Source organism: Hemiscyllium ocellatum, chromosome 9, assembly GCF_020745735.1.
Source record: "Hemiscyllium ocellatum isolate sHemOce1 chromosome 9, sHemOce1.pat.X.cur, whole genome shotgun sequence".
Lineage (NCBI taxonomy): Eukaryota > Metazoa > Chordata > Chondrichthyes > Orectolobiformes > Hemiscylliidae > Hemiscyllium > Hemiscyllium ocellatum.
This window is the reverse complement of record NC_083409.1, coordinates 86,588,726-87,600,384: the sequence shown is the minus strand read 5'-3', so window position 1 is coordinate 87,600,384 and position 1,011,659 is coordinate 86,588,726. Positions and strand designations below refer to the sequence as shown.

At 40.9% G+C, this 1,011,659-nt stretch overlaps 4 protein-coding genes across 12 annotated transcripts; 3 read left to right on the top strand and 1 right to left on the bottom strand.

The window, feature by feature from the left end:
• Positions 1-25,959: 25,959 nt before the first annotated feature.
• On the top strand, positions 25,960-95,315 carry LOC132819144 (lysine-specific demethylase 4A-like). Of its 2 annotated transcripts, none has more exons than XM_060830544.1 (22): positions 25,960-26,012; positions 27,739-27,895; positions 30,879-31,054; positions 33,448-33,562; positions 35,088-35,281; positions 39,073-39,122; positions 42,741-42,844; positions 48,687-48,824; positions 49,969-50,246; positions 51,472-51,680; positions 54,868-55,181; positions 58,969-59,092; positions 59,820-59,998; positions 60,806-61,022; positions 66,688-66,764; positions 67,757-67,812; positions 69,998-70,106; positions 72,406-72,594; positions 81,009-81,179; positions 81,940-82,059; positions 83,745-83,837; positions 93,005-95,315. In XM_060830544.1, the coding sequence occupies exons 2-22, from the start codon at positions 27,758-27,760 to the stop codon at positions 93,143-93,145; spliced, it is 3,192 nt and encodes a 1,063-aa protein (XP_060686527.1). In that variant the 5' UTR covers positions 25,960-26,012; positions 27,739-27,757; the 3' UTR covers positions 93,146-95,315. The 2 variants fall into 2 exon arrangements, with proteins under 2 accessions (XP_060686527.1, XP_060686526.1); XM_060830543.1 differs by lacking the exon at positions 25,960-26,012 and adding an exon at positions 26,321-26,472.
• A 49,085-nt stretch (positions 95,316-144,400) lies between these two features.
• On the top strand, positions 144,401-742,725 carry LOC132818810 (CMP-N-acetylneuraminate-beta-1,4-galactoside alpha-2,3-sialyltransferase-like). 8 transcript variants are annotated; one of them, XM_060829907.1, is made up of 12 exons: positions 144,401-144,461; positions 293,836-293,983; positions 344,286-344,328; positions 367,916-368,023; positions 386,785-386,877; positions 534,946-535,040; positions 576,926-576,989; positions 586,269-586,364; positions 591,788-591,974; positions 698,036-698,182; positions 716,520-716,666; positions 742,135-742,725. In XM_060829907.1, the coding sequence occupies exons 2-12, from the start codon at positions 293,866-293,868 to the stop codon at positions 742,222-742,224; spliced, it is 1,188 nt and encodes a 395-aa protein (XP_060685890.1). In that variant the 5' UTR covers positions 144,401-144,461; positions 293,836-293,865; the 3' UTR covers positions 742,225-742,725. The 8 variants fall into 8 exon arrangements, with proteins under 8 accessions (XP_060685890.1, XP_060685888.1, XP_060685887.1 ...); XM_060829905.1 differs by lacking the exon at positions 144,401-144,461 and adding an exon at positions 279,389-279,469; XM_060829904.1 differs by lacking the exon at positions 144,401-144,461 and adding an exon at positions 279,624-279,936.
• Positions 742,726-789,274: 46,549 nt separating this feature from the next.
• On the top strand, positions 789,275-890,239 carry LOC132818535 (glial cell line-derived neurotrophic factor-like). Its single transcript, XM_060829595.1, has 4 exons — positions 789,275-789,565; positions 882,745-882,833; positions 883,384-883,630; positions 889,782-890,239. Exons 1-4 carry the CDS (start codon positions 789,466-789,468, stop codon positions 890,237-890,239), a joined length of 894 nt encoding a protein of 297 aa, XP_060685578.1. The 5' UTR covers positions 789,275-789,465.
• Positions 890,240-979,209: 88,970 nt separating this feature from the next.
• ptger4c (prostaglandin E receptor 4 (subtype EP4) c) lies at positions 979,210-984,906 on the bottom strand. The gene is made up of 2 exons (XM_060829594.1): positions 984,076-984,906; positions 979,210-979,833 (listed from the first exon to the last, which is right to left on the bottom strand). The coding sequence occupies exons 1-2, from the start codon at positions 984,904-984,906 to the stop codon at positions 979,210-979,212; spliced, it is 1,455 nt and encodes a 484-aa protein (XP_060685577.1).
• Positions 984,907-1,011,659: the final 26,753 nt, after the last annotated feature.

Genomic DNA, 1,011,659 nt, shown 5'->3' with positions numbered 1-1,011,659 from the left:
AGGAAACTCACCAAAACCTGGGAAACCTGGAGCTTGATGCAACCATTCCTCCACCACCCCACCACCCCCCCCACACCCACAACACACACACACACAATTAAAAAAAGAATGGCAGCTGCCCTGTCAATGAAGAGATTTGAAGTATAACTTATATCTCTCTGGAACAAGAATCCCACCGCAAGGATTCTGCCTGAGAAGCTTGGTTGGCACCTCTCCACAACCAATAGTACTATGGGGAGCAATGGCCACGGTATGTGCTGCAGCAAGGCCAAAAGGAAATACACTGTGATAAATTCAATCAAGCAGATAGGGGACGTTAGGGAATCCACTGACAAGGTGCACATCTGCAAACCCTTTCTCCTGTGGGTCAAAACAATACTGATAAAGAATCTCAAGACACTCCCTTCACGACACCTTTAAAGGGTCTGGTGATTAGATTAGATTAGATTATTTACAGTGTGGAAACAGGCCCTTCGGCCCAACAAGTCCACACCGACCCGCCGAAGCGCAACCCACCCATACCCCTACATATACCCCTTACCTAACACTACGGGCAATTTAGCATGGCCAATTCACCTGACCCGCACATCTTTGTGACTGTGGGAGGAAACCGGAGCACCCGGAGGAAACCCACGCAGACACGGGGAGAACGTGCAAACTCCACACAGTCAGTGGCCTGAGGTGGGAATTGAACCCAGGTCCCTGGCGCTGTGAGGCAGCAGTGCTAACCACTGTGCCACCGTGCCGCCCCGTGATCTCTGGCAATACTCAAACAGCAACAGTGCATGACTTTGGATCCTCAATCCCTCACTCTTCTTATCTTCAGTGTTCAGTCCTTTTCTAACTGTATAACACACATGGCAACACATGCTCTATACTTCGAACACTGTTTAACATCAGGATATGTTCTAAAACTGTCAAGCCAAAGGCATTCATTTAGAGACAATCTTGTTTGTTTCCTCATTACATAAATTCTGACTGTGTTCTAAACTGTCAAACAGAATACAGACTGAAACCTAACGCCAATGAAATTAATCTTCCATTGACCATTATTTCTCAGCTATTCTTTCCCATAGCAACTCCAGATCACAGGGCATTTTGTGGAACCTCATAGTGTTATAATGGGAAACTAAATAACTGCCTTCCAGAATATTCCTGAGCAGATGTTGGTTATTGCATTAAAAGAAAACATGTGCTTTCCAAAGGACACTGGTCCTTACAAGATATACAAGCCTTTTTCCTGATGTCTGAGTGTATAAATATGTTTTATGATGTGATGATAAGCCAGTAAGATTATAGGCTATATTTCTGGATGATACTGTTAGCTTAATTCAACAGGTACAATAATAAATGAAGGGGTAAGCCATACCACAACTCAGTACAGTCTCACCAATGAGGGGAAATTAGTCAAGTTTCCGTTGCTCAACACTACCAAGTGCTCCTTCTAGCAATTTCAAGGACATGAACATAAAATGAAGTTAGATTGAACTCTGATGTGATTCCGTTTGCATGCAGGTAAGTGAGTCACTGCTTTAGTCACATGAAGCTGTTATATCATTATTAAAGAAAAGCACAGAGACTGTTGGGGAGATGGCCTCACGGGGAAGGCAGCAATGGTCACATTTGTGGTTGACTCTACTGCACAGCAAGGGAGGAAAAAGATTGGGGAAAGCTTTAGTCATAGGGGACTTGATTGTAAGGCAAACTGACAGGCAGTTCTATGTCAACAAACGAGACTTTCAAATTATATGTTGCCTCCCTGATGCCAGGGTTTGGGATACCTCAGAGAGGCTGTAGGGCATTCTGAAGGGGGAGGATGAACAGCCAGCAGTCATGGAATACGTTGGTACCAGCAACATGGGTTAAAAAAGAAATAAGGTCCTGCAACAGGTATTTAGAGTTTAAAGAGGAAGACTACAAAGGCTGTAATCTGTGGATTACTTACACTGCCGCCTGCTACTGAGTACAGGAATAGAAAGATAAGTTGAATGAACTTGTGGCTAAAAGGATGGTGTAGGAGGAAGTGTTTTGGGTGTTGGGACAATTCTGGGCGAGGTGGGACTTGTACAAGCTGGACAGGTTTCCCCTGGACTGGAATGGGTCCAATATGCTTGCTGAGAGGTTTGTTCATGCTGTTGTGGAGGTTTTAAACTGATCTGGCAGGGGGAATGGGGCACAGAGTAGATGCGAAGTCGAGCAGGGTCCAATCAGAAATGGAAGGAATACTAGGACAATGCTGTAGGCAGAGAAGAGATAGACAGGATAAGGTACATCGAGATCTAGACAACTAGCTTGTATCTATTTTAATGCAAGGAGCTTGACTGATAAGGTGGATGAACATAGAGTATTGGTCAGCATGAGGAAATATGACTTCACTGCAATCATTGAGATATGGTTCGAGGAAGGACAGGACTGGCAGCTCAATATTCCAGGGTACAGAGGTTTGAGGTAGAAGAGGGCAAATAGGCAAGTAAGAGGTGGGGCATTGCATTCTTGATAAATGAATCACTGCAGTAATGACGGAGGACATCCTAGAAGGGTCTTCAAATGTGGTCATCTATGTAAAGCTTAGAAATGTAAGTGGGTTGATTACCTTCTTGGGATAATACTACAGGCCTTCCAACAGTCAGAGGGAGAGATAGAGGAGCCGGTATGTAGGCAGATCACAGAAAGGTGTAAGAAAAACAGAGTTAGCTAAAAGGGACTTCAGCTTTGCTAACATTAACTGGGATTGCCTTGATGTCAAAGGATCAGATAGGGTGGAATTTTTAAAGTGCATCATGGAGAGCTTTTTGTACCAGTAGGTAGATAGTCCTACTAGAGATGGAGCAGTGCTGAACCTAATCCTCAGGAATGAAGCCAGTCAGGTGGTTGAAGTATCAGTGAGGATTTTGGGGATAGTGATCATAACTTTATAAGTTTCAAAGTCATTATAGAAACAGATAAGGATGGTGCAGAAGTTAAGTGTCTAATTTGGAGAAGGCCAATTTCAGTATCTTTGACAGGAATTGGCAAACATAGATTGGAAGCAGCTATTTGCAGGTAAGTCTACATTTGGAAAATTGGGAGTCTTTTAAAAGTAGAAAAGTGAAAATTCAGGGCTAGCAAGTTCCCCTAAGAGTGAAGGGCATGGGCAATAAGTCCAGGTAACTCTGGATGTCAAAGAATGCTGAGAAAAAAGGAAACATTTGTCAGGTACAGCACATTATAAACAGGATAGGCTGGCTTTGTATTCCTTGAAGCAGACGTGTCTGAAGGGGATCTGATTAAGGTATTCAAGATTATGAGTGGTATAGACAGAGTATATCATGAGAATCTCTTCCACAGGACAGACATGTCGAAGACCAGTGGGCATAAGTTTTAGATGAGGTGAAAATGGTTTGAAGGAGATCTGGGGAAAACTCTATCTGGGTGGTAGATATATGAAATATGCTACCTGAGGTGGGGGAGGGGGGCGGTACTCTCACAATATTTAAGAAGCAACTGTGGAGTTTGCACATTCTCCCCGTGTCTGCGTGGGTTTTGCACATTCTCCCTGTGTCTGCGTGGGTTTCCTCCGGGTGCTCCGGTTTCCTCCCACAGTCCAAAAATGTGCAGGTTAGGTGAATTGGCTATGTTAAATTGCCGTTGTGTTAGGTGAAGGGGTAAATGTAGGGGAATGGGTCTGGGTGGGTTGCGCTTCGGCGAGTTGGTGTGGACTTGTTGGGCCAAAGGACCTGTTTCCACACTGTAAGTAATCTAATCTAATCTAATCTAAACTAAACTGGATAAGAACTTAAAATGCTGAGGCATAACTATGGACTAAGTCCAAGCAAATGGAATTAGTATGGTTTGGTGTTTGTGAGGCCAGTATAGATGTGGTGGACTGAAAGCACTACATACAGCACTGTATGCTGTATGACTCTATGAAAACACCAAGCAGATTTCAGGATCAATATTCCCTGGTTCATCATTTTTTTTAACCAATTTCTGTTATCATCCCACTTCTTCCTTATGGGTCCTTTTTTATATCATGTGATGTGTCAGCATTGCTGTCAAGGCCAGCATTCGTTGTCCATCTTTTATGCCATTGAGAAAATAGCTTTTCATGAGTTGAGTCTTAAACTCTGAATGGGCTGTCCTGAGCTTCCTTCACTGGTGCCCTCACTCACTGAATTTTAAGATGAGCAATACTGAGTTGTACTTGCAGCCTTTGTCCTTACATCACCAGCCTTTCTGATCCTCTCTAACTTTATCTTGTAAACTCATTTCTTCCCCCTTTCAATTGAAACTGCAAACAAAGTACTAATTATTACATTTCTCACTCTTTACTCACTTTTAAAGAATTGTGTCCACTGACCTTCCAGTTCTCCATTCTTATAGATTCAACATTAAATTTGCCATCACTGATACCTAACTAGGTTCATTCCACTGTTGCATGGTGCAAAGTCTTGTCTCTACTTTGCTGAGATTGATTAGCACTATTATTGTTCTTCATATCTTTTAATGATAAGCTCACTAATAAGAAGTTAATACTTTTTACATTGTCACTGACCTTGTCTCTTTCCTACTGCAAAGGCTTCATCCCTTTCTCTCAATCTCAGCAATACTGTCATAAATGCAGTGGAGATTTCATTTCCAAAGTTTTCAAAATGTTATTTTTCTTTAATAAGCTACACATTAACTGGGCTCTTGCTTTTAGTATCAGTAATGGGCAGCACAGTGGCTAAGTGGTTAGCACTGCTGCCTCACAGCAGCAGGGACCTGGGTTTAATTCCTGCCTTGGGTGACTGTCTGTATGGAGTTTACACATTCTCCCCGTGTCTGTGTGGGTTTCCTATGGTTTCCTCCCACAATCCAAAGATGTGCAGGTTAGGTGAATTGGCCAAGCCAAATTGCCCAAACTGTTAATCAAGGGTATATACAGAATAGGGGAATGGGTCCTGAGTGCTTTACTCTTTGGAGGGTCGGCAGGAACATTGTTGGGCTGAAAGGCTTGTTTCCATAATGTAGGGAATCTAATCTAAAAATTCCATTTATATTTCTGAAACCTGCACTGCCTACTTCTATCTCCTCATCGTAATTCACAGACAGTTCTGTGCCAGCAGACCCCTTGGGAGTTAACAATGAGAGGGGACAGGAGCAGGTTTGGATAAGGATTGGGTTAACACTCAGAAAATGGCATTCAAATGGAAACTAACAAAATTTTGACCAAGTAAGGAAACTACATGGAGTTGTTGGGTAAGGAATTAACATATGGACATAGGTAATTAACTGTGAATATAGATACTTTTAATCAACCTGTTCAAGTTATAAAATACCTCTGGAATAGATGGTACAGAGGTAGGGACACTACCACCATAAGTCCCTAAAATTTGTGTTGTCATGTTGTAGCTCAAAGTCTAATTAAGTTGTTGTCATTTTTAAATCAAATTTATCAATCCAGCATTTGACTTGAACAGTCACCACACAGCTTAAACAAGCTCCGAGGAAGACAATAAGATACAAGAACAAAATTAGGCCATTCAACCAATCGAGCCTGCCATTTGATCATGGCTGATATGTTTCTCAATCCCATTCTCATGCCTTCTCCCCGTAACACTTGATTCCTTTACTAATCAAGAACCTCTCTATCTCTGTCTTAAATACACTCAATGACTTGGCCTCCAGTGCCTTCTACAGCAAGGAGTTCCATTGAATCACCACCTTCTGGCTGAAGAAGTTGCTCAGTATCTCAGTTCTAAAGGATTGTCCCTTCAATGTAAGGCTGTACTCCCAAGTCCTAGTCTCTCCTTCTCATGGAAACAACTTCTCCATGTTCACTCTAACCAGGCCTCTCAATGCCCTGTAAATTTCAATCCGGGCCCTCCTACATCCTTCTAAACTCCATCAAGTACAGACCAGAGTCCTCAACTGCTCCTCATATGGCAAGTCTTTCATCCCTAGGATCATACTTGTAAACATCCTCTGGACCACCTCCAAAGGCCAGCAAGTCTTTCCTTAGATACGGGGCCCAAAACTGATCACAATATTCCAAATGTAGTCTGACCAGAGTCTTATACAACCTCAGCAGTGTTTTCAAGCCCTCTTGAAATGAATGGCAACATCACATTTACCTTCCTAACCACCAAATGAGCCTGTATGTCAACCTTTAGAAAATCCTGAACTAGGACTCCAAAGTCTCTTTGTAATTCAGATTTCTGAAGCCTTTCCCCATTTGGAAAATAGTATATGTCTCTATTCTTCCCACCAAAATGTATAACCTCATACTTTGCCACATTGTATTCCAACTGCTACTTCTTTGTCCACTCAGCACATCCAATTCCTTCTGCAGCCTCCCCATTTCTTCACTACTTATCCCTTCATCTTTGTGTCATCTACAATCTTAACAACAATGCCCTCAATTCCTTCATCTAGATCATTAGTGTATAACATGAATAGTTGTGCTCCCAACACTGACCCTTGCAGAAATCCGCTAGTCACCATGTGCCATCCTGAAAAAGACTCTTTATCCCTGCTCTTTCCCCTCTGTCAGGCAGCCAATCCTCTGTCCATACCAGTACCTTGCTTCTAACACCATGAATTAGAATTAAGTTTTATTGTCACATATACTCAAGTACAGGGATACAGGAGTACAGTGACAAGCGAAAAAAGTCACTATTCCCGTCTTAGGGACAAAGGTACCGAGGTACAAAATCTTAGATATAAAGCAGAAAAATAAAGAACGACAAAGTTCGGCATTGCAGTCCAGAAGTACTTAGCCATGGCCCTGGATCCAATCTCTTCCACCCCGACGCTGATATCATCACCAGCTGGAAGCAGTCGGCTAGCCTCAAGTCCTTTCACCGGGTCACCATTCTTCTGCGCCATCTTGCCTCTCCAGTAACATGACCAGCACAAATCCACACTGGGCCGATCTCAGCAACGCACTGAAGCTGTCAGGTTCCACACCGGGCACTGGGCCCAACCTCATGTCCTCCTGTCTATGGTTTCTTGTCTTCTACCTCACTCCCTTCTTAAACAGGGGTATGACATTAGCCACCGAGGAACTCACCAGGTCTGAGGGGCAAGAGCACAGTGGCGACTTATTAAACAATGACTAATTGCACAGCTTGTAGCCAGCTTCAGTGGACCTTAACCCATCCATTCCCAACTATGCACTTCAGGCTGATGGCTTTTCTATCCATTGTATCGCCGTACAGGGTGAAGGAGTTTGCTTTTTAATCAACAACTTGTGGTGCACAGACATTGCAACCCTGGACAGCCATTGCTCCACAAACCTTGAACTCCTCAGCATCAAATGTCGCCCCTTCTATCTACCACAAGAATTTACCACTGCTGTGTGCATACCGCCACAAGCAAACGTTGAGGAAGCTCTGGATATGTGGTATTCCACCACTAACACCTTAGAGACGGAACACCCTGAGGCCTTGTTTGTTGTGACTGGCGATTTCAATCAAGCCAATCTCAGGAAGGTGTTGTTCAAGTACTACCACAACATTACCTGCCCAACCAGGGGCCTGAACATTTTAGACCACGGCTACACCACTGTGCCTACCGCTCCATCCCCCGCCCTCACATCGGGAATTCTGACCACAATGCCATGTTTCTTCTCTTGGCTGACAGGCAAAAGCTCAAGCAGGAGACCCCCCTCGAGGATACAGGTCCAGTGCTGGTCGGCGGAGGTAGAGGGTCAACTCCGGTGCTGTTTAGAATCGGCTGATTGGACCATGTTCAAACAGTTCGCAGGTACCATGGACGACAACTCCACACCGTCACAGAGTTTATCAGCAAATGTGTGGAGGACTTCATACTGAGGAAGTCAATCCGAATGTTCCCCAACAGGAAACCCTGGATGAATCATGACATACAGAACCTGCTAAAAACCAGGCGTGAAGCCTTCAGATCAGGAGACCCACTCAAAGAAAATGAATCCAAGTATGACTTTTGCAGAGCTATTAAGACAGCCAAGGACCAATACCGATCCAAACTGGAGACCCAGACACCAGGCGACTGTGGCAAGGACTGAATGACATCACAGGTTTGAAAAAGAGACAGTGCAAGACAGCAAACGATGACATATCCCTCCCAGATCATCTCAATGCCTTCTATGCTTGCTTTGAGCAGAAGTTTGGAGGAGAGGTAACACCAATTCCAACAAGTCCTGACGAACCTATCCCAACAGTCAGATCAGTTTTCGTTCATGTGAATCCAAAGAAAGTGAGGTTAACAGATGGAGTACCAGGCTGTGCACTCAGAGCATGCGCAGATCAACTGGCAGAGGTCTTCTCAGACATCTTCAACCTCTCCCTGCAGCAGGCCAGCCTTCCTGCCAGTTTCAAGAGGGCCAACATCATCCCTGTACCTGAGAAGGCTCATGCAGCATGTCTCAATGACTACTGCCCAGTGGCCCTAACTTCGGTGCTCATGAAGTGCTTTGAAAGGCTGGTCGTGGCATTAACCAGCCTCCCCACTACTCTTCACCCATTCCAATTTGCCTATCAGACCAACAGATCCACATCAGATGCCATATCACTTGCCCTTCACTCCTCCCTAAAACACCTTGACACCAAAAACAACAATGTAAGAATCCTACTCATTGACTCCAGTTCAGCCTTCAACACTATTACCCCCTTGAGACTGATTACTAAACTTTGTGATCTTGGACTAAGCCCCACTCTGCAACTGGATCCTCAGGCCACAATCAGTGAAGATTGGTGACAATATTTCATCATCTCTGACACTCAACACTGGAGCCCCCCAGAGGTGTGTGCTCAGCTCCCTACTGTATTCACAATATACCCATGACTGCATCGCCAAATACCAGACTAATGCCATTTACAGGTTCGCTGATGACACCACCACAGTCGGTCGAATCTCAGCCGGCAACGAAACAGACGACAGATGGGAGGTGGAAGATCGGGAAAAATGGTGCACTGAGAACAATCTAGCTCTCAATGCCAGCAAAACCAAGAAACTCATTACTGACTTTCGGCAGGATGTTACTCATGCCCCCCTACACATTAACAGCACAGAGATGGAATAAGTGGAGAGTATCAAGTTCCTGGGAGTAGTCATCCACAACAAGCTTTCTTGGACTCTTCATGTGGACGCACTGGTTACAACAGCCCAACAATGTCTCTTCTTCCTCAGGCAGCTCAGGAAATTTGGCATGACGGCAAATACCCTTGCCAACTTTTATAGGTGGACCATCGAGAGCATTCTGTCTGAATGTACACTACCTGGTATGGCCACTGTAACATTCAAGATTGGAGATGTTTACAGAGAGTGGTGAAGCCGGCCCAGACAATCAAAAAGGCCAACCTCCCATCTATAGAATCCATCTACCAGGCCCACTGTCAAGGAAAGGCTGCTAGCATTCTCAAAGATCCATCCCACCCTGGCAATGTTTTTCTACAACCTCTACCATCGGGGAGAAGGTACAGAAGCCTGAACACATGCATCAGCCAGTTTCAAAACAGTTTCTACCCTACTGTTGTTAGAATACTGAATGGACTCACAAACTCTTAACATTCGCCTGTACCTGTCTTTTTGTTTTTGCCACTGTTTATCTATTATTTACTTATCTATGCTACTTAAGTATGTGACCTGCCTGCATTTCTTGCAAGACAAAGCTTTTCACTGTGCCTTGGTGCACGTGCCAATAAATTCAATTCAATTCAATTCAATTCAAAGCTTTGTGCTTCAGAGAATTGTTCTAAAACCCTGATTTCATTGTATTGAAAGTACTTTCTAATCTTTCATGTCCCATGGACTTTACTCATCTTGATAGAAACCCGACAGTGTGGAAGCAGGCGTTCAAACCATCGGGTCCACATTGACCCTCCCCCAAAGAACATCCCACCCAGACCCAGCCCCCCATCCTATCCATGTAACCATACATTTCTTCATTTCTCCTGTGGCATTTGGAGTGGGAGCAGCAACAGCGAGGACCAGAGGCCCGATGGAAAGGTACATTTCAAAAGATGTAATAGCTTACCTCATGTATAGGCGGAGCACACACTGGACTGCTGAGTAAGTGAGGTTATATATTTGGGTGGTTGCTCTATCTGAAACATGACTCAGGTAGTGTCTCCCACCCATCCTCCTCCTCTAACCAAAATAAAAAACGGTTCTATGTGCTGATCGGTAAGGTGACTGGTTCATTTTTTAGCTTTTCAGTAGTCTCAGCATCTGAAGTCCTTGTTTTGACCTCATTGGGAATTTAGAATAGTGGGAATGGATGTTAGGGCAGTTGAATGTTCCTCCTGCAGAATGTGCGACTAAGATTCAACACTAGTATCCCTGCTTACTGCATCTGTGGGAAGTGCATCCAACTCCAGCTCCTTGAAAACCACATTAGGGAGTTGGAGCTGAGCTGGATGAACTTCAGATCATTCGGAAGGCAGAAGGGGTTATCTAAAGGAGTTACAGGGAGATAGTCACATCTCAGGTAAAAGAAGAAGGTAGATGGGTTACAGAAAGGGAACTGACAGGCAGTGCAGGAATCCCCTGAAGCCGTTCCCCTCAACAAGTATAACATTTTGGATAGGGCTTACCAGGGGTAAGCCATGAGGTACAGGTCTCTGGCACAGAGTCTGTCCCTGTTGCTCAGAAGGGAAGAGGAAGAGGAGCAGAACATTAGTCATTGGGAATTCCATAGTTGTGGAAATGAGAGAGACTTACGGTTCGTGTGTTGCCTCCCAGCTGCCTGGGTTTGTGATGTCCCTGATCATGTTTTCGGGATCCTTGAGGGGGAGGGGGAGCAGATCCAAGTCGTGGTCCACATAGGCATCAACGACATTGGTAGGAAGAGAGATGGGGATCTAAGACAGAAATTCAGGGAGCTAGGGTGGAAGCTTAGAGCGAGTAAAAACAGAGTTGTTATCTCTGGTTTGTTGCCCGAGCCACATGCTAGTGAGGCGAATCAGGAGAGAGAAGTTGAAGACTTGGCTACAGGGATGGTGCAGGAGGGAGGGTTTTGTGTTCCTGGATAATTGGGGGTCTTGGAGGGGTAGGTGGGACCTCTACAAACAGGATGGTCTTCTCCGGTACCAGAGGGGTACCAATATCCTGGGGGGGACATTTGCTCTTCGGGTGCATTTAAACTAATTCAGCAGGGGGACAAGTACCTAAATTGTAGTTTGAGTATATGGGAGGTTGAGAGTAGTGAAGTCAGAACTATGATGTCAAGATCGCAAGAAGGCACCAACAGGCAAGAAATTGGTTTGATTTGTGTCTACTTCAACGACAGGAGCATCCGGAATAAGGTGGGTGAACTTGCAGCATGGTTGGTACCTGGGATTTCGATGTTGTGGCCATTTCAGAGACACGGGTAGAGCAGGGACAGGAATGGTTATTGCAGCTTCCAGGAGTTAGATGTTTCAGTAAGAACAGAGAAAATAGTAAAGAGGAGGTGATATGGCATGTTAATCAAGGACAGTATTACAGTTGCAGAAAGGATGTTTGAGGACTCATCTACTGAGGTAGTATAGGCAGAGATTAGAAACAGGAAAGGTTACCCTGGTGGGAGTTTACTATAGGCCTCCAAATAGTTCCAGAGATGTAGTGGATAGCAAAGATGGTCTTTGATAGGAGCGAGAGTGACAGGATAGTTGTTATGGGGAACTTTAACTTTCCAAATATTGACTGGGAATACTATAGTTCCAGTACTTTAAATGGATCCGTTTTTGTCCAAGGTGTGTAGGAGGGTTTTCTGACACAGTATGTAGACAGGCCAACAAGGGGCAAGGCCACATTAGATATGGTACTGGGTAATGAACCCAGCCAGGTGTTAGATTTGGAGGTAGGTGAGCACTTTGGTGATAGTGACCACAGTTCGATTATATTTACTATAGTGATGGAAAGGATAGGTATATACCAGAAGGCAAGCGTTATAGTTGGGGGAAAGGCAAATACGATGTGGTTAAGCAAGTTTAGAATGCATTGGAAGGGGAAGGAAACTGCAGGGATGGGCACAATTGAAATGTGGAATTTATTCAAGGACCAGCTACTGTGGATCCTTGATAAGTATGCACTGGTCAAGCAGGGAGGAAGTTGTTGAGCGTGGAAGCCGTGGTTTACTAAGGAATCTCTTGTCAAGAAAGCTTTTGTGAGAATGAGATGAGATGGGTCAGTTAGGGCACTTGAGAGTTACGAGTTAGCCAGAAAGATCAAAAGAGAGAGCTGAGAAAAACCAGGAGGGGACATGAGAAGTCATTGGCAGATCAAGGATTAAGGAAAACCCTAAGGTTTTCCATAGGTATATGACTGGAGTAAGATTAGGGCCAATCAAGCATAGTAAAGGGATGTTGTGTGTGGAGTCCCAAAGAGATGGGGAAGCACTAAATGAATACTTTTTGTCAGTATTCACACTGGAAAAAACAATGTGGTCTAAGAGAATACTGAGATACAGGCTATTGGACTAGATGGGATTGAGGTGCATAAGGAGGAGGTGTTAGTAATTCTGGAAAGTGTAAAAATAGGTAAATCCCCTGGGCTGGATGGGATTTATCTTCAGATTCTGTGAGAAGCCAGGGAGGAGATTGCTGAATCTTTGACTTTGATCTTTATGTTGTCATTGTCTCCAGGAATAGTGCCAAAAGACTGGAGGATAGCAAATGTTGTTCCCTTGTTCAAGAAGGGGAGTAGAGACAACTCTGGAAATTATAGACCAGTGAGCCTTACTTCAGTTGTGGGTAAAGTGTTGGAAAGGGTTATAAGAGATAGGATTTATAATCATCTGGAGAGGAATAAGTTGATTAGGGATAGTCAACATGGTTTTCTGAAGGGTTAGGTCGTGCCTCACAAACTTTATGGAGTTCTTTGAGAAGGTGACCAAACAAATGGATGAGAGTAAAGCAATTGATGTGGTGTATATGGATTTCAGCAAGGAGTTTGATAAGGTTCCTCACAGTTCCCCACAAAATGCGGAGACATGGGATTGAGGGTGATTTAGTGGTTTGGATCAAAAATTGACTAGCTGAAAGAAGACAGGTGGTGGTTAATGGAAAATATTCATCCTGGAGTTTAGTTACTAGTGGAGTACCGCAAGGATCTGTTTTGGGTCCATGTTGTTTGTCATTTTTATAAATTACCTGGATGAGGGTGTAGAAGGATGGGTTTGTAAATTTGCGGATGACACTAAGGTCAGAAGAGTTGTGGATAGTGACAAAGGATGTTGTAGGTTAAAGAGACACATAGATAATCTGCAGAGCTGGGCTGAGAAGTGGCAAATGGAATTTAATGCAGAAAAGTGTAAGGTGATTCACTTTGGAAGGAGTAACAGAAATGCAAAGTACTGGGCTAATCGTAAGATTCTTGGTAGTGTCATGAGCAGAGAGATCTCTGTGTCCATGTACATAGACTCTTGAAAGTTGCCACCCAGGGTTGATTGGGTTGTTAAGAAGGCATACAATGTGTTGGCTTATATTGGTAGAGGGATTGAGTTTGGAACCATGAAATCGTGCTGCAAGCTGTACAAAACTCTGGTGCGGCCACACTTGGAGTATTGCGTACATTTCTGGTCACCGCATTATAGGAAGGATGTGGAAGCTTTGGAAAGGGTTCAGAGGAGAATTACTAGGATGTTGCCAGGTATGGAGGAAAGGCCTTATGAGGGAAGCCTGAGGGAAGAGGCTGTTTTCGTTAGAGAGAAGAAGGTAGGGGATGGCATGGTGGCTCAGTGGTTAGCACTGCTGCCTCACAGTACCAGAGATCTAGGTTTGATTCCAGCCTCGTGTGACTGTGTGGAGTTTGCACATCTACTCCATGCCTGCGTGGATTTTCTCCATGTGCTCGTTTCCTCCCACCGTTTAAAGATTGGCAGGCCGGGTGATTTGGCCAAGCTAAATGGCTCATAGTGTTAGGTGCATTAGTCAGGGGAAATGGGTCTGGGTGTGTTACTCTTCAGAGGGTCGGTGTGGACTTGTTGGGCCAAATGGCCTGTTTCCACACGGTAGGAAATCTAATCTAAATTGAGACATGTAAGATAATCAGAGGTTTCAACAGGGAGAGCCTTTTTCTTTGAATGACAATGGCTAGCATGAGGGGACATAGCATTAAATTGAGGAGTGATAGATTTAGGACAGATGTCAGAGGTAGTTTCTTTACTCAGAAGGTAGTAGGGGTGTGCAATGCACTGTCTGCGACAGTAGCAGACTCACCAAATTTAAGGACATTTAAATGGTCATTGGATAGGCATATGGATGAGAATGGAATAATGTAGATTAGATGGGCTTCAATTGGTTCCACAGGTCAACGCAACATTGAGGGCCAAAGGGCCTGTACTATGCTGTAATCTTCTATGTTCAATTTCCAATGGCTACTTTCTCCCCACCCTCCTCTCACTTATCTCTCCACCTGTATTCCTGATGAAGGGCTTTTGCCTGAAACGTCAATTTTACTGCTCCTTGGATGCTGCGTGAACTGCTGTGCTTTTCCAGCACCACTCTAATCTAGACCCATGGCTAATCCACCAAGCCTACACATCCTTTTCACCATGGGCAATTTAGCATGGCAGATCCACCTAACCTGATCATCTTTCGACTATGGGAGGAAACTAGAGTATCCAGGGGAAACCCACACAGACACAAGAAGAATGTACAAACTTCACATAGACAGCCGCCTGAGGGTAGAATCAAACCTGGGTCCCTGGCGCTCTGAGGCAGCAATACTAACTGCTGAGCCATCATACCGCCCCAAACTGTTTCTACTGCACCATAGGCAACATATGTAATTGGAGCAGGAACCTCTAATGAGAAGGCACAGAAGCAGACTCCTTCTCTGGATCCACAAAGTATAGGTGAACATGGCTCCAATTTTAAGGAGGGATACCCCCAGCAAAGCCAGCAACAGTGCCTTAAGAGGTTCAAGATTTTGCTGTAGGCCAGTGCTGAGCTTCTTGGAAGAACTTCAAAGGGGGCCAGATCATCATGCGTTGCCATAGGTGGCAACGTTTCTGACTGTGTGTGGAGTTGGTGGAGAGATGAAGCATGCTCTTTTTACATCTTCCCTCTCATGGCGCACCACTGCTGACAAACAACTGGGACACACACACACAAACTGCTCTGTTTGGTTTGCTTCATGCTCTTCTGGAGACAACACTTTCTTTCTGGTTCTGCGTTCACCACAATCCCCTGGATGAGTCAAAAGACGACAAAGGGCTGAGAGGGCCGGGTAGTATCATCTTCTTTCCATTTCCTTGCCACCATTCGCTTTAACTATCGAGATTTCTTGCAGCCTTTCTAACTGCTGCCTCACGAGCTCCTCCTCAAGCCGCAGTCTCATTGGGTCCTCCTCCCCAGCGTCACTGACCCATTCGCCAATGATTGACTGACCTCATCGCCCAGACTTCTGTCTCCTCCGGGGACAATAATGTACAAATCTGCACGCGGACCATGAAAGCCGCAGCCCCACGAGCTGATTGGCTGATGGCAACAACCTGCCGCTGCTGGTTGGTCCGTAATGCAGTAGGTGGGTGGGCGGAGCCGACACCGCAGCCTATCGGCTGATGTCGCAGAACTGCTCGATGATTTGCCAGGTGTGGATCAATTGCTTTGTGACGAAAAGGAGTCTGATTAGCCGAGGTAGAGCGGTTGGGGGTGGGGCCTATGGATGTTTATGGTTTGTGGAAAAGCAAATGGCCGCCGAGTGAGAACCTCCCAGGAAACAGAAAATGTTTCATATAAATTGCACTTGGCAACAACGGTGTAATTTCCTAGTGGTTAATGCCTGAGAAACGAATTATTGATTGACTGCTGACAATCCAATAGTGAGTGATGTTCCAGGGCAGCGCTGATTGGTCAGAAAAGGAAGGCGGGGAGAAGTGAAGACACTGAAAGTCCTATTGGACAAAGTGTGATTACAATTAACTGCAAATCTCACAGTTGTGTGTGGGACAGTCAGTCCTGAGGGGGTAGGAACGTCCTGTATCAAAATGTTGGGGAGACTGAAGTCATTCATTTCAATACCAGTCACAAATATCATCCCATTTCCGGCTAATAGTCTGAACCAACCAGTCTATTTACAACCTTCAAATAAAATAAAGAAATAGAATAGAATCCCTGCAGAGTGGAATCATGTGGATGATAAAGATTTGAAGCAAAAGAAAAACAAAAAGTTTTGGAGAAACTCAGCAGGTCTGGCAGCATCTGCGGCGAGATAAACAGAATTAACGTTTTGACTCCAGTGACCAATGACAGAACTCACTTTCTAAAGACACCCACCACCACAAAGGCAACCTCCATAAAATCACCCTGTTTAGCTCATCTGCTACTCTCTTTCATGTCTTTGCCACCCTTCACTGGCTTTCTGCACTTCACCGTCTGTAAACTGAACATATTTGAGACTCTGCTGCAGATGTCTTAGGTTGTGCCAAGTATTGTTCCCGCATCACTGTGTTAGCTGACCATCTCTTGGTCATGCATCAAATGAATTTTTACTTCTAACCCTTGTTTTGAATGCCTTATTAGCCTTGACTGTCCCTATCTTTGCAACTTCCATTTGCCTGTTATTCCTAGAAGATATCAAGGGGCAATTGTCAGAATAGATTACTGGCTGGATTCAAGACAGATAATAAAGTGAGGGAATGCAGAATAAACAATCAGCCTGGCAGAAGATGGGAAATGGTTTTCCACATGTAATATTCCTGGGACTTTTAAATTAACAGTTTAGGTGGAGTCATCAATATGTACAGCATGGAACAGACCATTTCGTCAAATTCCGAGAAGCAGAAAAGTCCTGCTGCTCAGATGCTGCCTGACCTACTGTGCTTTTCCAGCGTCACTATGATCTAAACCTTTGGTCAAATTCGTCCATGCTGACCTGATATCCAAAACAAATCTAGTCCCATTTGCCATCACTTGGCCCATAATTCAAATTAAACTCCATCTGCCACTCTTCGGCCCATTGGCCCATCTGATCAAGATCCTGTTATACTCTGCAATGGTAAAGGCTGGTACAACATTTGAAAGGCATCTGGATGGGTATATAAATACCAAGGGTAGGGGGATATGGGCCAAGTGCTGGCAAATGGGTCTATGTTAGTTTGGATATCCAGTTGGCGTGAATGAGTTGGACCGAAGGGTCTGTTTGTGCTGTACGTCTCTATGATTTCCTCTGGCAGCTCATTGCATTCACACACCACCCTCTGCTTGAAAATGTTGCCCTTTAGGTCCCTTTTAAGTTTTTCTCCTCTAACCCTAATTTTGACATTTGCAAATGACATGGTGAAGTCAATACTAAATATGATTGCAGCAAATTGTAAGAGAACATGACTAAACTTGCAAATGGACAAACAATTGGCAAATAAAGTATAACATAAATTTTATTAAAATAAATAGGGAATCCCATTATTTGGAAAATAAATCTCAGTAGGGGTAGAGGAATGATAGGATCTTGGAATGCAAATATATGTATCAGTAAAAGTTTTACCACAGTTAACAGGCATCAAAATGCAAACCAAACATAGTTAATTTCTACAATGATAGAACAGAAACTTAGGAAAGCTCTGCAAAGTTAGTGCTCAGCCTTGGTTAGACAACAAACTGCTTGCAGTTCTGTTTACGAGAGATATGTATGGAAGCTTTGAAGAGGATGCAGAGGAAACTTACAAGGATGATAACAAAACTACATGCCTTTATTTACCAGGCAAGGTTTGATAGACTGGGTCTCTTTTCTCTTTTAAGGAAAAGACTCAGGGAAAATGTTTAATGTTGTGGACTATTTTGATGTAATGGATAAAGAGAGTACGTTTACTGCTATAAGATACCAAGAAATCTAACAGGCTATTCAGAAGAATTGTTCTTATCCAAAGATTGCCAAGAATGTGAAACACACACTGACAGGCAGTTATTGATGTGATTGCATAGTTAAAAAATGTTGATTTGTATGCAGAAGATAGGGTGGAGGGACAGGGGAAGGAATAAATGATAGGTAAAAATGGAGCCCATAGAGAGAGGAGGACAGTTGGACAGACAAAGGATTGGATAACGGTCAGTCTAGGAGAATGGATAGCTACTCATGGGTACTGTTTGGGGCTAACAATGGGTTTTGTGTAAAATCAGACCATGGTGTGTTGGTATTGGGGTAATGACATGGCAGAAGCTATCTCAAGCCCTAAAATTGTAGGACTGGATAAAGAATCTAGAAGGCTTTAGAGTTCCCAAGCGGAAAATAAAGTGCTGTTCCTCCAGCTTGCGCTGAGTTTCACGAGAGCACTGAGATGTTGGCCAGGGAACAAGGTGGTGTGTTGAAGTAGCAAGCAACTGGAATCTCAAGAGTCTTTTTCTTTTTGTGTACAGAATAGAGTCTATGCTTCATTTCCCGAATGTTAAGCATTACCAATTTAACTCTCCAGTATGAGCTATGCTCTCCAGTATGAGCTATGCTATCCTTAGGCACCTAGGTCCTACCCTCTGGAATTCAGTTGCTTAATGTCTCTGCCTTTATTTACTTCTTTTGGACATGTCGTAAAATTTACCTGAATTGACTGAAATTTAAGTCATCTGCTCATCTCCTTATATGTTTGATGTCTGCTTTTGTAGCGATAGAAACTTATTGTTGTAATCATGATATGGAGATGCCGGTTTTGGATTGGGGTAGACAGGGTCAGAAGTCACATGACAGCAGGTTACAGTCCAACAGGTTTATTTGAAATCACAAGCTTTCGGAGCGATGTTCCGTCATCACTTCACCAGAGAAAAGGGCAGCACCCAAAAGCTTGTGATTTTGAATAAACCTGTTGGACTATAACATGGTGTTGTGTGACTTCTAACCTGCTATAATCACTGAAGTAATGATCCAGCGGCCCCAGAGACCAGTTCAAATTCTAACACAGTCCTGATGTAGTCTGCATTCAATTAGTGAATCTGGATAACAAAGCAATGGCAACCAGGATTTTGCAAAGAGCTGTAGCTCAAGTTGTGAATGAGGTGATTGATTAGCTTGCCGAACTGCTGGATTATCATGCAAACGGTTAGTTTCTATGCTGGTAACATCATCAGTGCAACTTCTGTGAAGTGTTGTTCTGTCCTGGTTGGTTTTTATGTGGGAGAAAGTTAGGACTCAGATGCTGGAGGTCGGAGTCGAGAGTGTAGTCCTGGAAAAGCACAGTAGGTCAGGCCGCATCCGAGGAATAGGAGAATCAACGTTTAGGGTATAAGCTCTTCATCAAGAATAAGGCTTGTGGGCTGGGGAGCTGAGAGATAAATGGGAGGGAGGTGGGGCTGTAGGTAAGGTACCTGAGAATGCAATAGGTAGATGAAGGTGGGGGAGAAGGTGGTAGGTCGTAGAGGAGGGTGGAACAGATAGATGGGAAAGACAATGGACAGGTCAAGAGGGCGGTGCCAAGTTGGAGGCTTGGGACTGGGGTAAGGTGAGGGAGGGGAAATGAGGAAACTGGTGAAATACACATTAATCCCGTGTGGTTGCAGAGTCCCAAGGTGGAAAATGAGGCGTTCTTCCTCCAGGTATCGGGTGATTAGGGTTTGGCGATGGAGGAGGCCCAGGACCTGAATCTCCTTGGTGGAGTGGGAGGGGGAGTTGTTTAGTCATGGGGGGGTGGTGTTGGTTAGTGTGGGTGTCCCAGAGGTATTCCCTGAAATGGTCTGCAAGTTGGCATCCCCTCTTCCCGATGTAGAGGAAACCACATCAGGTGCAACGGATATAGTAGATAATATTTGTGGAGGTGCTGGTAAATTTCTGTTGGATGTGGAAGGATCCTTTGGGGCCTTGGACAGAGGTGAAGGGGGGAGGTGTGGGCACAGGTTTTGCACTTCCTGCAGTGATAGGGGAAGATGCCGGGAGTGGGGTGTGGACTGTTGGGAAGCGTAGATCTGACAAGGAAGTCACAGAGGGAATGGTCTCTCTGAAACACTGATAGGGGTGGGTAGGGAAATATATCCCTAGTAGCGGAGTCTGTTTGTAGATGGCGGAAGATGATGCGATTTATAGAGTGGTTGGTGGAATAGAAGGTGAGGACCGGGGGGGGGGGGTTCTGTCCTTGTTGTATTAGGAGAGGTGTAATTCAAGAGCTGAGGTGTGTAAAGTGGAGTAGATGAGCTGGAGGGCATCGTCGACCACATGGGAGGAGAGGTTGTGGTCTATGAAGAAGGAGGCCATGTGGGATTTTCTAAGTTGGATTTGGTCGTCCTGGGAACAGATGCAGCAGAGGCGGAGGAATTGGAAGTAAGGGATGGTGTTTTTACAGGAGGCAGGGGGGAGGAGGTTTAATCCAGGTAATGTGGTCTGGTCTATTGGGGTGACTGTTACTTCCAGATCTTCTCTGCAGTGGTTTGTACACAGGTCTATTTCTTTGCTTGTTGATGGCCATTTTGGTTGAAAACCAGAACTCTCTGGTGTGTGGATGTAGGTTTGCTCACTGAACTGGAACGTTCGTTTTCATATGCTTTGTCACCATACTGGGTAACATCATCAGTGAGCCTCTGGATGAAGTGCTTTCTATTTATGTATTTCGATTTCCTTGGGTTGGTGATGTCATTTCGTGTGGTGATGTCATTTCCTCAGGGGATGGTAAATAGCATCCAAGTCAATGTGTTTGTTGAGAGTGTTCTGGTTGGAATGCCATGCTTCTAGGCATTCCCTTGAGTGTCTCTGTTTGGCTTGTCCTAGGATGGATGTCTTGTCCCAGTGCTGTCCTTCCTCATCTGTATGTAAGGATACTAGAGAGAGAGGGTCATGTCTTTTTCTGGCTAGTTGATGTTCATGTTCATGTATTCTAGTGGCTAGTTTTCTGCCTGTTTGTCCAACGTAGTGTTTGTTACAGTTCTTGCAAGAGATTTTGTAAATGACGTTAGTTTTGTTTGTAGTCTGTATAGGATATTTCAAGTTCATTAGCTGCTGTTTTAGTGTGTTGGTGGGTTTGTGGGCTATCATGATGTCAAGAGGTCTGAGACGTCTTGCAGTCATTTCCAAGATCTCTTTGATGTAGGAGAGAATGGCTAGGATTTCCGGACGTGTTTTGTCTGTTTGTTGGGACAACATATCCATCCTAGCACAAGTCAAACAGAGACATGCGTGAGACTTCATAGAAGCATGGCATTTAACCGGAACTCTGTCAACAAACACATTGATTTGGATCCCACTTACCACCCCCGGAGAAAAATAACAGGAGATGACACAACCAACCCAAGGAAACCTAAACATAAAAATAGAAAGTGCTTCATCCAGAGGCTCACTGATAATGTTACCTAGCATGGTGATGAAACGTCTGAAAATGAACTTTCCAGCTCAGCGAGCAAACCTATATCCAGAACCTCAATCTGACCTACAAATCTTCGCAAAGCCCTTTGGTGTGTCTCTGGTTAGCTTGTCCTAGAATGGTTACTTTATCGTAGTCAAATTGATGGCCCTCTTAGTCAATGTGTACAGACATGATGAAAGTGGATCATGTCATTTAATAGTCGGTGTTGGTGTTCATGAACTCGGATGGCTAGATTTCTTCCTATTTGTCCAATGTAGTGCTTGTTGCAAGGGATTTTGTATATCACGTTGGTCCTACATGTTGTGGGTATGGGGTCCTTTGACCTGGTAAGTAGTTGCCCTCGTGTGGCTGTAGGTTGGAGTGCTACCATAATACTTAGTGGTCATAACAGTCTAGAAGTTAATTCTGATATGTTTTTCACATAGGGTAGGGTGGCCAGTGTGTTGGTGGATTACAGTGTCTTCTTGTTGTGGTCTGTTGGACATGCAATGGACAGCTGATGGACTTTCGTTGTTAGCAAAAACGCTGTGTAAGTTTTCTTCCTCCTCCCTGTGTAATTCTGTTGTGTTGCAGTGTGTACCAGCTCTTTTGAATATTGTCCTGACTGAACTCTATATCTGGATGTTGAGGTCGTTGCTCATGTAGTTGAGGATCTGTGTAGGCGGATTTCCTGTATACTTTGATTGTGAATTCCTCACTTGGTCATCCGTTCTAACATGACAGGAATGGGATAATTGATGTTCTCTCCCTCCCTTGTAAACTTGATATTGTAAAGGGAGGTGGTGTGTTTCTTCTAGACTTGTATGTTTGATGATGACAAATACAGTCATAGAGCTGTACTGCACGGAAACAGACCCTTCAGTCCAACCCGTCCATGCCGACCAGATATCCCAACTCAATCTAGTCCCACCTGCCAGCACCCAGCCCATATCCCTCCAAACCCTTCTTATTCATATACCCATCCAAACGCCTCTTAGATGTTGCAGTTGTACTAGCCTCCACCACATTCTCTGGCAGCTCATTCTATACATGTACCACCCTCTGCGTGAAAAAGTTGCCCCTCAGGTCTTTTATATCTTTCCCCTCTCACCCTAAACCTATGCCCTCTAGTTCTGGACTCCCCGACCCCAGGGAAAAGACCTTGTCTTTTTATCCTATCCATGCTCCTCATGATTTTGTAAATCTCTATAAGGTCACCCCTCAGCCTCCGATGCTCCAGGGAAACAGCCCCAGCCTGTTCAGCCTCTCCCTTAACTCAAATCCTCCAACCCCAGCAACATCCTTATAAATCTTTTCTGAACCCTTTCAAGTTTCACACCATCTTTCCAAAAGGAAGTAGACCAGAATTGAACGCAATATTCCAACAGTGGTCTAACCAATGTCCTATACAGCTGCAACATGACCTCCTAACTCCTGTACTCAACACTCTGACCAATAAAGGAAAGCCTACCAAACACCTTCTTCACTAACCTATCTACCTGCGACTCCACTTTCAAGGAGCTATGAACCTGCACTCCAAGGTCTCTTTGTTCAGCAACACTCCCTAGGACCTTACCATTAAGTATATAAATCCTGCTAAGATTTGCTTTCCCAAAATGCAGCACCTCATATTTATCTGAATTAAACTCCATCTGCCACTTCTCAGCCCAATGGCCCATCTGCTCCAGATCCTCTTATAATGTGAGGTAACGCTTCAACTTTGGTGTCATCTGCAAACTTATTAACTGTACCTCTTATGCTCGCATCCAAATCATTTATGTAAATGACAAAAAGTAGAGGACCCAGCACTGATCCTTGTGGTACTCCACTGGTCACAGGCCTCTAGTCTGAAAAACAACCCTCCACCACCACTCTCTGTCTTCTACCTTTGAGCTAGTTCTCCCTTTATTCCGTGAGATCTAACCTTGCAAATCAGTCTCCCTTGGGGAACCTTGTCAAACGCCTTATTGAAGTCCATATAGATCACACCTACTGCTCTGCCCTCAATCTTCTTTGTTTCTTCTTCAAAAAACTCAATCAAGTTTGTGAGATATGATTTCCCACGCACAAAGCCATGTTGACTATCCCAAATCAGTCCTTGCTTTGCAAATATATGTATATCCTGTCCCTCAGGATTCCCTCCAACAACTTGCCCTTCACCGAGGTCAGGCTCACCGGTCTAGAGTTCCCTGGCTTGTCTTTAGCGCCCTTCTTAAACAGTGGCACCATGTTTGCCAACCTCCAGTCCTCCGGCACCTCACCTGTGACTATCAATGATACAAATATCTCAGCAAGAGGCCCAGCAATCACTTCTCTTGCTTTCCACAGAGTTCTCGGGTACACCTGATGAGGTCCTGGGGATTTATCCACCTTTAACCGTTTTAAGACATCCAGCATTTCCTCCTCTGTAATCTGGACATTTTGCAAGATGTCACCATCTATTTCCTGACAATCTATACCTTCCATATCCTTTTCCACAGTAAGTACTGATGCAAAATATTCATTTAGTATCTCCCCCATTTTTTGTAGCTCCACACAAAGGCGGCCTTGCTGATCTTTGAGGGGCCCTATTCTCTCCCTAGTTACCCTTTTGTCCTTAATATATTTGTAAAAACCCTTTGGATTCTCCTTAATTCTATTTGCCAATGCTATCTCATGTCCCCATTTTGCTATAGTATCCACATATCATAGCCAAAGTTTTGGCAGGATCGGGAGAGGGCTGTGTTTTTAAATCTCTGCAGGATTGCTTCTGCATCGTCCTGTGTTGGGAGAGCCCATTGGTGTGCCATTGGCTTGTTGGTATGTCTGGCTGTTGAAGACAAAGTGGGTGGTGAGGCACAAGTCCAGTAGCTTGAGCATGTTGTCTCTGCTGATGGTGTTGCTATGAGTGATTGTCCCTTGATCCTCTTGTAGCTTGGCAATTGTTCCCTTGGTTATTGGTATTTAATGGAAGTGAATAGGTGATTTCATCCATGTTGATTTTAGTGTTCGTGAATTTGTGAAAGAATTCCTGGGCCGAGTGAATGGAATGGATTGATTTGCTAACGAGACATTTCAATCTTTGTGTCGTTCCTCGAACAGTTTGTGCATTGGTGTACCTGGTAGCAAGACTATGGGTCTGACTGGGAGGTTCCGTTCATATACTTTGGGCATACCAACCTACAGTCACACCATGCCAACTATTTACCAGGACAAAGGTCCACGTATCCACAACATCGTAAACAAAATCTCTTAAAGCAACTGCAAGTACTACATCGGACAAACAGGAAGAACACTAGCCATCTGACTTCATGAACACCAACTGGCAACTAAACATCATGAGCTGAAAATGTGTTGCTGGTTAAAGCACAGCAGGTCAGGCAGCATCCAAGGAACAGGAAATTCGACATTTCGGGCCAGAGCCCTTCATCAGGAATTTCCTGTTCCTTGGATGCTGCCTGACCTGCTGTGCTTTAACCAGCAACACATTTTCAGCTCTGATCTCCAGCATTTGCAGACATCACTTTTTACTCGAAGATTTTAACCTACTGCGAATCCTCTTGCAAGGATGCCTTCCTTGAAGAAGCTCTCTTCCTCCCTCTACAAGGATTTCAGTGAGTCTCTCTCTCACTGCACCCCCCAGGTCATCTCCTCTTCAGGGCTCCGGCCCGAAACGTCGAATTTCCTGTTCCTTGGATGCTGCCTGACCTGCTGTGCTTTAACCAGCAACACATTTTCAGCTCTGATCTCCAGCATCTGCAGACCTCACTTTTAACTAAACAACATGATCCATTCTCCCTCAATACACACATATCAAGAGGTCATCTATTTGACTATGACAAAGTAACCATTCTAGGACCAAGTTAAAAATCACACAATGTCAGGTTATAGTCCAACAGGTTTATTTGGAAGCACTAGCTGTCAAAGCGCTGCTTCTCCAAAACCACCTGATGAAGGAGTCGCACTCCGAAAACTAGTGCTTCCAAATAGACCTAATGCCCTGAAAGTGGTATTGTGTGATTTTTTAAAATCTTTTAACTTAACCAGTCCAACACCAGCTGCTCCACCACATTCTAGGACAAGCTAACCAGAGACACGTCAGTGAGTTCTTGGAAGCCTGGTTTTCAACTAAAAAGGCCACCAATAAACACAAAGATACACTTCGAGTACAAATCGCTGCAGAGAAAACCCGGAAGTGACAGTCACCCTAACAGACCAAACCACATAAAAAAACAAGTAGGAGAAATAACAGTTCTTCACGAGAGTGCTGATAACGTTCCCCAGCAGGGTAACGAGATATCTGCACGATCATCAGCAGCTCGGTGAACTAACCTTAATGGGAGTCATACCAGCTATTTTAAGGGGCTTGGTATGGAGTGGTCCTATTCCCAACTCAAAGCCAGAAGGTCCAGGTTCAAATGCTATAACCTGGTGTCGTGTAATATTTAAACACTCTCGACATAGTAACAGGGGATGGATCCAAACGAGTTGATTAAAAACATTTTTTCGAAATACTGATTGGCTGCTAATATTGAGTAGCAAATAACTAGAGACGAGTCGCTGATTGGCTGTTACCGGGAGCTGAGCGCCGATTGGCCGTCATCGGGAACACGGCGCGGATTGGTTGGTACCAGGAGCACGGCGATGATTGGATGGGAATAACATTTGATGCTGATTGGCTCGTAGCGGGTGCCCGGCGTTGATTGGGTACATTGGGTTTCCTGCCGTTGATTGGCTAGTACAGGGAGCCCAGTGTTGATTGGGTTTTGATGGTTGGAAAAAGGCGGAACGAAATGTCAGTTTTTGTTAACAAACGAAGACGGGAGGGCGTTGGGGGAAGAGGCGACGCTCGGTAATGACAGACACTGTGTTCTGTGATAACGCGTGAAATATTTTTAATAGCTTAAAACATTGATTCTCCGCGGCCCTTGGAAGTTTTCTAAAATTATGAAAAATAATAATATATAATTTCCGGTTGTCGTAACTTGGTGGCAACTTAACTTGCTTGAACAATGGCCTGACTGACAGGGCGATCGCCCAATTCGCTCGACGCACCGTGTGTTTTGTGACGTAAACTGCGTGTGACTATCCAATCAGCGGCGCGGTTGACGAAGGCTGCGCGTGGGGGTGGGCCGGACTTGGAGGGGGGGGGGCGGTGGGCCAGGGTTCGGTTGACGAACAAGATCGGCAGCCGTCGATGCTTCTGAGCGGTGACTTCAGGCCTGAAGGCTGACTCCGGCCCGGCCTGGCGGCCTGGTATTCAGCCTCCCGTTCGATTTCGGATCGTGAGCAGAGAGGTGCCCAGAGGCCAGGTGAAACAATAGGGAGAAGTGGGCCGTTCCCCCCTCTTCCCCCTCCCAGGCCCCACAGGCCGCCATCTCCGCCCCCCCCCCCAACCCCAAATCCCACAGCGACCACAAAGGGAACGAGGGCACCGATTTAAAGAGTAGACTGTACAGAGTGACCATGGTCAGGCCCGGCTTCTCCAGGCTGCTGCTGGCGTGTACAGAGAGTGGGATCCGAGATCGAGTGGTGGTATTGAAAACGGGTGGTGGGGGAATTGGGAAGGGGGAGAGGGCAGCCCGAAGACAAAGGGAGAATGCTGACATCTCTCCCCCCCCCCAGCCCCATTTGAGTTTAAAGCCGCGGGCTCCCCTCGCTCTGGTGCACTGCCTCCCATTGCGGAGACAGCCAGCACCCTTTGTTGACACCGTCTGGTATTGCTGTCCTCTCTGAAAACGAAACTTGCTCCTCGCGGGTTGTACCCTGCGACGTTTATGAAAGCTGTTGTTGTTCAGTTGGTTTTATTTATTTTTTCGCCGATGATGCAAACTTTAATAGTCTATTCGACCTTTTGGACAGTTCGCTGAATGTATTTTGACTTCGATCTTTATGTTGCTTAAGATTTTTGAGCAGTGCGCGTAATCTATTATAATTTCATCAGATCATCTGTTTTTCTGCTGTTTTATTTATGGTTCTCGCCTTCGAAACGATCAGTAATCCAGTCAGATCTATTTCCACAGTTAATTCCTTATTTTATAGTCTTGGAATTCCTCTCCCTGGCACGATGGCTCAGAGGTTAGCACTGCTGGCTCGCAGCACCAGGGATCGATTCCACCCTCCAGCAACTGTCTGTGTGGGTTTCCTCCAGGTGCTGCGGATTCTTCCCACAATCCTAACTTATGAGGTTAGATGAGTTGATCATGCTAAATCACCCATAGTGTTCATGGATGTGTAGGTTAGGGGTAAATGTAGGCTCAGGAAATAGGTCTGGTTGAGTTATTCTTTGGATGGTCAGTTTGGACTTGTTGGGCCGAAGGGCCTGTTTCCACACTGCAGGGATTCTAAAGCCATCTCTGTGGCTCTTAGAATGAGACAATATATTTTGTTCTTGGTGTTCCGTCAGTTTTATAAATCCCATAGAAATGGACTATCTAAGTCATTGGTTGATGCTGTTAACTTTAGCTTGAACAATCTCATGTCACTATGTTACAAGTGCTTATTAATGCATTTTATTACTTAATAGGGTCACAGAGCTGGCTGCACAATATCATTTTGTGTAAATGTTTACTTTGTAGGTGAGTGACATTGGCTACCATGGCGTCAGATTCTGGAGTGACCAATCCCAGCTGTCGGATAATGACGTTTTATCCTACGATGGAAGAGTTCAAAAATTTCAGTCGGTACATTGCATATATAGAGTCACAAGGAGCCCACCGCGCTGGGCTTGCAAAGGTAAACTGATAGTCACATGGCACAGAATAGACCTTTGGTCCAACCAGTCCATTGCTGACCATAATCCCAAACTAAACTAGTCCCACTACCTGGACTTGGCCCATATCCCTCCAAATATTTCTCATTCATATATTATCTCAATGTCTTTTAAACGTAACTGTACTCACGTCCACCACTTCCTATTCCACACACAAACCACTCTATATAAAATAAATGCCACACGTCTTTTTAAAATCTTTCTCCCGTCACCTTAAAAATATACCCTCTTGTCTTGAAATCCCCAGCCCTAGGGAAAAGACATGCGTCATTCACCTGATCCATACCCCTCATTATTTTATAAGCCTCTATAAGGTCAGCCTCAGCCTCTGACGATCCAGCGAAAAATTTCCCAACCTATTCGGTCTCACCTTATCACTCAAACCCTCCACTCTTGGCGATATCCTGGTAAATTGCTTCTGAACCCTCTCCAATTTAATAATCTCTTTCCTATAACAGAAGGACCAAACTTGGACACCGCACTCTAGAAGAGGCTTCACCAATGTCCTGTACAACCTCAACATAACATCCTAACTCCTGTAATCAAAGTTATGAGCAATGAAGGCAAACATGCTAAACACCCTCTTAACCAGCTTATCTATATGTGATGCAAACTTCAAAGAATTAATTACCTGAACTCCTAGGGGTCTCTCTTCTATAGCAACACCCGAGGCCCTGCTTTTAATTGTGTAAGTCTTGCCATTGCATGTTTTACCAAAATGCAATACCTCGCATTTATCCAAATAAAATTCCATCTGCCATTCTTAATTGATCGAGATTTCTTTGTTACCTGAGATACCTTCACTGTCCGCTATGCCACAAATCTTGGTGTCATCAGCAAAGTCATAACCATGCTTTCTATATTCTCATCTAAATCATTTATATAAATGACAGGCAAAAGTGGATACACCACCAATCCCTGTGGAACACCACTGGCCATAGGCCTCTGTAGTTAATATATATTTAATATTAATAACTACAGCTTCTATGGTTCCCAGGTTTATCCTTGCATCCCTTCTTAAGTTTATTTAATATAACATAGAACACTATTTACCATTCATGAAATTACTCAGTCCTTTGAAATTGGAAATTCAGTTGTGAAGTTTGTCATTGTCACACTGTGGGAGCAGCATTGTATCTTAATTATTGCTGATTGCAAGTGTTGTATCTTCTGTACATCTGCATAAGGCCCTAAGAATGTAATGCCTTCTTGTTATATTAGGGGAATTGGAAACGTTTCTAATTTGCTGATAGCAACAAAAAAAAAAGAACCAGTATTGTCCAAAACTGAAACTGATGTCTCCTTTTGTCCAAATACTTGCACTTTTATTTTCGATCAGATTGTCCTGACAGCTGAGAATGAAAATTCATTCACACTTTTTGAGGGTAGTCCAATTGTTCTACCAATGTGCTGATTAGATGCACCCAACATGATTGAGTGGGCATGAAGTAACCTCTCAGAAAGAGAATGTAAGAATCAGAGGAAATAAAGGACAAAGTAAGTAGATAGTTGGGGGACAAGACCAGACATAGCTTCAGATTTTTGTAGTTCAGATATACTAATAATACTGATGGAATCAGCCCACATATTGAACTGAAGCTTCGATGGTGGACATCTAAATCTATTCAAAAAAAAAGTGATCAAATGAAGGAGGTATGAATTTTAAAAATCCTCATCAACACTAAAGAAGTCTCCATTTTGTATTGTGAATGAAATTATGCAACTGCGTATGTTCAGTTAACATGACCTGACACGGTCAAAGACTGTGATGTTGGAAAAGCACAATCAATCAGGCAGAATCCGAGGAGCAAGAGTGTTGACATTTCATTCCAGATGAAGAGCTTAGGCTTGAAACATGGACTCTCCTGTTCCTCAGATGCTGCCTGACTGACTCTGCTTGTCCAGCACCACATTCTTTGACTGACCTCCAGCATCTGCAGTCCTCACTTTCTCCCATTTGACCTGAAACAATAAAGTCCAAGTACTAATCTGAATATAGTTTTATTGAATGATGGAGTGCCATGGTTAATTCTTGCTCAGATTTCATGAATATCACCATGATGGCTGATTGTGATCTGGTAGTGCATGACACAAAATATCTGAGTTGCATCATAGTTACCACTTCCCATCCCTAACAAGTAGATTTTTAAGTGATATGATTCATTTGGGTGCAAGTAATGCCACACAATTATTTTCAAATTTCAGTAGTTTATGATGATGTAATTTCATGTACCATTTGTAAAAACAGTCAGAAAGGTGAAATGATCGTCACTAAAGCAGATAGCTTGTGATGAACTCTTGGTTTGTTTTTCAAATGTCATATCTTTTATCTTCCGTTTGTTCTGTGTAAGTTTCTTTTGAGATGATTACTCATACTGACCATTGACCAGAACTGAAGCAGCCACAATTAATCTCGTGGTTACAAGTCACTCAGATGTTTGATATTCTGTGCTGAGTGATTGGCCTCTTGGTTTCTCTAATCCTGAACAACATCAGCAAAGCACAATTCAGAGTATGATGGGATACTCCCAGCTTGCCTGGGTGAATACAGCCTTAGCTATTTCTGAAGAAACTTGACATCATCTAGAGCAATGTTGCCCTCATGATGAGCACCCTCTCTATGACTTTAAACCTCTACTCCCTCCACCATTGATGCATCACAGCTCATACTTTTTCCAAGACGCACTTGCTAAAAGTTCTTTAAAAACTTTCTCCCTGTATTATCTGATAGCAGCACCACTATCCTCAAAAATTGTGAATGAGTTTTCATTCTCAGCTGTCAGGACAAGCTGATTGAAAGCCACAGGAGATGTGATATGTTGTAACCTACATCTTAAAAGCCATATCATGCAAAACAAAATGTTTTCTCTTCTGTTTCAACCATGCATTTAAAAATACAGGTCTTTTAAGGTGCAACTATATTCATTTAAATATTATCCTCAACAGGTTGTTCCACCTAAAGAATGGAAGCCTTGTAAGAGTTATGATGAAATTGATGATCTGGTGATTCCAGCCCCAATTCAACAGGTGGTGACAGGCCAGTCAGGCCTCTTCACACAATACAACATCCAGAAGAAGCCTACCACTGTACGCGAGTTCCGCAAAATTGCTAACAGTGATAAGTAAGAAACTTTTTTTTTGTGTTGCTGCTTCTCATAATGGATTGTTAGTAAAATTAGTTTAACCAACCTTCACAGTATTAGATAAGAAGCCAACAAGATTTTTTGGAATTTTACAAAATGTGCTTTTGAGGTTTCTGTAGTTCTAGTTCAGATAAATCATATACTTGTGCCCTAATATATTTAAATTATGTTTCTAATTTGGAGTTGTGGCTGTGAGTAGGACATCAAAGATGTTGTTTGTTTAATATTTGAGTGCTCTAACATTTCAGTAACAAATGTGAAAACACCCGCTAGTTATAGAGGCTGTCCCTGAGTTGCAAATGGGAGTTCTGGAATCACTTTGCAAATTGAAATGTTCTGACCTGTGTACAAAATTCAGGACATGTAAAATAGCTATTCTTGAGTACAGGAAATGTACTTTAAAATAAAACCCCTATTTGGGATCAGGTTTGTAACTCCCTGTGGTCATTTTCCTAGGTGGCAAGATAGTAAGTGTGGATATTGGTTAAGTAAAATTTACAACACAAACTGACCATTTGGCCATCTGGTCTATGGTGCATCTCACAACTTTCCTTCCACTTTGTTTCATCTAATCCTGGAAAACCCTTTTTCCCTTCTTTCCCGTGTGTTTAACTTAATTTCCCCTTTTATAAAGATATTTGTAGCATTGTCTAAATTGCACCGTGTGATGGCAAGTTCTACATTCTTACTCCCTGAATAAAATGTCTGCCTTGTAATTTTTATTGTGTTCATTAGTGACTAGCTTGCACATATTGCCTCTGATTTTGGATTCACATAGCAAGTGCCAGGATCTTCTGCATGTTGACAAAATCAAATCCCCTAAATGTGAATTATGTACCTTTCCCCTTTCGAGGGAACAGTCGAGAGTGCGTGCACAATCATTTCGTACACTCACTGTCACTTTTGAATTCTGGTATTATTGTTGTGAATCTGTTTTTTCATTCATCCAATCCTCTATAAGCATAGAATCCCTACAATATAGATGGAAGCCAGTCGGCCAATTGAGTCTGCACTGACCCTCCAAGGAGTATCCCACCCAGACCTACCCATCCCATCCGCGTAATCCTGCATATACCATGGCTAATCTACCCAACCTGCACATCCCTGGATACTACATGGCAATTTTGCATGGCCAATCCACCCAACTTCTACATCTTTGGACTATGGGAGTAAACCAGAGCACCTGGTGCAAACCCCCAGAGACATGGAGAGAATGTGCAATCTCAACACAGACAATGACCCAAGATTGGAGTTGAACCCAGATCTCTAGAGTAGTGAGGCAGCAGTGATAACTGCTGAGTTGCTATGCTGCTACAATTTTTGTGATGGGGAGACCAGAATTTACTTAGCAAGTAAACAATATTCTGGAATGTGGCGAGCTATGCTTCTATACAATGGGAACACACACTCCCTGCTTTTGAAATAAACATGAAATGCTGGAGAGCCACACCAGGCTATCAATGTTGACTTTGTTCCTCTCCACATATACTGATAGACCTGCTGAGTTTCTCCACAATTCTGTGTTTCTGATTCCTAGTATCTGCAATATCTTGCTATTATTTCTTGTTTCAAATTCTGTTCCTCTGGATGTAAACTCTAGTGATTTGTTTGCATTGTCTTTAATTTGTGTTGGTACTTTTAATTTGTGAATGAATACTCCCAAGATCCTCAATTTTCCACTGTCCCATTGAGACTGTTACTTTCCTCCAGAATATGTGGCCGCCTGACTTCTCCTACCTAAATGCATCACTTCACATTTATCTGTTAAAATTGCTCTAATTTTCACTTGTTATTTTCAATTTTTTTAACATATTAACTGGAATTTGTTGATGTATCCAAATTTTGATAATGTTTCCAATTTCATTTCTGTAAATAGCAAACAGCAGTGGTCATGGAATTCCTACAGCATAGAATCAGGTCATTTGGCCAGTTGAGACCACACTGATCCTCCAAAGAATATCCCACTGAGACCCATTCCCCTACCCTATTACTTTATATTTCCCCTGACTAATGCACCTAACCTACACACCCCTGAACACTATGGGCAATGTAGCATGGCTAAGTCACCTAACCTGCACATCTTTGGACTGTGGGAGGGAACTGGAGCACCTGGAAGAGATCCACACAGACACGGAGAATGTGCATACTCCTCACAGCAGTCGCACAAGGCTGAGATTGAACCCGGGTCCCTGGCGCTGTGAGGCAGCAGTGCTAACCACTGAGCCACCATGCCACGCAGTAGCGCTAGTACCAGTTTTCAAATATCACTCCCTAATTCTATGGAAAAGTCTTACTCAATCTTTACTTATTTGAGAACTAAAGTGAAGTCCAACTAGAATTTTGATCTATTAAAATGTATTTCTTTTTTCCAGATACTGCACCCCTCGCTATTCAGACTTTGATGATCTGGAGCGCAAGTATTGGAAAAATCTCACATTTAATGCACCAATCTATGGTGCAGATGTCAATGGTACATTGTACGATGAGGTAAGGCTTAATAAGTCTTTAATTGTTTTTTATTGCTGTCATTCCCAGATACATTTGATAAAGTGGTTACACTTCTGTTTGCTGTTTTTCCTTTGAAAATGATTTCAAGTTGAAGGATTCTGAACATTACATAGTCCACTGTGTATTTTTAATGTTACCAAAACTGATGAGAACTCTCAGTCTCTGAAGTTACGCTTGGTGATTGAGAATGAGTGGTGTTAACTTACTTTCAATTTGTTGGAATCATCAGATCATGCAAAACAGAAGGAGGCCATTTGATCCATTATGCTTGTGCTTGCATTCTAAACAATGTAACAATTAGTCTTTCTCCCTTGTGCTTTCCATTTGGCCTCCAAATATTTTCTGTTTAAAATGCAATTTCTTTTCCTTTTTGTGAGTTCAAATTGGATCTGCTGCCACCACCCTTTTCAGACAGCAAATTATTATGATCTGGACTGCAACAAGTAATAAATTCTTTTCAGCTCCTAATCAGGGTTTTTGACCAGTTACTTTAAATGGATAATCGCTGGTTGCTGATCATTCTGCCACTGAAAACGGAGCTAGTAAGAAGGAATTACAACATCTCTGAATTTGAACCAGGATCTATTAAATCTCCACTCTACAAGCTCTTTCTAAGAAGAAAAATTCAGATCTGTTCTCCAGACAATTGAAATCTTCATTCTTGGTACTATTCTATTATATCTAGGTGAAACCATTAACTCGTGTCTCGTTACAGCCATTTTTTCCCCTCACAGGTTGGCAGAAGCATATGTTTTCATGACTAATTAAATCAGCATTAATATGTTGGAATATTCCTAAACTTTTAAAAAAATTTTCAATGTCTTTTAAAATTATTTTAAAATATCTTGATGTCATTCTTCAGCTTTCTCTACCCATTGCTCTTATTTCCTCTTCTTCTCTTGCTTGTTGAGTTTTTATGCTGTCTCTAGGGAGAATCAATGCTTTGGGTGCTATCTTAGTGTAAATCAGTGTGAATACATGGTCCATTAGAATTAAGCTCTGAAAATGCCTTACTTTTCTCTCTCTTTAATCGAATGCTTTTGTTTGAGATGATGGGTAGAATATCTGCTTAGATTTCTTTAGCATAACATCCTGTGACTTACAGTATGTCCCCACCAAAGTGAGAAATGCTTGTCTTCTACTTTGTAATCTCCAGTTAATAACAGCTGCATGCAGATTGAAGAATATTGGGAGTAATGTAGAGTTTTTGTAAATATCAATCCTACTTTGTGACACCATCCTTTTGACAAAAGGTTACCATGTAAGCATCGTTTTTCTTTTATGGTGAATCTTATTTTTCAAGATGTTGCATGATTGTTGGAAGTAGAAGAAAAGGTGGAGTGCGGTATTCTCCTTTTTATATAGATAGTCAAGATTGGATTTCTCTCTTGTGTTCTCAGTTTCCATAGAAGATATGTAACAAGCTTAAATGTTGTGTATTCCAAATGCTATATTATTTTAAGCCAAATATTTTGTTTACAGATACAATTTCCTGTTTGTTTAGGGTGTGACTGAATGGAACATTGGGCATTTGAACACCATCTTGGATGTGGTAGAAAAAGAGAGTGGTATCACAATTGAAGGTGTCAATACACCGTACCTTTATTTTGGAATGTGGAAAACCACGTTTGCTTGGCACACAGAGGACATGGACCTCTACAGCATTAACTACCTGCACTTTGGCGAACCCAAGTCTTGGTAACAGGCTCAGTTTTATCTTGCACTGTACATATTTGTTTTTGAATACTGTAGCTTGAATTTTAAACGTGTTACAATTAAATAGTTTAAGCATTTTAATGCACTACACACTCAAATGATTAGTTGACAGTTCCTTTATTGTTGTAACATGAGCTAACAAGAAAGCAGTTGAACTAGATGGGTCTTGATTTTGTTTTTGTGCAGAAACTGCTATTTTGCAATAACACTAGGTTAAATTTAAATACGAAACTCCAAGTAAAAATGAGCAGGGTAGATTGGGGAAAGAGAGAAATTAAAGGACTTCAATGTTTAGCCTCTGCTTGGCTTGTTTCTTACTGGTTAATGTTTGTACCTATGTGGAAAAGGTTATACGGTACTATTAAGACTTGCAATTATATAGAAGTAAAAATCATCAGATTGTCACTGTTAGCAACTATAGTCACTGATGTTGACAAACACAACTGTCAGTTTGTGGACCGCAATAAGCTGGCTAGTCAGTAAGTGATTTTTGATAGCTAGTTAAGGGATGGATTTTGGTTGGGTCATTGAAAACCAGTCCTTGTTCTGGAAATTGTGAAGTAGGATAGTAATGACATGCCTCCTCTTCTCCAGCTGCATGTCATGGGCAATTTGGATAAAATATTAGCATTTCAGCTTACCTTTTGATTTTCAACAGCTTTGAACAAGGACTACCCATACAAAGCATATGTATACTTAAATTTCTCACAACAGTCAAGATATTTGAAATTTTGTTTCAAATGTGGGCGGCACAGTGGCACTGCTGTCTCACAGCGCCTGAGACCCGGGTTCAATTCCCGACTCAGGCGACTGACTGTGTGGAGTTTGCACGTTCTCCCCGTATCTGCGTGGGTTTCCTCCGGGTGCTCCGGTTTCCTCCCACAGTCCAAAGATGTGCGGGTCAGGTGAATTTGCCATGCTAAATTGCCCGTAGTGTTAGGTAAGGGGTAAATGTAGGGGTATGGGTGGGTTGCGCTTCGGCGGGTCGGTGTGGACTTGTTGGGCCGAAGGGCCTGTTTCCACACTAAGTAATCTAATCTAATCTAAATGTGTATATCAGAGTTCTGAGTAAAGTGAAGTGTGTGCAGTTATGTTTACTGGAAATTGTTGTGACAGTGTAACATTTCTGTAATCATCCACGGATAGCTTTTTAAAGGCAATTTGCTAAAGCAGGGTAGGCCCCATGATTGCCCATGGTTCAGTTTCTACTGGAATAGCTGCATAGATTGCTAACTGTTAAGTTTGAGGGAAGGATGTAGTTTGAATTTGAATGTAAGTTGGATGTAATTTGAGTATGTAGTTTATGTCAGGTATGTGTGTACTATTAACATGGGCTCTGATTCAGCAACAAAATATCCATCAGGAACTATTGGCAATCTCAGCCCTGATTTTCTTCAGGTCCATTTGTATTGCTCCACATCCTGTTCCGATCATGCTGGCTTCTCTTTTAGAGTCATACAGCACGAAACAGACTCTTCGGTTCAACTCTTCCAAGTTTCCCAAACAAAGCTAGTCCCATTTGTCTGTGTTTGGCCTGTATCCCTCAAAACCTTTCCTATTCATGATCTGTCCAAAAGTCTATTAAATACTGTAGCTGTACCTGCATCTACCAATTCCTCTGGCAGTTCATTCCACATGAACCACCTTCTATGTGGAAAAGGTTGCCTCCTTAGCTCTCTGTTAAATCTTTCTCCTCTCACCTTAAAAATATGACATCTAGTTTTGAATTCCCCTACCTTAAGGAAAAGACCTTTTCTGCTCTTTAACTTATCTATGCCCCTCATATTAGTTCACCCTTCAAACTCCTTGGCTACAATATAAAAAAAATCCCAACCTATCCTTATCACCAACCTTATAACTCAAACCCTCCATTCCCAGTAATGTTCTTGTAAATCTTTTCTGCACCTTCTCTAATTTGATAATATCTTTCCGATTATCTAATAGCAGGTCCAGCCCATAATATTATCCAGCCTATCTCAACCATTAGTAGTCCAAGGAGGCAGGTCCTGAATTCAGCCCAGCCAGACCAATGATCAAGCTCTGTAGCATTGGCACCAGTGTGATCTAGACGGGCTGTCCAGCCAACCCGCCCCTCAAGGTGTCGGTGTGCTATGGCAACATACACTTCTGCTGTATTTTACCCTGACTATATTTAATTATTTCAATTTATCATGTCGCTGACCAGGCATCTCCCATTCTCACTGCTTGTCATATGTGCATGTTGGAAGGATTTACATGTTGACCATGTTATGCATGCTCCTTTGTTGGCTGACTGGTGTGGCTTGGGCTTCTGAAATGGGGGTGCTACCTCTATGCCACAGGCCCTCATGAAGATGGTTTATCTCACTGCATTCGCATCACCTTGTGTTGAGGCTATGAACTTCTTAAAACCAAAATCAAAGAATGGTTAGAGGGGACTCAGAAGTGAAATTCAATTAAGTTATGAAAAGAACTGATTATGGCAGAATATTCAAGAATTATTCATTCTGGCCAGAGGACAGTGCACTAGGATGGTTGGGAATGAAGCAAATTAATGGGTTTGGCGTTGGTTCTGTTGTGGCTAGCACTGACTTATTTGCAGGCAAGGAGATTGACAGAAGTTCTTAAAATCATGAGAGGTCTAGGCAAATCAAATAGAGAGAAAAACTGGCTCAAGGCAGAAATTTAATAGACAGAAGTTTAAAACAATTAGCAAAATAACCAAAAGCAACATGAGGCAAAATCTTTTTTTTAGTTTAGCAAGTGAAGATAGAGGATCCAGAATGCATGTGGTAGAGGCAATTTCAGTCATAGATCTCCAACAGGGAATTGAAGATGCATCTGAATAGAGGATTTGCAGCACCACAGGAACGTATGTGGAAATGGGTCCTGCTTAACTTTTCTTTCAGAGCTGGCATGGAGTTGACCAGCTGGCTGTCCTGCTTTTGCTTTAATCAGGGTGGCTTAGTGGTTAGCACCATGGACCTGGGTTCGATTCCACGTTTGGGCGACTGTGTGTGCAGTTTGCCCATTCTCCCCGCGTCTGCGTGGGCTTCCTCTGGGTGCTTTGGTTTCCTCCCACAGTCCAAAGATGTGTAGGTCAGGTGGATTAGCGCTGGAAATACAAGATTACAGGGATAGGGTAGGAGATGTGCCGGCGTTGGATGCTGTTTGGAGTATCAATGTGTACTCGATGGGCTGAATGACCTGCTTTCATGCTGTAGGAATTCTGCTGTATTCCATAACTCTAAAATTTAATGAAACAAATCACTTGTATCGGTTCAACAAATTTGGCTTCCTAGTTTAAAATACACTACAGTCGGTTCTGCTATAATGTGTGTTTCTTCAACTTGAATTGGCTTGAACACGATTAAAGAATTTAGACCGTTATTTGTAGAATACAAACTTTCCTTACCCGTGTTGGCTATAATGCAGTTCTAGCCCCATTAGGTTAAAATGGTGCTGCCGTTGTGCAATTTTCTTATAACGAGACTGGAACTATCATATTATATCAGGACCGACTGTTTTGTTGTTTTATTGCTCCTCTGCATGAAATCAACATAATTTTGTTACAGTTGTACTATGGGTTTTTCCTTGAACTGTCAGAACCAAAGAAAAAAATTTCTTCAATTCTTTAGTGACTATATTTAGATATGGAGATCTACAATGTTTTGAACTTAAAACTCGTCATTCATAGAATTATGCAGCTGCTTATGTATCTCTCAAAACAGCATATTCAGTAAGGAACGTGCAGTGTACGTGGTCAATAATTATATCTATCTATATTCTCATAGGTACACTGTTCCACCAGAGCATGGAAAGCGATTGGAACGTCTGGCTAAAGGTAAGGACTTGTATTGCAATCTATTTGATCTTTGTTTGAATTTCTTGCTTTCTGTTTCATGTGATTCCTACATTTTGATAAACTGTAAGGAGTTTGCTGCATGGTAGAAATATTATACACGTTTTATTTTTCTCTTTAAAGCAAATGAGAGTTCAGACCTTGCTGGTCACTTTGGCGCATCACTCTGGAATGTCAATGAGTGTCAGTATGTAAATAACTGACAAATAATCCAGAGAGGAAGTTGAGCTTTGTGACCTTTAGGTCCAGATTGCAGCGGTCTTTCCATCATATATGTCTGTCAAACAATCACTAAAACATTACTCTTTTGACTTGACTTCAGAATTCTTCCCCTTGAGAAAGACAAGGTTTTGAAGTGGAACTGCGTTTTAAAACAAAAAGTCTGTCTAGCTAATGGGTGTACAATATTGAATTTTCTTTAAAGAAAGCTCTTGCTCTCCTAACTCCCACCCATCTTAAGGGGACAAAGTATTTTTCAATACATCGAATCCTTTGATTGCAGTTCTTGTTTTGCTGACTGACTGTTCCTGGTGACATACTCTGCAATTGTTCTGGTTTGAGTTGGAGTTTGATGTTTGGCTGCCCAATCTACCAAGTCTGGTCTAATTAACTGCTCTGATCTTGATGAAAAGGAGTCTGACTTTCTTGTTTACAGTTCTGTTTTGGGAGTGAAGAAAATTGGAAATACATAAGTTACTTTCAACTCTAATATAGTGTGGTGCTTTTAATCACATTTTTTGATTGTACATGAAGTAAACTTTGGCAGATTCTACAAACTTAATAGCTGTACATTGCAGGGCTTCCCCACGTGGGGATGCAAGTTGAAGTTTGAGATTGTGAGCTCCGAAAAAGCAGTGGAAAACTGACCCTTTCAGCAACAGACAAAGGAGCGAAGCAACTCATGTTTAAAAGAGGAATTCCTTGCCATTTCCTTCCATTCTATTTCAATGGCATGTTAGTTACCCATCTGAGTGAAGTGATGTCCTATGTGATAAAGGATACCCTCCTTGAATATATCATTGTCATTGTCATTGTCAGTCATGAAACCTCATATAAGGGCCTCATCCACCACTTGGCACCAGGGGATGCCCAGTATACTTCTGATTATCCTGAAAGGGGAAAACATCTCAAAACTGTAAACAATGAATGAAGTTAGCCATCTCATGCTACTACTTTGCAGTAAATCCATGTGCAGTTTTCTCATTAATAGGGTACTGCTCTCAAGACAAAATGACATTTACCCTACCAAACCCATCCCATTAGTAATGAGTTCAAGTGCCAGAGTGATGCACGGTGTGTAGGCCATAAGAGCAGTATGTGCTGTTGACCATTTGCAGCTTATGTCTCCGTTCAACCAGCCCATGTTTGCAAGCCTTGGAAAATTATATCTGCCATTAGGTACTCTGCTATTGAAATTCATATGAAATTATCTGGACTGTGCTACACACCTGAAATCATTTTAAGATTATCAACTGGGATCACTATTTGATGCATTTGCACATGCTAGAAGCTAAAAAACTTAAAGCTTATAGGTGGCTAATTCTCCAGGACCAGATCAAGTGTACCCCCAGGATGTCTGGGAATTTAGGGAAGAAATAGCGGGTTCTGGCAGAGATACTTGTATCATCCATAGCCATGGGTGAGGTGCCAGAGGACTTGAGAGTGACAAATGTCATTTAAGAAAGGGTGTAAAGAGAAGCGTGGGAACTATTGATAGGTGAATCTAGTAACAGTGGTGGGTAAGTTGTTGGAGAGGATTGTGATAGAGGATTTATGTGTATTTGGAGAGTTAAGAACTGGTTATGGATAGTCACCATGGCTTTGAGTGTGAGAAAGCATGTCAAACCTGATTGAGTCTTTTTTTGAATATGTAACCAAAAAGATTGAGGGCAGAGCGGTAAATATCCGCGTGGACTTTAGTAAAGCTGGTCACAATGTTCTACATGGTTGACTGATTAGTAAAATTAGATCACATCAGTTTCGGGGACAGTTTGTCAATTGGATATGAAACTAGTAGGAGACATGCAGTGGTAGTGAAGGGACTTGTTTTGGACTGCAGTTTGTAACCAGCAATGCTCTACAAGGATCAGTGCTGGGTCCACTGTTGTTTGTCATTTATATCAATAATTTAGGAAACGTTTGTAAGTAAAAGAGGTTATCTAAGATTACAAAGGGATCCTGTTAATTAGGCCAGTAGGCTGAAGAGTGGCAGATGGAGGTTAATTTGGATAAATGCGAGGTATTGCATTTTGGTAAATCAAACAAGGGCTGGATTTGTACACTTTTAATGGTAGAGCCTTGGATAGTGTTATTGAACAAATAGACCTCTGGGTTCAAGTGCACAGTTCTTTGAAAGTTACACCACAGGTAGACATGCTGGCTAAGAAGGTATTTAGTAAGTTTGCCTTCATTGCTCAGACCATTTGAGTATAAGAATTGGTTGAGGTTCTACAGGATGTTGATGAGGTCACTTTAGGAGTATTGTGGACAGTTTGGTCACCTGCTATAGGAAGGATATATTGAAGAGGGTTTAGGAATTATCAGGATATAGCCAGGAATGACGGGTTTGAGTTATAAACATTGGCTGGGATGTTTTTCACTGGAGCCTGGAAGGTTGAAGGGTGAGCTTAAACAGCTTTATAAAATCACGAGGGGCATGGATAAGGTGAATACCAAAGGTCTTTTCCCTAGGCTAGGGGAGTTCAAAGCTAGGGGTCATATTTTTAAAAGGAAAAAGATTTAAAAGGGACTTGAGGGGCAACCTTTTCATACACAGGGTGATTGGCATATCTAACAAATTAACAGTGGACGTGATGGATGCTGTTACAACTACAACGTTTAAAAGACATTGGACAGGTACTTGAATAGGAATAGTTTGAGAGGGATATATGCAAAACATGGGCAAATGGGACTAATTTAGTGTGGAAACTTGGTTGGCATGAATGTCTTGGTCTGGAAGAGTCTTTCCATGCTACATGTAGGACCCTGTTTTACACAGACAAAAGTAATTTGTAGATGCGTTGTGCGTATCTTATTCAAAACAGGGATCATTGAGACAGCCAAATTGTGCTGTGTTTCTAGGGCTACACCCTGACCAATTGGAATCTCTCTGCCAGAGCTGAGAATTGGTTGTCAATGAAATGTTCTTGATATATCTTCTGGCTAAAGATGTTCTAACCAATCCGCCGCCTCTTCTCAGGCTGTTTAAAATGGTGTTTATTTTTCAAAGACTGTTTCTTGCATTCCAGCTCTTGAGTGAAATACAAGAAGCTTCTCCTTATGGACACTTTGCATAGTGGAAAACAAGTCTAAGGACCATTATTTAAAAAGCAAAATGATTCTGACATAATGATTTCCCCCACACCATCTTTCAGAGTATTAGAGTTCAAAATTCATGAAAGGCAATTTTGAAACTGTTCTCAGAAAATATTTCTTTTTTAAGGTATAAGTATTGGAATGATTTAACAGGCACACCGTAAGAATTGATTGGGGGGTGTCAAGGTACAGCTGGAATGGTTAAAAATTGAGTGATAAGTTCTATGAGGCAAATGGCTTTTCCTTTGAATTTTAAACTTGAATTTTGTACTTTGTTGTAAATAGGATTTTTCCCAGGTAGTGCTCAAAGCTGTGAAGCATTTCTGCGGCATAAGATGACCTTAATATCCCCTTCTATTCTCAAGAAATATGGAATCCCATTTGATAGGGTATGTATGTCATACTACAGTAATAGATTAAATTCTAAATTATTTTGGTATGGTTGCTTTTATTGAAATGGAGGATAATGTGTCTTTGCTGCTGTTTGTATTCCATTTTATGCTGACTTTATTTCAGCTACTTTGTATTGGAGCTTGTTGATCAAAATAAACTAGTGAAGTAAGATTATAACCAAACCAAGTAGGATGGCTATAGTTTATTTGCACTCAGTCTAGTTTTATTAATTCCGTTAACCGTTATGAAGTTTGTGTGTAGCATGCAGCTGCATCAGGTGCAACAACATTTTCAAAGAAAATAACAACATGTTTCTGGAGAGGCTGGGTCCTTGAGTTGTAAGGCTGTTATCTAACTAGTAGAAACATCAGTAGAGTTCAACAGTTTTTAAGTTGAAATGAAAATAGTGTAAAACAGTTGGATTGTGAAAGTTGGTTGCAAGTTAACTTTTGTTCCAACAATGTTCATCTGAAGATTTTCTTCTCTCAGCCAGTATCCATATCTATATTCTATGAATAAGGAAATAATTGTTTTTAGAATCATTTGCTATATATTTGAATGAAGAGTTAAAATTGAGGAAGAACTGTTTATTGTGCCCTTAATGCTCTGTTGTCTAGAAGATCTTAGTTAGGTAAAAATTGGAAAATAATCTCCATACAGAGTTGTTGAAGTAGTTTGTTCTCTCCTTTTTAATTCTTGAAAGCATTTTTTGCCTGAAGTGTTAATGGTTACTTGTGTTTTATATACCTTCCTTATCAATGGAGTGGTAAAACGTTTGAGGTTCTCTACTATCCATTTGTAGAATATATTGGAATTAATGCTTAGGCTTCTATTAAATTCAGCTTTACATGAAATTTATTCGGCCATTTGGTGTGTGTGCATTGCTGGCTGATCTGTATTGCAGAATGACTCTATTCCATCTGGAGTAGGTGTACACACATTGCTGAATGACTAGTTAGGGGATGGTAGGTGCAAATTTGACCCAGTTTAGATGTTCAAAGTTTGGGAGAAGATTTGTAGCTTGGGTGCTCGTTGTTGTGGTTCTGTTCACCGAGCTGGGAATTTGTGTTGCAGACGTTTCATCCCCTGTCGAGGTGACATCCTCAGTGCTTGGGAGCCTCCTGTGAAACGCTTCTGTGATGTTTCCTCTGGCATTTATAGTGATTTGTACCTGCCTATTCTGGTTGTCAGTTCCAGCTGTCCACTGGAACTGGGTCCAGGTCGATGTGTTTGTTGATGGAATCTGTGGATGTGTGCCATGCCTCTAGGAATTCCCTGGCTGTTCTCTGTTTGGCTTGTCCTATAATAGTAGTGTTGTCCCAGTCGAATTCATGTTGCTTGTCATCCGAATGTATGGCTACTAAGGATAGCTGGTCATGTCGTTTCGTGGCTAGTTGGTGTTCATGGATGTGGACCGTTAGCTGTCTTCCTGTTTGTCCTATGTAGTGTTTTGTGCAGTCCTTGCATGGAATTTTGTACACCACATTGGTTTTGCTCATGCTGGGTATCGGGTTCTTTGTCCTGTTGAGTTGTTGACTGAGAGTGGCTGTTGCTTTGCGTGCTGTTATGAGTCCTAGTGGTCGCAGTAATCTGGCTGTCAGTTCAGAAATGTTTTTGATGTATGGTAGTGTGGCTAGTCCTTTGGGTTGTGGCATGTCCTCATTCCGTTGTTCTTTCCCTTAGGCACCTGTTGATGAAATTGCAGGGGTATCCATTTTGGCGAATACATTGTATAGGTGTTCTTCCTCTTTTTGCAGTTCTGGTGTACTGCAGTGTGTCGTGGCCTTTTGAACAGTATCTTGATGCAACTTCTTTTGTGTGTGTTGGGGTGGTTGCTTTCGTAGACAGGGGACGAAACGTGTGCAACATAAATTCCCAGCTTGGCAAACAGAACCACAACGAGAACCCAAGCTACAAATCTTCTCCCTAACTTTGAACAACACGGGCGAAAGATGCTAAGACAAGCCAGGAAATGGGAATCCTGTGCCAACCACCTAAGTGCCAATTACGAACAACTCCGGTTCCTGCACGAATGCTGAAAGAATCGAATCCTTCCACCATGTGCCAGATACAGACCACCAGTCAACAACCCACCAGCCAGGGACACAGCCAGGCAGAACGGATGATCCAGGTAATGATTACACACGCACACCACAGACTACACAAATACAGACAAGAAATTGCGCGCCAAAAATCGTTAATTTCAAAAACCACCAATCAGGAATTGACCTGGACCATAGAACAGGCCATCACCATAGTACAGAACAGGACCACACACCGCAAAAAAAAGGCACTAAAAAAAAAAGGCCAAACGAGCACGCAACAGAGAGGACACCACAACACACTTCTGGATTAGAAACCTCTCCCACAGACAGCTCACAGGCACGGAAAGAACAATACTGGCCAAGGGACTCAACTACAACCACAGGCACGCCAAGACAGCAGACTTCCTAGCAGCACTAGAATGCACACTCAGAAACAATGGACTGACAGAAGAGAGACAACAAACAGAGAGACAAAGTATCGTAACCCTGATAACAAGGAAAAGACAAACACACAACCTCAACACCAAGGAGAGGGAAGCACTAAAAGCACTAAGAAATGATAAGAACAATCATACTACCAGCAGACAAAGGCAGAATGACTGTCAACCTGGACAAAGCAGAGTACATCCAAAAAGCACAACAACTACTTACAGAAACCAAAACCTATCAAAAGAGGGAGTTTGATCCCACCCCACAGCTCACCAATAGGATAAACAATACACTGAGGAACCTACAAAAAAACGGACAGATAGCCAGGTCTGTCCTACAGAGAATGAAACCTGAAAGCAACAACACCCCCAGATTCTATGGACTACCTAAAGTGCACAAACCAAACATCCCACTTAGACCCATAGTATCACTACCAGGGACACCATCACACGAACTGGCTAAAGAGCTACAACAGAAACTGAAACACCTGATAAGCGGATCCAGACACTCTATACAGTCAGCACAAGAATTTTTGGACATCATCAGAAATATATACACAGACAAGGAAGAAACTTTGGTTTCATTCGATGTAACGGCACTGTTCACCTCTGTCGACAAAACCCTAGCCAGAGAAACAATAACCAACCTGCTGGACATACAGAACAGACAACAAGACGGGGAACCTATCAACAAAGATTGCATACTCAAACTACTGGACCTGTGCCTCACAACACACTTCATATTCGACAGCCAAATATATGAACAAATCAATGGCACACCTATGGGCTCACCCATCTCTGGATTCCTAGTAAAAGCGGTAATGCAAAGGTTAGAACAAACAGTCTTATCGCAAATTCAACCCAAACTCTGGGTCAGATATGTAGAGACCTATGTAATCATTAAAAACACAGAAATAGAGAACATACACCGGATCATCAAAGCCACACTCACAGGAATCCGATTCACTAGAGAGGAAGAAAAGGACAACCAACTCCCATTCCTAGACATAATGGTACAGAGAACACTGAACGGAGAATTCACCACAAAGGTATACAGGAAAGCCACACACACTGATCAAGTTCTAAACTATGAAAGCAACCACCCCAACACACACAAAAGAAGTTGCATCAAGATACTGTTCAAAAGGTCCACAACACACTGCAGTACACCAGAACTGCAAAAAGAGGAAGAAGAACACCAGTGTATTCGCCAAAAACAGATACCCCTGCAAATTTCATCAACAGATGCCTAAGGGAATGACAACGGAATGAGGACATGCCGCAATCCGAAGGACTAGCCACACTACCATACATCAAAAACATTTCTGAACTGACAGCCAGACTACTGCGACCACTAGGACTCATAACAGCGCACAAACCAACAGCCACTCTCAGACAACAACTCACCAGGACGAAGGATGAGCAAAACCAATGTAGTGTACAAAATCCCATGCAAGGACTGCACAAAACACTACATAGGACAAACAGGAAGACAGCTAACGGTCCGCATCCATGAACACCAACTAGCCACGAAACGACATGACCAGCTATCCTTAGTAGCTACACACACGGATGACAAGCAACATGAATTCGACTGGGACAACACTACTATTATAGGACAAGCCAAACGAGAACAACCAGGGAATTCCTAGAGGCATGGCACTGATCCACAGATTCAATCAATAAGCAAATCGACCTGGACCCAATATACCGGCCACTGCAGCGGACAGCTGGAACTGACAACCGGAAGCGGCAGGTACAAATCGCTATAAATGCCGGAGGAAACATCACAGAAGCGCTTCACAAGAGGCTCCCAAGCACTGAGGATGTCACCTAGGCAGGGGATGAAACGTCTGCAACACAAATTCCCAGCTCGGCGAACAGAACCACAACAACCAGTTTAGATGTACCTAAATTATATTGCTCAGATGTCATTGCATCTTTGGGTCGAGATTTTTATTCCCTGGTAGGAAAGCAAAAACTGAAGAGCTCCTAATTCTGTGAATTTGACCTTTTTGAAAATACGCATCCATCCTCTCTTCTTTCAGTGAGTGAGGAATTGTAGGGTTATTGTACGTTTGGTGTGGCTACTTGAGACCAGCTGAGTATGTGCTGGGTGTGAGGCAAGTTGGGCAGGAAATCTTTGAGGCTCCAGCAATGTGTCCAGAAATAAAAGAATATCCCATCCAATCCAACCATATTGCTCAACAATCTGTGAGGAAAGAGATCAATCTGAGACTGGTACAGTTGAGATCAGAAGCGAGTCAAACAGTCAGGGTAGGCAGGGACAAGGTAGGACTAATAAATTAAACTTCATTTATTTCAATGCAAGGGGTCTAACAGGGATTGCAGATGAACTCGGCATGGTTAGGAACATAGGACTGGGATATCATAGCAATTACAGAAACATGGCTCAGGGATTGGGAGAACTGGCGACTTAATGTTCCAGGATACAAATGCTACAGGAAGGACAGAAAGGGAAGTAAAGAGGAGGGGGAGTGGCGTTTTTGATAAGGGATAGCATTACAGTTGTACTTGGGGAGGATATTCCTGGAAATACATACAGGGAAGTTATTTAGGTAGAACTGAAATAAGAAAGGCATTGTATTATAAACCACCTAATAGAGGGAAATTTAGAAACAAACTTTTGAGGAGATCTCAGCGAGACATAAACATCTCTACATTTAAAAATCCTAAAAGGCACTGGCCCACATCTTTTCTTTTAGCAAGTCTAAAGTGCATACTCTGCATTCTGAGCAGGGTACCCTGTAAGGGACCTATCTTTCACTTCTTAGAGACAGTTGTAAATTTTAAATGGTTCACCATTTCTGTCAAATATTTATAAGCAAAACCCTGTTTGGCTCCACTCCTGCCCCATGAAAATTGGAAGTGCTATTTTCGTGGGTAGAACTGGTGATTTTAGTCCACTTCAACATTTTCTTAACTGTAGAGACTCCTCTTCGTGATGGAAATTTGGATTTTGAAGTTGAAAAGAGTTTGTACAACGTGCTGCTCTTCTAAATATGGCTAGAGTCTTGAACAGGAATGTTCCTTTAAGCAAAGCAACTTGAAAAACAAAAACACATCAGCCCAAACATTATTGCAATTTAGCAGTACTGTAAAATGCCAGTTGAGAAGCTAGTGTTCAGTCTATGCTCTGCTTGTAATGGTTACTCTGTTAGCAGAAATTTGGTGTATTAATGTTGCCAAATCATTGCAAGTGTTTATACTTCAGTAGTAAGAAGAAAACTAGACTGAGATTTTCCTCAGCAGTTAATTCTCAACCTTGTCCATTTCTGTCTAATGATATAATGTTTTTGTATGTTTTACTTAATTAATTGAATTAACTCTTCATTTATTCATAGATAACTCAAGAGGCAGGCGAATTTATGATCACATTCCCATATGGCTATCATGCTGGCTTTAACCATGGTTTTAACTGTGCTGAATCAACAAACTTTGCCACATTAAGATGGATAGAGTATGGGAAACATGCTGTTCTGGTATGTTTACTCTTTGATATTTATTACTGAATTCTGAAAATAACAGGTTTCCTGATTATCATTTGACTTAAAGTTATCAAGTTGGTAAAGATCAGTATTCTGTGAGATTATTAGGACTATTGACTTTTTCAAACTGGAGGCCTGTGACCAGTGGAGTCGGTGCTGGGCCCTCTACTACTTTGTCATTTATATAAATGATTTGGATGCCAGCATAAAGAGGTATGGTTAGTAAGTTTGCAGATGACACCAAAATTGGAGGTGTGGTGGACAGCGAAGAATGTTACCTCAGATTACAACAGGATCTTGATCAGATGGGCCATTGTGCTGAGAAGTGGCAGATGGGGGTTAATTCAGATAAATGCGAGGTGCTGCATTTTGGGAAAGCAAATCTTAGCATAACGTATACGCTTAAGGTCCTAGGGAGTGGTGTTGAACAAAGAGACCTTGGAGTGCAGGTTCATAGCTCCTTGAAAGTAGAGTCGCAGATAGATAGGATAGTGAAGAAGGCATTTGGTAGGCTTTCCTTTATTGGTCAGGAGTTGGGAGGTCATGTTGCGGCTGTACAGTTAATTGGTTTGGCCACTGTTGGAATATTGCGTGCAATTCTGGTCGTCTTCCTGTTGGAAAGATGTTGTGAAACTTGAGAGGGTTCAGAAAAAATTGACAAGGATGTTGCCAGGGTTGGAGGATTTGAGCTGTAGGAAGAGGCTGAGCAGGCTGGGGCTGTTTTCCCCGGAGTATCGGAGGCTGAGGAGTGACCTTACTGAGGTTTACAAAGAGGGACGTGTTTCCATGTTGTACATCTCTATAACTCTACGACTGATGTAGGTTTGTCATTAATGTGCATATCCAAAATATAGGAAGTTTGGAAGTAGTTGGAACTTGCAGAAAACACTTCTCATAGAAGACCAGGATCTTATGTGAATTGGAAGGAAATCTCCTATAGTATTAGTGCACCATAGTAGATTTGGCAGTTTCATTGCTCTTGAGCAGCTCTTAAACATAGTTTTGTTTAAGCTGCTAACCTGGCTTGTGCGTTCTTGATCCATAATACAGTTGAACTGAACCATTAAAATTTCTGTCAAAATGTTTATGGCATTATTACATGGCTCCAACTATCTTCGTTTCACTGTCCTCTATCCAGTGCTCGTGCCGGAAGGATATGGTAAAAATTTCGATGGATGTTTTTGTGCGCAAATTTCAGCCTGAACGTTACAAGTTATGGAAAGTAGGAAAAGATACCATTTTCATTGACCACACACGAGCCACTCCAGAAGCAGTTGAATTTCTTGGTGGAGAATTAAACTCTGTAGCCTCAAAGAGTTTGAAGGACCAGGATGCTGATACTGCTGAAAGGGAATCGGATGACAAACTTGAAAAAGAAGTATCCACGCAGCAGGATGATGGTGACGAAATAAAAAGGTGAAATATTTGTTCACTGCATATAACTGTCCAGTGCTAAACTGGCAAACTCCATATACTGTTATAATGTGGGGAAATGTTGCTAACTTTGTTAATACTGCTTTTTTTTATTGAACATGACATTCTGTTTGAAGAAAGAAAAATAACGTTAAAAAGTCTTGGCCTAGAGACAGTGATTATCTTTTCAAGGAATGCTGCTTTTTAGTTTGTAAGCTGGTGTGTATTATCCTTTTGGTTCAAATCTTGACATGAATTTTTTTTCATATCATGGAATCAATTTTCATTTGAATCATCGAGCTTTGTTGCAATGGGATTTACTCGGTTTATTTCTGTAAAGAGAAAAATAATTTCTGCATGATATTATGAGCGTTTATTCAAAGTAGCTTAGTTATCAAATCAAGATACTGACACAGCAATTCCGGTTATCTATAATTTGAATTTTCTATTAATAGTCATCTTATACCTAGAATAAGGTGTTGCACATTGGAGGCAGTGGATGCAGAATCTTAGGATATTTTTAAGGAAGATAGATAGATTCCTGTTAACTAAGTAGATGAAACATTATCATTTGATGTGCAAGAATACACAGTTGAGTTTAAAATCAGCTCCGCTATGATTGTGTTGAAAGGCAGACAAGTCTCTAAAGGCCAGTAGACTACTCTTGTTCCATGGTCATATTTTTAAATACTCTTTAGCATATGTTTATTTGACATTTTAGTGACATATGTGTTAATGTGTTATCTTACATAGGAGCAATATTTTAACAATTAGATGGTCTACTGTAATGCGTGATTAAATTATTTCTTTGTGATCAGAATGTACTGAAAAATTATTTCTTTTTTTGAGCTGTCATGGGATAAGTCTCAAGTTCTTTTATACCATTAGATGTGCTAATGCAGCTAAGGAACTGCAGATTGGCAATAACCATAAATTTGTCAACACCAGAATATTGAAGCTAGTGAAGTTATTGATCTGTATAGCACAAATCCATTTGGCAAGTATCCACTATAATGTTTTACGTGGTGGGACCTGTTAACTCAGATAAAAAACCATACCTAGAAAATTAGACTAGCTGTGGAAAGTAAAAGAAGGACGTTAGTGGAATGCAATCAAAAAACAAGTTGACTTTATAGTTCAGTATGGAATGGAATTTTTTTTTCTGTTTATAGACGTCAATAGATATCTAGTATGCTTTATCTGATGATTACTGTCTTTCATTGCCCAGTCCAATACAGCATCGAATCGGAGCAAAAAGGCACAAAGTTTGTCTTGAGCTGCCGCAAGAAGTGAATGAAAATACTGCCATTCTGAAGGAAAGTGAAGGGAGTAATCCTGTTCCACAAAGCGAATCTGGAGACTCTAAGGGAGTAATGAAAAAGGATAAGGAAGAATTTAGTAAAGTGGTGGGTGACAGTGCTGATCTAGGTGTTCAAGGTATGTTTTTGTAGAAACGATTTTAGTTTTTTTACCTTTTTCGCATCTTTCAGGAGAGATAACAATATGATTGTAAAGAAGTTATCAACCAACATTAACTTTGTTAATTTCAATGCGCAAATCAAGCCTATTACCTGCTATTGTTTTCTTGGAGAGATGGGGCCAAATTTTACAGGCAACCTCTAGGTATAAATTTAAGGGATTTTCTTCATGTGACCCACCAGTCTGTAATTTCACAAGCAACAAGGAAACGTAAGTGGATTGCCCACCTGTGGCCCAATTGACCTTTTAGGGTGCAGATAAGGCCTTCTGTAGCTTGAGGATTGCTGGAGTGACCAGAAAGTTTAACCTGTGAATTGGCTGATAAAGGAGAGAAGAGAACCAGTGCATATTAGAGGAAGTTCCCCATATCTGTTCCTCTCCCTCAGTGGAACATCAGTAAAACTTAAATAGTATGTCAATGTCCAGATGCATCTCTGAGATTAGCTACATGTATTGTTCCTACTGACCTCAAATTGGCCTGGACCATGATGAAGCAGGTCATCCTGCACACTGAAGTCTCTTTTTTACATTAATTTTCAAAGACCATTGCACAACAATTTAAAGTGGGGTGTACAGACGGAGTTTTCATGTGTGGGACATGGGCATGTTGATTGGTTAGCATTTATTGTCTGACCGATAGTTGCCCTTTAAGGTGATGGTGAGCTCATTGCTTGAACCTCTATGATCCGTGTTCTGTAGGTAGACTGATTATGCTGTTGGGGAGGGAATTCCAGGATTTTGACCGGGTGACAGTAAAGGAATGGTACAGGTGGTGATGTTCCCAAGTATCTGCTTCCCCATCCTTTCAGATGGTAGTGGTCATGGGTTTTAGAAGATGTTGTCTAAGGATTTCTAGCTAGTACTTACTCTAAATGTTGGTGGTAGAGTGGGTGAATGTTTGTGGATGTGGTGCCAGTCAAGCAGGTTACTTTGAATATTGTTGGAGCTGCATCCATCCAGGCAAGTAGGGAGTATTCCATCACACTCCTGACTTGTACTGTATGGATAGTAGACAGGCTTTGGGGAGTCAGGAGGTATGTTTGCCACTGCAGTATTCCTAACCCCTGGCTTGTTCTTGTAGCCACTGTATTTATATTGAGAGTCCAGATCAGTTTGCGGTCAGTGCTAACTCCCAAGATGATAATGTGGGATTCACTGGCACTGAATTTCAAGGACTCTTGGTTAGATTGTCCCTTTCTTGGAAATGGTCATTGCGTGGTATTTGTGCTGCATGAATGTTACTTGCCTGTTTTAAGCCCAAGCCTGGATAATGCCCAGGTCTTATTACTATTGAACATGGGCTGCTTCAGTATCTGAGGAGTCACAAATGGTGCTGGGCATTGTGCAGTCATTAGTGAACATCACGACTTCTGATCTTTACAGTGGAGGGAAGGTAAGAGGTTGGGCCTTGGACTGTACCCTGAGCAACTCTTGCAGACATCCTGGAGCAGAAATGACTGAACTCCAACAACTACAACTGACAATGTGTATAGGGTATAAGCAGGCAGGGAAAGAGTAAAGTTCTGAGTTTTGTGAAAAGAGGTTCAGCTGAGCATGACTTATCAGATAAAAACTTACCTCCAACATGCCATTGTTAAATGTATGGAAAATGGGTTAACAAGGTACAAAAGCAGTCATTATGTAGAGACATTTAACAATATTGGAGACATTCAGTATGTAAGATCAGCTAACAAGGGGAAAAGTATCCATTGGATGAATCCAGTAAACAAGATTGAGAACATTCTTTGTATAACAGTAAAGGGCTTGATCCTCGTTGATTGTAACAGTCACCCAATTAATATGTTGCCTTATCTAGATGCTTCTCCCTGTAAAATGATTATATAGTTCATAGAGAAACCCTTGTTCAAGAGAAGACTGGGAACCCATGTCCCTGCGCACATGGGCGATTGTTCTCTCTCCCTCCAGGGCCCAGAATAAAGACGAAGGAGGTAAAACTATACTGTGTCTCTGAGCGTTTTGCTTTGACTGAGGGGGAGAAACGGGATGACACAACCATGTTCCTATGTGCCAGGTATGATTCCAAACAGTGAAGAGTTTTCCCCTTATTTCCATTGATTCTAGTTTTGCTCGGGCTCCTTAATGCCACACTCTGACAAATGCGATCTTGACATCTAGGATTGTTATACTCTGTAACATGGAGATGGCCTTAGCCCTGAACTTTATGGCTGGGCTTAGAGTGAAAGCAAGCTTTCGATGATATTTGGGGAGGTAGTATGCAAAAACAGTCAAATTTGACCTCTGAAGCACTTGGTTGCAGGCGCTGTTGAATAGTGGGCAGAAACAGAATTCCAAGTTCCTCATCCCAATTCTTTTCTTCCTAGGGAGATATTGAGTGCCAACTATCATCGGCCTTTAGTTCTTCACATCACTTTCCCAACTGAAATTGGAATATCCTACATACTAGTAATTTCTGGTATTAGGATTGAAGACTGAGGGTCTTTGTACAGTAGGAGACTAGGTATTTTAGTAACAAAGTGAACCAGGCTTCCACAGTACAGTTTGGAAGAAGAATTTATGTTTACAATTGTTAGTTATGTTTAGCAAATGCTGGGAAATCCAACAGTGAAAAGGAGTCTTTTTTTTGAAGGCAGTGATCCTTCACTCTCTTCCTCCTGTCACTTAATGATGCCCTACTTCCTATCATTGTTGATCATGCTATCCTTGAGAATACTGTCCCTCTATATCCAGCCATTATGACAATGTTCCCAACCTCAATTGCTAACATGAACCCCTGACTTTGGCTTCCTGCAGCTGATATGTCACTTTTGGCCAGCTGCGAGTGTAATAGTGGCAAAAAGATTCAGTTGGACCTCCACATTATCTGCCAATTGCCTTTTGGCTGTTTCTGGTCTCTTTTGAATGTCTGGAGAAGTATTGGAGTTTTTGATTTAGTTCCATGGCCTGGAATGGAAATAATCATAAATGTTGTAAAGCACTTGCATACCATGTTTGAAATAACAATATAATTCAAATCAAATAAGTGTTGTGAAATACTGCTAATGTATTTGACTGTTTTACAGTTGAACATATTCTACTTTGCAGAATGTTGCACATTGTTTATTAAAGTCACTTTTTTTTTAGTCTATAAGCTATTTAATTCCATGTTTTTGTTTTGTTGTTGCAGAATCAGCTCCAGCACAAGTTGAGCCACACGTTGAAAATGCTCCACGGGAAGAGAAGCTTACGTTGAAGCGAACCATGTCCAGCTCAGTAGACACGCCTGTTACTGTGTTAAACTTCTCTGTGACCACTCCATCCCAAAATACTCCTAGCCCACTTGTAAAATCATTTGAATCCAGTTCATCTGAGTCAGAGATGACAAGCACTCCGGGCTCAAGCCAAGAAAGTGCATCAGAGGACTCTGATAATAGTCCAGACTGGAACGAGCCAATTAAAACAAATGTTGGAACTAGCCTCAATGAACAGGATCTTGCAGAGGTATTCATACATCAAATATTTTCATAATGCTTGGAGGTGCTTCCCCTTTTCTGCCTGTAGAAATGTGTCACTATTCTATAATGCAGTAAGTATGATTGTGATGGGGAAAAAATAAGAAATGACAAATAAGTTTAAAGGTGGCTTAAACTTAAGAATAAAGCGGTTACATGCTCCTTGGAAAGTAAGCATCTTAATCACTTAGAGGAACAGAAGAATCTGGAAGAACAGAAGTGAGAGGTACTGTCATTGACATCGAAACAGTATTTGATATGGCATCAAGGATCCCTAGCAAAACTAAAAGTCAATGCAAATTGAGGAGGAAAACACTCTGGTAATTGTCATATCTCGAAGGTAGTTGTTGTTGTTGGGGTTCTTCATCCAAGCCTCAGAATATAACTATAAGACTTCCTCAGTCTTGCATCCAACCATCTTCAGCTGCTTCATCAAAAACATTCACCCTGTCATAAGATGGGAAGTTGGAATGTTGACTGTAGTAAATTTTCAGCACCACTTGTGACATCTCAGATACTAAATCAATGCCCATGTGTAGCAAGACCTGGAAAACATCCAGGATTGGTCTAACAAGTGGCAAGAAACATTTACGCCACAAGTACCAAGCAATAATAGACATGGAAATATTTAGCATGGAAACAGACCATTTGGTCCAACTCGTCCATACCAACCAGATATCCCAATGCAATCTAGTCCCACCTGCCAGCATCACTTTCAACAAGAGGTAATCTACCATCCCCTGCCTCCATGATTTTCAATGACATTACTGTTAGTGAGTCTCCCATTGTCAATATCTTGTGAGTTAGTCTTGAACACAAACTGAACTGGACCAACTAGATAAATATGGTGAGTAATTCTCTTCCTATCTCCTGAATACTTGTCTGCTATCGTTAAGGTAAGTATAAAGGATGTGATTGAATATCAATAAGTTCAGGAAGAGTGCAGCTCCAGCAAGACTCCAAGCTTGACACATCCACTGCTGACACATAGTGGCAGTACTGTGTACCATCTACAAGATGCACTGCAGTAACTCACCATGACTCCACCCATAGCACCTTTCAAACCTGTAACCTCTGCCACTCAGAAGGACAAGGGCATAAAATGTATGGGAACACCACCTGTGAGTTCACCTCCAAAACACACACAACCCAAACATGGAACTATGTTGTGTCATAGTTGCTAATTTAAAATTCTAGAATTTCCTTCCCAGTAGCAATGTTGAGTGTTCCTACAACCCAAGACTTCAGTGGTTCAAGAAAACAGCTCAGCACACCTTCTCCAGGCACTAGAGAATGACCAATAAATGCCCACCTCCCAAACCTTTTCAAAAAAATTGAATTTGTAATGTAATGACATCTGTCAGTAAGGCCATTTAAAGGTATAGAAGCATTGAAGTTCATTTTGTGAGTACAGATTTAAAAGCAGAAGTTAGTCTGCATGCTCATACAAAAGCCAGGTTTACTTGACAGTTTTCTTTATCAAAATGCCAAGGGGTTGACATTTACACAAGTAATGTTTTAAAGAAGTTGAAATCCATTCTATCCCAACATCTCATGATCTTAGTTGTCATCTTGAAAACTGCTCCTGACAACTGCTGCCACCAAAAGGAAGGTGAAGTTAACTACAGAAGTGAGCAGGTAGCAAGTATGAGAGGTTGAGTTTCTGGCTAATAGTCAGGAGTTTGACTTTTAAATAAGGTGTACGGTTATACTCATACCCTGTGAATACAGTATGTTTATATTTACAGTCTTGGTTACACCACACTGGAATACTTATGCGCTCTAATTTTAAATGATGAAGGCCTTTATTGGTCAGAATATTGAGTATAGGAGGTGAGAGGTCATGTTGCAGCTGTACAGGACATTGGTTAGGCCACTGTTGGAACACTGCATGCAGTTCTGGTCACCTTCCTATTGGAAGGATTCAAACTTGAAAGGGTTCAGAAGAGATTTACAAGAATATTGCCAGGGTTGGAGGATTTGAGCTATAGGGAGAGGCTGAATAGGCTAGGGCTGTTTTCCCGGAACATTGGAGGCTGAGGGGTGACCTGATAGAGGTTTATAAAATCATGAGGAGCACGGATAGGATAAATAGACAAAGTCTCTTCCCTGGGGTTGGTGAGTCCAGAACTAGAGGGCACAGGTTTAGGGTGAGAGCGGTAAGATAGAAAGGAGACCTAAGGGGCAACTTTTTCATGCAGAGGGTGATACATGTATGGAATGAGCTGCCAGAGGAAGTAGTGGAGATTAGTACAATGGCAACATTTAAAAGACATTTGGATGGGTATTTGAATAGGAAGGGTTTGGAGGGATTTGGGTCGGGTGCTGGCAGGTGGGACTAGATTGGTTTGGGATATCTGGTCGGCATGGACAGGTTGGACCAAAAGGTCTGTTTCCGTATTGTACATATCTATGATTGGAGAAGGTGCAAGAAAAAACTCCGTGGAATAGTGCCAAAACTGAGAGGGCATACTGATAAATAAAATTGAATAGGCTTTGAATCTCCTCTGTAGAGAACAGGAGACTGTGGAGTAACCTGATGGAGGGCTTTAGGATTAAGAAAATATTTGAACAAATAGGAATGAAGGTGATATTGCTACGTGCAGGTGGACACCAGAACTAGGTGCCACAAATGTAACATGGTCATAATGAATTGGTAGAGAACTTGGGAAACTTCTCTCTCTGAGAAGTGATTAGCACATGCAATTCCTTGTCACAAGAATAGTTGAGAAATCTCAGATGCCTTTGAGAGTTAACTACGTGTTTGGAAAAGAAAAAATCCGGAGAGTGAATGGGGACTTGGGTGGACTGCAGTCTGAAGCATAATCCTGACTTTCCAGTCACCTGTCAGTTTGATTCTCTGCTCCACCTCCACTGGTGAGGACTACAGATGCTGGAGATCCGAGTCGAGAGCGTGCTGCTAGAAAAGCACAGCAGGTCAGGTACAATCCGAGGAACAAGAAAAAAAATCGGTGTTTCGGGCATAAGTTCCCAATGAAGGGCTTATGCCCGAAATATCAATTTTTTTCTTTCCAACCTCTGCTCCTCGGATGTTGCCTGACGTGCTGTGACTTTCCAGCACCACACTCTCAACTCCATTTTCACTCTGACCTCTCTGCTGTGCTACTCTGATCCAGTGAAGCTGAACTGCAGCTAAAGGCATAGCACAAGTTAAACAATTTCAGGTTGTAAACTGTATTTTTTTTATTATTAGATGACAGCTGTTAATGATGCTGCATTTGCACCTCTAGACATCTCTCATTTTGTTTATTTTCCTTGTCTCAATGGTAACATTGCACTATTATACCTTCTGTCCATTTAATTTCTCCTGCCTTGCACTCTCTCTCAAATCTTTCCTTTTGGTTTTCTCCTTGTGTTCCATTTCCAGCTTGTACTTGACGTAAAACTTGTTGCATCTAAATTGTTTCCATTTGACAAAAGATAGTTGACATGGAACCTTAGAGTCTTCAACTTTGTTTATTCTCTGTCTGCATTTCCAGTTTTTAAAAAAAAAGCTTTTAAGCTGTTTACCTTAACTTTAGGTGTTAGTGTGTTTCAGAGCATATTTTGTTATGTTAAGTTTATAGCGATTAGAACTCTGTAGCGATCATAACATTTTTATAGTAATCAAGTTCGCATTATCGACGTAACAAGATGAAGCTCACAGAGGCTTTGCGCAGAAGATTGGGCAATTTGCACTGAACAGAAACAATGCTAAAATGTCACCCTTTTCTTCAAATGGATAGTGAGAGATCTACTGTTCTGTTCTTCTGCAGATGGCTGAGCAGTACATGAAAGAAATGAAATCCAAAAAGAAAGCCAAGAGTCGGCGGCAGCCTCTTAGTAAACCACCACGACATCATCCGCTTTCTGTGGTAAAGGACTACATTAGTGACGAAGGTATGTCAGCAAGGTAGAATATGCAGCTATAGTCAAGAGGCTTTACTGTTGAAGGCTTATCGAGGACAGCATTCTACATAACTGGTGGATATCTGGTGTTGAGTACGTAGCAACATTTTTGAAAATTTGGTACCTCCGTTTATAGGCAACAAATGTGCCCTCTTGTAGACGTTTATTTCCTCTAATATCAGCTCAAACTATGTATTGGTGCCTAAATGAAATCATGGATACAATATGTTGCAGAAAACTAAAACTTGTAAAAGCAGTCAAGCTTTTTCAGCTTTTATTTAAACCTGTAAAACTATACTGCAGGTGAAAAGTAGAACTTGTTTTATTTTGTTAACATAACATATAATATATCTGTTAACTGAAAGCTTAAATCTCAAAAGAACTTTTAAGGAGTTAATGTGCATCTTTAAAAGTACTGTGATAGAGCATTTTCACTGATATGTGCAGCAAAATAGTACTCTGGACGTGAAAGAGCACAATAAAATTTGGGAGAACAAAGAAGGATCCTGATGCAGCACACTTATTGCAGTTTGTGCAAAACTAATTGGGGATAATTATTGAAATAATAAAGGAATGGACTGCTAGAAGCAAATAAAGTTGGAAAATGTGATGGCAGGAGCATTGTAGTTTAATTTTTTTTCTGCTTCCACTTGATCGTATTCAATAGACATTGATTGTATTGGACTTAATTCTTACTAAAACTATATTTTTTTAACAGAAATGCCAGATCTGTTGTCAGTCGAAGATGACCCTATGGAGTCAGAACCATGGGCAAAGCCGCTTGCACACCTGTGGCAAAACCGGCCCCAGAACTTCCTTGCAGAACGAGAATACAACTGCATAGTGGCACAACAGATACCTTACTGCTCAATTTGTGCACTCTTCCAGTCATACCAGGTTTTGATACTTTTCATTTACCCCTCCAGTGTTTGTATTTGAATTGAAGCTTTCTTTTTAAAATCATTGTGAATGGTTACTTTAGGTCAGAGATTTAAATTGTATTGTTGAAAAAAGCTAAAAACCAATTCAGATTTAAGAAAATCTTTGTAGAATGACTGGATTGTGAAAAATGTAACCATTTTGGTTCTAAACTAAATTGTGAATATATTTTGGTGACTTTCTAAATGGTCTTTGCAATCCACTTTGCAAAATCTTCCCTGAATTTGCATTTGGTGTTCAAAAATTGTCGTTGGTTTAGAATCAAATTGTTGCGGTGGATATTGAAACACTGGAGCAGGAATAGGCCATTCAAGCTTCTCTGCCAGTCCGTATGATCGTGGCTCATCATCCAATTCAGTATCCTGTTCCCACTTTCTCCCCATACGCTTTGATCTCTTTAGTCCTAAGAATTTTATCTGACTCCTTCAAAGCATTGTTTTGGTCTCAATCACTTGCTGTGGGAGAGAATTCAACAAGCTCATCACACTGAGTGAAGACATTTCTCTCCTCTCTGTCCTAAATGACCTTAGACTGTGACTCCTGGTTCTGGACTCCTCTGTCGTCAGGAACATCTTGACAGGGTAAACAGTATCTTCATAGGTTTCTATGAGAACCCCCAACCTGCCCTGAAAATTGACTGGTAATTTGAACAAAAAAAACTTCTCTTGAGAGGTTCTAGATGGCCTCTGCTTAATTTAATGATCTTTTTGTCTTTAGCTACGTTTCTTTTACTTTATTGACAGCTTCCTTTCTTCACTTTAATAGGTAGATTGTGAAGGTGGTCAGGGTTCCAGAAATAAAAGCCAATCTTTGGATGTGAGCAAACCCAGAAACCAAATGAAAAGCAAGCCATTGGTTCCAGAGATGTGCTTCACATCTGGAAGTGACCATGTAGACCTAACTCTTCCCACTTCTTATGTCGATGAAGATGGAATGAGCATTCTTGTAACATGCGCAAAGTGCTGTGTATGTGTTCATGCAAGTAAGTGTTATCTGGGCACTTTCAGTAGAAGGAGGAGGGGGATTGGAAGGAGTTTTTTTTAACAGGTGTGTTCTCCCTGATTTACCAAGCAATTTTATACTTCAATCAACATCACTAAAAAAGATCATATCCCATTGCTGTGAGACCTTGCTGTGTGTAAATTGGCTACTCATTGCAGATAGTAAGGTACATGTTTTGTAATTACAGCATGTTGTGAGCCTCTTTGGAGCATCCTGAGGATGTATGATGCTGTAAAATTGCAAGATCTTCCTTTGCACACTGGTGGCTAGTTGTCTGCTGAATTTGGAATTCTTAACTACAGTTCGTTCTTTGATAATGTGATGGTTGCGTTCTTTAGAAACAGCGTTTAAAGTGTTGGCAATGTAATCAGTTATAACCAACACACGTTTTAAAAGTTTAACGTTTTAGAAACAGTGTTCCCAATTCATCAATCGTGTTACAGCAAATTCACATTACCAAAATGTGCGTTATAGCAGATTGACCTGTGTTCAAAATCTTTGACATTTTAAGAGCGTTGGTTTATGTTGCCTACTTACTTTAGTGGACCAGTATCATGAGTGGCTAGCACCGTTTTAAAAACTAGTTTCTGTCTCTGAGGGTGAAAATTGTGGCGAGGGCAGGTGCTGCCAGTCCTACAGGAAGCAGTTCTAATCTGGGAAGAATGGCGTACCATGGAGAAGAGAGGCTTTGATGCTGCACTGGAGGTTCCAGTGGAGGAGCTAGAAAAGAAGTTAGAAGAATAACAGGCGATCTAGTTAATATATTTTGTCCACTTTTCTAATTCAACCTAAAATTGCTGGAAGTCATCAGGTGGTTTTGTTCACTACATGTCACAAAGTAATGTGGCATCTTGGATTGCCCATCACAGAAAGTGGCAGGCTGTTCACCTTCAGCTGTATCATTAAAAATATTCCCTCCATAAGTTGAGAATTTGAAACCTACATTGTGTACTCCTCCATGTAGAGCACTACCCATGAATCCTCAATTCTAAAGTAGTCTGTGTTCATATGCAAGAACACCTGTCCTGCATCCACATTTGGGCTGACAGTTGGCAAGTGATATTTGTGACAGACAATGACCATCTCCATCAGGAAAGAATCTAACCATTATCCCTTGACATTAAATGGCTGTAACATCACTGACTTCCCTGTTACAGCATTGGGGGGGGTGGTGGTGGTGGTGTTGGCGGCTGTGGTTACCATTGCCCAGGATCTGATCTGAAGCTACCAAATGCATACTGTAATTGCAAGAGTAGATCAATTCTTTAGTGAGAAATTCGACAAATTTTGCCCCGGTGCTGTCCATCATCATCTGCAAGGCACAAGTCTGGACTCTGATGGAATCATCTCCATTTGTCTAGATGATGCAACTCAAGTGCTCCAACTTGAAGCTTAACAATATTTTGGGACAAAGCAGCCACTTGAAAGGCACCCTAACTACCATATTCAGCATTCACTCGCTTCACCACAGCACAGTGGCAGAAGTGTGTACCATCTACAAGATGCATTGCAATGACTCACCAAGGCTCCTCCCATAGCACCTTCTAAACCTGTATCCTCTATTGATTAGAAGACGAGGGCAGCAGATACATGGAACACATCCACCTGCACATTCTTTGTGTTCCTTCTGCAGTATGTGGTAGGTAAGGGTCACCTCAAGTGTCCCTGCTGACTTTATTTGTGGGAAATGTACCCAACTCCAGCTCCTCGAGAACCATGTTAGGGAGCTAGAGCTGGATGAACTTTGGATCATTCGGGAGGCAGAGGAGGCTATTAAGAGGAGTTAACACAGAGGTAGTTACTCCACAACCACGTGAAGAAAGTAGATAGGTTACCGTCATGGGTAGGAAAGGGAACCTTGAGGGGGAGCAGACTAAGTCGTGGTCCACATAGGCACCAACGACATAGGTAGGAAGAAAGGTGGGATTCTGATCTAAGGCAGAAATTCAGGGAGCTAGGGTGGAAGCTTGGAGCTAGAACAAAGTTGTTATCTCTGGTTTGTTGTTCATGTCACATCCCAGTGAAGTGAGGAACAGGGAGAGCGCAGAGCTGAACACTTGGCTGCAGGGATGGTGCAGGAAGGAGGGTTTCGAATTCTTGGATAATTGGGACTCTTTTCAGGAAAGGTGGGACCTCTACAAACAGGATGGCCTTCACCTGAACCAGAGGGGTACTAATATCCTGGGGGGGGGGGGGATATTTGCTAATACTGTTCTGTTTGGGGGTGAGAACCTGAATTGTAGTTCCAGTGTAAAGGAGTTTGAGGGTCGTGAGGAGAGTGATAAGTTTACAAGGTTGCGAAAGAGCACTATCAATCAGGATGTTAGTTTGAAATGTGTGCATTTCAGTGCCAGGATCATCCAGAATAAGGTGGGTGAACTTGCAGCATGGGTTGGTACGTGGTATTGTGATGTTGTGGCCATTTCAGAGCTATGGCTAGAGGAGGGACAGGAATGGTTTTTGCAGATTCTGCGATTTAGATGTTTCAGTAAGAACAGAGAGGAAGATAAAAGGGGGGGAGAGGTGTGTGGCATTGTTAATCAGGGGTACTATTACAGCAGCTGAGATAACATTTTGAGGACTTCGCCACTGAGGTAGTTCAGGCTGAGGTTAGAAACAGGAAATGAGGTCACTTTGTTGGGAGTTTTCTATAGGCCTCCTAATTGTTCCAGGGATGTAGAGGAAAGGATAGCGAAATAATTCTCAATAGGAGCAAGTGTAACAGGGTGGTTGTTATGGGGATCTTTAGCTTCCCCAAGGTTAACTGGGGATACTATAGATGGGTCACTTTTTGTTCAATGTGTGCAGCAGGGTTTTCTGACACAGTATGTAGACAGGCCAACAAGGGGTGATGCCATATTGAATTTTGTACTGGGGAATGAACCAGGCCTGGTGTTAGGTTTTGAGGTAGGTGAGCACTTTGGTGATAGTGACCATAATTCATCATGTTTACAATAGTGATGGGTAGGGATAGGTGTATACTGCAGAGAAAGGGATAAAACTGGAAAGGGCAATTATGAAGTGATTAAGCAAGATGTAGGATGCATAGGTTGGGGAAGGAAACTGCAGGGGTTGGACACAATTGAAATGTGGAGCTTATTCAAAGAACGGCTACTGTGGGTCCTTGATAAGTATGTACCTATCTGGCAAGGGAGGTCGTTGTCAAGAGAGGGAACCATGGTTTAATAAAGAAGACAACTTCTTTATTATGACTAGAGTAAGATTAGGACCAATCAAAGATTGTAGTGGCAAGCTATGTGTGGAATCTTAGGACATAGGGGAAGCGCTTAAGGAATACTTTTCATCAGTATTCACATTGGAAAAGGGCAATGTTAGTGAGAGAATGGAGGTACAGGCTACTAGATTAGATGGGATTGTGGTTGACAAAGAGGAGGTTTTACCAATTTTGGAAGGTCTGAAAATAGATAAGATCCCTGGACCAGATGGGATTTATCCTCGGATTCTCTGGAAAGCCAAGGAGGATATTGCAGACCCTTTGGCTTTGATCAATGTCGACAGGAGTAGTGCCAGAAGACTGGAGGGCAGAGCAAATGTTGTTCCTTTGTTTAAGAAGGGGAGTCCGGACAACCCTGGTAATTATAGGCCAGTGAGCCTTACTTCGGTTGTGGGTAAGATGTTGGAATCATTTGATAGGGATACTCAACCCAGTTTTGCGAAGGGGAGGTCGTGCCTCACTAACCTTATTGAGTTTTTCGAGAAGGTGACAAAACAGGTCGATGAAGGTAAAGCGGTTGGTGTGTATACGGACATCAGTAGGGCATTTGATAAGGTGCCACACGGTAGGCTCTTGCACAAAATAGAGTTTCGGGATTGAAGGTGATTTAGCGGTTTGGATCAGAAATTAGTGAGCTGAGAGAAGACAGGCAATGGTTGATGGGAAATGTTCATCCTGGAGCTCAGTTACCAGTGGTGTGCCACAAGGATCTGTTTCGGGACCACTGCCGTTTGTCATTTTTATAAATGATCTAGATGTGGGCGTAGAAGGATGGGTTTGTAAATTTGCAGATGGTACTAAGGTTGGTGGAGTTGTGGATAGTGCCGAACGATGTTTGGGTTACAGAGGGACATGGATAAGATGCAGAGCTGGTTTGAGAAGTGGCAAATGGAGTTTAATGCGGGAAAGCGTAAGGTAGTTCACTTCGGAAGAAGTAACAGGATGCAGAGTACTGGGCTAATGGTAAAATTCTTGGTAGTATAGATGAACAGAGACCTCTGTGTCCAGGTGCATAACTCCCTGGAAGTTCTCTTCCAGGTTGATAGGGTTGTTAAGAAGGCATATGTTGGTGTTTATTGGTAGGGGGATTGAGTTTTGGAGCCACGACACCATGTTTCAGCTGTAGCAGACGTTGATAAGGCTGTATCTGGAGTATTGTGCGCAATTCTGGTCACCGCACTATAGGAAAAATGTGGAAGCTTTGGAAAGGGTGCAGGAGATTTACTAGGATGTTGCCTGGTATGGAAGGAAGGTATTGAGAGGAAAGGCTGAGGGAACAGAGGCTGTTTTCGTTGGAGGGAAGGGGAGACGGTGAACAGTGACGTAATCGAGACATACAAGATAATCAGAGGGTTAAATATCATGCATAGTGAGAACCTTTTTCCTCGGATGGTAAAGGCTATCACGAGGGGACATAGCTTTAAATTGAGGGGTGATAGAGTTAGGATAGATACCAGGAGTAGTTTCTTTACTCAGAGTAGTAGGGGTGTAGAACGGCCTGCCTGCAACAATAGTAAACTTGCTGATGTTAAGGGCATTTAAATGGGCATTGAACATATATAGGGATAACAAATTAATGGTGTAGGTTAGATGGGCATCAGATTAACTTCATAGGTCAGCACAACATCGAGGGCCAAAGGGCCTGTATTGTGCTGTAATGTTCTCTGTTCTAAATATCTTTTGTCCATATCCTGAATGAACATGGACTAAGACCATTTTGGAGCCAGCACTACAGGCTTGTCTTTGAACCCATGTTATACTCGTTTGTTCTGACTCCATTCCAGTTGGTTAACATGATCATACGTCAAGCATGCATGAGTTCAGTTAAAATCAATTTTGGCTTATTACAGGCATACTTCTATTGGATTTACTAATCAGCTGGTGGCAATAGCTGACAACGTTGACACAACCAGCATTTCACATTATGTTGATTTCATTATTTTATCATATTATCATGTAAGCTAGTTTCCACAGAGAGGTTCCACAGCCATGCTAAATGAAATACATGTCTAAATAATCTGTATTGTTGGTTTAAGGCATATCTTGGTCAGATCACTGGGAAAACTCCCCTGCTATTTGAATAATTTTGCAACCACCTGAGAATGTTGATTTTAGTTCCTCATTTGCAAGTCAGTGCCTTCTGGTAGTGCATATTTGCCCTTACTGGCAACCCAGGTTGTGTGTTCAAGATGCTCAAAGGGATTTGAATACTCGACCTTGAGCCTTGGCTCATCATATGCATTGTCTTTATTAACAGAGGATTTGAATGTCCATATCTGTTCCCCCAAATTGATATATACTCAAACAACCACTTTGCTAAAAAGGATAGCATAATTTGAAAGCTGCTTAAATTGAAAAACATGTTCTAAGTGATAAATTTCTTAAATGTTCTTTATTCATATTCTCATAGGCTGCTACGGAGTTGCTCCTGAGAAAGCGACAGAAGATTGGATCTGTGCAAGGTGTGCAGCTAATGCTTTAGCAGCAGTAAGTATTTTTATTATTGCAAAGCATGACTATTTGTACAAGGAGACCCAAGAGTTGTGAAGTGGTCTGTTTTCTTTAAAAATGCACAGTAACTTACATTGATCCATATTGAATAATTATCCAGAATAATTATCCAGATGAATGAATGAATTTCCTGGCTACATTCTAGACCTCTAGCTGAGAGTCTCAGAATAGCAGTTGGTCTAATCAGGACCAAGATGAGAGGTTTCTTAGCCCAGAGTTATGAAGCTTTGGAATCTTTAGAGGGCTGTGAATGTTCATTCAAAATGAGATTTTTTTGAGTAATAAGTGAATTGAGGAATGAGATTAGGGTGGCAGAGTAGAGTTGAGATACTAATAGAATTACTGCTTTTTAATTGAGTGGCAGAGCATATTTGAATGGTTGAATAATCACCATGTGTTCTCATTTAAAATACAAAATCAACAATGTAGAAGTAGCACAAGAACATTTTTGGAACCTTTTTTGGCTTTTAAGCTTTAAGCATGCTTCTATGAATTTACATTTTTTGTCCACCAAGCATACAGTGTGTGAAATTGAAATTTGAATTTCTAAAACACTGAAACACCAGCCTGTTTGATTGTGTTGGACTGGGTTAGACAAAGTTAAAAATCACACAGCACCAGGTTATAGTCCAACAGGACTAGCGTTTGGAGCACTGCTGCTTCATCAACTATCTGATGAATGAGCAGCACTCCAAAAGCTAGTGTTTCCAAATAAACCTGTTGGACTATAACCTCTTAAGTGTTTTCTAACTCTGTTTGACTGTTATGCTATGGTTATATAAAATTACTGTCAACTATATCAGTTGCATCCTGAAACAAAAACAAAATTTGATAGATGCTGTAAATCAATAATCAAACCAGAAAAGACTGATAATACTCAGCAGTGTTAATATTTTAGATGAGACTTTTGCATCAGAACAGTTTTCAACAATTTTTGACCTGTATTACAATTCCCTTCACTTTCACAGGATTGTTGTCTATGTACCCTTCGGGGAGGAGCACTTCAGAAAACCACTGACAACAGGTCAGACCAACCAGTAGAACTACACAATGTGCACATTTATTTTGTAAATGATGTTAAATCTTAAAATGTACTTGGAATTGCATGTTCTGTAGCAAGCTCAACTGAGGCAAAGTGTAGTTTTTATTAAGTTGAAGAAGTACACTTAGTCCCATTAATCCTTCCATTTAAATTAAGAAATGAGATCAAGTTGATGTTCACTGATGCATCAGAGGTGGTTCTGAAAACTTCTATTTGTTTGCACCTGCTCAAAGTCTAATTCCACTTTGTTTGTTGCTTTTGATACAAATTCACTGAATCTTCCCAGTGCTCTGAAATAATTATTTTCAGTTGGATGATCAGAAACTGGTGTCACTACCATACACTGCAAGATTAATTTCTTGGGCGTCAACTAAGTACTTTCGGCTGTGCATGTTCTTTGAGCTAGTATTATTGTTTCCAGCTAGCTGCTTATTTTGTATTTTCACTATTGGGCACACTGAGCACAGTTGTCCTTTCTATGGAGTTAACGATAAGGACAAGTTGTCCTTTTCTTGTCATCTCAGCAACTATGTAGGCAAGTAGGTCCATGGACAGCCTTCTAGATCTCCACCATTTTTAAAACCCTTAAGTGGTCAATTAATGACCTCCACAAACTGCTGACTCAATTACTTGCCTTCCCATTAGGCAAGAAAAGTGGTTGGTTTGTTAACGAGAAAACCAGGGCAACCTGTCTGTTTAGGGAGCTCCACTTCCTGTGGGCAGGACGGGAACCAAGTGGTGTCACTGAATCCCCACAGCTTGAATCCCATGAGATCTGTAAGGCCTTACCTTAGTTCAGATCTTTGCAGGGTAGGGGGTCCAGCAATGATCTCCAGACCCAGAAGCTGACAGCCTTTGGTCTGCAACTTCTGACTGAGGTTTGTGACTTGCTGAAATCTCACTGGGCAGCTCTTGGGTGCCTAACTTGAGCTTTATCTGGCAAACATGATGTAAGGATGGGGAATTTAATCACCTTTGAAGATTGTTGCCTCAACTCTTGGTGTATGGAACTCAATCTCAACTGTTTTCTTGATTTATTAAGTTTTCTGATATATCTTTTATCTAGGAAATGGTTTGTCCATTGCAAACTGATCTTAATTTATTTTATTAATCTGAACACTTAATCCGGGGCTGTTTGATGGATTATTGAATATTTGAAATTGGGTGTTATTTTGCAAACCAGTTTTCTTATTCCATATTTCAGATAACCAGGTAACTCAGAAAGCATTTTTGTGTTGTCATGTCTGAGTTGCTGCTTATATAACCAAGTTAATCCCAGTTCCTGATCTTACCCCTTTAAAATATATTTGCTTTTGGAAGTTACTATTGAATATTTCACTGTTGCCCTTCTGCCCTTTTCCAGTAATGCATCACAGATCATCATTACTTACTGCATTTAAAAACCCTAAAGTCTCTTCCTTAAATCTCAGTCCTATGATTATTGACTTTCATATCAGTGGAAGCAATTTCTTCTTTTAAATTTCCTGTGGACTTTGTGATCTGTGGAGTTGATCACAGCTTCTTGTGATATTAATGTCCCTCATACATGGCTTCATTCGAGTGAATTGTTTGCATACCTTGTCTAGGTCCTTGATGTCACCTTTTGAAATGTGATGACTAGAATTCAATATTAACCTTATCTAGGTCTCAGCTAGAGAATTATTAGGGAATAGCATAACTTTTGTTATGTTAAGTACTGGCCAAGTCATGAAATGTAATATGGGAGTAGCTACTAGCCACTGATTGCAACATTCATGCAGTCTTTTCACTACAGTTCTGAACTGAGTAATTGAGCGATTGCGTGATTCCAACTGTATATTCATTTCATTTCCTCAGCCTGGTTCAGTACCTTCACCCAAATCATTGGGAAAGAACACCCATCTTGTGTCATGGTGGGATGTCTTTTATGATCTGGTCAGAGATATTTAAAAAGTTGTTGGAAGTAAGCAATATTGGAGAGATTTGCAATCAGGATGTGAAGTGAAATAAGAGTAATGTGTTATGCAACAATGTAAATTCATTTCCCACTGACCAAAACCTTAAGTAATCTGAAAATGTGTTAACACGTAAGCTCTACGCGAGCAATCTGATTGTGCAAAGACACCTCTTTTGTTCGTTTATTCGCTGGGTCTATCCTATTTCAGTGCTACTTTTAAACTTTATGCAGATGGGTACATCTACTGTGTGCTGTTGCAGTGCAGGAAGTACGGTTTGTGAATGTGGCTGAACGCGGCCCTGTGGATGTCAGTCCGATACCGCCACTACGCTGGAAACTGGTATGGAATCATAATGTTGAAGTAACATAATAAAATATAATTTGCAAAAGCCAAGTTCAAATGTACTTTGGGAATTAATGCACTGGTCAAGTTTCTCTACTGTGCACTGCCCCAAACAACTTTTCTAAAATTTTAATCCATGAAGTTTTTTTTTTCTTTTGCCACGAATGCATTTGGTTTGCTCACTGCTAACTGTGTAAATTGGCCAGCAGTATACATTTTGAAATTCTGTTTTTAATCTGTTCTTAGGATACAGCTAAGCCAACATCTTTTACCTCCTCACTATTTACCCTTTTGAAGGTAGTGGTGAGCTACCTGAATCACTGCAATCAACAGGGTGTAGGGACACTACAGTGCTGTTAGGAAGGACATTCCAGAATTTTAGCCCAGGCACAGTGAAGGGGTACTGATATAGTTCCAGGTCAAGATAGTATGTGGTTTGGAAATTAATTCGCAGGTGGCGGTGTTCCCATGCATCTTATACCCTTGACTTTCTAGGTGACAGAGTTTGTGAAAGAGGTAGAGGTGCTGTTGAATTGGAGGGAGAAAATGCCCAACAGCTAAAAGCCATGTTAAATAAGCAAAATAACAATTTACATCAAATTGTTTTCAGCTACACTAAAAACAGTTATTTTCTCGGTCACAAATTATTTAAAAAGAACAGAAAGACACAGTAGTCAATGACTAACAGTATTCTGGGGAAGGATCACTGGACCTGAAATGTTAACTGATTTCTCTGTTGACAGATGCTGCCAGACTGCTAAGTTTTTCCAGCAATTTGTTTTGTTTTTGATTTCTAGCACCCACTGTTCTTGTTTTTGTTTAATGATAAATCATAGTTGTCTTTTGAGTTCAGAAGTTACAACTGCTGCGATAAACTGATATGTAATAGTTTAAATCAGTTTGGAAGACCATTCTTTTTAGATTAGATTCCCTCCCGTACGGAGACAGGCCCTTCAGCCCAACAAATCCGCACCAATTCCCTATCCTATACTTACCGCTGATTAATGCACCTAATACTATGGGCAATTTAGCATGACCAATTCACCTGACTTGTACATCTTTGTGATTGTGGGAGGAAACCAGAGTATCCGGAGGAAACCCATGCAGCTACTGGGAGAAAGGACAAACTCCACACAGACAGTCGCCCAAGGCAGGAATCGAACCCACGTCCCTGATGCTGTGAGGCAGCAGTGCTAACCACTGAGCCACCATGCCACTCCAGTCTCTGCAATATTTTTTTCTGCTGCTTTCCGTCATGTTGGCGGTTGCAAGTTTTTAATCAATATTTCATGTATCTAAGCTCCGCTTCACGATTTGAGTCCAGATTTTAAGTTAACATTCCAGTGCAATATGTACTGACTGTGTTAAACTAAGACCCTGTTTATCTTTGAGTATAAATTGTAAACAAAAAAAGTTGAGAGCTATTCAATAAATAAAATGATCACTTATGATCTTCAGAAATTTGTATTTAAATGGAAGCTATTCTATGTATCTACAACATCTTGTATCCCTGCCGATAGTTCATCAAGAACAACCGTCACCAAAGTTGTACTACCAGATCATTGATCTTATTACTCCTTGTGGAACATTGGTTTTCTTGCTGCACTCTCTTATATAAAGAGAATATAATTGGCAGCTGTGAATGAAAATGGGAAAAGTATTTTTGGTTTAGGCAAATTATATAATTTTGATTGGATACCTCAATTATTCAGCCGGTGCATCTGTTCTTTCCATAAGCATATTTGTTTTTGTTTTTTTTATTCATCTTCATAATTTATTTACTACCTTTTGTAAATTATATCTTTACCTCCCTATTTCTACCATTTTTCATTATTTTATTAGATGTAGTTTTGGGTTAAGAGTGCTACAATTTCATGATCTATTTGGTCTTCCTGTTTTTCAATGATCCTTTATAGAAAGTGAGCGGAGCTCCTTTCAGTTGTTAGAAATATGGTGATTTGCTACCAGTGTAAAACCAAAGAAGTGGACTATCAAAATATTTTCTTACTTTTTGGCAAACAAGACAGTAGTAATGTGTGGAACCAAATGAAGTTATTGATGGTAAAGATTTGAGTGTTTAAAAAAAAATGCAAATAAAAGTAAACTTTTGAAGTTAAATTAATTCAAATTTGACATTGAGTGCATTGCAGATGTGAGTTTGTTTCCTAGGCCAAGTTATAAAGTGCAGTAAAAATATGTCTGGTGGTGTACATGGAAACAAATTGACCAGTATTACCAAATATCCCAACCATATAATTGTGTGCTTTTATCAATGATGTAACTTTGATCTCTGCAGAAATGCTTCTACTGTAAGAAAAGAATGAAGAAGACTGGTGGTTGCTGTGTGCAATGTTCCCATGGCCGTTGTCCCACTTCCTTTCATGCAACCTGCGCCCAAGCTGCTGGTGTGATCATGCAACCTGATGACTGGCCGTTTGTAGTCTTTATCACTTGTTGCAGGCACAAAACACCCAATCAAGCAGAGGTAGGCTATGTTGAAGAGTAGCACCTATTAATTGATGCTAAATGGATTGATTGCTCCACATCTCCTACTTGTCAAATAAATTTATGTCCAGCATTGTTTTCAATTGTATTTGAGGTACAAGGAAAGAGTGCCAGGACTAGTTCACCAGCTTAATCCCTTTGATTATAGACTTGTGTTTTGAGGATACTCTGTCTACATTCTCCAGAGTTTCAAAGAATGAAAAGTATCTTCATTTGAAACTTACAGAATTCTTACATGCCTTGACAGTGTGGATGTATATACCATGTTTCCCCTGGCTGGTGAGTCTAAAACCAGAGGACATAATCTCACAATGAGGGTTAGGCCGTTTTAAGACCGATGAGGATGATGAATCTTGGAATTGTCTAACCCAGAAGGCTGGAGACTAATGACATGAAAGAATATGGAGATAATGCAGGAAAGTAGCATTGAAGGAACAGTTGGGACCTATTGCAAGGGTATCGTTAGGCTTATTGAGGGATTTAAAAGTTACGGGCAATTGGCCTAGAAAATGTGTACACATGAGAAAGAAAGAGAGGTAAACTCTATGTTAAACAGTGGTGCTGTTAGCTGTTTGACGAAAGAGAATTGAACAAGAGTTCTGTAGTTTTGAAAGATAGAGAAATCTTTGAACAGTTGGCTAGTTGTGTGTTGCTAAATCTTAAAGGCAGTGTGCTATTAATGGTTAAGTGAAACAGAATGTGGGGGTTGAGTGCTCACGAGCATTAATGAGCCAGAAGAGAGGTCAAGAATGTTTGCCAGATAATGGTTAAGCTTGTTGCTTGTGAAAAGCTACAATTATGATTTAGTGCTAGAATGTATTTCCTAAGAGTGAAGGGGAAACAGCCCCAAAAAAGGAAGATGGACCATCAGAACATGAGCAATTGTTCAGACTATTCATGACAAAGTAGCTTTTGAGGGAGGTTGAAGGCCAGGTCATGAAAACCAAAGAATCATAATGCCTTGTAATGTTTTAACAGGTTTTGGTGACCCATTTTGTCCAATTAAACCTTTTGGACTACAACTTGGTATTGTGTGATTTTTAACTTTGTACACCCCAGTCCAACACTGGTATCTCACAAATCATTTTGTTATTGATATCTTGGGTGCAGGGAGTGGTGTGTGAGAAATCCATGGGATCTGTTCAGATAAATGCGAGGTGCTGCATTTTGGGAAAGCAAATCTTAGCAGGACTTATATACTTAATGGTAAGGTCCGAGGGAGTGTTGCTGAACAAAGAGACCTTGGAGTGCAGGTTCATAGTTCCTTGAAAGTGGAGTCGCAGGTAGATGGGATACTGAAGAAGGCGTTTGGTATGCTTTCCTTTATTGGTCAGAGTATTGAGTACAGGAGTTGGGAGGTCATGTTGCAGCTGTACAGGACATTGGTTAGGCCATGGTTGGAATATTGCGTGCAATTCTGGTCTCCTTCCTATGTTGTGAAACTTGAAAGGGTTCAGAAAAGATTTGCAAGGATGTTGCCAGGGTTGGAGGTTTTGAGCTGTAGGGAGAGGCTGAACAGGCTGGGGCTGTTTTCCCTGGAGCGTCGGAGGCTGTGGGGCGACCTTATAGAGGTTTACAAAATTGAGTGGCATGGATAGGATAAATAGACAAAGTCTTTTCCCTGGGATTGGGGAGGGCATAGGTTTAGGGTGAGAGGGGAAAGATATAAAAGAGATCTAAGGGGCAACTTTTTCATGCAGAGGGTGGTACGTATATGGAATGAGCTGCCAGAGGATGTGGTGGAGGCTGGTACAATTGCAACATTTAAGAGGCATTTGGATGGGTATATGAATAGGAAGGGGTTGGAGGGATATGGGCCGGGTGCTGGCAGGTGGGACTAGATTGAGTTGGGATATCTGGTCGGCATGGACAGGTTGGACCGAAGGGTCTGTTTCCATACGGTACATCTTTATGACTCTATATTTCCTATATGATGTATTCTGTGTGCTTGACCATTATTTGTCATTAGCTATATTTGTTGCATGCTATGTTAGAGATGTTTTCACGGTCTGAATGTTTTTCTGTCAATAATCTTTGCGTCGTCTTTAAGTTCCACTTCTAATAAGCTAGTTAGTCATTGACTAAAGAAACCAACCAAATTGTTTCTGTTACTTAACCAAAAGCAGTCTAAAAGTTCCATATTTGGCTATATCACACTCTGGTAAAATTGATAATCACTGGAAGAGTGGGACCTAAAGAAATCAGTACACCCCTCCAAACTTGGTTGTGACAATCTTCAAAGCCACATAACTGAGAGCAGGCTGTGGATGGTGCAATGGTATAATGGACTAGTCGTTACAAGACCCAGAGCACATTGGTTCAAGAGCACATTTAAATTCAGTTCTCGAAATCTAGCATCCATGATGGTGGCTGAGAAGCTATCATCAATTATGGTAAAAACCCAGTGGGTTTGCTAATGTCTATTTTAGGGAAAAAAGTTCTAACCTTATGTTACTGCATGTAACTGCATTCCAACAGCAATGTTTCCTTTTTTAAAATTCATTCACGAGTTGAGTGTTATTCCTGGCTAGGCCATCATTTATTGTCCATCTTGCAGTTAAAAGTCTGGAGTCATGTGTAGGCCAGACAAGTTAAGGATAGCAGTTTCTTTTCCTAAACGATATTAGTGTGCCACTTGGGTTTTACCAACAATTGGTAATATATTCATGGTCATTCTCAGACTCTTAATTCCAGATTTATATTGAATCGAAATTCTACCATCTGCTGTGGTGAGGTACAAACCTGGGTTCCCAGAATATTACCTGGGTCTGTGGCTTAACAGTCCCATGAAAATACCACTTGGTCATTTGCTTCGCCAATGAATGTGATTCGTTGTTAACTGCTCTCTGAAATGGCAGATGTATTATTCAGTTCAAGAGCAGTTAAGAATAAGCAACCAATGCTAGCCTTGAAAAAGGCCAGAAGCTGAAGCTGAATTTGGGTCAACTTCTTCTGGACAGTAACAGATGTATGCCATTTTTCTGAGCCATAGATGTTTATTGTCTTCCCACTTCAATTTCTAGAAGTATCTGCTGTGGATCCTATACAAGTATTCTTCCGCAGTCCCCTATCAATTTAAGAAGGGAAGACTCCTGACTGATCATTGTGCACTTTCTTGTATAGCTAAATATACTCATCCTTGCTTTTCCATAATTTGTATTTTTTAACGATCACTGTTTTTCTTCTATTGCATACAGTCTGTACAACATTGTATAGCATCAATTACTCATTCGCCTTTTTGAAGGCAGTAATGTCTTTCTGACTGCATGAAATAATTTTTTTTTAAAAAACAATAGAGCTCAGCCCTTTGATAATTCATTGGGGTAATGTCCTCTTAAGTTATAATATTTTAAGACTTTATTTTGGCAGAATCTATGGTGAGGCTAATAATGTTCAACATTGTTCATGGGTAGACTATATATCAACTTCAGCACTGTAGCAGATTGTGCAGTTAAATATGTATATTCAGTTGTTGTTTGTCCAAGTTGCAAGTCTGCACTGTCAGCTTTGCAAAAGCAGCTCAACTTTAATATTTTCTTTAAGGAAAATAATTTCCAGCAATGTGGTGGAGACAGTTCTGAATTGTGGCTTTCAAAGGTGAATTTGAGTACCAAAGGTGGCTAAAATTTGTAGGGCCATGGGGAAGAGTTGGGGAGAAAGGCAAAAATAAACAAGGACATCAGCTTCATGAACGATGATGAACTTCTGTGTTGTAGCTGTGTGTTAGGAATCATAACTTGTTCCATCTGCCCATTTACAATTCACCTCTAAGTATGGTTATTACAAGCATACTTGCATGTCCTTTGACATCAAAATTTAACTCTTGTGAGTGTTACTCCTTGGGAAGATTTGAAATATAACAATTCAATCCTTTTTTTTAATCCTCTTTCCCTCAGTCTCTTAATTCATTCTTTCTTCACATTCTTACTCCCACACCTAATGTGATATTGAATTTATCATCTTTAATTCACCACCTTTTCAAAGATCACTCACTTCCGATTCTTCTAAACTCCAAAAGATATCGGCCTAACTGCATTCACCTTTTTGTCATTGTAACCCCAAATTCTAATAGTAATTTTGGAGAAGGCATTAAAAAGGAAATTAGAGATGCAAGTAATAAAGATATGTCTATAATTATGGATGACTTCAATCTGCATATAGATTGACTAAATCAACTTTAGTTGCACTGCTGTAGAGGAGGAATTCTTGGAGTATATACGGTAAAGTTTATGAATCAATATTTTGAGGAACTAACACGAGGAAAGACCATCTTTGTTTTGGTTATTGTGTAAAAAGGAATGAATGGTTGACAAATCTAGTTGCATGTGGCATCTTGGGAAAGAGTGACCACAACAGGTTAGAATTCTTCATTAAAATGGAGAGTGACATTTCTGAGACTAGAATCTTGAAGTTAAATAAAGGAAGTTACAATGGATGAGATGTGAGCTAGCTATGATAAATTGGGTATCGTTATTTAAAAGGATGACTGTTGCTTGATAATGGCCGCATTTCAAGAGTGCATGGGCAAATGTCAAAAATCCTCCCAGACCGGTGTAAATATGAAATAGGAAATGTGGTCAAACTCTGGCTAACAAGGGAAATTATGGATAGTATTGAGTCCAGGATAGAGGCATATAAATTAGCCAAACAAAAACTTGAGGATTGAGAACAGTTTAGATTCCAGCAATGTGAAACAGAGACTAATTTAAGAGGGGAAAAGTCGAGAATGAAAGTAAGCTTGCAGGGAACATGAAAACCAGTAGTAAAAGTTTCTGTAGGCTTGTGATGAAAAAATGATTAATTGAGATGAATATAGAAATTTATAATGGGAGATCAAAAAGATGGGAAATTAAATATACACTTTTTTTTAGTTCCATCTTCACAAAGGAAGCCAATAACTCTTCTAAAAAAAAGTGGAGGTTTTTGGAGGGAGTGAGTAGTGGGCAGGACAGGTTCTCTTCTCCAAAATTCCCCACCCCCTTTATCTGCAGCTCCTCTTACACCCACCCCCAGTCTTGAAGAAGGGTTGCAACCGAAATATTGACTCCTTCACCTCCTAATACTGCCTGGCTTTCTGTGTTCTTCCACCTTCTGCCTGTCGTCTTAAGATATTCCAGAGCACCTGGAAGATAGGACAGTCAGCATGGACTTCTGAAAGGGAAGCCATGCTTGACAAATCTGCAATTTTTTGAGGGCATAACTAGTAGAGTGGGTAAGGGTAAGCTAGTGAAGAGTAAGTGGGTTGAGAACTGAAACAAATTGTTGGAAAAACTGAGCAGGTCTGATCGTATCTGTGAAAAGAAGACAGAATTATTATTTCAGGTCCAGTGACCCTCTTCAGAACTGGACCACAAAATGTGTTTTCCCTCCACAAATACTGCTGGACATGCTGAGTTTTTCCAGCAATTTCTGTTCATGATTTGCAGTTCTTTGGTTTGTTTTGTTCAGATTGAGAACTGGTTCACAGACAGGATGCAAGAGTAGGAATAGATGTCTTTCTCCAAGTGGCAAGCACTGATGAGTGGGTCCTGCGTTGATCAGGGCTTGACCTCCAGCTTTTTAAGTTCGCAGATGAAACAAAGATATGAGGAGGATGATTGTGATTTGGACAAGTTCAGTGAGCGAGCAAATACTTGATGAACAGGCAGGCATATTTATGTGGCAGTAGCTTGGGATACAATGAGATCTTGGTGTCCTTTACACCAGTTGCTGAAAGTAAACATATAGGCGCAGCAGGCAGTGGGGAAGGCACATGTTATGCTGGCCTGCACAGCAAGAGGATTTGAGTACAAGAGCAGGGGTACCTTGCATAGAGCCTGGTAAGACCGCACCTGGAGTATTGTTGCAGGATATTCTTGCAACAAAGGTTTACCAGACTAATCCCTGGGATGGCAGGATTGATGGACAGGGGGAGACTAGATCGATTAGCACTATATGCACTGAAGTATAGCAGAATTAACCTATAAATTTTACCAGGAATAGACAGGGTAAATGCAGAAAGGGTGTTCTCAATTAATGGGGAGTCTTAAACAAAAGGTCACACTTTAAGAATGAGGGCCATGCCTTTTGGAATAGGAATGAGGTAAAGTTACTTCACCCAGAGGGAGGTGAGTTTATGGAATTCACTATTAAAGTCAAAACATTGACTCCAATGATCCAAAAATGTGAGCCCTTCTCCCTTGCACCAGCTCCTCAGCCACATATTCATCTCGTCTGTCCTCCAATTCCTACCCTCCCTAGCTCGTAACACCAGAAGTATTCAAGATATGACTACCCTAAAGGATCTCCTTTTAAAATTCCTTTCCATTTTTCTATATTCTCCCTTCAGAATCTTTATCCTTTTCTCTTCCTGAGCCATTGGTTCCAATATATATAATGACCTCCTGATGGTTCCTCTCCCCCTTGAGAACATTCTGCAACCGCTCTTGAGATCTCCTTAATCCTGGCACCATGGAGGCAATAATACATCATTGAATTCTCGCTGCTGGCCGCAGAAACATCTATTTATGCTTCTAATTAGAGAGTTTCAATCACAATTGATTGCTTGGAACCCGACGTACCTCAATACGTTAAAGCCTGTCTCAATACCAGAAAACTTGGCTGTTTGTGCTATATTTCCCCTAAGAGTCCATCACCTCCTACGTTTTCCAAAGCAGCATATTTGTTTGAAATGGGCGTAGCAAAAGAAGAGTCCTGCATTACTTGCCTACCATTCCTGGAGTGAACCCATCTACCTGATTGTATCTATGGGCTTTTCTCCGTTTCTGTAACTTCCATCCATCACATTTCTCCCCCCTTCAGCTCTCGTAACTTCCACATTGCCTCTAACTGACACTACAACTGATCCATGTGATCTGATCGGATTCACAACCAAAGACACTTCCTGCAGACATCATCATTAGTAGCACTGAAACTCTCCCTGAACTCCCACATCTGACAGGAAGAGCTTGCTCTCGAAAACGGTGCTGTCCAGGCTAACTTAGTACTTATGGTTTATATTTTAAAAATTCTACTCAAGAGACAGAGATTTCAGTGAAACATATAATCAAGAAAGAACCCACTACTCACTGCTGTGGACTTACAGCAAGGTTACACATTTAAAAACTATGCACTTCTCTGTTTCTGTACTGTGAGTTTGCCCACACAGGTACCTCCAAGGTCACCTGTGAGTTTCGCTGTTTGTTTATTTTTCCTAGATGCACTCCAATGTCCAGAGATACATGAACTCCAAACAGCAAAGGCAGTAACTGTGCTAACTAACACGGCAGTGAATCTGCAGTGTTTGGTTTTTTTTTCTCTCTCTCCCTCATTGACCATGTGCTTGCTACCTTTTTGTTTGTCTTTCTCCCTTTTTAAAAGTGCCGTTGTTTTGACTTTTTTTTTCCCCAAAGTTCCAGAACAATGCAACAGCGTATAAACCAGTAATTGCTGCTCCTGGAATTCGAGGAAATCTCCTCAAACACCTAAAAATGCCTCAAAAAAGAAGCAGCTCTTACAGCCACAATTTTTTTTCCCATCCTCCATCTTGGATTCCCCAGCTTATGCAGTTAATGGTAGAGCCCTGGGGAGTATTGTATAACAAAGATCTAGGGGTGCACGTGCATGGTACCTTGAAAGTGAAGTTGCAGGTAGACAGAATGGTGAAGAAGGCATTTGCTATGTTAACCTTCATTGGTCAGAACATTGCAAAGACGTTGGGATGTCATATTGCAGCTGTATAGGACATTAGTGAGGCCTCCTTTAGAATGCTATGTCCAATTCTGGTCACCTTTCTATAGAAAGGATGCTGTTAAACTTAATAGGTACAGAAAAGATTTTACAAGGATGTTCCTGGGACTGGAGAGTTGAGTCATAGGGAGCGCCTGAATAGGCTGGGGCTTTTCTTCCCTGCAGTGTCAGAGGCTGAGGAATTCCCTTATAGAGGTTTATAAAATCATGAGGGGCATGGATAGGATAAATAGCCATGGTCTTTTTCCAAGGGTAGGGGAGTCCAAAACCAGAAGGTTTCAGTTTAAAGTGAGAGGAAAAATATTTGAAAAGGATCTGTGGGTTAAGATTTTTTCTGGAGAGGGTGGAGTTTATATGGAACAAGTTGCCAAGGAAGTAGTGGAGGCTGGTACAATTACAACATTTAAAAGGTACCTGGATGGGTCTATGAATAGGAACAGTTTAGAGTGATATGGGCCAAATGCTGGCTAATAGGGAAAGGTCAGATTGGGATGGCTGGTCACTGCAGATGAATTGGATCGAAGGGTCTGGTCCATACTATGGGACTGTTATAATTCTATAATGTTAATGTGGCATTCAAACCAGTTTCATGTGTTTTAAATATTTTACATTCAGCATGAATGAATAATATCAATATTCTTAAGATTATGATTTCACTTTCCACAGCGTGCCAAATTAGCTTTGAATGACATTGAAATTGGGCAAAAAGTCATCTCAAAGCACAAGAATGGACGTTTTTATCAGTGTGAGGTGGTAGGATTGACTAAAGAAACATTCTATGAAGTGAATTTTGATGATGGATCCTTCAGTGACAATTTGTATCCAGAAGATATTGTGGTAGGTGAAATTCTTTCCGATACACACATCATGAAAGCATTTTTTTTAATGTAAAAGATTTTAATCTGCTGTTTGCATAATTCTCAAATCTTCACAAAAATGAATCTGCATCTTGAATGGTTACTGAAAATTTGCCTGATGTCTCAGAATAAATATTGGGAATTTTTAGTTTGGTCGTAATCAGGTTTATGCGGTGTTTTTAGATTAGATTCCCCACAGCATAAAATGGGCCATTTGGCCCAACAAGTCCACACTGACCCTCTGAAGAGTAACCCACCCAGACCCATTCCCTACCCTATATTTACCTGACTAATGCATCTAACATGATGGGCAATTTATCCTGACCAATTCGCCTGACCTGCATATCTTTGGATTGTGGAAGGAAACCAGAGCACCCAAATGAAACCCACGCAGAGACTGGGCGAATGTTATTATCATGGAAATGCTGCATTAATAACCTATCCACCGTACCGACTTAATACATATGGGGGTGGTCTTTCCTAATTTTCGTTAGCAAAAATTAACATGATAATTGTGATTTTCTTTTTAAGTTGTGCTATTTTTTCCAAGCCCTTAATGATGCCTTTATGTAGCAATGCCATTGAAAGTAAGGCAATTCCATGTTTTTCCACTGAAGAGTACCTTGAAATAAACGTTGCATTACAATATTACTTTTTTAAATTTACATTGTTCTAACGCTGAACCTGGACAGCTCTACTCTAATAGAAATCTAATTCTCGAATTTGCTGCTGATTTTCAGAGCCGGGACTGCCTTAGCTTGGGACCCCCTGCAGGGGGAGAGGTTGTACAAGTGCGATGGACCGATGGGCTGGTTTATGGTGCCCAATTTGTAGCGTCACATGTTATACAGCTCTATCAGGTATGAAATAAGGCACTAGTGTATTGTGCATACAATAATAAGCCCCACCCTCCCCTAGCTTATCTCTCCACGCTTCAGGCTCACTGCCTTTATTCCAGATGAAGGGCTTTTGCCCGAAACGTCGATTTCGCTGCACTTTGGATGCTGCCTGAACTGCTGTGCTCTTCCAGCACCACTAATCCAGAATCTGAAGTCTTATTATGTCTATTTTTGTTAAAGCCTTGGTGATAGGGATAGTTATTGTGGAATGCTTGGTGTCTCATCCAAACTAATCATTTGATCAGAAGTAAACTGCAAAACTGAATTTGGGTTAATCATTTGAGTAGTTGATGTGCAACCAGGATATTGTCAGCATGTATTGGGATGCTGACGGACAGAAACAATTTTCTCCCCATGGCGATTCAATATTATTAAATACTTGTCAAACTAATGCATTATAAGTTCCTCCTACATGGTATGCCTCCTTAAAGCAATTGTTCAGTGATTTAAATCTTATGTAAGACTGACATAGGACGCTGAATTTCTGATTACAGAGAATGGCTTGTGGTCAAAACAGGTTTTCTCAACTTCTGTTTCTAATCCCTTGGCCCTTGATGCATACACTCAGCACATGCATAAATGCATCTCATATAAAGCAAGTATTCAGAACTGAAAGTATGTTTAATGTGTGTGGCTTTTCATGTGAAGATGATGTAGTGGAATTATCATTCGACTATTAATCCGGAGATTCAGGTAATATTCTGTGCACCCAGATTCGGATCCTGTCATGGCAGATGGAACTAGAATAAAAAAAAAAGTCTGGAATTACAAGTCTAATGATGACCATGAAACTGTTCTCGATTGACCAAAAACCCATCTGATTTACTAATGTCCTTTTTAGGGAGGGAAACTGCTGTCCATACTTGGTCTGGCTGCATGAGACTCGAGACCCACAGCAATGTGATTGACTCTTAACTGCCCTCAGGCAATTAGGGGTTAGCCATAAATGCTGGCCTGGTCAGCAAACACCTATATGCTGCGAATGTTTAAATAATCTCTGTTTTTGCACATGAATTACAGGAAGTTAAAATTCGGGTGTAACAACAACTAGGAAAAGCTTTATGACAAAGAGATGGCAGTGTAAGAGTGAAGACGTTTTGCTGCAATTGCATAAGGTCTTGGTAAAACTATACCTGGAGTACTGCAGCGTTTTGGTTTCTACCTAAGGAAGAATATAGTGGCTTTAGAAGAAATTCACCAACAATTTATTAGGTGGATTCCTGGGACTCGAGGATGAGAAATTATGTTGCTCAAGTCTTGATTCCTCAAATGCTGAAAAAAAGTGATTTAATTGAAACTTAGAAATTTTGCAGGAAGCTTGGCAGGTATTGAGAGGATGTGCCTGCAGGCAATAGAGCCTAGTACTAGGGGATCACAGTCTCTGAATGAGGTTTTGGTGATTTTAAAGAGTTGTAAATCTTTGCTGTTGTCTACCCCAGTGTCATGAAATATACTTTGAGATGCAAAGTGAATTGAGATACTATGGGGAAAAAATAGCATGATCATTTTGAATTGCCATTTGGACCAGATGGACGCCTCTTTCAGTGTAGTTGTTTTATCAGTCCATTCCTGAGTTTAAAGTTTTTAAATGGTTTGACATATGACTTCTCAGAGCACACCTGACTCTGCTTTGCTTTTCCATTTAGGTTGAATTTGAAGATGCATCCCAACTAATGGTGAAGAGAGAGGATGTATACACTCTTAATGAGGAACTACCCAAAAAAGTAAAGTCCAGGCTGGTTAGTATTTCATTATTCTATTATTACATGCCATCTGCCAAAGTACACCTTGTATAGTTCTGGATCCTGCTCAATTTATTCCCACGAAAATAAATGAATAACTGTCTAAAGTTTTTCCATTAGCAATGGTGAAAGGTTCCACCATGTCCATTATAAATTTTTTAAAAAGTTTGTCAGCACTTTGTAATGTTCAATCAGATTGATTCCATTTGCAATTTTTTTTGTTTTAACCTAATCAATGTGTAGCAGTGTAAAATATAACTGCTTGAAACTTAGTTAAAACATTGAGTATTTTTACGGAGGAGGTCATGAGCTTTGACTTGTACTACTCATTCATGGCTTTCACTAAATTTTCAGGATCACTTCTTCTGTCAACTAGAATCAATTCAACCATTTGAGCTGGATATTAAACTTGAAATAATTTGTGATGGAGGCGCTAGATGGCATGAAATATTATAAAGTAGGAAATAGTAGAAAGTAATTTGTGCTCAGCAAGGCCTCTGATGTGATGGGAAGATTTTGTTCTTCATGTTGGTCAAGGGCTAAATGGATATGTGGAGTTCCTTGTTTTTCTGATATACACCCAAATGACATTGGGTGCTCCGGTAATTTTTTTTCGAGCTATTTGTGGAACCCTGCTTTTGTCAAAATTGGCTGCCACATTTTACATCTTTGTTGTACTTCAGAAACAGAGTGGCACAATTTGGATTGTTCTAGAGTTACATAGGATGCTGTGTAACCAAGCACAGGGAATTCTCTCAGCAAATCTTGGCAGCATCTGTGGACAAGAAAACAGTTAACATTTCAAGCCCAGTATGACTCTTCAGAATTGGTAGTTCAGTTTCTTCATATTGAGAACTCTTTCGCTCTCCACGATGAGGGGTGACCTTATGGAGGTTTACAAAATTATGAAGGGCATGGATAGGGTAAATAGGCAAAGTATTTTCCCTGGGGTCAGTGAGTCCAGAACTAGAGGGCATAGGTTTAGGGTGAGAGGGGAAAGATATAAAAGAGACCTAAGGGGCAACTTTTTCATGCAGAGGGTGGTATGTGTATGGAATGAGCTTCCAGAGGAAGTGATGGAGGCTGGTACAATTGCAACATTTAAGAGACATTTGGATGGGTATATGAATAGGAAGGGTTTGGAGGAATATGAACCGGGTGCTAGCAGGTGGAACTAGATTGGGTTGGGACATCTGGTCGGGTTGGACCGAAGGGACTGTTTCCATGTTATACATCTCTCTATGATTCTGAGATGCTGCCAGATAAGTTGCATTTCTCCAGCATCTGTTTTTCTTTCAGGTTTCCAGCATCTACAATATTTTGCCTTTATTAAAATGCACTACTGGGGAGTAGAACATCTTGGCTGATTTGATTGTAACCTCAGATTTGCATTTCAGCTACCCTGATAACCTTTCATGACTTGATGAACAATTATCAGTGTACTTCATGAATATTCAAGGTCTCTACTTCCATCGTCTTTTCAGGAAGATAGTTCTAAAGTCACTCACCCCTCTGAGAAATTTGTCTCGTCTCTGTATTATATGGGCAACTCTTATTTTAAACAGTTATCATTAGTTGCAAGAAGAAACATTTTTCTAAAAATATTCATCTATGTAAAGGGAACATTGGTGTATGCTACGTTGGATGGGCACAAGTTATTGCTTTTCCCTAATTCCCCTTGAGATGTTGCTTTCTTGAACCACTGACTTACAGACGTACGAGCCATGCCTCCTATATTCACACCCAAATCATTTTATATAAAATGATGAAAAGCAATGGACTCAGCACTGATGGCTGTGGCACACTGTTGGTCACATGCCTCCAGTCCAGAAAACAATCCTCCACCACCATCCCCTCTTTCCTGTCATCAAGCCAATTTTGTATCCAGTTGACAAGCTGTCTATGAATCCCATGTGATTTAACTTTATTAATCAGTATACCATGCAAAACCATGTTAAAAGCAATACCAAAGTCCATGATTAGATTAGATTACTTACAGTGTGGAAACAGGCCCTTCGGCCCAACAAGTCCACACCGACCCGCCGAAGCGCAACCCACCCATACCCCTACATATACCCCTTACCTAACACTACGGGCAATTTAGCATGGCCAATTCACCTGACCCGCACATCTTTGGACAGTGGGAGGAAACCGGAGCACCCGGAGGAAACCCACGCAGACACGGGGAGAACGTGCAAACTCCACACAGTCAGTCACCTGAGGCGGGAATTGAACCCAGGTCCCTGGCGCTGTGAGGCAGCAGTGCTAACCACTGTGCCACCGTGCTGCTCACCTCATTCTTTTTGGTTGTCCTCAAAAAAAAAACTCAGTCACGTTTGTGAGACATGTTTGATTTCCCGCAGACATAGCCATGCTCACTATTCTTAATCAGTCCTTGCCTCTTCAAATGCATGTAAATTCTGTTTCTCAATCTGTTCCAACAGTTTACCCATTACTAGTGTCAAACTCACTGATCTATAGTTTCCAGGCTTCTTGTAAAGGCACAACATTTTTCACCCTTTAGTCATCTGGCACCTCACCTATGGCTATAGATGATACAAATATCTCTGCTAGGGCCCCACTATTTCTTCCCTAACTTCCCACTTCGTCCTGGGATACACTTGATCAGTTCCCAAAGATTTATTCACTTTTTTTAAGACCACCTTTTATGTAATGTGGATTTTTTTCAAGACACTATTTATTTCCCCGAGTTCCCTAGTCCGCCACCTCCAGTGAGTTATTTAATTGTCATGACTGGATGTAGCAGGACTGCAGAGATTAGATTTAATCCAATGGTTGTGAGATCACTGGTGTTGCTCTTGGTATGCCCTCGTGCACTCTCCATTGAACCAGGGTTAATTCCTGGCTTGATGGTAATGGTTGAGTGGGGGCTTATGCCGGGCCATAAGGTTGCAGGTTGTACTGGAATACAAGTCTGCTGCTGTTGATGGCCCCAACGCCTCATGGGTGCCCAGTCTTCAGGTGCTAGATTTATTCAAAGTCTCTCTCACTTAGTACGGTGATAGGGCCACACAACACAATGGAGGGTAGCAGATGGAGCAGCTGAACTAATGGCACAGATCATAGTGAATGATTATGATGTGGTAGGCATCACGGAGATGTGGTTACAGGGGAGTCCGGACTGGCAGTTAAACCTCCAAGGATTTTCAACTTATCGAAAAGACAGGGAGGTGGGCAGAGAGATGGGGTTGCCTTGTTAGTTAAGAACAAAATTAAATCTATGGCACTGAATGACATAGTGTTGGATGATATGGAGTCTGTGTGGATGGAATTGAGGAACCACAAAGGCAAAAAAAACATAGTTGGAGTTGTGTACAGACCTCCTAACAGTGGTCAGGACCAGGGATGCAACATGTACCAGGAAATAAAGAAGGCATGTCAGAAAGGCAAGGTCACAGTGATCATGGGAGACTTCAATATGCAGGTGGACTGGGGAAATAACGTTGCCAGTGGATCCAAAGAAAGGGAATTCATGGAATGCTTACAGGATGGCTTTTTGGAACAGCTTGTCATGGAGCCCACAAGGGAGCAGGCTATTCTGGACCTAGTGCTATGTAATGAACCAGACTTTATAAAAGATCTTAAAGTAAGGGAACACTTAGGAAGCAGTGATCATAAGATGGTAGAGTTCAGTCTGCAGTTTGAAAGAAAGGAGGCAAAATCGGATGTAATGGTGTTACAGTTAAATAAAGATAATTATGAGGACATGAGAGAGGAACTGACAAAAACAGACTGGAAGCAGAGCCTAGCGGGGAAGACAGTAGAGCAAAAATGGCAGGAGTTTGTGGGTATAATTAAGGACACTGTACAGAGGTTCATCCCCAAAAAAAGAAAGATTATCCGGGGAGGGATTAGATAGCCATGGCTGACAAATGAAGTCAGGAAATGTATTAAAGAAAAAGAGAGATCCTATAAAGTGGCCAAGAGCAGTGGGAAATCAGAAGATTGGGAAGGCTACAAAAACAAACAGAGGATAACCAAGAGAGAAATAAGGAAGGAGAGGATCAAATATGAAGGTAGGCTAGCCAGTAATATTAGCAATGATCGTAAAAGTTTCTTTCAATACATAAGAAACAAACGACAGGCAAAAGTAGATATTGGGCCACTTCAGACTGATGCTGGAAACCTAGTGATGGGAGGTAAGGAAATAGCAGGAGAACTTAACAAGTACTTTGCGTCAGTCTTCACAGTGGAAGACTTGAGTAATATCCTAACAATTAAAGGGAATCAGGGGGCTGAGTTGAGTATGGTTGCTGTTACAAAAGAGAAAATGCTAGAAAAGGGAAAAGGTAAAAGGTCTTAAAATTGATAAATCTCCTGGCCCCAATGGGATACATCCTAGAGTTCTGAGGGAGGTGGCTGAGGAAATAGCGGAGGCATTGGTTAAGATCTCTCAAAAGTCACTGGAGTCAGGGAAAATCCCGGATGATCAGAAGATCGCTGTTGTCACCCCCTTGTTCAAGAAAGGATCAAGACAAAAGATGGAAAATTATAGGCCAATTAGCCTAACCTCGGTTGTTGGTAAAATTCTAGAATTCATCAGTAAGGATGAGGTTTCTAAATTCTTGGAAGAGCAGAGTCTGATTAGAACAAGTCAACATGGATTTAGTAAAAGGAGGTCATGTCTGACAAACCTGTTGGAATTCTTTGAAGAAGTGACAAGTAGGTTAGACCAGGGAAACCCAGTGGATGTGGTCTATCTAGACTTTCAAAAGGCCTTTGATAAGGTGCCACAGGGGAGGCTGCTGAGCAAGGTGAGGGTCCATGGTGTTCGAGGTGAGCTACTGGTATGGATTGAGGATTGGCTGTCTGACAGCAGACAGAGCGTTGGGATAAAAGGTTCTTTTTCGGAATGGCAGCTGGGGACAAGCAGGGTTCAGTGTTGGGGCCGCAGCTGTTCACATTATATATTAATGATCTGGATGAAGGGACTGGAGGCATTCTAGTGAAGTTTGCCGATGATACGAAGTTAGGTGGACAGGCAGGTAGTACTGAGGAAGTTGGGAGGCTGCAGAAGGATCTAGACCACTCTCCCAAGCTGTCCAGGAAATGGCTGATGGAATTCAACGTGAGCAAATGCAAGGTCTTGCACTTTGGAAAAAAGAATAAAAGCATAGACTACTTTCTAAACGGTGAGAAAATTCATAAAGCCAAAGTACAAAGAGAGCTGGGAGTGCTATTCGAGGATTCTCTAAAGGTAAACATGCAGGTTGAGTCCATGATTAAGAAAGCAAATGCAATGTTGTCATTTATCTCAAGAGGGTTGGAATATAAAAGCACCGTTGAGCTACTGAGACTTTATAAAGCTCTGGTTAGGCCCCATTTGGAGTACTGTGTCCAGTTTTGGTCCCCACACCTCAGGAAGGACATACTGGCACTGGAATGTGTCCAGCGGAGATTCATACGGATGATCCCTGGAATGGTTGGTCTGGCATACAAGGAACGGCTGAGATACTGGGATTGTATTCATTGGAGTTTAGAAGATTAAGGGGAGATTTAATAGAAACTTACAAGATAATTCATGGCTTAGAAAGGGTGGACGCTAGGAAATTGTTTCCGTTAGGCGAGGAGACTAGGACCTGTGGACACAGCCTTAGAATTAGAGGGGGTCAATTCAGGACAGAAATGCGGAGACATTTCTTCAGCCAGAGAGTGGTGGGCCTGTGGAATTCATTTCTGCAGAGTGCAGTGGAGGCCGGGACGCTAAATGTCTTCAAGGCAGAGATTGATAAATTCTTGATGTCACAAGGAATTAAGGGCTACGGGGAGAATGTGGGTAAGTGGAGTTGAAATGCCCATCAGCCATGATTGAATGGTGGAGTGGACTCGATGGGCCAAATGGCCTTACTTCCACTCCTATGTCTTATGGGTATTCTCAATGTGAATGAAGGACTTTGTCTCCACAAGGACACAAGGTGGTCATGCTTATCAATACTGTCATGGACATATGCATCTGCATCCAGCAGATTGGTAAGGATGAAGTCAAGAATGCTTTTCCCTCTTCATGCCCTCATCACCTGCCACTGATTCTGTCTAGTAGATATTGTCATTTAGGACTCGAGCATAATCAGTAGTGATGCTGCTGAGCCGCTCTTGGTGGTGGCTGTGGGAAATCTTCCACCCAGAGTACGTTTGTGCCCTTGTCACTCTCTCTGCTTCCTCCAAGTGTATTCAACTTGGAGGAATGCTGATTCATCAGCCAAGAGCGAACGGTAGGTGATTATCAGCAGCAGCTTCCTTGCACATGTTTGTGCTAAAGCGAGGAGATTTCATGGGCTCTGGTCAATGTTGAAGACTCTCAGCTCACTCCCTCCCAACAGTATGCCACAGTGTATACCACCTGTGCTGGATCTGTCCTTCCAGTAGAACAGGGATTGTGATGGTGTTGTCTGGGATGTTGTCTGTCAGGTCTGTGATTCCATGAGTGTAACTGTAATGTGGTTACTTGAGTTGTCTGTTGTTCAATCTCCCACTTTTGGCACTAGACCCCGGATGTTCGTAAAAGAAGGCTTTGTAGGATCAACAGGGCTGTTTCTGCTGTTGACTTTTCCATCCCTTGGTCGGTGTCAGGTTGTTGAGATTGGCTTGCAAGGCCATTTCAGAGGGCAATTAAGAGACATGCATATGAGACCAGGTGAGGATGGCAGATTTACTTCCTTGAAGGACATTCGTGAACCAGATGGGGTTTTCTGATCATCAACAGCGAACTCATGGTCGTCATTAGATTCTTAATTCCAGATTATTTGTTTTTTTTTTATGTTGAGTTGATTTTCCACCATCTGCCATGATGGGATTTTAACCCAGAAACCCAGAGCGTTAATTGAGTTTCTGGATTGCCTCCTCAAATGGTGTCATTCTTCTTAGAGTCGTAGAGTCATAGAGATGTACAGCATGGAAACAGCCGCTTCGGTCCAACCTGTCCATGCCGACCAGATATCCCAACCCAATCTAGTCCCACCTGCCAGCACTCGGCCCATATCCCTCCAAACCATTCCTATTCATATACCCATCCAAATGCCTCTTAAATGTTGTACCAGCCTCCACCATATGAGTTCGAGCTCAACTCATCCAGGCAAGTAAAGGATATGCCTTTTTAGATGGCAGACAGAGATTTTGGAGTTAGAAGGTGAGTTACTCACTACAGGATTCCAATCATTTGACCTGCTCTTGTAGACTTAGTTTATGTGGCTAATCAGTTCAGTTTCTGGTTAGTGGTATTCCCCAGGATGTTCATAGTGGGGACATCGATGGTCATTGAAGGTGATAGGGCCTGGGACACTACCCTCAGGAACTCCTGCAGTAATGTCCTGGAGCTGAGCTGACTGACCTCCAACAACCATAACTATCTTCCCTTTTGCAATGTATAGCTGTAGTCAGTGAAGAGTTTTCACTGCGATTCCTATTGATTCTACTTTGGGGTTTCTGGATGTAATACATAGTCAAATGTGGCTACCTTGACTTAGAATCATAGAATCCCTACAGTGAGAGCAGGCCATTTGGCCCATCGGGTCCACACTGACCCTTCAAAGTGTATCCCATTGAGACCACCCCCCCCACCCCCATAACCTTGCATTTTCCTATGACTAATCCACTTGTTCTGCACATCCCTGAACACAATGGACAAATTAACGTATCCAATTCACATAACCTGCAAATCTTAAGACCTCTGGACTTCAGTTTTATAATCCATGTTTGAACCAAGACTGTAAAGAGGTCATGTCTGTAATGACCTTGATGAAACCTAAATTGAGAATCAGATAGCAGGTTATTGCTGGATAGCATTGTTTATGATAGCTTCCATTTCTTTGATAATTGAGAAGGCTGCCTAATAGGGTGGTTTGATTTGTTCTGTTCTATATATTGTACAGGACAAAGTTTCCAAATTGCTGGCTAGAAGTCAAATGTACAATGCTAGACTAGCTTGGCTAAGGCCACAGGAAGTTCTGGAGTACAAAGCTGTTACTGGAATTTGTGTCAGGGCTCATAGCCTTACGATATGCGGGTCTTCAGCCATTTCTTGATATCCTCATCATGGAGTGAATTGAATTGGTTGAAGGCAAGCATTATGATGCTAGAGACCTCTAATGAGACTGAGAAGGATCATCCACTTACAACAGTTTTCAGCTTGAAGTGCTAAGTGCTTCAGCCTTATCTTGTACTGATGAATTGGGCACTTCCATCATTGAAGATGAGATGTTTTGAGGACTCTCCTCAGACATTGAGACCAAATTAGGTGGTCAAGTGCAAGTCAATGTCTTTCTTTCTCCCTCTCCCACCACCTCCCGTATTGTGGTAGTTTTTGGCTGATGTTAAAACTATTCATTTATTGTTATATTCGTTTATTAGAATGTGGCAATGCTGCTCTTTTATCGAGGTTATGCAGTCCTTGTTTTTTTTTCCAGGGAGGTCATAAAAGACATTGACTCCGAAAAGTCTATGTTGAAGTGTTTTAGAGCCATTTGTTTAAAGCTAACAGATACCACCTCAGACAAAAGGCTTTCAAGTTTAAAAAACACTTGTACGATGAAAGGGGAGTGGCCAGTTCTTCCAGCTCAGCTTTACTCTGCTTTGATTTGGTTTTTGGTAGTCTGGCTGTTTGCCGAAAGCAGTCAGGCATTTTTGAAGCTGCTGGACCCAAAGAAGCAGGTCCATGGTGGTTATCTCTGACATCTTTCCTGTAAAATTGTGTTTAATTTTATCTTTTGGTACCAAGGGGTGTTTATGGGGTTTGTTGCAAGTATTTAGGACAGCATCATTAAGTTGGGATAAGCTGGTGAGTTTTCGGATAGATTAAGTTATTCTGTTTCCTATTCACTTTTTTGTTTGTGTTTTATTTGGTAATCTTGTAAATACATGTTTTATTTAAAATGAAGCGGTTTGACCAACTACATCCCTCCAGGATTATCTGCATTACAGTTGCTTAAATCACCGAGCAAACGTTAGGGTCTGGGCTACTTGAAATGTTTTGAGGGAGTCTGGCCTGGTCCAGAACAAGGAGTACTTCCCTAGTGTGAACATTTATCAAAGTTTGTAGTTGTATAAAACATTGAAATTTTAAAAATATATGTGAAAACAAGCCAGGTTTGCCCCACAGTGAGAATTTGACAAAGCTTTAAAAATGGCATGTCTTGTTTGTTTTGCAGTCTGTCGCGTCTGACATGCGATTCACCGGAATTTTTGCAGAAGAGGAGGTTGCCCCAGTGACAAAGCGACAGAGAGTTCTTAACTCCAGATATCGTGGGGACTATGTTGAGCCATCTCTCTACCGTGCAATTATGGAATAAAATTGCTATCATTACAGAAACAGTTCAGAACATCACCTATGGAAGCCATTGTGACAAACTTTGGTTTTCCAACTTGGTTGTATTGTAGATACATGAAAGCAGTTGAGGTGCAGCTGAATTCTAACCCTTTTTAGTGACAAAACTACCAAGGGTACCTCATTATTCGCAACACACCCATTGAACTTGAATATTGAATATCTTGGGATTCAGCAAAGCTGTTTTCAAGCATTCTTTGATCTTGCTCCGGACTTTTGCATTGTAAACGGCAAACTAATCTGGATCAAGGAATGACTTTAATGGAGTCTTCAGTGAGCTAGAAATAGGATTGCAAAAAACATCTCTTTGGGTTAGATTTCAACACTTACTTCCATGTTCAGAATAAAAAATGCATTTACGTTTTAATACATTTTAATATTGCTGGTCCCTCTTTGGTAAATGTTATTAACATTTACATTCAATTATCAGTTGAACCTATTGCATATCTGGTCTATTGAACATAAAAGTACTAACTTTGAAGATTGATTGATTGACGCATGGCTGTTTAACCATAGGCATAGAAGCATTCCCTCTGTATATAGGCTGTGAAGTTCTGGAAGTTGTGAATGGTTTTCACCATATCCAGTCATTAGCCCAAAACTAGGGCCATCACCGGTGCTTGAGTTAAAACTCTTATCTGTATTTATAGGGGAAGTCTTAAGACTATAGTTTGGCTAAAATGATTAGACACAAGGTTTTTTAAAAGTTTCATCCCAACAGCTCCATATTGTAGCTATTTACTGAGTGTTCATAATGAAAGTAAACAGAAAATTGACTTTGAATGCATAAGTATTAATGAAGTCGCAAATGATTTATGAATGTCCCTGCCCAAACCAAGATCCCCAAGCCCCTAAATGCACTTCTAAAGATGTCTCCCATCTCTGTGAACCTCATGTACTGATAGATTTGTGTGCTGTTTTTACTTGTCACAAATTATATTTGTTTATTCAATGAATTATTAAATTTTATTCCAATATTCTTGCAAACTTAATTGTAGTGTAAAATGCTCCTTTCAGTTACTTTATTGGTTTGGTGTAGACTGTAGAAACAGACACTGTCTAAATGCCACAAGATTACTCGTTTGGATTGAAACCATGGTGCAACATTGTATGCAAATATTAAACCAGCAACCATGGCTATTAATGGAATGGCTCTTTTTGCAGTCTACTATTTCTGGTATTTATTGGGTTATATCAATGCTGTCTTTTTTTGAGAGAGTTGGTGGAACAATAGAACTGAACAGGTTGTTATCTTAAAAATGTAGTATATTTAACTATTAAAACTAGAAAGCCAGTTGTTCAGTGACTACATTGTATGTGTTCTTAAAGTCTTGTTGCCTCTAAATTCTTCAGTAAGAATCACTTTGTTCAGTCTGAGCTACTTTTTTTTTAAATGAAATGTAGTAAATTTGAAAATTATTTTGAATCTGTGAACAAAAAAGAAAATTTAATTAACAGTGGAAAAGAAAATGAAATAAATCCAGAACCTCGTATTTATTGTTGCAGTTTGCAAGTATGCAGGCAGTGGGACAGAATGCCAAAAATTGTTTTCTTAACATTCATTTGGATACAAGAAACTAATTTGATACTAGCTTGTGTATCTTATATTTCAATTTTTTAAAATTTTGTTGTTCGACCCCTGTTTAAATAACCACAGTTTCCTGGATGATGCTTTCTTCAGTGAAGGAGTTCTATATCTCTATAACTTGATGGTTCTGCAACTATGGAAGACTGTCTGTGCAACCCATGTAAAAGTTGTGTGACCTGTTGAAAGATGAGTAATTTCTCAACAAATTTAACAGCTCTTGATGTGTTTTGAAAACTCGGCTCTTTGATTCCATGTTATTTCCATAAAAAAAAGTCTTAATTTCTTTTGGAACAGTTTTGCACTCTCTACATGCCTCCATCCCCAGTCCTCATCTTGAACATGTTTTAAATCATTGTGTCTAATCTAAAAGGCCCACAGTCTACACTACAACCACCTCAGGAGTCTGTACAGTAATTGATTGTATTGATCTATGAAAATGACTGTATTAGTTCAAGCAAACATGAAGTTTAAATGGCTTGCTGTGATTGTTTAGGCAAATAAGAGACATTGAAATGATTTGCAGTTAATAAATGTTTTTTGTCTTTGATTCTGCTTTGTTCCAATCCAGTCTTCAGATACACTATTGCTCCTATAACATATTTCTCTACTTGTGCTAAAATTTGCTTTGTTTTTTTCGATTATGTCAATATCAGGGCCACTTAGAAATTGTGACTTTCCTGATATGGAAAGGAGTGAAGACAAGAACTCAGCAAAAATAAATCCTTTAGTAAATTTACATTATCAACACTAAATTTGAAATAAGCACCCACACCTTTCACTGGTTGTCTCCTGTGTGAAAATGCAAGACCAGAAGCTAAAATTGATTTTGTGAAGACCCCATGGCCATTACCACTGAAAGAAGTGCATCTTGTCAAACCCAGTAACTTCTTCAGTAAGGATACAAATGTTTCCATATCCTAAATAGATGTTTCTTTGACAACATTATTGGTAAGAGAAAATATTGACTTGTTTTTCTGTTTCGGAGCTAATATGAAGCTAACTGAAGAAAGAATAATATTTATCAAATTGATTAGTTTGAAAACTTATGTTGTGTCCGAAGACAACTGGGCATGTCACTGGAGTGCATTTATAATGTAGCAATATGCCACAGAGAAAAAGATTAAACTAGTGTTGCATTAAGGGGAAATATTGTTGCAACTCTCCCATGTTTGTTTCACGCAATTTTAAATTCTAATGCCCTTCCAAAGAAAATCATATAATTAAACAATAATTGATTGCTCCGAAGGTCCTGTTCCTGGGCTGCAAGTTTTCTTTGTTCTTTGTTTATTCATTCATGGGAAGTGGGATTTGCTGGCTGGACCAGCATTTATTGACCATCTCTAATTGCCCAGAGAGCAGTCTGAGACTCAAACACATTGCTGAGGGTCTGGAATCACATATAGGACAGACTAGGTAAGGATGGCAGTTTCCTTCCCTAATGGACATTCGTGAACCAGATGGGTTTTTCTGACAATCAGCAATGGATTTGTGTTCATCATAAGATTCTTAATTCTAGATTTTTCTTGATTGAATTCAAATTCCACCATCTGCCATGGCAGGATTAACCTAGCAATTCTCAGAGATATAATTTGAAACAATAATGATGAATTGTCATCAACTATCATCTGGAACCCATCTGGTTCACTAATATCATTTAGGGAAGGAAGTCTGCGATCCACACCTGGTCTGGCCTAGATGTGATTCAGGGCTCCTGCAATGATTCCTCAATCTTTAAAAACCTTTTAATTGCTTGTTTTCAATGAGCTGGAGTGTTTCCAATCTTTCAGGGTAACTCCTACCTTTTTAATGACTAGAAAGCATTTGTGGCAGGAGATTTCAATCACGGATCCTGCATTCTCTTTTTCACGGTAGTAGTTGCCATGTTTTCAGATTTAAATGTCCAGCAGTGCACTGAAAGAAGTTATGGGGAGATCATTGCTAAGGTATTTGCTGACTTAAGTTTCATGACCACCAGGCAGCAAAAGCCAGAAGCAGGTTAATGTGAAGAGAGAGCACAAATCAATACTAGCAGAGGTGCTGTTACTGGGCAACCTCTCTTGAATATGTTCAGTGACTGTCCTCCATAGAAAACAAAAAGAAAAATAAAGCCTGTGGCCTACCAAGCCAGGTTTTGTTCTGTGATCTGAATGTCTAATCACATCAGCTGGGATCTTATCACTTAACAGCAATACTCCTCACAAACATATGTTGCAGTTGGGACACCACCTGCAATGCCACCCACTTATAACAAAACTGCTTTGTCATTTCAAAACTGTGCACTAACCACTACAAGCTTTGGAATGTTTGTATTAATTTACTTAATTGAACAGTATATATTTGTGTGCTGATCAGTTTATCATTGTTTTGGTTGTCATGAGGTAATCATGCTGGCACCTGTTACATCCAAAAATAATTCGACAGCAGAGGGAGCCATGGAACAGCAGGAATACAGAACAGCTCATCAAAGATGATTGTAAACTGTTTTGTTGAATTACTGCAATTCTGTGGGTTTTCTTTCTACCTAGTAAGTTCCAGGGTTTTAACCTGGCAACAGTAAAGAAATAATAATAATATGGTACCATGACAGAATGATGTGTAGCTTGGGGAAATGGCAAATTGTGATACTGCCAGGCATCTACAGGGCATCACCGTTTTGTCTTTCTACTTGGTAAGTTTTCCTGGTGAGTTACTGTAGTTTATCTTGTAGATCGTGCACATTGTTACCACACTGGGGAAGGGAGTGAATGTTAGAATTGCTTGGATGGGGTGCCAGTCAAGTAAACTACTGGATTGTTTCAAGCTGCTGAAGTGTTGGAGCTGCAAGCAAATGGAAAATATCCACTACACTAATTTGTGCTTTTTAGATGTTAAGTAGGGTTTGGGAAACAGGAGGTGCATTACTCACCACAATTTCTAGTCTCTGATATCCTTTTGTAGCCACAATGTTTTATATGGCTCGTACAGTTCAGTTTCAGGTCAATGATAGCACACAAGATGTTGATGGTAAGATTCTGCAATGGTATCGCCATTCCAAGTTGAGCATTGATGTTAAATTCATTTGTATGTGATGGTCATTGTGTGGTAGCAATGCTGCTGCTTAGCAGCTGCAGCCTAAACGCCGTGTAGGTCATGTTATGTGTGTGGACACAGACTGTTTTATTGTCTAAGTAGTTATAAAAGAATACTCGCTGAAAATTGTGAAACCATCAAAAGAAAGTAACCAAAACAATTGTAGATGTTGTTTACTTGGGCCTTAATAAACCTTTTGACAAGGTTCCACATGGTAGACTAATTAGTAAAGTTAGATCACAGTGGATTTGGGTGAGCTTGCCAGTTGAATACAAAATTTGGCTTAACTGCAGGAGAGCGTTTAGGCTGAAGGTCTGTGACCAGCGTACTGGGTCCACTTGTTTGTTATTTAAATAAATTAATTTAGATGAGAATGTAGAAGGTATGGTTAGAAAGTTTGTAGATTACACCAAAATTGGTGTAGAAGACAGTGAAGAAGAACTTTCTAAAATTACGAGTACATCTTGATCAATTGGGTTCATGGGCTGGGGAGTGGCTTAATTCGGATACATGCAAAGTTTTGCATTTTGGTAATACAAACCGGGCAGGACTTATACAATTAAAAGTAGGGCCTATCCTCGTGGGTCTGCTCCTGCCTTCACCATTTTTGATCACGCAGCATTGCCCTTCGATGAGAAGGGCACTGCTTAAAAATATTTATAATAGGGCCTTGGGTAATGTTGCAGGACCCCTAGGGAGACCATGGGGTTCAGGCACATTTATTCTTTTAAGTTAGCATCACGTAAACAGGGTGGTTAATGAAGCATTTATCGCACTTACCTGCGTTGCTCAGACCTTTTGAGTAAAGGAGTTGAGACATGTTGAGATTATTTCGGACATTGGTGAGGCCTCTTGAGTATTGTGTCCAGTTCTGGTTGCCCTATTTTTGGAAGGATATCATTAACCTGGAGAGAGTTCAGAAGAGATTTACCAGGAAAGGAGGGTTTATGTTATTAAAATAGGCTGAGATATTTTTTCAACTGGAGTACAGGAGGCTGAGTGGTGAACTTAGAGGTTTATAAAATCATGAGGGGTATAGATACGTTAAATGGCAGGTGTTTTTTCCCTGGGTGGAAGACTTCAAGACTAGAGAATATATTTTTAAGATGCGAGAAAAATTTTTAAAAGACTAGCAACTTATTTTACGCAGAGGAACCTCCAGAGGAACTGGTGGATGCGGGTACAGTTGCAATGCTTAAAAAGTATTTGGATAAGGATCTGACTAAGAAATCTTTGGAGGGATAAGGGCGAAGTACAGGCAGATGGGACTAGTTCGGTTTGCAATTTGATTGACATGGACTGGTTGGATAGAAGGATTTGTTTCCGTGTTGTATGACTCTATCAGTAAACTTATGCACTCCTGACATTGATGGTGGGCAAATTGTTGGAAGGAATCCTGAGGGACTGGAATTACACAAATTTGGAAAGGCAGGACTGATTAGGGATAGTCAACATGGCTCTGTGTATGGGAGATCATGTCTCACAAACTTGATCGAGTTTTTTGAAGAAGGAACAAAGATGATTGATGAGGGCAAAACAGTGGATATGATCTACATGGATTTCAGCAAGGCATTTGAAAAGGTTCCTCATGGTAAGCTGGTTAGCAAGTTTGGATCTCCTGGAATACAGGAAGAACTAGCCATTTGGATACAGAGCTGGTTCAAAGGTAGAAGACAGATTGTGGTGGTGGAGGGTTGCTTTTCAGACTGGAGGCCTGTGACCACTGGTGTGCCACAAGGATCGGTGCTGGGTCCACTACCTTTTTGTCATTTATAGAAATGATTTGGATATGAACATATTGGGTATAGTTAGTTAGTTTGCAGATGACATCAAAATTGGAGGTGTAGTGTACAGCAAAGAAGGTTACGTCTGATTTGCAACAGGACCTTGAGCAGATGAGCCAATGGGCTGAGAAGTGACAGATGGAGTTTAATTTACATAAATGTAAGGAGCTGCATTTTGGAAAGGCAAATCAGGGCAGGACTTATACACTTAATGGTAAGGTCCTGAGGAGTGTTGCTGAAAAAAGAGACCTTGGAGTGCAAGTTCGTAGCTCCTTGAAAGTGAAGAAGGCGTTTGGTATGCTTTCTTTTATTGGTCAGAGTATTGAGTACAGGAGTTGGGAGGTCATGTTGCAGCTGTACAGGATATTCGTTAGGCCACTTCTGGAATATTGCATGCAATTCTGGTCTCCTTCCTATCGGAAAGATGTTGTGAAGCTTGAAAGGATTCAGAAAAGAATTACAAGCAGTTTGCCAGGGTTGGAGGATTTGAGCTAAAGGGAGAGGCTGGAGCTGTTTTTCCCTGGAGCATCCGAGGCTGAGGGATGACGTTTTGGGGTTTATTAAATCACAAGAGAAATGGATAGGATAAATAGACAAGGTTTTTTTTTCCCTTGGGCTGGTGGTCTAGAACTAGAGGGCATAGGTTTATGGTGAGAGATGAAAAATGTAAAAGGAAACTGAGGGGCAAAGTTTTCACAGAGAGGATGGTACGTGTATGGAATGAGCTGCCAGAGGAAGTGGTGGAGGCTGGTACAATTACAACATTTTAATAGGCATCTGGATGCGTATATGAATAGGAATGGTTTGGAGAGATATGGGCCACGTGCTGAACAAATGGGACTAGATTAGACTAGGATATCTGGTCGGCATGGACGTGTTAGACCAAAGGGTCTGTTTCTGTGCCGTACATCTCTCTGACTCTGACTCTTGGATATCACTCTGACTTGTCTTACTCAACTTAAGCCTATTGGGACTCTTGCTGTCTTGAGTCTGCATACTACAACAGCTTGCCAGCCCAGCTCCGGATGCAAATGTTAACCATTTGGCTGAGGCTTGGCTTTGGGGGTTTTGCTGTGAATTGACTTCAGAGTCACTCTGTTCGGATCGTGTCCTGTGTGAGGCTATGCAATTGCTTTCACTCAAGCGATGCCCCCTCTTCCCCCAAGTTAATCAGTCTGGCTAGGGTGTTCACTTACATCCGCACACCCTGTAACTCGTGCTCCACTTGCTGCCTTTTCTAATGACAAAGCCAGTTGTAGTGCCTGTTTGAAGATCAGCTGGGCTTCAGCTAATGCATGCTTTTCGTGGTTACATCATTAATCCCACATACCAAACAGTCTCTCAGCATCTCATTAAAGGTTAAAGCAAAGTCACACACCACTGCCAGTCATCTTAACCTCTTCAAAAATCCCATATGGATGTCCCTGGTTCTTTTACTGCTAAGTAAAAGCAATAGCATCTCAGAATTAGAGGAGGCTTAGGGTCATAGTATTCCTTAACTAAATCCATCAACTCTTGAAAGTTCTTAGTGCCTTGGGAAAAGTTAGAATTCTCATTACCAATTTAAAGTTGTGAGCCTACGAACTGTCAGAAGAATTACTCATTGCTTTTCATTTGCCCCAATGTCATTTTCCCAGAAAAATAGTACATTCTTTCCTCATACTGGCAGGATCAAACAAGTCAAGCTTTCCAAATTACAGTATGATGCCAGAAATGTTTACTTTAACTCAAAGGTGACTGTTAAGAACAAATTTCTTCAGGAGCATTTTCTTTTCTTTTTTCGCCACTGAATAGGTCCAAAGAGGCCAGTATCCTATCTTCAAGTCACCCTATAATTTACATGTGCATCGTATTTCCGGCTACCTCAGAGCCATTTCTCAGATTGAACAGAACCTCCAGCACTCTGGTTTATATCTGTCAGCCAGGGCTCCCTGATTTGGGCTGTTAACCTGGTCTAACCAAATAAGAGTTCCCTATGAGGTCCACATGACTGACCTCATTACGGTCACGACAGTGTCCTTAGCTCCGAAGAAATCCCTGCAGATTCCTTCAGCTAAGTTAAAACATATTTGCTTTTATAATCACAATAGCAAGGTGCACATAGCAATATGTTACAAAACACAAACACCCTGAATATCAAGTTAACGGGCCGGCTTTTGAAGAGTGGCAATCGCAAGCTCTTTTTTTTTGGAATAAATGCGGGCTACATTTCTAAGAGCAGATTCCACTCATGGATTCCTCAGATATATGAAACTTTCCATCTGTTTGGACCATTCTTTCCTTGAGTAGACCATGTCCTCTTTTCATGGCAGTCAGCTGCAATGTTCTGAAATGTCAAGGTCCTGACCACCAGGTAACAGCTACTTACAAGCTGGAAGGTATGTTTGATTTTAAGATCTAAATTAGAGTGGTGCTGGAAAAGTACAGCAGGTCAGGCAGCAACCGAGGAGCAGGAAAATCGACGCCCTTCAGGAATCACCCTATGATTTTAGGTGTCAGCTGGGAAGGGTGCCAGCTGGAGAGATGTTAGCATGCCAGGAGTAGAATGCCAGCTGAGAGATGGTTAGGTGCCAGATTTGGGGACAAGTTGGTAGGGTGCCATTATTGCAAGATGGCAAGTTAAGTGATGCAGTATTGTGGGTGGTGTCAGGTTGCATCCATTTAAATCTCCACTGCTGGAGACTTTTGGTTCCAAGCACACTGAAATCGCCCAGTGGAAAATTGTATTTCCTGGGCAATTCCGTCAAAGTGTGTTATAATTGGGATTCTACAGGGGTCCCTATGTTGTGGTTCTGCTCGCCGAGCTGGAAGTTTTTGCTGCAAACGTTTCGTTCCCTGGCTAGGGAACATCATCAGTGCTGTTGGAGCCTCATGTGAAGCGCTGCTTTGATGTTTCTTCCGGTATTTATCGGAAGAAACGTTTGCAGCAAAAACTTCCAGCTCGGTGAGCAGAACCACAACAACGGATACCCGAGCTACAAATCTTCAATCAGATTTTAAAGGGGTCCCTATGCAAAAATTCTATCTACGCTAGGATAACTATGGTCTGATCAATGGATACTCCAGACCAGTTTGGTTTTTGGTGGTTAGCCATAGAGTCCTACAGCATGGAGACAGGCCCTTTGGCCCAAATTGGTCCATGCTGAGTAAAATGTCCATCCATGCTAACCCCTGCACTTGCCCTACAGCCTTCTAATCCTTTCCTATCCGTGTATTTGTCCAAATGCCTTTTCAATGTTAATGTACCCATCTCAACAACTGCCACTGGTTATGGCTGAAAGAATGTTGATCATGGCAGCAAGAGAAATTCCTAATTTTGAATAATGTCAAGTAATAACTTGCAATGTGACCTAATTCACATTTTCATCCTTTTTTAGTGTTTTGCTTTGTTTCCTTTTCCTTTTCTGTGATTTTCCTGTATGTTCTGTACCTGGAGAGAGGCTGTTAGATGCATACCAACAATCTCCCACCAGTTCTGTTTTTCTTTTTTACTTAAGATCCCAGCTGATGTTACTACCAGACAAGTCTGATCTCAGACTGAAATCTGGCTTGGTAGCAACATTTCCTCTGAGCTGAAGTGAAACCAAGTTCTGAGGATGGGTCAGTGGACACGAAATGTTTTCTCTCCAGATGTTGTCAGACATGCTGAGTTTCTTCAGCAATTTCTGCTTTTGCTTGTTTCATCTAAGCTGGGTGGCTGTAGAAGTCACTGCCTTTCACACTTCTTTTAAGATTAGATTCCCTTTGAAGAGCAACCCATCCCCCTCTGATTAATGCATCAATTTAGCATAGCCACTTTACCTGTTTCATATCTTTGGACTGTGGGAGGAAACCCATGCAGACACTGGGAGAATATGCAAACTCCACACAGCCAGTCGCCTGAGGCTGGAATCGATCCTGGGATCCTGGTGCTGTGAGGCAGCAGTACTAACCACTGAGCCACCGTGCCATCCACTTGCTGCCCACTTCTCAGAGGTATGTGAGAAATTTAGAGGGAAAATTGCTTGGTAGATTTTTCCTTGGTTTTTAAGAAATGGTCTCATTGAAACACAAGCCCAAAGGCAATGGATGTTTCCCCAAGCCAATGAGCACTGTTTCAGATCCATTAAACAAAATCTTTATGCACCACATCATTTCTGTTATTCACTCATTGGGAGAGTTTTTAATGTAAATAAAATCCCATGAATTTTCAAGAATGATATCTCTTGCACTGTTTTAACAACCATGGCTTCAGAAAACCTTACGCATTAATCAATCAACCCTTCATGGAGACAGTCCAAACCCACATCCACTCGTTCAAAATCAAAACTCTTTTTAAATGCTGGAAAACATGCTGGGAACAGTCAGCCTGGAAAATGAGTGATCTGTTTAAAAGTCGTAATTTTTATTTACCATGTTCTGTGCTGTCTTCAGCTTTCTATTTCTTCTTGGTGCACAGCTTAAATTGATTGTGCTGCCAAGTCTTATCTTCAGCCATGATCTAAGAATGACTGCCCCAAACTATTCTTATCATCTCCTCCGATGGGATCTGTTGCTGAATAAATGTTATTTCTGTGTAGCACTTAACGATCCACAACTAACTATGTTGTGGCAAACAATTAAGTGTTCTAAAAACAGAACTGGCCACAAAAATGAACAATTTACTGATGCCTGAAAATCAGCCCCACATTATTAGTAGTGAACTTAAAATAGTAGAAAAAAGTGCTTTTGATTGCTGAATTTCCACAGGAAACCTAATGACTCCCAGTAATGCAGAACAACAGAGATCTTTCAGATAATGTTGTGACAACCCCTCTTCTTTAACATAGTATACTGATTTATTTGTTCAGAAGTTTGGGAAGAGTGTTCTCCAATTGACTAATAGATAATGTTCTTCACAGTTTGGTACTTAACATGGAAGGTTGCAAGTTTAATTTCTGGCCTCTTGATCTGGAAGGGTCGGTGTTCAAGTTTTATAATAATTGATCTCAGTCTTTACGGGGTGGAAGAATTGATATCAACGAGGATTTCCAATTCCAATTACTGTTTCATGCCTTAGACTTAAAAAGAAATGAAGGCACGGTTCTGTAGTTACCAGTTTCTGTTTGGGCTCGTCGCACAGAATGGACATTTGCTTCGAGTTCTGGTGTACTACTGCTGCCTCTAGGATCACTCCATAGTAACTGTGTACTGAGAAGGCATAGAGGGGGCATGAAGAATCGATTGAAGAGTGAGGTGCTGGAAAAGCGCCAGCAGGTCAGGCAGCATCCAAGGAGCAGGAAAATCGATGTTTCATGTGCAAGTGATTCCCGTCATCAGGAATCACTTCGAGTCATAGAGATGTACAGCATGGAAACAGACCCTTCAGTCCAACCTGTCCAGACCAGACCAGATAGCCAAACCCAATCTATTCCCACCTGCCAGCACGCGGCCCATATCCCTTGAGACCATTCCTATTCATATACCCATCCAAATGCCTCTTAAATGTTGCAATTGTACCAGCCTCCATCACATCCTCTGGCAGCTCATTCCATACGCATACCACCCTCTGTGTGAAAAAGTTGCCCCTTAGGTCTCTTTTATATCTTTCCCCTCTCACACTAAACCCCGGGTGCTCCGATTTCCTCCCACAATCCAAAAATGTGCAGGGCCTGTTTCCACACTGTAAGTAATCTAATCTAATCTAATCTATGCTCTCTAGTTCTGGACTCCCTGACCCCAGGGAAAAGACTTTGTCTACTTACCCTATCCATGCTCCTCATAATTTTGTAAACCTCTATAAGGCCATCCCTCAGCCTCCGACACTCCACAGAAAACAGCCCCAGCCTGTTCAGCCTCTCCCTATAACTCAAATTCTCCAACCCTGGCAACATCCTTGTAAATCTTTTCTGAACCCTTTCAAGTTTCACAACATCTTTCCGATAGGAAGGAGACCAGAATTGCACGCAATATTCCAACAGTGACCTAACCAATATCCTGTACTGTGCATGAAGAATAGGTACCAATGTTAACCTTTAAACAATGCTGTAGCAATAATGAGTGAGGATTTAAATTGAGTAGTTGTTTCTAATTGTTTCTTTGGATTGAGCGAGTGAGAGATTGGTAACTCGACTGCAGACTATCAGAAGGCTAGTTGACTAAAAGAGGGCGAAGTTTGTGCTGTGAGAAAGAGAAGCTTTTGAGGAACTGATCATTTTGCATCAAATTTACGTAGCTACTTAAAATGGTGGAAATTGGTGCTCCAATTCTACCATTTTATGTTCTTATTTGAAAAGGGGCAGTAACAAGAAGTCAGTCCAAACAGTGGTTCAAACGCAACTTTTAAGCATAGAAGTAATTCTCACCTGGAAAAGTGCAGTTTATATGGAGCAACGTCGATGCTGATTTTCAAGGCAAATTGTGTTGGATCACCTTGATTTGAGTTTTTTTTAAATAACACTGAGAGATGGGGATAAGAGTTAAATGAAATATTGCAATTGATGTTTCTATTTGACTTTTGTAATTACCACAAAATAAATTTATTCATGAAGCTGTAATGGAATTAAAACAATGGTGTTAATCTGCATATCTAATCAGCTAAGGGGAAGAATAATGAACATCTGTTCTTATATCGAGACAGAAATAATGGAGGTCCAGAGGAATTGCATAAGGACTATTGCTTTGACTATATACAAAAGACCTGACATGGTATAGGGAGTACAATTTCAAAATTTGTGAGTGATGCAATACTTAGTAATTTAACACATAGTGAGGAGTGGTAGAAGGGTAGAAAATAGTGTACAGAATGCCCTACCCCTGTTCCTAAGTCCACTCTACCATTGAACATGATCATTAACTGATCTTCTCGCACAACTTCTCATTCCTGCCTATGCCCATCCCTCTTGATGCTTTTTATTTCTTAAAAATATTCTTTAAAAGTAACTTGGCCTCCATAGTCTTCTGTGTTATATGAATTCCACAGGTTTACCATCCCCTACATGAAAAAGATTCTCCCCATTCCAGTCCAAATAGCCTACTTCATCCTGGATCTCCTGCCCACAGGAGACATTTTCTCTGTATACATTGCACAGCTATGCTAGCATTTTATATATTTCAATGTGATCATCTCTTATTCTTCTAAACTCCAGAGAGTACAAGCCTGGTCAAAACCATTGTTCCCCATGCAACAAACCTGCCATCCCAGGAATCAATCCGATCAATTTTTGTTGCACTCCATCCATGACAATGATATCTATTGTTTGGGGGAGGGTGACTCGTGTGGTGTAGTGGTAGTGTCCCTATCTCTAAGCCAGTAGCCCTGAATTCATTTCGCCTGCTCCAGAGGTATGTCATGACTCAACAGATTTATTAAAATATCCATGCTTTACAAGGTGAGGAGACTAAAACTGCAAATTATATTACAAATGTAGCCTCATCAAGGCTCCGTACAGCTGTTGTAAAACGTCCTTGTTCCCATACTCAAACCCTTTTGCATTGAAGACTAACATAACCATTTGCTTCCTAACTGCTTCTGCAACTGCATTTTAGTTTTCACTGACTGGTGTACAGTACCAACCATTTGTACATTAACATTTCCCAATTTATCACTAATTAAATAGTACTCTACTATTTTCCAACTAATGTGGACAATTTTCATCCTTTCACAGAAGACCTGCATGGATGTGTGTGGTCACTCAAATTTGTCTAAATGAATGTGAAGCCTATCCACCTAATCTTCGCCACTTACAATTCCACCCAGTTTTTTTGTTGTCAACAAACTTAGGAATATCACATTTGATTCCCTCATCCAAATTGTTCATGTGTATTGCGAATAAATGGGGCCCAAGCCCAATGCTTTTCACTCCAAAAATAGTTATTTATTTCCACCCTCAGTTTCCTGTTTGTGAAGCAATTTTCAATTCTTCCGCATAAATTACCCCTAATCCCGTATGCCATGATTTTGCACAATAATCTTTGATGTGGGACTTCTTCAAAGACTTTCTGAAAGTTCAAATACAGAATCATGGAATTGTTACAGTGCAGAAGGAAGCCATTTGGTCCAGTATGGGTGCACTGGTTCTATTACTTTGTGCTTTTCCCCTGCCTTTTTTTTGATATCTGTATATACTATTTCTATCCAAATAGCCACCTAATTTCCTCTTCAATGCATTAGTTGAACTTGACTCCATCACAATTCAGGCAGTGCATTCCATAATCTAACTACTCCTTATGTTAAAATGTTTGTTCTCATATCATCGTTCCTTTGCACATCACTGTAAATCTAAACCCTCTTATTCTTTATTTTCTATCACAATTGGGAACAGCTTCTCCCTATCTGCTGTTTCTCGTCTGCTCATGACATCAGATCTCTCTTCAACCTTCTCTCCAAGGGCAATCACAATGCATCACCTTACAGTTCCCTGCTCTGGACCTCATCTTCCATCTTTTTGTCCATTTAATTTTTGGATTTCCATATTACCTTCCACATAGTTAACAACTCTTTAAGATTAGTGTCATCTGCAAACTTTGAAACTGTCCCCTGCACACCAATATCCTAAACATTAGTATAAATCAGGAAAAACAAAGGTCCCACATCAAACTCCTGGGGAACTCGACTACTAACCTTCCTCCAACCAGAAAAATATACATTGCCCATTATTCTCTATCACTCAGCCAATTTTGTATCTATATTATTATTGCCTCTTTTATGCCATGATCTATAACTATTCTCACAAGCCTATTGTGTGGCAATGTATCAAATGTTCCTGGAAATCCATGCATATCATAACAGTGCTTCCCTTATTGACCCTTTCTGTTACATTTTCAATAAACTCCAGCAAGTCAGTCAAACATGTGTTTACCACCCCATCAGTGTACCCACAATCATCAGTAAAGTGACAGCAGATATCATCAACATTGCTATCAGCGGTTCCTATAGTTTTTTTCTGTTTCCATAGGTTTCCAAGATCTGTGTGTGGCAGTGATTTCCAAAATAGTAAGTCAAAGCCATGATTGGTGTGCTGGAGCAGCTGCACATGTGTAGCCATGCAGCTTGGGGCAATGTTGCAGTCAAGTAACAAGGTCAGTTTGGATTCTGCCAGAGCCCCTCAACTCCTGACCTCATTATAGCCTTGGTTCAAACATGGACAAAAAAACCTGAACTCCACAGGTGAGGTAACACTGGCTTTCCACGTCATCAAGAGAGCATTTGACTGCGTGTGGCATCAAGTAGTGTTAGCAAAACCCAATCACTGGGAATCAGAGAGAAAATTCTCTTGTTTGGAACCATTTCTAGCACATAGGAAGATGTTTATGGTTGTTGGAGGTGAGTCACCTCAGCTGCAGGAAATCACTGCAGGAGTTCCTCAGTGTAGTGTTCAAGGACCAAACTCATTTCATCAATGACCTTCCCTCATCATAAAGTTAGAAGTGGGGATCATTGCTGATAATTCAACAATGCTCAATAGCGTCCATTACTCCTCAGATACTGAAGCAGTTCATGTTTCAATGTAATGAGACCTGGAAAATACATAGGCTTGGGCTGACGAGTGGCAATTAACACTTGTGTCAGACATGTGCCAGTCAATGAGTAGATTATTACAAAAAGATACTGTTCGGTAGCACTGTGTATGATACTTTCCATCATTTACTGTTGATTAAGGGTAGACAGTTGGGGTAGTATTTGGCTGAGCTGGATTTGTTTTGCTGAATATAAATTGTAAATGTGTGTTTTCACATGTACCATTATGCCAAAAAAGGCCAAGTCCAACAATAGATAATCTAATCATCATCTCTTGGCATTCATCAGTATTACCATTACCGAATCCCCTATTATGAACATCTTGGGTGTTACCATTGACCAGAAACTGAAATAGAATAGCCATATACATACTATGGCTAGAAAAGCAGGTAAGGAATAACTACTTCTTAACTTCGAAAGCCTCTTCAACAAGACATAGGAGTGTGGTGAGATACTTTCCACTTGTCTGGATGAGTACAGCTTCAACAGATTCAAGGAGCCTGACATAATTCAGAACAAACCAACATTTTGTTCAGCACTTTATCCACAAGCATTCATTCCCTCCATCTTGGCATTTAATTGCAATAGCATATACCATCTATAAGATGCACGGCAGAAATTCAGCAAAGCTCCTTAGAGAGAATCTTAGAAACCATTGACCACAATCATATGGATGACCAAGAGCACCAGGCATGTGGGAACACCACCACCTTCAAGTGACTTATCATTCTGATTTGGAAATATACCACCGTTCCTTAAATTTCCATTGGCCCAAACCCTGGAACTCGCTTCATTAACAGCCTTGTTAGGGTAACTACACCAAACGGCTGCAGCAGTTCAAGATGACACCACCAACCCACTTTTCTCAGGAGCAAGTAAGCATTGACAATAGATGCTGTCCCAGCCAGTGACACCACATCCCAACATCTATCGTCTATTTCCAGTCTACTATTAATAGTGCCAGAATGCTGAGATCTATTTGTATAGCACAGGTCAGTATGAAGGAGGAGAAAGTAAGGACTGCAGATGCTGGAGGTTAGAATCGAAGAGTGTGATGCTGGAAAAGCACAGCAGATCAGGCAGCATCTGAGGAGCAGGAGAGTTGATGTTTTGGGCATAATGTCTTCATCATGGCTTGATGAAGGGCTTCTGCCTGAAAAGTCAATTATCCTGCTCCTCGGATGCTGCCTGATTGGCAGTGCTTTTCCAGCACCACACTCTTTGAGGTCATTATGAAACCTGGAATATTTCTCATTTTACAGCTCTGCCTCAATCTGCACAGGATTGGGAGTTCCCTGAGTTTTTTTATATTTTACTTCCAGGTAGATGTTGTTTGTGTTCTTTGCCTTAAAGGGAGTTCACTTTTTTTGGAATTTCATGGGCTGTTTGTGATCAAATAGCAACTCTGCCTGCCTGTTGGTTTGCTATGGGTGTGCAAGCTACACATACTTAAGTCAGTTGTTTGCTGTAATGGCTGCTTATATCATATAATGTGTATAATTTGTTTTAAATAAACCAACACACAGAGTTAATTGAGTGTTGATGAGTGATTTGATTATTCGGCCGTTATCATTGAAATGACAGTTGAAATCTGGGAAGAGATTTCCACTGTTAATATTAAAACTGAGCGGCAATAACTCAGTTGTGATCTATAGAAGTCATTGAAAGTCTAAGGCTACTTCAATGATCCAGTTAATCCAGGCAAGAGGTCATTCCAGAGATTGAAAATGAATTTGTTTCCTAAAATTAATATTTAGTGAAGTAAGTCAAATAGATTCAAATTCAATGAGGGTTTACCATGAGTGGGAGTTAAGGCTAACATCTTTTAGGTTAAACTTGGAGTGTGGTTATGTGTAATGTGTGTGGTTTGCAATAGGGGAACCAGCTTGGATCCTTAATGTATTCAGTGACAGCACATTTACATTAAGTATCAGAAGTGTAAATTGCAGGAACTGAAGGTTTTTCTGCTTGAGCAGCAACTGTGACACTACAGCTCAGAAAGGATGAGGAATTTCTGACTTAGAGTATCCAGGGCATTGCTACAAAATACTGGAAGTTAACTTTAAACAAAATCTTGAGGATAATAATGTTTAGATTGATTATTCTATCACATACTAAACAAATTCAGGAGTTGAAAATTAGAAAGACAAACATGCAGTTTTGGGACTGTGAGGGAGGAAGGAGTTTACATTTTTAATCATCCTTGTATTAAAGCAATATCTGGAATGGTTTCAATTAATATAACTAGAGAAGGCTGATAAGGAAAATCAACACTTGAGACTTGAGGAGAGGCTACACAACTGAAGGAGTGATGGACTTTATAGATGTGGAAGCTACAGTGAAGCATTTGTTCATTTTGATTAGAATGAAAACATTTTTCATTTCAATCAAAACATTTGTTACCTTCATTCCATAAAATCTAAATGTTTTGAATGCTGGAAATCTGAAATAAATACAAAATGCTGGAAAAATGCAACAGGTCTGGCAGCATTTGCAGAGAGAGAAACCGAATCAATATTTCAAGTTCAATTGACTTTTCTTTGGAAGAAACAGAACAAAAAAATATTTTTGACCTCTGGTACAGAAGAGTTCTCAGGACATTGGAATCAAAATTGAACAATTGAAAGCATTAATAATTTTATAAGAACATGACTATATACTTGCACCTGTAACATAGTTCCAGCTTTTAAAAGGGATTAAAAATTATACAAAGAACATTTTCGGGAAAGAGAGGTGGATAGACAGGTGTTAATATTAGTGAAGCATTTTCTCACAGGGTGGAATGTAAAAATACTGAAGGAGATTTCATGGGCAGAATCCACAGAGTTAAGAAATAGAAACTGCATAATTCCCAGAGCAAATAAAGCCACAAAATAATAGTAATAGAGACAAGGCTCTGCAGACTGTTAATAAAGATAGATAAGAAGTAATGAGCCAAAAGCATTCAATGATTTTAATTATCTGAAGTTAGACTGAAATAATAATGATAAAACATAGAACATTACAGTGCAGTAGAGGCCCTTTGACCCTCAATGTTGTGCTGACCTGTGGAACCAATCTGAAGGTCTATTTATCCCATTCTATTCTATTTTCATCCATATGTTTATCCAATAACCATTTAAATGCCCTTAAAATTGGTGAGTCTACAACTGTTGCAGGCATGGTGTTCTACACCTTTACTACTCTCTGAGTAAAGAAACTACCTCTAATATCTGTCCTAAATCTATCACCCCTCAATTTAAAGCTATGTCCCCATGCTCACCATCACCATCTGAGGAAAAAGGGTCTCACTGTCCACTCTATCTAAGCCTTTGATTATCTTATATGTCTCAATTAATTCACCTCTCAACTTTGTTCTCTCTAACAAAAACAGCCTCCAGTCTCTCAGCCTTTCCTAATAAGACCTTCCCTCCATACTAGGCAATATCTTAGTAAGTCTCCTCTAGGAGATTTCAGTGCTTTCCAATGCTTCCAAGTGAGGCCGCAGCAGAGTTTTGTGCAGCTGCAGCATGACCTCATGGCTCTGAAACTCAATCCCTCTGCCAATAAAAGCTAACATACCACATGCCTTCTTAATAACCCTATCAATCTCGGTGGCAACTTTCAGGGATCTATGTACATGGACACCGACACCTCTCTGCTCATTTACACTATCAAGAATCTTACCATTAGCCCGGTACTCCTTATTCCTGTTTCTTCTTCCAAAGTGAATTATCTCACACTTTTCTGCATTAAACTCCATTTGCCACCTTTCAACACAGCTCTGAAGCTTATCTATGTCCTTCTGTAACCTGCAACATCCTTTGGTCCTATCCACAACTCCATCGACCTTAGTGTCATCTGCAAATTTACTAATCCATCTTTCTACACTCTGATCCAGGTCATTTATAAAAATGACAAGCAGCAGTAGCCCCAAAACAGATCCTTGCGTACACCACTAATAATTAAACTCCAGGATGAATATTTCCTATCAACAACCACACTCTGTCTTCTTTCAGCTAGCCAATTTCTTATCCAAACCGCTAAGTCACCCTCAATCCCATGCCTCCATATTTTGTGCAATAGCTTACCATGGGGAACCTTATCAAACGCTTCACTGAAATCCATATACACCACATCAACCGCTTTACCCTCATCCACCTGCTTGGCCACAATCTCAAAGAACTATCCTTAATCAACTTATTCCTTTCTAGATGATTATAAACCCTATCTCTTATAACCTTTTCCAATATTTTATCCACAACCTAAGTAAGGCTTCCTGATCTACTGGGTTGTCTCTACTCTCCTTCTTGAACATGGGACAACATTTGCTATCCTCCAGTCTTCTGGCTGTATTCCTGTAGACAATGACAACATAAAGATCAAAGCCAAAGGTTCGGCAATCTCCTCCCTGGCTTCCCAGAGAATCCTAGGATAAATCCCACCTGGTCCAGGGGACTTACTTATTTTTACAATTTCCAGAATTGCTAACACCTCCTCCTTGTGAACCTCAATTCTGTCTAGTCTAATAGCCTGTATCTCAGTATTCTCCTCAACAACATTGTCTCTAACCAGTGTGAATACTGATGAAAAATATTAATTTGGTGCTTCTCCTATCTCTTCGGATTCCACGCACAACTTCCCACTACTATCCTTGTTTGGCCCTAATCTTACTCTAGTCATTCATTTATTGCTGATATACCTATGGAAAGCTTTAAGGTTTTCCTTGATCCTATCTGCAAATGACTTCTCATGTCCCCTCCTGGCTCTTCTTAGCCCTCCCTTTAGGTCTTTCCTGGCTAATTTGTAACTCTCAGGCACCCTAACTGAGCCTTCATGTCTCATTCTAATATAAGCCTTCTGCCTCTTGATAAAAAATTCAACTTCTTTTGTAAACCATGGCTCTCTCGCTGGACCACTTACTCCCTGCCTGACAGGTACACACTTATCAAGGACATGCAGTAGCTATTCCTTGAATAAGCTTCATATTTCAATTGTGCCCATCCCCTTGGTTTCTTTCCCCATCCTTTGCATCCTAAATCTCGCTTATTCGCATCATAATTGCCTTTCCCCCGTCTATAGTTCTTGTCCTGCGGTATATACCTATCCCTTTCCATTGCTAAAGTAATGTGTTCGAAGTCGAACTTTTTTAAGCTTGTCTTAAGGATTGTAGCTATTTCAATTTACTTTTCAATACAATAGAAGAAAGCTTTGACTTGGGCAAGGAGGAGAGCTTATGGGAAAACAATTTGGATAAATGATCACATCTGTCACAAATAGCCTACATTTTGGGGTCAGCATTTGTAATTCACTTTACTATGACAGTTATACACAATCTTATAGTAGGTTTTTGAGTTGAGACACTTGCATGAATCCTGCAGCTGATCCAGTCTGCTGCCCACTATAGACATCTGTAGCTAAGCATTAGTGAGGTTCTTCAACAAAAGAGCATGATGAATCCACATTGAGACACATAAAGCTGAATCTTACATGAAATTACCTGAATACTTTATTTGTCAAGTCTTGTGAAAGGTTTCTCTCCACAAGGCCTTTTGGATTTTAGTATAGAATATTATGCAATCCCTACAGTGTGGAAACAGGCCCTTTGGCCCATCAAGCTCACACAGACCCTCTGAAGAGTATTCCACCTGGACCCATTCCCCCACCATCCTATATTTACCCCTGCCTAGATTAGAGTGGTGCTGGAAAAGCACAACAGATCAGACAGCATCCGAGGAGCAGGAAATTCGATGTTTCAGGCAAAAGCCCTCCAATGCACCTAACCTATACATCCCTGAACACTATGGGGTAATTGAGCACAGTCAATTCACCTAACTTGCACCTGGGGGTGAGGTGGGGGGGAGTGTGATTAGGAGATCAGGTATATCATTAGCTAGGAGATCAAGTGGTTCAAATACTCCTACTTCTAAATGGGTAACTATCCAGATAAATAAGATGGAATCCTCTGAAGATTATGATTATAACTCAGAGTTCAAGATCTTTTTGGAGCATGCTATTTTCCCATTGGGGGTTTAAACTCCTTCATAGTCAGTGGGTTGTGACAATTTATGTTTCAAGCTACACTTGGCTCTGAATATGTGGAGGACAGGAGACCTGGGTCATTATTTTAAGGTTGTATGTCTGCATCTTCGATGTATGTATATGGACACAACAATGGTAACGGAAATGCATTGGCTATCCAAGGCAGTTTTTAGATTCTGTACAGTGTGGAAACAGGCCCTTCGGCCCAACCAGTCCACACCGACCCTCCAAAGAGTAACCCACCTTGACCTATTTCCCTCCGACTAATGCACCTAACACTATGGGCAATTTAGCATGGCCTACACATCTTTGGACTGTGGAAGGAAACTGGAGAAAATCCACAAAGGCACGGGGAAAACATGCAAACTCCACACAGACAGTCACCCAAGGCTGGAATTGAACCTGGGACCCTGGTGCTGTGAGGTAGCAGTGCTAACCACTGAGCCACCATGCCACACTAGTTGTTATGTATCTGAACAGGAAATTTGGGGAGGTAATGATATTCCCATGACATCACTCCTCTTGGTCAAAAGGTGAAAAGTGTTGTGCATTTATGTACGTTTATTGGACTGTCATTTTAAGAGTCTGATCATTTGACATGATGATGATGTCATCTGCCATTTTGGTAGGAAACAGCTCAGTCCAACTTGCTGCCTTGTAGAGCAAATATTCTGTAATAAAAGCACTTGTTGTTAAACACTGCAGCCCCTAGTCCTTCTTGAATTTTAATACATGAAGAAAATAGGTATGAGGATAAAAACAGCTTTTAGTCTGGGCAATCTGCTAATACTTAAAAAAAAAATCATTGTCCGCACTACAGAGCCACATTGAGAGAAAAAAGACAGGAACAGTCAGCTTAGATTAAAAAACGGAGTTTCACCCCAGTGGAGAGGCAAACAGTGCAAAAGAAACTTTCCCTGCGCTGCACCCTGGAGGAACACTGACTAATGACCATCCTGCAGAAAAGAAAATATTTTGAGATTGGGATGTATTCAAACAATAAAGAAACATGTCCCTTAGTATTGCCTTCTTTTAAATGTGAAGAAGATATTGCTAAACTTTCTGTGGTACTTTGTGCTCCATAAGTTGTTTCCATTTCTTAAAAAAAAGGCAGCAAGTTTTCGTGCCGTAAGACCGGATAATGAAAATACAGAGTTGGAAATCCTACACAAGGAGATGGAATTATTCAGTTCAAGCCATTTTATGCCTCCAACCATATACACACCAGCTTAGAAAATTAATCAGTTGCAACATTTTTAACAGGGTTTAAATGCTTTCAGTTACATTGCAAGTAAGGGGATGTACTTACTAGAGAAGGTGCAAAACTTGACCTACTCTTGGGAAATAAGGCAGGGCAGGTGACTGAGGTGTCAGTGGGGGAGCATTTTGGGGCCAGCGACCATAATTCTATTTGTTTTAAAATAGTGATGGAAAAGGAAGGACCAGATCTAAAAGTTGAAGTTCTAAATTGGAGAAAGGCCAATTTTGACGGTATTAGGCAAGAACCTTTGAAAGCTGATTGGATACAGATGTTCGCAGGTAAAGAGACGGCTGGAAAATGGGAAGCCTTCAGATATGAGATAACAAGAATCCAGAGAAAGTATATTCCTGCCAGGGTGAAAGGGAAGGCTGGTAGGTATAGGGAATGTTAGATGACTAAAGAAATCGAGGGTTTGGTTAAGAAAAAGAAGGAAGCATATGTCAGGTATAGACAGGATAGATTGAGTAAATCCTTAGAAGAGTATAAAGGAAGTAGGAGTATACTTAAGAGGGAAATCAGGAGGGCAAAAAGGGAACATGAGATAGCTTTGGCAAATAGAATTAAGGAGAATCCAAAGGGTTTTTACAAATATATTAAGGACAAAAGGGTAACTAGGGAGAGAATAGGGTCCCTCAAAGATCAGCAAGGCGGCCTTTGTGTGGAGCCACAGAAAATGGGGGAGATACTAAATGAATATTTTGCATCAGTATTTACTATGGAAAAGGATATGGAAGATATAGACTGTAGGGAAATAGATGGTGACATTTTGCAAAATGTCCAGATTACAGAGGAGGAAGTGCTGGATGTCTTGAAACGGTTAAAAGTGAATAAATCCCCAGGACCTGATCAGGTGTACCCAAGAACTCTGTGGGAAGCTAGGGAAGTGATTGCTGGGCCTCTTGCTGAGATATTTGTACATCCCCTTACTTGCAATGTAACTGAAAGCATTTAAACCCTGTTAAAAATGTTGCAACTGATTAATTTTCTAAGCTGGTGTGTATATGGTTGGAGGCACAAAATGGCTTGAACTGAATAATTCCATCTCCATGTGTAGGATTTCCAACTCTCTGTATTTTCATTATCCGGTCTTACGGCACGAAAACTTGCTGCCTTTTTTTTAAGAAATGGAAACAACTTATGGAGCACAAAGTACCACAGAAAGTTTAGCAATATCTTCTTCACAGGTGAGGTGCCAGAAGACTGGAGGTTGGCAAACGAGGTGCCACTGTTTAAGAAGGGTGATAAAGACAGGCCAGAGAACTATAGACTGGTGAGCCTGACCTTGGTGGTAGGCAAGTTGTTGGAGGGAATCCTGAGGGACAGGATGTACATGTATTTGGAAAGGCAAGGACTGATTCAGGATAGTCAACATGGTTTTGAGCGTGGGAAATCATGTCTCACAAACTTGATTGAGTTTTTTGAAGAAATAACAAAGAAGATTGATGAGGGCAGAGCAGTAGATGTGATCTATATGGACTTCAGTAAGGCGTTTGACAAGGTTCCCCATGGGAGACTGATTAGCAAGGTTAGATCTCATCGAATACAGGGATCTGGATACAGAACTGGCTCAAAGGTAGAAGACAGAGGGTTGTTTTTCAGACTGGAGGCCTCTGACCAGTAGAGTGCCACAAGGGTACAGTTAGTAAGTTTACAGATGACACCAAAATTGGAGGTGTAGTGGACAGTGAAGAGAGTTGCCTCAGATTACAACAGGATCTGGACCAGATGGGCCAATGGGCTGAGAAGTGGCAGATGGAGTTTAATTCAGATAAATGCGAGGTGCTGCATTTTAGGAAAGCAAATGTTAGCAGGACTTACACACTTAATGGTAAGGTCCTAGGGAGTATTGCTGAACAAAGAGACCTTGGAGTGCAGGCTCATAGGCCCTTGAAAGTGGAGTCACAGGTAGATAGGATAGTGAAGAAGACGTTTGGTATGCTTTCCTTTATTGGTCAGAGTATTGAGTACAGGAGTTGGGAGGTCATGTTGCGGATGTACAAGACATTGGTTGGGCCACTGTTGGAATGTTGCATGCAATTCTGGTCTCCTTCCTATTAGAAAGATGTTGTGAAACTTGAAATGGTTCAGAAATTATTTACAAGGATGTTGCCAGGTTTGGAGGATCTGAACTCCAGGGAGAGTCTGAACAGGCTGGGGCTGTTTTCCCTGGAGTGTCAGAGGCTGAGGGGTGACCTTGTAGAGGTTTACAAAATAATGAGGGGCATGGATAGAACAAATAGACAAAGTATTTTCCTTGGGGTGGGGGAGTCCAGAACTAGAGGGCATAGGTTTATGTTGAGAGGAGAAGGATATCAAAGAGACCTAAGGGGCAACCTTTTCACACAGAGGGTGGTAAGTATATGGAATGAGCTGCCAGAGGATGTGGTGGAGGCTGGTGCAATTGTAACATTTAAGAGGCATTTGGATGGGTGTATGAATAGGAAGGTTTGGAGGGATATGGGCCAGGTGCTGGCAGGTGGGACTAGATTGGGTTTGCATATCTGGTGTCAGTATGGATGAGTTGGACCAAAGAGTCTGTTTCCATGCTATACATCTCTATGACTCTAAATAAATAAACTGAGCTAACTGTACAATTTAGTCGTTATCTTCATCATTGTTACAATGTGCCTCCTGAATTGAAGCAGATACAGATGTGCCACTGTTCCTGAGTACTCGGAGTATAATTTTTAATCTCCTGAGGAGTCTGGCACCGTCAGAGAAGTTGGGTTCCAAAACTTTTGAAGAAATAGTTGAAGTTCTACAGAACCATTTACCAAACCCATTGGTGACTGCTGAAAAGTTCAGAATCCATAAATGCAACCAGCATGATGGTGAATCTATCTCCCAGCCTGTAAGAATCCTAATGATGCTAACAGAATACTGCATATTTGGAGACAAATTAGGTAAAGGGATCAGTGACATGTGTGTGGTTTAAGATGTGGAGCAATCCAGAAGGGATGACTGACAGAAAGCAACTTAGATTTAAAGAAAGCATTGAAAATAGCAGTCTCAATGAAACCTGCAGCCAAGTAAGCTCCACAACTAGGCTTGAGCATGGGAATTCATAAAATGGTGATGAGAAATTAGCAACAGTGCTGGAGGTCAGCTTTTCATAGGCTAAAGTCAATTTTAATTTCAAGATGCATGTAAATCCTGAGCCATGGAAATATTTACTGATTGTAAGTAAAGGACTATTCAAGTACAAGTGTAGTGATTGTAATGAGGTCTCTCAGGTAGACCTCTTAGAATATGAGTTCCTGATTGGGGCTGTTGATCTGGTCCAATCGGAAAGCTCTGGCTGACAGATATAAATGGGAGTGTCAGAGGTTTGTTCATGCTGAGAGCTGACTCTGAGGGAGCTGGGTCAGTGTCAAAGACTCTCCACATGTAAATGAAGGGTGACTTAGTGACGGGATACTGGCCTCTTGGAGTTATTTGGAATCACATCTGCACCTATTTAATTCCAACATGTCATGGATCAGATTTCAAATGGACTGGAAGCAGTCCAATGTTACAGGGATGATATTTTAGCTATAGAGAAACAATTAAAAAGAGCACCTCCCCAATTTAGAAAATCTGTAGTCTGAAGAGACTTGAATAGCATAGCCTACAGGTGAGGAAAGACAAATGTGAACTTTTTAAGTCTTCTGTGGAATATTTAGGTCATGTCATTGAGGCTGAGGGGCTATGCAAGCCACCTTTAAAAGTAAAATCCATAACAATGGCATCAGCAACAGCACCAGCAGCCAGCCTCTGGAAAAACACAAATTGGCAAAATATGACTTTAAGAAGCCATGAGGTAAGATTTCCTCTTACATCTATTTAGTTCAGGCTTGCCATGAAGAACACAAAAAGAAAAGCGCTTAGATACTTAGTAACTTCCAGAAATTCTCTATAAGGTCCCCTGAAAGACAGAAGACAATGTCAACAAAAAGAAGTCCAAATTTGAAGAACTGTCTGAGGTAGATGAGCAGATTATGATCAAGAAATGGGGTGGCATAGTGGGTCCATGGTTAGCATTGCTGCCTCACGGTACCAGGGTCCCAGGTTCAATTCCAGCCTTGGGACTCTGTCTGTGCAGAGTTTGCACATTCTCCCTGTGTTGGTGTGGGTTTCCTTCGAGTGCTCTGATTTCTTCCCACAGTCCAAAGATGTGCAGGTTAAATTGCCCATAGTGTTAGGTATATTAGTCAGAGGGAAATGTGTCTGGGTGGGTTACTCTTCAGAGGGTTGGTGTGGACTTGTTAGGCCAAAGGGCTTGTTTCCACATCATAAGTAATCTAATAAAAAATGAGAAATTTATGTGCCAGGATGGACCTAAGATTTGGCTTTTAGAAGCAGAGTAGCAAAATGGCAGCCACCCTTCAGTAGAGATCAGTTTACCTGGTCATGTCAGATTGAAAAGGAGGTGAACATAATTCAATCTTGACTACCTGTGCCTATGAACTTTGTGCTACTGCACTGCAAGAAACATTGATATGCAGAAGCCAAATCCAAAAAGCTGTTAAATGGTAAATGATTCTTCACATTTCCATGAATTGTTTTATATTTAATTGTAAACATTGTCATTGCAAGAGCATCTGGTATAAAGGGAGAGCAATGGTGAGTATTTATGCAAGTATGCTGGCTACTTTAAGAGTCTGATCATGTGACATGATGACATCATCAGCCATTTAAGGGAAACAGCTCAGTATCATTTGCTTCCCTGTCCAGAGCTACCCCTTAATGGAGGATCTTACTTTAAAAAAGTGTGGCCTGAGTCCTTGAAATGTAATAGAAAGTAGTGCTGAAGTAACATTGGCATGTGAGCTAAATTGATATTCCTATTTTGCTCTGTGAAAACATATAATTTCCAGAAAATTGAGCTTCCTTGAAAATAATTTATTTTATTTAAACAGCTTTCTGAAGTTGTAATATAATTCCCTATGGAGCATCTAGAATGCATCCAGTCATAATCCAAATGTTTTTCAGTTTATTTTTCTGTCTGCTACAGTGATCTATAATTAGGAAAGTTATGTTAACATTTCCACTTCAGCCTGAAATAAATGAAAATGTAAATGAACAAATGGGAACATGAATGAAGCGAGATGCAGTATAGAGTTTCTTGTTTCAGTCAGAGCCAAATGTCTGGGTTTCTCATGTTTCTCATTTACATAAATTAAAATTTAGAGTAATGTGACTTCTGGAAGAAAATTGACAAGCAGCCAAATAAGCTGAAGGTTCTATTTGAATACTGCACCATTTATAAGTACTGAAATTCTCTCAATGCGTTTACTTAGTCTCTTCCACTCCTGTTAAGTAAACAAAAATTATCCATGGATTTTCTGAAATTGTGGTGATTTTCAAAGAATGTTGTGAGCTTCCTAATCTAAAAGTGTGCAATCAGTCCTCTTACCAACACATCTTGAGTATTTTATTTATATACTCAGGTTGTTATAGGTAATTATAGATTGGTATTGCATTTCTCTTGGATAAAGTTTACATAATGCATTTGCCCTAATTAGAAACACCTACCTAATTAATATTGAATTGGGTCAAGTTGAACAGGAATCCTGAATACAATGCTCCATAATCTATCACTGACATTAAGTGTTGTCAGTATTTCTAAAAGGCAGAAACACCTGGCTAGCAGCACAATTTGAATAAGTTACATGAAATCATTCTATTCATTTCTTCATTAGTTTTAACTACTAAATTAATTGGTGGTCAAGAAACAAAAATCTGATGGTAAGGGTGCTTTTTAGTGGAAACTGTTTCCTATGCTTTCCTACTAGTGGGATATCTATGAAAATAAAAAAGTAAATGTAGTAGTACACAAGGGACAGATGCACCATGTAAAGTATGTCATGCAGTTCCGAGAATAGTTTAAGTGGCAGGAAGCAACAACAAAAATGCATAAAATATAAGGCAAGAAGTAGGATCAGGAATAGATGTTTGAATTTGCTCGGCCATTCAGTAAGACCACAGTTGGTCTTCTCTCCCATCTGCATCACCCCGATATTCCTTGATTCCCTTAGTATCCAAAAAAAGTCTATATATGATTTGAAAGAATTCACCAACTGAGCATCTACAAGTCTCTGAGGAAGAGCTTTAAAAAATGTCACACACTTTGAAGGTTAATTTTCTCTTAATCTCATGGTTGACACCTTATTCTGAGGGTCTGATTCCAAGTTCTACACACTCCAGGGAAAGTAGTGGCATAGTAGGAATGTCATTAGACTAGCAATCCAGAAGGAGAAAGTGAGGTCTGCAGATGCAGGAGATCAGAGCTGAAAATGTGTTGCTGGAAAAGTGCAGGAGGTCAGGCAGCATCTAAGGAGCAGGAGAATCGACGTTTCGGGCATGAGCCCTTCTTCATTCCCGAAGAAGGGCTCATGTCCGAAAAGTCGATTCTCTTGCTGCTTTGATGCTGCCTGACCTGCTGCGCTTTTCCAGCAACACATTTTCAGCTAGCAATCCAGAAGCCCAGGTTAATACTCTGGGGACAGAGTATCCAATTCCTCCACACCAGTTGATGGATTTTAAGTTCAATGAATAACTTTGGAATATGCTGTTAGTCTTACATGATTACCATGTCAACTAACATTGATTGTTGTAAAAAATCTAACTGGTTCACTAATCCCATTTAGGCAAGAGTTCCTTAACTGATCTGGTCTACACGTGACTCCAGATTCCTTGTCATAAAGCCTGGTCCTATTTTCCTAAAAACTATTCAGTTTCTGAAGGAAACTGTGTCCTTGATTTTTTCAGAGGGGTCATGAAACAGTCCAGACTCCGAATTGGCTGGTTTGATACAGAGCTGAAATGGTTTACTGGGTGGCCTTTTTTGTTTATACGTAAACAGTTGACACTTGAGGCCAAAGTTTTCATGTTTTGTAACCTGCAAATGAAAGGTGCGTGGTCAGTCCTGGAAGCTGAATTCTTGTTTTTCAGTTCAGTTCAGCAGTGGTCAATGTGGAAACAGGCTGCTAGACTCTCTCTCCTTCTGCTCTTCTAACTTCGGCCTGTAAGCCTTTGTTTCATTTTTGCTCTGTGTAAGGGGTCTGTTTATTGGGACTGTTGTGTACTTTCGGAACAGCATAATTAAGTCTAGTTTGAATAGACTGAATTCTGTGGGTATTCTATATTCTACTCTTAATGTTTCATTCTGTAATTTTCTGAATAAATTTTTGTCTGTTTTAAAAGCAGGTAGTAAACCTAGCTAACTTTCTCTAGGTAATTTTCTCTGTACACTTACTGAAACAAATCGTACAACAAAACAAGTGGTCTGTCCTAGTCCGTAACAGATTGGGGGCTCTTTGCGAAATTTAAACAGTGAGATTTAGGTGCTAGTGTCTTTCTTTCAAGTTTTGGTCTGGTTGGGTAGACAAAGTTTGGGATAGCAATGGCACTTTAGTTGCCATGAGTTTTCTGTTGGTGGTTGAGGTGAACTTAGTAGTTTTACAGAAGGTGGTTAAGGACAAACTGCTGGTATTAGCAAACAAGCTTGTGTCGGAGCTGCCTCATTCTGCGAGGAAAGGAGAGATAATTACAGCAGTAGCTCAGCATTTAAACTAGTTGGAAAATCCATCAGGATCTAAAGAGATGGCAAGAATTCAATTGCAAATAAAGCAGCTCAAGTTGCAGGTGAGAGAGAAGGAAAGGGCAGCAGAAATGAAACAGTTTGAGTTACGGTTAAAAGCAGAAGAGAGGGAAAAAAGAGAAAGCAAGAAGAGAAAGACAAAGAACAAAGGACTTGAGCAGAAGAGACAGAAAGAGAGAGAGTTTAACTTCAAAAATTGACACTTAAAAAGGAAAGTTAGCTTAAAAGGCTGGAGATAAAGGCTGAGGGTAGGCTTAGTGAGGAAGACAGTGAGGACGAACAAGCCCCTGGTAGTCAGAAGCCTAGTGACAAACTGTTTAAGTATGTTCAAACATTGCCTAAATTTGATGAGAAGGATTTGGAAGCCTTTTTCATCTCATTTGAAAATGTGGCTAAACAAATGCAGTGGCCAGTGGCAATGTGGGTTTTGTTGATCCAAATAAAACTCGTAGGTAGGGCGAGTGAGGTCTTCGCATCACTATCAGAGGAGGTATCTGGGGTTAATGGGGGGAGGGGGTGTGTGTGTGAAAAAGGCCATCTTAAGTTCATATGAGCTTTTACCAGAAACCAAAGACAATATTTCAGGAATCTAAGGACACACCCTGGTCAAACCTGTATTGAATTTGAAAGGATCATGCAAAGTAATTTCAATCAATAGATAAGAGCTTTACAAAAGGAGCAAACCTTATGATGCCCTGAGAGAGGTAATTATTTTGAAGGAATGCAAAAAATCACTGCCTGAAGCAACGCAAACTTATGTGGAAGAGTTAAAACAGGAAGGTGAGCAGCTGAAGGGGCTGATGATTATGGGCTGGTCCATAAAACTCGGTTTGGCTTCCAGAATCAATTTCAGTCCATGAGGGATAGAAACTGGGCAAAGAGAAATCCTCACATGGAAAGGGAAAGGTAGATCTCAGTGAAGGATAACTTACCATGGAGTAAAAACGAAACCCTTGAGGGGGATAAAGAAGGTAAAAAGTTTCAGTGTTGTCATTGGAATAAAATGGGCTACATAAAATCACAGTGTTGGTGGGCGAGGAGAATACCAGATGTAGGAACATAGGACAAGCCTGGTAGTTTTGTTGGCATGGTAACAGAAAGCACAGTGGAAGCTAGAAAGTTTCATCAGAGTGCACAAACTGATCAGAGGTTGATGAAGGAAGAAGTACCAGATCTGCTTAAAAAAAACCCTGCAAAGGTAAAGTTTTATTCACAGGCCAGGAGTAGCAGGCAAAAGGACATAGGATTCTCACAGTCTGTGATGCTGAAGAATGAGGAGATATGTACTCCTGAAGGACTGTTAAATGAAAAGATACTGGTAACGGGAATTCATGGTGAGACAAAAAGTAGACGTGCTGCCTACTCGAGTTGAAAGGCCAGTGGAGACTCAAGCAACTGAAGAACTGCAGGAGTCTTATTTGGGAATCTTCCCTGATTGTGTAGTAGGTAGATCACAGAGTCACAAATAGAAGGAGGAGAGATCAAAAGGCACAGACAAGGAAGCTGAAGTGGCACTATCAAAGATGTTTTATGATCAGATAAGTGGAACAGAACAGAAGCAAATAAATAAACATGCAAGTATCTTTAGCTCTGCTAAGCTTATTGAGTTACAGCAGAAAGATGAGAATTTAAAACAGTTGTATCAAAAGGCATATACAGAGGAGAGTGAATGCATCCCTGTATGTTATTACTTAACAAATGGTGCCTTAATGAGGAAATTGAGACCATCACACATTCAAGCAGATGAGAAATGGGCATAAGTTCATCAAATTGTTTTGCCAGTAGCGTATAGAAAGGAGGATCTGCAAGTGGTGCATGAGCTAACACTTGGAGGTCATATATGAGTGAGGAAAATACAGGCTAAAATACAAAGACATTTTTACTGATCTGAACTACAAGGATGTAGTTGAATTGTGCCAGGTGTGTCATACACGTCAGCTAATTGGAAAACCACAGACAGTAATAAAACCTGTACCTTTAATACCTATTCCAGCATTTGAGGAACCCTTCACAAGAGTCTTGAGGTCCCTACCTCAAACAAAAAGGTGGGAATATGTATTTATTAACAATAATGGAAGTATCAACTAGATTTCCTGAGGCAGTCTCATTATGCAATATCACAGCTAAAATGGTTGTAGATGAATTACTAAAATTTTTTACTAGATATGGGCTACCAATAGAGATCCAGTCAGATCAAGACTCAAACTTCACACCCAAATGATTCAAGGAGGTTATGGATAGCTTGGCAATAAAACAATTCAAATCTACCGTGTACCATCCGGAATCACAGGGAGGGCTAGAAAGGTGGTAACAAACACTAAAGACCATGTTGAGGCCTTATGGTCAGGATCATCCACATGATTGGGATAAGGGAGTTCCGGTTATACTATTTGTGATCAGAGATGTATCACATGAGTTGATCAAATTCAGTCCATTTGAATCAAGTTTTGGGCATGAAGTAACAGGACCGTTCAAATTGATTAAGGAGAAACTAATAAGTCAGAATTCAGAGACCACATATTTGGATTATGTGTCAAATTTTAGACAATGACTAAATAGAGCTAGGGAGTTGGCTGGACAGTATTTAAAAGTATTGCAGCATTCAATGAAACAGGAAGTGGATAAGAAATCAAAAATGCGCAATTTTGCCATTGGGGATAAAGTATTGGTGTTACTTCCAGTAATAGGCGAACCTTTGACAGCAAGGTTTAGTGGACCTTATCAAATCGCGAGGGAATTGAATGAGGTGAACTACTTGATAGGGATTCCAGACAGGAAGAAATCTCAGAGTGTGTCATGTGAATATGCTCAAAAGGTATTTTGATAGGGAAGGAAAGCAAGAGGGGAAGGTATTAATGATTACAGCACAGAAGCAAGAACCAAGTTCAGGGGATTTTGAATTGGACATTCCTCAAGTCAAATTAGACAATGAGGAAGTTGTCGAAAACTGGGACAGACTATTGAGTTACCTTCCACAAGGAAATCAAAATGACCTGAAAGAGTTATTATGATCACATGGGGAGATATGCGGAAATAAACTCAGAAGTGCTAACCTAATTGTGCATGATGTCATGAACGGTGGCATAGTGGTTAGCACTGCTGCCTCACAGCGCCTGAGACCCGGGTTCAATTCCCGACTCAGGTGACAGACTGTGTGGAGTTTGCACGTTCTCCCCGTGTCTGCGTGGGTTTCCTCCGGGTGCTCCGGTTTCCTCCCACAGTCCAAAGATGTGCGGGTCAGGTGAATTGAGCATGCTAAATTGCCCGTAGTGTTAGGTTAGGGGTATGGGTGGGTTGTGCTTCGGCGGGTCGGTGTGGACTTGTTGGGCCGAAGGGCCTGTTTCCATACTGTAAGTCTAATCTAATCCCCAACCCAGGGAAAAAGACTTTGTCTATTTATCCTATCAATGCCCCTCATCGTTTTGTAAACCTCTATAAGGTCACCCCTCAGCCTCCGATGCTCTTGGGAAAACAGCCCCTGCTTGTTCAGCCTCTCCTTATAACTCAAATCCTCCAACCCCGGCAACATGCTTGTAAATCTTTTTTGAACTCTTTCAAGTTTCACAACATCTTTCTAATAGAAAGGAGATCAGCATTGCTCGCAATATTCTAACAGTGGTGTAACCAATGTCCTGTACAGCCGCAACATGACCTCCCAGCTCCTGTATTCAATAATCTGACCAATAAGGGAAACATTACCAAATGCCTTCTTCACTATCCTATCTACCTGCAACTCCACTTTCAAGGAGCTATGAAGCTGCACTCCAAGGTCTCTTTCTTCAGCAACACTCCCTAGGACCTTGCCATTAAGTGTATAAGTCCTGCTAAGATTTGCTTTCCCAAAATGCAGCACCTCGCATTTATCTGAATTAAACTCCATTTGCCACTTCTCAGCTCATTGGTCCATCTGATCAAGGTCCTGTTGTAATCTGACGTAATCTTCTTCACTGTCCACTACACCTCCAATTTTGGTGTCATCTGCAAACTTACCAACTATACCTCTTATGCTCACATCCAAATCATTTGTATAAATGACGAAAAGTAGAGAACCCAGCACCAATCCTTGTGGCACTCCTCCGGTCACAGGCTTCTAGCCTGAAAAAACAACCCTCTACCACCACCCTCTATCTTCCACCTTTGAGTCAGTTCTGTATCCAAATAACGAGCTCTCCCTGTATTCCATATAATCTAACCTTGCTAACCAGTCTCCCATGGAGAACCTTGTCGAAAGCCTTACTGAAGTCTATTAAGATCACATCTACCAAGGTGCTGGCGAGACTACATCTGGAATACTGCAAGTGGTTTTGGTCCCATTATTTAAGGAAATATATCATTTCATTGGAGGCAGTTCAGAGAAGGTTCATTGGAATGTTCCTTGGTCTGAGCAAAGGCTGAATGGATTGGGACTCTACTCACTGGAATTTAGAAGAATGAGAGATGATCAATTGAAACATATAGAAATCTTAAAGGGCTTGAAGGGTGAATGCCAACAGGATGTTTCCCTTCATTGGAAAGCCTAGAGGGCATAACTAAAGAATAAAGGGGTGCCAATTTAAGTCTAAGATGAGAAGGAATTTCTTCTCTTAGAGAATTGAGAGTTTTTGCCACTCCTTGCCACAGAGAGCTATTGGGGGTCGGACACTTGTGTGTATTTAGGGTTGAGATAGATTCTTGATCAGTAGGGGAATAAAGGTGTACAGAGAAAGGGCAGGAAAGTGAGGAATGTTGGATCAGCCATGTCCTACTGAATGGCGGTATTCCTGTTCCTGTTTCTTATGGTTGACTCTTAACTATTCTCCAAAAATTTCCAAGCAAGCCACTCAGTTCAGGGGCAGTTCAGGATGAGCAACAAATGCTGGTCTTGCTAACTTTGTTCACAGTAAATAAAACAACAAGGGAAGAAAAGGTTAAATTAATAATAGATTGATAAGCTTAAAAAAACTTAATTTGTTGAACTATAGCATTCAGGCCCATCATTCCCATTTAAAGATTGGAAATTGTCACAGTTTATTTCATTCAGCCAAATATTTAGCACTGTTGATCATTATACATTGAATGTGGGCAAGTTTAACAGCCTATCAGACTCTGCAACACCCATTTCACAGCTTGTCAGAGGTTTGCTAGTCAATCAGAGGCTAGAAGCTTTTGCCTCCGAAGGGCTGTCAACTGAGGTCTGCTTCTCAGGGGATTCAGTGGTGAGAAAGTACATGATTTTTATCTTATTCAGGGCTGGGTAAACCAAAGGTGATAGAGGTCAGGGCTTAGAGGCAGTGGCAGGGGGATAGTTTTCAGAGGCCATCAACCTGTTTTCCTAGTTGAGAAACTAGCTGCCATTTTTAACCATGAGAGAGGCAGATAATTTGTAGATGTGATGAGTTGAGTCTCTAATTTGAGATGCTAAAGGATTAATTTGTTCTGCTAACATGTAAGAAATTGGATGTCCTGTCTGGGAGGGGGGGGGGGGGGGGTGGAGCAAGCGGGTGTGGGGGTTGTTTTTCTGTCTTGCAGGCAGGATGTGACAATCTAATCATTCTCTGTAAATGCTACAGTTTTAGGGAATAACCTCCCTATTATTTCCAGAAACACATTGTTCTGGAATGTGTTTCTGGAAATAATCTAATCTCTTAATATTGTTTTTGGTGGCATGTGGCTATGGGGGAGTCAGAGGGTGTTGTGTCTTGTGTGCACGACTGTGATGTCAAACCCTGTATAAAGGGTGGACGGTTCCCCTGTTCGGGGAGCTTCGCTTGACACACTTCACAAGCATTGCAAAGAGTGGTAAGTGATCCTCCAAAGCTTATACTTGCTTAATAAATTTTGGCTGTTCACAGAAGTTGGCATATTGCAGTTGCACCAAGTGTGTAAGAATCTCAAGAAAAAGAACCAAACATTTGGTGGCAGCAGTAGGATTCCAACATATATGGAGCTTCTCAGCAGACTGAATAAGTGATCGTCTAAGTGCCGGTTGCATGAGATGGATAACTCCACAACGTAAGATTTATCTTGATTTTTCTTCTTAACCTATCACTCAGTTGACTCATTATCCCCTGGTGACAGAATCTCTGAGATAACTTACCCACTTGTATGCTGATGAGTTTGTCCCAAGGAGGTTAGATGCCCCCTGGAATTTGGAGGTTACAGTCCTCAGAACTATAAGTTACCAGAAAGGGAGATCAGAGTCCACTGGAATTCGGAGGATAGAGTCTTCTAATAGTGGGATTTGAGGCCCCGGAATATAGTACATAAGATAAAGGATAACTTGTGTCTGTCTCAGTCACCCTGCGTCAGACCAGTTGTTAAGAGGGGAAATCCCCCACATGAAGTGGGTGTGGAGACTGAAGACACTAGACTAGTATATTGAGATAAGTTAGGAAGTTCAGACCTTAGAAAGAAAATGTAACAAACATTGGATAAGTCAGTGATCGGAACCCCTTTGTGTCTGTTATGCTGGGATGACCCCCATAATGAGGAACGGTTCAGGCATCTTTCAGGATGTTTAAATAAAAAATTGGGAAATGAAATTTGGCCGATGGGAAGAACTTGAGACATAGATAAATGTTTAAAAGCAGTGGAGGCAATTTGGAAACATAATATGGAGACTAAATGGCAAACTTTAATAGCTGCATGGAGAAATAACAAACAAATCTAAACAGGCCACGTCAAAGGTGGGTTAAAGTATATGATAATGAGGGAAACCCTAAGTGTTGGCAGGTGCTGAAGAGTCAGTGTAAGGATTATGATATAAATAAAGGAAGTCAGGAAAAATTAAGGAAAGACAAAGTCAGGAATCAGAGTTGAAATGCCAAACTGAACTATCAAGTGGAAATAAAATGAAGTGCCGGTTGCATGAGATGGATATACCCACAAGGTAAGATTTATCTTGATCTTTCTCCTTAACCTACCACTCTTGACAAGTCTGGTCTGCCAATAATGTTTTGAAATAATGACACCGATGACCAGCAACGATCACAATGTGGATTTCTGACCTCATCAGGGGCACCTAGGGAACTCACTATATGTCCAAAATCTCAAAGCCATCCTCCTCCTCATCAAGCAATTGACCATAATCACATGTGCTGCCCTCTGTGAACCAGCAGGCACTAAGTCGCTCACCTGCCTCAAAAACAACAGGCATACTAGACATTGTCACTGTGCAGTGTTTACTGGGGAAGACTCTGACCCAGAAAAACAAATATGGAAGACACATGGGTGTTCACACTCTGCGCCAGAAGGCCTCTGGATCACTTCAATTGGCCAGGTGTGTACACCTATGCTTTGTTACCAATGCTAATAATACCTGGAATATTTAATTTTTTTTTGTCATTTTGAGTTTCAGTTCATAGACGTCAAGTTAAATTACAACTGTTTAGAAAATATTCATATGTTGCTTTGTTTTGTTAAGTGACTACTCATTGCCGTTTTCTATAAGTTTACACAATATTATTAGCTATTAGTACGTGGTAACAAAAAAAGAAATATTTGTGTATTAATTTCACATCCTATGTAAAACACATTACTTCTACAATTATTTCCATGATTTTAGAATTAGAGATCATTGTGTGTGAGATGACATAAGTACACTGGAGCGTGTCCAGCGGAGATTCACACGGATGATCCCTGGAATGGTTGGTCTAACATACGAGGAACGGATGAGGATCCTGGGATTATTTTCATTGGAATTTAGAAGATTAAGGGGAGATTTAATAGAAACCTACAAGATAATACATGGCTTCGAAAGGGTGGACGCTAGGAAATTGTTTCCGTTAGGCGAGGAGACTAGGACCCGTGGACACAGCCTTAGAATTAGAGGGGGTCAATTCAGAACAGAAATGCGGAGACATTTCTTCAGTCAGAGAGTGGAATTCATTGCCGCAGAGTGCAGTGGAGGCTGGGATGCTAAATGTCTCCAAGGCAGAGATTGGTAAATTCTTGATGTTCACAAGGAATTAAGGGCTACGGGGAGAATACTGGTAAGTGGAGTTGAAATGCCCATCAGCCATGATTAAATGGCGGAGTGGACTCAATGGGCCGAATGGCCTTACTTCCACACCTATGTCTTATGGTCTTATGGTCTTACTTAATTAGTATATTGCTTACTGTAATTTCGGACAGGACACAATGCAATGAGTCCAGCACTGGGCTATCGGTTCCATTTGAATGATTCTCAGCTGGCAGGATGGTTTAAAGATTGACTAGTAGATACAGTAAAAAAAAACTTCAAGGGAAAATCTACATGTGAATACTTCTGGTAAGGCTTTGCTTAAGAGATCAGGAAAGTAGAAGACTTGAAAATAAACTTTATTATAACTAAGTGTAATGTCAATTGTAACAGAAGTTAAAGAAAAACTTAGTTAGAAATCAGGAACTGTGAAATACTTTTCCTGACAGCTTTCACATTAGCCAAGTATTAATTTGTTAAAGGAAAATAATGTTTGAATAACCTGAAAGGCATTCACGAGGGTTTGATTTTAGGACCATTGATTGTTGTTTATAAATGATTTAATTGTTTAGGCAGTACAATTTAGGAGTTTATGGATTGTATCAAACTTGATAATGTCATAAGTAGTAAACAGAGTAACAGACTTCAAGACAACTGAGAACATTGAAATAGGCAGACTCAATTTAGTGTAGTTAAATATGTGGGTCATCATATTGATTCTCATCTTGGCAAGGAAGGAATGAGAGAGGAATTGCAAAGATACTTTCAGCAGCTAACATCGTCGCTAGAGTTTCTCCATTCACAGATAAATCATGCCTTTGGACTCTGCCCCCCCCACTCCACACCTTGATCCAATGGATTCAATCAGCTCCCAGTCATGAGCATGAAAAGTGAAGAAGCTAACAACGATAAAGAGGAGGTTTGTATGCTTTCTGTCGGTGGCCTTTCTATGGATGTTAAACCACGTGAGCTTTACCTTGTTTTTGATGATTTAAGGGATATGAAGGTTCACTGATCAGGTTAACATGAAAACAGCCAGTTGGTTTTGTTACATTTGACAGCAGAGCGGGAGCAGATGCAGCAAAGAATGCTGTGTTCACTTAGCCTGCTGCTACAGCTGCAGCTGCTGTACTTCACGCTCAGATGCATTGGTATCCTCCACCTGAAGCATCTCCGCAAGGATGGAAAACTCGTCAGCTTTGTTAAGTATTTAACTGTCCTTATTCAAGAATTCTGATTTCTCCATGGAGTGGTGTGCAAGGATAGACTGAATTTTGTTTTCAGATTGGAGTTTACTGAAGGAGATTTTGGAGAATTGGCGCACTTCCACTCAACTTGGAGGGGGTGGAGTGGTCACTAAGGACTGTGGATTTAAGAACTTTACTGGTGAACACTTTTTTTCCATGTGAGCGGATCCTGGGAATCCTATCTACTGCATGGGCTCGTAATTTTTGTTGTTATAATAATTGTATGTTGTGTGTCAATAACTTGCTTAAATACTGGCTGTCAGAGTCTTATGAATAAGTTGGTAGCGCCTTTTAGTTGGTTATCATGGAATGATAAAAGGAGGGAATGAGATGTTAAAGGTTTAATTTGTTCTGCTGACATGTAAGAAATTGGATGTTCTGGGGGCAGGGGGGTTGTTTTTCTGTCATGCAGGCAGTCTGTACAAATCTAATCATACTACATGAATACTGCTTTAAGGAATAACCCGATCACACACTGTTTTAGGGAATAACCTGATCATACATTATTTCTGGAAATAATCTAATCACTTTACATTATTTTTGGGTGGCATGTGATTATGGGGGAGTCAGAGGGGGTTGTGTCTTACATGCATGACTGACTGTGATGTCAAACCCTGTCTAAAGGGAGGACAGTTCCTTTGTTCAGCGAGCTTTGCTCGACATTCTTCACAAGCATTGCGAAGAGTGTTAAGCCATCACCCAAAGCTTGTACTTGCTTAATAAATTTTGGCTGTTCACAGAAGTTGGTGTATTGCAGTTGCATCAAGTGTGTAAAAATCTCAAGTAAAAGAATCTAACAAATTGACCAATTAAGGGCGTTAATTGATGGTGGGCTGAGATGATCACTTAATTGGTGAGATGGTGAGAAGAGGCAAGTATTTTTCCAGGACTAATTTGCCCAATTACATCACCATATCACCATCTCTTTCATCAGCTACAAAAAGAAAATTCCAATCTGAGTGAAGAGAAAAACTGAACCACCACAAAAATCACTGCCATCACAATCTATAGCACTAATACAATCCAAACTGAGGCAACTCTAGATTACGCATTATTTAATGATTTGTGTTTTTACTATTCTTAGCAGTTATCAAACATCTCTATTACTTTAGAAGAAGTTATGTTTATTTGAGCACCTTCATTGATGTTGTATACATCAAAAAGCTTTTGTTATTTAGCTGACAGTTTTATATCTATAATTATAGAGTCATAGAGCTGTACAGCATGGAAACAGATTCTTCGGTCCAACTTGTCCATGCTGATATCCTAAATTGAACGAGTCCCATTTGCCAGTATTTGGCCCACATTCCTCTAAAGCCTTCCTATTCATATACCATCCAGATGCCTTTTAAATGTTGTAATTATACCAGCCTCCACAACTTCCTCCGGCAGCTCATTCCATATACACATCACCCTCTGCATGAAAAAGATGTCCCTTAGGTCCCTTTTGAATCTTTTCCTTCTCACCTTAAACCTCCATCCTATGGCTTTGGATTCCCCCGTGGGGAAAATTACTACCATATATATACACATGTAAAAGTCGATTTTTTTAGACTCTTTTAAAAAATTTATATTTATGGGTCGAATGTCACATGCATACTACTTTTGAGGGGCTGAAATTCATGCTACAGTCCAAAATACCATATTATTAGCAGAAGCCCAATTGATCTCCAAACGAATAAAGAAAAGAACACAACAAATTACGGTAATTATTGGATGATGACAATAGAAACTAAAATGAATTAGTAAGCTTTCGTTTATATATTTAAAAAGTGAAGTCGAAATACAATGTGGCTTTAAATCACAATTACATGGTACATCTTAAATTAAACGTCAAATATAAGAGTTCATTAAAATCCTGCAAAACCGCACTGTTCAATCAGTTCAGCACCTAATAAAGCTTCATGTTCATCAGGACGAATGATGCCATCATCTGGATCCTCTTCATTTTCTCTTCACTGTCTATAGTTAGAAGTAGCACATCATCCGCTTCTTCTTCATCTATGTCATTCCACAGATAATTATCCTCTTTACCATCCAATACATTCAAAATTCTATATTTTTTGAATGATTTGAAGGTAGTGTCAGCTTTTCTTCCTTTCATGAATCAATGATCCATTCACAGATCAGTGGCAATGATGGAGCCCTCCTTTTGTGTATGTTTTTTTCTCCATCATCCCTGTGCCTAAGAATGCTCATGCAACATGTCTCAATGACAACTGCCCAATGGCCATAACTTCGGTGGTCATGAAGTGCTTTGAAAGGCTGGTCATGGGATTAATCAACTCCAGCCTACCCATTAATCTTGACCCATTCCAATTTGCCTCTGGACTAACAGATCTATGTCAGATGCCATATCACTTGCCATTCACTCCTCCATAGAACATCTTGACACCAAGTACAGCTACGTAAGAATCCTACTCATTGACTACACTTCAGCCTTCAACACTATTATCCCCTCGAGACAGATTACTAAACTTAGTGTCTTGGCCTAAACCCCACTCTCTACATCTGGATCCTCAGTTTCTTGACCCACCTGCCACAATCAGTGAAGTTTGGGGACAATATTTCAGGCATCACTAATAATCAACACTGGAGCCCCCTCCCAGGGATGCGTGCTCAGCCCCCTTCTGTATCCGTGACTGCGTCACCAAATATCAGGCTAATGTCATTTACAAGTTCACTGATGACACCACCATAGTTGGTCGAATCTCAGATGGCAATGAAACAGACTACAGACGGAAGGTGGAAAACCTAGAAAAATGGTGCACTATAACAACCCAGCTCTCAATGCTGGCAAAACCAAGGAACTCATTATTGACTTTCAGCGGGATGCTACTCATGCCCTCCTACACATTAACAGCACAGAGGTGTAATGAGTGGAGAGTATCAAGCTCCTGGGAGTGGTCATCCACAACAAGCTTTCTTGGACTCTTCATGTGAACGCACTGGTTACAAAGGCCCAACAACATCTCTTCTCCTCAGGCAGCTGAGGAAATTTGGCATGACGGCGATTACCCTTGCCAATTTTTATAGGTGCGCCATCGAGAGCATTCTGTCTGGATGTATCACTACCTGGTATGGCAACTGTACCATTCAAGATCGGAGACAGTTACAGAGAGTGGCGAACTCGGCCTGGACAATCACAAAAAGGGCAACCTCCCATCTATAGAATATATCTACCAGGCCTGCTGTCAAGGAAAGGCTGCCAGCATTCTCAAAGATCCATCCCACCTTGGCGAGTTTTTCTGCAACATCTACCATCGGGAGAAAGTACAGAAGCCTGAACACATGCACCAGCCAGTTTCGTAACAGTTTCTACCCTACGATTGTTAGAATACTGAATGGACTCACAAACTCTCAATATTCACCTGTACCTGTGTTCTGTTTTCGCCGCTGTTTACCTATTATTTACTATCTATGCTACTTAGCTATGTGATCTGCTTGTATTGCTCACAAGGCAAAGCTTTTCACTGTGCCTCGGTACACGTGACAATAAATTCAATTCATTCATTCATTCAATTAGTCTACTTCATTCTCATCATGTCCTTACATGGCTTATTGATACCAACATCTATTGTTTGCAAAACACTTGTAGGTCCGCCAAGAATTATAGCTACGTCGGCCTGATGTGATCAGACATCATCAACAATATTCTTCACCAGATGTGATCTAAACTGGTCTGGATGAGCAAACTCTTTTCCTTGTATGGTCCATCAGGTCGACAATTCCAAAATTCCTTCAGCCATTTTCTACATCCATCTTCATCCATCCAGCCTTGTAGATGCATACAGCTGGCAATTTATTTCGGAAATTTCTCCTTTGGCAAAGTTTTTCACTTTTAAAACAGCCATCGGTTTGAACTTAGTGTCATCAGCCATACAAGAAATAAATAAAGTCAACCTACTTTTCTCATGGCCATTGGTTTTCACCAAAACTGCTTTTTCTCCTTTTTTGGTTCACAGGTCGATTCTCTGGCATGTTGAGAGTAAAATAGCATTTCGTCCATGTTTCCAATGCATGATGACTTGCAGCCTTTCTTCTGCTGATTTCTGGTTCCAAACTGGTGAATCTGTAAAATCTTCTAGTTCAGCAGGCAGCTTTTGTGCAGTCTTAGTTGTCTGTCGAGGTACTGAGTCATGCCTTCTCATGAACCTTGAGCACCATCCGCACTTGCCTTAAAATCTGAAATTCGATCCTTCTTTGATTCGTTTTGTGCATGGATTCAGATAGCTTCACGACTAACATATTTTCCATTTTGATGATTTTCAAGTACGCACTCAGCAACTGTTTTCTCCAAGTGTGGCCACTTGCCGGGTTTACCTCTGTTAGAACACTTTTGTTTTGCCATTGTCTGAAGTTGGTTCCATACCTTTCTCTAATCTCTCACAAGTTTCTCCAAAACACAAAATTCTCTTGCTGCTACGCAGTTATTTGTCTTCTCTGCAATTTCAATAACTTGCAGTTAAAATACTATTGTATATGTTTTAGTTTTTCTGGAGGACATTTTTACACAAAACAATGAAGAAATTTCAAAACCTCAACTAGGTATATGACTGTATTCCACCAGGTTCACTGTCACCTGACTCAGACCTGATGCGTCTTAAATATTTGCGCCAAATTGGTGTGAATTGTACATTAAATCACATAATAGTACGAAAAAGAAAGTTCACTTCCTTGTCGTAACATTTATGTACAGGAGAATACCTTGACTCACAAATGTTGATCTGTTGTCTGTAAAGAATTAGGGTCAACTTTTATACAAGACAAATGGAAAATTCCAGTTTATTTGGCCAAAAATAGGGGGTCAACTTTTACATGAGATCGACTTTTACTGGAGTAGTTATGGTACTTGATTCCAGATGAAAGGCTTTTGCCCGAAACGTCGATTTTCCTGCTCCTCGGATGCTGCCTGACCTGCTGTGCCTTTACAGCACCACTCTAATCTTAACTCTAATCTCCAGCATCTGCAATACCCACTTCTACCTAGATATGGTACTTGTCAGGCTGAAGATAAAGTTCAGTTTTAAATATTAAAAGTTGATTGTATTAATTTTTTTTGGCAACCCTTCTGTGTCATATAACATTTTCCACTCTCAGCTAAAACGGCGTTACACAAAGACCAGAAGATGTGCAGGTATATTGCAAGTTGACTTGATCTTAAATTTCTGTTCCTTTTCATGTTTTTGATTTAGAAGGGTGGCCAATATTTAAACTTTCCAAACTTGAAATTCTGCAGTAAAACAAAGGCACAGATACTTCCCAACTGTTGGCCCTTGCATTGTTCTACCTCACCACAAAGGGTACATTTCATCATTGCAAAAGTGAAGCTTCAGATGGGGATCCTCCCATTGCATGCTTGCTACATCTATTATCAGGAGTTAATGATGACAATCAACTACATAGACCAGATGATACTATGCACATTAGAAACAGGAAACAAATTGTCAAGCAGAGCTTTGTGTACATTGCTAATCAAGTAACATCTTTGATATTAAGGACATGATCAGATTTAAACTGGACTATTTTATTCATGAAGATCTAATTCAAAATAAAACCACTGAGAGTCTGAGGCAATCCTGTTTTTGTAAGACTATCCTAGTAGGTCATAGGCAGTCAGTGAAGATTATGCTTCTCATTTTTTGATCATGTTATCAAGGGATGCTGGAAATGGATTGATACATTTGCATGCACTTTTCCAAAAAATGTGTTTTCAGAATGTACCTCTGTTTTGCTGGTCAAGCTGTCAATCATATCTTCTTTCCCTTTTCTCCATTATTTTTTATTTATGTTTGGGAACATAAGAGATGCTGGTAAGGCACCATTCATCCATTCATTGCACATTCCCAGTTGCATGAGGTGACTAAAGTTCAACCATATCATGGCGAACTGGAATCACACTTGCAACAGACTGGAAGGTATTGCAAATTCCCTTCTTTTCAGGACATTGGTGAAACATATTTGTTATATAGTATAATATAGGTAACAGTGTTGTGAAACTTTTAAAATATTTATTTGTGGGATTTGGGCGTCGCTGGCTGGCCAGCATTTATTGCCTGTCCCTAGTTGCCCTTAAGAAGGTGGTGGTGAAGCTTCACTTTTACAATGCTATCTTCTTGAACTGCTGAAGTCTATCTGCTGTGGGTTGACCCACAATGCCATGAGGGACAGAATCCCAGGATTTTGACCCACCGGCAGTAAAGGAATGGCAATATATTTCCAAGTCAAGATGGTGAGTGACTTGGAGGGGAACTGTTGGTGGTGGTGTTCCCATGTATCTGCTGCCCTTGTCCTTCTAGACAGATGTGGTCATGGGTTTGGAAAGTGCTGTCTGAAGATCTTTGGTGAATTTCTGGAGTGCATCTTGTAGATAGTGGATGCTTGTGGATGTAGTCCCAATCTCATACGTTGCTTTTTCCTGGACAGTGTCAGTCTTCTTGAATGTTGTTGGAGCATAACTCATCCAGATAATCGGGGAGTATTCCATCTCTTTCCTGATTTGTGACTTGTAGATGGTATTCAGGTTTTGAGAGGTCAGGAGGTGAGTTACTTGCTGCAATATTCCTTGCCTCTGACCTGCTCTTGTAGCCACTGTGTTTATGTAGTGAGTCCAGCTGAGTTTCTGGTCAATGATAACCCACAGGATGTTGCTAATGGGGGATTCAGTGATGGTATCACCATTAAAATTCAAGGTGGTGATTAGATTATTTCTTGTTGAAGATGGTCATAGCCTGGCATTTTCATGGTGCAAATGTTACTCCAACATCCACAAACAAAGCTGCATTAGAACATTATTTCAATGAGCCACCACATACTGCAGTACAGAGGAACAGCGAAGAGCAGAGGAAAATCACCTATGTAGTGTATTCATAAAGAATAGGTACAACCAATATAGTCCGCTGATTTCTCAGCAACAAACCTAAACAAGCAGACAGAACATATCCAGAAACTCTAGCCACTCTCCCCTACATCAAAGACATCTCAGAAATGACTGCCAGACTACTCAGACCTCTTGGCATAATTGAATTGAATTGAATTTATTGTCACGTGTACCGAGGCAAAGTGAGAAGCTTTGTCTTGTGAGCAATAAAGGCAGATTACATAGTTAAGTGACAGGGATAGTAAATAATGGGTAAACAGTGGCAAAAACAAAAACACATGTACAGCTGAGTATTAAAAGTTTGTGAGCCATTCAATATTCTAACAACAGTAGGATAGAAACTGTTGCAAAACCGGCTGGTACGTGTGATTAGGCTTCTATCCATTCTCCATGATGATAGAGGTTGTAGAAAAACATTGCCAGGGTGGGATGGATCGTTAAGAATGCTGGCAGCCTTTCCTTGACAGCGGTAGATGGATTCTATAGATGGGAGGTCAGCCTTTGTGATTGTCTGGGCCGAGTTCACCACTCTCTGAAAATGTCTCCGATCTTGAATGGTACAGTTGCCATACCAGGTAGTGAAACATCCAGAAGAAGAACATCCTGTAAAAGTTGGCAAGGGTAACTGCTGTCATGCCAAATTTTCTCAACTGCCTGAGGAAGAAGAGACATGTTGGGCCTTTGTAACCAGTGTGTCCGCACGAAGAGTCCAAGAAAGCTTGTTGTGGATGACCACTCCCTGGAGCTTGACACTCTCCACTCGTTCCACCTCTGAGATGTTAATGTGTAGGAGGGCATGAATAAACCCGCTGAAAGTCAAAAATGAGATTCTTGGTTTTGCTGGCATTGAGAGCTAGGTTGTTCTTAGTGCACCATTTTTCCAGGTCTTCCACCTCCCGTCTATAGTCTGTTTCATTGTCATCTAAGATTTGACTGACTATGGTGCATCATCAGCATAGCCCACAAACCCACCAACACACTAAAACAACAGTTAATGAACTTGAAGGAACCTATACAAACAACAAACAAAACTAATGCCATTTACAAAATACCTTGTAAGAACTGTAACAAACATTACATTGGACAAACAGGCAGAAAACTGGCAACAGGATACATGAACATTAACTGGCCACAAAAATACATGAGGAGAAAGTGAGGACTGCAAATGCTGGAGATTGGAGCTGAAAATGTGTTGTTGGAAAAGTGCATCAGGTCAGGCAGATCCAAGGAGCAGGATCCTTGCTGCTTCTCCTGCTCCTTGGATGCTGCCTGACCTGCTGCGCTTTTCCAGCAATACATTTTCAGCACAAAAATACATGACTCATTCTCACTAGTATCTTTACGTACAGATAAGAAAGGACACCACTTTGACTAGGACAACACATCCATCTAGGACAAACCAAACAGAGACACACAAAAAAGTTCCTAGAAGCATGGCATTCCAACCAAACTCTATCAACAAACACATCGACTTGGATCCCATTTACCATCCCTTGAGTTAAAAAACCCAGAAAATGACATCACCACATGAAATGACATCACCAACCCAAGGAAGCCTAAACACATTAATAAAAAGCAGGCCATCCCACTAGTGCTTCATCTGGAGGCTCACTGATGATGTTACGTTGTATGGTGACGAAAGGTCTGAAACCAAACCTTGCAGTTCAACAAGCAAACCTACATTCAGAACTTCAACCTGAGCTACAAATCTTCTCAAACTCCATTAGTAAATGTTACTTGCCACTTGTCAGCTCAAACCTGGACATTGCCCAGATCTTGTCATGTTTAAACATGGATTGCTTCAGTGTCTGAGGAGTTCTGCAAATGGTTGTGCACTTCTAACCTTATGATATAGGGAAGGTCATTGATGAGGCAGCTAAAGATGGTTGGGTCTAAGACATTACCCTGAGGATTGACCTCCAACAACCATGACCATCTTCCCACATGTCAGGCATGACTCCAACCAGTGGAGAGTTTGCTCTGATACACATTGATTCAACTTTTGCTAGAGGTCCTCGATGCCACATTCAGTCGAATGTAACCTTGATGTCAAAAAATGTCACTCTTACCTCACCTCTGGAATTCAGTTCTTTTGTCCATGTTTAAACCAAGGCTGTAATGAGGTCAGGAACTGAGTGGCCATGGTGGAACCCAAACTGCATATCACTGAGCAGGTTATTGTGATTATTGTGATGAGAATTGAGAGTAGACACTTGGACCAGATTGCTTTTGCCTTCCTTTTTTTGTATAGGGTATAGCTGTGTATTTGCTGAAAATGTGTTGCTGGGAAAGCTCAGCAGGTCAGGCAGCATCCAAAGAGCAGGAGAATCGACATTTCGGGCATGAGAAGGAAGGCTCATACCCGAAACGTCGATTCTCCTGCTCCTTGGATGCTGCCTGACCTGCTGCGCTTTTCCAGCAACACATTTTCAGCTCTGATCTCCAGCATCTGCACTCCTCACTTTCTCATAGCTGGGTATTTTTCTACATTGTTGGCAATATTGTAGCTCTTTGCTACAAATGTTCACCACCACTCTATTTCACCCATCCAACTTCATATCCATGCTGCCATTGATAACTTTTATTCCATTGACTTCGATTTTACTGACAAGTCTGTTAGGTAGCATCTTATCAAGTGGATTTTGGAGGTCCTCATGAATCGCGTCAAGTGCATCACTACAATCAGTCCTCTCTCAGTTGTCTTCACAAATAAATAAGTTGAATATGATTTGTCCTGAACAAATCTATGCTGTCATTTGTCCAAGTGGTTATTAATATTGTCCTGAATTATAATTTTGAAAGCTTTCCTACCAAAAAGATTAGCTTAGTGAAGATATGTTTGCTGGACTTATTCTTTAAACCATTTTATACAAAAGTGTAACATTTCGATTCTCCAGTCTTCTGGACCCCTGCATCTAAAGCGAGATTATAGCCAGTACCTCCACAAGTTTCAGCTTTAAAATTTCCCTCTATATTTTCAGCAACATCTGATTGGTCTGTTGTCATATCAACTTTAAGTACACTCAGCTTTTCTAACATGCTTTTTCAATTATTAGCAGGATCTTCTTCTTTGTTAAAGACCAATGTAAAATATTCATCTACTACCTGAGTTTTGCCTCCTTGCACAAGGCCGTTATTGGTATGTAATCAACTCAGCTCCTCCTATTACCAGCCTATCACAATTTATATGTCTCAAGAAGACATTTCCATTCCATTTTGTATCAGAAACAGTCTCTCATTTAGTCCTTTCTCCTGAGTGTTACTATCCTTCACTAACTCATTAACGTTAGCCTCATCATTTAATCAAACATTGATAGTAATGATAACATAAATTATCAATTTGGCTTTTGCTTTTACATTAATTAAATCCATAAAAGTGAGGTGTCAGTCAGGTGAATGACAACGCAGGACCATATGCATGCTAACCAGCATAAGGAATATGCATAGGCCAGTCTATCTTTCAAAAGTATTGCTAAATTTCATGAAGATGACATTAAATGAACTATATCCTCAAAATATGCAATTACATTCTACTGAATCCATGTTTTACAATCTACTCTCACAGTTTTGATTAAACCACGCCTTTATAAGTGTTGATTAATATTTCCCTTTTGTTTTAATTACCATCTGGCCTGTAAGTACTCGGTTACTCCCTTCCTTTCTAAACAATTTTAGTAGTCCTGTGGCATTGCCAGAGAGAATGAAAAAATGATAGAGCCCTATCTCCTCTTTTATTATTCTTAGCTACCAGGAATCCATTTCACCCAGACATTAACTATTAATCACCTAAACCCCTTAACATTTAGCTCTCATAATGTATTATTGCCCACTATTATTGCCCACTCCTTAATTAAATTGACTGCACAGTCCAATCTTTTGTGAACAGACACAAGTATTCATCTTTCACCTCATGTAAATTACCTATTGGGTCTCTGATCGTACTTTTTTCCTTAGTTATCACCTTCCTGTTATGTATCTGTAAATTATCTTTTACGTTTTCTCTGTTTTGCTGCCAATATTTTTCATAGCCTCTTTGCTTAATTAATTTTCATTCTAATTTCACTCTGGGTTTTCTCAATGACGGATCGTAGCTATTGTGATGAAATTGCCATTGATGCGCTTTCATTGCCCCTCAAATGTTTAAAACGCTTTTGAATGGGCAACTATTATTAACAGTGCAGCGTCAGCCCCGCAGCATTCCCATGTCTTATTTTAACCCATCCCCCATTCCACCTGGCACTTTACCCTTTGGGGATGGTTGAGGGAATTTCAAGTTGAAGAATTTTGATTAGTGTATGATAATCACATGGTTGTCACATGTATACGTGTGTGTATGGAACGGCGTTACAGGAACGGCCGACCATTCGGTCAGCGGATCTTTGGCGTTCTGATTCCGGTCAGGTTCAACCCATCTCCGTATGAACTGACCCATGTATGTTTGCCATTATGGTCAGAGGATATCGTTTTCTTAAGCGGCTTCACATTGCTTTCAAAGATTGAACGCAGAAAGGAGGTTTGATGGCAGGAATGTTCAATGAAAGTGTAGGCACTGAGGAACCAGTGAGTGCATTATAGTATGTTTTAAATGACTTTATTTGCAGCTGGGAAATCTCGTTAAGGATAAATAAGGAATATAACTTGTCATTTCAAGTCTTCAGGTAGTGGCTTTGTTTGGCGGTTATGAGTGTATATGTTTTTGACTGTAGTCAATGTTGTCCATTTTAATTTAAGAGCTGAAAGGGTTACGGGTGGTTTGCTGGAGTTATTGAATGAAGAGAAGGGGTGAATTATGCTCCGGTATTCCGCTGTACTGTTAATCTTTGAACATTTATGACACAAAAATCTTGCACTTTTACTGTACACTAATATGAATACACTTGTGTGGTGTACTCGAGTTTATATCTTAATGTCAGTCCATGGATATGCAGATTGTTGTCAAAGGGACTAACTGGGTCTGCTCTTCTATTTTCGAGTTCCGGTACATGCGCAATACACGTGACACTAATTCTCCTAGAATTGAAAGCTATTTAGTTTTATATAATCTTGTAACGAGGGATGGGAGGTTCGGCAAAATGTTCTAATGCAGGTGTTTATAGTTTCCCGCAGTAACGGTGGGCTCAATGGTGAGTTGTTTATAGTTAAGAGACAAAAAGACTGCAGATACTGGCATCCACGGTAGACGAGCAGGAGGCTGGAGGAACACAGCAAGCCAGGCAGCACCAGGAGGTGGAGAAGTCAATGTTTCGGGTATAACTGTTATGGTGCTGGTCTCTACTGGGATAGTTCATGAAACAGCTTGATTTAATGCACCTATAAGCGAGTGTCTGGGATTTTCATTTGACAGTGTAAGATGGGTCAGCATTTTGGGTGGGACTTTCCAAAATCAGTTCTTAGTGACTTCTCTGCATTCAGACGCTGTGATGCTGATTGATCTGCTGCACGTTGAAAAATGGAAACTGCTATTCCCATTTCCACCATTTCACTACTTTATGGATGAATCGTTGCTGTTTCCATGTAAAATTATTATTCCAATAGTTCACAGTAGCAAGAGACATGGCCTGACACAGACATTCAGGTATGAAATTGAAGCATCTTTGCTGATTCTTTTCACATTTCTTTTCTTTGTGGATGGTATAATTGGAGATGTTTAACATTGACATTCTGATGAGTTGCTTTTATTTATGTGAGTTTAGCACAACATTTCCAAGCTATTGATCATGGGACATTTCGCAATTATCTCTGATTCTCTCGTATGTATTTTCTAGCCCCAATTGTGAATAAGAATTGGGTTGATAGACTTCATTAATTTTGTTCTGTTCCTGGTTAAAGGGCACAAAGTCCAGTGGTAACATTTGCACCAGTGTCCAGTAGGAATTAGTTACCACAGCCTTCAGACAACATTTGTTGAAATGCCTTTCTAAAGCCATTTATGGGATGTGGATGTTGCTGGCTGGAACAACATTTATTGTCCTAGTTGCTCTTGAAGGTGGCGGTGAACTGCTTTCTTGAACTGCTGCAGTCCATTTGCTGTAGTTAGGCCCACAGTGTCTTGAGGGAGAGAATTCCAGAATTTTGACTCTAATAGTGAAGGAATGGTGATGTGTTTTGGAATCAGGATGGTGAGTGGCTTGGAGAGGTACTTGCAGGTCATTTTGTCTCTCGAGATGGTATTGGTCATGGGTTTGTGGGATGCTGTCTAAGGAGCCTTGGGGAATCTCTGCAGTGCATCTGGTGCAGCTGCACTATTGCAACTGAGCATCCATGGTAGAAGGAGTGAATGGCACCACATCCTAAACAATCAAGTAGGCTGCTTCTCTTGGATGATGTCAACATTCTTGGGTGTTGTTGGAGCTGCACTAATTCAGGCAAGTGGGGAATACAGTTTCCCACCCCTTCCACTCCCCCCCCCCAACCAACTTGGTGGAGTCATGACAGCACGGTGGCTCATAGCACCATGGACCCAGGTTCAGTTCCAGTCTTGGGGGACTGTCTGCCTATGTAGAGTTTGCACTAGTTGTGCCAGTTTTCTCCCAGGGTCCAAGGATGTGCAGGTTAGGTGGATTGGCCAGGATAAATGTGGAGTGACTGGGTTGGAGAGCGGGATACTCTTCAGAGGGTTGATGTGGGTGGGTTGAATGGCCTCTTTCCTCCTCAGGTCTTGTTCTTGTACCCGCAGTACTTATGCAACTAGTCCCTTTCAGTTCCTGGTGAATGATAACCTCAGGATGCTGATAGAAGTGGATTCAGTTATGGTAATGCCATTGAATGTCAAGGGGCAATGGTTACATTCTCTCTTATTGGAGATGGGTATTGCCTAGCATGTCAGGCATAATTTTTTTTTTGCCACTTGGCAGTCCAAATCTGGATATTGTCCAGGTCTTGCTGCATTTGGACATGGCCTACTTCAGTATCTGGAGAGTCATGAATGGTGCTGAATGTTGTGCAATCATCAGAGAACATTCCCACCTCTGACATTATGATGGAGGGAAGGTCATAGATTAAGCAACTGAAAATGGATGGGCTGAGGGTTCGATCCTGAGTAACTCCCAATGAGATGTCCTACATCTGAATTTCATGATTCCTCCCACAACCACCATTGTCACAAAGCTAATCCCTTTTTTTTCTAAAAGCTGCTCCTTGGCTCAAGGACTCTTGTTTTTTTTCAGAGAGACAATAAACTGGGCCAGGCTCTGATCAGTCTGGTTTAGTACAGAGCTGAAAAGGATTTTGCGAGGCCTTTTGTTTATATGTAAACAGATGAGACTTCAGGCTAAAGTGGTCACGCTTTAGAAGTGACCTGTATAAAGAAATGGGAGTGGTCAGCTCTCTAGCTGAGCAGTTTTAGTTCAGCGTTGAACTGATGGGAAGTTTAACAGGGTGCTGTGTGGAAACTCTCGCAGTCTCTCTCGTGCATTCTCTTTCCTCCCTTTTTGCCCCTCAACTTCAACCTGTAAGCATGTATTCCATTTATACTGGTTTTTAAAGGGAGTTTGCTTATTGGGACTGTTGTGTATATTTGGAACAACATAATTAAGTCTAGTTGGATAGGCTGAGTTCTGTAGGGATTCTTTGTTCTGTTCTTTGCTTCCTTGTGTAATTTTGTGAATAAAATTTTGTCTGTTTTAAAATCTATTAGTCATCCTATCTAACTTAATCTGGGTAATTTTCACTGTACACTTACTGAAACAAATTGCAAAGTTATGGTCTGGGGCTGTCTGCTTAAGAATATTTTGTGGGGGTCTGGCCTAGTCCATAGTGCCATCATTTTTCTTTTGTGCCATATATGACTTCGAACAGTAGAGAATTTCTCCCTGATTTCCATTGACTCCAGTTTTTTACTAGGGCTTCTTGATGCTTTATTCACTCAAATGTGAACTTAATGTGAAGAGTAACCACTTGTTGTTGTTGACACCTTCCATCACTTTACCGATGATCAAGAAGACCGAGTGGGCAGCCGTGGTCAGGTTGGATCTGTCTGTCTTTTAATACACAGGACATAACGGGACATTTTTTCACATTGGGTAGTCACCAGTTTTCTACTTGTACTGTAACATCTTGGCAAGTTCTAGAGCACATCTTCAATACTAATGCCAGAATATAATTGGGCTTATAGCCTTTGCAGTAGCCAGTGCCTCCAGCCATTTCTTGATGTCATGGGGAGTGAATCAAATTGGCTGTATTCAAGCATCTGTGAAATTGGGCACATCTGGAGGGGTCAAAATGGATAGTTCACTTGGCACTTCTGGCTGAAGATGTGCTGGGATGCACCATTATTGGGGATGCTGATGTTAGTGCAGCTTCCTTCTCCAGGGAGTTATTTAATTGTCCTCCACTATTTGGCTGAATGTGGCTGGACTGCAGAGCTTGATCTGATCTGTTGGTTGTGGAATCACTTAGCTCCTGTCTTGCTGTTGCTGCTTGTGCTATTTAGTATAATAATCCTGTGTTGTAACTTAAGCAGATGAAGCCTCACTTTCACGTCTGCCTGATAATGCTTCCGACATGGTTTCCTGCACGCTTTATTAAATCGGGCAGGAGAGTAGGTGGCTTAATGGTAATGTGAGTGACACTAAAACGTAGGAGCAGAATTAGGCCATTTGACCCATCAAGCTCCACCATTTGATCATGGCTGATTTGACTCTCAATTCCATTCTCCTGCTTTCTCTCCATAACCCTTGATCCACTGACCAATGGCTGATATGTTTCTCAACCTCATCCTCCTGTCTCCTCTCTGTAACTGTTGATCCCTTACCAATCAGGAACCTATCCAAGTCTGTCTTAAGTATACTCATAGACTTAATTATCCTCTAGCTGAAGAAATTCCTCCTCCTTTTAATTCTAAAGGGTCATCCCTTCACTGAGCTCTGCCCTCTGGTCCTAGTCCCTCCAACTAGTGGGAAAAGTCTTCTTGTCCACTCTATACAATCCCCTCAGTATTCTGTAAATTTCAATCAGATCCTCTTCCATCCTTCTAAACTGCATGACATACAGCCCAGAGTCCTCAACCGTTCCGTATATCATAAGCCCTTCACACCCAGGATTACTCTTGTAAATCTCCCCTCGGCCTCCTCCAACACACTGTCCATAGCTACTGGGTCCAAAACTGCTCTCAACATTTCAAGTGCAGACCGACAAAGCCTATATAACCTCAGCAGTATGTTTATGCCCTTGTATTCTAGCTGTCTTGAAACGGATGCTAAAATTGCCCTCTTGATTGCCAACTGAACCTGCATCTTCACCTTAAGGGAATCCAGAACTGGGACTACTAAGTCCCATTGTGCTTCAGATTTTTGCAAAGCCTTTCCCCATTTGGAAAATAGTCTATGCTTCTATTCTTCCTACCAAATGCATAACCTTACATTTTCCCGTATTGTATTCCACCTGCCACTTCTTTGAAAACTTTCCCAACCTGTCCAAGTTTCTCTGTAGTCTCCCCACTTCCTCAACATTACCTGCCCCATCACCTCTGTGTCATTTGCAAACTTAGTGACAATGCCCCCAGATCCTTTGTCCAGGTTGTTAATGTACAATGTGAATTGTTGTGATCCCAATACTGACCTCTGTCAACTCCCATGGTCACAAATTGCCATCCGAAAAAGACCCCTTTTATCCCCACTCTTGGCTTCTGCCAGTAAGCCAATCCTCAATCCATGCCAATAACTTGTTCTTAACACCATGTCGTCTTGTCAAAGGCCTTCTGGAATTCCAAATAGATCACGTCCACTGTCTCTCCTTTGCCAAACTTGTTGTTACCTCCTCGATGAATCCTAAAACATTTGTCAGACAAGACCTTCCCTTGACAAAGCCATGCTGTCTCCACTCTATTTTACCATATATTCTAAGTTCTCTGTGATCTCATCCTTAATAATTTACTCTAAAATCTTATCAATGACTGAGGTCAGGCTAACTGGCCTATAATGTCCTGTCTTCTGCCTCCCTCCCTATTTAAATAGGTGTTACATCAGCCAGTTTCCAGTTCTAGGACTCTCCCTGACCTCAGTGATTCCTGAAAAATCACCACCAATGCCTGTACAATCTCCACAACTGTCTCTTTCAGAACTCTGGAGTGTAATCCTTTTGGTTATCTGCCTTCAAACAATTCAGCTTCCCAGCACCTTCTCCTTAGTGATGGACGCTATGTTTTGGTATGCTGCTGCTGTCTTCCAGTGTGAAAACTGATGCAAAGTACCTCTACCATTTCCTTGTTTCCCATTACTAATTTTCCAGTGGCCCAATGTCCACGGGTTGCTGTAGGGGTGGGGTACACACTAGCCAATGAGGTTGCAGATTGTTTGAGTACAGTTTTGCTGCTGCTGATGGCTCCACACTTCATGATGCCCAGTCTTGAGTAGTTACATTTGTTCAAAGTCAATCCCATTTTATATAATGCCACAAAACACAATGGAAGATATTCATAATGTGAAGATGATTTTGTCTCCACAAGCACTGTGCAAGTGGTCACTCTTACAGACAGTCATGGTCACATGTTCTTGCAGCAGGCATATTCATGAGGATAATGTCAAATATATTTTTCCCTCTTGTTGGCTCCCACTCTAGCAACATTGTCCTTTAGGATGTGACTAGCTTAGTCAGTAGCCGTGCTAATGAGCTACTTTTGATGGTGGACATTAGAAATCCCATAGTACACTCAGTGCCTCCTCCAAATGATGATCAAATGTAAATGTACTGATTCATCAGCTGAGAGTAGGAGTACAGGATAATCAGCAGGTCTCCTTGTTCATATTTGGCCTGATGCTATGAGACCTCATGAGTTCCAAAGGCAATGTTGAGGACTCCGAGGTCATATCAATCCTGACTGTATGCCTCCACCTCTTTTGGTGGGACAGGACGTTGCCAAGAGTGATGCTCTTCCTACTGTCTCATATATAACATATGTTATAGCATTGCCCTACATCCTGATGAAGTTTTGGCCTGGTAAGATGTCTGATTTATTGATGTTTGAGTTTTTCATATTCTTGCATGTCTTCCCAGATGAGTATGCCACCACCATCATGGACTTCATTCGCAAGTGTGTACAGGACTGCATACTAAAGAAGTTAGTGTGTTCCCCAACTGGAGACCATGGATGAACTGGAAAATCCACTGCCTACTGAAGACCAGGCGTGCCACATTCAAGTCAGATGACCCAGACCTTTACAGGAAATTCAGATACGACCTCTGTAAGGCTATTACAGATGCCAAGAGGTAGTACTGGACAAGTTAGAAGCCCAAACTAATCTCACAGTCAACTTTTGTCTGTGTAAAGGCCTAGACAATATAATGGGATATAAAATGAAGCAAAGCAAAATAGCAGGCAAAAACACATCCTTCCCTGATGCACTCAATGCTTTTTATTCTCCGTTCAAGCAGAATGCTAGTGATGTAGTGTCCATCTGCTCCAACAGCCTCCTATTATTTCCTGCATTAACGCTGTGGACTTCAGATTGGCTTCTTGAAAGTGAACCCAAGGAAAGCGACTGGCCCAGACAGAGTCCCCAGCTGTGCATTCAGATCATTGTGCACTAACTGGCGGGAGTATTCACTGACATTTTCAACCTCTCCTTGCTACAATCTGAAGTTGCCACCTGCTTCGAAGAAGACCTCCATCATCCCAGTACCAAAGAATGCTTGGTATTCCTCAAATGTCAACAAAACTAAAGAACTGATACTGACTTAAAGAAAAAAGGAGGAGGACATGCCCCACTCTACATGAACAGAGCTGAGGTAGAGATGGTCAAGGGCGTAAAGTTCCTAGGACTGATGATCACCAACAATCTATCCTGGACCTCCCACGTAGATGTAATGGTCAAGAAGGTTGTGTTATGGACCAGGCCAGACCCCCTCAAAACATTTCAAGAAATTAGTACATACCCTAACTTTGCTAGTTGTTTTAAGGTGTATAGTGGATGGAGATCCAAGATGGCGGCAGTCTGTGTTGTCTGCTGCACTGGGCTGTGTGCCATATCCCCCTGGCAATATGGAACTTTACCCTCTTCTTAACCACCCTAGGAGAAAAAAAAAATTGCTCATATAAATTTAATGAACATCTGGAACTGCCAAACTTTGGTTTGACAGCTTTAAGATCAGGATGAAAGCAAATGAAGGAAAGTGGCTGAAAGGAGCGCAGCAGGCAAGGCACTCCCCAACTGCATCAGGGGTGCCTGTAGCTATTGCTCAAACTCCCGGGGCAGCCCCTTTTGGATTTAATGGGGCAGCAGCAGTTACTGAGTTTGGCAAACTCAGAGAAAAGACTGAAGCAGCGGTGGAACTACTATCTGCCATGCTGAAAAAGTATGAGCAGGAAATTCAGTTGTTGGGCGGAAGACTAGAGGCAGTGGAGGAGAGGATTGTGGCAGAGGATTTGGGAGGAAGGATCTGAATGCTGGAAGACCAGGTTTGGGTCCTTCAGGAACAAGTGGACGACCTGGAAAACAAAAGTAGAAGAAAAAACTTATAGCTCGTGGGCCTGTCAGAATGCGAGGAAGATGAAGACCTCATTTGATTTTCTGGAGAAGTGGCTCCTGAAGTTCCTGGACCAGGAGATGGAGTCGGGCCTGTTGAGTGTGGAGCGGGCCCACCAGATCGCAATGTGCAGATCCGGTTTGGACCCGCGCACCCCGTGTGGTCCTAGTGCGACCCCTGCGTAATAAAAGAAAACCGTTCATGATTGCAGCAAGAAGATTGGGAAGAGATCCACAGGCTTTAATGCAAAAGGCTCCATAATAACGCTTTCTTTTTCAGGACTTCTCAGGAGCTATAATTCAGAAGAGATGGGCATTTGATGAAGTTAAGAGAGAATTAAGGGATCTGAACATTCAGTATTCCTTGAGGTAGCCGACCTTGAGGTGTTTGGCTCATGGAGGGTCGGTATATAATTCTGAATTTGCAGAAAAGGCAAAGGACTTTGAATTCTCTGAATTAAAGGCCCCTGGTCGGGGGAGGGGCATCATTACAGATAACTGTATCTTTTTATTTTATTTGCACCTTTTCTCCTTTTTTTTTGTGGTTATCAGCTTTATACATACTGTCCTGATATAAAACCAGAACAATTTAGTATATCGGTCGGTTGGGTATTATCTGGGGCCATTTTACTGCTGTCCTTTTTTTGTTTTTTGGATTGTGGATGCCTATACTTGTGGTTAAGACGCGTGGAGAAGGGGTGGGGGGGGAGGGGCGGGGTGGCGGGTGGATGGGCATCCATTGTTAACTCAGAATGTAAATAACATGTTTTCATCTGTGAATTGCCTTGGGCTCAGGCACAGCCATAGCTGGAAAGAGCTGGGATGATAGCAAGGATTGGGAGGAATGCCCCTTATGGGAAAGAGTTTGGGGGGGCGGGGGGAAGAGAGATCTCTAGTGAATTGAGGGCTATTTGGGTGTTTGCTTAGTGGTAGTGGTTAGTTTTTTTTTTAGTTGTAGTTTTTTATAAGAGTTAATGTCTTTGAGGTGCGGTGAGCAACAGATAAGCTTCCTCTTGGGAAACCATGGGCTGCCCTGGATGATCATGGCTAATAATTTGTTCAGGTGGTGCACCTGGAATGGAAAAGGGAGCCATTCCCTGATTTAATAGAAAGAAGATGCTGTCAATCCTTAGGAAGGAAATGGTGGATGTTGCCCTGCTGCAAGAGACCCATTTAACTGATAAGGAACATCTGAAGCTGGGGGCGGGGGGCTTATGACAGGGTATTCTTCTCTTCCGTTTAGCTCCAAGAGTAGAGGAGTAGCTGTCCTGTAAGAAGAAACCTCCCTTTCCAGGTAACTGAGCAAATTAAGGACTAACATGGATGGTTCATCATTCTTAAAGCTCTAATACATGGAGGAGAGTTGGGCGTCCTGAATATGTATTGTCCCCCAACGCACCCTCTTCAATCTCTAATTGATGCAGTTGCTAAGTTAATGAGTCTTGGGTGCACTGCACGATTATCGGAGGGGATTTTAATCGCTAAAAAGATCCCAAGCTAGACCGGGTGCCAAGGGGCCCGGCAAGTACGCCCATGCAATCTAAGCAGTTGATGGACACGTGTGAGAAGTTGGGATTAGTGGATTTGTAGAGGCATCTCCACCCTAATGGAAGAGGCTTTACTTTCTATTCCGACCCACACAAATGCCACAGGCAAATTGACATTTTTTTATGCCATGGATTGTCTGGACAGAACATTGGCATGCAAAATTGGGAATATAGCTGTCTTGGACAATGTACCAGTATATTTAGATGTTAAAATCAAAGGTGGTGGAATGGATGCATGCCACTGGTGCATAGACCCCTTCCTGTTAAGGGATAGCAAATTTGTTGAGTACATCACAAGAGTCAGGGCCTTGGTTACGGCCAGTAATCCAGCAATACTTTGGGAGGCCACCAAGGCACATTTACGAGGCCTGATTATTTTGTATTCAATGACTAGAAGGAGACCGAGGGAGGAGGAACAACGGATGCTGGAGACGCGACTGCAGATAGCTGAGGAAGTTTATTATAAGAGGCCTTCATTGGTCAAGCTGCAGCGGGTCACGGTTCTCCGGGCTTCTCTCGACTCATTGCACAGTCCCGTGGCAAAAAGAAAGAGGCCTCCTTTGCTTAACAAAGTTTGTTTGTTTGAATTTGGAGATAGCCGGTAGATATCTGGCTAGAAAGAAAAATGCTTCCCAATCTATTATGTCTGTTAGAGAGAAGGCTGGCACGGTTAACCCTGAGTAGAAGATGATCAATGTTAGATTTTGGGAATACTTTGCAGAGCTATATCAGTCGGAGGGAGACTAACGCGGTGCAGTAAGAATGCAGTCCTTTTTTCCTTTGAGAACTTGGACCTCCCCAGTATAAATGTGAAACACGTTTACTTGTTGAATGTGCCTTTGATGATGCAGGAAGCAATGAAGCATCTCCAGGATGGCAAAGCACAGGGGCCAGGTGGATTCCCAAGTGAATTCTATAAGGAATTCATAAATGTATTGGTGGACCCACTTCTGTGGATGTATAGCTATTCATATAACCGGGATTGTCTGCCACCCTCTCTTAGAGAGGCTAATATTTCCCTCCGTTTAAAGAAGGGGAAAGACCCCCATAGAATTGTGCTTCATACATTCAGCAATGAAATTGCTCTGTAGATTTTAAAATTCTATCCAAGACACTGACCCTGAGGTTGGAAAAGGTGTTGTCCCATATTATAAAAGAAGATCAGATGGGTTTTGTCAAGGGCCGTAGTTCCTCCAACAATATCAGGAGGGTCCTGAACGTAGTGCAGGTATGTCAGCAAAGATTGATCCCGAGTTTGGTGGTCTCCCTTGAAGCAGAAAAGGCGTTTGACTGGATACAGTGGCTGTACCTGTTTTGGGATCCTAGAGCGCTTTGGTCTGGGGGGAGCCTTTTGCTAGATGGATGGTGGTGTTGTATAATGATCCTAAGGCAGCAGCCATCACAAACAGCACTAAGCCAGATAACTTTAATATTGGGAGAGGTAGTTGACAGGAGTGTCCCCTTTCACCGTGGTTATTTACCTTGGCAATTGAGCCGTTAGATGAGGCTATCAGGAGTGATTCTGAAATAGTGCCAGGGGTAGGAACGGGGGAGCGTAAGATCATCCTATATGCTGATGATGTCCTTTTTTCCTCTTGACCAATCCAGAGGGATCCATACCTTGATTGATTCAATTAATTTATTTGGCAGTTTTTCAGGCTATAGGATCAACTTTACAAAATCTGAAGCTATGCCGATGGGGGGATGAGTGGAGGTGGTTGATCTGAAGGATGGAATGCAGTTCCCGTTTAGATGGTCGCAAAAGGTTTTTTTTTGTCTTTGGGAATTTTTATTACCCCTGCCTTCCACTCGCTGTATAAAGCTAACCATGTACAACTATTGGAGAAGGTAAACAGGATTTGTAGCGGTGGGAGGGATTACTGTTATCATTGTTCGGCCGAATAGTCCTGATTAAAATGAATGTTCTTCTTCTCCTGCTGTACCCCATGAGAATGCTCCTGTCGCTACCCAGGCGAGTATTACAGAGACTCAGTGGTTGGCTTGGGTCCTTGATTTGGTGTCACAGATGCCTCCTAATTAAATTTACTAAATTGCAGCTCTCTCAGGGTGTGTTGGGAGTGGGAGTGGGGAAGCCTTCTGGACTTGAAGAGATATTTAATAAGCACTTTATTAGCGTACAGGGGATTCAGAGTCTATTTTGCTTGATGTTGAAGTCGAGATGTCCCCCAATTAATCTATTATTCATGGATAAGGTGAAATCCGTGACCAAGCAGTGTAAGAGTCCAATCATTTTAAAAATGGTGAAAGCCTGGAGAATGAGGCAAGATGAGGGCAATTGGTTTCAAACCTCTCTGTTTACCCTGTTGATAGAGCCCAAGGATTTAGACCTGTGGCAATGGACACTGGTTTTAAGGCATGGGAGAATAAGGGAATCTCTTGTTTGGGAGATTTATTCGAGGGGGAGGTCTTGATGTCATTTAGCCAGCTACGTCAGAAATATGGATTGCCTATGAGGGACCTTTTTTTTCCAGTACTTTCAGATAAGGGATTGTAAACCTGCGATGCAGTTCCAGTGCACAGGAGGATTAGAATAGGAGGACAGGGACAGGATTTCATGGTCACAGGAATGTGCTGGCAGATAGTAAGCTGGTTTGAAGTATCTGAAATAAGGTAGGTGAGCTTGCAACATGGATAGGTATCTGGGACTTCGATGTTGTGGCCATTTTGGAAGCACGGATAGAGCAGGGTGAGGAATGGATGTTGCAGGTTCCAGGGTTCAGATCTTTCATTAAGAACTGGCAAGGCAGTAAAAGAGGGGGAGGTGTGGCCTTATTAGTTAAGGATAGGATAACGGTGGCTGAAAGAACTTTTTTTTTGACCAGGATTTGTCTACTGAGGTAGTATGGGCTGAGGTCAGAAACAGGAGAGGAGAGGTCACACTGCTTCGAGTTTTTATAGGTCTCCGCAGAGTTCCAGAGAGGGCCGCCAAATGATTCTGGGTAGGAGTGAAACGAAAAGGTGGTCATTATGGGGGACTTTAACTTCCCCCATAATTGATTGGAAATGTTATAACTCGAGTACATCAGATGGATCAGTTTTTGTTCAATGTGTACAGGAGGGTTTCCTGACACAGTATGTCAAGGGGCCGACAAGATGGGAGGCCACACTGGATTTAGTGCTTGGTAATGAACCAGGCCAGGTGTTTGATTTAGTTGTAGGTGAGCACTTTGGAGAGAGTGACCATAATTCAGTTTCGTTTAGTTTAGCGATGGAAAGGGATAGGTACATGCCACAGATCAAGAGTTATCAATGGGGCAAGGGCAATTATAATGTGATTAGGCAAGAATTAGGATGCATAGAATAGGGTAGCAAAATGCAGGGGATGGGGCCAATGGAAATGTGGAGCTGGTTTAAGGAACAGATATTGCGTGTCCTTGATAGGTATGTCCCTGTCAAGCAGGGAGGAAGTGATAAAGTAAGAACCGTGGCTTACTACAGAAATTGCATCTCTTATTAAGTGGAAAAAGGAGGTTTTATGTGTTGATGAGACAAGATGGTTCAGATAAGGCGATGGAGAGTTACAGATCAGCTATGAAGGATTTAAAGAGAGAGAGTTAAGAAGAGCAAAGAGAGGACATGAGCAGTTTTTAGCTGGTAGAATAAAGGAGAACGCTAACGTTTTCTATCGGTATGTGAGGCATAAAAGGATGACTAGGGTAGCAATAGGGCCAGTCAAAAACAGAAGTGAGAAGTTGAGTGTGGACCCTGTGGGGATCGGAGAGGTGCTAAATGAACCTTTCTCATCAGTTTTCACTCAGGAAAAGAAGAAAATTGTAGAGGAGAAGAATGAGATATGAGATATTAGACTAGAAAGGATTGAGATTAGTAAGGAAGAGGTATTATCAATTTTCGAAGGAGTGAAAGTAGACAAGTCCCCTGGGCTGGATGGGATTTATCCGAGGATTCTCAGGGAAGCTAGGGAGGAGGTATTGGAGCCTTTGGCTCCAATATAGACGAGTGAACATTCCTTCTGTTGTAGGAAAGATTTTGGAAAGGATTATAAGAGAGAGGATTTATAATCATCTTTCAAGCAACAGTTTGATTGCAGATAGTCAACATGATTTTGTCAAAGGCAGGTCATGTCTCACAAACCTCATTGAGATTTTTGAGAAGGTGACCAAGCATGTAGATGAGAGTAGGGCAGTTGACATGATGTACATGGACTTCAGTAAAGCCTTTGATAAGGTTCCACGTGGTAGGCTGTTGGAGAAAATGCAGAGGCATGGGATTGAGAGTGATTTAGCAGTTTGGATTAGAAACTGGCTTTCTGAAAGAAGGCAGCGAGTGGTGGTTGATGAAAAATGTTCAGCATGGAGTCCAGTTACTAGTGGTGTGCGAAAAGGATCTGTTTTGGGACCGTTGCTGTTTGTCATTTTTGTAAATGACTTGAACGCAGGCATAGGTGATGGGTTAGTAAGTTTGCAGATGACACTAAAGTCGGTGGAGTAATGGACAGTGTGTGGATTTCTGTTGCAGGGGGACTTGGATAAACTGCAGAATTGGGCTGAGAGGTGGCTAATGGAGTTCAATGCAAATAAATGTGAGGTGATTCACTTTGGGAAGTATAACAGGAAGTTGAGTACTAGGTCAATGGAAGGATTCTTGGTAGTGTGGATGTGCAGAGGGATCTTTGGTGTCCATTTACATAGATCCCTGAAAGTTGCCACCCAGGTTGATAGTGCTGTTAAGAAGGCTTACGGTGCATTAGGTTTTATTGGTAGAGGGATGGAGTTCCGTAGCTGCAATGTCATGCTGCAACTTTACAAAATGCCAGTGTGCCTGCACTTGGAATATTGTGGACAGTTCTGGTTGCCATATTTCGGGAAGGATGTGGAAGCATTGGAAAAGGTGCAGAGGAGATCTACCAGAATGTTGCCTAGTCTGGAGGGAAGGTCTTACGAGGAAAGGCAGAGAGACTTGGGTCTGCTCTCATTGGAAAGAAGAAGGCTAAGAGAGGATTTGATAGAGACATTACAGCATGATCAGAGGATTAGATAGGGTAAACAGTGAACGTCTTTGTCCTAGGATGATGATGTCAGCTTGTACGAGGGGGCATAGCTACAAATTGAGAGATTAAGACAGATGTCAGAGGCAGGTTCTTCACTCAGAGTGGTAAGGGCGTGGAATGCCCTGCCTGCCATTGTAGTTAACTCAGCCACATTAGGGAGATTTAAACAATCCTTGGATAAGCACATGGATGATGGGATAGTGTAGGAGGATGAACTTAAATTAGTTCACAAGTTGGCGCAACGTCGAGGGCCGAAGAACAATGCAGTGCAGAACAGGCCCTATCTTCTTTACTGAGGAAGACCACTCTCCTGGCTCAGTTTTACAAGTTAAATGTGGAGAAAAGAGTTCTTCGGTGTATGGGCATTCTTTTGGTTAGTACTTTGTATAATTTACAGAAAAGACGTGCCTTAGGGGCTGTGGAGGGGCTCTGTAGGACGTGGAATTGGGAGCCAGGAGAGGATTTTTCATGGGAAGATATATTGGAATATGTAGGGAAAATTTCAATATGTAACAAAGTGCAGGCCATGCAATTAAAAAATTTTACACCGGGCTCATATTGCATCAGAGGGGCTAGCTAAACTCAAGAAAGGAGCATCACCCAGCGTGTCCTAAATGTAACATTAGTATAGACACTCTCTCACACTGTTATTGGTCACTTTGTAAAATTGAGGTACTGGAATCCTATAGTAAGGGAGCTGAAGGACATCCTGGGGATTGAAGGTAAAGTGGACCTGGTATTTCTTCTGGATTGCCAAATTTGTCCCCTCTGGGGGACACAGGAGGAGACTGTGTAACATTCTTACCCACTGTGCGAGGAAGAACATTTTAATGAATTGGACGTTGGAAAACCCTCCAGGTCTTATGGGGTGACATAAGCTGATGATTGAGCATCTCCCCAAGATTACCTCACAAATATGGTGCACCACAAAATGGTGCAGTTTTACAAGATGTGGCAGACCTTTTCTAGATTATATTGACACAGATTTATCAGCAATATTAACTAGGGCTATGGTATAGCCATGGGAATCAGTCTGGGCACCCATGGGGCCCTGCAAGGGGGAGGCTGGGGGAAAAGAATACGGTTACAATGACTGATGCTCCCAGTATAGTAAAATAGAATAAAGTAATGTGATCTAATTTAATTTGAATTCAGTTTAAGTTTTAATTTGTTTGAAGTTTAAGCTAAGTAGATATGTTTGTTCTGGTGGAATATTTGGCAGTTCATTATTAATAGTATCATGATATGACATTGTTGTACTGCCTCTATCTTTATTTTGGTATTGTTCTTTTCTGGAGATAAATGTTCTGTAAAAGATTTGAAAATTTCTAATAAAAATATTTATAAAAATAAATGTGTAAAGTGGATATTCTAGGAGAGAGACAGTTGATAAAACCACTTAGTTTGAAACAAAACAGTATTTACAAAAGAGAACAGAATACTGAATAAATTAACCTATTCAAAAACCCAACAGATTATCCTAATGTAATGATGCTGTTCCAAACACTTGCAACAATCCTCATAAACACCCCTTGTCACAAAGGGTAAATTCAAACACAAGGTCTTACAGGACAGAGAGAGAGAGAGAGACGTGGCAGCATGGAACACTCTCTTCCATGTAGCTGTTTCTTGGAGCAGCAGCCTCAAATGGCTTGAATGCTTTCTGTGAACAGCCAGACTGCTAAATGAAGGGCTTTTGCCCGAAATGTCGATTTCGCTGCTTTGGCTGTTGCCTGAACTGCTGTGCTCTTCCAGCACCACAAATCCAGAATCTGGTTTCCAGCATCTACAGTCATTGTTCTTACCTTGCTAAAAACCAAACCAAACTAGAGAGAAGCTGAACTGGGAGAACTGGCCACTCCCCTTTTCATTGTATAGAGTGATTTTTAAAAAAAAAACCCGAAAGCATTCTCAAGTCAACCAACCCCAAACATTTCAGAGTCTGTGATTAAAACCTCCTGTGATTAAAAAACTAAGGACAACCTAACTTAGTAAGGAATGGCATCATCCCAACAGCAATGCTTCTTCCTCAGGAGACTTAGAAAATTTAGCATGTCCATAAGGAGCCTCACCTACTTTTACACATGCACCTTAAAGCATTCTATATGGGTGCATAGTGGCTTGGTACAACAACTGCTGTGCGCAAGACTATAATAAACTGCAGAAAGTTCTATGTATAGTCCCAGACCATCACACAAGCCAACCTCCCATTCATGCACTCCATCTGCACTTCTCATCGCCATGGAATGTCAGTCAACATCATCAAAGACCCCTCCCAGCCCGGCAATGTTGTCTTCCAACTTCTTCCATCAGACAGAATATATAGACCATATCAACAGTTTCAAGAACTGCTTCTTCCCTGCTGTTGTTCGACTGCTGAACGGACCTCTCTCTAGTTTCAAATTGAATGTTGATCTTCCTTTTGTGCACTTCTTACAGTCAAAGCCTTGTATGCTTCACTCTATCTAAACACCGATGATGAGTATGTCCTTGTATGTAATGATCTGCCTGTACTGCATGCATAACACAACTTTTCACTATACGTAGATACATGTGACAACAATAAAACAAATGTCAGAGGAATTTCATTTACTGCACTCCTTACAATATGTCAGTGGTATCACTGTTGGAAAAAACATCCATTTCTCATCTGCAGGTTTGTGAGAGTGTCTCCACTTTCTCATCAGGACTACTGTTTTTATATAATAGCCCTTTGGAATTCCTTTAGCTTCAAATTTAATGTAAACTTACTGTGACAAACTTAGTTAACCCTGAATCTGCCTCCTGGACCCCAATTAATGAAGACATGCTAAACTCTTAGGAATTATCCTCCTTCTTTGAGAGAGAGTTTTGGCTCTTGTAACTTTGTGCTGTTACTTTGACTTTTGGTTTTGGATTTTGTTTAGCCAGAGCTGTGATGACTACACATGATGGAAAATTTCTGGAACCGGTGTCTGTACTGTTTCATCTGTTCTGCTTCACTCAGACTCATGTGATTATAGGCAAAGCTGTACGTTTTTCTCTCCAGCTAAATAATTTCTTGACCAATCCAACTATCACTGGTCCAGGCAACAAGTTACACACTGGGTTTTGTAGATTATAACTGGAATATGCTCTCAACTTATCCTGTTTGGCTTTTGTTTCACTCTCTGCATGTGCAGCTAAATCCTTTTGCACGCTGGATTTAGCTACATCATTGAAGAGAAATAGGTTAACTTTAGACAAAATGTCTTTATATCTCTCATCCACCTTTTCATTTCTCCTACACTTAAGCAATGTTTATCTCTAATCTCTTGGTTGCCGTTCAAGCTAGTTTGACCCATGATATTTTCCTTTTGAGTTCCCTTTTTTGGATGCATTCTTTTGGACGCCAATAAATCATGTGGACTTCCTCCCAATTTCCACCATTGTGAATGAAGGTGTCCAGCTTGATTGTTTTACTACAGGTTACTATAGTTTTGTTTTTACTTCCACTCTCGATGCCTTCCTTTCTGATCTGAGGAGGGGATAATGTGGTATTCCCAGCTATCCACTCCTTACCCAGGCTGCTTGCCTTCCTTTTATACTTTCTATCACTTTCTTACTTTTTATCATTTTGGAATCTATGGGCATAACAGAAAAATGTTAGTTTTATACATCAACTCATTACTGTCAGCGATTAATAGTATCTGTACAGCAGTTGCAACCCTTTGGCTTTCAACATGGGTTCTTACTACAGAAGGTAGTGAATTTTTAAAATTCTTCTAAGACGATCACTGAGAATTATATAGATAACTTCAGCTTCTAATGCATGTATTCACTAGTCAAATTCCTTAACTTGAAAGGGTCAAGTATAATGTAGTATTCCCTTTTAAATTGCAAAACGTTTGGCTCATGCTTGCTCACTAATGCGTATGTGCACAGGACCATCCGTCAGTCCATCCCTCAGCTTTTCCATCTTTCTTTCATACATCTTTCAATGTAGTTCAAAATCGATGAATTTCAATATTTCATTGTCCAGATTATCTGCAGGAAATCTTTAGCAGTTTCAAGTATTTATTTTTACAATACAAAACTTGATGCTTCCTATAATCCATTATCATTTGCTAATTCCAATTCCCAAACCTTGCTGTCTGAGTTTCAAAATAACCCTAGCAAGAGGCGCCAAAATTTTATCACATACCACTTGGGGAAATGCACTGATAGTCAAGCCCCATTAGTCCTGGGATCATCAAAGAGTTAAGGATAGATTCAAATTACTCCAAAATTTTTAATTTTCCTTTTCTGGTGACCTAACATTAACAGAAAACACTGACCAGGTTTTTGCACTTAACAAGAACTACTCTTTATTTCAAGTAAATCAGTTCTAACTAAAAGCAAACAGGATACTAATTATTAAGTTAACTTAAATTGCCCACCTTCTAAACACTTACAAACGTTTGGAAAGACAGAAACAAAACACAGACTATGGATGCTGACGGTCTGAAACAAGAACAGAAATTGCTGGCAAAACTCAACAGATCCAGTAGCATCTGTGGGTTAAAAGCAGAGCTAATGTTTTGAGTCCAGTGACTCTTCATCAGAACAACAAAAAATGCATGTCGTAGATGGAGAAAAAGAAAATGAGGGGAAACAGTTCATAGGGTGCAATCAGGTGCCATTTCTGATTCCCAAACTTCTTTCTGATTCCTTTCAACTCTTTACTGCAGACATACAGCAAGTGCCATACTAATTATTCAGTCTCTCCAGTGCAAATGATGCATAGTGAGTGAGAATAGCTAGCTAACTTCCTATTCTTAATCACTTCTCCGCAACGAGAGAGAAATGTTGTCTTTTTAGCCTCACACAGAGGCTCTCTACCCTTAAGGGAGCCACAGTGTTGTAATGATGAGCACTCCTGTCCCACATAACAGCTCCTGATTTGAAAAAAATCATAAAGTTGTTCTGGATATACTTGCCTGGAGCAGTTAAAACAAATTGGCATTGGATGCAGTTAGACCAGTTGGAACAGCTATCCCTGTTTTTTTTTGGATTTAATTGAATTAATAAAAGCCAGACTATTAGAATTGGCAAATAAATTAGAGTTGGAATTTCTTGCCAAAGCCAAGAAATCAAACGTTGTGTGAGTATTGACAAAGTATTTGGAATTGTTGGAAATACAAGAAGGACTTGGTAACAAAGAGACGAGTCACTCGAGTTAGCAAGGATTCAATTACAAAGTGGCTTGAAATGGAGAAGGAAAGAACATTGGAATTGAAAAACAAGGAAATGAAAAATCTTAAAACTTGTATTTCAGAGAGAAGAGAAAGAGAGAGCATGAGCATTTCACAAGAGAAAATGGAAAAGACAAAAGGAGAGTTGGAGAATACTGGTGTAAACTATGCATTTATAAAAAAAGTCTTTAGATTCCCAAGCTGTTTCTGGGGAAAATCATAATCATAATCCAGTAAATCCAGTCGGGAAATGTTTACATTTGTTTGTTTGTAGATCCTACCAAAATGTAACAAAGATGTGGATTTCTTTATGCAACTTTAAAAAAAAGTAAAAAGGAAGTGACTGAAGAAAAATTGGACCTTGTTATTCCACAGTAAATTGATAGCTAGAACACATGGAGTCTATGCATTGCTATTACAGGAGGTTTCAATGGATTATGATGATGTTTAAAAAAAAGGTTATTTTGATGCATGAATTTGTTTCTGAAGAACACAGGCAAAGTTTCAAATTTGAAAAATTAATCTGGGCAAACTTATTTGAAAGGGTAAAACAAGGTAATTCTGACAAGATTGGGTTGGGCTATCTAATGGGCATGGACGGGTTGGACCGAAGGGTCTGTTTCCATGATGTACATCTCTATGACTCTATAAGTGAATATATGCATGTAAGGACCATGGATGGAGCTCTCAAAAACAAATTTGCTCAGAAGAATTTAAAACTATTTTTTGTAATTAGTGCCAATGTTGAAGGGTTGCAACTAATAGACAGGCAGCAGAAATAGCTTAAAAGTACATTCTGATCCAGAAAACTAAACCTTTTTCAGTCAGCTGTATAAACTCTAGCAGGATAAAGATGGAAAATGAAAGGAAAGCATATACGCAAGGTAGAGAATGAACATTTTGTAATGCTATAGATTTTGCCACATTCAAAAGGAAGGTTCTGAAGGTGGAATTGAAATTTGAAGGCCCAAGTGTAATAAAGCATATGATTAAAGTGTGTACTTCATTTTGATATCACTAGTTTTTAGAGTTTGGATTTTGAACTAGTGGCATGAGATATTTGGTCTGTATGTATTAGAGGATTTAAAGATTGACTTGTCGGTATTTCATAAGTTTTTTTTTGTTTGAAATCAGTGATAGAGTAGTAATAAGAACCATTAGTTTTCTATCAAGTTATCTCACATATCTGTGGGTATTGGAGTTGGAAAAATTATGGTTCACTGAAAGCAATTAATTAAGATCGTCACTGAAGGCTTAATCTAAGGATGCCAGCATCCCTGTCTACCATTATAGGACCTTAATTTAAAGATCCTATTTGACCCATTATGCCAGTTACTGGTAACTTTTCTCACTATACCAGTAGTATTGCAATCTCTAATCTTGTACCTAACTAAGGCCTAATACTGCTGCTTCTATGCATTGCCCCCAATACACTGTAGTTGAAGCAAATAAATTAGAGTTGGAATAAGAGATAAAACAAAAAAGTGGGAGGATGAATACTGGACGTGAATCATATTAGCCACATTCGGATTGGGATAGCTGGTGTGTGAATGCAATGATGAAAGAAAAGGAAAGATTGAAAACTTAGTTCTGAGAAATGGAGACAGAGGATGTAAGGAGAATGAATAGTGAAGGATGTACTTTACGGAATACAACTAGCATCTGGGAAAAGCAATTTATGCATAACTTATGCTAAGACATAGTATAAATGTGTTTTAATATTTGGCTTATTTACTATTTGTATCATAAATATTTGTGTTGAGAGTGTGATGCTAGAAAAGTGCAGCAGGTCAGGCAGCATCCGAGAAGCAAGACAGTCAATGTTTCGGGCAAAAGCCCTTCATCAGTAATGAACTCTCTGATAACAGCAATATCCTTTCAGATTTGGATGTTGCTTAACTTCAAGGGGAGCCTGCAGTTGATGGTATTTGCATGCACCTGCTGTTCTTGTCTTTCTTGGCTTGGGAATAAGGATAAGTCTTTTAGTTTCTTGAACCTGTTTCATCATTTCAAACAATCATGGTTCATCTGTGACCTAGCCTCATCTGGGCATTAGAATTGTAGGTTTGAGACTTTTTTCTTGAAGAACTGGACTGCGATGCCTGGGTTCAAGTCCCAACTGCTCCAGATATGTGTAATAACATCTCTGAAAAGTTGATTTAAAAAAAAACAGAATCATGGAAAGAAAATCAGTGTTATGATGGTGGGAAAACCATTCTGTTAACACTTTTGGATATATGAAAAACATACCCTGGGATTGACCTGCAGAACCGTCTGTCTCAGGCTGGGACTAGTCTATGTACACAGAGTAGTGGCTTTTATTTTGGTTTTCAACTCTGAAACAATGTTCCTTTCCAATTGGACTTCATGAATTATTCCCTAGTTCCAAAATCTCCAACCAGTGGAAAATAGTTTATCTTTATCTACCCCGTCTTTTCCTGTTAATATCTTGAATATTATAATCAGATCACCCTTTAAGCTTCTAAATTCTAGAGAAAACAGGCTCAATTTGTATAATCTCTCCTCATAACTTAATCCTTGAAATCCAGATATAATTCTTGTAAATCTACATGGACTCCCTCCAAGGACATTATATCTCTCCCAAAATATGAAGCCAAGATCTGCTCACGGTCTATGACATGAAAGGCACTTATATAATGCATATTGTTATTGCTTTCTACAAAATAGAACATAGAAAAGTACAGCACAGAACAGGCCCTTAGGCCAATGATGTTGTGCCGAGACTTAATCCTAATGTCAAATATAGTAACAACATACACAGCCCTCAACTCACAGCTATCCATATGCATGTCCAGCAGTCGCTTAAATGTTCCCAATGACTTCACTTCCACCACTTCAGCTGGCAATGTATTCCATGCCTTCACAACTCTCTGCATAAAGAACTTACCTCTGATGTCTTCTTTATACCTTCCTCCTAATATCTTCAAATTATGACTTCTCATACCAGTCAATCCTGCCCTGAGGAAAAGTCTCTGGCTATTGAATCTATCTATTCCTCTCATTATTTTGTACACCTCAATCAGGTCTCCTCTCTTCCTCCTTCTCTCCAGAGAGAAAAGTCTGAACTTATTCAACCTTTCTTCATAAGGCAAGCCCTCCAGTCCAGGCAGCATCCTGGTAAACCTTCTTTGCACTCTCTCCAAAGCCTCTGTATCTTTCCTATAGTAGGGCGACCAGAACTGGACACAATATTCCAAGTGAGGTCTCACCAGGGACTTGTAGAGCTGCAGCAAAACCTCACGATTCTTAAACTCGATATTCCTGTTTGAAAGCCAAAACACCATATGCTTTCTTAACGATCCTATCCACTTGGGTGGCAACTTTGAGGGATCTATGCACTTGCACACCCAGATCCCTATGTTCCTCCACACTGCCAGAATCCTGTCTTTAATCCCATATTCAGCATTCGAGTTTGACCTTCCAAACTGCATCACTTTGCATTTATCCAGGTTGAACTCCATCTGCCATTTTTCAGCCCAGCTCTGCATCCTATGTCGTGCTGCAGCCTGCAGTAGCCCTCTATACTGTCGACAACACCTCCAACCTTTGTGTCATCTGCAAATTTACTAACCCACCCCTCAAGCTCCTCCTCCAAGTCATTTATTAAAACTACAAAGAGCAGAGATCCCAATCAACACTGTCTTCTAGGTAGAATACTTTCCATCTACAACTACTCTCTGCCCTCTGTCAGCCAGCCAATTCTGAATCCAGATAGCCAAATCTCCCTGTATCCCATATTTCCTGACTTTATGAATGAGCCTACCATGGGGAACCTTATCAAATGCCTTGCTGAAGTCCATACACACCACATCCACTGCTCAACTGTCATTGACCTATCTTAATGCCTCCTCAAAGAACTCAATAAGATTTGTGAGGCATGACCTGCCCTTCACAAAGCCATGCTGACTGCCTTTAATCACACTATGCTTTGCCAAATAGTCATAAATCCTATCCCTCAGAAATCTTTCCACAATAAACCAGATTTGTTCTTAGCACCCCTGGTTGAGAATTAGTTCAGGTTCAGTTGTGTTGCTTCTGGTGTTGGAGCAGTAACTTACAGACAGTGACAGGATTGATATGTGAAGAATGGGCATTTGAGGTGTGGGTTCAAGAAGGGTACTCCCACAAAGTCACAGATGTACAGCACGAAAACAGACTAATCAGTCCAACTCTTGCATGCTGACTCTCCCATGAGACTTTAGCCTAGCATAAAGGTCTGAGAAGAGAAAGAGAAGAAGCTTGAGAGATGAACAAAATTTTAGGGTCCAAAAAAGAGGAAATTTATAAAAAATTTTTTTTTACTGTCCCCTACCCCATGACTTTTTCTTTAGACCCGTGGACTGGGAGGCCTAGGATAATATCCCACCTGCTTCAGAGGTGTGTAATATAATCGTTGAACAGGTTGATCAGAAAGATAGATTTTTTAAAAAAGCTGATTGTGGCCCTCTTATGGTGAAGTGGTACTGTCTCTACTCCTGGACTAAGACACCTGGGTTCAAGTCTCACCTTCTGTCATAACATCTTTGAACAGGTTGATTAGAAACATAGATTAATAAAACAAAATGTCCAGTGTTTTCAAAAAAAAAGCAGACTCCCCGGAGTCCTTGAGCTGCAGTGGTAGTGTCCCTGTCCCTGCACCATGAAGTCCTTTTTTCAAGTCTCATGTGTTCCAGAGGTGTGTAATGATGTCTCTGAACAGGCTGATTAAAAAAATAGGTTATATAAGAAAAATTAAGAAATTTTAAGAAGCTACTCAATCTGCTCTAGAGGTCTGTCATAACATCTCTGAAAAGGTTGATTAGAAAGATAGGTTTAAAAAAATGTTGATGTGGGCCCTTTTGTGATGCAGTGGTATCATCCTTACAAGAGACCTGTGTTCAACTGCCACCTGCTCCATAGGTGTATAATACCATCTCTGAAACTTAGAGAAATAGGTTAAATAAAAATTGAAAAGACATTGATGTGGCTCCTCTTGTGACATAGTGGTAGTGTCCCTTAGCCCAGTTAACTAAGCAGCTACCCTCTAATGCAGACCCACCATCAACAGCATGGGTTCAATTCCTGCATTAGCTAAGGTTACTGTGAAGGACTCTGCTCCTCAAACTCTCCCCTCGTGAAATGTATCGACTCTAAGGTCATCTCTCCCTACTCCTGGACTAGCAGGCCAAGGTTGAAGATCCATCTGCTCCAGAACTATACAAATAATATTGCTGAACAGGTTGATTAGAAAAATAAGTTAAATAGAATAAAAAAAACAAGAAGTTGATTCATGTATGGACTTATGTTGGGTTATCAATGACAGAAACATTTTGGCACAACAACAACTGTGTGATTGGCAGACAAGCAGGAGGCTGGAAGAACACATTAAACCAGGCAGAGAAGTCAATGTTTCAGGCGTAACTCTTTTACAGGACTGAGGGTGGATGTAAGGGGAACTGCAGATAAAAGGTTGGGTGGGGGAGGTGGGAGGTGATGTAGGGATAGGTGAACACAGGTCGAGGGTACAACCTGGTTGGTTGATGGGAGGAATGAATCGGGTTGGTGGCTGGAAGGAAGGGCCGATCAGAGGAATGGAAGGGATAGGGCAGGGAGGGGCTGGGAAGGGAGTCAGGGGATGGGAAGGGAGATTATTTGAAATTGGGGAACTCAATGTGTAGGCTGCCCAGATGAGGTATTGTTCTTTCAATTTGTGGTCTGATTCACTGTGGCAATGGAGGAGGCCAAGGATGGTTATGTTGGAAAGGAGTGGGAAGGGGTATTAAAATGGGCAGTGACTGGGAGGCCAGGTCAGCCCCTCTGGGCCCAGCTGAGATGCTCAGTGAAACATTGCCTGGGTTTACATTGTGGTTTTCTCTACATTGGGGAGACCAGTTGAGAACACTGGATACAATAAACCAGGTTGGAGGAGAGGCAGGTGAACTTCTGTCTCACCTGGAAGGACTGTTTTGCTACCCTGCATGGAGGAGATGGAAGATTAGGACAAGTCTTAAACGAGAAATCAAGTGGGCCAAAAGGGGTCCTTTAGCTAGCAGAATTAAGGAAAATCCCAAAGCATTTTATTCTTATATAAGAAGCAAGCGGGTAACTAGAGAAGGGATTGGTCCACTAAAAGATAATGAAGGAAGGCTGTGTGTCGAACCTGAGAGAATGGGTAAGATTCTGAATGATTACTTTGCATCAGTGTTCACTGAGGAGAGGAACATGATGAATCTTGAGATTAGAGATAGAAGTTTGATTAGTCTGGATCACGTTGGCATAAGTAGGGAAGATGTGTTGGGTAGGCTAGAGGTTATTAAGGTGGACAAATCCTCAGGAATGGATGGGGTCTATCTCAGGTTGCTGAGGGAGGCGAGAGAGGAAATAGCTGGGGCCCTGACAGATATCTTTATGGAATCCTTAAATACAGGTGAGGTGCCAGAGGACTGGGAGGTTGCTCATGTAAAGGGTTTTTACAAATATATCAAGGACAAAAGGGTAACTAGAGAGAGAATAGGGCCCCTCAAAGATCAGCAAGGCAGCCTTTGTGTGGAGCCACAGAAAATGGGGGAGATACTAAATGAATATTTTGCATCAGTATTTACTGTGGAAAAGGATTTGGAAGATATAGACAATAGGGAAATAGATGGTGACATTTTGCAAAATGTCCAGATTACAGAGGAGGAAGTGCTGGATGTCTTGAAACGGTTAAAAGTGGATAAATCCCCAAGACCTGATCAGGTGTACCCGAGAACTCTGTGGGAAGCTAGAGAAGTGATTGCTGGGCCTCTTGCTGAGATATTTGTATCATCGATAGTCACAAGTGAGGTGTCGGAAGACTAGAGGTTGGCAAACGTGATGCCACTGTTTAAGAAGGGCGGTAAAGACAAGCCAGGGAACTATAGACCGGTGAGCCTGACCTCGGCGGTGGGCAAGTTGTTGGAGGGAATCCTGAGGGACAGGATGTACATGTATTTGGAAAGGCAAGGACTGATTCGGGATAGTCAATGTGGCTTTGTGCGTGGGAAATCACGTCTTACAAACTTGATTGAGTTTTTTGAGAAGTAACAAAAAAGATTGATGAGGACAGAGCAGTAGATGTGATCTATATGGACCTTAGTAAGGTTTTTTTTTTAGATTAGATTAGACTTACAGTGTGGAAACAGGCCCTTCGGCCCAACAAGTCCACACCGACCCTCCGAAGCGCAACCCACCCATACCCCTACATTTACCCCTTACCTAACACTACGGGCAATTTAGCTTGGCCAATTCACCTGACCTGCACATCTTTGGACTGTGGGAGGAAACCGGAGCACCCGGAGGAAACCCACGCAGACACGGGGAGAACGTGCAAACTCCACACAGTCAGTCACCTGAGTCGGGAATTGAACCCGGGTCTACAGGTGCTGTGAGGCAGCAGTGCTAACCACTGTGCCACCGTGCCGCCCAAGGTGTTCGACAAGGTTCCCCATGGGATACTAATTAGCAAGGTTAGATCTCATGGAATACAGGGAGAACTAGCCATTTGGATACAGAACTGGCTCAAAGGTAGAAGACAGAGGGTGGTGGTGGAGGGTTGCTTTTCAGACTGGAGGCCTGTGACCAGTGGAGTGCAACAAGGATCAGTGCTGGGTCCTCTACTTTTTGTCATTTACATAGATTATTTGGATGCAAGCATAAGAGGTACAGTTAGTAAGTTCGTAGATGACACCAAAATTGGAGGTGTAGTGGACAGCGAAAAGGGTTACCTCAGATTACAACAGGATCTGGACCAGATGGGCCAATGGGCTGGGCTGAGAAGTGGCAGATGGAATTTAATTCAGATAAATGTGAGATGCTGCATTTTGGGAAAGCAAATCTTAGCAGGATGTATACACTTCATGGTAAGGTCCTAGGCTGAACAAAGAGACCTTGGAGTGCAGGTTCATAGCTCCTTGAAAGTGGAGTCGCAGGTAGATAGGATAGTGAAGAAAGCGTTTGGTATGTTTTCCTTTATTGGTCAGAGTATTGAGTACAGGAGTTGGGAGGTCATGTTGCAGCTGTACAGGACATTGGTTAGGCCACTGTTGGAATATTGCGTGCAATTCTGGTCTCCTTCCTATCAGAAAGATGTTGTGAAACTTGAAAGGGTTCAGAAAAGATTTACAAGGATGTTGCCAGAGTTGGAGGATCTGAGCTATAGGAAGAGGCTGAACAGGCTGGGGCTCTTTTCCCTGGAGCATTGGAGGCTGAGAAGTGACTTTATAGAGGTTTACAAAATTATGATGGGCATGGATAAGATAAATGGACAAAGTCTTTTCCCTCGGGTCGAGGAGTCCAGAACTAGAGGGCATGGGTTTAGGGTGAGAGGGGAAAGAGATAAAAGAGACCTAAGGGGCAACTTTTTCAAGCAGAGGGTGGTACGTGCATGAAGTGAGCTGCCAGAGGATGTGGTGGACGCTAGTACAATTGCAACATTTAAGAGGCATTTGGATGGGAATATGAATAGGAAGGGTTTGGAGGGATATGGGCTGGGTGCTGACAGGTGGGACTAGATTGGGTTGGGATATCTGGTCGGCATGGACGGGTTGGACCGAAGGGTCTGTTTCCATGCTGTACACCTCTATGACTATATGTTGTCCCCCTGTACAAGAAGGGTAGTAAGGATATTCTGGGTAACTACAGACCAGTGAGCCTGACATTGGTGGTGAAGTTGCTGGAGAGGGTACTGAGAGATAGGATCTATTTATATTTGGAAAGGAATGCGCTTATCGGTGATGGGCAACATGGTTTTGTGTGGGGGAGATCGTGCCTTATCAACTTGATTGAGTTCTTCGAGGAAGTGACCAAGTTGTTAGATGAAGGAAGGGCTGTTGATGTCATATACATGGACTTTAGTAAGGCAGTTGATAAGGTTCCCTATTGTAGACTAATGGAGAAAGTGAAGTCACATGGTGTGCAGGGTATTCTATCTAGGTGGATAAAGAACTGGTTGAGCGACAGGAGACAGAGAGTAGTAATTGAAGGGAGTTTCTCGAAATGGAGAAAGGTGACCAGTGGTGTTCCACAGGGGTCAGTATTGTGGCCACTGTTGTTTGTAATATACATAAATGATCTAGAAGAGAGCACTGCTGGTATGATCAGCAAGTTTGCAGATGACACAAAGATTGGTGGAGTGGCAGAAAGCATAAGGGACTGTCAGAGAATACAGGAGGATATAGATAGACTGGAGAGTTGGGCGGAAAAGTGGCAGATGGCTTTCAATCCACACAAATGTGAGGTGATGCATTTAGCAAATATAATTCTAGAGCGAATTATACAATGAATGGAAGAGCCTTGGGAAAAGTTGATGGGCCTGAAGGGCCATTGTACCCTGAGGGTTGCTGCACAGGTGGATAGAGTGGTCAAAAAGGCATATGGTATGCTTGCCTTTATCGGACAGGGTATTGAGTATAAGAGCTGGCAAGTTATGTTAAAATTGTACAAGACATTGGTTTGGCCGCATTTAAAATATTATGTACAATTCTGGGCGCCGCATTACCAAAAGGATGTGGAGATGGTGTAAAGAAGGTTTGCGAGGATGTTGCCTGGTATGGAAGGTGCTAGCTATGACGAGAGGTTGAGTAGGTTAGGATTATTTTCACTAGAAAAAAGGAGCCTGCAGGGACTGACCTCACCTCCTAGTCACTGCCCATTTTAATACCCCTTCCCATTCCCTTTCTGACATGACAATCCTTTGGTCTCTTCCATTGCCACAGCGAATCAGACTGAAAATTGAAGGAACAACACCTTGTCTTCCACCTGGGCAGCCTACAGCCCAGAGGACTCAACACTGAGTTCTCCAATTTCACAGAACCTCCCTTCCCAGCCCCTTGCCCTCCTTTCCATTCTTCTGATTGACCCTTCCTTCCAGCTACCAACCGGATTCATTCCTGCCATCAACCAACCAGGTCATATCTTCTACCTGTGTTCACCTATCCATCCTCTCTCTCTTTATCTGCAGCTCCCCTTACACCTCCCCCCAGTCATGAAAAAGGATTAGACCTGAAACGTTGACTTCTTCAGCTCCTGATACTTCCAGCCTTGCGCTTATCTGTTTTGGATTCCAGCATGTGCAGTTTTTTTTTGTCTCTAAGCAACGGTGTGACTGGTTCTCAGGTAACTAAACAGTTTGGAACTGGGAACAGGTCACAACGAGACTGAAGTGTTTAGTTCTTCCTCAACTTGGGAGTGGTGTCTCTGCTCTCAGCATTTAAAATATCCTGTAAAACTGAAGAAAACCATTCTATCTTTCCTGCAACAGGTGTTGTAACACGTGACTGTTAAGTCAGAGATCTTTTATGAGTGAACTAGCCGTATGTGCCTCATACCAACCAGTGGAAGCATCTGGAGAAGATGACTGAAATAAAGTGCTTAGTCATAAGGATTAACTCAACACCAGAATCTGGGAACAAAGACTACTAAAATGTCTTTTCAATTGTTTCCCTCTGTCTATAACCTATTTTACCCTGTCTTTTTGTCTGTTTCTGTGTCTGTAAAGAGGGAGTTTATAACAGAATTAGAGTATTAACTATTTAAGTAATATGCTGACAGTTTACCTGTAGCTAGAGTCTAATTATTTGGCATCAGTAGTGATTCCTTGTTCAGTGCAGAAACCTGTTCTGTACTTACTATTAATATGGGTCTGAAAGTTTGGTAAATTAGAGCAGATTCATAGCTCCTTGAAAGTGGAGTTGCAGGTAGACAGGATAATGAAGAAGGTGTTTGGTATGCTTTCCTTTACTGGCGAGTGCATAAGAATTGGGAGGTCATAATGCAGCTGTATAGGACATTGGTTAGGCCACTTTTGGAATACTACATGCAATTCTGGTCTCCTTCCTATCAGAAGGGTGCTGTGAAACTTGAAAGAGTTCACAAAAGATTTACAAGGATGTTGTCAGCATTGGAGGGTTTGAGCTACAGAGAGAGGCTGAATAGTCCAGGGCTATTTTCCCTGGAGTATTGGAGGCGGAGAGGTGATCTTTTTAGAAGTTTATAAAATCATGAGGGGCAGATTGGAAAGATGACCTTGACTATTCATCCTGAAAGGGAACGAAAACTAGAGGCCATAGGTTTAGGGTGAGTGAGGAAAGATGTAAAAGGGACCTAAGGGGCAACGTTTTCACCCCAAGGATGGCGTGTGTATGGAATGAGTTGCTAGAGGAAGTGGTGGAGGCTGGTATAATAACATTTTAAAAGCCATCTTGATAGGTAAACGAATAGGAAGGCTGGAAAGGGGTATAAGTCAAATGTTGACAAATGAGACTAGACTAATTTAGGGTATCTGGTCAGCATGGACATGTTAGACAGAAGGGTGCTATACAACTCTATGAGTATATGACTCTATAACTCCTGAGTCTTTTATAAAATATTTAATTTTTGTGATGATTCCAGGATTAACAGGGTTTAATTTCCAATACGCTACCCCTGTGAGTTGTAACAATATTCCCACAACAATACTTGTAAGTAGAACAAGGAAGTTACCCTATTATCCTTACCATTATTTATCCATGTGTTGACATTGCAAAATAGATTTTTTTGGTCTTGGGAACAAGGAATGTCCTGCAGTTCCACCATCAATTTGATGGGACTGAAGTACCTTCTTTTGCATTTATTTATTTAATTATTATTTGAAGATCAGAAATAATAGCTAAAATTTAACAAAACATAAAATTAAAAACCTCTCAATTTTAAAACTCAATTAAATTGTGCTCGTTCATTATGTTAGTTTTTTTTTAACCCTTGTTTGTGGTGGCACGGTAGCACAGTGGTTAGCACTGCTACCTCACAGCACCAGAGACCTGCGTTCAATTCCCGTCTCAGGCAACTCTCTGTGTGGGAGTTTGCACATTCTCCCCGTGTCAGCTTCATGTGCTCAGGTTTCCTCCCACAATCCAAAAATGTGCACGTTAGGTGAACTGGCCATGCTAAATTGCATGTAGTGTTGGGTGAAGGGGTAAATGTAGGGGAATGGGTCTTGGTGGGTTGCGCTTCGCAGGGTCGGTGTGGAAGGGCCGAAAGGCCTGTTTCTACACTGTAAGTAATCTAATCTTAAGTTCTTTTTTTTCTGAGTTTCTTACACACTTGATGTGACTGCAACACACCAACTTCTGTGACCAAGCAACATTTATGAAGCACGGTACAATTCCATCTTTGGAAAAACATCCAGCTTCCTGCAGGTCAGCAGAGCAAGGTAATTCTTTAAAATCACATTCCCTCCTTTTATTATTCCATGATAACCTCCTCGATGGCCCTACCGGCTTTCATAAGACTCTGACAGCCAGTATTTAAGCAAGTTATTGATACACAAAATGCAATGATTATAACAACAAATTTTACAAGCCCATGCAGAAGATGGGCGGCACGGTGGCACAGTGGTTAGCACTGCTGCCTCACAGCGCCAGAGACCCGGGTTCAATTCCTGACTCAGGCGACTGACTGTGTGGAGTTTGCACATTCTCCCCGTGTCTGCATGGGTTTCCTCCAGGTGCTCCGGTTTCCTCCCACAGTCCAAAGATGTGCAGGTCAGGTGAATTAGCTGTGCTAAATTGCCCGTAGTGTTAGGTAAAAGGGGTAAATGTAGGGGGATGGGTGGGTTTCGCTTCGGTGGGTCGGTGTGGACTTGTTGGGCCGAAGGGCCTGTTTCCACACTGTAAGTAATCTAATCTAATCTAAAAAAAGATAGGATCCCAGTATCATCCCATGTGGAAAAAAGGTTCACCAGTAAAGTTTTTAAATCCACAGTCCTTAGTGTCCACTCCATTCCCTCCAAGTCAGGTGGAAACGAGCCAGTTATCCAAAATCTCCTTCAGTAAAGTCCAACCTGAAAACACTGTCCTTCTGCATCATTCCATGGAGAAATCTGAATTCTTGAATAGGGGCAGTTAAATACTTAACAGATCCGACAAGACTTCCATCCTTAAGGAAATGCTTCAGATGGAGGATACCAGTGTATCTGAGCGTGAAGTACAGCAGCTGCAGCTGCAGTAACACCGCATTCTTTGCTGCATCTGCTCCCGCTCTGCTGTCAAATGTAACAAAGCCAACTGGCTGTTTTGATGTTAGCCTGATCAGTGAACCTTCATATCCCTTAAATCATCGAAAGAGAAGGTAAGGCTCACATTTTCAACATCCATAGAAAGGCCACTGACAGAAAGCATACAAACCTCCTCTTCACTGTTGTTAGCTTCTTCACTTTTCATGCTCATGTCTGGGAGCTGATTGAATCCATTGGATCAGGGAGTGGAGGGGCGGGCAGTGTCTAAAGGCATGATTTATCTGTGAATGGAGAAACTCTAGAGACGATGTTAGCTGCTGAAAGTATCTTTCTATTTCCTCTCTCATTCCTTCCTTGCCAAAGTGGTTATCAGTATAAAGACAGTTACACATTTTTTTTTATATAGATATTTTTATTGGGAATTTAACATTTTGACAAATTTACAAAAATAAGCAGAATTTTCAAGCACAAACATTAATATAAAAATAGATCTTAAATATATAATCATCAAAATTCAACTAATCCACAATCATCCAGAGTGTATAGTTGAGCCGCTTACATCCTTCAAATAAGAGAAAATGTTCTCTAATACACTCATAACAGTATGATAAAAAGGAAGTTATTTCCAAACAATAAGAACAAAAAAAAAATTAAACATGTTTGAATGGAGATCTTCCCCCTTGTTCTCAGGGGTCCTTACTACCTTTCCAACGTTCCACCATATCCTCTCCCAAACAGTGTCCCACCCTCAACCCGGGCGCTCCTTAATAGGATTTAGATATAATACCGAGCTAGAGTTAACAGTGAGCGCCGCACCCCCACCCCTCCCCACTCATACCTGAGTATATCTGCTAGCATCAATGCCACGTACAAACACACATAACTATAAAATTACAACTCCAACAAATTACAGTTAAGTATAATAACATAGCAAGGAAGACAACCCCGCTCCCAGAGGCAAAAGTAAAGTAGAATAAAGTATCCATTTCTCCCCACGGAGTGTGGGAGAGGCAAGCCAACATAAATTGTCTCTTACGATTTATTTAACCGAGTCTAAAAGTTTCTTGGCCTCTTCCGATGATCTAAAATTATACTCGGATCCTTCGTGGGTAAAGCATAACGTCGCTGGGTAGCGTAAGGTGTATTGAATATCTAAGTCCCTTAAACATTTCTTCACCTCATCAAACGCCTTCCTTCTTCGTGCCAAAGCCGGGGAGAAGTCCTGAAATAACATAATCTTGGATCCTTCATGAATCATAGCTTTAGGATCCTTTCCAAGCTTTCTGGAGGCATCCAGGAGTATCTGCCTCTCCCTATAACTCTGCAGCCGGAACAGGACCGGGCGTGGGCGCTGGTTTGGGCCAGATCCGCGTACTGCGACCCGGTAGGCCCACTCCACCCTTACCCGGTCAGTTTCAGCCCCCAGGTTTAAAAGCTGGGGCAGCCATCGCTCCAGAAATGCTGCTAACTGTCCTTTCCCTTCTTGTTCTTGAAGGCCCAGCAACCGAATATTCTTTCTCCGATTTCTGTTGTCAATATCATCCATGTAGATTTCAAAGGCCCTGATTCTCTGCTCGAGGGTTTGCACCTGTTCTGCAGCTGTTTGAGCTGCAGCCTCGGAGGTCGTGGCCTTTAGTTCCGCCCCCTCCACTCGGCCCTGCAATTCTCCGATAGAGTGATTCTGTTTCTGCAGCTTTTCTTCGAATGCATTCCATCTCTGTCGGGATTCTGCGATGAAATTGACGAGTGTCGATTCCAATCTAGCAATCATCTCTATAAGGCCTGTTTTTACATCAGCTGCAGCCGGAGGAGAGGAGGGTGGGGGAGGGGTCTTTGTTTTCTGAGAGCTGCGGGGTCCCTTTGATTTACTCATTATCCACTCAGTATTAGACTGTTCAAATATAATATTCAGCAGCTAATTAAGATTAAAGAAATTTTTTGGGTGGTTTGGCAAGTGTGGTGGGGGCAGGAAACCCACTTTTCCCAGGTTTTGGGAAGGGCTCTGTAGACTCAGACTTGCTGAGTCGCCGCCATCTTGGATCTCCGACAGTTACACATTTAACTACACTAAATTCAACATTCTCCGTCGTCTTGAAGTCTGTTACTCTGTTCCCTATTTATGACATTATCAAATTTTATACAATCCATAGACTTCTAAATTGTACTGCCTAAACAGTTCAGTCACTTATAAACAACAATAAATGGTTGTTGTTTATAAATCAAACCCTTGGGTGGATCCTATTCAGGTTTTTCAAAACTTATTTTTGTTTGATAGATTAATACTTGGCTAGTGTAAAAGCTGTCAGGGAAAATATTTCAAAAATCTGTAACAGCAAGAAAACAACAAAAATCTCAAATATTGGTGGGGAAAAATGCAGAATATATTAAAATAATATTCTCCAAATAAAACAGTTGAAATTTACAGTGGTTACACACCAATAACTGTACAACTTTGCTAGAGATCAGCATTCCTTGAATTTACATTATGAAGGGGGCCAATGAAGTCTCAACAACAATTGACAGATCTTTAACAGCTCAGACTCAAGTTCTAATATTCTCTAAAATCTTAACAAGACATCAAAATTAAAATGCATCCCTCTTTTTTGTGAACACTGCATTTTTACAAAAAAAAGCAAAGATATTTTAATACAGTACTTTCATCTAGCTAAAGCATAACCACTAACACAATTGTTTTTTGAAACGGGTATTGCAGAATTTCAAACGAATCAGGGACTCAAAGCCTTCAATCAGTTTTAAGGTTCCATGCTTGATCATTTTTAAAAAGGACCGAATGTTGTTTAATAATGTAAAAACAAAATCTGCCCTAATAGCCCACAAAACACACTGAATTAGAATCTCCATTCAAATAAGACGTAACAGTTACTTTAAACGATTTTGGGTTTCACCCCCACACTCCCTGCGAAATAAAATCCTATATAAAGACAATGCTGTTATATCAGGTAATGATCTTCTTGGGCTTTTAAAAAAAAATGTTGGAAGTTTTTAGCATGGCTTTCCCTTACATTTTTCAGCCCTTGCAACTTTGACTGGTGTTATAAGCACCTTCAAAGTTTGACCATACATGACAACTGCAAATGTGTTGCTGGTCAAAGCACAGCAGGTTAGGCAGCATCTCAGGAATAGAGAATTCGACGTTTCGAGCATAAGCCCTTCACCAGCAAAGAGTTATCACTTGAATTGAACTGAATTTATTGTCATGTGTACTGAGGCACAGTGAAAAGCTTTGTCTTGCCAGCAGTGCAAGCAGATTACAGAGTTAAGTGGCATAGATAAGTAAATAATAGGTAAACAGCAGCAAAAGCAAAAACACAGGTACAGGCGAATGTTTAGAGTTTGTGAGTACATTCAGTATTCTAACAACAGTAGAGTAAAAACTGTTTCGAAACTGGCTGGTGCTTGTGTTTAGGCTTCTGTACCTTCTCCCCAATGGTGCAAGTTGTAGAAAACATTGCTAGGGTGGGATGGATTTTTGAGAATGCTGGCGGCCTTTCCTTGACAGCGGGCCTGGAAGATGGATTCTACACATGGGAGGTTGGCCTTTGTGATTGTCTGTGCCAGTCTCTGTAACCGTCTCCGATCTTGAACGGTACAGTTCCCATACACGGGGTAGTGAAGCATCCAGACAGAATCTCGATGGCACACCTGTAAAGGTTGGCAAAGGTAATCACCGTCATGCCAAATTTCCTCAGCTGCATGAGGAGAAGAGACGTTGTTGGGCCTTTGTAACCTGTGTGTCCACATGAAGAGTCCAAGAAAGCTTGTTGTGGATGACCACTCTCAGAAGCTTGACACTCTCCACTTGTTCCATCTCTGTGATGTTAATGTGCGGGGGCGGGGGGGGGGGGGAGGGGGGGAGTGAGCATGACTTGAACTTGTAAATGGCTTTAGTCTGGTATTTGGTGATGCAGCTGAAAAATGTGTAGCTGAAAAAGCGCAGCAGGCCAGGCAGCATCCAAGGAACAGGAGAATCGACGTTTCGGGCATAAGCCCTTCTTCAGGAATGCCCGAAACCCCAATTCTCCTGCTCCTTGGATGCTGCCTGACCTGCTGTGCTTTTCCAGCAACACATTTTTTAGCTCTGATCTCCAGCATCTGCAGTCCTCACTTTCTCCTACTTGGTGATGCAGTCATGGCTGTACAGTGAGTATAGTAGGGGACTGAGTATGCCACCCCTGGGGTGGGGGGTGAGGGGGGTGCGGATTGGAGGGGTCCGGTGTTGAGTGTTAGTGAGGATGAAATATTGTCCTCAACTTTCACTGATTGTGGCCTGTGGGTCAGAAAACTGAGGATCCAGTTGCAGAGAGCGGGGCTTAGTCCAAGATCACTAAGTTTAGTAATTAGTCTCAAGGGGACAATAGTGTTGAAAGCTGAACTGTGGTCAATGAGAAGGATTCTTACGTAGCTGTTCTTGGTGTCAAGATGTTCTAGGGAGGAGTGAAGGGCAAGTGATGTGGCATCTGACATGGATGTGTTCGCACTTAATATTTCCCATTATGTCATAATCATCAATCTTTTCCACGTGAATGTCTTAACTACTGTCAAATATCAATAGTTTATTGTTTAAGCTATAATAACAAAGCTCATCAGGAGTTCTGACTAGACTTGTGCAAATAAAAGACTAATGCATTTAAAACCTATAATAGGAATGCTTGACACATTTTTAAAGTCTCAACATCCTAACTTATCCTATATACTAGTCTAGCATCTTTTAGTCTGCACACCCACTTCAGGGTCCTGATCTTCACATGGGGGTCTCCCCGCTTTACAACCGGTCTAAGGCATGGTGATAGAGATAGACACGGCAGTTAATTTTTATCTTGCATTCTATGTTTGTGGGCGGCACGGTGGCACAGTGGTTAGCACTGCTGCCTCACAGCGCCTGGAGACCCGGGTTCAATTCCCGACTCAGGCGACTGACTGTGTGGAGTTTGCACGTTCTCCCCGTGTCTGCGTGGGTTTCCTCCGGGTGCTCCGGTTTCCTCCCACAGTCCAAAGATGTGCGGGTCAGGTGAATTGGCCATTCTAAATTGCCCATAGTGGTAAGGGGTAAGGGATAATGTAGGGGTATGGGTGGGTTGCGCTTCGGCGGATCGGTGTGGACTTGTTGGGCCGAAGGGCCTGTTTCCACACTGTAAGTAATCTAATCTAATGTTCTCAGGCCTCAAATCTCAGCTATAGAGGACTTTAATGTCGTTTTACCTCGGGGACTTTAACCTCCTTTTCACAGAGGACTTTAACCTCCGAATTCTTAGTAACTTATGATTCTGAAAGCGAACTCCTTGCAAATGTGTAAGTTACCTCATCGACTCCGTCACCACAGAGTTCTAGGAGATGAGGGATCAACTGAGTGGTAGGTTAAGGAGAGAGATCAAGGCAAATCTTACCTCGTGGGCCCATCTGTCTCACACCACCAACACTTGGACAATCACCTACTCAGTCCACCTGGAAGCTCAGTGTATGTTGGAATCCCACCATTGCCACCAAATGTTAAGTTATTTTTTTCCTGAGATTCTCGCACACTTGATGCAACTTCAAATGCCAACTTATGTGAACAAGCAAAATTTATTAAGGACAGTACAATACAAGCTTTGGAGAAACCTTGAACACTCTTCGCCATGCTTGTGAAGCGTGTCCAAGGAAGCTCTCTGAACAAAGGAAACAGGCCTTCCTTTATACAAAATCTTTATATCACAGTCAGTAATGCACACAATATAACTCCAGCCACTCCCTCACAGTCACACGCCACTCAAGACACAATGCAGTGACCACATCATTTCCAGAAACAATGTAATATAAATCATTCCTTAATGGTCAAATCTGTTTGAAATCTTTTTTTAGTAACTGTACGGTGTGGTCAGAATTTCAATTGCTATGTTCCAATTGATGTCTGAATAGGTGATGATGATGCAAATGGCTCTGAAAGGCAAGGAAATGGTTCTGAGTAATAGGAGACGATGATGTAAATTTCCTACAGTCTATCTGTAAGTCAGAGGCATCTCACCCTAGCCTCGGGACATCCAATTTCCTGCAGGTCAGCAGAGCAAGTTAACTCTTTAATATCACACTCTCTGACACCATCTTAATTCCCTTGGCATTTGCTCCTTCACCTCTGCAATGATTCTAACTTCACTCTTTCAGTTTCCTTTTGTGATCTTGCTCCCACTCCTGTTTAGTAACTTGCAGTATTATCACATATTATATTCTGCTCTTTTCTTGCTTAGTTACTGTTCCTGGGCCTGCTCTGTTGATATGCTTTACTCTCTGCTTTGCTTTTGCTCAATTCCCATTCCATCTGGTATCTGAATAGTCAGATCATCTGCAAAAAAATTCAATATTTTTAAAAGATTATAGTCATAGGTACATTTATTTAAATCTAAAGCAGATTAATTATTCTGAGAGCACTTTTGCAAAGATGCTTAGTATAACAGTTGGTAGCTACTCCTTGTCAAATCTTTGTAATGTCTAAAAGCTTCTAAGTGGCTGCAGTGCATCTGTTGATACTTAACACTTCTGAACAGCCATTCAAATTGTACAAGGACAAATGGTTCTGAAATGTATTATTGTTACAATGAGTTCATTGTACATTTTTGGACTGAACTCTTTTCTAAGCTCTTGTTTGTTAACATATGATTAATGCAAATAGTGCCCTAGTTAGAATGAAGATCATTCCTTCCTATTTTCTAACTGTACATAGTTTACAAATTGAAAACATTATTATTTGTTGAGTTTGTAGTGTACTTCCGTCTTAAGGACAGCGTGGTGGCTCAGTGGTAAGCGCTGTTGCCTCACTGCACTAGGGATCCAGGTTTGATTCCACTCTTGGCCACAATCCATGCGAAGCTTGCACATTCCCCGTGTCTGTATGGTTTCGACTAGGTGCTCCAGTTTCCTCCCATAGTCCAGAGATGTGCAAGTTAGGAGGATTGGCTATGCTAAATTCCCTGTACTGTTCAGGGATGTGTAGGTTGGGTGTGTTTGCCATGGGCAATGCAGGATTACAGGGAAAAGGTAAGCAGATGGGTCTGGTATGATGCTTTTCAGGGGGATGCTGTGGACTCATTGGGCTGAATAGCCCTGTTTCCACAGTATAGGGATTCTATGGAAGTATGAAGTTCATTTGAAATATGTTGGGCTGTACAGAATGCCACTTGGCATATCTTCCACAGCTTATTGATATGTCAAAATTGAAGAAAGTTATAGTATGGAAGCAAATCATTGGGGTCTTCAAATCTGCTGCGTTATACTTTTCTACGAGCCTCCTTTAAGTTCTTATCTGTTGTAAAATACTCTGCCATATAGATATTTGTGGGCGGCATGGTGGCACAGTGGTTAGCACTGCTGCCTCACAGTGCCTGAGACCCGGGTTCAATTCCCGACTCAGGCGACAGACTGTGTGGAGTTTGCACGTTCTCCCCGTGTCTGCGTGGGTTTCCTCCGGGTGCTCCGGTTTCCTCCCACAGTCCAAAGATGTGCGGGTCAGGTGAATTGGCCATGCTAAATTGCCCGTAGTGTTAGGTAAGGGGTAAATGTAGGGGTATGGGTGGGTTGCGCTTCGGCGGGTCGGTGTGGACTTGTTGGGCCGAAGGGCCTGTTTCCACACTGTAAGTCTAATCTAATCTAAAAAAAACCTCTTTATAACGATAATACCACTTTCCTTGAAACATTTTAGTGAATGTGCACTACATTTTTTGTCCTTCTATAATCTTGATTTCCAAGTTGTAGATGTAGTTCCCACACTGAGCTAACTAAGATTATGTACCATTTTGACATGATCTCATTCCCATTGAACTCTATCCTATCACTCCTCTGTGTAGATTGATTATTTGACTACTGACAATCTTAATATTACTCATGCTCTGGTCCACTTGAATGAATTTGCTCTGCCATATAGATATTAGGGATGGCAGTTAGATCTGTGGCATTCCATTCAGTAGAAGACTCAGATTTAAGACAAGTTTAGTGCAGTTGTTTGGGGACAATTAGAGTGGAATAGATTTTCTTTCTGAGTCTTAAGTGGGCTATCTTAAAATGTGTGCCAAGTCTCTCTGAAGGATAGTAAAATTTTGGCTTGATTTTAGATAATTGATGGTTGGTACCAGTTTATAGTTTCAAGTTATCCTTTTAAGTGAGTGCATCACTAAAGCTTGGGAAATCTTGCTTTACATTTAATTGCAACTGTTCTCTGAAGTTGTCTAGCCCTCTCAAAGCCTTTTAAGAAGAAAGGCCGTGACTGCAGCAGTGCAGGTTAGTAGTCTCCAGAATAATAATAGCAGAAGAAAAGTAGTCCTGTGTGGCTTAATGCCAGTGAGAAAAAAGCTTCAGAAAGCTGAAAGAAGAATAAGAATGTAAGGGTTCCAGGTTAAGAAATAAGTGAGTCGTGTGAGCAATTTTATTGAAGGGTTTCAGGATGAGATATTTTACTTAATGCCATTGAATGAATGCTGACATTTGCCAAAACAAAAATGCTTACATCATGCTAACTGAGCAAGGAACTTTGAAGTGGATGCAGGGTGATCCTTCACTGAGATTTGGATATCTAAATGGCTGTCATTGAGGGTAACTGTGTTGAGTCTTTATTTCTGACAATTGTAATGAGCCTATTTCAAATAGTTTTTGTACAGTGTAAAATATTTTGCATGTTTTCATTTTTTTGTCAGGTAAACTTTGATCTTTTGTTAAAAGTTCATTGGCAGGCTCTTATGAATATATGCAGTCATTGTTCACCATGGTTAACAAAGAGCAAAAATAAAACATTATGGTCTGTCAAGTCAGATTTCACTTTGCAATCTTAATCATTCAGTATTACCATCAGCTGAGATCATATCAAGAATGACATGCTCTTCTTTGAATAGTTCCATGGGATCATGAATGTTCCTATCAAATAAATAGCTTGGATGTTCATTTAATACCACACTGATTTGTAACAAATTAGGAAAGGGAGTTCAGTTTGATGAGACCCTTATCAAGGTAATTGGTTTTATAATCTATAGCACAAATACATTCAATTTGACAATGAACAATTAGACCCTTCTATAAATCAAGTGGAAAGGTACATGAATGCAATCAGTTTGACTTGGTAGGAGCAGATAGTCATAGATCTTATTTTGTATGTTAGTTTTGAATGACTGATCGATTCATTCAAGTTATTAACAAATAGAACTCACTTAACTAAATCCTAAGGTAAGAGTCACCATCTTCAAATCAAGGCTAAAGAAATGGAGATGCAAGAGTTAAGTAGCTTTTTAGTAGAAAGTCAAAGAACTAGTACAATAGTTTCAGGTTGATTTCAGAGAATAACCTCTTTTAAAAAGAACATTATAGGAAATCAGAAGGTTTTAATGAGTAACAGAAAACTGCTACAACAAAATCACCAAATATGATCACATCTGTAATAGATGTTCCACCTCAATGGGGTAGCACACTGGAAATCCAATATTCCAGGAGTTGTCATAAAAGTTAAAGTGGGTAATTCTGCATACTTTTTTCTCAAATTTATTGGAATTTTAGACCCGGATTAACAGAAAGCACAGATTAGATTTCAGTACTTTTCTTTTACAGTTGTGGCAGAAATGACCATTTTCTGTTGTAGGTTGTTGATTAGATATCATCTCGTTCAGACCACACCTAAGGCCAGTTTTTGCTGATTTGTTTCTCCAATTTTGTATGGACCATACATCACAGTCTGGATACATTTTATACCTTCTCTGAAATTAAAATTCTAATAGCTTTAAAGTAGAGCTACAAACCTTAGGCATACCCTCTAATATTTTGTGACCGTGTACCCTAAGTTCCTTTGCTGTTCCATTCCTGAAAGGCTATTTCAGTTCAGATGTTTTTACTTGTATGAATCACCTGATAATTACTGATATTGAGTTAGATTTAATTCTTTTCAGCTCATTCAGCATTTTATTCTCTTTGCTACTTCAGTTGGTCACCTAAAGAATTAACAATGCCTTTTATGTTGTATTAAATAAAAGTTTTGATCCCATTCTCTCCATGCACATACCTAGATTATTGCTTTAGAGAATGAACAGAAGCAACTTCAGAACTGAATGCTGTGTGACATTACTACTTCCTTCCAACAATTGAAAAAACTATGTTGAAGCCTAGGAGCAGATTTCGATGCCATCATCAGTGTTGGAGCAGAGTGGATGAAGGATATAAAAATAGTGGAGTCTAGAATTGTGACCACGCACCCTTCCCATGATGTGGGGCTTTTAAAGGCATTTGGTAAGGGAACTAGTATTGAAGCCAGATGTAGCACTTGTACCTATGCTGGCTGTTTTAGAAGGTGGGCATTTTAGATCCCTTGCTGTTTCCAAGATGTTGAGTCCATTCTGACAGGTGACCTTCATGGTACCGCAGAAGTTGTGAGTAATGGTTAAAACTTCGCTGGAATCAGGAACTTCTTGAGAGTTGAATTCAAAAGATGCTGACTACTTCACATTATAATGTAATGATATATGATAAATCAAATACAATAGCAACACAATGGTTATGATAGGACTTTTAGAAAAGTGACCATTAAATTGAGGAGCATTATGAATGTTTACAGATGCATGAGATTACTTTGTCCTGTGGATAAAATATTTTTCAAGATTCAAAAGTATTGGGTTTAAGATTTTAATCAGTTGATTTATTTTTTATTAATTTATTTTTTTCTTTGACAATTCAGTCATCTGCTGAACATTTTAAGCAGCATAACATCTCTTCTATTACTCCAAAGATATTGATGTATTGGGCTTTGGAGATTTTGTTGGCACGTGTGTAGTGGAATCTTGTTATGAATACTTGTCTGTTCTTCAAACTCTGCCTAAGGATTGAATTCCTAAAGGATGTTGGTATAACTGTCATCTTTGAAAATTTAATGCCTTTCTTTTGACGAACAGTTTTGTGACCAATTAAGAAGTTATGTTTTTTGAGGGGTTTTACATTTTTTTTAGGTATTTAAGGTTATGAATATTAACTTTTTCAGTTGGTCTATGGATGACTGTGTGCTCGACTTAAGACTTGTCTGCTCTAAGATGCATCTTGAGAGATTTTTGAACATTTCAAAAAACTTCCAATATCATGAGTTCCATCAATAATGGATACCAGGTGAGCTGGGCCTCAGTAAGTCTCTGTTCCTGATTTTGGCCTTGTGGCCAGGCTTTGGAGAGTTGAGAGAGATTATTCGCCGCCAAACTCTTTTAAGCAACCACAACCATATGCTACCCACTTGATCTAGGTTTTGTTTTTGACACTGGCATAAATATTTACACTCATTTGTTTTTATATTTAGCATTAAGATTGCAAAGAAGCAGGACAAACTGACATTTTGGATTTCGGGAATAATAGCCCTTTTTATGAATTAAATTGGCAGTATTTGAACACCTTTTTAAATGGTTAAATTGAGCAAGTTTGTCACAAACTACTTATCAGAGAAACCCATTGACAGTTAAGCTTGTACTGAGATACTTTTCACTAGTGTGTAAAACATTCATTAATTGACGTGAGTATAAAGGAGAAATGCAAGCAACTCTGAAATGATTAGCTTTCGCAATAAGTAACTGGCTAAAGGCAAATAGTTGTAGGAGGATAAAGAGATTAACTATATACTTCTACATAAAGGATCACTTGTACTCAGCTGCTTTTGTCAGTCAGCCAATTCCTTGGTTAAGGAGAGACTATTCCTTGCCCTTGGCGCACACAGTAAGGGCTCTTTAACACGCAACAAATCTACTTGGTTGAAATTTCCACTATCCAGTCATATTCTGTTGCAGAATTTTTTAAAAATCCATAAACATATTTGCTCTAAATGATTTCTTACTGTGAGATTAAATACTTAACCTTCCATGATGGTCAAAAACTGACTTTTAAAGGAACACTGTCAGTAATGTGGACAGGATTGTGTTTTTTTAATCCAGTATAACTACCAAGAATTCTCTGATTAGATATAAATAATGTCTAGAACAAATCTTCCAAGAGCACTGCACCAAATTTTGCTATCAAATTGTGGTATGGATTTGTAAACAGTAGGACATTTTTAGCTCATTAATTGGGAACTAATTGAAACTCACATCCCATTGAAATTACCTTACCATTTACAGTATCACCCTGAAAGTTTTAGGTGTTTAGAAGTGCTATAAATGTTTTGAGATCTATTTATATCTGATTCCAATCTCCAGATTCAATGAGTAATATCTTTGCCAAATTAGTTAATCTATAAGATGTCTTAACAATAGAAATGTAATTGCAATGACAAATGAGAAAAAGCTGTTCCTGGGGAATAAGTAATAAATAAACACTGGCAATTTTTAAAAGGATTCTGTTGCTTACTGTGTACTAAATTACATTGCATGATCTCAAAAATTATGAACAGCAAGGCCCAATTTGGCCTACTGTAGTTAGGCAATGGGTGGCATGGTGGCTCAGTGGTTAGCACTGCTGTCTCTCCGTGCCAGGGACCTGGGTTCAATTCCAGCCTCTGGCGACTGTGTTTGGAGTCCAAAGATGTGCAGGTTAAGTGAACTGCTAAATTGCCCATAATGTTCAGGGATGTATAGGTTAAGTGCATTAGTCAGGGGAAATGTAATGCAATAGAGTAGGGGAATGGGTCTGGGTGGGGTACTCTTTGGAGGGTCGCTGTGGACTTGTTGGGCCAAATAGCTTGTTTCCACACTGTAGGTACTCTATTCTAAAAATAATTTCAAATCTTTTGCCTACATTCCTTCTACCCAGTTATTCAATTATATAAACTGGACGTAACTTACTGCAGCAGATTTTCACATTGATTTCCTGGGCTGCATTTTAGTTTTAGAGATGGGAAATCAGAAGTCAGAGATTTCCATATGTCATGATCAACCACTTGACCAATGGTGCTGCACATACTATTTTCATGACCGATTTGGGCATGGACTGAAGTTCAGCAACTCCCTTTGGAGGTAGGTCAATGAGGTCCTCAGGCGAAGTTGGCCTGCCTCCATTCATGAAGATAATGGCCCAGTTCTGGAGATAAGTGTGCCTCCTGACCCTAACCTCTTCCATCACCCATCATATTCCCATATAGTATTCATCACCGACTTCTATAATCCTCTGACCCATGTGTCCAGTCTCCAGTAAGGACATAAATATTCTCTATAAGTAGAACTAATTACACTGGCAAGTCTGAGAAGTTCAGAAACCTGTCAAAATAAATAGCTGTATTTAAATATACTTTAAAAAAAACTTAATCCTCTTTACAGCTCCTAAAACTGTTGAAATAACGAGGATTACATTTTGTTGAAGTGTGTCAGGTTTACTGAGTAGAATCCAGTAGTAGGAATGGAAGTCCACAGAGCCATCATAATAGGATTCCACTGAATTACTTCATAAATGACGCCCGCTGAGCTAAATTCTACTGAGAGTTTACAACTCAGCAAAGCATTCATTCCATTGAACAACTGTGTAAATAAAATCTCTGGAGCCAAATATGTTAAAACCTTTTGAAGACAGCCAGGATATCAGTCATTAGTCAAAGTTTTGAAACAGCCAAAGCAGGATTGTCTGATTTGGATTTCACCATTGTGTATGTAAAATAGCACATTTTCAGGTAAATGATGCACTTTTAAGCTTTGAAAACATTTCAATGTTCACAGTGCTGTACATTGCTTTGACATATTGACACATTGCCAGATGTCAAAAGCAACAACCTGGCAAGTGCATCTTTATTGGTAGATTCCCTTTCAAACATCACTCTTAGTATTAAAAATTATATATAACTTATATATAAATTATATATTACTTTTATAATTGGCATTTGAAGTTAGAAACAATTTTTGAATTTACCTTTCATTGCAGTTCCCAATTATAAATCAAGTTTCATAATATTTGAGTTGATGTGAATCATTTTCCAAAAGCAGCCAGATTCCTTGAAAATTGTGGACGATCTGAAATGCCTGCTTCTGCTACAGAGTCAGAAATGTAAGGACATAAATATGCGTACTTCCAAGTGTATCACTGAAAATTTGCTGGCACTGGAAATGTGGGTGGAAATCCTGGAAGTGGGTCCAGTACACTAATTTTAAAGAATGCCAAATGTGACTTAGTCCAACATGAGGACAGGAAAATCTGGCCCCTTAAAATTGTTGCCTTGCCTCACCATTATAATTTATTTTGAAGCAATTTTCCAAGTCTACTACTTCTATACATTTATTTTTGCATACATCTGGAGAAGATCACCCCTCGAGCATCAGATGCAGTGACAAAATCTTTTCTGAGCACAGAATTTCTTGATGTAGTGGAATTTTCACATGTGCTATATAGCTAATTTTAAAAACCACTGGGTACACTTTGTAAATGTGCAGCTCAAACATGAGTGAAAACATAGCAATGTCATAAAGAAATACAAATTATTAGATTAGTAATATATGCCTGAACTCTCATTAATAGCATAAACAAAATTAGAAATTATTGTATATAATGAATTGCATCCTGTTTCACAATCCAGTTTTCATACATGTAAGAGACAAAATTGGGAAAACAATTATCAGACATGGGTCTGAAAGTATTTTAATTCCTACCTTTTCCAACTTTGAGAAGTTCAAGAAATGTAACCATGCTGCTTTGCACTTCGGAGGTTAAGGATTCCTTTGCTTCAACATATTAGCGTATGCAGGAAAATTCGGTCAGTAGCATTATTATTGTGACATGGTTGCAATTTTGTGTTCATACAGTGCCATTATCTGATACGTTTTGTTATATTTGCAACAATGCACCCATTTGATAGAAAATACCATCTTTTGGTGCAGTTGATTATCATGAGATATATCACATTTTCTTTACAGTTTCATAGGAGGAATAATATGAAATACTACACTTATAGTGAATGCATTGAGAAAATGTGTTCTTGAGCATGTGATAAAGACTGCTTCATTATTTTAAGATTCCAAACCAAGGAAATTGGGCAGCACGATGGCACAGTGGTTAGCACTGCTGCCTCACAGTGCTTGAGACCCGGGTTCAATTCCCGCCTCAGGCAACTGACTGTGTGGAGTTTGCACATTCTCCCGTGCCTGCGTTGGTTTCCTCCAGGTGCTCCAGTTTCCTCCCACAGTCCAAAAATGTGTAGGCCAGGTGAATTGGCCATGCTAATTTGCCCGTAGTGTTAGGTGCAGTGGTAAATATAGGGGAATGGGTCTGGGTGGGTGCACTTCAGTGGGTCGGTATGGACTTGTTGGGCTGAAGGGCCTGTTTCCACACTGTAAGTAATCTAAGTGGAAAGGCTTTATTGATAATATTAGTCTTTTTTTCAAAAAATTGAAATTATGGTTGATGCTTTGTAAAATAAAACTGTCAACTGAGTTTGGATACTGTGCCTGCCAGTCACAGCTGCGCTGATGAACTTTAGGATATCTGAAATTTTTATTTTACTACGACCGCGCATATTTCTTCTGCCTCACTGGTACGTGCTCCTAATTCTTTGCATAAAATGTGTTCAGGCAATGCTTTAACTGGAGTAAGATGGTCTGGCTGGTTTGGCAATTGGCAGGATACCCTAATTTGTGATTTAAATTGGGATTTACCCCTCAGTACATATTGGTACCAATGATTAAAGTAGGAAGAGGGATAATATCCTGAAGATTAATTATAGTGAGTTAGGCAGTAGGTTAAAATGCAAGACTTACATAGAACATAGAAAAATACAGCGCAGTACAGGCCCTTCGGCCCTCGATGTTGCGCCAACCAAAGCCTACCTAACCTACATTAGCCCCATAACCTCCATATGCTTATCCAATGCCCGCTTGAATGACCATAAAGAGGGAGAGTCCACCACTGATAATGGCAGGGAATTCCATGAACTCACAACCCGCTGAGTAAAGAATCTACCCCTAACATCTGTCCTATACCAACCTCCCCTTAATTTAAAGCTGTGTCCCCTAGTAACAGCTGACTCCATACGCGGAAAAGGTTCTCACTGTCAACCCTATCTAAACCCCTAATCATCTTGTACTTCAAAGGTAGCAACTTCTGATGCCACATGTTAGCCAGAGTAGGAATATGAGGGTTTCGCGGATGAATGCATGGCCTGAGAGCTGGTGCAGGGGGAAAGGGATTTAGATTCTTGGATCTTTGGGATCTGTTCTAGGGTAGAGATGACCTGTAAAAGATGCATGGGTTGCACCTGAACTGGAGGGGCCCAATATCCTGGCGGGGAAACTTGATAGAGCCACTTGAGAGCATTTGAACTACTCTGGCAAGGGGCGGGATCCAAAGCAGTAAGGAGAAGAAAAAGAAGGTTGAGGACAGTACAAAAGTTAATGAAAGCAAGTTAAATAGTAACAGCAATGTTGGTAGTCCTAATACTAGACAGGGCAGGTAATTGCACGGCAGGAAGGTAGGGAAGTCTGGGTTAAACTGCATTAATTTCAATGCAAGAGGCCTGAGGTATGGCAAATGAACTTTGAGCATGGATGGGTACATAGGACTGAGAAATTGTAGCTAGTACAGAAACTTGACTGAGGGAGGGACAGGACTGGCAGCTCAGTGTTCCAGGGTATAGATGCTAGAGGAAAGATAGAAGGTGAGGTAAGAGGGGAGATGGAGTTGCGTTTTTGACTTGGGAGAACATCATAGCAGCACTGAGAGAAGACATTCTTGAGGGTTTACATGGGTATATATAGTCTATATGGGTAGAACTGAGATAAAAAGGGGGAGATCACTTTGATAGCATTGTTCTATGCTATCAGTTTCTGATAGCTCCCCAACAGTCAGCAGGAGATGAGGAACAAATATGTAAGGAGATTGCAGGTAGCTGCAAGAACATTGGATTGTCAAAGTAGGGAATTTCAACTTCCCTAACATTGATTGGGATTGCCATAGTGTTAAGGATTTGGATGGAGAGAATTTAAGTGTCTTTAGGAAAAGTTTCTCATGCAGTATGTAGATGACTTTACAAGAGAAGGGGAAAACTCAAACCACCACTTGAGAAATAAGGCAGGGCAAGTGACAGGAGAGTTAGTAGGGGAGCACTTTGGGACCAGTGACAATAATTTCAATCGTTTTTAAATCACTATAGGAAAGGATAGGTCTGGTCTACAAGTGAAAATTCAAAATTGGGGCAAGGCCAATTTTGCTGGTCTTGGATAGGAAATTTCAAAAGTTAATTGGGCAAGGCTGTTTGCAGGCAAAGGGACATCTGGTAAGTGAGAGGCTTTCAAAAATGAATTAATAAGGGCTCAGGGCCAGCATGTTCCTGTTAGTGAAGGGCAAGGCCGGCAGGAATTGAGAACCATGCGTGACTATTGTTATTGAGGGTCTGGTCAAGAAAAAAAGGAGGCATATGAAATGTATAGGCAGCTGGGACCAAGTGAATTCCTGGAAGAGTATAGAGGGTGTTTTGAGAACACTGAGGGAAATCAGAAGGGCAAAAAGCGACACGAGAGGGCTTTGGCAGATGAGATAAAGGAGAATCCAAAGACATTCGGCAAGTACATGCATGGCAAAAGAGTAACTTGAGAGAGAATAGGGCATCTCAAAGATCAACAAGGTTATCTATGTACAGAGCCCCAAGAGGTGGGTGAGATCGTAAATGGATATTTATTGTTAGTATTTACCATTGAGAAAGGTGTGGATGCTAGGAAATTTGATGAAATAAATAGTGATGTTTTGAAGGGAGTCCACATTACAGAAAAGGAGGTGCTGGAAGTCCGAAAATGCATTAAGGTCGTTAAATCCCTATGACCTAATGAAGTGTATCCCAGGACTCTGTGAGATGTTAAACAATTGATTTGTTATGCCGACCTGTAAAAGTTTTCATGTCCCGGGGTGGGGGAGTGTGTCTGTCTTGCAAGCAGAATGTGAAAATCTCACAACATCCTGCTCTTCAGAGTAAATGTACATTGTCATCTCCTGCTATTATCAATATGAACATTACAGTTAAAATTCTGGCCATACCCTGCAATTTAAAAAAAAACGATTTATACCAGATCTTGCCATAAGGAATCTACGTCACATTGTTTCTGGAAATAATCAAATCACTACATTTGTATTGAGTGACATGTGACTATGCGGAAGTGGCTGGGAGTTGTCTTGTGGGCTTTACAGACTGTGATGTAAAATCTTGTATAAAGGAAAAACTGATCCCTATGTACAGGGAGATCTCTTGACATGGTTTCGCAAGCATCGTGAAGAGTGTTAAGGATTCCCCAGAGCTTGTACTTGCTTAATAAATTTTGGCTGTTCACAAAAGTTGGCATATTGCAGTTTCATCAAGTGTGTAACAATCTCAAGAAAAAGAACCTAATGTATGTGGGAGACTAGGGAGGAAACTGCGGGTCCCTAGTGGAAATATTTATATCATTGATAGCCATGGGCAAAGTGCCTGAAAATTGGTGTGGCTAATATTGTGCCATTTTTAAAGAAAAGCTGCAGGGAAATGCCTGGGAATTGCAGACCGATAAGCCTAAGACCTGTGATGGGTAAGTTGTTAGAGGGGATTCTGACAGACAGGATCAACAGGCCTTTGGAGAGGCAAGGCATTGAGTACAGGAGTTGGGATATCTTGTTACAGCTGCTCTAGACGTTGGTGAGGCTATATTTGGGGTACTGAGTGCATTATGGTCATCCTACTTTAGAAGGGATATTATTAAACTAGAAACAGTGCAGAAAAGATTTACTAGGAAGCTACGTGAGCTGGAAGGTGTGATTTATAAGGAGAGCTTGAATAGACTGGAGCGTGAGGCATAGGTAAGGTAGATAGCAATAACTTTTTCCCATGGTAGGGGAGTTTAAAACTAGAGGGTATAGGTTTAAGGTGAGGGGGGGGGGGGGGGGGGAAGATAGAAAAGGGTCCGGGGGCAATGTTTTCTCAGAGGATGGGGAGTTTCTGGAATGGGTTGCCGTAGTGGTGGAAGCGAGTAAAGTTTTGCCATTTAAGAAACATTTAGACATGGATGGGATAAGGACCAAACATAGGCAAATGGAACTAGTTTAATTGTGAAAAGAGTGAGCAAGGCAAATTAGGCCAAAGGCCTATTTCCATGGTGCAGACCTCTGTGACTCAACAACTGTATTAGTGCAAACGCCAGCTATTGAGATTGGGTGCTCTGACATTATATGCTATGATCAAGTAGCTCTGGTTTGAGTTTTTTAAATGTGCAGAAGTTAGTTTAAATATTCTGACAATGGATTCATTGAATTGAATGTAATTGAAGCCCATTAGTTTAAAGTATAATTCATGAGCAGCCATTAAATTTTAGTATACTCAGGGATAATTGGCAGTTGGTTCAATAATGACCTGTGAGCCAATGTGTTTCACCCATGTGCCCAATCCCATCTCCAAAGTAATTCATAAACATTGTTACTGCCAGGAGACAGATGTGTGATCTATCCTGCAATTAAGTAGGCCTGGCTGATAGTGCAACAGGACTGGATCAAATACCATCCACAATTTTTCTTTTTGTTTTGTTTTTGGGATGTGAGATTTGGTAGCAAGGCCAGAATTTGTTGCCTGTCCCTAAAATGCCAGCCATCACCCTTTGGCTCAGACAACACGAAAGTGTTTGCAACACTGGCATCCTGTTCAATTCCATACTCTCTACATTATGAACACTTTGCTTACTTCAAAGGCCACACATTATAAGAGCCATCTTTACTTCTATCTTGAATCAATATCTTGCTGAAACTCTGGTAAAATCTGTTTTTTTTGTCACCTCCAGATTCAATTATTCAAATGCTCCCCTGCCCTGTTTCCTTTTCTACTTCCTCCACAAACTTTAAATCATCTGTCCATATGCTACACTGAATTCCAGTATTCCAGTTCCGACAAATTAAATACTCTCCAGTAGAGGTGCCACCTCTGTACCATGGTTCAGCTTCATCTCAGTTTATCTACTACTAAAACCTGTATTCATACCTTTGTTACCTTTGGACTATTCCAATGCTCTCCTACATTTTTCCTTGTTTAGACATGAGATCAGCTAAAATTCTGGTGTTACTGTCTTTACTCGTACAAAGTTCTATTGAAATCATCCAATCTTGTGTTGACCAAGATTGGCTTTTGGTCAAGGACCACAGAGTTGTTTGGCGCAGAAGAAAGCCATTTTGTCCATCCTACTTGCACGAGCTCTTCAAATGAGCATAATTACCTAGTGCCAATCTCCTGCCTTTTCCCCGCATCCTCACACCCTATTTCTATCCAGTGCCCTTTTAAGTGCCTCCATTGAACCTGCTTCCACACGTTTCCAGTACATTCCATGCCTTAACTATTTGCTATATGAAAATGCTTTCTCTCCTATCATCATTGCTTCTTTTATACATCACTATAAATATATGCCCTCTTGTTGTTCCTTTTACCAGTGGAAACAGTTTCTCCCTTTCTACTTTATCTAGCCAGCTCAAGATTTTGAAAATCTCTATAACGTTTCCTCTCAGCATTCTTCTCTCCAAGAGAACCGGAACCAATTTATTCAATCAATCCTCTATAAATTAAATTTTTCATTCTGGGAATTTGATTCATAAATATTGTTTCTGTAGTCTTTTCTGTAGTTTTAAAATTCTAATCCTTGTTATCAATCCCTGCATGCTTCACTCCTTTTTTTTTAACAGAGGTGTATCCATATGCTGAATCAGGCAGCTGAAGACGTTCTTTGATTGTTATCTAGTAGTTCAGCGTAAATACCAGTTTCTATCCTTCCCTTCTGGACCTTCTCCATACCCAGAAGCAAAGCCCTATTGAGGGAATCTTCTGAATGCATCTCAGTAAAATGGTAATGTGAGAAATGAAGCTCACTGTTCAATAATTTCAGTCCAAGTCAAATTCTGAAGCTGCAGTTTTATTCATATGTTCTTGCAAGCTCGGGTAACCACAGAGTAGGCACACTTCTGAATAATTTTATTGCACATTTATACAGTTTTCTACGAGCCTCCCTGTACCTCCCCTTTTACCTCCATATGTGACAGTTGTATTGCTCTGTGCATCTGCTAATCTAATCAGCTTACCACATCTGTCTGTGGCCTGTTGTTAGCGTGCAACCTCCCCACCCCCACTCCCCCTTGATAGCTGGGTCTTATTACTTTCGCTGATGCAACACTGGGTCTTATTTGGTTATCTTGTTCATACTAACTCCCTATGTGCGTCACAACTGGAGCTGTCATATCAATACATCTGTTTCTACCAGTCGACCACCTCCCTTTTTCGGTTAGTTATTTCTTGGTATACACCCTCATGATTCCGCCCTGCGATTTCTGCAGAAGCAAGATGCAGCTATTTGTAGCAGTTTGTGTAAGCATACCTAACTTAACAAACACCCCTCTCATGATTCAGCCTTGTGATTTTTGCAGAAACAACAACATTTGCAAGCACCTCTCTCACTAAGACAAACATAGCATGGTTCTTGACCTTTCTGTGTGCTTCATTTTTTTCAACCTAATCCTAAAATGTTGTGCAAAATAGGTGAAAATGCCAAACTTTGACATTGTTAGATCAGTAACATAATATAACCGTGTATCTATTGTCATGGTCATTAGGATTGCCAACGGTAATTAAATCAATTCCTGGACAGTTTTCCCATGACTTGCCCCCATAGTTTAACCAGTCGTCAACCAACACATTGGTTTTTTTCAACATCCTGCCTTCTGATACTAAGTGGGAAAACAAAAAAACTCTCTTTACTCATTGGATGATACATGATTGTCCGCTAAACAACCTGTTCTCCCTATTTTCAATGCTTTTATATTTGGTAAACAGAAATGTTCAAGGAAACTGACAAAAATATAATACTTTTAATGTCCCTATGATTTTCCAGAGTCTCACAAAGCAGAATTGTGGAAATTGATCTTCAAGTCTTGGAGAGTTGCCAACCCTCATGGTCAGCTCAAAGAAATGGAAGAACTTTGAGTATAAGAGTGGGGATGTCCTGTTGAGGTTGTGCAGGATGTTGGTGATGCCTGTTCTGAAGTACTGTGTGCAGTTCTGGATGCCCGATGATAGGAAGAATATTATTGAACTGTAGAAGGTTCAGAAAAGATTTACCAGGATATTGACTGGAATGGAGAGTTCAAGTTTTAGAAATAGACTGGAAAAGCTGGGATAGTTTTCCCTGGAGCATAGGAGGTTGAGGGGTGGACCTTATTGAGCCTTATAAAATCATTAAAGGGCATAGATAAGGTGAATGACAAAGGTCTTTTCCTAGTGTGGAGGAGTTCAAAACTAGGGGCATAGTTTTAAGGTGAGAGGAGAAAAATTTAAAAATGATATGAGGGGCAACTTTTTTTTTAAGAGTGGTTCACGTATGGAATAAAGTGCCAAAGAAAGTCGTGGATGCAGGTACATTTACAACGTTAAAAGACTTTTGGATAAGTACATGAGTAGGAAAGGTTTGGAAGGATATGGGCCAAGTGCAGGCAGGTGGGATTAGTTGGGTTTGGGAACATGGTTGGCATGGACTGATTGGACCAAAGGGTCTTTTTCCATGCTGTATGACTATGACTCTGTAACTATTTTGAGCCAGCAAAGCTCAATCACTAACAAGCAATTCAAACAAGGCAATTAATATCCAACATACATTCTGCATTGATGACTGAGACCGGTCAAGCACATGTATATGAGTGACCATTGGCAGCAATGACTGTGACGAAGGTACAATTCAGCTTGCAACAGTTAGGAAAAATTCTTATATACCCCATAAGATGCACTGTCTTCTCAGTTCCAGACTTAAGTGAAACAGTAAGATTGAAAGGTTCTGTAGAGTGGCTGTGGATTTTGGTTAATTGAATGTATACACAAAGTGCATTTACTTGTATTATGTGTTGTCATCCTATCATGGATCATCTTATTTATGTTGTGATCCCAGACAATCAACAAATTTATATTGGGTTCAGGTTAGAGACTAGTAACTTTTTTTATAGTGAATAGTGTTTGGAAATTCAGCAATGTGTTCAAAGAATAAAGTGAGAACTGATAAAATAATCTTTGTTTTACTTTTCAAGCCTTGCATAATAATACGCGTAATAGATGCAACTTGTTCTTTAAAGTACAGAATTAATGTGAGGTTCACAAGCAAATAAAAATAGAACACCAGTAAATATAAATGCAGACATGTAAAAATGGTTTATTTTTATTTTTATGCTCTTTAGAACTGTGGACTGAAATGAGAATGAACTATTTTAGAAACCAATGTCAAAAAACTGATACCCTGTTTGTTTTGCTGTGATAGCAGCAATATGCATTAATTGCAATCTGGGGATTGTTTAGATGTGAAACTGATTTGTTTGTGACTGAGAGACCAGTTATCAATGACAAAAGGTTCAAACAACAAAGTGGTTGTCAGGGAGTTGAACAGCTTGGGCTGTGAATAAGGCAGAGAAATGCTAGCCAGACCAGAAGAGTGACTAGCAGGTCGACAGGAGACAAACACGCTCTCTGTTGTTTGCAGTAAGGTACTTTTAAACTTGAATTAAAGCAGCTTCTCTTTCTTTCAGCTAATGTTGTGATGTGGTGAATTTGATAATTCAGAGATCTTTCACATATAAACTAGCCATCCTGTACCTTTTGCAAACTGTGGAAGCATTTGGAAAAAGGTTGGTTGAGAAGAAATCTTTGGATCAACACGAACCAACCCAACTGATCTTCTTGCAAACAAAGATAATGAAAATGTTTTTCCAGTTCTCACTACTTTTTTTTTGTCCCCACTTGTTTATGTCTATGTCGGTATGTGTATAAAGGGGTGTTTATATGTAGCTTTAGAGTTGTAATTTGTAGAGTTCATTTAGTTTAATTGTTTAATGCAGCTAGAACCTAATTGTTTGGATTAAATAGTGATTCGTATTAAGTATTAAAAAATCTGGTCTGTGTTTTCCACCAAACGGTTGTGAACTGGTACTGCAAATTAGGTAGTTTGGGGATTCTGCATATTTCTTTAAGTCTTTTTAACTTTTGTGATGACTCCAGGAATAGCAGAGCTTGATTTCCAATGTGCTATCCCAGTGAATTATGACAAAGTTTAGAGGCTCTTGGTCAGATTAAATCTAGTGTGTTTAAGATACACACTTAATGGTAAAGTCCTCAGGAGTGTTGCTGAACAAAGAGACCTTGGAGTGCAAGTTCATGGCTCCTTGAAAATGGAGTTGCAGGTAGATAGGATAGTGAAGAAGGCGTTTGGAATGCTTTCCTTTATTGGTCAGAGTATTGAGTACAGGAGTTGGGAGGTCATGTTGCGGCTGTATAGGACACTGGTTAGGCCACTGTTGGAATATTGCATGCAATTCTGGTCTCCTTCCTATTGGAAAGGTGTTGTGAAACTTGAAAGGGTTCAGAAAAGATTTACAAGGATGTTGCCAGGGTTGGAGGATTTGAGCTATAGGGAAGGCTGAACAGGTTGGGGCTGTTTTCCCTGGAGCGTCAGAGGCTGAGGGGTGACCTTTATAGAGGTTTACAAAATTGAGGGGCATGGATAGGGTAAATAGGCAAAGTCTTTTCCCTGGGATGGGGGAGTCCAGAACTAGAGGGTATCGGTTTAGGGTGAGAGGGGAAAGATATAAAAAAGGGGCAACTTTTTCACGCAGAGGGTGGTACGTGTACGGAATGAGCTGCCAGAGGATGTGGTGGAGGCTGGTACAATTGCAACATTTAAGAGGCATTTGGATGGGTATATGAATAGGAAGGGTTTGGAGGGATATGGGCCGGGTGCTGGTAGGTGGGACTAGGTTGGGTTGGGATATCTGGTCGGGTTGGACCGAAGGATCTGTTTCCATGCTGTATATCTCTATGACTGTATGACATAGTACTGGAAATGGCAAAGGATTTCCTGCAGGAGGCATAATTATTTCTCGTAGCCTTCAGAGAGAACTATCGAAACTGAGGTTGATTAACTTGGTGGGTAAACTCGAGGTGGTATTGTCTGAGTGCTAAAAAGACAAAACTATTTGAGGTATTAGCACAATATTTGGGTTTAGAGGAATTACACAGGAGACAGAGTACTTTGGATAGTGAAACATAGGAAGTAAGTGTGTAATGGACCAGACTCCACCTTCTTCAAAATATATTAATGAGATAGCCTAGATCCAACCTTTATTTTAAAGGTAAGTGCAAGGTTGTGTGTTCTGGATGTAATTTGACTGGTCAAACCATCAGTCTTGAAGCAAAATGTACATTCGTTAAAATTGGAATAACCTACTTTGATTGAAAACTCAGCAGAATAATAGATCATTTAATATCTAAATAGTAACTATCCTAATATAGTAAGTAACATTTCATAAATACATCCTTGGCAAAGGCAAATTCAGTAAAATAGATTGTCTCACATGCAATTTTCCAGGCTAGGAGGAAAAACATCAAGTGAAAACAGAATAGCAGGGAGAGATGTATTGCAGGTTGCAAACCAATTTCAATAGCCCAGCATCTGCTACCGAAAACTAAAGCTAAAAATCCTGGTTCTGTAGTAGCTTAATCCCATCATTTAGGCTGCTTCTATTATTCTAACTTTATGGAACAAAGAGCAGAGAATGACGAGGATAGAGCAATGGACAAATAATGGAAACGAAAAAGCTGGAAATAGGAACCAAAATAAAAGGAAATAGAAGTGACAAAATTAAAACTAGAAGTGCCAGAGTGAGGTAAATGAGGTAACTGGAATATAACCATACCATTGAGGCAGAATATGTTAGATATTGATGCAAGCCCAAGTGGGGAGATTCTGAATCACAATTTGTGGTCCAGTTGGACAAATGTTTAAGTTTGCACAGGCAGTACCGATATTTGGGAAAAAATGTAGAGGTATTCCTTATCTCGCATGAGAAAATGGCTTGGCAAACGAATTGGGCCATAAAAGTGTAAACGTTACTCAGTGTAAATTGACAGGTAAAACATAGGAAATTTATACTTGAGGAAGTTTCTTGACATTATGATGTTGTAAAGGTGATTATATTGACTGTTTGAATTAGTCCCTGGGCACATAGACTGGACAAGCCTATATTGAATTCAGAAGATTAAATAAGTTAATTTTGACAGGTGGTTATGAACACTAGTGTGAAATCATGGATGAAACTTGGTTGTTCAGGGGAAGATTTAAAAACTCAATCTTCCATAATAATTACTCAGATACTGAGTAAAATATTCCAACTGCTAGACAGGCAGCAATAATGGCTGATGATTATGGCTCAATGATGGAAAAATGATTTTCGATTTACAGATTGTCATAAATTTGAAAAGGATAGGAAATGGGAAAGTGAAAGGAAGGTATAAGTAACCAAGGTAAGGAATGGATAGCTGTGAATGCCTCAAAGTCTCCTCAGATCAGAAAGTGAAGTGTTGGAGATGGAGGGGATATTTAGAAGCCAAGGTATTTCCAATGTATTAAACAGGGCCACATTCATTCGAAATGTTGGAAATTGAAAGAGAAACCCATGGGACTTATTGGAGTTCATAAGAATGAGTTTGAAAAAGAAACTTTGAAAGGAAAGATCACATTGTGATGTTAACTACAATTAAGAGATTGGAGGTACGCTATTGAGTATAGAAGAATAGGGTAGTTGAGTATAGAAGTATAGGGTAGTTGAGAAATATGCAGGGTTTTTATTGAAGGGCAAAATAACCTTTTTTTTTCTTCAAAGAATGTGTCCAAACCCAAAACTATTCTAAGGTATACATGGGGCTCCTCAAATTCTCTTGTTGGAGAAAGATGTAATTTTCCCTACAAAAAGTTAAATGAGTTCAAATGAGAAAGGTAGAGAATGTATCCCAGTTCCATTGTACAAAGTCCAATTGGATCTTGTTGTCTGGACCTGTCGAAGTTGGGTTGGTTAAGAAATTAACTGTGGATGGAGTTGCTTTATTCAGAGGAAATGTTTTGGCATGAGTGAAAGGCAAAGCTTTGCCTATACAGTAACGCCTCGACTTAGGAACTTAATCCGTTCCGGGAGCCAGTTCGCGAACCGAAAAGTTCACAAACTGAATCAATTTTCCCATTGTTCGGATATTTCCGGAGTCTTTTCTTTATTTTTTTGTCTCTTGGAGGTTGATGATGCCACAAGAAAACGATCCAGAGAAACTTGTTTTTCTCTTTGTTGTAGAATTTTCTGAAAAGGAGACATCACATTGTCATTTAAAATGTTCACTGCTCTGTTGGTCACAGTTTTGTTAGGGTGATGCCTGTCAACAAAAGCCTGCACTTCACTCCATTTGCTACAAATGTCTTTGATTTGAACACTTGATACATCTTCCCTCTCTTCTTCCTCCTCTCCAGAATGCTCCTGCTGCATAACCCTCCCTGCTCTTGTTGAATTGCAACAGGATCTTCTGTGCTGAGTTCTTGTCTGTGGTCCTCCACCAGCTCTGCCACATCATCCTCATTGACCTCCAAGCCCATATTTTGGCCCAGGGTCACAATCTCGTTCACTACATTTACTGATGCCTCCTCCTCAAAACCCTCAAAGTCTCTCTCAGGTTCACAATCGGGCCAAAGTTTCCTCCAGGCCGACTACAATGTACGGAAAGAGACCTCATTCCATGCCTTATCAATGAGGCTTATGCAGTGGAGGATACTGAAGTGGTCCTTCCAGTACTGACCAAGGGGCAAATCTGTGTCGTTGGTGACCTGGAAACACCTGGCGAACAGAGCCATTGTATATAATTTTTTGAAATTTGCAATGACATTCTGGTCCATGGGTTGGATGAGAGGAGTGGTGTTGGGAGGAAGGAACTTTTATGAAGTTGTATTCAATGTCCAAGTCTTCTTCTAAATTTGGAGAATGGGCAGGAACATTGTCCATTACTAAAAGACACTTAAGTAGCAAATTATTTGTTTCAAGATATTCCTTGACAGCTGGTGCAAAAACTTCTGTCAACCATTCCATAAAAATCATTCGATGACCTTGCTATTCGCCCTCCACATTACCGGGAGTTTAGCCTTCAACACATTGCGTTTAAAAACGCGAGGATTTTCGGAGTGATAGACTAATAGAGGCTTAATCTTGCAATCCCCACTTGCATTCGCGCACAATAAAAGCGTTAACCTGTCCTTCATTGGTTTGTGGCCCAGTAGTGCCTTCTCCTCTTGAGTTATGTAGGTCCTTTTGGGCATTTTTTTCCAGTTTCATCACAGTTAGAAACTTGATGTGAGACATAACCTTCATCTTCGACAAACTTATTGAATTCCTTCACAGAGTCCCCGGCTGCCCTTTTGTCTGAACTAGCTGCTTCCCTATGCCTTATTAAACTATGGATTAAACTATTGACGAAATTTATCAAACCAGCCTCTGCTGGCGTTAAATTCTTCAATGCTGGCAGTACTTGTACTCAGCGGTGTCGCCAACAAATCACGGTGTATGTGTAGAGCCATCTCGCAGATTATAGTCTCGTTAACACTATCTCCAGCAAGCTCTTTTTGATTTATCCAAACTAATAATTATTTTTCAGCCTTGTCTAACAATTTAGGCCGTTGCTTCATTAAAATAGTCACTCCTTTAGCCACATCAGCTACCTTTAGTGCCTCTTTGTTCTTTAGGATCGTACAGATAGTCGATTTCGCCATGTCGTGCTGCATAGCGAGATCAGATACGCGAGCACTATTCTCGTGTTTTAGCTATTATTTCCTTCTTCGTTTCTACAGTAATACGTTTAGGCTTCTTAACACCACTAACACTACCACTTTTCACTTTCTTGGGAGACATAGTAAGGGCTAATTTAATGCAAAAAACAAAAAAAAAGCGTAAGAATGCTTGGATGTTGGATGTTCACCGCGCGCGCCGAAGACTGACTGAATGAGATCACGCGGGGCCCGAGAGCTTTTGTGTTCAAAGCGCGTGTAGAAAAGCAGAACAATGACAATGAAACCACAGGCTTTTTGCGTTTGTACCTTCATTCGTACCTTGAATTTCGTACGTACTTTGAAGCAAAATTTTATTTATAATCCTGTTCGTAAACTGATTTGTTTGTGAATGGGGTCATTCATATATTGAGGCGCTACTGTAATTATAAAGTTTCATTGAAGCTGAAGAGTTGAATAATTGCAGGATCAAGTTTTGAGTGTTCTTCTAAGTTTTGTGTTGTAACCAGACTGATGGTGAAATAAAGTTCATCACCAAAGGTCACAGTAATACAACAAGGTATTTAAATAGCTGAAATACTATTTATGAAGGAGGTGGATAGTTCAAAGGAAGCGTTTGGCATGTCTTCTTTAATTGAGGCTCGGGGAGCAAATCTACGGTTAAGTAAGTTAGCACAGACACCTCATGCTGAGGCTGAGGAAGTTCCAGAGTATTAAAAAGTGTTCTAATGAGAAAGTGGAGACATCCTCGTAGACTCGTGGATCAAGAGTACATAGTTGATCAAATATTCGTACAGCCCAGATATGATAGGGTAACACATGAAGTCCCTATAGCAGGGCAGAATAGAATACAAAAAGCTTGGCATCAATAAACTGGTATTTTACATGGCCCAGACTTCAAAGACACAGTGCAGTTTTGTAGAACAGGTTATACATGATAGATGATAGGAAAACTTCAGTATGTCGTCAGACCAGCACAAGTTTTTGAAGAACCATTCGTTTGAATGTGTCATGGAAATTAACTCTACTCAAATGCTATCAAGAGCAAAGAATTTTTTTTTTACCTCTGCATGCAGGGGGCCAATATACTTGCAAAGGTGCCTTGTGTAAATTTCACATATTCTTTTATACTACTTTATACTATTCTTCTCACACGGTCAAGGACAATGGTTGGGAAACATTTGAGCTCTTATTTTCTCATTTCCTTGCCGTGGAGATAACTGTCTTTGTTTTCCTTAGCTTTTGCTAAATTTGACCTGCAAGGTCAGGTTGAATGTTTGCAAAGTTTAGCAAAGTATTCTCTTTCAGATTTCACAGTAAATGTTAATTTTCCATTACAGAGTGTTAATGGATTGTATAGAACCATTCTTAAAAACAAAAACAGGATATTGGCAAATGCTTACAATCTGATTTGCAGAAGCTAAGGCAGCAGTAGAGAAGTTCATGTCGTTGTTTACTCATTATAGAGTACCAATTGAAATACAAACAGGAGACTCCGAGTTTCCTCACAAAAGAAATAAACAGAAGGTCTCCTCAGTCTAGGGCCCAGATCAGGATTCTAACTTCATGCCTAAAGTTTTCCAGGAAATCATGAGCAGTTTGGGGGGAAAAAACAATTGAATTCAATTGTCATCCACAAACACCAGGAACCTTGGAGAATTATCATCAGACTAAAACCATGATTAATGCATACTATCATGATTACCCACAAGATCGGGACAAAAACATTAGATTTCTTACGACTTGCTCCCAGAGATTTCCCCCCAAATGCATCTACTGGATTTAGCCCATTTGAGTTGGAGAAGTTCTTGAATCGGAAGATAGCTGCTGTCCTTGCCTGGTCTGGTCTATGTGTGACTCCAGACTCAGCAATGCAGTTAACTCTTGACTGTTCTCTGGGCACTAGGTCAATATTTATCACCCATCCCTATCTAGCAATGCCAACATCCTGTGAAGAAATGAAAAAAATCAGATTGGTGATTATTTCTCAAGTGCAGCTAATGAGCTCTCTTGCAAATGTTTACTATTTTGACAAAATGATCCTTCATAGTTAGAAGGCATTGCATGCATGTAAATTGACATATGTAAACTCCATACGGAGAAGACATTAATTTAGCAGTATTTCCAGAAAAAACACAGAAAACTGACTGTTTTGGTGAACGGCTGGTTTTCTATGTTGAGAAGAAATGTTTGTAATGTTTTTCAGAACTCTGTTCTGCTGTTTTTGATTTACATCAATGTTTAAACTTGTGGGTACACAACACAATTTTGTAATTTTAAGATGACCTGAAACTTGGAAATATCGTATACTGTGAGGATTATAGTGACAGACGTCAAAAAAGCTAATAGACTGGGTGGGTGTAATGGTAGATGAAGTTCAAGTCAAGACAATGAGATGATTTTTGATGGAAAAATCAGAAGAAATGAGAAAAACCAAATGCTACTTTAAAGCAAGTGCAAGGAGAAGGCGAGCAAAGGCTGCCTTGCACTTATCAAGAAGCTTAATAAGCAGATAGGATCCTAGACTTCATAAATAGAATACAAAAGCCAGCATGATGTGATGTCTCTAAGCGTGTGGGTGACTTCTGCATGCTCCTTCACTTCTTGTTTTGAGCTGATACACTTAGCTGCAGCAATGTGAATTGAGCTAAATGTGTAATTGTCTCCCTGTCAGTTCACAGCTTCTCCATTAGCAAGTCCTTAGCACATCCTCATGATGAGGCACACTCTTGCGTCATTCATTCTATAGTGACTACTTCCATTAAACAAGAATTAGCCTGTAGGAAAACAGTTCCATTGTGTGCAGATTACAATGTATACATAAGCCAGAAACTCTGTTCCCAATCCTTATACTCAAAGACAAGAAATAATTTTAGAAAAAACTGGGGATTTACAGCATACCATAATATTTTGGACTTGTGGCATGTTGGAAGGAGTGATAGAAAGAAGGGGAAAGGTCCTGCCTCCATTGGCCCGGCCCTCCGTCACCTTTGTCAGATGGGCCTCTGTGGTACATTGCCAATAGCTACTACCAGAACCTCGTTATGCTGACAGGATCTGCTGGCTCTCATAAGGTGACATTTTCTTGCCTGGTTCCTTGATTCTGCTGCTGCCATTGGCAATCTAAATCTCTCACAGACACCCACATCCCCCCACCCCAGACACCCACACTCCCACATGCATCCTCTCACAGACTTAGACCACTTTTTTTTCTCTCTCTCTCTCTCTCTCTCTCTCTCTCTCTCTCTCTCAAACCCCCGCCACAGACACATATATAGACGTTTGTGGGGTGAATTTATACTTGCACAGTTACATTGTATTTTGCTCAAAAACTGCACGAACTCATGTAAGACTCTGTTAGATTAGATTCCCTACAGTGTGGAAACAGGCCCTTCGGCCCAACAAGTCCATGCTGACCCTCCGAAGAGCAACCCATTCCCCTACATTCACCCCTGACTAATGCACCTAACACTACAGGCAATTTAGCATGGCCAATTCACCTGACCTGCACATCTTTGGATTGTGGGAGGAAACTGGAGCTCCTGGAAGATACCCACACAGACACTGGGAGAACGTGCAAACTCCATACAAACAGTTGCCTGAGGGTGGAATTGAACCCGGGTCTCTAGCACTATGAGGCAGCCGTGCTAATGACTGTGAGCCACTGTACTGCCCCTCACCTTTTTAGGTTAGAATCAGTCTAAACATTATGGCACAGACAGGGAACAAAGGGGCTAACACCTTCAACATTTTATCTGTGCTGACACCAATTGTTACAGTTAGTCTGAGAATGTATCTTCTTAAAAAGATTTTGTGACTTACATATGAAAGAAGTGAAACTATCATGGTCATTCTAACAGATGAGAGACTTAAAAAACCATCAAGGTATTTTTCAATGTATAATTTCAGTTAAATCACACTGAACTTTTGCTATAAGTTCTGTGTCTTACAATTGTGCACTCCACAACCACCTGATGAAGGAGCAGTGCTCTGAAAGCTAGTGCTTCCAAATAAACCTATTGGACTATAACCTGGTGTTGTGTGATTTGTAACATTGGCAATCTAGTGTAGCACCTTCCCAAAAGATTGTGCTTCGGAGCCCTTGTGTATCTCTGACCAGCAAATGGCTGCTTCATCACCATTGTGGGAGTGCCTATACCAAATCAACTGTAGAGGTTCAAGAAGGTAACTTGCCATCACCTTTGCAAGGACAACTAGATTTAAGCAATAAATGGTGGTACAGCCATTGATGTCCATATCCTAAATGAATATTTATTAAAAATTGTTCAAAAGTTATTGTTAACTACCCATTAGTCTCTTCATAACAGAAAGCTTTTGACATTTTTTTTCTCCATTGCAATAGTTTGCTTTCCCACCTACTTGCTGCAAAAGTGTTCACAGAAATGTTTGATCTTTGTTTTAATATTCACTTAAACCAAAAAATAGGATTCTGATTAACATTGTTCACCACTTAAAGCTTTCTGTACCATATCTTCTGCTTTCAGACTACCAAATTATGCTAATATCTGGTTAAGGACCAATATTCTTTTATCTTAAAAATATAGAAGGTGAGGAGATTCAAGATGGCGGCGACTCAGCAAGTCTGAGCCTACAGTGCTCCTTCCAAGACTTGGGCAAAGTGGATCCCCCACCCCCACCACACTCACCAAATCATCTAAAATAGCTCTTATTTAATATAATTAGTTGTTTGGTAGTGTTAGTATTAAATTTAAATAATCTAATCTCTTAGGAAAAATGGCTAAAGGGAGGAGAGCCCACAGCTCTCAGCAAGCAGGAACCCCTCCCCCACCCTCTCCCTCTCCAACTGCAGCTGAGGTGTCCATAGCCGCCCCAGGGGGCTTACCGACAATAACGAGCCTTGTGGAGATGATTACCAAGCTGGATGCAAAGATGCTGCAGAAGCATGGCCGAGATATCCAGAAACTCGAGCGCCGAGTCGGAGGGGTGGAGATAAGGCCGAGACCTCCAAGACTGCAGCTCAATCAGCTGCGGATCAGGTCCGGACTCTCAAGCAGCAAGTCCGGACCTTAGAGGATTACATCGACGACCTCGATAATCGAGGTCGCCGAAAAAATATTCGTTTGCTGGGCCTTCCCGAACGGGAAGAGAAAGGCCAGCTCACAGCATTCCTGGAACAGTGGTTGCCACAATTTTTGGATCTGGAGGCTGGATCAGGCCAGGTGTGGGTAGAATGGGCCTACCGGGTCGCAATACGCGGGCCTGGCTCGAACCAGCGCCCACGCCCGGTCCTGTTCCGGCTGCAGAGCTATAGGAAGAAGCAGATACTCCTAGATGCCTCTAGAAATCTTGGAAAAGATCCTAAAGCCATGATCTATAAAGGATCCAAGATCATGTTACTTCAGGACTTCTCCCCGGCTCTGGCCCGAAGGAGGAAGGCGTTCGATGAGGTGAAGAAGTGTTTAAGGGACTTAAATATTCAATACACCCTACGCTACCCAGCGACGCTATGTTTTAACCACGAAGGATCCGTGGTTAGATCGCCAGAAAAGGCTAAGGAACTTTTGGACTCTCTTAAATAAATCGTAAGAGACAATGTATGTTGGCTTGCCTTTTCCCCACTCCGATTTATATCCCTCCCCTTTTTTTTCTTTTTCCTATCTTACTGTTTATTATTATCTTGGGGGGGGGGGGGGGAGAGAGGGAATTATTTATTTGCTGTCCGTTTAACGATTTTCTCCCCCCCTTAGGGTTTTTTTAAATTTTATTATTATACGTATGTATGTGTGTATGTACATATGTATGTGTATACATGTGTGTGTGTATATATATATATATATATATATATATAAACCGGGGGGTTTAGTTAATGTTGGTGGGGAGAGGTGGTTACCTTATTCTATTTTATTTTTGTGTCTAGGAGCGGGGTTATTTTCGCTTGCTATTTTATATTATTATATTTAATTTTGTTGAAGTTGTAATTTTATAGTTATATATGTTTATACATGGTATTGATACTACCAAATATACTCAGGTGTGGGTGGGGGTAGGGTGCTCACTGTTAACTCTAGCTCGGTATTATATCTGAATCCTCTTCATCCTATTAAGGAGCGCCTGGGTCAAGGGTGGGGCACTGGTTGGGAGAGGATATGACGGACCGTTGGAAAAGAAGTGATACTCCCTGGGAATAAGGGGGATAATCTCCATTCAAATATGTTTTTTTTTATTATTTAGAAATAGTTTCCTTTTTATCATACTGTTATGAGTGTATTAGAGAACCTTTACTTTTGTAAATTCTATATGCTCTTTGCTCGGGATGTTTTAGATAGGGTTTCCCCTCCCGGGGGGTCTCGGATTTACCCAGATGATTATGGTTGATCAGTTGGTTAAGTGGTGCACCTGGAATGTCAAATAGGAAGAGATTATTTTCTGTTCTCTCTTTCCATATAAGGAAAAATATTTTGGTAAACTGGGTGGTTGAAGGTTCCCCTGGATTTTCAAATTGGCATAGATTAATCATGGAATGTATTCCCCTTGACTTCCTTATAAATATGGTGCACCGAAAGACCGAATTATTTTTTATAAAATATGGCGGCCCTTTTACATAGATATTTTGGCTATCCTAACAAGGGCTTTTATTTAATTGAGATTACAAACATGGCTGGTCCGGGGCCCCTTGGAAGAGGAATCCCATACGAATACGGGTTTTGTTATATATGATGTTAACACATTCCGAGCAAGTATTTTAATATCCAACTTCTATGTTAATCGTTGGGGGTTTTCTTTTTCCCCCCACTTCTTTTTTTTCTCTCATTTTCTCTTATTTGAAAGATGTAAGTGACTCAATTATACACTCTGGCTAATTGTAGATTAGATTAGTAGTTAATTGAGTTTTGTTTTTTCTCTTTCGGTATTTTTCTTCTGTTAAATTTTGATTATTGTATATTTAAGATTTATTTCTATATCAATGTTTGTACTTGAGAGTTTTGTTTATTTTTGTAAATTTGTTAAAATGTTAAATTTCTAATAAAAATATCTAAAAAAAAGGTATAGGAGGTGAGATTTAGGGACTTAAGAGTATATAAGGTACAAGATTCTACTGTTTTAAACAAATATTAAACTTTACCATACAAATTAGAACAGTCTTACACAATTTATAGTACACATGCAATTTACGCTCCCCTGAACTCTGAATACTGTATTCTCATACTTATTCACAGGGACAAATCGATCTTTTCGTCAGCAACTGTCTTCACCAAACTAGATTTTTTATGTTTTCTTTGTGCTCTCCTCTTTCTCAGTTACATCTTGCAAATAACCTTTACTGGCTTTTCAACCACCATTCTCTGCTCTACTCTCCTGCTGGTGGTACCTAACTGCATGTGAGTCATTACAACTTCCAAGATTGTTTCCTAACCCCTGACTGCAACACTTAGTTGCCTAACATCATAGAATCCCTACAGTGCGGAACAGGCCATTTGGCCCAACAAGTCCACACCAACTCTCCAAAGATTATCATACCCAAACCTGTTTCCCTACTTTATTACTCTACGTTTCCCACTGACTAATGCACCTAACTGACACATCCCTGAATATTATGGGCAATTTAGCATGGCCAATTCACTTAACCTGCACATCTTCAGATTGTGGGAGGAAACTGGAGCACCTGAAGGAAACCTATGCGGATACAGGGGGAATGTGCAAACTCCACACAGACACGCTCGCCTGAGGCTGGAATCGAACCTGGGTCCCTGGTGCTAACCACTAAGCCATCATGCTGCCCTAGTATCTCTTGTAACTCGGCCTGAGTTCTAACAGCACAGGGATGTTCAATTGCTCTTGGGATCTAACTCACTGTGCCCTACATAGAACCTGTGTAGTTCAGTTGCTTTCCCTACAATACAGCTAAAAATCAGCATTTCTAACATGAAGTCTACTGTTTCTCTAAACTTTCTGATCTTCAGTCTCTGTCTATCATAGTTTGATCTGCCCCTCTGTGATCCCTAAATTGACTTCAGTGGCCAATTGAAAACTTTGTGTTAAGTCCCTCTCCTTTGCCCAGCAGAACTGAATCGTGCCACTATTAACTCTTGATCTGTCTGTGCTCCTCATGTTGTATTTTACAGAGAATGCTTACTTCCCTGGTACAACTGAATGCACAGGATTTCATCATGTGTTTTCATGTTTGTCCTCTTTTATTGACATCTACACTTTCTTAATTTAGGAGTAAACTTTTCTTCCTCTCATTCTCTACATTTAAAGTTGATAACTAATGAATTATGTAACATTTTTTACACAGAATAATAGCAGTTAGATCAGTGTTATTAACTACTTAAAGCAGAAGTTTTTTTTTAAGCAAGATGGGATGAACGAGATGGCATGGTGACACAGTGGTCAGCATTGCTGCCTCGCAGCGCTAGAGACCCGGGTTCAATACCCGCCTCAGGCGACTGACTATGTGGAGTTTGCACATTCTCCCCGTGTCTGCGTAGGTTACCTCCGGGTGCTCAGGTTTCCTCCCACAGTCCAAAAACGTGCGGGGTAGGTGAATTGGCCATGCTAAATTGCCCTTAGTGTTAGGTGAAAGGGTAAATGTAGGGGAATGGGTCTGGGTGAGTTGCGCTTCGGCGGGTCGGTGTGGACTTGTTGGGTTGAAGGGCCTGTTTCCATACTGTAAGTAATCTAATCTAATCATAGATGATACTGGGATTATTGAAAGGTAATTTGCAAAATGCAGTCTAAATAAATATTTTATTTTAAATTTGACATACCAAAGTATTGCTGATTGGGGAGGAGTTGAGGGATGGAGAAAATAAATCTGACATCTTTATCTTTTTGGCAATATGATTTGCCTCAGACTAAATGAATTGTTTAAGTGCCGGGATGATCAAGTTAAACACACAATTTGTTCTGTAAACACAGGCTGTATCCATCCTGATCTTCTCTCAATCTTGTACAGTTTAACGTTCTGTGTGGATTCTTTTTGGTTGCTTATTTTTTCAGTCTATGATCAGCCTTGGTTAAGTTGCAACAATGATGGTATGTCTGAGTTGATAGAGTTGGAAAAATAAATGAATGTGATTGCCCTATTCAGTTTCTATTATAGAGAAGAAAATTTGAAGGTTACATTACAATTTGATTCTTTGTTTCACTTTCAATCTGATATGGTTACAATGTTTCTTTAATAGAGGTCAGAAAAGAAAAGGAATGTTGTAAAGACTTAATATATTAAGGTTCATAGAAGATGGTGTGTAATGAGATACCAAAGTAAGATAATAGTGAATGAAATAGAATCTGTAGGAAGAAAAGTGAATGAAACCATTGAAGGGAACACAGGAAATACCAGAAAACTTATACATTTTCAAGATGGTCAGAGAAGCAGGAGAGAAATAGAAATAAAGATAGCTGTTGAAGTCCTGTCCGTGGCACCTAGCTGCTTGAGTCATTATAACTTCGCAGACATTTTCCTAACCCCTGACTGCAACAAAACAGACTATTAAAGGAATAGAAACATGTTTAAAGCTGGAGATGAATCAAAGGCTATAGGATCATGCTACTCAATGTAGGATCATTTACAACTACTTTTAATCACTTATTTTTTTTCATTTAGTTTTACATATGTGCACCCTAGAAAGTTTAAATTGTTCAAGGCAATGTGATTTCTGGAATGTGAAACTGAACAGTTATTAAATAGTCATGGCAGAGGGCACAAAAAAGTGAAGTTTGAAATCTGTTATTTGTGCAAAGAACAAAGCTACACAATTCCATGACTTAAAACAGAAGCATTGTTGCTGTACAAGAGTTGGCAGAGCAAGCTCTAGATACTATCTTATAGTCAAAAATCCAAACTTAATCAGTAAAACATTAATTAGCAGGCAAATTGTACTGCAGAATGCACTGCAAAATCACATCTTTAGTGGCAGATACAACTAAGACAGATCTAATGAATTAGCTCAGCAATTCACTCAGATTTCAGTGAACATAGTGGGTCACAAATACTTCAGAATCCATTTCCTCATGAGGAATCTCAAATCCTCTCTAAGAGCATTTGTGATGCCTCCCTAATCTGTCCATAGGCATATCCTTCACCACCAGCAGAACACATCTGCAGACATGCTCAAATTAGTCTGGATGAGGTAGCCACACTAATAATATCTTCCAGGAACAGAAACAGCTTCAGTACCATATTCTCAATGTCTGGAACTGGACTGTCGTCTTCAGTGTGCTTGTCCTGTTTCAGTGAACTCAATGACTCCTACTGTTCAGCTAGAATTGATCAGTGATCCTTTTATATCTTTCAGCAGTGTTATAGTTTTGAATGAAAATCAGTTTAAATTCTGTTTGACCTTCAGTTTCATTTTCAGTTCAGCTTCTATTTTGAGTGCTGCCTCAAAAACATACAAATTCAACATAAATATGCATTCCCTCACAAAAAGGAAAATGATAGAGCCACTACTCTTACATTGGCCAGTGGTAAAATAGTAGAATCAGTTATGAAGGCTAAAGCTGAAGACGGTGAAAATACTGTTTCAGAATCTCAAATTCAGCACCATTCCTATTAGCCTCGAGGGAAAGTTTCAGTTAGATGACAGCATGAAGCTAACAAATTACAGCCCTTTATGGACCAAAGTTGTTTTTTTTAAATTGCACTTTTAAAGATGTCAAGGATATTGATTGGAATTGATATTTATGATTTGTTAGATACACAGCCTGACTTTTGTTTCCATTGAAGGCCATTCAGCCCTTTGAGCCTGACATTCAATAAATGATCATGGTTGATAATCCAACTCAGTACACTGTTTCTGCTTTCTCCAAATACCCCTTGAGCCCTTTACCCCTAAGAATTATACTTGCCTCCTTTCTGAAAGCATTCATTGTTTTAGCCTCAACTGCTTTCGTGGCAGAGAATTTCAGAGGCTCACCCATGTCTGGGTGAAGAAATTCCTCCTCTTCTCAGTCCTACATTGTCTACTTCACATTCTGAGACTGTGAACCGTGGTTCTGGGCTCCCCAGTCGTCAGCAAGAGCCTTTTGTGTTTATCCTGCCTCATCCTATTAGAATTTTATAGCTTTCTAAGTGATCCACCAATTCCCCCACCCCCAGATTTTCTCCTCCGTTTGCAAGGCAACTGATAACAATAATGTTTATGGCCTCTTTAGCATCAGTTACTGGTTATTAGCAATATTTCACTGTTACATAGACTGCAGCAGTTCAAGAATGGGCTCAGCAATTAGCAATCTGAAGGGCAACTAGGAATGGGCAATAAACACTGGCCTAGACAGACATGTTCACTCTTGTGAAAAAACAACAAAATGCATGAAATGTACATTTTGGATTTCAACATCTCTTCAAAAGTAGATGCTTCATGTCTGTTTAGTTTTATGATCTAATGAATATTCAATGCAAAGTTCTTGTATATTTGTTTTTTGTATAGGTTTGTATTCCAAGTTGAGAATGATTGATTATACCTGAAAAGTTCATTATTAGAGACTACATTAAAGTACTGCTCAGAAGTCAAATTTTGTCATGATCTGAATATCATTTTGCTCATGTCAATATTATTTTATATCTTAAATTCAGAGCTGTAAAGCTGGGTTTTTCCTGGAACACTTCCGTTGTAACCTAGTAGGATCACACTATAAAGATTAAAATTAGGGTTTGTGTTGCATGGTCCTTACCTTCTGGGTCAGAAGTTCTGGTTTCAAATCCCACCTGTCCCAGACATGTCATAACATATCTGAACAGATTGATTGATTGATTAAAGGTATCGGTAAGGACCAGGATTGGCTAGGAGATGAAATATACTGGGTCCTAGTCTTGTGTGGAAATTATCCTTTGACCCAGTCAGGCCTAGAGTGTCTTGGCCCAAAGTGGATGCAAGAAAGGGACATGTGATGTGGGCATTCATGATATCAGCATAAGGCAGAATTGATGATCTGGACATCTGAAGAGATTGTGCATGTCTTGCTCACCTAATGAATTTGGTCACCTTGAGGTCCAAACTGAGGATTTTTGGTTAGTAGCTATACCGTTTTAAAAAATTCTTTAGTTGCACTTCAAGTCACACAGTCGTAAGACGTTGTAGAGCGTGGAAACAGAGCCTTTGGTCCAACTCATCCATGCCAACCAGACATCCTAAATTGATCTAGTCCCATTTGCCAAGATTTGGTCCATATCCTTCTAAACCTTTCCTATTCATAACCATCCAAATGGGTTTTAACTCTTTCTTTAATTTATCCCTTCAGAAATGCTAAGAACATGTATACATATGAATTAGAAGCAGGAAAAGACTATTCAACCTCTCTCACCTGCTCCTCTCTTCAATAACACCATGGCTGATCTGATCTTGGCCTCAACTCTACATTCCCACCAACCACAATAGCCATTCCCACAAAAACATTTCACTACACGGTGGAATAGTTACCTTCCAAACTGACAAATATTGAACCAAATTCGTGGTTAGTGTGGACATATGAGATATTTCCGTTATTCATACTTTAGTCCTGTGAACTGTCATTAAGTAAACAACCAAAGTTCCAGTTAGTCACATCTGGTGGTTGGTCTGCCCTGCACTTGAGGTCAGTCATGAAGAATTCCCCAAAGGCTTTGTATTTCATTTGCTATTTCAGCTAAAACTTCTCATTGGTTCACTCCTTATATTTTCTACGTTTCAATCAGTCCTTCAAGCATGCTCTGCCATTCATTATGACCATGATTGCCCATCCAACTCAGTACTTGTTCCCACTTTCTTCCCCTGCCCTTTGATCCCTAAGAACTATATCTAACTTCCTTCATGAAAACCAGCTTTCTGTAGCTGAGAATTCCACCACTGTCAAGTTGAAAAACATTCTCCTCATCTCTGTTCTAAATGGCCTACTCTCTGTCCTTAGACTGTGACCCCTTGTTCTGGGCTTCCCAGTCATCCAGAACATCCTTCCTGCATTTGCTCTGTCTTGACCTATTGGTCCTCCAAAACATATTGTTTAGTAAAAGTAAAATTCAACAAGCAACTCACAGAATGTTCTAATAAAGAGCTGCAAGTTATTCTACAAAAAAAAATGAAAATTACGATTTGTGATTGATCATTTTATATATTTGTTGAGATTTACACACACACTGTCAGTATGATTATTCTTAGTGGGATAACAATTACGTACTAGGCAAAAGTGAGGACTGCAGATGCTGGAAACCAGAGTTTAGATCAGAGTGGTGTTGGAAAAGCACAGTAGGTTAGGCAGCGTCCAAGGAGCAGAAAAATCGTTTTGGGCAAAAGCCCTTCATTAGGAATAGACACAGGAAGCCTCCAGGGTGGAGAGATAAATGGGGGCTGGGGCTCGGGAGAAGGTAGGAAAGAGTACATTAGGCGAATGGGGTGGGGATGGAGGTGATAGGTCAGAGGGGAGGGTGGAGTGGATAGATGGGAAGGGAGATTGTCAGGTAGGACAGGTCATGAGGACAGTGCTGAGCTGGAAGGTTAGAACTGGGGTAAGGTTGGGGGTGGGGAGGGGAAATGAGGAAACTGGTAAAATCCACACTGATGCCCTGGGGTTGAAGTGTTCTGTGGCGGAAGATGAGTTGTTCTTCCTCAAGGTGTCAGGTGGTGAGGGAGCAGCGGTGGAGGAAGCCCAGGACCTGCATGTCCTCAGCAGAGTGGGAGGGGGAGTTGAAATGTTGGGCCACAGGGCAGTGGGGTTGATTTGGTGCGGGTGTCCCGGATATGTTCCCTGAAGCACTCTGCGAGGAGGCGTCCAGATCTACCTGGTCAGGTCCACAACCCCCAACAAACCACCCTCCTGTCCTGGCACCCTCCTCTGCCACTGCAGAAATTGCAAAACCTGCACCCACACCTCTTCCCTCACCACCATCCAAGGCCCCAAAGGAGCCTTCCACATCTATCAAAGTTTCACCTGCACATCCACCAATGTCATTTATTGTACCCATTGCACCCGATGCGGTCTCTTCTACATTGAGGAGACAGGACGCCTCCTAGCAGAGCGCTAGAGGGAACTTCTCCGCCTGGAGGAAGAACACCTCATCTTCCGCCTTGGAACACCTCAAATTCAGGGCATCAATCTGGATTTCCCCCCCGCACCTTACCTCCGTTCCAACCTTCCAGTTCAGCACTGTCCTCATGACCTGTCCCACCTGCCAATCTCACTTCCCACCCATCCGCTCCACCCTCCCCTCTGACCTATCACCTTCATCCCCACCTCCATTCACCAATTGTACTCTTTGCTACATTCTCTCCCCCCCCCACCCCACCAACCCCCCCCCCCCGCCCCCCCCCCCCCCCCCCCCCCCAACCCATTTATCTTTCCACTCTGGAGGCTTCCTGCCTCTATTCATGATGAAGGCTTTTGCCCGAAACGTTGATTTCCCTGCTCCTTGGATGCTGCCTGATCTGGCTCTAGATAAAATAATAAATTACTGTTGGTCCATTTTTTTGACTCATACCAAGCATGAATTTCATCCCCTCAAACAATACTTTGTTTATTAGTTGACTCCCTAATTTCAGCTTTAAAAATCCATTTCAAAATTTGACCTGTACATGAGTATATATGGTATAAATTTATTTTTCTGCAGTCAGTCAGTTTGAGTTAAATTAGTCAGAATAGTAGTTTGTCACTTAATAATTAATCTCATGCAGTAAATTGCTGGATATTTTAGTTTCATAATTTGGAGATCTTGACTGGAGCAAGTGGAATATATGTATGACTGTTCCATTTTGAAAATTAAAATGTAATGACTCAGCTTCAAACCATCTTTACCTGCTTTCCTGTTGTGATTAAAAAAAAACTAATGCCCAGTTTGTAATTTGATTCTTCTAATATAACCCTGTAATTACTGTAAATAGCAACCATAAAATAGTGTTTGGAGATTACAAACTTGATCTGGACAACTCAAATCTCCTAAATATGTGCAAAAGTACTTGGCTGGTACTCCTGTCAATGTCAAGGACATAACACAATACAAGTCATGTCAAAATGCTTTCCTGGGTTGAATCAAATGTAACTTCATTGTTTAAGATCTATGAGAGTGATAAGACAGGCCATTAGAGAACTATTAACCTGACAAATAATGGAAAAAGTATTGGAACATATAATTGAAGACAATACGCACAGCACATACTGCAATTCGAGCTGTTAGGGATTGTCTATACATATTTGTTAACGGTAGGTCATGTCAAATGAACCTCATATTTTGTAGGCAAGTAACTAGCTGAATACTTTTGAATGTAGTTTACAAGAGTAGCATGTGGGAGGCAGTGGTCCAGTGGTATTATCAGAGGAGTGTTAATCTAGAGACCCAGGTAATGTTCGTGGGACCTGGGTATGAATCCTATTATGGAAGATAGTGTATGTGAATTTGATAAAAATCTGGAAATGAGGGCCTAATGATGAGAATGAAACAATGATTGTCAGGAAAACTCATCTGGTTCACTAATGCTCTTTCGGGAAGGAAACTGCTATCCTACCTAGTCTAATCTACATGTGGCTCCAGACCACACAGTATTGTGATTATGTATTAGGAACAGGTATTGAATGATGGCCTAGCCAGCGATGCTGTAATTTTAAAAAAATTGGTTATGTTACTGCACTAGTAATACATATATTTGGCCTGATGCTAGGATGAAGCAGCATGGTGGCACAATGGTTAGTATTACTGTCTCACGGTGGGGTGGGGACCTGGGTGCGATTGTAACCTTGGGTAACTGTCTATGTGGAGTTTCCCTGTGTCTGTCTGGGCTTTCCCTGGTTGCTCCAGTTTCTTCCCACAATCCAAAGCTGTGTAGGTTAGATGGATTGGCCATGCTAACTTGTCTGTAGTGTCCAGAGATGTGTAGGCTAAAATGGATTAGCCATCCACTTCTGGTCACCCTGTTATAGGAAAAATATTATTATGTAGAGAGAATCCAAAAGTGATGCACCAGGACGTCGCTGGGTACAGAAGATTTGAGTTACAAAGAAAGGCTCAATAAGCTGGGACCTTTTTTCACTGGAGTGTAGGAGGTTGAGAGATGATATTAGAGGTTTATAAAATCATGAGCAGTATTAATGGTTAATGGTAGGTGCTTTGCCCGAAACATCGGATGCTGCCTGACCCGCTGTGTTTTTCCAGCACTACTCTAATCTCAACTCTGATCTCCAGCATCTGCACTCCTCATTTTTGCCTAGTTGATTTTAACCTTATTGCGAATCCTCCTGCAAGGATGCCTACCTTAAAGAAGTTCTCCTCCTCCTCTCTCTCTATAAGAATCTCAGTGAGTCTCTCTCTCACTGCAACCTCCAGGTTATCTCCTCTGCCCTGAAGATCTTTCAACTTTCCAGCTCAGCACCATCCTCATGACCTGTCCTACCTGCCAATCTTCCTTCCCACCTATCTGCTCCACCTTCCTCTCTGACCTATCACCTTCATCCCCACCTTTATTCCCACCTCCATCCAGCTATTGTACTCTTGGCTACCTTCTCCCCAGCCCCACCCCCCTCCCATCTATCTCTCCACCCCGGAGGTTCTCTGCCTTCATTCCTGATGAAGGACTTTTGCCTGAAACTTCGACTTTCCTGCTCCTCGGATGCTGCCTGACCTGCTGTGCCTTTCCAGCACTATTCTAATCCAGGTTAATGGTAGGTGTCTTCCTCCTAGAATGGGGATTTCAAGACTAGAGGACAAACTTTTTTTAAAATGCGAAGAGACAGATTTTTAAAAAAGACATGAGGGGCAAATGTTTAACTCGGAAGGTGGTTCATGTGTGGAATGAACCTCCAGAGGAACTGGTGGATGAGGGCACAGTTACAACATTTAAAAGGCCCTTAGGTAAGTACACAAATAGGAAAAATTGAGGGAATTGAGCCAGGGGCAGGCAGGTGGAACTAATTTAGTTTGGGATTATGTTTTGTTTGACATGGAACATGAACCGAGGGGTCTGTTTCTGTGTTCTACGACTATGGTAAATGTGGGGTTACAGGGTTGGGGTGAGTTGGTCTGGATGAGATGCACTTTGGCGGGTCAGTGCAGAGTCAATGGGACAAATGGGCTCTTTCTGCATTGTACATTTCTGCTAGGAAAACCAAATAAATCCAAGATGAAAAGCCAAAAGTAATGGCGATCATTAAACTACCAGGTTGCTGTTGAAAACCTACCTCATTGATTATTATCCATTTTATGGAAGAAAATCTCTCCTTACCTAGTCTGATTAACATGTGACTCCAAGTGCATTACAGTGTGATTTAATATTGAACTACCCTCTGAAATTGCCTAGGAAGTCATTCAGTTGCATCGACTACCACATTCCTTCCCATTCTCCATATCCTTTAATTTCTTGTGAGGTCACAAAGCTATCAATATCATCCTTAAACATATTCAACAAAAGGACATCCACATCCAATTGGACAAATAATTTCAAAGATTTACAAACCTCTGAGTGAAAATATTTTCCTCATCTCCGTTTGAGACCTGTGTTTTAGATTTCATGGCAGGAGAAACAACCTCTCATGGTCAACACTTTGGAAGATGTTTAAAATTTACAAATTTCAATCTTCAATAAGATCACCTTTCATTCTTGAGGTCCTAAAAGCAGAACATAGGGTGTCAGAAAGTAAGCTGAAAGTAGGGCCTCAAAGATAGTGTTCTCAGGATTAATGCCAGTGCCATGTGCTAATTAGAATAGAAATAGCAGGATGTATTGGATGAACACATTGCTAAGGAGATGGTGTGTTGAAAAGAATTTCAATTTCGTGGGAATTGGGTCCATTTCTAGGAGAGATGACAATAGGTTACAGCAGGCAGAACTGGGACTGATGCCTTTGGGGGAGTATTTACCAGTGGTTGGTGAGAATTTAAATAAATCAGCAGGGAGATTGGAATGGATGCAAGGAGTCAGAGGCTATGTCTACACCTAATTCTGGCCACCAGACATAACTTCTTGCTGACATCTTCATTTTGGAAACACCTGGATGACCCTGGTGGAGTTCAGCCAGTATCTGGTAGTGGCCTTTTCTTGGTACAATCACTCTTGATCCCCATAACAATATGCTATCCTTTATTGTGAACTCCAGGTCTCTTCAGGTCCAGAAGGTTTCATTTCTGCTTGTGATGGCCCTTTGGGTTTCCCCCATCACCTCCAGCTGTTTCAGTTTTACCAGGACTGGGTCCTTCTGCATCCAAAGTCTGATATTATGAGCTGTGACTGGAAGTGTATTATGGACAGAGCCAGACCACTCAAAACATTCTTAAGTAGGCAGCTCGGACCATAACTTTGCAATTTGCTTTGGTAAGTGTACGGTGAAAATTATCCAGATTAAGTTAGTTGGGTTGACTACTAGATTTCAAAGCAGACAAAATTTTATTCACAAGATTACACAATGAAACACATAGAACAGAACAAAGAACCCCTGCAGAACTCAACCTATCCAACTAGACTTAATTATGCTGTTCCAAATATAAACAACAGTCCCAATAAGCAAATTCCCTTTAAAAACAAATGTAAATGGAACACATGCTTACAGGTTGAAGTTGGAGGACAGAAAAGAGAGAGTGAGTTTCCACACAGCTCCCTGTTGAACTTCCAACCAGTTCAAGACTGAACTAAAACTGCCCAACGCCTTATCTTCATCATGGACATCCAGTCCCTATACACCTCCATCCCCCATCACGAAGGCCTCAAAGCCCTCCGCTTCTTCCCCTCCCGCTGACCCAACCAGTAACCTTCCACTGACACCCTCCTTCAACTGACTGAACTGGTCCTCACTCTGAACAACTTCTCTTTCCAATCCTCCCATTTCCTCCAAACCAAAGGAATAGCCATGGGTACCCGCATGGGCCCCAGCTATGCCTGCATCTTCTTCGGATATGTGGAACAGTCCATCTACCGCAGCTACACTGGCACCATTCCCCACCTTTTCCTCCGCTACATCGATGACTGTATCGGCGCTACCTCGTGCTCCCACGAGGCGGTTGAACAGTTCATCCACTTTACTAACACCTTCCACCCCGACCTCAAATTTACCTGGACCGTCTCAGACTCCTCCCTCCCCTTCCTAGACCCCTCCATTTCTATCTCGGGCGACCAACTCAACATAACATTTTCTATAAACCGACCGACTTCCACAGCTACCTAGATTACACCTCCTCCCACCCTGTCCCCTGTAAAAACGCCATCTCATATTCTCAATTCCTTCGCCTCCGCCGCATCTGCCCCCAGGAGGACCAATTCCAATACCGAACAACCCAGATGACCGCCTTCTTCAAAAAACTCAAATTCCCCTCAGACGTGGTTGACGATGCTCTCCACCGCATCTCCTCCACTTCCTGGTCCTCCGCCCTTGAACCCCGCTCCTTCAATCGCCACTAGGACAGAACCCCATTGGTACTCACCTACCACCCCTCCAACCTCCATATACATCGTTTCATCCTTTGTCATTTCCGCCACTTCCAAACAGACCCCATCACCAAGGATATATTTCCCTCCCCTCCCCTATCAGCGTTACAGAAAGACCACTCCCTCTGCAACTCCCTCTTCAGGTCCACACACCCCACCAACCCAACCTCCACTCCTGGCACCTTCCCCTGCAACCGTAAGAAATGCAAAACTTGCACCCATACCTCCCCCCTCACTTCCCTCCAAGGTCCCAAGGGATCCTTCCATATCCATCACAAATTCACCTGCACCTCCAAACACATCATTTACTGCATCCGCTGTACCTGATGTGGCCTCCTCTACATTGGGGAGACAGGCCGCGTACAGGTGGAACATTTCAGAGAACACCTCTGGGACACCCGCACCAACCAACCCAACCGCCTCGTGGCTGAACACTTTAACTTCCCCTCCCACTCCGCCAAAGACATGCAGGTCCTTGGCCTCCTCCATCGCCAGACCATGGCAACACGACACCTGGAGGAAGAGCACCTCATCTTTTGCCTAGGAACCCTCCAACCACAAGGGATGAATGCAGATTTCTCCAGCTTCCTCAGTTCCCCTCCCCCCAATGCATCTCAGTCCCAACCCTTGGACTCAGCACTGCCTTCTTGACCTGCAGTCTTCTTCCCGACCTCTCAGGCCTATCACCCTCACCTTAACTTCCTTCCACCTATCGCATTCCCAATGCCCCTCCCCCAAGTCCTACCTCCCTACCTTTTATCTTAGCCTGCTTGGCACACCTTCCTCATTCCTGAAGAAGGGCTTATGCCCGATTCTCCCACTCCTTGGATGCTGCCTGACCTGCTGCGCTTTTCCAGCAACACATTTTTCAGCTCTGATCTCGAGCATCTGCAGTCCTCACTTTCTCCTGATTAGTTCACATGTACGCATCTGGCAAAATTCAACTACATCCTTATGTAATCCAGGCCAGTAAAAATGTCTTTGTATTTTAGCCTGTGTTTTCCTCAGTCCTAAAAGACTTCCAAGTGGTAACTCATGTGCCACTCGCAGCACCTGCTTTCTATATCCTATTGGCAAAACAATTTTTGATGAATCTATGCCCATTTCTCATCTGCTTGAATGTGTGGTGGTCTCCATTTCCTCATTAAGACATCATTTGTTAAGTGATAACATACAGGAATGCATTCACGTTCTTTCCAGAAAATGCCTTTTGATAAAACTATTTTAACTCATCATCTTTCCGATGTAATTCAATCAGCTGAGCAGAGCTGAAAAAAACTGGCATGTTTACCTATTTACTCCTTCTGTTTTACTTATCTGATCAAAAACGTTTCAGGTAACACTGTCAGCTTCCTTATCTGTGCCTTTTGATCTTTCCTGCCTCATCTTGTGCCTCTGTGATCTTATGATCAATCAGGGAAAATGCCTAAACATTTTCCATGTCGTCAATTGCCTATGTCTGCACTGACTTTTCAACTAGAGTAGGCAGCATGCCTATTGATGAATCAGTTGTATCATTTGCAAGGACAAATTGCATTCCTGGAGCTGAAAGTTTGTCAGAACTCCTACCAGAAATTCTCCACTCTTCTCTGGACTCTGTAGCCTCACTTTACATAATTGAATATTTTTTTGTTTCACCATGAATTCCTGTTACCAGCACCTTTTTTTGGCAATAGTCCCTCAGGAGTGCATATCTCCTAATCTTTCAGCATTACAGACTGTGAGAAGATCATGTGTCCCTTAATATTGTAACCTCTTTACCTGCCAAGCTTGGCCTATGTGAATAAACATTACCCTTGCATGTATATTTTTTAAGCAGATCTGACACTTCCTCCTTCATCAACCTCTGATCAGTTTGTACTCTGAGGCAGTTGTCAAACTTTCCTTGTGCTTTCGTTGTACTGGTTTAACAAAATTCTCGGCTTGTCTGGTTTTCCTACATCTAGCTTTCTCCATGCCACCAACACTGTGATATAATGTGGCCCACTTTATTACAATGAAAACACTGGAGCTTTTTAATTTTGTCCCCCTCAAGGGTTTCTTTTTTACCCTGTGGTTAGTTATCCTTATCTTCACTGAGATATACCTTTCCCTTTACACATGAGGATTTCTCTTTGCCCCAGTTTCTATCCCTCATGGACTGAAATTGATTCTGGAAGCCAAACTGAGTTTTATGGACCAGCTCATAATCATCAGCCCCTTCAGCTGCTAAACTTGCTGTTTTAACTCTCTGCTTTTCCACATGAGTTTGCACTACTTCAGGCAGTGAATTTTTGAATTCCTCCAAAAAATTACCTCTCTCAGGCCATCACCGATTTGCTCAATTTTTAAAGCTCTTTTCCATTTATCGAAATTATTCAGTTTCATCCTTTCAAACTCAGTAGAGATTTGACTAGGGTCCCTTAGATTCATGAAACATTGTCTATAGGCTTCTGGTACAAGTTCACATGCACTTAACACGGCTTTCTTCACCACCTCATACTTCCCACTTACCACCTCTGATTGTACTGCAAATACCTCACTAGCCCTACCTGCAAGTTTCATCTGAATCAACAAAACCCACATTGTCACTGGCCACTGCATTTGTTTAGCCACCTTTTCCAAATTAGATGAAGAAGGCTTCCATATCCTTCTCATCAAATCTAGGCAATGCTTGAACATACTTCAACAGTTTCTCACTGGGCTTCTGACTACCAGGGGCTTGCTCGTCTTCACTAAGCCTACCCTCAGCCTTTAACTCTAGTCTTTTAAGCTGACTTTCCTTTTTCAGTGTCAGTTTTTGAAGTTCAAAAGCTCTCTTCCTGCTCTGCTCTCTTTTTTCTCTCTGTTCTGCTGATCTTTCTTTTTCCCTCTCTTCTGCTTTTAATTTCATTTCATCTGCCCTTTCCTTATCTCTTGCCTTTAACTCAAGCTGCTTCACTTGCAATTGAATTCTTGCCATCTCTCTAGATTCTGATGGTTTCTCCAGCAAGTTTTAAATGCTGAGCTACTGCTGTAATTATCTGTACTTTCTTCACAGAAGAAGGCAGTTCCAATTACAGCTTCTCTGCTAATTCTTGCAACTTGGTCTTATTCACTTCTTGCAAAACTTCCAAAGTCACCGCATCCGCATCTAGAAAACTTTTGACAACTGAAAGAGCCATTCCTATCCCAAGCTTTGTCTACCCAACCAAACCAACACCCGAAATAAAGACACTAATACCTACCACTTGCTGTTTAAAATTCCAGACGAGTTTATCTGTTATAGACTAAGCCAGACCACTCAAAACAGTTTTAAGCAGGCAGCTTGGACCATAACTTTGCAATTTTGTTTTGGTAAGTGTACAGTGAAAATTGCCTGGATTAAAATAGCTAGGTTGACTACTAGATTTCAAAACAGACAAAATTTTATCCATAAAACTAAACGATGAAACACAAAGAACAGCATAAAGAACCCCTACAGAACTCAACCTGACTCAATTATGCTGTTCCGAATATACACAACAGTCCCAATAAGCAAACTCCCTTTAAAAAACACAGTATAAATGGAATACTGGTTGAATTGGAGGGCAGAAAAGAGAGAGGGAGTTTCCACACAGCACTATCTTGAACTTCCAACCAGTTCAAGACTGAACTAAAACTGCTCAGCCCAGCTAAAGAGCTGACCACTTCCCTTTCATTATACAGGTCACTTCTAAAACATGACCACTTTGGCCTGAAGTCTCATTTGTTTACATAATAAACAAAAGGTCTTTCAAAATCCTTTTCAACTCTGTACCAAATCAGTCTGATTAGAGCCCAGCCTGGTTTATTACCACGCTGAAAAGTCTCAAGGACAGACTCTCCTTGATCCAAGGAACAGCTTTTAGGCAAAAAAAGGGACTAGCTTTTTGACAGTGTCCAGAAAATTCAAAAGCATTACGGACTCTTCCAGTGGCAGTTTATATTCAGGGTACCTTGGTCCACTTTTTTTCCACTCCTAAAATGTCCCTACAGGGCCGTGGCGCCTCCCCCTGCAATTCAGAAGTTGACCCTTTAGTTCCTCCCTCCTCGCTATCCAACTATATTTACCTGCAGTTTACTCATTTTAGTCTACTGCACTCTCTGCTCAAAGTAAGATCTGCTGTATATTGAGGAGAGTGGCGGTATATCTGTCAGTGGAAGGCAGCTCAATGCATCTTGGTCCCCTAGATGGTGTTCCAACTTGTAATCATAACCACTTAATAGTAGAACAAACCATTGCAGTCGGTCGGAAGCTTTGAGCGGCACTGCCGTGTCCTCTTTAAGTAGACCTAGCAGGGCTTTGTGGTCTGCTAATGTTCCTAAAGGTATGTTGGAACTTCCCAACTCCAAATATGACCGCCAAACCTTCCTTCTCTAGCTAGGCATATTTAAGCTCTGCATTAGCCAAATTTCTGGATGCATATGCTATTGGGCGTTGTTCTCCATAGTGCCACCTGTAAGCTAATACTACCTTGTTACTGTACAGGGAGACAATGCATGTGAATACCAGATCTTGCTTGGGATTATAATGTGCCAACACATCAGAGGATAGACAGGTGTTTCTTCACTTCCTTACAAACTATAGTTTGGCAATGTGACTATTTCCAAGGTTGACCTTTTTAAAGAGTTAATGCAAAGGTGCCAGGATGGAGGCCAGGTTATGCATGAATTTTCTGCAATAATTCGCCAGCCCAAGGAAAGACCTAAGTTCTGGTACAGATGTGAGAGTCGGGGCACTTTTGAACATCCTCACTTTATTTTCAAAGTGTGTAACCTGTTCTTTTTGACTCAGTAACCTAAGTAAGTCACTGGAACACACACTTTTCCTTTCTAAGACTTACGGCCAACTGGGAGAAAAGTCTTAGGACCATGCCCCAGTTCTCTAAGTGCACCTTTCCAGGGTGTGTAATCTTCTGGGGTACCAGCCTATGTGTTTTCTCACTTAGTTTTAGTGAGTCTCTTTTTCTATCTTGAATCCACACACTAGGAAAGTGCACATCATCTAGATAAATAACGAACTGGAGTAGATCTTACAAAGTGTTCTTCATAGTCTGTGCAATGTTTCAGCAGACAAATAATACTCCAAATAGTAGTCTTGTATATTGGTACAAACCTTAATGGGTATAAATTGCAGTAAAGTCTAGGAATCTTCATCTAATTGCAAATACCAGCTCTGTGAAGGAAGACACCCCCCCCCAACTCCAAAAACTTTATCTATAAATCATCTATGCAAGGGACTTGGTGTTTATGTAGCTGCAAAAAGCAGTTTGCCATTTGTTTAAAATTGCTGCGAAAGTGAACCAACATAATGAGCTTCACAATTGGTATAACTGGTGCTGCCCATTCTGCAAACTGTAGTGGGTTGATGATTCCTTCGCTTTCCAGCCTTCTGATTGCCTCCACTGGACTAGCCCTTGCAGAATCATAGAATTCCCATTAAACATGCAAGCTGACCTTGGCTCCTTTGATAGTTCCAAAACCTTGCTGTAAAACTTCTGGGTATTTAGTTAGGACTTCACTCAGACATTCATTTCCTAATTAAAAATATTGAGCCAATGTAGGTGAATCTTTCTCAACCAATTTCATCCAATTAAGTTTGGGACCGAGCTTTACTACAATCAGTGCTAAAAGAACCAGCTGCTTCTCATAATAGACCAGAACTGTAGTTCTATCCTTAATCTGTAAAGATTCCCAGGTATAGGTTCTCAGTCTAGCTGAGGTCTTATGCAAACTTAAGGTTTGGAGTCCAGAGTAAATTTTGTTAAAGACTGGTTCTGTGATTGCTGAAAGGGCCACGGCAGTATCAACTTCCATGAGAACCATGTGACCATTTAACATGACTTTTACTTTGATTGTTCTGACTGGGATGTTGCTAAGCAGTTTGTGTTCCAAAGCAGATGTAGGGGGACTTTCCAGGGTGTGCACTCTTCTGGGATACCAGCCTAAGTGTTCTCTTACTCAGTTTAGGTCTAGTGTCTCTTTTGCTATCTTGAATCCACGCACTGGCAGCAACCACAATGGCTTGCCAGCCTAGATCCTGAAGAAAAATTTAAATGTTTAGCTGAGGCTTGACTTTGTTTTGGGGTTTTGTTTAGGGCTGACCCAGAATCCCCATGCATAGGATATGTCCAGAGCGAGGCTATGCAATTGCTTTCACTCAAGTGCTGTTCCTTAAGCTCAGTTGGACTGGCAAGGGTGTCAACCTTCATTGGAATAACCAACAACTGCTCCACTTGCTGCATTTAAAGCCATGATAAAGCCAGTTGTAGTGTCTGTTGAAATTCCGGTTGGCTTTCAGCTAGTAGGTGATTTTGCATGGTTACATTGTTAAACCCACATACAATTGGTCTCTCAGCATTCATTAACAGTTAACACAAAGTCATACGCCTCTGCTAGCTGTCTTAACCTTATCAAAAATCCTGATAGAGATTCCTCGGTGCTCGAATTGCCAAGTAAAACTGATAGCGTCTCAGAATTAGAGGAGGCATGGGGTTGTAATATTCCTTAACTATATCCATTAACCCATGAAAGGTTTTAGTATCTCGTGCCTCAGGGAAATGTTAGGCTCCTGATAACTGAAAAATCTGTAGGTGCACAAGCTGTCAGGAGAATTATTCATTGTTTTCATCTGCCTCCAATATCATATTTGCCCAGAAAAATTAACATAGCCTTTTTATACACTGAGCCCAGTCTTCAATGGCAGAATCAAATGAATGAAGCTTCCCAAATAAGAGCATGATGCCAGAAATGAGTACCTCAACTCAGAGATGACTGTTGCAAGCAAATTTCTTCAGGAGTGTGCTTTTGTCTCATAGCCACTGAAATAACTTCACAGAGGCTGGTATCCATCACCATGTCAACTTTTATTCACACATGGAAAGTCCTTGATACTGATCCAGCTCCCTGAGAGACAGCTCTCAGAATGCACAAGATGTCAGACGCTCCTTTTCTTATTTTTATTAACCAGCACAAATTACAAACAAACTGTTAACATAAACAGCTGTATACAAGAAACAGCAATTTACAGGGGAAAGGAGTGGCAAATCCAGATCACAAACCCTATCGTTAAACTGGTTTTCAGGGAAATGAGGATAAACCTCAAATCCCACTTTCATTCATTACAAAATTAACAGTAACAAATACATACAAGACAGTCCAGTCAAATAAGAAACAGTACATAGAATGCAGACCCCCCACCTCCCCCGCGGCAACCTAGCAAGCCACCCCCCTCCTACCTTCCGGCCACTCCAAGGCAGCCTGCCCCTACACACCTTCCGGCTCTCGGTCCACCTCATCCTCCTTCTGCCTAACACTCCTGTTCTTTTTTTTTCCTTTTTTTTCCTTTTCTTTTATATTTATTAACCAGTACAAATTACAAACAAACAGTTAACATTAACAGCTGTATACAAGAAACAACAATTTACAGGGGAAAGGGGCAGCAAAACCAGACCCCAAACCCTAAACACTCTTGTTCTTCTCTTTTTCTGACACTCCTGTTTTTTTTTCTTTTCTTATAATTTTCCCCCATACTAACAGCGGTAATGTTTATTTTTCACCAGCACCCCTATATCATTCCTGTTCCTTTAGTTTTTCAGAACCCCGAACACTCCTGTTTATTATTTTTTTCTTCCCTCCCACTACTGCCTAACAGTGGTAATCACTCCTATTCTTTTTGTTTTATGATACTAAATTCATTTTATTAAAACTTTTAATGTTTCCATTCATTTTAAATGTTCAGTTCAAAATTATTAGGTCAGCACAAAAACCTACTTCTTGAACTAGAGCTCCTATTTATAATGAAATATCTTAAGAGCATTTAAAATATCTTCATACCATACAGGTAGGAGAATACAAAATATGTTCTGCACTTTCACAAATGAACAGTGAGGCAGTAACGGTCAGGTAGAGCACCAATTATATTAGCAATTTAAAGGGAACTTATTGGTCATAAACAACTATATTAGCATAAATCATTCTTTACAATCAAATTGCACAACATCTTTAAAATAGGAAGGTCTTGCTACAAATATTCAGCAAACCATTTTTAACTGCTTGTGTTGGAATTATTAATACACTATTACTCCTATTCTTTTTTTCTTTTTCTTTTTTATTTTCTTTTTTTATTTTTTATTCTTTTTTTCTTTCTTTCTATTAACCCCCACACTACCGCCTAACTGCGGTAGTGCTTATTTTTCCCCAGCACCCATGGTGTGTGTGTGTGTAGGTGTGAGACACAGTGAAAGACACATAGTGCACAAATCTTTATTCAATTTCCACCACCAAGAAAATAGGAAAACACCTGAGTGGCCTGTGACAAGCAGTCCCCTTCCCATCAAAGGGCAATGCTGTGTGATCAAAACAGTGAAGGGGAGGGCAGGGACTAAATCAAAATAGAGTTGGAGGGGATTACTCCTATTCTTATGTCAGCCAGGGCTCCCTGATTGGACCAGATTAACAACCTCAATCAGGAAACTCATTCTACGAGGTCCACCTGGCTGACCTCGTTACAATCACTACAATACATCTGCCACTTTGTTGCTCACTCACTTGTCTTGTCAGTGTCTATTTGTAACATCTTCTTTCTTCCTCACTGCTTCTGTCGCATCTAACTTTGTACTATCACCAATCTTGGAAACATTACATTTGTCTCTTCATTTCACTCATTAAAGTGACTAATGCGACAATAAAACAACAAACCCAGTTGACCCTTAAAGATGTTTTCAGTAACATTTTGGAAATTCTGCTAAGATTGGGAGGCTGTTTGCAGACCAGTTAAACACAAACTGACACTGACAAATGTTTACAACCAACTTCATCAAGAATTATCAGGTCAGTAAGTCATCTTGCCAAGTTGAGCAAGAAGCAGAAAGTTTGACAGATTTCAGATTGGTTATGTTGAAATCATCAATATGTTTATGAAAGAGAAATAGATTTAAGTATTAATGAAAGGCTGGAACAGCAGGGATCTGAAACTATTTCTGAGTCACTATACACCGATCACGATTTATTGGTTGAACACGAATAAACAGTAAAAAAAAATGCTGACAGAACATTACTGTGTTTAGTTTTGGGAATTGGACCTTTTGGATAAATTAGCTTTGAAAGCAAATCGTCACAGAGGCACCAACATTAGACCATGCCTCATTAGTTTAAACTATGAGGGAAAAATTACATGTACAAAGTATGTATTTCCTCAAATATGGAAGGTTAGGAATACTTTAGGAACAAAGAACTGCATAGACCAGTTAACCTTTGTGCCTGTTCCATTGTGGTTGATCTAAGACGTCTCAATCTCAGATTTAAAATGAACAGTGGACACTGCACTAATTGCTGTTTGCATTTAAAGCTCTAAATTGTTATCATCCTTTATATGTAGATTCCTGAGATTCCATTTTAATTACTAGTCTCTTCTGAGACATTTTATGAAATGCCTTCTGCCTATATAATTGGTAACTGTAGATATTTCCCTATTAGTTTAGTTAGCTCCTCAAAAAAAAGAAATAAATCATACTGGTCAGGCATAACCAACCAAATCCATGCTGACTATTCACCACCTGAAAGTTTTCAAGGTATTCAGTCACTCTAGCCTTAATTATGGAAGTTAGCAATTTTCTATCATCCTCTAGAAATTCACTCAGTCTCAGCTGTCTATACCTGAAGTCTTTGGTCAGACCAGATTTGGAAAATTGTGAACAGTTTTGAGCCCCATATCTGAGTAAGGACATGCTGACATTGGATGAGGTGCAGAGGAGATTTACAACAATAATTCTGGGGATGAAGGACTTGTCATATGAGGAGTGGTTGAGGACTCTGGGTTTATACTCGAGGGAATGTAGACGGATGGGGTGCATAAGATTGAAATTTACAGAATACTGAGGGGCCTATCTCGAGTAGATGTGGAAAAGACATTTCCATCGGGAGAAGAGAATAGGATCCGGAGGCACAGCCTCAGTGAATAGATGACCTTCCATATCTGAGATGAGGAGTAATTTCTTCAACCAGAGGATGATGGTTAATCTGAGGAACTCATTACTTCAGAGGGCTTTCGATGTCAAGTCATTGACTGTAATTAAGAGAGAGATAAATAGCCTCTTCTTTGGTAAAGGGAACAAAGGTTATGAGAAGGCAGGAGAATGGGGTTGTGAAATATACCAGCCATTGCAACATCACATTAGCCAACCTTCAGTCTTCTGGCACCTCACTGTCAATGATACAGATATCACAGCAAGGGGCCCACAATCTCTTCCTTAGCTTCCCATAAAGTTTTGGGAAACAGCTAATCACGTTCTGGTAATTTATTTGGCTTTGTGTTTTAGGACCTCCAGCACCCCCTCTTCAGTAATGTGGACTCTTTTTAGGACATCACTATTATTTTCTCAAGTTTCCTAGTTTCTATGTCCTTCACAGTAAATACTGACATGAAATCACACCTCACCTGTGGGTTCCACACATAGATGGCCACATTGATCTTTAAGGGGCCCTATGCTCTCCCTCGTTACTCTTTTACCCTTACTGGACTTATAGAATCTTTTTGGATTCTTCTTCTCCCTATTTACCAAAGCTATCTCATTTTCCCTTTTTGCCCTCCTGATTTCTCTATTAAGTATACTTCTATTGCCCTTATAATCCTCAGTCTCCAATGTCTGTACCTGATATATGCCTCCTTCTTTTCCAGAATCTCAATTTCTCTAGTCATCCAACATCCCCTACACCTACCAGCCTTGTGCTTCACACTAAGAGGTATATACAATCTCTGAACTCTTCTTATGTCATTTTTAAAGGCCTTTTATTTCCCAACCTTCCCTTTACCTGTGATTAGGCTCCCCCAATCAAACTTTGAAACTTCCTGTCTAATGCTGTCAAAATTGGCATCACTCCAATTTAGAAGTTTAACTTTTTGATCAGTTCTATCCTTTTCCATAACTATTTTAAAACTAATAGAACTGTAATCACTTGCCCCAAAGTGCTCCCTAATGACACTTCAATCATGTGCCCTGCCTTATTTTCACAATACGAGGTCAGTTATTGTTCCTTCTGTACTAGGTACATCCACATATTGAATCTTGGAATCATCACAGAATCCCTACAGTGTGGGAGTAGGCCAATCAGCCCATTAAATCCACACTGACCCTTTGAAGAGCATTCTACCCAGACCTACTGCCCTATGTCTGTAACTCTGTATTTCCCATAGCAAATCCACTTAGCCTACACATCCCTGGACACTGTGGGCATTCCACCTAAACTGCTCATCTTTGGATTGTGGGAGGAAACCACAGCAAACAAGAGGAGAATATGCAAATAGTTACCTGAGACTGGAATCGAACCCACAACTCTGGCACTATGATGCAGCAGTGCTAACCACTGGGCCACTGTGCTGCCCAAAGAAAGTTTGAATGAGAAAGTTTTCATGTATATGCATAACCAATTCGTCCCTATCCAAGCCAATAACACATCTAGTCTATTTTTGGAAAATTAAAATCTCCTACCATTACTCTTGCAGATACTTGAGATCATCTTATATATTTGCTTCTCAATTTCCCGCTGACTATTGGGGAATGCCTATAATACAATCCAAACAAGGTGATCATCTCTTTCTTATTTCTCAGTCTCACCCATATTTCTTCATTGGAGGATCTCCCAGGAACATCCTACCAAAAATGCCATTCATCCTGTCTTGCCTCCCTTTCTATCCTTCCCAAAACATCTACAGACCAGAACATTAAGCTGGTAGTCCTGTCCATCCCTAAGCCAAATTTCTGTAATAGCAATGATATCCAAGGCCCTTGTTTCCAACCATGGCCTAAATTAATCTGTTTTACCTGTCAGGCCTCTTGCACAGTGAATATAGGAGGCATGGTTGGTATGTTTGCAGATGACACCAAAATAGATGATGTAATGGACTGTGAAGAAAATTATCTCAAAAGTACAAGTGGATCTTGATCAGATGGGCTGAGGAGCAGCAGATGGAGTTTGATTTAGATAAATGAGGTGTTGTATTTTGTTAAGACAAACCAGGGCAGCAATTGTACAATTAATGTTAGGGCACTGGGGAGTGTTGCCAAACAATGAGGCCTGGGGTGCAGGTGCATAGTTTCTTGAAAGTGGAGTTACAGGATGGTGAAGAAGGTGTTTGGCATGCGTATCTTCATGTTGCAGCTGTACAGTACATTGTTGAAGCCACTTTTACAATACTGCATACAATTCTAGTCGCCCTTCTGCAGAAAAGATGTTGTTAAACTTGAGATGTTGCAGAAAACATTTTAAAGGATGTTGCCTGGACTATAGTTATAGAAAGAGGCTGTATAGGCTGGGGCTTTTCTTCCTGGAGCATCAGAGGCTGACTGGTGACCTGATAGAAGTTTAGGGGCACAGATAGGGTGAGTAGCCAACGTCTTTCTCCTAAGGTGGGAAAGTCCAAAACTAGAGGACATAGGAGAGAGGGAAAAGATTTAAGAAGGACCTGAGGGGTAACCTTTTCACACAGAGGGTAGTCCTTGTGTGGAACAAGCTACCAGAGGAAGTGGTAGACCCAGGTACAATTACAACATTTTTAGAAGCATAGGATGGGTATGTGAATAAGGTAAAAACAATAACTGCAGATGCTGGAAACCAGATTCTGGATTTGTGGTGCTGGAAGAGCACAGCAGTTCAGGCAGCATCCAAAGTGCAGCGAAATCGACGTTACGGGCAAAAGCCCTTCATCAGAAATAAAGGCAGTGAGCCTAAAGTGTGGAGAGATAAGCTAGAGGAGGGTGGAGGTGGGGAGAAAGTAGCATAGAGTACAATGGGTGAGTGGGGGAGGGGATGAAGGTGATAGGTCAGGGAGGAGAGGGTGGAGTGGATAGGTGGAAAAGGAGCTAGGCAGAAAGAACAAGTCTGGACAAGTCATGGAGACAGTGCTGAGCTGAAGGAACAGTTTAGAGTGATGCTGGCAAATGGGACTAGGTTAGATTGGGATGTCTAGTCAGTGCAGATGAGTCAGATCTAGTGGTCTGTTTACATGCTGTATGATCCTATCACTCAATCTTGTGGTCTTATATTTCACTGCTTTCCTTCTCTCAGATTTCTTGTATAGCAGAGTGATTGATTTGGCTTTTAAAAAAAAAGTCAAAAGAATTGATGGGGTGGTTTGAAAGAAACTTTTCCTGCTGATGATCAAGGACTCTGGCACAACAGTGACCTTATCAATCTTAAAAGCAGAACCAGGCCATTCAGGAATTGAGTGTGGGAAACACTTCTTCCCACGAAGGGTGGTAAATCTATGTAACACTCTTCTGCAGAGGCAGTAAGTGCGATCTGAGATAAACAGATTTTTACAAGAGGTATATAAAGATCTGGAACCAAGGGAGGCAAGATAGAATTGGGATACAGATCAACAATTGTCACACTAAATGGTGGAACAGGCTCGAGGGCCTATTCTGGTTCTAGTGGCTTGTGGGAAGATGACTAATCATTTCATAACTCTATATTCAGATTGAAATTGGCTTGGAACCAAAGCTGAGGTTTAGTAATTAGAATTTGGTCTCAAATACTACTTGCACTCTTTCAGTAATTACTGCATATCTATTTAATGTACTTGATTACTGTTCATTTCACTCTATGGCATATGCCAGATGGCGCTGTATCTATGCATATTCTTCCCCTGTTCTTATAGTAAAGAGTGGTTTAAAGGTGTTGTTGAAGGAGCTGTGGTGAGTAGCTTAAGTTCATTTTGTAGTTGCATATTATTGCTGCTGTGGTGCAGAGAGTGAGTGTTTAATGCAATGAAGTCATATGCTCAGTTCTAGATACTGTTGAGCTTTTGAGAATTATTTGAAGTGCACTCATCCAGTCAAGTGAGGTATTCCATCACACTTCTGATTCATGCCTTGCAGATGATGACAAGCTTTGGAGAGGGTCAGGAGTGAGATACTCACTACATGATTCCTCGTTGCTGATCAGCTCTTGGTAAGTGGTATCCGTTAGTCTTGCGAGACTTGGATCTGCGCCTGGGACGTCTTGTTTCAATCTTTGTTAACCAAGCAGCATCTTTTGTAGCTGTAGAGGCCCACACAGGAGGGGCAGTCTTGGCTGCAGCAACTGCACTTGAAGGTGCTGTCCTCTGGTGTTGTCTTGGTGCTTTTTTTTGATGGGTGTGCTTTTCTTCAGCAGCAAGCCTCAGTCTCTTTTGTCTTTTTAGATCTCTGCTTAATTCCAGCCTCCAGCGAGAGTGATCACTTGCAATGTCCTCCCACCTTTTAGAGTTTATGTTCAATGACTTCATGTCTCTCTTGCAGACATCTTTGAAACAAAGATGGGGCTGCCCTTGTGCTGTCTTGCCGGAGGCTAATTCTTCATACATCAGGTCTTTCAGGATCCTCCCGTCTAACATGTGCATGTCCCAGCCAGCGGAGAGGCTGGGTATCTGGGCGTGGGTTAGGACCTCATTGGTGACTCAGTCGGTCCATTTGATGTCCAGGATGCGTCTCGGGCTGCGGAGGTGGAAGGCATTTAGACGCTGCATTTGTCTGGAGTAGAGGCTCCAGGTCTCGCTGATGGAAAGCAGTGTGCTGAGGATGCAGGCCCTGGAGACTGTGACCTTAGTGTGCGTCATCAGCTTTCTGTTCTCCCAGACACTCTTTGTCTGCTGACGAATGTTGAGGATGCACGTCTGATCTGTCTATTGATCTGATTCTAGGGAGAGACTGTCTGTGATGGTGGAGCCAAGGTATATAAATTCGAGGTCATTGTTGTTGATGGTAATGGCAGAGGGATGCTCAACGCCTTGCGGTTGTTCTTCCGAGTGTGTTGCCAGTGCCACAAACAATATGCCCATGATGAGTACTTCATAAACCTTGGTTTTCACTCTCAGCCGGGAAGGACTGAACAGCCTTCCGTCTGATCTGGTGTGGAGATAGACAGACACCATCAGTTGATGTTCCCATGGCATGCTTCAGCATGATTGTAAAGAAGGTGTTGAACGGGATGGAGGCAAGGACTCAGCCCTGCTTCACATAGCTGTGAATGTTGAAGGCCTCCGAAAAAGAGCCGTCAAACTGAATGACACCCTTCATGTCTGTGTGGAATGACTGAACTATCTTGAGGAGCCTTGGTGGACAATCAGTCCTGGCGAGGAGTTGAACAGACCGTCTCTGCTCGCAAAGTTGAAGGCTTTTGTGAGGTCAATGAAGGCAGTTTGGAGAGGTTGCCTTTGCTCTCTGCATTTCTCTTGTAGCTGTCGAAGGGAGAAGACCATGTCAATTGTGGAGCATTCTGACCTGAAACTGCACTGAGACTCAGGATATACCCTTTTGGCGACTTTCTGCAGTCTGTTCAGGACTACACAGGCAAAGATCTTCCCAATGATGTTCACCAAAGAGATTCCCCTGTAGTTGTTAGTCATTTCTGTCCCCTTTGTTCTTGTATAGGGTGACAACGTTGCTGTCTCTTATGTCTTGTGGCACTGGTCCCTCTTCCCAGCACTGGGCAGTGGTTTAGGAGGATGCCCTTTGTGCACTTGATGGCCTCTGGTGGAATGTCATCCAGTTCTGGAGCCTTTCCAGCGGGCAGGTTGTCGATTGCTTTACTCAGCTCTTTGGCAGCCCTTTGATAGGCAGGCGTTCCACAGAGTCTAGCAAACTGTCCGAGAAGCTGTTTTCTGTGGAATAGAGTTCGGAGAAATGCTTCACCCGTCTCTCTCCATCTGCTTGCCCTTGTCTTTGGTCTTGCCTGTTATGGTTTTCAGTGGTGCTATCTTGCTCTGGTTTGGACCGATGGGTTTCTTGATCCCCTCATACACTCCATAGATGTTGCCTGCGTGAAATGATGACTGAATGCTTTTGCATAGTTATAGCCAGTAATCATTTGCGCAGCATCTGGCTGTTTTCTAGGCCTTGCTTTTTGCTGTCCTTAGCGCTGACCAGCTCTTGTAGCCACCATATTTTTATGTCTACTCCAGTCCTATTTGTGGTTGGTAAGCCCAAGATGTCTGCAGTGGATTCGGTAAAGCTAATTGAATGTCAAGGGACAGTGGTTGAATTCATTCTTGTTGGAGATAGTCAATAACTGGCACTTGTGTGGCATTGAATGTTACTTCATAGAATCAGAAAATCTCTACATTGTGGAAACAGGCCCTTCATCCCAACAAGTCCACACTGACCCTCCAAAGAGTAACCCATCCAGACCCATTCCCCTACCCTATACCCTACATTTACCCCTTACTGATGCACCTAACCTACACACCCCTGAAGACTATGGGCAATTTAGCTTGGCCAATTCACCTAACCTGCACATCTTCGGATTATGGGAGGAAACCGGAGCTGGGAGAATGTGCAAACCCCCACAGTCATCTGAGGTTAGAATCAAACCCAGGTCCCTGGCGCTGTGAGGCTGGTCTGCACTAAGGACAGCAAAATCTTGTATCCATAAAGAGGTGATGTAAGAACTACTGCCTGATAGAGTTAGATCTTCATTTTGTTCTCGAACTCCATCCGCCTTTCCAAAATCTGCTTTTGTCAAATGATGAGTGAATTTCTTCATCCAGCATTGTGTATAGGTGATTTAAGGGCTATTGTATGTCAGTTAATTACAAATCACATATTTTAAAATATTCTAATAAGCAAGTGTATAAAGATGAACAATATTGCTTCAATATGAAAAGATTAAAGTAATTTCTATTTTAGTGTTCTTTGAGGTGTTCCAAGGACACTAACGTCATTTATTTTAATGTCAATGTAGTTTACATCTTTTAAAAAAATTATTATTCCAATGTAACTGAGGAATGTTCATATATATGGATATAAGTGTCCAGAGTGTCATGTCACTCATGACTGTATTACAGGCAGGATACTGGATGGCAGGCTATTTTACGCAGCACATGCTGGATTTGAGAAATATAGTTGATGAAGCTCTAGCATGAGAGTCTAAAACTGTGAATACTTCAAAATCTGGGGACCACAAAGACGACATCCTAAAAACATTGTAAAACTTTAAAGAAATGTTTTGCTAGCTTAACTTCCAGTTCAGAAATTATACTGCCAATATACAAACGGTAGAATGATGTGCATAATTTAGGACAGTGTTTCATTGTGTCTGAAATATTGTGTTTTGAAATAACCCTAGCCCTATCACGTAATTGGTTCACTTCAAAATGACAGAATAGCAATGGTGTTACCAATGTGAAACATACTCCCAAAAGGTTCCGGCAGTATTGTTTGTCATAAAATGGCCGAAAGGATATAAAATATCCTTTTGTGCTGTATACTGGCACTGACTATTTTTAAACTCAACATGTCATGTTTAAATAATTTATTCAATGCAGGCTAAATATTTTAGATGGCAACTTCCACTACTGTATCTCAGTACAGCTAATTGCCAAATGTACAGGCCTTCAGGGATCTGAGGCAACAGTATAGAACTGTGTGCCTCCTTAAACAGGCAGATTAAAGGATTCTGAAATTAGCACAAAGCCTATGAAAGTTGAATTTAGAATGATTTAGTCAATGTCAAATTAGGTAAAAAAATAATAAAGGGGGAGGCTTTGGAAAGAGAGAAATAAAACGTTAAACAAAACTTTTATGTTTAAAACCTCCAGTGATCAAAACTTAGACAAAAACTGGATTAGATCAGATCAGTTGATTGGGGGGGGTGTGGGTGGGAGCAGGAGATATGGTTTACTTGGACTTTCATGGGGCTTTTGATAAGGTCCCACCTTGAGATTGTCGTGGTAAGTTACCACAAGCTACTAGGACTGGAGGGTTTGAGTTATAAGGAGAAGCTGGATAGGCTGGGACATTTTTTCATTGGAGTATATAGGAGGCTGAAGGGTGACCTTATAGAAGTTTATAAAACAATGAGAGGCATAAGTAAGGTGAGTGATAATGGCCTTTATCCTCCGTAGGGGAATTCAAAACTAGAGGGTGTAATTTTAAGGTGAGAGAAGAAAGATTTAAAAGGAACCTGAGGGGCAACTTTTCACAGAGCGGTTCATAAGTGGAGTGTATTTCCAGAAGATGTGGTAGATGCAGGTACAGTACAACATTTAAAACATTTGGACAGGCACATGAACAGGAGAGGTTGAGAAGGATATGGACCCAATGCAGGCAAATGAGACTAGTTTAGTTTGGGAAATTTGGTTAGCCTGAATGACTTGGACGAAGGGTTTGTTTTTTGTGCTGTATTGTGATCTAGCTATTTATTAAGAAGTCTCACAACCAAATACTGAAACAATTACTTCAACTTTATTGCACATAGCATCCAAAATAAGACCTGTAAAATAGGGAAGTTAGCCTAACAACCCAACTTTGCTAAATTCCACCGTTAGTTGTGTCACAACTTTGATTTCAACCAATATAGTTTGTCTCTGGTTATATCCAAAGTTCAATTCTTGTGCAGTGTTGTTCTCCAGAGTTCTGCTGCTGCAGAATCCCAGAGTTGAATTCTTATAGAATGTTCGTCTTTTTAAGCTTCTGAAGTCATCAAGTCAGTTACTTGCTTTCTCACTGGGAGTAGCTTCACTGTTCTTTGTTACATTCAGTGTTGGTTGTCCTTTTGAAACATAGTCTGTCCTGTCATTAGCTCCTTCACCTCAGGATATTGCCTGCATTAGCTATCTTAGTTGCTCAGTTGGCACAAGGCAGTAAGTTATCAAGCAGTTGTTACCTCCACTCTTCCAGGAAACACTTTATGTTGCTTCAACTCCTTTTAACAAGGATGGTTAATTACATTCAATATTGTAACAATTTGTCCTTGTCTCTTTCATCTCCTTCTCTCCAGACAAAGCTATTGCTAATGCTTTTAATCATGAACAGTTATTAAAGTTCTGGAGTTTACAGTATCACAAACTGGTAAGGTTGTCATAGTTTGACTAAATCACAGGCAACAGATTAACATGTAGAATTAAAGTACATGGGCTTGAGAATAGTGTATTGAATGGAAGGAGAACAGGTTGGAAGACAGTAAACAAACAGTAGGAATAAACAGGTCTTTTTCCAAGTGACTAGTGGAGTACTTCAGGGATCAGTGCTTGGACTCCTGCTATTTACAATATATATTAATGATTTAAATGAGGGTTCTAAATGTAATAACTCCAAGTCTGCAGATGACACAAAGCTGGATGGAAGGGTAAGTTGTGAGGAAGATGCAGAGATGCTCCAGTGTGATTTTGACAAGTTGATTGAGTGGGCAATTGCATGACAGATGAAATATAACATAAATGTGAGGTTCTCCACATTGGTAGCAAAAACAGCAAGGCAGATTATTGTCTAAATGGTGATGTATTGGGAAAGAGGGAGGTGCAATAAGACCTGGGTGTCCTTGTACAACAGTCACTGAAAGTAAGCATGCAGGTGCAGCATCTGGTGAAGAAGATAATATTATGTTCGTCTTCATAGCAAGAGGATTTGAGAATAGCAATGGAGCTTTAGTGAGACCACACCGAGAGTATTGTCTATAGTTTTGGTCTGATTTGAAGAAGTATTTTACTCCCTCTGAAGGGAGTGCAACAAAGCATTACCAGACTGATTTCAGGGATAGCAGAGTGTATGAAGACAGACTGGATAAGTTTGCACTATATTCCCTGGAATTTAGAAGAATGAGAGGGTACCTTGTAGAAACCTATAAAATTCTAACAGTACTAATCAGGGTAAACACAGAAATAATGTTCTGATGATCGAGAAGTCCAGAATCAGAGGGTCAGGATCAGAGGATACAGGGTAAGCCATTAATGGTTGACATGATGAGAAATCTCTTCACCCAGAGAGAATGTCAAGTCTGTGAAATTCTATGCCACACAAAGCATTTGAGGCCAAACACTGAATATTAGGGCATAGGGCTAAAGGGATTTGAAGAGCATAAGATACTGGAGCAAAATTAGGCCATTGGCCCATCAACTCTGCTTTGCCATTCGATCGTGGCTGATATGTTTCTCAACATCACTCTCCTGCTTGTTCCTGTAACCCTTGGTCCAGTCACCTATCAAGAACCTATTTATCCGTCTCTTAAACACATGCAATGACTTGGCCTCCACAGCCTTCTGCAGCAATGAGTTCCACAGATACACCCTATTATGAAGATGTGGTGTACTGTACCTTTTAAGAGAGTTAAAAGCTAGCAGAGCTCCCTGACACAGCACCAAGTGTTCAGAACAAAATTTAATATAACCTTTTCGTCCAGTACTTAGGGTAGCTGGTTGCCTGGAAACGACAAAACCAATTCGAATTAGGCCAATCAGTTTAAATTATACCCCGAAAAATACCAAACTCCAATCTTCTGGGGTAGAAGTGTACATAAAGAATGGATTGCACCGAATTGAAAGAGGACTAATGTACTGGCAGGGAAATTTGCTAGAGCTACTTGGGAGGATTTAAACTAGTAAGATGGGGCTGGGGTGGGTTGAGCCAAGGAGATAGTGAGGAAAGAGATCAATCTGAGACTGGTACAGTTGAGAAAGAAGCGAGTCAAACAGTCAGGACAAGCAGGGACAAATCAGAACAAGGTACGGCTGATAATTAATTTGCATTTATTTCAATGGAAGAAGCCTAACAGGGAAGGCAGGTGAACTCAGGGCATGATTAGGAACATGGGACTGGGATAGAATAGCAATTACAGAAACATGGCTCAGGATGGACAGGACTGGCAGCTTAATTTTCCAGCTTACAAATGCTACAGGAAGGACAAAGGGAGGCAAAAGAGGAGGGGAGTGGCGTTTTTTTGTAAGGGATAGCATTACAGCTGTACTGAGGGAGAATATTCCCAGAAAAAACATCCAGGGAAATTAGTTGGGTTGAACTGAGAAATAAGAAAGGGATGATCATCTGATTGGGATTGTATTAAAGAATCCCCTAATAGTCAGAGGGAAATTGAGAAACAAATTTGGAAGGAGATCTCAGTTATTGGTAAAAATATTAGGGTGGTTTTGGTATGGGATTTTAACTTTCCAAACGTAGACTGGGACTGCCATAGTGTTAAGGGTTGAGATGGAGAGGAATTTGTCAAGTGTGTACAAGAAAATTTTGAGTCACTATTTGGATGTACCTACTAGAGAAAGTGCAAAACTTGACCTATTCTTGGGAAATAAGGCAGGGAAGGTGACTGAGGTGTCAGTGGGGAAGCACTGTGGGGCCAGCAATCATAATTCTATAAGATTTAAAATAGTGATGGAAAAGGATAGACCATAACTAAAGGTTGAAGCTCTAAACTGGAGGATGACTAATATTGATGGTATTAGGCAAGAACTTTCAAAAGCTGATTGCAGGTTTGCAGGTAAAGGGATAGCTGGAAAATGGGAAGCCTCCAGAATGAAATAACAAGAGTTCAGAGAAAGTATATTCCTGTCAGGGTGAAAGGGAAGGCTGGTAGCTATAGGGAATGCTGGATGACTAAAGAAATTTGTGGTTACAAAAAAGAAGGAAGTATATGTCATGTATAGACAGGATAGAACAAGTGAATCCTTAGAGAATAAAGGCAGTAGGAGTATATTTAAGAGGGAAATCAGGAGGGAAAAACGGGGATGTGAAATAGCTTTGGCAAATAGAGTTAGGGAGAATCCAAAGGGTTTTTACAAATACTTTGAATATAAAGGGTAACTAGGGAGAGAATAGGGTCCCTCAAAGATCAGCAAGGCAGCCTTTATGTGGAGCTGCAGGAAATGGGGGAGATATTAGACTAGTATTTTGTACCAGTGTTAACTGTGGAAAAGGACATGGAAGAGAAAGAATGTAGGGAAATAGATGGTAACATTGTGAAAAATGTCCATAGTTCAGAGGAAGAACTGCTGGATATCTTGAAACACAAAAGATAAGGACCTGTAGGAAGCTAGGGAAGTGATTGCTGCATTCCTTGCTGAGATATTTGTATCAATAGTCACAGAGAAGGGGTGTCTGCGGGTCAACTTCCCAGCTCGGCGAACGTACCCACAACTGTGACAACCAGCACCGAGCTACAAATCTTTACACAGACCTTGAGTTTTGAGGTTAGTTTGGTTGGGATTATAGAGCAGGGACAGGAATGGTTGTTGCAGGTTCCAGGATTTAGATGTTTCAGTGAGAACAGAGAAGATGGTAAAAGAGGGGGAGGTGTGGCATTGTTGGTCAAGGATAGTATTGCAGTTGCAGAAAGGATGTTTGGGGACTCGTCGCCTGAGCTTAGAAACAGGAAAGTAGTAGTCGCCCTGTTGGGAGTTTTCTATAGGCCTCCGAATAGTTCCAGAGATGTTGAGGAAAGGATATTAAAGATGATTCTCGATAGGAGTGAGAGACAGGGTAGTTGTCATGGGGGACTTCAACTTTCCAAATATTGACTGGGAACACTATAGCACGAGTACTATAAATGGGTCAGTTTTTGTTCAGTGTGTGCAGGAGGGCTTCCTGACACAGTATGTAGACAGGCTAACAAGAGGTGAAGCCTTATTAGGTTTGGTACTGGGTAATGAGCCCGACCAGGTGTTTGACTTGGAAGTAGGTGAGCACTTTGGTGATAGCAATCACAATTCTGTTTTGTTTACTTTAGTGATAGAAAGGGATAGGTGCATACCACTGAGGAAGAGTTATAGCTGGAGGAAAGGCAATTCTGATGCGATTAGGCAAGATTTAGGAAGCATGGGGAAGGAAACTGCAGGGGAAGGAAACCACAGGGGATGGGCTCATTTGAAATGTGGAGCTTATTCAAGGAAATGCTCCTGAGTGTCCTAGCTAAGTATGTGCCTGTCAGGCAGGGAGGAAGCTGCAGAGCGCGGGAGCTGCGGTTTACGAAGGAAATGGAATCTCTGGTCAAGAGGAAAAAGAAGGCTTATGTTCGGATGAGATGTGAAGGCTCAGTTAAGGTGCTTGAGGATTACATGGTAGCCAGGAAAGACTTAAAGAGAGAGTTCAGAAGAGCCAGGAGAAGACTTGAGAAGTTGTTGGCGGATAGGATCAGGGTAGGTCCTAAGGCTTTCTATAGGTATTTAAGGAATAAAAGAATGACAAGAGTAAGATTAGGCCCAATCAAGGATAGTAGTGGGAAGTTGTGTGGAGCCAGAGGAGATAGGGGAAGCACTTAATGAATATTTTTCAACAGTATTCACTCTAGAAAACGACAATGTTGTCGAGGAGAATACTGAGATAAAGACTACTAAACTAGGTGGGATTGAGGTTCACAAGGAAGAGGTATTAGAAATCCTGCAGAGTGTGAAAATAGATAAGTCCCCTGGGCCAGATGGGATTTATCCTAGGATCCTCTGGGAAGCCAGGGAGGAGATTGCCGAGCCTTTGACATTAATCTTTAAATCGTCACTGTCTATAGGAATAGTGCCAGAAGACTGGAGGATAGCAAATATGATTCCCCTGTTCAAGAAGGGAAGTAGAGACAACCTTAGTAATTATAGACCAGTGAGCCTTACTTCAGTTGTTGGAAAAGGTTCTAAGAGATAGGATTTATAATCATCTGGAAAAGGATAATTTGATTAGGGATAGTCAGCACGGTTTTGTGAAGGGTAGGTCGTGCCTCACAAACCTTATTGAGTTCTTTGAGAAGGTGACCAAACAGGTAGATGAGAGTAAACTGGTTGATGTGGTGTATATGGATTTTAGCAAGGCGTTCGATAAGGTTCCCCACAGTAGGCTATTGTATAAAATGCGGAGGAATGGGATTGTGGGAGATCTAGTAGTTTGGATCAATAATTGGCTAGCTGAAAGAAGACAGAGGGTGGTGGTTGATGGGAAATGTTCATCCTGGAGTCCAGTTACTAGTGGTGTACCGTAAAGGTTGGTGTTGGGTCCACTGCTGTTCATCATTTTTGTAAACGACCTGGATGAGGGTGTAGAAGAGTGGGTTAGTAAACTTGCAAATGACACAAAGGTCGGTGGAGTTGTGGATAGTGACGAAGAATGTTGTAGGTTACAAAGAGACATAGATAAGCTGCAGAGCTGGGCTGAGAGGTGGCAAATGGTGTTTAATATGGACAAGTGTGAGGTGATTCACTTTGATCAGAGTAACGGAATGCAAAGTTCTGGGCTAATGGTAAGATTCTTGATAGTGTAGATGAGCAGAGAGATCTCGGTGTCCAGGTTCACAGATCCTTGAAAATTGCCACCCAGGTTGACAGGGTTGTTAAGAAGGCATACAGTGTTTTAGCTTTTATTAATAGAGGGATCGAGCTTTGGAACCATGAGGTTATGCTACAGCTGTACAAAACTCTGGTGCGGCCACACTTGGAGTATTGTGTACAGTTCTGGTCACCACATTATAAGGAGGATGTGGAAGCTTTGGAAAGGGTGCAGAGGAGGTTTACTAGGATGTTGCCTGGTATGGAGGGTAAGTCTTATGAGGAAAGGCTGAGGGACTTCAGGCTGTTTCGTTGGAAAGAAGAAGGTTGAGCGGTGACTTAATAGAGACATATAAGATAATCAGAGGGTTAGATAGGGTGGACAGGGAGAGCCTTTTCCCAAGAATGGTGATGACGAGCGCGAGTGGGCATAGCTTTAAATTGAGAAGTGATAGATATAGGACAGATGTCAGAGGTAGTTTCCTTACTCCGAGTAGTAAGGGTATGGAATGCTTTGCCTGCAACGATAGTAGCTTCGCCAACTTTAAGTGCATTTAAGTCGTCATTGGACAGGCATATGGACGTACATAGAACAGTGTAGGTTAGATGGGCTTCAGATTGGTATGACTGGTCGGCGCAACATCGAGGGCCGAAGGGTTTGTATTGCGCTGTAATGTTCTATGTTCTATAAGGCGCTGGTAGACTGGAGGTTGGATTACGTGGTGCCACTATTTAAGAAAGGTGGTAAGGACAAGACAGGGAACTATAGACTGGTGAGCCTGAGGTTGGTGGTGGACAAGTTGTTGGAGGGAATCCTGACGGACAGGATTTACATGTATTTGGAAAGGCATGGACTGATTAGGGATAGTCAGCATGGCTTTGTGCGTGGGAAATCACGACTCTCAAACTTGAGTTGAGTTTTTTGAAGAAATAACAAAGTGGATTGATGAGGGCAGAGTGGAGGATGTGATCTATATGGACTTCAGTAAGGCATTTGACAAAGCTCCCCATGGGAGACTGATTTAGCAAGATTAGATCTCATGGAATACAGGGAGAACGAGCCATTTGGATAAAGAACCAGCTCAAAGGTACAAGACAGAAGGTTGTTTTTCAGACTGGAAGCCTGTGACCAGTGGAGTGGCACAAGGATCGGTGCTAGGTCCATTACTTTTCATCATTTATATAAATGATTTGGATGTGTGCCTAAGACGTGTAGTTAGTAGATGACACTAAATGTTGACAGTGAAGAAGGTTACCTCAGATTACAATGAGCTCTTGATTAGATGGGCCCATGGGCTGAGTGGCAGATGGAGTACAATTTAGATAAATGTGAGATGCTGCATTTTGGGAAAGCAAATCTTAGCAGAACTTATATACTTAATGGTAAGGTCTGAGGGAGTATTGCTGAACAAAGAGACCTTGGAGTGCAGGTTCATAGTTCCTTGAAAGTACAATCGCAGATCGAGAGGATAGTGAAGGCAGCATTTGGTGTGCTTTCTTTTATTGGTCAGAGTATTGAGTACAGGAGTTGGGAGGTCATATTGTGGCTGTACGGGACATTAAGGCCACTTTTGGAATATTGCATGCAATTCTGGTCTCCTTTCAGAAGGATGTTGTGAAACTTGAAAGTGTTCAGAAAAGATTGACAAGGGTTGGAGGGATTGAGCTATAGGGAGAGGTGAATAGGCTGGGGCTGTTTTCCTTGGAGTGTTGGAGGCTGAGGGGTGACCTTATAGACGTTTATAATATCGTGAGGGGCATGGATAGGATAAATAGACAGTCTTTTCCCTGGGGTGGGGGAGTCCAGAACTAGAGGGTGTAAGTTTAGTGTGAGGGGGAAAGATATAAAAGAAACCTAAGGGGCAACCTTTTCACACAGAGTGATACATGTATGGAATGAGCTGCCAGAGAAAGTGGTGGAGGCTGGTACAGTTGCAACATTTAAAAGGCATCTGGATACGTATATGAATAGGAAGTGTTTGGAGGGATATGGGCTGGGTGCTGGCAGGTGGGTCTGGATTGGGTTGGGATATCTGGTCAGCATTGATGAGTTGGACTGAAGGGTCTGTTTCTGCGCTGTACATCTCTGACTCTGACTGTATATGTTTGAATTTAGAAAAAGCCAATGACACAATCCGATGCTTTGGGGGTATAAGACTGGGTAAAATTGAACAGCTGGGAGGAGAACTGCCAAACCATCAGCATCTGCAGATTGCCCAAAGAATAGCTCTCTTAAAGATACCTTTATTGATCAGTAACCTGTGAAGCAGAATCCCGAAGAAGACAGAGGAAGACAAAACGAGAGGATTTGACATCTGCCTGGTTTTGAAAAGTTGAAATTTGGTAAATCTGACTCAGGGGTTTTATCAGGCTAGTGTTATCGAAGGGAAAGTAAAAGATAGGTTAGAGGAAGGAGTTGTAAACAGTCAATTATTCCCTGTTATCCTTTTAAAAACCAACAACTTTATTTAATTTAAACAGTACTTGGCCTGTTGAATTTTCACAAATTGCTGCATGGGATAAATCTTTGTGATGCTGGTTTAAATTAAGCAGGAGGGTTTACCCCGTGACGTAACAGTTTGGGGGCCAGTCTGGGATTTGAATGGCTTGGGGATTTCTGTCTGCAATTTGAACACGTTAGGTCTTGGATTTGTGATTTGAATTAGTTGAGACAGATTTGAAAAGATTTCGGTGTCTGAAAACTCCCACCAGTTTTAAACACTTGCTGGTCAGTGTCCTAGATCTTTAAATGAAATGTAGGTGAGACAATTTGTTTAATTTTAGTGACTTGTGGTTAATTAAAAGTGAGAGAAATGGGTCTTACAATTGCTAAATAAGTTCTGGTATTTGAAGATGATTCTCTAATTTACCAAGGAAGTTTAGAACAAAAAAGAAAGACCATACTTTCCGAATTAGCAAATAAATTAGATTTGGGTCAAACCAAGGACAAAAGTAAAGCTGAAATTATAAGGGAGTTATTCAAACACTTAGCTGTGTCAGAGAAACAGATAAGTGCAGAGAGGCAGAAAAATTACAATTGAGGAAAATAGAGTTAGAAGATAAACAGAGAAAGAATGAGGAAAGAGAGAGAAGTTCTTAGCTGAGCAAAGAGAGAAGAAAGAGAAGAGAGAGGAAAAAGAAAGATGGACAGGGTTCTTAGCTGAGCAAAAAGAGAATTTGAACTTGAGAAGTTGCGACTCAATCAGCAAAGTCATGTTAACAGGATGGAGATTAAAAGAGAAGGTAATGACTTGGACAAATATGTCAACACTCTGCCACATTTTCATGACACAGATGTCGAAGCCTACTTTATTTTATTTGAAACGTTGGCTTGGCAGGTGGAGTGGTCTGAGGATTTATGGGTAATGCTAGTTCAGACTAAACTGATCGGCAGAGCAAGTGAGGTATTTGTTGCACTGCCAGATGGGAGGCCAAGAAAGGATAAAGAGGTAAAACAGGGTACTTTAAGGGCTAATGAATTGACACCAGAAGCATTATAGACAATGGTTCAGAAACACAAAGAAGGAACCAGGACAGACTTATGTTGAGTTCAACAGAATTAAACATAGTCCTTTTGATCGATTGTACGCATTTTGAAAATAGAACAGATCTTTTGAAGCTCTAAGATTATTCTGCTGGAGGAGTTTAAAAACTCACTTCCAGAGATGGTAAAAATTCACATGGAGGAACAGAAAGTTCAGGAAGTGAGAAGGGCAGCAGAATTAGAGATAAATACATGTTGGTGCATAAGACCAGCTTCTGGCCAGAATTTCGTCCTGTGCGGGATAGAAGTTGGGAGAAAGGGAGATCCTACACTACGAAACCAAGAGTAGACAGTACTGGTAAGAATTTACCACAAGATACAAAAGAAGCCTAAGAGGGTGGAAAGGAGATGAAAAGGCCTCAGATGTTTGCACTGTGGTAAAGTGGGACATGTAAAGTCACAGTGCTGGTTGTTAAAGAAAGGTGCTGTGGGAAAAGATGTGTAAAAGAAGCTAAGCCAATGGCGTTAGTGAAGGTAGTAAAAGATACCACAAGAAGAGCTGAGGAACTGCAGGAGAGCCTAGGCAGGGGCTAGGTATGGAGTTAGTACCTGATCTCTACAAATAATTCACCTCTGTAGGTAAAGTTTAGAACATAGAACAGTACAGCACAGAACAGGCCCTTCAGCCCACGATGTTGTGCCGACCACTGATCCTCGTGTATGCACCCTCAAATTTCTGTGACCATATGCATGTTCAGGAGTCTCTTAAATGTCCCCAATGACCCTGTCTCCACAACTGCTGCTGGCAACGCATTCCATGCTCTCTCAACTCTGTGTAAAGAACCCGCCTCTGACATCTCCTCTATACTTTCCTCCAACCAGCTTAAAACTATGACCCCTCGTGTTAGTAATTTCTGCCCTGGGAAATAGTTTCTGGCTATTGACTCTATCTATGCCTCTCCAAATCTCAATATCTTGTATACCTCAATTAAGTCCCCTCTTCTCCTCCTCTTCTCCAATGAAAAAAGTCCTAGCTCAGTCTACCTCTCTTCATAAGGTAAGCCCTCTAGTCCAGGCAGCATCCTGGTAAACCTCCTCTGAACCCTCTCCAAAGCATCCACATCTTTCTTATAATAGGGCAACCAGAACTGGACGCAGTATTCCAAGTGCGGTCTAACCAAAGTTTTATAGAGCTGCAACAAGATCTCACAATTCTTAATCTCAATCCCCTGTTAATGAACGCCAAAACACCATATGCTTTCTTAACAACCCTGTCCACTTGGGTGGCCAGTTTAAGGGATCTATGTACCTGTACCCCAAGATCCCTCTGTTCCTCCACACTGCCAAGAATCCTACCCTTAATCCTGTACTCAGCTTTCAAATTCGACCTTCCAAAATGCGTCACCTCGCATTTATCCAGGTTGAACTCCATCTGCCACCTCTCAGCCCATCTCTGCATCCTGTCAATGTCCCACTGCAGCCTACAATAGCCCTCTACACTGTCGACGACACTTCCAACCTTTGTGCCATCTGCAAACTTGACGACCCATCCTTCAATTCCCTCATCCAAGTCATTAATAAAAATTACAAACAATGGAGGCACAAGGACAGAGCCCTGCGGAACACCAATCACCACAGACTTCCAGGCAGAATATTTTCCTTCTACCACTTGCTGTCTTCTGTTGGCCAGCCAATTCTGTATCCAGATAGCTATGTTCCCCTGAATCCCATTCCTCCTGACCTTCTGAATGAGCCTACCATGGGGAACCTTATCAAATGCCTTGCTGAAGTCTATATACACCACATCCACAGCTCAACCCTCATCAACTTTTCTAGTCACATCCTCAAAGAACTTGATAAGGCTTGTGAGGCATGACCTGCTCCTCACAAAGCCGTGTTGACTGCATTTAATCAAGCTATGCTCTTCTATATGGTCATAAATCCTATCCCTCAGCATCCTTTCTAACACCTTGCAGACAACAGACGTGAGACTGACTGGTCTGTAATTGCCAGGGATTTCCCTAATTCCTTTCGTGAAGAGAGGAATTATATTTTCCTCTCTCCAGTCCTCAGGTACGACTCCAGTGGACAGCGAGGATGAAAAGATCTTCGCAAGTGGCGTAGCAATTACATTTCTCGTTTCCCAAAGCAGCCGAGGACAAATCTGGTCTGGGCCTGGCGACTTGTCTATCTTAATGTTTGACAAAATTTTCAGCACATCAGCTTCCTCTATCTCTATCCATTTCAGCATACACGCCTGCTCTTCAAAGGTTTCATTCACTACAAAGTTTGTTTCTTTTGTAAAGACAGAAGCAAAAAAACTCATTTAGGGCTTCGCCTACCACCTCAGACTCCACACACAAGTTCCCTATGCTATCCCTGATCGACCCTACTCTTTCTTTGACCATTCTCTTATTCCTCACATAAGTATAAAATGCCTTTGTATTCTACCTCATCCGTTCTGCCAAGCTTTTCTCGTGCCCCCTCCTGGCTCTCCTCAGACCATTTTTAAGCTCCTTCCTCGCCTGCCTGTAATCCTGTAGAGCTGAGCTTGACCCTAGCTTCCTCCACCTTATGTAAGCTACCTTTTTTTCCTTTTGATGAGAAGCTCCACTACTCTCATCCAAGGTTCCTTTATCTTACTACCACTTGCCTGTCTGAGGGACATATTTATTCATCACCTGCAAAAACTGTTCCTTAAACAGTCTCCACCTGTCTATAGTGCCTTCACCATGGAACAATTGCTCCCAATCCATGCTTCCTAACTTATGTCTAATCGCATCATAGTTTCCTCTTCCCCAATTAAATATCCTCCCATTTTGCCTAATCGTCTTCTTCTCCATAGCTATGTAGAATGTGAGGCAGTTGTGGTCACTATCACCAAAATGCTCTCCCATCACAAGATCTGATACCTGCCCCGGCTCGTTTCCGAGCACTCAGTCTAGAATGACCTCTCCCCTCGTCGGCTCAGAAACATTAGGGGGAGAAGGACAAGGAGTTATAATTTTGAGAGATACAGGATCTAACCAGTCGCTGACAGTAAGGAATGAGTGAATATGTACTCCTTCTGATCTATTATCTGAAAGTGTGGTAATTTATGGGATAGATGGACAGAAGTTTAGCATTCCCCTATGTAAGATCAGGTTGGAGTGCCAACTCAAGATTGGGGAAGTTACAGTGGGAGTGATTGACAGAGTGTCAGTTCCAGGAATTCAGTTTGTTCTTGGGAATGATTTGGCAGGATCCAAGGTGGGAGTGACACCCCTTGTTGTGGAGAAGCCAAAGGAAGACCAAGAAACTGAGGATTTAAAACAGAAACATCCTGCTATTTTCCCAGACTGTGTGCTAATCAGATCCCACTATCATAAGTCACAGCATAAAGTGAAAAGTAAATAGAAAGATGAAGGAGTTGAGGTTCAGTTAGCAGATACTCTGTTTGATGTAAAGGCGCAGGAAAAACCTAAACAGGCAGAAGGCCAGACAGAAATGTTTAGTCCTGAAAGACTAAGAGACTTACAACATCAGGACAAGACGGTAAGAGATATATGTGCGGATACATACTCCGAAAAGGAGGCAGAGAATTTTCCAGAAGGTTGTTATCTGAAAGATAGAATCCCAAGACTGGAATGGAGACCACGGCAGGTTAGTGCAGAGGAGAAATGGGCCGAAGTGCACCAGATTATGTTGCCGATAGCTTATGGACAGGATGTGTTATGGGTAGCACATGAACTATCTGTCAGAGGTCACCTCGGGGTATGAAAGACTCAGACAAAGATATAAAACATTTTTATTGGCCTGGAATGCCAATAATTGATTGTGTAGGTTCCCTCCCGAGAACCCAAAGTGGGAACCAGTACTTGTTAACCATAATGGCTGTGTCTACCAGATTTCTGGAGGCCATTCCATTGCAGAGTATCAGGGCAAAAAATGTAGTAGAAGAGTTAGTAGCTTTCTTCACAGTATGGGCTACGCAGAGAGATTCAGTTGGATTGAGGGTCATACTTTACTGCTAGGCTGTTTATGGAGGTTATGGATAGCTTCAGTATACAGCACTTTAAATCTGGTGCATATCAGGGAGCTTTAGAAAGGTGGCATCAGACCTTGAAGACCATGTTGAGAGCATACAGTCAGGACTACCCAAATGATTGGGATAAAGGCATCCCATTTGTATTGTTTGCCATTAGAGATGCCCCAAAGGAATCTACTCAGTTCATTCCCTTTGAGTTAATATTTGGGCATGAAGCGAGAGTCCTTTGAAATCAGTGAAAGAAAAATTGACAGGACCAAAGTTGGAAACTCACCCTTAGATTATGTATCGGAAGGGAGGGAGAGATTAAATAGAGTAGGTGAGCTAACTAAATGATACCTACGGAGGGGACAGTGTAGAATGAAGCATTGGCAGATAAAAACTCTGAGACTCGGACGTTATCCTGAGGGGATGATGTGTTAGCACTGTTACAAGTGATAGGAAATTCCTTCGAAGCCAGTTTTAGTGGTCCCTATCAAGTTTGGAAAAAGTTGAGTATGGTGAACTAAGTAGTAAAGTTGCCAGATAGAAAAGGTATTAGGTATGTCATGCGAACATATTGAAACTATGTGAGGAGTCAAATCCAGATGATGCGGATTTTGATGTGCCTCAAAATAGATTTTAAAAAATGAAGTACTGTAGGAGTGGGAATAGGTTTGTAAGCTATCTGTCTCAGGAACATAAAGCGCAGTTGAAAGACTTGTTATTGCAGTATAAGGACATATGTAAGAATCAGATGGGGAGGGCTAATGCAATTGTACATGAAGTAGACCGAGGGAATACTGCTCTGATAAAACAACACCCCTACCGCTTAATCCTTTCAAAGCCAGACAGGTCCACATAGACTTAGAGGTGTCATTGAACCAAGCCAGAGTGAGTGGAGTTCGCTGATCATCTTAGTTCCCAAATGAGATGGGACTCAATTCTGCATGGATTATCGGAAGGTCAACGCCATTACAAAATAGGACTCTTATCCGATTTCTAAATTGGAGGACTGTATTGTGAAAGTCTGACAAGCCAATTAAATCACCAAGTTGAACTCAATGCGTGGTTACTGGCAAGTATCAGAGACGACAAAAGAAATTTCTGCATTTGTAACTCCAAATGGGCTTTATCAGTTTAAAGTGATGCATTTTGAAATTAAGAACGCATCTGCCACGTTCCAAAGACTCACGAACAGAGTTGTGGGCTGGGTTAACAAACTGTGCAGTCTATTTGGACGATGTAGTCATATTTAGTAAATCCTGGAAAGATCACATGGTACAGTTGGCAGAACTCTTTGAATGACTACAAGAAGCAAAACTGGTAATAAACTTAGTGGAATTTGCGAAGGCAGAGGTGACGTTCTTGGGACATAACATCGGTCATGGAAAGCTGACACCACTGAATGCAAAGACTAACACCATCGAGGAATTTCCATCACCAACCTCTAAGAAAGATGTGCTTCGATTCTTAGGACTCAGGACTCTATTGGAAGTTTGTTCCAAATGGCAAAAGTGTAGTGGCACTGTTAACCAATTTGTTGAAGAAGAACACCAAGTTTTGATGGATAGAACCATGCCAGGAGGCATTTGACCATTTGAAAGTATCACAAAGCTAGTCCCTTTTTTTTCTAAAAGCTGTTCCTTAGCTCATGGAGGCTCTGTCCTTTATTCTTTTCAGGGGACAATAAACCTGGCCAGGCTCTGATCAGTCTGGTTTAGTACAGAGATGTAAAGGATTTTGAGAGGCCTTTTGTTGATATGTAAACAGATGAGACTTCAGGCCAAAGTGGGTCATGTACTAGAAGTGACCTGTACAAAGAAATAGGAGTAGTCAGTGCTCTAGCTGAGCTGGGCAGTTTTAGTTTAGTCTTTAACTGGTTGGATGTTCAATTAGGAGTGGTGTGAAAACTTGCTGTCTTTTCTGCCCTTCAACTTCAACCTGTAAGCAATGTTCTATTTATACTAGTTTGTAAAGGCAGTATGCTTATTGGGACTGTTGTGTACATTCGGAACAGCATAATTAAGTCTACTTGGATAGGCTGAGTTCTGTAGGTGTTCTTCATTCTGTTCTTTGTGTTTCATTGTGTATTTTTGTGAATAATTTTTTGTCTGTTTTAAAATCTAGTAGTCAACCTCACTAACTTAATCTGGTAATTTTCACTGAATTACCCGAAGTGACTTTACTGAAACCAATTGTAAAGTTACGGTCTGAGTTGCCTGCTTAATGTCTTGAGTGGTCTGGTTTAGTCCGTAATAGAAGCCATATTAACGACTAAGCCAGTTTTAGCTTCACCAAACTTTTCAAAACCTTTTAAAGTTACCATTGATGCTAATGACATAGGACTTGGAGCTCTATTCCTACAGGAAGATGAGGATATGATTGAACTGCCAGTTGGTTATGTTTTGAAGAAGATCCACATTCACCAGAGGAAATACTCCATGATCAAAATAGAATTACTGAGTTTGGTACTGTTCTTACGACATTTTAATATGTATGCCATGAACAATGTGTCAGAGACGGTTGTGTACATGGATCACAATCCTCTTACATTCTAAGAATACTTTAAAGACAAGAATAGGAGACTATTTTGTTATAGTCTTATGTTACAGACTTTAATTTTAGAATCGTACATGTTGCAGGTCCTAAGAATGTAATCACGGATGCATTATTGTGGATTAAACTGATAAAGTTTCGATGAAATTTGTCTTTACTTCGTGTTATATACAGTGACATGGGAAAAAGTTAAGGTGAACTTAGATTAAACTTATCTGTATATCTGGGTAATGTGTTTAAAGAATAGAAAAAATGAAGCCATCTTTTCATTATGATGGTTCTTTTTTTCTTAAGGGGGGAGGGATTATAAATATGTGGCTGTACTCTAGCTTTTGAGAGTTAAAAGCTCGCAGAACTACCTGACAAGATATAATGTAATCTTTTTTGTTCAGTAATTAGGGTAGCTGATTGCCTGGAAATGACAAAACAGATTTGAATTAGGTCAATCAGGTTAAATTATACTCCAAAAAATACCAAACTCCAATCAAGTTTGAATTTAGTATATTGACAATCTTAAAAGCCGATGACACAATCTGATGCTTTAGGGATAAGACCGAGGAAGATTGAACAGTTGGGAGGAAAACTGTCAAGTTACCAGCATTTACAGACTACCTACAGAATAACTCTCTTAAAGGTACCTTTATCGACCAGTAACCCGTGAAGCAGAAATTCCTAAGAAGAAAAGATGACAGATGAAAATTTCACCAGTTTCCTCATTTACACCCCCCGCCCCCATATTATCCCAGTCCCATGCCTCCAACTTGGCACTGCCCTCTTGACCTGTCCATCACTTTTTCCATCTATCCACTTCACCCTCCTCTGTGACCTATTGCCTTCTCCCCCACCTTCATCTACCTAATGCACTCTCAGCTACTTCCCCCATCCCCCTTCCATTTATATCTCAGCCCCCTGGCCCATAAGCCTCATTCCTGATGAAGGGCTTATGCCCAAAACATTGATTCTCCTGCTCCTTGGATGCTGTCTCACCAGTTGTGCTTTTCCAGCACCACATTCTTGACTCTGATCTCCAGTATCTGCAGTCCTCACCTCTCCTAGTTTTCTGTTACTGCCTCTCTTTCTTGAATATTTGGAACAAGAGCTGCTTTTGGGGATTTTGTATTTTATGTACACATCAAATAGGGTGTCCTTGGTGTAGACTGATTGATTATTTTATTCATTTCTAAGATTCAGAATTAATTTAGTTTAGCATTCATTCTAGTTCTGTTCAGCTCTACTCTCTCTCTCTCCTCTTTTTTTTCCACTGTATTAATGGGTTGCTTGCCATACCTGCTGACTTTCAGATCCTACAATGTTCCAATAAAGCTTAAATTCATGCAGCCCCTGATGCATTTTCTGGTGAAACAGACTGGAGCTTCCATGCACATAACCGATTGGTCCTCTTCTCATTTTTGGGTTAACAAGAATTAGTAATCAGTGGCAATTAGAAGCAGACTTTATCCACCCCAATCCAACACCAGCACCTCCATATCATGGAATATTTAAATAGGGTGACTGACAACAAAAACATGTCCTAGTCCCATGCACATTTACAGCCTATGATGCTGCATACAAATCAGTGTATGTTATTTTATAAGATTTGAAAATCAATGTAATGAGTATGTTGCTTTTAAACAGGTATAATTACATTCTTGAAATAAGTTGTGGGTTCAGCTGTAAATCAGAATCTTGTGTTTAATTGCTAGTTGGAAGAAAGCTGAGACAAACAAAATGCTGAGACTGATAGACACTGCAAAACTTTCCAGACTAATTGATAGACAGGAGCGACTTGAATTCTTTGAGCTTCATTTGAACAATGCAGGATCTGAAGGTCAGCAGGAATGGCAAACAACCCCAAACCCATTAACAAAGTAGAAAAAGAGGTGACAGCATAGAGCTGAATAGAACTAGAATGAATATTTCGCCAATCCCACAAAAAGGTTAGCCAGCTAGGAATCTACAATTATAGAACTGAACCGGCAGAACCATCAGTTAAGCTTGACCAGAATCTCTCAGTGGGCAGTGGGAATTTACAGGACTGTTCAGTTGTAGTTGTGATGGTGCTGAAGGATCTACAGAGGACTTGATGACAGTGATAGTTTGTAAAATGAAAGCAACGTCATAGTTAAAGAGAGGTAGAAGATGATAACAGAGACTAAATTTACATTGCCCATTTAAGAAAGGCAATTATGTGTTGAATGTAGAAAATATATTTTATAGTGATTATGCAAATTATTATTTAAAGTGTTTTAGCTTCCTGAATTTCTATCTATTTAACTATTTACATTTTTGTATTTTACACAACTTTTGAGAAAGCCAAGGTTAAGAGTTGGCCATAAAGAAAATGACTTACGAAACATAAGTTAGTTTTGGATATTTTCTTATCAACCTATTCAAAGAGACTATTACATAACTACAGAGCAGGTGGGGCTTGAACCAAACCCTCTTGGTTCAGAGATGGAGACACTACCAATACATCACAACAAGTTAGTTTATGATGCACGTCAATTAAGCAGAATGATTTTACTGAGAGATATGGCTTTAAATTAAGTCATGCACAAGGAAGTTTAAATTTGAAATCAGACTGAAGTAAATATTTTCTTTTAAAATGGACTTGCATTACATTAGTGTCTGATCCAGTTTAGTTATGAATTCCTAGTAGGTACAATCCATACTGGAATATACAATACAGCACAGAAACAGACCCTTTGACACTCCAAGCCTGTGTTGATTCCTTGTTCTTATTTAGAACCACTACTTATTGCCTATGTGTCGTATCTATCCCTCTGTTCGCCTCACATTCCTGTGTACTTCAAGATATGCCTTAATGTTGCTCACATGCCTATTTCCACTACCTCCCATGGCAGTGTGTTCCAGTTATACACCACTTTCTGTCTGAAAAAAATTCCCCGCACTTCTCCATTAACTTTTCCCTCTTACCTTGAATCTGTACCCTACTGTAGTTGACCTTTCCGCCTTGGGGAAAAATCCTCTGACTATCTACCCTATCTATGCCTCTCATAATTCTGTAGACCTCTATCAGGTCACCCCTTCAGCCTCCATCTTTCCAGGGAAAATTATCTGAGTTTACACAGCCTCTCCTCTTACGTAAAACTCTCCAGAATAGGTAACATCCTGGTAAACCATCTCTGCACCCTCTCCAAAGCATCCACGTCCTTCTGGTAGTGTGATGACCAGGGATCTATGGACTTGTACGCCCAGATCCCTGTCTGAATGTTAATGCTCCTAAAGGTTATGCTATTTATTGTATAATTCACACCCAGATTTGACCTTCCAAACTGCATCACCTCGCATTTGTCCACAGTAAATTCCATCTACCATTTCTCTACCAAAATTTGCAATCCATGTATATCCTGCTGTATCCTTTGACAATCTTCCTCACTATCTGCAACTCTGCCAATTTTGGTGTCATCTTCAAACTTACTAATCAGACAACCTACGTTTTCCTCCCGATCATTTTTATATATTACAAACAACAATCCCACACTGATCCCTGTGGAACACCATTAGTTACTGATCTCCATTCCAGCAAGTACCCTTCTATTATGATTCTTTGCCTTTGTTTTGTATCCATCTGGCTCATTCTGGATCCCATGAGACTCTACCTTATGTACCAGCCTTACTTAAATCCATATAGACAACATCCACTGTCCTTCCCTCATGAATCATTCTTGTCACCTCTTCAAAACTCAATCAGGTTGGTGAGACAAGATGTCCATTGCGCAAACCCATACTGCCTATTACTAATGAGTCCATTCACTTCCAAATGTGAATGCATCCCATTTCTTAGTATCTTCTCCAATGGCTTCCCTGCCACAGACATCAGGTTCACCAGCCTGTAATTACCTGGTTTGTCTGTTTCCTTTCAGAAAGAAAGGAACAACATTGACCATTCTCCAGTCCTCTGGAACCTCACCTGAGGCCAAAGAGGATGCAAAGATATTTATTAAGGCCCCAGCTATTTCCTCCTTTGACTTCCAGTGTCCTTGGATAGATCCTATCTGGCCTAGGTGCTTGTCCAACTTAATGTATTTCAAGACACCCAACACTTTTTCTTGTTCTATGTTGACTTGACCAAGGGTATTCATACTCCTTTCCCTAACCTCAAGATCCTCATGCCCCACTTTAGTGAATACCAATGTAAACTACTCATTAAAGATCTCACCTATTTCATCTGGCTCCATACACAACCTCTTGAGTGGGACTACTCTTTCCCTTGCTACCTGATTGTGCATGCACATTATTTATATGTTTTATACATGTAATAGGAGCAGTCTGAGCTACCATATTGTTCAAGCACAAACTAACACTCTGTGACTCCAAAACCTGGCTAGTTTGTTAATTGGAAAATCTTCGAGTTGCAGTCTGCATCAAAGCAAGTGTTTTTGATTTTGGACTTTTATCTTTAGATCCTTTATCTTGAATGCAAAGGTCACCAACATGGCTTAGTTGATAAATAAAGTTAATGTTATGGCATTAGGTATCCAGATCATTATTGTTCTGTAATTAAAGTGCAAGAGAAACTCAGCAGATCTCTCAGCAACTCTGGAGACAGAAACAGAGTTTAAGTTCTGAAGAAGAGTTATATTGACTTATATTAACTCTTTCTTATAAAAATGAGCTGTTATCATAATAGGCAATTCTTACTGATTTTGGAATTACATTATCAGTTGTGAAGGTGTTTAATATTATGATGTTAATACACATCTAATTACATCTTATTTAACAGGTTATAACCTTTACACTTTTTTATAACAACATGTGCAGTGCAGTATTGAAAGTTCTTGTCAATTCTTACGGTTTCCTATTGATTGCAGTTTGAAAATGCCTCAATATCATATATTCTGGAGAAGTATAATCACTGACGCTAGCTTCTGGATTTCCATGTTATTCTGTTTAACAGTGGCGTCCAGATATTTTTGTCAGCACGATGATGGCGTGCCACCACTACCTTTCAAAAATCCATGCAATAGACTTTTTAGGGTATTAATTTGGATTGGAATTGTTCCTTTAGTGTCCATGTCAAGTTGCCAAGCTTATGTGTGGCTTTCAATTGTGTTCTTGAAATAATTTGTTCCAGTTCGACACAATGCTTTTAGTATCTAGTTATAATTTTTACACATTGATGCATTTGTTGAGAATGTTCTTAGTGACATTTTAATGTAGTTAAGACCATTAACTGGAGGAGCATTCAGCTTGTCAAGTCTGCTCTTCACAATGAGATAATTCTCAACTCTATTTTTGTTATCCTCATAATCCTTGATTCCCTTACTATTAAAAATCTACCACAGCTTTCAATATACTTAATTACTCAGTCTTAATAGCTCACTACAGTAAAGAATTCCACAGATTCACTATGCACTGAGGGAAGACACTTTTTCGCACCTGTTTTCAACAGGCAAATTATGCAACTTTGCCTTCTGGTACTAGACTTGTCCACAATGGAAAACAACCACCCAACATATACCCTATCAAGCTCCCTAATAACCTTTTCAAGTTTCAATAGAGTCTTCTCTCATTCTTCTAGATTGCAATGGTACGAGCCTAATCTACTTAACATCTCCTCATAAGAAAATCTCTCCATAATCGGAGTCAGCTGAGTGAACCTTCTCTGGATTGCGTCTATCTTGAGTATATCTTTCCTTAGATAAGGGAAAACAAAATTGTTTATATTATTCAGTTGTAGTTTAACTAGTGCCTTGTACAATTTTAGTAAAACCTCTCTATTTTAATGCTTCATTCCCTTCAAAACAAAGCCCAATGACCCATTTGCCTTCCCTATTACCTGCTGAACAAAGATGCCAGCTTCTTGTGATTCATGCATGATGACCCCCAAATCTCTGTGTGCTTCAGATTTCTGCAATTTTCTACCATTTAAATAATATTCAGTTCTTCTATTCTTCCTGCTTAAGTTTATAACCTCACATTTTCCTACATTAAGTTTCATCTGTCAAGTTTTCGCCAATCACTTAATTTGTTTGTGTCAGCTTCAATATTTGCCTGTGCATCTATTTTTGTATCTTACGCAAGTTAGGCAATAGCATCTTCACTTCTGTCATTGAAGTCATTAATATACAGGTCATTCTGCAATACCATGAATTTGCTATAACGCAATTGACACTGTTTCTAAAAAGTGTGCATTTTTAAAACGTGTGTTGGCTGTAACATGATTGTATCACCACCACTATAAGCGCTGTTTCTAAAGTGCTATTTTTCTATAACACGTGGTTGCACAAGAACTCAACTATCGCGTTATAGAAGAACTATTTGCATTTTGTAAATAAATGTGGCCCCAACAGTCTTGTGTGGTACCTTATTAAACACCTTTAGGAAATCCAAACATATTGCATATACTGGTCCAAGTTTATTCTGCTTGCTATCTCTTCAAAGAATTTTTAATTTAAATCTACGAGTCATGATTTCCCTTTCATGAAACCATGCAGACGTTGCTTTATCTTCAAATTTCTAAATGATGTATTATTACATTCATTATAATAGAATCTAACATTTTACCAATGACAAATGTTAAACTAACTGGCCTGTAGTTACCTTTCTTTTATCTCCCTCCCTTTTCAAACATTTGTTATGCTGTCAATTTTCTAATCCTCTGGGACTTTTCCCAAATCCAAATATTCTTAGAAGATTACTTCTCCGTGCATCCACCAACTCTGTAACTACTCCCTTTAAAATCCTTGCATGCAACCCACTAGGTTATGAAGACTTATTGTCCTTCAGCTCTTTTCGTTTCCCTGAGTACTTGTTCACTAGTGATTTTATTGTGTTTATTCCCACCCCACCATGCTACTACTTTAAACTCCTTGATCACTTTGCACTTTGGGAATACCAGTAATGTCCTTTACCGTGATGCAAAATATTTCTTCAACTCCTCTTCCATTTCCTAATTCCCCGTGTTATTTTTCCAGCCTCCTTCTCTAAGGAACCTATGTTCACTTTGGCCCCTCTCTTCATTTTTTAAAAAATATTTAAATAAGCTCTTCCTATACATTTTTCTATTACTTCCTAGATTACCCATATTCTTGATTTTCTCCATTTTATTACTTTTTTGACATATTTTGTTGGCTGTTACAACTTTCCCAATCCTCTGGTTGACCATGAATTTTTGCCACACTGTATGTTTTACTCTCTCTCAATTTGATAGCTAACCTTATGTAGGTTTATTTGCAATGCAAGTTTCCAAATGTCAGACTGAATGATAAATCCTACCATGTATTGTTGCTGTTCTCCAGGGCATCTCTTATGCTAAGATCATTTCTTCAGTCTGCCTCTTACATATTACAATTTGGTGGCACAGTGGTTAGCACTGCTGCCTCACAGCGCCAGAGACCCCGGTTCATTTCCCGCCTCAGCAACTGTCTGTGTGGAGTTTGCACATTCTCCCCGTGTCTGCGTGGGTTTCCTCCAGGTGCTCCGGTTTCCTCCCACAGTCCAAAAATGTGCAGGTTAGGTGAATTGGCCATGCTAAATTGTCTGTAGTGTTAGGTGAAGGGATAAGTGTAGGGGAGTGGGTCTGGGTGGGTTGCTCTTTTGCGGGGGGGGGGTGTCAATGTGGACTTGTTGGGCTGAAGGGCCTGTTTCCACACTGTGCGTAATCTAATCTAATCTAATACATATCTAAAATAGCCTGATTCCTGGTGAAATCCACAACATATTGTTCAAAGAAAACTTTCTGAATGCATTCTATGAATTCCTTCTCATAGCTACCTTTAACCAATTTCATTTTCCCAGTCTACGTGTAGATTAAAGTCACCCATGATAAATGTACTGCTTTTCTTTAACATGGCCTGACTTTTTTTTTGTTCCACTAAACAGTTTCTGTTAGGGGACCCATAGAACTACTTCCACCATAGACTACTTCCCTTTTGTTATTTCTTACCTTCATCCATAGGGATTCTGCATAATCTGATCAAAGATCATTTCTTGCTATCATACTTATTCCATTTATATTAACAAAGCTATCCCACCATCCTCCCTTCCTGCCTGTCCTTTCAAATGATCCCAGACCCCTGATTATTTAATTCCCAGCTTTGATCTCCTTGTAATCATGTCTCTATAATGGCCATTCGATCATACCCATTAATCTTTTAGTGACATTAATTCATGAATTGCTTAAAAGTGATTTGTGTTGGGTTTACAAAATTAAAAATCACCCAATACCAGGTTATAGTCCAACAGGGTTTAATTGGAAGGACTAGCTTTCGGAGCACCACTCCTTCATCAGGTGGTTGATATTTATCAGAAATTATTCCATTTATTCATTAGGATTTTATAATCCACCTTTTTAAAATGTCATCTTTATAAATGACTTAGATGAGGAAATAAAGGTGGGTTAGTAAGTTTGCCGATGACATGAAGTCGGTGGAGGTGTGGATAACGTGGAGGGCTGTTGTAGATTGCAATGGGACTTTGACAGGATGCAGAGCAGGGCTGAGAAGTAGCGGATGAAGTTCAACCTGGAAAAGTGTGAAGTGATTCATTTTGGAAGGTCGTAATTGAATGCAGATTATAAGGCTTAAGGCAAGATTCTTGGTAGTGTGGAGGAACAGAGGGATCTTGGGCTTCTCAACCACTGATCCCTCAAAGTTGCCATCCAAGTTGATAGGTTTGTTAAACTCAATCTCCCTGCTAATGAAAGCCAACACACCACACATATTTTTTTAAGAGCCTTGAGGTTACGCTGCAGCTTTCTAAAGCCCTGGTTAGACCACACTTGGAATATTTTGTTCAGTTCTGGTTGCCTCCATATAGGAAGGATATGGAAGCTTTAGAGAGGGTACAGAGAAGATTTAGCAGGATGTTGCTTGGACTGGAGGACATGTCTTATGAAGAAAGGTTGAGGGCACAAGGGCTTTTCTCATTGGAGCGAAGGATGAGAGTGACTTGATAGAGGTGTATAAGGTGATAAGAGGCATAGACAGAGTGGACAGCCAGACCTTTTCCCAGGGTGGAAATGGCTATCATGAGGGGACATAATTTTAAGGTGATTGAAGGAAAGTTTTTAGGGGAGATGTCAGAGTTAGGTTCTTTCCATGCACTCACCACTCTGTGTAATGCACTGCCAGCAATGGTAATAGAGTCAGATGCATTAGGGACATTTAAATGACTCTTGGATAGGCACATGGATGATAGTAAAATGTAGGGTATGTAGGTTAGTTTCATCTTAGAATAGGATAAAAGGCTGGCACAACATCAAGGGCTGTACTGTTCTGAGTCAGTATTTAGTGCATCACTCAAAGACTGGTGCACAGTTAGTGGTGGAGACAAATAGGTGCTATGTGATGGATCGATAATTCCTTCAGCAGTTCCACCATTTCAGTTTTAAAAATTTATCCAAATAATTCCACTGACATTGAAACTCATTATTACCCACAAATAATTAATTTGTAAGTGCCTTCCATACCCTTAGGACATTCGAAAGTACTAAAAAGCTGACTTTTGTAATACAGAAAGCTGACAGCCAGTTTGTGCACAGTAAGCTCTAACAAACAACAGTGAGTAATTACAAGCAAATTATCTGTTTGCATTCATGTTGATGGAGGAATAAATATTGACCTAGACAGTGAACATTAAACTGTAATGATCACATATAAATTAAGAAAATATTTTAAGAGAAGTCAGTCCATATTTTCTGCTTGGTTTCACTATGAGAATGATAAGAATCTACTGACAATCATTGAAAATGGTCAGAAAAAAACCTATCCAGTTCAGTATCTTTCAGGGAAGGAAATCTGCCATCCTCGCCTGGCCCAGCCTTAACATGACTCCAGAGGCAGAGCAATGTAGTTGACACTCAACTGCCCTCAAATGGCCTAGCCCTCACTACAAAGTCTCAACAAAGTGAAACTGGATGGACCACCTGGCATTGACCAAGGCACAGCAAAAGACAACAGCAAAAACAGCCTCGTTGACCCTGCAATGTTGTCCTTACTAACATATGCATGCCAGTGCCAAAATTGGGTGAGATGTCTCTCAGACCAGTCAAGCTACAGACTGACTTAGATTTACTCATGGAATCACACCTTTCAGACAATGTCCCAAATACCATCATCATCATCATCCCTGGATATTTCCTGTGCCACAGGAAGGATAAAGCCAGCAAAGGTGGTGGCACAATGATGTACAGTTAGGAAAGAGTTACCCTGGGAGTCCTCAACATTGACTTCGGATGCCATGAAGTCTCATGGTTTCAGATTAAACAGGGGCAAGAAAACTTTTGCTCAGTCATGCTCTCCCTTAAATGATGAATCAGTGTTCTTAAAAAAAACACTTGGAGGCAGCATGGAGGATGGCAAGGGCGCAAAATGTACTCTACCTGGGGAATTTCAGTGTACAATACCAAATGTGCCTCCGCAGCAGCACTGCTGATCAAGCTGCTTGGATCCTAAAGGAGATCGATTGCATCTTGGCAGGTAGTGTGGAACGATCAAGGGGAAAAACATACTTCATCCTTACCAATCTGCCAAGTGCAGATGCATCTGTTTATGATAGTATCACTGAGTGATCGCCGCACTGTCCTTGTGGAGATGAAGTCCCGCCTTTACATTGAGAACATCCTCCATTATGTTGTATGGCACTATCACTTTGTGAAATGGGACAGACTTTGAAATTATTTAGCAACTCAAGCCTGGGCATCCATAAGGCACTGGGAGGTCATCAACAGCAGCAGAATTGTATTCCAGCACAATCTGCAACCTCTGCCCAGCATACCCCATCAAGCCAGAGGATCATCTCTGGCTCAATGGAGAGTGCAGGAGGGCATCACCAGGAGCAGCACCAGGCATAACTGAAGATGGCATCAACCTGGGAGTGAAGCTACCAAAAAGGACTATTTTTGTGCCAAACAACATAAACAGAAAGTGATAGAAAGAGCTAAGTGATCCCAAAACCAACTAATCAGATCTAAGTTCTGCAGTCCAATCATATCTAGCATGAATGATGGTAGACAATTAAACAGCTCCACAAATATCCTCATCCTCAATGATGGAAGAGAACTCATCAGTGCAAAAGGTAACAGTGAAGCATTCGCAGAAAATTTCAAGTAGAAATGCCAACTGGATGATCCAGCTTAGCCTCCTCTACTGGTGGCCAGATTCATTCCACATGGTATCAGGAAGTGGTTGGAGACACTGGATCGTACAAAGGCTATGGGTCCCGACAATATGCCAACAATATTACTGAAGACTTGTGCTCCAGAATTTGTCACTGTATCTGTTCCACTATAGTTACAACATTGGCATCTATCCAACAATATGGAAAATTGCCCAGGTGTTTCTTGTACACACAAAGCAGGACAAATGTAACCTGGCCAATTACCACCCCATTAGTCTATTCTCAATCATCAGTAAAATGATAAAAGATATTATCAGCAGTGCTATCAAACAGCAACTGTTTAGCAATAATCTGCTCAATAATGCCTAGTTAGGTTTCCACCAGGACCACTCAGCTCTCGACCTCAGTTCAGCCGTGGTTCAAATAGGAACAAGAGCACTCAATTTTGGAGGTGAGTTGAGAGTGACAACCCTTGACATAGATTCATGTGAGACAATCTATTTTATTGAGTGCAGAAAAAAAGCCCTTTGGCCCATAGGGATCTGTACTGATATAACTACCACTAAAAGTGTGCAAATCCCATATCTTTGAATATTATGATATTGAAGTGCTCATCAAGTACTATATAAGATTTCCAGCCTCCATTACTTTCCCAGGCAGTGCATTCCAGATTCTCACCACTGAGTGAAATTTTTTTTCCCAGAATCCCCTTTGAACCTCCTGCCCTTTACCTTAAAAGTATGTCCTCTCATGATTGCCCCCTCAACAAGGGGAACAGTTGCTCTCTGTTCACCTCATCCATACCTATCATAATCTTTATACTCCTTAATCTTGACCCTGCCCCTCCATATTCTCTGCTCTAATTAAAACAAACTCCAAGTCCATTCAGTTTCTCCTTAAAGCTCAATTTCTCCATCCGAGGCAATATTTTGGTATCCCCTCCAGTGCTATCACATTCTTCCCATAGTGAGGTGACTGGAACCACACAGTACTCTAGTTGTGGCCTGAGCAATACCCTGTAAAACTTCAACATTACATTCTTGCTCTTATACTCTATGCCACGACTAATGAAAGCAAGTGTTCCATATGCCGCCTTAATTATCCTATTCATGTGCTCTGTCAACTTCAAGGATCTGTGAATAATTACCCCAAGATACCTCTTTTCTGCCATTCGTTAAATACTCACTCATCTTGTTTCTTCTACCAAAATGCATCACCTAGCACTTATCAGGGTTAAGTACCATCTGCAACTGTTCTGCCCATCCCATCTACATCTTCCTGTAACCTATAACTATCTTTTTTGCTATTAACCACTCAATCTTGATGTCCCCTGCAAATTCCTCCCACATTTTCATCTACATCATTTATGTATATAATAAACAATAAAGGTCCCAGTACTGATCCTTGTGTTCACCGCTGGACACCGACCTTCAGACATTCAAACAGCCTCCTGGCACTACCCTTTGTGTCCTATTACTAAATCAGTTTCTGATCCATCTCGCCAAGTTTCCCTCCATTCCATCTAGTGGATTAATTTTGCTAGGCACAGTGAATGGCTTTACAGAGCTGAACTGTCAGCCACTTCCTACTTCCACCATCAGTACAGTAACCTTGGTTAGGCCTGAATCAACATCAAAAGACTTAACACTGTGTAAGCAGTACAATACCTGAGCAAGAGAGCAGTGAAGCTGAATCAGCTGTGGCAATCCTGTCAGATGACAGACAGGCCTTGCTTCACTGTGTGAAGGTGCTGTGTCTTGAGTGTCATGCACAATGAGGGTTTTCTTATTTGAGGCAGATAATTCTCCTTATGTCAGCGTCCTGAGGCATTGTAAAGCCACAGACAGACAATAGAGTGTTTATGAAGTGTATGTGCTTTTTCATAGTTCAGGAGTCTTTCAACTCCTTCTGAAGAGCCATATGCTATACAGTGTGTATATAGGAGACATGCACAGAAATAGTGAGGCTCTCTATAGCATGGAACACTTATTGTCACTGGCACAGAGATACATGAGGTGAATGCTAGCTGTGTCTCAGCTGATGGTCTCATCCAGTGTGTAAGGCAATTAAAGTCTTTAATGAGGGGACTATCCCTCGGTCATGATCACCATAATCATTCCTGGACCCAAAACATCAACTCTGATTTTTCTCCATAGATGCTACCAGACCTGCTGAGTTTTTCCAGCAATTCTCTTTTTTTAAATTTCTAGCATTTGCAGTTCTTTCAGTTTTTTGGTCATTCCTTGGACCTTTCAACTCAGCACCCTCCCAGTAAAGGTCCAATGACTGGCTTCTCCTGCAATGAGACAGGTGCAGCAACCAATGAAGAAGCCTACATGGGCACCTACATGGCTTTGATAGGCATTTCAGCCTTAGATAGATACAACCGAGAAGGCTACTTCCTTCTCTTCCTAGCCACTGGGAAAGTAAACCATAGATATGGGCATGGTGTTAACTATGCTTAATGGGTCATTTTGTTGAAGTTCTTTTTGAATAATCTAGCTATGATTATTTATCATGAAATTGATAAGAGGTGTCTTTTTATAGTTTAGTGAGAAAAGTGAAATTCATATTAATGATGAAGAATGCATGCCTGGGCTTGGTGCTGTTGCAAGGTCTGTGATCATAGAATGATAGAATCCCTACAATGTGGAAACAGGCCATTTGGCCAAATAAGTCCACACCGAACCTCCGAAGAGTATTCCACCTAGACCCATTCCCCAACCCTATTATTTTACGTTTCCCCTGACTAATGCACCTAACTTACACATTCCTGAACACAGCAATTTAACATGGCCAATCACCTAACCTGCACATCTTCAGACTGTGGGAAGAAATGAAGCACCTGATGGAAATCTGTGCAGACGCTGGGAAGATATGCAAACTCCACACAGACAGTTGCCCAAGGCTTGAATCGAACCGGATTCCTGGTGCTGTGAGGCACCATGCTGCCTCCTGTGACTCCATTCTTAGTGGTTTTGCTGGCAGTGGAATTATTCAGATGTGCATTTTGGACAATTTCACTTTTTGATGGAGGATGAGGGGTAGAGCCATTTGTCAGAAGGTTGGAAGGCTTTAATATTAAGTATTGCTAAATCAGCATGAACCTTGTGGTCGTGCCAGCCTGTCAATCATAAATCACATGCACCTGAATAACACCTTTATCTCTCTCGTCTTCATCAGAGGAAGAGTTGTATAGCAGACCAATCACTTTATCCAGCTCCAGACCGCTTTGTAGAGTTATGTTATACAGCATGTAGCAAAACAACCACAGTGTGTGATGCCCAAATAAATGCAAAATACTGCAGGGATGTTGAAAATTTGAAACAAATATAGAGAATGCGGGACCAGTTCAGTTGGTCTGGCAGCATCTATGGAATGAATTAATATTTGATATGACTGTTTTGCCGAGTTTCTCCAATATTCTTTGCGTTTGTATGTGAGACACCCTGGTAGGCTTGTACTGAAAGGTAACACCCAAGGAAACAAAGTTGTATCTTCAAGGTGCGAATAATCTGTTCAATGCAAGTATGTGTTACTAGGTGGCCGCAGTCGTCGTGCTTCTTTGGACCTATTTTCTTGTATATCCAGAATGCTCTGAAACACAACTGAACATTTTTCTTTACCATCACCAAGTCACCTGTGCTAATTTTCTTTACATCTGTTAACCACCACTAGTAAATAACCCACATTAGCCAAATGCATAATCTATATGAAAAGTCCCTCGAGGGCAATGCAGACCGTCAAAGGCGAGGGAGACGTAGTGAGACTGATAAGGCAAAATCAAAATGGTGTCTGGAAAGGACTTCTTTGGATCTACATTTGGGTATTTAATGCTATCAGGTGGCAATATCTCAGTTGTAAATTTTATCCACCAGCAGCCACACAAGATGTCTGGATGTGTGATGAAGAGGTACAGCACTTGGGACTCTAGTAGGATATTGGAATGATCACAGCTGATGAGAGTGACCAGATGCACAATTGCAAGATTCACTTCTTATGGCCACACATCTCAACCTTTGGTGCGTGTAAACCTTTTCATTTGTGAAAGTTACTAGTTAGTATGTTACATGGGTGCAATTAATGATCTCCTTGACCTCAGAAAATGATTCAATGGTAGCAAGTCCAATGGCTTCTGTGCCTACATTGTTTCATTTTTGTCAACATCGATATTGTCCCTTGTTGCAGTGGTGACTTGAAAAGTGTGGGTTAATTAAGAAATGTCAGCATGGAAGGATTCTAGGTAATCCAAGATGGAGGACAGGAAAATATTGTAGCTGTAACATCTGCTCCTTTTTTTTAAAAAGGTATTTCAGGTTTTGGAGGTGATTTCCTTGAATTCCAGAAGCAACAATTACTATTTTATATGCTGTTACATTTATTTTGGAACTTTAGGAAAAAAAAGTCAAAATAATGGCACTTTTGAAAAGGAGAAAGACAGACAAAGGCATCAAACACACTGTCTGTAAGCGAGACAGAGAAACAAACCTACACTACTAACTGACACAGCAGTGAATCTGCACAGTTATTGCCTTTGCTGTTTGAATTCATGTATTGCTGGACATCGGAGTGTGCCCAGCGAAATTCACAACTGATCTTGGAGGAACCTGTTTGGAAGAGATCACAGCGCAGAAACAAGATAAGTGAATAGTTTTAAGTATAGTTTAAATATAGCTTTGTTGTAAACTTACAATAGTGAGTAGAGTTGTGTTTTTATTGGGATCGGTCTCTTTATTAAATTTTCAAAATATAAGCCACAAGTATTATGTTAGCCTGGAGCAGTGTTTTATAGAGCAATAAGACGGTGCTATTTTCTGGGTCTGTAGACTGGAAGGAGCAAAATGGCCTTTAGTAGAGTGACATGCTCTTGTTGGAAGTGGGAGTTTTGAGAGAGTTTATGGGTTACTGAGGATTATATCTGCAATAAATGTCGGTTGCGAATCCTGTCAGATCGATTGGAGCAACATTTAGAGACAATGAGGAATTTACAAGAGCTAGAGGCTATGATGGATGGCAGTTAGAGGAAGGGAGAAAAGTCGCCGATATAGTCACTTAGGTGGGTTAACTCCAAGAAAGGTAGGAGAGGTAGGCAGGTAGTACAGGAATCTTCTGTGGCTATCCCCATTTCAAACAGATATGCGATTTCGGAAAATGTAGGGGGTGATGGACTTTCAGGGGAATGTAGCATTAACAGCCAGGTTTCTGGTATCCAAGACATGCTCGAATGTAATGAGGGATTCGTCAGGTTCCAAGTTATCAATTGTGTTAGGGAACTCTAGTCCAAGGCGCAGACAGATGTTTCTGCAGCCAGCAGCGAAAAATCATCAGAATGGTGTGTTGCCTCTCTGGTGCCAGAATCATGGATGTCTCAGAGAGGGTGCAGAATGTTCTCAAAGGGGAGAGGGCCCAGCAGGAGGTAATTGTACATATTGGAACAAATGACATAGGAAGGGAAAAGGATGAGATTCTGAAGGGAGAATATGGAAGGTTAGGCGCTTTTCATAAGGGATAGCATTACAGCTGTACTGAGGGAGGATATTCCCAGAAATACACCCAGGGAAATTATTTGGGTTGAACTGAGAAATAAGAAAGGGATGACCACCTTAGTGGGATTGTATTATAGACCCCCTAATAGTCAGTGGGAAATTGAGAAACAAATTTGTAAGGAGATCTCAGTTATCAGTAAGAATAAAAGGGTGGTTATGCTAGGGAATTTTAACTTTCCAAACATGGACTGGAACTGCCATAGTGTTAAGGGTTTATATGGAGAGGAATTTGTAAAGTGTACAATAAAATTTTCTGAGTCAGTATGTGGATGTACCGATTAGAAAAGGTGCAATACTCTTGGGAAATAAGGCAGGGCAGGTGATTGAGGTGTCAGTGGGGGAGCACTTTGGGGCAGCGACCATAATTCTATTAGATTTAAAATAGAGATGGGAAAGGAGAGACCAGATCTAACTGTTGAAGTTTTAAATTGGAGGATGGCTAATTCTGACTGTATTAGGCAAGAACTTTCAAAATTTGATTGGGGGTAGATGTTTGCAGGCAAAGGGACAGATGGAAAATGGAAAGTCTTCAGAAATGAGATAACGAGAGTCCAGAGACAGTTAGGGTGAAAGGAACGGCTGGTAGGTATAGGGAATGCTGGATGACTAGAGAAATGGAGGGTTTGGTTAAGAAAAAGGAAGCATATGTCAGGGTTAGACAGAATAGATCAAGTGAATCCTTAGAGTATAAATGCAGCATGAGTACACTTAAAAGGGAAATCAGGAGGGTACAAAGGGGACATGAGATGGCTTTGGCAAACAGGGTTAAAGAAAATCCAAAGGGTCTTTACAAATACATTAAGGACAAAAATACATTAGGGAGTGAAGAAAGCCCCTCAAAGATCAGGCAGCCCTCGTGTGGAGCCGCAGGCGATACTAAATGAATAGTTTGCATCAGTGTTTACTGTGGAAAAGGATTTGGAAGATATACAATGTGGGGAAATAGATGGTGACATCTTGAAAAATGTCCATATTACAGAGGAGGAAGTGGTGGACGTCTTGAAATGCATGAAGGTAGGTAAATCCCCAGGACCTGATCAGGTGTACTTTAGAACTCTGTGGAGATTTAGGGAAGTGATTGCTGGGCCTTTTGCTGAGATATTTGTATCATCGATAGTCACAGGTGAGGCGCCTGAAGACTGGAGGTTGGCTAACGTGGTACCATTATTTAAGAAAGGTGGTAAGGACAAGCCAGGGAACTATAGACCTGTGAGCCTGACGTCAGTGGTGGGCAAGTTGTTGGGGGGAATTCTGAGGGACAGGATGTACATGTATTTGGAAAAGCAAAGACTGATTAGGAAGAGTGAACATGGCTTTCTGCGTGGGAAATTATGTCTCACAAACTTGATTTGAGATTTTTGAAAACGTAACAAAGAGGAGTTATGAGGGCAGCATGATGGACGTGATCCATATAGACTTCAGTAAGGTGTTTGATAAGGTTCCCCATGGAAGACTGGTTAGTAAAGTTAGATCTCACTGAATACAGGGGAACTAGCCATTTGAATACAGAACTGGCTCAAAGGTAGAAGACAGAAGCTGGTGATGGAGGATTGCTTTTCAGACTGGAAGCCTGTGACCAGTGGAGTGTCACAAGGATCGGTGCTGAATCCACTACTTTTCATCATTTGGATATGAATATAGGAGGTATAGTAAGTTTGCAGATGACACCAAAATTGGAGGTGTGGTGGACACTGAAGAAGATTACCTCAGATTACAACGGATCTTGATCAAATGGGCCAATGAGCTGAGATGTGGCAGATGGAGTTTAATTTTGATAAATGTGAGGTGTTGCATTTTGGGGAAACAAATCTTAGCAGGACTTATACACTTAATGGTAAGGTCCTAGGGAGTGTTGCTGAACAAAGAGACCTTGGAGTGCAGGTTCATAAACCTCCTTGAAAGTAGTGTTGCATGTTGATGGGATAGTGAAGGCGGCGTTTAGTATGCCTTCTTTTATTGGTCAGAGCATTGAGTATCGGAGTTGAGAGGTCATATTTTGGCTGTGCAGGAAGTTGGTTAGGCCACTTTTGAAATGTTTGGGTCTTCTTCCTACTGGAAGGATGTTGTGAAACCTGAAAGGATTCAGAAAGGATTTACAAGGATGTTGCCAAGGTTGGATGATTTGAGCTATAGGGAGGGGCTGAATAGGCTGGGGCTATTTTCCCTGGAGCGTCAAAGGCTGAGGGGTGACCTCAGAGGTTTATAAAATCATGAGGGGCATGGATAGATAAATAGACAAAGTCTTTTCCCTGGGGTGGGGGAATTCAGAAGTAGAGGGCATAGATTTAGGGTGAGAGGGGAAAGATATAAAAGGGACCTAAGGGGCAACTTTTTCATGCAGAGCTTGGTCCGTATGTGGAATGAGCTGCCAGGGGAAGTGGTGGAGGCTGGTACAATTGCAACATTTAAAGTGCATCAGGATGGGTATATGAATCATATGGGCCAAGTGCTGGCAAATGGAACTAGATTAGGTTGGGATATCTGGTCGGCATGGACAATTTGGACCGAAGGGTTTGTTTCCATGCTGTCTATGTCTTTGACTCTGTCTCTGTTTAGGGTCACATTATGTGTAACATACTGAAGTGTCTCAGGTAACAGAAGGGCTGATAAGGATAATAGGCTTCCAGAAAGCATTTGATGCAGTGCTGCACAAGAGATCAGTAAACAAATTTAGAGCTCCAAATCTTCCGCCTGACCCCCACCCCTCTCACCAACTCCATCCACCTGCCCCCACCCACCCCTCACCAACTCCATTCCCATCCACCTGCTCCCGACCCACCCCTCATCAACTCCATCCTCATCCCAGATGCAACCCTGACTCAGTTCCACCATCTTGGCCTGACCTAATTATTCATCTTCCTTCCTACCTCTCCACTTCACACTTCCCACCAACCTATCACAATCACCTCCTATCTTCACCCAGCGATCGCCATTCCAGCTTTCTTTCCCCAGCTCCACTCCTCTGCCCCTATTTATTTCTCAGCCCCTTTCCCCTTCCCTAGTCCTAATGATGGGTTAAGCCTGAAATGTCGACTCTCTTGCTCCTCAGATGTTTCCATGCTTTTTCCAGCACACTGCTTTATTGATTTGAAAGCTCATGGAACAAAAAGGACAGTAAATGCCAAAAGAGAAAATGCTGGAAAATCTCAGCAGGTCTGGCAGCATCTGTAAGGAGAGAAAAGAGTTGACATTACGAGTCTAACTGACCCTTTGTCAAAGCCCAGTAAATGCCAATTTGGAGTGGACTTCGCGCCTATGATACTAACAGTAAAATAAGCAATCAGTTGGCAAATTTACCCGAGCAAGCGGTCTTCCCCAAGCTGAACAGATACACCAAGTCTGTTGCAAATGACAAATTGGTCTACGTTTTCCTTTACCAAAATGGCGCCGACGCATCACTGTTTCGTTGGTATCAGGGACATTGGATGCCGCCCGCATTCGGATCAACAGAGGACTGCGCAGGCTTCGGATTCCTCGTTCACTGGAGCGGCTGTGCGGTGGGCTAGAGGGGGAGGGGTCTGTGCGTCGCCACCAAGTGGCCTTCGGAAAGCTAACGGAGAAACAGATGCAAGATTGAACGGGGGTGGCAGGCGGTGCGATTGGATGGCGAAGAAATGACCAGAGGTGCGAAGGAGAAGGTAGAAAACAGAACAAAGTAAGAACCTAGCCCCAATTCCCAGTGAAATCGGCACAGCACATACTTTAAAGATTGGAGGCGGAGGTACTCACGCCTCTGACTGAATCGTGCGCTGCAACGCAGTCGTCGTCGAGTTGAGTACGCATGCGCGGTATTGGATGGCTGGCACGCACCGGAGCGTTTGATTGCAGCGTAACGGACAAATGTAGCACGGGGACGGGGGAGATGGCCCCTGATTTTAACGAATACATTTAGTAAGGGAGGGGGAAAGGATCACAGGTAGAAATGAAGTCCAAGAGGTCGGAAACTTTTGAATTTGGGTACGCTTGTGCAGGGCGACCACCTCCATCCCCATCCCCCAACTCACATCAGTAAGCGGTTGCTATGTGTGCTCCAGCCCTTGGTGTGATGAGTAGCCGATTGATCTGTCAAGTGTTAAACAGTAATGAGCAGCCACGGCCTTGGGATTAATACGTTATCGGACGGTACGTCGAGTGTCTCTTGTCCGCAAGAGTTGACGGTTTTTGCGATGTTGGTGTTCGACTATCTGTTTAAGCAGTGGGCTGGGCACAGAAGGATTTTGATTAAATTCTGGAGTGTGGTAGGTACGAGTACCAATTGCAACTCGACCTAGCGCTTTTTTAAAAAAATAATGAGCATTGATTGCTAACGGCTAGCGGCAAAGTGCGGAATATAAGCCTGTAAGTTAAAGTGACATTGATGAGAACAGTATTTCAGATTTGCTTGCCTTTCGATTTTCACTTAATTCAGAAAGGTTGTGTACATCGATGATGTAACTTCAGTTTATTCTCCACAGTGAGGCTACATGTAGACTAGTTTAAGATTTGGTAGGTTATGATATAATTGAGTGCAGACCCTGTCAATACGGATATTTGCTTAAGCGTTCTTCGATTGACTCCAGCTTTAATAGCCGTTATGGTATTCTCCAGAGTATTGAGCTCCAGTCGGATATATAGCAGTCAAGATGCAGGATCTGTTCTGACACCTATCATTGACATTCCCGTGTAGCAGCAACAAGAATATACTTGTCGCTGATATAGGGAGGGGATAGTTTTTGGAATTTACTTCTGCAAGCCAAAAAAATTGAAGTAATCAGTTCAAAACTGTCTGGATACTTAAGGATTATTATACCCTCAATTCATGAAAAACTGCTTTTGTAAACAAAAATGTGACACTGAAATAACATGCTGCCACTGACGTGATTGCAATGAAGTGAAGTCTTTGGCGTCAGATGTTTGCGAGGCTGTAGTACAATGCTATGTGCAATAATTGAGCGGTTACCATCCTCCATTCACTGTTTTGTATCCCTTTGCTAGTTGTGACCCCCTCCCTTTCTCTTCTGCTGTTGGATGATGACCATATTCGTGAAACCTCTTCCCTCAGTTTGTTTCAGTTTTCACTGCTGTTCATTTTTGATTGTGATGGATTGCAGTACTTTGATTTGATGTCCTAATTATGAGGCTATGTAGCTCTGACCACAGTATGTTGCTTCTGCTCTACCTGGTGTTGCTGTTATATTCCTTGTTAGTTGTCTAGCTCAATGATAGAGCGAAGAATGTACTGTGGCACAACGTTATTGATTGTGGTGGGGGACAGTTAAGGTAGCCACAGTATTTGGTGAATGCCAGGTTTAAAATGCTAAAAGCAGCCAGAATCTGTTTCATCTTAGATGATGGGAGTGTCTTGTTTCACAATGGTAGCAGCCCACAACATGAAGACAGGACTTCATCTCTACAGGATTGTCATTTTTGTTCAGGTCGATACTGTCAAAAATAGATATGTGACAGGATGATGTTAACTAGACTTTTCTCATTTGTTACTTCTCTCACTACTTGTCACAGTGGTGTTTTATGTCCTTTCAAATGATGTTCAATACAGAATTATAGTAGTATAATAGCATTGAAGGCCATTTGATCCAACCATATTTGGGTCAGCCCTCCTCTTTTCATTCATGAGGTGTGGGCATCACAGGTTTGGCCAACATATATTGTCCATCCTTATGGAACAGATGACATACTCCCAACTCATTTGCCCCCTCTCTGCATTCAAGCACATTTCCTCCTCTTCAGATATTTAGAACAGAAAGGAAGCTGAAAAATGTGTTGCTGGAAAAGCGCAGCAGGTCAGGCAGCATCCAAGGAGCAGGAGAATCGATGTTTCGGGCATAAGCCCTTCGATACACATTGGATGTTCTGCAACCTCAAGTAGTATGAACCAATTGCTGGAAATGGAATCAGACATGATGATTCACTGTTTGGTCAAAGTGAGCACAACCAGCAAAGTGGCGTCCTTGTGTGCCTGAATGTTCTAAATATCTAGGAGAAAGTGAGGACTGCAGATGCTGGAGATCAGAGTTGAAACATGTGTTGCTAGAAAAGCGCAACAGGTCAGGCAGCATGCCCGAAATGTCGATTCTCCTGCTCCTTGGATGCTGTCTGACCTGCTGCGCTTTTCCAGCAACACATTTTTCAGCTCTGATCTCCAGCATCTGCAGTCCTCACTTTCTCCTCGATATTTATAACATTCAGGCACACAAGGACGCCACTTTGCTGGTTGTGCTCACTTTGACCAAACAGTGAATCATCAAGTCTGATTCCATTTCCAGCAATTGGTTCATACTACTTGAGGTTGTAGAACATCCGATGTGTATCCAAATACCTGTTTAGGTTCCTGTGGCTTATACCCTTTGGGACAGAGCGAGACCCCTTATCACCCTTGGGTGAAAAACAAATTCTATCATCTCTCCTCTAATCCTTCAACCAGTCATTTTAAGTCCATGCTCTGCTAAGGGAAGTAAGCCTCTCATAACTATGTATACACCAATAAACTCTTTATTCTGTTTCCTCTGTTTCAAGAAAAACAACCCCATTCAGCCCATTATTTCCTCATAGTTCTGAAAAGATCTTTGTGAATCTCCTCTCTAATCTATCCCTTCTGTAATGGGGTGACTGGAATTTCACACCGTACTCAAACTGTGGTCTAACTGATAACTTGTTACTTTCAAGGTCTGTTGGCATGCACTCAAGTCCCTCACATCCACTAAGCCTCTCAGTATTGTCCTATTTAGTGAGTATTATTTTGCTTTGTTTGTCCTTACCAAATGCATCAGAAGACTAATCTAGGCTGAATATAGAGTACTGATTCATCTGGAAGGACAGATTTTACTGATCAGCAGGAGGTTTCCTTCCCATGTTTGACCTACTGCTACAAGACCTCCTGAGAGTAATGAATAGAGTGTGTGCCACCTGAAAAGTACAGTAGGTCAGGCAGCATACGAGGAGCAGGAGAACTGTTGTTTCGGGCATCAGTCCTTCACCAGGAGTGAGGCTTGTGCATCGGGGCCGAGCGAGAAATGGGAGGGGGGTGGGGTTAGGGAGAAAGTAGCTGAGAAAGTGATAGGTGAGTGAGGGTGAGGGAGAAGGTGATTGGTCAGAAGGGAAGTGATGGACAGGTCTGGGGGGCGGTGCCCAGTTGGAACTGGGATAGTGTGAAGGGAGAGGAAATGAGGAACCTGTTGAAATCCACATTTATCCTGTGTGGTTGCAGGGTCCCAAGGTGGAACATGAGTCGTTCTTCCTCTAGGCGTCAGGTGGGAACAGTTAGACGGTGGAGGAGGCCCATGACCTGCAATTCCTTGACTGAGTGGGAAGGGGAGTTGAAATGTGAGTTTGGTGGGTGCGATGATCCCAGAGATGTTCTCAGAAACGACCTGCAAGAAGGCATCCTGCCTCCCCGATTGTAGAGGAGACCACACCAGCTGCAATGGATGCAGTAGATGATTTTGGTAGAGATACAGGTAAATTTCTGACTGATGTGGAAGGATCCCTTGGGGCCTTGGACGGAGATGAGGGGAGTGGTCTGGGCACAGGTTTCGTATTTCCTGTGGTGGCAGGGAATGGCACCAGGAGTAGGGTGTGGGCTGGTGGGGGTGTGCACCTGATGAGGGAGATGTGGAGGGAATGGTCTTTCCGGAATGCTGATAGGGTTGGGGAGGGAAATATGTTTTTGGTGGTGGCATCCGTTTGGAGGTGGTGGAGGATGATGTGATGTATGCAGAGGTTGGTGGAGTGGAAGCTGAGGACCGGGGGTTCTGTCCTTGTTGCGTTGGGAGGGATGGGGGTCAAGGGCGGTGGTGCGTGAAGTGGAGGAGATACGCTAGAGGGCATTGTCAACCACATGGGAAGGGAAGTTGCGATTGTGGAAGAAGACCATCTGGGACTTAGAGAGGTGGAATTGGAGATTCTGGGAACAGATGCAGCGGAGGAGTTGGGAATAAGCGATAGTGTTTTTACAGGAAATAGAGGAGAAGGCAATGTAGTCTTGGCAGCTGAGGGAGCCGGTGGGCTTGTAGTAGATATCCGTGGTTAGTCGGTCGCCGGAGACGGTGATGGAAAGATCTAGGAAGGGGAGGGAGTTGTCCAAGATTGTCCCAGGTGAATTTGAGGTTGGGGTGGAAGGTGTTGTTAAGGTTGTTGAACTGTTCAACCTCCTCGTTAGAGCATTAGGCTGCGCTGATACAGTCATTGTTGTAGCCGAGGAACAGACAGGGGGTGGTGCTGGTGTAACTGAGGAAGATGGACTGTTCCCCATATCTGACAAATAGGCAGGCATAGCTAGGTCCTGTGCGAATGCCCATGGCTACCCCTTTGGATTTGGAGGAAGTGGGATGATTGGAAGGAGTTGTTGTTGATGGTGAGGACCAGTTCAGCCAGGCGGATGAGGGTGTTGGTGGAAGGGTACTGGTTGAGATGGTATGAGAGGAAGAAACTGAGGGCTTGGAGACCTTCATCGTGGCGCATCGATGTGTACAGGGACTGCGTGTTCCCAGTGAAGATGAGGCATCAGGGGCCAGGGAAACAAATTTTGGAGGCGGTAAAGGACGTAGGTGATGTCATGAATGTAAGTGGTGAGCTCCTGGACTAAGGGGGACAGGATGGTGCTGAGGTAGGAAGAGATGAGTTTGGTGGGGCAAGCGCAGGCTGAGTCAATGGGTCGACCGAGGCAGTCAGGTTTGTGAATCTTAGAAAGGAATCGGGCAATGCAGGGTTCACTGATAGTGAGGTTGGAGGCTGTGGGTGGGCGATTCTCAGAGGTGATGAGGTTGTGGATGATCTGGGAGATGATGGTTTGGTGATGGGAGGTGAGGCCATGATCAAGGGGGCAGTAGGAGGCACTGTCTGCGAGTTTGCACCTGGCTTCAGCAGTGTATCATCTGTTGTACCTGGTGTGGTCTCCGCCACATCGGGGAAACAGGGGGCCTTCTTGCGGATCATTTCAGAGAACATCTCTGGGACACCTGCACCCACCAACCCCACCACCCCATAGCTGAAAACTTCAATACCCCCTCCCACTCCATCAATGACATGACATGACATGCAGGTCATAGACCTCCTCTACCACCAAACTGTTACCACCCGATGCCTGAAGGAAGAATGCCTCATATTTGCCTTAGGACCCTACAACCACATGGGATAAATGTGGATTTCAATAGCTTCCTCATTTCCCCTCTCCCAACATTATCCCAGTCCCAAGCCTCCAACTCTGCTCCACCCTCCAGACCTGCCCATCTCTCCCCCTGACCTATCACCACCTCCCTCACCTTCACCCACCTATCGCTTTCTCAGCTACCTTCCCCCCAACCCCATCCCACCTCTCATTTATGTCTCAGCCCGAACCCACAAGCCTCACTCCTGATGAAGGGCTTGTGCCCGAAACATCAATTCTCCTGTTCCTTGGATGCTGCCTGACCTGCTGTGCTTTTCCACTGCCACACTCTTGACTCTGATATCCAGTACCTGCAGTCCTCACTTTCTCCTCAAGAGAGTAAGGAGTCAATATTGAGGACTCCCTGTACTCTCTCAAAACTGTATAGTCTATACTGATGGAATTTTGCTCTACAATGACCCACACATCCTGGCTATGTTATATTCCACTGGAGATCATTGGTAGGGAGTTGTTTTGGAAGTCTTCAGCATTGACTCAAGACCTCATTGAAATCTCGAGGCATCAGGTGGAACATTGAGTGAGAAACATTATGCTAATCACCACCTTTCAAGCTGCTCCCACCTCCCTCCTCGCCCCACGATTGATGAATCAGTACTCCTCCATGTTGAAAATCAATTGGACAAAGTAATGAGGTTGACAAGGACACAGACTGTACTCTTGGTGTGGTGTTCCAGTGTCCATCACCAAGAGTGACTTTGTTAAACAATTGTCTATGGACCTGGTCAGACATTGTTGCTAGACTGGATTTGCAGCAATGTTCTCTGTCAGCCGTGTGTACATACAGGGAGAAAGTACTGGAGATCAGAGTCGAGAGTGTGATGCTGGAAAAGCACAGCCAGTCAGGCAGCATCCGAGGAGCAGGAGATTCAACATTTTGGCAGAAATGAGGCGGGTGAAGGGCTTTTGCCCGAAATGTCGATTTCGCTGCACTTTGGATGCTGCCTGAACTGCTGTGCTTTTCCAACGTCATTAATCCAGAATCTGGTTTCCAGCATCTGCAGTCATTGTTTTTACCTCGGTGGCACAGTGGTTAGCACTGTTGTCTCACAGCACCAGAGACCCGGGTTCAATTCCTGCCTCAGGCAACTGACTGTGGAGTTTGCACATTCTCCCCGTGTCTGCGTGGGTTTCCTCCAAAATGTGCAGGTTAGGTGAATTGGCTGTGCTAAATTGCCCATGGTTAGGTGAAGGGGTAAGTGTAGGGGAATGGGTTTAGATGGGTTGCGCTTCGGCGGGTTGGTGTGGACTTGTTGGGCCGAAGGGCCTATTTCCACACTGCAAGTAATCTAATCTAATCAAAGTTTGTGAGAAGATTTGTAGCTTGGGTGCTCGTTGTGGTTCTGTTCACCGAGCCGGGAGTTTGTGTTGCAGACGTTTCGTCCCCTGTCTAGGTGACATCCTCAGTGCTTGGGAGCCTCCTGTGAAGCACTTAAGAACATAGAACATAGAAAAATACAGCGCAGTACAGGCCCTTCGGCCCTCGATGTTGCACCGACCGAAGCCTACCTAACCTACACTAGCCCAATAACCTCCATATGCTTATCCAATGCCCGCTTAAATGACCATAAAGAGGGAGAGTCCACCACTGCTACTGGCAGGGCATTCCATGAACTCACAACCCGCTGAGTAAAGAATCTACCCCTAACATCTGTCCTATACCTACCACCCCTTAATTTAACCTGTGTCCCCTAGTAACAGCTGACTCCATACGCGGAAAAAGGTTCTCACTGTCAACCCTATCTCAACCCCTAATCATCTTATACACCTCTATCAAATCTCCACAAACCTTCTTTTCTCCAATGAGAACAGCCCCAAGTGCCTCAGCTTTTCCTCATACGATCTTCCTACCATGCCAGGCAACATCCTGGTAAACCTCCTCTGCACTTGTTCCAATGCCTCCACATCCTTCCTATAGTATGGCGACCAAAACTGCACACAATACTCCAGATGAGGCCGCACCAGAGTCTTATACAACTGCAGCATGACCTCAGGACTCTGGAACTCAATTCCTCTACCAATAAAAGCCCAGTACACCATATGCCTTCTTCACAGCACTATTTATCTGGGTGGCAACTTTCAGAGATCTGTGTACGTGGACACCAAGACCCCTCTGCTCATCCACACTACCAAGTAGCCTACCATTAGCCCAGTAATCCATCTTCTTGTTACTCCTACCAAAGTGAATGACTTCACACTTAGCTACATTGAACTCCATTTGCCACCTTTCTGCCCAGCTCTGCAACTTATCTATATCCCGCTGTAACCTGTCACATCCTTCTTCGCTGTCCACAACTCCGACTTTCGTGTCATCCGCAAACTTGCTCACCAAGCTTTCAAGCCCCTCCTCTAGGTCATTTATAAAAATGACAAACAACAATGGTCCCAAAACAGATCCTTGTGGAACACCGCTAGTAACTGCATTCCAAGATGAACCTATACCATCAACTACTACCCTCTGTCTCCTTCCAGCCAGCCAATTCCTAATCCAAACCTCTAATGCACCCTCAATGCCATACCTCCGTAGTTTTTGCATTAGCCTACCATGGGGTACCTTATGGAACGCCTTGCTAAAATCCACATACACCACATCTACTGCTTTACCCTCGTCCACTTCCTTGGTCACCTTCTCAAAGAACTCAATAAGGTTTGTGAGGCACGACCTGCCCTTCACAAAACCATGCTGACTATCCTTGATCACATTATTCCTATCCAGATGTTCATAAATCCTATCCCTTACAATTCTCTCTAAGACTTTGCCCACAACAGAAGTGAGACTCACTGGCCTATAGTTACTCGGGCTATCCCTACTCCACTTCTTGAACAAGGGGACCACATTCGCTATCCTCCAGTCTTCTGGCACTATTCCCGTAGACAACGACGACATAAAAATCAAGGCCAATGGCTCCGCTATCTCCTCCCTAGCTTCCCAGAGGATCCTAGGATAAATGCCATCAGGCCCAGGGGACTTATCTATTTTCATCCTTTCAACTTCTGTGATCTTTCCTCCGGCATTTGTAGTGGTTTGAATCTGCTGCTTCTGGTTGTCAGTTCCAGCTGTCCGTTGCAGTGGTCGGTATATTGGGTCCAGGTCAATGTGCTTATTGATTGAATCAGTAGATGAGTGCCATGCCTCTAGGAATTCCCTGGCTGTTCTCTGGCTTGTCCTATAATAGTAGTTTTGTCCCAGTCGAATTCATGTTGCTTGTCATTTGAGTTTGTGGCTACTAAGGATAGCTGGTCGTGTCGTTTCGTGGCTAGCTGGTGTTCATGGATGTGGATTTCTCAGTGTGGTTATTAAGGACGTATATAGAATAAAGATAAAATAAACATTTGCAGATGCTGGTGATCTGAAACAAAGACAGAAATCGTTGGAGAAACTCAGCAGGTCTGGTAGCATCTGGGAACAAAGCAGAGTTAATGTTAACTCTTCTTTTCCCCACAGATGCTGCCAGATCTGAGTTTCTCCAGCAATTTCTGATTTAAAAAAGATGTTCCATTAAGGGAATATGAGAAACTATTGTTAGGTTCTTTTCCTGACGTTTCTCCCACTAGGTGCAATTCACACACACTAACTTCTGCAAACAGTTCAAGTTTATTAAACCTGTACAAGCTGGGTGACCCACTTTGACCCTATTCGCAGGCGTGTGAAGTCGAGTCAGAAGAGGCCTCGAACAAATAAAACACATCCCTTTTATATAGGTCAGTTGGGAATGCTTACAGAACTCTGGCCACTCCCTCACAGTCACATGCCACACAAGATACAATGCAGTGACCACCTCACCTCCAGAAACAATGTACTGTAAATCATCCCTTAATGGTCAGATCTGGTGTGAATTGTATTTTTTGTGTAACTATAGGGTGCACTCAGCATTTCAATTGCAGTGTTCCAACTGACTTTTGAATAGGTGGTGGTGATGATACAAATGCCTGTGAATGGCAAGGGATGGGAATGTAAATTCCCACATTCCACCTATAAGATAAAGACACAGCACACTACCCCTGGGGCTTTCAATTTCTTGCAGGTCAGCAGAGAATATTAACTCTTTAATATCACACTATGGGCTAATTTAGAAAGCAGAACTACAAAGGCAATAATCTCTGGTTATGTAATAGTCTTTAGGCTAGCTATCCTATCCATACCCCTCATGATTTTATAAACCTTATTCACCTTATCTATGCCCCCCCACCCCCTCCATTGCTGGCTCAAAAGTACTGCAATTCCATCCTAAAAGCATTGTGAGGTACCTTCAGTACACATGGATTGCAGCAGTTTGATAAAATGGTCTGTCACCACCACCTCAACAGGATTTAGAGGTGGGCAATAAATGCTAGTATTGCTAACAATATTCAGATCCTGCAAAGTAAGTTTTTAAAAAAAGAATATTGCCTTATAATAGTGCTAAAATGCTCACGTTTTCAGGTAGTTTACAAGGTGTTGCATGGTCTTTAACTGGCCTAATTCTTTGTCAGTGGAAAGTGACTTCAGTCACTGGGATCATCTTCATTTTCCTAAGCAAATATGTCTAGCCCTAGCACTGCTAAACTTGAAATGAGTTGAGTTAAATTGAATCAGAGGTCAGTGGGGAATGTTAAGGAGACAGTTGTATCATAGGTTTAGGATGACAGTGGAAAAGAACAACAAACAATCTGGAGTATGAATTAACTGCAGATGAGCTGACTTCAGTTGGGCATGCATGATCCATGAATGCATAGATTCCTGATGAAAGGCTTTTGCCCGAAACATCGATTTTTCCTGCTCCTCGGATGCTGCCTGACCTGCTGTGCTTTTCTAGCACCACTCTAATCTAGAGCCACAAAGTCAGTCAGGAAAGCTAGCTGAACAAAGGGCTACTTCAAAGAAGAGAGAGTTTGGGCATGATCAAGGTGATTACCTGAAAAAGGGAAATGGAGGGTTAAACACACTGAGCACCCTGGATGAAAAAGAAGATGGAAATTAAGATGATGTGGACAAAGTATACTTAGCAAATACATTGACAGTCAGGCTGAATATAGAAGGATCAGAAGGGAGGTGAAAAAGTAAAAAAGAAGAACTAAGGGAAATTATGTAAAGAGACTGACAGCTAACATAGATGATCCCAAAGTCTTTTAAGGCACATACAGTAAAAGCAGGAGTAGGGCTCAAGAGGGATCATAAAGGGAATATAATCTTGGAAGCCAGGGGCATCAGTGAGGTTTTAAATTAATACCAAGAAGGAGATACAACATAGGTCATGGTGACAAAAGAGAAAATTCGGTCATTAGGATGGATCAAACTGGATGTGGTATTGGACAGACTGTAATACTAAATGAGTATTTTGTATCGGTGTTTACTCTGGAAAAGGACATGGAAGATATAGTATGTAGGAAAATAGACGGTGACATCTTGAAAAATGTCCATCCTACAGAGGAGGAAGTGCTGGAGTCTTGAAATGCGTAAAGTTGGTTAAAGTAGGTGTACTCTAGTGCTCTTGTGGGAAGCTAGGGAAGTGATTGCTGAGATTTTTGTGTCATCGGTAGTCACAGGTAAGGTGCTGGAAGACTGGAGGTTGGCTAACATGGTGCCACTATTGAGGAAAGGTGGTAAGGACAAGCCAAGGAACGATAGACTGGCGAACCTGATGTCGGTGGTGGGCAAGTTGTTAAAGGGAATCATGAGAGACAGGATGCATGTATTTGGAAAGGCAAGGATTGATTAGGGATAGTCAGCATGGCTTTGTGTGGGGGAAATAATGCCTCTCAAACTTGATTGAGTTTTTTTGAAAAGGTAACAAAGAAGATTGATGAAGGCAGAGTGGTAGACGTGATCTATATGGACTTCAGTAAGGCGTTCGACATGGTTCCCCATGGAGACTGGTTAGCAAGGTTAGATTTCGTGGAATAGAGGGAGAACTTGCCATTTGGATACAAAACTGTCTCAAAGACAGAGGGTGGTGATGGAGGGTTGTTTTTCAGACTGGAGGCCTGTGACCAGTGGAGTGCCACAAGGATCGGTGCTGGGTCCACTACTTTTCATCATTTATGTTCATATCCAAACCATTTACATAAGAGGTATATTTAGTAAGTTTGTAGATGACACCAAAATCAGAGGTGTCATGGACAATGAAGAAGATCACCTCCGATTACAACGGGACCTTGATCAGATGGGCCAATGAGCTGAGGAGTGGCAGTTGGAATTTAATTGTGAGGTGTTGCATTTTGGGAAAGCAAATTTTAGCAGGATTTGTACACTTATTGGTAAAGTCAAAGGGAGAGTGGATGAACAAAGAGACCTTAGAGTGCAGGGCCACAGCTCCTTGAAAGTAGAGTCACAATTAGATAGGATAGTGAAGGCAGTGTTTGGTTAGAGTATTGGTTACAGAAGTTGGGAGGCCTTTTTGTGGTTGTACAGAACATTGGTTAGGTCACTTTTGTAATATTGCATGCAATTCTGGTTTCCTTCCTATTGGAAAGATGTTGTGAAACTTGAAAGAGTTCAGAAAAGATTTACAAGGATGTTGCCAGGGTTGACAGAGCTGTTGACAGAGGCTGAATAGGCTAGAGTTGTTTTCCCTAGAGTTGGAGGCTGAGGGGTGACCTCATAGAGGTTTTTGGATAGGATAAATAGAGGTGTGTGGCTAGGATAAATAGAAAGTCTTTTCCCTGGTGTGGGGGGAGTCCCAAACTGGAGGGCATAGGTTTAGGGTGAGAGGGGAAAGATGTAAAAGAGACCTAAGGGGCAACTTTTTCATGCAGATGGTGTGGAATGAGCTGCCAGAGGAGGGCTAGTATAATTGCAACATCTGGATGGGTATATGAATAGGAAAGGTTTGAAGGGAAATGGGCCAGTGCTGGCAGGTGGGACTAGATTAGGTTAGGATATCTGGTCGGCAGAGACGAGTTGGACCGAAGGGTCTGTTTCCATGCTGTATATCTCTCTGACTCTATGACTTAAAGTTGACAAGGCCCTGCAACTGGATGTAATGTATCCAAGAACAACTGCAAGAAATTAGATTAGGAATGTGGACACACTGGCCATAATATTTTACACTTTCTTAGATTGAGGTGGTGCCAGAGAACTGGAGAATTACAAGTATTATACCCTTGTTCCAAAAAAGAATAAGCCCAGCAATTATAGACCATGTAACTTCAGTGGTTTGAAAACTTGTGGAAACAATAATTTGACATAGAATTAATAGTTCCATGAGCGAATGTGAGTCAGCTAAGGAAAGCAAACATTGATTTAGTGAGGGGAAAATGGTGTTTAACTATTTTGTTGGGAGCTTTTTTTTTGAAGTAACAGAGGATTGATAAATGCAATGTTGTTGATGTGGTAAACATTGATATTGAAAAGGTGTTTTAATACAATGCTTAACAGAGACATGTAAACGAATTAGTTTGTGGAATAAAATTGTACAATAGTAATCTGGATACAAAACTGGCTGAGTGTTAGGAAACAGTAATGGTATATAAAATGGAATATAAAAGCACTGTTGTGCTACTGAGACTTTATAAAGCTCTGGTTAGGCCCCATTTGGAGTACGGTGTCCAGTTTTGGTTCCCACACCTCAGGAAAGACCTACTGGCACTGGAGCGTGTCCAGCGGAGATTCTCACGGATGATCCCTGGAATGGTAGGTCTAACATATGAGGAACGGCTGAGGATCCTGGGATTGTATTCATTGGAGTTTAAAAGATTAAGGGGAGACTTAATCGAAACTTGCAAGATAATACATGGCTTGAAAAGGGTGGACGCTAGGAAATTGTTTCTGTTAGACGAGGAGACTAGGACCCGTGGACACAGCCTTAGAATTAGAGGGGGTCAATTCAGAATAGAAATGCGGAGACATTTCTTCAGCCAGAGAGTGGTGGGCCTGTGGAATTCATTGCCGCAGAGTGCAGTGGAGGCCGGGACGCTAAATGTCTTCAAGGCAGAGATTGATAAATTCTTGATGTCACAAGGAATTGAGGGCTACGGAGAGAATGCTGGTAAGTGGAGTTGAAATGCCCATCAGCCATGATTGAATGGCGGAGTGGACTCGATGGGCCGAATGGCCTTACTTGCACTCCTATGTCTTAAGGTCTTAAATATGTATTGTTTTGGGGCTGCTGAAGGTTTGTAGATGAATTCCCTGGGAATGCTTGTTTTTCCTGATTTAATATAAAAGTTTCAGAGCTTTGTGTACATGGAATAATTTCAAAGTTTGTGGATGAAACAAAACTTGAAAGGCTTGTAAACTCTGTGAGGGCAGTGTTTTCCCTCGGAAGGATATTGACAAGTTGGTAGATTGAGTGGATAGGTGGCATATGAAGTTTAGAGGAGTGTGAAGTAATGCACTTTGGAACAAATAATATGGAGAGACAGTATAAATTAGTGTGCAGGAGCAAACAGATCTGGATGTATGTATGTGTAAAGGTAGCAGGATGAGTGAAGAGAGCAGTTAATAAATCTCTTGCTCTCTCTTGCTTTGTTTGTTGCTCGCTCTCTCTCTCTTGCTCTGTCTCGCGCTCTCACACACAATTATGTGTTACACAGTGTCTTTATTTATTTGATTCGATACTTAATTCTCCACTGCCACAATATTTTTCTTTCTGTCACCTGCTACCAACTAAATTGTGGCATGTTCCTCTGTTTCTGTGGTTTCTGCTACTAAATCTCACAAATCTGCAGAAAAAATACTCCAATTCATTTCTGAAAACTACTGTTGTCGTATTCCAGTTTCTGTATAGATCTTGTGTTTATCTGGAAACTTTTTTGTTAGACAAAATCTCCAACAGCAGTAGTTTGGAAGTTTAGATTTTCTTTATGCAATCTGTCTTGTGAACTTATAGTTTTACCTCCATCTTACCAGAGCTAATTAATTTTGGTTTTATTTTGACTAGGTACCCTAGAACTCTGGGAATAATGTGAAAATGAGTTTGCTGGGATCTGTCCGCAATTTGTTGCTGGCTCTTTGTCTGATGTTGGTCTTGGGATTTCTCTATTATTCTGCTGGAAAATTACACATGCATGGATGGGGACAGGAACCACGTGAGTCATGAACTATTTTAAAAATTATCTCTTTTTTTCTGATCTTTGTTTCTTGATCTAAAATCCAAATCACAACTGTGGGATTTGGGATTTTAACCTCTATTCAAATTGAAAGCAAGGAAACCATAACCATTTTGTTCCAAATTCTAATCTAGTCTTACTGCAAATATCATGGAAGCACATTTTGTTCAGTTGTATGGATCTAAAGGTTCTTGTGACTAAGCAGGAAAGTGATCCTCCTTAATTGATTTCTTTTTAATCACTGGATCTGTATTATATTAGCTAGACTGATTGCACTTGGGAATGGCTGGGTGGAGCAGCAGGAAAGGAATGGAGAAGACATTTGGCCTTTCATCCATAAATCAAATAATCTATCCAAATCTAGGATTATTCTCTAAAAAATGTGGCTTTCACTGAACAATATAGATACATTCATATTTTTCAATCTCTGTGGATAAATGATTTAGATGTCCAACTATTGCAAGTCAGAGGGTTCTTTTCATTATAACAGCTTTGTATTCTTGCAGTACCCATATGAGATATGTGATTATAGCTTAGTTGTTCCTTTATTTTATGCTTTGCACAAGGGACGTAGAATCAGAATTATAATGGCACAGAAGGGAGCCATTCAATCTGTTGAATCTGTGTCTGCTCTACAAGACCAACGTTGCTAGTCCTACTTTTTGCCTCTTTCCTCATCGTTTAGCAGATACTATCTCTTCAGAATCTAGTGTAATCTCTTTTGAAAACTATTATTGAAAATGCCTTCACTGCCATTTTGGATAGTAAATTCAGATTGTAACTACTTCCTGCATTAAACTTTTTATTTTCTCCATACTGCGTTTGGTTAATTTCCCAATCAGTAGTGCTGCATCTTCTGGATTTGATTCTTTTGCCAATGGGAACAGTCTCCTTTTCTTTTGCTCTTTTCTTTTTTTGTTTTCTTTGTTCTATTTGCTATTTTCTTGTCCTTTCCTTCCTGTCTGTCTCTTTTTTTCCCTCCCTCTTTTTGTTTTCTTGTTCTCTCTCCTCTGTTTTCTCTCCTCTCTCACACATCTGTAGATTGCTGATCATTTGGAACAGCTCTAACAAAGCTACTCCCAAGCCTCCAGAAGGAGAACCTTTCCAGTTTCTTCAATCCACTCATATAACTGAAGTCCATTATCCCTGGAAATGTTTTTTGGCAATCTTTTCTGTACTGTCCTGCTTTCATTTTATTCCTGAAGTGTTTCTGGGAAGTTGAGATAATGTGTGTTTTATAAAGATTCTTCATAACTTTGCTTTGTACTTAATAACATTTTAGTCACTTTCTTGCATTGTTCTTACCTTTTTGATTTTTACAAATATTCCATCTGTCTGTATCCTCTTGAAGACTATAACTGTCCTCTTCATTGTTCACTAGACTCACAAGTTTTGTCATCAGTAAAATTTGATTCCATTTTCTGTAGATCCAATTCTAAATAATTAAATTACATGAAGTAAAGCAATGATACCTGAAATCACAACTGTATGCCAACCTCCAATCCAAAGAAAAAGTCATTTGCCAGGAGTTAACAAATCCAAGCTGGCTTTTTAAAACAAATTACATTTCTCCAAATGACTATTAAATTTGTCCCAGATTATAGTTTCTAAAAATTTCCAACTACTACAGTTACGTTGCCTGGTCTTTGATTGCTGGGTTTGTCCTTCATTCACCCCACCTCAGCTCATCTGCTGCCAAACTCTAATTCCTATCTTCTTTATCTCTAAGCTTAACTAATGTAATACAGTGTCGGCTGGTTGCTTGTATTCTACTTTTCAAAACTATCATTCAAAATTGTGTGCCATTAATGCATCAGCACTGTTGTTGCTGACCGACATTTTCCATATTTGTGACCAGTATTGATCATCGCAGAATTTAATCTGATTTAAATCCAGAAATGCTGGATATGTCTGGGAAGTCTGACAGCATCTGTGGGGAAGGCAACAATAAATGTTGTGTGTCAGTGAATTTCATCAGAGCAGTGCAGTAGAAAAGTGAAGTGTTCCAACAATTGAACTAAAGTGATTCAGTTATTTGATCTTGTGTAACTGTTTAAAATCTTTCAAATGGTAGACAATGTAGTTATTCCAGAATGCTCATTTAAGATAGTTTATGTTTCAATAGAAGACCAAGGTTCACAAAAGTAGTAATTTTATCCAAGTTACAAACCGAACATGTGATAAGCCTAATAGTGATTCGTTCTGATGGTCAATATTGACAATGATATGTAGTTTGTATTGTAAACCAATAATTCTAATTGCCACCTGGACACCAGCTATCATTGTTGTAGAATGGTCAACCAAGCTTCAGTCATAGGAAAAAAAATACAGAAGACAATATTCCATATATTCATTTTTGAAAATTGAACTTAGCCTATTGGTTTCTTGGTTTATCTATGAATATTTATGTAGACAAGTATCATGAATTTATAAGCAACTACAAAGACCTGGATCTATCTATGCAGACAACTTTTCTAACAGGAATTTCTGAACGTATCTCGTTTTGCCTGTGCTCAGATGGATGTTTTGTCCCAGTTGTAATTGTGTCCTCCTCTGTCTGTGTGTAAGGATACTAGTGATAGCTGGTCATGTCTTTTGGTGGCTAGCTGGTGCTTGTGTATCCTGGTGACTAGTTTCCTGTCTGTCCAATGTAGTGTATGTTGCAGTCCTTGCAGGGTATTTTGTATGTGCCGTTTGTTTTGCTGGTTGTTGGTATAGGGTCCTTTAGGTTCATCAGTAGATGTTTCAGTGTGTTGGTAGGTGTGTGGGCTTTTCCAGTTTTCCAATATTGTTGGTGTGAAATGAATAGTGAAGTTAACACTACATGCCATTATTTCTACAGAAATTCTAGTGAGCATACAAATGCAGTGAAGGTTATACTCTGAAATGCAGCACTTCTTTGTAAACTGCCAAAACTGCATCCCGCAGTACACATTCCAATTCAAGCTTACTTCATTCTGTGTTGTTTCTTTATTTATATCAAAGATAAGGACTAATGTATAACTCTTCCTGGGTCCCCTTTTTAAAGCCCATCTTCTTCTGAATGTGGCCTTTGAAAAAGCTATCTCCAAATGCACTTAGAACAGCATTGTTGAAATCTCGATTTTCTAGTCTGTGATTTTTCACACTTCTGAAGTCTGCTGATTTGTTCAACTCTGAGTCATGCAGCACAGAAATAGACTCTTTGGTCCAACTCATCCATGCTGACCAGGTATACTAAACTGCACTCGTCCTATTTGCTTGCGTTTGACCCATATCCCTCGAAGCGTTTCATATTCATGTACCTGTTCAAATATTTTTGAAATGTTGTAATTGTACTTGCCTCTACCACTTCCTTTGGCAACTCATTCCATACATGCACCACTCTGTATGCAAAAGTTGCCCCTCAGGTCCCTTTTAAATCTGCGCCCCCCCCAATAAGTTTTCTATTTACCTTATCTATACCCTTATGATTTTTACAAACTTCTATAAAGGTATAACCTCCATAATCATAAGCGGCTGGTCATGGTTCATATGAACTCAAGCCTCCCAGCCTGCCTCAATCACCTGCAATTTGCCTACTGACTTAACAGGTCCACAGCGGATGCCATTTCCCTAGCCTGACACGCATCCCTGAAGCACCTGGACAACAAGGACATCTATGTCAGACTTTTTCATCAACTACAGCACCGCCTTCAACATCATAATCCCCTCCTGACTAATATCAAAATTCCGAGACTGAGGACTCTGCTCTGTTCTCTGCAACTAGGTCTTCAGTTTTCTGACCCACAGACTGCAATCAGTGAAGACAGACAACCGCACCTCCTCCATGTTAACTTCCAATGCTGGAGCCCCCCAGGATACATTCTCAGCCCCCTACTGTACTCCCTGTTCACCCATGACTGTGTTGCGTAATTCTAAATGAATGCCACCTACAAGTTTGCTGATGATACCACCGTGGTAGGTTTGACTATCAAACAGCAATCAGTCAGAATACAGAAAGGAAATGGAGAGCTCAATGCTGTGGTGCATTGATAACAACCTCTTTGTCAATGTTGGGAAACCAAAAGAACGATCATTGATTTCAGGAAGAAAGGAGGAGGACATGCCCCGTTTTCTTCAATAGAGCAGAAATTGAGAGTGTTCTTAGGAGTGATGATAACCGGCAATCTATACGGGACTTCCCACGTAGATGTGAGGTCTAGAAGGCACAACAACACCTCTTCTTTCTCAGACAGCTTAGGAAATTCAGCATATCCATAAGGACCCTCACCAACTTTCACAGATGCACCAAAGAAAGCATACTATCAGAGTGTGTAATGGCCTGCAACAGCAATTGCTGTGCTCAGGACTATAAGAAATTACAAAAGGTTGCGTGCACAGCCTAGATCAGCATGGAAGCCACCCTCCCATTCATGGACTCCATTTATGCTTCTCATTGCCATGGAAATGCCACCAACATCACCAAAGAGCCCTTTCAACTCTCTAATGCTCTTCTACAACCTCTTCTGTTAGGCAGAAGATACAGAAGCTTGAACACACTTACCAACGGATTGAAGAACAGCCTCTTCCCTGCCATTATTAGACTGATGAATGGGCTGTCTAACTTCCAAAAAATGTTGATTTTGCTTTGCGCACATCCTGTGCAGTGTAACTTGTTTGCCTTACTCTGTCTAAGCATCATATGATCTGTCTGCCTTTGTTTGCTATGGTTTGCCTGCACTGCTTACAAAACAAAGCTTTTCACTGTACTTGGATATATGCGATTACAATAAATCAAATAAAGCTTCTGGTGCTCCAGGGAAACACTGTCCTCTTTCATTGCTATTTTCCTTTCTTCCACTGGTTCATTTGAGTCAAAATTCTTCTGAGGTTATGAGTGTACAAGATAGAGACATTACGCCTGCTTTGCCGTTTAATTAGGTAATGGTCACTCTTCTGCCTCAATGTCATTTTCCTTCACTGTTCCCTCAATCGGAGAATGGCAAAGATTTACCACCCTTTAAATGAAGAAGTTCCTCCTCATTCCATTTCTAAATGGCCCAACCCTTATTGTACTTTGTCTCCCAGACCTCCAGCCAGTGGATGCATTCTTCCTGCATTTACCCTGCGGAGTTTATGATTTTTCAATGTTTTAGTGAGGTCACCTTTTGGGTGAGGAAACCAAAGCTGACTAACCTATGAAGAAAGACTGGATTGACTGGGCTTATGCTCACTGGAATTTAGAAGAATGAGGAGGATCTCATAATAACCTATAAAATGCTGATGGGATTGGATAAGCTAGAAGTAGGAAGAATGTTCCTGATGTTGGGGAAGTCCAGAACTAGGGGTCACAGTCTAAAAATAAGGTGTAAGCCATTCTAGTCTAAGATGAAGAGGAATTTCTTCACTCAGTTGTGAATCTGTGGAATTTTCTACCGTAGGAAGCTGTTGGGACCAGTTCATTAGATATATTCAAGAGGGAGCTGAATGTGACCACTGTCACTAAAGGGATCAAGCAATGTGGGATACTGAAATTGCATAAGAGAAAGTGAGGACTGCAGATGCTGGAGGTCAGAGTCAAGAGTGTGGTGCTAGAAAAGCACAGCAGGTCAGGCAGGAATCGAAAGAGCAGGAATCCTGGTGAATGATTTTTGCCCGAAACGCCAACTCTCCTCCTCGGATGCTGCCTGACCTGCTGTGCTTTTCCCGCACCAGACTCTCTACTGAAATTGCATAATTAACCATGATTTTATTGAATGATGCTGCAGGCTCAAAGTGCCAAATGGCCTACTCCACATATTTTCTGTGAATCTATGAATAATCCTCCAGCATCAGAGGTTTCTAAAATCATGAGGGGCATGGATAGGATAAATAGACAAAGTATTTTCCTTGGGGTGGGGTAGTCCAGAACTAGAGGGCAGAGAGAGGAAAGATTTAAAAGGGACCTAAGGGGCACCTTTTTCCACACAGAATAGTGCATATATGGAATGAGCAGTCAGAGGATGTGATGGTGGCTGGTACAACTACAACATTTAAAAGGCATTTGGATGGGTAATTGAATAGGAAGGATTTAGAGGGTTATGGGCCAAACGCTGGTAGTTCATGAATAGGCAGAGTGCATGCTGAGCAGGAACAGACATGAGACAGCTGAGTGAGCGAGGTAATATATTTGGGTGGTTACTTTACCTGAAACACTACATAGGTCATGTCTCCCACCCATCCTCCTCTAACCAAAAATATGGTTCTGACCACTGATTTGGTAAGGTTACTAGTTCTTTTTATACATAGCCTGTTTGGGAATTCAGAACAGTGGGAATGGATGATAGGGCAGTTGAATGCTCCTCCTGTAGGATGAGAGGTAAGGGTCACCACTTGTGTCCATACTGACTTCATCTGTGGGAAGTCAAGATTAAAATGGTGCTGGGAATGCACAACAGGTAAGGCATGATCCGAGGAATAGGAAAATCATCATGAAGGGCTCCTGCCCGAAACATCGATTTTCCTGTTCCTTGGATGCTGCCTGACCTGCTGTGCATTTCCAGCACCATTCTAATCTTGACTCTAACCTCCAGCATCTGCAGTCCTGACTTTCGCCTAGTTCATCTGTGGGAAGTGCACCCAACTCAGTCTCCTTAGCAACCGCATTAGGGAGCTGGAGCTGGATGAACTTTGGATCATTTGGGAGGCTGAGGGGGTAATTAAGAAGAGTTACAGGGAGGTAGTCACATTTCCGGTACAAGAGAAAGGCAGATGGGTTACAGTCAGGGGTCGGAATGGGAACAGGCAGACAGTGCAGGGATCCCCTGTGGCCATTCCCTTCAATAACAAAAGTATATTGTTTTGGATACTGCTGGGAGCAACGACTGACCAAGGGTAAGCCATGGGATGCAGGTCTCTGGCACAGAGTCTCTCCCTGTCACTCAGAAGGGAAGGGAGGAGAGGAGGAGAGCATTAGTCACTGGGGACTCCATAATTAGGGAAAAATATAGGAGATTCTGTGGGATCAAAGGAGACTCGCAGTTGGTGTTTTGCTTCCCAGGTGTCGGGGTCCATGATTTCTCAGATCGTGTTTTCGGGATCCTTAAGGGGGAGGGGAAGCAGCCTCAAGTCGTGGTCCACGTAGGCATTAACAACACAGGTCTTATACAAAGGGATGAGGATATAAGGCAGAAATCCAAGGAGCTTGAAGCTTAGAGCTGGAACAAACACAGTCATTATCACTAGTTTGTTACCTGTGCCACGTGCTAGCGAGGCGAGGAATAGGGAGAGAGAGCAGTTGAACATTGGCTGTAGGGATGGTGCAGAAGTAAGGGATTCAGATACCTGTATAATTGGGGATCATTCTCTATAACCAAGATGGTCTACGCTTGAACCAGAGGGGTACCAGTATCCTGGAGAGGAAATTTGCTGATGATTTTTGGGGTGCGGAGGATGGGGATGTGGTTTAAACTAATTTGGCAGGGGGATGGGAACCTGAATTGTAGCTCCAGTGTACAGGTGGTTGAGAGTAGTGAGGTCATGAATAAGATTTCAAGGTCGCAGGAATGTACCAGCAGGCAGGCAGATGGTTTGAAGTGTGTCTACTTCAATGCCAAGAGCATTTGGAATAAGGTGGGTGAACTTGCAGCATGGGTTGGTACTTGGGACTTTGTTGTGGCCATTTTGGAGACCTGGATAGAGCAGGGACAGGAATTATTGTAGCAGGTTCCAGGATTTAGATGTTTCAGTACGATCAGGGAAGGAAAAGAGGGTGAGGTGTTGCATTGAGTGTCAAGGACAGTATCACCTGTGGCAGAAAGACATTTGATGAGAACTCCTCTACTGAGATAGTATGGGCTGAGGTTAGAAACCGGAAAGGAGGGGGCATCCTGTTGGGAGCTTCTTATAGGCCTCTGAAAAGTTCCAGATATGTAGAAGAAAGGTTTGCAAAGATGATTCTGAATAGGAGTAAGAGAGACAGGGTAATTGTTATGGGGGCCTTTAACTTGGCAAGTATTGACTGGAAACACTACAGTTCGAGTACTTTAAATGGATTAGTTTTTGTGCGTTGTGTGCAGGAGGATTTCCTGATACATTATGTAGACAGGTCAACAAGAAGCGAGGCCACATTGGAGTTGGTACTGGGTAATGATTTGGAGGCAGGTGAGCATTTTGATGATAGTAACCACAAGTCGGTTATGTTCACTTTAGCAATGGAACGGAATAGGTATATACCGCAGGGCAAAAGTTTTAGCTGGGGGAAAGGCAATTATGATGCGATTAGGCAAGATATAGGATGGGGAAGGAAACTGCAGGAGATGGGCACAACTGAAATTTCGAGCTTGTTCAAGGAACCGCTACTGCGCTTCCTTGATAAGTATGTACCTAGGTAGGGAGTAAGTGGCAGAGCGAGGGAACCATAGTTTACTAATGAGGTTGAACCTCTTGTCAAGAGGAAGAAGGAGGCTTATGTGAAGATGAAGTATGAAGGCTCAGTTAGGGGCTTGAGAGTTACAAGTTAGCCAGGAAGGACCTAAAGAGGGAGCAAAGAAGAGCCAGGAGGGGATATGAGCAGCTTAAGGCAGGTAGGATAAAGGAAAACTCGAAAGTGTTCGATAGGTATGTTAGGAATAAAGGAATGACTAGAGTAAGATCAGGGCCAATCAAGGACAGTAGTGGGATGTTGTGCATGAAATCTGAAAAGATAGAAGAGGTGCTAAATGAATATTTGTCTTTTTCCTGTGTGAATACTAATGAAAATGTTGTCGAGGAGAATACGGAGGTACAGGCTGTTAGACAAGATGGGATTGAGGTTTATTAGGAGGAAGTGTTAGTAATTCTGGAAAGTGTGAAACTAGATAAGTCCCCTGGGCCAGATGGGATTTATCCTAGAATTCTCTGGGAAGCAAGGGAGGAGATTGCCAAGCCTTTGGCTTTGATCTTTATCTCGTCATTGTCTGCACGAATAATGCTAGAAGACTGGAGAATAGCAGATGTTGTGCCCTTGTTCAAGAAGGGGAGTAGAGACAACCCTGGTAATTATATAGACCAGTGAACCTTACTTTGATTATAGGTAAAGTATTGGAAAGGATTATAAGAGAGGGGATTTATAATCATCTAGAAAGGAATAAATTGATTAGGGATATTCAACACAGTTTTGTGAAGGGTAGGTCATGCCTCACAAACTTTGAGTTCTTTGAGAAGGTCACCAAACAGGTAGATGAGAGTAAAATGGTTGATGTGATGTATATAGATTTCAGTAAAGCTTTTGATAAGGTTTCCCACGGTAGGGTATTGCAGAAAATACAGAGGCATGGGAATGAGGGTGAATAAGCGGTTTGGATCCGAAATTGGCTAGCTGAAAGAAGACAGAGGGTGGTGGTTGATGGGAAATGTTCATCCTGGAGCTCAGTTATGAGTGGTGTACTGCAAGGATCTGTTTTGGGGCCACTGCTGTTTGTCATTTTTGATAAATGATTTGGATGAAGGTGTAGAAGGATGATTTAGTAAATTTGCAGATGACACTAAAGTGCAGAAGGATGTCGTGGATTACACAGGGACATAGATAATCTGCAGAGCTGGACTGAGAGTTGGCAAATAGAGTTTAATGTGGAAAAGCGTGAGGTGATTCATTTTAGAAGGAGTAACAGGATCGCAGAGTACTGGGATAATGGTAAGATTCTTGGTAGTGTAGATGAGCAGAGAGATCTCTTGTCCATGTGCATAGATTCCTGAAAGTTGCCACCCACATTGATAGGATTGTCAAGAAGGCGTATGGTATGTTAGGTTTTATTGGAAGAGGGATTGAGTTTCGGAGTCACAAGGTCATGTTGTAGCTGTACAAAACTCTGGTGTGACTGCAGTTGGAGTATTGCGTATAGTTCTGGTCGCCACATTATAGGAAGGACGTGGAAGCATTGGAAAGGGTGCAGAGGAGATTTACCAGGGTGTTTCCTGGTCTGGAGGGAAAGTCTTATGAGGAAAGGCTGAGGGACTTGAGGCTGTTTTTGTTGGAGAGAAGGTTGAGAGGTGACTTAGAGACCAAGATGATCAGAGGATTAGCTATGGTGGACAGTGAGATCCTTTTTCTGAGGATAGTGATGGTGAGCACAAGGGGACATAGTTTCTTTTTATTGAGGAAGAATAGGTATAGGACAGATGTCAGAGGTAGGTTCTTTGTCAGAGAGTGGTGAGGGCGTGGAATGCTCTGCTTGCAGCAGTATTAGACTTGCCAACTTTAAGAGCATTTAAATGGAAAAACATATGGATGATAATGCAATAGTGTAGGTTAGATGGGCTTCAGATTGATTTCAAAGGTCGGCACAACACCGAGGCCTGAAGGGCTGTACTGCGCTGTTATATTCTATGTTCTAAGTGGGACTAGATTAATTTAAGATATCTGATCAGCATGGATGAATTGGACCGAAGGGTCTGTTTCCATGCTGTACATCACTATGACTCTATGTGCTTTTGCTAAGATACTACACATTTGCAGCAAGGCATCTTTACTCCTGTGTTCAAACCCCCTTGTAATAATGGTCAACTTACCATTTGTCTTCCTAATTAGTGGGAGGCATGGTGGCTGAGTGATTAGCATTGCTACCTCAGGTGGGTAATAGTCCCCCCTCGGGTGACTATGTTTGGAGTTTGCACGTTCTCCCTGTGTCTGCATGAGTGCCCTCTGGCTGCTCTGGTTTCTTTTCACTGTCTAAGGATGTGCATATTAGGTGGGTGGGGCATGCTAGATTGCCTATATTGTCCAGGAATATGTAGGTTAGGTGGATTATCTATGGGAAATGCAAGGGTACAGGGATGGTGGGTCTGGGTGGGATGCTGTTAGGAGGGTCAATGAGGACTCAATAGGCCAAATGGGCTGCTTCCACACTGTAAGGATTCTATGATTCTACATGCTTGCTGCACCTGAATGTTAGCTTTCAGTGACTTGGGTACAGGGTGTCTTTGGACATCAACACTTCCAAATCTCTCACCATTCAAAAATGATGCTGCTTTTCTGTTTATCCTACCAAAATGGAGGACTTTACATTTTTCCACATTATGTTCCATCTTCCATGTATTTGCCACTTACTCAGCTTGTCCAAATCGCTTTGCAGTTTCTTTGTATCCTCCTCATAACTCTCATTTAGTTTTGTGTCATAAGCAAATTCTGGAATGTTGCATTTGGAACTCACACCTAAATCATTACTATGTGTTGTGAATAGCTGGGCCAAAATAGTGCTCCTTGCAGTTCTTTACGAGTCACAGGCTGCCAACCTGAGTGATCTGCTTATTCATATTGTGTTTTGGACCTTTAACCAGCTCTCAAACCTGTTATAATATTTCTTGCCAATCTTTTGGAGTGGGGTTTTATCGAAAGCTTTCTGAAAACCCAAATACGCCATATCCACTGGTTCAGTTGTAAAGATGGATCACTGGATCTGAAACATTGACTCTGATTTCTCTCCACAGATGCTCCCAGACCTGCTGAGATTTTCCAGCAATTTTTATTTATCTTTCAGATTCCCAGCATCTGCAATTCTTTTGGTTTTTTTTTACTCTCATTTCAAATGTTGTGCGTCACTCCTTATAATCTGCCATCAATGTCCTCTCTTGGAAATGAAAATCCTTGCCAAACGCTTTTTCTTTTTTCCACACCAAAGTCCTTAAAAATGTTGACATCTTCCAAATCCATGCCCATCTTTCAAAAAAAATCATGTTTGAATCAGAGAGTCAGAGAAATGTACAGCATGGAAACAGACCCTTCGGTCCAACTCGTCCGTGCTGACCAGATATCCCGTCCTAATCTTGTCTCACTTGCCAACGCCTGGCCCCTTATCCCGCTGAACCCTTCGTAGTAATTTCCCATCCAGATGCCACTGAAACGTTGTAATTGTACAAGCCTCCACCACCTCCTCTGGCAGCTCATTCCATACTCTCACGACCCTCTGTGTGAAAAAGCTGCCCCTTTGGTCTCTTTTATATCTTTCCCCTCTCACCCGAAAAATATGCCCTCTAGTTCTGGACTTTCCCATCCCATAAACTTTATCTGTTTATCCTTTCCATGCCCTTCATGATTTTATAAACCTCTATAAGGCCACCCCTCAGCCTCCGATGCTCCAGTGAAAAGAGCCCCAGTCTATTCAACTTCTCCCTCTAGCTCAAACCATCGAACTCTGGAAACATCCTTGTAAATCTTTTCTGAATCCTTTCAAGTTTCACAACATTCTTCCGATAGGAAGGAGACCAGAATTGCACTCGGTACTCCAAAAGTGGCCTAACCAAAGTCATATATAGCTGCAACATGAACTCCCAACCCCTGTACTCAATGTTCTGACAAATAAAGGAAAGTATACCAAACACGACCTTCACTATCCTACTTTCAAGGAGCTATGAAATTGCACTCCAAGGTCTCTTTGTTCAGCAACACTCTCTGGAACCTTACTATTGTGTATAAGTTCTGCTCAGATTTGCTTTCCCAAAATGCAACACCTCACATTTATCTAAATTAAACTCCATCTGCCACCCCTCAGCCCATTGGCACATCTGATCAAGATCCTGTTGTAATCGGGGGCAACCGTCTTCGCTGTCTGTGACACCTCCAATTTTGGTGTCATCTGCAAATTTACTAATGATACTCTTATGCTTAGATCCAAATCACAATTGACAAAAGTAACGATCCTTGTGGCACTCCACTGGTCAGAGGCCTCTGAAAAATAACCCTCCACCACTACCCTCTGTCTTCTACCTTTGAGCCAGTTCTTTTCCAAATGGCTAGTTCTCCCTGTATTCCATGAGATCTAACCTTGCTAACCAGTGTCCCATGGGGAACCTTGTCGAACGCCTTACTGAAATCCATATAGATCACGTCCGCCATTCTGCCCTCGTTAATCCTCTTTGTTCCTTCTTCAAAAAACTCAATCAAGTTTGTGAGACATTTGCCACGCACAAAGTCATGTTGACTATCCTTAATCAGTCCTTGCCTTTCCAAATGCATGTACATCCTGTCCCTCAGGATTCCCTCCAGCAACTTTCCCACCACCGACATCAGGTTCACTGGTCTATAGTCCCCTGGCTTGTCCTTACCACCTTTCTTAAACAGTGGCACCACGTTAGCCAACCTCCAGTCTTCCGGCACCTCACCTATAACAACCAATGATGCATATATCTCAGTAAGAGACCCAGCAATCACTTTCTGAGCTTCCCACAGAGTTCTTGGGTACACCTGATCAGGTCCTGGGGATTTATCCACCTCTGTGTCTTTCAAGACATTCAGCACTTAGTCCTCTGTAATATGGACATTTTACAAGATGTCACCATCCATTTCCCCATATTCTATATCTTCCGTGTCCTTCTCCACAGTAAACACTCATGCAAAATACATGCTAAGCATCTCTCGCAGCTCCACACAAAGGCCGCCTTGCTGATCTTTGAGGGCCCTATTCTCTCCCTAGTTACCCTTTTGTCCTTAATATATTTGAAAAACCCTTTCGATTCTCGTTAACCTTATTTGCCAAAGCTATCTCATATCCCCTTTTTGCCCTCCTAATTTCCCTCTTACTTTCCCTCTTCCTGCTTTTATATTCTTCTAAGGATTCATTCAATTAGATTACTTACAGTGTGGAAACAGGCCCTTCGGCCCAACAAGTCCACACCGACCCGCCAAAGCGCAATGCACCCGTACCCCTACATTTACCCCTTACCTAACACTATGGGCAATTTAGCATGGCCAATTCACCTGACCCGCACATCTTTGGACTGTGGGAGGAAACCGGAGCACCCGGAGGAAACCTATGCAGACACGGGGAGAACGTGCAAACTCCACGCAGTCAGTCGCCTGAGTCGGGAATTGAACCCGGGTCTCAGACGCTGTGAGGCAGCAGTGCTAACCACTGTGCCACCGTGCCACCCACTATCTCTCCTGTCTATACCTGACATATGCTTCCTTCTTTTCTCCTAAACCAAACCCTCAATTTCTCTCATATTCTAGCATTCTCTATATCTACCATAACAGGAATATACTGTCTCTGGACTCTCGTTCTCCCATTTCTGAAGGCTTCCCATTTTCCAGCCGTCCCTTTACCTGCGAACATCTGCCCCCAATCAGCTTTTGCAAGTTCTTGTCTAATTCTGGCAAAATTAGCCAACCTCCAATTTAGAACTTCAACCTTTAGAGCTGGCCTATCCTTTTCCATCGCTATTTTAAAACTAATACAATTATGGTTGCTGGCCCCAAAGTGCTCCCCCGCTGACACTTAAGTCACCTGCCCTGCCTTATTTCCCAAGTGTATGTCAAGTTTTGCACCTTCTCTAGTAGGTGCATCCACATACTGAATTAGAAAACTTGTACACACTTAACAAATTCCTCTCCATCTAAATCCTTAACACTATGGCAGTCCCAGTCTATGTTTGGAAAGTTAAAATCCCCTACCATAACCACCCTATTATTCTTCCAGGTAACGGAGATCTCCTTACAAATTTGTTTCTCCATTTCCGGCTGACTATTAAGGGGTTAACAATACAATCCCAATGAAGGTGATCATCCCTTTCTTATTTCTCAGTTCCACCTAAAAAACTCCCCTGGATGTATTTTTGGCAATATCCTCCCTTAGTACATCCCTTATCAAAAACGCCACTCCCCCTCCCCTTTTGCCTCCCTTTCTGTCCTTCCTGCAACATTTGTATAGTGGAATATTAAGCTGCCAGTGCTGTCCATCCTTGAGCCACGTTTTTGTAATTGCTGTTGTTTCCAAGTCCCTTGTTCCTAACCATGCTATGAGTTCATCTGCCTTCCCTGTTAGGCCTCTTGCATCGAAATAAATGCAGTTTAATTTATCAGTCCTACCTTGTTCTCTGCTTTGTCCCTACCTGCCCTGACTCGCTTCTTTTCTCAACTGTATCAGTCTCTGATCTCTTTCCTCACTCGCTGCATGGGTCCCACGCCCCACCCCACCTTACTAGTTTAAATCTTCCTGAGCAGCACTAGCAAATTTCCCTGCCAGTATATTAGTCTCCTTCCAATTCAGGTGCAATCCGTCCTTTATGTACAGGACACTTTTATGCCAGAAGAGATTGCAATAATCCAAAAATGTGAATCCTTCTCCCATAAACCGATTCCTCAACCATGCATTCATCCTGTTCCCTCCCTCACTAGCTCATAGCACCAGGAGTAATCCAGATATTACTCCTCTCGAGGGCCTTCTTTTTAAATTCCTGCCTAACTCTCTGTAATCTCCCTTCAGAATCTTATCCTTTTCCCTTCCTATGTCATTGGTTCCAATGCATACAATGACCTCCTGCTGGTCCCTCTTCCCTTTGAGTACAGTCTGCACTCTCTCTGAGATATCCTTGATCTTGGCACCAGCGAAGCAACACACCATTCTGATGGTTTTTTGCTGCTGGCCACAGAAACATCTGTCTGTGCCTCTGATTTGAAAGTTCCCTAACACAGTCGATCTCTTGGAAACTGACCTACCCCTCAATGCATTAGAGCCGGTCTCAATACCAGAAACTTTACTGTTGGTGCTGCATTCACCTGAGAATCCATCACACCCGACATTTTCCAAAACAGCATATTTGTTTGAAATGGGGATAGCCACAGAAGACTTCTGCACTACCTGCCTATCTCTTTCACCTTTCCAGGAGTTAACCAATCCATATAACTGTATCTGCGACTATTTTCCCTTCCTCTAACTACCACCCATGACCCTTGCTCTTGTACATTCTTCATTGCCGCTAATTGTCGCTCCAACCGATCCATTTGATCTGATAGAATTCGCAACCAATGGCTTTTATTGCAGATATAATCCTCAGTAACTCGTAAAGTCTCCCTAAACTCCCACATCTGACAAGAAGATCATATCACTCTATTAAAGGCCATTTTTGTTCCTTCCAGAAAATAGCACCACCATATTCCTCTCCAATACATAAAACATAAAATCAAGAAAGAACCTATTCTGGTCACTATTGTAGATTTACAGTAAGGCTATACTTAAAACTCTTCACTTATCTGTTTCTGTGGTGTCTCTCTCTCTCTCTCCTTTTCTCTCTCCTTTCTCTCTTTTTCTCTTTTCTCTCTCCTTTCTCTCTCTCCCCACTCTGTCTCTCTCCTCCCTCTCTCTCTCTCCCCCATGTGCTGCCTATCGTCTATCTCCCTCCCTTTTGAAAGTGCCATTGTTTTGATGTTTTTTCTCCAAAGTTGCAAAACTATGCAACAGCATATAAAACAGTAATTGCTGCTCCTGGAATTGGAAGCAATTACCTCCAACACCTTAAATACCTCAAAAAAGTAGTAATAGCCTATTACAGCCATCCTTCCAATCCAGTTTCTGCTTCTGCCATTGTTGCAAAATAGCTCTGATCGAAATCACAAATAGCATCCTTGATGACTGAAACTAAAGTAAACTGTCATTCTTCCTTCTCAATCTGTTTGCAACCTTTGTCACTGTTGACTATGTGGAATATGGAGTTAAATATCATGTACTAATAAGATACGGTACACATGCAACGTGAAATGATTGTATTCTCTCTCTTGTATGGTTGTGGCAAGACAAACCCACAGTAAAATGGATCGTAAAATATTTGATATTTCCCTGTCTCATGAGCAGCACCACAAGACCAAGAATATTATAGACTGTACCATTCTCTAAAGCCCTCACTGTTGACCAGCTAAATAAGACTACACTTGCTTAGTTCCATTATTATCAATATAATTATTGCCAGATGATCACTTGCAATGGCTTTTCTTCCCGCTCCCACACTAATATCTCTGAATCTGTCAATGATTTCTCCTTGTCCCCTGTTTCCTATCTGTGTACTGCCCCTTGGTGGCACTCCTAAAGCAATGTCCCTAAATGAACAGAGTACTTACCTGATGTGTGTAGTACTGGATGAGCAGAAATTTCCTCCAATTATATGTTGGAAGACTGCAAACACTGTTTTTGTTCTCTCCAAATTCCATTCCCTACTCAACTCCCATTTCCTGAATAGTGATTTAGTCTCTCTCGCTTGCAGCTGTCTGAGACAAAATTTCGTTGACTTGCAATCAGGTGTCCTATTTGAACCTGAAAAGAACTTCTTGGGTTTGTATCATTGTCAGAATTGTCTATTTCCGCCTTCTGACTTTGCCTTTGCTTTAGCTGATTTACTACTGAAACCCTAATTTTTTTACCTCTAGATTTGACAATTTTAACATAGATTTGCCTGACTACCCGTGTTCTATTCTGTGAAAGTAAGGCTATCCAAACTCTGCTGTCTATGACCAACATCACATCACATTCTTCTCAACAATGCTAATGTTGGATCCCATTAAGATATACCTTAATTTTAAAATTGTATTCCTTGATTTCAAATTACTTCATTACTTCACCCGCCTCCTTAAATCTGTAATCTCCTCCAATTCCATAGAAGTTTCGTGTTAGATACAATCATCTATTTCTGACCATTTGAACGTCACAGGTTTTAATTGCATCACCATTCGAACTGATTTCCAGAGATAAGGTGAGAATGATTGCTCTTGATTTTAAGTCAGCATTTGATTACAAATGGCATCAAGGAGCCCAAGCAAAACTCAAGTCAGTGAGAATTGGGATAAAATTCCTCAATGGTTGGAGTTGTACCTGACTCATAAGGAGATTGTTATAGTTATTGGAGATCAATCATCTTCATCTTAGAATGTCCCACATATCCACTAAGTGCTCTTACACACAACTCAACAGTTTGTTTTCCATTACCAAATCACCTGTGGTATTTTTTCAACTGTTGACTATAACCAGTAAATCATCTTTGTTTTCCAATTTATTAATTTCCATACGTAACCTTTAGGAGCTTTGGCCTTAATGGGCTATGTCTTCGATCATATTGCCTTGAATTTCAATAATTACCGTCTCTCCACAATAAGGTCATGAGTGCGGATATTGCTGATGATTGCACTATATCAGTACCATGTGCGACTCTTCAGAAACTAAAGCAGTTGATCTCCATACAGATCAGGGATAAGAGAAAAATGTTTTTGACCTAGAGGAAACCGGGAACCTGGAACTCAATATCTGTGAGTGTGGCAGACGCACCCCATCAAAACATTTGAGAAGTATTTAGCTAAGGCATACAAAGCTATAGGCAAGTGTTGAAAAATGGGATTAGAATAGATGCGGTTGGTTTTTGACCAGAACAGACTTGATGGGCTTTCTATGCTGTAGAGCTGTATGACTCTTACATGCTGGATGGTTAGATATTGAAGATGTCACCAGGTCCAGGGTTGCCTTGGGAGTCAGAAAAAAAATCAATCCTGGTGTGACATGTGTGGGTTGGAGAACAACGTAAAATCCTTACCTATAGGGTGGAGACGCCTCCAGACGTCCACCAACCTAACTCCCCATACAGATCCACTAATTGTTGAGTTTGTACAGAGGGTGTGGATGGGCCTTTGGCCGACCTGTCTACTGTGGGATCCATGAAACAATTAAAATCTCCCCCATTATGATATGCCGGGACTTGAGACTGATCAATTTAGAGAACACATCTACCAGAAATTTGAGGGGATGGGCCAGAGGAAATAAACATTTAAAACACCATGTTCTTCCCTGTTTATCAGGGCTTTGAGAATTACAAACCTCCCATGCGTAACGTAAATGGGAAAATCCTTCTAACCAATATAGCCACTCCCCCACTTCTGATATTAAAAGATGCAAAGTAAACCTGATCAAAGCCATTCTGCTGTAGTTTCACGTGCTCCCTATCATCCAAGTATGTCTCCTGTAACAAAGCAGTATCTACCCTTTCCTTTCTAAGACTCAAAGTACCTTCTTCCTCTTAAATGGTGAGTGACTCCCCTTGATGTTCCAGGTCACCATTGAATCAAGTCATTAGCCATAACCTTCTGCAGTAACATTTAGATTCCAGAGAGGAGAAACTCGAACCACAAGCCTTAGTGTTGCAAGATCCATCAAACATAAAAACTACCTAAACTAAAACCACTGCAATTAAAAAACCTACAAAGCTATCAAAGACTACATACAACAAAAAACAAAAAACAAACCAACATATAAAGCGCCAACAGTGTTGAATAGGGGAACACATTCCCTGCCCAAAGCGGGCAATTACATATCCCAAAACCCAACTTCCCATCCCGCTGCCAATACTGCAGCCCAGGCATTTAAACACTTAAATTGGGCATAAACTGCCTGTAAGTAGGCATCTAATCATCCCAATCATTTTCCCTCCTCCTAGCTAGAGCTACATCGTAAACGCAAGCAGAAAAGAAAGGAAATACACCATGGAATAGCCATGTGAATAAAGAAATTTTGAAACAAAGGTAAGTACCCCACACATCCTTTGGTATAACTTAATTTAGAAATTGAAAATATACATCTCGACTGCAACCAAACATAGTTTTGACCAGATTATTATCAACAATAAAGATAGTAAAAGAAAGCCCCGACCAGGCTTCCGCTTTTTTTCTTAGATTAGATTCGATTACTTACAGTGTGGAAACAGGCCCTTCGGCCCAACAAGTCCATACCGACCCGCCAAAGCGCAACCCACCCATTCCCCTACGTTTACCCCTTTACCTTACACTACGGGCAATATAGCATGGCCAATTCACCTGACCTGCACATCTTTGGACTGTGGGAGGAAACCGGAGCACCCGGAGGAAACCCACGCAGACACAGGGAGAATGTGCAAATTCCACACAGTCAGTCGCCTGAGTCAGGAATTGAACCCGGGTCTCTGGCGCTGTGAGGCAGCAGTGCTAACCACTGTGTCACCGTGCCGCCCACTAGAAAAAAACAAAGACATACCCAAACAATACTACTATTTGTATATACTAAATTGTCCACAACGTTGCTTGCTTTCTCCAACGTGTCAACGTGATGTACAGATCCATCTAAGGTGTTCTGGAGCACCGCCAGCTACCTCAGAGAGTACTGGATCCTGAGCTCTCTCAGTGTTCTCTTGATGCAGTCATTTCTGGATCACCGTCACTGAGAAGTCTTGGAAAACCATGATATTAGGCCCTCGTAAACTAGTCTTTGGATCCTTCCCCTGGATTCTGGAAGCTTCCATGATTCTCTCCTCATCTCCATAATAATGAAACCGCACCAGGATAGGATGAGTGCGTTGATCCATATTTGTCCTCTGCTCCGTGATCCTCTCGATCTTCGAGCCTCTCATTCCACCCTCCAAATTATGGAATTTCGGCAATCAGTCCTCAATAAATTCCACCAGCCGCTCACCTTCCTTACCCTCCGGCCTACCAACAATCCGAATCATTTTTTCTCCTGCCATTGTTCTCGAGGTCATCAACTTGGTCAAGCAAATTACAGACCTGCATCTCCAGGGCTTGAGCCCTATCCTTGGAGTAACCGGTATCAGCTTCCACCACTGTGACTCTGTGTTCTACCTCATCCGTCCCTTTCTCCAGGTCTCCCAGCTGCTGTTCATGTATCTTTGGCATGATAGAGATTGAGACTACCTTCTCCTCTGTTCACTTTTGCTCTTCCACCTATCCACTCCACCCTCCTCCCTGACCTATCACCTTCATCCCCTCCCCCCACTCACCTATTGTACTCTATGCTACTTTCTCCTCACCCCCGCCCTCCTCTCATTTATCTCTCCACCCTTCAGGAACTCTGCCTGTATTCCTGATGAAGGGGCTTTTGCCCGAAATGTTGATTCTACTGCTCCTCGGATGCTGCCTGAACTGCTGTGCTCTTCAGCACCACGAATCCAGAATCTGGTTTCCAGCATCTGCAGTCATTGTATTTACCTTGTTGATTTTAACCCTATTGCGAATCCTTTTGCAAGGATGCCTGCCTTGAAGAAGTTTTCCTCCTCTCTCTACAAGAATCTCAGGGAGTCCCTCTCCCACTGCAACTCCCAGGCCATTTCCTCTGACTTGAAGCTCTTCCACCTATCCACTCCACCACCCTCCCTGACCTATCACCTTCATCCCCTCCCCCACTCACCTATGCTACTTTCTCCCCACCCCCACCCTCCTCTCATTTATCTCTCCACCCTTCAGGCACTCTGCCTGTATTCCTAATGAAGGGCTTTTGCCCGAAATGTCGATTTTACTGCTCCTCGGATGCTGCCTGAACTGCTGTGCTCTTCCAGCACCACTAATCCAGCCTCTGCTGGCTTACCCAACATCTTGTGAAATTTTGCAAGCTCCTTTACCAGGGCCTGGTAAGAAATCGAGTCAGAGGATCCTACAGGCTGAGCCATGGGCCCAGCCTTGGACGTTCCTCCTCCTTCGTAATCCCTGGATGATGACAACCAAGATAAGTTAATTTTTAACAGTTTCCTGGGACTCCGACCTTTCCAGAATCCCAGGATATCGCGGTGGTCTGGGTAGGGCTGGTTAAAGTTTGTCTCGCTTGCGCTGTGGTGCGCAGCTCTGCAACACAATCTTCTGAGATCACCATCTTGGATCCCCCCAGTGTTGTTGATTAAAAGTTCTGAAATTTTACATCTAAGTGCACCACATGAACAGCAGGGGTTGAAGCTCACCACCACTGTCTCAAGGGCAGTTAGATGTGGGCAGCAAATCACGGTCTAGCCAGCAATGCCTACATCTCATGAAAGAATAAATAAATAAAAAATTTGCTGATGACCATATGTTCACCTGTCAGAGTCCTCTCCAACCCCTTTTAAGTTATACATTTAAAATTTCTGACCAAGCAAAATGCATGCAATATAATTTTTTGACAGTCAAAGCATTCATTTAAATGATGCCATAATTATGTTATGAAAAACAGAAGTTAATTAGTGCAACTTGTGTTAATATATTATCGCAAAAAATACCCAATGATATCAGTCCAATTAGTAAAAATTACAATCATGCAAACAATCTCTGATCAGTGTGGGGGATTGTGTTCGAATAATAACTGAAATTGTTGAGTGGCGAAAATAGCCTCCTTTATTCAGCAACCACAAGTAGCGTAAGTTTGAGGCGGCAATAGAATCCCAAAATATAGTTCTTACAAGCCTGTTTGATCACAGTTCTTACATATATTAAAATTCCATTACCCTGGTGTTACATTGTGTTAAATATAGGACACAAAGGTTTGAGGGCCTTCTGTCCTGGAAGACAGGAGATGGATTAAAATGTGCTAAATGCTGGCTGCTACTCCTGATAGGTTTAAGAGTGTCTTCCCGGTCTGCTTGCATAATTAAGAGGTGTTTGTCCTTTTGTCTTTTAAGTTAATAAATGCTAGTTAAACATGCTAGGCCTATATGCTCTACATAGGTTAGAATTGTACCTGTACTTAATAAAAGAATAAAAGATACTTAAACTGATTACAACCCTTGCAGCTGGGTTGTGAGATTTGTTTATTATTTGTTGGTGAGTTTCATTCATTCATGTAATTTCACATTAGCACTATTTTGACAGTTAGTTTCTTAAAGGGCCAAAGGCCCAGTTTAATTGGAGAAATTGTTTAGTGCTCTGTAATCTGTTCAAGTCCGGGAGATGGTTGGTAAGGGCTGATTAACATTATAATATTTTGTGGAGACTTGATGGGGGGGTGGTATTGTTCTGTACGCCACACTTATTCAGATGTAGCAAGGGCTGATGAGTTGTGAAAATGCAGTAATGGGTTTGAAAGGGTTGTTTTGATTAGAAAGGGTTGTTTTAAATTTGGTCCATCTTAAGATAGTAAAATATACTACAGAACCCGTGGTTTTATGAATTATGAAATTGTGTTACATTAGGAGCTTATGAATGAAAGCAATGGGAATGAATGGGTGAATAAAGGAGTTATGAATAAATAAACATAAAGCACTTGTGACTGGGTTAGTGAAGGGACCTAGAATACAAAATCTCACAAGTCACTTAAAATATGTTAAAAATCACACAACACCAGATTATAGTCCAACAGGCTTATTTGGAAGTACAAGTTTTTGGACTGCTGCTCCTTTGTCAGGAAGCCAGCTACCTGACGAAGGAGCGACACCTTGAAAGCTTGTATTTCCAAATAAACCTGTTGGACTATTATAACCTGGTGTTGTGTGATTTTTAACTTGGTCCACCCCAGTCCAGCACTGACACCTCCACATCATGGCTTAAAATATGTTGTCACACTGTTTAAAACCCAGCAGGGGGCATTCTACATAATAATAGCATTCTGAACCCAACTTGAGAATTCTTGAACAATAACAGTTTATATTTACATAGACACTTTAAGGTAGGAAAAAAGAGGAGGTCTTGTGGATCTCTAGGTAGTGTTCCTTCCTCCATGCCAGAAAATGCTTGTCTAATGCTTCATCTTGTTGGCCAAGATGTATTTCAAAAGTTTAACAATCTATCAGCTAATTCTTCCAACTTTCCCCACTAGTTCCCCAAAGGGTTGTTTCCTTCCATCGTGGTATCTTGGTTTTGCTTATTCTCCTTTGTCATACAGAATGAATCAATTGAACCATACACTTTTTAGCCCTATAGATATCTCAAGAAATGCCAAATTATATGCGAACGGCTACAAATCAAACAGTGTACTGATCAATAGTAGCCCTTTTCTCTTCCATTTTTTTTGATTTGTCAACTAAAGCTGAAGTGGTCTTACTCAACTTGGATAGTCTATCATTTTCCAAAATGTGCAATCAGATTAATTTCTAGTTTTTCGCATCCCAGACAGCAAATTAGAAAGCAGCGCAGAAGAGTTCATTGTCAGGTTGTGTTCAGAATGATTTCAAATGAGGAGAAATGTCAGTAATAACTTTAGATTTTATTTAGCCATGCCATATTGATTAGGAACACTGATATAATGGAATTAAATTATCCATGATTTGATTAACACAATTTTTTTCTTTTTGTGAAACCAAAGATCATTATTTTTATATAGTTGTGTTTTTGAAGTCTAGGTAATTCTGATTATATGACTGATGAGTCCCGGTGTTGAAGAGCAAAGATCAGGTCAGTGCTGCAAATAAAAATACTTATTATTAGATCTTGTATCATCATAATGGATAGTACTGGAAAGGATGCTTTTCAGTAGGTCAAGTTTCAATCTGACAGGCCAAGAAATGCAAGACTACTAACTTTGTCATCACTGTCAGACATTAACAGACAGTTTTACAGCTATACAGCATGGAAACAGACTCTTCAGTCCAACTTGTCCATGCCGACCAGATACCCTAAATTAATCTAGTCCCATTTGCCAGCATTTGGCCCACATCCCTCTAAACCCTTGATAATAAATGCACTGTATTTAGGTGACCTAAATGGAAGATACACTAGATATGTGGACGAATATATTTGAATCTATGCTTGGAAGGAGAAATTCTTTGAATTCTCTTGGTAAAAGCAGAAAGGATTGTTCCCTCGCTCAATGGTTAGCACTGCTTTATCCTATTAATTAGTATAAAGCAACTTTAGTTGTGCTTTTTAAAATTGGAGTTTAAACAGTTGTGTTGTATGTTGTGGTGGCAGCACAATACCAGTGGAGGGAGACATTGTCTTGCAGTTGAATATTGCTCAAAATAAAGCTCAGCTGACGAAACCAAGTTTAAATGCAGTGCATTAATTGCTATTAATTTAACTTGAACTTGCATCTATTCAGTCAAGATATCTTAAAATAACTGAGATAGAACAGCTGGTTGTAGTTGGATCAGATGGAAGCATCCTGCTTTGCATTCATTCATGCCCCAGCTTCAACAACACCCCATTAATTGGTGGCCTGCATTACATCTTTAGTGTTTTAATTTTGACTGCCTTTTTTGTCTAAGTGTAAATAAAGCAGATAATAGTATATAGCACAAACATTTTTTGTCCAAATATTGTGATTAATTTCCATATTTTAATATGTCACTTGGCAATGTTATAATGCCCTTTTAAGTACTACCAAAGACAAAGTGTTTGTAGAGATTTGGACAGACATGGGTAATAATCTGAGAAATGAACTTGTTGTAGATATTTTCTAATCAACCTGTTCAGAGACATTTGGCCCATCAAATCCACACTGCCTCATCCGAAGAGCATCACACCCAGGCCTATCCCATACCCTATTCCCATAAACTTGCATTTCCGATGGTTAGTGCACCTAACCTGTGCATCCCTGGGCACTACAGGGCAATTTAGCATGACCAATTCACCTAACCAGCATATCTTTTGGCTCTGTGGGGAAACTGGTGCACCTAGAGGAAACCCACTTCGGGAGAATGTGCAAACTCCACAAAGTCACCCGAGGTAGGAATTGATCCTGGATTTCTGGTGCTGTGAGGCAGCAGTCGCTAACCACTGAGCCACTGTGCTGCACGTGCCATGTTGAGAAATAAAGCAAAATCTGTAGTACACACTGTCATTTGCATCCTCTATCTAAAATTATAATCATTAATGTAGGCAAACGTGATTGCCTTTTTGAATAGAGCAATGTGCAAAAAGTAACAAAATCTATGGATGACAAAAGTTGTTGGTTGAAGAATAATTGCTGACCCGGACATCGGAAGAATTAGAGTCATAAAATCTTAGAGATATACAGCATAGAAACAGACCCTTCGGTCTAACTTATCCATGCTGACCAGATTAATCTAGTCCCATTTGCCAGCACTTTACCCATATCCCTTTAAACCTTTCCTATTCAAATACCCATTGTACCAGCTTCCATCACTTCCTCTGGCAGCTCACTCCATACATGCATCACCATTGGTAAGCAAAATTGCCCCTTTGGTTCCTTTTAAATCTTTCTCCTCTCATCTTAAACCTATGCCCTCTGGTTTTGGGCTCCCCGATTTGAGGGAAAAGACATTGACTATTCACCCTATCCATGTCGATCTTGATTTTATAAACTTTTCTGAGGTCACCCCTTAGTGTCCGACATTCCAGGATAAACAGCCCCAGCCTATTCAGCCTTTCTGTATAGTTCAAACCTTTCAACACCCTGGCAAGATCTTTGTAAATTTTTTCGAACCCTTTCTAGTTTTGCAACAGCTTTCCTGTAAAAAGGGCACCAAAAGTGGCCTAACCAATGTCCTGTCCAGCTACAACATGACCTCCCAACTCCTATACTCAAGGCACTGACTAATAAAGCGAAGATACCAAACGCCTTTTCCACTTTCCTGTCTACCTGCGACTCCACTTTTAAGGAGCTATGATCTTGCACTCCAAGGTCTCTTTGTTTGGCAACACTCCCAGGACCTGCCCATTAAGTGTATAAGTCCTGCTCTGATTTGCCTATTCAAAATACAGCACATCACATTTATCTAGATTAAACTTCATCTGCCACTCCTCGGTCCATCGGGCCATGTGATCACAGTCCAGTTGTACTCTGAGATTAACTCCTTCGCTGTCCACTACACTACCATCTTTGGTGTTATCTGCAAACTTACTGACCATGTCTTCTATATTCACATTTAAATCGTTGCTATAAATGACAAGAAGCAGTGGATCCATCACCGATCATTGCAGCACAACGCTGGTTGCAGGCCTCCAAAAAGCAACCCTCCACCACTAACCTCTGTCTCCTACCTTTGAGCTAATTTTGTATGGTGGACAACGTCCACCGCTCTGCCTTCATCATTCCTCTTCGTCACTTCTTCAAAAGCCTCAAACAAGCCAGTAAGACACATTTTCCCATGCACAAAGTTATGCTGACTATCCCTAATCAATCCTTGACTTTGCAAATGCATGTAAATCCTATCTGTCAGGATCCACTCATACAACTTGCTCATCACTGATGTCAGCTCTGAAAATGTGTTGCTGGAAAAGCGCAGCAGGTCAGGCAGCATCCAAAGAGCAGGAGAATCGACGTTTCGGGCATGAGCCCTTCTTCAGGCTCATGCCCGAAACGTCGATCCTCCTGCTCTTTGGATGCTGCCTGATCTGCTGCGCTTTTCCAGCAACACATTTTCAGCTCTGATCTCCAGCATCTGCAATCCTCGCTTTCTCCACCACTGCTGTCAAGCTCACCAGCCTTTAGTTTCCTGGCTTTTACTTACCACTTTCCTTAAATAATGGCAGTATGTTAGTCAATCTCCAGTCCTTTGGCACATCACCCGTGGCTATTGATGATACAAATATCTCAGCAAAGGGACCAGCAATAACTTCCTTAGTTTCCCACAAAGCTATATGGTACACCTGAGCATTTATTCATTGTTGTGTTTTAAGGTGTCCAGAATCTCCTTCTCTGTAAAATGGACACTTACCAAGATATTGGTATTTATTTCCGTGTGTTCTTTAACTTCCATTTCCTTCTCCACAGTAAACACTATTGCAAAGTACTCATTTAGTATTTTCCCCACCTTCTGCACCTAGATGGCCACGTTGATGTGTAAGGTGCCCTGTTCTCTTGTAGTTACTCTTTTGTCCTTAATGTATTTGTAGAAACACTTTGGATTATCCTTAACCCTATTTGCAACGCTATCTCATGCCCCTTTTTGCTGTTTTGATTTCCCCCTTAAGTATTACCCTACTCCCCTTCTTCTCCTTTAGGGATTCACTTGATCTTTGCTGCCTATATCTAATACAGGCTTCCCTTTTCTGGACTGGAATCTCAATATTCTACAATTTTATACTTAAAGTTATTTCTTGCATCCACGTAAACAGGGAGTGGAGGGCCTCATTTTAATACCTCATCCAAATACAGCAGTGCAACAGTTTCAGCCTTGATTTTGCTATAGTACTTTGGCAGAACTTGAACCCTGTTTTTGACTCATGCAAAACTGCATCCAAGACAATTTGCAAAATGTGAATTTTTTTTCTTGTGTATACTTGACCATATTTAATTAGAAGAAAAATTTCTTTTTTAAAACAACTCCTCTGCTGTCTGTGTATTTCAAAGCATTTTTCACAGCCAATTACTATAATTCTGTTTTTAAAGAGTGGCTACTGTTATGTGAGAAAATAGGAAGTGAGTTAGCTTTTGTTGAATCCAGTGCTGTCAGCTATTTCTTCATAGCACATGAAGTGAATCTAATTAGAGCCATAGAGTCATAGAGATGTACAGCATGGAAACAGATTCTTCGGTCCAACCTGTCCTTGCCGACCAGATATCCCAACCCAATCTAGTCCCACCTGCCAGCACCCGGCCCATATCCCTCCAAACCCTTCCTATTCATCTACCCATCCAAATGCCTCTTAAATGTTGCAATTGTATCAGCCTCCACCACATTCTCTGGCAGCTCATTCCATACACGTACCACCCTCTGCGTGAAAACGTTGTCCCTTAGGTCTCTTTTATATCTTTCCCCTCTCACCCCAAACCTATGCCCTCTAGTTCTGGACTCCCCGATCCCAGGGAAAAGACTTTGTCTCTTTATCCTATTCATGCCCCTCAAACTGGTAATTATAAAATGGGAGGCCAAGATGGATCATCCACATAACATCTGACTGAAGGTGGTTGGAATGCTTTTACTGTCTAATGTAAAAAGTCCACATTTCTGGGTTTTCCATTGTTAGATTTGATTTGATTTTTACTGTTGTCACATGTACTGAGATACTGATTCAAGTGCCAGACTGTGCTGTGAAGGGGTCTTTCTGGAGCCTCCTCCCTTTATTTGTTCATTTCATTAACATTCGCAATGGAATGTGGCAAGACTTGGGTTTTGATCTGGCCTGTTTGATGGATTACTTAATTCTATCTGTTGTGTGCTCGAGCATTCCAATCATTGTTTTAAAAAAGCCTCACTTGCACAGTGATGTAGCCCCATTTAATAATGGAAAAACAACTGAAAGGAATTTGACAGATTTTGATCCTTGCACGTCCAGCTTCCTTCCTTGGACCACTTTACATATCTTGGGAATCTCCTCTCAAAGATGGCAGATGTGGCAGATGGAATCCATACTGTCTTCACTGTATTCAACCGAGGCACAATACAGCTTCACGATTTATATTAAAACTGAAAGAACTGTGGATGCTGTAAATTAGAAACAAAAATTGGTGGAAAAGCTCAGCAGGGTTGGTCAAATCTGTGGAAAGAAGTCAGAGTTAACGTTTCGGGCCCAGTGACTATTCCTCGAAACACCCTGCACACATGCTCACACACAAACACAGTCTCTCTCCCTCTCGAAAACTGTGTGGTTTTTTCCCCTTACTTATGATCTCACACACCTGTGTAGGATAGAAATAAGTGCTGCATTACCAGTTGAAAAACTATTCAAAAACTGTATTAAAGTATTGCAAGCTTTCAAATAGCTTTTCTTACAATTAACAGTATTCGTTGAGTATTATATTAGTTTCTCAATTGAATGAATCCAGTTTACTGTGTAATCTTACCACCAGGTTTGATATTGAAATGAAATTATGATCATTGTAACGATGGAGAAATATTTTCTACGTATGTCTCCCCTTCTGCATCCAGCCCTAATAGACTTGATAACCTGTATTGTTACCTAATTGAACACACATTCCATCTCTCTTCCTGAGAGAGACTGCCCTCTCTTTTTGGGGAGTGTGGGATAAGAGATAAAGTAGAAGGGTTCTTCCTTTCCCTTGTTATTGTGCTTTCTGTGCCTCTAGTTTCTTGATTTTTCTGTGGTCTTCCTGAATGTATTTGGTGTTTTCATATACATGACTCTGCATATGTTTTCCCTCTCTGGTTTTGTTTTCTCTAATGCTGGTGCTTTTATAGGGGAGGTGATGGCTATGGTATTATTACTGGACTATTTATCCAGAGTTCAGATCATGTTCTGGGAACCTGGGTTGGAATCCTGCCATGGCAGATGCTGGAATTAGAATTCAATAATAATCTGGAATTAATCTAATGTTGACCACAAATCTATTGTCGAAAATACCCATCTGGTTCACAAACATGCCTTAGGGAAGGAAACTGCCATCCTTACCTAGTTTGGCCTACATGTGACTCCAGACCCACAGCAATGTGGTTGATTCTTAACTGCCTTCTGGGCAATTAGGGATGGAAAATAAATGCTGTCTACGCGAAAGTGAGGACTGCAGATGCTGGGGATTAGAGTTGAGAATGTAGTGCTGGAAAAGCACAGCAGGTCAGGCAGCATCTGAGGAGTGGGAAAATCGACGTTTCGGGCAAAAGCCTTTCGTCAGGCTTTTGACCAAAACGTTGATTTTCCTGCTTCTCGGATGCTGCCTGACCTGCTGTGCTTTTTCCAGCAGCACCATAGCTAGTGACACCCTTATCCTGTGAATGAATTAATGAAGACTCTTGCCCCAGGAATAAATAATAAATACTTAACCATAGTAGAATTGAGCCTGCTCATTTAAGCTTAACTGTGTGTCCTACTTTTAAGTAATTACTGTACCAAGAATAATATTATTTGTTCCATTGGCAGAACAATGTATGTTCTTCACTTCAGTGTTTACTGAAGTGTTGCGTTAAAGTTATAATGAGACTGTTTGAAGTTAATCTTGTTTTAAGTGACCAATTGGCTCGATCATAATTTTTCATTGCTAATGAGGACTTTAGTTGGGGCTTATCCAAATTTATGTATCCCTCATTATTCTTTCTTTGGATGATTTATTTTGCTTTAATTCATTGAGGAGGGTGGTATGACAGTTATGCAGGCTCAAAAGGTGATTCTTGGCATTTGCTTAAAATCGTGTGAAATCTCAAAATGATTAAATTTTTGTAGCAATTCATAACAAGATTTACAAATCACTTGGCATCAAAATGCCCATTTTAGAAACTTTTGTGAACTTGGAGTAACTTTAAAGAGCAATGTATTTCATCAACAGCTGGCATTTTCCTTTATTCTTAGCTTTCACTTATAGCAGCCTTTGCCCCACAATCTGAGATTTCTTACAGAGCTCTTGGATAATGGCCAAGTTCCCAGGACCTAAATTAAAAGGCAAATATCTAGTTTGTTTGAATTTGCTCTTTGTTTTCACCAGTTGTCAATAATTTGGCAATTGTCAAGGCATTTTAATAACTGTCATTAAATTCAAATCAAAATACTGCAAATGACAATATAGTACATGAGCATTCCAGTACCTTTGTCACAGAACAGAAAGTTCATGGCTTTTCAGTGCAAAATTTGTAATGTCTTGACAAGACAGACCACAGGATTGAGACCAACAGCTGAAATGTTAGCCCCTTCATGACGTTAGGAACAATGATTGGGTAAGGAGCTGGGCAATTCTTATGTTGGCCAGCATGCCATATTTTAAAAAAGGGTAATGTTAACCAGTACAAGAATGAGGGTGGGAGAGAGATCCTGTTTGTTTCTTAGACTATTTAAATAACCTTGTTAAGAATTTGTTAGAGGTGAGGGCTACAATTTTGAAAAGAAACATGTGGCATTCAGAAGCTGTTTGTTTCTAAGCAGCTGAAAAGAAGTAGGTACAGAGTAGGGAGTCAGTTATGGCTGCCGCCAGGCATTATCCTAGATAATAAGAGGGTAAATGGGGCAGAGATCATCTTGGCATTTGGAAAGGTGTCCTTGGCACTGTATTGTTAGTGAAAAGAGTGTACACTCGGGAATTGACAGGGTTTGTCATTACCCCCCCCACCCTGGCATTGAGGAGTTAAGTGTGAACTTTGGAAGTCTAACAATCAGGAGAAAGTGAGAACTGCAGATGCTGGAGACCAGAGTTGAAAAGTGTGGTGCTGGAAAAGCACAGCAGGCCAGGCAGCATCCGAGGAGCAGGAGAATCAACGTTTCATAGAACATAGAAAATACAGTGCAGTACAGGCCCTTCGGCCCTCGATGTTGCGCCGATCCAAGCCCACCTAACCTACACTAACCCACTTTCCTCCATATGCCTATCCAATGCCCGTTTAAATGCCCATAAAGAGGGAGAGTCCACCACTGCTACTGGCAGGGCATTCCATGAACTCACGACTCGCTGACTAAAGAATCTACCCCTAACGTCTGTCCTATATCTACCACCCCTTAATTTAAAGCTATGCCCCCTCGTAATATCTGACTCCATACGTGGAAAAAGGTTCTCATGGTCAACCCTACCTAAACCCCTAATCATCTTGTACACCTCTATCAAGTCACCCCAAACCTTCTTTTCTCCAATGAAAACAGCCCCAAGTGCCTCAGCCTTTCCTCATACGATCCTCTTCAGCCCTTCTTCAGGAATGAAGGAGCAAAATGTGGGGGGTGGTGCCAGTGTAGCTGCGGAAGATGGACTGTTCCACATATCCAACGAAGATGCAGGCATAGCTGGGGCCCATGCGGGTGCCCATGGTTACTCCTTTGGTTTGGAGGAAATGGGAGGATTGGAAGGAGAAATTGTTAAGAGTGAGGACCAGTTCAGTCAGTCAAAGGAGGTTTTCAGTGGAAGGGTACTGGTTGGATTGGCGGGAGAGGAAGAAGCAGAGGGCTTGGAGGCCTTCGTGCTGGTGGATGGAAGTGTATAGGGACCGGATGTCCAGGTGAAGATAAGGCGGGTCGGGGAAGCGAAAATCATGGAGGAGGTGGAGGGCGTGGGTGGTGTCCCGAACATAGGTGGGGAGTTCTTGGACTAAGGGGGACAGGACCATGTCAAGGTATGCAGAGATGAGTTCGGTAGGGCAGGAGCAGGCTGAGACAATGGGTCGGCCGGGGCAGTCGGGTTTGTAGATTTTGGGCAGGAGGTAGAAACGGGGTTGTGGGACTATGAGGTTGGAGGCGGTGGATGGGAGATCCCCTGAGGTGATGAGGTTATGGATGGTCTGGGAGATGATGGTTTGGTGGTGGGAGGTGGGGTCATGGTCAAGGGGGCAGTAGGAGGAGGTGTCCGTGAGTTGGCGCCTAGCTTCAGCAGTGTAAAGATTGGTGCGCCAAACTACCACTGCGCCTCCCTTGTCTGCCAGTTTGATGGTGAGGTTGGGGTTGGAGTAGAGGGCTGCGAGTTGTGATGGTGAGAGGTTGGAGTGGGTCAGAGGGGTGGATAGGTTGAGGTGGTCAATGTTATGGCGGCAGTTGGATATGAAGAGATCGAGGGCAGGTAAGAGGCCAGCACGGGGTGTCCAGGTGGATGGGGTGTGTTGGAGGCAGGAGAAGGGGTCGGCAGAGGGTGGGAGAGAGTCTTGGTTGAAGAAGTAGGCGTGGAGGTGAAGGCAGTGGAAGAAATGCTCGATGTCTAACCGCGTGTCGAACTCATTGATCCGGGAGTGTTGGGGATGGAGGTGAGGCCTCTGCTGAGGACTGATCATTCATCCTCAGAGAGGGGGAGGTCTGAAGGGATGGTGAAAATACAGCAGGGCTGGGAGCTAGGACTTGGGACCTAGTGTGGGGCTGGGGCTGGGGCCCGGACGTGGGGGCACTGTTGGTCGTGGGGGCGGAGTTGGTCATGGGGGCGGAGTTGGTTGTGCTCATTCCTGCTCCTCGGATGCTGCCTGGCCTGCTGCGCTTTTCCAGCACCACACTTTTCAAGTCTGACAATCACAATAGAGTTGTGTAAATAGAAGGTTGCAACGGTAACCAAGGATGCATGAACATCAGATTCTGTCTTCACTGTCAGAGACAAACACCATTCTCCACAGGAAAGACTGACCCTTGAGCAATAGGAGAGCACAGGAAACACAAGGGAAAGGAAGTCCGTGGAGTCATACCCTCAACATACAGTCAACTGCCAAAGACACAGCTACCTGGAATTGGCCAATATCAGACAGAGGGTCACAGGTAGTCCCTCCACCTCTGACACTCAGCAGCTTTTTGTACAGCCTATAAGTTGCAGTGCGCAAATTCACCAAAGATCCTTTGACTGCACTTTCCAAACCCATGACTACTTGCAGCTAGAAGGACAAGGTAACATCACCTTCAAGTTCCCCTCCAAGCCACTCACCATCTTGACTTAGAAATGTGTCACTATTCCAACATTGCGTCAAAATCCAGGAATTCCTTCCAGATTGACATTGTGGGTCAACTTCCAGCATGTGGAATGCAGCGGTTCAAAAAGGCTGCTTGCTACTGCCTTCTCAAGGGCAAATAGAGACTGGCGGTAAATGCTGGCCAGCCAGCGACACTCAAGTTGTACAAATTAATTTTAAAAAGGTTAGAAGAACGAGAGGTGATGTATTTGAAATATTTCAAGTTCTTGAGTGACTCGACAGGTTTAGTTGCAGGGAAGTTTTGTCATTTAGAGCAGAGATTAGAAATTTCTTTACCCAAAGAATTGTGAACCTTTGGAATCTCTCTGACAGAGAACTCTGAATGCTCAGTCATTGGCCTTTGTTTGTAATATATATAAACTGTTTTAGACTTGAATATATGAGGGTTGATCAGTAAGTTTACGGGTGATATTAAAATTGGTGAGGTGGTAAGTGGGTGAGGTGATGACTGGGGGATGTATAGATGGACTGGTCACATGGGATGCTAAATGGCAAATGGAATTCAATTTGGATAAGTGTGAAATGATGCACTGTGCAATACAAACGAGGCAAGGGAATGCATGATGAATGGTAGAACCCTGGGAAGCACTGAGGATCCAAGAGACCTTGGTATGCCTGTCCACTGGTCCTTTAAGGGACAGTTCGATAATGTGGTTAAGAAGGCATATAGGATACTTGTTTTTAATCGCCAAAGCATGGAACTTAAGAGTAGGGAGGTTCTACTACAATTGTATACAGGGCGACCACCGTATCCATAGAGTCTGCTTCCACGGTTTCAGTTATCCGCTGTTTGCCACGGCCCAAAAATATTACATGGAACATTCCAGAACCAGGGGCTGGCAGAGAGGTAAATTTCGCATTTAAATGAATGGGTTCGCTATGATCTGCAGTAGGTCTCAGATGTATCTCTCGTGGATACTGTAAATATTGATTAGGCCACAGCTAGACTATTGTATGCAGTTCTGGAATCCACATTATAGGAAGGTTCTTATGCTGCAGAATGAAGAAGAGATCACCAGCATGTTGCCTGAGCTGGGGAGTTTTAGTTATGAAGAGAAATTGGATAAATTGGGGAGAGGAGACTGAGGATCAGAAACAGCAGCTGGTTTCACTGAGCATGTGTTTAGTGTTTAGATTACTTACAGTGTGAAAACAGGCCCTTCGGCCCAACAAGTCCACACCGACCCTCCGAAGTGCAACCCACCCAGACCCATTCCCCTACATTTACACTGCCCCTAACACTACAGGCAATTTAGCGTGGCCAATTCACCTAACCTGCACATTTTTGGACTGTGGGAGGAAACCAGAGCACCCGGAGGGAACGTACGCAGACATAGGGAGAATGTGCAAACTCCACACAGTCAGTCGCCTGAGGTGAGAATTGAACCCAGGTCTCTGGCGCTGTGAGGCAGCAGTGCTAACCACTGTGCCACCATGTTGCGTGTAGCAATGGCAGTCCAGAGAGATTGTTTATTTGTTCTTGGGAGTTAAAGCTAAATTAGTTAAAACATTTCAAAAACTCTAAAAGGTGATAATACTCACTTTGGAAAGAGTAAATGTGGCATACTTAACCACTAAAAACGAGGATAAGGTTAGTTCAGAGCAGACTATATTGTCGGGGTAAAGCTGAATGTTTTCTGGTTTAATTTGTGTGTTTGCTAGGATAGGAGTGAATTGCAGTTTGGAGATGGTAAATGGCTGAAACATGAGAAGAGGATCCAGGTAATACAAGAAAACAAAAAAAGTGCTGGAAATCACAGCAGATCAGACAGCATCCATGGAGAGAGAACAAGCTAACGTTTTGAGTCCAGATGACTCTTCTTCAGAGCTGATATGGAAGGAACAGCATTTATGTATTGGTTTGTGGGGGAGTGAGGAGGTGGATTGATGGGGCAAAAGGGTGTTATTAGAGCAGATTAAGTGATTGGAATGTGGGAAAGGCCGAACAATGGTGTGTCTAACTGCCAAACTGGAAAGAACAGACAGTCCCACGGGAGTGGGGGTAAGGAAGACAGGACATGATGACAGAAAATATAACAAATAAAGCTAAGAGAAAGGAAAGGAGTGGGAGTGGGTTCACAGTCTGAAAGTGTTGAATTCAATATTAAGTCTAGAAGGTTGTAAAGTATCCTGTACCTCCAGTTTGCGCTGTGATTTGCTGGTGTATTGCAGCATGCTGAGAACAGACAAGCGGGCATGTGAATAAGATGCTGTGTTAAAATAACTGGCTACGGGAAAGTCAGGATCATGTTTGCGCACATCCTTGAGAGTTTAGGACCAGAGGGCATTACCTCAGAGTAAGGAATTGCTCAATTAAGGCGGTTATGAGGAAGAATTTCTTCCCGGAGGGCACTGAATCCGTGGAATTGCTTATGCCAGAGGACTTTCGATGCTGGATTGTTAAGCGTATTCAAGGCTGAAATAGCCATACTGTTAATCAGTAAGTGTTATGAAGCTAACATGGAAAAATTGAGCTGAAGAATATCAGAGTAGCAGAGCAGATTCAATTGACCAAATGCTCTTCCACCTTATGATCAATGGCCACGCTCTCACTAATTTTCCTGCCACTATACGGACCTCCAATGTCTGTGTGCAGCAACAACTTTGGAATTGAAAATCAATGTATCTGATCAGTGTGCATGAGCATTCTGAATAGCTGGGATGTTGTCATTTATTACATGGGGAATGGAAGAGAAAAGGTTTGTTTTGCTGCGCTTGTGTGGCAAGGCCTCACCTGGAAAACAATGCACTGTTTTGTTCTTCTTTAAGAAAGGATTTGGTGCATTAAAAGAAGTTCAGTGAACATTCATTTGATGATTTCTGACTCGGATTGGGGAATTACCTTTGAACACCAAGTTCCATCGACTGGGCTTTTATCCATTGGAATTTATGAGAATGAGAAATGCTGTTTTGAAATTTAAACTATCCTGAGTGGACTTGACAGGATACATTTCCCTTTGTGGCACCTGCTAAAATTAAAGGATACAGTTTAAAAATAAAGGATTATCCATTTAAGATGGAGATGAGAATTTATTTCTGTCATAGGGTCGTCAGACTTTTGAACTCTTCTTCAGAGACATGGCCAGTAAATATCTTTAAAGCAGAAGTAGGTAGATTCTTGTGAGTAACAGAGTTTTGGGTAAGTAAGGAAATGTAGTTGAGGCTGTGGTCACATCAGCTAAGTGGTAGAGAAAGCAGGAAGGGGGTAAATGACGTACTCTGGCTCCTATATTGTGTGTTTGTCCTGTGTAATCATGATCTACTGAGAGTTTTTGTAAAGGTATGAAACCTTTCTGGTCCATTAAAAAGATGTATCATGTTCTTCAGTGCCATTTGATAGAGTTATGATTTGTTCACATTGGTTCATGCTGAAAATGTGTTGCTGGAAAAGCGCAGCAGGTCAGGCAGCATCCAAGGAACAGGAGATTCGACGTTTCGGGCATAAGCCCTTCTTCAGGAATCTAATCTTCAGGAATGATTCCTGAAGAAGGGCTTATGCCCGAAACGTCGAATCTCCTGTTCCTTGGATGCTGCCTGACCTACTGCGCTTTTCCAGCAACACATTTTCAGCTCTGATCTCCAGCATCTGCAGACCTCACTTTCTCCTCCCATTGATTTATCCCAATCATAGTTATAGTAAATTTGTCAAAATTATCATCTTTGAGATTTAAGATCTATTAATTGTGATATTGTAATCTAATTTTCTCTAGTTGAAATAAAAATTGAAAGGACGGAAGCTGACTATTGACTATCAGTGTATAATATAGTTCATTGAACATAGTCAGAAAATAATCTGTCTCGCTCATGTTGATTAGTGTCATGATCTGGCTGTTTTGCACACTTCAGCACTCACTCTGAACATAGCTATGCTCTTCCCAATGTGTTGTCTCGTGCAACTTGACATAGAAATGCTTCACAAATTTCATTTTGAGCTTTTTGCAATGCCCAAAATATGGGTGTTAACAAGCCCAATTTTGGATCCAAGATCTCAGTGATGAGGAAGGGAGAGATAAATTGAACTAATCAAGTTACTTAAACAGACTGTGATTGGAGAAAACAAATTACAGCATGCACAAGCAAAGAGTGATGGGAAAAGATTGAAAAGCTCCCAGATAGGATGGCTGTTTTAGGTTGATGGAACATCTCTTCGGACATTAACCTGTTGAGAAGAAGAAATTTGGGGTTTCTCCGATATTCAGAAAAAATGGCTAAGATAGAATGTTGTGAAAATCTGGTTCATGGTTTATATGCTTCAAAACATATCTTTTGTTTCTAGGAATTAAAGTATTAACTGGAAGATAATTAGAAAAGTCTCATTAAGAATTGGATATTAACTCTGCTATAAATGCAGTTCACACAAACATGTAGTTAATTACGCATAAAAGAAGTCTTATGTTTACCTTCAAGACCAGAGTTAACATAGTGAAAGTCATGGACACAGGGAATCTTCCATCTTTACATAATAAAGCTGGATGTCAACACTTCCAATCTGTTATGTGACTGAATTTTTACAAATAAAACTGATCTTGAAATAAGTACAGTTGTATGCTATAGCATTAGCATTACCTCGTTTAATTTTTTTAAATACAAGTGATTCTGCTGTAATGCATGTTTTGTTAATGTGAATTCACTGTAACACGATTGACGAACAGATTAGATTAGATTAGATTCCCTACAATTGGAAACAGGCCCTTCGGCTCAACAAGTCCGCACCAACCCTCCGAAGAGCAACCCACCCAGACCCAACTCCCTCTGACTAATGCACCAAACACTATGGGCAACTTAGCATGACCAATCCACCTGAGCAGCACATCTTTGGACTGTGGAAGAAAACTAGAGCATCCAGGGGAAACCCACACAGACACTGGGAGAATGTGCAAACTCACACAGACAGTTGCCCGAGGTTGGAATTGAACCTGGGTCCCTGGTGCTGTGAGGCAGCAGTGCTAACCACTGAGACACCGTGCCACCCTAAATAAGGAACACCGTTTCTAAAGTACAAATTTTTAAAATGTATTTTGGCTCTAGGTGGTTGCATCACCAACACTTTAAGTGTTATTTATATTGCACGATTCTTATAGTGTGGGGTTGCACAGGAATGCGACTGTCATACTATAGAAAAATGACTGTATATAGTAAGTTTGTTTTTATTTAAAAATATGTGATCTTGTGAAAGTGTTTTATTGTCATTTAGCTGCGTGTTCAGATTTATTCTTTAAGTGTCAATGATCGCTAATGTATCATAATAAGAAGGAATTCATTGCTACTTAAGTTAGTGAGTAAAATGTGGTTTGTGATGTAAGTTCCCAGACACTTGGAACAAGTGACCAATTGGGAAATATATTTAATTTCTTACTTGAATATATTGATTATTTTGTGTTGTTAATCTTGTATGCCCAACATTATTCATTCAAAGCTGTTCCTGACTTGGACTGAAATATGTTGAATAGCCAACGAAAATAATTTATTTTATCTGTTTCATCATTGAATTTTTGACCATGTTCCTGACCTTGGGTATTTCTGACTTCCAGATCTTCATTGCTCCACATGGGTACCAGTAGTTTTGCACCCTCAATGTTGTTACGTGAATTGATAAATACCAGTTCAAGATATTCTCATCACTTTCTTTGGGGATTGGGTCATGAAGAAGTCATGCTTTTATCAACACTGACTGTAAACAGCCTAGCTTTCCCAGATTATATGTGATTCAAAAATCTTTCATTCCAGTAGTTTTTTTTTGCTGTCATTCTCATTTCTTAACAGAGTAAAGGTTGGGATATTTTACTTCAGATATTTCTGTTCATGGTAATTCATCTTACTGTTTTTCAATTCGAACAGGATCAACTTTACTTATCTCCAGTCATCCATCCCAACATTTCCACTTCCAATCACTTTATATCTTTGAATTTTACATTGATTTTCAACTCTGGGTTAATTACAGTTCATGATTATAGTTTTCCAGAGTCACAACAGCTTTCCTCTCCTTTCTAATTGTTCTGATATTCATGCATGTACAAACACATATGTCCAAATATGTTTACTTTTTCTTGATAACCTATGCTATTATGGTCTCCAGTTTATGTAAGTTTTTCTGTGTTCTTATCCAACTGCATTACGACAGTGATTACATTTCAGAGGTACTTGGCTGCAAGATGACCAATGATAATTAAAGTCACTTTATAAATACAAGTTTGCCTTTTCATAAACTTTCCCATGTCATTCTTTTCCAACCTGCAACCTTTCTCATCTGTAGTCTTATTTTCTTCCTGATCTCTGCTGCAGCCATCTCATTCAACTAAAGTTTTGCACTATTAATAATGTGCCATATTAGGAGTTTTGCAATTAGATTGTTATGATTACGAGAAAACCACATTTTTTTCCTTAGTCCATTGCTATGCAAGGCTTGGAATAATAGAATCCCTACAATGTGGAGGCAGGCCATTCAGCCCATTGTGTCCACACCAACCCTCCAAAGAGCATTTCACCCAGACCAGCTGCCTGCCCCCTGTCCTATCCCTATAAACCTACATTTCCCTTGGCCAATCCACCTAGCCTGCACAATTTTGGACTGTGGAAGAAAACTGGAGCACCTGGGAGAAACCCATGGGGACGTGGGGAGAATGTGCAAACTCCACATACAGTCTCCGGAGGGTAGAATTGAAGCCAGATCCCTAGCATTGTGAGGTAGCAGAACTAACTACTGAGCCCGTAAGAACCACAAAGTAGAAACTTTATAGGGTCCTCAAAAATGATTTATCATAACAACACCCTCCCCCTAACCATAGCAATTGTATTTGTAATTTCTAAACGGGTTTTTGGTTTATTTCTTTCTATTCTCTGAATTTCCTCACAGTCCAAAATTCTGTTGGGAATTGGTTGATGATTGCTGACGCCTCCCCTTGGCACATCCTGGGATCATGCAGAAAATTGAACCTACAAACCATGTCCTAAGAATATTAGTGCTCCAACAGAGGTCTGCACCAAAAATTCAAAGCAGCACACTTACTTTCTCTCTTTATGCCCATATGGTAACACTTTACTTCTGCTATGAGCCAAAACAGTATAATTTCATACAATGTCTTAGTTGCACTTTGTGGTCCATAAGCACTGTGTTGTTTGAACAAGCTTGCAATCAAGAGTACACTTTGTGCAAACAGAATACATGAGAGGCCACTGAAAAGTGCAAAATCAATCACTTGTGATGTTGCATGACCTAACTAGCACTATGTAGCTGTGTGTGTGGCTTCCTTTGCATTTGTAATCCAATACTGTAGATCATGTATCTACCATATGTTTAGACAATAAAAACATGCTATGCATGTCTTAATTAACCACCCCAAGGGTAGAAAATTCCTCCTGTCTACGTGGTGATTTGCCTTTTGGGCATACAGGACCTACAGAAAGTTTTGGTAAAGGCAAGAAATCTTAGCGTCGATCAAAAACATGCTGTACCTGTTCTAAGCCATTTAAGTGAGATATTTTCGTCATAATTTGTTCCCTCAGTCAAGAAGAAAAAATCATTTCTGCACAGAGATTCAAGATGCAACAGTTGTAATGTTGTACCATCTCTAATTGTAAAAATCCATTTTTGCTTATATGTTATCTTCAGCTGACCATCTGTCAAAGAAACACTTTTCCAATTTTAAACAAAAATTGAAGTAACAGCAACTGAAGCTTGACTATTAGTGCACCAAATAGTTCATTTAACAAAGAAGGTGATTGCCCTGAATGGGCGATCTGTTTCCTAACATTCGGATATATTTTGCAATCAAATATTCAGTATTATATTAAAAATATTTATTTTAATCCTTATTTTAATCTACATACATATGTGAGTATAGCGAGAATTAATCTGCGTAGCTAAAACTTTTTTTAATAGTCAGGATATTTGTCAGGTGGTAGTAAAATGAGGGAGGAAGTAATGCAAGAAGTAAGTCTGAAACATTCTTGTGTTCTTTGTGGCATTTTTTTGAGAATAACTTTTTAGTGTTCACATTTCAAATCTTACCTTTTGGGTAACATGAATACCATCTTAAAAAATATTTCTAGAAGTATTGAACAAAAAAAATCTTCAGCCGATGGTATTGCATTTAAGACTTCCTCTAGATCTTTCAAATTATTAAAAAAACCCAAAATATTTTCTTGTGTGCCTTTTGCAATACTTCCTTCTTTATCATAAATATGTCCTGGCAACCATCTCCAGGTGCTGTAATCACATGGAGATTCATTTGAATGGTCTAAAATTCCTTCATGTATTCATAAGTTCCTGATTTCTGTTGTAGAGAGGTACAAGAGCTACAGAGTAGTGATATGGAAGATTTCAATTGTCTGAATATACCTTGGAATAATAATTGTGTAGATAACAGAGAAGTGAAAACTTTCTAAGTGTTTTCAGGAGAATTTTCAATAGTGCATTTCCAGCAGAGCAAGGACGATGGTAGTATTGGTTCTGGTTCTGAGGAATTAGCTGGGTCATGTGGATCAATTTCGAGTAGAGGAACATCTTCAAAAGGTTTATGATAGCTCTGGAAAAGGATAAAGAGAAATCTAGATTGAAAATACTTAATTGTAAAAGGGTCAATTTCAGTGGATTTGGGTCAATTTGGGTATCTTTGGTACATTTGAGGTAGATACCCACAGGAAGGAAAGATAGTGCAGAAAAAGATGGAAGTTCCTGGGATGGAAAGGAAATTGAGATAAAATGAAGTTGGAAGAGGGAACATATGTCAGGCAAGGAACATAGACACCATGAATATGCCACTCAGCCCCTCAGGTCTGTTCTGCTATTTTAGACCATGGATGATCATCATCTACTTTAAAGCCTTATTCCTGTGCTATTCCCATATCCATATGAATTGCATCTGCCATGTTATTGTGCACTCACTCAATTTGTTTAAACACCCTTGAAACCTCTTCGCATGCTTGTCATACTCCCAAGTTTTGTATCATCTGTAAACTTGGAAATATTACGATTGGCTACCACATCCAAATTGTTGATACAGATATTTAATAACTGGGCCCAAGCTTGAGTCTTATAGAACCCCGCTGATCAGATTCATGGAAATGGTTCCAGGAATGTGGCATTTCAATTGTGTGGATAGCTTGGAGAATCCAGCTGGTTGTCCTTCAAGAGCTTTCAGAGATTTGATAGGGGATGCTTACAATTATGAGGGGTATAGGTAGAAGAGGTGGAAACTGTTCACACTGACTGAAGGTCAAGAACTAGAGGACAGATTGAAAGTTATTTGCAAAACGACGAAAGATGATTTGAGGAGGATTTTTTTAATGTTGTCACCAATTAGGACATGGAATTAAAGCTTGACAGGATGGTGTAGGCAGTTTTGATTACCCTTTCATTGAGGCAAAATCTATATGACTATGAGGAAAGAGTCTAGTTAATTTGCACTTGCTAAGAGTTGGTAAAAACATGATAGGCTGAATACCACTATGCTTGATGTCCATTTGCATTTTTTTCAAATGCCCTTTGGGAAGCTGTTTTTAAGGGTAGCTGTTTTTAATGGTCCTTTCTTATTTTGTCCATGGAATTAGATTACCATTACCCTTGATGCCAGTGATGATGATTATTATTTTTTAAAAGGTTTTTCCATGCTTGAATTCCTAGACCCTGAAATATTTTACATTTATAATATGTGCAACTATGTTGTTGATATAATTTGCACTTCAAGTGGATTTTAAATACCTTTGAAATTGTATATTGTTTTACTTTTTTCCAAGTATCCTTTATTCTTAATAGAAGACACATCTTTGTCTGGCTACTACCATTGTAATCTGAGGTCTGTAAGGTGGCAAATAAGACATGGGATTTCTCAATGTGAATAAGGTCAATGTAGAGTCGTGGAGTAATACAGCATGGAAACAGACCCTTTGGTCCAACCAGTCCATACCGAACATAATCCCAAACTAAAGTAGTCTCCTGGCCCATATCCCTCTAAACTTTTCCTATTCACGTACTTACTCAAATGTCTTTTATTTTTCACTAATGTGAATATTGTTGGTGCAGTTTAGATCTCTATGATTTCACGCTGCTTGCACCAACGTCTCAGACAGTGCCTTCCTGATCCTGTCAATTCATTGCATGAAAATGCTTTTCCATCTGCCAATATCGTCTCTTTTGCCAATATCCTTTACTCTGTTTCCTGGTCACTTGGTCTACCAATACGAACAGTTTCACCTACTCTACTTGGTTTGAAATCTTAGTTTTGAATACCTTTATCATAACTTTGTCAATCTTCTCTTTCCTATGTTCCTGTGTTTCTCCAGTGTTAACTTCTCCAATCTAATTGAAGTTCCTTTTCACTAGTGTAGATTTGCAATAGTAAGATGAAATAGTAACTTTTTTTTGTATTTGCAGTTGTCGAGAGCTGTCCCTTCTGCAGTTTATCCTAGAAATATAAGTAATATGTGCAGTAGAAAGCTTCTTTTCTGATTAAAATTAAAAACAATTTGTGAGGATTGCAGTTATGTTCTATTTCCTTCTGATATTAAGCAATCTGAACAGGATACATTTCATGTCCCACTATCTAAGTAGACAATGAATGTAAATATAAAATATAATCATGTGATGACTACTGTTATCATGTGTCAGTGTTGTGAATGACTACCTTCAAATAGATTGAAAGGCATATGCTAAGAAATGCTCTCTCCTTAATAAAGTGCTTGAATCCATGTGGTGGTACCTCTCAGAATAGTATGGCCTAAGTTATTTCATACTACAATTGCTATGTTTAGAAGTGTTGGGTTAAAAATGTGTCAGGCTGAGCTTCTTTGTGTGTGTGTGTGTGTGTGTGTGTGTGTGGTCCAGTGACTGGTGTGGAGTAGTTTGCCTCAAGTGATCTGTACCCTAATTCTGATAATAATTTCAATTTTCTACCCTCCTTGTCTGAGGCTAATTACAATCCTGAGATTATGCCAAGAACAACATTTTTACATTGGCTGTATTATAAAACTTCCCTGGGGAGAAACCAACATAAAGTTGTGAAGAAAGAATCTAAACAAAAACAACAAATTAGTAATCTGATACAATGATAATATGGTGAATCTAAACTGATTCATATAGCAGAGAAAATTTCAATTTAAAAAGAAAACATGCTACTTTGCAACAAGTGGGGAAAAACATCTGATTATACAACAAACATGCGTTTGAAACAGCCAAGGTGAGTTCCTAAACTATTCTCTTTAAAACAGTAAAATAGTTGGGCATCATAAATAATAGGTTCCTTCGTGTGAGAATAACGTGTTGGAGGGATTCCATTAATTATTATGTATAATGAGATACAGGGTGTGAAATGGGGCTGAAACCAGTAAATCAATAGATATGTTGCTATCAGCCAACTGTTAGTCAGGCTGACTGATTATCTGAAACATTTGGTTAATAATATGGAAATGTAAATAGGGACAAGAATAAACCATGTAATCTGTTAAACCAACTCTGCTTCTTAATCTGTCAGTCAAAGAATCTAGCATGGAAGGAATCTATTTGGCCTGTTGTGTCTGTGCTGGCCCTCTGAAGCAAGTCATGTAGTGCCACTCCACTGCCTGTCCTTGTAACCATGTATGTTTTCCTTTCCAGATAATTATCCAGTTCTTTTTGAATGTGTCATTTTACTCTGCCTCCACCAAACTCTGCCTCCACCAAACACCAAAGTGCCTTCTAGATCCTAACCATTTATTGCATAAAAAAGCTTTTCTTATGTTCCCATTGTTTCTTTTGCCTATTACCTCAAATCTGTTCCCTCAGGTTTTTGATCCTTCCACTGTTAGGAACCATTTCACCTTATACACTCTATTCAGAATCCTCTTGGTTTGAACATCTCTATCAGCTTTCCTGTCAACAGTCTCCAAGGAGATCAGTCTCAACTCCTGCAGTTTCTCATCCCTGCAAGGTGGAGAGTTTTGTTCATGAATGAACCCTGCTTCCTTCAATGATTAACACCCTTTTGTTTCCTTTAGAATTATACCTTTAGATTTATATTGCCTTTTTTACATTCTTCTTACCAAAGTTCAATCAATTCACTCTTCTCTGTGTTAAATATTACTAAGCACCTGTCTGCTCGTTCCACCAAACTATCTTTGTCTCTGATATCGATAGCATTGTTTTGTTTGTTATCTCATCAAAATCAGCGAAAAACGATTTTCCTTAATGGATATATGCTGGTTTTCCTTAATTAACCTGCAATCTATTAATTTTATTATTGTTTATTATTGAATTATTGTTTCCAGAAGCTTCCTCATCATGGAGATAAAACTTGACTGGATTGTAGTTGCTGACTTTTTTGCATCTCTTTTGATAAAAAGAGTAACAGTTGCAATTTGCCAGTCATTTGTCTCTATCCACAAACCTAAGTTAGCAAAGTTTTGGCCAGAACCTCTGCAGTTTCTAGTCCTGACTCCAACAGTATCCTCAGATTTACATTATCTGGTCCTGTTATATTATCAACTTTAAATCCAGTCAGCCGATTCACTTCTTCCTTCCTATCAATTTTAAACACATTAAGTGTCTGAACTAGCTCCTGTTTTACTGTGACCTCATTGCTTTCCTTGGTAAAAGCATATGTTCAGTATTATTACCTAATTTATGCCACTTCCCTCCTTGCGTAAATCTCCTTTTTAGCAGTAATTAGCTCCACTCCACCCTTTATGTGCCTTAAAGACTTTTGGGTTCTGTTTTTCATGTTTGTTGATTGTCTCTTCCCATATACTCGAGTTGCTCGTCTTTTTCACTCCCTGCTGAATCTTCTGTGTCCAGCTTGGTTGTGAAATATATTATCCACCTGACATTTGTCAAAAATGCAATTTTTCTGCTTTCTCTTCCTTTCTATCTCTCTTGTCATCAGACAGCTTTCAGTTTGTTTACTTTTCCCCTTCATGGGAATACTCCTTGTCTGTGTCTGAAGTATCTTTTCTTTAAAGACGGATTGTAATTCAATTAAAACTTTGCCTGTTCATTTTTAATTTCTGTTACCTGGGCAGATGCTTTCTTAGGAGAAAGTGAGGACTGCAGATGCTGGAGATCAGAGTCAAGAGTGTGTGGTGCTAGAAAAGCACAGCAAGTCATGCAGCATTTGAGGAGTGGGAGAATCGATATTTCGGCAGGAGCTCTTCATCAGGAATGATTCCTGATGAAGGGCTTTTGCCCGAAATGTCGATTCTCCTGCTCCTCGGATGCTGCATAACCTGCTGTGCTTTTCCAGCACCACACTCCAGATTCATTCTTACCCCATTGAAGATTTTCTTCCCACTTACTTATTCTTACTCATGATTGTCCTTCTCTATAGCCAGTTTAAACCTCATGACACCATCTAAAACTTATGATGCATTATCCTTTGAAAACAAACCCATAATCACATTCCTGAAGAAGGGCTTATGTCCGAAACGTCGATTCTCCTGCTCCTTGGATGCTGCCTGACCTGCTGCGCTTTCCCGGCAACATATTTTTCAGCCATAACCACAACCATCTAGATTCATATATGAGAATACCGTCACCTGCAAGTTTCTCTCCAGGTGCCCATCTAGCTTGGAAACAATAAATAAAGTATGCCAGCTAGTAAAGCCCATCATATCCCAAATGAACAAAAAGAAGAAAAGGACCAAGAGCCCTTTAATGTTCTGTGGCTAATGCTTGATCCACTTAGCTGACCTCATTCCCAAGCACCATGTTCAGTAATGCCTCCTTTTCACTGGAATAGAAGTGTAATGTTTTAGAAAATGCTTCTGAAGACAGTTGAAGAATTCTTTTATCTCTCTCCTTTTTACACTACTAATATCCCGGTCAATATTTGCATAATGAACATTCCGCTGTTATAACTACACTATGTTTGTACCTCTCAGTAGATTCCTTGCACATTTGGTCTTGTATATTTTTCCTACTAGGCAGTGACCTGTAGACTACACTGAGTTATGTAATTGTATCTTATTTGTTTCTTTGATCTTGAGTAATAAATTTATCTTTGACCCCTCTGAGACATCCTATATCTCCTGCACTGTAATGATCTCCGAAATAAATATTGGTCTGTCTCACCTTTCCTTATTTTCCTATTTTTAAGGGACACTTTACATTCAGGAGTACTTTGTCCTGTCCTGTCTTTGAGTCAGATTTCTGTTATTGCCTGAGACCCGGGTTCAATTCCCGACTCAGGCGGCTGACTGTGTGGAGTTTGCACGTTCTCCCCGTGTCTGTGTGGGTTTCCTCCCACAGTCCAAAGATGTGCGGGTCAGGTGAATTGGCCATGCTAAATTGCCCGTAGTGTTAGGTAAGAGGTAAATGTAGGGGTATGGGTGTGTTGCGCTTCGGCGGGTCGGTGTGGACTTGTTGGGCCGAAGGGCCTGTTTCCACACTGTAGGTAATCTAATCTAATCTAATATGCTTCCATATGGCTATCAATAATAGGCAGATACTGCAAGAATGTCCTGAGTGCATCTCACCCTCCAACAAATGTTTAATGCTGAACACTGATGAAAGCGATAGACCTTTTGAGGAATTGAGAGAGAGATTCACCATTGCAATTCATCAAACTTATTTACCACACTCCATGCATTCACAGACATGGATTGTAGATCTAATTTAGTCTTAGATACCTTCCTGTTGGACTGAACCTATTTTTTCCTTCCTTTATTATTGCCCATCTTTCCTTAGATTCTTTGAACCTTGGTGTTTTCTCTATCGATTGATCTATTTCCCTCTGCTCCTCCCAACCATAGGTCGTCATGGTGGCTCAGTGGCTAATGCTAATGCCTCACAGCACTAGGGAGCCAGTATTGAGTCCACCTTCAGGCAACTGTTTGTGTGGAGTTTGCACATTCTCTCAGTGTCTGCGTGAATTTCTTCTAGGTCCTCTGGTTTCCTCCCACAGTGCAAAGATATGCAGATTAGGTGAATTGGCCATGCTAAATCACCCATATATTCAGGTATATGCAGATAAGGGTTTCTCTCTCTCGATTCCGCAGAAGACCTGTCACTTTCATCAGTGTTCAGCACTAAATATTTGTTGGAGGGTGAGATGCACTCAGGACATTCCTGCAATATCTGCCTATTTATTTTCACTGCCTCGTCATCATTGTTTCCTCTTTTCCCTATAGGCTGTGAGATTAAATATATTCATATTTATAAATATCGTAGGCCCCACTCCCCTAAAGAAAAGCGCAGTTCCGAAGAAAAGTTATTTCGAATTTGAAATATTACCTACTGTCTATCTACACTGGAATTTAGAAGAATGAGGGGGGGAGTCTCATAGAAACGTATAAAATTATGAAGGGAATAGATGAGAGAGAAGTAGAGAGAATGTTTCCACTGGCGGATGAAACTAAGACAAGAGGGCATAGCCTCAAAATTAGAGGGAGCAGATTTAGAACTGAATTGAGAAGGAACTTCTTCACCCTGAGGGTTATGTATCTACGGAATTCCCTGCCCAATGGGGTAGTTGAGGCTTCCTCAGTAAATGTTTTTAAAGCTAAGATAGATAATTTGTTGAACAGTAAAGGAATTAAGGGTTTATGGTGATAGGGCGAGTAAGTGGAGCCGTCTCCATGAAAAGCTCAGCCATGATCTTACTGAATGGTGGAGCAGGCTCGAAGGGCCAAATGGCCTACTCCTGCTCCTAGTTGTTATGTTTTCATGATCTTATGTACAGGTGCTACCAGACCACAGTGACTCCAGCAATTTTCTTTTGTTTAAGAATGTAATGAATCTTTTACTGTATTGTCTCCAGTGCCAGGGACACCCTTATTAAATATGGAGACACTTTTTTTATTCGTTCACGGGATGTGTGCATCGCTGGTTAAGCCAGCAATTATTGCCCATCCCTAATTGCCCAGAGAACAGTTCAGAGGCAGCTGCATTGCTGTGGATCTCTAGTCACATGTCAGCCAGATCAGGTAAGGATGGTAATTTCCTTCCCTAAAGGATAGTAGTATTGCATGCATCAGTGTGAATATTCCAGATGTAGTCTCACCAAAGTGGTGTAAAATTGCAGCCAGGCATTCTTGTTCTTTATTTTAATCCCCTTGTCTTAAAGGTAACATATCATGGCTCCCAAAGTCACATTCTGTGCCAAGCCTCAGTGAGGTGCGCCGCCTTATTTAAGAAAAGAGCTAGCTGATATCAGGTCAAAAAGCAAATAATTTTAGCTATTTTCCTTAATTTTCTAACTTCAAGTGAACTTTCAGTGGAGACCTTGCTTCAGTCTGAGAAATTTTAGTCAGATTTTTAAATGGTAAATGAGATCAAAACTTAGTTTTGTGAAGAGTTTAAGAATTCCTCAGTTACTGACTGCCGGCATCTAGTACGGTCATCTAACTTTGATTTGTTGTTTGGCTCCTGAAACTACCTGAAGTTGCTTCCAGGATGAATGTATTCCAATTTGGTCAAGGGGTATCCGATCAAAGGTGATTGTGTGTAATAGCTTTCTGCAGTGTTTTCAAACCCTGATGTCGGCTGCAAGATAATTATTTAAAGATAATAGAAATGTTTGAAAGCCTTGTGAAGAACTGAAAATAGGATTGAGGACCAAATAAGACTAATATAGTATTATTAAAGGATCTAATATTTAGGGAAATAGAGTACTTGTTAATTGAATTATAAGATTTTTCTATTTTTTTTCAGAATATGATAGACTGGGATTTCTGCTGAAGTTAGATTCGAAGATGTAAGTAGAAACTTTGTTTAACTAACTGTTGATTCAAGTAAATTGAGCACATTTGTTTTTAAGGTATTCTAGCATTCTGCTCAAGGCAGAATATCTTGGTCATTGATGCAGGCATCAAGAGTCGTTGCAGGCAAAGACTCTGATTCTGAAATGTTGTCCTGTATTTCTATTTCATAACTATTGATGATTGCTATGCATATAAGAGCGGATACCATTCACTTGCTGCATAAAAAATTTCTTCACATCGTCATTGTGCCTTTTGCCAACTATCTTAAATCTATGCCCACAGGCTTTCAGTTCTTCCTTCAATGAGAACAATTTTATCCTATCTACTCTGACTAGTTCGACATCAGTTTGTATACCTCGATAAACTTTCCTCTCAACCTTCTCCAAATAGAACAGTCCTAAGTTCTCCAACCTTGTGCCACTGAAGTTTGTCATTTCTGGAGCCGTTCTCAGAAATTATCTTCGACAGCACATTCCACCACCCCTACCACCTAAAAGGACAAGGGCAGCAGATACATGGGAAAGTGACCACTTGCAAATTGTTCTTGAGGTCACTCACTATTTTGATTTAGAAATATTTGCCATTCTTTCAGTGTTGCTGGTTTAAACTCTTAGCGCTCCCTCCTGAGTAGTGTTCTCGATGTACCTATGGCAAATGAACTGCAGCAATTCAAGTAAGCGGCTCACTGTTACTTTGTCGAGTGCAATTAGGAATGGGCACTAAATGTTAACCTAGCCAGTGAAGCCCACATTTCCAAAATGAATAAGAAAATAGAAAAAAAAAGTCTGATCCACAGTTTCATACAGGTTTAATAAAACTTTCTGACTTTTGTGTAGTGTAAACTTGTCCTTATAAAGGTTTACACTACACAAAGTGTAATAACTGCCACAAACTGTATTAACTGCATGCTTCACTGCTCCTGTGAAATTAGTGGTGAGCCACCTTATTTAAATTTCTGCAGTTGATGAGGTAGAATGTTTACATTACCCTGTGCCAGTTTTCAGGGCTATTCAATTTAGTTCCCCCATTGCTTTTTTCTAAAATTCCAAGCAAAACCTCACTAAAGTCATGCAACATTACTAAATTAATTAAAGGAATAAGTGACAAAAGGACTGTGTTTTAATGTTGAAAACTAAAAGCCAGATTCTGCGAAAATGTAGTATCACCTAGGCACCCCTGCGTGAAGTTGTGGAAAGGATGTGTAAATCCTATTGCTTGGGATTGGAATGTTAGACTTTTTTTAAAGAGTTATAGAATCATAGAGGTGTACAGCTTGGAAACCGGACATGTGGCTCAACTTGTCTATGCTGACCAGGTATTCCAAACAGAATTAGTTCCATTTGCTTGCCTTTAGCATATACTCCTTGAAACCTTTCCTATCCACGTACCTATCCAAATGCCTTTTACATGTTGTAATTGTAATTGTACCTGCCTCTACCACTTACTCTGGTGGCTCATTCCATATATGCACCACATTCAGTGTGAAAAATGTGCCTCTCGGGACCCTATTAAACCTTTCCCCTCACATCTTAAACCTATGTCCTCTAGTTTTGGACTTTTCTACCTGGGGAAAAAGACTTTGGCTGTTCACCTTAACTATATCTCCCATGATTTTATAAAACTATAAGGTCATCCCTCAGCCTTCTATGCTGCAGGGATTGACGTCCCAGCCTATCCAGCTTCTCCTCATAACTGAAACCTTGTAGTCTTAGTAATATTCTTGTAGATCATTTTTGCACCCTTTCCAGTTTAATAATATCTTTGCTGTAGCAAGGTGACCAGAATTGTATGAAATACTCCAAATATGACCAATATCTTGTACTGCTGTAACATGATGTCCCAACTCCTGCATTCGATGCCCTAACCAATGAAGGCAAACGTGTCAAATGCCTTCTTCTTCACTCTGTCTAACTGTGATGTCACTTTTACCTGCACCCCTCGATCTCTCTGTTCAACAACACTCCCCAGGGCCTTACCATTAAATGTGTCAGTCCAGCCCTGGTTTGACTTACTAAAGTGCAATACCTTGACTTTATCTGAAATAAACTCCATTTGCCATTTGGCCCACTTTTCTTGAAGAAAAAAAAATGTAAACATGTAACAGCAATGTTATTCAATTTCTGTCTATCATCAGTTGACATTGGCATTTTCTTTGCAAAGAGCAATATCCCTGCCTTCACTTCCAAAATGTAAGTCCAAGGTTCTGGAATTTCCTCTATAAATCTCCTATCTTTGTCCTTCTTCAAGACTCTTTAAAGCTTATCTCTCTGACTAAACTTTTGGTCATCTTTCCTACCTTGGCTTTGGATCTGAATCTAATTTTGGTTTATTACGCTTCTGTAAAGTTCCTTTCACCATTCAAGTCATTACTGTGTCGTCATTACTCTCAATGTCATGAGAACAATTTGGGAACTGCAGTGGTAAGATTATTTACTCCAGCAGAAAAAAACACCGTGTATTTGTTTGACAATACTAGGAGAAAAGGAGGAAGCTACAATTCATCAAGAGATAACTGTGGGTTTTGATTGATGCAGTTATGTTCTTATCTATGTACAGCTGTGCTAAGTTTCACATCTAACACAGCTTAAAATTAATCTCTTAAAAAAAGTCATGAGTTAATTATAACTAATTGACAACCCTTAGAACAACAAACGTTTAGTGATACAATTAGAATGTTAAAGCTAATTATTTACTTTCCCAATGGTTCCATGCAGTAGAGGCTTGAGATGTTTGCTATAAAGTAGTTTTGACTGGTGATGTACTGGATGCAACTTAGCTGACATATGTTTGCAAGTGTGTTTCGGAGAATCAACCTATATGCTGAATATTACTTCACGAAATCTTGTTGGACATTGAGCTGAGCTTCAAACCTTACATTCTAACCATCATCAAGACATCCTATTTCAACTTTCACAATAATGTAATTTTTTACCCTATGTCAACCCAATTGCCACATTTTGTATTAAGAGATGGAGAGGTTACAGTTACTTGCTCAAAGTGAGGAATGTTAATGTTGAGAAATGGAGAATGCAGTCATTTCAGGTACATTTTGGTGTTGACAATTACACCTTCCAATAATGGCTAGCAACCTGAATTGTGAAAGCTTTGCTGATTTTCATTTGCTTCTTGCTAAGATTAATGTACCCACTCTGTTGCAACTGAGAACTGTTAACTCAGTACAGAACGTAGATACTGAGCCTGAATTCTCTCTAGTATCTTAAACCTGTTCCACCTACAGTGTGCATTCACACAGTGAACCATTCAAAATCTCTTCTTATATTTGTTTAATTGCACATATAAGTGCATATTCAATGCAGGAATAACTTCATTAGTTTAGAGCAAATCCAAGAATAAATAACAAACTCAGAACAGATGTTAGCATGAAGTACATGATTAATACGTTTTACTTTATTACCTTTGTTCTCTTTATTTTGTCAGTTTTCTTATTAATCTGGAAATGTTCCCTTCAGAGCACAATAACAGCTATTAAAATGCCAAATTTGTACACCTGACATGCTCCAGCTGCATGCTGCAGATTTTGTGGTCTTTTCATCTTCTGCTGTTTCACTGAAAGTAAGTTCTCAGAAGAAAAACAACACTGAATAGCTTCTGAGCAACATACAAAATTTAGATATGAGTTTTGTTGAAATTTCCAAGCTTACTATGCTGATAATTGCACATTACAGCGACCATGATGATGATGTCATCATACTTTTTGATTCTTTGGCAATTTATAAGTTGTCATTCATAAAGATTTAATCTGTCTATTTAACAAAAGCATTTGAAAAGAAGGACATAAGATATTACACACATTTATTCGTATAATTTCTTATAAACTCAAGTTGTTTTTCCAGAACAGGTACCTGATTCTAGAATTTGGCGTAGCCTTGAGCCATGACAATCACCCTGTAATTTTTGCAGCCATCTCTTAAACTTCATGGAGAAACTTGACTCATTTGAGCTTGTAGACAGGATTGAGAAAGGTTATAGATCATGAAATTCTAAATTTATTTGGAATGTAAGGGTGTTACTTCACGTGTGCATTCTAATTGAGCACTGATAAAAATTGAAAGCAACAAATGCAGGAAATCACAGCGGGTCAAGCAACATCAAAGGAAAGAGGGCAAGCTAATGTTATGAGTCTGGATGATTCTTTATCAGAACTGAAGTGAAGTGTAGAGGGACAGCATTTATGCTGTACTTTGGGGGAGGTGGTAGTGGGGGTGGGGGTAGCGCGTGTAGGGTGTTGGTGGAGAAAAGATATTAATAGTTTATATTAAGTGATTGGAATATGACAATGACAGGACAATGGTGTGTCTCCTGCCAGACTTGAAAGGACAGTAACCAAAAGAGAAAATGCTGGAAAATCTCAGCAGGTCTGGCAGCATCTGTTAGAAGAGAAAAGAGCTGACGTTTCGAGTCTTAACTGACGCTTTGTCAAAGCTTTGACAAAGGGTCATTTAGACTTGAAACATCAGCGCTTTTCTCTCCTTACAGATGCTGCTAGTCCTGCTGAGATTTTCCAGCATTTTCTCTTTTGGTTTCAGATTCCAGCATCTGCAGTAATTTGCTTTTATTTGGAAGGACAGTAACTGGGATGGGGTAAGAGGACATGATAACAAGCTAAAAGGAAGGAAAGAAATGGTTCACAATTTGTAGGTGTCGAGCTCAATATTAAGTACAGAAGGCTGTAAGGTGCCTAGTCTGAAGATGAGATGTTCCTCCAGTTTGTGCTGTGTTATACTGGAACACTGCAGCATGCCAAGGACAGACATGTGGGCATGAGAGCAGGATGCTATGTTAAAATGACTGGTTATGGCAAGGTCAGGATCCTGTTTGCGCACATTTCAGAGCAAAGCAATCACCCAGTCTGCCTTCAGTTTCTCCAATGTAAAGTAGGCCACATTGAGTGCAGTGAATACAATACACAAGATTGGAGGAGGTACAGGTGAAATGCTGCTTCACCTGGAAAGACTGCTTAGGCCCTTGGCTGGTGAGCATGGAGAAAGTGAAGGGGCAGACTTTGCACCTTCTGTGGTTACATGGGAAGATGCCAGTGAGGGGGTGGGATGGTGGGAGGGGAGGTAGGGTACTGGGTGCTGGTGCTAGTGGTTGTGGAGTGGACTAAGGTGTCCAGGATGGAATGATCCCTGCCAAATGCAGATAGGGGGGTTAAGGGGAAGATGTGTTTGGTGATGGTGTTCTATTACAATTGTCTGAAATGGCAGGGAATGATCCTTTGAATGTGAAGGCTGGTGGAATTAAAAGTGAGGACAAGAGGATCCCAATCATGCTATTGAGGGTGATGGAAAGGGGCAAAGGCGGAAGCAAAGTTGATAGGTCGGATGTGATAGGGTGCCCTGTCAACCTCAGTGGGTGGAATACCACAGTCATGGAAGGAGTAACCCTGTCCACAGAGCTGCTTTAGAATGTGGCAACATAGGCGAAGGAACTGGGAGAATGGGATGGAGTCCTTGCTGCCTATGGGTGTGCCGAGCCGTAGTGAAGATAGCTATGGGAGTCTCTGGCTTTGCAATGGATGGTAGTGGACAGTTTATTTCCTGAAATGGAGAAAAAGAGGTCAAGGAAAGCAAAAGAAGGGAAGTGTTGCAAATAGATGATATGAAATTTATAGCGAGGGGAAATTGGAGGCAAAATGAACTGTACTAGTGGGAGCATGAAGCGGCCCTGAATCACTCTTGATATACTGAAATAAAGTTGCGGGAGTAGGCCAGTGTAAGATTGGAACATGCATTGTTCCTCATAACCCATAAAGAGGCTAGGCATAACCAGGACCCATGTGGGTCCCCATAGCCACTCCTTTGACTTGCAGAAGAGAGATGCATTGAAGGAGAAATTGTTCAGTGAGAATACCAGTTCAGCCAAACAGAGGAGCATGGTGGTGGATGGGGATTAGAACATAGAACAAAGAGCAGTACAGGCCCTTCAGCGCACGATGTTGTGCTGAGCATTTATCTGAACCTAACCTACACACCTCTCCGTTCACTGCTGTCTCTGTGCTTGTCCAGCATTCAGAGACATAGAGATGTATAGCATGGAAACAGACCCTTTGGTCCAACTCAACCATGCTGACCAGATATCCCAACCCAATCTAGTCCCACTTGCCAGCACCTGGCCCATATCCCTCCAAACCCTTCCTATTCATATACCTATCCAAATGCCTTTTAAATGTTACAATTGTACCAGCCTCCACCACTTCCTCTGGCAGCTCATTCCATCCAAGTACCATCCTCTGCGTGAAAAAGTTGCCCCTTAGGTCTCTTTTATATCTTTTCCCTCTCACCCGAAATCTATGCCCTTTAGTTCTGGACTCCCCCATTCCAGGGAAAATACTTTGTCTACTTATCCTATCTATGCCGCTCTTTAAGGTCACCCCTCAGCCTCCATCAGTCCAAGGAAAAGAGCCTAATCTACTCAACCTCTCCCTATAGCTCAAATCCTCCAAGCTTGGCAACATCCTTGCAAATCTTTTCTGAACCCTTTCAAGTTTCACAACATATTTCCGATAGGAAGGAGACCAGAATTGAAAGCAATATTCCAACAGTGGCGTAACCAATGTCCTGTACAGCTGCAACATGACCTCCCAACTCCTGTACTCAATACTCTCACCAATGAAGGAAAGCATACCAAATGCCTCCTTCATTATCCTGTTTACCTGCGACTCCACTTTCAAGGAGCTATGAACCTGTACTCCAAGGTCTCTTTGTTTAGCAACACTCCCAAGGACCTTACCATTAAATGTATAAGTCCTGCTAAGATTTGCTTTCCCAAAATGCAGCACCTCACATTTATCTAAATTAAACTCCATCTGCCACTTCTTAGCTCATTGGCCCATCTGATCAAGATTGTGTTGTAATCTAAGATAACCTCCTTCGCGGTGCACTACACCTCCAATTTGGTATCATCAGCAAACTTACTAACTCTACCTTTTATGCTTACATCCAAACCAATTTATATAAATGATGAAAAGTAGTGGACCCAGCACAGATCCTTGTGGCACTCCACTGGTCATAGGTCTCCAGTCAGAAAAACAACCCTCCACCACCACCACCCTCTGTCTTCTACCTTTGATCCGAATCTGTATCCAAATGGCTAGTTCTCCCTGTATTCCATGCAATCTAACCTTACTAACCAGTGTCCCATGGGGAACCTTGTCGAATGCCTGACTGAAGTCCAGATAGATCACGTCCACATTCTGCCCTCATCAAGCCTCTTTGTTACTTCTTCAAAAAACTCAATCAAGTTTGTGAGACATAATTTGCCACACACAAAGCCATGTTGACTATTCCTAATCAGTCCTTGCCTTTTCAAATACATGTACATCCTGTCCCTCAGGATTCTCTCCAACAACTTGCCCACCACCGACGTCAGGCTCACTGGTCTATAGTTCCCTGGCTTGTCCTTACCACCTTTCTTAAACAGTGGCACCATGTTAGCCAACCTCCAGTCATCTGGCAACTCACCTGTAACTATCTATGATGCAAATATCTCAGTAAGAGGCACAGCCATCACTTCCCTAGCTTCCCACAGAGTTCTCGGCGGTACAGTGATTAGCACTGCTGCCTCACAGCGCCAGGGACCTGGGTTCAATTCCCACCTCAGACGACTGACTGTGTGGAGTTTGCACGTTCTCCCCGTGTCTGCGTGGGTTTCCTCCGGGTGCTCCGGTTTCCTCCCACAGTCCAAAGATGTGCGGGTCAGGTGAATTGGCCATGCTAAATTGCCCGTAGTGTTAGGTAAGGGGTAAATGTAGGGGTATGGGTGGGTTGCGCTTCGGCGGGTCGGTGTGGACTTGTTGGGCCGAAGGGCCTGTTTCCACACTGTAAGTAATCTAATCTAACCTGATCAGGTCCTGGGGATTTATCCACTTCTATGCCTTTCAAGACATCCAGCACTTAGTCCTCTGTAATATGGACATTTTTCAAAATGTCACCATCTATTTCCCTACATTCTATAGCTTCCATGTCCTTTTTCGTAGTAAATACTGATGCAACATACTCATTTAGTGTCTGCCCCATCTTCCGCTGCTCCACATAAAGGCCTCCTTGCTGTATTGTATTGTATTTGTATTTGTAAAAACCCTTTTGGATTCTCCTTAACTCCACTTGCCAAAGCTATCTCATGTCCCCTTTTTGCCCTCCTGATTTCCCTCTTAAGTATATTCCTACTTCCTTTATACTCTTCTAAGGATTCACTTGATCTATCCTGTCTGTACCTGACATATGCTTCCTTCTTTTTTGTTATTCAGCATTCCCTATACATACATTCCATTCACCCTACGGATATACTTTCTCTGAACTCTCATTTTCTCATTTCTGATGGCTACCCATTTTCCAGCCATCTCTTTACCTGCAAACTTCTGCCCCCAGTCAGCTTTTGCAAGTTCTTGCCTAATACCATCAAAATTGGCCTTTCTCCAATTTAAAATTTCAACTTTTAGATCTGGTCTATCCTTTTCCATCACTATTTTAAAACTAGTAGAATTATGGTCGCCAGCCCCAAAGTGTTCCCCCACTGACACCTCAGTCACCTGTCCTGCCTTACTTCCTAAGAGTCGGTCATGTTTTGCACCTTCTCTATTAGGTGCATCCACATCCTGAATCAGAAAATTTTCATGTACACATTCCTCTCCATCTAAACCCTTAATGCTATGGCAGTCCCAGTCTATGTTTGGAAAGTTAAAATCCCCTACCGTAACCACCCTGTTATTCTTATAGATAACTAAAATCTCCTTACAGACTTGTTTCTCAATTTCCCTCTGACTATTAGGGGGTCTATAATACAATCGTAATAAGGTGATCATCCCTTTCGTATTTCTCAGTAACACCCAAATGATTTCCCTGGATGTATTTCCAGGAATGTCCTCCCTCATTACAGCTGTAATGCTATCCCTTATCAAAAATGTCACTCCCCCTCCTCTCTTGCCTCCCTTTCCATCCTTCCTGTAGCATTTGTATCCTGGAACACTAAGCTGCCAGTCCTGTCCATCCCTGAGCCATATTTCTGTAATTCCTATGATATCTCAGTCCCATGTTCCTAATCATGCCCTGAGTTCATCTGCCTTCCCTGTTAGGCCTCTTCCATTGAAACAAATGCAGTTTAACTTATCAGTCCTACCTTCTTCACTGCTTTGTCCCTGCTTGCCCTGACTGTTTGACTCGCATATGTTGTCAACTGTACCAGTCTCTGATTGAAATCTTTCCTCACTATCTCCTGGGTCCCCCCACCTTACTAGTTTAAATCCTCCCAAGCAGCTCTAGCAACTGTCACATTGGCAGTTTTCAAATGAAGAGATCGAGGGCAGGCAAGAGGCCAGGAAAAGTGCAGGCTGAATATTGGAGATGCATGATGGGATCACTGGAACGAGGGATAGAATCCTGACCCGAAGAAGTGAGCACGGAGACGAAGGTGACCACATCTCTTTGAGGAATGCCTATCCTGAAGAAGTTTTGCTCTTCCTCATGCCAGGAATCTGGTTGACTCTTTCACCTTTTACATTTTCATTGCTCTTCATTTCACTGTTGGTGTCCGACAAGGTGTTTGCCAGAACACGTTTCCAAAGTCATGTTTCCGTTCTCAGTGACTGCTAACAACTCAGATTCACTCCGCATGGATTTCAACTGAAGTTTCACCTTTCTTGTTTTGAATCCACCCAGGACATACAATGTTCCTCAGACTGCTGTTCCCGATGGATCCAGCCACATTCAACACCATGCGCTGGCATATGTGTACATTCAACTCCACTCTGCAGCAACATCAACTTAGCTTCTTTCAAATCTGCACCGGTCCCCAGTTTTATCCTTTGCCTCATCCGTCACCTCGACAAGAAAACTTTTTCTCTTTCTTACTGACATCGAGGCATGCAAGCTATAGCAACTTATGGATTCCAACATCCGTCCTGAGGACCGCCCCTCAGCACCCACCATTTTCCAGCCCTCCGGTGCCATTGCTTTCTGTCTCAGACCACTGCCTACCTGACCCCAGCTCTTGCCGTATGCTCATCATTCTTCTTGACTCTCCCTTCTGTGAGGCTGAATGTACTGTCCGTGGCAAAGGACTCAGCTTCATACCCTTATGCCCCCACCTTAATGAATTTCAGGCTCACCATGATGTCAAACAGTTTTGCCACCGCCTCCGTCTCCACGCACACTTCTTCCAGCAGGAGTCCTCCCTTGTCTCACTGATCCCTTCATCTGCCTCCAGTATTCACCTTCACTTGGACCCTTTTCACCTGCCCACCATCTCTTCATTGAAAACTACTGATGTGACATCGGCCATCTCAATTTCCCTGCTCTTCTCAACAACTCTAACCTGTTCCCTTTTGAAATTGCCACTCTGTTACGTCCTACCCTAACTTTGCTATCAAACTGGTCGACAAAGGTGGTGCTGTTGTAGTTTGGTGCACTGATCTGTATCTTGTGGAATCTAAACGCTAACTCTTTGACACTTCTTCCTACCACCCCCTGGGCCATGATTCCACATCTGAACATCAATCCATTGTTGCCAGGACTGTCACCGACCTCACTACCTCTGAGATCTTCCTCCCTACTACCTTCAGCCAAATAGTTTCCCAGCCCAGGACAGCCCACTTCCACCTCCCTCCCAACTTACCCAAACCAGACTCTCCCAGTAGACCCATCGTATTAGTCTGTTCTTGCCCCACTGAGCTCATTTCCTCCTTCGTTGATTCCATCCTCTCTCCATTTCTCCAGACCTACATCCACGCTTCATCTGATACCCTCCACCATATTGACAGTTTCCAGTTCCCTGGCTCTAACTGCCTCTTTTTCACCATGGATGTCCAATCGCTTGAGATCTCCATTCCCCACCAGGATGGTCTGAGACCTCCTGGCTTCTTCATTGACCAGAGGCCTGAGCAATCCTCATCCACCATCACTCTCCTCTGCTTGGTTGAACTTGTTTTCTCACTGAGCAATTTCTCCTTTAATTCATCTCACTTCTGCCAGGTCAAAGGAATGCCTCTGGGCATTCGCATGGCCTCTTTATTGGTTATGTGAAACATTCCTTGTTCCAATCTTACATTGGCCTCCTCCCATAACTTTTCTTTGGTACACTGACGACTGCTTCAGTGCCGCTTCATGCTTCCACCATTACTGTGAAAATTACATTCATTTTGCCTTCAATTGCCATCCCTCTATAAATTTTACATCATCCATTTCCAATACTTCCCTTCCTTTCCTTGATCTTTCTGTATCCATTTTGGGGAATAAACTGTCCACTGCCATCCATTGTAAAGCCCCAAACACCCATAGCTACCTTCGCTACACCCAATGGCCTGCAAAGACTCCATCCCACTCTCCCAGCTCCTTTGCCTACATCACCTTCCGAAGTAGCACCGCTGACATGGCTTGCTTCTTCCATGACCATGGTTTTCCACCCACTGAGGTTGACAGGGCCCTCTATCGCATCCGACCTATCAACCTTGCTTCCGCCTTTGTCCCTTTCCATCACCCTCAACAGCATGATTAGGATCCTCTTGTCCTCACTTTTAATTCCACCAGCCTTCACATTTGAAGGATCATTCCCTGCCATTTCAGACAATTGTAACAGAACACCATCACCAAACACATTTTCCCCTTACCCCCCCATCTGCATTTGGCAGGGATCGTTCCCTCCTGGACACCTTAGTCCATTTCACAATCACCAACAATACCACCACCACACCCATTGGCACCTTCCCATGTAACCACAGAAGGTGGAAAGTCTGCCCCTTCACTTTCTCCTTGCTCACCAGCCAAGGGCCGAAACAGTCTTTCCAGGTGAAGCAGCATTTCACCTGTATCTCCTCCAATCTTGTGTATTGTATTCTCTGCACTCAATGTGACCTACTTTACATTGGAGAAACTGAAGGCAGACTGGGTGATTGCTTTACTCTGAACTGTGCGCAAACAGGATCCTGACCTTGCCATAACCAGTCATTTTAACATAGCATCCTGCTCTCATGCCCACATGTCTGTCCTTGGCATGCTGCAGTGTTCCAGTAAAACACAGCACAAACTGGAGGAACAACACCTCATCTTCAGACTAGGCACCTTACAGCCTTTTAGACTTAATATTGAGCTCAACACCTTCAAATTGTGAACCATTTCTTTCCTTTCTTTTAGCTTGTTATCATGTCCTCCTCTTACCCCATCCCAGTTACTATCCTTTCAAGTCTGGCAGGAGACACACCATTGTCACATCCTGATCACTTAATGTAAACTACTAACATCTTTTCTCCACCATTACACTGGACTCACTACTCCTACCATCACTGCCACACCCCCCCCCCCCCAAATATAGCATAAATGCTGACCCGTTACTCTTCATTTCAGCTCTGATAAAGAATCATACAGACTCAAAACATTAGCTTACTCTCTCTCCTTTGATGTTGCCTGACTTGCCCTCCTCTGCTTTGCTGAACTGGTCCTCACCCTTAATAACCTCCTTTAACTCCTCCCATTTCCTCCAAATTAAGGTGGTGGCCATGGGTACCCGGATGGCCCCAGCTACCGCATCTCTGCCGGCCATATCGAATAGTCCCTCTTCACCTATGCAGGTACTATACCTCAACTGTTCCGGCATTACATTGATGAGTGCTTCAGTGCAGTGTACTGTACCCAGGCTGAACTGGAACAGTTCATCGACTTTGCCCACAACTTCCACCTCGCCCTCAAATTCACTTTGGTCCATCTCGTGACACCTCCCTCCCCTTCCTTGATCCCACCATTTCTATCTCCGGCAATAGTCTTCAGATGGACATCTATTACAAACCTACAGACTCCCATAACTACCTGGACTACACCTCCTCTCACCCAGTATCCTGCAAGAACTCAATCCCATTCTCCCAATTTGTCCACCTGCGCCACATCTGCTTGTACGAGCATCCCAGATGTTCACCTATTTTTGAACAACACACTTTTCCTCCCTCCATCATCCAGACAGTCCTCTGCTGCACCATCTCTATTCTCCGTTCCACCACTCTAAACTACCCCATCCTCCCAACGCAATGAGGATAGATTCCCTTTGTCCTCACCTATCCAATCTCCATATCCAATGCATCATCCTCAAACACTTCCGCCACTTCAAATAGACCCTACTACCAACAACATCTTCCCTTGCCCACCCCTCTCAGCCTTCCACAAGGAGTGTTCCCTCTGACAGTCCTTGGTTCACTCCACCCCCACCACCGATCCCCCAAGCCCCTTCCCTTGCAACCAGAAAAAATGCAAAACCTGCCGGTACACCACCCCCCCTCGCCTCCATCCAGGACCCAAAATAGTCCTTCCAGGTGAGGCAGAGGTTCACCTGCCCCTCTTCTAACTTAGTTTACTGCATCAGGTGCTCCTGTTGTGGTCTTCTCAACATGGGGCAGACTGAACATAAACTTAGAGAACGGCTCACAGAGCATCGCAGCCAGGTCCGCAGTCACTGCCCATTTCAATTCCCCCAATCACTTCTTTTCCGACATGACTATCTTTGGCCTCCTATCGAACACAGTGCCTATTGGAGGAACAACCCTTTCTTGCACCTGGGCACCCTACAGCCCAGAGGACTCAACATTGTGTTCTCTGATTTCAAATCACCTCCCTTCCCAGCCTCACCCCCTCACTGCCTCTCGTCCCTGTCACCAACCGGATTCATTCCTCCCATTGACCAACCAGATCATACCCTCAACCTGTCTTCATTTATCACCACTTCACCACCCTGCCCCCACCACTCCCTTTATCTGCAGCTCCCCCCACTCCCAGTCCTGAAGAAGGATTACACCCGAAACATGGACTTCTCTACCTCCCAGATGCTGTCTGGCTTACTGTGTTCTTCCAGCCTCCTGCCTGTCTGTAATGATACCCTGCATTTATTGTTTTCAGTACGGATTCCAGCATTTACAGTAATTTGTTCCTACCAATAAAAATCTTGCTGATAATAAATTGGGAATAGTGATTAAATTTTGTATACTTGCATAATTAGTTGGAGTTACAGCTACAGATTTATTTGGATGTCAGGAGCATATTATTAATCAGAGTAGGAACTTTTGCAAAGGTAAAATGTTAAGTTATATGGGAAAGCAGAGGGAAGTGGGAAAATAGTTAATACCAATAGTGCAGAGAATTAAGCCATTAGTAATTCTGAGACTGAAGAATGGGAGAGGTCCAAGATATGAAAAATTGTGTTTTGGAAGGAAATCCAGTATGGAGGCTCCAGTCTAGAGGCAAGTGATAGAGGAACCTAAGATTGTGAGTTTACTTGGATGCTGCATTGCAATAATTAGTTGCATAAAAGAACATGTTTGTCATCTATTATCAGCATTCCTATTAATTATCATCATTTCATGACCAAAAGGAGGTAGATATCATTAATGCCACTAGCTGTGCCAGCCCTAAGGCACATGTTAACATCAGGTGTCCTAAAAACAAATGATGTAATATGTCACCTGGTTCATGTCTGACCAACTTGTTTGATTTTTTTTAAAGAGTTGACCAGGTTTGTAGATGAGGACAATGCTTTTGATGTAGTGTACTTCAACTTCAGCAAGGTTTTTCATAAAGTCTTGCATGGGAGACTGATTGTTAAAGTAAGTGCCCATAGGGCCCAAGGAAATTTTGCAAACTGGATTCACAGTTGAGTGACCAGCAGGAAGCAGAAAATGATAATTGATGATAATTCCAATGACTGGAAGTCTTTGTTCATTGGAGTCCCACAGAGGTCAGTGTTGTAGCCTGAACATAGACTTGAATATAGGAAGGTTGAAGTTCGCCAATGACATAAAAATAGGTGAAGTGGCATTTAGTGAGGGACATCGCCTTAATTTACAAGAAGATATAAGCAGGCTAGTCAGATTGAATTCCATTTGCCAGTGATCCGTCAATCTAGATAAACGTGAGTTGTTGCACTTGGGCAGAGGGAACAAGGCAACAGAGGTACATGATGGATGGTAGGACTCTGGAAAATACTGAAGATCAGAGGGATCTTGGTCTGCCTGTATGTTGGTCCCTTAAGGTGGATTAAGTGGTTAAGGAGGTATGTATTATATTTACCTTTATTAGTTGAGGCATCGAGTTTTAGAGCAAGAGATTATGTTGAAATTGTGTAAAATTTTGGTTAGGCCACAGCTAGAATGTTATGTTTGGAATCCACATTATAAGAGGGATATGATTGCAGTGGAGAACTTGCAGAACAGATTTAACAGGCTATATCCTGGGCTGGAGAGTTTATTATAAAGGGAGACTGGACAGACAGGATGTTTTTTCCTTCAAGTAGAGGTAATAGAATTGAAATGTATAAAAATCAGGGACATAGCAAGTGTAGACAGGAAGAAACTTTTCCCCTTGATATTGGATATCCAGAGGGCACAGATTTAATGTAAGGGGCAGAAGGTCTAGAAAAGTTGTGAGAGTGGGAATTGGAACTCACTGCCTATAAGGATGGTAGAGGCAAAGATCCTCAAAATATTTAAGAAATATTTTAATGTGCCCTTGTGATGCCAAGGTGCACAAGGTTATGGTCCAAGTGCTGGAAAATGGTTTAGAATGGTTAGGCGGTTGTTTCTGACCAGAGTGGCTAAAGGACCCTTTTTGTGCTATAGGTGTCATTGACTGTATCTGAAACCATTGCTCAAAGAATATAAAATGTCAAAGTTTTGTTTTTACTCATTAAAAGTAGGATGCAAGAAGCAGACGTGAAGAGAGAGACACCAGTTTATACAGCATAAGAAGCAAGTGCTGATTGATTGGGCCATCATTTGGCATGAAGATGCAGCAGGAACAGCTAATGATCAATTTTATTTCTTAGAGCAGGCAAATAGGTTCTGATTGGTCAGTGTGTTGCCATGGGGAAACAGCAGAGTTTGGCTGTCTCTGTGACCACTTATTTTGCAAAGTGCAACATATGTTAGAAATCCTTTTTACCTACAAAAACAGGGTCCTACATATGTAAGTAGCTTGTAGTATGTGCAAATGCATGTCTCTGCAATCTCTGCTGATGAACCTACATTGGTTTCTGGAGTAACTCTTAGCACAGTTTGAATTATTTACTAAATGATGTCCAATAGCAGAATCACATCTGACGGTGGGAATACTTTTCTGAATGTTGCAAGCATGGTCTAGTTGAGCAGAATGACATGCTGCTAACTACAAATGGTCAATGGGACGTGCTGTTTGATATGGCCTGTCAGTTGTTGGGATGTATGGCCAACATATTAGCACTACACCAGCACTGGAACTCCTATCATATTACCAATTTGTGTGGTAGGCAGAGTGTTATTTTGACTTGACAGTAGCATTTCATTAGTGAGAACATCACTCATAGATTTGTTGTTTGGGGTGGGGGGGGGGGGGGGGGGAGGGGGGGGCATCCCAAACAGGAAGGCATAGGTTTAAGATGAGAGAGAAAGATATAAAAGGGACCCTAAGGGGCAACTTTTTCACGCAGAGTGTGGTATGTATGGAATGAGTTGCCAGAGGAAGTGGTGGAGGCTGGTACCATTACAACATTTAAAAGGCATCCGGATGGATACTTGAATAGGAAGGACTTAGTGATGTGGATCAAATCCAGGCAACTGAGAAGTGAGACTAGTTTTTTTTATGATATCTGGTTGGTATGAACCAGTTGGTCTGAAGGATCTGTTTCTGTTCTGTGCCCGAAATGTCAATTTCACCAAGCAGCATCCAACGAGCAGTTGGATGCTGCTTGAACTGCTGTGCTCTTCCAGCACCACTGATCCAGAATCTGGTTTCCAGCATCTACAGTCATTGTTTTTACCTCGTTTTTATCTCTATGACTGTCTGATTATGAGTATTGACCCAGAGTCCTCAACTTCTTCTCATAAGATAAGACTTTCAGCTCTGGGTTCATTCTTGTAAACTTCCTCTGGACAACCCCACCCCCTCCCCCCCCCGCCCCGGCCCAAACTTCAGCATATTCTTCCTTGAATGCAGGGCACAAAACTGGTGGCAATTTTTTCAATGCAGTCTGACCAGAGTCTTATACTGCCTCAGCAGTACATCTATATTCTTGTACTCTGGCCTTCTTGAAATGAATGCTAGCACTTCATTTGCCTTCCCAAATGCCAATATTAAGCATTAGAGAAGCCTGAACTAGGACTCCCAAGTCCCGTTGCCCTTCAGATTTCCAAATCCTTTCCCCATTTAGAAAAAAGTATGTGTCCCGCCAAAGTGCATAACCTCACACTTTCCAACATTGTAATCCACCCACTACTTCTTTTCTCACTGTCCTAGTCTGTCCACATTCATCTGAAGCTTCCCTGCTTCCTCAACACTATCTGTCTTCCCACCTATCTTTGTGTCATCTGCAAACTTGGCAAAAATGGCCTCTCTGCGTTCGGTTAGATCGCTAACGTATTAATAGAGTTGTGATTCCCAACACTGACTCCAGCAGAACTCGACCAGTGAGGGGCTGCCATCCTGAAAAAGACTCCTTCATCCCCACTCTCTGCCTAGTGCCAGTCCCCTATTCATGCCACTACCTTGCCCCAAAGATGTCCTGTGCAGCACCTGTCTGAGGTCTTCTGGAAATCCAAGTAGATAATTTTCACTGGCTTTCCTTTGTCCAACTCACTTGTTACTTCCTCAAAGAATTGGTACAGATTTGTCAGTCGTAACCTCCTCTTGATAAAGCCATGCTGACTCAGCTCTATTTTACCATCCACTTCCAAGCAATCTCATCCTTAATATTGCATGGTAAAAACTTAGCAACAACTGAGGTCAGACTAACTGGCCTGTGCTATCCTGTCTTCTGAATCTCTCCCTTCTTCAACAGAGGTGCAACATTGGACATTTTTCAGTCCTCTGAGAACCTCCTTGACTCCAGTAATTCCTGAAAGATTACCACTTATAACTTTGCCATCAGCTTGGCTATCTCCTTCAGTCTGCTGTGGCAGTCTGTGTGGTCCAGGTGATTTATCCACCTTCAGACCCTTCAGCTTCTCTAGCACATTCTCCTTAGATGGCCACTGCACTCATCTCTACATTTGACTATCTTGAAGTTCTGGTGTGCTGCTGGTGTCTTCCACTATGAAAACTTCTGCAAAGTATGCATTCAGTTTCTCTGCCATTTCTTTGTTCTCCACCCTCACTTTCCAGGACTCCAATGTCTACTCTTGTCTGTTCTAAATATCTAAAAAAAACTCTTGCAATCTTATTTTGTATTGCCAGCTAGCTTACCCTTATATTTTATCTTCTCCCCCACTTAATGCTTTTTTAAATTATCTCTGCTGGTTTTTAAAAGCCTCCCCTTTATATTCCTGGGATGTGGGTGTTGCTGGCTAGCCAGCATTTATTACCTGTCTCTATGTAGCCTTGAGAAGGTGGGGGTGAGTTACCTTCTTTAACCATGGAGTTAAAAATCACACAACACCCCTGGCAACTCCACATCATTCTTTAACCACTGCAGTCTACAGTGGTTAATCTACAGTGATCCTTTGGAAGGGAATTCCTGGATTTTGCCCCAGTGACAGTGAAGGATCAGCAATATATTTCCAAGTCAGAATAGTGACTGGCATGGAGGGAGCTTGCACCTGGTGATGGGGCTCCCATGTATCTGCCGCCCTTGTCTTTCCATGGAAGTGGTCATGGGTTTGAAAGGTGCTCTCGAAGGATCTTATGTGAATTTCTGCAGTGTACCCAGTGATAATATACATTGCTGTGAAGGAGTGGATGCATGTCAATGTGGTGCCAATCAAGTGGGCCGCTATATCCCTGATGGTGTCACACTTATTGAATGCAGTTCGAGCTGCAGACATCCAGGCAAATGGGGAGTATTCTGTCACACTCCTGACTTGTGCCTTGTAGATGATAGACAGGCTTTAGGGAGTCATGATGTCCTTACTTCAGTATTTCTAGTCTCTGACCTGCTGTTGTAGCCAGGTGTATATGTGGCAAGACCACTTGAGTTTGGTCATCAATGATAACCCCAAGGATGTTGATAGTTGGGGCATTCAGTGATGATAACATCATTAAATGTCAAAGTGTCTTGGTTCAATTGTCAGTTGTTGAAGATGGTCATTGCCTGGGATTTGTGTGGCGTGAATGTGACTTGCCACTTGTCAGTCCAAGCGTGGATATTGTCCAGATCTTGTTTGCATTTGAGAACCGACTGCTTAGGTATCTGAGAAGACACGAATGGTGCTGAACACTGTGCATCATTGGCAAACATTCTCACATCTGACCTGAATGATGGGAGGAAGGTCATGGATGAAGCAGCTGAAGGTGGTTGGGCCTTCTACCCTGAAGACCTTCTGCAGGGATATCTTGAAGCTGATATGAGTGACCTCTAACCACCACAACATCTTCCTATGTGTCAGGTATGACTCCAACCAGCAGAGAGTTTGTCCTCTGATACCCATTGATTTCAGTTTTGCTGAGGCTCCTTGATGCCACACTTGGTTTGATGCGGCCATGACGCCATGTGCTGTCACTCTCACCTCACTTCTGGAATTCAGCTGTTTTGTCCACATTTGGACCAAGGCTGTAATGACGTCAGGGGCTGAGAGGCCCTGGCAAGTAACCAAGCTGAAACTCACTGAGTAGGTTATTACTCGCAGACATTGTTTGATAACAATCCTGATGACACCTTCCATTGCTTTACTGAAAATCAACTGTAGACTGACGGGGCAGTAATTTCCTGGGTTGGATTTCTCCTGCTTTGTGTGTGCAGAGTTGTTGGAGCTTCACAAGGTTGATGCCTTGTTGTTACGTACGCTCAGTGCTGCTCCTGGAATGCCCTCCTGCACACTCCGTTGAACCAGGATTGACCGCCTGACTTGATGACTCTGGTGGAGTGGAGAATATGGCAGGGCATGAGGTTGCATATTGTGCTGGAGTACAATTCTGTTGGTGATAGTTACAACACATATGGACGCCCGGACCAACCAACCCAACCACCCCGTGGCTCAACACTTTAACTCTCTCTCCCACTCCACCGAGGACATGCAGGTCCTTGGACTCCTCCATCGCCAGAACATAACAACACGATGGTTGGAGGAAGAGCGCCTCATCTTCCGCCTGGGAACCCTCCAACCACAAGGGATGAACTCAGATTTCTCAAGTTTCCTCATTTCCCCACCCCCCACCTTGTCTCAGTCGATTCCCTCGAACTCAGCACCGCCCTCCTAACCTGCAATCTTCTTCCTGACCTCTCCGCCCCAACTCCACCCCGGCCTATCACCCTCACCTTGACCTCCTTCCGCCTATCACATCTCCATCGCCCCTCCCCCAAGTCCCTCCTCCCTACCTTTTATCTTAGCCTGCCTGGCACACTCTCCTCATTCCTGATGAAGGGCTCTGGCCCGAAACGTCGAATTTCCTGTTCCTTGGATGCTGCCTGACCTGCTGTGCTTTAACCAGCAACACATTTTCAGCTCTGATCTCCAGCATCTGCAGATCTCACTTTTTACTACAACACATATGGATGCCTAGTCTTGGCTTGCTATTAGTATGTCCCATTTAGTATGGTGATAGTGACTCACAACATCATGGAGATTATTCTCAATGGGAAGGTGGGACTTTGTCTCCAATTGGACTGTGTAGTGATCTTTCTTACCAACACTGTCATGAATAGATGCCTCTGGCAGATTGTAAAGCTGAGGCCAGGTTTGTTTTTCTGTTTTGTTGGATCCCTTACCACTTGACATAGACCCAGTCGAGCAACTATGTCCTTTAGGACCTGGCTATCTCAGTCTGTAGTGCTGCTGCTGAGCCACTCTTGATGGTGGACATTGAAATCCCCCACCAGAATACATTTTGCACTTGCCACCTTCAGTGCTTCATCTAAGTATTGTTCAATGTGGAGGAGTGCTGATTCATCTGCTGAGGTCGGACAGTACATGGGGATTTCCTTGCCTTGGTTTAGCCTGAAACCATGAGACTTCATTGGATCTGGTGTCAGTGTTGAGAACTCACAGGGCCACTCTTGACTAACTGTGTACCACTTTTGCAACCACTTTTGCTGGGTCTGTCCTGCCGGTGGGGCAGGACGTATCCATGAATGGTGATGGTGATGTCTGGGATATTGTCCTTAAAGTATGCTTCTATGAGTATCGTCATACTCAGGGCTGTTGCTTGACTCGTCCGTGAGGCCATTCTCCCAGTTTTGGCATTGGCTCCCAGATGTTAGTAAGATTGAGTTTGCAGAATTGATGAGCTGTTTCTTTCTTTGTCTTTTCCGAAGCCTGTGTCATTGCCAGGTTGTCCGCCCAGTTTCATTTCTTTATTGAGATTTTGTGGTTATTGATACAATTGAATGTCTTGCAAGGCCACTCCAGAGGGAAGTTGAGAGCCAACCACATTGCTGTGGCTCTGAAGTTTAATTCTGAAGTCTATAAAGTATTTTTCTTTGACTTCAGGATGAATTTCTGCAGGGCTTCCTGAACTATCCCCAGAAACTCCTGCTATTTCTGCTTCACCTTCTTTCCTGTTAGGCTCCCCTTCCAATTGACTCCTGCCAGCTCCTCGCTAATGTCTTTATTGTTACCTTTACTCAGTTGTATTGCCATTACGTCTGATTCCATCTTATCCCTCTCAAACTGCCTCATTATGCATCGCCAAATCCAGAATCGCCTGTTCCCTAGTGGGCTGCATCCACAAGCTGCTTCAAAGAATCATCTAATAGACATTCCTTGAATTTATTTCCTTGTAATCCGCTGCCAACTTGATTTTTCCAGTCCACCTACATAATGAAGACCCCCCCCCCACGATGATTGATGCTTATCTTTTCTAACATGCCTTTTCTACTGATTTATTTCCTTCCCAGCATGCTGACTACTGCTAGAAAGCCTGAAGATAACTCTCATCAGGGTCATTTTTGCTTTGCAGTTTCTCACCTCCACCTTACAACCATGTATTGCTTCATGCTATTGATTTAATTTCATTACTTACGAGCAAGGCAAGCCTGCCCACTCTGTTCATCTGTCTGTTGTTTTGATAGGACCTGAATTGTTATACATTTAGTTCCCAGCCTGATCCTGTTGAAGCCATGTTTCTGTGATACTCACAACAACATACCCACCAATTTCAAGTTCTTTTATCTTGTTCCGTACACTCTGAGCATTCAAGTAGAATACATATTCACCTTTAGGGAAGGAAACTGCCATCCTAACCTGGTGTGGCCTATGTGTGACTCCAGACCCACAGCGATGTGGTTGCCTCTTTACTGCCCTCTGAGCAATCAGGGCCAGGCAATAAATGCTGGCCCTGTCAGTGAAGCCCACATCTTATGATTTAATTTTTAAAATGTCCTGGATTGACGCCCCCCCACCAACCCCCTTTCTCATAGTTGTCCCCTGATTTATTGTGCCTGATTTTAGATTCCTGACCCTTTCCATATGCTCTGTCCTTTTACTTGTTCTGGAAACTTCAATAACCTCTGCTGAGCTCTCCACCCTTTAACTCTTTCCATAATTTCCCATGCAAGTGATCTCCTCCGACTTTTCAATTTAAAGCCCTGTCCACAGCCCTAGCTTTGCATTTCACCAAGACTCTGGTCCCAGCATGACTGGGGTGGAGCCTATTCCACCAGAACAACTCCCTCCTCTCCCAGTATCCCATGAATTGGAACCTGCTTACCTGCACCAATCTTCGAGCCATGTGCATATCTCTTTATTCTTGTAGACCCTGAATGAATTTGCTCTTGGCTCAAAGATAATTGGGTTTTTGGTCCTGCTTTTTAATTTAGCCCCTACTGTTCATATTCCCTCTGCAGAACCTCTTTCCTATTTCTGCCCATATATTTGGTACCAATGTGGACCAAGGCAATTGAATCTCTCCCCTCTCACTCCAAGTTCCTTTACAGCCCAGATGAGAGACCCTGAGCCCAGGAAACAGAGCTTGCAAGCTCACAGTCCTTGGGGCACTGAGAACTGTGTCTTTTCCTTGATTATATTATCCTCAATCACAACTATATTTCTCTTCTTCTCTCTGCCCCCCCTTAAATGGCGCAATTGCAATGGTCAGTTTGCTCATTCTTCCTACAGCCGTCTGTAGTCTCCATACAGGGAGCAAGAATCTCAAACCTGTTCGAGAAACTTAAGGGCTAAGGCTCCTTCCGCGCCATCTCCTGGGTCCCTCTGCCTGCTTCCCATGTAGTCACGCCCTCCTGTCCCTGACCACCGAATGAATTCAAGTTTGTTAATGAAAGGCATGTGGCTGCTTTTTGAAAGACAATGCCCAGATAACTCTTTCCCCCTGTCTGATGTGTTGCTTTGCTCAAAGATTGGACTCCAGCTCATCAACACTGGGCCAGAGTTCCTCAAGCAATCAACACTTGCTATAGATCCAGTCACTCCAAAACACAATGGGTCCACCAGCTCCCACATCATGCTGGTACAGCCACATTGCCAGGCCCAGCATTTCTATTTTATTTATAATGAATAGCTGTGTAGTTTTCTAGTGAGGGGATAGCATAACAGTGGTTGGTTAGTTTATGATATATTTAAAACTAATGAATTGCACTATATAGAGTGTCAGAATCATATCTGTAATACGAGTACTTGTATATCATACTTGTTAGAAAGTTCTGAAAATGTAATTTGTGGGTAACTCTTAGGGAACTGGAGAATCCAGTGGTGGACAACAGAAGAGATGGCTGTGCCAATGCTGATACCCACAAAGACAGACTTTTTATTCCTTCCCAAACCACATTGGGCTACCTTCGGTAAGTGCAGAAATTGAGGGATTCACGCCGTGGCCCCACAAATGCCAGATTACTGGTCATAAACATACTGGACATATGCAATACTACTCATTCATGTAGGAGATAAGTTTACTCGACACTGCGTTAATTAATATTAAGGATATTTATTGAGAATGCACACAATTTGCATGTATAACCCGAATGAACTTTTTATCAATTGGTTTTGTAGCTTTACAAGGAACAAAACTCTTAACATATAAAATGCCTTGTGAATTTGCATTTTAGAGCAGAGATGCAATCCAAACGTTTAAGTTAGGGCAACATGAAGAATTTTCTGTTACACGCGTTTAGTTTGTCATCTGGAGGACCGGGATGAAGTTGACTTTGTGTTTGATTGTGCTGTCAACCTGTGGTTGAATAACCTGTACCTCTTGCATCAACTGAGTCATTCAGGGCAGTTTTTGTCCATATTTTACAAGTATATTTAACACCCCAGAGTGACATTGATGCTGTTAAAGGAATTTGATATAGTGTAGACTGGGTTCAGTTCCACTTCAGATGAAAATGAGGACTGCAGATGCTGGAGATTAGAGTTGAGAGCGTGGTGCTAGTAAAGCATAGCAGGACAGGCAGCATCCGAGGAAGAGGAAAATAGACATTTCGGGTGAGAGCCCTTCGTCAGGAATGAGACTGAGAGGCTGGGGGGAGGGAGAGGGTGTGTGGTGGGCGGTGGGGGGAAATAAATGGGAGGAGGGTGGGGCTGGGGAGAAGGTAGCTCAGAGTGCGATAGATGGATGGAGGTGGGGTAATGGTGATAGGTCTGTGGGGAGGGTGGAGTGGATAGGTAGGAAGGAAGATGGACAAGTAGGGCAGGTCATGAGGGCGGTGCCGAGCTGAAAGTTTGAAACAGGGATAAGGTAGGGGGAGGGGAAATGAGGAAATTGGTGAAATCCACCTTGATGCCACAGGGTTGGAGGGTCCTGAGGCAGAAGATGAGGTGTTCTTCCTCCAGGCATTTGGCGATGGAGGAGGCCCAGGACCTGCATGCCCTTGGTGGAGTGGGAGGAGGAGTTGAAGTGTTCGGCCATGGGGTGGTGGAGTTGGTTGGTGCAGGTGTCCTAGAGATGTTCTCTGAAGCACTCTGCAAGGTGTCCTATCTCCTCAACGTGAAGGAGACCGCATCGGGAGCAACGGCTACAGTAAGTGACATGTGGAAGTGCAGGTGAAACTTTGATAGGTGTGGAAGGCTCTTTTAGGTCCTTGGATGGAGGTGAGGGGGGAGGAGTGGGCGCAAGTTTTGAAATTCCTGTGGTGGCAGGAAAAGGTACTAGGTAGGGAGGGTGGATTGTTGGGGGAGGGGGCATGGATCTGACAAGGTAGTCACGGAGGGAACGGTCTTTACAGAAAGCAGATAGAAGTGGGGAGGGCAATATATCTGTGGTAGTCGGGTCCATTTGTAAGTGGCAGAAATGTTGGTGGATGATGCAATATATACAGAAGTTGGTGGGATGGAAGTTGAGGACCAGGAGGGTTCTGTTCATGGTGTGGTTGGAGGTGTGGGGTTTGAGGATGGAGGTGCGGGACGTGATGAGATGCGCTGGAGGGCATCTTCAACTGCGTGGATGGGGAAATTGTGGTCTTTAAAGAAGGAGACCATCTGGTCTGTGGTGGAACTGGCCCTCATGGGACAGATGCAGTGGAGGTGGAGGAATTGGGAATAAAGGATAACATTTTTACAGGAGGCAGGGTGGGAGGAGGTGTAATCCAGGTAGCTGTGGGAATCGTTGGGTTTGTAGAAAATGAGAGTGTTGAATCGGTCACCGTTGATGGAGATGGAGAGACCCAGGAAGGGGAGGGAGGTGTCTGAGATGGTCCAGGTGAACTTATAGTCTGGGTGGAATGTGTTGGTGAAGTTGATGAACTGTTCAACCTCTTCGTGGCAGTACAAGGTAGTGCCGATGCAGTTATTAATGTAGCAGAGGAAGAGATGGGGCGTGGTGCTGGAGTAACTGCGGAAGATGGACTGTTCCATGTAGCCGACAAAGAGACAGGCATAGCTGGGGCCCACGCGGGTGCCCATGACAACCCCTTTCGTCTGGAGGAAGTGAGGATTCAAAGGAGAAATTATTAAGGATGAGGACCAGTTCAACCAAACAAATTAGAATGTCAGTGGAAGGGTACTGGTGGGGGCGTTGTTAGAGGGAGAAAGGGAGGGTTGGAGGCCCTGGTCTTGGTAGATGGAGGTGTTTGGGGACTGGCCTCAAAGGAGCCTTCCATGTCCATCAGAACATGGGCAACAGATATTTTGGAAGTCTTAAAGACATGTCTTGAACTCTAAGTGAATGTAAGTTATGAGCTGTGTGTGTTTGATATGACAGCCTAAGGTGAAAGAATCCATTAGATGTCATATACATGGACTTTCGTAAGACATTTGATAAGATTCCCCATGGTAAACTAATGGAGAAAGTGAAGTCACATGGTGTGCAGGGTGTTCTAGCTAGGTGAATAAAGAACTGGTTGATCAACAGCAAACAGAGAGTAGTAGTTGAAGGGAGTGTCTCAAAATGGAGAAATGTGACCAGTGGAGTTCCACAGGGATCAGTGCTGGGGCCTCTGTTGTTTGTGATCTACATAAATGATCTGGAAGAGGGCACTGGTATGATCAGCAAGTTTGCAGATGACACAAAGATTGCTGGAGTAGCAAAAAGCATAGGGGACTGTCAAAGAATACAGGAAACTATAGGTAGACTGGAGGGTTGGGCGGAGAGGTGGCAGATGGAGTTCAGTCCAGGCAAATGTGAGGTGATGCATTTTGTAAAATCTAATTCTAGAGTGAATTATGCTGTAAATGGGAGAGCCTTGGGAAAAGTTTATGAGCAGAGAGATCTGGGCTTTCAGGACCATTGTACCCTGAAGGTTGCTGCACAGGTGGATAGAGTGGTCAAAAAAGCAAATGGTATGCTTGCCTTCATCGGACGGGGTATTGAGTACAAGAGCTGGCAGGTCATGTTAAAATTGTATACGGCATTGGTTTGGCTGCATTTAGAATACTGTGCGCAGTTCTGGTCGCCACATAACCAAAAGAATATGTACGCTATGGAGTGGGTGCAGAGAAGGTGTATGAGGATGTTGCCTGGTTTGGAAGGTGCTAGCTATGAAAAGAGGTTGAGTCAGTGAGGTTTGTTTTCATTAGAAAAAAGGAGATGAAGGGGGGAACATGATTGAGGTCTACAAAATCCTGAAGGTTATAGATAGGGTAGGTAGAGATAAGCTTTTTCCCAAGGTGAAGGATTCAATATCGAGAGGTTACGCTTTCAAGGTTAGAGGTGCAAAGTTTAAGGGAGATACACGGGGCAAGTACTTTACACAGAGGGTGGTGAGTGTCTGGAACGCGTTGCCAGCAGAGGTAGTAGAGGCAGGCACGGTAGATTCATTTAAGATGCATCTGGACAGATGCATGAGTAGGTGGGGAGTAGAGGGATACAGATGCTTAGAAATTGGGCGACAGGTTTAGTCAGAGGATTTGGATTGGCTCAGTCTTGGAGGGCCGAAGGGCCTGTTCCTGGGCTGTAAATTTTCTTTGTTCTTTAAAATGTCTGCATGAAAATTACCTAATTCTATGATTTTGAGCAACTGAAGATGATCTAATTAAAGACAGGATTTGTATTAGGGATATGAAGTCCTGCAGTGAGAACACTTGTAATGAGAAAGCTGAAACACATTCACAGGAAAGCATTTGATGTGCGAAGTGCAGAAATTGCAAATCAGCAACTACAGCGTAATCATGGAATGACAAACCAGGCTTTGTGTTCAGCTAAAAGACATTCCAGATTGATATGGCAAAAATATCACGGACAAAGCTCAGGATTCAGACAATGCAGAGGACATCATGCAAAGGGAATAAAAGGGAAAGAACATTCTCACTGTGAGAAGCTAATTATTTTGCACACAAGTGTTTGGCTTGGAGGAGACCCAACAAGTAACTGTAGATGGACTCCAAAGAGATATGAGCTGAAGATTGTGACAAATCACTCTATACCATGCAACAGGTCAACTCAGTTAGGTTGTGAGGTGACAAATGGTCTGTCAGTGTTGGAATAATGAGTGCAGGAGGAAAACACCAAGTTAACATAAAATGTCAGATGGATGCCAGTGTGTCATGCAATGTCATAACTTTCAGATCTGTGTGAAGTGGCTAAATGTGGTGATCTAAAAATGAAGCCTCAGAAATAAGTTTGAGACTAAGTAATGGCACCATACTCATACTGACGAAACAGATTACTCTAAGCCCAGTGCATTAATAAGTGAAAATATGGAGCAGCTAACAACTACGCATCTCAGCTGAGCAAGCCTAAAACTTGGACTAGAAACCCTTAATATGCCAAAATAGCTTTGTAGTATGTCACAGAACACTGACTGTGGAAGGTCCCAGAGAAGTACAACAATGTATTTACGGGCTTAGTATGTCTTCATGGTGAATATTGATTTGAAGTAGATGGATTCATTGGTCTGCAGCACAGAGCATGGCCTTTTGGCCTCTTGTGTACACACTGCTCAAAAGCAGTTATAACACATATCTATTTGCAAATGTTTTAAAAATTGTTGAGGTGATAAATATTGAGGAGCATAGCCTCAGACTAAAGAAGATATGAATGGGATTGTCAGATGTGCTGATCAGTCACAAATGGAATTCAATCTGGATAAACGTGTGGTAATGCACTTGGGCAGGACAACAAGGCAAGGGAATACATGGAAAGTAAGTATCCTGGGATGCATCGAGGATCAGAGGGAGCTTGGTATCCATGTTATAACCTGTTATAACCCCATTTTCCAGTTCTTGATCTATAGCCTAATATACCTTGGCATCATAATTGTGTGTCGAAATACTTGTTAAATGTAATGAGGGTTTATGACTCTTGCAGGCAGTTCCAGACTCCCACCACCTTCTGGATGAAAATGTTTCTTTCTGTCTACCCTATCTAAGCCATTCATTATTTTATACATCTCAGTTATGTCCCCTCTCACTCTCATCTTCTCAAAAGTTAACAACCCTAATCTCTCTGTCCAATCTCTCTCCATAACAAGCTCTCCAGCCAAGGTCCTGGTAAATCTCCTCTACATGCTGTCCAGTGCTATCGTGTTCCTCCTATAATGTGGATTCCAGAACTGCACACCATACTGTAGCTGTGGCCTAATCACCATTTTATACAATTCTGACATAACCTCTATGCTCTTAGTTTCAATGCCCTGACTAATAAAGGCAAGTATACCATATGCCTCCTTAACCATTTTATCAACCTGTCCTGATACCTGAAGGAACCAGTACACATGGATACCAAGCTCCCTCTGATCCTCGATGCATCCCAGGGTACTTACTTTCCATGTATTCCCTTGCCTTGTTGTCCTGCCCAAGTGCATTACCTCACGTTTATCCATATCAAATTCCATTTGTGACTGACCAGCACGTCTGACAATCCCATTTATATCTTCTTTAGTCTGAGGCTATGCTCCTCACTATTTATCACCTCAACAATTTTTAAAACATTTGCACATAGATATGTGTCTAAGATCAGTGCAGCATCCGCTGAGCTGTTCTTAAGGTCAGCCTGAAAGTCCAGAAAGAAGAACTGAAAAAGAAGAGAGAGACCAAGAAAGTGTTAACTGTTGGAATTTGCAGCATGATAGCATTGAAACAACCTTAGCAGTTGAGAGTATCAATCAATTCAAAAGATCCAAATAAATGTCTGAAGGTATCTCACTGTCCCACGCCAATCGTTGAAGGAACTTGACCATAAGCAAGAGGATATATTGATGCACAGGATAGGGGGGGGGGGGCCCAGCACTTCAGTTTCTACATAACAACGAGAGAATGTATTGAAACTCAGGATCCCAGTCCCAGAAACAAGAGGGGAGGCATAATATTAACAGTTGCAGCTTCTGCCACTGCAGAAAAAAAACAAATGGCGACATTACGAGGAAGTGGTTCATTTTTTTGTGCTTTTTTTAAAAGGGTGTTTTTCAGAAGAAAGGGTGAACTGAAACAACAGGAATACCTGAAAGTCAGGGCTGATATAAAAAAAAGGAAACAAAGTACGGTAAAGTAATTACAGTAAAGTTAGTGTAAGGGAAGTAAGTTTAAGACTATGTAGAATAACCAAAGGTCCTGGTCCAGATTGGTACCAGTGACTTTAGTAGGAAGGGGGAATGAGGTCTTGCAGTCAGAATTTAGGAAGCTTGATAGAAAGTTAGGAAGTGGGATCTCAAATTTAATAATCTCAATGCCATGTGCAAGCGAGTACAGAAATAGAAGGATAGGCAGATGAATGCGAGGCTGGAAAGATGGTGCAGGGGAACGAACTTTAGATTTCAAAGACACGGACCGACTCTGGGGAAATTTGCACCTGTGCAAGCCAGATGAGTTGCACAGCACAAAGCTGGGACTGAGTCTTTGCTGGGTGTTTTGCTAATGCTTTGGGAAGGCTTTAAAGTAACTTGGCAGAGGTGTGGGAACCAAGGGAGAATAATAGAAGAGAAACTCAGGGTTCACAAAATACATGGCGAAGCAACTGGCAGTGATGTAGACAATAGCAGATTAGTAGTTGAAATCAGAGGAAGAAAGAAAAATCTTAAGTCCAGAACAGGATTACTGTGCATGCATGCGAACACCTGGAATATGGTAAATAAGGTTGTCATATGGAATTTTGATGTTGTGCTGATAACACAGACCAGGCTCAAGGAAGGGCAAGACTGAATGTTAAATATGTCTCGGTACAAAGTAATTAGAAAAGGCAGAAAAGATGGGAAAGGCGGAGGGGTAGCAGTATTGGTCAAGAAGAGCACTATATTGCTCGCAAAAGAGATGTCTCAGAGAGACCGAGCAGAGAATCAATTTGGCTAGAGCTAAGGAACAAAATTTCATTGTCAGGTATAGTCTATCAAATACCAACTAGTGAAAAGGATGTTGGAAAACAAATCTGCAGGGAAATTACAAAGAGATGCATGTTATAGAGTAATTATAATGGGACATTTCAGTTTCCCAAACATAGACTGTGATATTTGTAGAGTGAAAGGCAGGTGTTCTTGGATTGTGTACAGGAGAGCTTCTTACAGCAGTATGTTTCCAGTCCAAGAAAAAAGGTTGCGTTGTTGAACCTGTTTCTTGGAAATGAGTTGGACTAAATAGACCCCATGTCATATGGGGAACATTGAGGAGACAGTGATCATGGTCTCCTAATGTTCAGGATGATGCTGAAGAAGATGTGTAACAATGCAGAGTCAGAAAAATCAACTGATGGAGAGCATATTTCAGTGGAGCATGAGCAAAGTTGGGCAGTATTCACTGGATTGGAAGGTTGGCTGGAAAATACAATAACCGAACAGTGATCCAACTTCAAAGAGGACATTTCTCAGGTACAGTCTAGGCATGTTCCGTCAAATGTGAAATGTCGAACAAACAAATCTATGGCTTCTTGGATGACGAAGGAGTTAGAAATTAAGATAAAAGGTGAGCTTATGACAATTGTCAGGCAGAAAATAAAATTGGGAACCAAGACGAATACAGAACATTTAGAAGGGAGGTGGCAAAACATATAAAAGCAGCAAGGAGAATTTATGAGAACGACTTAGCAGCCAACATGAAGATGCTTTCTAGTTCTCCTAAGGTTACATAAATAGTAAAATTGTGATAAGAGGAGTAGAGCCGATTAGGGATCTACATATGGTGACTAGGCATGTCCAGGATGTTAAATGACTACTTTGTGTTAGTCTTTACCAAAGAGAGAGATGCTGTCTAGGCCATGGCATCAGTGGAGGAAACTTGGTCATTAGAAGTTTTTAAGTAGAAGTGTTGAATAGACTGTTGGTGCTTACATTTGACAAGGCGTCAGGGCTGGATGAGATGTAACCAAGAATTTTAACAAAGTGAGAATGGAAATTTTCAAGCAGGGAGTAAGGATAATCCCAGCAATTACAGTGGTGGGAAAATTTCTCGTGACAATTATTTGGGATGGAATTAGTAGTCAACATGGAAGAAAGTGAATTGATCAAGAAAAGTCAGACTGACTTTCTAAAAGGGAAATCATTTTTAATTTGTTGGTTTTTTTTGGATAGGTAACAAAAGCTTGGTGAGACTAATACTGTTCTGAACTTTCAGAAGGCAGTTAATGCAATGCCACACAACAGACATCAAGGCAAGTTGTAGATATTGGATCAAAAGGGTCTGTAGCAACACGGATACAAAATTGACAGAGTGTTAGGAACCAAAGAATCATAGTCAATGAATAATTTTCAAGCTGGAAAAAGATTTGCAATGGAATGCCCCAGGGTTTGGTATTGGGACCCTTGCTTTTCTCATATATCTGAATGATTTGGATCTTGGTCTACAGGGAACAATTTCAGAGTTATAAGGTGACATTAAGCTTTGAAGAATTGTAAACTGTAATGAGGATAGCATAGAGCTCCAGGAGGGGAGAATTTTGCAGGTAATGATCTTAGCTTGACTAGATTCAAGATTATTATGGCAAAGGTCAAGGAAGGGTTAGAATGGTCTGGGAGCAGATACTTTCTGTCTCAGGTAAATCTGACTCAGAAAAGTGAGATGCCTTTAGGAATTACATTTAGTGAATACAAGGCCAGTATGTTCCAATAAAAAAAAGGGTGCCTGTGGACCCTGGATGTCAAGATATATTCAGTATTGCGTTCATTGAAAAAGAGAAGCCCGTGAGGAATGTAGAATGTGCGAGAGAGAACTTAAGGTGGCAATTATCAAAGCTAGAAGGGGACATGCAAGGATTATGGCAAGTAAAATAAAGGAAAGCCCCAAGTTGCTTTACAGGTACATTGTGTCAAAGGATAATGAGGATGAGTAGGGCCCATTAAGGACTACAGTGATAATGTGTAGAGCCAATGGATGTGTGTAGGGCTCTAAATGAATATTTTATGTCAGTGCTAATTAGTGAGAGCAATGATACTGGTATAAATATCACGAAGAAGATCTGTGATATAATTTAAAGAAATTAGTGTAGACAGGAGGCTATGAGTGGTCTGGCAGGCTTAAAAGTACACAAATGTCCAGAGATGGATGTATCTCAGGTTGTTGAGTGAAGCAAGGAAGGAAAGAGCAGGGGTGCTTGCAAAAATTTTCAATTCCTCTCTGGCCACAGGAGTGGTACTGGAAAACTAGTGGATAGCCAGTGTGGTACAGTTTTTCAAGAAGGGAATAAATACTAAACCAGAGAACTACAGGTCAGTCAGTCTCACCTGTTGGTGATGGGAAAACTATTTGAAGTAATTCTGAGGGACAGAGTTAATTTGTGTTTGGAGAGGCAGAGATTAATCAAGATCAGTGAGCATGCTTTTGTTAAGGGGTGGTTATGTTTGATCACCTTGATTGAATTTTTTTTAGGAGGTGACTAGGTGTATTGGTGAGGGCTATGATGTAGTCTATTTGGACTTCAGCAAGGCTTTAGATAAGATCCTGCATGGGAGACTGATACGGCCTGAAAATGTGTTGCTGGAAAGGGCAGCAGGTCAGGCAGCATCCAAGGAACAGGAAATTTGACGTTTCGGGCATAAGCCCTTCATCAGGAATGAGGAAAGTGTGTTCAGCAGGATAAGATAAAAGGTAGGGAGGAGGGACTTGGGGGAGGGGTGATGGAAATGTGATAGGTGGAAGGAGGTCAAGGTGAGGGTGATAGGCCAGAGTGGGTTGGGGGCGGAGAGGTCAGGAAGAAGATTGCAGGTTAGGAGGGCGGTGCTGAGTTCGAGGGAATCGACTGAGACAAGGTGGGGGGAGGGGAAATGAGGAAACTGGAGAAATCTGAGTTCATCCCTTGTGGTTGGAGGGTTCTGTTCTGGCGATGGAGGAGTCCAAGGTTGCTTCAGAGAACACCTCGGGACACCCGGACCAATCAACTCAACCACCCCGTGGCTCAACACTTTAACTCCCCCTCCCACTCCACCAAGGACATGCAGGTCCTTGGACTCCTCCATCGCCAGAACATAACAACACGACGGTTGGAGGAAGAGCGCCTCATCTTCCGCCTGGGAATCCAAGGAACAGGAAACGTCGAATTTCCTGTTCCTTGGATGCTGCCTGACCTGCTGCGCTTTTCCAGCAACACATTTTCAGCTCTGATATGCAGCATCTGCAGACCTCACTTTCTCCTGGGAGACTGATAGCAAAGATAAGAACCCATGGGATCTAAGGAAATTTGGCAAGTTGGCTGAGTGGAAGAAAGCAGAGGGTGATGGTCATGGGGTGTGGATGTACACTGGTCCCTTAAGGTATCAGGACAAGTGGATTAACGGGTTAAGATGGCATGGTTTACTTGTTTTTATTATTCAAGGCATCAAGTATAAAAGCATGAGGCTATGGCAGAACTGCATAAAACATTGGTTAGGCTACAGCAAGAGTATTGTGCAGTTCTGGAATCTGCATTATAAGAGGGATGTGATCATCCTGGAGAGGGTGCAGAGGAGGTTAATCAGAATATAGTCCGGGCTGTAGACTTTCAGCTATGAAGAGAGATTGGTTTGATTTTAATGTCATGTGTATTCAAGTATAGGAGTACTGTGAAATGTGTATAATGTTGCCACACAAAGCACCATCTTGGGTACAAGTATCTAGATACAAAATCTTAAGAACAAGGTAGAAAGAAGGAACAAAGTTCGATATTAAAAGTTGCAGTAATTGTAGTATAGTGTAAATCATATGAAGTAAGTTTAAAACTTACACATTGAATACCTTAATTTTAAGTAGAAAATTAAGAAATAAAGCTAAAAGTTCAAACATTACAGTCTGACTTAAATGCTTAGATGTGGTAGGATCACACTTTGAGGAATCACCTCGCGACCGAAAGTCTACACTGAGACCACGCCAGACTGATAAACTGCCACGCTCGGCCACTGAGAGACCACCATGCTGGGTTAAAGGTCCACCACATCAGGTCGAAAGACCGCTGTGTTGGGCCATGAATCCGCCATGCTGAGCTGAAGGGCTGCCATGCCAGACTGGGAGACCACCTCGCTGGGTCTCGACTGAGTCTTGAGGCCAGGATTCTGTGGCCGGGATAAGAGAGAAGGGAAAAAAAACACAAAAGCGATGAAACAAAGAGAGAAAAAGAAAGAAAAGGAATTGGACGGAGTAGGTGAGCTCTGTCTGAAGTGTCCTACTCTGCTGCCATTCAGTGAATTTTGGATAGAGTTAGCTGAAATGAACTGGGCAGATAAATTAGCAGGAATGACAGTTAGCAAGCACATGCAGACATTTAAGGAGGAAATTTATGACTCAGCAAAAATGCAGCCCAGTTAGGATGTATGATTCCAAGAGAGGTAGAAATCAATGATGGCTGAAAGGACAGGGTGGTGAAGAAGGCATTTGGCACACTAGCCTTCATTGGTCAGAACACTATGTATAGGAAATGGGATGACATGTTGCGACTGTACAGGACATTGGTAGAAACTTATCCCCTTGCTGGAGAGATCAATGATCAGGGGAATGGATTTAAGATAAGGTACAGAAGGCTTAGAGGAGATGTTAGGGAAAAAACCCTTTTTCACCCAGAGAGTGGTGGATATCTGGAACTCACTGCCAGTAAGGGTGGTAAAGGCAAAAATCCTTATACATTAATGAAGAATTTAGATGCAAACCTACGATGCCAAGCCATGCAAGGTTAAAGGCCCAGTGCTGGAAATTGGGATTAGAACAGATAGGTGGTTGTTTCTGAGCAGCATGGACATGATGGGCTAAAGGGCCTTTTTCTTTGCTGTATACCTTTATAACTCTATTACTCTGTATGAATAGACATGTTGGTGGCATGGGCCGATCAGTTTCATTGCAGAGAAGTGTGAAGCGATGCATTTTTGAAGGAAAAACATTGAAAGGCAATGTGAAATATGAGTTACAATTCTCAGGAGGGTGTAATGAAACAAAGAACTGTGGATGCTGGAGATTTAAAACAAAAACCTGATTTGATGGAGAGACTCAGCATGTCTGGTAACATCTATGGAGAGAAAGCAGAGTTAATGTTTCATGTCCAGTGACCCTTCTTCAAAACTATTATCAGTTGGGAAATCATTATATTTGTGCTAATGTGGGGTGGTGACATGTGTGGTTGCTGGAAGGAAAGGAAAGAAGTGAGTGAATAAGTGGAAATGGAGCCCAGACAGAGAAAAAATTATCCAAATAGCTCCTTCCTGAGGAAGGGCTTTTGGCCGAAATGTTGACTGTGCTGCTCCTTGGATGTTGCCTGACCTGCTGTACTTTTCTAGCACCACACTCTTGACTCTAATCTTCAGCATCTGCAGTCCCCACTTTCTCCTAGAGAGAAAAAGACAGTTGAGAAGACAAAGGGATGGCTGATTGGAAGGACCTGGTTACATGTTATGATTGCAGGTCAGGTAGAGAGAGAGCAGTAAGTAATGCGTACAGTTTTGTCAGCTTTATTAAAAGGGTATAGAGTACAGAGCAAGAAGGTGATGTACAACAAACTTGTTAGATCTCAGCTGGAATTTTCTTTCTTCACACATGATGTGACAAAGTCAATGTCACTCAGCATTTATTGCCCTTCCGATGTTGCCCTCAAGAAGCTGGTGGGGAGCTGTTGTCTTTGTTCTTTTGGTTGACTCACAATGACATTACAGAGGCAATTCCAGTGTACAGTTCTAGGTACCACATTATAGGAAGGATGTGACTACACTGGAGAGAATGCAGAATTGGTTTACAAGAATTGTTCTGGGTTGAGGAACTTATTAGGATAGATTGAAGAAGTTGTGATTATTCTCCTTGGACAAAGGAGGCGAAAGAGCAGATCTGATAGAGGTTTTCAAAATCTTGAGTGAGTTGTTTGAGTAGATAAGAAGAAACTGTTCCCACTTGTAAAAAGAGCAAGGGCAAGAGGGCATAGATTTAAAGTGATGTGCATAAGGAGCATGAGTGAATTGAGGAGAATCTTATTCACAGAGTGAGTAGTTCGGGTGTGGATTGCAGTGTCTGAAAGTGTGGAAGAGGTATTTAGGAAGGAATTGGGTGATTATTTGGATAATAAGAATGTACAAGGGTATGGGGATAAATCAGGAGGTTGCCATTGGGTAATGGTGCTAGTTTTATGAGTTGGTGCAGGCACGATGAGCCAGTGGCTTCCTTCTGCACCATAACAGTTCTGTCATTCTGTGGACTTGCACAGACAGAAGTCTCCACTGTCCTCGATAGAAAGAGCAGATACTGGCAAGTGAAGCTGAACAAAAGTATCAGCATTTTAAATACATTCTGGATGCCATTTGGAAGGTACAGATAGTTGCACTTGTTTAATGACATTTAATGATCTTCCCACAGTAAAAACTATAGTGATGATCGTACTTTGTGGATGTGGAGGCACATTGGATGAAGTCTTTGCTGATCATGATCAAAATCTATCAAACAGAGTTTTCCCAAATGAACTTGAAGCAAATATTTTTGTGTTCAATGGTTAAAGATACTTGACATCACATACCAATAGCAAAATGTTTTGACCTAGATCCTGAAAGATGATAGCTATCGCTGTGGTGTAGTGACCAACAGCTGCAATAGCATTGCAAACATTTTTGCATTTGTTACTATTTTGCAAACTTTCCCAATTGGTCACCAGAGGGTGAACAATTAATCAATACCAAATGGAGCATTGAACAATAAACAGTGTCTACCAAAATCAATTAACTCCTAACAGCAATGCCAATGCTGATATACTTTGACCTAAGTGATAAAGTTACCATGTAGTGTAATACTAGTGACTTAGGATTTGGGAACAACCTTACTACAGTAAGATAACCAGTTGTACTTGCATTCAGTTATTAACACAATTAGAGCTTAACTATGCAAGAGTATATGCCTTTCCATTGTCTTTGGATCTGAACAGAAAGATCATCTGCACACAACATACAAGTGAGGGAAATGGATGTTTATTGCTGTTGTGTTGTTGAAGGTTTTGAGGGTTGTGTGTTGTTGGGATTTTCTTCCTCAAAACACAGTGGACACAGAATCTTTAGATATATTTAAAAATTTTTTAAGGCTGGGAAGTAGGTTGATTCTTAGTTACCAAGGGATTGAAAGATTATTGGGATATGTAAGAATGTAGAGTTGAGGTTATAATCTCAATCTCTGAGATTAGTCGTTATCTTATTAAATGACAGTGCAGGCATGAAGAGCCTAGTAGCCTACTCCTGTTCCATGCTGGGCAGCACGGTGGCACGCTGTCTCACAGCGCCACCGAGCTGGGTTCAATTCCCCCCTCAGGCGATTGACTGTGGAGTTTGCACATTCTCCCCGTGTCTGTGTGGGTTTCCTCTGGGTGCTCCAGTTTCCTCCCACAGTCCAAAAAAGTGCAGGTTAGGTGAATTGGCCATGCTAAATTGCCTGTAGTGTTAGGCAAAGGAGTAAATGTAGGGGAATGAGTCTGGGTGGGTTGCGCTTCGGTGGGTCAGTGTGGATTTGTTGGGCCGAAGGGCCTGTTTCCACACTGTAAGTAATCTAATCTAATCAAATCAAATAAATAAAAAAGCAAATGCTATAGCAAAGGGTGAAATTTTCCAGATTCACTAAAGAACAGCTTGACATGTTCTGGAAGTTGTCAGCCCAGCCTAGAGTCACTGAATCTGATAAACACCTTACTCAAAATAGACAAAATCCCCAGTAAGAGACACCTCTTTAGCTTCTACAAGAGGTAGTGACGAGAAAAGTAGTGATGAAACAATGGTCTGAAAGTATCAAGGACACCCTGTGGTCGCAAGAGCATATAGAGATGAATTGAATGTCCAAGCTGACATTATACAACAAACGAAGTTAAACCGAAAGGAATTGAAAGGAGAGATGCACAAGCACATTGAAGAAAGCCACCAAGGAATTGAAACAAGTTTGAGGAAGGCAACAGAAGTGTTGTCTAGTTTTGTCTACCCAAACCAAATGGATTGTAATGATTCAAGAAGATACCTCACCTCACCTATAAAGGTAACAAAGGGTGGCCAAACGATCCTTGCCCCGCTAACGATGACCCCATCTCATCAATGAATTATTTTAAAAAAATGCTCGGGCAAATGTATGTGAGGTAATGCTCAAATGGGGAAGCATACCTACTGAAGGCATGGGGAGTAAACTGGTACAAAGACTCATCTCATGCACCCAAACTAACCTTTCAATATTAAAAAGCTACTAAAGCCAGAAGTAATGAAAGGCATGAATGAGAAAAGCAATCTTATACAACAGGAATCCTGATCTCATTTTGACAAAACTACCAAGCAGTTATCAGAATTGAGCACTGGAGAGTTGTTCAAGTTAGGAACCTTCAGTATTTTCAATTTGACTCAGCCCAAGTAATAATATGACAATGACAAAGCACACTTTTCATCTCCATCTCACATCATGGAATTAAGTGACCAGATACAATGTCACAAACAGGCAAAAAAAACATGCAACTGCAAAAGTTGTTCCTTCGCTGCATGCAACTGATCAGGAAGTTGTGAATGAACTTGGCATCTGCATTGGTCATGGATCAATCATCAGTCCCAGCGAACTATAACGTCCAAATAGAAATTGAACAGCAGTTAACACAGCAGCAAAAAGTGTTTTAGGAACAACACTCCCTGGAGAACTAAATCAGCAAGATGTACAGCCAATGACAAAGCATTAAGATACCATCAAGAGAAAGACTGTGGAATGCATGTGCAGAAACTAATGAGAACAGTCATATGTGGTTGGTAACTTGCAATAAATTCAATTTTTCTTTGTACAAAGTGGAGGAATATTTGGGATAGAAATACAACACTTTATTAGCTTGCTGCTGTTCTCGTGAGAAACTCACTCATTGTGTAGCTAGTTCAGTAATGATACAGTTGTCATGATGTGGCGGTGCAGTGTTAGAATGGAGTGGACAAAGTCAAAAGTCACACAGCACCAGGTTATAGTCCAACAGGTTTATTGTCTATCCCTTTAATAATTTTGTACATTTCTGTGAGAGAGTCTCTCATTCACCTAAACACTGGAGAATGTAGCCCAGTTTTTTGAATCTCCCCTCAGGACAATCCCATCAGAGAAATACAAGAACAGGAATGAATCATTCAGCCCAATAAACCTGTCCTGCCGTTGATCATGTGTTTACTGGTTCATCAATGCTACAAATTCAAATACCAAACTTTGTGTTTGTCCATTGTTTTGCATTCCTCCATCTCTATAATCTGATTCATCCTTCCTTTCCTGTTCAACCAGTTCTGTTCAGTTGTGCTTTCTCATCTTTTTTTTCATTCTACTATTGTGCCTTCTAGCCTTCTAGGTCTTATGTGCTGGAAATCCCCCTTAAATGGTTCCATCTCATCACTCTCCTTTCAGGTTCTTCTTGATGTCTCTTTTTCTGGCTTGGTGTCTATCTTGACTGATCACACTTCTGTGGATACCTTGGGATGTTAAGGCCATATTGAGGCAGAAGCGATTTGTTTAGATAATGGGAAAGAGAGGCGAGAGATACTAAGGTTGTTTTCACTGGGATGTGAGTTAAGACGAAACCTGAGGGAAGTATGCATGCATAGAGGGTTTGAAAGTGCAGTTAAATCAATTGTTGCCATTGGTCAAGCAGCAAGTAAACAGAGACATGCATTGAAGACCAAATTAATTACAGAGAAAAGGGTAAGAGCTTTTGACAACAAGTGTTTGTCAGCACGTGAAATACTTCACTAGAAGTTCTGAAATGGTAACAGAAATGTTTGATGAATCTAGCAGTGTCGATATGTATATATGGATTTCAAGGAGATGTTTGATGCAATGCCACACAACAGACTCGCGTGGAAAGTTAGAGGTCATGATGTGAGAGGGGCGGTGACAATGTGGATACAAAATTGGCCCAATTAAGCAGTGTATAATAGTCAATGGTCAATAGATATTGAAGGTTTCTAGTAGAGTTCCCCATGGTCGGTACTGGGACCTTTGCCTTTCCTGTTATATATTAGTAATTTAGATCTTGGTGTGCAGACAGTTTTAAAGCTTTCAGGTAGCACTAAATCTGAAGAGCTTTAAACTGAGAGGATATTGACAAGTTGGCAGATAGAGGGCAGATGAGATCCAATGCAGAGAAGTGTAAGATGATGCACTTTGGTTGGAAGAAAAAAAAGAGTACAATTCTAAGGTGAGTGCAGGAACTGGGGACCTGAATTTACATGTGCATAGATTACTGAAGGTGACAGACAGATGGAGAGAGGAGTTAATAACATGTACAGTGTTCTCACATTTATTAATAGGCATTTGGATTACAGCAAGGAGGTGATGTTGAGCAAGTCATTTCTTAGACCTCAGCTGGAGTATTTTGTACACTTGCCATATTTTAGGAAAGATGTTAATGCAGTGGAAGGTGTGCAGAAGCAATTTACAACAATGATTTCAGGAATGCGAAACTTCAGTTTCAATGGTAGAATGAAGAAGTTGGGACTTCTCTTGGAGAGAAGAAGGCCAAGAGGAGATTTGTTAGAGGTGGACAGCTTAGGTAGAGAGAAACTATTCTGCTCATAAAAGTGAAAAAAAGAATGAGGGCATAGATTTAAAGTGATGTGTAAATGAAACAAGAGTGATGTGAGAAAAAGGGTTTTTCACATTGCGAGTAGTCAGGGTATGGAATTACAATGCCGAGTGTGATGATGCTGTTCCTTTAACAAGGTTATGGGTCTAGGTTTGAAGGATTTTAGAGCCAATTTGATTATAGCTAAAAGATACTGCCTCAGGCAAAAGGTTTTCAAGTTTAAAAAAAACTTGTACAATGAAAGGTGAGTGGCCAGTTCTCCCAGCTCAACTTTACTCTGGTTTGGTTTGGTTTTAGCAGTCTGGATGTTCACGGAAAGCAGTCAGTCATTGTGAAGCTGCTGGATCCAGAGAAGTTAAAAATCACACAACACTAGGTTATAGTCCAGCAGGTTTATTTGGAAGCACTAGCTTTCGGAGCGCTGTTCCTTCATCAGGTGGTTAACTTTGTACATCTCAGTCGAACACAGGCATTTCCAAATCAGGACCCAAAGAAGCAGGTCTGTGCTGATCCTCCCTCTCTCTGACATCTCTCCAGTAAGACCTTGTGTTGACTTTTTTGTGCCAAGGGGTGTTTATGGGGATTGTTGCAAGTATTTGGAACAAGTTTGTTCAGTTGGGATGATCTGTTGGGTTTTCGGATAGGTTAAGTTCTTCTATATTCTGTTCTCTTTTGTTTGTGTTTCATTTGGTAATCTTGTAAATAAATTCTGATTTGTTTAAAACTAAGTGGTTTAACCAGCCACATCTGTCCTTGGATATTCATTTTACACCAGCATAAAACAGCTAGCAAGGGGTCTGGGCTGCGTTCCTGACATGTTTTGAGGGGGTCTGGCCTCGTCTGTAACATTGGAATTGTGGTGGAGACAGTTTCGATTAAGGCATTCAAGAGTGCATTAGATGAATATTTGGGTAGAAATGGTGTGCAGAGATATGGAGAAAAGAGAGGAGATTGGCACTAAATACAGCAAAATGTATTGAATGGTCTTCTGAACATCACAATTTTGAGAAGCAGTGTCAGTAGCACCATTTGCAAAGTTTCGTTAAGTAGGGAAATATAAGTATTTTTTAAAAGTGTATGTGGATTTGCAAGAAAATGACAAAGTAGATTGCTTTTTGACAGCATGAGTGTTGGTGTAATGTTTGGAATTGCCTCCTGCTGTACTGTACTGTAATGTGTGTACTGTAATCAATTCTGTGAATTTGTTTTGTAGGATTGTGTTACTAATTTTCGATTTATATTCCTCTCCAGCTCAACAGATTTGGCCTATAAAAATGGAAATAACACTGAAGGTGGCTGCAGAAAAGGATTTGCCTCTGCACAGATGACAGCAATCTTCCCAAAGTAAGAAATCAATGCTGCCCGAAGTTTCTCTCCTCTGTTTTTCTCTCCCTGCTTTTAGAGAATCTGTGTGATTGAGTGACCATAATGCCAAGTGGTTGTTGAACAGAGAATCACTTTATTTTGCAACATTACATATATTTTAATTGTATTTTTCTTTCAACTAACAACAGTAAAAGCAGCTTATCTCATTATTCATGAACATGTTTCTCAAATTCAAACTTTCAGCATATAAAGTTAGAACTTAGTTTGTTCACCTGTGCACTTTGAACAGCATTTTAAGATGTCCTCCGAATGTGATGAGGTGCTACGAAATGACATTTTTAAAATAAATCTTTGCTGAATAGTAACTGAGTAACAATCTTAAATTATGGTGTTGATATATTTGTGCAGTGAATGGCCACAGTTCTTTAGGAACTGTAGCAGGGTTAGAATCTTCAACTTGTAAATGTGGCTGGAAATTGCAGCATGAAGAAAACTAAAGTAAACTACAGGTGATGCTGTTGTCTCTGGCTGTTGTGATACTTGTTGACTTGATGTGGTAAAACATTTTAATTGCAAAGCTATTAGTATTACTCTCACAAAAAGCAATTTCTGATATTGCTACCGTTTGCTGACACCCACAACAGTGGGCACCTACATGTTTGTGTTAACCTAAAAGCACCTATACCTTTCCAGATACCACTACTACATGTAGAATGTAGTGTGACATCATCAAATCGTACATACTTTTGAAATGGGGTTCAGTGGCAGAGAGCCAAGTTGCAAGAGGAAGAAATGGGGAACGTGGAGAGAAAACCAGTGGGGGTGAGGAGGGGCCAAAATCTCATCCTGACCACACCCACTCCTTTGAACTTTGCTCTTTCAAACTCCTCTTTCCTGGGTTTGATTTCTCCCCGGCCCCCTTTCATCAGAAAGACTATCATGTTAACTTTGACCAAGTGTAAATCTGAAGCAGGGAGTCTGATGTGATTGCTTTTGTAACACGACATGAAAAACAATCTGACTGGAAGCAAATATTTGAATTTATGGTGAGGTGTTTAAAGGCAACCTCTCTTAGGAGTTGCTTTCTGAAGTAGGTGAGAATGAGGAACCTACCATTCTCGATGTTCCTTCATCTGTCATAGTTTGGTGATAGGTCAGGCATCTTGAAACAACTAGTTCAATCAGATGCACACGGTCACAAGGACATTGCAAAATGCCTTCAACTGTTATGAGTACTGGTTCTAGCTGCAAATCCCTCAGTTGACAATGTAGTCTGCTAATGGAACTTGAGCAGTTTTTAATGCTATGTGAGGATGCCGTTGTTGGGACTGATGCGTAGAGATTTGAGGGCTGGTTAAAACGTGCTTCAGCCATTGGCATAATGACAAATGCGCAATGCATTGTGTGAAGTTTAAAGACATTTCCATGCATTGACATTAATTATTGAAACCTGCCAAATGTACAACATCTGGCTGATATGTTGCTTCTTTTCTTACTGCTTATCTTTTACTATAATCACAGGCCTGACTGCGAGAACTACCTCCCATAGTTATATTTGTTTTGTCCAGTGTAATGTATTGAATCAAACTTCCTGTAGATGTTAGTCAGTATTAAATCTATTAAATAGAATATTTTTCTATTTGTTTCTATTTATAAAGCCCTCCTGTCTTGATTGACCATTCAGCCTTTCAAACAGATTTCAGCTAAAATATGAGCTTGATTACCACATTGGAAGAATAAACTGATTAGTGGCAACTCAAAAGCAATCTGAGTCTTGCAGCGATGTTTTGTGGTTTTATCGTAGAAGGAGTTTTATGATGTAGTATCTTATATCACAGAATTAAGTCATTTAGCATATCATATCTGTGCCAATAATGTGAAATTGCTATCCAATTATTTATCACTCTCCCAGCTCTTTACATGAAAGCTGACTTAATTAGGGAGCTTGAAAGGAAGGAATCCCTGGGGACAGTGACCATAATATGACAGAATTCAGTTTGAGAGAGGAGAGAAGCTGGAATCTGTTGTAATATTGACTAAAGGTCACTACAGAGCCATGAGGGAGGAGCAGGCCAGAATTGACTGGAAGGGGATTCTAGCAGAGATGATGATGGAGTAGCAATGCAGGAGTTTCTGGTCATAATTTAGGAGGCATAGCAGAAATTCATTCCAAGGAGGAAGAAATCTACTACGGTGATGACAAGGCAACCATGGCGAACAAGGGAAGGTTGGGGACAGCATAAAAGCAAAAGAAAAAGCATACAATTTGATGAATGTGAGTAGGAAGCCAGATAATTGGGAAATCTTTAAAAACCAGCAGAGGATAACTAAAAAGGCAATAAGGAGGGGAGAACATGAAATGAGATAAGCTAGCTTGTAATATAAAAGAAGTTTTCAGGAGTTCTTTTAGATATATAAAAGGTAAGAGAAAGGCAAGAGTAGACTTTGGACTGCTGGAAAATAGGGCTGAAGAAATTCTAATGGGGAACAAAGAAGTGATGGAGGAACTGAATGGATATTTCCCATCAGTTTTCACAGCGGAAGACACCAGTAGCATACCAGGATTTTGAGAGTCGGGGGCAGAGGTGAGTGCAGTGACCATCACTAATGAGAAAGCCCTAGGAAGCAGAAGTGTCTGATGGTGGTGGGTAAGTAACTTGGACCAGGTGGATTGTTATTTCAGAATTCGGAAGAAGATAGCTAAGGAGAATGTGGAGGCATTGGGTGTGATTTTTCAGGAATCACTGGAGTCAGAGAGGGTTCCAGAGGATTGAGAATTGGCTAATGTAACACTCTGGTTTAAAAAGGGAGGGAGGCAGAAGATGAGAAGCGATAGGTGAGTTAGCCTGACCTTGGTTGTTGGTTTGATTTTAAAGTCCATAATTAAGGCTGAGATTGCAGTACTTAGAAGTGTCCAAAAATAGGGCTGTCAGTATGGCTGTGTAAATGGAAGATCATGCCTGACAAATCTGTTAGAATGCTTAGATAAAGAAGAGCCAGTAGAAGTGAAGTATTTGGATTTCTAGAAGGCCTTTGACAAGAAGGCCTTTGCGGGCGGCACGGTGGCACAGTGGGTTAGCACTGCTGCCTCACAGCGCCTGTAGACCCGGGTTCAGTTCCCGACTCAGGCGACTGACTGTGTGGAGTTTGCACGTTCTCCCCGTGTCTGCGTGGGTTTCCTCCGGGTGCTCCGGTTTCCTCCCACAGTCCAAAGATGTGCGGGTCAGGTGAATTGGTCATGCTAAATTGCCCGTAGTGTTAGGTAAGGGGTAAATGTAGGGGTATGGGTGGGTTGCGCTTCGGCGGGTCGGTGTGGACTTGTTGGGCCGAAGGGCCTGTTTCCACACTGTAAGTCAAATCAAATCAAATCAAATCTAAAAAATCCTGCACAGGAGGTGTTGAAATAATATTAGAACCCATGATGTTAGGAGCAAGATACTGGCATGGAGAGAGCCATGGAGTTACACATGGATCCCTGTTGGAACCACAACTATTCACGTTCTACATTAATGATCTGGACAAAGGAACTGAGATGGCATTGTTGGTAGGTTTGCATTGACACAAAGATAGGTGGAGGGACAGGTAATATTGAGGAAATGTGGAGGTTGCAGGAGGACTAGGACAGGATAAGACAGCAGAAAAAGAAGTGGAAGATGCAATATATTGTGGGAAAGTGTGAGATTATGTACTTTGGAAGGAAGAATAGAAGGGTAGACTATTTTCTAAACAGGAAAAGGCATCAGAAATCTAAAGCATAAAGGAAGCTAGGAGTCTACTTCAGGATTCTCTTAAGGGTTCATTTGAGAGTTAGGAAGGCAAGTGCAATGTTAGCACTCATTTCAAGTGGGCTAGGATATGTCAACAGACATGTACTGCTGAGGCTTTATAATGCTCTGGTCAGACCGCATTTAGAGTATTGTGAGCAGTTTTGGGCTCCTTATATGAAGTCTTGGGAGCTTGGGGAGGTTCGTGGTGATACCTTGGGGAAAGTCCGTATCACGATAGAGGAGGTGTTGGACATATTTGAATGTATGAAAGTGGATAAATCTCCTCTTCCTGATAAGATATATCCAAGATCCCTGCAAAAGGCTAGAGAAGAATTTGTGGGACTCCTGGCTGATTTTTTTTCATCATCATTGGCCATGTATGAGGTCCTGGAAGACTGGAAGGTATTGTATGTTGAGCCCTTATTCAAGAAGGTCTGCAATGAAAAACCTGGAAACTATAGACTTGAGAAGTGTTATTAAGGTATAGGTGTGTACTATACCTTTAAGAGAGACTTGAAGTTGGCACTGACTTAGGCACAGAGTGTGCTGAAAGAATTTAAAATGTAACATGGAACAATTCAGTGCAGAACAGGCCCTTCCACCCTCGATGTTGCACCAATCTGTGAACTAATCTAAGCCCCTCCCCTCCACTATCCTGTCATCATCCATATGCTTATCCAAGCACTGTTTAAATGCCCCTAATGTGGTTGGGTTAAGTACATTGGCAAGTAGGGCATTCCCTGCTCTTACCAGTCTGAGTATAGAACCTGCCTCTGACATCTGTCTTAAATCTATCACTCTTCAATTTGCAGCTATGCCCCCTTGTACAAGTCAACGTCATCATCCTTGGAAAAAGACTTTCACTGTCCACCCCATCTAATCCTTTGATCATTTTTATGTCTTAATTAAATCCCCTCTTAGTCTTCTTCTCTCCAGTGAGAACAGACCCAAGTCCCTCAGCCTTCCCTCATAAGACCTTCCCTCCAGACCAGGCAACATCCTAGTAAATCTTCTCTACACCTTTTCCAGTGCTTCCACATCCTTCCTGCAATATAAAATGTGATTATTAAACTAATAGTGCAGCTGAGTTGCCATGATAAAAAAAAATTCAAATTCGGCCAATCAATGCTCCAGATACCAAAATCAAATCAAATTTGAATTTTGTATTTTGACAACATCAAACCAAGGAAATGGTCTGATGTTTTGGGATATAAAATGAGACATTTTGAACAGTTAGGGAGAAAACTGCCAAGAGCACCAACAAGTATAGACTGCTAACTGAAGAACTCTCTGAAAGGTACCTGTTCATATGAAAGACCTGCAAAGCAGAATACTGAAGAAAGGATGACAGAGAAGAATCTACAGAGGAAAATCAATAAAGGAGAATTGACAAAGCTGGCTGGTTTTGAAACTGATTTTTTTTTGCAACTCTTAATCAGAGTTTTTTTTATCAGGCCAGTATTGTAGAATAAGAGGGAAAAGATAGGTTAAAGAGAAAGGAGTTGTAAATAGTTGTTGGTTTTAATATTTTCTGTTGGCTTTAACGAATAAAATAGTTTTTACTTTAAATGGTGACCTCTGGGATAGTTTCATGCCCCTTGAAATTTAACAGATTACGGCGCAAGGTGAGCTCTCTGTGTGTCGGGTTTAAATTAGCAGAGGTGTTTACTCCGTGTTGTAACAGTTTGGGAGTTTATCACCAGGATTTGAACAGTTTAGGGGCTTTTGTCCACGATTTGAACAGGTTTAGGCAAATCCTGTCTGAGATTTGGACAGATTTGGATAAGTCTGGGGTAAGAAAAAAGCCCAGTAGTTTTAAACATTTGCAGGCTAGTGTCCTAGATCTTTAAATAAGACGTGGGTGAGACAATTTGTTTAACTTCAGTGACTTACTTGTATTAGTGGAATTAAAAGTGAGAGAATTGACTCTTAAAATTGCTAGATAAGGTCTGGAGTTTGAAGATGATTCTCAAATTTGCCAAGAAAGTTTAGAAGGAAAGGAAAAGACCATACTTTTAGAATTAGCAAATAAGTTAGATTTGGGTTTAATCAAGGACAAAATAAAGCTGATATTGTAAGGGAATTACTCAAACACTTTGACATGTCAGAAAAACATACACGTGCAGTAGAGTTAGAAAAACTTAAATTACAATTGAGGAAAATGGAGTTTGAAGATAAACAAAGAGAGAGAGGAAAGAAAGAGGGAGAGAGCAAGAGAGAGAGAGAGACAAGGTTCTTAGCTGAGCGAAGAGAGAAGAAAAGGTGAGAGAGAACCTTCTTAGCTGAGGAAAGAGAGAATTTGAACTTGAGAAGTTGCGACTTAGCAAAATTGAGTTGAAAGGATGGAGATTAAAAGAGAAGGTAATTAAAAATACAAGTATGTCAAAACTCTGCCACATTTTGATGAGGAAAATGTTGAAGGTTTCTTTATTTCATTTGAAAATTGGCTAGGTAGATGGAGTGGTCTGAGGATTTATGGGTAATGCTAGTTCAAACTAAACTGGTAGGCAGAGCTAGTGAGGTACTTGCCATACTGTCAAGAGATTATGGAGAGGTCAAGCAGGCTACTTTAAGAGCTTATGAATTGCTATCAGGCGCGAATAGTCAGTGGTTCAGGAACATAAAGAACGAACCAGGTTGGACTTATGTTGAGTTCGAAAGCATTAAACATAGTCATTTTGTTAGATGGATGTGGGTCTTAAAGATAAATAAGACCTATGAGACTTTGAGAGAGATTCTGCTGGAGGAGTTTAAAGACTCACTTCCAGAAATGGTAAGAATTCACCTGGATAAACAGAAAGTTCAGGAAATGAGAAGGACAGTGGAATTAACAGATGAATACATTTTGGCACGTAAAACAAGCTTCCGGCCAGAAAGCTGACCTGTGAGAGATAGCAGTTGGGAGAAGGGGAAATCCTACACTATGAAACAGAGTAGAGAACACTGCTTGTTGTTTGTCACAGGTTAAAATAGAAGCCCAAGAATCATAGAGGTGTATAGCATGGAAATAGACCCTTCGGCCAACTTGTCCATGCCAACCAGATATCCCAACCCCATCTAGTCCCACCTGTCAATACCCGGTCCATACCCCTCCAAATCCTTCCTATTCATATACCCATCCAAATGCTTCTTCAATCTTCCAATTGTACTAGCCTCTGCCACTTCCCCAGGTAACTCATTCCATACACATAGCACCCTCTGCGTGAAAACGTTGCCCCTTAGGTCTCTTTTATATCTTTCCCCTCTCACCCTAAACCTATGCCCTCTAGTTCTGGACTCACCAACCCCAGGGAAGAGACTTTGTCTATTTATCCTATTCATGCCTCTCATGATTTTATAAACCTCTATGAGGTCACCCCTTAACATTCAACGCTCCAGGGAAAACAGCCCCAGCCTGTTCAACCTCTCCCTATAGCTCAAATCCTGGCAACATCCTTGTAAATCTTTTCTGAACCCTTTCAAGTTTCACAACATCTTTCTGATGGGACAGAGACCAGAATTGCACGCAATATTCCAAAAGTTGCCTAACCAATGTCCTATACAGCCGCAACATGACCTCCCAACTCCTGTACTCAATACTCTGACCAATAAAGGAAAGCATACCAAACACTGCCTTCACTGCCCTATCTACCTCTGACTCCACTTTCAAGGAGCTACGAATCTGCACTCCAAGGTTTCTTTGTTCAGCAACACTCCCTAAGACCTTACCATTAAGTGTATAAGTGCTGCTAAGATTTGCTTTCCCAAAATGCAGCACCTCGAATTTATCTAAATTAAACTCCATCTGCCACTTCTCAGCCCATTAGCCCATCTGATCAAGATCCCGTTGTAATCTGTGGTAACCTTCTTCACTGTCCACTATACCTCCAATTTTGGTGTCATCAGCAAACTTACTAACTATACATCTTATGCTCACATCCAAATCATTTATATAAATGATGAAAAGTAGTAGACCCATCACCGATCCTTGTGGCCCTCCACTGGTCACAGGCCTCCAGTCTGAAAAACAACCCTCCACCAACACCCTCTGTCTTCTACCTTTGAGTCAGTTCTGTATCCAAATGGCTAGTTCTCCTTGTATTCCATGCAATCTAACCTTGCTAACCAATCTCCCATGTGGAACTTTGTCGAACACCTTACTGAAGTCCATATAGGTCATGTCCACCACTCTTTCCTCATCAATCCTCTTTGTTACTTCTTCAAAAAACTCAATCAAGTTTGAGACATAATTTGCCGTGCCATGTTGACTATCCCTAATCAGTTCTTGCCTTTCCAAATACACGTACATCCTGTCCCTCAGGATTCCCTCCACCAACTTGCCCACTACCAACATCAGGCTCACTGGTCTATAGTTCCCTGGCTTGTCCTTACCACTTTCTTAAACAGTGGCATCATGTTTGCCAACCTCCAGTCTTCCGGCACCTCACTTGTGACTATTTATGATACAAATATCTCAGCAAGGGGCCCAGCAATCACTTCCCTAGCTTCCCACAGAAGTTCTCGGGTACACCTGATCAGATCCAGGGGATTTATCCACTTTTAAGTGTTTCAGGATATCCAGTATTTCCTCCTCTGTAATATGGACATTTTCCAAGATGTCACTATCTATTTGCCTACATTCTATATCTTTTATGTCCTTTTCCACAGTAAACACTGATGCAAAATTATCGTTTAGTATCTCCCTTATCTCCTGTAGCTCCACACAAAGGCTCCAAGGAGGTGAAAGGCCTTAGGTGTTTCCACTGTGGTAAAGTGGAACATGTAAAGTCGTTATAGAAAGGCGCTGTGGGGAAAGATGTGGTAAAAAAAGCTCAGCCTGTGGCATTAATGAAAATTGTAAAGGAAACCCCAAGAAGAACCGAGGTGGTGCAGAAGAGTGCACAAGGCTGGGTATGGAGTTAGTACCTGATCTCTATAAAGAATTTGCCTCTGTGGATAAAGGTTACTCAGAAAGAACAGGGAACATGGTCAAGAAGTTATAATTTTGAGAAATACGGGATCTAACCAGTCTCTAATAGTAAGAGATGAGCGAATTTGCATTCTTTCTGATCTGTTACCTGAGAGTGTGGTAATTTGTGGAATAGATGGGCAGAACTTTAGCTTTTCTCGATGTACAGTCAGGTTTGAGTGCCAACTCAAGAATGGGGAAGTAACAATGGGGTTGATTCATTGAGTGTCTGTTCCAGGAATTCAGTTTGTTCTTGGGAATGATTTAGCCGGGCCCAACGTGTGAGTGACACCCCTTATTGTTGAAAAGCCCAAGGAAAATCAAGAAACTAAGGAGTTAAAAGAAAAATACCCTGGTATTTTCTCAGACTGTGATGTAACAAGGTCCCACCATCATAAGTCACAGTGCGAAACAAAAACTAAAGAGAAGGATGACAAAGTTGAAGTTCAGTAAGTGGACACCCTGTTTGACGTAATGGTGCAGGAAAAACCTGAACAGGCAGAAGATCAGACGGAAGTGTTTAGTCCTGAAAGGCTAAATGCATTCTCCGAAAAGGAGGCTGAGAATATTCCTGAGGGCTATTATCTGAAAGACAGGATCTGAAGACGGAAATGGAGACCATGGCTGGTTTGTTGAGAGCAGAAATGGGCTGAAGTGCACCAGATTGTGTTGCTGGTAGAGTACAGACGGGAAGTGTTACGGGTAGCACATGAACTACCTGTAGGAGGTCACCTAGATGTCCGAAAAACTCAGGCTAAGGTACACAAACATTTTTATTGGCCTGGAATGCACAAGGATGTGGTTAACTTTTGCCACATGTGTCATACATGCCAAATGGTAGGTCAGCCACAGGTCGCAATAAAACCAGCACCTTTGTTGTCAATTTCCACATTTGAAGAACCTTTCACACTGGTCACAATTGATTGTGTAGGCCCCCTCCCGAGATCTAAAAATGGGAACTAGTACTTATGACCATAATGAATGTGTCTACCAGATTTTGAGAGACAATTCCATTGCAGACAAAAAGAGTGGTACAGGTGTTAGTAGCTGTCTCCATGAGATATAGGCTACCCAGAGAGATTCAGTCGGATCTTGGGTCTAATTTTACTATTAGCCTGTTTATGGAGTTCATGGATAGCTTAGGTGTGCAGCACTTAAAATTAAGTGTGTATCATCCTGAATCCCAGGAAGCTTTAGAAGGGTGGCATCAGACCTTGAAGACCATGTTGAGAGCATAGTGTCAAGATTATCCAAATGATTGGGATAAAGGTATCCCATTTGTAGAGATGCCCGAAATGAATCTACACAGTTTACTCCCTTTGAGTTGATATTTGGGCATGAAGTGAGAGGTCCTTTGAAATTAATGAAAAAAAAATTGACATTCCAAAGTAAGAGATTTCACACTTAGATTATGTATCGGAGGTGAGAGAGAGATTAAATCGAGTAGGTGAGTTAGCTAAACAGCATCTAAAGAGGGCACAGCATAGAATAAAGCAGGTGACAGATAAAAAGCCTGAGATTTGGTTGTTTTTTTCCGAGTAGCTGATGCGTTAGTACTGTAACCGGTGATAGAGATCCCTTTAAAGCCAGATTCAGTGGTCCCTTATCAAATTGAGAAAAAGTTGAGTCAGGTGAACTATCTGGCAAAGATGTCAGATAGAAAAAAACGGTATTTGGTTTGTTGTGTGAACATGTTGAAACTATAATATGAGAGAGAAATGGGTATTACTTACTGCCCCACAGAGTGAGGAATCAACCCAGATGTTGTGGATTTTGATTTGCCTCAAAGTAGATTAAAAAATGAAGAAGTCCTTGTGGAGTGGGATAGGTTAGTAAACTCTCTGTCTCGGGGACAAAGAAAGCAGTTTAAAGACTTGTTACTGTAGACCAAGGACAAATGTAGGAATCAGTCGGGTGAGTGACTTGGAAGGGTACTTGAAGGTGGTGGTGTTCCCATGTATCTGCTACCCTTGTCCTTTTAGATGGAAGTGGTCATGGGTTTGAAATGTGCTGTCTGAGGATATTATGTGAATTTCTGCAGTGCTTCTTATAGATAGAACACACTGCTGCTGCTGAATGTTGGTGCTGGAAGGGAGTTGATGTTTGTGGTGCCAGATCAAGTGGGCTGCTTTGACCTGGATGATGTCAAACTTCTTGAATATTGTTGGAGCTACACCCATGCAGGCAGGTGAGGAGTATTATAGAACATAGAATATTACAGTGCAGTGCAGGCCCTTCGGCCCTCGATGTTGCGCTGACCTGTCATACCAATCTGAAGCCCATCTAACCTACACCATTCCATGTACGTCCATATGCTTGTCCAATGACAACTTAAATGTATTTAAAGTTGGAGAATCTACTACTGTTGCAGGCAAAGCATTCCATACCCTTACTACTCTCTGAGTAAAGAATTAATGTATATTCCATCATACTTCAATCTTGTGCCTTACTGCTAAACTCCAGTTAGTATTGTCCTCAGTCCTTTGTAATCACTTTGACTTAAGTTAAGCACAGTTGAACCCCATGTTTGAAACTGAATGCTAAATTCTGTCTTGTTATGGTCACTTACCTAGGGCAATTTTTATTCTGTGATTATTTATTATACCTGCCTCATTACCCATACGAAATCAAAAGTTGTCTGTTCCCTGATTGATTTTACAACATATTGTTCGATGAACGTGTCCAAATATACGTGTTCATAGCTACTTTTGTCAAGTAGCTATGAAGTTCAAAATCACCCATGTTTAATGAACTGCATTTTTTTTCATGCCCTCATTATTCTCAGCATTTGTTCACACTATCAGATGTCAGACATCTCTGGGCACCATATCCATGTATTCCATTCACCCCTCCATCCCCATCTCCTCCTCCTCACCTCCTTCCCAACCACACTTACTGTCTCTCTCTCTCTCTCTCTCTCTCTCTCTCTCTCTCTCTCTCTCTCTCACTTCTCTTTTCCCTTCTCTTTCCTTTTCCCTCCTCTTTCAACAGATGCCACCACTTCATCATTAGCATAAGTATCACCCTTTCCTAGTTATTTTCAGTTCTGATAAAACGTCTCTGGATTCAAAATGTTAATTTATTTTTCCTTCTGTAGGTGCTTCCAGACCTGTTAAGGTTCTTTCTGTTTTTGTTTCAAATTTCCAACATTCATAGTTCTTTGTTTTTAATGTTAGTTTTTGCAACACAGGATAGAAAGTATACATGTCAAGTCATGGTATTTGTACCACCAACCTTTCCACAATTAGATCATGGAATTATCATTTGTCCAAAATTAGAATGAGCATGCATAACCCTTGACTGCATTATTTCATCAGTTACAAAGAGCAAGTTTGGTTATAAATTTTGCTACAACTGAATTTTCCAAAATAAAAGTATTTGGGCCACACTGCGGGACAAGGTCAAATAGCACTTCAATGAACAAAAGTAAATTTTGTCTTAGATTTTTCTACGTCTAAGACAAAATAAGAATATTTTGCGATATATTGGTATGAATGGGTTTTATCAAATATTTGTTTGTGAATTGGCCCCTTTGACAACTTTTTTGAAGAAATGGCAGAAATTTGAATAAACAAAAAATATTAGAATGCCTTTGATAATTTAAACGCTGTACTGACTACTGCACTAGTTTTAGTAGCAGCTAATTTAAACTGACTGTGAATTGTAATTGCATCAGTGCTGATGCAGTGTTGTCACAGGTGGATGAGATGGGGATTGATTGGCCAGTGAGTTATTTTTCAAAGAAATTAAATGCTTATTAACAAAAATAGTCAACAATTTAGAAATAGACGCTATGTTTGGTCTTGCATTCACAAGTATTTGAGATCTACATTTCAAACAGTTCTGCAAAGACTGTTACTCATATGGACCATAATGTTTTCTTCAAGAGGCTTCATTGGGGTTTAATGTTATAGCCATGCAATTCAAAACTTATTCATCTTCCAGGAAAAGATTACTATAGTGGACACTGAGTTAACAGCAAAAATAAATGAAAAATATTTTGATGTAGAACAATTGTACTGAAAATCCTCGAATTTACTGGAAATATTATCATCAGTATAAAGTAGTGGTATTGATAAGAAATGTTGGTGATAAAATGAAAATGCCTCTTAAGGAAACCTTTATATTTTCTCCTTAGGGAGAGAGGTGATCAAGTTGTTAATATATTATTTGTGAATTAGGATTTTAAAATAGGGGTAAATTACTTTTTAGTTTTAATCCTGTCAAGGTGACGTTTTTTTTTGAAGAGGTCAGAAAGTCTTTTTTGAACAGAGAGTTTAGACATTATTCCCAAGAAACCATCCGAGTTAAATAAAATGACTGGACAAAGTAACTGGATGGTTAATTGTTTAAAATTTTGTAATTCATTGACATAGAAGAAAGACCAAGGCCCCTAACTAGGTTTCAGTTGAGAAAAGCAGTTCTATTAAGGCAATAGGGGATGTTAGTTTGTGGCATTCCAGGACTTCAGAATTGAGCAGAAGCCATTAAACTATTTTCACAATTTAAATAAGCAGAGCTTTTTTAAAAGTTCAGTTTGGAAAAGTCAGTGAAGTAGAATGTATCTCTGGGAGAAATAATATTTGAGAGAATTGTATCTGGTAAATGTATAGGAAGTTGCAGAAAGTAAGTACTTCAATATTGTCAGTGAATTATAAAATTATGATAATTAGGGTTATGCAGAATTAGTTATATCTGTATATGTCATATGGAAGTAGATAGATCATAAGTTTTATTTTTGCAGTTTAGCTATCAAGCCATTCTCATGCCTAAGCCTAACTTGCCCAGAATTACTATCGGATAGGATCATCATAGATGAAATAGTTAAGTGTAGAGGTAACAGAAGATTAGAAGGATGAGGGGTTTAGCTGATGGTAGGCTGAGGCGGGAACATGGATGAACAATGCAATGGAGATCTTGAGGAAGAGTTAGATAAAGATAGTTGTAAGGTAAAAACAATGACTGCAGATGCTGGAAACCAGATTCTGGATTAATGGTGCTGGAAGAGCACAGCAGTTCAGGCAGCATCCGAGGAGCAGTAAAATCGATGTTTCGGGCAAACGCCCTTCATCAGGAATATAGGCACCACTTCCGCCCCCACCGCCACTCACCTGCATTCTGCTGACACACCCCCCACAGATCCCACTGTCACCATTCCCAGTCCCCAGAACCCTGAGGGGAACACCACACCTCCTCATGACTCCACCCCCATTCCCCCTAACACCACACCCACTGCAGTTACTGGCTCCACCCCCACTCCCAGCTCCACACCAACACCAGGTCCCAGCTCCCAGCCCTGCCAAGTTTTCACCATCACTCCAGATCTCCCCCTTACTGAGGACGAATGATCAGTCCTCAGCAAAGGACTTACCTTCATCCTCCTCCGTCCACGCATCAATGAATTTAATACACGCCATGATGTCGAACACTGCTTCCGCCTCCGAGCTTACTTTCACAATCAGGACTCCCGCCGAGGACCCCTTCGCCCAACTCCAACACACTGCATCCACCTGGACACCCCATGCTGGCCTATTACCTGCCCTCGACCTCTTCATTTCCAACTGACGCCGGGACATTAACCACCTCAACCTATATACCCACTCCCCCACTCCAACCTCTCACCCTCACAACACGCAGCCCTCCAATCCTGACCTTGCCATCAAGCCAGCAGATAAAGGGGACGCAGTGGTAGTCTGGCACACTGACCTCTACATTGCTGAAGCCAAACGCCAACTCGAGGACACCTCTTCCTACCGCCCCCTCGACCATGACCCCACCCCCCATCATCTCCCAGATCATACAGAACCTCATCACCTCAGGAGATCTCCCACCCACAGCTTCCAACCTCATAGTCAGGGAACCTCGCACTGCCCGGTTCTACCTCCTTCCCAAGATCCACAAGCCTGACCACCCTGGCCAACTCATTGTCTCAGCATGCTCCTGCCCCACTGAACTCATTTCTACCTACTTTGACACTGTCCTATCCCCCCTAGTCCAGGAACTCCCCACATACGTTCAAGACACCACCCACGCCCTCCACCTCCTCCAAGATGTCCGTTTCCCCGGCCCCCAACGCCTCATCTTCACCATGGATATCCAATCCCTCTACACCTCCATCCGCCATGACCAGGGCCTCCAAGCCCTCCGTTTTTTCTTCTCCCGACGTCCCCAACAGTACCCTTCCACCGACACTGTCATTTGTTTGGCCAAACTGGTCCTCACCCGTAACAATTTCTCCTTCGAATCCTCCCACTTCCTCCAGACCAAAGGGGTAGCCATGGGCACCCATATGGGCCCCAGCTATGCCTGTCTCTTTGTTGGCTATGTAGAACAGTCGATCTTCCGTAATTACACCGGCACCACTCCCCACCTGTTCCTCCGCTACATTGATGACTGCATTGACGTCACCTCGTGCTCCAGCGAGGAGGTTGAGCAATTCATCACCTTCACCAACACATTCCACCCTGACCTTAAATTTGCCTGGATCATCTCTGACGCCTCCCTCCCCTTCCTGGACCTCTCCATCTCCATTAATGACGACCGACTTGACACTGACATTTTTACAAACCCACCGACTCCCACAGCTACCTGGATTACACCTCTTCCCACCTCTTGCAAAAATGACAGTTCCACGACAAAACACACCAGATGGCCTCCATCTTTAGAGACTGCAATTTCCCTTCCCATGTGGTTAAAGATGCCCCCCAATGCATCTCATCCACATCCCGCACCTCTGCCCTCAGACCCCACCCCTCCAACCATAATAAGGACAGAACGCCCCTGGTGCTCACCTTCTACCCTACCAACCTTCACAGAAACCAAATCATCTGCCGACATTCCCGCCACCTCCAAAAAGACCCCACCACCAGGGATATATTTCCCTTCCCACCCCTTTCCGCCTTCCGCAAAGACCGTTCCGTCTGTGACTACCTGGTCAGGTCCATGACCTCCTACAACCCACCCTCCCACCCTGGCACCTTCCCCTGCCACCGCAGAAATTGCAAAACCTGTGCCCACACCTCCTCCCTCACCTCTATCCAAGACCTAAAGGAGCATTCCACATCCATCAAAGTTTTACCTGCACATCCACCAATATCATTTATTGTATCTGTTGCTCCCGATGTGGTCTCTACATTGGGGAGACTGGACACCTCCTAGCAGAGTGCTTTAGGGAACATCTCCGGGACACCCGCACCAATCAACCACACTGCCCCGTGGCCCAACATTTCAACTCCCCCTCCCACTCTGCCGAGGACATGGAGGTCCTGGGCCTCCTTCACCGCCGCTTCCTCACCACCAGACGACTGGAGGAAGAGCGCCTCATCTTCCGCCTTGGAATACTTCAACCCCAGGGCATCAATGTGGACTTCAACAGTTTCCTCATTTCCCCTTCCCCTACCTCACCTTAGTTCCAAACTTACAGCTCAGCACTGTCCCCATAACTTGTCCAACCTGCCTATCTTCTTTTCCACCTATCCACTCCACTCTTCTCCCTGACCTATCACCTTCATCCCCTTCCTCACTCACCTATTTACTCTATGCTACTTTCTCCCCACCCCCCTCTAGCTTATCTCTCTACCCTTCAGGCTCTCTGCCTTTATTCCTGATGAAGGGCTTTTACCCGAAATGTCGAATTTACTGCACCTCGGATGCTGCCTGAACTGCCGTGCTGTTCCAGCACCACCTATCCAAAGATAGTTGTAAACTCACTTACGGATTATATGAATTGTAGAGATTTTGCATGTTCTGTTTCTCTTTCAGTGAATGGATAGGGAAAGATTAAGTTTAGTGGCGAAGCAAAGGAGACTGTGGTGAATTCTGAAAACAATGATTTCAGTTTTGCCAACATTGAATCAGAGAAAGTTTCTGTTTCACAAGTAAAGGAATCCAGTGAAGCTGGTGTTACAGAACTGGTTGTTGTCAGCTTTCATATGAAAGCTGATTTTTAAAAGTGATATTAATGACCTGAGGGACACGTGTATCTCAGAAATTGGAGAACACCATCAATAAATCTTCAAGAAACCTTTAAGTATTAATAGTATGTGAGCCAGAGAAGAAGCTATTACAGAAGTTCTCTGGATATGTCCCTGTGCCTAGAATCAAACAATGTGAGAACTGATGTACTCATATGGTGGCAAACACTAAGGACATATTGAGAATAATGTGGAACTCTTAATCATTTTATTTGCATTGAAAGTCATTTCTTTCTTTGAAGGCTTAAGGCAGGAAATGTGATTGGAGGGGTTCAGACATAGACTGGTCGTGGTGGGAAAGATGGATATGGATTTGGAAGATAGATAGTAGATCAGGGAATTTGGGGAGGAAATGGAGCCTGTATCATAGAATTCCTACAATGCAGTTATAAGCCATTCAGCCCCTTAAGAGTGCATCAACCCTCTGAAGAGGATCTCACCCAGACCCACATCCCCAACCTATCCCTGTTAGGAGAATGGATGGTTCTGAGCAAGAACACAGGGATAAAGGGTTTTTTTTGGAGAAAGGCATGAATTTGAGGGTTTGGGAGGGAAATTAATTGAAAATAGTGTTGAGAGAGTAGAAGATCGATTTCTTGGTTGGGCTTTGCACAGTAGGCATGAGAAAGGAGAACAATACAGCAGGATACTGGTTCAAGCCTAAGTTCAGGTGAACCTTGTGGGAATGCCCTTAGTGGTCTAAGAGAAAGGAAAAAAACAATTGACTAAATGATCACAATCTTCATGTCAAAGGCATCTACGAGATTCTTGCATTAGTTGAAAGTGCATGTGAAGGTAGCAGAAGGGAAGAATGGAAGGAATATGGCAATGTTGATATAGTATTATAGAAGCAGTAGAGCAATAGGAGAGAAAATGGTACAATGCTTAGTGCATTAATAAGTTTCCATGCAGTAAGTTGCAAGAAAATAGAAGTGGAAGAAGTGATTTTTAAGATGCAATTGCTTCAGCCTTATTTTCCTGCACTAATGTACTGGGCTCCTTCATTAATAAGTTGGGGATGTTGATTTAGTCTCCTTCAAGGAGCTGTTTCATTGTCCACCACCATTCATGATTGGATGTGGCAGGACTGCAGAGCTGAGATCAAATCCATTGATTGTGGATTCTCTTGATTCTCCCTATCATTTGCTACTTAGGCTGTTTGTAATGCAAGCAGTCATGTATTCTAGCTTCTCCAGATAAGGTATGACTGGAGCTGATATTGGCTTGAGTGTAATAGTCGAGTGAGCAATACTACATGCCGCAAGATTGCAAATTGTGTTGGAATATAAGTCATCTGTTGCTGAGGGCCCTCATGGATGACCAATCTTGAGTTGCTAGATCTATTTAAGTCTGCCCATTTAGCATGGTGAAAGTGTAAGGTATTATGTAATGTAAGGTATTATCAGTGAAGAAAGGACTTCATCTCCATGAGGACTATGTTCTTGTCACTCTTATCAATACTGTCATAAATAGATGCAGGATGCAGATTGTTGAGAATGAGGTCATTTTTTTTTCCCTCTTGTTGGTTCTCTTACCACCTGCTGCAGACCAAGTTTAGCAGCAACATTCATTTAGGAATACTCATCCAGCTCTATATGTTTTGCTGCTTTTGAGCACTCCTGGTGAAAGACTTGGAAATCCCCCATCCAGAGTACATTCTCCATCCTTCAGTCCTTCAGTGCTTCCTATAATTGTTTTCAAAATGGAGGAGTACTATTTCATCATCTGGGGGAGTTGGTACATGGTAATCAGAAGGATGTTTCCATGCCCATGCTTGATCTATACTTTGACACCATGGGATTCAGAGTCAATGCTGAGGATCTTTCGGATATCTCCCTCGCATCTGCATACTATTGTGTCAGTTAAGAGTTAATCTCATTTATATAGATCTGGAGTTTATTTTGTTCATGTACCCACATCGTTGCTGATGTTGTGGATTTCTCTTCAATGTTTCTTCTTCACATGCAGTAAGAAGGCATTGTAAATCAAGTTGCATTTTTTCTTCAAAATATCCTGTTACGTTTGAATAGTTAGAAGTAATCTATCAGAGTTTTATTTACAGTCAACTTGTTTCTTCTTGCTTTCTTGCTCAAATACTATGTTGGAAAAATCAAAAGTTGTCTAAGTAAGCAATGTAATGGCAAGATAGTAAAATTTTTGTAGTTTGTTACAATGTCTGAGGGATCGATTAGGGACACAACTGAGGCTTTAGGGCTTCACTCAAAGGACTCGCTGCAGTTTAAAATGTTAATCGAATCTGAAAATGGCCTCTTGCTTTATTCATTATGTTGAACAGATGGTGCTATCGAGTAGACTTTGGTGATTAGATCAGCACTTTATGGAAACAAGGTTCTTGTCAGAACCCAGCATTGACCTGAGAGAGACAGCCTTCCTTTTGTTGGCTCACATCAGCTCTACTGAAGCCATGCAGTGTGTTTCCTTTTACATCTCACAGCTGCTGTATAAAATCCAACGTACAGTTTTTAAAAAAAATTGGCTAACGTGGTATTTGTTTGGCTCACCTCTATAACATTGATGAAGAACAAGGTAATGGGAGAGGCGTTTTAATGAACATAGTGAGGCAGATGTCTGTTAGATATTTAAAAGGTTGAGACATATGGTAGATGATGCAGCCTATTCAGTTTTGTGAGGATCTGTGTCTAGAAAAAAACATGCATTCTTTCTCTGTCACAGAGTAACTTGCCTATCTCAGCTTGAAAAACAGCAAATTGTTACCTGTCTCTTTGCCGCTGAATGATCTGATTCTTCAAACCGACATTCTCGATCAAGCTTTTGGTCAACTCTCTTATGATCTGCTCCTTTCCTTTGGCTTGGAGTCGCTGTCTACTTTTGCTCTTCGTAGTCTTCTACTCTACTAAATATTCTATACACGTACATGTTCGGGATTGCCTCCTGCAATTAACCGTGCTGCTGAAGGATCCTTACACTATTGCCTATTCCTGACTGCAAGTGTGCATCTGTGTGCAATGTCCACTCCATGCTGTTGTCCTTTCACTTCTCTAATGCTATTTGCCACGTCTGGACATAAAGCATTTTTCGCAAACTAACTATTTGTCACCCAGTAATGAATAGACAGTCTAGTGACGACAGCATATAATTTTGAGTTATAGTTAATAGAGGGATATCTCAATGGAATTAACTACTGCCTCACCAATTTTAACTCATGTTTCATGCCTTTTTTTAGGGAATAGAAAAAGGAATTGCTTTCATCTGAATAAATAGAGGTTAAGGTCAAAAACAAAGAACTGCAGATGCTGGAAATCTGAAACAAAAACAGAAATTGCTGGTGAATTTCAGCAGGTTGGGCAGCATATGTGGAGTAAATGCAGAGTCAATATTTTGGGTCCAGCGACCCTTCAAAACTGATTGAATTGAATAATTGCATTCAACTTTATTGCCACATGCCCTTGAATGATTGTAGTAAAAAGTTTGTAATGTTGCTGCTTTGATGCCCTCTTTTGTACAGGGTACCTAGGTACAGAACACCTTTGTGTTGTAGACTTGAAAAATCATAAATAAATGTTCAGCTTAAGAATGAATGAAGTTATTTTTGAAAAGTATGCAAATTTTATTATTTCCACCAAGTCCGTGCCAGCATCGAGCCTGCAGACCACCTGAGCGAGACCACAGTGGCTTCAAACCTTGAGACTTTGCTTCCAGTTCCCAAGGACCACATATCCACTCCAGGACTTGCTATCCTTTGCTCCGGGACTTGCCGTTCCCATGTAGCCTCTGCTCAGGGACTTGCCATTGTTATGACATGGTGTAAACCCTTCTGCTCATTTAAACCTGACATGCAGACAAGCTCACCTCGTGCTGTAATCTGTTAAATTTCGAGAGGCAAAGAACTATCCCAGTGGTCACTATTTAAAGTAAAACTTAACAATTTTATTCTCTAAGTTCAACAGAGAATACTAAAACCAGAACAACTATTTACAATTCCTTTCTCTTAAATCTATCTTTTCCCTCCCACTGTACAATACTGGCTCGATAAATTCCCTCTTAAATTTACAGCAAAATCAATTTCAAACCCAGGTATAGTCTTCAGCAGGGACTGACTGAAAGCACAGTGTGCTGAACAATTTAAAAATGTAACATTTGGTTGAAACAAATAGCTGGAGTTGCATTGCCATGGAACAAAAACAAATTCAAATTCGGCCAATCAGTTTGAATTATGCCCTAGATATCAAAATCCTATTGAATTTTAAGTTTACTGTTTGGGATGACATTGTCTGTAGATTCCTCTGGGTTGACTTTGGTGTTCTGCTGTACAAGTTTCTTATAGATGGGTACCTTTCAGAGAGCTATTTGGCTAGCAGTCTGTTTGTTGGCGATCGTAGCTGTTCTCACCCAACTGTTCAAAATGACCAGTTTTATACCCCAAAACATCAGATCTTTTCATTGGTTTGATGTCATCCCAAGCAATGAAATTCAAATTTGATTGAATTTTGGATTCTGGGACATAATTTAAGCTGGCCGAATTTGAATTTGTTTTTTGTTCTATGGCAATGCAACTCCAGCTATTTGTTTCAACCAAGTGTTACATTTTCACCTTGTTCATCACTCTGTGCTTTCAGTCAGTTCTTGATAGCTTCCTCTCTCTGTTAAAAATACAGTACACACCTACACCTTCATAACACCATTCCCACCCTGGCCACTGCTCTGGGAGTCGCTGCTTTGACACACGCCGCTTCGACACTTGCTGCCTCCGCTTGCTTCAACTCCGGCACTTGCCACCCTCGCGTTGGCCTATGCTCCAGGACTCGTTGCCAAACCTCCTGCTCTACAGGCTCCACTCCGGGGCTCACCTCCAGGACCTGAACCTTCCACGCTGGCCTGGCCTAGGTCTCTCCTGGAATTGCCAGCCCCTTGCCAGCCTAGCCTAGGACTTGTCTCCAGGCCCAAATCAACATTTGGGATTTGGATTGTAGCTAAGAAAAGGTGGTATATCTGCTGATGATTGGTTATGGGGTGGAGAAGTAGAGAAGAAAAGGAAGAGGGAACAATAGTTAGAGATGGATCCTAGAGTGTGAGGTAACAACAATTGAACAGACAAAAACATGGATATTGGTGAACTGGGAAGAAAGAAAACTTACTGATGGGGAGAATTAATGAGTGAAAATGTATTGGCTGTAATGAAAGCAGCCCTGTACTTTGGGGTGGGGGGTAGCTAAAGGACAAGAAAGATGGTGCAGAGGCCCTAAAATGTTTCAACTTGATATTGAATCCTGAAAGTTGAAATATTCCTAGCAGAAAATGAGATACTTTTCATCCAGCCTATGTTGAGCCTGGCCTGAGTACTGCAGCTAGCCTGTGACAGAAATGTTGGTCAGGGAACATGATGTAATGTTGTAATGGGAAGCAAGTGGAAGCTCGGGGTCATTTTTGTTGATAAAATGCAAGGTTTTTATGATGCAAGGACAAGGTCTGTATGATATCACTTTCCTAGGACCTTCACCACAGGTGGTTTATGGTCGCTTTGGAACTCTCTATTTTAAAAGTCTAAGATGTGTTCTGTTGACAAAAATGATAGTCTGGGCTATATTGGCTCACAATTGTACTCTGAAACATTGATTTGATCACATGAAGTACAGATCTGTGATCTATAATAATAAAATATAGGTAGAATGACAAGCATGTTCTGATGTATAGTGGATGGGAAAGATGTGCTGATAGACATTCTCAGTACAATGCCATTTTGACCACTGAGTTACAAACAAGAAGTGGCACCTGCTGTAGTTCCACAGCAGTGGGCATTATCTGAGGTTGTGGATTTACCGTTAGAGTTGAAAGCTAACTTTTGTAAACATGTGAGCTCTACTGGTGAAAAAAAGGTCGATTCTGTCAAAGTTTTTTTTGTCCTGCTCTCATTAGTATTCTTGTCAATTGCCCCAATGTAAAGACAAAACCAACATTTAAACTGTATGAAAGGGAAATGCTGACTTGGTTGACAAATGTACACTGTTTCAAGTTTACAAAAAAAACATAATCCTCAGTTTTATTTTGTTACGACCCTGGGTAAACTCCTCTGCTAATTTTGGGATGTAGGGTAGCTAATTTTAAACCTGACACATTTGTTGAAGTTTGAGAGGCAAAGTACTATCCCCCAGAGGTCACTTTTAAAGTAAGATTAAACAATTTTATTCTTTAAGTCCAGCAGAGAACATCAAATAACATCTATCTACAACTCCTTTCTCTTAAACCTATCTTTTACCTCCACTCTACAATGCTGGTCCGATGAATTCTCTCTTAAATCTATGGCAGAATTAATTTCAAATCCATTTATTGGCTTCAGCTGTCAAACTTTCTCTGTAGATTTCTGTAGGTTAACTTTGGTGTTCTGCTGCACAAATTTCCTATGGACAGGCACCTTTCAGAGAGCTATTCGGCTAAATGTTTGTGTGTTGGTGCTTGTTGCTGTTTTCCTCCTAACTATTCAAAATGTCCAGTGTTATACCCCAAAATATCAGATCATTTCATTGGTTTGATATCATCCCAAACAGTAAAATTAAAATTCAATTGCATTTTGATATCTGGGGCATAATTTAAACTGGCTGAATTTGAATTTGATTTTGTTCAATGGCAACGTTAATCCAGCTATTCATTTCAGCCAAATATTACATTTTTAAATTGTTGAGCACACTCTGTGTTTTCAGTCAGTCCTTGCTAGCTTCCTGTCTCTCTCTTTCTCTCTCTCTCTCTCCCTTTCTTAAAGGCACAGTATACACCTACACCTTCATAACTATTTCTCAGGATAATGTTTTGACCAGCAGAGGATTGGCTGGCTGGCAGAAGGCAAATAATGGGGTTAAGAGATCTTTTTTGGATGGCAGATGGTGACTAGTGGTATTTTACAGGGTTCAGTGTTGGGACTATAACAATTCATGTCAGACATCTGTGTTAACTTGCTTGAGCAGCATGTTATTGAACCTACCAGGGAGTGTGCAATCTTAGATCTGGTACTGTGTAGTGGAACAGGTAAAATTAATGATCTCATAGTTAAGGATCCTCTTGGAAAGAGCAATCACTGTATGTTCAAATTTCAGATACAAATGGAAGGTGAAATAGTATTATCTAAATCTGGGTGTTATGCTTAAACAAGGGAGACTATAAAGGGACGAGAAAAGAGTTGGCTAAATTAGACTGGGAACACAAGTTGTGTGGTGGAACAGTTGAAGAACAGTGAAGGACTTACAAAGAGATTTATCACATTGCTGAAGAAAAGTATATTCTGGTCAAAAACAAGGATAGCAAGGGTAGGAAGAGCCAGCCTTGGATAACCAAGGAAATAAAGGAAGGCATCCAGTTAAAAGCTCAGGCTTACAAAGTAGTAAAGAGTAGTGGGAAACAGGAAGATTGGGAACCCCTTAAAAAGCAACAAAGAAGCACAAAGCACGCAATAAAGAAAGGAAAGATAAATTATCAATGCAAACTCGTACAGAATATAAAAACAGACAGGTAAAGGTTTTCTATAAAACGGAAGACAGTGGCTAATGTGGACATAGGTCTCTTCACGATGAAAAAGGGGAATTAATTTTGGGTAATGCTGAAATGGCCAAGGCCTTGACCGACTATTTTGTATCAACCTTCACAGTGGAAGATGTGTCAAACATGCCAAAGAATGATGTTACGGAGGTAAGGACCTTAATTCAATTGTTGTCACTAAAGGTGTAGTGTTGAGCAAACTTGAGGGTGTAAAAGTAGGTAATTCCCCTGGTTCTGATGGAATGCATCCCAGGATACTGAAAGAAATGGCAGAAATTATAGTAGCCGTATTAGTAGTAACTTAACAAAATTCACTGGACTCTGGGCAGGTCCCAGTGAACTGGAAGAAAGTGAATGTCACACCGCTGTTTAAAGAAGGATAGAGGCTAAAGGCAGGTAACTATAAGCCAGTGAGCTTAACATATGTAGTCAGTAAAATGCTGGAGTCTATCATTAAAGAAGAACTAATGAGACACCTGTATGGAAAGGGTACCATCAGGCAGACACAGCATGGATTCAGGAAGGGAAGGTCATGTCTGACAAATTTACTGGAGTTCTTTGAAGGTGTAGCAAGTGTGGTGGATGGAGGTTGTATGCTTGGATTTCCAGAAGGTGTTCGATAAAGTGCTGCATAAAAGGCTCATCCCATAAGATAAGAATACATGGGGTTTCGGGGAATGTATTAGCGTGGATAGAGGACTGGTTAACCAATAGAAAGCAGTGAATTGGGACAAATGGATGTTTCTATGGTCAGAGATCAGTGGTGAGCAGAATGCCGCAGGGGTCGGTGTGGGGCCTGCAACCGTTCATGATATATAGAAATGATTTGGAAGAGGAAACCGAGTGTAACGTATCCAGATTTGCTAATGACACTAAATTGGGTGGAAAAGTGAACAGCAGAAGATATGGAGAGTTCGCAGAGAGATTTAGCGAGGTTAAGTGAGTAGGCAAGGGTCTGGCAGATGGAGTACAATATTGCAGGTGCAACAGGTAATCAGGAAGGCAAATGGAATATTGGCTTTCATTGCGAGAGGGATTGAATTTAAGAGCAGGGACTTTCTGCTGCAATTGTACAAGGTGTTGGTGAGGCCAATGCTAGAGTACTTTACGCAGTTCTGGTCTCCTTACTTGCGGAGGAATATACTGGCTTTGGGGGCAGTGCAAAGGCGGGTCACCAGGTTCTTTCCGGAGATGACGGGGTTACCCTTTGAGGAGAGGTTGAGCCGCCTGGGACTGTACTCGCTAGAATTTAGAAGAATGAGAGAGGATCTTTTAGAAATATGTAAAATTATGAAAGGGATAGATAAGATAGAGGCAGACAAATTGTTCTGCTGGTGGGTGAGACTACAATTTAGGGACATGGCCTCAAGATTAGGGGGAGTAGATTTAGGACAGAGATGAGGATGGAATTCTCTGCCCAAGGAAGCAGCAGAGGCAGCTTCATTAAATATATTCAAGACACAGTTGGATGGATTTTTGCATGGTAGGAAAATTAAGGGTTATGGGATAATGTAGGTAGAAGGAGCTGAACCGATGGATTAGATTAGATTCCCTGCAGTGTGGAAACAGGCCCTTCGGCCCAACCAGTCCACACTGACCCTCCAAAGTGTAACCCACCCAGACCCATTTCCCTCTGACTAATACACCTAACACAATGGGCAATTTAACATGGCCAGTTCACCTGACCTGCACATCTTTGGACTGTGGGAGGTAACCCACGCAGACCCGGGGAGAATGTGCAAATTTCACATAGACAGTCGCCTTAGGCTGGAATTGAACCTGGGACCGTGGTGCTATGAGACAGCAGTGCTAACCACTGAGCCACCGTGCCTGCCATTCATTAAGATCAGCCATGATCTTAATGAATGGCAGAGCAGGCTTGATGGGCCAAATATCATACTCCTGCTTCTATTATTAAGAAACTAAAACATTAATGATCTGGATGAAGGAACTGAGGGCATTGTTGCTATGATTGCAGATGACACAAAGATAGTTGGTGGGTTAAGTAGTGTTGAGAAAGTGGGGAGACTGCAGAAGGATGTGGACAAGAAGGTGACAGATGAAATACAGTGTGGGAAAGTGAAGTTATGCACTTTGGTAGGATAAATAGAAGTATTGGAAATCTGAAACACAAAGTGACTTGGGAGTCCAATTTCCACATTCTCCTAAGGGTAACATGTAGGTTCAATTGGCAGTTGAGAAATGTGACTAAGCTGTTATTTTAAAAAATTATGTTGTCCTTGGGTTTTTTCCAAGAGGTTGTAAATGACGCAGGTTCCAAAAAGTCTGAGTTTGGATGGATTTTAGGGCCAATTTGTTTACAACTAACATATACTGCCTCAGGTAGAAGACTTTCCAGTTTAAAAAAACACTTTTATAATGAGAGGGGAGTGGCCAGTTCTGGCAGCACCGTTTCTCTGGTTTGGTTTTAATGCAGCAGTTTGTGTGTAAAGAAAGACAGCTGGACCCTCTCTCTCTCTGACTTCTGGAAGAACTAGTTTGACTTTTTGCCTTTTGTGCCAAGATGTGTTTATGGGGATTGTTGCAAGTACTTTGGAACAGCATCATTAAGTTGGGATAGTCTGTTGGGTTTTAGGATGGGATATGTCATTCGGTATTCTTTTTTATGTTGTTTGTGTTTCATTCAGTAATCTTGTAAATAAATTCTGTTTTGTTTAAAACAATGTAGTTTGACCAGCTGATTCTCTCCCGGAATATTCACTGTCTAGGCTCCCTTCTTGAAATATTTTGAGGGGTCTGGCCTGGTCCATAACAGAAGGCAAGTGCAATGTTAGCTTGAGATGTACTGCCGAGATTGTATAAGACTGATCAGATCGCATTGGAATATTGAGAGCAGTTTTGGGTCCCCATATCTAAGGAAGGATGTATTGGTGTTACAGGATTTCCAGAGGGGATTTTCAAAAATGATCCTAGGAATGAAGAGTTTGTCATTTGAGAAGAAGTTCAGGACTCTGGGTCTATATTCAATGGAGCTTAGAAGGATGAGGGAGGCTCTGATTGAAACTTACAGAATGCTGAGAGACATGATAGAGTGGACAAGGAGAAGAGGTTTTCAATGGTAGGCTGAACTAGGATCCAGGCATCATAGTGAAGGACGACTTTTTCAATCTGTGATGAGGAGGAATTTCCCCAGCCAGAGGATGGTGAATCTGTGGAACTTGTTGCCGCAGAAGGCTGAGGAGGCCAAGTTATTGAGTGTATTTGAGAGAATGAGTGGTGATTAGTAAGGAGGATCCAGGTTATGAGGAGAATGGGGTTGAGAAGTATATCAGCTATGATAGAACTGCAGAGCAAATCTGATGTGTGAATGGCCTAATCCTGCTCTATATCTTACAATCTTATGGTCTCATAAAGTCAACCTGCCTAGTTTAAGCTGTAAACTGTCAGTCACAGCTAGCTGCATTCTACAGAGCAATGTTTTTATCAGTCAGAGTCTATTTGCCAAGCAGTCAATATATTGCTGTCACGAAGTACAAAAGTTGTTTTTGCTTTTCCATTGGTGCTCTTGCAAATTGTTCTGATGAATCCAAGATGAAAAGCTTTGACAGAATGCCCTTTTTTCAACATTTCTCACACACTACGCAATGATGAATGTTTAAAATGTTTTTGCATCCTTTGTCACACATGAAAATTGTAAAATGTGCCCTGTAACCTTGATATTCTGATCAGTATAATTTAAATACCAGCCTTAACCTGTTCATTTTAATTGGTGCTAAAATATTATGGATAGAATATTTTGGTTTGTTCGATTCATCATAGTAAATATCTGCTTGATACCTTGATCAGTCGTATTATGTGATCGTAATGAATCTGCAGCTAATATTTTCGTAATATATTGCTACATTGAGGTTGAAATGTTGAGAGATAGCCAGGAATGTGGATTTGAGAATATAATCAAATCAGCTGTGAGTTTATTAAATGGCAGCAGGATTGTGAGGGCTAAATAGTCTGCTGGTTGTTTATATCTTTTCATAATTTCAGTTCAGACATGCCACAACACAAAGGACTAGCCACTTTATCATACGTCAAGAACATTTCTGAACTGACAGCCAGACTACTGCGACCACTAGGACTCATAACAGCACACAAACCAACAGCCATTCTCAGACAACAACTCACCAGGACGAAGGACCCGATACCCAGCATGAGCAAAACCAACGTAGTATACAAAATCCCATGCAAGGACTGCACAAAACACTACATAGGACAGCTAACATCCGCATCCATGAACACCAACTAGCACGAAATGACACGACCAGCTATCCTTAGTAGCCACACATGCGGGTGACAAGCAACATGAGTTTGAGTGGGACAACACTACTATTATAGGACAAGCCAAACAGAGAACAGCCAGGGAATTCCTAGAGGCATGGCACTCATCCACTGATTCAATCAACAAGCACATTGACCTGGACCCAATATACCGACCACTGCAGCAGACAGCTGGAACTGACAACTGGAAGCGGCAGATTCAAACCACTATAAATGCTGGAGAAAATATCATAGAAGCGCTTCACAGGAGGCTCCCAGGCATTGAGGATGTCACCTAGACAGGGGACAAAACGTCTGCAACACAAATTCCCAGCTCGGCGAACACAACTACAACAACGAGCACCCAAGCTACAAATCTTCGCACAAACTTTGTCTCAACTGTCTTGAGAGAAGGAAAAAACACCTACTCCTAATCTCTGTTCTAAAAGGGCAGCCCCTTGTTCCTAATCAATTTTCCATTATTCTGGACTCATCTACAGAAGGAAATATCCTTTCCATGTCCAACTTGTCAAGATCATTCAGGATCTTGACACATTTGATCAAATCATCTCTTGTTCTTCTAACCTCCAGTGCAAACAAGCTCAGCCTGTCAAATCTTTCCTTATGAGACAACCTGCTCATCTCTAATGTCAATTTAGTAAACTTCCTTTGAACTGCCTTCAATGCATTCATATTCTTTCTTAAATAAGGAGACCAAAATTACACACAGTATTTGAGATATGGATTCACGAATGTCCTATATATCTGAACTATAACATCCTCATTTTTATATTTAATTTCACTTATAATAGACAATAGCATCCCATAGATTTTTTAAAAATTATGTACTTAGCCACATGCGAGCTTTTTTTGATTTGCGCACTCGAACATATAGAATCTCCTGTACCTTGGAATTCTGTGACCATCTCTGTTTATTCTTCCTGTCAGAATATAATTTAAAAAAGCAGTGAACCACTTCACATTTTCCTCCATGGTATTCCGTCTGCCAGATTTTTGCTTTCTAACCTAACAAGGATGCAGACTGATATAGATACTTCATGTAATTTTCACAACACATTTTCCTACCTACATATTTTGCTACTATGCACTCAACCTCTTCATATAAATAATAGACATAATCTGTAAAAAAAAACTGATAGCCGAGCACAGGCATTTGCGGGACCCCACTTGTCACATCTTGCCAGTCTTACAAAAAAACCTTATTTGTTTATACTTGTATATTCTGCCATCCATCCAATCTTCCATTCAAGCTAGTATCTTTAACCCGATGCCAGGAGCTCCTATTTTATACAATAAAACATTTTATATGAAGATTTGTGCCATGCCTCTGGAAATATAGTACATCAATGGCTCCCCTTTGTCGATAGTGCATTTACTCCTTCAAAGAATTCAAATAAATTGCTTAAACATGATTTGGAACTTGTTATGGACTTGATAGAAAATAACTGAGATAGCTGAAATCCCATTTAGATGAATCAAGACTTTTGCTAATCCTTTGTCAACTGTTCCTGTTGATAAAATGTAGCCTCAGCAGAATAAAACTTGGCCTTTCTAACACCTATTTTGTGATTGGACACTGGACTGAATGATATTAATTTTTTGGGACTGACATCCTAAGGATGTCCACTAGATATTAAAAACTGGATCAAACCATCTTATCAGCAGTCTAGCTGCCACATAAAACTGGTGTTAGGCTACTTGCTTGTGTTATTGAGAAACCCTTGGAGAGATCTTGAATCACCCTGAATCTGCCTCTCATGTCATGTGTGAGATCGCAAGTGGCTGTCCCCAAGATAATATGCAGCTCGTAAGTATTACGTGACTCAAGGAGCATCTTTCACCTCTTTCCCCATTTTACCTTTGTAATCTAGGGTGCAGTACAAATGGGATAAATCATGTAAAACTCAAGAGTGAAGATTGACTCACTGTTTTTCTCTGATAAAGAAGAAATAAGAAACTTTTAAAGAAATTATTGTACTTGCAAATATTACATCAATTACTGTCCTTTCTCTTTGCCCACGACCTTTCTGCTGTTTACTGCTTCATTGACTGAAAGGGTTTGAAATGTTGCCTATTTTAGGATTACTTTTATTGGAAAGTAAAGTGAATTTCTACATTAAATAGTGACTCATTTCAAAAGCATTCCATTGTCTGTAAAGTTCTTGGGATTGAACAATATAAGGTGTTACATTTGTAAGTTTTTGTTTGTTTAAACATCAAAATCCTGGGTTTCACTCCTGATTAGATGCTAACAAAGATAGAGATGGCTTTCCATGTTCTGTATTTGCCCAATGTAAGTCATGCACTGAAACAGACCCTTCAGTCCAAAAAGTACACGCCGGATATAATCCCAAAATAAACTACTCCCACCTGTCTGCTCCTGGCCGGTATCCCTCCAAACCTTTCCTATTCATGTACTTATCCAAATGTTTTTTAAACATTGTAATTGTACTCACATCCACCATTTCCTCAGGAAGTTCATTCCACACACAAACCACTCTCTAAAATTCTGCCACCCAGATCTTTTCTAAATTTCTGTCCTCTCACCTTTATGAGGGGCATGGATAGGATAAATAGACAAGGTCTTTTTCCCTGGGGTCGGGGAGTCCAGAACTAGAGGGCATAGGTTTAGTGTGAGAGGGGAAAGATATAAAAGAGACCTAAGGGGCAACTTTTCCACGCAGAGGGTGGTACGTGCATAGAATGAGCTGCCAGAGGATGTGGTGGAGGCTGGTACAATTGCAACATTTAAGAGGCATTTGGATTGGTATATGAATAGGAAGGGTTTGGAGGGATATGGGCCAGGTGCTGGCAGGTGAGACTAGATTGGGTTGGGATATCTGGTGGGCATGGACGGGTTGGACTGAAGGGTCTGTTTTCCATGCTGTGCATCTCTATGGTCTTGAAATCCCCCATCCTTGGGAAAAAACCAACTGCCATTAACTCTATCCATGCCCCTCATTATTTTATAAACTTCTACAAGGTTGCCTGTCAACCTTCTACACTCAGGAACTGAGACTTCTATTATGGCATCCTTGATGTGCTTGGCGTGTTCAAGGCCTCTGTCTAATTAATTCCTCCTATGTGTGATGGTACCTGCACCTTATGAGGGCAAAAATAATTACTACTGTGGGCCTATTGAAGGTTGTCTCATGATATAAATATAAAGTTAATCAGTCACAGGATAATCAATGATTTGTACTGTGGAGAATGTTTCATATGTGAGCGCCAGTCATTTGGGCAATTTTGACGTTGGATATGGCCTTTCAGACTGACACATCTTGTGGCAACTTAAACAATAGGCTAGTCCTGAGGCTCATTAAAGTTTTCCTTTAATGGTTAAAACCTCAACATTACTTGATGATTTTGACTTTAACAGATGTTTGTTCTTTGAATTTTGAAATATTCTATGTTGACTTTCTGATTCAGACAGTGCAAACTTTTGGTCTAAACTTGAATGTATCTGCTGTCATAATGACCACTTAGTATGATGCTGCACTAATATTGCATGCAGCTTGGAAATAACTTTAAGTAACATACTTTTGAGAAAATTGATATGCATGTTGGTTATTGCTTTTTCAGCCATTTATTGAGGAATCATCATTTAAAGTTTTCCATAGTTGAATTTGAGAACCAGTTTAGAGCTTAGTGTTCTGACGAAAGGATTTTCTTCATGTTGCAAGTCAGATATCATGAGAAGTAGTTCACATGTTTGGTCATGTAGAACATTCTATTTTAAAAAGGTTTACATTCGTAGCAGTAAGTCACGACAATGATATTTAAAATGGAACAAGAATTGAATTTGGGTGTTTAAGATGCAAATTTGTTTTTTATTGTTTCTTTGAGAGCTATTTTGAGAACTCCCTCAGAAAGGTTATTGGGCCCGAGACATAACTTTGATTTTTCTTCACAGCTGCTGCCAGACCTGCTGAGCTTTTCCAGCAACATTTGTTTTTGTTTCTGATTTTCAGCATCTGCAGTTCTTTGGGCTTTTATTAAAGGTTGAAATATGCAGGATTTCTGCATTTGCAAAATGGGATGGTGCCTTAATGTTTCCAGGGTCTTGTCTTTCTTGTTGCAAGGAAATAGAATGTGACCGACTTTTTTCCTATTCTCTTTATCCCAAGGGAACATGTCTATGGAGGTTTTCAGGTTACCAGAGAAATTTACTCTTTATCACCCTTGAAAGTTCTGAAGCTAAATTTCTGCTAACGTGTAAGTTGTGACCTGTGGGGAGATCTCAAAAAGTCCCCAGACACTTCTAAAACAGAAACTAAAATTTCAGATATGCTCTGCACATCTCTTGGCTATTGAAGTTGTTTCGAGTTGTGCTGCTTCACTCGAAATCACCCTGAGTTAACTATTTGCATGGACATTTATATGGTTATTCTATATTTGATCTGTATCTTTTAGGTCAGCTGAACATAGTATCTTCTCCATCATTCTTTTGCTGATAAGAATTGTTTATTGGCAAGGCTGTCAACCAAGATTTCCTAATTTCTTTGTTTTTACATGAATACCTTCTGGATTTGCATCTATTGTTTATTTTGATTATGGAGAAAGGATGGCTGATTTTTATAAAATAAGTATCAACTAAACATGGACAACTATATTGTACATTGATTAAGTTTCTGATGCAATTGGGTTTTGTCCTTGCAAGGTGTGAGATGCTGAAACCTAGGAATCAACCCAGAACTGGCAGATGTTTGTATTTAATCATTACGATTGGTGTGTTGCATCCCAGATGTCAGGGATCCTTGAGGGGAAGGGGAGCAGTCCCAAGTCGTGGTCCACATAGGTACCAGTGACATAGGTAGGAAGAGAGATGGGGATTGAAGGCAGAAGTTCAGGGAGCTAGGCTGGAAGCTTAGAGCTAGAACAAACAGAGTTGTTATCTCTGGTTTATTGCCTTTGCCATGTGCTGGCAAGGCGAGGAATAGGGAGAACGCGGAGTTGAACACGTGGCTACAGGGATGGTTGCAGGAGGGAGGGTTTTGGATTCCTGGATAATTGGGGTTGTTTCGGGGGTAGGTGGGACCTCTACAAACGAGATGGTTTTTACCTGAATCAGAGAGCTACCAGTATCCTGGGGGGGAAATTTGCTAATACTATTCGGGTGGGTTTGAACTAATTCAGCAGGGGGATGAGAAATGAAATTGACGTTCGAATATAGGGGAGGATGAGAGCAATGAAGTCAGAACTACAATTTCAAGATGGCAAGAAGTTGGTTTGAAGTGTGTCTACTTCAACACCAGGAGCATCTGGAATAAGGTGGGTGAACTTGCAGCATGGGTTGGTACCTGGGATTTTGATGTTGTGCCCATTTCAGAGACATGGGTAGAGCAGGTACAGGAATGGTTATTGCAGGTTCTGGGATTTAGATGTTTCAGTAAGATTATAATTTCAAGCGTTTACCTCACTAGAGAAGTTAAGCTAACAGGCCTATAGTTACTTGTCTACTTCCTTTTATCAACAGTGGCATCATATTTGCTGTTTTCTAATTTGCTGGAGCTGCCCCAAAGACACCGAATTTTAGGAAATTCCCTCACCACCTCTTTTAGTACTTTGGGATGCATTCCATCGGGGTCAGGAGACCTGTCTTCCTTTAGCTCCATCAGCTTGCTCAACACTACCTCTTTTGTGATAACAATTGTTTTAGGTTCTCACCTGCCATACTCTCCTTGTCATCAATTATTGGCATGTTATTTGTATTTTCCACTGTGACAACTGATACAAAATACCTGTTCAATGCCTCAGCCATTTCCTCATTTCTCATTATTAAATCCCTCTTCTCATCTTCCAAAGAACCAGTGTTTACCTTAGCCGCTCTTTTTTATTTTACATATTTGGAGAAACTTTTACTACCTGTTTTTATATTCTGAGCTACTTTACTCTCATAATTCATCTTACTTTTCTTCATAGCTTTTCTCGTGGCTTTTTGTTGACCTTTAAAGATTTCCCAATCCCCTAGTTGCCCTGTAACCTTTACCATTTTGTATGCCTTTGGTTTCAATTTGATATCTCCCTTTACTTCCTTAGTTTCCTTACTCGTATAAGTCCTGCCCTTGTTTGTTTTATCAGAATGCAATACGTCGCATTTACCAAAATTAAACTCCATCTACCACTCCTCAGACCATTGACTCAATTGATCACGATCTCTTTGTAATGTTAGATAACTTTCTTCACTCTGCTATACCACCAATTTAACTGCCATCCACAAACTTATTAACTATCTCTCCTAAATTCTCATAAATGACAAATAAAAGTTTGTCCTAATATTTGCCCTAATATTCCCGGAGGTAAAATTGTTTATTAACACTGCATTACCATTGGTATTAATACAGCAAGACAAATTTCCTAATCGTTGTGTAGATTTCTAATTTATCTTGAATATACAAGGTTCAAGTTGTTTTGTTGCTATCCATAATCAGGTTAATGCTGCTAAATTGACAGTAGTTGTTGCTTGCTTGTTTCAGTTTTCCAAAACTTGGAACTCTGACAATTACTGATTAGTGATTTTTCCTGTACAGATTAGACTTAGCTGTTCTGAACACTGTACAGTGGCGTCAATCCTATAAAAAATTGAATTGTGCAGTTCTTGGGCTTGTTACTGCTGTACAATATTCTGAATAGTTAAAGCTCAACTATCTGTGAAAATCAGTAGCTGTTCGTGTTTGTTGATTTATTACTCTTTTAAAGCAGCAGTCTGAAAAAGCTTAAAAATGTGTTGCTGGAAAAGCTGAAGAAGGGCTTATGCCCAAAACGTCAATTCTCCTGTTCCTTTGATACTGCCTGACCTGCTGCGCTTTTCCAGCAACACATCTTTAAGCTCTGATCCCCAGCATCTGCAGTCCTTACTTTCTCCTAGCAGTCTGAAAAAGTCTGTTCACCACCATTTTATTACTTACTGCAGACCTGTATCCGATATATGGACTTAGTTATAATTCTTAGTCATTTCATAGGTATAGCAATAAATGAAAATATCTGTGCGTGTGTTTTTAATAGTTTTTTCCTTAATAGAACTGATCGAATAGTGAATGGATACTTGCCGTGAAGATGTTTCCATTAGCGCGATCTCTCCTGAATTTCAGAAACACATCTATGGAATGCTATTGTGCTGGTTTCTCTAGTAATTTAAGTGATTTGTTTTTAATGTGGTTCCAACCCTGCCCTGTGGACATGGGACTTCAAAGTGTGATGTGTAGCTTTTGCTTGTTTGAATACAGTCAGCTGGATGACTTGAGGGTGGGAAGATGGGATCTACTTCAGTAAAATAACCTGTAGGATATTTGGTTTTGTTTGTACATAATGAAGGCATGGTGGTGATTCAAGGAAAAAGTCATAGTCCTGTCTCCAAAGTCTTGTCCACATCAAAGAAAATACATTTTAAGTATTTTTTGTAATTTTTCTAAAGCAGGATTCAGTACTTTGAGGAATAGACAGAAAAGACGGAAGAGGAAGCGATGCAGTATGCTGACTGTAAATACAAAAATGTTGTATTAGACATGAGGCTGTATGTGAAGCTGTCATTGTGCCATCATATCTGCTACTCACTTTGTTTCATGCATTAACATACAGCAAATCAGCTGACCTTACACTATGATGCAAGGTATGGCCAATTAGATATTTATATGACACTTGCTGAATGTTATGCATCACATGCCAAAAAGTGAAGTCAAAATTGGAAGCTGACAGTCAGGATGCAAGCTGTTCCTGAAACACAATTGTTGTTTCCCCTGTAGGAAAGAGGGGATGCTGACAGTGAGTCTGATCGAAATGCAGAAGAGGCAAGCTGGCTGATTTTACTGAATGGCGCTCATTCAGAATATTATTTTTAATTGAATTGAATTTCCTCTTCAGTGACAATTGGAAATGAATCTTGTGCATTGTCAGCATTATATTCTGCATGAATCCTGCGTGTACTGTGATTCCGTTCCTGTCTTCATATCAGAATTTTTGAAGTTGTTGAGTTAGGTGCTATGTTCACTGCTTGTGATCCCTTTAATGTAATGAGGTTTGTGAACTAAATAGTCACGAACTGTAAATCATTTAGTATTTCAGTCCCTTCTGATTTAATCATTGAATTTTAGTATGCTTTTTAAACTCCGTGACAAAGTTGAACAGATGTTCATTGTGATTTATGACCAAAGTATTTGAGGAATGTAGAAACTAAAAGTTGCTTGACATTGACTTATTTCATTAAGGCCTTGCAAGCACAAACAAGACAAACTTGGGCAAAACTGAGTTGAAGAGAAAAGTAATGGCTGTATTGTCTCCAGAGATTTCAGACTTCAAGGTGTGTCTGGATATGTCATGAGATCTGAATTCTTCAATGTCATCTACCCAACTGAGTCCGTTTCATGTTAGGCATCATTGCCTACTGGACCTGAAGTGCATTCATGTGAGCTGTCATTATTTGCCTGAACCCTTGAGCACTTAGAGCCAATCATTTACCATCTTTATCAGTTTTTCATCTGTATGCTTATGATTGGCATAAGCAAGGATGCATAATTGAAATATTAACATTTTAATATCCCTGTGATACAGTTTGCATCAAATTTGAGAGATATTCTCTATCAACACAAGTTTGGAATGGACTCTGTATGCTGTGAATGGATCCATGTACAAGACTGCAGAATTCTTTCCACATTTCTGGGATTGAATTGTTTGTGTTTGGCACAGTCTGTTTGCACCACTCCTGACACTGAATAATCCATCTGATTGAGAATGGAAGAAACTTGTTATTCTTTTCTTATGCTCGAGTAGTAGTGCTTATTGCTATAAATTTATATTTTGTCTGACGGAATTTAGGGACCTCAAACTCAAGTGACCGTTAGCTTGCAACTGTTCCACTAAGGCCTCTTGAGGACAAAATAGGCTGAATTTTTGGGGTCACCAGAGAGCCCAAATAATGAGTATAGGGAGAAGTTACTGCAGATACTGGAGCCTGTACTGAAAACAAGAAGTGCTGGAAATCAGGCAGCATCCTTAGACAAAGAGCAAGCTAACATTTCAAATCTAGATGACTCTGTAAAAGGCTATGATATATGCTGTCTCCCTTCCTTCATGGTCTCCTTACTGTTATATAGAACTGAAGTATGGAACCAACAGATTCTGCATCATTCTCCTGCATTCAGCAGTTATACTGGAGAAGTGGTTTGAGCCCAAGCAATATTTATGTAGCTGATATTCCCATTAATTATCCAATAGTACAAGCGAGGTATTAGATGCAAGTGAATGCAATATTAATTGGGTGAAGGAGAGTCTTGTGAACTTGTCTCTTGAGTTAAGAATTGTCTTCTTAGAGTATAAAGAACAAATTAAATGACTTGCAGGCACAGATTCAAATTGAAAACTGTGGTAAAATAACCATTATGGAGACAAGGCTGTGGAATGGGAACTATACAGATAAGATAGAGAAGACAGCAGAGAATGGTGTAACATTACTGATTAGAAACAAAATCTGTGGTGAGGAAAGATGTAATGTGGGGAAAGCATCCAGTGGAGACCTTTGGTTGGAACTGAGGAAACGTAAAAGAACTAAAACCCACAAAAAGGTGTCATGTATAGAGCACCTGGTGGTAGCTCAGAAGTGCTAGATTGTATAGGTGCTGAAATGAGGCAAATATGTAACAAAGACAGTAGTATTAATGGGGCATTTTAATCTTAACATAGATTAAGAGAGACAGACAACCACCTCCCTGAAAGGTTGTGAATTTCTAGAGTGTATCCAGGATAGCTTCCTATGGTAATATATCTTGACTATGATGAGGACAAGCAATATTGAATCTAGTAATAAGCAATGAGCCTGATTTAATTAATGGCCTTGTTGGTCATGAGCATTTCTCAAAATAAGTGATCATAACATGATTGAATTTCATGTAGCATTTGTAAGAGATAAGCAAAGATCACATACTAGAATTTTGAATTTAACTAAGGCAGACTACAATGGGATGAGGCAGAGATTGTCCACAGTAAACTGACAAGTTCTGCTAATAGGTGAAACAACCCTGGAACAGTGGAGAGTGTTCATAGAAACATCTATTCAGAAGCGGTTTGCAAGAAGGAAAAGCTCCACATGAATAGGAAAGGTATGGGCCAGGAGCAGGCAAATGGGACTAGTTTAATTTGGGATTATGTTCGCATGGATTGGTTGGACCGAAGGGTCAGTTTCCATGTTCTATGACTTTATGACTCTCAAACAAACAGCTATGGATAACTAGAGAAGTAAGGGACTGTGTAAAATTAGAAGAAAGGGCTTATAAAAATCTAATGAACAGTACAGATCTCATAGTATGGGACAAATACAAAGACAAACATAGGGCCATGAAGCAGCTTTTAAGAGCAGCTAAATAGAATCTTAGAGCACGGTCGAACTAGTCCATGCTGACCAAGTTTCCCAAACTAAACTAGTCCCACTTGCCTATATTTGGCCCATATCCCTCTAAACCTTTTCTTTCGTGTACCTATCCAAATGTCTTTTAAATGTTATATCTGTAACTGCATCTACCACTTCCTCTGGCAGTTCATTCCATCCTCTGTGTGAAAACATTGCCCCTCAGGTCCCTTTTAAACCTGTGCCCCCTAGTTTTGAACTCACCCTACTGTAAGGAAAATATCTTTGCTATTCACCTTATCTGTGCCACTTGATTTTATAAACTTCTATAAGTTCTCAACTTTCTACGCTCCAGTGAAAGATTTCCTAGCCTCTCCAGCTTAATCTTTATAACTCAAGCCCTCCAGTCTTCGCAACATCTTGGTAAATCTTTTCTGAACCCTGCCCAATTTAATAATATCCTTCCCATAGCATGGTGACCAGAACTATACGCAGTGCTCCAAAAGTGATCTAACCAATGTCCTGTGAAACCTCAGCATGACGTACCAACTCCTATATTTGAAGAGTCGAAGCAATGAAGGCAAGTGTGCTAAGCACCTTCTGAAGCACCCTATCCACCTGTGAGGCAACTTTTAAAATGAAACTTACAATGGAATGAAAGACAATAAGAAAAGATTTTATAGTTGAGTAAAGGGAAAGTGGCTGGTTAAGAGTACTATTGGCTCACTGAAGCCTGAGAGTGGGGATATTGTCAATGATCATGGGTAAATGGCAGACATGCTGAATAGTTCGCTTTAGTAATCACAGCAAAAAAGGAGGATAGCTCACCAGAATGTCCCAAAGAAAATAAGAGTATCAGGGGCAGAGTCTAATCAAAATTAGCTTAAATCATCAATAATAGGGAAATTAATCGAACTGAAGAGTGACAAATTCCTGGGATCTCATAGTTTCTATCCACGGATGTTCAAGGACGTAGGATAGCACATTGCCAATACCCTAACCATAATCTCAGTTTCCTGGATTTAGGAATTGTACCTCTGGATTGGAAACTTACTCATGTAACTCACTTTTTAAAAAAGGTGACATGGGAAAACCAGGGAATTACAGACCAGTTAGCCTGACATCTGGTGAGGAACTTGTTGGAGTCTATAATCAAGATTAAGATAACTGATCACCTCAAACAATTTCACTTAATCAGGGAGAGCCAGCATAGGTTTATAAAAGGTGGGTCATGCCTGCTTTGCCTCATAGTGTTATTTGAAGGGAGACAAAAGTGGTGGATAGATATAAGTTTATGCATGCTGTTTTTCAGGACTTTGAGAAGATCTTTGATGAAATCCCACTCTGTTAGCTAAAGTGGAAGCCCATGGTACTAAGGACATATTACTGACATAGATAGGAAATCAGTTGAGCAGCAGGAAATAAGGTTGGAATAATTGGCAAGGACTCACGTTTGCAGGACATGAGCAGTGGTACCCCACAGGTGTCTGTTTTGGGGCATCAATTATTTGCAATATTAATTACTAACTTGGATAATGGCAAAAAGTCAAATATCCAAATTTGCTGATGACTCAAAATTTGGCATCATTGTAGACAGTGTGGATGATAGCATACAATTCCAACAGAGTACTCCTAGATTAGGTGAATGGGCAAAAGTGTGCCAGATGGATTTTAATCAAGCAAGTATGAGGCTATCCATGCTGGAATGAGAATGGATGGATCAGGGTTATATTTAGAAGGCACAATGCTAACTATAAAGAATGTTCATTGAAATTTTGGTGTTTAGGTGTACAGCTATTTAAAATGTGATGAACAGATTTAAAAAGTATAGTCAAGAAGGCTAATGAAATGCTGAGCTTCACATCTAAAGGGCTGGAGTTTCGGAATGCAGATGTATTACAGTTATATAAAACCCTAGTTAGACACCCCTCACTTAGAGGATTGTGAGCACATCTGGGCGCCACATCTCAGGAAGGATGTTTTGGCCTTGAAAGGATTTCATCGTAGGTTTTTAAGAATGATACCTGGATTTCAGGCATTAAGATATGAGGAGAGATTGGACAAATTATGTCTTTATTCTTTGGAATTTAGAAAGTTAAAAGGTGATCTAATCAAGGTCTTCAGAATATTAACAGGGAAAGGCAGGGGAAATAAAAATAAGCTATTTCTAATGGTTGAAGATGCTAGAACCAGGGCACATAGCCTGAGAATTAGGGCCAGATCATTCAGCAGAGATTTTCAGAAGCAGTTGTTTTCATTCGGAATAGTGCATGTTTGGAACTCTCTTCCTCAAATGGCAGTTGATGCTAATTCATTTGATAAATTTAAATCTGCCATTGACAAATTTTTATGAAGGGTTGAAGGGATATGGGCCCAAGGCTGGCAGGTGGAGTTAGAGCTTTATTGAATGGTGGAGCAGATTTGGGACTGAATGATCTACTCCTGTTCCTATGTTCCAAGCGTAAACATAATGATCAACAAAACTTCATTTTAAGTATCTTCTGTTAATGTGATAAACACTGATTTTTATGATGTTGTTTTAAAAATGAAAACAAAATTACAACTTTGTTTCATTATTGGGGGATGAAAAAGGAAATTTTTTTTGCCTTTATAATAAAATAGTATGTTTTTGATCTTGTAATGTTTTTCGATTTTATGCTTTGCTGAAGAGGAGGGAGTGATGACGATTACTTGTAGTTAATGCTAGTATTTATACACATACATGCAAATACTTACCTTAACTGTTGCTTAATTTGTATTGTTTCCTTTTCAGTTGCAATGCAGCAATTTTTTTCACTGGCAGAAGTGATTCATAATGGTTGACATCTTAAAAGATATTAATTTGGAAATAGTTCTGGTTGCATTATCAACCTATTTAAGAAGAGTGATTTCAAAGACTCAGCAATAATCATTCTTCAAGCTACTTAATCTGCAAAAATGTGTTGTTTCTCATTGTGATCTTTGGCAGTCCCCCAGGATTAAGGATGATTTGGTTTCAATCTAATTTGATGGATTCTAAAATTGCTGTTCAGTCCAATGCATAATCTGTAGACCCTGCCACATGAGGTAGGTGGCGCTTGAAAAATTAGGTAGATGTTTATTTGGAGGTATATATTCTCCCTCTAAAGCCTTGAATTCACTTCTGCATACTCGTGGTGAACTACTGTCATTGTGGTCAGATGCTTCCCAAGTTAGGCATCTGCATTTTGGCCATTCACAAGTCAGGGTCACCCAAGAGAACAGTGAGTATGTTTTCCTTCTTCAGGTTGTCTTCCAATCCACTTTTACAGCAAAACACCTCCCACCATTGGATAAAATCATTGGCAAGATCGCAGAAAATGTGGACCATTTTCCATATCTTGGGGAGTTTTTTTTCTCTATGATGAAGAAATGCTTCAACACCTCCAATATGCCAGATCAGCCTTTATCCTACTGAGGAAAAGAGTTGATGATCAGGAACTCTAACCCATGACTTAAGGTCATGGTTTACCAGCAGCAGTGATCGTTGTGCTCCTATATGTTTTGGCAACTAAGGTGATCCACAGCAGGCACCTTTGGATTAATTAATAAGATAAGACTCCATGGTATTGGAAGTAGACTATAAACATGGATAGAGAATTGACTATCTAATGGAAGACAGTCAGGGTAAGTGGAGTATTTTCAGGATGGCAGCCTGTAACCAGTGAAGTGACACAAGGATTGATGCTGAGGCCACAATTATTTATTTATTACAAGTGGAAAAGGATTACAGAAAGCTAAGGAACAGAGGGATTTGCGAGTCCTTGTGCATGAATCACAAACCTGGATGCCAAGTTCAGGAAGTATTTGGGAAGGTAAATGGAATGTTTTATTTCAAAGGGAATGGATATGGAAGTAGGGAGGTTTTGCAAGAATTATTTAAGGCACTAGTCAGATCACAGATGGAATACTGCAAACAGTTTGGGCTTCTTATCTAAGGAAAGATAAATTCGAGGCAGACCAGCCGAAGGTTCACAAGGCTGACATCAAATATGGATTAGAGTGGTGCTGGAAAAGCACAGCAGTTCAGGCAGCATCTGAGGAGCAGGAAAATCGACATTCCAGGCAAAAGCCCTTCATCGGAAATACTTCTCTGCCTCCACCCCCTCTCCGGCCTATCACCCTCACCTTAACCTTCTTCCATCTATCATATTCGCAACGCCCCTCCCCCAAGTCCCTCCTCCATACCTTTTATCTTAGCCTGCTTGGCACACCTTGCTCATTCCTGAAGGAGGGCTTATGCCCGAAATGTCGATTCTCCTGCTTCTTGGATGCTGCCTGACCTTCTGCGCTTTTCCAGCAACACATTTTTCAGCTCTGATCTCCAGCATCTGCAGTCCTCACTTTTTCCTCTACTCATTGGAGTTTAGAAGACTGAGAAGCAACCTTATTGAAACAGACATGATTCTTAGGTGAATTAACAGGCTCAATGATGAAATGTTGTCTTCCTCTTGTGTGAGAGTCAAAGATGAGAGGGCATGTTCTCAGTAAGTGGTCACACGTATACGACAGAAATGAGAGGAAATTTCTTCTCAGATGGTAGTTAATATGTGAAATTCTTTATCACAGAGCTATTGATGCTGGGTCAATAAGTATGTTTAAGACTGAGATACAGTTTTTAATCAGTGGGAGAAACTAGGGTTGTAGAAAAAGGGAGGAAAGTGGAGTTGCAGATTACTAGTTCAGCATGATCTCTTTGAATGGTGGAGCAGATTTAGTGGCCTGAATGGCCTACTTCGCCTCTGTCTTATCTTAGTCAACTACTTTTCAGACCATGTTTGGAAACATTGCCCTACTAAAGAGAAAAACAAAATTGCTGAGTGACGTCAGTGTAATAGCTGAATCTCCAGCATCTGCAGTCCTCACTTTCTCCACGTCAGTGTAATAACTCACTATTCCCACTGGACGCATAGGGCACAGGATGTATAGAATGCCTACAGTGTGGAACAGGCCCTTCAGCCCAACAAGTCCTCACCGACCCTCTGAAGAGTAACCCGCCCATTCCCCCTACACTATATTTACGCTATATGCACCTAACCTACACATCCCTGAACACCATGGGCAATTTAGCATGGCCAATTCACCTAACCTGCACATCTTTGTACTGTGGGAGGAAACTGGAGCACCTAGAGGAAACCCATGTAGACACAGGGAGAATATGCAAACTCCACATAGACAGTTGTCCGAGGCTGCAACGAACCCGGGCCCCTGCCGCTGTGAGGCAGCAGTGCTAATCACTGAGCCACTGTGCTGCCCTATGTGGGTGTAAGAGAATTATAGCTCCATGATGAGAGATTTTCTTTCTGTTTAGCTCTTTGTCTAGAGTATCTTGTTTCTTTCACTTATACTTGAGACTGGAATATTGAAAGGTCTAAGCTTAAATTTTTTAATGAAGCATAGTTCAAAATGATAAGGAAATACACAATCCATTTAGGAATTTAGTTAGAATACCCTATTTGCTATAGAAGAGGACCATTTGCACCACATTATTATATAATCAGTTTTTTGCTGGATCAGTGTCCAAAATCAGCTGTGATTGTGTATGCATCACATAGAACAGAGAACAATACAGCGCAGAACAGGCCCTTAGGTCCTCGATGTTGCGCCAACCTTTGAACCAATCTAAGCCCATCACCCTGCACTAGTCCAATATCTGTATTGAACTGCATCTGCCATCTCTCTGCCCATTTCTACAGTTTATCCAAGTTTCCCTGAAGCCTGCAACATTCTTCCACACTGTCCACCACTCCACTGACTTTAGTGTCATCTGCAAACTTACTAACCCATCCACTTATGCCTGCGTCCAAGTCGTTTGTCTACCCAGAACAAATCCTTGCAGCACACCACTGGAAACCGGACTCTAGGCTAAATATTTTCCATCAACCACTACTCGCTGCCTTCTTACAGAAAGCCAGTTTCTAATCCAAACTGCTCAACGCATTCATGCTGTACTGGCTCCAGGATATTGTACTTGGCTTGAAGATTCATTTGAATAACTAGGAAGCAAGCTAAACAGTTTTTTTCTGCACATTAGATAAAAAAAAGCAAGATTTTAAGCCCTATTGGGATCAGGAACAGAGACGGGTGGCCGTCAAAAAATATTCCAGTTCCCTATTTCTATCCCATCTCTGACCATTTTTGTGAAGGTGGAATGGTGTTGACATAGCTACCCATTCACTTGGATATGGCCAATGTGGCTTAATTGGAGCTACTTCGTACTTATTAAAGGAGCCCAACTGGATTTTACTGTTCTCTTCCAAGTTTCCACAGATTGAGTTCCAATTAATGTGCCTCGAGGTGGCATGCCCAGTTGGATTGAACTGCCCTTCCTGATAGTGTGATTGCTGCAGTAGCTGTGAGCTACTCTTGAGAGGTGCTTTGTCTGTTCCCACTTTTGTCATCTGCCTCGAAAAAAACCCAAAATTTAATGAAATTGAAAAGGGTACTTGCATCTTGTAGCACACTTCCCCAGACTCCTGTTGCAGCCTGCTGATACAGGTACATTGAGAAACACATTCATAACATCACTTTTGATTATTCTACAATAATTATATCACAAGCAAGTAAAATAATGTTATAAAATACCACTGTAGGACTACAAACTTGGTGCATTAAGATCAACATATAATTAAGACGAGACATCAGACAGGAATTTCAAAGTCTTGTAAACCTCTATTTTATAAATCACCTGAACCTTGTGATGTTACTTTACAAGAACTCATTGTATAATTGCATTATAGACAGTATGACTCCGGTTTTGGGTAATGTGTCCAACTCCACAATCTAAACATTAAACTGTGTCATGTAGCAGTTGCATAATAAAAGCATAATTTGCTATTTGTATACTTAATAACTTGGAGAAAAGTATAACATTCGTGTAACTGACATTTTGTAGAAAGATGATTTAAATTTTAGTTCACACGTGCTTTTAAAGTCATTACAGTTCTAAATATAACTAGTTTAGCTGCCATATTGTTTAATAAATAGTATTCTAACCTTATTAAATATTGTCCCAGCCAACCTGAATAGATAACAAAACAGAAATTGCTGGAGAAAGTTAGCTAGTCTGGCAGCATCTGTGCAGAGAAAGCAGAGTTAATGTTTTGAGTCTTGTTCTGAAGAAGGGACGTAGGCTTTGAATGTTACTTGTTTTCTCTCTACAGGTGCTGCCAGACCTGCTGAGTTTTTCTATTTTTGAACATTTCAGATCTACACTTATTGAAAGGATAAGCACTGAGGAACGGGTCATATCTGAGCAGGGGAGGTGTTGTGCTGGTGTGTTTGGGATGCTGATATTTACCATTGTATTACAAGAGAAACAGATGTATCATGTTACAGATTGAATTGTACATGTTGCAGTTGTATTTGTGCAGCATGATCAATGTATGGCTTTTTTTCTTTGGCCTAATATTTAGTAAGTTGCAGGCGTGATATTGAGTTCTTGTTTTTACTCTAAATGCACAGTTTTCAGTTTTGGACATCTGCAGCTGTGACACCTCTGCTAATTAAAAGATGTGTCATTGAGTTTTTCAAGTGCTTTGATGCTTTTAATAAAATGTCTAAGCTATATGTTTTTTGATATTTCTTTTCATAGCTATGAAACGTGATTGAATAGCTAAGTTGAAAGGACCATCTGGTTAAGTTGCACAGTAACCCATGGACCTTGGGCAGTTTTGCGCAATAAAAATAATACAGTACACATGTGCTGCTTATTAACTCCTGTGTTCAAAGTTATGGAGCAGTTACAACAGTTACTACCCTCGAGCTCAGATTTCATTTTCTTTCAAAGTGTTTAAAAAAATGTAATGGCTCATTTTCCTTTGTGCCAATCGACTCAAGATATGAATCCCTTGTGTATTGAGCATTGTATAATTTAGCGTGGTTGGACCTGGTTGTATATGTTTTTCAAAGACATTGGTGCTGATAGTATTTGGTAGTCTTAAGACTTCTATTAAGTTAAAGTATGAATTTACCATTAGCATGGCCACAGAAAGCTATTAAGTTAAATTACATAAATTTATTTACTACAAAACGTCAGCCATCTCAAATCTTTAAGTGACCAAATATCTCTACGCTGTATAACAATCCATTTTCTGAAGTATCGGGCTGAATGCTTTAATCTTATCTCCAGGACTGAGATTTGCATTTTTTTGGCAGATTTCTTGACTGTTTGGCTTTTTTTAAAAATCCCTTTTGCCAGTGGTGTAGTTAAAATTAAACCAGATTTTGTCAGGTGGTTGCCTCTTTAAGAATCATCCATTGCTGCCATTATCTTTGATATGAAATGAATGAAATAACTACCTCCATGATACAGGTACCTTTCTATCATGGGTCTTCACATTACAACAACCCTTTAAATGTGGCTTCATCTTTGGTGAAAACTATACTGCACATAAAACTCATGCAAAGCTCAGTTGGAAAATAAAAGAAAAAAAAAGTGTATTGCAGAATTCTTGAATGGAGTTTAAATTTGAAATAATTATATGATTTATAGAAAAATGGAGTACAAAGTAGTTAAAGGTAAAAGAAAGTGCCTGAATATTGGAAAGAAGTAGTCACTCTTAAGGATGACTCAACCTAAATGTTAAACTGGAAGAAATTATGCCTCACTGAAAGCTGAGTGTTGGACAAGTGCTTGCACAACATCGATGTTATGGAGCTCTCAGCATACATATGCTGACTTGTGCTTCCTGATAACGTTGTTAAGGGGCAGTGTGTAGGTGAGCAGGGATTCAAGATAGATTCTTGGATGCTCGTGTGGTAATAGTTTAGAATCCAAAAGAGAAGCCATCGTTGTTCTGGATTGAATTGGTTACATAACCAATTGCGTAATCAGTTGTGGGCCATCACTGTTAATAATTGGAGAGGAGCAGTGCTGAAATTATATCAGAGGTTGAGGATGATGATCCATGTTTACATAAATAATACAGTCACTAAAGACTCATTAATGACTTTCAGTCAGACTGGTTCAGTGATGTGTGGTGGAACCCCATTTATTCATGAAAGTAGATTCATAAAGTCACACAGCATGGAAACAGACCCTTCATCCATGCTGACCAGGTTTTCTAAACTGGACTCGTCCCATTTGTGTGCCTTTGGCCCATATCCTTCTAATTATTTCCTATCCATGCACATGTCCAAATGTCTTATACATGTTGTAATTGTACCCATCTCCACCACTTCCTCTGGCAGCTCATTCCATATTTCACCCTCTGTGTGAAAAATCTGCCTCTCTGGTCCTTTTTAAACCTTTCCCCTCTCCCCTTAAACCTATGCTGTAGTTTTGGATTCCCCTACCTTGAGGAAAAGGGTAGACTGCACCTTCCAAACCCATGATGACTACAACCATGAAGGACAAGAGCAACAGATACATGGGAACACCACAACCTGCAAGTTCTTCTTCAAGCCACTCACTATCCTGAGTTGGAAATATATCACTGTTCATTCAGTATCATTGGGGCAAAGTCCTGGAATTCCCAACCTAACTGCATTGTTTGCTGACACCTTGCCTATGAACTGGGATGGTTTAAGAAGTCAGCTTACTATCACCACCTCAAAGGAAACTAGGGGTAGGTAATAAATCCTGGCCAGCCAGTGACACTCCCATCTCGTGCGTTAATTAAAAAAAAATGTCTACACAAGTGCCAATGTTTCAGCAGCTGAACTACTTCTGAACCACTCGTTTTAATTTTCTTAGCTTGTCAATCAATAGGATAGTTTCCAATTTCACTAGTTTGAAATATTGTTAAATTACCTGACCAGAATATCGATTAGTAATTCAGTATGTGAAGCATGACTAAAAATTAATGGTTCTTATTCTTTGGGTCACATAAGGATGGGATTTTTAGTACAGATTATGCCAGATTAATTTTTAAAAAATGTTTAATTTGCCCTGTAAACATTTTCAACTTTAGCACGGTTCATCAGGGTAGTTAAATCTAATACATCAAAAGTAGCATCCGTTCCAATGTAAGTGCCCTGGAAAAGAACTTGAATCCTGAACCTTAAGTCAGAGGCGAGTCAGAGAGATATACAAAGGAAAACAGACCCATTGGTCCAACTTTGAAAAATGTGGTGCTGGAAAAACACAGCAGACCAGGCAGCATCCGAGGAGCAGGAGAATCGACGTTTCGGGCATAAGCCCTTTTTCAGGAATGAGGCTGGTGTGCCAGGAAGGGTGTACGGTTCAGAAGTAGTTTAGCTACTGAAACATTGGCACTTGTGTAGACATTAATTTTTTTTAAATTAACGCACAAAATGGGAGTGTCGCTGGCTGGCCAGCATTTATTACCTACCCCTAGTTTCCTTTGAGGTGGTGATAGTAAGCTGACTTCTTAAACCACCCCAGTTCATAGGCAAGGTGTCAGCAAATAATGCAGTTAGGTTCGGAATTCCAGTCCAACTTGTCCATGCTGACCAGATATCCTAAATTAACCTAGTCCCATTTGACCGATATCCCTCTAAATCCTTCTTTCTCATGTACCCATACAGATGCCTTTAAAATGTTGAAATTGTACCAGCCTCCACCACTTCCTCTGGCAGCTCATTCCATACAAACACATTTTGCGTGAAAAAGTTGCCCCTGGGGTCCCTTTTAAATCTTACCCCTCTCACCCTAATTCTGCGCCCTCTAGTTTTGGACTCCATCAACTCAGGAAAAGGACCTTGTCTATTTACCCTATCCATGCCCCTCATGATTTTATAAACCTCCTATAAGGTCACCCTTCAGCCTTAAATGCTGCAGGGAAAACAGCTTCTCAAACCCTCCAACCCTGGCAACATCCTTGTAAATCTTTTTGAAACCTTTCAAGTTTCACAACATACTTCCGATAGGATGGACACCAGAATTGCACACAGAATTCCAAAAGTGGCCTAACCAATGTCCTATACAGCCACAACATGACCTCCCAACCTATGCTGTAGTTTTAGATTCCCCTACCTGAGGAAAAGGGTAGAATGTACCTTCCAAACCCATGATGACTACAACCAAGAAAGACAAGGGCAACAGATACATGGATGCACCGCAACCTGCAAGTTCTGCTTCAAGCTGCTCACTATCCAGAGTTGGAAATATATCACTGTTCATTTAGTATTATTGGGGCAAAGTCCTGGAATTCCCAACCGAACTGCATTGTTTGCCTACAGCACAACAGTATTTACTGTGGAAAAGGATATGGAAGATATAGCCTGTAGGGAAATAGATGGTGACATCTTGAAAAATGCCCAGATTACAGAGGAGGAAGTGCTGGATGTCTTGAAATGGTTAAAGATGGATAAATCCCCAGGACCTGATCAGGTGTACCCGAGAACTCTGTGGGAAGCTAGAGAAGTGATTGCTGGGCCTCTTGCTGAGATATTTGTATCATCGATAGCCACAGGTGAGGTGCCGGAAGGCTGGAGGTTGGCAAACGTGGTGCCACTATTTAAGAAGGTTGGTAAAGACAAGCCAGGGAACCATAGACCGGTGAGCCTGACCTTGGTGGTGGGCAAGTTGTTGGAGGGAATCCTGAGGGACAGGATGTACATGTATTTGGAAAGGCAAGGACTGATTCAGGATAGTCAACATGGCTTTGTGTGTGGGAAATCATGTCTCACAAACTTGACTGAGTTTTTTTGAAGAAGTAACAAAGAAGATTGATGAGGGCAGAGTAGTAGATGTGATCTATATGGACTTCCGTAAGGCATTTGACAAGGTTCCCCATGGGAGACTGATTAGCAAGGTTAGATCTCATGAAATACAGGGAGAACTAGCCATTTGGATACAGAACTGGCTCAAAGGTAGAACACAGAGGGTGTTGGTGGAGGGTTGTTTTTCAGACTGGAGGCCTGTGACCAGTGGAGTGCCACAAGGATTGGTGCTGGGCCGCCAATCATTTTGTCATTTACATAAATGATTTGGATGCGAGCATAAGAGGTACAGTTAGTAAGTTTACAGATGACACCAAAATTGGAGGTGTAGTGGACAGTGAAGAGGGTTACTTCAGATTACAACAGGATCTGGACCAGATGGGCCAATGGGCTGAGAAGTGGCGGATGGAGTTTAATTCAGATAAATGTGAGGTGCTGCATTTTGGGAAAGCAAATCTTAGCAGGACTTATACACTTAGTGGTAATGTCCTAGGGAGTGTTGCTGAACAAAGAGACCTTGGAGTGCAGGTTCATTGCTCCTTGAAAGTGGAGTCGCAGGTAGATAGGATAGTGAAGAAGGCATTTGGTATGCTTTCCTTTATTGGTCAGAGTATTGAGTACAGGAGTTGGGAGGTCATGTTGTGTCTGTATAGGACATTGGTTAGGCCACTGTTGGAATATTGCGTGCAATTCTGGTCTCCTTCCTATTGGAAAGGTGTTGTGAAACTTGAAAGGGTTCAGAAAAGATTTCCAACGATATTGCCAGGGTTGGAGGATCTGAGCTCCAGGGAGAGGCTGAACAGGCTGGGGCTGTTTTCCCTGGAGCATCGGACGCTGAGGGGTGACCTTATAGAGGTTTACAAAATTATGAAGGGCATGGATAGGGGCATGCGGTGGGGGAGTCCCGAACTAAAGGGCATAGGTTTAGGGTGAGAGGGGAAAGATATAAAAGAGACCTAAGAGGCAACTTTTTCATGCAGAGGGTAGTACGTGTATGGAATGAGCTGCCAGAAGATGTGGTGGAGGCTGGTACAATTGCAACATTTAAGAGGCATTTGGATAGGTATATGAATAGGAAGGGTTTGGAGGGATATGGGCTGGATGCTTGCAGGTGGGACTAGATTGGGTTGGGATATCTGGTGGGCACGGATGGGTTGGACCGAAGGGTCTGTTTTCATGCTGTACATCTCTATGACTGTAACTAGGGTGGTTCAAGAAGTCAACTTACCATCACCACCTCAAAGGAAACTAGGGATAGGCAATAAATGCTCGCCAACCAGCCACACCCACATGCTCTGACCAATACAGGAAAACATGCAAAGCACCTTCTTTACTGTCCTATCCACCTGCAGCTTCACTTTCAAGGAACTAGGAATTTGCACTCCAAGGTCTTTTTGTTCAACAACACTCCCCAGGATCGTATCGTTAGTGTACAGGTCCTGCCCTGACTTAGCTTTCCAAAATGCAGAACCTCACATTTATCTAATCAAACTCTATCTACCACTCCTCAGCCCGATGGCCCATCTGATCAAGATGCCATTACTCTGAGTAACCTCCTTTGCCATTTACTGTACCTCCAATTTTAGTGTCATCTACAAACTTTGTAACTATACATCTAAATCATTTATATAAATGACAAAAAGCAGTGGACCAAGCACTGATCCCTGTGGCACACCACTGTCACAGGCCTCCAGTCTGAGAAGCAACCCTCCACCATCACCCTCGTCTTCTATCTTTGATCCAGTTCTGTATCCAAATGGCTAGTTCTCCATGTATTCCATGTGATCTAACCTTGCTAACCAGTCAACCATATAGACCCTTGTTGTACACCTTATTGAAGTCCATATAAATCAGATTCACCACTTTGTCCTCATCAATCCTCTTTGATACTTGTTTAAAAATCTCAAGTAAATGAGATGTGATTTCTGACGCACAAAGCCATGTTGACTATTCTTAATCAGTCCTTGCCTGTCCAAATACTGCAAATCCTGTCCCTCAAAATTTCCTCCAGCAATTTACCCACCACCGATGTCAGGCTCATCGGTCTATAGTTCCCTTGCTTTTCCTTACCACCTTTCTTAAATAGTGACACCTTGTTGTCAGCTGCGTCACAGCTGACTCTTAATGGTTAATGTGTCATGTGATGTAATACAAGTACCTAAAACTTACAGACCACGATTTCACTCACTGAAGTAAAGCAGAATGTGTTGGAACTACTTAGTAACTCAGACTGCATGAAAAGGGAAGCAGGTTTAGATTTAGATTTAGATTACGTACGTGGAAACAGGCCCTTCGGCCCAACAAGTCCACACCGACCCGCTGAAGCGCAACCCACCCAGACCCATTCCCCTATATCTAACACCATGGGCAATTTAGCATGGCCAATTCACCTAACCTGCACATTTTTGGACTGTGGGAGGAAACCAGAGCACCCAGAGGAAACCCACGCAGACATGGGGAGAATGTGCAAACTCCACACAGTCAGTCGCTTGAGGCAGGAATTGAACCCAGGTCTCTGGCGCTGTGAGGCAGCAGTGCTAACCACTGTGCCATCGTGCCACCCAAAGTTGTTGCCCTGAAGAATTAATCCCATCTTTTTCAATGTATTCCGACCTGCAGAGTATTTCTGACATTTTATTTTAAGGTTCAGTCCTTGAACAGTGCTGTGCTAACTGAGGAACAGACTTGGAATAGGAGTAAATTTTGTTCCCGATTGCTGTCTAGTGACCTCTGTTGGAAATGTGCAAGCACGATCAGGATTGGAATTCTTTGCGATAGTTCCTACAGTTGAATGACCTCATGCCATTTGGCTATGGAGACTTTAGGAAAAGGAAGCATGTGCTGATCATCCACCAAATCACTGTGGTTCACTTTTGTCTATAGATGCAAGTGCACAGATATATAGAACGCCTCTCTCACAGGCTCAACTGCCTGACATCTCTTGAACTTCTGAAAATGATGGTAACTAGAATACAAATGGAAATTCTATGGATAGTAGCAATCTGCTGATAGTAAATAAATCAAAATAATCAGCGAAAAGGGTCACGGGCATTAAAGCACAAAAAAGCCATTAAAACAAATCATTGTGCTCATTGCTTTTCAAATTCAATAACAATCATAGTTCTTTGCCAAGAACTCAGGATGATTGGTATTCATGATCCATAAACACTGTCCAGTGTGCTGAAAATGGTGTTTGCTATCGCATATTAAAATTTTAAAAGGAATACCACCCACATGCATCTCCTATCCATAAAGAAATGCAAGTGCTGCACTGAATCTTGAGCCATTTTGACAAAGCTGTGCTCAGTTTATGCTGATTTGCTTTGCAGGCCACATAGGAAAATCTAGGTTTTCACCTTTCATCATGGATGTAGTAAATTGACTTGACCATATTTAAATCCCTTCATAATGAGAATAGAAGCTGAAAGTTAAGCTCTCAATAGGTGAAATTTGAAGAACAGTAACAAACTGGTGTGCAAACAAATGGGAGAGCCGTTGGTCTAGTGGTATTATCTGGTACCAGAAACTCAGCCAATGTTCTGGGGACCTGCATTCGATTCCCGCCATGGTTGACAGTGGAATTTGAATTCAAAATAGAATCTGGAATTAAGAGTCTAATGATGACCATGAAACCATTGTCGATTGTTGGAAAAACCTATCTGCTTCATTAATGTCCTTCAGGAAGGAAACTGCCATCCTTACCTGATCTGGCCTACCAGTGACTCTTGACGCACAGCAATGTGGTTAATACCAACTAACCCCTGGGCAATTAGGGATGGGCAATAAATGCTGGTCCAGCCAGAGATGGCCACATCTGGTGAGTGAATAAATACAAAAAAATTGAGAGATTAACTTTTTTAACAATTCATTTGTGGGATATGGGCATCGCTGACTGGCCAGCATTTATTGCCCATCCCTAGTTACCCTTGGGAAGATGGTGGTGAGCTGCCTTCTTGAACCCTGCAGTCCACCTACTGTGTGTTGACCCATAATGCCATTAGGGAAGGAATTCCAGTATTTTGATCCAATGACAGTGAAGGAACAGTGATATATTTCCAAATTAGGATGGTGAGTGGTTTGGAGGAGAACTTACAGAGGTGGTGTTCCCATGTATCTGCTGCCTTTGTGCTTCTAGATGGAAGAGTTTAATCTAATGTTTAACCTGAAACCATGAGACTTAATGGGGTCCAGAGTAAATGTTGAAGACCCCCGGACCAATTCCCTCCTGACTGTATATTACTGTGCTACCAGCTCTGCTTGGTCTGTTCTGACAGTGAGAAAGGGCATGACCGGGGATAGTGATGGTGATGTTTGAGGTATTGTCTGTAACGTATGATTCAGTGAGTATGACTATGTCAGGCTGTTGCTTGACTAGTCTGTGAGACAGCTCTCTCAGTTTTGGAATTAGCCCCCAGATGTAAGCGAAGAGGACTTTGCAGGGTTGATAGTACTATTCCTGCCTTGAAAAGTGTGTGCTGCATCCGAGGAGCAGGAGAATTGACATTCCGAGCATTAGAAGATGGTAGGTGAGTAGGGTGGAGAGGATAGGTGGGAAGGAAGATGGACAGGTAGGACAGTTCAAGAGGGCAGTGCTGAGTTGAAAGATTGGATCTGGGAAAACATTGGGGGCGGGGAAATGAGGAAACTGGTGAAATCTACATTGATCTTGTAGTTGGCGGGCCCCCAAGGCGGAAAATGAGGCGTCGAGTGGTTAGGGTTTGGCAGTGGAGCAAGACTCGCGTGTCCTTAGTGGAGTGAGAGGGGGAGTTGAAAATGTCTGTCAGGAGCTTGTGTGGGCTCTTAGTACAACCTGCAGCCAGTCATTTCTCACAGTTCACCTAATGATATATCCTCCTAAAATAAAACTGTATTATCAACCTTGCAAAGGGCAGTGAGGTTGTTTAGTGCGTGTCCCAGAGATATTCCCTGAAACATTCCGCAAGTTGGTTTCCTGTCTCTCCAGTGCAGAGGAGACCACATTGGGAGTAATGGACACAGTATATGACATATGTGGAAGTATAGGTAAATCTCTGTTGGATGTAGAAGGATCCTTTGTGGCCTTGGATAGAGGTAAAGTGAGGAGGTGTGGGAGTAGGTTTTGCACTTCTTGCAGTGGCAGTGGAAGGTGCTGGGAGGGTGGATTGGTGGGGGTGTGGACCTAACAAAGAAGTTGCGGAGGGAATGGTCTCTCTGGACCGCAAACAGGGGTGGGGAGGGAAATACATCCCTGATGGTGGGGTCTGTTTGTAGGTGGCGGAAATTGTGGAGAATGTGATTGCAATATATCCGGAGGTTGATGGAGTAGAAGGTGAGGACAAGGGGTGTTCTGTCCTTGTTATGATTGGTCCAGAGGTTGGTGGGGTACCATTGTCTTTTCTGGTGCCTCGGTCGATGCCAGGTGATCTGTCTGGTTTCATTTCTTTGAGACTGTGCAGCGATTGGTACAACTGAGTAGTATAATTCGACCATTTCAGAGGGCATTGAGAGTCAACCATTTTGCTGTGGATCTGGAGTCACATGTAGGCCAGGCCAGGCCAGGTGAGGTTGACAGATTTCCTTCCCTGAAGGACATTAGTAAACAAGATGGATTTTTCTGACAATTGACAATGATTTCATGGTCACCAGTAGATTCTTGATTCCAGATTTTGTTTTTTATTATTGAATTCAATTTCCACCATCTGCCACGGTGGTGAATTTGAACCTGGATCCCCAGAACATGATCCGAGTTTCTGGATTAATAATCTTGCAATAATACCACTAGGCTATCACTTACCCCTAAGTTTACTTAGGACTTCACTTCTTTTTTGAATTTCTTTGTGCTAAAAATGTTAACACAGATTAATTGAGTTCTGTAATTGTTTTCTTTATTTCTTGCTATGTTGCCTTATTCTTAAATCAACCTCTTCAGACATGTTGTGACACAACTCCATGGCAACTGAGACTCGAACCTGGACTTTCTGGTCCAGGGTAGGTACACTACCACTGCACCACTCTAAACATGATAGTTTTCTAACTTTTCAATTCATGAAATCTTAGATTTATCTTTGCAATTGCCAGAAGTGTTTATGGAATAGAGAAGGATCTGTATAGTTGATGAAGCCAATTTTAATTTTTAATTAAAATATTTTATAGATCTTCAGCGATGCTGGTGGAAATTGAATTCTCAAAACATTAAGAATCCCAACGCTATAAAACCTGATATGGTTATGATGGAGAATGATGGAACAGTAGATTTTCAGTGTAGCAATGTTGTGTTGTATGTCTCAAGTGGAAAATGAAATCCATTTAATTCACATGGATGGTGATCTGCCTCTGAGCTGATCGTCTCTAGTTTTTATGCATATTTGTGCTACATTTAGAATAAAACAGGTTGTAGATCTTAGTTCCCACACTAAAGCAGGACTTCTGGCTTCAATCCTTCATTTGTTTCTATTATCTTGCCTCTTTAGAAATTGATGTTTGTCTCAGTCTGTGATTCCAGACATACAACATTTTTCAAGCTTTTTCTCCTGCAAGCAGGCAGAAGAAAATTCTCATGCATTCCCTTGAATTAATCTGGAGCTGTGGAGAATACTTCAATGCATTAACCTTTTTCAGTCTTATCTATTTAAAAAACATAAATAGGATGTAAAGTACTCCAGTTATTTCAAAGCATAGTAAGTATATTTTAACCAGTTAGGCATAATTGATTTAAAATACCTTTTTGAATATTCAGAATTGAATTCATAACATTTTAAATGTATTGCAACTTTTTAAAAGTATTGTTTATGCTCCAAGGACTACCTTATGCAAAGTATTAGGTGAAACACATGATTGTGTTTACTGGAGCAACGTGATAATTGGCAGTAAAAATAACGATTTTTAAATCTCATTTCATGGGGTGTTTTAACAGTGACTTTGGCAGCTGTCAGAAATTAAGTATGCTATTAGTTTGGGAATTCTTAGCTGGAATACTTGGTCATTTTTGAAGAAGACAAATATGTATTGGAGATACGGGAGAGTTGATAAGCCTGGTAATATTTGTGTTAGATTATGAATCTAGAAACTCAGCTAATGCTGTCAGGACCCGTGGTCAAATGGCAATTGGTGTACTTTGAATTCCATAAATTTTTGGAATTAAGAATGTAATGATGGCCATGAAACTACTGCTGATTGTTGGAAAAACCATCTGGTTCACTAATGTCTTTCGAGTATGGAAATTTATCATTGAGCCATACAGCATGGAAACATGCCCTTTGACCCAAATTGTCCATGCCAACCAGGTTTCCTAGACTGAATTAATCCTATTTACCTGCATTTGCCTCATATCCCTCTAAACCTTTCCTATCCATTTACCTGTCCAAATGTATTTTGAATTTTGTGATTGTACCTGCCTCTAACACTTCCCCTTGGTAGCTTGTTCCATATACATATCATTCTCTGTGTAAATAAAACAAGTCACTTTAAATCTTTAACCCTCATCTTGAACCTATGTCCTCTAGTTTGGACTCCTCTACCCTGGGGAAAAGACCTTGGCTACTCATCTGAGCTATGCCTCTCATGATTTTATAAACATCTATAAGGTCTTTCCTCAGCCTCCTATGCACCAGGAAAAAAAAGTCTCAGCCTATTCAGTTTCTTCTTATAGTTCAAACCCTCCAGTGTCTCTAACATTCTTGTAAATCCTTTTTGCACCCTTTCCAGTTTAGTAACATCCTTTCTCCAGTAGGGCAATGAGAATTGTGCACAGTACTCCAAATTTGGCCTTACCAATGTCTTGTATAGCTATAACATGATATTTCAATTTCTGTATAGAATGCTCTCATTGATGAAGGCAAGTCTACCAAATGCAGCCTTCACCATCCTGTCTGTCTGTGATGCCACTTTCAAGGAACTATATACCTGCAACCCTTGGTGTCTTTGTTTGACAACACTCCCCAGGGCCCTACAATTAACTGTGTAAGTCTTTGCCTGACAGGTCTTTCCAAAATGCACCATCTCGCATTCATCTGCGTTAAACTCCATTTGTCACTCCTCGACCCACTAGCGCAGTTGATCAGGATCCCGTTGTACTCGTAGATTACCTTCTTCATTGTCCACTATACCACCAATTTTGGTGTCATTCATAAACTTACTAACTATGCCTCCTATATTTTCATCCAAATCAATTATACGAATGACGAACACCAGTGGACCCAGCGCTGATCCTTGCAGCATACTGCTGGCCACAGGTCTCCAGTTTGAGCAACAAGGCATCTGGATGGGTACATGAATAGGAAGGATTTAGAGGGATATGGGTCAAACTAGATTAATATAGGGTATCTGGTCAGCATGGGCGAATTAGACCAAAGGGTCTGTTTCCGTGCTGTACATAGCTAAGACTCTGTAACAATCCTCTACTTCCACCCTCTCTGTCCTACCGTCAAGTTGACTTTGTATCCAGTTGGCTAGCTCTCCCGGATCCCATGTGATCTAACCTTACTAATCAGTATACTGGGCAAAACCTTGTTGAAGGCCTTGCTAAAGTCCATGTAGACAACGTTTACCACTCTGTCTTCATCCATCTCTTTGTCACTTCTTAAAAAAAACTCAATCAAATTTGTGTGAGACAATTTCCCATGCACGAAGTGATGCTGACCCTGCCTTTCCACATGAATGTAGATCCTGTCTCTCAGAATCCCCTCCAACAACTTGCCCATTGATGTCAGGCTCATCTGTCTGTTGTTCCCTGGCTTTTACTTTCAGCCTTTCTGAAATAATGGCACAATATTTACCATCTTCCAATCTTCTGGCATCTCACCAATGCTTGTCGATGATACAGATATCTCCATTAGGACACTGCACATTTTTTTCTCGAGCTTTTCACAATGTCCTGGGATACACCCGATCAGGTCTCAGGGATTTATCTTCCTTGTATTTTAAGACATCCAGCACCTCCTCTTCTGTAATGTGGACTCTTTTCAAGACTTTACTATTTATTTCCCCAAGTTCCCCAGCTTCCATTTCTTTGTCCATGCTAAATGCTGATGAAAAATATTTATTTAGGATCTTACTGTCACTCCTCACGTAGATGACCTTGTGGATCTTTAAGGGGATCTATTCTCTTCCTAGTTGCTCTTTTGTCATCCTCATCTGGTGTAGCCTACACACGACTCCAGAGCCGCAACAAAGTGGTTTATTTTCAAGTGCCCTCTGAAATGGCCGAGCAAGCCACTCCGTCACATCAATCGCAGCAAAGTCTAAACAAAGAAATTAAACTGGACACACCACCTGGCATTGACCTCGGTACCAGACAAGATATTGGGAAAAAAGCATCTTTTCCACTCGGCAAAGTCCGTCTTACTAAAATTTGGGGGTTTAGTGCCAAGACTGGGTCTGTGGCAGATGGTGAAGAAACCAAAAAGAGGGAAAAACATATTGACCTTGTCCTCACCAATCTGCCTGTGGAGATTATTGAGCCTCCTCCTCCTTCAGTGAGTGGTTTAGTTGTACACCACGATTCAGGGCTGGAGAACTAAGATCAGATTTGTCAGTTATGGGATCACTTAGTTCAGTCTGTCAATTGCTGTTTTCTGTTTGGTATACAAGTCATGTTGCAGCATTATTGAACTTCAGACCACATTTGGAATATTGTATTGATGTCGGGAAGAAAAGGAGGAACATACTACAGCGGAACTTCGGAGAACTAGGAAGAAGGCTGAAAAGTAGGACTTCCAAGGTGGTTATCCCTGCTTTGCTTCCAGTTCCTCGGGCTGGTGAGGCCACAAACTGGGAGATAATGGGCTTGAACGTGTCGCTGGGGAACTGGTGCAGGAAACAAGGATTTAAATTCTTGGGTCACTGGGGTATGTTTTGTGATAAGCATAAATTCTACAAGAGATGGTTTGCACCTTAATAGGTTAGGGACCAGTATTCTGGCAGGCAGGTTTGCTACTGCAACACAGCTACATTTAAACTAAGTAGCGCGGTGGTGGTGGGGGGGGGGGGGGCAGGTGGGGAAGGGGACAAACTGGATGTTTAAGAAGGAAATTGAAGGGAAAGTTAGAACACGGGAAGTCAACTGCCTCATTGATACAACTGTATCAATGAGGCAGAAAATTCAGAAAGGGATCAAGCTGTAAGGTTGAGTGAAATAAGTGTTGATGGGAAGGGTGAAGGTAGTAACAAATTCAAAATGCTATACATGAATGCACGAAGCATTAGAAATAAGGTGGATGAGCTTGAGGCTCTTTTGGAAATTGGCAGATACGATATTGTGGGGATAACTGAGACGTGGCTTCAAGTGAACAGGGCCTGGGAAATGAATATTCAAGGTTACACGTGCTATCGTAAGGACAGACTGATGGGCAGAGGGGTGGGGTGGCCATGTTGGTAAGGGATGATATTCAGTCCCTTGCGCAGGGGGACCTAGAACCAGGGGATGTAGAGTCAGTGTGGATAGAGCTGAGAAATACTGAAGGTAAAAAGACCCTCTTGGGAGTTATCTACAGACCCCCAAACGGTAGTCTGGATGTCGGATGTAAGTTAAATCAGGAGCTGAAATTGGCTTGTCGCAATCATCTTTGATCCAGGACACCTCTGCAGAAGACAAAAATAGAAATTGCTGGGAAAGCTAGCAGGTCTGGCAGTATCATAGAATCACAGAATCCCTACGATATGGAAACAGGCCCTTAGGCCCAACAAGTCCACACCAACCCTCTTGAGATCTGTGTTTAGTGCCTGAATTAAAGATGGAGATGATAGACATTTCCCCCTCATTTGAAAAGATATCTATCAAGTTGAAATGGTCAAAGTTGAAGGGGCGGCATGATGATCTGTGGTTAGCACTGCTGCCTCGCAGTGCCAACGTTGGATTCTGGCCTCGGGCGACTGTTTGTATTGAGTTTGCCTGTTCTCCCCTTGTCTATGTGGGTTTCCTCCAGGTGCTCTGATTTCCTCCCATGGTTCAAACATGTGCAGGTTAGGTGAATTGGCTATGCTAAATTTGCCCATAGTATTCAGGGATGTGTAGGTTAGGTGCATTAGTCGGGTAAATGCTGGTTCCATCACCACCTGCCACACAACCAGTGGAGAGAAATCAGAGTTAACGTTTTGGGTCAAATGATTCTGCCTCAGAACATCCCTGCATGTGTTCCTCAGGCTAGTGTTCTGCACCAGTCATGTTCAGTTGCTTCATTAATGACATTCCCTCCATTGTAAGGTCAAGTGGGGATGTTGATCGATGATTACATAATGTTTAGCACCATTAGAGACTCCTCAGGTGCTGAAGCAATCCATGTTCAAATGTAACAAGATCTCAACAATATCCAGGTTTGGGATGACAAATAAGTGCCAGACAATGACTGTCACCAATAAAACACAATCTAACCACTACCCTGATATGGACTAAGCCAGAGTTTCTTCAGCAGGCAACTCAGACCGTAACTTTGCAATTTGTTTCAGTAAGTGTACAATAAAAACTACCCAGATTAAGTTGCTAGTTTGACTACTAGATTTGAAAACAGACAAAACTTTATTCACAAAATTACATAATGAAACACAAAGAGCAGAATGAAGAACCCCTACAGAACTCAGCCTGTCCAACTAGACTTAATTATGCTGTTCCGAATATACACAGCAGTCTCAATAAGCAAACTCCCTTTAAAAACCAGTATAGATGGAACATATGCTTACAGGTTGAAGTTGAAGGGCAGAGAGAGTTTCCACACAGCTCCCTGTTGAACTTCCAACCAGTTCAAGACTGAACTAAAACTGCTCAGCTCAGCTGGAGAGCTGACCACTCCCCTCTCTTTCTACAGCTTCAAACATGACCAGTTTAGCCTGAAGTCTCATCTGTTTACATGTAAACAGATGCCTCTCAAAATCCTTTTCATCTCTGTACCAAACCAAACTGATCGGAGCCCAGTCTGGTTTATTGCCCCTTAAAGAAAATCAAGGACAGAATCTCCTTGAGTCTAAAGAACAGCTATTAGACAAAAAAAAGGACAAGCTTTGTGACAACCCCTTGATATTCAATGGTGCTACCATCACTGAATTCCCCACTATCAACATCCTTGTGGTTACCATTGACTAGAACTGAACTGGACTTGACATTTTAAATCAGAAGCTAGGAATAATGCAGCAAGTAACTCACCACCTGACTCCCCAAAGCCTGCCTACTATCTGTAAGGCACAAGTATTGGAATACTTACAACTTGCCTGAATGGATGCAGCTCCAACAACACTCAAGAAGCTTGGCATCAACCAAGATGCAGCAGCCTGCTTAATTAGCACCATGTCCACAGCATTCCCTCCACCACTGCTGCTCAGGAGCAGCTGTGTGCACTATCTACATGATATACTGCAAAAATTCACCAAATATCCTTAGAAGGCATCTTTCAAACCCATGACTGTTTCCATTTTGAAGGGCAAAGGCAGCAGATATATGGGAACACGACCACCTGAAAGTTTGCTTCCAAGCCACTCATTATCCTGATTTGGAACTATATCACTGTTCCTTCACTGTCACTGTGTCAAACTCCTGGAATTTCCTCCCTAAGGGCACTGTGGGTCAACGTCCAGCTTGTGGACTGCAGTGGTTCAAAAGGCAGCTCAGCCCCAGTTTATCAAGAAATGCTGCTATTGTCCATGTCTGGCAAGTGAATTAAAAAAATGTAAACGTGCAAGCCAGGTGGTAATTTTCAATTTCTGTATCTTCTGACACTGTGAATCTGCTCAACAATTGTCCTAATTTAGGCTCAGGATTCGGATTATTAGGTAGTATCAGTATTCACTTTAGTCACAATGGTACTGTTGGTTTGGAGACTTTCTACAGTCATTCTAGTTTTGCTCTGACAATGAAAAGCCAGCCTGGCAATTATGTGGGAAGTTACCTTTCCCTGGACTGGCATTTGGCCATTTTAAGTTGTTAGCAATTGTGAACTAGCTGACTTCTGAGTTAGAAACCTTTGGGTTTAACATCTACACCAGGGCTCAAACTGTTAACCGTCGCATTTCTCCAGAACAAAATAACGGGGTCACCTTTCTTTCTTCAACTAATGTTACCAAGAGAGATTCAACTAAGCATTTAATGCTATGGTACACAAAACATTGTACCCACATAATAATTATTATTGCACTTTAGTGCAGTACTTCGAATCATTTCTTGGGAACTTCTAACGCACTTGATAAGTGGGAACATTTTCTTATTGAAATCTTCATAGTGGAACTTATTTATCAGATACAGGTTGTGCTGCTGTAAAGCGCGTTTCAGCGCGAATTGGCTATAATGCGATTGACGAATTGTGCATGTTGTTTGGATAATGCAAACTTTCTGCTGAATGGTAATAATGATTTTCTATTAGTGATCTCCTCCAACACGATTTCCTGTAGTACGAGGCTGCAGAGGAACACAACTGTCGCATTATAGCAGAACGACCTGTAGTTAATTTCATGTCAGAATGGCCTAATAGCCTCCACACTTCAGCACCCACCAAATCCCAGATATATTTGCCACTGCCAGAGATATCAGTACATTCGAGTTTTATTCCAAGTTTTTTTTTAATTGCACATGTGTATGAAGTTGAAAAATACCTCTTTTCCATCCATTTATTAACATTTTATTGCCCTATTTCTTACGTACTGCTACTGTATTACATATTTAAGTCTTTTGTGCATACGAACCTCTTATGTTCTTGTTCATAGTTTGTATTGTGTTACATGCAACAGTTTAAAGTAAACCTCAAGTGAGACTTGCCATCTGATTGAATCGCAATCAATTATACATCAAAAAATTAATCGGTACATAGCCTCAGAAGTGTGGATACACACACTGAAGAATAGGTACTAACATATCTGGCTCTACAAGCTTCTCTAGTGTCTGTCCCGAGGCAATGGAAAGAATAGCTGTTCTGACCTGCGATCTGTTCAGTATTTGAAATAATTGCAGCTTACTCTTTCACATATGTATTCTCCAGTTTCTTCACTAGCATGTTGGACAATGAGAATTCAGACTCTAAAGAAAGTTTGTTCAACAGACCATTGTGTGATATTTATTATTCACTGAGTGATTGGATGCCCAAGGCATAAGTAGATTTTCTGTATAGATTGAAAGGACAATACGTATTATCAAATCAACAGCATTTGTGGCTTTCACTGGGTGGAAAATAGGGAGAAGATGGATTAACAAACCTGACAGATTTTGCTGTGGGAAGTTGGCTGCATTAACTTTATGAAATGATTAGCAGTTCTATGATTCAAGTTGATTCTTATGACGAATGTTTAAGCGAAGGCAAAATGGGCAAGGTGGACTAGGTTCAGTACATTTGAAAATCACACTGCTGTGTTGAAGCAGTTGAGCATTTAATGAACTTTTTAAATGCTTATGCGTGATTAGAAAAAGTGAAGTTGAAAGTAGTTGGTAATATTGATGTTGCTGATATTTGGGATTCATCTTGCTATAATTCTGCTTAATAACCTTGGTTTTATCTTGAGATTTACAGTGCTGTAGGCATATTCAAAATTGCTAAACTATATGCCACAAATGCATTGCAGTCTGTGCGTAGATGAGGCATGCATCTAACTTCCAGCTTGAATCCCTAGTTTGTGCTGAATTAACTGATCTCTGTGCTTGTAAATTAGTAAAGAAAAATTGACTAAGATTCCCATGCTTTGACCATTAACCTGTGATCTGTTTGGAATCTTGTGCTTGGATGTAATGTGAAAACAGCATTAGATATAGCTCTTGCTGCTGTCAAAGATGTCCATGTGGCAAATAGGTAAACTACTGGAGAGTTCATAGTGACTGCTTGGCATCATATCCTGGCAAAGAGGAAATGAAGGAACAACATTGGTAGGAATTACAGGGTGGAACAGGGCAAAAACTGATCTGTGAGGCTTATTGAAAAATATGCGGTTCTTTAGGATGTGGAAAAGTTGCTTTCCCTTTGTGGGGAAGTCTAAGATTAGAGGGTATCATTTCAGAAGAGAGTCACCCCCTTAAAAAAGAGATAAAGAGGAACTTCTTCTCCAGACTGGCGAATCTGTAGAGTTCCTTATTGCAGAGGATTGTCAAGGCTGGGTTATTAAGTATACCCAAGGCTGAAATAGATTTTTTTTATCAATAAAGGAATCAAAGGTTATAGGATAATCCTGGAAAGTAGAGGTGAGGGTTAGCAGATCAGCCAGATTTCATTGAATGGCAGAGCAGACTTGATGGGCTGAATGACTTACATCTGCTTCTACATTTTATGGCTTTGACGTCTGTAAAATTATGAATAAACGAATGTTATATTGAAAGAAAATCTCAGATAGCAGCACTCTTTCCCAATTGGCACACATGACTCTTTCCAACATCTAAAAAGCATTAAGGGAATTAAGTGAATGGAGTGTCTTTGCAATCTTGACATATTCGACCTCTGGTCTGCTATTCAGGAATAGTAAAAGATATCTGTGAAAAGTCAGGCTGGCCCAAGCATGATATCTAACTTTTTCAGCTCCAAACGCTTCACACCATTGAACATTTTGATATTGGAACACTTTGAGTACCTTGCATCAGCTAAGGAAGAGGAACGTAAAGGTAAATGATGGGGTGAAAATTAATCAGCCGGATTAGAAAGTGAATTATTTTTCTTAATAACTACAGACTGGTTAGTTGAATGTAAGTGGTGGGTTAGGTTTCAGTAAGCATAATGGGAGGAATAAAACATAACAAGTACTGTAAGAAGTGTTGAAAATGTGTTGCTGGTTAAAGCACAGCAGGTTAGGCAGCATCCAAGGAACAGGAAATTCGACGTTTCGGGCCAGAGCCCTTCATCAGGAATGAGGAGAGGGTGCCAGGCAGGCTAAGGTAAAAGGTAGGGAGGAGGGACTTGGGGAAGGGGCGATGAAGGTGTGATAGGTGGAAGGAGGTCAAGGTGAGGGTGATAGGCCGGAGTGGGGTGGGGGCGGAGAGGTCAGGAAGAGGATTGCAGGTTAGGAGGGCGGTGCTGAGTTCAAGGGAATCGACTGAGACAAGGTGGGGGGAGGGGAAATGAGGAAACTGGAGAAATCCGAGTTCATCCCTTGTGGTTGGAGGGTTCCCAGGCGGAAGATGAGGCGCTCTTCCTTCAACCGTCGTGTTGTTATGTTCTGGTGATGGAGGAGTCCAAGGACCTGCATGTCTTTGGTGGAGTGGGAGGGAGAGTTAAAGTGTTGAGCCACGGGGTGGTTGGGTTGGTTGGTCCGGGCGTCCCAGAGGTGTTCTCTGAAGCGTTCCGTCTCCCCAATATAGAGGAGGCCACATCGGGTGCAGCGGATGCAATAGATGATATGTGTGGAGGTGCAGGTGAACTTGTGGTGGATGTGGAAGGATCCCTTGGGGCCTTGGAGGGAAGTGAGGGAGGAGGTGTGGGCGCAAGTTTTACATTTCCTGCGGTTGCAGGGGAAGGTGCCGGGAGTGGAGGTTGGGTTGGTGGGGGGTGTGGATCTGACGAGGGAGTCACGAAGGGAGTGGTCCTTGCGGAACGCTGATAGGGGAGGGGAGGGAAATATATCCCTGGTGGTGGGGTCCGTTTGGAGGTGGCGGAAATGACGGCGGATGATACGTTGTTTACGGAGGTTGGTGGGGTGGTAGGTGAGAACCAGTGGGGTTCTGTCTTGGTGGCGGTTGGAGGAGCGGGGCTCAAGGGCGGAGGAGCGGGAAGTGGAGGAGATGCGGTGGAGGGCATCGTCGATCACGTCTGGGGGAATCTGCGGTCCTTGCCTTCTGACATGGGGCCTCTCCCATACTCAACCTTCTGATTGCAGCATCTTCACATCCCCATTTGTGGCCTGTCCTCATGTTTGAATCTTTGAAGCACAAAGCCCCTATGCCTGAGGTCTGCACCAGGGAATTGTTACACATTGTATTCCAGATTGCTTGTTTGAGTCATAGAGCCATACAGCACAGAAACAGACTCTTCAGTCCAACCTAATCCATGTCGACCATAATCCCAAGCTAAACTGGTCTGACCTGCCTGCACTTGGTCCACCTCTCCAAGCATTTCTTACTCAGTTACTTACCTAAATGTCTTTTAAAAGTTATAACTGTATCTGCATCACTACTTCTTCTGGATGTTCATTCCACACACGAACCACTCTCTGTGTAAAAAGTTGCCCCTCATGTTTTTTTTAAATCTTTCTCCTCTCACCTGAAAAATATGCCCCCCAGTATTAAACTCCCCCACCCTAGGGAAAAGACCCTTGCTATTCACCTTATTTATTTAGAATACATTAGATCCCATACAGTGTGTAAACAGGCCCTTCGGCCCAACCAGTCCACACCGACCCTCTGAAGAGTAACCCACCCAGACCCATTTCTGTCTTACTAATGCATTTAACACTATGGGCAATTTAGCTTGGCCAATTCACCTAACCTGCACATCCATGGACTGTGGGAAGAAACCGGAGCATCTGGAGGAAACCCATGCAGACACGGGAGAATGTGCAAACTCCACACAAACAGCCGCCCAAGGCTGGAATCGAACGTGGGACCCTGGTGTGAAGCCAACAGTGCTAACCACTGAACCACTGTGCCGCCTCACATGATTTTATAAACCTGTTATAAAGCCATGCATCAACGTCCTACGCTCCAGTGAAAGAAGTCCCTGCTTATCCAGCCTTCTTATAACTCAAGCCCACCATTCCTGGCAACATCCTGATAAATCTTTTCTGAACCTCCTCCAGCTTAATAATATTTAGCAAGTTGACTAGAACTGCTCCAGTAGAGGCCTCACCAACATTGTGTACAAATTCAGCATGACGTCCAACTCTTATACTCAAAGGAGCGAAAAGCACAGCCAGTCAGGCAGCATCCGATGAGCAGGAGAGTCGACGTTTCGAACATAAGCTCTTTATCAGGAATTTGTGTGCTTTACCAGCACCACACTCTTTGACTCTTATTCTCAAAGCTCTGAACAATGAAGGCATTCCTCAGCCCATTGACCCAGATGATCAAGATCTCTTTGTAATGCTAACCTTCTTCACTGTCCACTGTACCACCAGTTTTGGTGTCATCTGCAAAATTATTAACCAAGCTTTCTATGATCTCATCTAAATCATTTATATAAATGATGAACAAAAGTGAACCCAGCATCAATCTCTGTGGAAGACCGCTCACAGTATGCCTCCAGTCTGGAAAACAATTCTGCATCACCACACTCTATCGCCTACGGTTAAGCCAATTTTATATCCAACTGGCAAACTCCCCCGAATCCCATGTGATTTAACTTTACTAATAATAATCTACCATGTGGAACCTTGTCAAAGGCTTTACTAAAGTCCAAGTAAACAATGTCTATCCTCATCAATTTTCTTGGTTACGTCCTCAAAAACGTTCAATCAAGTTTGTAAGACATGATTTCCCTTGCACAAAACTATGCTGACCATCCCGAATCATTCCTTGCCTCTCCATATGCATGTAGGTCCTATGTTTAAGAATCACCTTCAACAATCTACCCACTACCAAAGTCAAACTGACACGTCTATAGTTCCAAACTTCTCCTAACATCCCTTTTTAAACAAAGGCACAATATTGGCCAGTCACTGGCACCTCGCAGTAGTTATTGATGATGTAAATATTTCTGTAAGAGGCCCCGCAATTACCTCTCTAACTTCCCACAACCTCCTGGATGCACTAGATCCAGTACTTGAGATTCATCCACCTTTGTATTTTCAAATTCCTTCAGCACTTGCTTTTCTGCAACGTGAATTGTTTTCAAAACATCAGTATTTATTTCCCTAAGTTCTCTAACCTCCGTTTCTTTCTCCACAGTAAAAACTGATGCAAATTTAATACCTCTCCCATTAACACAAAGTTCACCTCTTTGATCTTTAGGGGCCCTACTCTCACTCAAGTTGGTCTCTTGCTCTTCGTGTACTGATATAACCTCACCATACTGCTCAAGAGATTCATTTGAACCTAGTTGTCTTTATCTAATGCGTGATTCTTTTTTATTCTTGACTAGGACTCCATCTTTCTTTCTTCCATTGTTCCCAAATCCTATCAGCCTTACCTTTTGCTCTGACAGGAACATAATGATTCTGAACTCCCAGTATCATACTTTTGAAAGCCTCCCACTTATCTGATGTCCCTTTAACTGCAAACAGTCTATTGGAATCAACTTTTGAAAGTTCCTGTCTCATACAATTAAAATTTGACTTACTCCAATTCAAACTTTTTATAGAAAGCTTATCCTTTTCCGTAACTATATAAAAACTAATAGAGTTATGATGACTAGATACACAATTTTCTCCTACCATCATTTTAATCACTTGCCCTGCCTTATTACTCAAGAGAAGGTAAAGTTTTGCTCCTTTTCTAGTAAGAGCATTATTTTCTTGAACACTTTAACAAATTCATCATCATCCAAACCTTTAACACTCTGATAATCCCAGTCAGTGTTTGGAAAATTGAAATCACCTATTATTACAACCTTATTATATTCTTACAGATATCTGAGATTTCTCTGCATATTTGTTTCTCAATTTCCCTCTGACTGTTGTGGGCCAATAGTTCAATCTCATCAATGTGATACTTCCTTTCTTTCTTCTAATATTGTTTGATCGTGTGCCATGTCATAGCCATTGCTTGATGATATCTTGGGATGCCATTTTTCCCCTGCATTATAGCCATCACTGCCTATAGGATCCAATCGGGTACATTGGTGCTGTTTCTCTTGGATGGCTATGGGGCCTTGGCCATTATTCTTCTCCTTCTTTGGCAGTGTGGTGACAAAAACAAATGCAGCATGGAAATAAATGTCTTTAAGAACTGGAAGGTATAAATCAATGGTTGGAGTTCTGTTGTGGTTTAATAGTATAGTCATTCTATAAGAAGCAAAATTTGGTTTGTGTCTTCTCATGGAAGCATGTCTCTGTTTATTCTGAAGAGAGTAGTTTCAGATTATCCAAAATGGATAAACATTAACTGTAGATCAAAATTTCATGGTAAGCTAGAATGTAAGTGGTGAATTAGATCACACTATGTTTAATATGCCTATCTCTCAAAAAGCAAAATAAAGTCACAACATTTGACTCAGGACATCTGTAATTTTGGCAAGTCAGGTACCATTTGGTTCCAAAATCGTATTTCTGCTGCATACACAGACTACTGAAATGGCCCATGCTAGACATAATTTTGGTACAAGCATTAGCATGATAAAGTTAGATAGTTTGTGATGTCAGTTAGTGTACAACACTCATTTGATCTCAGTCCTCAGACTTACGAACTCATCACTCTGGCGCAATTCAACAGCAGGAATAACCACTCCAAAGCAATGGTATTTGAAGTGATCTGTTTTCAGTTTAACTGTTGATTTGATTTATATTGATTTTCTTCAAATTTATAGGAGTGCTGTGATTTTCTGCTGCTGTTTTAAAGTTGGTTCTGCAGCAGAGTCAAAATCATTCTTCTTTTCCTCTGAGATTTTTTCAAGATCTACTTTTAGCTTTTGGCAGTTAATGTTTCATTCTCATTAATACATTTATTGGGTGATGCCATCACATAGTAACAATTCTTATGTATTTCCATTGACAGATGGAGGGTTGGGATTGTGTAGAATGGAATTAGACAAATTCATGAATACCCTGAATTATTATCAACCACTGATTCAACTTAAAACCACATACACAATAATTTCTTCGACACCACACAATTCAAACTGGTACAAAAGTATAGGAATAAGTTAAAATTACTGACACACTTATGCACTAAAGTTGTCGCCCTTGAATACAATTTGTCCACGAGGAAGGATGTGGTAGCACTGGGAGGCAATTCAGAGGAGGTTCACCATGTTGATTCCAGGGATGAAAGGGCTGTTGTTTGAAGAAGAATTTAAAGCTTGGGCTTGTACTCGCTGGACTTCAAAAGAATGAAGGGGGAGGAATCTATTGAGATATATATATAAATGCTAAAGTGGATTGATAAGGTGGAAATTGAAGAGATGTTCCATCTTTGGGACAGTGTCAAACAAGCGGTCATAGATATAGTGAAAGGAAGTACTTTCAAAACTGAAATGAGGAGAAACTACTTCTCTCAGAGGTTTGTGAATTTGTGGAACTCTCTGCCCCAGAGTACGTGGAGGCAGAATTAATCAGCAGATTCAAGAAAGAAATGGATGTCTTTCTGATGATGAGTGGGATAAAAGGAAGCAGGAAGTGGAGTTGATAAGCCACGATCATGTTAAAAGGCAGGGCAAGCTCAAAGGGCTGAGTTGCCTACTTCTGCTCCTAATTCCTCTGTTCCAAATTTATTTCTGTCACACTTTGAATATTTTAGCCAGGCACTTACAAACCTGTTTCTGCATCTTTGATCTCAATTTCAGTTTTAAATATAACTGTTGACAGTGTTCATTACAGTAGGAAGCACTCCACTTCTTCCCCAAGTATACAAGAGTAGCTCCTGAAGTTAGACAGCCTTAAATTAAATATTCCATATTCATCTATAAAGAAATAATTGCCTCAGTAATATAAACTTGATCCCAGTCAACTGAGCATGCCTTTGATTACAGATTTAAAACTCACTCTCTCTCTTTCTCTCTCTCCTTTTCTCTCTCTCTCTCTCTCCTCTCTCTCTCTTCTCTCTCTCTTCTTCTATCTCTCCTTCTTTGCCCCCCCCCCCACCGTCTCTGTCTCTGTCTCTCTCTCTGTCCATTGTAGTCTTGATCTACTGCCAAACTTAGCAATCATCCTCTGCATCCCCTTTTGCAGCCCCCTTCTTCTCCTTGCATCTCTCCTCTTCCTCCCTTCTCATAACTCCTTCAGTATCCCACCCTGAGCCCAGAAATCCTGCGAAAGAATTTTGGCTTCAGCAATAGGTCCCCATTGCTGCCAAAGGTGGCTCTTCACTCCACGTTCTAGGTGCTTGGTGGCCCATCTGACTTCAGCAAATCACACTCCCCAATCAACTCTCTCGGTGTCAGCACTGACTTTCCTAACTGCATACTGCTCTTTTGATTACATGCTGTTTCTCTCCCACATACTGAGTTACCATTCCTCTACGCTTAAAATCTGAGAGAGAGGTGGAGCAGAGGCAATGCAGAGGAAAGCAAGCTGCTCACAGGAGGAGTAGTTGATGGAAAAGGACTTTGGGACAAAGTCCTTATGCAGTTAAGGTCTTTGGAGAACATTTCTATTACCTCAACCTCAGCCAGGAACATTACAAAGCAGTCTTCACTGACATCTGCTGCAATCTGCAGGCAGACCTTCAAGGCAAAAATGTTCTGTCTCTGATGGCAAGTTTGGAGATTGAAAGGATGAGTAATTAGCAAGTGTGGCATGTTCCTCAACCCTGCTAATTCATATCTCCATCAGAATCCGCTTCTGGAAAGCAAGTACCAGGTTTGATCTTTGTGCCCTGCTGTTAATTGAAGCTTCGAAGTGGCCAAATAATGACCACCTCAGCCTCTCATTCTGCTATTACTGGTATTAACTCAGCTGCACATGGGCCTCTCATCACATTGTCTGCATGACAACTAAATCTGTGCCTGTCATCTTTGGGAATGGGGTAGTGATGTGTGCAGGGATGTACCTTGATCAAAGGCACTCAACTGTCTGATTGAGGACCGGACATCAGGGAAAAGTGGGGCCACTGAGATCCTATTGCCCTTTCTTTTGACAACACTCCCACAGCCCCTATACTGCAAAGCTCCTCTCTGATGTTGCTCACCAGTGACCTCGATAGCTTCATGATCTTGGAACTCTGGTCCATGTCCTTCTGGCAGAAACCATAGGTACAGCAAATGGCCTCTGATTGTGGTCTAAGTAGGTGAAACCTCTGCCCAATGCATTCATTTCCGGGGAAGGCCCACTGATGGATTAGTTTATGGTCTAGCTAGTTTACCTAAAACAGGTAGAACTCAGTTGACAGACAAGACAAGCTGATTGGGGGTGCAAAAAAATGACACGGGCTCGATTATACAGCTCAGAAGGAAAAATATTGCCACAAACCTAATCTACTGCACAATATTTTTGCATAAATTGCTATTTTACTGTAAAATTCTCTGATTCAGTAACACTGATGAAGTTACTAAAGTATAGAAGGAAAGTAGAAACAAACTTAAACAAGGAACTAGAAGGGTTAAAGAGGGTCATGAAAAGACCTTAGCAAACAGGATTAAGGAGAATCCAAAGGCTTTTTATGCATATATGTAAAGCAAGAGGGTAGTCAAGGAAAGGGTTGGCCCAGTTCAGGACAAAGGGGGAATCCATGTGGAGCCAGATGAGGTAGGTGAAGTTCGAAATGAATACTTTGTTTAGGTATTCACCAAAGAGAAGGATGACAACAGGGAAGGGAGTGTCGAGCTTCTTAGCCAAGTTGATATCAAAAAGGAAGAGGTATTAGAACATAGAACATGGACGATGTTGCGCCAACCTGTGGAACCAATCTGAAGCTATCCGTCTTACACTATTCCATTTTTATCCATATATTTATCCAATAACCATTTAAATGCCCTTAAAGTTGGTGAGTTTACCACTGTTTCAGGCAGTGCGTTCTACACCCTATTTCTTGAGTAAAGAAACTACATCTGACATCTGTTCTATATCATCACCCCTCAATTTAAAACTATATCTCCTTGTGCTAGCCATCACCATCCGAGGAAAAAGGCTCTCACTGTCCACCCTAGCAAAACCTCTGATTATCTTTTTTGTCTTAATTAAGTCATCACAACCTTCTTCTCTCAAACGAAAACAGCCTTAAGTCCCTCAAAAGACCTTCTCTCCATATCAGGCAACATCCTAGTAAATCTCCTATGTACCCTGTACAAAGTTTCTGCATCTTTCCTATAATGTGATGACCAGAATTGTACATAATACTCCAAGCGTGGCCACACCAGAGTTTAGTACAGCTGCAGCATGACCTTGTGGCTCCAAACCTCAATCCCTCTACCAATGAAAGCTAACACACCGTATGCTTTCTTAACAACCCTATCAACCTGGGTGGCAACTTTCAGGGAACTATGCACATGGACACCGAGATCTCGCTGCTCATTTACACTACCAAGAATCTTACCATTAGCCGAGTACTCTTTGTTCCATTTGCTCCTTCCAAAGTGAATCACCTCACATTTTGCCACATTAAACTTCATTTGCCACCTCTCAGTCCAGCTCTGCAGCTTATCTATACCCCTCTGTAACCTGCAACATCCTTTGACACTAACCACAACTCGACCTTAGTGTCATCTGCAAATTTACTAACCCATCCTTCTACACCCTCATCCAGAAAACTTATAAACATGACAAACAGTAGTGGTCCCAAAACAGATCCTTGCAATGCACTATTAGTAATTGAACTCCAGGTGAAGATTTCCCATCAACTAGCGCCCTCTCTCTTCTTTCAGCTAGCCAATTTCTGATCTACAATCACCCACAATGCCATGTCTTCATATTTTGTGCAATAGCCTACCATGGGGAACCTTGTTAAACACCTTACTGAAATCCATATGCACCACATCAATCGCTTTACCTTCATCCATCTGTTAGGTCACCTTTTCAAAGAACTTAATAAAGTTTGTGAAGCATGACCTACCCTTCACAAAACCATGTTGACTATCCCTAATCAACTTCTTGCTCTCCTGATGATTATAAATGTTATCTCATAACCTTTTCCAACATTTTGCCCATAACCAAAGTAAGGCTCACTGGTGTATAATTACCAGGGTTTTCTCTACTCCCCTTCTTGAACAAGGGGGAGCAGCATTTGCTATCCTCTAGTCTCCAGACAATGACTGCATAAAGATCAATGCCAAAGGCTCAGTAATCTCGTCCCTGACGTCCCAGAAAATCCTGGGATAAATTCCATCTGGCCCAAGGGATTTATCTATTTTCACACTTTCCAGAATTGCTTACACCTCCTTGTGAACCTCACTCGCATCTAGTCTAGTAGCCTGTATCTTGGTATTCTGCTCGGCAACAGTGTCTCTTTCCAACATGAATTCTGATGAAAAATGTTCACTTAGCGCTTCCCATATCTCCATGGACTCCACACACAACTTCCCTTTATTATCCTTGATTGGCCTTTATCTGTCTCTTGTCATTATTTTATTCCTCATATAACTATAGAAAGCCTTTGTAGTTTCCTTTATCCTATATGCCAATGACTTTTCATGTCCCCTCCTGGCTCTTCTTAGCTCTCTCTTGGCTAACTTATAACTCTCAGGTACCCCAACTGAACCTTCACTTTTCATCCTAATCTAAGCCTTCATCTTCTTCTTGACAAGAGATTCTTTCGTAAACCATGGCTCCCTCGCTTATCCATTTCCTCCCTGCCTAACAGGTACATACTTATCAAGGTCACGCAGTCGCTGTTGCTTCAGGGCTTATGCCCGAAATGGCAGTTCTCCTGTTCCTCGAATGCTGTCTGGCTGGCTGTGCTTTTCCAGCACCACACTCTTTGACTTGATCTCCAGCATTTGCAATCCTTGCTTTCTCCTCGTTTGGTATGCTTGCCTTTGTTGGTCACTGCATTGAGTACAGGAGTTGGGAGATGATGTTGCATCTGTACAGGACATTGGTTCGATCACTTTTAGAATACTGCATTCAGTTCTAGTCTCCCTGCTGTAGCAAGAATGTTGTGAAACTTGAAAGGGTTCAGAAGAGATTTACAAGGATGTTGCCAGGGTTGGAGGGTTTGAGCTATAGGGAGAGGCTAAATAGGCTGGGGCTTTTTTCCCTAGAGGGTAAGAGGCTGAGGGGTTGACCTTATCGAAGTTTATAAAATCATGAGGGGCATGGGTAGGGTAAATAGCAAAGATCTTTTTCCCTGGGTAGCAGGGTCCAAAATTAGAGGGCATAGGTTTAAGGTAATAGGGAAAAGATAATAGGTAATAGGGACCTAAGAGACAACTTTTTCAAACGCATGGGTGGGGAGAAAGTGGTCAAGGTTGGTACACTTAAAACATTTAAAAGGCATTTGGATGGGTATATGAATAGGAATGTTTTCAAGGGCTATGGGCCAAATTCTGGCGAATGGGACTAGATTAATTTAAGATACCTGGTCGGCATGGATGAGTTGGACTGAAGGGTCTGTTTCCATGCTGTAAGTTTTTTTTGGATCCAGGCAGGGTAGATGCAGAGGGGTTGTTTCTTCTTTTGAGAGAATCTAGGACCAGAGGGCATAGTCTCAGAGTAAGGTGTCACCAATAAGGCCATAAGAAATAGGAACAGGCCAGGCCATTCAGCCCCTTGAACCTGCTGTGCCATTCAATAGGACCATGACTGATCCACCATTCCTAATGTATACCTGCTGCCATTTTCAAATAATCCTTGATTCTCCTGCTGATGAAAAATCCATCTAGTTCAGATTTAAATATTCACAATGACTCCAGTCCCACAGCTCTCTGTAGCAAGGAGATCCAAAGACACTCAACCCTCTGAGTGAAGAAGTTCCTTCCCATCTTCATCAAATTGGCACTCTTTATTTCTGAGTAAAAACAATGACTGCAGATGTTGGAATTCAGATTCTGGATTAGAGTGGTGATGGAAAAGCACAGCAGTTCAGGCAGCAGGAAACTCGATGTTTTGGGCAAAAGCCCTTCATCAGGAACACAGGCAGAGTACCTGAAGGGTGGAGAGATAAATGAGAGGATGGTGGGGGGTCAAGAGAAAGTAGCATAGAGTACAATAGGTGAGTGGGGGAGAGGATGAAGGTGATAGGTGAGGGAAGAGGGTGGAGTGGATAGGTGGAAGAGCACCTAGTGGGGAGTGGTGCTGGCTACATTGATGACTGCATTGGCGCCACCTTGTGCTCCTGTGAGGAGTTTGAGTATTTCATCAACTTCACCAATACATTCCACCCTGACCTTACAACCTCTGATCCCTCCCTCCCCTTCCTGGACCTCTCCATCTCCATTAATGATGACCAACTTGACACCGACATTTTTAACAAACCCACCAACTACCACAGCTATCTGGATTACACCTCTTCCCACCCTACCTCCTGCAAAAATGCCATCCCGTATTTCCAATTCCTCTGCCTCCGCTGTATCTGCTCCCAGGAGGACCAGTTCTACCACAGAACACACCAGATGGCCTCCTTCTTTAGAGATGGCAATATTCCTTTCCACATTGTTAAAGATGCCTTCCAACGCATCTCGTCCGCATTCCGCACCTCCACCCTCAGACCCTACCCCTCCAACCATAACAAGGACAGAACCCCCCTGGTGCTCACTTTCCACCCTGCCAACCTTCGCATAAACCAAATCATCCGCCAACATTTCCGCCACCTCCAAAAGGACCTCACCGCCAGGGATATATTTCCTTCCCCACCCCTTTCTACCTTCCGCAAAGGCCGTTCCCTCCATGACTATCTGGTCAGGTCCACACCCCCCAACAACCCACTCTCCTGCCCTGGCATCTTCCCCTGCCACCGCAGGAATTGCAAAACCTGTGCCCACACCTCCTCCCTCACCTCCATCCAAGGCCTCAAAGGAGCCTTCCACATCTATCAAAGTTTTACCTGCACATCCACCAATATCATTTATTGTATCATTTACTCCCAATGCGATCTCCTCTACATTGGGGAGACTGGACCCCTCCTAGCAGAGCACTTTAGGGAACATCTCCGGGACACCTGCACCAATCAACCACACCGCCCTGTGGCCCAACATTTCAACTCCCCCTCCCACTCAGCCAAGGACCATTAAGTTTCAACTGCAATGTGTAAGAGATGTGATTTTTTTCAGAATCAGCCCCAGATTAAGCACCCTTTTTCAAATCGATTCCATCCCTGTCATGATATTTCCTAAGGAGCTACATCCAATAAAAAATAAGGCTCCCTAATAATAAAGTTCACCTTTGTTGTTTGTGTTTTGAATTGTTTGTCTCAATGGTACAGTTGGCAAAATCTGGATCAATTTAGCTCTTAATCTTGCAAGTAAAAAGTATTTTCTTATTTCTCAGCAACTGTTATAACTGTGGATAGTTTTATTCTTGAAGTTGAATTATGAGAATATTGATTAGCATAATTCTATTTTTTAGTAATATTTAAGGAAGGATGTTTAGTCATCCTTCTGTATCCTACAAATGTTGACATTTTTAAAACTCGAGTTGAATTGCTGTAAAGGTTTCTGTGGGAATGGAAAGTATTCTCAGCAAAAGTGTATGCTAATAAATCACGATGGCAAAATCATCAACCACATACAGTATTTTAGAAGTAAGATAACAACCTCAGATTATCCACTCCTGTCATACAGACTGAATAATGGTGAGATATGATGTCTGGAGAATTTGAAAGAGTCTTTGCTTTCATTTTTTTTGGCTCACTGGATGATTTATTTCTGTATCACTCTCGAGTTTTATGATTCATCAAAATAGGAAACTGTAGATTAAAACATTAAGTAGCCTGCATGGCTTTGAAAAATAGGGGCCTGAACTCCAAGGAGATTCCTCCCAGTGAAAGCATAATAATAGCAAACAAGTCAATTCTCTTCTTTCTGTATAAATTGGAAAGAAAGATATGTGTGAACTTGCATCTGTAAAGCACTTTTCAGGATTTCCAATGCCCCTGTCAATCTTCTGTAATGTAGGCAAGGTTGACAGACAACTTGTATTACAGCAAAATCTTACAAATAACGAAGAGATCGATGACTGGCATTATTACTGATGTTGGAGGAGTGTACTTTCTATTTTTAGTCCCATCACTCCACTGGTCACAGTATATTTAATTTTTTTTCACTGTTACCAATATGACCAATAATATATTTTATCTATATTAGGTTCCGAATAAAAAGATCCATCAACCAGGTTTCCTAAATTACTTTCTTGTTTATTGATTATAACCAGATTTATTCAGCAAAGATGGAAAGCTTTACTAACACACAATTTGAAATATGAAGGCTTTCTAACTAACCCCAACTTGCACCACACATGTACACAAGTTAAAGAAAAAATAAGTTAACTTCCCTGCAGTGATCAGCTTTGGATAAATACACTTCGCCAAAATTATTGTTGAATCTCAAAGAACAAAAGGATGGGATCGCTTTCAAGCCTGGTATCCTTGTACAAATGGTAATCACCATATATGCAATTGTTTCTCTGGGATATTTTCGTATACAGATTATTGAAGGCATCAAGAGGAAGTTTATTTGAAGCTTTTCGGGAAGACCACCCGATTTAGCTTTTTAGCAATCACTTGAAAGGGTTTCTCATAAAGATATTAAAGGCAGATATGATGATTATATCTCTCTCAGGCTACTCTCTAACTGAACTCCAAAGCAATATCAAATAGCCAAACTTCTGACAGTCATAAACTCCGGCATATGACTTCAAGTCAGTCTAAGCATTCAGCTGAAGTCTTGTTACTTCCAGTAGGTATCCTTTTTTTAAAAAAAGTTCCACAATATACCTTTAGTGACCTTTCTAAACCAAAGAAAAGGCCTGGTATTGTTTCTACTTCAAAAGAATCGAGTATCTCCTGCCACCACAATAACATTGATGTCTTTGATATGTGCTCAGAACAGGAAGCTTAACAACAAAGATGAAACTGGAACTAAACCAGGAATATTCACTGCTGCTTTGGGGATAGAAAGCATCAATAATTTTAAATAACAGTTTCTTCCCATTCTGTCTCCTCTCTTGACTTAAATTGGGAACTTTCCACTGGTGTCGAAGCAACAAACTGCACTCTTCATTGGTGACTGTTTTAAACCATCTTCCCCTCACCAGCAGTATTGGAGGAAGGTAACATACTACTGCCTTTAACAAATATTTTGACTGTACTGAGCTCATTCAGTGTCTTGACATTTTCATTGTGTTTCTTGAATTTTACCACATGCTGCATGCATGATGTAGCCCTCTGTCTTCTCTTCAGCCCAAACTGCTGTCCGTCAGTGTGGATTGGAAGCAAGTCCAGCATTATCTGAAAGCAGAAGTGGCTGTTCTGTTTCACATGAACAGTTAGTCTATGCCAACAGTTATTAGAATTTTGTGTTTTGCACTGTAATTCAGGAAGAAAGAATTTCCTCCCTACAACACTGTAGTTCGGTACACGTGCACAGTTCTCCACCGTCCTGGTGGTGTTGGTCTTAAAACGTAACCACAAATAAACAATGGAAGTACCTTCTTAACACTACTGTGGCAGTGGTGTTGATTAAAGCATATATATTGGCCAGTATAACTCCAGAGCTGTTCTTTGAACATTGCCAAAGACAATATATTGCACTTTGGTTTAAAGTCTCAGCTGAAAGATAGCAATGCCACAATTTGCACTGATGGAAGAGCTGAGATTATGTACTCAAGTCTTCAGTTTGAGGTTTATGGCTGAGAGATAAAGGTGCTATCACTGAATGAACATTGGTATAAGACATTCTTGAGGTTTATTTGTTTGTTTTTTTACATTTTGTTTTGGTTTGTATTTTTATCTTGGTAACTATTAAATTAGAAGTGATTTCTTGAGATGCCATCAAAATGTATGACTGGTATTTCATGCGGCACATTTGAAGCTTGTATTTTATAGCACTTCTGATTTTAGAAAGAATTGGAATCACAGGATAGTTAGGGTACAGAAGAAGGTCATTTGGTCTGTCATTATGATGGCCTGTCTTCGAAGGAGCGGCTTAACTTGTTCTTTTTTGCCATTTCCCATAGCCTTGCAAGTTGTTTTTGTTTCAAATGTTTACCCAGTTCTATTTTGCAAAATGGATTCTGTCTCTCCCACACTTTGGGATATTGACAAATATAAATGACACCAAAAGATGCACTACAGAAATTTATGAAGCATAAACAGCATCTTTTTAGCTGGCTGCTGGTCATCTTTTACATGAACACTGCCATTAGAAAGACAAAGGCAGTGGACACATAGAAACACTACTACTTGTTGGTTCCCCTCCAAGACACTCACCATCCTGACTTGGAAATATAATGCCATTTCCTTCATTGTTGCTGGGTGAAAATCCCAGAAACCCCTCCTTAAAAGCAATGTGGGGGTAATTACTGCAAATGGATTTCAGCAGTTCAAGAAGACAGCAAATTCCACATTCCATGAACAAATTTAAAATAAAACATAGGAGTAGAAGTGAAAAAGTACAGACAGCTGCTTTAGGTTCCTCTGCCTTTATGGCCCACATTATCCCCATATCCCCTGATTTTGTTCATATTTATCAGTTTCTATCTTGAACATAATCAGTGGATGAACTTCCATGTCTCTCAAGGACATAGAATTCTAAAGATACACTATCCGCTGAAAGGAGAAATCTCTCTTGATCTCATTTCTAACACCTCATTCAGAAACGATGTATCTTGCATCTAAACCACCCAACTATGGGGAAATGTTTTTTTCTGTATCAACCCTGATTACCCCTTTAAAAGAATTGTAAGTTACAATTAGATTATTTATCTTCCTTGTCCAGTTCAAAGAATACAGGCCCACACTCAATCTCCTCTCTTAGAAAAAAAATACTTGCCATCTTGGTAGGGTATTAGTTTGATGAATAAGAGACAGTATTGTATTGTGTTGTCTTTTCTAGTAAGATTATTGAGTTGCTGTTCTCAGCATTTGTCAACAGTCATGTAATTGACTACACCTCAATTTCTTTACCTTATTAGGGGAGGTGATGGCCTGGTGGTATTATCGCTAGGCTATTAATCTGGAGACAGGTGAACATAATGAGTTTGAATCACTTGACAGCTGGTGGAATTTGAACTCAGTGAAATAAATATGAAGTTAAGAGTCTAATGATCACTATGAAATCATTGTTGATTGTTGGAGACAAAACTCTCTGGTTCACTATTGCTTCTCAAGGGAAAGGAAACTGTCATCCTAAGACCTTAAGATATAGGAGCCGAAATTCAACCTACCAAGTCTACTCCGCCATTCAATCATGGCTGATAAGTTTCTCAACCCCATTCTCCTGCTTTTTCCCCGTAACCCTTGATCCCCTTGATACTCAAGAACCTATCTCTCTCGGTCTTAAATATATTTCATGACCTGGCAATGAACTTCAAAAATTCACCATTCTCTGGCTGATAACGTTTTTCCTTATCTCCATTCTAATAGGTCTCCCCTTTACTCTAAGGCTATTTCCTCAGGTCCTAGTCTCTCCTACCAATGGAAACATCTTCCCAACATCTACTCTGTCCGGCCATTCAGTATTCTATATGTTTCACTTGGAACCCCCCAAATCCCTCTAAATTCCATTGAATATAAACCCAGAGTCCTCTAATGTTCCTGATATGTTAAGCTTTTCATTCCTGGGACCATTCTCGTGAATCTCATCTGAACATACTCCAGGGCCAGTACATCTTTCCTAAAATATGGGGCACAAAACTATGCACAATACTCCAAATGTGGTCTGACCAGAACCTTATAGAGGCTCAGGAGTACATCCCTGCTTTTATATTCAAGTCTTCTCAAAATAAAGGCTATCAACGCATTTGCCTTCCTAACTACTAACTCAACCATCTGGTCTGGTCTACATGTGACCCCAGACCCACAGTAATGTGGTTAACTGTCTTCTGGTTAACATTAGGGATCGTCAATGAATGCTGACCCAACCAGTGATGCCCACATCTTGTGTATGAATAAAAGAAACCTATTAGAAGATCCTTTATCCAAAATGCTCGGGACTAGCTGTTTTTCATAATTCAGAATTTTTCGGTTTTCAGAATAAGTGACAGTTTAATGGTGAAATTTTAAAAAGTCTTACCGGAGAAGCAGACTTCTAAGTAAGAACGTGCTTGGCCACACCCCCCATGTCAGATTTGAGTGACATGCATTGAGTGGGTTTCGACCTGTTAACTGTCTGCTTGCCAAACAACCTTCACAAAAAACCTTCGGATTTCACAGTTTTTTGGATTTTAGATATTTGAATAAAGGATCTTCTACCTCTATTGTGCTTCTTTCATTTATGAACTGATTAATTGCCAAAGCATGGTGACAACAATCATGGTAATAACAAATAGTGCATTCTTAAATGATATCTGGCAGGTCACTGTCGAAGATAAGAATCAAACTGTTGCTAAAAGTAATGATAAATAAAGATTACAGCAAGATGCCAAATATCCATTTATTAAGCAAAAGAAGCAGCTCCGAGCGAAACTGAGCATTATCTGTGGAAAAAGAAATTGTGCACATGTTTTACGTTGTTAACCCTTTATCAAAATAAGAAGAAATCAGAAATGTTATAGATATAAGCAGTGCAGAGTCAAGAAGGTGGGGGTGAAGACCTCATACATGGGAGATTCTCTGGTCCTGCAGGCTGGAGTGATTTCCATGACCAGGGATATTAACAAGGCAAGAGAAGATGATAATTGCTAAATAAAGCAAAATGTCCTGGGACTAAAGTGATGCAAAAGGATAACAGCAAAGTGTGATTAACGGTATCTGAGGACATGGGAATAGTCATTACATCGTAAAGTTATAACTCAACCTTGAACTTGGAAAACCTTGAAACTAAACGGAAGGAAGAATGTGCTGGCTTTGGAGGGTGTCCAGAGGAGATTTAAGAAAATGATCTCAGAGATAAAAGGTTTGTCATAGGAGTGGTTGAGGACACTTAGTTTATACTCGATGGAGTTTGAAGGATATAGGAGAATCTGAGTGAAACCTATAGAATGCTGAGAGGCCTGGCTAGATTGAGCATGGAGAAGATGTTTCCACTGATAAGAGAGATTTGGACTCGAGGGTACAGCCTCAGAGTGAAGGGATGATACTTTAGAACTGAGATGAGGAGAAACATTTTCAGCCAGAGCGTGGTAATTCTGTGGAATGCATTGTCACAGAAGTCAAGTGGAAGCCAAGCTATTTAGTATATTTAAAACAGGTACATAGGTTCTTGATTAGTGGGGAGATCAAGAGTTACGTGGTGGTGGCAGAAGAATGGGTCTGAGAAACATATCTGCTATGATCAAATGGTGGAGTAGACTTGATGGGCCAAATAAGTTCTGCTACCATATTTTATGCATAATGAGGTGCTGTTCCTAACGATTGCATTTAAGCAATGTAGAAACCAAAGATAGGTGGTCAGAGTAAGAATGGGAAGCGTATTAACCAGCAAGTAATATGATGTTCATCAAAGACCTCATCCAAACCACACTGAATCTTTCCAACACTGTGGAGAATGAATAATGATCAGCAAATACAGTGAATCAAGTTGGGAAAAGTGCAAGTAAATCACGGTTTCACATTGCAGAAGTATTTTGCGGTCTTGGGTGATGTATTAGTATAAGAAAGTGCTGGGTAAAGGGAAATGGGTATTAGAGTGATGGAGGAATAGAAGTTGTGTTGCAGATTGAAGAATGCATTTATTAACAGTAGAATCCTCTAAAGGAGTAATGTTCTCGTGCTATGTCACAATTATGTAGCTTTCAGTACGTTTGGAGATAGAAACATACATTCATGGCAACCTTATCACTTCATATGATCTTGCCATCATAGCAGTCATACGTAACACCATTTTTAATCACATTTTTGCATCACTCTACACCCATATTCTCATGTGACCTACTTTCCCTTTGCATCTGTCCATGAAGAACCATTCAGTTGTGTCAAATCACCACAAGGTCTAAACAATGGAATGAAACCAGACAAACCACCAGCATTGCCCTATTCTTTGAAAATGGCAATGGCAAACATAACCCTGTCAAGACTGCAAAGTACTCCTTAGCAATCTGGAGGATTGGGCCAATTATCCTACAGACTAGTTAAGCAAGAGCCTGACATTATCTATAAGGTTTGTTTCTGTTAGTACGATAATATGCCAGACATCACCTTTCCTGGGTATTTCCTGCTCCATCAGGAAGACAGACCCACAAGAGATAATGACACTGGAGTATGTATTTGGGAATGAGTTGTCCAGGAGATGGCAAAATTTGGGCCACTGAACTCTCAAGACATTGGATCAAAATGGTAGGAATCTTCCACTGAGCCCCATCTACTACATCTCCTCAACTGATGAATTTGTTCTTCTTCCTGTTGAACGCCATTTGGAGGAAGCACTGAGGATAGCAAGGGTACAGAATGCATTCTGGTTGAGGGATTTTAGTGTTGAAGAATGTGGTGCTGGAAAAGCACAGCTGGTCAGGCAGCATCCGAGGAGCAGGGGAATCAACATTTCAGGCATAACCCTGTCATCAGAGATAAGAATAATGGACCAAATGGGCTGAGACATAAATGGAAGAGGGAGGGGTCTGGGGCTTTGGGGGAAAGAAGCTCTTGATCACCTGATCAGTTTGTTTATGATAATATGTCCTTGACATTCAATGATGTTGCTATCACTGCATACCCCACTATCACCATCCTGTGGGTTACTATTACCTAGAAACTCAATTTGACTCATCATATAAATACCATGATTCTAAAGCAAGTGAGAGGCTAGGAATATTGCAACAAATCTTTCCCCTGTCTATCATCTGCAAAGCAAAAATCTGGAGAGTGATGGAATACTTCCCATTTTTCTGGATGACCCCAGCTCTAACAGCACTCAAGAACCTGTACACCATCCAGGACAAAACAGCCTGCTTAAAGTCACTGAGAGATATAGCACAGAAACAGATGCGTCGGTCCATACCGACCAGATATCCTAAATTAATCTTGTCCCATTTGCCAGCATTTGGCCCATTTCCCTCTGAACCCTTCCTATTCATTTACCCATTCAGGTGCCTTTTAAATGTTATATTTGTACCAGCCTCCACCACTTCCTCTGGCAGCTCATTCCATACACACATCACCTGGTGTGTGAAAGAGTTACACCTGAGAATGCCTTTTAAATCTTTCCCCTCTCACCTTAAACCTATGCCCTCCCTCACACCAGGGAAAATAACTTGTTTATTTACTCTATCCATGCCCCTCATCATTTTATAAACCTCTATAAGGTCACCCTTCAGCCTCTGAGGCTCCAGGGAAAGCAGTCCCAGTCTGTTCAGTCTCCCCCTGTAGTTCAAACCCTTCAACCCTGGCATCATCCTTGTAAGCCTTTTCTGAACCCTTTCAAGGTTCACAACATCTCTCCTGTGGCAGGGAGACTAGAACTGAATGCTGTATTCCAAAAGTGGCCAAACCAATGTCCTCTACATCCGCACCATGGCCTTCCAACTCCTATACTCAATGTACTGACCAATAAAAGCAAGCATACTAAGCACCTTCTTCACTGTCCTATTGGCACCACATCTACAAGCACCCACTGCTGATGCTCTGTAGCAGTAGTGTGTAATATGTTGAAGATGCACTGCATGAAGTCACCAAAAAACCTTACACAACTCCTGCCAAACCCACAATCACTTCCATCTAGAGAGACAAGGGCAGCAGATACATGAGAGCACCACCACCATCCTGATTTGGAAATATATTGCTGTTCCTTCATTGTTGCTGAGTTAAAACACTGGATTTCCTTCTGTAAGGCATTGTGCATCTATTACAGTGCATTATTATAGTTGTTCAAAAACCCATTTCATTACCACCTTCACAAGAGTAACTAGGGATGGGCAACAAACACTGGCCAGCTAGCGATGCCCATGTCCGACTAGTGAATAACTAAAAAAACCACAAAGTCTGGCTTCTTTTGTGATTCTTCAGATACTGAAGCAGTTCATGAACATATAGAGCAAGCTGATGTAGGTCACTGTGCACCTGAGTGATATATGAATGGGGCTTGGAAATTAATTACAGTCAAAATAAAAGTGGAGACATTTGATTGATTACATGGTTTCATTCAGGCTCAGCTGGTTGCAACAGCCTACTAAAACAGAAATTGCTAGAAAAACTCAGCAGGTCTGACAGATCTGTGGAGAGAAAGCAGAGTTTATGTTATGGGTCTATGATCCTTCTTCAGAACATGGCAATGGCGTATGTCCATCAAGTTTGTGGAGGGTAGAATGTAGGACAACAGATTTACAAATGAGATCTATTTCTGCTGTTTAAGATTAGATTACTTACAGTGTGGAAACAGGCCCTTTGGCCCAACAAGTCCACACCGACCCGCCGAAGCGAAACCCACCCATTCCCCTACATTTACCCCACACTACGGGCAATTTAGCATGGCCAATTCACCTGACCTGCACATCTTTGCACATCTTTAAATCGATAGGAGCTGGTTTGTTGGCAGTTTGTGATTGGCATTTGCTCGCATTGAATTCTGTAAGTCCTGAACTTTCCCTCTGTGTTTCATTGTCTTGCTAAGCAGCAGAAAAAAACATCTGGAATCTGAAGCTTTGCTGCAGGAAAATAGCTAAGAAGAACTAAGAATGAGTGCGGTGGATAAGAGATCAGGAATTTTGGGTGAAATCTGCTTCCTTTTGGGTTTCAGTGAATAAGTATATTTGAAATAATGATGGTGAGCCCTTTTTAGAATGGTTGGTGACAGGGTTGGATTTTGGAGATAGTGATGGTGAGAGAAAGTTATATCAGTACGAAGAAGTGTCCCTAGTGAGCCTCATGAATTGAATTGAATTTATTGGCACATGTACTGAGGCACAGTGAAAAGCTTCGTCCTGTGAGCAATGCAGGTAGATGACAGAGTTAAGTAGCATAGATAAGTAACCAGTAGGTAACAGCGGCAAAAACCAAAACACTGGTACAGGCGAATGTTAAGAGTTTGTGAGCCCATTCAGTATTCTAACAACAGGAAGGTCAAAACTGTTGCGAAACCGGCTGGTACGTGTGTTCAGGCTTCTGTCCCTTCTCCCCGATGGTAGAGTTTGTAGAAAAACATTGACAGGGTGGGATACATCTTTGAGAATACTGGCGGCCTTTCCTTGACAGCGGGCCTGGTAGATGGATTCTGCAGATGGGAGGTTGGCCTTTGTGATTGTCTGGGCCGAGTTCACCACTCTCTGTAGCCATCTCCAATCTTGAATGGTACAGTTATCATGCCAGGTAGTGAAACATTCAGAAGAATGCTCTTGATGGCGCACCTATAAAAATTGGCAAGGATGATCGCCATCATGCCAAATTTCCTCAGCTGCGTGAGGAAGAAGAGACATTGGGCCTTTGTTTACCAGTGCGTCCACATGAAGAAAGCTTGTTGTGGATGGCCACTCCCAGGAGCTTGACACTCTCCATTCGTTCCACCTCTGTGCTATTCAATTGTCGGAAGTCAATAATGAGTTCCTTGGTTTTGTCGGAATTAAGAGCAGGTTGTTCTCAGTGCACCATTTTTCCAGGTAAAAACATTTAAAATTTTTTTTTCATTTGTGGGACTTGGGTGTTGCTGGCTGGCCAGCATTGATAGCCCATCTGTATTTGCCCTTTCGAAGGTGGTGGTAAGCTGCCTTCTTGAATTGCTGCTGCCCACTTACTGTGGGTTGACCCACAATGCCAGTAGGGAAGGAGATCCAGGATTTTGACCTAGTGACTGAAGCAACTGGTGTATATTTCCAAGTCAAGGTGGTGAATGGCTTGAAGGGGAACTTGCAGGTGATGGTGTTCCCAAGTATCTGCTGCCCTTGTCATTCTAGATGAAAGTGGTTGTGGGTTTGGAAGGTGCTGTGTAAGGATATTTAGTGAATTGCAGTTAACTAATAAGACCATTGATTTTTAAAACATAAAATGCATGCTGAACAGTTCTGGTCTTCAAGGCTATGACTGTAATCTGAAGACATCTAGGAGCTCCACTTATTCAGTTACATAAATGTGGTCTTTGGATGATTTGTGCAAAGGAGCATTAGGAATTGCGATAAGTTGTGATATTCTCCTAGCTTCACTGTGTATGAACAAGAGATCATTATCAGAGGAAGGGGTTGGAGAATTTCAAATACAATCCATGTCTAGTTTATTCAAGTTGGAGATCTAGCAACAGTGAATCTCATCCCAGTTGTGATGGTACACCACCCAAGAAAATTCTGCACTGGTTTAGAATAATGCAGTTTTTCTGTTATTGTGGGCTGCTGATAACTTTCTTTGAAGCCAGATGGGAACCTTTATGAAGAGACTCCGAATGATTATTGGCAGTCATTCTGGCCTTGAGCAAGGTGATTAACTACCAGTGAAGATTGAATAATAGGGAAAATTGTTTTAATACGGTGTATGTGAATTATTGCTTCATCATGAGCCCCAGTTGTCGTGGAAATAGTGAGGGAAGGATGAAAATAGAAATAACGGGAGGAGGAGAGATTTAGGAAGAAGCTGGTAAGGGAAAATTTATTATGTTCATTTCAAGTATTGCAAATACACCACAGGAGGGAGAGCATGAAAAAATGAATTGAGCAGTTTTAGGAGGAAAATAGAGTTGCAGTTTGCAGCTTTTGTGAATTGTGTAAATATTATCACAGTAAACTTGTGTGATATTTTTCACTTTTGGTAAGATGTTGCTTTGTGTCAATAATATTTTTGAATTAATTCTGTCAATTTCATTATTAGATTGGTGCTGTGTTCAGGTTAAAGTGAAGTTATGGTAAATGTCAGAAACTGCGCTCCTGTCTGAGATTAGTCATGAGTAATGCTATAGAGATCTCTCATTTGAAAAAAAGTCCAGACCTCTTTGTTCATGTGAATTTTGATAATTAAGGCCAGTGAAGGTTCTAATCATGACTTGTTTCATTTGTTGTGGGAAAGTTCTAGCGTGTAAGTTATTGCACCAGAAAATGTTCACTATTTTTCATACTGACAAATCATAGATTAGGCCAAGGCATGCTTGAGCTTTCTCAGAGACTGTTTTCATTTTAAATATCTCCAGAATTATGTGTTCTGCACTGATAATGAATTTAACTTTTATCATTGTGGTGCTTGCACGTTTGCATCATGTTTGAATAAAATCTTTGCATAATTTCTTTCAAATTCTTGCTGCATCACATTATTCAGTTGTCTGGTTTGGTGTGGGTGGTATATTCTACCTTCATGGCTTCTAAAAATGTCATTATGTGTATTCAGAAGAAGCTGAAGTGTTTGTTTCACAAAGTGATGTCCTCCCTATTTCTATTTCTTCTCAGATCATGTAATCAAAAGCAGTGAAATTTGGCATATCTTCATATTTCATTGCTGGCCTTTTAATTTTTATTATTGTCACTGTTTCTGCCCAGTGGACTAATGTAATAGCTTTGTAACATCCAATTGATTTGCTTGGTGATAGAGCAGAATAGCTTTGTGCTAAGTATTAAACATGGCTTTGGAACAAACCTATTTCTCCTCTCTTAGTTTTAATTGTACTGGATACCATTTCCGAGATGAGAAAATGGTTCAGTAATTTATTGATGGGCAGTTCAGTCTTGAGTTAGCTGGTATGAAATGTGCAACAACAGTCCAAGTTGATTCAGTTTACATTATATTACCATATAACAATAGTTGCGATGTAACACCAGTGGTACTTCCAAAATGCACTATAATTGGTGTAAATAGTGTTAAGAAGCAAGCTATAAGATGAGACCAGGCAGGTAGGGGTGAAAAAGACAAATTGGGTGGGGGGCAGGGGGTATTCAGGGATTAGGGTTAAGGGAGGGAAAGTCAGTAATGTTGGGTGGGAAGAGGGACTAGGTATGAGAGTAGAAGTGCTTACAGAGAAAGATCATCTGAACGGGCATACCACAGTATAAGAGGTTTGGCAAGTGATGTCAAAATGGAACACTCAATTTTCAGAGGTTATGCTAACTGTCTTATTAATGACATTAAACTGAAATAACTACTCAACAATATGCCAGTGAGCAATTTGAAAAGGGTTCCTATCAACAACAGTAATGACTTGAATTTATATAGTGTTTTTAACAGGGGCAGAAGAAAGAAATTTTGATCCTGAATTAAGAAGAGGCCAGAGTACCCAGTGTCAATGTGAAAGCACGATTCAAACAATTTTAAAAACTTGCAATGCTTGTAATCACATTATTTAGAATATATATAATGACATAAATGTTGGGAGAGATTTACATTTTCGTCGAGCAGTGTATCCTATTTACGGAAACATGCATGGTTTGCATGAGTGGAGTTGCATTTATTGTTGTACTCAGTTGGTATTAACTTAGAAATAAACTTAAAACATACACTTATCTGATCAACTGTTTTCAGTTAAATGCATGGAGCTGTAAATTCTGCTTAAAGGTCCCAAGTAACAGGGATTTTTTTCTGTATTTGATTAAAACTGTCAAGCTAAACGACCAATGCATCTCTGCTGAATAGAACATAACGATCTAAACATGAACACCTCATGAATGGCAATAATAAAACTTACTTCAATGATAGAACTCAGTTTTTCATGTTAAATGAAGGTTACAATTATTGTCATACCACCCTACCAGTCTTTCTTCCCAAGATGGTAGGCTTACTATACATAGTGTCCCATTTCTCTTCAGTACTAATTAAAACCTATCCTGATGCATTTTTATTTGGCTTGGGATCTATATTTGTTTGAGCACTCCTGTGAAGCACATTGGAATGTATTAGTATGCCAAAGACACGATATAAACCTAATTTATTGAGGAGAGCATTTTTCTATCAGAGGCTTAATATGCTGTGTTGGCACAGTTTAGATAGTTGATTAGTTACTTAGTTTAGTTGATTATTGTTTAGTTTTTTTTAGATTTTGGGTTTCTTATTTTTTTGGATATCTACATTGCAAATCAGTGTATTTTGCATATCTAGCTCATCCCTTTTACAGATGATCTAAATCTGCATTACTGATTAGAAAATCATGTGTTGTTATACTTATCTATTTGCGTGCTCCTACTGTCTAATATTAAGCAAGAACTCCCATGCCAGTTGAACCTGTTGGATATAAATCACAATTTCTGAAGTTTTAAATGTAAATAAACATATATTTTGAGATGATCTAGAAAATACTGGAATATTTTAGACTATTTAGACACTCTTTGATGGATATATTGGTCTAGTTAGATATTCTTTTCATTGTGATTTCTTGGAATCTGAAACTAACAGTTTGATGTGTGCTGTAAGCCACCTGCTGATTTTTACCAGAAATCAAGCGATGTTGGAGAAGCTGCTAATCAAATCTTTCAAGGAGATAAGAAATGGGGTTTATTGCTGTAGTTACTGGGATAAAGATAGATTTTTAGAGGTCTCGTGTCCTATGCTAACAGTTACCTAGCATCCCTCTCTGGTCTTAAAGTTCAGTTTTGTAAACCCAGAAGTCCTCTGTCTTGTTCATGTGCAACAGTGATTTCGGCTGCCACTCAAATTTGGAAATCTGGAGCTCAGGCCTGTGCAGCCAGTGATACTGTCTCCTGATTCATTTTCCTGTGAAACTTGGTATGTCCATGCCTTCACACATACACACATATCACAAGATGTGCACTCCACTTGGCTCCTCTGACCTGCCATCCTGTAATTTTGAAAGCTGTTTGTTACCTTCAGCATAATTATGAACTTATTATGAAAATTTAGTGTGCCATTTCTCAAAAAAGGGGGGAAAAAAACGAGACACTAATTAATTATTCTACTTTCACTTTATCTCTTCATCTTCTTCCTGGTACCTCGCATTCACTCTATTTCTGCTCCTGCACACACCTCCCACCAAGATTCATGCTCTATCACTTTGACTATTGCATGCAATGTCTTTCCTCATCCATTCTCTTCCACACTGCTAGTCCTGCATGGCCTATGCTGCCTGCTCACTCAGTCAGGAATAAACAGCCCAGAAGAGGGCAGAAAAGGCCAAGACATGTGATAAGACCATAAGAAATGGGATCATTGCTGATTTGGCACTCTTTACATCCACTTGCCTGCCCTTTCATGATAGCCATTGTTTCTCCTACTGATCAAGAATCTATCCATCTCAACACAAGGTCTCTGTCCACACAGTTTTCTGTATCAAGGAGTTCCAAAGAGATTCAGCCCTCTGAGTGAAGAAATTCCTCCTAATCTCAGTGTTAATTTGACACCATTTAATTCTGACACTATGTCCTTTTGGTCTCTCAAGCCCCTTGAGAATCCTATATGTCTGAATGTGACCACCTCTTATTCTTTAAATGTTTAATGAGTAGAGTCCCAAACCGTTAAATCTTTGATCATAAGACAATAAGATAACAGCTGCAGAAAGGGAGGTCGTCAAGGAGGTTTGTCTACTGAGTCATTTTGGGTCAAAGTCAGAAACAGGAAGGGAGCAGTCATTCTATTGGGAGTTTTCTTTCGACACCCCAATAGCAACAGAGACACAGAGGAGCAGATTGGGAGACAGATTTTGGAAAGGTGCAGAAGTAATAGGGTTGTTGACATGGGTGACTTCAACTTCCCTAATATTGATTGGAACCTCCTCAGAGCAGATACTTTGGATCGAGCAAACTTTGGCAGGTGTGTCTAGGAAGGATTCCTGACTCAATATGTAGATAGGCCAACTAGAGGGGAGGCTATATTGGATTTGGCACTTGACATCGACCAGGTCAGATGTCAGATCTCCTGGTGAGAGAGCATTTTGGTGAGCACCTTTACTATAATTTCGAAGAGGGATAAGAGCAGACAATATGGGAAAGTATTTATAGAGGAACCTCCATTCTCCGAACGAGATGGGCGGGGCACTATTTTGTTTGGATAATTGATTATTTGGATAATTGATTTCCTCTGGGCTGAGAGTTTTCTGTGAAGTCTCCTTCCCGTTTCGGAGACTAGGCAGCAGCACACTGCGCGCGAGCCGCCCACCCCCACTCCCACACTTCCCCATCCCCGGCTGCTCCCCCATCTCCGTCCGCCTCACCCTGCCAGCCTCCCAACCCCATTTGCTCCCACCTCCCCCAATCCCCTACGCTGTCCTTCACCTGCCCCCCAAACCCATCTGCTTCCATCCCACTCCCTCCACCTCATCCGCTTCCATCCCCCTCCTATCCCACTCCCCAGCCCACCCCCCAACCCAGTCTGCTCCCACCCTGCCTTCCTGCCCACCCCAACCCCATCCACTCCCACCTCATCCCCTGCCTGACCCCAACCCCAGCGATGCCCCCCCCAACCCTAACCTCCAACCCCACAAACCTGTCCACCCCCACCCCACTGCCCAACCCCTGTCCTTGCCCCCACTCCTCCACATCTGTCCCAACCCTTCTCGGGCAGCCAGACTGGACGCTAACAGTAAGACTAATGCTGCCTTCTGTGGGGGGCAGTGGTGGGTGGGGGGTGGGGGGGAAGGTGAGTCTCCAAATAATGCATGCGCGCACACACACACGTGCACACAACTTTTTACTGCAGTGTTTTGACAGGATCCACCTCTGCCCTGGAGCGATTATCTGTGGAAAGGGGGTTTAGGGTTCACCTCTATGTAGAACTCCAGGGCAAGTGTGGGGGCAGAGAGCGAGGACAGGAGATCAGTCATATAGACATGGTACCTGGACTAGTTTTGGCAGCGTTTCAGTGGGCTGAGTTCATTTTTAATCATTGTACCTGTAAACCAAAGATGCGATTAGAATTGAAACAGCTCTTTGACGTAATATTTCTATCGGGACCTTGAGATCCCTTTCGGATAATCTGAAATTTGGATAATTAATGTTCAGTTCATTGAGGTTCCTCTGTAATTAGGGGAGGGGGAATTACATTGCTATTAGGCAGGAATTGTGGAGCATAAATCAGGAACAGATATTCTCAGGGAAATGCACGATAGAAATGTGGAGGTTGCTTAGGGAGCACTTGCTGTGAGTGCTGGATAAGTTTGTCCCACTGAAGCAAGGAAGGGATTGTAGAATAAGGGAACCTTGGATTACAAGAGATGTGGAACATTTAGTCAGAATGAAGAAGGAAGCTTACTTAAGGTTAAGGAAGCAAGGTTCAGACAGTGCTCTACAGAGTTATAAGGTAACCAGGAAGGATCTGAAGAATGGAGAGATAGAAGGGGGCATGAAAAAGCCTTCGTGGGTGTGATTAAGGAAAGCCCCAAGGTATTCTACACTTATGTGAGGAACAAGAGCATGGTCAGAATGAGGGTAGGACTGATCAGGGAGAGTGGAGAGAACTTGCGCCTGGAGTTGGATGAGGCAGGAGTATTTACTCGTGAGGGGGATTTAGTTGTTTCTGAGGACAGTGTGAAACAGGCTGATATGCTTGACAGGTTGATGTTAAGAAGGAAGATGTGCTGGAAATCTTGGAAAAAAAGGATAGATAAATCCCCGGGCCAGACAGGATATACCCAAGGCTACTACAGGAAGCGAGGGAAGAGATTGCTGCACCTTTGGTGATGATCGTTGTGTCCTTACTGTCTGCTGAAAATGATTGGAGGGTGATAAATGTTACTGCCTTGTTCAAGAAAAGGAATAGAGATAACTGTGTGAATTATAGACTAGTCAGTCTTATGTCAGTGGTGGGCAAATTATTGGAGAGGATTCTGAGAGGATTTATGATTATGTGTAAAAGCATAACTTGATTACAGAGAGTGAGCATGGCTTTGTGAGGGGCAGGTCATGCCTTACAAGCCTTATTGAATTCTTTGATGAAGTGACAAAGCACATCAGTGAAGGTAGAGCAGTGGATGTGGTGTACATAGATTTTAGCAAGTTTTTTGATAAGGTTCCCCATGGTAGGCTCCTTCAGAAAGTAAGGAGGCATGTGATACAGGGAAATTTGGCTGCCTGGATCCAGAATTGGCTGGCCCATAGAAGACACAGGGTGCTAGTGGATGGAAAGTATTCAGTCTGAAGTTAAATGACCAGTGGTATTCCACAGGGATCTGTTCAGGGACTTCTGCTCTTTGTGAGTTTTATAAATGACTCGGATGAGGAAGTGGAAGTATGGGTTACTAAGTTTGCCAATGACATGAAGATTAATCGAGTTGTGGATAATGTGGAGGGCAGTTGCAACGGGACATTGACAGAATGCAGAGCTGGGCTGAGAAGTGGCAGATGGAGTGCAACCTTGAAAAGTGTGAAGTGATTCATTTTGGAAGGTCAAACTTGACTGCAGATTACAGAGTTAAAGGCAGAATACTTGGCAGTGTGGACAAACAGAGGGATCTTGGGGTCCACATTCATAGATCCTTCAAAGTTGCCAACCAAGTTGATAAGATTGACATGGTGCATGGTGTGTTGGCTTTCATTAGCGGAGGGATTGAATTTAAGAGCTGCGAGGTTTTTCTGCAGATCTATAAAGCCCTGGTTAGACACACTTGGAATATTGTGTTCAGTTCTGGTCGCCTCATTATAGGAAGGATGTGAAAGCTTTCGAAAGGCTGCAGAGAAGATTTCTCAGGATGCTGCCTGGACTGCAGAGTACGTTTTATGAAGAAAGGTTGAGGGAGCCAGGGTTTTTTTTCATTGGAGTGAAGAATGATGAGAGGTGACTTGGTAGAGGTGTAGAAGATGATGAGAGGCATAGATGGAGTGGATAACCAGAGACATTTTCCCAGGGTGGAAATGGCTATCTTGAGGCATAATTTTAGGGTGATTGGAGGAAAGTTTAAGGGAGATGTCAGAGGTACATTCTTTACACAGAGAGTGGGGGTGCATGGAATGCACTGTCAGCAGTGGCAGTAGAGTCAGATACATAGGGACATTTAAGTGACTTTTGATATGCACATGGATGACCGTAAAATGAAGGGTACGTAGGTTAGTTTGATATTAGAGTAGGATGAAAGGTCGGCACAACGTCAAGGGCCGAAGGGCATGTGCTGTACTGTTCTATGTTCTATGTTAATCCCTCCATACTAGGACTCATCCTAGTGAACCTTGTTTAAATTGCCACAAATGAATTAATATCCTTTCTTAAGTGGACCAAAAACTGCTCTCAGTACTCCAGATGTGGTTTGACGAGCACCTTATACAGTTATTGCGAGTCTTTTCTACTCTTCTATTCCCTAAAGCCAAGGTGCCATTAGCTTCCCTGGTTACCAGCTTCACCTGTGTGCTATCTTTCAGTGTTTCATGTACACAAGTACCCCCAAGACCCTTTGCATTGCAGCTTTCTGCAGATTTTCTTTATTAATTAATACTATTGCTTTGTTCTTTCTTCCAAAATGAATAATAATGTTCAAAGCCATTTTAAAAATAGACTTCACCACAACACGGCTATTTTATTTCAGAAATTTCACAGACGCATATCTTAAAAAGAGACAGATCCCTCTTAAGTTCAGTTAAGTTGTATCACAGTAAGAGCCCTTACTTGCCATGATCCCAGTTGATGTTACTACTGGACAATTCAAATATTTGAATAAAATCTGGCTTGATAAATCACACTTGTTTTTTAAAAAATTAATAGTCTTTCACTAAAGCATAAGTGAACATGATGATTTGATTTGAACAAGAAAATAGATACTTAATTACACAAAAGAGGAAAAAAAGTAAAACAATCCAAAATATTAAATATTGTACAGTTTGAAAAATTTCAAAAAATGCAGACAACAAAATCATCCATCTGTTCTTGGATTCTGAAGTAACAGCAGAGGATAAGAAAGCTGTCAATGAGATATCCCTATCCACAAAGGGAGGGAGGTAAAATGTGGGTAACACTAGACCAATTACCTTCTCATGTGTTATTTGAAAAATATTGGAATCAATTATTAAGGAAGGAATACCAGCACATTTGGAAAATCATAATCTAATTATGCAGAGTCAGCATGGCTTCATGAAAGAGAAATCATGTCTTAGTAGTTTATCAGATTTTTGAGGCTGTCTGAACCAGAATGGATGGAGTGGAACGAGTAAACATATTTGGACTTCCAGAAGACATGCAATAAGTACCTCACAAAAAAATTTAGTCTTAAGAACCTATGGTGTAGGCAGTGATATATTGGAATGGGTAGAGGATTGGATGATGGGCAAGAAACAGTGAGAACAGGGGTTCTTTTCCAGGTTGGCAACCAGTAACCAATGGGGTTGCATAGGGACGAGTGCTGGGACTGCAACTGTTTACAGTTAATAACTTGAAAGAAACAAGTGAATATGTTGTTTACAGATGACATAAAAAGAAGTGGAAAAACAAAGTGCAACAGAGATTACAGAGAGATATTGATTGGCTAAATCAGTAGGCAAAAAAATGGCAAATGGTGTAAAATGTGAAGCCATCAAATCTTGGTATGCATGGGAAGTATACAAGAAATAAACTTCTGCTATTCCCAGAGTCATCAGAAAATGATGAGGGTGCCCAGCACATCAATGCAACACACAGGTCTGAAGAACTTATGTCCACATTCAGCTAGAAGCACTGAATGAATGATCTAATTTGGCCTCTCCTGAGGTCCTCAGCATCACAAATGCCAGTTTTCAGCCAATTTGACTCTCTCCACATGATACCAAGAAATAACTGAAGACACTGGATATCACAAATTTCTACTATTGTACAAAATGCAGGACAAATTTAACTTGGCCAGCTATCACCCTGTATTTATTCTTAATGATCAGCAATGTGTTGGAAGCTATCACTGACTGGGTTATCAAACACACTTAAAAACGGATAACTTGCTCACTATGGCTCAGTTTCAGTTTTAGCTCTTCACCCTATTTACAGCCTTGATATAAACTTGGACCAAATAGCTGAAGTCCAGAGTTGAGGTGAGAATGTCTGTTTTGACATCAAATCAATATACATTTAATTGAGTGTATGGTTACAAGAAGTCTTAGCAAAGTGAAGTCAGTGGAAATCAGGGGACACTCTGCTGGTTGAAGTCATACTGAGCATGAAGGGAGGCAATTTTAGTTGTTTTAAGTCAATCATCTCAGTCCAAGGATGCCACTGAGGGTATTCTTTAGTTAGCATCCCAGGCCCAACAATTTTCAGCTGTTTGATCAATGAACTTCCCTTCATCAAATTTGATTAAAACCAGAGGTATTGATGGGAATAATGCATTTGATATTGTCTACATGGACTTCAGCAAGCGTTTTTTTTTGTAGATATTTTTATTGAAATTTAACATTTTTGCAAATTTACAAAAATAAACAAAACTCTCAAATACAAACATTGATGTACAATTAAATCATATATACAATAGTCATAATTTAACAAAGAAAAGAGAAAGAAAGAAAACAAAAAAAGAAAAAAAAACGAAAAAAGAAAGAAAAAAAAAACTCAACTTTCTACTAATCTAACCTATAACTAACCAGAGTGTATACCTAAGTCTCTTACATGCTCGGAATGTATAAACATCAAATATAATAAAACCCGTATTCGCGCAGGATTCCTCTCCCAAGGGGCCCCGGAGCAGCCCGGTCTGAAATCTTCACTAAATAAAAGCCCTTGTTAGGATAGCCGAAATATCTGCATTTATATAATTCAAAAAGGGCTGCCATATTTTATAAAATAATTCAGTCTTTCGGTGCACCATATTTGTGAGGAAGTCAAGGGGGATATATTCCATAATTAATCTGTGCCAATTTGAAAGTCCAGGGGGGCCCTCAGCCACCCAGTTCACCAAAATATTTTTCCTTGCACAGAAAGAGAGAATAGAAAATAGTCTCTTCCCATGCATATCCAGAGATGAGAGGTTCGAAAAGCCCAAAAGGAGAGATACAGGGTCCACCCTAATTTCCGTTCCTAAAATTTCTGTCAGGGTATTTGCCACTTTAGTCCAGTATCTGCGGATTTTCTGACAAGTCCACAGACAATGTACAAGAGTACCCACCTCTATTTTGCATTTGGGACACATTGGAGATGCTCCTGCCTTAAATTTTGCCAGTCGAGCCGGAGCTATATGGGCCCTATGAAGTATCTTTAGTTGGATAGCCTGAGTTCTGTTACAGATAGCAATTCTTCTAGCATTTTCCCAAATGTCATTCCACATATCCTCAGAGATTTCTAGCCCCAAGTCCTGCTCCCATGTTTTAAGCAGGTCATCCATGTCTCCTGAGACTCCATCATGTAGCAAATGGTATATAGTACTAACGGAGGATGCCCCCGCTGGTCGTAAGACATTACGTTCTCTGTCTGATTTATAAAGACTATCTATTAATGTAGTCTTCCTCTGTATATAATCTCGAACTTGGAAGTATCGAAAGAGATCCCCATTAGGTATTCCGAATTTCAGACGCAGCTGCTCAAAGGACATCAGGATCCCATCTTTAAATAGGTCCCCTAAGCATGAGATGCCCCTGGATCTCCAGAGTTTAAAGGTGGCATCTGTAATCCCCGGTTGGAATCCCCATGCGCCTACTATTGGTGCATGGGGGGATGTTTTATGTGAGTTACCCTCATTTTGCCGCATTATATTCCAGGCCTTAATTGTGTTTAATATTATGGGATTTTTACAGTGGTCTGTAATGATTTTCCTCTTATCTGAAAATAAAAGGTTAATAAGTGGGTATTTTACTTGGGAGGCTTCGATATCCAGCCAAATTGATTGTGGATCAGATGAAACCCAATCAGCTATGTAACTTAGTAGGGAGCTTAACTGATATTTCCTAAAGTCTGGGAAGTCCAGTTCTCCCCTTGCCTGTGGAAGCTGTAGCTTCTTCAGCTTAATAAGGGGCCGTCTATGGTTCCAAATAAAGGAGCCCAACCAGCCATATAATTTACGTAGGGCTAGCCTTGGCAGCATCAGCGGGAGCATTCTCATAGGATATAAGAGACGGGGCAGAACATTCATTTTAATTAATGCTATTCTTCCTAGCCAGGAAATCGGAAGGTCTCTCCATCGCTGGAGGTCCTGCCTTATCCTTTCCATTAATTGTACAAAATTGGCCCTATACAGCTGATCAAATACTGGCGTGATAAAAATACCTAAATATAAGAAGCCCTCCAGGGACCAACGGAAGGGAAAAGGGGATCCGTCCATTAAGTGGGGTATCATAGTCAGACCACCCATTGGCATGGCTTCCGATTTTGAAAAATTAATTTTATAGCCTGAGAATGCACTAAATGTATTAATAACTTGAATTAGACGAGGCACTGACATTAAAGGATTACTGAGGAATAAGAGAATGTCATCTGCATAGAGGGTAATTTTGTGTTTACCTGTACCAATCCTCGGGGCCATTATATTAGGATCAGTCCGGATGGCTTCTGCTAATGGTTCGATTATCAGTGTAAACAACAATGGTGAGAGAGGACATCCTTGACGGCAGCCCCTACCCACACTGAAGCCATCCGATCTTAACCCATTAGTAATAACAGCTGCTTTGGGGTCATTATACAATGTTGAAACCCATTTGGTAAACACCTGTCCAACGCCAAACCTTTCCAATGTGTAAAATAAATATGACCATTCAACCCTATCAAATGCCTTTTCCGCATCCAATGAAATTACTACTCCTGGTATCTTTCCCTGATGACAGGCTTGGATCATATTCAAGACCCTTCTGATATTATTGGATGATCTGTGGCCCTTAATAAATCCCGTCTGGTCCTCCTTTATAATATATGGCAGTACCCTTTCTAGTCTTAGTGCTAACATTTTTGAAAGAATTTTAAAGTCTACATTTAGTAAGGATATTGGTCTGTAAGATGCACAATCTTCTGGGTCTTTTCCTTTTTTGAGGATAAGAGAAATATTTGCTTCTTTCAGCGTGGGCGGGAGACAGACCTGACTATGCGCAAAATTATACATATCCATAAGTGGGTCAACCAATATTCCTGTAAATTCTTTATAGAATTCAGCTTGAAAACCATCCGGGCCCGGTGCTTTTCCGCTCTGAAGTTGCCTAATTGCCTCAAGTATTTCTTGGACTGTTAAAGGGGTATTTAGGGCCGACACCTGTTCCGGAGTCAGGCCCGGGAAGGTCAAATTTTTAAAAAATGACTGCATCCTCCTAATCCTATCTTCACAATCCTGCGATCTATATAGTTCAGAATAAAATTCTTTAAAGGTCGCATTGATCTTTTTATGATCATGAGTCAGGGTACCTGTACTTTCCTTGATGGTCGGAATAGTTTGAGGGGCTTTCTTTTTCTTTGCAAGAAATGCTAAGTATCTACCCGGTTTGTCGCCATATTCATATAATCTTTGTTTCGCAAATAATATTTCCCTTTTAGCCGTTTGAGTAAGCGCGGTGTTTAAAGCTGTCCTAAGAGCTGTAATCCTCTGCAATTTTGTGATAGAAGGTCTATCAGCGTATGCTGTTTCGGCTGCTTTTAGGCGAGCTTCGAGCAGACGCTGTTGCTCTCCCTTCATTTTCCTCTGGGTCGCTGAATAGGAGATGATCAAACCTCGTGCATAAGCTTTGATGGTCTCCCACATCATTGACGGATTGCTAGCCGTACCAGTATTAATTTCTAAAAAAGTTTTAAGTTCTTGGGAGAAGTACTTTAAAAATTTGCTATCTTTTATCAGGAAGGGGTCCATACGCCAATGCCGAGCAGATGTCCCATTGTTCTTTACCTTAGTTTCCATGTATACAGCGGCATGGTCAGAGATTGCTATAGTACCTATTTTACAGGTTGCTATAGAGTTTAGAAAAATCGATGGGGCAAAAAACATATCAATTCTTGTGTGACATTTATGTGGATTAGAGTAGAAAGAAAAATCTCTACCCTGTGGATGGAGACATCTCCATACATCTACCAATCCTAATTCTTTATTCAGGTCCGCCAGTTGTCTAGATCTGGGAGATACTCCAGCGGCACTCTTGGGAATCCTGTCTATTTCCGGATCCATAATACAATTAAAGTCTCCCCCTATAATTGTATGACGGGCACCAAAGGCCATCAGTTTTGAAAAAGCTTCCATTATGAATTTAAAGGGGTGTGCCGGGGGGCAGTATACATTTAAGATCCCATATTCCTCTCCATTTATGAGGGCTTTAATCAAAATATATCGTCCAGATTCGTCTTTTATCTGATTTAGAATTTTCAAAGGGAAGTTCTTCCGGACAAGGATAACCACTCCCCTGCTTTTTGAATTAAAAGAGGAAAAAAAGGCCTGATCAAATCCGCCCTGTCGTAATTTTAAGTGTTCTTTATCCGACAGGTGTGTCTCCTGTAGGAGAGCTATATCAACTCTCTCCTTCTTAAGATTTTATAATATTTTCTTCCTTTTAACTGGCGAATTACTCCCCCTGACATTCCAGGTGCACCACTTAACCGACTGTTCAGCCATAATCATCTGGACAGATCCGAGACCCCTCGGGAGGGGAAACCCTATCTAGAACATCCCGAGCATGGAGCATACAAGATTTACAAAAGTAAAGATTCTCTGATACACTCAAAACAATATAACAAAAAACTCTTTCTAAGTATAAAAAATATAAAACATTCCGAATTGGAGATTTTCTCCCTTGTTCCCAGGGAGCGTCACTTCCTCTCCCACAGTCCATCTTACCCTCTTCCAACCAGTGCCCCACCCTTGACCCAGGTGTTCCTCAATAAAATGAGGAGAATTCAAATATAATATAAAGCTAGAGTTAACAGTGAACACCCCACCCCCACCCACACCCACATCTAAATATATTTGGGAATATTAATACCATATATAACTATAAGATTACAATCTCAACACGTAATACTTAAATATAATACCACAAAATAACAGGGGAAAGAAAAACAACCCCGCTCCTAAAAACAGAAGTAAAATAGAATAAGGTAACCACCTCCCCCCCATCAACATTAACCAAACGCCCCAACATATATATATACATACACACATAGGGGGAAAGATAAGAAAAGATGAAGGGATGTAAACCAAAATAATGGGAAAGGCAGACCAGCGTCCACAATCTCTTACAGCTTATTTAAGAGAGTCCAAGAATTCCTTAGCCTTCTCCGGTGATCCGAAGTTATATATGGATCCTTCGTGGCTAAGGCGTAGCGTCGCTGGATATCGTAAGGAGTACTGGATATTTAAGTCCCTTAAACGCTTCTTCGCCTCATCGAATGCCTTCCTCTTTCGGACCAAAGCTGGGGGGAAGTCCTGGAACAGCATGATCCTGGACCCTTTGTGGGTCATAGCTTGGGGATCTTTTCCCAGATTTCTTGAGGCTTCCAGGAGCATCTGCCTCTCCCTATAGCTCTGCAGCTGGAACAGGACCGGGCGTGGGCGCTGGGTTGAGCCGGGCCCACGTACTGTGACCCGGTAGGCCCATTCTACCCTTACCCGGCCTGATCCAGCCTGCAGATTTAAAAGTTGTGGCAGCCAATGCTCTAAGAATGCTGTCAGCTGGCCTCCCTCTTCCTGCTCGGGAAGGCCCAACAACCGAATATTTTTTCTACGACATCGATTTTCGAGGTCATCAATGTGGTTTTCTAGGTTCTGGACTCGATTCTCGAGAAAACGGATGTGGTCGGCTGTTGATTTTATCCCAGTCTCTGAGGCTGCGGCCTTCGACTCCACCTCTCTGACTCGGCACTCCAATTCCTGAATGTCTCTGCCCTGCTTCTGCAGCTCGGCTGATAGTGCTTCTCTGCTCTGCCGAGACTCATCGATAAAAGCATCAATCTTCGCCTCCCACCTGGCAAACATCTCCTCAAAGCTCATCTTCATTGGTAACTCTCCTGAAGTAGCTGAAGACACCTTTGTTGCAGCTGAAGAGGGAGAGGGTGGGGGAGGGGTCCCTGCTTTCTTAGAGCCGCCTGTTCCCTTCCCTTTACTCATTTTCCAGCTAGTATTAGACTATTTAAATGTACTAATAGGTAACTATTTAAGGTTAACAACTATTATAAATGGTTTAGTGAGTGTGGTGGGGGTGGATAGCCCACTTTTCCCAAGTTTTGGGTAGAGCACTGTGGACTCAGTCTTGCTGGGTCGCCGCCATCTTGGATCCCCCTCAGCAAGCGTTTGATAATGTCACTCATGGCAGACTGTTCAAGAAAGTAAAAGCCCAAAGGATCCTAAATAATATGGCATGCTGGATGCAAAATGTGACTGAGAGGGAGGAAGCAGAGAGTGATGTTAGAGTGAAGTTTCTGTGATTGGAAGTCTTTCCAGTTTGAACTCCCTCACTGTCTCTGTTCCTACACTAATCCTCCACTATTCCTACCACCTGACATTTATCTCCCTGGTAAAATTTGAAAAACTGCAGTGTCCATATTCTAAAAAGTGAAATCCAAGTTAGTTGGAATCGGAACTGGACATTTGTCATCAATCTCCAGCTGCCATCAATTTAGCTTTGCTTTCAAGAAAGTCAATGGACATGAGAACTCTTCACGTTTTATCCTTTGTTTCTTGATCTTTGGCCCACAGGAATTTTACTTTATATCTTTTTGCCCTTTTCTGTAAAATTCATTTCTGCAGAAACTTGGTTTGGTTGAAGGAGTGTGATTATGTGTGTGTACGATTAAGGCATATGACTTTAATTTACACCATTGCTTGGATGATACTTGCTTTAAGGATAATTTTTGTTCATAATAAATAGATTATTTTCAGCTCATTAATTAAGTTTGATGGATGTTTCTTTTATTTTGTATAGCAGTACAAAAGTGATTAAATTGATTAACTTGGTCATTGAAAGTACCAGATCTCTTTAAAGAATGTGTGGATAAGATTTACTTGTGCACCAGGAGGAGTAGGTAAAGAAATTAAAATTTTAAGGGATACAGGCGCACGTTAATCTTTGGTGAAAGATGAGAAGTATATACTTTGGAAGCAGTATTGCTCGAAAAGGTAGCAATATGGGGAATTCATGACAAGAAGAGTAAGTGTTCCATTGTATAAGGTGAGGTTTGAGAGTCCAGTGATAAGTGGAGAGGTAGTAAGTAACAGAGAAGCTCTTTGTGCTGAAGATACAGTTTATCCTTGAGAATGATATAACTGGATCACAGATAAGAGTCATGCCTACTGTGGTTGAAGAGGCAGTGGAAAATCAGGCAACTGAGATGTTATAGGAATTGTATATGGGGATTTTTCTGACTGTCTGGTAACAAGATCACAAAACAACAACTGGAGAAACCACAGAATAAGGATAAGGAGTGTGATTTCAATTGTCAGAAACTATGTTTAATCAAATTGTTGAGGATAAAAACAAGAACAGGTGGAGGACAAAGTTGATAATTTTAGTTTAGAGAGGTTAGTTGAATTACAACAAAATGATGAAAAAATAAAGCAGTTGTATCCAAAACTATACACAGAAGAAGAATCTGAGTGTATCCCAGAATGTTAGATTCTTAAAAATAAAGTCTTGATGAGGAAATGGAGACCATCACGAATTCAGGCAGATGAAAAATGGGCAGATTTGGGCAGTGCCCAAATCAATGGGCAGTGATGGTGGCTAAACCAGATGGTAGCCAATGTTTATGCATTCAGTACCACAAAGATTAATATCCTATTCTATGTTTGGAAGAATGTATTGAGAAGGTGGACCATGTGACATATATCAAAGCTGGACTTGGTTGAAGGATACCAGCAGGTACATTTATCCATGAGATGAAAGAAGTTTTGGTTTTCATGATACTAAATGGACTTTACCAGTTAAAGTTATGCCATTTGCTATGAAAAATGCATGAGCTACACTTCAAAGACTAACTAATAAAGGTTATTGGAGAGTTTCCCATCAGCATTGACGAAGAGGGAAATACTATGATTCCTGTGAGTGAGTGTTTTTTATCGGAATTTCATACTAAATATTAGCAGCATGGTTGCTCCATTGACTGACTTGTTGATGAAGTGGAGAAAATTTCAGTGGATGGAGGAATGTCAGAAGGCATTCGATAGCTTGAAAGCTGTGTTACCTACTGCCTCATTTTTAGCCACGGCTAATTACAAAAAGCCATTTGAGGTAGCTATTGATGTGAATGATGTGGGTGCCTGTGCTGTACTGTTGCAAGAAGATAGAAAGACCTATTGGGTATTTTTCCAGAAAGTTGAATATTGATCAATATAAATATTCCACAATTGAGAAGGAGACCTTGAGTTTGGTGTTGGCATTGTAACATTTCAACATTTACATTGGTAGTAATGTGTCTGAAACAATTGTTGTGTGAACCTTTTAACGGTTTCGGAAATATTTAAAGATAAAATTACCAAACAGTTTAAATGGAGTTTATTGTTACAGCCATTTAATGAGAAAATTATACGTGGCAGGATGACAGTATGTAATTGATGACGTGTTGACACAACTTTGATGAAAGAATATAAAAGTTTTCAGTGGCAGAAGAATTGAATTGAAATGGACTACAGTATTGAATATTTGCATGCTTAGAGTCAATGTAATGTATACATATTAAAGTGTGCTAACAGCGTAAGACTAAATAGTTTTAATACTGAAGTCATTTTTGCACATTGGTTCATTTTTTAAGGGGGGGGGGAGGGGTGGAACGTAATGGTATCGTGTCATTAAGAAGTGTATTTTATCCTTTTTTGTATGAAGACAAGTTGAGAAAAAGGTGCCAGGTTATCTATTCCAAGCCAATAAAGTCAATAGCTTGTGAGGCCTTTTTTTTTAAACATTAGAACAATAGAAGCAGCATGAATGGGTGGAATCTGGCTCCCACAGAACCAGTGTTTTAGTTTAGCTTTCAGTAGTTGTTGGGATTTTGAAGCTGCCATATATTTCTTCAGGCTACAGCAAAATGCTTGAATTCTTTCTGTCTGCCAGAATTTTCTCTTGACGTTCTTTCCTCTTGGACTGAAGAAACATTGCATGTGAGACAATTTATTTTACTGAGTTTGTCTTCACAAAGGCTGTGTTTGTGTAATGATGCTATATTGGAACAGTTGCTGTTTTGTAGTTAAATAATCTAGTATTCTGTTAAGTTTTCCAGTGAAGGTGAAGTTAGGTTTTCTTTTGTATTTTAACTGCAGAGTAATAACAAAGTGTGTTTTGCTTACACTATCATTTGAACCACATCTGGAACATAGCACTTTACACTTGCCTTTAAATAAGAAAAAGTTAGGGCATAGGCTGTCTCTTTGATATATTAGATGGGGGTATGATCTAATCTGTAATATTTGTGTTATCTTTGTGATTTTGACAGCACTTGATACTTAACTTACTTTACACCTGGAAGTTCCCTTTTAAGTCTCACAACATCTTGGCTTTTTAAAAAAATTATTGCATTGGATTTGAATGGCACTGGCAAGGCTGACATTTGTTGTTCATAATGTTCCTATAATTGGCCATTTCAGAGAGCAGTTGGGAATCAACCACATTGCTGTCTGCCAGAGGTAACAACAGCAGTTATCCTTCCCTGAAAAGTATTAGTGAACTAGTTGGGTTTTTACTACAATTAATAATGATTGCATGGTCGCCTTTAAGCAATTTTTAATGTAAGATTTTACTGAATTCTAATTCACCATGTGCCAAGCTGGATTAACTGTAGACAATTTGGCGAAATTGTAATTTGACTCAACTCTGTGATACTGAAAGGAATTCTTAATTCTGTGACATGAAAGATGAGCTTTCATGGCCATGACGTTTTCCTCTTTTTAAAAGTCTCTATTTCATAGAATCAAAGTAAATGTCAGAATAGTTGTTCAAAGCAAAAGAAGAAACTGATTGATTACGTGTTACAGTAATGTCATTTCTGTTTTTGCTGTTTGGCTGAAAATACTTCGATATATCATGTCTTGATATGTATGTCAGTAAGTACTTGTTTAACATAAGGCAGTAAAATAGTTTACTAGACTTCTGGAGACATTATTAGATTATGATGTACAGCCGGTTCTGATATAGCGTGATAGTTCTGTTCTCGTATGATCTCGTGTTATAAGAAAATTGTGCAATAACCATGTCATTTAAATTAATGGGGCTGGAATTGCATTATAGCCAATTCATGTAAGGAAAGTTTGCATTCCACAAATAACGGTCTAAATTCTTCAATCGCATTAAAGCCAGTTTGCATTGAAGAAACACGCATTTTAGTAGAATCAACTGTAGCTGAAATCACCTTTAGTTTTGATTCTTTCCTCATATGGTGTTTAACTGTAGGAATGCCCTTTATTTACAATCTATCCTATATTGATGGGCACAGTGGCTCAGTGGTTAGCAATGCAGTCTCACAGCACCAGGGACCCGTGTTCAGTTCCAGCTTTGGGTGACTGGCTGTGTGGAGTTTGCACATTCTCCCCACATCTGCGTGGGTTTCCTCCGGGTGTTCCGGTTTCCTCCAACAGTACAAAGATGTGCAGATTAGGTGAATTGGCCATGTAAATTGCCCGTAGTGTTCAGAGATGTGTGGGTTGGGCGCATTAGCCACAGGTAAAATTACGGTAATAGGGTAGGGGAATGGGTCTGGATGGGTTACTCTTCGAGGGTTGGTGTGGACTTGTTGAGCCAAATGGCCCATTATCACACTGTAACGATTCTATGATCCTATGTTGAAATGAGCAACCATTAGGGGTGGCTCTATGATTGGGCCAGGCCATCTGTTGCTAATTATCCTCAATAATTTCAAACAGCAATTAGAGAAATTAACAGGAATCTTGAGTCAGCCCATCCTCAGATAAGATTAAATATTGTAGGATAATGATGATTTCTAACTTATTTCTATTTCATTTTGAATACATACCAATTAATATGACTTTCACATTTTCCATTGGGCAGCGCAGTGGTTAGCACTCCTGCCTCTACCATCGGGGACCCAGGTTTGGTTCCAGCCTTGGGTGACTTGGAGTTTGCACGTTCTTCCCATGTCTGTGTGGGTTTCCACCAGTGCTTCTTCCCGCAGTTGAAAGATGTGAAGGTTAGGTGGATTAGCTGTGTTAAATTACCTTGCAGTGTCCAGGGAGGTTAGGTGGGTGAACCACAGTAAATGCAAGGTTATGGAGATGGAGTGGGGGGCTGTGGGTTTGAGTGTAATGCTCTTCTGAGGGTTGATGCAGACCCAGTGGGCCAAATGACCTTGTCTGTACAGTAGGGATTCTATGATCTTTTCAGTCTAATGCAGTCTAATGTTGTGATCAAGCATCATCAAAGGACAATGGTGTGCATTTCTGGTAGACTTAATAAAATATGAATGACACTAATTTGCAAACTGATTTAATGATCAGTAATCAATATAAATGGAAGTTGATTTTTCCATTTTAATTTGTCATAAGCCATTCTGTTATTTGAAAAAGTTTGTATTTAGATTTTAACAAATTCTTCATTCATTCTTTTCATTTGACCAATGGCATCAGCAAAAAAACAATTTTACTAAGCTCTGCTGTTGCTGGGATCATATCATTTCAGGTAAATTTATTTTTAGTAGCCAAGACAGAATCTGTCTCTACCTCTTTCTCTGTTATTACGTTCCAGATTCTAACTACTTGAGTTGAATGCTTACCCCACTCTTTGCAAACTACCAGCAAATCTACAGCCTCTTGTGTCCAAAGTTCATGAACATATTGAAGAAAGGGAGTATAGACAACCCTGGTAATTATAGTCCAGTGAGCATTACTTCGACTGTGGGTAAACTGTTGGAAAAGATTATCAGAGATAGGATTTATAATCAGCAAGAGAGGAGTAACTTGATTAGGGATAGTTAACATGGTTTTGTGAAGGGTAGTTCATGCCTCACAAACCTTATTGAGTTCTTTGAGTTGGTAAGCACAAAGGTGGATGAAGATAAAACATTGGATGTGGTGTCTATGGATTTGAGTAAGGCATTTGATAAGGTTCCCCACAGTAGGCTAGTGGACAAAATATGGAAGAGTGGTATTAAGGGTGATTTAGCAGTTTGGATCAGAAATTGGCGAGCTGAAAAAAGACAGAGGGTGGTGGTTGATGGGAAATGTTCATCCTGGAGTTCAGTTACTAGTGGTGTTTTGGGGCCACTGCTGTTTGCCATTATTTATAAATGACCTTGATGAGGGTGTAGAAGGATGGGTTAGTACATTTTGCGGATGACATGAAGGTTGGTGGAGTTGTGGTTAGTGCCGAAGGATGTTGCAGATTACAGAGGGACATGGGCTGAGAGGTGGCCGATGGACTAGGCGAAAGTGAGGACTGCAGATGCTGGAGATTAGAATGTTGCTGAAAAGCTCAGCAGGTCAGGCAGTATCTAAGGAGCAGAAAAATCGACATTTCTGGCAAAAGCCCTTCATCAGGAATGAAATTTAGTTCGGAGAAGTGTGAGGTGATTCACTTTAGAAGGAGCAAAAGGAACAGAGTACTGGGCTAATGGTAAGATTCTTGATGGTGTAGATGAGCAGCAAGATCTCGGTGTCCATGTACATCGATCCCTGACAGTTGCCAGCAGGTTGATAGGGTTGTTAAGAAGGCATACGGTGTATTAGCTCTTATTGGAAGAGGGATTGAGTTTTGGAGCCAGGAGATCATGCTGCAGCTGTACTAAACTCTGCTGCCGCCGAACTTGGAAATATTGCATACAGTTCTAGACATTGCATTATAGAAAGGATGTGCAAGCTTTGTACAGGCTTCAGAAGAGATTTACTAGAATGTTGCCTGGTATGGAGGGAAGGTCTTATGAGGAAAGGCTGAGGGACTTGAAGCTGATTTCATTTGAGAGAAGAAGGTTGAGAGGTGACTTAATTGAGACATATCAGGGCATCAGAGGATTAGATAGAGTAGACAGTGAGAGCCTTTTTCCTTGGATGGTGATGGCTAACATAGTTTTAAATTGAGGGTGATAGATATAGGACAGATGTTAGAGGTAGGTTCTTTACTCAGGGAATATTAGGGGTGTGGAACCCACTGCCTGCAACAGTAGTAGACTCGCCAACTTTAAGGGCATTTAAATGGTCATTGGATAAACATATGGATGATAATGGAATAGTGTAAGATATATAGGTTTCAGACTAACTCCACAGGTCAGCGCAACATCGAGGGTCAAAGTGCCTTTACTGCGCTGTAATGTTCTATATTCTATATATTGATGGTCCTCTATCTATATCCATTTTTCCTGGAAGTTCACACGTGAAATTTTCCAAGAAGGTTATCCCCACCGGCAATTGTTCTGAAAGTTACAACGATGCGACTGATAAAGGTAAATTTCTCCCCCTTTTTCTCTAGACCTGTTGGCAGCCTGTGACACAGTGGAAACACAGGAAAACAGAGAAAAGTTATGGCCATTTAGCAACATGTGTCATAGCTGAAAAGTAGTTAATGAGCTTTATCCCACTTTCCAGCTCTTCATCAGTATCCCCATGGCAATATGGCAAGAACATAATCAAGTATTTTTTAAGAGTTATGAGTTTTTGTTTCTACAGAGCTGAGAATTTCAAAACCCCTACTGTTGTCATAGTGAAAATAGTCTCCTGAACTCCCCTCTAATCCTTCTGCAATTACCTTTGATTTCTTTTTTCTGGTTATTGACATCTTTCCAATGGAAATAGCTCCTTTCTATGCATTCCATCCAGGCCCCTCATAAATTTATATACTTCAACTAAATTTTTCCCTAACACATTGATCACATCATTTTTCTTTCATACATCTTTCACATTGTTCTTGTGGATGGTATTGTACTTGTCTGGTTTTATTCTTCTCTGTTGAATCATGGCTGAGGAATTGTATACAATGACTTTTTTCCTCACTCCTGCACCATTAGTTCTAGTGTCTTTTGCCACTGACATTTCTTCGAGCTGCTGTCCTTCAGTAACAAATACACAGCATTAGTTTTCACATAACTCTGACAGCCCCCAGCTCTACCTCAGCCAGTTATTTCAAAGTCTCCATTGGTTTTAAGTTATTAAGATTCTGGAGGAGAAATATATTCAAGTTAAATATTGGGAAAACAAAAATACCATTTTGGCTCCACTGTACAAGCACTATCGTGGACGTTGACTCTAGCCTTTCCATGGCAACTAAGGTTGAACCAAACTATTCGCAACCTTGGTGTTGTATTTGACCTCAGAAAAGCTTCTGACCACATTTCTATCACTTTATGTCATTGCTCAACTCAATTCTGCTTCAGCTCAGTTGTTGCTTAAACCCTAATTCATGCTTTTGTTACTTCTGAGCTTGATTATTTCAGTGCTCTCTTGGCTGTTCTCTCACATTCTAAGCTCTGTAAACTTGTCGTCATACAAAATTCCGCTGTCTGCATCCATATCCACAGCTGTTCTGTTTAACTTATGTCTACTGACCTAACATGACACTTGTTTAAACAGAATCTCAGTATTAAAATGATGCTACTTGTTTTCAAATTCATTTCAAGTTCTCTGATCAATATTCTCCTCCAGCCCAGCTGGCCTCAAATACTTGTGTTCCTTTACCTGATCCCTTCAGTATCTCCAATTTTGCTTGCTCTGTCATCGGTGGCTATGTCTTCAGTGCCCAGGTCCTAAAGTTTGAAATTTCCTACCTAAACCTCTTCAGCCTTTCCTTCCTTTCTTTCTTTCCTTTTTTAAAGACTCTTTTAACATCTGGCTTTTTGATAAAAATTGTCGTTATCTGCTTTCGTATTGTATCCTGTAACGTGACAAATTTTTCTTTTAATACGCCTGTGAAATTCTTGGGATGTCCTATATTAAAGCAGCTCTATAAATACAAGTTGTTTTTATTGTCATTGCCAGATTTATAAGACAATTAACACATTAGTTTGGTGTCAGTTTGAATTAGAACATAATACCTTGTCGTAGAGTGATAGAGGTGTACAGTACAGAAACAAACCCTTCGGTCCAACTCATCTATGTCGACCAGATAACCTAAATTAATATTGTTCCATTTGTCAGCATATGGTCCATGTCCCTCTAAATCCTTCCTATTCAGATACCCATCCAGATGCCTTTTAAATGTTGTTATTGTACCAGCCTCCACCACTTCCTCATTACAGCTCCAGTCTCTGCATTAAATAGTTGCCCCTTAGATCCCTTTTAAGTCTTTCCCCTCTCACCTTTGGAAAATGATCTTGGCTATTTAACCAATCATGCCCCTCATGATTTTAGAAACCTCTTTAAAGTCACTCCTCAGCATCTAATGCTCCAGGGACAATAGCCACATTCTCTTCAGCCTCTCCTTACATTCTCTCCCAATGGCACAGTGCCTCAGTGGTTCATACTACTGCCTCACAGTGCCAGGGACCAGTGTTTAGTTCCAGCCTTGGTTGACTGGCTATTTGGAGTTTGCACATTCTCCTCGTGTGTGCATGGATTTCCTCTGGACGCTCCGGTTTGCTCCCACTATCCAAAGATGTGCAGGTTAGGTGAATTAGCCATGCTAAATTGTCCATAGTGTTCAGAGATGTGTAAATTAGATGCATTAGTCAGAGGTACATGTAGAGTAATAGGGTGGGGGAATGGGTATGGGTGGGTTACTCTTCGGAGGTCAACGGAGACTTGTTGGGCTAAATGGCCTGTTTTCACACTGTAGGGATTGTGTGATTCTGTAGCTCAAACCGTCCAACCCTGTAAACCTTTTCTGAATCCTTTAAAGTTTCATACCATCCTTCCTATAACAGAGAGACCATTATTGCATGCTGTATTCCAAGAGTGGCCTAACAAATGTTTTGTACAGCCTCAACGTGCCCTCCAATACTCAGTGTACTGACCAATAAAGGCAATGTTACCAAATGCCTTCTTCACTATCTTGTCTACCTGCGACTTCACTTTAAACAAACTATGAACTTGCACTCTGAAGTCTCTTTGTTCAGCAGCTTAGATGGTCTCAGTTTTTAATCGTCATCTAAATGTTTGAATCCCCTTTTCTCGTGATTGCCTTCTAAAAAATGAGAAACAAGTCCTGTACGAAAATTTCTTGAAAAAAGCTGGATATGTGATACGATGGGATGACAATGATTATATTAAGATTTCACATCCTAGAATGCTTTGTGCTTACTTTCAGAACAGGTAAATAATATTGCAATTATGATGGCAAACTGCTGCCTGAACATATGCAGTTAAACACGGATCCAGAATTTGCTTTCACTGGTTCTGTGCTTCAGCTTAGGGTGCACAGTTGAGTTACCCCAAACTACAATCAATTAGAAATCATTGATGAGATTTTATGCTAACAGTCTTGCTGTAAAAAGTCCCTGACCAAGTTAGACATATCAGGTGAGGGTGGAATTTTTTAAAATGCCATACTAACTTCATAATTACTGAAGAAAAACTTCTTTGTTCAAGCAAATCTAATATTTGTGGAATATCACACCTCTCCATTATGATAAGTTTTCCATTTTAAATTTTTCTTTGAGAGGTTATTTCAATTTTCTTAATCTTGTGTGTTTCAATCATTTATATGATTGTTTAAAATTGAAAGTAAAATTGCATTTTACCTCCTGGTTCATTGGCTGTAAGAGTACTTGAATGTGATCTCAGAATAGTTTTCCAGATTGCATCATATTACTACTACATTAGCTGATTGGCTGTTTATTTTGCTTGATGATGTCACTGTTGCTGGACATTTGGTGACTCACTTGGCTTGGTGCCAGTGCCAAATCAATGTTGGGAGGAGATCTCTATATCACTGAAATTGCTGAATCGCTGTTTTCTTCCAGGCCAGTTGTGAATATCATTGCACCATCAAGGATGCGCAAAATCCAGACAATTTGCATTTTATTGCCATTCTTAGTCTGAATGAGTTCTGAATCTTTCTTCCCAAGCAATTGTGTAACAACCTAGCAGGAATTCCCTGTGAGTAAAGATGGTTTAATCACAAGTGCATGATAAAGCAAACTGAACAGTGGACAAAATAGTGTATTTTATTGCATGTAATTTAATCTAGGCAACAGGTATTTTGTCCATCAACTGGACAACTGGCAAGAGGGACCTCCTTTGAGAAAGGCCTCACGTATGAAGTGCTGGTCAGCACTGGATCTACCCAGGCATCAAAGACAGTTCCCTGCTCCCATACAGAGCTCCCAACTGATCAAGATATTGGCAGCTCCTCATTCCTGATGAAGGGCTTATGCCCAAATTGTCAACTCTTCTGCTTCTCGGATGCTGCCTGATCCTCTGTGCTTATTCCAGCGCTAGACTTTTTGACTCTGACTTACCAGTGTCCTCACTTTCTCTGAGCTTCTAATTTCAATCAATGCCACTAGGAGAGTTGGCTGCCCAGTATTAGAAATGGACCCAAGTCAGAAGTGAATGAGGATGTGTTAGGGGTTTTGAGGAATTGGAGGGACAACAGCAAGTTTCTAACAAGAGCAGGGAGGTAGCTTTCATCAGGCCCACCCTTCTCTGATGTTATATTGTCCGATCAGGCATTGAGTATATGACAACAAGAGATGCCATTCCTTGGAATCCTGACAGCAAACAAGGATGGGTTTTGTGCCTTCCTGCATAACAGCACAGGATGAAGCTCCTGAGTGGTCATCATTTGCCTGTATAGACCCCCAGTTGGCAATGAGGCAGGATAGCTGTCTTCAAGTCTTCCTGCTCCATATTTAATCAGAGCAGGTTTAGGAAGAAGTTCCCACCTGGAACCCTCCTTCCCCATTTAATGACCTGCCATCTGCAAACATGCCTCAGGGGAGTACATTAAATTCTGCCCATAAGTTCTAAAAAATGGATTTTTTGTTATTAAGACCTAGACCTGCATAGGGAGATCAGGGATGACAAAATAAAGCAATTCTTTTAAAAAATGGTTTGCCCAGATATTTATGGGAGAGGGAATTGAGAGTTTGAATGATCTTAACCGCACTGGTTGAGGATTGATAAGTTGAGTGAGAAAAACTCCATATTAAATTAGATGTGAATTCTCAGTCAAGAATGTGGAATGACGCTTTCTTGTTCTAAACATTATGCTTGCTTAATAGTAATGGGGATGAATGTGAGTGTACAGAATAGTTAATATATACTTGACAGAAATCTGATTCTAACCATGTTGGGATCACAGGTTTATTAACTTGTTTATGGTTTACTTTAGAGAAAAGAGTGATAACCTGAAGATTTACTTAGTTACCTTCAAAGGCTTTAGGAGGACATTTGAGTTTCTTTCTGAAATTCTTATTTTTCATTACTTATGTTTAACAAATTTATTTAACTGGCTGAGCGGCGTGATAATTTGAATTAGGAGCAGAAATGGGTAACTCATTCCCTTGAGGAGAAAATGAGGTCTGCAGATGCTGGAGATCAGAGCTGAAAATGTGTTGCTGGAAAAGCGCAGCAGGTCAGGCAGCATCCAAGGAACAGGAGATTCGACGTTTCGGGCATAAGCCCTTCTTCAGGAATGAGGAAAGTGTGTCCAGAAGGCTAAGATAAAAGATAGGGAGGAGGGACTTGGGGGAGGGGCGACGGAGATGCGAGAGGTGGAGGGAGGTCAAGGTGAGGGTGATAAGCCGGAGTGCGGTGGGGGCGGAGAGGTCAGGAAGAAAATTGCAGGTTAGGAAGGCGGTGCTGAGTTCGAGGGATGTGACTGAGACAAGGTGGGGGGAGGGGAAATGAGGAAACTGGAGAAATCTGAGTTTATCCTTTGTGGTTGGAGGGTTCCTAGGCGGAAGATGAGGCGCTCAAGTCCTCCCCCTCCCCCAAGTCCCTCCTCCCTACCTTTTATCTTAGCCTGCTGGACACACTTTCCTCATTCCTGAAGAAGGGCTTATGCCCGAAACGTCGAATCTCCTGTTCCTTGGATGCTGCCTGACCTGCTGCGCTTTTCCAGCAACACATTTTCAACTCATTCCCTTGAACCTACTCTATTCCTGTGTCATTTGATTCTTTTTAACATAGCCTGACTGAAAGGGTAAACTTGATAGACAAATTATTTTGTTGTGGTTCTGCTCGCCGAGCTGGAAGTTTTTGCTGCAAACGTTTCGTTCCCTGGCTAGGGAACATCATCAGTGCTGTTGGAGCCTCGTGTGAAGCGCTGCTTTGATGTTTCTTCCGGTATTTATATTGGTTTGTTCTTGCCGCTTCCGGGTGTCAGTTTCAGCTGCAGTGATTTGTATGCGGAGTCCAGGTCGATGTGTCTGTTGATGGAGTTTGGGGATGAATGCCATGCTTCTAGGAATTCTCTGGCTGTTCTCTGTCTGGCTTGTCCTATGATAGTGGTGTTTTCCCAGTCAAATTCATGTTGCTGGTTGTCTGAGTGTATGGCTACTAGAGATAGCTGGTCGTGTCGTTTTGTGGCTAGCTGATGTTCATGGATGCGGATTGTTAGCTGTCTTCCTGTTTGTCCTATATAGTGTTTTGTGCAGTCCTTGCATGGTATTTTGTAAACTACGTTAGTTTGGCTCATGCTGGGTATTGGGTCCTTTGTTCTAGTGAGTTATTGTCTGAGCGTGGATGTTGGCTTGTGTGCTGTTATGAGTCCTATGAGTACCAACCCAAACTCTGGATCAGATATGTTGATGACACCTTTGTAATCATCAAAAACACAGATATAGAAAAAACACACCGAATCATCAACGCCACACTCACAGGAATCCGATTCACACGAGAAGAGGAAAAGGATAGCCAACTCCCATTCCTAGACGTGTTAGTAGAGAGAACACCCAACGGAGAATTCACCACAAGGGTACACAGGAAACCAACACACACAGACCAAGTCTTAAACTATGAAAGTAACCACCCCAACACACAAACGAAGCTGCATCAGGACACTATTCAAAAGGGCCACAACACACTGCAGTACACCAGAACTGCGAAAAGAGGAAGAGGAACATCTATACAAGGTATTCGCCAAAAACGGATACCCACGCAACTTTATCACCAGATGCCTAAGAGATAGACCGAGGAACGAGGACATGCCACAACCCAAAGGACTAGCCACTCTACCATACGTCAGGAGCGTCTCAGAACTGACAGCCAGACTACTGCGACCCTTAGGACTCATAACAGCACACAAGCCAACATCCACGCTCAGACAACAACTCACTAGAACAAAGGACCCAATACCCAGCATGAGCCAAACTAACGTAGTTTACAAAATACCATGCAAGGACTGCACAAAACACTATATAGGACAAACAGGAAGACAGCTAACAATCCGCATCCATGAACATCAGCTAGCCACAAAACGACACGACCAGCTATCTCTAGTAGCCATACACTCAGACAACCAGCAACATGAATTTGACTGGGAAAACACCACTATCATAGGACAAGCCAGACAGAGAACAGCCAGAGAATTCCTAGAAGCATGGCATTCATCCCCAAACTCCATCAATAGACACATTGACCTGGACACCATATACAAACCACTACAGCTGAAACTGACACCCGGAAACGGCAAGAACATCCATCAACAGACACATCGACCTGGACCCCGCATACAAATCACTGCAGCTGAAACTGACACCCGGAAGCGGCAAGAACAAACCAATATAAATACCGGAAGAAACATCAAAGCAGCGCTTCACACGAGGCTCCAACAGCACTGATGATGTTCCCTAGCCAGGGAACGAAACGTTTGCAGCAAAAACTTCCAGCTCGGCGAGCAGAACCACAACAACGGATACCCGAGCTACAAATCTTCAATCAGATTTTAAACAAATTATTTTGTTGTTTTATATGTTTTGCAGTAATATTTCAGCTTTACAACTACATTGGTATTTATGTAGTTTTATCATGTCGTTATTATTTGTTTCAGTATTATAGAATGTGACAGTGATTTACTGCAGTTGCCAGTTATATAGCGATAATAATTTGCAGACTATGTATGTACAAACTTCAGAGGAAGATCCTTGAGTGAACCAACTGAGATATTGTTTATCCAAAGTCTTTTTGTATCTGCCTAAATAGTCATAGTTGGTGTCCAGGCTGAACAGATTGCAACCAATTAGTGTCATGCTTGACATCATAGCAGTGGTTGCCACAAGAATGCTGAGTGAATCAGGGAGAGTGTTCAGAGAAGGGGAGTGAGCAGATGATGCGCACATTGGGGGGAATTAATCCAGAAATTGACCTTATTACACTGATAGTTTTCCTCCTCTCCTTCTATCTATTTGTTGGCTCCCACGTACTGTATTCTCAGTTTGTTTTCATTATAATGAAAGATAGTAGTCAAAACAATAAAATGCACAAATAGTCCATTACCAACAACACGCTGGTTTAGTGATGCATATATCGCTGTGCTTCTCAAAAAGACCACCAGCTGCTACTAATAAAATTGCAACACATTCAGACATGTCCATGTAATAAGATCCACAGAATGATTTCAAAAAAGCAACAAAGAGGTGCCATGATAGGAACTTACTGGGAAAACATTCCCATTGGACCCCATGACATTCGTATACTTCGTGATTAAACCATTTCCATCATCATTTTGACTTCAACTAGATGTTAATTAAGTTGGTTATTTGTATTGTTTTCTCTAATTTAGCATACATTGTGGTCAATTTCCTATCTCATAAAATGTAATCTATTCTATGCCATGAGAGAATTCCATGCCTTTGATTCAAATACACCAATATTTAACCAGTTATCATTTTAAAGTGTATTTCTTGACTAAACAGCATAGTAGTAGCTCACTTGCCTCTGCAGTATCTGACTTCCAGCCCTATTTTTAAAGCCTAACAGAGAATAATTAACTAACAACTATTTACAACTCATTTATCTAAATGTATCTTGTTCCTCCCCCCCAAAAAACTATCTGATAAAACCCCCCAATTAAGGATTACAGTAAAATTCAAATTTCAACACCAGCCAGCTACCAAATCTTCTCTTGGTACCTTCCTCTGTAGTTTTGCTCTCCATGTCAGTGTTGATCTCTTTTCCTGTGCAAACTCCTTCTCCAGACAGGAACCTCTCAGGGATTTCTTACTAGCAGCCTACATCTGTTGTTCTTTTGGCAGTTCTTCTCCAAGTGTTCAATTCTTTTTTGGTTTTATACCCCAAAACATCGGACCTTTTCATTGGTGCTAATATTGTCAAAATACTAAATTCAAACTTGATTGGACTTTGGTATTTTGGGGCATAATTTAAACTGATTGGCCGAATTTGAATTTTTTTTGTCTCCAGGCAACCCAGCTAATGTAAAAAATGAGGTCTGCAGATGCTGGAGATCACAGCTGAAAATGTGTTGCTGGTCAAAGCACAGCAGGCCAGGCAGCATCTCAGGAATAGAGAATTCCTGATGAAGGGCTTATGCTCGAAACGTCGAATTCTCTATTCCTGAGATGCTGCCTGGCCTGCTGTGCTTTGACCAGCAACACATTTTCAACCCAGCTAATGTAGTTGTTCGACCAAATGTTGCATTGTTACCTTGTTCAGAACACTTGGTGCTGTGTCAGGTAGTTCTGCGAGCTTTTAACTCTCTTAAAGGTACAGTACCCCTTACACCATCATAACATGGAGAATAAGAAAATTGCAGAGAAATTAAGCACATTTTCTCTGTCTTCATGGAGGAAAATGCTAAAAAGCTGCAAGATGTTAACTTTACTTGCAAAAAATACCTCGAGAAATTAGTGTGACTTAAAGTTGATAAATTACCTGGACCTCATAATCTATATCCATGGATATTGAAAGAGGAGACGGTAGAGATTGTAAATGTGTTAGTGGTCATCTTTCAAAATTCTTTAGACTCTGAAATGGTCCCTGCAGATTAGAAGGTGGCAAAAGTTACCTGATTATTTAAGAAAGGAGGAAGAAGATAACCAGGAAACTACAGACCTCTTAGCCTAACATCAGTTTTTTAAGAAATGCTAGAATCTGAATTACAAGATGTGTTAAGAGGCCACTTAGAAAATAATGGAAGGATTTAATTAATGAAAGGGAATTCATATTTGATTAGCACAATTGATTAGGGAGCAATGGTGGATGTTGTCTATTTAGATTTTCAAACTGCCTTTATTAATTCCACGCATTAAATTTGTAATTAAATTAGAGCATGTGAGAGTTGGGAAATACTGCATAGATTGAGAACTGGCTAGTGGATAGACAACAACAGAAACAACAATTGAGGGCCAGATTAAATTAACTGGGTCTATATTTTCTGGAGCTTAGATGAATATGGGAATTAAATAGATCATTTTCAGACTGGGAGTAGTGGAGTACTTCAAGGATCAGTGCTTGGATCTCAGCTATTCCCAATCTATATCAATGATTTGAATGTACACACCAAGTGTAACAGAGTCATAGAGTCTTACATCATAGAAACAGACCCGTTGGTCCAACCACTGCATGCCAAACGTAATCCCAAACTAAACTAATCCCACCTGCCTGCTCCTGGTCCATATCCCTCCAAACCTTTCCTTTTCATGTATTTACCTAGGTGTCTTTTAAACATTGTAACTGTGCCAGCATCCAGCACTTCCTCAGGAAGTTCACGAACCACCATCTGTGTAAAACATTTGCCTCCATGACTTCTTTAAATCTCTCTCCTTTCACCTTAATAATATGTCCCCTAGTCTTGAAATTCCCCATCTGAGGGAAAATATACCTATCTTTAATCCTATCTGTACCCCTCATGATTTTGTAAACCTCTATAAAGTTACCTCACAACCTCCTATACTCCAGTGAAAAAAAAGTCCCAGCCTTTCTTTATAACTGATACCTTTCATACCTTACATCATCCTGATAAATCTCTTCTGAACCCTCTCTAGCTTAATAAGATCCTTTCAATAACAGGGTGACCAGAACTGGGCACAGTACCCCAGAAGAGGCCTCACCAATGTCCTGTACAACCTCAACCTGACTTCCCAATTCCTATACTCAAAAGGACTGAGCAGTGAATTCAAGCATGCTCAATGCCTTTGTAACCTCCCCATCTGTATTTGATGCAAAGTTCAAAGAATTATGTACCTGAACCCCTAAATCTCTCTGTTCTACAACACTACCCAAAGCTCTACCATTAATTGTAAACGTCCTGCCCCGTTTTGTTGTATCAAAATGCAATACTTCGCATTTACAGATGACACAAAATTTTGTATGTGCGGATGTTGTCATGACTCAAGGGCATTTGGAAGAGGCTACGTAATTGGAAAAAGTACGGCACGTGGAATACAATGCGAAGAATATGTGAACATATCCATTTTGGTTAAGAATCCAGAAATGCAAATTATTTCTTAAATGATGAGAGTCTAGGAAGTGGACATTAAATAGTCTTGGGTCCTTCTTCATCAGTGACTGGCAGTTAACGTGTAGGTTCAGCAAGCAATCAAAAAGGTAAGTCATAGGTTAGCTTTTATCATAAGAGTATTAGGTGTTAGTAGGAACGATGTCTTACTACAATTTATCAAAAACCTTGCTGAGACCACATTTTGAGCATTATCAGTTTTTGTCTCCATACCGAAAAAAAATGCTTGCCATAAAGGAGTACAACAAATGTTTTCTAAACTAATAAAGCAAAGAACTGCAATGACTGGAAGTCTCAACCCAAAACAAAAGTTGCTGGTGGAAATCAGCAAGTCTGGCACTATCGGTGGAGAGAAAACAGAGTTAACATTTCACGTCCACTCCTCTTTCTTAATTCTCTGAGTTCAAAGTTCAGTGGACTCGAAACATTAACTCTGCTTTCTCTCCACAGATGCTGCCAGAAATGCTGAGTTTCTCTAACAATTTCTGTTTTTGTTTCACTGAACTAATTCCTGGAATGCAAGGCCAGACTAGATAAACAGCCTATATTTTCTAGAGTTTAGAAAAATGTGGGCTGATCTCATTCAACCTTCTGAAATTATTAGAGATTTGTAGGGTAAATGCAATGAAGAGGTTAGATTAGATTAGATTAGATTACTTACAGTGTGGAAACAGGCCCTTCGGCCCAACAAGTCCACACCGACCCGCCGCAGCGCAACCCACCCATACCCCTACATTTACCCCTTACCTAACACTACGGGCAATTTGGTGTCTGCTATCTGGGGAAGGTTTTCTAGAACCATGCAACACAGTTTCAGAATCTGGGACAGGCAATTTAAGAATAATTTCCTCTCTCAGAAAGTGTTTTTGGAATTGTCTATCCCCAGAGGGCTCAGCTTTTGAGAATGTTCAAGACATTTCTCTTTATTAAAAATGTCAAGAGATACAGGATACTGTGGCATAATGGAGATCAGCCATGGTATCGTTGAATGTTAGAGCCACTTCAAGGTGTTGAATGGCCAACTGCTCCTGTTTCTTATGCTGTTTTCACCTCTCATTCCTCTAAACTTTAGATAATATAGACTCAGTCTCCGTGATTTGTAGTCATAGTACAATACCACCCCTCCCAGGGATCAGAATGGTGAACTTGCTTTGCAGTCCTCCTATAGTAGGGAAATCCTTCCTTGGATGAGGAGACCAAAAGTTTACACAAAATTGGTTGCTGGTTTTTACCATATGACAATAGTGAAAGTACTTCATTTGACCCTTAGAGGCACCACAAAACAATTGCAAATTCCTTCCTTTCTGCTGCAGCACTGTACCCAGATTTTAGCATTCAAACAATGGATGGATTTTTAAAAATATTGGTTTACAAAATGCTTCGTAAACAACATTGCCTTGTGATATATATTTGACTGCAATCATGACATTCTACCTAAATGCAGCTAGATTTGTTGGGAAAATGTGATATCCTGTTTGTATGGGATAATTTCATGTTATGGACACTGCTCATGTTTACGGATAGATGTTGATGTTTTTCCTAAATTTAGAAATTTAGAACATTTTATTCATCAGTATTGGAGAAATTGTCTTGATCAGGGTTTGAAACCATGAATGAAATTATCCATTCTGCAGTGATATTTCCTGGCCTGCCATTGAATGTTCACCTGATTGTATCTGTGGCAGTCCCAGGACTCAGGCAGATGTTTGTTTCCAGCCTTTGCTGACAAACTAGTGTTAGCAGTATGAGTAAGTAGCAGAGAATGATGGCATATGTTGTCAGCTTATTTTTAATTCTAACTTTGGGTAGGTTGACAGCTATACTGGCCAGCAATTTGCTTTTATCATTGCTGTTGCTAAAATCTTCCCTTACACTGGGGCAGCATCTGCACTTATAAGGATATGAATAAATGCTTTACAATCACTCCAGCAGTTCTTGCATGTGCATTATGTATGTTTCATTGAGAAAATGAGGACTGCAGATGCTGGAGATCAGAGTCGAGAGTGTGGCACTGGAAAAGCACAACAGGTCAGGCAGCATCCAAGGAGCAGGAGCATTGATGTTTTGTGCATAAGCTCTTCGTCAGGAATGTGGCTTGAGGGCTGAGAGATAAATGGGAGGGGGTGGGCTAGGGGGAAGGTAGCTGAGAATGCAGTAGGTGGATGAAGGTCAGAGAGGACGGTGGAGCAGATAGATGGAATGACGATGGACAGGTCAAGAAGGTGATGCCGAATTGGAGGCTTGGCACTGGATAAGGTAGGGAAAAGGAAATGAGTGGGAAGGGGAGTTAAAGTGCTCAGCCATGGAATGGTGGGTTGGTTGATTGGTTCGGGTGTCCCAGAGATTCTCTGAAACGATCCACAAGTTGGCGACCTATTTTCCCTATGTAGAGGTCCGGGAAAGGGAGGGAGATGTCCAGGTGAATTTTAGGTCAGGGTGAAAGATGTTACTGTACTGATAAACTGTTCAACTGCCTAATGAGAGCACAAGGTAGCGCCAATACAGCCATTGATGTAGCGGAGAGAAAGGTGGGGAAAGGTGCCAGTGTCACTGTGGAAGATGGACTATTCCATCACTAAAGCCATCCACAACTTCATCACCTATGGGGATCTCCTATCCACTGTCTCCAACCTCATCGTCCGTGAACCCTATACTGCCCGATTCTAACTCCTACTGAAGATTCACAAACCTGACTTCCCCAGTTGACCTATTGTCTCAGCCTGCTCCCGTCTCACTGAACTCTCATGCCATCCCAACCAGAACCCTTCCACTGACACCCTCATCCGCCTGGCGGAACTGGTCCTCACCCTCAACATCTTCCAATCCTCCTACTTCCTTCAAACCGAAGAGGTAGCCATGGGCACCTGCATGAGACCCAGCTATGCCTGCCTCTTTGTCATGTACATGGAACAGTCTATCTTCTGCAGCTGCACCAGCGGCACCACCACCCATCCGTTCCTCTGCTATATTGATGACTGTATCAGCGCTACCTCATGCTCCCACGATGAGCTTGAACAGTTCATCAACTTCACTAACACCTTTCATCCCAATCTCAAATTCATCTGGACAGTCTCGGACACCTCCCTCCCCTTCCCGGACCTTTCCATCGCCATCTCTGGCAACCAACTAGCCACAGACATTTACTACAAGCCCTCCGGCTCCCACAGCTACCTAGACTACACCTCCTCCCATTCTACCTCCTGTAAAAATGCCATCCCCTATTCCCAATTCCTTCACCTCCACTGCATCTGTTCCTAGGATGACCAATTCCACCTTAGAAAATCCCAAAAGGCCTTCTTCTTCCAAGATCGCAATTACCCTTCCCACGTGGTCGACGATGCCCTCCAGCGCATCTCCTCCACTTCCTGCGCCTCTTATCTTGAATCTCACCCTTCCCAAGGCTACAGGGACAGAACTCTCCCGTCCTCACCTTCCACCCCGCCAACCTCCGCATCATCGTATCATTCTCCACCATTTCTGCCACCTACAAACGGACTCCATCACCAGAGGTATATTTCCCTCCCCACTGCTATCAGTGTTCTGGAGACCATTCCCTCCACGACTCCCTTGTCAGATCCACGACGCCACCAGCCCACACTCCACTCCTGGCACCTCCCCCTGCCACCACAATAAGTGTAAAACCTACCGTTCCACCCTCATTTCCATCCACAGTCCCAAAGAATCCTTCCACATCTATCAGAAATATCATCTACTGTATCCATTGCACCTCATGTGGTTTCCTGTACTTCAGGGAGACAGGATGCCAACTTGCGGATCATTTTAGAGAACATCTCTGGAATGCCCACACCAACCAACCCCACCCCGTGTCTGAACACTTCAACTCCCCCTCCCACTGTCAAGGTCATGCAGGTCCTGGGCCGCCTCCACTACCAAACCCTTACCACCTGATGCCTGGAGGAAGGGCACTTCATATTCCACCTTGAGACCCTGCAACCACACGGGATCAAGGTGGATTTCACCAGTTTCCTCATTTCTCTTCCAATTACATTATCCCAGTCCCAGGTCTCCAATTTGGCACAGCTCTCTTCACCTGTCCATCACCTTTCCCATCTATCCTCTCCACCCTCCACTCTGACTTATCACCTTCTCCCCCACCTTCATCTACCTATTGCATTCTCAGCTCCTTTCCCCTCCTACACTAACTCCACCTCCCTCCCAAATATCTCTCAGCCGACAATTCTTATTCCTGATGAAGGACTTATGCCCGAAACATTGATTCTTCTACTCCTTGGATGCAGCCTGACCTGCTATCCTTTTCCAGCACCCCACACTCATCTCTGATCTCCTCCATCTGCAATCCTTACTTTTAACAGCAAGACAGGTATAGCTGGGGCCGATGTGGGGCCCATGGCTATCCCTTTGATTTGGAGGAGGTGAGACGATTGGAAAGAGAAGTTGTTAAGGGTGAGGACCAGTTCAGCCAGGAGGGTGCGGGTGTTAGTGGAAGGGTACTGGTTGGGTAGTGTGAAAGGACGAAACAAAGGGCCTGGAAGCTTTTGTCATGACAAATAGATGTTAACAGTGACTGGATGTCCATGGTAAGAAAGGCATAGGGGGTCAGGGAAACTAAAGTCTTGGAAGAGGTGGAGGGTATGGGTAGTGTCCCGAACGTAGATGGGGAGTTCCTGAACTAAGGGAGACAGGACGGTGTCAAGGTATGCAGAGATGAGTTCAGTGGGACAAGAGTAGGCTGAGACAAAGGGTCAACTGGGGAATTCAGGTTTGTGAATCTTGGGTAGGAGTAGAATCGGGAAGTGTGGGGTTCTCAAACGATGAGGTTGGAGGCTGAGGATAGGCGACCTCCAGAGATGATGAGGTTGTGGATGGTCAGGGAGACGATGATTTGGTGATGGGAAGTGAGGTCATGGTCGAGGGGGCAGTAGGAGGAGGTGTACGTGAGCTGACGCCTGGCTTCAGTGGTGTAGAGGTCAGTGCACAAAGCTACCACAGTGCCCTCTTTGACTGATGGTTTGATGGGTTGAGAGGAGAGGAGGGAAGAGGAAAATGACAAGAACTATGATGGTAAATAATAATGTAAGCAGCAGGTTAGCATATGTGCAAGAGGGTTTAACTATAAGGCCGATTATGAAAGAAGGAAAAAAGAATGTCCACTTGGGAGATATTATTAGAGATGTTGGAAATCATGAGGATACGAAAACTAGCATAAGGGCACTTCACCTGAATGCTCGTAGCATTTGTAACAAGGTTGATGAGTTAACAGCACAAATCATCTCGAATTAATATGATATAGTAGCCATTACCGAGCTGTGGTTACAGGATGGTCACGACTGGGAGTTAAATATCCAGACGTATCAGACTGGATGGTAGGGGAGGTGGCGCAGCTCTGATATTCAAGGACGACATCAGGGCAGTGCTGAGAGATGATATAGGTTCTATGGAGAATAAGGTAGAATCCGTTTTAGGTAGAAATTAAAAATTAGAAACAAAGAAATAATGCCTATGGAAATTATCATGGGAGATTTTAATCTGCATATTGATTGGTCGAGTCAGCTTGGTCAGGGTAGCCTTGAGGATTAGTTAATTGAGTGTATCCGCAATAGTTTTCTTGAACAGTATGCATTGGAGCCAAGGAGGGAAGCAAGCTATCCTAGATCTGGTCTTCTGTAATGAAACATAGAGTCATAGAGATGTACAGCACGGAAACAGACTCTTTGGTCTAACTTGTCCATACCGATCAGATATCCCAACCCAATCTAGCCCCACCTGTCAGCACCCAGCCCATATCCCTCCAAGCCCTTCCTATTCATATACCCATCCCGATGCCTTTTAAATGTTGCAATTATACCAGCCTCCACCACTTCCTCTAGCAGCCCATTCCACGCATGCACCAACCTCTGTGTGAAAAGGTTGCCCCTTAAGTCTCTTTTATATCTTTCCCCTCTCACCCTAAACCTATGCCATCTAGTTCTGGACTCCCCCACCCCAGGGAAAAGACCTTGACTATTTACTCTATCCATGCCCCTCTTGATTTTATAAACCTCTAATAAGATCACCCCTCAGCCTCCAATGCTCCAGGGAAGACAGCCCTAGCCTATTCAACCTCTCCCTGTAGCTCAAATCCTCCAACCCTAGCAACATCCTTATAAATCTTTTCTGAACCTTTTCAAGTTTCACAACATCCTTCCCTTAGGAAGGAGACCAGAATTGCACGCAATATTCCAAAAGTGGCCAAACCAATGTTCTGTACAGCAGGAATAATTACTGACCTCATAGTAGGGATCCACAAGGAAGGAGCGATCACAGTATGGTTGAATTTAGAAAACAGATGGAGAGTGTGAAGATAAAATCCAATAATGGGGTCCTCTGCTTAAACAAGGGAAACTACAATAGGACGAAGAAGGAGTTGGCTAAATTGCACTGGAAACGAAGACTTTATGTTGGGACAGTTGACAAAGCAATTTTTCGAAGTGCTCAGCAAAAGTATATTGCAGTGAAAAGGAAGGACTGTAAGAAAAGGGTTAATCTCCTATGCGTGTCTAAGGAAATAATGAGGAAGATGCTTGAGTCCATTATCAAGGAACAAATAGCAAGGCATCTAGATCAAAATTCTCCTGTTGGGCAGATGCAGCATGGGTTCATGAAGGATACGTCATCCTAAAATAATCTTTTGGAATTCAATGAAGACATTATGAACACGGTGGTCAACGGAGACTCATTAGATGTGGTGTATCTAGATTTCCAAAGGCCTTGACAAGTTTGTGGGCGGCACGGTGGCAGTGGGCGGCACGGTGGTAGTGGGCGGCACGGTGGAAGTGGGCCGCACGGTGGCACAGTGGTTAGCACTGCTGCCTCACAGCGCCTGTAGACCCGGGTTCAATTCCCGACTCAGGCGACTGACTGTGTGGAGTTTGCACGTTCTCCCTGTGTCTGCGTGGGTTTCCTCCGGGTGCTCCGGTTTCCTCCCACAGTCCAAAGATGTGCGGGTCAGGTGAATTGGCCAAGCTAAATTGCCCGTAGTGTTAGGTAAGGGGTAAATGTAGGGGTCTGGGTGGGTTGCGCTTCGGCGGGTCGGTGTGGACTTGTTGGGCCGAAGGGCCTGTTTCCACACTGTAAGTCTAATCTAATCTAAAAGTTGCCGCAAAAGATAAAGATGTATGGCATTATACGTAAAGTATTAGCATGAATAGAGGATTGGTTGACTAGCAGGAAACAAAGAGTGGGGATAAATGAGTGCTATTCTGGTTGGCAATCAGTAACTTGTGGTGCATCTCAGGGATCAGTGTTGGGACTGTAAGTATTCACAGTTTATATAGATGATTTGCAGTTGGAGACCACATGTGGTGTGTCAAAATTTGCAGGTGACACTAAGAGGAGTGGCAGAACAAAGTGTGCAGAGGACTGTAATACTTTGCAGAGGAACATAGATACTTTAAGTGTGTGGTCAAAGGTCTAGCAGATGGAATACAATGTTAGTAAATATGAAGTCATCCATTTTGGTAGGAGTTACATTAAAAAAGACAATTACTTGAATGGTAAAAAGTTGCAGCATGCTGCTGGGCAGAGGGATCTTGTGCATGAATCATAGAAGGCTAGTCTGCAGGTACAACAGGTAATTGGGAAGGCAAATAGAATTTTGTTCTTCATTGCTAAAAGGATTGAGTTTAAAAGCAAGGAGGTTATGTTGCAGCTGTATAGGGTGCAGATGAGGCCACACCTGAAATACTGTTTGCAGTTTTGGTCTCTTTACATGAAAAAGAATGTACTGGCAATACAGGGGATGCAGAGGAAGTTCACTAGGTTGATTCTGGAGTTGAGGGGGTTATCTTATGAGGAGAGACTGAGTAAACTGGGATTATATTCATTGTAATAGAGAAGACTGAGGGGGGATCTTATAGAAACATATAAAATTATGAAGGGAAAAGATAAGAATGACTTAGAGACAATATTTCCACTGGCAGGTGAAACTAGGACAAGAGGGCAAAGCCTCAAACTTAGGGGGAACAGATTTAGAAACAAACTGAAAAGTAGCTTCTTCACGCAGAGGGTTGTGAAACTATGGAATTCCTTGCCCAGTGAAGAGGTTGACACAACTTCAGTGAATGTTTTTAAAGCTAAGATTTATTTTTTTTAACAATAAAGGATGGGTAAGAGGAACTGAGGCCACAGAAAGATCAGCCATGATCTTATTGGATGGAGGAGCAGACTCAAAGGGCCAGATAGCCTACTCCTGCTCCTAATTCTTAATTTCTTCTCTGTTCTTATCAGTTGATTATCAAAATAACAGGCTTGATAGATTTTTAGATCAGTTGGTGGATGTCTTTTGACCTTTGTAATTACATTACTACCTTCTGGATCAACAAGTTTATCCTTTGATTATCTGAATGAGCATGGAAATTGAAATGGACGATTTGAAGGATCCATTGTGTACCAAAGCGCATTGTTCTTATTTTTGTTGTGGTTTTTGTTTTGAGGCATTTTATTCCTTTACTTCTAACCTGCATGCAATAGGTTATGATTGAGAGGGTGAGCTATTTCATTACTTTGCCAGTGTCCTTTTGACTAGAATATTTTATCCTGTAGACATTCAGGCCATTTGAGATGCATCCATACATTCAGGTCAGATATGAAAAAAGATTAGTGATCAGAGCTATAATCATCTTGATCTGTATGGCTGATTGCACTTCTGTGCAGTTAATTTGGCTGCTCAAGTAATACAATGTCTATGAAAAGATACAAATGGAAAACTATTCATGCAAGATGGGGGAATGCAGGAACTGTTTCCTTTACCTAAGAGAATAAATGCATAATTCACTTCAGGGCATTCTCTGACAACCTTCGGGTCTGAGGAGGCTAATTGGATTCTGAAGATGAGGATACCTTCTGGTTGCTTTAAAGGGCATGAACAATCAATCGTTCTCCTTATTTATAAAGTTAAAAATCACACAACACCAGGTTATAGTCCAACAGGTTTAATTGGAAGCACTAGATAATAGACAATAGGTGCAGGAGTAGGCCATTCTTCCCTTTGAGCCTGCATCACCATTCAATATGATCATGTCTGATCATCCTTAATCAGTATCCTGTTCCTGCCTTATCTCCATAACCCTTGATTCCACTATCCTTGAAAGCTCTATCCAACTCTTTCTTAAATGAATCCAGAGACTGGACTTCCACTGCCCTCTGGGGCAGAGCATTCCACACAGCCACCACTCTCTGGGTGAAGAAGTTTCTCCTCATCTCTGTCCTAAATGGTCTACTCCGTATTTTTAAGCTGTGTCCTCTGGTTCGGCACTCACGCATCAGCAGAAACATGTTTCCTGACCCCAGAGTGTCCAATCCTTTAATAATCTTATATGTCTCAATCAGATCCCCTCACAGTCTTCTAAACTCAAGGGTATACAAGCCCAGTCGCTCCAGTCTTTCAGCGTAAGGTAGTCCAGCCATTCCAGGAATGGACCTCGTGAACCTACACTGCACTCCCTCAATAGCCAGAATGTCTTTCCTCAGATTTGGAGACCAGAACTGCACACAATACTCCAGGTGTGGTCTCACCAAGGCCCTGGACAGCTGCAGAAGAACCCCTTTGCTTCTATACTCAATCCCTTTTGTTATGAAGGCCAGCCTTCTTCACTGCCTGCTGTACCTACATGCTTACCTTCATTGACTGGTGTACAAGAACACCCAGATCTCTTTGTACTGCCCCTTTACCTAAATTGATTCCATGTAGGTAGTAATCTGCCTTCCTGTTCTTGCCACCAAAGTGGATAATCATACATTTATCCACATTAAACTGCATCTGACCACTCACCTAACCTGTTCAGGTCACCCTGTAATCTCCTTACGTCCTCTTCACATTTCACCCTGCCACCCAGCTTTGTATCATCAGCAAATGTGCTAATGTTATTACTAATACCATCTTCTATATCATTAATATATATTGTAAAAAGCTGCAGTCCCAGCACTGATCCCTGCAGTATTCCACTGATAAATGCCTGCTATTCCGAAATGGAGCCACTTGTCGCTACTCTTTGTTTCCTGTCAGCCAACCAATTTTCAATCCAAATTAGTACTTTGCCATGAGCCCTAATTTTGCTCACTAACCTCCTATGTGGGGCTTTCTGAAAAGTCCAGGTACACTACATCTACTGGATCTCCCTCGTCCATCTTCAGAGTTACATCCTCAAAAAATTCCAAAAGATTAATCAAGCATGATTTCCCCTTCATAAATCCATGCTGACTCTGACCTATCCTGTTACTACTATCCAGATGTGCCGTAATCTCATCCTTTATAATAGACTCCAGCATCTTTCCCATCACAAGGTCAGACTAACTGATCTATAATTTCCTGCTTTCTCTCTCCCACCTTTCTTAAAAAGTGGTACATTAGCCACCCTCCAATCCGCAGGAACGTATCCCAAATCTATCGAACTCTGGAAAATAATCACTAACGCCTCCACGATTTCTCGAGCCACCTCCTTCAGTACCCTGGGATGTTGACCACCAGGCCCCGCAGACTTATTAACCTTCAGACCTAACAGTCTTTCCAACACCAATTCCTGGCAAATATAAATTCCCTTAAGTTCAGGTCCTTCAGCCACTGTTACCTCAGGGAGATTGCTTGCGTCTTCCCCAGTGAACACAGATCTGAAGTACCAATTCAATTCTTTTGCCATTTCTTTGTTCCCCGTAATATATTCCCCTGTTTCTCTCTTTAAGGGCCCAATTTTAGTCTTAACCATTTTTTTGCCTTTCACATACCTAAAAAAAGCTTTTACTATCCTCCTTTATACTTTTGGCCAGTTTACCTTTGTACCTCATTTTTTCTCTGCGTATTTCCTTCTTAGTAATCCTCTGTTGTTCTTTAAAAGCTTCCCAGTCCTCAGTTTTCCCACTTATCTTTGCTATGATATACTTTTTCTCTTTTAACTTTATATGTTTCTTAACTTCCCTCGTCAGCCACGGCCACTCATACCTCCTCCTAGGATCTTTCTTCCTTCTTGGAATGAACTGATCCTGCATCTTCTGCATCATACACAGAAATATCTGCCATTGTTCCTCCACTGTCATCCCTGCTAAGGTATTGCACCATTGAACTTTGGCCAGCTCCTCCCTCATAGCCCCATAGTTCCCTTTATTCAACAGAAATATTGTCACTTCCGATTGTACCCTCTCCCTCTCAAATTGCAGATTGAAGCTTATTGTATTATGGTCACTACTTCCCAATGGCTCCTTCACTTCGAGGTCCCTGATCAATTCTGGTTCATTCGGAGCGCCACTCCTTCATCAGGTGGTTATCAGACTTCTGAACAGTTTTTATGGTCAACCCTTGACTACTGTTTGTGAGGTCTAGAAATTTTAAAATACTTAGCTATACCTAATGCCATTTATTCACAGGCGATTTGAAAGATTTTATAACTCTTTCAGTTTCTACTCATTAACCTGAAAGGGATACCAAAATCTTCAGAGATATTCTGGCTCACATAGGTTCCTGATTTCTTGCCATTTGTGATGTTGTGTGCCATACTGTATTGCATTTATAGAAATTAAGCAAATTAACATCAGCCATTTTAGTAGACTGGATTTTTTTCCAGTATTGCTAATGGACTATGCATAGTCTGTACTGTTGAAAGTATTTACAAAAAGTTATGCATTTGTGACCATTGGGGGGAAAAAAAAGAGATCAGTATCATCGGAGCAAAAAATCTCACTTCAATAATAGGTAATGTTGAACATTTAATTCTGTTGAAGATCGGAAAGGTGCTTGGAGCAACTGTGAAGTTAGATAAATCCACTCATCTGTTGTCTCTGAGAATTAAGAGTCATTGTTTAAAGATAAATAATTGACTTGTAAAGGAATTTGGAGATTACAAAAACTATCCATCTATTTCGCATTTAGTGTTTCAGTTCATGAGGAACAAAGTTGAGAATGTGGCTTGGCCATATGCAAGATAGCTTAATTTTATCATTTTGATTTCTTAATTCTGAAATGATTAAAGAAGCAACAAAGCGTATTCAGTTGTTTGAGATACCTGTATTTCAATTCTTTTCTGGCTTCTAAAAATACATCTCACTAACTTAAAGGTTGGACTAGAACAGAAATATGTTATCGAAGGCTGGAAGCCAATTCCAGAATCCGAGAAAAATCAGTACTGATGTGTTAAAGAAGACATGGTAAACTTATGACACAATTCCCACTCTTCCATGAACCTTGAGACTTGTCCGGCTAAGTACTGTAGTAAAATCATTTCTTCAGCCCAGCGTAGTCTCTTCTGTCAGATTCTCTTTGCGGCAATGTGTGTCTCATCATATGTATGCTGCATACATGTACATGAAGTGCCACATTTAAATTTGCTGTGGTGGCTGAAATGTACCGGGGCGGGGGGGTTAGTGAACAACTATAGAATGAAGACATCATAATGCTGTCTTAATGGAGTATGATGCTTGTCTGTGGTCACCCAACAACTGAACATTTTTTATATGTGTGTCCAATGAATATGGTATCATTGGCAAGGTGAGAATTTATTATCCTTGTGAAAATGAGTTGTCTTCTTCAACCACTGCAGTCCATGTAGTGTGGTACACCCAATATACTGTTGGGAGTTCCAGGATATTGATAGTAAAAGAACAGTGATATATTTCAAATTCAGGATGGAAAGTGAGTTGGAAGTGAATGTACAAATGGTGATATTCGCATTTGCATTCCACTGTTGTCCATGAATGTGGTAGAGGTTGTAACTTTGGAATTTGTTACCAGTGAGATGCTTCGAAGTGCATCTGTAGACACGGGTACAGTGACAGGAATGAATATATGATGTGGATGTGCCGGTGTAGGCCTGGGGTGGTATTTCAGGTGGTGTGTAGAATTCTCTGTGTTTTCGCCTGGAGGATGTCAACCTTCTTGAGTTTTGATGAAGCTTCACTCTTCATGTAAGTAGAGCGTATTTCATAACTTTGCCAATGGGTGCCTTGTAGATGGTTGACAGACTTTGAGGAGTTGGAAGGTGAGTTATTCCCTCCAGAGCTCCTAAACTCCAATCTGCTGGAGTTTAGATGAATTTATGTGACTGTCACAGTTAAATTTCAGGTCATTGGCAAAGTAACCTCCTAAACATATACTTGGTAACTTCAGCGATAGTTGATGCATTCAACGTCAAGGGTTGATGGTTGTGTTCCCTCTTGTTAGAAATAGACTGCTTCTGTATCTCACAAGTTGTGGATGGGATTGAACATATTTCCATTACATGACACAGATGATATGCAAAAAAACAAAGCATTGTATTGTGCAGTCAGTGATATGCAGCACTGTTAGTTTAAAAATTAAAGATCGGCCAGGACCCTAGAAATTACTCATGTACTTCACAGTAGTGCCACGAGATCTCTTATCTCCATTTTAGAAGGCAGATAGTACACCAGCTTAACATCTCATCTGAAAGATGGTGCCTCTGACAATGCAGCACTGCTTTAGTATTGATTATTAGCCTTCAGTGGTGAGAGTGCTACCCATGAGCTATGAGAGAGAGTAGTTCAGTTGCTACAAAACCGTGTACTATTGTTTTCCATTGTTTCAGTTGCCAGGAGAGTTGATGACATCCTATATGTTTTTCCAATTAACAGCTGAATGTGAGTGGTAGATTTGGTCCCTTGACTACAATAATGTCAGTGAGTCAGAAGTAACTCTGAGTTTGTACAAGCCTTACGAAAACTGTTTTGAAGCTGTTACCCTGAAAAATAGGTGCATAAAGTTCAAACTCTGATACTTGGATCTTTGTCTATCTTTTTGTCGAGAATATTTGAATTGTTTTGATGTTAGTGCTGTCAGAAGTATTTACTCTATGTGGCATAAGCCTGTTTACTGAAGTGGAACCTTTGCCTTTTAAGCTGTATTAACAAATGCTTATACAGCTGCTTTATTCAGCTCAGTCACGCTATCTCATAGTGATTTCAGGCACAATTTATTACCAAATGTTCAACTTTTGAGATTCAGAATTTGGAACTTAAGTTTTTATTTTGTAAACTACCCTTCAGTTTTATCTTGAACCTTTGAGCAAACTATATTTATAAGATCAGCTTTAATTCATTTAAAATTAATCATGTCATAAAATGAATGAAGCCTTAGTCAATGTGGATGTCAAAAAAGTGTTGGATTAATGCCAATTAAATGTACCAATGTTTAACATTTTGCACCATTTTCCTATGTTCCAGGGCATGTTGACAATCGCCTTCAACTGGTATTATGTTCAAGCTCTGAAAGTCTAATATTTTAAAATATATTTCAACTAGATATCACGTGTCTTATTTCTTACATTACTTACGCTAGATGTTTTGCATTGCAAGGATGAAAAAAGTGACAGAGTGACAAACTGAGGGAGGAATTTGTATTTTCACTGTGAACTTTTCAAAAGATTATAAGAAAACAACTAAAAAAAGTGGATTGTCATTTTTTGTGTCGCCTCCTTGATACTAAGTATCTTTTTCCAACCCATATCAAATAAACTAATTTGTTTGTCTCAAATACCCATATTTACCGAGTGTACTCATGTAAAAGTCAAATTTTTAAACTATTTTTAAATGTTCAATTTATAGGGTCAACTAATACACAGGTACTAGTTTTGAGGGTCTGAAATTCATGCTACAGTTCAAAAAATCATATTATTAGTAGATGTCGATTTGATCTCACAACTAATCCTGGGTAAAGAAGAAAAACACAATGAATTACGGTAAAGGTAATTACCAAAAAAAAGTAAGAGAAACTAGAATGAATTACTGGTGATAAATTTTATTTATATGTAACGGTACGAAAATTTAACATGTCCTTCAAAATCACAGTGTTAAACATCGTCATGGCCTGATAGAATGGCACACTTAAATGAAGCACTCATTAAATTCTGAACGTGTAAGCATCTTGAGCTTTCCCACTAAATTCTTCCATTTCCCTCCAATTTACTCTCGTATGTTATGAACCTCAGCAACATTAACAAATTTGCCAAGGAATTAAAGATATATGTAGCTAATATATCTCAGTTTTATTCAGACATAATGACACAATTAAAATGATCAATTTTTTAATGATATTAACTTTTGGATGTATAGTGAACAAAGTCTGATAAGTACCGATAGACTTAGTACTGAATCAAAATGTGCTTTAGTAAATCAATTTGGCTAAATAGCGTTATGAATGAATGAATAGAGATGTAATATAGCAAACAAAGAATGACGAGTAGAGTTACAGTATGAATGAATTAATGCAATTTCATTTAACTTGGTTAATAGGAACATGCAGTTTCCTTTGTAAGAGGTTTATGATGCAATATAGTAGGGTCGACTTTTGCACGAGATATATAGAAAACACAAGATTTTTGGCCAAAAATAAGGGGTCGACATTTATATGAGATCGACTTTTACACAAGTATATACGGTACATTAAAATAATGTAAAACTGCAGAGTAATTGAAACCATGCCATTAATGCAGTAATTTGCTTTGAAGTCACTTTAGGCCTGAGGGACAGCTGACTTCAGTTGTGATATTTTCAAACAGGTGATGAAAAAGTACTCATGGGAGTATTTTTGTGGTGAAATTAAATGACACAGCCGTTGCCTGTACAATTGAGTTTGCCAAACATTGATGCTGAGAAACAAAGGTCACATAATTCTCTGATTCCAATTTGGCTGCAAAGAACTAAACCACAAAAAAATGTCGCTTTGTTTTGAAGTAAGTTGTGACAAATGAAAGACTGTTGGTAAACAAAACTAAACTAATGACTTTTAATCCTGTACAGATAAGAATAATTGAAAGCACCCGACAATGTGCTGTCAGGAATATACAGTCTTATATAAGTGTGCCAGTGCAGGTACCTGTAAACAGATGTCATTTTTGTCAGTTGCAAAGCTGAGATTGTTGAGATGGTGCAAGCAATTTGATGGTTGGATAGACCCTGCATCATTATTGTCAAGTTTGTTGAAACCATCAACATAATTAAGACTAGTAAGCTTGTAACATTGGGATTTCAGCACGAATGTGCAAGTTTATTGTACAAGAGGCTGCCACTGTCTTGAGTAATTGTCAAACTATCTAAATGTATATGCCGTCATACCACAGCAGTTAAATGATGCATCAATTGATAACATTTTTGAACAAAAAGTGCACAAGTTATACTTGGATAATAATGAATCAGCAGTTTGCAGTGAGAAATGCCTTGTTAAAATAAATATTAAAAAAACTATGTGAAGTGGTTGGGACAGCAATTATAGGAGGACACTAGAGTGTAATTTTAAAATTTTTTTGTCATTAAATCCAATCTAGCAAGTTCTGATAGTTTTTGCATTTAACAAAACTGTTACAGTGGGGTTCTGTTTGTTTCAATGAAGGACATGAGATTTGCTGGACAGGTACTGTGGAGGTCAGTGAAGTGACCCAAATAAGGCTATATCCATCGAACTCTTCTTTAGAATGAAAATGAAGAAAAAAGGCAACAACCATTTACAATACCAAATTATTTCCTGAGAATCAATGGACCTGATTTAACTCTTGACAGAGTGGATTTTTATTGATTTGAGGTTGAGCTCTATGTTTTAAGCAATGGTTACATTTTGTGCCAAATCTTCCCACTTTTCTTCTGCAGGTACCAACTTCTCATTGGAATGTGGTCCTACAGTTGTCCACAGCCTTGACCAAAGTATCAAAATGTTACAGCACTGAAAGAGGCCACTTAGCCTAATACACTTGGCTTTTTTGAAAGAGCTATTCATGTATACCAACTGTACAACTCCTTCCACAGTACCTTGGAATTTTACCCACTTTGAATATTTATCAATGTTCCCTTTGTTTTTTTTTATTCATAGAGTCATAGAGATGTACAGCAGGAAAACAGACTCTTCAGTCCTACCCGTCCATGCCAACCAGATATCCCAATCCATTCAAGTCCAACCTGCTAGCACCTGGCCCATATCCCTCCAAAACCCTTTCTATACATGCACCCATCCAAATGTCTTTTAAATATTGCAATTGTACCAGCCTCCACCACTTCCTCTGGTAGCTCATTCCACACACATATCACCGTCTGTGTGAAAACGTTGCCCATTACGTTTCTTTTATATCTTTTCCCTCTCACCCTAAATCTATACCCTCTAGTTCTGGACTCCTCCACCCCAAGGAAAAGACTTTGTCTATTTATCCTATTCATGCCCCTCATGATTTTGTAAATCTCAAAAGATCACCCCTCAGCCTCCAGAGAAAACAGCCCCAGCCTGTTCAGTCTCTCCCTTTAGCTCAAATCCTCCAACCCTGGCAACATCCTTGTAAATTTTTCTCTAAACCGTTTCAAGTTTCACAACATCTTCCCAAAAGGAAGGACACCAGAATTGCACGCAATATTCTAACAGTGGCCTTACCAATGTCCTGTACAGCCACAACATCACCTCCCAACTCCTGTACTCAGTACTCTGACCAATAGAGGAAAGCATACCAAACGCTTTCTTCACTATCCCATCTATCTGCGACTCCACTTTCAAGGAGCTATGAGCCTGCACTCCAAGGTCTCTTTGTTCAGCAACACTCCCCAGGACTTTAACCACTAAGCGTATAAGTCCTGCTAAGATTTGCTTTCCCAAAATGCAGCACCTCACATTTATCTGAATTAAACTCCATCTGCCACTTCTCAGCGCATTGGACGATCTGATCAAGATTCCATTGTAATCTGAGGTAACCTTCTTTCCTGTCCACTACACCTCCAATTTTGGTGTCATCTCCAAACTTACTAACTGTACCTCTTATGCTCACATCCAAATCCTTTATATAAATGGCAAAAAGTAGTGGACCCAGCACCAATCCTTGTGGCAGTCCATTGGTCACAGGCCTCCAGTCTGAAAAACAACCCTCCACCACCACCCTCTGTCTTCTACCTTTCAACCAGTTCTGTATCCAAATGGCTAATTCTCCCTGTATTCCGTGAGATCTAACCTTGCTAACCAGTCTCCCATGGGGAACCTTGTTGAACGCCTTACTGAAGTCCATATAGATCACATCTACCGCTCTGCCCTCATCAGTCGTCTTTGTTACTTCTTCAAAAAATTCAGTTAAGTTTGTGAGACATGATTTCCCATACACAAAGCCATGTTGACTATCATGAATCAGTCCTTTCCTTTCTAAATACATGTACATCCTGTCTGTCAGGATTCTCTCCAACAATTTGCCCGCCACTGACATCAGGCTCACTGGTCTATCATTCCCTGGCTTGTCTTTACCACCTCTCTTAAACAGTGTCACCACTTTAGCCAACCTCCAGTCTTCCAGCACCTCACCTGTGACTATTGTTGATACAAATATCTTATTTATGGAATATAAGGTGTTGACAACTTTACCATTTATTGCCCATCCCCAGCTGTCCATAGGAATGTGGTGGCGAGTTCTGTTTTTGAATCATTGCAGTGCATGTGAGTGTACTCAGTTTGCTGTGAGAAAGAAGTTCAAATGATGGTGAAAGAGCGGTGATTTCATTCAAAGTGTGTAAATATGCTGTGTGAATTTGGTGTGAACTTTCAAGTGGTGACGTTGCATGTATCAAATGTCCTCCTGAATGGTAGAAATTGCAATCACATAATCCCCTTCATTTACTCCAAGTTTAAAACACAGACACAAAATATAAACTCAAGTCCAACCAATGGAAAGGTTTTGTCCTGATTCCCATTAATTGCAACTTTGCTGAGGCACCTTGGTGTCAACACTAAGGAGATTGCCCTGTGGAGTTTGGAGCTCAAACTATTCAAAGATTGCACAGCACAACCTTGTTCAACACTCACTGTTTATTTCTAAACTGTCAGACTAGTTATCCACACCCAAGATAACCAGAAATATTCTCCCAACTAAATTTTAAAAAATGTGCCCTTTTTTGGGGCCCTGACACAAATTCCATTCTCCAGTTACCATTTCCATTCCACTCTAAACGGGGCTATTTGTAACGTTAGTACTTTTTGATGCAGAGATGACAATTACATATTTGTGCATCACTAGGACCATCAGATTCCATCTTTTTAACATTGTCTGACTGCCACACCTCTATTTATCTGATGTTGATATCCTCCATCCTGTCTTTGTTACCTTTAGGTTTGATGATTCCAAAATACTCCTGATAGCCTTATCCAGTTCAATGTCTGTAAACTTGAAATAATCTAAAATATTGCTGCCCATATACTAACTTTCACAGTTCCTGTTTACTCATTTTTCGGGTGGTTGTTGGCTGAAACTGGCACTCAGTTAAGCTGTGATTTAAAAATTCTTATCCTTATTTTTAAATGCCATCATAGCCTTGCCACTTGCTATTTCAGTCATCCCCATTTTCGGACAATGTCCTTCAGATGTCAACTAACTCAACACCTGGTAGGAATTTAATTTATAATGTTTTAGTCTTCCTGATTTAATGTCAGCACTAAGTAGAGCTTTCATCATTAGACCATTAGAGTGTGTTTTTCTTTGCAAAAATAAAAGTTTGTTTTGCAACTGTGATAGAGTCATAGAGTCATAGAGATGTACAGCATGGAAACCGACCCTTCGGTCAAACCTGTCCATGCCGACCAGATATCCCAACCCAATCTAGCCCCACCTGCCAGCACCTGGCCCATACCCCTCCAAACCCTTCCTATTCATATACCCATCCAGATGCCTCTTAAATGTTGCAATTGTACCAGCCTCCACCACATCCTCTGGCAGCTCATTCCATATACGTACCACCCTCTGCGTGAAAAAGTTGCCCCTTAGGTCTCTATTATATCTTTCCCCTCTCACCCTAAACCTACACCCTCTAGTTCTGGACTCCCCGAACCCAAGGAAAAGACTTTGTCTATTTATCCTATCCATGCCTCTCAATTTTGTAAACCTCTATAAAGGTCACCCCTCAGCCTTCGACACTCCAGGGAAAACAGCCCCAGCCTGTACAGCCTCTACCTGTAGCTCACATCCTCCAACCCTGGCAACATCCTTGTAAATCTTTTCTGAACCTACAGGCAGAACTAGCCATTTGGATACAGAACTGGCTCAAAGGTAGAAGACAGAGGGTGGTGGTGGAGGGTTGTTTTTTTGACTGGAGACCTGTGACCAGTGGAGTGCCACAAGGATCGGTGCTGGGCCCTCTACTTTTTGTCATTTACATAAATGATTTGGATGCGAGATAAGAGATACAGTTAGTAAGTTTGCAGATGACACCAAAATTGGAGGTGTAGTGGACAGCGAAGAGGGTTACCTCAGATTACAACAGGATTGTGACCAGATGGGCCAATGGGCTGAGAAGTGACAGATGGAGTTTAATTCAGATAAATGCGAGGTGCTGCATTTTGGGAAAGCAAATCTTAGCAGGATTTATACACTTAATGGTAAGGTCCTAGGGAGTGTTGCTGAACAAAGAGACCTTGGAGTGCAGGTACATTGCTCCTTGAAAGTGGAGACGCAGATAGATAAGATAGTGAAGAAGGCATTTGGAATGTTTTCCTTTATTGATCAGAGTATTGAGTACATATGAGCATTTTTAATTTTGTTAGCTTCAGTTAAAGACCCCTGATTGTTCTTGGTAATCTGCTGTATTGAGCATCTGTTTGTTCCACATGATTAGGTGTCCTTAATTGTCACATTGTAAGCCACTTTATTTAATCTTATCCTTAACCTCCTTAATAATAGACTAATGGATATTGTTGAGTTTTTGTTTTTTTGATAGAATGCATTTTTGCTGAACGTTTTGAAATGTTTCTTTAAACATTTTGTTATGGACCGACCAGACTCTCAAAATATATTAAGAAGATATTAAAGACATTAATTTTTTCTTATTTTCAAGACAAGTGCTGGGCATTGCATTCGGGATGCAAATCAATTGATCACACTACCAGATTTAAAGCAAAACACACTTTATTCATGCACTGTAGTACAACAAAATACAACAAAAGAAAGAAGAAATTGGAATAGAAGGAGAAGGCATACAATGTGGCCAACAACAGCAGGAATCTAGAAGATCGGGAAAACTTTAAAGGTCAACAGAAATCCACAAAAAGAGTGTTAATGAAAAGTAAGATAGTGAATGAGAAAAAAACTAGCACGGAATATAAAGACAGATAACAAGAGTTTCTATGAACATATAAAGCAGAGAAGAGTGGTTAAAGTAAATGTTGGTCCTTTAGAGGATGAGAAAGGACAGTTAATTATCTCTTTTGGAAAACTTAACAGAATAAGAAATTATTTAACTATTGAACAGTAACTGTTCCAATACAGTAACATCCCATAAACATCCCTTGGCAAAGGCAAATTCAGCAAAATAGATTGTCTCACATGGTATTCTCCAGTCCACAGGGAGAAAACATCCAGAGAAAACAGAGAGGAAGTAGCAAGGAGAGATGTACTGCAGCTTCCAAACTCAATTTCAAAACTCGGTCAACTGCTGCTGAAAAACTAAAATTAAAAATCCTGCCACTGGGGGAGCTTGTTGAGAATATTGATTTTAACCTTTGTAATGTGGAATTCAGTTGTATTATGGCCACACCATGTTACAGAAATTTTTTTTTACCATGGTTTTATTAAGCAACAATGGCTAATTACAAAATGTTAGTTGTAAATAGTTTTATCTCCTGGTCCCATAACATATTAGTCCATGAAATAAATTCAATTACAAATCCATCTTCCAGACGATCTTTTCCAGTTTTCCAAATGAACACTGTGGCAACTAGAACAGTGCAAATACTGGAGTTTCTGTGGCAAAACTTCCACATCAGATTTTCCCCTTGTTTCTCAAGAAGCCATAATCAGAAGTCTGGGGCAAGATGAGTTAAAAGGAATGGAATGATCATTCAGCGGTGATTGCTGTTCCTTTGAATATTCAGCCCATTAAATCTTTTTTGTATAAATTAATGAATAGTGTGTAATTTTGTGTAAATCTGGAATGGATTATAATTTGAGCTGCAAAATTAAACAGTGTCTTCCCTCTTGGGAAACTCTGTGTGGAATTGCTTTGTATTAACTCTAGCTTTCTGGTAGTTTTTTAGTTTGTGAAATAATAAAATCAAAGTCCTGAAGAAAGTCAGTGGGTCTGGCAGTATTTGTCAAAAAAGAAAGAATTAATGTTTTGAGTCCTATTATTCTTATATGGAACTTAATGCAGCCGGAAACTAGAGTTGTAGAGTAATCAAACTAGATAATAGTATTGATGGTGCAAAGTAGTTAAACAGAATGTTGAATCCTGAAGGGTTTAAGACACCTAGGAGGAAAACGAGGTGCTGTCCCTCCATCTTGGGCTTTGCTGGAACAGTGCAGCAAGCATAGGGTGGAAAATGACAAGAAACTGAAAAGTTGGGCTTGGTCTTAAGGACAGAGTAGAGGTGTTATGCAAAGTGACTACTCAGTCTGCGTATGGTCTTGTTGATGTCGAGGACCCCACATTGCATGCAGTGAATACAATCGACGATGTTGAAAGAAATAAATGTAAATCACTGCTCCACCTTAAAGGTGTGTTTGGAGCCCTGACTAGTGAGGGGGAAAGAGGCAAAAGAGCCAGTCTTATACTTCCTGTGATTGCATTGGGGGTGGAGTGAAAGGGGAACTGCTATGAGTGACCTAGCAGTGGACTAAAATGTCAGGTTGGAAATAGTCCCTGCACAATTCTGAGAAGAGAGGGGAGGGATGGATATGCTTGATGATGGCATCCTGTCAAGGGAGGGAGAAATGTGGGAGAATGATCCTTTGCATTTGAGAGTGGAAAGTGAGGTCAAGAGGACCCCTGTTATTCTGGGACACAGGAGAAAGGGTGAGAGCAGAAATGTGGGAAGTAGGTCTGACCTGGCTGAGGCACCTCTCAGTTATTGGGTGGGTAGGGGGATTCCATTGTTGAGGAAAAAGAAGGAATTTCAAAGCATGTCTGTGAATATTGGTATTATTAGAACATATGATACGGAAATGGAGAAACTGGAGAAATGAAATGGATTCCTTATAGATCGAGGTATTGTAGCCAAACTAACTATGGGAGCCAATGGGTTTGGAGTGAATATTACTTTTTTCTCTTTCTCGTTATGGAAGAGGAAGGAAGAGTGAGAGATAAACTAGGTGAAGCTGAGAGAAAGATGAAAAATTGGATTAATTAAATAGATTAATTTTTTCAGTTCCAGCAGATAGAAGTAAGCAGCACTAATGATGATGTCACTGTGCCAAGAGGAAGCCTGTGTAGGACTGAAACAAGAGTTCCACGTACAGACAGGCATCTCTGGGATGCCATAACTGCTCGTTTGTCTTGGAGAAGGTGACACAAGTTAAAGGAGAAGTTGTTCAAAGCAAGGCGGAGCTTGGCCAGTTGAAGAAGTATGGTGATAGATGGACTTTTTTTGAGGAGGTGACAGGCAGAACAGACAACGAGGGAAGAAGTAGATGTAATATATTCATTGAATAGTTCTTGATTAGTAAGGAGATCAAGGGTTATGGGGATCTTCCTTATGGGCGACATGGAGGCTCAGTGGTTAGCACTGTTGTCTCACAGCGCCAAGGACCCGGGTCGATTCCAGCCTTGGGCGACTATCTTTGTAGAGTTTGCACATTCTCCCTATGTCTGTGTGGGTTTCCTCCCACAGTCCAAAGATGTGCAAGTTAGGTAAATTAGCCATGCTAAATTGTCCATAGTGTTCAGGGATGTGTAGGCTAGGTGCATTAGTCAGGGGTAAATGTGGAGCAATAGAGTAGAGGAATGGGATACTCTTCGGAGGATCAATGTGGACTTGTTGAGCCAAATGGCCTGTTTCCACACAGCAGGGATTCTGTGATAATTGTCTTCCTGATTCTGATGGTCACACCAGACTCTACAGACATGAAAGAATTAGTCTGTTTGTTGCTGATGTTCGGGTCTGGAATGCTAATGTGGCATCATTAGTGTAGAGCAATTCTCTAATGAGAATTAGGCATGCCTTTGTCTTGGATCTCAGGTAAGTTAGGTTGAACAGATTTTAATCAGTTCTGGAATGCACACAGGCCTTTATTAAATGACCTGGAGGCAAATGACAGCAGCAAAAAGAAGGCCAGATCATTAGTACCGGTGCACAATAGTTGGGCTTCTGTGCTGAAAGCTTTGTTCCAATTTTGTTGCATCGTAGGTCACATTATTCATCACCAGATACAGTGACAACCGTTGTGGTGGGCAGTCCTGTTAAGTATTGCTTGTTGTGGTTCAGAAGATCTACTCTGGCATGGATTTGCTGCATTTTGCTGCTGAAGAAGACAATGAGCTGAGAGGGTGCATGATTCACTGGCCTCTTTTCTCAGTCAGCCAACACTTCTAGTTTTGTTGTCTCTTCCAATGCACTGACAATCTCCAGCATTCATGACATTTGTGACTGTCTCCTAGTTACCAGTGCAAATGTCTGCCATCTTCATATCCCCACTATCCTGGTGTTGAAGGAATGCACATCCAAGATGTTATGACCTCATGGCTAGTTCATGCAGAACATCTTTGATTTGATTTATTACATCACTTGTACCAAGATACACTATTGTTTTGTATGCTATCATTCTTTACATAAGTACATCAGGGTCATAGAACAGAATGCAGAATTTAGTTTTACAGCGACAGAGAAAAAGCAGAGAAAGATCAACACTAACGTATGTGAGGTCCATTCATAAGTCTGATAACAGTGGGGCTGAAGCTGTTGATTCTGTTGGTACTTGTTTTCAAACATTTGTATCTTCTGTCGATGAATGTGACTGAGCCGTCACAAACATCGTTATTGTTAAACTGTAATCTGTCCAGTTACTACACATGTATTATATACATGTTAACCATGTGCAACAAATTTAAAATTTATTTAGAGAGAAACAATTCTATCTAATGTAAAACATTTACATTTATATAGTACCTTACATCTTCAAGATGTCCAAAGTTCGTTCTTTACAAGCTGTTAATTACTTTTGAAATATTGCACTGTTGTTTTGTTGGCAAATCCAGCAGACAGTATTGGAGTCTGGGTTTGATTTAGCTATTTGTATTAATTGTGCAATCTATTGATTATAATTTTCATCCGTTTGTGCTGGAGCCAGCTTTCAGCATTGAGACTGGAGAGCCTAAGAAGTGCAACAGCATTAGAAATCTTAATAGCATATGAGCAGTATTGCAATAATGCAAAGAACACTTCAAAAATTATTTAATCATTGTTGCAGTCTTTTCTTTTGTTTTATATTTTAGATTCTCAAAACCAGCACCAATGTTTCTCGATAACACCTACAGGCGTTGGTCGAAACTCAGAGATTTTGTTCCTCCATTTGGAATCAAAGGGCAAGGTACTGTTACAGAAAATGGTTTTGAAATCTCAAATTTAAATTATGTGACATAAGAAACTTGTGTAAAGGAGTTTGATCTAATTAATTATTATGATGTTTCATCCTCCATCAACATTCTTTTCAAAGTGACATTCTTGTGCAGATTTTCTTGTTAGACAATGGGTTAAGGTTATTTTAATTAGATTTCTCTCTGTCTCCATACTTTGTCCTTGTTGCCTGAGGCTTGCTAATCATGGCTCATATGGGGCAAAGTGACAGGCCAGAAAGCTATTTTGCCATTCACTCTCATGAAGTTATTTTGCACCATACTCGAGGCATTTAGCTGAATGAACTAACTGACCCCTTAATTTGGACTTGCCTTGCCTAAAATCATAGAAGATGAAAACAGAAGTCCTCTTTGTTTATAACTATTAATATTGGTTTTCATTGTTAAAACCGCAATGTGAAAATAGAGGCTATGAAATCTGGTCACCTCTAGCTTCATTCAAAATGGGGTGCTTAGTATTGCTTCTCGGAATGAGTTATTTGTACAGCCAATAATTATTTTTCACCAGTGGCTTCCAAGGAAACTATTACCTAAGGTGAGTTTAAATGGCAATTCTTGTAAGATAAATTATCTAAATGACTTTAAAGGTTACTTCCAGCGGTAGTTTTGGCGCTGAGGATATACAGCATGATGAGGTGAGAGGCATATCACTTTTCACTGGCTGAGCAGTACATACTGTAATGAATTATAATTAGATGTGTCGATATTTTTAAGCAACCTGTTCAGATAGCTCCGACACTTCTGAAGTAGGAGAAACCTGAACCGGGGACCTCCTAATTCAGAGATATGAACCCTATCATGCATTATAAGAGTCCTTATAATTAGATTTGTAATCTGTGTTAAATACAGTTACGTGTTTCAAAGATGCTTCATGCTTAACATTGCTTGAAGAATTTAAGTTTTGTGTGATTGTGGAAAAGGAATTTATTTCATGTTTTATGGACATACATGAGGTGGTACGAGTGAAAGAGATTATTGAAAATTCACTGTGGACGTTGATTTTTTTAAAGCTTTTTTAAGGCTTCCCATAAATCTTATGACTTATGACACTTGCTTTGCTGTTGACCTTGCTGAGACCTGTTTTGAACAGTGACTGGTTTGGACCGGTGTTTATCTTAATTGGTTCAGTTGGAAGGAAGCCTGCTAAAAACCTGCTGAGTTGGAGGGATATCTTTGAAGAAAAAGCTGAGTTGGAGGAAAGCTTGCTGTGAACAGTCCAGCTGATCTTTCCCATTTCTAAAAACGAAAATCCTCTCTATCAGCTCAGGGTGGAACCTATTTGTTCTTTTGAAAGAATGATGATGAGAACATCTGAGGATTATATTTCCTGAGCAAGCTGTGTCTGTAAGATTTGAAAAACAACCATGTATCTTGAGGAACTTGACTTCAAGTGCGAGAACTTCAGAACAACAGACTTTATCCTTTTGTCTTCAATAGTCCATTGTCGATTGTTGGAAAAACCCATCTGGTTCACTAATGTCCTTGAGGGAAGGAAACTGCCATCTTTACCTGGCCTGGCCTTCATGTGATTCTAGACCCACAGCAATATAGTTGACTCTTAACTGCCATCTGGGCAATTAGGGATGGGTAATGAATGCTGGCTTGACCAGCAATGCCCTCATCCTGTGAATGAATATGGAAAAACTGTGACCAATGGTATGCCACAAGGATTGTGCTGGGTCCATGGTTTTCATCATTTATGTGAATGATTTGGATGTGAACATTGATTTATTGTCTCATGTACAGAAGTACAGTAAAAAGCTTTGTTTACAAGCAGTACAAGCATATCAGAGTAAGCCAGGACGTACAGATCAGAGGTTGTAAAAAGACTCGGAACAGAGGCATACAGATTACATTGCACATGGCGTGCGCTGGACAAGATCAGAGTTAACAGGATGATCATTATTTGAGGCTAGAGAGTCCATTCATCAGTCATGTAATAACAGCTAAGAAGAAGCTGTTCCTGAACCTGCTGGTGCATCTGTTCAGGCTTCTGTATCTTCTGCCTGACAGAGGAGGTTGTAGGAGATCATTACTGGGGTGCAGTGGGTCTTTGTTGTTGTTGGCATATCAGTCCGTTAAATAGAGCATAGAGCAGTTGCCATATCAGTCCGTTAAATATGCTTGCAATTGTCCATCTATAGACATTGGTGAGGGTCCTTATGGGCATGTCAGGTTTCCTAACCAACCTGAGGAAGGAGAGACATTGTTGTGCTTTCTTGACTGTTGCATCTACATAAGAAATCCAGAGTAAATGGTCGATTATTGTCACTCCAAGAAACTTGATGCTCTCCACTCTCTCAACCTCAGTTCTGTTGATGGGGATTGAGATGTGTTTGTCTTCTTTCTTTCAGAAGTTAATGATCAGTTCTTTTGCCGACATCGAGAGAGAGAGATTGTTCTCATTGAACCACAACACCAAGCTCTCTGTCTCCCTTCTGTATTTTAACTCATCATCGTTAAATATCCGTCCTTACTATGGTGGTGTCGTTAGCAAACATGGCGTGCACTAGACAAGATCAGAGTTAACAAGATCATCATTATTTGAGGCTAGAGTCCGTTCATCAGTCATGTAATAACAGCTAGGAAGAAGCTGTTCCTGAACCTGCTGGTGCATCTGTTCAGGCTTCTGTATCTTCTGCCTGACAGAGGAGGTTGTAGGAGATCATTACTGGGGTGCAGTGGGTCTTTGTTGTTGTTGGCAGCCTTTCCGTAGCAATGAGCCATGTAAATGGAGTCCATGGATGGAAGGTTGGCTTCCCTGATGTGCATGCAACCTCCTGTAGTTTCGTACAGTCCTGGGTAGAGCAGTTGCCATATCAGTCCATTAAATATGCTTGCAATTGTCCATCTGTAGACATTGGTGAGGGTCCTTATGGACATGTCAGGTTTCCTGAGCAGCCTGAGGAAGAAGAGACATTGTTGTGCTTTCTTGACTGTTGCATCTACATAAGAAATCCAGAATAAATGGTCGATTATTGTCACTCCAAGAAACTTGATGCTCTCCACTCTCTCAACCTCAGTTCTGTTGACGGGGATTGAGATGTGTTTGTTTTCTTTCTTTCAGAAGTTAATGATCAGTTCTTTTGCCGACATCGAGAGAGAGAGATTGTTCTCATTGAACCACAACACCAAGCTCTCTGTCTCCCTTCTGTATTTTAACTCATCATCGTTAAATATCCGTCCTTACTACAGTGGTGTCGTTAGCAAACTTGGAGATGGTATTCATTTGGAATTTGGCAACACTGTCGTAGGTGTACAGGGAGTACAGTTAGGGGCTGAGGACGCATTCTTGGGGGGCTCAAGTATGGTGTATTAATTATGGAGGAGATATAGTTACTTATCTTCACTGATTACAGTCTGTTGGTCAGAAAGCTGAGAATCCAGTTGCAGAGGGCAGAGCCAAGACCTAGGTCTCGGACTTTTGAGATCAGACTGGAGAGAATAATGGTGTTGAAGGTGATGATGTATTCGATGAGCAGGAGTATGATGTGTGTGTCCTTGAAAAGCACAGCAGTTCTGGCAGCATCTGAGGAGCAGTAAAATCGATGTTTCGGGCAAAAGCCCTTTACGTCGATTTTACTGCTCCTCGGATGCTGCCTGAACTGCTGTGCTTTTCCAACACCACTAATCCAGCATCTGCAGTCATTGTTTTTACCCTGTAGGTGTCCTTGTCTAGATGTTTCAGGGATGAGTGCAGGGCTAGCGATATAGCATCTGCTTTGGACCTATTAGGTTGGGAGGCAAATTGTCGGGGGATTGAGGCAGGATGGGAGACTGGAGTTGATGAAGGCCATGACCAGCTTCTTGAAGCACTTCATGATCATTGAAGTCAGAGCCACTGGGTGGTAGTCATTAAGGCACACTGTATGTGCATTCTGAAGGACCGGGATGATGGTGGTCTTCTTGAAGCAGGTGGGGACGTCGGCTTGTCGGAGGGAGAGGTTGAAGATGTCGGTGAATACCTCCACCAGTTGGTCCGCACAGGATCTCAGTGCTTCACTGGGGATACCATCCAGGCCCATCACTTTCCTTGAATTGACTCCCTGGAAAACTAATCTGACACCTGCAGTGGTAACCGAGGACACAGGTGTGTCCGGGGCTGTTGGGGAAGTCATCACCGCGCTGTTGGCATTCTGTTAAGGCTAAGCATAGAAAGCATGGAGATATGGTGAGTATGTTTGCAGATGACACCAAAATTGGTCATGCAGCAGTCATAGAAAGGAGGTTTCCTCTGAGTTCAACAGAATCTTGATCGAATGGGCCAATGGTCCGAGAAGTGCTAGATGGAGTTTAATTTAGATAAATGTGAGATGCTGCACTCTGGAAATGCAAATCAGGGCAGCAATTAATCACTTAGTGGTAGGTCCTGGGGACTGTTGCTGAACAAAGAGACCTTGGAGTGCAGGTTCATAGCTCCTTGAAAGTGGAGTTACAGGTAGATAGGATTAATAAATAGACATTTGGTATGTTGGCTTTATTGGTCAGTGCATTGAGTATAGGAGTTGGGAGGTCATGTTGTGGTTGTACAGGACATTGGTTAGGCTATTTTTGGAATAGAGTCATTGAGCTGTACAGTATGGAAACAGACACTTCAGTCCAACCCGTCTATGCCAACCAGATATCCCAACCCAACCTAGTCCCACTTGCCAGCATCCAGCCCATATCCCTCCAAACCAATCCAAATGCCTTTTAAATGTTGCAATTGCACCAGCCTCCACCACTTCCATTGGTAGCTCATTCCACACACATACCATGCTCTGCTTGAAAAAATCGCATTAGGTCTGTTTTATATCTTTCCACTGTCACCCTAAACTATGCTCTCTAATTCTGGACTCCCCCACCCCAGGGAAAAGACTTTGTCTATTTATCCTATCCATGCCCCTCATGATTTTGTAAACCTCTATAAGGTCACCCCTCAACCTCCGATGCTCCAGGGGAAACAGTCCCATCCTGTTCAGCCTCTCCCTATAACTCAAATCCTCCAACCCTGGCAACATCCTTGTAAATCTTTTCTGAACCCTTTCAAGTTTCACAACATCTTTCTGATAGGAAGGAGACCAGAATTGCACGCGATATTCCAACAACAGCCTAACCAATGTCCTGTACAGCCGCAACATGACCTCCCAACTCCTGTACCCAATACTCTGACCAATAAAAGAAAGCATACCAAACACCTTCTTCACTATCCTAGCTACCTGCGACTCTACTTTCAAGGAGCTATGAACCTGCACTCCAAGGTCTCTTTGTTCAGCAGCACTCCAAGGTCTCTTTGTTCAGCAACACTCCCTAGGACCTTACCATTAAGTGTAAAAATCCTGCTAAGATTTGCTTTCCCAAAATGCAGCACCTCACATTTATCTGAATTAAACTCCACCAGCCACTTCTCAGCCCATTGGCCCATCTGGTCAACATCCTGTTGTAATCTGAGCTAACCTTCTTCCCTGTCCACCTCACCTCCAATTCTGGTGTCATCTGCAAACTTACTCACTATATCTGTTATTCTCACATCCAAATTATTTATGTAAATGACAAATGGTCTCCCTACTATAGAAAAGATGTTGTGAAACTTGAAAGGGTTCAGAACAGATTTACAAGGATATTGCCAAGGATGAAGGATGTGAGCTATAGGGAGAGGCTGAACAGGCTGGGGCTGTTTTCCCTGGCTCATCGAAGGCTGAGGGGTAACCTCATAGAGGTTTATACAATCATGAGGTGCATGGATAGGGAAAATAGACAAGGTCTTTTCCCTGGGATGGGGGAGTCCAGAACTGAAGGGCATAGGTTTAGAGTGAGAGGGGAAAGATGTAAAAGGGACCTAAGGGGCAACTTTTTCACACTGAGGGTGGTGCATGTATGGAATGATTCAGTTGCAACATTTAAAAGGCATTTGGATGAGTATATGAATAATGCTGGAAAATTGGGCTAGATTTATGGAGGATATCTGGTCGGCATGGACGAGTTGGATCAAAGATTCTGTATTCGTGCTGTATGTCTCTAGGGCTCCATGATTCTCAATTAATCATTGGCTGAAGAAAGCCATTTCAGAAATCCAATCTTAGAACACTTTTCACTCCCTTTTGTTTCTCTCCCTATAGAAGGGTTTGTTGGAATATGTATTTTGAGCTCTGAAGCCGAGTGGGCCAAATCAGGTTAGGATGAAAGATTTCCATTCCTGAAGGACATTAGTGAACCAGGCTGGTATTTATACCAATTAACAGTGGTTTCTGGTTTTTGCATTTCAGATCCTTTTTAGTGAATTCATTTTTCATCTTGTACCATGGTGGAATTTGAACTATGACCTCAGAATGTTAGCCTGGTGCTCTAGACTACTAGTCCAATGGTATTACCACAGCAGTCCAAAGATGTGCAGGTTAGGTGAATTGGTCATGCTAAACTGCCCACAGAGTTAGATGCATTAGTCAGGGGAATGGGTCTGGATGGGTTACTCTTCGGAGGGTCAGTGTGGACTAGTTACACCGAAGGGCCTGTTTCCACACTCTAGGGAATCTAATCTATTCTAATCTAATCTAAAACTACCTCTGCTTACTTATAATTTCAACTGTCAATGCATATAAAGATAACATGAGGTATGATGTGTCCACTTAACTGACAGAAGAATAAGTGTAACGATTCATGCTGATTTCTTTTACCTTTTCAATTTACAATTCTTCTTTTCCATTCTTTACAAAGATGAATGCACAGCTCTTGTTGCATTGATTTATTTCCTACTGCTTTCCAACCACAGATTGCTGTTATCATTCTTCCTCAGTAAAAGTTAAAATACAGTTTCCAGTTTCTGCATGTACAATTGAGAATAATTTGCAGTATTTAATGCCTGTAAGGGTATTTGTTCCATTGATGTTACCTTTGTGTTGAAAACAGTTTGGGAGCTCTCCCCTGTGTTTTTTTCATAAGATGTGGGTGTTACTTACTGGTCCAGCATTTAATCCCAGATTGCCCAGAGGGCAGTCAAGAGTTGCCCACATTACTGTCGATCTGCAGTCAAATGTAGGCCATTTGGTAAGGATGACAGTTTCCTTCCCTGAAGGACATTAGTAAACCAAATGGATTTTTCTAACAATTGCCATGGTGTTATGGTCATCATCAGACTCTTAATTCCAGATTTTTATTGAATTCAAATTCAAATCTGTCTTCCATGGCAGGATTTGATCCCAGGACCCCAGAATTTTACCTAGGTCTGTAAGAACATATTCCAGTGATAATACCACTAAATCATTATCTCCCCATTGTTGAGAGGGAAGAACTGGATTTCAGTGTCCTGTCCTCTATCTATGGCAAAAATGTGTCAGAGTTTACTATTCTCACTTCTCACACTGTCCATGTTTTGTACCCTGGAACATTCCATTTTGTGTGTTTGAGGGGGTTAGGTTAGGTGTTTCCAAGTGTCCCATGGTCTAAATTTTAGATGATCGAGGAAGGGACACATTTGGAGTCTTCCATTTTATTTTTGAAGTAGGAGGGGGTTTGGGAGATCCTGCAGTATTTGTGTTTTGGAGGTGGTGGTGGTTGGGAGTGTTTCTCTCATTCTACACGTGGCGAGAAGGGATTCGCTCGTTCGTTTCTTTTTGTGTTGGTTTGGGATGGAGAAAAAAGGTCATCATAATATTCTATTTTCTCTGCATTAGGGAAAATTATGTGTTTGCAGAATTCAGTTCAATGTAGCAAGAGCCTATAGGTAAGCCCAGAGTGTACATTTCTTTCTCTGTGTTAGGGATGGGTCAGAATGTTCCATTTTCTGTGTGCATGTTGTTTGGAGATTGAGTGTGTTTTGGCCTATTCCAATTTCTCTATGCTCAGGGGCCCTAACTTTAGGGTATGGAGATTCATAGTCTTCCATTTATCTATGCAAAAGTAGATTTGGAAGATTCCTGTTTATGTAGGATTTGGGAGTATTGCGTTCCCTCAACATAGGTGAGAGGAATCGTAAGCTTTCCTTCTCTCAGTATGGAGGGGATGCAGTGGGCCTGGGAGTAGGGGGGAATGGAAAATGGTATCAGCCAAGAATTCCATGGATGTCCTGTTTCAACATGGACAAAGGGGAAGAAAGGTATGGTCAAGTTTTCAAAACCATGAGGGGGCTGGTCAGAGTGTATCAGGAAATACTGTTCTCACTCACAAAAGAATCAAGAACGAGAGAACATAGTAAACGTGATGTGAGAAAAACAATCACACTAAATAGTTCAGATCTTCCTGAAAGAGTAGTGGAGGCAGATTCAGTTGAGGCATTTGTGAGTGCATTGGATGATTGTTTCTATTTAATAATGAGCAGGGTTATGGGAAAATGACAGAGGATGGTGCTAAGCCATGATGCTCTAATGCAGCACCATTGCAAACAAGATATGATGAATCATTTTCTTCTGTGCCATAACAATTCTGTTAGGAGGATACACAGGAGTCTAGAGTCAGAGGGCTGAGAAACATGACAGAGAAAGAAAGGGACATGTTCATGAGGTTGTTTGAACACAAATTTGTAAATCCTGAGTGGAAGGATTTATGAAATGAATTTAGTGTATAACACTTAGTAGAAGACCGCTGAGTGTACAAATCAGAAAATATGTAATAAAGCATTGGACAAACTGGAGTTTTTGGAGGGTTCAGGGTAGAAATACAGCTTGGAAAACATGAAAATAAGAAATATTATGTCTGGCCTAGCCCCATCTTCTAGCTGTTTTTTTGTAGTCCTGTAAGTTACATCATCTCAACTGCATATGGAAGTGTTTGTTAAATGCAAGAAGTGTTTCTGCTTCTACTTCTGTTTCAACTGGCCTTAAAGCAAAGAGTTCAAACTCCCACCACTCTTCAGTGAAAATAATGCTTTCACCTCCACTCTGCTCCTCTGAACAATTACTTGAAATCTGTGGTCCCTAATAATGGAAATAGATTATTCCAATTTGCTCCATCGAGACCCCTCATAATTTTGTATGCCTCAGTTAGTTAAAAGTTCTCCAGTCTTGGCACCATCCTAATAAATCTCTGTACCTTTTCTAACACAGTCACATGTAACTATAATGCAGTGACTAGAGCTTATATGCAATTTGCTTGCTGTGGTTCAACATGTTTAATCGTATTGTATCATAATCTCCCTGCTCTTAGTGAATAGGTCTAGCTAATAAAGGAAAATGTTCCCGTGTGTTTTTCACTATCTTATCTTCCTGAACTGTCACCTTAAGTAGTTTTGCTATAGTTCTTAAAAACCTCCCATTTATTGTGTATTCTGTTCTCTCACGGGTCCTTCCCAATTGTATTGTCAAATACTTTTCTATTACTTTACTGCCTACCTAACCAGTCCACTGGAATTATCTTGCAGTCTACAGCTTTATTCTTCACTACCACAAAGGGGAGGTGATGGCTGTGTGGCATTGTCGCTGGGATTGTAATCCAGACATTAGGTAATGTTTAGGAAACCTGTGGGGAATCTTGGTAGAATTTGAAGTCAATAAAAGATCTGAAACTAAAAGTCGAATGATTGTTAATTGTTGAGATTGGGAAAACCCATCTGGTTCATTAATGTCCTTTACTGAAAGAAATTGCTATCCTTACCTGGTCTGATATCTGATTGTGACTCTGAAATTCCCTCTGAAATGGCACAGCAAATCGTTCAGTTGCGTCAACTACTAGAAAGGATAAAAGGTAAATTGAAATGAAACCGACCACTTGGCATCGAATAAGGCACTGAAAATGACAGTGATGAACTAACCTGTTGACCCTGTCCTCCTCACTAATATCTGGGGACTAATGCCAAAATTGGGAGAGTTGGTTCACAAACTATTCAAGCAACAACCTGAAACACACCATACCTGCAATAGACTTTACAGAATTAAATCTTCCATTCCTCTTAGACAACACCGTCAACATCACAAAATTGTTACAGCTCAGAAGGAGACCATTATGCCCATCATGCATGCTCTGGTACTGTTACCTGGTGCAAACCTCCTGCCTTTTCCCCAGATCCTTGTAAACCATTCCTATTATGGTGGTTAGCACTGCTGCCTCATAGTGCCTGCAACCCAGATTCAATTTCAGCTTCAGGCAACTATCTGGGTGGAGTGTGCACATTCTCCCCGTGTCTGCATGAGCTTACTCTGGGTGCTCCAGTTTCCTCCACCAGTCCAAAGATGTGCAGGTTAGGTGGATTGACCATGCCAAATTGTCCATAGTGTCTAGGGATGTACAGGCTAGGTGGATTAGCTATGATAAATGCAGGGTTACAGGGATAGTGTAGGGTTCTGTGGCTGGATCTAGGTGGGCTGCCCTTTGGAGGGTTGGTGTAGACTTGATGGACTGAATGGTCTGCTTCCACACTATAGAGATTCTGTGATTCTATCCAAGTAATCATCCAGTACATTCTTGAATGCCTTAATTGAACTTGTCTCCATCAAATTTCCAAATAGTGGGTTCCATACCCAAACTACTTGCTGCAGGAAAATGACTTTTCTCACATCATCCTTGCTTAGTTTGCACATTCACTTTAAATCTATGCCCACTTGTTCCTTTTTATCTTTTGTAAGTAGAGCAGCTTCTCCCTGTCTTTTCAGTCTTGCTTGCTCATGATGTTGAAAATATCTATCGTGTCCTTTCAGCCTTCTTCTCTTCAAGGGAAACAGTCCCAATTTCTTCAACCTATCCTCATACCTGAAGTTTCTCATTTCTAGAAACATAGTTGTAAACCACTCCTGCACTCTCTTCAGTGTTTTGATATTGTTCTTATAATGTGACACCCACAACCGTACACAACGTTCCAGCTAAGGGCGAATAAATGTTTTGCGCAAATTCAGCATCACCTCCCTGCTTTTGTGTTGTATGCTCTTATTAATAAAGCTGAGAAAACCGTATGCTTTATGAATTGCTCTCCTCTTATCCTGCCACCTTCAATGATCTGTGTTTACATACACCCAGGTCCCTCAGCTCCTGCATGCCTTTAGAATTGTAACCCCTATTTTATATTGTCTTTCAATATTCTTCTGACCAAAGCGCATCACCTTGCACTTCTATGCATTGAGTGTCATTTTCCACTTATCCATCCACTCCATTAACTTGTCAATGACCTTTTGGAGTTCCAGGCTGTCATCTCCACAGTTTACAATTCTTCTACGTTTAGTGTTATCCACAAACTTAGAAATTGTCTCCTCCACACCAAGATTCAGGTCATTATTATAAATCAAGAAATCCCAATACCAAATTCTAGGGAACTCCACTACAAACTTTCCTCCAGCTCAAACTATATCAATTGACTATTATTCTGTTTGTTATCACTCAGCCAGTTTTGTACCCATGTTGCTACTGACCCTTTCGTATCATGATCTGTAACTTTGCACACAAGTCTGTTGGGTGAGACTATATCAAATACCTTGAAATCCACCTAAATCATATCATCAGCATTACCCTAATCAACCCTTTGTTACTTCTTCAAAAAAACTCCAGCAGGTTAGTTAAATTATCCATTCAGAAATCCATGCTGTCTCCCACTAGCAGGATGGACTCAGCAGAGATGGCAACATGGTGTTATTCAATCAGATGGATGCTGCCTTAGGAGTCCTCAACATTGACTCTGAAACCCTTGGCATCAGATCAAACATGGGCAAGAAAACCTTTTGCTGATTATCATGTGCCATCCACTCTCAGCTGATGAATCAGTACTCCATCATGTTGAAAAGCATTTAGAAGAAACACTGAGGGTGGCAATGGTGCAGAATGTACTCGGTGGGAGACATCAATGGCCGCCATCAAGAGTGACTTGGCTGCAGTACTGATCAAGCTGGTCAAGTCCTAAAGGATATTGCTGCTAGACGGGGTCAGTGGCAAGTGGTTGGGGGAACCAACAAAAAGAAAGAACATACTTGACCTCATCCTCGCAAATTTGCCTACCACAGATGCATCTGTCTGATATTCTCAGTAAGAGTGACCACTGCACAGTCCTTGTGGGACGTACTTTGTGGCTTCACACTGAGAATATAAATCATCATAAGGCGTGTCAACCATGGTGCAATGTAGAGTGCAGGATAGCATACCAACAGCAGCACCAGACATACATTAAAACGAAGTGTTGACCTGGTGAAGCTACAAAAGTGGACTACTTGAACTGCAAACAGTATAAGCAAGAAGTGATACATAGAGCTAAATAATTCCATAACCAATGGAGCACAATCTCTGCAGTCCTGCCACACCTTTTCATGAATGATAGGCGGACAGTTAAACAACCCAATGAAAGAAGGACCTCCACAAACATCCGCATCCTCAGTAATAGGGCAGCGCAACGCGTTAGTGCAAATGATAATGCTGAAGCATTTGCAACAATCTTCAGCCAGGAGTGCCAAGTTAATGACACATCTTGGCCTCCTCCAGTGATGCCCAACCAGACAGGTGCCAGTCTTTAGTAAGTTTGGTTCAATCCATGCGATATCAAGAAATGGTTGGAGCTACTGGATATTGCAAAGGCTATGTGTCCTGATAGCATTTTTGCAATTGTACTGGAGACCTACAACTAGCTGCACGCCCAACTTGTTAAACTAGCATCTGTCCGACCATGTGGAAAATTGCACAGGTACATCCTGTGCACAAATAGCACGACAAGTCCAACCTAGCCAATTACTGTCCCGTTAGTCTATTCTTGATCATCAGTGAAGTGATTGAATGTGTCAACAACAGTACTATCAAACAGCAATACTTATCAGTAATGTTCGCACTGATGCTTAGCTTAGATTCTGCTAGAACCATTCAGCTCCTGACGTCATTACAGCCTTGATGCAAATATGGACAAAAGAGCTGAATTCCAGAGGTGAGGTAAGAGTGACTGCCCTTGACACCAAGGCCACATTTTATTGAGTATACCATCAGGGAGCTGAAGCAAACTTAGAGTCAGTGTGAATCAGAGTTAAACATCTAAGTGGTTGGACTTACACCTAACACAAAGGAAGATGGCTGCGGTTGTTGATAGTCAGTCATCTCAGCCTTGAGACATTTTTGGAGGAGTCCTTGACTCAATCATTATCAGTTGCCTCACCAATGACCTTCTCTCCATTGTATGGTCATAAATGGGATTGCATTATGCCCAGCACCATTTGCGATTCTTCAGATACTGAGGCAATCCATGTCCAAATGCAGCAAGATCTGGATAATATCTGGGCTTGGGCTGACAAATGGCAGGTGCCACACAGTATCTGACAATAGCTATTTCCACCAAGAGAGAATCTAATCACCTTTTCCTTGACACTCAATAGTATCACCATCAATGGATTTCCCATTACCAGCATCTTGCAAGTGACTGGACAAGTCTTGTAAAGATTGCTGCATCAAGAGCAGGTCAGAGGCTACGTATCTTGCAATGAATAACTCGCCTCCTGACTCCCCAAAACCTATCCACCATCTACAAGGTACAGGTCGGAAATGTGGTGGAATACTCCCCACTTGCCTGGATGTCTGCAGCTCCAACAACACTCAAGAAGCTTGACACTATCCAAACAAAGCAACCCACTGGATTGGCACCACATCCACTAATACTCAGCCCCTCTTATGGGAACACTGAGCAGCAACAATGTGTACTACTTACACATTGCAGAAATTCACCAAGGCTTGTTTTGTGCTCATCTTCTGTGGAAGATATTTTGATATGTTGCAGTGGCAGAATTGGGGTAGAATAACACTTTGAATCATTGGTGGAAGGGTGGGTCCAGCATAGGATTCAAGATGCTGGCAGTGGTATGGGCATCGACAGCAGCTCTATTGTTCAGGAAGGTTGTGGACTTCAATACATCAGTTGATTCTTAGATGGCATTGGTGAGTGGGCTCAGCAGCGAGTGATGGCGCCAGAGCATGATTTGTAGGTCATGATGTCGAGAAGCTAGTGTTGGACTGGGGTAGACAAAGTTAAAATTCACACACTACCAGGTTACAGTCCGACAGGTTTATTTGGAAGCAGTAGCTTTCAGAACACTGCTCCTTCATCAGGTGGTTGTGGAATGTAAAATCATAAGACAGAATTTATAGCAAAAGATTACAGTGCCATACAGGGATATATTAAACAAATCTGGATTGTTAAGTCTTTCGGATACCACCATTATCCGTGGGGACACCACCCACCATGTACACGGCAGGTACTCATGTGACTCAGCCAACGTTGTCTATCTCAAATGCTGCAGGCAAGGATGCCCTGAGGCATGATATGTTGGTGAGATCAAGCAGACGCTACGAAAACAGATGAATGGACACCGCACAACAGTCACCAGACAGGGATGTTCCCTCCCAGTCTTCAGCGGTCAGGGATGTTCGGCATTGGACTTTCGGGTGACTGTCCTCCAAGGTGGACTTCAGGATAGGCAATAATGCAAAGTGGCCAAGCAGAGGCTGATAGCCATGAGGATGGCCTCAACCGGGATCTTGGGTTCACGTGACATTACAGGTGACCCCATTACACTTTACACTGTCTCCCTCACACACAACACACGTGCACGCACACATGCACACAAGCACACATACATACAAGTCTATGTGGTGAATTTGTATCTGCAGAATAATTTTTGCAGATATATTCTATTGCTCAAAAAATGCAGAATCTACAGGCAGCCAATACATGTAATATTTTGTAAATTCGATTTTGGAAATAGAACCAGTCTGACTCAAGATTGGGATACGGACAGACTCTGACCTCACACTGTTAATACATTGTCTGAGCTGAGATGTCACCTTTTGTTATAAAATCTTAAGTTATCTCGAGAAGGTGACTAAGCAGAAGTTCTGGGATTTACTTATTAATGAACTGAAACCACCAAACCCATTCTAAAAGATGAAAGATTAGCAATCCAGGTTTGTTCAATATATCATTTCAGCTGCATGACACTGTAATTTTTTGCTATACATTCTGTGTCTTATGGTCCTGCTTCACAAACACCTGATGAAGAAGCAGCGTTTCGAAAGCTAGTGCTTCCAAATAAACCTGTTGGACTAAAACCTGGTGTGTGTGATTTTTAACACAGGCACAGGACTCAAGGCATTGGCAACGCCACAGCATTCGTGGGTCTAGCATAAGATTCATGATGGCAGCAGTGAGGGCAATCTGGACATTATCTTTTCTTTCTGTTTCTCTTTCTTTAATTTCGGCTCTTGTGTTTACCTCTATCATATTTTAAGAGTTGGCACTGGAGAGTGGTGACTGTATACTTTTCATTATACTCCTTTTTTTGTACACAAGTAATAGTAACAATAAGATCTAATCAGGAGAAGTACCTGTCAGGAACAAGTTGAAGCTTTTGGAAACAGTAGAGACTGATGACACTGCCAGTTCGCAAGGCGGCCAAGTCTGTCAATCAAAAGTTGGCGCAGAGGCAGACATCGCACAGAGCCGTAGTAATAGGGGACTCCATCATGAGAGAAACTGACCGGGGTTTTTGTGGCAGCAGACGGGATTTAAGGATGGTGTGTTGCCTTCCTGGTGCCAGGGTGAAAGACATCATGGACAGAGTGCGGGAAATCCTCAAGGACGAGGGTGAAGAGCCAGAGGTGGTGGTACATGTCGGCACAAATGATGTTGGGAAGAAGAGGAGGAACATACTACAGCGGGACTTCGGAGAACTAGGAAGAAGGCTGAAAAGCAGGACGTCCAAGGTGGTTATCTCCGGTTTGCTTCCAGTTCCTTGGGCCGGTATGGCCAGAAACAGGGCGATAATGGACTTGAACGTGTGGTTGGGGAACTGGTGCAGGAAACAAGGATTTAAGTTCTTGGATCGCTGGGGTGTATTTTGTGATAATCATAAATTCTACAAGAGAGACGGTTTGCACCTTAATAGGTTAGGGACCAGCATTCTGGCAGGCAGGTTTTCTACTGCAACACCGCTACATTTAAACTAAGTAGTGGGGGGGGGGAACAAACTGGATGTTTAAAAAGGAAATTGAAGGGAAAGTTAGAACAAGAGAAGTCAAGAAAGACAACTGTATCAATGAGGCAGAAAACTCGGAAAGGGATCATTCTGTAAGATTGAGTGAAATAGGCGTTGATGGGAAGGGTGAGAGCAGTAACAAATTAAAAATACTATATATGAATGCACGAAGCATTAGACATAAGATGGATGAGCTTGAGGCACTTTTGGAAATTGGATATTGTGGGGATAACTGAAACGTGGCTTCAAGTGGACAGGGCCTGGGAAATGAATATTCAAGGCTTACACGTGCTATCGTAAGGACAGACTGACGGGCAGAGGGGGTGGGGTGGCCTTGTTGGTAAGGGAGGATATTCAGTCCCTTGCACGGGGGGACCTAGAGTCAGGGGATGTAGAGTCAGTGTGCATAGAGCTGCGAAATACTAAGGGTAAAAAGACCCTCTTGGGAGTCATCTACAGGCCCCCAAACAGTAGTCTGGATGTTGGATGTAAGATGAATCAGGAGCTGAAATTGGCCTGTCCCAAAGATGTTACTACAATTGTTATGGGGGATTTTAACATGCAGGTAGACTGGGAGAATCAGGATGGTATTGGACTTTAAGAAAGAGACTTTGTGGAGTGCCTCTGAGATGGATTCTTAGAACAGCTGGTGCTGGAGCCGACCAGGGAGAAGGCAATTCTGGATCTGGTATTGTATAACGAACCAGAATTGGTCAGAGACCTCGAAGTGAAGGAGCCATTGGGAAGTAGTGACCATAATGCATTCAGCTTCAATCTGCAATTTGAGAGGGAGAGGGAGTGACAGTACTTCTGTTGAATAAAGGGAACTATGGAGCTATGAGGGAGGAGCTGGCCAAAGTTCAATGGTGCAATACCTTAGCAGGGATGACCGTGGAGGAACAATGGTGGATATTTCTGTGTATAATGCAGAAGTTGCAGGATCAGTTCATTCCTAAAAGGAAGAAAGATCCCGGGAGGAGGCATGGGCGGCCGAGGCTGACGAGGGGAGTTAAGAAACATATAAAGTTAAAAGAGAAAAAGTATAACATAGCAAAGATAAGTGGGAAAACTGAGGACTGGGAAGCTTTTAAAGAGCAACAGATTACAACTAAGAAGGAAATGCACAGAGGAAAAATGAGGTGCGAAGGTAAACTGGCAAATAATATAAAGGAGGATAGTAAAAGCTTTTTTAAGTATGTGCAAGGCAAAAAAATGGTTAGGACTAAATTTGGGCCCTTGAAGACAGAAACAGGGGAATATATTACGGGGAACAAAGAAATGGCAGAAGAATGAAATGGGTACTTCAGATCTGTGTTCACTGGGGAAGACACAAGCAATCTCCCTGAAGTAACAGTGGCTGAAGGACCTGAACTTAAGGGAATCTATATTTGCCAGGATATGGTGTTGGAGAGACTGTTAGGTCTGAAGGTTGATAAGTCTCCGGGGCCTGATGGTTTACATCCCAGGGTACTGAAGGAGGTGGCTCGGGAAATCGTGGATGCGTTGGTGATTATTTTCCAGAGTTTGATAGATTCGGGGTCGGTTCCTGAGGATTGGAGGGTGGCTAATGTTGTACCACTTTTTAAGAAAGGTGGGAGAGAGAAAGCAGGAAATTATAGACCAGTTAGTCTGACCTCAGTGGTGAGAAAGATGCTGGAGTCTATTATAAAGGATGAAATTACGACACATCTGGATAGTAGTAACAGGATAGGACAGAGTCAGCATGGATTTATGAAGGGGAAATCATGCTTGACTAATCTTCTGGAATTTTTTGAGGATGTAACTCTGAAGATGGATGAGGGAGATCCAGTAGATGTAGTGGACCTGGACTTTCAGAAAGCTTTTGATAAAGTCCCACACAGGAGGTTAGTGAGTAAAATTAGGGCGCATGGTATTGGGGGCAAAGTACTTGATTGGATTGAAAATTGATTGGCTGATAGGAAACAAAAGGTAGTGATAAACGGCTCCATTTCGGAATGGCAGACAGTGACCAGTGGGGAACCACAGGGATTCGTGCTGGGACCGCAGCTTTTTGCAATATATGTTAATGATATAGAAGACGGTATCAGCAATAACATTAGCAAATTTGCTGATGATACAAAGCTGGGTGGCAGGGTGAAATGTGGTGAGGATGTTAGGAGATTACAGGGTGAGCTGGGTGGTCAGATGCATGGCAGATGCAGTTTAATGTGGATAAATGTATGGTTATCCACTTTGGTGGCAAGAACAGGAAGGCAGATTACTACCTCAATGGAATCAATTTAGGTAAAGGGGCAGTACAGAGAGATCTGGGTGTTCTTGTACACCAGTCAATGAAGGCAAGCATGCAGGTACAGCAGGTAGTAAAGAAGGCTAATAGCATGCTGGCCTTCATAACAAGAGGAATTGAATATAGAAGCAAAGAGGTGCTTCTGCAGCTGTACAGAGTCCTGGTGAGACCACACCTGGAGTACTGTGTGCAGTTCTGGTCTTGTATACCTTTAGAAGACTGAGAGAGGGGATCTGATTGAGGCATATAAGATTATGAAAGGATTGGACACTCTGGCAGCAAGAAACATGTTGCCTCTGATGGGTGAGTGCCGAACCAGAGGACACAGCTTAAAAATTCGGGGTAGACCATTTAGGACAGAGATGAGGAGAAACTTCTTCACCCAGAGAGTGGTGACTGTGTGGAATGCTCTGCCCCAGAGGGCAGTGGAGGCCAGTCTCTGGATTCATTTAAGAAAGAGTTGGATAGAGCTCTCAAAGATAGTGGAATCAAGAGTTATGGAGATAAGGCAGGAAGAGGATACTAATTAGGAATGATCAGCCATGATCATATTGAATGGCGGTGCAGGCTCGAAGGGCTGAATTGCCTACTCCTGCACCTATTGTCAATTGTCTCTTGTCTAATCTAATGATTATTCTTGGGTTGAGGGAAATAGGTGAAAGTGAAGAATAGAGGAAATAAAATGAACATAGTCGAGATTCCTATTCACCATGGTGGAGGAGATTCCTGGGTTATAGAAAAGGGAAAACATGTGGAAGTTGCAATGGTTAGAAAAGCTGCAGTAGAGATGAAACAACTGGAAGAGTACAATTCAATCCTTACAGGAAGCAGGTAGGTTAGGAGGGGTGTACTCATCTTTGTACAGTGGATTTAGAGTTAAAATGGCCAATAGCCTATCCCTAGAAGTGAGGCACAGAAATTGAGGAAGGGAACAGAGGACCTGGACGTGGACCATGTGAAGGTGAATGAAGGGTGGATGGCAGAGGAAAATTGAAAGAAGTTCCAGTTCTTGGTAAGATTGTCAATATAATCATCAATTTACTGGACAAAGAGATGATGGATCGGAATTGAATAGGATTGGAGCACCAAATAACCACATATATCCCAAAAATGCAGCTTATAGGTTCTCATTACAGTAACTTTTATTTAAAGGAAATTAGTAGAGTCAAAAATGAGAAAAAAAGAGGAGAGAGAAAAAGTCCAGCCAGGCATAGGAAGGTGATGATGGATGGAACCTAGGCTCAAGGAACAGTTGCTATTTGGGCAAGAGTGAGAGGGCTATTGTATTAGCAATTGGAAATGGAGAGGTAGAAGAATAGCACGTCCCATGCTTAAAAAGAGACCAACAGAATCTGAAACTTCTTAAATGGCAGGGATCCTAAGTAGTTCAGTTTCTATTCTAACCCAGTTGTGGATTGGTTGATAGCATTCCTTCAGTAATTCAATGGAGTGCCATCAAGATTATCTACTCAGCTCCAAAATGAGGTTCAAAATCCCAACCTTGTCAACCATGAAGTGAATACTGCTGTACTTGACTGCAATAGAAAATAGCAAATTGCACATCGATGGTGAAAGGTTCTCCCGATTGCAAATTGTCTTGGCATCTATGTTTGACCATTTTTGCAGCAATGCTTTTATGGATAGTTTGGCCTCTTGAAATGTGAGTTCTTGCTTTAAAAACACAGTAATTTTAAATTTGTTGGGTGGTTGATCTCAAATGGATGAATTGTGATCTGAAATTGATGGGACTTTAGAATTTTAGAGAAATGCATAATGCACAATTATGAAGCTTTCTTTCTGTCCTTGTCAATTTTATTTTGACCATTCCTCAATCTCAGAGTCCCAAGTGCTACCATCTTTTTAAAACACTTTGTTCTGAAGAAAGGTTCTATCCTTATCCAATTTCACTTGCACACTAAATGCTTTGGAAATATGTTGCATTTTTATAACAGCTAAAGCATTTATGTGATAAATTATACATATTTTAATCATGACAGGAGAATCAAGAGTGCTCACTTTATTTATCATTGAGACCTACCTTCTCTGTGCTAAGAATTAAGATAGTAGCTGCAGCTGCCAAGTTTTCTGGACTAATACTGTATCTGTTTGCTACAACAATCATTACTCATGCAAGTGTTCCATGTCTCCACACTTTCCATCTGTTTTTAACTCGTAAATGACTGGTTTGAAATACTTTTAACTGTGCATTATTTTCTATCATTAATCTCAGTTCAATGCAGTCTACTTTGAGGGCACATGCAATGATGTGTGCAGCAGCCTTGGAAAGCAACACCCCTCCTCCCCACAATATTAAGAATGGTGTGGCATAGAGATCAATGTTTGGGCCTCAATTGTTTACAATTATAACGGATGACAGGTTTTGCCTTTTTTGGACTCTTAATTAGAATGGAAGTTGGGCAACTATGTAACTGAAATACCAGGAATTTTGCAACTTGGAACAATCAAGTGGTGCATATTTTTGACTGTGCCCAACAACGTTGCTGTTGTAGCACTGAAGTGAGCTTGATATGTTATTAAGTCAGAACAGTACCAGGTCTTTCAGTTGAAAGAAGACTGACTGACAGCATCCCTCAGATTGTTGAGTTGAATGCCCATCATTTTATAGACAACATCATGCCGTCATTGCTAAAATAAAAAAAAAGAACTGTGAAAGCCAGTTTGACTCAACCTTGAGTTCTGGACATTTGGTCTTCATAATTTTGTTTTTCCACCCATAAGGACCATGTCAAATCGTCTGTCTTTGTCTATGTTAATTGTGAGTGAGAGTATGTATTTTGGATTTTAAAGGGGTATAGTTTAATTTGCATAGTGTAAACTAGCAATGTTTTCTTTTCTCTGACATGTATAAACATGAGATATGCATCCAATAAAAATCTGGAATTAAGAGTGTAATGTTGACCATGAAACCTTCGGAGAATTCCGTTTAGCTCACTAATGTCCTTTAGGGAAGAAACAGCCATCTTTACCTGGTCTGGCCTGCATGTGATTCCTGCCACAAAACAGTGTGGTTGACTCTTAGCTGCTCTCTGGGCTTTAGGGATAGGCAGCAAATGCTAGCCAAGCCAACAATGCCCACATCCTGTGAACAACAAAGTAAGTTGAGAAGAAGGCATAAGCAGTCTGTAAATGAATGTTGACAAGTTTAGTGAGTGAATTTTAGTGTGTGGAGAATGACATCGGAAATTGTGAACTTGTCCAATTTGGCAAGAAGAATGGAAAAATAGCATAATATTTAAATGGATTGCAGAACTCTGAGGAACTTAAGGATTTGATGTCTTGCTATGTAAATTACAAAAAGACTAGTATGCAGGTACAGTAAGTGGTTAGGAAGGCAAATAAGATGTAGTTTATTGTGTGTGGAATGAAATTTAAAATGGGGACTTTGAGTTACAGTTGTATAGATTATAAACATTTGGAGAACTGTGTATAGTTTTGGTCTCACTATTTAAGAAAGAAGTAAGTATGTCAGAAGCAATTCAGTGAAGACTCACTAAACTGATCTTTAGAATGGAGTAAGTTACCTTATGAGGAAAGATTAGACAAGCTTAGTGTGGGCGGCACGGTGGCACAGTGGTTAGCACTGCTGCCTCACAGCGCCTGAGACCCGGGTTCAATTCCCGACTCAGGCGACGGACTGTGTGGAGTTTGCACGTTCTCCCCGTGTCTGCGTGGGTTTCCTCCGGGTGCTCCGGTTTCCTCCCACAGTCCAAAAAAGATGTGCGGGTCAGGTGAATTGGCCATGCTAAATTGCCCGTAGTGTTAGGTAAGGGGTAAATGTAGGGGTATGGGTGGGTTGCGCTTCGGCGGGTCGGTGTGGACTTGTTGGGCCGAAGGGCCTGTTTCCACACTGTAAGTCTAATCTAATCTAAAAAAAAAGCTGGGTCTTAATGCATTGAGATTTAGAAGAATGAAAGGGGATCGCATTGAAACATATAAAATCTTGAGGAGACTTTACAGGGTGAATGCTGTCATGATGGTTCTCTTTCTGGAAAAGACTAGAACTGGGTGACAAAGTTTAAAAATAAGCGGTCTCCTGTATAAGACAGAGATGAGAAGGAGGTCTTTCCCTGAGGATAAAGATTCTTTGGAAGTCTCTCACCCAGAGTATAGTAGAAGTTGTGTCACTGAATTTTAAGGTAGAAGTAGATAGATGTATGACTAATATGGGAATTAAACATTATTGGAGGTAGGCAAGATTGTGGAGTTGAGACTACAATCGGATCAACCATGGTCTTATTAAATGGCATGTGACAAGCTCATGGGGCTAATGGCCCAGTCTGGTCCTAATTTACACATATGCATGTATTCAGCTCCTCATGCCTGCTGTGCTATTCAATAAAATCATAGGTGATCTGGTTTTGGTTTTAATTGCACTTTCAGTCTGTTATCATAATCTTTGCCTCCCTTCACTCAGCCTTGAGTAATAAATTCAGTAACCCAGCTTCCAGTGCTTTTTTGGGCAACTCAACAGACTAACAACCCTTTAAGAGAAAGGAATGCTCTCTCTGCCTTTTTATTTAAAGGGTTCTGTTCTCCCCACAAAGGAGAAGAATCTGAAGGAGAGTGGAGGCAAAAGCACTGGTAGCAGTGTATTTGAATACTATAATGAGGACCGCCCATGAAATGTTAATTGAAGTGGGAATTCCAAGTACAGAATCCTCCCTGCTTACATTGTGGAAGATATCCAATAATTTTTATAATAAATTTGAACCTCAAACTTTACACATAGTTGTTCACATACTCCTTTTATTCATTCAATGGAAGTGTCTCTAGCAACATTATAGTTATTAGCTATCCTTTGTTCTCGAGTCGTAAAGTCATAGATATATACAGCACAGAAACAGACCATTCAGTCCAACTCATCCATGCCGACCAGATATCCTAAATGAATTTAGACTCATTTTCGAGCATTTGGCCCATATTCCTCTGAACCTTTCTTATTTATATACCTACCCAAATACCTTTTAAATGTTGTAATTTTACCAGACTCCTCCAATTCCTCTGGCAGCTCATTCCATACACACATCCTCTGCGTGAAAAAAATTGCCCAAGGTCCCTTTTAAATCTTCGCCCTCTCACCCTAAACTTACACCCTCTAGTTTTGGGCTCCCTGACACAGTGCAAAAGACCTGTCTATTTACCCGACCATACCGCTCATGATTTTATCAATTGTGATAGGGAACTCTCTGATTACAGGCACAGGCAGACTATTCTGCAGCTGACAGAGAGGGATCAGAATGGTGTTGCTTCCCTGGAGCCAGGATCAAAGATATCTTGGAGAGGGTGCAGAATATTCTCAAAGTGAGTGGGACCAGCAGGAGGTCATAGTACACCCTGGAACTAATGACATAGGAAGTGAAAAGTACAAGATTCTGAGGAGAGAACATTGTAAGTTAGGCAGGAATTTAAAAAGTAGGTCCTCATAGATAGTAATATCTGGATTATTTCCAATGCAATGAGCTAGTGAGGGTAGGAATAGGAGGGGAGAGTAGATGAATGCATGGCTGAGGAACTGATGCAGGGGAGAAGAATTCACATTGCTGTCCTGAGGGTAATTGGATACCAACCACACATTGTGGCACTGCAACTATATGTAAGCCAGTCTAGGTATTAATTAGGTGTTATGACCCTAGCTGATGTTAATACTGGACACCTCAAATCACAGACTGAAATCCAGCTCAATATATCATATTTTGTTTTGTCTTTGTTTAAATGCATAATGAAATGCAAAATGCTGCAAATTCCAGGATGGCACTGGTAATGTCACTGGATGAGTAAGCCAGAATCCAGGCTAATGTTCTGAGCTGAGACATGGATTTGAATCCCACAATGCAAATGGTGAAATTTGAATTCAATTTTTAAAATTTGGAATTAAGGACGAGTCTAATGGTGTTCGTGTAGCCAGCGTTGTTTGAGATAAATACGCATCTGGTTCAGCACTGTACTTTATGTAAGTAAATGTGTCATCCTTACATGGACTACATGTGACTCCTTATTCTCAGCAATATTGTTGACTCTTTATTGACCTCTAAAATGAATGCGCAAGTCACTCAGTTCCAGGGTATTTAGGAATAGGCAATGAATGCTGGCCCAGCTAGCAACGTTCACATCTAATACATGAGCCAACATAAAATGATTTAACAATGCAAGAAGTTTGTGACGCAAAATAAATGAAGATAAAATCAAACGGAATGAATTTGACAAACCAAGTGACATCACACAATTTGAAAGGTTTCAAAACCTGCAGTAAAAATAGAATCACATCTATTTCAACACCATCACATTACAGTATTCAAACAATAGAGTCATAAAGATGTAGAGATGTACAGCATGGAAACAGACCTTTGATTCAACTCGTCCATGCCGATCAGGTATCCTAAATTAATCTAGTTCCATTTCCCAGCACATGACCCATATCCCTCTAAACCCTTTCTATTCATCTACCCATCCAGTTGCCCCTTAGGTCCCTTTTAATTTTTTTCCCTCTCACCCTAAACCTCTGCTTCTAGTTCTGGACTTCCCCAACTCAGGAAAAAAACCTTGTTGATTTACCCTATCAATGTCCCTCATGATTTTATAAACCTCTGTAAGGTCACCCCTCAGCCTCTGATACTCAAGGGAAAACAGCCCCAGCCTATTCAGCCTCTCCCTGAAGCTGAAATCTTTCAATTCTGGCAACATCCTGAACACTTTACCAGTCACATAACTGAACTTTGGGTTATGTGAAGCTGAGAAAACCTTTCAGGGTTCAAACCAAGCATCTTTGCTGTGGAAATTTCAAACTAAAATCCCGATACTGAGGTAACCTACTTTCTAACATGTTCTAAACTATTTCCTTCAGGAAAAGCTATTTCACACATTCAACCTTCACCACAACCACTACAAACTGAAGCCAACAGGTTTCCAAGCCATAGGTTGTTCCCCTAAGCAAAAAGAAAATTCTAATGCTTCGAATTGGAAAATAAACTATTGCTCCTTGATATTAATTTTGTCCACTCTTACAGCTTTTCCAGTGCAAACAAATTCCAGTGCAAACATTATCACCAGAAAATTTCCCTCTTATACTGGTTTTAAAAAACAGTATGCCTGAAACCATGACAACTTCTGACTATATCAGTCCTGATGAAGTCACTGGACTTGAAAGATTAACTCTGTTTCTCTCCCTATAGATGCTGCCAGACCTGCTGAGTTCCTCCACTGTATCCTGTTTTGATTCACATTTCAGCATCTGCTTTCTTTGTTTTTGTTCAGAATTCTATCCAATTTGACCATTCTTTAGACCAGAGCATTATGTTAGAATTACATGCATAATAATCCCTATTTTGATTTCAGAAGTTTTTTGTGAATTTTTTGCCTTTTCCAGCCCAGTAATGACTCTGAAGAAAATTGGGGATAATCTCTGAGAGGCTGTTAGAGTCACAAAGATGTACAGCATGGAAACAGACCCTTGGTCCAACTCGTCCTTGCCGACCAGATATCCCAACCCAATCTAGTCCCACCTGCTAGCACCCGGCCCATATCCCTCCAAACCCTTCCTATTCATATACCCATCCAAATGCCTCTTAAATGTTGCAATTGTACCAGCCTCCTCCACATCCTTTGGCAGCTCATTCCATACACGTACCACCCTCTGCGTGAAAAAATTGCCCCTTAGCTCTCTTTTATATCTTTCCCCTCTCACCCTAAACCTGTGCCCTCTAGTTCTGGACTCACTGACCCGAGGGAAAACACTTTGTTTATTTATCCTATCCATGCCCCTCATAATTTTGTAAACCTCTATAAGGTCACTCCTCAGCCTCCGACACTCCAGGGAAAACAGCCCCAGCCTGTTCAACCTCTCCCTATAGCTCAAATCCTCCAACCCTGGCAACATGCTTGTAAATCTTTTCTGAACCCTTTCAAGTTTCACAACATCCTTCCGTTAGGAAGGAGACCCGACTTGCACGCAATATTCCAACAGTGGCCTAACCAATGTCCTGTACATGACCTCCGAATTCCTGTACTCAATACTCTGACCAATAAAGGAAAGCATACCAAACGCTTTCTTCACTATCCTATCTACCTGTCTCTCCACTTTCAAGGAGCTATGAACCTGCACTCCAAGGTCTCTTTGTTCAGCAACACTCCTTTTTGGAACCACTGAGATGGGCCAAGTCCAAATCTGTTCAGAGAATGAGACTCCATAATATGCAAAATTATTTTTTCAGACCGGTTAGACCTTTGATCAGCAATTATCACTTTGAAGTCATGGAGATCTCTCTCACTCCTGAATGCACCATCCTGTACATTTTCAGCGATATTTAGGGCAGAATTAGTGGGCGTAGAGCAAGTTCTCATGATTATAGTCACTTCAGTGCCATTGATGAAGAATGCAGCATTGGTCTAATAGAGGGGATCACATTATCTCTGGTAGTACTTTCTTGATTTCTATTCTTAGCTGTACATGTGCCTAGTCAAGACACTGTTCTTCGGCTTCATCCATTATAATGGTGAGGATGGATTACTTAACCATTGTGCACATTCCAGGCCTTTTAATATCATTCAGTTGAGGACCTATATCTTGCTGTTTTTAAGTTTTCAATGTGTTCTTGCCTATATTGTTTTAACTTATAGTTGTTAATCTGCAAGTCAAAAACTGAAAACATTAAAAACAAAAGTGCAAGTCGCAAAATGCTGCTTGCTTCCTTAAGTAATTTGTGAAATATAAAGTGTTAACCATTTTCTGATAGCCTTTCAGGTGTGTTTGCCTAGGTCCCCTTTACATTTATGTGAAGACAAATGGTTGAATCTTGAATAAATTTGTTGACACAGTCTATTGCAGTGTTTCAGGAGTCTGAAAAAATGAGGAATGCATTTGAAGTGATCAGGTTTGCAATGCAGTTGTGATGTACACAACAGCATCAGATTGTTACATTCTTTTATCATTTCAGTACTTTTGATTCATATATGCATTTTGTATGGATCTCAATAAGCAGGTGGATAAAATACAATATTTTTGATTTGAAAACAGAAACAGCAGAGGAAGCACAAAGACATTATAATCAGATACTGTTGCTAAGAGGTTTTTTTGTGCTAGTTGGCAAACTATTGTCCACAATAAACATATTTTGAAATATAAACTTAACAGTATCATTCTGGTACTCTATAGATTGTTGTTACTCTTGCACAAAACATGCCTGAGTACATGGTAACCTTCTCAGCTGGGGAAACTATTCTTTGGAAAAGCCAGTTGTCTGAAAATATTTAAGCAGATCCAAATGCTCTCTTGACTTCATCATTTTAGGACTTTATTTTGGAAGCAGACACGTGGAAGGTCTGCAATATTTGAATTAGTAAAACAGTTTTTACTAAACACTGAACAGCTTGGAGCTGGAAACAGGTTAAAGAGAGAGAGAGAATAAAGTGTGTACTTATTCTCCAGCGCAGGAGCAGTCTTTCTGTTCTTAGCAGTGAAAACTATGAACTTGAAAAATGTCTACCTTTCCTGCAGCAGCAGTTATATTCTGTGACTTGTAACTTATAAGTCAGAGACAAAGTGAATCAGCCACTTTGTTCTCTTTTACCAACTGGTAGAAGCATCCTGAGAAAGAAGATTGAAGGCCAGCAGATGAGTGATAAGGATCATCTTAACAATATAACCTGAGTGTAAAGAGAATGAGACTCCATAATATGAAAAATTAATTATTCAGACAAGTTAGAACTTTGATCAGCAATTATCACTTATGAAGTCATGGAGATCTCACTCACTCCTAAATGCATCATCCTGTACATTTTCAGTGATATTTTCCAATTTTTTGGAAATATTTTGGAAAATACTGAACTATTTTCCAATTTTTCCCCCCTGCCCAATAACCTAAGTTCCTTGTCAGTTCTTCTGCCTGTATGCAGAGAGAACCTTATAAGTCGATGAGTGTTTAGTTAATAATTTTCTATGCCATTGGTTTATAACTGTTTACCTGTGGCTGGAGACTGATAACTTGAAATAAATAGTATTTTTTTCAACACAAACCTAGTTCATGCTTTCCATCAGTCCAGTTCTGAAAGTCAAGTAAATTGGAGAATTTTGTGTACTTTACAAAATCTTTACCTTGTGACAATACCTAGAATAGCGGGGCTTGATTTCCCATGCTATCCCAGTGAGTTGTAATACAAGAAGACTGAGTCACTGTGAAGCAACAGAATTTTGAGTTACTTATTACCCTGTAATCACTGATTGGTACCTATTGCTGTTGGCAGTAGTGTATTTGTGATGGCGACTGCTGGCTGCATTGAACCAATTTAGGTGAATGGATTCTGGACCATTTTTGCATACTTTAAAGAAGATACAAGTAATATTTATAGATTTCATGTAATATGTGCAATAAATTATGGAAGAAACTGTCAATAGAAGGAAGGAAAACAAGTAACTAATGAGATAATGGTATTGTCAGTGTTGTACAATAATTACTGGCAATTCTGTTGAACATTATGTAACTTAAATAATTAGCAAAAATATTAGAAATTGTTTTGGTCTAATCTTTTTGATATTAGTTGTGTAGTCATAACCTTAGGCAATGGGTGATTTCCAATATTCTCCGTATTGTAATTTTATTTTGATTGATGTTCTTGTTGGGGAATGGAACATTCCCAGATCGCGCGTCATGTAGTTGGATGCAGTCTGTAACTTTATCCACCATGAAGAACCAATCGTCTTGAACTTCAATATTGCAAAAGTATTTGAACCTCAAAGAACTACAATAGATTGTGCTCCAACATCAATCTTTCTGTAACACCTTAGAAAGGGTTTATTGATCGGCACCAAATAAGAGCACTTTTATGATGTCAGTTGCACCCTACTAGCAGTTTCATTGGTACGTCTGGTGTTTCTAGAGTTATTTTTGCATGTTTCATTCTCAGCACAACAATAACAAAAGGATGACAGAAGTAGTTAATTATTTTGTCATCTTTAATTCAAAGTTTATTTAAAATGATTACTGATTACAAGCAGGAAACTTGAGCTGTCCAAAATTAAAAGTGGAATTAAGAAAAGACATAAACGATTCCCAAAAAGGACAGAAGTATTGTTTTTAAACAGGATTTTAGCAAATTTAAACAGTACATTGACCAAGCTGTACTGATTTCTGGCTTCGGAAAATGTAGCTCCATTTTGAAAATTTCTGAGCTTCCCAGTATCTTTGGAGCATGCTAAAATTATTTTTTCTATTGTTCATCTTACGCTGGGTTCGACAGTATTCAAATGGAGACACTGGCAAATGTGCCAGATCATTCTGTCAGCACTGCGCTGTCAAGAGGAACAGCCCATTGTACCCCAGTTGTAAACTAGAACAATTCACATCTTTGATGTATTTACATTATTTTCTCTGGTTTCCTCTGGTCAGTGCATTCAAGTGAAATTGTGCGATTTACTGGTGTAGCACAGGAAACATCTGTAGTTATCACTTTCAATGAAGAGCAAAATGAATCGTCACACAATAGCAATTACTTGTCCTATTCTCCCAGGTACTGACAGTATTTCCTAAATGAGCTCTTAATCAATAACTCAACAATGCAATTACATTATAAAACTGAGTCACACTATTATAATGCCTTTTACACCTCTAACATCATGAATTTGGATTCTATTTAAAGTAGGTGAGAGTGAGGACTGCCGATGCTGGAGATTAGAGTTGACAATGTTGTGCTGGAAAAGCACAACATGTCAGGCAGTGTCCGAGGAGCAGGAGAATTGATGCTTCGGGCAACAGCCCTTCATTAGGGATGAGGCCGTGAGCCGGTGGGGTGGTGAGACAAATGGAAGGAGAGTGGGGCTTGGGGAAAGATAACTAAGAGTGCGATAGGTTGTTGGACGTAGGGGTGAAGTTGATAGGTCGGAAAGGAGGGTGGAGCGGATAGGTGGGAAGGAAGATGGACATGTAGAACAGGTCATGAGGGCGGTGCTGAGTTGGAAGGTTGGAACTGAAATAAGGAGAGGCGAGGGGAAATGAGGAAACTGGTGAAATCCAAATTGATGCAGTGGGTTGGAGGGTCCTGAGGCAGAAGATAAGGCGTTCTTCCTCCAGGTGTCAGGTGGTTAGGGAGTGGCGATGGAGGAGGCCCAGGATCTACATGTCCTTACTGGAGTAGGAAGGTGAGTTGAAGTGTTCAGCCACAGGCGGTGAGGTAGAAACTTTGATGGATGTGGCAGGCTCCTTTGGGGCCCTGGACAGAGGCGAGGGGGAGGAATAGGCGCAGGCTTTGCAATTCCTGCAGTGGCAGGGGAAGGTGCCAGGAAAGGAGGGTGCGTTGGTGGTGGATGTGGACCTGATAAGGGAGTCATGGCGGGAACCGTCTTTGTGGAAAGTGGATAGGGGCGGGGAGGGAAATATATCTCTGGTGGTGGGGTCCATTTGTAGGTGGCACATTTGTAGGTGGCAGAGGGGTAGAAGGTGATGACCGGAGGTTCTGTCCTTAATGCCATTGGAGATGGTGGGGTTCGAGGATGGAGATGCAAGAAGTTGATGAGCTGCGCTGGAGTGCATCTTTGACCACGTGGGCGGGGAAATTGCAGTCTTTAAAGAAGGAGGCCATCTGGTGTGTTCTGTGATGGAATTGGTCCTCCCTGGAGCAGATGCAGTGGATGTGGAGGAATTGGGAATAAGGGACATCGTTTTTACAGGAGGCAGGGTGAGAGGTTGTGTAGTCCAGATAGCTGTGGGAGTCGGTGGGTTTGTAGAAGTTGTCACTGTTGAGTCGGTCACTGTTGATAGAGATGGAGAGGTCCAGGAAGTGGGGGGAGGTGTCTGATATAGTCCAGGTGTATTTAAGGTTGGGATGGAATGTGTTAGTGAAATTGATGAACTATTCAACCTCCTCAAGGAAACTTGAAGTGGCGCCAATGCAGCCATTAATGTAGCGGAGGAAAAGGTGGGGAGTGGTGCCGGTGTAACTATGGAAGATGGACTGTTCCACATAACCAACAAAAAGACAGGCATAGCTGGGGTCCATGCTGGTGCCCATGGCTACCCCTTTCGTCTGGAGGAAATGGGAGGATTCAAAGGAGAAATTATTGAGGATGAAAACTAGTTCAGCCAAAGAATGAAAGTGTCAGTGGAAGTGTACTCGTTGGGAGAGGAAGAAACGGAGGGCTTGGAGACCCTTGTCATGCGGATGGAGGTGTATAGGAACTGAATGTCCATGGTGACGATGAGGTGTTGGGGCCAGGGAAACGAAAGTCTTGGAGGTGAAGGAGGGCGTGGGTGGTGTACCGAACATATGTCAGGAGTTTCTTGACCAGGGCAGTATCAAGGTATGTTCCTGAGATGCTGCCTGGCCTGCTGTGCTTTGACCAGCAACACATTTGCAGCTGTGATCTCCAGCATCTGCAGACCTCATTTTTTACTCTACAGTATCAAGGTATGTAGAGATGAGTTTGGTGGGGCAGGAGCAGGCCAAGACAATGGCTCGGCCGGGTTAGTCAGGCTTGTGGATCTTACGTAGGGGGTAGAATCAGGCGGTGCAAGGTTTCCGAACTATGGGTGGGAGATCCCCTTAGGTGATGAGGTTGTTTACGGTCTGGGAGATGATGGGAGGTGAGGTCGTGGTCAAGGAGGCAATAGGAGGAGGTGTCTTCAAGTTGGCGTCTGGCTTCAGCGGTGTAGAGGTCAGTGTGCCAAACAAATACCGTCCCTCCCACCTTGTCCGCTGGTTTGATGGTGAGTTTGGGGTTGGAGCGGAAGGAGTGGAGGGCTGTGCATTGTGAGGGTGAGAGGTTGGAGTAGGTGACCGGTTGACGCGGTCAATGTTCCAGGGGCACTGCCGAGTTGGAAAGTTGCGACTGGGTTAAGGTGGGGTACTCCTGGGCAAATAGCAGAAACCCCTCTCTTATCTGAAAAATGTCTTAGATCAATTTCAGTCAAACCTGACTAGTTGATCTGTTGACTTTAGACTGTACTAAAAATGCTGATGTTCATGTTGACAGGCACTTCAGAAGATTTGAAGACCTAAAAATATGTAAATGTCAGTTCTTCCTTTTAAGAAACTATTGGTGTCTTTTTATTTCCCTATAATTGGTGCTTTTTACTATGTTCGAACAGGGATTTTGATTATCAGTGAGGAAATACTGTATTTCCATGAAGTCTTTTTTATTAACAGGCTACAATGGGAGACTGTTACAGTCTGAATGTTCAGTGCATCATTACAAATAAGCAGAAGCTGGTAAGATCAGCAAGATTTAATTTACACAATGCTTCAGATATTACGTATTGCAAATTGCACAGATCTTATTTTAATCTGTGACATCACTCACCCTAGTCTCTCAACACTGGAAATGTCATCTCAGACAATCTGAACCATGTCAACCATTGCACCCCAGTGCTTTCTTTAAATTTCAGCTTGACCATAATTCTGCTTCCTTTTTCATTTTTTGTCCTTCTATAGCAATCTCAAAAGGATTTTTTTTTAAAAACTCATTGTTCAAGGGAATGTGTGTATCACTGGCTAAGCCAGCATTTATTGCCTGCTCCTAATTGCTCTGCAGAAGGTGGCAGTGAGCTGTCTTCTCAGACTGCTGCAGTCCTTAGAGTGTAGGAACATCCATGGTGCTATTAGGAAGAGAATTCTAGGATTTTGACCCAGCAACTATGAAGAAATGGTGAAATAGTCCCAAATCAAATCAGAATGACTTGAAAGAAAACTTGCACTTGGACAAATAATCCAAAAATAATATATCACTTGGCTGATAATTAGAAAGCTAGATGAGAATATCGACAATAAGATGTAGGACCAAAATTAACCCATTCAGCCTACTGAGTCTTCTCTGTCGTTTGATCATGACTCATATATTTGTCAACCCTATTTCTTCAACCCATAATCCTTGTTCCCTTGACTTAAGCAACTGTTGAGGTCTTCTTAGATTTGAATAATTGGTGCTTTTTATTATATTTGAAGAAGAATTTGATTGTCCTGATTTCCACCAAGTCTTTTTTAGTAACAAGCTATAATAGGAGACTGTTACTCTCAAAATATTCAGTCGGTCATTACAAAGAAGCAGAACCTGTCAAGACCAGCCACAAGCATGCTGGCTCTGTGGTTAGCACTGCTGCCTCAAAGCACCAGGGACCTGGGTTTGATTCTACCCACCTAGGATATGTGGATTAGCTACAATTTATGCAGAATTAAACGGGAAAGGATAGGGGGATGGGTCTGAGTGGGATGTTCTTCCAAGGGTCAGTATGGACTTGATGGGCTGAATGGCCTGCTTCCACTATGTATGGGTTCTATGATTCTAATTAAGAACCTGTCTATCTCTGTCTTAAGTGCACTGAATGATCTGGCCTTCACAGCCTTCTGTGGCAATGAGTTTCACAGACTCCGTATCCTTTGGCTGAAGAAACTCCCCCTCTTCTCAGTCCTAAAGGGTTTGAGGCTGTACCTGTGCATCCTCTGCTCTCTTACCAGTGGAAACATCTCTCTGCGTTCAGCCGATCCAGGCCTCTCTATTTAAGTTTTGAGTAGGGAACAAAGAGATTCCACAAGATATAGACTCGTTAAGTGAATGAATGACAAGTTCACAATTAATAAAAACAATATTTTTTGAATAGCTTGAAACTTTTAAGTGTGAACATCAGAGAAATTTAGCTTTACTCCATTGAAAATGTAGAAAATTAGTGTGCATGTGCAAAAAGCATGTAGGAAGGCTTGTTAGCCTTTATTGCAGGAAGGTTGGAATACAAGAACAAGGAAATTCGTACTGTGCTTTGGTGAAACATGTGGAGTTGTGTGTGTAGTTTTAGTCTCTAGGAGGAACAATATATTTGTATTTGATATGTTGCAATGAAAGGTCACTAGGCCTGGGGCACTTGGGATGAGAGGCTGAGTAAATTGGGCATATACTCTTTGGAGTTTAGAAGAATGGAAGTTATTCTCTTTGAAAGTGAGATGATTTTGAGCAGACTTGACAGAGTAGAGACTGAGGTTGTTTGCCCTGGAGGTGAAAGTCATATATGCTGGGGCATAACCTCAGGGTAAAAGGTTACTAATTTAGAACTGATATGAGAAAACATTTCTTCACTCAAAGGGTTTGTGAATCTTTGAAATTATCCACCCCAGAGGGCTTTGTATGCCCTGTCATCAAATGTCATTCAAGGTTGAGATAAACAGGTTTTTGTTGTCTCATGGAATCTAGCGACATGCAGAGCATGCTGGAAAATGAGGTTAAGGCCATGATTGTTGAACACGTTGGTGCGACTGTATGTCCTCTGTCTCCTGTTTCTTATGCTTCTGAGGTTTGATGCCTGAAACTGAATAAAGTGTGTAGTTGGAGCCTGACCAAAATAAACAGAAGTCATGCCACCAAGAACGGATTAAAAGAAAATTGGTACCAAGTTTACCAGTAATTTACAATGTGGTTGGCTTCACGCCAATGTAGATTTATGGGGTATATTTTAGTCTGAAAAAAAATCCAAAGTGGACTGAGATTTCCTACTCCATATGAGACTCAATGTTTTGTTAGGTCTGTTCCTGATTTATTTAGTATGAATTTAAGGGCCATCAAAGGTACGATGAGTGAATATTTTAGTTTTCTCCCTCTCTTTTGAACTTAATAGAGAAATTTAAAGTTAATGCTTGGTTAATAGCATGACCCTGGATTAATATTGGCTCAAATTCCAATCAAGGTTGGAAACCCTACTGTTCGGACATTTAAAAAAAATTCCTACCTTTTGATCAATCCCACGATCGAATTTCCTGGACAAGATCCATGGGTTGTGAAGGGGTGGAGACCAGTGTTCAGGAATAATCACAATGGAAACTAAGTCCTCATTGGCAAATGTAAATGTTCATGTTCTGTAGTTTAAATGTCAGTCGGCAGTTCGATAGCCAAGGTGTAAAAATACGGTAAGTGAGGTGGTGAGAATGACGTGTGTGTGTGTGTGTGTGTGTGTGTGTGTGTGTGTGTGTGTGTGTGTGTGTGTGTGTGTGTGTGTGTGTGTGTGTGTGTTGGAGGGAGGGTGGTTGGTGGGATATAGGATGGCAGTTTTGTGGGTGAGGGAGGTAGGATTGCAATTCGGTGTAGAGGACAGGATAGGATTACACTTAGGTATTGAAAAGTTAGGGTACAAAGTAGAGAAGTGGTTGGGGACAGATTGGTGAGGGGTTGAGGGGCACTTGGGTGAGGTGTGGGGGTGGTGTGGGCAAGTTTGTTAAGAGCATAAGGCACCGTGTAAGTGGTTGAACTCTTATAGTATGTCTGAGGAAAGATGTTTTGTCTGGCAGGGTTGAGTTGTTGACGTCGGTCCAGGGGTACTTGCTGTTAGGTCAGGAAGGCGAGTGTGTCTGTTCCAGCGGGAATGGATCGGGGTGTCAGTTATCCAAGGAAGGAGATTTATAGTTGTGAAGATCAGTGATGAGTCAAGGGTGCACTTTAATAGTAACCAAGAAGTTACAGTAGATTTTTCATATTGTATCTTTTCCTGATAACTAATAAGTTTAATTGAGTCAAAATCCTCTAAAGTATCTGAGTCTGGTTAACATTTTAAGAGGATTCTAGATGGAGGTAATTTCTACAGCAAGAATCAATTTCCTCAAGGTCTTGATGGTCAGTTCCAATCTAACCTATAGAAATGATTATTTGAATGTGGGAATTTCCAGGCCAGTAGATTTGTTAAAAATGATTCCTTTGTTCTCTTTTTTTATAAGCACAGGAGCATGCACAGGCCATTCAGCTAATCAATACTGCTCTGCTGTTCAGTTAGCATATTTTTGATCATTTACTTCGACACTGCTTTTTCATACAATCCCCATACTCGTTGATATTATTAGTATTCAGAAATCTAGTGATTTTTGTATTGAACGTGCTCCATGACTGAGCTTTCACAGCTTCCTGGAGTCATAGAATTACAAAAATTCTCCATTACAATTTTAAAAAATTCCTTCTCATGTAGTCTTAAATGGTCTACTCCTATTTCTGAGACTCGCCAGGTTCCAACTCATCAGCTAGAAGAAATATCCACATCCACCCTGTCATGCCCTGTAAGAATTTTCTAAGAGTGAAATCACCCTTTATTCTTATCTCCTGATGAAGGGCTGTGGCCCGAAACATCGAATTTCCTGTTCCTTGGATGCTGCCTGACCTGCTGCGCTTTAACCAGCAACACATTTTCAGCTTTATTCTTAAAACTCAAGTGAATACAGGCCAAGTTTTCTCAATTTCTCCTTGCAAAGCAATCTCCTTGTAAAATAACCATCCTTAGATCAGAGGACCAAAATGTACCCAATACTCCAGGTGAGGTCTCACTAAGACTGTATATAATTGCCTCAACACAGCTGGGATAAAGGCCAACTTACCATTTGACTTCCTGATGTCTTGCTGCACTTGTGTGGCAATTTGTAGTTATTCATGAACAATAATACTCAAGTTCCTTGGACATTAGTATTTACCAATCTCTCACCATTTAAGAAATATGTTATCTTGCTGTTTTGCTTCTACCAACATAGATAACTTCACACTTATTAATGTCATATTCTGTTTTGTACTTGTCCATTCATTTAGCCTTTCCAAGTCCCTTGAAGCCTCCTAACTGTATCCTCACAACTCCTATTCCCACCCAGTTTTGACTCATTCGCAAATTTGGAAATATTATATTTGGTGTCCAAATCTAAATATGTATATACATTATGTATAGGCACTGATCCTTGCTGAAGCCCAGTACTAACAATCTGCTTTCCTGAAAATGATTTGTTTATTCCTGCTTCCTGTCTTTTTAAGTAATTTTCAATCCATACTAATTTAGTATTCTCTCCCAACCAATTGCTCTAATTTATTTTACTAGCTTCCTGCCTCGTATCTTCTCAAACCTCTACCAAAATCCAAGCTTATCATACCCATTGATTTTCACTGATTTTTGGTTTAACAAGTTCATCCGGCTGAATCTTGAAGACCTCGCCAATCTGTATGTTAACTATATATCATTTGGGTCGAGAGTGTGATGTTGGAAAAGCACAGTAGGTCAGGCAGCATCCGAGGAGCAGGAAAATTGACATTTTGGGCATAAGCCTTCATTCCTGATGAGGGGCTTATGCCCATCCTGTCAATTCTGCTGCTCCTCGGATGCTGCCTGACCTGCTGTGCTTTTCCAGCACCACACTCTTGACTCCAATCTTCAGCATCTGCAGTCCTCATTTGCTCCTATATACCATTTGTATTTAATTATAATTACAGTTTTTAATAAACCTGTTCAGACATGTTACAATACATCGCCTGGGCACATAGGACTTTAATCGAAACTTTCTGGCCCAAAGTGGGAAAAGTACCACTGTGCCACAAGAACTTCTTTGAGCTTTATTTTATGGACAGATGTCACACGGCACCAGACTATCATCCAACAGGTTTGTTTGAAAGCACAAGCTTTCGGAGTATACTCCTTCGTCAGGTGAAGTGACAAAGTAGCAGAACTCTGAAAGCTTGTGATTTCATGTAAACCTGTTGGATTATAACCTGGTGTTGTGTGACTTCTGACCTTGACCACCCCAGCCCAACACCTGCAACCACATCATGGCCACCAGCTTTATTATATGGTGGTGGAGGACAAGGGTATCTTAAAATCACAGGGATATTTTGCAATCGTCTTGTTCAAAGATGTTATTATATAGCTCTGGATCAGGTGGGACCTGAACCTGGGCCTCCTAATGCAGAGATAGGTACATGACCACTATGCCACACGACCCCCTCATAAAATCATAGAATAGTTTTAGCACAGAAACAGGCCATCATTGCTAGCATCTCTTTAATCATTTTGTTAATGTCTCTTTGTTAAATAAGAGCAGGAGTAGCCCATTTGCCCCTTCGAATCTGCTCCTTCACTCATTATGATCATGACAGATTATCCAACTCGATAGCCTGTGTCCATTTTCACCCCGTATCCTTAGAACTCACCAGCCCCAAGTCCAAATCCATCTCCTTCTTAAAGTCGTACAATGTTTCGGCGTTGACGGCTTTCTAAGATAGTGAATTCCACTGGTTCACCACTCAAGTGAACTACTTTATTCTGGATGATATTGAAATTCTTGAGTTCTATGTGTGTCACATTTATCCAAGCCACCAGCATTTACATTTCCTCCTCAATATGCTGGAATACAGTAGATAGTTTTGTGCTCCTTATCAAAGGAAAGATATACTAGCATTGGAGGCAGTCCAGTGAAAATTCCTTAGGCTGATTCTAAGTTTGGAAGAATTGCCTTAACAGGAGAGTTTGAGTAGCTTGGGCCTATACCTATTGGAATATAGAAGAATGAGATGTAACCTTATTGAAACGTTCCAAATTTTAACATGGAAGATGTGGAAAGGCTTCCTCATGTGGGAGAGTCTGGGACCAGACAACATAATCTCACAGTCCTTTCACAATCATGACTTGTGTCTTGCAGGGGAGTTTGGAGGTAAGTTACTTGCCACGGAACTCTTCACATTAAGAATATCCTCCATTGTGTTGGATGGCACTACCACTGTGCTAAATGGAACAGATTTTGAAAAAATCTTGCAACTCAAGGCTGGGCATCCATGAGCTGCAATGGACCATTAGCAGCAGAACTGTTCTTAAACACAGTTTGCAAACTTACATTCCGGAATGTGCCCCACTCCTCCATTGCTAGCAGGCCAATGGTTAATAAGGCCATAATGTGTCGGAGCAAAAGTAAGCAATTCAGATCATCAAGTGTGCTCCACCATTGAATGAGATCATGAATGATCTGACAATTCTCAACACCACTTTCCTGCCTTTTCTTCATTACTCTTTATTCTCTTACAAATGAAAAATCTGTCTAGCTCAACTTAGAATATATTTAATAACGGCCTCAACAATCCTCCACAGTAAGGAATTTCATACTTTAACGACCGTCTGAGAGAAGAAATTCCTCCTCATTCCTGTCTTAAATGGGTGACCCTTTGTTCTGAGATTATACCGTCTAGTCCAAGACTCTCCCACGTGAGGAAATAACCTTTCCATATAGAGTCGTTAGAGCTGTACAACATGGAAACAGACCCTTCAGTCCAACTTGTCCTTGCTGACCAGATATCCCAAATTAGTCTAGTCCCATTTGCTAGCACTTGGCCCATATCCCTCTAAACCTTCCTAGTCATATACCCACCTTAAATGCCTCTTAAATGTTGTAATTGTGCCAGCCTCCTCCACTTCCTCTGGCAGCTCATTCCATACATGCACTACTCTCTGCATGTAAAAGTTGCCCCTTAGGTCCCTTTTAAAACTTGCCCTCTTACCCTAAAGCTATGGACTCCTCCAATCCAGGGAAAAGACTTTGTCTATTCACCTTATCCATGCCCCTCATGGTTTTATAAACCTCTATAAGATCTTACCTAAGTGTTTGACATTCCAGGGAAAACAGCCCCAGCCCATACAGCCTCTTCCTATAGTTCAATCCCTCCAACCCTGGCAACACCCTTGTAAATCTTATCTGAACCCTTTCATTTTTCACAACATCTTTCCGATAGGAGGGAGACCAGAATTGCACACAATATTCCAAAATTGACTTAACCAATGTCCTGTACAGTCGCAACATGACCTTTCAACTCCTAGCTCAGTACTCTGGCCAATAAAGGAAAGTGTACTAAATGCCTTCTTCACTGTCCTATCTGCTTGTAACTCCACTTTCAAGGAATTAGGAACCTGCACTCTAAGGTTTCTTTGTTCAGCAACACTCCGCAGGACCTTACCATTAAATGTTAAAATCCTGCCTTTTCCAAAATGTTGCATCTCATATTTATCTAAATTAAACCCCATCTGCCACTCCTCGGCCCATTGACCCATCTGATCAAGATTCTGTTGTAATCTGAGGTAATCTACAATTCCAATTGTGGTGTCATCTGCAAATTTACTAACTATACCTATTTTCACATTCAAGCCCTTTATATAAATGACAAAAAGCATTGGACTCAATACCGATCCTTGGAGCACACCACTGATCAATACCCTGTCAAAATTTTGTATGTTTCAATGTGTTACATCTCATTCTTCTATATTCCAATTAGCATAGGCCCAATCTACTCAACCTCTCCTGTTAAGATGGTCTTTCCACACTTTGTATCAGCCTAATGAATTTTCACTGGACTGCATCCAATGCCAATATATCTTTCCTTTGACAAGGAGCACAAAACTATTCATCATTATCTAGCATATTGAGGAGGAAATGTAAATACTGAGTATTTGCAAAAACATTATTTTTGAGCTTTGAAAAATTGGTTCAACTTGTTTGGTGTGACTTATGATATAGAAGATGTAATATTCCTGTGATTATTCTAATGTCTTCCAGCTTAACAAAAGGTATTAAGAAGTCAGTGATATTTTAGCTTCATATGTCTACATCCAAATATCTTTTTTTCTGCTAGCAATTCCAAACTTCCTGATTTGTTATCTGGCAATATGTTGAGGCTGTTTATTCTGCTTAATGGTGTCACAGTTGTCAGATGCTTGGCAATCATATTGACTTGGTGCCACCTTTCAAATTGATGTTAGTAAAGATGAAATCCAGAGTACTACAGATATCACAGTCTTTGTGGGTAGCTTTTTCCAAGGTCAGGGCTAAGTACATTGCTTCAGTGCTGAGTGCAGAAAGGCTGACAATTACAGTGCAGTGCTGCAAATTAGTTTATAATGCCAGTTTTGCAGCATATTAGAAAATTGATTGGTGAAGTCTAACCTGGTTTCTTAATTGAAGTATTAGATTACAATTCTTACAATTGTAAAAATTTGTATGAGCTATAAGGAGAGGCTAGAAAAACTAGGGTTGTTTTATCTGGAGCAACGAGACTGAGGGAAGACTTGATAGACATCAATAAAATTATGTGATGCGTCGATAGAGCTGACAGTCAGAATCTTGCTCCTAGTGTTAAAATGTCTAATACTGGTGGGGAATCATTTAAGGTGAGAGGGGGAAAATTCAAAGGAGTTGCGAGGGGCAAGGTTTTACCCAGAGTGTTAGGTATCTGGAATGTGCTGCCAGGGCTGGTGGTGGTGGTGGAGGCAGTTACATGCAAGGGATGGAAGGATATGGTCCATGGATAGGCAGAAGGAAATACTTTAATTTGGTGTCATGTTCGGCACAATGTCATGGGCCAAAGAACTCATTCTTGTGCTGTATTGCTTGCTCTATGTTCTGTGTTATAATTTTCTTGTATTTCATGATCAATAAACTAACAGCGAGGCATAAAGGTTCATTGAAATCCTAAAAATACACGATCTGTCTTCCAGTACTCTTACCCATGTCTGTATCCTCACCTGTTGGTATATTTTGATATCGTATTAGACATGTGAAATTACTGTCTTGCCAAAGTATTTTAACCTGGAGGTTTCTTGAGTAGTTTTTTGATGAGGTTTTGGAAGAATTAGCAGCCTGAACAGATCGTGCAGCTGTCATTATTTGAACTAACTTGGTGGGGTGTATTGGTTTGTGTAACATGAGGGTGAACAGAAAAACTGCAGCACTGTGTTGTCATTGAAGAATAACATCAGAACATCTCTCTTGCTTTGTGGGGAAATAAGTTTGAAATTCAATACATCAGTTCCGTGATTTTATTCTTTAATCTTTAATGTTTAGAAAGGGATAGACAAAATGCTTAATAAAAGCTGCTGATTTTGCTGAATTTGGTTTTCTGTCATTTTTATTTTTACAGAGTCAGTTATACAGAAGATTCTGGGGATAACTAAGCACTACACTTTGACTTCATATCTGGACAGGTAGGTACAAGATTATAGAAAGGAACAGTGCAACTATGCTTTTAAAGGAAACATAAATTATTTCCGAGACGAGGCAGTTCTCGCAAAATGTTTGAAATAAACAACCTCAAATTTCCACTGACTGCTGAGAAGCAATTATTTTGATATTAATAGGTGACAGTTGTTTCCATGGCTGATAGGCATGCCCAGTGACTTTCATGTTGAGTCTTTCCAAACCAAGGTTAATATTTTATACATATTCTGACTTCAGACATTGGTTAGATTCCTTAGGATGTCAATAAATTTTCCCTATCTTTTTGCAACTACTCTGATATGATGGTAATTTGTTCCTTACGCATGGCCTAATTTAAGAAATTTGCTGTAAATTTGAATGGACTTCAGAGATGTCAGATAAGTGGTTTAATTATGGCTCTGGAAGTCACAGGTCTTTTCATTCACTACTAAAGTTAAAGGTTAAAAAATGCCTTAGAGACATGCATCAGCATAACTTTCTCATTGTGTATTGTCCATTAGAAATACATAATTTGTATCAGTGTTCATAAAGTAATCTGTTGAATATGTTCCAGAAGCTATGACTCAATCAAAATGCACTGACTGCATTTAACTTGCTCTACAATATACACCCCTATCCATACGAAGCTCTGATCACAATCTTGGTTGAAAACACTATCATTAAGATAGTAATTCTTTCCTTTAAGTTTCGAAAGAGAGTCACTCTTTACCTCTGTGATTATTCCTCCAGCATTATATTCATGCATTCAGCCTTACTATATATTTTCAGTTCCACTATCAGTAGCTGCTTCGTCACCCAGGCCCTTTTCCCTCCTTTTTCTTGGCATCTTTGTCCTTCCCTTCCTTCTTTATTTTGAAAACCTTCTTAAATTGTTTTTACCTCTCCATCCATCTTTTCTTTTTCTCCCTCCTGCATGTTGAAGCTTATTGTCTATCTTGCTGTGAAGCTACTTGATGTTTTTCTGTGTGTGAGAAGATATTCAAAAATTTATATTCGTGATTTTTCATTTTAGGGAACTTTATACCTCAGTTTGTGCACTGAGCTGTGATGGACTTTAGGCTCAATCTACAAACTTATTTTCTTTTATGTGTGAGCCAAGTCCTGCGTGCTCTTTAAATAAAGCAATAGGAAAAGATATTTAATCTTACACTTTTAGTTTTATTCTAACAATAAGTGGATAAAGTATACAGAGCTCTGGGTCTAAATCTTTCTGTCCCTGACAAACTACTAAGTAAGTCAGTTCACAAAGACAAAAGACAAATTTCCTGCTCCTGACCCAGTCTTTTATACCATGAAAACATCATGCCATCACTCAAGTGAAATTGTCTTCTAATTGGCCGTTGCTCTGACTCCATTCCCCGCCTCCTCGCATTCCTGGATGTCTGATCCCACGTGACCTTCCCTTTTCTGAGACAAAAGAACACCACACGGCCTCCTTTCGGGCGCGAAACGGCAGACTCACATACTTCCGGGGCGTGAAACGGCCGATCATGTGACCTCCCGGCACTCTTCCGGAGCGCAAAACAGGGAGACCACGTGACCGCGCCCGCGTCTCGGAGCACCACGTGACCGTCCTCTGCGCACGCATCGGAGGACCCCGTGACCTCTGAACGCCGAGGACACGCCCACTCACAGTCAGAATTCATTCTACTGGTAAGCCTTTTATATATATATATTTACAGCTGGAAGGTTCATTTTCAGAGGTTTCATCACCATACTAGATAACATCACCAGTGAGCCTCCGGTGAAGCATTGGTGTCATGTCCTGCTTTCTATTTCTGTGTCTTGGTTTCTTAATAGTGGATGATAACATTTCCAGTTCTTTTTCTCAGAAGATGGTTGATGAGGTCCAAATCAATGTGTTTATTGGTGGAGCTCCAGTTGGAATGCCATGCTTCTCGGAATTCTCGTGTGAGTCTCTGTTTAGCTTGTCCGAGGATGGATGTGTTGTCCCAGTCAAAACGGTGTCCTCCTTTATCTGTATGTAAGGATACTAGTGATAGTGGATCATGTCTTTTTGTGGCTAGTTAATGTTCATGTATCCTGGTGGCTAGTTTTCTGCCTGCTTGTTTAATCTACTATTTCTTACATTCCTTGCATGGTATTTTGTAAATGCCATTTGTTTTTCTGGTGGTTTGTATTGGGCCTTTTAGGTACATTAGCCATTGTTTAAGTGTCTTGGTAGGTTTGTGGGCCACCATGATGCCAAGACGTCTGATAGTTTGGAAGTCATTTCAGAAATGTCTTCGATATAAGGTAATGTGGCTAATGTTTCTGGGCACATTCTGTCTGCTTGTTTGGGTTTGTTGTTGAGAAATCGATGAACTGTATTTATTGGGTTGAGAGTGTGTTGGAAAAGGAAAGCAGGTCAGGCAGCATCCGAGGAGCAGGAATGAGGAAGGCTGAGGCCCGAAACGTTGATTTTCCTGCTCCTTGGATGCTGCCTGAACTGTTATGCTTTTCTAGCAACATAGACTCCCCAGCATCTGCAGACCTCACTGTCTCTCTGTATTTATTGGGTATCCGTTCTTTTTGAATACGCTGCACAGGTATTTTTCTCTTGCTCTTCCTAGTTCCTGGGTGCTGCAGTGTGTTGTTGCTTGCTGAAATAATGTCCTGATGCAGCTCCGTTTGTGTGTGTTGGGATGATTGTTTCTGTAGTTAAGTTATTTGGTCCATGTGTGTTGTTTTCCTGTAGACGCTGGTTTGAAGCTCCCCATTGCCTGTTCGCTCTGTCCAAGAATTCCTGAACATCATCAAAGACATCAAGATAGAAGAGGATGAAATAATGGCCTCCTTTGATGTGAGAGCCCTGTTAACATCAATTAACATCAACCTGGCCAAAGAAACACTGGTTGCACTACTAGAAGAACCAAAGACACAAACACCAGACAGTGCCAACTTCATCTGCAAAGATAATATAATCAAGCTAGTGGGCCTGTGCCTTATCACCCACTTCAATTTCAATAGCAAGACCCGACAAGCAAGTCAACAGAACACCCGTGGGAATCACTAATATCAGGGTTCCTAGCAGAAGTAGTAATGCAGAGGCTCGAACAAACAGCACTCCCAACTATCCAACCCAAACTTTGGGTCTGCTACATGGATGACACCTTTGTCATCACAAAACGGAATAAATATAGGAAACCTACAACACCATGAACAATATCCTTACTGGCACAAAATTCACAAAAGAGGAGGAGAATGACAACAAACGCCCATTCCTCGATGTCAGAGTAGAGTGAACAGTTCATGGGGAGCTTCAAACCAGCATGTACAGGGAAACAAGACACAGACCACATACTTAACTACAGAAGCAACACCCACAAATGGAGTTGCATCAGGACATTATTTCAGCAAACAGCAGCACACAGAGACTCCAAGAACAGAAGAAAAATTCTTATACAAGAAGAATGGATACCCAGTAGACACCAGTTTCTCAATAACAAGCCCAAACAAGCAAACAAAGCACACCCAGAAACTCTAACCACATTACCTTATATCAACGACATCTCTGAAATAACTTCCAAACTATCAGACGTCTTGGCATCATGGTAGCCCAAAACCTATCAACACACTTAAGCAGTGGCTAATGAACCTAAAAGGCCCTACACAAACAACCAGCAAAACAAATGGCATTTACAAAATACCATGCAAGGACTGTAACAAAAGTGCATCAGACTAGCAGGCACAAAACTAGCCATTAAGATACATGAACATTAATTAGCCACAAAAAGACATACAGAGGAAGAAGGACACCGTTTTTACTGGGATAACACATCCATCCTAGGACAAGCTAAACAGACACGCACAAAAGTTCCTAGAAGCATGGAATTCTAACCAGAACTCCATCAATTAACACATCAATTTGGACGCCATCTACTCATTCTCTGAGAAAAACAACCGGAAATGATATCACCCACCTTAAGAAACCAAGACATATAAATAGAGAGTGGGACAGAACACCAGTGCTTCACTGGATGCTCACTGATAATGTTACCTGGTTCAGCTGAAAACAAACCTTCCAGCTCGGCGAGCAAATTTACACCCAGAACCTCAACATGGACTACAAATCTCCTTAAAAGTCACTAAGTTGTTTATCTTGCAACTTTATTAATTTTGAAATGTTGCTCAGTTTTAATTTTGATTACTTTCAGTTATCTCTGACCACAGAGCAGCTATTTGACTTTCAGGTTTTCCCAAGTTGCATTCCTTAATATGGCCCTACATCAAACATAGTGTACCGATGAATGTATCGATATCCATTAATATTATGTGGCAATGACAAGTCAATCCCTGTGTTATATTCCTCAGTAATTATCAAATAGTTATGTAACATCTTCAACCAACCCATTGAACACCACTAGATAACCATAAATTTGCTGTTACCATCTTGAGAGTTTTTTTTTCCTGGGGATTCTGATATCTTTTGAAAGAATGTTGACTTTAGTTGAATCAAAGAAAATAATATGAGTCAAGCTCCTTATTGTCATGATTTTGGTTCGTCCATCATGTATGCAGTCACAAGAATTTGTGAGTCTCTGAATTCAATTTCTTAAAATGTCTGTCTAAAGGGTTAGATTTTCAATTTGTGGAGCAAATTATATTTAAACTCAGGGCTGACAACCCTGGATGTAGGAAGAAGGATACCAAATGCGGAAATGACCTACCTGGAAGCCTTTCTGGCAGCTCTAGCACTGTGTACAAAAACGTTTTAAGAAAGGATAAAATATAAAATATCCCATGAGTCCACATCCTTCACATGCTGTCCCCACCCCCACTCACTCCTCATTTTCCCTTCCATGCTAACCAATGCCAATGCAAGCTCTCTTAACACTTCTTATTCCGTTGTTGTGGTTCTGCTCGCCGAGCTGGAAGTTTTTGCTGCAAACGTTTCGTTCCCTGGCTAGGGAACATCATCAGTGCGGTGGGAGCCTCGTGTGAAGCGCTGCTTTGATGTTTCTTCCGGTATTTATATTGGTTTGTTCTTGCCGCTTCCGGGTGTCAGTTTCAGCTGCAGTGATCTGTATCTGGGGTCCAGGTCGATGTGTCTGTTGATGGATGTTCTTGCCGTTTCCGGGTGTCAGTTTCAGCTGTAGTCACGAACATCAGCTAGCCACAAAACGACACGACCAGCTATCTCTAGTAGCCATACACTCAGACAACCAGCAACATGAATTTGACTGGGAAAACACCACTATCATAGGACAAGCCAGACAGAGAACAGCCAGAGAATTCCTAGAAGCATGGCATTCATCCCCAAACTCCATCAATAGACACATTGACCTGGACACCATATACAAACCACTACAGCTGAAACTGACACCCGGAAACGGCAAGAACATCCATCAACAGACACATCGACCTGGACCCCAGATACAAATCACTGCAGCTGAAACTGACACCCGGAAGCGGCAAGAACAAACCAATATAAATACCGGAAGAAACATCAAAGCAGCGCTTCACACGAGGCTCCCACCGCACTGATGATGTTCCCTAGCCAGGGAACGAAACGTTTGCAGCAAAAACTTCCAGCTCGGCGAGCAGAACCACAACAACGGATACCCGAGCTACAAATCTTCAATCAGATTTTAAACTTCTTATTCCATGCATGTATACTCCACCCATGGCCGTTTATGGCCCTTATTCCACAACCAATGTTGCCTCCATTCACTACGTTTTTCCACTGCCCTGTGCCAACTCATCCATATGGACTGAGCTGACAGAAGAAGTGGTGGAGGCTGGTACAATTACAACACTTAAAAAGCATCTGGATAGGTATATGAATAGGAAGATTTAGAGGGATATGCGCCAAGTGCTGGCAAATGGGACTAGATTAATTTAGGATCCTGGTCAGCATGGACAAGTTGAACCGAAGGGTCTGTTTCCAAGCTGTACATCTCTATGACTCTATGATTCTACCATGGACAGACATGAGGATCAATGCTGATATTAAACAATAGAAAATTCCATGTGTCTTTTATTGACTTACCTTTACTGAAGAAACACTGGCTGCATGTGGAATCTTGAGCCAGGGCTCATCTTGTGTTTCTTTTCACTTTTGCTCTTTTTCTTTTCTCTTTTGTTTGTTTCGTTCATTTTTATTTTCTTTGAAGCCATTTCCAGCAGTTGGTCAGCAGCATTGGCGCAGCAGCAAGAGTGGGTCTTGTGCAGAATAGAGGTAGCCTCCTGATGGTTGCAGCCAGCGGTGACCACAGTGGCAGCAAGGTCATCCTTCTGCCATTTGGGGGTGGCACCAGTGGCAGCAAAGCTCCTCTAGCGATCAGACCTAGCAACAGACTTATCAAGATGGTGGCACTGGCAAAGCAACATCTCGGAGGAGACATACATAATGGGACTCTTGGCAAGGCAGCAGCAACCTGGTCTGGCAGTGAAGCCAGGGACCTCTGGTTGCAAGAGGCCCAGACCAGGAATTTCTGGCAGCCTCATTGAAGTGGCATAGAGCAGGAACCTCTGGTTATGAATGCGATGGCAGCAGCAGCCCCCCCGTTGGAGTAGGCTCGGAGCCAGGGATTCCTGGTTGCAGGGCAAGTGTGGGTTCAGCAACTAAAGGGTGACGACGCCTATGTTGGTGGGTCTAGTTCAGGCTGCAGCAAGGTGGAGGAATGAAGATAGACTTTTTCATTCTTAATGTATTCAAAATGGCGCTGGATTTTGGTGACAGTTGAAGTTCTTCACTGTAATTTACTGTATTATTTATTATGAAATGCAAGTGATAATAAGTATTTCAATTTTAATAAAATCCCATTTACAACATTTCCAATTTTGATTTAAAGCCTTATAATAACAAACATTTTATTCAGGTACATAATGACTACTAAAAACAAACATTGGAATTCCTAGTCTGAGGTCGAAACTTGGAGTTGTCAATCATTCTGTGAAATGACAGACACTCTACAGATGCAGTATCAGTGATGCAGCACTGATCCAGTCCTCAGGCATCGGTCAATGGACAGACCAAATAATGCTTTTTTTTCCCAAGTTTTTAAGGGGCATGACTTTTAAATGTATTGACAGCTTGACATCTTGCTTTAACAATAGGTTTTGGTGATTCCTCTTGATACTTTTGACAGTTACATTTGACACTTTTGGCATGTATTTCAGAGTTCGTCTTGCTAGGTCCCTCTGACACAACTGACAATTCCCTTTGCCAGGTGCTTTCAGCAGTGCCTTTGATAGGTCTGTTGACTGTTCTAGTGAGCTTGATGCTTACAGTTTATGCAGTTTTTGCATACATTCCTTCCCTTCCTCAAGGAACACCCAATCTCCTGAATTGTCCTGGTATTATATCCAAATTGGCTCCTAGGACTTTAACTGTCCAAAGGGCTATCTGAATAATCCCACAATATTTAGATCTTCTACTATGTTTATTCCACACTTTTCATTTTTCAGACATCCATGTCACCAAATTAAGACAGAAGTGGAGGAAGCAGCTGATTTCTTTGGGTAGCTGCCTCTACAAAATTTAAGTTCTTGAAACTTTAACTTGGACCCATTAACTCCCCATGCAAACATATTGGGGGATTAGACTTCAAATGTTTGGGATTGTCTGCCATTTTTGCTATGATAAAGAGGTTGAGTATTGCAGCAAAAATCCAGGCGCAGGAGCTTGAAATGGCCTCAGATAGTCAGGTCCACATCCAGATTTATCCATGGTACAAAGTAAATATTACGTGCATTTTTGCTTCTTGAAAATTGTTTGGCCATTGTGACCACCTGTTCTTCAAATTGAAAAAAAAATGACATCCTATATTGGATATCATCAGCTGCATTCTGTCTTTTAATGAAGTCCACATGATTTAGATTAATGTTATTAATCTCTACATGTCAGGCCAGGTTCTTGCCAAAATTGTTATTCCACCTACAGGAAGGACATTAGCTGATAACCTAGCACATGTTTGCCCTCATATAGTTTCTCAGTTCATCACTCATGCATTAATTAGCCCAAAAATTATTTGAGGGATTTAATGTACCTCCGATGAGTGAAAATATGTGACTCTTAAAAGCAAAAAAAGCTGAGAATTGAAAAAATACATTTTATACAAATTGATTATTTCCTTGTATTTTATATTCATGTTACATTCTTTGAGATGTTTAATAAATATTGTGAACGATAGGAATTGCCGTGGGGAACTTATATCCGTGGGGAACTTTGACAGTCACAGCTGCTCAATTAGAATTACTGCCATTGATAACTCCTTTCTGTTTCCTATTATCTTGCAAATTAATACTCTGAATCTAAATTTCCTTCATGATCCCATGAGATTTTACTTTAGCCATTAGTTTCATGTCAAAGACTATATCAACTGCTTTGTGAAGTAAAAATGCAAGATATCCACTTGCCTTTATTCTGCAACTATGGTACATCCTCAAAGATTTTAATAAACCTGTTGGGAACAACTTGCTTTTTATTGTTCCATGTTAGTTTGAATTTATTTCCTCCACTCTCCCTTGATGCTTTTGGTTTGGTTCCTGCATAATAAACTTTATTTTCCTATCCTACTTTTAAACTAATGCTCTTCTAATTATTAGTTCATGGTTCTATACTGTAAGGAAACATTGAGTCCTTTTCCTCCTTTGCTATAGAATAAATAAAACTTTCTGCCAGAGAACACCGTTCCTCTACATTAAAGATGTTCTCTACATAAAGGCTAACCTTTTTTTTCAATTGATTACACATTGTGAAGCCTCACCAGAGGCTCACTCATGATGTTACTTGTATGGTGACGAAACATCTGAAAATGAACCTTCCAGCTCAGCAGCAAACTTAGATTCAGAACCTCAGCCTGAGCTACAAATCTTCTCAAAACTCGCTAAGATTACACATTAGCTGTATTTATTCCTGTATAAATAACACTTAATTAGGCATGACAGTTTACAATATATTTGGGAGCTCTTTCTATTTACACAAATGTTATGCAGCAACTATAACTTTGCGTTGTGTTGTGAGGATTACTCACAAACTATAGAGTTAATCTCTTTCTTGTGAACTGGACTTCAAAAGGTACATAGAGTCTGTTTCTGCTTCAGTTTAATACACAACACCACAGCGAACTCTTTGTGTCCTGGCCTTATTGTCGGTGCCTCCAAAACCACACCGATGATGTCACTGGAGTTTTGTATTATTTTTCTATTAACAATAGTTAAGTGAACATCAGAATTACTGTGTAAATTTAGATTTGCAATTGAAATGCACCCTTTCTTTGGAAACTTCCAGTATGGTAAATAGCCTTCGTCTTTTTCAGTTTAACCTGCAAGCGATGCATTATCATGGGCAATGGAGGAATCCTGGCCAACAAATCCCTTGGGTCAAGAATTGATGAATATGATGTTGTAATAAGGTGAGTGTATTTTCCTGTACTGTAATAGCTCCAAATGAAACCAACTCAAAAAAATAGTTGTGACATAGCTTGCTTACTGAAGATCGATTTTGTAACAGCATCAGCGATTCAGAAATGAGAGCTAGCCACAATTTAGGTTTTTTTCTTGTGGACAATTAAGCAGGTTTTTCCTTTGATCTTTTTTATTTACTCATGTGAAGCTCTAGCTTTTACATCTGGTACTATTTCTTTGCAGTCACCTTTGTTTGGTATTGGAGGTGACCAGCTTGCGTACATTCTGACATACAGATTCTTTCAATTTGCTCCCTGCATACTCAAACTCCTTTAGCTAGTTCACTTTGATTGATGACCAGAACTTAACTATTTGAGGATCTAACTGAAAATGCCACATCAGAATAGTTGCAGTTTTTAAAATTAATCTTTAACTAAGATGAGTTAATTTTCCTTTCAGTCCCTGTTTCCTGTGTTTGAGTTTCTGCTGCTGCTTTGGGATGTCAGGAAACATTGAAATGAAATGCTTCTCAAGTAATTACAACAGTGCAGGGGTAATCCATCAATGCATATAATTTGGCTATTATTCCAAGTCCTCAAGGAGCAGGGAGATTACATACATTATTTTACAATAAAGATATATTATTCAAATCAGCAATTGCATTTTCAAGATTTTTAAATTTATATAAGTCAGAATTTTTTTTTGTTATCTAATCCCACTATATCCGCGGCATATGGTCACAGCATTCTAAAATGCTTAGTATTATTTAATATTGGTAAGGCTCAGAAAACGTAGAACTCAAAGCAACAGGATTTTTATGAAATAATGAAAAGTTCCTCAGTACACTTGTCACATTATAATTGCTCTTATCAGTAGTGATACTTTGGTACCTGTTTTGCATCTCTGGGGAGAATACCTTTGCTATTCACCCTCATCTGTGCATCTCATGGTTTTATAAACCTCCAAAAAGTCACCTCTCAACTTTTTATACTCCATTGAAAAGAGTCCCAGCCCATCCAGCCCATTTTTATAATTCAAAAGATTCATTCCCAGCAACATTCTGGTCAATCTTTTCTCAACCCTCTCCGATTTAATAATACCCCTTCCTATAGCATCCAGAACTGCACAGAGTACTCCAGAAGAGGTCTCACCATGTTCTGTACAATGTTAACATGACGTCCCAACTCCTGCACTCTAAGATCTGAGCAATGAAGGCAAGCATGTTAAATGCCTTCTTAACCGCCCTCTCTACCTGTGATGCAACATTCAAAGATCTATGTACCTGAAGCCCCAGGTCTTTCTGTTCTACAGCATTACCCAGGGCCCTACCATTAATTGCAAAAGTCCTACCCTTGTTTGCTTTACCAAAATGGAAGACCTCACATTTATCCAAATTAAACTTTATATGCCACTCCTCAGCCCTTTGATCCAATTGATCAAGATCTCTTTGTAATCTTAGATAATTTGTTCACTGTCCATATTACCACTAATTTTGGTCCATGTATTTACTAAACATGCCTTCTATATTCTCATCCAAATCGTTTATATAAATGACAAATAAAGGTGGCCGCAGAAGGGATCCCTAAGTGCAACACCACAAGATGTGCTAATGATGATATTTGCGTTGGATTCAAGGTTATGCCATGCATTGTGGTCTGGATGATAATACAAGTGTTTGAACTTCAGAGGACAGAATGCATTTTCTTTCGTAGGCATGGAGTAGGACGCAGAGAATCAAAGCAGTTGCAGTTAGATTTTGCTGTAACTATTTAGGGCATCAGATTAACTGCTAAATGTGTAAATAAGTTGGTTTCTATTTTAAAATCATGCATTCATGTTTATACAATGTGCACGTAGCTTGGTGAAGCCCTGATTATCCTATACTACACTTCAGACATGCTGCTGCATGATTGATATTTTGAAGGCTCTTTTAATTGCTACCTGCATTGTTCATACATGTGTGTAATAAATTTGTGCTTCATTTAAAATGAAAAGAAAGCAAAGGAGAGAGGATTACCTGAATTATTGTCCTGATGGCTTTGAACCATTGTTACTAATCAGTGATTTGGAGTGAGGTGCACTAATTGTTCATTCCATACTGCTCTCTTGATATATTGAATTTTATCTAGGAATTAATCACATTTGGATCTTTTCATGCTAAATGTTGATTAAAGTAGCATGCATGACTGGGTGAAACTCTGTTGCCAGTATCGATTCAACATTATTTTCAAATCTTGTCACTACCTTTAATTTCCAGGTAATGGTCTAGTGGTATAACTGTTGGACTGTTAATCCAGAGACCCAGGTAATGTTCTGGGGATCCGTGTTTGAATAAAAATCTGGAATTAAGAGTCTAACAATAACCAGAAATTTATTGCTGATGGTCGGGAAAACCCCTTTGTCCTTTAGCGATGGAAACGATCATCCTTATGTACATGTCACTGACTCCAGATCCTCAGCAATGTGGTTGAGTCTTAACAATTAGGGGTCGTGGATGTCCTCATCCTGTAAATGATTTTTAAAAACCTAGTTGCAGCTAATAGGATTTTGCAGTTTCCTATCCTCCAAGGCTTGATAGCATGCACAGTCCATAAACCAACATAGCAGTGGTTAGAGACTTCTTAATACTGAAATAATAATTGAGATGCAGGTCCTAAATTTGCATTTGTCTGACATAGAATATAAGTAGAACCATAGCATCCCCACAATGCAGAGAGAGGCCATTTGCCCATTGAGTCTGCACTGACCCGCCAAAACTGCACACCATACCCTACCCTCGCCCTGTAATCCTGCATTTACCATAGCTAATCTATCAAGCTTACACAATCCTGGACACTATGGGCAATTTAGCATGGCCAGTCCACCTATCCTGCACATCTTTGGACCGTGGGAAGAAACCAGAATGGATATTTCAAAGTAAAGGGGTGTCAATATAAAACTGAAATGAAGAGGAAACTCTTTTCTCAGAGGGTTGAGAGCTCCTTGCCACAGAGATTTTTGGGGAGGAGGCACAGAGTCTTTATGTACATTTAAGGCTGATACAGATAGATTCTTGATCAGTTGGGGAAACGAGCAAATTGCAGGAAAATGGACTGAGAAGTGTTGGATCAGCTGTGATTCTGTTGAATAGCGGAGCAGGTGCTATGGGCTGAATGGTCAACTTCTGTTCCTATTTCTTATGGTGCGGTAATATTCAGCAGCTTTTATTGTCAGATATGCTGCAGTACCATGAAATCACTGCATAGATAGGCAAAGGTAGACAGAAGACAACATTAAGGGAATATCCAAGTAATTAGGTCAGTATTGTATGGAATAATGTTGATTCAGAATGTTTGCTTTCTGTTGGCTTCTAGAGCATTAGAGCACAAAGAATAGGAACAGGTGTAATCCCTTGAGTCTGCTCTGCTCTTTAGTAAGATCATGGTTGTTCAGCTCCACTTCCCACACTATCTCCATATTCCTTAATTCCCATAATACCAAAAATGTACTCAATAACTGAGCATCCATTGCTCAAGGATGAGGCTGCAGGGATACCTCAAGAAGTGGCATATTTCACTGAGCACTCTTTAGTGAAGTGGAGGTGTAACATACTTGCTCAGGCTGTGCTTGGAGAAATCCTCGATGTTGCATCACGCAGAGAATCCTTCTCTTCCTCCATCCCTCTTGCAGCTGCTTATCCTTTGCTCTTTCCCCCTATAAAGCAGGAAGGATAAAGAGATAGAAACACAGCACAGAAACTGAGGAGAATCCTTGAAGTGAGAACCACATGCCACACCAGTCCCAGTAGACTTCTTCAATTAAGTAGCAGCAGAAATAACTAAATACTACTTCTAACCTGGCAATAGACATGGATTAGCCTGAAAGTGATTGATGATTCTTATCACTGGTGAGGAGGTCCTTCGTGCTGTTGGACAATTGCACATCCAGCTATGTGAGCTTAAGGGCATCGGTTAGCCACAGCACTCAGTCTGAAAACACCTCTAATAGGGTAACACCAGATTAACATGATCTGCCTATTGTGCATACTTGCAGTATTCAAGGCCAACACCCACATAAGTGACCTCTTAAAATCCATTATAGCCAATACAAAAAGTGTATACATTGATATGAATGCCACTTTGGACCTAAAACAGCACTTTGTGAAATTGAATTTTTTGAACAAAAGACCTATGTCTTGAATATACTTTGTAGTGATATTTTCAGTTTTTTCTCTATTACCTCCATGGAAGTTTCTTAGTTACAATATCTCTAATGTTAGTATATAATTGTAGATCAGTTGCCATGTAGATATTGATAATAAGTCATGTGGTTCAATTAATATCAGTCTCTGTTTTGACTAATCTCAAACTTGGCTTCATTCCTACTTGGTATTTCTTTCCACCTCTTTCTCCTCCTGAAGATATCTCATAAATAAATTTACGCTCTTTACTTCAATTATCTTGCATGGAAACTTATCCCTTATTATCTTTTGTGTAATACAATTTGCTTTTTCCACATTTCCTATTTTTAATTTTTAAAATATATTTATGAACATTTTTTCCATATTGATTAATTTGCCCAAATCAATTTTCAATACTCGCTATAATTTTGTAAACCCGTATTGAATCACTTTTGATTTGCCTCTTTTTGAATTTCAGACTGTCTCAGGTCTTGATCATTTAGGTTTTTGATGGTTCTGGTTGCCCTACAGTGGCCTGTGCCACAATAAAGTAGTTTTGATTTATTTTCTACCCCACTCTGAATAAATCAAAACTGTCTAGGTAAGAAAATAATTTATAAAGGGAGAGAAAGGAAATGAACCCAAAAGCAGAGTTCATTTTCAGCTTTTTATTAAAGCATAAATTAATTGCATGACAGTGCTTATGAAATTCTAATGGGGTAGAATGATGGTCGAAGATTCTGACATAGGTGTTAAGGCATAGGTAAGGAGTATGCAGTAAAGACATGAGTCAGAAGACCAAAAACTGAGACAAGAGCAATGTTATAGATAAACAAAGATGAAAAAAAAGTAAGATGAAGCCTTGGATAAATTTGAGAACAAGGGTAAAGACATTAATTCAGTGAGTGATGGAACAAGAAATCAGTGTGCGTGCATAAATGAGGAACAGCTCAAGCATAAATTAGAAAATAACTTTATTCATTCACAAAATGACATTTACATTTGCAGATACCTCATTTATTAATCAAAGAAGAAAGAAGTTCAAGTAGCATCTTGTAGTGATGAAAGGAATAAAGAGTATGAGGATTGAAAATTGAGAGTTTTACCAAATCCAGTTACTTAAAATTGTGGCTGTGTAAAAGAGAGCAGTACCTTTAGCTGGTGAAAGGGTGATTATGCCAGTCACAGTGGTCATGCACTTATAAAACACATAGTGAGCAAACAAAGGAAAACTTTTCATTATTACTAAATTCTTGTTCATTTCTACTGCAGGTTAAATGAAGCCCCTGTGAAAGGTTTTGAAAAAGATGTTGGAGCAAAGACAACTCTTCGAATTACATATCCAGAAGGTGCCATACAAAAGCCAGCTCGTTACGAGAAGGACTCACTTTTTGTGTTTGCTGGATTCAAACCTCAAGATTTCAAATGGCTAAAATATATTGTTTACAAAGAAAAAGTGGTAAGATTTCTCCTTCATGTGTGTTAGTGGCATTGTCTGAACAATAAAGGCACATCAGACTAGATTGTTAATGTTTAGTGATTCTGGCCTATTAAATATCTGGTATAGTAAATTTTCAAGTTCAGTTCTTTTTCTTGAATGGAAAATGTTAAGTATGATTCACTGAATAGAATTCACATTAGAAATTTCTTTTTAATTATTCCCTGTTGACGTAACATGAACAAGGTGAATTCTTGAATAACCAGAGTACATTATCAGACTTCAGAGACCATCAGAACAAATAGTAGGCTTCATTGGGAGTGACAACAGAGGCAACATTTCATCAGTAGTGGTGATAATAAGAATTAATCTTAATAGTCATCAAAAATAACATGCATAAATAAACTGTAAATAATTATAGTGTCCAATAGTTTTGAACAAGTTCATCTGACTTGCTCGGTACTATATTAGAAGACTTAACTGTCCGCCAATAACTATGTATTTGCTTTTCAGTAAAATTTGGAGAATTTTGAAAATGTTTCAGATCTCATGCCAACTGTCATTATGCTGGCAATGAATTAGAATATAGTAAATATTTGCTTCTCTACAAAAGACTTGAAGCTTGGATAATAATTCTGTTTATTCTGCCATTGATGAGTTATCTGATGTTCTGTAGAATAGCACGTGAGGAGAAAGATTAGATTGATTATCCCACAGTAAGAACTGTAAGTATACCAGTAGCCTTTAGGTATGCTATTTATGAAATGGAATATGCTGAAATTTGTCAATAGTACTTGATTATTCTTTTTCTGCAGTCAAGATCAAAATTATCTACTTCACATTAGGAACCATCACTGTTTGTATTTAGAATTTGACAGTGTGAGAAGTCTCAGCATGATCATTTAAATGTACAGTACCAGTTTTACTTAATCTTAGTCATTTTTGCATACAATCTTTAATACTGTAGTTTCTATGTTTACTAGTGAGATTTAACACCATTGCTACAACAAACCTGTTTGTATTTAGTGGTCAGTGATGGTGTCACTTTCCAATATAGAAAGTAATTTAGATTGTGTGACTTGAATATATTGTTACATTAAGAAAGATATGTAATTACGGCATACAAGAATGGGAAATAATGGTGGTAGTCTGTTATGCTGTATTCTTACTCCTTTATGCACTCAGTGAAATTCTGCCATGCTGAAGTACAGCCAGATATGTAACTTGCAGATGGTGGAATTGTGTGTGTGCTTTTCTTGTACTTTAAACTGATAAATATAGGTTGGATTATTTATAGGTTGAATTGCTTTTGCAAATTCCCTGTACTTGATGCTATATTTTGAGATCGTGCCTAAACAACACATTCTCGTATTGTTTCATTTTTGCAGTGCATAATTGATTTAAAAGTGCAGCCCCTTTAATTTATTTTTGTACGGCAATGCTTGCAGTGTAAGTTGAAACAATTTGTGAACAGCCTGTGTGAAATATTTTGATAGCTGCTTGACTGTGAAGCTTGAAGAGGATGTTGGAAACAATTTCCATCATCAAAAACTAGAAAGAAACGGCATGCAGCTAGACTTAAAAAGCAGCTTGACTTGGCAAATGAGTGGCAACTAACGTGCCACACAAGTACCTGGAATGACCACCTCTCACAAGAGTGGACTTAACCACTCATATTCAATGCCATTATAAATGCCAAGTCCTCCATTAATACCATGAGCATCAACATTGTGGGAAAATTCAATAGGGCCAGCCACATAAATACCATAACTGAACAGAAGATCAAACGTATGAACCTATAGTGGCACAACTGCCCACAAGTCCAAGAGTGTGGTTGAATAGATTTGCCTGAGTAAAGTAGGTCTGATCAGCATCTCATCCACAGTGTTTTCTGTGAGATTGTGAGCTCAAAAAATGGTGGAACTTAATGAAGTACTGAACAATTCTCTTTCACTCAATGCCTTGCTAAAAGTGGGAGATTTATGGTGCTCTTTCCTCACATCTCATTAGCACATGGATGAAGGTTTGCTTGCTGAGCTGGAAGGTTCACTTTCAGACATTTCATCACCATACTAGATAAGATCTCCAATGAGCCTCTGAATGAAGCATTGACGGTATAGCACGCTTTCCATTTATATGTTTGAGTTTACTCGGGTTGGTGACGTCATTTCCTGTGGTGGCATAATTTTCTGTTCTTTTTCTCAAGGCGTGGTAAATAGGATCCATGTCAACGCGTTTGTTGATAGAATTCCAGTTGGATTGCCATGCTTTGAGGAATTCTCGTCTATGTCTCTGTTTGGCTTGTGCTAGGATAGATGTATTGTCCCAGTCGAAATGGTGTCCTTCCTCATCCGTATGTAAGGATACTAGCAACAGTGGGTCATGTCGTTTTGTGGCTAGTTAATGGTCATGTATTCTGATGGCTAGTTTTCTGCCTGTTTTTTCCAATGTGTGTTTGTTATAGTTCTTGCAAGGTATTTTGTAAATGACATTAGTTTTGCTTGTTATCTGTATAGGGTCTTTCAAGTTCATTAACTGCAGTTTTAGTGTGTTGGTGGGTTTGTGTGCTACCAAGATGCCAAGGAGTCTGAGTAGTCTGGCAGGTGTTTCCAAGATGTCTTTGATTTAGGAATCTCAAACATATAAATGGAAAGTGGCTACACCTCCAGTGCTTCATTCAGAGCCTCACTGGAGATGTTATCGAGTATAGTGATGAAATGTGTGAAAACAAACCTTCCAGCGAGCAAACCTACATCCAGAACCTCAACCTGAGCTACAAAACTCGCTATCATTAGCACATTATAGTAGGTAATATAGACTTCAGTAAAGTTCCAGTGAGATACTAAATCTGTGTCTTTCTGAAAGTATCAGGCATGAAATGGATATTTCTAATGTCAAGTTTAACTGAGTGTTAAACTTATCCAGAGAAAGACAGTCCAGGGATATTGAATTTGTTGAAATATTACACTGAAGAAACACTGAGAAAGCAATGAAAACCATAGAGGATTTGACACATTTTTTCATCATGTTCAGCCCTGCTTCTTGGTATAATCTTGGTTCACACTACCTTTGAATATCATCAGGGTTGGAACAAATAAATTCTCTCTTCTGCACACCCCTTTTGTCAGATTCAGAGCATTAGGTCAGCCGTTACTAGTAAAGTCTTAATACAGCCAAATACCTTACTTTTCCCGTTGTGTTTACTGCTAATTTTGGCTAAGCTTGATGGAATGACTTCCTCCTACTGGACCAGACAAAAAACATAGAAACGAAAAGCAGGAGTAGGTCATTTGGCCCTTCAAGCCTGCTCTACCATTCAATGTGATCGTGGCTGTCACAATCTCAATACCATATTCCTGCTTTCTCTCCATACTCTTGATGCCTTTAATGCCTAAAAATTTATGAATCTCTTTCCTGAATATGCTCAGTGGTCTAGCCTTCTGAGGTAGCAAATTCCACAGGTGCATCACGCTGAGTGAAGAACTGTTTTCTCAACTTAGTCAGAGAGTCATAGAGATGTACAGCACAGAAGCAGACCCTTTGATTCAACTTGTCCATGCCGACCAGAACCTAATCTCGTCCTATTTACCAGCACTTGGCCCATATGCCTCTAAACCCTTCCTATTCATATACCCATCCAGATGTCTTTTAAATGTTGCAATTGTATCAGCCTCCACCACTTTCTCTGGCAGCTCATTTCATACACGCACCACCCGTTTTGTGAAAACTTTGTCCCTTAGGTCCCTTTTATATCTTTCCCCTCTCACCTTGAGTTCTGGACTCCCCCACCCCAGGGAAAAGACTTTATCTATTTATCCTATCCATGCCCTTCATGATTTTATAAACCTCTATAAGGTCACCCATCAGCCTCCCATGTTTTGGGAAAACAGACCCAGCCAATTCAGCCTCTCCCTATAGCTCAAATCCTCAAACCCTGATAACATCCCTGTAAGTATTTTCTGAACCCTTTCAAGTTTCACAACATCCTTCCGATAGGAAGGAGACCAAAATTGCATGCAATATTCCAAAAGTGGCCAAGCCAACATCCTGTACAGGCGCAACATGACCTCTCAACTCCTATACTCAATACTCTGACCAGTAAAGGAAAGCATACCAAATGCCTGCTTCACTATCCTGTCTACCTGCAACTCTACTTTCAAGAAACTATGAACCTGAACTCCACGGTCTCTGTTCAGCAACACTCCCCAGCTCCTTACCATTAACTGCATAGGTCCTATTCTGATTTACTTTTCCAAAATGCAGCACTTCGCATTTATCTAAATTAAAACTCTATCTGCCACTCCTCAGCCCATTGGCCCATCTGATCATGATCCCATTGCAATCTGAGGTAACCTCCTTCGCTGTCCACTACACCTCCAATTTTGGTGCCATCTGCAAACTTTCTAACTATGCCTCCTATATTCATTTCCAAATCATTTATATAAATGATGAAAAGTAGTAGACCCAGCACTGATCCTTGTGGCACTCCACTGGCCACAGGCCTTCAGTCTGAAAAGCAAACCTCCACCACCATCCTCGGTCTTCTCTCTTTGAGCGAGTTCTGTATCCACATGGCTAGTTCTCCTTGTTATCCATGAGATCTAACCATGCTAACCAATTCCCCATGGAGAACCTTGTTGAACGCCTTACTGAAGTCCATATAGATCACGTCCACCACTTCAAGAAACTCAATCAAGTTCGTAGACGTGATTTCCCATGCGCAAAACCATGTTGACTATCTCTAATCAGTCCTTGCCTATTCAAATATGTGTAAAACCCATCCCTTAGGATTCCCTCCAACAACTTGTCCACCAACGACATCAGGCTCACCGGTCTATAGTTCACTAACTTGTCCTTACCACCTTTCTTTAATAGTGGTATCACGTTCGCCAATCTCCAGTCTTCTAGCATTTCACCTGTGACTATCGATGATACAAATATCTCAGCAAGGGAACCAGCAATCACTTCCCTAGCTTCCCACAGAGTTCTACGGTACACCTGATCTGGTCCTGGGGACTTATCCACTTTTATGTGTTTCAATACATCCAGCTCCTCCTCCTCTGTAATATAGGCATTTTTCAAGATGTCACCATCTATTTTTCCACATTCTATCTCTTTCATGTCCTTTTCCACAGTAAATATTGATGCAAAATACTCATTTAGTATTTCCCCCCTCTGCCTTGCTGCCTTGCTGATCTTTGAGGGGCCCTATTCTCTCCCTAGTTACCCTTTTGTCCTTAATGTATTTGTAAAAACCTTCTGGACTCTCCTGAACCTAAAGCTGTCTCATGTCCCCTATTTGCCCTCCTGATTTCCCTCTTAAGTATACTTCTACTGCCTTTATACTTGACCTCTCCTGTTTATACCTGACATATGCTTCCTTCTTTTTCTTAAGCAAACCCTCAATTTCATTAGTCATCCAGCATTCCCTACATCTACTGGTCTCTCCTTTCACCGTACCATGAATATACTGTCTCTGGACTCTCGTTATCTCATTTCTGAAGGCTTCCCATTTTCCAGCTGTCCCTTCACCTGCGAATATCTGCCCCCAGTCAGCTTTTGAAAGTTCTTGCCTAATACCGCCAAAATTAGCCATCCTTCAATTTAGAGCTTCAACGTTTAGATCCAGTCTGTCCTTTTCCAACACTGTTTTAAAACTAATAGAAGTTTGGTTGCTAACCTTAAAATGCTGACCCACTGTCACCTCAGTCACCTGCCCTACCTTATATCCAAGAGAAGGTCAGGTTTTGCACCTTCTTTAGTAGGTACATCCACATACTGACTCAGAAAACTTTCTTGTGCATAGTTACCAAATTCCTCTCCACCTGAAACCTATGGCCTGCTCTTTATTCTGAAACTGTGATCCCTGTTTCTAGAGTCTCCCAATCAGGGGAAGCATCCTCCCTGATCTGTTTGGACTTATTAAAGTTTTATCTATTTCAATCAGCTTCCGTATTGTTCTTCTAAACTCAAGTAAATACAAGCCCAACTGAACCAATTTTCTCTCATACAACAGTCTTCCCATTCGCAGTATCAGGGAGCAAGGTCAGATCTGCAGGGAGTGAGATATGACAGTTGTGGGTTTGCATTTACAGAGTATTTTAACAGTAGCACTTGATTAGCATTTTTGCTCTCAAGTTCACTGTTACAGCCAGCCAACCAGGTTGAAAGACTAGTTGGCTATCAGGTAGGTTGGCCTACACCATCAGCTGACAAGAAACCAAGGAAAAGGTAGGTTAGTAAAGGATGTAATCACTTATCAAAGTGATTTTTGATAGTGCTCAGCAAAAGTATATACCAGTTAAAAGGAAGGACTGTAGGAAAAGGGATAATCAACCCTAGATAACAAAGGAAATAAAGGAGAGTATCAAATTAAAAGCTATTATATAAAACGTGGCAAAGATTAGTGGGAAACTAGAGGATTGGGAAATCTTTACAGGTCCACAGAAAGCCATGCAGAAAGCTATAAAGAAATATAAGATAGATTATGTGAACTTTGACACACTAATCTTAATTCCCATTTCTAAATCGTCTATATAAATTATAAACAATTGCAGTCTTAACACTGATTGCCAAGGCAACCACTAGCCACTGAACTCCAACCAGAAAAACACTTACTAGCTCAGCATATAAACGTAGCCAAAGTTTCAACGTATATATAAAACAAAGTGTGGCTAAGTTTTTAAAAATGGTCATTTAGAGGATAAGAAGGTGGATTTAATAATGAGGAAATAGCCACGGTATTGAACAAGTATTTTGTGTTGGTCTTCACAGTGGAAGACACAAATATCATGCCAATAATTGATAACAAGGAGGCTATTGGCAGGTGAGGACCTAGAAATGATCATTATCACTAAAAATATAATGTTGGGCAAGCTAATGGAGCTAAAGGTAGACAAGTCTCCTGGCCCTGATGGAATGCATGCCAGGGTATTAAAAGAGATAGAAGGGGAAGTGGCAAATGCACTCATGGTAATTTACCAAAATTCCCTGGATTCTGGGGCAGTTCCGACAGATTGGAAAACAGCAAATGTAACACCACTATTCTAAAAAAGAGACAGATAATTGGCAGGTAACTGGAAGCCCATTAGTTCAATTTCTGTGGTGGGGAAAATGTTTGAATCTATCATTAAAGATGAAATAGCGAGACTTCTAGATATAAATTATCCCATTGGGCAGACACAGCATGGGTTCATGAAAGGCAGGTCATGTTGAACTGATTTATTGGAATTCTGAGCATGTTCTGAGCACAGCGGATAATGGGGAACTGGTGGATGTGGTGTATTTGGATTTCCAAAAGACATTCAACAAAGTACCGCACAAAAGGCTGCTGAATGAGATAAAGATACATGGTGTTATTGGTAATGTATGAGCACAGATAGAGGATTGGTTAACTAACAGAAAGCAGAGGGTGAGAATAAGTGGGTGTTTTTCTGGTTGGAGTCTTGTGGCTAGTGGTTTGCCTCAGCAATCAGTGTTAGGACTGCAATTGTTTATAATTTATATAGATGATTTAGAAGTGGGATTCAAGATTAGTGTGTCAAAGTTCACAGATGACACGAAGATGAGTGGTAGGGCAAATAGGCAGGGGACACTGAAAATTTGCAGAAGGATATAGATAGATTAAGTGAGTGGGCAAGGGTCTGGCAGATGGAGTACAATGTTGGTAAATGTGAAATGATCCATTATTGTAGGAGTAACAGCGAAAATGACTATTATTTTAAGTGTTGAAAAATTACAGATGCTGCTGTGCAGAGGAACCCTGAGTATCCTTGTGTATGAATCACAAAAAAATTGGTTTGCAGGTGCAACAGGTAATTAAGAAGGCAAATAGAATATTGTACTTCATTTATAGAGCAATGAAGTTTAAAAACAGGGAAGTTGTACTAAGCTGTATAGGGTGCTGATGAGGCCACGTCTGGAGTACTATGTACAGTTTTGGGCTCCTCACTTGAGTATTGCTATACTGGCACTGGAGGGGATGCAGAGGATGTTCATTAGGTTGATTCTGAAGTTGAGAGGGTGGCTTATGAGGAAAGAGAATAGAACATTACAGCACAGTACAGGCCCTTCAGCCCTCAATGTTGCGCTGCTCTGTGAAACCAAGCTGAAGTCCATCTAACCTACACTATTCCATTCTCATCCATATATCTATCCAATGACCACTTAAATGCCCTGAAAGTTGGCAAGATTACAACTGTTGTAGGCTGTGCATTCCACATCCCTACTACTCTATGATTAAAGAAAATACCTCTGACATCTGCCGTCTATCTATCACCTCTCAATGTGAAGCTATACCTTCTCGTGCTGGCCATCACCATTCTCAGAAAAAGGCTCTCAATGTCCACCCGATGTAACCCTCTGATTATCTTATATGTCTCAATTAAGTCACCTCTCGAATGAAAACAGCCTCAAGTCCGTCAACCTTCCCTTGTAAGACCTTCCCTTCATACCAGGTAGCATCTTAGTAAATCGCCTCTGAACCTTTTCCAAAGCTTCCACATTCTTCCTATAATGCAGAGACCAGAACTTAAGGACGGCTGCAGCAGAATTTTGTACAGCTGCAGCATGACTTCATGATTCTGAAACTCGATCACTCCACTAATAAAAGCTGACACACCGTATGCCTTAGTAACAGCCCTATCAACCTTGAGGAATCTATGTACATGGACACCGAGATCTCTCCACTCATCCACACTACCAAGAATCTTACCTTTAGCCTAGTACTCTGCATTCCTGTTACTCTTTCCAAAGTGAATCACCTCACATTTTTCCGCATTAAACTCCACTTGTCACCACTCATTCCAGCTCTGCAGGTTATCTATATCTCCCTGTAACCTGCAATATCCTTCAGCACTATCCACAACTGTACCGACCTTAGTGTCATTCACAAATTTACTAACCCTTCTACGCCCACAGCCACATCGTTTATAAAAATGACAAGCAGCAGTGGACCCAAAACAGATTCTTGTGGTACACCACTAGTGACTGAACTCCAGGATGAAGTTTCTCATCAATCACCACCCTCTGTCTTCTTTCAGCTAGCCAACTTCTGATCCAAACACTAAATCACCCTCAATCCCATGTGTCCATATTTTGTACATTAGCCTACCATGAGGAACCTTATCAAATGCCTTACTGAAATCCATATACACCACATCAACCGCTTTACCTTCAGCCACCTGTTTGGTAACCTTTTCGAAGAACTCAATAAGGTTGGTGAGGCACAAACTACCTTCACAAAACTGTATTGACTATCCCTAATCTACTTATCCCTCTCCAAATGATTATAAACCCTATCTCTTACAACCTTTTCCAACACTTTACCCACAACCAACGTAAGGTTCACTAATCTGTAATTGCCAAGGTTGCCTCTACTCCCACTCTTGAATATTTGCTATTCTCTGGTCTTCACAAACCCCAGCTGCTACAGTGAAACCTAATATAATCTGAAATATTCATCCTCATTAAAATTAAAATAAAAAAGGAACCCAGTCTGACCTTCCTTTTTTGATATTTACACCTATATAATTTTGGACTTGAAGGTAAATTGTTTCTGTACACCCTTCAGTTCTGAAAACAATCTTTTTGTAATGGAGCAGTCTGATTTGCATGAGCTGGAAACCAGATTCTGGATCAGTGGTGCTGGAAGAGCACAGCAGTTCAGGCAGCATCCAACGAGCAGCGAAATCGACGTTTCGGGCAAAAGCCCTTCATCAGGAATAAAGGCAGTGAGCTGGAAGCATGGAGAGATAAGCTAGGGGAGGGTGGGGTGGGGAGAGAGTAGCATGGAGTACAATGGGTGAGTGGGGGAGGAGATGAAGGTGATAGGTCAGGGAGGAGAGGGTGGAGTGGATAGGTGGAAAAGAAGATAGGCAGGTTGGACAAGTCCGGACAAGTCATGGTGACAGTGCTGAGCTGGAAGTTTGAAACTAGGATGAGGTGGGGGAAGGGGAAATGAGGAAGCTGTTGAAGTCCACATTGATGCCCTGGGGTTGAAGTGTTCGGAGGCGGAAGATGAGGCATTCTTCCTCCAGGTGTCTGGTGGCGAGGAAGCGGCGGTGAAGGAGGCCCAGGACCTCCATGTCCTCAGCAGAGTGGGGGAGGGGAGTTGAAATGTTGGGCCACGGGGCAGTGTGGTTGATTGGTGCAGGTATCTTGGATATGTTCCCTAAAGCGCTCTGCTAGGAGGTGCTCAGTCTCCCCAATGTAGAGGAGACTGCATCGGGAGCAACGGATACAATAAATGATATTGGTGGATGTGCAGGTAAAACTTTGATGGATGTGGAAGGCTCCTTTAGGGCTTTGGATAGAGGTGAGGGAGGAGGTATGGGCAGAGGTTTTACAGTTCCTGCGGTGGCAGGGGAAAGTGCCAGGATGGGAGGGTGGGTTGTAGGGGGGCGTGGACCTGACCAGGTAGTCACGGAGGGAACGGTCTTTGAGGAAGGCGGAAAGGGGTGGGGAGGGAAATATATCCCTGGTGGTGGGGTCTTTTTGGAGGTGGCGGAAATGTCGGCGGATGATTTGGTTTATGCAAAAGTTGGTAGGGTGGAAGGTGAGCACCAGGGGCGTTCTGTCCTTGTTACGGTTGGAGGGGTGGGGTCTGAGGGTGGAGGTGCGGGATGTGGATGAGATGCGTTGGAGGGCATCTTTAACCACATGGGAAGGGAAATTGCGGTCTCTAAAGAAGGAGGCCATCTGGTGTGTTCTATGGTGGAACTGGTCCTCCTGGGAGCAGATACCGCGGAGGCGGAGGAATTGGGAATACGGGATGGCATTTTTGCAAGAGGTAGGGTGGGAAGAGGTGTAATCCAGGTAGCTGTGGGAGTCGGTGGGTTTGTAAAAAATGTCAGTGTCAAGTCGGGTCATCATTGATGGAGATGGAGAGGTCCAGGAAGGGGAGGGAGGTGTCAGAGATGGTCCAGGTAAATTTAAGGTCAGGGTGGAATGTGTTGGTGAAGTTGATAAATTGCTCAACCTCCTCGCGGGAGCACGAGGTGGCGCCAATGCAGTCATCAATGTAGCGGAGGAAGAGGTGGGGAGTGGTGCCTGTGTAATTACGGAAGATCAACTGTTCTACGTAGCCAACAAAGAGACAGGCAGAGCTGGGATTTGCATGAGGTCAAACCAAGGTTCGATACAAGTTAATATAAATGTCCTACTTTTCAATTCTGTCTCTTCATAAATAAAGCCTTGCTTGATTTTTTTTATGTAGCTTTGCTAACTTGTAAACAACTTTTAATGAATTTGTGCTCTAGTCACCTTTTGTTTCTCTATCTCTGCGAGACTTGCAACTTACAAGCCTCCCTATTCTGGCTTCTAAAATCTACTTCCTCATATTTGTTTGTTGAATTTCACATGCCAATGATTTGCTCATTAAGCAAATTTATTCACGCCCTGTTCCATATTTAATAATGTATGTTTTGGTAGATTTAGAAATTGTTTCCAATTACCCATCACAAATTATATATAATTTCTTATGTAGACATAATGAAAATGCTTTAATTGTTGAATGCATGTGGATAGCTAAGGGTCAGACTGAGAGGAAAATCTGTCGTCAGAGAAAGGCAAGCCACAGCACTTTGCTGCTAAATTCTGAAATATAAAGTCGTGACAGCCACTTTGACATCTACTGTCAAGCTATAAATACATAAGGTAAGTGTGATGGACGTGAGGTCAAGATGTCAAGTAGCTAGAAGGCAGGGTATCAGGTCAGTAGGATGCAAACTGGGAGGGGTGTTAGCTAGGCCGAGGGGATAGGATGCCAGCTGGGGAAGGGGGTTCCAGCTCAGTACGGTGTCAACTTGGGAGGCCAGAGAATGCTAAGTGTGGGGAAGATGCCAGATAATAAGGGTGCACCTGAGGAGAGTGTGTACTAAGAAGGCAAGGCTGCAAAGTGGCATGGCAAGTGTTCAATGTTTGGGATTGCTTGGGTAGGTCAGATTGCATCTGGTATGTCAGGGCCTGGGAGATTTAAGTGTTCTGGGGAGACGTTGGTGGTGGTGTGTGAGATAGGCCTGGGGTCATTTTTTTTTGCTATTCAGGAGTGAATATGAACTTAATTGCCTAACCTTCCAGAGCAACAATTTTGCTTAATTTCATTGAAACATCCGAAGTCTGTGATTTAAAGAGATACGTTCAGATGGTTTGAGGCATAGAGGAATTGCCCACCAGAAAGTTCTATTTTCTGGGCAATTTCTTCAGCCTACACTTTGAAGGGAGTTCCTCAGGGTGCCCATGTGCCACTTTTATCTTTACAGGTATATAGACTGCTTGTCCAACAGAAAATCAGGACCAATACGACTTAGTTGCAAACATTCTCCTTGTATGTCAGAGTTGTTAGTGGAAAACCTGGATTTATATGGGGTGATAATCCTGTATAGGTGAAATATAATAGAACACAATGTTTATAGTTTTTGTTATAAATTACTTCTTCTAGATCCACACTTGTTTTTTCCTTTTTACATCTTTGTTTTAAACGAGATCAGAGGTGGATCACAATTCCTGTCATATGGTTGAATTTCAATTGCAAGAGGTTTAATATTCCAAACCTTTAGAATTTCATTGAGAGTTGTAATGAAATTGCTTCAGGGGAAACCTTTCTTCTGATAGTGCTGATAACAAATAGTTTAAAAGATTTGCTTTTTAAACCATTAGATATTAGAGTCACTTTGTGTGTCATAATCCTAATTATCAAAGGTGTGTGGAATGTTGTGATGACTTCTTAGTACGGTATGTCCTTAGGTCGTCTCGTTCAAAATGTATTAAACATTGATCACCTTTTCAGACTATTTATATGATATTGTAAATTGCACATTCTGTCAGGAAAAGGGAAGAAGAAAGTTGAAATTTACTTTTGGTGGTGAAACAAGATATGTGATCATGAATTGTCAGCTTTTTTGTTCTTTGGATAAGCTATAGGAGGAGAATCAGGCCATTCATTCCTTGAGGTAAAAACAATGACTGCAGATGCTGGGAACCAGATTCTGGATTAGTGGTGCTGGAAGAGCCCAGCAGTTCAGGCAGCATCCGAGGAGCAGTGAACCTACTCTGCATTTCAGTCATGACTAGTATGTTTCTCAAGCCTCAGCAGCATATCCCTGCCCTCTCGAAACAAATACTAATATTGTATTTGCCTTCCTAACTGCTAACTAAATCTGCATGAGATTTAATCTTAAGAAAACTCTGAACCTCGCTCCCTTTGTGCTTCTCATTTAGAAGCCTCCGTTCCACCGACCAAAGTCTCAACCTCACACTTTGCCCACTCTCTTAGTTTGTCCAAGTCCTTCTGCAGCTTCCCCACTTCCTCGACGCTGCCTGTCCCTTCACCTATCTTTGAATCATCTGCAAATTTAACAACAATGTTCTTTCATGCACTTCGTTAAGACATAATGTGAATAGTTGTGGTTCCAACACTGACCACTGCAACTCCATGAGTCACTGGCTGCCATCCTGAAAAAGACTCCTTTATTCTTTTCGCTGCCTTCTGCTAGTAACTTACCCCTAACAATATCGGCCATTATCTTGTTTAGCAGCCTTACTCCTTTCTTAAACAGGGGTATTGCATTAGTTAATTTTCAGTCCTTTAAGAACCTCCCTGACTTCAGTGATCCTGAAAGATCGTCACCATAATCTCCTCAACGATCTTCTTCAGAACCCTGGCATGTAGTCCATCAACTCTGGTGATTTATCCACCTTCAGACTTTTCAGCTTCCTTCACATCTTCTCCTTAATGGCCACTACACTCACCTCTGCCCTTGGACTCTCTTGAAGTTTTGGGATGCTACATATTTCCAACCACAAAGACTGATGCTAAGTATTCAGTTCCTTTGCCGTTTTTTTGACCCCATTACTACTTCTCCAGCCTGATTTTCCAGTGGTCCAATGTCCACACTTGCCTTTCTTACCGTTTGTATATTTTTTAAAAAGTATCAACATCACCAAATCCAGAACTGCCTGTTCCCTAGTGGGCTATCCCTTGAGCTGCTCTTAAAAAAACAGTTTCATAGACATTCCATGATTTGTTTTCTTGGGATCCACTACCAACCTGATTTCCCCACTCCACCTGCATATTGGATCCTCACGTTTGATTGTAATGGTGCTTTTCTGACATGTCTTTTTTGTCTTCAGATTTATTTTCTTCCCTACATCCTGACTCTTGTTGGAGCCAGTACATAACTCCGTTCAGGACTTTTTTTCCTTTGTGGTTCCTGAACTCTACCTTCACAGATTCTATGCCTTTCGACCTTATATTGTTTAATGGTATCAAGTTAATTTAATTTTTTTTCTAAACAGGGAAACCCTGACCCTCTGCTCATCTGCCAAACTTTTTGATAGGATGCACATCCTTTCATAGATTTTTGCCCTGATTGCCTTGGGGCTACACCTCTGTAATGTCCACACCATTGTACCCGCCAATATTAATATGTTTTCCATACACATTTACCTTGTTTCATGTTCTGTACACATTCAAGTACAACACCCTCAGTCTTGCATTGACACTTCCCTTCTCATAGTTGTCCCTTTATCTGCTGCCTGAAGTTAGATTCCTGACCGTTTTGATATTGTCTGTCTTTTTTCTTGTTTGGGAAATTTAATAACCTCTCCTAAGCTTTCCCGCTTCTAACTAGTATGAAGTCTTTGTTACCGTCCTATTGAGCTTTTGTACACGGATCCTGGTGCTATGTTGGTTCAGGTGGAGCCCGTCGTAATGGTACTGTTCCCTCCTGGATCAGTACTGATGCCTGTCCTCCTAAATCAGGAGAAATGGAACCTCCCCTTCCCACACCACTTGTTTAGACACATATTTGTTTCCCTAATCTGCTTAACACTTTGCCAATTTGCATGTGGTTTTGATAATAATCTAGACTTTTCAACCATGAGGTTCTGTTTTATATTCTTGTTTTTAATTCCTGATATTCTACAAACAGGACTTCTTGCCTATTCTTGTCTATATTGTTGGTGCCAAAATGGACCAGAACAACTGAATCCACCCCTCCTTCTCCAGTATCAATTCAAGCCAATTTGAGATGTCTTTCACCTTGGCACCAGATTGGCAACATACCAGGTGGAACTTAATCCTGTTCACACAGGATGCTATGTCCCCCTAATTATAGAATCCCCTACCACTATGACTTTTCTTTGTCCTCCACCATAGTGAATGGCTTCCTTGACCGCAGTGCAGTGGTCAGTTTGACCATCCTTCCTGCTGCTCTTCCCTTATCCTTACATGGAACAGGTACCTCATACTTGTTGAACTGTGCTACGTTCAGGATCCCTCTCTGTGCCTCACTTGTTGTCACATTCTCCTGTCTGTGACCAGTGGGCACATTTAAATTACTTAAAGTACAGGGTGTGACTGTCCAGAACGTAGTGCCAAGGTAACTCTCCCATTCCTGGATGTACTGCAGATACTGGATAACTGTGGCTTGAAATGCCACCACTCTGACATTATTAAGAACAACACATCGTCTGTACTGCCATTTTTAATATAGTTATTAGGTTTCATTTATTGCAAAGAAAATTCTCCTTGGATTGAATCTATATTATTATACTTGTTCCGAATCTGTGACTGTTTCTGACTAGTCCCTAATTATAAGTCTCTTACCAGCCTGTCTAAGCAGATTCTCTGTGATAGCACCTATTTATTTGTTTGCTTGCTTGTTTATTTATTTATCCATCTATTATTTATTGTCACATATATCCAGAAAAGTACGGTTGCCACAATCAGGTGCCATTTTGAGTTACCAAAAGAATAAAATCAAATTTCATAAATAGAGTTCATCTTCTGTATAAATCGTCTTCAAACATAGCTCCATGGCTTCTGCAAGGTGCCCTGGGCATCAAAGAGTCCCAGCTCCACGAACAGCCACAACAAACTTGCCAAGACTTCAATGTGCGGTACAGTGGCACAGTGGTTAGCTCTGCTACCTCACAGCGCCAGAGACCCAGGTTCTATTCCTGCCTCAGGCAATTGTCTGTGTGCAGTTTGTACATTCTCCCCGTGTCTGTGTGGGTTTCCTCCAGGTGCTCTGGTTTACTCCCACAGTCCAACAATGTGCAGGTTAGGTGAATTGGCCATGCTAAATTGCCCATAATGTTAGGTGAAGGGGTAAATGTGGGTTGCTGTTTGGAGAGTAGGTGTGGACATGTTGGACTGAAGGGCCTGTTTCCACACTGTAAGTAATCTAATCTAATCTAACCTTCAGAACTACTGCAGCCAGAGGTCCTCACTCTGGGCACTGCCACCACTGCAACTGAGAACCCGCCGAGCACCGCTCTGGATTTTCCTCTCCAGCTCCTTTTCAGGAACTTTCTCTCTCTTTTCTCTTGTTCCTCATCCAAACTGCTACCTGATTCAAATCACTTTGTAAAAAAAAACCCGAAAAATATGTGAACACTGAAATGATTAAAATTCTCAGTTTGAATTTATGCTCACAGCTTCTGGCAAGTCTCTGATATAGAAACTGTCCTTTCCCCACTGATTTGAGTTTGGATACATTCTCCGCTAAGTATGCCACAAAATTCCAGGGTTTAAGTAGTAATGTCTGTTACTGGCTGCCCTTTCTCTATTCCGTAAAAACAATGACTGCAGATGCTGGAAACCAGATTCTGGATTAGTGGTGCTGGAAGAGCACAGCAGTTCAGGCAGCATCCGAGGAGCAGTAAAATCGACGTTTCGGGCAAAAGCCCTTCATCAGGAATACAGGCAGAGAGCCTGAAGCATGGAGAGATAAGTGAGAGGAGGGTGGGGGTGGGGAGAAAGTAGCATAGAGTACAGTAGGTGAGTGGTGGGGGGGGAGATGAAGGCAATAGGTCGGGGGGGGAGGGTGGAGTGGAAAAGAAGATAGGCAGATAGAGCAAGTCATGTGGACAGTGCTGAGCTGGAAGTTGGGAACTGCGGTGAGATGGGGGAAGGGGAAATGAGGAAACTGTTGAAATCCACATTGATGCCCTGGGGTTGAAGTGTTCCGAGGCGGAAGATGAGGCGTTCTTCCTCCAGGCGTCTGGTGGTGAGGGAACGGTGATGAAGGAAGCCCAGGACCTCCATGTCCTCGGCAGAGTGGGAGGGGGAGTTTAAATGTTGGGCCACAGGGCGGTGTGGTTGATTGGTGCGGGTGTCCCGGAGATGTTCCCTAAAGCACTCTGCAAGGAGGCGTCCAGTCTCCCCAATGTAGAGGAGACTGCATCAGGAGCAACGGATACAATAAATGATATTGGTGGATGTGCAGGTAAAACTTTGATGGATGTGGAATGCTCCTTTAGGGCCTTGGATAGAGGTTAGGGAGGTGGTGTGGGCGCAGGTTTTGCAATTCCTGCGGTGGCAGGGGAAAGTGCCAGGATGAGAGGGTGGGTTGAAAGAGGGCGTGGACCCTACTGCGAATCCTCTTGCAAGGATGCCTGCCTTGAAGAAGTTTTCCTCCACTCTCTACAAGAATCTGAGGGTGTCCCTCTCCCACTACAACTCTCAGGTAATTTTCTCTGCCCTGAAGCTCTTCAACCATGTCCTGAAACAAACTCGCTACCACAACCACATTTTCTACCTCAGTGCCTGCCTCCGTAACCAACTCATCCCACACGGACTCTGGACCACCTTTAAACCAGCAGAGTTCGGACCCGAACAGGACAAACAGTACAGTCTATAGATTCAAAAACACCAACAACGGTTCTCCTTCAAGATCCTCCGCTCCACACTCACAGCAATGCGCCAGCATCTAACCTCTCTACAGTCTGCCCTACCTCAGCTGAGGGCCACACACTCTCAGAATTGCAAAGGACCCACTCTGTTCTACATCCTCAGGAGAATTCACACTCCCAACAAACAGTATTTCAACACCATCTCAAAAATCAAAAACTGTAAATACAACAAACTTTTATCTACCCACCTCCATAACCAGCGCTTCTCAAACATTCCAATAGATTTGCCTGGCCTCTGGGACTGCTCGAATACCATTAGCCATGCGGCTGGTACAGCTGCCACCCCTACGCTGATTGATGATGCCACTTCCCCCCCCCCCCCATCATGGCCACGCCCACAGCCACTTCCACCCCTCACAATTCCTCATGCACCACACGTGACATCACTTCCGCCCCTCACATCATCGCTGATGTCACACGCTCAGTGACTTCCACGCCCCCTACTGTCGTGTTTGCCACCACTTCCGCCCCCACCAACGCCACTCACCTGCATTCTGCTGACACATCCCCCCCCACAGATCCCACTGTCACCATCCCCGTCCCCCAAAACCCTGAGGGAAACACCACCCCTGCTCATGACTCCACCCCCATTCCCCCCACCACCACACCTACTCCCGTTACCAGCTCCACTCCGACTCCCAGCTCCACACTCACACCAGATCCCAGCTCTCAGCCCTGCTGAGTTTTCGCCATCCCTCCAGACCTTCCCCTCACTGAGGACGAATGATCAGTCCTCAGCAAAGGACTCACCTTCATCCCCCTCCATCCACGCATCAATGAATTTAATACATGCTGTGACGTCGAACAATTCTTCCGTCACCTCTGCCACTGAGCTTACTTTCACAATCAGGACTCCCGTCCACCTTCTGAGGACCCCTTCGCCCACCTCCAACACACTGCATCCACCTGGACACCCCGCGCTGGCCTATTACCCGCCCTTGACTTCTTCATTTCCAATTGCCGCTGGGACATTAACCGCCTCAACCTGTCTACTCCCCTCCTCCACTCTAACCTCTCACCATCACAACACGCAGCCCTCCAATCCCTCTGCTCCAATCCTGACCTCACCATCAAGCTGACAGATAAAGGGGGCGCAGTGGTAGTCTGGCGCACTGACCTCTACACCGCTGAAGCCAAATGCAAACTCAAGGACACCTCTTCCTACCGTCCATTCGACCATGACCCCACCCCCCATCACCCAACCATCATCTCCCAGACCATACAGAACCTCATCACCTCAAAGCTTTGTCAAAGGCTCAATTCGACTCAAAACATCAGCTGTTTTCTCTCCTTACAGATGCTGCCAGACCTGCTGAGATTTTCCAGCATTTTCTCTTTTGACGTCTGTGTCAGGTCTTGATCTGAAGTTTGGTTTGATCTTTCTCTCTTCAAATCCTCCAATTTCAATTCCAGCCGGTGAATCTATAGACTTTGTGATTTTACCCTTGTTTGATATTCACCTCATTCATAGAGTCATAGTGATGTATAGCATGGAAACAGACCAGATATCCCAACCCAATCTAGTCCCACCTGCCAGCACCCGGCCCATATCCCTCCAAACCCTTCCTATTCATATACCCATCCAAATGCCTCTTAAATGTTGCAATTGTACCACCCTCCACCACTTCCCTGGCAGCTTATTCCATACACGTACCACCCTCTGTGTGAAAATGTTGCCCCATAGGTCTCTTTTATATCTTTCCCCTTTCACCCTAAACCTATGCCCTCTGGTTCTGGACTTCCTGACCCCAAGGAAAGGTCTTTGCCCATTTCTGACATGCCTCTTATTCAGAACTGCCATTTATGTACAAATGTACAATATGAATTTATAATCTGTTGTGTTTCCAAACATCTCCATTCAACTAACTACGTATTTTCCTGAAATAGTTTGATAACTATAAAAGCCTTGTGATGAAAACACAGCCTCCACAGTTGGATTTGACTTTTCACATTAATGGATCATGCACTGAGCTGGATTCATCTGGCTGACAAAACTGAAAATCACGAGTCGGGATAACATTTGAAAGTTCAGTGAGGAGATTCTGAAGAGTGTGTCCTTTTTGATAGCTTCAGACAAATGCAGAGCCGCTCCATGTGTTATTTGTCACTCTTCCATGAAACATGGAAGTTGCTGGCAAGACAGTCATGGAAGTGTAGAAAATAGGAACAAGAGTAGGCCATTTGGTCCTTCAAGGAGAAAATGGGGACTGCAGATGCTGGAGATCAGAGTCAAAAAGTGTGGCACTGCAAAAGCATAGTGGTCAGGCAGCATCTGAGAAGCAGGAGAGTTGACGTTCCGGGCATAAGACCTTCAGGAATTTTGGGGGGGCCCAAGTCGACTGAGAGATAAATAAGATGGAGAGTGGGTCTGGGGAGGCAAGTTAGCTGGGAAGGTGATAGGTGGATGCAGGAGGGTGGTGATAGTGATTGCTTGGAGCGGATAGGAGGGAAGGAAGATGGACAGGTGGAAGAAGTTCAAGAGTGCGGTGCTGAGTTGGAGGGTTGGACCTGGGATAAGGTGGGGGAAGGGGAAATGAGGAAACTGATGAAATTGACGTTGATGCCATGTGATTAGAGGGTTCTTAGGCAGTAGATGTGGCATTCTTTCTCCAGGCGTCAGGAGGCCAGGATTTCATCAGAAATGTAACTGTTTCTTTCTTGAATCTGTTGAATGATTCTGCCTCCATTGACCTCTAGGGCAATGAGTTCCACAGATTCACAACTCTCTGAGAGAAGTAGTTTCTCCTCACTTCAGTTTTGATCCTACCCCTTCTCATTCTGTACCAAGACTTGTTGTTCAAAGCTGTCCCACGAGGGAGAATATCTGTTCACTGTCCACTTTATCAATCCCTATAGCGTTTTATTTGCCTTAAACGGATCCTCCCTCGTTCTTCTGAATTCCAGCAAGTTCAAGCCGAAGCTATTAAACTGCTGCTTGTGTGACAGCTCTTTTATCCTTGGAGTCAACCTGGTGAACCTCCTCTGAACTGCCTCTGACATCTTCCTCTGGTAGGGAGAACAAATGTAAACACACTATTTAGTTGTGGTCTAATCAATGCCTTATATAATTATAACAACACTTCTTTACTTTATAATCCAGTCCTTTTGCAATAAATGCTTGGATTCCACTCCCCTTTTTATTATTTGCTGCACCTGCATCCCACTTCCTGTGATTCATGCACAAAGTTGTTCAGATCCCTCTGTACTAACACACTTAGAATCTTCAAAGTTTGGGAGAAGATTTATAGCTTGGGTGCTCGTTGTTGTGGTTGTGTTCGCCGAACTGGGAATTTGTGTTGCAGACGTTTCGTCCCCTGTCTAGGTGACATCCTCAGTGCTTGGGAGCCTCCTATGAAGCACTTCTGTGATGTTTCCTCCGCCATTTCTAGTGATTTGTATCTGCCACTTCCGGTTGTCAGTTCCAGCTGTCTGCTGCAGTGGCTGGTATATTGGGTCCAGATCAATGTGCTTATTGATTGAATTGTGGGTGAATGCCATGCCTCTAGGAATTCCCTAGCTGTTCTCTGTTTGGCTTGTCCTATAATAGTCATGTTGTCCCAGTTGAACTCATGTTGCTTGTCATCTGAGTGTGTGGCTACTAAGGATAGCTGGTCTACAGTGGCCACTAGGACTCATAACAGCACACAAACCAACAGCCACTCTCAGACAACAACACACCAGGACGAAGGACCCAATACCCAGCATGAGCAAAACCAATGTAGTGTACAAAATCCTATGCAAGGACTACACAAAACACCACATAGGACAAACAAAGAGACAGCTAACGATCCGCATCCATGAACGCCAACTAGCCACGAAACGACACGACCAGCTATCCTTAGTAGCCACACACTCAGATGACAAGCAACATGAATTTGACTGGGACAACACTACTATTATAGGACAAGCCAAACAGAGAACAGCCAGGGGATTCCTAGAGGCATGGCACTCATCCATAGATTCAATCAATAAGCACATTGACCTGGACCTAATATGTGGGCCACTGCAGCGGACAGCTGGAACTGACACCGGAAGCGGCAGATACAAATCACTATAAATACCGGAGGAAAGATCACAGAAGCTCTTCAGAGGAGGCTCCCAAGCACTGAGGATGTCACCTAGACAGGGGATGAAATGTCTGCAACACAAGTTCCCAGCTCGGCAAATAGAACCACAACACTTAGCATCTGCTTCCCATTTAAATAATAATTTGCCCTTTCATTTTTCCAGCCAAAATAGACAAGCTGATATTTATCCACATTAAATTCCATCTGCCAGATTCTGGGCCATTCTCCTAGACTCTCAATATTCCTCTGTAAACTTTTAATCTCCCCATCTCAATCTGCTTTCCCACTGAAATAATTCCAAGTTATCCCATCACCAAGTCACCTTTTATTTACACGTGCACAGTACATGGACTCTGACTAGCTTGCTCAGAGCCAGTGCCTAGAATGAGGAGAATTGCTGAATCTCCTGTTTATCTCTGTCAGCCAGAGCTCCCTGATTGACGAATAGTCAATGAGATCTACCTGACGTTGTTCCAATCATTTAAGTAGCTTCTGCAAATTTTGCTATGCTACATTCTGTCCCTGTTGGCAACTCGTTTACATAGATTGTAAATAGTTGAGGTCCAAAAACTGTGTTATAGTTATGCTAGTTACAGTTCGCCGTTCAGAGAAGGACCCATATATCCTACATCTCTGCTTTCTGTCCATCAACCAATTTCTATCCCAGCCAACACTCTACCCCGAAGCTCCTGGGATCTGACTTTCTGAATCAGTCCTTCATGTGGTACCTTGTCAAATGCCTTCTGGAAGTGAAGATATACCCCATAATCCACCTTGCTGGTTACATCTTCAAAGAATTCTAGCAAGTTTGTCAAACATGATTTGCTCTTCTTGAAACCATGCTGACACTGGTGAACAAAGTTAAAAATCACACAACTAGGAGAAAGTGAGGACTGCAGATGCTGGAGATCAGAGCTGAAAAATGTGTTGCTGCAAAAGCACAGCAGGTCAGGCAGCATCCAAGGAGCAGGAGAATTGGTGTTTCAGGCGTAAGCCTTCCTGAAGAAGGGCTTATGCCTGAAATGTCAATTCTCCTGCTCCTTGGATGCTGCCTGACCTGCTGTGCTTTTCCAGCAACACATTTTTCAGTAAAAATCACACAACACCAGGTTATAGTCCAGCAGGTTTAATTGGACTATAGTGGAGTGACGCTCCGAAAGCTAGTGTGCTTCCAATTAAACCTGTTGGACTATAACCTGGTGTTGTGTGATTTTTAACTTTGTACACCCCAAGTCCAACACTGGCATCTCCAAATTATGACACTGATGAATTGAGCTTTGCTTTTCCAAATTCAGTTATCTTTTCCTTTATGGTTGATTCCAGCAACTTCCGCCATATAGAGTCAAACTAACTGATCTATATTTTCCCATTTTTTTGCCTGTCTCCTTTTGTGAATAAGGCTATCATATTAACATTTTTCCAATCCATTGGCACTTTTCCAGAATCCAGGGAATATTGTAACTAATGCATCCACTGACTCTACTGCCAACTCCTTTAATTCCCTAGGATACAAGGATCTTGGGACTTGTATGCCTTTAATCCTATCAGTTTACTAAATACCTTCTCCCTTGTTATTAATATTTTAATCAAATTCCTCTATAGTAACTACAGTTTTTGGGGAGAAATTATTATCTTCCATTGTGAAAGCAGAAAGAAAATATTGATTTAGTACCTCTATCATTTCTGAGTTTCCTATTATCACCTCGCCATTTTCATCTTCTAAAGAGCCAGCATTTATTTTCACTGTTCTCTTCCTTTTTGCATACTTATGGTATCAGTGTTCATATTATTTTCCTTTTGTAGTTCATCTTAGCTCTGCTGATTTTGTTTTTAAAAATCTTTTGCTGACATTTAAAATTCTCCCAATTCTCCAGAGTGCTCCAAATTTTTGCGGTATGATATGTCCCAGTTTTTGTCTTTATGTTATCTTTGATTTCCTTGTTAAGCCATGGATGATTTTCCACCATTTTATAATTTCTCTTCCTCTCAGGAATATACTTTAACTGAAAGGTATTTAGTATCTCCCTATGCATGATCAGCTATCATCATATTGAATGATGGATTACGCTCAAAAGGATGAATGGTTTACTTCTGCGTCTGTTTTCTATGTAGCTAGCCATTATTCAGCTTTCCGTTTTTAGATGCCAGTTGTTCAGCATCCAAGTCTAAAAAGGTGTTAATAGCTGCTCTTTCTAGATGTTGGGCAAACAATTGTTTAATACATGAGAAATAAAATGGTGGAAGGCTATTATTTGCAAAGTGAAACATCTCTTAAATAAATTTGAATTGTCAGATTCTTTTTGGTAATTATTTAAGTGCTGCATTTTGTATTAAATGTTCACTCTACTGTAATATTTTTTCCTTTAAATTCTGACACCTTGTCTAAAACCCTTAAAGAACTACTAATTAGATTTGTATATTTTAGTTAAGAGTGTAATCCTTGGATGTAAGGAATCAGAAAAGACAAGTCAGACCAGTAAGCCTATTATTCTATTTGAAACTTGGCCATTCATGAATGTTACTTAATCTACTAAGGGTGGTCCAAAATCAACTGTTTACTGTAAGACATGTCACAGGTGTTATAAAATCTCGATGATATCTGCATTTGGATTTTTATGCCTCCTTAATGTAACTTGTAACTAAGGAGCATTTAAAAATAGTAGATATAAACACAGGAGTTTAGACTTGTGACTTATAAACATAATTTTATGGCTTTTCAGTTGTTTAAAATAGCTTTGTATTGTGATTTTTTTGTTTTTGCCAAGCATGTTGCTATTTGGCGAATACTGGTTTGAACACAGAGGAGAAAGAAAGGATGCTTACAATCTGTTTTAAAAATAATGTAATTACTCTGACTGTAAAGGTAAAGAATGGATGTGTTCCAAATAGATTCCCTTAGGCAGACGTCACTCTAATATATCTGCTTCACAGATGGATTATGAAGAGTTGCAGAGAGGTATTATGCAAGTTTGATGAATACGCTTTTAAAAAATGATAAAAGAAAAAATATTAATCAGGTGTGTCTCAGGGGTAAGTAGCTACATGAAAAATTAGTTAACTTCAAAGTGCTTCGTTCAGGCATTTCTGAGAGATGTGATAAGGTGTTGTCTGATGTCTTTTATTGCCTATCTCTCATGTCTTATTCATGTTCCGTTTTAGCGCTCCTGAAAATTAAAAAAAAGACTGTTTTCTAAATGTTTATCATTGTGTCAGAATTTTAAATCTCACTTGAGACAGCATTGTGCAATATCTAACAAAATGGGTTTAACGCAGTGCGGAGGAATGCAGAGTTTATTTTGTTTGTACTGATGTAAAAGACCCTCCCTGTTAGTTGCTGTTCTTTTCAACTTATGAAATAAACTCTGTGTTCCTGCCATCAGAGTGAGTTATTTGGTATTTCAGTGAATGCATTCGTGTCTCTGACCTCAGAAAGACTTCCCTTTAATGGTAAAGAAGAAATCCTTAGGGAAAACTCAAACAAGGTAAAATGTTCTTTTCTATGTAGATAGTCTAAAAGCTAAGAAGAGACTCGAGATGAAAGCATAGTATAGCAATATTTTCATCATTGATATTTTTGTGTTATTTAATTTGCAATAAAGGTTTTTCTTAATACTATTAGCTACTTCTAGATTAGGTGTAGTGTAGATTAGAGTCAAACTATTTCTTCTACCCCGCTAGAATGTTAAAGTCAGAGATCATTCCCAGCTGACCTATGGGATTTTCCATTATTGTTGCAAGCCTTCTCCAAAAACACAGAAGCAGAGCGGATTGCATCACAAAACCTAGTCAGCCCTTTGGTACTACACTGGAATAATGCAACTCAAATACTGTTGTTCAGTCCTCCTCTTGTTAATTTTTATCATCCTTTACTTCAAATGTTTTTACTGAACCAGACTGAAAATCTGCAAAACAAATTGTTGTGTGAAATGTTGTACCATAGACTCATATACACCAGAAACTGCACTCATGAATTTTGATTTTATTTGATTTATATTTGTAGCATATTGTTACAACACAGTGAAAAGTACTGTTTTGCATGATATCCAGGCAAATCACACCTTACATAAGTACTTCAGGGTAATAGAACAATGTAAAATATAGTGTTACAGCTACAGAGAAGGTGCAGAAAAAGATCAACTTTAATAAAAGATGAGAGGTCTGTTCAAAAGTCTGATAACAGTGGGGAAGAAGCTGTTCTTTACTTAGCTGTCTCTAATTTCCGAAGATTGCAAACTAGAGAAAAGAGGGGTCTTCCATTCCATGAGTATGATCTAATGTTAGAGAAAGAAAGATTTTTACCCATCACACTTTATTAGTCAATTGCAAGTTAGGATAAAATATTTGGCTATGAATTATTCATTTATTACTGCCACAGTTAGAAGCAATTGGAGCCTGCTATATCACTAGGTTTAGAAGTTTTCCAATCAGCCTGTTCAGAGATGTTATTACACACCTCTGGAGCAGGTGGTACCTGAACACAGGCCTCCTGGCTCAGACACAGGAACGCTACCACTGCACCACTTGGAACATTAGCCTGGCATTCTGGATGACTAATCTATTGACTTAACCACTACACCACTGTGCTCCACAATCTGAAAACAACAAGTGCTGGAAATCACAGCTCGTCAGGCAGTATCCTTGGAGAGAGAGCAAGCTAATGTTTTGAGTCTAGATGACTCTTCATCAGCTCTTTATTCAATCAGTCCAGATTCCAGCATCTGCGGTAATTTGCTCACCCCCACCATCATTAGGTGTGTGCACGCTAACATGTACTGTTCAATTTAAAACTCTTGGGTATAGACAGACTCCATTTTTTACAGTCAGTAACTTTCCACAATATGGAGGGTATATGAGAGTATTTCTTATTCATGTATTGTATATTACTCAAAAAGTAATGACAGGCATATTGTTAACTTTAATTAGCACTGAAAGTATTCTTCCAACACTTCCCACCCCAATGTAATTCTTATCCTTGGATGTCCCAATGCCTATGAAGGTAAATGTGTTGCAATGAGCTATACATAGCAGCAATATTTAGTTATTTTTAATTCTGACTGTTCAGAAATGACACTCCTCCATAGCAGATGGGACTTGAACCAAGACCTTGTAGCTCAGAGGCAGAGATACCACAACTGTGCCACAAGAGCTCTTCTTTAAGGGTTTCCAAAGAGACTGGAGTTCCAAGCCAATTCCTAAGAGCAACTAGCCATGTTACCACTAGGAACTATTATATTTTGGTCTGTTAAGCTTAATATTAAGGAGTGTCATTAGCACAATCCATTATGATGATGTCTTGTGGATTTGAATGAACCAGCTTAGGATATGCTGAATATCATATTCCCCTCAAAGTCACTGGAAGAATGCCTATCAGTTCAATATAACTTGTAAATGGATACTATCATATACTATCCTCTACTTCGTTAACTGCAAGGGACTCTTCTAGGTAGGCCGATAGGTGGTTTTCCCGATCACACTAGACCAACAGAGCCTATAGTTTCCATGTTTGAAGGTTTGTGAAACCAGCCTTCATCAGAAGCAGCAGCTCACATGTCAAAGTGAGCTAGCATAGTCCCACACTATTAAAGGCGATATTTTAAGAAGTAAGATCTATGGATCAGATCGTTATTTATATTATTAGCCTTCGCACTGATCGTAGAATTCTTACAGTGTGAAAGCAGACTATTCGGCCCATCATGTCCACGCCAACTCTCCAAAGAGCAGACCCATCTTCCACCCTATCCCTGTACCATGCATTTCCCATGGCTCATCCTCTAAGCCTGCACATCCTGGAAACTGTGGGCAATTTAACATGGCCAATCAACCTAACCTGCACATCTTTGGACTATGGGAGGAAACTGGAGCACCTAGAGGAAATCCACGCAGAGACACAGGGAGAATGTGCATACTCCACATAGACACCCAAGGCTGGAATTGAACCCAGGTCCCTGTTGCTGTGAAGAAATCACCAAATTCCACTAGTTAAAGAGAATAATATCAATTTTTTTAACTCTAAAAGTGAACATTAAGCAACAACTGTTCTTAACTCTAAACCCCCTTTTCTCTTAACTGCTTATTATGTACCTCCAACTCTTTAATAATATACTGTTTGAATAAAACAGTAATTAAAATTACATCAACTTATTGTCAAAACCATATAGCGGCTGCCAGCTTCGATGTGTGTCTTCCGGCTGAAGATCTTCCTGGGTTATCTTCCTCCTTTTAACTGCGAATATGTTTCATATAAAGAGGTATCTTTGATGGGGAGTGTTTCCTAATTTCTTGGATCAGTGTTGATAGCAGTTGCTCTGTCCGATTTTCAAAATGCAGGCCTTCTTTATACCCCCAACATCAGATCATCTCATTGGTTCAATGTTGACCAAACAATAAATTCAAACTCGATTGAGTTTTAGTATTCTGGGGCATAATTTAAACTGGTTAAATTCGAATTGTTGTCAAAACAGCAACCAACTCAGATATCTATTTCACAACCAAATATGTAACAGCCAAATGTTACATATTTTCAATTTTCCAGTACACTTGGACACTGCTATCTAGTCATATGACAGGTGTTTATAAGCTCTGAGTGCAGAACAGCATTCATTCTCTCTTAAAGGTATAGTACCTGCCTTCAACCTTATAACAATAGAGATGTCAGTAGTCTCAGCTCCAGGACATCCCACAACCATAACCATATTCCTATGTGGCAGATATGACTTAAACCAGTAGAGAGTTTGTCCCCATTAATTCCAGTTTTGCTAGGGCTTCTTGATGCTGCTGTCAGACAAATGTAGCCTTGATGTTAAGGGCTGTTACTTTCACCTCACCTCTGGAAATCAAGTCTTTCATCAGTCCTTTTGAACCAAATCTGTATTGAGGTCAGGAGCTGGGTGGACCTGGCAGAACTCAAACTGGGCATCACAGAGCAGATTTTTGCTGCTTGATAGCTCTCTTGAAGACACCTTCCGTCACTTTACTGATGATCGAGAGTAAATTGATGGAGCAGGAATTGATCAGATTGAATGTGTCCTGCTTCTGATGTATAGGACGTACCTGGACAGTTGTACAGCAGGAGACTTCCTTGTCCATGTTTAACCTGAAACCATGAGACTTCATGGGATCTGGAGTCAATGTTGTGGACTATCAGACTAACTTTGTCCTGACTGTATACCACAATTCTGCCACCTCTGCTGGCTTTGTCCTGCTGGTGGGACAGGACATACCTAGGGATGATGCTGGTGGTGTCTGGGACAATCTATAAGGAATGAAGCTGTGAGTATGACTATAACAGGCTATTGCTTGACGTCAGTGAGACAGCTCTCCCAGTTTTGGCACTAGCCCCTAGATGTTAGTAAGGAAGACTTTGCAGGGTCAATAGGGCTGAGTCCAGTGTACAACTCAGTTGATCAACTTACTTATTGTCATTCCTTAAATACTTAAAATTACATTTCCTACTTGTTTCAAATGACTGGAAATATGGAACAATTATTATAACTGACACCAAATATTCTGTACGATGTTTCAATGGGAGTAAAGTTAATGATCTTTATATTTGTTAGAACGCTTATTAAACTTATGAGAAAATGGATTAGAAACAGATGCTTTTTAGATGTACTGTATTTGTAATATTCAGGATACAACTTCATTATTACTCTGTAAACATTTAAATAGGGAGAGGTTGAATAGGCTAGGGCTGTTTTCCCTGGAGCATCAGAGGGTGAGGGGTGATCTTATAGAGGTTTATAAATCATGAGGGGCATGAATAGGATAAATAGACAAAGTCTTTTCCTTGGGATGGGGGAATCCAGAACTAGAGGGTATAGTTTTAGGGTGAGAGGGGAAAGATATGAAAGGGACTAAAGGGGCAACTTTTTCATGCAGAGGGTGGTACGTGTATGGAATGAGCTGACAGAGGAAGAGGTGGAAGTTGGTACTTTCAGTAGATTTTCAGTAGAATATAAACTCATTTTAATTGGCTTAACTTATGCACCTTTGTAAAATCTATTTGCAAACAGATTCCTGAGTGGAATAACACTGAGGTTGCTAAAAGTTTGTGATCAGGGTTTTAGATAGCATTCTATCAACAGTTCCATTGATGAAGAAATGTAAGGATCAGACCATTGTACAGATCACGCAAGGATAGAAATATTTTTAAAGTTTTGGCCAATTATGTAATAAAGTTTGCTGATATCTTCATGGGATTACGGTCTATACCGCCTTCAAAATTATAGATGCTTTAGTGTAGATTCTTGGAAAACAGTGATCTTGGCAAATGATTTATTTTCATGTTTGAGTTCTTGCACATTTACATTGTAGCTGTTAATGTTTTTTTGTGGGATAGGTTTTTTGGGAGTGTCCATAGCTTACCATGGAGTAGTGAATGCATTAGCATTTTCCCTTTGATATTTGATCACACGGGACATGAAGAACTCACACTATTACATCAAGGTAACTGTCTGAAGTTAGCATTGAGGCACAATAACAGGTCACAGTAAAGTTCTGTTTTATTTCTAGATTGCTACATTGTCCTGGGTGTCCAAAATGTAGTAAAGTCTATTATTGCACACTGATATTTGTTAATGACCAGAACAAGTCCATAAAGCTCCACATCAGTTCTAACTACAGGAGTGACTTAGTAGGTCTTTTTGAATAACCTTAAATTGTCTAATTGAATTATTTAATTGCTTGTCTTTAGCATCAGGGAAGATTTTCAGAAGTGTAATTTCTCTAAAGTTCTACCTATTGTTAAAATGTCTGTGGGAGTAACATTTAATGTTATTTATTGTGCAGTCCTGATTCTGTTCTGAAATTTTTCATACATATTATGTCATTCCAATACTATTTTGAAGCTCATTTTAGAACATTTCCTACTGGTATTAAATTCGTAAGTCAGTAGATATGTATTTCTCTCTTTAGTCCATATATTTGTTGACTGTTTTCCAATACTGTATTTAGTCACGTTTTCTGATGTTAACTCAATATCTAAAACGTGAATCAAGCTTGACTAACTTGAATTCCTGCCTTCTTCAAGGCTTATGAATGTAAGTTGCTTAGAACAGATATATTGAGCAACTTTCCAGAAACCAAATTGACTCATGGATAGTTCAAATGAGGAGTGGTTTGGCAGGAAGCAAATGCAAGCGGTCTGAGTGAGTCATTGAGGCTAAACAGCAGGACAGGCTGAAGAGAGTAAATGATGTCTTTTCGTGCATTGTGTGTTTTCCATTTGTCATTTCCTAATTGTGGGGATTTCAGTATCTTGCTTGGAGTCACTACTTACAGCAGGCTCATGAAATATGATTTGTATAAGTGACGTAGCAAATTGTACACACTGATCTTAAAGGTTAGGGCATGTTGACTTCCACATGCATAACATATGTTGTAAGCTAAATATTCCACCCCACAATAATGGAGGCTTTGGGATGTGCAAGAAAGATAAGCTTTGCAGGTAACAGAACAGGCAGTATCTGAGAAGGTTAAAGATTGTACCAGCAATGGACAGTCTGATATTTTAAAATTGAAAAATTGTTCATAATTGAATGACTCATATTTTTCATCAGAGGAGACATATTGTTTTTGGTGGAGGGGAAAGTAGTAATTATGTAGTCTCTTCTCTGTTGCTTTACCTGTAAAATTTCAAAAACTAAACAATTTAGAAATCCATTAATTGGATCACATGTACACATCTTCACTTTTCATGTGAATGCCACTCCTCCTCCTTAGGTAGTCTCTCAAGGTGAAAGATGACTTGGTTCCACTCCAGTTAAATGTGTTCTGAGATGGCTGATAAAAGCCAATTTTTGCTCTGTATCTTCTGCCACATGCAAGTTGCGAAAGAATCACGTAGATAAAGTGTTTGAAGGTTTGTACACTTCCTCTCATGCCTCAGCTACTCCTCTAGGTGCCCCAGATAACGCCTTTCACTGTGCAATATTTTCTCTAGTAAATCTTATCCAATTCAGTCAGTCATAACCAGGGATTCTCATGAGCTGATGAAGATGTTTGATTTTTCAAGAAAGTTTCAAGGGCATCCCTAAAACATCTTAGGAATCTTCTAGCACAACTGCCTTCATGGTGTCACGGTTGCTTTGGAAGGCTGGTGTCAGGCATATAAACAGAACTAGTTTTGAGTGATTAGCCCCTTGATGCTGGATATGTTGACTTGAGAGAGGATGCTGTAATTGGATCACAATTCTTGCCAATAGATTTGGAGCATCTTGTGGAGCCATTGTGATGGTATTTCTCCATATTTTGAGATGCCTGGTGCAGGAAATGCCATTACTATTACTATTCATGTGTCTTCAGGTACTAGGGATATTCGGGGAGAGAAAATCTAAGACTTCCATCTGTCTTTTAAAGTTGACCCTGTTTCATTTTAAAATTAGATGATGCAGAAAGGATAATTTAAGTATAAAGATACAAACAATATTCCTTGAGTATTATCCTCTGTCATGTTTACTGATCCGCTGTTGATACCTGATATACTACAAGCATAAGGCTGGTTTGTTAGAAAAAGCCTGTTGATTTCTTCAAAGAATCCAAACGTGCTGAGCTAAAACTTCTATGATGCCTTCACTAAAAAAAAGTAAACATGTTTTCACTAGTAGTATTTTAAACAATTGAGACAATAAATGATAGAAATTCAAAAACCTTTGCTGTTCTTAGTCATTGAAACCCTCTTCAGTGTTCATTCAATGAATGAATAATTTATTTGTATAAAAATATCTTTGAAGTAGACTGATTGACCAATCTGTCAATGCTTTGAAGTTGTTGTTTTGTAATGTGCTGTTTTTCAGACATTGTGCTTACTGAGTGACAAGGGATACGCATCTATTCAATGCCATCAGGAGCAAAAGCAGATTATTTTTCTCTGAACTGTAGAGAATGTGATACTTCACTAAGAACAAGAGCCCTTAAAGCAAAGATTGCTACCATATGTGAGTGAGTGTTTAGATTAATAATAAACTTTTAAAGGTAGTGCGGTATGGTAGTGAATAGGCAAGATATCCCATGGAGTGGAGGGATGATTTGTCCCACTGGAGCAGTCAATGAAAGGAGTGGAATGGTGGTGATGTGCGCAGAGGCAGATATTTCCTTTTTGAGAGGAAGAATCTGAATATAAGTCAAGTTACACATGCTCAACATATTTATTTACTTGTGTGTGTGTTTAGTACAGACTTGCGAGAAAATTACTTCTGATTATCCACTTGATGACAAATAGTATTCTTATTATTTCAGTAATAATTAATAGTACATGGTATTGGAAACAAGAAAAGTAAAGAAGAGAGAGAAAGTAAAACTAGAAAACTAAACTACTGCAGTTGCTGGAAATCTAATATAAAAACAGAAAGTGCTGGGTACACCGAGGCACCAACTGAGGAAAGCAAAACAGAGTTAACATGTGAAGTCATTGACCTTTCATCAGAAGTGGAAAAAGTCTGAGATGTAACAGCCTTTAAACATGTGCAGCAGCAGATGAAATGGGGAAGGAAGGGAAGGTGGTTGTTCTGGTTTTGAGGGGCAGAGAGCGAAAGTGAAGGTCTTTCACTAGGGTGAAAGTTTGCAGAGGTGAAAGGTGTAAGGCAAATGGAGATGATAATGGAACCAGAACCAAAAGGTGTCTAGACAAGATGCAACTGAAAATGGTAAAGTCATTATCTTCTGATGCTGACCTTAAACAAAATATTATAATGGGAGAGAGGGAAGGTGATGGTTGGAAATTATTCAGCTTAATGTTGAATCAAATTTTACATTAGGAGGCAAGCCTGCCTGTGCTTGGCAGGTAGTTTTTTTTGTCTCAGAATACAATTGAGAACAGTGACCACTGGTGGGACTCCTCTGAAACAGTAGAGTCAGGAGCCCAGAAAAAAAAGATATATCTAGGATGTAGCTCAGATAAAACTGACAGAACTGAGGTATGGGGGTCAGGGTGGAAGAAAATGAAAGGTGTGGGGGTAGAATCTTTTATGACAAGGTCTCCGGTGAACACAGTGTACCAACATAGGAAAAATATCCCTTTAGCCTGACACCGGGCCATCAGCTCTTATTGGAAGTTGGATACTTGGTGTATCCTCCCTGAGCCATGTGAAAATTCACAATGACGGCAGGAGGAGATCTTTACTTGGCCATTACTTGGCTGTTATGACCTTCAGTTGATCTAGAGAGAGTGAGCCACCCGATATGTCTTGGGTGCAATATGAATGGGACAAAGAGAGTCCAGTAGCAATGAGCACAGCACAAAAGAAGTTGGAGTGAATAGGAGATGGCTTTTCCAGTATGGGAGAATTCTTCAATGGCAGGAGGTGGTGAGGCATGGGGAAATGAGGCATGGCTGCCCAAGGGAGGGAATGAAGAGGAGAGTGCGAAGAATGAGGGACTGAGGGCATGGGTGTGGTAGGGATGTCTGTCTGTGCCTTTAACTAGAGAGTCCCCTATCACAAGCAATCACTTGGAACCTTACATATCGCCCAGTGCAGTAGAGCCAGTCTCGGTACCAGAAACCTGGCTGTCAGTGCAAGATTCCCCTGAGAGGCCTTCTCCCCCTACAGTATTCAGAACAGCATACTTGTTTAACTTGGGGACAGCCACAGGAGACTCCCACATTACATGGACTTCACCAGTGTCCTCATTTCCTCTTCCTCCACCTTACCCCAGTTCCAACCTTCCGGCTCAGCACTGTCCTCATGACCTGTCCTACCTGAGACGTGGTGTCAAGTGGACAGGGCCTGGGAAATGAATATTCAAGGCTACGCGTGCTATCGTAAGGACAGATTGACGGGCAGAGGGGGTGGGGTGGTAAGGGAGGATATTCAGCGCCTTGCGCGGGGGACCTAGAGTCAGGGGATGTAGAGTCAGTGTGGATAGAGCTGCGAAATACTAAGGGTAAAAAGACCCTCTTGGTTGTCATCTACAGGCCCCCAAACAGTAGTCTGGATGTCGGATGTAAGATGAATCAGGATTGAAATTGGCCTGTCGCAAAGGTGTTACTACAGTTGTTATGGGTGATTTCAACATGTAGGTAGACTTGGAGAATCAGGATGGTATTGGACCTCAAGAAAGAGACTTTATGGAGTGTCTCAGAGATGGATTCTTAGAGCAGCTGGTGCTGGAACCAACCAGGGAGAAGGCAATTCTGGATCTGGTGTTGTGTAACGAACCAGAATTGGTCAGAGACCTCGAAGTGAAGGAGCCATTGGGAAGTAGTGACCATAATACATTAAGCTTCAATCTGCAATTTGAGAGGGAGAGGGTACAGTCGGAAGTGTCAGTACTTCTGTTGAATAAAGGGAACTATGGAGCTATGAGGGAGGAGCTGGCCAATGTTCAATGGTGCAATACCTTAGCAGGGATGATCATGGAGGAACAATGGCGGATATTTATGTGTATAATGCAGAAGTTGCAGGATCAGTTCATTCCTAAAAGGAAGAACGATCCCAGGAAGAGGCATGGATGGCCGTGGCTGATGAGGGAAATTAAGAAACATATAAAGTTAAAAGAGAACAAGTATAGCATAGCAAAGATAAGTGGGAAAACTGAGGACTGGGAAGCTTTTAAAGAGCAACAGAGGATTACTAAGAGGAAAAATGAGGTACGAAGGTAAACTGGCCAATAATATAAAGGAGGATAGTAAAAGCTTTTTTAAGTATGTATAAGTCAAAAAAATGGTTAGAACTAAAATTGGGCCCTAGAAGACAGAAACAGGGGAATATATTACGGGGAACAAAGAAATGTTAGAAGAATTAAATGGATACTTCAGATCTGTGTTCACTGAGGAAGATACAAGCAATCTCCCTGAGGTAACAGTGGCTGAAGGACCTGAACTTAAGGGAATCTATATTTGCCAGGATTTGGTGTTGGAGACACCGTTAGGTCTGAAGGTTGATAAGCCTCCGGGGCCTGATGGTCTACATCCCAGGGTACTGAAGGAGGTGGCTCGGGAAATCGTGGATGCATTGGTGATTATTTTCCAGAGTTTGATAGATTCGGGGTTGGTTCCTGAGGATTGGAGGGTGGCTAATGTTGTACCACTTTTTAAGAAAGGTGGGAGAGAGAAAGCAGGAAATTATAGACCAGTTAGTCTGACCTCAGTGGTGGGAAAGATGCTGGAGTCTATTATAAAGGATGAAATTACAGCACATCTGGATAGTAGTAACAGGATTGGACAGAGTCAGCATGGATTTATGAAGGGGAAATCATGCTTGACTAATCTTCTGGAATTTTTTGAGGATGTAACTCTGAAGATGGATGAGGGAGATCCAGTAGATGTAGTGGACCTGGACTTTCAGAAAGCTTTTGATAAAGTCCCACACAGGAGGTTAGTGAGTAAAATTAGGGCGCATGGTGTTGGGGGCAAAGTACTAGATTGGATTGAGAATTGGTTGGCTGATAGGAAACAAAGGGTAGTGATAAACGGCTCCATTTCGGAATGGTAGGCAGTGACCAGTGGAGAACGACTCTGTGCTGGGACCGCAGCTTTTTACAATATATATTAATGATATAGAAGATGGTATCAGCAATAAAATTAGCAAATTTGCTGATGATACAAAGGTGGGTGGCAGAGTGAAATGTGATGAGGATGTTAGGAGATTACAAGGTGACCTGGACAAGTTAGGTGAGTTGTCAGATGCATGGCAGATGCAGTTTCATGTGGATAAATGTATGGTTGTCCACTTTGGTGGCAAGAACAGGAAGGCAGATTACTACCTAAATGGAATCAATTTAGGTAAAGGGGCAGTACAGAGAGATCTGGGTGTTCTTGTACACCAGGCAAGCATGCAGGTACAGCAGGTAGTGAAGAAGGCTAATAGCATGCTGGCCTTCATAACAAGAGGAATTGAATATAGAAGCAAAGAGGTGCTTCTGCAGCTGTACAGGGCCCTTGTGAGACCACACCTGGAGTACTGTGTGCAGTTCTGGTCTCCAAATTTGAGGAAAGACATTCTGGCTATTCTGCAGCGTAGGTTCACGAGGTCAATTCCTGGAATGGCGGGATTACCTTACATTGAAAGACTGAAGCGACTGGGCTTGTATACCCTTGAGTTTAGAAGACTGAGAGGGGATCTGATTGAGACATATAAGATTATGAAAGGATTGGACACTCTGGCAGCAGGAAACATGTTTCTGCTGATGGGTGAGTGCCGAACCAGAGGATGCAGCTTAAAAATACAGGGTAGACCATTTAGGACAGAGATGAGGAGAAACCTCTTCACCCAGAGAATGGTGGCTGTGTGTAATGCTGTGCCCCAGAGGGCAGTGGAGGCCCAGTCTCTGGATTCATTTAAGAAAGAGTTGGAGAGAGCTCTCAAAGATAGTGGAATCAAGGGTAATGGAGATAAGGCAGGAAGAGGATACTAATTAGGAATGATCAGTCATGATCACATTGAATGGTGGTGCAGGCTCGAAGGGCTGAATGGCCTACTCCTGCACCTATTGTCAATTGTCTATTGTCTGACAATCTCCCTTCCCACCTATCCGCCCCACCCTCCCCTCTGACCTATCACCTCTACCCCCACCCCCATTCACCAATTGTACTCTTCGCTACCTTCTCCCCAGCCCCCTCCCCATTTATTTCTCCACTCCGGAGGCTTCCTGCCTCTATTCCTGATGAAGGGCTCTTGCCCGAAACATCAATTTTCCTGCTCCTCGGATGCTGCCTGACCTGCTGTGCTTTTCCAGCACCACTCTGATCTAAACTCCTACATTACCTGCCTACCTTCTCCTACCTTTCCTAGAGGTAACCCATCTACCTGACTATATCTACAGTTTTTCTACCTTTCTACAACTGCCATCCATCACACCCCCAGCTCCTAAAATTCCTCATTGCTTGTAACCAATCCATTCAATCTGATAGGAACTGCACCTCAACACTTTCTGCAGACATAATCTCCAGGAACTTTGAATTTCTCCCTACTATCTCACATGCAGTAGAGAAAGCACATCACTCTACTAAAAGCCATCTCTGCAACACAAACCATCTAAAGACTCAGAATATTCAAAAAAAACCAAACAACACATTTTCTCAAAAATTCAGCATTATCACAGTCTTACTGCCAGAAACTGCTCTCAGATAACTTAATACCTGTCTTTTATATTAAAAACTTAATCAAGAGACAGACCTCAGTAAAGCATATTAAAAAAATACTTCACCCTACTCACTATTGTAGATTCATAAAAACAAAACAGCTTATGATCTATAAGTTTTAAAAGTCTTACAATCAAATACTTAGCTGATCAGGCTCTGAAATCATCACTGATCATTCCCAGTTGCACTGTGTGTAATTCTGTGCCTTTAAGATGATGGACAGACTTTGGGAGGTTAGAAAGTGAGTTACTTGCCACGCCCACACAGACACTGGTGTACGGAGTAAAATAACAGGTGAGTGCATGTTGGCATGGATGACGTAGGACATAGTTTGGGTCGTTCCTCGGGAATGTAGTAAATTAATATATTTTGTTTCTTAAATTTAGTTGGTCCACGCCCTCGACACTCCATTTGGCTATTTTCTTTCTAAACACAATTCATTTTTATATGTATCCTTTCAAATGGTGACTTCCCGAAGAACAATTGAGTCAGCCAAGTCATCGTGCTAGGCTGTGCCATTTGCCTGAGCGTGAGTCTCAGGAGAAGCCAGATACTAATGAAGTCATGCTACATAGCTTTAAGGATATGATGGATGATATGCAGACCAAAATCATTACCAAGTTTGAATCTATAACTTCAGAGACAGCTAAAAAGGAGGTAACAACTGCTCTGAAGCCATTGGAGGAAAATGTTTCTTCACAGTGTGGGACTACTTTGGACCTAGAATGTTTGGCTCATGAGCATGATAACCAGATCACTAGCCTCCAAACTAATGTTAGTGTGTTATCTGCTACGGTTGAGTCTCTGACTCATAAATGTGAAGACGTGGAGGCCCGCTCCAGGTGGAATAATTTTAACTTGTAAGTTTACCAGAGGGATTGGAAGGTTCTCGCTCCACAAAATTTAACATCCAGCTTTTACAGGACTTGTTCAGACTTGAGGCTAAACCCGTTTTGGACAGGGCTTATCGCATACTGGTTGTCAGAGTGAACCAGTTTCAAGTGAGAAATCACATTCTACGCCATGCTGGAGATGCTTCTCCCCTTGTATAAGATGGAAAGAGAGTATTTGTTTTTCCGGATTTCACCCCGACTGTGGATAAGCAGCGTACGGCTTTTGCCAAAGTAAAGAAGGAACTACACTCATGTCCTCACATTAAATTTGGTCTTCGTTATCCAGCGATATTACATATCATCTTGCCGAGCAGCCTATCTCATAGGTTTGATGACCCGGATCAGACTATGGACTTTGTGAATCAAAACCTTAAAAAGATCGTGGTGCCATGGCTGGATTGATGGTTGGGCCTAACTAGGCTGATTAGACATTAGCTTTATACTACCATGGACAAAGATTACATTTCCTATTGTGGAGATGAAGATGGACGGTTTGCTGTGTTCACGGACTTGGATTTAGAATTCTTCTTATATTTGATTTCATTCACCAAGAAGTACATGTTTTCTTACTCAAAACTTTATTTTGTAGAAAGGTTGCTCTATTGGTACCAAATAATGTAGAGTTTAATTGTTTAACTGTGTATCGTACATATTTTTATTACTCATAGATTTTTACTAATTTTTGCTTAGTATTTTTTGTACAGTTAACCTATACATTCCCTGAGGTCGCTATGTAGTTTGATTGAGCTGCAAATGACCACAGTTCTTGTTTTTTACTGTGGGGGAAGAGAGCACACACCCATCTAGAGGGTGCTTCTGCTGGGAGGGGAAGAGGGTGGGCAGGTGTTGGGGGGATACTGCTACGTGGGGTGGTGGAGACTGTTTTGTTCTGATGCGGATAGGGAGGGGTGGTGGCACATATCTCTCATTTACCAGATTTACATGTGTTTATCAATTATTGCATATTTGGGATTTTGCGTGGGCGGCACGGTGGCACAGTGGTTAGCACTGCTGCCTCACAGCGCCTGTAGACCCGGGTTCAATTCCCGACTCAGGCGACTGACTGTGTGGAGTTTGCACGTTCTCCCCGTGTCTGCGTGGGTTTCCTCCGGGTGCTCCGGTTTCCTCCCACAGTCACAAAGATGTGCGGGTCAGGTGAATTGGCCATGCTAAATTGCCCATAGTGTTAGGTAAAGGGGTAAATGTAGGGGTATGGGTGGGTTGCGCTTCGGCGGGTCGGTGTGGACTTGTTGGGCCGAAGGGCCTGTTTCCACACTGTAAGTCTAATCTAATCTAATTATTACATATGATACAATTTAATGCTTAGGTGAAAGTGAGGACTGCAGATGCTGAAGATTAGAGTCGAGAGTGCGGTGCTGTAAAAGCATAACAGGTCAGGCAGCATCCGATGAGCTGGAGAATCAATGTTTTGGGCATAAGCCCTTCATCAGGAAAGCTTTACTTTTGGTAGGCTGGCACATTAAATTTGCCAGGCTGAATTGCAAAGGCCTGAACAACCCAATTAGACGCAGTAAGGTTTTACATTATTTACACCATCTTAATATCCATATAATTTATTTACAAGAAAGCCACTTGAAAAATATTGACAGTCCTAAGTTGAAATGAGGTTGGATTGGACAAGTGTATTTTTCCTCCTTTTCTAACAGATCTAGAGGAGTTGCTATTCTTTACATAAATCAATTCCTTCGTCCGTGCTAAAGCTACCTTTGACTCTACTAGCAGATTTATTATTATTATTGGACAGATTTTTGACATTGATGTAATCTTGACAAATGTTTATGCTCCCAACTAGGATGATGAGGCTTTTTCCAGACTGTTCCTTTCAATGTTACTGGATTTACCTTCACACCAGTTATTCTTGGGAGGAGATTTTAACTGTTGGTTGAATTCTCACTTTGACCGTTTTTCCTCTGTTCCAAGTGCACAGTCCAAATCTGCTAAAATAATTAAGACTTATGGAGGAGTTTAATGTTGTTGATCCCTGGCAGTTTTTCAATCCCTCGAAAAAGGAATATTCTTTTTTTTTCCACATGTCCACCACACTTTTACACGTATTCTTTTTGGTGGATGACAGACTGCTCACGTCCATTTCTGGTTGCAAACATGATTCAGTTGTCTTATCAGATCATGCATCTGTCTTGATGAATGTTCGCTTTCAGAAGTTTCTTAATACACGCCCAGCTTGGCATCTCAATACACACTTACTCTTAGAAGAAGGTTTTGTTAATTTTTGTCTCTCGGCGGATAGATTTTTTTAAAAAATGAACAAAACCCCAGACGTTACAGTTTCCTTGCTGTGGGAAATCCTGAAGGCGTTCATCAGGGGTGAAATAATTTCTTATGCAGCTCATAAGAATAGACTTAGGAAAGAGAAATTGGCATGGTTCGCACAATGTTTGTCTCAATTAGACTCCCTTTATGCAACCCCTCAGTCTTTAGAAGTATGTAAAGAACACATATCCCTGAGTATTATGTTGTAATTTCACGATACACCACCGATCTTTTACTTCACTCTAGGTCTAAACTTTAAGAACTAGTAAATTGTTGACACATCAGTTGTGCCTAGTGTTCTCATCTCAATTAGTCTCACAAATTAAGGCTAATTCAGGTGTCATGTCAGACCCATTAGAAATCAACAAGACTTGTAAGGAATTTTACATTTCACTTTATTCATCTGAATGTTTGTCTGCTACAGCAGATTTTGATAGCTTTTTTGTTAAGATTAACATTCCTACTATTGATCAAAATGTAGCAAAGGAATTGGAACAACCAATCACAACAACAGAGCTTGAGGCTGTGGCTGGATCACTACAAAGTGGTAGAAGTCCTGGACCTGATGGTTTTCCAGCTGAGTTTTATAAAACATTTTGGAAAAAGCTGACTCCGCTTTTGGTTGATGTGTTTGTTGAAGGGTTTAACTCTGTCTGTCTCCTTCGAACTTTAACTTAGGCATCAATTTCTTTGCTTTTAAAGAAATGCAAAGATCCCTTACTGTGCGGTTCATATCATCCCATAAGTCTGCTAACTGTTGACTTTAAATTATTGTCAAAGCTATTGGTCTGATGTTTTGGAAGCAATCCTTCCATCCATCATATCCTTGGATCAAACTGGATTTATTCAAACAGGCACTTCTTTTTTAATCATAGGAAGGTCTTTAACGTTGTTTACAATTCTTCCCCATCCACTCTCCCTGCGCTTTTGATAATTTTAGATGCTGAAAAAGCATTTGATAGAGTTGAATTAAATTATCTTTTTTTAACTTTGGAGAAATTTGGCTTTGGGGAAAAATTCATTTCTTGGATAAAACTACTCTATGCATCACCGCAGACCTCTGTTAGGACCAATAACATGAATTTTGATTATTTCTACCTTTATCATCCCACCAGCAAGGTCCACTGCTGTTTGCCATTGTAATTGAACCTTTGTCTATCGCTTTACAGACTCAACCTGATTTCTCTGGCATTATTTGTAGAGTTGAAGCAGATGACCTTTTTCTACTTGTCTCAAACTTATCTCTTTCCATTCCTGCCACGCTTTCAGTTTTAGAATCTTTCAGTAAGATTTCTGGATATAAATTGAATTTTAGCAAAAGTGAGATATTTGCTATTAATAAACCTACCAGGGAATACCCTCTTGATAATTTACCATTTAAAATTGCCAACTCTGATTTTGTTTATCTTGATGTACATGTGGTAGTGACACTAGGCAATTTGTATAGGAAGTATTTTGAACCATTACTGGTACAAATTGTACATGACTTTGAATGATGATCTCTCCTCAATTTGTCTGTTGCCGTTAGAATTAATTCCATTAAAATGAATATTTTTCCACGATTTTCTTACTTATTTCAATGCATACCAATTTTTCTTCCTTTTTTCTTTTTTCCATCAAGTAGACAATCTCATTCTTGAATTTATTTGGGATTAAAAAAACTCCTAGGTTATGTAAAAGTTGTTACAGAGGATTCAAATATTAGGTGGAATGGGCTACCGAATATTTTGTTTTATTATTGGGCAGCAAGTATTAGAAATCTGAACTATTGGCTCCAATATGAGAAACTTGATGCTCTCCCAATTTGGTTGACTTTTGAGACAAATTCCACTCATCCGGTAACATTGAAAGCTTTATTGCACTCACCTCTTCTTTCTTCAACCTCTATTTACACAGACAATGCAATTGTTTTATCCTGTTTTAAAATTTGGTTTCAATTTAAATGCCACTTTGGCTTTCGGTAATTTTCTACTAAAGTGCCATTGGTGGCAAATCATATTTTTCCCCCAAATTTAGTGGACAGTGCCTTTTCTGGTTGGGCTATGTTAGGGATAAAAACTGTGAAAGATTTATATGTTGATGGCGTTTTTGCATCTTTTCAACAATTAGTTGATAAGTTTTCACTTCCTAAAAGCCACTTTTTTAGATGCCTCCAAGTTTGCAGTTTTATCCATAGATCATTTCAGGTTTTCCCCACCCTTCCTAATGATTCTGATTTTGATGTTTTTCTAGAACCACTTCCTTCATTAAAGGGGGCTATTTCAGATATTTATTCAAATGTTCATGAAGTATGCTCAAATGCTCTTGATTCTATTAAAGCTATCTGGGAGGCAGATCTACAAGAAGTAATTCCAGGTGATGTGTGGGATGAGATTTTACAAAGGATGCACAGATCTTCTATCTGTACAAAACATCGTTTTATTCAACGGATAATTGTGCACCACGCCCACTGCACCAAAGCTCGACTTGCAAAAATATTTGAGGAGGTGTCTTCGTCCTGTGATCGGTGCCATTCTTTAAGTAGATTCTGGACTGATATTTTTGAAACTTTATCTCAGGTGTCTGCCGAAAAGTTTACTTCTAATGCTATTACTGCTTTGTTTGGGGTGTTACCCTTTTTACTTAATCTTTCTCCTATAAAAAAGATGTGATCACGTTCACTATCCTCTTGGCCAGAGTATTGATATTGTTAAAAAGGAAAAACCCTGAATTCCGCCTACTCATACACACTGAGTTAGAGATCTGCTATACTTTCTTAAATTAGAAAAGATTGGATTATCCTTATCTGGCTCCTGTAACAAATTTACAAAAATCTGGAACCCTTTTCTTTCATATGTTAAGAGTTTTTCTTTTTAACTGTTCCAGACTGAGGTATCTTCTTGATTTTTTTTCTTTTTCTTTTGCTAATGCAGTTATCTTACTGCTGATCTAATGTATTATGGATTTGTGCTTAGTATATGTTTAAATTTATTAGATTGTCATTTTTCTTTGTATTTTGAGGGAGGCATGTGCCATTAGGAGGGTGGTCGGGGTTTTACGGTTTTTTTTTGCTTGTGTTTGCACCTTGTTCTGCTGTCATGTTTTGAAGAAAAGTCAATAAAAATTGTTTAAAATGGCAGAGCAAGCTTGAGGAGGTGAATTGTCTACTCTTGTTCTTAGTTCTTTTGTTCAAATATAATTGTGATAGGTTTGTGCAGTCTGAATACTATTGACAAATATTAAAACTTTCAGGGAAAAATAAATTTTAAAAAAGTGAGTTATTCGCGACAGTATTCCTAGCCTCTGACCTGCTCTTGTAACCGCTGTACTAATGTGGTGAGTCTTTTTGAGTTTCTGGTAGTGTTAATGGCAAGAATGTTGAAAGTGGGGGATTCGGTGATAGTAACACCATTGAATGTCAAGGGGTGGTGGTTAGATTGACTGTTATTGGAGGTGATTATCACCTGGCATATGTGTGGCATGAATGTTACTTGCCACTTGTCAGCACAAGTGTGGATATTGTCCAAATCTTGTTGCATTTGAACATAGACTGCTTCAGTATCAGAGGAGTCGCATCTGGCGTTGAAAATTGTGTAATCATTGGCAAACATCCCCACTTCTGATGGAGGGAAGGTCATTGATGTATCAGCTGGAGATCGTTGGGCCTAAGATGCTACCTTGAGGAAGTCCTGAAGAGATATCCTGGAGCTGAGATTACTGACTTGCAATAACCATAAATATCTTTGTGTATGCTAGATATGACTCCAACCAGGAGAGAGTTTGTCCTCTAGTACCCACTGATTCCAGTTTTGTTAGGACTCAGGTGAACCATGGGTAGGGAAATCTTTTGCTGGTTATAATACACTTTTGCCTGATAAATCAGTACTTTATCGCAGCCTTGATATCATGGGCTGTCACTCTCCCCTCACCTCTGAATTCAGATCTTTTGTCTGTCTTTGAATCAAGGCTGTATTGAGGTCAGGACCTAGGTAAGCTGGGAGTCACTGAGCAGGTATCTGCTGAGCAGGTACTGCTGGATATACTATTAATAATACTTTGCATCACTTTCCTGATGACAAAAAGTCAATTAATGGACCGGTAATTGACTGGGTAATATTTGTTCTGCTTTTTATGTACAGGACATACCATGAACAGGTTGGTGAGGGGAGCAGCAGTTTTTGGAGCACAGGTCTTCAGTACTATTGCTGGAATGTTGTCAAGATCCAATGCCTTTACAGTATGCAGTGCCTCCAACCTTTTATTGATATAATGTGGGGTGAATCGAATTGGTTAAGAATTTTGTCTGTGATGCTGGGGATCACTGAAAGTGGCTAAGATGGATCACCTACTCGGCATTTCTGGCTAAGGATACTGCAAATGTTTCAGCTCTATCTTTTGCACTGTTGTGTTGGGTTCTCTGATCTTTGAGGATGGGAATATTGTGGAGCCTTCTCCTCCAGTGAAATTTTAATTGTCCAACACCATTCATGGGTGCAAGTGGTATGATTGCTGACCTTTAAGTCTGATCCATTGATTGTGGGATCACTTTACTCTGACTGTCACTTCATGCTTGTGTTGTTTGGCATGCAGGTAGTTCTGTTTGGTAGCTTCATCAAGTTTGATGCCTCATTTTTAGGTATGCCTGGTGCTGCTCCTGGAGTGCCTTCCTTCACTCTCCAAAAACCAGAATTGATCCCCTGGCTTGATGGTAATGGTTGAATGGGGAATGTGTCAGGCCATAAGGTTGCAGATTGTGCTGTTGATGATCCATAGCACCTCATGGATACCCAGTCTTGAGTTGTTAGATCTATTTGAAGTCTGTCCCATTTAGTACGATGATAGTGCCATGTAACACATTGGTATTCTCAATGGGAAGGCGAGACTTCATCTGTACAATGGTCATGATAATGTCGTGGATAGATGCATGTGCAACCAACAGATTAGTAAGGATGAGGTCAAGTATGTTTTTCCCTCTTGTTGGTACCCTCAACACCTGCTACAGACCTTGTCTAGTAGCAAAGTCCTTTAAGACGCCATCAGCTTGATCAGTCATGCTGCTACAGAATATCTTTTAGTGGTGAACATTGAAATCTCCAAGCCAGTGTATTTTGTACCCTTGCCACCCTCAGTATTTCCTCTAAGTGTTTTTCAACATGGTGGAGTATTGATTTATCAGCCAAAGAGTATGGTAACCAGCAAGAGATTTTCTTACCCATGGTTAACCTGAAGCCATGAGACATCATGGGGTCCAGAGTCAGTATTGAGGACTTGCAGGGCAACACCCTCCTGACTCTGTGCGACTATTCTGCCACCTCTGCTGGGTTTGTCTTGCTGGTGGGACAGGACATCTCCAGGGATAGTGATGGTGAAGTTCAGGAGATGTCTGTAAGGTATGAACCCTAAGTGTTTATGCCAAGCTGTTGCTTGACTAGTGTATGAGACAGCTATCCCAGTTTTGGCACTACCCCCAGATATTATTGAGGAGGACTTTGCAGGGCCTACAGAATTGTTTCTGGAGTTTTATCTGTTGCCTTGGTCAATGATAGCTGATCAATCCAGGTTCATTTCCTTGTTGAGACTTTGTAGCGATTGACATGATTGAGCGGCTTCCATTTCAGAGGGCAGTTGAGAGTCAAACACATTCCTGTGGGTCTGGAATCGCATGTAGGCCAGACCAGGTGAGGATGGCTGACTTCCTTTCTTGAAAGATATTAGTGAGCCCAAAACATTTTTCCAGCAGTTGACAATGGTTTCATGATCATTTGTTGATTCTTAATCTTAGTTTTATTAATGGAATTTAAATTCCACCATCTGTCATGGTGGAATTCAAATCCAGGAATGTTAGCTGTGTTTCTGGATTAATAGAAATGAGAGGATTCTGAGACAGGATTTATGATTACTTGGAAAACCAGTTTGATTACAGATAGCATGGCTTTGTGAGGGGGTGGTTATGCCTCAAAAGCCTTATTGAATTCTTTGAGAATATTGATGAAGGTAAAGCAGTGGATGTGATGTACATGAATTTTAGGAAGACATTTGATAAGATTCCCCATGGTAGGCTCATTCAGAAAGTAAGAAGGCCTGGGATACTGAGAAATCTGGCTGCCTGGATACAGAATTAGCTGGTGCATAGAAGAGAGGGTGGTGGTAGATGGAAATTATTTTAGCATAGAGCTCGGTGACCAGTGGTGTTCTGCAGGGATCGGTTCTGGGACCTCTGCTCTATATTTTTATAAATGGCTTGGAGGAGGAAGTGGAAGGATGGGTTAGTAGGTTAGTCGATGACATGAAGATTGGTGGAGTTGTAGATAGTGCGGAGGGCTGTTGTAGGTTGCAACAGGACATTGACAGGATGCAGAGCTGAGCTGATAAATGGCACATGGAGTTTAACCTGGGAAAGTGTGAAGTGATTCACTTTGGAAGGTCAAATTTGAATGCAGAATTCAAGGTTAAAGGCAGGATTCTTGGCAGTGTGGAGGAACAGCGGGATCTTGGGATCCATGTCCATAGATCCCTCAACGTTGCCACCCAAGTTGATTGAGCTGTTAAGAAGGTGAGTTGGCTTTCATTAGCAGGGGATTGAGTTTAAGAGTCGCGAGGTTATGCTGCAGCTTGATAGACCCCTGGTTAGACCCCACTTGGAATATTGTGTTCAGTTCTGGTCACCTCATTATAGGAAAGATGTGAAAGTTTTAGAGAGAGTACAGAGGAGATTTACCAGGACTGGAGGGCATATCTTATGAAGAAAGGTTGAGGGAGCTAGGGCTTTTCTCATTGGAGTGAAGAAGGATGAAAGGTGACTTGATAGAGGTGTACAAAATGATGAAAGGCATAGATAGAGTGGATAGCTAGATACTTTTTCCCATGCCGGAAATGTCTGTCACGAGGGGGCGTAATTTTAAAGTGATTGGAGGAGGTTTGTGGCGATGTCAGAGGCAGGTTCTTTACACACAGAGTGGTGACTGCATGGAATGCACTGCCCGCAGTGGTAGTAGAATCAGATACATTAGGGACATTTAAGTGACTCTTGAATAGGCACATGGATGATAGTAAAACGAAGAATATCTGGGTTAGTCTGATCTTAGAGAAGGATAAAAGGTCGACACAACATTGAGGGCTGAAGGGCCTGTGCTGTGCTATACTGTTCTAGGTTCTATACTAGTCAATCGATAATACCACTGGACCATCACCTGGGCCTTCAACAACATAAATTTCAATTCAAAATTCAAATGTTAACATTGTATCCAAGTAGCTCTTGGTTACTTATTAGTCTTGACCTCCAGGCATCTCTGGAGTACATGACCACGATTTTAATTTCGGGATCATTTCCCGAAGCTCACTCCATTTCTTCAAGTCGAACACAATCTTTGACGAGTTGATCAATCAATAGCCAGGCTCCAATTCAGGACATCTGATTGTCCATTAGGAGATCCTTAAACATTAGAGATTGACAACACCACAATCAGATGTGGAAGCTGTCAGTGTATGTCGGTAACTGAAGACAGAGGCATCCTCTGAGGACCTTTTATTCAAAGCTAAAGTTGTATTGTGCATGACTGCAAGACTTAGTTTTGAAAGAAATTCTCTGCACAGAAAGGCCTGCCGTTGTGGCCATATAATAGTTCTGGACATTGTTGGAGGGGCGGATGTTAAAAATGTTCCTAAGACATTATGCCAGATGGTGTCTCAGAGTGTCCCTTGTAGGCTTTTTTGGACCTCAGTTACTACTAGCTACTCACCAACCTCTCCCTACCATCCACTTTTAAAATGGACACTGGCAGGAAAATGGCAGCAAGCAGGCACACTACTCTCTGAAGCCAGTTTTCATCTCCTCCTGCCTCTGATGCACATCAATACTGCCCCATAGTTCCCACTGTATTGTTTGTAAATTCCTTGTCATTGTTACAATTTTACAGATAAGCCTGAACCAATCTTATCATTCCTGGTTGCTCAGGTTCTGACCTGCAGCTAGCATTCACCTCATTGTTTTACTGTATGTTCTCTGCATCCTGTAATCAGTGATACCTTAATCATCACACTCTTGTATTCTAAAATTATCTCCATAAGCCTGTAAACTTTGTTCTATCTCTCCCCATCTTCAAAAATTTTCTTCCAAATTAATCTTTTCAAATGTATCTTCCATTTTGAACCACGTTTCTTTGATTTCCTGCCTGCTGCCCACTATCTCCTCTTCCACTCACTGTTCTAATTGTGATCCAAATTGCAATATTTTCAAAATTTGTAAATGTAATATAAGTACAACTTGTAGCTGTTAACTCTGACCATTGCCTGTAAACGTTTTATTTTCATGAATTATACCACATTGGAAAACATGAGGAGTATGAAAGTTTCAAAACATAAGGAGAGGCAGTAAAGGTTCAGGCATTGCTTTGATCATTTGCGTTGGTTCAGGGTAGCATAGGTTGAGGGTAGGTCATCACCTGCATTCTGGAGTGGAATGCGCTGATTGATATGAGAAAACCAAAGGGGAAAGGTTAAAATCAGTCTATATTTTACTGTACATATGGACCATTTCATTCTGTTTATATTTTAAAAAACTACAAAACATTATACTGCAAGTCTCTTTGGGGAGGGTCGGACACGTAAACCTGCCAAAACAGTCTTTCAAAAAAACTTGTGTTTTATACTTTTACATGAAAATTGAAAGGGTAAAATTGCTGACATTACCAAAGTTTAAAAGAAATGACTTACACAGTCTGTTTTTTTTAAGCAAGGGCAGTCACAGTTAAATTGCAGACTAATGTTTCAGGTGACTAGTTGTAATTTTGTTTTATTTGAGGTTGTTACTTTTATTTAAGAAGAATGGAGAAAGGGAAATGAAAAGCAAGTATGGGGCATATGTAGTTATGTGTAGACAATGACAGTAGACAAAGCAAAGTAGTCAGATGTGCAGAATATATAGATCTAAGGGAATTTCACTGTAATGGGGGGACATGTGACCCCTCAATAGTGCAATAGTACAGGCAATATATACTCTGATTTACATTCTGATTTTAACTGTGGAAACAGACTAAATTATTAGAAATTTTAAGAAGTTAAACTTAAAACTGTTCATCACTATCTTTGAAAAGAAGGTGCGCATAGATCTGGAAAGGGAAATGTTTGTACTGTTAAGAAAGAACTTGGATTTAAAGAGTGTCTTTTGTATCATGAAGAAAATCAGTGCCAGGGAATTCTGAAGCATTGTGTCCTATTTTATGACCATTTGCAGCAGCCAACTTTCACTCAGCAGAGTTTTTTTATTCATTCACAGGAAATGGACATTACTAGTTAGGTCATCATTTTTCTCCCGTCTCTAATGGCTCAGATGGCAGTTAATTCTGTGTTATGATCGAGCCCTCCACTATCACCTGATGAAGGAGCGTCGCTCCGAAAGCTAGTGTGCTTCCAATTAAACCTGTTGGACTATAACCTGGTGTTGTGTGATTTTTAACTTTGTACACCCCAGTCCAACACCAGCATCTACAAATCAAGATTCAAACAGATTGCTTAGGGTCTGGAGCTGCACGCAGGCCAGAGCAGATAAGGAAAGTAGTTTCCTTCCCTAAAGGACATTAGTGAACCAGATGACCTACTCAGACAATTGACATCAATTTCACGGTCAATATTAGACTCTTCATTCCAGATTTTTATTAAATTCAAATTTCACCATTTGTCATGATGGGATTCAAACCTAGGTTCTGAGAATATTACCTGAATCTCCGTATTAATAATCTAGCGAGAATGTCACTAACGATTGCCTCTCCTTAAATTATATCATTCGATAAATAACAAGATGAATAACTACCAAATCTGTTTTAGTGTGTTAGTGTTAAGAGATGAATGTTAACAAAGACATAGAAAGAAATCCCTGCTTTCATTCTCATAGTGCAGTTGTCTTTTGCATTCATTTATAGAGGAACGGGAGCTTGATTTAATCGCTCAACAAAAAGGTAAAGAGGCCACACATCCAGAAGATCATTGGACTGCTCTCTTATAGAGAGTAAGAGAGAGAGAGAGAGAGAGAGATGAGTGAAGGTGAGTTTAACCTGAGGTCAGGCGAGGGGTGAGGTTCAGAAGGTGGGACCTCCATAATGCCCTCAACAAGTATAAGAATTCAGCCAGCACTGTTGATGTCAGTGCATCGTAAGCCAACTATTTGGCCAACTGAGCTAACTGACCCCATGGACAGCTTGTCTCAATATAGTGTTCCCTGATTACTGGATTGAAAGTTGAATTGTGAAGATGAGTTTTAAAAAAAGCTTTCCTGACTTCGACATGATAGTGCTACCAACTAAGCTAAATTGTTAATTATTGCACATTTTATGTGTGTCTTAATTTTAAATGAGATGATATCTGCATAAAAACAACATCCCCGGATGTAGTATGAATATTCATATGATGACCTTGCTAATCATTATTGCTACACTAAAGATGACAAACTTTAAATTTAAAGAGCTAAAATTAGCCAGGTAAACAGTTACTTACACAAGTAGAAATGTCATCTTAATAATTGACTGCACTTCAATGATGTTACTTCAGGTTTGCCACTTCAGTGTGTCGTTTATACTACTTATAACGGAACATTACATGCAGCTTCAATGGAGCTGTGTAAAAATTGATGTTTTATTTTAAAATGAGATATATAAATGAGTACTTATCAATGTTTGTAGTCACCCAATAAATTGCCCTCTCTTAATTGTTAGCATTATTTTGTCTCACATACAAGATAAATTCAAGACCCCCTCGAGGATTTGAGTGCATAATTTAGGCAGAGACTTCAAAGCAGAGAATACTCTACTGTCTGAAGAGTTGTCTTTCAGATGAATTGTTCAGCAAACATTGTCTACCTGATCAGGCTCATGTACAACAAAAATATAAACTACCAGTCATTCATTCAGTTGCTGAGTGACTGACAAAGTGCTTCAAAAAGTAAATTATTGGTTAATGGTCTAAGGATGTGATAATGCACTGTAAGGTCTTACCCCTTTTATGTTTCTTGGCTTGTTTGGTGACTTCACATATCTGAGAATTGATGCAGGATCTATATTTTTAATTTTTGGTGAATGTGAGTTTCTCCTTTAATCTGGTATGTTGGAAGGACTTGTCCAATATGGATGCTTTATAACAAGGCACTCCTCAAGCTTTGAAAATGTACGATGTGTGAGGAATTTTGCACTTTGTCATTTATATTCCTCGTCATGCCACAACAGAACTTCCACAGACTATAGTAAATTTCCCAGTGTCGTTCTGATATTACGTTTTGAGATGATCTGTCAGTGCCTGAGACTGGAAGTAGAAAATCGTTGCTCTTGAGTGCACAGTAAATTAAAAGGATATTCTCCTTCATCCTTCTACTTTATCTGGAAGTCAAAGATGGATGAGATCTGTAGGTGCACCATGCACAAAACGCTAAATAGAAGGGAGAAGAATTTACCTAACATCAACCTCATCAAGATGGCAAACTTAATGTAAGGCTGCATCCGAGCTGTGTAGATCTATGATATACAAACACCAAGTATTCCACTTGTCCCGGTGTTTTCAAATTTGAGTCTAGCCATTGTGCTGCATAATGCTCCAAGTAGATGGAGTGTATAATGATGCCTGTCCCTCACAAAACAATAAGACACGAGCAGAAGTAAGCCATCCAGCCAATCTCATCTACTTTGCCATTCACTGTGATCATGGAATGGTTTGGACAGAAAAAAACATTTGACTGCAAGGCCATCAAATTGTGATCAACGTTTAACATCGTCAAGGTTCTGCAAGACAAAGACTGTTGATCTTGTCCAATTGGCAGTAAATACTGACCCAGCCAATCACACCCATCTCTCATAAATTCATTTAAAAAGAAGTTCCCTAAGCAGACTGTCAGTCATTTGGTAAAGTGCCATGGTTTCAAAACTTTCAAGCATGTTTCAAGTTGTAGCTTGGTTGACAGTTCATACATTCCTGGATTCTGTACCACAATACGCTGACCTTGAGATGGGTACAGTGATGAAGAGACTGTCGCAACCTTTTTCTGGAATGTGCCTTTGCAAAGATATGGAAAAAGATGCAGTGGTTTTGCCACAGTTAATTCTAAAACGCTCTGTGATGCAGGACTTTGTGCTCTACGAGCGATTCTCAGGAGTACAAGATGGACATCACCTGAATTTGGAAGGCCAACAACTCAGTGAAAAATACTTATTACTCTGCTTGAAACATGCTGATCTTCCAGTTCGAAGAGTTGCCCTGACCATGTTTTGCAGACTGGCCCACTCCAAGGTCTAGCACCAAATACTGAGGACCAAACTAAACCTTGGGCAACCAGTACAAAGGTGCAGTGGGAAAGGCCAGTGCCTAAGGTCTTTCAGTAATTATGTACCAAGGAGCTATTAACTTCTAGAATCCCTCAGCTTTCTGCTTGTTACTGAATTTATTTCATTAATGTCGCATTTAGTTAACACTACATTTTTGTAATTGAATTGAGACACCTAAGGTGGAATATGCTCACTGAGGAAAAATTGTATTAACTTGCATTTTCTGTCATATCCTATTTGAAATGATTTGCAATATATTTTTAGATAATTTTATGAATGAACCATATTTTTGCAGAAAGGTAGGGACATTTTGCCTCCGATGCATAATGTATTGAAAGTCCACAAAGAGAAATAGAAGTGTTCAGTTGCCTGGGTTTCAACATGTTCAGATGTCCCCCGACGTATTTTCCAGACAAGTCATAGGTCAACAGTGAGGGATGGACACTGGCTAATCTCAGTTTTTCTATTTGTGACTCAGAGCTGTCAAGGCCAATTATAGTACCACTTCTATCAAAGTGGTCAAAAGCAACTAACAGCAGAGATGAAATATTAAATCAAGGACATGCCAGAACTTTGTAGATCAATACATTTGTATATTGAACTATTGAAAGAGTTTGTGCTCGCATTGACAGTGGCTGTGCCCTCTCATGAGAGTACATAAACCAAATAATATGTTGAACTCTTAATTTGTTTAGAAATTTCTTTTGTACAACTACTTAAGTTTATGGAGCATTCCTTGCATCGTACAAAGTGCTTTACAGGCCCATGTCCAGCAGAAATGATGCTGAAAACCCGTAATAGCTGTGGATATTTGGGCAGTTCAAGCAGTGAAATGGAAAATTGGAAGAGCAGGCTCAACAAGGAAAGATGAAATCTGCATTTGTAAGTTGAGTTTGTGTGGCCCAGAATGTTGGCAAACGTACGTAACGCACTTGTGAATGATGCGGGGGTTGGTTGTGTGGGAGCAAATGTAAACTCGGAGCAGCATTCTCTAAGGTTGTCCAACAAGCAAAGAATTGGATGAAATCTTGTAAGGTGTTGAGGCTCGGATTGTACAAAAAAACAAATTAAAGGCTATTTGGGGAAAATTAACTCCAAAAAGAATACTGTGGGAAGGAAAATTAATGAAAACGAATAGGATTAGTGGGTTCCCTAGAATAAAGATCAGCATGTGCTTCAGTGCTCACATTGAATCTTAAGACTGTGATAGAGAGGGCTGGGAGTGCTAAGGTAAGGCACAGTGAGATTTTATAAAGTGAGTAATTCAGGGTTGAGCGAGGTTTACAGCATGAGAGACAAAAGCAGACAGATAAGTAGAGTGGGACACGGGGTTAGGGTGTTATACAGAGACAAATGGAAAGGAAAGAAATGGTAAAATATGGAGATGAGGAAATTTTAGATGTGGGATTTTTTTTTGTGCACAGGTGAAAAAGACAAAATATTGATAGAACAAAGTAGAAAATATTGGTAAGGAAGCAAATTGTGTATGAGGAAGGAAACAAGGTAGAAAAGGAGAGTAGGGACTTGGTATTTGAGTAAATATAATTGAAATCTGTACACAAGTAATCAGTTTCATCCAGACCAACTTGTTTACAGTGAAGCCTTGCTGTGAAGGTCAGGACGGATGGGATTAATAGCAGTGTAAACTAAACAAAATATAAACAGAATAGCAGAGTCACAGTCAAGTATCAGACAGGGTACAAATAGCAAAAATAAATAACATAACAGAGTAAACAGACCAAAAATTATAATCAGTGCCAATAAACCAGTCCATTCCAAGCGTGTTTCTTCAGTGAATTAGTTTGCGGGTATGTAGCTGCATTTGTTTGCAAAGTGAGTTCCTTATTCTGAAAGGATTATAGTTGTTTAATACTAACTAATGGATTTCCATAGCGTTGATTATGGTAAATCACAAGATGCATTGTTTTATGCCAACAAGGTTATGATCCTCTAAATCCACAAAATATAATGTTTGTGAATTGCTGGCATCTACCTATAAATTCCTGATACCAAGTCTGGAGAAACTACCACCAAAAAATACTTGTCCCCCAGATTTCACAGTAATAATGACAGTAAATGGCCATTGATAATAGCCATTGTCACTCCTCTGAAATGAACAGTGAGTTTCGAACTTCATCCACATGCAGAGATACAAGATGAAAGCAGAATCCAAAAGTAGCTGTCAGTGATTCCGTGGTTCTCTGAAAGGTATGCTATTGAAGTCATCCAAGTATGTAATCAAAAATTATTGAACAAATGAGGGCATTCACTTTTGTGCTCTCAGTTCTGCTGTAAAAACAAATGCAAATAACTGTGCTTGTTGTATGAGGTATGACTGGGTTAGTATCCATATACTACATTGTTTTTTGTAATATTTTAGTTTCTGCCTTAGCTTTGTTAATCTCAGCTTTGTTATCTGGAATGTTTAAAAATGAAAAGGGAATCATTGTTTTTTACTTCCTGGTTTGCTGTCTGTGAGAATACGTCAGTAAGGTTGGCTGCTTTGGCTTTGCCTGTTTGATAGCATCAGTATTTCTGGATGCCTGAAAGTTCTCTCGACCTAGCTCCCAGTTTTCCTGATTTCAAGAAAAGTGAGTTCTATATCTCTGATATTGGTAGTTCTTCATGAGCAACTTTCTTTTAGACCAGCAGTAAATGCCTGTTGACCTCAGAATCCAGCCTAATATTTTTGATGTCTTTAAGCGTGACAGATTCTAAATTTTTATTAATTAGATGGTGAGTCTTGTCATACCCAGGTCAGTTCTAGATTTGATTTGTAGCATATCCATCCCTCTGCATCTTGTCAACTCTCCCTATCAATCAGTTAAAATTGACTGCTCGTGGAATTTCTGGTTTGATTTTAAGAAGCTGCCTGCTGATGTGCAGTTTCTTTAGTGATACATAGCCATAGAGTGATATAGCGTGGAAACAGACCCTGTCAGTCCAACTAGTCCATGCCGACCAGGTTCCGAAGCCAAACTAGTCCCACTTGCCTGCATTTGGCCCATATCCCTTCAAACCTTGCCTATTTATGTACTTATCCAAAAGTATTTTAATGTAATAACTGTATCTGCATCTTTGGCAGTTCATTCCACACTTCATGGAAAAAAGTTGTCCTTCATGTTATTTTTAAATCTTTCACTCTCACCTTAGGTTGACAATTTTCTGTCCATTCATTTTAGTTATTTTCTTTTTAACTCCAGCAGCCAAATTTCAAGCTTGTGTACCATGTGTTTTTCCACATTGATAAAAACAAATTCAGAGAACATCCACCTAAACTACCACCTAAAATTGGGGAGAGCTTCATAAGTAATTGAATTAAGATAATGGGTAAAGGTCATTTTAGTGTGAATTTGATTTCCTGGTTGCATTGTACCTTAAGACAGATCACAGAGTCATAGAGATGTAAAGCATGGAAACAGAGCCTTTGGTCGAACCCGTCCATGCCGACCAGATATCCAAATCCAATCTAGTCCCACCTGTCAGCACCTGGCCCATATCCCTCCAAATCCTTCCTATTCACATATCTATCCAGATGCCTTTTAAATGTTGCAATTGTACCAACCTCCACCACTTCTTCTGGCAGCTCATTCCATACATATACCACCCTCTGTGTGAAAATGTTGCCCCTTGTGTCTCTTTATATCTTTCCCCTCTCACCCTAAACCTATGCCCTCTAGTTCTGGACTCCCCAACCCCAGGGAAAAGACTTTGTCTATTATCCTATCCACGCCCCTCATAATTTTGTAAACCTCTATAACGTCACCCCTCAACCTCTGACGCTCCAAGGCAAACAGCCCTAGCCTGTTCAGCCTGTCCTTATAGCTCAAATCCTCCAACCGTGGCAACATCCTTGTAAATCTTTTCTGAACCCTTTCAAGTTTCACAACATCTTTCCAATAGGAAGGAGACCAGAATTTCACGCAGTATTCCAAAAGTGGCCTAACCAATGTCCTGTACAGCCACAACATGACCTCCCAACTCCTGCACTCAATACTCTGACCAATAAAAGAAAGCATACCAAACACCCTCTTCACTATCCTATCTACCTGTGACTCCACTTTCAAGGAGCTATGAACCTGCACTCCAAGGTCTCTTTTTTCAGCGGACATTGGGGGAAGGAAGTTCACACCAAATACAAAATTTCCAGAATTGCTAAGAAAGTTTATGCTGCAGTCTTAAAACTCTTTCAATGTTGCGTTTATCTGTTTATTTCCATTTTCTCAGCTAATACTAATCCCTCAATCAACATCACCAATTACCTGGTAATCACATTGCTGTTTGTTGGAGTGTATGGGTGCACATTAGCGACCATGTTTCGTTACTTTATGACACAAATACACTTTTAATATTCCATACAATTGCCTATAAAGCATTTTTTGAAGTATTTGTCAGTTATGAAAAGCACTATGTAAATACAAGTTTTTCTTTGCCATTTGACCTGAACCATTATGACAACTTTACTGAATCTGCTTTTTTACCACCACTTTTAGTGCCAAGGCGATGACCAACAGAATGGTAGTTAGTACCAGAGGTATCCTGTGCCTCCATTGGGGCCCCCTTCACAAGCATCTACAAGCAGATATGCACATACCCTACCTACCTTCATAAAGTATTACTTTGTGTGAATTTTCATTATTTTTAAAACCTTTATACACTTCCCATTAGCTTTCCCTGTTTTGAGGAGAGTGATATCTACTTTCTAACATAGTTTCCAAAGTTCTAGTAAATCCCTTCTTCTTTTTCTTCAGGAGCTTGACATTTTTCTGATGCTCACAGTTCTCCACAATACTGTTCTGCAATTTTACCAGTGTTTTGTACTTGTTTAGCAAACCTTCCTTGCTTCTGCACCCCTTGTTCCATTTATGACATTGTGAATCCTGTATGCATTTTTAACAGCCATTTCAACTTGCCCTGTCTCCTTCAAAGATTTGTGCATGAACATAGAATCCCTACAGTGTACAAAGAGGCCATTTGACTGCACTGACCGTCCGAAGAGCATCCCACCAAAACCAAGCCCTGCCCCCCACCCTGACCTGCAATAATTAACCAACTTTTTTTACTCCTCCCTAGACACTATGGAGAAATTTAGTGTGGCCAATCCACCTGACCTTCACAATTTTGGATTGTGGGAGAGAACTGGAGCACCTGTTGGAAACCCACATAGAATTGGGGAGAACAAGCAAACACCACCCAAGGCTGGAATTGAACCTGAGTCCCTGATGCTGTGAAGCAGCAGCGCTATCCATTGAGCCACCATGCTGCCCTAAGTAAACACAGCCAATCCCAAGTTGCCCAGGCTTGCAGGCGATTGCCTGGTGAGCATTATATGTGACTTTGGAAGCAGTGGATTTGAACCCACAACTCAAGAGATTGGAACTTAAATCTAGTACCTTAGACTGCAGTTCATCTAGAATAAATACACCTAATAGTTCCATTACGGAAGGGAGTTCCAGGAATTTAATCGAGTGACAAAAGAAGTCATATAGTACTAAATCTGGATGGTACAGAGGGATTCTTGCAAGTGGCAATGTTCCCATATATCTGCTGACCTTGTCCTTCTGGGTGATAGAGGTCATGAATTTGAAAAGTACTGAGGAAGGAGATTTGACAACTTGCTGTAATACTTGAATATGTACTCACGGCTGCCATTTTGCATCAATGGTGTACGAAGTGTTTGATCAAACAAATGGCCTTGACCCGGATTGTCAAACTACCAGCACATTCTTGACTTGGTTAAAAAACATACAACACCAGGTTATAGTCCAACAAGTTTATTTGGAGTCACTAGCTTTCAAAGCGCTGCTTCTTCATAACCACCTGATGAAGAAACAGCACTTCGAAAGCTAGTGATTCCAAATAAACTTGTTCGATATTAACCTGGTGTGATTTTTAACTTTATCCACCCCAGTCCAACACCAGCTCCTCCAAATCGCTTCTGACTTGTGCCTTGTAGATGTTGCAAAGGCTTTAGGGAGTCTGGAGATGATTTATTCACCACAAAATTCCAAACTTTTATCGCCACTTTTATTTGCTGAGTCCAGTTCAATTTCTTTTCAGTGGTAACTTCCAGGATGTTGATGGTGGGATAATTCAGGGAGAAAGTGAGGACTGCAGATGCTGGAGATCAGAGCTAAAAATGTGTTGCTGGAAAAGCGCAGCAGGTCAGGCAGCAATCAAGGAGCAGGAGAATTGACATTTCGGGCGTGAGCCCTTCTTCAGGAATGACGGGTGGGATAATTCACCAATAGTAATGCTATTGAAAGTTAAGGAGAGATGATTTGATTTTCTCGTGTCAGAGATACTCATTGCCTGAGATTTTGTGTGGTGCAGAAGTTGCTTGTCACTTTAATGATTAATCACTTAATTATTACCTATATGTCTTAATAGATCTGGCATTATCTATTCCACTTAGCACAGTGGTTGTCAGACAACATGATGAAATGTATCCTCAGTGTGAAGTTTAAATTTGATCTCTACAATAACTGTGCTCTTGTTATTTATTGCTGACAATAAGACCTAAGGATGCAGGAGCAAAATTAGGCCATTCAGCCCATCAAGCCTCTTCTACCTTTCAAATGAAATCATCTTGGCCTGATAATCCTCAAGTCCACATTCTTCTTTTTCCCCATTAGCCTTGATTTCATTTCTGTTTAAAATGTCTATCATGTCTTTGAATATATTTAGTCATTTAACCTCAACAGCCTTCTGAATTCCACAGATTCACGATTCTCTGAGAAGTAGTTCCTCTTCACCGGGTTCAGAAAAGATTTACAAGGATATTGTCAAGGTTGGAGGATTTGAGCTAGATGAAGAAGCTGAATAGGCTGGGGCTATTTTCCCTGAAGCATCGAAGGCTGAGAGGTGACCTTAAAAAGGTGTATAAAATCATGACAAGCATGGATAGGGTAAATAGACAAAGTCTTTCCCTAGTGTGGGGGAGTCCAAATCTAAAGTGCGTTCAAGGTGAGAGGGAAAAGATTTAAAAGGGACCTAAGGGCCAACTTTTTCACACAGAGGGTCGTGCATGCATGGCATGAGCTGCCAGAGGAAGTGGTGGAGGCTGGTACAATTACAACATTTAAAAGAGCTCTCAATGGGTGTGTGAATACGAAGGTTTAGAGGGAGATGGGCCAAATGCTGGCAAATGAGACCAGATTTATTTAGGATATTTGTTTGGCATGGACGGGTAGGACTGAAGGGTCTGTTTCCACGCTGTATATCTCTATGACTCTATCATCTTTGTCTTAAATGTATGAGCCCTTATTCTGTCGTTATGCCCTCTGGTACTCTCCCACAAGGTGAAACAACTCTTCACATCGACCATGTCAAGTCTCCTAAGAATCTTGTGTGTTTCAATAAGGCTACCTTTCATCCTTCTAATTTCTAATAAATTGAACCTCAACCTACTCAACCTTTCCTTAGGACAGCCCATTGATACCCAGACTCAGATTAGTTGAACCTTTTCTGGACTGTCTCCAATGCTGATCTAGCTTTCCTTAGCTAACAACAAAACATTTGGCAGTGTTTCCAGCTATCGACTGACTAGTGCCTTGGCTAAACCTCCCTCTTATTATATTCTATTCATTTCAAAATAAAGGTGAAAATTCTGTTTGCCTCTCCTTTTACCCACTGAACATCTTGTGATTCATGGAGGACTCTCAAATTCCTCTGTTCTGAAGCTTTCTACACTCTTTCTCCATTTAAATAATACTCAGCTTCTCTACTATTCCTGCCACACTTTATACCTCATTTTTTTCCACATCATATTATTTGCCAAGTTTTTGCACATTGGCTTAACATGTCCACATCCCTTTGCAGACCCTGTATCATCCTCACTGTGCTTTCTTACCTATTTTGTGTCATCTTTAAACTTGGCTATATCATATTCATTTTCCTCTTCAAGTCATTTGTATATTGTAAATAATTGTGGCCCCAACACTGATCTGTTTGGCGCTCCACTAGTTACAGGCATCCATCCTGAAAATGCCCCCTTTATCCCAAATTGGTATCTTCCGTTAGTTATGATATGGAGGTGCCGATGTTGGACTGGGGTGGACAAAGTCAGAAGTCACATGACACCTGGTTATAGTCCAATCAGTTTATTTGAAATCACCAGCTTTCAGAGAGTTGTTCCTTTGTCATTGTGTCATGTGACTTCTGACTACTATTAGTTAGCTTATCCTTTATCCATGATAATATACTACTTCCAACGTGGGTTCTTGTCTTATCAAATATCTTAATCTTATCGAACACCTTTTGAAAATCCAAATATATTGTATCCACTGCTTCCCTTTTAATCCATCCCACTTGTTACTTCCTCAAAAAATTCTAGTAAATTTTTTAGGCATGATTTTCCCTTCATGAAGCCATGCTGACTCTGCTTGATCGTGTTATGATTTGCTAAATGCCTGCAATTATATCCTCAATAATAGACTGTTAATATTTTCCTAATAACAGACGTTAAGCTAATTGGCCTAGAGCTACCTGCCTTTTTGTCTCAATCCTTTTTAAATAAAGATGTTACATTGTCAGTTTTCCAATCCACCGGGACATTTCCATAATCTAATAATTCTTGAAAGATTACAACAGAGCGTCCACTATCTTAATAGCTACTTCCTTTAATATCGTAGGAGGCATTCCATCAGATCCAGGGTATCAGTCTTTAGCTGCATTAGTTCACTTTTTCTCAGTAATCATGTCCTCTCCTCCTTTTGCCCCTTGAATATTTAGTTGAAGACTGATGTAAAGTATTTATTTCAACTCCTCTGCCATTTGCTGGTTCCCCATTATTAGTTACTCAGCCTCATTCTCTAATGGGCCCATGTTCTTTGGCCTCTCTCTTTCTCTTCATATATTTAAAGAAGCCTTTGCTGTCCTTCTTGATATTACTTACAAGTTCACCCTGAAACTTTATCTTCTTCCTCTTTATTATTCTGTTTCTGGATTCAAAACTTCAACTTCAGCTGCTGAATTGGAATAATCAAGTAATCATTAACCAAAGCCTTGCATGTGGAGCTTGATAAACTGAGTTTTCGAAGTATAGTTTCACCAATTTGTCAGGCTTTCCAGCAAACATGGCTGGTGTTATTTCAACAAGGCAGTAATTCTTCCTTCTAGCTGAAGCTGACAACTGTTTTAAAGGTTATTAATTGACAGGTGATCCTTAAGTCTTCTCCTGATAATTCATTTCAACACTTCATTAATGTGAAGCCCTTTGTCTATAATATTAACCTTTCCAAGATAAACACAGTTAGACTGTACTAACTAGCAATGTAGCTCTGATGGAATGGATTACTAGAACTAAAACTCTAAGTTTTAATTTATTTATGAATATCTTAAACTTTAAAAATGAAAGCTGGCAAGTATTGAATTTGAATGAATATCCAAGCATCTGAGGTCCATTCAATATTAGTTCTTTTTGAATCATGTTGATATCTTTACTCAGTTGGTGAACTGAGTACTCTTTGCAGCAGAAACCAGTCACCATGTTTTATTAATATTAAAACCAAATTATTATGTGGGTATACAGTGTGGTATAAAGTTTGTATTATTGTGATATATTTATTAATTTATTTTTGAGTTTGGATTTTTGAATTTTTTTTATAATTCATTCATGTAATGAGGGCATCCTTGGCTAGACCAGCATTTAGTACTCAGCCCTAATTGTCCACAGGGCAGGTAAGAGATAACCACATTGCTGTGGGTCTGGAGTCACGTGTTAGCCAGACCATGTAAGGATGGCAGTTTCCTTCCTTAAAGAACATTAGTGAACCAGATGGGCTTTTCAGACAATCAACAATGGTCATCATTACACTCTTAATTTCAAATATTCATTGAATTCAGAGTCCACTATCTGCCATGGCAGGATTCGAACTCAGACCCCCAGAACTTTACCTAGGTCTCTGAATTAAGAGTCCAGCAATAAAACCACTAGACCATTGACTCCTCTATTTGAACTAATTTGAACTAATGACATATAGATTTTCTGCATATCTGAAGGGGTTTATTGGTTAACTTTTAAGTATTATGGTAGATGTGATGATTTATTTTAAAACACTATGTGAAAAAGACTTCCTGGGTAGTAATGAGCTTTCTACATAGGAGATTTTCACAAGTAAACGAGGTAGACCATTGTGGATTAGGCTCCAGTTTGAAAGATCAACAGTTGATTTGTTTTTCTTTTGATTATAAGAAACACCCACAGTTTTTCAAAAAAAAAAGGGCTTTTCCTTTATTTTCACTAGTCATTGCCACATTGTATATTTTTTCTTTCAATTTAATGTTATCCTTAACTTCCCTGACAAACCATGGTTGGCTTATCCTGTCCCTATAATTTGCTATATATCTTTGCTGTGAGCCATGAACTATCTTCGTAACTACCTGCCTTTGTTCCTCAACAGTCTTTGCTGCTAAACTGCTTTCCCAGTCCAGTCCAGCCAGTTCTACCCCTTCTCTTTGTAAATACTATTATTTAATCTTAGCAATGTTATTTTCAAACCATGTTCCTCCTTCTCAAACTGCTGTTGCATTGTTGAGTAAAATTGCCCATATTAAGCACATCGTCACCGAAATGCAAACATGGTTATCTTCCAGCTTGACTAATTTGAAAGTACTACTTTGCATTAACAAAAAACATCTAAAAGATGCAAAACGATACCTTTTAATTCTGACACAAGTTATGAAATGTCTTGACAAATGAAAAACTGATTTTAAAATCCCAGATCAAACCTGTAGATACGTGGGCTTGGAGAGCTCTCATCGTCCGTCCAAGTTTAATTTCCACAATGAAATTTCTGTTGACCTTAAATGGCTGCTTCTATACATCATATTCAGTTTCTGTTTTTATCTGTTTCAACATGTCTGACGTATTCAAAATAGATATTGCATTTTTTGGCAATTTCAGGTAATGATAAATGCTAGTATAATATTGGACAAGTTGAGCAGTAGCAAAAATTGTGCACTTGAGCTTTGTTAGCAAAGTACAAGGCTGTAGGAAGTGTTTGGGTGACAACAAACCGAAATTGCAGCTACTGGTAAAAATTTCAACCTCTTCCTGTCAGAATAAAAAGTATGTTTTCTACAATTAATGAGCACAGTTTCAAAAGCATTCATGGGTAGCCATTGTGAACCTGAGCCTTGTCTGCTCCTGTTTCTTCACCCTGAACCATATCACTATGGCACTGTTAATTCACACAGCTAGGACCTGAATTCACCAAGTATCATCTGACACAGGACACTCTGTGGGAAAGTAGACAGCACTGGCTTAGGTTACACCATATTGAATTTAACCCATACAGCAGGAGTATTTCAAGTTCATATAGTATCTGCCTATCAAAGCCCCAGACAACTTGTGTCTTTAGAGTATGGATTTTATTTCTACTTTCCTAGCTACTTGCTATTGCAATCTGTCAATGTTTTCTGTAAATTTACCATAATAAATATTCTTTCTTGTTGAAAAGTGTTTTCACCTACAGGGATAGACCATGAACGTGAGTCTGAATGTGATTGCTTCCTAACTGTTTAGAAACACATGGTGATTCTATAATTTAGCACTTCCATGGAAAATGGAGTATATTTTGAGAAATTGCATGTGGAAAACATATTCTGTTTTAGTGGGTGAAAAATCATGGCTGAAAGTTCTGTTTTTAGAGAAACACTTCTTGCAAGTAATGTTGTTGCTATAAAATTCTTCAAGACACATGATCACCTGAGAGTCTGAAAAAAAGGTAATCCGTCATGATATAAATATTTGTATAATCTTCTTGAATATATTCTCACCATCTCAGTCTCGCAACAAATGGGAACTAATGGTCTGCAGTATCAAAAATAAAATTTGCACTTGCATCATTGTTGTTTCTACATTAAATGCACTGCACTGTTTGAAAGTAAATTTTACGTTATGTGAAATCTGAATTTCTTGATTGTTACTTGCTTATAACATGTTTCAACTGATCATAAAATATACAATGATATTTGGCGCTTGCCATTTGAACTTTGCGCCTTATTTATCAAGTTCATAGGAGCGTAAAATTGTACAGAAATCTACTGCTTTCCCACATATCATTTTCTGTGTAAATTCGTTAAGTTTACATTGATTCTGAGCATGTGCTTTCTGCATCTGTGATTTGGAGGAGCTGGTGTTCGATTGGGTTGGACAAAGTTAAAAATCATACAACACCAGGTTATAGTCCAACAGGTTTATTTGGAAGCACTAGCTTTCAGAATTGCTTCTTCATCGGGTGGTTGTGAAGCAGGACCGTAAGACACATATCTTATAGCAAAAGATTACAGTAATACATTGACCAAACCTATTAGATTAGATTACTTACAGTGTGGAAACAGGCCCTTCGGCCCAACAAGTCCACACCGACCCTCCGAAAAGTAACCCACCCAGACCCATTCCCCTACTTTTACCCCTTCACCTAACACAACGGGCAATTTAGCATGGCCAATTCACTAACCTGCACACTTGTTTTTGGACTGTGGGAGGAAACCAGAGCACCCGGAGGAAACCCACGCAGGCACGGGGAGAATGTGCAAACTCCACATATTTAGTTGCCTGATGCAGGAATTGAACCCGGGTCTCTGGTGCTGTGAGGCAGCATTGCTAACCACTGAGCCACCGTGCCGCCTCTAGATTGTTAAGTCTTTCATCTTTTAGAATGGATTTGCCGGTTTCGGTTCTTAAATATGTAAATCCCAGAACTTCTTTTAAGTCGCATTCTCAAGAGAATTTAAGGTTTTACAACAAAAGGTGGCATCTCAGCTCAGACAATGCCTGAAACGTGTGAGGTTAGAGTCTGTCTGTGTCCCAATCTTGAGTCAGGCTGGTTCTATTTCCAAAATGAAATTTACAAATATTATATAGATTGACTGCCTGTATTGACTGCTTGCAGGTTCTGCACCTTTTGAGCAAAATAGAATGTATCTGCAAATATAATTCTGCAAAAGCAAATTCACCTCATAAACGTATATGCTTGTCTGCATGCGGGAGAGAGAGAGACAGAGTGAGCGTATGCATGTGAGTGTGCGTGCACATGAGAATATGTGTGTTTGCGTGTGTGCAAGCTTAGTAAAGTGTGTGTATGAGTGTGTTGGGGGTATAAGCCTGTGAGAGGGTGTGGGCGTGGATGTGAGTGTGGGAGGTGTATATGTGCGTGTGATGAGAGAGAGCTTGTGTATGAGTGTGTGTGTGTGAGAGAGAGAGAGTATAGTGCAGTGGGGTCACCTGTAGTGTGACATGAACCCAAGGTCCCGGTTGGGGCCATCCTCATGGGTACCAAACTTGGCTATCACCCTCTGCTTGGCCACTTTGCATGGTTGCCTGTTCCAAAGTCTGCCTTGGAGGATGGTCACTTGAAGGTCTGAGGCTGAATGTCCCTGGCCGCTGGTTTGGTTTGACGCTGCATCTGGTTCGATTCAAATTTCTACATGTACTAGAACAGTCTGTGTCCATTTGCAGCAAGACTTTGACAACATTCAGATTTAGACTGACAAATGGCAAGTATCATCGTGTCACGTGCCACGCCATGACCACCTCCAATGAAAGAGAATCTAACCATTTTCCCTAAGGCAGATTGACTTATGTGGAAAGTTTGAACAGGCTACACTTGTATTCATTGGCACTTCGAAGAATAATAAGCAACTTATTTGTAACAGATAAATCCTGAGGGAACTCAACTTTTGCAGGACAACCTAGAGTAAGGGGTCACTGTTTAAAAATAACCTTTCCTCACCCATTTCAGGCAGAGGAGGATAACCTTTTTCTCTTAAGGTATTTGGAATGCTCTTCCGCAAAAGTGGTGGAGGTAGAGTCTTTAAATATTTTCAAGGCAGAACTGGATAGTTTCTTGGATGAAAGGTTATAAGAGGTATAACATAGAAACACATGAAATAGCAGCAGAAGTAGGCCATTCAATACCTTAAGCCTGCTTTGTCATTAAATAAGATCATGGTTGAACTGCCTCAGGTCTTAACTTTCATGTCAGCTTCTCATAGTATTCTACTTGCTGATAGGTGAGAATATGATCATGAGAATGGGCTAGAAATCAAAGTTCTAAACTGGAAGAAGCCTTATTTTAATAAGATGTTGTGTTATTTTGTAAGAATGGACTGGAAGCCAACACTTGTAGGTCAATCATGTCAGAGCAGTAGGGCACATTCAAGAAGGAAATAGGGACATGTTGCAATAAAGGCACAGGGATGGACCCTGGATCTCAAAGGATATACAGGATTAGATAAAGGGAAGAAGGGAGCTTTGTGGGCATATACCAAGGACTCAAAACAGCAGAAGCCCTGCAAGAATATAAAATGGAGAAGGGGAAATTTAGTAAGGAAACCAGGAGAACAAAAATAAGCTATGAAAGAATAGTATCAAGCAAACTGAAGGAAGATCTTAAGTTATTGTACAAGTACATTAAGGACAACGGGTTAATTCTGGAAAGAGTATGGCGCATTAAGGACAATAGTGGGAATTCCTACGTGGAGCCAGAGGACATAGGTAGGAATCTAAACAAATACCTTGTGTCAGTGTTCACTGGCAAGAGGGATGATCATAGAACTCCTACAGTGTGGAAGTGGGCTATTTTGCCCGTTGAGTCCACACCGACCCCCCAAAGAGCATCACAGATCCAGCCCCTATCCTATCCTTGTAACCCTGCATTTCCTGTGGGTAATCCACGCAACCTGCACATTGCTGGACATTATGGGCAATTTAGCATGACCAATGATTGCATGTCTTTGGACTGTGGGACCACCCAAAGGAAACCCACACAGTCACTCTGTGGAGCTTGCATATTCTCTCCGTGTCTCCATGCTCCGGTTTCTCCCACAATCCAAAGATGCTAAATTTTCCATAGTGTTCGGTGCATTCGTCGGGTAAATATAAGGTGGGGACTGGGTCTGGTTGGGTTGCTGTTCAGAGGGTCGATTGTTGGGTGGAAGGGCCTCCTTCCATACTATAGAGTATCTAATCATGAGAGAAAGTGCAAACACTACACAGGCAGTCATTCGAGGCTAGAATCAAATCTGGGTCCTTCGCAATGTGAGGAAGCTATGATGACCACCGGGCCACCGTCCCACTCATTTCTATCCCCCAGCTTCAGTATACTTTGTATTACATATGTAGTCTGTTACAGTAATGGCCCCAGGCCCAATCTCTGTAGAAGTTACTTTTGTTCTTTGGAGCTAAAGCATTTGAAAAGTTTACACCTTGATTTCCTTTCTCATCAAAAACTGTATGTCTGAAGTATTGATTTAGACCAAACATTTTTAACATGTTAACCATATCAGCTACCCAAGTAACAGTGTTGTGAATATCTCATCCTTGCTTTTTTTACTTTCATTTCCTTTTTTTTCTCACTTTTTCTCTCCCACCCTTTGAAATCTAATTAGCTGTAGAATTTAAAAATACTTTTTTGCTTTCCTGCTCATTCTGAATGTATTAAAAATGGAGCTCTATCATTTCACTGGTATTGTAAATACCGGGAAATTTAATCCTTTATGTATCACTTTCTTATGTTGAAGAACCAGAGGTTCCTCATCTCTCAAAGCCCTCAACTTAAAAACTTTGTTAATCTAGGTTCTGAGAGACTATTTTCTTTTCAGTTTTTAAAAAAGCCTTCTATTAATTCTGAACAAATGATAGTGTATGCATGTTTAGGGCCACTAACCTGAGGCAAAATGCTGGAGATCACAGATTTGTTTGTGACTTCCCTTAGTATACTCTATATAGTTAAAAATCACACAACACCAAGTTATAGTGCAACAGGTTTTTTTGGAAGCGCTAGCTTTCGGAGCAGTGCACAACTACTTGTTGAAGGAGTAGCACTCGGAAAGCTAATGCTTCCAAATAAACCTGTTGGACAATAACCTGGTATTGTGTGATTTTTAACTTTGTACACTCCAGTTCAATATCAGCATCTCCGAATACTGTATATAGCTCATATACTCAAATAATATGATGTGTTCTGATTTTATCAATAAATCTGGACTCTAGGAAGTTAACTGTCAGCACCATTTATAAAAATCTGGAAGTATCATGGTGATCACTTATTTTTACTTTCCTGATTTGTTTGATGTTAGGGGTAGACCAACTCTACTTCTGGGCACAAATGAGCATCAAATACTCCCAGATCAGCTGCAACATATACCAGATATGGAACGAACTCCCTTTACTTTACTCAATTAAATACATCAACCTTAAATACAAAAGAACAATATTTTCTGCACATTAATCAGCTTTTTCATCTTCCGTTACAACCACCTTTGATAATTAATGCTGACAGATGCCAGATTGTAGGTCAGATTTTGGCTCCATAGCCATTAGGCACTGGGATAAGGTTGCCCATATTAGCAGCAAACTGCTACAGAAATAGTAAGAATTCAAGGCAGATTCCAACTGTGCCAACAATGGTGTCTGAATTACCTGCAGTGAATAATTATTACAGCACATTGTTAGTCTGAGAGTAATTTTCCAATGGTTGTATTTCCATTGCGTATGACAGTCTACCATGATTGTATGTTGGAATGCATACAAAATGCATGGTTATCCAACCAATAATTATCCAATTACGTGAAGCATGTAGCAACATTTGCATTCTTAGCAGGTGAAGTTTCCTCCCTAAACACAAAGGAAGAATAGTAGTCCTTTTGCATTGAGGCTCCCAGTCTCTCACTAGCATTAACTACTGTACATTTGAAAGGCACAGGCTGATAAGGCAATAAATTGGACATGCGTTTTGTAACATTTTATAATTTTAAATATCGTGCTCAATAATTCTCTTTTTAACTTCTTTTTGCTATAATAGGTGGCAAATCACACAAAATAGGGTCAATAAAGTTTTAATTCGGCATATTTTCTTTAAAAAAAAACGCCTGTACAAGAGATTTGCAATTGAGGTATTTAGTTTTCCTGGTTAAAGCTCATTTCACGAAAAAGGATTATTTCTCTGGAATAAGAATGTTGTTTATTTTGAAATATATAAATATTTTAAACTGATTTTACTAGTTTAGTTTGAAAAGACAAAAACATCTGATCATTTTCCTGCCTGGTGTTCGGAAGTTCTTTCAATAGCACATTCATTAAGAGTCATCTACCTCGCTCTAGTCCAGAAATCATTATGAGCCAGTGATTGTGCACTCGTGGTGAAGTTGCAGAGGCAAGAAAGCCAGTCACAAATTTGTCTAAATTACTTCATTTTTTAAAAAATTCTAGTTTCCTACCATACACTATATTTATGTACATTATTATTTTTAAATTGTTGCTGAGATTTGGGCCGATTCATTCTGAGGCAGCTAAGATTCAGAATGATCAAACTTGCCAAGTTTCTTTTCCCTTTGCTTCAAGTCAATATTTACTTGAACTCTGCATCACTCACGAAAGATGTGGAGGTTAGGACTGAAATATAACACTTCATTGCCACTAAGTGGGATCTTAAAATACCAGTTAGGTCTGAAAAGAGATAAAAGGTTTTTGAGCTAATGGGGAGTACTAAATCCTACCATACAACATGCAGAAGATTTCCTTTGTGTGCTGTCTGTAGCATAATTTTAAACCTGTCTTTTATTGACAGACTAAAATTAGTGAAGCAGTGGAGTTTTAAAATGTTGCAGCAATGTCTACTGACACTAGTGTTTAACTTGCAGATCTTTCAAAAGACTGATTTCAAATTCTTAAACTGCTCTGGTAGGATTTGAGCTCATGGTTAGATTATTGATCTATACCCTTGAAATAATAGTTCATAGCATAACTATCACACCACAATAGCCAGCGGAAAAGCTATTTCATAAATCATTTGGATATATCATTTCATAAACAAGATACTTGCATGCAGCACCAACTCACTACAGATGAAAGCATTATTATTTTATAAACAATGTTTAGCTATCCCAAGTAGCAGGAATTGAAAGAAAGCTTTGGCTTATGGTCGAAACGTCGATTCCTCCTGCTCCTTGGATGCTGCCTAACCTGCTGCGCTTTTCCAGCAATACATTTTTCAGCTCTGATCTCCAGCATCTGCAGTCCTCACTTTCTCCTGGTGATTCTGTTACCCATGGTGTAAAAAAGAAATCGTCCTTATATGTGTAATATTCCAGGTACAAAATGAAAATGAATTGAACAATTTTGTTTTAGTAAGTCCATGAAAAGCAGAAACAGGAGTGGGCCATTTGGCAATATTTTCTTCTATCTATGGCATAAACAAAATAGATTGTGAACATGATATGCTGTTGCACATATGACAGTAACCATTGTGCAATTGTGAGAGGCAGGAACTCAATGTACAATTAACTGGTTCATATTTAAAAGTCAATATATTTTGCTCTCACTGTGATCAGTAATTATAATCCATAATATAAATTTTAACTGATAAACATCACTTTCTTTCAACTCCTGCTACTTGGGAGGAAGTCACTTTTGTGAATAGCGTTGGCACACCCATGTGTGGATACTTGGAGTGGCTGCGTAACTCCATAGTTTGGAGCAGATGTTGTTTAAAAATCAACCCAGCACCCATATTTGGACACGGAACCTGTCTCCATGATCATTGAGCAAGCATCCCGTCCCCTCCTCTCCCTTCTCCCATGCAAATAATGACCAAAGTCAGAACCAATTTCCTGGAAGTCCAGAACCAACTTTTAGTGCTATATTATCCATAATCTTAAAATGGACAAAGTTAGAGTTGTATGCATATGTGGTTCAAAACTTGCTTGGCCTGAAGATTGATCATTTATCATTTGAAATTGAAGTTGAAATGCTTAGAAATTTATTCATCAATTAAAATTTCACATATTTCTGCCTTATTTGCATTTGCTGAACTACTGAACAACCCACTGTGAATGCCAATTCCAATGCAAAACTTGATGCTAAGCAAAACGAGGTCATAAACTGGATCTATATGTTAATTTTTAATAAAATGTATTTTCGAAAGTTGGAGTGACTGAACAGTATAAGTCGAACAGTTTGTTATTTTGGTATTGTATCTAGGGTCTGAGTTGAATTTGGCTAGATAACCAGGTATTTACTGAGAGTACATCCATATCTCTAACTCAAAGCAAATGTAATTTCACATTGGAGAGAGAAGGAACAAAAAATCCTAAAATCTGTCTGAAGTTTTGAAAATGGCCTTACATTAAGAAACAGGACATTAGGAATTTAATTAAAACATCAGTTTACTTCTCTTAGCATATTGTCTGTAATGTGCAGAATTCACAGGATACTTTTTCAGGAGCCTTTAGATGTCGACACCTTCCATTAAAAGTTTCTATTAGCCTGCCTAATGTTTTCGAAATGCATCTGATTAATTTGACAGGAAGGTCTCATTCCCTATCTATGAAAAACTAGATCTCCTGTTCTATTTAAAATGCAGTTCTTTAACAAAGCACATTCTGCTGATCTGAGTAAATGCATTGCCCTCCATGTCCCCCAGTTACCATGAAAGTTTGTTTTTGCGCTGGAAACCTATGAAACACTAAGCAGACCGGGATTGGGTTACCCAGTAAAGCGTACACAATGTAAAACAAAACAGACTGATTTTATGATACTTGCAGCCCTCTCTGACAATAGAACAAATGCATTTTTGAAGCAAAACATTTCTTTCTTAACATAGGTTGATTGAATGGACAGACAAGTGGCGTTTGAAATTTAATTCAGAGAAGTTGAGGTGATTTATTTTTAGTAGGAAGAATGTAGAGAGAGACAATATGAAATAAAAGTTGCAATTCAGTATCAGGACGGATTGAGAGTGTGATTAATAATGCGTGCATCTTCCTGGGCTTTATCAAAAGATTGGAGCATAGAGGCTGAGATTAGCTATGTTTGTATTAAATGGTGAAAAGAGCATTATTTATTTGTATTAGGTTTGGAGTTTGCATTTCAAACTAGGGGCCTGTGGTTGTTGGTTACTTTTGTAAAGGGCTTTCTTTAAAAACTAAGATCAGCGAGTCCTTCCAGAAGAGAGATCTAATTGAGTATTTGTCAGAGAACAGATGACTATAAATTCTAGTGAAGTTAATGGAAAGCTATTTATATAGTGTAGTGTTTACAACAGATAGAGGAAACAGAGTCATAGAGGTGTACAGCTCGGAAATTGACCCTTCGGTCAAACTCATCCATGTTGACCATATAAAGTAAATTAATCCTATTTGCCAGCACTTGGCCCATATCCCTCTAAATCCTTCTTATTCATACACCCAACCAGGTGCCTTTTAAATATTATAATTGTACCAGCGTCCACCACTTCGTCTGACAGCTCGTTCCATACATGCTTTACACTCTGCGTGAAAAAGTCACCTCTTAGGTCCCTGTTAAACCTTTCCCCTCTCACCGTAAACCAATGCCCTCTACTCCCCCAATGGACTCCCCCATCCCAGGGAAATGACCTTGTCGACCTTGTTACGGAGAACATGGAATGAGCAAGATGTTTTTAAGTCAATTCAGAAGATACCAGTGTTGAGTTTAGAAAGCATGTTAGTTTCTCTCTGAGAAGAAGGATTCAGGACAGTTCAGGAAATAGGTTACATTAACAAGTGGGCAGTTTTTGATATTTCTAAACCAGGAGAGTTTGGTTAGAAATATGAAAATTATTGGAAGAAAAAGTTTAGTCGTTCAAATTTATGAGTAGCTCACGACAACAGATTTGGAATGAAGCAATTGAATTGTCTTCGCAATAAAAGACAAGAAAACTGTTAGGAGTCAATTAAATAGAACCCTAAAGAGCTGAGAAAAGGAATGTAATTGCTCCTGAGTTGAGTTTATGTCATAGAAACTATCAAGAAATAGGTTGAAACTTTATTTTGTTGTATATTGGGATTATTCTAACTTGTATATATTTGAATATGTTGCTTTTCAAGTGATTTGTTTTGTTTCATATCCTTCTGTTCTGTTGTTAAAGAAAATATTCAGTCTCGTAAGAATATATTTCAGAGAGTAACAAGGAAACATATGACCTATCAAATCAGATTTCATTCTGGGATCTGATTTGTCTCATAGTACATAGTACATAGCTGTGATCATAATAGTACAAAAGCAAGGACATTATGTGAAATCTGTGTCCAATACTTGTTCAGCTGCAGCAGAAGTATTGCATCCAGTTCTGGGCACTATAATCTCGAAAGAACATGTAGGTGTTTCAGAAGGATGGAAAGGATTCATGAGAATGGTACCACGGATAAAGAATAGATTGGAGACATAGAGAAGGTTGAGAAGAAATGTCAAAAATGTGAAGGACTGCACAAAGTAAATGGCGAGAAACTGTTTGGAAGAATAGAGAACTAGAGTGCACAGATTTAAAGTAATTGGAACAAGGACCAATGACAGCAAGAGGAGAAACTTCTTTACAGATAGTCTTTAGGATCTGGAATGTAATGCCTGAGAACGTGCTGGATGTGAAGATCTGCTTCCCCTCAAGAGGGGCCTCTTGGTTCGAGATCAAACAAAGGAATCGACAAATGCGGTCTATTCAAAAAGCAAAGTTCGTTAGTTTATTGAATTAAGGTACCTTGACGCAATTCTGTCCAGCAACACAGAGATTGAAGCTTCCGTGTTTCGGGGTGAAGCTGCGCAATCACATTTGAAAATTATACATTATTTATATGTTTTTTAAGAAATAGTACAGCCTTAATTACAAGAAAGACCAATCACATATAATAAGGTGACATGATTTACAGCAAGTTAATCCAATTATATTTTTTTTAAGAAGGATATCTAATTTGCGTAAATTGGCATGCCACATATTAATTCAAGGCTAGTTCAAATGGTCAATGAATGTGTCAGTATTCATCTTATGAAATTTTCTATTGTCCTCTTATCTTTGAACTGCAAGTTAATTCTGCAAATCAGCAGTATGTCCAGCAGTATAGTTCACAGGCTATTTTGTAGTATTCTTTTAAATCAAGAAACCATTTTGTTGAAATAAAAATCTACATATTTTGTTGCCTAAATTCCAATTTTAGATCCTCAGATACAGGAGCAATTGAGGCTCCCAAACGGGAATAGTATCATTTGAAAGGGAAAGGTTTGCATGGCGTGAGAGAAAAGGTTTGAAATAGCACTGAGTAAATGGCACCTTCAGAGTTCAAGCACAGATACATATGGTGGGCTAAATGGCCTCCAGCACTGTAAAGTTCTGTCATTATAACAACCATTGTACTTAGGTGAAAGTGAGTACTACAGATGCTGGAGACTAGAGTCAAGAGTGTGGTGCTGGAAAAGCACAGCAGGTCAGGCAGCATCCAAAAAGCAGGAACATCGATGTTTCGGGCAAAAGCTCTCCATTATACTTAAGTCATGCATACAAGATAAGCCTAGCCTTAATGAATTAGATTCAATGTTTAAGAGGACTTTAAGCATACTAGTGGACTGAGGTAAAGTAATTAATGTTAGGGAGATATAAGTGTTTCTATAATTTGAAAGGTTCCACTCGCCTCCAACATGGGGTACGCAATGAAGCAGCCCTGACACAGTCAGGGCAAGGTTTGAACCTGAAACATTGGCATCATTTCACACTTCACTTTAACCATCTAGCAAACTAAGCCCCATCTAGTAATCAGAATACATGTGCCTTTTTCAGTTTTGGACTTGACTTAATTTGATGCTCCCCTTGTTAACCACCATCCTCCATAAACTTCAACTCATCTAAATCTCAGCTGCTACTACAAACCATTGTGAGTCCACACCTAGAGTACTGCATAGAGTTTGATCATCTGTTTTACGATGGATATAATTGCAAAATTCAGAGAAGATTAATAGCTGAGGTGAAGAGGCTTTTTTCTTTTAGAAGGTTAAGTAGGTTGGACCTGCCACAATTGCCATTTTTTATGGAAAGAGTGGTGAGAATCTAGAACTCACTACCACAGTGAATGGTTGAAATGAATAGTATAGATGCATTCTGGGAAAGCTAGACAAGTTTATGGGAGAGAAGAAAATAAAGGATTACAACGATGGATTTGGATGAAGAAAGACGGGAAAAGGCTTACAAGGAGTATAATCACTGCCACGGACTGGTTAAACTGAACAGCTGATTTTTGAGCTTGAGAGGAGATAGAGACATAATGATAGTGTAGCTGCAATATTAATCCTAAAGCCCAGTCTAATGCTTTATTAAAAATTCATTGGTGGACCATGGTGTTGCTGGCTGGGCAGCCATTTATTGCCTGTCCCTAGTGCCCTTGAGAAGGTGGTGGTGAGCTGCCTTGAATTGGCACAGTCTATGTGCTGTTGGTTGACCCACAATGCCCTTAGTGAGGGAATAGCAATATATTTCCAAGTCAGAATGGAAAGTGACTTGGAGAAAAACTTGGGGACTGTGATGCTTCCATTTTTGTGCTGCTGCTACTGAGCATTGATAGCGAAGGAAGTAACTGCTTGTGGATGTGGTGCCAGTCAAGTGGGCTGCTTTGTCCTGGATGGTGTCAAACTTCTTGTTGAAGTGTTGTTAAAGTTTCACCTATCCTGGCAAATGTGGAGTATTCCATCACACTCCTGACTTGTGCCTTGGTGGACAGGTTTTGGCAAGTCAGGAGGTGAGTTACTCACTGCAGTATCCCCTAGTCTCTGACATGCATTTTTTAGCCACTTTGTTTGTGCAGTGACTCCAGTTGAGTTTCTGGTCAATGGTAAACCCTAGGATATTAATAAGGGGTGATTAAGTAATGATAATGCCATTAAATGTCGGGTGTTATTAGATTGTCTCCATTAGAGACGGTCATTGCCAAAATATTACTTGTCATTTGTCAGCCCAAACCTGGATATTATCCAGATCTTGTTGCATTTGAACATCAACTGCTTCAATATTTGAGGAGTTGTGCATGGTGCTGAATATTGTGCAATCATGCAAACATCCCCACTTCTAACCTAATGATGGAGTGAAGGTCATTGATAAAGCAGCTGAAAATGGTTAGAATAAGGATGCCACACTGAGGAACTCCTGCAGAGATGACTGACCTCCAACAACTATAGTCGTCTTTTTGTGTGCCACGTATGACTCCAACCACTGGAGACTTTGCCCCGGTTCCCATTGATTCCAGTTTTGCTAGGGCTCCTTGGTGCCACATAGAGTGGAACATGGCCCTGATATCAAGGGCTAACACTCTCACCTTGCCTCAGGAATTCAGCATTTTTGTCTGTCTTTGAAGCAAGATTACAGTGAAATCCAAACTGGCTATTATTGAGCAGGTTATTCCTGAACAGGTGCTGCTTGATAGCACTGTTGTTGACACCTTCCAACACTTTACTGATGACTGAGACTAGACTGATGGGGCAGTAGTTGGCTGGGTTAGATTGTACTGGAACAGGTTGATTAGGGGTGGCAAGCTCTGGAGGACTCAAATCCCAAAATGGCAGCTGGTAAAGCTCAAATTCAATTAATAAATATAAACTTGAAAACCAGTCTAGGTAATATTGAGCATAAAACCATTGTCAGTTATTAAGAAAAAACCCATCCGTTTCACTAATGTCTTTAAAGGAAGGAAATTCTGAATTCCTTACCTTATCTGGAGGCCAGATCCAGAGCGATGTTGTTGATTCTCCAAAATGGTCTAGCAGACCATTGAGTTCTAGAGCATTTAGAAGTACAAGAGGTGATCTTATTGAAGCATTTGATTTGACGTCAGTGTCCTTGTTGGCCAGATGTTCCAGGGATGAGTGCAGGGCTGGGGAAATGGCATCCACTGTGGATCTGATATGTCAGTCAGCAAATTGTATTGGATCGAAGCAAACTGGGAGACTGGAGTTGATGTGGGCCATGATCAGCCTCTGAAAGCACTTCGTGATTACCCTAGATTGAGGTCAGAGCCAGTGGACAGTAGTCATTAGGCATGTTGTATATGCTTTCTTAGGTACTGGGATGATGGTGATCTTCTTGAAGCATGTGAGTACTTCAGCTTGTAGGAGAGTTGAAGTTGAAGATGTCAGTGAATATCTCCACCAGTTGGTCCGCACAGGATCTAAGTGCTTGTCTGGGGACTCCATCCCCACACTCACAGGAAGACCAATCTGATATCTACAGCATTGATAGTGGGCACAGGCACATCCAGGGCTGTTGGGTCACTGGAATTCTGCTTGATCCGAGCATAAAAAACATTGAGCACATCAGGGAGGGATGTGTCTGTCTGTTATCTTTTTCTGCTTCATTTTGTATTCTGTAATGTTGTTTACACCTGCAGCGGCAGTCTGTTTGGTTGGTTTGGGCCTCTAACTTGGTCCAGTTTTGCCTCTTGGCATCCCTGATGGCTTTGTGGATGTCACATCTGGATCTCCTGTATAGGTCTGGGTAGTCCAACTTGAATGCTTCATGCCTGGTCTTCAATAGGGAATGGGTTCCTAGTTCATCCAAGGTTTTCAGTTGGATAACACTCAATTCATATGAGATTCTGAGTGGGTTGAGAGAGTAAATGCTGAGAGGATATTTCCCTCCTCGGAGAATCCACAACTAGCAAGCATTGCTTCACAATAAGGAGATGTCCACTACAACAGATGAGAAGGAATTTATTTTCTGAGAGTTGTATATCTTGGAATTCTGGGCTCCAGTGAGCTGTGGAGGCTAGAAAAAGACAATTAATCAACTGAAGGTGAATCAAATGTTATGAGGAACAGGCAGAAGAGTGGAGTTGAGGTCAATGCCAAAACAACCATAATAGCAATCAATTTTGAAGCAGGCTCAAGTGCCATACAACCTTTTGGCTTCTACCTCTGCTTATTGCATGATTGTTTATGCAGTAGCGTATGATCTGTGACTGCTCTCCTTGCTAATCCTACTTGGCTTCCTTTTTCAAAATTAAATTAATTTTAAAAGTTAAATTCATTGAAAAAAAGAAGATTGCAAACATGAAAGAATTTATAAACAAGATCATGCCTATGTTCGTATTCAGTCCTTGTTTCTATATTCTTTCAAATTTGCTATCTGCTGTAGTAATCTATCCCCTTCGAAATGTTTTGTTTCTGTGCATCCTTTCTCTACACAACCCCACCTGACCATAACCCGTCTCTGCACCCCCCTGACCACAGACAACCACTCTGATATTACTGGTGAAAATCATAGAAACTTTGATCCTTTTGTCTGGAACTCTGAACATAAATCTCTAACACTCCCTGCCTTTTTATATATATAAAAAAATTAATAAATGTCTTCATGCTAATTTGAATCAGAGTCTACACATTTCAACAGAAATATTGGTTCTAAAATTTCCAGAATATTATGGTTAATTTCTTCCAGAGGAGCTCTGAATATGGGCCAAATTCCCAGCCTGCTGAGTTCAGCCATCTTTAGAACAAATGGGGGAATATGTGCCACTGTTCTGTATACCTGTCAAGGTAGTATGTCAGTGAAATTTCCTGGGGAATTTCTCCCTCAAAGGTTGTCAACAGAAGCTATGCCCTTTTGTGACCTGGCACGAGACACTTTTGAACTCTTTTGACAACTTCAAACCTTTTTTAGAAAATGATAATCCTACAGATAACATTTCGAAGTTAGTGTAGCTCTAGCAAAAGCCAAAAGCTCAAAAAAAACATTCTTTGATGTTAGAGACTCAAAGGTATTGCAAGTGGAGTAGGAGGTCCAGTATACTACCCAAAAAGAGTGCAGCTTAGATGAAGACAGCTGTCAGTAATTCATTTTGCAAGTTTCTGATATCTGACCTACAAATTATCTTTCTCCTAATATTTGTGTTGAAATCTCTAGCTTAAGGCATTGCTGGTTGAAGATTTTACTATACTGCAGTGATCTTGAAGACAGGGGGTTAGGGATTTCCATGCTGTTATAATTAATTGGTGACAATGAAGCTAAAGTTTTAAAATAATTTATATTTAAGGCAATGGCTTTGTCCTTTGAATAACCTATTGTAATCTGCTACATTGATGACTACTTCATTTGCAAAGAAATTTTGTACAGATAGTGCTGCATATAGGGAAAGGTTGAGTAGTTCCATACATTCACATAACTTGGGATATGCAGCTGTAAAATATAATACTGATAATCCTGTCGCATAACTAAATATCATATGACAGAAGAGGGAGGTGCTCCTTAATTCAGTGAGCAACAGTTGCACTAGAAGGTTGTGGGTTTAAACCTAACCTGGGAGACTAGATTTATCTCCCAATATTAATTTTTAGAGTTTGATGGCCGAAATGTTTGGCAGAAGCTAAGCTTTACTTCCAGTTTTCCTGAGAATGGGGACAACATTAAAAAATAAATGTTGCTGCAGGAAGGAAATGCTCAAACAACAGAATAATTTAAGTCTTGATTTGAGTTGGAAATAAAAGTTGCTGTAAAACGAAGCAGCTCTTTAGTAGAATATAAATGGTATTATATTGGGCTGAATCTTAAATTTTTTCAGCTAAGTTTAAGTTGCCTGAAGTTTTTTGAAGAATTTGTCACTGCAACGCTTTACAAGTTCTCTCCCCATATTTTACCAACTCACTTTGTTAATTACCTGCCACGCTCCTATGACATCTATCTCCCCATGTCCGATATCCACCTATGCCAGCTTGTTTGCGCTTGCCACCAGGGTAAAGCTGTCTGGAGGAATGCCCATCACTGTAGGAAGAAGGTCAATGTCCTTCTCCAGTCAACCATGGTAAGTGTCACCATCTACTGTGCATTATCTCAAACTCACTCCATCTCTGCTGCTGAACCCACCTCCCTCCAAGGCTCATACTCTACCACTCTCACAATCGCTGACTACTACCTATCCAGCCACCGTCACCCACCTAAACCTGACATCACTAACTATTCAAGCTCTTTGCGCTGCCTACTGACTTGTTGGCGAAACCTACCCAACTGCATAAACAGTAATTGCTGTGCACTCCTGCTTATCTCTTATTTGATGAGGAAAACAGCCTACATTGGGGAAAAAATAGTCACAATGTCTGTCTCTTACTTTAAATCTCAGCTCCTGGACATTGACCCCTGCACCAAGGAGAAAAGTTTCATTCTGTCCACTCTGTCTATGCCTCTCATAATTTTATATATCTCGGTCATCTCTCCTGCCAGAATGATGTTGTGAAACTTGAAAGGGTTCAGAAAAGATTTACAAGGATGTTGCCAGGGTTGGAGGGTTTGAGCTATAGGAAAAGGCTGAACAGGCTGGGGCTATTTTTCCTGGAGTGTATGAGACTGTAGGGTGACCTTATAAAAGTTTATAAGATCATGAAGGGCATGGATAGGGTAAATAGGCATTGGTGTGGCATTGATAATTCTATTCATTTTTTGCAAGTGAAAGTCACAATGAAATCTATCAGCTCTCCTCTTGATTCTTAACCCAATTGTGTTGAACAGGTTGAATTGGATGGGCAAGTTACATATCAATAATGTAATAATTTTGGCTCAACTTCAATTTCACCTTCCTTTGTAAATTCTTGGAATATCTTCTAAATATTTTTTGTATTTTATTTTTCCTGAAAACATCCTGTATTTTGCATTTGAGGGACAGAAAGCAAATATGCTGGCTTTGTCTTCAAAGCCTGCTGTATGAAAGTTTTATGAGGTGTGAAGGATGTTAGCTTTTTGGCCATAGAAGCTTCTTGGCCAGCATGTTGTATTTATTGAATAGCTCTCTGGAGACAGTATGTGCTGAATGGTCAGAAGTTAACTTTGACATTTGGGATTTTGCTTGTTATTCTGTGCAAGCTGTTACTGGACAACGGCAGGCTTCTGCTTTCCATATTCATCACCAGCAATAGAGACAGGAAATAAGTAACATAGTTCTAATAAATGAAAAAAAGTTTCATTATTCCCATGATCTGGATCATAACAATGTGCCATACTGACAGCCTAGATGAGACAACGTTATTGGATTCTGACCGGTACCACTTCTCACCATAATAAATCGAGTTGTCAGTTGGTGCTGGTGTGACATTTTCCCAGTGTTTTTATTACTATTTGTGATCCATGTTTTACAATCCTTTTCTTCCTCCTGTAATGTGGCATTCTTGACCACATCACAGTAATTTAGTTAATCCAGCATGTAAAACTAAACCTTCTCTATCTCTGGCTATAACTGAGAATCCCTTTTATTGATTAACCTGGAGAGATCTGTCTACAAGAATAGCATAATAGGCGTGTACTTCTATGCATCTGGATATATGCACTCTGGATACAAGAGAGGTAGGTAATATACAGTTGGCTGTATGTTAGTATCACAAGGTGGTGCTGCAATACGTTGAATAGATATTGCCTTAAAAAAACAGCAGGAAGTCTTGAGTTGCATTTGGTGTCAGATTCTAAAGGTCCAAAATTGTACCATAAAACCAAACTAAGTTCTTAATCACATTACCAACAGCGTCGCCCAGCATTCTGTTTCTATAATCAGACTAGGTTTATAGCCAGCTTCAAATAATATTGATCTTATTATTGCTTTGTGCATTTCTTGTGCAGTGTCACTTGTATGCCTCACTCTGTCCCAGCATTCTATGATCTGTATGTTGTTGCTTACTATGATCTGTCTGTACTGCTCACAAACAAAGCTTCTCACTGTACTTAGATACACATGACTATAATAATCGAATTAATACAAATCAGATCCGTTTTAAGTTGCTGTATGAATCAACCAGCAACAGGTTTTGAGTACTATTTAATTTTGACATTCAACTCTCACAGTATGTATGGACCAAGCCTCTTAGATCATGCACTTGGTGGTAATCTAGAATGTTAGAATTCTATGCTACCAGAACTCACTTGAGGCCTGGAGTCCATCTGTGATCTTAGGCATTGGGGTATGCATTTTTGCCACTCGTAATAATGATGAGCTGTCATCTTCTAATTTGTCAGTAACTGTCAGCAGACTCTATCACCAGGGACTTGGTTCCATTGCACCTTCCCCAGAGAACTGACAGAACTCAAGTGGTAAATGAAACCCACCATCAGCTAAACTAAATTGAAGCCTATATTATAGATCAGCTTCTAAGATTGATTCAGTCTTACCAAACTATTTTAACCATCCAGAAAAAAAATTGAAGCAAATGTTGGAAATTTTCAGCCTATCAATAAACATTTGTAAAGAGAAAAGATGAATAACCCATTCCCTATCCTTTCTTCATAGCCCTGCAAATTTTCCCTTTTGACAGCCATGATTGACTCTGGCTCTATCACACACTCAGTACATTCCTTACTCAACTTCTCCCTGCTGAAAAGGAAGTGATTCCTCGTGTCACTGTTGTTTCATTCACCAATCATGTTAAATCTATCAGTTTTTTACCTTAATTTTCATTTATAGTTTTCTGGATTTGACATTGAGTTCAGACCTTGAACTCTGTCCTCGATTTGTTTCCCCACCCTCTCCCTCTCTCTCTGTCTCTTATTTTCTGTCTTTCTTTTTTTAATGCCCACATCTGTTTTTCACGGAGTTGCCTTCAGCAGAGCTGGCCTAAATTGTCCTTTTAACGCCTGCTATTAACATCTGGTCTAGACCTATATCTCTTCTCTATAACCATTACCACTTCGTTTGCCTTTTGTTCTCTGATCTCTGTGATCACTAATCTCAATCACCCCTCCGACCTTACGCTCATCTTCCTTCTATTTCCCTTCCTCCTTTCCCCTTGTTTCTGAAGTATAAAGCTCTCAATGGTTACAAGAAAAGGGCAGGAAAGTGGAAGTGAGGAGTGTTGGATCAGCCATGATTCTAATGAATGGGGGATCAGGCTGGTGGAGCCAAATGGCTGACTCCTGTTCCTTTTTGTTATGGTCTTAAGGCTTTCTGTCTCTACTGATGCTGCCATCCTTGCTGCCTTTTTTAATAGATTTCCAGTTATCAATAGTATTTTCCTTTCATTTCCTAAAATCTATTGCCTGGTTGATAAGTCTTTTCCAATGAGAATAGTTTCCAACTGCTACTTTGTCAACACTTTTCATGATTTTGAACACCTCTATAAAATCTAAATTTGTTTCTTTGATAGGGAGATTCATATTCTCCAAACTGTCCTCGTAACTGAAAAACCACAACGTCAACCAAGACTAAAATTCGTTCTGTTTAACGTACTTCCTAAAGGGTAGCATCCAGAATCAGACACAATCTTCATTTGTTGCCAAACCAATGTTTTATAAAGGTTTATCATAACTTGCTTGCTTTTCTTTACTGTATTCTCCTATTCATAAAGCACAGGAACCAATATACCTTTTTAAGTACTTTTTCCAGTCTGCCTTGCCATCTCTCCTTCAGAACCTTTTAGAATTGTATCCTTTCTTCTGTTTGCTTCTTTCTACAAACGTATATCACCTCACACTTCTCTGTATTAAATTTCATCAGTACTGTGCCTGCCTGTGCCCTCAGCCTATCTGTTTCCTCTTGAAGAGCACAGCAGTTCAGGCAGCATCCGAGGAGCAGTAAAATCGACATTTCAGGCAAAAGTCCTTCATCAGGAATAAAGATGAAGGGTTTTTGCCCGAAATGTCGATTTTACTGCCCGATGCTGCCTGAACTGCTGTGCTCTTCCAGCACTACTAATACAGAATCTGGTTTCCAGCATCTGCAGTCATTGTTTTTACCTTGTTTTGTCTTGAAGTCTAACTATCCTTCTTTCAGTTCACAATACTTCCTCAATTTGTGCCATCCTGATACTTAGCAAACTTCACATTCACGCTGCCACTGTTCCTTTTATTCCATGTCTTCAGCTTTTCTGACGCTTATTACTTGACACTGTATCAAATCCTAATTGGAAATCAATGTTGATTCCTTCAATACCCTAACCAATTTACAATTGCCTCAGATAAAATGGATAACATTGGAAAAAGGAAAAATGAACAGAAGGTCCAAATTGGAAATGGTTATTGTTAGAGGCAATGTGTAGAACATAATGGCATACGGGGCTATCATGGCAAAGGGATGCAGTACCATTCACCACATTGACTAAGACGGCATTCTTACTTTCACCCCCTAAAATGTGACTTAAACTTTTCATTTTATACATGAATATATTAAGTTGGACTCATCAAGATGACAGAAAGATGCACTTTCAACCCATTAGTCTGACCTTAATTTAAGTTCAGATCTCAAATCAGAAAAGGCAGTGTTTCAACCCTTGTCACCGAGCTCATTCAGGCTTGCCAGCTTCATGTAAAATTCCACTTTATGATGCAGGAAACTAGTTTAATGATTAAACTATTCAAGATTATAACCCCTTAGGCTTTTCTGACAAGACATTACTAATAACTTGACAGCAAATTAATCCCAGACAGAGGAAAAAATATTAACTGCAGACCATTTGCAGACATGGTGACGTTGCTATAGAATGTTTAGTGACAAAGATAATTTGTGATTGAATTTCATTGTTGAGTTTTTTCAACTTGTGGATATTTTGTTGAGTATTAACAGATGAATGTGTAACAAGAATTCTAAATAGTGTTTTCCGTATTTCCTATTTAATTTTCAATGTTTCCTATTTTATGTTTGGTGCTTTTGACTGATAATATGCCACTAACAAGGGCATTGTTGTTTTAACATTAAAATGACATTATTGCATTTGATGCTGTATGCTTTTGCATGACTGTAATGTGGAAGGTGTTCTGTTTGTTGCATTTAAAACTTTTTCCTTGATCCTTTGCTCAATTTTATTTTTATTTCTAGTTGGAAAACAGGTAATAGTGTTAGATGTTATTGATGCAATGGTCTTTCCATATTGCAGATTACAATTCCATAGTTTTTAAAATGTGAAATAGTTGAAAGGAACTAGTTACCACGAGAACATTACCTTTTTAAAGCTCTATAAAAACTGTTGACCAGTTATAGTTCTCTTGAATTTTGAAGCCTTTCTTCCAGATTTTTTGCCTTCACACATTATCCAGTTTCATCAATTAGGGAAGAGATTGCTGTTATCAATCTCAATTACTATTTTTGACATACACATAGGTGGGGGAGGGAAGGAGGGTATGTAGCAATGAGTCTTTTCAGACCCAACTGAAAATGGTACTGATCAATAATACTGGAGCTGTCATGCTGAAGGTGAAGCTTAATCATGTGGATGGTCCATGTGCACGTCTGGAGTCAATAGCTCCTTCACCTTCTCAAAGCATATGAGGTTGTGACAGCAACATTTGGATCTTATGGTGTAAAACTACTCCATTTCTTTGTTTAAGTAAATTTGAATGGAAACTGCTGGAAGAAAATTATCCAGTGCAAATGTCTCTGAAATTTTAATCATCTCTGAGGAAAATAGTCTGCATGTCTGATGGAACAACAGACTTGCAGATTAAGTGAAGTCGATCAATTCAGTCGGAACATGTCCATAAGCACCCCATTAATAATTACAAATGTCGTGGAAATGATTGGACTCAGCCTCCTTCCTCAAATAAACACCATTACTCTATTTTCTGTGTGATTTTGAAGGTATCACAAAATTACTGCTCCTGTATCTGTCCAGATTATTAACACATTAATTACTCAGTATCATTCTGTGAGTGATTCTTACCACAGTTTCTCTAAGGTCTGATGCTTTGGCATGTGTTGTGGATGTAGCAAGTGGTGACAAGTTGATGTACAACGTGAATATATATATTTCTCCAGCATGAATGTTTTGCAATTGAAAGTTATATTTCTACTCTCCCCTATGTGTGTGAAATTTAGTATTGCTATGGTTAGAATAAGCAGGTACAGTTGATCATTATGGAGAAGTACACAAGGACCCAAGTATTCCTTTGTGTAATTTATTTCATTTATAGCTGGGGCAGCTGTTCTGCAGATTTTGCAGGTGCAGTCAATGTGAGGGATCATTATTTTTATGACTTAGTTATTTAAATATATGAAGAATTTAAATGAGAATAAAATTAAACCATTTTAAGTTTTTTTTGTGTGCCTAACCAGTGTAGGACAATATTTGTACAACATGATTAGAGCATTGAGGAATCACTTGGCTAATCATTAACACATGCTAATGGATGAGCTGCCTTAAAACTGAACATAGACATTTTAAGACGTTCATAAAAATGCCAAATGGTGAGTTTTCATTTCTCAGTTCTTTTTATCAGGAGTTTTTTTAATGTTTGGACTAATATTATGTGGACTCAGCAAGTAGTAGCATGAAGGGTAAATTCCTGTTAAGTAATTCATGACCAATTGTAAAGTTGAGTCATGAATTAAATTTCATTTTCTAATAGCCTGATATTAAGCTTTAACATTGCTCCTTTTATTCGCAATTGATAGTACCTCAGGTGATATAAGGTAAATCTCAGCCAACAACACTCTTTGGCTTTGTTAGATGCTTCTAGAAGTTCAGCATTCATTTGTTTAAAGAGACATCATTCAACTAGTTAAGTGTAATATAACTCAACTGCAAATGTGTTGCTGGTCAAAGCACAGCAGGCCAGGCAGCATCTGCCTGGCCTGCTGTGCTTTGACCAGCAACACATTTGCAGCTGTGATCTCCAGCATCTGCAGACCTCATTTTTTACTCGTAATATAACTCAAAGCTGTCATGATATGGGGTATGATGTAGGATCTTCTGTACGTCATCAGTTATGTGCTTCATACGTGTAGGGAGATTCAAGTGTAAGACAGGCTACATTGAAGCAACGATGAGTGGAGAGATGGTTCTTTCCTTGGAAGAGGAGAAGGAAACTCAAAGGACAAAAGCATAGCTACCACTTGCAAAAGCTACTTGGAGCTAATTGAAAAACAGGTTCCCTAATTATTCTTTCAAACAACAACTTAGCTTTATGTTGCACTTTTAACACAATGAATGCCCCCAAGAACTGTATAAGAACATTGTAATGCAAAATATGACACCAAGCAATGCCAGGAGGTATTAAATTAGATGATCAAAAGCTTTTTTAAAGAATAGGGTGAAAGGTTTAAGAAGGTTGTAGGGGGCAATGCAGAGTAACATAGTGAAGGAATTCTAGAGACTGGGACCTCAACAAATGAATGCATGGCCACCAGTGGTGAAGTAATTACATTTAAAGATACACAAAAGATCAGAATTAGAAGAGTGCTCTGTCTGTGTGCTTAGACAGTATTACACGGGGTAGAGAGATTCAAGAATTGGGTAACTTGAAAACTAGAATGAGAAAACAAAGGTCAATAAAAAAATTGATATATGACTCAGGAATGGCTAAAAGGCTGAGAAGAGAATATTGGAGGAAGTGGAAATAGTCTATACTCATTTTATTTTCCATTTACTTTAAAGGTATTCTAGGTTAAGAATATTTGCATCATTCACTTTGTTGAATTATGTTGAATTTAACTTAACTCACTTGCAGTCATCTCTTCAGTGAGACGTGGATGGTCTGGGATGCTGTTATTTGACTACTGACCTTTAGCTGATGTCAGATAAGAGCTTGTACCCGCATCTGCTGTGATTTTTCCTTTTAATAGCTTATAACTGCGATTCACAACTTTTTCTTTCAAACTTCTGGTTGTGTTTATTTGACTTTCATAGTTTCTCTTCTCCCCGTGATAAATTTTGTGTGTAGGAAATAATTTAGCTACAAAAAGAAAGTTCCCAGAAGGAAATCGTTTGCAGTAAGATTTAGTATTAAAGTGTAAACCTGGTCTTCAAAATTAGAAAACTGGAGATTTGTAGCTTGATGCTCTTTTGCTGCTTCAAGGAAGGTCATGTCACAGTATGGAATATATGGAAAGATTTAAAATTGAGGGTAAAAAGCTTCAGTATTCCTTCTTATCTAACTCCTGTTTTTAACTTTGCTGGCTTGGAATCAATATGATTTTCAATGTCAGGTCTTCGGTCAATTATCAAGTTAAATTGCTCTCTCTCCTCAGCTTCTGGCTGACAGTGTGTCACAGCACTGATATGAAGAGACTTTTTGAAAGGCTTTTAGATAAGAACAATTTTTCTCAAATTGTGTTGGAATTACAGCTTACCAGTACAATTTTAAACTGATAGCTTCAAGATGATAGCTGGGGCTCAAAAACAGATTTTCAACTCGGACCACTTTGTCATTGCTGGTCTGACACTCCTCCGTCGAGTCACAATACTAAAATAGTGTTTTAACAAGGGCCTTCTTCTAAGTTAGCTCATGTTTGCTTAGAAATGAGTAATAGGGTCTTAGAGATGTATAGCACGGAAACAGACCTTTTGGTCCAACTCGTCCATGCCGACCAGATATCCTAAACGAATCCAGTCCCATTTGCCAGCACTTGTTCCATATCTCTCTAAACCTTTCCTATTTATTTCCCATCCAGATGCCTTTTAAATGTACATGTACAGCCTCCACCATTTCCTTCAGCAATTCATACCGTACATGTACCACCCTCTGTGAGAAAACATTTCCATTTGGTCCTTCAAACCTTCTTTGTGTTTTTTAATATATTTTAATGTGATGTGAACATCTCTGGCAAGTACAGCATTTATTAGCCATCCCTAATTATCCTTGAGAAGATTGGAGTAAACTGCCTTCTTGAACAGATGCAGTCCAACTAGTATGGGGAAAAGGAAGGGAATTTCAGGATTTTGATCCAATGTCAGTGAAGTGATACGAGTACCTAATTGACAGCAAAGTTCTGGTGGTTATGAAAGATTTTTCACTCTCTATTGTATAGATACACTCATAGTGGTATTAACAAGGCAGTACAGGATTTTGATGCAGTGATGATGAAGTAAGGAATATATGATTCCAAATCAGGACAGCACATGATTTGGAGGAGCTTGAAACTTGAAGGAGATGCTGTTTCTATGTTCCTGCTATCATCACTCCTCCATGTTGTAGAAGTCCCAAGTTTGGAAAGATTCTTTCAACAACTACTCAGTCCCAATCCTGTCATCTCTACCATCTGGAAGCACAAAGTTGCTTCAAGTTGGAACAAATTACTGAAAGTTCCCGCTCCAAACCACACGCCATCCTGGAAATATATCGCCATTCCTTTACTGAATAATATCAACATTCTGGAATTCCCTTGCAAGCAGAATTGTGTATCTGCAAAAAATAGATTACAGCAATTCACAAAAGTGAATCATTCACCATTCATTCACAAATCCTGGAAAGGATGAAAATATGTTGCTGAAGGAGCCTTGGAAAATTGCATCAAGGCATCTTGCAGGTGGTACATACAATACAACCACTGTCTACCACTCATAGAGAGAATTAAAGTTTAAGGTGGTGAATAGATGCAGTCAACACGCTGATTTGCCCTAGATGATGTTGAGCTGCTTGAGTTTTGTTGGAGCAAGTGGGATGTTTCAATCAAATTCCTGATGACAGGCTTTGGAAAGTCAGGAAGTGAGTTACTCACTGCAGAATTCTCAGCCTCTGACCTACTGTGGAGCTATAGTATTTTTGGTTGGTCCACTCAACGTTCTGATTAATACTAACTTCTTGGATGCTTATGGTGGGGATTTAGTGATGTAACTGCCAATGAAAATTAAGGAGAAATGATTAAATTCTCACTTAGTAAAGATGGGCCTTGACCAGCCTTTGATGCTTCAAATATTACTTGCCACCTATCAAAGCAAGCCTCAGCATAGTCCAAGTCCTGCTGCACATGAGCACAGAATGAATCAATGTATGGACATTGGATCAGGAGTAGACCATTCAGCCTGTCAAACCTACGCCACCAAGTAGTTGTGAATGGTACTGAACGCTGTGCAATTATCCTTAAATACCCACTGTTCTTATGAAGGTGGAAAGGTTATTGGTAGAAAAGCTTCACCACTAGCTTCGGCCTGAAGTCACTCAAAACTCCAGCTGTGATGTTCTGGGGCTTGATAAATGGATCATTTTCCATTGATTCCATTCACGAGGGTTCCTTGAATCATCACACTGTCAAATGTTGCCTTGATGTTAAGAGCAGTTACTGTCACCTCACATTTTTTTGCATAACTGCAATTTTTAAATCTCAGAATGAGATTCTGTTCTTGTTTTGCATTTATCGATAGGGCTATAGTCAGTCAATCTTTTGGACTTTGCTCAAAACCAGAAATTGTTTGAAAAACACAGAAGGTCTGGCAGCATCTGTGGAGAGAAAGCAGAGTTAACGTTTCAGGTCCAGTGACCTTTCTTCAGAGTTCTGGAAGAAAAGGTCACTGGACCTGAAATGTTAACTCTGATTTCACTCTATAGATGTTGACAGATCTGCTGAGTTTTTCCAGCAATTTCTATTTTCATTTCTAATTTCCAGCATCCACTGTTCTTTGGTTTTTCTAAATTTGCAGTTTTGTTACTTTTGCATTGCACATGCTTACCTGTCATTTCTACTGGTCTTCTGTTTAAGTAAGATGGAAGTTCAACCTGCTTACTGATTAGCAAGGTTAGATCTCGTGGAATACAGGGAGAACTAGCCATTTGGATACAAAACTGGCTCCAAGGTAGAAGACAGAAGGTGGTGGTCGAGGGTTGTTTTTCAGACTGGAGGCCTGTGACCAGTGGAGTGCCACAAGGATCGGTGCTAGATCCACTACTTTTCATCATTTATATAAATGATTTGCATGTGAGCATCAGAGGTATAGTTAGCAAGTTTGCAGATGACACCAAAATTGGAGGTGTAGTGGACAGCGAAGAAGATTACCTAAGATTACAATGGAATCTTGATCAGATGGGCTAATGCTGAGAAGTGGCAGAAGGAGTTTAATTTAGATAAATGTGAGGTTCTGCATTTTGGGAAAGCAAACCTTAGCAGAACTTATACACTTAATGCTAAGGTCCTAGGGAGTGTTGTTGAATAAAGAGACCTTGGAGTACAGGTTCATAGCTCCTTGAAAGTAGAGTTGCAGATAGATAGAATAGTGAAGAAGGCATTTAGTATGCTTTCCTTTATTGGTCAGAGTATTGAGTATAGGAGTTGGGAGGTCATGTTGCAGCTGTACAGGACATTGGTTAGGCCACTGTTGGAATATTGCGTGCAATTCTGGTCTCGTTCCTATTGGAAAGATGTTGTGAAACTTGAAAGGGTTCAGGAAAGATTTACATGGATGTTGCCAAGGTTGGAGGATTTGAGCGATAGGGAGAGGTTGAAAAGGCTGGGGCTGTTTTCCTTGGAGCATCGGAGGCTGAGGGATGACCTTATAGAGGTTTATAAAATCATGAGGGGCATGGATTGGATAAATAGACAAAGTCTTTTCCCTGGGTTGGGGGAGTCCAGAATTAGAGGGTGTTGGTTTAGGGTGAGAGGGGAAAGATATAAAAGAGATCTAAGAGGTCAAATTTTCACGCAGAGGGAGGTACATTTCTGGAATAAACTGTCAAAGAAAATGGTGGAAGCTAGTACAATTGCAACATTTAAAAGGCATCTAGATAGGTATATGAATAGGAAGGATATGGGCCAGGTGCTGGCAGGTGGGACTAGATTGGGTTGGGATATCTGGTCGGCATAGACGAGTTGGACTGAAGGGTCTGTTTCTGTGCTGTACATCTCTATGGCTATGACTCTTTGTTTACTACGTTTCTCCAAAGTTTTCGCCAAAGTTAAAGACAAAGCTCAGTAGAAACTCTGCTAAATTACTAGTTGTAATGTTCTACAAGACGGTTTCCTTTTACACCCTTTAAATCCCTATATATTTAAGCTGGAACTCCATGAAGTTGTCTTTGTACTCATTCGTTTCTAATCGCTCATTTCCTTCTCCTACAATATCCCATCATTTTAAAGCTTAAAATAATTGATGTCATTTGCAAACTAATTAACTTTTTTTTTAATTTGATGTTTTGCACTGAGTCTTCACCTTGATTTTCTGCATTATCATCATCTAAGCTTATTTGTACAACTGACAGCTTTGACATGTTGTTCTCATTGATAACTGGTTCAAAACTGCTTTACTGCAGTGATGCTACTTATTTTGAGTCACTGGCAGATTAGGTGATGTCAGGTAACCTAATGCAGACTTCAGTCGGAAGGAGAAGTTTCTGTTGAAATAAAATCTGACAGTCGCATTACTAAATCACCAGGACACATTTCTTGCAAAGTAAATGTTATGCTTATTTGACTTGCAGTCCCATTGTTTGCCAGGTCTTAAAATATGGCTATTTTAGTTCAAAGTTATTGGCTGAATGTCAAGAACATCTTAGGCATAATTCCAGAAACTAGACATCCGTGACAAGCTTCGGCACATTTGAGATTGAACTGAGAAAACTTTTGTCTCTTTCACAGAGGAGTGATAATTGCTTTGATAAAGCCAGCTCTTCATCATAGTAAAACCAGCAACTGTCATCTGTGTTTATTATCCTAGGCATATAGTTGTACGTTGAGGTAAAGTCTTTTTGAATGAATTTAACTTACATATGTATCTGTGGATACCTATTAGTTCCTATGTACATGCAGTACAATATGTTTCTTCTCATTGAGGCATTCTGTACACAAAGTATATGTCGACATTTCATATGAGATTTATGAGGAGTATTCTCTAGGCCTGCATTAAGTACACCGAATCACTTAGTACAACAATTAGAGAACTGGTGAACCAGCATGTACAGCTGCAAATAAATCTGCTCAATTTCCTCCCTTTTAAAGAAGTGTACTCTGATCTGTCTAATTTTCAGATTTATTGCAGTTAAGAAATACAGTGCTCATCAGGCCTTGAGAGAACTAAATTTATCTATGCCCTTTTCAGACTTAAAGATTTGTTATGGGGTGTAGGCAATACAAAGGGTTAGCTACCTACTATGGTAGTGGAATCTGAGAAATTGCATGTTTGCTCTGAGTAACTGGTGAATTTTGACTTTAAAAAGGTATTCTAATGTGTAAAACAGCACAGTACACAAGTATATAGGACTAAAGGAAAACATCCAAGATACTAGAATAAAAAGTGTTTTAAAATTATTACTGTGACATGCATTATATTGCATGATTTATCTACTTAACCGCAAACAGCTGACGGAAAATGCCCTCTACCACTCCTGTGTATCACTGAGGAAAACATTAATAGTGTTGTTTGTTTAGATATTCTTGATAACGTACTTCTCCAATGCCATTCAAAAGCAATTAACTTCAGAGATTGTAACCAAATCGATATTTCTAATTGAAAAGATCTGGACCAGATTATCTTAATCATTTGAATAGAAAGGTCAGATAATCTTAATAATCGTTTGGATAGAATCAGGATGTATCCCATCAAAAACTGCAATGGCAGCTCTGAGCCCTAGTCCTGAAACTCTAACTCCAGCTGTTGATAGAATACCTCCAGAATCTTTTAGTGATTATATTTAGAATTCGGTTTTGATCTTTTCAATTACAAAGAGTATTGATTTTGTAGACTAGATTATGATCAGAATAGTAATTATAGAGTCATAAAGATGTACAGTGTGGAAACAGACCTTTCGGCCTAACTTGTCCATGCCAACCAGATATCCTAATTAATCTAGTCGCATTTGCCAGCATTTGGCCCATGTCCCTCTAAACCTTTCGTATTCATATAGCCACTCAAGTGCCTTTTAAATTGTAATTGTACTTGACTCCACCACCACCTCTGGCAGTTCATTCCATACATGTGCCATCCTCTGCGTGAAAAAGCTGCCCTTTAAATTCCTTTTACATTTTACCCCCTCACATTAAGCCTATGTCCTCTAGTTTTAGGCTCCCCTATTCTGAGAAAAAGACCTTGTATATTCATACTATCTATGCCCTTCATGATTTTATAAACTTCGATAAGGTCACCCTACAGTCTCATACACTCCAAGGAAAATAGCTCCAGCCTATTCAGCCTCTCCCTATAGTTTAAACCCTCCAATCCTGGCAACATCCTTGTAAATCTTTTCTGAACCCTTTCAACTTTCACAACATCTTTCCAAAGCAGAGAGACTGAATTGAACACATTATTCCAGAAATGGTCTAACCAATGTCCGTACTGCTGCAACACAACCTCCCAATTCCTATACTCAATGCACTGACCAATAAAGGCAAGCATACCAAACACCTTCTTCATTACCCTGTCTACCTGCAACTCTGCTTTCAAGGAACTATGAACCTGCACTCCAATGTCTCTTTGTTTAGCAGCACTCCCCAGGACCTTATATTCACATCCAAGTTATTTCTGAAAGTGACAAAAAGCAGTGGTCACAGCACTGACTGACCCTTGCGACATACCATTGGTGACAGGCCCCCAGTCCAAAAAGCACCCTCCCCCCATCATCACCCTCTGTCTCTTCCCTTCAACCCATTGTTTTCCAAATGGCAAGTTCTCCTTGTACTCAATGTGATACAATCATGCTAACTAGTCTACCATTCGGAGCCTTGTCTCTCACCTTACTGAAATCCATATCGACAATGTCGAGCACTCTGCTCCAGCCTATTCAGCCTCTCCATATAGCTCAGACCCTCCAATACTAGCAACATCCTTGTAAATCTTTTCTAAACCCTCTCAAGTTTCTTAACATCCTTTCTGTAGCAGGGAGACCAGAATTGCACAGAGTATTTCAAAAGTGGCCTAACTAATGTCTCGTACAGCCCTTTATGTTAAGGTATGATAAATTTCAGTAAACGTCTGTAATGAGTAATAATATTTGCATTCATGTATTATCCAAGTATATTTTAATCATTAAAAGGACTTATTGCAAACAAAATTTAATAGCTAAAAGCAAGAAAATCAAAATTTTATATTAAGGCAAGTGAATTACTTCAATAAGCATAAAACAAGGCATTTTAAAAGCCTCTTTAAAAGCAGTATAAACGTGTGACATGTAAGGTGAATGTGTGACAGTAACCAGCAAACTCCTGAGCTACGTTTTTTTAATCAGGTAGAAAATAAATCAGAGGAAATTGTGCACAGTGAATAGTAAGATTGCACCTTGAGTGCTATGTCCAACTCTAGATCATTCAAATAAAAGCAGATATATAAACTCTGAAGACTGTGTTAAAAGTGGACTTGTTGGTCTGAAGGGTCTGTTTCCATGCTGTATGACTCTAAGTGCCACAAGGCAGATCCCTGAAACTAGGTGATTGACTAAGGAAATACTGAGGTTCTTTTCCAAGAATTATTTGCATTCACTCTAGATAAATTTGTTCTGGAGTGGAGATCCACAGAGTATCATGTGAGTTAATTGTTGAGATCGGTGTGAATGCTGGTCCTGAGGAATCTGACCTGTGAATGGTCGAAACTGACAGAATAAAGTGTGTTCTCACTCATATTGAGTTCTCCTAGTTTGGCAATATTATTACCAGCTCCAAAGCAGTTTTTAATATTGTCCTCCATAGAGAATGGAACATTTTCACAATGAAAGGAAACAGTATCAAAATCTTTAAGCTTTTAATGGCGGATTTTTCTGTCAGAATAGCATGACCATAATAATTCTCTGTGCAGACTTCTTTTTAAAGTCAAGAATCCTGTTTCAACTTCTCTATTGTATCACTTGTTATCCTCTTAATTCTTGCCAGAGACTTGTGTTCATAGTGAATTCTATTAGTCTTACAGCAACACTGGTAGCATGCCTGAGGAGTTGTTTGTTGGCATACAGTTCATATAATGTTGTGTGAGAGCTGACTATTTTTTATTTTACATGCCTCGTTCCTGTCATTCATAAGGCATGTTACATGTTGGAGTGCATTTTTAAAAAATGTTTCTACCTCATGATTTAAAGCTTGTAAAAGCATGGGATTAGGGTAGGGAAAACTGGGAAAAAAAGAAATACAGTGGATGTTTTAAATAAATTGTTGCTTGAGGATGCTGTCTATCTATGCTCCACAGTTTAACTACACAAATGTTGGAATGTAGTTTCATATCCACAGAACCACATTGCCGTTTTTCTTGATTGTAGCTCATAGAGGATTTCACCAATCACTGAATCATCACGTGCCCGATCCGGTACCTTTCAATGTGTAATTGGTTTGAAATGGCCCTTAAAACAGGTCACTCAATTTGATTTGGTACGCAGAATGAGTACACCAGAAAAAGAGAGAAAATTGCTGTGGGAGAGCATTTATACCTTAATTTGTAGTCACAGCTGAGAGTTGCTTGGTTTCTTGATCTGTTCATAGCATTTCACCACGCCTTGCGTAAGTCACTGTAAAAGAGAACTCTCCAAAATTTAGATGAAAATTTCACTTTAGGTCACCAATACTACAGTTTTTCACCAGTATTTGATCTTCTAATTTGACTGATTACCCTGTTAAATGATTTGTGTTATACATATCACTATTCAGAAAAAGAAAAGACAGCAAGGATTGGATTTTGCCAAATGAGAGCAAGTGCCAACATCAGCATCAAATTGAGGTCAGAAGGCCAGACAGGCAGTTGGCAGGATTCCCACAGTGATCTTCCATTCTGCGTCCAATAATATCTGAGAAGAATGGAAGCTAGTCATTACAGATGGGATGAGTGAAATCGACAAAAACCAAAACTGCCGGTGAAACTCAATAGGTCTGGTAAATAATGTGTCAAGTCCAGCAACTCTGCATCAGAAGTCAACTTCTGTTTTTGTTTCAGATCCACAGCATCCGCGGTTCTTTGTTTTATTATAGTGAGTGAGACTGTTGTACTGGCAGTTTGATGGAAGGCACAATTTTAAAGACCAGTGTGCAACCTTCATACAGGCTACAAATCTAGAAGGCATTGAACGGGTTGAAAAACAAAACAGCTGTTGGGAACTGAACAGAAATGAGGGAAGGATAGCTTCATAGTTCAGTGATACCTCCCAGGAAGTGTCTCTTTAAGCATTGAAGGATAAAGAGAGATTTTCTGTTCACAGTGGATGGGAGGGGGAGACAGCAAACCTCAGGATGAAGGCATAGCTGAAAGTGCTGAGCAACCTCAAGATGTACATCATTCATTATGTTTGTGCAGTATTGGAAACATTTCAGTTACCTCCTCTACTCTGCAAGAAAACTAACATTCATAATTGCAAATCCACAACGCTGCATGCTTTATATTCAACCTTAGCCTGTGAAGTGAGCTGGCCAACACATGCATTGGGCATGACTATGCACAATAGAATAGAATTGTAGAATTTTACAGTAGAGAAGGAGGTAATTTGACCCATTGTAGCTGTACTGGCTCCTGGAAGAGCTACCCAGCTTGTTCCACTTTCCAATCCTATCTTCATAGCCCTCTAAATTCATTACTTCCAAATATTTTACAAGCTCTCTTTTGAAACTTCCTATGGAATTTATCTCCACCGTTCTCCCAGGCAGAATATTCCAAATCCTAGTAGCTGTCTGAGTAAAGATGTTTCTCTTCATCTCACTCCTAGCTCTTTCGTTGACAATCAGGAAATTGTGATCTCTTTGTTACTAATGTACCAACAAGGGGAAACAGAATATCCTTCTTTACCCTGTTAAAATTATTCATAACTTACAATAGAGAGGGAAACCATTTGACCATTGTGACTGTACTGGCTCCTGAAAGAGCTACCCAGCCAGCCAAACTAAATTATTCATAATTTTGAACACCTCAATAAAGTCACCAAGTCACCTGTATCTAACATCCTTCATTCCTGATATCATTCCAGTAAATCCCTTTGAACTCTCTCCAGGGTTTTAATGTCCTTCCTTACATAAGATGCCCAGAACTGAATGCAATACTCCAATTATGGTCTGACCAATGATTTGTGGAGGTATAGTGTCAAATCCTTGCTTTTATACTATATGCCTCTATTTATAGACCCAAAGATCCTATACGCCTTCTTCACAACTGTTTCAGCTTCCCTGGCTACCTTCAGAGGATCATGCTTGTGAATCCTGAGGTCCGTCTTCTCCTGTACTCCTTTCAAAGTTCTACCATTGAGCCTGAATTGTCTCTCTGTGTTTCTTCTACCAAAATGCAGTATCTCACATTTTTCCGCATTGAAATCAATTTGCTTGGTGTCAGCTCATCTGGCCAACTTGTCAGTGGCCCTCTAAAGTCAGTCAGCGTCATCCTCACAATTCACTATACTCCCTAGCTTAGTATCATCTGCAAATTTAGAGATTTTGCCCATAACACCCACCTTCAAATTGTTTACATAAATCAGAAAAGCAAGAGTCCCAATACCAATGCCTGAGGAACACCACTAGTCTTCAATCTGAGAAATTCCCCTCTATACTTATCATCTATTTCCTATCTTTCAGCCAATTTCTATTTCATGCTGCCGAGGGTCCATCAATCCCAATTATTTCTAATTTGCTAACCAACCTGTCATGTGTCTCCATTTCAAGTGCTTTCTGAAAGTTCAAATATACATCTATAGCACTACCCTCATCCACTGCCTATAGCACCTCATCAAGAAATTAAGTTTGTCAGACATGACCTGTCCTTGACAAACCATGTTGACTGTATAGTGTTAACTGATTTTTATGAAAATGTAGATTACCAGTACTATGGCCTCCATCAGTTTTCCCACTATTGATTCTGTAGCTTTCTGGGTTATCCTTTGTCCCTTTCTTAAACAACCTTTGCAATCCTCCAGCCCCACAGCACAAAACCTGTGGTCAGAGAGGCCTGGAAAATTTCTGTCAACAGCTCTGCAATTTGCTCACTTCACGTTCTCGGCAATCTAGGATGTATCCCACCAGAGTCTGGTGACTTCTGTACCTCGAGTGCTGCCCGCCTTTTTAGCACATCTTCTTTATCTAGCATTATACTATTTGATTGCTTAACACCCATGTTTTTAACTATGTCATTATCACCATCTTCTACTTTGGTAAAGAGAAGCAAAGTATTCATTTAATACCTCTGCCATATCCTTTGCTTCAGTGAGCAGTTACTATGCTTTTTCGTTATGAGTTCCACTCTAGTCTTCACTAATCTTTTACTATTAATTTGCTAAAAGAACATTTTACAATTTATTTTAGCACAGTCTGCCATCTTTTCCTCATGCTTTCTCTTGACCTTGCTTATTCCAACCTTAGCCTCTTTCCTGCATTTGAGATAGTTGTCCTGATTTCTACTGCTATTATAATTCTGATGTGCATCGTATGCCTCCTTTTTCTTCCTTATTATCTCATCAAAATCCTTAGACATCCAGGGGACAATATGGTGGCTCAGTAGTTAGCGCTGCTGCATCGCAGCACCACGAACCTGGGTTTGATCGCACCCACTGATGACCCTCTGTGTGGAATTTGCACATTCTCCCACATTTGCATGGGGTTCATCCAGCTGCTGCAGTTTCATCCCACTTTCCAAAGATGTGTAGGTAAAGGTGGATGGGCTGTGTTAAATTGCCCATAGTGTCCATGATTGTGTAGATAGGATGGATTAGCCATAGGATATGTGGGGTTAAGGGGATAGGGTCTGCGTGAAATGTTTTTCAGAGGGGTGGATTCAATAGACCAAATGGCCTGCTTCCACACTGTAATGATTCTATGATTCTACGATACTCTAGCTTTGGGTATTCTGTATTTATTATACCTAGCTTGCACCGTAGTTATCTCCCTTTTGAAATTCTATCATTTTTCATCCACTGTTTTATCGATCAAAATGCATCTCTAACCAATGTGCTTCAGTTCAACTTTTAGAATCCTAAAGTCTACCTTTTTCCAGTCTGGAATTTTAATTATTGACTGATTTTTATTCATTTCCAACTTAATATTGAAACTTATCATTAGACAAGTGTTTACATTGAAGTAAAAAGTTTTCTCACAGTGGAGACCCATGGTCAGAGGTGAGCAATGCGATAAACCTTCAAGTTGCATGATGTTGGAAATGGGAATTGGCAAAGACTGATAGCAAAAACTGTGCTAGACATGAATAACATTTATAAGTGTTGTTAATGAAGAAGTATGCTCATAATGTTAGGGAATAGAGAAGAACAGGAAGTGGTATGACCTTCAGAATGGAATATCGCCAAGGAAGAAGAAGGACACAATCAAGATATGAGTTGCAGCAGTCTGCTTGATTGGCATCCTGCCACCGTAAACATTCATTCAGTGGCATACACTCACAACACGGTGTATTATCTACAAGGTACACACCACCAAGTTGCAAATGCTCCTTCAACAGTACCTTCCAAATTTGAGACACATATCACCTAGAAAAACAAGAGCAGCAGTTACATGGAAACATCACTATCTGCAAGTTCCCTTTCACGTCCACTTGACAGAAGGTGTCTGAAGCTTATGAAGACTGTTAAATCATTGCTTTGCATTCGCAGCAGATCCTCAACACCTTTGACATTTACAGAAAAAGCCCTTCACTAGTGGACTATTAACTGATGTTGAACACTTAATTTGGAGGGCTTGGAAGGATAGGTCCAGAATGAGGCAGTTCATGGAACAAGCTCTGAGAATTGTCTAATGATGGGATTAGTGAGACAGGAATGGTGTTTAATGAAAGGACTCCAAGTCTGCTTTGCAAAGTGCATGAAGTCACTTCTTGGGATGTTTAACAGGTGAAACAGCTCAAGAGTCTTCCTGGCAAGCTCATTAATATCTATTGAGATAAGCCCATAGTCGCATTTCCATTGCCCAGTTGATCTTAGCTCCTGTTTAACTCACGTTTCTCTTCAGAAAAGGTGGTGTGTTCAATGTGGTTATCCATTTCCAATGCAATTCTCCCCTAAGAACTTAAGCAGATTTTGAAGATTGCAGTCAACCATATAATATGTCAGATCCTTGGTGGATCATATTGAAAGATTCTTCCAGATCTATATCAGTAAATACTCTTGTTTTCAAATGTTCAGTGGCCTATTTGATGGTTGTCCTTATAGTGACATAGCAGCTTTTAGTGTATATCCCTTGTCACCCTGTCGCCATCCGTTAAGGCTTAGCCTGAAGAGCTGAGGCATTGCAGTTATCCTGGGATAGCAGACTTCTCGCATCTTACTAGGAATGTGGACACAACAAAACCTGCAAGCAGCTTGCATGCTCAATGAATGGAATGCCCTCCTTTTAGTAGAAGCATCTTCTACTCAACAGGAACCTTTATAACTGCATGTATGCAATAATTTATCCCCTGCATTGAGAGAATGCAATGATAGGATTAGAGCCAATCATGCTCTTGGCCCATTGAGCCAAATTGTTGCTACGTCTGGTAGCAACAATAGCATTTATCATGTACATTATGCAATAACAGGTTGCTGCCTGGAAGAGTCCACATGATTCCAAATCTGATATAAATGTGGGGACTCACCTGCATATTCACCATGACCAGTAATGGAAAGTTATCACATCTCAGTTATCTCAACAGCTGTTCCACACAAATTCGCTACCACCTGTCTAGACTGATGTAGTCTTCTCAGACGTTGTGTTCAGACCTCTCCATGAAGTAAGCCTGTGTTTGTCTGTCAACTCTTTCAACTGGATAGTGCTTTCTGTGAACATCAGCCTACAGTATTGCCTCCATAATCTCTCCTTATCCATATCCCATCTCACCCTCATGATGCTGGTACATGCCTGGCTGTTCCACACACTTTGTGACTGTACCAGCATACATCTCTCCCACCCTCCTTTTCACTGCCGGAATAAGGCTCATTTAGAGGATCAATTCATCTGAGTTGCAAAGCCTTCATGGATTAATGCGTTACAAACATTGAATGCTGTGTGTATTAGCAGAATTGGACCTGAGTGACATGAGCCCTTTTATTGAGGGTTCACATTCTGCCATTCTTGCTAATTTTCAAGTCTTTTCTAGTGAACGTCTCATTTGACACAGTCACTACCATTTTACCAGGACCACTACCTCCAAGCCCATTGCCACTGGGCAAATAAATGTCCATCCCCAAAACACCAGAACCTCAACAGAAATTTAGTTCAAAGAAATTTTAGGTTAAGAATGTATTTTCTTATGTTGAATCATGGAATGATTTAGCACAGAATAAGGACATTCACGTCATTCAAGCTTATCATGTCTGTGCAAGCTCTTTGAAGGCTATCCAATTAGTCCCACTCTTCTTTCCCCTTGGCATATTGCAGAAAATATGCATTGTTGGTTTCTTTTTAAATGGAAGTCCCAGTAATATGTTGTGTGGGCATAAAAGCTGGGAGAAAGTGAAAGCTTCCTGCTGTGATAGTTGAATACATGCCAAATTCTATAATTGATTAACTTAAAGGAATTGAAAGCACATTTCTTCTGAATATCCTAACAACTAACTATTGTCATTAATATTCAAAAGTTCAAGCCTTTAAATTACTTCATTATTTTCTTATTGAAACATTTATGATCCTTCTCTATTTACTTCCCATACTACCTATTAACCTGAGGCACAGTTAATCTGAGAGCAGGATAGAAATATATATTCTGAAACAAGGTTTGAGTTATATGTTGATGCCACTAAATTTTTACACATTGTGATAATGGCAAAGTGCTCACTGTTTACAGGAGTTCCTCGTGTTTTCTATTTTGGATGTCTTGAACCAAGTGGAAATTCTGTATTCGCAATTTTTACAATTTTTATTTCATTCTCCCTATGTCTTTAGCTTATGCTGTAGTTTATCTTTAAATAAAAGAACCGGATAACAGATCTCTCCATTAAATTAAGTGCTATAGTGGCCATTTAAAAAATTCTTTTCTTCGATTTCAATTAAGAATTCCTTTGGAGAACAGGAATTTAATACATTGCTGCAAACTGTCAAAACTGAAGTTATATACTAGTTCATCCAGCCAGTGTATCAGTCATATAACCAGTCAGCCTTTTCTACTGCATTAAAGCAATAAACAGGAGAGGTTTTAAAGAGGAGAACATTTCCTTATAATTTTCAGAGGTGTCAGTTTGGGTGATGACATTTAATGTCGACAGATACAAGTTAATTAGACAAAGGAAGTGAACTAAACAGTTATTACATAAATCAAGTGGCTTTAAGCTACAAGATGCAACATGAGTGGAACTTGGAAATAGTATCATTTGTCTTTCTGAAATCATCAACAATGAATGGAGCATACATTAGACAAGTGTTTGGATATACTGAAAGGATACAAAAATATGGGAGGTCCTGATGAATTTGTGCAAGGACCTGCAATGGCCATAACTTGTGTAAAATTCTGGTCATCAGAGCAAAGATGTACAGTACATATTTTTGAACAGTGTAAGAAAAAGCAACCAACTTGATGAAGCATTTGAGCTTTATAGAATGATGTAAGAACATGGAATGTTTACAATGAAAAAGAAAAGGTTCAGTGGAGATGTCATTTAAATTATAGAGTCATACAGCATAGAAACGGGCCCTTCAGCCCACCATGTCTATACTAACCATCACACACCAAACTACACTAATCCTATTTACTTGTATCTGGTATGCCTTCGCATTTTAAGTGCTTATCCAGTTACTTAAATGTTGCAAAAGTACCACCCTGTCAGGCAACACATTCCATATTTCTACCATCTTTTGGGTGAAAAAAGGTTTTCTCAGATCTCCTCTGAACCTTTTTAAACTTAAACTTTAAACTTATACCCTCATGTCTTGGACACATGTGCCATGGGGAAAAGATTCTCAACCTTCAGTGGTTATTTCTTGATATCATGCGGATAGTAACCTACTTTATTTTCAACTTAACTTGCACTCAGGAAGGATCGTGTCTTTAGTTTTTGTCTAAGATTATACAATAGCCAGTACCTGTAATACATAATAAATGCTATTTTCAGTGTTATTTTGGGAAGTTATCATTCCTGCTATTAATAATGGCCTCTTAATTCTGAAAATAAAATCAACCTGATTGAAAAAACACACATTCAAAAATAATTAAAAATTTCACCTTACAAACTTCAGGTGTCTTTTTGAAGAAGTGCCTATATTAAATATGTACGTTCAAGTTAAATGCATAAACAGCTGTAATCTATTTACCACTATTGAAGATTCTTACATTGTAACCCAATAAATTGAAACCAAATATATTTATTCAAATAAACTGACACAGTTCAAGTTTATAATTGACAGTTTAAATTTAGAGTCAAAAAGACCCACACCACAGAAAAATGACCTTCAGTCCATCACGTCCACGCTATCGGCTGTGGTATGATTTGAGAGTCTATGGCAATCCCAGACAATTAATTTATTTGTTTAAGGACCTTCATATAATGCCTCTACTGATCCTTCTCTTTGTCAGACTAAATATTCTGGGCTGTCTCACCTTTCTTGCAATCAGAGTTTGGCTTTGCTTTCAGAACTATTCCCAATGCCTGGACTTATGATCAGAATTGAACATTGTACTTCTGAACTCATAAATATGTGGTAAAAAGGATTTGATTAGATTACTTACAGTGTGGAAACAGGCCCTTCGGCCAACAAGTCCACACCGATCCGCCACCCATCCCTACATTTACCCCCTACCTAACACTACAGGCAATTTTAGCATGGCCAATTCACCTGACCTGCACATCTTTGGACTGTGAGAGGAAACTGGAGCACCCGGAGGAAACCCACACAGACACGGGGAGAACGTGCAAACTCCACACAGTCAGTCGCCTGAGGCAGGAATTGAACCCAGGTCTCTGGCGCTGTGAGGCAACAGTGCTAACCACTGTGCCACTGTGACGCCCATTACAGGGAGGCAGTAAGATAGATAACATGAAAAACATTATACGAGTGAGATATTTTATGGGGGACTGAGTAATTGAAAGGAAAAATTTGAATTAAAATCAGAATTGGAATTAAATATGCATGTAGGTTTTCCTGACTTGTACTGTCCCCATGTTGTACTTTCCTGTCTAAAATGAGGGCTGACTGGAATGCACCAACCTATAGTGAACTACTTTTATGGTGTCAGTCTGCAGCTTGATCGACATGCTCAGTGACAGATCGTTGTATAAACCAAAGATGAAAATAACTCAAAAGTTTAGATTAAAACAGAAAATGATGCCTGTTTTAACATCTGACTCTATAATGATCAAGACAACGAATGATTGTTTATAATAGGCAAACTAATGGGCAAAATCAAAATTTTAAAACATAAGGTGTTTTTCTTCACTATCTAGACAATTGACATTATATGAAAATAGGACTAAAAATGTTGGAATGGAGAGTGAAAAATACATGGAAAGTAATCTTTTGCTTGCTTTGTTTCCAGAGCCCATCGGATGGTTTTTGGAAGTCTGTTGCCACTGTTGTCCCCAAGGAGCCCAAAGAGATTCGGATTCTGAATCCTTATTTCATCCGTGAAGCAGCTTTTACATTTATTGGCCTTCCAGTCAACAATGGGATGATGGGTCGTGGGGTGAGTAAAAATGTCATGGCTATTTGTGAAGCAGATTGGATTGTTTAATTTATCTCTCTGGAATGTTGAGAAAAGTATTTTGTAGTTGACACTATGTAATTACAGTTCAGAAACTCAGAAGACAAATGGCCAACACTGTGCAAAGAAGTGGAAGGGTGGTGATTTGCACTGCCATTTCGATATGCAGAAATTCCACAAAGAGGGTACCAGGGGGATTAAGTCACTTGAGTTACTCTCATGCACCACCTAATGGTCTCTTCAAGTGGCAATAGCAGAGGTTGTCAAAGCCATTAAAAGATACTACAAAGCATAGTGACATGAAAAATAAGCAGAATTAGCAAAAACAAGCAACCACTAGTCATTTGCTTTGGGTGGGTGGGGGGGTTGGGGGGTGGTGGGTGGGGGTGGGGGTGGTTGGTGTGGCGTAGTGTGAAGGAGGAGGGTTTGAGGGTAATAGAGTTGCCAGCATAATACGCAATACTTCAATTAGATCTAAGCAAGACCAAGCCATTATGGTATGCACAAAAACTGGAAAAAAACCCAAACATACAATATATTGTGCACTTTGCACAAATAGCACAGCTTCATAAAAGTACAGCTGTTACGATCACTCTGTGTTCAAAGTGAGAACATTGGTAGGATTTACACAGTAGTAATATTTGGGTACCTACCATTCAGAAAGCTAAAATACTGTTTTAAGAAGGGGAACACCAATGCATTCTCCCTAAACATGATAAGGTTTTTGTTGTAGCTTTTCTTGCCCAAGAAGAAAATTTCTAGGTTCTCAGCCTGGAAGAGTGGGGAGTTTGGGGACCTGTAAACAAGAATATAATAAATATGAATAAGACGAGACCATATAGCCCCTTGAGACCTTAGTGTTATTTAAATAGACAATGGCTGATCCAACCTGAACTCCAGTTGTAAATATGTAATGTTGAAATTTACAGGGTGCTGTGATTTCTATGCCAGCAGCTAAAAATGTTGGTTGGAAGTCTGCCCGAGGAATGAATGACTTCACGACTGTTCATAAACAGTCGGTTGATCGTTATCGGATTAGAGGCAGGATAAGTTTTCCTCAGGGATAAGAATTCCCACCCTCAGAAAACTACTGGCCTATCAGATGGTCTGTTGATGTCAGGTGAGAACGGAGACTCCTGCCTGGTTCACAAGCAGTCCCCATTGGATATTGTCACTGCATCTGAATAACAAGGTAAATGGGAAGGATTTCATCAGTTTGGCAAGCCTTAGTCTATAGGATAGGGTGCTGGGTATGAAAATCTGGGGAAGGGCAAGGGAAAAATGTGAATCTTGGGCTCGTGTGCCTCTGATGGGCACAGGGGCCTACAAAATAGGTTCTGTACAGCTGAAGCTGCTTGGCTTTCTACATAGTCAAAAAGTGTGGCACTGGAAAAGCACAGCCGGTCAGGCAGCATCCAAGGAGCAGGCTCGTCATCAGCTTATGCTCAAAACGTCAACTCTCCTGATCCTCAGACACTGCCTGGCTGGCTGTGCTTTTCCAGCGCCACAGTTTTTGGCTCTGATCTCCAGCATCTGCAGTCCTCACTTTCTTCTAGGCTTCCTACATAGCCTGGGCCCTAACTGCTGTGGGTAAATTAGGTAGTGAGGGTGGAATAAGACTATTATGATGCCATTAATAGCTACTTAAAGGGCTCAATGGGCCAAACGGTACCCGACAATTCTATAGGTTCCTGCAAAATTTCTTACGGGTCCAGAGCAGGAGGGAAGGCCACATGCTGGATTTGACAAGTCAACCCTGCCAGCAGTGAAAGTAAAATTCAGACCTAAATCCAGAGAGATACTCAAAAAGGGAAAGATTCAAATTTAGATTCTACAGAACAAAATTTATATGTTTGAAATATGCAAACTGAAATGACAAATAATATATCAAACTTTGAAAAAGCACAAGCATGATTGAGCAAGCTTAATCTTATGGATCTTGTATAGAACATAGAACAGTACAGCACAGTACAGGCCCTTCGGCCAACCTTTTATCCTACTCTAAGATCAAACTAACCTGCATACCCTTCATTTTACTATCACTTATGTGCCTATCCAAGAGTCACTAAAATATCCCTAATGTATCTGAGCCTACTACCACAGCTGGCAGTGCATTCCACACACCTACCACTCTCTCTGTAAAGAACAGACCTCTGACATCTCCCCTAAACTTTCCTCCAAACACCTTAAAATTATGCCCTTCTTGTAATAGCAATTTCTGTTCTGGGAACAAAGTCTCTGACTATTCACTCTATGTTGAAATTATTCTCTATAAAAACTAATGAAAACTGATTCTGGATTACTAAGGTATTACATATGTTGCATCTATGATTGGATAATTTATCACTATGATGGATTTCTTTTTCCCTTTTTAACTTTTCAATTGCTTTTTGAAGACAGTATTGGTTCAGCTTATATTCAGCATATGCTTTACTCAAAGTTAAATTGAAACATAACAGCATTAGAAGCATAACATGTACTGGCTGGAAAGCAGACCTTTCTGTCGGTATGGTCTGCACTGTTTAATTTAGTTATTAATCTATAAATGATACATCAAAACATTATAAAAATAAGTTAAACAATGTGAAACTTGAACTGACAGCTTGATAGAGAGAGAGTTCTGGACTTCGTCGGCAGAATTTGATCCACCCCACAACAATAGGCAGGATTCTGGGCTCATTGTAGAATTGGGCAGAAAGGCAGTGGTGGAGTGACATCACCTTCCTGATGCATTTGGAGGGTGATGTTAAGGACAACCTTCTCACTAGGTGTCTCCCTCCACCACTGACATTCTGCCAATGGAGTAGTGCCATCTGCAGGTTGAGAATTTACCAGTAAAAGCTGATGCCTTCTTTGTGGTGCAGGGCTTCTCCTGATTGGGGCCTCTGTGAAGCAGAAATGGCTCTCCGGTAACAGACTCATCCTCCCCTCGTTAATTGGCCCTCCCTAAACCAAACACTTTCTGGAGCCTGCCTGATGCACTGCAAGCAGCCCAAAACCTCCCTCCTGTTTTCCAGAGCCTGCTCCAGATTTACAGTTGCAGCTGAACGCAGTCCCAACATTGGCCACCACTCTGGTTAGTGCTACTGGGTTTAAAGAGCTACCACTCCTCTGATTGTTAAACACAATTTTATATGAGTTAGACATGGGCAGCAAACTTTAAAGGCTTCAAGTTAGTAGAGGGTAGAAAATGGGAAGCAAGAGACTGAGTTGAAATAATCAAGTTTACTGATAACAAAGACATGATGAGGGTTCCAGCCTACAGATAAACTGAGAAATGGGTGAATCCTTGGATAAACTGAGAAATGGGTGAATCCTGGGTGAATTTTTGCAATGTTCTTATCAACAATATGCACTGCAGAAATTCACCAAGGCTTCTAAGATAGCACACTCCAAATCTGTGACTGCTAACATCTAGAATGGCAAGGGCAGTAGATACATGGGAGCACCACCACCAAGTTCACCCTCTCCCAGCAACTCACCATCCAGACTTGGGAATATACTCCTATTCCTTCAGTGTTGCTAGGTTAAAATCCTGGAACTTCCTCTCTTACAGCATTATGAATGGACCTACACAAAACGGAATGTAGCAGTTCAAGAAGGCAGCTCACTACCACTTCTGAAGGGCAACTAGGGATAGCCAATAAATGGTCACCCAGCCAGTGATGCTCACATCCCATGAGTGAATAACAGAAAAGTCAGGACGTGTTATGGAGGTGGACTGATGATGGCACTGATGTAGGAGGTCAAATGTAACACCAAGATTATGCACAGCATTAAGTGACATCTAACACTTGACAGACATTGGGATGAATTTGCTTGAACAAGCAGTCAGACTATTTGCAGACTGCGGATGGTTCAAGAGAGGTGAAGAAGTGTTAGAGTTGGGTCAACATTCATAATAAGCTAGCACCGAAACAGACTGAATTATCCGCTCCCTGGAAATCTCGGTGGTTTTAAAGGAGTTCTGCAATATCACTTCAGCTCAGGTTGTGGAATAACGTAAAGATGCAAGTGCTTTAATTCTGTTCAAGCAATATTTAAAACTGTCATAAATTTTACTATTTAGCACACATCTTTTGCTAATACTGAACATCAGAATATTTTTATGTTTTCAGTATTTTTACTGCAGTTATATTGTTACTTTTTTTAAAGAGACGAAGAAGGGTTTGCAACTCATTCATTCCTCAAACTCCTGCAATTCCTCTGCTTCACTTTGAATAAAAAAACAGTAATTTATAGCTGTTTTTTGTTTCAGTGCACATTCTGTGGCATACTTTGCTGTTGAAAAACAGAAAAATTAATTTGTCACTGAATTGTTGTAATGTGAAAAATTTGAGAACATTTAGATTATTTTCTGACAGTAATGATGGCAGTACAGAATACCCAATTTTGGGGATACATTCAGACCTTTATTTTGATTTGTTTTGAGGTAAATTAATCATGATTTATTGTTGGATTGTTTTAATTTAACTTTAATTTCATTCTCAAATTGGAATTAATTAGATTAGATTGATTGGATTTTCAGGTTTATTTGTTTGGATTTAAGTTTTAACTGGAATAATTTGAACGTTTCTTTGGAATGGATTAAATTAGTTTGATTTTCCTTCAATTAGTTATCAGTTAAGGTAAGTTGTACTCGTCGAGCTTTGATTGTCAGATTTATTACTTCACGTTAAACTGAACAAAATGAGAAATTAAGGGTCAATTTTTTGATCAAAGAGAAAATTCAGTAAATTTTTATATTCCAGATTCTGCATTGGCAGCTTTGGATTTCTGCAGACTTTGAAATTTAAGTTCAACATCCACTGCTTTGATTTCCCTTAGCCTAGTCCATATGATGGAGCACTCTGTTTTGCAATGTGTTTCTGGCTGAGGTTTTCTGCTTCCTTGAAGATTAATAGTATTGTCAGGAAATTAAAAACTAAAAGATTGGCAGATGCTAGAAATCAGAAAGAAAAACAGAAATTGCTGGAAAAGCTCAGCAGGTCTGGCAGCATCTGTGGAGAAAAAGCAGAATTAACATTTCGAGTCCAGTCATCCTTCTTCAGAACCGTTCTGCCAGATGTGTTGAGTTTTTTCCGCAATTTCTGAATTTGTCAGAATAATTAGTAGGAGCACTGATGGCAATCTGCAGATACTGATGGTCTTACTTACCTTCTCTGTTGTATGGGGAATGTAAAAAGAAATAACATTGAGAGAAAATACTGGTGAAAAAGATGTTTTCAGATAATCATATGTCAAAAACTAATTTAATACAATTTATTATGTCCACAATGTGAATTTTATCTGAGGAGTGATGGGTGATGATCCTGATGGTGATCTATCAAATCTGCCCATTTATGTTCACATGGAGTTTCAGCTGGTCTGCAATTTTAAGGCAGAAGAAGTTAGCTAGACAGAACTTTCAAGTCACTGTACTTCTATACAGTGCCACGACTCTAGGAATGCGAGACCCCATTAATCATTCCAACGCTAACAGTGCAAGAATGAAATTGCGTCCTGAAGTTTTTACTGGAAGATGGAAGAGAAATAAGAAACTAAAACTGCATCAGGTTCAGAGGGTAAATCTTAACCTCTTCTGTGCTTATTTAAACATATGGAATCAATGGAAGTACTAAGGTTTTAGTGGGGCAAAGAATATTGGTCTTTTGATTTACTGAGTGTCAAAGTACAAACGTCCTCAAGAATATGATTATAGAATTCCTGAAGATAGGTTAATATGATTGATTGCTGACCCACAACCTTGGGTCTTTCAAGATTCATGTTTTAACAGTACTGTTCCACAGCAGTCAATTTTCATAAAGTAACATCTAAAAACTGTTCATTTATTTTTCAAACTGTTACTAATGACGTTAGTGATAGAAATTTCAAACCAGTTTTAAGCTGCCAGTACAACATTTCTTTATTCTTCATCACCACGTTCCTCCTCTATATCGCCATTTTGTGAACAGAACAATTTTGAAATTCTGTTCTCAACAGATCTAAAGGTGACCAAATGTTAATTTCAACAATCCTCATTGCTAAATCCCAAAAATTAAGATCTTAAAGGGAATTATTGAGAAGACTGTTTTCTCCAACCTGTTTAAATAGGCATGTAACATTACAGATACATTGAGGCAATTGTTACATGTTTACTGAGGTTAAAATGATTTGAAAGTCAGTTACATCAAACACCCTCTATCTTTCCTTTAGTTGTTTAAGTATGTGTGGAAGATGCACCACTCCTCAGCTAAATACATGCAGAAAACTTTTGTTCAGTCTCTCACAGTAACAATATTGAGCAGCTCTATGGATGTCCCCTGTGTTATTTTGGAAAATGATTCTCCTTTTTTTTGCTCATCCTTTCTGATGAAATCACTGAGATTAGAATCTCTCAGCAAAGGGCTACGCGAAGATAGACTTCTATTTCCATCATGCTGTTGTGTAGCCATTGTATGGTTGTATTGTGTAGAAGGTAAATTGACATGTTTTGCAGTATTTCAAAATCCTGAAAGAACAAATGAAACCACTTCTTTCGTCTTTGCTGAAATTTGTTTCAGAATGATATCATCAATCTAATGCATCACCTACTGTACTGACCTTCCTTGTCATTAGTCAACATCAGTGAATGAAATGGAGTGGAGCATTTCAGACAGTCTTATCTTTAAGCAGATCAGAAGTTTAGGAATGGTCTGACCCATTATGGATCATTTTACACAATTTGTCACTGTGCACAATACCTTGAGCAGGCCACAATTAGGTTGAGTAAAGTAGAAAGATTGGAGTTGCCAATACATTATAAAACTAAATTAGTAAGTTATTGACAGAAAAGACAAATAATAATGGATTATTTGCTGAACTGTAGTGCTCAAAAGCATGGCCAGGTAGGGCATCACACTGGACTTCCAAAACACTCTACTGCAGTATATTGTAGTCAGTCCTTTGTCTTTGTTTTCTATACTTTGAGTTTTAATTTTAACTGTATCACATAACTATACATTCAGTAGAGGCTGTGTAATTTCCTGTGCTAGCTAGGAACTGGGTAGAAACCACTTAAAATCACTTTATATGGCATCAGTTTACATGGGACTGTTCTGTTCAGTTGAAAATGGAATTTATTTTTGTCTGGGAATGGGAGACAGGCATCTTTAAGGGTATGTAATTCCCCCACCCTACCAGTGAAAATAAACCTGCCAAATCAAATGCCAGTCAGGTATTTAAGTATTGACCAGTACGTTTCTTGACCTAAACAAAAAACAATCCATGCTGGAAACCCAAAATAAAAACATAAATTGTGTAGAAACTCAGGAGGTCTGGCAGCATCTGTGAAGAAAAAGTAGACTTAACTTTTTGGTTCCAGTAACCCTCCTTCAGAACTACAAAGCTGGACCCAAAGTGTTAACTCTGCTCTCCCTGCACAGATGATGCTGTTACACCTGCTGAGTTTCTGAGCAATTCCTGTTTAAGCTTCTTGACCTATCCAGTGCTATAGGCAAAAGGTGCTGAAGCCTGCCTGAAGCTGTTAATCAGTCTGGCAGTCACTCAGAGCTGGAGGCCTAATCTACTCAGCTATAAAGACCGGCGATGGAATAAAGGTAAGCCACAGGGTGGTGTCGCATGGAGCGGTGATGGGGGATGGAGCCAAGGTCACTTGTTCCCCCAATCAACCCAAATTAAGATAAGTAGAAGACCACAACCCAGCAGGCAGGCCACCTTGCTTTCCACATCTGGAGGGCAGCTACTTTTGTCTTCTGCCAGCAAAAAGTAGGTAATTAGCATGGTGGCAGATGATGCTCTGAAGGATCTTTAAATATCCACTTAAGGGCCTTAAATTGATGGTGAGTTGGAATGTTGACCATAGACCTTCTTGTCAAGGATTCAGTTGCTGAGGTGGCAGGAAGGGAGCAGGTATTTCTTACATGTCATGCTCCAGATTATTTGCCCTTACTCTTTTCTAAGGAGTGGAAAATCCAGTATAAAGTGTGCTTATAGATTATATGAAATGTTAAATGGAGCACTTAATGCAAGATATTATATTTCAGTCAAGAATGCTACCCACTAGATGTAGGAAGTAAGGTTTTCATGTGAGATTTTATAGTGTTTGTTTATTTTGCAATATATGATGAGTATTATATTTATACATGTGTATTTTATATCTGAGAGAACAGATCAACAACAGCACAGATAGGGTTAATCCAAAGAAGCTGATTCCTAGAACTGCACTCGCAGTTGTGTATGATGGGAGCTCTTGCTAAAATCCTAACTTTGGACAGCATGTAAGTAGGAATTCAGCAATAATCTGTATTAGAATTGCTTTGAGGAAGTAGTGATGAGATTAGTTAATATTGCTTAAGTATTGGCTTTTGATTCTCACTTTTCAAAAATGTATCTCTCTCAATGAAGGAATCTGATCATTGTGAATTTGCTAATTGCACTTAGCTGTCAACATAACTTTCATAATTTGTAAGGGGGGAGGGGGAGTTGTTGCAGTTCAGGTCAATGCCCACCACTTTAATTGTACAGTGTAATTTTCATAACTAGACCAAGACCTAAATTATCTTAATATTTTCCCTTTTTCAGTCTGGTTGGATGAAATTACTGTCGATAAAATATCCAATAAGACATTGTCCAGAGCATTATTATCCAAAGTACTTGAATGATGCTGTCTGTTATCTATCTTGAATTGAAGCATTCAGGATTGCCAGGCAGCTGTCAATAAGCAAAAATACATTTAAAGGATTTGGTCTGGGAATTTGGTAGCTTCTGCTTTGATGCAGAGTGAGTACATATTTAGTTTATGCCTTGCCAATCTCAAATTTGTAGAGAAATTCAGCATAACTCGTAGTGCGATGGTCTTCTCACTGTTTACATCTTTAAACAATTAACAAGAGATTTTCCTAAAGTGATATAAGTTATATGATGAGAAAAAGCAGTTTATCAGGCAACATTGGAAATCTCTGGGGTCTATCTAGAGGTATCCTTGTCTCTCTATTTACAGTCCAAGGTGGTGATACCTCAACCTCACCAGAGTTTAATAGGGCCAGGATTTTCTTGTGAGAAACAAAGAAGCTGTGCCAGTTGTTTCTTATGGGTCTAGATGCCACCTCTTAACAGAGAAACCATTATGCAAGTGACAGACACTATGGCACTCAATTTTGTTGTGTACTGGTCCCTTTAAATGGCACTTGGGTTCTACAGTACAGGTTTACTTCTGCAGAACATATATAACATCACCTAATTTACTGTGTATTAAGTAAAATGGATGGTGAGTGATGTTACACAGGGGAAGGTGAATAGTTTTTCTTGGAGGGGTGTCTTGGAAGAATGATAAGTGTCACAACTCGCTTGGGAAATTGCATTGATTGTCATGCTCCACTGTTCCCAGGGTTGCTTCAAAAGGTGGTGCTTTAATCAAAGTATGCAGAGTCCTTAATTTGCCTAACTGTAGGAACCACATTAACAGAGAACGCTGACCAGATTCCAGTATTTAACACAAATTACTATTTGTTACAGAGAAATAACTTCTAATTGCAAGTAAATAGCTATGAGCTATCAACATATCGCTCTACTAGTTAAAACTCTAACTGCCTTTTAATATTCATATTTGTATGTACATACATATAACACACATACACACAAACAAAAAATGGTGGTTCTGTACCTGGAGGAAAATAAACTGGGAAATACAGTTCAATAGTACCAGTCTACAGAATTTGTTGAAATAATCCTTTTGGTTTTCCAGGTCTTTTTGTTCTACAATCTCCTTTCTCGGTTCTTTCACTTCTTCGAAGGAGGCAAGGGAGAATAGTATGCTAACAAATTAGTCCCTTAGTTACTGGTCAAAGACAAAACTTACAGTGACTGGTGTGCAAAACTAACTGGCTTTCTTCAGGCTTGAGGGAATTTCTACTGCGCAGAAACAAATCACACAATCTGTACTTTTAGCATTCCGAAGTCTTCTCCCTGTACCATTCACAGTGGCAAGCTGTTGTACTGCCCCAGAACCAATCTTAGAGTTGTCACCAGAATGATTATGTTTGGCATCCATTACTGGCCACAATTTCACAAATCAATCAGGTACCTGTTGCCTGCCAAATCTCACTCTGCACATGCATCCTGGCGCTGTGCCATCTACAAATGTCTTACACTACCCACCCCCCCAACATCCACACTCACTGCCACTGGTGGAACAAAGCAGCAATGAATGCACCACACACACTGAGTTTCAACAAGTTGTTTTTAAAAGTGCAGCAATCTTTTCTATAAATATTAGTTATAAAACAGTCCTTGTTCTATTTTAGTCCACAATCATAGAAACAGAGAAAATAGTTGCATGTGTAGACCATTAGGCCCATCAAGCCTGCACCACCATTCAATATGATCATGGCTGACCATACAATTTCAGTGTCCCATTGCTTCTTTTTCTGCATACCCATTGATCCCTTTAGCCACAAGGGCCATGTCCAGCTCCATGTTGAATACATCTAATGAACTGATCCCAACAGCTTCCTGTGGGAGAGAATTCCACAAGTTCACAACACTGAGTAAAGAAATTCTTCCTTATTCTCAGTCCTGAATGCCTTTCTTTTTCTGCTTTGGCTATGATCCCTAGTTCTGGACTTCCCTAACGTAAGGAACATTCTTCCCACATCTAGCCTGTCCATAGCCATCAGGGTCTTGTATGTTTCTTTGAGATGCCCCCTCATTCCTCTAAATTCCAGTGAGTATGAGCCCAGACAGTCCAGTCTTTCCTTATATTGTCAGTCCTGTCACCCTGGGAATCAGTCTGGTTAACCTTCACTGGACTCCCTCAATAGCAAGAATGTCCTTCCTAAGACTAGGGGACCAAAACTGCACACAGTACTCAAGGTGTGGCCCCACAAAGGCCCTGTATAGCTGCAGCAATATGTCCTTACTCCAGTACTCAAATCTTCTCGCTATGGAGACCAGTGTGTCATTAGCTTTCCTCTCCACTTTCTGCACCTGCATGCCTACCTTCAGCTTCTGTTGCACCATCCAAAATACAGTAAGTGAGATTATTCAGTCTTTACAGAATTGAGCTTACATGGTGGGGGGAAGGAATGAATGTGGTTACAGAGGAGTGTGAACCAGATTACACACAAGGCAAAGTATTCCACCTCTTGATAACCTCATGCACCCCATTGGGCCTCTTAAATTCACCTGTGGGATGTTGGGATCTCATTTAAATGTCTTGTTTGAAGAACAGTGCCTCTTACAGTGCAGCACTACTTTAGTGCTGCATTTGAGTGTTGAATTAATTGTTCACTTGCTGATACCTCTGGGATGAAGCTTGAATCTATAGCCAAACCTTCCACTTCATTTGAGATATTCACCATCATAGATTAACCCACTGACTTCATCTATCCGACTAATCACCAGAACTCTTGGAACTGTATCCCAGTAGTAGCTCACATGTTCAGAAGATGAAGAGAAGGAAAATTAGTTATTGAACAAAAGCCAGAATGTATATGGAATTGCATAGTATTTAAAATTGTGGAGGTGCTCAGTAGGATAAGGGTGGTGAAATTGTTTCTACTTTTCACAAATCCAAACCTAGGCTTCATAAAGATGTATTCTTTCTTGAGCTCTAGAGAAATAGGAGGATGGGTGACATTTGTTCTTTCATCTGAGCAACACTAAAGAATAGTACATTTGTGCTTTCACATAACGTGCCACAGAATATGATTCGGCAGTTCGAGTCCAATGGTAACTTTTGGATTCATGTAGCTAGTGAAGATTTGTGTAATCAACATTGATTTCTTATCATAGACTTTGGATGAGTATAAGCAACAGATGTGAAAGAAAATTGGAGGAAAATTTAACAGCAGAACTGTCCTTGAATTACATATATACAAATTAGCATGGACAATGCTACCTGATTCCTCAAGCCTGATCCACCAGCCATTCTTTAATCACGCTGGTCTGATTGTAAATATGCCTGCCTACGTCTGAAATTTTCTCAGCCTTGTTTACCAAGGTCCTGTCTAGCTTTGTATTAAGAAATATTCAAAGGCTCTGCTTTCCACTGCCTTTTGAGTTCCAAAGACTCTCAACCCTCTCCTTATCTCTGTCTTAAATGCATAATTCCTTTATTTTAAACAGTGATCTCTAGTTCTAGATTTTCCTTCAAGAGTAAATATCCTTCCCACATTCACCTGACAAAACCCCTTGTGTTTCAGTCTTAATCTTCCAAACCACTTCTTGAGATCACATGTGGCAAAATTGTCAGAAGCTTGCCATCAGATGAACCTTTCGTACTCTCTAGGTTTCTGTGTTCTGGAAGGACATAAAACAGCTAATAAAGAAATTTAAAACTCACACAACACCAGGCTACAGTCCAACAGATTTATTTGGAGGTACAAGCTTTTGGAGCATTGCTCCTTCATCATGTAGCTAGTGGAGCAGGATCAGCGGACACAGAATTCTTTTGCTTTAATTCTGAAGGATCGAAGGAACAGTGTTCTGAAAGTTTGTACTTCCAAATAAACCTGTTGGACTAGAACCTGATGTTGTGTGACTTTTAACTTTGTCCACTCCAGTCCATCACTGGCACCTCCACAATAAAGAAATTGAAGATTAAAGAAAACACATCTTTGGGGCAGAAGTTTATGCTCCCTTAAGCAGATTGTGGTAGTGACAAGAAAGGTGGGAAACTACAGTGAAAATTAAAGTCAGAATCTCAACATCAATGAAAAGTTCTGATTTTCTCTTAACTTTAAAGAGGTCAGATTTACACTTATGAGCACTAGCTACCTTATTTCCATGCATTAGCGTGTTGTGAATTGCTGAAGTTTCCAATTCACATCACTTTTCCTGAAAAACTAAGCAACATTAATTTCCAACATGGAATTCAGAGCAGTTACCCAGCGGCAGCCAGCTGCTTGTTTCCTTCGGCACTTGTCAAACTTTGTCTTTATCACAATGTCCCTGCATGCTCCATGGACACTATTCTCTTAAAGTCATCTTCCAAGCAAGTTGGCAGCAGCCAACTACTAGCCTCACCTTGTCATTGTTTCTGCTTTCAGACCAGCTCATACATTACTTTATACCTTATGGATTTCACTTTGGAGATCAGGGACACTTATGACTCGCATGTTTCTGCCAGGTTGCTTTGTACTCTGGAACATACACTCACCTTTTTGATCTGCACAGGATATAGCTTATGGCTTAAAGTTTCATTCCTTAATGCACACACATTTTGCGTCTACTCTGTAGCTTGCAATGCTTTTCAGAGCAGAGGGGAGACAGCAGCTTGTCATTGTTATGCTACTGGTCAGTGAGAGGACACATTGATGTATAATACCATGTTATGTCAATATCACAACTTCAGCATATGCCAGTCATTCATGCAGCAAATGCTCTGCATGTTCTTCAAGCAAAGGGACATATGTGAAAATCGAGTGAAAGTCAAAGTCCTTATTGGAGCCATGGAGAACTATAGTCAATCAAAGGGAGCCAGACAGCCAAGGGACTCATCAAACTGAGATTAGAGAGTAGTAATGGTCAGTCCAGCAGGTCAGGTGCAACCAGACCAAGAATTACGGGTTGAGATGCTATGGAGGCATAGGTCCAGAGGGTGAACCACTTCTTCCTTAATCAGGCAAAGGAAGGAATTTAGTGTGATGACAACATTAGTGGTGATGTAGGAGATATGTAAGTGTCTTCAGTGAGTGAGTGGGAAGCACAGAGGACAAAAAGGGTCAGACTTTGAGAATGAAGTGCATAAAAGCTGTTAAGTAAACATGATGTATGGTGATATTTGCTGAAAACGTGTTGCTGGAAAAGCACAGCAGGTCAGGCAACATCCAAAGAGCAGGAGAAGCGACGTTTCGGGCATGAGTCCTTCTTCAGGAAGCAACACATTTTCAGCTCTGATCTCCAGCATCTGCAGTCCTCGCTTTCTCCGCGTGGTGATATTTGTAGCTCATGAGCCTTGGTGACATGAGTGTACAGTGCAGTTAGTTGAGCAGTAGTCCTATAATCATGAGATAGCAAAGAAAATGAAAGCACTTGCAGAGCACTGAAGATAATTAACCTTCTTCCTAGAATGCTATGTGCGTTGTACACTGCCATCCAGGCAGTGTACTGACCAGGACACTACCTCAGTACAGGCTAGCTGGATCTGGTGGAGTGGCCTCCTTTGCCAGTCAGCCAAATACAGCACTGCCTTCCCCTCCACCACCGAAACCACCAGTATATCCAAGTCCTGAGGACCTAACTTGCCTTTCTGAGCTATTTCCTTGGGGATAACTCTGCAGTGTCACAATGCGAATGGTAGTTCATGATTTGCAGTATCTGAGGTGATGCATAGCCAGGTGCCAGAGGCAAGACCATTGCAAAGGTCGTGCAGTGGTAACCACTTCACCCTTCCTGTATGATCCATGAAACAGAGGCCATTTGCATGCATAATTAGAGATTATTAGTGGAAGATTGCATGAGAAAAGTCAACATAGGCCATGGTGGATTGGGTATTGTGAATCACATTTGAAAAAAAAACTTTCCCTAAAGTAATGAGAAAATACTGCCCATAGTTTTGACAGATGCAAATCCTGAAGGCACAAACTATGTCCCAGAGGCTAGTGTAACATAGTACATCTGTTTCCTCATCTTCTGTAGCAGTTTCATAGAGGTTGGTTTCATGTGTTGTTTATGTTGTGAAGTAAAATGAACAGATCCTTGTTCATCTTGAGTCCTGATGTCAATGGCAGACTAGTCTAAGGATCAACATTAATATAAAAGTGGAGTTGGTGAGTACCTGCTTTCTAAACTGCTGGAACGGAACAACTCCAAAAGTTAGAATAGAGCTTTAGGCCATTCTGCTCAATGGCACATTTCAATTCCATCAAGTCTGTAAAGTTGTCACAGTCCTTGAGTACACATTACATGTTACAGTTGAAGGTTAGTTGCCAATCATGTTTTGCCTGGGAATGATTTAAATTTAAAACGATAAATAAATTAGCTAAGCCACTTAATTCTAATCTTGTTGCTATGGTAACTCTACCTTTGATTGCATTTTGAGGCTTTGCAGTCCAAGAAATCCTTCGAGTCCTGGAGAATTGGATGACAGGAGCTGAAGGTACATGTTATCAGTGTATTGTCAGACACATCAGTATGCATTAATGCATTACTGCGTGGAACAAAATGATAAGACATCAATAGAGTGAGATTATTAAAAGATATCAAACTCTGCTTTATCATTCTTACAGCTACACGAGGTTCAGGTATTCTGTCTGACACCGAGTTTTGGGATTGAATAGAATACTAAACATATGCTTATGTTCAGGTAACAAACTTGCTGCTTTCCAGGGAGATTGAATTGATCCTCTTTCTCCTCTCCTCACAGCCCAAGGATTAAACAACGTTTCTCTGTTCATTTATTTTGTTAGTTGTTGAGGTGAAAACTATGACTTCAGATTAAAATGAAAAATATAATGAACATTAAGCTAGAGTGAAAATTACTTTTAAACAGATGAGAGTATGTGGGTGGTTAAGTTGGGTCTTAGATCACTAATTTTTAGGTACTAAAAATTGGCTTCCTAAAGTTTCAAAATGGCAACTAAGGAACTGACTGGAAATGCAGTGCTGTCCTTAGCAAAGATGAGACATCCTTCCCATACCTGAAAAAGACACTGGGCAAGGAAGCCCTGCTGATGCTAATGTCTCTCACCTCATGAACAGAACTCACTCTCAATGCACAAAATAAGCTGAAAGAAAACAAAAGTAAATTCCATTTCTTACAATTTAATAATGGAAATCCTTTCTCTTTCTTCAAATATAATTGTAAACTGACTAGACCACTGCACCTTTCATCCCTTCCCCAAATCCCCAATTGCAATCACCTGACCTAAACCTCGAGGGTCTAACTGCAATCCCCATTATCATATATATGATGACCCCAATATCTTCTCTGAAGCCCAGAATGCATAGTTGTCTCCTGGATCTCTGAAAAGGAAGTGCAAAATCTTACCTGCAGTGTCTAATATATGCCGCTTCCTGCTGCAGCAGCACTTTCCTCATTAATAGGATGCCTGGGCTTCCTCAATCAACGCAATCTGCCTGTGAAGAAATAGCATTGCTCCAGAGTAAAGCACTCATGGCTATCAGAGTTTAAATAAAGAAATGTGATTTTCGTTCATAAATTATATGAAATTCGGTATTATTAATCATGTTTATACAAGGGATGAGTGAATTTTGTTCTCAAATTGAGGGATCTTGCTGCTATGATTTTCAGTGTTAGCTATCTAGTTTTAGGATCAAACATTGCCACATTAACTGCATAACTGAATCAGACTATTCAACCCATTATGACTGTGACAGCTCTCTGTAAGATTAACCCAGCAAATACCACTCCCTTGCCTTTTTTCCACTTGTTCAGATTATTTTCCAATTCCTTTTTGAAAACCAGAATTTAATCTGCCTCTACTCTATACTCAGACAGTGCATTCCACATTCTAATTAGACATTTCATTAAAAAGTTTTCCTCATTTCACCATTGCTTCTTTTGCCAAAGACCTGAAATTGTTGTCTGAAGTTCCAGACTGATCCACCAATAGGAGCACGTTTTCCTTAAATTTTATGTCCAAATACTTCATGACTTTGAACTCTTCTATTTTCCCCATCTAAAGAAAGAACAGCTCAACATTTACACACTTTTCACATAACTGAAGTACCTCATCCATGGAACTGAAATAATTCAACAGAAGCCGGTATCCCATCACCAATTTTATACATGAACTGTCCTGAATGGTAGTGCTGCCTCATACAGAATCAGGCATCACAGTGTAAGTATCTCTGACACACCCTTTTTAAACATCAGCCAGGACTCCCAGATTATCAGCCCAAATCATTGAACTCATATTCTATAACATCCATCTGGCTGACCTCATTACAATCATTACAGGACAGTTTCTCAAATCTTTTCTACACCTTTTTCTCATATTTTCACATCCTAACTCAAGTGGAGAGTCCAGAATTGTGCACACTACTCTTGTTGAAGACAGCAGTTTGACTTCTAACATTTCACCATTGCTTACTTTATTTTGTACCTTATTTATTTGTATATAAATCTTATAATGCTGAATGTCTTATATAACTATTTTCTCAACTTGCTCTGCACCCTCAAAAGTTCATGTGTATTTATCCCCAGATTCCCATGCTCTTTCATTTGCAAATGTCATCATTCACATTAAAGCTCCTTTTTTTTAAACCCAACAAGGTGTTTTTGGAAGAGTACCCTCATACTTATATTTCAGTAAATTCTATAAGAGGTCACCTGCTTGGTGTATGGAATTACAATATTTGCTGCATGTTTCCTAACCTACTCATCTAAGTAAGTAAAATAGTCATGTGCAGTGTGGTGTTTTAAAATGTAATTTAGGGTTTGAAAATTTGTCATTTAGGGTTCTTATGCTGCAACGTTCATGTCCAGAAGGCCCAAGTTCATGTCCCACCTGCTGCAGACATCACTTATTACACTCCTGAACAGGCTGCAGAATAAAAATACTTATATATTGCATTTACATGTGGCATTTAACTATGTCAAGAGACTTCAAAAATGCTTCCAATCAATTAAGTACTTTTATTCCCTGAGATATCGTTGCTGGTGTCATCCAGGGAAGCATAGCAGCCTGCTTGTAAACAGGAAAATCCCACAACAGCAATTAAATGAACATCCAGATAATCATTGTAATGAAGTTGGCTGAGGTGTAATTGTTAAACGGGATGTTAGGAGAGCACTCCTGCTGTTCTTCAAATAATAAAATTAGATTTTTATAACTCCCAGGAGGGCATGCTAGGCTAATGTTCAACATTACATCTTGACAATAGCACCTTCAGTAATGTAGAACATTCCCTAGTACTGCACTGAGTTCTGAACCTAGATTGTTTACTCATCTCTGTAAAGTCAGACTTGAATGCACAAATCTTCTGACACAGAGGCAAGAATGCTGTAGGTGAGCCATGCAGCTACTGGTGCAGTCTTTGAGTTTTGGCTTTCAGTTGATTAAGAGTTATTGTCAGAAAGTCCTTTTTTACTATTCTATACTATAATATTGAGTTGACCTTCCAAAGAAAAGGTTGTCAATTCATGGGTGTGTTGCTAAATATACTCCTCTATGATTCTGGAGATATTATTTTTGAGAAGAATAAAAACATTTGAAACCACATTTCCGTTCCTCTACCAATCAAACCCTTCAGTTCAAAGTATTCATAATAGTTAATCTCAACATTAACAAAGATTCTCTTTTCACACTGCATCTGCCAAGATTTTGTCCTATTGCGTTATGTATTTAACTCTGCTTGCTTTTATTTTGCACAGAACATCCCAACACTGGGTACAGTGGCAATAACAATGGCATTGCACAACTGTGACGAAGTGGCAGTCGCTGGGTTTGGCTACGATATGAATGCTCCAAATGCACCTCTTCATTACTATGAGAATGTCAAGATGTCAGCCATTAAAGAGGTAAGATAACTCAGACCCTTCATTCAGCAATTTTCTCTGGATTATTTGAACTACAAATAATGCCTGATCTATCTGCTGGTGGGTCGTAGAGTCATACAGCATGGAAACAGACCTTTCGTTGCAACTTGTTAGCGCCGACCAGATACCCCAATCTGACCTAGTCCCATTTGACAGCATTTGGCCCAAATCCTTCTAAACCCTTTCTTTGCATTTACCCATCCAGATGCCTTTTATGTTTGTAATTGTACATGCCTCCACCACTTCCTCTGGAAATTCATTCCAAACATGCACCATGTTCTGCATGAAACAGGTTACTCCTAAGGTCCTTGTTAACTGTTTTAAATCTCACCTTCAACCTGTGATCTCTAGTTTTGGACTCCCCCACCTTAGGAAAGAGATGTTGGCTACTCACCCCATCCATGACCTGCTGTGAGTCACCCCTCAGCCTCCAACATTCCAGGGGGAAAAAAGCCCAGCTTATTCAGCCTCTCTTATAACTGAAAGCCTCCAATCCAAGCAACATCCTTGTAAATGTTTTCTGTACACTCTCAAGTTTAACAACGTTCTTCCCATAGAAAGGCAACCAGGATTGTATGTAATATTCTACAAGTGCAGAAAGACATCCCTACTCCTATACTCAAATTCTCTCACTATGAAGGGTTAGGGTTAGGGTTAGATTTTTTTTCAAATGACACAGCCAGTCTTTCTTCAGTCAGAGTCATGTAAGTCACAGTAGAAAGTAATGCCAGTGTTATGAACAAGGAGGGTGATCAACTCATGTGTCCTCGTCTTTGAATCACATCTTTGTCGATGGCAGCAAATATTTTTATTTATTTTCTAGCATTTACTTATCACACTTCAAGTAAAATCAATGGATCAAATCAAAAATTCAGGAGAGTCAGTTCCAAGATTCTCTTGAGAGAAAGTTAAATTTTATTACATTTTCAAACAACCTCAAATAATAAGAAAACAGGGACATCAAAGATACAAACAACGCAGGTAATAAATTTAAAAAGAAGAGGGGGGGAAGGAATGTATCCATAGAGACAGGGAAGTACAAGCAACTAAAGTTTTTAGGGGCATGAAAGTGAATCTTAAGTCCCAATGGTCCTGTTACCTCAGGAGTGGCAAAACTTGCAAATGATATTGATTTTTCAGTGAAAGGTGATTAGTCATTGTCCTTTTTCAGTAGCATTCGTCTCTAAGATTGACAGAGAAACAATTAGACAGATAGAAGGAAGAAGTTTCAGTGCCCTGTTCTTATCAGACCATGTTGCAATCTCCATTGCTGTTCGAGCAAGCTACTGATGTATAGTTCATTTGTATATTCCAAATCTAGTTCCATTGTCTTTTTCAAATGGAACACAGTGCAGGTAACATTTCATCTCTGATCCTTGAAGTTATCACATATGTGCGTGGGACAAACAAGAGTTGTAAATTTCTTGACATCTCACTGCGTTTCAGTGTTTCTTCATTGATAATGTAATTCAATAAAAGTATAAGATGTAGAAGCAGGAGTAGGCCATTCAACCCAGAGAGTCTGCTCCGCAGTTCAATGAGATCACAGCTGCTCTATTAATCCTCAACTGCACTTTCTGCCTTTTCTCCATAAACCTTAATTCTCTTACTAATTAAAAATGTGTCTAATGTAAAAACTGAGAAACCAACTGTTGTAAGGTGAGTGATTATTATGCACATTACACAAAATCTCAGAGGAAAATGGCACAATTGTAAACTCAAAGAAAAATATGATTTCTTCCAAAGTAACTTTAGACTCTGGCAAAAACTCAGCCCATATTGTCAAATCTTACTTGTAGTTGAAGAATTTTGTGATAATGTTTGTCTTTGGGAAGATGCTGTGCTGGCCAATTTATTGAGTATGGATGGTAGGCGAAATTGTAGTCTGGGAATGATGGTGCAGAACTTTATTAATCCAATTAGGAAGAATTGCTCATGTTTGGTTTAACTTACTTCTTTTTATGTGTTAAGTAGGAATATGTAAAGCATCTTATGTCCTTTGAGAAATAGATCACAGCCAATGAATTGCTTTTGAAGTGCTGTTACTGTTTTGTAAGTAAGTGTGGTGACCAAATGGCAAAATGCCACAGGCACAGTTTTAGAAAGACTCTTTTTATTGTTGTTGCTCAGTGAAAATATATTAGGTATGAAGTATCAGCATTACTAAGTCTGCTGGTACCATTAATAGTAAAACCCAAGAGTTCTCAGATAAATGTCCAATAAAATCTTTATAATCTGGGTTAATAAAATCTTGATAAACACATCTATAAATTAATATCACAAACTGCATCATGTTACTTAACTTTTATGACATTACTGGAAACTACCATTAACAGAAGTCTAACATGACAACTTTATCAAGAAAAGACATACATTGTAAGAGTACAAAAAGTATGGAATGAAAAGGTTACTTTGAACTCCACTCCTTCTGATAAACAGTACATAATTTGTTCTGCTGTACTTGTTACACCTCACTGGGGCAATGATCTCAAAATCAAGCCCTGTTATTCTCAAAGTCATCTAAGAAAGTTAAAAGTTTAAAAAGTACTCAAAAAACATTGGTATTATGGGTGGGCTCTATTCATAGGATTTCCTAGGATGGACGTTTTGCTGCTGAGAATGCTGCTTTTCCATTTGCCTAGATGAGTGTAGCTCAAACAGTACTCAATAAGCAGTGTGCTTGATTAGCACCATATCACAAAGAGCCATACCTATCGCCACTGACCACCACTGAGAAATGCTTACCATCTCCAAAATGCACTGCAGAAATTCAGCAAGGTTCCTCGCCCCAAAGCAGCGCATGGGAAAACATGACCCCCGGAGCAGCACATGGGGAAACCAGAGTCCTGGAGCGGCACGAGGGAAAACCCGATTACTGGTGCAGCAAGTCCCTGTGCAGTGCAATTTACCTAGTTACAGGTGAGTCCTGAAGAGGAGTTGACTGGAGCCTGAGGCTAAGCAGGAGAGTTATTGGACTTGTGCCTGGTGCTGGCCATTAGACCATGTGCTGAGCTGCTGCTATCTGAAATTCTTGACTGGATTGTAATGTAAATCCTTTGACTCTGTTATAACTATCATTTCTAACTTAGCATTACTTACAGTGTCTAAAAACTTCCACTTTTTCTTTTCATCCTGTTTTGTATCCAAGATTTGCACCCAGGTACAAGATAGCATTATTAAAGGCGGCCACTGCAAAAGCTTTTCACTGTACTCCTGTACTTCTGTATTGGAGTCCATGTGACAATAAAGGATATTGTAATTCTAAACATGACCTTCCAAATGAATGACCACTGCCTTTTAGAAGGATATGCTCAGCAAATAAATGGGAATAATACCAACTGCAAATTCCCGTCCAAGCCACTCATCATCTTGACTTGGGTATAGACTGTCATTCCTTCAGTGTCTTGAGGTCAATATCCTGGAATTCTCTGCCTAACAGCATTGTGAGTCTGCAATGCATGGATTGCAGCAGTTCAGGAAGACACCATCTTCTCTAGTGCAACGAGGGACAGGAAATAAACGCTAGCCCAGCCAGTGCTACTTACATCCCTGATTGAATAAAATAAATGTGTGATCTCTTATTTGCAGAAACACAGGTTGACTGTTTCACACTTGCAAAGAGTTTTGACTTATTAATGAAAAGTCAGAAAAATGAACAGACTATTTTCAGGCTAAAGCTGGTTTCTACTCCGGGGCAAAAATACCTCCTTCCCTTCCAGAGAACTGATAGCTTCTCTCAAACTTCCTACCTCAAGCTGTTTAACTATCTGGGAGCCAATCACTTAGTTGATGGTAGGCAGGAGGCCTTTGTCATTAGTAAGTGGTCATCATTTTGCTGACCAGTCAGCTACTTGTTTCTGGCCAAATCGCCGTTCATACACAACCTCCGCTCTAGCTTGCCTGTAATGAGGCTTTTTCAAGATGCTGAAAACCAACAGTTAAATGGCACTTATGATAATTGTCAAATAACTTACTTCTGCAAAATTCAGCAATTCTTGAACAATCCTTGGCTTTCAAACTAGTTCTTTTCCTATTTCAGCGTACAATCAGAAAATTTAAGAATTGTATATGTACATTATCGATTGTATATGTCCTTATAACCTTCTATCCTGTTTTTAAATATTGATTTATTCACCAGCTTTTAAAGAAATTACTCAAAACGACATTAACAGTTATGAAGAGATTCTATTCCAAGCATTTCTACATGGAGAAGTCAAAATGTGTCGGTTTCAATTGTAACTTGCATCAGTTACAGATGTTGTTGTACCAAGATCATTTTACTCTTCTTCCACATCATCAATAGTCACCCATCTGTTGTAACCTTTTTTTTTTGTCCTACCTTCCAATGTCTTACACTTCCCCATTAAATTTACATCATTCTTCAGTCCAACAATTTTTTCTTTTCAAATCCTTTCGAATATAATTTTTGATGTGACCATTTAACTATATCAGCCAGTACATCATATAAACATATATTGGATCTGTGTCTGCCATCATAGCCACAGCCATCAAAATTACCCAGTTCTCCGCATAGGTGCAGAGGAAGCTCTGTGATGAGGATTTTTATTATTACTGTAGTGAATGAATAGGAACTCCATAACTGACAGCATGAAATTATATTCTTTGAGTTATGCTGAGAAACAAAGTAACTATGCATTTTACTTATGCATATTATTAGATAGTCATTATAAATACTACTTGGTGTTTTACTTGTTTGTGGTAGTAGAATATCTTCTCACCATATATTAACGATTTTCATGTTACTTGACTGTGAATAACATATCCAAGATTCTGTTTTCGTGTGAAGTAGAAAGAATACTGTTGTTATGAAAGAGTTAACCAGAATGAGATGCAGTCAACCTTTCAGGATAAATAAATGTCCCAATTTTGAGATTATCCAGTGCATCTTAAAATAACAGTATGAAATCTCATCAGCTGATGAGGATCTGACTAATCCACAAAATTGGAATTTTTCCAGACTGCCCAGGAATTTTCTGTTTATAGTAAAGCATTAATTTAATGCTCACACATGCACAACAGATTGCCATGCAGGAGCAGCTGGAATGAGTCCAAGTTACCTGGTTATTTAATGAAGGCTGTTACCTAATATTCCCAAGTTGCATCAACCCTTTACTCTCCAACACGTGTTCTAGTTGTTTTTTTAATTTGATGGCACAAAAGCCACCTGCCAGCTAAAATCAATTATTAATGCATTTCTAATTGTTTTTTTCGTGAGTTGGCAAGATGTTCCCTATGGTGGAAGGGATATGATTTCCCTGTCATTAATATTGATGTGGCATGATAACTGTTCAATCCCATGGGATCATACATGGACATGGTCCATTGTAAAGGTCGAGTAATGCCTTAGATCTCAATTCACTCTGTGCATTTATTGTTTTAAAAGCAGAGACATTGTTGTCACTAGAAAAGTAGCTTTGGATATATTTTTAATAGAAACATTATTAAGCTATTATGGAAGTTCTTTATTATCCACTCATCTTGCCCTGTAGGAGCACATTGTTTACCCCTGTCCTTTAAAATCATGTCATCTATACTTCCCTTCAATAAGAAGACCTTGCTTTTGTGTTCTGCATCGCTCAGTGGTGCAGATAGCACTTCAGTTTCATTCAATTAGTTTAAATATTATTTTGTTTTCAGATAATTTTCTATCTTAGTTTTTATAAAGATAGTGATAGTGAATTAATATGCTAATATTTCAAGTGTTGAAACTGCATATAAGGTACAGTCATTCCATGATTGTGTGTGGAGGGAGCAGTTGAACCTGCAGTATGTTGATGCTGCCATTGTTTAGAAAGTGAAGGTGCATTGCCATGCAGCACAGGGGTGAGCTGTGATATTCGGCAAATATAACGTGGAAATGCGTGTCTAGATACTGCATATAACATGCAGGTATACTGCAATAAATAATGCAAGAGGAGCTTTGATACACAAATGATCCACATTTTGTTTCATCTAAATGAACTTGATGCTTTTCTGTGCCATTTTCTAATCTCTCCTCAGTTAGCACTGATGCATGCAAATTTAGGCTTCCAAGACCACATGAATACTTAGAATTAGAAAGCTTAGGAATCACCAACTTGGGATAATACCTCTTAATATGAGTTACAGTAAATTCATGCCAAATGATTTGACATGTTGGATTTTTTTCTCTTAAAAGCAGATTAATTGCTAAAGTGGGTAAATAGTATTGTATTTTAATGAGTTTTAATGAAAAAGCTAAGTTGTGGCAACTGAATGGAGAAATGAAGATTTACATTCACAAGATGTTTTATCATACCTCAGACAGTTTTAAGTGCAACAGAGATGATTGTTTATTTGAAGTCCAGCGCTTTGTAGGAAAATGAGGCAGCCATGTTACGGCTGTCCATGACTGGGTGACACAAAATGGCTGATAATTGCCCTGTTTAACACTGCAGAACACGGATGACAGTAGTTAGAATAGGTGGAAACAAAATTCCCACAAATAGTAGTGAAATGAAAGACTGATTAATCTATTTTAATGTTTTAGTTGACACTTCCACAAAGCTAAGAAGAAACTTCAACTTTTATTTGCACAGTTGCTCAAGTGTCTGCAGCTCAAGAAACTTCAGCCCAAGAGTTGATTATGGAATCCAAGCTTTAGACGCTGTAGCACATCCTGGAGGGAGAGAGTTACCTTGGCAATGTGTTCCACACAATCGCACCTGTGGTTAAATATTTCAAATTTGGCCATTGGTCAGGGGTGGGAGGGTGTGACAATAATTGAGGCAGGTGGAGTGATTCTGAACCATGCATTGGAGAAGCCTCAGCTCTTGATAGCATTTTTTTTGAGCAGCATCGAGTCCCAAATGACATGTTGTCTCGTGGTGCCAAGGTGAAAGGTACCTTGCATAGGCTTGAAAGGATACTGGAAAAGAAAGGAGAGGATCCAATTATTGCAGTCCAAGTTGGCAGCAACAACATATGGAAGAGATCCTATTTGGGGAATATCAGGAATTAGGAACAAAATTTTAAAAAGGACCTTACCAATTGTAATCATTAGATTATTACCTGAGCCACGTGCAAATTTGCAAACAGATAAGAAGATTATCAAAGTAAATGTGTGCCCAAATGAGTGATGTGGGAAAGAGGAGTTCCATTTTGTGGGGTACTGCCATCAGTATTGGGACACAAGGAACTGTACTGTTGGGATGAACTGATCTAGGATCAAGATCCTAATGGAAATGCTAACTAGGTGGTCACAAAGACTTTAAGCTGGTTAAAGACAGGGAGGTCTCAAGAAAGCACAAGTAGTAGGACAGAGAATATGGAAGGTGTCAAGAATTTAACAAGACAAGGCAGATTAGGGGACCTGAGAAGGGAGCAGTCAGTGCAGGACTGAGGGTGTTGTATTAAATACACACAGTATATGAAACAAGGTAAATGAGCTGGTAGCGCTGATTTAAATTGGCAGCTATGATAGTGTGGACATCACAGAGATGTGGCTACAAGAGGGTCAGGAGAAAGTGAGGATCGCAGCTGCTGGAGATGTGGTGCTGGAAAAGCAGACCAGGTCAGGCAGCATCCAAGGAGCAGGAGAATTGGTGTTTCAGACATAAGCCCTTCATCAGAAATCTGTAAAGAGAGGAGGTAGGCGTCCTCTAGAAGAGGTTTCGCATGAGGGTTGAAATCAACTGGGAGAAAGTGAGGTCTGAAGATGCTGGAGATCAGAGTTGAGAGTATGGTGCTGGAAAAGCACAGCAGGTCAGGCAGGATCCAAGGAGCAGGAGAATTGACGTTTCGGGCATAAGCCCTTCATCAGGAGCCCTGTTAGTAAGAAATAAAGTTAAATCAATAGCAATACATCTTCTGGGGTCAGAAGGTGCAGAATCTGTGTACGTAGAGTTGAATAAAAGAACAAAGGCCCTGATGGGAGTTATGTAGAGGCTTCAGAGCAGTCGTCAGGATGTGGGACAAAATAAATCAAGAAATAGAAAAGACATGTAAGAAATGCATTATTAAATAATTATGGGGTCTTCAGTAGGCAGGTTAGACGGGGAAGATCAGGTTGATGTCAGATCCCAAGAAAAGGAATTTGTGGAATGTTTACCAGACTGGTTTTTTGAACAGTTTGTGATAGAGCCATGAGGGAGCAAGCAGTTCTGGATTTCCTGATGTGTAATGAACTTCTAGGAGAAAGTGAGGACTGCAGATGCTGGAGATCAGAGCTGAAAATGTATTGCTGGAAAAGCACAGCAGGTCAGGCAGCATCCAAGGAGCAGGAGAGTCGATGTTTCAGGCATGAGCCCTTCTTCAGGAATGAGGAAAGTGTGTCCAGCAGGCTAAGGTAAAAGGTTAGGGAGGAGGGATGTGGGGGAGGGGCGTTGGAAATGCGATAGGTGGAAGGAGGTCAAGGCGAGGGTGATAGGCCGGAGTGGGGCTGGCGCGGAGAGGTCAGGAAGAAGATTGCAGGTTAGGAAGGCGGTGCTGAGTTCGAGGGATTTGACTGAGACAAGGTTGGGGAAGGGAAATGAGGAAACTGGAGAAATCTGAGTTCAAATTTCTCCGGTTTCCTCATTTCCCCTCTCCCCACCTTGTCTCAGTCAAATCCCTCGAACTCAGCACCACCTTCCTAACCTGCAATCTTCTTCCTGACCTCTCCGCCCCCACCCCCACTCCAGCCTATCACCCTCACCTTGACCTCCTTCCACCTATCGCATTTCCAACGCTCCTCCCTACCTTTTATCTTAGCCTGCTGGACACACTTTCCTCATTCCTGAAGAAGGGCTCATGCCCGAAACGTCGACTCTCCTGCTCCTTGGATGCTACCTGACCTGCTGCGCTTTTCCAGCAACACATTTTCATTTCTGATGTGTAATGAAACTGACTTGATTAGGGAGCTTAAGGTGAAGGAGCAGTGACCACAATGTGATAGATTTCACCCTGCTGTTTGAAAGGGAGAAGCTGTCATCAGGTATAATGGTATTAAAATTGAGTAAAAGTAACAGCAAAGATAAGTGAGAGAAGCTGCCAGATTTGAAGGGAAGCCTAGTAGGAAGATGATGGAGTAACAATGGCAGGAATTTCTGAGTTAATTCAGTAAGCACAGCAGAAATTATCCCAAGGAAGAAGAAACATACAAAGGGGAGACAAGGTAACAAAGGCAGACAAGGGAAGTCAGGAATAAAATAAAAGCAAAACAAAAACGTGGTGAAATTAAGTGGAAAGGTGGATGATTGGTAAGCCTTTAAAAACCAGCAAAGGGCAACTAAATAAGCAGAAATGGGGGAGAAAATGAAATGTTAGGGTAGGCCAGCTAGAAATACAAAACAAGGTTGCAAGAGTTTTTCTGGATATATAAAAAGTAAGTGAGAGGGAAAAGTGGACATTGGACCACTGGAAAATGAGGCTGGAGAATTAGTAATGAGAAATGATCGAGGAGCTGAATAGGTACTTTACATCAGTCTATAAGACACCAGTAGCATACCAGAACTTCGAGAGTTAGGGGGCAGAGGTGAATGTAGTGGCTATCACTAAGGAGAATGTGCTGGTGAAGAAGAAAGGTGTGAAGGTGGATAAATTAGCTGTGCTAGATAGACACCCCAGGGTTCTGAAGGAGATAGCTGAGATTATGGGGAAGGCAGGAGAATAGAATCGAGAAACATATCAGCCATGATTGAATTTCAGAACAGATTTGATGGACTGAATGGCCTAATTCTCTTCCTATATCTTATGATCTATGGACTTAAGACAAATATCTGTAGTATCAATTTTACGGTCTCAGTTTAATGTGTTATCTATGTAGCACAGTATCTTTGCCAATGCATTGTAGATACTGTGAGCTATAGATTACGTTCTGCTAGTTTTACTGTTTATCACATTGTCTCGTACCATTTATGCATAATTTCATACTTGTCTTATTGTTTCTATCATACTAGAACTAGAGATTAGTAGATATACAGACTGATTCCCAAGTTTCCATGCCTCAAAGCATAGAAAGTTCAACGTAATGTAATCAGTAGTATAGTTAATCATTAATTTGAATAGGGAAATGTCTGCATTCCTTTAAATTTACAATATTATGTTTAGATTTTTAAAATTTCCATCAGATCTGAAACATGTTATGGATAAGCAGTTATGTAAGATCTGCAATAGTTGAAGAGTTAAATATAAAAGGCCTAAGCAGAAAGAGTACAAACACTTGAAAGGATTTAGGAGGTTCATAGTATTTTTCTTTGAACAGCTTACATTACTTATAATCTTAAATCAAAGACAGTAACATAAAAACTAAACAGATTTGTATGAGGTACCTTTATAACTCAATAGAACAAACAGGTGCTTAGAGAATGCTAAATTGTCATTCTTTTTATTTTCAGTTTCAGCTTTGAAACTCTTTGAAGTCCCTTGTTCAGAGAGTATGTTACAGTTACTGTGACCATCACTCTGAGACTCCCTGAAGGTCAGAAACGACAAGGCTGTAACTATACCCTGAGAGGTGTGGTACACCCTATACTACTCTAGTTAATCACTCTGACCAAGTCACAAAAATACATTTTCAGCTATGAAACTATGAACACTTTGCACAAGTAGATTGTAGTATTTTGAAGACCAAATTATTCAAGAAAACCAAGACCCATTCGTCATTTTTCAAATTATGAAATAAATATTCCTTTAGAGTTTCTTCAGAATATTAATTCCAAGTCCTTTCTCTAATGTTTTAAAATTGTCCGATGTGTTTAGAAGCAGCAGTGTTGTGTCTGGCATGATTCAGTTGCTTGCACTGTTCCCTCTGAAGCAAGATGTCACAGGCTTAAATCAAACTCTAGGACTCTAGTGCAGAAGTCTAAGTTCACGCTTCAATTCTATACTGAGGAAATTTTAGCATTATCAGAGTTGCTGTCTTTTGGATGAGATGTTAAACCAAGATCCTGTATTCCCAGTGTTCCAGAGAAAAGTTATTTTGGACTCAAAACATTGGCCATGTTTCTATTCTCCACAGATTCAGCCAGACCTGCTGAGTTTCTCCAGCACATTTTATTCTTACTTCCAATATCCCTAGTACTTTGCCTTAATGTCCCTGTTTGCCATGTCAAATGGATGTGAAAGATACCATTACGCTCATCGCATACATTACAAGATCACATTCAAAGGAGAGAAGTTAACCCAATCATTTCAGCCAAAGTTCATCCTTTAATTTATCCCTAAAACTAGTAAGTAATTATCACATATGGCGCTGTGTGCAAGTTGGTTGCTGATTTTCAACAACAGTCGCAACACTTAAAAAGTACTTAATTATCAGTGAAGAGCTGCTGTAGATGCATGTTTATTACGTTACCATAGTAAACATTGCTGCATCAGGTCAAGATACAATAAGTACTCACTGAAAATTGTGGTGTGTTCCTGAAAATCACAACTTTAAATAAAATATTAGTTCCTGTTATGACTATAGTTAACCTGTCTAGGATCTTTTTAGGAAAGAAACAAACATTGAAACATCATTAAACTCCTACATTGGTAAATGAAGTAGCTTTTAAATTAAATAAGTTTAAAAATATCAAAGATAAAATGCAGCCTGTTACTTACAGGGTGCCAATTATTAGGTAGATTACTTACAGTGTAGAAACAGGCCCTTCAGCCCAACAAGTCCACACCGACTCACTGAAGCACAACCCACCCATTCCCCTACATTTACCCCTTTACCTAACACTACAGGCAATTTAGCATGGCCAATTTCACCTGACCTGCACATCTTTGGACTGTGGGAGGAAACCGGAGCACCCGGAGGAAACCCACGCAGACACGGGGAGAATGTGCAAACTCCACACAGTCAGTTGCCTGAGTCGGGAATTGAACCCGGGTTTCTGGTTGTGAGGCAGCAGTGCTAACCACTGTGCCACCGTGCCGCCCACAAGTGCAGTGATAGTGACAGTGACAGTCTTAATGCAGTGACAGTCCTGTTTCATCAACCTCCCTGCTCCTCGATCCTCTGATTTGCAGCCTCTTCCCCACTCCCCAACCTCCAGTTATGGCCTCTTTCCCAATTCTGAACTCTCGGTTGTAGCATCCTATTCTCTTCCCAACCTCTTACTCTTCCTCCTCAACTAGCATTGTCATTCAAGATCTAGGTTCACTTCCAAACTGGAACTCTGATGTCATGGAAATGTGAGTCCCAATGATTCGGAAGGGCTGGGACTTCCACAGTCTTATGTTTTATTTAAATATTGCCACCCATTGCTTATTTTGGAAGTAATTTAAGAAACTAATTGCCACCATACAGTGTCTCGTAGCACTACACCAGAAACATTTGTGTTGTAGGGTCACTTTGTCTTGAATATAAGGCTGAGCAAATGTTCATTCTGACAGGGAAATAGCAAGGCAGCTTTGACTGTTGCCCAGTGTATGCTGGCTAAAGATTCAGTAATGCAAGAAATGAACATGGTGGCTCCATTTCATTAATTGAAGAATTTAGTGGTCATTCACTACCTGATTTTTGGTCTACTTGCTAATATATGAGATTGGTGATTCAGAAAGGAAAATGTAATTAATTGCTGGCTGTGGAACATGGTTGGTCAGATGATTAATTGGAAAGCTAAAAAAGAATAGAAATCAGAAAAGCAGATACAATGGAAACTTTGCCAGTCAGAAATAAAACTAAGAGTCAAAAAATGATATCATAAAGAAAGATTAGAGGTATAAATACAAAGGCTTGACAAATACTGCAAGTACATTCCATAAATATATATTTTAAAAAGCTGTAAGGGGTCAATTACATTTTAGAAAAAAGTGCTTCTGAAGAAATATAATCTTTTCAATTTTGAAAGACAAAGTACTTGTTACTCGCAAAGTAAGTCAAGTTGCTGCTGTCATCATGTGTCAGGTTTGATGTCAGTCTACTGAATATTCTCCCTCAAGCAGCGAGTTAATAATGATCCCTCTGTTTGCTCAAGAACCACAAGAAATTGCAAGAACTCCAGTATAATTTTGGAGATCGCCACTTAACCTTTCAATTTTTTTGAAGGCAGCTTTATGGATGAGTTTAACAATATCACATTCAGAAATGTAGTTACAAATACTATCGACAAAAATATTTCAAAAAACACATACAGGAGCATCATTTTTATTAGTAAAGAAATACTTTAGAAAACTTGCAGCCAAGCCTTTGTTAACTAAAATATAATCAAATATTCATAGTGAACTTAAAAATAGATTGCTTAGATTTTTGGAGGGACTGGGTAGGAAAGGTGAGCAGGAGGAGGCTCATGTTAGTGGGATAGATGAGGACATCGTGGGACCTAGTAACCAGCAACTCCCCATCCAGAAGATCTTTCTCTGTCTTCTATTGGGCTGTCTTCACTTGTAGGGTAAAGAAGACTAAATTGAATGAGATGCAAAAGGATGGGTTGTCTGTTAGTTCTGGTGCATGTGTGCAAAGGGTGGTGAGATGTTTCAAGAGAGTGAGTAGACAGTGCAGAGACTATGTAGAGCAAGTGGTGTGGAAGGCTGGAGGATTGAAAGCGAGGGAGGGAAGATGTTTCAGGTAATAGAATGGTAGAGCATGAGCCTTGGTGGATGTGGGTGTGATAGAAGAGATGGTGTGAGGAAGAAGAGGATGGGACTTAGCCCTGGTCCAGAGGATAATGGATGGACCATAGGAAATAGGAACAGGAGTAGACTCCTCAAGGCTACACTGCCATTCAATAGCATTATGGCTGATTGTGCATTGGGACCATGGAGACAACACTAACCAGGTAATGACCTCAGACTCGACTGAATGAGTCTCATGGTATGGCCACATTCGCCAGTCCTCCAGGAAGTGGACTTCTCTCCTTGGCACTGCCTCTTCCACAAGGATCTCCAAGTTCCTGTTGAGTCTCACGCTGAAGGAATGAACCTTTAAAATTGAGATGAGGAGGAATTTCTTCAGCGAGAGGGTGGTGAATCTGTGGAACTTGTTGTCACAGAGGGCTGTGGAGGCCAAATCACTGAGTGTATTTAAGATAGAGACAGATAGGTTCTTGATTAGTAAGGGGAACAAGGGTTGCAGGGAGAAGGCAGGAATATGGAGTTGAGGCTTATCAGATCAGTCATAATCTCGTTGACTAGCAGAGCAGACCTAATGGTGTGAATTAGTATTGTAGTGTATTGTATTCATTGTAACACAGAAAGACCGCTGAATTGTTGGATGTGCTATCTCATAACAGCATGCTACATCAAGGGTTTGTTGCTTTCTTGAATGTTTGTAAAAATATCTATGGCATTATTTGAAGATGTGCAGAGGAAGTCTCCCTAGTCTTCTGCCCAGCATCAATTTCTTTTAAAAAAAAGGCAAGAAAGATCATAAAAAAACGCTGTCTCAAAGCAAATTCTTTCTTCCTGCTATTTTCTCTCTTGTTGCATTCTTTCTCCATAATAATTTTTTTTAGACTTATTTCAATTTGGGGCACCTGGTTGAAATGTTAAGTTTAGAATTCCATCTTCGAACAATTTTATAACGCTATCAGGTTTACTTTAATTATCTATTTCTTTAATTATTGTAAGTTTTGAAACTTTCAAAAGTATAAGCGAACTGAACCATGGACCAAAGTAATCTGAGTTTTGGCTTTTGCAATGGTGTCATATGAATTAAATCTCACATCTCTGTGACATCTGTGGCTCAAGAAATACGCATTAAGGAGGAAATTTGATGAGAATTAAAAATCATGCAGGACCTACATCCTGATACACTAAAAGTCATTGGATGGAACTGAGATGCACATCTTTGATAATATTAAAGGCACATCTGTTAGTTTAAACCTGTTTGATGTATGTTGTTTTACAAAGAAGTTACACCCCCCATTTGATTTGTTTTCCTACTCTTGATGGAATATTCCAAAACTTTAGTCCACAAAAATACTGAAATTCACAACACTGACTGAGTGAGGAAATTCCTTTTCATTTCAGGCGTAAATGAACAGCCCCTTATCCTGAGACTGTGTTATCCTGAGACTTTGTCTCTGTATTCCAGATTCTTCAGCAGAGAAGAAGCCCTCTCACTGTCTATACTAATGAGCTCCTTTGGAACCCTGTATGTTTTGATGAAATCACCCATGGTCTTTTAAATTGCAGAGAATGTAAACATACCTTCTCTGCCTGTCACCCCCAGGGCCAGTAACATTTGCAGCATCACCTCCAATACAAGTACTTCCTCCTTTAAGTGTGAAAACCAAAAATTGCTCTCAGTACTCTCAGTGCGATCTCACCAAAATCTCGTAGAATTGTGGCAAGACTACATTTATTCTTTATTCCAATCCCCTTGGAAGGGGATTGCTTGGTTCATCTTCCCCTACCCAGCCCCAGGACATTGGTATATTCTAAAGATCTTGCAGAACAGCCTTGCAAGGGTGTAGAAAACCAATACAGCCTCTACTTAATTGCTGACCCCAGTAATTTGCAGTTGATTCAATTGGTTAATTAATGAAGTGGATGAACATCTGCCTATGAGCAACATTTTTAAAAAATATCTTTAACTGTATCAAATCCAATCACACATCATAAAATCTAAAAATTGTATGGACGGAGCAATGGCCAAGAAACCTAATTCTTCCACTGAGAATTTCTAATCCATATTAGTGAATCTCAAAGGAAACAGCAGCATTTTCCACAAATGTTGCCTGATCCCCAGAACTGATCAAGTAGATCCCATAATATTTACAAATATGTAAAGTTCTACAATGAAATTCTAATTAACTGCGGTCTATGAATGACAATATCTTCCAGGGCCATCCCTTTCAACAGAACTGGACCCTTTATGTTTGCTGAGTATTTGATACCTAGATGAATGATCCTAAAAACACTTGGTCCAGCAGTAATGCTGATAATTTTTCCCTAAGTGAATCTGTTGCTGATCCCACTGGAAAATGCAGGGTCGATAACTGAAAGTTGAAACCCAGGTAAAGGACCAGTATTATGTCAATGATAGGATACTTGCCCTTTATTAGGTTTAAACCCATATCTTAGAAACAAAGGTACATTACTATAGTTTTAATAATAAGTTTCTTATTAATTGCTTACAATCTACAATTTATCTAGAATAAGATCAAAAGGACTCTTAAAATATGTCCATGTTCAAGGTTGAGACTAATGAGTGATTTACACTTTTGCATTCAAGGTACAAATCACACCTGTTCATATGTTTCATATTGCATTTGCAGGTACCTATCATGTTCCAACATTGGCCCTGGCACAGGCCATAGATTATTGACCTGTGTTACCGTGTAATTACTGTGTCAAGTGAGTCATTGAGTGCTAGTAAACAGTGGTATTTCTGCATTCCACTGATTAAATACAGCAGATTAGTTTTCCATTATTTTAGCAACCTCTAGAATAAGTTCTAACTTCAAGGAGATGATGGAAGGTGCGACAGAGACAGAGTGAAAATCGTAACTGTAATATCTGTTGTTCCCTGGGTGTCAATATGTTGACAAATCTAATCTAATCAGCAGGAATCTGTGGCCGGCAAGTTATAAATTTTACTTATATTCTAGTTGATGATGACAGCAGTGTTGATAGAGCAAAAGGATACGTAATTGTAAACGTGATGGCAGGCTACTAAAATCAAATTTGTCCTTCACTCTGAATATGTTTTGTTCAAAAGCAGGGAGTTCATTCAGTTTGTATGGTATCATAGAAGTTTTTGAATAGTATGGAGTAGTTTATCCTTGAATCTTCTCTTCATATTAAGTTGAGACGTGTTTGGCTTTTACAAAATGCTTCTTCCTCCTTCTCAATGCCCAACAGCTGCTTATTTTAAATTAGACCTCATTGAATATTTAATTAAGGACACAACACAAATCTTTTTGATCTATGGCATAATATATCAGAACTCTCAACATGTGACACTTCTTTGCTTTTTTTTAAACAGTGATAGGCATTGATATTCACTAAGGGAGTTACAGGAATGCAGAGTTCTTAAATAGTTGTTAAGACTTGAGGAAGCTACAAGATAAGTGATGACTAGTAACTACAGTAAGTTAGTGAGTGCAGGGATGATGAATAAGTAGAGTTCAAAATTGGCAGTAAAGTAGTAGATGAGTTTAAATTTGCTTTAAGTTTAAGTTAGGTGGAGCATGGGGAACAGAAATTTTCAGATGGTAGGGTTACCTGCCTCACACTCAAGGAGTTGTCACGGAATGCAGGTCTACTGATTCAAGGAACTTTAATTGGCTGGAAGCATCATTACTGTCCTCATTTCGGGAGAATTGCAATCTCAAAGAGCTGCTCTTTATTTGATTGGCTTACAGGATTCCAAGTACAGCAGTTCAGGACCAGATAATTGTAATACAGTAGGGAGAGGAGATGGTGATGGAGAGGCCAGAGGGAGGTGGGCATTCACAAGTGGTAACAAGGTTGCACAGGCAGTGGGATCTGTAACTGATGTAGAAAGGGAGCCCCTGAGAGAGATCCCTTTTCTGTCCGAATGCTGAACACAATGACCTACTGGACCTTTTTCCCTCTTTTTGCAAGGGGCAAGGACAGGTGGGCCACCCCAAGGCCTTTGTAAATTTGAGGGCTTGTCAGGCAGTGGAAAAAAAATTCTGGTGAATTTTACAGGTCCTCCCATCTGGAAATCTACTGGTGAAGGTTTATGAAATTTCCAACCAGAAACATATTGAAAAATTGAGTCCCAGGATGGGAAAACTTTTGATAAGGATTTCACCAGCAGATGGGCTGAAGCAAATGCTGAGATGGACAATGAAATCTGAGTGAATACAATAGGAATTCTTGTCTTTGATAACGAAAATATGCATTAATATTTGTGAAGATATTAGAAAAGGATTAGAAAAGTAAAGGTGTCAGCCACAAGCCTTGGAAAGGCTTCTGTCTTCACCATCTCCATTTTCCTCAGTTGCTTTTATGTGCAGGATCTCTGACAATTTTCTTCTTATGAGAAGTCAGGAATTGTAGCTTTGGGAATGTCTGTACTCATACCAGGTCATCTACCCTATGCTTTTTAAAGTAATTTTTTCAGTTATCTTCCTAAAAGCAGCTGCTGACCACCTTGATTTGAAAATATATCGCCGTTCTTTCACTGTTGCTGCGTCAAAATCCTGGAATTCCCTCCCTAAGGACATTGTGGGTCTACATACAGCACATGAACTGCAGCAATTCAGGAAGGCAGCTCACTGCCACTTTCTCCAGTGCAACTAGGGACAGGTAATAAAATGCTGATCAGCCAGCAATGTCCACATGCCATGAGTGAATTAAAAATAAAGTTCCAACTCGCTGTTTCTTGAGGAGCCAGTCCTGAATCTACATCAACCAGAAAAAGGATTAAGTGCTGCATTGTTGGCATTAATTTGATCAACACCAACTGTGTAGCTAACTGAGCCAATCAGCTGCCAAAAGAGTTAGAGTAGCTGTGACAACATGCCCTTTCATACACGTCATTTAGTCCAGAGTTATGAATAGTTAGAAACTTTATTATTCTTATGAGTTGTACACAGCTTTGACATAGCAGTCAAATGAATAATCCATTCTTAATCCGAGAGTGTGTTAGATTAACCAGGGACCTTATTTCTTACTGAAGAAAGTAAGATTATTTAGTTTATTTGAACAGCGACAACAATAGAAACAAAAACCTTTTCAACAGAGAAAATCATCCCAAGGCATTTCACAGCAAATCTATCGAATAAAATTTTGTACTGGACCACATGTGATACTAGGCTGTATATCTACAACAACAGTTCAATGAAGGTTTCCATAAACAATCATTGTTTGGAGGGGTCAAAAAATAACACTTCAATTGAAAAGCTCATCAGTATTGTTTGGGAAGATTTATGTCAGTGCCCTATATGAACACAATGCACACTCTTAGCAGTAAGCATGCAACAAAAGCAATTGTGATAAAATATTGCCTTGAACGTTTGATGGATAGTGATGCAGAGATACACGTCCTAACAAGAGGACAGACAGAGAGCGCGGGTTGCCTTATTAGTAAGGAAGTAAATTAAATTGATCGCAAGAATTAATGTAAAGTCTGAAGGCATTGAATCTGTGTGGGTAGAGTTCAAGAACCACAAAGGAGAAAGGTTCCTGATTGGAATTATGTACAGTCCTCCTAGATATAGGCAGGATGTGTGGAAGTAAATAAATCAAGAAATAGAAAAGGCATGTCAGTTAGGCACTATTACAATAACCACGGGGGACTTCAGTGTGCAAGTTGACTAGGGAAACCAGTTGGTAGTGGATCATCGAGAAAAGGAATTTGTGGAATGACAAGATGGTTGTTTGGAACATCTCGTTGTAGAGTCCACTAGGGAACAGGCAATTCTCGATTTGCTGATGTTTACTGAGGCAATCTTGATTAAAGAACTGAAGGTGAAGGAACCCTTTGGAGTCAGTGACCATAGTGTGATAGAATTCATTTTGTAGTTTGAGAGGAGAAAGCTGAAATTAGTTTGAATATTACAATTGAGTAAACGTAACTGCAAAGACATGTGGGAGGAGCTGGCCAGAGTTGATTCGAAGGGGAGCCTTGCAAGGAAGACAGCAGAGCAGCAATGGTAGGAGTTTCTGGGGTAATTCAGGAGACACAGTAGAAATTCATCCTGAGGAAGGAGAAACATACTCAAGGGAGGACTAGGCAACTATGGCTGACAAGAGAAGTCAGGGACAGCATAAAAGGAAAAGCTTACATTGTGGTGAGGATTGGTGGGTAGCCAGAGGATTGGGAAGCCTCTGGAAACCAGCAAAGAGTAATCAAAAAAGCAAAAAAGGCGGGAGAAGGTGAAATATGAGAATCAGCTAGCTAGTACTATATAAGAAGATTGCAAAAGTATTTTTTTAGATTTTAAAAGGTAAGAAAGAGAGAGACAGGAGTGGAAATTGGAACATTGGAAAATGAGGTAAGAGAAATAGCAATGGAGCCAAAGAAATGGCAGAGGAGCTATTTAGGTACTTTGCATCAGTTTTCACAGTGAAAGACGCCATAGAACTTCAGAAGAATTAGGGGTCAGAGGTGAGTGTAATTGCCATTACTAAGGAGAAAGTACTGGGTAACTGGAATGTCTGAAGGTGAATGGCCTAGTTCTGCTCTTACATCTTATGGTCTAAAATGATTGTAGGGCCTCGGGTAGGTCAAATTCTGAACTTGTGAAGTCAGGGTGTTTCAGAAAATTGTGATTGAAAGTTGAGATTTCAGGCTGAACTACAGATCTGATCTTGCAGTTAAGATGCCGACAACTTACCTGGTATGTTTACAGTGATTAACACGGGTGTTTTTAAATCAGAATGATTCCTATGGATGAGTTCTCAACTGCAGTCAGGATCCTTCATTTTTAGAAAAATAAAGCCCATAGAGGTGACTGACTTCAGGCTTTTAGTTATTTCTCGTGGGATTAGATAGGGACTTACAGTCTATGGAAATTTCTTATTTGAACCATCTGGGGTTTCACCAATTAGAACATAGGGCACCGGATTTGAGATTTATTAATACATTCCTCTCCTATGTAAAACATTGTAGGCTTCCTGTGCCTGAGTAGAAAAGTGCCTCTTTAATCACACTTACTCGGACTTAGCTGATTTTAATTTGTCGACCCAATTGGATTGCATCGCGACCCTAGATTAGTTTCACTGTGCTCAAACAATGGCATGAAAACCATTGAATGAATGCTGTCCTTTATTAACAGTTCACTCCTGCATCATTCCCTTGCTTACTATTTTTCTTGAATGTCAACTGCCCCTCAGTATTCAGGACCCAATCTTTGTCATCCTGAAGATATGTATCGCTAATGGCTATCAGATCATTTTGATTTATGTCAATGTGTGTTCCAGTTTTTCTCCTTTATGAATCCTATGCGCATTCAGATAGTCTTTTGTTTTGTCTTGTTTTTAATCTTTATAAAATCTAATCTTGATTGTTAATGTATTAATGGGTTTTCTTTCTCTCTGCCCTTCCCTGCCATTCTCTGACTCCCATTTTTTATATGACTATTTTCATCGCTTACCTTGTGTCTACTGTTTTGATATATCACATCTTGCACATCTTTTCAGTGTTCTTTGTATCAGCCTGCTAAAAGTTTTTCTTTGCTTTGATGGGATAACAGAGCATGTAATATATTTCCATGGGGTTTCTTTGGCTTAATATTCTCAACCTGTTGAAATGTTCCTTACTCTCCAGTTGTATAGCAGTAGGGTAAATGCAAAGGCAAAATATGATGAATGCTGCAAATCTGAAACAAAAACAGAAAATAATAGAAATTCTCAAATGGTCAAGCAGCGTTTATGGGGAGGGAGAGGGAGAGAGAGAGAGGAACAGTTAATGACCGTGACCTTTTGTCAGTTCTGATGAAAGGCTCTTGAAATTAAAACAATTGCTCTTTTTCTGTCCACAAATGCAACCTGCCCTGCTAAATATTCATATTTCTAGTATTTTCACTTTTTATTCTTTATGGAGAATTTCTCTTCACTCTCAGTTGTTGACATTTTCCCCAATATTGCTGGGTAGATTTTCTGAACGTGAAAGCAGATGTATGTTTCTGATAATGCCTTACATATTGTGGTGTTTTAACTTGAATGAAGGAATGGGTTAAAAATAGATAACTTCATACACTGCATATTCTTTTGACCGGGGCCTCTACTGGAAATCAGCATAATTCATGGGTTTGACTTCCCATTGGATGGAGATCACTTTGAAGGAGGCTGCAGAGACAGCTAATAAGACTCAAGTTGCTAATAGGAGCTTGATTCCAGTTGAAGAGGGAGATCTGATCCCAGAAGAAGGGGATTGATCCATAATCAGAGAATGGGGTTGATGCAGGGTCCAGCAGGTTAATCTAATTGCAGGAGCACAAGTAAGCTTTGTGCTGGAGAAGTTCTAATACTTTGGTCTACGGCAGTGCTAGGAGGGCACATTCCTTTTCCTGAAACCGATCTCACTTTGAGTTGTTGGTTTTCCCAAGTCATAGAAAACACTACTACAAGGGTTAAATCTGTAAGAGAAGTTGAATGTAAAACTTCAAGCCTCCTTAGAATATTTAAATTACCAACTCACTTCTTGAGAATGAGTTGATTTGCCCATACCTGTCTCAATCTCTTAAACCTGGAAGTGAACAGGTTAGGTTTGAGAGTTTAAAAGATCATGATGTGAAGATGTCGTTGATGGATTGGGGTGGACAAGGTTAAAAATCACACAACAACAGGTTATGGTCGAACAGGTTTATTTGGAGTACACGCTTTCAGAATGCTGCTTCTTTATCAGGTAGCTAGTGATAAAGGAACAGTGCTCCAAATGCTTGTACTACCAAATAAACCTGTTGTTGTGTGACTTTTAACTTTAAAAGATCATGATATCTCATCTGGAGCCCAGCCATCTGTTTCTTGAAATTTAAATTTCCTTAACTCCACTTGTACACTTTTTTGCATGTGGATCGTGCTTTTCTCGATCCATCTCTTTGATAGTGCATCATTCAAAGCCATTGAAGTATCACAGAACAAGGCTGATTCTGTAGCTGAAACCAGCATAAGATTATAAGTAAAACTAGTCCCAGGCTGTGAACAGGTTCCATTCCTGAGTTCATTCATAATTTATATGCATGTCAGAGCACATGCAGACAATATAAAACAGCCATTCTAAGTGCATGGTATGTTCATATGTTGGACATTTGAAGTTACACTCCTTTATGTGATCACGTTCGTAAGTATGAACATTTATAGTTAAGACAATCATAAATCAAGTACTCACTAGACTTGCAAATTCAAAGTATTCAACTAATATTATTATGTTTCTTCCAATCTTCATGTTTCCCAGTCAACAACTTGAATGATAATTGTATCTTGCATTGGGTTGGCCAGAAAAGTGGGATTCCTTTGGTTTGGCTTATTTGGTTTGAAAATGACATGTCTTGTGATGAAAGATTGGATTATCAGTTATCTAATTCAGATTTGATAGTCCACTTCTTGGAGCAGGCATATACACCAGCTTTTAGGATTCCTTTGATTGTCCAGCCATCTTGGCTGATTGGTGGCATCTGGAATTGAGGAACAGGTTTTCCCCAAGGATTCTTTCCATTTTGCTTATCATGGCTTAGCAAATCCATGCCCTAATTATCATGCGGACAAGCAGGCTATAGAAAGCCTTTAATATTAAACTTCAGCAGAATACTCCTCCACAGTCTGTATTTTCTTCCAGGAAAACTGAGACTCTCCTTTATGGATTTCTTAACAGCTTGGTTTGGTACCATGAGCAACATCCTTCAAACACGACAACAATTTCCATTTTTAACATCATCACTGTCTGAGCTGCTCTGCCGCTGAAACACGCATGCTGCCTTTGTTCCTTTTATTGTAATGCACTGTAGTATGGCCTGCACTCTTCGATAAACTTGAGATCATTTGAAACTCTACTGCTGACAATCTAACTCACAGCAAGTCCTGTTTCACCATCACTCCTAACCTACATTGATTCCTTATTCAGCAACTTCACAATTTTAACATTCTCATTATTTTCAGATTCCTCCACGACTTTACGTTCTGATCTGTGTAAGGGCATTACAATCTAGCAATATTGCACTCTTACAATTCTAAACTCTTGCAATCTCACAGATAGCCATGTCTTCCAGGCGCACTGCTCAGGGATTTCCTGCCTAAACCTTTCCCCGTCTTTCTGCCATTCTTTCAAACACCCCTTAAAACTTTTTGATCAAGCTTGTAGTTGTCTCCCATTATAGTTACTTATGTGATTTGGTGTCAAATTTTATTTGATAATTGCTCCTATGAAGCACTATGTGACTAACCTGTTACTGCTAAAGGTGCTATATAAATGTAAGTTGTTTTGGATTATCATGCAAGTCAAACAATTGCTAGAAATATAGTAGCATTTGAAGATTAGGGAAGAGCATTGCATAAATAGCTAATTTTAAAATATTTAAAATTACTGGAAATCTGATACAAAGATGTAATGATTGCATATGATATTGTGCAATTTTTCAAAAATTTGTTCATGAGAAATGAGCGTTACTGACTAGGCCAGCATTTGTTGCTCACCCCTTATTGCTCTTTAATTGAGTGGCTTGATGGGCAGTTTAAGAATCTTCACATTACTGTGAGTCTAGCGTCACATTAGCCAAAACAGTTGAGAACAGCAGATTTCCTTCCCTAAAGAAGATTAGTCAACCACATGGGTTTTTACAACAATTTACATTGGTTATATGGTCATCATTGGACTCGCTTTTATTTACAGATTTTTAAACATTTACATTAAATTTCACTATCTCTGATGGTGGGATTCGAACCCCTGTCCCTCAAACATTATTGAGGGGCTCTGGATTGTTAAACATAAAACCAAACAACTGAAAATATGAAATAAAAACCGAAATTGCTGGAGAAACTCAGCAGATCTGGCAGCACCTGTGAAGAGTCCAATGGCCTTTCTTCAGTACTGATTGTAGCTGGGAAAATGTTAGTTTATATGCTGAAAGTGGGGTGAGGGTAGGAGAGGAGTGTATAACAGGTGGTCAGATAGAGAGAAACCGAGAACGGAATGGGTAAAGGTCAGCCTGGCAAAATCAAAAGCTGCTAATGGGGACCATTAGTAGCTGATAGTGGATTAGGTGTGGGAGCAGCCCATGTGATGACAAGGCCTGGTGTGTGTGGGTTTGGGTAGGGACATGGAAGAAGGTGCTTAGGCCCTGAATTCTTAAGTGTGATATTGAGTCCTGAAGACTGCAAGGTCCTCAAGAACTGCTCTGAGAGAACTTGGAAGAACCGAGTCTCTTTTTCTGCTTAGGGACTGTGCAGCCTTCAGGACTCAATATCAAGATCAGTCATTTTTGGGTCTGAGCACCTTCTTCCATGCCCTTAACCCTATCTCCCCACATACCTGGTCACCACAAGGGCTGCTACCCAACCAACCCATTTTCAGCTATTAATGGTCCCGATTAGCAGCCATTGATTTTACCAGGCTGACTGTTTAAATCTGTTTAAATGCTGTTCCTCTGTATAGTCTCTATGTCCACCTATTGTTTACTCCATCTCCCACAGTATCTTCAGCATATATACCAATCTTCTTTCCAGCTGCAATCAGTTCTGAAGAAGGGACACTGGACCTGAAGCGTTAACTTTGATTTTTGTCCACAGATGCTGCCAGACCTGTTGAGTTTTTCCAGCAGTTTCTGGTTTTGACTCTGGATTACAGGTTATTGACATTTGCATTGCACCACAGATCCTCTAAATTCTTCACTAATACTTGTTAGGTTAAATGTAATTAAGTCCTGCTAAATGTACCGCAAAGCATTTAATTTTAGTCTGTTCATTGGCAGTCTAAAAAAAATTTACTTTTTAAAGTCATTAAGTAAAGGAGCTTTAGGTTGAAGTTTTACTTTCATATTTATATGTTTATCAGAATGTCACCATTCGCAATAAGAAACATGTCAGAAATCTGTGTTAGTTCCCCTAAAATATTAACTATTGATGTTTTCTGTTAATTTCATTTCAGTCGTGGACTCATAATATTGGAAAAGAGAAAGAATTCCTTAGGAAATTGGTGAAAGGGCAAGTGATTACAGATTTGACAGCTGGGATTTGATGCAGTTTTACTCCAGTCGCAAAATAAAATTGGAGAAAAGAAAAGCACAAAAGCGAATGAAGAGGAGGTGCTTGTGGAATCTGAAAACCTCAGAAGAGGATACAGTTGTACCACACTACCAGAAGACTGCACATCTCTGAATAAAAGCATTCATTTGTCATCTTGCATCAACTTTATATTGAAGGGGGATTTTTGTGCAGTTACACTTCATTGCTCAGCTTTAGTGTGCAATGAGAAAAGAAAGACACTAATAGACGTGCCATAATTACCTCTGGAGAAAGAAGTGCAACAGGATTGTTGAGGTATTTCTCTTTTATAGCTTGAATGTAAAGACTTCCATGAGCTGTGTGAACAAACAGTTTTACATTGTGTTTTCTTTTAGTTTATTATTTCCTCTCTCTATCCTGAAATTCATGAGACTGGCTGTTCCGTCCCAGACTTGTCCATTGTTGCTGCTATTCCTTTTTGGGATAGAGGATTTTTTTTTAAACAAATTGTTCTTCAAGATAAAGTTTATCCATACAGAACAGAAGCTGTGATAGAGGTTAAGTATGGTCAACCTTGTTTGATTTTAAGAGCAGAAAATCATGTATTACTAGAAATATTTTGTTGTGTCAGTGCTGGCAAGTGCTGCTCTCACTAGTGTGTGCAATGATCAGAAGAAAGTGCTCTTTCGAATGGCTTTAGTAACTGGAACTCAAACTTGAAACATAATTAAACCATCGTCAAGTATGCATACTTCTAAGTTTGGATAACTGCTTAAAAAGCATTTTTTAATATCAATGCAAGGATCATGTCAGAACAAAAGACAATTCATGCAGAGAACTGTTTCATGTGCTTGTATTGTGCCACAGTATTATTGATTTGAATTGCAGTGTTTCTGGCTCATGCCATACCATGGTACAGTCCCAGCTTTCATGACTTTTGAAGAACATTTCTCAGCTGAATCCACATTTCTTGCAGGACTAGCAAGTAAACTACACGAGGTGGCGTTATCTCCCTGCTATTCAACAAACTTTGGCCAGGTGTTACCTTCGCCTCTTTCTTTTTGGCAGAATGTGACGGTTTTTAATATTCCAGTAGTACTTAGTAACTATGTTTCTTTTAAATTTTTTTTTCTTTATTGTTCATAGAGTGAATCTTATTGGTGCAGAATAGATAGCTCTGAGAAACTGAAAAAAGAACATTCATTGTTTGTTCTGATACAGTACTAATATAACCTTTTTAGAACTGTCCTGTTAAATACATTAGAGGTTCATGTTGCCAGCTCGTCTGTTTGAAATGCCAGGCTTGATATGTAATTGATATGCCCTCACTGGGGATTCGAGTGGAAAGTAACTTGGTTTGTTTAGAAAAACGCTTTCCCTCCAGCCACTTAAACGTATATTTCTTCTTTCAATTTCCATTTGTCTCCTTTATTCCTTTCACTATCAGTTACATATGATGCATCATCTCTTAACTGGACAGGTCTCAAACACACAACTGCCCCCATCCTTCTGTAATAACATGTAACAAATTATCAGAGAGGACATGGTTTAACGTCTATTAATGCATAAATATCAAGTTTCCATATTAAGTGTGTCAACCAGATTTTGGAATTTGTCAGCCCTGAAATTCTAACTCAGGAAAAAATTCTACTTAATCCCATTCTTAAATATAATGGAGGAAAATATTTGCAGATTTCAGTGCAGCCAATTAAATTAGAATCAAAGGTTACTTATTTGATCAAATGGAAATAAGACAATAATTGAAAAGATGGCTGAATCCATTAGTATTACTCAGTGCTCAGGCAAATAGTAGATATAATATCTTCCATTGCTACTCATTGCCACAAGAGTTTTGAGGCATTTGGAAATTTCTCAACAAAGGCTGTACAAATCCGGCCCTTCTACCAACTTCAAGATGCCCTTTCAAATATGATTGAATCTCTAATTGTAACAACTCTGGAAAAGAAATCTAATGTAACAATTATAAAAGGTGTAACCTCTCTCTCTGCCTTAATAGATAATGTGAGGTCCGAAATGGAAGCACCAGGGCAATAAACTTCTCATGAACTCAGTGTTTCAAAACCAGCAGAGCCATTTGGCCCTGATTTCTTAAGTGTATTCTGAATAATGAGAAAAATAATTTTGCAATTTAGTTTTTTTCACTAAGATTTGAATCATGTTTCCAGATTAGTTATTCCGAATATCATTTGCTGCGTATTACGTTGTTCTGGTTGAGTTATTTTTTTTCTCAATTCCTGGGTATTCATTGGATCTATACTGCCCAATTATTTGTTGCCAGCAAGCTTCATCAATTCATAGAAATCTCCAAATTTGAAAGAACTGCTGGTAACTAACCAAAGGTCAGCTGAAACTGGACAGCTTTCTATTTATGTGACCAGTTTTCTCCTGGGTTTCACTATAACTCTTCATGAGTCCAAACTTAGTGACAAACTCTACTGAAGGGGGTGGATGGTGGCTCAATGGTTAGCACTGCTGCCTCACAGAGCCAGGGACCCGAGTTCGATTCCAGCCTTGGGTGACTACGGAGTTTGCACAATCTCCCCGTGCCTGTGTGGGTTTCCTCTGGGTGATCCAGTTTCCTCCCACAATCCCAAAGATGTGCAGGTCAGGTGAATTGGCCATGCTAAATTGCCCTTGGTTTAGTACATTAGTCAGAGGTAAATATAGGCTAGGGGAATGGTCTGGGTGGGTTACTGTTCGGAGGGTCACTGTGGACTTGTTGGGCTGAAGGGCCTGTTTCCATACTGTAAGGAATCTCATCAAATGAAAGTGAGGATAAAGTAAAGCAATATATTATTAACTTATGTGCTCAAAATATTAACAGGACTAAATGTGAGAACAGAATCAGCTAAAAATCATAATTATATGTTAATAATATTTTTATGTTTCAAAATTATCATGACTTTTAGCTTCTGCAGTTGAGACTAATGGAGAATTGAAATAGCTTTAATATTCATTTATGCCTTCAAAGGATCCTGCTAACAGTTAAACCTAGACCCTACGGGCTTGACCATTACAGAATTATTTTAAAAGAGTACTCAAACTGTTAATACTGTTAAGATGTTATTGGCATTGAAGGTGAACTGTTACAGATTTACTTGACCAGTGTTTATATAATGTCCCCTTGGCCTCAGTTCCATTATTGTTTCAGGTCTGGGGGTCAGTTAGCTCAGTTGACTGGATGGCTGGCCTGTGATGTAGAGTGGTGCCAATAGTGTGGCTTCACGCACTGGCTGAGGTTACCTCGAAGGATTCTCCTCTTAACCTCTCCTGTTGCCTGATGCATGGTAACCCTTGGGTTAAATCATCAATAGTCATCTCTCTCTAATGAGAGCGTAGCCCTATCCAGCGAGTTCACCTTTGCTTCAGGTATAAATGTGGTTTTGCTGGTACCAGACTGCAGATAATTCCATATTTTCCAGGAAGAAATGCCCAGATATTCAGGCAGTGTACTGTGAAAACCTGGCTCAACTTCATACACTATGCCTCTTATTTATAGAACAAGCATGAGTTTGACAACCAGCCTTTTCAAATTTGTCATTCCATATTCTCTTTGCATTGGTGTCAATTGATACAATGTCACATCAATTAAATCATAAAAAATAGGAGCAGCAATAGGCCATTCAGCCCATCAAGCCTGGTTTACCATTCAGTAAGATCATAGCTGATCTGCTTTCTTGCCTTAACTCCATTTTTCTGTCCCCCATAACCTTTGACTCTCTTATCAATCAATATCTGTTCAACTCAGCCTGGGATATATTCAATGACCCAGGCTTCCTTGCTATGTAAAGAAAATTCCAACAACTAGCAATCATCTGAGAGAAGGAATCTTGGTCATCTCCCCTTATCTTGAGACTCTGCTCCCTTGTTCTAAATGTCCCTACAAGAGGACACATACTGCCAGTATCTACCCTGTCAAGCTCCCTCAGGTTCTTACTTTTTTTTAAATTCCAATGAGTGTAGGCTCAACTCCATCAATCCAGCAATCAGCCTAGTGAATCTCCTCTGAACTGCTTCCAGTACATGTATATCCCTGCTTAAGTAAAAGACTAAAGTTGTACACTGTGTATTCCGGATGTGGTTTCACCAGTGATCTGTATGATTGAAGCAAAGCTTTATTTTTATACTTGTCTTTCTTGGTACAAATGCCAGCGTTCTATTTACCTGCCTATTCATGTTCAAGGATACCCAGATCCCTATGTACTATAATATTCTGCTTTCACTCTAGATTTAAATAATATTCTGCTTCATTGGCAATATAGGACACCATGTGTCATTCAAAGTTTGTGAGAAGATTTGTAGCTCGGGTGCTCGTTGTTCTGGTTGTGTTCGCCGAGCTGGGAATTTGTGTTGAAGATGTTTCGTCCCCTGTCTAGGTAACAGGAGCTCCCAAGCACTGATAATGTCACCTAGGCAGGTGTCATTCTTACATCATACTTCTGAGGGAAGTGTCACTTGACCCGAAACATTAACTCCAATTTCTCTCCACAGATGCTGCCAGATCTGCTGAGTTTTTCCAGCAATTTCTGTTTTTGCTTACTTCATACTAGATTTATTTACTGTCTGCACTATGACAAATTCTGACAAATCATTATCTAGTGTCCTGTAAGTCGTCTTTATACTATTTTGAGTAAAACAAAGCATGTATAAAAAATTTGAGAACCACCCCTGAAGAGGCTTAAAAATTGCAATGAAAATGTATTATTTTAAAATAACTTTGCTGGGGCTGATAATGAATTTCAGTCACTGCATCGAACAACCACCTCAACTGCCCATTGCCTGGACTAGTTTGGTAATTAATCTTGACCAGGCTCAGGAGCAAGTTAACAAGGAGGTCTTCCACCTTGTCTGCACCCCTCCTTCTCAGATAGCCAAAGATCAGGAGCATGGATGGACCGATACGGCAACAAAACTTGAGGCACACCTCATTCAAGGAGTGAAATAGGTTGTGATGTTGCAGCTCAGATTCCTCAAGCTGCAAGAAATGCAAGTGGCCTGAGAGCCCATGAACCATCTTAATTTTTGTTTCACAGGAGTGCTGCATGCAACATCATCTATGCAAATTGCCCATTAGTAAAATGAATCTCCCTTTGGGTGCTCCAAATTTTTCCAAGTGGCAAATGGAGCATCTTTGTATGCCCAGATAGTTCACAAGGACAGGAAGGGAAGGGTATACTGGAGCATACTAAGAATTCCATGGCCATGTGAAATCATATCCAAATCTGCACTCAAATCTGCTACTTAATCAATCCATGCCCTTGGCTTATATATCCTTAATAATATAATTCGTGTTTTTCTATTATTTCTTCTAAAGCGAACAATCTCACATTTTCCTCCATTCTATCAAAATTTTGCTGATTCATTTAACCAATTTATACCCTTTGCAATCTCTTTGTGTCTTCCTTTCAACTTGCTTTTCTACCTATCTTTGTATCATCAGCAAATGTGACTGCAATATAAGTCATTGATGTTGATGGTAAATATTTGATGCCTCAGAATGATTCCTCAAACACCCACTGGTTGCAATTAGTCAACATGGAAATGATTTACTTATTTCTAACTCTATATTCTGTAATCCATTAGTTAGCTGACCCTCTATCTAATAAATTCTATATGCTAATGTATTACCCCCTGCGCTATGACTCTTATCATGTACAGTAAGTTGGTAATTAAGAAATGCCTTTTGAAAATCCAAATACACATTATCTACTGGTTCTATTTTATCCATCCTGCTTGTTATTTCCTCAAATAACTCTAATAAATTTGTCAAACATGATTTCACTTTCACAAAGCTATGTTGATTCTGTCTAACTGTATTATAACTTTCTAAATGTACTGCTATTCACATCTTAATAATGAATTGTAGCATTTTTCCATTGACAGATGTTGAACTAACTGGCTTATAGTTACCCAATTCCTGTCTACTTGCTTTCTTGAATAATGATGTTGCATTTACGGATTTTCAATCACTGGGATCTTTATGGAATTTTGGAAGATTAAGGCCAATGCATTGACTGTCTGCAGGCACTTAAATGGGTGGCCAAGAGATTTGGGGTACTTGTTTCTCTTTAACCCCTTAGTTTTTGTACTACTTTTTCTTCAATGAACATGATTGCTTTAAATTCTTCTCTCCTTTTTGCCTTATATTTGTCTAGTGTTCTTGCGATGCTTTATATGCCTTCCCATGTTTAAAAAATTTAAAATTCTGCCTTTTCCTGGTTTTCCCCATTAGCGTAAATTGAGGTTTGGTTAACACATAGAAGTCACAAAGCCAAGTTAATGGATCGTTTTCAGGTTGGAAAGAAGCAAATAGTGATGTGCCACAAGGATCAGTCCTATTATTTGTTATCTGTATTTGTAAAGATTTGGAGGAAGGAGAAGAATGTAATGTATCTAAATTTTCTGACAGTACAAATTAGATGAAAAGAACGTTCAATGAGGATACAAAGAATCTGCAAGAGGATAAGTGAGGTTCAGTGAGTGAACAAAAGTTTGGCAGATAAAATTTAACAGAGGAAATAGTGAGGTAATACAATCTGATAAAATCAAAAAGCAGACTATAATTTAAATGGTAAGACATTCCAATAAAACACAGCACAGAGGGATATGAGTGATTTTAGGCATGAAGCACAAAAATTATGATGCAGATGCAGCAAGTAACTAAGAAAACAAATGGAATTGTTGCCTTCATAGCTGGGGGTTGGAGTTTGAAAATAGAGAAATACTGTTACAATCATGCGAGGTATTGATTAGACCGTACCTGAAGTACTGTATACTTTTTAGATTTTCTAAGAAAGGATATACTAGCATTGAAGGTAGTTCATAAGGGATTCATGAGGCTAATTCCTGGGATGAAGGGATTGATGTATCAGGAACAGTCAACAGATGAGATATTATTAATTCGAGTTTAGTAGAATGAGTAGTGATTTTATTCAAAGAGATTCTGAGTAGGATTAGCAAGGTAGATATTAAAAAGATTGTTTCCACTATTGGGGAAATCTCAAACCTGATGACGTAGTTACAAAATGAAAGGACATTCATCTGAAACGGAGATGTGAGGAAATTTCTTCTCCTAGAGGATATGACTGGCTGGAAATGGCTTACCTAAAGGGTTGTGGAGGCTAGGTCACTGGAAGTATTTAAAGAAGGGGTAGTTTAATTTTTGAAATATCAGGGAATTGAGAGCTATGATGAGTTGGCTCAGAAGAGGAGTTGGAGCCTGGAACAGATTGGCCATGGCGCTGTTGAATGGCAGGGCATGCTTAAAGGGTCAAATAGCCTAATTCTACTGCTGTAGCTTATGTTTTTGTCTTGTATTGAATCTTGTCATTTCAGAGAGGTGTACTGTTTAACACTCCCAACTCCTGCTATTTATTCTCAATTCATGGAATCTTTTCACTTTGACAGCTCATTGTGAAATGTGTTATTCCTCTTGTCCTATGCTGAATTGGGATAATGCTGCATTCCTCAAGCCGTAATACATATAGCTTATCAACATATTCCTGTATCAATGTCTCACTGGCTTACAAATAAGTAGTTTACTTGTAATCCCCCTTGTACAGGGTCTATTTTACATCATCAAGAGGTGACTTGAGAAGGACCTAAAATAAGCTTGAGAAATGGGAAAAATGGTGAGGCAAGAACTGAAGACATAAAACTGATGATGATTGATAAAGGCGAGATGATACTTTAAAACTTAGAAAAGTAAATACTTGAAAACTGGAACAGAATTCTCTAGTTTTTGATTGAACTTGAGAAATATACTATACCAGTGAAAGGGTTAAATACAACATATGATGCAGCTGTTTTTAAGTAGCTGGTGTTTCATTCTTTCATAGGATGTAGGTCTTGTTGACGAGGTCAGCATTTGTTGCCTGCCTTAAGTGCCTTTTAACTGAGTGCCTTGATTGGCCAATTCTGAGGACAGTTGAGAGTCAACCACATTGCTATCGGTGTAAGATCATGTTTAGGGCCAGTCCAGGTAAGGATGGCAGATTTTTTTAAGAGACATGAATGAACCAGATGGATTTTTGTGACAATTGATGATACTTGCATGGTCGTTACTATGTTCCAGATTTTTTTTTATTAGTTATATTTAACTTCCACCATAAATCTTCTGCAAAACATTAGTCTGAGTCTCTTGATTTCTTGTCCAGTAATATTATCACAGTTTCATTATTTTCACCCATTGCCTGCCCCAACCCAAAACAAACTGCACTGGTCCAGATCTTTTGGTTTTCAGATAAATGGAGACAAGGCCATACTCTGGAAGGCGCTGTATGGGACCCCTCGAAACACCTGTGCATTAACTCTATGGGAATTGTGGGAAGCTTGAACATTCAATGGACAATTCCTGGGATCCTATGAAAAGTTTTCAACTTTGAGCTAGTGTTAGAGACTTTGGTCATTTAATCCTAAATGCCTGGATACTTCCCCAAGAAATGTTAGATCGAACTGATTTAATTGGCGGGTAACTCCACAACTGCTTTGCTCCTGGCCCATCAACTCTATCTCCTGAAAAGCCTCTGACTCACTCCTGACCTGACCTGACTAAACACCATCACCCAATTGTTGCTTTTATTCTCCTCACACACAGTCACACCCACCTACCTTCCTAACCACCCATCTTACCTACCTATTACCCTGACTGCCTACCACCCTGGCCATCTGCCATCTTACCCATTGGCTTCATCATTCCTACCCACTTGAGCAATCCCTTTGCCTACCCTACCCAGTTAACCACACCTTACCCATCCTCTTCCCCTACACAATTGCCTTATTTACCTTCATCGTCCCCTACTCCCATTATTTATTTCATTGTTGAGACATTTAAACCCTTTAACCACAGGGGCATTATTACTGCAAGAAGGGGGTGTGATTTCCTCACAGTTTCTTTGCTGTGCTCCAAAATTTAGTGCACTGAATCAGTTCTGAAAGATCTTCTATTGAAACATTACTCAGGAAAGTCAGAAGAAGGTAAGTTTTTCTTTGTCTGATGAAGTTTGGAAATTACATTTCTGATCCTGATCAGAAAATCTGGGCCATGTTTCTGTTGCTTTTTTGTTTGCTGTGATCTTCTGTGGAGTTCCCAAACCTAGGGTTGTTTAAAGTTTATTTGCTCTGTTGTGCTGCAGTGAATGGAAATTACCTATATTTTTGACTGCTGCAACCATGTACAATCAAACATTGCAATTTCAGTTTCCAAATCGCAACTTTGTTTGAATAAAGGTGGAAGTAGTTCTCTCAATTACTGCATTAATGCTTGCAACTGTTAATTTAAATATTTTGAAGTTATATTCTGAAACTGATTTTGAAGAATCACTGTTCTACATGGCAGGCAAAGATTCCATCCATCAATCTCCATTTTTTAATCAAAGATTTGTTGTAAGTTTTTTTTAAATTGTTTTATGGGATTTGGATATTGCTGGCAAGGCCAACTATTATTGCCCAGATAATCATATCTCACAGAAAGATATTGCAGTTGGCATATCTGGTTTAGTGCTAATGAATCTAAAGTACTTGGCCACACAGGGACTTCATAGTTCCAAACCCAACAACAACAACGTATTCTGCATAAATCATTTTATTCATTTTTAGAGAAGGAATTACTTTGCATGTGAACTAACATAGAGAGCTTTGACTTATTGTTCCTCTCCCTGTCAATAAATGATCTTACTGACTCCGCTGCAGTTCACATGGTGAAAGCAGAAAGTCAACTGTAATGAATAAGAATTTACAACTGGATAACATTTGGCAGAAAGCTGATCATTTCCTAGCCTCATAGCTAATCCTTATTGATTTTATGGCTTTTTAACCAAGACAAAAAGACTGACATCAACCATGTAGGTCATGTGGCATTGGTGATTTAAACTTGTTTCATTTGAGCCTCTCCATGGGTTCCTAGCCTACCAGCCATTCCATGTTGTATTTAAATGAAGGAAATATTCAATCTCTATAGCAATTTTACTTCAGTACAAAAAGCCATCTAGATGGCCCTTTGAAATGGAAATTGCAATTTAACATTCATTCACGTTATAGATTACTGTTTTGGCTCCAAAATTACAACTGGGAACATTGCCCCACAACAATTAAACTATTCCTATACATTGGACCTCTGATTATTTTTTGTGGTTTACCCCTTGACGTCCACCAGTTTTTTTGTTGTCTGCAGTCAGTGTTCTTTCTTAAAGCGTTCTGTCAATTTTACTTTGATCTAGTTTCAGAAAATGTGAATGAGTTGCCCAGGATAGACAAATTTATCCTTCAAACTAGCTTACTGGAACTGTGTGCCTTATCCAATGACATAGCAGATATCACAATCGTAGCGGAATGAGAGCTTGAATCACTGTGAATCATCCTGTGGTTCATATTTTGATATTACGTTTCACAGCCACGTATTAACCCGATTAACCCGATTTTAGTGTGGCAGTTATGAAGGCGATAGCCCTATGTCTCACCTCATTTTGGGAAAAGCTATGAAATTAAGCAAGCAGCCACTTAACTGGGAAAGGGCGAACCTTCCCCTGATCAAAGAATCACATCTCCTGACAGCTGTTGGTAAATTGACGGCTGACAATTGTGCATTGTTCAGCACTCTAACCCAGAAAGTAATGGCTGTTGCCAATAATACGCTCACCCAAAGGATCCAGGCCTTCTGATCACAAGTCATTGAATGCAGTGAGCTGCCTCTATAGGTCTGTTCTGTGTTCACTGCCTGGGCGGTTGAATAAGGAGTATACATTTACTAGTATTTCTGCATTGGTTAGCTGGGTGATCAGGGGTTCAATGTGTGCCTTCCCTATACCTCCCTCCAACTCGCCACTGAATTGTTGTTCTTGTCTTCTATTTCAGCGGCAATGGATCAGACCAATGACTATTTGATCCCTTTTCCGAGGTGGTATTGTTTTATTATGTTAACATGACATAACCTTTACATTTTCTCTGATCTGGGGTCTCAACCACTTCCTCAAGGTTCCTCACTACTCTATATAGGCTGCTGAACCAGAATCTTAAAGAACCACGTTGGAAGAAGCCCGAGTCTCCCGAGAGCAAGGTTCATCCCTGATATGTTTATATCATTGGTGTTTGGGAGATCTTCAAGTGTTTTTGGGCCACTTGAGAGTCATGAGAGTCACTCAGAACTCAGCTGTGTAGTCTAACATGGAGACTTCTTCCTTCATTCTAAAAACTTCTCCTTAAGTAGTTTCAGATTCCCTCATACTGGGTGCCGGCAATTAATTCAATCTAATTCAAATAGAGTAAAATTGATTACCTCACTGGATGAGTTCCTGGTGACATGCAGAAAATGTAGTCTTTTATTCCAGTCATGGGGTGCTCATGGCAGTATGTCCTGAACATTGTTTTTACGGTCTGGTGGTACCCTTCTAGAGCCTCTTGTGACTGTGGGTGATATGCTAGACTTCCACTAAGCCGTAGTACAGTTACCCATAAGTTTATGGGATACTTTGGACATGAAAATGGAAGGTCCACAACTAGCACAGCTGTGTTATCTACAGAGATTTGGTCCTAACACGCTATCAAAAATAGTCAGTTAGATTCCAAGTCTAGTGTTTGTCAAGGGCCTTAACAGGGCAACAGTAGTCCAGCTGCTCTGATTCATTGGAACTTTTATAACATATTTTGTGGTGTGTTAGAAAATAATGTTTTTTTCTTTTAAAAACTGTTCTTTAAAATAGTAGAGACATGGTTTTAATTTGAATTCTTTCAAAAGCTTTTGTTTATTAGTTATAAAAATATTGGAGATGTAAGAGAAAGGTTCTATGAGTGAGTTAGGCAGATGGACTTTTGATGAAACTTCCAATACTTACATCCAGAGGTGGTCTGAAATAATGCTAAAAGTAAATTATAATTATGGCAGCAAGACTTGACGCCAAGCTGACTAATTACCAGCAGATTCTTACGCTACTAAAGTAAAGTTTCCTTTGAATGTGAACTTTGTTTGCCTCATTTGTTGCCTCTCCTACCTTGCAGACTACTGTATTGTCACACAACTGACTTGGACCTTGTCAAGCTGATGTTGATATTTGATGCAGAATATACTCTTGCTCTGTGGAATAAACTGAAGAAATTTGCATTTTTAAAATTCATTCACGGGATGTGGGCATCGATGGCTGGACCGTATTTATTGTCCATCCGTATTTGCCACAATGGGCAGTTAACCATTAACCACATTGATCTGGATCTGGAGGCACATGTAAGCCAGACTGGGTACAGTCAGTAGATTTCCTTCCCTAAAAACCCTAAACGACATTTGTGAACCAGATGGGTTTTTCTAGCAATCAGTAATCGTTTTATGCTCTTAAATTCTTTATTCTAGATTTTTTATTGAAATTTATTTCACCATCTGTGATGTCAAGATTTGAACCCAGGTCCCAAGAACAATACCTGGATCTATAGATTCATTGTCTAGCAATAATACCATGAAGCCATTGTCTCTCCTAGTTACATTCTGACCTTGAGAGGTTAGTATTTGATCCCTTCAATCTTCACATCCTTTTCAGGACTCAGCTCATGGCCTTCAGTGGTGAAGAAAGGGCAAAGGATCAAATATCCCTGATAAAGAAATATCCCTTCACGGTGGCAAGTAATGTATAACCACATTTGACTCAGTCATCTCATATGCAAAGTGCTGGATGGAAAAGGTGGACAGTTGCAGGTTCATGTGAAGACCGCCAAAAGTGCAAAATCTACAGGGTTTGTGGGAAGAGCTGCCAGGAAGGGCACATGGATGCTTGGGGGGCTGACTGAAACATAGAGGCAGAGGCAGCAAGCTACTGGCTGAGGGATATCCCCAATCAACTTCTATCATAGTGGAATTCAGAAGCATAATGGAGAAGAAAATGGCTGCAACCACAATTGGAATGAGCACAGTGAGCAAAACAGAATGTGAGAGAAGGGGCTGCAGTACCTACCAATGTTAGACCTTTTAAAGTGAAAGAACACTACATAATGACTCATGCACTGTACAGGACACAGACAATAGACAATAGGTGCAGGAGTAGGCCATTCTGCCCTTTGAGCCAGCACCACCATTCACTATGATCATGGCTGTTCCTGCCTTATCCCCATAACCCTTGATTCCACTATCCTTAAGAGCTCTATTCAACTCTTTCTTGAAAGTATCCAGAGACTTGGCCTCCACAGCCTTCTGGGGCAGAGCATTCCACACACCCACTACTCTCTGGGTGAAGAAGTTTCTCCTCAACTCTGTTCTAAATGCCCACCCCTTATTTTTAAACAGACCAGAAGTAAGATCAAAGCAGTGCTATTTATAAAGAAGTATAAAGTAATTCACAGTATTTTGTCACCTATACTTCTAAGTGTTCTAAATAAGTTTCCTTCTTTCACTCACTCCTACTACATCATAGTGTTCTCTGTCATTCTGCAGGTAGAGGGAGCTTGTTAACCATGGAAATTTGGTCAGAGACCCCAGGGGCTTTTGTGTCTGGTGGCACAAGACATGCCTAGGGTAGTTCATGAGAGAGAGGCAGGCAGAGTGATGGCAGCCCTGCATCACCCTTTCTCGAGAGTCCTGAGTGGAGACTTTGTGAATGCTGCATTTAGTTCCTGTTGCAACTGAATCTCTCATCACATTGCCTTGTGTGAGAAAAGGCACCTATTTCACATACCAGGTTCTCCATCTCCTTGCCCCAAGCCTTCAACCCTGAGGACCAGTAGCTCGGGGGATGAGATGCAGATATGCCAGCTCTCCAGCAGACCCAGAGGGTGTTGGAACCGACTCTCCTTGGCACCTGTTAACCTGTCAGTGGAAGCAATGCTCTCCTCCTCAAATGTTAAGGAGCTGATTTCTGAGAGGGCCGGTCATTTCTCTGCAGTGCTGGTGAATATGCTGCATTACTCGCAAGACAAAAGAAAGAGAAGGCATTACGGCCAGGTGTTAGAAGTGATATGTAATTAATGAGACTGATAGCACGGTTACAATGAGAACTGCACAGTAGTCAAAACAGGTACTTATTCAGTTGGTAGCACGTGGATGTCTTGACATCCCTGTAGAAGAAGTCCCAGTAGTCTGCGAGAGCCAAGATTCTTTCCCTATAGGATGAAGAGCCAGATGTCTGACACCTCTTCTCCTATACAAGCTGTCTCTGTGTAGTTATGATTTGACTCCTCCTGTTATGAGTGAAAGGGAAGATTAAATGAAATGTAAGTGGGTGATACTGTTTTAGTCCTGATGTTAGTGGAGTATAGTGATGAGGTGTCACGCAGCAATAAGGAGGCATCACAGAGAACATTCGTGTTGTGGGAAGTAGTGGAGAAGGTGAGAACCACTGGAGGATGATGTTGCAGGCAGTAGTGAGAGTTGCAGAGCTTGAGCCTTTTTGGGAGATGGTTCTGCTGTCACAAGTCCTCTGCTGACCTTCCGAGTAGAGGGCATTACACCACAACGTCCAACAAGACCTCCAGGTCCCTATTGCGATATCATCTTCTCCTTCTCCAACATGTTCAGATTCTGACCATCAGTGAGCAAGATAGCTTCATAATGCCAGTGCTCGTCCAGGTGCACAGATGCCATTTAAAGTTGGTCCAGTCCCAAAGGATGGAAATCCTTCCAAAGATATTCAGTGCAACTCAGACTTAGTCAAAGAAAAGTAAGATTGAGTCCATATAATCAGATTAAATGAGTAGGCAGCAAGTTGGCAGATGGACTATATTTTGGGCAAGTGTGAGGTTATTCACTTGATTGTAAGAGTGGAAAAGTAGAATACTTTTCAAAAGGCATGAAACTTGTCAATGTAGATGTTCAGAGAAAGCTGGACGTACTTGTACAAGGAACACAAAGTTTGCACGTAGATATGGCAAACAATTAGAAAGCACACTTCATGTTGGCCTACACTGCAATGGGATTGGAGTATAATAATTAGGAAGTCTTGCTACACTGATATAGGCTGAGAATATTCCCACTGCATTGATGAGACCATTCCTGGGGTATTGGGTACAGCTTTTGATTCCATAATTGTAGGAGGACATACTTGAATTGTTGGTCGGCTCATTAGATTGTTTCTAAGAATGGGAGGGTTGACCTTTGAAGACAGAATAAGTAAATTTGGCCTGTATTCTCCTGAGATAGAAGATTGAGAGATGATCTAATTGAAGTATGTAAAATTCTTAAGGGATTTGTCAATATAGACAAAGAGAGATTGTTTCACCTTACTGAGGAATCTAATACACTGGGGCGTTGTGCCAGGATATGAGTCCAATTACCTAGGACTGAGATGAAGAGAAATTTCTTCATTCAAAGAGTTGTGAATCTTATGTTATCTACAGCAGAGGATTGTGAATTTCATCTATTTAAGATTGAGATAGACATATTTATGGTCTGCCAAAATTGTTGGTCACAAATTTGCTACAGTGCAGAAAGAAGCCATTCAGCACATCATGTCTGCATTGGCTTTCCATGTATAGTCTCATTCCTGATGAAGGGTTCTGGCCCGAAACGTCGAATTTCCTGTTCCTTGGACGCTGCCTAACCTGCTGTGCTTTAACCAGCAACACATTTTCAGCTCTGATCTCCATCATCTGCAGACCTCACTTTTTACTCGAAGATTTTAACTTGGTGCCAATCTTCCTCTTCTTTGCAAAGCTCAACATTGTTTCTATTTAAATAATTATTGGATCATCGTCAAATAATCACGCCTTCTTGAATTGCACAGTTGAACCTGCCTCCACTATATTTCCGTACCCTATCTACTTGCTGTGTTTGAAACTTTTTCCTCCTCTCATGTTTACTTTGTTTGCAAAACATTTTAAAACTACCATTTGATTCTCAATCCATTTACAAGTGTAACAGTTTCTCCCTATCTGCTCTGTCCAGACTATTGATGATTTTGAAAACTTCTGTCAACTGTTCTTTTAGTCATCCCTCCAAGGAAAACAGTCCCAACTTATCCAATCTTTCTTCATAGCTGAAGTGACTTGTTGCTAAGCCTACTCTTGTAAACTCTTATGTACTTTCTCTAATGCATTCCTTCCTATAGTCTGGCACCCAGAACTATAAAACATACCACAGCTAAGGTCAGTGTCTTATTAGCATTCATGATATTAGAATTTATGCTCAGAGAATAGGTTTATTGTATTGTAATAATGCTAACATATATAGATTATATTTTTTAAGCAACTGAGTGGAAGGTTTGCACAATAATACTAAGTGGAACTTTCACCTCCAAGTAACACATGATATCATTGCTCATTCACTGTTTCTGGGACAAAATCCCAGAATGTAGCTCACCACTACCTTTTTCACAGCAATTGGGCAGGGTAACAAATTCAGATTTTGCTAATAATGCTCACATCCCATAAACAAGTTTTTTTTTCTTCAAAAAGTTAAATAGAAATAACTGGAACATCTTGTTTAAAAGGTCTAGCAAAGATGTTTTGATCATTATTTGTACATGATGAAACTGAGAGGTTTTTGTAAAATGCTACCTGTAATTATGTATGTTACAAGCTATAACACAAACCAAGTTCTGACATGGTTGAATATTAAGGATTTGTAACTACAGTCGGATATCCCACCTGTCAAAAACTGTTTGAGACTTGTGAAGGGAACTAAAATACTTGAATTAATGAAAAGGTACTTGCCTTATAATGCATGCTGCTGGGATTAGTGTACAACACTTTTTAGGTTTGAATTTTCCAAAGCTGACATTCCTGGCAGGTGCAGTTTGAAACACAAACAAATCAGCAATCTCATACTTCAATTTCATTTTTGGTTGGTCTCCTTTTCTGAGTTTCTCCAGAGACAGATTTTTAAATGCTTATCTCTATGACATGGCAATAATAATAAGAAAGTGGATTTTGGTAAATAAAGGCTTACCTTTCCCAAGATCTCAGCATGACACTATATTAATATCCTGAGGTTAGCGCTCTTACTGTCAATCTAAATGAGAACTATCCCTGGTATTTCATGACAAGCAATGACAGTACAGCATTTAATTAATCTGGATTTACTGATCTTGAACTTAGTCACAAGTAAGTAAAATATTACATTTCAGCATTATACGTTTTAATGTTTCTTTATCTGTACAATCTTACTTTAAAGTTAAACTTATATGTGGGCCCTTGTATGGTATGTTTCCTTTACAAATAACAGTGTTATACTGAGTGATCAGACCAGATTAAGTGTGATTGATTATGTACATGATATCTCTGAAGCAATAAAATTATTGAATCATCTTTCAAGTGTCTTTTTTTTATTTCTTTATTTCACGGCAGCTAATGTTGCAAATTCCTCCTGACTTGTGCAGATTTCAAAGATCCTCTTGCACATATTAACAATAACAACTACTGCCATTCATCCATTAAGGTTGTGAAATATTCCAACAGCAATAACATTTTTAAAATGACTAAAGCCAAAGGAGTGAAATGCTTTATCAAAAAGGTAAATTTGAACAAGTGTCTTAAAGAAGGAGGCAAAATGGTGTTTAGGAAAGGAATTCACAGCTTCCACTGCTGAAAACATGGCTACCAATGTAGGAATAAAGAAACTTATAAATGCATGGGTCCAGAATTGAAGGCATCCAGAATACATAATTAGTTGTAGAGCTGTAAATGGTTACAGAGATTGGGGGTGTGATGCAATGGAGTGCTTTGAAAACTAGGATGAGAATTTTAAAATTGGTGTTGCCACACTAGGAATAGGTTGGTTAATAGATGAATGGGACTACTGTGAAGAATGAGTTCACAGCTTTGTAGAGTGAGAGTCTTGCAAGAGAGCACATGCATAGTCAAGTTCTGAGGTAACCAGTATGGTTTCCGCGGCTGGTTCTCTCAGGATGAGTGGTATAATGAAAAGCTAATGAGTTGAATGAGAGTTTTATAACTCAGTTTCTGCAATATGGCTCGATCTTCCATTTTAACCTTTCTCAAAGTTTTCTTTTGCATTATTGCTAGACTTACAAACAGACTAACCAAATAGTCCAAGAAAATATTTTAATTTATTATGTATTCCATTTGATGTTCATTTCAGCAGAAATTTGAGTTTTAAAATCATAAAATGATTGACAGAAATGTTCCAAAATTGCAAGCTGCTATTAGTAAAGTGAACAAATTAGATGGTGCATTTGATACACTGCACATTAGACTTTATGTACAGTGATTTACAATGATTGAAAACTATTCAATTCAAAAACAATTAGCCTGCAGGAAAGCTCATGAACCATTCAACAATTATTTTTAAGTGAGATCATGCCTTTTGTTTTAATTTTGCAAGTGGCTGAGCACCAAATATGTTATGTATATGCATCTTATGACCCCTGCCAGCATGATCTGGTGATGGGGGTGTGTAAAATAGATGTGTGCCTAGCCATTGTCTTCCTACTTGCTCCAGAGTTGTACCCAGAATACAAAGAATCAATCAGTCCACCTGCCCTCAGGCTGGTTAGGCCTGGCTGGTTAAAGGCCTAATTCAGCTTCCACTAGTACCTGGCTATCATGCCCTCACCCCCACTCCAATCCTTCGCTGTCCAAAAGGTCCAACTTTACTTTGGCAGAGCAGCTTTGATTTTTTTTTCAGACTCCTTTATAGCTGTAATAGCAGCCACTACTTTCTTCTAGCACTGTATTTACTACTCAGCTCCTAAACGATCAGATTGGTTGGTAGCTGTCAAGGAGGGCACTTACTGTCCCTCGGGTAGAATTCAAATGTTTACGCTGGTGCAGTCTTAAGGCACAAGTTATTTTTAATCAACCGGTTCCCACATTATAGTACTTCCAGGGCAAGTAGGATTTGAACCTGAACTTTTTGGCCCACAAGTAAAAAAAATTACTACTGCATCACATGCCATTAAAAAGGCAGTCTCACAGCAATTATTCAAAAAGGAAGAGAAGCTGAAAGTAGGAAATTATGTCCAGTTAATTTAATATATCATTGGGAATCCATTGTTAAGGAAGCAATAACAGGACATTTGGAAAGTCAAATATGATCCATCAGAGTCAGCATGGTTTTATGAAGGATAAATCATGTGTGACTAATTTGTTAGAGTTTTTTGAAGATGTAACAAACAGTGTGGATAATGGGGATACTATAGGTGTATATATATATATATATATACATACATACATACATACATACATACATACATACACTATAGGACTTCCAGAGGATATTTAGGAAGATCCTACACAAAAGGGTTACTGCACAAGATCACATGGTGTTAAGGGCAATTTATTAGCTTGGATAGACAATTGGCTAACCGACAAAGCAGATACAGAGGATAACTTAGTCTTTTTCAGGTTGGCAAGATGTAACTAGTGGGGTGCCACAAGGTTCAGTCCTCAGCCCCAACTAGTTGTAACTTTATTATTGACTGGGATGTGGAAGTGGAAAGTACTATAGCTGAAGTTGTAGATAGCACTAAAATAGATTGCAATGAAGAAATAAGAAATTTACAATTTTTTATGGATAGGTGAACGGGCCATAATTTGTCAGATGAAGTTTAACATGGATAAGTGTCATGATTTGGAGATGCCGGTGTTGGACTGGGGTGTACAAAGTTAAAAATCGCACAACACCAGGTTATGGTCCAACAGGTTTAATTGGAAGCACACTAGCTTTCGGAGCGACGTTCCTTCATCAGGTACATTCACCTGATGAAGGAGCGTCGCTCCGAAAGCTAGTGCTTCCAATTAAACCTGTTGGACTATAACCTGGTGTTGTGTGATTTTTAACTATGGATAGGTGTGAGGAGGAATAGAAAGAAACTTATTACCTAAATGAAGAAAAACTTCCGAGTGCTTCAATACAGAGGAATCGGGATGTCCTCTTCATGAATCACAGAAAACTAGTATGCAAATATAGTGAATAATAAAAAAGGCAGATTGAATTTTAGCATTTATTGCTAAAGGAATGAAGTATAAAAGTAGTGAAGCATTGCTGCAACTGTACAAGACATAAGAGAGACGCCACCTGAAGTACTGCATACAATTTTGGTCCCTTGAGGAGGATTGTAGTTATATTGAAGGTAGTTCAGAGGAGGTTCACAAGACTGATTCTGGAGATGAGGGGTTTGTCTTGTGAAAAAAATTGAGCAATTTAGGGCTATATTCTCTGGAGTTAAGTGTGAGTGGAGATCTAATTGAGAGTATATGAGATGCTGAAGGAGATTCGGCAAGTAAATATAGAAAGGGCATTTCATCATGTGGGGTAACCTAGAGCAAGAGGTCATAGTTTTAGAATAAGTATTGGCAGACTTAAAACAGATGAGAAATTACTTCTTTCAAAAGATTGTAAATCTGTGCAATGATATATCTCTAAATCATGTTGCAGTGAGACTGAAACTTGTTATCACAAGGAGCAACTGAGGGGATTTACACAGATGCATTTAAAGGAAAAGCTAATAGTGCATAAATACCGACTCAGTCTAGACATGGGACATCAGATATGTTTATTCTCATTATAATAGTCAATCGCAGTTATTCCAAGAAACATTTGTATTAATATTCATTTTGTAGTACAGAACTTAAACATTGCTTCATAAAAGTATGTTTTGTTGAAGCTTTTTGTCTTGCATTGATCAGGACAATTCATAAGAATACTATTTTAAGAGGAAACTAGCATTTTTACTCTGAGAAGAGAGTGATTGGTGGCAAGTGCACTGTGATTAGTAGAGTTGTTGCAGTGAAGAATGCACCAGCCAATGATGACTGACAGTTAACTGCCATTTTAAGCCAGGCAGGTTGAGTCTGATTTATTCAGGCATTGCCCTGAGATATGAATCAACATGCGCTTATCGCCTATTTTGTTGAGTTGACACAGGCACAGTGAATTTACATATTCTTTCTGTCTGCAAAAAAAAGGTAGTGTACAAGTAGGTGTAGCTTCCAATACATGTGGTTGTCAGTATGCTCTGTGCAGACTCAGCAAGCTTTTGTTTAATACGGATTCATTTCTGGATATAAGTTTGCTCGCTGAGCTGGAAGGTTCATTTTCAGACGTTTCATCACCATACTAGGTGACCTTATCAGCAAGCCTCTGGTGAAGTACTGGTGGTATGGCCTGCTTTTTTATTTATGTGTCTAGGTTTCCTTGGGTTGGTGTTGTCATTTCCTATGATGATGTCATTGCCTGTGGTGATGTCATTTCCTCCAGACAAACCAATGGAACACCCATGGGATCTCCGATATCAGGGTTCTTAGCAGAGGCAGTAATGCAGAGACTTGACTAAACAGCTCAATCATCCAACCCAAACTTTGGGTCCACTGCATGGATGATAGCTTGGTCATCACTAACTGAAACAAATTAGAGAAAACCTTCAGGATCATCAATAATACCCTTACTAGCATAAAATTCACAAAAGAGTAGGAAAACAACAACAAACTGCCATTCCTAGATGTCACAGTAGGGTGAACAGCCAATGGGGAACTTTAAACCAGCGTCTACAGGAAACAACACATACTGACCAAGTACTGAACTACAGAAGCAATCATCCCAACACCCATAAATGGAGCTGCATTAGAACATTATTCCATCAAGCCACCACACATTGCAGCACAGGGGAACTATGAAGAGCAGAGGAAAATCACCTTTACAGTGCATTCAAAAAGAACGTGTACCCAATGAACACAGTTTGCCGATTTCTCAGCAGCAAACCCAAACAAGCTGACAAAACGTGTCCAGAAACTCTCGCCACTCTCCCCTACGTAAAAGACATCTCAGAAATGACCACCAGACTACTCAGACCTTTGGCATCATGGTAGCCCACAAACCCATCAATACACTAAAACAGCAGCTAATGAACTTGAAAGACCCTATACAGACAACAAGCAAAACTAATGTCATTTACAAAACGCCTTGCAAGAATTATAACAAACACAACATTGGACAAACTGGTGGAAAACTAGCCACCAAGATACAAGAACATCAACTAGCCACAAAAAGTCATGACCCAGTCTCACTAGTATCTTTCTATACAGATGAGGAACGATACCACTTCAACTGGGACAACACATCCATCCTAGGACAAACTAAACAGAGACATGCACGAGAATTCCTAGAAGCATGGCACTCTAACAACAAACACATTGACTTGGATCCCATTAACCACACCCTGAGAAAAAGAATAAGAAATAGGTATGTCAAGAATAAAAGGATGACTAGGGTAGGTATCGGTCCAGTCAAGGATAGTAGTGGGAAGTTGTGTGTGGAGGCGGAGGAGATTGGAGAGACATTAAATCAGTACTTTTCATCAGTATTCACTCAGGAACAGGACACTGTTGCTGATGTGAATATGGAATCACAAATAATTAGAATGGATGCCCTGGAAATATGCAGGGAAGAGGTTTTGGGAATATTGGAAAGGATGAATATAGATAAGTCTCCTGGGCCTGATGGCATTTACCCCAGGATCCTATGGGAAGCTAGGGAGGAGATAGCAGAGCCATTGGCCTGGATTTTTATGTCGTCATTGTCAACGGGAATAGTACCAGAGGACTGGAGGATAGCGAATGTGGTCCCATTGTTCAAGAAAGGGAGTAGGGATAGCCCTAGTAACTATAGGCCAGTGAGTCTGACTTCAGTGGTGGGCAAAGTCTTAGAGAGAATGGTAAGGGATAAGATTTATGAACATCTGGGTAGGAATAACGTGATCAGGGATAGCCAGCATGGTTTTGTGAAGGGCAGGTCGTGCCACACAAACCTTATTGAGTTCTTTGAGAAGGTGACTAAGGAAGTGGACGAGGGTAAAGCAGTAGATGGTGTGTATATGGATTTTAGTAAGGCGTTCGATAAGGTTCCCCATGGTAGGCTAATGTTAAAACTACGGAGGTATGGCATTGAGGATACATTAGAGGTTTGGATTAGGAATTGGCTGGCTGGAAGGAGACAGAGGGTAGTAGTTGATGGATTATGTTCATCTTGGAGCGCAGTTACTAACGGTGTACCACAAGGATCTGTTTTGGGACCATTGCTTTTTGTTATCTTTATAAATGATCTAGAGGAAGGACTTGAAAGCTGGGTAAGCAAGTTTGCGGATGACACAAAAGTCGGTGGAGTTGTGGATAGTGAGGAAGGAAGTGGTAGGTTACAGCGGGATATAGATAAGTTGCAGAGCTGGGCGGAAATGTGGCAAATGGAATTCAATGTAGCTAAGTGCGAAGTCGTTCACTTTGGTAGGAATAACAAGATGATGGATTACTGGGCTAATGGTAGGCTACTTGGTAGTGTGGATGAGCAGAGGGATCTTGGTGTCCATGTACACAGATCTCTGAAAGTTGCCACCCAGGTAAATAGTGCTGTGAGGAAGGCATATGGTGTACTGGGCTTTATTGGCAGAGGAATTGAGTTCCGGAGTCCTGAGGTCATGTTGCAGTTGTATAAGACTCTGGTGAGGCCTCATCTGGAGTATTGTGTGCAGTTTTGGTCGCCATACTATAGGAAGGATGTGGAAGCTTTAGAACGAGTGCAGAGGAGGTTTACCAGGATGTTGCCTGGAATGGTAGGAAAATCTTATGAGGAAAGGCTGAGGCACTTGGGGCTGTTCTCATTGGAGAAGAGAAGGTTTAGGGGAGATCTGATAGAAGTGTATAAGATGATTAGGGGTTTAGATAGGGTAGATACTAAGAACCTTTTACCGCTAATGGAGTCAGGTGTTACTAGGGGACATAGCTTTAAATTAAGGGGTGGTAGGTATAGGACAGATGTTAGGGGTAGATTCTTCACACAGCGGGTTGTGAGTTCATGGAATGCCCTGCCCGTATCAGTGGTGAACTCTCCTTCTTTATGGTCATTTAAGCGGGCATTGGATAGGCATTTGGAAGTTATTGGGCTAGTATAGGTTAGGTAGGATTCGGTCGGCGCAACATCGAGGGCCGAAGGGCCTGTACTGCGCTGTATCCTTCTATGTTCTATGTTCTAAATGACATCACCAACCGAAGGAAACCTAAACACACAAATAAAAAGCAGGCCATACCACCAATGCTTCACCGGAGGCTCACTGATGATGTTACCTGGTATGGTGACAAAACATCTGAAAATGAACCTTCCAGCTCAGTGAGCAAACTTGCATCTGGAACCTCAACCTGAGCTACAAATCTTCTCAAAACTCAGATCCATTTCTTTTTGATTTAGAGCCTGATGAGTGCAAGCTGAAAAGCTTCAATAATTTTTTTTGGCAATACTCAAACATATTTCTGATAAAATAAAAATAAATTACTGTCTTTGCATGGAACTCTTGAGTAGGGTACAATTATGATTTGAAGCTGCTGCGTAAAATTTTATTGCAGTATGAGACCAGAATGTATAATATGATTGCAGTGCAAAGCTAGAAAGTAAGTTTTACTTGCAACATGAAGCTGTAACATTAAGATTTGGAACACAAGTTTTCTCCACATTGGGTCCATGTTTCAAAGTCATTATTGAGGATGGATGGGCTAGTTGCACACAAGCAACAAGTTGCCAATTCAAATAAGTTCATGCCCAGATAAGGCCAATCATCTGACTAGATTTCTATTTGACCTTCGAACCTTACTCAGCATTCTGAGCAGTCAGTTCCTTGGCGTTGGCAACTTGGCACCTGATGTGGGGACAAATGCTCCAGACAGATTTACATGATAGTACCTAACTATGCCTCTGTTCCTATTCTATTGTTGTGGAAGGGACTTGGTCCCTGTGGACATTTTTATTTAGTTTAGAAGTTCTGAGTGGACGTTGAGATGATGATGCCTTCTCTTATCTGAAATGGCAGGTTGCATTTCCTTCCAAGTTGAAGAGCCTTCTCTTAACCTGTTCCCAACTCAAAATACATAGCCTTTCACAGTAACAAAGGAAATGATTATCTGCCTGTAGCAAACAACTTCCAATTTCAAAGCTTGATACTGACAATTGAGCATTTATTCTCAATCATTTTGCTGTCCTTCTGACCGGGACCGGTATTTTGTAAATTAGGATGAATTTGCACTGCAATGCAATTGTATTAAAGTTGTTGAATCCCTTATTCCTTTGTTGCAACTCTGTGGTGCAGTTTTATATTTCTGACGTTGCTGTTGAATCTACTATTTCTATGTTTGGATCCATTACGTACAGAATAATTACAGCTTTTTGTATAGTTGTTTTGAATGAGGATGACTGGAATACAGAGGTTACACTTGTTACGTATTCTGGTAAAACATTTTTACCAATTGTACTTGAACAATTTTGCCCTGAAAATTGACCGACTGAGGGAGATAAACAAATCCTCACTGTGATGAGAACTGACCTTTCAACTTCTCCACAGTATTAAGTAGGATATAATTGTCCTTCATATCCTTTGGAAGAAGTGTATAATTGCCTGTGATAATTTTGCCCTATGCTCATGGGAAACAGACAGCTTTTACAGCAAACCTCACCCCTGACCCTAATATCCAGACTCACTATTGGGTAGGTTAATTTCCCTCTTGTGAGCAGACCAGTACCCTTCAATACATAAGGGCAGTTCAGTGTTGAAACCAAGAAAATTGAGTTTGCTGTAATAATTGTATTTGATAAAGATGAATCATTAAGTAGGAATAGTCAGGTTCATTTCATAAATTTATCAGCAACCCAAAATGTAGGTTTTTTTAATGAATTTTGTGATTAACTTCTGAAAATGCACTGTTCTTGCCCTCTGCTGCTCACATTTCAATAATACTGCACACACTTCAATTGTAGTCAACTGCTCTGTAGCTGAATTTAGGGCCCATTCTGAGTAGTGTAAGACATAGATGTAATGTTATATTATATGTAACTTGGTGAGCTTTCCAGTTATTATGCAATAAATGTGATGCTATAACTATGCTGCATATTATGGCACATTAAAATATGAAATTTCAACATTTGTACGTGGAAGTATAGCATTCATTACCCTTACATTGGAACATAGGAAGGGGTGTAGGTTATTCAATCTATTTAGTCTGTTCCACGATTTAGCACCGTAATGGCTGATTGAACACTTCAATGGCTTTTACCTCAGATGCCATTGGTAATTAGAAATCTATCAATCTGTAAACAAACTCCAGGACTGAGTTTTATTAGCCCTCTGGGGTAGAGAATTCCAAAGATTCACAACCCTGAGAATAAATCATTTTTCCTCATTTTGGTCAAGTGATTGATGCTTTGAGCATGCTGCCAGAGGAGGAAGTGGTAGAAGCAGGTACAGTAGCAAAGTTTAGTAGATATTTAGACAGACAGATGAACAGGCAGGAAATAGAGAGATATGAACCATTGATTGATTGACTAATTGTCATGTGTACTGAAGTACAGTGAAAAATTTTGTTTATGAGCAATACAAGCAGATCATTGTAAGGAAGGATGTACAGATCAAAAAGCCTTAGACAGAGGCATACAGGTTACATTGCAGAGGGCAAGCAGTAGGTGAGATCAGAGTTAACAAGATCAGCATTATTTGAGGCTAGAGAGTCCATTCAGCAGTCTAATGATGGTAAGGAAGAAACTGTTCCTGATCCTGCTGGTGCATATATTCAACCTTCAATAGCTTCTGCCTGACAGAAGAGGTTGTAGGAGATCGTTACTGAGGTGCAATGGGTCTTTGATGATGTTGGCAGCCTTTCTGCAGCAACAAGCCATGTAAATGGAGTTCATGGATGGAAGGTTGGCTTCCATTATGGTCTGGGCTCTACACACAACCTTCTGTAGTTTCTTATGGTTCTGGGCAGAGCATTTACCATACCAGGCTGTTATGCACCCGGGCAGTATGCTTTCAATGGTTCATTTGTAGAGATTGGTGAGCTTCCTTATGGACATGCCAAATTTCCTGCATTGCCTGAGGAAGAAGAGGCGTTCTGCTCTCTTGACTGTCGCAAATACTTGGAAAGTCCAGGACAGGTTGTTGGTTATTGTCACTCTGAGAAACTTGACACTCTCCACCCTCTCAACCTCAGTTCTGTTGATGTAGATGGAGGGAAGGAGAGTGGGGTGTACTCCTCCTCTCTTTTCCATGTGCTGGCAAATGTGGTTAATTTAAAATAACATCATGGACAGCACAGACATTCCTGTGCATATTCCTGTACCAGGAAAAACACTGCAGGTCAGACAGCATCAGAGGAGCAGGAAAGTTGATGTTTTGAGCCCATTCCTGACCCAAAATGTCAACTTTCCTGCTCCTCATTTGGATACTGTCTGGCCTGTTCTGTTTTTCTAGCTACACATCCTATTGACTTTGACTTTCTGCATCTGCAGTCCTTACTATTTCTATTCCTGTACCATACTGCTCTATGTTAAATTGTGTTCCCCTAATTTTAAAACTGCACCTGATTGCCCAAACACAACAAGTACTTTACCTGCATGTGGCATATGGCAAAATTGCCACAGGCAATTATGCACTTCTTCGAAAGGAATGTGATGGACAATTACAGCCTACTTAATACTGTGGCGAAACTGAAAAGTCAGTTCTCATCACAGTGAGGGTTTATTTAAGTATATGTAGGTTTTAATTAAATCGCATCTCATTCTTCATAACTCTAGAGAATACAGATGCAATTTGCCCAATCTCTCTCCACAGAACATTCCTGCCATACCAGGAACAAGTCTAGTGAACTTCCTTTTTCTCCATCTATCACAATAATTGACTTCCTGAGGTAAGGAGACCAGAACTGCACCCAATCCTATAGGTGCAATCTAACCAAAGGGCTGTACAATTGAAGTGAGACTTTCTAATCCCGGTACTCAAATCATCTTCCAATTAAGACTGACATAGCTTGCTGCACCTACATGTTAGCCTTAAGTGACTTAATGACAAGGACACCCAGGTCCCTTTATATATGAATAATTTTTAACCTCCTTACCATTTAAAAAAATGTTCTACACATTTCTCCCTCTTATCAAAATGCATATTTTGAGATTTATATATTTCATGTGTTCTGTTTTTGCCATTCATAACCTGATGAAATCCTTGTAAAGCCAGTTTACATCTCCCCATCACAACATACTTAGCTATTTATCATTTGCATATTTGGTATTTTCTTTTACATTTGGTCTCCATGCTTCAGAGATTCCTCATCAATTTTTTCAACCATGTTCTGACACAACTCTGGAACAGGTGGGACTTGAACCTGTGCTTCTAGTTCAGAGGTAGGGATACTACCACTGTGCCACAAGAGCTCCTGGTCTCTACACTTCATTATTTTTTATTTTTACATTCAAAATAGCTCTTACACACAACCGGATTTCTTTGGTACCATCACCAAGTTACCCATGGTACTTTTTATTCATCTATTAACCTCACCACTAAATCACCCATGTTTCCAATTTAATAATTTATATGCAAAGCCCATTAAGGACATTGCAACGCTTAAAAGCATTGATATATATTCTGAACAGCTAGGGCCAATTTACTTATCCTCTCAATACCCTACTGGCCACAGCTTACCAGCATGAGTATGACCTATTTATTCCAAGTCTGTTTTCTGTCAGCCAATCCTTAATCCATATCAATAGATTACCTCCTATCCAGTGTGCTTTAGTTTTGCTGACCAACCTCCATTGAGTGACCTTATCAAAAGCCTTCAGAAAACTTAAGTATACCACATCCATCACCTTCGCTTCTTTGGTGTTGTTAGTAACATCCTCAAAAGTAAGTCTGACAAATTTGCCAAATATGAAATTTCCAATTGCAAATTCATGCTGATTGTGCCCATTCAGATTGTTATTATCCAAGTATCCATTTATCTCATAAATGCTGCCATTTTCCTGTTGGTAGTGTAAGGCTAACAGTTCTGCAGTTCCCTGTTTCTTCTCTCATTTCTTTCTTAAATAGTGGGTGACATTTGCTTGCTGCAAATCCATGGGAATCATTTCAGTATGTGTAGGATTTTGGAACATGATTACAAATAGCTGATTCCCCTACCATCCTGGACTCACATTTAATACCACAGATCTGATTTTGGAATCCTCTATCATTGTTGCCTGTTGCCCTCCTATTTTTCTTCCCCCCCACCAAATCCCCAATATAGCTGAGATATCTGTGGTACCATGGACTTGGCTCTGACTGCAATCCCTTGCGCAGTCATTCTTTGTACCAATTACCCAGTTGGAAAGACTCAGGGAATTCCTGCAGTACCTATCTGGTTCTCCAAAACATCTCAGTCACCCTGTCTGCCTCCTTGCTTCTAATTTGCAGGGTGACCATCTGTCTATAAGTACAACTCATATACAGGGCACCACAGATTACATGGCACAAACCGTCCACACCAGAGTTTTTGTTGTACATGCCTCCCCCTGCCTACTTGATCTCTTCAAAAAAGAGACAAAATGGAAGGACAGATGAGTTAGCCTGACATTGATTATTGGAAAACTACTAGAGTCTATTATTAAGGAAGATTTTATAGTAGCCCTAAAGAAAAATCTCAATATGATCGGACAGAGTCAATGTAGTTGGACAGGAAGGAAATCATGTTTGACAAATTTATTAGAGCTGTACAAGGATGTAACTAGAAATATAGAAGACAGTAGCTAACATGTAATATGCTTGAATTTCCAAAATGCATTAGTTGAAGTGCCTCTCAATTGGTTAATACACAATAGAGAGATTATTAAAGTTGGGATAACAATATTATATGAAGATAATTAACAGATAGGAAGCAGAGAGTAGGGTTGAAAGGAGTATTTTTAATATGTCAGGTTATAGCTAGTGAAATGCTACAGGGCTCTATACTTAGGCCTGAGATACTTAGAATCTAGATTCACATAACTAGGGTTGCTCATACTACAAAGCTAAGTAGAATGTAAGTTGTGAGGGGGACACAAAGAAGCTGCAAGAGATACAGTAAGGTTCTGGATGGACAGAAATATGAAGACTGAAATGTTATGTGGAAATTTTGAGATTTTTCACTTTGGTAATGAGAATAAAAAAGTGGGGTTTGCTTTAAAAAGTGTGAAACCTTTTAAGGAACAAAACATTAGAAGATAGCTCCAGGAAGGAATTATGAAAGCAAATGGGAAGTTGACCTTTACTACAAGTATCTGGAGTCCAGAAACTTGGAAGTCTTTCAGTAATTATATAGGTCTTTGGTATGACTGTTTCTGGAGCACTGTGCATAGTTCTGGTCTCCACTTCAGAGGAAGGATATATTTGCTTTGAGGCAGTATAGTGCATTTTCACAGATTGGATCTTGGGATCAGATGTTAAGCCTATAATGAGGGCATGAGTAAATTGGGCTTCTAAAGAATGACAGGTGATCTCATGAAACATACAAGGCTCTTAAGGGGCTTGACAATGTAGCCCCTGAGAGGTTGTTTCCCCTGACCTGAGATTTCAGAACACATGGAACGATCTTGGGATTAGGAGATGGTCTCTTAGGACAAAAATGTCTTCACTCAGAGTTTGTGAAGCTTTGGAATTATTTACTCTCGAGCTATTCAATTATTAAGCATATTTAAGCCTCAGATAGATGGACTTGTAATCTTGTGGGGAGTGAAAAGTTATGGTGATTGAATGGAAGACTGAAGTTAAGGCAGAAGAATAAATACATTGTATCTGGATATGAAATTCAAGAAAGAAAAAATGTGTACATTACTGACATGCAATTGCGAATAGCACTGTCTATGAAGAAAGTAAAGGATGCTGTGACAGAGTTTAAAATCTTTAAGATATCATGTGAAACAGCAGCTTGTCATGCTCTCCAAGTAATCAATTCAGCAGAGACAAGCACCTTGCTCACATCAAGTAGACTACCCAACAAGATGCTTGTGTGGCAAGAAGTAATGATGAAAGGATGCCCATAAAACATCAATAACAATAAACTCAAGGACCACATCAGCCAGTGCAATGCGAGTAGTAACCTAAGCAACTTGGCGAGTCCCTCATGACTCATGACATTACAGACAGGTAATGGATAAAGCTGGAAGTAGACATCTTCCCCCTCTCGGAAACTGATTATCTTGTCACCCTACTCTTCTGCGCACTGGGAGGTGGACCACTGACTTCATTGACCACTGCTGAGATTCTGAATGTCTGAAAGCACACTTCAGTTGTTTCAGGATTCCAAACATTGTGATCAGCAACAATGGCCCACAGTTCATGAGCAAAACATTTAGTTACTTCATAAAGGATTGGGAAATTCAACATCATCCATCATCTCCACACTTTTCCTCATTAAATGGAATGGCTGCGAAGGCAGTAAAAATCACCAAAGGAATAATAAAGAAATTGAGCAAATCCAGCACATATGTTAGCAAGGTAATCCTTGCATGGAGAAACACGCTTTTGAAGGCATAGATTGGGTATGATGTAACATTGTCTAGTAAAAAGGCAATGTTACATCATACCCAAGCTACACTTGCAAACCCAAAAAAAAGTAAGTGATTGACAAACCGTATAAGTGACAAAATCAAAGTGAAATGGCAGGAAGCCAAATTCCATTTTGACCAATCTGCCAAGCCATTGCCAGATTGAGCATTGGAGAGTCAGTCATGGTGCAAGCTTTTAATGTTCTGAACAAGGGTCAGTCCATGTGACAATCTGGGACCTCTGTAGAGCAATTGCTGCCTTAATCATGCATGGTGGATGTGAATGCCCTGGTAAGTGATTTTTACTGCAGTCATGTGCACAACTTGAGAAGTTGTTCCTTCACTGCAGGCAGCCCTTCAAGAAGATACGAGCTCACCATCGGCACAGTCCACAGATCAACCTTCAGTTACAGAGGTGCACAGCACTCCAACAATGAAAATGACAAGAAGTGGTGCAGGAATGACATTCCCTGGAAAAGGAATATCACTCAAATGAACTACCAATGACAACTTGCACATGTACCGTAATAGAAGAGAATGATTTAAAGAGTGTGTGTGGACTACAGAGACTGGCAAGAATAACAAACTATGAATGAAACAGTTCTGTGCATAATAGGTAACCCGAGTAACTCAGTGTAATTGATGATGTATATATTTGTTTTCTATTTTTAAAAAAGGGGGTGGATAGGATGGAAATGCAATACTGTACTCTTGGCCTTCCTGGTTTGCCAGAGCTGCCAGAGCTCGACTATCAAGGCATTCACTGCAGGTATCCACCTTACAGCGGCTTCAATAAAGATACAATACAAGCAAAACTAAAAAAAAAAGTGACAGGCAAACTGCAACTTCTGGATTTCAGCATCAGTAGGCTCCCCAGAGATTGCAATGCCATTGCAGCCATCATTAGTAACTTCTCAGCATTGGCACCTATTGGGACTGTAATATGCAGGCTATTAAGATCAGGTGCTGAGTGTAAGAGACTATGAGTTTTTAGGGTTTGATCATTATTTTCAACTGAGAGTCCATTGTTCTGTACACGTTAAGTTAATTTTTTTTCAAACATTTCCTTCATGTAAACTAATAAAAGTGATTTGAATTCCTGATGTATCCTGCCATAACAATGTTATTCAGATTTTTGTAGATTCCTAGCACAGAAAACTCTCCAGGAAAAAATATTGATTTATGTTACTTCACATAGAGCAACTTGTCAATATATCTTGTAACTGATATTACTGACTTGATCCCATATTGAGTTTGAAAATGATTGCACATAATTGGAGGAGTAATAAATTTTCCACATCTGAACCTATGAAACAATGAACAGGAAGAGACCAGCTGCTCTGTGAGGGTGCCCAATACAGTTGTGTTCTGTAAATAATCATGATGTATAACAGCTTCTTTCCCACAGCAGCCCTCCTGACAGACGCAGACAGAAAAGATAATGTTCGGGAATAATTTCAATACACTTTAGAATAATTGGAAAAATTGAAGTTATAATAAAACCAGGATAGAGTAGTAAGAATGGTTTCAAAAATCATACCTTTGCAAACTAACCACTATCATCAATAATCACTTTTGCTTGCAGCGGTGCAGCCAGTTCTTAATCAACCATAACAAGGTAAGAGGAGTAAATTTAGAAGTTGACTTATTGTCTTTTGAACCTTATCAATGATGAATGGGAGAGACAGAAGTACTTAGACTTTTGTGTCTGAGACTCCAGTGCATTCAAATGGCAGAGCTGGTGGAATAGTAGTATTGTCACTGACCTCTTAATCCGGGGATCAAGGCTAATGTTTTGTGGGCATTAGTTTGAATCCCATTAGTAATTTCAATTAATAAAGTTCTGTCATAAAATCCTGTCTGGTTCAATAGTTCCTACGTGACTCCAGATTCACTGCAATGCGATTACCCTTGAATGCCTAAGGTGCCAGTCAGTTATATCCCACTGCTACAAAGCTTGATAAAAGGAATGAAACCAGATTGACCATGTTGCATCGACCAAGGCATCAGAAATTGGCACACTGCAGAGTCTGACTTACTAACATTGAGGCTTGTGCTGAAATTGGGACAGCTGTCCCACAGTATGATTGGAAGATTGCTGATGTAACCCCCTTGTTCAAGAAAGGATCAAGACAAAAGATGGAAAATTATAGGCCAATTAGCCTAACCTCGGTTGTTGGTAAAATTCTAGAATCCATCATTAAGGATGAGATTTCTAAATTCTTGGAAAAGCAAGGTTGGATTGGAACATCAATATGGATTTAGTAAGGGGAGGTCATGTCTGACAAACCTGTTGGTGTTCTTTGAAGAGGTGACAAGTAAGTTAGACTAGGGAAACCCAGTGGATGTAGTCTTTCTAGACTTCCAAAAGGTCTTTGATAAGGTGCTACATGGGAGGCTGCTGAGTAAGGTGAGGGCCCATGGTGTGTTCGAGGTGAGCTACTGGTATGGATTGAGAGTTGGGATAAAAGGTTCTTTTTCGGAATGGCAGCAGGTGACAAGCAGTGTCCCGCAGGGTTCAGTGTTGGGGTCGTAGCTGTTCACATTATATATTAATGATCTGGATGAAGGGACTGGGGGCATTCTAGCGAAGTTTGCCGATGATACGGTTAGGTGGACAGGCAGGTAGAACTGAGGAAGTGGGGAGGCTGCAGAAGGATCTAGACAGTTTGGGAGACTGGTCCAGGAAATGGCTGATGGAATTCAATGTGAGCAAATGCGAGGTCTTACACTTTGGAAAAAAGAATACAAGCATGGACTACTTTCTAAATGGTGAGAAAATTCATAAAGCCAAAGTACAAAGGGACCTGGGAGTGCTAGTCGAGGATTTTCTAAAGGTAAACATGCAGGTTGAGTCGTGATTAAGAAAGCGAATGCAATGTTGTCATTTATCTCAAGAGGGTTGGAATATAAAAGCACCATTGTGCAACTGAGACTTTATAAAGCTCTGGTTAGGCCCCATTTGGAGTACTGTGTCCATTTTTGGTCCCCACACCTCAGGAAGGACATACTGGCACTGGAGCATGTCCAGCGGAGATTCACACGGATGATCCCTGGAATGGTAGGTCTAACATACGAGGAATGGCTGAGGATCCTGGGATTATATTCATTGGAGTTTAGAAGATTAAGGGGAGATCTAATAGAAACTTGCAAGACATTACAAGGCTTGGAAAGGGTGGATGCTAGGAAATTGTTTCCGTTAGGCAAGGAGACTAGGACCCGTGGACACAGCCTTCGAATTAGAGGGGGTCAATTCAGAACAGAAACGCGGAGACATTTCTTCAGCAAGAGAGTGGTGGGCCTGTGGAATTCATTGCCACGGAATGCAGTGAAGGCCGGGACGCTAAATGTCTTCAGGGCAGAGATTGACAAATTCTTGATGTCACGAGGAATTAAGGGCTACCGGGAGAATGCGGGTAAGTGGGGTTGAAATGCCCATCAGCCATGATTGAATGCCGGAGTAGACTCGATGGGCCGAACGGCCTTACTTCCATTCCTATGCCTTATGGTCTTATGGTCTGAGTAAGTAAAGCTCATTCAGACAGAATCATGCCTTACAGACAATGTCCCAGTTATCACCACTACCATCACTGGATATGTGACTGATAGGACAAATGCACCAAATGTGGCAGCACAGTGCTATACAGTTGGGAAAGAGTTACCCTGACAGTCGTCAACATTGTATCTGGACCCCTTATGTTTCTTGGTATCAGGTCAAACTCAAGCAAGGAGACCTCTGCTCATTACCACTCGCCTCCCCTAGCTGATGAATTAGTCCTCCATGTTGAGCATCACTTGGAAAAAAACACTAAGGGTGACAAGAGTACCAAATGTACTCCAGGTATACTCAGTTTGCATTACAAAGACTGGCTGTGTAGCACCACTACTGATTGAGCTGAATAAATCATAAAGGACATAGCTTTGAAATTGGGCATGTTGTGAGGGAACCAACAAGGAAAGAAAAGCATGTACTTGACCTCACCTTCACTAATCTACTTGTAGCTGATGCATCTGTCCATGATAGTGTCAATAGGAGTGACCACTGCATTGTCTTTTTGGAAGTAAAATCCCACTTTCACATTGAGGATACCATCCATCACTATGCTGAGTGGGATCGATTTTGAACAAACCTAGCAACTTGAAATTGCGCATCCATGAGATGCTATGGCCTTTAGCAGCAGCTGAATTGTATTCAAGCACAATCTGTAACTATAGGCTAACATACCTCCCCTATACCATTACCATCAAGCCATGGAATCAACCCTGGTTCATGAAGAATATAGAAAGGCATGCCAGGAGCAACAGTAGAAATACTATGAGGTGTGAAACTAGTGAAGTTGTAATACAGGACTAATAGTGTTGGGCAGTTGAAGCAGCATGGAATAAACAGCCAGGCAATTCCACAGCTAATGGATCAGATGTATGCTCTGCAGTACTGTTACAACTAGCCATGAATGGTGATGGACAATTAAACAGCTCACTGGAGGAGGAGGCTCCACACTTCTCAAAATGGATTCAGTGCAGCATATCAGTGCAAACGATGACGCTGGCACAGTTGCAAGTATCTACCACCAGAAAGGCCAAGTAGATGATGCATTTCAATTTCCTGATATTCCCAGCATTACAGATGCTGGTCGTTAATTCAATTCACTCCACATGAATTAAGTAATGTCCGAAGGCTCTGGGTACTGCAAAATCTATGTGCTCTGGCAGCATTCTGCAAATAGGACTGAGGCCTTCTGCTCCAGAGCTAACCACACACCCAGTTAAGCTGTTCCAATGCAGTATCAACATTAGCATTTAATCAACAATATGGTATATTCTATCCACAAACAACAGGACAAATTTTACCAGCCAATTTACCACAACATCAACTTATTTTCAAACATCAGCAAAGTGACGTAAATTGTTTTTGGCAGTGTTATTACTCAACAATAATCTGCTCATGGATGCTCAGTTTGGGTTCTGGCAAATCCTCTCAGCTGCTGACGTCATTTTAACCTTGATCCAAACGTTGACAAAAAAGATGAATTCATGAAGGGAGGTAAGGGTAATTGCCCTTAATAACAAAGCAGTATTTGACAAATAAAAATAAAACGGAGGGTAATGGTTCCCTCATGCAATCCCTATGGCTAAGCTTTGACCATCCAAAGTCAACTTACCAACCACTCAATCTTCTTTTCTTATAAGATATAAATTATTGCTCCTCTTGGAAATTTGGCATTCTTGCACCTAACCTGATGAATGCTTTTCCAACATATTTTTCTGTTTAGCAATAAACATGGATTTAGTTGCAATTCTTTCAATTTAATGTACTATATGTTCTGCTGAAATTGCGGTTTCCTTGGGATTAGGGAGACAAAACATATATTGTGAGATCAGTTTGCAGAATATTTTCATTCAGTGCCCAAGTCTGACCCCCTAATTTCCTATTATTCTTAAATCTTGACCTCACTCTCGCCTCCTCTACTGTTCTAATGAATCTTCCACAAACTCAGTGAACAATTTTTAATCAGGCACTTTACATTTTTACATGCTGAATGATTTGCTCAACAATTTTAGGTACAGATTCCATTTTTTCTGACAATGGTTGTTGATGCTAATGTATTAATGTATTGACTTCTTCTCTGAACCTGTCTTTTGTTTCTTTATTTCTCCTAATACCTTTCTTTTTGTTTTGTATTATCATCTCTTTTATTATTTAATTGCTCCCGTTTTACACATTATCACAGACATTCCTTATTCTTTTTCCTGTACCTCCCAGTTTTCTATGCCTTGTAATTGCTTATTTACTGTTAATCTCCAACTTTTTTTTTCTGTTCTGAGAAAAGACTGTTAAACTAAAACATTAATTCTGTTGTGTTTCTTTTTCCACAAATGTTGTCTGAACTGCTGAATGCTTTCAGCATTTTCTTTTCTTAATTGCAAATTTCCATTTCCCATTGTATTTTTATCATCAACTAGGATATGCCATCTGTTAGGTATGGTACTGATTTTTAAAAAAATTTCTAATACGGTGTCCTCCTTTTAGAATAATAATTAGGGAAATTATGAAATTTTCAAAACTAGTGCAAATTGTACTCGTATCATCAATTACATCTAGAGTGGCAATTCTAAACTCTGATTTTTTTTAAAAAATCAATCTGTGTTAAGAAACTAAGTATGTTATGGTGCACATAAAATTGAAAATAAAAATTTCAAAGAAAAATATTGTTTGTGATTATTTAGAGTAGATAGATGTGATATACAAAAATATAAAACATTTAGTAGGTGATAATTTTTGTACAATGTCATTCTCAAATGTTTGTTATATCTTTTTATCAGTATATTTGAAGTATGTGCTTAGGCTGACAGGATTAAAAAAAAACTTTATTAATTTGATACACGAGTGCCATTTTGTACTTAAATATAACTATCTGGATTTTTAAAGCGGTAATATTTCTAATGGTTCTCGCATTGTATCAAACAGAACCAGCGTTTACTTAGAAATAAGAAGATCTGTATGTTCATCCTATCTTCAGATTATTTTGTATAAAATTTTCCATGTTTGTGGCAAGATGAAGTATGAATCGTACAGTTATTTCACTGTTCAGGAGGTGAATTTATTGGGAAAAATTTATAATCTGTCATTTTCAGTTTGGGCCTTCAATAATGAGAAGGAAATAGGGTAAAATATAATGATTGGAGGTTGGTGGTCTGACTGATGGGCTATCAATTACCAAATGTTGGGGTGAGTATAAATTTCTTGCAAAGGGAACTGATCTAATTTCTTGGAGGAAAGGATATTTAAAACTTGTGAAGATAAATTATGAGATGTGGTGGAACAAGTAGATTCATAAGTTACTGTAGTCTCTTGATGTGCTTGCCTGATTTATTTCATGGTTAGAAAAGTATTTCCCATGCAATCTCACAAATTGGCCTCAAGTTTTCCTTTCTTTGCAGATTTTTGGGAATTATATAACTGCTGGACAGCAATATTTTGTTTGATTGTTTTAGGCTTGATGGACCAAATAGTCTCTCCCTGTCCATATCAAGTTGGATTCACACAATAGGAAGAGAAGGGTAGGGGAACTTTATGTTTTGCATACTTGGAATTATTCTTGTTTTAAGATTTGCAAGCATATTCAAGCTCTTAGGCTCTGTAGTTGCTTAGGTGCATAACTGAAATCTAACTGACATCTAATGCCTTAAGGAGATTTGCTTTTGGCTCAATCAGGAAATTGGACCTAAAATGCGTCCAACATTTTACCGGCTAGGTTATAGTTCAAATTTTCAATATAAGAAGTCATTTTGCATTACCACAAACATGAATTATTCCATGAACCAATCAGGGACTGCAATAGACATTTTCCTCGAAGTTGTCAGAAGTATTCAGAGGTACATTTAAAAACAGTAACCTTTGTCAGTTGCATAAATACAGCAATAATCAGTTACTACTGCCTCGTGCTCCCACGAGGAGGTTAAACAGTTCATCAACTTTACTAACACCTTCCATCCCAACCTCAAATTCACCTGGACTGTCTCAGACTCCTCCCTCCCCTTCCTAGACCTTTCCATTTCTATCTCAGGCGACCGACTCAACACAGACATCTACTATAAACCGACTGACTCCCACAGCTATCTGGACTACACCTCCTCCCACCCTGCCCCCTGTAAAAACTCCATCCCATATTCCCAATTCCTTCGTCTCCGCCGCATCTGCTCCCAGGAGGACCAGTTCCAACACCGCACAGCCCAGATGGCCTCCTTCTTCAAGGACCGCAGATTCCCCCCAAACATGGTCGACGATGCCCTCCACCGTATCTCCTCCACTTCCCGCTCCTCCGCCCTTGAGCCCCGCCCCACCAAGACAGAACCCCACTGGTTCTCACCTACCACCCCACCAACCTCCGTATACAGCGTACCATCCGCCGTCATTTCCGCCACCTCCAAACGGACCCCACCACCAGGGATATATTTCCCTCCCCTCCCCTGTCAGCGTTCCGCAAATACCACTCCCTTCGTGACTCCCTTGTCAGGTTCACACCCCCCACCAACTCAACCTCCACTCCCGGCACCTTCCCCTGCAACCGCAGGAAATGTAAAACTTGCGCCCACACGTCCTCCCTCACATCCCTCCAAGGCCCCAAGGGATCCTTCCATATCCACCACAAGTTCACCTGTACCTCCACACACATCATCTATTGCATCCGCTGCACCCGATGTGGCCTCCTCTACATTGGGGAGACGGGCCGCTTACTTGCGGAACGCTTCAGAGAACACCTCAGGGACGCCCGGACCAACCAACCCAACCACCCCGTGGCTCAACACTTTAACTCTCCCTCCCACTCCACTGAGGACATGCAGGTCCTTGAACTCCTCCACCGGCAAAACATAACAACACGACGGTTGGAGGAAGAACGCCTCATCTTCCGCCTGGGAACCCTCCAACCACAAGGGATGAACTCGGATTTCTCCAGTTTCCTCATTTCCCCTCCCCCCACCTTGTCTCAGTCGGTTCCCTCAACTCAGCACCGCCCTCCTAACCTGCAATCTTCTTCCTAACCTCTCCGCCCCCACCCCACTCCGGCCTATCACCCTCACCTTGACCTCCTTCCACCTATCACATCTCCATCGTCCCTCCCCCAAGTCACTCCTCCCTACCTTTTATCTTAACCTGCCTGGCACCCTCTCCTCATTCCTGATGAAGGGCTTATGCCCAAAACGTCGAATTTCCTATTCCTTGGATGCTGCCTGACCTGCTGTGCTTTAACCAGCAACACATTTTCAATTATGATAAAGATAGGCATTTTAATAATGTACTCCATCCATGAGTAGCCTGATTTAAAATTCCTGCAAATTACTTCTAAAAACAATATTATACCATTTACAACTTTCGTGTAGTCATTTCTTTAGTACAGTCAATATTTTTTGAAATTAAAAGCTTTGAAAATGTGTCTAGTACACGCATAAGAATATAAGTGGTTTTACAGCATACTCATATTTAAAATTATCTTGTTGCGTACATTGGTTTGGCTAATTTTCCCCAAGATAGTGATCACGTTATTGAAATAAATGAGTCACCCATGTTGCCATTAATTTGTAAATGTTTCAAGATACTTAAATTTGGCTGCTCTGATTTAAGATTTATTCACCAATACAACAGTAGTGAGATACCCATTTCAAAACCTCCAGGCTCTTAAAATTCAAATAGAATTAACTAGCCAATTCCTCCAGGGAGATTAAATTTGAAGTACAAATTGAAAATCATGAAATGTTAACTGGGAAAAGAAGGGGAGAGGGATCAATTGAGTTCTGGAGCTCTGGAAGTTAGTGCAGGCACAAAAGACCAAGTGGCCAGCTTCTATGCAGCAGGATGCCATATTTTCTAAAGGTATACCCAAATAGTTGCCTGTCATAGTTCAGAGCTCCTGAGTTAAACTTAGGCTTTTCATTGGATACCTGTTAGCAGGAATTAAAGGTGCATTATATGAGATAAAGGTGATTGGAGGAGGCAGGATACCTACCTATACTAACCTCATAATCAGTACTCTAGAAGGAGTCTGTTCACATTGCAGGTTTCATCTTTATCAAAGGCTTCTACATGAAAATCTGGTTTAAGCTGTTCGTATATCTGAATATTTGGATATCTGGGATATCATGATGTTTAGCATAAACAAGCCATCCTGCATGGGTCCTGCCGTGTCATTGGAAGCAAGTAGTTCCTATAGCTGATGCAGACGTTCTGGGGATTAAGTCAATGAAACATCAGTTGAAGCCTGGAAATAAAAACAAAATAGGATTATAAATCTAGGGTTATGTACTTCCATTTATTGGGTTGAATGTACAGCTCAATATGGGAAGAACCAACACTCCCAAGGGAATGTGGTTTATCCTTTCTGTAATTAAAAGATTGGTGGCAGTGGACTTTATTACAAATTTTACCGTTTGCCATGTTGATTATGAGGGGTTTCTATTATTTCTTGCTATCACAGTCTGACTTTATAAAGGTTCATAAAATTATGAGGGACATGAATAGGGTCAAAAGCCAATATTTTTTTCCTAGGTTGGGAGAGTCCAAAACTAGAGAACATTGTTTTAAAATGAGAGGGCAAGATTTAAAAAGGACCCTTTTTCATGGATATGGTAGTATGTGCATGGATCAAAGTGGTGGAGGCTGGTACAATTGCAACATTTAAAGGGCATCTGGGTGGGTATATGAATAGGAAGGGTTTAGAGGGATATGGGCTGAAAATGTGTTGCTGGAAAAGCGCAGCAGGTCAGGTAGTATCCAAGGAGCAGGAGAATCGATGTTTCGTGCATGAGCCCTTTTTCAGGAATGCCCGAAACATCGATTCTCCTGCTCCTTGGATGCTGCCCAACTTGCTGCGCTTTTCCAACAACACATTCTCAGCTCTGATCTCCAGCATCTTCAGTCCTCACTTTCTCTTAGAGGGATATTGGCCAATTGCTGGCAGATGGGACTGGATCAGATTGGATGAGTTGGACCAAAGATTCTGTTTCCATGCTGTATGACTCTATGACTATCTATGTAGCAGTCAAATCCAGGACTGTTACCTTTTGATGACCAACAATTGAGTCCCCTCTTCACCAAGGTGTAACAGGCAAGGACATGGATGTAAGCTGAGCTGGAAGGCAAGGGCATTTTCAAATAAGGTGGCTGTGAGATGTCATATCTGGTGTTCTAGGTTTTGAGACAGTCACACCTCTTTGGCAGATTTAGCAGCCTGTTACCCGAGCATGGTAAATATGTGATGCTTTGAGGCTTCATTGGTGTTCCACCAGTCAGATTGACTCACCAATGGAGCATAGGGTGTTGATTCTGTCACAAGGAGCTTTGATAGTTCCAGATTAGCTCCAGAGAACTTCACAAAGCAAACGATGGTGGTAGCTGGACAAGAAGCAGTCAATTTATTAGGATTCTGGAAAACTGCATACTTACTTGCTGGTTCAATCTTGTTGTCTAAACTCCCTGTGAAAAGGCTTGTAGGATGAGTGTATGGTCATCATACCGAATAAGCAACGTCCTTGGAGGCAAGTACAGTATCCCCTTCTTGCCTTAACTGGTGTACTCTTAAATATGATTGATTTTATTGTTTTCAAACACTACCTGCCCTCCCCAAATGTGAGCGTAAGTAGCAGTGTCTCTGGTCCCTTAATGCTGGACAGCCAAGACACTCTTACAAGTTTTATTTTGTGCGGGTGGAGGGGTCGGGAGCGTTAGAAGGAATCAGTGGCCTCTTTCTACATGGTGTAGTCATTGTGACAAACACAGCAGGTTCCGGGTGCTTCAAAACAGGAGCTGGTTTCGCTTTTCCAAAAGGAAATCATTCTCTGGAAATATTAAACCGCGACTTTCATCGTCATTTTCTGTTTCAGGTTGACAAGTGATACGCTGTGTTTGTGGTCCTGCTTTTGCGAAGATTTCCTGAAATTGGCCGGATTATTCCAAGGACATTTAGTCCCCGGGTTTTATGGTTTCAACCGTTCGTTAGTTGCTGCACAGTTTCCCACTTCGCCGCCGCCTGGGGCATTGTGATTCCCCCTCAGCCCCCTCTCCCTTTCTCCATGCCCCGGACTCCGGTTTGAGAAACGCACGCAGTAATCCCGATGCGAAACAGCCTTTTCCTGTGGGGTTTGATCTCCTAACGATGGTTCAATGTTCAAGATGCAGTTGTCCTTTCACCTAGGCCTTCCCAAGAGGGACACACACGAATAAATGTTATAACAAGCCACAGATTTTCCTGCCCAGCCGGGAAAGTTTCGTTCGAGTTTGTTTGAAATGTCAGATCTTACCCCTAAGTTTGTGGGGCAGGTTACATTCCTGCGGCTGGGAACATCCAAATTCATTGTACATCGGTTAAGCAGCGGATCCGATGTTTAGATCGTTTAAGAGCGGACGTGCTGTGCAAAATATTTATACCTAATCCAAAGTGAGTAATGATATCAGTTGGATTTTGAGTGACCCGAGATTTGTTAGTCCTTGTTTGAAAACTCAGCATCAGCCCTCCCCAGAGAGGCCTGGGAGAGTAACATGTCCTTGTAATAATTTTAGAGGCAGAGCAGTTATTTTTGGATGATTGTTGGCAAAATGTGGAATTAATCGGAAATCGTGGTCTAATACTGGGGCTAGAGGAGACCTGTATATTTTTGCTTTTGGTCTGATTAGCTTTAGAGTCACGCAGTTATGCATTCTAACTTCGTCCAGCTGAAAACTGCAAGTTTAAAATGAGTTCTAAAAGCTTGGGCATTGATTTCATAAGAAAGAAGCAACAGCGGCATTAAAACCATAGAAACGGATCCCTTTTTTATTGTTTTTTTCAAGCCAGTGTCCTTTTACTATCCAGTAATTCACCAGATGGTAATTGATGCAAAAGGCACGTATTATCAACACGTTTATCACAGACGTCCCCAAAGTTCAAATACACGACAGCCCAGTGAGCCAATTCTGCACTTTTAGCCGAACTGCTGAGAGGAACACGTTGAAGTTGAATACTCTCGAACTTGAATATTCTCTCTTTGGCGGTTTAACAAATTAAAGTACCTTCAATAAAAACTAATGAGGGCATTGACTGGCGAAATGAGTGGTTCTACAGTGCACCTAGAAATGAAACATTAAGCTGAAATGAATTAAGCCACGTTTGTGAAATGAAAACAATATTGCAATTCAAGGAAGTCCTTCTTCATTCACTTTTTGACACTTTGAAAAAGTGAGAGATATTGCCTCGCGTGTTTAAAGGACATGCCTTATTATTACGTTCTCGGGATGTCGCTGAGCATTTAACATCCAACATCCCTGTGGTAGCTCTTGATTTACAGATATGCAGCAATGAATTTGCGCCCCAGACCTCGTCCCTACAACGAGCTAAATGATTAGTTAGTTTGATTTTTTTATTGGACGGAAGTCTGTTATGGGTTCTTTAGTCATGTTTGATTTAAATTCCTCATTCTAAAAGGTCATATCTCTAACAGCGCACTCCTGGAACCAGACTTGAACGGTAGCGTCAGGTAATCAGCTCTTGGCTTGGACCTCCCACGGTTTGTTCCAGGTCAGAATGTGACGAATCGCCTTTTCTAGTTGGGTTTGACTTCCACGTGGTGCCATGTTTACACCACGGAACCAAAGATAATCGTCATGATTTGGAGACGCTGGTTTGGACTGGGGTGTACAAAGTTAAAAATCACAGGTTATAGTCCAACAGGTTTAATTGGAAGCACTAGCTTTTGGAGCGACGCTCCTTCATCAGGTGGTTGTGGAGAATAAGACAACGGAATCTCTAATTAATGAAGGACAGGAAGATAAGGTTGGCTTGCGAGGAGCATGTCCTGCTTCTGAATGGAAGCGTATTCTGGCCATAGATCACAGGAGCTCCGAGTTCCATAGGCTTTCAGTAATTGACTTCAACCCAAATAAAATCGTTTCAGGTTTGAGTTGTTTTCCTCAACAAAATAATCTTCCAGCAATTGTAAAACAAAGGCCAACAAATATCAGTGTCTTAATTATAATCATTTATGTCAGGTCGGAATGGATTCTGCTCCTTATTGAGGAGCACGTGATTAAACTGGTGCGAGGTCTCACACAGGGGCACCTTCAATGCATTACTTAGCCCTGGGCTGACATGGCACCTATTGTTAAAGTTCACTTGAGAATATAACTTTTAACAAGTTCTACGATTTGCATATGAAAGAACTAACACCAACATGTTCATTCTAAAAGATGAGAGACTTAACAATCAAGGTTTTTTTTCCAATATATAATTTCAGTTATATCACATTGTAAACTTTTGCTATAAATTCTGTGTCCTACGATCTTATTCTCCACAATCACCTGATGAAGGAGCGTCGCTCCGAAAGTTAGTGCTTCCAAATAAACCTGTTGGACTATAACCTGGTGTTGTGTGATTTTTAACTTTGTACACCCCGGTGGCATCTCCAAATCATGGATATAGCCAGGATACCACAATATAGTGCCCTGGAAGGTTCCCAACCTTGCTGGATGGAACTGTTCCTGTGTACAGGGTTGACCTGAATTCCTGAAGGGTTTGGGTTCAGGGTGTACCAGTTCGGAATAATTTATTTATCAGTTCTACCCTGGACGCAGGAATGACCGGATTCGGGTTAAACTGAGGATCACGTTTTGTAGCAAAATTACCAGCCTTGCGATCGAAGCCTAGTTAGATATAGTATAAATGGCTTTTGAATTTCTGCAATGTGTGGATTTTGCACAGAGGTTTTCTAGGTGAAAATATGGAAATATGGGGCTCAGTTGTATGGAGGGACATCTAATGTGCTGAAAAGGATCGGTGTGGGGAACTTATTGAGATTTACAGTCGAAGATTTGAGTTGAAGGTGTTCAATGTCCTGATGCCTATATATTTTGGGCAGAGAGCTGATGTGTTGGGGTTTGTGGAGAGAAAGCTTCCCGCCGGTGCGGCCGATCCCTCGGAGCTGCTTCAGCCATGGCTGTTGCGGGGCAGGTAGAGATCCTCTGTCATCATGTGATCCCACCGGCGGAATCTGACACTGAGCAGCGGGGCAGGATGGTTCACATTCGGCAGGCCATGGACGGGGGACACCCAGCCTGACCGACTCGCAGGGTAACTGCTCCACTTTCTCCTGGTTCCTGGGCTGCTGCGGAGCGCTGATTCCTCCCCCCACCCCCCGGAACTGGCAAGTTGATCCGCTAAGTGATCAGGGTTAACGCGTGGTGCTTAGATCCGACATCAACTCGGTGAGTCTCTGAGATCCCACCTTGTTTAACTGAATTACTTTCACCCTCTTTACTAACCTCTGTCACCTTTGAGTAAATGATTCTCCCATTCGAGTTGTAATAACTTTCTCAGGAAATAATACAGGGAAAAGTTTGCGATGAGCTGAGGAAGTACCTTGCCCGGGAACGTCAGAATTTTAAAGAGAGTGAAATGAGTTTGGTTAGCGTAGAGTTAAGTCAATAATTCTGCAGGCTGAATGTACGAGTTGAAGTCGCACTTTGGTGTGCCTTACATCTTTTTGTTTAGCCATTGCGTGTTTTACAAATGACGGGAAACAACGTCAACTCGCAGTTTGAAAGAATTGTCCAAACTGACCCAAGAGTTTGCTTGACCCTAATGAGGCGCCCGCTAAATTGTGAAAGATGCCATTTAATGCAGCGATTTGCCAAACCAGATTATTTCGATCCTGGTCCCAATTTATGCCGGGAACGTACATTTTATATTAACTCCTTCAAATGAAACTAGACCAAACGAAAGAAGCGCAGACAAAAGCTGAAATCTAAGCTAGTGGTGGCTGGAAATGTTTGATTACGAGTGGGTTTTTATTTTGCCCTACACCAGGCGGACCCACAGTCGTTCCCGACACGTTCACGCCACTGTTATCAGTCCAGGTTTCTTTGGAAACAGTTGACATTCGGTCTGTGTGTTACTCCGGGATAGTGTTTGTGCGCTTGCGACGGAAGGAAAGGAAACTTAACTCGGTCCACTTGTAACAATTACTGTGTACCTTTGGAAGGGTAACTGAAGGCGGCCAGGCAGTGCTGGGGGCTGTTTGAAGTTGAGAGGAGGGGCGCAGGGGAGGTTTGGTGAAAGGGATGGCCTCTGGGTTTTCAGGGTGAACTCCTTCTTGGGGAGTTCCCTTTTGACTGTCATATTTTTTGGATGCCTTCGTCACTGGTCTGGTGGGTGGTGTTCCTGAGCTCGAGGGTTTGGGACTGGTGTGATCCTTCCTGTTCACCACTTGAATAAAACAACAAAAAAAAACCCCACTCGTGTTTCGAACAGGACCGAGAGGCTAGCTTCAGGAAGTGGCTGCGAGAAGGCTCCTGGAAAGGATTCCAACAGCATGTTACAGAGCAGAGGGTGGCGCTTTCACACAAACGCTAGACCCAAAATGAGCATCGGATCCATCCCCTGAGAGCAGCCCCAGGAGATCTCCCAACCCTTGCAGCTAAAACCAGAGTCAGGAAATGTCTGATTAGCTGGGGATTTAAACGCCGAGCATATCATGAGTTGCAAGGGGCGCCGAGTTCCACCAGTGCGCAGGAGGAGCGACTGCGGCCGGCCCAGAGGACAGGCAGCTCGGCTTGGGACCCGGACAGCTGGCGGTAGGTTTAACAATCCGACCACTATCTTATGTTTCTGTGTGCGCCCTTTTGGATCACATTTATGTAATAACGCACAGCGGCTCCGCTTAATAGATAGTAAGGTTAATCGAATGCATGCAGAACTGAGAGTCTGACTCTTTTCCAAAGTGACTATTAATTAATGTCCCTTCGGATCTTCAAGGGTGATCAGGGGGTTGCTGACACTTTGCGGTCAGCAGTGGGCGACAAAATGTCTCTGTCACTCGACTTAAGGTCGGTGAGTCTGCGTAGCTCAGGCACAACCCCATGAAATGCCATTTCACACATCATTCGTCTAACAGCTCTCTTCCAATTTTCGCCAGATGCCTTTAGTTTTATAGTCAAGTCAATAATGATTTCTGCATATCACCTGCAAGTGACATTTTAATGCATTGAGGCTGGGGGCTGGGGTGGGGGGTGGGGGGGAATGGGGCACCTGAAGAGACCGTGCTACTTTTTTTTCTCTCTCTCTGTTAGACGAAAAATTTGGCTGGAGGAAGGTGCCCACTTTGTCAAATGCTAACATGTTTTTGGCCATCTGTCAGAGCGGTGCGTGAGCTGGCAATGTGTTGTAGGCTGGCCAGAGGTAGTAATTTGTAGTAATCGGTTCATCTGCCCGCTCCTTCATGTGTTCTCTTAAGCAATAAAACTACAGTAATTATCTCACATCAGCATGTCCCTTTTGTTTTGAACGCACGGTTTGAACGGAAGCTGCTGGCAGCTAATTGTCTGCTTGGGTTGGCTGTTCCCCCCCCGCCGCTTGAAGTGTGAAACGCCATTAACTCGTGAATACTGCACGGACGAATGGTGCGTGAAAAAGGTTTCTCATGCGTAAAAGAGTGCATGTCATATTGCCTGGTGCGTGAGATGCTGCATTTATCCTGAAGGCCATATTTACGGGTGGATTTCAAACAGAACTGCAAAACTGAATGTCATTCTTTTAACCCAAGCACACACAGCACACACACATAAGTCACTGCATCTTGTGCAAAGAACGTGTATCAGAGTACAGTTTTTAGAATTGATGTACATACTGGAGACATTTCATGACAAGCAAAACAAGTTGGAACGCAAAAATGAGATCTACTTGTTAGGTAAATTGTGACAACATCATCACAACAAGCCCGGTAGGAAATATTGACTTTTTAAAAGTCATTATACTGATTTCTTAAGTATTATTTGGAGAATAAACTGACATTTCTTGCTTAAACACTAATACTTTAAATTAAAATAATTGAAAGAACAAACTCAAAGAATACACGACTCTTAAGGCGCCGACAATCTGAAGTACATCAAACCACACTATTTTATTTTGTCAAGAATGTAATTATACTCAATAAATTAACTTGTGTGTAAAATTGGACATCATATAGTCTTTCCGGTAGAACAATTAATGGGACATTCAGTCCCATGATTTAAAAACTTTCCAGTCTGTCATAAGGCATGACCAAGGCAAGGCTGCAATGTTGTTTATTTAACACGTGTTGGGTTTACATATTATGTAGCAACAAAAAATGTAACGCATTCCATTGCGTCAATAGTGAATTAAGCATTAATTTGAAAGAAACATAGAAATAGATTGTATAATATGAATGTTCATCAAAAGATATAACGGTAGCAACATGGAAAAGGTCAATCATTGTTCTGAATAATATGTATTTACAATTTCCTTCTGATATAACACAGCCCACAGTTCTTTATTTTTTCGTGAATGCATCTACTTTTGTGACATCCTACTGCAGTAATTGCAACCTAATTCACACTTTTACCAAATGTAATGTTAACTTTAAAATAATTGTTTTCTGTCTCAGGCTTTGGGAAAGTTCTGTTTGGTTAGGGACAAAATGTTTCAGGTCTCATTATGTCATGGATGTTCAGAAATGAGAAATTGTATTCTTCCGCTCTACTGCCGGGATATTGGAGTTTTAACATTAAGTGACTGCTCTCCCTACAACAGACTTGATCAAAATTGTGATCAAATTCCTTCAGGTTTTTAGTCTTTGAATACACACGTTTGCCTCACCTCACTGAGCACGCAGCATCTTTTTCCTCATTCCCTTGTTTGAAAAGAAGTCGCTTATTCTGTCTTCTGTTTTTCAATGTAGAGTTTACTTGTGAGGCCACCAACAATCGTATTCTCACTGCTCCTGGGCAGTACCAGTAAATATCAAAGATGCGAACATCCTCTCCAGTCAGGCTGGTGTCTTTTTATTCTGGGATAAATGGCTGTGATGATTTTTTTTCCCGTTTCTTCACAATCGAGTCACTGTAAAGGACAGTGTGATTTCATAATACTGCTTCGTTGTTCTTTGCTGCAATGTATTATTATATATTGCAGCAACAATGGTACGACAAATGGATATTTCATTGGAAATTGGTACACAGTAATCTCTAACCTGGAGAAACTGGCTGTCTTAACATGTGAATTGGAGATACAAGACTGAACATTATAAAATGATGCAATTCTGGGCACGCTTTAAGCTGTTCTATTCAGGACCATCAAGTCTTGAGTTAAAACCTCGTACTGCAATCTGGTGGGATCCATTCAGAACAGAATTTATTCTCGTCACAGTACTTTTCCACATGTTATTCATTGGAGATTGACTGTCAAGATACCGGGGATGGGAGATTACAGATATAAACCCAGTAAGGCCTAAGAAGGTTACAGGTGGACAGGCGAAACGGAAACAGGACCTGTTAATGACCTTCAATATTCAGAAGAGTTTCGTTAATATAAATACTGACTAGCTTGATATAAATAGGAAAAAAAATATACAAAGACAACCTCAAGAATTAAATTAAAAATCCTTTAATTTAAAAATCCTTTAAATATATTTCATAATTGCCGAGAAGAGTTCTAGTTTTTTTTAAAAGAAATGGTTAGTAGTTGGACTGACTCAAGGAAAGCACACAGGAAATAATCATAGGATTAATATTAGGTTCAAGTCAAAGCGTTGATAGAATTGGATGGATCGAATGGCCTGTTTCTCAGCTATGACGTTCTTTGATGTGTGCCTTGTGTCTAAGATATAAACAAATCCTTCCGGGCATCATAAAGCAATGTGGAGAGAGAAACGGAGCTAAAGATTCGATTCTACTTCGGAACTAGGCGAAAGTGAGGACTGCAGATGCTGGAGACTGGAGTCAGGATTAGAGTGGTGCTGGAAAAGCACAGCAGGTCGGGCAGCATCCGAGGAAAATCGACCTGCTCTAATTGGGAACTGTTTAGTGTTAAAAAAAACTGTTTAAAAAAGAAAAGCCATCATTTCACTTTGAAGTTTCTCGAGCTTTTTGCCAGTTACTTACTTGGGGGTTACAAACAGTCTTTGGTGAATCTCGGGCGCCAGATACCTGTAATGCAGATGGGCTTCAGTCTGTACACATCGCCAAGGTCCCAGGTTCAATCTTCGCTTCTCTTGACTTGGTGGTTGCTGCCTGATTGATCTCAGTGTCCTTTACCCATGTTGGGGAGAATTGCCCACGGCTCTGGAGGAAACATCCCGACGTGTTCGCTGGAAATGTAGTTTTGGGTGAGACGATCGTGTCCTCCCTCATGTTGAAATAACGCTCTGATGCCCAGTGCAAAAAGCGCGCATCATTCCTGTCCATTTGCTGAGGTTTTGGCTCGGATCGGCGAGAAAGAGAGAGAGAAAAAGAAATCATGGAGAGGTTAGACAAAAGCAAAACTTGAAGACGTGAAAGGCCAAGTTGATTTCGAGTCTGCATCGTTCACACGTTCACAGTCAGCCGCAAGTGTTTAGCTGAGACAGGCCGTCCACACTCAAATTTACACCCCCACAGTTCAGCCGAGTGAATCAGTTCATGTCTAATACCGCCGGCACACAGTGGAAAATAGAATTTCTCCCAGCTCACTGCATCGACAAAGTGGTCACCCTGCCTGTGTTTTTTTTCTGTAGATGAGAACACATTTTGAGCAGCAAATAGGCTAGATTAAGTGAAGTACAGCTAAATTGTTGCTTAGCCTGGAAGATGTGTCTGGGGCCTTGGATAGTGAGGAGGGAGGGAGGAGGTAAATGGGCAGGTGTTACACCTTCTGTGATTGCATGGGAAGGTGCTATGGGAGTTTGTGGATTTGTTGGGAATGGAGGAGGAGAGGACTAAGTATCCCAGAGGGAATGGTCCATGTGGAATGCTGATAAGGGAGGAGAGGGATATATGTGTTTGGTCATGGTATCCCATTGAAGGTGAAAGATGGGTGGGGATGCTGGTGGTGTGGTAAGTGAGGAGCACTGTTGTGAAAGAAAAGAGATGAGGTGAGGGAGACAGGTCAGACATAACTAACAGTCATTTTGATCATGGTAGCGGGGAATCCTTAACTGAGGAAAAAGGTGAATGTTTCTGAGACCCCGTGTGGAAGGTAGCATTGTCAGAACAGATGGGATGGAGATGGAGAAACTGGGAGAATGGGATGGAGTCCTTACAGGTCGCAGGTATGAGGATGTATAATTGAGGTAACTGAGGAAGTTGATGGGTTTGTAATGGATTGTAGCCCAAGTTCTGTGATGACAGTAGTGACAACAAATTACAGCATCTACTTCTCAAATTGACAGCAACCTGTGGAATTGGAACATTCAAAACTAAACATGATTAATCCAGAATTAAAACATTTTCAGTTCAAATAAAAGAGTGTTTGGGGTGAGTTGGGAGTATATAAAAGAGACCTAAGGGGCAACGTTTTCACACAGAGGGTGATACGTGTATGGAATGAGCTGCCAGAGGAAGTGGAGGAGGCTGGTACAATTGCAACATTTAAAAGGCATCTGGATGGGTATATGAATAGGAAGGGTTTAGTGCTGGCAAATTGGACTAGGTTAGGTTAGGATATCTGTTCGGCATGGACAAGTTGGACTGAGGGCTCTGTTTCCGTGCTGTTCATCTCTATGGCTATATAACTGGTCAGAGACTGAAATTGAGTAAAATTCACTGAACTGATGAGAGCTTGTCTTTTCTTTTTCATTTTTGACTCCTGGAAACCTTGGAAATAGTTATATCTTTCTGAATGTGGTGCAACTGGATTTTTGTCAGAGGATAAAATTTAGAGAACATTTCACTTCGCTGCAAGATTAATGTTATATTTACAGAGTTTAACATTTCTGTTACAAAAAATACTTCTGATTCTATCTTGAAGCCAAATGAATGGCCTGGTAATTTATTTTGCTCTCTCAATATTTTTTCTTACAAGTGATCATTTTAGCGCCAGATTTTTTTTTGTTTGAGAATACACCACTGTGATTGGATGCTTATTTCCTTGCTGATATCACTGACTGAAATAAAGGCTTACCTTGGAGGCAGATTCAAATTAATGTCTGAAGCTGAAAATATATGCCACAGGTTTGTAGGCAGCTTGAGTCAAGGTTGGGAGTGAGCATTGTTGATTCACTGCTGACTGCAAAATCTGAGCATTCTGTTTAATTAATATCGATTGTAAGTGATAAATATTGCCCTGGACAACACAGATAACTCTACCTTCTCTCTTCTCTCCCAACCACCACTACCTGTTCCTCATCCAAATAATGCAATGGGACCTATTTAGGTCCATCTGAACTGATAAGATTGGTTCGATGTCTTGTGGAAAAAGACATGCTAACAGACGAGTGATGAAGAGCTTATACTTGAAATGTTGATTCTCCTGCTCCTCGGATGCCGACTGACTGGCTGTGCTTTTCCAGCACCACACTCTCGACTCTGATCTCCAGAATCTGCAATCCTTGCTTTCCCCCTAACAAATGAGTGCTAAACTCCAAATCTCTACCCTGCCTCTAACAGAACAATAAATGATTTTTAAAAAGTTCCACCAGCAGTAGTTCCAAATAAAACCTTTTCACATAATATTTTAGAATTGCCTCCACGACACTCCTGTGAAACTTTATTGATTGTACAGCTAAAAAGAGAGACACTGGGAGCACCATAAGCAGGAAGAATATGGGTAGTTCATGATGTAAGCTGAAAACTTCATGTTGCATCAATTTTTTTAACTGTCTTTGCTCCCTTGCAGTATGCTATCTGTTGCATTTTATACAACAAACAACATCGGGTACTTATGAAAATGCTTTTTAATAAAATAAAGCATCAGATAAATTGTTCTGTACATACAATGTGTTCTTGCATCATAACTTTCATTTTTGGCTGGGTTCCATCCAGGGCAGCTATACGAAAACATATTGCTGACCTGCACAAATTGGCCACAGGGAGAGAAGACTCAGCCAGAAAATTGATTGCCCTGGGGCTTACCTTTGACTGAAACCTTTTATCTGGCAGGTCAAGTACTTTTACCTTTAGCTGGTACGGAGAATAGCACACCTCCTGAAATTGTGTTGCATTGCTTGAGCACTTAATCTAGCCTCGCACTTTATTTGTGAATCCTACATTGTCAAAGAATCATATTTATGATGATACACAAAATCAGGACATTATCCAACTCTTCAAATGAACATGAAAATTTACAAATTAGACTTAGGAGTAGGTCATTGAGTCCCTTTCAGCCTGCATTAACCTTTAATAAGTTTATATCTAATCTGATTGTGGTGTCAATTCCACTTTCCTATCTATCCCCAGAAAATTCAGGAGGCTATAAAAGGTCCTGAGATGCTATTCAAAGCAGGAGAATATTCACATGTCTTGGTCAACTTTTACTCTTCAAGCAACCCCATTCACACTGATCAGCTGCTGACCTGTTTTCTTGATGATTCATGGACCTTGCTGTGTGCTAATTGACTGCCATTCTTGCTGACATGGCATTTCATAAGTAGTTCATTGGTTGCAGTATGTTGCAAGGTACTATATGTATGCACTTTCATTTATCCTTCTTTATAGCTGTTTATGTTATCCAAATTACAGGAGAATGGCCTCAGTTGGGGTTGCTACAGCTGACACCCATTTTGTCCTAATACAGGACAAAGTACTGTATCAGATATCATCAATACCTGAAATGCTATAAAATGCTGTGCACAATGGTGATAAGCTTTAAAAGCTGCTATTGCACCCTGGTCCATGGGTTGAATGAGAGAGATTGTGTTCGGAGGTAGAATATCACTTTGATGTTTTCAGAAAGCTTACCAATGGCATGGTGCATTGTCCAGAATGAGGAGAATCTTGAAATCCAAATTTTTTCTCCTGCAATAATTTCAAGAAAGATCCTTGAAAACATCAACAATAAGGTCAGAAAAATTTTGACTCATCATCCAACCTCTTTTGCTTAATCTGAAGTAAGTACCAAGAGAGGACATAAGGTAACCTTTCAAGGCTTGTGGGTTGGCAGAGTGATACACCACCACAAGCTTAAGCCGTAAGTCTCCACTAGCATTGGCACGCAACAGCACAATCATACAATCCTTCGCTACCTTAAAATTTGGAGCGTGTGCTTCATTCTTAGAAATGTAGGTTCTGGATGCCATTGCTTCCAATGTAAACCTGTCTCATCCAAATTGTAGATTTTATCTAAGGTGCAGCCTTCTTCCTCAATCAATATTTTTACTACAGGAGGAAATGACAGTGCACATTCCTCATCCGCCCTGGCAGGTTCGCCACATGATTTTACGTTATGATAAACATAGTGGTTCTTAAATCCAGCAAACCTACCACAGCTAGCATTGAAGGCAGGCAAATCAGTGGGATTTTCAGTTTTGTTCCTTAGGTCCACATAATTTGATAAGGCTTTCTGCTTTATGGTGAGAAAGATGGTCCCAGATTGCTTTTTTAATTGATCTTCTATTCACACACTTAAAAGTCGTTCCATCTCCTCACATTCCTTTGTTCATGATCTCACAGACTTGCTAGCACTCAGATTTGTTCCAGCAATGCAGCTTTCTTTAATTCTTTCCGCATTGTCTCTATTGGTGTGTGGTGTAGACTCCTTTATTCATGTTGCAAGAACAATATCACATGCTCTTTCATGATGCTCAAAAGGCTTTATAACATCTAGCTTCTGTTCAAGTGTTACAGCCTTTTGTTTACGGTCACCATGTGATTTGTTTAACCTGGATGCTTCCTGTTGACATTGTTACAATTTTATCCTTCCATTTTCATGGAAAAGACAATGAGATTTGCAAAAAACAAGACTGGAAATTACTGAGTACAGTACTGAACCTTTCATGATGCACCGCAGCACAAAATGCACAAGCCGACTGATCATGTGACATCGACATGGAGTCCAGTCCTCCATGCACCATGACACCTTGTGCCAGGGAAGGAATTGTATAATAACCAACGGGAGTTCGCGTTTAAAAAAAGTTCTCCCAATTCATGAATTGTATTACAGCCAAATCACAAGGATGAAATGCCCATTGTAGACAAATAACCTGTGTAATTCTTGGAATATTGAGAAATTTTCTTGAAGCTGCTGCTACCATAATAATGTTACTCTCCAGGAATATTTAACATCCAGTCCTCCCCAAATTGGATGGGGCCGTAGAGTGATACAGTACGGAGACAGACCCTTCTGTCCAACTCGTCCATCTGACCAAGTTTCCCAAACTAAAACTATTTGCCTGCATTTGGCCCATATCCCTCTTACATCCTTCCATGTATCTATCCAAATGTCTTTTAAATGTTGGAACTGCATCTATCACTTCCACTCTCTGTGTGAAAAAATTGCCCCTCAGGTTCCTCTTAAATCTTTCTCCTCTCATCTTAAGCTTTTGCCCTCTAGTTTTGAACTCCCCTGCCCTCAGAAAAAGACCTTTGCTCGTCACCTTAATATTGCCCCTCATGGTTTTGTAAACCTCTATAAAGTCAAACCTCAACTTCAGTAGGCTTCAGTGATAGAGGTCCCAGCCTATCCAGCCCAATCTCTGTAACACAACCCTCCAGTCCTGGTAACTTTGTTGAACATTTTTTCTGCATCCTCTCCAAATATCCCTCTTTTACCAGTGTCTGTTTTAGCCATGACATTATACTTCCAAATGCAATTTGCACTTCTAATTCCTGTGTACTCACATACATGCACAGTAACCTTGACCTAGACTATATTTCTTTGTGTATTACTCTACTCTACCCATTGAGTTACTATTCCTTTTTATGGAGCTTTCTATTTCTCCCAGTATTCTGTGCATCTTAGCACTTACCCTGACATTGTCTTATGATTCCTATATTCCTGCCAAGTTAGTTTACGTCCTCATCAATTTTTTGGCAAAATGCCTCCTAAAACAATTCAGTCCCAACTCTGTTTAGACACAATTCTACAGATCTCATCTCACTGGGAGAAAATGAGGACTGCAGATGCTGGAGATCGGAGTCGAGAGTGTGGTGCTGAAAATGCACAGCAGGTCAGGCAGCATCCGAGGAGCAGGAGAATTGACATTTTCGGCATAGTGATGAAGGGCTTATGCCTGAAATATTGATTCCCCTGCTCCTCGGATGCTGCCTGACCTGCTGTGTTTTTCCAGCACCACTCTCTTGACTCAGGTCTCATCTCACGCGCAGCCTTCCTTTTTGTGCCATATTTCCATCCTGCTATCTGCTTCACCCCATTTTCTAGTAAATACAAGCATGGCACTGGAATAATCTAGAGATGACTGCTTTTTAAGGTCTTGCTTCCTAATTTGCTTTCTAGCTTTCTACACATTCCTCTTTCTGCCTATGTCATTGTCATCATTGTGGATTGTTACTTCTTTAACTTCACCTTTCTCTCCCTTCACCTTTTCAAGATGGTGGCGCTAGCATGGTAAATAGTCTTCAGACTCCTCAGCTCATCTGCTCCAGGTCAGCTGAGTCCTTTCCCTCTCTCTATCTCTCTCTCTCCCCCCTTTCTTGCCTTTTTTCCTTTTCTATTCTTCATCTTCCTAATGTCATGGGAAGACTGGAGTAGTATCAACAGTCACCGAAGTGAAGACTTCTGGCTTCATAGGCCAATGCATGGACTCCTGGAATCGGAGGCGATATGTTGGCTACAGCAATGATGGAGTGGGGACTCCTGGCTTCATAGACCCAGAGGGTAACCTTGCATAAACATCGCATAAGTCTTGGATCCACCTTTGGGATCTTAACTGATGAAGGTTTATTTAAGTACTTTCTTTTTATCCTTTTGTACCTCAAAATGGTGCCGGATTGTGGCAACGGAAGAAGTTTTCACTGTATCTCCTGAGATATATGTGACAATAAATCATTCATTCATTCATGGTACCTTAACCACCACTCCCAAGATGCTTTGCAGTCGCTCAGTGACATCCTTCAAACTGGAAACTGGGAGGGTAGCATACTCTCCTGGATTCTCATGTGTGACTGCAGAAGAAAAAAACGTCTAACTATTGAATCACTTGTCACTCCCTGCTGTTCTGTATTTCTTATCCTGCCCTGTATAGCTTAAACACTCATGATGCCAAGGACCTGACCTTGGATAGTCTCCCCAGTTGAAGCATCACCCCCATTAGATTCAGAACTGTATACTGATTGGAGGGTGGGTATATTTAGCGGATCTGTAATTTTGATGTTTTAATTGCCAATTGATATAGCTGTGTGCTGAAAATAAATAAAAATATTTGTTAGAAGTGACTGGGTTGGAGTTTATGTTAAACAGAAAGAATCTTTCCTCATCTGGTCATAACACTAAAACTGATTACTCTTGTTATACTTAAAACTCCCTACAAGTAGTAATAAACATTACTTAAAAATTAAAGGTAAAATATAATACATACCAACTAGTTCCATTTTATTAACTTTTACTTAATTCCAGCTTGAAATTTAAACTACTGCTAAGACTGGACTTCCTTTGTCATGATGCTAAGTTTTCCTACTAATCAACATCGCATGCATTCACTCTGTGTCATCACTATACTTAGTGACAAGCTGCTGTTTTGTTTTGCTGATATTTAGAGGAAACAATAAGCAATAATTTATTGTATGATTCTTCTTTAAAAAATGAGTGAGATAAATCTCGTTGGAAACCTAACCAGAAATTATAGGGATAGACATAGATTAAGCTGAACATATATGGTGTAGGGTACATTGGTTCCTGTGATAATTGGGGGTGAAGGGGGTGCATATTGTACTCAATGGTTGATTGTGGAAATATGGGGTTGGCTGGGGGGGGCATTAATAAAGTGTCTTTACTGTGAACAATAAGGACTTGCAAATGCTTCCGAGACTGTATCATTATCAGTCAATTACTGACTTGGCAACAGAAGCTAACCCTGGCATTGCCTCTATAACAACTTGACATATAGCATGGAGCAAATCTAGGGCATGCCAAAAATTAATTAATTCAATTTGCAACAGCAGTTGTGGTGTTCTTCCAACAGTATCCTTGACTGAGTAAATGGTACAGGTAAGAATCAGTGCCATGCCTTGTAAACTGGTTAAGAACCATGCAGCTAAACTACCTTGACATCTACATTGAGGGTATTCCACTGATTATAATAGATTTTTGTTTGTTTTATTAATCTATTCTTTAATTCATAGATTTAGCTAACTAGACATTATTTCCATGTATAGTTCTGTCAGTAGAAAGGAAAAGAATATTGTAAAACATGGCATGAGATGTCAGTTTAGCAAAGGCTTTTGTTGTTGAGTCTGAGGCCATGAAGGAAATAATCTCTTTACCATGACCAAGGGACCTGATTAGATTGGAGTTTTAAGAGACATATGAATAGCTGTCATAAATATATTGATTCTGATGTCTTCATTTGTGGGTAGATGTTCATTTTAGATAGTTTGAAGTTCAGTGATAATAAGTGACTTTTGAAACTTGATAAGATCCACATCCTTTTGAGGCTGTAGTCTGGGTCCGAGCTCTATTGACTCCACCATGAGGACAAATCCTGTTAGCAGCAAAAAAATCTGTTGCTATGAACTGCTGTTCATTAATCCAGAATGTCTCTTGATTTGAGCCATTGATTTTGATGAAATCCACAGAAAGTTGATTCAAAGGCACAATAAACATCCTACTGGTATATTGAGAGGTGTGTTGCCAAACTTTTCCCCAGGTGATAAGTCAGTAAAGAAGTGAAGTCTGATAATCTGCTTGGTTATTAGTTAAGGCTCTGTTTGCATAAGTTAATATTAATTGTAATTTATTTTTGATGGTATCCCAGCAAGCAAACTTATAACAGAAGTAAGGCAAACACATTTCATATTGGAAAAGTTTGTGTTTTGCTTAGAACATTGGGAACTCTTTATATTTTCATAAAAAGTGCATTCAGAAGATATTTATGTAGCACAATGCACATTCCTTTCTCCATGTCTTCATTTGTGACATTTTACTTGACAAATATTATGGTGAACGGGTCCATCCATTCATTACCACCCACTAGTATAAGTCCAGTTAGACTCAGAAAAAAAAACTTGATCTCAGTGCTTCTGCAGGAAATCACATGAGGTGTTGAAGTATTAAGACATTTCCAGCATCTCACATGCACTACTTGCATTTGGAAAGTCTTCAGCAAAGATTTGTCTAGTGCCATGTGAAAGACAAACTCAGGATTCATTGCAGTAATACTTTGTAATCAGTTGAGTTGGAATATATTGTTTTGCAGTCATCAATAAACATTTGATCAATGTTATCAACGTCTCAAAACTCGAAGTATTCTTAAAGGGGGCAGAATAAAACTTATTGAAAGAAAACTGTCAAACTTAAAGGAAACTCACCACCAACATGGAGAAATACGATACATTTATTCAAGTGCCTAAGGCAGAATAATGAAGCTGAATAATGACATATTTCCAAGTAGGGGAAGAGAATCCAAATGTATCTGAATATTGATGGTTCACAATTGTTCCACATCATGCCCTTTTTTAAAAGAATATATCTGTCTTGGTGAAAGTTAGAAATCACACAACACCAGACTATAGTCCAACAGGTTTATTTGGAAGCACTAGCTTTCGAAGCGCTGCTTCTTCATCAGGTGGTTGTGAAGCAGGACCATAAGGCAGAATTTATAGCAAAAGATTACAGTGTCATGTAACTGAAATTATATCTTGAACAAACCTAAATTGTTAATCTTTCATCTTTTAGAATCGATTTGCTGATTTCAGTTCTTTAATATGTAAATCCCAGAACAACTTTTAAGTCACATTCTCAAGATAATTTAAGGTTTTATAACAAAAGTGACATCTCAGCTCAGGCAATGCCTTAAAGGTGTAAGGTTAGAGTCTGTCTGTATCCCAATCTTGAGTCAGCCTGGTTCTATTTCCAAAAGTGGAATTTACAAAATATTACATGGATTGACTCCTTGCAGATTCTGCATTTTTTGAGCAAAATAGAATGTATCTGCAAATGTACTTCTGCAAATACAAATTCATCCATAAACTTGTGTGTGCATGTGCAGGAGAGAGATAGAGTGTGTGTATGTGTGCATGTGAGTATGAATGTGAGTGCATGTGACAGAATGTGTGTTTGTGAATGTAGAAGCTTGGAAAAGTGTGTGTGTGTGAATGTGATGGGATGTAAGCCTGTGAGAGGGTGCATGCACGGGTGTGAGTGTGGTGGGTGTATGTGTGTATATATGAGAGAGAGCTTGTATATGAGAGAGGATCTGTATGAGTGAGTATGTAAGAGAGTGTGTGTGTGTATAATGTAGTGAGGTCACCTGTAGTGTGACATGAACCCAAGATCCTGGTTGAGGTCATCCTCTTGGGTACCGAAATTGCTATCAGTCTCTGCTCAGCCACTTTGCGTTGTTGCCTGTCCTGAAGTCCGCCTTGGAGGATGGTCACCCAAAGGCCCGAGGCCAAATGTCTCTGATCACTGAAGTGTTCCTTAAGTGGGAGGGGACACTCCTGCCTTGTCCATCATTGTGCAGTGTCCATCATAGCGTCTGCTAGGTCTTGCCATGTACCATGCCTCAGGGCATCCTTGCCTTCAGCATATGAGATAGACAACTTAAGCTAAGTCACATGAGGACCTGCTGAGTCACATGAGTACCTTCCACATGGTGGGTGGTTCCCCACATGGTGGGTGGTGTCCCCACATGTAATGGTAGTATCCATGTCGACGCTCTGACACGTCTTGCAGTGGTTGCAATGACAGGGTTGTATGGTGCTGTGGTTGATGTTGTCCTGAGACTGGGCAGTTTGCTGCAAATTATGATCTGTTTAAGGTTTGGTAGTTGTTTAAAGGCGAGAAGTGGAGGCGGAGGGAAGGTTTGGCAAGGTGCTCATGCTCATCGATAATATGTTGCAGCCTGCGAAGAACATGACTAGATTTTCGGCTCCCAGGAAGTCCTGGAAAATGAAGGATACCTTATTGGTTGCCATCCGTGTCTGTCTCCTGAGGATGTCATTACAGTTTCTCGCTATGGCACATCAGAACTGGTGATCGATGAGTTATTATGAGGGCGTCCTTCAGCACCTTCAGGAGTCCGTCACATTCTTCCTCATCTGAACAGATCCTGAGTATGTGTAGGGCTTGTCTGTAGGGGATGACTTTTTAAATATGTTTAGGGTGGAAGCTAGAGAAATGTAGCATTGTGAGGTTATCCATGGTTTGCGGTAGAGTGAGGTGCTGAGGTGCCCATCTTTATCCACCCCAGTCCAACATTGGCTTGTCCAAATCATGAAGATATAGTGGTGGGATGGTCCATGGTTGGTCATGAAGTCTGGGACTATCTAGGAATCCTATTAAATTGAAGGATAATTGTTCTGCTTGCCTCTGTCAATAAAGAAGGAACACCCATCTATTTAAAACACTTTTTATGTTATACTTCCTTCACAGAATCTCCAGCTAACATCTAGAAAAAAAAGATTTTCTTTTTACAGGCTGCTCATGCATTTGTTAAGTTTTGCAACCATTTCATTTTGTTTTGACAGGCTAATTGCAAGAGTGTCAGTTAAATCATGGCACCATACTCAACTTGTGTGAGCTAATAAAGAGAGCCAATGAATTAACACAATCAGTTAAGGCAGTTCTTGAAGTGCAGCAGGGCAGAGTGCAGATCAATGTGTTTGGTAAATAAGGAAGTTAGGTGAGGAGGGGAGGAAGATGTTCCTTTCATTTTCCCTTTCTACCTTTCTTAGCCTGCAGCAGAGTGGAAGTTCAAAGCTGCAGGAGAGGGGACAGAGAGCTAGAGGGCATTCTCCCCCAAGCACATTTGAAGATAAATAAAATGTAACATTGCAAGGAAAAGGATAAATAATTGGTTGATATACATTTATGTTACTTTTTTAAAGGACTCTGGCAGAAGGGAACTAAGAAGTTAGTGATATTAAAGAAAGCATGAAAACATTTTACCCCTTAACCACCTACTTATTAGAATGTTAAATCTTAATTTTGCAAAAGTCTATAGGCAGTGCTAAAACCAATTGGAAGGTGTCAGGTTCATTAATTATAAATAAATTAATTAACTTATTTATGAACAAAGATGACAGGTTAGACAATGTACTACAACTGCAGCAAATGGGAGTATCTGAATACCGGTGCGATCCAGGGTAAAAATATTTGCAGTTTGCTGCTGCAGGAGCTTTAGCCTGGAGTTAGTGAGCTGGAGACCAAGCTGCAGGCAATATGGGACATCAGAGAAGGAGCATGTTACCTGAAAAATCCTCATGACAGGATATTTTGAGTTAGTCGGTGACTAGGTAAAAGAAGCTGTGATGGCAAGTGAAGCAAGTCAGTGGATTCAAAGGGCAGGAGTAAAGGATCCTTTGGTCTTTGTAATTGTTCAATAAGTCTGAGGAGTTTTTAGCTTATTGGCTCAGAATAAAAGCTGCAGGATGAACTAACTGACATGGCACGATGCTAGAGGAAACCATTAAGGCTTTGAAATCAAAGAGGAATATCATGGAGCTAGTATAGTGAGAAAGGTTAATGTTGCCTATACAGCAAAGAGCTTGAGTCCAAATGACTATTATCTGCGCAGACCCTAACTCTAAACACTAGGTTGCTACCTAGAATGAGCAGGTTGTCTTATTAGGAAATATTGAACAGGCTGAATTTGAGTTCACTGGAGGTTAAAAGAGTAAGAGGTACAAAGACAACATGGAAAGGATGTTTTGTCTCAGATGAGTCTTCTAGTAGCTGAGTCCATTTAGTCCACTTAAAATTAGGTGTCACCTTCTTACAGAGTTGAAGAGATGTGTTTTTCATAAAGGGTCGTGTGACTTTGGACCCCTGCTTCAGAAGGCATTGGAGACAGAATCATTGGATATTTTTAAGACAGAGGTAGATAGTTTTCCATTTGGCAAGGGAATCAGGGTGATCACGGGTAGCTGGGAGTTTGGATCTTACAATACAAGAGATCAACCATGATTTTACTGAATGACAGAGCAGCCTCACATTGCCAAATGCGCTACGTTTGCTACTACTTTTTATGTTCATGTGGTTCCAAAAAAATGATATGTTTTCAAACAAACACAGAAGTTGCTGGAGAAACTCAGCAGGAATGGGAAGAGAGCAGAGTTCTGTTTTGAGTGTGGTGACTCTTCATCAGAACTGTTCTACCACTGCCATTGTGTCACAAGAGGGCCCTCAGTGTTATATTCCTTCATTGTGACTCATTTGCTTTTAGTTGTGTCGATTTGTGGTTTCTTGTGAAACCAGTTTTTAGGTTGTTGCCAAGTATTACATAAAGGAGGAGTCGATGATACTGTCTTCACTAATTATTACTACTTTCAGTTATGTAACCCAAACTGGATTCCAAAGGCAATATACTGCTGCACTTTTTCCTGCTTTCCTAATCTTGCATCTTTCAGAACTCCTCTTCAGACACTCTGGCAAGAGTTTGCTTGCTGTTTTGCAGAGGCCAAATGTGTCTGTGATTCTTTCATAACTGAATTTGAATAGGTTTCTTCCATTTGGGTCTTAAACCAAATCTTTATTCATAGCTCCTTTCCTGAACCCATTTCCCTGCTTAGATTAGATTAGATTCCCTACAGTGCAGAAACAGGCCCTTCGGCCCAACAAGTCCACACCGACCCTCTGAAGAGTAACCCACCCAACTAATGCACCTAACAACTTTGGGCAATGTAGCAACCTAACCTGCGCATCTTTGGAATGTGTGAGGAAACCGGAGTACCCGGAGGGAACCCATGCAGACATGGGGAGAATATGCAAACTCCACACAGACAGCCGCCCGAGGCTGGAATCGAACTTGGGACCCTGGTACTGTGAGGCAGCAGTGCTAACTACTGAGCCACTGTGCCAGCTTAGGGCTGCCATGTTTTGTTAGTTAGGTAAAAACAATGACTGCAGATGCTGGAAACCAGATTCTGGATTAGTGGTGCTGGAAGAGCACAGCAGTTCAGGCAGCATCCGAGGAGCAGCGAAATCGACATTTCGGGCAAAAGCCCTTCACCAGGAATAAAGGCAGAGAGCCTGAAGGGTGGAGAGATAAGCTAGAGGAGGGTGGGAAGAAAGTAGCATAGAGTGCAATAGGTGAGTGGGGGAGGGGATGAAGGTGATAGGTCAGGGAGGAGGGTGGAGTGGATAGGTGGAAAAGAAGATAGGCAGGTAGGACAAGTCATGGAGTCAGTGCTGAGCTGGAAGTTTGGAACTAGGGTGAGGTGGGGGAAGGGGAAATGAGGAAACTGTTGAGGTCCTGGGGTTGAAGTGTTCCGAGGCGGAAGATGAGGCGTTCTTCCTCCAGGCATCTGGTGGTGAGGGAGCAGCGGTGAAGGAGGTCCACAACCTCCATGTCCTCGGCAGAGTGGGAGGGGAAGTTGAAATGTTGGGCCACAGGGCGGTGTGGTTGATTGGTGTGGGTGTCCCGGAGATGTCCCCTAAAGCGCTCTGCTAGGAGGCGTCCAGTCTCCCCAATGTAGAGGAGACTGCATCGGGAGCAATGGATACAATAAATGATATTAGTGGATGTGCAGGTAAAACTTTGATGGATGTGGAAGGCTCCTTTAGGGCCTTGGATAGAGGTGAGGGAGGAGGCCTTCAGGGCCTTGGATGGAGGTGAGGGAGGAGGCCTTTAGGGCCTTGGATGGAGGTGAGGGAGGAGGATGGCTACTTTTGTTTGCTTGTCTGTTTTTATCTTATGATCATGTGAATCTCATCTGTGATTACTTGCTTAAAACCTAACTGTCAAATCAAGGAGCCTGAAGGTGTAGAGGCAATAAATAAATCGTGGCTAAGTGGTGTTTACACATTAAGACTGTACTACCTAGGAGTAGAAGGAAGCCATTTGGCCCAATGAGTTTGATCAAACTGAGATTATGGCTGATCTAATAATCCTCGATGATGCTTTCCTACTTCTTCCCCAGACCTTTGACTCCCTTAAATATTTGTCCATTTCAGCCATAGTTCTATGTTCACAAAGAAGAGCACAAATAAAATGCTAAAAAATATTAGGAAACACAGGCTTTAGTGAGTCGGAGGAAGTGAAGGATATCAGTATTGGTAGGGAAATGATAATAGGGAAATTGATGGAATTGAAGGTCAATTAAATCCTCAGGCCCCAATAATCTACATCTTGGACTACTTAAAGAAGTGGTCCTAGAAATAGCAGATGCATTGGTGGTCATCTTCCAAGATTCTATACACTCTGGAACAGTTCCTACAGAATAGAGGGTTGCTAGTGTAACTCCACTATTTAAGGAGGGAGGCAGAGACAAAGCTGGAAATTGTAAACCAGTCAAACTTGGGACTGGGAAAAATGCTAGCGTATATGGAAAAAAATTAATAAATGAGCTTTTGGAAAACAGTGATAGGATCGGACAGAGTCAGTATGGATTTATAAAAGGGGAATCCATACTTGTCAAATTTACTCCAAATCTTCAAGGATTTAAGAGTGATGATGACAGGGAGCTAGTAGATGTGGTTTATTTGGAGTTTCAGAAGGCTATCAACAAAGTCCTATATAAGAATTAATGTCAAAAGTTAAAATATATGGGATTGAAGATAGTGCATTGAGATGGATAGAGAGTTGGTTGTCAGAGAAGAAGCAAAGAGTTGGAATAAACAGGTATTTTTTTTCTGAATGGCAGGCTTGTGACTTGTGGGACACTGCAGGGATCAGTGTTTGAGCCCCAGCTATTCACAATATGTTATTGTCATAATGTATTAACTGAGTGGGTGGGTGAGCTATGGGGAGGATGCAGAGACGTTGTAGTATGATTTTTGAACAGGCTGAGTGAGTGGGCAAATGCAGTATAATTAGGATTAATGTGAGGTTAACCACATTGGTTGCAAAATCAAGAAGGCAGCTTACAATTGGCGTGACAACAATGTTCACAGCATTGACACCTGGTTCCAACATTTTCTGCTCCACATGGTCCACGATAAGAAAATAAAATCTTTGGAAAACTCCTCATAGGCCTTTGTTTTACGAATCCAATGACATTACCAGTAGGTCATGAAATGACACTAATTGTCATTGTAAGGTTTGAAGCCATGTCCTTAGGGCATTAGCCTAACTGCTCTTGGGCTTTCCAGTTACTAGTCCAATGACACTAACTCTATGCCACCCTGGTCCCTAACAATGATGATAGTTACCATTACCAAATCTAGCTTTTAGTTCTGGATTTATTTATTGAAATTAAACTTCACCAGCTTCATGGATTATCCCTGGAGTATTAGCCTGTATTAATATTCCAGTGACATTACCTGTGTGCCACCATCTCCCCCTAGTTTTTGATGTACTTTTTTTCAAAATTAGACAAATTACTAGAATGGAATTGAACAGGCATATTGCAATTCTCCTTGTAAAAAGAAATGCAATTATAGATGATGTGAATATTGAACAGAATCTTTGAGTGTCTGATTGCTGCCTTATTGGGGATTCTGAAAGCTCGGTTAAGACTGTTATAAAAGATCTGGCAAAGTTCATGACCCCTAAGTTTGCCCATACCTTATTTTTATAAAAATGTTCGTGGGTATTGAGTTGTGGCTCATTTCTTTTTAGAAGATTAAGTTAATTCCCTGCTATTCACAGTTGTTTGCAGGTTTCCCTCCCTAACTAAATGACTCTTTTCACATTCTTAGGTACCTAGCAGTAGTAAGCCTGGATAATACCATATCATTGACTTATACTGATCTCAGAAATCGTGTGAAGCTTTTATACGTTTGCGTTTATACAATCCACAAGAGTTGACGCTAAGCAGATCTTTTGAAAGGTCAATGACTTGCGCCCAAAAGAGAACAGGGCTGTATTGAAATAGCCGAGAGCAATCTGATGCAGCAGTACTGATATCCATTCAGTCCAGTCAATGCACTTTTAAACAAGTCCGTCTCTTTAATTGAATGTGACCAAATACCATTGACTGAATCAATGCAGGATTTACATTTCTGTCCCTTGATTCCAGAGAGAAGGTCAGTGAAATTCTGTTGTTGGGTGGTATATCACACTGAAACCTGATTCAAAGTTGTACAATCAACCACACGTTTCCATTTGCCTCTAGATTTGGCCAAGCCAAACAAAGATTAGTTCTGGAAGGCATTCTGAGCAGGATACTTAGTTCTTTCAGTTGTCTAATAGTTTTAAGAAAATTCTGTTTCTCTTTGTAATCCTGAACAGATCACTGTTTTAAGGTTGAAACCAAGTGAAAATCTTCCCAGAAACTGAACGTTATATACCATGGTATGAAATTTGAGACAATCAGGTGAGATATCGAGTGAGGGTCTTCTAAACATTGAGATTAACAAGTTCCATTTTCCAACCATTTGCAACTAGCTTGGTAGAAATGACAATTGCCCATAAGGCAGCAATTCCCAGTAGGGCTGGAGATTCCAACTTACTGCTTGCTCCTCCAGACCTTCATCTTGGGCAGCAGTCACCAACATCTCAGGTCACACTCTACAGGCAGTGACTTCATACACTCCCATCCACAGGACATGGCATCCAATGTGTACTCGGCTTATGGTATCATCATGGCTCATCTCTGACCCACTCACAGTATGCTTCTGCAATTCAATGCTGCACTTTGGAACACATCAGCAGTTATCACTGGAAACTGCTGCAAGGATGCTTTGCATACAGGGTCAAGCACCCAGCACAGGAATCGGCTGTTCAGTCCCTCAAAACTTTTCCACCATTTAATGAGATCATGGCTAATTTGTGGCCTAACTCCATAGACCTACCAGAAAAAAAAACAGGAATTGCTAGAGAAACTCTGCAGGTCTGGCAGCATCTGTGGGAAGAAAGCAGAATTAATGTTTTGAGTCCACTGACTCATTGTTTTATTTTATCCATATTCCTGCCTTCAGTTCAAAACTTATCTATCTCAGATTTAAATTTAACAAACAATTCAGCATTCAGTGCCATTTGCAGAAGGGAGGTCTAAACATCTACCATTCTTTGTGTATAAACGTGTTCCTAAAATCTCTTCTGAATGGTCCTGCCCTAATTCTCAGACTACAGTCCTGAGATTTAGATTCTCCAATCAGTTTATCTTTATCTACTCTGGTGTTTCTTGTTTAAATCTTGAAGAATTCAATTAGGTCATCCCTTAACATTCTAAATTCCAGAGAAAAAAAATGTATAATCTCTCCCCATAACTTAATACCTGAAGTCCAGCTATCCATTCTTGTAAACTTATTTTGTATTCCCTCCAAAGCGTAGATATACTTCCCAAGTTGTGATGCCCAGATCTGCTGACAGTTCTGCAAGCTTTTGTAGACCCATGGCATAGCATCTGCCTCCTTGTATCCTAGTCCTCTAGATATAAAGGCTAACATTCTATTGGCTTTGTTGATTATTTCCCAAACCTTCTTCTGACATTTCAAAGATCTATACACTTGAACCCCAAGTCTCTTTGGACATTGATTGTATTTAAATTCATACCATCTAAAAAATATCCTTTTTTGGCTCCAAATGGGTAACTTCACTTTTGCTTACATTGAACTCCATCTGCCACAGTTTTTTTCATTCAGCCCTGCAAAATAATTCTTGTACTCCTCTTGCAGCATAGGCCTACATTCTATTTGTCTTCCTAATCCATTGTAGCAGCCATATGTTAATGGTAATGCTAATACTAATACACATAAGCTTTTAAAAATTCTTCCATGACATGTGAGCAACACTGGCAAGATCAACATTTATTGCCCATCTTTCCTTATGCTTGAGAGATTGGTGAGCTGATTAAGTTTCTTCCTGAAGCCGCAGTAGAGATGTGGCAGTGAAGTGCTCACCACCAGGTGTCCCTGACTCTAACCCAGCCAATATTCCCCCAGGATATCAGTATCTGAGTTGGTGGGCTTACAGGAGGTAGCCTTGCTGGTTCATCCTCTGAGGAATCCATGGTGCCTTCTTCAAAGGAATGATTTGCCACATTGTATTCTTGACCACAAAGATCATGAAATCCAACCGTTACCTAAAGGAGACAAAAGCGAGAATGTGCTATTACCAAGGATAAAATGTTGTGTCTTCATAATACATTCAGGGGGTAAAGAGCTTCCTACTTGTTAGCTGGGACATGGATGTTTCATCTTCTCCAATGGATTGATCCTGGTCCAAAATCATCTCCTCATCGAAGGTGGGGAATGGAATGTCGGGCACCTAAATGCCCAGCCTGGCTCTTTTGGGGATTACTAAGGACCGTTTTTTCCTGGAATGAGAGAAAGGAAGAGATATACTGTACTGAGGTGAGGGGGTGGCACAGCTGTTAGTATGGGCGCAGATGGCAGAAAAATAGTAAGTTGACCCAAGCAAGTGAGTAGGCAGCAGAAAGGCCATGCAGGTATGTGGTAGGAAAACCCATAGGAGAAAGTGAGGACTGCAGATGCTGGAGATCAGATCTGAAAATGTGTTGCTGGAAAAGCGCAGCAGGTCAGGCAGCATCCAAGGAGCAGGAGAATTGACATTTCGGGCATGAGCCCTTCTTCAGGAATGAGGAAAGTGTGTCCAGCAGGCTAAGATAAAAGGTAGGGAGGAGGGACTTGAGGGAGGGGCATTGGAAATGCGATAGGTGGAAGGAAGTCAAGGTGAGGGTGATAGGCCGGAGAGGGGGTGGGGGCAGAGAGGTCAGGAAGAAGATTGCAGGTGAGGAAGGTGGTGCTGAGTTCAAGGGATTTGACTGAGACAAGATAGGGGGAGGGAAAATTAGGAAACTGGAGAAATCTGAGTTCAGAAATCTGAGGAAAACCCATAGTCAAACTTAGGGATGTAGGGGGCCAGCCCAACTGTTTTGCTAAGGAATGAACTTTTCCATCAGAGATCACTGAATGTCAAGCCTTTAGTGATTGATATCATAGAGAGTACGTACCCATACTTTTGAATTAGTTGCATCTTGAGTATGTCCTAATGTTTGTGATATCACCTGTGAATGGGATCAGTTTTCTTCTTGAGAATGACTTGGCAGCAGTGAAAGTAATGGCTTCCATGTTGCTGCAAAGTCAAATTGAGGATATGGAGATGTTATGGGTAATGTTTGAGGTATTTTCTCAGCCTGTGTAGTGACCAATTGATGGACCAAAGAGCTCTGCTGGCCAAGGCAGCACAGACAGATTTTTCTACCATTTAGCTATCTGAAACATTTTTTGAACACTTGGCTAACCCAACGGAGGTGATAAGCAGATCTTTCTTTTTCGTGGGCCCAGGTTTAAAACAGAAAAGCACAATGCTGTCCAGACTGAAACAGAGGGAGCTCCTGTGTGCAACTAATTAAAGACATGAATGCTAATGAGATAATAGAGACTTCCCTCTGAACTGCAGACAAATAGTGAGGTGGTTGACATGATAATGATACCATAATGTACCATCACTTACTGTAGGAAAATATTGAAGTTAGCCCACGAAATCCCCATGGCTTGTGTTTTATCCAGACATGTAAGCCAGCATTTTTACTGTCCATATCTCCTCAAGAACGCAGTACTATACTATAAAGTTGGCTGCAGGTGCTAGATTGTAGGAAAACCCCAAGCTGTAATAAAACCAGTCACCCCGCATCCCATACCTAACTTTGGTTAACCATTTAACAAAGTATTGGTAGATTGTTCAGAATCCTGCTGAAAAGCAAAGGGGGAAACACTAGCGCATTCTCACTAGAATGGGTGTGGCTACCTGGTTCCCAGAAGTAGTCCTTTGAGAACAGTTTCCATCAGGATAGTATTAATCCAGTTCTTCAATCCATATAAATTATTAGCTAATGTCTGGTTAGTAATTATATATCTGAACTTTTTTCAGAAATTTGAGATTGAGAAAAGTATAACACTCAAAGTCACAAGGGGCTTTTTAACTGGACAATTAGATCCTCAAGATGATGATTGGGGCATACAGCCATGAGTATCCCCATTATGGGACAAAAGGTTCATTCTGAAGAAGTGCTTTTAAGAAAGATCACTGGGCTCAAAATACAGGTGCTGTCAGGCCTGCTAAGTTTCTCCAGCAATTTCTGCTTTTGTTTGTTAGTGTCATTATCCTTCAAAGGTGAACTGTTGAAAGCCCAAATATAGTAGCAAAGAGGATTAGTGACGTGAAGTATTTTTTGAAATTCCATACTGCAGAAAAGAGTCTTGATTCCATATAGTTTTGATTTAATGCAGTATTCCATACTGCATTAAATTAATGTGCTGAAACAATACCACAGCTAGCTGGAGGTTAAACAGGTCTCTCAGGCTGTACAGACAGTGGAGGATGAAAGAGATAGTGAAGATGAAGTAGGAGTAGGTTCAAACAATTTTGAAATTTGAATTCCCTGCTGACCACGCCACCAATGTTGCATTATTGGGGAAGAAGACACTTCACTGTCATATTTATATTTAGAAAGGAGAAGAGATCTGGTGGGGGTAACACACCAAATTTAAATAAGTCTTTAGAGACAATCCAAGTATACAAACCTATATGGATGTAGGAAAGACCCCACTCATAAACAGCATCCTGATCACTTTGGCCTGTTTCTTGAGATAGATGAAAGCAGAACTCCAATACATGTTGAAAAACCTTCTGCTCGAACCCAGAAAGAGTGGCTGGAGTTCTTCAATAGAGACAGTGCCCACATCTGATGGTTCAACCAGGTCTACATTGACTATAGAAAGGTTAATACATTAACCAGGGAAAACTCTGACCCAATTCCTCATCTTCAGTGCTATAGTAAGAGGGTAGGAAGTGTCAAGTTTATAACAAAAACTGCTATATCTGCTAAAGGGCAGGATTTCTTAACAATTGAGGTGAAAGAAAGTGGCCTTTGTCACCCTGGATAGCTGATCTGGTGGTAAATCTTACAAACATTGAGTTTGCAAAAGTACAAGTAACCTACTTAAGGCACATAATGAGTTAGATACAGGTATTGCCAAGATCAGAAAAAGTTCTGGCATTTATAGATTTCCTCACCTACATGACTCAACAGGAAATCTTACTACTTTTGGAAATGTGGGTTTAATGTAGGTTCAACTATCCCACTGATGGATTTGTTGCAAGAAAATTAATGTGTGGCCAAACAAATTTTGAAATGAAGGGTGCTGCCTGCCAAAATTTTCAATAAACTCTTCAAAGTAGTTATTGATTCTAGTGACCTTAGGTTAGGCATTATCCTCCTACAGAAATTAGGTCAGGCATAGAGAGACAGTGGGAAACATCTTCAAAAAGTTATGTTTATACGAAAATAAATACTGTACTGTGGAGAAGGAAACCCTATTATTAGACCTTAAACCCTTTGAAGGTTTTGTCGACAAATACTGGTCATAAACCCTGAACCTTTGTAGAAAAATTCCAAACCTGGAACACCAAGCTTTTTTGATAGAGTTTACTATTACAGCCTTATCACTTAAAGATCACCAAAATTGCAGGGAGAAACAATGTGATGACTAATATTTTGTTCAGAAATTATCTCTGTTCAGAATTCTGGGTGTACATATATTTCTTATTATTTTCATGTTTTTTGACACCTTGCAATGAGACATTTCTACAAGTTACATTTCATTGCCTGTGTGGGTGATGTGATGTGCAGATTTTGGCTAAAATATTAAGTTATTTTATCATTGGTTTGATCTGTTAATTTTAAAGATATAGCTGATATAAATACATGTCTTGGCTGTTTTGAAAGGAATACTTTTCAAAGCGAAGAGCATTTTCAAAACAAAGGATCCTGGCTACAGTAGCTGAAATTTGCAAAGAACAAAGCTCCTTGATGGAGACACTGGGTCTACAAAGCCTTTTGAGTGAAAGACCAGATGACCCAGTTTGTGCACACAATTTAAACTGATAATAAGTGAGAGTCTGCAACAGGGACAACAGCCTTGCCCCTCTCTCTTTCTCTGAAATCTCTCTCATCAAAGTTTGAAAGTTGAAAATCTATCAGAACACTTCATTGTTCCAAGTTGAGCGTTCTTAAATGCAGAACTCTGAATCAACTCCATTGTGTCCAGAGGAAAAGAGAAATCAATCAGCTATAACTGCTCATTTGAGGAACGCTGCTACTGTAGAAAGTATCCCCTTCAACAGCATGTATGTTTTCAACCAATCTTTCAATAATTTTTTGTCCTGAGTCTACATTTTACTTGGCCAAATTTTAAGATCTGATACTTTGTGGAGTTCTGTTTTCAGTTTTTGCATACTTGTTGGGGGCAGGAGGTGCGTGGTTGTGTACATTTGATCAGAATTGGTGGGAAGTCAGACATATATGTACATTTTAAACTTTTGTGTTATTGGAATCATAGAATCCTTAAATGTGGAAACAGGCCCTTCGGCTCAACAAGTCCATAGCAACCCACCCAGAACCATGCCCCTACTACTCTACATTTACCCCAGACTAATGCACCTAACCTATACACCCCTTAACACTATGGGCAATTTAGCATGGCCAATTCACCTAACCTGCACATCTTTGGACCATGTGAGGAAACCAGAGCACCCGGAGGAAACCCACGCAGATACGGGAAAAATGCGCAAACGTTCCTGAGGCTGCAACTTTGGGTCCCTGGTGCTGTGAGGCAACAGTGCTAACCACGGAGCCACCATCCCACCTGTGAGTCACTGTGCCACCCTGTAGAGTCAGGAGATTTATTAATTTCTGTGTGTTTGAGTGAATTTAGTAATTAAAGTACCTTTCTACTTTTAATTTGCACCATATTGTCCACAATAAAGTATTTATTTATTATATTAGTAATTTCACCTCCATTTTAAATTTTAACTCTGTTGTCATCAGTTCAGGAGTGGAGAGAGCTGGTTATAACAAGTCAAAAAGGCAACATACGACCACCACCTTAAGGGTTTTTGGGATGGGAAAAAAAAATCCTTTGATAGGATTAACGAAGTACGTTTTATAATCAAGAACAATAGAATATGCCATGACATTTTCCTGAGCCAAAACAAAAGTTTGTAATGATATTGCACGCAACACAGTCTATTGGAAGTCTATTGAAGCTCAATACAAACTGATCTTTATGCTGTTTAATATGTGGAATGAAAAATAATATTTTTATTGGCTTGATCTTTAAATCACGGATACTCCAAATGCTAATATGCACACACAATCAAAGGTAGGACAAAGTAATAGATCATCAACTAATAATCTGACCTATTACATGAAGATGATAAAAGTCAAGAATGAAACTGCAACACTGAAACTCTTGACTTTGTGTCTGATTATCATTCAGAGCTATAAAGGGAAACCTCATATTCTAAGAAGGAAGATAAGTAAACAAAAGATGTAGGATCATCAAATAGGATTAACAAATCAGGAGACATAGGCTGGATATCACTTTGCAGTAAAGAATTGTATCTAGATCACTTTTGAACACTTTCTAAAGGCTGGTAACAGAACAAAATGAAGGTGAATACTTGGCTACTTGTCAATCTTTGGCAGGGAATGGTCAGAATCACACTAAGATGGAGAGATTTTTGTTTTTTAAATTTTATTATTATGATTATGAATAGTTGCATATAGATTGATTAAATGTATAATTTAATAAGAATCCTACATTTCCTGCACAATTGATAAGAAAATTTGGTTGGCTTTAATTATTTGTTCTCTGGATTTCACAGTTGAGAATGTGGGTAACCAGCTTGTTCCATGGTCCCTTCTGTTCTAGTGCTAATGGGCAGGAAATGCACTGGAGCATTTTAAGTTGCTATCCCTTTTTCCTAATAAGGACATGTGTATTTTTACTTAGTAAGTTCCATTAAACCCTGGTATTTTAAAAATATATTTTGTTCTGTCAAGCTTCAGGCATCACCCTTTGTAACACAAAGAGTTTTTTTTAATGCTACTTTTTTTAAAAAAAGAGAAAACTAACCATTTTCTGCTGATTGTAAAGACATTTCCCTGACAGCAGAAGAATACCCTTTAGATGATCTCAGAATATACATATCTACACCAGAAAATGTGTAGTCTTAAACAGACACACTAGTGAAGCAAGTTACTTTATTTTTCATAATAATTGAGGTAGCAAAGTTGTACTCTTTCTATTTTCTTTTAAAAAAAATGCTTCCAGGTGTAGTGTATTATTTGAATAACTTTACTGCGACAGTATTTTCTTGCCTGTACACTCTCTAATGCATTCGGGGGCTGTCGGTCCACAAATGGAACAGGAAAGAAGAAACAAGATCTTTCAGCCCATGTAGCTTGTACATGTAGGTCCACCTACTGGTTTGAATTAGATCGAAGAATCATAGAGTCATACAGCAAGAAAACAGATCCTTCAGCCCAAAACAGTTTCATTTCTTTCCCAAATTTATACAAAAGCGTGATCGATTATGAGCTGTGAATACATTATTTTTCTCTTTGGAATGTCTTAGCTAAGTATGTATTCACTTTTGTAAGTTAATTGTTACATCTATCTTTAGGTCTTCTGACCGAGAAAACCTGTTTTTCTGGTTCAGTGCATTTCCTTATTCATTAGTTTCATTTTGTTTTTAAGAGCTTCTGCCTTTCTTATATTCATGAACAAAGTTAAGAATAGAATAGAAAATAAATCTATGAATAAAGTTATTTGTTTTAAGAGTGTAGTTTTTCCTTTTAATACTTTTATCAATACTCATTCAATTTCATCTGGGGAGTGTGCACATCTGAATCCGTTTTGATTACATGAGAACTTTGTATAGATATAAGGGATTCACATATTTGAAGTTGAATGCCAGGTTTAGTTCAGGATCATAAACTCCTGACTATTCACAAGACATTATTTGAATTATTAGAAGTTGGGCTAAAATCCTGGCACAATATATGCACTTTCTGTGGCAACTGCTGGGAAAATCTTCTGTACATTCATATTGTAAACTATCTCATAAGGGAAGAGTTTACAGTATCCTTGACCTAGTATCTTGCTTCTGTGCTTAATGAGGCCCTTGGGCAAAGGCTTTTCAAAAGCTAATTATACAATATTTTTCATTGAAGAAATCTCTTGTCAATTAAATGCTGACATTCTTGATTTAATATCATTTCTGCACAACATACGTTTTGTAAACGCTTGAAAGTGAAAGTTCACAAATAGAAAAAAAAGTAGACTTTCTCTATGATGAGGAATAAGAAGCGAGTGTGTTCAAACCTGAAGTGGGTTTTTTGGATTAGATAGCATTGATAAATCTGTTATTTTTGGTTTATCGTATGATCCAAATGCATCTCTTTCCACTATTATCTACCCAAAGCTTAGGATGGATGTTCTGGCCCAGCACAAATTCTTAAACTTTTTTTGATTGCCGTGTTATAACTGTAGGTCCCTGTTCTTATCTCAGCGTTGATGGTGTCATCTCTTCCTCCCATTGTAGAATTGGTCGGCTAATGTCTCATGGTTCATTAGTGTGGTGTGGTAGAAGGTCTTCCAAGACTTGATCGGAGCAGAGATAAGCGCCTGTAGGTCCCCGTGTAAACTTTGAAAATAATGTATTTCATGCAGAAACAAACAGTTCTGAAGGAAAGATTTGTATAACATTGGATTTGAATGCCTTTTTAATTCTTACATGCGATGTGGGTGTAACTGACTGGGCGAGCATTTATTGCCCATCCCAAAGTGTCCTTGAGAAGGTGGCAATGAGCAGTTCCTTGTGCTCTGTAGTCCATTTGGGACCTGGGTTTGAATCCATCTAAACTCCCAAACATTGTCTCCAAGTCAGTCTAAAGTGAGGTAGCTTTGGCACTTGGAGACTGATTTTTTCTTGCTGTCTGTTTTAGAAACTGTTCATAACTTGGCAGCAATAGACATGAAATTGATCATCTTGTTAAGACAAGCACAACATTCATTGTTGTGGGAAATGGAAAATCATAATGGCACAAAAAAACAGCATTCTGTGACTAAAGGAATTTTGCTGGGACAGAGTCTACATGCCACTATTTCATGTACCTGTGATAAAACTGATCCAAAAACAGGACATTGAGTAAAATAAAGGAAGTTTTGATTCAGGATTATTACTGGCTTGTAAGGAGCACTCACCTTCGATTGAAACTACAATTTTACATATGTGCTAAATACTCATTATTGTGACAGACTTGAATATAAGCAAAGGAACAGATGCAATTGTTGCAGTGATAAATTTGGGGATGGAAAAAGCAGTCACACAGGACTGTTCAAGTAAATAAGTCCACACTTATCAATAGATAAGAAAGAAAGGAATGCATGCATTCAACTGATCTCTCAAAGCCTTTCTCATGTGATGAATTACTTTAAAGTGGATGACTTTTCTTATGGAGTTAAACATCTGTGTCAAACACCACACACCAAATTCTCAAGTCCACCAATAAAATTAGTTTATTCTGTTTCTGATGATTGTTGCTGAAGTGATTCATTTCAACAGTTTTTGAGAAGTTTCCTGCCCCTCAAACTGTAGTATGAAATATTTAGTGATCTTATATACTGCTGAGTGGGCAGATTGGTCTCTGTTTAATACTTAATTCAAGTAATGGCATTTCTTCAGTATTGCACTCGAGCATTTAATGGAACTGAAACTCGGGTCCCTGAACAGACCTTGGAACCTTATCCTTCTAAAATGGAAAAGCTGTCAGATTAATATTTTTGAACATACATATTGTTCTGATGTTTATGTAATGGGGTTATTCATTTGAACAATTCATCTCGTGGTCTCTCCAATAAGTTTTCCATCCTGAGCTTTTTCAGTCTAATATTGATGTGCTTTACAAGTCATTTCAAATATTAGATAAAATGGAGGGAGGGAATATCTATGCTAAAATTGGAATGAATCCAAACAAGTTTTGTTAATCTCCTCTACTCTTGTGTAAGTGTTGACACTGTTGTTGAATGGAGAAAGTGAAGAAGGGCTTATGCCCGAAACATCGATTCTCCTGTTCCTTGGATGCTGCCTGACCTGCTGCGTTTTTCCAGCAACACATTTTAGCTCTGTTGTTGAATGGCAATTCAATAAAGAGAAACTTCCTCTGTTCAAGTTTTAGATTAGACTTACAGTGTGGAAACAGGCCCTTCGGCCCAACAAGTCCACACCGACCCGCCGAAGCGAAACCCACCCATACCCCTACATTTACCCCTTACCTAACACTACGGGCAATTTAGCATGGCCAATTCACCTGACCCGCACATCTTTGGACTGTGGGAGGAAACCGGAGCACCCGGAGGAAACCCACGCAGACACGGGGAGAATGTGCAAACTCCACACAGTCAGTCGCCTGACTCGGGAATTGAACCCGGGTCTCTGGCGCTGTGAGGCAGCAGTGCTAACCACTGTGCCACCGTGCCGCCCACAAATTTTATTGTGAAATCCAAATGTTCTTAGGTTTATGATTTCACTGGAGTGGAGAGGAACTTAATCCAATGAGTGTTGCTACTCTTTTATAAAGAATGGTGCTTTTTTTAAAAAGACCAGATAGATATTATAAAAGTAGCTTTGTATACTCAGGTGAAGCTAGAGAATGACACTGCTGAAGAGCAAAACAGGTTCTTTCATTCTCAAAATTTCAGTCAAGCTCAGCATGAATTTGATGCAACTTGGGACTCACCTTGCACTGCTTCAATCTAATCAGGGTAATCTTTTGAATTGATCAGGATCATGAGAAAACAGATGCAACTTATGTAAATATTGGAGAAAAAGATGCAGAACATGTGTGAATTTCATCAGATTTGCTTTCTTTACTGCCATCTATCATTGCTCATATAGATTCATTTCATCATCAATCGTTTCTCTGCACAATGTTGTCTTTTTATTTAAGTAATTACCCCTTTGTAGATTTATTTCTCTTAATGTGAAAAACTTCGCTTTTTTCTACTTTGACTTTCATCTGTCAACTATCTTCCCAATTCCCAAAAATATTCGAATGCTTGTCTGACGTATTCTGCTTCGCTTTGGAGTCTGTCATTCATCAGCAGCTTTGCATCAATTGTTTTTACAATTCCTGGCTCCAGATAATTTATAAAAGCAAGCATATAAAACAGAAGCCACAGGACCCCACTGATAATATTTTCTTAGGCTGACGATAATCTCTGTGCCACTTTTGGTTAACGAATATGTATCCAGTATGTAAAATATTCCTGCTGATGCCAACTTTCTTTAGTCTGAGTAGTAGCTCATCCACAGGAATAGTTTGAAAGGTCTTACTAAAATCCAGGTTTACAACTTGCATTGCCTTATCCAATCAAGCTTATTTGTAACACTGTCAAAGAGTTAGATTAGCATGTGCTCGCTTTATGCACCAGTAATTTATGCACCAGAGGAGAAGAATGTAAAAGGGGAGGTGTGGCAATGTTAGTCAAGGACAGTATTACAATGGCAGAAAGTATGTAGACAGGCCAACAAGGGGGTGAGGTCACATTAGATTTGGTCTGGGTAATTAACCCAGCCAGGTGTTAGATTTGGAGGTAAGTGAGCACTTTGATGATAGTGACCATAATTTGGTTATGTTTATTTTAGAGATGGGACGAGGTTGGTATATATTGCAGGGCAAGAGTTGTGGCTGGAGGAGAGGCAATTATGATGTGATTAGGTAAGGTTTAGGATGCATAAAATGGGGAAGGAAACTGCAGGGGATGGGCACAATTGAAATGTGGAGCTTATTCATGGAACATGATATGTATATACCTATCAGGCAGGGAGGTAGTTGTCAAGCACGGGAGCCGTGGTTTACTAAGGAAGCTGAATCTCTTGTAAGAAAAAGAAGACTTACGTTAGGATGAGACGTGAAGGTTCAGTTAGGGTGCTTGAGAGTTGCAGGTTAGCTGAGAAAGATCTAAAGAAAGAGTTAAGAAGAGCCAGGAGGGGACATGAGAAGTTGTTGGCAGATAGGATAAAGGAAAACCCAAAGGCTTTCTATAGCTATATGAGGAATAAAATAATGACGAGATAAAATTAGTGCCAATCAAGGATAGTAGTGGGAAGTTGTGTGTGGAGTTAGAGAAGATAGGTGAGGTGCTAAATGAATACTTTTCATTAGTATTCACACTAGAAAAAAACAATGTTGTCAAGGAGAATACTGAGGTACAGACTCCTGGACTAGATGGCATTGTGGTTCACAAGGAGGAAGTATTAGCAATTCTGGAAAGTGTGAAAGCAGGTAAGCCCCCTGGGCCACGTGGGATTTATCCTAGGATTCTCTGGGAAGCCAGGGAGGAGATTCCCGAACCTTTGGCTTTGATCTTTATGTCGTCATTGTCTACAGGAATAGGTGCCAGAGACTGAAGGATAACAAATGCTGTTCCCTTGTTCAAGAAGGGGAGTAGAGACAACACTGGTAATTATAGACCAAAGAACAAAGACCATAGAAAATGGACAGCCCAGGAACAGGCCCTTCTGCCCTCCAAGCCTGAGCCGTTCCAAATCCACTGTCTAAATGTGTCGCCCAATTCCTAAGCATCTGTATCCCTCTGCTCCCCACCTACTCATGCATCTGTCCAGACATATCTTAAATGAATCTACTATGCCTGCCTCTACTACCTCTGATGGCAATGCATTCCAGGCACCTACCACCCTCTGTGTAAAGTACTTGCCCTATGTATCCCCCTTAAACTTTTCACCTCTCACCTTGAAAGCTTATTGAATCCTTCACCCTGGGAAAAAGCTTATCTCTATCTACCCTATCTATACCCTTCATAATTTTGTAGACCTCAATCAGGTCCCCTCTCAATTTCCTTTTTTCTAATGAAAACAATCCTAACCTACTCAACCTTCCTTCATAGCTAGCACCTTCCATACCAGGCAACATTTTCATAAACCTTCTCTGCACCTTCTCCAAAGCATCCACATCCTTTTGGTAATGTGGAGATCAGAACTGAACACAGTATTCTAAATGCAGCTGAACCAAAGTCTTGTACAATTTTAACATGACCTGCCAGCTCTTATACTCAATACCAGATGAATGCAAGCATATCATATGCCTTCAGGGTACAATGAACCTGAACTCCCAGATATCTCTGCTCAGCAACTTTTGCCAAGGCTCTTCCGTTTACTGTATAATTTGCTCTAGAATTAGACTTCCCAAAATGCATTAACTCACATTTGACTGGATTGAACTTCATCTGCTACTTCTTTGCTCAACTCTCCAGTCTATCTATATTCTCCTGTGTTCTTTGACAGTCCCTTATAGAGTCACTTATGCTTTCTGCTACTCCACCAATCTTTGTGTCATCTGCAAACTTGCTGATCACACCAACAGTGGCCTCTTCCAGATCATTTATGTAGATCACAAACAATAGTGGCCCCAGCACTGACCCCTGTGGAACACCACTGGTCACCTTTCTCCATTTCGAGAAACTCCCTTCAACTACTATTCTCTGTCTCCTGTTGCTCAACCAGTTCTTTATCCACCTAGCTAGATCACCCTGCACACCATGTGACTTCACTTTCTCCATTAGTTTACCATGGGGAACTTTATCAAATGCCTTACTAAAGTTCATGTATATGACTAGTGAGCCTTACTTCGGTTATGGGTAAAGTGTTGGAAAAAGTTGTAAGAGATAGAATTTATAATAATCTAGAAAGGAATAAGCTGATTAAGGATAGTCAACACTGTTTTGTGATGGGTAGGTTGTGCCTCAGAAACCTTATTGAGTTCTTTGCAAAGGTGACCAAACAGGTGGATGAGGGTAAAGTGGTTGATGTGGTGTATATGGATTTCAGTAAAGCTTTTGATAAGGTTCCCCATGGTAGGCTACTGCACAAAATATGGTTTGGATCAGAACTGGCTAGCTGAATGAACACAGAGGATGGTGGTTGATGGGAAATGTTCATCCTGGAGTTCAGTTACTAGTGGTGTTTTGGGGCCACTGCTGTTTGTCATTTTTATAAATGACCTGGATGAGGATGTAGAAGGATGGGTGAGTAAATTTGTAAATGACACTAAGGTCAGTAGAGTTATGGATAGTGCTGAAGGACGTTATAGGTTACAGAGGGACATAGATAAGCTGCAGAGCTGGGCTGCGAGATGGCAAATGGAGTTTAATGTGGAGAAGTGTAAGGTGATTCACTTTGGAAGGAGCAATAGGAATGCAGAGTATTGGACTAATGGTAAGATTCTTGGTTGTGCAGATGAGCAGAGGGATCTCAGTGTCCATGTCCATAGATCCCTGAAAGTTGCCTCCCAGGTTGATAGGGTGTTAAGAAAACATACAGTTATTGGTAGAAGGACTGAGTTTCGGAACCATGAGCTGAACAAAACGTTGGTGTGGCTGCACTTGGAGTATTGTGTACACTTATGGTCACTGCATTATACGAAGGATGTGGAAACTTTGGAAAAGGTGCAGAGGAGATTTACTAGGATGTTACCTCATTGGAGGGAAGGTCTTATGCGGAAAGGCTGAGGAACTTGAGGCTGTTTTTGTTAGAGAGAAGAAGGTTGAGATGTGACTTAATTGACATACAAAAGGTAATCAGATGATTAGATAGGGTGGACAATTAGAGCCTTTTTCCTCGGATGGTGATGGCTAGCACAAGGAGGCATAGCTTTAAATTGAGGGGGAATAGATGTAGGACAAATGTCAGAGGTAGTTTTTTTACTCAGAGAGTAGTAGGGGCATGAAATCCATTGCCTGCAACAATAGTAGACTCGTCAACTTTAAGCGCATTTAAATGGTCATTGGATAGACACATGGATGAAAATGGAACAGTGCAGGTTAGATGGACTTCAGATTGGTTTCACAGGTCAGTGCAACATCGAGGACTGAAGGGCCTGTATTGAGCTGTAATGTTCTATGTTCTACTGCTGATATGTTTTGTATATTTATGTGTATACATAAATGGATGCTCCACGATCGTTAGTAGAATTTCATAACTTGAGACGTTAATTTCAAATGTCCGCAGTTTCCTGATCGCTTTCGATATTATATTTTGAAAATGGGAGTAACATCTGCCTTTCTTTTATCCCTAGGCATCTTGCCAGCATTCAGAGATTTCTGGAAAATTTGTGCCAAAGTTTCTGCAATTTCCACCCTTATATCCTTGGAACTCCTTAGATACATTTCATTTGACCCCTGAGAGTCAGTTACCTTGTGTTGAACAGCTGTTTGGCCAACAATTGATTTTCTTGTTGAGAAGTGTATGAACCAAACTGTAGCTAGTCTCAATGCACCGAAGATTTCTCAGACCATGGCTCCACCTTCAAAATGTTTAAGCAGTTTGAATGATGTTGCCAATGGGTATACCAATGTCCGAGAAATACAAACTTCTCTCTTTTCATTTAGATCATTTCACAGCCATGGATGCCTCAATGCACTGCACTTTTAGCAGTCGATGAAGCAAAATTCACTGTCGCAAAGGAAACACAGCAGCCAATAAGACGCACAGTAAGATACCACTAACAGCAATGTGATAATAACATGATGTTTTAGTGCTGTTGGTCGAGATGCAAATATTTGTAAGGGCACTGGAGCCCTCCTAAGTTCTTCTTTACCATGAGCTTGTACATCTAGCTGAAAGGGCAAATATGGCTTTGGTTTACCATCTCACCAAGTGAGTGTGTTAGATGATGACTAACACTCCACCCTCACTACCAAGATAGCTAACTTGATTGCCCACAAATCAGCTTATTTAGAGCTGATATGTACATAGGGGATCTTGTCATATCACAGAATTTGATACTGGTGATCCAGTTTACCAAAAGCTGCTTGTACCTCTGTATCATACTTTCTGATGGTTGAGAAAGTATCCAGTGGTTAAAAGGTAAGACTTCCAAGTAGCTCATCGACAATAAAGTGCTTTGCAGCGGCTTGAAGTTTTGAAAGGAATTAAATAAATCTAAGTCTGTCTTTCTCTTTTTATCATGACGGAGACAACAGCTCCTGAAACACATGACATATAATAGGCAGGGACCTGAGGGAAGGGTTCACTCCAATACGATGAAGAGGTGCCACAAGGGCATTTGAAACTTCAACTTGATGCCATTTTACTACATTACAGGAATCAGCAGAGGTTGACAAGGATGAAGGGTGTTTGGTTTTCTGCATGAGACAAAGACCACAATATTTTGATGATTATTTAAGGTTGGAGATTGATGAGGTTGTTCAAAATGGCTGATGTTTTCTCTTTCTGCAAAGGATCATTAAGAGAATTCTGCTTTTAAAATTATAGTTTTATGTAGTTCTTTTCATATTAGACTACCAAGATACAATTTTCCTCCATAATTGGTATAGAAAAATGATTATATAGTTCACACCCACCTTCCTATTCAGATGAGTAATTTGTCTACTTTGTCACATTTCTCAATAACTTGTCTTTTAATGTTTGCAAACAACCAACTGGACTGGTTGTGTTTGTACAACAAGCCAGTGAATCATGGTCACTGTTACTGATACAAGCTTTTTATTCTGGAGCACATGGGATTATTGAACTGGTCATCCTGAGGGCTGCTCTCTTGATCTGGAGATGTGAAGTCAACTCTCACCACAGCAGATAAATAATTTAAATTCCAATAGTTAGTTCTGAAAATTTAGCCTATAGATTCTGGAATAACTTCATCAGGTTTGAAATAAGCAAACATAAAAGAAAGACGGAGAGAGAAATTAGGAACTATAGTGAAGCTAATTCAGCATCAACATTGGAGAAAATGCTGGGACCTGTATTCTTGATAATGCACTTAGAACTTCATAGTATGATAATGTTATGGACTAGGCCAGGCCACTCAAAACATTCTTAAGCAGGCAGCCTAGACCGTGACTTTGCAATTTGTTTCGGTAAGTGTACAGTGAAAATTACCCGGAGTAAGTTATTTCGGTTGATTACCAGACCAAACTTTATTCACAAAATTACAGAATGAAACACAAAGAACAGAATGTAGAAAACCCACAGAATTCAGTCTATCCAACCGAGACTTAATTATGCTCTTCCAAAAAATGCCTGCAACAGTCCCAATAAGCAAACCGCTTAAACACAGAGCAAAAATGAAACAAAGGCTTACAGCTCAAAGTTAGAAGGGCAGAAGGAGAGAGACTTTAGCAGCCTGTTTCACACACAGCTCCTGCTGCACTGACTCAACCAAGACTTCAGCTTCCAGGATTGACCACTGCCCATTCATGATACAGTTGCTTCTAAAACATGAAAGCTGTGGCTTAAAGTCTCATCTGTTTACGTATACACGAAAAGGCTCCCAACACACTTTTCAGCTCTGTACCAAACCAGCCAATTCAGAGCCCAGGCTGTATTAGGACCTCTCTGAGAATAATCAAGGACACAGTATCCTTGAGAAGAAGGACCAGCTTTTAGGAAAAAGACAAGCTTTGTGACAATAAGTGTATATAGTTTTATGATGAGAAATTGTAGGTGACACATTTGTTGGACTTTTTTGAGAATGTATCTAGGACAGTAGATAAAGGGGAATTAGTTGATAGGATTTCAAAAAGACATTGAATAGATTGCTGAGAAAAGGTTAACATGCAATATAAGGGCTTGTGGTTTAGTGGGTAATAAGTTAGATTGGAGAGAGGATTGATAAATGCACAGGAAGCAGAGGGTAAGGACAAACCAGGCATTTCAAGTTGGCGGATACAACTGTTTGTTGCTGCAGGATCAGTACTGACTTACAATCTATATTTATGATTTGAACAAAAGATTGAAAATAATTTATTTATGTTTTCTCTTGGAAATTTGTTGGAAATATAAACTACATGGAGGACAAAAAGAAGCTGCAAAAAGATATAGACAGGATAAGTGAGTGGGCAACAAGCTAAGAGATCAAATATAATGTGCAGATGATTCACTTTGATCAGAGGAAAACGAAAGTAAATTACTTACTGAAAGGAAACTCCAAGATTTATTCTGTATGAGAATAAATTCTTTATTCATATCAAACTGCAATCCCTTTGCCTGTTTGAAACAAGCAAGATACACACTGACCCCCAACCAGCCCATACTTGCAAACACACAATTAAATGTCCAATGTTTACATGATTTTTGCAAATGGCTATCATTTACTAGATAATCCTCAGTGTAAAAATAATTACACTGACAATAATTTAGGGTTGTCATTTGGATTCCTTGTGTGTGCTGAGTGTTGTATATGTATAATATATAAAATTTGTACCTGTTTCAGTTCTACAGAACAATTATCACCATTCTGTATTTCATTTGACCATTCAGAGTCAATCTGCCTTGTTTAAAATTTGAACAAAGCTTAGCAGTTAATTGTCAATTATCATTGATGTTCTCCTTCTGGCAACAGCTCTGCCAATCAGGGTCCATTTACCAGCAATTAGCACCCTCCTTTCATCAAGTATGATGTTTGATTTCCAACTTAAATTGGTATTCTTGCACATTATCCTGCTGAGTGCAAGAAAAAAAGCTTTGACAAAACATTTTTCAGCAATACTTTTTAAAAAGAAAGAAACGTCTAAATGTTTGTTCATAAAGAGCCTGTCCACTATCAATAAGTCAAGTGAATAATGGAATGCACTCAATTTTACCCAGATAAGTGCAGTTGCATCAATGTTTAAGAAGTTGGATACAATCCAGGCAAAGCAGCCCACTTAATTAACACTCCACTCACTCACTCATTCACTCAGTTAATTGAGTCATTTGAATTGATAACTTCCTTTCTGAACTTCAACACATAGCCATAAGCTCCAGCAAGATATTTAATTCTCTCTCCTCCTCAATGTCCATTATTAGAGTTAAAATACGACTAGGTCCACTTCCCTTTGGAATGTCTTTGAAGTTTAATCTTTCCCTGCGTTTTGCCCTCCACTTTAAGTCTTCTTTTGTGGCTCTTAGCCGAAAGACTGGGCATTTTATTGAGGATTACTGCAGCTTTCCGAATCTCTTGGCCATATTTCTAATTGATGGCTAAATTGTCAAAATGATTACAATTATTGACTGTATTAGGGCTCTGAAATGGCCATTCCTGCTAGAAATCCTTGAGATGCTTTAACCAGTGTTTGCATAGAAGTAAAAAAAACACAAGTGGCAGGATTCCATAGAATTCTATCTTTATTCTGCTATTAATTTTTGAATTGCTGAATTATTTCAGAAGAGACTATTTTAATGATAAATGCTATGGTATGTGTGATTCATTAATCCAAACCAAAGAAACCATTACACACTATAGAAGCATGCTTGGATCTTCAACCTCCAGTCCCATCCTTCCCAATCAAATCTATTTGGCCACATTGCATTAACTATAGAACTTAGGCATAAAACTTTTGTCCCTCTGCATTAATCCTGCTGACATTGCATACATGGATTTTTGATAGGGTTTTTTTAAAGATGCAGTCCATAACTGAACATCATTGCAGGATTAATGGCTCCTAGGTAGAGCACAGCATCTCTAAGATGCATAAAAACAATAACATTAATGCATGGCACAGGACTATTATTGTATGTTCAACAGTTACTACTCAGCCTGATAACGTATTTACACAGAAGCTGTCTTAAAAATGTAGTGCGAGGCTTTACTGCATTCTTTGATTACCAATAGCAAAACTCAGGTTCAAAAGCAAAATGTTCCTAATTGGCACAGCCAACAGGAGTCAATACTTGTTATTTACCTTGGCCTGTCAGAGAGTTAAACAGTTGACATTTCGACTTTTGGGGAGTAAAAAACAAAATTCATTCCATTCACCCTTCAGACCTGAGTTGATTTTTGTGTGTCTGCAAACTGCTTTATATTAAAAAGCCTTGGCATATTGCCATGGGAAATCAGAAGTGTTTATGGATAAATGGCAACCTCTATAAATATTTTTACAACTGATATGCAGATGCGCATTATTATACTGGTTTAAATTCTCTATGGGCTTGTGTATCAACAGAATACAAATACACACTGTGAGCCAAACTTGGAGCAGTGGGTTGACCTGTGGAACCATAGAATACTGAGAAATGAGATTGCTTAATCCAGGGCAGCATGGTGGCGCAGTGGAGGGCAGCATGGTGGCGCAGTGGTTAGCACTGCTGCCTCACAGCACCAGAGACCTGGGTTCAATTCCCGACTCAGGCGACTGACTGTGTGGAGTTTGCACGTTCTCCCCGTGTCTGCGTGGGTTTCCTCCGGGTGCTCCGGTTTCCTCCCACAGTCCAAAGATGTGCGGATCAGGTGAATTGGCCATGCCAAATTGCCCGTAGTGTTAGGTTAGGGGTATGGGTGGGTTGCGCTTCGGCGGGTCGGTGTGGACTTGTTGGGCCGAAGGGCCTGTTTCCACACTGTAAGTAATCTAAAATCCTAATCCAGTGGCATGATTCAATAGCTTATCTCAAAACCTGAAACAATAGTAGCCATGTTCAAGTTGCCAGCTTCTTATGATTCAGTGAATGAATGAATACATTTGATTACATTTTATTTCTCGATCTCCTTTTCTTTCCTTTTGCAAATACTGAAGACTGTCTAATACCGGAGACAAGATTAGATGGTGCTGGAAAAGCACAGTAAGTCAGGCAGCATCTGAGGAGCAGGAAAATCAACGTTTCGGGCAAAAGCCCCTCATCAGGAATGAGGCAGGGAGCCTCAGGGATGGAGAGATAAATGGGAGGGGGGGGTGGGGCTGGGGAGAAAGTAGCCAAGAGTACAATAGGTGGATGGCGGTGGGGATGAAGGTGATAGGTCAGAGAGGGGGCTGGAGCAGATAGATGGGATGGAAGATTGGCAGGTAGAACAGCTCATGAGGATGGTGCAGAGCTGGCAGGTTGGAACTGGGGTAAGGTGGGGGAGGGGAAATGAGGAAACTGGTCAAGTCCACATTGGTGCCCTGGGGTTGAAGTGTTCCAAGGTGAAGGATGAGGCTTTCTTCCTCCAGACGTCGGGTGGTGAGGGAGCAGCGATGGAGGAGGCCCAGGACCAGGACATGCAGGTCCTGGGCCTCCTCCATCACCACTCCCTCACCACCCAATGCCCGGAGGAAGAACACCTCATCTTCCGCCTCAGAACACTTCAACCCCAGGGCATCAATGTGGACTTCACCAGTTTCCTCATTTCCCCTCCCCCCACCTGACCCCAGTTCCAACCTGCCAACTCAGCACCATCCTCATGAGCTGTCCTACCTGCCAATCTTCCATCCCGCCTTTCTGCTCCAGCCTCCTCTCCGACCTATCACCTTCATCCCCATCTCCATTCACCTATTGTACTCTTGGCTACCTTCTCCCCAGCCCCACCCCCCTCCCATGTATCTCTCCATCCCTGAGGCTCCCTGCCTCATTCCTGATGAAGGGCATTTGCCTGAAACATCAATTTTCCTGCTCCTCAGACGCTACCTGTCCTGCTGTGTTTTTCCAGCACCATCTAATCTAGACTCTGATCTCCAGCATCTGCAGTCCTCACTTTCATTTAATACCGGAGACTGCCTGATTCTCAAGTGTAACTGTGTTGGCAACAGGTTGATACCAATTTCTGATTCCAGTCCTTGTTCAGAAGATGTGAAATAGAATTTCAATTGAAAAGACCAGCAGTGTTGGATGAGTCCAGGATCTCTCTGAACAGAGGATTTAGTAGTAAACAGGACAAGAACAATTGTGGCAAAAGATGAACTGGAACGTTAGATGGATTGTGCTGAAGGGAGAAATGGGAGCAGAGCATCAGAGCAGATAGAATTGTTAGTTCATGATAGGAAATCAAGATTTAAAGTTCAAGTACAGATTCTGGTCTGCCTGAATTATCCAACTCTGGTTTTGAACTTGAGATGCTAACTACCTATATGATGTGTTTTGCAGTGATTGTTTCGGGACTTTATAAATCAAAAACATTCCAATGGATTAGCTTCTCATATGCAGTCAGGAGCCTTTTATTCTTACAGGAATCATATTTAAGCAGTATGACTGGTATTAGAATACTTACATACTTGACTGCGAGAAAACAGCGAGATTGGGTATATGTCTGTAGAACATTGGTTCCAATCTGAATTTATGATCCTAGTTGAGCCATCTGGTCATTTCCACCAAGGAGAACCTGGGGCAATTGGATCAGTAGGTTTAATACACTTCTTCCAACACAAATACTAACTAAAGCTCTCTGGCTCCTTGATGCCTAAGTGGATAAGCGATTCATGAGTCATACATGCCAGCAGCTTTGAGTTTAATTGAGATGGTGTCGAGACACTGCTTTTGGTCTCAATATGCTAAAGCAGCAGAATGAACAAGGAGACAAAAATTATTAGATAACCTTTTAGAAAATGTGATGTCACACATTATATTTACCACGGTCACGTGAAAAGTGACCACTTTGGGCAAGCAATGTGTGAGCTGTCAGTTTAGGAGCTCGGAGTCATTAGTGGCACAGAAAGAGGCCATTTGGCCTCTTGAGTCAATGTTGGCCTCCCCAGAGTTTTTCAGTCAATTCACTCCCCTGCTCAATGGCCAAGGCCCTGCTAGTTTCTTTCCTGTAAGAGTTCATCAGATTTCCTTTTCAAATAATTGTTTCTGCTTTCTCCACCATTGTGGGTAGTGATGTCTGGGTATATTGAACAGTATGCCAACATGAGCCCCAGTTTTAGGAGAGATGAGGAGAAAGGGAGAAGCCGTTGAGGAGATGTCACCTTCGAATGCAAAATGAGACAGAATAAAGCTGACAGGTTGACAGCAGTGATGTGTTACATAAGAAGCTACATGAGAATGTACTGGGAGTGCTTGAACAACTGGTTAGTGAAACAATTCATGGCAATGCTGTTGGACTTCGTCGGTAACCTTTTCAGTCAAAGTGATATTTGGAAACAGAGAATGTCCTATTTTACAAGTCATTTATTTCTGAGTATGAATCAGCCTTCCTAAATTGGATAAAAAATTCCTTATGCTGTTAGCTTAAAATTCATTGTAATGTGTGGAAAGAAAGTGGAATGTTTCATCTTCAATTCTATACTGCAGTGCAAAGTGGTGTAGAGAGATCACCAAAGCGAGATGGAAAATACATGTTATTTTGATGAGAAATGGTTAAAACTTAGCCAGTTCAAGCTATTTGAGTGCTTACTCAAAGATTGGCAGTATGCCCTTTCTTGCTGTGGCCCCTAATGTAGAGCAAATATTTCATATACTGCATCGTATAATTGGTTCCACCAATGTATTAACTTTCTAGATATGGCAAATGTAAGTGTGCAAACATTTTGACAATATACTATTAAAGAAGACGGACAAAACATCACAGTTGTTGACATCATCCACCAGTGAGATACAATCTAATCTGGGTTCAGGAATCTGTTAGCAAGCAGGTTGATATTCAAATCCTTCTCAAATGTCTATGGGCAGACATTAGGAGTAGGAGAATGTGCTTGTCAGGCAAAAGTGAGGTTTGTAGATGCTGGAGATTGCAGTCGAGAATGTGTTGCTGTAAAAGCACAGCAGGTCAGGCAGCATTCCTCCCCATTCCTGAATAAGGGCTCCAGTCCAAAATGTCGATTTTCCTGCTCCTTGGATGCTGCCTGACCTGCTGTTCTTTTCCAGCAACACACTGTCAAATGTGCTAGTCAGCCCGGCTTGATGTATTCTTGTAACGTGATGCTATAGACTCTGGCAATGGGTTAACAATTTGTTCTGGAAGAAGTTAGCTCTGAAAGCAATCCTAAATATGTACTTTATCTTCATCTGTCACTAGCCACAAGAAAGAGTGTAAGCGAAATGTCAAGCTAGGTGTTTTATGCTATATCAATATACGTATCAATGAGCAGGATATTTCTCAAGAACTATTTCATAAGAACATAAAAACTAGGAGCAAGAATAGTCAATTCAGACCATCAAGCCTCCTCCACCATGCAATACGATCATGGCTGATCTCATCTCCGCCTCAACTCCATGTTCCTGCACGGTCTCCAGAACCCTTCAACCCATTACTACTTAAAGATCTGTGCATCTCCTCATTAAATTTAATACTTATCTCGACATCCCCTGCATTATGGGGTATTGAATTTCACAGATCCAAGACCAAGGCATCTGGATGAGTATATAAAGGAAAGATTCAGAGGGATATGGGCCAAATGCTGGCAAATGGGATGAGATTAGTTTAGGATATCTGGTTGGCATGGATGAGTTGGAGAAAGTGAGGACTGCAGATGCTGGAGATCAGAGCTGAAAAATGTGTTGCTCGAAAATCGCAGCAGGTCAGACAGCATCCAAGGAGCAGGAGAATCAACGTTTCAGGCATTCCGAAGAAGGGATTATGCCCAAAATGTCGATTCTCCTGCTCCTAGGATGCTGCCTGACCTGCTGCGCTTTTCCAGCAACACATTTTTCATGGATGAGTTGGAGCAAAGAGTCTTTTTCCGTGCTGTACATTTCTGTGGCTCTTTGAGAGAAGTAATTTCTCCTCATCTCTGTTTTAACTCTGCTATACCTTATCTTAAAATTATGACCTCTCATGCTAGATTATCCCACACAAGGAAACATCCTTTCTACATCAACTTGGTCAATTCACTTTTGTATCTCATATACCTCAATGAGATCTTCTCTCATTCTTCTAAACTCCAGAGAGTTCTGGCCTAAACTGCTTAATCTCTATTCATAGAACAAATTCCCATCACTGAAATCAATTTAGTGAACCTCATTTGAACCACCTCCCATATAAGTATTCCTCCACAAGTCAGGGGACCAAAATTATACGCAATATTCCAGGTTCAGACTACCTAATACTTTTTACTCCTACAGCATGATGTGAAACTTGAAAGGGTTCAGAAAAGATTTACAAGAATGTTGCCAGGGTTAGAGTATTTGAGATTTATGGAGAGGTTGATTAGGGCCTTTTTTCCTGGGAGTGTCAGAGACAGAGGGGTGACCTTATAGAGGTATATAAAATCATGAGGGACATAAATAGGATGAAATGCTAAGGTATTTTCCCTGAGGTGGGGGATTCCAAAATTAGAGGGCATGGGTTGAATGCAAAAGTGGCAAGATTTATAAGGGAACAAAGGGACAACGTTTTCACACATAGGGTGGTGCCTGCATGGAACGAAAGGTCAGAAGAAATGGTGGAGGTTGATACAATTACAATACTTAAAAAACATCTGTATGGATATATGAATAGAAAGGGTTTAGAAGGATATGGGCCAAATGCTGGCAAATGGGATTAGATTAATTTAGGATATCTGTTCAGCATGGACGAGTTGGACCAAAGTTTCCATGTCGTACAGTTCTATGACTCTATGATGCTATCCACAGGATTCCTAATATCCATTTGCTTTTTGCATCATCAAACAATTTTTGCAAATTTGTCAAACATTATTTATCCTTCATAAAACCATGTTGACTCTGATGGATTGCATATTGACTTTCCAAATGTCTTGCTAATGCTTTTTCAATCATGGATTCCAACAAATTCCAAACAAAAGTTAAACTAACTGGTCAGTAGCTTCCTACTTTCTGCCTCCCTCACATTTTGTATAAGGATGTTGGATAAACATTTTTGCAATCCACTGGAACCTTTCCCACATCCAGGGAATTATGGAATATCATAAGCAATGGATCCACTATCTCTGCTGTTACTTCCTTTTAGACCCTTAGCTGCGGGCTATCAGGTTCTAACAGATTGCTTGGTACTTCTATCTTGATTTTTCTAAGTTCATCCCTTTATATAATCACTACATTACCTGCTATTATTGGGATTGTTCTCGTGTCTACCACAGTGAAAATTGAGGCAAAATATTGATGTAGTAACTTCAGCATTTGTGTTCCCCACAATTGATTCCCCAGTATCATCCTCCAAGGGACCAGCATTCACTTTAACTCTTCTCTTCCCTTATATAACCTATATTTTGCTGTCCATTTTTGTATTTTGTAGTAGTTTTCTTTCAGAATTTACCTTTGCTCTTTTTATGACATTTTTTTAGTAACCCTTGTTGATCTTTAAATGTTTCCGAACCTTCCAGCTGGTCACTTGCCTTTTCAATACGGTCCACCTTAGTTTTTGACTTTTGATTATCTTTAGCTTCCTTGCTTAGCCACTTTCTTTCAAAAGTTCTCTTTTGAACTATAAAGTCATTGCTCATTGATTCGAGCAGAATATTTTCCTCAACCAATAATTCTTAGTGATCTTCCAGCTCTGAATATTTCAGTAAAAGAGTTTTATTCCACCATCAGAGTGTTTCTTTCTTCTCAGTTGCTTAAAAGCAATAACAGTTTCTGCAAAGGACATATGGAAATTTTAGGCAATCTTTTCTTTCTAAGTCCCAGAAGATTGTTAGTGTTATGTGACTGCTAATTGCTGGCTTTTAGTTCAGCAGCCTCTTTCAGGTAACTAGATTTTCCGAAACCATTGCTTTTTAAAATTGTGTTCAAGCTCCTTTTGATACTCCTCTTTAAGTTTCTCCAAACTCCTGAATTTTAGAGTTTGGGCCTCTACTTCCTTTTGAAAAAGTCCTTGCATGTTTCCATGGCTTGCTGATAAGACTCAGTTGCTGACTTCAGCTGCCATTTGTACCTGTTCCAATTTGAATTTGGGTTTGTCCTTTTCCACAGATAACTTCTTGTGAACTTATTGTGAACTGCTTGCAATTTTTGAACCACTCTAAGGCGGTTTGAAGCTTTTCTCATAATGTATCACATTCACCTGGGTGTTGTTTGCATATTACTGTAAGGGTGTGCCACACCGTACGAAGAGATAGGAAGTACAATCCTCCCTACCTGAAGCTTCACTGCTCATAAATCTGTGTTGAAGCCCAACTCTTGCCTGCATGATTGAAGATCCCTTTCTAAATCCATAATTCTAGACTTCTGAGGTATTGTGGGCCTCTTGTTGCCTGAGGAGAATGTTGATGCTTTGCTAATGTTCATTCTTCATTAGAGTACTATAAGCTCCTTTGTGGCCATTGTTCCATGTGGTGTTAGATGTCAATACTTTATGGTAGATTAGTGCAATTAGCTGAAAATGTGTTGCTGGAAAAGCGCAGCAGGTCAGGCAGCATCCAAGGAACAGGAGATTCGAAACGCAGCCTGACCTGCTGCGCTTTTCCAGCAACACATTTTCAGCTCTGATCTCCAGCATCTGCAGACCTCACTTTCTCCTAGTGCAATTAGCTGTTCATTTGTCACTGGTGAGTTACCTCCACCCTTATCAAAGTTCTGTTCATCCCTAATGGTTGTTAAAGTGTAGGGGGCAGTAGTGAAAATTCAGGATGTTGGTTTCTTTTGAATGACTTGACAGTGATTCGACCTTCAATATGGGGAAGAATGCATCTTTTTGCCTAATTTAGTGGAATAAACAAACCAATTTTCCCATTTTCTACCTTCTTCACAAAGAGGTAATTCTTTCCAAAAGTGACAGTAGAGACCTCTTAATGATTGTTGGTCACGCCAATTGTGTCGGAAGATTAAAGGCCTCCAGCTTCTACTAAATCAGCAATATCAAGAAAATTCTTGTGTGACTGGTCACCATTGGCATTGATATCTGTTAGCAGCCTTTGTTTTGGGAAAATAAATGATCAATATCTTCCTGTGTCCCTGGGAAATGAAGATTCTGTAGAGGAAACTGATTAAGATGAACTGAGTCAAGTTCAGTGTCTCTTGTATTTCTGTGACTGATTGACCTTTTGCTGATTCCTGCATGCCCTTCTGTGGGCATTTCTTGGAAACTGTCAGCATCGTGTGGGATTTGCCTCTATAGTCCAGTGCCTAGATAGGCACTGAATTCATTCGTTCTTATCATTGTATTGCACTTCTGAACAAATGATCTCTTGCACCCTGTAGACTTGGATTCCAGTTTTGTGTGATCTGATGTTCAAATTACATAGCTGCACCCCCCCCACCCCCTCCATTTTGCTCAATAACAATTCTTTGTGTAAAGGTACAGTTAACCACAACATAAACCCCTACCCCTCATGTCTCAGCCTTGTGTCAGTGGCACCAATCTTCTAATTAGAAAGGATTTGAGCACAAGTTTAGCTGATATTCCATTGCAAGGAATCTTATATTGTTAGATGAGAATTAAAAATGAGATTCAACTGGTTTTTTTTAGGTAGCCATTTAACATTCATTGCCTTTTTAAAGGCATAAAGTGTTTTACTCCTCATAGAAGCAACATCAATGAAAGACATAACTGGCCATTTGTCTCAATGCATTTGTGAAACATAGCTATCTACATGTACAATGCAATGTTTCACTTGCATTTCTAAAAATATTTAATTGGCTGGAATAGATCTTGGTGAAAGACGCTAGTAATTTTTTTTCTTCTGTAAACATGACTTCAAAATACTATCTATGCTGTAAAATAATAGTCCTTGTATAACTAATAATGGTAATGTTGAAAGATTTGATGGAGATTTGAATGCAATTGAAATATTGGAAATTTGCATCCCTAAAATACAGTATCAAGCTGTGAAGATCTACAATACTGTTCTATTCACTAACCAAAGGAACAAAACGAAGTGTACTTAATACTTTTGTTTTTAAGTGTTCCACTCAGCATCTCACTGGGTCTTGGAAATCTCTCAAACTTCAAAGTAAATCCTGACGAAAAGTTCAATACTACAGAGGCCAGAAGTAGAAGATAAAAACCAAGTGTTAGAAGCATGAGCTCTGTCAGCAACTATGGAGAGAGAAGGAATTAACTGATAGAACCTTCTGCTTCTGAAGGTGGCAAGCTGGGAGACAGGAAAAGCACTTAATTATACATAGTACCAACCCAGAAAGCCTTCTCAGCTTCATTGGAATTAATTCCTTGTGGGAAGTCCCTTGATGACCCTTTCTGCCCTGTTGCCAAATGATACTGTGAAGTGATCAATTAAGGACCCACTTAAGGTTCTCAGCCTGCTGCCATTCGGATTAACCCAATGGCAAGTGATCCTGTCACCATGTGGCATACTGTAGGTCTATGTAGTTGGTTTGCCTTCTGGTTGTGGGGTCCTTGATCAAAAGCAACCAGAGCATGGTTGAAGGATGCACACCTCGCACAAACCCCCATCCCAAGAAAGTCCTACCCCTACCTACCCCATCTTATACTTCTCAAACCACTTATCTTAGTCCTTGGTCCTCCAGGACCCTGAGACTCTGTGGATGCTCTCCCTGCAACTGCCAGGGCTTATGCCTTATCAAGGGCGGCTGTCCCCTGATTACTTAGTGGGCCCTCCACCCACAGATTCTTAATTCCAGACAAAACAATGGCATCACTATTGCTGTATTGGCTGGTGTTCTCTGGAAATGGCAACATGAGTCTCTCACCAGCACTCCGCCAATTCGGAGATCCCCAACACCTTCACAAAATTCCAGTCAGTATTCTGAGTGAAATATGACTCTTGAGACTCGATGTAATTCTCACAAATACTGTCAGATTGGCTGAGTTTGTTTAAAAAAAGTCTATTACGCAGGCAATGGGCCTCATTAAATTTGGGAAACCTAGTATGCATGAACAAGTTGGACTGAAGGGTCTGTTCGGTGCTGTTTGATTCTATGACTCTAAATCCAACTGTTAAGTTCAGCCTGCACATTTCTGATGGCATGGCATTTTTTTGTCTTTCAAAGAATGAAGGAGAACAGGGAGGGATTCTCATGCTGTTTGTTCTGAAATATGTACTTTCTAAATTATTCATGGGATATGGGCATGACCGACTGCCCAGTACTTATTGCCTATCCCTCAATGCCCTTGAGAAAGTAGTGTTAAGCTGTCTTCTTGAACTGTTGCAGTCTATATGCTGTCGGTTGCCTCACAATGCTGTTATGGAGGGAATTCCAAGATTTTGACCCAGCAACAGTGAAGGAATGGTGATATATTTTCAAGTCAGAATGGTGAGCGGTTTGGAAGGAAAATTGCAGGAGACAGTATTCCCATGTATCTGCCTCCATTGTCATTCTAGATGGAGGTGGTTTTAGGATTGGAAGGTGTTGTCTAAGGATCTTTGGTGAACATTTGCACCAATTGTAAGGGTGCAATTATTAATCCTCTTTTTATTACTCCATATATGGCACATACAAAAGTAAGTATAAGTTTGCAGATTTTAGCAAATTCAGCATACCTTGTGGAAAGAACATTTTATTCTGAATATACCCCACACTCATTCAAAAAACCCACAAACTGGACTGGTGAATTTAAATATCCTCTTTACAACTATCATCTGTGCAACTCATTATTTTAAAGATTTAATTGATTGTTTCTCAATCATCATGTTTAAGTTGTAATTAAGTTCAATTCTATGGATGATCTCTCCTCGTAAGTTCAAAATTTTCAATTACGGAATCATTCCTTTCTTCTAACTTGAGAATGTGGAGGAAATTAGAGGGGAAAAAATAGTAAACCTTCTCAAGAAAAGTGTAGCTGTATCCCAGGTCGTTGTAACACGAGTTTAGCAGTTGTTAGACATAGTTAGAAAAATCTGTTGGCAAAGAAATAGCAAGTTTAATATCCACATCATTGTTAATGCGTATATCATCTAGCAATTTGTGGTGAATAAGTGAAATGTTGTGATTTATGGATTGCTGCAAATGATTTGTACCTATTGCCACTATAGACATAGAAAAATGACAGCTTCCTCTTGGCCCCTAAGAGTTTAAATGATTGTAGCTTATGCACTTGAACTATCAGTTAAACTTGATGCAGAATCTTACAATGAAACTTCACAGCATAAATTCCTTTTTCTTTAATAAGATAAATGCTCCTGCCATGTAACTCCACTTCTCTAGCCCAGAAAGAGATAACTTGAAATTGTTGACACTCGTTCAAACATGTACTAAATTAATATTAACAGCTTTTAAAATTTTGTGTCTTTCAAGCCATCTTGTTTTCAATCTCTCTCATTCCAATTTTTCTTTTCCTCACAATATTTCTTCTTTTGTGCCTAATTTGACTCAAATTCATGTTATTTCCTCAAATTTTGATTAAAGAGGTAGACTGTTGGTCTCATTGTTCACAAACTTTCCAGACATCCTTACCACACGAATGATACTTGCACATCCAGTATCAAAAATATCAAACTGAATGCGAAACCATTTCTACAAACACAGTGCATCTTTGGAATTCTCTATCTCAGTCCTGAAGAAGGGCTTATGCCCGAAACGTCGAATCTCCAATTCCTTGGATGCTGCCTGACCTGCTGCGCTTTTCCAGCAACACATTTTCAATTCTCTATCTCAGTCAACAGCAGAAGCTTGGTTATTGAGTATGTTCAAGACAGATCTAAGGAATTCTAGATATTAATTATATCAAGAAATATTGAGGTAGTATGGGAAACAGAGTTAAGGCAGACGATCATCCATGATGTAGAATAGCAAAGCAGGCTTAGATTACTAAATGGCATATTCTTGCTCCTATGTTTCCAATGCCACAGAGGAGATTAAGAGGTGATCTTATAGAAGTTTATAAAATAATTAGGAGTATAGATAGAGTTAATAGTAGTTGTCTTTTCCCAAGGATGGGGGATTTCAAGTCTCAGGGGCACAGTTTTAAGGAGAGAGGAGAGAGATTTTAAGAAAGACATGAGAGGAAATTATTTTAACGCAGGGGGTGGTTCACATGTGGAATGAACTTCCCAAGGAAGTGATGGATGCAGGTACAATTACAACATTTAAAAGACATTTGGATAAATACATGAGTAGTGAAGGTTTGGAGGGATAGGGGCAGGAGCAGATAGGTGGGACTAGTTTAGTTTGAGATTATGTTCAGCATGAACTGGTGAGACCCAAGGATCTATGACTCTATATGCTGTATGACTCTATGACGAGCAAGTTATGAACAATTATTTAAGATGCTTTGCACAGACTGCTGGTGACCTGATGTGAGATTCAATTTCATTAAACTGGGAAAGTAGGTATGTTTGATAGTTCACATTTTATAGTTTAATGTGTGAAGTTGAGATTAATAGTTAAGAACTGTGGTAGAAACCATGAGTACAGTTTTTCCTTTTCTGAAAGAGACAGGTACAAATATCAGAAAATCTTGGTCATCTACCAGCTGAGTTAATTTTCCTGATGCATCGCTAAAACATTTGAATTCTAAAAAAATTCAATGGCGTTCCCATTATCAAAAGGAGCATCAGGGCACAATGAAATTCCAATAGCTGGAGTCTTTTTTGACAGGCAGAAATTGCAGATGACACTGGACCCTTCAAGCCACTCTGTGTGAAGAAATGGTCTAGTGATTGCAATCAAAATGAGCTAACAAAAGAACCAGTGTCTCATAATAGCAATTCATTGATGTCATATGCTATAGCACATTATAACAGGCTAACAACTAATCTATGTCGTAGTTTGTTCCACTCAATGTTAATTTATCAATGCTAAATAATACAATGTGTTGTAGTTTCAATATGCACCCATTATAAAAGCCATACTTGTGGTATATGTTGGGATTGAGTAATCAGTCCATCTTTTGGTGTATTAGCTTATTCGGATTATCACAATATATTCACACAGAGCTCCAACACCAGCAAAGGATTTCAACCAGTGAGAGGTATTTAAAGTAACCAATGTGGTAGAATGTAGCATGCATTAGTCACAGCTAAAGGCCCTGGTGGGTTTCAGATACAAAGATAAGCAAAATGTAAGTAATGTCCCAAAGGCTATGTCTAGAACAGTCTCCTGCTGAACCTCAAAAGGATTCCATAAAGCTAAATAATGGAGCATACCAGAAAATGACAACAGATCCAAGACAGACCCAGACGAGGGAAATGATTCACAAGTTTCTGTTAAATGGGTGACATAAGTTATTTATTTGGAAAATGCAAATCCCTCAAGCCATAAGATGGTCTCCTGAGTTGCTGTGTATAAAAGGATTAGTCTGCCCCTTAACCTTCAGAAGGAATGCTCTTCAGTAATATGCAACATTGTTTGTGGCTCCTCGAATGTATAAGGGGTTTGCACTGAGTATCGACTGGCAGAATTGGCTGTGCTGAGATACTGGCTTGTCTTGAATTTGTTTAGCCAGGACCATTCTTTCTATGGTACTTCAACAGAGAGATTTTGTCACAAGGAACTTGCTCCTAACTTTCTGTGGTTCACGTTCCCAAACCCAAATGGCACCTGCTGGTAAATGTTGTTCAGGTAAGCTGCCTCATATGGAACACTGAGATGAAAGGCATGCAGTGGGATGATTGAGCAGGTCATTCTGGAGTGATAAGTGAGGTGCAGTATGAATGTTTTCAACCTGCTTGTGGGTTTTCTTCAATTGGTGGACATAAATGTTTGCAAGCACAGGAAGCCAGGGAAGAGGCGGGGGATAGGTGGTTATGAAGTTGGAGTGGAGTGGTCCAGCTCAGTTAAGAGTCTGCAAAATATTTATGGTGACATTGCGCAGTATTCTGTGGAATACAATAGACCAGAGAATGACAACAGATCCAAGACAGACCTAGACGAGGGAAATGATTGGCAAGTTTCTGTTAAATGGGTGACATGAGTTATTTATTTGTGGGTTTTCTTCAATTGGTGGACGTCATGATGTTGAGTGGAGTGTTCCAGCTGTGATGCATATTATTACCTTTAGTTGAGAAGCTGCAAAATGTTTATGATGGCCTTTGCACAGTACACAGTGGAGTACGGTGGACCAGAGAAAGTGATGGCATTGTAATAATATCATGTACTGAAAAACAAAGACCAAGGATAATACTTTTGGCACATGGTCTCAAATCCCTCCATGCCAGCTGGTGGAATTTAATTAACTGTATACAATCTGGAATTATAAACCAGCTTTTGTGATGAACAAAATAACTATCATTGATTGTTGTAAAAGCTCACCTTGATCACAAATGTGCTTTGGGGAAGGAATTTAGTCATATTTATCCAGTCTGCCAATAACCACACCTCACAAGTTCATCTATACTGATGACAACCAAGGGCTATGCTTCTGCACCTTGGACCAGACCCTTAATGAAGATGTTGCAAAGTTAGAATAGGTGGGTGCATGTTTTTGGACTGGTACAGACTCAGTGATCTGAAGGGCCTTTTACTGTGCTGTAAACCTTCAAGACCCATTGGTATCTCACACGGAATCCCTCTCAAACCATATCCAATGCATTCAACCTCCACAATGCCACTGAAAAATAAAATTGCATTATCTCTATGAGTAGTCAGAGGCTAAAGCTTGATCCTAAAACAACATACTTGAGATGACCTAAACAAAAATTTGCCCTTCCAACAGCATCTGTAAAAAGAAAAACAGGAGCAATAGTCTAAACCAAAAATGACCCACTCATCAAAATTACTGGATCTAAGTGGGAGACCCCTACCACAAAACACTGCTTTGTTCATTCCTCCATGGGATTTCTAATTGCCCATGAACTGAGTGGCTTGCTAAGCCATTTCAGAGAGCAGTTACAAGTCAATCACAATGTTGTGGGTCTGGAGATACATGTAGATCAGACTGGATAAATATGACTAAACTCCTTCCCCAAAGCACATTTGTGATCAAGGTGAGCTTTTACAACAATCAATGATAGTTATTTTGTTCATCACAAAGGCTGGTTTATAATTCCAGATTGTATACAGTTAATTAAATTCCACCAGCTGGCATGGAGGGATTTGAGACCATGTGCCAAAAGTATTATCCTTGGTCTTTGTTTTTCAGTACATGATATTATTACAATGCCATCACTTTCTCTGGTCCACCGTACTCCACTGTGTACTGTGCAAAGGCCATCATAAACATTTTGCAGCTTCTCAACTAAAGGTAATAATATGCATCACAGCTGGAACACTCCACTCAACATCATGACGTCCACCAATTGAAGAAAACCCACAAATAAATAACTCATGTCACCCATTTAACAGAAACTTGCCAATCATTTCCCTCGTCTAGGTCTGTCTTGGATCTGTTGTCATTCTCTGGTCTATTGTGTATAGATGTCAAACAGCGTTAGATCTGATTAGTAGTTCATTGGTGAGTGTCCATGCACTTCTCCCTTGTCTAAAATGAACTCTCATAAATCATCTACTGTGACAGCGTGTTTGAACAAATCTAGATTTCAAGCATTCTCGGCTTCTTTAGAAGCAGGCAGTGCACCCCACAGGTGACTGAGTTATTTGGTAGAACATAGACATTCTAAAAATGTGAAATGAAAATATGTTACAAATAACCATAAAGTCAGAAATTAGTCAATGATCAATTAAAAGTTGGAGATAGAGAGAAGTATTTGAAAGTTGGCTTTGTTTCTGAAGGTGGAAAGTGAAGTGGACTTTCCCATTCCTGATCACATCAAGCTTTGCTGTGGTCCAGCATGGATAGTATTTAAGAACGTAGAACATAGAAAAGTACAGGACAGAACAGGCCTTTTGGCCCACGATGTTGTGCCGAGGATTATTCCTGATCTAAAATAGAATAACCTAACGTATGCACCCCTCAATTCACTGCTGTCTATGTGCATGTCCAGCAGTCTCTTAAATGTCCCTAATGACTCTGCTTCCAAGAGTGTTCAACTCTTCTTAAATCCTCTGAAATCCTCATTGTTTTAATTCTTGACAATTCCTTTGATTTATAGATACTAACTAACGTTGTACAGATCATAGATGACCTTTTCTATTCGTACAGGTTGCTGTATATATGTACTTTTTGTCACATATTTCAGAGATGTGTTTAAATGTTTACTTTGTTGTACCACAGGTTTTTGTGTAACTTTGTAGTCTATGGGTCAATCCAATTTTGTTTCATTTAAGTTCAAATTGAGTCAAGTATATTGGAGGGTGTTTCATCTTGAAACTTAATGAGTTCTCTTGCTGTTACTTACAAGATCGCCACATTAGTTACCTATCACAACCTTATAATGTCTTTCATGTCTGATTCCAGCTCTATCTTACCATGCACTGTTCCTAGAAGAACTCATTAATCAGCAAATATCCCGGATTTCACTGGCATACCTTCTGGCCCTGCCACCTTTGAAAGCCCATTGTCAGAATGGAACTGCCCTGCACAGTTTCTGACATTTTCCCTGAGCATGGCAGACAGGGGGAGATCTGTGCTGTGTTTTGCCAGTGGGATCCTGGAAGTCCTGCATGTCAGGGAGGTATAGACGCAGGGCTTCCACTTCTCATGATCAGCAATGGAGGCCACATCACAGACTATGCCTTGGACCCTGGACCGAGGTTGCCTCCCATGGCCACCTGGAGGAATGCCCAGCAATGTAGGAAGAAGACGTTTTCCTCTTCAGGGTAAGTGCCTTCATCCCCTCTCCAGTACGATCTCCTGGTACTGCACACACCTCCCAACAAGTCTCATGCTCCACCACTATCCCTTATTGTCTGCAACATCTTCCCTTATTTTCTCTCACCTATCTCAGTCCACGAAAGGACAAACCCTGCATCACTTCTGTGCTGCTCTCTCACTCACTCAGGACACCTCTCCACCTGCACTGGAACTACCAAATGTGCCACCCACTTTCATCTCCCTTAATATGTGCCATTCTTTCATTCCAGGAGAAAAGCAGCCCACGATAGGGTTGGGAAGAGTCAAAACAAGTGACAGGCTGCCCTACATTTTCCTCCTCACCGCTTATGTGGAGAGGAAGCTAACTCTGACCATTCGGAACAGGCTCTGAACTGGTATCGGGGGCTGCTTCTGACTCACTGTGCAGGGACGCCTGAGCGAAGGCAACCTCCATTGTCTTGACTGAGATCTGCTGACAATCACAACAAGTTTCCTTCCTTTGTGTCTGTGCTAAATGGCAAGGCAAGATAGAAATAATGTGAGCCTACCATTTCTGGCTGAGTGGTCAAAGCATCAAGAAGATGAGACAAAGCAATGAAAAGCAGGGCTGCTGTGAGCACCTTGGTAGGTTTAGAGTGCTATGAGAGTGGGAGAAAAACCTTGAGGTATACTCTGGTCCAGTCCATGAGCTGGGTCCATGTTACCAAGTGCAAAGTGTCCTTGCTGCAGCATCAGAATGTTAGTTGTTAGTGCAGCCTGTGGTGTGCAGTAAAGTGCAGATATGTCTTGTAAGTGATTGATGATGTGTGTTGAGTGCTCTCAGAGAGGATGGCACATATTGGACACCAATGCTTGTGTGCGTGGGGTGCGTGGGGTGCCAGTGGCCATGAAGCATTCTTTGAGATGTTGGCACTCTGTGCCCAATATGGAGGTCCTTCAGAGTAAGCGGCAGCTAAATCCTCCAGTACGCAACTTGCTTTCCATGTTGAGTTTGTTTGACATCTAGCTGGTTTGGCATGTTTGGGAAGATAGACCGCTAAATATTAATAAGGTGTGTTTAGCCATCAACAAGTAGTAATTCCTCTTAATAGGCAATTTGCTGCTGCCTGATGAGAAACTTGCTATGATGTTTGTGAAAAGTGTAAACATGGTGGGAGGTGGTCCTGACATTGAATTTGCCCTTCTTGCCCTGTTCTGCCACACATTCACCAGAGCACGTGTCGTTCAGATCCCGAGAAGATTCTGCACATTTAAGACTTATTGGTTTTACACATAAATTATTACAATTACACAGGAGAAGCACAGAAGGCATTTATTTTAGGATTGTTTGCTCTTTTTGCAACAAATTGGCAACTTCCACCATATGGAAAGAGAAGAACAGCAGATGCCTGGGACACCACCATCTATAGGTTCCCCTCCAAGCCACAAATCATCTTGATTTGGAACTGTATCACTGTTTCTTCATTGTTGCTGGTTTAAAATCCTGGAATTCTATTTGTACCAATACTGTGGATGTACCTTCACTCTAAGGACTGCAGCAGTTCAAGATCAGACACCATAGTCTGAAGGGAAATTAGAGATGGGCATAAAGTACTGGCAGCAATTCTCACATCCTGAAAACAAATAAAATAATATTTTTAGACCTCCTTAACCAAAATACAGCATTATTCTTGAGAAGCAGATACTTTCTTGAGCAGCTGGTGGTGATGGGGAAAACCAAAGGGCTATCACAATCAGAACTTAGACATTTTGGGACCTGATACTGGATACTAGATACCAAACTATCTTGGCGCCTATATGATTAGATTAGATTACTTACAGTATGGAAACAGGCCCTTCGGCCCAACAAGTCCACACCGACCAGCCGAAGCGCAACCCACCCAGACCCATTCCCCAACATTTCCCCCATCACCTAACACTATGGGCAATTTAGCATGGCCAATTCACCTAACCTGCACATCTTTGGACTGTGGGAGGAAACCGGAGCACCCGGAGGAAACCCACACTGACACAGGGAGAATGTGCAAACTCCACACAGTCACCTGAGGCTGGAATTGAACCTGGGACCCTGGTGCTGTGAGGCAGCAGTGCTAACCACTGAGCCACTGTGCCACCCTCCAATTAAAGGATTATAGGACCAACCCTCATGCAACTACAGTAGAGTTGCCAATGGAGAGAAGACTCTGCACCAAGTTAAATCTAATCTTCATGACCTGTGAGGAAGGTGAAATGGCATCAGGAACTCCAATACCAGACACAAGACTCCACAAAGCGAGAGGGATTGTTTACTTCAGGGGACAAAGTTTGGTGTAAGAACCACAGGAATGGTAAGGGGCATGGTCAACACAAGATCAGGTCCAGTGACATATAAAGTTCAACTATGTGTGACTGTTCTGAATAAGCATGTGGAATATAGGAAAACTGCAAACTTGCAAATAGTGTGGGAACAAAACATGCCAGGCTCCTCGACAGCTTTTCCAACTGTTCCAGAACCGGTGGCTTCTCCCTCTCCATCCAGCATTGGAGGTATCCCCAGAATCTGCGATGGACACAGCACATGTTGACATTTCAATGCTGTTGTCACCTGAAGAAGCGGATGAATTTCTAATACCACCCTGATGTTGTACAGGGAGGCATCACATGTGAGTACCAGATCTTGCTTGGGATCATACTGTGCCAACACCTTTGAGGATGATAGCTGTTTCTTCACTTCCTTGAAAGCTATGACTTGACCAATCCAAGGCTGACCCTGTTTTGGGAGTTGATGCAAATAGTGTCAGGATGAAGGCCAGGTTGTGTATGAATTTTCCACAAGCTTAAAGAAAGGCCTCTCTCCTCCGAGAGATGCAAAAGGCAAGCTACTGTGTGTTACATGCTGCCCGTATCAGAAGCAGAGTTGTAAGAACCTGACCCAGTGCTAAAACGAACTGGGGAGGAGCTTCAAAAAGAAACTAGGACACCACAGACTCAGAGGGGCAGGGATGTATTGATTGTAATGAGGTTAGCTAGATGGACCTCTCAGAATAAGAGTTCCCTGATTGGGGCTGTTAATCTGTTCCCAACAGTGAGCCTTGGCTGACAATATAAACAGGAATGTCAGACATCCTGGTTAAGCTGAGAGCTGGTTCTGAGGGAGTTGCAGCAGTGTCAAGGATTCTTAAATGACTTGGTGACAGGATTGTGGTCTCTCTGGAATTATTTCACTTTGCTTTTGTCACCATTTACTTTCACTTATAGATTGTTAAATAGTAAGAGCATCACTTTCCTGCACATTTTCAATCTAATGGCCTTCCCAAACCATTTAATAACTGATAATTATATTTTCAAAAAGAATGACTGGTGTCTAGTTGGTAATTGCAGCCAATTTTCACACAGCAAAAGCTGAATTTTATCAAAAATTGTCTCAGTCTCAATTTTGAGAAATGGAGGATTACAGATGCTGGAGATCAGAGTCAAGAGTGTGGTGCTGGAAAAGCACAGCAGGTCAGGCAGCATCTGAGGAACCTTCCTGATGAAGGGTTAATACCTGAAATGTCGATTCTCCTGCTCCTCCAGCACTCTCAGCTCAATCTCAGTTTTGTTGAGTTTCATGGAAGTTTCTGTCCACAAGCCCAAGGAGGTTTCTAAACGTCATCTTCCCAAATTCTCCTCTTTATCTTCAAACCACAACTCCATGGTGCCTTGCTTGTTGTATTCTCCCACTCACTGCAGGTGGAAGTAATATACGCAGTCACTGCTCATGGACCATGCCTGGAGATGTTGGTGACTGATGGAGGGCCAGCGGAGCAAGAAACAAGCTGAAGAGGCCAAGTTACTGCTCTGACATTCATGTTAGGAATTCTTACTATTCTCTCCAGCATGCCGGAGAAGGGCAAGTTGCATATTAATGAGGTGAAATGGTGTGATCATGAGGATGTTAATGTAAAGAGGTCTCTTGTCGTTCACTTGCGAGAATCTTGTCTTGCTGTTTAACTCTTGATTATCAAATGGGAAACATTTACCTCTTGATGTCAGGAAGCTCCCCCCTGGCCACCTCATGTAATTCTCCCAACTTTCTTGCCAATGTCCACTAGTTCAGGGGCTGAGAAGATTCTACCCCAAGGTTTTGAAAATACCACAGAAGTTAAGTGACAACTGGCCTGATCATATTTAGAGCTGCAGAGCCAATTATTGATCACTGTGACATTTAATTATTGGATTTCAACATTGTACATTTGCAACTTTAATTCTTTTGCAAAAGAAAAGACTGTTCATCTTTGAGTTTTTATTGAATGCTAAACTTGCATTCCATTTAAGTGAAATTGAATTCAGCTCAGACAAATTAGGTGAAGTTCTCCTTTACCTGTAAGAGTCTTATGTGAAGTAACTTCAGGAATGCTCCTACTGAGTTTAGGTTCACACCACAAAATGGTTGATAGCATAAAGAAGGAAGAAGAGATTTGCGTGTATGTAAGGTCCATCATGACCTTTGGATGTCTCAAGGTGTTTTGCTGCCAATTAAGTACTTTTGAAGTGTAGATGTAATTAGGAAATGAGGCAGTCACCTTGCACACAGCACTGTCCCACAAAATGCTAACAGATAATTTGTTTTATTTTAACTCCAATTCAGCCCGATACTGGGCTATTGCTCATACACATCTTAAGTGCGAAAATACATAGATACATAATACATCTGCAATTGAGCTTATTATTAGTGCACAATAAAGGGAACTTTATGTCTGGATTGTGCATATCTTAGTGGTACTTGATGGTGAAACCAGATTCCCAAAATAAAAATATGCTCCAATCCTAGGAACTGGCATCCTTCATTTTATGAGCAAAAACTTCCCTACTAAAAATAAATTAAAATAATGTCTTTTGAAAAAGTCTTTGGGACACCAAAACTTATTAAATTGATGGCTTAAGTTTGAATTATATAGTGTACAACAGGACCCTGAAGGCTGCCCCAGGGTAGTATTACTGTTTCTCATTAATTTATTTCTGTTGGAGACAGTGCCTTAGATGACAGACATGGTTGTATTATGGTCCAATCATTTCAACAATGAAAGGAACTAAACCTCTTGTAATTTTTTGTTCATTTGTGATTCTATGTGTAAAGCAAAACAAAACTAATAGTTACAATTTAAACAAATCTGTAAGGCTTGACAGATTAGATTACTTACAGTGTGGAAACAGGCCCTTCGGCCCAACAAGTCCACACCGACCCGCCGAAGTGCAACCCACCCATACCCCTACATTTACCCCTTACCTAACACTATGGGCAATTTAGCATGGCCAATTCACCTGACCCGCACATCTTTGGACTGTGGGAGGAAACCGGAGCACCCGGAGAGAATGTGCAAACTCCACACAGTCTGTCGCCTGAGTCGGGAATTGAACCCAGGTCTAAGGCGCTGTGAGGCAGCAGTGCTAACCACTATGCCACCGTGCCGCCTCTGTACCACTGAGTTAGGAGTTCATTCTTGGATGATAAATTCTCTCCCTATCTATTTCTTCTTGTGTTAAATCATGTCAGATGTAGTCTTTATATAAAATAAAATTGCTCTCAGTGCACCAAAAAGTAGTAAGAAGAATCTGAATTTGGACAGAGCCTTTCACAACTTTGGAATGTCCTCAAGCACTCATACTCAGTTAAGTATTTAACCATAGTCACAACTTTAACATGGGAAATGCCACAACCAATTTGCACAGTGAAATTTGATGGTGACCAGATAAGCTGTTTTAGTCTGCTGGCTGAGAGATAATTATTGACCAGAGCATCAAGAAGAACAACTTCACAGTTCTTCTTTTAGAATAGTATCATGGAATCTTTGAAGCGCCTTCTGGTAGACAGTCTTGGTTTAAAGGTTCATTCAAAAATATAGGCTGCTGCCAACACTGCATTGCTCCTTGTCTATGTCAGCTTAGATTATGTGTTCAAGTCTCTGGGGTGGTGGTTTTTCATTTCCCCAGCCACCATACTTAAAGCTTGTCTTTTATGTGATTTTAAAAGACCAATAGCCACCTCGTGCAACTTCTTCCACAAAATATTTCTACTTAGTCATCTCAAATTGTTTTAAAAAGTAAGAATTTATGCATTCAAACAATGATGCACAGTATCTAAAAAGCATTAATCAAAGCAATTTGGATCAATTAAATAGGCTAACAAGCAATCTTTAAGATGAATAAATAGCATTATAGGTTTGTGGACCAGGATTTCTGAGGAAAGGGATGACCATGATCACAATTGGAAAAAAAAACGCATGCAACCTCTATTAAATCCTCAAGAATTCCTAAAGTGCTTTACAGTGATTGACTACTTTTGAAGTATCATTGCTGTTAAATAGTCAGACAGACCAGCTAATTTTTACCCAGCAACATGCTACAAAAAGAAAATAACCTGTTTGGTCCTTTCTTTGATGATGTTTGTTAAGAGAAAAATGTTGGCCAGGTCACAGCTATGAAAAAAATCTTAGAATTGAAATGTATTTTGGGAGGGACACTGTTATTGGACTGCTACTGTGTGGTTTATAATAGTTCACCAGGTCTTGCATTGATGGAAGCTTAGAAGAAGGAATTATGCCATTTCCAAGGCATAAGAAATTTGAGCATATTCCAGATAATAATGTGCATTTATAATTTCCCCTCACTTTGTCTTTAATCAATTATCTTAAATCAGTATCCAAAGGTTAATTATGTTACTACTACAAGAAGCAGTTCTCGTCATCTTTTGTATACAAACCCCACATGATTATGAGCACTATCATTAACTCAACCCTTACATGGTTTGCTCTCCAGAACAACATTATTTCTCTAGTCTGTTCCCATAACTTAAGTCTTTTTCCTCACATACTATTCTGGTAAATGTCCTATTCTATCTAAGGCTTTGACACATTTCCTAAATTGTGGTGTTCAGAATTGCCTACAATCTGCCAGATGAGGAAAACAAGTGATTTCTAGATTTGTAGCGCCACCACTTTAATTTTATGCTCTATGGCTCTGTTTATAAAGCCAAGTATCCTGTATGCTAGCTACACTGATGTTTTGAGTATCTTATCAGGAATAAACTTCATTCTTCCATTAAGTGGCTGCTTACATTGCGTATGGAGCATTCTGTTGCGCAGTGATTACTCTACATCATGCATGAAACATGTATATTCAAATACCTGGGAAAAAAAATGAATGAATAACAGAGGTGAAGGTATATAGAAATTGATAGGGTAAAGTAAATCAAGAGAGCTACTTAAAACCCACTGTGAATGGGATGCACCTTAGAGAGCAGGGCAGTAATGTTGGAGGTAGCTGAACCTCTGATCACAACTCTCTTTAGACATGTAGGTGTGACCGAGGATCGGAAGACTGCAAATCTTACACCCCAGTTCAAAAGAGTTGAGAGGGATGTACCTGGTAATTAATACCAGTCACTCTAATATCTGTGGTATTTCATAGGCAATAATCAGAGGTTAAATAATGGCTCTTGGTTGAAAAAAAAGGCTTAACATATGCCAGGGTTTCTGATCCCCAATGAACAAATGGTGCTAGCTGTATATTTCATATGGACTTTTCCATAGAGGTTTTGTGATAATGCACTGGAGGTTCATGTCAGCCAACTGTTCAAAAAATCTCCTCTACATTCCTCCACATGTCATCTGGAACCTGGGACTAACCCAGGTAACTGTGTATTTTCATAACCATCCAAATTGAACAATTATTTTAATTGTGCAGAGTCTCAGCTAGGAACTGCGAGTTTTAAATACAACACTGAATCATGTAAAATAAAAACTTGAAACAAAGTGAAGGAAAGAACATTTGATTGAGAGAGATTTGGAAAAAAAATCATGGTTTAAATCATCAACAGTTAAAATTTGAAATTCTGTCTTTTTTAAAAAATTAATTTTCAATGTAATAGAGCTTGAAGGCTATCACACTGTGAAAATCTTACTAGGATAGTCAAGCTCTAACTTTTTTTCTGGTGAGGTAGTGCATATACACAGCAAAACATACCACATACTTGCTCATTGTATTTCAATACTAAGATTCAGTACCATAATAGTGATGTTTTATTGGGAATGAGGTTTTTGGATGGTGACTTCCCAATTCTGCATTGAACTGTGTTAAGTGTGGCTGCTGGAAGTTGCTGTCTGATTTACACTGATGCTGTTTAGAATCAATAATTTCTATCACAGCATCCATCCAATTGTTTCACAATATACTGGGGACCTAAGATATCCTCCAACATACAATGAAACTTCAAAACAAAATCAATTCAACGATATTTGTGCAAAATTATAAAAATCAGATACCTGTTGAGTACACAATGCTGCCTAAATCAATATTTGGCAGGTGTTAACCATCTGGCAGGAATAACATGATCTTGAAAAAGTGTTTGGAATTGTGAAATCAAAAAAGCTATTCTCAAAGTATTAACAGAAATAGCCACGGCAGGTATACTTTCAGAGTATAAACAGTCAGACAGTTAAATCTCAACAAATAACGCAATTGTTTTATTTGAATCAGGATTTCCATGCACTTCAAATAAAAGGTCAATTTGTAAGATTTTTCTACTGCAGTCCATTTCATCATTCATATATCAATTTTGTTTAGACAAAACCAACAGAAAACATTGATCAAATGGGTATTTTTTTTACAAAAATTGACTGGTGCTTCTAAAGCATGTGGATGCCCCTGACATACAGCCATGGATTGAATACATTTAGGAATGAAGCAACAAAGTTAATTGAGGAACATGTTGTTCTTGCATGAGGATTTAATTGGGAAATGTTATGCTTGGATCAGAAGATTTTACAAAATAGGAATGAATTAAATGATTTGGTCTGCAAAAGTTGAAAAACCATTTACTGACAGAATTCTAAAAATGTCCCAATACACAGTTCAAAATAATTATTGCAAGAGATATATTTTGAAGCATGAAATATATTCAGAAGTTCAGTAATAAAAAGGAACATAACTAGCAAATGATATGTGATCAGGAAAGAGACCATTGTCTGTTAAAAAGTACTATGCTCTAAGCTCCTTCTAGACTTTAAGAAGTTGAAACCCACAATGGTTCACATCATATTAAAACAATTTACAATGTCTCATTTGGCCCATTTATTTCTAGAAGCACAAGAGACACATTCTTTGCTTCCAATGTTTTAAAAACATAAATCTGGCCCTCAACAAACTTGACTTCATACTTGGGTTTATAAAATAGAACTCAATGGAATGAAAGTTCAGAAAATAAATGCTGGTGGCATTTAATCTCTAATCAAAGCTGATGCAAATTAAGTAGAAGTACAGTGGAAACAGATAGATTTGTATTCTGGCAGCAATGTGTTGATTGTGTGGTGTTATGGACTACTGTTTATGTTTTTTTAGCTGTGCAAAATATATTTTATGTCACAATTGGCTATCCAAACTTCCAGCCCTAATGCTAAAGCCCCAAACACTGGCAGCAAATATATTGTTAAATCATGATGTGATTATTACTAGTTGATAAGTTCAGTGTAAGGAGCACATAACGTATTGCATGTACACTATTTCTATCCAAAGGTGGTGAAGTTGGATTGCAACAGCCGATCAGCATGATTAGAGTGCAGGGATGAGTTGTTGATTTGGAAAGGTGAGGCCCAAGGCCTGATTGACATTGGGCCGAGGGAATCATTTAAATTAGGTTGTCAAGCAGCTGATGAGGCTGTCAGATAGATCCTGAGAAGTGGGCAAAATGTAAGGAAAAATAGTTGGGGAGTGGCTGAGTGAGAGTAGGCAGTGCTTTTCATGATTGCTATGGGTTTGAGAGGACTATTTCTGTTCCTAGTGGCTCCATATTTGTGGAAACATTTGTTTTGAAACTTGTTGGGCTTCCATATTTTAATATGGTTATCCTAAATACAATAGTAGTAAATTTAGGGCAACTCAATTCCAGGAAAGGATCTGGTAACCAGAGATAGTCCTTCCTTTTTGCATATCTACAGACCCAAGCACAAATCTTCCATGCATAAATCCTGCAAGTTTATAATTTGGCTTTTACCAATTCGAGGTGCTTATATTGTTCCAACTTAGAAGAATAACCTAAGACCTCACACGCTAATTATTTTATTGGCTTGAAGCAGATTGCTCAGAACTTCTGTATCAACCTCTCTCCATAAAAGAAAAATTGTGACAAAATACACCTCTTATAACCGTAGTATCATCACAATATCTTGTCCAAACATTTCTTTCTCAGTTTGTTGAATGCAGTTTGTAATCTCCTTGGAAAATCACCAAATAAAATACTCATCACCTAATGTGTGACCTGAAATCATGAAACTGGGATAAAGAGTCCCATGCACTGCCAACTGGGCTACACGTGCTGTGCAGCAATGTGCTCCTTAATGCCTTAACATCTCCACAACTTTCTGCACTTTGAAAGAAATGTTTGGAGAAGACCATTTCAGCTGTTCGTTGTGATCTTGAGTTTGTAAAGCATTTGGTAAAACATTTCACTGATGCTTCGGAAAGAGATCAGGAGCAATTGCTCCTGCACCTCTGCCATCACCTGCAGTGTGGGCCAACTGCATATACCTAACCATTCCTTATACTTTTGCAGTTTATGGCAGGAGTTACGTGAGACAAACTAATGTTCCTTCAACATTTTGGGAAATAAGACTAGCTACTTTATTACCTTGTGATTTTGAACAGCAATTTAAGTTCACAGCTTTTTTTTCTGAAGAATATCATGTATTTTGAATTATGTTTTATTTGTTCAGCTATTATGTATGTCTCTATGGGGTTGTTTAGAACAGTTTGAATTAAGTGATAAGCTGTCACTTTATCAGTTACTATGTCAGTCACCAGCATGTTATGGATTTGCAGTGAATAAATTAGGAACAAACAGACTATTAAAATGGTTGCTCCAGATAATGTGACCTTTGGCATTTGAGTTACAGAAGTTAAGTATCAAGCACATATCTATTTAAATATGAACATTCTTAGCCCATCTGGGAATTCCCACATAAGGATGAACTAACACAAAAGACTGTAGAATTTTCAGCCTATCTGTCTCTGTTTCATTCTTAACAAACAGGAACATCGAAATTCCATTTGTGGCAGATGGAAATGAAAGGATTCTATAAATCTTCCATTGTGCTGTGATATTTTCCCCCATCTCAATTACAGTGGGCGAATCTCAAAGGTGTTAAAGCAATAACACAGGATATTGGAGTCAACATACATTATTCCTTTTTGGGAAAGAAAGACTTCATATTTTTTATGAAGAAGGAGCCATGTTGTTAAAAATCAGGTGAAAGCAGTTTGGAAGAGTTTTGTTGATGCCATCAAACTAGTTGCGAGAAATTTGATAAGTCAAGATAATTTATACCTTATAGCTAGGAGCTACTGCATCCCCATTTATTCTGACTTTAAGTTCACTTGAGAACAAACCTTTGAGAAATATGAATAATTCCAACACCAGATCAACTTTAATAATGTTAAAGACTTGAGTATAAAATCTGCAGATGTTAATGTGCGGTCTCAAAATATAGTTCAAATAAACCACTGTCATCAGTATAAGCGACCATGAAATTATTGCACTATTACTAAAAACCCAATATGGTACCTCATTTCTTTTGAAAAAGAAACCTCTAGGTATTAGCTAGATGTAACTCCAATCCTATGCCAATGTGATCCAGTGATCTCTAAAGTGACTGGGCAAATCATTCTGTTCAAGGATACAGCCCATCATTGGATTTTTGGAAAATTAGGACTGGGACAATAACAGTCAGTAACAGGAAGAAAGTGAGGACTGCAGATGCTGAAGATCAGAGACGAGAGTGTGGTGCTGGAAAAACACAGCAGGTCAGGCAGCATTCGAGGAGCAGGAGAATCACCATTTTGAGCATAAGCCCTTCATCAGGATGCCCTCGTGATGAAGGGCTTATGCCTGAAACATCAATTCACCTGCTTATCGGATGTGCCTGACCTGCTGGGCTTTTCCAGCACCGCACTCCCGGCTTGCCAGAAACACTCTGGCTTTAAAAACAAAACTTTGTTGCAACCATGTGAATAATGTTTCAGCAGTTTGAAGGTTTGACCATGTTCACTTGCCAGTCAAATAGATATCGTGTTGTTAACTGGTCCGCATTGCATATGGTTCTTGAATCAATTCTTTTGGAGTTTATCCAATTAACTAATAATTTTTGAAAAATTCAGTGACAAATTTGCTTTCAATATGCAAGTCAAGTTTTATGAAAGAAGATGAAATGTTAAATGAGCTATGTAAATTTATAGCTTTAACTCTTTAAGTTATATTAAGATCTGGGAGACGTGACCAATTATTATTTAAGTTTTCCAACAGTGGAACACTGATTGTTTAAGAATCAAAACCTAGAAATTCCATTTGTAATGCTAGTGTTCAAATGATCAACAAATTCATTTGGCTGTTGATTGCACGATACCGTAACAGATATATTAACCCACAGGCAGAAATTAAAGTAATAGATATAGAAATGTCAAAACAATTTTTTTTTGTTGTCATACGTTATGGTGGTAAAATTCTGATGTTACATTGCTCTCTGACAAGCGCTGGAAGATTTTCTCCTCCATTGCAAACAGTAATTTGTAGGCATGTGTGACTGAAGCAGTAACCACAGTCAAAACACACTACAATGAATGAAGAATAAGCATACGATTGAAAAATATTCTTCTTGGAAACTTTTATTTAGTTAACCCTGACAACATTGTAAATTAGGTATTTTTAATCACATTATTCTTTGGCTTATGAACTTAAGGATTTTAAAGTTGCATAATTTTCCCACAAAATTCTGTGAATACTTATATATGTTTAGACAGCTACAAAACATATCCCACTAGTCAAAAGGTAAAAAAACTGTCTGAGAATCTGCTTTTAAAAATTGAATTACGTTGGTGAAGGGTGATTTTTATTTTAAGTAGAGTTTTGGCAAGCAGAGCAAACCAGAAGATAGACTCTTTCCCAAATATGTACATAACTGTGTTTACATATTTCCATGTGGTGACTGTGATGCGTCTACATTAGAGAGTCAAAGAACGAATTCCACGAAAAATTACACCATTATAGTGTTGGAATCAAAGAACATACCACAGGTCTCTGTGCATTTAAGTGCAAACTTGGATAAAGAAAAAATAAGAGATGAAGTATATAAGCTACAGAAGCCTGACCATGACCAAAGTCAGAAACAACAGTAGATAGATTTAAACCCTAAGGAAAACTGTACTTGAGAACTTCCATTAATATACAGTAAAACTCGGTGCCAAACATAAATGGTAATAGAAAGTAGGTGAATTACACTGTATTGTAAACCTAACAGCTTCCTTGAAACACAACAGAAAGCTAATAATAAATTAAGTCTGTGAAAAAGTCTGGAAGAATTTCCAGAGACTATTAAAGTTAATTTGAAAAGTGAAAGCCCATTTTCTCACTGGCAAACTGTACCAGGAAAGTGATTGGTTATATTAACGGGACAATTGTAAGGTTGTGCGTTGAGCAAGCTGATGTACATTATCTGCTTACTTCCTGAAAACTCAGTTCTGGAGTCCTGAAGCACAATGCATTCAGCTTTCTCGGTGTTTACATACAATGACTGTGGCCAGCAAGCGAAGAGAGCAGGGAGCAAAATGTACTATGTTGATTAGGCCCTTATTTTAAATGCAAAGGAGGTGTCCATCCATAAGTAATTTACTTTTTAAAGGTCATCTGCCCAATACCTCTCCGACACCCTCATTATGTCAACACTACTTGCTAGCCTGATGTGCCACATGGCCATTACAAGATGTCTCAAAGCACTTTAAGCTAATTAAATAATTTTGAAGTGTGGTCAGTTTTGTAGGAAATACAGCAGCTAATATTCTCACTGTAAAGTTGTACAGACAGCAATGTGATAAGGGCCGGATCATTTGTTTGCAATGTTGATTTAGGGAGACAAGGGATAAATCGCCCTCACTTTCTTTAAAATAGTGTAATTGCACAGGCATATATGATAGGTAGCTGACTCTGGGTATATTCCTGGAATTTCTATCACATGACTGAAATAACTTCACAGAGGCCAGTGTCTCATCACCGATTCACCCTTTATTTACACATGGAGAGTCCTTGACATTGATCCAGCTCCCTCAGAACCAACTCTCACACTGAAAAGGATGTCTGATACTCCTGTACTTATTTGTCAGCTAGGACTCCCTGACTGGACCAGATTAACAGCCCCAATCAGGGAACGCATATTCTGAGGTCCATTTGTCTGACCTTGTTATATTCACTACAATGACTGTATATGTGGAACTATCCAACTGATCAATAGCACATCTTTAAAAAAGCTTATTAATATTTTATAACTAATAAGTGGGAAAATGGATGTACTTAGGCTTGCAGTAGTGCCCTGGACATTCTTTTTAATTCCGAGAGACTCCAGGCCCATCATGTCAGGTCGGCAATCTTAACTTGAATCTTCAGTTTAATGTCTTCTCTGCCACTCTGCTGGAGTGTCAGTTTGATTTTAGTTCTCATGCCCGGGTATGTGAGTTAAACCTGGAATCTTGTGATTCAGAAACCAAAGTACTATCAATTGAGGCACCCGACTCTCACCTGCCAGGTGGGCGAGCTGCTGAGAACGTTACCTTTTTTGATAATAGCTGGCTGTGCTATGTGCCAGTGAGATATTTAAGAGGCCAACAGTGGATCTTTTCTAGGATCAAAGATCCTGGGGGCAGAAATCCTGCCATTCAAGAGCTACCAGTCAATCAGAGACCAATAGTTCTTCAGTATGATTGGTAAGCATGGTAGCTTCCAGCAATATACCCACCTGATGTCCAGGTATTGCTTTTCAGGCTCCCACATGGTGGCTGCCGCACCCACAACTATTTAAGTACAAGTAGTGGTGGGACGAGGCATTAATTTCCACCTTAGGAGACTTGATTGACATCAGGATGGGAAGGCTACCCACGATCTTTCCTGCCTAAAACATTGGAGCAGAGACAAGAATGAGGTAGGGCCATCATCCGACACACTGTTGTCTGAGTAAATGCCCCCTTTGTCTCCAGGCTCACCTTGGGCGAGGGCAGAAATTTCCATCACGCTGTACAAACATTCCAGAATCAGGTGATAGTAGTGTAGAGTATCTGCTTTGCACTGACATTTAAATTTTAACAAAGTCATTGCCTTTTCAGGCCAAGCTGCTACCTTTGGAAGTACATAAGAGTCTTTAGCCCAAAAGGGCCATCTTCTGTAACTGCATCACTACCTTAGGTCCTTATTAACAATGAGGTAGTTTTGCCCACCAACTTTATATTTTGCGAAGTAATGGTCATCTCTAACAGAATAACTTGTGTACCCACCATCACCACACTACCCCCATTTCCCAACAACCTCCAGCCCCCTACACATTCCCTCAAAACAAGAGGATTAAACTTTAGGTAGGTCAGATATTGTGACTAACAATTTGTAGGCCTGCGGTCCTGCAACCATTTTCCACATGCAGGGAGTCTAGACAAATGAGGCATATGCCTTAGATGATGGCATTCAATGTAACCTGATCCTGTGGTCATGCTGGAGACTTCAATGGAAAGTTTTGGGCTGAGCATCTGCAGTAATTGAGCAAGTTGTAATGTGGGTTAAAGCACATAAAATCATGTTATAACTTCGTGCCATTTAATAAATGTGTTTGTAACCAGATCATACTGCCTTTCCTCCATTAAGCATTTCTGAGTAAGACATGTCTCCTGGTGCCTCTTTGAGTTCACACAGACTGTCTGTGGACACTGGGATGACTAATACAATACTGTGTATATCTAAACTTGCTGCTTAAAGGATTTAAAAGTATGCTACGGGTAACATTTTCTGTCTTCTACCCCATGGGAAAGTGACTGGGTGCTGATCTCTGTTGAATACTTCTTCGATCATACTGGAGCTGAGATTAGTATAATTTACATGCAAATAGATTGTAAATGTCATTTTTTTATCATCGTCTCCTGGAGCTTAACTTTGTGAGCAGAAGAAAATGAACTTTAAGTTTCTTCATGAGTGGGATGAATGTGACTTTGCTTCACTGACCGGAAATATATGTTTGTAGTTCAGATCTATTTCTGGTGACCAGACCCATTGGTCATTTTGTAGCAGGCTGTCTAATCTGTTGAGAGTGCAGGATTAGGTTGGATAGTGTAGAACAGATCTTGAACTGCATTTAGTTAAGTTGTACTGTTAGTTGTTTAAATCAAGATTTTTATGGTAGAATGTAAATGCCTATAAACAAGTCTAGATTATTTATGGTAACATTGTTAACCTTTAACTACAAGCAGGAATTGTGTTAATTCTGAACTGTGTGTGGCACGATGGCTCAGTGGTTAGCATTGCTGCCTCACAGCACTAGGGTTCAATTCTAGCCTCAGGTGACTGTTTGTGTGGAGTTTGCACATTCTGCCTGTGTCTGCGTGGATTTCCTCCCACAAAGATATGTAGAGCAGGTGAATTGGCAATGCTAAATTGTCCATAGTGTTAGGTGCATTAGTCAGAGGGAAATGGGTTGGGTTGGGTTACTCTTCAGAGGGTTGGTGTAGACTTGTTGGACCGAAGGGCCTGTTTCCACACTGTAGGGAATCGTATCTAATCTGTATCAAAATACTCTGATGTAATTGTACTATCTGTGGGATGGATTGTATAATACAACTATTCTGCCTGTCCGCCATCTACAAGGCACACATCAGGAGTGTGACGGAATATACCCCACTTGCTTAGACAGGTGCAGCTCCAAAAATATTCAAGACTCTGAAAACCATTCAGGACAAAACAGCCCACTCAATTGGCATCCCATTCAATACCTTAAACCTTCACTCCCTCCACCTCTAACACACAGTGTCAGCAGTATGTACTACCTACAAGATGCATTGTAGCAACTCACAAAGTCTCCTTCAACAGTAGTTTCCAAACTTGGGATCTAGAAGGTCTGGGGAAATAGCTGTATGGAACCATCCTCTGCAAGTTCATCTCAATCGCACATCATCCTGACTTGAAACTATATGACAACTCCTTCAATGTCACTGCATCCAAATCCTGGAATTCCCTTCCAGAGGTCACAGTGGGAGTAGTTGGACACCATAAACTGCAGTGTTCTGAGAAGTAGGCTCGCTCCTGCCATCTCAGGGGTAGTTTGGGAAAAACAGTAAATACTGGCTTAGCCAGTGATACCTACAATGTCCAAATAAAACAAAAAATTCTATTCTGTCTATTTGAATTAAGTGTTCAGTGTAAGCTGTATGCAGTCCATTAGGCAAACTGAATATGATAAATCATGTTTTAATTTGGAATTAGACAATAGATGAAGAATACATTAGATTGATTTTAAACTTTACAGCATTGTATAACATTTCATCCATTCATTCATAGGATGTGGCATTGCTGGCTAAGATAGTATTTATTGCCCATACCTGGTTAAGAGTCAACCATATTGCTTTCGCATATAGGTCAGAGTGGGTAAGGATTGCAGTCTCCTTATCTAAAAGAAATTAGTGTATCAGATGGTTTTTTTTCCACAAAGGTAGAAAACAGAGCGTGATAGTGGAGGGTTACTTTTCAGGTGCAGGCCTGTGACCAGTGGTGTGCCACAAGGATTGATGCTGGGTCCACTGCTTTTTGTAATTTATATAAATGTTTTGGATGTGAACATAGGAGCTATGGTTAGTCAGTTTGGAGGTGACACCAAAATTGACAGTGTAGTGGACAACTAAGAAGGTTATGTCAGAGTACAACAGGACATTGATCAGATGGGCCGATGGGCCTAAGAGTAGCAGATGGAGTTTGATTTAGATAAATGTGAGATGAGCATTTTGGAAAGGCAAATCAGGGCATAATTTATACACTTAATGGTCAGGTCCTGTGGAGTGTTGCTGAACAAAGAGACCTTGGAGTGCAGGTTCATAGTTCCTTGAAAGTAGAGTTGCAGGTAGACAGAATTGTGAAGAAAGCATTTGGTATGCTTTCCTTTATTAGTCAGTGCATTGAGTACAGGAGTTGGGAGGTCATGTTGCTGCTGTAAAGGGCATTGGTTAGGCCACTGTTGGAATATTACATGCAATTCTGGTCTCCTTCATATTGGAAGGATGTTGTGAAATGTGAAAGAGTTCAAAAAAGATTTACAAGGATGTTGACAGTGTTGAGCATTTTGAGCTATAGTAGGATGCTGTATAGGCTGGATGTGTTTTTCCTGGAGCATCGGAGGCTGAGGGGTGACCTTATAGAGGTTTATAAAATCATGAGGGGCATGGATTGAATAAATAGACAATGTCTTTTCCCTGGGATGGGGGAGTCCAGAACTAGAGGGCATAGGTTTAGGGTGAGAGGGGAAAGATTTAAAAGGGATCTCAGGGGCAACCTTTTCACACAGAGAGTATGGAATGAGCTGCCAGAGGAAGTGGTGGAGGTTCGTACAATTACAACACTTAAAAGGCACCTGGATGGGTATATGTATAGGAAGGGTGTAGAGGGATGTGGGCCAAATGCTGGCAAATGGAACTAGATTAATTTAGAATATGTGATCAGCAAGGACAACTTGGACCGAAGAGTCTGTTTCCATGCTGTACAGTAGTATGACTCTATGACTAATTATTAGTAGTTTCATGGTCAGCTTGAGATTCTTAATTTCAGATTTTTATTGGATTCAAATTTCTCCATTTGCCATGATTGAATTTTGAATCATTCAACCCAAGCTTTGAATCAGGGTCTATGCTGAGTCCAGATAAAAATGCAGATGTAGAATGGAATTATTACGAATAATGTTGGAGGTTCAACATAATGGGCTGAATTGTACTCACTCTCGAGGTTAGGGTTTGGGGCTGAGTGCAGTAGAATGGTGAGGGAAAGCAAGAGGTTGAATGTAAATATCTTGTTGCCTTCTTGCCATCTTGCCAATGCAGGTATGGTAGCTTGTGTCAACCAGCCCTGATGCCAATTGAATGACTCGAGGTCAATTAGCAGCCCCCTGCTGGCATTCTACCAATGAAGTGGAAAGGGGCTTCTTCTGTCATGTGAGGAGATAACCAAGTAAACACTGTCTGCTTCCCAGCAAGGTTGGGCAGGACAGTTTTCTCTCGTTCTTTGATGTATGAAGGACCCTCTCTATGGCAATAGCTGGTCTTGCAGCAACACACTCTGTCCTATGGCCCCCAACCCCAGTTACAGGTTGGCAAACTGACAACCTTCCATGGCAGCCTCTTCTTCTAGATGCCTCCTTGCAAGAATTGGCTCTTGTTTCCAGTGATGTTGTTAGGTCTACTGACTGAGCTGCCAGTTCTCCAATGGACCCAAAATCCCTGGGAGCAAGAGACTAATCTTAATAGTTACAGCACTCCCAATAGTAGCCAGTTTGCTAGCTGCAACTCACAAGGTGTAGCCCTGGGTTGAACAGGACACAATAGCCAAACTCGCCTCTGACCTTTGGACCTGTTGACAAGATCCTCACTACAGGAATAAAATTGAAATGTCCCATTATTTCACCTTTGCCCAGAATAAGTTATTTTCCCTTCTTTTGTGGTTCAGAAAAGATTTACAAGGATGTTGCCTGAATTGGAGGTTTTGAGTTTTCGGGAGAGGTTAAAATGGCTGGTGTTGTTTTTCCCTGGATCGACATAGAGGTTTCAAAACTCATGAGGGGCATGACCCAATGAATTTTATAACCAATAAAGTATTGCTTGAAATGCTATAATTATCATTAGATAATTATCATCAGTCTCACTGCCGCCCATCCTTCTTGCTGGTATTACTCTAAGCTATTAATACCATGTGAGGGAGGATGCTCACAAGTTGTCTTTGGCAGAAGATAATCTTGATGAACAGTAAATAGATTTACCAGATATAATATTACCAGTTAGCAACGCGTTATTTATGTGATCATCTGAATTGAGACTTTGGATTCAACTGAAGAGGCAGTACACATTTCCACAACTAAAACATTCTCACATAGCACTGGTAACAACTATAGAAAGGGTTAGTGCCTCCCTTCACTAGATCTTCACAGCTTCATTGCAGTGCTTATCTGGCATTGTCGGTTAACCTCTTCAGGTATTGTCTGTTTTATACAACAGTATTGACTGTGGTAATGTACACATTCTAGAAAGTCTCAGATTTTAAAGTAACAGTAGATATTTATTTTTTCTCTCTCCCTATTTTCCTTCTTATATCATAAATATACTTCCCAAAATCTAATTGAAATTGAACTTTGGGGAACTCCCCTTCCCAAAAATGCTTGAATTGATTAAATCTTTGCTGTGTTTTTGTACCATTTTATTCTATTACTCTGATTTGTAAAGTTTCATTTGGGGTGAATGTAAACCATGAAACTGAGCAGGCAGATTAATGACATCTCAATTTCCTGCTCTGCACATTTTGTGTTGAAGAGAGATGCCTGGATTTTGCAGGGTGCAGTGAAGACCAGAACATGCCTCAATATGTTGGCACATTGGTCCTTCACTGGATCTTGGAGCTTCTCACTGCCCTTTTGTTGCTTATGCATTTTAAATAAAAGCAATGGTTTGTATATGGGTTGGCATGAATAAATTACTTCCTGTAACACTGAGATCAAAAGTTGCCACGCAGGAATTAAATACTTTCCAGGCAATTTTATTAGTGCATTAATTGCTATTTTGTTAAGGACTTTCGGCTTTGATTAGCATTGCTAGACTTTTATTTCCAATTTGCTTTCAAACAACGATTTAGTTTCAATCAGCTAGTTCATATATAGGAAGCACATGTGGGCAGGATAACAAACCATCAGTGATACTTTAGATTTAGAGAAAGAAGTGTGTTTTCTGAGGGTAGGTGCAATTGTAGTTTGTCCATTATCTATTCAGCTATTCTTACAACAATATTTGCAATTACTCAACCAGTTATGCACATCAGAGGAGAGCGGTTGACACCTTCATATCACTTAGTGACTACCACATTGGAATATCATTTACTGGTGGCAAACATGTGCCACACAAATTACTATTATTGAGGTGATTAAGGTTTCAATTGCATTTTTACATCACCAGGATCTTTACATGATATCACTAGTAATTTTGATAATCCATGTGCTTTTGGAATAACATGAAATTTTTGCGTGTCCTCATGAAGACTAGAGTGAACTAGACAGTGTTTTGAAAGAGAATAAAATGGTTTTGTAATTATGACATTAGATTTCAAGAAATGCCCACATAAAAAAAACACTTTTAATATTTAAATTGTTTAAAATTTCTAAAACTGATCTTATGCAGGAATGAGACTTAACTGTTTGAAATGTGTACTCAGGCAAGATCAATTTGTATTGCAATAGCATATATATATTTTATTCAGTATCTATACTTATAGATCATGCTGTTGAGTTCACTGGACAAGACAATGAAATTCAACATAGAGGCTGGGGATTAGATGCCATTTTTTGAAAAGTTGATCAGCCATCTCTGAAGATTTGCAACTCCTAGCAAGTATATTTTTACCCCTAAATGTACTGGCGTACTTACGCTTTAAGAATGATGCATGCTGTTAACACAGAGTTAGTTTGCCAACAAGATTTGGCCCACTGAATGAAAACATCACTTTAATTTACGTTACTGTGACAACTGAACCATTGCTGTATCTTTTATGTAAACCTCCTATTAACATGCTTTTTTTAACCTATTTTCCTCTTTTTCTCTCTCTGTATACTTGCTCTCTCTTATTTTCTGTGTTCACGGTTGCCTGGTTGTGGATTTCTGTTACCACTGTTGCTATTTACTTTCACTATTGCTCTTGCTGGAAAGTTGCCAGATATGTCCTATCCACAAAAAGCAGGACAAATCCAAATTTGTCAATTACAGTCCTGTCAATCTCATCTCAATTATCAGCATAGTCATGGAAAGTGTCATCGACTGTGCTATTACGTGGCACTTAGCAATTACCTGGTCACTGATGCTTAGTTTGTGCTCTACTAGTGCCAGTTGGTCTTGACCTCATTGCAAGCTAGGTTTAAACATGAACAGAAGATTAGAATTCAAGATGGGAGATTGACAGCGATTATCCTTGATATCAGGGCAACAGTTGAAAGAGCGCAGCATCAGATGCTCTGGCAAAATTGGAGTCAATGGGAATTGGGAAGAGCTCTCCATTGGTCAGTCAAAACTAGAACTACAGAAGATCGATATAGATGTTGGGGCTCGTCGTTTCGGTCTTGGGATATTGCTGTAGGAGTCTCCTATGCGAATCATCTCCAGCTGCTTTATCAATGAACTATTTTCCATCATCAGGTTAGCATTGGTAGAAGACAGAGGGTGGTGGTGGAGGGTTGCTTTTTAGACCGGAGACCTGCAACCAGTGGTGTGCCACAAGGATCGGTGCTGCGTCCACTGCTTTTTGTCATTCATATAAATGATTTGGATGTGAACGTTGGAGGCATAGTTAGTAAGTTTGCAGATGACAGCAAAATTGGAGGTGAAGTGGACAGTGAAGAAGGTTACTTCAGATTACAACAGGACCTTGGGTTTAATTTAGATAAATGTGAGGTGCTACATTTTGGAAAGGCAAATCAGGGCAGGACTTATACACTTAATGGTAGGATCCTAGGGAAGTGTTGCTGAACAAAGACACCTTGGAGTGCAGGTTCATAGTTCCTTGAAATTGAAGTAGCAGTTAGATAGGATCGTGAAGAAGGTGTTTGATATGTTTTCCTTTATTGGTCAGAACAATGAGAATACGAGTTGATTCTCCTGCTCCTTGAATGCTGCCTGACCTGCTGTACTTTTCCAGCACCAGACTCTCGACTCTGATCTCCAGCATCTGCAGTCCTCACTTTCTCCTGGATATGGGCCAAATACTGACAAATGGGATTAGATTAGGTTAGGATATCTGGTCAGCATGGACAAGTGAGATCAAAGGGTCTGTTTCTGTGCTGTACATCTCTCTGACTCTATGATTAGGGAAATTCTCTGATGATCATGGAATATTCAGCATCATTCATGGTTCCTCAGATACTGAAATAGTCTGTGTCTATATGCAGAAAGACCTGGACAATATCACAACATCGAAATTTAGGCTGATGAGTGGTGCATTAATGCCACATTAATGCCAAAATAAGGCCATTTCCAATAAGTCCATTCAAGACTTTTAAAATCTGTATTCCCACACTAGTCTTTTTTTTTCTATTTCACTTCTGTGACAACACTTAAAGTATCTCTATCTAGGTTCCCGTACCTCAGATGGTGCTGAGAGGCAGTGTTACAAACTTTTCAGTGCACTCATTCGAGTGACAATAAAGGCTACTCTGTTCTCATCTGAGGCAAATCTAACTATCCCCCTTGATTTTCAAAGGCATTATTATTACTGAACCCCCACTATCAGGATCCAGTATGTTATAATTGTCCAGAAACTGAATTGAAACAGTTATGAAAATACAATGGCTACAATGACAGAACTCCTGATTTACCATAACCTATCCATTATCTACAAGGGGCATGTTAATAATACTGTCTCACTTGCTTGAATGAATGTGGCTTTGAGGTCAACAACACCCAGACTTTATCAGCAACCTGTCCACCACCTTAAAGATCCACTTCCTACTACACTACCGATGCACAGTTGCAGCAGTATGCATTATATACAAGATACACTGCAGCAACCTGCTGAAGCTCCTTTGACAGCACCTTCCAAACTATACTTCTCTCATGTAGAAGGACAAAATCAGCAGACATATGGAGTGCCATTCTCTGCATAGTCCCTTACAACCACCTACCATCCTTATTGAAATTATATAGCCATTTCTTCACTGTCAGTTGGTCAAAATCCAGGAACTCCTTGCTAACAGTACCCTGGTTACACCAGAAGGACTACAGCATTGAGAAAGATGTCCACCACCAATTTCTGAATGATAATTTGGGGTGGGGAACAAATTCTGAACTTGCCACTGATGCCCATATCCCATGAAAGAATATAAATAAATAAGAAATATGAAAGATAATCAATCATTGGTACTGAGAAAGCCCAGACCTCCAATCTGAAGCCAAAGAAAGCAAATAAATTTGGCAATGATAGCCATTGCCAGCACGTAGGAGATTACAATCCTTCATTAGGCCTTTTCTTGTGACTTCATATTTTTAAAGTGTGATTCACTAAGAATCAAATTTCAGAAAAGTTTAGTTGGAATTTTTGAATTGTGCTTGATATTTACAATTGAATCTGATCACTGTTCTTTCCTTGAGCTTCCTAACTCTGTCATTGCCAGAAATAAAGGTGAAGAGTGGAAATTAGATATTGTTTTGGAGTTTAATTTCCCTTAAAAAGATGAGTATATATTACGAGATGGAGTATATTTAAGGGCTGATATTTAGTCTGTAATAGATTAATATTATTAAACTTGTGTTTAGATCAGAATGGTGCTGGAAAAGCACAGCAGGTCCAACAGCATCTGAGGAGCAGGAAAATCGATGTTTCAGGCAAAAGCCCTTCATCAGGAATCAGTTTCCTGATGAAAGGCTTTTGCCCGAAACGTTTATTTTCCTGCTACTCGGATGCTGCCTGACTTGCTGTGCTTTTCCAGCACCACTCTGATCTAAACTCTGATTTCCAGCATCTGCAATCCTCAGTTTTGCCTATTATTAAACTTGTGACAGTTTTATAATGCAGGTTTGTATATTATAGATATATGCTGGCTTATGATCTAAATATCATACCCCACCTGGTGGATTAAAAGCTTAATTCACTTTAGTCAAAGCATCATGCACCATGATGTCATTTTTATGAAATATGAAAATTACTAGTGGCCTTATTTCATTTTAACTGCTATGTTTCATGGAGCGGGCATTGTAACGTCACACTGAAGATATTAAATGATTTTGTTTCTTTTGGAACCATGTCACTGTGCAATAATTTACTGAGCACTGACATTGCTAATGGAACACAACTGAACTACATGCACATTTTTTTTCAGAGCTGGCCTCACTTAATTATTTACAAAATTAGTTATTAGTACATGGTGGAAATAAAAGTAAACACAGTGAATATTAGAGAAACTCAGCTGGTCTGTTGGCACCTGTGCAGAAAGAAACAGAGCTAATGTTTCAAGTCTGTCAAAATATTAACTCTGTTTTCTGTCCCCACAGATGCTGCCATGCCTGCTGAATTTCTCCAGCAGTTTCTGTTTTTGTTTCAGACTTTCTGCGTCTTCAGTATTTTGCTTTTATTTGCTGGAGTAAATAAACTCGGTTAACCATGAATTTGTTGCTTGTGAATTAATTAGGTCACCCCCTACAAATATATCCAGCTGGTTTCCATAAATTGACTCTCACCCAATATGCATTTTTTAGTAATTGGGGGAGCTGACCTCGCAAATCAGAGCATATGCCAATATTAAGTAAAGTCTTTTTTCAGTCTCACAAGCCAATCTGCAAATGATTAAAATTTGCTTTTAACTTTAATTTTGCTTTCATAACCAACTTTTATATTGCAACACAAGTACGTAAATCAGTGATGAGTTCCCTACTCACTTATTTCCTGTCCAGTCAGTGTTGTATTTTTCTCTGCTGCTTCCATGCCAGTATGTAATGAAAATCTCTATTAAACATTCAAGTCTTGTTCATTAGTTCAACTGGATGGGCAAAACTGCCATTTTCCTGTTACACATTGCAAATATACAACTTGCTATTTCCATTTCAAAGAAATGCAATAACCCATTGTCTTGTTTCAGCATTTTCTGTGTTTAGAAAATCACATGACAAGATTCAAAGAATAGTGTTCTTCTGGTGCCCTTGCAAATTCTTCACATCACTAGAAGCATAATTAGCTACTCAGTCATCTCATTGCTGCTTGCAGGACCTTATTACTTAAACAAAATTATTGCTGGCTCTCCCTATGTAATGGTAGTAACTGCACTTAAAAAATAATAAAATGGTTGTGAAATGCTCCAATCCTGATAAATGTGATAAGATGCTATTTAAATGCTACCTTTCATTTTAATCTTGGCTATTTCAAAAGTTTGCACAAGGTCATTGATAAGTCAAGCAGCTGCCTCATTCCTAGTGAGTAGCAATGAGCAGCATGAAAATGATAAAAGAATGACAGGTTGTGGAGAAGAACGTTGTGTCATACATTCACAGAACAGGTACTAAACTTAAAAAATCATTTGGTTGCCTTACTTGAGATGTTTTCTTCAGATCTGCCACCTTGCGTGTTTGGGTCTAGTTGTTTTTGCGTTCAGATATTGGTAACAATATTCACTTTTGGCTAGTTTCTATTCAATTTTCTTCACTTTTTTTGAAGGGGGCCTTGCAGTGTCACAGAGAACAGCTTACTTTCCTCACTTACTGCAGGATAAGCTTGGATGCGGCAAGAGTGAATGTCATGGTGTGTGTCTAAAAATGTTTGCAAGTAAGAATGCGCCACTTACATTGTTGTTGAAGCTTTTCAAATGAGCCTTTCGCTTTTGACCTCAAGCGTGTAAATTGTGCATTATCTGTATTGCTGGTGGTTCATTCTATGTAGTCAAACTATGCTGGTCACTAATATTGTCAGTATAGAATTATACTGAGTGTATTTACAGAAAGCATTTCTATTACACAGTTTGCCTCGATTCATTAGTGCCCAGTACTCATCAACTATTTGATGAAAAGCTATGGCATTGTCCAAATATCACTTAAGGAACTATCCTGAGATCATTAGCAATAGCGAAAAATATTTTCAGTACCTGCAGCAAAGCACACAAAGGGCAACTTTCTGCTTTTGTACCTCTGACAGCAAATTTTCTTGTCAGGAGCACAAATTACAGTTGTGTGTATCTTTTTGCACCCGCCTCCTCTTTTTGCCTTGGCGTTTGGAGGAATGTAGGTTCTACCAAAGATGACAAACCTCAAGTGTATCTCCCAGGTGACTATTTTCCATAAACGAGGTCAGGAAGTTAATGGCAACCATTGTCAGGGTGTTCCCTGATGGCGTGGCTTTGGATACGGCATATCAGAAAAGTTGTGAGGCTGATGAACAGATTTCTGATCTGTCAGCTGTGACAAGGCTCTGGTAACAATGAAGAACCTTATCACTTTTACCATCAATCTGTCTGGACTAATATTTAACCCTCAAAATGTCATAAAACCATATAGTTTTGTTGTAATCTTATTCTTTTACACCTTGGCTGCCATGTTTCCTACATTCCAAGTGAGGTTACACTTCAGAAGTACAATAGATATCTATGTAAAAAGTGATCTTATCTAGAAATTGACCCATAACTTTTGGCTTAAAATTTAGGAAATTTTCACACACCTCATATAAATATTGACTCATATATTTTTAGGGATCAATCTGCCCTGCTCCATCCCCTCATGACTTCTTGCGTCTAATTTTGATCTCCTTACAGGATTCTGGGTAATCTAAGATGGAGGATGGGAAAAATTTCTGGCTGTAAGAGCTGCTCCTTTTTTTGAGGTATTTTAGCTGTTGGAGGTGATTTCCTCGAATTCCAGGAGCAGCAATTACTGTTTTATAAGCTGTTGCATTGTTTTGGAACTTTGGAAAAAAAAGTCAAAACAACGACAGTTTAAAAAGGAGAAGAGCAGAAGAGCAGCACATGGTGAGAACAGCGCAGGAGAGAGAGAGAAAGGGGGAAATGGAGAGAGAGGGAGAGGGAGAGGGAGAGAGAGAGAGAGAGAGAGAGAGAGAGAGAACCTGCACAGTTACCGCCTTTGTTGTATGAATTCATGTATTGCTGGACATCGGAGTGCATCTGGGAAAATTAACAAACAGTGAAATTGACAACTAATCTTGGAGGAACTGTTGGGCAAAGTTCACAGCACAGAATCCGATAAGTTAATTGTTGTTTTAAGTCTGTCCAAGAGAAAGGCTGCGGTAGTGAGTATAGTGGATTCTTTCTTGATTATATGTTTTTGGAGATAAGTCTCTTGATTAAACTTAAAATATAAGCCATAGCTTTTAATTTAACCTGGGGCAGTGTTTGTAGAGGAATAAGACGGTGTTATTTTCTGTAGATTGTGAAGGAACAAAAATGGCCTTTGCAGTGATATGTACTTCTTGTCAGATGTGGGAGTTTAAAGAGAGTTTAAGGTTACTGCGGATTATATCTGACATATATGCTGTTGGATGCGAATCCTATCAGATTGAATGGATCAGTTGGAGAGACAGATAGAAGCGATTAGGAATTTGCAACAGTAACAGTATGTGATGGATGGCAGTTATAGGAAGGGGGGAACATCTCAGATACAGTCATATAGATGGGTTAACTCCAGGAAGGGTGAGAGAGACAATAGACAATAGACAGTAGGTGCAGGAGTAGGCCATTCTGCCCTTCGAGCCTGCACCACCATTCAATATGATCATGGCTGATCATCCTTCATCAGTATCCTGTTCCTGCCTTATCTCCATAACCCTTGATTCCACTAACCTTGAGAGCTTTATCCAACTCTTTCTTAAATGAATCCAGAGACTGGGCCTCCACTGCCCTCTGGGGCAGAGCATTCCACACAGCTACCACTCTCTGGGTGAAGAAGTTTCTTCTCATCTCTATCTTAAATGGTCTACCCCGTATTTTTAAGCTGTGTCCTCTGGTTCGGCACTCACCCATCAGCAGAAACATGTTTCCTGCCTCCAGAGTGTCCAATCCTTTAATAATCTTTTATGTCTCAATCAGATCCCCTCTCAGTCTTCTAAACTCAAGGGTATACAAGCCCAGTTGCTCCAGTCTTTCAGCATGAGGTAGTCCCACCATTCCAGGAATTGACCTTGTGAACCTATGCTGCACTCCCTCAATAGTTCAATAGGTCGGCACTTAGGGTAGGAGTCTTTTGTGGATATACCCATTTCAAACAGGTATGCTGTTTTGGAAAATGTAGGGGGTGATGGATTCTCAGGGGAACATAGCATGAACAGCCAAGTTTCTGGTATTGATACTGGCTCTAATGCAACGAGGGGTACGTCGGCTTCCAAGAGATCAATTATGTTAGGGGATTATCTAGTCAGAGGTACAGACAGATGTTTCTGTGCCAGCAGAGCAAAAGCAGAATGGTGTGTTGTTTCCCTGGTGCCAGGATCAAGGATGTCTCAGAGAGGGTGCTGAATGTTCTCATGGGGGAGAGGGGTGAGCAGGAGGTCATTGTCCACATTGGAACCAACGACATTGAAAGGGAAAAGTTTGAGATCTGAAGGGAGATTACAGGCAGTTAGGCAGAAATTTAAAAAGGAGGTCCTCAAGGCTTGTAGTATCTGGATTACTCCCAGTGCGATGAGCTAGTGAGGGTAGGAATAGGAGGATAGAGCAGATGAATGCATGGCTGAGGAGCTGGTGTATGGGAGAAGGATTCACATTTTTGGATCATTGGAATCTCTTTTGGGGTAGAAGTGACCTGTACAAGAAGGACGGATTGCACCTTAATTGAAAGGGGACTAATATACAGGCAGGGGAATTTGCTAGAACTGGTTGGGAGGATTTAAACTAATAAGGTGGGGGTGTGGGACCCAGGGAGATAGTGAGGAAAGAGATCGATCTGAGACGGGTATAGCTGAGAACAGAAGTGAGTCAAACAGTCAGGGCAGGCAGGGACAAGGTAGGACTAATAAATTAAACTGCATTTATTTCAATGCAAGGGGCCTAACAGGGAAGGCAGATGAACTCGGGGCATGGTTAGGAACATGGGACTGGGATATCATAGCAATTACGGAAACATGACTCAGGGATGGGCAGGACTGGCAGCTTAATGTTCCAGGTTACAAATGCTACAGGAAGGATTGAAAGGGAGGCAAGAGAGGAGGGGAGTGGCATTTTTGACAAGGGATAGCATTACAGCTGTGCTGAGGGAGGATATTCCTGGAAATACATCCAGAGAAATTATTTGGGTGGAACTGAGAAATAAGAAAGGGATGATCATCTTATTGGGATTGTATTATAGACCCCCTAATAGTCAGAGGGAAATTGAGAAACAAACTTGTAAGGAGATCTCAGCTATCTGTAAGAATAATAGGGTAGTTATGGTAGGGGATTTTAACTTTCCAAACATCAACTGGGACTGCCATAGTGTTAAAGGTTTAGATGGAGAGGAATTTCTTAAGTGTGTACCGAACAATTTTCTGATTCCGTATGTAGATGTACCTACTAGAGAAGGTGCAAAACTTGACCTACTCTTGGGAAATAAGGCAGGGCAGGTGACTGAGGTGTCAATGGGGGAGCACTTTGGGGCCAGTGACCATAATTCTATTTGTTTTAAAATAGTGATGGAAAAGGTTAGACCAGATCTAAAAGTTGAAGTTCTAAATTGGGGAAAGGCCAATTTTGACAGTATTAGGCAAGAACTTTCGAAAGCTGATTGGAGGCAGATGTTCACAGGTAAAGGGACGGCTGAAAAATGGGAAGCCTTCAGAAATGAGATAACAAGAATCCAGAGAAAGTATATTCCTGTCAGGGTGAAAGGGAAGGCTTGTAGGTATAGGGAATACTGGATGACTAAAGAAATTAAGGGTTTGGTTAAGAAAAAGAAGGAAGCATATGTCAGGTATAGACAGGATAGATCGAGTGAATCCTTAGAAGAAAGTAGGAGTATACTTAAGAGGGAAATCAGGAGGGCAAAACGAGGACATGAGATAGCTTTGGCAAATAGAATTAAGGAGAATCCAAAGGGTTTTTACAAATATATTAAGGACAAAAGGGTAACTAGGGAAAGAATAGGGCCCCTCAAAGATGGACAGCACGGTGACACAGTGGTTAGCACTGTTGCCTCACAGCACCGGAGACCCGGGTTCAATTCCAGCCTCCCGCGACTGACTGTGTGGAGTTTGCACGTTCTCCCCATGTCTGCGTGGGTTTCCTCCGGGTGCTCTGGTTTCCTCCCACAGTCCAAACATGTGCAGTTCAGGTGAATTGGCCATGCTAAATTGTCCATAATGTTAGGTGAAGGGGTAAATGTAGGGGAATGGGTCTGGGTGGGTGCGCTTCGGCGGGTTGATGTGCACTTGTTGGGCCGAAGGGCCTGTTTCCACACTGTAAGTAATCTAATCTAATCAGCAAGGTTGCCTTTGTGTGGAGCCACAGAAAATGGGGGAGGTACTAAATTAATATTTTGCATCAGTACTTACTGTGGAAAAGGATATGGAAGATATAGACTGTAGGGAAATGGATGGTGACATCTTGCAAAATGTCCAGATTACAGAGGAAGAAGTGCTGGATGTCTTGAAGTGGTTAGAAGTGGATAAATCCCCAGGATCTGATCAGGTGTACCCAAGAACTCTGTGGTTGCTGGACCTCTTGCTGAGATATTTGTTTCATCAATAGTCACAGGTGAGGTGCTGGAAGACTGGAGGTTGGCAAACGTGGTGCCACTGTTTAAGAAGGGCGGTAAAGACAAGCCAGAGAACTATAGACCAGTGAGCCTGACCTCGGTGGTGGGCAAGTTGTTGGAGGAAATCCTGAGGGACAAGATGTATTTTTTTTTGGAAAGGCAAGGACTGATTTGGAATAGTCAACATGGCTTTGTGCATGGGAAATCATGTCTCACAAACTTGATTGAGTTTTTTGAAGAAGTAGCAAAGAAGATTGATGAGGGCAGAGCAGTAGATGTGATTTATATGGACTTCAGTAAGGCATTTGACAAGGTTCCCCATGGGAGATTGATTAGCAAGGTTAGATCTCATGGAATACAGGGAGAACTAGCCATTTAGATACAGAACTGGCTCAAAGGTAAAAGACAGAGGGTGGTGGTGGAGGGTTGTTTTTCAGACTGGAGGCCTGTGACCAGTGGAATGCCACAAGGATCGGTGCTGGGCCCTCGAATTTTTGTCATTTACATAAATGATTTGGATGCGAGCATAAGAGGTACAGTTAGTAAGTTTGCAGATGATACCAAAATTGGATGTGTAGTGGACAGCGAAGAGGGTTATCTCAGATTACACCAGGATCTGGACCAAATGGGCCAATGGGCTGAGAAGTGGCAGATGGAGTTTAATTCAGATAAGTGTGAGGTGCTGCATTTTGGGAAAGCAAATCTTAGCAGGACTTATACATTTAATGGTAAGGTCCTAGGGAGTGTTGCTAAACAAAGAGACCTTGGAGTGCAGGTTCATAGCTCCTTGAAAGTGGAGTCACAGGTAGATAGGGTAGTGAAGAAGACGTTTGGTATGCTATCCTTTATTGGTCAGAGTATTGAGTACAGGAGTTGGAACGTCATGTTGCGGCTGTACAGGACATTAGTTAGGCCACTGTTGGAATATTGCGTGCAATTCTGGTCTCCTTCCCATTGGAAAGATGTTGTGAAACTTGAAAGGGTTCAGAAAAGATTTACAAGGACGTTGCCAGGGTTGCAGGATCTGAGCTACAGGGAGAGGCTGAACAGGCTGGGGCTGTTTTCCCTGGAGCGTTGGAGGCTGAGGGGGTGACCTTATAGAGGTTTATAAAATTATGAGGGGCATGGATAGGATAAATAGACAAAGTCTTTTCCCTGGGGTCGGGGAGTCCAGAACTAGAGGGCATAGGTTTAGGGTGAGAGGGGAAAGAAATAAAAGAGACCTAAGGGGCAACATTTTCATGCAGAGGGTGGTACGTGTATGGAATGAGCTGCCAGAGGATGTGGAGGAGGCTGGTACACTTACAACATTTAAGAGGCATTTGGATGGGCATATGAATAGGAAGGGTTTGGGGGGATGTCAGCCAGTGCTGGCAGGTGGGACTAGATTAGGTTGGGATATCTGGTCGGCATGGACGGATTGGACCAAATGGTCTGTTTCCATGCTGTACATCTCTATGACTCTATCACTTGAAAGGTAATGTACTGGCACTGGACGGGGTGCAGAGGAGGTTCACTGGGTTGATTCCAGAGTTGAAAGGTTGTTTTACGAGGACAGACTGAGTGGACTGGGTCATTGGAATTTAGAAGATTGGGTGGAGGTATTGCAGAAAGGTAAAACAATGAATGGAATAAATGAGATAGAAGCAATGAGATTGCTTCCCTGGCAAGTGAAACTAGAACTAGGGGGCATAATGAGGGAGAACAGATTTAGGACTGAGTTGAGGACGAACTTCTGTACCTAAAGGATTGTGGTTTTGTGGAATTCCCTGCCCAATGAAGCAGTTGAGGCTACCTCATTAAATAGTTTTAAGGCAAAGATAGATTTTTGAACAGCAAAGGGAGTAAGGGTAGTTATGAACAGCTGGATAAGTGCAGCTCAGTCCACAAAAAGATCAGCCATGGTCTTATTGAATGGCAGAGCAGGCCCAGTGGGCCAGATGGCCTACTCCTGCTCTTTTTTTTTATGTTCTTATGTTCCACGAGGATCCATTCATGTATGCATCAAAACATAGAGATGCAGACCAGGAAAGCACGGGTGCCAATCTGCCTGTCTGCTGGAATCTGCTTAAATTGATGCTCTACTAATATTCCCATCATGACTGTCTAAATCAGAGCTTTCCCGCAAGGAGGTAAAGCTGCACTCAAACAAACTGCTAATCTTCCCTTGCTGCACTGGTACTAATCGATACGACCTGTCCAAAGTTGAATTGCAGCAGGAATGCCTGCTGATAATCCCCTTTGCTGAGGAGCAAATGCAAGCAATTAGGGGGAGGAAACCTGAGTGATTTTTATATCCTCATGGTTAGAAGGGCTGAGGCAAAGTGTATTGCTGATTTGTTCGAGATCTGCTAAGTCCTCAGAATCCTAATAAATCCAGGATGATCCTGTCTATATTGTTAATGTTACTTTAGGAAATGCTCTTTCCTCAAGGCCATACTTTATGTCAGAACATTTTCCTTTCTAACCAAGTCTGAATTGTTTGATTAGTGCCTTTTGAAATGCCTTGGCAAATTTTACCATGTTAAAGTGCTATGTAAATGTAAGTTGTTTTGTTTTTGGCAGGAAATCTCAGAAAAGTATGTTTAAAATTAATTTAAAATTTTCTTTCTCTTTTGATTAATTACATTCCTTTTGGCCTGTTATGTCTGCATCAGGTCTTCAAGTGAGCGTCATTACTTACTGCAAATCTCCAGCTTTTTCCCTTAACCGTGCATATTATTTCTACCCAAATAATCATCTAATACCCTATTAAACGCCTCAGCATCACCAAACGTTCATTAGTGCATTATAATTGTAATATATCGATTTGTTAAGATGTTCAGTGATGTAAGTGATGTAAACTTAATTTTCAGAGAAGACTAAATAAACTTGCTGTATTACCTGATGTCAGAGAAAAGCTAACAATACTCATAAAGCTGTATTTAAATGGAATTAATTATTGTGTTTAAGCTAGTGCATGCTTAAAGAGCGTAAGTAGAAAATGGGATTATCGGTCAAGAACTGGAATCATTGTAACAAAAATTGACAGACCCAAATTGAAGTAATGCCAATTGAGAAATTCATCCAGTGGCTGCAGGGGTGGTGCTGGGTGGTGTTGAGGGTGGAGAAAAGTCACTATTCAATGTCAGTAATTCAGTCAAGTAAGTGAGAAAAAAACAATGAGCAAAAAATGAGAGAGAGAAACAGTTTGTTCAAGGCTGTTCTGTCTTACGGAACTTGAATGTAATAAATGTGGGAATGAATTGCAATTTGCAGAACATTAATATGTTTTCTGATTATGCCATCTTTCGTGCCTTTGGTCTCTCTTCACTTCCCCTTCCATTCCTGAAGATGATGGCTTGTGTGCAGCCATTAACAAAGAACTGTCTCACCTACTAAATGTCTATTCCCCCATGTGAAACCTAAACTGTTAACGTTGGCAAACTGTTTAGCCATGGAGATTATGCAAGATGAGCTGGTGCTTGTCCTCAGTGGACTTTTCACATGAGTCAATGGATAATCTTCTCACTGCACTGCTGTTACCATTGTGATGTAAATTCAGGGTGAAATTCCTGGGAGGGAAGCCAGTTTTGAGGTTATGTCAATGGTTTAAATTATATACTTAATGTCAGCATCACAGTGGCTCAGTGGTTAGCACAGCTGCCTCACAGCACCGGGGACCTGGGTTTGATTCCATCCTCAGGTAACTGTCTGTGTGGAGTTGAACATTATCCCTGTGTCAGTGCTCTGGTTTTTTCCCACAATCCAAAGATGTGCAGGTTAGGTGAATTAGTCATGCTAAATTGCCCATAGTGTTCAGGGATGTGTGTGTTGGGTGCATTAATCAGGGGTTAAGTATAGGGGAAGGGGTCTGCGTGGGTTACTCTTCAGAAGGTTGGTGTGGATTTGTTGGGCCGAAAGGCCTGTTTTCACACTGTGGGGATTCTATGAATCTTTGAATTCTTAATCCAGTCTTAAATATAAATGACAGCTGACTGAAAGGTAAATACCTGCCCAGTGATTTCAAGATATTTTAATTTCACTTCACTTATACATATTTTTGTTCAATACTTTCTCTTTACTTGTTGGGATTTCATTGTTGAATGCATGGTTTTGAGGCTTTGACTTGACAATCTACAAAATTGTCTGTTTTTCTTCAGTTTATAGACTCCAGAAATCCCTACATAATCCTAATCCAAGCATTGCGTTTCTTGCCATACTGCAAAGACCCAACACCATTTCAGATGAGATATTGATTTGATTAAAATTAGTCATTCCCCATTTTATATCTAATTATATTTGACTAAACATGGAAGACCTGTTATCTGGCTAGACTAGATCCTTTTAAGACTATGGCCATTTTTTGTGCATTTGTAAGTGTTAAACACTTAAGGAAGGAATTGTCAGGACTGCTCAGTGATTTGAAAACTAGTGTGATCTACGGATTATGGGCACTGCTGTTGTTACATGGACCTTTGCCTGAACCCATTTAAATTATCGTCCGTCTGCTCCAGTTTAATAACCTTTGCTTTGTTTATAAGTGATGTAAAACCTTGTTTTAGTTACTTGTCATCATATGACCCAACGCCTCATCTATCTCTACCAGAGATTACTGTTCATAAAGTAATAAAACAGGATCATCGGTTATTCGCTGTGCGAACATAGGCATAGTTTATTGCTTCTACAGATTTCACTTGACTAGGAACTCTCTTAGGGACTGGAAACTTACATTTTGTCTTTAATTTAAATTTTAATCTTTTTAGACAGATGCAAGCAAGAGTGTGAAGGTGTTAATCTGATAGATTCAGGAGGTCTGGCTGATTTACCTGGAAAACCGCTGAGAAAATGGCAGGTACGAATTTTAAAAATAATTCCAATTCTTCCAAGATCAAGAATTTGTTATAATCTGTTGTGGTCTGAAATCCTGAATGTTGCAAAACCCTGTCCCAGCTACCTTTCTCCTCTTTTGGAGATCAGTGAGTCTCAATCTATTGTATTTTGAGAATCTACTGTAGACTTTAAACAATCGGCTTCGGGTGCTTTTGTACACAAGCCAGATCTGTGCTTTAACTACTTTGCAATGAAAAATTGGTTACCTGGTACTTTCAGGCAGACTGAGCCCTTCTGACAAAAGTGCTTAATGCAGCCAATATGTCAATGTGATGATACAGTCCAAACCTACTGTTAAATTCCAAATGATTCTGTTTGTTGCTGATAGTTTGCTTTGAAGGGGAGGTTGGCTTGGTTTCTTTGATGCTATTCCAAATCTTCTTGAACTTGGCCTTTAGAAATAAGCCTCATTTTGTATCAAAGCCTGAACGCTGTCATATGAGAGCAAAGGAGAACCATTTCTGTCTGATTTTATCTTTAAAATTTTATTTATTATGGCTCTTGTCTTGAAGGCTACTTACTGGACACTGGCCATCTTTCTATCCCTGATTGCAAGTACAATTGCTTCATCCAAAGAGGAGAATTGGTTTCCAGTGAATAACCCACAAACCAGAGAGATACCAGCTCAGGACAAGAAAGTTTCCATCAGTAGGACTTCAATGGAAAGTCAAGAACCTGTGGAGAGTCAAGGATCCCTGGAAAGTAAGACTGATGAGAGAGGGGAATTGCCAACTCAATCTGTCTGGCCTACTGTGCATTGTAAGTATGGCAAATTGATCATAAAACAGTAGTGAGGAAACAGTTAGTATTTGAATCAATAGAAGTAGCCTGAAAATCAAATATAATCCCTGTGAAGAGACTATATTTGCAGGGCAACAGGGAAAACATAAAAAGTGGAATTAGCTGTGTAACTCTAATAGAGAGCTGGAATAGGTATGATGATCCAACTGGCCTCCCTTTGTGCTGTGACTGTTTTGTGATGATTTCACAGTCTGTTTCACTACAAAGAAGGCAGTCAACTTGAAATCAGATGATCACCAACAATGCTCTGTAATTACCTGCTGGGTGATGCACAAAAATAGATTTGATTTCTGACTAATTTTCCTTAATATGTAGAAAACTCTTTCCTTTCACTGCTTGTAGCGTTTCTCTCTTCCAGACAGTTTGGGGTGAATTGGGAGTTGAGCAGCTGAAAAATCATAAGCAGATGTCCCAGCAATAAATAACTGCAGAGGTATAGGTCATTTCTGTTTCTCCATTTCTCTTTGAAATTTTCTTAGACCATAGAATATAGGAGCAGAAATAAGGTATTCAGTCTACTGAGTCTGCTACACCATTCCATCATGGCAGACATGTTTCTTAACCCCATTCTCCTGACTTCTCCACATAACTCTTGAGCTCCTTACCAATCAAGAACCTATCTATCTCTGTCTTAAATGCACTCAATGACTTGGTCTCCACAGCCCTCTTTGGGAATGAGTTCCACAGATTCCTCACCCTCTGGCTGAAGAAATTCCTTCTCATCTCAGTTCTAAAAGGTAATCCCATCACTGTGCCATCAGGTAGTAGTCTCTCCTATGAAACAAAACATGTTATCCACATCCACTCTATCCATGCCTCTCAATATTTTGTAAGTTCAGTCCAATTTCACCCCCCCCCCCACCATCCTTCTAAATGTTTTTGAATATATACCCTGAGTCTTCAATAGAGTTCCTCATATGAGAAGCCTTTTATTCCCAGGATTATTTTTATTAACAATAGAACTGCTGGATTATGTATATTATACTTCAGTAAAAGGAAGCAAGGCGTCACCACCCTTCTCTTCTCGGACTCATCGCTGTCCTCAGCCCTCCCCCTTCAGATGATACTCCTCCTTTAACAAGGTTATTCTGTCCTTTTTTTTCAGATAGGTTGTAAAGGGAGTGGTTCTGAAATATCTGGAAATATCTACTTGAAAAAGCTTTTAAGCATTTTTCTTTTTAAAAACACTTAACCAATGAAAGGGGAGTGGCCAGTCCTCCAAGTTCAGGGTTGGTTTGGTTTGGTTTTAGGAAATTGTTTTGTTTGCAGCTACTGGTCAAGTTTTAGCTGGGGACCCAAAGAAACAGCTTCATGCTAATCTTCTCTCTCTGTGACATCTCTCCTGTAAGAACATGTTTTTGATTTTTGCCTTTTTTTTTTGCCAAGGGGGTATTTATGAGGACGTTGCAATATTTGGAACCACATCATTCAGGGGTGAGAGAGTTGATTGGGTTTTCAGATCAGTTAAATTATTCTAAATGTGGTTCTCTTTTGTTCATGTTTCATTCAGTAATTTGTAAAAAAAATGCTGTTTTGTTTAAAACCGAGAGGTTGGCCCAGCTGCCTCACACCTGAAATATCCACCTCACTCCTGCTTAAAACAACTAGGAAAGTTAGGGTCTGGACTACTTTCTTGAAATGTTTTCAGGGGTCTGGCCTGGTCCATAACACTCTGCAACAATAGCTTTTGTCTGTGGCAGAGCAGCAAGGGTGTGTGAGAGAGAACCTGTTATTGGTGATACTGGAGCAGCAGCTATGGAGAAGCCAATCTGTGAGAAGCTCTTCATAATTTCTGTCTCTTACACTTGCTTACTGTTCCTCCAATCAAGCTATGTTGTACCACTTTCTAGACCTTTGATTATTCAGTCCTGGCCCAGAGCAGCTGTAATACATAGAATTATTATATGGAGGCAACCTTTCTTGTCATTACTTTTCTGCAGGTTACTGGTGGTATGTTGTGGATGAGTCCATCCACCAACCCCATCTATTTTGAACCCTGCTCCTAGGTTATGTCCAGAATAAAACTGTTCTGTGCCAAGGAAACATTCCATTACTCAAACATCAAAGAAGCATCCTCAGAGAAAGCTATGGTGAATTTTTGCATTTTCCACCTAGATTTATCATGGTATTCTATCAGGCTGTGTTTACGCGCTATCAATTCATGGCAAACCATGCATCCATGGGTTGTGAACCTAAATAATGATGTGGAGCTGGATTATCACGGTGGCACAGTGGTTAGCACTGCTGCCTCACAGCGCCTGAAGACCCGGGTTCAATTCCCGACTCAGGCGACTGACTGTGTGGAGTTTGCACGTTCTCCCCGTGTCTGCGTGGGTTTCCTCCGGGTGCTCCGGTTTCCTCCCACAGTCCAAAGATGTGTGGGTCAGGTGAATTGGCCATGCTAAATTGCCCATAGTGTTAGGTAAGGGGTAATGTAGGGGTATGGGTGGGTTTCGCTTCGGCGGGTCGGTGTGGACTTGTTGGGCCGAAGGGCCTGTTTCCACACTGTAAGTCTAATCTAATCTAATTTGTTAGAATCTATGCTGTGAGGAGAGGAAATTATTTTCATCTGCTCTGTCTATGCTGGATTCAAGCAGAAGGAGTGTTCTAAATTTACCTCATCATGCAACCAAAAGTGATTCTGTTTCCAATTGATTCTGTTGGACCCATTTTACATATGGTTAAATGTTTCTTTTCATTTGAAGCAATTTACTATATTTTCAAAATAACACTGAGACAGTCTTGACCCCTCACACCCATAATTTGGCAAATCAATCATACATCTAAAGAAGGAAAGGCCAGTTGGTGCATCAAGTTCATTTAAACCATGAGAAAATGTGTAACATCAGGAAAGCTAGTTTGCACTTCCGTTGTTCAGCATTAACAGGTCAAAGTGGCTTCAATATATTATCGATAACATTGCAATCATTGCCAAAAAGGCAAGCAACAAATTGAAGAGTGCCTTTTTAATTTGCTCTTTTGATGTGGATTTTGTTGGCTAAACCACCATTTATTGAGTTAGGAATCACCCACATTGCTGTGGATCTGGAGACACATGTGAGCTAGACCAGGTAGGATGACAGATTTCCTTTATGAAAGGAAATTAAAGGACCAGATGGGTTTTTACAACCATACACAGTCATTAAGTAGTTGTCATTAGACCTCCCTTCTATTTCCAGTTAAATTAATTGAATTCCAATTTCTTCAACTACCATTTTGGCACATAAACCTCATCCTCAAATCATTAAACTGGGGTTCTGGATTCCTAGTTCAATGACATTATCATGATGCCATTGCCTTCCTGCTTAACAGAACTCCCAAAGCAGCTGCCCATTTACTGCATGCATTTGGGATCCATGAGATGTAAGTTCAATTTTTAGGCTGGAGTGGATCAGAGCACAAAACCATGCGGATGCTGACTTGTTCAACATGTAATGAAACTAAAGGACTGCAACCTAGGTAAGTTTTCCCATGGGATTTGGAGGAGCCCAAATGCCAACTCACTACCCCCTACCTCCAATTCTCCCTGTCACTAGCACCACTTATTGATCTCCTACCTCACGTCACACTAGATTTCTTCCCTTTAGTTTATCCCCAAATTATCAAAAGGTCGTGTTAGTATCTCTCTGATCCTCAGTTTTCGCCCTCCAACCACAACCACAGATATATACCTAGCTCCCTTATAAATCTATCCATTCACTTTGAAGGTAGTGTCTCCTGAGGGAATCATTTCCATGTAACTCATAATCTCTGGGAAGAAGATTCTTTTTCTAATTCTTTTGACTTATTGGAACTTGTCAATGTTGTCTTGTTGCTCGCAAAAATGTTGTCTCGTCTTGTGCTTATTCTCTAACTTAAAAAATATATGTACTTCAATGTTGTACAATTCCTTTTTTTTGTTACTTTTTATTTTAAAACACCACAGTTTTCTCACCTATTCTTCTCTTTTCCAATGCAAGGCTGTTTAGTTACTTTTTACATAATTAGGTTCTGTCAGGTTTGAAAACATCCTGATCAATCTTGATCCACAGCTTACCCTAACACAAAATACAAGCAAAGTACCTAGAAACTCACCAGGTCTTGCATAAGGTTCTGAGGAAGGATCACTCAACCGGAAACGTTAACTCTGACTTCTCTCCACAGATGCTGCCAAATCTGCTAAGCTATTCCAGTAATTTCTGTTTTTGTTCTTGAGTAATGCGGGTCCAATGTGACACTCTTTCTTTCCTAGTACAGTGCTAACTGTTCATAAACTTACCCGTGTTTTTGACATAGCCAGAGGTATCATTTAATCTTTTCCTTTACTTGTTCTATTTTACAAGTAAAGTTTCCAATCATTTACCCAAAGCCACTTCGGGTGTATTTCATTTCAGTCTGAAACATGCCATACTAATAATGCAAGGGTTATGCCTTGAGAGTGGGCAAAACACTTTGATAGAAGTGTTGTAAAAAATGATTTGTTCATCATTTGCTGTCATCAATTGAGGGCTGAGAACTAACTTTTAACATTGTGGTAATAATGCAAATTGGTTTTTAAATGGATGACCCATTTATCATTTAAAATAATTTGGCAAAATTGGAAACAATAACCATGGGGATACAAATAATTGAGGAAACTGCAGGTCATAAAATGGTTAATGATATCAGCAGATTTGAAATAACATTCTTGTAGTTTAAGTCAGTTCCACCTTTTGGATATTTTAAGCATTTCCAAGTGTCTGGCTTCCACTCACATCTGCATGTTATTCTCTGTTACAAGTTCTATAAATAGAAAAGTGTTGGCTAATGCAATTGATGACTCAATTACATTTTACTGACAGTCAAACAGTGTTGAAAGTATCAACACTTGTATCTAGTACAAGCACTGTGTTAAAATCTGAGGGAGTGCAATCCTTCCACTGCTTCTGAGTGCCTCAGAGAAACAAGTTTCGGCAGTATTTTCATGAGCCCAAGAGCAATTTACACATTTTCCTCTTTAAACATGAAACATTCAGCCTAAGGGCAATGAGAGAAAAGACACATTTCAAAAAAACACAATGAGGAAAATTAACACAGGCGGAGGTTTATAATGTTGTCAGCTAAATCTAACCCAGTAACTAGTGAAGCAGTGCTTGTCAATGAGATTTTTCCAGAAAGTTTTATTTGGTGACATCATCACTTGTAATAGCAATCTTAGGATCTGAATTTGTTGCTGCACACAACTATATTTTAAATGAAAACAGAATGTGCTGGAAATACTTAGAACTGACAAAATATCTTTGAAATGTTTAATTGAGTTGGATTTTCACGATCAAGACCAGTAGTTTGAGTATAAAGTGGTCCTTTCTGTTCTACTGTTGTTCTAGGGAACAGCGATTTAATAGAGGCAGGCATGCTGACCCCAGAAGCAGATTGATGTTGGTCATAGGAGCAATTGAGTACTGAGTTGGGCCGACACTAGGGCCCAGTTCAATTCTTTGGCACTTTGTCCAGATTATTTAGAACATAGAACATAGAACAATACAGCACAGAACAGGTCCTTCGGCCCACGATGTTGTGCCGAACATTTGTCCTAGCTTAAGCACCTATCCATGTACCTATCTAATTGCCGCTTAAAGGTCACCAATGATTCTGACTCTGCCACTCCCACAGGCAGCGCATTCCATGCCCCCCACTACTCTCTGGGTAAAGAACCTACCCCCTGACATCCCCCCTATACCTTCCACCCTTCACCTTAAATTTATGTCCCCTTGGTTTTATTTTAGGCAGAGTAGCCCTCAAACCACACCCCATCACCACCCAGCACCTCCATGATATTTCCATGTACCTATGCCAACTCTTACCCCTACTTATCATCATGGCTCTTTATAGACCTCATAATAAGGCAAGTGTGCATAACAAAGCACGTTGAGAGCCTAGTCTCTCAGAAAAAGAGTTTGAGAAGGATTTTGTTTACACAGGTGTAATTTTTAATGTTTACACAACTTGACATTAGTCATTGCTACAGAGGAATTGATTTGCTGCAAACATGCACGCCATCTAAACAAACTGAATTGATATGTATCTCTGTACTGTAATTTCACTGGAGAAGCCATGGTTCTTTACTATTTTAAAATTCTCCTTTTTACAGATCAGACTGCAATATTAAACAGGCTTGGAGAATTTGCAGAGGATGTGCGAAGCCGCTATGAACGATCACCAGGCAGTTCACATAAAGGCAAAGAACGATCAAAGACCTCACGAAGAAATAGACGGAGAGGATCCAGGAAAATGAAAAAAAATAAAAGTGAATGCCATATCAATACCTTAAAGCTCAAAGTTGAAGACCTGGGACTTGGTTATAAATCAGAAGAGATTGTAGATTTCAAATATTGCAGTGGAAATTGTCCACGCTACGAGTCGAATTATGACCTAACACTGTCCAAAATGTTAAATAAAAATGGGATTCTTTCTAATACTGATGAGATAGTGATCAATCATCCATGCTGCAGACCAAGCAAATATACAGATATCGCCTTTCTGGATTTGCAAAACCAGTGGCAGATAATCACGAATGTCTCTGCAGTTGAATGCATGTGTCAGGGATGATGAACTACGTCACTATGGACTATGCGTTCACTTTGAGGAACAATAACCTAGGCAAGGTAAAAAGGCTGTACAACACTTTTTTTTGGAGATAACAAAGTGGCATTAATAGTTGAACATTAGGAGGGGTAGGGGTGTGAGGGTGGGTTTGTGGGAGAGAAAGGGGGTGTTTGCTGGGCCCTGTATTTCAACTTGATTGAGTTCAAAGGTAACTGATTTTTCAGTTGGACCATGAACCAGATTTAGTTCTGATCTGTGCTGCTCCTTTGCTGAAAATTGCAAATCAACCAAAAATAATTTGATATTGATTCTGTTTTCTAGTCTAAAGATTAACAGTAACTTCAGGCTTTTAACAGCTTAGAATACATAGTATGTCTTCGAGGTTCCAAAATTTTGGAAATTATCATACTTTAGAATTGGAAAATTTAAAGCTTTTTGTGTTTAATACAGATTGCCGTGCTGCTGGTAACAAAATTTGCTTTAGGCCAATGTCCTGTTACATGTCACATGACTTTCCAACACAGCCATGAATGTGGCTCCCATGCTACACTTACATACCAAATGGTTCCCAGCTAATTAGTTTCTCGTTCTTTCCAGACAACACAATAATATAGAACATCCCTCCCTTTCTTTAAAATTCAATGTCCCTATTGCTGTAGTATTCCCTTTTATAGCATATTTTATAATGATATTATTCATGTTATCAATCAGGTGGTAAGATGTTGTGTTTTTATCTTGTAGATTTGGCATTTGTTGTTCTCAGTGGCAAGTTGGCATACTGCACAGGCAATATTGTAAGCATTGCTCCTGGTGTTGCAGGATTATGCTTGCTGTTGCTAATATTATCCCGCTGGGTTGTGATTTTTTTCAGCATTGTTGTTGACAATATTTTCCTTTTTTCCAGCTCAATGGTAGATTGATTATTGACTGTTTTCTTCTCATTTGCTTACTGTTTTAGTCGCAATTGTATATGATCTTGGCGTCTCAGCTTTGGCAATAGCTTTTGCTGGACTCTGGGTTTTTATGGTTGGACCCTGTGCATGTACAGTTTGTCCTTTCAACAGCTCAGGTAGAGATTTGGCATGTTTGTTGAAGTGTTCATCTCCTTTTTCCTGTGCTTCAGTGTGACGTTGCCTCACTTCCTCCTGGTCACTTGGGGATGTATTTTGCTTGACAAAGTAGTCTTTTATTCCCATTCAACAACTCTACAGGAGATTTCATGTCAGCCTTGAGGGGTGTGGATCAGAGTGACAATAAGGCATGACTGGGTCTCAGTATTTCATAGGGATTATTTTGACAGTCTGGATATGTCTTTCTATTAATCCATTTTCTTGAGGGAAGTATGGTGATGAGGTGACAATGTTGAATCCATACTGTTCAGTAAATTCTTTAAATTCTCTGGATGTGAAATGGGTGCCATTGTCATGTATTAATGTTTCCGAAATTCCCTGTTCAGCAAACAGAACTCATACTGCTGAGATGGCTGTTGTGATTCTCAAGTCTTTCACCTTCTGAATAAAAGGTAACTTTGAATTGTAGTCTGTGACTATGAGGCCCCATTTTTAATTGCATGTGAACAAATCAGCTCCTATGGTATGCTGCAGCCTGGGTAGTACTTCATTAGCTACATCAGTTTTCGGTCACGCATTCTTTTATTTCTGGCCTACGTTGCTTGTAGATACCATATTTTCAAAATCTTTGTATATGGATAGCCAGTGCACAGTTCATCACAGTTTACACTTCTCCATTCCCATGTGGCCTTCATGTGTCTTCTAGAGAAGTACTTCCTGCCTTGTTTTGAGTATGTTTATTCTGGATCCAGTTAATAAAGCTCTATCTTCTTGTGAGGTGTCTTCTTTGACTGACCAGTAATGACATATTGCTGGATCTTATCAGGGCATCTCAAGAGCACTTCCTGTGAGAGGTAGCTCCCTGCCTTTCTGGACCTATCTCTGATTTAACTCGTGTTCAAGTCTTGTTACATTCACTAGGTAATGAATCTTTCTAACTAGATCTTCTATATGCTGCTTCTCTTGTGGCAACAACTGAGTTAGGGTTTCTTGAGGCAGTCTATCTCTCTCTGGCTTGAATTCCAGAGTGAATTTGCAACAAGCCTCAAGAGTTACCTCTTTACTCTTCTTGGTGTGATACACAAATATGTCATGTAGATCTGTTCTAGTAGGCAGTGATCACCTCCAGTGTGAAATTTCTTCAATAGAGAAATGTACAGAACTTCTGACAACCATACACGACAGCCAAAAACTCTCTGTGTTGGCAAATCGGTCTCAGCTAAAGTTGCAGCTTTGGATGTGAATGCTATTGGCTTCTCCTCTTGTACTAGGGCTGCTCCCAGTCCTTTTGCAGAAGCATCCAGTTGCGGAGTTAAAGAAAACTGCATGACAGACCTGCATTTTGAGTTTGTTGAAACTCCTGTCATGTGATTCTGACCATTGATAGTCTACATTCCCTTTCATTAGCTTCTGCAGTTTTGCTGTCTGTTCTAACATTTGTGGTGCAAAAGAACAAGCCAATGAAACTTCATAACTCTCTTTTATCTCTTAGGGATTCCATCCCAGAAGTGGCCTTGATACTTTCAGGACTTGACTTGGTTCTATCATGTGCATAGAACTAGCATTGTCACTTTCAAAATGCATTTATCTGCATTTAATTCATTCCCAGCTTTCATGATGTTGATGACTATCATGATCGTTCTCAGCTACACTATATATCTGGATATTAACAGCTTTGCTGACTGCTCCTTTGCATTCCCTGTATATCTCATTTACTTCTTGCTGGAACTCATTCTAGCTTACTTTAAGGCTAAAGGTATGTGAGGAGTTTATACCATTCAAAGGGTTTATTGAATGTTGGCATCAGCAATAATTCCATTTCTAACTTCAGGTTCTAAAGCCCTCTGAAAGCCTTTGCTTTTGCCAGCACTGACGGGATCTCTTTCAATGGTGTAGTCATCATGCTAGTACTGAAGAAGAGTCACAATAGACTTGAAACATTAACTCTGTTTCTCTCTCCACTAATATTGCCAGACTTGTTGAGCTTTTCCAGCATTTTCTGTTTGATTCAGGTTTCCAGCAACCACAGAATAAGTCAGGATGGGTTAGGGTTCGGGTTAGGCACATTTTATCAAAACATGCTGGGTGCATTCACACCAGAAAAACTTTGTTTCTGATCAGAGATGCTTTTCCTTGGCTGTACTATCTTCAACCCTCAGTATCTCCTCCTTCACCTGTGGTTCTCTGAGATAATCTGCAGCCCTATATGACTGTGCAATTCCAATTTAGCAGAACCATCTGTTTCAGTGTCGTGAAACAAATAGCTAACATCTTGTGTGTCCCTTTGATTCAGATTGCTGAATCACATTCCCCCACATGCTGTTGACATGATGTTGCTCACTTTCAGAATGCTTTTTTTGGATAACTGTTTTCTTACAAATTTTCAGGAATGATCTTATATAGTTTGCATAGAATGATGCTACTCTATATCAACTCGGGTTTATGATTGTCAGCTTATTTTTCATCCTCTCCTGATCTGAATTGTTGTGTGAATTTCTTTTCTGTAGAAATATCACATACAAACATTTTACATTATTGTATGTCAATCAGGTCCCAAACTCACTGGTATCTTCCAAGGTTTGGATTTCTTTTTTTCTCTCTACCCATTTTCCTTGTTTCTCTGGCTTGGGTGACTCATTTTTCACTTTCTTCATTTGTCTGCAGATCTTTTCCCAATGGTTGACCTTTCCAACAGCTCTATTGATTGATCCATATGTGGAACATTTCCTTCTATCTGTGAATTCATGTGACTGCCATGAGATGCTTCACATTTCTTTCTCTCTACAATTTTTTCTTGCTGTTTACTGCACTGATGACGCTGCCTTTCTCTAAGCTCAGCTGAAGACAAGCCATTTGTGTAGCCATTGTCTTCATCTGCCTGCTCATGGCTTCATTCGCTTTGGTAGTATCTACAGCCTACAGTGTTAGGAACTTGTTCTTTTTGATTAACTGTTGCTGTACTTTAAGACATGCAGCATACAAATTAACCAATCCATCAGCCTTTCATATGTATTCTTAAACTTAATATTTTCTGGCTGCATTTTTAAATCTTGTTGCAAAGTTGTCAATAGGCTCACCTACCTCCAGTCTAGGATATTGAAATTCATACTGAGAGATCTGTGTTTTGAATTTGTTTGGAGATGGATGCTGAATCATGCTGGCCTCTTTGGTAAGCTCCTCAGCTGTTCAAAAAGAATATAATTCGTTATTTCTTATCCACAGACGGATATAACTGACCCCACTCTTCATTTCTAGTGCCTTTTAGGAAACTACTAAATGCCAATCTGCACTTTTGGTTAACATGAAAAGAGAAAAGGCTGAAGAAGCTCAACCAATCTGGCAGCATCTGTGGAGAGAGAGAGTTAACACTTTGAGTCTGATAAGACTTTTCTTCAGAAATGCAAAATAGTCATATCTGACTCAAAACATTAATTCTCTTTCTCTCTACACAGATGGTGTCCGACCTATTGAGTTTCTATTGAGCATCTTCTATTTCTTTTTATCTCAGATCTCGAACATTTGCAATATTTTGTTTTAATTTAATTTTCTCAAATGCCTTCATGACATTATCAGAATTTCAATTCATAATGGGCTGTAGCTGTGCATCCTTTGCTAAATAGTCAACATTCCAATTTTCCATTTTCGCCTGATGTACTTAGTTTTTCTTTCTCTCCTTCACACGAATTTGAGTTAATGTTCCTGGTCGGCATTAAATTAACTTTAAAGGTTTTATGTTTACATACAAGCATTTACTCCCAAGGTATTATGTTTTCTGGTTTCCATATGTTAGAAATAATCACTTTAGACTTGAAAAGTTAAAACTATATTTGTTTTTAATGCTGACTAATAAGATGACTGTTTTGGGCAGTGTCTTTTTACATTATCACATGACTCTCTTGTGTAGCTGTGAATATGGCCTCCAGAACCCTTACACACCATAATGGTTGCCAGCTAATCAGATCCTAGCTCTTTACAGATAATACAATAGAGTATAACAGTACATGTCATTCCTCAGGTGAAAATACTACCAAGATTTCTCCATGTTAAGATGACAGGAATGCACTGAATTTGTTCTGTTCAGAGGAATACAAATTTTATATTGTGTGGAGTCATTATGATCACAAAAAGTTTCTGCACAATGTTTTTGTTGGAAGAATGCCATGAAGCTCTTCAGAAATAAACATATCATTGCACAGTTTTCGAATGGAATATGCAAAAGTCATAGTAAAGATACATGGAGCTTGTAAAATGTTCTTCAAAAGACATGACTTGGAAATATCCTCCAAGAAAGTTTGTTTTTATAACAAATATCTTGTATTCAAAAGCATCTGCTTCTTCAACAAAGATTCACAACATAATCCCAGAAATGGAAGATCCACTAAATGTTATCTGGATAAAGCAAACTTACTTCAGCTACATCAATGTGCAACATTTATTTTGATGGAATGCAATGAATACTGAAAGTGGAGAAAGCATGATGAACTCTATGAAACAATGCTAAACTCTCAAAAGGAAGATTCTGCAGGGCTCTCAAAGTTCTTACTGAGGAAAATCACATGAAATTGTAAAGTAAAACATCAGAAATTCGCAGGAAGAAATGTATGGCATTTTCTCAGAGGAACTGAGAATGTTCCAGAACAATGGTGTCCTCTCTCCCCACCTGCTAAGCTTTGTCTTGTTGTTTGGATCTCAACCTTGTATACTCATTCATAGTCACTAACATTTCTTTTTAACAAGAGTAGATATATACGCATGTGTGTGTAAGTATTTATACAACATAGAACTGAAGCTCCCTGGTTGTTGTTTATGTAGTTCTTCACACTTGTCCCATCTTTTAAAAGACTGGAGACCCTGTTAAATCTCTAGAAGTATACAAAGACCTCACTGTGCATATTGGAAACTATCCAAGAAGTAGAGTTCAGGGTCACTTCCATATGGTGATCTGAACTCTGTAGCATTACATTTCATGCATATGGAGAGACATCTTAATGCAGTTCATTCATTGATTTACTATAATCTCTTTTCGCCATTATCTTAAGTATGTGGTGTCCTTTCATTTGTAGTGATGATGCAGGTAGCAACGACAAACATATTCAAACATATTACATTGTATGTGCTGCACATACTAAATAACTGAAACCATATTCAACCTTGGTCAGGTTATATTATGTGTGCATATGGAAATTTAATAATTTTTAATTGGAACAGGGCAACGTTCATTATAGACTACCTCTGCATGAAATTCAAATATTTTACCAGATATTTTAAGAAGTATGTTGTAAACTGTTATTACACTGACTAGTGTTCTGATACTACATAGTAGATTTTGAAGGAGCTAAATCTGTCATCTGTCCCCTTCCATCAAATATTGTAGGAATAATCTTAAAAAAAAATCAATTTATTAGGTCCCTTACAACAATTTATCAAATTTACTTTCAATTAAGAGTGGAGAAAGCAAGCTTAAATGAGAAAGGAAAAGATTCATATACATAAACAATGTTATTAATAGCTAATACATATATCTGCTAAAGAAGGCTATTAAGGGTTTCAGGTGTACATTTAGTTTACATGCTAGCTTCTAAACCTAGCTTTATAAGCTTCTTTATTCTTGCTTTATTCACAATATGAGCCACAATGATTTGTATCCATGCAGGAACAGTCAGTATGTTTATGGGCAACCAGAATGTTGTGATACTTTAATAAGCCAAAGCTTATTAAAGTCCTGACATATCCCACACTGAAAGTGATCATCCTGAATTATTTTACCTATTGTCTCTCAATGTATCTTTGTCACAATAATTTATTCTGGTCTTCTCCAAAGTCGTAACCATTCGCTTGTTTTGAGCTCCAACAATTTAGCATATAGGTACCTTCTAAATACAATAATTCAAGGCATTTTAACTTTAGTCTTTTGTCTGACTGTTCAAGTGTGTTTTGAATTCAATATATTTAAGTGGAATGGGTAGTTAATGGAGCACACAGTTACTTCACACTGAGTTTGAATTAAATCCTAAAAGTTTCCCAATTACACTTCCTACCTTTAGTTATTGGCTCAGCCTACTCCCTATCTTGTTTACAGTTCTTTTGCCTTTGGATTACACGTCTCCCCGAATCAATGCTGTAATCAGACTCTCACCTGAATTCTATTTAACGTTACATATCTTGCAAAGTAACAGCAGGTTACAATGTGACCCTTGAAACCATTAGTTAATCTAATTGTTCTAACCTCACTTATAAACCATGGCAGTACAGCAACATCCAATCAAGTGTCACATAATACATTGCTCTTGTAGATGATCAATCTTACTATGTAGCATATATTGAAAAGGGGGGTTTTAGGCCATTTTTTTCATTGTGTTAAAACAGATGGTGTTTTAGTTGACTCCATTTAGAAGTTGTGTTAGTTTTTTGAAGCTTAACTTTATGATCAAAACTCTAACTCAAATGCCATAGGTTTGAATGGCTTACTCCCAAGAAAGTGTTTTTGCAAAAAGAACAAAATCTCAGTGTAACAATGACGTGTTTTAACGAGGCAACATTCCTTAAACATGCACAAGCCAGACAACAAAAAGAAGTAATGGTGACTATTTTTAGCTTTTTTTTAACCTGTAGATTTGAAATGTAGTACAATCTTTTCCTTTTATTTGCTGGCTATAGCGGTTATAATGAGATTAATCAGTCTGAGTTTAGTTCTCAATAGATATTACACACACTGCCCAACTGCTCTTATTGCTTGTTCTTTGAAAGATCTTACTGGCTGATGTGGGAAATTAACTTTTCCCCCAGAGTTATGCTGATGTAAGGACAAACAACTGGCAGAAACCTACGAGGAGTTCAAAAGAACTTCAAAACTATGTTAACTTTAGAGAATTACACTAACTCTAGGATCAAACATAAAAGAAAATATATTTTGTTAAGTTGTCCTGTTACATTCCTTTGAGTAGACTTGCTATTCATCCAAACAAAACTGTCACAACAATTTCTACCTAAGAATTTCATAACTGCTGAGATTATATGGAGGTCAAATAATAATTTCTTCTTTTCATCTATTTATAAGTTTTCAGTGCCTTTTTTCTTAGCAGGCCTCACTATTGCGTCAGTGGAAAAAAGTCCTCTCATTCTTATTTTGTTCTGTTATTTGCAACTTGTGAAAATTTGATATTATACCTTCGTTGGATTCACATTCACTCTTTGGAACCAAATATTTAGCATGGCAATGTGCAATCCAGATTTAAAAATAAACATAATCATTTCCATGCCCAGCACTAAAATTTACAATTTAGAATTAATTCTTTTCAAGAGCACCTGCTGAGATTATTGCACAGCATCTGTGATATGGAGATATGACACTGAGAAGGTCTCCATTCCACTTGCAATAATTCATATATTCATTTGAAAAGAGCTGGTTGGTGATCTGGTGCTTAGGGCATATGTGACTGAAAGTGCAACCACCTATGATGGTATGATTAACTGCAATACGATAGAACTCTTAATAAGTTGAATGTAGTTAATGATCCATATAAATAGCCTGCCACCTTACATTATTGATTTTCAAATTGTTTTCTTTGCTACATCAGTATCACTTGAGGTATATCTAACCAAAGAGAAATAGCCTATAAATGAAAGTTTTATAGAATCTGAGAATGGGAAAAGTAATACTTGCATTTATATCATGTCTTAACTTTCTCAGAAGCATATGAGTATGTCACATGTAATGAATTATTTGCAGAGATCAGTCCAGGCATATGAGACAGCTACTTTGAACAGAGCAAAATTCCTCAAACATCAAGCAGGAAAGAATACAGGATGCTCACAAAGAGAATATAAAGCTCCTGGAGCTTCTCCAGTGATATCTTCCTTCCTGAAAGCAAATAGGTCTGTCTGGTCAACTATAATAATAGAAGGAGGATGAAAAGAACAAAGGCAAGCAATTTGTTTTTTACCACTGCTATGCTAGTATTTGCTTATTTATAAATTATAGAATAGAATCATATCATAGAATCCCTACAATCTTCTCCCTTGAAAAGATACTTTGCAAAACACACATCCCCAAAATACAAACGTTATGTTCAGTATGTGGGCACCTCTTTGGTGCTCTGTGACTCAATGTAATGTACTATATTAACAGATTAACAATTGAGAAAGTGTATGTTGCAAAGCGAGCTGCTCAGAGAAACTTTGACAACAAAGTCCCTTCAGTAATTCTTGGCCTAGAGCATTTCTGCTTTGTAAATAAGTCAATGCAGCTATGGTAGAGACAGTGGAATTTCTATTCACTTTAAAATTAAAGGCTATTGCAGCCTGAGCAGATCAAAGGAAAAATACAAAGGTCCAAAGACTGGCATTTAATTCAGTTGTCTGACCATGTAATAAGGCAGCTTGATCAATGCTTTCAGTTTAAGATGAGTATGATATTGATGGGGAAATCTCTGATTTCAAAATAAGTGTTGGATTCCAATTCAGTGGCCTTTATAGAACTGAAGCAGATTCAATTCCTTCAAATTTGCAACATATGTTGTGATTAACACCACCACAAAATTGGGGTGGCGAAATGGCTGCCTGTTACACACTCTGACCAAATTTTCTTGTTGGAAGTCACAAAAAGTGACATCAGGCAAAGCATGTGGTCAATTCACTATTTATGTCTTGCATTGCTGCTGAAGTGGAATTTCGTCCCTATGGTTTTAATTACAAATCTGTTTGGTCCATGAATGTTATTTGTACCACTGGTTATTGACTTAGTATTTACCAAAGGGAAGTCTTATTTACTCATGTGTTTGAAAGTATGACTGCATTTCTTTTTGTTTATTGAATTTCTCCCATCTCCATCATTGTGGCCAGACAGCCATTTCTGTTCCTTTACCTATGTAAGAGGTGTACAAAGAGACATTGGATGTGTCTCTCATTCTTACTTATGATCACTCACTTTTCCATTAAGAAACACCTTCCCTCTATTTGACACCTTTCATTGCCCAGAAGGAAGCAACATATTAAAAAAATAAAACAGTAATACTCGGAAATGGGTTGTAGTTTTGCCAGTTTTAATGTTTTTTTTCTTCTCGGTGATTGCAAAATTGGGACTTTGACCATATTACATGGAGGAAAACTTTATCCAACCACACCAAAACCACCAAAGAGGTGCTAAAATCCATTGAATGGTTACCTAGCTACTCACTATCAATAAGTGGAATATTGAACCATTGATGGAGCTGGGTCACATGCAGCTTAAAAACTGATAACAGAGTTATATTTGCACATTAGTGCATTTAAAGAGTCTGTTGGGTGAAGTAGTCTTTTAGCACATTTATATATCATTGCAATTTCATGTATAATACACAATTTTATATTTGGTCGTGGGAACAAGATGTGCACAAGTGAAACAGGTTAAATGTAGCATCCGACACTGAAACGTTGAAATGATCACCACATTGCGAAGACTTTCAAGTAGTTATCAGCCTACACTCAACAAAAGAGGATTCTTTTGTTTTCTAAAATGTTCCATTGAAGTGAATGGTTTATGAGAAACATTAAGGTGAAAGAGCACCAACCAATTCACTCACATGAACACATGGTTCGAACAGATGTTTTGAGCGCAAGCCAGCCATGTTGGATGCTATGCATCTCTATGCATTAAAGAAACTTATTAGGCAAAGTATTTATTATAGTTAAGTTATTTATTTATTTTTATCAACCTCATCCTTTACAGATATAAGATCCTATTTATTTGAAGTGAAATATGGGGCCATGTCTCTGACAGCATTTTTTATATTGTAATTTAATCTCAACCATACAGAATGTCAACACAAAACCTCTGTAAAACAAAAAGCTTTTCCAATACAGTATTTTAAGATATTTTAAATAAATTTTTGTGATACTATGCGCAGTTTGTTTGTTCTCATTATTCCTGTTTATTGAGGCAAAATGAATAATTCAGATAATACTCCTCATATTTACAGGAAAACTTTTACAGACACTAAGATTATTGGAGTAGCTGGTAGTGAAGGGGACAGTCAGAGAATACAGCAGAAAATAGATTGGAGAGCTGGCAGAGAAATGGCAGATGGAGTTCAATCTGGGCAAATGTGAAGTGATACATTGTAGAATATCCAATTCAAGAATGAATGATATGGTAAATGGAAAAGCCCTGGGGAAAAGGACCTGCACCTGTGCTGTAATTTTCTTTGTTCTTTGTTCTTAGTTCTATTTAAAGAAGTCCATGGGTTTGAACAATCAGCAATCCCAGAATGGATCTAGTTCAAATTGGTTGCCCATAAGCCCTCTATGTAAGAGTTTAAGAGAAATAACTTTTGGAAGTCTTATCTCAATGGCTACATGCCTAAAGACTTGTAATATTTTTATAAGATCAATGAGGTCATGAATGTTTGTGGAGGAAGTAGAGGGATTGTACTTATTTCGATGAAGTTAGATTTGAGGCACATTGTGAGGCAATGCATAGGAACTTTTTCCCAGTATTTAGATCTTGAACAGTACAAGTGTAAATTGTTGACATGACGTGAGAACATGACCATGTATACACTTTTATTTTATCAGAGAGTGTTCTAGTTACATTTAAGACTGTGACTCACATCACTATTCATTCATAGGCAAAAATTATATTATATATGCATTTTCACACAATGAGATGCCATAGCTAGAAATTCTGTGAATGATCAGTTAATTCCTTTTTGATGACTTTGATTGAAACACAAATATTGCCAGGATACCACTATGTTTTTCTTCAAATAAACTTTCACTATCTTTTATGTTCATTTGAACAGGCAGTACCTTCATTTATGATCTCATCTGAAGGGAATTTTGCCTTCAACAATGTAGCACTTTACCATTACTGTAGTAAAGATCAACCTTGATAATTTGCTTAGATGCTAGTGTCAGGCTTCAACCTGCACATTTCTAATTCACAGGCAAGAATATTATCAATGGAGCCAAGCTAACACTTTGGGCAGTAGTAGAACATTTTCGATTGCTAACACTAATATTCCCCATCTTGGTGGGAGGGAGGAAAACATGAATAACTCTAAATAGCTATGAAATAAAGTTTATCGAAAAGATAAAAATAAAGCTTCTTTGTGATTATCCTTTTTAGTCATAAGTTGGGCTAATTTTTAAAGAATATAGGAATGCACAGAAATGAAAAGATCTGTCATTATCAACTGCTGTAAGACACTAGTTAGACTTCAGCTGGAGTGTTATGTACAGTTATGGACATCACCTTTTAACAGGCGTGTAAATGCATTGAAAGGTGCAGAGGAGCTTTGTGAGAATGTATCAGGGATGAGAAACTTCAGTTCTGAATTTAGATTGGAGAGGTTGGAACTGTTTTCCTTGGAGATAAGAAGGCTAAGAAGTTATTTAATTGAAATGTTCAAAATCATGAGAGGTCTAGACAGAGTAGATAGGGAGAATCAGTTCTAACACTTTAAAAAAAGTCACAGATGGTATAGATCTAAAGTGATTTTCAAAAGAAGTAAATGTGATGTGAGAAGGAGCTTTTTCAAGCAGTGAGTGATTCGGGTTTGGAATGCACTGCCTAGAATAGTTAGGGAGGATGCTTCAATCGATGCATTCAAGAGGATGTTAAATAACAATACTATGCAGGGTCAAGGGGAAAGGGTGGGAGGATGGCAATAAGTCATAATGCTCATTTGGAGAGCCTGGGCAGAGATAGAACATAGAACATAGAACAATACAGCGCAGATGATGGGCTGAATGATTGCCTTCTATACTGTAATAATTCTATGTTCTGAGCTTTCACTAGCTCTTTGAAGCAAAGACATCCAAAAATCTGCATTCTGTCAGATATAATAATGGACAGGTGGCTTATTACAGGTTATCAATATTTGGTGGAGCCATGGGGGTCTTTCCCTCCCTTTATTAAAGATAATCACCTCTCCTGAACTTCCGTATAAATATATGTGCTAAAATAATGCTTTCTTTACTCTGTGATTTCCCTTGCATCACACTACTAATTTTGTACGTCCCTTTGTATAATTTATGGCTTACCGAGTATACATTACCCTTTACACTGTTTAGGTTTATACAACATTGCTGTGCAATGTACATTTCAGTAGCCCATACATAACACCATATTTAGTGCTTATTGCCATGCTTAGAGACCAGATCAGCCTTTGCCAAAATATATCATGGAGATAGTCTAGACCCTAAAATTTATTTGATTTGAAATGCACATGTAAAGTGTTATGTTCCAGATATAATTTGATTGGTCAACCACTAAGCTTTAATAAAAACTCATTTTATTCTTACAATGCAATTTAAATGCAAAAAAAACGAAGAACTGGTGTAACTACTCTATTGGCAAACTTAACAAGACAATGTATTATTTAACCACTAATCATCAACTGTTCCAATATAGGCAGAAGCCCATAAATATCCTTTGGCAAAATACAATGCCCCCAAATGTTATTATTCTCACATGCTGTCTCTCTCCAGTCCAGTGGAAAGAAACAAGCTACTCCTTCTAATTTCTAAGACAAAAATTCTCTGTCTAAGTTTTCATTCTAACAGCAATGAGAACTCTAGCTGTCCGCTGCAGCAGCTGATGAACAAAAAACTAACTGAAAGCAAAATCAAAGTCCGCTGGGTCTGTGTCAATCTCACCCCGTCCTCTCATGATTCTTTTGTCTTAATTTAAAAGAACACCCAAAGAGAAACGCAAAGCCATTTGCAAATTGCCTTACAATAGGAGACAACTCAGCATCACTGTGACGAAACTCTACTGCCAAAGAAACGGGACAGAGCACATGTCTTAAAGGCACAGCATCGTCACACCATCTACATATTGGCAACTCTTCCAAAGTAGGCATTTAGATATATCCCTGGTTTGTTTTTGTTGTTCAGCAGTTGTGAACTTCACTGTCTGAGTAGGCATTTATGGTCCATTCCTCATTGTTTTTGAGATTGTGGCAGTGAGCTACCTTGACAAACCATAGAACTCCAATTGTAGGTACACTCACAATGCCGTTAGGGAAGGAATCCCAGGATTTTGAATCAATGACACTGAAAGAATGGCAGTATATTTTAGAGCTGTGAGTGACTTGGAGGAGAACTTGCAGGCGAAGATGTTTCCATGTATTTGCTACCCTTGTCCTTCTAGATGGCAGTGGTCATGTATTTGGAAGGTGCTGTTGAAAAAACCCTGGTGAATGTTTATAGTCAACTTGTCAATGGTACACACTGCTACTACTGGGTGTGTCTTTGAACTTGCAAGTGTTATTCTGTGTGATATTTCAATATGCTTTATATTTTTTAAGATGCACACTTCTAATTAAAACCCCAGCAAAAAAGTTAAAATATAATATGAAGCAAAAATAATCATCAGGTGAGCCATAGTTAGAATGATCAAATATATAATTATCTGTGTGCTGGGCTATGAATACTTCAGAAAGGATAATCTGAATTGTAGCATTGTTAATCAAATACGTCTCTGTTGGTAGTGCTTCTCCTAAGGAATTGTGGATATTATGAACTTGGCTTAAAGTGTCATAATTGAGTGTGAGTCAAGAGCGTGGTGCTGGGAAAGCACAGCCAGTCAGGCAGCATCCGAGGAGCAGGAAAATCGGCTTTTCAGGCATAAGCCTTTCATCAGGAATGAAACTTGTGGGCCAGGGGGAGCTGAGAGATAAATAGGAGGGGGGTGGGGTTGGGGGAAGGTAGCTGAGAATGCAATAGGTAGCTGAAGGTGAGGGAGAAGGTGATAGGTCAGAGAGGAGGGTGGAGCAGATAGATGGGAAAGACGATGGACAGGTCAAGAAAGCGATGCTGAGTTGGAGGCTTGGGACTGGGATAAAGTGGGAGGAGGGGAAATGAGGAAACTGGTGAAATCCATATTAATCCTGCGTGCTTGCAGAGTCCCATGGCAGAAAATGAGGCATTCTTCCTCCAGTTGTCGGGTGTTTAGGGTTTGGCGATGGAGGAAGTCCAGGACCTGCGTGTCCTTTGTGGAGTGGGAGGAAGAGTTGAAGTATTCAGCCACGGGGCGGTGGGGTAGGGGCAATGGATGAGGTTCATCAATCTTCACATGATGTAAGTGCTTCTGACGTTTTGGACAGCAGTTATGAATCAATCATTGCTGTGGGTCTGGAATCACATGTAGGGAAGACGAGATAAAGTAGATAGATTTCCTTCCTCAAAGGACATTAGTGAATCAAGTTTTTTTTTATTTGACAACAACCAGCAGTGGATACATGGTCATCATTGTACCAGTTTGATATTCCAGGATTCCTTTTGTATTAAGTTCAAATGTCGCTATCTGTCATGGTTAAACTTGAATCCAAGCCCTCAGAATGTTAACATGGGGTTCTGAGTTACTAGTCCAGTGACATTACCGCTGCATCACCATCTCCCCATGCAATCCTGGTGGCACTGCTAACATTTTTTAAAAAAAACAAACTTCCAGTAAAAAAGATTTGAACTTGCAGCTGAAAGCTAAAAGAATGACTTGAAGAGATTTCATGTCTTAAAACTACTACTGTAACAAATGATTGAAAAAAAAACACTATAGGTTGAACATAACTTTCCTTTTTGGAGGCAACTAATATCTTATGTTACAGAAAACAACATTCCACTTCTAAATCTTAACCCAACCAACACAAAAACACACCAGCTGTATTGAACTTTACATAGACATTTGATTTTCCCAGAATCAATCCAACATGATTCTTACCTCCTGAGGGTTAATTCCAGTCCTTCCTCAGCTTGGTAACTTGCAATCTTACAATGTTTCCAACTTTGTTTTAATTCCCCATTAATCTGGTCTTTTCAGACGAGCATTACTTCCACCTATATTCCTGTATTGTGAACTATAAGTACTTCCTTGGCCTCTCTCCCAGGTTCAGGAGGACATAAAAACAAATTTGATAGTAGGTTTTTACAAAAGCATAGAATCTGATCATTACTGTGTTTTCTTCTGCGTCCTTCCTGTGGCAATATGAGTCACATGGGCATTAAATCTAGGTTGAAATGCTAATTAGTTCCTTGAGAGCCCATCTCTCTTTCATCTCATATTTAAATGGACACTTCAAACACAACTATTTACAATCCAACATTCCCAACACTTTTCTAGGACTTCAGAGACTCTCAGTTCAGCACACTCTTATTTCCAAATATAAAAATGTTGCATCTTATTTTCAGTAAAACTAACACAGCTTTTCTTCAATCAAACAGTCAGGCAGTCTTCAGAATAGGTAGCATGTCCCCTTCATTCTACTTTAAATTCAAAGACCAAACATAACACTTGTATAAACCTCTTGTTTATAGCAACTGGGAAATGGTGGTTGGTATGTGGCAATTGGATTATCTTAAATTCTTTGATAGTCCTTAAATTACTACAAATTCAAGCAGTGATTTGTCAGTGTGTGAACTGCCTTTTCTACTACTATGGAGACATACTTTATATCCGGTGATTTTGGGGGGGCGGGGGGGTGGTGTTGGTAGGGGTGTGTGATTGGAGAAGTCATGGAAGATAAGGAGGCACATGAGTTGCTCCGGCCACTCTGCATATCAATACCCAAGGAAGTATACTTGTGAAGATGCCAATTCACATGGGGCAGCCTGGCCTGATTCCTGTAACTAGAATTTGAAATTTCTATTGCAAGTAAACGCCACGAGATTTAAAATGCAAAAGGGCAAGCACATTCCTTTGGGCTGGCTGGACATTTGTAAAAGATGTGTCCAATTAATAGTTCTTCTGTGATGCTAAATTAAACTTACAGTGAAATGTTTATAGCTCCCATTGTAAGGCAATGATAAAAAATAGGCAAGTTGGAGGTGCAGTGGATAGTGAAGAAGGTTACCTCAGACCTTGGGACACAACTTGATCAGATGGGTCGAGGAGTGGCAGATAGAGTTTAATTTAAATAAATATGGTTACAGGCTCCAGTCTGTTTTGCACTTTGGTTAGAACTGAAGGCTTTCATTAATCTGCCGTGGTTCGTGATTTATTGACCAAGAAGGGTCTAACTCAGTGATGGGCATAAACTGCACCGCAGGTGACACTAAATCAGCAGCACCCATGTTCTCATGAAACTGGGTTAGCTGAGGTAGTCAGGAATGTGGACTGGAGATGAAAGTCAGAATCAAAAGGTATGGTGCTGGAAAAGCACAGCAGGTCAGGCAGCATCCGAGGAGCAGGAGAGTCGACATTTCAGGCATAGAGCGTTCATCAGGAATGTGTGGAATGCTAAAACAGGCTTGAGGGGCTGAATAGTCTCCTCCTGATTGGTCTGTTCATTTCCATAAGCGTCCAGTTGCTGACCAGTTCGAAGGTCATTGACACTCTAGGTTGACAGAGACTGCACAACACCTTGGTTTCTATCACTGACACACAGGAAGGATGTTCCCATTGACCAGAGCGTCTAGAACCAGGGGATCATGGTCTAAGGATGCAGGGTGGGACATTTTGGACTGAGATGAGGAGAAATGTCTTCACCCAGAGAGTGGGGAATTCTCTGCTACAGAAAATGGAATGTTTTTCAAAAAGAAGTTCAATATAGTTCTTAGGGCTAAAGGGATTGAAAGGTGTGAGGAGGTGCTGGCCTTCTGGTATTACTGCTGGCACCCTAGTAATATTCTGGGAACTTGGGTTCAAATTCCACTGTGGCTTTTGGTGGAATTTGATTTCAATAAAAATCTGGAATTAAAAGTTAATTAAACATCATCTGTTTTACAGACTTCCCTTGAACTTTTACTTCCCTTTAGGGAAGGAAACTGCCATCCTTGCCTGGTCTACTTCACATGTGACTTCAGACCCACAGCGATGTGGTTGGCTGCTGTCTGTGTACATTAGGGATGGATAATAAATGCTGGCTCAGCCAGCGACACCCTGATCCCATGAGTGAATGGAAGAAAGCAGAATAGATACTGAGTTGGGTGATCAGCCATTACCACATTGAATGGGAGAGCAGACTCCTCCTGCTCCTATCTTCTATGTTTCTAATGCCACTTTCCCCTTGGGCATACCTCATCAAGGTAAATCCACTCACACGTACAATCATCCTGTTGGAGGCCTTCAAATCTTCCAACGTGTTCATGGCTGGTCTATTTGTGTTGTGAGTTTCACATTCCCATCAATCTCCAAATCAGGTCTTCCCAAGGTCACTTTTGTTATTCACCTTTAGACTGGTGCTAGTTTCTGTGCAGAAACCTCTTTCTAGGATCTTTGTATCTCCCAAAAGGCAAATCAGGTTAGGACTTAAACAGAATTAAGTCACAATTTTTTTTCAGGGGATTCCCCCCATTTTTTTGGCAGGGGGCAACATTTATTGCTCATTCCTAGTTGCTGTTGAGAAGATGGTCGTGAGCTACCTTCTTGAACTGCAGTACTCCGTGCACTGTTGGTGGAAGGCAGTAGTTGTGGGATTGGAAGGTGCTGTCTAAGGAACCTTGATGAATTCCTGCAGTGCATCTAGTCGTTGGTACAAGATACTGCTGTTGAGTGTCAGTAGTGAAGGATGCGGATGTTTATGAATGTGGTGCCATTCACTTAGACTGGGGTGGGTTTCTGGCAGCCACTTTGCAGGGCAGGTTCAGGAGTGGAGGTGGTCAATTGAAGTGCATGTCTGATTTATACTCACCATGATAACAATTACTGCAGCTGTTGTTTCTCAACAAAGTCAGTTACTGAGCTTTGGCCTGTATCTCAATATCACATAATGATTCAGGAGAACTTGGAATCTAACATAAGGGAAGGACAGCCCCTTGTCTTTCTGACAATGACCTTGAAGCAACACTGCAGATTGTGAGTGCCCGCTCACCTGCCCAGTGAGTGGAATGAATAAGCCTCCTTTGCAGACAAACTAGGTCTGCGTTAGCCACTGCCATTGGCTGAATTGTTGTTAAACGATCTTGGATTTAGTACAAGAATAGGTCCAATGATCTGACATGCTTTAACAAGGTGAATGGAACCTCCACCCCTCAGGACAGACTTGTGGTATTCATCTTGCAGCAAACATGCATGATTGAGGAGCCTATGGCTGCATGCTATTCCTGAATACAATAGGGGCATGTGCCCAGGATGTGAGCTTACCTCTCAGATGTGCTGAAAGCCATAGTTCAGCTGAGACCCCTGTAACCACTAACCAATACATTTAACTTCTAATGAATTGGATTAACTGCCATTGTCTATCAAAGACAGAAGTATTTTAGCTTACTCTTTTTTTTTGGTTTTGCAGGTGAAATGGGTAGATATAACCCTGGAAAGGATGAAAATATGTGGAGGGCTGTTATACATGCAGAGAATTACACCAATGGAAGACTTAGCAATGGAGACAGTGAACAAACAGGAAGTTGACCAAAGAACTGGGAACTCATGATGGAGATGGTGATTACAGAGTGTGCAGAGCACTCCAAGCCATCTGGCAACAGACTGAACACTGATTTATATTGGGAATCTTCACCAGACGGGGAAGTTAGCAGTCATAGTTTATTCTGTGTCTCTCACAGAGGCAGATGTCCAGATCCCGAGACCACCACCCATTCCTTTGGCCACTAAGGTGACAAGGAAGAAAGAAAAGAAGTATTATTATACCACATCCACCTTTGATCAGCAACGATACTCTGACTTCAGTTGATTCTTGCACATATCTAGATAGGGTGATGTTTGATGATAAACACAGCACTAGAATTGGGTGGAATTATGGGAGACAGGGACTGCTGTGGTGGAGGGAGGGCCGACTACAGCCTTATTCGACTAGGTACAGATACAGAGCCATAGGATCACATAATATAAGACTCTACCTAAACCAGCAGCAGATGTCCCCCCAAATGTTAGAAATCGGTGTGGACTTGTTGGGCCAACGGGCCTGTTTCCACATTAGAGTGTACAGCATCTAATCTCCAGCATCTGCAGTACTCACCTCCGCCCAATACTTTATATCCATCTCACTCAAGAGAATAAGGATAAAGGCATGGAACCCAGAGGAGATACTGCGAGGTGAGTAAGCAAAGGCATTGGAGACTTAAAGATGGGCAACCTCCAGGTCCAGATGAATTGTGTCCCAGGCTGCTGTGAGATCCAAGGGAAGAGATTGCAGGGGGACTGATTGGAAGGTGACAGATGACTGGAGAACAGTTAGATTAGATTACTTACAGTGTGGAAACAGGCCCTTCACCCAACAAGTCCACACCGACCCTCCGAAGTGCAACCCACCCAGACCCATTCCCCTACATTTACCCCTGCCCCTAACACTACAGGCAATTTACCATGGCCAATTCACCTAACCTGCACATTTTTGGACTGTGTGAGGAAACTGGAGCACCCAGAGGAAACCCATGCAGAGACATGGGGAGAATGTGCAAACTCCACACAGACAGTTGCCTGAGATTAATTTCCCCATGACCAATGGAAAGAACTAGAAGACACAATTTCGCTTTTTACTCTAATTTACGATGAAAATTTCTGCCAGTCTAACTGGGAGAGTCTCTTTCAGTTAACATGAAATAATTTATTGCTATGAGCACTATTTACAGGTCACATTAATATGATAGACCCTGTCACAAAACCTTCGAGGAGGATCAAATATTAGTTCTCATTCCTTCAAAATCCTAAGCTGTTTTTTTCCAACAGATCTGCATGACACCATTATTGTGGGTGGTGCTTATTGCACTGTTCAGTACTCATGTCTTCAGACTCATGTACAACACTTTCTGACTCCTTCCATGCCTCTGATGGTATCTGAAACGTCAGCCCTCAATCTTTTGGAAGGGATGGTGTTTTTGCAGTTTCATTAGTAGGATGGGTTTAAGAGTGACTGGCCTTTTAAGATCTGCTGACATCAGATATTTTGAACTTTGAACCCTGTGTACTGTCAATATATTACCAGAAGAGTGAACAGCATACTGCTGAAAGATGTCAATCAGCTGGCCTTGCTTTATGTTAAGAGATCAGTTAAGTGCACTCCAAAAGTCATAGTTCCACCTCCACAAGGAAGAAGTCAAATCATTGAATCTTATTGACATTCCCCCTCATCCACTCGATGATAACAGAATTAGCTCTGCATTGAGAGAGCAACCATGACAGACACTGTTCAAAATGATGTTCATGAAAGCTACGGAGGATTTTGCAACACTTTAGCCATTCAAAAGTAATCCTACCATAGAAAATGAAATTAAGCAACAATCTTATTTTGTTGGGAGTGCATTACAAACTCCACCACAATCTTGTTCAAGTCATCTCAAACCATCTGAAGTTCTGTCCTGAAATGTTTGGCATAATGTAACACTCTCCACCCCCACGTACTCGTCCCCCTTCCCCTCCCACCATACTGATTGCACCACAAGCTGTAAACTCACGTCAAATCCAAATATTATTTTTTTTTAAATCTGCAAGGAATTTATAGATGTCTCTGTTCCTGCTGCCAATACAAATACAGTCACTCATTAACATGAGATCTTTTTATGCCTGAAGCATGGTTTGACTTTTCAGATCTAATAAAAAACTGGGTCAAAGAAGCAGTTGTCAGGTGTTGACCCAAAACGGAGATTCGTTAAAGGTGATCCATTCTAAGACGTAGGGCCTGGTTGGTACAAATATATGTTGGTATTCCACAACATGTGGAAGGATGCGACTTGACAGTCATGAGAAATTTCCAAACTTTTCCATAGTATTAGGAAGGAAACACATTGTAAACTCTTCACAGAGAAGCAGACAAGTCATTCTTTGGTCTTGTGCATTTACAGAGCTTGATTTAAGAGCAGCATTGACAAAGGATTGCAAGCCAGATGGCCAATCGCCCTTTGAATCTGAAAAAGAAAACAAAATACCTTAAATTAGCCATTTTTCATCTGGAGGGCCAACCATGTAAAAGGGGTAGTAAGATAAGTTAGGCAATAAAATTTAAAGAGAGCTTTTAGTGCTATCACAAAAGAGATAATGACTATTAGAGTTTGCAAAGATTCCACTTACTTTGGAATTAATTAGGATAAATGGAATAAGTTGCCACATGTTCCCCTGAAACTCTTATTGGATAATGCAAACCTGCAATAGAAGAAACACGAGTGAGTTCAGTGGAAGAAATCTATCAAAATCCTTAATTCAAATTTAAAATAGGGCATATATCACACATGACGCTTACACCTTTTAATCATTTATGTTAACAGTTGAAGTAAGTTAATTTGCTTGCTGTACACTTTTAGATATATGCACAGTCACAGCTGGGACGATGCAAAAGAGCCTGTTCAGCAATTCAGGTATTTACTGAGAGCACAGCCATGTTAACCTCTTCTCCTGGTAGGTGAGTATATTGCTGATTGATGGCTCAGTAGGGAAGGTAGGTTAGACAGTACCTCTCACAGTATCGCCTTTATCACTTACTGAGAGAAATCCATTCGAAGACTGTTGGAGTTGTTGACATAAAATTGTTTACAGAATGAATTTGTCATCAAGCTCAGCATGGAGCAAATATCCACATGTCTCTAGAACTGCAAAAACTGCTGCTGCACTTATTCGTCAGAGGGAATTGCTTACATAGAATGTACAAAACAGAAACATCCCAATCTCTCCTGTTTATAGTCCACGCAAGCCTTCTTTTGATAAAATTTATCTTTTTAATTCCGTGACTGTATGTGGACATAACTGGCTATTCCAGCAGTTACCACCCATTTCTAATTGCACTTGAAGAGGTGGTATTGAGTACACTTCTTAAACTACAGCAATCTATGTGGTCTATGTAAATCCATGCTGTTAGGATGGCAGTTCCAGTATTTTTATCCAGTGACAATGAAAGAAGGTGATACAGTTCCAAATGAGAATGCTGCATGGCTTATGAGTATAGATAGGAAAAGCAGCAGTCCTGCAGAAAGTGTGGCGGATAGTGTAGCATAACTAAGGCATGGACTAGAGTATAGAATGGGAATGCTACAGAAGTTCATATGACCAAAGATCCTAGTGACTATGAATAAATAAGAAGAAAGGTTAAAAAAAGCAGTGCCATGAAAATTGTGTGATTTATATACATTAATATTATTTTTTAAAGGTTGGATGTCAAAGACTAGATCAGACAGCCCTCCGAGAAACATAGAGTCGAAAAGGGTGGCGCTTGGGAGAGAGGGCGGTTGAGTTAAAGTGGCATGTTCTCCAAATGGACATCTATTTCAAACCCACCGACTCCCGCAGCTACCTTGACTACACCTCCTCCTAAACCCTCTGTAAAAATGTTTTCCCTTACTCCCAATTCTTCCACCGTATCTGCTCCCAGGAGGAAGAATTCCACTCCAGGAGATCCCAAATGGCCTCCTATTTCAGGGACCGCAATATCCCCTCCCATGTGTTCATCTATGCCCTCCAGCGCATCTCCTCCACTTCCTGCACCTCCAGCCTCGAACCCCACCTTTTCAATTACAAGGATAGAACCCCTCCTGTCTTCACGTTCTACCTCAAGAATTTCCGGATACACCTCATCATACACCGTCATTTGTGCCACCTACAGTCGGACCCCGCCACTGAAGATATATTTCCTTCCTCACCCCATCTATGTTCTGTAGAAACCATTCCCTCCGCAACTCCCTCGTTAGATTCAAGCCCCCCACCAATCCACCGTCCACATCCGGACCCTTCCCTTGCTGCCTCACGAGGTATAAAACCTGCACCCACAACATCTCCCTCACCTCTGTCCAAGGCCCCAAAAGATCTTTTCACATCTGGCAGAGATTTTTCTGCACATCCTGCCGTCTCATTTACTGCATCCATTGTTCTCGATATGGTTGCCTCTACATCAGGGAGACAGGGCACCAACTTACGGAATGTTTTAGGGTACATCTCTGGGGGTGCACCACCAAACAACCCCACTACCCTGCAGCCTACCATTTCAATCCACTTTTCACTCCACAAAGGATGTGCAAGTCCTGGGCCTCCTCCACCACCAAATCAAAACTACACCACCAATTGGAGGAAGAACACCTCATCTTCCACCATGGGACTCTTCAAACACACAGCATCAAAATCAACTTCATTAGTTTCCAAATCTCCCCTTCCCCCAACACATCCCAGATCCAATCTGCCAACTCAGCATCACCTTCTTGACCTGTCCTACCTGTTTATCTTCCTTCCCAACTATCCATTCCACCCTCCCCACCAATCTATCAGTATTTCCGCCCAAAAATCACCACCTATCCACCTGCATCCACCTATCACCTTCCTACCTACCTTCCCCCCCCAACACCACCCCTGTACCCCTATTAATCTCTCGTACCCCTCCACATTCCTGAGTAAGGACTTATGCCTGAAACGTTGATTCTCCTGATCCTCGGATGCTGCTTGGCCTGCTGCACTTTTCCAGTGCCACCTTTTTCGATTATGACTCTCCAGCAGCAGCAGTCCTCACTTTCTCCAACTTCTGAAATGTAGTCTAACCTACTCTGTGTCAAAGAAGTGAAGACTGTGAACCCTTGGACTATCAATGTAAAATTGTTTATACCATGGTGGTTTACGATAGTAGAGTATAAAGTGAAGGCCTTTAGGTGGTTTTTGGTTGAACACGATCAAGGATTGGTTTTAGCTTGGAAAACACAGAGGCTGAAAGTTTGAGAGTGTTTGAAGGTGATCCAACTACAATTCAAGAATAGTAAGTAAGCAAATATAACAGCAAACTATGGTTTCTCTTCTGGAAGGAAGATTTTCAGAACTGTTAAGTAAATAAATTACCACATTAGAAAGGATTATTTTGTGCAATTTCTGAACCATGAGTCATTTGAAGTTAGTTAGAAATGTATAGATTACTAAAAGTTGAGAAAGCTTAAACTCTCAATTCTCTGAGTATTCAAGTCATTTCAAATTTCACAGGACAAAACCTGGAAAGAATCAGTTAAATAAATATTAGATCTTTGAGTAAAGATTTTGATGTAGAGGGATAATTTTTCTGGATTTGAATCTCTGTAACAGATAGTATCAGGAAAACTATTTGAAAAGTTCTTATGCTGTCTGTGTGAAGATATTTCTAACTACGTTCAATGTTTATATAGCTTTTATTAATTTATTTCTCCTCTTCTGTTCTTATTTTCTGTTGTTAAAGTAACTTTTCAACCTTCTGTGACCATTTTCAGTGACTGCCCAGCATATTAACTAAAATTTTAAAAAAACTATCAGGCTAGCTTTCATCCTGGGATCTGATTTATCCAGTGGCACCATCAGCTGGGATGAAAATGGCTGCAAAACAGAAAAATATATAAAGCTGGAGAGAATTTGGGGTGTACATGGAAGTGCCAGATAAGGGACAAGTAGCTCTGTCACATTGAAGGATATATGTGGAGAAGATGTCGCCTGATGAGATTACATGAGGTTTTGAAGAAAAACTGCAAGAGTCCTCACCTATGGCAGGAGGAACAATTTTGAAGATTTATTTGGTTTTGTGAGCAACAAATACTTGTGAGTCTAGCTCAATTGCTATTGAAGCTCCATTCCTGAAGGCAGATTAGCTCAAAAGGGAAGCTTTTCATCACCCAACAGGAGAGATGCTAAATATACAGGAGACACTCTGAAAATGAAACAAATCCAAATATGGTCAAAAACATGCGTCTAGATTTTGGTGCTTCTCAGTAAGTACCACTTTATTAAAACTGGGCTCTCTGCAGTTGAAGGCAGACCCTGCTATGTATTATTGGCATCATGGGGAACAGCTTACAAACAACTTTATGATGCATGTAGCTCATTTTATATAGGAGGTTAGTAGTGAAATTGAACATTGTCATAAATGGGCTTAAAGTAGAATCGATAATTTGAGGTCACTCTTCTACAGTTGTTAAATCCATTGGGTTGCAAATCAGGCAGAATGAATTATGGGACTGTGCATCAGCTGACTCAGTTTGAAAATGTGAGACTTTGTATCAGTGATGAACTGGAGTTGAACTCGCAACATCTAAATCAACCTCTGCAATAATGGTAGTTACTGAAATGGAGGAATTGCAATCTGTTCAACTGGGGACTTGAATTGGCTGGGCATCCAAATGAGGCTAGATACCAATATTAGAATCTGAGATTATGAATGATTCCAAGATGAAACATATTATTGAGACAAACAAAACACTGAGAAGTTAGAAATAGAGCATTGTGTTTTGAAATTACTATCATTGAGAGACATTAAGAATTCATGAAATGTATTGTTTTTAGTGATTTTTTTTAGGCAAATATTTGTAGTAGATCCTCAAGTGCAGAATGGCTTATTAGTTTCCTTTGAGGAGTGGGAGCTAAATGTTGCCCTTCAACTTGTCAGTGCAGTAAAATATACCTTAACAGTAGACACCGAGAGTCGGAAGGGACACAGGATGGACCAAGAGCCTGAAGGAGCATAGGGACTGGCTACCTTTGAGTGGCTGTAAGATGGGAGGGACGCGTGGTTTGCTGGGTTGCCAGGGGTGTCTATGATATATGCACTGTTTTATTGTTCAATTTATCAGACTGGCTATAAGTGATTGTGTTTACTGTTTCCTTCTTGATTGATATAAAGTGGGATGCGAGGTTCATCCTTGTTTCCCTGTGAACAAGTTGCAGGGTGGGGTGTGGGGTCTGGCTTTGCTGCCCCATTCCCCTGTAAATTGCTGTTTCTTGTATATGGCTATTAATGTTAACTTTGTTTGTGATTTGTACTGGTTAATCAACCACATAAACAGGAAAAAAAATATAACCAGGACATTTAGAGTCTCCTCAGTTGAGGGGACTGACTCTGTGCTGGCTGGCCCACAGTCAGTGTGTTACTGCTGCTGTTGGTTTCTGCTGTTTTTTGGGGGAAACCTGATTCCTAAACAGGCTGATCTATACAGCCAGTTTGTAGCCTGGTAGTCCTTTTCTATTGAGGACTGATTTCTAAACTGCCTGATTTACACAGTCAATGTGTTTCAGGATAATCCAGTCCAATTTAGGGAACTGTTGTTTCACTGGTTGGTTACAGCTTGTGTGTTAGTCTTTTCTCTTTTACTTTGAGAAAAAGACAATATTGATTTTGAGGCAGGGCTTAACCCTCGCAATCTGGTTCTCTTTCTTTTGAATGTATTTTCACTTTTTTGGGGTTTGAACTGAGCCCTTGTGAAAAAATACACCTTTCCAGGTGGAACTGTTCCTGTGTGAGTAGGCCTGGCCCTTTGTGTGTGGAAAAGGCCTCTGTAAAGATTGAACACCTCTGTGTGGGCTGGAAGATGAGCAATTGTTGCATCCTGGAGTGGACTCTGCTTTCGGGAGTGGACTCTGCCTTTGGGAGTGGACTCTACCTTTAGGAGTGGACCAAACCCCTGTGAGTTAACTGCACCTTTTCAATGTACTGTGTTCCCATGAGTGGACTTGGTTCTCGATGGATGGGCCAGGCCTCTTTGGAGATTGAACACCTGTGTGTGTGCTGTGGGTGTGCATTTGCTGCCTTCAGGAGTGGACTCTGCCCTCAGCTGTGGACTCTGCTTTTGGCAATGGACTCTGCAGATTGTATGGACTCCATTTGTGACAATGCACTTTGTATACTGGAGTGTGGATTCTGTTCCTCTGAATAAACTCTTTTTGAAGAGAACTGGTAATGATACCCTTCCATACCAGAAGGGACTCTGTTTGCTCATAATTGACTCTATCTTCTGGCTTTTTGGGTTTATCACCTACACTGTCTTGTGTGTCCTTGGGTCTAGCAGGCCATAGTGTGAGCTGGGAGGCTCAGAGTCATCCTGAAAGCTTTCACCCCGAGAGCTAGAGGGTGGGAAGGCCATCCTGTGAACCAGAAGGTGGGTATGCTGTCCCATAAGCCAGAAGAAGGGTAGGCCAACCTGATGCCAGTTGCCCTGAAAGCTAGAAGGTGGGTAGGCCATTCTGAGTGCTGTCATCCCAAGAAGGGATAATCGGGACAGGCTGTCCTAGAGGTGGGAGCCAGAAGATGCGTAGGGGTAGGTTGAGACCCGGAAGGCTTGTGGGCTGCCCTGTGCACCGTCATTCCAAGGAGGGGGGGACGAGCTGTCTTAGAGGTGGCCGGAAAGTGTGTCAGGGCAGTCCACAGGCCAGAAGGCATGACGGGGAGGGTGAGAGCCAGATGGTACGTAGGGGCAGACTGAGAGCCGAAAGGTAGGTAGACTGTCCTCAGCGCTGTCACCCCGGGCAGGTACAGGGGCAGACTGTCCTAGAGGTGGCTGGAAGGTGTGAAGGGCGGTTAGGGAAGCCAGAAGGTGGGTAGGCCGTCCTGACCGCCATCGTTCTGTGGGGTTGGGGAAGCAGGACGGGCTGTCTTAGAGGTGGCTAGAAAGTGTGCCAGGGTGGACCGAGACCCAGAAGGGGCACGGGGTGAACTAAGAGCCAGAACAGACGTGGGGCGGGCGGCCTTCGAGGGGCCGGAATGTGTGAGGGATGGGAGGCTTGCTGGGTTGCTGGAGGACTGTCTGTATTCTATGCACTGTTTCTTATCTAATTGGATTGCCTTGTATGTATTTGTTACTGTTACTGTTTTGTGCTGACTAAAAGTGGGATTTGAGGTTTGTCCTCATTTCCCCGAAAATTGGTTGAACGTTAGGGTTTGGGGCCTGGCTTTGCCACTCCTCTCCCTTGTAAATTGCTGTTTCTCTGTAATGTTAATGTTTGTAAACTGTACTGTTTAATGTTAATTGTTTATAAACTGTACTGTTTAATAAAATTTAAAAAACAGCATGTCCTGGGCTGACTGGCCTTAAACTGATCCAGACAGCGGCCAGGGAGAGGGTCGTCATGACTCCTCTTCTGTGGTTATGTTCGAGCCTGGGTGTCCCTGGAGAAGGAGCATACAGTATCAGCCAACACCCTAGACATGTTCCGGGACAGGTGGGCACCATAGGGACTGGAGTGTTTTATTTCCCCCTCTGATTCTATTTTGATTTAATCCCTACCCACTCTTCCCTTCACTTTATCGATCATGTAGGCATTCCCCATTGATGAGAAGAACACTGCTTGTCACTGGCTACTCGAGTGTTTGTTTTCTTGCTGGTGGTGGAATGTCAATGAAGTTTTCTGCACGCGTTGTTCTTCACTGAGTCCTACACCTTCACAAACAACAAAAAAAACAAAAAAACAACAGGAGGTTGGGCAGTGGTGTGGGTGTGGGTGTGGGTGTGGGTGTGGGTGTGGGTGAAACGTATAAGCAGGGGAATTAGAATCTCCTCAATCCAAGGACTGCAAAAAATATATAACTGGGAGGTTAGAATCTCCTCAGTTCTGGGACTGACCCCAAACTGGCTGGTCACTGTCAGTGTACTGTGCTCAAGAAAATAAAGGGCGACTACGTGATAGGAGACCGGTCTTCATGCAGTTATCTCATTATGGGATAACATACATTTACCAAAATGTGTAAATGATAAGAGACTGAGGATTGATATTGCTGTTTTAAAATAAATAATGGAAAGCTGAGATTCTTCAAATTTAAATGGGTGGATAGCAACAGACTGCCTTTTGATCGTTTTATGAAGAAAGGAGCAAGCTCTAAGAAGCCATTAGAAATACTGGAAAATAACATTTGGAACTCCAATGTACATTAAAAATATTGAGAATGTAATATGCTGTCCTGACAATAATAAATCAAACTTTAAAAAGTCAATATGTCGTACTTTTATATTTCTTGTTTTTCATTATTCTTTTGGATATATGAGAATTTCTTTGAAAAAGAGAATCAATTATCATATAATAGGGTCTGGCAGGGCCAGGTTATATGTCAATTAAGGAATAATGGGGTGAGAACTGGGTGTATATAATGGAAATGAGTAAACTGTATGTTAGAATTTTGTTATGTGTGAGTCAGAATAAAACTCTGAATAGAAAAGTATCTGTCTTACCTCTGTTTAACCAACTTTTAACCACTGGTGTTGAACAGATCGGGTTGTTTTCACTGGAATTTATTAAAGGGTGAATTGATCCAAGTATATAAAATCCTAGATGGTCTTGACAAAATGGATGAGGAAACTATGTTCCTCCTGTGGGTGAATCCAGATCTAGGTGAGGGACGTGGTGGTGGCACTACTTTAGCATTTGGGGGTTACCTTTTAGAATACATCGGAAGAGAATTTTATTTTTCTCTGTCAGTAGTCTGACTTAGAATACTCTGGAATACTCTACCTCAGTAGGCAGTGGAGGGTCATAGAGTCATACAAACGTACAGCATGGAAACAGACCTTTCAGTCCAACTTGTCCATGCCGACCAAATATCCTAACCTAATCTAGTCCCATTTGCTAGCACTTGGCCCATATCCCTCTCAATCCATCCTATTCATATACCCATCCAGATAGCTTTTAAATGTTTTCATTGTACCAACCTCCACCACTTCCTCTGTCAGCTCTTTCCATACATGCACCACCCTCTGCGTGAAAAAGTTACCCCTTAGGTCCCTCTCACCCTAAACCTATGTAGTCTAGCTCCGGACACCCCCAACCTGGGGTAAAGACCCTGTCATTTACCCTATCCATGCCCCTCATGATTTTATAGACCTCTATAAGGTCACCCTTCAGCCTCTAGCACTCCAGGGAAGACAGTCCCAGCCTATTCAGCCTCTGCCTATAGCTCAAACCTTCCAATCTTTGCAAAATCCTTGTTTAGATTAGATTACTTACAGTGTGGAAACAGGCTCTTCGGCCCAACAAGTCCACACCCACCCGCCGAAGCGCAACTCACCCATACCCCTACATTACCCATTACCTAACACTACGGGCAATTTAGCATGGCCAATTCACCTGACCCGCACATCTTTGGACTGTGGGAGGAAACCGGAGCACCCGGAGGAAACCCACGCAGACACGGGGAGAATGTGCAAACTCCACACAGTCAGTCGCCTGAGTCAGGAATTGAACCTGGGTCTCAGGCGCTGTGAGGCAGCAGTGCTAACCACTGTGCCACCGTGCCGCCGTAAGTCTTTTCCATAGGTCATTGAAAATTTTAAAGGTAGAATTACCTTTGCTGCTTAAATCCTTACTACATTATTTTATTCCTCCTCCAATTTGCTCTCTACCTGACTTTCCTCCTTTGAGGCACTTCTTAAATCCTATCAAATTGACCAGGTTTTTAGTCATCTGTTTAATTTTGTTTAATAATTGTATTCTGTTTAATAATGCTCCTACGAGGCAACTACAGACCATCTATTATATTAAAGGTGATACCTAAATATATATTGCCAGCGCAATCCGAGGTTGCCAGTAGATCCAAGGTTGCCACACAGCTCAATGCATTCTCAGCCACCTGGAAGAATCCCCAGCAATGAAGGAAGAAGGTCAATGCTCTTTTCCACTTCACCAGACTAAGTGTTACCAATCCATCTCTGATACAACCTTCTCTGTTACCATATCTACGTCTCACCAAGGCTCATTCTGCAACACTCACTATTGTGTGCAAGTCTTTTCCACTTCGTATCACTCATCCCAACTTTCGACATCACTAATCCTGCATGCCCTCCGTACTGCTTATTTACTCGGTTGGGACCCTCCCCACTTGCACCAAAATAAAAGCTGTGTCATTCATTTTCATCTCCTTTAATATCTCCCTTTCTCTCATTCTGGGAGGAGAGTAGCCTAAAATATGGCTGAAAGAGTCAAGGTGGATGTTGGACTTGCTGACCACCTATTATAAAGAGTAGAAGGCCCTGACTCTCACTAGCCTTAGAAGTTGATGAGGCCCAAGCCTCGGGTCTGGTATTGGAAATTGTCCTTGACTAATTGTGCTGGAGTTTCCTGAGTGAAGGCTTTCCGCCTGAACTTGACTGAGGAGTGCTGATGACCATGACAAGTTCCTGGCTTTGTCTCTGTGCTATAATGCAGTGAACTTGGTCTCTCTGGTTGAGGTGGCGAAGTGTAAAAAGACAGGGCAAAGTAAGGAAAAGCAGGGATATTGAGATCATCCAGATAGTCTCAAAGTGAGTGAGCATTAAGAGAGCAAGCAAAAAGCCCAGTGATACAGCCTGTTCCAGACCATGACCAAGGTACATGTCCCCAACTGCACAGTGCTCTTGCAGCAGCTGGAGGTGCAGCATTGAAGTTCAGAAGTGTACTGTAAATAGACCAGAGTTGTGTCATGAGGGTTTTTCATGCTGTCACATGTCAGTGAATATGTGTATGTGTGTGTGTGTGCGCATGTGTGTGTGTGTGGCTGGTGTTCATGGAACATGTCAGAACCAGTCTACAATATGGGGGATCCCTAGACCAAGCAGCAAGCTGAATCCACCAGGTACCCATTATGGCCTCCACATTGAAACTCTCAGTGTCAAGCTCATTTGCTACACTTTGTCAGTTAGGAAGCTGGAGATTAATGAAGTGAGTTAGATTGATAATAAAGTGTCTAATGACCTCTGGTCCTCAGAATTGGCACTTCATCGCTGCCTACTGAGAAACTTGCCTTGCTATTCAGCAAATGCATAAAAGATCCAATGAAATGATTGTGACATTGAGTATAGCCTTGACGGGCTTCTCATCTGCTTCTGCCACATATCACGACATTGCCCACGATATTCAGCTCACTAAATTATTTCACCCCCTGATTTCTGTGCACTTTCCATGTTACAACATAACCTAAAAACTCAGATTTTGCCATTTCCGTGTGAGTGAGCACAAACTCAGTAACATTAAGCTGTTTCTCACCCCCCCCCCCTTGTTGGGATTGGCCCAGGATTTTATCATTTTCGGGCTTTTGTCTTTCCAATTCTTTATCCTTTGGCACTAATTCCAATACTTTCCAGATATTCTTTTCAGACCAAAAAGAGAGAATAACCATGAGTAATGTATTCAAACTCCTACTAGAATGGAGTCAGATCAAAGAAACAATCTTATCAACACTTTCCTAGTCACTTACTAGCTTCCACCTCAACACTGAGAGCTGTGTTATTACACCCCACCTTTCCATCTCCGTTCTTCAAATTGTATTAAATCTCTTTTCTCCATCTATGCAGTGATTCAAGATTCCCTCACCTGTCAATTATTTACATTACACAGATGTTATATCATATGTTTCTCTGTTGTCTGTGCTGTTGGTGAATGGGACAATGGAGGTCATGATCCTCAATTGCTGTCTGTCATATGTTCATTGAATTCCTCACTGTACATGATAATAAGGGACACAATTTGAATTTGGTAAATTTAAAAAAACATCAACTTTACTTTCCTTGCTTGAAACAGATCTATCCTGCATCTAATTTTGTAAATTCACCATAACTCCATGTGGGGTTCTGTATAGCCAGCTAGGGAAGATGGTATTGTGGTAAATATCCAAGCAGAGACTCTCCTACCCATGTCACATTTTGCCTGAAAGAGGATGTAAATGTCCACCTTTATGTCCTACTGCTGTACATAGTGAAGGGAGTGTCTGGTAAAAATGTAAATAACTCTTTTTGTAAACGTGTGATTGTTCTTAAGCAAAGGAATTCTAAGTGCAAACTCACAAGACTTCTTTCATGTCTATGTATGGTATGTTTTCAATTCTGAAGATTAACTGCTGATTATTCACCATTGAAATTCAGATGATTATGATCCTTCATCTTAGTGACTGTTTTACAGGTAACAGGAGAGGGAAACACATCAACAAGGGTTTGATTCATAGCATGATCGGCATTACAGTTTACATAAATAACTGTGGATCACAAACAGCACTGGTAGGGAATAACAAGCTGAGATCATCCCTGATATCCATCTTCAGACATTTAAAAAGTCAACTCTACAGTTCAAAAGAAGTATGTGACCAGGTGTTCAAACAGTTTGTATCATGTTATTGATGGGCATCACTTAACTGCTAAAGACATGAGGGCTCTTCCATTCATTTTGCTTTGCAATTGCATTCAACTTTAAGGAGACAGAATCCTTTTGTTCAGTCTCAATTGACTATTTCTAAAGCGCATTAAAATAAAATCTCAATGGCATACCTTTCTTACAGAAGCCTTTTGGTGAGGTCACTGCCTTTGTAACCGCTGGAGTACTGTATGCAATTCAGGTTGCCACGCTACAGAAAGGATGTCATTATGTTAAGAGAAGGTGCAGATGAGGATGCACCAGGATGTCACCTGGACTGGAGTGATTCAGGTGTGAAGAGACACTAAATAGCTGAAGCAAATTACTGCAGATGCTGGAATCTACTGAAAACAAAACATGCTGGAGATCACAGCGGGGTCAAGCAGCATCCATGGAGAGAGAGCAAGCTAACATTTCAAGTCTAGATGGCTCTTCATCAGAGCTGGAGTTGGTTTCCTTCGAGTACCAAAGGCTGAAGGTGTGCTTGATTGAGATGTACAAAATTAATAGGCTGTAGAAACCTTTTCCCTCAGGAGAGGGATCAATAATCAAAAGGCAGTTTCAATTTGAGAACTTCATTTCTACTCAGAGGATAATGGATATCTGGTTATCACTGCCTAATATGGTGGCTGAGGTAGGAACCCTCAAGGTATTTAAGAATATTAGATGACCATTTGAAAGCCATATCTTACAAAGCTACAATCCAAGTGCTGGAGAATGGGATTAGAGTAGATAGAACTTTTTGACATCTTGTTAAAATTATATGACCCAAAACTTCCTCTCTAATAGACAGACAGGAAATGATGGGATTAGAGTGGTGCTGGAAAAGCACAGCAGGTCAGGCAGCATCCAAGGAGCAGGAAAATCAATGTTTCGGGCGAAAGCCTGTGCTTCCAGCACCACTCTATTCCAGACTCGGATTTTCAGCATCTGCAGTCCTCGTTTTTACTTAGGAAATGATGGGAGACAGGGGGCTAATACTGAAGACACGCAGCTATATTATGTGCAGAACTTGAACAGAAGGCAGTGATATAAAAATAGAGATGTACAGTTGTGCATGCAATTAGAGTTATAAATATTTTAATGGAAAAACTGGTCCAAATTTTGATTCAATGCAATGGAAGTATAACGTGCTTGATTTAACCAACATTTACATAGCCATGAGGCATGTTTATTTGAAAAATTGTTTTAAATGGTACCAGAGATGCATAAACAGATGTACTCTATGTAGAATAATGTCTGTGAGCTATACTATTCATTATGATGGAGTGAGAGTTCACAAAAATCACACTACACGTGCAATTTCTTTTTTGTTTAACAAACTTGATTTTTCAACCAGATTCCTTTGCTATGATTTCCACCCCATGAAAGTAGGGTAATGACTAGGCCAGGACAATTTAACCACTAGAAAAAGAGAATGATTGTGGACTGATTGGTCTGAATTGTAATTTACTGAGTCAGAGTTTAAATTGACTAGTCAATTTATCAAATGCTAAATATCGATAAATATTGGAGTCAGCAAAATCAACAAGCAAATCTAATTATCACATAATATTTTTTCTGCTTTGCATTTTTCTTTTGTTTTTAGAGAGTTCTTCTTTTATTTAATAAAGCTGATAGCTAGTAGACCTGGATAAGTAATCAGGAAAACAACATTTGCCTTTATACAGTGCTTTGCCTAACCACCAGATATTTCAAAGTGCTTAACAATTGAAGAACTTTGAAATGTAGTCACTGTAGTAATATAGGAAATGTGACAACATAGCAAACATGCATAAACAAAATGTAATAATGACCAGATAATCTGCTTTTCTCATGTTAATTGTATGATAAATGTAGGCCAGCTCACTGAGGATAACTCTTCCCCCTCTTCTAAACAAAATAATATATTGATTCATTTGGATCCACCCATGGCCCAAGAAGATGGGCCTCAATTTGATGTCACAATCTAAGCGCGCACCATCTTTGATACAGTATTTTTGTCCAAAAATGCCTGAACTTGTCTGATCTCAGAAGTGAAGCAGTTTGACTGGTTAGTACTAGGGTGGGAGACTGTCTGGGAATACCAGATGCAGTGGTCTTTTAAGAAGGGTTTGGTTAGCGCAGTTCGGTGAATAGCTGGTTTGCAATGCACAGTAACACCAACATCATGCATTCAATTCCCAGTTGAAGTTATCATGAAGGACTTCCCTTTTCAACCTCTCCCTTCACTTGAAACTTGGTACACCTCAGGTTAAACAGCTACCAGTCATCCCTCTCTATATAATGAGAGAGCAGCGCTATGGTCTGGCAAATTTACCTTTACTGAACCGGGAATGTCACTTTTTATTTTCATGCTAAAGCCCTGGGGGAGTAGAATCTGAACCCATTCAGAGGTCAGAGGAGCTACTAACTGAAAAATTTCCTTTTGAAATTTACGATTGAACCTCCTTCCATCGACTCATCAGGCAATGTATTCTTGATTTCAATAACACACTGCAAAATAAAGCTTCTGCTAAGCCCCAATTACAGACCCCATTCATAAAAAGGCAGTGAGATTCATAGAATCTTTACAGTGCAGATAGAGGCCACTTGGCCCATCAAGTCTGCACCGACTATCTGAAGAGAATTCCATCCAGATCCAACCCCTACTGTATCCCTACATTTATTATGGCTAATCCACCTAGCCTGGACACTACAGGGCAACTTTAGCCTGGTTGATCCAACTAACTTGGATCTTTGGACTATGGGACAAAACCAGAGCACCTGGCAGAAATCCACACAGCCAGAGGGAGACTGTGTAAACTCCAGGCAAACAGGCACCCAAGGCTGAAATCAAATCTGAGTCCCTGGCACTGTGTGGCAGCAGTGCTAATCACTGTCTACAACTCCTCCACTAACTAATGTTCTTATGTTCTAAACTGGGGTGGACACATCATAATCCCCTGTCTAAATCATTGAGGTAAACTGATTCTTTCAAAGTCACCCAAACTCTATATTAGACCTAATTAAACTCTGGCATCTGCTCTCTATCACAAATGTCTCTGATCTAATGCCAAAAAATTTCAGTAACTGTTTAAGCTTGGATATTCAGGACCAGCATTGCCTTGCGACCTCCTTCCTAAAAAAGAAATTATTACAAGAACCAATGGCTTAATGTGCTAAATGCTGCAATTTATGTTTGAGTTTTGCTGATGTTTGTCAAATAACCCATTCCTTGTATCACCCCACTGGCCATTTCTTATCCTTTAGTTGCCTTTAAATTGAGAATCGATTGTTGTTTGTCTAGTCATTTGCATATCTTCATGGAAGTGGAAAAATAAGCATAGTTGCAAGTATTTTTTTAAAGGATTCTTTTGAAAAGTTATTTGTCTTGGGACAGGCTAGTCCAAGTAAAAAGTGAAGTCTGCAGATGCTGGAGATCAGAGCTGAAAATGTGTTGCTGGTTAAAGCACAGCAGGTCAGGCAGCATCCAAGGAACAGGAAATTCGATGTTTCGGGCCAGAACCCTTCATCAGGAAATCCAGGCTAGTCTAAGACAGCCTTTACTTTCATTTTTCTGGGTGCTACCTCGTCTTGTCCTATATTGTGGTCCAAATAAATTACTTTTACTCTGTCAAATTCAGTTTTAGCCAAGTTTTTGACCAAGTAACTCTTTACAATCAATCAATCAATAGTTTAAATGTGGTGAATGTTCCTTGTAGATTCGGCTGAAACAAATTGTCTGTGTTGCATTATCCTTCAATAACCATTTTTCATTAGTCATTGAGAAGTTATTGGTGCATTTTGCATTCCAAATACCATGACTTTATACTGACAGCATTTGAACATCCAAACATCAGAGTCTTCTCTTGACCCATTTGAATTCAAATGAATGCAAAGCTAAAGTTAAAAAGTTAAAACAGTGAATTTAAGATGTAACATGATGAGGAGTAGTCGTATATGCTGTGTGTCGAGCAGAATTCAGAGCCCTGGACTTTTAATACTTTAACACCCTCTAGTGGGAATAATTGAAATTACTAATTATTGATAAACTTCTTATTTTATCAACAATATTTTATGGCAATTCTACCCCTTCAGCACATACACATTTATGAAGGCATTTCTCTGCTTTTGGGAAGTATGGGTATGCTTGGGTGTGCTGGACATTACATATAACTCTGAGTACTTGAGCACAGACAGGAATGTTACTCAACTAACCCCCAAATAAATGAACAGCCTATTGCCTATGATAAATATTGTCCAAAGGGTTGCGCTAATTCTGGAGTGTCCAATTGCTGGGAACAAAATGGCGGGGTGATGTTTGATGGAAGTCTTCCATCTTGGAAGACAATGACTTGCACCATGGCTGTCAGCTCTGTGCTGGACATCATCTGGTGAGGCTTAAGAGTCCCATTCTGGCATGACAGTCTCTGCTGAACTTGCTGCAGAAGAAGACAGTACACTGAGAAGAGACAGGGCCCACTGGCCTCTATTTCTTCTGGGCCCTCTTCTTGAGCAGCTAAGGGTTTTGATAATGTTTGCCTCCTCCGATGCCCTTCCAAACAGTTGTCCTCCAGAAGTCACAGCAGTCACTAACTATCTCCAAGCCGTCAGTTCATAATTGCTTCATAATTACTCACAAGTGTCCTTGTATCAGAATTATGGATTCCCAGGAAGTAGTGATCCAGTGGCCAACTCACCACGTCAAAGGTCTGTGGATATGCAGCTGTCATCTATGTGTGAGGCTGACCCAGTGCAGACATGACTGGTTTAGCATTAAGTGCATGATGATGGAATTTAAATGCTCCAGATATTGAGCAATTTTCAAGAGATGCCAAGGATACGTCTGAGACTGTGAAGTGGAAATTGTTCATTGTTTTCTCCTGCCTAATACATCAACGCTGTAAAGACTGTAAAGGAATGCTTTGAGGCCACAGGTTTGTTGGTTTGCAGTTTGGTGTTTCAGTCAGGCTGCTGTAGTTCCACACTCTCTTACTCAACTTGGAAAAACAGGACAGGTTTAATGCTGAGGATGTGGATTTAGCCTCAAGTGACAAATTTCCAATGATTGTGGAGCCTAGATATTGAAATCATCAACAATGTCTCCAGCATCGCGCTGTCAGTGCCAGTTGATGCTGATGTACCAAACTACCAGATATTGGTGAATAGTTTGTTGGCATCTTAAGAAAATTGAAAGCTAAGCCCTGACAGAAAAAAAATCTGTAGTGGAGTGCAAAGGCAAAATCATGTCTAAACATGAAGTTTTGCTAGCAACTCCTGAAATTCAGCTGACACCAAATATAGTGTTTTGCATTCATTTGAATTCAAATGGGTCAAGAGAAGACTCTGATGTTTGGATGTTCAAATGCTGTCAGTATAAAGCCATGGTATTTGGAATGCAAAATGCACCAATAACTTTTCAATGACTAACGAAAAATGGTTATTGAAGGATTATGCAACGTACACAGGCTATTTGTTTCAGCCGAATCTACAAGGAACATTCACCACATTTAAACTATTGATTGATTGATTGTAAAGAGTTACTTGGTCAAAACCTTGGCTAAAATGCTTGGCTGAATTTGACAGAGTAAAAGTTATTTATTTGGACCACAATATAGGACAAGACGAGGTAGCACCCAGAAAAATGAAAGTAAAGGCTGTCTTGGACTAGCCTGTCCCAAGACAAAAAAAGGCACTTTATAATATATTGTTATGAATGAATTTCATGGTTGGTGGTTCTGAATTTAAGCACTGCAGTACTTCCATTGACAAGTTTGTTTAAATAAAAAAACAAGGCTTTGAATGGAGAAAGGAATGTCAGAGTGCCTTTGACAGCTTGAAAGTTACAATTATTACTGCACTGGTTTTAGCAGCACTGAAGTTTGTTAAGTCTTTGAAACAAGATGTTGATGACAGCAACACAGGTATTGGTGCAATGTTCTTTCAAGAAGCTAATCTGAGGTTTGAGTGACCAATCAATTACTTTTCATGTAAAATAAATTGCAGGTATAGTGATCAGTGAAGAAGATAACCTTAGAGCACAATAGGATCGTGATCAGATAGGCTCACAGGCTGAGGAGTGACAGGTGGAGTTTAATTTAGAAAAGTGTGAGTTGTTGCATTTTGTAAGGGACAAGACTTTTAGACTTAATGGTAAGGTCCTAGGGAGTGTTGTTGAACAAAGAGACCTTGGAGTGCTGGTTCACAGTTCCTTGAAAGTGGAGTCAAAGGTAGGTAGGATAATGAAGAAAGTGTTTGGTATGCTTTCCTTTATTAATCAGAGTTTTGAGTACAGGAGTTAGGAAGTCATGTTGCAGCTGTACAGGATATTCATTTAGGAGAAAGTGAGGGCTGCAGATGCTGGAGATCAGAGCTGAAAAATGTGTTGCTGGAAAAGCGCAGCAGGTCAGGCAGCATCCAACGAGCAGGAGAATTGACGTTTCGGGTATAAGCCACCTGTGTTGCTGTCATCAACATTCCTGAAGAAGGGCTTATGCCCAAAACGTTGATTCTCCTGCTCCTCAGGATATTCATTTGGCCACTTTTGGAATACTGCGTGCAATTCTGGTCTCCCTGCTATAGGAAGAATATTGTGAAACTTGAAAGAGTTCAGAGAAGATTTGCAAGGATGTTGCCAGGGTTGGAGGGTTTGAGCTATGGGGAGAGGCTGAAGAGGCTGAGGTTATTTTCCTGGAGCATCGGAGGCTGATGGGTGACCTCATAGAAGTTTACAAAATCATGAGCGGCATAGATAGGTTAAATATTTCCTTGGGTGGGCGAGTCAAAAAAGGAGGGCAGAGGTTTAAGCTGAGAGGAGAACGATTTAAAAGGGATATAAGAGCAACTTTATCACACAGAGAGTGGTACACGTGTGGATTGAACTGCCAGAGGAAGTGGTGGAGGCTGGTACAATTACAGCATTTAAAAAGCATCTGGATGGGTATATGAATAGGAAGGGTTTATAGGGATATAGGCCTAATGCTGGCAAATTTAGGATATTTAGCTGGCATGGATGAATTGGATTGAAGGGTCTGCTTCCATGCTGTACAGCTCTATGACTTTATGAAGCAAGCCATGAAAATATTTAATTGTAGAAAAAGAGACTTTGAGTTTGGTGTTGGCTTTAAATGCTTTGAAGTCGACAAATCAAACAACTCTGCAGAGATGACTATGTACACAAATCACAATCCTTTAACTTATCTCTTGAAATTTCATAACTAAAATCTTTTTAATTGGAGTTTTATGTTAAAACCACATTATTTGAAAATAATTCAGATAGTAATGAGAGACAATATGTTAGCAGATTCTTTAACAAAAACTAACATGGAGGAAAATTAATATCATGATAAAAAGTAAATGGTAAAAATAGACTTACGTAGATTATAATCATTTTGGAAAGTCCTTGCATACTTAATGTAAATATATTGTTGCAATTGAAGTAAAATCTAGGAATAGAAATAACCGTAAGAGGAAATTGTAATATGTCTGTGAAAATATGTCTTAAAGACAGCTGTTCATTTTTTGTTGTGTGATGAAGGCTCATAGTATGGTATTATTTAGAAACCTAAGTTTTAAATTGAAGGAAAAAACAATTTTAGCTTACACTTCTTTGACCACCAATATTTATTCTGAGAAATCAGAAAGTGACTTTGGAACAGTGAGCTAAAGAATGCATTTTTAGCTGCCTTTAAGATGTAGATTCATGTCATATTATGATAGCAAAATGACTAGAAAACTCTTGGAGAGGAGAGCAGAGAAAAGTTGCTAATGTGTTTTCTCTCATTTTTCCAACCTAGAGAGATGGAGAGAGAAGCCCAAAAGATCTATTCTGCCCAGAAACACATTCTTCCCGAAAGACGACATCCCCAACTACAAAAGTGCAGTTATTGGCAATCCAAGGAGTTAGGGATGATGGAAAAAGTCCTAAGTGGCTTGGAAGAAAACTCTAAATCCATAAGAGTGTAGAAGTGTCAGAGGGGAGAGGATCTCCTCCAATGCAGTTGAGGACATTAAGTTAGGGAACTAATGTCCAGTAGCAAGTGAGTTGAGTTAGCAGATTGTATCAGGTCTCAATGAGAGACATCAGCCAAAGAAAATAATATTAAGTGAATATAGAAATTTGCCAAAAGAAATTGATTACATCTTCACTTGCTGAACAGGGAGCTTTAGCATGGAGATAAGGATGAAGCTGTGGAGGACAAGTTTCTGGAATATTTAAGGGATTTTTTTTAGATCAGCATGTTGAAGAGACAACAAGAGGGTTTATTATTTTGGACCTATTAGAAGTAGAATTAGAATTCCTACAGTGTGGAAACAGGCCCTTCAGCCCAGCAGGTCCACACCAATCCTCTGAAGAGTAACCCACCCAAACCCATTCCCCTACCCTTAATTTGCCTAATGCACCGAACCGACACATCCCTGAACACTATGGGCAATTTAGCATGGCCAATTGACATATCCTGCAGATCTTTAGATTGTGGGAGGAAACTGGAGCACCCAGAGGAAATCCAGGCAGACACAGGGAGGATATGCAAACTCCCCACAGACATTTGCCTGAGGCTGGAATCAAACACAGTTCCTGGTGCTGTGAGGCAGCAGTGCTAACCACTGAGTTATCGTGCCACTCCATTGTGTAAGGAAAACAGATTAATTCATAATCATGTTGTAAAAGATCCTTTAGGAATGACTGACTGCAGTATGCTGGAAATTCACATCATGTCTGAGAGAGTGTCAGTTCAGGGTATTAAATATGGATAAGGAAATTATGAAGCCATGAAGCATAGATTGACTGAACTAGATAGGGCAAGCACATCAAAAGATATGACTATACGTAGGTAATGAACAGTGTTTACGTAGTGATTACATGTCTTCAGCAACTAAAACTCAAAAATGTTCAGCAAACCAATGGAAATTAGGATTCTTGAAGAGAAAAAAAGGAAAGGCTTATAGGTTGGCCACAAATAGTGATACATCTGTGGACTGGGAAAGTTAAATAATACAACAAAAGGAGGCGCAAGAAGCTGATAAGAAAAGCAAGAGTTGAATATGAATACAATCAGGTAAACAAAGCCAAAAATAAACTATAAAAGTTTCTACAGGTATATTAAAAAGATATTTGGATAAAACAAATGTAGATCCATTAATACCAGAGTCAGAAGAATTTATATTGGGGAATAGGAAGATGCAAGAAATATCTCAGAATTAGAGATCCAAGTAATTTGGGAGAGCGAAGAGTTGGCGAAAATTAGTGTCAGTAAAAATATTCCACTGGAAAAAAGTTCTGGATTGAAATTTGATAAGCTGCTAGGACCTGATAGTCTACAATCTACAGTATTGAAGGAGGTGGCTATAGAGATGGTCAATACATTTGTGATCATCTTCCAAACGTACATTCCAAACTTTTGGAATGATTCCTGCAGATTGGAAGCTTGCAAATGTTACCCTATTATTTTAGAAAGGAGCAAGAGAAAAATATTCAGGGAACCAAATACCCATCAACCTTATGTCTGGCAGTTGGACAAATGTATCTATCATAAAAGAAGTGATAAATGGGCTCTTGGATAAAAATGATCTGATAAGTCATAGTCAACATGAATTTGTAAATGGGATATCATGTTTGAGAAACTTAGATACTTTGAGGAAGTTCCTAACAAAATTGATAAAGGGCAGTTAATGCATGTTAATATTTGGTTAATTTTTGGATTTCGACTTTGATAAGATTCCCTATGGGAAGGTGGTTGGCAAAATTAAAATGCATGGTTTAAGAAATAATGTACTGTTAAGGGTTAAGGTTTGGATAACAGACAGAAAACAGAAAGTAGGAATAAAAGGTTATATTTGCATTGACAGGCTGTCTTTAATCGCAGTTCCTTATTATTCCTTTGGTATGGCTTTTTGAGCCTGATTACCGGGAATTGCTTTGGAACATTTACAATTCTAAAAGGTGCTGTCTAAATGGAAATAATTTTTGTTGATTTTAAAGTGTTTACCAGAGAAACTCTCAAAAGCCAGCTAAGCTCCTGCAGCCATCATGGAACAGGAGGGTTGCTCTGAGTACATGATCAGAATCATCAGAAATTGCACCAATCCAGTTTGGGAATAGCAAGTACAATGCAGACTGCTTGGGAAGCTATCATGCCCATGTCATGTACTGGCACATCACATAGCAGTCCAAAGTGGAGTGCAAGTTATATTGCCACTATTGCCCAAGAACAAGCCTCTGAAAATGTGTTGCTGGTTAAAGCACAGCAGGTTAGGCAGCATCCAAGGAACAGGAAATTCGACCTTTTGGGCCAGAGCCCTTCATCATTCCTGATGAAGGGCTCTGGCCCGAAACGTCGAATTTCCTGTTCCTTGGATGCTGCCTAACCTGCTGTGCTTTAACCAGCAACACATTTTCAGCTCTGATCTCCAGCATCTGCAGACCTCACTTTTTACTCAAGAACAAGCCTCCCCTTAAACTATATAGTAATATCATTGCCTCCACCTGAAAAAAAAACAGATCAAACATAGTAACTATATAAATTTGAATGATTGACTTAAAAGAAACAGAATATACTCTCATTAGTAAAATATGATCTTGGAGGTCTTGTGATTTATGTAAGATTTTCTAGTCCTGACAATTGATTTTGGAAATTATAATTGTCTGCACAGAAAGCATTCACCTCACAGCAGATTTTCTTCATTGTCCCAAATCTGCGATGCAAAAGCCCAAAAACTGGCTTCTTAGTAAATGTCTCAATTTAGTGTTTCTGGTTACTGTATTTTTCACACCAGCAACATGAATTGCCATATGATCTCCTCAATCTTTGAGTTGACCAAGGCTGAATTCATGCAAGACCTATGTTTTCAATAGACAGAGACTTTCATCCAGTCTGGATCAGATTTGAAACTAGGTCCCAGAAATGCAAAACCAGCCTTGTAACACATGACGACAGTAAGTCCCACACACTGCAGCTCTCTTCTTACAATCTGCCCTCTGGTCACAGCCACTTCAAGGCAAGTGTCGTTCTTTTGATAACAATTTTCCCCCAAATGGAACTTCTTTTTATGTTACCCTATCCAACGTTCTCATGGGAGGTATCTTGTGTCTGGCAGCATGTGGTGAACATGTCCCCAAATTCTTTCAGCACTCGAACAGGAGAGAGGAGAATGTGTTCATGTTTCATGACAATCTCCAGAGAGTTACCGACTGGTCTGCAGTGGCTGTTTTACTCAATGGCTTCAGGTTTCCAAAACTTTAAAGCAAAAGCCTGAAAGGATAAATGCTTTGAGGCATAGCATAGGAGAATTTTGAGCTTCCAATCCCCTTACGGGCAGACTGGGCAAGCCTTTGAACTGTCAAAACCTCTGGCTAAGTGACCTATTGAAGTAGTAGATTGGTTCTACTTGACTTTTTATTTTAAACATGTTCAATAACTTAAAGTAGGTTGTTTGTTCTGATGACAACTATTTAACTAGGATTTTCTGATCTTGCAGTTATTAATTGATATCTCTGTGCTATGAAAAGTACTGAGAGTAGGTTTATACAGAACATAATACTGGTAAGAGGCAGAACTACTTTATGTAGAAATCACTATTGGGCAATTATTTTCAGTAGAGTATATAAGTAAATAAAGGAGAAAAATAAACTTCCAAGTAAATTTGAAGAAAATTCAAATGCATCGAGCTGTTTTTGCTGCATCATTTAGGGAAGTCTTGATTCGATCCTACACTGTGCTGAATATTTTGATTTCAGCCAGGTGAATGCTGGGCAGTATAATTGGGTAGACAATCTCTAGATTAGGAAGAGAAAATTTGACTCTTGTTGGAACTGTATCTGGGAACACAGGGTGATAACATGAACAGTGTTCAGAGATTTGGATGTGAATATAGGAGGTAAGGTTAGTAAGTTTGAAGATGACACTAAAGTTGGTGTAGTAGACAGGGAAGAAGATTACTTCAGAGTACAACAGGACTTTGATCAGATGGGCTGATCAAGATAAGTGTGAGGTGCTACATTTTGGGAGGGCAAATCAGGGCAGGACTTATACACTTGAAGGTAAGGTCCTGGGGAATTTTGCTGAACAAAGAGACCTCGGAGTGCCGGTTTAGAGTTCCTTGAAGGTGAAGTTGCAGGGTAGTGAAGAAGGCGGTTGGTACGCTTGCTTTTATTGGTCAGTGCATTGAGTATAGGAGTTGGGACATCATGTTGCAGCTGTACAGGACGTTTATTCGGACACTTTTGGAACACTGCATTCAATTCTGGTCTCCCTGCTATAGGAAGCACATTGTGAAACTTGAAAGGGTTCAGATAAGACTAACAAGGATGTTGCCAGGGTTGGAGGGTTTGAATTATAGGAAGAAGCTAAATAGGCTGAGACTATTTTCCCTGGAGCATCAGAAGTTGAGGCGTGACCTTAAAGAAGTTTATAAAATCATAAAGGGCATGGATAGGGTGAATAGCCACAGTCTTTTCCCCAGAGTAGGAGAGTCCAAAAATGGAGAGCATAGGTTTAAGGCAAGAGAGGAATGATTTAAAAGGGACATAGGGGTAACCTTTTCATGCATAGAGCAGTGCATGTTTGGAATGAACTGCCAAAGTAAGTGGTGGAGGCTGATACAATGGTGGCTTTGAAAGGCATCTGGATGGGTATTTGAACAGAAAGGGTTTTGAGGGATATGGGCCGAATGCTGGCAAATGGGAGTAGATTGATTTAGGATATCTAGTCACCATGAACAAGTTGGGGTGAAAGGTCTCTTTTTGTACTGTACATCTGTATGACTCTATAACTCTAAATGATGCAGCTCATAAGTTGACTACTCTTGTAGCTCACACAGTGCTAGTTACAAGGAAATGGAGAGCATCCTTTGCTTATAAAGTAGTGGCCCCCATGGAGTCACTGCTTTCAGAAGAGCAGGAAGGGAACCAGATTGATGATAATATGACAACAAAAATTAAGACCATCTTATTTGTTTTTCAAATTTTGCCCCATCTAATGAACTGCTCTTTCTAGTTGTCAGTATTATTTAGAGTTTTTCAAGGTATTTTCCATTTTGGGTCAACTGCCTGCCAAATATTATGCACATCTGCTTGTAAAGCCAGAGGAAATTTCATAGGTTATTTGGCTCAGTTTTATCTCCCGTTGTTATTTCCAAATTTCAATTTGAACCTTTCCTGTGCCAAACTTTTATTCAGTTTTTGCTGGTCAGCTCCCTCTGCTGTTGGACACTGAAAACTACAGGTGGAAGTGAATTGCAGGTCAATAGTAAATTTGGAAGCTCTTGGTAATTGTTTTGAATCAGTGACATATCTCCAGCATAGATGGGATTTAAACCTTGACCTTCTAGCTCAGAAGCAGGGGCACTGTCATTGTACCACAGGTGTTTTCAAACTCAATTCCACCTTTTGTTGTAATGACATCACGGATTCATGAACCCACTTCAGATTTGAGTAAAAGGTGTCATTTAAGAAATATCTAGCAATTCCAGGCTCAAGTGACAACACGTCAGTGTTTCTCTGGGATTTGAACTCAGGACCTCTTGCCTAATCAGTCACTAGATATATCAAAGTGAGAAGCAAACCCCTAGATTAACTCAAAGCTGTTAATAAGCTATTCCTAATTGTATATGTCCCTCATGATTTTATAAATCTCTGTAAAGTTGCCCCTCAACCTCCTACACTCCAGTGAAAAATATCCCAGCCTATCCCAGCTATTTTTATAACTCAAACCCTCCATTCCCGACAACACCTTGGTAAATCTTTTCTGAACTCTGTCCAATTTAATAATCTCCCTTTCAAATCTGTTTCACCTTTCAGCTGGACCTTGGCTGTTCTGTAACTGAACTGCAGCTACTTTCTTTGGTTCCATATTCATTAATACCCTTGGCTAGTAAAAATTGTGGTCAGGTGACCAGCAGCAGAAATGGTTAAGTTACAATCAAACATTCTGGGAGTTTTGGTCACGCTAGTTGAAACTCTGACCTTGGTTAAAATTGCAGCTCAGACATACCTGCAGTTTTGGTGATGACCAAATAATGGTTGTATCTAGACCTGGACCATCTCTGACACCTGGAGAAAGTGAGGACAGCAGGTGCTGGAGATCAGAGCTGAAAATGTGTTGCTGGAAAAGCGCAGCAGGTCAGGCAGCATCCAAAGAGCCGGAGAATCGACATTTCGGGCATGAGCCCTTCTTCAGGAAGAAGGGCTCATGCCCGAAACATCGATTCTCCTGCTCTTTGGATGCTGCCTGACCTGCTGCGCTTTTCCAGCAACATATTTTCAGCTCTGACACCTCCCTCCCCTTCCTGGACCTCTCCAACTCCATTAATGACGACCGACTTGACATCAACATTTTTTACAAATCCACCGACTTCCACAGCTACCTCCTGCAAAAATGCCATCCCGTATTCCCAATTCCTCTGCTTTCAGTGTATCTGCTCCTAGGAGGACCAGTTCCACCACAGAACACACCAGATTACCTCCTTCTTTAGAGACCGCAATTTCCCTTCCTACGTTGTTAAAGAAGCATCTCGTCCACATCCCGCACCTCCGCCCTCAGACCCCACCCCTCTAACCGTAACAAGGGCAGAACACCCCTGGTGCTTGCCTTCAACCCTACCAACCTTTGCATAAACCAAATCATCTGCCGACATTTCCGCCACCTCCAAACGGACCCCACCACCAGGGATATGTTTCCCTCCCCACCCCTTTCCGCCTTCCGCAAAGATCGTTCCCTCCGTGACTACCTGGTCAGGTCCACACCCCTTTACAACCCACCCTCCCATCCTGGCACCTTCCCTTGCCACTGCAGGAATTGCAAACCACAGCTCCTCCCTCACCTCCATCTAAGGCCCTAAAGGAGACTTCCACATCCATCAAAGTTTTACCTGCATATCCACCAATATCATTTATTGTATCCGTTGCTCCCGATGCGGTCTCCTCTACATTGGGGAGACTGGATGCCTCCTAGCAGAGCGCTTTAGGGAACATCTCTGGGACACCTGCACCAATCAACCACACCGCCCCGTGGCCCAACTCCCCCTCCCACTCTGCTGAGGACATGGAGGTCCTGGGCCTCCTTCACCGCCGCTCCTTCACCACCAGACGCCTGGAGGAAGAATGCCTCATCTTCTGCCTCGGAACACTTCAACCCCAGGGCATCAATGTGAACTTCAACAGTTTCCTCATTTCCTCTTCCCCCACCTCACCCCAGTTCCAAACTTCCAGCTCAGCACTGTCCCCATGACGTGTCCTACCTGCCTATCTTCTTTTCCACCTATCCATTCCACCCTCCCCCCCAACCTATCACCTTCATCCCCTCCCCCACTCACCTATTGTACTCTATGCTACATTCTCCCCACTCCCAACCTCCTCTCATTTATCTCTCCACCCTTCAGGCTCTCTGCCTGTATTCCCGATGAAGGACTTTTAGATTAGATTAGATTACTCACAGTGTGGAAACAGGCCCTTCGGCCCAACAAGTCCACACCGACCCGCCGAAGCGCAACCCACCCAAACCCCTACATATACCCCTTACCTAACACTACGGGCAATTTAGCATGGCCAATTCACCTGACCCGCACATCTTTGGACTGTGGGAGGAAACCGGAGCACCCGGAGGAAACCCACACAGACACAGGGAGAACGTGCAAACTCCACACAGTCAGTCGCCTGAGGTGGGAATTGAACCCAGGTCCCTGGTGCTGTGAGGCAGCAGTGCTAACCACTGTGCCACCGTGCCGCCTTTTGTCCGAAACGTCGATTTTACTGCTCCTCGGATGCTGCCTGAACTGCTGTGCTTTTCCAGCACCACTCTAATCTAGACTCTAGACATAAGGGCACCATATTACCTTAACTGGACTATGGCATATGGCTGTTTATAGCTTGGTTTGAACATTTGGGAGTTGTCTACCAATAAACTCTATTGGCTGTGATTGAACAATGTGATCACATTAATTTATTGGCTAAGTGCCAGAGAGGTTTCTGGGAAAGGATCGCATTTTGAGATAGAACAATCGAACAAAGGATTTCCTCAGGAGAAGCCGTTGAAACCAACATTTGAAAAGTACGTGCCCTGAAGTGATCTTGAGAGAACCACAAAGCAAGACATATATGGTGAGCAAAGTTAGCCAGTGCACTTGAATGAACGTAATAGTTATTTCAAGACAAACTTAGAGAATTAAAGCAAGAGTTAGGGTTAACATCAATTAAGTTAAAGAAGTGAAGCTAAATGAAACAAGTTAAAGTTGAAGCCAAGTTAAACGAAGTAAAAAGTAATGTTGCAATGAATGTATGTTTTATATTGAAGATTAGTACTGAACAAGTTAAACACAGAAGGGGTTGTTTAATTAAATTATGGGCAGCATGGTGGCTCAGTGGTTAGCACTGCTGCCTCACAGCACCAGGGTCCCAGGTTCAATCCCAGCCTCGGGCAACTGTCTGTGGGGAGTTTGCACATTCTCCCTGTGTCTGCGTGGATTTCCTCCAGGTGCTCCAGTTTCCTCCCACAGTCCAAGGATGTGCAGGTCAGGTGAATTGGCCATGCTAAATTGCCCATAGTGTTAGGTGCATTAGTCAGGGGGAAATGGGTCTGGGTGGGTTACTCTTCGGAGGGTTGGGCTGGACTGGTTGGGCTGAAGGGCCTGTTTCCATACTGTAGGGAATCTAATCTAATCTAAATTCGGAGTTGTTTCCTTGCCGCTTGTCTGTCACAGAAGGGGTGAATACCTGATTTAAAGATTTGAGCACTTCTTTTGGGCAACAATATCTATTGAACTCAGTTTTACAATTACTTATTAATCCTGCTTCTGTAGTTTTGTGAACAGGACGTTAATCTTTGTTTGTCTTCTGAACAACGAAGCCCTGACTTTAAGATTAGATCCCTTAGCTCTAGACTCTATCAACAGCAGTAGAAAGCCTTCACCACCTTAGCAATTCCTTCCAAAAATCCTAAAAAAAATCACTCTTAAACTCAAAAGAACATAGGACTGTCAAACAATGCAGCAGAGAATGAGGCTATTCAGTCCATTGAGCTTGCACTGAGACAAAAAAAATCCACAGATGTTGGAATCCAAGGGTCTCAAGCAGGAGGCTGGAAGAATACAGCAAGCCAGGCTGCATTATGAGGAGGAGAAGTCAATGTTTTGGTTAAAACCCTTCTTCAGGACAGGCAGTGGGGGTAAGGGGAGCTGCAGATAAGGGGCGGGGGGGTTTGGGGGGTGAGGGAGGGTTTTGAATGGGGGAGGGAGAGCGGGGTGGTAAGGTTAGGCTTGGGGGAATGCTGGTAGATGTTATGACCTGATTGGTCAATGGGAGGAAGGAATCCGGTTGGTAGCTGGAAGGGTCAATCAGAAGAAGGGAAGACAGGGGGAGGTGGCTGGGAAGGGAGTTGGGGGATGGGAAGGCAGGTTATTTAAAATTGGAGAACTCCAATGTTGAGTCCTTCCGGCTGTAGGCTGCCCAGGCAGAAGGTGAGGCTTTGTTCCTCCAATTTGGAGTCTGATTCACTATGGCAATGGAGGAGGTCAAGGATGGTCAGGTCGGAAAGGGAGTGAGAAGGGGAATTAAAATGGGCGGTGACTGGGAGACTGGAAATGCTCAGCGAAACATGCCCTGAGTTTACGTTTGGTGTTCCACTGATCTCAACTTTCCTCCAGCTTCTGCCATTCCTGATGAAGGGCTTTTGCCCGAAACGTCGAATTCCCTGTTCCTTGGATGCTGCCTGACCTGCTGTGCTTTAACCAGCAACACATTTTCAGCTGTGATCTCCAGCATCTGCAAACCTCACTTTTTACTCCAGCTTCTGCCTCCAATTCAGGCTCCACTCACTCTGCAATCAAGAATTGGACTCCATTTTCCAGAGACCTATTGTCTACCTGCAGCAAGCTAACACACCAGCTGTTCTCCCTCACCTGTCCACCCCCACAATACACGCTACCCTCCACCTCTCCCCCTTCCTCTCCACCTCATCCCCCGCATCCCTTCCCACACCCCCACCCCGATCCCCAGCCTACTCCCTCCCAATCTCCTTTCTCTCCCACTCCCACTCCCATCACCACGTCACATTCAACCCTCACCCATGACATGTCATCATCCTTCCCATCTTCCCTTCTTTAGCCTCCCCATTAACCGACCCCCTTAAAAACCCCACCCCTGAGCCTTGCCTCATATTCAGTATTCCCACTGTCCTCAATCTCTCTGAGACTGAACAGTCCGTCCTCAGTAAAGGGCTAAAGTTTGATCCTGTCCGCCCCACCTCACCTCAATGTATTCTGTACCTGCCATGGCGTGGAGCTCTTCTTCTGCTCCTCTGCCTCCATGCCTTCTTCTTCGACAAAAACTTCCAACCTCCCTCCAAGGACCCCTTCTCCTGCCTCCAACCTTCCTTATCCACCAGGTCACTCCCACCCCAGGCAGGCCTGGATGTGACACTGGCTGCCTCAATTTCTCCAGCCCCCTTACTCACTGCAACTGCACCCCCTACAAACATGCAGCACTCCACTTTCTCTGCACCAACCCCTGGTTCACCATCAAACCCACTGACAAAGGCGGGGTGGGTAGTCTGGAGAATGGATGTCAATATCGCAGAGGTTGAATGCCAACTCTCTGACACTACGTCCTATCTCTCCTTTGACCGTGACCCCACAGTGACCCATCAGGCCGAAATCACTTGCACTGTCCGTGACCTTATTGCCTCTGGTGATCTCTCCTCCACATCCTCTAACCTTATAGTCCCCAAGCCCTGCACTGCCTGGTTCTACCCGCTTCCCAAGATCCACAAGCCCAACTACCCTGGCCAACCCATCATCGCCATATGCTTCTGCCCCACCGAATCCATCTCATCCTATCTCAACTACATCCTCTCCCCCTTGGTTCATTCACTTGCCACCTACATCTGTGACACTAATCACGCCCACCACCTCTTCAGTAATGTCTGGTTTTCCGGCCCCCAGTGCTTTATCTTCTCTATGGATGTGCAGTCCTTATTCACATCCATACCTGACAATGACGTATTTTAGGCCTTCAGCTTCTTCCTCTCCAACAGACCCATCTAATCCCCCTCCACCAACATCTTCCTCCACCTCGCCAAACTATTCCTCACCCTTAATAACTTTTCTTTTAACTTTTCCCATTTCCGCTAAATCCAGGGGGTGGTCCTGGGCACTCGGATGGACCCCAGCTACCCCTGCTACATCCCTCTTCAGTCCTTACACATGCACTGTAACCCAACTCTTCTGCTGTTACATCGAAGACTGCATCGGCACAGCGTCCTGCTCCCAGGCTGAACCGGAACAGTTCATCGACTTTGCCCACAACTTCCACTCCACCATCAAATTCATTTGGTCCATCTCAGACACCTCCGTTTCCTTTCTCGACCTCACCATTTCCATCACCAGTGACAGTCTCCAGACGGATGTTTACTATCAACCTATAGAGTCATATAACTACCCGGACTACACCTCCTCCCACCCAGTATCCTACAAGAATGCCATCCTATTTTCTCAATTCCTCCATCTCTGCCACATCTGCTCAGGCGAGGAGACATTCCACTCCCAAGCATCCCAGATGTCCAACTATTTTGAACAAAGTGCTTTTCCTCCATCTGTCATCCAGACAGCTATCCACTGCACCTCCTCCATTCCCCACAACACTGCTCTAAACACCACCCCTCCTAAATGCAATAAAGACAGGGTACCCCCTTCCTCACCTACCACCCCACCAGTCTCTGCATCCATCCTATCATCCTTAACATTTCCACCAACTCCAATTAGACTCCACCATCAGGGCCATCTTCCCTTTTCCACCACTCTTTGCCTTCCACAAAGATTGCTCCCTTCACCAATCCTTGGATTGCAACACACTGCCAACCAACCCCCAAACCCTTTAGTACCTTCACCTGCAATCGTAAAAGATGCAAAACCTGCTGGCTCACCACTCCCCTCACCTCTACCAAGGGCCCCAAACAGTCCTTCCAGGTGAGACAGAAGTTCACCTCCCTCTCCTCCAACCTAGTTTACTGCATCAGGTGTTTCTGATGTGGTCTTCTCTACATCCGGGAAACCAAACGTAAACTGAGGGCACATTTCGTCGACCATCTCAGCCAGGCCCAAAGGGACCGACCAGGCCTCCCATTCACTGCCCATTTTAAGTTCCCTTCCCACTCCTTTCTGACATGACTATCTTTGACTTCCTCCACTGCCACAGTGAATCAGACCGCAAATTGGAGGAACAACACCTCATCTTCAACCTGGGCAGCCTACAGACTGTATTGAGTTCTCCAATTTCAAATAACCCCCTTTCCCATTCCCTGACTCCTTTCCCAGCCTATCCTCCTCCTTTCCATTCGTCTGATCAATCCTTCCTTCCAGCTACTAACCTGATTCATTCCTCCCATCAACTAAACAGGTCGTAACCTTGGTCAGTGTTCACCTATCCCTACCTCATTACCCCATTCCCCCCTCACCATCCAAAATCCACATCCTCCTCCCGCCAGCTCCTCCCCCCTTATCTGCAGCTCCCCTTGCCCCCCCACTCACAGTCCTGAAGAAGGGCTATACCCAAAAGACTGACTTCTCCTGATGTTGACTGGCTTGCTATGTTCTTCCAGGCTCCTGCTTGTCTACATTGAGCTTGCACTAGCTCTTTAGAGATTGTTCCGGTTTGTTCCAATCTCCTAATGCTTCCCTCCATCTCTGCATTATAAACTGCTTGCTGCATAATGAAGTTTTCCCTCATGTTGCGCCTAGTTCCTTTGCCCAGCAAAATGTCCATTGATGTGGAATTTATATTTGTCTGCAGCTGAGTGACCACAGAGGGGGCATTGCCCAATTAAACTGCTTGTAATATGCCAACAGTTACCAGGGTCAAACTTTGAGAATGTTTTTCTGTTGTGAACTTGAACTAAAGCCACCCAATTTAATTTTAAATAGGTTGGTTACAGTGAGAACGAGAGTGGCAACTTCCATTTCACCATTTCATGTGAAATTGATGCGTTTGGAACTCATGGGTACATGTTATACCTTATTTCTCGACTGAATTGACAATAATTTCCTGCAATAAATTCCATCCTGTAGCTGACAACAATTCAAGATAAGGTCAACTGTGGCTAAGAGCCTCTCTTTGATATGTTTCCTGATTAATATGTTTCCTTGTTGTTAATGATCTTTATCCAAGTGGTTGTGACAGGCTGCTTTTGAGGAATATTTTACATTTTGATGACTGGCTTGTTTTGTTATTCCACTGTCAATTCCCATTAATAGGGACTGCTCCTTTTGATTTGTTGCTATGTATTTTGCTTATTCTATCTTAGAGACAATTGGGGTAGATCATTGCTGTCTGGAATGTAACTAGGTGAAGTGATTGGTCCTACCTCCTGTAGAATTAACCAGATTGATTAATGTTGAACCAAAAGAGAAAATGCTGGAAAATCTCAGCAGGTCTGGCAGCATCTGTAAAGAGAGAAAAGAGCTGACGTTTTGAGTCTAACTGACCCTTTGTCAAAGCTGATTAATGTTAATGCTAAGAAACCTTTTTGGTTCTCTGACTGGATAATATTCCACTCCAGTTGAAAATTACCCTGCAATATCTTATCTCCTGACGTTTATCACCTTCTGTGTTCTCTCTGTTTGCTCTTAGCTTGTGTTTTCTGCTTCAGTTTTAATAGCACCATTGTCTGTAAAGGATAGGGAAGGTCACTGTTAGCTCAATGTCACAAATGTACATTTCAGCTTTGACACCTCATTGGTCAATTGCCAGAATTAATCACTGGGAGAAAGTGAGGACTGCAGATGCTGGAGATCAGAGCTGAAAATGTGTTGCTGGAAAAGCGCAGCAGGTCAGGCAGCATCGAAGGAACAGGAAAATCGACGTTTCGGGCATGAGCCCTTCCTGAAGAAGGGCTCATGCCCGAAACGTCGATTCTCCTGCTCCTTGGATGCTGCCTGACCTGCTGAGCTTTTCCAGCAACACATTTTCAGAATTAATCACTGATCAATATAGGATCAGCCCAAAATAGTACTTGCCCACAACATGGTACCAGATGCAGTGTCGAACATGCCCCATGTAGGTTGCAGACAATACAGAATCATCCTCATAAAACAACAAAACTACTCATTACAGAACCACCCAGTATTTAATCAACCTGGTATTGTCTCCACCCAATATCGAACTGACCAACATAAAATACTTCAGATTTGTGACTAAACCAGTAATGTAGAAGGCAAGGCTTATGCAATGAATGTTATGGTTTCAATTCCATCCTGTAGCTAATGGAATTTAAATTCAATTAATAAATCTGAAATTAAAAGCTAGTCTGAGAAATGGTGACCATCAAATCATTGCTGATTTTTATTTTAAAATATCTGGTACATAAATGGTCTTTAGAGAAGGCAAGTTGTCATCTGTCGATCTGGCTTAGCCCACAGGTGACTCCAAACCCACAGCAATATGATTGACTCTGAATCATCCTTGGAAATAACCAAGTAAGTCACACAGTTGAAGGGAAATTAGAGAACTGATCTTTCTGCATCACTGCCATGGAAATATAGAAACAAGGAAAGTGGGAGCATGTGAAGGCCATTTGACTCCTCGAGTCTATTCTGTCATTCAATATGATCATGAGCTTAATACTCCAATGCCACTCTCCTGCCCATATCCCTTGAGCGATAAAAGCTAAATCTACTTCCTTTTGAAAACACAGAACCTTTTGGCTTCAAACACTTTCTGTTGTAGTGAAAGGTACACCACTCTTGGGTGAAGATATTTCTCCTCATCTCAGTTCTAAAAAAATTATCCTTTATCTTTAAACTATGATCCCTGATGCAGGACTCCCAACCATTGTGATAATTCTTCCTGTATCTAACCTGTCTAATCATAGAGTCATTGAGTCATAGGGATGTACACAACAGAAACCAACCCTTTGATGCAACTCATCCATGTCGACCAGATATCCCAACCTAATGTAGTCCCACCGGCCAGCACCTGCCCCATACCCCTCCAAACCCTTCTAATTTGGGGCGGCACGGTGGCACAACAGTTAGCAATGCTGCCTCACAGCGCCTGAGACCTGGGTTCAATTCCCGACTCAGGCGACTGACTGTGTGGAGTTTGCACGTTCTCCCCGTGTCTGCGTGGGTTTCCTCTGGGTGCTCCGGTTTCCTCCCACAGTCCAAAGATGTGCAGGTCAGGTGAATTGGCCATGCTAAATTGCCCGTAGTGTTAGGTAAGGGGTAAATGTAGGGGTATGGGTGGGTTGCGCTTCGGCGGGTCAGTGTGGACTTGTTGGGCCGAAGGGCCTGTTTCCACACTGTAAGTAATCTAATCTATTCTAAAGAATTCATATACCCATCCAGATGTCTTTTGAATGTTGCAATTGTACTAGCCTCCACCACTTCCTCTGGCAGCCCATTCTACACATCCACCACCCTCTGTGTGAAAAAGTTGCCCCTTAGGTCTTTTTTATATCTTTCCCCACTCACTCTAAACCTATTCCCTCTCGTTCTGGACTCCCACACCTCAGGGAAAAGACTTTGTCTATTTACCCTATCCATGCCCCTCACGATTTCATAAATCTCTATAAACCCCTCACCCTCTGACACTCCAAGGAAAACAGCCCCAGCCTATTCAACCTCTCCTGTTAGCTCAAATCCTCCAACGCTGGGAGCATTCTTGTAAGTCTTTTTTGAACCCTTTCAAGTTTCACAACATCTTTCCAATAGGAAGGAGACCAGAATTGCACGTCATATTCCAACGTGGCCTAACCAATGTCCTGTACAGCTGCAACATGACCTCCCAACTCCTATACTCAATTCTCTGGCAAATAAAGGAAAGCATACCAAAGGCCTTCTTCACTATCCTACTTACCTGCGACTTCATTTTCAAGGAGCTATGAAACTGCACTCCAAGGTGTCTGTTCAGCAACACACCCTAGGATTTTACTATTAAGTATAAAAGTCCTGCTAAGATTTGCTTTCCCAAAATGCAGTACCTCGCATTTATCTGAATTAACCTCCATCGGCCACTTCTCAGCCCATTGGCCCATCTGATCAAGATCACTTTGTAATCCGAGGTAACCTTCTTTGCTGTCCACTACACCTCCAATTTTGGCATCACCTGCAAACTTACTAACCATAGCTCTTATGCTCCCCCACTGACACCTCAGTCACTTGCCCTGCCTTATTTCCTAGGAGTAGGTCAAGTTTTGCACCTTCTCTAGTAGATACATCCACAGACTGAATCAGAAAATTTTCTTGTACACACTTAACAAATTCATCTCCATCTAAACCCTTAACACTATGGCAGACCCAGTCTATGTTCGGAAAGTCAATATCCCCTACCATAACAACCCTATTATTCTTACAGATAGCTGAGATCTCCTTACAAGTTTGTTTCTCAATTTCCCTCTGACTATAAGGGGGTCTATAATACAATCCCAATAAGGGGATCATTCCTTTCATATTTCTCAGTTCCACCCAAATAACTTCCCTGGATGTATTTCCAGGAATATCCTTCCTCAGTACAGCTCTAATGCTATCTCTTATCAAAAATGCCACTCCCCCTCCTCTCTTGCCTCCCTTTCTATCCTTCCTGTAGCATTTATATACTGAAACATTGAGCTGCCAGTCCTGTCCATCCTTGAGCCACATTTCTGTAATTGCTATGATATCCCAGTCCCATGTTCCTAACCATGCCCTGAGTTCATCTGCCTTCCCTGTTAGGCCCCTTGCATTGATATAAATGCAGTTTAAGTTATTAGTCCTACCTTGTCCCTGCCTGCCCTGACTGTTTGACTCATTTCTTTTCTCAACTGTACCAGTCTCAGGCTGATCTCTTTCCACACTACCTCCCTGGGTCCCACCACCCCACCTTCCTTAAATCCTCCTGAGCAGCTCTAGCAAATGTCCCTACCAGTATATTAGTCCCCTTCCAATTTAGGCGCAAACCATCCTTCCTGCGCAGGTCGCTTCTGCCCCAAAAGAGATTCCAATGGTCCAAAAGTGTGAATCCAGAAATGAAATATGAATTTGGTTTGATTTGAATTGAATTAAATTTGAATTTTTATTGTCAGTTTTATTGAACAAATTAATATGGTAAAAAGCGTATTGAATCCCTTGGTCCTCTTCTGCTGACTTCTCAACTCTCCTCCAGAAGGTATCAAGATATAACTAAAATGTAACTAAACAGAGAGATTTCCTCCCTTCTTGTGCTCCGCTCAACATGAGGTGGGGTGGGGGGGGCGAGGTGTTTGGGGGCTACGGGATGTGGAGCTTCTCCACAATAGACTCTGTGCCTACCAACACTCCCTCATCACAGTCCATTCCAAGTCCATGTCTGCTGTCAGTACTTCACTGGCAGGAGCAGCACACCAAGCCGACCACTTTGCCCCTGATGCAGCCGTCACTCCCATTGATCCTCCAGGAGAACCGATTTGGGTTTATCGCATTGCCACAGCTGACCGACAGCAATCACAGAGGCTGCCCTGCCCTTGTCGCCATGTTGAAAATCAGTGCTGCCGCCACCACCAAACGTCTTGCACTGGGCCCACCAACATCAAAGTCTCCATGCTCTGACACCATCTTGGGCCTCTAGGCCCACACTTGCTGCCATCACGAGCTCTCCAAGGACTCACCCTCCCCATACTGGGCTTGCTCTTCCCAAGGAGCCAACTCTTGCTGCCACTGCTGCATATACCCATAAGGCTCTCACCCTGTTGAAAGTGCTAAAAAGGTTACCAACGGGAAAAATAAATAAAGAGAGCAAAAGAAAGGAGCAAAATCAAAAAGAAGGAAAAAACAGAAACAAAGAAAGCAAATAGAAGCAGGCGAACCTTAGGCCAGAAGCTCAGACACGACACTGCTACTCTACTTCCATCTTTACATAACAGAGAGCTATTTCTTTGTGCCCCATTACATATTACCCCATTTCTGACCATATGGGACCTACATTAGTTTTGCTATTCTCTTCACATGCCTATAGAAATCTTTCCAGTCAGTTCTTATGTTCTGCACAAAATTAACCTCGTACTCTATGAATCCTTCCTTTTTTTTAGAATCCCTACAGTGTGGAAACAGTCCATTTGGCCCAACAAGTTCACACCAACCCTCTGAAGAGTAACCACCCAGACTCATTCCCCTACTACTTTGCATTTATCCCTGAGAAATATACTTAACCCACACATCCCTGAACACTATGGGCATTTTTTTAAGCATAGCCAATTCACCTAACCTGCATACCTTTGGACTGTGGGAGGAAACCTGAGCACCCAGAGGAAGCCCATGCAGACACGAGGAGAATGTGCAAACTCCACACAGATAGTTGCTGGAATCGAACCCAGGTCCCTGAGGCAGCAAAGCTAACCACCGAGCCACCGTGTCACTTCATGAATCGCTTGGTCCTCCTCTGCTGACTTCTAAATGTTCCCAGTCCTTGAGTCTGTTCTCTTTTTTGCCAATTTCTTTGCCTCTTTTTTGCATCTAAAACTATTTCTAACTTCATTGTATGCCATGTTTTACCCACTGTTGTCTTTGCTCTCTTGTGCCAGATAGAAAGCAACAATTTTTGTGGCTCATCCATGAAAGAATAGCAAAGAAGAAGACCAGCTCAGAAAAAAAACTTACCAAAACAGAATCCACCGAGAATAGAACCACCACTACATTGACACTACCCATTATAGAACAACCCAAATTTAGATATACTCAACATAGAATCCATTGAGTACAGAACCTGCCCAATATAGAAAACACCTGTATATAAATCACATAGATTCCACCCAGTATAGACCCTGGCCTTTATATATTCTGCCTAATTTTCCCTCGCGTTGAAAGTGGTTCTTCTTCTACTCAAAGAAGTTAAACATTTCAGTGGGCCAAGTAATAGATCACCCTAATTACCCAGTGTAGAGGGGTTATGATACCTCTGGAACAGGTGCGATTTAAACACAGGCCTTCTGGTTCAGGGTAGACTCATTCCATTTTCTTAATTCACTGGTTCAAAGATGTTATTACATCACCTTGACAGCTGATGGAATCTGAACCTGGCCCTCTTGGTTCAAGAGGCAGGAACACGACCACTGTGTCAGAAGAGATCTCCAAGCCTTCCGCCTCATTTGTTTATAGTCAGAAGTTATTTCATGCACAACAGAGCAATTGTAGTCAACTGCCAACTGACCCATTTTACTCTGCAGTTTCATCCACCACCACAACATGGTCCATGGTTTCTAATTAATTATGAATTTACCTGCAAAGCCCATCAAAGGCAGTGGGCGCTCTCTTTTTATTAACCTATTTTTCTAAAAACCTGTTCAGAGGTGTTATCACACACTCCTGGAGCAGGTGGGATTTGAACCCAGGTCTCTTATTCCAGGGGTAGGGATGCTACCACTGTAGAGCAAGGGGGCCCTCAGATCTTTCCCACAAAGTTTCTCTGTGTCCAGCTAGCAGTGCTTGTGGCAATGCCTATTCACAATTGAGTAAATAATTGACAGCTGCAGTTGAGAAGAGACAATTGAACCAACTTGTTTTTCCATGCCCTGTGGTAATAATATTTGTCATAAAGGAACTCATGTCATCAAAGATAAAAGGTGCAGTTACCAGGAATCGTTTATCTTTGAGGAGATATGACAAATAGAAGGCAACTATAATGCAATAGCAAAAGCAGACAGTTCTTTCTGAAAGCCTCATTATAAATGCATCAATCTTTCTGCCTACTTTTCACATAGTTTTTCTTGGAAAACTTGTCGTTTCTTATGAAATACATTTTGTAATGATATTTCACATGCACCAAACAGTTGGCGATGGGCAACATGTACTGGCTTTGCCAGCATCACCCATTTCCCTTGGAAGTATTTTAAAATACAAACATTTGTTGTGAGATCTTTAAAATGTATCATGTTATCAAGTTTGTGAAAACAGTCATTGAGTCATAGAGTCATAGAGATGTACAGCATGGAAACAGATCCTTCGGTCCAACCCGTCCATGCTCACCAGATAGCCCAACCCAATCTAATCCCACCTGCCAGCATTGAGCCCATATTTCTCCAAACCCTTCCTATTCATATACCCATCCAAATGCCTCTTAAATGTTGTAATTGTACCAGCCTCCACCACTTCCTCTGGCAGCTCATTTCATACATGTACCACCCTCTGTGTGAAAATGTTGCCCCTTAGGTCTCTTTTATATCTTTCCCCTCTCACCCTAAACCTCCACCCTCTAGTTCTGGACTCCCTCACCCCAGGGAAAAAGACTTTGCCTATTTACCCTATCCATCCCCCTCATAATTTTGTAAACCTCAATAAGGTCACCTCTCAGCCTCCGACACTCCAGGGAAAACAGCCCCAGCCTATTCAGCCTCTCTCTATAGCTCAAAGCCTCCAACCCTGGCAACATCCCTGTAAATCTTTTCTGAACCCTTTCAAGTTTCACAACATATTTCCAATAGGAAGGAGACCAAAATTGCACGCAATATTCCAACAGTGGCCTAATCAATGTCCTGTACAGCCGCAACATGATCTCCCAACTCCTACTCAATACTTTGACCAATAAAGGAAAGCATACCAAATGTCTTATTCACTATCCTACTTACCTGTGACTTCACTTTCAAGGAGCTATGAATCTGCACTCCAAGGTCTCTTTGTTCAGCAATACTCTCTAGGACTTTACCATTAAGTATATAAGTCCTGCTAAGATTTGCTTTCCCAAAATGCAGCACCTCGCATTTATTTGGATTAAACTCCATCTGCTACTTGAGTTTTATACAGAATTCATACTAAGTGTGTATTCTCTCCTAAACAGGCAGTTGCCACAAGTTCATAGATTCATTGAACCAAACAGCCTTTGAGTTAGAGTCAGAAACTTTGAACAGTTCAAACATGCTTACCTGCGTGGTTAACCCGGAGACATTAGAAGAAAAAAAGACGTAACTTTCTACATCTGAGTAACTGTAGAACTGATGCTCCCAATTCCTGACTTTGAGAACTTTCAACTTCTCCCTCAACCTCCTGACTGTCCTCCCTGAGGTCTTGATTCCCCTCTTCTGCCCATTGACCATCCTTCTGTTCTTTTAATTAGCCCCTGACCCCCTGACTTACCCTCTTGACTTCACCTGTCATCCTTGTTCATCATCTGTATCTCCTGACAACTACCTATGACACCCCTAACTACCCTTTTGACCCAATCTGATTACTCCTTCTGACCATCTGATGACTACTTCACCAGAGCTGACCCACCTATTAGCTCATCCACTTTCCACTCTATCTATCTGTCATTCTAGTTATCTACTACCTTGCGACCCTATCCACCTCCACCTATAACTTTTACCACCTGCCACTTCACATACTCACCGATTGACTCACCAACAGCACCCATTTCATACACTTACCCACTAACCTCAGCCATCTACATAGCCTAATGCCCTACTCATTGATCCTCATCCATTCACCTTCTCATTGACATTAATACTGAACTTTTAAACCTACCATGCAGGAACTAGTGCTACCAAATGGGCACAGGTCCTGTCCTACCCCCGACTTCACGGTACCATGAAGGAGCTCTCTGAGGGACTCTGCACTCTGCATTTCTGTAAAGACTGTGTTCTGAAACCCCAGGACACAATGAGGAGCAGATTTGGGAACATAATAGTGGAGCAGCAGTCTGATGATGATTTTGCCTTCTGGGAAGAGCCTAAAGAATATTGCTATAGTATTTACATTAGCGATAATAGGTAGATTCATTTTGCTTAATGTTGTTGTATTTAAAATTTCACTAATCAGAAAAGCAACTTACAACATTATGATAAGCACCTTACATCATGATGGTAATACCATTGAATGTCAAGGGATGGTGGTTATAGTGTCTTTTATTGGTGATGGTCATTGTTTGGCATTTGGAGTGAATGTTACTTGCCACGTGTCGACCCAAGCCTGGATATTGTCCAGATCTATTATTCACTTATGACGTGATGCTTCAACAAATGCCTTGGAAGTCCATACAAAATCAATAATACAATCCTCATCAATGTTGTATTACTTCATCAAAGCATTCAATCAAGTTAAGTCAAACATGATTTTCCTTTAATAATCAGTACTGGCTATCATTTATTTTCTGATATTTTTCTCTGTACTACTTAATTTTGTCATATCATTGTGACAAAGTGCAGTGACCCTACCAGCTAACATGACTAGCCTGTGGGTATTGACTATTTACTGATCAGTTGAAATTCAAGCTTGATGTTGACATATTTAAAGAGGTAAGTACAACAAGGGATCTGAAAAAAAAATTGCTGGTGTGTTGTGTTTGATTAACTATGATCTAACTGAACAGCAAGGCAAGTTTGAGGGATTGAATGACTTCCTCATGTTTGTATATTCCTAAGGGCAGAATTTTGTGATCTCTCATTGATGGATTTGATAGTAAGGGAATCCATCAAATTCAATGGATAGTCTTCCCAAAGCGATGCCATACATCTCCAATCTCCACAAATGCACTTTCTACAACCCCAAGCCTGTTCTTCAAGACCCCCAACAGCATTCTCCCATGCCTCATTTTTGCTCCTCATATGAGACCCTCTGCACTTACCTGGCTTGGCAGAGACTGACTGCATTCAAAATGGAGGAAGAGCCATGAGCTTGTGCACTTAAACCAAGAGGTTACTTTAAACTTTACTGTGCTTTTCCTCCTGTCTATCTTTTTATCAGATCCCTTACACCCAGCATAGTAACTCTGCATCACTTTTTTAAAATTCATTTGTGGGACTTGGGTGTTGGTGGCTGGTCAGCATTGATAGTCTATCCCTATTTGCTCTCGAGAAGGTGGTGGTGAGCTGCCTTCTTGAATAGTTGCAATCCACTTGCTGTGGGTTGACCCACAATGCCAGTAGGGAGGAAATTCCAGGATTTTGACAGAGCAACTGTGATGGGATAGCAGTATATTTCCAAGTCAGGGTGGTGAGTGGCTTGGAGGGGAACTTGCAGGTGGTGGTGTTCCCAAGTACCTGCTGCCCTTGACCTTCTAGATGGAAGTGGTTGTGGGTTGGAAGGTGATGTCTAAAGATCTTTGGTGAATTTCTGCAGTGCATCTTGTAGATAGTGCACACTGCTGCTACTGAATGCTGGTGGTGGAGGGGTTGAATGTTTGTTAATGTGGTGCCAATCAAGTGGGTTGCTTTGTCCTGGACGGTGTCAAGCTTCTTGAGCTGCACCCATCCAGGTAAGTGGGGAGTATTCCATCACCATCCTGACCTATACCTTGTAGATGTTAGATTGACTTTGGGGTGACAGGAGGTGAGTTACTTGCTGCAGTATCCCTAGTCTCTGACCTGCTCTTTAACCATTGTGTTTATGTAGTGAGTCCAGCTAAGTTTCCAGTCAATGGTAACCCCAAGGTTGTTGACAGTAGGAAATTCAATGATAGTAATACCGTTGAATGTCAAGGAGTGGTGGTTACAGTGTCTCTTATTGGTGATGGTTATTGTTTGGTATTTGTGTGGTGTGAATGTTACTTGCCACTTGTCAGCCCAAGCCTGGATAATCTAAAAGTTACCCTTTAGGTCTTTCCCCTCTCCCTCTTCCAGAACTTTTTTTTAGATTAGACTATTTACAGTGTGGAAACAGGCCCTTCAGCCCAACAAGTCCACACTGACCCTCCAAACAGCAACCCACCCAGACCCATTCTGCTACATTTACCCCTTCACCTAACACTACGGGCAATTTAGCATGGCCAATTCACCTAGCCTGCACATCTTTGTGACTGTGGAAGGAAACCCATGCAGACACGGGGAGAATGTGCAAACTCCATACAGACAGTTGCCTGAGGTGGGAATTGAACCCAGGTCTCTGGCACGGTGAAGCAGCAGTGCTAACAACTGTGCCACCGTGCTGCCCTTTTGTTGCATTTCAGCACAGACAGCTTCAGTATCTGAGGAGTCACGAGTGGTGCTGAACTCTGTGCAATCATTGGTGAACTTTCCCACTTCTGATCTTATGACAGAGGTTATTGATGAAGCAGCTGAAGATTGTTGGGACTAGGACACTACCCTGAGGGACTCCTGCAGAGATGTCCTGGAGCTGAGATGACTGACCCTCCACAACCATCTTCCTTTGTGCCAGGTATGACTCTAACGAGTGAAGTGTTTGTCCCTTGATATTCATTGATTCCAGTTTTGCCAAGGCTCCTTGATGCCATATTCTGTGAAATGTGGCTTTGATGTCAAGGGCTGTCATTCTCACCTCACCTCTGGAATTCAGCTCTTTTGTCCATGTTTAAACCAAGGCTGTAATGAGACCAGGAGCTGAGTGACTCTGGCGAAACCCAAGCTGGGCGTCACTGATCATGTTGTCGCTGAGCAGGTGCTACTTGATAGCACTGTCGATGACTCCTTCCATCACTTGACTGATGATGGAAAGTAGACTGATTGGGCAGTAATTGGCCAGGTTGGATTTGTCCTGCTTTTTGTGTACAGGACATACCTGAGCAATTTTCCAAATTGTCGGGTAGATATTAGTGTTGTAGCTGTATTGGAAGTGCTTGGCTGTGGACCGGCATGTTCTGGAGCACACATCTTCAGTACTATTGCCGGAATGTTATCAGGGCCCATTGCCTTTGCAGTGTCCAGTGCCTCCAGCTGTTTCTTGACATCACATGGAGTGAACCGAATTGGCTGGAGACTGGTATCTGTGATGCTGGGGACCACTGGAGGAACCAGAGATGGATCATCCACTCAGCACTTCTGACTGAAGTTTGTTGTGAATGCATCAGCCTTATCTTTTTCACAGTTGTGTTGGGCTCCTGAATCATTGAGTAAAGGGATATTTGTGGAGGCTCCTCCTCCAGTGAGTTATTTAATTGTCCACCGCCATTCATGACTGAATGTGGAAGGACTGCAGAGCTTAGATCTGATCCTTTGTTGTGGGATCACTTTGCTCTGTTTATTACTGGCAGACCCAGTCTAGCAGTTATATCCTTTAGGACTCAACCCGACTTTTCAGGCAGGACCGAAGGGGAGTAAGTGGCAGGAGGAGGGGGCTATGAAGAGGGGAAGCTGAGTGCACTTGGGCATGTGTCTTACATGTGTGTCTGTGTGCAAGTGTCTACTTGTGGTTTGGGATGATGACGAGAATGTGTATGCGTCGAATGGAGGGAAGCAAGGCATAAACAAATCTTCTGTCATAGGGAATATGGCGAGCTCAGTGGAAACCTACATGAACACATAAAACAATGACAGTTTTATTGAACTGAATTGAATTAGCTTTATTGTCACTCAAATGAGGACATTGAAAAGTTTACGGTCGCTGTATATATAGTGCCATCTTAGGTACAAAGGTGCCTAGGTACAAATACTTAAGAACAAATTCTTAGATACAAAAAAAAGGTAAAGAAATAAATAGTCTTATATTATAGGTGATAGGAATAAATTAAGAAAATAAAGAAGCAAAAAGTTCAAAACATTGGTCTTTCTCAATCTGTTCATGTCGTCAATTAGTCTCCATGGAGATCTGCATTACCTCACTGCTGCCTGCACCAGACCCACCAATGTAAGAGTTGCCTCACTTTAGGCACCATCTCTTTGCCACTGCACCCATTTTGCTGATGCTGCTGAACCCAGACTCGCCTCACAACCAGGAGACCCTGGTTGTGGTAATAGGCGAGGCTGCCGCCAGACCAGAAATCCCGCTTCGGCTTCAGAAGTCACCTTGCTGGTTCCACCATCTTGAAGTATCAATTGCCATTGGCGCTGTTGTGCTCAATTGTGGCAGGAGGTTTGTGACTGCTGTCACCTGCCCCGAATGTCAGGAACATGACCTCGCTGCTGCTGCCTCAGCCCCCAAATGGCAAGAGAATACACTCACTGAGGCTGCCACCTCTGATCACCAGGAGAACATTTTCACTAATGCCACCTCCTGTCACCGGGGAAAACCACACCCGCCATTCTGCATGTGGCTTGCGGTCACTGCCACATCGATGTTGCTGACCAACCTGCTGCAGAGAAAAAGAGAAAAAAAGGATCAAAATACAAAGAAAATAAAGCAAAGGAAAAGAGTAGAAACAACAGTAAAACAAAGAAGGAAAGCATACGGGAGCGATTGGCTCCAGGCAAGGGATTGCACATAGCCCAGTTATTCCGCTGCCAGCGTGAATTCGAAAATAAATTTACCAAAATCCTTATTAACTTTGTTCAGACCTCAGAGTTTCATATGTAAGATATGTTCTATTGTTATATGTTCATAATAATAAGTTTGAAAATTATGGATTATATTGCTATTTTGCTCGAATTCATTTTCAATTGGTAAACTAGAGTTTTGTTGGAAATTACTTAAGGATGCATTGACCTACATGCTAAAGCCATCCCAGGTACCAGACCTATTTGGGTTCTTTGCTCACCTTCAAGATTGGACAGTGGACGATGTTCTTTTATTTTTCCCATTCTTGGTTTGGAACTGACATGAAGTTGAAAATTGATCTTTAAATTTTGGACAGCAGCATTTTAAAAAGTGGGGAGGAAACAAAAGACAGGTGTCTGGTCTTGGGAGCAGGCTTGGCAAGATAATGCTTGTTATTTACTGCTCTAATGAGACGGTAGACATTTAGGCACCAAAATGTTGCTATGCTCAGGGACTGGCAGCTGATTGAATGTTGAACTGGTCCATCAAGGGATGACTGGTGTTGGTGAATCAACCAGAGAATGTTGAAGAAAAAAAGTGAACTGATCCTGACTGGATTTTGGAGGAAGCAGTTTTGTTTGGATACTTCCAGAACATTTTGCTTTCTATAGTTATTTATTTACTTGTTGAAAGTTCTGAAGAAATAATCCCAGGCTACGAGAAATAACCAAAAGTCACCAGATATTTGCAGAAGCTATTTGTATTGATAGGGCACTTTTGTATTCAAGCAAGAAAGACAGTCCTATATACTTGCAATACAACCCATCATCTAAGGACTACATGAAAGCATGGTATTCATCATTGAAATGGTTATCAAACTAGTAAACTTTGATTCTCTTTTTTAAAAATTCATCCCTTGATTGTGTCTATCTGTCAGTTTGTTGGTGTGTGAGTGGTGGTTTATGGTTGACAACGATGGGTTTATATTGTCGGTATTAGATTATCTTGCACTTTATCCATGTTCTGCTGAAGTTACATTCTTAATAATAAATTGTCAATTTTTTTTTAAAGTTATAAACTTGGTGTCTAAGGTCTGTTACTTTTAAAATCTGGTTATGAATAATTGAGCAATTTTGAGAGTAAATGAATGATCTAATTCACAGTGTTGCAAATTCAGTGATAGTGAGGCTGCTTTGACTTGACTTGCCTGTATTGTAACAGTGACATTGAAGTTATGGCTACTGTTGCCTGTGAGGAACACTGGCACTGCTGAAAGGGAGAGATACAATACTTGTCACTGCACAACTTGAATGACAATTGAGCAGGTCATAGTGCTTTTGAAAATGTGGTTAATGGTTAACCAAATCAGTGGCCCAACAAGCGTTGAAATATTATTGTGGTGTTCTGTGCTCTAGCATTCCAGAATGGAGAACAATTAATCAATTGGGATATTTTTGACCGTGTAAAAAAAGTAGTCTTATAGACCATGAGACTGCTCTTTCATTAGAGTGATTTTAACTGATGATTGTTTAAGGGTCACTGCACCTCAGGCAGGTGGAGCAGGTTGGGAAGGAGAGTTGTACATTGGTAACCTCAGGAAAGTAATGACCAGATGCAGCAGTGCTCTAGGGATCATAGCCAAGGTATCGTGCTATCCTTGCAAAGGATGCTGCGGACACACCCATTCTTGAAATAATTCACAAAATTTGTTCTTCACTGACATGATGTATTTCTAGATTCCATACAAATCAATGAAACTTCAGCACTGCCTTGGTGGTACCGCATTCATTAACATTACCATTTGTCTTGTCCCAGTTAGAATGGACATTATAGCCGGACAATGTCGCAATTGAAGTTTCCATGCTCTCACCTTTTAACCACTTTGATGGAACCAGACAGCTCCTGAAATCTAACTGGTATCCCAAGAAACATTGGGACCCACTATAACAAAAATTTATTGGTGTTACAACTATTTTCAAGACTTCCTGGATCTACAAAAAAAAACCATGAACTCTGTGTGTAACTGGATGTTCTTTTTAATCACATGTTTAGCTATATAATTGCTCCTCCTGCTCTTCCACTGTGCTGAAGAGCAGCTGCTGACCATGCTATCATGTCGCATGGGATGACCTTGGTTATTGTCTTCTAACTACCTGAGCGCTAGTGGGATCTGTACTCTCAAGGCCTTCTGCACAAGTGCAGGACTCTTCTTTGCAATTAAGTGAGGTGCTGGTGTCACTGGCAGAGTTGCTGAATAATTGTTGTACACACCAGGCTTGCCCTGAGAAGATGCTAGATGCTTCAGATGCTGTTGCTACTCAGTTCCAGGGTACACCTGCAGCTCCTGCTTACCAGAGCGAATGTGAAGGGTCTGGTAGTGATTTCTGGTGCTGTGACCCCTCCACATCCACATTCTTCAAACCATTCACCATAAAAATGGTGAGAGCATGCAGGTCCTGCATCCATTGAGTGGTTTGCAGGATTTGGCTCATTATGATTCATACAACATAGAAATAATTTCTTCAGCTCACCATATAAATGCTGATCTGCAAACACCAGACTACACTGATCCCATCCACCTGCACTTGGTCCATAGCCGACCATACCCTGGCATTTTATGTGCTCAGCCAAATGCTTGTTAAATACTGTGAGAGTACCTGCCTCTGCCACCCTATTGGGCAACTCATTCTATATTTCTACCACCCCTTCGGGTCAAAATATTCCTTCGCTGATCTCCTCTAAACTGTTTGCTCCTCACTTTAAACTCTGGCCTTAAGCTCTGCCCTCTGGTCTTAGACACATCTGTCATGGGGAAGCAATTCTCATGCTCTACTCTGTATATGCTACTCATAATTTTGCATTTCTCAATCATTTCCCCCTCAACCTTGTCTGCTCCAAAGAAAACAAACCCAGGCTATCCACTGCTTCCTCATACTTGAGAATTTTCGACCCAGACAACATCCTAGAATAGAATATGATAGCAATTTATCGCCCCTTGTATTCATGAAAATCCAATGAGGTGTGTATAAGGTGTGACAATTCTGCACCATTTTAATTATGGAACTAATAAAAAGAAATAATTGAAGCAAAGTTAGGACAAAGTTAATCTTTTGTTGCCTCCATAGCTCCTGGGTTTCTGAAGTAGCTACAGGAAGCTGCCACCGAAGTTGCCTCTGAGGCTGCCAAATCAAAGATATCTGGACCGGACACACCACGCTGTTAGTGTGTGGAGGACTGCATAACAAGAAAGTCAATCTGGATGTTGCCCAACAGGAAACCCTGGATGAATCATAACATACAGAACCTGCTAAAAACCAGGCGTAAGACCTTCAGATCAAGAGACCACTCAAATATAAGGAATCCAAGTATGACCTTCACAGAGCCATTAAGACAGCCATGGACCAATGCCGATCCAAACTGGAGACCCAGACAGACAGCCAACGAATACGGCAAGGACTGAATGACATCACAGGTTCAAAAAAGTGAAAGTACAAGATAGCAGATGATGACCTATTCTGCCCAGATCGTCTCAACGCCTTCTATGCTCACTTTGAGCAGAATTTTGGCAGAAAGGCAACACCTATTCCGACAAATCCTGATGAACCTGTCCCAACAGTCATTGCATCAGAGGTCAAATCAGTTTTCCTTCATGTGAATCCAAAGAAAGCGATGGAACCAGACAGAGTGCCAGGCTGTGCACTCAGAGCATGCACAAATCAACTGGCAGAGGTCTTCTTGAACATCTTCAACCTCTCCCTACAGCAGGTCACTGTCCCTGCCTGTTTCAAGAGGGCCACATCATCCATGTCCAAGAAGGCTCACGCAGTATGCCTCAATGACTATCGCCAAGTGGCCCTAACATTGGTGGTCATGAAGTGCTTTGAAAGGCTGGTCATGGCATTAATCAACTTCAGCCTCCCCACTACTCTTGACACACTCCAATTTGCCCATCGGATCAACAGATCCATGTCAGAGCCAAGTTTAGAGTGGTGCTGGAAAAGCAGAGAAGGTCAGGCAGCATCCGAGGAATAGGAAAATCGATGTTTATCGATGCGATTTTCCTGCTCCTTGGATGCTGCCTGACCTGCTGTGTTTTTCCAGCACCACTCTAATCTTGACTCTGATCTCCAGCATCTGCAGTCCTCACTTTTGGCTAGATCCACATCAGATGCCATATCACTTGCCCTTCACTTCTCCCTAGAACATCTTGATACCAAGAACAACTATGTAAGAATGCTACTCATTGACTACAGTTCAACCTTCAACACTGTTATCCCCTTAAGACTGATGACTAACTTTAATGATCTCAGACTAAGCCGTACTTTCTGGAACTGGATCCTCAGTTTCCTGACCCACAGGCTACAATCCGTGAAGATTGGGGACAATATTTCATTCTCACTAACACTCAACACTGAAGTCAGTACTCAGGCCCCTACTGTACTCACTGTATACTCATGACTGCATTGTCAAATACTAGACTAATGCCATCTACAAGTTCGCCGATGACAGCAGTATCGTCAGTCGAATTTCAGACGGCAACAAAACAGACTATAAACAGGAAGTGGAAGACTTGAAAAAATAGTGCCCTGACAGCAACCTAGCTCTCAATGCCAGCAAAACCAAGGAACTCATTATTGGCTTTCAGCGGGATGGTACTCATGCCCTCCTACACATTAACAGCACAGAGGTAGAATGAGTGGAAAGTGTCAAGCTCTGGGAGTGGTCATCCACAACAAGCTTTCTTGGACTCTTCATGTGGACACACTGGTTACAAAGGCCCAACAACATCTCTTCTCCTCAGGCAGCTGAGGAAATATGGCATGACGGCGATTACCCTTGCCCACTTTTATAGGTGCGGCATCGAGAGCATTCTGTCTGGATGTATCACTATCTGGACTGACAACTGTACTATTCAAGATCAGAGACGGTTATAGAGAGTGGTGAAGTCAGCCCAGATAATCACAAAAAGGCCAACCTCCCTTCTATAGAGAAAAGGAGATCTACGGAGGTCACCTACGACATGCAGGTCCTTGGACACCTCCATTGCCAGACCATAGTAACACGACGGCTAGAGGAAGAGTGCCTCAACTTCCACCTAGGAACCCTCCAACCACAAGGGATGAACTTAGATTTCTCCAGTTTCCTCATTTCCTCTCCCCTCACCTTATCTTAGTCAAATCCCTCGAACTCAGCACCAACTTCCTAACCTGCAATCTTCTTCCTGACATCTCCGCCCCCACCCCCACTCCGGCCTATCACCCTCACCTTAACCTCCTTCCACCTATCGCATTTCCAACTCCCCTCCCCCAAGTCCCTCCTCACTACCTTTTATCTTAGCCTGCTGGGGAGGACCAGTTCCAGTACCGTACAACTCAGATGGCCTCCTTCTTCAAAGACCGCAATTTCCCCCCAGACGTGATCGATGATGCCCTCCACCGCATCTCTTCCACTTCCCGCTCCTCCCCCCTTGAGCCCTGCCCCTCCAATCACCACCAGGACAGAACCCTACTGGTCCTCACCTACCACCCCACCAAACCACATATACATCGTATCATCCGTCGTCATTTCTGACACCTCCAAACGGACCCCACCACCGGAGATATATTTCCCTCCCCTCCCCTATCAGCGTTCCAAAAAGACCACTCCCTCCTTGACTTCCTCATCAGGTCCACACCCCCCACCACCTAACCTCCACTCCTGGCATCTTCCCCTGCAACCGCAAGAAATGCAAAACTTGCGCCCACACCTCCCCCCTCACTTCCCTCCAAGGCCCCAAGGGATCCTTCCATATCCGCCACAAATTCACCTGCACCTCCACACACATCATTTACTGCTGCACCCGATGTGGCCTCCTCTATATTGGGGAGACAGGCCGCCTACTTGCGGAACGTTTCAGAGAACACCTCTGGGACACCCGGACCAAGCAATCCAACCACCCCGTGGCTCAATACTTCAACTCCCCCTCCCACTCCACCAAGGACATGCAGGTCCTTGGACTCCTCCATCACCAGATCATAGCAACACGACGGCTAGAGGAAGAGGGCCTCATCTTCCGCCTAGGAACCCTCCAACCACAAGGGGTGAACTTAGATTTCTCCAGTTTCCTCATTTCCCCTCCCCCCACCTTGTCTCAGTCAAATCCCTCGAATTCAGCACCGCCCTCCTAACCTGCAATCTTCTTCCTGACATCTCCGCCCCCACCCCCACTCCGGCCTATCACCCTCACCTTAATCTCCTTCCAACGCCCCTCCCCCAAGTCCCTTCTCCCTACCTTTTATCTTAGCCTGCTGGGGACGACCAGTTCCAATACCGTACAACTCAGATGGCCTCCTTCTTCAAAGACCGCAATTTTCCCCCAGACGGGATCGACGATGCCCTCCACTGCATCTCCTCTACTTCCCGCTCCTCCCCCCTTGACCCCCGCCCCTCCAATCACCACCAGGACAGAACCCCATTGGTCCTCACCTACCACCCCACCAACCTCCATATACATCGTATAAACCGTCGTCATTTCTGCCACCTCCAAACGGACCCCACCACCAGAGATATATTTCCCTCCCCTCCCCTATCAGCGTTCCGAAAAGACCACTCCCTCGTCAGGTCCACACCCCCCACCACCCAACCTCCACTCCCGGCACCTTCCCCTGCAACCGCAAGAAATGCAAAACTTGCGCCCACACCTCCCCCCTTACTTCCCTCCAAGGCCCCAAGGGATCCTTCCATATCCGCCACAAATTCACCTGCACTTCCACACACCTCATTTACTCCATCCGCTGCACCGATGTGGCCTCCTCTATATTGTGCAGACATGCCGCCTACTTGCGGAACGTTTCAGAGAACACCTCTAGGACACCCGGACCAAGCAATCCAACCACCCCGTGACTCAACACTTCAACTCCCCCTCCCACTCCACCAAGGACATGCAGGTCCTTGGACTCCTCCATCGCCAGACCATAGCAACACGACGGCTAGAAAAAGAGCGCCTCATCTTCCACCTAGGAACCCTCCAACCACAAGGGATGAACTTAGATTTCTCCAGTTTCCTCATTTCCCCTCCCCCCACCTTATCTTAGTCAAATCCCTCGAACTCAGCACCAACTTCCTAACCTGCAATCTTCTTCCTGACATCTCCGCCCCCACCCCACTCCGGCCTATCACCCTCACCTTAACCTCCTTCCACCTATCGCATTTCCAACGCCCCTCCCCCAAGTCCCTCCTCCCTACCTTTTATCTTAGCCTGCTGGGGAGGACCAGTTCCAATACCGTACAACTCAGTTGGCCTCCTTCTTCAAACACCACAATTTCCCCCCGGACGTGATCGACGATGCCCTCCACCGCATCGCCTCCACTTCCCGCTCCTCCACCCTTGAGCCCCGCCCCTCCAATTGCCACCAGGACAGAACCCCACTGGTCCTCACCTACCACCCCTCCAACCTCCATATACATCATATCATTCGTCGTCATTTCCAACACCTCCAAACGGACCCCACCACCAAAGATATATTTCCCTCCCCTCCCCTATCAGCGTTCCAAAAAGACCACTCCCTCCTTGACTCCCTCATGAGGTTTCTACAACCTCTATCATCAGGAAGAAGGTACAGAAGCCTGAACACATTGTTTTGAAACAGTTTCTACCCTACTATTGTTAGAATACTGAATGGACTCACAAGCTCTTAACATTCGCTTGTACCTGTGTTTTTGTTTTTGCCGCTGTTTACCTATTATTTACTTATCTATGCTACTTAACTATGTGATCGGCCTGGATTGATCACAAGACAAAGCTTTTCACTGTGCCTTGGTGACAATAAGTTCAATTCAATTCATTCGAAGACCCTTTTATATCATCGCCCATCATTACTACAGTCTAGGTTTCCTTTGAAACGAATGCAATGCCACACCTGTCTTATTTTCCCCCCATCCCACCCAAAACTTCTATATCCTGGAATGTTGAATTCTTAGTACTGTCCTTCCTTCAACCATGGCCTAATGAGTGCAATAATATTACATTCCCTTGTGCATATCAATGCGCTAAGGTCAGAAACCTTACTAGTTAAGCTCTTTGCAATAAAATAGAACAAGTTAGCTTTCCACACTTCCCATGTTACCTGATCATGTCTTCTCCAGTTCCTGGGCTGTCCAAGCATTCCATCTACATCTGATGGAAGAATATTGCAAGAGTAGGACAAGTCTAAAATGAGGAATCAAGCACGCTAAAAGGGGTCATGAAATAGCTTTAGCAAGCAGAATTAAGGAGAATCCCAAAGCATTTTATTCTTACATAAGAAGCAAGTGGGTAACTAGAGAAAGGATTGGTCCACTAAAGGATAATAAAGGAAGGCTGTGTTTCAAACCTGAGAACGGGTGAGATTCTGAATGATTACTTTGCATCAGTGTTCACTGAGGAATGGAACATGATGAATGTTGAAATTAGAGATACTTGTTTGATTAATCTGGATCATGTGGACATAAGTAGGAAAGATGTGTTGGGTATGCTAGAGGTTATTAAGGTGGACAAATCCCCAGGACCGGATGAGATCTATCCCAGGTTGCTGAGGGAGGCGAGACAGGGAATAGCTGGGGCCCTGAGAGATATCCTTGTGGCATCCTTAAATACAGGTGAGGTGCCAGAGGACTGGAAGGTTGCTCATGTTGTCCCCCTGTACAAGAAGGGTAATAGGGATATTTCGGGTAACTACAGACCAGTGAGCCTGACGTCGGTGGTGGGAAAGTTGCTGGAGAGGGTATTGAGGGATAGGATCTATTTATATTTAGGCTGAAAATGAGTTGCTGGTCAAAGCACAGCAGGCCAGGCAACATCTCAGGAATAGGGAATTCGACGTTTCGAGCATAAGCCCTTCATCAGGAATGAATGAAGGGCTGATGAAGGGCTTAAGCCCTTCCTGATGAAGGGCTTATGCTTGAAACGTCAAATTCCCTATTCCTGAGATGCTGCCTGGCCTGCTGTGCTTTGACCAGCAACACATTTTCAGCTGTGATCTCCAGCATCTGCAGACCTCATTTTTTACTCTATTTATATTTAGAAAAGAATGGGCTTATCAGTGATAGGCTACATGGATTTTGCAGGGGCGATCATGCCTTACCAACTTAATAGAGTTCTTTGAGGCAGTGACCAAGTTGATAGATGAAGGAAGGGCTGTTGATGTCATATACATGAACTTTAGTGAGGCGTTTGATAAGATTCCTCATAGTAGACTAACGGAGAAAATAAAGTCACATGGTGTGTAGGGTGTTCTAGCTAGGTGGATAAAGAACTGGTTGAGCAACAGGAGACAGAGAGTAGTAATTGAAGGGAGTTTCTCGAAATGGATTAAGGTGACCAGTGGAGTTCCACAGGGATCAGTGTTGGGGCCACTGTTGTTTGTGATCTACATAAATGACCTGGAAGAGGCCACTGTTGGTATGATTAGCAAATTTGCAGATGACACGAAGATTGGTGGAGTAGCAGAAAGCATAGGGACTGTCAAAGAATACAGGATGCGATAGATAGACTGGAGAGTTGGGTGGAAAAATGGCAGACGGAGCTCAGTCCAGACAAGTGTGAGGTGATGCATTTAGGCAAGTCTAATTCTAGAGCAAATTATACAATGAACAGAAGAGCCTTGGGAAAAGTTGATGGGCAGAGAAATCTGGGAGTTCAGGTCCATTGTACCCTGCACAGGTGGGTAGAGTGGTCAAGAAGGCATATAGTATGCTTGCCTTCATTGGACAGGGTATTAAGTATAAGAGCTGGCAAATCATGTTAAAATTGTACAAAACATTGATTCGGCTGCATTTAGAATACCATGTACAGTTCTGGTTTCCATATTATCAAAAGGATGGGGATGCTTTGGAGAGGGTGCAGAGAAGGGTTTGGTTAAGAAAAAGAAGGAAGCATATGTCAGGTATAGACAGGATAGATCGAGAGAATCCTTAGAAGAGTATAAAGGAAGTAGGAGTATACTTAAGAGGGAAAAGCGCTTTTCCAGCAACACATTTTCAGCTCTGATCTCCAGCATCTGCAGACCTCACTTTCTCCTACACTTAAGAGGGAACTCAGGAGGCAAAAAGGGGACATGAGATAGCTTTGGCAAATAGAATTAAGGAGAATCCAAAGGATGGTTACAAATATATTAAGGACAAAAGGGTAACTAAGGAGAGAATAGGGCCCCTCAAAGATCAGCAAGGCGACCTTTGTGTGGAGCCGCAGGAGATGAGGCAGATACTAAACGAGCATTTTGCATCAGTATTTACTGTGAAAAAGGATATGGAAGATATAGAAAATAGCGACATAGATGTGACACCTTGCAAAACACCCAGATTACAGAGGAGTAAGTGCTGGATGTCTTGAAATGCATATATGTGTATAAATCCCGAGGATCTGATCAGGTGTACCCAAGACCTCTGTGGGAAGCTAGAGAAGTGATTACTGGGCCTCTTGCTGTGATATTTGTTTCATCGATAGTCACGGGTGAGGTGCCAGAAGACTGGAGGTTGGCAAACGTTGTGCCACTGTTTAAGAAGGGTGGTAAAGACAAGCCAGAGATCTATAGACCAGTGAACCTGACCTTGGTGGTGGGCAAGTTGTTGGAGGGAATCCTGAGGGACAGGATCTGCATGCATTTGGAAAGGCAAGGACTGATTAGGGATAGTCAACGTGGCTTTGTGGGTGGGAAATCATGTCTCACAAACTTGATTGAGTTTTTTGAAGAAGTAACAAGGAAGATTGTTGAGGGCAGAGCAGTGGATGTGATCTATATGGACTTCAGTAAGGCGTTCGACAAGGTTCCCCATGGGAGACTGGATAGCAAGGTTAGATCTCATGGAATAAAGGGAGAACTAGCCATTTCAATACAGAACTGGCTCAAAGGTAGAAGACAGAGGGTGGTGGTGGAGGGTTGTTTTTCAGACTGGAGGCCTGTGACCAGTGGAGTGCCACAAGGATCAGTGCTGGGTCCTCTGTTTTTGTCATTTATATAAATGATTTGGATGCGAGCGTAAGAGATACAGTTAGTAAGTTTGCAGATGACACCAAAATTGGAGGCGTAGTGGGCAGCGAAGAGGGTTACCTCAGATTACAACAGGATCTGGACCAGATGGGCCAATGGGCTGAGAAGTGGCAGATGGAGTTTAATTCAGATAAATGCAAGGTGCTGCATTTTGAGAAAGCAAATCTGAGCAGGATTGATACACTTAATGGTAAGGTCCTAGGGAGTATTGCTAAACAAAGAGATCTTGGAATGCAGGTTCATAGTTCCTTGAAAGTGGAGTCGCAGATAAATAGGATACTGAAGAAGACGTTTGGTATGCTTTCCTTCATTGGTCAGAGTATTGAGTACAGGAGTTGGGAGGTCATGTTGCAGCTGTACAGGACATTGGTTAGGCCACTGTTTGAATATTGCGTGCAAGTCTGGTTTCCTTCCCATCGGAAAGATGTTGCAAAACTTGAAAGGGTTCAGAAAAGATTTACAAGGATGTTGCCAGGGTTGGAGGATTTGAGCTACAGGGAGAGGCTGAACAGGCTGGGGCTGTTTTCCCTAGAGCGTCAGAGGCTGAGGGGTGACCTTTTAGAGGTTTACAAAATTATGAGGGACATGGATAGGATAAATAGACAAAGTCTTTTCCCTGGGGTCGTGGAGTCCAGAACTAGAGGGCATAAGTTTAGGGTGAGAGGGGAAAGATATAAAAGGGCCCTAAGGGGCAACTTTTTCACGCAGAGGATGGTACGTGTCTGGAATGAGCTGCCAGAGGAAGTGGTGGAGGCTGGTATAATTGCAACATTTAATAGGCATTTGGATGGGTATATGAATAGGAAGGGTTTGGACGGATATGGGCCAGGTGCTGGCAGGTGGGTCTAGATTGGGTTGGGATATCTGGTCAGCATGGACAGGTTGGACCAAAGGGTCTGTTTCCATGCTGCACATCTCTATGAATCTATGAATTTACGTGGATGTTGCCTGGTATGGAAGGTGCTAGCTATGAAGAGAGATTGAGCAGGTTAGGTTTGTTTTCATTAGAAAAAGGAGATTGAGGAGGGACTTGATTGATGTTTACAAAATCATTAAGGATATAGACAGGGTGGATAGAGATAAGCTTTTTCTCAGGATGAAGGATTCAGTAATGAGAGGTCACACTTTTAAGGTGGAGGTGAAAAGTTTAAGGGGATACACGCAACAAATACTTCACACAGAGGATGGTGGGGTCTGGAACGCGTTGCCAGCAGAGGTGGTAGAGGCAGGCACAGTAGATTCATTTGAGATGCATCTGGATAGATGCATTAGTAGGTGTGGAGCAGAGGGATACAGATGCTTCGGAAGTTTGCGACAGGTTTAGACAGTAGATTTGGATCAGTTCAGGCTTGGCCGGCAGAAGGGCCTGTTCCTGGGCCTTACATTTTCTTTGTTCTTTGTTCTTGTTCTGATTGGGCCTAGCTCCCTCCTTTACATTTGCTATTTTAACCTGTGCCCTATTCCCCTGCCAAATGTGTTTCGCTGATGTCCTTACCTGGTCTGGCCTACATGGGACACAGTTATGTGGTTGACTCTTCACTGCCTCTGCGCAATTAAGGATGGGTGATAAATGAAGAGAAAACCTCCCCAACAGTATAAGCAAACCTCCCTCAAGGACAATGACCTTTTCTGATTCAAGTGCAACACAATCAGCTGGTACAGGTCCCACCTCCCCCACACGCTGTCCCAATGATCCAAATATCTAAAGCCCTCACTCCTACACCATCTCTTTAGCCAAATTTTCATCTGACCTATGCTCCTATTCCTATACTCAGTAGCACGATGACACTGGAAGTATCCTGGAGATTAAAACTTTAGTAGTTGTCCTCTTTAATCTACTACCTAATTCTTTAAACTCCTGATTTGTTTTATCCATGTTGTTGATGCCAACATGAACCATGACTGCTGGCCTTTCGCCTCCTCCTTCAGAATGTCCTGCAGCTGTTCTGGGGCATCTCCGAACCTGACACCAGGGAGGCAACATACCATCTGAGAGTCTTGTTTGCTGTCAGAGAACAGCCTGCTGTCGAGTCCATTCTCCCAGTCTGTTCCCTCCCCTGCTGTGCAACAAACCCACCTGTGGTGCCACAAACTTGGCTGTTGCTGCTTTCCTCTGAGAGGCCATCACTCCTCCAGTATCCAACATAGTAAATCCATTTTCTGAGGGGAATGGCCACTAGCGACTCCTGCACCTCCTGCCCATGCTTACTACTCTTCCTGATGGTCACTCAATACTTTTTTGTCTTTGTATCCCTTGCCTGTAGTGTGAACAGCCCACTAAACATACTATCCACAACATCCTCAGCATCATGAATACTTCATAGTGCGTCCTTCCACAGCCTCTCCATATGACCAATCATGAGGTCCAGCCGAATACACTTACTGCATACATCATCACAATGGAGACCGAAAGTGTCCCTGATTGCCCACATATTGTAGAAGAAACATTCCATGGGGCTGAATTAGAGTCATACAGTTGCACAGCATGGAAACAAACCCTTCAGTCCAACTTGTCCACGCTAACCAGATATCCCAAATTAATCTAGTCCCATTTGCTAGCATTTAGCCCATGTTCTTCTAAACCCTTCCTATTCATATACCCATCCAGATGCCTTTTAAATGTTGTGATTGTACCAGCCTCAATCATATCTAAGATTCGGACTTGAAGACTGCTGTTTCATTGTTAATATGCCACACTGTTCTCTCTTGCCTCCATGTGGGCTTGATACCTACAGTGTTCTTGTTTTTGTCCTCGAAATCTTAATAGAAAAGTAATCACTAACGAGAAAGTGGACAATAAATGAAGCATAAAATGCAAGTAATTTATCAGTAATATGCAAAGTTTTGTCTAATTTTTATGAAATAACCTAAATTTTAAAATGACATCATAAATTCACCAAAATTGTATTCGAACAAAGTTATTAGAACATGTTGCATAGACAATGGGAAGAATATTGTCATCCCATAAATGATGTTGGTATTGATACATCAGTAGGAAAGCTATGGTAGCATCGGCAATAATGAGATTCTTGAGGTCGAAGGAAATAGGTTCCAATCTGTAACAAAATGTCAATTCTGATATTTCTCTTTCTCTCTCTGCACCTTCACTGCAGCTGTAACACTGTTTTCTGCACTCCGTTCTGCTACCCTGATGCATTTTGGATGGTACAATCTGCCAACATAGCACACAAAACAACACTTTTCACTGTATCACGGTACATGTGACAACAATAAATAAATCAATCTATCAATTAATCAAAATTTGAATGGTGAGACAAGACTCTCACTAGTGAGTGGCAAGAGGCCTACTTGCATGTATTAATATACCATTAGTGTCGAATCTTGCTCCAATTATTTGGAGTTTCGTACTCTCCTATACACTGGTTAGGCATTAGATGATGACAGTTCCTGAAATGAAAATCAGAGTGTTGACCTGGTCACTCCAGTTTGCAGCTTGTACCTCCATTCCTCCAGCTTGGACCAGCAGTCACCAACATCTCAGGGCACATCCAAGAGCAGTGACTGCCTCCATTGTTGGGGGTTTGTTTCTTTTTTGCTTTTGACGTTGCCAAATAACAATAAAAGTTTGCAAGCCTTCTAGTTTATTATTCCTCTTGCAGTGACCAAATAGAAGATGCCAGGCTATACTGGGCATGGGGAAAACATAGCACTCCCTTAGACAGGGTTCTAACATGGAATTATGTGATGAATGGGTACCCTGTATATTTTGGCTCTTAAACAGCAATATAACACAAATATCACCTGTATTTGAAACAAAGTGCCAGCTATGCCACCGATGTACCCTCAGAAGCATTACTTTTGGGTTCCCATGTCACAGTGTCTAGTGCAACTCCTGGCTGGAAGAGATTGAATTAGTGCATGGCTGGGCTTTACAATGGTGAAAAAAAAGACGTCCAAGCAGTGATATTTCTGATGCTGTCAAGAGGGAAAATAGTACGAGAATGGTATCATAATGATGTAGTCCATAAATAATGAGGCAAGTTTCAGAGAATAGTTTGAAAAATCTCACTAGGACTCATGAAGAGAAACCTTTCATCAAAGATTTGAAAATTGACACAGTCACTCTCTGGTAGAATTCAACCCATTTTTGAAAAGTAAAGATTGAAGGGTATTGACTTGAAGATTTTAAAGTTACTATAAGATTTCCAGAAGTGATGGTGAAAACTATTTTCTTCAATGGGGAAATCCAGAATAAAGGGTCACAATCTTTCAACTAGATCCTGGTCATTCAGATCAATGTTTGGATGCATAGTTTTACACAATAGGTAATGGGAAGTATGAATGTTCTCCTCAAATAAAATTGAGGATTGGTTCGTTCAAAATTTCAAAATTGACACTGATAAACTTTTGTTAAGTATGAATGCTAAGAATTGTAGATCTAAAATGGGTAAACACTGCAAAGATTGAGCTGAATAGCAGGATGGGTTCAAATGGTTGGATGAGCAATGAATAAACAATGTTTCTATTCTGAAATAATTTAATAGACTTCACAGTTCTCTTATCGCGCTCTTTACACTTTAGTAAACAGAATATTTTTCTCGGTGCCAACCATTACACTATGGTATAGACGGATTTTTAACATAATATATATCTTTGGGTCATTTATTGTAGGTTTGGGCTTTTGGTTTTTGAGTCTTAAATTTAGGGGTGTTCTATGTGTAGAAGTTAATAATTAACTTGTAAGTATTTCTGTTGTTATGGTGATTTCTTTTAAACATTTTTGAGGCCTCGCTTTAGAATTAATTGCATTTTGTGCACCACTAATGTATTGCTGTTTACACAAGATTGCTTTGCAACCCCGTAAAGTAAATAGAGCCTCAAGTTTTGACAAAGACTTCTGGAGCTTCATTATTAAGCTTAAGAAAAAAATTTAGAGAGGAGCATTTTTAAAATTTATTTTTACTTTGAAGAAATCTCGTGCAGTTCTTGGATGAAGATGGCTCCATTGACCAGTGTTTCTCAGAAGGGAAGTTTATACTGAATTAGGTTACCTTAAAATGAAGGGTTAATGTTAGTCTCAGACCAAGGAGAGTTAGACTAAAATGTTGGATAGATTAAACTGAGTATATTTAAACTCAGATGTATAATAGCTACAGGAAGAAGCTATCTGCAGTTCCTGTCAATAATTTGAAGTTATGGGTGTCTTAAATCCATTGAGGTGTTAAAAACAGGAAATCTGCTGTAAGACCTGCATGAATGATGTTTTTGGGTATAAAATAGGTGTGTTTTTCAGTACTGTGCAAGAGTTATTGTTTTATTTTCAATTTATAAATTAGCATTTTTGGAATAATTCGATTATATTCTTACTGTATGTTTAAAATCAATGAATTTACATTAGAAGTGGATAGTTCAATTTATTCTGTTTCATCTTTATATCTTTTGTTAATAAACTTTTGTTTTGTTTTAAAGCAAAATCTGCAGCATTGCTCAATATTTAGCAAGAGACTCCTTTGTAAAAATAAAAAAACAAATCAAAGTATGATCTATAAATCCAGGTTTCATTCTGCAATTTGACATGTCAAGTAATAACATCAGTTCAAATCAGAACATCTATAGATTTCTTTATTTGTAAATTTTTTTATTTGAACATAAAAATATTTTACATAATTTATTCATCCAAGAGAAAGTCTTTAAATAAAGAAAACAATTCAATGACATACATGTGCAGCCTCTTCCAGCATGCAATGTTGTAGATGGAAATTGAACAAACTTGACTTAAGAACCACATTTACAATTGAATGCTTGGTAATGAGAGAAATTGCTGCAGTTTGATCCTAAATTACAGGTAAACATTCGACACTTCACTATAATAAATTAAAAATATGCCTTACTACAGTGTCAGTACAGTGTGTGGAACGTGGATATGCAGTATTGGTCATGGAAGGCTTCACCAGCAAATTCTCACAAGCCAACAATCAGTGAAGAGTGGACTCCATGTCCTCTTACGAAGAAGTGGAGGATACATTTCAGGCAACTCTGTGACTAAATCATAGACACTGGTTCAAATTTTTCAAATGGTCTCAATGTATTGACTTTGACAGAGTATAACCTACTAATATTCTGTTCCCTGATGGCGGTTTGATACATCCTGCTGAATATGTATTGCATAAGCAGCTGTATGCCAAGGACAGAACTTGACTCAATACTGGTGATTCCTATGGTAAAATAGATTGCTAATTTACCTATTTGACTCAATGTTCATCCTCCACTTGCATGGAGAACTATTTAGCAGCTCATGGCAATGGAACTCTGAGCCGGCAACACTCTTTGAAGTGTCAGGGATAAAATTTGGGGGAAAAATGAAAGAAATGTAGATGTTGGAAATCAGAAATAAAACAGAAATTGGTGGAAAAACTGAGCAGGTCTGACAGCATCTGGGGAGAGAAATCAGAGTTAACTTTTGGGTCCAGTGACCCTTCCTCAGAATCATTCTGGACCGTTCTGAAGAAGGGTCACCAGATTCAAAATGTTAATTTTGGTATCTCTCCACAGATGCTGCTAGACCTGCTGAGTTTTCCAGCAATTTCTGTTTTGGTTTATAAAATTTAGAGAGTTTGTTTTTAATTCAATGGTCATATCCGGGCAAGACATGTCAGCTGCTGGTCTCATTGGTCATTTAAAGTGTAACATTGAAAGAGCCTTGAAAGTGAGTCATACTTCTGTTTGCTTAACCAATAGGCTGACCAGTTTGAAGATTAGAGAGGAAAGGATGGAAAATATTGCAGGTAAGTTCCATAAAAGTAGATGGGTTTTGTCCACGCTATTACAGATCAGACGCTATTAATTCTAGAAGTTATTCCACAATTACTTCATCTTCACACTTACTTAATGGCAGTCTCTAAATGGACTGGACGGATAGTATTCCATTGCTGGACTATAGCCAGTTTCTATCATAGTCCAGATAGTATTTGATTACTGGTCTAATCATAGAATCCCACCAGTGTAGAAGCAGGCCATTTGGTTCATTGAGTCCACACCAACTCTCTGAAGAGCATCCAGCCACCCTATCCTATAATCTTGCATCTCCCATGGCTAATCCACACAGTCTGCATATATCATTGCCAATTCACCTAATCTGCGCATCTTTGGACTATGGGAAGAAACTGGAGCACTGGAAGGAAACCCACACAGGCACGGAGAGAATGTGCCAACTCCACACAGCCAGTCACCTGAGGGTGGAATCAAATCAAATTTCTGGCGCTGTGAGGTAGCAGTGCTAACCACTGAACCGCTGTTGTGAACTGGATGGTATTGACACCACAACAGTGATTGTATTTCAGAAGTAATCAAGAAAAGTATAACTATTGGAAATGCTAGAAATCTGAAATTAAAATAGAAACTGCTCAAAGCATACATCAAGCTAGTCACATGTGTGGAGAGAACTTTTGATATTGGCCCTTATTTAAAACTGAAGTGTAAACATTTTTGTTTTCCCAAGAGGGTCAGGCTGACTTGAGATGTGTTCTCAGCACTTTATGTTGTTACTTCAAAGATGTTCCCTGGTAGTGAAATGCTTTGAAACATCTTGACAATGTAATAAACCATTTATTTACCACTGCACCAGGCAATTCTCTGGTAAATCCTGAATAGAATTCACAAACTGATGTAATGAGAGTATGACGTTAGTATCTGATAAGGCATTAATAATAATTCACAGGCCACTGTGGTTCCAGTCTTTGCTGGGACATTTCTTTTCACTCTTGTGCCAGTGAACTGATTGGTAGTCATAATCGAGTAGAATGCAAAACTCGAATGGTTATGGCCTGGAAAGTTATTAAATAATGCATATTTAAATTCTGTATTGTTTAGATAACAATGTTACAAAACTATTCCCTTTGCTTTAGTTTTGTCAGTTGCTTTTGTGATTAATTTTGGAGAAGCAACAAAACTGGACCTTATTACTTTCACCAGTTTCTATGACTGTTAGAGCATACAGCGCCTCGTTTCAGAAAGGCTCCAAAGTGCAATGCCAATCAGTCTCAGATCTGGGCAGTGCTGAATTTTCCCTGGGATCAAGGAGCCTGGGGATGGAGATCCCACTCATAAAGGTCTGCTGGTCTCTACGAGGGCTGCTGGCCAATCAAGAGCCAGCAAATCACTGTTGCTCAGCAGCACAGTGGTGACCGATGTTGGGAGTTGCACTCAACTACTGCCCAGGATCACCAAAGGACCCAGAATACAGGAGTACAGGTGAGTAAATGGGGGTGTCGGGTGGGCGCATTGGGGGAGGTATCATGGTAAGGGCTGTTGGAGAGGGGTCTGGCAGTAGAGAAAGTGGTTATAATAAGGAGCTTTGGAAGCTGAGGGGTGACCTTATAGAGGTTTACAAAATTATGAGGGGGATGGATAGGATAAATAGACAAAGTCTTTTCCCCGGGCTCAGGGGATATGGGCTGGGTACTGACAGGTGGGACTAGATTGGGTTGGGATATTTCGTTGGCATGGACGGGTTGGAGCAAAGGGTCTGTTTCCATGCTGTACATCTCTATGACTCTATGACTCTAAAGTTTATAGTAGACTCTCTTCCCAAGAGCAGATCCCCTGAGCAGGAACTGACTGCCTTTGTTTGAGGGCTTCCCACCTGTCCCAAGGACAGCTCTTTTGGAAACCCATAAGCAATCCTAACAAGAATGATTATTGGGCTTCTCACATAGTGAGAACCCAACTCAACACTGGTTGAATGTCATTAATTTATCACCTACTTCAGGGGTTCAATTGGCAGCAGAACAGGAAGGCTGTCCATGAATGTTTCCAAATGAAAAAATGAGGACGGACATGGGAAGACTCTAGGTCACCATCCAACATTCACTACTCAATTGAAAGCCCATCCCACTACCAAACATTCCACAGGGAGGACATTAAATTCACTCTGAAAATCGAGATTTTTGTAACTGAGATGATTATGTGGCTGGTTTTGAACTTTGGGCAAAGGTACTCAAAACAAGGAAACGTCATGCTTTTCATTCATTCGTGGGACATGAGTTCCACTGGCTGGCCAGCACTTATTACCCATCCCTTGTTGCCCTTGAGAAGTTGGTGGTGAGCTGTCTTCTTGAATTGCAGAGGTCCACGTGCTGTAGGTTGACCGACAATGCTTTTAGGGAGGGAGTTTCAGGACTTTTACCCTGCATCAGTGAAGGAACGGCAATATGTCTCCAAGTCAGGATAGTGAGTGACTTGGAGGGGACCTTGCAAGTGGTATTGAGTCTAAGGCTAAGTAACAATGGGCCGGTGTGTCAAGTGGATGTCAATCAGGATCTAATTGAATTGGAAATCCCAGTCAGCAAAACAAGGTAAATGCACAGGGAGAGCAAGCGTAATCATGGGAGGGGAATATTCATGAAGCAACGTCCCAAATTTTAATGTGGGATCTAGAGATGCATTACTGATTCTCCTGGCCCACAAAACAATGTCAAACTTAATTTGGCTGTATCTCTGTTTCAGCTTAGTTTATGGAAAATGAGTGGCATGGTGGTTCACAGCACCAGTAACTTGGGTTCAATTCCAGCCTTGACCAACTGTCCGTGTGACATTTACACATTCTCCCTGTGTTTGTGTGGGTTTCCTCTGGGTGCTCTGGTTTCCTCCTAGAGTCCAAGATGTGCAAGTTAGTTGGATTAGCCATCCTATATTATCCATGGTGTCTGGTGATATGAAGGTTTGGTGGATAGCTATGGTAAATGCAGGGATGGGGTGGTATGAGTGAGAATGCTGTTTGGATGACTGGTGTAGATTCAGTGGGCTGAATAGCCTGCTTCTATGATTTCCAAACAATGACAACTACCATAGAGTCCAGTTAATATACATGAAACAGTTAGGCACTTGCAGTGTCCAATAGACCTTGTACAAGCTTTTGGTAGCCGCTTTGTTGAAGTTAAGATGGAAGTAAGGTGACTGACCCCATTCTGAGGCCATTATCAACCCATTAATGTCAAGTGATTTCCGTTAAGATCTATAATTAGTTACATGTATGACTGGAGTGGATTGTATAATATCATCTTAACCTTGCCTCAGTGTTCAAAATCTTATTAAAGTTATGACAAGAGGAATCCTGCCAAAATTAGATTGCTGCTTGATATTTTCAAAGTTTATAAATTAGTGTCCAACACTTTAGAAAAGTAGTCTTTCCTTTTAAATACTTCTCTCTGATATGCATGACGAAGGTGTACTTAAAGTGCAATTCAAAATGTCAAACATTCTCCTCTCCTGGCTCAGAGTAGTGTTGTTTTGAGCACTGACATCTGATATTGTAGTTTCCTTTAGTATTGTGCAAACAATGGCATTAGACTGTGGAGGGGTTTCAGAACGAGTCTTAGTGATGCCAGTGTGACTCTCATCAGGGATACTGAAAGGGTGAGCTACGGCCTCCCACAGTTGCTGGTTTGTGAAGTCTGTGAATGAATGAGTCAAGTTAGCAGCTCTGTGGCAGGCTTTCCCATGCAACATTTTGCTTTCATCTTTTATTTGTAGTGAGGCATAGCTGGTAGCAATACTGTTAGGGCATGAGAGTGGTGTCTGCTGACCGCTGGCCCAACCCACCCTGCGTGATTGGCCATCCTTTGCAGCACCCACCGTTCGCTTCAGTCTCTCACACCCCATGGTAAGGAGCTTTTTCCGGCAGAGGATATACACCCAGGGATCCAAGATTGGATTGAATGAGGCAAAACGAATGGCTAGAAGATCGCCGCGATAATGTAGCTTCTCACCTGCCTGGAGCTGTGCAGGGCCATACAGCTGATTCACAAAAATGCGTATCTGAATAAACAAAAGCAAATTAATTTAAGTACTTAATCTCATAACCTAATGAGTATGGCATAAATCAGCAAAAGTAATTTCCATCCCACTTTATCAAGTTCTGTTCTTCTTTTAATATCTTTCCCTCATAGAAAGTCTTAGACTTGAAATGTTGTGTTGACTTCTTCACAGATGCTGCAACATTTTGTCAGGTCTCCTTTAACAGCACCTTCCAAATCCACAATATATACTACTTAGACGGCCAATGGCAGCAGATATATGGGGTCACCACTTCTGACTTTGAAATATATCACTATTTATTCACTGTTATTGGAACAAAATCCTGGAACACCCTTCCCAATAGCACTGTGGGTGTATTTTTATTAGATAGAATGCAGTGGTTCAGGAAGGTGGCTCACTAAGGAATTAGTGATGGGCAACAAATATTTTGCCAAAGGCACCAACATCCCATGAAAGAACAAAGCGTTTCTTCTAATGATTTTATTTTAAACGGATAAATTGTTTAATTATAATGCAATTGACTACTTCACCATAAATCTGCTATTTTGATATTAATAATGTAGATAAACTTGACATGAAAATAGCAAGTGCCAAAAACGTATTGCAGTATCACGAGCATGTAAAATGATTTTTAAAAATGTTAATATTTTAAATATAAGTCCTGTTAGGGTAAATATTGTAAGCAGGTAGTGTAGATAAGAAACTTGTGACATCACACATCAATTTTTTCAATACGAGCTAAGTCTTATTAGTAGCAAGAGATCTTCCAAATTTTTTGTACAATCAAACATCGACACTTCCTTCCAGACACCTGTACTAATAAATTGCCATGCACTTTCAACATTTTACATTTTATTTTGAATTTTCAACATTTGCAATTTCCTTGCTTTTTATTTGGCATGCAATATTTAGCATTTCATACTTGAAGTTCAACATGTTTTTAATAAAATGATTGCTTATTAATTTGGCAAAGCAATTATATTGCAATTTCAATCTTTTATTTCTATAGGGGCCAAGTAGTTATGGAAAAGGTCAACACAATCAAAGATAGACATTCTTAACTAGAGTATGGCAATTTCAGGGAGGTAGAAAAGAAGTCTAGCACAGCTGGATTGAAATCAAAGTTAAACACATTAAGGGATAATTGAGCAGTGGTATTTCTTCACAGAAGTGATGGTTTGGATATAGACTGCACAGAGCAGGGGGAAAGGAATGGAATGCAGAGCTAGAGTTTTCTAATTTACCAAAGATACAGACCTAATGATTCGGAAAAAGCAAGTATAGTAAATATGAAGTTCATCACAGGGAAAAATAAACTGAATTAGGAAAATGCAGAAGAACTGAAATTAGAAATAAGACAGACAAGTAGTTGGTATGAAAATAGAATATTTGCAACTTGCAGAAGTTTGGTCACTGGAGCGTCAAGAATTAGATAGTTGGTAATGGAACCAAAGATAACATGAGGAAAACAAGCTTGTTGGATCTGAAATGCACTGTCTGAAAGGATGATGGAAGCAGATTCGAAAATAACTTTCAAAACAGGAGCTTGAGTGGAAACGTTTGCGGGTCTATAGAAAAAGAGAAAGGAACTGGGAGTAATTGGATAGCTCTTTCAAAATGCTAACACATGTAAAATGGGATTGAACAGTTTCTTTCTGTTCTGAATGGTTCTATGTTTCTTAGATTAGTGCCGCTTTGTTGACATAAAAAGAAACATTTTTTTGTCAAAAAAACAAACTTATAAAATGTCAAACTACAGTTAAGAAAGGGCAAAACTGATTAGTGACCCAAAGGAAATTTTCTTGTGGAGGCATGATTAAGATACTGAATGAATATTTTGCATTGATTTTCAGAAAAGGGTACTGATAATGTCACACTAAGGGAGAAGGTAGTAACCCATTGGGTAGGATGAAAACTAAATGGAAATAGTAAAAGGTTGGCAGTACACAATTGTCTGAAGGAGTACATCCTATGCTGCGGAGGGAAGCGGGGCAAAATTGCGAAACTCTGGCTGCAATCTTCCAATCCTCTTTCGATGTAGGAATGATACCAGGGCAATAAAGCATTACAAATATTTGACACCTGTTCGAGAAAGGAAGATGGGTGAATCAGGTAATAAATCAGTCTAATATCAATAGTACAGAAATCTTGAGAAACAAAATGACCTGGGACAAATTTAATGGTCATTTGGGAAAACCAAGTTAACAAATTCAGGCTGACTATCTCTAATTGAAAGCAAAACATGCTTGACTAACTTGACTGTATTTTTATATGTAGTAGCAGAGAGGGTTGATAAGGGTTTTGCATCCAATGTCATATATATTCTCAAACAGTATTTGACGCAATGCTTTGTAATAGATGAATTAATAAAATTATAGGTAATGGAATTAAAAGGAAAGTGCAAAAAGGGCAAAAAATACTTAGGAGACAAAATATGTCATTCAGCAACAAACAAGTTATTTTTCATATTTATAGCTAGTATGGACAGATGTCCCATGGGGCCATTCTGATGACTACTGCTCATTTTGATAGTCTGTATATAAATACATGGACATGTGAATACAGGGTGTATTTTCAATGTTTGCAGATTGTGCACACTTTGGAAATGTAATAAACAGTGAAGAACAGAACAGTGAACTTCTCATATTCATGGATAGACTGTTGAAATGGAAAGACATAAGACAGCTGAAATTCAAATCAAAAATCTCTGAAGTGGTGACTTTTTTGAGGAAAGATGTAAATTCTATGGTACAATTGTAAAATGAGTGCAGGAACAGAGAGCCTGTCCAGAAATAATCATAGCCAAGATTGTTGAATAAATAATTGTTTCCATAAATTGAGTTTGAAAGCAAGGAATTTAGAGATTTATCCATCAATGGTTCAGCCTCAGCTGGAGAACTGAATCAACTCTGGACATCACACTTTTGGAAAAGTGGAGATTACGTGATGTAGAATTACAACAGTGGTGTCAGGGAACAATGACTTATCCACGAGCACAATCAGAATCAACCATGCCTTCTGCATAATTGAAGGAGCAGCGCTCTGAAAACTAGTGCTTCCAATTAAACCTATTGGACTATAACCTGGTGTTGTGTGAGTTTTAACTTTGTTCACCCCTGTTCAACACTGGCATCTCCAAATCATAACTTCTATATAACTAATAGCATCCAAAACTTACTATGATTGGTTACACAGTCATAGTTGGAATTGATTGCAACTTTAACAAGCAGAGCTTAGCACTGTCAATAACTACAGACAACTGAAAAGTTCCCTTTTCTCAGGTGGTATGTGTATAGATCATATCTTCACCATATATTTTGATGCACTATATAAATAAGACTGCAAATGCTGCAATTTTAACTGGTGTTTTTCTCAAAATGTACGTCATAAAATGGGTACCACCTTAGATCACCTAGATGTCAGAAAGTCACTTTCCAGGTGTGATATAATCTGATTGATGATGTTTCTGTTTAAAGGCAAATATACTCATACTGCACTAGCATTTCAATAGTAATATTAAATACAAATGTATTGAATTTTTTTGGGGTTGATATTACAAGCTATATTAATTTTTAAAAAAAAATCACTGCATGAGGGTGTCACTAGCTAGGCCAACATTTATTGCCCATCCTTAGTTGCTCAGTGGGCAATTAAGTGTTAACCACATTGGACAGGGTCTGGAGTCACATAAAACAGGTAAAGATGGCAGTTCCCTTCCCTGAAGAACATTAGTGGAACAGATTACAATGGATTCGTGGTCATAATGAGACTCTTTTTCCAGATTCTTTATTGTTGAATTCAAATTCCACTATCTGCTGTGGCGGGATTTGAACCTCGGCTCTGTTACCGTGATGTCTGGATTAACAGTCCAACCATAATACCATTAGACCTATTCCACACACAATAACATATCGGAGCTTTTATAAATGGATCTTTCACTTCTAAGAATTGGGGTGTTTGAACAACAGTTGCCCTGTGGACTGAAACAAGACCACGGCATTCCAATGGTTAAAATATAAAGCGGAGAATTTTCACCAAAAGTATCTGATCTGGCATTGGGGTGGCAACTATAGGTCCACACAGTTTCTCAAAGGGTCATCTAAAGTCTGTCCAAAAACAGCAAATCAAGTGCAAATGTTTCCATTAAACGTTTTGTCGCCTATACTGGGGATAGTAATCAGAGAAAAACTCTCAATGAACAAAAAAAAAGGTGTTTTACTCTAGGTACCCCATGTCACTTACCACCAGAGGGATGGAGCATATCAGGAAGACGATGGTCATGAGAACCAAGAGCCAGAACATCTGCATCTCGGCGGCGGAGGCGGCGGCCAGGTGGGGGAAACGGCGACCCCTGAAGCTGCCGGGAGCAGCAGCGTCTCCCCTCCCCACGGCTTTCTTCCTCATGCGGATGAGGGTAGCACAGACGGACAGGTTACACAGGACGGTCACCAGGATCAGGAAGGCGCTGAAGCCTCCGTAGATGTAGGTGTAGGAGGCGGACACCGTGCTGTTGGATCTCCAGTCCAGGAAGCACCAGGTCCCGGGGAAGTGGCGGACGTTGTTGCCCAGGCCGAAGAAGGGCAGGATGCAGAAGACCAGGTTGAGCAAGTAGACTCCCATCAGGGCCAGCCTGGCCAGAGCCTTGTCAATGTACTGGCTGTAGAAGAAGGCGTGGTTGATGGCCAGGTAGCGCTCGATGGACATGGTGCACAGGATGGACATGCCAGCCGAGCCGAAGAACAGCATGGAGAAGGAGAAGAAGTGGCAGAGGGGCTGCCCGCCGGGCCATTGCTGGGTTAGGTAGGTGGCTATCACCACCGGGCTGGTACAGCAGGTACCCAGCAGATCCGTCACTGCCAGCCCGCACACCAGCGTGTAGAAAGTGGTCTCCTTCTGCTCTTTCTTGGAGACGCACAGCACCACGATGGCAATCAGGTTGCCCACCACCCCGATGGTGAACATACTGGCAGAGGTCACCACTTGGCTGGACTTGATGTTTAGGGAGACGGCCGAGCTGTTGATCGAGGTGTCATTGGCTTGCTCCCAGCTCGCCCGGCTCAGAGGCACCGCCATGGTGGGGGTCAGCATCCTCCCGAGCAAGATGCAACTGACAGCAGCTTCATCAGGGGAGGCAGAGGGGGGCTAGGAGGGAGGGAGGGGTGCAAACAGCCAGTGACTAGCGCTGACTGGTGTGAAAACACACACACACACAAACAGCCAGCTAAAAGCTGTGCCCTGCTCAGGTCTTGCCCCTCTCTCGCTCTGTGCTGTAACGCTGTAGCTGCTCTGATCACTCCTGTTCTGAGTCTCTCGGACCGCGCTCTCTTTTTTAAATCCGTAGCTGCCTCCTGCAAGTGACACGAGTGGAGAGCTCAGACGTCACCGCCTCGGATGTTACAACAGCAGCTAGACAGCGGCACCACAGCGTGGACGCTGCCGGGACCTCTCTCTCTCTCTCTCCCCCCCCCCCCCCCCCCCCGCCACCTACACAGATTACATCTCTGTATCCCCAACCAGGAGGAAGGTCCGGATAATGCCGACTGTGGGACCCCCCCAACGCCCAGAAGTGGCCACGGACGCGTTGAAAGGAAAACTGGACAAGTTCAGGATTGTAAAAAAAATGCAATCAAAATGCTTTACTGAGAACGAGTGATGAAGAGGTATAGGGAAAAGGCAACCAGCATGGTTTGAGACAGAAAAAATCCAAAGTGGACCGAAGAATGAAGGTCAATGTTAAATAGAAAGAAATATGAGCTTCAGAGCAATATCTGGTGGCCTTGGCAATCAGATCGAGAAATCGATCAACATTGGGTATTTAAAATCCTTTACTGTAAGTGCGGATTAAAGCGCAGTAACTGACATAATAAAACAATTCAACTAATAAATATGAAGTCACAGAATTAACTTTAGTTGCAAGCAGGCCATTCTGCCAAACCAGGCTGGTGAGACAAATAGGAGGCTGGAAGAGCACAGCAACGCAGACAGCATCAGGGGTTGGAGAAGTCAATGTTTCGGATCCTGAAGAAGGTTAAATCCGAAATTTTGACTTCTCCAACCCCTGAAGCTGTCTGCGTTGCTATGTTCTTCCAGCCTCCTATTTGTCTCAGCAGCCTGTTTGCAACTAAGGTTAATTCTGTGACTTCATATTTATTAGTTGGATTGTTTTATTATGTCAGTTACTGCGCTTTAATCCTTCTCACTTAAAATAAAGGATTTTAAATACCCAATGTTGATCGATTTCTCGATCTGATTGCTAAGGCCAACAGATATTGCTCTGAAAGTCATATTTCTTTCTATTTAATATTATGTGGTTGCACTATGTATTTGGACCCCCCCCACCCCCCAAGCCTGCTCCAGCATTCAATTCGAGCATGGTCAGTCTTCTACCTCAACACCATTTCCATACACTATCCCCATATTTCCTGGTATCTTTAATATCTGGAAATATATGGAACTCTCTCTTTAATATCCCCAATGACTGAGCCTTCACCTTCACTGGGGTGGAGAATTCCAAAGATGCTCCACTCTCTGAGTGAAGAAATTCTTCCTCATCGTTGTCATTAAGTGGCCTACCTGCTATTCGAAGATCGTCTTTCACGGTTCTAAACCCCAAACAATGCTTGCTGCATCTACCTGTTAGAGTTTTATGTATTTCAATGAGATGACCTCTCATGTTTCTCAACTGCTGAAAATGTGTTGCTCGTTAAAGCACAGCAGGTCAGGCAGCATCCAAGGAATAGGAAATTTGACGTTTCGGGCATAAGCCCTTCATCAGGCTTTTGCCTGAAATGTCCAATTTCCTGTTCCTTGGATGCTGCCTGACCTGCTGCGCTTTAACCAGCAACACCTTTTCAGCTCTGATCTCCAGCATCTGCAGACCTCACTTTTTACTCTCATGTTTCTCAACCCTAGAGAATACAAGCCCAGTCACTTCAGCAGCTCCTCAGAGAGCATTCCCACAATTCCAGAAATCTATCGAATGAATCTTTATTGCACTCCCTCTTAAGTGAGTACTTTTTTCACTATTTATGTGTGGAATGTGTCCACACTGGCTGGCTAGCATTTATTGGCTACCCCTAATTGCCCAGAGAACAGCTAAGAGTCAACTATATTACTATGGGTCAGGAGGCACATGTGGACTAGACTCAGTGACAATGGCAGATTTGCTTCTCTGAAGGGTAATAGTGAACTAGATGGGTCTTTATGACAATCAAAGTCAGTTACATGGTCAGCATTGGTGCTAGGTTTCTAATTGCAGATTTTTTAAAATCAAATTCAAATTTCACCATCTGCCATGGTAGGATTTAAGCCCATGTCCCCAGAACATTGCCCTGAGGCTCTGGATTACCAGACCAGGACCAATATCACTAGTCTATTGCCACTTCTTCAAAGGAACAAGCTTTTCTTCCATGGATGATCTCGAACCATCAAATTCTCAGTCAACAGACCAGTTGCACCCCGAAGACTGACACATTCTTCTTTAAGTGGGAAGGTCAAAACTTGATACAATACTCCAAGTTTGACCAAGGATCTACATTACTGCAGCAATGAATTGAATTTGATTTATTGTCCAGTTCATTTTACAGTGAATAATGCAGTAAAATCCAACACCATTTTAAATAGTTTAAGAATAAAAAGTGTAAAAAGATATAACAGAAGGAGTGTATATCTTCATTCTACCGCTTCCACCATGAGTCTTGAGTTGTCTCACCAATGGTACCTGTACATTCACCCCTCTTCTACCATCCCACTGACATCTGCTCTGGACCTGCAACTGTTGGAGTTGCCACTCTTTCGGCACATCTTTTCATTGCTGGACCTACCGTTCTGATGCTGAGTCCCATGCTGAACCCACACTCAACCCACAACCAAGAGTCTCCAGCTCAGCTGCTGCTGCTGCCACTGCCCCACTGCTAACCAGGAGTCCCTGCTCTGGGCCATCCATTCTCTCCTGCCTTGATGATGCCAGAGTCCCTGATCCAGGCAGTCTCACCAATGCCAGGAGTCCCCACAGAGGGCTACTGCAACCAGGAGTCCCTGGCTCTGCTGCCAGGCCAAGCCAAGCCACTGCAATGCCAAGAGTTCCGCTCTGGCCACCCTCCTCAATGATGTCGCTGGTGCCACCATCTTGGAGCGTCTTTTGCCGCTATTGCCGCCTCCAATTGCCATTTCCGATAGCTATAGAAATTTTACAACCACGGTTGCTGCCTCCAATTGCCAGGAGGGGCATCCTTGCTGTCAAAACCACCACCTCCGACCACCTGGAGGATGCCACCGCTCTGTGCACAGCATGGTCTTGCTGCTATGCTGATGCAGCTGACTAACCTGACAAAGAAAAGAAAAGCATAAGAAAAAGAGAAGTAAAAAGAAAAAGAGAAGCAAAAAGAAAAAAAAGAAAGCAGATGGGAACGGTTGAGCTCGCACAGCCTGTTATCTTTGTCACCATCTTGGACGGCCTAAAATTAAGGAGATAAACTGACGTGGATGGGTCCATGGACAGAAAACAAAAAGGAATTCCCAGGTTGGCAGGCTGTGACAAGTGGATCAGAGCTTGGACCCAGCAATTTCTACTCTAAGTGAGATTATAGGGGCCAGAGAGGGTGGGGATGGGGAGCGGTGTCATACTTAGGTAGTGGCAATACTTCGCCTTAACTACTAATCTAGAACCCTCGGTTAATATTCTAGGACATGAGGTCAAAACACACAATGACAGGAGTGAAATTTGAATGCAATAAAAAAAAAGATCTTGAATTTAAAAAAAGGAATGATGGCAGTTGAAAAATAAATCAGGATTATTTATGTCTTCTAGGGAAGGAAATCTGACATCCAAATCTGACCTGCATGTGATTCCAGACCCACAGCAATGTGGTGGAATTTTAGTTGCCCTTTGGGTCATTTGAGATGAACAATAAATGCTGGCTCAGCCAGTTTTGCCCATATTTTATTGGTGAATTAAAAAAAAAAGACATACATGTGGACAGCATATCTCCAAGTTTTCTGATGACACAAAATCAGGTAGGAAAGCAAATTGTGAGGAAGGTGCAAAAAGGCTGCAATGGGATTGGGACAGGTTAAGGCACTGGGCACAAGCACAGCTGATAAAATAACAATGTGAGAAAAATATTGTAAGGAAAAACAGAAATGCTGAGCATTTTTAAATTGGCAAATCTTGCCCTCTGAAGGGACCAGGACGTCCCCTTGCATGAATAACTGAAAGCCAGAATGCAGATGCAGTCAGTAATTTGGAAGATAAATGGTATGCTGGCATTTAATGCAAGAGGATTTCAATACAAGAGTAAAGAATTGTCTGCCTTCACCTTTTCAGCTACTGACAAAAGCTCTAGATGAGTCAGAGGTTGGATGGTTGTAAGCATTCGGTTCCCAGAGTGCATTATTCAATTTGTATCTAAAGGGCCAGAATTGGAAGAGATGAGTTGTACCTTTCAGCCACCGTTACTGCGATAGACTCAGGTTTGGAAGATATCAGATATACAAATCCAGTTCAGCTTCATTTCAACAATTCAGAGTACATAAATATGCATTTCTTGCTCTATTGTTTACATAAATTACTATTTTCCTGTCTACAAATTCTGTTTTAACATTTCTTCCCTTTATCTTAATTTCAGAATATATTTTCCACCAATATTTGACATTATGAGCTGTCATTTCTGTAATACATGAAAGAGTATATGATGACTTGTGCAAATTGAATCAAAATGCTACGTGCACATTACTTTGAGCTCATTTATGTATAATATACTTAATAGAAGTATTTTTCCGGCATTTATGAAAGATTGCCTCACTGAAAACAACTTTCTTGCTAACTAAAGATGCCAATTGCTATTTGAATGCTTTCTGGAGAGGCTCAGGACGACCTACGAACTCTTATTCAAGAGATGCGCCATACTGGAAACAGCTTTCAGGAAGACAATACTAAATATTTTAGGTCAAAGTAACAGAGAGACTAATGGTACTCAACATTATTTCTGTGCAAGTGCTCCAGCAATTTCTGTCAGGGGCAATATCCTTAAAAAGAACTGAAACTTGTTGTTCAATATGCTGTTCAACTGTTAGCTTCTCAAAAACATCTTTCTTCTGGATCACCATTGAACTGCATGAAAGTTGGATTTGTGTAGAAGATGTTCATGATACATTCTGCAGAAAGTCCAGTCTTATTCATTCAAGCCAAAGTACTCTCTCTCTCAATGACATGATAAACTTTGAGATATCAATTACTCCAATTACACCTCTGCCACAGAAAAATAACAAATATTAACATAAAGTTTTCTTTCTCCAGCTTTGAATTTTGGAAATAATAAAAATGTAATTTATATTTGATTTTACATTCTGTATATTCTCTCTCTCTTAGTCTTTTCCTCCACTTTTCTTTCTGTACCTCATTCTACATTGTTTTCATTTACTGGCCTCTATTTTACACATCCTTCCAAGCCCTTGCACTATTAGTTTGAAAATCATTCAGTCTGATAAGTTAAGGAGATGCAGTTCCTGACCACAATGCTATTTCCTTCACTGCAACATTAGATAGGTCTTACCTTCGGGTAACTTGCTGCAAAACAAAACTCAAACATTGAAGGATAAAACTTGCTGAGAAGTCTTCTGTGAGGCACACTTCAAATATGTCTTGGAAATCCAAGATGTCAACTATCTTCTGTTACTTAATTGTTAAGCTCAATCAAATTATTTAAATAAAAGAACTGAACGCTGGATCTGAAAAAAAACAAAAATCAGAAATTGTTGGAGAAGCTCAGTAGGTCTGTCAGCATCGATGCAGAGAAAACAGAGTTAAAGTTTTGGGTCTGATTCTGAAGAAGGGTCACTGGGCATGAAACATTAATGGTTTTGTCTTCACAAATGCTGCCAAATTAATTGAACATGTTTTGCCCTTCACAAATCCATGCAGGATTTCTTAATGCACTTTTAAAGTAATTTCCCACCACTGAGGTTATATTAATTGGCCTGTTGTTGCTTGGCTTACCTACATTTTTGAGCAAGGCTGTAAAATTTGCAATTCACCAGTCCTCTGGCACTACTCTTGTAGCAGGAGAGATTGGAAGATTATGGTTAGCGCCTTTGCAATTTCTACTTTCCTTCAGTACCTTTGGATAAATTTGAAGACCTACCAACTTTAAGTATAGCCAGACTTCCTAATATAAAGACAAAGTACTGTTCAGTTTAGGGGGCTTGCCAACACTGTTAACTAATATAGTCAATCAACAATCTATAATTAATTTTCTATTTATTGAGTTTGTTCGGAAGCAACAGTTTAGATATTATATATTAGTTAATAAGGTAAAGAATGTATAAAGCTGTGACAATTGGGGATGGTTTACTGATAGCAGATGCCAAACAGACTGTTGGTATGGAACATAGTGGCCTTGTTAAAGTTGTGAAAGATGCATCCTGCTCTCAAGCCATTGCCTTTGAACTAGCATCAACAATTTACCTGCTGCCAAATACACCCAATTATCAATGTTTCATTTTTAAAAATCTGAAATATTTGTTCCAGACTGTTATCTAGGATGGAGCATTTCAGAGAGGTTGGATAAGCTCAGGTTTTTCTTCTTGGAGCAGAGAAGGTTGAGGGACACCCTGATGAAGGTGTATTAAATTATGAAGGGTGTGGATAGAAGCAATTAAAAAACAAAGCTTCTGCCCTCAGTTGAAGGATCAAGAGCAAGAGGCCACTCTTTTAAAGTGAAAGGCAGAAGGTTTAGAGGGGACGTAAGGAAAAACAATATTTCACCTAAGGTGTGGGGGTGGCCTAGAATACCCTGTCTGGGAGGGTAGTTAAGATGAGTGGCCTCACAATCTTTAAAAAGCTCCTAAAGTCTCATAACATTCAAGGTTATGGGCTTATTCTGGGGAAGTAGGTCTACTGTGGATAATAGTATATTTTTGAAGATATAGACTCATGGGCCAAAGGGCCTTTGCTGTACTGTGCAATTCTATGAGTCTATGATTCTATGATTGCCTGCTGAGAATTGCAGCTTGGTGAAAATTGCCCTCTGCCCTAAGCACGTCTTGTTATATCATATTTCTCGGGGCAAGATAACTTTTGTCTGAACCGTGTTGGCCAATGGCCATGGGACAACTACTTGTGACATCAGATCACCATTGTCCCCATTGCCTACCTTCATCTCAGTGTTAGTTTACCATTCTTTCTAAAAACAAAAACTTCTGATTTTTAAAAGCAAAGCACTAAGAATTGGGTGTATTTGGCAGCAGGTAAATTACATGTAAAGGGGTGGTTGGAAAGTGGGAGGCCTTCGTAAATTAGATAACAGGAGTTCAGAGGCAGTATGTTTCTGTTGGTGTGAAGGCCAAAGCTGGTGGATGTGAAGAATGCTGGATGATTAGAGAAATTGAGGCTTTGGTCAAGAAAAAGGAGGCATATGGCTGATATAGACAGCTGGGATCAAGTGAATCCCTCAAGGCGTATAAGGGCAGTAGGAGTACACTTAAGAGGCAAATCAAGAGGGTAAAATGAGGACATCAGAAAGCTTTGGAAAATAGGATTAAGGAGATATTTGTATCATCAATAGTCATGGGTGAGGTGCTGGATGACTGGAGGGTGACTAGCATGATGCCATTATTTAAGGAAGGTGGTTAGGAAAAGCCAGGGAACTATAGACCAGTGATGTCACTGATGGGTAAGTTGTTGGAGGGATTTCTGAGGGACAGGACTTGCATGTATTTGGAAAGGCAAGGACTGATTAGTGATAGCCAACTTGGCTTTGTGCGTGGAAAATCATGTCTCACTAACTTGATTGATTTTTTTGAAGAAGTGACAATGAAGATTGATGAAAGCAGAGCTGTGGACATTGCCTACAAGGACTTCAGCAAGGTGCTTGACAAGGTTAGACTGGTTATCAAGATTAGATCACATGGAATCCAGGGAGAGCTAGCTATTGGCTTGAAATTAGGAGGCAAAGGATGGTGGTGGAGGAACATTATTCAGACTGGAGACCTGTGACCAGTGATATGCTGCAAGGATCAGTGCTGGGTCCACTGCTTTATGTAATTTATATAAATGATTTGAATGTGAATAGAGGAGGTAAGTTTGCAGATGACACTAAAATTGGTGGTGTAGTCGACAGTGAAGAATGTTATCTCAGAATCTTGATTCGATAGGCCAAAGAGCTGAGGAGTGGCTGATTAAGTTTAACTTAGATAAATATGAGGTGTTGCATTTGCTAAGGCAAATCAGGGCAGGATTTATGCACTTAATGGTAAGGTCCTGGGGAATGTTTCCAAAGAAAGAGAACATAGGACAAAAGTTCATAGTTCCTTGAAAGTGGAGTCGCAGGCAAACAGGGTTGCGAAGAAAGTATTTGGTTCATTTGCCTTTATTGGTCAGTGCATTGAGTATAGGAGGCGGGATGTTATGTTGTGACTTAGGGATTAATGGATTATTGTATCCGTTGCTCCCGATGCGGTCTCCTCTACACTGGGGAGACTGGACGCCTCCTAGCAGAGCGCTTTAGGGAACATCTCTGGGACACCCGCACCAACCACACCGCCCTGTGGCCTAACATTTCAACTCCCTCTCCGACTCAACTGAGGACATGGAGGTCCTGTGCCTCCTTCACCACCGCTTCCTCACCACCCGACGCCTGGAGGAAGAACACCTTGGCACGGTGGCACAGTGGTTAGCACTGCTGCCTCACAGCGCCTGTAGACCCGGGTTCAATTCCCGACTCAGGCGACTGACTGTGTGGAGTTTGCACATTCTCCCTGTGTCTACGTGGGTTTCCTCCGGGTGCTCCGGTTTCCTCCCACAGTCCAAAGATGTGCGGGTCAGGTGAATTGGCCATGCTAAATTGCCCGTAGTGTTAGGTAAGGGGTAAATGTAGGGGTATGGGTGGGTTGCGCTTCGGCGGGTCGGTGTGGACTTGTTGGGCCGAAGGGCCTGTTTCCACACTGTAAGTCTAATCTAATCTAAAAAAACCTTATCTTCCGCCTCGGAACACTTTAACACCAGCGCATCAATGTGGACTTCACCAGTTTCCTTATTTCCACTTCCTCCACCCCACCCCAGTTCCAAGCTTCCAGCTCAGCACTGTCTACTGCCTATCTTTCTTTCCACCTATCCACTCCACCCTCCTCTCTGACCTACCACCTTCATCCCCACCCCATCCCCCATTGTACTCTATGTTACTTTCTCTCCACCCCCGCCCTCCTCTCATTTATCACTCCATCCTGCAGGCACTCTGCCTGTATTCCTGATGAAGGGCTTTTGCCCGAAAAGTCGATTTTCCTGCTCCTCGGATGCTGCCTGAACTGCTGTGCTTTTCCAGCACCACTCTAATCTAGAATCTGGTTTCCAGCATCTGCAGTCATTGTTTTTACCTAGGACATTGGTTAGGCCACTTTTGGAATATTATATACAATTCTGGTCTCTTTGCTATAGGAAAGATGTTGTGTCTTGAAAGGGGGCAGAAAAGATTTACAAAGATGTTGCCACAGTTGGAGGGTTTGAGCTTTAGGGAGAGGCTGAATAGGCTGGGGATGATTTACCTGGAGCATCAGAGGCTGAGGGGTGACCTTATTGAGGTTTATTAAATAATGGGGGGCATGGATAGGGTAAATAGTCAAGGGCTTTTTCCCCAGGGGTGGATGAGTCCAAGACTAGAGGACATAGGTTTAAGGTGACAGGGAAAGGTATAAAAGGGACGTAAGGAGCAACATTTTCAGGCAGAGGGTGGTGTGTGTATGGAATGAGCTGCCAGAGGAGGAGGTGGAGGTTGAGGTTGGTACAATTACAACATTTAAAAGGCATCTGGTTGAGTATATGAATAGGAAAGGTTTAGAGGCATATGGGCCAAATGCTGGAAAATGAGACTAGATTAATTTAGGATTTCTGGTTGGCATGGACAAGTTGGAATGAAGGGTCTGTTTCCATGCTGTTCATCTTTACGACTCTATCATTCTAAATTGTTGATGCTAGTTCAATGGGCAATATGACCTCTGTGTTTCCTGTAATTCCCCACTGTTTTTCATTTACTAGAATTTTGGGAAGTTAGATATTGCTATCATAGCTGATAGATGACACTCCACATTACACAGGAAATACTTGGGAAAAATTCAGTTTTTAAGTAATCCCAAAATCTAACAGTACTGTGGATACTAAATATCTGAAGTAAAACCAGAAATGCTGGAGAAACTGAGCAGATTGGGAAGCATCTGCAGAGAGAGATCCTCAGGCTGAATTGTATGTTTTTTCATCTGGGTATGTTTTGTCAACTTTCATAGAGGGTTTCTCTCTTCAAGGCCTAGAAAAATCCATCGCTGTATCTTTCCACAATCCCCTCATTATTTATTTGCCTAGCCCTTGAGGTATTCCTCTTACCGATTTCTATCCCCATTCTACCACTTACAGCACTGCCACTGCTAAGTATTCCCAGAATAAACCATCATCCCTGGCATCATTGCCACCTTTAAAAGACTATTGTGTACCCAGATAAGTTAAATTGGAGTTGTCCTGCATTATTCCTGATATTGGCTGGGATATGGCAGAGAAGGACAGATTGTAGCCTTGCTTTGTGGACAGGGACCTAGGGAGTTTTGCATTCCCATTAACATCTAACTATTTTCTAAGTAAAGAATTTTCTCTTGAATTCTCTATCAACTTTATGACGTCAGGAGCTAAGGACACCTCTGGAGATTTGATTTGTTTTAGTGAGTGCATATTATGCTAATTTGCTTTATTTTAATATTTATAATATAAATTCAATAGTAAAATATTCCCAGGCTAAAGATTGTATTGATTAGTAGTAACATTTACCTTTTTACTATGTATAGAAGCTTATAAACAAGGATTGAAAAATTGACTGTACTTTGTTTTGGAAGCAATATTTCAAAGCATTCAGAAATTCCAATCTCATAGGCCTTGATCAGAAATCAGACATTGGTCCTAAGAGAGAGGTACATTGGATGGGATGGGCATTATGCACAGGAGATTGCTGGTGAATGTGGCCTGGGTCGATGAAAGCATAGGTATCTGGCTCTAAGGTTGGCCTCTGCCATTCCTGATGCCAGATCTCTTGATTGACGACTGAATGCCTGGAAATGAGAAACTTCCTGGTAAGCTGCTGACATATTGGACAGGAAAGGATTGGAGACATGTGTGCTACTTGTATGATTCTTGAGCCACCATTAAATCCCAGCAGGCTCACGGATGTTTGCTTTTAAGTGGCTCATCGATGAGCTTAATTGTTTTCCTATGCTTAGGTTTTCCTACATTAGCCCCTTCCTGTTGTCACCAAGTGGAAGAAAATTTTCCTGGTCTTGGGGATTGGATGTGTGGTCTCTCATGTGATTCTTAAGACCCATACACCATACTGCTCCCTCTGGTCATCTTCACTAAATTCCTCCCTTGATCCTTTTCAAGATACCTCTGCATTTTGGTTTTGAAGTCAAATTTGAATGTCCCCTGTTGCTATCTTAAAACATGCAGAGTGATTGATAATACTGTTGTTGGAGTACTAATAAATGATATCACAGATATCTGCCAAATAACAGTCTTCCAATCTCATCTGGGTCTACCTGAATCAGATTGAGACTGAAAGGTGACAAATTCTTGGACTTGAATTTCAGTGTATTATGGAGGGTGTGCTGCGCAGTTGGAGATACTCAATGATATATTAGCCACTTAGGTGAACATGAAAGATTACATTGCATTATTTCTCAAAAGCACAGAGGAGGTCTTATGTAATAATAACATTATTTAAACAAATGATCAGCTAATTCCTACAGTTATTTCTCAGATCATGCAGTGCACCAATTAACTGAATCTCCTGTACTTCATATTTCATTGTTGCTTTTTCATTGTGTAGTTTGTCTCTTACAGACCAGAAGTGCTTCATTGGCTGTGAAACCTTCTGAGGTTATGGAAGGCAATGTGAGGTTTATCATTTCTTTCTTTTGTTTTTCCGTGGATAGACAATGTTAACCCTCCCCACTCTGGCTGCTGTTATACACCATTTGGTAAAATGTTTACCACATGCCTTGGACAAACCCTGGTAATAAATTGATTGATGAATAATGGAAAGGATAAGGAGAGCAGAAGAGGGGAGAAGTGTCCTAAAATCAAACACAGTAATGGCTCAAAACCTCAGTGGACAGTCTTTGTATGAAGATTGATATGGTAGCAAATTTAAATTTGTCGTCAGCTTGATTGACCCTGAGTCAATTTAATTTTAGTGTCATAATTGAAGTGGAAATAATGTTTGGGATTTGATCTTTTCTGTTTGTCTAACATACCATTCTGACTTCCATCTGAGACCCTCCTTTTAAGTGGAAAAGATCTAATTTCTCCTCTGATTTATCAAACATAATTTTGTAATGCATGATACACACAGCATGATCTTACAATCAATCAGATAGATCTACCCTTCACTGCTTCCTGGCTTTTATGGGTCCCTTCTGTTTGGATTAAAACATGAGAAGGTGAGCTTTGATGATATTAATATGATGCCCTTAACCTTATGTTGTAAGGGTATATTTAGCATTATTACTGAATGGTCCTATATGCTTTGTTAATTGCTGTGCAGCCACTGAACATGGGAACTACAGTGTTTACTGGCATCCCTTGGTCTTTTAAATTCTCCCTGCTGCCTTAGCATCATACATAGAGTACATATGTTGTCTATCCAGCATTAAATAATCATTATTGATCTGTATGAAATTCAATCTGACTCTGTTCCATCCACTTACAAATTTTATGTAATTTGCTTTAACGACTGTTCAATACTCTATTAGACTTCAATCCCCCTCTTCTTTGCTACACCCCTCCCCCAGGTTTAGTTTTAGTACCATGTATGATTTGATCAATTTATATTGAGTTGTTAAATCAATACAGTTCATTTAAATTAGAAGTGGAAATAGGTCCCAACATAAGACCATTGTCATTCATGACTTGCTCAATTTAATAAATAATGTAGTTATTTGTTTCTATAAATTATTACTTCATTACTTCCTCATTTATATTCAGGCCCAGAGCACATTTTCTATTCTTTTTTTTAAGGGTGAAATGAAAAGTCTCATATGTTTAGTAGAGCTCATACTGTTTCATTGAAGATGCTGTGGTTGCTCCATTACCTTTTATGCTTAATCTCTATGAAAAGGATCTTATAAACCTCAAGGAAAAAGGAAAATGATTTGTATGGCATTTTAAGACTAGTCAGAAAAACATAGAAAGAAATACAAAATGAAGTTAAGAGTTCAATGCAAAATAATTTGCTAAAATAAGTCTAACCATGACGAAGCATCTGAACCTGAATCTGTGTAAGAAACCACCATAGTGTAATCCTCAGACCAAAGTGACACATCAACCACAATGATGAAAATCAGAAAACCAAAACGATGACATCCAGACTTCATGTTTAGATTTAGTAAATCCTGACTAACAGTTGTCACCTAGGTATCACAGCAAAGAACCTTTTAGATGTCAGCCACACTGAAAAGTGTCATCTCATTCATGTAAAGTAGGACATCACAGGATTCTGGTTTGCAATATCATGGAAGAGGATGGTTAGTTGCAGACCGGCATGGTCAGCTGACTGACTGCAAAGTCAATACTTTCACTGCTTGAGTCCTCCCATTTCTGACTGAAAGTCAGTCAGAGAGTGCTAGCATACGGAATTCTCTTGCACAGAAAGCGACTGAGGCCAAAACAAAGAATGTTTTGAAGAAGGAGTTAGATGTAGTTCTTAGGGCTGAAGGGATCAAATGGTGAAGGCGAATGTGGGAGCAGGGTGCTGAGTTGGATGATCACATTGAATTGCAGAGCAGGCTCGAAGGGCTGAATGGCCAACTCCTGCTCCTATTTTCTACCTTTGTATGAATACCTTCATGCAGTTGCCATCTTCCCTGCATTTATTGCTGGGATGTTCGAATGAGAAAAGAATAAGAGGTTTGCGATTTGTGTTTTAAGGATTCAAAAAGGAGCAGACAAGGTCAGGCATAGTAAGTTATTTCACTTTGTCCAGACTAGTCATAAAGTCATAGAGATGTACAGCACAGAAACAGACCTTTTGGTCCAACTCGTCCATGGCGATCAGATATACCAATCCAATCCAGTCCCACCTGCCAGCACTCGGCTCATTTCCATCCAAACCTTTCCTATTCATATACCCATCCAGATGCATTTTAAATGTTGCATTTGTATTAGCCTCCACCACTTCCTCTGGCTGCTCATTCCAAAGACATACCACCGTTTGAGTGAAAAAGTTACCTCTTAGGTCCCTTTTATACCTTTCCTCTTTCACCCTAAATCTATGCCCTATAGTTCTAAACTCCCCCACTGCTGGGAACAGACCTTGTCTATTTATCTTAACCATGCTCCTCATGATTTTATAAACCTCTGTAAGGTCATCCCTCAGCCTCCAACACTCCAGGGAAAACAGTCCCAGCCTATTCAGCCTCTCCCTATAGCTTAAATTCTCCAACCCTGGCAATGTCCTTGTAAATCGTTTCTGAACCCTTTCAAGTTTCACAATATTCTTCCAATAGGAAGGAGACCAGAATTGCAGTGGCATAACCAATGCCCTGTACAGCTGCAACATGACCTCCCAACTCAATACTCTGACCAGTTAAGGAAAGCAATGTATCCAAAAAAAGCAAGGCTTGAGCTTGAATCAGTGTAAATCTAAAACTAGTCTGCAATAATATTTCAGTGAGTTAGTGATAATTCTATGGAACAAATTCTGAAGTTATTGAAGCAGATTGCTTGGATTAATTCAAAGACAATTATATAGGTTTCTTTCAATGAATAAGACTTTGAGATACAGTCGCCTCGTTAGCAATATGATTAGCAAAAGGATCTGCAATTGTTTAAGGATGAAGGAATCATCGACATCACCCTCACCTTAACCTCCTTCCACCTCCTTCCATCAACACCCCTTCCCCAAGTCCCTCCTCCCTACCTTTTATCTTAGCCTGCTTGGCACACTTTCCTCATTCCGGAAGAAGGGTTCATGCCAGAAACGTCAATTCTCCTGCTCCTTGGATGCTGCCTGACCTACTGCGCTTTTCCAGCAACACATTTCAGGTCTGATCTCCAGCATCTGCAGTCCTCACTTTATCCTTAACAATTGCCAAGGTATGGAGCACAGACCTACAAGAAATATTATGACAGACCACTTGAACATTTACAGAGTTTATTAATGCATCTGGCTGCTCAGTCAGTGCCTTAATGCTCACATGGGTGCAGTCCACAACCTTCTGCAACTTATTAGAACAAATTCCCTTGTTCTCTGCCTGTGTGGCCCCATCAATGGTGAAGCCTACAGAAAAAGGGCTAACCTTGAGATGTCAGCTGTTGCTCCATAAAAGGACCCAGGGCTAAAAACATTCTGTCTCTAACAGGTTACTGGTAGGCATATAAGTGAGACTGCCTTCCTTTGTCCACACTGGTTCTCTGTCAGATTCAGGAAGCTGCATGTATTGTTAGATATTCTATATGGAATGTATCATTTTAACTCCCTGATTGCTCTTTACAGAATATGTGTCAAGTATCCTTGCTCTTAAGAGCCTTGATCGCTCCTTTTGCAGCTCATCTCCAGCTCAGGGTATGGATAGAAAGATCTCACCATCTCTTCCAAAATTGATGGGAGGCAGGACTGCATTGAAAGGCTGGGGAAAAAGGCATAGTTGGAGAATCTGAAATTGTGGCCTCATCCACTCCAGTCCCATCTGCTCAGCTTCATGAAATTCAGCCAAGAGAGTCAATTTATGGTAATGTTACAAAACCAGTTGACAATTCGGAGCAGGATCTCAGTATAATTTGCATTCCTGTCCTCCTGATGGTGATGTCAAGATACTGTGCACTTAAGAAAATTTTAGCTGCATACCCACATTCCTGAAGATCGATTATATACTGTTAAAAGGAATTGTATTTGTGACGTGAAACCTGCTGAAAGAAGTTTCACTGCATGTTAATGGTCTTCTTTCCTCTTTTTATAGTCCCTTGGAGACCTGATTTATTGACCATTACTTAGCTCATGATAGTAATTGATGATACAGCAAATATATTTTCTTTATAAATGTTTGTGTTTCAGTGTTCTTATTTGCATCTTGCAGTTTATTTCATCACTGCTGCCATTAAGACTGCAGTTTGTTGTGTAGCTCTCTATGCCAAGTAGATGATCTCAGATTCTAAATGTAATATTTACTTGTATATGTGTGTGTCTGTATGTATGGACAGAAGTGTGATGTATATCTTTCCTCATGCACTATGTCAAAGAAGTTAGGTACCTCCCACTTACTATTTTATAACTCCCTCATTTGGAACATGTCTCTGATCTAATCTTTCTCCATTATACTTTCAATGCCTCAACTTCATTCCTCTTCACTGTACTTAGCTTCTTATCTCAGTCAGATCGTTGCTCAAACAGCTGCTCGTGTCTTCACCCTTTCCTTTCCTACCTTATATAATTCCTGCTACGTAAAACTATTGTACCTCATCTTACTGAGCTCCCAGTCACTGGGCCGCCATGGACAACTGTCAATCTAACCAATTTATTTAAATGATGTGAAATTTGGAAGCAAGATAGAAAATGGATGCAGGATTCTAATGATTTCAATTTGATTATATTTTCCTGCCCTCAGCATGTTTTTTCACCCTAATATTCAAACATCAAGATTTAGAATTAATTGTGAATTTGATCTACAGTGCAAAGTGTAGATAAATATTTTGCAAACTGTAATTACAAGGTCACTAGTGAAAAAAAATGCTTAGGCTTATGTGTGAAATGGCGAAAGGATGTTGAAGGTTTGAATTAAATTCCATATCCACAATCAAATGGCTAATCTTTCATTGTGAATTAGGCTGGATTTAGACGCTTCTGCAAGCTTCTTCAATGGCAACAAGTGATCCTGTGTCAACTCAGCTTTCTTGATATTAATTGGTTGCAAAATGACATTCATGTTGTTGCTTTTTTGATTAAGTATTTAAGTTATTGAAATTGAGAGAAAATTGCGACAAATATAAATAAATTATGGCTCCTAACTGCTTCAAATAAATCTGCAGGTTTTTATTGTCTTGTGAGAAATCAGAACTAATTTGTTTGTAATCCTGCATGCACAACTCTCCAACAATGCGAAATGAGAAAACAATAATGCATTTGACGTTTGGCCAAAATAAAACCACAATTTTTCAAACTAAATTGTGCTCTGTTTAAAAAGAAAATAAATGAGTAAAATGTTAACAAAAGCTTTGCTTGATTATGCAGTGTTGTACAAGGAATTTCACAGAAAGAGAGTAATTGAGACAAAGCTCCTGGCTTATGTGTGGAAATCAGTTGCTATCAAAATATGATGAGAAATGTTCTCATTAATAAAGTGACTCAGTGTATCAAGTAACTGCATGTTCACAAAGTTTTAATGTACATTCAGTGATGAAGACATTCTGAACTCTTCCTCTGTTGGCAGATCCAGAAACACTATGGTATCTTTCAACCAACCTTGGAGTCACAGAGTCAGAGAGCTGTACAGCATTGATTCAGACCGTTTGGTCCAAATTATCTGTGGTGACCAGATATCCTAAATTAACCTTTTTGCCAGCATCTGGCACATATCCCTCGAAACCCTTCCTATTTAGATATCCATCCAGATGCCTTTTAAATGTTGTAATTGTATCAGTCTCTCCCACATCCTCTGGCAGCTCACTCCATACACGATGCACTCACTGTGTGAAAAAGTTGCACCTTAGTCCTTTTAAATCTGTCCCCTCTCACCTTAAACCTATGCCCTCTAGTTCTGGACTTCCCCATCCCTAGAGAAAAAAACATTGTCTACTCACCCTATTCATGCCCCTCATTATTTTATAAACTTCAAGAAGGCTACCCCTCAGCCTCTGACACTTTAAGGAAAACAGCCCCAGCCTATTCAGCCTCTCCCTATAACTCAAACCATCCAACCCTGGCAACATGCTTGTAAATTTTTTCTGAACTCTTTTAAGTTTCACAACATCCTTCCTTTAGCAGGGAGACCAGAATTGAATACATTATTCCAAAAATGACCTAATTAATGCCTTGTATAACCATAACATGACCCCCCAACTCCTATACTCAATGCACTGATCAATAAAGGTGAGCATACCAAACAATTTCTTCACTATTCTTCTACCTTTGACTCCACTTTCAAGCAATCATTAACTTGCACTCCAAGGTCTCTTTGTTTAGCAACACTCCCCAGGACCTTACCATTAAGTGTGTGAGACATAGCCTGTGCAGTGCCTCACACTTATCTAAATTAAACTCCATCTGCCTTTCGGCCAATCTGATCAAGGTCCTGTTGTACTCTGAGGTAACCTCCTTCACTGTCCACTGCACCTTCAATTTTGATGATATCCGCAAACTTGCCCACCATACCTTCCACGTTTACATTCAAATGATTTATATTAATGATGAAAAGATGATGTGGACCAATAGTTTTAGCTTTAAGCTCACCCAGTACATTGCCATGTCTACACACTCCCTGTTGTATTCTGACAATTTGACAACAATAAATAAAATGGTTACTGCATGTTAAGTAACTGAAATCTTGGGAACACCTTCCATCATAGTGCTATGATCAATCAAGATGTTTTAACACAAACTGTGAAGCAGTGTTGTGTGGGAGCAGCTCCCAGTCCAAGAGGAGCTACTGAGCTGATCAGAACCACTCAAGAACACTTGAGGATAGCACAGTGGCTAGCACTGCAGCCTCACAACACCAAGCACCTGGGTTCTATTCCACCCTCAGGTGACTGTCCCTGTGGAGTTTATACATTCTCCCCAAGTCAGCGTGGATTTCTCCCAGGTGCTTCGCTTTCCTCCCTCAGTCCAAGGATGGACAGGTTAGGTAGAGTAGCTGTGGAAAATGCAGGGTTACAGGGATAGGTTGGGGGGAGGATTGATCTGAGTGGGATGCTCTTCAGATGGTCAGTGTAGGCTGAATGGCCTGCTTCTGCACTTCAGGGACTCCAAGCAATTGAATTAAAGTTAAACCTTTCAATACTGCTCACTTAAATGCGAATAGGCAAGATTTAGGAAGCATAGGATGGGCAGGGCACATTAGATATGTGAAGCTTATTCAAGGAAAAGCTCCTGTGTGTCCTAGATAAGTATGTACCTGTCAGGCAGGGAGGAAGCTGTAGAGCGCGGGAGCCATGGTTTATGAAGGAAGTGGAATCTTTGGTCAAGAGGAAGAAGAAGACTTATGTTAGGATGAGATGTGAAGGATCAGTTAGGGCACTTGAGGGTTACAAGGTAGCCAGGAAAGACCTAAAGAGAGAGCTCAGAAGAGCCAGGAGGAGACATGAGAAGTTGTTGGTGGATAGGATGTGGGTAAACCCTAAGGTTTTCTGTAGGTATTTAAGGAATAAAAGAATGACAGGAGTAAGATTAGGGCCAAGCAAGGATAGTAGTGGGAAGTTGTGTGGAGTCAGAGGAAATAGGGGAAGCACTTAATGAATATTTTTTGACAGTATTCACTCTAGAAAATGACAATGTTGTCGAGGAAAATACTGAGATACAGGCTACTAGACTAGGTGTGATTGAGACTCACAAGGAAGAGATATTAGAAATCCTGCAGAGTGTGAAAATAGATAAGTCCCCTGGGCCGGATGGGATTTATCCTAGGATCCTCTAGGAAGCCAGGGAGGAGATTGCCGAGCCTTTGGCATTGATCTTTAAATCGTCATTGTCTACAGGAATAGTGCCAGAAGACTGGAGGATGGCAAATGTGGTTCCCCTGTTCAAGAAGGGGAGTAGAGTCAACCCTTGTAATTATAGACCAGTGAGCCTTACTTCAGTTGTTGGTAAAGTGTTGGAAAAGGTTATAAGAGATAGGATTTATAATCATCTAGAAAAGAATAATTTGATTAGGGATAGTCAGCACGGTAGGTCGTGCCTCACAATACATAAGAAACAAACAACAGGCAAGAGTAGACATTGGGCCACTTCAAACTGATGCTGGAAGACTGGTGATGGGAGATAAAGAAATAGCAGGAGAACTTAACCAGTACTTTGCGTCAGTCTTCACAGTGGAAGACATGAGTAATATCCCAACAACTAAAGGGAGTCAGGAGGCTGAGTTGAGTATGGTTGCCGATACAAAAGAGAAAGAGCTTGAAAAGCTAAAAGGTCTTAAAATTGATAAATCTCCTGGCCCCAATGGGATACATCCTAGAGTTCTGAGAGAGGTGGCTGAGGAAATAGTGGAGGCATTGGTTGAGATCTTTCAAAAGTCACTGGAGTCAGGGAAAGTCCCGGATGATTGGAAGATCACTGTTGTAACCCCCTTGTTTAAGAAAGGATCAAGACAAAGATGAAAAATTATGGGCCAATTAGCCTAACCTCGGTTGTTGGTAAAATTCTAGAATCCATCATTAAGGATGAGGTTTCTAAATTCTTGGAAGAGCAGAGTCTGATTAGAACAAGTCAACATGGATTTAGTAAGGGGAGGTCGTGTCTGACAAACCTGTTGGAATTCTTTGAAGAGACGACAAGTACGTTAGACCAAGTAAACCCAGTGGATGTGGTCTATCTAGACTTCCAAAAGGCCTTTGGTAAGGTGCCACACGGGAGGCTGCTCAGCAAGGTGAGGGCCCATGGTGTTCGAGGTGAGCTACTGGTATGGATTGAGGATTGGCTGTCTGACAGAAGGCAGAGAGTTGGGATGAAAGGTTCTTTTCGGAATGGCAGCCGGTGACAAGCGGTGTCCCGCAGGGTTCGGTGTTGGAGCCGCAGCTGTTCACATGATATATTAATGATCTGGATGATGGGGGCATTCTAGTGAAGTTTGCCGATGATCCGAAGTTAGGTGGACAGGCTGGTAGTACTGAGGAAGTGGGGAGGCTGCAGAAGGATCTAGACAGTTTGGGAGAGTGGTCTAGGAAATGACTGATGGAATTCAACGTGAGCAAATGCGAGATCTTGCACTTTGGAAAAAAGAATAAAAGCATAGACTACTTTCTAAACAGTGAGAAAATTCGTAAAACCAAAGTACAAAGGGATCTGGGAGTGCTAGTCGAGGATTCTCTAAAGGTAAACATGCAGGTTGAGCCCGTGATTAAGAAAGTGAATGCAATGTTGTCATTTATCTCGAAAGGCTTGGAATATGAAAGCACCATTGTGCTACTGAGACTTTATAAAGCTCTGGTTAGGCCCCATTTGGAGTACTGTGTCCAGTTTTGGTCCCCACACCTCAGGAAGGACATACTGGCACTGGAGCGTGTCCAGTGGAGATTCACACGGATGATCCCTGGAATGGTAGGTCTAACATACGAGGAACGGCTAAGGATCCTGGGATTGTATTCATTGGAGTTTCGAAGATTAAGGGGAGATTTAATAGAAACTTACAAGATAATACATGGCTTGGAAAGGGTGGACATTAGGAAATGGTTTCCGTTAGACGAGGAGACTAGGACCCGTGGACACAGCCTTAGAATTAGAGGGGGTCAATTCAGAACAGAAATGCGGAGACATTTCTTCAGCCAGAGAGTGGTGAGCCTGTGGAATTCATTGCCGCAGAGTGTAGTGGAGGCCGGGACGCTAAATGTCTTCAAGGCAGAGATTGATAAATTCTTGATATCACAAGGAATTAAGGGCTGCGGAGAGAATGCTGGTAAGTGGAGTTGAAATGCCCATCAACCATGATTAAATGGCGGAGTGGACTCGATGGGCCGAATGGCCTTACTTCCACTCCTATGTCTTATGGTCTTATGGTCTTAAACCTTATTGAGTTCTTTGAGAAGGTGACCAAACAGGTAGATGAGAGTAAACTGGTTGATGTGTATATGAATTTCAGCAAGGCGTTCGATAAGGTTCCCCACAGTAGGCTATTGTATAACATACGGAGGAAAGGGATTGTGGGAGATATAGCAGTTTCTGTCAGTAATTGGCTTGCTGAAAGAAGACAGAGGGTGGTGGTTGATGGGAAATATTCATCCTGGAGTCCAGTTACTAGTAGTATACTGCAACGGTCAGTGTTGGGTTCACTGCTGTTCGTCATTTTTATAAACGACCTGGATGAGGGCGTAGAAGGGTGGGTTAGTAAATTTGCAGATGACACTAAGGTCGGTAAGCTGCAGAGCTGGGCTGAGAGGTGGCAAATAGAGTTTAATGCTGACAAGTGTGAGGTGGCTCACTTTGGCCAGAGTAACCGGAATGCAAAGTACTGGGGTAAGATTCTTGGTAGTGTAGATGGGCAGAGAGACCTCAGTGTCCAGGTACACAGATCCTTGAAAGTTGCCACTCAAGTTGACAGGGTTGTTAAGAAGGCATACACTATTTTAGATTTCATTAATAGAGGGATCGAATTCTGGAACCACGAGGTTATGCTACAGCTGTACAAAACTCTGGTGCGGCCACACTTGGAGTACTGTGTACAGTTCTGGTCACCACATTATAAGAAGGATGTGGAAGCTTTGGCAAGGGTGCAAAGGAGATTTTCTAGGATGTTGCCTGGTATGGAGGGAAGGTCTTACGAGGGAAGGCTGAGGGACTTGAGGCTGTTTTTGTTAGAGAGAAGAAGGTTGAGAGTTGACTGAATAGAGACATATACGATAATCAGAGGGTTAGATAGGGTGGACAGGAAGACCCTTTTGAAAAGAGCCTTCCTGATGAAGGGCTTATGCTCGAAACATCGAATTCCCTATTCCTGAGATGCTGCCTAACCTGCTGTGCTTTAACCAGCAACACATTTTCAGCTGTGATCTCCAGCATCTGCAGACCTCATTTCTTACAGGAAGAGCCTTTTTCCAAGTATGGTGACGGCGAGCACGAGGGGGCATAGCTTTAAATTGAGGGGTGATAGATATAGGACAGATGTCAGAGGTAGCTTGTTTACTCAAAGAGTAGTAAGGGTATGGAATGCTTTGCCTGCAACAGTAGTAGATTTGCCAACTTTAAGTACATTTAAGTCATCATTGGACAAGTATATGGAATAGTGTAGGTTAGATGGGCTTCAGATTGGTATGACAGTTCGGCCAACATCGAGGGCCAAAGGGCCTGTACTGCGCTGTAATGTTCTATGTTCCATTTTAAATGTTACTTTGTTAAAAGTCAGATCTGGCAGTTTTCTCAAAAAGAATGGTTCTTAGTTATCTGTATTTTCTTTGCTTCCTGTTAGGCTACCTTGTCCGGAAGCCCAAAAATCAATCAATATTTGAGAAGTCACCAATTGTGGCATTCAAAGGAAAAATTGAAAGGGTTAATAAGAAAATTGGGATTTTTCCAGCACAAGTTGCTTTTTTACCTCCATTCTGTTATAGATTTATCCCCAAATAAAATATATTCTTTTTATTCCCATGAAAATGATTTTCAGCTGTTTGTATTCAAATACTTCTTCCCTCTAGCAGTCCTGAAAATTATGACAGGGATTTCCTTTTGCTACTGTCTTGATTTCTTGTCTCAACAGAAAACTCAATGCTCACTTTGTTCAGTGAATGTGGATGGTGTGGGCAAACCTACAAAAATCGCCCATTCTTAATTGCCTGGAAAATGAGTCTTTGATGTGTTGCCTTGTTATGATTAGAGTCATAGAGTCATAGAGATGTACAGCATGGAAATAGACTCTTTGGTCCAACCCGTCCATGCTGACCAGATATCCCAACCCAACCCATTTGCCAGCACACAGCCCATATCCCTCCAAACCCTTCCTATTCATATACCCATCCAAATGCCTCTTAAATATTGCAATTGTATCAGTCTCCACCACTTCCTCTGGCAGCTCATTCCAGACACGTATCACCCTCTGTGTGAAAAAGTTGCCCGTAGGTCTCTTTTATATCTTTCCCCTCTCACCCTAAATGTATGCCCTCTAGTTTTGGACTCCCCCACCCCAGGGAAAAGATTTTGCTTATTTACCCTATCCATGCCCCTCATAATTTTGTAAACCCCTATAAGGTCATCCTTCAGCCTTCGACATTACAGGGAAAACAGCCTCAGCCTGTTCAACCTCTCCTTATAGCTCAAATCCTCCAACTCTGGCAACGTCTTTGTAAATCTTTTCTGAACCCTTTCAAGTTTCACAACATCTTTCCGATAGGAAGGAGACCAGAATTGCACACAATATTCCAACAGTGGCTTAACCAAAGTTCTGTACAGCCACAATATGACCTCCCCACTCCTGTACTCAGTACTCTGACCAATAAAAGAAAGCATACCAAACACCTTCTTCACTATCCTAACTACCTGCGATTCTACTTTCAAGGAGCTATAAACCTGCACGCCAAGGTCTCTTTGTTCAGCAACACTCCCTAGGACCTTACCATAAAGTGTATAAGTCCTGCTAAGATTTGCTTTCCCAAAATGCAGCACCTTGCATTTATCTGAATTAAACTTCATCTGCCACTTCTCAGCCCATTGGCCCATCTGGTTAAGATCCTGTTGTAATCTGAGGTAACCCTCTTCGCTGTCCACAACACTCGAATTTTGGTGTCGTCTACAAACTTACTAACTGTACCTCTTATGCATGCATCCAAATCATTTATGTAAAAGACAAAAAAGTAGAGGACCCATCACCGATCCTTGTGGCACTCCATTGGTCACAGGCCTCCAGTCTGAAAAACAACCCTCCACTATAACTGTCTGCCTTCTACCTTTGAGCCAGTTCTGTATCCAAATGGCTAGTTCTCCCTGTATTCCATGAGATCTAACCTTGCCAATCAGTCTCCCATGGGGAACCTTGTTGAACGCCTTATGAAGTCCATATAGATCACATCTATCACTCTGCCCTCATCAATCCTCTTCGTTACTTCCTCAAAAAACTCAGTCAAGGTGGTGAGACCCGATTTCCCACGCACAAAGCCATGTTGACTATCCCTAATCAGTCCTTGCCTTTCCAAATACATGTACATCCTGTCCCTCAGGATTCCCTCCAATAACTTGCCCACCACTGAGGTCAGGCTTACTGGTCTATCATTCCCTGGCTTGTCCTTACCACCCTTCTTAAACAGTGGCACCACGTTTGCCAACCTCCAGTCTTCTGGCACCTCACCTGTGACTATTGATGATGCAAGAGGCCCAGCAATCACTTCTCGAGCTTCCTACTGAGTTATTGGGTACACATGATCAGGTCCTGGGGATTTATCCACCTTTACCCATTTCAAGACATTTTGCACTTCCTCCTCTGTAATCTGGACAATTTGCAAGATGTTACCATTTATTACCCTACAGTCTACATCATCCATATCCTTTTCCACAGTAAATACTGATGCAACATATTCATTTAATATCTCCCCCATTTTCTGTGACTGCACACAAAGGTCGCCTTGCTGATCTTTGAGGGGCCCTATTCTCTCCCTGGTTAACCTTTTGTCCTTAATGTATTTGTAAAAACTCTTTGGATTCTCCTTAATTCTAGTTGCCAAATATAATCACATGTCCCCTTTTTGCCCTCCTGATTTCCTTCTTAAGTATACTCCTACTTCCTTTATACACTTCTAAGGATTCACTCGATCTATCCTGTCTATATCTGTTATATGTTTCCTTCTTTTTCTTAACCAAACCCTCGATTTCTTTAGTCTTCCATCATTCCCTATACCTACCAGCCTTTCCTTTCACCCTGACAGGAATATAGTTTCTCTGGATTTTCATTATCTTATTTCTGAAGGCTTCCCATTTTCCAGCTGTCCCTTTACCTGTGAACATCTGCCCCCAATCAGCTTTTGAAAATTCTTACCTAATACGTCAAAAATTCACAACTGATCTTGGAGGAACTATTGGACGAAGTTCACAGCACAGAATCAGATAAGTTAATCGTTGTTTTAAGTGTGGTCTGCAGCGAATCTGCAGTAGTGAGTAGAGAGGGTTCTTTCTTGATTATGTGTTTTTGGAGATATGTTTCTTTATTAAACTTAAAATATAAGCCATAACTATTAATTTAACCTGGGACAGTGTTTGTAGAGGAATAAGATAGTGTTAATTTCTGGGTCTGTAGATTGGGAAGGAGCAAAAATGGCCTTTGCAGTGATATGTACTTCTTGTCAGATGTGGGAGTTTAAAGAGAGCTTAAGGGTTACTGTGGATTATATCTGCCATAAATGCCATTGGCTGTGAATCTTATCAGATCGAATGGATTGGTTGGAGAGACAGAAGCAATGAGGAATTTGAAACAGCAACAGTATGTGATGGATGGCAGTTATAGGAAGGGGGGAAAGTCTCAGACACAGATGGGTTAACTCCAGGAAAGGTAAGAGAGGTAGGCAGCTAGTGCAGGAGTCTTTTGTGGATATACCCATTTCAAACAGGTATGTTGTTTTGGAAAATGTAGGGGGCGATGGATTCTCAGGGGAATGTAGCATGAACAGCCAAGTTTCTGGTATTGAGACTGGCTCTAATGCAATGAGGGGTATGTTGAGTTCTAAGAGATCAATTGTGTTAGGGGATTCTGTAGTTAGAGGTACAGACAGACATTTCTGTGGCCAGCAGAGAAAAAGCAGAATGGTGTTTTGCTTCCCTGGTGCCAGGATCAAGGATATCTCAGAGACAGTGCAGAATGTTCTCACGGGGGAGAGGGACCAGCAAGAGGTCATTGCCAATGACATAGGAAGGGAAAAGGTTAAGATTCTGAAGGGGGATTACACGCAGTTAGGCAGAAATTTAAAAAGGAAATCCTCGAGAGTAGTAATATCTGGATTACTCCCCGTGCTATGAGCTTAGTGAGGGCAGGAAAAGGAGGATACAGCAGTTGAATGCATGGCTGAGGAGCTGGTGTATGGGAGAAGAATTCACATTTTTGGATAATTAGAATCTCTTTTGGGGTAGAATGACCTGTACAAGAAAGACGGATTGCACCTAAATTGGAAGGGGACTAAT

Coding starts and splice junctions, on each gene's coding strand:
- LOC132818810 (XM_060829907.1), top strand. CDS start 293,866: ATGAGTTTGCTGGGATCTGTCCGCAATTTGTTGCTGGCTCTTTGTCTG. Junction 591,975..698,035: donor TTGTTTACAAAGAAAAAGTG/GTAAGATTTCTC, acceptor CTTTGTTTCCAG/AGCCCATCGGATGGTTTTTG. Junction 698,183..716,519: donor ATGGGATGATGGGTCGTGGG/GTGAGTAAAAAT, acceptor TATTTTGCACAG/AACATCCCAACACTGGGTAC.
- LOC132818535 (XM_060829595.1), top strand. CDS start 789,466: ATGAGTTGCAAGGGGCGCCGAGTTCCACCAGTGCGCAGGAGGAGCGAC. Junction 789,566..882,744: donor TGGGACCCGGACAGCTGGCG/GTAGGTTTAACA, acceptor TAATCTTTTTAG/ACAGATGCAAGCAAGAGTGT. Junction 883,631..889,781: donor TGTCTGGCCTACTGTGCATT/GTAAGTATGGCA, acceptor TCCTTTTTACAG/ATCAGACTGCAATATTAAAC.
- ptger4c (XM_060829594.1), bottom strand. CDS start 984,906: ATGGCGGTGCCTCTGAGCCGGGCGAGCTGGGAGCAAGCCAATGACACC. Junction 979,834..984,075: donor TATGCTCCATCCCTCTGGTG/GTAAGTGACATG, acceptor TTGTTTATTCAG/ATACGCATTTTTGTGAATCA.
- LOC132819144 (XM_060830544.1), top strand. CDS start 27,758: ATGGCGTCAGATTCTGGAGTGACCAATCCCAGCTGTCGGATAATGACG. Junction 27,896..30,878: donor ACCGCGCTGGGCTTGCAAAG/GTAAACTGATAG, acceptor TATCCTCAACAG/GTTGTTCCACCTAAAGAATG. Junction 59,999..60,805: donor CACTCTTCCAGTCATACCAG/GTTTTGATACTT, acceptor TCACTTTAATAG/GTAGATTGTGAAGGTGGTCA.